The sequence below is a fragment of the Colletotrichum scovillei genome (assembly GCF_011075155.1).
Source record: "Colletotrichum scovillei strain TJNH1 chromosome Unknown Contig00007, whole genome shotgun sequence".
Taxonomy (NCBI): domain Eukaryota; kingdom Fungi; phylum Ascomycota; class Sordariomycetes; order Glomerellales; family Glomerellaceae; genus Colletotrichum; species Colletotrichum scovillei.
Window position 1 is genome coordinate 664,740 of NW_023336265.1, and position 862,084 is coordinate 1,526,823.

The 862,084-nt window shown below is 53.3% G+C and overlaps 218 protein-coding genes and 1 further gene across 218 annotated transcripts; 108 read left to right on the plus strand and 111 right to left on the minus strand.

Moving 5' to 3' along the window:
- Positions 1–6,131: 6,131 nt before the first annotated feature.
- On the minus strand, positions 6,132–7,065 carry HER10_EVM0009674 (uncharacterized protein; the record flags this gene model as incomplete). Its single annotated transcript, XM_035479154.1, has 2 exons — positions 6,132–6,756; positions 6,818–7,065. 2 exons carry the CDS (start codon positions 7,063–7,065, stop codon positions 6,132–6,134), a joined length of 873 nt encoding a protein of 290 aa, XP_035331737.1.
- A 1,136-nt stretch (positions 7,066–8,201) lies between these two features.
- Positions 8,202–8,901, plus strand: HER10_EVM0005104 (uncharacterized protein; the record flags this gene model as incomplete). The annotated part of the gene is made up of 3 exons (XM_035474729.1): positions 8,202–8,333; positions 8,388–8,518; positions 8,583–8,901. 3 exons carry the CDS (start codon positions 8,202–8,204, stop codon positions 8,899–8,901), a joined length of 582 nt encoding a protein of 193 aa, XP_035331455.1.
- Positions 8,902–9,131: 230 nt separating this feature from the next.
- HER10_EVM0010598 (ferric reductase like transmembrane component) lies at positions 9,132–12,215 on the minus strand. The gene has a single exon (XM_035480052.1). It carries the CDS (start codon positions 11,308–11,310, stop codon positions 9,334–9,336), a length of 1,977 nt encoding a protein of 658 aa, XP_035331806.1. The 5' UTR covers positions 11,311–12,215; the 3' UTR covers positions 9,132–9,333.
- A 1,068-nt stretch (positions 12,216–13,283) lies between these two features.
- On the plus strand, positions 13,284–14,802 carry HER10_EVM0010481 (ctr copper transporter). The gene is made up of 3 exons (XM_035479939.1): positions 13,284–13,961; positions 14,017–14,047; positions 14,142–14,802. Exons 1-3 carry the CDS (start codon positions 13,917–13,919, stop codon positions 14,618–14,620), a joined length of 555 nt encoding a protein of 184 aa, XP_035331794.1. The 5' UTR covers positions 13,284–13,916; the 3' UTR covers positions 14,621–14,802.
- Positions 14,803–15,788: 986 nt separating this feature from the next.
- HER10_EVM0010761 (fungal specific transcription factor) lies at positions 15,789–20,148 on the minus strand. Its single transcript, XM_035480210.1, has 3 exons — positions 18,898–20,148; positions 18,579–18,603; positions 15,789–18,354 (listed from the first exon to the last, which is right to left on the minus strand). The coding sequence occupies exons 1-3, from the start codon at positions 19,119–19,121 to the stop codon at positions 16,051–16,053; spliced, it is 2,553 nt and encodes an 850-aa protein (XP_035331817.1). The 5' UTR covers positions 19,122–20,148; the 3' UTR covers positions 15,789–16,050.
- A 1,692-nt stretch (positions 20,149–21,840) lies between these two features.
- On the plus strand, positions 21,841–23,832 carry HER10_EVM0012893 (mandelate racemase/muconate lactonizing enzyme domain-containing protein). Its single transcript, XM_035482272.1, has 4 exons — positions 21,841–22,270; positions 22,344–22,492; positions 22,562–23,529; positions 23,588–23,832. The coding sequence occupies exons 1-4, from the start codon at positions 22,167–22,169 to the stop codon at positions 23,627–23,629; spliced, it is 1,263 nt and encodes a 420-aa protein (XP_035331956.1). The 5' UTR covers positions 21,841–22,166; the 3' UTR covers positions 23,630–23,832.
- Positions 23,833–24,382: 550 nt separating this feature from the next.
- On the plus strand, positions 24,383–27,152 carry HER10_EVM0000585 (short-chain dehydrogenase). Its single transcript, XM_035470359.1, has one exon. The coding sequence runs from the start codon at positions 24,925–24,927 to the stop codon at positions 25,735–25,737; it is 813 nt and encodes a 270-aa protein (XP_035331156.1). The 5' UTR covers positions 24,383–24,924; the 3' UTR covers positions 25,738–27,152.
- Positions 27,153–29,394: 2,242 nt separating this feature from the next.
- On the plus strand, positions 29,395–30,794 carry HER10_EVM0012858 (HAD-superfamily subfamily IIA hydrolase; the record flags this gene model as incomplete). The annotated part of the gene is made up of 3 exons (XM_035482238.1): positions 29,395–29,723; positions 29,783–30,087; positions 30,148–30,794. The coding sequence occupies 3 exons, from the start codon at positions 29,395–29,397 to the stop codon at positions 30,792–30,794; spliced, it is 1,281 nt and encodes a 426-aa protein (XP_035331955.1).
- A 1,108-nt stretch (positions 30,795–31,902) lies between these two features.
- Positions 31,903–32,992, minus strand: HER10_EVM0010671 (uncharacterized protein; the record flags this gene model as incomplete). The annotated part of the gene is made up of 2 exons (XM_035480123.1): positions 31,903–32,637; positions 32,918–32,992. The coding sequence occupies 2 exons, from the start codon at positions 32,990–32,992 to the stop codon at positions 31,903–31,905; spliced, it is 810 nt and encodes a 269-aa protein (XP_035331811.1).
- Positions 32,993–33,022: 30 nt separating this feature from the next.
- HER10_EVM0001398 (uncharacterized protein) lies at positions 33,023–33,506 on the plus strand (the record flags this gene model as incomplete). The annotated part of the gene is made up of 2 exons (XM_035471146.1): positions 33,023–33,209; positions 33,430–33,506. The coding sequence occupies 2 exons, from the start codon at positions 33,023–33,025 to the stop codon at positions 33,504–33,506; spliced, it is 264 nt and encodes an 87-aa protein (XP_035331210.1).
- A 467-nt stretch (positions 33,507–33,973) lies between these two features.
- Positions 33,974–34,908, minus strand: HER10_EVM0002508 (cytochrome c oxidase subunit COX9). The gene is made up of 4 exons (XM_035472215.1): positions 34,649–34,908; positions 34,514–34,556; positions 34,308–34,338; positions 33,974–34,244 (listed from the first exon to the last, which is right to left on the minus strand). The coding sequence occupies exons 1-4, from the start codon at positions 34,682–34,684 to the stop codon at positions 34,157–34,159; spliced, it is 198 nt and encodes a 65-aa protein (XP_035331281.1). The 5' UTR covers positions 34,685–34,908; the 3' UTR covers positions 33,974–34,156.
- An 85-nt stretch (positions 34,909–34,993) lies between these two features.
- HER10_EVM0004356 (uncharacterized protein) lies at positions 34,994–36,434 on the plus strand. Its single transcript, XM_035474005.1, has 3 exons — positions 34,994–35,171; positions 35,286–36,107; positions 36,175–36,434. Exons 1-3 carry the CDS (start codon positions 35,138–35,140, stop codon positions 36,312–36,314), a joined length of 996 nt encoding a protein of 331 aa, XP_035331407.1. The 5' UTR covers positions 34,994–35,137; the 3' UTR covers positions 36,315–36,434.
- HER10_EVM0002622 (uncharacterized protein) lies at positions 36,413–39,414 on the minus strand. Its single transcript, XM_035472328.1, has 4 exons — positions 37,742–39,414; positions 37,464–37,635; positions 37,134–37,408; positions 36,413–37,075 (listed from the first exon to the last, which is right to left on the minus strand). The coding sequence occupies exons 1-4, from the start codon at positions 37,829–37,831 to the stop codon at positions 36,686–36,688; spliced, it is 927 nt and encodes a 308-aa protein (XP_035331291.1). The 5' UTR covers positions 37,832–39,414; the 3' UTR covers positions 36,413–36,685.
- A 5,460-nt stretch (positions 39,415–44,874) lies between these two features.
- HER10_EVM0008874 (RNA recognition domain-containing protein) lies at positions 44,875–48,695 on the plus strand. The gene has a single exon (XM_035478382.1). It carries the CDS (start codon positions 45,335–45,337, stop codon positions 48,617–48,619), a length of 3,285 nt encoding a protein of 1,094 aa, XP_035331693.1. The 5' UTR covers positions 44,875–45,334; the 3' UTR covers positions 48,620–48,695.
- A 59-nt stretch (positions 48,696–48,754) lies between these two features.
- Positions 48,755–55,111, minus strand: HER10_EVM0011315 (helicase associated domain-containing protein). The gene is made up of 5 exons (XM_035480750.1): positions 53,319–55,111; positions 52,566–53,253; positions 49,812–52,514; positions 49,676–49,751; positions 48,755–49,609 (listed from the first exon to the last, which is right to left on the minus strand). Exons 1-5 carry the CDS (start codon positions 54,064–54,066, stop codon positions 49,367–49,369), a joined length of 4,458 nt encoding a protein of 1,485 aa, XP_035331843.1. The 5' UTR covers positions 54,067–55,111; the 3' UTR covers positions 48,755–49,366.
- Positions 55,112–56,090: 979 nt separating this feature from the next.
- HER10_EVM0003644 (uncharacterized protein) lies at positions 56,091–64,585 on the plus strand. Its single transcript, XM_035473311.1, has 3 exons — positions 56,091–56,492; positions 56,601–63,949; positions 64,005–64,585. Exons 1-3 carry the CDS (start codon positions 56,357–56,359, stop codon positions 64,548–64,550), a joined length of 8,031 nt encoding a protein of 2,676 aa, XP_035331366.1. The 5' UTR covers positions 56,091–56,356; the 3' UTR covers positions 64,551–64,585.
- Positions 64,586–68,159: 3,574 nt separating this feature from the next.
- On the plus strand, positions 68,160–70,008 carry HER10_EVM0001004 (serine hydroxymethyltransferase; the record flags this gene model as incomplete). The annotated part of the gene is made up of 5 exons (XM_035470768.1): positions 68,160–68,285; positions 68,357–68,413; positions 68,517–68,610; positions 68,662–68,799; positions 68,861–70,008. The coding sequence occupies 5 exons, from the start codon at positions 68,160–68,162 to the stop codon at positions 70,006–70,008; spliced, it is 1,563 nt and encodes a 520-aa protein (XP_035331188.1).
- Positions 70,009–70,468: 460 nt separating this feature from the next.
- HER10_EVM0010422 (isochorismatase) lies at positions 70,469–73,852 on the minus strand. The gene has a single exon (XM_035479882.1). It carries the CDS (start codon positions 73,401–73,403, stop codon positions 70,578–70,580), a length of 2,826 nt encoding a protein of 941 aa, XP_035331788.1. The 5' UTR covers positions 73,404–73,852; the 3' UTR covers positions 70,469–70,577.
- A 337-nt stretch (positions 73,853–74,189) lies between these two features.
- HER10_EVM0011806 (serine/threonine protein kinase) lies at positions 74,190–76,198 on the minus strand. Its single transcript, XM_035481225.1, has one exon. The coding sequence runs from the start codon at positions 76,035–76,037 to the stop codon at positions 74,718–74,720; it is 1,320 nt and encodes a 439-aa protein (XP_035331882.1). The 5' UTR covers positions 76,038–76,198; the 3' UTR covers positions 74,190–74,717.
- Positions 76,199–76,984: 786 nt separating this feature from the next.
- HER10_EVM0013298 (uncharacterized protein) lies at positions 76,985–78,550 on the plus strand. Its single transcript, XM_035482661.1, has 2 exons — positions 76,985–77,493; positions 77,553–78,550. The coding sequence occupies exons 1-2, from the start codon at positions 77,205–77,207 to the stop codon at positions 78,200–78,202; spliced, it is 939 nt and encodes a 312-aa protein (XP_035331981.1). The 5' UTR covers positions 76,985–77,204; the 3' UTR covers positions 78,203–78,550.
- Positions 78,551–78,944: 394 nt separating this feature from the next.
- On the plus strand, positions 78,945–80,851 carry HER10_EVM0007486 (guanine nucleotide-binding protein subunit beta-like protein). Its single transcript, XM_035477041.1, has 5 exons — positions 78,945–79,103; positions 79,197–79,234; positions 79,424–79,550; positions 79,653–79,970; positions 80,192–80,851. Exons 1-5 carry the CDS (start codon positions 79,062–79,064, stop codon positions 80,615–80,617), a joined length of 951 nt encoding a protein of 316 aa, XP_035331596.1. The 5' UTR covers positions 78,945–79,061; the 3' UTR covers positions 80,618–80,851.
- A 496-nt stretch (positions 80,852–81,347) lies between these two features.
- HER10_EVM0006949 (exoglucanase-6A) lies at positions 81,348–82,770 on the minus strand (the record flags this gene model as incomplete). Its single annotated transcript, XM_035476519.1, has 4 exons — positions 81,348–81,768; positions 81,853–81,965; positions 82,056–82,440; positions 82,502–82,770. The coding sequence occupies 4 exons, from the start codon at positions 82,768–82,770 to the stop codon at positions 81,348–81,350; spliced, it is 1,188 nt and encodes a 395-aa protein (XP_035331563.1).
- A 1,764-nt stretch (positions 82,771–84,534) lies between these two features.
- HER10_EVM0007013 (OST3/OST6 family protein) lies at positions 84,535–86,185 on the minus strand. The gene is made up of 4 exons (XM_035476580.1): positions 85,568–86,185; positions 85,400–85,500; positions 84,985–85,340; positions 84,535–84,934 (listed from the first exon to the last, which is right to left on the minus strand). Exons 1-4 carry the CDS (start codon positions 85,916–85,918, stop codon positions 84,750–84,752), a joined length of 993 nt encoding a protein of 330 aa, XP_035331568.1. The 5' UTR covers positions 85,919–86,185; the 3' UTR covers positions 84,535–84,749.
- A 304-nt stretch (positions 86,186–86,489) lies between these two features.
- Positions 86,490–88,795, plus strand: HER10_EVM0006286 (uncharacterized protein). Its single transcript, XM_035475876.1, has 3 exons — positions 86,490–86,714; positions 86,767–87,051; positions 87,112–88,795. The coding sequence occupies exons 1-3, from the start codon at positions 86,679–86,681 to the stop codon at positions 88,609–88,611; spliced, it is 1,821 nt and encodes a 606-aa protein (XP_035331522.1). The 5' UTR covers positions 86,490–86,678; the 3' UTR covers positions 88,612–88,795.
- Positions 88,796–89,056: 261 nt separating this feature from the next.
- HER10_EVM0011128 (FtsJ-like methyltransferase) lies at positions 89,057–90,713 on the plus strand. Its single transcript, XM_035480566.1, has 7 exons — positions 89,057–89,437; positions 89,503–89,553; positions 89,627–89,653; positions 89,733–90,074; positions 90,152–90,280; positions 90,343–90,504; positions 90,556–90,713. The coding sequence occupies exons 1-7, from the start codon at positions 89,213–89,215 to the stop codon at positions 90,625–90,627; spliced, it is 1,008 nt and encodes a 335-aa protein (XP_035331836.1). The 5' UTR covers positions 89,057–89,212; the 3' UTR covers positions 90,628–90,713.
- An 886-nt stretch (positions 90,714–91,599) lies between these two features.
- Positions 91,600–91,862, plus strand: HER10_EVM0003308 (uncharacterized protein; the record flags this gene model as incomplete). Its single annotated transcript, XM_035472990.1, has 2 exons — positions 91,600–91,721; positions 91,778–91,862. The coding sequence occupies 2 exons, from the start codon at positions 91,600–91,602 to the stop codon at positions 91,860–91,862; spliced, it is 207 nt and encodes a 68-aa protein (XP_035331346.1).
- Positions 91,863–96,385: 4,523 nt separating this feature from the next.
- On the plus strand, positions 96,386–98,746 carry HER10_EVM0003968 (uncharacterized protein). Its single transcript, XM_035473628.1, has 2 exons — positions 96,386–96,982; positions 97,477–98,746. Exons 1-2 carry the CDS (start codon positions 96,958–96,960, stop codon positions 98,595–98,597), a joined length of 1,146 nt encoding a protein of 381 aa, XP_035331386.1. The 5' UTR covers positions 96,386–96,957; the 3' UTR covers positions 98,598–98,746.
- Positions 98,747–98,752: 6 nt separating this feature from the next.
- On the minus strand, positions 98,753–100,265 carry HER10_EVM0004716 (plant Basic Secretory protein). Its single transcript, XM_035474350.1, has one exon. The coding sequence runs from the start codon at positions 99,899–99,901 to the stop codon at positions 98,930–98,932; it is 972 nt and encodes a 323-aa protein (XP_035331426.1). The 5' UTR covers positions 99,902–100,265; the 3' UTR covers positions 98,753–98,929.
- Positions 100,266–100,689: 424 nt separating this feature from the next.
- Positions 100,690–104,985, plus strand: HER10_EVM0012733 (uncharacterized protein). The gene is made up of 3 exons (XM_035483187.1): positions 100,690–101,697; positions 101,755–102,657; positions 102,711–104,985. The coding sequence occupies exons 1-3, from the start codon at positions 101,114–101,116 to the stop codon at positions 104,677–104,679; spliced, it is 3,456 nt and encodes a 1,151-aa protein (XP_035331944.1). The 5' UTR covers positions 100,690–101,113; the 3' UTR covers positions 104,680–104,985.
- A 7,953-nt stretch (positions 104,986–112,938) lies between these two features.
- On the plus strand, positions 112,939–118,388 carry HER10_EVM0003764 (RhoGAP domain-containing protein). Its single transcript, XM_035473428.1, has 6 exons — positions 112,939–113,971; positions 114,045–114,075; positions 114,256–115,563; positions 115,639–117,432; positions 117,488–117,621; positions 117,676–118,388. Exons 1-6 carry the CDS (start codon positions 113,894–113,896, stop codon positions 117,817–117,819), a joined length of 3,489 nt encoding a protein of 1,162 aa, XP_035331376.1. The 5' UTR covers positions 112,939–113,893; the 3' UTR covers positions 117,820–118,388.
- On the minus strand, positions 118,384–119,686 carry HER10_EVM0003252 (uncharacterized protein). The gene is made up of 2 exons (XM_035472936.1): positions 119,382–119,686; positions 118,384–119,315 (listed from the first exon to the last, which is right to left on the minus strand). The coding sequence occupies exons 1-2, from the start codon at positions 119,491–119,493 to the stop codon at positions 118,549–118,551; spliced, it is 879 nt and encodes a 292-aa protein (XP_035331341.1). The 5' UTR covers positions 119,494–119,686; the 3' UTR covers positions 118,384–118,548.
- Positions 119,687–121,228: 1,542 nt separating this feature from the next.
- Positions 121,229–122,040, minus strand: HER10_EVM0011599 (thioesterase superfamily protein; the record flags this gene model as incomplete). Its single annotated transcript, XM_035481027.1, has 1 exon — positions 121,229–122,040. Exon 1 carries the CDS (start codon positions 121,841–121,843, stop codon positions 121,229–121,231), a length of 615 nt encoding a protein of 204 aa, XP_035331863.1. The 5' UTR covers positions 121,844–122,040.
- A 382-nt stretch (positions 122,041–122,422) lies between these two features.
- Positions 122,423–124,269, minus strand: HER10_EVM0004471 (major facilitator superfamily transporter; the record flags this gene model as incomplete). The annotated part of the gene is made up of 3 exons (XM_035474114.1): positions 122,423–123,402; positions 123,455–123,802; positions 123,867–124,269. The coding sequence occupies 3 exons, from the start codon at positions 124,267–124,269 to the stop codon at positions 122,423–122,425; spliced, it is 1,731 nt and encodes a 576-aa protein (XP_035331416.1).
- Positions 124,270–125,030: 761 nt separating this feature from the next.
- Positions 125,031–126,020, minus strand: HER10_EVM0012004 (uncharacterized protein; the record flags this gene model as incomplete). The annotated part of the gene is made up of 1 exon (XM_035481409.1): positions 125,031–126,020. The coding sequence occupies one exon, from the start codon at positions 126,018–126,020 to the stop codon at positions 125,031–125,033; it is 990 nt and encodes a 329-aa protein (XP_035331893.1).
- Positions 126,021–128,400: 2,380 nt separating this feature from the next.
- Positions 128,401–129,264, minus strand: HER10_EVM0004963 (uncharacterized protein; the record flags this gene model as incomplete). The annotated part of the gene is made up of 3 exons (XM_035474589.1): positions 128,401–128,943; positions 129,007–129,148; positions 129,227–129,264. The coding sequence occupies 3 exons, from the start codon at positions 129,262–129,264 to the stop codon at positions 128,401–128,403; spliced, it is 723 nt and encodes a 240-aa protein (XP_035331446.1).
- A 2,965-nt stretch (positions 129,265–132,229) lies between these two features.
- HER10_EVM0002273 (uncharacterized protein) lies at positions 132,230–134,033 on the plus strand. The gene is made up of 3 exons (XM_035471992.1): positions 132,230–132,716; positions 132,857–133,409; positions 133,472–134,033. The coding sequence occupies exons 1-3, from the start codon at positions 132,681–132,683 to the stop codon at positions 133,747–133,749; spliced, it is 867 nt and encodes a 288-aa protein (XP_035331265.1). The 5' UTR covers positions 132,230–132,680; the 3' UTR covers positions 133,750–134,033.
- Positions 134,034–135,376: 1,343 nt separating this feature from the next.
- On the plus strand, positions 135,377–137,097 carry HER10_EVM0009049 (uncharacterized protein). The gene is made up of 2 exons (XM_035478551.1): positions 135,377–136,096; positions 136,161–137,097. Exons 1-2 carry the CDS (start codon positions 135,606–135,608, stop codon positions 136,816–136,818), a joined length of 1,149 nt encoding a protein of 382 aa, XP_035331703.1. The 5' UTR covers positions 135,377–135,605; the 3' UTR covers positions 136,819–137,097.
- A 1,761-nt stretch (positions 137,098–138,858) lies between these two features.
- Positions 138,859–143,392, plus strand: HER10_EVM0002198 (uncharacterized protein). The gene is made up of 4 exons (XM_035471921.1): positions 138,859–140,333; positions 140,391–141,155; positions 141,220–142,399; positions 142,466–143,392. The coding sequence occupies exons 1-4, from the start codon at positions 139,247–139,249 to the stop codon at positions 143,220–143,222; spliced, it is 3,789 nt and encodes a 1,262-aa protein (XP_035331261.1). The 5' UTR covers positions 138,859–139,246; the 3' UTR covers positions 143,223–143,392.
- A 683-nt stretch (positions 143,393–144,075) lies between these two features.
- HER10_EVM0007095 (uncharacterized protein) lies at positions 144,076–145,324 on the plus strand (the record flags this gene model as incomplete). Its single annotated transcript, XM_035476661.1, has 2 exons — positions 144,076–144,226; positions 144,366–145,324. 2 exons carry the CDS (start codon positions 144,076–144,078, stop codon positions 145,322–145,324), a joined length of 1,110 nt encoding a protein of 369 aa, XP_035331573.1.
- Positions 145,325–147,393: 2,069 nt separating this feature from the next.
- Positions 147,394–150,661, plus strand: HER10_EVM0011296 (methylenetetrahydrofolate reductase). The gene is made up of 2 exons (XM_035483143.1): positions 147,394–149,734; positions 149,790–150,661. Exons 1-2 carry the CDS (start codon positions 148,036–148,038, stop codon positions 149,948–149,950), a joined length of 1,860 nt encoding a protein of 619 aa, XP_035331840.1. The 5' UTR covers positions 147,394–148,035; the 3' UTR covers positions 149,951–150,661.
- A 374-nt stretch (positions 150,662–151,035) lies between these two features.
- HER10_EVM0012432 (RNase3 domain-containing protein) lies at positions 151,036–155,976 on the minus strand (the record flags this gene model as incomplete). Its single annotated transcript, XM_035481828.1, has 2 exons — positions 151,036–152,703; positions 152,752–155,976. The coding sequence occupies 2 exons, from the start codon at positions 155,974–155,976 to the stop codon at positions 151,036–151,038; spliced, it is 4,893 nt and encodes a 1,630-aa protein (XP_035331926.1).
- A 1,347-nt stretch (positions 155,977–157,323) lies between these two features.
- On the minus strand, positions 157,324–162,924 carry HER10_EVM0006694 (uncharacterized protein). The gene is made up of 2 exons (XM_035476273.1): positions 160,933–162,924; positions 157,324–160,878 (listed from the first exon to the last, which is right to left on the minus strand). The coding sequence occupies exons 1-2, from the start codon at positions 162,160–162,162 to the stop codon at positions 159,223–159,225; spliced, it is 2,886 nt and encodes a 961-aa protein (XP_035331550.1). The 5' UTR covers positions 162,163–162,924; the 3' UTR covers positions 157,324–159,222.
- HER10_EVM0003184 (TAP42-like family protein) lies at positions 157,691–158,788 on the plus strand (the record flags this gene model as incomplete). The annotated part of the gene is made up of 1 exon (XM_035472868.1): positions 157,691–158,788. The coding sequence occupies one exon, from the start codon at positions 157,691–157,693 to the stop codon at positions 158,786–158,788; it is 1,098 nt and encodes a 365-aa protein (XP_035331331.1).
- A 1,434-nt stretch (positions 162,925–164,358) lies between the features above and the next one.
- Positions 164,359–166,860, plus strand: HER10_EVM0003036 (uncharacterized protein; the record flags this gene model as incomplete). Its single annotated transcript, XM_035472724.1, has 1 exon — positions 164,359–166,860. One exon carries the CDS (start codon positions 164,359–164,361, stop codon positions 166,858–166,860), a length of 2,502 nt encoding a protein of 833 aa, XP_035331320.1.
- Positions 166,861–169,402: 2,542 nt separating this feature from the next.
- Positions 169,403–169,725, plus strand: HER10_EVM0012482 (uncharacterized protein; the record flags this gene model as incomplete). The annotated part of the gene is made up of 2 exons (XM_035481876.1): positions 169,403–169,449; positions 169,572–169,725. 2 exons carry the CDS (start codon positions 169,403–169,405, stop codon positions 169,723–169,725), a joined length of 201 nt encoding a protein of 66 aa, XP_035331933.1.
- A 660-nt stretch (positions 169,726–170,385) lies between these two features.
- On the minus strand, positions 170,386–174,076 carry HER10_EVM0011116 (integral membrane channel protein; the record flags this gene model as incomplete). The annotated part of the gene is made up of 4 exons (XM_035480554.1): positions 170,386–172,192; positions 172,244–172,312; positions 172,360–173,707; positions 173,782–174,076. The coding sequence occupies 4 exons, from the start codon at positions 174,074–174,076 to the stop codon at positions 170,386–170,388; spliced, it is 3,519 nt and encodes a 1,172-aa protein (XP_035331835.1).
- Positions 174,077–176,256: 2,180 nt separating this feature from the next.
- HER10_EVM0004939 (uncharacterized protein) lies at positions 176,257–176,700 on the plus strand (the record flags this gene model as incomplete). Its single annotated transcript, XM_035474566.1, has 1 exon — positions 176,257–176,700. The coding sequence occupies one exon, from the start codon at positions 176,257–176,259 to the stop codon at positions 176,698–176,700; it is 444 nt and encodes a 147-aa protein (XP_035331443.1).
- Positions 176,701–179,400: 2,700 nt separating this feature from the next.
- HER10_EVM0003486 (carbamoyl-phosphate synthase) lies at positions 179,401–186,494 on the plus strand (the record flags this gene model as incomplete). The annotated part of the gene is made up of 4 exons (XM_035473161.1): positions 179,401–180,304; positions 180,358–182,822; positions 182,865–186,386; positions 186,438–186,494. The coding sequence occupies exons 1-4, from the start codon at positions 179,689–179,691 to the stop codon at positions 186,492–186,494; spliced, it is 6,660 nt and encodes a 2,219-aa protein (XP_035331355.1). The 5' UTR covers positions 179,401–179,688.
- Positions 186,495–187,167: 673 nt separating this feature from the next.
- On the plus strand, positions 187,168–188,694 carry HER10_EVM0000302 (pyridoxamine 5'-phosphate oxidase). The gene is made up of 2 exons (XM_035470090.1): positions 187,168–187,715; positions 187,910–188,694. The coding sequence occupies exons 1-2, from the start codon at positions 187,634–187,636 to the stop codon at positions 188,626–188,628; spliced, it is 801 nt and encodes a 266-aa protein (XP_035331133.1). The 5' UTR covers positions 187,168–187,633; the 3' UTR covers positions 188,629–188,694.
- Positions 188,695–188,733: 39 nt separating this feature from the next.
- HER10_EVM0010517 (uncharacterized protein) lies at positions 188,734–190,932 on the minus strand. The gene is made up of 2 exons (XM_035479974.1): positions 190,071–190,932; positions 188,734–189,912 (listed from the first exon to the last, which is right to left on the minus strand). Exons 1-2 carry the CDS (start codon positions 190,261–190,263, stop codon positions 189,146–189,148), a joined length of 960 nt encoding a protein of 319 aa, XP_035331800.1. The 5' UTR covers positions 190,264–190,932; the 3' UTR covers positions 188,734–189,145.
- An 8,592-nt stretch (positions 190,933–199,524) lies between these two features.
- Positions 199,525–200,772, minus strand: HER10_EVM0002363 (uncharacterized protein). Its single transcript, XM_035472078.1, has 2 exons — positions 199,769–200,772; positions 199,525–199,703 (listed from the first exon to the last, which is right to left on the minus strand). The coding sequence occupies exons 1-2, from the start codon at positions 200,253–200,255 to the stop codon at positions 199,684–199,686; spliced, it is 507 nt and encodes a 168-aa protein (XP_035331273.1). The 5' UTR covers positions 200,256–200,772; the 3' UTR covers positions 199,525–199,683.
- Positions 200,773–203,236: 2,464 nt separating this feature from the next.
- HER10_EVM0011656 lies at positions 203,237–204,936 on the minus strand.
- A 1,108-nt stretch (positions 204,937–206,044) lies between these two features.
- Positions 206,045–207,289, minus strand: HER10_EVM0000136 (uncharacterized protein). Its single transcript, XM_035469931.1, has one exon. It carries the CDS (start codon positions 207,064–207,066, stop codon positions 206,695–206,697), a length of 372 nt encoding a protein of 123 aa, XP_035331122.1. The 5' UTR covers positions 207,067–207,289; the 3' UTR covers positions 206,045–206,694.
- Positions 207,290–207,559: 270 nt separating this feature from the next.
- On the plus strand, positions 207,560–209,516 carry HER10_EVM0006472 (calcineurin-like phosphoesterase). The gene is made up of 4 exons (XM_035476055.1): positions 207,560–207,874; positions 207,938–208,061; positions 208,120–208,210; positions 208,278–209,516. Exons 1-4 carry the CDS (start codon positions 207,858–207,860, stop codon positions 209,288–209,290), a joined length of 1,245 nt encoding a protein of 414 aa, XP_035331533.1. The 5' UTR covers positions 207,560–207,857; the 3' UTR covers positions 209,291–209,516.
- Positions 209,517–209,582: 66 nt separating this feature from the next.
- HER10_EVM0001909 (uncharacterized protein) lies at positions 209,583–211,548 on the minus strand. The gene is made up of 2 exons (XM_035482875.1): positions 210,798–211,548; positions 209,583–210,587 (listed from the first exon to the last, which is right to left on the minus strand). Exons 1-2 carry the CDS (start codon positions 211,521–211,523, stop codon positions 209,688–209,690), a joined length of 1,626 nt encoding a protein of 541 aa, XP_035331241.1. The 5' UTR covers positions 211,524–211,548; the 3' UTR covers positions 209,583–209,687.
- A 714-nt stretch (positions 211,549–212,262) lies between these two features.
- Positions 212,263–213,323, minus strand: HER10_EVM0007547 (uncharacterized protein; the record flags this gene model as incomplete). The annotated part of the gene is made up of 2 exons (XM_035477100.1): positions 212,263–213,216; positions 213,300–213,323. The coding sequence occupies 2 exons, from the start codon at positions 213,321–213,323 to the stop codon at positions 212,263–212,265; spliced, it is 978 nt and encodes a 325-aa protein (XP_035331598.1).
- An 8,484-nt stretch (positions 213,324–221,807) lies between these two features.
- On the plus strand, positions 221,808–225,643 carry HER10_EVM0006077 (AFG1-like ATPase). The gene is made up of 4 exons (XM_035475674.1): positions 221,808–222,347; positions 222,408–222,491; positions 222,556–223,006; positions 223,073–225,643. The coding sequence occupies exons 1-4, from the start codon at positions 222,092–222,094 to the stop codon at positions 223,956–223,958; spliced, it is 1,677 nt and encodes a 558-aa protein (XP_035331511.1). The 5' UTR covers positions 221,808–222,091; the 3' UTR covers positions 223,959–225,643.
- On the minus strand, positions 224,406–225,224 carry HER10_EVM0010690 (uncharacterized protein; the record flags this gene model as incomplete). The annotated part of the gene is made up of 1 exon (XM_035480142.1): positions 224,406–225,224. The coding sequence occupies one exon, from the start codon at positions 225,222–225,224 to the stop codon at positions 224,406–224,408; it is 819 nt and encodes a 272-aa protein (XP_035331813.1).
- Positions 225,644–226,508: 865 nt separating the features above from the next.
- On the plus strand, positions 226,509–228,469 carry HER10_EVM0009535 (peptidase family M28). Its single transcript, XM_035479021.1, has 3 exons — positions 226,509–226,959; positions 227,021–227,764; positions 227,823–228,469. The coding sequence occupies exons 1-3, from the start codon at positions 226,771–226,773 to the stop codon at positions 228,093–228,095; spliced, it is 1,206 nt and encodes a 401-aa protein (XP_035331727.1). The 5' UTR covers positions 226,509–226,770; the 3' UTR covers positions 228,096–228,469.
- Positions 228,470–229,060: 591 nt separating this feature from the next.
- HER10_EVM0007810 (dual specificity phosphatase) lies at positions 229,061–230,798 on the plus strand. Its single transcript, XM_035477354.1, has one exon. The coding sequence runs from the start codon at positions 229,510–229,512 to the stop codon at positions 230,482–230,484; it is 975 nt and encodes a 324-aa protein (XP_035331622.1). The 5' UTR covers positions 229,061–229,509; the 3' UTR covers positions 230,485–230,798.
- Positions 230,799–231,512: 714 nt separating this feature from the next.
- HER10_EVM0007343 (uncharacterized protein) lies at positions 231,513–235,887 on the plus strand (the record flags this gene model as incomplete). Its single annotated transcript, XM_035476902.1, has 3 exons — positions 231,513–231,792; positions 231,837–232,690; positions 232,814–235,887. 3 exons carry the CDS (start codon positions 231,513–231,515, stop codon positions 235,853–235,855), a joined length of 4,176 nt encoding a protein of 1,391 aa, XP_035331587.1. The 3' UTR covers positions 235,856–235,887.
- A 712-nt stretch (positions 235,888–236,599) lies between these two features.
- HER10_EVM0013219 (uncharacterized protein) lies at positions 236,600–238,606 on the plus strand. Its single transcript, XM_035482583.1, has 3 exons — positions 236,600–237,183; positions 237,259–237,493; positions 237,558–238,606. Exons 1-3 carry the CDS (start codon positions 236,944–236,946, stop codon positions 238,280–238,282), a joined length of 1,200 nt encoding a protein of 399 aa, XP_035331972.1. The 5' UTR covers positions 236,600–236,943; the 3' UTR covers positions 238,283–238,606.
- Positions 238,607–238,953: 347 nt separating this feature from the next.
- On the minus strand, positions 238,954–240,707 carry HER10_EVM0000840 (uncharacterized protein). The gene is made up of 3 exons (XM_035470607.1): positions 240,377–240,707; positions 239,307–240,083; positions 238,954–239,208 (listed from the first exon to the last, which is right to left on the minus strand). Exons 1-3 carry the CDS (start codon positions 240,491–240,493, stop codon positions 238,987–238,989), a joined length of 1,116 nt encoding a protein of 371 aa, XP_035331178.1. The 5' UTR covers positions 240,494–240,707; the 3' UTR covers positions 238,954–238,986.
- A 1,636-nt stretch (positions 240,708–242,343) lies between these two features.
- HER10_EVM0009984 (acyl CoA binding protein) lies at positions 242,344–242,835 on the plus strand (the record flags this gene model as incomplete). The annotated part of the gene is made up of 3 exons (XM_035479454.1): positions 242,344–242,440; positions 242,524–242,591; positions 242,686–242,835. The coding sequence occupies 3 exons, from the start codon at positions 242,344–242,346 to the stop codon at positions 242,833–242,835; spliced, it is 315 nt and encodes a 104-aa protein (XP_035331753.1).
- Positions 242,836–243,010: 175 nt separating this feature from the next.
- Positions 243,011–244,680, minus strand: HER10_EVM0009334 (tyrosyl-DNA phosphodiesterase; the record flags this gene model as incomplete). Its single annotated transcript, XM_035478824.1, has 3 exons — positions 243,011–243,429; positions 243,478–244,255; positions 244,315–244,680. The coding sequence occupies 3 exons, from the start codon at positions 244,678–244,680 to the stop codon at positions 243,011–243,013; spliced, it is 1,563 nt and encodes a 520-aa protein (XP_035331717.1).
- An 815-nt stretch (positions 244,681–245,495) lies between these two features.
- On the plus strand, positions 245,496–245,948 carry HER10_EVM0012942 (uncharacterized protein; the record flags this gene model as incomplete). Its single annotated transcript, XM_035482317.1, has 1 exon — positions 245,496–245,948. One exon carries the CDS (start codon positions 245,496–245,498, stop codon positions 245,946–245,948), a length of 453 nt encoding a protein of 150 aa, XP_035331960.1.
- A 732-nt stretch (positions 245,949–246,680) lies between these two features.
- On the plus strand, positions 246,681–248,026 carry HER10_EVM0000782 (uncharacterized protein; the record flags this gene model as incomplete). The annotated part of the gene is made up of 1 exon (XM_035470550.1): positions 246,681–248,026. Exon 1 carries the CDS (start codon positions 246,926–246,928, stop codon positions 248,024–248,026), a length of 1,101 nt encoding a protein of 366 aa, XP_035331172.1. The 5' UTR covers positions 246,681–246,925.
- A 683-nt stretch (positions 248,027–248,709) lies between these two features.
- Positions 248,710–252,043, plus strand: HER10_EVM0006633 (thioredoxin). The gene is made up of 3 exons (XM_035476214.1): positions 248,710–249,357; positions 249,416–251,165; positions 251,222–252,043. Exons 1-3 carry the CDS (start codon positions 249,164–249,166, stop codon positions 251,567–251,569), a joined length of 2,292 nt encoding a protein of 763 aa, XP_035331545.1. The 5' UTR covers positions 248,710–249,163; the 3' UTR covers positions 251,570–252,043.
- A 438-nt stretch (positions 252,044–252,481) lies between these two features.
- On the minus strand, positions 252,482–255,629 carry HER10_EVM0000993 (uncharacterized protein; the record flags this gene model as incomplete). Its single annotated transcript, XM_035470757.1, has 11 exons — positions 252,482–252,832; positions 252,885–253,793; positions 253,856–253,958; positions 254,010–254,291; positions 254,351–254,450; positions 254,504–254,623; positions 254,676–254,699; positions 254,748–255,018; positions 255,097–255,107; positions 255,169–255,342; positions 255,413–255,629. The coding sequence occupies 11 exons, from the start codon at positions 255,627–255,629 to the stop codon at positions 252,482–252,484; spliced, it is 2,562 nt and encodes an 853-aa protein (XP_035331186.1).
- A 1,479-nt stretch (positions 255,630–257,108) lies between these two features.
- HER10_EVM0010208 (acetyltransferase) lies at positions 257,109–259,008 on the plus strand. Its single transcript, XM_035483112.1, has 2 exons — positions 257,109–258,103; positions 258,167–259,008. The coding sequence occupies exons 1-2, from the start codon at positions 257,687–257,689 to the stop codon at positions 258,317–258,319; spliced, it is 570 nt and encodes a 189-aa protein (XP_035331771.1). The 5' UTR covers positions 257,109–257,686; the 3' UTR covers positions 258,320–259,008.
- Positions 259,009–259,161: 153 nt separating this feature from the next.
- HER10_EVM0000232 (carbonate dehydratase) lies at positions 259,162–259,806 on the plus strand (the record flags this gene model as incomplete). Its single annotated transcript, XM_035470025.1, has 3 exons — positions 259,162–259,341; positions 259,420–259,571; positions 259,626–259,806. The coding sequence occupies 3 exons, from the start codon at positions 259,162–259,164 to the stop codon at positions 259,804–259,806; spliced, it is 513 nt and encodes a 170-aa protein (XP_035331126.1).
- A 672-nt stretch (positions 259,807–260,478) lies between these two features.
- HER10_EVM0000125 (topoisomerase IV) lies at positions 260,479–266,789 on the plus strand. The gene is made up of 3 exons (XM_035469920.1): positions 260,479–260,902; positions 261,329–264,907; positions 264,962–266,789. The coding sequence occupies exons 1-3, from the start codon at positions 260,843–260,845 to the stop codon at positions 266,636–266,638; spliced, it is 5,316 nt and encodes a 1,771-aa protein (XP_035331121.1). The 5' UTR covers positions 260,479–260,842; the 3' UTR covers positions 266,639–266,789.
- A 421-nt stretch (positions 266,790–267,210) lies between these two features.
- Positions 267,211–270,264, minus strand: HER10_EVM0006452 (uncharacterized protein). Its single transcript, XM_035476035.1, has 5 exons — positions 269,288–270,264; positions 269,104–269,136; positions 268,860–269,021; positions 268,499–268,800; positions 267,211–268,429 (listed from the first exon to the last, which is right to left on the minus strand). Exons 1-5 carry the CDS (start codon positions 269,361–269,363, stop codon positions 267,977–267,979), a joined length of 1,026 nt encoding a protein of 341 aa, XP_035331532.1. The 5' UTR covers positions 269,364–270,264; the 3' UTR covers positions 267,211–267,976.
- Positions 270,265–272,772: 2,508 nt separating this feature from the next.
- On the minus strand, positions 272,773–277,581 carry HER10_EVM0004025 (TBC domain-containing protein). Its single transcript, XM_035473685.1, has 3 exons — positions 276,050–277,581; positions 275,382–275,992; positions 272,773–275,230 (listed from the first exon to the last, which is right to left on the minus strand). The coding sequence occupies exons 1-3, from the start codon at positions 276,641–276,643 to the stop codon at positions 273,250–273,252; spliced, it is 3,186 nt and encodes a 1,061-aa protein (XP_035331388.1). The 5' UTR covers positions 276,644–277,581; the 3' UTR covers positions 272,773–273,249.
- A 2,340-nt stretch (positions 277,582–279,921) lies between these two features.
- Positions 279,922–284,291, minus strand: HER10_EVM0006444 (uncharacterized protein). Its single transcript, XM_035476028.1, has 3 exons — positions 282,293–284,291; positions 281,021–281,993; positions 279,922–280,959 (listed from the first exon to the last, which is right to left on the minus strand). Exons 1-3 carry the CDS (start codon positions 282,558–282,560, stop codon positions 280,527–280,529), a joined length of 1,674 nt encoding a protein of 557 aa, XP_035331531.1. The 5' UTR covers positions 282,561–284,291; the 3' UTR covers positions 279,922–280,526.
- Positions 284,292–285,177: 886 nt separating this feature from the next.
- On the minus strand, positions 285,178–286,288 carry HER10_EVM0010446 (acetyl esterase; the record flags this gene model as incomplete). The annotated part of the gene is made up of 2 exons (XM_035479906.1): positions 285,178–285,251; positions 285,322–286,288. 2 exons carry the CDS (start codon positions 286,286–286,288, stop codon positions 285,178–285,180), a joined length of 1,041 nt encoding a protein of 346 aa, XP_035331791.1.
- A 1,546-nt stretch (positions 286,289–287,834) lies between these two features.
- On the plus strand, positions 287,835–289,316 carry HER10_EVM0004777 (histidinol-phosphate aminotransferase). The gene is made up of 2 exons (XM_035474410.1): positions 287,835–288,013; positions 288,090–289,316. Exons 1-2 carry the CDS (start codon positions 287,940–287,942, stop codon positions 289,264–289,266), a joined length of 1,251 nt encoding a protein of 416 aa, XP_035331433.1. The 5' UTR covers positions 287,835–287,939; the 3' UTR covers positions 289,267–289,316.
- A 2,372-nt stretch (positions 289,317–291,688) lies between these two features.
- HER10_EVM0005674 (glycosyl hydrolase family 76) lies at positions 291,689–294,020 on the plus strand. The gene is made up of 3 exons (XM_035475280.1): positions 291,689–292,376; positions 292,434–292,513; positions 292,600–294,020. Exons 1-3 carry the CDS (start codon positions 292,283–292,285, stop codon positions 293,629–293,631), a joined length of 1,206 nt encoding a protein of 401 aa, XP_035331487.1. The 5' UTR covers positions 291,689–292,282; the 3' UTR covers positions 293,632–294,020.
- An 18-nt stretch (positions 294,021–294,038) lies between these two features.
- HER10_EVM0010689 (uncharacterized protein) lies at positions 294,039–296,310 on the minus strand. The gene is made up of 3 exons (XM_035480141.1): positions 295,353–296,310; positions 295,141–295,277; positions 294,039–295,070 (listed from the first exon to the last, which is right to left on the minus strand). Exons 1-3 carry the CDS (start codon positions 295,503–295,505, stop codon positions 294,704–294,706), a joined length of 657 nt encoding a protein of 218 aa, XP_035331812.1. The 5' UTR covers positions 295,506–296,310; the 3' UTR covers positions 294,039–294,703.
- A 1,832-nt stretch (positions 296,311–298,142) lies between these two features.
- HER10_EVM0009139 (uncharacterized protein) lies at positions 298,143–299,526 on the plus strand. The gene is made up of 2 exons (XM_035478638.1): positions 298,143–298,734; positions 298,843–299,526. Exons 1-2 carry the CDS (start codon positions 298,466–298,468, stop codon positions 299,210–299,212), a joined length of 639 nt encoding a protein of 212 aa, XP_035331709.1. The 5' UTR covers positions 298,143–298,465; the 3' UTR covers positions 299,213–299,526.
- A 657-nt stretch (positions 299,527–300,183) lies between these two features.
- HER10_EVM0008529 (large conductance mechanosensitive channel protein) lies at positions 300,184–301,658 on the minus strand. Its single transcript, XM_035478047.1, has 4 exons — positions 301,292–301,658; positions 300,893–301,093; positions 300,584–300,728; positions 300,184–300,504 (listed from the first exon to the last, which is right to left on the minus strand). The coding sequence occupies exons 1-4, from the start codon at positions 301,468–301,470 to the stop codon at positions 300,442–300,444; spliced, it is 588 nt and encodes a 195-aa protein (XP_035331669.1). The 5' UTR covers positions 301,471–301,658; the 3' UTR covers positions 300,184–300,441.
- Positions 301,659–301,949: 291 nt separating this feature from the next.
- On the minus strand, positions 301,950–303,839 carry HER10_EVM0002915 (SUR7 protein). The gene is made up of 2 exons (XM_035472607.1): positions 302,818–303,839; positions 301,950–302,752 (listed from the first exon to the last, which is right to left on the minus strand). The coding sequence occupies exons 1-2, from the start codon at positions 303,227–303,229 to the stop codon at positions 302,241–302,243; spliced, it is 924 nt and encodes a 307-aa protein (XP_035331311.1). The 5' UTR covers positions 303,230–303,839; the 3' UTR covers positions 301,950–302,240.
- A 753-nt stretch (positions 303,840–304,592) lies between these two features.
- HER10_EVM0010424 (uncharacterized protein) lies at positions 304,593–310,192 on the plus strand (the record flags this gene model as incomplete). Its single annotated transcript, XM_035479884.1, has 13 exons — positions 304,593–305,946; positions 306,008–306,224; positions 306,274–307,019; positions 307,072–307,245; positions 307,296–307,461; positions 307,522–307,872; positions 307,937–308,060; positions 308,126–308,197; positions 308,257–308,307; positions 308,359–308,423; positions 308,496–308,661; positions 308,743–309,801; positions 309,949–310,192. The coding sequence occupies exons 1-13, from the start codon at positions 304,711–304,713 to the stop codon at positions 310,190–310,192; spliced, it is 4,671 nt and encodes a 1,556-aa protein (XP_035331789.1). The 5' UTR covers positions 304,593–304,710.
- A 68-nt stretch (positions 310,193–310,260) lies between these two features.
- Positions 310,261–313,881, minus strand: HER10_EVM0004089 (tafazzin). Its single transcript, XM_035482946.1, has 2 exons — positions 311,795–313,881; positions 310,261–311,631 (listed from the first exon to the last, which is right to left on the minus strand). Exons 1-2 carry the CDS (start codon positions 311,886–311,888, stop codon positions 310,295–310,297), a joined length of 1,431 nt encoding a protein of 476 aa, XP_035331391.1. The 5' UTR covers positions 311,889–313,881; the 3' UTR covers positions 310,261–310,294.
- Positions 313,882–320,166: 6,285 nt separating this feature from the next.
- On the plus strand, positions 320,167–327,781 carry HER10_EVM0003517 (NDT80/PhoG like DNA-binding family protein). The gene is made up of 4 exons (XM_035482928.1): positions 320,167–322,048; positions 324,250–324,314; positions 324,945–325,133; positions 325,241–327,781. The coding sequence occupies exons 1-4, from the start codon at positions 321,809–321,811 to the stop codon at positions 326,748–326,750; spliced, it is 2,004 nt and encodes a 667-aa protein (XP_035331357.1). The 5' UTR covers positions 320,167–321,808; the 3' UTR covers positions 326,751–327,781.
- Positions 327,782–336,739: 8,958 nt separating this feature from the next.
- HER10_EVM0010597 (diacylglycerol kinase catalytic domain-containing protein) lies at positions 336,740–339,018 on the minus strand. Its single transcript, XM_035480051.1, has one exon. The coding sequence runs from the start codon at positions 338,489–338,491 to the stop codon at positions 336,848–336,850; it is 1,644 nt and encodes a 547-aa protein (XP_035331805.1). The 5' UTR covers positions 338,492–339,018; the 3' UTR covers positions 336,740–336,847.
- An 850-nt stretch (positions 339,019–339,868) lies between these two features.
- HER10_EVM0011561 (N2,N2-dimethylguanosine tRNA methyltransferase) lies at positions 339,869–342,139 on the minus strand (the record flags this gene model as incomplete). The annotated part of the gene is made up of 1 exon (XM_035480989.1): positions 339,869–342,139. The coding sequence occupies exon 1, from the start codon at positions 342,134–342,136 to the stop codon at positions 339,869–339,871; it is 2,268 nt and encodes a 755-aa protein (XP_035331859.1). The 5' UTR covers positions 342,137–342,139.
- An 11,462-nt stretch (positions 342,140–353,601) lies between these two features.
- On the minus strand, positions 353,602–356,052 carry HER10_EVM0007914 (uncharacterized protein). Its single transcript, XM_035477454.1, has one exon. The coding sequence runs from the start codon at positions 355,576–355,578 to the stop codon at positions 354,337–354,339; it is 1,242 nt and encodes a 413-aa protein (XP_035331627.1). The 5' UTR covers positions 355,579–356,052; the 3' UTR covers positions 353,602–354,336.
- A 10,281-nt stretch (positions 356,053–366,333) lies between these two features.
- On the plus strand, positions 366,334–367,950 carry HER10_EVM0011607 (uncharacterized protein; the record flags this gene model as incomplete). Its single annotated transcript, XM_035481035.1, has 6 exons — positions 366,334–366,394; positions 366,444–366,654; positions 366,719–366,775; positions 366,965–367,089; positions 367,164–367,486; positions 367,594–367,950. 6 exons carry the CDS (start codon positions 366,334–366,336, stop codon positions 367,948–367,950), a joined length of 1,134 nt encoding a protein of 377 aa, XP_035331866.1.
- Positions 367,951–374,574: 6,624 nt separating this feature from the next.
- HER10_EVM0000583 (uncharacterized protein) lies at positions 374,575–376,343 on the minus strand. The gene has a single exon (XM_035470357.1). It carries the CDS (start codon positions 375,543–375,545, stop codon positions 374,850–374,852), a length of 696 nt encoding a protein of 231 aa, XP_035331155.1. The 5' UTR covers positions 375,546–376,343; the 3' UTR covers positions 374,575–374,849.
- A 1,410-nt stretch (positions 376,344–377,753) lies between these two features.
- HER10_EVM0000153 (uncharacterized protein) lies at positions 377,754–378,590 on the plus strand (the record flags this gene model as incomplete). Its single annotated transcript, XM_035469947.1, has 1 exon — positions 377,754–378,590. One exon carries the CDS (start codon positions 377,754–377,756, stop codon positions 378,588–378,590), a length of 837 nt encoding a protein of 278 aa, XP_035331123.1.
- A 225-nt stretch (positions 378,591–378,815) lies between these two features.
- On the minus strand, positions 378,816–379,900 carry HER10_EVM0008457 (uncharacterized protein). The gene is made up of 3 exons (XM_035477977.1): positions 379,562–379,900; positions 379,316–379,500; positions 378,816–379,266 (listed from the first exon to the last, which is right to left on the minus strand). Exons 1-3 carry the CDS (start codon positions 379,835–379,837, stop codon positions 379,023–379,025), a joined length of 705 nt encoding a protein of 234 aa, XP_035331663.1. The 5' UTR covers positions 379,838–379,900; the 3' UTR covers positions 378,816–379,022.
- Positions 379,901–379,948: 48 nt separating this feature from the next.
- HER10_EVM0002734 (uncharacterized protein) lies at positions 379,949–382,374 on the plus strand. The gene is made up of 5 exons (XM_035472435.1): positions 379,949–380,333; positions 380,413–380,548; positions 380,606–380,789; positions 380,840–381,549; positions 381,601–382,374. The coding sequence occupies exons 1-5, from the start codon at positions 380,262–380,264 to the stop codon at positions 381,936–381,938; spliced, it is 1,440 nt and encodes a 479-aa protein (XP_035331298.1). The 5' UTR covers positions 379,949–380,261; the 3' UTR covers positions 381,939–382,374.
- Positions 382,375–382,831: 457 nt separating this feature from the next.
- On the minus strand, positions 382,832–384,484 carry HER10_EVM0000537 (2-nitropropane dioxygenase). Its single transcript, XM_035470313.1, has 3 exons — positions 384,280–384,484; positions 383,924–384,185; positions 382,832–383,819 (listed from the first exon to the last, which is right to left on the minus strand). The coding sequence occupies exons 1-3, from the start codon at positions 384,290–384,292 to the stop codon at positions 382,973–382,975; spliced, it is 1,122 nt and encodes a 373-aa protein (XP_035331152.1). The 5' UTR covers positions 384,293–384,484; the 3' UTR covers positions 382,832–382,972.
- Positions 384,485–385,289: 805 nt separating this feature from the next.
- Positions 385,290–387,608, plus strand: HER10_EVM0000748 (dihydropteroate synthase). The gene is made up of 3 exons (XM_035470516.1): positions 385,290–386,135; positions 386,274–386,482; positions 386,541–387,608. The coding sequence occupies exons 1-3, from the start codon at positions 385,563–385,565 to the stop codon at positions 387,505–387,507; spliced, it is 1,749 nt and encodes a 582-aa protein (XP_035331169.1). The 5' UTR covers positions 385,290–385,562; the 3' UTR covers positions 387,508–387,608.
- A 200-nt stretch (positions 387,609–387,808) lies between these two features.
- On the minus strand, positions 387,809–388,979 carry HER10_EVM0002594 (uncharacterized protein; the record flags this gene model as incomplete). The annotated part of the gene is made up of 2 exons (XM_035472300.1): positions 387,809–388,865; positions 388,930–388,979. The coding sequence occupies 2 exons, from the start codon at positions 388,977–388,979 to the stop codon at positions 387,809–387,811; spliced, it is 1,107 nt and encodes a 368-aa protein (XP_035331290.1).
- Positions 388,980–391,157: 2,178 nt separating this feature from the next.
- HER10_EVM0000019 (uncharacterized protein) lies at positions 391,158–391,844 on the minus strand (the record flags this gene model as incomplete). Its single annotated transcript, XM_035469817.1, has 1 exon — positions 391,158–391,844. One exon carries the CDS (start codon positions 391,842–391,844, stop codon positions 391,158–391,160), a length of 687 nt encoding a protein of 228 aa, XP_035331116.1.
- A 2,256-nt stretch (positions 391,845–394,100) lies between these two features.
- On the plus strand, positions 394,101–395,462 carry HER10_EVM0011440 (ABC transporter; the record flags this gene model as incomplete). The annotated part of the gene is made up of 2 exons (XM_035480873.1): positions 394,101–394,416; positions 394,597–395,462. 2 exons carry the CDS (start codon positions 394,101–394,103, stop codon positions 395,460–395,462), a joined length of 1,182 nt encoding a protein of 393 aa, XP_035331851.1.
- Positions 395,463–396,227: 765 nt separating this feature from the next.
- HER10_EVM0011613 (ABC transporter) lies at positions 396,228–398,727 on the plus strand (the record flags this gene model as incomplete). Its single annotated transcript, XM_035481041.1, has 5 exons — positions 396,228–396,317; positions 396,381–396,567; positions 396,637–396,861; positions 396,918–397,110; positions 397,170–398,727. The coding sequence occupies 5 exons, from the start codon at positions 396,228–396,230 to the stop codon at positions 398,725–398,727; spliced, it is 2,253 nt and encodes a 750-aa protein (XP_035331867.1).
- A 2,592-nt stretch (positions 398,728–401,319) lies between these two features.
- Positions 401,320–403,472, plus strand: HER10_EVM0005188 (alpha-1,3-mannosyltransferase CMT1). Its single transcript, XM_035474811.1, has 2 exons — positions 401,320–402,172; positions 402,226–403,472. The coding sequence occupies exons 1-2, from the start codon at positions 402,034–402,036 to the stop codon at positions 403,407–403,409; spliced, it is 1,323 nt and encodes a 440-aa protein (XP_035331460.1). The 5' UTR covers positions 401,320–402,033; the 3' UTR covers positions 403,410–403,472.
- An 874-nt stretch (positions 403,473–404,346) lies between these two features.
- Positions 404,347–406,371, minus strand: HER10_EVM0011776 (uncharacterized protein). Its single transcript, XM_035481197.1, has 2 exons — positions 405,486–406,371; positions 404,347–405,423 (listed from the first exon to the last, which is right to left on the minus strand). Exons 1-2 carry the CDS (start codon positions 405,772–405,774, stop codon positions 404,882–404,884), a joined length of 831 nt encoding a protein of 276 aa, XP_035331879.1. The 5' UTR covers positions 405,775–406,371; the 3' UTR covers positions 404,347–404,881.
- Positions 406,372–410,371: 4,000 nt separating this feature from the next.
- Positions 410,372–412,147, minus strand: HER10_EVM0007223 (glucose/galactose transporter; the record flags this gene model as incomplete). Its single annotated transcript, XM_035476785.1, has 3 exons — positions 411,758–412,147; positions 410,697–411,701; positions 410,372–410,626 (listed from the first exon to the last, which is right to left on the minus strand). The coding sequence occupies exons 1-3, from the start codon at positions 411,953–411,955 to the stop codon at positions 410,372–410,374; spliced, it is 1,458 nt and encodes a 485-aa protein (XP_035331581.1). The 5' UTR covers positions 411,956–412,147.
- Positions 412,148–415,480: 3,333 nt separating this feature from the next.
- On the minus strand, positions 415,481–417,962 carry HER10_EVM0005794 (uncharacterized protein). The gene is made up of 3 exons (XM_035475398.1): positions 417,016–417,962; positions 416,077–416,966; positions 415,481–416,020 (listed from the first exon to the last, which is right to left on the minus strand). Exons 1-3 carry the CDS (start codon positions 417,120–417,122, stop codon positions 415,707–415,709), a joined length of 1,311 nt encoding a protein of 436 aa, XP_035331496.1. The 5' UTR covers positions 417,123–417,962; the 3' UTR covers positions 415,481–415,706.
- A 772-nt stretch (positions 417,963–418,734) lies between these two features.
- HER10_EVM0000600 (ribonuclease T2 family protein) lies at positions 418,735–419,914 on the plus strand (the record flags this gene model as incomplete). Its single annotated transcript, XM_035470374.1, has 4 exons — positions 418,735–418,837; positions 418,899–418,981; positions 419,051–419,325; positions 419,404–419,914. 4 exons carry the CDS (start codon positions 418,735–418,737, stop codon positions 419,912–419,914), a joined length of 972 nt encoding a protein of 323 aa, XP_035331157.1.
- A 185-nt stretch (positions 419,915–420,099) lies between these two features.
- Positions 420,100–421,843, minus strand: HER10_EVM0013427 (Sec62 family protein translocation protein). The gene is made up of 3 exons (XM_035482784.1): positions 421,143–421,843; positions 420,526–421,082; positions 420,100–420,467 (listed from the first exon to the last, which is right to left on the minus strand). The coding sequence occupies exons 1-3, from the start codon at positions 421,609–421,611 to the stop codon at positions 420,264–420,266; spliced, it is 1,230 nt and encodes a 409-aa protein (XP_035331986.1). The 5' UTR covers positions 421,612–421,843; the 3' UTR covers positions 420,100–420,263.
- A 1,623-nt stretch (positions 421,844–423,466) lies between these two features.
- Positions 423,467–426,007, plus strand: HER10_EVM0003703 (uncharacterized protein). The gene is made up of 3 exons (XM_035473368.1): positions 423,467–423,962; positions 424,051–424,851; positions 424,924–426,007. Exons 1-3 carry the CDS (start codon positions 423,854–423,856, stop codon positions 425,565–425,567), a joined length of 1,554 nt encoding a protein of 517 aa, XP_035331370.1. The 5' UTR covers positions 423,467–423,853; the 3' UTR covers positions 425,568–426,007.
- A 677-nt stretch (positions 426,008–426,684) lies between these two features.
- HER10_EVM0008870 (copper-transporting P-type ATPase) lies at positions 426,685–430,011 on the plus strand (the record flags this gene model as incomplete). The annotated part of the gene is made up of 3 exons (XM_035478378.1): positions 426,685–426,949; positions 427,004–427,072; positions 427,127–430,011. The coding sequence occupies 3 exons, from the start codon at positions 426,685–426,687 to the stop codon at positions 430,009–430,011; spliced, it is 3,219 nt and encodes a 1,072-aa protein (XP_035331692.1).
- Positions 430,012–434,415: 4,404 nt separating this feature from the next.
- On the plus strand, positions 434,416–438,717 carry HER10_EVM0001767 (OPT oligopeptide transporter). The gene is made up of 2 exons (XM_035471502.1): positions 434,416–437,526; positions 437,574–438,717. Exons 1-2 carry the CDS (start codon positions 435,353–435,355, stop codon positions 438,475–438,477), a joined length of 3,078 nt encoding a protein of 1,025 aa, XP_035331234.1. The 5' UTR covers positions 434,416–435,352; the 3' UTR covers positions 438,478–438,717.
- Positions 438,718–439,286: 569 nt separating this feature from the next.
- On the plus strand, positions 439,287–440,312 carry HER10_EVM0012030 (acetyltransferase; the record flags this gene model as incomplete). Its single annotated transcript, XM_035481434.1, has 1 exon — positions 439,287–440,312. Exon 1 carries the CDS (start codon positions 439,647–439,649, stop codon positions 440,310–440,312), a length of 666 nt encoding a protein of 221 aa, XP_035331895.1. The 5' UTR covers positions 439,287–439,646.
- A 526-nt stretch (positions 440,313–440,838) lies between these two features.
- HER10_EVM0012693 (uncharacterized protein) lies at positions 440,839–443,133 on the minus strand (the record flags this gene model as incomplete). The annotated part of the gene is made up of 1 exon (XM_035482082.1): positions 440,839–443,133. The coding sequence occupies exon 1, from the start codon at positions 442,447–442,449 to the stop codon at positions 440,839–440,841; it is 1,611 nt and encodes a 536-aa protein (XP_035331942.1). The 5' UTR covers positions 442,450–443,133.
- A 3,476-nt stretch (positions 443,134–446,609) lies between these two features.
- On the plus strand, positions 446,610–448,119 carry HER10_EVM0004875 (APSES transcription factor Xbp1; the record flags this gene model as incomplete). Its single annotated transcript, XM_035474504.1, has 4 exons — positions 446,610–446,898; positions 446,955–447,070; positions 447,117–447,201; positions 447,251–448,119. The coding sequence occupies 4 exons, from the start codon at positions 446,610–446,612 to the stop codon at positions 448,117–448,119; spliced, it is 1,359 nt and encodes a 452-aa protein (XP_035331439.1).
- Positions 448,120–448,502: 383 nt separating this feature from the next.
- Positions 448,503–450,020, minus strand: HER10_EVM0011829 (uncharacterized protein; the record flags this gene model as incomplete). Its single annotated transcript, XM_035481247.1, has 1 exon — positions 448,503–450,020. The coding sequence occupies exon 1, from the start codon at positions 449,814–449,816 to the stop codon at positions 448,503–448,505; it is 1,314 nt and encodes a 437-aa protein (XP_035331883.1). The 5' UTR covers positions 449,817–450,020.
- A 324-nt stretch (positions 450,021–450,344) lies between these two features.
- HER10_EVM0000824 (major facilitator superfamily transporter) lies at positions 450,345–453,026 on the minus strand. The gene is made up of 3 exons (XM_035470592.1): positions 452,358–453,026; positions 451,834–452,199; positions 450,345–451,781 (listed from the first exon to the last, which is right to left on the minus strand). The coding sequence occupies exons 1-3, from the start codon at positions 452,425–452,427 to the stop codon at positions 450,643–450,645; spliced, it is 1,575 nt and encodes a 524-aa protein (XP_035331176.1). The 5' UTR covers positions 452,428–453,026; the 3' UTR covers positions 450,345–450,642.
- A 6,013-nt stretch (positions 453,027–459,039) lies between these two features.
- HER10_EVM0010163 (uncharacterized protein) lies at positions 459,040–462,556 on the minus strand (the record flags this gene model as incomplete). The annotated part of the gene is made up of 4 exons (XM_035479632.1): positions 459,040–459,990; positions 460,054–462,042; positions 462,095–462,440; positions 462,537–462,556. The coding sequence occupies 4 exons, from the start codon at positions 462,554–462,556 to the stop codon at positions 459,040–459,042; spliced, it is 3,306 nt and encodes a 1,101-aa protein (XP_035331769.1).
- A 569-nt stretch (positions 462,557–463,125) lies between these two features.
- On the minus strand, positions 463,126–464,764 carry HER10_EVM0011233 (putative MFS transporter; the record flags this gene model as incomplete). Its single annotated transcript, XM_035480670.1, has 3 exons — positions 463,126–463,762; positions 463,836–464,266; positions 464,297–464,764. 3 exons carry the CDS (start codon positions 464,762–464,764, stop codon positions 463,126–463,128), a joined length of 1,536 nt encoding a protein of 511 aa, XP_035331839.1.
- A 1,313-nt stretch (positions 464,765–466,077) lies between these two features.
- Positions 466,078–466,993, minus strand: HER10_EVM0003695 (uncharacterized protein; the record flags this gene model as incomplete). The annotated part of the gene is made up of 1 exon (XM_035473360.1): positions 466,078–466,993. The coding sequence occupies exon 1, from the start codon at positions 466,885–466,887 to the stop codon at positions 466,078–466,080; it is 810 nt and encodes a 269-aa protein (XP_035331369.1). The 5' UTR covers positions 466,888–466,993.
- Positions 466,994–468,683: 1,690 nt separating this feature from the next.
- HER10_EVM0003112 (uncharacterized protein) lies at positions 468,684–470,532 on the minus strand. Its single transcript, XM_035472798.1, has 4 exons — positions 470,407–470,532; positions 469,796–470,353; positions 469,596–469,730; positions 468,684–469,542 (listed from the first exon to the last, which is right to left on the minus strand). Exons 1-4 carry the CDS (start codon positions 470,458–470,460, stop codon positions 468,838–468,840), a joined length of 1,452 nt encoding a protein of 483 aa, XP_035331327.1. The 5' UTR covers positions 470,461–470,532; the 3' UTR covers positions 468,684–468,837.
- Positions 470,533–471,673: 1,141 nt separating this feature from the next.
- On the minus strand, positions 471,674–472,951 carry HER10_EVM0010353 (inositol monophosphatase; the record flags this gene model as incomplete). Its single annotated transcript, XM_035479816.1, has 2 exons — positions 472,565–472,951; positions 471,674–472,446 (listed from the first exon to the last, which is right to left on the minus strand). The coding sequence occupies exons 1-2, from the start codon at positions 472,680–472,682 to the stop codon at positions 471,674–471,676; spliced, it is 891 nt and encodes a 296-aa protein (XP_035331780.1). The 5' UTR covers positions 472,683–472,951.
- A 622-nt stretch (positions 472,952–473,573) lies between these two features.
- Positions 473,574–475,486, minus strand: HER10_EVM0007119 (uncharacterized protein). Its single transcript, XM_035476685.1, has 2 exons — positions 474,627–475,486; positions 473,574–474,544 (listed from the first exon to the last, which is right to left on the minus strand). Exons 1-2 carry the CDS (start codon positions 474,729–474,731, stop codon positions 473,939–473,941), a joined length of 711 nt encoding a protein of 236 aa, XP_035331575.1. The 5' UTR covers positions 474,732–475,486; the 3' UTR covers positions 473,574–473,938.
- A 1,471-nt stretch (positions 475,487–476,957) lies between these two features.
- HER10_EVM0004236 (histidine acid phosphatase) lies at positions 476,958–479,200 on the minus strand. The gene is made up of 2 exons (XM_035473888.1): positions 478,427–479,200; positions 476,958–478,348 (listed from the first exon to the last, which is right to left on the minus strand). The coding sequence occupies exons 1-2, from the start codon at positions 478,648–478,650 to the stop codon at positions 477,046–477,048; spliced, it is 1,527 nt and encodes a 508-aa protein (XP_035331402.1). The 5' UTR covers positions 478,651–479,200; the 3' UTR covers positions 476,958–477,045.
- Positions 479,201–480,988: 1,788 nt separating this feature from the next.
- HER10_EVM0000064 (dynamin family protein) lies at positions 480,989–483,754 on the minus strand (the record flags this gene model as incomplete). Its single annotated transcript, XM_035469859.1, has 6 exons — positions 480,989–481,705; positions 481,763–482,720; positions 482,781–482,874; positions 482,987–483,116; positions 483,149–483,424; positions 483,641–483,754. The coding sequence occupies 6 exons, from the start codon at positions 483,752–483,754 to the stop codon at positions 480,989–480,991; spliced, it is 2,289 nt and encodes a 762-aa protein (XP_035331119.1).
- Positions 483,755–484,497: 743 nt separating this feature from the next.
- On the minus strand, positions 484,498–487,531 carry HER10_EVM0000462 (uncharacterized protein; the record flags this gene model as incomplete). The annotated part of the gene is made up of 2 exons (XM_035470245.1): positions 484,498–485,803; positions 487,353–487,531. The coding sequence occupies 2 exons, from the start codon at positions 487,529–487,531 to the stop codon at positions 484,498–484,500; spliced, it is 1,485 nt and encodes a 494-aa protein (XP_035331149.1).
- Positions 487,532–489,157: 1,626 nt separating this feature from the next.
- Positions 489,158–489,643, plus strand: HER10_EVM0007470 (uncharacterized protein; the record flags this gene model as incomplete). The annotated part of the gene is made up of 1 exon (XM_035477025.1): positions 489,158–489,643. One exon carries the CDS (start codon positions 489,158–489,160, stop codon positions 489,641–489,643), a length of 486 nt encoding a protein of 161 aa, XP_035331594.1.
- Positions 489,644–490,536: 893 nt separating this feature from the next.
- HER10_EVM0007018 (uncharacterized protein) lies at positions 490,537–490,911 on the plus strand (the record flags this gene model as incomplete). Its single annotated transcript, XM_035476585.1, has 2 exons — positions 490,537–490,704; positions 490,741–490,911. The coding sequence occupies 2 exons, from the start codon at positions 490,537–490,539 to the stop codon at positions 490,909–490,911; spliced, it is 339 nt and encodes a 112-aa protein (XP_035331569.1).
- Positions 490,912–491,734: 823 nt separating this feature from the next.
- HER10_EVM0013321 (uncharacterized protein) lies at positions 491,735–493,273 on the plus strand (the record flags this gene model as incomplete). The annotated part of the gene is made up of 3 exons (XM_035482683.1): positions 491,735–491,792; positions 491,873–492,034; positions 492,504–493,273. The coding sequence occupies 3 exons, from the start codon at positions 491,735–491,737 to the stop codon at positions 493,271–493,273; spliced, it is 990 nt and encodes a 329-aa protein (XP_035331983.1).
- Positions 493,274–493,732: 459 nt separating this feature from the next.
- Positions 493,733–496,440, minus strand: HER10_EVM0008859 (3-isopropylmalate dehydratase; the record flags this gene model as incomplete). The annotated part of the gene is made up of 4 exons (XM_035478367.1): positions 493,733–495,853; positions 495,971–496,045; positions 496,203–496,234; positions 496,341–496,440. The coding sequence occupies 4 exons, from the start codon at positions 496,438–496,440 to the stop codon at positions 493,733–493,735; spliced, it is 2,328 nt and encodes a 775-aa protein (XP_035331690.1).
- A 2,691-nt stretch (positions 496,441–499,131) lies between these two features.
- Positions 499,132–500,133, minus strand: HER10_EVM0008460 (uncharacterized protein; the record flags this gene model as incomplete). Its single annotated transcript, XM_035477980.1, has 2 exons — positions 499,132–499,731; positions 499,825–500,133. 2 exons carry the CDS (start codon positions 500,131–500,133, stop codon positions 499,132–499,134), a joined length of 909 nt encoding a protein of 302 aa, XP_035331664.1.
- Positions 500,134–502,673: 2,540 nt separating this feature from the next.
- Positions 502,674–503,498, plus strand: HER10_EVM0010314 (uncharacterized protein; the record flags this gene model as incomplete). The annotated part of the gene is made up of 1 exon (XM_035479778.1): positions 502,674–503,498. The coding sequence occupies one exon, from the start codon at positions 502,674–502,676 to the stop codon at positions 503,496–503,498; it is 825 nt and encodes a 274-aa protein (XP_035331776.1).
- A 1,098-nt stretch (positions 503,499–504,596) lies between these two features.
- HER10_EVM0009512 (uncharacterized protein) lies at positions 504,597–506,325 on the minus strand. The gene is made up of 2 exons (XM_035478998.1): positions 505,887–506,325; positions 504,597–505,830 (listed from the first exon to the last, which is right to left on the minus strand). The coding sequence occupies exons 1-2, from the start codon at positions 506,130–506,132 to the stop codon at positions 504,700–504,702; spliced, it is 1,377 nt and encodes a 458-aa protein (XP_035331725.1). The 5' UTR covers positions 506,133–506,325; the 3' UTR covers positions 504,597–504,699.
- Positions 506,326–506,679: 354 nt separating this feature from the next.
- On the plus strand, positions 506,680–507,236 carry HER10_EVM0003530 (V-type proton ATPase subunit F; the record flags this gene model as incomplete). The annotated part of the gene is made up of 4 exons (XM_035473204.1): positions 506,680–506,736; positions 506,799–506,834; positions 506,897–507,031; positions 507,096–507,236. The coding sequence occupies 4 exons, from the start codon at positions 506,680–506,682 to the stop codon at positions 507,234–507,236; spliced, it is 369 nt and encodes a 122-aa protein (XP_035331358.1).
- Positions 507,237–507,603: 367 nt separating this feature from the next.
- On the minus strand, positions 507,604–508,606 carry HER10_EVM0000606 (ML domain-containing protein; the record flags this gene model as incomplete). The annotated part of the gene is made up of 5 exons (XM_035470380.1): positions 507,604–507,720; positions 507,775–507,991; positions 508,077–508,383; positions 508,414–508,490; positions 508,527–508,606. The coding sequence occupies 5 exons, from the start codon at positions 508,604–508,606 to the stop codon at positions 507,604–507,606; spliced, it is 798 nt and encodes a 265-aa protein (XP_035331158.1).
- Positions 508,607–511,884: 3,278 nt separating this feature from the next.
- Positions 511,885–517,879, plus strand: HER10_EVM0012148 (PHD-finger domain-containing protein). The gene has a single exon (XM_035481549.1). It carries the CDS (start codon positions 514,455–514,457, stop codon positions 517,275–517,277), a length of 2,823 nt encoding a protein of 940 aa, XP_035331904.1. The 5' UTR covers positions 511,885–514,454; the 3' UTR covers positions 517,278–517,879.
- A 199-nt stretch (positions 517,880–518,078) lies between these two features.
- Positions 518,079–520,208, minus strand: HER10_EVM0001346 (glycosyltransferase family 4). Its single transcript, XM_035471097.1, has 2 exons — positions 519,288–520,208; positions 518,079–519,212 (listed from the first exon to the last, which is right to left on the minus strand). The coding sequence occupies exons 1-2, from the start codon at positions 519,717–519,719 to the stop codon at positions 518,229–518,231; spliced, it is 1,416 nt and encodes a 471-aa protein (XP_035331207.1). The 5' UTR covers positions 519,720–520,208; the 3' UTR covers positions 518,079–518,228.
- A 1,168-nt stretch (positions 520,209–521,376) lies between these two features.
- HER10_EVM0000664 (major facilitator superfamily transporter) lies at positions 521,377–523,601 on the plus strand (the record flags this gene model as incomplete). The annotated part of the gene is made up of 2 exons (XM_035470435.1): positions 521,377–521,851; positions 522,042–523,601. Exons 1-2 carry the CDS (start codon positions 521,645–521,647, stop codon positions 523,599–523,601), a joined length of 1,767 nt encoding a protein of 588 aa, XP_035331163.1. The 5' UTR covers positions 521,377–521,644.
- A 288-nt stretch (positions 523,602–523,889) lies between these two features.
- On the minus strand, positions 523,890–527,188 carry HER10_EVM0010626 (transglutaminase-like superfamily protein). Its single transcript, XM_035480079.1, has one exon. It carries the CDS (start codon positions 526,064–526,066, stop codon positions 524,036–524,038), a length of 2,031 nt encoding a protein of 676 aa, XP_035331810.1. The 5' UTR covers positions 526,067–527,188; the 3' UTR covers positions 523,890–524,035.
- A 2,169-nt stretch (positions 527,189–529,357) lies between these two features.
- HER10_EVM0001103 (F-box domain-containing protein) lies at positions 529,358–533,155 on the plus strand. The gene is made up of 4 exons (XM_035470863.1): positions 529,358–529,861; positions 529,918–530,258; positions 530,315–532,349; positions 532,399–533,155. The coding sequence occupies exons 1-4, from the start codon at positions 529,727–529,729 to the stop codon at positions 532,888–532,890; spliced, it is 3,003 nt and encodes a 1,000-aa protein (XP_035331196.1). The 5' UTR covers positions 529,358–529,726; the 3' UTR covers positions 532,891–533,155.
- A 2,071-nt stretch (positions 533,156–535,226) lies between these two features.
- Positions 535,227–536,283, minus strand: HER10_EVM0002835 (cyclin domain-containing protein; the record flags this gene model as incomplete). The annotated part of the gene is made up of 2 exons (XM_035472529.1): positions 535,982–536,283; positions 535,227–535,922 (listed from the first exon to the last, which is right to left on the minus strand). Exons 1-2 carry the CDS (start codon positions 536,204–536,206, stop codon positions 535,227–535,229), a joined length of 921 nt encoding a protein of 306 aa, XP_035331306.1. The 5' UTR covers positions 536,207–536,283.
- Positions 536,284–536,626: 343 nt separating this feature from the next.
- HER10_EVM0000650 (PX domain-containing protein) lies at positions 536,627–538,957 on the plus strand. The gene is made up of 3 exons (XM_035470422.1): positions 536,627–537,463; positions 537,517–537,970; positions 538,033–538,957. The coding sequence occupies exons 1-3, from the start codon at positions 536,975–536,977 to the stop codon at positions 538,908–538,910; spliced, it is 1,821 nt and encodes a 606-aa protein (XP_035331162.1). The 5' UTR covers positions 536,627–536,974; the 3' UTR covers positions 538,911–538,957.
- Positions 538,958–545,573: 6,616 nt separating this feature from the next.
- Positions 545,574–547,758, plus strand: HER10_EVM0002413 (alcohol dehydrogenase GroES-like domain-containing protein). Its single transcript, XM_035472126.1, has 2 exons — positions 545,574–546,115; positions 546,287–547,758. Exons 1-2 carry the CDS (start codon positions 546,005–546,007, stop codon positions 547,436–547,438), a joined length of 1,263 nt encoding a protein of 420 aa, XP_035331274.1. The 5' UTR covers positions 545,574–546,004; the 3' UTR covers positions 547,439–547,758.
- Positions 547,759–548,056: 298 nt separating this feature from the next.
- On the minus strand, positions 548,057–549,718 carry HER10_EVM0008579 (signalosome subunit). The gene is made up of 2 exons (XM_035478096.1): positions 549,216–549,718; positions 548,057–549,160 (listed from the first exon to the last, which is right to left on the minus strand). The coding sequence occupies exons 1-2, from the start codon at positions 549,490–549,492 to the stop codon at positions 548,193–548,195; spliced, it is 1,245 nt and encodes a 414-aa protein (XP_035331673.1). The 5' UTR covers positions 549,493–549,718; the 3' UTR covers positions 548,057–548,192.
- Positions 549,719–550,416: 698 nt separating this feature from the next.
- On the plus strand, positions 550,417–552,764 carry HER10_EVM0002653 (uncharacterized protein). Its single transcript, XM_035472355.1, has 2 exons — positions 550,417–551,386; positions 551,440–552,764. The coding sequence occupies exons 1-2, from the start codon at positions 551,354–551,356 to the stop codon at positions 552,637–552,639; spliced, it is 1,233 nt and encodes a 410-aa protein (XP_035331293.1). The 5' UTR covers positions 550,417–551,353; the 3' UTR covers positions 552,640–552,764.
- A 103-nt stretch (positions 552,765–552,867) lies between these two features.
- On the minus strand, positions 552,868–553,212 carry HER10_EVM0012434 (uncharacterized protein; the record flags this gene model as incomplete). Its single annotated transcript, XM_035481830.1, has 1 exon — positions 552,868–553,212. One exon carries the CDS (start codon positions 553,210–553,212, stop codon positions 552,868–552,870), a length of 345 nt encoding a protein of 114 aa, XP_035331927.1.
- A 2,863-nt stretch (positions 553,213–556,075) lies between these two features.
- On the plus strand, positions 556,076–557,801 carry HER10_EVM0002592 (uncharacterized protein; the record flags this gene model as incomplete). Its single annotated transcript, XM_035472298.1, has 4 exons — positions 556,076–556,200; positions 556,258–556,297; positions 556,363–556,570; positions 556,642–557,801. The coding sequence occupies 4 exons, from the start codon at positions 556,076–556,078 to the stop codon at positions 557,799–557,801; spliced, it is 1,533 nt and encodes a 510-aa protein (XP_035331289.1).
- A 643-nt stretch (positions 557,802–558,444) lies between these two features.
- On the minus strand, positions 558,445–559,514 carry HER10_EVM0012476 (uncharacterized protein; the record flags this gene model as incomplete). Its single annotated transcript, XM_035481870.1, has 3 exons — positions 558,445–558,483; positions 558,520–559,124; positions 559,157–559,514. 3 exons carry the CDS (start codon positions 559,512–559,514, stop codon positions 558,445–558,447), a joined length of 1,002 nt encoding a protein of 333 aa, XP_035331930.1.
- Positions 559,515–559,577: 63 nt separating this feature from the next.
- Positions 559,578–561,636, minus strand: HER10_EVM0007296 (uncharacterized protein; the record flags this gene model as incomplete). The annotated part of the gene is made up of 4 exons (XM_035476855.1): positions 559,578–559,677; positions 559,867–561,316; positions 561,366–561,507; positions 561,577–561,636. The coding sequence occupies 4 exons, from the start codon at positions 561,634–561,636 to the stop codon at positions 559,578–559,580; spliced, it is 1,752 nt and encodes a 583-aa protein (XP_035331586.1).
- Positions 561,637–562,455: 819 nt separating this feature from the next.
- HER10_EVM0011483 (uncharacterized protein) lies at positions 562,456–563,499 on the plus strand (the record flags this gene model as incomplete). The annotated part of the gene is made up of 2 exons (XM_035480915.1): positions 562,456–562,661; positions 562,723–563,499. The coding sequence occupies exons 1-2, from the start codon at positions 562,584–562,586 to the stop codon at positions 563,497–563,499; spliced, it is 855 nt and encodes a 284-aa protein (XP_035331855.1). The 5' UTR covers positions 562,456–562,583.
- Positions 563,500–563,557: 58 nt separating this feature from the next.
- On the minus strand, positions 563,558–564,630 carry HER10_EVM0013035 (chorismate mutase). Its single transcript, XM_035482407.1, has 2 exons — positions 564,360–564,630; positions 563,558–564,294 (listed from the first exon to the last, which is right to left on the minus strand). Exons 1-2 carry the CDS (start codon positions 564,560–564,562, stop codon positions 563,565–563,567), a joined length of 933 nt encoding a protein of 310 aa, XP_035331963.1. The 5' UTR covers positions 564,563–564,630; the 3' UTR covers positions 563,558–563,564.
- Positions 564,631–564,943: 313 nt separating this feature from the next.
- On the plus strand, positions 564,944–567,419 carry HER10_EVM0001029 (mitochondrial division protein 1). The gene is made up of 4 exons (XM_035470791.1): positions 564,944–565,276; positions 565,355–565,964; positions 566,023–567,038; positions 567,090–567,419. Exons 1-4 carry the CDS (start codon positions 565,202–565,204, stop codon positions 567,363–567,365), a joined length of 1,977 nt encoding a protein of 658 aa, XP_035331190.1. The 5' UTR covers positions 564,944–565,201; the 3' UTR covers positions 567,366–567,419.
- A 405-nt stretch (positions 567,420–567,824) lies between these two features.
- On the plus strand, positions 567,825–569,542 carry HER10_EVM0009047 (putative JmjC domain-containing protein; the record flags this gene model as incomplete). Its single annotated transcript, XM_035478549.1, has 2 exons — positions 567,825–568,381; positions 568,468–569,542. 2 exons carry the CDS (start codon positions 567,825–567,827, stop codon positions 569,540–569,542), a joined length of 1,632 nt encoding a protein of 543 aa, XP_035331702.1.
- An 89-nt stretch (positions 569,543–569,631) lies between these two features.
- Positions 569,632–571,835, minus strand: HER10_EVM0010126 (uncharacterized protein). Its single transcript, XM_035479595.1, has 2 exons — positions 571,441–571,835; positions 569,632–571,367 (listed from the first exon to the last, which is right to left on the minus strand). Exons 1-2 carry the CDS (start codon positions 571,462–571,464, stop codon positions 569,694–569,696), a joined length of 1,698 nt encoding a protein of 565 aa, XP_035331766.1. The 5' UTR covers positions 571,465–571,835; the 3' UTR covers positions 569,632–569,693.
- A 1,982-nt stretch (positions 571,836–573,817) lies between these two features.
- On the plus strand, positions 573,818–579,393 carry HER10_EVM0005044 (GRAM domain-containing protein). The gene is made up of 3 exons (XM_035474669.1): positions 573,818–574,984; positions 575,802–578,533; positions 578,584–579,393. Exons 1-3 carry the CDS (start codon positions 574,569–574,571, stop codon positions 579,240–579,242), a joined length of 3,807 nt encoding a protein of 1,268 aa, XP_035331449.1. The 5' UTR covers positions 573,818–574,568; the 3' UTR covers positions 579,243–579,393.
- Positions 579,394–580,103: 710 nt separating this feature from the next.
- Positions 580,104–582,565, plus strand: HER10_EVM0009662 (interferon-induced GTP-binding protein Mx1; the record flags this gene model as incomplete). Its single annotated transcript, XM_035479142.1, has 4 exons — positions 580,104–580,487; positions 580,549–580,650; positions 580,707–581,675; positions 581,726–582,565. The coding sequence occupies 4 exons, from the start codon at positions 580,104–580,106 to the stop codon at positions 582,563–582,565; spliced, it is 2,295 nt and encodes a 764-aa protein (XP_035331736.1).
- Positions 582,566–583,693: 1,128 nt separating this feature from the next.
- On the minus strand, positions 583,694–585,312 carry HER10_EVM0004827 (uncharacterized protein; the record flags this gene model as incomplete). Its single annotated transcript, XM_035474458.1, has 5 exons — positions 583,694–584,230; positions 584,324–584,698; positions 584,759–585,005; positions 585,063–585,091; positions 585,157–585,312. 5 exons carry the CDS (start codon positions 585,310–585,312, stop codon positions 583,694–583,696), a joined length of 1,344 nt encoding a protein of 447 aa, XP_035331436.1.
- Positions 585,313–586,374: 1,062 nt separating this feature from the next.
- HER10_EVM0002304 (uncharacterized protein) lies at positions 586,375–587,412 on the plus strand (the record flags this gene model as incomplete). The annotated part of the gene is made up of 3 exons (XM_035472021.1): positions 586,375–586,528; positions 586,593–587,014; positions 587,104–587,412. 3 exons carry the CDS (start codon positions 586,375–586,377, stop codon positions 587,410–587,412), a joined length of 885 nt encoding a protein of 294 aa, XP_035331268.1.
- A 740-nt stretch (positions 587,413–588,152) lies between these two features.
- On the plus strand, positions 588,153–590,023 carry HER10_EVM0003167 (uncharacterized protein; the record flags this gene model as incomplete). Its single annotated transcript, XM_035472852.1, has 5 exons — positions 588,153–588,524; positions 588,643–588,745; positions 588,814–588,882; positions 588,943–589,521; positions 589,596–590,023. The coding sequence occupies 5 exons, from the start codon at positions 588,153–588,155 to the stop codon at positions 590,021–590,023; spliced, it is 1,551 nt and encodes a 516-aa protein (XP_035331330.1).
- A 460-nt stretch (positions 590,024–590,483) lies between these two features.
- Positions 590,484–591,040, minus strand: HER10_EVM0001158 (ribose 5-phosphate isomerase B; the record flags this gene model as incomplete). The annotated part of the gene is made up of 3 exons (XM_035470914.1): positions 590,484–590,558; positions 590,624–590,896; positions 590,942–591,040. 3 exons carry the CDS (start codon positions 591,038–591,040, stop codon positions 590,484–590,486), a joined length of 447 nt encoding a protein of 148 aa, XP_035331201.1.
- Positions 591,041–591,645: 605 nt separating this feature from the next.
- Positions 591,646–592,572, plus strand: HER10_EVM0006435 (uncharacterized protein; the record flags this gene model as incomplete). The annotated part of the gene is made up of 2 exons (XM_035476019.1): positions 591,646–592,241; positions 592,302–592,572. 2 exons carry the CDS (start codon positions 591,646–591,648, stop codon positions 592,570–592,572), a joined length of 867 nt encoding a protein of 288 aa, XP_035331530.1.
- A 61-nt stretch (positions 592,573–592,633) lies between these two features.
- On the minus strand, positions 592,634–594,565 carry HER10_EVM0009371 (uncharacterized protein; the record flags this gene model as incomplete). The annotated part of the gene is made up of 3 exons (XM_035478860.1): positions 592,634–593,253; positions 593,296–594,413; positions 594,480–594,565. 3 exons carry the CDS (start codon positions 594,563–594,565, stop codon positions 592,634–592,636), a joined length of 1,824 nt encoding a protein of 607 aa, XP_035331718.1.
- Positions 594,566–595,352: 787 nt separating this feature from the next.
- HER10_EVM0013458 (uncharacterized protein) lies at positions 595,353–597,184 on the plus strand (the record flags this gene model as incomplete). Its single annotated transcript, XM_035482814.1, has 3 exons — positions 595,353–595,542; positions 595,618–595,836; positions 595,887–597,184. 3 exons carry the CDS (start codon positions 595,353–595,355, stop codon positions 597,182–597,184), a joined length of 1,707 nt encoding a protein of 568 aa, XP_035331988.1.
- Positions 597,185–597,504: 320 nt separating this feature from the next.
- Positions 597,505–598,482, minus strand: HER10_EVM0010078 (uncharacterized protein; the record flags this gene model as incomplete). Its single annotated transcript, XM_035479548.1, has 1 exon — positions 597,505–598,482. The coding sequence occupies one exon, from the start codon at positions 598,480–598,482 to the stop codon at positions 597,505–597,507; it is 978 nt and encodes a 325-aa protein (XP_035331764.1).
- A 923-nt stretch (positions 598,483–599,405) lies between these two features.
- Positions 599,406–600,092, minus strand: HER10_EVM0007708 (uncharacterized protein; the record flags this gene model as incomplete). Its single annotated transcript, XM_035477254.1, has 1 exon — positions 599,406–600,092. The coding sequence occupies one exon, from the start codon at positions 600,090–600,092 to the stop codon at positions 599,406–599,408; it is 687 nt and encodes a 228-aa protein (XP_035331613.1).
- A 1,321-nt stretch (positions 600,093–601,413) lies between these two features.
- On the minus strand, positions 601,414–605,240 carry HER10_EVM0006391 (H+ symporter). The gene is made up of 5 exons (XM_035475977.1): positions 603,825–605,240; positions 603,391–603,761; positions 603,288–603,337; positions 602,740–603,232; positions 601,414–602,680 (listed from the first exon to the last, which is right to left on the minus strand). Exons 1-5 carry the CDS (start codon positions 604,000–604,002, stop codon positions 601,586–601,588), a joined length of 2,187 nt encoding a protein of 728 aa, XP_035331527.1. The 5' UTR covers positions 604,003–605,240; the 3' UTR covers positions 601,414–601,585.
- A 2,219-nt stretch (positions 605,241–607,459) lies between these two features.
- HER10_EVM0001967 (homoserine O-acetyltransferase) lies at positions 607,460–609,595 on the minus strand. Its single transcript, XM_035471699.1, has 3 exons — positions 609,355–609,595; positions 608,780–609,170; positions 607,460–608,726 (listed from the first exon to the last, which is right to left on the minus strand). Exons 1-3 carry the CDS (start codon positions 609,395–609,397, stop codon positions 607,655–607,657), a joined length of 1,506 nt encoding a protein of 501 aa, XP_035331246.1. The 5' UTR covers positions 609,398–609,595; the 3' UTR covers positions 607,460–607,654.
- A 365-nt stretch (positions 609,596–609,960) lies between these two features.
- HER10_EVM0001120 (THO complex subunit 2) lies at positions 609,961–618,538 on the plus strand. Its single transcript, XM_035482849.1, has 3 exons — positions 609,961–614,901; positions 614,953–615,032; positions 615,086–618,538. The coding sequence occupies exons 1-3, from the start codon at positions 610,342–610,344 to the stop codon at positions 617,745–617,747; spliced, it is 7,302 nt and encodes a 2,433-aa protein (XP_035331197.1). The 5' UTR covers positions 609,961–610,341; the 3' UTR covers positions 617,748–618,538.
- Positions 618,539–620,156: 1,618 nt separating this feature from the next.
- Positions 620,157–620,785, plus strand: HER10_EVM0005972 (uncharacterized protein; the record flags this gene model as incomplete). The annotated part of the gene is made up of 2 exons (XM_035475570.1): positions 620,157–620,433; positions 620,532–620,785. The coding sequence occupies 2 exons, from the start codon at positions 620,157–620,159 to the stop codon at positions 620,783–620,785; spliced, it is 531 nt and encodes a 176-aa protein (XP_035331505.1).
- Positions 620,786–622,747: 1,962 nt separating this feature from the next.
- Positions 622,748–624,848, plus strand: HER10_EVM0002421 (uncharacterized protein; the record flags this gene model as incomplete). Its single annotated transcript, XM_035472133.1, has 2 exons — positions 622,748–622,797; positions 624,104–624,848. The coding sequence occupies 2 exons, from the start codon at positions 622,748–622,750 to the stop codon at positions 624,846–624,848; spliced, it is 795 nt and encodes a 264-aa protein (XP_035331275.1).
- Positions 624,849–627,019: 2,171 nt separating this feature from the next.
- Positions 627,020–628,117, plus strand: HER10_EVM0008760 (uncharacterized protein; the record flags this gene model as incomplete). Its single annotated transcript, XM_035478269.1, has 1 exon — positions 627,020–628,117. One exon carries the CDS (start codon positions 627,020–627,022, stop codon positions 628,115–628,117), a length of 1,098 nt encoding a protein of 365 aa, XP_035331686.1.
- A 798-nt stretch (positions 628,118–628,915) lies between these two features.
- HER10_EVM0010435 (uncharacterized protein) lies at positions 628,916–632,669 on the minus strand (the record flags this gene model as incomplete). Its single annotated transcript, XM_035479895.1, has 4 exons — positions 628,916–630,730; positions 630,785–631,665; positions 631,719–632,526; positions 632,580–632,669. The coding sequence occupies 4 exons, from the start codon at positions 632,667–632,669 to the stop codon at positions 628,916–628,918; spliced, it is 3,594 nt and encodes a 1,197-aa protein (XP_035331790.1).
- A 763-nt stretch (positions 632,670–633,432) lies between these two features.
- HER10_EVM0007694 (uncharacterized protein) lies at positions 633,433–636,205 on the minus strand (the record flags this gene model as incomplete). Its single annotated transcript, XM_035477240.1, has 3 exons — positions 633,433–634,253; positions 634,306–635,942; positions 635,997–636,205. The coding sequence occupies 3 exons, from the start codon at positions 636,203–636,205 to the stop codon at positions 633,433–633,435; spliced, it is 2,667 nt and encodes an 888-aa protein (XP_035331612.1).
- A 4,481-nt stretch (positions 636,206–640,686) lies between these two features.
- HER10_EVM0003143 (uncharacterized protein) lies at positions 640,687–643,181 on the plus strand. The gene has a single exon (XM_035472828.1). The coding sequence runs from the start codon at positions 641,341–641,343 to the stop codon at positions 642,922–642,924; it is 1,584 nt and encodes a 527-aa protein (XP_035331329.1). The 5' UTR covers positions 640,687–641,340; the 3' UTR covers positions 642,925–643,181.
- A 2,504-nt stretch (positions 643,182–645,685) lies between these two features.
- On the plus strand, positions 645,686–648,129 carry HER10_EVM0012132 (uncharacterized protein; the record flags this gene model as incomplete). Its single annotated transcript, XM_035481533.1, has 3 exons — positions 645,686–646,673; positions 646,818–647,113; positions 647,980–648,129. The coding sequence occupies 3 exons, from the start codon at positions 645,686–645,688 to the stop codon at positions 648,127–648,129; spliced, it is 1,434 nt and encodes a 477-aa protein (XP_035331902.1).
- Positions 648,130–649,048: 919 nt separating this feature from the next.
- Positions 649,049–652,127, minus strand: HER10_EVM0006881 (uncharacterized protein). The gene is made up of 3 exons (XM_035476454.1): positions 651,218–652,127; positions 650,543–651,126; positions 649,049–650,489 (listed from the first exon to the last, which is right to left on the minus strand). The coding sequence occupies exons 1-3, from the start codon at positions 651,255–651,257 to the stop codon at positions 649,296–649,298; spliced, it is 1,818 nt and encodes a 605-aa protein (XP_035331558.1). The 5' UTR covers positions 651,258–652,127; the 3' UTR covers positions 649,049–649,295.
- A 3,578-nt stretch (positions 652,128–655,705) lies between these two features.
- On the minus strand, positions 655,706–659,936 carry HER10_EVM0008451 (uncharacterized protein). Its single transcript, XM_035483067.1, has 4 exons — positions 657,925–659,936; positions 657,497–657,795; positions 657,233–657,346; positions 655,706–657,129 (listed from the first exon to the last, which is right to left on the minus strand). Exons 1-4 carry the CDS (start codon positions 658,085–658,087, stop codon positions 656,566–656,568), a joined length of 1,140 nt encoding a protein of 379 aa, XP_035331662.1. The 5' UTR covers positions 658,088–659,936; the 3' UTR covers positions 655,706–656,565.
- A 552-nt stretch (positions 659,937–660,488) lies between these two features.
- On the plus strand, positions 660,489–662,806 carry HER10_EVM0008571 (uncharacterized protein). Its single transcript, XM_035478088.1, has 2 exons — positions 660,489–660,957; positions 661,007–662,806. Exons 1-2 carry the CDS (start codon positions 660,630–660,632, stop codon positions 661,186–661,188), a joined length of 510 nt encoding a protein of 169 aa, XP_035331672.1. The 5' UTR covers positions 660,489–660,629; the 3' UTR covers positions 661,189–662,806.
- A 5,967-nt stretch (positions 662,807–668,773) lies between these two features.
- On the plus strand, positions 668,774–670,860 carry HER10_EVM0000294 (phosphatidylinositol-specific phospholipase C). The gene has a single exon (XM_035470082.1). It carries the CDS (start codon positions 669,712–669,714, stop codon positions 670,765–670,767), a length of 1,056 nt encoding a protein of 351 aa, XP_035331131.1. The 5' UTR covers positions 668,774–669,711; the 3' UTR covers positions 670,768–670,860.
- A 4,328-nt stretch (positions 670,861–675,188) lies between these two features.
- HER10_EVM0005132 (uncharacterized protein) lies at positions 675,189–679,400 on the plus strand (the record flags this gene model as incomplete). Its single annotated transcript, XM_035474756.1, has 16 exons — positions 675,189–675,346; positions 675,429–676,356; positions 676,406–676,458; positions 676,514–676,974; positions 677,033–677,088; positions 677,144–677,325; positions 677,398–677,606; positions 677,666–677,692; positions 677,771–678,149; positions 678,214–678,292; positions 678,349–678,407; positions 678,457–678,466; positions 678,523–678,726; positions 678,777–678,897; positions 678,948–679,039; positions 679,099–679,400. Exons 1-16 carry the CDS (start codon positions 675,335–675,337, stop codon positions 679,398–679,400), a joined length of 3,174 nt encoding a protein of 1,057 aa, XP_035331457.1. The 5' UTR covers positions 675,189–675,334.
- Positions 679,401–683,015: 3,615 nt separating this feature from the next.
- HER10_EVM0001444 (pectate lyase C) lies at positions 683,016–683,933 on the plus strand (the record flags this gene model as incomplete). Its single annotated transcript, XM_035471190.1, has 4 exons — positions 683,016–683,223; positions 683,295–683,578; positions 683,733–683,756; positions 683,796–683,933. The coding sequence occupies 4 exons, from the start codon at positions 683,016–683,018 to the stop codon at positions 683,931–683,933; spliced, it is 654 nt and encodes a 217-aa protein (XP_035331212.1).
- A 995-nt stretch (positions 683,934–684,928) lies between these two features.
- HER10_EVM0010258 (TPR domain-containing protein) lies at positions 684,929–687,007 on the minus strand. Its single transcript, XM_035479724.1, has one exon. The coding sequence runs from the start codon at positions 686,843–686,845 to the stop codon at positions 685,148–685,150; it is 1,698 nt and encodes a 565-aa protein (XP_035331772.1). The 5' UTR covers positions 686,846–687,007; the 3' UTR covers positions 684,929–685,147.
- A 655-nt stretch (positions 687,008–687,662) lies between these two features.
- Positions 687,663–689,249, minus strand: HER10_EVM0002227 (amino acid permease; the record flags this gene model as incomplete). Its single annotated transcript, XM_035471948.1, has 2 exons — positions 687,663–688,944; positions 689,005–689,249. 2 exons carry the CDS (start codon positions 689,247–689,249, stop codon positions 687,663–687,665), a joined length of 1,527 nt encoding a protein of 508 aa, XP_035331263.1.
- A 2,719-nt stretch (positions 689,250–691,968) lies between these two features.
- HER10_EVM0001402 (uncharacterized protein) lies at positions 691,969–693,832 on the plus strand (the record flags this gene model as incomplete). Its single annotated transcript, XM_035471150.1, has 7 exons — positions 691,969–692,208; positions 692,264–692,300; positions 692,367–692,449; positions 692,504–692,588; positions 692,643–692,711; positions 692,761–693,363; positions 693,417–693,832. The coding sequence occupies 7 exons, from the start codon at positions 691,969–691,971 to the stop codon at positions 693,830–693,832; spliced, it is 1,533 nt and encodes a 510-aa protein (XP_035331211.1).
- A 288-nt stretch (positions 693,833–694,120) lies between these two features.
- Positions 694,121–696,547, minus strand: HER10_EVM0005267 (uncharacterized protein; the record flags this gene model as incomplete). The annotated part of the gene is made up of 1 exon (XM_035474889.1): positions 694,121–696,547. One exon carries the CDS (start codon positions 696,545–696,547, stop codon positions 694,121–694,123), a length of 2,427 nt encoding a protein of 808 aa, XP_035331463.1.
- A 490-nt stretch (positions 696,548–697,037) lies between these two features.
- Positions 697,038–698,910, plus strand: HER10_EVM0012396 (uncharacterized protein; the record flags this gene model as incomplete). Its single annotated transcript, XM_035481792.1, has 2 exons — positions 697,038–697,382; positions 697,448–698,910. Exons 1-2 carry the CDS (start codon positions 697,313–697,315, stop codon positions 698,908–698,910), a joined length of 1,533 nt encoding a protein of 510 aa, XP_035331920.1. The 5' UTR covers positions 697,038–697,312.
- Positions 698,911–698,978: 68 nt separating this feature from the next.
- On the minus strand, positions 698,979–699,986 carry HER10_EVM0010482 (uncharacterized protein; the record flags this gene model as incomplete). The annotated part of the gene is made up of 3 exons (XM_035479940.1): positions 698,979–699,204; positions 699,263–699,490; positions 699,544–699,986. The coding sequence occupies 3 exons, from the start codon at positions 699,984–699,986 to the stop codon at positions 698,979–698,981; spliced, it is 897 nt and encodes a 298-aa protein (XP_035331795.1).
- Positions 699,987–700,756: 770 nt separating this feature from the next.
- On the minus strand, positions 700,757–702,838 carry HER10_EVM0008388 (major facilitator superfamily transporter; the record flags this gene model as incomplete). The annotated part of the gene is made up of 2 exons (XM_035477913.1): positions 701,760–702,838; positions 700,757–701,698 (listed from the first exon to the last, which is right to left on the minus strand). The coding sequence occupies exons 1-2, from the start codon at positions 702,621–702,623 to the stop codon at positions 700,757–700,759; spliced, it is 1,806 nt and encodes a 601-aa protein (XP_035331657.1). The 5' UTR covers positions 702,624–702,838.
- Positions 702,839–704,266: 1,428 nt separating this feature from the next.
- HER10_EVM0010298 (pentatricopeptide repeat domain-containing protein) lies at positions 704,267–706,215 on the minus strand. The gene is made up of 2 exons (XM_035479762.1): positions 705,588–706,215; positions 704,267–705,537 (listed from the first exon to the last, which is right to left on the minus strand). The coding sequence occupies exons 1-2, from the start codon at positions 706,173–706,175 to the stop codon at positions 704,275–704,277; spliced, it is 1,851 nt and encodes a 616-aa protein (XP_035331774.1). The 5' UTR covers positions 706,176–706,215; the 3' UTR covers positions 704,267–704,274.
- A 153-nt stretch (positions 706,216–706,368) lies between these two features.
- HER10_EVM0001970 (pentatricopeptide repeat domain-containing protein) lies at positions 706,369–707,299 on the minus strand. Its single transcript, XM_035482876.1, has 3 exons — positions 707,010–707,299; positions 706,894–706,944; positions 706,369–706,834 (listed from the first exon to the last, which is right to left on the minus strand). The coding sequence occupies exons 1-3, from the start codon at positions 707,241–707,243 to the stop codon at positions 706,637–706,639; spliced, it is 483 nt and encodes a 160-aa protein (XP_035331247.1). The 5' UTR covers positions 707,244–707,299; the 3' UTR covers positions 706,369–706,636.
- Positions 707,300–709,564: 2,265 nt separating this feature from the next.
- HER10_EVM0002896 (sulfatase) lies at positions 709,565–711,614 on the plus strand (the record flags this gene model as incomplete). The annotated part of the gene is made up of 7 exons (XM_035472589.1): positions 709,565–709,862; positions 709,919–710,080; positions 710,135–710,445; positions 710,511–711,009; positions 711,070–711,173; positions 711,237–711,544; positions 711,578–711,614. 7 exons carry the CDS (start codon positions 709,565–709,567, stop codon positions 711,612–711,614), a joined length of 1,719 nt encoding a protein of 572 aa, XP_035331309.1.
- A 630-nt stretch (positions 711,615–712,244) lies between these two features.
- On the plus strand, positions 712,245–715,408 carry HER10_EVM0001038 (uncharacterized protein; the record flags this gene model as incomplete). The annotated part of the gene is made up of 6 exons (XM_035470800.1): positions 712,245–712,441; positions 712,519–713,541; positions 713,682–713,718; positions 713,777–713,846; positions 714,175–714,259; positions 715,351–715,408. 6 exons carry the CDS (start codon positions 712,245–712,247, stop codon positions 715,406–715,408), a joined length of 1,470 nt encoding a protein of 489 aa, XP_035331191.1.
- A 756-nt stretch (positions 715,409–716,164) lies between these two features.
- Positions 716,165–724,667, minus strand: HER10_EVM0011705 (beta-ketoacyl synthase domain-containing protein). The gene is made up of 10 exons (XM_035481128.1): positions 723,859–724,667; positions 723,362–723,806; positions 723,229–723,297; positions 723,046–723,169; positions 722,872–722,984; positions 722,350–722,803; positions 721,839–722,294; positions 718,708–721,775; positions 718,218–718,644; positions 716,165–718,149 (listed from the first exon to the last, which is right to left on the minus strand). The coding sequence occupies exons 1-10, from the start codon at positions 724,413–724,415 to the stop codon at positions 718,043–718,045; spliced, it is 5,820 nt and encodes a 1,939-aa protein (XP_035331873.1). The 5' UTR covers positions 724,416–724,667; the 3' UTR covers positions 716,165–718,042.
- Positions 724,668–725,416: 749 nt separating this feature from the next.
- HER10_EVM0011734 (AMP-binding enzyme) lies at positions 725,417–727,259 on the plus strand. Its single transcript, XM_035481157.1, has one exon. The coding sequence runs from the start codon at positions 725,739–725,741 to the stop codon at positions 727,236–727,238; it is 1,500 nt and encodes a 499-aa protein (XP_035331876.1). The 5' UTR covers positions 725,417–725,738; the 3' UTR covers positions 727,239–727,259.
- Positions 727,260–728,168: 909 nt separating this feature from the next.
- HER10_EVM0012441 (cytochrome P450) lies at positions 728,169–728,880 on the plus strand (the record flags this gene model as incomplete). The annotated part of the gene is given in 2 exon segments (XM_035481837.1): positions 728,169–728,855; positions 728,869–728,880. The coding sequence occupies 2 exon segments, from the start codon at positions 728,169–728,171 to the stop codon at positions 728,878–728,880; spliced, it is 699 nt and encodes a 232-aa protein (XP_035331928.1).
- A 1,227-nt stretch (positions 728,881–730,107) lies between these two features.
- HER10_EVM0003228 (uncharacterized protein) lies at positions 730,108–732,811 on the minus strand. The gene is made up of 8 exons (XM_035472912.1): positions 732,506–732,811; positions 731,637–732,443; positions 731,509–731,575; positions 731,261–731,447; positions 731,001–731,184; positions 730,789–730,947; positions 730,515–730,737; positions 730,108–730,445 (listed from the first exon to the last, which is right to left on the minus strand). The coding sequence occupies exons 1-8, from the start codon at positions 732,679–732,681 to the stop codon at positions 730,167–730,169; spliced, it is 2,082 nt and encodes a 693-aa protein (XP_035331338.1). The 5' UTR covers positions 732,682–732,811; the 3' UTR covers positions 730,108–730,166.
- Positions 732,812–734,625: 1,814 nt separating this feature from the next.
- Positions 734,626–736,939, minus strand: HER10_EVM0001825 (major facilitator superfamily transporter). The gene is made up of 2 exons (XM_035471560.1): positions 735,292–736,939; positions 734,626–735,238 (listed from the first exon to the last, which is right to left on the minus strand). Exons 1-2 carry the CDS (start codon positions 736,601–736,603, stop codon positions 734,652–734,654), a joined length of 1,899 nt encoding a protein of 632 aa, XP_035331236.1. The 5' UTR covers positions 736,604–736,939; the 3' UTR covers positions 734,626–734,651.
- Positions 736,940–739,383: 2,444 nt separating this feature from the next.
- Positions 739,384–741,251, plus strand: HER10_EVM0006325 (major facilitator superfamily transporter; the record flags this gene model as incomplete). Its single annotated transcript, XM_035475913.1, has 4 exons — positions 739,384–739,937; positions 739,988–740,072; positions 740,133–740,877; positions 740,920–741,251. The coding sequence occupies 4 exons, from the start codon at positions 739,384–739,386 to the stop codon at positions 741,249–741,251; spliced, it is 1,716 nt and encodes a 571-aa protein (XP_035331524.1).
- Positions 741,252–741,574: 323 nt separating this feature from the next.
- Positions 741,575–742,640, minus strand: HER10_EVM0012353 (protocatechuate 3; the record flags this gene model as incomplete). The annotated part of the gene is made up of 2 exons (XM_035481749.1): positions 741,575–742,075; positions 742,212–742,640. 2 exons carry the CDS (start codon positions 742,638–742,640, stop codon positions 741,575–741,577), a joined length of 930 nt encoding a protein of 309 aa, XP_035331917.1.
- Positions 742,641–744,579: 1,939 nt separating this feature from the next.
- HER10_EVM0010758 (manganese lipoxygenase) lies at positions 744,580–746,465 on the minus strand (the record flags this gene model as incomplete). Its single annotated transcript, XM_035480208.1, has 2 exons — positions 744,580–746,040; positions 746,100–746,465. The coding sequence occupies 2 exons, from the start codon at positions 746,463–746,465 to the stop codon at positions 744,580–744,582; spliced, it is 1,827 nt and encodes a 608-aa protein (XP_035331816.1).
- Positions 746,466–748,798: 2,333 nt separating this feature from the next.
- On the minus strand, positions 748,799–752,362 carry HER10_EVM0003756 (uncharacterized protein; the record flags this gene model as incomplete). Its single annotated transcript, XM_035473420.1, has 1 exon — positions 748,799–752,362. The coding sequence occupies one exon, from the start codon at positions 752,360–752,362 to the stop codon at positions 748,799–748,801; it is 3,564 nt and encodes a 1,187-aa protein (XP_035331375.1).
- A 453-nt stretch (positions 752,363–752,815) lies between these two features.
- Positions 752,816–755,131, minus strand: HER10_EVM0003576 (guanine deaminase). Its single transcript, XM_035473248.1, has 2 exons — positions 754,218–755,131; positions 752,816–754,095 (listed from the first exon to the last, which is right to left on the minus strand). The coding sequence occupies exons 1-2, from the start codon at positions 754,537–754,539 to the stop codon at positions 752,942–752,944; spliced, it is 1,476 nt and encodes a 491-aa protein (XP_035331361.1). The 5' UTR covers positions 754,540–755,131; the 3' UTR covers positions 752,816–752,941.
- An 832-nt stretch (positions 755,132–755,963) lies between these two features.
- On the minus strand, positions 755,964–763,502 carry HER10_EVM0001688 (acyl transferase). The gene has a single exon (XM_035471428.1). The coding sequence runs from the start codon at positions 762,641–762,643 to the stop codon at positions 756,332–756,334; it is 6,312 nt and encodes a 2,103-aa protein (XP_035331226.1). The 5' UTR covers positions 762,644–763,502; the 3' UTR covers positions 755,964–756,331.
- A 4,749-nt stretch (positions 763,503–768,251) lies between these two features.
- Positions 768,252–774,798, plus strand: HER10_EVM0011082 (uncharacterized protein). Its single transcript, XM_035480523.1, has 3 exons — positions 768,252–769,378; positions 769,450–774,380; positions 774,438–774,798. Exons 1-3 carry the CDS (start codon positions 768,850–768,852, stop codon positions 774,546–774,548), a joined length of 5,571 nt encoding a protein of 1,856 aa, XP_035331830.1. The 5' UTR covers positions 768,252–768,849; the 3' UTR covers positions 774,549–774,798.
- Positions 774,799–776,206: 1,408 nt separating this feature from the next.
- HER10_EVM0004635 (uncharacterized protein) lies at positions 776,207–777,594 on the plus strand (the record flags this gene model as incomplete). Its single annotated transcript, XM_035474271.1, has 3 exons — positions 776,207–776,999; positions 777,108–777,367; positions 777,444–777,594. Exons 1-3 carry the CDS (start codon positions 776,808–776,810, stop codon positions 777,592–777,594), a joined length of 603 nt encoding a protein of 200 aa, XP_035331423.1. The 5' UTR covers positions 776,207–776,807.
- A 975-nt stretch (positions 777,595–778,569) lies between these two features.
- Positions 778,570–779,664, minus strand: HER10_EVM0005142 (uncharacterized protein; the record flags this gene model as incomplete). The annotated part of the gene is made up of 1 exon (XM_035474766.1): positions 778,570–779,664. The coding sequence occupies one exon, from the start codon at positions 779,662–779,664 to the stop codon at positions 778,570–778,572; it is 1,095 nt and encodes a 364-aa protein (XP_035331458.1).
- A 1,065-nt stretch (positions 779,665–780,729) lies between these two features.
- Positions 780,730–782,869, minus strand: HER10_EVM0006102 (uncharacterized protein). Its single transcript, XM_035475697.1, has 2 exons — positions 782,297–782,869; positions 780,730–782,235 (listed from the first exon to the last, which is right to left on the minus strand). The coding sequence occupies exons 1-2, from the start codon at positions 782,549–782,551 to the stop codon at positions 780,961–780,963; spliced, it is 1,530 nt and encodes a 509-aa protein (XP_035331513.1). The 5' UTR covers positions 782,552–782,869; the 3' UTR covers positions 780,730–780,960.
- Positions 782,870–783,862: 993 nt separating this feature from the next.
- HER10_EVM0010694 (uncharacterized protein) lies at positions 783,863–785,847 on the plus strand. The gene has a single exon (XM_035480146.1). It carries the CDS (start codon positions 784,404–784,406, stop codon positions 785,772–785,774), a length of 1,371 nt encoding a protein of 456 aa, XP_035331814.1. The 5' UTR covers positions 783,863–784,403; the 3' UTR covers positions 785,775–785,847.
- A 2,941-nt stretch (positions 785,848–788,788) lies between these two features.
- Positions 788,789–790,948, plus strand: HER10_EVM0013241 (HET domain-containing protein; the record flags this gene model as incomplete). The annotated part of the gene is made up of 3 exons (XM_035482605.1): positions 788,789–789,861; positions 789,895–790,189; positions 790,409–790,948. 3 exons carry the CDS (start codon positions 788,789–788,791, stop codon positions 790,946–790,948), a joined length of 1,908 nt encoding a protein of 635 aa, XP_035331974.1.
- A 7,732-nt stretch (positions 790,949–798,680) lies between these two features.
- HER10_EVM0008947 (kelch repeat protein) lies at positions 798,681–801,374 on the minus strand (the record flags this gene model as incomplete). The annotated part of the gene is made up of 7 exons (XM_035478452.1): positions 798,681–799,267; positions 799,318–799,782; positions 799,843–800,183; positions 800,268–800,329; positions 800,444–801,057; positions 801,105–801,200; positions 801,251–801,374. 7 exons carry the CDS (start codon positions 801,372–801,374, stop codon positions 798,681–798,683), a joined length of 2,289 nt encoding a protein of 762 aa, XP_035331699.1.
- Positions 801,375–806,342: 4,968 nt separating this feature from the next.
- On the plus strand, positions 806,343–810,928 carry HER10_EVM0006980 (glycoprotein X; the record flags this gene model as incomplete). The annotated part of the gene is made up of 3 exons (XM_035476548.1): positions 806,343–806,857; positions 806,923–807,039; positions 807,325–810,928. The coding sequence occupies 3 exons, from the start codon at positions 806,343–806,345 to the stop codon at positions 810,599–810,601; spliced, it is 3,909 nt and encodes a 1,302-aa protein (XP_035331564.1). The 3' UTR covers positions 810,602–810,928.
- A 578-nt stretch (positions 810,929–811,506) lies between these two features.
- Positions 811,507–813,011, plus strand: HER10_EVM0001612 (uncharacterized protein; the record flags this gene model as incomplete). Its single annotated transcript, XM_035471356.1, has 3 exons — positions 811,507–812,401; positions 812,466–812,563; positions 812,655–813,011. 3 exons carry the CDS (start codon positions 811,507–811,509, stop codon positions 813,009–813,011), a joined length of 1,350 nt encoding a protein of 449 aa, XP_035331221.1.
- A 3,195-nt stretch (positions 813,012–816,206) lies between these two features.
- Positions 816,207–816,659, minus strand: HER10_EVM0003480 (uncharacterized protein; the record flags this gene model as incomplete). The annotated part of the gene is made up of 1 exon (XM_035473155.1): positions 816,207–816,659. One exon carries the CDS (start codon positions 816,657–816,659, stop codon positions 816,207–816,209), a length of 453 nt encoding a protein of 150 aa, XP_035331354.1.
- A 977-nt stretch (positions 816,660–817,636) lies between these two features.
- On the plus strand, positions 817,637–821,376 carry HER10_EVM0013265 (uncharacterized protein; the record flags this gene model as incomplete). The annotated part of the gene is made up of 1 exon (XM_035482629.1): positions 817,637–821,376. The coding sequence occupies one exon, from the start codon at positions 817,637–817,639 to the stop codon at positions 820,898–820,900; it is 3,264 nt and encodes a 1,087-aa protein (XP_035331978.1). The 3' UTR covers positions 820,901–821,376.
- A 354-nt stretch (positions 821,377–821,730) lies between these two features.
- Positions 821,731–823,854, minus strand: HER10_EVM0010807 (ras small monomeric GTPase). Its single transcript, XM_035480256.1, has 4 exons — positions 823,458–823,854; positions 823,201–823,315; positions 822,830–823,105; positions 821,731–822,713 (listed from the first exon to the last, which is right to left on the minus strand). The coding sequence occupies exons 1-4, from the start codon at positions 823,467–823,469 to the stop codon at positions 822,472–822,474; spliced, it is 645 nt and encodes a 214-aa protein (XP_035331820.1). The 5' UTR covers positions 823,470–823,854; the 3' UTR covers positions 821,731–822,471.
- Positions 823,855–831,134: 7,280 nt separating this feature from the next.
- On the minus strand, positions 831,135–833,081 carry HER10_EVM0008744 (molybdenum cofactor synthesis domain-containing protein). The gene is made up of 8 exons (XM_035478254.1): positions 832,504–833,081; positions 832,426–832,434; positions 832,297–832,341; positions 832,144–832,238; positions 832,068–832,085; positions 831,711–832,003; positions 831,436–831,652; positions 831,135–831,325 (listed from the first exon to the last, which is right to left on the minus strand). Exons 1-8 carry the CDS (start codon positions 832,702–832,704, stop codon positions 831,208–831,210), a joined length of 996 nt encoding a protein of 331 aa, XP_035331683.1. The 5' UTR covers positions 832,705–833,081; the 3' UTR covers positions 831,135–831,207.
- An 823-nt stretch (positions 833,082–833,904) lies between these two features.
- HER10_EVM0005946 (GMF family protein) lies at positions 833,905–834,595 on the plus strand (the record flags this gene model as incomplete). The annotated part of the gene is made up of 4 exons (XM_035475547.1): positions 833,905–833,907; positions 833,989–834,091; positions 834,201–834,334; positions 834,407–834,595. 4 exons carry the CDS (start codon positions 833,905–833,907, stop codon positions 834,593–834,595), a joined length of 429 nt encoding a protein of 142 aa, XP_035331504.1.
- A 288-nt stretch (positions 834,596–834,883) lies between these two features.
- Positions 834,884–835,921, minus strand: HER10_EVM0011324 (uncharacterized protein; the record flags this gene model as incomplete). Its single annotated transcript, XM_035480759.1, has 1 exon — positions 834,884–835,921. One exon carries the CDS (start codon positions 835,919–835,921, stop codon positions 834,884–834,886), a length of 1,038 nt encoding a protein of 345 aa, XP_035331844.1.
- Positions 835,922–836,983: 1,062 nt separating this feature from the next.
- HER10_EVM0003558 (deoxyhypusine hydroxylase) lies at positions 836,984–838,400 on the plus strand. Its single transcript, XM_035473231.1, has 2 exons — positions 836,984–837,615; positions 837,703–838,400. The coding sequence occupies exons 1-2, from the start codon at positions 837,098–837,100 to the stop codon at positions 838,211–838,213; spliced, it is 1,029 nt and encodes a 342-aa protein (XP_035331360.1). The 5' UTR covers positions 836,984–837,097; the 3' UTR covers positions 838,214–838,400.
- On the minus strand, positions 838,316–838,831 carry HER10_EVM0000283 (transcription factor S-II; the record flags this gene model as incomplete). The annotated part of the gene is made up of 3 exons (XM_035470071.1): positions 838,316–838,334; positions 838,411–838,645; positions 838,717–838,831. The coding sequence occupies 3 exons, from the start codon at positions 838,829–838,831 to the stop codon at positions 838,316–838,318; spliced, it is 369 nt and encodes a 122-aa protein (XP_035331130.1).
- Positions 838,832–839,238: 407 nt separating this feature from the next.
- On the plus strand, positions 839,239–845,748 carry HER10_EVM0010008 (AT hook domain-containing protein). The gene is made up of 3 exons (XM_035479478.1): positions 839,239–839,661; positions 839,717–839,906; positions 839,960–845,748. Exons 1-3 carry the CDS (start codon positions 839,508–839,510, stop codon positions 845,262–845,264), a joined length of 5,649 nt encoding a protein of 1,882 aa, XP_035331754.1. The 5' UTR covers positions 839,239–839,507; the 3' UTR covers positions 845,265–845,748.
- Positions 845,749–846,045: 297 nt separating this feature from the next.
- HER10_EVM0000298 (uncharacterized protein) lies at positions 846,046–851,773 on the minus strand. Its single transcript, XM_035470086.1, has one exon. The coding sequence runs from the start codon at positions 850,167–850,169 to the stop codon at positions 846,501–846,503; it is 3,669 nt and encodes a 1,222-aa protein (XP_035331132.1). The 5' UTR covers positions 850,170–851,773; the 3' UTR covers positions 846,046–846,500.
- Positions 851,774–859,610: 7,837 nt separating this feature from the next.
- HER10_EVM0003032 (cation diffusion facilitator family transporter) lies at positions 859,611–861,027 on the minus strand (the record flags this gene model as incomplete). Its single annotated transcript, XM_035472720.1, has 6 exons — positions 859,611–859,844; positions 859,946–860,216; positions 860,283–860,337; positions 860,386–860,466; positions 860,653–860,701; positions 860,893–861,027. The coding sequence occupies 6 exons, from the start codon at positions 861,025–861,027 to the stop codon at positions 859,611–859,613; spliced, it is 825 nt and encodes a 274-aa protein (XP_035331319.1).
- Positions 861,028–862,084: the final 1,057 nt, after the last annotated feature.

The following is an 862,084-nucleotide window of genomic DNA, read 5'->3' on the forward strand; positions in this document are numbered from 1 at the left end:
AGTATTATATTTTAATTATAATTATAAAATAGAGCTTATAAACAGAGGCTAAAAAAGCTTATATATTACCTTTTATAAGTAATTAGTACCCAAATTAAAAATAACTAAAGCTTATTTTTAAAAATATTTTTATCAAGAATTTATTAAGCTTAGTAATACCCTTTTTATATTATTAATATTATTTATTTAAAAATATTATAATAACTTATAGTTTTATATTAATTTTAAAAGTTAAACGAGATTTTAAAAAAGAGTTTAGTTTTTTTAATTAATAAGATATTAATATAACTAAGCCGAACTAAGGTATTTATTAAATTTAATATTAAATAAGCTTTTTATTATATTTATTTTATTTTTATTTTAAAAGACTTTATAACGTTTTATACTTACTACAGGGTTTATAAATATAAAATATTATTTTTAGTTTTTATAACAAGCTAATTATATATTAATAATATATAAATAATATATTAATAAAGTATTTAAATAACCTTTATAATATATATATAAATAATATCTTAATTCTTTTAATAACCTCTTATAATATTATAAATACGTTATAAAAGTATTAAATTATTTATAAAAGCTAGATTATAAATTAATATTAAAAAATATAAATTTAGTATTATTATTACGAAGTACTTAGGTTTTATAATTTAGTATTAATAGTATATAACTTAATAAGAATAAAGTTTTTATTATACAAAACTAGAAATTATTTATATTATTTAAAAGTATTTAGTTATTTTTAGCTTTTATAATTTTTATAAGAGGTTTATAAAGAATTATAAGTACTTAGCTAGGTTATTAATAAAGCTAATTAATAAGTACTTTTTAATTTAATATTAATTATAATAACGTATTTAAAGTACTAAAATTAGCTTTTATAACAGTACTATATTTTATTATTTTAGGCCTAAGCTATTTATATACTTAGAAATTAATATATTAAGTTTAATATATATTAAAGCCTTAGTTTAGTAATAAATAAATAATAGTTTATAATACTTTATTATATTTTATTTAAAAATTATAAATAGTATAGAGCTTAATTATATTATATATAATAAAGAAATATTAATAATAGTTATTTATTTAAAATAATATACTAAGTTAATTAGTTATTATTAAAAGTTCGATATTATTATTAATTATTAATTATTTTTATTTTTATAACGAAGTACTTATTTAATTTATAATAGGCTTACTAAGTTAGTACTTTAGCTAATTTTAATTTTTAAATTTAGTATTACTTAGGGTAAGAAAATGTATTTATTAACGTATTATTAAAAAGAACGAGGATATTAGGATTTAATAAGTATTAAAAAGGCTAACTAAATTTAAGTTTTATTATTATTATTAGAGTTATTATTATTAAATATTATTATTAAACTATAAGTATTATTAAAAACGTAGCTTAGTAACCCGAGTTAATTATTAGATTTTTATATTAGAGGACGAGCTTTCAGGGTACTTATTAATTAAAAAGTACTAACGTTTAATTATAATTTTATAAGTATTATTAATATAGATATAAATATTAATAATAAAAGGTTATAAATATTAAAAATTTAAAATAACGGATTATTTATAATAAATAATAAGCTTATTATATTTAGGAAGGATAATTTATATATTGTAATAATTTATAAAATAAAGTTTATAAATAGAAGTTTTTACGTATTTAGGACGTAATAAAGTAGTTAAGATAATTAATTAGTAGTATTATTAGTTTAGCTTTATAATAAATATATATTAGTATATTAGAAATTATTATACGTATTATTATTTTTAAACCCCGTAATAAGCCCTTAGAGAAGCTAAAGCTTTTACTTATATTAAATTATCTATAATAATATGTTTTAATAAATTTTATAATAATACCCTCGATTAAAAAGTTTATAATATAATATATATAATAATTAATAAATTAAATAAAAGTTATTTTAATACTTTATTATAAAATTATTATAATATAGGATATAAATAAAATATTTTATAAACGAGTATTATTAATTTTTAAACTATTTAAAATAATTCTTTTAATTATAAACAGCCCTTAGTTTATATTAAAGTTTCTAAAAGATTATATAAGTTTTATAATATTAAGTTATAGTTATTAATAATAGATTATTTATAAATAAATTACTAAACTAAGATTTTTAATTAATATATCTTATAGCGCTTATAGCTCTTTATTAATTATTATTAAAATAATTAAAATAATAAACTTTTATAATAAACTTTATATACGTAGCCTAACTAAATAAAATTATAAGCTTATTATTTTACGAAATAGAGTTTAGTTATTAATTTTAAATATTTTTAATTAAACTATTAGAACTTAATATTTTAACTTAATTAAAAGAAGCTTAACTATATTAAAATTTAATAAATACCTTAAAGTATTTATAAAGTTTAGGAAATTATTAAAAGTAATATAGAAGTTATTTAAGTAAAATATTAGAAGTATATTAATTATTATTAATAACTAAACGATTTAAAAATTAGTAATAAAGTATTTATAAACGTATTTTATTAGAAAATTAATAATATTAATAAATTATAATAGCCCTAAGCTAGCCTTTAGCTTATTATAAGTACTAGCCTAAGTAATATATAAATCGTAAAACTATTTATAATAAGTAAATTTTATTTAGTTTTTATTTAAATAAGTTATAAAAAGGTTAGGACCCCTATTTAAATAATATTAAGACCCCTTATTATTAATTTATTATAATATTAATAAGCCTAAGTATAAGGTTTTATAGCTATTTAAATTATAAATATAGTATAATAAGCTATAATATTAAGTTAATTAAAAGGATATAATAGTATCCTAACGTAATATAATATTAAGAGCTTTTATTATATTTTAATAATATTATAAGCTTTTTATAAATAGTACCCTATTATTATAAAATTATTATAAAACTTTTTATTATAGATAGAAATAATAGTTAGTAATAACTTAGCTCTATTATAAGCTAATAATAATATAGTAATAGCCCTTATAATAATAAATTTAATAAGAAAGTTTAAGTTTAAAGGACTTATTAAATTTCTTTTTATAGTTTTATTAAAAGTTATTATTAATAAATTTACGATTATTATTTAAAACTAATTTTTGTTTTATAATATTATATATTTTACTAATAATTTAAATAGTCCGGGAGTTAATAAAGAAATTTTTATATTAATAGTTAATAATAGTTATTATAACGTATTTTAACTTATTATTATTAATATTAAATATAATTAAATATTTTAAAGTTTTTAGTATAATAGAGGCTTTAATATTTATTATTAAGAAGTATTATTTACTAATAATAAAATTTATAATATATATTATAATTACTTAGTTAACGTAAATAACTGTAATATTTTATTATTTTATTATAATTTTTAATTATTAATAATTATAAAATTATACTATTTAGCCCTATTTAAGAGCTAAATCAAAAAAGATTTAGAAAATAATAATATAAAAATTAATAATAATATTTAAATTACTAACGCTTTATAAAGTTTATAATAAACTTTTAAATATAAATTTTAGTTTATAGTAGTTTTATTATATAAAACCTAATAAATTAGAGCTATATTAGTACTAACTTTTATTTTATTAATACTTATAATAAAGTTAAGTACTAGGCCTTACTAGCTAATAATAAAATAGAAGAAGGTAATAAATAATTAGTTAGATTCTAATCATTTATAAAAAAATAATTATAAAAGATTTAAATAGAATTAAGTACTACAGATAGCGCTTTTCGTATTAAAAAAGTGGGGTAATATTAAAATACTAAGTAATAAGCCCCTATATACCCGGGTCTTAGGTACTTAGCGGACCCTTTATAAGTTACGAAATTACTAAGTTACTAAGCCTAAAAGTTTAGCACCCTAGATTCTATTTATTAGTTTATTTTTTTTTAATATTAAGTTATGTTTATTAGGTTAATATAGTAGCGTTCTGACCTACCTCGAGTTCTTTCTTATAATACGCCCTATAAGTAAGCTAGTCTTATTAAAATTAATATTAACTTTTATTATATACTTAATAAACTTTATAACTAATAATAACTAGCCGTAGTCATTATATTAACCTAACTTAATAAATATATTAAACTATATTAATTACTTTTTAAATAATTAAAAACTACTACTTAAATTTGTTTTTAAATCTTTTAACTTTTTAAATAATTACCTTAGCCTAAGCTTAGTTATATAATTCTTTAATTATATTAAAAATTAATTTCTATTTTAAAATTAATATTATTAAAGCCCTTTATAAAATTAATATTTTAATAATAACGACGCTAATTCTTTTAATTAATCTAGCTTTTTATTTAAATCTAATCATTTAAGGCTATATTTATAGATTTTTTAAAAAGTAATATTAATTAGTATTATAACCTTAAAATCGAGCCGTTTATTATAAAAATAATATTATAAATTAATAATAATTATTTTAATATCTCGAATATTAATTATATATTCTTAAAAATTAATAATAATAAATTATAATAATAATTTTTAATTTCAATAAGAAAAACGAAGTAATAAATATATAATATATACGTATATAAATAGGGTTAGAAGCGTATATTAATAGTTAATATTACTATTAATAATAATAACGAGGGTATGTTTATACTATTTATTATTTAAAAAATAAATTTAACTAAGTACGAGGGTTTATAAAATAGCTATACGCTTAATATTATTATTAATTCGTAATTATAAACTTTATAAAAAAATTAAAAAGATTAAAAATTTTTATAAAAATAGTTTAATAAAATAGTAAAAGTTTTATTAATATTATATATTAGTACTATATAAGCGATATTAAGAACTACTTAAATAGTTAACAAAAATAAAAATCTAAAATATAAAAAAGTATATTATATTATATAATATAATTTTAATCTTAATTTTATTAAAGTCGATATTTTATACTTATAGAGCTAGTATAAGACTATTATATTAAAATATTATTTTCAAAAGTATTAATAAAAAGTAATAAATAAGCGGGCTATTATAAAAAAACTACGCTTTTATTAATAATTACTCTTAATAAATTATTATAATAGTTAAAGGCCTTATTACTTAAATATTCTCATTTATAATTACGTTTAATAAATAATTATAATAATTAGAGGCTATTTTTATAAAGTTTATAATAATAACGTTATATATTATATAATAAACACTTAATATAAAAGCTTAAAAATTATTTCAATAAAACTTTTACTCTTTTTAGCTTCTTTTTCAAGAACGTTTACTATTACGAGGTTTTTAAAGCGGTAGTTATAATTATCGTAATATAAAGTATATATTTAATAATCTTTATATTACCTTATTATTAAAGGTTAGTTCTTAGAGTAGTAAAGTATAATTATAATAGAAGTATTTATATTTTTATTCTGCTTCTATTAATTACCTAAGCAGTTTTTAATATTAGTCATATAATATTAAAATATAATATTAATAAATACTCTTATTATCTTATTAAATTATTTTTAATAATTTTCTTTTATCTTTTAATTTTCTTTTTATAAAGTTTATAACTACGGATTAATAACGATTACGATAGAAGTATATACTAAAATAAAATAATAAAGTGTTTTTATTTTTTATTTTTTAATAATACCGGTTATTTTAATTATATCGTTTGGCTATTTTGACTATGTGCTAGTGCTAGATATTACTTATATAATTTCACTACTAGTCAATTATACCTAGTCAATTATACCTAGTTAATTATACCTATATTAACCATGAATTGCGGTCGTAGAAATTGTTAATTACGCGCGGTCAATTACTCTTAGAGGAAATCGTCCTTTGCGCCCATAAAAATCGTTAATTATAGCGGAGGGAGTTAACAGCGCTGGGTTAGGATTACGCTAGCAGCCGCTGGCAGTGGCACATCATTAAAATAGTGCGACAGCACAATCAAGATAACCGGTCTCTTTCTAATACATATTAAGCCCCCCCCCCCCTAACGGTATTACTGTTCGAATAGCAGTGACTGGAGTGTCCTTATTTAACCATGATCTCCTTCGGGGATCAGCGCTGACTAGAATGGGTGCCCAACTTCTGGTTCTTCCATACCGGAGTCCGAACACCTCTTACTGTCCTTCGGTCTTCTCTGGCTCTTGAGGAGCATCGTCTTGAACACAGCCTTGCTGATCAGAAAGACCGCCGTAAAAGCTTTCCCGGTAAGCGGCGTCCAAGTGACGTTGAAAGTTTGCTTCGACAAATGGCACTTCCGTCTTCTCATATTTGACGTCAGTGAGCGCCTTAATGGCCTCATCAGGTATCGAATCCCATCCGATAAGGGTACGCTCGTAGATTTTGTTCCCGTCGGCACCAGAGAAGGGTGCCATAGCGTTGTCGTGAACTTGCATCCTAGGGTGGGTAGGCATATCGACGCCAACATCGGAGGACTTGAAAGTGATATCGCCAGCGTTGGCAGTGCCCCATGCCAAGTGATCAGTCGTGAATGAAACTCCAACTGGCCAAGCCGAAGTAGTATCATCAACTTCGCATCCCCAACGGTTGATCCATACGACGATGCTGGCCCAGTAGTGGCGATGGCCGTTGTTATCACCCTTTGCCCAGCGGACCTTGGGGAAGTAGTAGCTATACATGATGCCAACCCGGCCTTGACTTACACCACGGCGGGCATACACTTGGCCACCTTGGCCATCACCACAGCCGCTTCTTCCACCGCCAGTTGGTCTCAGGCCAGCACTTCATAAGGGATTAGTGAATGCCATTAAAACACTAGCATCTAGCGACATGTGAGACTTACCCCAGGTTTCCACTGGCATCTACAGCAGGATAGGGGTCGCACCCTCCGGAGACATAGAGATCAGGGTTGAAACGCAGTTCCAACTGGCCCTCTAGTCCCGGAGATGCATTTTGAGAGAATGCGGTGACCTTATCGTGATCAATCCAAGGATGAATGCCTGCATCATCCCCACGAGGTAGTAAGGCGGACAAGACGCCGTCGGAGAGGAGAAGGCAGCCTAAGACGGGCCTGAGTATGTTGGACAACATTTTGCGGAAATTTTGGATTGTTGAAAGATGGTTGAAATCGCAAGTCAGTGCCTTAGGCGATAGGGTCTATACGTTTTGCAAAGAGGGCATCCTGAAATACTTAAGTACTTGCGTATTGTCATACTATGCAGTTGAGGGTATACTGATGCCTTTCGGACTGGCCTTTGACGAAACTTCGTCCTAGACTCGTTTCTCAAACCTTGTCTAGATTATAGAGCATCGTAGTATCCGTACTCAATTCATTTCTATTATTAACCTGACTCATGGGCAATTTCCTCGGACACAGCGGCCTCTGTCAACTGGGGTATCGTAAGTGCCCATGTATGCTTGTTCTCCATGGAGCGTCTCCTGACGGATGTTTTGACCCTTTGATAAAGGTATCCAATCTTCGAAAAGCATGTGCATCATCTACGCACTGGTTCGCCTACTCTCGCCGTCGACAAATATCGGATGCGGTGCTCTCGATGATTGAGTAATGAGTTGTGTGGGCCTATGGGGCTCGCAGTGCGGTGAAGGTTTTCATTGGTGGTGGGTCTCATTAACAGGTCAGTTTGCTGGGGTTGCTGGAGGCACAATGCCACCTGAACGTCTACTTTACAACCCACCTCCATAATTGATGATTTGCTTGTGCCAAGTCTAGGGGTTATCTTGTTTAATGATTACCAGCAAATTTGACTCGTGCAGTTCATGAAGATGCCTTGGCTGAACTTCTGAAGTGCCAACTCTCAGCGACAAAGCTTGAGCCATGAAGATGAAGAAATTGTCTGTCTCTTCTGCCTCATCAATTCTCGTCTATTGTCTAGGAAACGGCCAATAAGACTCGAGCGACTAGCCGTCAACGAGGCGGTTCTGGAAGCTAAAATAAAATAAATAAACTAGAATCAAAATTAGCCAGACGGTGATTTCCGCTTCTTCTAACTTGCGTTTCTGGGCGTTGCGAAAATAACTCCGGAGTGCGTCGCAGTCAACTCCGAGGGATACGACACTAGAACATTTAATACCTTGGAGGATAGCAATTGTGTGTCCATCGAATTCTACGCATCAGTGTTCAGTTCTGATTACTTGCCGTGGTTCTGAGCATTTTCTCGATTCCCTCTATTCTGTCTTGATCTTTTAGTCGGAGACATACGCCCATCATGATTCTTCTCAAGGTCTTTACGATGATCTGGGCTACGGCTATTACGTTGATGGACTGTGTTGACGCAGCTCCCATTGATTCTCGACAGTTTTATGCACGCATGACGATTGGATATCGGACTGTTAGCGCGGTATGTCACCCCATTAATTCATTGACAACGTGATCGAGACCTGATCATTCAAAGGAGCAAGCAAGGCAATACAATCGGGACGGCAGAATCAGCTTTGATGCAGCTAGAGCCTTGGGCAATCAAATCGGCGTCGGCGTGTACACTACACCGGGTCCGGGCCAGTGGCCTGGTAACCCCGGAGACTGGTTTGTTCCCTGATGCAAAGCACATTGCGTGCACTGCCAGATTTCACTAACAACCTTCTCGCAGGTATTGTCAGATAACAGCTCGCAAATCGACCATGAAGAAGATCGATAAACTGTGGATTCCAAGAGAATACTGGTGGAACATCGGCGGAATGTACGACTATGCCGAGTCGAACTTTCCGAGCATTGATCTCGACTACACAATGCGCCTCTCTTTAATCGCTGACTACGAGCATCTGACCCAGCTTCTGATCCCAACTTACTTGCTCTCTGGACATGGCTTGGACTTAAAGGTCACTTGTAAGGAGGATTGGAGAAGTTTGCCTGATACCACAGAGGTGGACTACTACTTCTGGCCCAAGGTCCATGGGACGCCACAGTAGGTTAGACTTAGTGTACTACTTCTGGCCTTCTATAGACTTCTCAAAGAAAGCATAGGCTCTTGTCGGCGTTGAGGAAGTGGCAGATATTTGGTCTTTTTCTTCTCTGCCTTTGCTGATCGCTCGGGCGGGCCTCGGTACTGATACACAGTATTTATGCATGGTATTAGTAGATACACGGTTTCAACAGACTTAATCGAATAGATATGTATATATCTATCATTCTAAAACTTGGCATTTTATAGAATCTACGACCTTTTCTAACTATTTTACTAGTATTTTAACGTGTAGTAGTATTATGATAAATGTTTATGTATTTGGGTAAAAGCTGGGAAACAGCCTATCTAGGGTATATAGTAACTCATAAGGCTTCAAATGCATTTCAAACCAAAATCAACAATAACCTCGGCCTCGTACTCGGCTTTTATGTTGTGATCATCGCTCCATACGCTCGTCATGGATGAGTGACACGTTATACCGCTCTTCGCCACTCCATACCTTGCCCACCGAGTTGCACTGGGCCACCGCCTGTCGCATGTCGGACATCAGTCCGCCAGGGCCACTTGCAAACACCGCCGTTCGCCCATCGACGGTGGCATCGACAAATTCTCGGACAACTGTTGCCAGTTCGGGATGGCGGCGGGTGTTGTTGACGCCTGACTGGTCTATCGCCCGAGCTGATACCTGCACTTGCTTCTCACCCGAACTATTGCCAGTATCAGACGAAGATTCCGACTCTGAGATGTCCCCGGTATCTCCGGAGCGAGAGGAGGCATTGCCGGAGTCGCGTGTGGCAAAGATACGAACCACCACCTTCGGGCCTTGCTCAGCTTCCAAAGCATCAAGCTCGGGTTGCACCCAAGCTACGTCGTTTGTATGTCTCACAACCCAGACTAATTCGAGCTTTCGAGATGCCCCAGAGTGCTTCTTCAGACTCATCAAAACAGGGAGAACGTAGGTGATACCGGTACCACCAGCAACGCACAGAATATTGACGTCCGAGGTGATATTTCTCAGAATTGGGTCGCCGTAAGGTCCAGTCAAGACAACGGGAGTAGTTGGGCCGGCGTTAGCCTTTTCAACAGGACCGGCAGCGAGCTTGCGTGCAGCAATCTGAGCAACCTTCTTCGTCTCACCACCCTTGGCGCGGAAAATGTAGGAATGTTTTGTTTTCCCGCTCACAGTAACAGGGGCGTTGAGGGGCGTGAAGGGATGTGATTGCCAGATGCTACTCTCGCTGAAGCACAAGTAGAAGTGCTGGCCAATCTTCCAGGCATCGTGGGGGTGACTGAAGTCGAGTCGGACAACGTCGCCATTCTCAGGATCGGGGAATACTGTCATAGCCGCCTGCGCAGCAGAGAAGCCCATGCCCTTGCCTTCAATGAAGTTGTGATGCATCAGCGCAGTTCTTACACCACGGGCGAAGCGGTCCATGAACCAGATGACAAGAGCTGGAATCATGAAACACTCCAGGTTCTTCCAGTGACCAATGCAAGCGCCAATGTATAACATGGCAAGCACGTAGTGCGACTTGCGAAAGAATTCGTAGCCGGTCAGACGAATGACCGGGGGCAAGCTGAGGATATATAGGGCCATGAGGAAGAACAAGGCGATGCAGCCCCATATCATGTAGAGCTGGGAGATCCATTCGTTGGCCACCGTGGGCTGAGGCTGATATAGACGGACCTCGATCACAAGCCAGCCGACGGTATGCAGACTGGACTGGACAACGATAATGTAGCCAACCCAGCGGTGAAGAAAGTTGAAGTTTTGATAGGGGATGCCGGTGAGAAGGGAGAGGATTGACTCTCGTGTCGAGAAGAGGACAGACAAAGGTGTAAGGGCGTAGGCAAGTGTTCCGATACGATCAGACCAGGGACCGAGACTGACTCTCGTATTGTAGACGCCTGGCATCTTCTTGACGGGGGTGATCCATGTGTTGTAGACGATACCAACAAAGGAGAAGATCAAGAGATAACCGGACAAAACGGCCAAGATCAGTACCTGCAGGCGGGTTGTTCTACCGAAGATGGGACGGACGCAGTCGGGGAGGAGGTATCGGTTGATTGCGGACGAGGCAGTCTGACGAAGGCGGTTGAGAAAGCTCTTGCTTGCTCTTGTATCCTCGAGGAGAGCAGCTCGAAGGACATCCTCCTCGGAGAGAGACGGCAATGACCGTCGACCAACGGCCCATAACAATAAGATGGCGCCAATAACCGCCCACAAAATACCAACGTATAGCATGCCCAAATCATGAGAGGCGTAGACAACATCCAGATAGGCGCAGGACCCGGCGTCGTTGGTACATGGAAGGGCCCGATCCACGTAGCCCCAGTGAGGCTCTATCGTAGTGGCATCGCTCAAGTTCTGGATGTGGCGGGCCGCCACTTGAGATTTGAGTTGAGAATCCATGGTGTTCTTGGAGGTGCTGTGAGAAGACCAGATGTGAGAGTCGACCGAGGGTCGGGTTGTATCTTTCGACAGCGCTCAGCGCCGTCTTGATACTTCGGTTTTCTGGAGGTAATCTACTTCGAAAGAGATGCGTGTGTGCATGTGGTTGAGATGGTGAATGTAATTATAAGTGCCGTTGAAGTGCCGGTCTCAGTACAACATCGAGGTCATGAGCTTCCCGGGAGCAAAGAATGCTAGATCTTGCGAGATGGACCGAGGATAATGTGAAGAACAACGTAAAAAGAAGTCGGCGGACTGTATGGTAGATGATGAGAGCAGATGTAGGTAAACGGCAGCCAGCGAGGCAGAGACTCTTAAGGGGAGGATGGTATGGCACGGAGGATGGAGTGTACCGGTAGTATCATCATTCGAGAAGAAGAAACGGGACCGGGCGGGATTTGAGAAGGTTTCCGGGACGTCTTTACGGCGGGTTATGGGGTTTGCGAAAGTGGCTAGTTAATCTAGGGGTCTTGGTAATGTTTCCGGGTTTGGAGCGGCTCCGCGATGTTTGGAGCCGGAAGGAGGGCAATGGGGCCACTGGTGTCACTCTTAAAGAGAACCCCCATATTGAAACCCGCTTATACAGTTGCTTTTTGAGCAAGTTTCTGTGTCATCAAGAATGGCTGCGCTGAGTCTGGCCAAGGCAACAATTACTCCCCGGTTCTGGAGAGCGATGGGAGGGGCTGGCCAGGTTGGAGATCTGCTTTTCGCAAAAGGAACCAGGGTTCTTGGTTTTGTTTCTAGAGCACATTAGCGGGGAATGAGCCGGAACTGTGAACGTCTGGAGACCTCATAGCGAAAGGGCTCTTTAGAAAGTGGCAGAATGGCCATGTGGACTAGGAGAATCGAGGGATCAAATGCTCAGTGAGGTAGTATTCTATGAACAAAATGGGCAACATAAGCCGGGTGAAAGTCAGCGATAGTGCCGTGAAGATGTTGTAAAACACGGAAACCATGATCGTGTGGTGGAAGAGGAGTGAGCAAGTTGAGCATCTTTGAGCAAGTTTCTGTTGGAAAGTGGACCCGAGCCGGGGTCTCGCGTGGGAACCGAACTACGAGATCCACCGTGGCGTGTGGGGCCGGGCTGCAGGAGCGGCGCGGCTCTCGGGACCGTCAAGGTTCTTCCTGCCATGTTTCCCCTCATCCCGAACTACCACCAGTCATCTCACCAACATCTCTTGATGCTGTGAAGGATCATCTCCAACTTGTCCAAGCCATTGCCTATTTTGGCGTCGAGTCGTTGTTCCCAGCAGGACGGACAAACCTCAATAAGGTATGTTCTAGGGCTGGCTCAGCAGGCTGAACGCTCACCCGAGATGATTTCAGCGGAACCTGAAAAACGGGAGACCCGCCCTTGGGTCGGGTGGCTTTTGCGATGACGGTCAAGTTGTCAACTGAACGCCGAAAGCGTTATGGACATAATGGGTAACACCCGAGATATCTTATTGTGCAACCCAAGAGAAAACTCAAACCATTTCACTCAAGATTCCCTTGAAGGGTTTGCGTTGATTGTTTTCAGCAAGTATCGTTGTCAAAGACATTGTATCGAGTCGCATATTGCAATGGCCTGTCGACTTTAATCTGACTTGATCCGGTGGCAAAAAGATTGGAGTCATTTTCGGAAAGACACATTCGCAGTCTGTTGCTATCCAGCAGCTTTAGGTAAGACCAGGTAGGTTGCTAATGATGTCCTTTCCCTCTCGGTTTCCCTTGGCAAACACTGAGGCCAGATTAGCGTGAGCAAGATAGAGGGTCTGCTGTCGTAATACGGATACACACCAACTATTCAAAGCCCAACCTTTCCATATCAACGTAACATCCTTTCGGTTGACTAAGCCAACATGAGTGGAACCCTTCGAATCGTCCACAGCGAAAACAGACGGTCCTAAAGTCCTTACTCAATCACCCCATGCTCGTGTCCCATGCCGACCCCTCTTGAAACTTGCGCAGCACCACCTTTGCCGTTGACTGACCAGGATCTGCCAGCCATATCTGCGCTAACCCATAAGTAGTGACATCCCCCTCCACATACCTTCTTTGCCCTCTATGTATTTGCGTTATGTTTGCCATTTCTCTCTCTTCTCCGGGTCCCTGTCACTTCTACAATCCTGCAATGCTCGGCCCGTGCTGACCCTGTACCTGTGGGACGTTCCTTCAACTCTCTCATATCCACCCAACACCGATCCAGCCTCCAGGCCTACTCCGGGTCTTGACCCCGTATAGATATCGAGCGATTCCGGCGCGAGCGGCCTGCGGGGTGTCTGCTGAAGTTCTTTCTACATACGTCTTCGAGCGCTCTACTTCACTCCAACGGTCTCAACCCGAACCAGTCCTCATTACCATTTGCATCGCATCTCTGCTCAATCGCCCTCGTCAACGAACCTCTCCATCGACCGCTTCAACAAATTGTATACCATTCCGTCCAATCGTACCTGCGACGCCTCACCTATATCGACTTTGCTACTTTGGATAGCTTCATTCAACGCCAGGCTTCCCTGCACTTGGTCGCTCAACCCTGTCTCTTCTCCCTTCGCATACAAGCTTCTGGCTTGCCAAATTAGCCCATTATGGACCACAGTTCGATGGCCAGCTCAACGGACTGCAAGATGTCGGTATGCTACTGTCCCCGGCCTCCGAGTACATGTGCTCATCTAACATAACGACTAGATGTTGTGGAACTGGTATACCATTGACGCATGTAAGTACAATGAGAGTATCTTCTCGAGGCACAGTGCAGCATTGTGCTGTAAGCCCACACATGCGGAAAACAAGCTAACGAGCCGATGCGATAGGTTTCCTCGCGTCTTCATGGCAGATCAAGAACGCCGGCATGTTCGCCGCTAGCTGCATCGGTGTCGGTCTGCTCACCGTCTGCCTCGAAGTATTCCGACGACTCGGAAAAGAATACGACGCCCTCATCCAGCGCCAATTCCAAGCCCGTGCCGCCGAATTACAGGCTCGTATACCCAAGGAGACGGACTGCTGCGAACCTCCCGCCGTTGTCGCTCCTCAGACGCTTGTCTTTCGTGCATCGCCGCTCCAGCAGCTTATCCGATCTGTAATTCACGCCGCGACTTTTGGATTGGCATACATCGTCATGCTGCTGGCCATGTACTACAATGGCTACCTCATCATTTCCATCATAATTGGCGCTGGCTTGGGCAAATTCCTTTGCGACTGGCTTGTTGTTCGTGTCACTCTAGAGGCTCTCGCACCAGCAGCTCCCAATAACATTGTTGGAATTGAGGAGCCAAGTGTCTGCTGCGGTTGAGAGGATGGTGACCCAGTTGAATTAGCATTCTGATTTTACAACGAGCGTTTGGAAAAGCGTCTTATGACGGGGCGTTGGTGGTGCAGTATGTCTGCTATTTGTCGCATGAGGTTCAATCTTCCTCGGTCTGGTAGCAATTTGCAAGGTGCCCAATCTTCGTGCACATAATGAATAAATACCCCTTGTCTCTTGTGTTCGCTCTTCTATTCGTTCTGCTACTTCTCGGTTCATCGTGGCAGACCATAAAGTTGCCTCTTCCTGCGGTTATGAATCTAGTCACTGCTCTCATATCCGGAACAAATCTTGGCAGAAGGCAAACCCCTTATCTAGTCCTTCAAAAGGCTGCATTGTTATGGTTTCGCAGATCTATTTGAAATGCTCCTTGCTGCCTGTCCGCAGCAGTGGTTCAGTGAGTCTGTATCTGTGATAATCGCCGACCACTGACTGACGATAGTTTCAACCTATCACACATTTGATATGGCCACATCGTAGACCCAAGCAGCTGCTACATCACCATTGTCATAGTCATACCATAGGCTATGCATGCCTCCGAGATCAACTCTAAGCTAGCGATCCGAAACAGCGAGCTTGATCACTGGGACCATTTCCATTGTGCTTAGAGAGTTTTCCCTATGGCCCATAGCAGTATGTACATACGGTGGTGGTCAGAGGGGTTAGCCAGATCATCAAGCTTGATGACGTCTCGCGTGTACTTCCGTTACATCGTGATCCTCACTTGTCTTTGGAAGAACATTTTTTGAGTGGTTATACCAATGCTTAAAGACAATGCACCAAAGAGTATCGTCATACTCCTCATTACTGTAGATTACCTGGATTCATATGGCGTTCGTTTTAGTTGCGGGCAATACTCTGCCATACGTCCTCTCACATATACAGGTTTATAGAAATGGATTGGATTCTACCATCATTCTCGGCACACACCTGAATAGCTGATTAGTCGCACAGCATTCAGCTGGGGTCGGTGTGTCCATGGCGGCTAGCGCTGCCTGCTACCTCATGCGAGAATGGTCCGCCGGGACGCGGCCTGCGATGCAGGACGTGGGTCAAACATGGACACAGAATAACGTTCAAAACTAGGTGGCAGTGCTCCAAGTCATCCTCTTTTTCTCATTATTGTCTTCTGAGACATCGTCCACAAGCCACTAACTCCTTGTTCATCCTTATCTTCCTCACTACCATGATAGCCCTAGTTTTCTTTTCCACTCACGCTCATCCTTCCGCGAAGTCCATCATGATCATACAAGCCTCCAAATGCCATTTCCAAACCAAAGTCCGCTAAGTCGAATGCAAACGTGGGAGATTTTGCTAAGCTCCTACGTGGATGATGCCCCCAATAAACCCGGTGAGGTAGCACCCACGCTCAGGACGCTATCCGCGAATGTCTCCTCGTCGTGGCACTACTACCCCGCTCATGAAAGAAATTTGGCACCCTCCTGCTTGAAGAGCCAATCGCTGTTGGCATCAACCATGAAATTCGTAATGTTGAACTCGTTGCCCGGGGCTGGTGGCGCATTGGATCCGCCATTTTCACTACTGGCATCCATGCCCGACGTGGTCCCGTTCTGCCCGTTACTGCCGCTCATGCCATGCTGAATCTCGTTGCCAGCGGGTAGACGTGGCACGTTGAAAAAGTCGAATACGTCCAGGTACTCGAGCTCATTTGGTGCTGGTGTTCTAGCTGGTGTGACGCTGGGAAGCCGACTGTGATTTGGCATACCGTTGGCACGGGGCTGACGGGATATCAAGAAGTCGAGGTCAAACGCTGTGCGACGCATGTCGGCTAGTATCTTGACTGAACTGGGCGTGACACCATCCCCTTGACGCTCACTGTCGCGATGTTCATCCAGAACACGTTGCAAGAGACCGCAGTATCGCGCAGCTACAGGCCAGTAGCGTCCCATTTCGCGTAGTGTCTCGACAAAGAATTGAATCTGAGGCGAGAGCTTGTGCTCGACGGTAGACCCATGGACGAGTAACAGACGCGAGGCTACCCACAAGGTAAATGCGAAGGGAGGGCCTAGCTTTGCCAAAAGACCGTTGTTGACGACGAATTCGCCCAGCGCAGCAATGTTCTCGACGGCCCCGTGACAGCGCTGCGAGGCACTGTATGAAGGGGTGAAAATTGGCGAACGAGTTGTCGGGTACGCCGCCGATGAATGCAGTCGGATCACAGCCGTGTGGTATGTTGCATGCAGCATCACCCAGCCGCAGTTCAGCGTCTTATTACCGGGCTGGAATAACTTGGCCATATTGCCATACTCCCCAGGAAGGCCGAACTTCCAGGATGTAAGCATGTTGTCGAGCTCCTTGTATCGCATCTGCCATTGCTCCACGTCGCTGAGAGCACTGATGTCGACAGGTTGTTTCAAGAATTTGTGAATCTTGGACAGTATTGCCAAGATCTCTATGTAATACGAGAAAGCACCGAGGTTCTCTGGCTTATTGATCTCGTATTCGGGATTCGTGTCCTCAGGATGGTCCTGGGTCCTGAACCATCGAGTTTCGACTTTTTGATTCTTGATCCATAGATCATCTCGGCACGGTAGGGTCCGGTCGACTTCCTTGTCATCCAGAGCAAATTCGAAGGCAGTGGCTAGAGTAGCATACCGATCGAGAAGGTAAATCATCCAAAAGAGCCGCCGCCTAGATTCCTCCTCGATGAAGTCCTTGGGTTCTGGTAAAATCATGGCCCTCAGTGTATAAATGGAGGTAAAATTTGGCGAGACTGAAAAGGAAGTGCTCTCAACGGCCAGCCCAAGCTGAACAACCGACCTAGTGATTAGAGCCATAATGTTCCAACCAGGGGGGCCATTGCTGCTGCCGACGAGATCCAGAGCAAGGATTACTAAGGCTTGAAGGGCCTTAACCGAGGAATTCTCCATGCCATACAGCAAGACCCTCTGCTTCGATATGGAATGGTAATGCTGCCGACTTTCCTCGGTCAGTCTTGAGTCAGTAGAGTATCGGAGTGTTGTGGCAACAATGGCATGAAGCAGAATACGATCTGTCTCTTCGAGTGTGGATGGGCCAAACAAAGAATCCAGGGTCGTCTTCCGATGAAGAATAGGACACCAGGTGTTGATGTGCTTGAAGTAAAGATCGACGAGGGCATAAAGCAGGTCGTAGGGCGGTAGCTCCTGGTCAGGTGCCGTTGACGTCTGACTTTGTGCCATGGCAACATCTGGAGAGTGTAATTGCGTTTGATTTGTGCCGTAATATTCCTGTGCCGCACTGCTAGGGTGTGACATGGCAGTGATATGGCTTGGGGGTGCAGCCATGCTGGTCATGGGCATTTGACCTTGAAACTCGTGCATGGATGGGGTGGGAGGCGGCATTCCGAACTCCATAGATTGTGAAGTTGAGGGGTAAGATGATGGTTTCTGAAGGAAGAGAGCCGTTTCCGCCTGCGGCGTTCGATGGGATTCAGATGGCCTAAACAAGGCATTGGTCTCTCGTGGTGTGCCATGATCACTCGGCAGACTTGGGTTGCTATTCCGAATGCTTGGGGCTACGCCGTGGTGGTGATTGGATGTCAGAGTCGCCTGGAGAATCTCGGAGTGAGTTCTGAGTATCTCCTCGAGCTTGTCTAATCGCTGCTCTAGCTCGCGGCCGTAGCCAGCACGGAGGCCGGGCTTCTTGCGCTCCTTGTACTCACACAAGGCTCCATTGCGGCTGCACCAGCCGCAGGAGGGCTGTCCTCGGTCACATTTCACCTACTCAGTCGAGGCGAGTCAGCCACAGATTCCAGGTTTAGAGCTAAGCAGGTCATCTGAGGCGTAAGAGGAGAAGAACAAAGAGGATGTCCCTGAGAGTAGTTCGTGACTTCTCGGCTTGTGAACGAGTTGCGCATGACACAATGATAGGGTATTACGGGAAATTGAGATGCAGTTAGAAAGGAAGAGAAAGAGACGGAAAAAGAAAAGGGATTTGGTATAACCTTTCTCTGCTTGCATAGCTCGCATCTTGGAGTTGGATTGTTAGCTTCAGGGTTCTGCTCGGAAGGCACGGGTTCAGGCGATGGTGGTTCGAGGGACATGGGGGCAAAGCCCAAAGAGGGCAACTAAAGACAAGAAACTGGGCAAAGGGGAGGTAGAGAGGCAGGTGGGCGAGTAAGTGGATAGAGGGAGCAAGGCACCCAAGCAGCCGGATTTGATACGAGTTGAGATGAGTGAGGCGTGATAGGGTTGAGTGAGAGTGAGCGGCATGGCATGGGGTGAGAGGTAAGGTGAGGTGAGCTAGGACGGGGAACGACATACGAGACAGATATGGGTCTCTTGCGCTTCCCAAGGCGGGTGACATCCTGATCGTCTTGGTCAAGATCATTTTCGTCTCCGCTTTGCAGCTGGTTGCCTTCGTCAGAGTCCTGGTCCTGGCTATGAGTCTGATTTTGGTCATGGCTCTGGCTACGGTTGTGCTGAATCGATTTGATGTTAGCTGCAGGCGGTGACCGGCTGCTGAGGGAGTGGCCGTTGTGCTGCATCCTCGGTGTGGCAGTCTCCGAGCAATGGCTGGCGGAAGGGTAAAACAAGGCCGAGAGATGTGTATCTGAAGAGCAAGTGTGACGCAGGCACGGAGCCGAATGGTTGGGTAAGGCGGGCGCGCACACACACACACACGGATAGAAGGCGAACGCGTAGGCGTGCGTATGAGTTGGAGTCGCAGGCGTTTGTGCGAGATTCCAACGCGCGGATTCGGGAGAAGCTTGGGAATCTCGGGTTAATGTTGAGCAGAGGGTGGGAGAAAAAAAAAGGGCACCGGAGGCTGGGGTCGGGAAAGAAGAGGCTCGGGGTATTTTTTTTGTGTTTTTTTTTCTGTCCCACACGTGCCACACCCCAATGAGAGTCCAGACTGTTGGACAGACACCAAGAAGGACTGCACGAGACAAAGAACGACAAGGAAGGGGGCGGGGAAGCAAGTTCGGGGGAGGGGAAGGAAGCGGAGGTAGAGAGGATAAGCTGGAAATACGTGACTGGGATGGGATTTAATTGGACTGGAAGAGATGGGGAAAGAGGGATGGGCCTGACGAGCTGAGCATACTGTCCCAATGGGCTAAAGGAATACCTTACCTTACCGTGCTTACCCAAGGTGCGTGTAGACTTATAAAGTCTTGGCTACCCTGGACAGATAAATGGATACTACCTAGGTGCTGCCTCGCAACTGGAAAGCTCAATGTAGAACACGGAGTTTGGTACCTAGTAGTCGTTTTTGTCTTTGGTCTGCTTTCGTCTTGGTTTCTGTACGCGTGGGCTGCGGGAACAGAGCACAACAACAAGCACGTTCGTAGGTACTTGGTATCACCCGGGAATGATACCTTAGAAGGGCCCAGGAACGTCAGGCGACGCGATTCCGTGCTAGAGTGTCCTTGTGAGAGAGCGTTCGCCCTTTACAGCTCAGCAAATTGACGATCACTAAAATATCAGGCGCGAGAGAAGATCAGAAAGAACGCGGGGTGAAGCGACAGGCAGAGAGCGAATGTTGCCGGCGTTTGGCGGCGGCCGAATCGAAAATGGATTGTGTGGGGAAGAAGAAGGAAGCAGGCACGCACGCACCGGTGCCCGCACCACTGCCCGCACGAGGGCGAGGAAAATGCGGAGAAATCGCTGACAGATTGGCACCTTCCGAGGCTCAACGAGGTGCCCCGTCCTTGGGACCCTTTCATCCAATGAATCCCTTGGGGCTGGAAAGTGCGGGATGGATTAGCCTCTTTCATTGGATAAGGTATCCCGCACCCAGCCACATGCACACTCCAAAGTGTGGAGGTGGCTGTGGTCCCAGACATCGGTACGTACATTGGATAATGTGAGATGGTCACCGTGGCGCGCCGCAGAAGAAATTTTGTCAATGTGACTACCTACCACAGACGAACAAATAAACAACACTCAGTCTTATGTTCTGTACTGCCTCGGATTCCATCCATACAGTATCAGTCATGTCAGGTTCACTATCCTGCGTCAGTGAACAGCCCCTTCAGTTATCATTCATCTTCCAGGTGCCACGCTCTCTCTGCTCACTACTCGATTATGTTGGCTCTCACTGTTGGCCTACCTCCGACCTTAGGTAAGGTGCCTTATGTAACGTGCCTCGGAGGAAGATATCTTGAGAGGAACAAAGCAAGATGGAATGAGACAGAGGAATTTGGACTAGAAAGCGTGCGATGCCTCGGACCAGCAAGAGTAGGACCCACATCGGGCAATTCGGTGCAGTCCTCGGGCAAAGATATCCCACGTCTCCGAAGTCGCCCGTGACCAGCGGTGGGTACTTGGAAAGAGGAACCGCGTGCAGTTCGATACTGTTGGGATACAGCTTGACCGAGTCACGAACTTCACCACCGTACAACCTAGGTACCGACAAAATAGAGACGACAGAGGGAAAATTAAACATTCAAGAGTCAAGATAGCCATCATGGCATTGTTTGCGTACCGACCTTCTATTGGACCATACGCTTGCTAGCCCATGGTACAAGGTAATGTGCCACAAGCCTTCGCAGCTACGGCCTCTCCCGTCCCGAGCAACCGGGATTGGGCGCTTCACCACCGCCTCAAAAGTCAATTACTGAGTACCTATGTTTGTGCGGATACACTCAACTATGGGACTGGATTGGCCTGCTCGTTGCCCGTAGTCGAGAGAGATACTCCCCCCGTGCCCCCACGGTAATCTTGTCCATCATCATGCGCCCTCTCACACAACCAACACACACACCCTCAACTCATTGACGACTCAATGACTGCAGCAATGCTTGCAGCAGACACTTGGCCTAGCCAGTCCAACGCCCAGAATTGTCCGATTGGCCCTGTGCCCTCGTGTCATCGGTTCTGGCTGGAGACTAAGCGAGAAGCCATTGTTGAGTTGAGATGTAATCTACGCACGATTTTCCCTCTTGGTGCTGTGTGTGTATGAAGCATTGATCATCGTAGCTGGTGCACAATAAACGTGCCCAAGTGCCCATCCACTGTTTCATGGCCCTCGAACACCCGTATAGTTTCGTCTCACGGTGTTTCTTACTTCGCCTTGAACTATTCACAACTCTGAAAGCCTCAGGGAAAAGCCATGTCAATGACACCCGACATCCGAGGCCGGCAGATGGGGATTGGATGAGGGGGAGGGGTCCTTTCCCGTAACCCACTGCCTTGCCCCTGTTTCCGCCTGTCGGTGCATCTGCTGCCGATCTCCAAAACCTTCCCGTCCACCACCGTCCACCACAATGGCACAAATCAGTCTGGCTCCGAGCCGACTCGTGTCGAATCTGCTGTGTCTAGACCCCACTAACGTGGACTTTCGTCCGATTCGGTCGCCATGGCTCCTCTGCTCCTGTCCTGTTCACTGCGCTCACATGTCTTGGAATCCTGGCGACAAGTAGTCTTCCGTCCCTCTTAAAAGACGCCCACGAACCCAATCCCCCTCCGTTCCCCCTCACTTGCTCTCTCCATCATCATACCGTGTCTCACCTGCGCATTCTCAAAGGTCCCCTCTTTCCTCCCCTCCCTTGCTCACTACACTGGCAGACGCGGATTCTGGAGGCAACACAATGGCGTCCGTGAGATCTTTCCCCTCCATCAAGGAGATTCGGACGTTTGTCATTGGCGGCGTTGGTTCCGGCGGTGATTACCACAATGTCAAGGGTGGCCACTGGTACGTTTGTAGTGCTGCTCTGAATGAGTCTCGTCACACATAGAACGGCATGAGTTAACAACGCAATAAACAGGCTGATTGACAGCCCCATTTCCACTCCCTGTTCGCGATGGGAGCAGTACCGTAACTCAAGAACTAGCTGGGGCATCAACGTCCTGGGCTCATTCCTCATCGAGATCGAAGCGACAGACGGCACTGTCGGCATTGCTACTGGCTTTGGAGGTGCGTAGTCTCGAACATAATACGAGAGAATATGGCCGAGGAAGACTTTGCTGACCAAATCCCGCGCAGGTCCTCCGGCGTGTTGGCTCGTCCACCAGCACTTTGAGCGTTTCCTCATCGGCGCTGATCCCCGAAACACAAACTTGCTCTTTGAGCAGATGTACAGAGGCTCCATGTTCTATGGCCGAAAGGGTCTTCCTCTTGCCGTCATCTCTGTCATCGATCTCGCCATCTGGGATTTGCTTGGCAAGTTGAGAAATGAGCCTGTATACAGGCTTATTGGTGGTGCCACCAAGGAGCGCCTGGACTTCTACTGCACTGGCCCCGAACCGTCGGCGGCCAAGACGATGGGCTTCTGGGGCGGCAAGGTCCCTCTTCCGTACTGCCCAGAGGACGGCCACGCCGGCCTGAAGAAGAACGTCGAGTTCCTCCGCAAGCACCGCGAAAGCGTTGGACCCGATTTCCCCATCATGGTGGACTGCTACATGAGTCTCAATGTGCCTTACACAATCGAGATTGTCAAGGCCTGTGAGGACCTCAACATCAACTGGTGGGAGGAGTGTCTGTCGCCCGATGACACGGACGGCTTCGAGCAGATTAAGCGCGCGCACCCCACCATCAAGTTCACCACTGGCGAGCACGAGTACTCTCGATTCGGATTCCGCAAGCTCATTGAGGGACGCAACTTGGATATTATCCAGCCCGACGTCATGTGGCTCGGTGGCCTCACGGAACTGCTCAAGGTCTCTGCCATGGCCTCAGCATACGACATCCCTGTCGTGCCTCACGCCAGTGGCCCTTACAGCTACCACTTTGTCATTTCGCAGCCGAACACGCCCTTCCAGGAGTACCTCGCCAACTCGCCCGACGGCAAGAGCGTTCTGCCCGTTTTCGGAGACCTGTTCCTCGACGAGCCCATCCCGACAAAGGGCTTCCTGACGACGGCCGATCTTGACAAGCCCGGCTTCGGTCTGACGCTCAACCCCGCCGTCAGGTCAAAACTGATCTCGGGCAAGGCCCTGTTGAATGCTAGCCCCGTAAGTGGACAGAAAGTCGCAAATCATTGTGTTATCAGATGTGCTAACAACTGCGTAGGAGAGGCCCCTCAAGTCAGTGGAGGAGACGGAGGCGAAATAAACAGCAACTTTATGCATGATGTTGCGGCCAGATTTAAAGGCCTGTGACATCGTCGAAGTAAAATAGCATGTCACTTGCACGGCTATTGGAAATACTTAGACCGGGGCGGTTGGGTTCAACTATGTAGCGGTGTTGAACATGACTTATTGGCGCAATGTACATGGCGAATTAGCTGGTATGCTTAGCTACTACGTAAAATAGATTTATGACAACGTTTACAGCAGCTACATGGAATGTTTGGTGACCATCACGAACTGGACTCGTTGTCTTTGTAACCAAGGCTTAGGATGCCATAGCATTATCATTGATCACCTGACGGCGGCAGAGAAACCCTCGGGATTACTCGTACTATGCATCAGAATCAAAGGCTTCGACTTGATCTGTGGCGATGGATTTGATCCTCGCGGAGCCGTGCGCGACATACGCGGAGGGTGGGGGTTCCATGTTTAGCTTGACCTACAATTCCCATCCTCAATGTGTATCATTAGAACAAAGTAACCAGTCGGAGGGCAGTGAGGGCGGAGTGACGGGATTGCGAACACCACAGAGGAAACATTGTCCATGGCAAGAGCATGAAGCATCTCAGGTGGGATGGATACGCAATATGGTCAACATGGTGGTTGGTGGGGTGAGGCTCGCTATAATTGTGACCGAGAGTGCGGGGTGGGAAGTGGGATGCCCACAAGTCATGGGGAATTCCGAATAAAAAGGGTACGGAGTACCGACGCGTGCCACGGTCCCACGCAGGTCATGGAAGGGGTCTGTCATCGGTAGCTGCCCCGGGGTCACGAATGAACACGTACAAGCAGCCTTCCTTACCTAAGGTCCCCCGACTCTCACCCCCCGAGTAAGTAGGTATCGTGGGACTCGGAAGGCACCTGCAGCGGGCGGCAGTCGTGGCTCGGTCATCGGGTCTCACTTGAGCCGCCCTCGCTGCACAATAACCCCCCCTTCCGTCCTCACAGCCTGTCCCGCCTCCTCCGCACCAACCAGAATTCCTTCGGGCATGTATCGTCAACTACAAATATAGACTTGCCAACCACCCGTCCTCACGCACGAGCACAAGCGAAGCCTACCACGGATTTACAGACGAACACGATCACTCGCTAATCGGTTGCCATCTATCGCCAATCGTCCACCATTTGATCCTTTCTTTGGCTGATCCAAATACCAGGATCTGATTCGACGCCGTGCCGTCCAAGACAACCCCGCACACGACCTCATTTCGACATCCTATATATCGACGACAGCCTTCCTTTTCAATAAAGCTTGCTATTTTTTTCACATAGTGCACCATGGCCCCGACGAACTTGCTTGCTGGCAAGACTGCCATCATCACGGGCGGCACCACTGGCATTGGAAAGGCTATTGCGTTGGAATACATAAAGCAGGGTGCCAACGTTGTCGTAAACCATTTGGGTCTTGAAAAGGACCAACCCCACCTTGATGCTCTCGTTGCCGACGCCGCTGCTGCAAAGCAAGAGAACCCCAACGCGGGTCGTCTGGCCGATATAATTGGCGATGTTCGCGAGCCCGAGACGGCAGCAAAGTTGGTAGCGCGTGCCGTCGAGCATTCCGGCAACGCCCGTCTAGACATTTGCGTCTCCAATGCTGGCATCTGCACGTTCGCCGAGTTTCTCGAGCTGACTCCGGACCTGTTCACCAAGACAGTCCGTACCAACCTCGACGGCGCCTTCTATGTCGTACAAGCAGCCGCTCGCCAAATGAGCCAGCAATCGCCCGCCGGTGGTAGCATTATTGGCATCTCGTCCATCTCCGCCCTCGTCGGTGGCGGCCAGCAGACCCATTACACCCCAACCAAGGCCGGTGTACTCAGCCTCATGCAGAGCACTGCCGTTGCCCTAGGAAAGTACAATATTCGCTGCAATGCTCTGCTCCCCGGTACGATCAAGACACAGCTCAACGAGGAGGACCTGGCCGACGATGCTAAGCGAGCCTACACGGAGGGCCGCATTCCTCTGGGCCGCACCGGCGTGCCGTCCGATCTCGCCGGGCCCGCCGTCTTCCTAGCCTGCGAATACCTCAGTGGTTATGTGACTGGCGCGCAGTTGCTGGTCGACGGCGGCCTCTTTGTTAATCTTCAATAAAGCGCTCTCAGCCTATCACGCTCGGTTTTGCTATGTTTAGTTTAAAGTGCTTTGGTATCGGGGTATCCCGCCTATTGGCCGAGTAGCAGATAGAATGCTGGCCCATGGAGGATTCAAAAGTACGACGGGATGAGGGATTTATGGGAGCACGGAGGGGAAAAGAAAAAGACACAGTTGCAAAGACCGCCTAATTTTCCAACCGGCGCGTTCAAGCACCGTAGGATGAAACAAAAGTCCAAGGATTGAGGAATGTATGATTGATTATTAGCAAGTGAGCGGTATTCCTTGAATCCACTTGCGTGCTCATGTTGGCCAGTCACGCCAATCCGTTGATTTCCTTATCCTCTTATTACTGGGCAAGGATCAGGCCTCCGTATGCAAGCCAATGCCCCCTTCTGCCCATCCCTCATACTTGTCGTTTGTCTGCTTTTTGTTTGAACGAAATGTGGTTCCGGTCTCCAATTTCGCCGTCTTTGATGGTTTTCCAACTGTCCAAGCGAGGGCAACGGACGAATAAGACGGCCTTGATAGGTGCACTCGACTGGCTGAACGAGTGACGGACTCCATCCCTACATACATACAGAATGGATACGGACAGGGGCAGGGGTGTCTGCATGGAGTCTGGTCAACGGTGACGGCATCACAATGCGACTGACGAGTAGCGTGTATGGCGGCAGCGGGACGCGACAGTAATAGCGCCGGGCTGAAGCCTGGTTTACGCTTGATTGATCGTGGGTGGGCGTTCTCCTCCGGCTCGGCAACGCTGGATGATGGCGTCGTTGTGCAGCAAGGGGAAAGAAAAAAAAATGGTGACGGGAGGCCGGCGGCAAAGGAAGCAGAGGCCCGCGACGGGAAATGGGCATTCACCGGTACAACCGCAAATCTCGGGAGTGTTCGGTGAAGCGTGTAATACGGCAGGACGGGTATCGAGTTGTTGAGCAACTGCTCTTATAGTACATTATTATCTCGAACCCTCTTCATGCTACGAATACACCAAGATTCACGTCTCTTCACTATATACACTGCCCGTGTCCATGCCATACCCAATTCTCCGCTCGAGGAACGTCGAGATCAACCGTCGGTCACAGAATAATGAAACCCCCGGACTTGTTTTGAGGAACAGGCCACAAAATACACATGTTGTGAGCGGGTACGGCATAAGTGGATGGTCTGGAGATGCGTGGTTTCTTTGGTATCAATGTTCTGGACCTGGTGATGTTTTGTGGCCCTGTTCACGCAACTACCCTGAATACAGTCGTACTCAGTCTGGACTCTGCGCACATAGTGTGTTCGTACTTTGAGATGGAGAAGGGAAAGATGGACGTCATTCGCCGAGTCATGAACCAACCTAGAATAGTATCTAAGCGCTCTTTCGGGGCGATGACACAAGTGATGAGCGTCGAAGTGGCCTTTTTGAAGCTGAAGAGAAAAGTCAGCAACAGAAGAGTTTTTTTTTCTCCCCCCCCCGCCTTCGTCTTCGCCTTTCCGCGATTACTTTTCCTCTCTTTTCTTTCAATGTCCCAATTAGTAAATGATGGTGAGACAAGCGCAAACATGCAGGACCGGTGTCGAACGGCCAAGGGACCGAGGGGTTTCCGGACCCGATGCCGCTGGATGCCCGGTTCTTTGCCATAAGGGGGGGGGGGGGTACTGGAAGGGCTCTATTACCTAAGCCGTTGGAAGAGGCGACTGCCACTTCGGGCCGTCTAGCGGAGCCTCTCGCCATGATGACGACCAATAAGATGTAGCCATCCGAGCCACGGGCGTTCTCATCGCAATCCTTGCCGTCGCGACCCCGGGACCCACTTGTGGTGACGTCACTACGGGGTCTCCGTAGCCCGCTTTATGGAACCCGCTGGGCCACCACACAGGCAAATTCCTTGATACATCTCTCACCTCATGGTGCAAGTGCATTCTCGCATTTGTGGACCACCACCGGCGCTATCACGACTTCCTGCGGGCACCATCCCTGTGTCAGCCTGCCGTATCGTAAGGAGTCGTCGATAAGGAGTAGGCACACGCCCAATGGGAGTCATGGAGGGGTCTTCGAGGAGGCGGGCGAAGGAGGGGCAGAGATTGCGCCGGCGCTGCTTTATTTGATGCTGAAGACAAGAAGCCGATGAGACCGACTGAGTTAGGCATGGTCTGCTTCACGGACTACCTTACGAAGTACCTTTTCGTGCCATTATACGGATAAAGGTACTCGACATACGAAACGCCGCATGGTATCTACCTTTCCCCCCTTTTGACGTCCTTGGTCCTGGTCCGAATTACCTACCAAGGTCCCTTGTGACAAGGCCGAGTTGCCCTGAAGTTCCCCTGGCTTATCCTTCCATGTTTGGGCTTCACTTTGCGCTGGCGACAGACGTAGATGATGGATCCAAGAAGCTGCTGCTGGCTGCATGACAGAGATAGATACCGGTACATGCCCGAACGAAAAAGTGAGAGAAATTGAACACACCAAATAGCCTTTGTGCATGCTGTAATAAGCCTCTGCATTTTGCCTCAGGGTCCAACGGCTGGCCGTGACGGCGGCTCGCATGTGCTTCGTCGTCGCGCCAAGGCCGCCTCGGGTAAGGGTCGATCGCTGCCGCATCGGTACCCAGATCATCATCATTGCTCGGGGCATTTCGAGGCCCCTAACCATATGCCTTGCGCGACACACGGCGGAATCTTTTGCAGCCGCAACGAGGAACCCGAAAAGCCAAGTCTCCACCATGACGGTTGGCAAGATGGATCCCTCTTCTGCCTATGGAGCCTCCTAAACATGCTTTTTGCCCTTCTCTTGTTGGCGGCTCGCTGGGTTACTCGCCCGTTTTGTGACTTGCACTCCGTCTGTACTTTGTACTTTGGATCTATCTGTCTTGGTCAAAACCCGTAGGAGCCAGGAACAATGTTCCTTAGACTGACTACAAGTCTGCTCTGGCGGTGAGATGGAGGAACCTTTAGTGCCACACAAGTTTTCTCCCTCTTGGCAAGTAGCCGCATCCCGGTCCGTTTCCCTTTGGCGGTACCCTTGTGTACGGAAGTACGTCGACTGCAGCATTGCTGCTCGCAACAAAGGGCAGTGTCTTTATCCTCTTCTGTGTCGTAATCATAACATTTCACCACCAGGTAAGGTCCTTGTGTGTACAGAGTGGAGCAAGGCTCCTCTCCTGGTCTTGGATCCAAAAAAACTTCTCATGCTACTTCGCCTCCACGGTATCCACGACCATGCACGACTCAAGAAACTCATCCCAAGGGTGTCACTGAGCAAGGACCCGCGTTTGCCTGGTTTTAGCGGAGACTTCCACATGTTGGAAGAGGGTAGCGCAGGGGCGTCTCGAAAGCGCGCATTTCTGAAAGCGAGAGGCAGGGAGAGAGTAAGAGAAAGTGAGAGCAGAGACGTCAGCATCAAGTCAAGATGTCCTCATACCGGGAGTATATAACCTGGCAGCCCCCCCGTGATTTCCTTATGAACTATCTACACCTGTTTGTCTTATCACTTCATCCCAATCTTAACTTATCATCTTCGTCGAAAGCTCCGTCTTTGACAGACATAGCTTCACTCTTCACTCTCCAAGTCAACCCCTCTAGCCTGGACATTTACAGGCTTACAGCTCTTACTCACATTCAATCAACCAGTCTTGAGGAGCTTCACTCTCTACACCACCCATCATGGCTCCCAATCACCGAGCTTCGTCCACCGGCAGCTTCATCGAAAGCATTCAAGCTGCCCGGAAGCAACTGGACAACATGGCATTGGGTACTCCTGATTCCTCGCTCGACGGTTCGGAAGCATCATCCCCTGGCAACTCTCCTGTCGGAAGCCCTGCTAGCGCTCTTTCACCCGTCACCCCTTCGATAAGCGTCGATGCTCCCGTGGCCGATAGCTTCGCTTTCGCCTTCGACATTGATGGTGTCCTTATCCGTGGTGGCCGTGCCATTCCCGAGGCCGTTGAGGCCATGAAGGTACTCAACGGCGAGAATGAATACGGCATTCAGATGTAAGTTGCTTCCAACCCATTGCTTGAGCTACATTTGAAACTGACATGGAACTCTGCAGTCCTTATATCTTCCTTACGAACGGAGGCGGCAAGACCGAAGAAGAAAGATGTGGTGACTTGTCAAAACAGATGGAGATCGAAATCTCTCCCGCACAATTCATCTGCGGCCACACTCCCATGAGGGAAATGGCCGACCGATTCAAGACTGTCTTGGTTGTTGGTGGAGAAGGCGAGAAGTGCCGTCAAGTTGCTGAAGGCTACGGCTTCAAGGATGTCATCACGCCCGGCGATATCATCAAGCACAACTCGGCCACAACACCATTCCGCAAGCTTACGCCCGACGAGCTCAAGAACTCTCGCGAGCGTGACTTCACTGACGTTACTATCGAGGCCGTCTTCGTCTTCGCGGATTCTCGCGACTGAGCCGGCGATATTCAAATCATGCTCGATATCGCAATGTCCAAGGGCGGCAAGATCGGTACTCTGAGTGAGACCTTTGATGAGGGCCCACCAATTTACTTCTCTCACAACGATGTCGTCTGGTCTGCGGCCCACGACAACGTGCGTTTGGGTATGGGTGCTCTCCGCCGCATGCTCGAGGTCGCCTTCAAGGACGTTACCAAGAAGAAGGGCAAGCTCCACACACACGCCTTCGGTAAGCCCCAGGTCAGCACATTCGAGTTTGCGACGAGGCTCTTGCAACAATGGAGACGCCAGCAGCACGGCCTCGACGCCCCTCCCGACACTGTCTACTTTGTCGGCGACACTCCCGAGTCCGATATTCGCGGCACGAACCTGTACGACGAGCACGCGGACAACGAGTGGCACAGCATCCTGGTCAAGACCGGTGTCTACCAAGATGGTACGGAGCCGGCTTACAAGCCCAAGGCTACCGTCAACACCGTCCTGGACGCCGTGCGCTACGGTATCCAGCGCGAGATTCGCAAGCGGGTCGTCACCTCGCTGCGCAAGGACATCCTCGGCGAAGAAGATTGCCTTCGCGCCATGCAGGAGAAGGGTAGCGCGTGTTACACTCCCCTGGAGGAGCGTACGCAACCAATCTTGGGTTAAAGATACGGCGACTTTTCAGCATTTACAACTTTATATGATAAAAAGGGATGTTCGGGATATTAGCGGTTTTTTCTTTTTTGGGGACAAAGCTCTCTTCAGAGCTTCCTCATTTTCTGAATTTGATTATTCACTTGGACGGAGTAAAAGTGTGATACCAAAGGCGTCAGCAATGAACATCACGACTACAGATAGATGCTAGAGTCATAAATAGCTTGTCAGCAGATTCGCATCGGTCAATATTTATAGGCGCATTAGCCGCCAAATAACTCTGAATTACTCTAACTATTTTAATCGTCTTGTGATTTACTGAGAGGATTGTAGCGGTGAATGATAGCTCACACGTCGGTTAGCGATAGTTCATATTAGTCCACCATTTCTATCATTTGCGAGTAATTCTTCCGCCACAACCGCCTCGACATGAACATGCACATCAAACCGGGCAACGGCAATACTACTGCAAGGGAAGCAAGCATCATGAAAGCATGCTGTTGGCAATCTCTCTCCCCGCGAGCCGACGCCGAGCCTGCAAAACACCGTCATTCACGGACCTGGCGCCGCGCCGCTGTCCGCACTGGTCTGCTAAGGACCCGGCCGGTGTCGAATATAAGCTGGCATCCCTCTGCTGATTTCCTGATCCCGCCGTTGGCGCTACTGCTCATTGGAGAATTGGTACCCGTGAGAAGCCGAGTGGCCCAACACGTCTTTGCTTGGCAGAGCATCTCAGATGTTGCCCAGACGAAGATTGTCTCCAAAGAGTAACCCGTCGCCAGTTCCCCCCCTCGCATCTCGCATGCTTCTGTGGAGAAAGCAACCCACCGCGCGCGTGGGTTTCCTCGCGGACAGAAATGGATTCGCGGGTTGTTGATCTGCGATGGGGGAGGGGAGGGGAAGAAGTGGAGGAAATGGCGCACGAGTATGGAACTCGGGAGGAGAAAAGAATGGCAGAAGTACATGTACGAAAAGGTGTTCGCAGAGAGGAGTGTGAGTCTGCTTGTTTGCTATGTGCACACTCCTCCCCATCCCCACCTCCACATGGTGCTGGCTCGTCACCGTCTTCTCGCTCCTCCAGGAGTTCCTCCAGGAAGTCCCTCTGCAACCTCCGCATCTCTTATCGGTTGGTACCAGTAACACGCTTCGAATCCCTCGGATCCCTGGCATCGGGCGTCGTAGTGCTAGAGTGAGATTCTGTGAATGTGAAACTGCCCCACTGCGAGGAGGCAGCCCACGACGCAGCATCGACGGCTTCCTGGCGTTGCTGGCGGTCCTTCACAGCCTCCGTCGCGCTGCAGCCGAGGGAAAATCCCGGGACGTACTCGCGGTCGACGCGCAGCCATCCTTTCCAGGCGGCAGTCACGTCGCCGGCCCCGAGCGCGCCGATGACTATGGTTCCCCACCATTCCCGGGCGCCGCTGTGGTGGCCGCCGTAGAGCATCCAATTCTCCGCAGCGGCGACGAGCTCCCGGATTTGCTCCGCGCCGATGCTAACACCGCCTCCGCCTCCGTTTCCGCCGCTGCGGCTATCGGCGGTGGTGCTCCGGCGAGCTGGTCGATGCACGTAGGCGTGGCGCAGATCGTCTGGGTCACCAAGGATGCGAGTTACGTCGAAACGGTGCTCCGTATCGAAGATCAGTACCGTCTTGTTATGTGGATGTGACAAAAGGGCCGAGACGAGTGCGTAGACGAGCGGGAGTTGGCGGCCGGTCACAGCTAACGGAGCAGACTTTGTTGCACGAAAATTCCGTTGGACAAGATCGTCAAGTCCAGGCACGGGGCATGACTTCGGATGCTTCGATTTGTTTGTTGGCGCATCGGGATCAACCCCTATGCGGAGAGCATACAGTATCTGCGGTGCTTCGTGTCAGTGATAGTGCGTATGTGCGACTGCATTGTGGTCATTTTGATGATGCGGGGTTGGGCGTGAGTGCAAATGATGAGATTGAAGATGACTGCTGCTGGGGGTGAGCAATGGTCATGAGGATTTCGGCGTTCGCTACACGGACGAAAAGTTGAACGGAAACATCACTCATCCAGCTTTCATCGACCAGAACCAATTGAAGAAGCAATCCCCCCAACCCAAACCCCCCAGCTTGCGCAAACAGAACGGACTCGTGATTCTTGCGTACCTCGTCCAGGTTCGTCTCTTCGATCTCGCCCAGCAGCCTTGCGCCGGCTAAAGCGGCCGCCGAGGGCATTTCCATCTCCAATTCCGTCGCCGTCGCCGCTTGAAAATGTCGCCGCCGTGTGCCGCGTTCCCACCGTCAAAATTGGATATGCACGTCCAGGCAGATGTCAAGGGGAAGAAGCGCAAGCTGCCAGGAGGCGCCGATGTCGACCTGACCAAGTGTGCGTTGAAGGAGATGACGCAGTACAGGTGCTTTGTCGAGAACTCGCAGTCCCGAAATAGCCCGGTCCGCTGCTGGCCGATTCACCGACTATTCCGACAGTGAGTTCTAATTTCTTCTAACACCTTCTTCTCCTTGCCAATGTAAAATGTCCGTCGTCGGGGATATTGTAGATTGACTGTGTGTGTGATTCACTAGATGTCAAGACAAAAAGGGCACGTTCATGGTTGAGACCACAGCTTGGGAGGGTTCAAAGCCAGACCCCACCACCCGTCACAACTCCCAAGCTATAGGCAACGGCAAATCGCAAGACGGCCATTCTAGTGAGCCATCATACCATCAATGGTCTCAGGCATGGGAGGATGAATGAGCCAGGGCATCATTGTTTCCGGGGTATCTATGGCGTCTAGACGCACACTGCAGGTCGTCCAGGCTTCTTTATTTGACCATCTCATTCGAAGCACAGAGTATGCGCACCTAGTTGATCGTATGACGATACGGCCCGGCCGGATTGTGTCTTGGATAATCGATCCAAGCTCATCGAAACCAATGCTGTAATACCATCCATATATCATACAGTGACGCTCCAACATCGATCACGTGCATCATCAACATAGGTCTCGAGCGATGAAGCCTGTAAGCTCTGGAGGAATGAGAAAATCAGACGAGCAAAGCCAATTTCCCTTGATCGTATCGCAAGCTGTCGCACTAGGTTTACACGAGGTTTCGGCACAGCAAGACCTTCACCGTAGAGGCAGCATGGATCAAGTGACGTCGACTGGTGGACAATGGTCCGTCGACTAAGGCGACAAACATCGACGCATGCATCGAACCAACTCACATAAAGAGGCTCTTGCTTCAATTGCTGAAGTGTATGGTACAATCGGGGTTGGATGATCAACTGATGAAGCCCGTATCTTGTCTATGACTGCAAATGCCCTCTCGTGCTTCCTCCGCCCAATCTAACAGACCATCTCAATTCGCTCCGTTCCCGCTTCGTCTCGGCTATTTGATTGTCGCTTATGCCTTGCGGGCCTCGGCCTTCTGCTGCTCGAGCTTGGCGTAGTAGCTGTCGCGGGCGTTTGTGCGCGGCATGTGGAAGCCGTACCTATAATTTAATCTTAGTTTTCGGGGATGGGACTTCTGGAGAACTCAGTCGACGATCGCGTACCAGTAGACGTTGGCCATGGCGAAACCGAGACCTGTAAAGGCAACGTTAATTGAGTCATTCTCGGATGGTGTCGGAAAGAAAGGGTGGAACACTGGAGTAGCAAATCGCTGCATGCTGAAGTCGAGAGGCTCAATTGACGCATGTCACCCTCAATCCAGCAGCAGCAAATCTGCAACGTCCAGCCCTGCCCACGAAGAAGGGCTTACCGAGGGCGATACCAAGGTCGAGAACGAGGTTGCGTCGCAGCATCTGTCAGTTGTCGTTAGCCCACAGTCCGTTGCCCTTCGTCTTCTTCCTCCGAGATTCTGGCGGAAATTCTATGGAAGGGGGGGAAAACGCACGCCCGTGATGGGCTTAACAGCAGTAGCGCCGGCCATTGTGATGTGTAGTGCGGAGAGGGTTGTGGTAGTCGATTGAGCCGAGAGTTCGTAATCGGAGGGTTGTTTGACGATGCTGAGATCTTTGGCGGGTAGCTCGAATGGTCTGATCAATTCGCGCGAAGGGAAATGTCACGTGATGTTGAATTCCTCTTCAACCAAGGCAATGGCTCTGTGATGGCTGCTGGGCCTTAGCTAAGCATTTCGGTGATTGAAACTGCTTCGCCCTGGTTGGCCATCGCATCTTCCATTGCTCTCAGTCAGGAAAGAGAAAAAAAACAAGACTTAGGTAAGCAGACCTGCCGGAGGAATGCCGGCTAAACAGGTACAGGGGCGTGGCCTTGGTGTGACCGTCAACACGCATGGGATCTTCCGAGCATTTTTTCCCGTAACGGGTGGGATTGAAGCTGGTTGACAATCAATCAGCTTGAATCAACAACACTAGTAGCAGCCATGAGTCTTCCCACGAGGCGGTTGGCCTCAGCCGGTATGTTTTCAATTGATAGTATTTTGGCTTCGTTCTAGCCCCCAAAACTGCGTCATATCGCTGTCAGCTGTTGAATTGGGCTCCCTAAGTAGCTAACCTTCACTGAACTACCAGCTCCCTCGACACTTCAAGCCATCACCCGACCGATCCCTCGATCCTTTATCCTACCCATTCGACCAGTCACCCAGGTCCGAAGCAAATGGACTCTCGGCAGTATATTTGGCAGCCGTCGCGGCAGGCGAGCCCAAGCTTCCGATGACATGATGGGCGAGAACCTCGATGACCCCAAGGTCCGCGAACGCTTTGCCGAGTCACAGCAGCCCAAGATGTCTAGCTCAATCTTCGAGGAGGAAGTCGACGATGTCGTCGCGGACAGCAAAAAGGGCGGCTCCAAGGCTCAAGCTGCCCAAGCGTCGGTGAAGACACCAGAGACGATGGCGTGGCGCCTCGACCCCGATCCGCGAAGTCGTCTCCGCTGGGAGAGAAAGAAGGTTATCCAGATGGTCCGCAAGAACGGCCACGTCACCCGTGAGGAGCGTATCGCACAGACTGAGAAGAAGCTGTCTCACAAGAGCCCCTTTTTGGAGACCAGCGTCAAGAAGCTCGTGCATCTGGCGCGCCAGATCCAGGGCAAGTCCCTTGAAGAGGCCGTTTTGCAGATGTCGTACTCCAAGAAGAAGATGGCGGCCGAAGTCAAGTACCAGCTGGAGGAGGCCAGAGATTTGGCTGTTGTCACCCGTCGCATGGGCATCGGTCGCGTCGCCACCAATGTGCAGCCCATTAAAATCCAGACCAAGGAAGGCAAGACCATGACCATCACAGACCCGACAAGACTCTATGTTGCTGAAGCCTGGGTTGGTCGAGGACCTTGGAGGGCCAAGGAGCTTGATTACAAGGGCAGAGGCAGATTCGGCATTATGCAGTCGCCCTCAACCAGTATGTTTGATGCTTTCCCATACCGCCACTCAATCTTGTCTGTCATGAGGTTAACAGTAGTTCGCAGGCATTTCAATCGTCTTGAAGGAGGAAAAAACGAGAATACGAGAGCATACGGAGAAGTTGGCTAAACAGGCGAGGAGAAAGCCCTGGGTGCATTTGCCTGACCGGCCAGTGACGGCTCAGAGACCCTACTACTCATGGTAAAGACACAAAGGTCACGAATGGAAGACACGTAACTGGAAGTACTTGGGATACCATCTTGTAACACACTCAAAACCTGTAAGAATATGTACAATGAAAAGCTGTCATAGAGTCCTTTACGCCATCTTCGCTGCGAATCCCCCTTACGTCACCGGTGCCTTTGGGTGTATGCATGCAATAGAAATAGGATATCCCGTGGTATAATGCTGGCCTTTTTTCGACAACCGCCCCTGAACCCCGCTCCACCGCAACCGCTCATTAACATTCATTTAGTCATAATTCATATAGTGGAAGACATCCGCTTGCGTTGCTCATCTGCTTGAGATGGGCCAGTCGAAAAGACGAGCAAGGCAGATGCCTCGGTGAACTGCCGCTCACTCGAAACGCCTGGGTGACTGGCGCGGCAACATGTCTTCGTACCTTCTCGACTTCATCTCCAGCTCCGAGTGGTTCTTGTCTTTCATGCCAATGAAACCTCCAGTGTAGTCTCTTCCGGACCCAGGCATCGGGCCCGAAATTTGCATAGACTTGGCACGATTCTTTGGTCGTCTGATGAGAAGCCACAGAGCCAAGGCGATGGCTAGGACACCTACACCTGCTCCCACTCCGATGCCTATCTTAGCAGATGAAGAGAGGCCTGCCGCATCGCTCTCTAGGTTGCCCGTTCCGTTCTCCGAGGCTGAGCCGGATTGCGATGGGCGAGCTCCGGTAGATGTCGACGTTGACCTCGAAGAGGTTGAGGACAATGACCTGGTAGATGTGGCCTAGAATGAGTTAGCCAGGACTGAAGTTATCATCATAGACTGGAAGCATTAAGCTTACGAGGGTGGTTGAAACTGCAGTTGACGGCTGGAATGCCTGAGCAGTATCGGTGACAGTGTTACGAGAGGTTTCCGATGGAGCTGTTTTGGCGACTTCAGAGGAAGCAGGAGTCTCAGCAGCGCTGGGTTTCGGCGGCTCGCTCAAGCTCGACGGTGACGGGGGCGGCTGAGAAGTCGACGGCAGCACCACCGGAGGTGTTGTCTGCTGAGCGGCGGGTGTAGAAGGCGGCGGGTTTGACGCAGGCGGTGTCGAAGCAGGAGGTGCTTGCGTAGCAGCTATCATGGAAAGTCAGTGATGTCTTTGCTGGATCAGGGAACGAAGTTGCCTCACTTGCACATAGACCCGCGACATATTCATTGACTTTGGGTGCTACATCTGCAGCGCATGATTGCGAGGCGCAATCACGAACACCAAACACGAAGTCTTGTTGTTTACAAAGGCAGGCATTGTCTCCAGAGGCGCAACCAAATCCTTTGGCAATGACATTGTTGACACAGGTAATCTGCGGTGCAAGAGCGTGTTAGTCCTTGATACTCGCTCAGTTTTCTAGAAACGTGTCTTGATGCCGCCAATCATGTCTCTGAATGATTATTTCGGCAGTGACTTACACCACATGGTGGCAATGAATCCAGTTGCGCGCAGACATTGCCAAGAAGGGCCGTAATGGCGAAAGCCCGAAACCAGAATCGACGTCTCATTATGAGATTGGTGAAGGTAAGTGCGACAGAATACTTGATGTCATCAACGTCAAGTGAAGTGTCTTGGAGACAAAATTTCGGCGCGTCACTTTCCGGAATCTCCTAACACCTGATGCGCATAGGACCGGATCTTTTACAGTGTCGCACAGAAAACCATGATCTGTCCCGGGTTCAAGTGGTTGGTGAGGTACTCCGGCACGTCGCAGACGTTCGTATGGAAAATAGGGCGTTCGTTACGTGGCGCGAAATAGGCTCAGAGAGAACGTATGAGACTGCTCGACAGACGGTCAAGGTGACGAAAGAGGCGACGAAGCTGACAAGAGAATGCGAACCCCCAAGACTCAGTGAGGTAGATGGCTGAAGTGATTTGGGTCAGGACTGGCGGCAGATGGTCGACGTCGCGAGAGATAGAGAAAGTCAGGTCAAGTCGAGTTGGATGGACTTGCAGCGGGATGGGGCGGGAGAGGCGAAACAAGTTGACCAAAGCTGGAATGGAAGAGAAACGGTCAAGGCGAAGTGGGAGGAATGGAAGAGAAAAGCCGGCGTGGGACGAACTGGGGAGAAAAGCTGAAGAAGATTCCGAACGGGCAGAAGAGAAGAAACAAGGTACACAGCGAGGAGAAAAGAAGGGAAGAAGCTCGCAGGTGAGGTTCCGGGGGAATGAGAAGGGAGCGGGGAGTGAGGGTAATATTTCAGATTTAGAGAGGGAGGAGGGATATTGCCATATTGAAGAAGGAACACGGTCCTACTCCCACACCCACATATCCCTCGCACTTGCACTTACACTGGCAGCCCAGGGAGGGACTACCTTGCCTCCATAGAGAGAGCGGTGCAACTTATCTTACCAAGGTGGCTTACCTACATGCAGAAAGGACGGGAGGACGTGGGCCAGAAGTAATGGCAGGGGCCAACCAATCTGATGGGATCATGGGATGGAAGGCACTGTTGGCCCAGTATGTGGTGCACGGGGTTGCCCTGGTTCATGAGCAAAGAATCCAGATACATCATCGGACGAGGAAAATAACGCAAAGAGCCATGTCACTCATGACGAGGGGGCCTTCCTTCCTCTCTTCATCAAGAACAGGGGAAAGGGGGTGGGGAGAGAAATAGAAGGGGACCAAAAAGGCACGAGCACGGGCAGGAGGCTGTGAAGACAGCCCAGGGTTTCCCTCTGGTGCAAGTGCGACGTTGGCAGTTGACAGCCCGCGGACCTTGTCGCGTCCACGTTAAATTAGTACAGTCGCGTCAAATAGAGGTATAGACGGAGACATGTTTGGCTATTTGTCTTCTCTGTCGGTTTTCATGGCATCCGACGTGTTGCGTACCTTGGTCTGGAGTTTGCAGGCCCACACCCAAGGTGGACAAGGTAAGTTATGGCAGACGAATAATGGTGGTGACAGGCGTGTCGGGCCATTTGCTGGCTGATACTGGATAGTCCTCTCTAAACTCTGCAGAGGAAAGATAAGGTAGGTAGGTACCTTACTTTTACTTGTACTTCCTCGAGCAAGCAAGTAGACAAAGGTGACTGACACGCACGTTGACTGGCAAGTATCTTGATGCGAGGGGGGGACGGGTTTGAGAAGGGAGCAGGCCCGGGCGCTTTCCATGTTGGTTGAGGTAAACTCAGGTAATCCCTTGCCTGAGGTAGGTAGGCACCCTCGGCACCTTACCTTTTTCACCTCAGGGCAACGTAGACTGGAACAAGGAAAAGGAAGGAGAGGCTCCGAGGGTCTATCTAGTATGGCTGCATCATGCTCTTGCCTGTCCTTGTCTTTCTCGTCTTTTGGCTTTTCAACACGATCAACCTGCGCATACCCCGAGCATCACCACAAAAGCTGCGTCATCCGATGATTCAACAAAAGACGCACATGGAATCCAGATTCCCATCCGAGGTCAGGCAACAATGAAGTGGGAGACTCTTGACCTTTTCGTCACCCTTGGCTCGTTATGCGTACGGGTGTACCTACGAGGCTAAGTTCCCGTCGAGGCAAGTCACATCGGCGGCTCGCCATGGATTCTGGTGGAGGATCCCCAACTGGGCCTGGGCCCGATCTGAGGGAGACTACTCTGAGTCTGTGCCGCGAGCTGCCATACCAGGATGAGCCCGCTTTGACAGGGGTTGCGGAATTGGAAATGGGGGTCCAGGGATGACGTTCAATGGAGGGGGAGATCCGGTAACTGGTAAAGACGACTCAGCCGTAGTGTACATCCAACTCTTCTTGGTGAGTTATTCGCACGATCCGGACGTGAAGCTTCCACGTCCAACTTCCTCGTCATAATGAACTGTTTTCCTCGTTTCTTGAAGTATCCCACATTCTTCGTTGCCTCATATTTTCGACGGACTACAGAGTAAGAATGATGGGAATGATACGGATACGGCAGGTCGAGTTTGCGGCGCATAACGTTGGCTCACGTTTGCACATAGACGTAACACTGATATAGGTGTGCCGCCGTGGGGTTGCACCTGCGCCGTCCTATCAGATCTTACAGATCGTCCGAAGCTATTCTTGAAGAATAAGCCACGCACGAATTCGGCCCCGTCTCTTACAGGACCTTTTCGGATTGTTGGCGAACGCTGGCCCCATCCGACCCCAACGGCCTGCTATTCGCCTGGTCGTCCGATCCCTAGTCGTAGTCGCAGCCAGGGGTTGGTTGGCTGGATAGGAATCGCGTGTAGTTGCGACACGGGGCACAGTCAAAGCCCACTCGCGCGACGTGCCCCAGCTAAAGACTACCTAAACGAAGGTTGGCGGCAGATGGGTGGAAAGGGGGCGAATCCAGCTTGTGAACTGCGCTTTCTGGCCTCTTGGCCGATGAGGGGTCTACAACGGTCAAGCACATGCCTAGGTAGGTACCTAGTGTACACTCATTGACCGCTTTCACCTGTCGTTGGTTCCGAGGCTGATCTGCGCTAGGCAGGTCGTGTATCTTGCCGCCGCAAGCCACCGCACATCAATCGTTTCGCCCTAGACTTAGGGAAGCACGGAAGATAGGAAAAGGAGATGGCCGCGACGGGCTCGGAGCGCATCGTTCAAAATCCATTCCGACACCCAAGTCCACGGTAAGTGAGGTAGAATGCTACAGGACTTCCTTTTCCGATCTATTCGCTTAGCCTGTGCGCACTGCGCACCATGATACGAGGATTCCGTCGTCATCCAACAGGGGAACAAGACTGCAGCATGACAAACCGTGTGCCCGAAAGGGAAAGGGGGAACCTGGGAGTTCCATGTTCCATCGGGCTGCATGAACTGCGGATGCCGGTGCGGCACTCCCGTCACCGGCATGGGGACCTGGACGGCATTACTTAAGGCACTTTGGTCTCTGTCCCTTCTCTTCCATTGCCCTGAATGTACCTTATGTAAGCTGCCATCCGATGGTGCTGACAGGACCAATGGGTTCCTAATTACCGACCTTAAGCAAGTTGCTACCTGCTACGTATACCCAGACCTCACTCAAATCTGTGCCGCTTACCTACCTACTTGACTGTTGTAAGGAACGCGCGCTAAATACCAACCTTATTCAAGGTGACCTGGGCTCAAAGTTAAACGTTCTATGAATAAATGTTAACATCGTTAACGGTGAGTTACCAACATGAGATAAGTCGAAAAGTTTGTAAGCTCGAGCTGAGGGTGTTCTCGTATTCAACCAACAGCATTTTCCCAATCTTGTCCGTTCCCACCAAACGCATGCTATCCTGAGCGTCCGTATGCCCTCCTCGCACTGCAGCAGTCCCGAGTTATGAGAGCAAACTCATTTTTCACCACTCGTTACATTTTGATCAGATGGGAGACTTGCGCATTTGCCGCCTGTTACTTGTCCTCCACCTCTGGCCCCCGCACAGAATATTCGAATGGGCAGACAGAACGAAGTACCGCTGTCATGGCTCCTCGCTCCCCTGTTTCAGCGCTCTCCTGAGTCGGATGGGAAGAAAGCCTCTATCCACGCACTCAGCGGCTTGGAGCTCTGGGCAGTGCTTGCCAAATCTCTCGGCTTTTCCGTTGCTGCACTTGACCCTCACTTTCTTGCTGCTAACTCTCAGATACGGAGCACAGCCGGAACAGTTGGCCTGCCCAAGACGTAAGTCATTCTCCGTCGCTGCCGTATCATGGTTAAAACCGGTACTTATGAAGACATCTCCAGAAGTTCACTCATTCTTTCCAAACGTACACATTCGACTGCTAAAGTCTCACGACAGCTAGGCCATGTTCAAATGTCGAACAGCTTGCCCTGTCGCCTGCCGCATTCTCCGCTTGCTTCTTTCTGCCCCTTCATCTCGACCTGAACATGGCTTTGCCGTCGATAAATGGACTCGCTTGTCGTGAATTCATGCGCCTCGCAGCATCACGGCTACTGGCAAACAAGGCTACATCTCGATGGCAATAAGTCGGCTGTTCTGCTATATGTGGCTTGCTTTGCCTAGGACAGGCATCCCCTGCGCATAAATCAGACGGGGCGCGCTGTAACAAGCACCACAAAGGTGGAGACTTTCCCCTTCTTCTCTTCTTCTTTTTTTTTTTTTTTTTTTTTTTTTTTTTACTCTTGACAACTATAACGGCCGCCTGCCCGGATTCTTTAGGATTCCCCATTGCGGTCTCATGTTGATGGCTGAGCCAGCTCGCCGTTCCGGCTCCTGGTGCTTTGCGACTGCGTAACGAGGTGAGGTTACTGACGACTGGTTCTGCCATTCATTTCCTCCATCGCTAGACCTCTTGAGGCCCGGTTATATGGCAGAAAGACACAATGATGCCCTTATTTGGACGTTCTGTTGCCTAGCACAGCTGCCAACTCGATGCAGATAAGCAGGGGCTTATCAGATCGTTCGTGGTAGTAGACCGGTTAGGATGCCATGTTCGCTCTACGAGTAAGTCAGACAGCTTCGCGAAATCTTCGTCGTTGTACAGCCGATTTCGTTGGGCTAAGACGGCGCTGGAGTGCCCGTCCTCGTCACTACTGACTCCGCTAGCCCGGACCACGGCTCCGGCGTTGTAGATTGACAGGTCATCGGGTGACGGAATGAGTTGCTGCTCAACAGATCCCATATTTCTACGTCCATAACTATTTCTGCCTGTGTGAATATCTCTAATTAATGTCCTAAATTTCGCTTATTCGCTCTTTCTTTGATGATATTCTCTACAACATCCTTAAAGAAACAGTATCTTAGCGAGACTGTGACAACAAGCAAAATCGTAACGGTATTGGAAAGAGGGTTAATCATATGCTGACTAGCTGTCATTTTACCACCCGCTTGAGTGACAGTCGTATCAAACCAGCATGCAGCGAATACATCCATCGGCGTCGATTGCGTATCACGTGGTTCCGTAGTGGTAGGAAGTCAAACTTTAGAAGCCGTTGACGGATATGCTGTCAAGGCTCAAGAGTCAGATCCGGGCTCGGAGTTCATTCCGGTGCCGAGACTGATCGGAACCGGCTGACCAGACACCCAGAGTCTAGACTTCTGACTTAGGCAACTTACAGACAGACTCGCGTAAATTGCGGGCTAAGGCCCTTAAGGGCTAAGGCATGTATCCGTAAGTAGCATTGGTGCGACTTTTTGAGTAAGCTCATGACTCCATTGAGTCCATTCCACAAGGTAGGGTGACTAGCTCTGGAGATCACTACAAATGCTATGAATAGCTAGGCTCAAGTGCATTGAAAATAGCGATGCTCACTACAGGATCATGATGGCCGATTCGACTGGCAAAGCGTGCATAGAAAGGGGAGACGTCGGCTGCGCCTCGAATTGTTCTCGGAGCCAGAAACAAGACGGACACCTGGGAGGAAACACAAGAGTTGAAAAACCCAACAACTCAAGAGCCTCTTGGAAGTCGCATCATTCTCGCGGCACATCGGCATGACCTCACCAATGCCAAGCCCACCGGCCTCGCCAATGGCTTGGTGTCTTACTCCTCAGCCATCTGAAAAACGGCTAAACAGCCGGGCAAGGCAAACGAGATAAAGTTCAGCCCCTTGGAAAATTCTTACCAAAAGTTTACTTAACATCTTATTTGCACGGCGATAAGGACTGTTGGCTGGCCGGCCGTGTCCATTCATTAGAATATAACAGCCGGGCTTCGGCGTAGTATTGCTCCGGGAATAGGCGGGCTCTGGTTCTCCCTCCCCACAAGATGTTCCCGGCATTCCACTTCTCATCTCAATTCAGCTGGTCAGGGACGCGCTGGTGACCTATTACGTGGGCGTGAGGTAAGCTAAGTATTGGTTCGAGCTACTTGTATCGACAAGTCTGCGAGAGTCTGCGGAAAATGAATACTAGGCAGGACTTGGCGTTTTGTGTAGTTTGGCTGTGGTTTTCCTTCATTCTCAGCCTCTCGATACCCCGGCCTCTATGAGCTTCCCGTAAGTTATGTTGACGCTCGCTTTCGCAAAGCATGCAAACCAGTAAGATGACTTTACCTTGCCTCAATTGGCTGTGGTTGGGTCCGTGTCTTCGATCTCTGGCGTTTCCTTACATGATAAGAGTCCTGGGCGTTCACGGTACCTTCACCTAGGAAAGTCCCATTGTCCAAGGCTCCGTGCAACCATGAATGAGATATCGCAGCAGTCGATGTCTTCAAGTATGCTTAAGCATAAGAAAGTCGGCTGGGCAATTGGTACCAAGCCTAGGGCTTGACTCTTACTAGAATGCCTCATCTCAGTGTGTGTAAGGTACACATCGGCAGGTTTAGCAGTACAGTAGAGTAACCAGTCAGTATCGACACTGAGCTTACTCGACTTTGGAATGCCACAACCTTCGTATCATGTGGAAATGTAGAGAATGAACCAGATGACAACTCACTAAATGAGGATAATGGAGACTTTCCTCCCAAAAGAAGATTTTGTGACTGCCAGTTGCAGCTCCAAGTGCCACTAGCGCTCCTTCTCGTTCTTGTCATTTTTTTCGCCGTAGGTACCTGAGGTACCCGTGTACTTGCCGACAACGCCTACCCCAACCAATGAACGTACCTGCTGTAGTGTTTTGCTCACAGCCTGGTAGGTACCAAGCAAAGACGGAAAGAAAAAAAAAAGGGGAGAGAGCAAGGCGGCCGGGCTGAATAGACATTGCTTGCCTACGTGCCCGCCCCGTCTCGTACCGGCGCAAAGGTTTCCATTTTGCTGTTGACCACGTTGTAATTTTCAATCAGTTCTCGTCGTTGCTGCTGGCCAACACTGTATATTTCCTTTTTCGAGGAACTCGAGCCGCAGTCTGTGTCGCTGCCGCTACCGCGATTTCAATTCTTCGATTGCGAATCCTCATTGTTGCTAGCAGCTTCCGAAGCTCGTACACGCGCCGACCGTCCAAGCTTGACTTTTCTTCAACAAAACTCGTCGTCCACGTTCCCGTTGACAAACCACGCCCACGTCCCTTCGTCGCCGCCGTCGGCATCGCATCATCCTCAATTCTACACCCTCGGTGCATGAGTCTGGCGCAAGCGAACGACTGAACCACACCCTTGACGACTGCTCCTCCCATGATTCGTCTGTTGACGACCTCACGATTTCTGCAAGATGGCGACCCTGCCGGTAGGGGAGGACAAATGGTTGGATTACGTCGCTGAGAACAGTCGACACGCCAACGACCTAGAGAAGCGCGTTCATGTCATCGAACTGTTCAAACATGCCGTCGAGGCCGAACCCAACAGCGTCAAAGTCTGGCGCGCATACTGCGATTACTTTTGGTCCCTTTATGTCGACAGTCAGTCTTACGAAGCAGGATGGCCCGACGAGGAACGCCGCATGGGCTGCGAGCTCTTTTCTCTCAACGCCGCCCTCTCGCTATGGCAGCAAGGCTACGAGGCCATCCTATTCCGAATCAACGACAGTCACGAACTTTGGAACCGATGGATATCCCTGGAAAGTGGGCTGCTCGCACGCTCGCGCACCGCCGAGGGAATCCGCCGCATCACGTTCCTCTACACCGATCGACTGCAGGTTCCACATGTAACCCGCGACAGTACCATGCAAGACTTTTCCGAGTTTCTATCGACCTATAATAAGGCTGCCTGGGAGGAGACAATGCAGGGCATTACTGCAAACCCAAAATCACAAGAGGCCAAGAAGTTAACCGAGGATCGTGACGACTACGAATTCAAGCTGCGCCAAGCGTCCCGTGAGGGCAAGGAAGAAGTTTACCGCAATCTCCTCAGAGAATATCTAGAGTGGGAGTGCGCTCAGAGCAAGAGAAGCAACAAGCAGGCAGAGGCTACGGGTGACCTCTGCCGGGGACTTTACGCCAGAGCCTTGACAGGCACCTTTGCCTTCGACGATACCACGTGGAATGAATACGTCCGCTTTCTATCTACCTCTGGGACATATGCACAGTCGCCCCAGGGCATGGTTGATGTTTTGCGTCGGGCTGTTGACCACTGCCCGTGGTCAGGGGCCATTTGGTCGCGCTACATCCTAACCGCTGAAGACGCCAAGCTCCCCTTCAACGAGATCGAGCAGATTAAACACAAGGCGACGAGCAACTCTGAGCTTTATAAGAATGGCATGACGGCGCTCATCGATATGTACGCGGCCTGGTGCGGGTTTCTCAAGCGAAAGGCAATGGATCTGAATGCAACCGACGAGGACGTCGATGTCGCTGATATGGGCTTGCGCGCTGCACTTGAATCTCTTGAGGAGGCCAAACATCGTTACAGCGATAGCTACAGAGGCGATCCTAATTTCCGTCTGGAGCGCATTTACATTCAGTATTTGACCGAGAAGAAACGCAATGTCGACGAAGCGAGAAGCGAATGGCACAAGCTGGCCGAAAAGCAGCTATATGCTGATAGCTATGACTTCTGGCTGAACTACTACCTTTGGGAAATGATGGTTTTTGCCGCCAACGGCAAAGACCGCAGCCCTACACCGTCCACTGCGGCGATTGGCTTGAGAGTGCCGTCGGTGGCTACAGCTGTCCTCGGAAGGGCCATCAAGCGTAAGAGCTTAGACTGGCCCGAGAGGGTCATTGACGTTTACGTCCAGCACTGCAACGACTACGAGCTCCCCAGTACGGTTCGCATTGCTATTGATACGGTCTACGAATCCCGCAAGGAGGTCGCCAAGCGGCGAGAGAGAGAGGCAGCCCAAGCCGCCGAGTACTATGCTGCTCAGCAAGAACAGCAAAATGCCTACGCAGCTCAAGCGGTGGATGATGACGCGTCTTCCAGCTCCAAGAGGAAGCGGGAAGCGGAGACTGATACAGCCGATGAGACTACCAACAAACGACCCAGAAGTGAGGCCACAGAGGCCGAGACAGCCTTGAAGAATCAGAGCCTCAAAAGGGATCGAGAGAACACTTCAGTTCTCGTTAGCAACCTTCCTGCGGAGACAACCAAGACCAAAATACGCCAATACTTCAAAGAGTACGGCCACATTGTCGACGTTACGGACCCTGCCATTGACCCTTCAGACAACACCCAGACGGTCATGGTAGAATTCAGGACCCCGGAGGAGGCTCAATCGGCTCTGCTCCGAGACGGAAAATACTTCGGACCGGCCCAAATCAACGTCAAACCCGGAACTGATCTGACCCTCTTCGTCACCAACTACCCGCCCACAGCAGACAAGGCTTACATCGCAAACCTCTTCAAGGGTTGCGGCGAGATACTGAGTATCAGGATGCCTAGCTTGAAGGGTAACGTTCGCCGACGCTTCAGCTACGTGACATTTCGCGATCGTTCGGCTTCTGCTAAAGCAACTGCAAAGCATGGCACTCTTCTCGATGGCAAGTTCAAATTATCTGCCATGTACTCTGATCCGTCCCGTGCGAAGAAGCGTGATGGCGCTATCGAGGAAGGCAGAGAACTTCACGTTACCAATCTCGACCCTGCGGCCAGCGAGGATGACGTCCATAAGGTTTTCGAGAAATACGGAACTGTGAAGCGCGTCAGCATCCCGAAAAACATGGCAGGTAAAGGCCATGGAGCAGCCTACGTTGAAATGGGAACCAAGGAGGAGGCCGAGAAGGCTGCTTCTGGGCTGAACAACGTCAACTTCCGCGGCAACGTCATCGCCGTACAAGTGTCAACACCTAGCATCTACAAGAGGTCAGCGGCTGTTTCAAAAGAGGGCGCATCTCCGGCGCCAAGTCGAGACGACGATGGAGACGCGACGATGGGAGACAGCAACGGTGATGCGACTGGCCCTCAAGGCGGGCCAAGTCGCGCCGAGATCGCCTCACGGACCATCGCGCTTTTAGATATCCCAGACACGGTCAACGACGCGCGGGTGAAGGAAATTGTTGAGAAGGTGGGGGGCTTCAAGAGCTTCGTTCTCCAGCCTAGTCATGGTGGCGCCAAGATCGAGTTCGAAGACGAACCAAGTGCCGGTCGCGCCATGCTCCAGCTTGACGGCCATGTTTTGGATGGTCGCAAGTTGCGAACCGGATCCGTCGAGGAGCTGAAACGGGCAAAAGGTGAATTCCGGACAGAAAAGATTGTGTACGGTACTGGCGGCAAGAAGCAGACTGACAAGACTGTGGCACCGAAGAAGGCTGGGACCGGCCCTGCCTTTATCCCTCCTTCCACGGCTGTCAAGCGGCCAGTCTTGGGCGGTGCCAAGAGGGGAGGATTGGGGTTTATGCCCAAGGCTTTGAGCGTGAGAGAGGGTGGCCCTGCCGCAAATTCACAACCAGAATCCAAAGTCAATGGCGCTGGTGTGGAAACAGAGACTCGGAAACCGATGAAGAGCAATGCCGACTTCAAGGCCCTGCTTATGTCTACAACTACTACAACTAATGCGTCCAAGGAAGGAGAAGGTGCGGGGGAAAATGGCAGTGGTCAGGTCGCGGAAGACCGTCATTAATTACGGCGTTTATGGGAAAATGGTATTATGACTCTTGCATTTGAGTAGGAGTCCTGGCAAACACAGAAACACACACACACTTATACATATCTTATCATGCCTCAACATCAAAGGGGTTAATATCAAGTGCCTAATGCCCTGTCATCTAATAATTCGACTGACTTGTTCCCCAGCTAGCCTAGGTTCCGTACTTGCGTCTTACTTGATCTGTCTGCTGCACAAGCCATCCCTGGTGGTCTGGAACCTTCCACTGATGTACTGTTGCAAGAGGCAGAGTGTGCTTTGCTGAGTGAGGCTAACGAGACACAAGTACGAGCGTCGGTTGTTGGCTTGACAATCACATGTAGCCAGTCATAGTCCACCGTACACAAGGCACAGCTGTAGCTCTTTTCAGTGTGCTTGCTGCCTTCCCTTAATGGCTTTCGGTGAAACAGTGCCAGCGATCTTGGCCTCGCGGCCTCCTCAAGGACTGTATCTAGCAATGGACATGCCATCTCATCCAACTTTGGCTGCTTTGACTCTTCAAACGACTCCCCAGATGAAAAGATGCATGGCCATAGGCGTCGTACAATGTACCGCCCTACTGTATACAAGACATCAGCTAGCAAAAAAATCTCCTGGGCCTACAAGGGCAAAAACATCTTGACAGGACAATGCACAAGGCTGCTTGCTTCCTTTCACCCCTACAGAAGGACGGCCCCCGCCTAGACGGTTATCGTCCTAGGACAAGCGAATGCTGCAAACATTCTATGTTTTGCTGACACTCGCAGTCATGTCCCTTTCTTTATTGGCCTCCTGCGAGAATATCTTTTGCCAGATGGCCAACCATCTTTCGTGCTGCGCCGACGGCAGTTTGCCGGGCTGCTTGAAGGAGCGAGTGAGGAGCTCACGAAGCCTGGTACGGAGGACCTTGATAACGAGCATCGTCTTCCAGTCGGGCAGGGCAAAGCGGCAGCGGTTGCCGTCGAGGACGAGCACACCGGAGAACATCTGTGTGGGGGAAAGATGAATTAGTTCATGAAATTGAGCTTCAAGCTTGGCAAGGGAGATACTCACGTCGGCTCGGACGTCACCACACAGGAGAGCAATGGCAAAGGGGTCGGCCACCGTCGTCTCATGCGCATGATAAACACTGCTGGTCTGTTAGCTTCTGGCTAATGCACTTTGTAGGCTGAACAACAAGGAAACTTGCCTTTTCGATTGCATGATGTGGTAATACGACAGCCACTTGAGCTCATTGTGTCCCTTGTTGACAGAGGATGGGTGAAGACTGATTGACTGGTTGTTACTGATATTGCGTAGGCCTCGGGCTCCCGGGCTTTCCCGCACCAGGAGTTTGGGATAGAAGCTCCATGTGATGACTGCTGTGGTGATGGCATCGTTTTCGCTATTAATGCTCACGCGTTGGGGAATGTCGAAGAAGCTCTGGTTGCGTCGTCCTCCTCTTGAGTTGGAGCCGTAGCGTACTCTATTGAGCGCTCTTCTCTCCTCGTCAGTCAGCATGAGGAAGCCAGAGTCTGCAACCGAGACTAGCAGCTGACCCTTGAGGTCTTCAATGTTGGCCAAGGTCTGCTGGCTGAGGAAATTCTTGCGACAGAATTGGAAGTCCTTGCCACCAGAAGCGGTGTTCGATTGGCATACGCGCTTCCATGCGAGGTAGGCATTGTAGACGGTAAGGAGATCTGAATCGCCTCTGCGGAAGCCCTTGCGGACAAGGTCGGCCTGAGCTCGCTGACCGAATGGTGCCGTGAATGGCGATTTGGAGGATAGGATGGCGGCTACTGTGATGGCCATATCCAAGCATTTGAAGATCGCACCCATCAAGATGAGCTTGCCAAGGAAGACATCCAGAGGTAACCTGGCTAGTTGATTACCCAGAGGCGTCAGGTCCTCGGCAGGCGTCAAGGCTCTGACATCAATGAGGGCATCCACAGCGCGGCGGATGTTCTTGGCCGAGGGCGGATCCAAGGCTTCGCTCAGCGTCTCCTCGATGCCGCCGATCTTGCAGATCTTGACGCGGATCGCCAAGTCTTGCAGCGAAAGCCGCAGCATCTCGGGAGTTTGCTGGTCGCTCATGACAGCATCGTGCCGGTGCTTTGTAAACATGTGGAAGCAGAGGCCCTCCTGGACACGTCCGGCTCGCCCGCGGCGCTGCTTTGCGTTGGCGCGGGAGATGAAGGTGTCAATGAGGCGGGAGAGCTGTCTTCTCTCGTCGAACCTCATCTCGCGATGCTTACCCGTGTCGATGACGCAGGTCACGTCAGGGATCGTGATACCGGTTTCGGCAATGTTGGTTGCTAGCACGATCTTGCGCACGCCGGGAGGTGGCACGAGGAAAGCAGCTTCCTGGTCCTCGGTCGCGATGGTGGAGTGCAGCGGGTAGATGAGCCAGTCACGCGCAAACGAAGGGTCACCGGAGAGCAGGTCGTTCAGGGTCCGGATTTCTGCGATACCCGGAAGGAAGACTAAGATCGCCTTGCTGTAGGGGATGTACTCGGGCGCGGAGGCGACCTTGGCAATCAGCTGTACAATCAGGTCAAAGTCGATTCGATATTCGTCCATCTGGGCAAGGCTGTTCCTGGTCTTGGCGGAGTAGGCTGAAAGATCAGCTCCGACTGTGGACTTGGGTCCTTCGGGTTCCGCCTCAACAGCATCATCGTCGAGATCAACCATCTTCTCTTGAGGGTTCTGGCCAACGGTGTAACCGGTTGTTTCAATGGCATCCTCCAGGTACTTGACTTGAACGGGGAATGTACGTCCGGGAACTGTTAGAACAGGCGCTCCGCCGAGGTAGTTGGAGAAACGCTCGGCGTCGACTGTGGCTGACATGAGAACCACCTTCAGATCCTTGCGTCTCAGCATCAGCTTCTTCAAGATGATGAGCAAGAAATCACTGTCAATGGACCTCTCGTGAACCTCGTCCAGGACCAGATGAGTGACCTCCCGGAGATCATTCGAACCTTCCAGCATTCGCATGACGATACCTGTAGTCGCAAAGACTAGCCGGGTCTCGCGAGAGGTATTGGCTTCGAGACGGATGGAGTAGCCTACCAATGACCTGGGCGTGCCTAGATCATTACGGCCCTCGCCCAGCTCTTCACTGACTCTGCGAGCCAACGAGATGGCCGAGATTCGACGCGGCTCAGTGCAAAAGATCTTGCATGGCTTACCCTGGGCCAACTGGTGCTCCAAGAGGAAGGCCGGCACCTGGGTACTCTTGCCACAACCAGTCTCTCCGCAGATAATGACGACTTGCTCTCTGTCCACGGCATCCGTGACTTGCTGTTTGAAATTCCACATGGGAAGCTGCATGCGGGATTGGAGCATGGTTTGATACCTAGGAGTGTTGATCTTCTGAGCCCAAATATTTTGATAATATTCAGGGCCGTTGGACAAACGCTTGGCGGCCTCTTGAGCTGCCTCGTCCTTGTTGTCGTTCTGATTGCGGGCAGCGGCCCTTCCCCTGAAAGCGTTGGGGAGAATGACGCCATCCTCCAGTTCCTGATCCTGTCTTTGGCGCACAAGAGCTCGTAACTCTCTAATTGCCTCTCGGTCCTTGGAGTCCAGCTGGCTTTTTCTGGCTTCTGCAAGCTCATCCCATAGCTCACGCCATACATGAGGCAACCTCATTCCAACCTTCTCTTCCTTTGCTGAGGTGCCGAAGATGTGGAACAAGGCCCATGTTGCGACGTACGCTTCCGACTGTTTCTTGTCGGGAGTGGCGATGGACTTCATGCTAAAGCTGAAGCTTGACGGAATGTTGACGACGTCAACTGTATCGTCCTGAGATGCGAATGGGACCTCCTGGGGCTTTGCCCAGGTAATGAAGACAGAGTGACGGTTAGCAAAAGGAACTTCTGAAATAAGGCGGTAGTTGATCCTCGTGGAGGCGTCCCTGCAACAAAGTCAGCATAGGTATCAAGCATCAGTGACTAAAAGGCCATACCTCGCTCTGCAGGCCTCTTCCAAAGCCCGCATAGGGGAGACACCGGTCCATTTTCCGAAATCCCGAATGGTTATCTTGACGCCGTCTGTGCCGTTAAGCACCGTGCTTGATTTGCCTGTAGCGTCTACTTCGGTGACAGGCAGATTGGCAAAGAGGTCACCAAGACCGCCATCGTCATCATCGTGGTTCTGGGCCAAAATCTCAGCAGCGATACGCTCGGCCTCGTCGTTGATGTCTCCATCAGAAGATCCAGCTGCTTCGGCGACCGCCTTTGGCGGCTCCTTCTCCTTTTCCTCCTGGGCCTGTTGCTTTTTCGCGGCTGCAAACTCCTTCTCCAAGACCACCTTCTTGGTCTTCCATTCTTGCTCCGCAGCAAACTTGTCGAACAGGACGTCCTTCTCGATTCTCACAATCTTGGCGCGGAGCTCAGCTTGCAGATCTGCCCCGTCGCTTGCCTCAGATGTGTTGCTGTTCTGCTTTCGTTTTCCTTGTTGACTTTTCTCAAGCTCAAATAATTTGATCTTTGTTTCGAGATAAACAGGAACTAGCTCGTCCGGCTCAATGTCAATGTCGCAGGTCACCACGGCCTTCTTCTTGTTGCCACTTTTGGATGCTTGACCAGGCCTTTGGCGTCCATCAGGTACAGGAGTTGTGGCCCCCGAAGGCAAGGGGCTCTCAGCCGGTGTATCTGATGAGTCTGGTCAGTTCTGCTTGTCTGGCGAGGGCCTTGAATATCACAAAATCGAAGCTTACCTAACTGTCTAATGCTTCTGTTCCCTCGACCCTCGTAATCAGGCAACTCATCACTTGGACACTCTCTCGCCAGCCAGTCGAGGGCTTCTTCAAGACCCCAAAGGCTATCCTTGGTGAAAGATGGAATATTGGGCGCAATGTCGAGAATGTGCCGCATCACAGCTTGAACTCGTTCCTCTGGAAAGCCAACACTAGCGAGTGTCTGTTGAAGTGTCCATAGCTTGATGGTCATATCCTCTTCCGGCAGCAACTTTCCATTCGCAGAGGTCTCTGTAGATACACTTGACGATGCAAAGCGGCTCTCGGCTTGAATCAGATCAAGAACCTGGTCCATCAACTCCTGAGGCAACCATTTCCTCGAGTTGACAGTGTCGGCTTGGCCTCTGAGCAGGCGGCGATCAGTCTCAAGCCTGGTGCGCTGGCGTTGAGCATCCCGCTTGGTCTTTTGAGCATACTTTTCCACCATGAGCTGCAATTCAGACTCGTCAAGTTGCTTTTCAAACTCCTCGGGGCTCAGTTCCGCCTTGGCAGCTTTGTCACCAGCACCATTGGTGGAAGACTGAGGATTAGTTGACGGGGCATCCGATTTGGAACTAGCATCAGGAGCGGCAGTGGCAGCCCGGGCCGCAGCAGCGGCATCGGCTCCTTCAGCGGGTTCGGTCCGAGGCTTGGATGATGCAACGGAGGTGGTGGCGAAGCCTCTGGCCGGGTTGGCGGCGGGCTTCTTCTTCTTCTTGGCACCGGCCATGATAAAGTCGGTAGGGTGAAGCTGAAGAAGGAGGAGGAGGAGGTATCAGTTGCGACTAGCAACCGGTCCGAGTTTTGTGAGTCTGCAAAATGTCGAAAGCAAGATTGGTGGCGTCCAAAAATCCGAGTGTGAGGGCTGCTTAGTGAGAAGCAAACAGTTTGGGGTATGAGTTCAGGTTGGAAAATCAGTCGAAGAAACGGGAAGGACTGGAGAGGGAGCCGAGCCGAGAGGCGAAGGCGGAGACGGAGGCGGAAAATGAAGGGTCCAAGGACGGGAAGGGGGCGGTAGGAAGGCAAAGACTGGTGAAGCAGCCGGAGATGGCGTTGAATCCTCCTGAAGTCCTATCATGAGTGAGCAAGAACATATGATTGAGTGTGTGAGGCAAGTGAGCGCAAACCAAGCACACTCCAGGATGAAGGTGAAAATAATTACCTGGTAGCTTGGTGTGTGAGGCGATTTGAGTGTGGAAGAGTAGGCAGGCAAGGTAGAGTGATGTCAACGGTGTGGCTGGGCTCCTTGCATTGTCAGGGTTGATAAATGGCCCTGGCAGAATTGCTTTGCAAGAGACGGGGCGAAGGCGAGGTAAGGTAGTGAGTGCAACGCGTAAAGCACCTCAGTGAGTGGGTGTTTGTGAGTGAGTGAGCCCAAAGAGAGTGTGTCTCTGCCGCAAAGTCGGGTGCCTGCCTGGCACACTGGGCGCCAAATTCTGGATGGAGTGACAGGCCGTCGGCGGTGTTGGGAATTGGTAAGGCCAAGGTGGATTTGAGGTGGATAAAACGTGGTCTACGCTACCATGTCTGGCTGGATCCACGAAATAGTAGAGGACGGGATGGATGATGATGATGATGATGATGATATACTTTGAGGAGATACTCTGGTAAGTAGACGGGTAGGCAGCAGGTGTCTCCGGTGGCTTTTGAGCTGATACCGGTTCCTCTCCACCTACTGTTCAGTACCTTAGGTATGCTGCACTGCACTTGGCTTCTAATCCAGATAAGGTAGGTCGCGACATGCAAAGGGAATGATTTTGCGCCCAAGGCCAAACCGAAGAACAATCACCGATGAAAGTCTGGAAGATGCTCAGGTCCCATCAGGTAAGGTACTAAATGGTGGGGAATCCAGCAAAACCTACCTACCCAACCGACCTTAATAAGTCAGGCAGTACGTAGGACGGTAGGAGTAAGACTGGGCAGTTTTCTGTGGAGAATAAGGTACTTTCCTCTCTTTTCCATTGTGGCTAGAGTGTGAAAGACGGGAAAATTCAGTATTTCCCCCTTCTTTGAGTCAGACCGGTCTGTAACAATCCCCCCTACTTCTATGGCTCCCTAGCAGATACCTACCTAGTCATTGCCTTGAGCTAGGGCTTCATGGGAGCTGCCCCTGCGTCACCAGTCAAGGTTCCTAGAGAGCTCCAGCACTATGAACCGTGCCCGTGGTGGCAGAGAAGTGAGAAATGCATTGCCTGCATTACAAGACGAGTGATTGTATGATGGTTCGGGGGAACCTAGAGACGGCCAAATTTATCTTCGTCGAGAGCTGAGCCTACCGAAATGGAGATTGTATCATAACCTTACCTCAGGTCATCTCTAATAATGGAAGCAAACGAACGCATGGCGATTGGTGAGTCTGGATGAGCCATCATGAGTGATCATAGCCGTTGGTCAAGCACCTCTGCCCCGCCACGACGAGCTGGAACCTCCCACCTACATTAGGTAGCTGCTGCGTACCTAGGTATTAAAGGGCAGGTACTCCGTACTTTGTACATATCTGAGGTGGGATAACTGATATCATGGTCACCGCCTGCCTCATATGGATCATCGACCCCTCCACCCCATTCGATTCAGTCGCCGGGCCACACAACCCTACCTTCCTCAAGTACCTGAACCTCAGGTACCTCCTCCGTCAAGCTGCGTTCGGCAGAAAAAGTATTCCCACTGGACTGAGGTTTAAGGTGGGCGGCACAACTGCAAATAATCCCAGCCCAGTGCTAAAGTACCTGTAAAGTGACCTGACCTGACCCTATCCGCTTGCGCCGTACCCAACTGCTTCAACGTCTACTTCGAGGTACCAGTCTCTCCGCTGCCTGACAATTTGTGCCAACGGCGAACCTCTCGTTTGTTTCTGCCTCTCAGTTCACTTCATCACCAACTCACTCCTCTGCTCCACTCGACGTCGTCTTCCCCCCGATACGCATACGAAATCCGACGACGACCCTTCTCCTGCTTGTCGACCGTTCAGCTGGGCGACTTGCCCCCAATGCTGCCTTCTGTCCGCCCTTAATCCCGCCAAAATGACTGAAGTCGTCGCCAATGGCTCTAGCTCTGGCTCTGTCGATTTCGCTGCCACGAGATCCGCCTTGACTTCCTCCTCAACCTCGACAAGAATAGCTCATTTGCGCATTCTTGAGGAAAGGTTATCCAACGCCGGTACGAACTCTTGTTTGCGCCCTTGCCCTCCGTGACGTTCCTGTCACGGCCACCGCGCATATCACCTCTCCAAGACAGGATGCTGAATCTATCTTCTTGTTGCTACAGACACCGACGCGGCATCTACCCGCAAGCTTGTCCAGCTACTATTCTGGACTCATGCCTTTTACACCGACCGACCCTCGCGACTCGCTGTTCAGAAATGCCTTTCCGCCATCCTGGACAAGGGCCTTGAGCCTGATGTCCTTAGTGCCTTCGTCGCTGCGTTGCGCGCAGAGTCACAGAAACCTGGCATCGCCGCGAGCAATGCCTTTGTTCTCGTCGAATGGTGCAGTTTGCTCATGCAGCACTTTGCAAAGACCTCCAATTGGGACAAGTTCGCTTCTCAGATTCTCCTGAGTGTTGCGGATGCTCTGGACAAGTGTCTTCAACCCGCCGCCAAGGGTGGCATGGCCCATTCTGCCATAATTGTCACCCGGCGAGGACTGCGCAAGCTCTTCTCGAAGCACCAAAACCCCGAGAAGGCCCTCAAAGATGCTGTCCAACTCCTGGCGGCCAAGGCCGCGCAGCCTTCCGCAGCGAAAGCACCTCTTCTGGGCATCATCGCTGGCGTCAGTTCGAGAATCGCTGCCATCAAGCCAGCCCTCGAGGCCCAGAAGTCTCAGTATTTCAATTTCTACGTCAGAGAAATAATTGGTTCACGCACGGCACTACCGGCCCACGTAGCGTCCGGCCTCCAGGACTTCTTCCTCGACTTCGTCACTCTTGAAGAACTCACCAAGGAGATCATCCCACCTCTCGAGAAGGGTTTGCTCAGGGCCCCTGAGATTGTTTTGAGCGATGTTCTCATCCCCTTGATCGGCTGCCTTCCCAAGGACTACGACCTTTCCCAAATCTTGGTCGGCAACTTGCTGAAACCCATCCTCTCGAATGTGAAGTCCAGCAACGTTATTACTCGTACTGGAGCAGTCAAGGCTTTCAACGCCCTTGCTGCCCGGAGCCACGAGGAAAAGGCACTCGAAAAGATCTCAGAGGAGATTGTAGGGCCGGTCAAGGGTGGCAAGCTGGCATCGGTAGACCACAGAATCCTTCACTGCGAAATGCTAGAGGCAATTCCGCTATCCCACACTACCGCCGACAAGATTGCAACGGCTCTGGCGGCCGTCTCAGCCAAGGAAGGAAACGAAGCCGCCCTCGTTGTTGAGACATCGGCTCTCGCAAGATCGGCCGGCTACTTACTCCAAAATGACGTTGAAGTGGCCAAGCCGGTCATTGACGCATGCCTGAAGGGTATTTCCGACAAGAAGTTTCCCACACGGCGCATCTGGCTTCTGCGCGTCGGTGAGATTTACAACCTGGCTTCGGTCTCTGGCAATCTCTCAGCAAACGCCGTCAAGTTTGCCGAAGCTACTGTACCCAAGCTTCTCGATACCTACAACGAGATTGTCGCCAATCCCCTGGTTGCAGCTCAAAACAACCTTACGGTTGGCGCCTTCATCGCTACCACCCTTACGTCGTGGTCGCAGCAATCCAATGTGTCATCAGCGCTCAAGTCAGCACTTGCCAAAGTCTCCGTTACCGGACAGTGTCTCGCCCTCGAACCGAAGCCCTCGTTCTTGCTCAATCCCCGTGTATACGGCAAAATCACAGCCGAAGACGAGCTTACTTGGTTCTCCCGAGCTTTGGCGGCCGCTGCGGAGCACCTATCCGAGAAGACACCGAAGCCCGTTGCCGTGGCCTGGGCCGAGGCCTTCATTTACGCCATTGTGGCCTCTGTAGCTACCCCCAAGACGAGACAGATCGCGTCAGATAGTCTGACCAAGGTTTATGTCGCCAGACCTGCCCTTGTTTCGCAGGCCATCGTGAGCGGCATCTGGCACTGGCTCCAAACTCTGGAAAGCGGTGACAAGGATAGCGCGGCTATCTTGTCCAAAACCGACAAATCGAACCTTCATCTTGTTCTTCGTGCCATATGTGTCAACTCAAAGGGCCTGCCAGAAGACTCACAGAACTCTGTGCGAGAGGCCGTAGATCAACAGCTCTGCTCACTGCTCGTACTCGCCAGACAGGAGCTTGTTCCCCGCACAAGCTGGATTGAACTTTGTTTGCGCGTTGAAAGAGATCCCGGAGAACTGGCACGCCAAATTGAGAGTGACCTGCTGCAGGAGATTTCAGAGAGGACCTCTATCGACCAGAAATCAGAGGCAGTGAAGCAAGCGGCCTGCAACGCCGCGGCAGAACTTGCCTTTGTATCTCCAGATACCATGACCAGCAAGATTGTCGAGATTATACGCCGAGATCTGGAACCCGAGGAACTGCGCACCATCGGTCCGGTCGAAGCTGCTATCTTCCGAACCCCCGAGGGAACTGCTTTCGTGGATGTCCTCGCGAAAAAGGCACAGACAACCGTACCCGACAAGAACAATAAGGACTACGATATTCTGAAGTGGGAGGCTGAGTTGAGATCGCAATTGGCCCAGAAAAAGGGCCAACAAAAGAAGCTTACTGCCGAGGAAACAGCAAAGGTCAATGCTCAGCTGAAGAAGGAGGCCGGAATCCGCGACACGGTTCGTCGTATCGAGGGAAGACTCCTACGCGGCATTGGCATCATTCAGAGTCTTGCAACCGGACCCCCAACCGAGTCCGCTCTTTGGATTGGACCTGCTGTCAAGGCTCTTCTGGACGTCATTGACGCTGGTGCTGGTCTTCTCACAGGCGATGCTGCTCCCCTGGCTTATCTGGCATGCTCAGACCGTACCACCAGCCGCCTTGGTCCCATGAGACCTTTCGTCGGAGTGGCCACCTTGCGCGCTTGTGAGGTTAGTGCCCTACCCGAGCACTACAAGGAAGAGCCCGTCGACGTACTCGTCACTCGAGTGCTCTACCGACTGCGCTTTGCCGGCGAGCAACGTCCTTTCGATACGGTGTCTCTCATCTACGCCCTTCCCCTAGTGTTTACCGTTCTCGCAAGCGGAGGCTTCGGTTCATCTGCTGACGATCGAGATGCTCAACTTGTTCTCGCCATCGAGTTTCTCTCCTTCCATACGAATATCTGCGAAGACCCGGCAACGCCTCGCTTGGAGGTTATATCCTCTCTGATAATGGCCATGCAGCAGTATACTCAGCATTACAAGATCATCAAGGATTGCTTCGCTGACATGTGCCGATGCGTTGCCCCTAACATGACATCCGAGGAAATCGCCGCCCTGGCTAAGGGATCCATCGTTCCTCAAGTCAGCGTGAGAACCGCTGTACTGCAGGCTATCAGTTCCGAAGTTGATATGAGCGAATCCAACTTCTCCAACGAAATTTGGATCGCATGTCACGACGACATCGAAGAGAATGTGGAGCTTGGTCGTGAGATCTGGGAAGAAAGTGGCTTCGCCCTGTCTGAAGAGGTTCCAGCCAAGATGCTCGTCTACTTGGATAGTGTTGACGGTCAGCTCCGTAGAGCCGCAGCCCGGGCCTTGGCTGAAGCCTGCAAGGCACACAACTCGACGCTGGAGCCTATCTTGGAGTCTCTGAAAGCCTCATACACCGAGCTCGCCAAACCGCGTGTTCCTCAGTTGGATGAATATGGCATGCCTAAGAAAACCAATCTGGCAGATCCTTGGGAATCGCGCCACGGCATTGGATCTGCTTTCAAGGAGTTGGCCCCTCACATGGCGAAGCAGCAGCTTGATCCTTTCTTTGAATTCTTGATTGAGACCGGGCCTTTGGGTGACCAGAACGCGAACGTCCGTGGCGAGATGCTAGATGCAGCCATCCACGCCATTGATCTGCATGGCAAGGGAATGGTTGACAAGTTGATGAAGGTATTCGAGCGTACGCTCGAAGGTCCGGATAAGAATACCGAAGCGTCAGACCGTGTCAACGAGGCTGTCATCATCATGTATGGTGCGCTTGCGCGTCACTTGAACCCGGGTGATTCAAAACTTCCTGTGGTCATCGACAGACTGCTGGCGACCTTGAGCACGCCTTCCGAGACCGTGCAGTATGCCATCGCTGATTGCCTGCCACCTTTAGTCCGGGCTTACGGAGACAAGTCATCCAAGTACTTCGCTCAGGTCCTTGAGACCCTATTGACTTCAAAGAAGTATGCCGAGCAGCGTGGTGCTGCTTATGGTCTTGCCGGCCTCGTTCAGGGTCGTGGCATTTCGTCACTCAAAGACCAGCGTATTATGATGACACTGAGGGGTGCCATGGAAAACAAAAAGGAGCCGAACCAGAGAGAAGCCGCCCTCCTAGCTTACGAGCTTCTTTCCACCATCCTAGGTCGTCTCTTCGAACCCTACGTCATTCAAATCGTTCCTCAGCTCCTTACTGGCTTTGGTGACGCCAACGCCAACGTTCGAGACTCCTGCCTGGCAGCAGCAAAGGCCTGTTTCGGCAAGCTGAGCTCATATGGTGTCAAGAAGATCCTTCCTACCCTACTCAACGGTTTGGACGATGACCAATGGCGTAGTAAAAAGGGAGCCTGCGACCTGCTGGGAGCCATGGCTTATCTTGACCCCAACCAACTGGCGCAGAGTTTGCCCGATATTATCCCCCCTCTCACTGGTGTTCTCAACGACAGTCACAAGGAGGTCCGCTCGGGTGCCAACAAGAGCTTGAAGAGATTCGGCGAGGTAATCAGTAACCCTGAGATCAAGGGTCTTGTCGACATCCTTCTCAAGGCGCTCAGCGACCCCACTAGATACACGGATGATGCCTTGGATTCTCTGATCAAGGTCCAATTCGTGCACTACTTGGATGCTCCGTCACTGGCGCTGGTCACAAGAATCTTGCAACGTGGTTTGGGCGACCGTTCAAACACGAAGCGCAAAGCAGCCCAAGTCATTGGCAGTCTTGCGCATCTCACTGAGAGAAAAGACTTGGTCTCGCATTTGCCAATCCTTGTTGCCGGACTCAAGCTTGCCATCGTCGATCCAGTGCCCACAACTCGTGCCACCGCATCAAGAGCTTTGGGATCGCTTGTGGAGAAGCTAGGAGAAGATGCCCTGCCGGATCTCATCCCCGGCCTTATGCAAACCCTCAAGGCAGACAACGGCGCTGGCGACCGTCTCGGTTCCGCCCAAGCTCTCAGCGAGGTCCTCGCAGGTTTGGGTACCACCAGACTCGAAGAGACTCTGCCGACCATTCTGCAAAACGTCGAGTCGACCAAGCCGGCTGTTCGCGAAGGCTTCATGTCCCTCTTCATCTTTCTCCCTGTTTGCTTTGGCAACAGCTTTGCAAACTACTTGGGCAGAATCATTCCGCCCATTTTGTCTGGTCTTGCTGATGATGTGGAATCTATCCGCGAGACTGCTCTTCGTGCAGGTCGTCTCCTTGTCAAGAACTTTGCTGTTCGCGCTGTTGATCTGCTACTTCCAGAGCTTGAACGCGGCTTGGCCGATGACAGCTACCGCATTCGTCTTAGCTCAGTCGAGCTTGTCGGTGACCTTCTCTTCAATCTTACAGGTATCAGTGGCAAGGCTGAGGATGAAGAGGAGGACGAGGAGAGCGCTAGAGAGGCAGGAGCATCACTCCGCGAGGTCCTCGGCGAAGAAAAGAGAAACAAGATTCTCTCTGCTCTCTATGTTTGCCGCTGCGATACCGCCAACGCCGTCCGCTCCGCTGCCGTTGCTGTGTGGAAGGCCTTGGTTTCCAGCCCGCGCATTCTTAAGGAGTTGGTGCCGACGCTTACTCAACTCATCATCAAGCGTTTGGGAAGCTCCAACATGGAGCATAAGGTCATTGCTAGCAATGCCCTTGGCGAATTGATCCGCAAAGCCGGTGATGGTGTCCTCTCCACCCTGCTGCCTACTCTTGAGGAGGGATTGCAAACCTCCACCGACACAGACGCGAAGCAGGGCATTTGCCTTGCCCTCAAGGAACTCATTGCCTCGGCATCAGAGGATGCCTTGGAGGACCACGAGAAGACGCTCATCTCTGTCGTCAGAACAGCCCTCACTGACTCAGATGCTGATGTTAGAGAGGCTGCCGCAGAAGCCTTCGATTCTCTCCAGCAGATCCTGGGCAAGAGAGCTGTGGACCAGGTGCTTCCATACCTGCTCAACCTACTTCGCTCCGATGAGAACGCCGACAACGCCTTGTCAGCCCTGCTTACCCTCCTCACTGAGACGACTCGCTCAAACATCATTCTTCCCAACCTTATCCCTACACTTATTACCCCTCCCATCTCTGCGTTCAACGCCAAGGCTCTCGCTTCCTTGTCGAGGGTGGCCGGTGCTGCTATGAACCGCCGCCTGCCCAACATCATCAACTCACTGATGGAAAATATCATTACCTGCGAGGACGAGGCTTTGCGAGAGGATCTCGAGACGTCTTTCGATACTGTGATCCTGTCCATCGACGAGTATGACGGACTCAATACCGTCATGAACGTACTACTTCAGCTCACGAAACACGACGATCACCGAAGACGTGCAGCGACGACCCGCCACCTGGGCAAGTTCTTTGCCGCTGGCGAAGTGGATTATTCGCGCTACAATCAAGATATTGTCCGGTCGCTTCTCATCTCCTTCGATGATAGGGACGCAAGCGTTGTCAAGGGTGCCTGGGCTGCACTTAGCGAGTTCACCAAAAAGCTCAAGAAGGAAGAGATGGAGGGCCTGGTTATTTCCACCAGACAAACTCTCCAGCAGGTTGGTGTGGCCGGCGCGAACTTGCCCGGGTTCGAGCTCCCCAAGGGTATCAACGCCATCCTGCCCATCTTCCTGCAGGGTCTTATGAATGGCACGCCGGAGCAGAGAACACAGGCAGCTCTGGCCATCTCCGATATCGTCGACCGGACAAGCGAGGCTTCGCTGAAGCCGTTTGTTACACAAATAACAGGTCCACTCATTCGTGTTGTTTCCGAAAGGTCTACAGACGTCAAGTCTGCCATTTTATTGACTCTCAACAACCTCTTGGAAAAGATGCCTGCGGCACTGAAGCCATTCTTGCCTCAGCTTCAGCGCACCTTCGCCAAGTCTCTTGCAGACACATCGAGCGAGGTCCTCAGAGCCCGCGCGGCCAAGGCGTTGGGTACTCTTATCAAGTACACGCCACGTATCGATCCGCTAATTGCCGAGCTCGTCACTGGCTCCAAGACATCAGACCCCGGTGTCAAAACGGCTATGCTCAGCGCACTTTACGAAGTCATTAGCAAAGCTGGCGCCAACATGGGCGAAACTTCGCGAACCGCCGTTTTGGGTCTCATTGACATGGATACCGACGAGAGGGACGATGCTATGACAATCACAAACGCCAAGCTGCTTGGAGCACTGATTAAGAATGTTCCCGAGGAGGCTGCCAATGGGTTGCTTAAGAACAGAGTTGTGACCAGCCACTGGAGTCACTCTTCAGCACTGGCGCTGAACGCAGTGCTCGTGGAGTCTCCGAAGAGTCTTCTTGAAAGTCCTCTCGCGGACGACTTGCCCGACCTTCTTGGCCAGGGCATGTCCCACAAGAACGTAAGTAATTCGTTGTGATGTCCTCTAAGTGACGCAAAACTAAATCATGTCACAGCCTTACATTGCTGACAACGTCATCCTCGCCACGGGCAAATATCTCCTTTCAGATTCGACAAAGTCTTTCGACTCTAACAAGAAGATTTTTGAGGCACTCGCCAACACGATTCAGCCGGGAGGCCCTGTCGACTCGCGCCGACTTGCTCTGGTTATTGTCCGCACAATGAGCCGCGTGGACATGGACATGGTCAGGCCGCATGTTGCTGCGCTTGCAGGTCCCATCTTTGCCAGTGTCAGGGATCCTGTTATTCCGGTCAAGCTGGCCGCCGAAGCTGCGTTTGTGGCTTTGTTCAATGTGGTGGATGATGAGACACGGGTCTTTGACAAGTACGTCGAAAGTGCCAATCTGCCGCCGAACACCAAGAGGAGCATGCAGGATTACTTCAAGCGCGTCACGATGCGGCTGGGTGCCCAAGCACGTGAGCGGAGAGAGGCTGAGGGTGGCCAAGGGGGCCTGGGTCTGTCTAACGACGAAGTCGAGGATGAGAAGGAGATCTGGAGCGTTGGTAAGGTCGATGTTGGTGAGGATGTGTTTGGCAAGTAGATTGGGCATGATGGTTGTAGTAAAAGGAAGGGGCAAACATTGAAATTTAAAAGTTTTGTTTTACGTGATCACTGAGCGGCTTTGTTGAGTGAAAATTTGATTCGCTCTTTAGCTTAAGTCTCAAATGAGTAAGGCAGTTGTTGCGGCCCTGGAAGACGAAGGTATGCCGTGGTTGCACTATCTGATGGAGATGACGCTCCATGAGAGTTGAGATATCTCTAGAAAATCAACGGTGACGAGCGAGACTAAACATGATTCAATGCCTCGTGCAGTAGCTACCGCTGAATGACTGCCGGGGTCAAGATATAAGTATTTTCGATAAATTTGGCGAGAACCATTTCATTCTTTAATTCTCCAAACCACCTCAACCAGCGTTCACGCGAGGATAGGAAGACGACATTGGATTTCGAGGTACCTGAGGTACATATGCTGGGATCCTTGCCGGGCAATGTTAATCTTCCAGAGGTGCCCTGAACATGGAGTGCAAGTACCTGATGTATCTCTCATTTGCGTGCACCGGCCCCTCAAGACACACCAAAGGGCCTATGTCGTTGACGACACGTGACCTAAGAGCGAAAGTGTGGCCTCGATTTTTCCGGGCTCGCTTACCCATCGCCCCACATTGCCCACACAGAGTCAGCCCCGACTCTGCTCTCACACTTCGCCTTTCAGAAAAATTGGCCTCCTGTCACCCCTCTCGAAATTTCAACACCCTCGACTCCCCCGGTAGGTACGACCATCGACTAGGACAGCATTCAAGATGTAAGTTATCACGATACGAGCACTACACCATTCTTCCACCGAGCCCAGATCGATTTGCGTCGCCTACTGCACCGGGCAAGCCTTATTTAGGGTCCATCGAAGCCCGGGACACGCGGGGGCGACAAAAACCGACGACGGCATCCATCAATTCGACGGCGGGGCGACGATATTTTTTTCTCCCATCACCAAGGACAAATTGCTGATGTCCAATGTCTTCACAGGGTCAATCTGCGAACTCAGAAGCGCCTTGCCGCGTCGGTCATCGGCTGCGGTGAGCGCAAGATCTGGCTCGACCCCAACGAGGTCAACGAGATCTCCAACGCCAACTCTCGCCAGACCATCCGCAAGCTCGTCGCCGATGGCCTCATCATCCGCAAGCCCGTGACCATGCACTCGCGGTCCCGTGCCCGTGAGCTGAACTTGGCTCGCCGCATCGGTCGCCACCGTGGCTTCGGTAAGCGCAAGGGTACCGCTGAGGCCCGTATGCCCAGGTTCGTCGACACCATTCCCATCGATCGGTCCGTTGTTGGAGGTTACTCTTGGGATATCACTTGGGCAACCCCCTTGAACGTTCGACGACGATATCCACAAGTCTTCCGGCTCGCGGACCGATATGACACATCTGGCGGAGATTCATACTGACTCCCCATCACAGCCAGGTCCTCTGGATGCGCCGCCTCCGTGTCCTTCGCCGTCTTCTGGTGAAGTACCGTGCCTCCGGCAAGATCGACAAGCACCTTTACCACGAGCTTTACCACTCCAGCAAGGGTAACGCCTTCAAGCACAAGCGTGCTCTCGTTGAGCACGTAAGTCTCGCCCCAACTATACCTTTGGATTGCAATATTGGAGATGAGTGGTGGGCTGACGCCGGATACCTCACAGATTCACCGTGCCAAGGCCGAGAAGGCCCGCGAGAAGGCTCTCAAGGACGAGATGGACGCCAAGCGTGCGAAGACCAAGGCTGCCCGCGAGCGCAAGCAGGAGAGACAGACGGCGAAGAGAAACGCTCTGTTGGGCGAGGGCGAGGAGGAGGCCAAATAGATGATCACGATCGATCTCGGTCCTTAGGCGGCTGCATTCGGAGTCATCGGGTTGGGTCTTCTTTTTTTACGTCCTACTGTCCCTATTGTCGCAGCAGGGCTTTGGCATGTAGCATTGAAAAATGGAAATCGATGACATGGCAAATTACGGGAACGAAAATGAGTAGCAGCAATTCTTTTACGGTTCTACATTCATGAGAGTCCTCGTGACATTTTCCTGGTCATGTCTGACGATAGATACCCTTTTTCAACCCTTCTCAGAATCGTTCACCAGCTGGGCCAGTTACTCGTCTTTCTTTCGGTGAAGTCTAAGCGTCATACACCGCATACTTGTCCGCACTCATCAAGCATGGGCCACCAACCTAATGGGATTGTCGGACTAAACAATGTTTGTTTTGACAGATATCAGAAAATGGCCACACAAATCTTTCCAGCCAGAATGGGACGTATGGAACTTTAGAATCCAAGCCATCGTCATTAATTCGGCTACAAGTGAGTGCTCGCAGCCGTTCATGATATTTATCAGTACGTCTTCAGACTGTGTGAGCCCGTTGTGGTTTGGGTTCCACGACCTAGAGAGGGGAAGGCCACGGCAAAGCATACAAAGGACTACTGGGCTGTCCTCATTATTGCTTCAAAATGTGCTGCGGACAGCCAGTAGACTTCTCCACAGTAGGCAGTCTAAACCAGATACTTGATCGGTCGGGAAGAATGTCCGTGGCACTTGCCAGGATCCCCATCCCTGATGACATTCCGAGTCACGTTTTTTTCCTGACATTGATTCTATCTGACGGCGGAAGAGATGGGAAAGTGGTTCTAAAACCGTGTCCGTCGCGTCCGCCAAAGAGTTAGGATGGAAAAGGTTGAAATATTCTTTTTAGAGACAAAGTAAACAGATGAGAAAAGAAGCACAACATGGATTGGATCAGATTGTTTCATATTGTCCTGAAAAAAGGTGGTGAGGACGCCAGAACATTTCATCATGCACCCGCCGAAGCGGAAGAGCTGATGTGACAATAAGCGTGCTCGTCATCTCCAATTTAGTTGTAAAGAAGAGAAGAAGAGAAAGGGAAAAGCCGAATTCACAACGCGGCCTAGAAAAAGGGTAGAGATTGTGGGGCTGGGGCAAGCGCGGCGGGTCGCTACCGAGAGGCCCGTGCGTGTTCAGCTCAACGTTCTCAACTTTCCACGGAGGACGGATGCCAAAGGTCCTTGGAGGCTTGGAACGATATCAGTGCTCTGGGCGTGTTTCTTGTCCCACAACGATGGGCCGATGCGATAAGTGCTGATAAGCGCGCAGCGCGGAGCGCAGGATGGCTAGGTACCTAGCAGGATGGAAGTTGGAACGCAGTGCACGACGGACGAGTGCGAGGTCGGAAGTTGAGCCGAACCCCGGCTCCAACCGCCAACCACCAACACAAGCACTGAGCAGCTCGGCCACCACACCGGGCGCTTTACTTTGCTTCATGGTTCTCGGGTCACATTCCGCCTGAAGCAGCGGCAGTTGTCCCCCGAACCCCCCCAATCCCCAGGTCCTTATGTACCGCGGTCCCCCAATGCCTGTGCACGCCCGCCGCCGCTACATCATGGCATTGTTGTAGCTGGGTCAATTGGTTTGTAGTTGTAAGCTCCGTCCCTACCTTATACACTGGTATGTCGTCCGTCTTCCTTCCTTAACCGCCACCTACTCTGTCTCACCCTCCAACTTATTCTCCTTCGCATCCTCCAACCCTTTTCAAGCTTCCCAACAACTCTTGGAACAGACAATTGATTTCTCAATTCACAGTTCCCTTGTCATACCGGCGCCATGTCACTTCCAGCATTTCGAGGCACAGCTCGTGCTTCCCGCTTCCTGCCGAAGGCGGCGTCAGTTCCTTGCGCAGGTGGCGTGAGGCGATTTATCTCGACCAAGAGCTTGGAGGGCCAGCAACAGGTGCGCATAGCTGCCCCCATTGCGGTTGCATACAAACGCAAACGTTCCTTAACTGACTCTACAAGCAACAGCTGCTGGCAGCCAAGCTTCAGCAGGCCGACCCCGCCGTCTACGACATTATCGAAAAGGTACGAGCCCGCCCAAGCCCACCGATAGCTTCCCAGCACACAAACTTGTGCGCCGAAGATGCTCCCATACGGCATATCCGCTGACACGGTTGGAAATACGTAGGAGAAAACCAGACAGAAGCACTTCATCAACCTCATTCCCTCAGAGAACTTCACCTCCCAGGCTGTCCTCGATGCCTTGGGCAGTGTGATGCAGAGTATGTCCATTGCTGGCTCCAGATGTGACGGAAGCTAAGACTATTTCCAAGACAAGTACTCCGAGGGTTACCCTGGCGCAAGATACTATGGTGGCAACGAATTTATCGACCAGTCAGAGCGCCTCTGCCAGCAGCGTGCTCTTGATACATTCGGTCTCGACTCAAAGCAATGGGGTGTCAATGTTCAAGGTGCGCTCAACTTACAATACAGGGGCCCGCTTCCTACGCATTTACTTACACCTTCTTCTAGCTCTGTCTGGTGCGCCGGCCAACTTGTACGTCTACTCGGCGTTGATGGACACCCACGATCGCCTCATGGGTCTGGACCTGCCCCACGGTGGTCACTTGTCGCACGGCTACCAGACACCGACCAAGAAGATTTCCGCTATTTCAAAGTACTTCGAAACAGTCCCCTACAGGCTGGACGAGGCTACTGGACAAATCGACTATGCCAAATTGGAGGAGCTTGCTATGCTTTACCGACCCAAGATCATCGTGGCAGGAGCCAGCGCGTACAGCCGTCTGATCGACTACCAGCGCTTCCGCGAGATCTGTGACAAGACCAACGCTTACCTCGTAGCCGATATGGCCCACATCTCCGGCCTGGTGGCAGCCAAGGTCATGCCCAGTCCGTTCGACTATGCCGATATCGTCACTACTACAAGTCACAAGAGTCTGAGAGGACCTCGTGGCGCCATGATCTTCTTCCGCAAGGGAGTGCGTCGCCAGAATGCTAAGAAGGAGGACGAAATGTACAATCTCGAGGGCCCCATCAACGCCTCCGTCTTCCCCGGCCACCAGGGCGGCCCTCATAACCACACTATCACCGCCTTGGCCGTTGCCTTGAAGCAGGCTCAAGCCCCTGAGTTCCGGGCCTATCAGTCTCAAGTTCTGGCCAACGCGAAGGCGCTATCCCAGAGACTGGGTGCTCCCAAGGAGAAGGGAGGTCTGGGCTACAGCATTGTCTCCGGTGGCACCGACAATCACCTTATCCTTGTGGATCTCAAGCCTCAGGGTATCGATGGCAGCCGCGTTGAGCGTGTGCTGGAGCTCGTTGGTGTTGCTGCCAACAAGAACACCGTACCAGGTGACAAGTCGGCACTTGTGCCTGGTGGATTGCGCATCGGTACGCCAGCGATGACGACGAGAGCTTTCACTGAGGAGGACTTCAGCCGCGTGGCCGACATTATTGACCGCGCCGTCACCATCGCTATTCGCGTCAACAAGAGCGCCAAGAAGGCGGCCGAGGAGAAGGGAGAGAAGAAGCCCGGTCTGTTGAGACACTACATGCAGCATCTTGGTGACGGTGAGAACGATCCCGAGATTGTTCAGTTGAGGTCTGAGGTGGCCGACTGGGTGGGCACTTACCCTTTGCCGTGGGACGCCCACTCTTCTTAGGTGATGCGATGAGACTAGCTCCGACGAGCTTGTAGGTCATGGAACTCGTCGTTAAAAGGGCACTGGGCACGGGATATTTTCTTCCTTTACGGCGTTCTATGGGGGCATTCTTGATGAGACAGGCTTTGCGAGAACGATTTCGGTCTCATTGTTCCATCCAGCCTTACTGGTTTTCATATCAAATACGGGTTATCTCTATGAGGTTACCCACTTCCCACCAACTGCATATGCATCGTTTGGAGGGACTTACACAGACCAATTAGCGTTAACAAAACTTGACCATCCTCAACGAGATGGTGGAATAGAAATTGCAGATGCAGGAAAATCCTTTCTTGAATTCGTGCTTTGTTCAATAATGGTTGTGACAATTCGTAAACTTGTGTATCTCACATAACCAACCCGTTCACGGAAAAGGTGAACTATCAAGACCAGAGCTGTGAGAAAGGAACTACAGTGCATGGCTACAAAGTGTATTTGGAACTATTCAAAGCTATCAAGCATGCGATGTACGCTATGTAAATACTTCGTCCTCGAAGCTCGCCCTGCATCCGGGAACCGCCCTTTGTGGCTCAGTCTTTCTGCGACTTCTCGCCTGAGGGACTCTCACTCGGCTTTGATGCCTCGATCACGCTTTCAGTCTTTGGGTCCGCCGATACAGCCCCAGCGGTATCAGGTTGGTTTGCATCAAGGACCTTGGCGGCAGACTTGGTGGACTTGATTCTCTCGTAGTACGCCTTCAGCTTCTTGGTCGCTTCCAGACTTTCGGTGTTGGCGTCCTTGAAGATTTCGTGTAACAGCGGCCATATCGCAAAATCGGCCAACGACATACTAGAGCCCGCGATGAAGTCGGCCTCACCTGCATATCCCTCCCAGGCGGCGAGTTCTCTCTTCAAGGGTGCGAGATCGCGCTTTCCTGACTTGTTGTCCTTCTCGAGCCCTCGCCACTTGTCGAGGAGCACAAGGCCATCCTGGAAACGTGTAAAAGTTTTCGCAACATCTATTTGCGCTTTATCTGCCGCTCCCTTCTTCCTGGATCCATATACGGAATCCAGATAGAGCATAATGGCCAACTCGCCCTGCACCGTGGATTTTGCTACGTCATTGTCGACGAATCGAATCGGCAGCGATGCAGAAACAGCCGTTGTATCCTTGCCGCCGGCGTTGCTATCCTTCCAGTTGAAGGAAGGCGAAATGCTCCCCTTGCCGTACGAGATGCCGTACTCGGCTAACATCAGGGCGATGCGCATGTTGGTGATAGGATCAGCTGAGGCGCAGAGGCGCGGCGAAGTGCTCATGTGCAGAACATCGAAACCCTTGCCATAAAACTTGTCCCATTCGAAGTCAGACGAGTGGTTTTCGGTTCCAAAGGCGTAGACCATGTCGACGGCCTGTGGGCACTGACCGTTGATGACCGCTTGAGCCGTCTCTCTGTTCTTGCTGGTGGCCCCCTGACCCCAAATTAGGGTGCTATCCCGGTCCAAAAAGGTGCCAATTTGTCTAAAGGTGAGCGAGATGCGTCCCCCATCGAAAGCCAATTCGGGAGGCGTCTTGTCTCGATCCATCCTCTTGTCCTGGCGGATGGCGTGCAGCCATCGACCGTTCGTCGCCAGGCCCAGGCGGCAGAGAGAGTTGTGCGGCAGCTTGGCGCGGCAAACCTGCCGCTGCAGAGAGACCTCGCCCGACGGCGTTGCGGTGCCGGACGGGTCCTTGTCCCGCCTCTTGGTCCTGAACACCATCGTGCGCTCCGCACCCAAGCTGACGTTGGCAATGTACGATCCCTTGACGATATCCAGGGTCTTGTCGCTGTGCTCGGAAATGTAGTCGGTGCCGCTGCGGTAGAACTGAATCAAGACGTGATTCAGTGGATGCCCGAGCTCCTTTTCGACTTCTGCCTTGATTTTCTGTACTGTAGGGGTGAAGGGGAAAAGGGGAGGTGACTCGTCTGACGGATGCCGATATACTGGCATGCTTCCGTCGTCGGCTACTTCGCCTTGCACGGCGACCAGTCGAGGGACCTCGCCGCCCTGATGGGACATTCTCTGCCATGAGACCTCGTCTCTCACCTTCTCGAAGATGCCCTTGGCCATGGTCGAAGGGAGTATATTGTGAATGACGGTGGTGTCACCCTCGCACAGAGGTTCGGTAGCGTGCGGTGAGTCATCGACCTCGATTGTATCGTCCATGGCAACGGGCTTTTTGGCTGGTTCTGGCTCTAAATCCGGGCTCGAGTCTGGCTCGAGTTCAATGTCGGACGTGGAAGATGCTTTCTCGTCGGCAATTTTCTTGGGAAGTTGCTGCTTCTTGATAGGTGTTGTCTCCGGTACCGAGTCTGTGTCTACTTCTATTTCCACACTGCCCTTGCCTACCATTGGCCTCTTTGATCGTTTGTGAACCTCTTTGTCGTCTGAGTCACTGACTGGACCCGCGTCCTCATCAACCTCCAAAACATCAGAAGCAGTTGCACAGCCCAGGCCTGACAAGTCTCGGCGTGGGCGTGAGATGGGAGGCTTGCTTGCTGAGGACTTTGAACTTTTGATTGAAAGATTGGCCAACTGCTCTTCGAGTTTCGTCTTGTACGAATCAGCCGAGGGCGGCGTTCTAACACCACTGGCTTCCGCGATTCTCTTGGGCACGACGGGTGATGACGGGGCCGCCGGCTTTGACTCGGATTTGGGCTGCAGTTTCTTAATGACGGCCTCACTCTCCATCACCTCGCAGCCCGTCACCTCGACAAGCTTGGTCAACGAAGCATTATGACGTACGTCGGAACGGAAACCACAACAATCCTCGACCAAGGTGATGGAGTAGCCGAACGTCGCGGCATCCATTGCTGAAGCGTGGACGCCGATATTGGTGAGTGATCCGCAAATATAAAGCTCGTGGACGAACTTGACGCGCATCATCTGGATCAACTGGCCGGAGGAAAAGACCGAGTAATGTGACTTGGTCAAGTTGATATCCCTCTTGCCGATCGCTTCCTTGACGGCGGCGGGGTAATCGGCACCAGGGGTGCCAGAACGAACGACTTTGGGTCCAGGTTGGCTGAGGAAAGCCTCCGGGTCGGCATCGAAAGTTTCTTCGGGCGCTTGCTTAGATGCGCCTCCAATCCTTCTTCTAGCACGGGACTCGAGAATCTTGGGCTTGGGGATTGTGTCGGTAGCCCAGATCTGTTCCCCCGCGGCAAGGCGATACTTGTCGAATTCGCTGCGCACCCAGATAATATCGCCGACTTTGCGGAAGGCCTTTACCAACTCTAGGGTACGTGTGACTAGTTCGTTGCCGTTTGTGACTGGTAGGGCGCCGTCGGCAGACATGAAATCGTTGTTGAAGTCAATCACCAACAGACCCTTGCGCGTCGGTAGTGTGGGCATGGCGGTCACGTCGAAAGGAAACATCTTGGCGGGAGTTGGTCCAGGCCAGACTTGTGATGGTGACCGGGTGGTGAGTATCAGGTGGTGTTCAAGGCGACAGGACCTCCCTGCCTTTCCTTCTCTCGAATTGGGTTTATCGACTTAGTTGAAGTGCAGTAAATTATCCCATAAGCTTATCCAATGTCGGAAAACCAATCACCGAGGTACTGTTAAGATGCCGCTGTTTTCAGTACACAAAATGCTGCGAGCTTCATCAGTTCGCTGTCTTGGTCGTATGTAGAGTTGGGGCCGAGTGTGACCGTACGGTGAGTGAAGAGATACCGTAAGGGAAGCAAGCGGGACAGAGGCCGAGGGCTTTCTGATCAGTCGTCGTGAGAATATGTTGTGTCCTCGGTAGCGTATTAATATGTACCGAGCATCGCACTCGAAGGTTGATGAAGTCTGAGCCGGTGAAGTGAGTCTTTGAATTCGGCGAGACCGTAATCGTGCAACTGAGGGTTGAAGCGCAGGGCATTGGGTTGCGCGCCTGCTCGAATCGGCTCTCGTCCGATATGGAAGTGGGTCCAGCGGGGAGCTAGCGACCTACGAATAGCGGAGGGTGCCGTAGGCGGGGGTCAGTTACCTAGGCCAGGGACTCAGGCCAGGTCCAGTAGGACTAGAACAGGTGGACCCTTGATCAGCTCACATTGAAGAAGAAGACAGGCGTGGCAGGTTTGGGGGGGGGGGGGGGGGTTATGGGAGGCGGACATGCCTTCTTACCTATCATCTTGGAAGTCGAAGTAGGAAGCTTCAACTCTCCAGAAGCAACCTACCATACATGTGTTACCCCTCCTCCATTGCTGAAAAGAATTTCGACTATGTGAAGACAAGCTCTTCCGTTCTCTACTCTCGCCTGTCCGGTCCCTGTACTACCTTACACATCAGTCATCACCGCTGACTTTATAGAAAAAAAGGTCAACAGTCTGCTGACAACTGCAGAAGTTCCAAAACTCACCTGAACAATGAATCTCAATCGCAACTACATTTTATTTGACGATTCTCCAAGAAATACTGAAAGATATCAAGATGGTCAGTCTTGATATTGTTTTGGATGAAATCTAAATGCGTCTAAGTCTAAGTTGTGTCTAATTCTATAGCACCAAATCTCATCCCCGTCGTATCTCTTGCGTCTATTCGTTATGAAGACTCCATCTACTCAACTTCAGGTGAAGTTCGCATCTGCACAGCTAATGTGTCCTTGCCCAGAAACCTCTCTTGGACCCGCCATACATACCTCGCCGCATGGAACCACAGAGGCCGAGACAACAGGCTAAGATCACCTTTTCAGGCTGTTGGGGTTCATGCCAATGCCTGGAGAGAATCGACGACGTCAGCAAAGGTAGGTCTCTCAGAGACGACTGAGTTGGAGCAGCGGATGTGCAACTCCCGCAAGCGTTGCAGAATCTGCTTTCTTTCACCACTCTCCTCGACATGAGCAACACCGATCATGTCATCAATGAGGTGAGCGAATGCAAGTACCTCCAGCTTCTCAAAGTTGAATCTGCCGAGGTGCTCGTAGATCGTCGCTGCTCCAAAGTCGCCCAGCAAAGCGTGTCCGTCATTGTTGAAGAGAATGTTATGCGCATAGAGATCGCAGTGAGAAACTTTCCGGCTGTGAAGGTGAATAGCAGCTGCGGCAACGCCACCCAAAAGCTCAAGAATAACCTTGCCTGACAATTCCTTGCCTGGTGCGTACCGGTCTCGAGTGCAAGTTTCCAAGGAAGGTGGCAGGCCGAGACTCTGATAATGGGGAGGAATGAGCTGCATGATGAGGCCGTGCTTCTCTGGATGGCCCTTGATGCTGGCCAATGTGCTGATGAGATTGTCGTGCGAACCTGCTGCCAAACAGGCGCCCATCTCATCTAGCGGCGTCCCATCGCTCGTCACCTCCCCCTTGAACAGCTTCACGGCTACCTCTTCTACCACCGAGTCGGCGAGCATCCACCTCGCTTTGAAGATATCGCCAGAGGCTCCGTGGCCGAGCAACTCCCTCATTTCAACATCCTCCCAGTCCACTTTGCGCAGCAGAGCAAGCTCCTCCTCGAGACTGACCGAGCAGCAGGGATTGCCGGCAACAGACAGAAAGGCGAGTTCGGGGAGTTCAAACAGCCATTTTGGCAAGTCGGAGAAGCTATTGGCGGAGAGGCGGAGTAGGCCAAGTTTACTGCAAGCCGCCATGTCATCCGGGAGGCTTGTGAGACTGTTGCCGGCAAGCATGCACTTTTGGAGCCGAGAGCAGCGGCCGATGCTTCGGGGCAGTGCCTCGATGCTGTTGTTCGTGAGGATGAGCCAACGCAGCTTGGGTGGCAAGGAATCTTCCGGGATCGTCGTCATGCCGTTGGAGCGGAATGCCACCATGTCGAGTTCGGGGCACTCTGACAGCTGTTTGGGAAAGACGGCGAACCGGCAGTCGGAAAAGAAGGCTACCTTGAGCTTGCGCAGCCGGCTGAAGTCATCGGGAAGAGCAGAAACCCCGGTCCCGGAGAGGTCAAGATGTTCGAGGGTTTCGGCTAGGTCTAGGATATCCGAGGGGAACTGGTCTAAAGTGCCGGTGATTTTGAGCTTTTGCAGACCTTGGCCGCGATATCCTCCATTGCGCAGAGTTTCGAGATCCTGCATTATTGCAATAGCCACTGGATGGGTGAGCGATGTTGTTTGGTGTTACCGAAGTGACAGGTAAAAACTCAGTTCTACCCCTAAGCCAGTTCGGAGAGGGTTGAGGAAGCAAGGACAACGACAAAGGCAAAAGAGAGCGACACAAGTTGCGAAGGTTACTGAACACTAGTACATTGAAATTATGAGGAAGTCTATTGTTGGGTCATGAAAGGGGTGCATCGAGGCGCTTGACTCAGATAAGATAGTGAGCACAGGCTGGCTGAGATGGGTCTCCCTGCATTAATTAGACTATGTAGGGTAAGGTGAGTAAAGATACGAAGTCCTCCTGTTGTACACGTGTGCCGGCTAAGCAGAAGGAAGACAAAGGGCGAGCTTTTTGTCGTGAGATAGTTTCCTCTGTATCTCTGCGGAAATGTGAATGCATAAGGCAGTGCATATTTGACTTTAGAATAGTGATGAGTGTAACCTAAGGTAAAGTGAATGACAACAATGCTCAGAGACTTCCCCTTGGATAGTACGTGGTTCGATGATGCCATATCTTGCGACGAGATCGTACTTAGGGGTCTGACGGAAAAACACCGCTCTTGGGCTTGCGAGTGGTCGGCATTGCGATAAAGAGATAAATGTCATCGAAATAAATAACTTCTTCCCGAGTCGTTTCCTTTTTCTGGGCGTTGGACGTCCACCTTGGGTGTAGATATCCAGGTCATCCATCCATGATTGGCTCAGGCCCCCCAGGCGCTGAAAGAGGCCCCGAAGGGTGGATGCAAGTCCGATTTCAGTGGATGGTGAGCCGCGGGGCAACTGCCGAGCCCCAGAAAGACTGAGAAAGAGCCTCATCCCAAATCCCATTTTTTCTCAATCGTCGGTACGTACCCATTCTCGCGCGCAACGTACCTACCTTAGCTTAGCTCCTGCACCTTCCGTCCGAGGCGCAAACAATATCGAATCTCGGACCTCGAACAACCTCCTCCCACCGACACCGCGCCTTCCTCTCTCCAAGGCCCAGATCCAACATTTGGAGCGCGCGCCGCATACCTTACCGTCGCGCATTTCTCTACCTGAATCTATAGAAGTGCCCAGACTCTTCTGTTCTTGACATCTGCGCGCACGTTTGCGACCTCGCCGTGACACGCCTCCATCTCCCTCGAGCTCTGTTCGACGTCGGCCATGTCTTCCCCTTCCGCGGCAACGACTCCGATCAAGCGGAGCTCGTCTAGTGAAGATGAGAACCCAATCATAAAAAGACAGAAGACGAATAGCGACGCGGCAAAAAGCCCCTTTGCCGCCGACGATGAAGAGCCTAGCCTGCCTGGCGCGACCAAAGTCACCATACCTTCTTTGGATTATCAAGCAAAAAGTGGCCTCGAAAGAAGTATAGGACTGGCACTGCAGCAAGTTGGCTTTGATTCCGCTACCCCGGAAGCGATGCAGGGCTTCTTGGGGGCTGTAGAGACCTGTGAGATTACGAGACGTTTTGTGAAAACTGATGCTTTTAGGCGCTGACTCGACGTCCAGACATGGCCTCTATGATCGCCGATGCCAAACGTGTCGCTCTAGCAGCACGAAGGGAGCAGCCGACTCCAGCGGACTTCGAGTCCACGATGCGACGCTACACTCTGAAGACGAAGGCGCTGAGGCCTCACCTTCGTCATCCCGTACCCAAAGCGAAGCTGGACGTGGAATATTTCAATCCTTTGGTCGATGATCCGGATGCGTACACAACCTTACCTCTCCTCGGCGAGGAGCTGAGCGGCAAGCCCGAGAAGGAAGCCAAGTCGTACATACCAAAGTCCTTCCCCGACTTTCCCAGCAAACATACCTACAAATACACACCCAAGGAAGATGACAACGGTCGTGACCCCCAAAAGACGAGGGAAGAGGCGGCCAAGGCCTCGAAGCAAGGAGAGGAGGCCCTTCGAGGCCTGGTCAGAGCGGCAAAGGTCCGAAAGCAGAAGGAAATCAGATCTCTGTCGGAGCGCGATCCTATGACCAAGGAGCGCTATTCGCTATGGGCTGCCGCTATGGAAGGTTTCGTCAAAAAGGAAGGCGGCGCCACCGGCCAACAACTCGAGATTGCCGATCATAGCATGATTGTCAACTCGGACGCCCGGCATTTGCGCAGGGAAGTGCAGCGACAAAGCAAACGAGCCGCCGGGCAAAGCTAGTCATCCTCTCTCGGTAGAGGCCGAAAGCGCGAGTCCAGTGCTTCAAAGGACGACACCATAATCAAAAAGGATGAGCAATGATCAGAACTGATGGGCTTTGGTTGATAGGCCAGTGTGTCGGGTGCCAGTCAAGGCAGACACAGAAATTGGTTGTTTTGGGAAATGGACATGCATTCAGCAAGGCGTTTGGGTATTCCATCGTGTGGACGAGTCACAGCAGATTGCCTTATTTCTAGGCCGAGAATGAGGATCCTGATGCAGGAGGAGGATCATACGACTATCCGGTTGAGCACTTTACAGCGACCGCATAGATAACAGCAAAGGTGTGAGAGACTTGACGTAGGGAGACCACATCTGAATGAGAAACTCGTACATCTGCGGGAAGTTTGCCAGTCATGGGCTTGTCACGTTGCGACCAAAGATAGGTAAACAGGTGCTATTCTGCGAGCCCCTGCAGCGAGTGACATGCAGAACTGAACTTCCTGTGATGGGCCCGAAACATCAGACATGGCTAAGTAGGTATCATTCTTCTGAGGTCGGTACCGATGTACCGTCCCTTTCTGTTCGACTACGGGGCCAATCAGCCTCGTGCCAGCAATTCAGAGGAAGTGTAGCCACGAGCGACCCCCATTGGCTCCAGCCCCACCTCGATGACCCACACCGAGCGCAGCAGGAGCAAGGCTGGCGCTCTTTCCACCTGCCAGGCCCTAAGCGAAGTTTGCTAATTTTTTTCACCCACACCCAAAATCCGGAATCTCAGCTCAAGCTCCCCAAGGGTCAAAGGTGTGACGCTCAGAATCAACTCCAATCTTTCTACCTTTCCCTCACCACTCAATCGACCTGATTGCCTCATTTCCCAATGGCTGAGCAGTTGATTCTCAAGGGTACCCTCGAGGGCCACGTAAGTTGTTGCCGTCTCATTTGCCCGCACGCCGCAGCGTTGCGCCGGTCATTTTTGCGTTGTGCTTGAGGCTGACGGCGATGCTTTTTGCAGAATGGCTGGGTCACCAGCCTGGCTACCTCCATGGAGAAGTACGACCATTCCTACAATCCTCTTCATTTGCGATCACCCCTCCCCGGCTACCGCTGCCGCCGACGTTGATTTTCGAGAAGGATGGGATTCTTCAAAATGGGCAACGACATGCGAGCCTTTGCACAGTGGCGGCGGCGGGGGAGGAGGCCAAGAATCTCGAAGGACAGCAATCGCTAACATTTCGACAGCCCCAACATGCTCCTGTCCGCTTCCCGTGACAAGACTCTGATCATCTGGAACCTCACCCGTGACGAGTCCCAGTACGGTTACCCCAAGCGCTCCCTCAAGGGCCACTCCCACATCGTCTCCGACTGCGTACGTCTCTCGAACCCCTCCGATTTTTACGAAGAATTTCCTTCGCCCTCTGTGGCTGGACTAGGATCACTGGGAACTCTGGGCTGATGGGAAGGAAAATAGGTTATCTCCTCGGACGGCGCCTACGCCCTGTCTGCCTCTTGGGACAAGACTCTCCGCCTTTGGGAGCTTGCCACCGGCACCACCACCCGCCGCTTTGTCGGCCACACCAACGACGTTCTGTCCGTCTCCTTCTCCGCCGACAACAGACAAATCGTTTCCGGCTCCCGCGACCGCACGATCAAGCTCTGGAACACCCTCGGTGACTGCAAGTACACCATCTCCGAGAAGGGTCACTCCGAGTGGGTTTCCTGCGTCCGCTTCAGCCCCAACCCCCAGAACCCCGTCATTGTCTCCTCCGGCTGGGACAAGCTCGTCAAGGTTAGTTTCAAGCACCCCCTTATTCGTCTCCCAGGAGAAATCGCCACAACAACTCGATTCGACATGATGCTTGCAACCAAAGTATTTGCTACTTCAGAGCCTGCCGTGCAGGCCATGAGACCACTATTCACCATTGCCCTGATCTCGCACCTTCAATTTTCATTTTTGCCTTGTGGATAATTCTGTATAGATCAGAATGGCTGACAAGGACAAACTTCTAGGTCTGGGAGCTCAGCACCTGCAAGCTGCAGACTGACCACATTGGCCACACCGGCTACATCAACACCGTCACCATCTCCCCCGATGGATCCCTCTGCGCCTCCGGTGGCAAGGACGGTACCACCATGCTGTGGGACCTTAACGAGTCCAAGCACCTCTACTCCCTCAACGCCAACGACGAGATCCACGCCCTTGTCTTCTCCCCCAACCGCTACTGGCTCTGCGCTGCTACCGCCAGCAGCATCATCATCTTCGACCTTGAGAAGAAGAGCAAGGTTGATGAGCTCAAGCCCGAGTTCACTGCTGTCGGCAAGAAGAGCCGTGAGCCTGAGTGCGTGAGCTTGGCCTGGTCTGCCGATGGCCAGACCCTGTTCGCCGGTTACACCGACAACATCATCCGTGCCTGGGGTGTCATGTCGAGAGCATAAACGGGCGTGAAGCTCTCTTCTGTTCTCTCTCTCTGGGTTATGCGATGATGGTGACGAAGTGTGGTGGGGAAAGGGCTCTCTTGGTAGATCATGGCGGGCGTCCTAGGCTGGCTTCCTCGTTATGTCTTTCGGGATGCGCAGGGTCAAAACGATTTGTGAAAAATTGGGGATGAGACTGCATGGCTGGCTTGTAGGTAGCCCACGAAAGGACTCGGACATGAACCCGTAACGCCCAAATCAAAAGATCCTGGCAAACTCAAAAAAATCCTGTTTCTCGTTCATTTAACTCGTGATGTTGACTCGGTCAGCACACATTCGCATCAATCCTGCCTTGAGTGATGACTGTGAAAAATCGTCCTTCAACGCCATGTCTGTCTGTAGACTTGGCATTCCAGCAACTACTATGCCCCCATGTTATGCACAACACAGGGTAAGCAACTGCCCTCATGATGAGCACATTGGCCTTCTTGCTGTGAGATGTGACGACCGAGTCTCTTTGATGTGTGGTGTCTAGTCGCACCTTTTTCAAGACCCCATGCCCTCATTGCATCACATAGAACAAGATACAAATGATACAGATATATGATGACTTGGCATTGTATATATACGGAGAGAATGTAACTACGCCATGTGTGAAAGACAAAACTCAGCAGAGGCCCCCTTTTTCCGACAGTTTTGGGTTCTCGCTGCGGTCAACATGGCCAGAGTAGCGGAAGCCTTTCTGTTTAACTTAGAAGGCAGGCTTGGCGTTCTTGAGCAGCATCTCAAAGTAGGCCTGGTTCCAGGTACCAGCCTCGGGAGATGGCTTGTAGGCATCCGACTTGCCGCAGAACGAGTCGTAGCGCGTGGCGCTCGAGTCACTGGTGCCGTCGGACTCGCCGCCGGGCTTGACCCAGACGAAGGCGTCCGCGAGCTCGAGGCCGGTGCTGCCGCTGGGGCGGAGGCCGAAGCCGGCACCGTTGACGTTGCACCAGTCGCCCCACTCGAGACGGAGGCCCTGAACGCCGTTGCGGCCCGTGTCGACGATGGCGTGGTTGGGCATGCCGGCCGTCTGAAGGGCGGCGCCGAGGAGGGTGACGTACTTCTTCTCGTTCTGGGCCTTGTTGTACTGGCCATCTGGGGCGTTGGCGAATTCACCAGGCTCGGCGTCCCTGGAAGTACATCATGTCAGTGAAATGGCTCTCGCTGCGTTGTTTCCTACTTTTCAAAGTTTTGGGCATATGAGCTAGACTTACCAAGAGTTCCATCCGGCAACGTTGGTGGCGATGCCTCGAAGCTGCGAGGGGCTGCCGCCGGCCTTGTATGCCTTGGCGAGCTCTTCGGCACCAGGCTTGAGGTTGTCGTTCCACTATGAAACCAGTCAGGCAACATGATCAGGATATGGAAAGCAAGACTGAGCGAGAATATGTCACTTGGACGGATGTGATGATGAACTTACCCCAAGCCAACCTCCATGGCCAGCATCGAGATACATGACGACGTTGGGAAGGTTGAGAGCCTGGATGGCGTACGCAACGCCATCGCGGTAGCCCGATGCCGAGGCCTGGCAGGTTGCGAGGTTGGCGTTGGTGACCAGGTTGGGCAAGGAGTCAGGCTCGATGACGAGAGCAAAGGCGGTCTTGGGGTTCGCCTTCAGGATCTTGACAATGGGATCAATGTACTCCGTCTTGTAGCGGCTCAGCTCGCCGACTTTGAGCTCGCCGTTGGAAGCCTTGGCAGCGCAGTCACGTCCGGGGAGATCGTAGATGACCAGGCCGAGAATGTTGTTGCAGGGAACATCAGCGATAGCGGGCGTGAGACGCTGAATGTTGGCAATGGTGTCACTGCATTGCTGCAATATCAGTATCAAATTGCGTAAGGAAGGGCTCGCGATGTTCAACATACAGCCAGAGGAAGGAGCCGATGTCAGCAACCTTCAGCGCCTTGGCCTTGAGCGTACTGTCCGAGATGGCTGCAGCTGCGGCCTGGATCTCGGCACGGTAGAAGCTGTTGGGGTGTAAGGTGTACTTGGAGAAGACATTGGTCTTCGCATCCAGGGAGACGTTGGCAGAACATGCAGCGGCTGCTGCCCGAGGTTGCTCCTTGATCGTCTGAGAAGGGGCAGCAATGGCTGTCGAGGCCAAAGCCGCCAACGTAGCGGCGGTGAACTTCATCTTGGTGATAATAATACTCTCTTAAGATGATGAGCTCTGTAGTGGCGATGCTGGGATCCTGATGAGAGCCATGATTACGCTGGGAGCCATGACACTATTTATCTACATCAATGATACCTCGAAAGATTGATCAACCTCCCGTGTCTTGCATTTTGTTCATCCCTGAACCTCCGAGTAACGTCAATCAGGCACCAGGCCCGGCGGCTGTATTGATTTCGGTGTCAAGCCTCCGAACCAAAAATGTCTATCCAAGGGAGCGGTTCCCATGGGCAAGGTGATGGGCTCTGTCATGAGTGCAATCAGACAAAACTCATGCTACGCGGTGTCCACCAAAGCACCTCACGATCGAGGGTTCTCGATGGAAAGATCACCGCCAGATTGATAACCTCATCTAATAATCAAGAAATGATTGGCCTGCGAGTCTAATATTATGGTTAGAACACCCAGAACATTGTGGTATTTGCAATATTAGAAAATGTTACCTCGTCAAACCAACCTCCGCTTCGACCATTCGAGAGCAGATCTCCTATTCTGCACAATTACCCCAACCGTGGACGAGTGATGGTGCCATCCAACTTAGCAGATTTCCTCAAGTACGGGCCGTCTCAACCGGATATCGTAAGATATCCAGTACTTCCGCGGTAGTTGCTTTATAATGGCTAGCAGTAGGTGCAGAGAGTCCGATGCTCTAGTAAGCATTGCAGTTCACTTGCCTTTTCTGGTTGTTTTCACCTATTCCCATCCCCTTATTTTTCAGTACGTGTTGTACAGCGAAAACACATAAAAGTGAAGGAAAATTGAAGCAGACCTAGTGTGCATATTAGAAATCGATGTTGCCCTAAGAAACACAGTGCCATACGGCGAGTCTAATTATTTCAGACATCCCAGAGCCTTCAGTCAAAACAGTATTACCCCAAGCATACGAGGTAGCTAATGACCAATCCTAGCTAAAGTGATTCGTTCCTTTAAAGTTCCCGAGGACAGAATAAAGTGTTACGAGCTAGGGTGGTAGTCATCACTTTAGCCGGCAACAACCCCAGATCAGCGGGGGACGATCCTCGTGCTGAGTGCTTAATTTCTCCTTGGCCGGCTAAAAACTCCGATCCTGGCTTCACGGCTTGGCTACTTCAACTGTAAATTGGTCAGATGCCGCCGGATGAAACCTCCTCTATTCGCCCCCCAAAGTTAGAATGGTGCGACAATTCGTTGATATTAAATGCTGCCATGCGGCCCGGGTTCGACCTCATTAGGCAGGAGACAACTGTCAGCATGACAAGCAATAAAGAATTCGGTGCTCATCAATCTGCCTGAACAGTCACCTGGATAAGTGAAGGACATGCGTCGTAGCACCATGAACCTCGTTTAACCTAGTCTGAGGTTGTTTAATCGTTCGGAGCTTCAAGTTATTCACACAATATACTATTTGTTTGGAAGGTCGAGACAGTAACCTAGTTGATCTTGAGGCAGCATCCCGATAGATGGATTAAAGAGGCATCAGGCGTGTGAACATGGTTTCTCGAGGCGACTTAGAAGGAGCTCAGTAAATATAGATCGATCACCCAGGTCTAACACAAAGACAGAGTCGACTCCTGGTCTGGTATAAATTACCAGGCACCGCGAGACACAAGCACATTGCCTTAAAAAGGGGACTTGCGGACAGGCCATAAGCTATTCCCTTGCGTCTTGTTCAACGGAACTACAGTGAACGGAACCCAACATGGGTGGAAAATTGTGTTACGATGCTTTTGTAGTTCAACTCGTGGAATTCCATTTTGCCACGTCTAATCACCCTCTCTATGAGCTTCTGGTGACTTCTTTCCGCTATGTTACATTTGTGTCAATGGTGACACTGGGGCTCTTGGCCACTGCCAAGGTATGGCTATCCTAGCGAACAGCGATAGCGAACAACTCGAAGCCAGACGAGAAGTTGCTAGCGCAGGTCGTTTCTTCCGATAGTGCCGGCTTGTCAAAAAGCATCCTTACATGAAAGGAGGCAGAGAGAACGGGTAGGCACCGTTCTTGATGCGGAAAACGCTGAGAAGGAAGCTGTACATGATGAACAGAACACCACCCCAGGCCAAAACAGCAACCTGCTGTCTCTTGTTGTCGCCAATGCGAGGCACCTTAACGGTGAGAGAGATGGCACAGAAAGCCAAGACACCGTCTACTTCCGATTAGCTTCTAGACTTGACATGGAAGGGGATGTAAACAAACAAATAGCAGCTACGATCTGGGTCTCCAAACCGAACTGGTTCTGGAAGCCACCGGCAAAGTAGCTGATACCACCCCGGCCATCTCCAGCAACGTAGGGAACTTTGCGGATATGGTTGAACATGTGGCCACTGGTGAAGAGCAGAATGGCAATGAGACTAATAGCGGCCCACAAGTTGCGGTTCTGAATGACGGGAAGGATGTAAGGCGAGGCAGTAACGAGGACAGTGCCGAGACCAAGGACAATGGTGATGCTAGAAATCCATCGCATCCAGTTGATCGGGCGCTTCACCGGAGGGTGGGGTCGGTCAGTAAGGTGTCTCGACAGCCAGGCATGGACCTGCTCAGCAGACTGAGGTCTGTTTTAAGTCGTTAGCGTATTCTACGAGGCACTCCGTTCCTGAGACAGATAGCTCACCCGCTGGTAAAGTCATATTGCAGAGGATCGACGGCAGCAACAGCGTGAGGACCGATGGTGGGCTGGAACAGGAGCAGAACGGGGGCGGTTTGGAGGCCGAGCTGGTAGTGATCGTATTAGTTCTTGGCCGAGTCCATTGTCACCCGGTTCCGGACTGGGGTTTCCTACCGACATGAAGACCTCGCGGCCATCAGAGAAATCGAGAGTACCGAAGAGAAGGCGCGACTCGCCCTTCTTGTCGCCCTTGGTCCAGGTCTTACCCAGAAGATCCCATTCCGGCTGGAACTCGCGGCACAATTGGCAACCGAATCGGTTCTCGAGAGCGGTCAGGAGGACTGCAACGGTGTAATCGCGGGGAGCAGAAGTCAAAGACTTGTAGCTAGTATCGGCGAGCTTGATCGGGGACGAGGTAAGGGCCTTTGCGTGGAAATCGTTGAATCGTTCTTCGGGGGTCTTCTTGGCTGCGAAGGCGCCGGCAGCGAGAAAGGTTCCCGTTAGGAGGGAGCGAAGGAAGTGCATTTTTAGGGATGCGCCGATGATTCAGACGCAACTAGAGCTTGGGAGGCGATCGAAAGGTTAAGGATGTGGCCAATTGGCCGTTTCTGGTGATATGGAAGTCGGGCTGGCGTAATGAACTGGTGCGCGCCGCGAGTGTCGTCGAGATGCCACACACTGAACTTCAACAGCTCGAACTGGACAGCTCTCAACAGCGGCAGACAACCCACAGAGAAGTGGGTCGAATCGCAAGGTGGTGTACGTATCGCTCTCGTTTTGGCTTAAGTAAGGACGGGATGGCAAGGTACCCCGATTGGGGTGTGGAAGGAAAGCACGATCGGGGCTGTCGGGGGTAGCTCGCTCGGATTCGGATTTTGGTTCTTCCTGAGAGGAGCTGGTCCCCTGAACTTTCCCAGTGTTATGTCATCCCGAACCGTCAAACCGTTTACCGAGACATCAGCGTAGTTCACAAACTGTGGAGACAGTCTGCCTGGACTCCCTGCGGGGGTCAGTGTCGATGGACTAACCACTTTGGGAACCATGTTTACCTTGCCCATTAGTACTCCATTTCAAAATCAACCCAAACACACCACCATCTCAACATCGACATCGCGAACCTCAATTGATTTACGCGCGGGCATCTCCACTGTCGCGCATTGTGGTGAAAGAAGACTTCTGAAACATAACGTCGTAGCTTCAAGCGACACAACACCTCTTTAGGAGCCTCCGAATCCATCGCGTCGACGCGCTTCCAGCGCAGAAGCAACTGCACAACACCGCCATTATGCCTTGCAAGACTAGGAACATGGACTCGGAAGAGGTAAGTCTTAGTCGGTCAGTTAACAATGGTATGTCTCTAAATTCTCACACAGAGGGCCGCTGCGGCTCACGAGCTCGAAATGAAACATCAGCAACACATCCACAAAGCACAGCTCATTGTCAAGGAGGAAGACACGCGGAGACAGAAGGTCACCAAACAAGTTCTTCTTGACGAGAACGCGACATTACGCGAAAAGCTTGCCGAAAGGGAAGCGCAAGTCAATCAGTTGTCCGAAAAGTTCGACCAAACGCGCAGTGACTTGGAATCATTAAAGGCGACAAATCGCGACCAGGATACGCAGCTTAAGGCTCAGAAGAGGGAATTTGGTCACATCAAGGTTGGTGTGAACGCCGATTCGGCAACACCCGACGAACTATCCTAACTTTGAATGTGCCAGGCCGAACTCGAATCCCTCAACAGCCTGTCTCAAGATTCTACGAAAGTCCTTGCAGAGAAGCTTACCCTCTCTCGGGAGGTGAACGCCATGAAACCTGAACTGGAGCATCTGCGGTCACAAGTCGCCCACCAGCAACATGTCATCGCCGAGAAACTGGAGTTAGAGCGTCAGCTGAATATGGCTGAAGTAGAGTTGGCTGCCGAAAAACGAGCACGGGAACAGCAGACTGCACAAGCGGAGGGCGACAAATCGACCGAAGATGAATTGCGGCGCAGGCTCAAGGACGTCGAGAAGAAGCTGACGACGGAGAAGCGTGAAAAGGAACATTTGCAGGAAGAGCTTGAGGCTGCCGTCTCAGCCGCAAAGGCTGGACAAGAGAACAAGAAGGCGGAACGCGAGTTGACTCAGAAGATCCAAGAGATGGAGCAGGTGCTTTCAGTCGAGAGACGAGAGCGGGAAAGGCTACGAAAAGAGCATGAGATGGCTCTGTCTGAGGCCCAAACGCAAAACGAGATGCTCGAACAGCGCCTAGATACGGTTAAGTCCAAGTTGCGCAACGCTCAGGATGAGTTGAAGGCCGTTCGTGCGGAGTTGGTTGCTAGACCAGCAGCGATACCAAGTGCACAGCTTCCTGCGCGTGCCGGAGGCGCAAAGGCGCAGGCCGGCAAGAAGCGCAGAGTCGAAGAGGTCACCATGAACGACATGAGCCTTGGCACGCCAGAAGACATCACTCGCGGCAGGCGCCCTGCTAAGAAGAAGGGTCTTGAGCAGACGATGTTGGGCGAGAAGTCACTGTTCTCCATTACTCCTTTCTTGGCCAAGTCTAAGACGCTCAATGTCGAGGATGCCGTCGCCGAAGAGGACGAGGAAGCTGATGTCAGCTATATCCCTCTGTCTCACCAGTCTCACTCCCAAGAGGTCGAGATCGATACTAGGACCGAGGTCGAGATTGCAGATGCGCCGGCACAGTTGGAGGAGGTCGAAGGGCAGGAAGAGTCCGCAGATAAGCCTGCTCCCACCAAGACAACGAAAGCAAAGCCGAAATCCAAGAATGATGGTGAAGCGAAGAAGCCCCGTGGCCGACCAAAGAAGGCCTTGACGGAAACATCGCCAAATATGCCTGTGCAGGGGGTCTCGGCTGCGGCTGACAAACCTCACATTCCGTCGAGTGCTCCTCTTGAGCAGGTGCTGGAGGAGCCTCACTCTGAAGAGCCAGAGAATCTGGTTCCCGCAAAGGTTCCCGCTGCTAGCAAGAGCGAACAAGAAGTCAAGAAGAAGAAGCGCAAGTTGGGCGGTGAAACGGCAACACTCTTCGATGATGACGACGGCGAAGCGCCTCCCGCTGCTACCAAGCGGCCTGGCAAGGTTGGCATGGGTGCCGGCAGAGCTCTCGGCAAGACTCATCTTAGCATGGTGAGGAACGCTGGCGCTTTTGGCAAGAAGTCATTCTCGCCGCTCAAGAAAGACAGAAGGGGAGTCGGTGCCAGCTTCCTGGCGTGAGTGGTTTTGAATCATTTTGCTTTCAAGCGAAGAATGCTTTTCCTTGAAATTTCAGCTCAACGGGAGGAGTCAAAAGGGGCAATGCATCGGCGGCGTTTTCGGTCGGTTGTTTTTACGTTCAGGGCTGGCTGGTTGGTGAGGTTCTTGTACAGATAAAGTAGGGTTTTCTAAGCACCCAATTGAGAGACCGCATGCGGTTGCCATTCTGCCGAATTTCGCGTCCTGATCAATGATTTTTGTTGCAAGTATCTGTGTAAGTAAGCGCTTCGAGGGCTTTCAGTTGTGCCTAAGGAGATGTTGGACGCTTAAGGAATTGAAGCCAATACCTCGTCAAAACCTGAGGTCGCCTTAGAGTCTTACCCCTGGTCGCATCCGAGAAGCTTGGGCCAATCAAGTTTCTCAGCTCTCCTTCAATTGCAGAAGCTTCCCTTCAACGTCTCTCATCGTTCATTTCATGAGCATCGAGCGACATAACGACTTTGAACGCTCAAGCATGATTAACTCTGCCGACTCTGATCAACAGTCTTGACGTGTCATGTGAGAATTGAGAAGACGACACCCAACCTCATCCTAACCACCATTATCACAACACATTCGCACAATGTCAGAAGCAGCATATCGCCCTTTGTGGAGCGCTGCCTTGCGTCAACCCTCTTCCAGCATATTCACAACATGCAAGCAATGTCAAATAAGCTTTCCTGGGACTTTTCAGATGCGCGCATCTTCTTCCAACTCGCGGTGGAAGATGAGGCAGGGTAAAGACTTTTTCGCCCGCGAGGCCAAGGTGCAGGGGCTCAAGAGTCGGGCTGCGTTCAAGCTCCTAGAGGTACGAAACCATCAAATTTTGTTCAGAAGTCAATCAAGAGCACACCATGGTAACGAAGATTATAGATGGATGCCAAATACAAGATATTTCGCAAAGGGCAGACGGTAGTAGATCTGGTGAGTCTCCGAGAGTAACTTGATGTCCCCTTCAAGAGAGGATTGAGGCAATGAGGCTGAGAAAGCGATGAAGGGATATGCTCCAGGGAGTTGGTCACAGGTACGCCGGTTTGTGAGAAGACTTCCTAGATGAACGGGAAGTCGCGTTAGGGGAGAGTACGTGTAACATCGCTAAACAGGTTGCTGTCGAGCGCACGAAGCCCAATGGCCAGATCCTGGGCATCGACATCATACCCGCACAGCCACCCAAGGGCGTCTCAACAATCCAAGGCAACTTCCTTTCACCCGACGTCCAGGGCATGGTGAAGGACTATCTCGAGCGAGCCAGACACCGCAAGCGGAACTCACCGCCAGCAGAAGAAGATGAAGAACAAGAAAACGACGAAGAAGAATCATCTGCGGATAGCGAGGCTACAGTCATTGAGGAAAAACCGAGCTACATCGACATGGAGAGAGCAGCGTCCGAAACCACAAGTACCGCCAAGGATGGATCGGAAGCTAAGAAAGGTCGATTGGTGGATGTCAGTCTTTCCCATTGTTCTCCCTCATCGCCCACCTCGAGATCATTTAGGATGTTGTAGACTGACGTAAGGACCAGATTGTGTTGAGTGACATGTCAGCACCTTGGGACCAGACCAGTGGATTCGGCGTGAACAGTCTTAGTAATCCCTATCATAGGATGATGAACACGAGCGGCATGGCATTCCGAGACCACGCTGGAAGTATGGTACGTATCTTTCCCTTCCCTGCTGCTGTCTAGATATAAAGTTACTGAGGTGAGAAACCAAGGACCTATGCGGAGCGGCACTGCAGTTCGCCAACGACACGCTCAAGAACGGCGGGCATTTTGTCTGCAAGTTCTACCAAGGTTCCGAGGACAGAGAGTTTGAAAAGAAGTTGAAGACCTTATTTGCAAAGGTTTTTCGAGAGAAGCCAGAGTCATCTCGCAGTGTATGGACAGAGAGCCGCATTGTGTATGAGAATACGCTGACTCGTTCACAGGACTCAAAAGAGGCATACTTTGTCGCACTCAGAAGGAAGGGAAACGTAAGCTTGGAGAGTGACGACTTGTAATCAACTGTTGGACGTGTACGAGTATGAAAGTCAAGAGAAGCTGTAAGGGTTAAGTCAAGGGTAATGCCGTGTTACGATACAGAGGGCAAGCTGAAGACAAGTGACTGTAGAGCTTTCACGGAATGCGAATGGGACAACCGATCACCTATCTCTGTCTGCCCCACGAAGAAATCCCCAGCAGTGTATCGTATACCACGGGAAGAATTGAGAGGTAGCAGCTGGTACGGAGTAGCACTTTGCCCGAGTAATACCTCTTGATGTTGTAAACCCGAGTGACAATCCCAATGGGGTTCTTGAACACCAACGTACCGGATACAGGATGTCGCGTACCCAAGAATCCTACTACGGAACGATGGGAGGGGGCAGAAACAATATTCCGGAGTCTGATCTGGGTCCTTTCAAGACTAAGACCCCGTGTTGGTGCTTGGTACCTGAGCATGTAGATGAGTATTAGGATACACTGTGACCGAGTGGTCCGTAAGCTAAGCAATATGGGGTACCATGCAGGCTAAATGAACGAATGACTACCATCTCTCGATTAAACTCGGGGTTGACAGCTATTCCCAGTCTCCAGCTCAAACTCGAATTTCGCTCATATCGGCTTCCCTTGCCCTACTTGCCTTAGCAGTGGATCTTTGCGGGGTTAACCACTTCCATGTAATAGTCCTCGTCCCCGAATCGGCGAACCTTGGGGTTCGCCAGTGCTGGGGCCTTTTCTTCCGCGCGTGTCTGTTGCGAGTCTAAGCGGGTGGCCAACGATTCTGGATAAGTCGGCAGCCGTATTAGTGTTGCGAAAGCCCTTGCTCTCTACTATATAAACAAGCTGCTGTTCCCTTCATTCTGCCTCGACTGTCTCTCTCCAAACAGTATCTTGCTTACTTTGTCTACTGACAATCGTTTCATACCATTCGCAACATTTCAAAGACAACCGCAATCGAAAACTCTGAAGCATCCTCTTCCGCGAACTTCAACATGCCTTCCGCCGACGCTCAGAAGGGTCAACTCCAGACCGTACTGGAGAACAAGGGCATCCGTTTCCAGTTCAAGACTGGCAGTGCCAAGTATGAGTGTCACCTCCAGGACCGCTCTACGTAGTGAGTGAAGCAACCGTGCTCGATCTCTGACATTTCGCACTAATACGGTCCCCAAGCGAGCGCACGAAGGCGACGAGGACAAACTCTACCGACTCACAGACCAGCTCATCATCTGCTTCGACCATCAGCAGCTCCCACTAGAATCACGCCTTCAAGCTTTCTCAACTAAGAAAGTCGGGCAGGAGAAGAAAATCTCGAAGACGGCGGGGTCAACTACGGTGACGGGATAGGGTGGTGAAAGTCCACCACTTGTTTAGACGGCGCAATCACGGCGTTACATGGGCACGACATATGGAGGAATAGGGAAACCCTAGAGGACCAACATGCGACCTCTGATCGGAGCCGACGGCAAAGACATTCGACTCCACAACCCCTACTCGGGGGCATGCTATCCGTCAACTCCGGTGTGCGTGAGAAATTACTCGAAGCATGTATATGGCAACACGCCGGTATGCATTGAAGCGAAAGGGCGAAGGGCGAAAGCAGGGTCTGCACGGAGGTTTGGAAAATATTGGCGTATAGGTAGAGCAGTGCGTAGTTGACAATTTTGTCTTCTTTGCTTATTTCTTCGGGAATTAGATGGACAATGAACTTATTTTGCACTATTCCTCACTCTCAATCGCATACTGTGTACATCATCACTAACCAGATCCATCGAACCCATTATAAAGACCCTTTTCCCGCGGGTAGCCTAACATCCGGCACTTCCGGAGACCAAAGTCAGCGAGAGCGAATCCCGATCCGACCACGAAAGTTGTACATGCAAGGCATGGCAGCATGAGATTATTGAGAAGGACGTGTGATTTGATCCTATATTGACTCGGCGGATCTCATCTAGCGGACCCTGATCTAGATGGTGTGTTGACGGCTTCCTCTTGAACACAGCTCTACCAGACTCCTTGGAGTTGATGGTTGTCGCCTGCTCCTGAGCAACAATCATCTCACGCCACCGGTTGGCCATGATCCAGTTCAAGCATTTTTTTGATCCCGCTAGTCTCGAGCCTGCTAGAGCCGTGGGCGGCCATGTTGTACATTTATGATGTATCGTGTAGGGCTACATTAGCTCCACGTCTGAGCGGCGAATTCGTGATTCGGAGAGTCCCCGCTGCTCCCAAGTAAGCGGACCTCACCGAAGAGCACCGAGTCGGTCCCGAGAACGGGTGGACAACTTAGAGCGGCAAACGAAAGAAAAATTGGCTAACTGATTCCTATGTCTTTCGGGGTCGGTCTTGCTTGACCGCCGACTTCGTGATTTGCCAGTCCTTACGCCCGAGTGTGGACGGTATTCTAAAGATCCGTTGACCCCGTAGCTGTTCGCCTTCCGGTTGCTAGATATTGCCGTGGTCCGGCGGACGAGTCTTAGATGACGCCTTTGTAGCTTTCCTACTCTCACCAGTGCTCGTCTGGCTCTTAGGAGCTAGGAGGTTGGATGCTAGAGAGTGACAGCAGTTAGCTGCCGAGTACAATATGTCACAGAGACGAATTTCTGACTTGGGAGATTGTTTCCCGAATCCCTTTAGCCATACGAGACGATTCCAGGGTGCCGTCGGCCTTCGAGGGGGTTCAGTGGGTGACATATAACGCCTGTGGCAAACCCCCCTCCAAGCTGGCAAGTATCACTTGCTGGGTTGATCAAAGCCCCTGAAATGCAATACGAAACTGTACTGTTTGATTCATTGAACGTCTATACTTTCGGCCGTCAGATTCTTATACAAGTCTTTCAGGTCTGTGTTTCGTTAGTAGAAAGATGAAAGATGACACGGCAGGCTTCCACAGAGCGGACAATCGAGCAACTGTCGACTCGACACGAGAGGCATACATTCCAATTGGGACATTAGATAGCTTCCAGTCTGATAAAAACCCACTTCTTACGGCCATCTGTGTGTTTCAATCAAGGAAAACATCCACTTCAACCTTACCCGACTTTGCGATATAAGTGCTTCCCCCGAAATAAATCACCACATACGACCATACCCATTGGAAAACTCGGGATCCCGTCCGCTCTCCCATAGATAAGCCAATGAGGGCCGGATTAGTAGTTGGGTCGGTGACGACCAGCGAATACCTGGTGTTGTATGTTTTTGAATTTCTGGTGGGTTCACGATAGTTATTTGTGGTGGACCCGCAGTGGGTTTTGTCAGTCGTTGATACTTCACCTCAAACATAACGAACACTTACAAGCTAACGAGCATTTTCAGATTTCTGCGGTGTCTTCTGAAGTATTACGTTTCTTTATTATATTACTACACGCCCGAATGGTTCCGAGCTCGATGTTCACCCGGTGGTTCATGCCGTCTAGAGCAGCGAAGTATAGCGTACAGTTTAGTGCAAGGAAGCATGGGCAAGTAAGGTAGGAATACAGCCGAAGTTAGCAGCAGCAGAGAGATCTGAACCTCAGTCCGTCGTAGATAAGCACCTGTGGTTAGGTATTTGCCCTGCGACGCCTTGCCAGACTACTTGAATTAGTAAGATCATTTCGAAAGTGTGGATGGCGCTGAATGAGAATCTCTACTACATGGTCTTCTTCCTCGCTTCATTGATGGTGGGAACAAGGTGCCTTGACATCAGCTTTCCAAATTTGCACAAAGGGAATTCTTTACAGACATATGGGTATAGCATCAAGTTCTGTTAAGGACCAGATAAGACCAGATAGAGCGAGTATCTGAGGTTATAATCGGAGAGTCATGCCGATCTTTTTGGGATTTCATTTACGGCCATCTAGCAACTGATATGGTGCCAGCGAGCTAGCACATGTGTACATACATATAAGGTAGGTATGAAGTTGTCGACACCCAGGTGTATCTCGGCGGTGAGTGATGCTAATATTACAAGTGATATTCGACGATGTGCAAATGATGAACTCCCTAGACGGCATTCGAGTTACTTTCGGCGCAGATTTTCCCTCAGCACGACTACTTGACTTCACGAGGTAAGCTCATGTCACCGTCCTTTTACAACCTCTTCCAAAAGTCGGTGATTGTCCTTCACAGAGCCTACAGCTGGGATGCTGTTTGTGTCACGTCTTATTCGATGTAGAGTGCCTCAAGCTCAGTAGCCTCGCAGCTAGAACCACCTACTTGCTTGCTTGGTCAGTCTAATGTTACTATTCGCGTCCTCAGCTATGGGGATCTTTGGCTTTCGATTGATGAGGCTACTCAGGTGTTGTCTTTGGCAGAATTCGCCAGCAAGAAGATTGGGAATTTCAGCCAGTAACTCATGAATTATAATGTCAGTGAGTGTGTACACTAGTACTCGCAAATTGGGAGTATATCTACATGAAAACAATTCACATCGAGCCAGAAAGGTGTTGCAATATCACGAGCAGAGCGCTATGAAATGTGAGCCTTGTCCTGAAGTATGTTGCAAACAAGTATGCGTGTCTTTGAGCCATAGAAATCAGCCATATACCGAGTTTCTCATGTTATTGAGGACGGTGGATCAGGGCCACTGAAGTACAGTAAACTGTCGCTGATCAACTGTCGGCAGGGAAACTAGGCTGTGCCGCGATGAAAGTTGCTTCAAGCAAGACTGAGGCATTTTCTTGGACCTCGTAGTCTTGATTTGGCCCTCCGGATGGGCCGTTGGGCTGCTCTACCCTGTGCCAAAACCGGAATAGCAGCCGGAGCGGGGCCGAACAGTCCCCGGAGCCGACCTGCTGTACTCCAACAAACTAGGCCCCACATGTCCGGATTCGGTGGCACCCCGCGGCCGGTGGGCGGCAGCACCAAGCCTCAAGTAAGAGCACACTAACAATTACAGAGTAAGGTGCCTTCCTCTAGACGTATACTGACGTACATTAGAAGAATGACTGAAACCCTCATCGTGCAACTCGATGCATTCGTCTTACAATGGCGGATGACGTCCGATCTGTAAGCTGCGAAGCGCCAGAACCGGTCTGATCAAGAGGAGAAGAGGAGAGTGGCTCTTGAAGACTACATCGATCGAGGATTTCTCCCCAACGCCCTACCTGCTCAACAAACTGTTGTTGCATGAAGTACCGGAGCATGTTATCGTGACAGCCGTTGCTTGCACACCGACCTTGCGTTAGCGAGTCACGCGGGCGATTTGGCCCTCAACCCCCGCCAGACTTTTGTGGGACATGCCCGTCTCGTTCTCGACTACGAAAGTGGTATCTTGGCTTGAGAGGGTTGCTCATCGCTCGGCGATTACCAGCGGGATTTTCGCGCCGCGGATGGCAGTCTCGCAATACCGACGGAAGGATGCCGCACCCTAGAAGCTTCTCCTCCAGCTTGGCTGGGAGACAAATAAACGACGCCATGCTTCCTTCAGCCGGGCGCAGCTGGAGGCTCTGGCAGCAAATAGGTGATGAAGCTCGCGGTGGGTGGCAACAAGTACAGCCCACAATCCACAAGGTCCTTCAGGGAGTCAAGCGACGTGAGTGGGTGCCTGGATTGCCATGCGGCGGCGCCCCCAAACATGAACCAACTTAAGACCCATCAAGCACGCGCAGGCGCCCCCTCTGCCCTCTTCTAAGTCTAGGCTCTCTGGCAAAGCGGTGGGTGACTCGTTGGACGTTTGACCGCACGCCGCGGACTCGGACGATAGTGTCCATGCCTGTCTTGCGGCGAGGCGGACCACGAGGCCTACCAAAGTCAACCAACCCAAAGTCCAACTGTCACCATCTTATCGGTGCTAAGCCATTCGGACGCCCCCTACGCAAGTCACGTCCAGGGATCCCCCGCCAAGTACGGTCGAGCAGCAGCGGGCTATTGGATGGACGTTCCTGGCCTTCCCCCTTTGCGGCAGCCCTGGATCCGACTTTGTGAGGGCAGAAGAGGTACCCAGTCTGGAAGGATAGCAGTGCGTAGCCACCGAGAGCGCTCGTCAAGGTACTTTCCAGGCCTCCCGTCCTGCCGACCTATCTCAAGGTACCTGACGGCTGCGGGATGCCTACCAAGGCCCATATGGAGTGAGAGGGAGCTCAAACTGCGGTAAGGGGATACGCAACCCCCCAAGAGAACCCGCACCGTTGAAGGGAAAAGCCACGGTGAGAAAAGGTAAGAAAGGTACCGTCGTAGAGAGGTATCTAAGTCGTCAGCCTGCCGCAACGCAACGCACCCTTTCACTTACACAATCTCCCCTTCTCTTCTTCCCTGCCCTACCTTACTTGACATACCGTACTTCCTCCACACACTCTCTCTTTTCGCATCTACAACCTCTGGTCATTACTTTATTTTCAAAGTGCGTTTGGCCTGTTGATCAGAGGTTGCTCGAAATGCCTGTGCCAATCGCCGCCAAAGGTCAGTGACATTCATTTGTACAACCATCCCCTTGTCGCCGCCTCTCGCTTCCATGTACCGCCTACCGCCCCTCCGTCTCCAATGGATGGAAATCCCCCCGAATTCCCCCCATGCCCGCATCCCCAAACACCGCCCGACGATCTGCTGTTCTGCTATTCCTCCGGAGCCTACACTACCTTACGGATACACGTACCTACACTACCCCGCGTCAGCGCTCTTGCGAATCACGTTGCTTGCCTGAGGTGGTCAGGCCTGTGGCAAATGGCCTCCAGGACCACGCAATCCCGACTTGTTCGGGCGCGTGGCCAATTTAGAGCTTGACAGTTTCGTTTCTCGGGTTGCTATTTCATCTGTATTTTTATCTTCTTGCAAAGTTGCAACCAACCTGTTTCGCTCCCTACTACCTCACCGTTTCTCGCCATTTCACTCCCTACAACTCTGACTGCCTCGACGCTTGACGATGCCTGGTGTTAACAACGGTGCCCTGGCTTCAGCCGGCATTATTGCTGTGTCTGTTGCCGTTGCAGCTGCTATTGCCATCTACGAGTCGCCGGAACTTCAGCGATATGCCAACGATGTCCGGAGACGCATCGCCATGGCCTTACACTCTTTGGGCGAGGGTTTCGAGCCCAACGACCGCCCGCCCATGTTCAACCGACCCGAGGACGCCCAGGGTTTCCTAGAGTCCCGTGGAGGGGCTGAAGCCGGAGTCGACGCCGATGACGAGACACGCCGCCGCCAGCGCGAGGAGATTTTGTACTGGAATGCCGTGGCCTTGGCCAAAAAAGAGAAGGAGAGAATCGAAGCTGAAGAATCCGGATCGCGGGAGCTGCCGCCACCAGGCCCAGCGCGGGGCAGATCTTTCGATGACTTTTTGCACGAGGACAAGAGTGGCGAGAAGGGATCCTTCGTTTACAACACGGGCGCAACCACCTACAACGACGAGGGGCTTATTCGACGCCGTCCCGAGGGTGTCCGCGGCCTCAACGCTTCGCTCTACGCCAACCCTTTCGCCGACGAGCACCAGATCGATCAGGAAGATTTGCCAGTCATGGAAGAGCCCAGCTCCCTGTCCCCCGCCCACGACGAGGCCGTGTCAGACATTTACAGCGCCACCACCCGCGACGCCGACGAACGCCCCCGAGACATTGCCGCCACCATTGCCCAAATGCCCCCTCTGGTCGATGTCTCTGAAACTTCATCCCAATCTGAAAAGTCCACGACGCTCGACCGCGAGCTCGGTGCCGACGAGTACATGACTGCTGGCCAAGAGAACCGCGAAGAAGCCTACGCCTCCATTCAAGCCTGGGCACAAGGGTCCAGCCCCTCCAACTTTTACTCACCGCTTCCCATGTCGCCTCCCGTACCCATGTCCGAACCCGAGCTTGTTAGCGAAGGTGAACTCACCCCCACCGACTCGGCCTCCCTCGCTGGCTCCGGCGAGGACGTCGCCAACGATGCCGCTTCGTCTAGAGCCGGCGACAACAGCCGCTACTACGATGTGCTGAGTGAGAGCGAGGGTATGATGACTCCCGCTAGCTGGTCCGAGGTTGGAAGCGTTGTCAGCGAGAGCGAGACTCGCAGCGAAACTGCGCAGGCCCGTGTCCACGCATAAGCGCGGTGTCTCTTCAACTTTTCTTTGGTACATCACAATTGATTCAGTCAGCTCGCTCAAGCACGGCGACGGAAATAGCAGGGAAAGGCGCAAAAGGATCAACAGGACTGGGAAACAGAGCACGCATAGATTTCGGGCGGATAGGCACATGATTTGAAATAAAACCTTTAGTTTCTAAATGCATTTCCCTGCGATCCCACGTCTTCCCTGACGATCTGCATTCCGAGCAGCCGTCGCCACATCGCCGTGTCCGTGACAATCAAAGTAACAAACTCCAGAATGACAGGGAGTGTATCTCCTCGTCTATATTAACATGGTGGTAAATCGGCTCTTCACTGTGGAACCTCATCGGCAGCTCGGATCCTCCCCAATCTAACATCATCATCCGAAATATCGTCCTTGTTCACAATCACAGTCTCCTCCTCCTTCATCTTGTCGCCGTAATCCTTCCACAGCTGCTCGACGGGCCTACCCACGATCTCGGTCCAGAACTCCTTCTCCTTGTAGCGCTGGGTACGAAGCTTCTCGTTGATCCTCCTGACGGTGCCCTTGCCGAAGCGGCCCTCGAGGTAGTCGAGGAAGTAGCCCGTGTGCTGGTACCCGCCGTCCCAGTTCCCGGTGGCGTCGCGCTTCCAGTGAGGCGGGCTCAGGTCGGCGTTGAGGCGGACCCAGTCGGCGATGCCCTCGATCAGGCCGCCCGGGCAGGTTCCGTGGGCGTTGTACTGGAAGCAGTGGACCATTTCGTGGGTGAGGACGCCCATGATCTCGGCGGTGCGGCGGTCGGCGGGGATGCCGGCGATGTAGGACATGGAGAAGTGGATCTCCTTGTGGTCGTCGTCGAGGTCGGAGCCCGTGGTGTAGGCGACGCCGCCCATGGGGCGGAGGATGAGGGTGACGGAGCGGGTTGGCGGGACGTGGGTTGTGTGGTTGGAGGGGGATTCGTAGAGGAGGGCGAGGACGGAGCGGACGGCGGTCGCGAGGGCGGTGCTGGCGTTCACGGCGGAGAGGAAGTGGGCTGCGGCCGGGTCGTTGAGGTCGCGGATCTCGAGGCGGAGCTTGGGGAGGGCAAAGTCCGGGACGGGACGGGGGTGATTGCTGGCGGCGCCGGCGGCGGGGGCTAGCGGTTGCTGATCTGATGATGATGATGATTTGAGGTGGGCGGGGAGCGGGGTGGCGGCTGGGGGCGCCGGGGCCGGGCCCGGTGCCTCGGAGGATGTGGTGGATTCTGGAACGGCGGACGACATGGCTGGGAGGAAGATGGCGATGGGATCGGGGTTGGGCGTGGTGTTTGGTGGGAGGACCATCTGAGAGAGAACGTCCCGCGAGGGGGGTTTTGAGGGGAGGCAGCAGCTCAAGATGATGTGCCCTACGGATCCGGATAGTTTGAAGTTAGGTAAGGTACCTGTTGGAGCTACCGAGTGCCTTGGTTTCGTGAGTACCTAAGGTAGCGTGAGGTGGTGGTGGTTACCTTAGGCAAGGTCGATCGATGTAGTGGGATGCAGGTATCCGTACTTTGATCGAGTTTCAACGCCTAAGGTAAAGTAAGTAGCTGCATGCGGAAGCGGATGCTGGTTGTATCACACGCCGGTATTTCTCATAAAATTAACATCACGATCTCGTTTTCCAGAGGTTGCATAGAAACAGGAAACGCTCCTCCCTTTATGTCCGAGGTGGATGAGGGAAGGAAAACAGGAATTCAACGAGTCCACATCATCTTGACGGAGGACCCTGTTCCATACGCCGTAAGGTGCAGCATGACAGGCAACCGTAGCTCCCGATCGGGGGACGTACCTTAGGTGCTTAGCTGCTTGGGTGGGAACGTGCCTCCCCCGCGGCTGCAGGGGTAAGGGTCCGGGCCCCGTGGCCGCCCCTCCTCGGGCACTTCAGCTGCTCAGCGCCCTCTCACGATAAGCGGATAAGGGACCTAGCGCGGTTTCTCTTAGCGTCCCGCAACACCGCAGGAGCGGAACCCCCAGCCAATGGCTGCCCGGGCTGGGGCTTGCTGGGTGCTGCTGGTGCACGGGACAACCTGCGATGCCCCTTTGTTGTTTGGTTTCGAGAACGTCAACCGCATCCATAAACAACAACCCCATTTTGCCCATCTCCATTCTGCCACTGCTGCCACCTGCGCAACCCGGCCCCAATCTGCCACATTCTTCGCACTGGGATATTCCTCCGTGCTGCTACTCGCTTCCCAAGGCATATTTGCACAAAGTTGTAAGCGTTTTTCTTCTGCCCTACCAGCTTCGAACGATATCACACACCCCCTCCCCTCCCCCGGTGCGCTAAACGATTCATGCCCTCGCTCATCGTCGACCTCCCCGTCGCTCGTCTGTCCTGACTGGCTACCTACCCGCGCGCGCGCAAACCGTCCCATTCGTCCAAGCTTCCTTTGTGATGACGACGACGACAAACGACACCACCATTGACCACGATATACACAGACAACTGCTGACACTGCCTTCTACTCGCACCAGGCACAACCCACCCCGAGCCCAACCCTCGTTTTGCGGGGAATGGCGGAAAAAATCACCGAAGAACAGGTCGACGACCTGCTGAAGATCCTCCGCAGCGAGGCCAGCGTCGATCAAAAGGTCCAGCACGTCACCGGCATCAAGTCTGGCATCAAGCAGCACAACGTCCCCGATGTCCTCGTACCACAAGTTTTCGACGGCCTCCGTACCGCCTCTACCTCGCCGCACGCCGTCCTCGTCAACGCCGGCTTCACGGCCCTCAACCACCTCCTGACAAGATTGTCGAGACAGGAGCCAAAGTACATTGCCAAGGATGCGAAACACACACTTCCCCTGGTCATTGACAAGCTCGGCGATCCCAAGGATAAGTTCAGGAGCCTCGCATCGCAGGCACTGACCACCATCTACACAGCCGCCCCCATGGACGTCGAGCGCTCCGTCAAGAATGTTGCCATGGTTGGTAAGAACCCGAGGGCAAAGGAGGCCAGCATGCACTGGCTGTTGTACATGCACCAGGAGCACGGCACCCAGTTCCGCGCCTACGTCCCGACCCTCATGGAGTTGCTCGAGGACGCTGATGGCATGGTGCGCGACGTCGCTAAGAGCACTGTCATTGAGCTGTTCCGGTATGTCTTCTGGACGCGGATTTGATCGCATGATTCGCGCTAACTGATACAATGCAGGAATGCCCCCAACGCGGCCAAGTCTGACCTCAAGAGACAGCTTAAGAACTTCAATGTTCGCCCCGCCATTGAACAAGCCATTGTCAAAGAGCTTGCGCCCACAGCAGCCGATCGACCAAAGACTCCAGGCCTCGATGCTCCCGCTCCTGCCCCTCGACCGAAGCTGGCAGCGAGTGTGTCTTCCGTTGCGAGCGAACGCCCTGTTACTCCAGCCCCGGAAACGCGAAGCGAGGTCGAGCCTTCATATGCGAACACCCAGCGCGAATTAGACGACATTTTTAGGGAAATGATGATGTACTTTGAGGGCAGGGAGTCGGAGCAAAATTGGCTGAAGCGCGAAGAGAGCATGACAAAGTTGCGCAGGTTGATTGCCGGCAACGTCCCCCAAGACTTCCCCGACGCCTTCCTGCTGGGTCTGAAGGGACTACTCGACGGAATCATCAAGGCCATTACCTCGCTACGAACCAGTCTTTCGAAAGAAGGCTGCAACCTCGTACAGGATATCGCCATGACCTTTGGCCCCGGCATGGATCCTTTGGTGGAGCTTCTTATGCAGACCTTCATCAAACTCGCCGCGGCAACGAAGAAGATTGCTTCCCAGCAGGCAGATACCACAGTCAACATCATCATCGGCAAAGTCACCTACAATTCGCGCATCATGCAGCATATCTGGGGTGCTTGCCAGGACAAGAATGTCCAGCCCAGAACGTATGCCACTGGTTGGCTCAAGACGATCCTGACCAAGGAAGCACATCACAAGAGTCACATTGAGCACGGCGGCGGACTGGACCTCGTCGAGAAATGCATCAAGAAGGGGCTCAATGACGCGAACCCCGGTGTAAGGGAGCGCATGCGTGCCACCTTTTGGGTGTTTGCCAAAATCTGGCCACCCAGGGCAGATATGTAAGTCGAGAGTGCTCCGATCTGCCACGCGTCTTGCTGACAGGGAAAAACAGGCTCAAGGATACGCTGGAACCGACTGCGCAGAAGCTCCTCGACAAGGACCCCAACAACCCCAACGCCCCTAAGAGGGAAGTCGAGGCTACACGCGCCAGACCAGGCCTTGGCCTGTCAAAGAGCACGATGGGCACTGGAAAGCCGACCTTGCGTGAGACTATGATGGCACAGAAGAAGGCGACGATGGCAGCATCACAAAAGTTGCCGCCTCGCCCAGGCTCTGCAATGGCCAACCTCTCTCCCGCTCGACCTCAACAAGCGGCGTCCAGCTCGTCGAGCGGCCCAGCGCCGTCCGCTAAGCCGACAGCCTCAGGAGGTATGTCCGTCCGGCCCATGAGACCAACCAAGAGGAGGCCAGAAATGGCGGCGCGACCCGCGACGGCTGGACCCTACTCAGTACGCACGCATGATGGACCCTCCGCCGAGGCATCTAGTCCCGAAAACCCCAAGTCTAGGAGCACCACAACGAGGCCGAAGACCGAGGCCTCCCCACGAAGAGCTCAAAGTAGGCCTCGTGCTGCAACATCTCATGCGTCACCCGGCGCCAAGTCGACCCTTTCGAAATCTGTTTCTTCTCCTCGCGACTCGCCCCGCACAAGTCCTGCAAAGCCCAAGAGGATGCAGACCACGATCCCGACGAGTAGCCCGTCCAGGGACAATGAAGACCTTACACTGGTGGTGCCGAGCCTCGGAAGCTTGAAGTCGCCTCCAACTTTAGATCGACGGCAAAGAGCCGCGACAGAGGAACCGACAGTACCAGACTTTGAGGCGGATGCGCCTGCGGAGGTTGCGGCGGAGATTCCTTTGCCCCAGGCCGAGCCAGCACAAGAAGCATCTCCAGAGCCCACCCCGGAACCTGCCGAGCAATCTCAGGCAGAAGCTGAAGATGAGGGCGTTGTTGAAGCTCCGACTGAGACATCACCCGAAGCCCCAGCGGTTGGAACCGAGGAGGCGCCGGTTGAGGAGGCCGTGGAAGCTCCTGCCGAGGCTGCGGCGGGAGGATTAGCCCCCTCTCCTGTTATAGAAGAGATGGCCAAGGCAGAACCGGAGCCGGCACCCACGAATGGACTGAAGGTGTTCGAGGACCCCTTCGTCGACGACGGTACAACTGCCAACCCGGATATCACTACTCCTGTTCTGGAAGATAAGCCCGTGAATGAGGTTGCTGCGCCAGCACTGAGCAATGGATTTGAAGCCAATGGCACGCCCGAGACTCCCGAAAAAGCTCGCCAGACGTCGAGACTGCTTGACAGCGGTGTTACGAGAGTTAAGGCGAAGTCTCTGGACGTCCACGGCTTCAGGAAGCTACAATCAATTATCAGAGACAACAAGGCTGTTTTCACGGATGAGAAGTTCGAGGCGCTGCTCCGCGGACTGTTTGAGTATCTAGAGTCACCTCTAGAGACCCTCGCGCCGGAGAGGGTCCAGGATGTCAAGGCACAGATCCTCGCGACCATCAAGCTTTTGCTGAAGAAGGAACGGGACAATTTCCAGCCACACGTCTCACGAGGCCTTGAGTCTCTCGTATCAACACGCAGCGCATATGACTCACGCACTCGCATCGTCAGCGGTCTCGAGCTCCTCGCAGAAGAGCTCGTGGCTCTCGGAGACCCGCCCGAGATCGTTGTGGTCATGACCAAGCTTCTGCAAAGCAAACAGGACACTACGATCGAGGGCAGCCGCTGTCTCGCTACAGGTCTGCATGTTCTCAAGGAGCTTCTCGACAAGCGTACTGGCTTCACGCCCTCGGACAATGAGCTCGCACAGCTTGCCGGTCTCGCCGGCCGCTGCCTCGAGTCAACGGACTCTGGTGTCCGCATGGGCGCCGTGCAGCTCTGCGTTGCTCTGCATGCGCGGATTGGAGATGCGCCGTTCTGGGAGCTTATCAAAGGCGCCAAGGATGACCCGAAGAATCTCATCACGTACTATATCGCGAAGCATCAGCGGGAGAGCAGCGTCGGAGCCTAGGCACCGGTGCATGATGTAGAACGTTGATATAGCATCAAGCGATACAATCTCGCTGCAGGAGTTGGAATACGGCGTCGGGATGCGTGGGTGGTTTGATGGGTAATACCTCATGAGCCTCGAAAAAAAAAAAGTGAAAATGGAGTTTCTATTGTTTGCTTAAGGGGGCTGGGTAAGGCAAGGGGTATGGCGGGCCGAGCTTATAGGCGAAGGCGAGGTTCATCTTTTTGGGTTCTGCGTATTCCACATTTTGGAAGCCTTTCTTGTATGCCTTCTTTGTAGCTGCTCGGCATAAGCTGTGTACTGTACCAACATACTTTCTATTCTATTCTGATGAAGCCCTATTTTTCTCGACCTATTATGTGGTCTCTCTGTTCTTATGGCCCGCCCGTTCTTTTACTTCCGAAGATGTTGATCGTATTACGTAGCACAGCCCAGACTAGATGCTGACTTCGCGCTCGCCCGGATGCCCGAGTGTGGGAGACAAGTGCCTCGGGCCGGTTTGGAAGGGAGTGTTGGCCCGAGACCGGCGCGAGGTTTATTCATTCTTTGCTTAGGAAGAGAAGGGGAGGGGCGCAGCTGGTATTCTGATGAAGGGGAGTGAGACGTGGCTGGGCCAAGGTTATCGTTCCGTTCAAGACAAGAAAGAAATGGGAGCACGAGGTAAGGTCAGGTCAGGCCTGGCTAGGGCTGAGTGTGCGGCAGAGCATTGGGATGACCTGCGCTGACGTGCCGACCTGGCAAAGCTTGAGGGCGTGCGTAAGTCTCTAGGTTGGTTGGCTCTTGGACACGGATGCTCAGGTACAGAGAGATTTCCTCCCCGGGCATCTACGGCCACTATCATCGGTGGAAAAAGGGGAACATGGGACGGAACGGGGTAAGGCTTGAACACAAGAGAAGATAGAAAAAAGGTATGCCTGCATCAGGTTGACTAAGACCATTTCACTTGTCAGGCCATGCCACCACTGGACAAGGGGGCGCGGGCAACGCGGGGAGACCTGTCAGAGAAACTCTGTTTGATGGGTTTTTATCTTTTCGGCCAAAGGAGAGAATGATGGGAGAGGAAGGCATTGACGGCGGGCGCATGGATGTTGGCTGAAGACGAGGGCTCGCGGGCATCCCCGGATCGTGGGGGATATCGAGTCGTGAGGGATGTTCCAGGAGGCAAAAAGCCCCCCCACCCCCCCTTTTTTTTTTCTTTTTTTGAAAAAGATGTCTTTATATAGTAAGAAAAGATTCATGTCTTTCACTATGTGTTTCCATTACAAGGTTGACGCTCAGCCACGCTTGTGTAAAGGCAGTCTAAGTCTTTGCATTGGAGCTGCGGCGAGGTCGGGAACCGCATGACGTGCGGCGACTCCGACCGCTGCTGTGAAAGGGGGGGCCCGCCCGGGTGGGAAATGCAACTTCGGAGAATAAACCCACGGGCTGCCGGGCGGGCGGCGGCGTTGAGATTTTTGGAGGTGGGAGGGCCGGCCGCATGAGAGACGGCCGTGCTGATCCTTGGGCGCGGCTCTCCGGGACTTGCAGAAGCAGCCGCAGCTCTTTGACTAGCATACTGGGTAGCAATAGATCTGGTCGGCCCCGGCTGGTTGTGTGCGGCGAACCCGAGTACTTGGGAAACATGTCAATCATAGCTGACGGTTCACCGATGACACTGTGGACTAGCAGCGACGCCCCTATGGTTGGAGTCAGCGATTGCCACGTTTCCTCATTCGAGCATCCCGTAACGCCATGTGCTGTCCCCGTTGCTTGGATTCATGCGACGCGAGGTTGTCCGTCCCTTGGCCAAACCGTCCAAAGTCCCCTAGGAGAAGGATAGTGATTGGCAATCTGAATGCCCAAAATTGGACGGGTAGGCCAGGAGTGTCCATGGACGACCAGCGCTGGGAATGCTCGAGTTTCGCAAGGGACAACGCATCTGCAGAGGCCGAGGATTACGCGGTCCCCTGCGGCATCCCGCCCGCGTGAGTGAAAATTCTAGGAATTTGAGCGGTTCACAGGAGGGCTGGCGGGTCCCATGTCGAAAGCTTGTAGTCGGGACATGATGCCTGCTGCGTCTATCGACCATTCGGCGAGGGGGCTGGACGAGCCATCTTATGTATCCGTAGAATCGAACGATTGAGAACGTGCTGGGTGGATATATCCGCGAACTGAGTGCTGCGTTTGAATCAAGTTGGGCTGAAAGGAGCCCCCCTCAGAGGCCAGGATTGAATGAGAGCGTTGCAATCAACAAATTGGGTGATGTTGACAGCGTAGCACTGGGGCCAGTTGCTAAACTCCAACGCTGACAAGCTGTTGAAGAACGAACATGGGTTCTTTTTAGCGAGCGCATCAGTGGATTGTAATTCCACCTTTTGGCCTTCTAGGCCAAAGGGTCTCTGTACGTAGTAGACTGTCGCAATATTCTAATGTCGCAAGGTGCTCTTCATGAATACTCGGGGAACAAAATGGATGCCGACGGCTCCAGTAGCGGCCATGGAGAGGCGTATGGATGCTTGTACTTGATACCGAGGCGACGAGGAGGATGACGTTGGGTGGTCGGCGAAGGCAACTGAGCCGTCAAGATGATTGAGCGTGCCGGGAGTTCCATGTGTGCTCTCATCGACGTGGACTCCCTGTCGAGGTGAGAGAGTCTTAGTAGGGCTCTTAGGGGAAAATTCGCTCAGACGAGGTTCCACGGTGTATTAGTTGCGGTCCTATCCGCAGTCGTCAACTCATCGGGCTTCAGTATTGGCCTACATAGTATCCGTATAGGATAGCTAACTCGATCGCCTTCTCCACAGAAATGCCGATCTTGCGTCCACGATGGAACAGGGTCAGAATGTTGTTTCTCATTGCCGCTGCAGTCCGGCTTTGATAAACGAGTAAAGGAAAATAATGAACAGCTGTATCCGTAAGGTTGGACCTCTTGAGTAATTGAGATGCTATGCAACTGTGCAAGACCCCAACAATGACGAAACTTCGGACAGCAGGCTGCGCGAAAAGCGGTGTACTGCCTCCAGGTCTAATATCATGGATGGGATGAGCCAGGTCCGGGATTGCTGTACGTAGTAGTGGTACCGAAAATGAGGGCCTGAAACCCAACGGAGCCGATTCCTTCCCCAATCGCGATTCTCTGGGGATATTGAAGAAATGTACGTAGGACGACACTATGTAACATCAAGATGCGGGCTGGCAAACTGGGTAACAACTTGGCGCGATTGGAAATGGTGTTTGAAACGAAGGCGGGGAGCTGGTGAAGCACATCGTCGGCTTGTCGCCAAGAGTTGTTCCGTGAGTAATACTTCGTAGCCAGTCTGGATAGATAGGGAAGACGCTGAGCCCAATCTGTTTTCGTATCTCAGGGCGAAAGACATCGTCGTCCAAGCCTTGAGGAGCAATGGGTGTCATGGTTAGGCTGACGAGGCCAAAGTCAACATCAGGCGAGATCTTGGGCGAGAAGGCGATGAGCACTGCTACAGGGTCAAATCTTGCTGACCACGACTATCAGAACCATGGAACTGCCAGCAAACCTGCTCCATCTACCCACACACGCCGAATGTGCTGGACTGTTTGACAACGACGTTGACCAACGGCCCGCTGATGGACACCGGTGACCCGGAAGCAATCTGTGCTCTGCTAGTTCGGAGGTCCATCATTGGTTGATCACGTTGTTGCGGAACGTTCCTTGATGAATATGGCAGATAATGGACGGATCCACGGCTCATTTGAGATGCTGAGGCATTCAAGTATTTCGTGATTGCCAATGGATGTGATGAGACCATGTTGACGGCAATTGTGCGACCTTTTGCCGCGCCGTTGTGTTCGCAAATTGCAACTGGAGAAGAAAAGGGTAGGTAGTCTTGGGGCTCGAAGGATCGACTGCATGGATTGTGGATGAGTAGCGGCAGAGATGTGCGGATGGCTTCAAACCGTCCCTCTTTTTTCTTGGGTAGAAAGACTGAGGGACTGAAGAGAAGCGAGAGGAGAAGGATCCGGATCGACCTGGTGGCGTTTGCAGCGGAGAGGCGTTTAGTTGAAACAGTAGCACCGAATCTCCACTTACGCCTTCCACGTCCAGTCGTTCACCCGTCTTGACTTCTCATTTAGATGAGGTACGTACCCAAAATCAAGGGTTTACCCCTCCCCGACCCCGACGACCAGCATACGTACCTCAGAAAGTACCTCCCTACCTACCTACTGTGTAGGTTCCTCACACAGTCCCTCTCTGAAGGCATCTTCTGTTTCCATGTCGTTGGCGTGCCTTACTGCTGACCAGTTCTCACACGTTCACTACCATCATCAATTGCAATCACAGGGCCTGCCATGACAGTCTGCCACTAGATTGGTCCCTACAGACTTGATCGAGCCCCCGACTGGCCTCCTTTCCTAAAGATTGATTTCCTCTCTCAAAGCTCCGGCGCATCTAATACTTGGCATGGCACTATCCGTAGCACCGTACCCCAACATCACAAAGTCTCCGTGAGATGCTCGATTGACGACCACTGACCACAACTCAACCCTACAGTGTTCCACAGTGAGACTGCGTCCAGTCCGTTTATTCCAGACATCCTCTTCACTGCTGGAAGTATTGATCGACCTTCTTCGCTCGATTTCAACGGTTCAACGCGGCTTATGGCCATCCTCATCTTCTGTTGATCTCCAACTCCGAGCCTGGCGCTACACTAACATAACAGCAGGGTTGTTCAGCCACACGCTGCGAGCTGTAAGGGGGTCGGAGCTTGGCCGCTGATCAGAAGGGCCAGACCAACAGCCGACCAGCTCCTTCGTTCCTCTGCCTCTCTTCGGAGTAGGTACTGTGCTGTGTAAGCTGACGGATATTATTACATTGCTAGAGGCAGAATCACGATCGTTGAATGGTACCTAGTCAATGACACGTAGCGCTAAATTTAGTATTGACTTTCCTACGCCTGAGAACTACAGATACCTCGAGCTTCTCACGTCCCGCTGGTTCACGTCAAGCTAGGACCTGCCTCGCCTTGCTGGAACGACACACGACACACACACACGACGTGGACGTGACAGTCACAGCCCAAGTCACGGGCAAGGAGAAACGACTGGATTTCAATCCGTCGTGTATCTATAAGCCGTTTCAATTTTCCGTCTGATAATCTGATACGGTTGATACACCGTGCTCCGCGATACAATGTGCCTTGTCGGTCTTCTATCATACGTTTGGTTTACCTCTCCTGCTCATGCACCTTCGACTGGATTTTTGACTGCCCAAAGGCCGGCAACTAGGTTCGGGAAGAAGCCTCCTTCAAACCCTCGCGTCAGCTCCGAGTCATTATTGCTATCAAGCTCAAACCCAATCTTGGAGTCTTGTCGCCAGCTCATAGCTCGCTCGCAGTTTCTCGGAGCTTACCCGCAGGAACTTAGCTGCTTAGGAAACACGAACGGATCACCGACTGGGCCTGGCTGGTGTCCCAAGCCTCGGCCGTGCTTCAGCTGGACCTGCAGCTAACGGCGCATAGGGACATCCCGTCAGATGCCGTTCAGGTACAACACACCGCACCTTTTACGTGCATGCGACGCGCGAGAGATGCAGACAATGAGAGGAATAAAGGTTCCTCGAGATGATGGACTTGGATCACGAGCTGTAGCTCCTTCGCGGTACACTGCAGAGAAGCCCTTTCCGTGACCCATCCCATCCTACGCCGTCTCAACTCCTGCCGCTTACTTTACTGTGAAGACGACCAACAACAACACATTGTCGTCCTACCTTAGTGCTGAGCCGCAGTCAGGCATGAGTTGTCATTGGAGATATCCACTAGGCAAGCCCCAGAGTAAAAGAAGGCAGAGGGAAATCAACCCTCAATCAAGTCTGCTTCAATAAGTGCAACGGGCCTTTCATTACCGTCTAACCGGGCTTAATTTGAGGTGGCTCTCTTATGTGTCTCCCACGGCTTGCCGAATGGGGCGGACAGCCACGGCAGTCATTTGTTTGCAATGCGACGATCAACTTATCAAGTATCCGTACCGGCTATTCGCAACTGCACTCAAGGTTCGCAATCATCTTTGCTTGGATAGTTACATGTGTCCGGCGATCGTTTGTGGTCCAGGAAAAGACGAGCTTCGAGTTGTTAGCTTGTCACTGCTTCTGGGCCACCAATGTACAGAGCATGATGGTCAAGATGGTAGTCGTTGTTATGCTTCGCCTAGCACAATACCGTCGCCTCCTGTGCTTCGGTTCTTATTCAATGGGCCTGAGCGTGTAAGTCACTAGAGACGTTGGTTGGAAGTACTCTGCCGTACCGCCTCAAGTCCATTGCTTATTATCGTCTGGCCCACCCATTTCACCTCATCAGTCTGGAAATTCGACGTTGTCAACAATACGAAATGTAATTTCGATGCGGGCACTCGAAATCGGACCCGTGGAACCAGCGACGGCGACTTTCATCAAGGACGTGCAGCAGCTCATCGGGCTTACATAGCACCGCTGGTCGGCATTATTTCTTAGCTGTACGATTCGAGAGTCACTTGTGCTGAAGCCTGGCGTACAAGTTCCTTGCCCAGCATGTCCCATGTTTTTCTTTCACTGCTGTCTGTCGACTTGGATGTTGTAAGTTCACTAGTCCCTAGTGACTTCTCCCATCCCCTAGATCGAGTACTCTAGCACTCTGAAATGGCACGAAGATACCTAGGAAGATGGCACCAGGAGGTACCGAAACCCCTGGCGGCCAGTGACCAGTCAGCAGGCTTGGGTTCCTGGCGGAACACCCCACGTCTTATTCCCATGAGACTTGAGTCCCTCGCTCCGCCGCCGGGAGATGACCCCAGCAGCAGACATGATGATATGGAGTGGACTGTGGACTCGTGGAGGGGGGTTTGAGTGATGAGGGGTTCCACTGTTTGTGCCACAGAAGGGGATGGGCCTTTGCTCATCTTCTTTTCTCATGTCCACCTCCCGTTCACGTTGGGCTGTGACGGCTGTGTGGTGTTCGTATGTGCGTATATCTGGACGGATTATGCGCACCCACATACCTTAGCTCGCGGATAGGTGTCATGTCATGTATTCCTTCTTCTGTCCCAGCGTCTGTAGGAGTTGTAGGACAATAACAGTGAAGAGTCGCAGATTGGAGGGTTCCTAGTCTGTGTGCCTGAGAGACACCAGCAAAAAAACAAAATAGCATCTATTCCTCTTCTCTCTGTCTCTGTCTCTATGTCTTTGTTTTCTTCTTTTTTCCTTTCCGTTTCTTCATGCTACAAAGTGTTGTGGCTCTGTGTAGAACGGACGCACTGCCAACCCAAATACCCTTATGCCTGCGAAAAGACGCCTCTTGGAGTTCTGTCTACCTAGCTCAGGCACGTGGGACATTGTCTGCCCTGAGATGCCTGCATCAGATGATACATACCGTATATCATACTCCATGTTACATAGGTTGATGTAGAAAGCCATGTGTGTGATCTGGCATAGAAGCTGAGACCGGGTCTCTCATTTCACCTCGATTTTATCCGAAGCGTCTTCATTAAATGGAATGATGTTATCAGTTTGGCGAGCGAAGTTAACGATGTTTTGCCGTATGGACAAAAAAAAAAGTGTTGGACTCTCGACACCCACCCCGCTGCTTGCCCTGCCTGCCCGGGAAGGGGGTAAGCTACCTAGGTAGGTACCTGTGGGTGGGTGGATTGTGGAAGGAGATGGGAACCAGGAAGTACCTCGCTCCAAGGTACCGATCACTCCCGCCCTGTTCCCAACTTCATCACCCCCTCCGTACCACAGCACCGCACCATCCATCATCACATCTGCCAACGTTTGTGTGTGAGTGTCCCATCATCCCGTTCCACCTCCCGTCCGTCCAGCCCCGTTTCTCATCCAGTTCCAGTCCCCGATTCCACCTCCACCTCAGTCTATCAGTCTCCCGTTCCATCCAGAGTTCCCCTCCCCCCGAGTTCCCCCCCAAATTCCACGACGAGCGCCACCGCCATCCACCAGTGATCATTTTCTCGCGCTTTTCCCCCCCTCTCGCTCTCTGTCTATGTGAATGTGTGTGTGTGTGTGTATGTGTGTGTGTGTCGAGGAAGGGACATTTCCTTTCCTCTCTCGAGTTCTCTCCCTCACTTGATTGTACCGTATAGGTACGTCGGTATACACACCTAACTATCACTTACCTAAGGTACTTGCTTGGTGCTTTCCTTCCCTTAGGTACGGATAAAGGTACTGGGACAATCTTCCAAGTTCCACCCCTCGCTTTTCTCGTACACGCTAGCAATCTACCTTACCTTCCACATTGCCTTTCCTCTGTACTCCGTACACGACCCGTCACTGCCTTAAGGCAAGGTCCGCGCGTTACAAGCACCTTCCTTCATTACGCGGTAGAGGCCTTCCAGCTCTCCTCCCCCGTCAAACTCTCTTGTACATTTCTAAGGGCCTGGACAACCCCCTGAACCCCTCTACCCACCCTTTGCTACCTTACTGCGTAGGTTCCCAGGTACGCCAGCTTCGGTCCTCATCATCCCGTTGCTGTTAGCCCGGTACCACGGACCAAGCCCAGGGCTTGCCATCGTCTCGCTCGTCCTCCACGTCGTCGTCGCACCTCTTCCTCCAACCGACCATTCGAGGGCCTAGTTTGTCACCACAATTCCCAATTCGACAAGCCCGCGCCCAGCTTTGCTCTCGCTTCCACTGCCACCGCGAGATCACGGCCTCTGCCACTTAACCTCATTACCTTGCTTCACCTCACCTAACCCTGATTTTCATCACCGGCGCCGTATCGCTTCTTTTTGGGTTTTTGCCTTTTCCTTTTTTTCCGCCTCCCCCAGAGGCCCCGAGCCCTCGAGTACAACCTCTCATCTTCTCGCTGGCGAACTACATCCAAAACCCTCCAGACGAAATCAAACGAGCGCTACCACCACAACGACACCGCCCACGCCCCTCGCTACTCTCACCACCTCGAAATTCACTTCCCGCACCGCCCGTCTGCTTTCGCTGCTATCGCGCTTTCTGAGCACACACCCCCTTTCGAAGCGCCATTCACTACAAGCTCTCTTGCCCGTCGTACACGCCCTTCCTGTCGAGCTTCTGGCACGAACCGCACAGCCTGCCGACCGATCCTCATCTCTCGTCGTCCATGATACAGCTCTTCACAGTTGATCCTTCGCCTATCGATCGTTTTGCTTTCGACTTGCTTTCATGACCGGCGACAAAGTCGTCTTCCTGCTCGCCAGATAATTGTCGTGACGACGTCCTACGAAAAAGGACCTTCTGCCCGTCATGACTGCTGTCGTGGAGGATTATTTGGAGAGTCCCATGGACAATGACGACGTCTTCCCTTGCAAAGGTTGCGGCGAGGTACGATGGCCCACCCCCGTTACTTCTGACTATTCTGCAAGCACGTACTGATGGCGGTACCCTACCCTACTAGATCCTAGAAGAGGGCAAAGCGTTCGAACTTGGTATGTTCCCTACAATTGCTTCTCTTCTCAACTCTCTCCTGCCCTATTCTTTGTTTCTGTAATATGCTCTGAGCAGCATCATCGTCTGGCTTCACTCTGTGGCCATGATGTCCTCCGTGGTCATGGCGCCGTCCGCAGTCTCCAAGTTCAACCAGGCTAACCAGTCTCCTCCTCCTTCAGCTGGCAACCGATGGCATCTCAACTGCTTCCGCTGCAATACTTGCGGCACCCTTCTCGATTCCGATGCGAACCTGCTACTCCTGGGCGACGGCTCGCTCATCTGCAACAACTGTACATATAGCTGCAGTGCCTGCAACAACAAGATCGAAGACCTCGCCATCCTCACCGGGGATCAGGCCTTCTGCGCAACGTGCTTTAGGTGTCGCAACTGCAAGCGGAAGATCGAGAACCTGCGATATGCTCGAACTTCGCAAGGCATTTTCTGTATGAGCTGTCATGAGTCGCTCATGGCAAGACGGAGGAAAAAATCAAAAGCAGCAGCCCAGGCCAAGTCGAAAGAAAAGGACGGCTCCCCCATGATTACCGACAAGTCACTTCCCGCCTTGCCACCCAACGCCATTCCTCCGAATGCCTTCCACGATACCAAAGTCGACCCCGATTCAGACAAGGAGACTCCGACCGAGCTGTCTCCAAGACCGCGACCGGCATACGGCAGAAATGATTCTTCGTCGAAAAATAGCACTCGGCCTTCGCGTTCTCCTGAGCGTGTCCCCGAGCCCGTCAGGGAAAGCGGCTTGGGTCTTCCTGCTGCAAACTACCGCAACAATCGCAACTCGACCATGTATGCTCCTAATAACAACGCCGATACTAACGGCGGTGACGACGGTTTCTTCATTCCGGTGGCGCTGGACAATAACCCGGCATCGAATGCCACCCCCCGATCGACATCGGAGAACGTGTCCAGCGCATCCAAGAAGGACAAGGACTACTTCAGCGTGCCCCGAGCTAGCACTGATAAAAAGGGCGAATCCCAGTCCTCAACACCCCATATTGCTTTTCAGGAGAAGGGTCGACAGCCGTCGTCTGATTATGAGTCCGGGCCCATTAAGTTGCCGCTGCGCAAGACTTCAAAGTCATCTCGGCATGACGGGCGATCATCGGTCATTAATGACGAGAAATCGCAGAAGGTTACAACCGGCAAGCTCTCGCCATCGATTGATGAGTTTAAGTTGCAAGATGCGCCCAAGAGCAAGAAGCTCATTAGCCCGAGAAGTGCTTCTCACTCGGCCGCCTTGACCCCTGAGAGCGGCAGCGCCAAGAGCAGCGAAGGTGTTCTTCGCAAAGACAAGGAGCCGTTTCCTAACCTGCCTTCGTCCGATTCACCTCCACGCATGGCCCGATCGTCTCAAGATTCGAGACAGCGTGACGAGGGCGAGGTGCGTCCTTCGATGGACTCCATCTCTTCTTCGCGAACAGACACAACTGCTGGCAAATCCATTGCTCGTAAAGAGCTTCCCTCGCGTAGCTGTAAGTCAATTTCGCACTCGTGTTTTACCATCATGCAAGGCGCACCGACCTAACCTTCTTTTTACTCTCCTACAGCCAACGGCAAACCTCTAGGTCGATCCAACACACATGATGAGACAACCTCATCAGGTCTCGCAGCCGGGCGGCCGAATATGACTGAGCACAAGCTCAGCGATACTTACATGCAGCCTCGAGCACCCCCTCAACCGCCCGGCAAGCCTGCCAACTCCCCCAATCCTCCCGCAAAGGATCAGGCGAACGTCAACGAGGAAGGAAAGGTATCACCTAAGCTGCCTAGATGGAGTGCAGGTGGCGATTTCAGTATGGACGAGGACATGGCGAGGATACTTGGTACCGACGCAGATTCGTCGTCCATCCTTCGTCGTGTGTCAAATGCTGTCCGTCACGGACGTACCAACAGTACCGAGGGTGGTCATTCTCAGACTCAACATCCTCATAGAGTCACAGGTCACACGAGGAGTATCAGTGAGACCACCCGTGGAACCGCTTCTCCTCGCTGGCCCAAGACCCCCATCGCCGAGGATCCCAACGGACATGAGATCAGCAGCCCTATTTCCCTGCACTCGAGCGACGATCCGGCTTTCCTCAAGAGGCAGTTGCGCAACTCAGAGAATCGTGTTGCCGAGTTGGAGAGACAGTTCACCACGGAGAAGGACTTGAAGCGTCTTAACAAGACGCTCATTGAAAAGCGCAAAACAGTTTCGGTGTTGGATACTCAGACTGAGATTATGATTCGTCAGCTGGAAGTTCTCGCCGGATACGTCGAACGCGCAAAGGAGACCAAGACACCTGTCGATCCCCGCGACCTGGAAGATTCTGCAATCAAGGAGTTTGTGCAGAAGCTTGACAAGGTCAAGCAGGCCATGAGCGCAGCCATCGAGCAGCTGCACGAGGAACGCGACGAGCTAGTCGACGAGAAGAACCAGGCAATGGCCGACAGGGACCGCGCCCTGCTGGAGTTTGAGCAGCTTTCTTCCAAGAACGCCCAGCTTGCGGACATGAACAACGACCTGACCCACCAGATCCAAGAACGGTTCAAGTCTCAAATTGGAGGCGAACTCAAATCTCCCAACGGCCTTGGCATTTACAGCCAGAGCAAGGTCTTCTCATCATCCAACCTGAACCTCACCGACTCAGCGAGCATGACCACGACTCTCGTTCATGAGACGGATGAGCCAGTTGTTGAAGCTCGACCGACAGTGGTTGATATCAGGAAGGGCCAGGTGAAGAAGTTCAACTGGAAGAAGGGATCCAAGGGTCTCGCAGGAAGCGTGGCCAAGGGTGTCAACCGTGCCGTCGTGGCTTTCCAGCAGGAGCGCGAACGCGGTCCTCATCAGGGCCTGACGGGAGACAGCATCGGCCTGCCGTACAATATGACTGTTTCACAAGTAGAAGCACCCAGCACCCAGGCTCCTGGACCTGCTTCGCAGCAGAAGAATGCGCAGCAAGCACAAGGTTTTGGCTTCTTCAAGAACAAGAATAACCAGAAGTCAATGTCCACGACCAACGTGTCGACGCCCACGATTGCAGAGGCGCCCACCACCTTGTTCGGCTCAGATCTAACTGAAAGAGCTGACTACGAAAGGCGCACCATCCCAAGCGTGGTAACACGTTGTATCGAAGAGGTTGAGCTTCGCGGTATGGATATTGAAGGCATCTACAGAAAGACGGGCGGCAACTCTCTGGTGAAGGTCATTCAAGAAGGATTTGACAAGAGCGAGGACTACGACATCTCAGACCCTGGCCTGGACATCACCGCGGTGACGAGCGTGTTGAAGCAATACTTCAGGAAGCTACCAATGCCGTTGTTGACGTACGAGGTGTACGACAGAGTCCTTGAGTCGAATGGTAAGTTGATATACACGCATTCCCGCCCGAATTCTAAGCTGACAGTGCCCGGTAGCCATCACAGACCAGACCGAACGCTGTGACCATCTTCGTAAGGTTTTCAGCACGATGCCACAGCGGCACCGCGACTGTCTTGAGTTCTTGATGTTTCATCTTGCGCGGGTTGCTCAACGGGAGCCTGAGAACTTGGTAAGATCTCATTTCAGTGGTGTAAGGTTGCAATTAAGCTAACTTATATGACAGATGTCTCCCAAGAACTTGGCGGTCGTATTTGCGCCCACTATCATGCGAGACACGAGCCTGGAACGCGAGATGACAGACATGCACGCCAAGAATCTGGCTGTGCAATTCGTTGTCGAGAATAGCCACACCATCTTTACCGACTGAAAGACTGGCTTGGATGGACAACAATGATGTTGGAAACTCATGTACATATCAACACACCCCACGACTTGACGCCCTCGACCCCCTTCTATTCAACGAATCTGGCCCGGCGATACTTTTCCCCACGCCTGATGGCTTTCATTACTACCTCACATTTGGATTCGAACTGTTCGAACGCCGTCATGACCGCAGCAATACGGGAGTCTTTTCCGCGCCAGGGAAATTTAATGATATCCACATTTCTTGCTTCGGGGCACGAATGGAGTTTTCTTTGGTTCTCAAAGGCAGGTTTAGGATTCAGGGCTGACGGGATGTCGTCACTGTCGTTGCGAGAGCGCGATCCCACCTCGTCCAATCATGAGGTGTCGAGGGCGGTTCAGTTCGATCTTGTGGCGAGGTTTCTGCAGTTGGTTAGAAGTAGGACGAGTCATACGTGACAGGATGATGACCGAGCACGACGCTGAAGAGCATGGTACTTGCGCTTGGAGTCATTGCGGGCGAGGTGGAAAGCCAAGTTCTAGTGACGCTGCAAATATCTCATGGATGGCCCAGCCCATCCTTTGTATCTGAACAAAGCCAATCCGAAACTTTTATAAACCGTGGTGCCCTAACAATGTGATAGTGATATATACGATGTGGTATCAAGCTCTGCATGAGGGCGTGGCAGACTATTTGTCAGGTCTGACCTGCTCCTTCCCATCCTGTTTTTTCTCTCTCTCGGGTTTTGGCCCCTCACTTTGAATCCCCAACCATGCGCCTCACCTTCTCCAGCAGCAGCGCGCTCTCCCTGCCCAGCCTGCGCTGCCCGCCGTTCTCGGACCCCTTGCGCGCCTTCGCCATGGCCCGGCGGTACCGCTCGCGGTCGGCCGTCTTGCGCTCGCGCTCCTCGCGGCGGCGCTGGATCTCGGCGCGGCGGGCCTCGGCTTCGGCCTTTTTCTTTTCGGCGTGGGCGAGCTGCTTCTCGTAGTAGCCTGGTTTGCGGGGTCTGCGCTGCTGGCGGGGTTCGTAGCGGTCGCCGCCCGCGGCGTCCTCGGTTGCCCCCGTGGCGTCGGCGTCGGCGTCGGCGTCGGCTGAATCTCCCGCCGTGTGCTTGCGTTTGACGGCGATTGTGTTTGGGTTGGGGGGTTCGCCGTCGTTTTCGAGCATTTCTGCGCGGGAGGGGTGGACTTCTTCTTTTGAGGGTTGAGGCGTGGTTGTTGCTGTTGCTGCTGGTGCTGGTGCTGGTGTTGATGATGATGAGTCTGTGGGTGTGTCTACTGCTGATGATGAGGCCGTTGCCGCTGCTGGTGCTGAGGTCGGCGCGGGAGAGCCCGTCTTGCTGGAGGGGTCCTGGAGGGAGTCGAGCTCATCTTCGCTTGAGATGTCCTTTGCCAGCGCGGCGACAGGCTGCTGCGCATTTGAGGAGGAGGGCTCCCGAGAAGCGAGTTCTCGCTCCTTAATCTTTGCGTAGGCCTTCTTGATCTTGGCCTTGTGGATGAGCTCGATTTTCTTCTTTTCGACTGGGAGGGGGGAGGTTAGTGAATGATGATCATTTGAGAGGTTCAGGGACCGTGTGAGATCATTACCCTTTCTACGCCATGGGCCCTCGGGGAGGGTGTTTGGTCCGAAGCCCTTGCGCTTCTTGACTTGGTGGTCTTTTGAGGAGGATGTACCCTCGGCGGCGCGTTTAGGAGCCATGGTTTGCGATGGTGGTGATGGTGAGTGAGAGAGAGACACTGGAGTGAAGGCGAGGATCGGTCAAGCCGTCGGAAACGAGCGAGGCGCGGTGCCCCACCCTGGATAAATGAAGTTTCTTATGAACTGGGCGCTTTTAATTTGCCTGGATGGGGCGGGTGCGATTCGTTTTGCACACGATGTATGTGTAAGATTCCTGTATGAGAGTGAGAAAGGTTGATGAAGTCGATGAAGCCGATTGAGCAAGGATGAAATTTTAGGTGGATCCTGCGATGAGAGGTTCGAGAAGGTGAGACGAAAGTGGCTTAGCGCGTTTTTGTCGCTGGCCAGTGGGAGCACGGTCCGTGTCGGACGTTGTGGACTGTGGACCCTTCCCGGCTCCTGGTTATCGGACCTCACATTCCGGTATATACTAAGGTACCTAACGACAAGCATGAACAACCCCGTCTGTGAGAAGGAAGCCTGTAACATATTCTCGAGAGCTAAATATACATGTGGATTGGCTTACCTTCAAGCTTTTAACTACGGGCAACGTTAAGAACCCCTTATGAGCCTCTCCTCTCAGAGTGTTCGATCTCTTCGAGGAACCGTCATCTGGCACCTCGTTACGAAGTTGATATTCGCATTGGGAGAATAAGACGATTTTTTATCCAAATAGTACTTCATCAAAGAGAGAAAGCAACATGTGCTCTGCAACACAAGTTATGTAAGCTTGATATTGAATGTGATGAAGAAGTTTCTCCAAATCCGGATTCTGATCATTAGTAGACGTTTCCAAGAAAACTAAAGGATGTGGCCGCAGCTCAGTTCGGGACGGCGTTGATGCACCTAGGCAAGGAACGTTTACTGCTCGATATACTAGTGACAATATACCTTATTAAAGGGGTTATAGCTATCATCTAGATACAGATGACAAAAAAGAGTTCACCACCGGTGTGGCTATATCTCCTGGTGCTCATTCCGGGACTCGAACTCGTGATACTCGTATGCGCTGAGCCTGTCGTCGAGTAGGCTGAATGGCGATTTGAATGTTGACCTTAGACCACTCCACCACCCAGCCAGTTTGACCTGACCCGTCGGCCTAGACGAGCGCCTGCTGGCTGGTGACGGGAACGGGGTTGAGGGGGTATATATGGGATACCTCGCAATCCGTCGATACGGATGCTAGCCTGCGAACTCTTCGACAGTATTTTGTCCCCATCAATACTACTAATATTAGCCACATATTCATTAACTTTGGAGTATCACCTTACAGTAGCACACATCAATATGGCTTCAAAGCAGAGTCGAATCAATCACACTCATCGAAACTCCATCTACATACCATTCGACGGTCAGAACAGATTACGAGTACTTGGAACCACTCATGTGAATATACGACGCTGATTCTTCGCCTGACGATATTGTACTTCGGGTAAGTAGCCAAAATCGAACAACCCACTGTCGTGATTCTCCCTCCTTGTCGGTCAAAGTATTTGGCCTACCACTTTTCCACAAAAAAAGAATAGGTATTTAATTGTGTAAAGAATTTTCTGATACTTCTAACCTAGCAAGCTCTGCTACTCTTTCGGAGCAAAGGTTCTATGCACTCGCGGTATGTGTAATCGCTGCACACCTTTATCAAGATAGCATACACGCCGCCCATCCATCCTAGGTAAACACAAAAACCTCGCCAAAAACAATTGCAACCCCCCATACCAGACCTCTCGCACTCCCTAATGTCTACATCAAAACCCCTTCAAAGCTTCTCAACCAACCTCACATACAAACTCTCCGCCCTCGCCAGCACCGCGCCCCCCTCATCCTCGATCCTCGCATCGATCCACCACTTCCTTCCGACAACTTTCGTCACCTCAACGACACACAGCACCGTCTGCGGCGTCCTCACGGGCTTCACATACGTAACGTTCAAATACGCCGTCATGTACGCCGCGTCGGGAATCAACCCGTTACTCTTGTTGACGGGAAACACGAGCCCAATCGTCTCGTCCAGAATCGTGGCGACGATGCCGCCGTGCGAGACGTCCGGGTACCCGTTTATCCCGCTGCGGAGCGTGAGGAGGGCTTTGAGCTGGCGGATGATGGTGGGGCCGGCGTCGTCGTCCTTTGGTACGTCTGAGGTCAAGGTACTTGAGGATGATGATGATGACGAAGACGACGGCCGCTTGTAAAAGGTCAGGTACGCGGCAATTGTATCCGCCGTGTTGAGCGTCGTCGAAAAAAGCTGGTCTTCTGTGTTTTGTTTGGGGAACCGCGAGGGCGCCGTGTCGCGGACCGTGTCTGGTTCGTTGAGGTGCGCGGCGCACCAGGGGATGGCCAGGAAGTGCTGGACGTCTGGGTTTGCCGACTTCATTGTTGCGGTCTCCTTTCTCCTCACGGGTTTTAAGCTTGATGCCTTTTTCCAAGTTGTTTGAATTATTGCAGTGTGTGATGCGTTGACAAGTGACTCAATCTTGACGGCATGTACTACTGAAATGAGCGGCTTCGGAGTCCAATGATTTTGATGGAGACCCGGTTGGTGATGAGCTGTGGATGTTCTCTGAGTTCCAGGTTGAGAGCTTCAATTGAGTTGGAAAAGAGCCGAGGTCTTTTTTTATCAGATCGGGCCCGTGCGTTGGCCCGCGGCATGTCACCACATCCACGCAAATAGTTACGGGGTAGCCTCATTGGCTTTCGGGGTGGCTGCTACCTTAAACTACAAGAAACATGGGACGAGCGATAATAGACTCGACAGTTCCCAATTGGCGGTTCTTACTTCAAAAGTTCAATCAAGGGATTTAATAGGTTTCTTCTGGAGGCTCGGCGGTGGCAGGTTCATCCCATGCCTTGATCTGCAACTAAGGTGCTTACCTGCTTACATTCACGACTCCCCACTGACACGTATGGCTTTTGGATATGGATACTTCACAATCTTATTATTAACCTCCCGTCTCTAGAGCATGTATCGAAACCCTTCGGTGACCGTCCTTTTACGGCCCCCAGATCCCACCAAGCCCTCCTCTTCTTCGGCTTCGCTACCGACGGCGCAAGCGGCGTCCGTCTTGCGGTTCAAGTGGGAGAGGTAGAACCTCAGAAACAGCGCCAAGACAGCCACGGCGAGCATCGCACCCGCGCAGGTCTGCATCCCAGGCGCATAGAAAGGAGCGTCTCGATCCGGGTATAACCTCGTCCCCACAAGCGGTCCGCATTGCCCGATAATCTGCATCAGGGCGAACCCCCCGCCCTGCCTACTCTCGGACGCTTGGTTATTGATGCTCCATGCCACGGTGAGTGTCACGACGTTGAAGAAGCCAATCGCTGCCGGATACACTGCGAGATATCGCAGCAATGGCGAGAGACCTATGGGTTTGGCTAGGGCGAGCGCGGCGTATCCGCCGGCCGATGCGAGGGCGTGCAGTACTATGGGAATGGACCGGGTTTGCGCCCGATCCGATAGATGTGCCGTGAAGAGTACGGCAAGGAAGGCCAGAAAGTACGGCGGGGCACTAAGCCCTTGCGATGCGAGGCGAGAGTGGCCCATCTCGGTGAGAATCTTGGGCAGGAATACAGGTAGAGAGGAATACGCCATGTTGGTAAGGAAGAACATGGCCGCGGTCAGCAACGCCATGGGATCGCACAAGACAGCAAACACTTCACCAAGGTTGAGATTGCTAGGACCCTTTCCCCCATGCTTCTTCTGGCGCGGCTTCTCGCGTCGAAGTCGAAGGCGAGCCACCTTTTGCTCCCGCGTTGTAAGATAACGCGCCGTTTCCGGGCTATCAGGAATGATGTGCCACGCGGCCACGGCGGCGAGGACGGATGGGAAGCCCTCGACGAGGAACAAGAGACGCCAAGGGGCTATGGGTCCAGCCTCTGCATAGTTGGTGATGAGCCAAGCCAAAGACGATGCGAATGTTGTTGCCAACGGCGCGGCTGTTCATAATTAGTCGGTGGGAACGGCCGTCTGGAGTGACGAAATACTGACCAGAGATGAATATAGCGGTACGAAATGCTAGTTCCTCTCGTTTGAAGAAGAAGGATAGGTAGAACGGTATACCTGTGAAGCCGGCCTCTCCAATGCCCAGCAACACCCGAAGGAAAATGAGCGTAGGGTACGAGACGGAGACGGACTGCAGCGAGGCTGTCAGTCCCCATGAAAGGACAATCATGGAGACGTATATATGGGCAGGGATGAGCTTCCATAACAGTGACATCCACTCGAAGAAGATGTACGAGATATAGAAGGCCGTCAATGTCCACTCATACCAACCGTCCCACGGAGGATTCGTCTGCAGATCCTCGTCCATGCCAGCTATGCGCGCATTGCCAATATCTGGAGAGGAGGGGCTGTCAGTGGGTTGCAAGGTCGCATGGCCGCGGCTCAAGGTATGCCATACTAGATCGATCCAAGAAACTGAGCATGAATAGCAGTGCTACAAAAACTACCAGCTTTCGGTCGTGCTTGCGAACAACGGACCTCTCCTCGTCAGGGGTGTAAAGCTGGAAGCTCGCGACGGTGCTGGTGCTAGCTCTTCTCCGCAGTGACGGCACTTCATCACCCCATCCGTCGTCAGTATCCTTCGCAGGTGATGCCCTGAGGCTCTTCAGCTCGTAGGCCTGACCGCCGCCAAGCTGTGCCTCATGCAAATGCAAGTCCTCGGCATCATCATCGCCGTCGTCAGGGTCGAAATCGAGATCGCTGTCGAGACTGAACTCGGCCGTGGTCTGCGCAAATGATGGTGACGCTTCGCCGGAGCTATTTGAACGGCTAGGTGTCTGAAGTCTTGAGGATTCGGCCATTACCACAGGGAGGGGAACGTCATGCGCCCCGTGAGAGTCGAGGACACACAGTCACCTGGGGGAACGTTCTGTAGGCAGGAGCGATTTAAGTCATGGAATTGGATGCTTTGCAGATATTTGGCTTGCAGGCCGTAGTCCGCGATGAATGCAGGTCTTCGTTCCGCCGCATTGAAGGTGGGTGTTGCCGACGGAGCTAGCTTAAGATTGGTGTCTTGAAAGAGCGAGCTGGGCGCGTTGCTACTGAAATACGTGGAACGGTGGAAGGATGATCGAGAGAGGTCCCACGACCAGTGACGTACCTTGGCAAGCTAACCCCTGCTCTACTCCAGCTGTTAGTGAAAGGGAAAGCTGGGGATCCTCCGAGGTGTCATTGCGGCTGGGTTTAGCGGATTGCAGGTGCAGGTGACGGGACGATGTGCGACAAGATATTTCAGCAAACAGGGATAAAAGATGAAGACCTTGATAATCTCCCTTCCTCTCTCGTCTTCCTCTCCTTGTCTGTTTTCAATAAAGTAGTCAATTATACAAGTGAACGCCTTCGCTTTGAAACCGTGTCTACTACAATGCCGCGTAGGCGTGCGGCTGATTCGCTTAAAACGGAGGATGCCGTGGCGTGTCGTGCCCAAGACAGCACACGGTACAGTGGTACAAATACAGGCTCAGGTCGTGGAGAGCTGCCTCAAAGACGCTCTCCATTGAGCGTCTAATAAATGTCATAGATCATGGCCCTTCTTCCCGAATAGTCTTCCGAGGCCGCCTCTCTATGGATCATCGCCCTTCTTTCCGAATAATCTTCTGAAGCCGCCGCCCTTGGGTGTCTTTGGCCTAAAGTCCATTGAAGGTTTGCTTTGTAGTGTTGGCGTCTCCTTTTCCGTCCAATTGCCAACCATGTTGGGATGCTGGGGAAGTGTGCCGTAGGGCAGACCCGCCTCCTTTGGTGAGAGCTGTTGCGGCGACATGGCTGTTGCGAACTGACTCGCTGGTACGCTCGACATGTACTCACGGGGTGATGCCCCTCCTCTCGATGTTGAAGGGCCTGCACTGCGGTCGCGGGGCCGGGGTGTCGCGTTTTCAACCTCCCTATCCAACTCATCCTGTTCCGCCCTTGCCGCACCCATGTCTTCAGGGAAATCGCGCACCTCGTCGCCGCATACCACAATGTACCAGCGAATATCCTCTCCTCGTTGAAGCTGATCTCTCAGCTTCTCGAACCAGCCAGCCTTCTTCCCTGACGAGCTCTTCTTCGCCTTGTAGAATTCATCGCTAGGAGCGCTTGCCATCGCCTTGGTCTCGCTCAGTCGTTCTTCGTACCGCATGATCTCCTCCGTTATTGAGTTGCTCAGATCAATGCGTACTACGTGGTCGGCAACATATGCGTAGGGACGGCTGACATAGCTTAGGTCAGTCGGGTCATATTCCTCGAGCAGCTTGACAGCACTCCAGTCATTCTGCAGGACGTCATCCTCCTCTGGCGGCACGGTCGAGGCTGGGACATCGTATTCGTTGCGCAGGGCGGCGGCTTTGGATGCTTTGAACTTGTTGCGCTTCTTCTTGTCACGTTGGGCCTCGGTTTCGTCGGGTATGGGCTCGGGAAGGAAGTCGAAGAGAGAGTAGAAGGACTCAAGGATGGCGGGAGACGAGTTTGGCGCAATGATCCATTCGGGGGCAGCATCGTCGATGTTCTGGACGACGACAAAGACGCGGATGCTTCGACGGTCCCAACGAAATCCGTGGCAGAGGTAGGTAGGCATTGTGGGTAGTCGCGATAAAGCTTGGGATGGGCGGGGAGGGGTTGTGGAAGATAGGACGAAGCTGTATGTGGCGGGGCCTAAGCAGGTAGCTCAGGGGGGGAGACGGGAACGATAACGAGCGCAGATCGGTGGAGAGCTCCGAGCTATCTTCGGGGGGCGGATGAGAGCTTCTATCTGCCAAAGTCGCGATCAAGTGTCGTCGCTTGCTCGGGTTTGTCGTCGTTCAGCGGCGTCGGGAGCGAGAGATGTGTTGTTGGCTGAGGTGAGCAGGTCGGACGAATTAGACAGCCCAAATTCGCCAGAGAGGTGGAAGAGGCGTAGCGGGTGATGGGTGTCGTACGTCCTCTCGAGAGGAGAGGCGCGCCAGGGAGTACAAGACCCGGGATGGGGTCGAGCCAAAGTTGGAGATGGGAGAAGCTGGCAGAAAGACAGATAGGGGTCAGGTATTGTGAGTTGCCGGTTCGACGGTAAGTTGAACGGTACGCAATGCATTATTCGAGTTGTAGTCGAGGAAACATAGCTTGTCGCATCGCACGCTGGGCTGCGGCGCACCTGACGCCCAACGAAATATTGCTCCTGGGGGGCAAACAAAGACTGGGGATGTCGAAAGCGGCGTAGCCTGTTGGAAGGTGAAATTGGAAAGGCGAAGTGTGAGTGGCCACAAGTCAATGGATAAAGTGCAAATCTAGGCGGGAAAAGCAAGAAAAGAAGAGCAAGATCAGGCCAGGCGAAGAGACAGCGAGGCGTGAGGCAGAGGAATGTCGAGAAGTGAGAAAGGGAAGCTGAAGGTGACTGGACTAGGGAGCTGCACTGCTGGAGGGAAGGGACGGGAAAGAAAATATGCCAATAAGAAATGGCCATCCAGGATCTGGCAGGCGCCACCACCCGGGACGTGTGGCCGGGAAAGAGAGAGCTCTTCCACCATTCGTACCTACTAAGTATGTATCTCACGTTCTGGGATCGCAGGTTGGCTGTTGTGTGTGGCTTTTCCCATGTACCTTACACAGTAGAGTGTCTGATTCTTCGAAGATCCTTCCTTGCCTCCGTTCTCTCACTGGAGGCTCAAGATTCTGGGGCTGTCTGTGCTCCGATGGAGATCATGGGGGCTTAGCCACGGCCTTGAGTGCCATGGTCCATGGAACACGGGAACAGGCCTTCTTCTGGACACTGCAGAATGCTAGTGCTGCGCTTTCGAGTGCATCAGATGTCACTATTTTCGTGACCATCCGCCTCGGTTCGAATCGATCTCAACTCGATCGATAGTAAACTAAAGTATATGCTAGCAACCCATCCTCGAGACCCGGTACCTTGCCTTGTATATTCCCCGTACGGATAGAGACAGACAATGGAAGATCTTCATAGCAATACCTACGGAAAGCTATGACATGCATGAAACTAGGACCCCCGGAGCTGTTTCCTGACCCTGAATCCCCCCTCCAGTCGCAGGCAATTGCTGGCTTTAGGTAAGCAATTAAGACCCACTCGGCATGCTACCTCACTCTGCGTTCCATTCTTGCGACTTGCGGCTTGCCTCAATTCCGAGCTGAACCTTGATTGCTTTTGTCAGTTGCAACCGAGGTTTGAGTTGAGTTATCTGCAGGTACGGCGCACTATTAGTATTATTAGTTGTGTTCTTTCCTTGGGATCCAACTCAAGTTGTTGAGACGACAACCCCGATACGGCGTTTACGAAACCGAGACTCTATAACCAGCATCAACAAAGCCATCAATCTTAACACAGACAGGATAATTGATAACCTTTGACACCAACTTTCGACCTTTGCCCAACTTGCGAGGCACGCCAGACAAGCTGCAAGAAGCACTCGCATTCGAACCCAAACCACCGGCGGCCAATCAACATCCACGACTTGATTTGAGATTCGCGATGGAGGCATACGTGTTCAGCACAACTTTACTGACGGCACCGGGTTTCAAGCCGTCTTGAAACTGGCCAGAGGGGACTAGAAAGCTTAATCCCTGCGCCCGGCAGCAGTCCAAAGGAAGACGTCCCGAAGCATTCGTATCCAAAGTTCGAACAGGCGGGGTAACAAACGCAGTCTTGCCTTGTCATGCCACTGTCCTGTCTGTCTCGCGCGCGCCGCGTTCCCGACGACAGAAAGCTGTCAAGAAGCCCGGCTGACATTTCATCCCTCCCGGCCCGAAGCTCACATGCGGCTGCGGCATCGCGCGCACAGTCTCGACCTTTCTCGGATGTTGTAACATGATCGCGGGGTAAATTGACCTTTGGCATGTAGTGGTATGTTCTATCATTAGCGGCAATGATAACTGAACAGTGGAACACCAAGGTGCCATGTCTTGATCTGCTACATGGATGCTAGTTTACTTGATCGTAGCTTTCATCCCATCATTTGGTTTGCCGATCACCAAAGAGTACCGCAACCCACGAACGCCGCTCCGAAGAGCATCAACATACTCGAAGCTACACTGGTCGCCGCACCCGATGTCGCACCAGTCGCCGCCGTGCCTGTTGCCGTGCCACTTGCCGCACCTGTCGTCGAGCCCGTTCCCGCACCCGTTCCCGTACCAGTTGCGGCACCTGTCTCCGCAGGCAACGACGAACTTGAACTCCCCGTGACAAGAGACCCGGTGTAAGGCGCAGGGCTCGTGAAGGGCGAGCACGTTCCGGTCGCACTTTGAGAACTCATCAGAGACATCAGAGACGAAGCTTCCCAAGCCCCAACGTACTCGGATTCCGTGAGTATCCGGTGGACTGCCTCGACCTTCTCCAATCCTGCAGTAATGGCCACAACGACAGAGCGCGCCTCCACAAAGCATGTGTTGACGGCGAGCTCCTCATCCATAGTCCCGGTCGTGAGCGAGGGGGTTGACGTTGATACGTGGCACCGTCCATACTGATCTGAAATCACGGGACGGCCGCCAGTGCCAAGCCGGCAGTCCCAATACTTCACGATGCCGGACGTGGCCGTATTGCTTCCGACCCAGCTGGAGCCCTCAATATGGGTGACGTTGGCCGGCCAGTAACCCTCCTTTTGGCAGGCTGCATCGGCCGTTGGGCACACAACTTGGTATGTTGCCGTCTCCCGCTCGTACGCAACGACAGATGCTTCGAGACTCCCGGTCGGATGAGTATCATAGATGAAGAAAGCTCTAGCGGACGATGTAACTCGAGGAGCCTGCACGCTGGAGGTCAATGTCGCAGTCGTTTGCGCGTCGACGAGAGCCAACATTGCCGAGACGGCGGCAAGGAGCGACGACGTCTTCATCGTAACAGAAGGATTGCTCAAGGCGTGAAGTTTGGTGATGTTTTTGGGAGCCGGGCGGAGGCACTTGTAAGTTGCAGGTGTTGTCTTTCACATAGTAACTCAAGCTCAGAGCGACGAACCGGCCCCCTTTTAAACAACTTTTCGATGAAGCTTGGCAAAAGTGTTGGTTGTGACTTCAGTGAAGTCTGCCTTAAACCAACGGGGGTCGCGAAGCGAAAGGGACTTCTGTGCGGAGGAGGGTATTCTTCCAGCCATTGGGAAGACTGTGCCTGACAGGGGCCCAATGTAGAGGTGCAGAACCAAGAGCTTAATTGAGATATGCTCATGGGTCCGATGATGAAGGAACAAACCCTAGGAGTGAGAATTGATGTTGAGGTCATCCTAGCTGATCTCACGATACCAGCTTCAAAATACGCTGGCAGGAGCATCCGTATCGACCCAACTTGCGACTTGCAATGTCGGATGTAGACAGTTATAATCACGATGACACTGGGAGAAAATGGCCATCAACAAGTGATATTCTAAGTACTTACTTAGCGGTGAGGGGATAAAGGTGTTACCGCGATATCTATGGCTACTTGTGCCGCTCAAGCTCGCCTGGGACGTTCAGGGAAATTCCAAGATGAGCCCATCTGGACCTTCGGGAAAAAGCTGGGCAGGGCAGACACCAAGCACAATGGGAACAATGGCTCTCGATCCGTGGTGACATAGCCTCTGCTGTTGCTGGTGTGCCGCAGGATTACGAGAAATGAGGACGGCTCGTCACATGGTCTTGCTCACATCAAAAAGAGGTGAGGTCACCCTTTTATTATATCTCTGGAGGCAAGTTACTCTCGGCTGGGTTGAGCCATGGGCCGAGCGCGGATGAGCAAAGGTCTTTCGTAAAGACTAAACTAGATTGATGAGACTCCCTCTCGGCGAAGACAATCATTCTCCCCCGATCCGATGCGGATGTTGGAAAATACCCTTGATTAGTGTTTCCCCTCTGGTTCTGTTGGCGAAATTGTGGTCTGCCTGGCGGTTAAGAACCCCAGCAGCTCCTCCGGTAGGCGATTGGACGGCTGCTTCGTACGGCTGAAAGAAGCTTAGTCGGGCCGCCGGGGGTTATCCTGCTAGAGGCGCAGACTCGGCCAGGGGGTGGGATGAGCTCAGGCCAATCTCTCAGGGCCATCCCAGAAGACAAGCCTTTTCCCGCTCTTGGATTATCTGGTTGTCCATCCGTCGTATTTCTCTTCCTCACAAACCGCTCAGAGTTGGGTCTCGGAGAGGATATGGATGCCTGCCGGTTCATCAGCAACGTCTGTCAACGAAAAAGAGTCGGTTAAAGACCGATCGATCTAGACATCTCCAAAGACTCGAACTTCTAAGCACTGCCTGCGGGCATCGATGGACCATTGCCACCCCAGTCCAGGTCGGCGACTACAGGGTATCGTGTGTTGATCTACTTCCCCTTTCAAAATTTCTGCATCTTGCCGCAGACGCTGAGCAGAAACCTCCATCTTTTGATTTCGGAGTTCTTCAACATCCGGAAGAAAGCCTGTGGGTGATAAGTCGATAACCCCACAACTACGGAGTACACAGTTCCACCCTTTCGCCCAGAGATAAAGATGAAGATAGCCTTTCATCTCCTCTTCCCCTCTGTCTCCATAACGAACGTGGCCACCACACACACCAGCGACCGCACACACCAACCAGCCTGGCAACGGGAGCGCCCATGCTCTCAAGAAGCGCGAGTTCCTGAGCAAACGGGCAAACGAGGCAGCCCGGCGGTCCAGCCCAGGAGAGAACAGAGATGGTGGTGCGGCGTGCGGCGTGCCACCTTTCCGTCCACGGGAAGGGCTTGCCGCTTCAGCCCTCTTGCTAAAAACAATCCCAGGCGCCGCAACGGCGCGGTTGACTATATCTGCTAGCTCGTCCCTTTCATTCAACCTTCTAATCCCGGACCCTTTGCTGGCGTTCACCTTACCTTACTTTATATGGATGCCCGTCTTGAAAAAGCAATTCGGTTTTCCCATTGACGAGGTAAACCTTAGATCTGGCGACCATCGACAATTGAGAATGTGCGGAATCATGGATACGCTCAGCGTTGCAATAGGCAATCAATTGTAACCTCACAAATTCAGCCCGCAGGCCCGCCGTTCCCACAAACCCTGTTATTGGGTAAGTCGAGTGTGGTAGCAATGTAGCATCCATGGGTGGCCCTTGTCAAACTATGTCCCACAGCTGGTAAGCACTAGCAACCCAGAGAGCACAATGTCGTGATGCTCATCACTGAGTTGGCAATCTCTCTGCTTTGTCAACTTTGACTATACTGCCTCATTGGTTCTTTCCCGCGGATCAAATTGTTCTGGGAAATCATCAATGCCAATCCATGAGGCAATGGTCCTTTTGAGGCAAGTTTTTCCCTCCTTAAGAGAGAGAGGCCGAGGGCGTGATAGATATCTTCTGCCCATCTCGTACCCGACTAAAAGAAGCGCATAAGAGCTGCCTGGGGCGATCCGCTCGCCTGCATGGTATCATTAACGCTTGTCTCTCCCGCATAAGACGTATCCGGTGCCGGGACATATTGTGGCCAGAAATCACAAACATGTGTCTTTGCTGCGCCGAGCTCTCCAAAACCAAGTCTCCCAAGGGGTGACGGCGCACAAACGCTCATGTCAAGCTTTCGTGGCTGGGCCTCGCGCGACTTTTGGTGTGCTCCTCGCGGCTAACCCATGCGAAGGAAGCGCCAACTGGGAGCTGTTTTACATGTTACTGCGTACGCTACAAGCTTTGTTTCTCAAAATCCTACGAACCACGGCAAATTGAGAGGAGAGAACTTAGCGCCCACGTAGGCAACTGGAACCCTGCAAAGCCTCAGCCCGTCAGCTCCATCACCAATGGTGGTTGGTCCCGTCTGAAGTTTCTTCTTCCTCACGTTCTTCTTCTTGTCCTTGGCCCGTCAGCCATCCACCGGTGCCCGCAGCGGTGGTGGTCTCGACCCCGTTCTTCGGGACCCCTGCAATATCTATCTTCTTACATACGCGAGAGTGCGGTCGATTCAAGGATTGGATCCGGCGACCCGTGCTGGCCCTCTACTAGTGTAGCAAGCTAGCCATGCCATGCCCTGCTCACTCTCACTCTCACCATCACTCTCATCACTCCGTGGTAACTGTTCGCCCAGACGTTGAAGAGAGTTCAACCATCAGCCCAAAGGATGGGTAACATGGGGGCCCATTGCCTGGGGTCAGATTTTACTGCAACGCTAGACTAACATGTCTTTCCACCCGTGGCCACTCCAGCTCCTTCGTTGATCTACCTCCTGCTCCTCCTCCTCCTTCTCGATCCCAGCTCATGCTTCTCCCGTCCCGCACCTTGTCCAATCCTTCCGGCTCTTTTCTGGTGCCTGTCTGTCTGTCCCTCTCTCTCTGCCTCTTATGAGTACAGTCAAGTACTTAAAAATGGCTCCCAGGGTAAGTTCCCCGCTTGGTTGCTTTCCCCTTCCTCTTGGCTCTCCTTTCTCTCGGTTTTTCCCCATCTCTTTTGGTTTCTTCATAGCTTCACCAAAGATCCTATTCGATCCACCGAAAAACTGATCATGGCTACGACGCAGCACCAGTACGATGAAGGCCCGGAGCTGGCACCTCAGCATCAGTACCCCGAGGTCTACCACCCGCCTCCCCAACAGTCGTACTCGGCCTCGCCACAGCCGGAGCCCGTGACGCCAATGAAGCAGGAGGGCTCAACATACGGTTATCCAGCGTCCGGTGTCGACCAGTCCGTCTACGGCGGCAACCAGTACCAGAACCACGCCGCCGGGGAGACTGCCCCTCAAAAGTCCAGAAAGACCGTCTGCGGCTGCACGTTCCTCGTCTTCCTCCTCTCCGTCATCATCGCCGTCTTGGCGGCCGCCGTCATCGGTCTTGCGGCCGGCACCGGCGTCGAGGCGAGCCGGGCCAACAACGCGATCCAGGAGCTGGCGGCCATGTCGGCGTCAGCGACGAGCGGCGGGACAACGGCGACGACGACGGTGACGGTGACGAGCGCCTCGGCGACGGCTACGGGTTTCAACGCCCTCACCAATGGCTGCACCGACTCGAGCGAGACGACGACCGGCCAGACGTACACGACTGACTTTTTCGGCAAGAAGACCTTCACCATGTACTGTAAGTAGTGCACTTGGGAGATCCTTTCTCACTTTTTGCGCATTGCTGACATGCCACTTAAGGCAACAAAAACGCACCCAACTCGCCGTTGATGTCGCTCTTCACGGCAAACTTTGACAACTGCATGGACGCCTGCGCGTCCTTCACAAACTACGAGCCCGGGTTCGAGGGCAACGCGTCGTGCACGGGCGTCAGCTTCATCCCGCTGTGGACGACGAGGGCGGGCGCCGTCGAGGGCAAGGCGCCGGGCAACTGCTACCTCAAGCCGGGGAACCAGACCAAGGGGAACCTGGAGACGCCGAATATCGGGACCGAGTGCCATGCCGCCATCATGAGCTGATTTTTGATTCTCCATCAAACCTAATGAGAGTCAAGTCCAGGCCTCACTTGTAATTTGGGATGGCGTGGCGCGGGGCGTGTTTTGTTTCTCATTCTATATACCACTTGTCTGGAAAAGATTATCACGTGTACTATGTGGACACAGTTTTTGGGGCGTCAAAAGGATATATAATGCATATGGGCAGGGCAAATATACTTGCCTGGAAAGTCAAATGGCATATGAGAGAATTGTTCCCTTCAGTCCGCTGTGTCGACGCAAGTTTTACACGATGCTCTACGTGCAACAGCATATCTCACGCCTGGGGTGGTCTTCAGGGTGCAACGGATCATATGATTCGATGATGGAAGTGATCCTTCAGTCTGTGATGAGGATGTTTCCCGAATTTGCGATCATTTGACGCATCGAGTTGAATGAGAGCGAGTGGGAAGTAGTGAGATTTCGGTACGTCTCAGACAGGGCTCTCAGATGCGAGTTGAGAAGGAGGCCAATGGGAAGCCAGACACCGCCACGGAAATCGAAGCAAATTTCATACTGGAGACTCGGGTCTGTGGGTTATTTGGCATGCGGCATCTGAGGTATACGAGGCAGGCAAGTGCGGGCATGGAGAGAAGGATGCCACGGCCATAAGCTGTTCAGCTCTTCTCATCACGATGAATAAGACGACAACCCCAAATACTTCAATCGGTGCATCTTATACAGCGTTCGGTTGAGTATGGAGTGTTCCCGCGGACTCTATAGTCGAACTCGTGAGCTCTTTATGTTTTCCAGCCGGTAAACTGGCCGCAATGAGAAACAATTAGTGAGTATCGGAACACTCACAACATTAGATATCAATTCCATCGTCAGCTCAGATTGCAGCTGATTGAGGGACGACCCAGAAAGACTTCTGATGATCAGCTCGAAAAAAAGGCGAGAGTATTGTTACCATCAATCGCGTTCGATTTAGTCACTTTGTTGCCGTAGCTTCGAATTGAGACGCGTCCATGGTGATGAATGGGTGCCGGTATATCATGTTGCGTGTGTCAGATGTTCTCACATCCATTAGTGAGAAGCGGAATATTTCGCATGTTCATCGTCGAGTACAACGTATCCGCGATCCCGTATTACATCGTGTCTTCGTTGGATTGAAAATGCTGCTTCGAGTTGAGCGTCAGCTTGGGGCATGGCATCACCACTATCTATGTACGCAAATCGTGCGCCGCATCGTGTGACTTTGCTATAATTCGTTGAGGTCTGTCTGCAATGTCCGAAAGACTTCATCTTCATTTTGGAGTTGGCCATTTCTTGCTGCGTGGTTACTCTTATTCTAGACGCGTCGTGGGACGCTATCCCTCGCCATTCCTTTTCGAGGAGCTGAGCCCCCCGAAACTGTCTATCTCGTGGGCAAATGAAGACAGACATTCCGCTTAGTTTGCATGTGAGAAGCGCACTCACTGGAGCTAAACATTAAGTGTTGCTGGAATGGGAGTGGCACTTGCCCGTGTTTGAACAACCCGACATGGGTCTATCAAATATTTCCCCATCGGCAGGTGATAGCGCGATTCGCACGCAGACGAGCTGAACCAGACCCCCGGTATGGCCGGTCTCAGGCTCTCAGCTCAGGTCGATATTGACGTGTAAAGGCTTCATCAGCTTCAACGGAAGCCGCCACTGAGAGGTCTAGATTCGAGGTGAGTAAGGAGAAAACGAGTCGCAGATTCGTTGCTTGTCCAATTGCGTTGACGCAAGCCTGTCACAACAATGTACATAAAATGACGGCCGGATCCCTCAAACGACTCACCCAGCGGGCGGCTTGAGCATCGATCTTCTTCTTCTCATCGCATCTACATAATTAATACCTTTATCGAAACTCCATCATGGTTGGATCACCTGCCACAAGACATCCTAACGGAGCCCGCCTCCTTGCCCTCGATGGCGGCGGCGTCCGCGGCGTCGTCTCCCTCATGATTCTACAAGAGCTCATGCGCCGCGTCCAAGTGAGAAAGAAGCTGGAAAAGGAGCCTCTCCCCGTGGATTACTTTGAGCTCGCAGCCGGAACCAGCACAGGTGGCATCATCGGCATCATGCTGTTCCGACTTCGCATGACGGCTACCGAGGCCATTAAGCAGTACGACATCATCGCCACGGACGTCTTCAAGCCCAAGATCTATGGCTGGAGCATTGGATTCCTCGGAGATACGCTCTCGTCCTGGGTTAATAATAGCAAGACCGTAGTGCAGAGTAGTCGTTTCGACGACGCGTCTTTGATTGCCGCCATCAACAGAGTTGTAGATGAACATGGTTTGGACAAGGACGATAAGCGGTTGAAAGGGGAGGCTCTGCTTCAACATCCAGCAGCCGGCAAGTTGTAAGTCCACAAAAACTCTCATAACCCCTCAGACTACGTCAAGATTCTAACGTTTGGAACCAAGGCTTGTATGCACAACGGCCCAAAACAGAGGCGAAACGGTTTTGATGAAGACGTACAAGAACACCAATGTGTACACCAGCTCGACCGTAAATAACCTCATGAAGAGCCACGGAAACGAGATCACAATGAGTCTCGCGACGAGGGCAACCTCTGCCGCCCCGACGTACTTCCCCGAAGTCAAGTGGCCCGCGGGCGCAGAGAAGCCTCTCACGTTCTGGGACGGAGGACTCCTGAACAACAACCCCATCGATCAACTGTGGAACTCGCGGTACGATCTCGTCCAGCCAGGCGAAGCACAAGAAGGGGTCGAAGAGCCCAAGATCTCGTGCGTGATCAGTCTCGGCACGGGCTACAACAAGACCGAGTCTCCGAACGACTCTTGGTTCCGTCTCACGGGGGTCGCGTCGACGGTGATGGCTTTCGCTACCAATACGGAAGCCAAGGGCAAGGACTTTTCGAGGCACATGGCGGCGCTCAACGGCAGGCAAAAGGGTCCCAAGACGGCGTATATCAGGTTCAACCCGACGCTCGGGGAAAACAAGATTGGTCTGGCGGACTATACGCAGATGACGCTGCTGAAGGACCTTGCCACGAAGTACATCAACCAGGCCTCTGGGAATGAATATTTTGAGAAAGCGGTTGACGCAATTTGCTGTTAGAGTTAGCCTGTAATTATATGAATGAACGTTAAGCAAGATTGAAACCAATGAATGCGAATAAATCGCATTTTCCAAAGCCTACATAAGATCATTTTCCTCGGTATTAGTATTTATTAGCTAGATTCATTTGAGTCACTGCTGCAATGTTGAAGGCCAAAACAACTTAGAGATACCTCAGCCTGGCCTGGTTGATTCATTCTTAAGATCGCCGGTCTCGCTTGTGCCTCGATCAAGTCCAAGGGGACCCCATGGGACAGTTGTGATCATGCCAAAACTTGATTTTCAATCTTAGAAATCCTTCCGGCCGAGTTATCCACTTCAAACCGCTACAGACCGATGGAAGCCATCTTCGGTCGGCTGAAGGGCCATCGCGCCGTACGCTTGGACCCAAACAGTCCTCCGACTTCGCAGCCGCAATTGACAAAGGGTCCTAACAAGCGCCTTTGTTCGAGGCTCCGAGGCTCTCCTCGTACGGCAGTGGAGTCCGGAGTGGGTGAGGAACCCGGGTCTAGCGCACGCCGAGAACTTGGACCGACGGAATGGGTGGGTGGTCGTTTCGCATCTCGAGTTCTCGACTCATCCCCAGGCCGGGGGAGCGGTCAGCGATCGTCGGGGGTGCGGCTGACGGGCGGGCGGGCCTTCTTGCAAGTTGCAATCAAGCATTTTTTATGTCCACATGGACATGGGAGAGCCGCGGAGAAACAGTCGCGGGAAGCCTGGGAACAAAACGCGGAATCGGCTTCGGCTTGAAACCGCACCTCGTTCTCATACCAAGCCTGATGGTGTCGGTCTTGATTGCCAAAAGTACCTGATAGTGGAAAGTCGCTTTTTCCTCCTTTGACCGGCTAATTACTGCTGGCTGGGTAGATCCCATCTCTGTCCAGAGATCTCACAGGATGAACCTCTGTCATGGTCATATACTTCAACTCTGCTTCGACCTTGACTCACGAGCTGCTCGTCTACCGGCCGACGTAACGACGTTGAAAGAAATCGCTGTGCATGGGTGTAAGACGGGAATGCGAGTCCCTACGCCCTTGGTGTCCTTCAAGAGCCAAGCCGGCGCAGTTGCTCGTGGCTTGAAGTGTGGTTTTCTGGGTGGATGGCTGCAGAAGGCGGGTCAATTATTAATACAGGTTACACAGGACCATGTTGAGAAGGACAACATTGGCTGAACAGCCTGGGTAGAAGCACCCCCGTAGGGTTGGCTATAGTGTTTAGCTTAAGCGTTTTTTGGTGTGAACGGCCTCACCGTCAGACGGACATGTTCAACACCCCCATTGACTAGTAGCGGAACATACCATGAGATGGGTAGGCTGCGGAGTAACCTACTGCAGGCAAAGTTGCCAAATAGAAGAGCGAACCAATGCTGTGATCTTCAGCTTATCGGCTGAGGGCGACGAGTCCATTGCATCCTTTGCAACCACCTTAGCCTTCTGAAATGTAGAAACAGCATGATGGTTCTAGAAAGCACCCTGCAAATTGCCTTACCATGCTGTGTCCGTATGCGTCCTAGTACCAAAGTTCCCAAGGGTCTGTCTGTTCTGTTCGTACATACGATATCATCACCCTCCTCTTGTGTCGATTGGCGACGATGAATAGGCCTATGCGGCTTGAGTCCAAAGCGATATTATCCTTGGGAGCATCTAATCTTAAGGATCTTTTTATCTTGACTTAAATCCCACAATGACATGAGAAGCCGCCGGCCAACTGACGGCGCCCTATCTCAGCTACTACTGCTTACACTCCGCATTCCCTCCGCCAGAACGCGAACCAGCCTTTCCCATACGCAGACGCACAAGGAAGACGCCGGCGCAAGCGCAGACTCGTACGCAGTAGAGATGTGGGGGGTGATCCCTCCCCCCCCCGTCCGAAGGGTGTGCATAGTAAACTTGTCAAAAGACATGCGACTTGCGCCCTTCTGATGACACGACCCATTGTAATCCCGGTCTGGCGAGCCAACCATTGGTGACTCCGACTTGGACGCTTCCTCGAACGCCAGAATCCATCTGGCTTGATCCGATCTACTGAGCGAGGAGGATAGTCCTTTTGAATAAAAGATTTCGTCGCCTGGAACTCGTCTGTCCCGACTTGTACCCTTTTCTTTCTTATACCCTTTTCTCAATTTGCCTCCGTGGGACTTTTGGATTTGTCACAAACTCCAAAGAGCCCGGGCCTAATTGCCATCTCGACCGTTCTCGGTTTGTCAAGTTGTCGTTCAGGAAGATTACACGGAGCGGGGCTCACCGACGCCCTTCCGGTCTCTTTGACGACTGACAAGCACCATCGACATCAACGCGACACATTGGAGCACCACTACGCCCTATCGATCTGCAATCCCATCTGCAGGAGGATCTCTCCCATGCCATTCACGCCCTTCAGGAAGTTTTCCAAATCAGTCCGCGCCCTTCATTAAGGGCCAGTCAGTACAATGACAACCATCCCCGAGGACACGGGCATGGACGAATTCGTCAACTGGGAGGCTGCCGCTACCGAGGTGGGCAACATCTTCAACATGCCCACTCAGGACGTGCCACCCACCGACCCCAATCTGGACCTGGTATTGGAGAATGCCGACGATGACGATTTCGGATTCGTCGCCCTTGAGCACTTCTCTGGGGATCTTGCACCACCAGGAGCTGGTCTGACTGATGGCAACCCCCTCGAACTGATTGACACGCAACTGTCCAGCGCCCAGGAGGACTGGTGGTTCGCTCCCGAAACGCCATGCAACAATTGCATCCTTGGTGGCTATTCGTGCAAACAGATCAAGGAGGGAAAGTTCAAGTCGTACTGTACTTCCTGTGTTGCTCTTCGCAGCGAGTGCAGCTTGGCCGAGCACTTGCCTGGCGGCCTGGCCGACCTCGACACATCTGATGCCATCCCTTCCCAAAACCCCTGGCCCATCATGGGTGACCATCCGCGCGCCGTTCAGGAAGATGACCACATGGACCTGCTGTCATCTCTGAACGCTTGGCCGGCGATGGGTGATCATCCTCGTGGCACCCTTGAGGACAACGTTATCGCTGCTGGTCTGCCCGAGACATCGACACCAGATCTACTTAGAGGTATGACCGCCTCAGCCGACCAGCCTGCCGTGGAGATTGCCCAAACCAAAACGGCTACTCCAGCCAAAGTTGGCGCTCGTTTCTCCCGCGAGTCTGTCCGTATCTTGAAAAACTGGCTTTCTACCCACACACGTCACCCCTATCCGAGTGACGAAGAGAAAGAGATGCTTCAGCGCCAGACTGGCCTCAACAAAACCCAAATCACCAACTGGCTTGCCAATGCCCGTCGTAGGGGTAAAACGCAAGCTCCTCGCTCTACTTCTCCTCACCCGCGCAGCTACAGCGGTGCCATTGACATTCCTCAGAGACGAGGAACTCCGGCGCCGGACGGCAGAGTGCGCAACATGAATCCCTTGGAGCGTTGGGTTGACTCCCCGCCCGAAAACGAACCCGCTACTGTCTCTGCCATTGCTTTGGCCGTTGCGTCCAGTTCTAGAACATCATCATCAGGTATGATTCTTCCCATCTGACTACACAACATGCATCATGAAGCTTACCTCCTTCCAGGCCTTACAAGCCCGTACAGCTTTAACTTCACCGACGACGGATCTGGCAAATCTCTCTGCAATGCTTCCTCCGCCAGCTCTCTCGGAACGTCACACGGAACGTCCCACTCCAGTGGCGGCTCATTCGCGTCTGCCTACTCCCATGCCTCTCGTGGCTCATTCGGGTCCTTTGGGTCTTTCAACCGCGGCCGTAGGCGCCGCAGGAGGCGAGTCGGCACCAAGGTCGAAGAGAAGACTGCTCTCGCCGCTCCTCCCAAAACCTTCCAGTGTACATTCTGTACCGAAAGTTTTAGGACCAAGCACGACTGGCAACGGCACGAGAAGTCTCTCCATCTTTCCCTCGAGAGGTGGGTATGTGCTCCTGATGGGCCTGTAGCAGTCAACCCGGCCACGAATCAGCTCGCCTGCGTGTTCTGTGGGGAGGCCAATCCCGACAACGCCCATGTTGAGAGTCACAACCATTCGGCGTGCCAGGAGCGGCTGCTCCAAGAAAGATGCTTCTACCGAAAAGATCATCTGAATCAACACTTGCGCCTCGTCCACGACTGCAAGTTTGTTGATTGGTCCATGAAGGCCTGGAAGGTCGCTACGCCAGAGATTCGGTCACGATGCGGTTTCTGCGGCGTGGTCTTGGACAGCTGGGGTTCGCGAGTGGAACACATTGCCAACCATTACCGTAGTGATGGAAATACCATGGCGGACTGGAAGGGTGACTGGGGTTTTGAAGCACCGGTGCTCGAGATGGTCGAGAACTCGATCCCGCCATGTATGCACCGACCCCTAAGCTATCCCGTAGACAAGCTCCCAAAGTCTAACTTGTGGTAATACAGATCTCATTGACAATGAGCGCAACTCGCCCTATCCGTACAAAGCCAGTGGCGCCCCAGCCGAGACCCCTCGCAACGCGTACGAGCTGATCAAAATCGAACTGGCATACTTTATGCAGAACCACTACGATAAGCATCAGACCCTACCGGACGACCGACAGATGCAGCTGGAAGCCTGTCGTATCATTTTCGCCTCTGAAATACTGTCGATCCGAGAAATCTCGTCCGAATTCTCCTGGCTGCGTGATCTGATCATGTCAGATGAGGAAGTCAAACTATCAGCCAAATACGGTCCTATTCGTCAAGCGGCTGAGAACAGGCTGTCTTCCTTGAAACTAGCCTCCAAAGATACTATTTTCCAGACTTGTCCTTTGGAAAACCAGCTTCACGAGTTCGTTAGAGCGAAGAGGCTACTGGGCCTCACTGCCATGGATGATGAGCTTCAGCAAACGGCAGCAGAGATTGTTGGACGTGTTGAGGAAGTCTCTATCAGTCCTTCGGATCACATTGCCAGTTGGCTCGTAAGATGCATCTTCTCCTCGACCAACTGGCTCGCCAATTTCCGGCAACGAGCCCATCTTCCCCGAACTGAGGACATCGTAGTGGTCAACGAGCGATCGACGGATACCACTAAAATCGACTCGACTATCCACAACTACAGCAGGCTGGAACACTCCCTGGCGGACTTCATGGACAAGCAGAGGGCTTTGGGGATCGAACCGGACGACGCTGCCCTGCAGCGCGAGGCCAGGATGGTCATTTACGAATTCGACGACGGTTGGAACCAGACCGCCGCCGACAACTTGGAGTGGCTCGCGGCCTTCAGACAACGCCACCAGCCCGTCTCTGCGTCGGGGTCGAGTATGAGCACCTCGCCAGAATCTCAGGGCCAACAATCGCTGCAGCATTCTGGCTCCGGTATCTCGCCTGTCAACTTCCAAGCCAGCCTCCCTTCGTTCTTGACGGCCGACACGGCCGCGGCCTATCTGCCACCCGATCAGGCTGCCCTGCCTCGTGGCGTCAAGACGGGTCCGTTCTTCTTGAACGACGCAAACTGCTACCGCCGTTTGGCGCGTACGTTGAAGAAGTACACCGTGGCGGCCATGTCGGCGGACAACCCCCACCAACACACGCCATCCGATGCCGAACTACAGCTCCAAGCACGCCTCATTCTATACGATGAGTAAGTCCCCATTCTGGAGAACACAAAATGCAAAAGTATCGTGTAGCTAACCAAGCCCAACAACAGTGACGACCCATGGAACCAAACCGCAGCCGACAATGCAGAATGGCTGCGCCGCTTTAAGAGAGATGCCGGCATCATCGCGGAGCCCGGCCCGGGCCTTCCGCCCGGCGACGCCTGGTCCCTCGAGCAAGGCGGTACGGGCTTCGCGCCGCCTTACGCATTCCCCAAGGGCGACATGGCTCCCTTCAGCGAGAAGACGACTGAGGTGCCGATCCGCAACGTCAAGTTTTTCCAGACGGATTCTACCATAACCAACAAGTACCTCGAGACCTTCAAGACGCGGTACCCGAAGCCTGCCACCATCTTTTGTGCGCGCGAGCTCGAGGACGGGCTGGTCAAGTTTGTCGAGTCGGAGATTAGCCTGACGGGGTCGTTCCCCGACGACGAGGCGATCCGGGTCAAGGCGAGGATGATTCTCAACTCAGCCGAGACGGCCGCGGACGACCCTGTGTTGATGGGCAAGTTCAAAGGGTGGATGATGACGAGGGGCCAGATTCCGGGCCAGCAGCAGCAGCAGGCGCCTGTGCTTGTCCGTCCGCAGCCGAGACCGCTGCCCACGCCGGCGTCGACGGCAACTTCTGCCCCGACGGTGTCGCCCGCTCCCGCTATTGCACCCTCGGGCACCCCCGGCCTGACGCTGTCGGACGCGGAAATGAATGACATCTTGCAGGACATGAACTTTGACCTGAGTGCGGCTGACTTGGAGGGTCTTGACGTGGCCATGGGGATGGATTTTGGAAGCGGCGCGGGGCCTGCGTGATAGTAGACCTGGAGGTGGCGGGCGTAACTTCTCTGCTACGTTCTCTACACATGACTCTACGACGGACAATTTATAATTCAAAAAAAATCACATGTAGACGGCTCGACTTTCAAGAGGGTCGATAAAAGAAAAGTAAACGGAATGGGATCACAGGAACGGAATGACGGGCGTTTGGTTACGATTGTTGGTTTTTGAGCTTGTATACCCAATAAAAATCTCATCTTACATCATGAAGCACTTTGGCAATTAGATCTTTTCATGTTGCCTTGGGTCTCTGCTCTCATCTTCAGCCAGCCAGAAAGTGTTTACTCTCGGGTTGTTTTCATGTCTACTGCCCCTATCTTCCTCGCAGCTCTCATCCCGAACGAAGCCAATGAGAGGGAAGACACTGGCTACTAGATGTTCATGTACAACGTATGAGGTCCATGATGTTCGAGAAGAAGTAGGCATAGAGTGCAAAACATGTCTTTTCTAACCTTAGCACAGAAGTGACTTGGTGTAGGTTGGTAGATCGTGGACGGCACTAAGAACACTGTGTCTCAGACTGTACTCATCTCACTCAACGACGCGTATTGTTAAGGGACAGGCTACGCTTCAACCAAATTGCTTATCCGTTATGCTCGAACAGTTAACATAACGCATGTTCTGACACTGTACCGCATCCCTCATCGCTCAACGACATGCTTACACCTCGTCATCCGCTCCTGAAGTTCAATCATAACTTTCTCTCTACGAATCACCTCACTGCAACTCGCCAAGTCAACTCGAATCACAATTCTCAGGGGTACTGAGAAGCATCACAAATTTACTCAACACTGTCACAGGAAACCTCTTGGCAGTGGAGCAGCGCACAATGAGCTCGGCGGTCCCCACGACTTACAGCAACCGCCCCAGGACGCGGCAACGACTCCCCAAGGCACGTCCCGCCCTGGACGTGCCAAATATTGACGAAGACGCACCGGAGAGGAAGCGGGTGTTGAACGTTCTGGCCCAGCGGAGATACCGTACGTTGTTTTGATTTTCACACCGCCTCGTCGGAAGCTCCCATCGTTTGATCAGATGCACTCTACTGCATGGCGCATCGTTGTCACATCTCGACTGCATCAAAACGGACTTACAAGATTACTGACCCTGAAAGGACAGGCGAACGCAAGAAACAAGACCGCCTCGCCAGGGAGAAGAGGCACGCCGATGGCCCAGAGCGCCGGGTGTCTGAGACATGCGTCGACCACGGCGGCCCTCCTCCTCCGGCAGCGGCTGCTGCTGCTCCACCCGTTCCTGATGCCGTCGACCCGATTGAGCAGACTGCAGACCGCCGCTTTCCATTGAACGCTGACCCGGATGGCGGCGCTACTGTGGGATTCAATCTGGACGCATCTACGGCGTGGCCAGCCGATCTCTCAGACGACAGCTCGATATCGGAGCTGCTGTACGGTACGAACCCGCCAATGTTAGACCACAACTCAGTCAGCGGCGAGACCGCGATGACGGTACTGCCCAGCCCGCCTTCGACCATCGACCCAGCGTCTCTCATGGACAGCGGCGCGTCCCTCTCGCCGTCAGAATTCTCTGACAGCTACCTCCTGCCCCTGAGCGACCTGAAGCTCCTCACGGGACTGCTGCGAGTGGCTACGCGGCTGGGCTCCGAGTCTGTCATGTGGGATCCGGCGGCGACGTCGCCGTTCAACCTGGGCGCGGGCACGCCGGTCGAGCAGCTGCCCGCGACGTGGAAGCCGACGGCGGCGCAGGTGCTGGTGCCTCACCACCCCATCATGGATTTCTTACCGTGGCCCGACGTCCGTAATCGGATCATCAACCTGTTTAGTCTACCCGATGGAGCGAGACCGCCTGCGGCTCGGGGGCAGCTGGGCCTGGTCAACTTTGCGTACGACCTGGAGGATTCTAGCGAGGGGGCGCGTATATGGGGTGGGGACCCGTATGATGCGTCGAGTTGGGAGGTAGGTCAGGCACTGTTTGAGAGGTGGTGGTTCTTGTTTGATAGGAGTGTTATTGCTCAGAGCAATAGGTGGCGGTCGTTAAGGGGTGCCAAGGCATTGGAGATGCGGCCGGGCAGTGTGGTTGACTTGACTGATGCCGTTTAAGCGTCTTGCAGGTTGTAGGCATATAGAGTGCATACAGACCGACTTAGAGGCGAAGTCAAGCGTCCAACCAATACTGTTGGAATAACCATTACTTGAGTATTGCCGAGGATTAGTCTGGACTCACCCGTGAACTCTTGACATCCCAGCCGGAGAAAGTAAGCTCCATTCACTTTGAGAAAGGTCCGTTGCCACGGTCAATGCCGAGTTTGAGCTGAGACTTGCTAGGCATCAGCATCCAACTCGCATTTCACTCTCTCGAGGAACGAACGGATGGGCCAGAAGAAGCATGCGCAGCCGGACTGAGGTTAGATGCGCGACATGCAGCAGACGGGCGGACGGGCTAGTGCATGTAGTCGCGGAAGGCGAGATGCTTGGCCGGAGCTTATTGGCTTCGCTTGGAAGAAAAATGCGGGAGCAAGTCAGTCACTCCAAATTTGAATGTTCCGCAGGCGCAGGGAGTAAGGGAGAGTTGCTGAACTCTCAGTGGCCGATCTGAAGAAAAGCGTCGCGCGTACTGTGTTGTGTGTTGTGCTAGTGTTACGAAGTACTTCGGAGCTTTGCGCCGTTGTCGCCGTCGGACTCGGTTGCAGTGATCCGGGGATATCGGTCGTTGGTGTGACGGGGGGGTTTTACTGCGATGGCCCGATGTAGTATCAAAAGCTTCCCGATGGACCAACTTTATCCAGTTGAGAGGCATGACAGAGAATCCCATTCCTCGTTTTACAGGACTTCTGCCTCTGCCATGTGACTGACTGACCACAACGGAAAGTGACCAACGATTGTTATTCCGAAAAAGGGTTCCCGGGATGCACTGCCCAACAAGCCTTTGCGGCGACTTATTTTATAGTTTTGGGCGAAGGAGTATGGTGTTTTGATCTTCCCGTTTTTCCCGGTTTCCCGTTTCCTGTTTCCCGAGATTTGGGAAACCGTTTGGTTGGTTTAGAGAAACTTGAGCCAACGGGTTGCAGGCGTTTCAGCGAGAGATCCGCCAATCATGCTAGTTGACAAACCCCATCTGTGTGTAATCACGTAATACGTGGTAGAAACTAAAACAAAAAAGATCGAGTAGCAGAAGGGTGCGGTATCTGGAGAAATGGAGACCCTTCTTGGAGCTACGCAGTATGGAGGCTTTTGGAGGACGAACAGTCGGAGACTGGTGGGCTCTTGTGTGGAGCGCGCGAGGCGCCAGAGGCTGGAAGTGGCCGACCGCCGACGACGGACCCGAGGACGGGAAGGGTAGGCCCTGGTTGGAATAAACTTCCACGGTGCGAAAGCGGCTGGCTTGGTTGGTTGTGTGGTGGTGTGTAGAGGTATGCATGTGTGTTTCTGTGTGTGTGTGTCGGGGAAGCATGGGAGAGGGTTGTGACTTTGTGAGGGTGCAGTGTACCTGACGTAGGTCGTCCCGTCTGGCGGTGAAGGGATGAGGCGGGCGAGAAAGTATCCGGTCCTTTCGTCACCTCGGGCACATGCCATCAGGACACCTGTTACAGTCACTAATGTGAGGCCTTGCCGTAAGGAACTTTGGAACAGATAGTATTCGCTCACACAACCGACCTTATTTTGTGTAATGAGAGCACAGATGAATGAGACGGAAGTTTCAAGAAACACAAGTTTTTTCGTACCTTACAGAGTGAGCACCTCTACGGAGACGTGACAGTTTTTCTGCCGCACCCCGCAGTTGCACAGGGCAGGGACGATCACCTCATCGATGGAGGGTCACTGAGGGTAGTAAGGTGGGGGGACTCACTCACTCAATGGAAGTCTCAGAGTCACTCTCACTCTCACTCTCACTCTGGCTCTCACTCATACTCTCCAAGAGTCATGGAAGACTCGCGGTGCTCGGTGCGACATCCGTCCCTACCTTAGCATCCATGGATGATGGATCTCTGAGAGGTCCAGTGAAATGTACCTTAGGTACCCACGTACCTCGCAATGGAGGGGCAGTCGCCAATCATTGGACCCTCTCATGCGTAGATTCCCTCCTTGTTCGGAGCTCTGATGCAGCAAAAGCGTGGGATCCAGCACTGGGAAGGGTAAGAGGGTCTGGAACTGGATGCCACCCGTATCTACGTACCTTTGCCCTCCGTCACTTCTCTCCTTCTTCTCCCCGGTCTGTTACTTTCCTGGACTTGGGCACTGAGGTAGCACATCTCGGCCGGTGCTGCAAAATTTCTAAACTTCTTCCCCCCTTCATACCTCAAAAGTCCAATTCCCTTCAGGTGCCTTTTTTTCTTTTCTTGGGACATTTGGGAAATTGTCTACTGCGCAGATCCGGGGATCGGTGTGTTAGGAGAGACGTACCATACGCTTTTAGCCAACGAGATTGTTTGGTGAGTTATTGACTTCTCGTTTCCCTTGCTTCAGAATGTCTAGACTTTTCTCCTGGCGTTCCTTAAACACGCGCCTTTTACCCCTCCACCATTCCATTCCTACCGTCCACCATTCCACTTCCACCCCGCTACTTCTAGCCTCTCCGCCACTCTGTCTCCCTTACCCAGGGCACTTCCACGCCACTTCTAAATAGCTTCATTTTTCCATACGGGACTCCCGCTCCCACAATTTGCTCTTCGTATTTGCTTCCTCTACTCAATTGAGTCTGACAAGTTTGCTTCTAGCACCCGGCGATTCTAGCGAGCCCTTTGGCGGCCATACTTCCACCTGTGCTCTGCCTTTGAACCACTCAGAAAACTTCCACCCACACAACCGCCAATATGCACATCAAGGCTATGCTCGACGAGTCCCGGAGGACGGGCGAGCCCTCCTTCTCCTTCGAGTATTTCCCTCCTAAGACGGCCCAGGGTGTCCAGAACCTCTACGATCGTATGGAGCGCATGTACCACTTCGGTCCCAAGTTCATCGACATTACATGGGGTGCTGGCGGCCGCATCGCCGAGCTCACCTGCGAGATGGTCCTCCAGGCACAGTCCATCTACGGTCTCGAGACCTGCATGCACTTGACTTGTACCGACATGGGCCTAGAAAAGGTCAACGACGCTTTGCGCAAGGCCTACAAGGCTGGCTGCACCAACATCCTAGCCCTGCGTGGCGACCCCCCGAGAGAGCAGGAGAAGTGGGAGGCCACCGACGACGGCTTCCGCTACGCAAAGGACTTGGTCAAGCACATTCGTGCCACCTACCACGACCACTTTGACATTGGTGTTGCTGGCTACCCCGAGGGCTGCGACGACAACAAGGACGAGGAGCAGCTGCTGGACCACTTGAAGGAGAAGGTCGATATGGGCGCGACCTTCATTGTCACACAGATGTTCTACGACGGCGACAACTTTGTTCGCTGGGTCGGCAAGGTTCGCGAGCGTGGCATTACCGTCCCCATCATTCCCGGTATTATGCCAATTGCCACCTACTCCAGCTTCTTGCGCCGCGCAAAGCACATGAACTGCAAGGTGCCTGAGGAGTGGATGGCTGCTCTGGAGCCTATCAAGAACGACGACGTCGCTGTTAGAGAGGTCGGCAAGGGTCTGGTCGCCGAGATGTGCCGGAAGATTGTTGCCGCTGGCATTCACCATCTGCACTTCTACACCATGAACCTGGCTCAGGCCACCAGAATGGTTCTTGAGGAGCTGGAATGGATGCCCACGAGCGACCGCCCTGTGAAGCATGCTCTTCCCTGGAAGCAGTCCCTGGCCCACGGACGCAGAGAGGAGGATGTACGCCCCATCTTCTGGAAGGGCCGTAACAAGTCTTACGTTCTTCGTACCCAGGACTGGGACGAGTTCCCCAACGGACGCTGGGGTGATTCTCGATCTCCCGCTTTCGGCGAGCTGGATGCCTACGGTATTGGCTTGACCGGTACGAACGAGCAAAACAGAAAGAAGTGGGGCGAGCCCAAGTCAGTGAAGGACATTGCCAACATCTTCGTCCGATACCTTGAGACGGAGCTCGACTCATTGCCTTGGAGTGAGGCACCTCTCACTAGCGAAGCCGATCCCATTCGCGAAGAGCTCATTGGTTTGAACAAGCGTGGCCTCCTGACCATCAACTCTCAACCTGCTGTCGACGGCGTGAAGTCGACCCATCCAGTACACGGTTGGGGACCGGCAAACGGCTACGTTTACCAGAAGGCTTACCTCGAACTCCTCGTTCACCCCGATGTGTACCATGAGATCGTTGCCCGCGTCGAGAAGAACCCTGATATGACTTACTACGCCACCACAAAGACTGGCAACTTGAAGTACAACGCTTCAAACGACAGCCCCAACGCTGTTACATGGGGTGTCTTCCCAGGCAAGGAGATTGTCCAGCCCACCATTGTCGAGGGTATCAGCTTCATGGCCTGGAAGGACGAGGCTTTCCGCTTGGGTATTGACTGGGCACACTGCTTCGAGGCTGGGTCTCCCAGTAGAACCCTTGTTGAGCGTATCATGAACGAATGGTACCTCATCAACATCGGTGAGTCTTGCTCGTCAGTTTGATCGTGCTGAGCACACATGCTAACATGACCTAGTAAACAACGACTTCCACCAGAAGACAGCTCTCTTCGACTTGCTCGAGGGCCTTGAGGTCAAGGAATACAGCGACATTTCGGCTGAGCCTCAGACAAACGGAGCCGCCAAGGAACAACAAACCAACGGCAGCGCTCCTGCCGCCGCAGTTGCGGCAAACTAACGAACGATTCATTCTGACTTGTGTTTAACACACCCCCTTTACTACTATTTACCTAAGTATGCATCATGAGCGGCGTTTTCAACAGGGCAAAAGGGGGTCAACTTTGTTTTTTCCAACAAAAAACTTTTTCAAGTGGGCATGTTTCTATCCATGGCATTCAAGCGGTAAATGCATGAGGTGAAACCAAAATTCGAACACACAAATCACACCACACCACACAACAAAAGTCAAGGAGAAGAGGAAACGGACAGGAAGGGAAAGCAACGGAGCAAATGCATATATCTCAACGATACCCCCCATACAAACGGACCACAAGTTTCTTTTCCCCAACGAGAAGAAAAAGGTCCGGGAGAACCACACAAACAACCAGAGAGCAAGGAGTTTCAACACGGGTCTGTTTTTTTTATTTACACTTAGAGATGAATTCTCTTCTTATTTGTCACAAGCGTGTTCGGAATTCTTTTTTCACGTTGGATAGCAGCAACACACGCTTGTGTATGCTATGGAATGAGGGAAATGACGACGAAACGCAGGAAGGGAGGAGGAAAAGGGATTGATCGCGACTGCAGCATGAGGTGACTGCGACGGGTCGAAAAAAAGGGGGAGATGAGTTGGTGAGGATGGATGGAGGGAATTTTGTGGACTAGTATCGTCGTCTAGTCTATCTTCAGAGCCAAATCAACTTGGGCTCGACTGTTTCCTCAAACTTCACTTCTGGCGTCTTTCCAACCTCCTGATGTGCTCTCCTGTGATGAAAGTACATTGTATCTTGTTCTCGACGGAGGCAGGGGTGACGGGGTAACGAGTCTTTATTCTGTGTCAACATGCTGCTCTATCTGTGTCCTCGCTGTTTTCGCTTTTGTATAGAGCGATATGAAGTCCTCGCTAGAAGCACGCCTGCGTCTTTCTATGAAGGCGCCGTAAGCAGAGCGAGCTCCTGGAGAATCGTGCGTCGGCAGCGTAGGTTACCCATACGGGGTTGAGCGGCTCGACGTGGATGACGTGGATGACGATCCATCATGAGCCCCTCTGGATCACTTCCATCCCTTGTCCATGAAACCCATCTCATATCGCCACTCCCAATCTCAGGCGGCAAGTCTAGGATCAACTTGCTGTGTGCCACACTCACCCTCCACATCCTGGCAATCACACGCAAACTCCTTTCTAAACGCCTCCCTATCCATATCCGTAAACTTCGTAATGGCCATCTTGGCGACCGCAACCTTGGCATACCGTCCACTCGCAGCCGTCGCGTGGAAGTACACCTGCCCGTGAATCATGATTCCGCAGAGGACCTGCGTCTCGGTGATGACACCGGCGCCGGCCTCGATGGGCGGCACGACCTCGTTGGTCATGAGGCGCCAGCCGTCGCAGCCGAAATCGTTGCGGAGCATGTGCGAGACGTTGGTGACGGGATGGTTGAGGGCGTAATCGCTGTAGAGGGACATGTCGGTGAAGAAGGGCCGGACGTGGGCTTCGAAAAAGGAGCGGACCTGGCCGTAGTCGTAGCCTGAGTCCACGAAGACGGCGCCAATGTACGCTTCCATCATATCAGAGAGGTATTTGGGCGCGTCTTCTACGTGTTGCCAGTAGCTCACTGGGGTGGCGGTCGTGGCATTCCCTGTAGCTTTGGTCACCGGTGCTTCTTTTCCTTGTTCTCCGTCGGCGGGAGCTCCGTTTTGAACTGCCTCCATCAGAGCTTCTTCTCTGGCGCTCTCTTCGGCGAATCTGAGAGCGGCAACGAATTCCTGAGTCTGGCTCAGCAACGATGCCTGCGCCGTCAAAATGTGCTTGTGGAGGTCCAACTTCACGCAGAGGCAGGCCAGGAAGCGATTGCTGACCATGGTACTCTTGTGGCGGGTCAGCCACTCCGGATCCGCGCTGGGAAACTTGTGGTAGAGGAAGTCTACGCAGACCATGTCGAGCAGAGCATCGCCGAGGAACTCGAGACGCTGGTAGTTGGGCAGAGAGCATACATTGTGAGGGCACGACGGATGCTTAAAGGCACTTCGCAGCAGCGCAGGTGACTTGAAGTCGTATCCCACCTTGTTCTTGACCTGTCTGACCACATCCCGGTACATTGCGGAGGCTGGCTCTGTCTGCCAAGAAGGAGGCTTGTACCCTGCGTAGTAGTCGGCCCACGAGGTCATGCGATGGTTCTTGTCGTTCACCATGGCGCTGACTGCCCGGATGGCCATGTCGAAGTTGTTTGAATCGCTGAACGTGAGATACGCGGCGCCGATCAGGGCTTCACAGACATCGGCGATGGATTTGTCCGCAAGAGCATGGTTGGCATCAACAGTGCCCTCCTTGCCTCGGATGAGACGGAGACCCTGAGGATACCAGCTGCGGCGGTTGAAGGATTTTGATCGCACGTATTCCTGTAAGTTCCGGTCGATAGCCTTGTTTAAGAGGTTCCGATTGCTGATCAAAAGCATACGCTCGACATGATACTGGAACTCATTATTGTCTGGATTGTTGGTAAAAAGGGCGATCGTGGTGGCCATTTTCAAGCAAGTATCGCCAATGAACTCCAGGCGCTCGTAATTGTTGCCCATTCCCCCTTGGAAGTTGATTTTCTCTGCGTCATGCTCGTCACTGTTGTCAGAGTCTTTGGTGACGGCTTCGAGGGCCAGGTCAGGCCGGATGTCAAGCTTGAGCAACTTGCACAAGTCGAGGGCAACCATGACCTGGTCCATGCGATGAATGATGGCAGGAAATGTAAATGCCATGACGACTGTCTCCATAGGTAACTAGGGATAGTTAGGTTATGAGTTCGGTTAGATGGGAACTGAACTTACAGTTGAGACCCTCAAGGGCTCTAATATCACGTAGCAGACCTTGGACTCTTCGTTTGTGGCCTCCACAAAGTCGTCCAGCAAATTGCGCCTCAGAGAGATCACTTCGGCCTTGACCACAGGCTGCGTATCGCGCCATGTTCGCTTAAGACGACTTTTCATCCAGAGACTGACGCTGTACTCCTTAATGTTCTTCTCCACGGCCGAGTCGCGCCACGGCCTGTGACCAGGGTCAGGAACGCCTTCGGGCACGGGATCCATTGGCTTCAGGTCTTTGCGAACTCCTCTCAAGCGTAGCTTGCGAGATCCCGCGTAAGGATCAATCACGAGCTTGTCAGTAAAGAACTCATCTGAGGTGCTGTCGTCCCAGTCCAGATATTCTCTGTCGTTGGTCGCTTGAAGGTGGTTCCAGTCAACCAGTGCAGCTGCGTCGGCATGTTGATAGTCGGCGGAATGACTCTGTGCGGTCGGAGCGAGGAAGTAAGGCATATCGAAGATCGCAGCTTCGTATTCCTTGCTGAAAAGGTCCTTGAACACACGAAGGGTGAACTTCCTTAGAAGCTCTGAATCTGCTGGGGAAATGTTGATCGGCTTCGGTACGCACAGGGCGAAAGCATCAGACTGCTGGTCATTTCCAAAGAACAGGGGTATAGGAGGAAGGTCGGGCAACTTCTCTCTGGTGAGGAGAAGTAGCGGCTTCGACTCTTTGCCAACTGCGTCTGGCGAAGCAAGTGCCAGTACTGTGACATACAGATGATCAAAAGCACCAACTCGTGACCAGAGTTCAGGCTTGGTACGCATCTTGTACTCTGCCCTTTTGTTGGCACTGATTGCTAGACGGGCATTGCGCATCGCAGGAAGCTTCTTGGTGAAGATTGGTTGTAAGTTGAGATCGATGTACTTCTTCTTGATGAGCTCCTTGCACAGCTCAAACGCCGCAGAACAGCGTGCAGACTGCTTCCTCTTGTGTGGCATTCCCGTCATGCTAAGAATCGGGGACTTCGCCGGTAACTGAACCTCAGCGATGAAAGATTGTCCCTGGTTGGTCACCACATACTCTGGCATCAAGACTTCATCGCTGGACTGGCGCAGCGATGATGCGAAGTTGGCCAGCACCTCTAAGCTAGACATCCACGTCAGCTTGGCGCCGGTCTCCTTGATGGTGTAAGTTTGATAGTGTAACTCTCCTTGCATAACAGTAGCGTTGATGTCCATGCCCATGATCTTCTTGTCTTCTGGTAAGGCGCTGCAGAATCGGCGGAGAACGCTTTGATCATACGTGGCCTGCGCTACCGCTCGGGTATGTCTTCCATTGCCTATCTCAACGAAGGAGAGGTATTCTGAGTCTTGCTGTCTTGCGCGTCCCTTCGACTGAATGTACTGAATGACGGATTTGTAAAGGTCAAATCGCATGACCACATTGCAGGCTGGAATATCTATTCCTTCCTCAGCAACTTGGGTAGAGAAGATGCAATTGACTTCACCCCGCCTGAACTTCGTGATGGTCAAGAGCTGTTCCTTGAATGACATGTTGCCGAGACCTGCAGAGGCCTGGCTGCCGACGAGTGCTGCCGGCTTGAGGTGTGGTAAGTCCATGCCATCCTGCTTGAACAACTCGGCGAGCATCACTGCAGTGAGTCTCATTTCCACAAATACGATGCACCGATAATCAGTGGGCTGAGAAAATCGGACCTTCAGCTCGTCCCAAAGGCGGAGGACCTTGCTTGACACATCATCCAAAGATAGCGTGGGTGGCTTAAAGTTGTGACTTTGGATGATATCCCGAAGCTTTTGGACTGCCGCTGTATGCTTGCCATTGCCGTCGAAACCTGAGTAGTTGATGTCTGTTCTGTTCGCCAGTCGTGCAATCGTGTTGTCTGTAAGGTAAAGCTTCCAGAAGCGATCTGCTACCCACGGACCGAGTTCCGCCATGGCGGTAGTAGTCCATTGCAGCTCCTTGTCAAAGAGTTGGTTCCTGCGAACAAGTACCCGTATCTTCTGCGCGAGTTCCGATTCAAACGATCTCACTAGAGGCGTATAGTGGATTTCTCTCTCTGTAATCTTCCGCTGGTTGGGATTCAAAGCCAGCGATTCCTCGGAGACGGTTGCAATCTCGCTGTGTAGGAGGCACTCTAGCTGAGCAGTAGCAACCTTCATGTTCGTCTGGGCGTCGACCGGTGACGCAGTCATGCCGAGAATTTTGGGTCTCTTTTCCTTCTCGGGCTCTTTGATGTAGAAATCCTTGATGATGCGCGCGTAGGGATGATTTTTCTTCGTATGATGTGCTTCGTCGAAGATGAGGAGGTTGATCTGGTCCATGCGAATGTAAGAGTGCATCAAGCATTTCTGCAAAATGGCCGCAGTACAAACCACGACCATGTTCTCTTCAAACTGTTTAGCCCAGAACTCGCTTGACCACATCTCGTCAACCATGTCACCGCAGTACCGGGCGACAGAATGCTCCAGGTTGCACTCGAGAACCGCGTGCTGCTGAAAGACCAGCGACACCTTGTCAACCTGCATGAATACGTTAGTCTGAGGATAATTGCTGGCCATCGGTCTACTAGGGCTTACCAGAAAGAAAGCAGTACGTTTCGGCTTTCCGAGTGCGCGGTCTTCGACCTCCTTCTCAAGTATGTGACGAAGCAGAAGAGCGGCAATCAAGGTCTTGCCGGTGCCCGTGTCCAGGACTGCGATGATGTTCTTCTGTTTCGCTCTTTCGAAGAGTTCGATCTGGTACTCGCGAGGAGTCTGAATAATTCTTCGGTTCTCACTTTCCTTCACCAAGTATGCAACAGATCCTTGTGCCGGTGCCTTGGTCTTTGAGGCTGCCTCAAGCACCTTGGCTTGATTCGATTCGATCCAAGACTGGAACTTGGCGTGGTCCTGACGCTTCTTCTCGGAGATCTTTCGCGGCCTCTCAGGGTTGACACTCCAGCGACGATAGTCATCTTCTTCATCCTCATCTGCCTGGTCCTGCTCTTCGACATCGTCTGTGTTGACAATGGAACCATGCCTGGAGGAAGTCGCGGTTGAATAGCTCGGAGAGGGTAGGTTGGTGGAAATTTCTATTGCCGGGCAGATGTTTCCTAGTCCGGTCGTCGAAGGCTGTTCATGGCTTCTCTCCACAGGCGTCGAGGGCTTTGAGGGAAGGGGAGTCAAGTAGAGCTTCCCTAGGCCGTCGATGAGAGGCCGATCCACAATTCTTTGACGGTTGGATGTCTCCATATCTGCGTGAATACTTTGTGAGACGAGTTCTGTGCCTCAGTAGTGTTGTTGGCAAGGGAGCACAATTGCAGATGATGACGTTGGTTTATCGGCAGGCAGAGAGGTTGCATAGAGAGTGGGTGTAAGATGAATGGGAATAGAGCGCGAAGCTGGATCAACTCAGAAGAGGATGGCTCCTTCTCAAACAACTCCGTCTCTGTTCAACGCAGCGGAAGTGCGCAAAAGTCAATTCCAATCATCAACTTTGATGTCGAATTGAAGGAGAAGTAGGTCACTGCAGGATGTAAGAAAACTAGCGTGAGCTGAAGAGTCTCGAGAACTCAGGTAGAAGGGCATGCAAAGGAATAGGTACCTCTCAGTGAGACCAGTTTCACCTCAATTCATGTGTTAAGAGTTGGTGATGTCTGGCTCATTTGTGGTGTCTGATGAGGTGAAGGCCGGAGGGCCGAAGTGAAGTGGACGTGGTTGAGGGAAAAGTGAGGGAAGGTGATGGCAGGAGGATATGATGTGAGAAGGGGAGAAAACTCTGGCCGTCTACCTTCCCGTATTTCCGCTCAAGAATGGAAGGTGTGAGTGCCGGAGGAGTTGAGAAAGAACGCGCTCCAGATGCATCGGACAGCGCTGTTCCCAATGGTGCCTTGACTCTCAACGAAACAAAGGCGTCTACAACGAAACTGAACCAGCTTTGAAGGAAGTTGATGCTTTGGATATCAAGAGCAGGAAGGGCATTAAAAATCGAAACTTTCAAATAGAAACGAGAAACAAGACTAGAGATGTGAAAGTGGAAAATATATAAAGAGAACATCTGTCAGTCCAGTATACATCTTTACTCCGATTGCTGCCGGCATGGCGCGGCGAGCAGCATGAGGCAAACAATCGAATTGAATCGGGTGAAGATTTCGCTCAGATTTCCGATGAGCCAAGATTCAAACAATGCCCATGAAGCTGGGTGGTTGATTCTTTCAACAAGGTCCGAGCAATTTGAATTATTGCTTCTCCATGGAATGGCGTCTAAGTGACGACTCAGGCGGAGGTTGGAACAGGAAGGCTGCTTCATCTGGTGAGCTGTCTCTCTTGAAGAGTTGTCGTTTATAATAAGCTCACCGCATCTGAGGTTGATGCTTGCAAGTATTAGGTAGGTACCGTGGTACTGTTGTACCTTGCCCTTCGGTCGAGAGCTCTGCCGACATGGACCCCTGTTACTACCCCACCTTCCATCTCTCAGCTCCCCCGCCGCCGCCATGAGCGAGCACTGAGGTGGGATGTGGTCGGGTGGGTGGTCCCCTAGATAAGATAAGGACCATTGCCGAGAATGCAAATCGCCACTCAACCTAAGGTAACCTAACCTAAGGATTTGGAACGACGGAACCTAACGTTTGGCGCCAATTCTCGATGGCCTCTTCTAAGCGCAAAGAGGCGAACCGTTGCAGTAGATTTCAAGCTAGCTATGAATCCCCTCATACGCCACAGCTTATGATACTTTGATCGTCGCTGCAGCTTGATTTTACCACCCTTTGTGTTGGGTCACAAGTCTCTCCTCGACCTTTTCTTCTCGTATTCCCTGCAACTCGTCGCAGTTTCCAATTTCCAATTCCCATTCTCCCCCAACCCCTCCACCCCTCCATCCATCCCCACTACTTACCTTACCAAGCAACAAACGACGCTCTCGACGAACACCTCCCGACAGCCAACAACCACAGTCCGAACAGCGATCATGGCAGACGAGGATCAACCCCAGACACTCAAATCCGTCTTCACGTCGGCCGAGAGAAAGCGCCTCACCCTCGAAAACTCCTACGAGGCCTCTTCTCCGACCTACCTCGACGACCTCCAAACCGCCATCGCAGAGTACGAGACATGCCTCGACCTAGTTTCTCGCGCCGCCCTCTTCTCCTCCAACGAGTCCCTTGAGGACCTCTCCACCTCCTCGCTCCCTTACCTCCTCATCACATACCACCTCGCCGAGCTGCACCAGAAGCTCCCCTCCCGCCGGCCCATCGAGCGCCGCGTCGCCCTCGAGCGCGCCCGCGAGTCCTACGAGACCTTCCTCGGCGCCCTCGACTCCTACGACCTCCTGACCGATACGAACAAGATGCTCTACGAGCGCTACACCGACGAGCCCCTCGCCTTCTCCACCCTCGGCACCAACGACCCCGCCAAGCGCCGCGACGCCAAAATCGCAAACTTCAAGTCGGAAAAGGCCCTCAAGGACCGCCTCGAGGCCCTGCGCAGGAACCCGCGCTACCAGAACGAGGACGGCGACGACGAGGTCGCCCGCGACCTGCACCTCGCGCACGTCGCGTACTCGGCGCACATGGCGTTCCAGGGGCTTGAGGGTATCAACCGCGAGCTCGAGGTCCTGGCCCAGGCCACGGTGCCGCTGATGCCCTCGCCGACGTCCGTCGAGGAGGACGAGCGCCGCCGCACCGAAGACCGCGGCGCTGCGGGATACACCGAGCGTCTCGAGCCCCCGCGCCGGCTGCAGAGCATGTTTGGGCAAGGAGGCCCCATACTGTCCAAGGAGGGCAAGCCGCTGCAGCCGTTCACGCTCGTCGGGAACAGGCAACAGATGACCAAGGATGTCTTCCGCCCCGGTCACAATCTGCCTACGATGAGCATCGACGAGTACCTCGACGAGGAGGCGCGTCGGGGCGGCATCATCGAGGGCGGCGGCGACGCGAGCTGGCACCGCCCGGAGCCTAACGAAGACGACTTTGACAAGGCGGACGAGGAGACTATGAAGGCGAGAGCGTGGGACGAGTTTGTCGAGGCGAATCCAAAGGGTTCAGGAAACACGCTGAACAGGGGCTGAGGCTCAAGAAGTAGGACTAGGGATGGGGATTGGGGCAATCGGGTGGGAGTATGTAATTTGGAAGAGTTTGATGCATAGACCAAGAAGAAAATAGGGAGGATACCACCACGCACGACACGACGACGGCCTTGGGAGTTCACATTGTGGTGAGAACGGCAAAAAGGCTTCACTGAATTCTTGTATTCAATACAGCATTACCAACATCTAACGCATTTGCCCAGACATCCGGTCTCATCTGTGCTGACCTATAAGTGAGAGCCAGTGTCATCGACCGCAGACCCCTTTTTGTTCCCTGTGTAATCACCAGTATGATCTGCCAGCCTGGCAATCGTAATGCAAATTGTTAGTACTCCGCCAAAACGCCTTGAACAAATCCCAAGTCCGCATCGTTATTCATGAGTATTGGTTGAACCCCGCGTTTCTGATACGATGATCTAGACCATAACTAAATCGTCGTCGTCGTCAAGAAGGGAAGACGAAGCGGTGCTCTTGGAAGACGACGCAGCGGAGGTCGGCTGATTTTCGCGAGAGGAGAATACCGCGCGAGCACCGGATCCCTCAACGACGTACTCGGGAGTCTGTTCACGAGAGCGGCTGTCCTCGGGACCAATCTCCGTCATCACCTCGTCGTCCTCGTCAGCGTCGGTATCGAAGTTGATGCTGGTGCCTGTGTCCGACTGGTCGTGACTCTCATCGAGGACCATTATGCTCATGGCCTCAGCCACAGACTGTCCGTCTGCGGGGACGGCGAATTTAGCGTTGCCGTACTCCGAGTCCCCGTCCGTGAAGGACTCTGTGCGGATGGAAACGTCGTCGGCGATGACCCTGTTGGGGTTGAAGACGGTCGAGATGCCGTCTTGCACGTCCACGCTGCCAGGTCCGACGGTGCTACCGCCTCCCTCCAGACGAAGCTGTCTCAAGACGCTGCTCACCGAGCCCGAGGTGCTCGAGGCATCCGAAGGGATCGTGATACCGGTGTGATAGGCCGGTCCTGGACCGGCTGGACCGTAATCGGCGGGAGGCAGGGAGTGCTCAAACACGCCTCCGGTACCGTCGTCGTTACCGCCGGCCCAGAGAGGCAAGAACTTCAACTCGTTGTGGTGCAGCTTCAGCAGCAAGTGCGGCGTCAAGTTCATCCTAATCTCGAAGTCGGCACGGACGCATTCCTGGTAGAACGGCTTGAGGAAGTCCTGGAGGGGTTTCTGGAACTCGCGGGTGTCGAATGCGTATCTGTAGGCACCCATCATATCCAATTCGCGAGTGTCGAACGGGTTCTTCATGGAGAGGGGGCGGGGGAGGTTCAGAACCGCCATCCAGGCGCCGTCCCAGGCGAATTCGGGGTGCGCGACGAGAACCTCCCTCAAGTGGTCCCACAAGGTCGTGACCAACTTGTACACGTTCATTTGGCCCGAGGCGCTTGAGGTGTATATTTCGGACAGAGACGCCCACTTGTTTCCGACCGTCTCGTACATGAAAGTGCACAGAGCCTTCTGCACGTTATTGAACTGGTTGTAGATGATTTCGAAGCGGTTGAAGTTCTGAACGTCGACATAGCTGGCTCGGTGGTCGTCGATCTTTTGGAGCTCGTCGGCGTCAAGAGGCTTCCTGAGCAACTTGTAGACCACGTGGTTCTCCCAGAGAGTCTTCAGCGTGAATGATACCGTCATCGCGGAGACCTTGGCTTTGACCATGACGGGGTCATCTGGGCAGCTCGAAAGCATGCTGATGAGGTTCTGCAACCGCGTCCACTCTGGAATCTGGAGATCGTCGAAGATGGTCTCGCTAACAAGCTGGTTGACGGGCCACGAGACGCGCTCGACCATGGCTCTGGCCGCGTGCTGGATGAGGTTGTTCAAGTCGTCGCCGGGATCGTGGCGCTTGCGTCCAAAGACGGTGTAGGTCGCGGCCTTGGGCGTTCCCTTCACATCGGCGGCTTCTTCCAGAGCCAGCTCATTCACCAGGATTCGGAACGCTGAGCGGGTGACAGCCTCCAGCTTCAGGGTGACACCGAGCTGAAGACTCTCCTCGGGCAACACTTCGATGAAGGAGGTATTGTTGGGAGACGTGATCCATTGAAGAACTAGATCGCGCTAGTGATCATGTTAGAATCAAACAAAGTCAATGAGGGCGGCGAGGAAACTCACCACAACGGTGGTACAGTCCAAGATCTTGGCAACTGCCACCAGGGTCCAAACTCGAGCGGCCGAATCGATGAAAACTCGCTTGTTTGCAATGATGCACATGAGGCGCAGAATGTTGACGCGATGACGGATCGGGCAGTAGTCCGGGATACGTCTATAGGGGGGAACTGCGGGAGCAGAAAAGTCTCCTCTAGACTTCTTCTCCAGAACCCTGGCAGCCAATCCCTTGTCCTCACTGTACAGCCTCTCCTTATTCTTGCCGTTTTCCGGGATGATATCGCGCAGACTCTCTCTGATGGCCGAACTGATGGCGTACTCCATCTCCGGGTCCCGTTCCTTGTTCTCATCTCGGGACGCTTCGCTCGCTGAAATCTTGTCGATGATCGTGTTGAAGCTACCGACCTTTGCTTCTTTCCAACAAGAGCAGATATCGTCATGACCACGCACAACGTAGTCGTCAACATCGTGCTTATCGAAAGCTTTCCACCAGTTCATGATGCCCGGTGTCAGCGAAGCTTCGGTCATCTGAAAAACGAGATCGTCGCCCTCGGAAGGAGGTGTAAGGTCCAAGACGTATTTGATGCCTGGGGGAAGATTCTTGGCAATCTTGCGCCGACGCTGAACACGGAATTGGTAGGTAGGATTCAGCATCACCGCGAACTTGGAGGACCCAGTGGCCAGGAGCTTCTCAGAGGGCATCCGAAATCGGACCGAGTTCCATGCGTAGATGAAGCAATCCACGCTGTCTGCTGGGTTCGCAGGAGCAGGGAAGTCCACGAAAATCAAGGTATCGCCTTCGTTGAGTTCATTCTGAATGTCGTGGAGAAGGAACTGGGAGTATCGGCGAGCCTGACTGTGCGGCATGTTATTCTCAGTGGCGCGTGGTCCCTGTTGCGATCGTACAAAGGTACTGAAGGTATTGAGTGCCTGCGACGGGATATCAACGACGGCAAAGGGATCCAGGATATCAGTTGTCTCTTCGGGAGATGTTCCTTCACGGAGTGTTGCTATAGGAAATAGCTCTGTAGCCAAGCGCTCAAGCAAAGGCTCCTCGGCAGCTTGCTCTCGGAGCGGAGGCCCAACGTACGTGACACCGCGACCGGGCTCATCTTGAGCACCGCCCCGGCTTTCTTCTTGGTCTTCGTCCTGAGGGGCCTCCCACCAGTCCATGACTACAGGAGACCAGTCGTTGTCTGCAGCCGCTGGCGGCGCCTTGTTCTCGTCCGAGGCCATCGCTGCGACGAGATCAGGATATAGGCAACGGGAACTGAGTTAATGTTGAGATGAGGAGGATCTGGTCCTCTGAGCTCTCACACCAATGATGACTGACACAAAGTAGCCGGGAGATTGACTGCGTCGAAGTTAGAGTAGCAATCAAGGGTATGAGTAGCTTCTCTGGCAATCCAAACTAGCTTGGCGAAAAAGCCTGGTTGAAAGAGTTGGAGAATCGCAAGGCAACAAGTCCGCCAGTTCGCAGTCTCGATACCCAAAGATGAAGATTGCTGGGGGTGCGTAGCCTTGTCCAGGCAGCAAGGTCTCAGGGAGTCAGATGCCACCCAGCGCGGTTCTAAACACTGTCGGCTGCCTCAGCCACGCGGCTATCCTGCCAAGAGAGTCGAAGAGGAGATGATTGGAGAGAAGCCGCTCGCGAGAATCGCCTGATGGATTGCGATGCTGTATGATGGTGGATTTTGGGCAACGAGAATGCGATGTAATCAGAAAAAGAATGAAGCCGTGACAGTCAAGGTTGACAAGAAGATGAGAAGCATGGATGGAGGGGTAAGAAAAGGTACCTTCACTGTGCCCCGGTGACATGAGACCGTGTCTAGGAGTTATGCAGGCAACCTACGTGGCTTTCTACCAAACTAGGTACAAGTGTTCGGACATTGGGTACGGTGAGCAGACTGCGGGAATGAGAAAGATGACTGGATGACCAGGTATTAGGTAGCCAACTCGTGACTGGAGTGACTCTACTGCGGGTGCAGAGATGACTGGTATGTTGAGGTGCTTTGATCTGGATCGGCTTACACCTTGTGAGGGGCAGGGATACAGCTGTGGCATTACTTCCAGTACTTAAGGTACATAAAGATGGACAAAGCTCCCAGCATTCCGGGGTGGCCACATACAATAAAACCGAGAGGAACAATTGGCAGCCAGTGAGTCTTTCAGAGCTTTCAGAGGTGAGTGTACAAGGAGGCCTATCTAGGCGGCAGAAGACGGCTATCAGCGGACCCGGAACACACTTCTATTCCTTCTTCCTCTTCCAAAGAAATGAAGGTGAGTTGACGAGCGCCTATCAGCCCAAATCAGGCAGTAGTGATTGAGGAAAGCTACGAAACGGTCACCCAATGTACTGGCAGGCCTCACATCAAACCCATTTTCGGAGAGAAAAAAAAATGGACAAAGTATCTTCTCCTCGTGGCTTTGTAGTAAGGCGGCCTCTTTAAAAACCACCGCACATAGGTAACCAAGGTTTCCCAAGACTCATCGATACTTTGGCCTCCTTGTCGCTGTTGCCTGCTCGAATGGCCAAAAGTGGGGGAAGCGGGTGACGTACCTTGTGCTTACCTGAGGTGCCTCCAAATACCACGCCCGGGGATCAGCTGCCAGCTCCGTTCCGGCCGGCCGGCGCTTTGTGGACCGAGAGCTGGAGGTCCGGTCTGCTTGGCCCCACTTCCAGACCGGCGGGTTTGACAAAGCGACTCTTGAAAGAAGAGCGTAACTCAATCCCCTTGGGAAGATCTATCTTTCCTGGTTGAAAGACAGATCGAAGAAATACCATTTCCGCTGTACATTCGTACTGAGCGTGGGCTCAATTTTGACTGGCAAACAAAAGCATGGCAGCATAAGCACCTTACCTGATCGCATGTCAGAACAAAGCACAAGGTCAGAATCTTATGTTCTGAGCGTATTGACTTCAAGTAGTTACAGCTGTTTCTCTAAGTTCTCCCATACTTCATGCATTGACATCTATCATTGGGAGCTTGTAATGGTGCTGAAACCCTTCTAATACCAAGGGCTGACCGCATATGCTTCATTTGTACGGCATTGAATAGAAAGTTCATTTGATAGCTCACACAGTGGACGAGGTGATGAAGAATCAAGAAGAATGGCCCCACTCACTCCCTAGTGCCTACCTACCTTAGATGCCTCAAATTCCGATGCTAATGAGTTGTCCGACTGATGGCTACCTACCTTACCTTACTTACAGCACCCCGGGCTTCCAAAAAGAATCCAAAAATCCTCTTCAAGCTTACAACGTCGACATCTCAATTTTCCTCACTTCAATCACCAGAATTTTCTCCCAAACGCCCCAACAACTATCGGCCTATCGGACACGCAACTACTAGGAAATCCTCAGGGCGCTTCTGCCTTCAGCTTTACAACGCCCTACATCGATGATTGATACCGCATCCGCTTGACTTACACATGTCGGATACACGCCCCAGATTCGTTAAAGTACTGGGGGTCTGGATATGTAATCAAGAAGAAGTCGAACGATCCATACGACCACCACCACATGACTGCCCCAACTGTCAGACAGGACACTACACCGAGAGCCAACAGCATACATACAGCCATTCCTACCATCACAGTATCTCAGATACCTCTGCAATCAACATAGCGTCTACATATGTCAAAGAACTTCAGGAGAGGAGAAAGCACATCACCAATTGTCTTAGTTCCCATGCTGATCTCCTTATGAGCCGCTGGCGGAAGCGAAGCCAGGAAGAACGTCGCGAGCTACTGCACAAGGCCGTACCTGAGCTCGAGGAATGGCAATGGATCTACTCCAGATACGGATACAGCGTCGAGAGCTTTCGATACGGTGAGCGAACTGTGCAAAGGCGGCGCCAACTGTTGGTCCCATGGCTCAATGTCGAAGTGCTCAAGACGAGCCCAGCCGTCCTGTTCGCCCTCCTCCATTATCGAACGCTATATCCGCCAGAGGACTTTGCTACGCTAGACTGTCGTCAGATGGAGTTATCATGGGTCCATGGATACTTTGACGTTGAGTTCTCAGCCAAGTGCGTCGTCATGTCCGGACCGAGGTACGGCGAGATTGTCGACTGGGACGCCCAACAGGCGCACTCCGGATACACTCTGGGCTATCCTCGCGCGCGACTTGTACTCGAGGCTCAAGCCGTCCTCATGGACGTTCTTTCTAGAATCACGAATGAAATTCTCGAGGGTGCAGATACTGCAAGTGCCAGTGCGAGGACTAATAAGTGGAGGGACCTCACGTCGATTGGTTTCCGACACCCCCGGGAGACGGAGCTCTGGTCTCCCTACACCAACCCAGCCTTCTCTCGGCCTCCCAAGCTCGACATGGGCTACATATTATCCATGGCCCAGACGCGCAAGGAAGAGGCAATCGACCATCTCATCGATCTTCAGTGCGACCCAGGATATCTTCGCCGGCAAATCAAGGGTTATTTCAAGACCATGCTCTCTCGCGCGGCAGATACAGAGGAAGCGGCAATGATGGTGGCTTTCCACATCTACATGGAGTATCAAAGATACTTCTGGTGGTACTGGATTGAGGTTGAGTGCAAGCACGTGCGGGATCTACACGACATGTTTTCAGACAGTACGCATCCCGGCCAGCCAATCCCTCCCAAGTACGACCTGGCACTTGGTGCTTTGGAGCTTCTCCTCGCCAATCAAGTCACAGAGCGGACTGTTCGCTTCAAACTTCTCCTGCCTTGGTCTCCGGGACAGGCGAAATACTACAAACTGCCCAAGAGACCTGGCGTGCCCCTGAAAACAATCATTCGCGGCATGTCGCGGGACTCGAACCCGAACACAAAAGAAGCTCTAGAGAACGACCCACTCGATTGGTGTCTTCATCAAATGGTGCGCAAGCCTGACAACCAGACACAAATTGATCACGCCATGCTCTTTGCAATGATTGACGATCACCTGGCCAAGAATAACAGAAAAGAAACAGCCCGTATCGACGAATCCCTCTTGCGCGAAATGGCCGACATCTCTGCCCTCCATGAGTCACTGATTTCTTTGCGTCTCAATCGACCTCTGAACACCTACAGGGAACTTAAAGATGTGCGTCGAACGGAGAAGCGTGGACTCTGGAAATATTTGAAGAACAAGCCCAAAGAAAAGCCCAAAGAACACTCATGGCAAGAACTCAAGAAGCTGGGGAAGCCCCTTGTAGACGGCTTTTACAAAGGAAAAGCTCCCAGCGGCGTGAAAAACAAGGCATGGCTGCAGCAAAGCCAGACTCTGCGAGGCTTTGTCGAAGGATTCTTCAAGGAATTGGAGAACTTGTTTCGGAAAGAACTCGAAGGAAATGACCTTGAAGCGGAAACTATCGAAGAGTTTCTGGGTGAAGTGCTTGTCCAGAATAAGCCAGAATATCTGGAAGCGATTGCTCGAGAAGAAGAGGAGATCATGGCAAAGATCACCAAGGCCGAAAAGCCTGCTCCTGACACCTTTCTAGACAGAAGCAGAGCAACAGAGGGATTCATTCGAGCTGATCTGGTCGAGACGAGTCATCGAGAGAAAGTCAAGACCCGCCCCGACAATTCATCCTCGAGCTCCCAGTCAGTCGATGACCCGGAGTCTCCCGATATCGCCACACTTTCTATCGAGCCCGTCACACGACTTCGTGTCTCCCCGCGCACTCTTGGAGTGGTTCACCTCATGTACCCCGATGCGCAAACGAAGCCGAGAAACATCACATGGGACGACTTCGTATACACTCTATGTGATGCTGGTTTTGTTGCGAGCAACAACGGTGGGTCGGCGGTGCGGTTCGAGCGAGGATCCGGAGGTGATGGAGGCGGTAAGGGGGCGATCATCTTTCACAAGCCGCACCCGGTGCTCAAGATTGATCCCGTCATGCTCCATGGCATGGGAAGACGGCTTACAAAGTGGTTTGGTTGGACTCGTGACTCATTCGCCGCTTGAGCTTCACAGGAGGGTTAGAAAAGAGTTCTGAGAGTGGATGAGCTCGGACCCAGGCATAGTGGTGGAATCAAATGGCGGCTTCTTGGAGCACATGTACGAATAATCTTGGGGTTTGTCCAAGTCAAAATGCGACGAGGGAGGGAGATGAGGCGTTTTGTGGTGGGAAATTTGAAGTTTTGTAGGATACTCTCTACACCGTATAGTGTGCTGTTTACCTTGGGTACCTCACATTAACACGGACTAAATTGGCAGAAAAATGCTCCAGATCAGCTCTATGAACTGACCGTGAACTGGACGGTCAGAAGCCAGCCTTTTCCAATTCATGCTGATACGTTGCTTCCATGTCTGATTTGAGAATTTATGTATCTAAATATTTGCAACACATGCACGTGGTATTCTGGAAGGCACGTACCTATAGGTGAGGTGGTGGAAGTTGAAGGTCGGGCTGAGCCCCGGAGCGGACCCCGAATACCGGCCCCACTCATCCGTTGCCCCAAAAGCCGGCTGCCGAGGTAACATTCCGAGGGATCGTGTCAGAACCATATCACTCTACCCAAAATGTGATGACATTGACGAAACCTCGGTCACTCATGAATCATAAGTTGATAAGCTTATTCAACCCTGACTCACACCCCACGAACTTTTCAATTGCCGCATCATTAGGTAGGATTCAGGAAGCTCCCGCAGGAAAGCTTGTTCCGGAAGCAAGGTTCCTCAGGTAGGGCAGCTCTGCCCGCTGCCAAAAGGGTCGTTCCGCACTGATGCATTTTCGTCCGAGCACCCTCCTTTCCGAAAGAGGAGAGGAAAAGGAAAGTTGGAATGGACAGGATGATTCCCTGGCTTTAGGGGATTCCCGATTGGCAGTCGGTGTACATAAACTTAGTATCGTCAGTTCATTCTCATCCTGCATCCTGGGGTAGCTTTCGAGACCGCCAATCCACGTCGCAAGCCATTCTTCCTCCCCCAGCTTTCCACAGCTTGAAGCTTCGAAGCATCCCGCCCCAAAAGCACTCACTCCAGCTGCATGTTTCCAAAGAGCTCCCCCGCACTCGGCAGGATCATCGACTTACTCGACAGCCTAGCGGTGTTCTTATCAGTGCGGCTTTGTTTCCAAGTTCTATCCCCTGCGTGCCCTCCATCGGCTGAAACTTGGCCCAACTCTAAAATCAAACAATCCAAACCAGCGAAGCGCATGCTTTCGCATCACGCATTGGATGCATGCGCGACTTGCGTCTAGGTGCACACACGTGCCGCCAGTTGGCGCCGTCTCAAGAAAGTCATCCAGTCTAGGTACATTAGCAGTATTACACATATCTTACTACAGTAAAACAACATCTCCCTTTTGTCCGAATATGCACTTCATTCGACGTCCCCAATACATCCCCAGTCTTCTTACATCCTCGATCTTGTTCACATCCCCAGTCACGCTTCGTCGTTATTCCTCGTCTATACCTAGTCCGTCCGCTCAGCTACTGACCGCCATTACCTCTTCAAACCTGTGCCTCCTGCGCAACCCTGTCCCCAGGATAAGTAAGGGTAGCTGGGCGCAGGTATCAATTTACCCCATAGACAAGGTCTCGGCTCGGCTTCCAACCCAACACCAGCCAAGCTCCAAACCCCAACCGTCCAATCACATCCCCTGACCCCAGAAATGAGATACCGCACCGCCCGCCGCCAACCTGCGTGTCCCGCATGTCGCGTGTCCCGCTTCCCCCCTCCATGTCTCCGTGTGCCTTCAGCTCCCTTCCCCCCGCCAAAGTTCTCACACGCCACCATCAGCAAAGCACCGTACCACTCACTGCCCACTAGGTACCCATCGCCACCGGTCCCAGACCAACACACCACCCACTCACACTGCCTCTACCTCTCACTTCCGTCTCTCCCTATTCGCAGCAGCAATATCTCCCTTTCCGTTTCCCTTGACCGCACCGCAAAACCCATACCACGGCATTCGTTCCTCACGTCAAATTCCCCCCTCTTAGGATTCCCATCCCCGGTCTGTCAGCCTGCCAGTTTCAGGCAGGGTCTAGACACAAACACACTCACACTCTGCTGATCTGAGCCGCAATTCCAGTTCCTTTGTCCTCTCTTCTCATATCTTAGTAATAAGTACCCCAAGACAAGAGAGACTGTACCTATCACCTATCAGCCGTCCGATCCCCAAGCTTCCTATGAACACAAGACGCACACACCAAGTGGCACTAGTGACATCTTCCCCGTCCTTCCCAACAAAAACACTTTGTGTGTCTACCGATGATGCCCCCCCTCCCCTCCCTCTTCCTCTCCACGTATGCTGGTGTGCCGCCGCCCCCCGGCAAAGCTGGGGATGGACCTAGCTAAGAGGCTAAGAGCTATCGAGGACGTCGAGCCGTCTACCTACTTAACTGGAGAACCCCCCCTTCTCGATCTTCTGCTCATTCTCCATATACCTAGTTTTGCCAATACCACATTGAGAAGTGAAAATCCCATCGTGAACATATCGATCATCCTCAGCCAGCTATCGTCCAGCAAAACATACCTATCTACCTACCTACCAGTCACCATGCAACCCAAAGCCGCAATGCCCGTCTCTCAGATCCGCCCGGCAATGTACGTCTCCTCCCCTTTCTCGCTCACACACTCCAAAAAAAAGCCGCCGACATTTCCCGCCGACATCCTCGTTTTCTTCATTGAATTCTTCAACACAAGAAAACTAACCTCTTCACACACAGCCGCCACCGAGGCCTCATCGTCGTAACCGCAGCCGTCACAGCCGTCGCCGTAAGCTTCAGATACACCGCCCTCTTCCGGAGAACAAACGACCAGAACCAGTGCTCCAGCAATCCCTACTACGTCAGCGTCGACCGGAGCGGTGGCGGCATCTAGAGTCTAAAAACCCTCGAGTTTGAAAAAGAAAAAAATCAAAGAAACAACAAACACACAAACACAAAAACCATATACCCAAACGGTTACGAGACACGGATTGGTTCGGTATAAGGGGAAACTGGGAAATCACATATTTAATGAATATTTGTCACGGCGTACATCACAACTCATCACCTCAATTTACACAACATGCTGCAAACGATCGTCAGTCTTGAACGGCTGTATCTTGAGCAGCATGTCAGTGGCGGGGGGCGATGATCAAATTGACTTTTTAGGTAAAGTATGAATACAGGAGACTTGGATGATCTGTAGTGGGATGGCGGCACTTCAGATCCAATCCAGAACCAGATCTATCAAAATAACAGACCAAAAATTCCACAATCATTACTCCATCCACATGTCCAAATGCAATCGCAGCCAGCTAACGATGTAAATGCGGCATGCCCCCCAAAAAGGACAACAAATAACACAAAAACAAGAAAGGCAGGGGAAACAACAATGCACAAATACAACTGACCTCCAGAGGGAGGAAAACGAAAATCATCTCTTGGTTCCAAACGCCCCAGCAATGCGGATGCCGGTAATCACCAACCATGACCTTGGTATAGCGCGCCGGAAAATGCCCAGCAAAATTTTCAAACCGCGACTCCCCTCCCCTTTTTACATTGAGCTTCGCTTCGTCGGTCCCATACCCGGACCCTCGCTGTCAGACTCGTCGCCTGATGAGTGTGCCGGCTCCTTACCCTTGCCCTTTGGCTTGTCCAAGGGGCCCAAATTGCTCTTACGGCTGGCCGGGCGTTTGCCCGTCGTTCTTCTCACCATCTTTGGTCTATCGCCGCCTCCCTCTTTCTGTCTTGCGATTTCGGGGCTTGTCAGCCCTGCAACCTTTTGCAGCTCCTCGCCTGATGAGTTGCGGCGAGTGGTAGGCGCCGTCGAGTTGGACGTCGTCTTCAGCCCGCGCAGCTCCCTCGCGACGTCTGCGAAACTCTCTTCCAACGTCTTCATGCGCGCCAGGACGAGCTTGCTCATCCGGTTGCTGTCACCAGCATCCTGGCCTCGTCCCGCCCCGCCTAGACGTGCATCTTTCATCATAGCCATGGCCATCTGTGTTTGGAAGCTCGAAGGCATGCCTCCCGTTGGGTCATCGGGAACGATGTTTTCGGACAGGATACTCATGTCAACCGAAGACAACCTTCTAAGGGGATTCGGGCGCTGTAAGCGCTGATCGATACCCGTGAGAGCTGCTCGGTTCGGTGCCGTCTGTACTGCATCCCTTGGTGGCATGATAGGTCTTGGCCGCGTGTTGGTGACATATGTTTGCCGGCGGGGGGAACGATGGCCACCAGCCGTAGCCGGTTCAACTACCGTAGGGCGACCATTCTGCACACGCGCACGCGTAGGCGGCGGCTCGGGCGAAGAATGAGAGGATGAGCTAGGCGGCCGACGCAACTCCTGCGGTGCGTACAAAATCGTGTTTGTTGACATGGTCCGGCTGTGTGGCATGCGACGCGCAGAGCGAGGAGTAACCGACACGGACGGCCTACCACTTGATCCCAATGATGAAGATGCCGGGGGTGGTACGAACCCCTTCGTCCTGGGCGTCGTATTGAAGTAATCGTCAATCGACGTTTGGTGTATGACGGGTCCCCGACGGCTGTCGCCAGCGTTCGTTGCGAGATCTTCCTCCTCTTCCTCATCATTTGTAACGAGTTCATCGTCGCCGTCTGCATCTGTTTGTTGATTCTCCTCCTCCTTGGCTTTAGCCGCTGCGACAATATTCCGGAAGAAGGAGCCGATGGCAGGCTGTGAGACGAACTCTGCTGGGTCGCTAGCCGCAGATCTGACATCTGATATCTGACGAGATCTCTGTGTCCGCAGTTCTCTAGAGAGGCTGAGCCTTCTATGCCAATCTGGCCGAGCACTTGTGCTTCCGTTCTCCAGGGTCGGCCACTGAGAAAGCTGGAGATGAGGGGAGGGTTCTTCCTCGTCGTTACGGTCCATCCAGTTTCGGACCGCATGCTGGGTCTTCTTTCTCTCGTTCCGCCTTTGGTTCCGCAGAGTCGCAAGACCAGGACCTCGTCGGAAGACCTCCTCCAAAGCATGATCCTTCTGGTAGCCAGTGATGGATTCTTCGCGAACGCGCACATTGGGGCTGAAAAGAGCAGATCGGCTTGCCGGGTCTGCAAAGGAAATTGTCCGATCCCGGCCGTGGTGGTGGTGATTTTCGACAAGATCCGTCGGCTCGTACATTGACGGGGCGAGCCAGTATTTTTCGTACAGGAAGATGAAGAACAGAAGAGGGAAGTGCGTGACCTTGATGATTGTTCTGTTCAGTCTGACGAAATGCTTCAGTGGCATGCAGTATCGCAAAGGCATCAACAGCCACGCGAAGATGTTCCCTGGCGCAACGTAGGAAAAGAGCGCGTCATTCTTGACCATGGAGATTGTATTGATTGCAAAGAGGAATCTGGATTTTGTTAGAAGCGTTTCTTTCAACGAGTCGCGTCTAATTACTCACTGATGCTCTTCTTTGGCATTCGAGGCAATCTTCATGAATGAGTTGGTCAAGACCGTGATGAGAATCGTGCTGGCTTTGTTAGATAGAGCCCGTAGCTAGAGACAGACTTGACTTACACAATGACGAAGTGACACATGATGAGGAAGAAGCCCATGAGGCCCCTTTCGAGCCAGTTGTATCCTGGCCACAGTTCCCAAGCAGCCGGGGTGAAGCCCATAAGCAGCTGGAAGATCCGGAAGGCGATATCAGCAGCATTATTATTACCGTCGGCCAGAGTGAAGAAGACAAAGAAGCCGCTGCACGAGATGAGAATCAAGACAGTGACGGCTACAAGGTCAACAGCCATCAAGCGAAACGCAATCAGCAGTTGTGAGAAATACTGATAATGGTCCAGCACGCTGAAGATGCGGGGCAGCAACAAGATGGCATTCGCCGCGAGAACATCGTAGGCAGAGTCATTCCAGTGCTTTGCGTCCACGAGGAAGACCCCATAGACACGCATGAAGTAGTAGACGATCAACAGGAGAAGGATTCCCAAATCGAAAGCGTTCCAGAAGCTCATGATGTAAAGCGAGAACCCCTGTTCGTTGAACCCAACAAGCTCATCCAGCATGAAACCGGCACTCCAAAACCAGAATATCAACTCGAGCGAGCTGATCCGCGCTGCACGTTGGGCCAAGACAGCAAGAAACAGGCCGATGAGAACGAGAAGTGACAGCGTCGAGAGAAAGAACCTATAGCGTGGTACGCGAAGTCGTGAGAGCTTAAAGAGGGAAGCCTGGCGAGGATCATAGAGAACCACACTCCTTCTTCCCGGTACTGATGGCTGCTGGCCCTCCTTTTGGCTGTTGCCGCCAAGCAGCGGCGTTCTTGAATCGGGCTTACCCTGACCACCAGGCGAAGAAGGGGGCTCTCTGTGCAAGCTGTCTGCAGACGAGTAAAAGCTGATGGCACCGTTCCAGATAGCCTCCAGTTGCTGCACCACCAGAGGGTGTGCGAGGAAGTGCTTGGCAGAAGCACGAATAGCAACCTCGAGTGTCGAAGTCCGGGCCGCGGTAAGGCGAGCCTTGGTTCTTGGGTCCGATTTCGGTGCATTTGCTGGCTGGGCGCCGGGAAGGCCCTGGAGGGGGTAAAAATCGTAGGATAGAGCGTCGATCAGCTCGCGGGTGTTATACTCTTTCAGGAGCTTCAGAGCCAACAATTCGCAAACCAGAGCCCTGGTAGAGCTGTTTCCAGCATTCCCTGGGTACATCTGGGCCTCCTTATTGAACTGCAGGCAGTTTGCCATGAGGCAGTATAGGGTGGCGCGGTTGAACTGCTGAGTCCTGATCTGCTGTTGCATAGGCTTGACCAGGAACTGGGAGACTTGGGGGGAGCGTATTTGGTCCCATGATAACGTCGTTTCGGTACGGGTCTGAACAATAATACGAATCGCGTGGGTAATGCTATAGATGGGTAAGGAATCTGTAGGCTTGCGGTCAGCTTGAGGTCACAAGTTTATAGGGGTAGCCCATGCGGGGCCTCTGGTTGTCTTGTACCGAGATATGTTTCTGAGAAGAGAGGAAGAACAGGCAAGGAGCGCTGGACGCGATCCTCGTCGTCGACGTTGTCGTGATCGTCCCCTGACTGGCCTAGGCCGTCGTCCTCCTCGTCCTCGTCCTCCTCCTCTTCGTCGTCATCTTCGGCCTCAGTGAAGTCTCCGGTTGCGCGTCGTGGTGGTTCGCCAACGTAGTGGCGGTAGGCAGGGCCAGGGGAAGGGGATTGCCTATCGTGAAATCGGTCGACGCGACGGCTGCGATTGTTCTGCTTGGGTCGAAGCAGAGAGGAAAACATTGTCTAGTGGGGATGAGATATAGCCCGCCGCCTTATGCTATCGTGTCCTACGGCGCCATAGAGGAAGGGTAGGAGACGATTCGAGAGTGCGCGGGAAGGAGAAGGGGTGGGGGGGGTTCGTTTTCGCGTAAACACAGGAGTTCGTTTCGAGTCGGTTTGCGGTAATCCTCAAGGAATACGTAAAAGGGCGAGAGAAAAAGAAGTCGTTGGGAGCAACACCAGGCCAAAGCACGGCGAGGAGGGTAAGGAAATAGGAAGTGAAGTCAGGTCGGAATAGGTTGGCCGAGCACAATGGTAAATAAGAAAGTGCTGGACAGACAGGTTGGTAGGCCAGTAGGATTCCCCGTGGTCGAGACGCAGAAATCGATGCAGTGTTTTGTGGGGAAGCTGGCCAAGAGCCTTTCTTCTGGACCAGGAAGAGGGATGTACAGTAAGACCAAGTGACAAGGAGCAAAGAGACTGATCCTTGGAAAGCAACGAGAGTAAAAGGGACGTGGGCGAGTGTTAGGAAGAGACACGGGCAAGCAACAGGCGCGTGGAGCGCGGATCGAGATTCTTACAAGGACGATGCGATTTTTAGCGTAGTCGGACAGGTAGAGTGCTAAAAGGCGAGTGATACTGCATGAGGCAGTCGACGCCGGTAGGGGACGGGAAGGCAAGGAACAGGCGAGTAACAGGATGCCCGTCAGGTATCCGTTCAGAGTAAGGTATGGATCTATGGATGGGATGATGTTCACCTCCTGTCTAGGTATGTATGTATATATTTCCAAGTATCTGTATGCACGTATACTTTGAATCGGTAAGGTATGGGACGTATCCGTACATAGTACTCCGTACCTATGTACGTAGGTATGCACCCCAGCTGCAAATGCAGGCCAGAAGCGAAGCACCTCAAAGCAAGATGGTCTGCATCGATGACCTCTTGCAACGAGGAAATCATAGCCGGTGACGATAGCAACAGAGGGGAGAGACTGCGATAAGGAGTCTGGGGTTTAGCCATTCAAGACCGTTTACCACCCACCATCCGATGTCTTGTCCACACAGCCTAACCAACTTCCTTAGCAACGAACAACCGAACATGCTGCACACAAGGAAAGGAAACGCGGCGCGCCACTGGGGCGAGTGGAGATGCAGCGTCGCGAAATGTCGTGGTTGTCGTTCGCATCGTGGCAGGCTGGGCTTGCTCTTCCAAGTTCCAAGGATCAAATGGAAGGGAACAAGAGTGACCACGGGCAGTTGGCAGTGATGGAGTGAGTAAACGGGGCATCCAAGATCCAGAGCTTCTCGCCTGGCACGCCTGGGCCGCTCGAGAGTCGGGAATGGGCTAGCGCAAGATCCCTGGGCGTGGGAAGTTGGCCTCTAAAAAGTGGGGGGTTCCAACGCTGCCAATGCGCCACAATGGAAAGTGCGTCAGGCAAGATGCGCCCACCTCTGCCTGCCTCTTTCTCCTAGGTACTTGACTTGCTGCTTCCTGCTTCACTTCAACTTGCAAGAGTGTCCTGGTCAATGGTCAATTGGAAAAAGCACTGGAGACCGGAGTGGGAAAACTGGAGGCAGGACCGAAATCCAATGGAAACTTCCTGAGGCTGCGGCTGCAAGTGCTCCCTCATCCTAGCACATACATCCCAGAACTTCATGATGCCCACGTCCACATTCACGCATCGCCCCAGCATCGCAAATGGGTACGCACCGGGGCCAGTCCGCTCTGCGAAATGACACAATCAAAAAAAGGCCCGGGGGAGCTCCATGCCTGTGTCGACATTCGTTTGCTACCCTGGAAGCCGATCCATCGTCCAGCCTAGACGTTTTAACGCCAAACTACCTCCCTAGCACGAGTACGTAAACCGCCCGATTCTTTGCAGGTCTTTACAGGTCTTTGCAAGACTCCCGTCGCATCAACTTACCAACTACTAATTGGCTTTGGTGCAGCCAGGCGTGTTTTGCTATCAAAACAACAAAGGGCAAGGGCGAAAAAGGGATACATATTACCGAGTCTCCGAATCAAAACCCCCAGTATCCGTGTCCATGCCATACCGGCATACTCTGTAATACACCGTACATGCATGCTAATAACGTGTCAGTTAAGCCACATTTCTGCAAAGGCACGCACATACACGAGAAAAGTGAAGACCGACAACGACGACGACATCAGATGAAAAACGGGCGAGACATGCAACCGCATGACTTTGTTAGGACGAAAAAGAAGGAGACCCCGACACACAAGCGCCAAACACTCTGAAGACCCGACGCACTCAGACACCCGTCCCCGTCCCGCTCTGTCAGACGAGAGACATTCGACGCCAGACACACAGGTACAGGTGCCTGCGTCTGCCTCTCGTGCCTCTGCATCCACGACTGTATCTGCGGCTTCCTCCCCGACGTCGTCCGGATCAACATCCGTAGCCTCCTTTTTCTCCCAGTATCCATTATGGTTTTCTCTACAAAAACCGGCAGGCTATGTAATTACACTCGGCAGCCAAGGGGCGAGAATGAGAAGGGGATCGGAGAAAAAGACGTACCAAGCAAACCCAAGAGTTGCCGAAGCTGCCATTCAATGCGAGGACCAATTTCAAAAATTCGACCTGGCAGATGGGCTGCATTCGCGGCCGCGCATCGTCACTTGACATGCGTAACGCACGATGCTTGGATACTGACTGGCCTGGGCGGCTGGGCCCTTGTCATGGGTCGATTCGCGGCTCTCCTCCGTTGCTTTCCAAAATTGAATCACAACGCCTCACTCGGCATCCTCAGTTCAAGACAGTCACAAAACCAACGCGACATGTCTCTCCACCGCTAGCCTCAAAACTAGCACAGTTCGCAGGAGAAACAGGGCGAGTCGGTCAGAAACCAGTGAAGCAAACCTCACCTCAAGAGCCCCAGAGTCGCAACAGTGAAGCTTGAGTTGCATCCTCCAGCTCCAAGAGTTCAAGCCCCCCACAGGATCAGCAGCACACCTCAAGCCATTCCCTCGCTTGATTGGCCTACGGGGGCCGTCACCGCCATTGGCATCCCACACACACGGATGCACAGATGGCACCTGTTCTGGCCCAGGGTGTGACGCTGCATTTGGGGGACACCGCCGGGATTTTGCTCTCGACGGGCCCCTGCTTCCACACCATTGTCGTTTCTACTCGATGCTACTCCTCCAGTCCTTTCTTCTCGTTGTGGTGTCAATCCCGCCTTCAAAGAACGGGAAGGGAGTGCTTCCCGTTTGCGCTGTTTTGGTTCCCGAGAGCGATCAGAGGCACAGCTACTCGAGTTGAAGTTGAGGCAGGCGCACACACGCACATTTGGCTCAAGAACAAAGTACGCGTGACAAGACTCAACGTACCTTCACACAGCTCGCACTTACACAAGGTTGCCGGAATCCTTCTGGAGAGAATGAGCTGGTTGGTGTGCTTCTTCTCATCAACTCGTCCAAGCGATGCACGGAATCTCAGCAGACGCCCGTCATGCCAGGTTACATTGAGACCAACACGGCCATCGGCGATTTATGTCGATTCAGATCTCGAATAGATATTACAGGGGAGAGGCCGCCATACCCAAGCCAGCATCGCGAACTCTATGCGTTCCACCAACTGACCACACCGCAGCGCAAATCTGCAGGCCCGGCAACAGCAAATTTCGCAAATTCCCTCGCATTGCACAAGCCTCACGAGTCAAGCCTCCACCTTGCCGGCCTGTGTTCTTGCTCCCATTTTTGGACTCTTTCGACCTTTTAAGTGCCAACTGGCTTAGCCAAGCATTCACGCTCCAGGCTCTTCCGAGACTAGTAAGCTTCCCTGCTTACAGCTACTGCGTAGTAAGCTGTCCTGCTTATTCGCAAAGCTAGTAAGCTGTCCTGCTTGGGGAGCCGCCCTGTCAGAGATGATGGGCTGGGTGAGATCCGTGGGGTTCATTAGAAGCGTCCAGTGGAATGTCCTCTTCCGTCACTTGACCTGCCTAGGTACTCACGCTACTACACTCAGTTGCCGTTTGTTTCAACTACTTAGTGAGAATATCACATTCCGATCAAGCAGTATAAGAGACAAGTATGGCACGTGCAAGTACGTCAAGTCATCCGCATTATCCGTTCCTTAATCCAAGGTGCCGAGAGTTTCTCCAAAGATGGTATCTGATGAGGGGCTGGACTCGAATTGGCGCCGTGTAAAACGCAGAGCATGGGTTTAAACCCCACCGTTTTTTTTTTTTTTTTTGTCGCGACAGCTTATTTACTCATTGAGGCGAGATACATGTGCGTAATACTCTACCAGTGGCTATTGCCAATCTGGATTTTCTCACGGCGAATTTTCAAGCATAGAACTAGGGTGTGATTATTCAGAGTGAAACTTTTTGGTAAGCAAGGTATTCAGACATTGCGAGGTCTCGATGAATCCAAAGCATTTTCCAGTCCGGGGGTTGGTTGTTGCCCCAGCTGCCCATACCTACCCCAAATCGAGAGGAATGCCCCGCCAAAAACTCAGCACCGGCATCGGCGATGGCCAGGTGAAAACAGGTGAGGGCTGTTCTCACCTTGCCCGGTGTGCGCAGGTCAAAATCGGATTTTCCACTCATGGTCAATAACATGGCAGTGAATTCGTAGTAAGCTTACGAGCCAGCACACACCTCAATGCTTCAAAAGAGCCACGGCTACTAAACGCTTACATACAAGCCCAAGACCCAAGGTATGCTCTCGAAGTAGATCACCACATCGATCGCAAGGTATCGATTTGCGAGGTTATTTGGGGGACGTACTATTGCGAGTAGCCTGGTCCATTCCAATCGTAGACTCGGCCAATTTTGGAAGTGATTCACAAGCGGCCGGTCCACTCGTGGCCAGCCACCGTTCTCTCACAGCTTTAGGTTCTTACCACTGGCCACTCAAGCTAGGTGAATTTGAGGTGAGGAAAGAAATTTCTGCAGGGACAAGACTGACAAAATTCTGCAACCTCAGCCATCCGGGCGGGCTGTTGGTGGCATTGGTGAATTTTGGTGCTGGTGACGCGGGGCTAATTCCCCCGCCCTATGGCTAGAAGCGGCAATGAACCAAACCTACCGCCATTTTCTGCCACTTTCTGCCCACTTGGTAGATGGCGCTAGACCTTTGATAACTGACCGCCTGCGATTTCGGTGAAGCACAAGCCGTATTTTTTCAGTTGCAGATCTGTGTCAACGTAGCCGGGACTCCACCGTCCAGGGATTGTGCCTGTATCATTGGTCAATCCACTCTTAAATTCCTCCCCCAGCGAGGGAAGGCCCTGAGCATGGAGGAGGGGGGTAACCAGATGAATTTTTTTTTTTCTCACTGTCAGAGCAAGGTAAAAGTCTTTGGGTCCTGCCGTTTGGCTCTTCTTCTCTTCCTTCTCTCTTTTTCCTTTTTTCTTTCTCCGACAATGGTTGTCTAGAAACTCGCATAACTTCCCCAAGATCTATCGTGGCAGATGATCGCTGGGAAGCTCCAGAACCAACCTACGAGACTCTTTTGACGAGCTCGCTGCTGTCACTTTCTCTAGCACTTCTTTCTTTCACATCGTTGTTGCTTTAGACCCTCTTCCCTTTGAGAGTTTCTTCACCCGTCAATTCTCTCTGTGCCCCGCATCACCCAGAAGAAACTCCTCCTTCCACAACCGAAAATGTCGCCCACCGTCTACCCCCCGGCTGCGGCCCGCATTGTCGGCTCCGATGACGAGGGCCTCATGGCTCTGGAGCTGCCCGATGGCACCGTCTACCAGGGTTACAGCTTCGGTGCCCAGAAGAGCATCGCCGGAGAGCTCGTTTTCCAGACCGGAATGGTGGGGTATCCGGAGTCGGTGACAGACCCCTCGTACCGTGGCCAGATCCTGGTTATCACCTTCCCTCTGGTTGGCAACTATGGTGTCCCTTCGCGGGAGACCGTTGACGAGCTCCTGGGCGACCTGCCCGCTCACTTCGAGTCGTCCCAGATTCACATCGCCGGTCTCGTCGCCCACTCCTACTCGGGCGAGGACTACTCCCACTTCTTGGCAGAGTCATCACTCGGTACCTGGCTCAAGGAGCAGGGCGTCCCCGCCATCTACGGCGTTGACACCAGACAACTCACAAAGTACCTGAGGTCACAGGGCAGCACCCTCGGCCGCTTGTTGTTGCAAAAGAAGAACCTGACCAACGGCACCGCCAACGGTCACGTCAATGGTGTTGCGTCTTTCTCCATTGAGGACTTCCAGGCCGTCGACTGGGTGAACCCCAACGAGAAGAACCTCGTAGCTGAGGGTGAGTTCCATCAACAGCTCTCTACTTCGACTTTGACTGACTCTCTATTCTAGTCTCAATCAAGGCTCCCAAGCTGTACAAGCCTCCTTCGAGCGTTGCCGTTAAGAAGCACCCCTCCGGCCGACCTATCCGCGTCCTGTGCTTGGATGTCGGTATGAAGTACAACCAGCTGAGGTGCTTCCTCAAGCGCGGTGTCGAGGTCCTGGTCTGCCCCTGGGACCACGATCTGGTCAAGCAGGCCGGCGAAGAGTACGATGGTCTCTTCCTCTCCAACGGTCCCGGTGACCCGGCCATGCTGGAGAAGACCGTCAAGAACATCCAGGCTGCCATGGACAAGACCAAGACTCCCGTCTTTGGTATTTGCTTGGGACACCAGCTGCTCGCCCGTGCCTCCGGTGCCAGCACCGAGAAGATGAAGTTCGGCAACAGAGGCCACAACATCCCCTGCACAAGCATGATCTCCGGAAAGTGCCACATCACCTCCCAGAACCACGGTTTCGCCGTCGACTCAAAGTCTCTGACGGCTGACTGGAGGGAGCTTTTCGTCAATGCCAACGACGGCAGCAACGAGGGTATTGCCCATCTGTCCAAGCCTTACTTCAGTGTGCAGTTCCACCCCGAGAGCACACCCGGTCCTCGCGACACCGAGTACCTCTTTGATGTCTTCATTAGCACCATTGAGGAGTGCGCCGCCGACCCCAAGGCGCTCAACGCCCCGGTCAAGTTCCCCGGTGGCACCATCGAGGAGAACGAGCGTCTTCACCCCCGCGTCCACCCCCGCAAGGTCCTCATTCTGGGCAGTGGTGGTCTCAGTATTGGACAGGCCGGAGAGTTCGACTACTCTGGCTCCCAGGCCATCAAGGCTCTCAAAGAGGAGGGTATCTACACCGTTCTCATCAACCCCAACATTGCGACGATTCAGACCTCCAAGGGTCTTGCCGACAAGGTGTACTTTCTTCCCGTCAACGCAGAGTTCGTCCGCAAGGTCATCCAGTACGAGAGACCCGATGCCATCTACGTCACCTTTGGTGGACAGACTGCTCTGTCAGTCGGTATCCAGCTGAAGGACGAGTTCGAGGAGCTCGGTGTCCAGGTCCTTGGTACCCCCATTGATACCATCATCACCACTGAGGATCGTGAGCTCTTTGCTCGCAGCATGGACTCCATTGGCGAGAAGTGCGCCAAGTCTGCTTCTGCAAGCAACATTGACGAGGCCATGTCTTGTGTCAAGGACATTGGCTTCCCCGTCATTGTCAGAGCCGCCTACGCTCTTGGAGGTCTCGGCAGTGGTTTCGCCAACAACGAGGCCGAGCTCATGGATCTCTGCAATAAGGCCTTCGCCGCCAGTCCCCAAGTGCTTATCGAGCGCAGTATGAAGGGCTGGAAGGAGATCGAGTATGAGGTCGTTCGTGATGCCCAGGATAACTGTATCACTGTGTGCAACATGGAGAACTTCGATCCCCTTGGTATTCACACCGGTGATTCCATCGTTGTCGCTCCCTCCCAGACCTTGTCTGACGAGGACTACAACATGCTCCGCACTACCGCTGTCAACGTCATTCGCCACTTGGGCGTCGTCGGAGAGTGCAACATTCAGTATGCCCTGAACCCCTTCTCTAGGGAGTACTGCATTATCGAAGTCAACGCCAGATTGTCGAGATCCTCTGCCCTTGCTTCCAAGGCTACCGGATACCCCTTGGCTTTCATCGCCGCCAAGCTTGGTCTCGGCATTCCCCTGAAGGACATTGCTAACAGCGTCACCAAGTCCACCTGTGCTTGCTTCGAGCCTTCCCTGGATTATGTCGTCGTCAAGATGCCCCGTTGGGACTTGAAGAAGTTCACCCGCGTCTCCACTCAGCTTGGATCTTCCATGAAGAGTGTTGGTGAGGTCATGAGCATCGGCAGGAGCTTTGAGGAAGCCATCCAGAAGGCGATTCGCGCCATCGATTTCCACAACCTGGGCTTTAACGAGACCGAGGCTTTGATGTCTATCGATGACGAGCTGCAGACTCCTTCCGACCAGCGTCTGTTCGCCATTGCCAACGCTATGCACTCTGGCTACACCGTCGACAAGATCTGGGAGCTTACCAAGATCGACAAGTGGTTCCTGAACAAGCTCAAGGGCTTGAGCGACTTCGCCAAGAACATGACCAACTACACCACCAGCGACATCTCCAAGTCTCCTGCCATTCTCCTCCAGGCCAAGAGACTCGGTTTCTCTGATCGTCAGCTCGCCAAGTTCTGGAGTTCCAACGAGATCGCTGTGCGATCTCTGAGACAGGAGGCCAGCATCATGCCGTTTGTCAAGCAGATTGATACCGTTGCTGCTGAGTTCCCTGCTCACACCAACTACCTCTACCTGACCTACAATGCGACCGAGAGCGATGTGTCCTTTGATGACCACGGTATCATGGTCTTGGGATCTGGTGTCTACCGCATTGGTTCTTCCGTCGAGTTCGACTGGTGCTCTGTTCGCGCTATTCGCACCCTGCGCCAGGATGGCTTCAAGACTATCATGGTCAACTACAATCCGGAGACCGTCAGTACCGATTACGACGAGGCCGACAAGCTCTACTTTGAGAACATCAGCTTGGAATCCATCCTCGACATCTACCAGCTGGAAGGCGCTGGTGGTGTCCTCGGTGCCATGGGTGGACAGACCCCCAACAACATTGCTCTGCCGCTCCACCGCGCTGGCATTAAGATCCTTGGTACCTCTCCTGAGATGATTGACAACGCCGAGAACCGCTACAAGTTCTCTCGTATGTTGGACACCATTGGTGTTGATCAGCCCACCTGGAAGGAGTTGACCAGCTTCGACGAGGCCAAGAAGTTCTGCAACGCTGTCTCCTACCCCGTGTTGGTGCGACCTTCTTACGTCCTCTCGGGTGCTGCGATGAACACTGTCTACTCCGAGCAGGATCTCGAGAACTACCTGGCCCAGGCTGCCGAGGTTTCCCGCGAGCACCCTGTCGTTATCACCAAGTACATTGAGAACGCCAAGGAAATCGAGATGGATGCTGTTGCCAAGGACGGTGTTGTCATTGGCCACTTCATCTCTGAGCACGTCGAGAATGCTGGTGTTCACTCTGGTGACGCCACTCTCATCCTGCCCCCTCAGGACTTGGAGCCCGAGACCATTGCCAGAATCGAGGAGGCAACTCGCAAGATTGGTGCTGCTCTGAACGTCACTGGTCCCTTCAACATTCAGTTCATCGCCAAGGACAACGACATCAAGGTCATCGAGTGCAACGTTCGTGCCTCTCGATCGTTCCCCTTCGTTTCCAAGGTCATGGGTGTCGACATGATTGAGATGGCCACCAAGGCCATCACTGGCAAGCCGTTCGAGGCCTACCCTGCTACCGATATCGCCCCCAACTGCGTCGGTGTCAAGGTTCCCCAGTTCAGTTTCTCCCGTCTTTCCGGCGCCGACCCCGTCTTGGGTGTAGAGATGGCTTCCACTGGTGAAGTTGCTTGCTTCGGTGTCGACAAGTACGAAGCCTACCTCAAGGCTTTGATGTCCACCGGATTCAAGATCCCCAAGGCCAACATCCTTCTGTCCATCGGTTCCTACAAGGACAAGAAGGAGATGCTGCCCGCCATCGACAAGCTTGCCCGCCTCGGCTACAAGCTGTTCGCTACTGCTGGTACTGCCGACTTCCTTCAGGAGCACAACATCCCTGTTCAGTACTTGGAGGTTCTCGCCAACGAGCAAGAGGACCAGCGCTCCGAGTTCTCTCTCACGCAGCACTTGGCCAAGAACATGATTGATCTCTACATCAACTTGCCTTCCAACAACAAGTACCGCCGTCCTGCCAACTACATGAGTAAGGGTTACCAGACCAGACGTATGGCCGTCGACTACCAGGTTCCTCTGGTCACCAACGTCAAGAACGCCAAGATTCTCGTTGAGGCCATTGCCCGCCACTTCGGACTCGAGGTCGGCAGCCGCGACTTCCAGACCAGCCACCGCACCATCTCTCTGCCTGGCTTGATCAACGTCGCCGCCTTTGTACCTGGTATTGCTACTGCCGGAAGCAAGGATCTCAAGGGTGTGACCAAGGCCTCGCTCTCCGCCGGTTTCAGCATGGTCCGCATTATGCCTGTCGGAGTCGATGGCTCAATCACCGATGCCGTCAGCCTGAAGGTCGCCCAGCAGAGCAGCAAGCAGGGTGGATTCTGCGACTTCAACTTCTCCGTCACTGCCACCTCTGACAACTCTGACCGCATCAGCCACGTCACCGGTGAGGTCGGATCGCTCTTCATCCCCTTCAACCACTTGTCTGGAAACATCAGCAAGGTCGCTGCCGTGACTGCCCACTTTGACAAGTGGCCCGCGCACAAGCCCATTGTCACTGATGCCAAGCTCACCGACCTGGCTTCCATCCTGCTCCTGGCCAGCCTGCACAACCGGAGAATTCACGTCACCTCGGTCTCCACCAAGGACGACATCAAGCTCATTGCTCTTAGCAAGGCCAAGGGCTTGAAGGTCACCTGCGACGTGTCCATCTTCTCCCTGTACCTCTCGCAGGATGACTTCCCCGACTGTGCTCTGCTCCCCACCAAGGCCGACCAGAACGCTCTCTGGGCTCACCTGAGCACCATCGACGTCTTCTCCATTGGCAGCTTGCCTTACCAGCTTGCCAGCTCTCTGGGCAAGACCGCCGATCCTTCCGTTGGCATTGCCGACGCTCTGCCCCTGCTCCTCACTTCCGTTACTGAGGGCAAGCTGACCGTCGACGACATCAAGGCTCGTCTCTACGACAACCCCAAGGAGATCTTTGAGCTCCACGAGCAGGTTGGAACCAGCGTCGAGGTTGAGATTGACCGTCCCTACGCCGTCCACAACACCAACGGCTGGTCTCCCTTCGCTGGCCGCACCATGCGCGGTTCCGTCCAGCGTGTGACCTTCCAGGACCAGACCGTCTGCCTGGATGGCGAGCTGCTGGCTCTGCCTGCTCTTGGCAAGGACATGTCCACTCACGGTGCTCTGCCCATGTCCCCTGCGATCAAGCCCCAGCTGCAGTCTTTGACCAACCCTGACAGCCCTCGCGACCGTCGCCCGTCGCTGTTCAACACCTCCAGGCCCACCAAGCTTCGTCCCACCGACGGCTACCTGCCCAACAAGAGCAACAGCGGCTTCGAGGACCTTGGTCTTCCCGCCCCTCTCCACCCCGCTGTTGGCTCCAAGCTTCAGGACCTCCTGTCGCAGCCCTCGTCGTGGAAGAGCCACAGCTGCCTGTCTGTCAGCCAGTACACCCGTGCTGACCTTCACCACCTCTTCACTGTGGCTCAGCAGATGCGCCTGGGCGTCCAGCGCGAGGGTGTCTTGAACGTTCTCCGCGGCCGGGTCCTGTGCACCTTGTTCTACGAGCCTTCGACCCGCACTTCTGCCTCCTTCGATGCCGCGATGCAGAGACTTGGCGGCCGCACCGTCGCCATTGCCACCTCTCAATCCTCGGTGCAGAAGGGCGAGTCCCTGCAGGACACTCTGCGCACCCTCGGTTGCTACGGTGACGCCGTTGTGCTCCGCCACCCTGACGAGCACAGCGTGGAGATCGCTAAGAGATACTCTCCCGTTCCCGTCATCAATGGAGGCAACGGCAGCAAGGAGCATCCTACTCAGGCGTTCCTTGATCTCTTCACCATTCGTGAGGAGCTCGGTACTGTTCAGGGACTCACCATCACCTTCGTTGGTGACCTGCTCTACGGCCGCCCTGTCCACTCCCTGATCTACCTTCTCCGCGACTACGGTGTCCAGGTTCAGCTTGTCTCTCCCAAGGGACTTGCTCTGCCTACCGATGTGCGCAACTTCTTGGTCGAGTCCGGCCAGCTCCTCTGCGAGTCTGAGGAGCTTACTCCCGAGATCCTGGCCAAGAGCGACGTGCTCTACTGCACTCGCGTCCAGAAGGAGAGATTCCCGACGGTGGAGGACTACGAGAAGGTCAAGAACTCGTACCGCATCGACAACCGCACCCTCAAGTCGGCCAAGAGAGACATGTGCATCCTGCACCCTCTCCCGAGAAACGAGGAGATTGCGCCCGAGGTTGACACTGACCAGCGTGCGGCTTACTTCAGACAGGTAAGTCCCTTGACCCCTGAGGTTTGAACAGAATGCTGACAATTTGCACAGATGAGATATGGTCTGTACTGCCGCATGGCTTTGCTTGCGTTGGTTATGGCACCATAGAGATGACATTTTCTTTTGGCTTTCTTTCCTAATTGTACGGGGAACTTGGACATGAGGAAAAGAAAATGCACACGTGCAAAAAAGTTTTTAGAACAGTATGGTGTTTTGGGTTTTCGGGCTTTTTTTTTCATTTTTCATCGGGATGATAGCATAGACACACACACACAAAGTAGGAAGCAACTATTCCTCAAAACTGGCGTATAAGAAAGCGCGCCGTCAAGACGTCCGTTGTTTGGCTCGCGCCATCACGACGTCGTGGTGTAAGAGGGATTACATGTTTTTATTTGGGTTTAGAGGTGTTTTGGGTAGTGCGTATAGTGCGTTGCGTTCGCTGCGTTTGTTGCGTACGTTGCGTATCTTGCGTACCTGGATGACGTTTGTTTACGATATGATACCCCCTACCCGTCGTATGTACGGAATGAAATACGTTTGTTTGGTCTGTTGCGTTATGTGTGTGTCTTGCGTGTATGTGTGTTTGGTGTGTATTCTATTGTTTATGTGTGATGTCTCTCAATGTGTAGTCATCAAGTGGTCCGATCGGGGGACTGATGTGCTGGGCTGATCCCTGCTCCGCACATGAGCTCCGCAATGTGGGTGTTCTGCGCGCTGCGCGGCTGCGCCTACCTACATACAATCCGATGTCTGGGTGTTTGAGTGCCTAGGTGTGTGGGAAGGGGAGAAGAACGGGTGGAACATTCTGCGGCTGTCCACCCTCAGCAACGTGCTCCGAGAATGTGGGGCGTTTTTGTAGCTCGCGGTGCCCCTCACTCCAAATGCAAGCATCATGAGAGGGAAAGTTACCAAGTCATGACATGACGCTGCAACCGCTTTTTTTTTTTAAACGCGTAAATCACCTCACCCTTTACACGCTGGTCTACACACATCAAACACACCGCATCAACTTACTCTCGACATTCTGCGTACCTCAGCGCCAAGTTCCAGGCTGCAATTGATCTGAACGTCAATCCTAGCATTTCCTCGTGAGTTGCTTTTCATAGAGTCACGAGACAATCAATCTTCTTCTGCCCGTATTCTCCATCAGCTGACGGAAGTTGTGTAATAAGGAAAGCTCTGGTAAACGAGACCACCCACCCACTCACTCACTCACTACCTTGCGGTGAACTTTTGACTGCTCGCATATGAGGCCCGGCTTCGCTTATAGATTCTCGAGATCGCTCAAGATGGCTCTGCACCCGCCTCCCGAGAGCGAGAAGCTCATTTGTAAGTTCTCACCACTGCTCTCTGCATAGCACGGCTTCCCTGGGTTGTAGAGGCACGATGAGGAGTAGAAAGGCCGGATCACCGGATCACTGGATGATGAAGACGCCGAAAAGAAAGGCCCTCATCTCACTTCCATCCTCTTCATCTCATCACGCCACCCCTCTCACCACAGAACACCAAAGCTAACATCAAAGTCGCACCCGCCGGCTCCTCCCAAAACACCCGCGCAGACCAATTCACCCTCGGCCGCCTCTCCCTCCCCTCCCTGCACCCGACCTCGCCAACCCGCCAATTCAACACCTGGTTCACGGCAGCCCAACAAACCCACGCCGTCTCCCACCCGGAAACCTGCACCCTCTCCACCGCCTCTCTCCCGTCCGGCCGCGTCTCCGCCCGCATGGTCTACCTCAAAGAGCTCGACGCCAAGGGCGGCTTCGTAGTCTACACCAACCTCGGCACCTCCCGCAAAGCAGCCGACCTCGCCTCCAACCCGCACGCGAGCCTGACCTTCTGGTGGGAGGCGCTGCAGAGGCAGGTGAGAGTCGAGGGCAGGGCGGAGAGGTTGAGTAGGGAGGAGAGCCAGGTGTACTACGACACCCGCGTGCGCGGGAGCCGGATCGGGGCGTGGGCTTCGCGGCAGAGTCAGGTGCTGGAGCCGCAGGAGGGGGTGAGGGGCGAGGAGGGGGGGGAGGACGATGGGAGGGCGCAGTTGGAGGGGTGGGTGAAGGAGGTGGAGGAGCGGTTCGAGGGCCAGGAGACGATTCCGGTGCCCGAGTTCTGGGGCGGGTTGAGGATCGTGCCGGAGAGGGTTGAGTTCTGGCAGGGGAGGGATAGTCGGCTTCATGACCGGTTTGTGTATGACAAGGTGGATGGCGAGGAGGATAAGTGGACGATTAACAGGTTGAGCCCTTAGGCGGTGATGGGGTAGTTGATAGGTTAGACATGTGAACTCTGGTTGTTGTTGCAGAGTCAAAACAGCATCACTCATTATACCAAATCACGACGAGGGAACACTGTGTGAAAGTGAGAAATTGAATGCTGTCTTTCCAGGACTACATTACCAAATAGGGTATGATAAAAAGATGAACCATGATTTCCAGTGTCGCGACCCTGATCCCAAAACCCCCATCCGGTAAACCCCTTATCCACCATATACGCCAGCCCAGTTGATCGCTCAAGAAAAATTACAAGATGCGTAACCCGTCGAGCCCTCGTCGAGGCCGAGGTTTTGGTATCCTAAAAACGTTCAAGCTTTGGAAAAAAATGATGTCGCCCCCTCAGTATACAATAAGCCAGAGAGACTTATGCAAATGTGCGAAATATCCTCTCGGAATCCCACAGGGCATGCGAATCAACCATCATGACAATCAAACAAAAACGCTCGCTCGCTGATTGTCCCGTCGTCCCTTTTTGTTTTCCATCTTCGTTCCTCAAAACTCTTCGCCGACTGGAGACAGACCCATGTCGTTGCCGGAGAAGGTCAGGGACATGTAATCCCCGCCGAATGTCGTCTTCTCGAGAGCCGCACGCACTTCGTCACCAAACGACTCGGCCTCAGACTTTGGCGTGTCGACGGGCGTCAGCTGCAGGCCCAGACCAATCACGGCGGTACCGATCGTCATGCTCTTGCTCTTGCTGTGTCCCATCTCGTGGGGTTGGACGGGGCGGGCCGAGTTATAGTGCCGTGCGGCCAGCTGCATGTCAACCATGGTATCGGCGAGCAGATCCTCATCGTCGACCAGGGGCTTGATGCGGTAGTTGAGGTTCTCGCAGATGCAGCGTTCCGTCACGTTGATCTGCTCGCACGACCAAGTGTCCTTGCCCCAGTTTGACGAATAGTATGACGTCGAGTCGTGGCAGTCGTCGGTGAATTTGGCGGCGATGATGAGGGCAGATAGGATAATAAGCTCGGGCTGGACCGAATCGATGTGCAGCTGCTGCTGACGGCGGCGATCGAGGAGCGGGCTGTGGCCAAGAGTGTGGCGTTTGTTGTAGGAAGAACCGTCGACGAGCAGGGGGCACTGCAAGCGCCAGCTCAGGGCGAACTTGGAGTTGAGAGAGTCGAGGATGCAGACGGCCAAGGCAATGGTCTCGAGCGGGAGGCCGGACCGGCTGAGCATGGCCTGTACCAGAGGCACCGACGGGGTCGTGAGGGAAGCTGACGTGGGAACGAGGTTGACGAGGTGGATGGCGGGGCCTGCAAGCGCGCGGAGGTTAGCATTACATTGCATATAATATATTGCATTTGGAGCATGCCCATCGAACGAACGAGCGTTGGAGCAAGACGGGGTAAAGTGTGTAAGGGTTGCCCAAGCTCTCCCCCCATCCGTCATCACGTAATTCGGCTGCACGTACCAAGGAACTTTTCTTGCAGAATGTCGCCTTCTTCCAAAGCCGTTTTCGGGCTCTGGTGGGCGGAAGAATTCCTGGATGAAGGTGGCGGGGTGGGAAGGTTGGAGAGGGGTCGGTAGGTGAAGTAGGCGTCCTCGGCTCCGTATTCGTCGTCCGAGTAGTCGGTGTTCTGGACCTGTCTCGCCATGTTGCCCATCTTGTCGTTGTGTCTCGTGCCCGCGGCTCTGATTATTGAGTCTGGTAGTAGTTGTTTGTATTGGAATGTGTGTGTATGCGAAATTGTTTCTGTTTTACAACAGTGACAATAGCGGAACGGGTAGAAAATTATCTGTTGGTGGATCGTGTCGGTCGTGGGTGGTAAACGTCGTAAAAGCCAACTCTTCCTGTCCTCGGTCCTGAGCAGTAGGGGGTGCTGCTCATATTCGTATGCAGCTTGTAGTCGGGTGTGTGATTAGGGCAGTAGCTCGTACTCGGTCGTAAGGGGATGATGTGATCACGCAACGTCGGGTTGGAGAGGTGAGTAGGAGAGCACAAGGAGAGAGGCTTGGATGAGGTGGGAGGTCGGGGTGGTATATGTAGTGAGATAGGTGGATGATGGATGGTGGATGATGGACGGGCGTGGTGGGATTGGATTTGGGATTGGGATTGCCAGGTCCGAGTACATGCTCCGTACCTAGTAGCAATGGGTGTATCCGTACATCAGAAAGGGGCTTCGAACTTGGACACAGACACAAAGAGACAGGATCCCAGATGGCGTTGCTGGTAAGTTATGCAGGGTTCATAAAGCGAAGTAAGGCTGAGTCGGGTTTGGGAAACGAGTCGCGAGGAGCGGGAAGATGGACGGGCGGGCTGAGCTAGAGCCTGGGATTCTGGGATTCTGGCACTCTGTACGGAGTCCTCTGGTTGAGAGAGAGAGAGGGTATTTCGGCGGTGGGCGTTGCACCAAGTGGGTTCCGCAACAAGCACAAGCTGGAGACGAAGAAGAGGAAAGACATGGACGGGACAACTGGGAACCTCTCATCGCCCATCGCTCATGCCATTACAGGCAGGTTGGGGTGGAGGCGTAGGTACTCCGTACTGCGCGCCAGTAGTGCAGAATGGTCCGTGTTGATGCAATGCTGCGCTCTGTGTCCAAAGCCCCCCAGTGCCTCCCCCCTGTACTCTTCGGACGTACCTCGCAAGTACCTTTTCTTTGGCAACTTTGGGTTTCTTTCACTCCTTCACTTTTAGCGCGCTGTCTGAGCGGGATCATCTGGTTTTGGCGTATTCTCTCTGGTCTATCTTCTCTTGCTGTCTTTTGTTTCTGAAGGCTAATCTTTGCACCCCCCCTTCAAGTCTCGATCCCGGGAGCATTGCTTTCCGTATGATGGCAAGTAGCTAGCTAAGGTAGTAAGTGGTGGACGAAATAGGCGGTGCGGATAACCCGTAGGTGAGAACCGAAGACGACGTGGACGAGGGCCGAGAAGAGGGCACCAAGACAGGGGTGTAACGGCAACTTGGCAAGGGAAAACGAGAAGGAAACCCCGGCAATGGTCCTCTTTTCCCTCTCGGCTCTTTAGCGTATCTGCAAGAACGAGGGCAGGCCCGGCAGGGGGGCGGTAGCAATGTGGGCGAGGATCAGTGAATGGAGTCGGGAAAAGAAGAAGAGAAGCGAGAAATTGGGAATACGGGCACAAAACAAAGTGACAAAATGCGGCAAAAAATGGCCACTCATCACCACACGTACGGGTACTCTATACCTGATGGATGGGTCTGAATAGGTGCCCATTCTCTTGCATCTAGATGCATGGTTTATCGACTAGTATCGTCCGGTCATGGCAAACCAAACATGCGAGCCTTGGGCAGAAAGACTTCACAGCATCACTCAATCTTCATGTCGCATGGGTTTGTTGTTGATGTTATCCATAAGAGTCAGATGAACAGGGCCCAAACAAATCCCACGCTTGCACAGGCACAGGTTGCCTTACCCAGTAGCGGTGATACCCAGACAAAGCTGATCCATACGCAGTATCCCTAGACGCAGAATCAAAATTCAAAAAATAAGAATCGTTTCAGTTCCTTGTACATACTCAAATTGCATCCCAACCACTCCGGTCGCCTTGTGTTGCCCATCCCACAAGATCATTAGTGACGGTGGCTGACGCAACGAACAAGACAGGCATCCCGGCTTCGGGAATCTTGCGTCGATGGCTGGCAATTTTGTTTCCCTTTTGCCCATTGTAGACGAAACGCCCGCGTCAGTCCTGTGCAGTGAGCACCCTGGGCAGCAAAAAAGGCAGGCCCGCCGCCGCATGCCGCCGCAGTCAGTGGTGTTGATGATGGTGCTTGCTGGCTTATTCCCTGACCTCAGATCATAACACGTTCAGCTATCCTTCCTCTCTTTCAGAATGCTAGTACAGGATGACGTTGGATGGGCGGACGGCAGTTGGCATCCCCTCATCAATCCATCCTGATGATGACAGTGCCAATGCTGCCATCCCGTCTCGGGCCTTGTTCATCCTGCCTCCGTCGTCTGAGTCTCAGATCATCCACCAAATCCCTCTCCTGGAGCTTGCAGCTGTCGACATTCAATCAGAAGCCAAAGGAAGCCTCGATGAGGTGGTGTGGCAGCTCTTCGGTTCCCGTGTCTTGCATCCCCTCACAAAAGTACACCCCCGTGCCTCATTGCCTATCCGAGAAAGGGATCGAATCGGGGAAAAGAAAAAGGGCAAGACAGGCAAGACAGGCTTGCTCAAGGGCCTCTGGGGCTCAAACAAGCGGCCCAGTTCTGTTTGACCATCACCGTGGCACATCCAGGAACGGCGGGCTTTTCGTCACACGGATGGTCGATCAGATGGTGCCATTGTTCATCCATTGCATCCTGACTGGTGGTATTTTCCGATGGACCACATGGATACGAAAAGGCCAAGCAAACCTTGCTGCACTCCTCTACGGAGTTACGGAATACCCAAGGTAGGCAGGCTCCCCAAGGAGATCCCAAGGAGAATCTCTCGCACGAGTTGCCCTTTGGACATTGGTGGTGGTGGTGTCGTGTGTGTTGCGCGTTCCCGTTGCGAGTGTGTTGTTTTTCGAGAAGGGGGGGCAGGTTCCTGGATCTCATGGATAGCAACCAGGGACAGCCTGGCCATGTTGTTCTGGCTTGTCTGGCTCACCGTGACGACAACCCTCAGCGAGTGCTAATTTGGGTGTCAAAGGGTGTTCGTTCAGTGGGTTGCAGTGGGGATTGCAGGCCCGATGGACCCGCTGGAAGCTGGGCTGAGCTGGTGACGGAGCGAGGCTGGGTACGTACACTACTGCTTGGGTCCCCTCACTGAGGTGCTCAGTGTCTGTTTCTCACTGAGTGAGGGCGAGGATGAACCGAAGCTGCCTTAGCTAAGCACCTTGAATACAATACATACCTACCGGCGTACCTGCGCTGCCCATGGTGAGGCAAGGTGAGGTGAGGTGAGGTGGTAAAGGGAGGTACATCTAAAGGTACTTGGAGGTGAGTGGTGAGGTGAGAGGAATAACGGTGGATTCACCAACCCGGCAAGTACCCGTCCTTGGTACTCCGTACCTGCCTCGTCGCATTTCGGGGACGCCTTCTGTGACCTGTCACTTTGCCAGATGGATCTCTTCTCCTCAGCTTCTCCATTTTCTAGCAAGACAACATCTGATACGACTATCCGATTGTGTGGGTTCGAGCCATCTGCATGGAAAAGGCGGCAACTCTTCACCATAGGCGGTCAGTCCCAACTCATCCAGAGTCTCTCAAGACGACAGTCAAAAGTCAAGGGTAAGAGGAGAGGCATCCAAGCAGCCTATCGACTCGTTCATTTGCTTGTCCGATTCCAAGACTCCCTGCAAAGAAACAGTACGGATACGCTCATCAACAACCACGACCCTTCAAGGTACCTCCAAAGTACATCTTGTCATCTCCACAAGCCCAGGGTTCAGTCTAACTGATCTCCCGTGGTGGAAGCCGCCCGTCTGTCCGTTCGCCCAGACTGCTCACGAACTTCTCACGGTCTCACCTCAACCACCTTGCCACGAAGCCGCCAACCTCGATCTTGACGTGGATCGTGACCAACATCACAGCAGTGTCGATGGTCGTGAACCCTTGAAGTCTGCTCTGTGGGTTTGCAGCACGTCGTGTTCGGCACGCTGGGACCCTTGGTCTCAGCGTAGCGTCTACGGATAGTGACGTGCTAATCCAGCCACAGCCACGGCCGCGCCAAATGGCAGATTTTTTCCCTCCTTGCGAGTAAACATGCTTGGGCCCGATGGAAGACAAGCGACAATTCAGCATTCCAGTAAGCAACGACTGACAAGGCCGCCTCGCCCGCCTCTTTGTTCTCTTCCAACTTTCCACCCCCACCTGGAGGCCGGCACTCTGGGGTAAAGACTTCGGTCCTTTGGTCCAACGAGGTAGCCGCTACGAAGCGCGATTGCAACAGTCGTCGGGTCTTGAACCGCATCGCGCTACCAATACTGGACCTCAACTATTCCCGTTGCGGCTTCTTGTTCCTGTCATCCGGTCAATACCGATACTCTATGCCTCTCTCTCTTTGTTCTCTGATTTGACATCAACAGTCGAGACCTGCTTCCACGATCATGGCCAATCCCCGCTGCATCGTGGCCTAGGCGAGCCCGACACGAACGGAAGGGATTGACAAATGGTGAGTGCTCGATTGTTGCAACAGATCAAGCTCGTTCGAGTACGGCCGGTGCTGCAGCTCTGCATCTGCAACTGCATCGCATCGTGGTCGACTTTGGCCTCGGGCTGCGGATATCTCGATGATCCTTCCAGCCAACCGAACCTAAAAACCTCATCCCACACCTCATGCATCCGTACCTGACTTGGCTGCAACCGGCTTCGCGAGAATGCAACCACCATGCAGACACAAACCACACCGTCCCATCCATCTCACGCGCGCAACTGATGGGACGATGGATTACCTACACAAGAGCACCTGAACTTGACATGCATAAGCCCCTACAGCACTGAGCTACCAAGACTCCAGGAGAACCACTGACATACAGCATATCCCGACCACCATCGTTTGGGGCCCCAGCCTTGCCTTGGAAACCTCTGCTAGAGACCAACCGCTGGTAGTTTGCATAACTCTCTCCGCGTCACTGCATAAACCCGCTCCCTGTTCGGCCCATCGACAATGCACCATACGTCAGATCATCCCCTATTTCCCACCCCAAGACTCCCAACACCTCGAGCTCGGACGGTCAGGCTATGGACGAGCAAACGCACAGCCTTCCTCTAGAGACAGCTTTCCCCACAACATAATTCTGCTGCCTTGCTCCTGCGAGCGCAAGAATTCCTACCGTCAGTGCATTCGTGTCGCCATAGCAGTGGACGTGGCCGTCGGCCACGGCCGTATTGTGGTACGGAGTACCTTGGAGCTCCGTTCTCTTTGTTTGAAAATATCCGCCACTATGATGCGAATCGGCACATGGAGCTTGGCATTAAGCGACGTTGGCCGCGAACGCTTCGCAGTTCAGAGTCTCGACCAGACGTCTGCTCGTTTCCGGGTGGGTTATCAAGTATCCAGGGTCCAGATCTTCCAAGGGTCAAAAAAGGCGATGCCGTACTTCGTAGTCGTTCACTCCCACCACCCATAAATCCGGGTCGATCTTAATCTCGCCGGCGTATGCCGTCTATGGGGTACTAGCAGAATCAGCGGTTCCCATGAACTTTCCCCCAATTGACCAAGTTTCTCCCATACTTGGCTTTACAACCCACGACTAACATGACGTTTGGATGGGTGGAATTGTAGCGGTTGGGTCTGGATTCGCGGGGGGTGCCCTGAACCGCCGCATATGACCTTAACCCAACCTTCGTGCCTTCATCGCAGCACTCTTACCTGAGCCAGTGGCTTAACATAGGCGTAATGGCTTCGGTCAACAGACGCCCGACAGAAGGTTTGTCGCCGCAAGCGGCGTAAGCGGGATGCCACGCAGCCACGAGGCAGCTCTTAGCGGGTCATTAGGCGCGGCCATATCCATCAGAGCGTCTGACGGACTCGCTGGCAATGCCAAATGGCCTGCCAAACGGCCGTCCCACGGGACGTCGTCCGAGCGCGCAACCAAACCTCAACGAGGTCTGCCAAGTCTTCCTTCGTCCCCTCGTCATCAAACCCTGGGGCAGCCAGCGAAGAAATCTCTGCCCGTGAGGGACACAACACTTCCGCGGGCACCACGATGTACGAAATCAGTTGTCTGCACCTACGAAGCTGATCGGCTCACCAAAGATCCGCATCTAAAGTCTGTCATGCATGCACCCCGATAATCACCTGCAAGTTATGGTTCCCCTCGGTCCCATGCAACGCGTGCCTCTCCCGAAAATTTAGAGCTTTCCCCCGCCTCTTGCCTGCAGTCACGTTCGTGCGGGCTGTGACTGTGAGAGGTAGTCCAATCACGTCCACCTCGGTCCACCCCGACCGGTCGGGCACGAACTGAGGATTCCGGCCCGGGGCCGGGTCACGGGCTCTGCGTGTCCCCCGCGTGCGTGCGGCAGCACACTTCAGCTGGCTTTATTACAACGCCAAAGCCGAACATTTGCAGGACAAGTGGAAAAAATTGGAAACAAGGTCCTGGGGGTTTGGATAACACATGTTTGTCGTGTGAGCTCCTTGGTAGGCTTCGACAAGCTGCACATGTAGCGAGTGCATATGCTTACTGCAAGTCTGACCTGACAAGGCTTTTTTCTTTTCAGCTCCCAAAGCTGACAGCCTAAGCTAATAATTGCAATTCCAGCAAATCTCACTTAGGGGATCTCAGACCTGCGCTGCGCCATCCCCGTTGCAAGATGTCAGCCTCACAAATGTGCCCACGAAATTTCGTTTCTGACCTAACAGGAACGATTCCTGGTCACCTCTCCCCCTGACTTGGCAGACCTGCCACAAATGGCGACATCGCATCAGCAGTTTCGAGAGAATGTCCCCCCTCCTGAGCCCTTCTGGGCCAAATTCCTTTCTTTTTCTTTCCTGTCTCTTTCGGATTTCGTATGCTCGGCTCCGCAACAAGGCTTGCCAAGATGCCAATGCATTTCGTATTCCGGCGGGTGGGAGGGGGGAGGCAACCGTCTCCAAGAACGCCGAGCATCGGGAACACCCCTACAAAGGATACGCGCCTTGTCTCGCGACGCTCCCTTCGGTCCGGTTCTCCTAAGTAGGGCACGCGGGTCAACGGGTTTATTTGGTTCTTTTTATTCCCCACGTTGTTTTTCTCTCCCTGAGAAAATTCGTATGTTTCCACAAATAATGTCTTTTTATACCCGAAAGATCGACAGTTGCAAGGGAATTGTCAATGGAGAGTCAGGCGGGGTATTGATCTTCGGGCTCCCCGCCAAGAGTTCCCGTGTTTACTACGTAGGTGGGCATTTTTCTTCTTTACTTTTTTTTTTTCTTTGGTTCCTGTGTACTCCGGACGGGGTACCTCTCCACATATGCAGGTCGGCCAGCTCCGGGTCACTGTCTCTACCTGAGTCCCTCGTGCAGGTTTCCACTTAGGAGGAGTCCGAGAGGGGGATGTTAGTGGTCGGAGGTGCGAAATTCTGGGGATGGAGTGCGTGTGTGTGTGTGTTTCCATTTGTTGGGGATGTGTATGTGCGTGTTTTGTGGTATCGTGGTACGAAATCAGATCATGTGCAAAGAGATGTAACAATAGGGTATCCGTAGAGGTTTGTGTTTGTATGCGTGTACGGGAGTGACCACGTGCTCTTCAACGTAACCACCATCAGGCAGGTTCTTTGCGTGACGGGATATAATTCTCTTGGAGGGTGGTTTGTCCGTTTTCTGAGTGTATGAATTGCTATCTTGGACCAACGCGACGGAACCGTACCTGTGGGATGAAGTGGGAAGTGGGGGACTGATGCTGTGGTGGTATTCACGAGATGTTGACCGCGGAACACGTGCTATGCAAACAGTGAGTGATCTCATAGAGAGGAAACAATACTTGTAGCTTTCAATATCGTTTTTTATGACACATGATGCCGTGTACAAACTGAGCGCTAGGCACTTACGAAGATGAGTTGGGTGATGACATGTTGGCGGCAGAGTAGGACGTTCCCAACGGATATAATTTGTGCTTGTTTGAGTGCTGATATCTTACCGGCGATGCGGAAAGGAATGAAGTCTCGTGAGCAACAGGTCAGGATTGATATGGGAAACTTGAACTTTGGCATTGCTGTATGTTTTGACGTCCTCTCGTCCTTGGGATATGTCCCAACCTGGGATCTGGACCTCGTAAACAGGCTGGATGTTTATGGTGTCCCATTCTTATGCGGTGTTGGTCAGTGAGCAATCGCTTACTAAAATGAAGGGTCATCAGATACTCTTTGCGTCTGGAATAGCTTATCTGGTGTTGACTTGTAGAGCCAGCGTTGACGGAGTGATCGGGCAATACCTTTGTTGAGCATCGGCACAGCGAAGTACAGCGGCTGCGAGATACTTGTCAGCGAGAGAGGGTGTTTGGTATTGACAAAACCCCTGTGGTGCAGCTATGGTTGGGCTAACGAATAATGTTGACCTATTTTGGGATAGTCCTGATGGAGTAGTACGAGCAACAGATGGGGGCTACCGAATCCCATCTCTCGTGGGATTCTGTATTTGACTTGAATTATGGGTATTGGATTTCCTAAACCTCCTGAGTGATCTTGACTCGATCTCTTCTTGTGTCCGCGTCAGTAAATGCTGTTTGCGTTTGATATCGCGATTGAGATGGTTAGACAGAAGTCTTGATTGTATACATGAGTGGAGGGAGTCGTTCCCGGCAATTTTGGCTGTCAATACTGCAAAAAAGATCATGAAGAAAGAGAAGCTAGAGGTACACTTGTTTGGTCCGAAGTTCAAGGCAGATAAGATATGTGCCTGTGATGGGAGATTTAGCAGACGGGGGGCGTGGGGGCGTACCGTTCATGTCCAATGTAATGTCGGACTAGGCAGAGGTCTTTCATTGCTTTATTGATCGCCGGTTTTGATCATTGAGAAAACGAACGGAAGATGCCAGAGACTCTTAGCTAGATAGGTACAAGCACCTGCTTGATCTTTGCGAGGATTTTGGTATGTCTACTGTGTATCAGAAGCTCGCTCGTGAACATTCGTGCTCGTGACGCTTGTTACACTTCCTTGGATACACAAGTACCTCATGGACTGGCGACTAAAGTAGGATTAGGCCAATTTATGTCCGCTGCTCGAATACCGAGTTCAAATCTGGGCCTCAACTGTGCCATGTTTCAATATCTTTCCCTGGCCCTCTTGACTTTAGACTGGAGTCAAGAAACCTAAAGGGGGATCGATCAGAGAAGCTTCATCAAAATCTTGTGTGCATTTGACAGTCGGTCCATAGTTTCACGTGAGAGTGGTACACGGAGAAAGGTTCTGGATGAAGATTCGTAAATTTGTCACGGTACCTATATCCATACATGCCATCTCGTCATCTTGATTCTAGTACCTGTATCGACCAGTCCCCCTTCAGTTTGTAGAATCAAGAAAAGTTCATGCGCCAGTCATTAAGAGAGATAGAAAAACAGATTGAAACACCGTGTCCCAAATGTGGCAACCCGTAGCCCATTTCATGAATGCATTACATCACCTAGTCCTAGAGGACAGACGTAGAGTGCTTATTTTGCAACGACGACGACTGCAAATGGAGTCTCTGGTTAGCACCCGCACATTCAAAAGTTCATACGCGAAGTCAAAACGTACCAGAAGACTGCTGAACGACCTGGTTAATCTGCCCAACCAAGCCCTGATCGATAAACTGTCCCAAGTTCACCTGCCCGACCCCGCCAATGAGCCCCAAGTTGAGCCCGCCGAGATTCAGCTGCGCCAGGTTGACGTTGCCAAACACGCCCTGCTGCTGGATCGCCAGCACGGTGGACAGCTGCTGCAGCTGCAGCAGGGCGTTGAGGTCAAAGTTTTGGGCGGCGAAGAGGTTCTGGAAGGCGGCGAGGTTGAGGTTGTTGACCTGGCCCAGCTGGCCGAGCCCCTGGAGGTTGAGGTTGTTGAGGGCGAGGAGGTAGTTTAGGTCGAGGTTGCGGAAGCCTTGGAGGTTGTTGAGGTTTGCGAGGTCGATGTTGTTCTTGTTGTTGTTGTTGTTACCGTTGCCCTGGCGGGGTTCCAGGGTGTCGGCAACGGGTGCCGCGGCGGCCAAGGCGGTGAGGGTGGAGAGGATGATGGTTGAGAAACGCATTTTGGCTGGTTGGCGGATTGGGGAGTTTGATTAAAAATGTATTATGTTTGAAGAGAGCACAGCTCTTGATTGTTCCTGTAAAGAGTGGTTTTGGTTTTGTTTGTAAACGACCTGAAAGGAGTGAAGAGAACAAAGAGCACAGCTGGTTATTGGTTAGTATGGTATTCTGTTCATCTGGTCTTGCGATGAGACTCACCTCTGAAGAGAATGAATGAAGGGAATGAGTGAGATCGGACTGGATGAAGAGACTTAAATGCGTGTGGATGGAGAAGAAAGAAGAATGCCCGATATTCGCGGCGGGAAGGATGGCTTATATGTCGACGAGAGCAGAAGCCAAGATACTCGAAGCCAAGAGTGCTATACGTCGACGTCTGAACTCTTCAGCAAGGCATGAGGCGTTTGGGCCATTGCCAAGTGCGAATTAAGGTACGATTTGCGCTCGGAAGAGTCGTGAACAAGTGATCCGATGCGTATCAGAGTCTCGATATCGCTGGTACGGAATAATGTTGGATCAAACGGGTTGAAGGGGGGGGGGGGGGGGGAATTAAGACTAGGGGTCATGAGGGGACAGGTATAGCATGGGAGTAAAGGACGTTTCTTCGGATGACGGAAGCGATGCCACCCTTGGCACCATCTAGGGACCTCTCTTGGGATGGTTGGTGATTCTAGCAGAAGCTAGCAATAGACGATGAAAGCAAGCCCATGATTAATCGTCTTGAGGGTGCCCTCAACCAGCCTCATCTCCAAATACGGTCTTTGGAGATGGAAATTCATTGTCAAGCATAGATAGATTAGTAGAGATTCACTTACAAGCCCTTAAGTCATGACGAGACCTAGTAATCAAAGTTCACGGTGAGGGAACGAAGCAAGTCAAGGCCATTGAGGCTCCCGCGGGCCAAGCAACGCAACGCAATGCCCAAATAACCTTACTTGGCGGGTCCTGCGGCTACTCGGCCGACGGCAAATGGTGACACGGAACTTTTCATCCCAGCCATCGCCAAGCCGGCACATGGCCCTTCCAGCCAATTTTCTTCCCGCGGACTTTGAGTGAGAGAAGGGAGACAGGGGATGGAGGACGGAAACTGGAATAGACTCATGAGATCTACATGCAGAACCGAGCCAAAAATCTGTTTCGTAGGGTCTGGTGATGAGAAGCAGCGGTGAAAAAAGCACTTGGTTTGATCGCAGGTTTTGTGAGGGTGGTGTTGGCAATGTGCGGCGACAATGCGGAGGGAAGTTGGAAGATAATCTGGAAAAGCGAGGGGTGGTGGTGAGGCAGTCAGTCAGACACTTGCGCAAGTCGGGACGATGCTGCGATGACAGGTGTGTCATCCGAAAAGACCTGCGTGCCTAGCTGGAGTAAGTGGTATGCTCGGCCGGGTGATGAGAGGTCCGATGGGTCATACTAAGGCTGGGCCCGCTGGGGTCTCTGACAGCAGTCAAGACGGGACGAATGAAGCTGGTCTCGTTGCACTCGCGTCAGGGTTTTCGGGTCTGCCTTAGGAGACTGCCGAGCCGGCTCGCCGGCGATGCGTTGGGTCATGGTGACATTGATCATCGAATTGGGGTTTTAGGGTATCATTCCCTTCTCGTTCTTGGTATTGAAATGAGTGGTTGTGATTGGCATAGTCTAAGCAGGGACTCAACGCAAAGAATCGAGAGAGACGGGAGGAGGAGGACCGTTGACGTCGGAGCGGCTCAACTAAGGTTTAGTGGCTGTTTAAACTCGTGTCAGTGGGGTCCATCAGCATCCCTCGGACCTCTGTACGGCCCCTGCAGGTCTTGACTAGGCGTTAATTGGCTATCACAGACCCCGCAATTCTCCTCTTCCAGCAAGGCAGAACCTCTAGCGTCACTGACAAGCGGTCCGGGCGCAAAGTGCAACACCGCCCTTTTTCCTGCTATCAAGGTTGTCGTAACCTCATCGGAGCCCCCCCTGTTCGGCTCACCAACCCCGAACCCCTCCAAGTGTCTCAGGCTTCTGTCGATGAGGCATCTTCCCTCCATGGCATTGACGACAACGGATCGCGCGACAGGACTGCAGATGTCGCCCCCTGGTTCTTCACCTTCTTTTCTTTTGACGTCTCCTTTCCCCGCAATCCGGATGTTCTGCGTTTCCGGGAAGAGGAGGGTTGGATTTGCGTTTGACGAGGGCATCTCGGTACCACACATGACTGTCGACTTTTGATGCAGACACTGAGTGAGGAGGCGAACGGACTTTATGTGCTGGTCATATCGTCTACCACCACGGTGAGAATCCTTTTCTACCCAAGTGTAACTCATTCACTGATCAGGTGAACTGGATTTAGACGTAACAATACTTTTAGCTGACTGGAATACAAATGAAGGTGATATAGTATGGCAAACATTGTGTTGAGTTAGAAGTAATCAGATCGATCAAAGGAGATTTTATCGAGGATAAGCTTAAGTAAAGCTGTTGTCAACACACTTGGCATTCGGACAGGGATATCCCGCCCTAAACACGAACCCCTCGCGACATCAGCAGAGTTTTGAGACAGGCACAACTGCCAACGGAAAGAAAAGTGAAACTCAAAGGTTTTGGCAGGTGGATCATTGACACTTTTTTTTCATAAACTACATTAAAGCACTTGCCAAATCCTAGTCTGATATGTAGAGCCGTTGAATAATGCACCGTTACCCATTCCCATGTCATGTGGACCACCGATTCCCAACCCCTTTCTAGGAGACCAAGGACTGCTACCAGGGTCATACCAGGATCACCTCAACCTTCAGTAGAGACCGTCCACCAAGGATGCCAAACCCAACCGATCACGCGGCGCGGGTTCCCTCACACCTCCGCAACGCACGAGACATCTGAACAAACACAGTGGCGCCCCCGGTGCTGAACACTGATTGAATGATTGCTCCTTGCCCGGTAGAAATTGTGTCAATTACATTTTTGCAGTTACATCGCCTGTAGACTGAATGCTCCCTCCCCCTGAAATTCTGGAACGAATGGTTCACTGGATCTTGACAACCTGGACGCCGCCGAGCTGGACGCCACCGAGGACGAGACCCTGCTGCATGAGAGCGACGACCTGGACCTGGTTGACGAGGCCGACGGCGTTGAGCTGGGCGAGCTGCTGAAGCTGGGCGAGCATCACGAGCTGCTGCTGCGCCTGGAGCTGGGCGAGGGCCTGAACGTTGACGACGTTCTGGAGGTTCATGGCGGCGAGGAGGAGCTGGATGTTCTGGAGCAACAGGGCGTTGTTGTTGTTGTTATTGTTGTTGTTGCGGTTGTTTCCATTGTTGCGGTTGTTGCCATTGTTGTTGTTGTTGTTGTTGCCCTTGTTGTCGTTGTTGTTGTTGCCCTTCTGGTAGTCTCCCATAGCCTTCTCAGCCTGCTTAGCAGCCTCCTTGGCGGCTTCCTTCTGCTTGTCCTCGGCCTGCTTGGCCGCATCCTCCTGTGCCTTCTTCGCAGCGTCCTCTGCAGCCTTCTTGGCGGCTTCCTCTTGTGCCTTCTTCGCGGCCTCAGCGGCGGCGTCGGCACCCTCAGCAGGAGGGGCGGCGGCAGGGGGAGCGGCCTCGGCCGGGGGAGCAGCGGCAGCGCCCTCGCCAGCCTTGGCGGCGTCTTCGGCCGCCTTCTTGGCAGCTTCCTCCTCGGCCTTCTTCTTCGCCTCCTCGGCGGCGGCGTCCGCGGGAGCAGCGGCGGGTGCCTCAGCGGCAGGGGCAGCGGGAGCAGCAGGGGCAGCAGCAGGTGCCGCAACAGGAGCAGCGGCTGCGGGAGCGGCAGCCGGGGCCTGAGCGATGGCCTGGCGGGTGTCCAGCTGCTTGGGGATGCTCAGACCCGACACCAGGCCGGTAGCAATGAGAAGGATCATGGAGGACTTCATTTTGGAATGACTGTCGTGAAGTGAAAACGGTACAAACTGGAGATTCTAGTTAGCGTTGTGTTCCTAGCCAGCTCTAGATTGGAGGACGACTTACAATTGGGGTATCAAGGAATGACAGAGAAGCTGAGAATGAATGGAAATAGAGCACAGCTCTTGAAGAATAGAATTGAAAAGTTTGAAGTAGAAAAAAGACACTGTCCTGAGAGAAGGGATGAGGAACAAAACATATTCTGGTTCGGGGAAAAGAAGTCTATTTAACTTCACATCTTCCCGGACTGTCATTAAGCATAAGTCGTCGTGTGGACCAGGCCCGGTATTGGGCTGGCACTCCCCTTTCCCCCAGCCCAGAGCCTCTGCTGATCAGATGGCATCTACCAGGGCTCATGAGACAGATGCCATCCGGAATTCTCGGGTTGCGTAACATGCCAACGGTCTGCCAGGCCGGTGGCGTCTTGCAAGTTGCCTCCCCAAGGTGCGAAGCAGGATGCAAGGTCTCCACCCTCAAAAGACCGGCATACGATGGGTGTGCTGAATCCGGTCTCAGTTCGTGCCCCGGTAAAAAACAGATGGCACCCGTCACCCCAACTCTAAACCGCGATGCTAAAATCGCAATGGGCCCAAGGCTCCAGGCGTTCTTCGTGATTCGTCCTCCCGGCTGTTTCGACTGATCAGAGCCGTTCTTGGCGCTTTGGAGATCAGACCGCAAGCCGCCCATGTGGTACACCTCCGCCCCGCACACAAGCCTGAAGAAGACACAACCTTGTCATTCTTAACCACGAAGAGAGGCTGTGAAGCCTCGTAAGGGTATATGCGTCGTTGTGTGTGTGTGTGTGTGAGTGAGTGGTTTGCGGGAGCAACAATGACTAAAAAGTTGGCCAGCGTTCCTCTACGCCAAGGCGTCCATCAGGGGCTCCCTGCGTCAGAAATTGTTAGCGGGTGTTAAGGTTGCGGGCCAGAGGCAGGGGCGTGACCTAGCAGCACGGATCACTTGCCTGAGTCTCTTCCGACGTCTCATCCCCCACGATCGCCCGGTCATGGACGGAACACCAGGAAGCCGTGGAAAAAATGGTAGAGCTTTCAGTATTGCTACTTTATGCCCTGGCAACGTAGGCAGGCATTGGATTCACTGTTGAGGCGAGGCGAATCCTGTGTGTAAAATTTCCCGGAAGATCATACGTAATAAGCTCACGGCACTTCTTACACCAGATTCAGGGGTATGAGAACTTCGTTGGGAAACGGAACACGAGAGAGAGACCGGCGGCGATCTTGATCATCTTCAGCGATGATGACTCGGAGAAAATAGCAATTTGAAGACTTTTTAGGGCTCCATCCAGCCAGCCGCTTTCGGACTGTGAAGATCGAAAAATCTCGAGTAAGACACTCATCTATTCTCACCAAGAACGACCCGCTGGGCCCGTCCCCAGCCGTTTTCTTGGTCGAAGCTCGCAAGGATCAAGAGGATGCAACTCTGCAAGGGCGAACTGCACCTAAGTTTCAGGTGCAGTCAATTCCAAAATAACCTTGTTTTTTAGGATGACTGCTTATTTAGACTTGGCAAGCCCCGACCAACAGCCCCCAAGTATCGGTAGCAGAGGTATATCATTGCGTGCGTGACTCTGAACATCGCGAACTGCTTGGGCTATGGATTATCGTGCACGATGGGTTGCGTGTCGATCCCGTGACTTGAAGTTGAATCGTGATTTGGCTATCAGGGCAGGGTCCAAAGCACCTCTGCACCTGATAACCTACGCCAACATCTATCTCGACGTAGCCAGAGAGAGGGGGTACGCGGTGTACTAGTCGCTCATTCGCGCCCATTGACGTTAGAACAGGCGCGGCAGCCGATGTTGCGATGCTGTAGCCTCGATTCGAGAACTCAGTATTGTCGACCAAACGCTTGAGATATTGTTGAACACGCCGCTTGAGGCAACAACTGTGGCATCAATCAGAAGGCTCTGTTTTCGTTGCTGACTTGAGCAAGGGCCCCTTTCTCGAGATCCTGCGGTATACTAGAGGATGCGAGGTTTTGATTGCCCTTTCTGCCTAATTCGGGTCCTTGGTTCCCAAACTCTTCGCGGCGCATCAGCCACCTTCAGTGAATCATCCCGTGTATGTGTATTCATCCCAGCTCTACTGAATACACCACAAGAGCAAGCCCATATAGACCCCCTCAATCCCATTCCTGTCACCAGCCAGCAGGCGCCCTCTAGGTCGGGGGTCAGGTCAAACTGGCTGGTTGGTGAAGTGGTTCAAGGTCAACAATTAAAACGCCAACCAGCCTACTCGACGACAGGCTTAGCGAGTACCCGAGTTCGAATCCCAGCATGAGCACCAAGAGATGTAGCCCCCAGTTCAGCACCGGGGGGGTGAACTCTTTTTTTTCTGGCGTAAGCGGATGTCCTTAACCCATATCCTCTCAATTCGGCAGAGCGATTGTTCGCTGAGTGATTGCATGCTCGTCACAATGACCATCTCCTGCGTGTCATCCAGTCTATCGTCATCGCACATCCAATGCCGCTGGGACCGCAGTTATTGGTCGTAAATGGTATCTTTGAGTTGTTTGTACATATGTTCATCTGCTGTCGTCACCTTCCCGCTCTACTATCTTCTGCTTTGCTCGGCCCGTGGAATCCCAACCACTCGCCCAAAATGCCACCAGGTTTCGGTACTGGGCACTCCCTCCTCAATCGCTCCTCTCGTGCTCGTATCGTTTCCTCGTCGCCCATTTGATTGAAGCTGACAACGCCGTCGTTGATTTCGGGGGCTGCCTCGCGACGGCGGCGCCTCCTTCGGCGACCGTCCTCGCCCACCACTATCTCTCCATCGGCGTATGTGACTCTCGGTGCCGGACACGGTAACAGATGCGGCATGCCGACTACGAAGAAGCTTGCGACAACCGTGGTTGCAAAGAGCGAAGAGGTCATGCGCGACCTCGGGTGGAGGGGGTGTGGTGGCATGATCGCGGTTTTTTTTTTTTTTTGTGTTCGGAAAAAGGAGGCTTCGAACTTCTGCATGCCATTGGACGTTAGCGACTTTGAAATTCATCAAAATAACCCAATTGAGTGAGGCTCCTCACCTATGACAGCACCATGCTCGCGCGACGGGGTGACGGATCCGAATGTAGTCCTCTTAACGAAGGCTTGAGGTTCGCAATGACGATGGCCAACGGATGATTTTCTCGCAAACCTGCAGTGAAGCTTAATGACCCGAACTGATATGCAGGCCTTCTGATTGGATTCCGGCGGCCCGGAGTGGGACCACCCTGGGCGACGTGACATGCCAGCCGACAACTGCAGGTCGCGAGCCTGAGGATCTAATCTTCGGTCGCCGCAATAACTCAAGCCCCGAGATGGAGCCCTGAGCAATTCCCCGGGCCGGGATGCACTTCCAGCGAGAACCCACAGCGACGCATTGGCCATCTATCCACTTTTTGCAGATCCCGGCGCGATTGGAAGTTCGAATTGAGGGTTGGCAGGCGACCGGCAACCGCTAGAGGGCAACCATGCACCTCTTTGAACTTTACTGACGCCATCCCATCCTCGAAGCCTTGATCGCCCCTACGCAAGTGCTCAACCCGCATTCTTACGAAGACGTTAAGGTAGCTGCCGTCGATCGCGCCGACTCGAATACCCTACGCGACATGCTATAAAGTAGAACGAATACCCGCTATCCTTTCCACCTCGATATCGCGAGTCCTCGGCCTCGGGCGCCGCGACCCAGACCAGGGAACCCCTCCTCAAATATCACAATGAGTGATCTCGATAAGTGAGCATACTCGCGATCGCGTACTACATCTCATGACCGAGAAGGCGCTGACGCTTAGCACAGAGCTATCGCGCAACTGCGCGCTTGTCGACCGATACCCGAAGCGCAAGTCCGAGAGCTATGCCACAAGGCTCGCGAGCTGCTCATTGAGGAAGGAAACGTTGTCACGGTCACAGCCCCCGTCACGGTACGATGAGGAACCCCCGCTATAATTTGCCGGCGAGTAATCGCTGACATCGGACTAGATATGTGGCGACATTCACGGCCAGTTCCACGACCTCATGGAGCTCTTCCGAGTAGGCGGCGATGTTCCCGATACCAACTACCTCTTCATGGGTATGCCCTCATGATCTCTCGCTTACCCACGGCACTTAACGGACGTGCTGACGCTTCCTTCGTACAGGTGACTTTGTAGACCGCGGCTTCTACTCCCTCGAGTCCTTCCTCCTTCTCCTCTGCCTCAAAGTCCGCTACCCCGACCGCATGACCCTTATCAGGGGCAACCACGAATCCCGCCAAATCACTACCGTCTACGGCTTCTACGACGAGTGCCTTCGGAAATACGGCTCCGCCAACGTCTGGCGATACTGCTGCGACGTATTCGACTACCTCGCCCTCGGCGCCATCGTTCTCGGCGCATCACACACATTCAACTCCACCCCGGGACAAGACCCCATCAGCGAAGATACTGAGATTGAGGTCTGCGACCAGAACGGCTCAACAATGAGCCGCTTCCCCCGACAGAGACGACCACAAAGGCAACCTACGAATAGCCCCAACGGTGCCCCCTCGTCCGGCGGCGACAAGACAGGCCCGCCAGGTAGCGGCGCATCAGGAAGCGCGTCAGGTTCCATAGGCAACCCCGCCGGAGCCATTCTCTGCGTTCACGGCGGTCTTTCCCCGCTTATAGACAGCGTAGATAAGATCCGGCTGCTGGACAGAAAGCAGGAAGTCCCCCACGAGGGCGCCATGTGCGACCTGCTCTGGTCCGACCCGGACGAGATCGACGGCTGGGGCCTGTCGCCGCGCGGTGCGGGCTTCCTCTTCGGCGCCGATATCGTCCGCGACTTCAACCACAAGAACGACCTCTCGCTCATCGCGCGCGCCCACCAGCTGGTCATGGAAGGCTTCAAGGAGATGTTCGACGCCAGCATCGTGACGGTGTGGTCGGCGCCCAACTACTGCTACCGCTGCGGCAACGTGGCGGCCATCCTCGAGCTGGCCGAGGACGATTCGGGCACGGGCGTGTTTGCGCGCAGCAACGGCGATCGGGGACGCAGCGACGGTAATATCCGGGGCACCGACGACCAGGTGCTCCTCCCCGGGCCCGCGAGGAGGTACCGCGTGTTCCAGGCCGCGCCGCAGGATTCTAGGGGCATGCCTGCGAAGAAGCCCGTGGCGGACTACTTTTTGTAAGGGTGAGGTGGTTTGGTCATGGACTCTATCTCCCCCAGTGGAGGCGAGAGATATTCCCGGTATAATGACGATACCAAAGCGTTTTTTTTGTTTCAAACGGCACAAAACACTTTAAGACGAAAATAGCGAAAAAAGACAGAACGGAATGGTCAGCGTTACTGGGCAAAATTTACGTGTTTCCCCCTGATCGTGTACGTATAAAGGTCGGTGGAGTTAAGAGGAGTTGGCGCGAGTAATGCATTCTCTTTTGATATCCGTTCAACGAGCCAAACCAACTGCTTCTGTGATATCTATCTCAGTTAACCTACCTGACAAGAAGCACATCGTCTCTAGTATATATGCCTTCCCCCTCTTTCCAAGTCCTCTATAAACCATAAACCCAACTTTCCACTCTTCTTCAAACACAATAGAACTCCCGACCATCTTCCTGAACCCCGCCGAGATACGGCATCATCAGCGCCCTCTCCGCGAACTCGAGCTCCCCCTCGACGCGCAACTTCATCTCCACGATCCAATTCGCAAAAATCGCCGCCCCCACTTCCCCAAACGCAAAAATCTTGTCATTCAGCTCATTGCAGGCCCATAGTCGAAGGTGCAGAACCTCTTTCTCCTGCACTAGCTGCAGTTCACGCTCCGCCCTCGCCTTCTTCCCCCTTAAATGTGGAATTTTCCCCTCCTGAATCGCCTTCTCCTCCGTCCGGATCGCCAGGAGCTTGTCGTCAATCATCTTCTTCGATATGGCCTTGGAAGGGATCTTGCGTAGGACGGTCTGGATTTCTTTGAATTGTCTTGCGTGGTACTCGCGCATGAGGGGGTCGTCGGACGTGATTGCGTGCGGCGCGTCTTCGACAAGCTGGATGAGTTCTTCGATGGCGTCGCGGTAGTGCAGGGCCCTCTGGTCCTCTTTTCCGGTGCCGAATAAGTGTCTTGGGTTGAGGGCCTCCGGGAAGATGTAGCACCCCACTGGCTTCGGCGAGTCTGGTACGCTCGGTACAACGGCGGTTGGTTCGGCGTCTCTGCTTTCCTGAGACTTAGTTCGTCTTCTCCGAAAGGGGTTAAGGGAGCTTAGGAACCTTTTGAGGCGCCCTGGGCTACCACCGTTCTTCCCGCCCTGAGGCTCAGAGCGAGGTTTCTTGATAGTCAATGGGGACAAGTCGTTATCTGCGGACCTCTTCCTCCCGCGAGTTTCTCCCCCTTGCCCTTCGTCTCCTGTCTTACTTCCCTTTCCCCTTTCCACCTCCATCTTTGTCTCGCCCTCGTCCTTACTCTCCGCCCTAGAGTCGAGGTCATTCGTCCACTTTTCTACGTTAGCCGCATCGATTCTCTCTTCCTGTTCATCCCGTACTCTGCAGAGGTTTACCGCACCGCTCACATCCCCCGGCTTCCGGCGACTCAAGGGGTCTCGCTCTTCATTCGCTTTTGAGTGAGGTTTTCCGAGCGCTGGACGCGAGGATTTGTTACTTGCGGTGGGCCCCAGCTTAAATCTTTTCTCAGGGGAAGGACTTACACTAGCCTGATCATGACGACGGACACTCCCTCCTTGATACGTTCCCCTTGGCCTAGTTGGCCCATGGTCTTTTCTTCCGCCACTTTCTGCCGGCGCTTGTTGTCGAACACGACGCCGCCTTCTAGTGATCCGAGGAGGGAATCCCTTGATCTCACGGATCGGGGACTTCTGCTTCTCAGAGGGTTGAGACCGGTCCATCGTGTCAAGCGTCGGCGTAGTGTCAGAAAGCTGTCTAGATGAGGGGAGCTGATTGAATTGTAGTTTTACTTTCGGCAGCCTAGGAGGTCTTGGTAAAGGGGACGGCGGTTTTTGGTGTTCGTCTTCCTCCTCCTGCTGCCGTGTCTGTTGCTGCTGCTGCTGCTGCTGCTGCTGCTGGATCATCGATTGTTGCGCCAACCGTGGATTAGACATTGGCGTCGGTAGGAACGGTTTCCCCATCTCTCCCGCAACCTCCAGAAGCTGCGTCTTGATCAGTAGAGTCTGCTGTGCTAGCATACGATGTATCATGTCATATGAGCCCCCGATATTCTCTGCCTGAAGACTTAATAGAATGCTGCTGGCGTCTTCGGCTTCGCTAGCTAGACGCTGGAGCACTCCCATCGTGTCGGATCTGTTACCTCCATTTCGTCCTTTGATTTCCGCAAGGCATCTCTCAAACTCGATTCGCTGTGATGTAGCCAATATCGCCACCACATCCGGCTTCTCTTGGCTGCGGTATTCCGGCATTGAAGCTTCGAATGATCTATGGTTTTAGTAAGATGTAAAAGGGGTAAGATGTGGATAAAATTTCGTCAAGTAGACACACAGAGTTGACTTTGTTGGGGGTGAATGAAAACAAGAGAATTAAGTGGTAACCGTGGGCATTAGATTCATTAAAGACGACCCTTATCAGCTCCTCCGTCTTGTGACCCGTGAGCCTTTTGCTGACAAGTATTGGACCTTCTTGGCTGGCTCAACAGGCCGCCGGCATGCCCCCTATCCAGCTGCTCCATTCGCATGCTTCGTACAAAGAACGCTGCAGCAGAGATAAAGACTCTTGGTCTGTATCCATAGAGAACGCAACGTTTTCAGCACTTGCGAAAGGCCACGAGCTTTCGTTGGCTTTGTGCTCCGATTCCTTCCCACCAGCCTCGGTGACATGGGTAGGGAACAATAAGACTGGTTTCCTTTGACCAACCTCGTCTGTGCTTGATTGTGTACACGGCAAGGCCAATGTACGGCTCCAAGACAGGAAGGCCAATGCACTGCGAGTTGCTATTCGAGATCTCCATTCAAGAATAGGGCCCCGGCCAATTTGTTCGGCCGAGTATTCCATTGGATTTCCAATGGGGCTCAGCCTTTGTGGTTGACTTTACAACAACCATTCTCCATTGTCGGTGTTGGGTTCGTCTGCAGGATCGAAAGCCTTGTTTAGAAAGGTCTAAATCTGCGTCGAGATCTTCAAAGAACAACGCTCGATGCCGCTTCAGTTGTGTCGGGGATTGTATTGCGATCTGGTAAAAGGGTCCGATGATGACCAAGAATGGTCTTCTGGGTGTCTATACTGAGGTTTTCGATCCTCAATAGCAGGATCCCCTTCGGTGACGGGGACATGTCCGATATGACCAGGAGCAGCTGCGACGAACGCTGGCGGCTGGGGATGAAAAGTCGGGTACGAGGCATACGGCATGGATGGCGGTCCGCCGCATGTTGGGGGTAGCATGCCTGCTGAAGGATCAATGGCCGGGAATGGCGGATGATAATCGAGCGCCTGATTCGCCCCGAATCCCTGAACATTTGATGAAATACCATGGGGTGACTGATTTTGGTGGGTATTTGCCCACTCGACCGGAAGTGGGCGGTGATGATGGCCTGCGAAATCTCGGTTTTTCATGTCGCCGGCGCGAGCGTAGACCTGTTGAGAGCCAAAGTCTGTCGGTGAAACAACCGACGAACCATGGATTTGATGGACAGGTTCCGATGGAGAACCATATTCTTCGACCGGCGAGTCTGGCGTAGGACCGTATGAGAGGGTTCGGTCCGGGCTTGTGTTTCTGCTAGTTGGTAGAATCGGCATCTGGATATCGAGGCATGGTGGCCGCCGTGGCACCAAAAGACCCTCCAACGTTTCTGTCGCTTTCTCAGGAACCAAGCTGCCGCTCGAGTTTGCAATATGCAGGCTGCGATGACTTGGAGAAGCGAGCTTGCCGGTGTGAATGTACTGATCAACGACTTCGTCGCCGTAGCCTACATGTTGAAGTAGTTGTCGAAGCTTGTGGTTCTCATCTGCAACTCGGCGTGCCGCCTGCTGTACTTCAGCAGAAGCCTCGACTCCTTGAAGTTGACACTGCCGAAGACGTTGCTCAATCTCTTGAACGTACTCTTTCTTCCGAGCCCTCGAACGGCGCTGGTTATCCCGGATGCGGTTCCTCTCCTTTTCCTATGTTGAAAGGGTTGGTAAGTTGTCCATCCGCTGGGGGAGAGTGTTGCCCTGTGGAGCTCTACGCCGAGCTCTTTTGGAACCAAAAGGTCACTAACCGCTTCCATTGGCTATTGTGCGGGTAGACGACGACGACGACGCACTCTCGAAATATGGGGAACTATGCCTTCAGAGGGAATGTTGATGATCGTAGATGGCGGAATGGAAATTGGGATTTCTCTTCTAGGAGCATACGACGGAAGGTAACCCATACGTCTTAGGAGGTTGGGCATCTATCATGTGCAAGAGGCTGTGGGGTTTTAGAGCCTTAGCTGCCGCCTGTTTCATCAGAAAGACTTGAGGGGATGTGAACAAGAGCATCAGCTGGCGAGGCCGCACCAAGGGCTTCTAGGCCTGGCATGTTGCTGCAGTAAAAGAAAGCGCAACGGGCCGGCAAATCACAGACGGCCTGAAAATATTTGAGAGACGGGTGGAGGATGACTTTCCCTGGCCGAGACTGGTCCGACAGAGGGGAAGAGCAAGGATTGCGAGGTCTCCTGCTGAGGTGGTAGGGGTATCATCCAGGAAGAGGCCAGACCGGACCCCAAGCCACTAGGCATAATGAGGAGGCAACGCAGCTGACCAAACGGGAACTCCGATTTACTTGACTGTCGTGAGATCTTGCTTGTATCTGCGCAGCCAATCGACGTACATGCAGAATCCAGATTTAAGTGTTGTTCCGGCCAAGAAGACTCTGAGCTACCAAAGTCGATCAACACATTCCACCTGTGGGTTTGATTAGCCATAAGAGCTTGGACATTTGCTCTCTGGTGAGCTGAGCTGAGCTCTTGCGGCTCAAGACTACCGAGGGAGAGACAAAGCCGGCCGGAGTAAGCGAGCTCCTCATGCGAAAAACCACCCGTGACCCCAAAAGTACGCGTCTGTCGGTGGACCCTGACCGACAGGCTCGACGGAAAATTGGGGGTTTTGGACGCTAGGAAGCCATCAGAACAGAGGGTCTTGGTAATATGGACTCGATTCCTACGTGCTCTCGGCCAGTGATATTGCCCCTGAGCCGTGCACGATGACTCCGTAAAAGCACGCGCGCCTTGTTCTTCGGCTGTCGCGGTGCGTCTAAGAAAAAGGCTCCAAGATAGACTGGGATCGTCACTTGAGGCACGGCGTTGGGAGTTGGAACTTTTGATCGAAGCTGGTCCCAGTGCAACGGTACGGATACAGGTCCAGGTTTTGATCGTGGCTGCGTGGCCGAAGGCAGCAATTGCCCTGGATGTCATGTTTGCTTTTCCTAGTCGGGCTGGAGCGTCCTTCGCCCCCATGTATGCCGGGTCCGGGGGCGAAGTCTACTGTCTGGGAGGACAGGGCGGGATGTCTGACTTTCAACGGGGAACGAACGACAGATCCGGAATGCTCAACAGCCGCCTAAAAGGATAAGCTTGAATGGGGAAGAATCCAGGCGTGTCATTGGCGGCAACCCACAGATCGTCAACCGTGATATCCTGAACACCCTGTTTTCCCGGTTCTTGGATTTAAGTGACGCTTCCCCTTCCGTTGGCGACACCGTTCGAAGATAGCCTCCTGCTGCTGCAAGACATCCGTTGGGGTGGATACGCGAGAGCACAAGATAAAGCCGAGATTTGTAACGGGATTTCCATTGGGCAACGTGCCATATGTCGGAGATCTCAAGAAGAATGGCGACTCTTGGACGGGGAGCAGAGCCATCTAGCAGATGACTGCGCAGGTACCATTGTCCTGCAATGTTAGGCATACGCGCAACACGAGAGATGCGGACCCAGAAGTTGATTGAGCCCCTCCTTGTCCTATGGATCGCAGGTAGTCAGTAGATTGGTGGCGATTGACGAGGAGATGATGAGTAGGCATGAGGCAACGAATGACATTGCGATACAGATGCCTCTCTGCTCGTAGACATCAGTAATCATGACTACTTGCTGTGCCTGATCGACTGGAGGATTCAGGGCTTGTCGATTGGTGTCACGATGCAACGGTGATGGCCGGAAATGACGACCAGAATAGCTCCTTCGTAACTGTGGTGGGTTTTTGACTTGACCAACGAGGGCAAGCAGGATCTAGCGCGGGCAGAAATGCTACCTGTCAGATTGTCGAAGTAGCAGTAGTAAAGTGTTAGTTTACGTTAGTTTGAGGCCCGTCACCATGGATGTTGAACATGTCGGACAATGTTGAGAGGGGATGATTTGATGGAAATGGAAATGGCAAGGCGCCAAGCCCTTGCCACGAGCGGCCTCCGGTATCTCAGGGTCCATTTTATGTGTTAGACGTGATTCGTTAGAACTTGCTCAGCGGACTTCAAGCCGGCAGGCAAGACTTGGCCATCAGGTGCTTGCTTACCTTAGTCTTGCCCCATCCACCCGGTCCAACGTGGTATATTTCTGCAGGTCTAGATGGAGCGATCGAGTTCGGGTTAGTCACGAAAGCGGATAGAGCACACGGTGAGACAGAGGCGCTCACGCCACAGCTTCAGCTGGGTACCGGGGTCCAAGAACCAACTCCGAAAAGTCGAGATGTGATTTACCAACAGCAAGAGCAAGCGGGCTTGATATCGAGGCCCGAGGGCAGGCCGCAGGCACGCCGCACTAGGCACTAAGTTAGGTAAGGTAATGGCAGGTAAAGATACCCTCCCCCATGCAGTCTGCAAAGGCAAAAGACAAGGTACCTTACCCAAGCCTCCAAGGGGAGACACCCGCGCGGAGTATCCCGTATCCGTACAATCTACCCGTACTCTACTACCTATGTAGTCATGATACTAAGGGAATTTTGTATCTACCTACTCCGTATTCGCTACGCATACACGTACTCTGCAGTGTACAGCGTACCTTACCTTCCCATTGGTATTCGCCGACAACATACGGATATGTCACCAGGTTGTACTCCACCCCACGCCCTACTCATCCCCACTTTGCTATGATCACTCACAGAGTTACATTGCTGGGAAACAATGGGTGCTGGCAGCTGCCTGCCCAGTGCTGCTTTGCTTTGCTTGCTTGATGATTCCAGGTTCCTCGACCGGGGAGGAGAGGGGCGACGTCGGCGCTAAGGATCGTCCAACCGAGGAGTAAAGTGTCCGAAACCGCGTCCGGACCCACTCGTTATTTCCAGAATCGTACCAACTTCCGGCCTCCCAGAACATCACCAGCCCATCACAACACTCACACCATGACCCTCTCCAGTTCTTTTCTTCTTCCACGCACCCTCGAATGCTTTTGACCCGAACCCAGCAACATAGCAAGGGCTCTCCATCTTCACCATCCCTTTGACGACAAACGGACAAAATCGGCTACGTAACGAGACGTCATTTCCACTCATTCGGATCGCCCACGGCCGTAAACCTGTGGCACGCCAGGCATACCTTCTCCATACGGGAGACTCCGTAATTGTGGCTAGTGAGTTCTAAAGATTCCTTTTTTTTTTTTTTTTTTTTCACATTGACTAAGTTCGGTTATAGAATTCAGCAGGCCGCTTCTTATTTATTTTTCGCCCCCATTCGTCCTTACCTACCGCTCTCCGTACTTCTAGGTCGGCGTACGAAGTAGGCTCTAGCCTCTCGCCTACGGTCTCGCCCTTCCCCTCCTTCCTCTCCGCCCCGCCGGTACCTCGCTCCGAGGACTGGACCCTCGGTCAGCGGGCCCTGGCACACGCCGGATAAGACGTGCCCTGGATCTGTGGTGTCTGTGCACCCGCAACCTCTTGGCATTCTGACGGCCTCGCGGATGCGTTCCGTTGCTGCGAAGCTCATGCAGTAGCCCTGCTCTTGCTACCTTTGTTCCTCTCCGCCCATGCCGCCAACGCGTGATCGCTACTGTGGATTCCACATCCATGAGCCTGATGAAGACGACTGTTGAAACACACCTCCGGATCGTCACCCCGGCCCCCCCATCGATCTCGAAAGGCTTCGCAACCTGTCAGCATCGGAACGGCTATCTCCATATGGGCGTCTGCCTTACTTATACAATTTCACCATCTTCGGCCGACAGCGAGCACAAATAGGTTTTAGTCCTTGGAAGATATGTGTATCAAAGTTCGCCATGGAGTCTTGACAGCATGGCCTGGTGTCAACGATGACCAGACCGGCTGCGATAAGTTCTAAATGACTGGCATGCAACGACATGTGATTCAAGAAAAGAAAATCTGGGGAGAATACGTCTCGGCAGCAGTCTTTGCTGGGGAGCGCAATTGCCACGATTACGCGCCATCCGAGACCCTTTTCACCGCATATTGTGCCCAACAGCCAGTGGACCGTGGACGGCTATCGGAGCTCCTCCGTTGGTCCGCTACCCACCAGAACTCCTTTCGGCTGTCGCCTCTCTAACCAACGCATTCTTCCCTTCCTTCATTCAAGGCTTTGTTTGAGTCGCTTTCACCAATGGGTCAGCTAACTCATGATGGCTTTCTCCCAAAGTTGCTCTACCATTACCTTCTCAAAATTGACTTTTCTATGTAATAGGATACTGACGTCTGCCTGGCTTTCGTACACAAGGTACCTGATTCTTGCTTGCTCGAACCGGTGCTTGCAAGCTCGGTACCGTACGTCAGCTGAAACCCAGAGAGCGGACTTGTAGCAGTCATAACACAATTTCGGTATGCTACCTCCATTTGGTATCGAGCTCGGCGTAGAGGCCATGTTTTGGCTGAAGAGATGCCGGGGTTGGACTTGACCCGAATTTGCTGTGAATGAGCCGTTGTCGACGAAATGGACAGCTCTTGCTCTCCTGGAGCCATGTCTCCAGGCACTGATCTCAAGCTATGTGCCTGCAGGGCAATATCGCGGGGACACTGTCCCAGAGCTTCACGTTTAGGCCTCTCGCCTCTGCCTCACCACGGAGCCCCAAATGACTATGATGGCAAATTTGGCAGACAAGATCTCCCGGCTTGTCAATCAGGAAGGTGATCTTCGGGCTGGGGAAGAACCATCTCCCCACATCACGAGCTTCGGGCAACTGAGGCCTTAACCAGCCGCTGACAAACGGAAGAAATGTATTCTTCATCGTTCCCACGTTTCTCACAACGCCTTGTCGTGAGATACCGGCGCCGAGAAATCGCAAACTCCGGAATGCTGACCATCGTTCGCTATGGCGACTTTTTTCCGTATTTCAATACGTGCTATACCGAGCAAGCGTTTGAGCTGGTATCCGAATTGCTGACGGCTTGGACGGAAGGCATGTTATCTGGCACTGGATTTCGTAATTGAGCCTGCGAGGTCCGGCAACCCCTTCGAATGACTAAAACTCCGAGGATAAAAGGAGGCATTATTCAAACACTTCCACACTTTCATTAAAGTTCCCTCTTCACAATCTCACAAACAAGAAAGACAAAACTACGAAACATCGCACAATGTTTTGTGTCGTAGAACAACGGCACTCGAGGAACACGAAGGCAAGCTAAGAATAAACACCAGTAAGATACTAAAAACAAGGAGCCACATCTCATCCGTGCGTACTTAGAGACGAGCAGATTCAGTGAGCGCTCTCTGCCCCCCGTTTTTCGGGACAGGGCTCAGAGAAATGAACAGTCAATTTCCTGGTCACTGACGATACAAGCCCAAATGACCACAGCAAGCAGCATAACTTGTTGTGGTGTGAACTTGGGAGGAATCCGAACACTCGCCAGCAATAGGGCCTACTTGAATTGCTGCCCTGCTTTGAGCTATGGCAATTTTACCAAGTCGTGAAACGGTCGTTACCAACACATACCCACAAGACAGCCTCACTCGAGAAACGCTACGGAGGGTGGAGATCCCGGCCTCCGAACAGCATCGAAGAAGTGCGCCAGGAAATCACTGGGGCTTGCTTTCGCCTCGCCACCTCACTCTTGGAGGGCTCGAAATTGGTCCATCAAGGTCCAGCCCAGCCATTGCGATGGATGTGTTCCGAGGGCTGATTGGTGCTTTCCTTTGTTTGCCACCTATTCGCTGTTCGGAGGCTCCCTTGAATTCAGTACCAATCGTTGTGGACATGAGCTTCTGTACCGTATCCAAGGCAGCTTGCTCCCTGCTGAACGAATATCCGCCGGCCTTTTGGGCTGTAGGTCTCGTCTGCGCACCCAGGTGTATTAGGACCTGAGAGGAATGTACCATACACGCTGTGGTAGGAAAGCAGCCAGTATGGTCTTGCGTGTGGTCCTGCAAAGGGCTGACGAGAAACGAGCTCGCCCGTTAAACCACATGGCCTGGCCGCCGGGGTAACCTTGGAAACTCGAACCCCAGAATTCACCCTCGCTCTTTGGAAAGGGAGTCTTGTGACTAAGAGTACGGTTAGCGTCCTGCACATCCACGAAATCCGCAGGATGTTTGGTCATGAATTCCGTCGTCGACTTGAAGCATTCGTAAGACTCAGATCAGACGCGGGGCCACAGTCAACATACGTCCAGGACTCTGGATCTGGACTCGTCTCATCGTGATCTAGATCTCGATGTCGACCGCCAAAGTGATCCGAAGCGATAGCGTGCGATGGTCAAAACCTTTTCCTCGAGGTCTGGGAAAGTCTCCCCGTCTAGAACCGGCATCGGCCGCCTCCCCCCGCCTTTGGACATTTGCACTTACAGGCGTTTAGGTATTACCTACCGCCCTATCCAGACATACCTCTGAGACCCGTCCCGGGATTCAGGATTTGCCGATTTTCAAGCCCAACGACTTCTAGACTTTGGGCTAGGGAGGGTTGAAGCGGGCAGACCGCTTCCCAGACCGTAGCCTTCGTGCTAGGCACGAGGCGTTGTCAAGCAGCTCAAGCTGCAATCTGCACAAGAGAGGATGCTTCAGTCAGCTCATTGTGAGAACGAAGGATCAGAATCAAGCCATAGGTATGCTTGTGACAAAGCAAGGCAATGACCCCCTCTCAATGCCTCATTCTTCCTACTGCATTAGCGATGTTGCACAGCGTTCGCGATGTTGTGCTGCGGCCTGTCCGTCCGGCCGGCCCCTTGACCGACCAAAGATCGGCGAGAGTGCGTTGAGTGCCTGGGTGCTTGGGGTGCGCCCCCATCCCTTTTCTTGCTTCCGCAAGCCATATAGACGCGTCATTCGCGAGGGCCTGATGCATAAGACGGCGAAGCTCTTGCCCAGACGGGCGCGATGTCGCAAAGAGCTGCAAAAGCTATGCTGGCTGGTTGGCTGGCGGGGCGGAAGGACCGCTGATGTTTGGAGGGTCGAAACCTCACAGTGGCCCCCCCTTTCGCGAACCTGTGTTTATGGCGTGGGCGGGCCCAGAGATAGGCTATTCTTCCAATTTTGAATGAGATTGAAGAATGGGAGAATAGTGATATGTGAGTAATATTGTAGGTGTCCCATCCAATTATGCAGCTTCACCTCTTGGAGTTACGCAAAGTAGGGTAAAAACAGATGAAGGAAAGGTTTGCTGGGGTCTTTGAGTTGTCCTGGCTATTCTATGTATAAAAGAGCAATGTGGCCTTGAAAGATCGGAGAGTATGTTGCTGCCAAGCTCAACGGTCTCGGGTTTAGGGGCTATGAGGCCAGATCATGCCACGGAAATTATAATTACCGCTGTCCTCCTTGAGGTAGCGAGACGAGCCGCGAGGACCTTCGGTCTTCACATTTCCAATCCACACATACAAACAGGATGGTGGTAGGTCTTGGACGTAATGTGACTCGAACTGACTTGCCAGTGTTTGCTTCAGCATACTCGAGCAGGTAGATGACACGGATCGAGGATCCCTGGACCCGGTGTCCCATTCCCTGGAGGCAAGCATTCCCAGTAATACCGGACCACATCGAACTCCACAAAATGGCAGTTCTTTGAGCTATAAAAAGATGAAATTCCAACAATACCATCTAACAATATGATGCTGCAATGGGGTACAGGCAGGCATCTCGACCGGTGGCACAGGTAGTACTACGTATGTGTGAACTGAACATAGATCGCTTGCCTCTCTCCCTACCTGAGACCATAAGCGAGATGCGCTACAAGTGGACTACGTACTACATTATTTTGTCTATTTTTCATTCGCGTCGTCATGTTATTCAACATTTTCCTAGCAAAACTTGGTTGAATTACGTTCGCTTTCTTGAACAAGGCTTATGATGATATGATGCGTGTAGGTAAAGTCCGCCTCTCAAAAAGAAGCGTCTAACACATGAGTGGAATCTGAAGGATGTAGACAGGCTCGATGGAACACTCGTTCCCTGGTTGCTCGCCAGCGTCTTTATGGAATCTGCTTGATGAGCTGTCGGTAATAACATGATTGTTTTGCCTGTCTCGATTCCTTCGAGACCATATACAATTAGGCAAAGTATAGGGTGAGAAAGGAAGACCGTCAAAGAAACATCTAGCACTTTGAGCAATGCTTCCAATTCGTTTTTGGCCGGTGCCCATCCTCTTCTCAGATGAAAGCTCGGGAGGAAAGAGACGAACTGGAAGTCAGACCATGGCCTGAGCGTCACCCTAAGGAACCTCACCTTCGGTGAGCAGCAGCCATCCAGTCAATCAGACCGAAGTCGGCATGGTCCGGAGTTCGGCATCTTTCCGCTTCCCCACAGTCGACTTTACGGCGGATACAGCCCTCAGGGCCTCTTATAGGTTCTCCACCGTCTCTCCAGTGCCAGTGTCAATTCGGGCGCCAGTTGTGAGAGCCGGCCCGCGGGCAGGCAATAGCGTCATTTTCTCCGGTATCTTTTGCCGGCCGACCAGTCTATTTTTGTTGATTTCACACACGCACCTTCAATCCCACGAGACATCTCCGAAGCGGCTTGGTTTTGTCCCCAAAACACTGCAACGACAATCATCTCACAGCGCGCGCATGCTTGCAACATGCATTGTTCTTGTCAATACCCCTAGACCTTTTTTTTCCTCATTTGACTTTTGTTCACCTTGGTCCCTCTTGACCAGCCACCATGCGCCGTGCAGCTGCATCTTCACTTCCCCTCCGCCGAGTGGGCGCATCGCTCAACGGCTCTGCCGCCACAACCCGAGGCATCACAGAGCAGGCTGCCCACCGACGCTCTCTTTGCACAACTTGCCTTGCCAACAGACACAACACAAGCGCTGGAAGATCCCGTCCGTTACCGAGTATTCTTACGCAACAAACCAGAAATGGGGGCCAGAGGAGGACGGCTTCGGCGGTAGCGACTGCAACAGAGGGAAACAGGGGTAGGGAACCAGAATCGCGAAAACAGTTTGGTGGCGCAAGGGAGGCTAATGAGAAGGCAGCCGCAAAAGATGAACACGGCCCGATACAAGAATACGATCGCCGAGTCGACAACGGCATTTTGCGCAACGACGAGCACCAGAGGGGCAAGTTTGCGCTCCCAGGAGCCGACATTGGCAGGGGGGAGAATCACATGCTGACGCGGGACAGGTATCATCCAGAGCCTCCAGCACCTCCACGACGAGCTGGTCAACTACCATGCGCCCGAAGTGAAGCAGCCGACCCTCGAGTCCATCAAGCCCGCAAAGTCCATGTTCGGATCCTGGTTCGGCGGGGGAAAGGCTGCCGAGGCTGCGATAGGAGCGATCCCGAGCAACCTGCCCCGCGGGCTGTACCTCTTTGGCGACGTCGGTAGCGGCAAGACGATGCTCATGGACCTGTTCTACGACACGCTACCGAGCTCCGTCAAGACTAAGACGCGCATTCACTTCCACAACTTCATGCAGGATGTCCATAAGCGGCTACACAAGATGAAGATGCAGCATGGCAACGATGTTGATGCTGTTCCCTTTGTGGCAGCGCAGATCGCAGCGCAGGGCAACGTGCTCTGTTTCGATGAGTTCCAGTGTACCGACGTCGCAGATGCCATGATTCTGAGAAGGTGAGCTAGAAAGGGAAAGCGCGCGCAAAAGTAGAGCATGTCGCAAACTGACACACCGGGGGGCAGATTACTAGAAGCGCTCATGTCACATGGCGTCGTACTGGTCACGACATCGAACCGACACCCCGACGAGCTCTACAAGAACGGCATCCAGCGAGAATCCTTCATCCCCGCGATCAAGCTGCTCAAGAGCAGGCTCCACGTCATCAACCTGGACTCCCCGACAGACTACCGCAAGATCCCGAGACCGCCCTCGGGCGTCTACCACACCCCGCTCGACGCGCACGCGACCTCCCACGCCGAGAAGTGGTTTCGCTTCCTCGGCGACCCGGAGAACCCGGAGCCGCACCCGGAGGTGCAGAACGTCTGGGGCCGCGAGATTCACGTGCCGCGCGTGAGCGGCCGCTGCGCGTGGTTCACCTTTGACGAGCTCATCGGCAAGGCCACGTCGGCGGCGGACTACCTCGAGCTGGTGCGCAACTACGACGCCTTCGTCATCACCGACTGCCCCGGCATGACGTACCGCCAGCGCGACCTCGCTCGACGCTTCATCACCTTCATCGACGCCGTGTACGAGTCGCACGCGAAGCTGGTGCTGACGACGGAGAAGCCCCTGACGGAGCTGTTCGTCTCCCGCGCCGAGCTGGAGGAGTCGTTGGAGAAGCAAGGGAAGAAGGACGAGGCCGGACAGCAGCAGAGCGGCGGCGATACCGCGGCGGCGACGCATCTCCTGGAAGACCTGGACCACAACATTGATTCCATCAAGGGCATGTCGGGCCTGTTCTCGGGCGACGAGGAGGCGTTTGCGTTTGCGCGCGCGTTGTCGCGTCTGAGCCACATGGGCAGCAAGGAGTGGGTTGAGCGCGGTATGGGGTTGGAGCAGCAGGGCGGCAAGAAGGAGCGCGACGACTGGGCCAAGGTCCGGAGTCGGCAGATGGAGGACAGCATGTAGAAGCGAGCGTTGTTTTGACATCAGAGGGAAAGCATTCTACCCCGTTTGGCCGTCTTCTTTTTGGCTGGGTTGCTGCTGGCTTTGTGCTGCGTCATGGCTGTAGCCGTTGTGAAAAGGGGGCTTACTTGCTTCTTATAGTTACCCGTCCGAGGTATCTAGTTGGTGGCCGGCGCTAACGGCCCCCTTTTCGTCTTTTCATGAGCATTGGTTTCGTTTATGATGCTACGGCAGGACTGCATTTACGGGGAATCTCGCATATTTTGGCCGAGAGGTCTATGTATATAAATCATCCTCGTTCAAGACATGATTCTTCGGCTCAGTCAAGACAACACACCTTGATGATCAGGATTTATTCCAGACTCTCATCGTTTGGTCATGCTTGTGACTTTCTGTCACAAGCGATTGCATATGTGTCAAAAGTATTATGATTGCACCATTTCCGGGAAGCTAGTAAATACCGGGAAGCAGAACCCAGGGCACTTCCCTCTTGAAATCAACCCACTGCTCGCCGTACCGCTTGGAGCAGTACTCATTCAACGCCGGCACGCCGCGCGTGAGGAAATCCACCGCCTGCCAGACGCCCATGATCGTACCCCCGATGAAGCCCGACGCCGCCATGCAGTAGCCCGCCCGCCAGAGCGCGTACCCGCCGTAGTTGATGTGCCGCGCCAGCTTCCAGAGCCCGCCGCGCATGACCTTGCCCTTGTTCTCGGGCCGCGCCTTGAACTGCTTGCGCTGCCACTCGGACGCCGTCTCGAGGAACATGCCGACGCCGTAGAGCACGCTACCCAAGACGACCTGGTAGGGAAGAGAGGTACCCGGGAAATCGCGCGGGGAGGTCAGGACGGAGGTGGACGCCGCGAGGAGGAGGAGGGAGTTTGCGCTGTTGACGAGGGTGTTGTAGAAGCTCACGCCGACGGCGGAGGACGGCGGGAATTCCTCGGCGGAGATGCCGACGAGCCAGTAGGCTTGTTTGACGAAGGAGCCGACGGACATGCCGAGGAGGATGAGGTGCGGGAGCGGCAGGTGGAGGTCGTCGAGGATGGTGACGCCCGTGGTGGAGACGGCGGCTACGTTGAGGGGGATGGTGTTGATGCCGACTTTGGCGAGGGCGGCGGCGCCCCAGCCGCCGGCGACGAGCTTGTATTGGAAGAAGGGGTCCAGGCCGCGGAGGCCGAGGAAGGTGAGGGTTCCTGGCACATTGGACTTTTTGACGCCGCGCTTGATGAGGTCGAAGTTTGGCTTCTCGGATTTGGAGGCCGCCATCTTGGAAAGGCAGCACTCGTTTGGTGCGCGATTGAGCTTAGATGGATGTGGTGCTGGTGTGTCTGAGATGGCTAGAATCAAGAGATGTCGTCGAGATATATCGTGAGCCTATTTGGCTTGGCTCACAAGGTCGGACGAATGCAGGAGGAACACATGCAGGTCACCTCACTAGGGATGCGCGCCGGCTGCAACCAGCGCTTTATACACGCGGCGGGGATGCGCTTGGGGAACCTGCGGTTGCTCCCCCTCATGATATCATTTACTGTCTGAGGATGGCCAAAGGAACAGGTCCAAGCCCGGCGTCTGTTCGCCCATTCAACGTTGTCGGAAGTTCGGGACAGCACTCCATGTTGTTCAGGTAGCGGCTGTTGATGTTTGGTGTTCAGACGAGCTTAAAGAGGTAAGTCGGTACCGGTGTCCGATGAGCACCGAAGCTCCACACGAGCGGGACGACGGGCAGGCTTGGAAACGGGGTGATACCGGTTTGTGTCTTTCATGCTGACAAACCCACCATGCGAATAATCTTGGGCTTATAGGTCTGGACATCTTACGACAGAATTTTCAGCATCTTTTGGGTAAGTAGCCAAGGTATCCTGTGAGTGCCTACTAAGTACAGAGAGGCCCCCGCGATCCTCCAACGGACCAGACGCCGAGTCCGAGACGTTATGGGGCACGCAGACCCGCTCCGACACGCTCCAGCCTCCGTCAGCAGTAAGTGCGGGTAGCCCGCAGTGCGATGCGGAATTGACCTTCCCCAGGTGCCGACCCAAGTACATGCGACCACACCCGCTGGAGAACTCGAGATCCCGTCCGCTCTCTCCTAGATAAACCAGCGAGGGCCAGAGTAGTAGTCGGGTCGGAGACGACCGGCGAATGCCTGGTGTTGCATGTATTCCTCTTTGCTTTTTGGCGGGAAGCGATGAAGAATCTCAGGGTGACTGACGGCTGGGCATGATCACAAGGTGACTGCATTGATTGGCTCGCTGAGCCGAAAGCTGCTCGTAAAGGTAAGCCTTCAGGTACCTACCTTGGCGCTTTCCATCGGGTCGTTCGCGAATACCTTAGGGATCCGCCTTTGAAGCAGAAAGACAATGACAGAATACACGCTGCGTGTTGGAAATAACGAGATTGTGTCTTTCAAGGGACCTGTCCATCATGTCATAGCAGTGGTAACCTTACATGACTGCGTGTTGTCAGATGAAGGCGAAGGAAACCGTTCAGTCAGGTACTGGTAGGGAGCTTGATGATTAGGTAAGGCATCTCCTCTGTTCCGGTCTTACGGACATCCGAGGTACGTACCTAAGGCAAGGTACCCGCTTGCAAGCATTGGTGGCGTGCCAGGATGGATTCGAGACAGGGGAGCTTGCCGAGCTGTCGCAGACCTGCTGACGCTCAGCTTCCTTATCTTATCTAGGCACCTATCAGTGCTGGCGACATGACGCCAGCCATCTTCCCGTCCCCTTCAACAACATCCACCTGAGTACCTTACATACCTCCCACATCATCCCCAGATTGTATCATCACCAACCCGTACTATTCACTCAAGATGAAGGTCGCCAAAGCTTTGCCTCTTGCCGTGCTGGCCCACTCGGTCAGCGCTCGCTTTATTGCTGAGGAGGAGATCAACCGTGTCCAGCTGTATCCCGCCGGCTCCGAGCCCGAGAAGTACCTGATCGAACTCGCCCCAGGCAACACTCGCTGGGTGACTGAGGAGGAGAAGTGGGAGCTTCGCAGAGTACGGTTCCCCTCATCGCCGCTGTATTTCTTCGCAGAAGTACTGACATGACGCCTTGCAGAACGGAAACCGCTTCTTCGATATCACCGACCACAAGGAGTTCGGCGCAAACCGCCTCCACACCAAGACGAAGAAGAGCGTCTTCCCCGAGAAGTGTCGCCTCCAGGACAAGGTTAAGCCTCTCATCAAGGACCTCGACAAGAAGGAGATCCAGACCAACCTGGAGAAGTTCACGAGCTTCCACACCCGCTACTTCAAGTCCGACTACGGCCGCCAGTCTTCCGAATGGCTTCTGGCGAAGCTGAACACCATCATCAAGGACGCTGGTGCCGACAAGCACGTCTATGCCGAGGCCTTCCCCCACACCTGGCAACAGAGCTCCATCATTGTCACCATCCCGGGCAAGTCTAACAGCACCGTCGTCATCGGTGCGCACCAGGACTCCATCAACCTGTGGCTGCCTTCCATTCTCGCGGCACCCGGTGCCGATGACGATGGCAGTGGTTCCATGACTATTCTCGAGGCTTTCCGCACCCTCCTCAAGTCCAAGGATGTCATTTCTGGCAAGGCTGACAACACCATCGAGTTCCACTGGTACAGCGCCGAGGAGGGCGGTCTGCTTGGTAGCCAGGCCATTTTCTCGTCCTACGAGCAGGATGGACGCGACATCAAGGCCATGCTCCAGCAGGATATGACTGGATTTGTTCAAGGAACGCTTGATGCTGGAAAGCCTGAGAGCGTCGGTGTCATTACCGACTTTGTTGATCCCGGCTTGACCGGCTTCATCAAGAAGGTCATCGTCGAGGTAAGTCAAAATGAACCCCAATAACCGCCAGCACGAGTTTGTACTCACAAAATTGTAGTACTGCAAGGTACCCTACGTCGAGACCAAGTGTGGATACGCCTGCTCCGACCATGCCTCTGCAAGCAAGGCTGGCTACCCCTCCGCCTTCGTGATTGAGTCTGCCTTCGAGGACTCTGACAAGCACATTCACAGCACCGATGACAACATCAAGTACTTGTCGTTTGACCACATGCTTGAGCACGCCAAGATGACTCTTGGTCTCGTGTACGAGCTTGGCTTCACCGACTTCGCCGCTCTGGAGAAGCAAGGCCAGGTTTCCGAGGAGTTGTAAACGGCTGGATGAATGATGCATAAGCATGATGTTAGTTATGATGCCCTGCGTTTTTTTGAATAGATGATGCTTTCATGCGATGAATTTACGTCTCATTAAGCTCGCCCTTGAAGTTGCTCATATGATCGAATTGCCCTTTGGCGCTCTTATTTTCCAGCCCATTTACGGCAGAGAGGTTACTTCGTAAAGCCGAATGGCGGGCTTTCGAGCAGCTATTCAGTAATCGCATGTAAAAGGCGGCCGCATCATCAACGGTGCATTGATGTTCATTCGGAACCTGGAAGGAGGCACCCATAGGCGGATGGCGAGATATCAATATTTGATTGATATCATGTTTCACTAACAAGTCTACAATGAAGGTAGTTCTGACACAGGTTGAAATCCACATTTATTTCACTATATGATTAGACTCGCTATCTGGATTGTCTAGTGAAGAAGAACAGCATGGTTCTGCGTCTTGATGTGCGGCAAGCTTACAATTTGCATCCAGTTATACCGCTGGTATCCCAGTGACGGCTTTGGCTCAACGAACCATCAGTAAGCGGTCCTGGCCGCCCACTGGCGTCTTCTTTTGGGACAGAGAAAGCCAGCACGAATTGAAATCTCAATGACTTGACTAGACACGGCCCCAAGAGGCAGGTTGCCGTCTCTTGGAGGCTCCGTGGAAAGATGGCTCGAATAAGGTCTTCAGAAAAAGTTAAGTAGGTAGGTACCTGCATAAGTCGCCTGGTTTTCTACTCAAACTGGCTGCATAGGCCCCGCCCAATTATGGCTCTCAGCTGCAGTCTTGCCCTCGTTCCTACCTCAAGGTACTACCTAGACTTACGAACCTTGGCAGGTAAGGAGGGTATAGGTACTGGGGTGATGTCACTGACGTGCATGCGACGGTAAGTAACCGTTCTATAAAGGTTCTGCTCTGGGGAAGCGACGTTGGAATTGGGATTGACACATGGTCAGGTTGCTTCCAGGACGTCTCCGATGGGTCTAGGCTTCAGAGTGGGGCGGTTTTGTACAGACGCCCGCCGCACAGGGGGTCTAAGCTCGCTCCGGCCCAGTCTGCCGATTCGACACCTCCCGCAAGCCTGCAACCCAGATTCTGTACTTTCCTACTCCACCTCTCAACTTTACATCAACATCATCCAAACCACCACCGCTTCAGCCAACGTCTTATCCTTTTCGATTTCACTCATAACAGGGCCCGGAACGTTGCTTTGATTCCCATTTCTTCGCTTGGTCAACTTTTCGGCAATCTATCTTTGCTTGTGTGCCAAGACAGTATAAGCAACATACGAACACTGCGAACAAAGGCACCTTGCACTGCTTGCCTCGAGTCAGTGCGTCTTGCACTCCCGCAACGAAACACATCTCATTGCCGACTGCTTTTTATTAAACCCCGCATTGGGCATCAGCAAACATGGAGGAACCCCAGGAGCCGATAGAGCATGCCATCGCCACAGCTCCCTATAGCCACAGGCCCCCCAGTCCTCCCTATATACCCATTCCCATGACATTTGCTAAAGGCGACGCTACTTGCGCCTTTACCCCCTCATTCAACAATGTCGATGCCATGCGCCTTACGAGCGAGGATCTCAGGATCATAACTCGAAACAAGACGCAGACTGCCACAGACAGGTCAGTTGGCTGGAACTACGAGGCTCGACGAAAGGCACAGACGCTCCTGGACTTCCTATATCTCGGTCCGTTATCTGTTGCTCGCGACGAAGCTTGGCTTGCCAAGGAGGGAATCACCATGGTCATTGTTACACGACATGCCAGGGTGGCTCAAGCTCGACTGATGAGTGTCGACAAGGTAGCGCAGAAACTCGGCATACAAGTCGAATATTTGGACGTCTTGGACAACTCTGAATTGATCCGTGGCTTCCCAGAGGTGGTGAGGAAAATCAACGGGCATTTGATCGACGTGTATCGCAACCAAGTTGTGGGTGCACAGGAAGGTCGGATGGCAGTCGATGATGAAAGTTTCAGGAGTGGCAAGATTCTCCTCGTTTGCGAAACAGGCAACGACCGGTCAGCTTTCGTCGCTGCAGCTTACATCATGACCATGTACGGAAAGGACATGATCTCTTCCGTGCAATTTGTCTCCATGCAACGATTCTCCGCCAACTTCGACGAGGATGGGAAGAGGATGCTACAAGCATACGAAGACATCCTCAATGCCCAAAGAAGTGTCTCTAGTGTGACCAGAGATGTTCCTCGAGCCGGCCAGTCGCAAGAACACCCCGGTGGAGGCGGCAAGCGCGGTATCGAAACGACCCTTGACGACGAGGACAGGCAGGGCGGAGGATATGAGACATTCGCCGCGGATCGTGAGCGGTACCAGGACAGGGGCAGATTTGCCCCGTTTCGTGATCGGGATACAGTCGCCTAGGGACGACTCTAGTCGATTGCAGAGACCTGGAGCCGAAGAGATTTGTAGCGGAGGCATTGCATCAATGATTTTGGCGTCAGCAGGAAGAACGCCTTCAGCCGTCATTAGGAGCAGACTCATTATGGGGAATTAGAACTTTGCTTTGGGAACATGGATAGGCGTCAAAGGTGTCAGTCAGTATACCCGTTTCAGTCGGCAACGACTTTCTCTTAGGGCAGTTTAGACCTGCTTTCACCTCTATCAGATTCCGGCATTTACAATGTCTCAAATTGTGCCCATTCTAAGATGATTATTTGCGTAGATAGACACGCCCAGTATAAAAGGTCGCACATATAATGACTATGATCAGAACTACGTACATGACAGACGAGTAAATTGGTCAGATTGATCTCATGAATTTTTCATATAGATATGAGTTACTCATTCTTCTTCTAGAATAGGTATCGGGCTGTTATTGTCCTATTCGCCGTATTTCCTCGGTAGATTACCCATAGAACGGATGACAATCATGATATAGAGAGGAACAGTTCGCTATACTCATCCTCAGTGCAATTACATCATGCCACCGGGATAGAAATTGACCCCCTGGGCCAGTAAACAAGCCTGCATGAGGCTATCCCATGGGGAGAAACCGGCCTCCTGTGAACCTCAGGTCGCAGGACTCATCTTACCTTACTTCACCCTACACTCAACCCTTCCATGACAACGAGGAAGGAGCAGCTGCCTCATTATTATTTTTCTTCCGGGCCCCACCGCTCCTTCTTGATACATCCCACTCACCAACGCGAGATTTCTGATCAAAACAATCTCACTTGGCTGTCAACAATCCATCTTTTCACTCTCACACAAGCCCTTTTCTCTCACTCTCTCTCAACCCACACCTCACTTTTCCCACTTACCTCTCACTTTGCCTCATCCATCACCATTCCAAATTCATCACACTCACCATCGCCACTCAAGTAAGTAGTCGCTGCTGCTTTCACAATCCGCCCCCCTGGGGAATATCGCATACTAATACCCATCGAAAGATGGAGGAAGCGGGCGGCCGGAAGCGTGCGCTGCGGCGCTCGACCCAGGCAGTTCAGAGGGGTAGGTACCAGGAGCCGTATGCGCTCGGGGTTCAAAGGCCGGCCTGGGTTCACCCAGACCCGGTCTTTGACCCCGGCGCGGCTCGTTGGGCGTCCTTCCCGACCATTCCCCTGGACCAGCGGGGTCCAGGGGATGAGTATGTGGAGGCGAGAGACCGGGGCGAGCTGGACGCCTGGCTGCGGGAGCAGAACCCCTCCCCTGAGCACTTCAGTGACGACGGTAATTACTTCTTCCCCTTACTCATCGTGTATCCCGCTGATAAGCCGCAGAGGAGAAGGAGGAGGACGAGCGGCTGGAGAGCGTGCGTGAGGCCAAGGGCGAGGACGAGGGCGAGGGGCTCTCGACAAACATGGACTGGGGCAGCCCAGAGCCTGGGGAGGTTGAGCCCATTGCTTGGGCTCACCTCGGCCACGGCGCCCAATGGGTCTTGCTGGAGGTCCTTTGTGACTCCAAGACCTTTGCTTCGGCAACCCGGGCTCTGGGCCTAACCACTCCAGAGGTCATTGACTTCGTTGTGGTCTACATCCAGTACCACCGCCAGATCCAGGAGTGGGCAGAGACCTGCGACCAGATGAGCGCCTCTGAACTCCTCGACCTGATCCATGGCCAAGGGCCGTCGAGGAACGGCGTGAATGTTCTGCACCAGCCGGATCTTCCCACTCACACCATCAAGCCCGACGAGTATAAGAAGGCCTGCCAGTATTTGCGCCAAACTGGATTAGGCGAGCACATCCGAGGACTTGGGAAGTGCCGGGGGATCTCAGAGGGCTTCCTCCAGATTCCCATCGAGCGAGAGATTCTGGCCTCCTGCATTGCCATCCTTGAGAATGGCAAGAATGGTTCAGATGTGCACGACATCGACAATACTAGTCACAACGGACGGCAAACTTGGCACGACCAGTACGACGAGAAGCACCGTGAATTGGTGAAGAGAGTATTGCAGATTCAAGCATACCTCCCTATCTTGGATCTCACGACAGGCATCCAGGCGAGTACACCGTCTGCGACCGATCCTACAGAGCAGCACAGCACTCCTACTCCAGAGTCAGTGAGTGAGCCTCACAATGCCGGTCAAGTATACGCTCAGAACAACCCAATGTTTGGCGAGAACAGCCAGGTAAGCGCCTTCTTATTCTTTCATCTCTATGTCTTCTTTTGCAATCCGTCCGTTGTTCTTGACGTGAACCTCGATGGCTCTCGCCTTTGAAGTTAAGACGAGAACAGGGCTAACGGTCAGCAGTATGCATGGGTCTTTGATAACTTGGACATGGACGAGCTTTACGATCCAACCGAAGTCCACAAGTATCGCAACCGTCCCGCTGTCTCTTATGAGAGCTTCCAGTCTGCTGCCGATGGCGCACCTGAGAATACTCAGGTGCAGGACGATGATCAACATGAGGAGTACCCGCTTCCCGATGATCAAGCACTCGACGAAGCATTCCACGAGGCTCAAGACAACAATCTTCCGGATGCCCTCTTGTTCCCCTTCGAGGGACTCCTGTCCGAGGCAGAGGAGCTCATGCCCTGCCCCTTCTTCGCAGACCCAGAGCCAACCGTGGACCATACTCTCATCTCTACGAACCCGTCTCTCCCCGTATTGCAGGCTCAAGATGAGGGCCAGTTGGCTCCACAGAGCGCAAGCTCAGCGGTGCCTCAGCCCTTCATTTCTTATATCGATGAGGTGGACCCCAACAGGAAGCCTTCGGACTCACCTGCCTACGAATATTTCCAGTCAGCTGACTACAAGACACTTCTCTACAGCAACCACCCAGATTGGTTCGTCGACGAGATGTTACTTCCAGTTGTTCGACCGGAGGTGCCCTCTATCCAGGCGACCGCTCATCAGAGTGTTGTTCAAGAGGCCAGTCAACAGGAGAACAATCTTGAAGCGAACTCGAACGTCAACTTGAGTGCCAACTCGGACGCGAGCTCCAAAGCGAACTCGAAAGGCGACGCGAACATCAACTCGAATGCCGCCGCGAACGCCAATCCGAGCGCCGCCCCGAACTCCAACTTGAACATGGAGCCTTCGCATCCGACGCCGAGCACCGATACGTCTGGAGCTCCTGGAGTGTCTGAAGTGTCTGAAGCGCCTGCAGTCTCTCACGCCCCCAAGCTCTTCGACGCCCCCGGATTTTCTGCAGTCGCCAATATTCCCCAGAGCTCTACAATCACTGAGCCTTCGAAGGTATCTAGAGTCCCTGGAAGCTCTGAGGCGTCCGCGGTATCTACAGCAAAGGAGCCTCGCTTCGCCCTGAAGACTCCTGTGCTTCCAGCCCAGGAAGAAATCACTTTCTACAACACCCCTGCGGTTGTCGCCAGAGACTCGCGCCCGCGCACTGTCATTGACTTGACTGATGATTCTGCGAGACCTACGGCTGCTACTCCAGCGAGGCCCATGGCCAATACTCCTGCGAGACCCGCGGTCGCTCCTCCCACGAGAAACACCAACACAGCCCGAACTCCGGCTATGCGCATGGATAGTCCCGAAGCTCCATCCACCAAGAGCTCTGCCAAGCCATCCCGCAAGCGTGCGGCTGATGACAGCGATGGCGACTACGTTCCCAAGCCCAAGAGAGCCCGCCCTGCGAAGAAGGCTGCGGCCGTTCTGCCCCAACCGCAGGTGATGGGTCCTGACGGAGTACTCATACCCGTCAAGCGTGGCCGAGGACGTCCCCGCAAGTATCCCAGACCCGAGGACATCGCTGCCGCGCAGGCTGCTGCTGCTGCGAATCAGGCTTCTGTGAGTCAAGCTGCCACGAACCAAGCTGCCACGAACCAAGCTGCCACGAACCAAGCTGCCACGAACCAAGCTGCCACGAACCAAGCTGTCACGAACCAAGCTACTACGGACCAGACTGCTGCGAAACAGACTGATACAAACCCAGCTGCCACGAATCAGGCTGACACAAACCAAGCTACCGCAAAGCGATCTACAAACCAGGCGATGGCCATGCAGACTCCCGCGAACAGTTCTCCCGTTCTCAACGCTGCTACACCTCCAGCGAACGACCCAATTCCTAGCACCGAGCCAATGCTCCCGCAGGCGGCCAAAGGTGCCGCGCCGAGTCGGAGACGTCGAAACAAAACGAAGACAAACCAGTCTACCGAGAGCAGCCGTCAAGCTAGCGTCGATCAGCCTCACATGCAGAGAATTGCCCAGTACCAGGACAGAATGACCCCCGTCTCGAGATACAGCAATGAGCCTTCGAACTCATATACCGGCTCCAGAGCTGACGTTCGTCCAACGACGAGCTACGAGCGTATGCCTGCGTCTTTCATTACTGAGATGAGACCGTCTGGTACTGACTTGCGTCAATCCTCGCTTCCTGGAGCCTATGAGCCTTTAAGTTCATACGCTACTTTTCCGGCGCCCGAACCCAGAGCTGGTATTCATCAGCCGACAAGCTACGAGCGCACGCCTCATCCTTCTTCTTTCGGCACGCGTCCATCTGCTGCTGAGCCGCGTCAATCGTCGACTCCTAGAGCCTATCAGCCTTCGAACTCATACACTGCTATGGAGACTGCATCCACAGAGTATAGTCGTCGTCAGGATGAAATCCAAGAGCGTATGCCCACAGCTTCTGCTTCACGCATGCAGTCGTCAGCTAGTGCGCTGCGTCAATCCTCGGTCCCTAGTCCCTATTCGAATCCGAACCCATTCTCTGCTCTAGAGACCGATTTCACGACTTACGGTCGTCAGCCTGGACGCCAAGAGCGTAAGCCCACGTCTTCGACTTCTACGATGCAGCCACCTGCTACTGACGCGCGTCAATTATCGCTTCCTGGGGCTTATTCTCGCCCTCCCGCACTTACACCCCAACCCGACATCGAGATCCTAGAGCCCTCCATGCCAGCCAGAGCGCCAGCTCTGAACCGCTCGTCTTTCCAGCAATCATCGGATACTGCTGCCTCAAACAACTCTTCGCGCAAAGTCGATCCCAAGGACCCAGGACCTCCTCGCCGGGACAAGCTTGGCAGGTTGTTCCCTCCTCAGTATGAGACATACGAGCAGTTCTGGGTATCGGTGCCCGATGGGGCGGACTATGCCTTGAAGATGGTCGAGAAGGGGTGGCCTTCCGACATTGCCATGCAGCTTGCCCGAGAGCGCATTGCTATGAACATGGCTTCGTGGCCCAACAGCATCTACTCGCTTCATTACAAGCCGACTCCTGCGCCAACCCCGTTCCCGGGCGTTACCGCTAGCATTCGCAGAGAGATTGAAGCTGAGAAGGCCGCCGCCGCTCAGAAGCGCAAAGAAAACGAACAGGCAGACAAGTGATTCGGCCGATGACCTTGCTAGCGAGTTCCTACAGCGACCCAGTAGCATCGACGAGCATCAAAGCATGAAGAAGCGAAAGGTTGCAAAATTGGCTTGACGGCAAGGATCCATCAATTGCATCGTGGGACATACTCTGCCTACTATCAGACAACATAAAAGAAAAAAGCCTAAAAAAATACCCCCCCTTACAGCAGAAAAGTTGACCAAAGATGCCAGACATACGACCATCGGGTCTCCTGGTTTGCAAGAGCTTTCTTGCTACATCGACGGTCTCTTTCCTTGCTTCTTTCACTTTCTCAACGGGACGGATTTTGGTCTTCGTTGCATATCGCGCTCCTACCTGGAGGATTTTTTTCGGTGTTGGGGAGGACTCAAGATCGCGATGGCTTTCTCTTTTGCTCATACCTCTATGGATGGCTTGCAGATGACATTGGTTCGGAGGATCATACCCATTTGGAATTCGGGAAGGTTTTCTTGGGGAAAAGGCCCCTTAATTTTGTTGAGATACCCATCGCATCAGTGCGATTGCTTGTGAGTTAAGAAAAAAAATATCAGGTTGCCCAAAATGACGTCCACTATGGTTCGTGATATATTATTAATAGCTGCTTCGTGAGATGTCGTTGAGCCGGGCCGTAGGGAATGCCTCCAGGATTATGTAAGTCAGCGCTGAGCTAAGTGAACTGGGGTTAGTGACGGCGAGCTGTGGGTCGACCTTGCATCACCGAGCTTCCCTCACCGAGCGCACGCTCAGCCAAGTTACAGAAGCACTGCCTCCCACTTCCAACCCGCCGATTACCCCAAATCCACATCCTTGGCCGAGCTCCCGTCCCACGCGGCCTAACGACGATCCACTCAGCAACAACGACACCTCTCCGGCCAAGCCTTCACCATCTCCGGTTCACGAGATCCTCCAAACCTCTGTTGAATTGCTTCATCAAGCAGTCTCCAAAGACAAATCATCTATCTGCGCACCGCAGTTCCCGCTACACGAACGAGGCCCGAGCAAGCTCGCCCGGCCCCCTTCGTCAACTTCCGTCCGCCGACGCTCTCCTCCGTGTACACGAACACATCTACACATACCGCACATCATGGCGCCTCCTCGCATCGAAGCACAAGAAATTGAGACGTACTGGAACATCTTCTCCACCCGGACGGGCGGGGGCCAGTTCCTGACGGGAGAACAGGCCGCGCCGGTGCTGAAGAATAGCGGCCTGACGGACAACCAGCTCGAGAGGGTGTGGGATCTCGCCGACGTCGACAATGATGGAAATCTCGACTTTGAGGAGTTTTGCGTTGCCATGAGAGTTATTTTTGATATCCTGAATGGCGTGAGTATACCCTGAGTCGGATGTGCAGTGGAAGAGAGAGTGGCGCAGAGGTGCTAATCGCATTCGGATGGGCAGGAATACTCAGATGTCCCAACGACACTCCCCGATTGGCTCGTCCCCGAGTCCAAGGCACATCTCGTCCAGGCGAATCGCGCGCTCACAGGAAGGCAAGTGGCGTTTGAGCAAGTCGACGACGATCCAGACTCCCCAGGGCTGAAGGATGGATTCGACTGGTACATGAGCCCAGCGGACAAGTCCAAGTACGAGTCGATATACCAAGAGAACCGGGATGCACGGGGACAAGTAGCATGTAGGTTCACCTGCGCGGGCCACTATTCGCCGTGTTACTTTTACTAACGGTGCATTCGTTACAGTCACTGCTCTCGAGGACCTCTACGAGTCCCTCGATGTTCCTGACACCGACATCCGCTCCGCCTGGAACCTCATCAACCCCTCAGCTGGCCAATCCATCAATAAGGACGCCTGCCTCGCCTTCCTCCACATCCTCAACAACCGCCACGAAGGCTTCCGGATTCCGCGCACCGTCCCCGCCTCCCTCCGGGCCTCATTTGAGCGCAACCAGATCGACTACCAACTAGACAACCAGACCCCCGGCGCCTCCCGATGGGCGACAAAGGCCGACGACTCAACGGCGACGGGCCGCAAGGCCAAGTTTGGCGACCAGTACCTCACCCGCCTGGGCCGCAGCGGCTTCAAGTCCAGCGGAACCGACTTCTCCACGGCCAAGACGGACGACTGGGAGGAGGTCCGCCTCAAGAAGCAGCTGCAGGAGCTGGACGAGAAGATGGCCCGCATCGAGGCCGACGTCGAGCGCAAGAAGGGCGGTAAGCGCGACGGCAAGCCCGCCCTCGTCAAGCGCGAGCTCGAGCAGCTGCTCGACTACAAGCGCAAGGAGCTCAAGGACCTCGAGAGCGGTGCCGGCAAGGGCCAGGGCGGCGGCGGTGGGCTGAAGGGAGTAGCGGACGATTTGCAGACGGTCAAGGAGCAGGTTGAGGGTCTCGAGACGCATCTCGCGTCGCGGCAGGGTGTGCTTGACCAGCTGCGGAGGGAGATTGAGGATGAGAAGTCGAGCAGATGAAGATGAGAGGTGGTGGAGGTTTAAAGAGGGAGGGAGAGGAAAAATCCAAATTTGACAGCGTCTGTTTCTGGTGCAGGGCGGGCGGCTTGCTTGGGTTATCTTTTATATGTCTTCTTTCGAGGTAGGGATGACGGGCCCGGTCTGGTTTGGGTACCCCTTTCTCACATTCAATTCAGGGAGTTGCTCTTTTTCCATCTCTACGCATATTCCACGTGCATGTAAGACTATAATGTTTGCCGGTCCGCTGCTTAGATTGATGAGATGCAGAAGAGGTAGGGGGGCTTTGAGTCAAAGATTGTGCTTCCAATAGGTAGAACACAGGAGCTTAGCAAATAATGCATGGGGATTGAAGTAACGGATTTATTTTTCGTTATGCCTGGCGATCTGCTTCTCCTATAGAGATATTCGGGAGCCATCGGTCTTGGTAAATAATCAGAGCGCAGTTTTCAAGTACAGGAAAGGGGGCTGGGAATGATTGAGGTAATGGCAAGAGTAGTGAGACCAGACTAGTAGACACTTCTCCGTGAGTTTGTATCAGATTATTTGGATAGAACCGTATAAGTGTAATTACATGAATCAAAACACCAAACACCGAGAAGCCGTGCTTCTGCTTCTGCTTCTGCTTCTGCTTCTGCTTCTGCTTCTGCTTCTGCTTCTGCTTCTGCTTCTGCTTCTGTTTCTGTTTCTGGCTCATCATCACGAGCTTACCACTGGCCGCCGTTGGCATACGGCACGGCCATGGGCAACCCCAGGTTCCGGCTCTTGACGGCCCAGATCATGAGAGAAGGGGCCTTGACCCAGCCGATGCGGCCCGCGCCACGGCTGCGACCCGTGGCGCAGACGTAGACGTCGACGGGCATGCCTTTTACGACGGCTTGGTCTTTGCCTTTGAGCGCGAGTTCAATGTTCTTTACGACGCCGGCGGCCTGGTACGGTTTTGGGGAGATGTTAGTCGTGTTTGATAAGAGAGAGAGAGAGAGCAAGGTTGTGAGAGGAATAGAGAATAAGGGGGAGTGCAACAGACCTGCTTATCCGTGAGCATGAAGCCCGCCCTCGGAAACGAGACGATATCCCCGCACGCCCAAACGTTCTCGACGCCCTTGACGCGCATGTACTCGTCCACGTCGACGTACTTGCGCTCGTTCAGCATCCCGGGGTCGAGGTACTCCGTGTTCGGCACGAGGCCCATGGTCGGCAGGTACAGGTCCGTCCGGATGACCTCGCCGCTCATGAGCTTGACCTCGGTCTTGCCGTCCGGCAGGGGGCGCGAATTCGCGACGCGCGCGTGCTTCCGGACCCGCACGCCGAGCCGCGCGATCTCGTTCTCGACGGGTTTGGCGATGGAGTCGCCCGCGAGGATCTCGTCTTCGGCCGCTAGGAGGTGGACCTCCTTGTCCTTGAACTCGAAGCGGATCTCGGCGGCGACTTCTACGCCCGTGGGACCGGCGCCCGCTACGACGATGTGGTTTGCGGACTTGACCTTTTCTGCCGTCGCGTGGAGGAGGCGCAGGGTTTCCTCGTGGGAGTTGGAGGATTTCCACGGCATGTCGGGGGAGGCGGCGCGGGCGCCGGTGGCGAGGACGAGGTAGTCGTACGGCAGGGATCTGGGGCCGGTCGCGGTCGATACGAGGGCGGATTTGCGCGCCACGTCGAGGCCCGTGGCGGTGCCGAGGACGAATTCGAAGGATTCCTTGGGGTAGGATGCGAAGCCGGGCTCGATGGGCTGGAAGATTTGGTCATCTTTGACGATGCCCGGCACGATGGCGCGGACGGAACCCATGTTCCAGTAGAAGTGAGTCGTCTGCCATTTACTCGTCAGCTGATGCGCGACCACTTTCCCTCCCGTGTCATATCTTTCCAAGGCAATTTCCAAATCCCGTCCTCCGACGTTTCACTTTTCCTCATATCCTTTGAATCCTCATGAGGCAGAGGTGAGATAAACTGTGGGTCGTCCGCAGCTGTCTTACGCCGCCCCCACGGGCCTCCGGAGCTCGGTGACGCCCTGACTTCTGCAGACGTCGTCCGATTTTGAGGATCGAGAATGCTCGAGTAACTTGAAATGTACCACTCATAGTATTGGAGGGGCTCTCTCACCTTTGAAACTAGGATCACTCTGAGGTCCGGCTCTGTTTGGCGTGTGTACTTGAGCAGACGATGAGCCACGGCTAGGCCGCCGTACGCGGCGCCGAGAACAACGACAGTCTTGACCATTCTGTCTTACTACTTATTCCAATCCAAGCTCGAATATACTCTGTGCTTCTCAGTGACGATAAGCAATGGGCGAAAAACTCGTCTTGACGGAGCTAAACGAGGTTATTAGTTGAGTTGTCAAAGTACTGTTTGTCGATGGGCCCTTCAGGGAGCTGGATATCTTCAGATTAACAAACATATCCCACCCAGAGCTGCGACACGCCTGCTATTTATTCCCCTCCATAGCTTGCTCGGGCCCGGGATGCATCAAAGCCTGGTGGCATCCTTGCGGCATAGATCCTGTGTCCCCCCATCCTATCTCATGTAAGTCCGGAATACGCGTCCCCTCACTAAGCTGCGCTAATGCCAATGAAGAACGCGAATTGGTGCCATTAGTATTTTTGGTCCAGGTTTCAGTCTCAAAGTCCGTGCCGTTTGGGTAACACAACATGTGGTTGGTAGGAAGGTAGGTAAGGTCAGATAGAAAAGCACTTTGGATTGTTCATGTCCGTCACTGGGGTGGGTGGGCCTGTCGATCCTCCGTTGTCCGTTCGGCTTTCCCCACGCCCAGACCACGCATATGACGGATTGCCATTCGACGACGCTGGCACAGTTGGTAGCTGCACAGCACAAGCAAAAGAAGAGACGGAAACAAAAGGATGAGTTTCGGCCGGAATCGCTCCATCAAGAGTCGGTCCAGGCTCGGGAATAGTGCTGGTGGTGTAGGGCTTGTTGATACCATTTGCCATTTCCAACGATGTTTCCTCGCGCTGGATGTCCTTCTTCGCGTCGATAGCTATTCGAGCGAGCCTCAATGCACCTTCTCGAGGCATACTCATCGGACCCGAGTGTAGCTGTCACTCCCGATTCGTCCAGTTCGGATCAGTCCGTTTGGTGCGACTTTGTCAACGGGAGGCAGACTTTCGTTAGTCAGGGGGGACAGCGATTCCGAACACCCTCCCGAAGAAAGTCGGCCATCCTTTGGTCGATGTAGTCAAGTTGCTCTCATTCCGCTTGAGGCACGAGCCATGCATCCTATTAATACGGGTGTGTGACTGGGAACATTTCAGATGTTGGTCCATCATCTCTGCTTGGAGAGACGTGCATCGTTGCAGACGTGCGATATCAAACCTGGGGAAATCAAGCGCTCGGATGTCCTGCTTTGTATCAGGGTGGCTGCTTGGCCAGATGCAAGAGATGGCTGCACCAGGCGGACGGGCAAACAGTTCGTCAGTCCTGCCGAGTGCCGTGAGCACGGTCGAACGGTTAACGTCGACTTTAGAGGCGGCAGGTTGAGGGAAGATGCTAGCTGCTAGCGGCTAGGTAGCTAGGCATTGTACTAGGTGGGGGAGCATTTCCATCCGGGCAGAGCAAAGAAACCATCCTCGAAACCGATGAGGCTGGCCGTTGGATCAGGGATAGAGCGAAGGTTCAAAGATGTCCCGAGTAGCTTCGGTGACTTGTTCAAGGTAATCTATTGTATCTAGGGAGGTCAGGTAAGTACTCGACCCCCGGGCCGACATGACGGAGAAGGCGGCTTGACATTGAGCCGATGGCCCTCCAGGTTGTGGCAATCCACCCGAATTGCATGTGGCGGTGCAATAGGTCTGAGAGGCACAAGGTGCAACGTACAAGGTGCAAGGGCCGACCCAATGACAGCATCAGCTGCCCCGCGCATATGAGCATATGATGAAGCGGGCGTGTGGGACCTTCCTTGCTAACCCCGCCAAAAGGTCCAACCCTTTCCTCCGCCTCCCAACACTGAGAAGCTCAACAATCCCTTTTCCCTGGATATAACCTCACTTACTACACAATCCACGCAAACCTCTTAAGACCTCATACCAAACACCCCCCCCTAAAAACGAAACATCATGTCTGCCCCTCAGAGCGAAGCCTTCAAGCAGGCTGTCTCCGACAGCAAGAAGCTTACCTCCAAGCCTGGCAACGACGAGCTCCTCGAGCTCTACGGTGCGTCGCTTCCCACAACCAAGGCCCCCACCCCTGTTACCTCGGCTTCTTTCGTAGCTAACATATCATGATGATGAACATAGGCCTCTACAAGGTCAGCACTGGCGAGGACATCTCCAGCGCCCCCAAGCCTGGCATGTTCGACCTCAAGGTACGCAATCACTACCATCTGGGCCGACCCGAGCTCCCCCTAACCGATTCTGGCACGTGATGGAAAGCTGACGTTTGGTTTGCGTGGGTTGCAGGGCAAGGCGAAGCAGACCGCGTGGCAGAAGGTCGTCGACGACAACCTCACCCCTGAGCAGGCCCAGGAGAAGTACGTCGCCCTCGTCAACTCTCTCAAGGAGAAGTACGGCTACGACGCCAACAAGGAGCCCGAGGCCGTCGGCGCGTAAACGTCACCGCACTCCAACGCACTGCTTCTAACGACCATGAGAAACGACAACGGGTTGATATGGATTAGCAATGGCTTCCTTTTGCTCGAGCACATGCCGAGTAGGGGAGTGAGGATCAATATAATGATACCAACGTCAACAAGAGTCACACGTGAACAAGCGCGCACAGGTGGACTCAGTTCTCCCAAGCACCCCAAGCTCTTCCTAGCCTGTCCGGTTCGTCATAGGCCATCGTCGCCACCCAAGGGATCTCGTCCTTTCCATATGCTTGCAGAGGTAGGCTATAAGGAATTCGCAGACCGACCACCGGGTCGCCGTCCCCCGCATCGTTTGGTGGCAAGTCTGTTTCGAATGTCCCCACCATGGTCGCTTTGTCTGCGATGAGTGAAGGCCACACAAGCACTCCGACTTCCCACGACGCGATCCTGACTTCCTGCGATGCACTTGCCGCTTCACCCCACGCTTGTTTGGAAATATTGGCAGATGTGACCAGGGCCCAATCTATCGACTTCTCGCCATAGCGGATGTATGTCTTGATGTGAGGTGCTGCCCGTTGTCTGCCGGCTTCTTTTACAACTGAATCATCGCTCAACGCTATGGAATATTAGTTATGTATTGAAAAGTTGAGAGCCGTCACCCTACCTTTGCCATTAGGCGAATCGTTTGCCCAGTGACAGAATATGGGCCGCAAGTAAGCCAATTGCTTCGCCTGTTGCTGTGATTGAGTCTTGGTGTGGATTGAAGCTCCTGAAGCATAGCCGTCCAAGCTTTGCCTAATCTCGTCCGCGGTAGGGAAGACGACCTTGAACGTTGGCCTGGGTGTCGCAAGGGATTTGTTTCTGGATTCGGCTAGGGAGTCGAAGAGGCACCTTTGGAGCCAGCTGTCGGTGGCCCCCAAAGTAGCAATGGATGAAATCTGAACCGCAATTTCAGACTTCCCTTCTTGGACCGGAACATTGCGCAGTGCTCTCTCGAGGGCTGGCCATCCCCAGGTTGTCTGCGATGTGTCGTGAATGGGGTGTCGGCCGGGGACGCTAGCAATGAGTGTTGCACGTACACCTGAAAAGTCGTATCTGCGCAACTTTTCGACCAAGTCTATGAGAATTGGTCTCCGTGTGTTGTACGCTTTGAGATAGCTGAGAAGGTCATGTTTGAATCTTTCTCCCGTGCCGACCGGATGACTATCCGCTGAGTCGTTCCCGTCAACGACCTTCTCCGGAAGGAGTGGCAGGATAGGTGACCTCCAGACAGCATTGGTCATATTCGTCCAGTCTTTGGCGATCATGTTGGCCGTATGTATGATCACTTGGGCTGAGTCGTCATGCCGAATCAATACCATCATTTTAGTGTGGTGAGTGCCAAACATCTCTGGCATGAAAGCCCCGTGTAGCTCAACATTGGGATAAGCTCCTGCCTCTTCCTTTTCGACGTCAGCGTTCGGCTCTGTTCAGTGGCTTATCCTGGTCATCGTCGGCTGACCTGAAGGGCTATGCGATTTGGGTCTTCTCTCTTCCAGAAACCGTGAATGACGTGAACTTTGACTAGGTTCTTGGTATCCTCGTCAAAGTGGCTCATGAGAAAGTGTATGTCGTGCAGGAAGTTGAACTCCCAACACTCTGCAATCATTGGATCGCCCAGGATGTCAGCGAGGCCGACGCAGTCGCGGTTGGCAGCCTCAGGGAGATCCCGTATGGTTGTCAGCTGAAACGGCGACTTGATACGCATGCCTGGCTGTTTTCTCTTCATGGGAGGACTTATTGGCCGGTTCAAGGATTCCACACGGTCTGTCGGCGGCGGTCCCTCCATCTCTCCGGCACGTCGCTGTCGTTTGAATGCTCGCTCCATGGCGAAAATAGAATTAATGAGTGATCGTGTGCGGCATGTCCAAAGGGGATAAAGTTTGTTTTTAGGCGAGCAGATCACTTGAGACAGGGTCGGTGGCTGGGACGTTATGAGGTGGACGGATGGAAGGAGCGAGATGTGCCAAATCGTTGTTCTAGGCAGTTGGCTCCGGCTTAGATCAGTTTAGGTAGGCACACAACCGCGGCGTGCTTAGCCCTTGCGGTTACTTCTGTACCCAAAAAAACCACGAAGTGAGCCAAAACTTCTTGGACTGGATTTATAGTCAAACAGATGAGTTACGTATCTTGGTATATAACTAATAACGCCTATCTATGCATGGTTCAGGCAATTCTGAAAGCCACCCGTTGTCCTTGTTACAGCATCCGAAGCCAGTCTAGCAGGGTAGTGACGTTATCGCTTTCGAAGTGCATTTACTGTATCTCTATCTTCTACCTTGTAAGTGCACTCCAGACCTACTCATTCATCTCTCATAGAGATGCCACAGGAATTTCCATTAATTCATGACTGTGAAATGATGGCTTCAGCAATGTATCAAGCATGGCCTCTCTCCTGGCCTCAAGCTTCCTGACCCGCGATGTGATAGGTTGAGCTTTTGCCTGCAAGCACCTACACTGCCTCCGCTGTATTGATCCCATTTGGGCCGGCTTCACTTTTTCAGAGAAGATGGTTCGTCGAGACATTTCAGCTGATATGCGGGCAGGCTGAAAAGGCTTGGCATCCCTCCCAATCACGCCCTACTTCAAGTTTGGTGCTGCATCCATGCTTTCTCATCCATCTACTCTGGCGGCCAACTCAATATGGATCCTCTTTCCACCGCTGCAAGCATCATCGCCTTGATACAGGCATCGGTGGCCGTTGGAAAAGGAGTGAAGATACTCCTCTCTCTTCGCCATGCTCCGGCGGACTTTTGCGAGCTCGTTGATGAGTTGACGGCACTTCAGGGTGTTATCGAGCAGGTCAAGAGTCCGCTTCAGGAATTGGAGAAGGGAGATATTGCTCTTCCGGCGTTGGACGTCGTCCCGACGCTGGCTTTGAGACAGGATCTAGAGAGTATACAAGAGGAGCTGCTCGCTCTGTGTCATCGTCTCACGGGAACAACGTCTGGCGATGAAATGAGCGGGCAACTTCGAGTCTCAATGTCGAGGTGGATCCGGGAGAGAAGTAATGTTGCCAAGCTAAGATGCAAGGCAAGCAAGACCAAAACATCTCTAATCCTTTGTTTTGGCGCTCTAACCTCCTCACAAAGGTAAGTGCGAGTTGACTGTCGAAGGCGAGTGCTATTCAGCGAGTCGCTGACCTCGAATAGCTCTCATCACGCCAGGGCCATACTGGAAGTTCGCCAGCTCGTTGAGACTTCTTTCATGACTCTGGAAGAGGAAGGCAGGATACATCGACAGATGCAACTCATGAATCAAGCCGACTTAAACGATATTAAGGCCTCTCTCAACCAGATGCTTGCCAAGACTTTGCAACAAGAGGACTCGCTGCAAGGTAGAGACCAGCCTTCGATCGTGATGAGCAACGGTCCACGCTACATAAAGACCGGAGGTAGCCCCTTTCTGTCAGTTCAGAAACCAGTCGACCGAAAATGCACATCGTATTGCAAATGTCAGTGCCATCGACACTCTAGGCTACAGACACCGACATGGCTACGCTTGATATTGGGGACCCTGTTCCTCGAATTCAACAGAAAATCACTACTGGGGCCCAGAAAGTGCGACCTTGAGACGTGCAATGGAGCGCCGAACTCGACACGGATGATATACATTTTCCCCCAGTGGCTCCTCTTGCGTGCCTTGTTTGTCGCTGCTTCACGGGACAGTCTGACCGGAATCGGCTCTTCGATTCATCTCCGTATCCCACGAATAATTCCACGCGACCAAATGATATCGATTGTATACAACTTCGACATCGATTGGATAAAAAGAGGAATCATCAACTCAACTGTACTGCCTACAGATGTAGATGAGGATGGGAACTCGCTCCTTATGGTACGTCCGTGTGTATCAATGTCTGTAGATCGTCCTAGTTCCTCAACCTTATCGCAACGTCTTCAGATATCGCTACGCGACGTCAACTTGACGCTTTCGGAATTTCTGGTCGAGCAAGGATGGCCGTTGCACACTGAGAATGTTACTCGCTGGTAAGCTAGCTTGATCCGGTGCCCTAACACTCGGTTGACGGTTCGAGGTTGACTCGTCTCAGGACCGCTGCCAGCCGCTCTCGCATGCTCTATTATGCGGCGAAGCAAAGCCAGATACAGTCTCTCAAGCCCGAGCATGGCCGTATGCTCGAGCAATTGACGTTTTCTCAAGAGGTTGAAGCATCATCCCTGATTCACGATGCAATGCTCGGGACCGTCCCGACATCTTTGTCAGACGCAATCACGCTAGCTCGTTCTGATATTGATAGCCTGGATAGTTACGGATGGTGTCCGCTGCACTGGGCAATCTATCTGGCCGATTACGCTTCGTTCGATATGCTGTTGTATCGCGGGGCGAGCCCCGAGACGACTACCAGGAGAGGGTGGACACCTCTGCATTACGCAGCGCGATATGAATCTCCTGGTTCGGTGAGGATGACTAAAGCACTACTCGACGCTGGTGCAAACATTGATGCCAAGGTCGACAACTATCGTGGGTCCAGAGGAGAGACCGCAATCATGTTCGCATTCGACAACCCTGATGTTGTAGACTTACTACTGCAGAGAGGAAGTGCTTTGGTGGTTGAGACCGACACAAACTGGGTGTGCCCGCTCTCGTACAGGGCTCGCCGTACAAGTAACGTCTCCCGTTGGGATCCGAGGAGGGCCTACTGGGACCGATCTCTCGACTTACTCTGCAACGCCGGCATGGATCTTAATGTACCGTCCAAACAGAGGGGTTTCGAAGGCAGAACACCCATCCATGACACGATTCTGTGGCGCAACGCAGCGTTGTTGGAGCTCCTGATCCAGCACGGCGCCAGACTCGATGCCGTTGACAAGAAGGGGTCCGGAGTGCTCCACTTCGTGGCCCAGAGTGCGAATCGGGAGCTCATTGACATCTTGAGAGATGCTCGTATCCGCGGGTTGAACCCCGATCAAGCAAACGCGGCTGGCGATACTCCGATGAAGATTATGACAGCCAGGCTTTATAGCAAGGAAGACTCTAGACAGCCGGGCGAGACGGTGCCGACGTTCGACGAGTGGTTGGCTTTTAAAAACATATTAGAAGAGATTCGAGAACGCAATCTCGAGGACTTCTTGTTGGGACATAAGTGCATGGACATTGTTGATGATGTCAGCTCCAGCGGCATTTCGAGCAGCACCAGTGACGACGTGGATTAGTTGTCGACTCAGCCAGATCAAGGAATGGAAAAAGAAATCCAGTAACCGTTGGGTTCGAGAATTAAGCGTACAAGTGCCATGGTGTTCAGGGTCTTTTCGTGGGCTTGAAAAGCCCCGAGCTTGAGTTTACTCTTCCTCGTGGGATGCGATGACGATCCGCACGTGCCACTGGAACGCTTCTCCATAGCTCTCGAGTTTGTTGCATGGCAGTGCGTGGTGCGTGGCACGCGTGGTGAGATTTTGAGGTGGCGATCCGAGATGGACAAGGCAAGGTAAGGTAAGCAGCATTCTATTCTTATCGCAACCCAGATCCACTTTGCTGCCGCCCCAAGATGCAAGATTGAACTTTGCCCAACTCTTGAATGGCGAAATGAGCCAATGTTTAGTGGGGGCAGATCGAGCAGGCGGGCAGCTGGCACCACAAGTTCCCGCTGTTCTCCCACACTCTCCGCTTCCCGCCCGCCAGGCTTTGCCAGGGGACACCAAGAACAGACAGCTGGAGGTTGACTGGAGACGGTGGCCTTAGCAAGAACACGCACAAAGCATCCATTATTGCCTCATACCTAAGGCAACAATTATCTCCCGTGTTTGGCTGCGCAACGGCTGGCACCAAGGACCAGAACCAGCCAGAGAACCTGGACCGCGCTACAGAATCTTGACACACGGTCTTTCTCCTGACCTGCCAGTCCTGTCGCTCGCTTTCGCTGGTCCCTTTGCTTGGCTTCCCCCTTTGCCAGAAGCAACCACCAATCTAACCTGCCACCACCACCACCACCCTTTTTTCTCCTTCATTTCGACGCCGCTGGACGATTTTCGGGGGGCTTTGACCCAGACGACGAAAGGAACATTAGCTTCTTTCTCGACTATTCTACCCTCCATGTCTTTGGCGATCTAAAAGGTTTTATCTAAACCCTTTGCAAACCCCTCGAACCACCTCAATCGCGACTTCCGATCCGATCCACACCTATCTGACGCTGCACCTTGCCATTGCGAATTGACGACACAACCGCGCTTTGCCGCGCCCTCTCGACTGATTGCGTCTGCTCAGCCGTCGTTATTGGCATCGCCTGACAGACTTTTCTTTCCATCTTTCGCTCCAAAGTCATCGCACTCACGCGGTGCACCCTCATCGCCGCAATGAGGTTATCACCTTTGTTCCTGTTCCTGGGCTCGACCCTCCTCTCCGGGGTTCAAGCAGCAGAGGCAGACAAGGATGAACGGGAGAACACCTACTTCAACTCCATGAAAGTGCCGCCAATACTCGAGTTGACCCCGGATACCTTTGACAAGGAGGTCAAGGCCTCGCAATTCATGCTTATCAAGCACTACAGGTACCCGATCATGCTATCGCTTACCCGCCCTTTGCGCAATGTGCTGACGATGGAATAGCCCTTACTGCCCGCATTGCATAGACTATGCGCCGATATACCAGACCCTCTACGAGTGGTACTACACTTCGAAGCCCGAGTCCAAGGAGGACAAGACCTTTACCGAGCTCTACGATTTCCGCTTCGCCACGATTAACTGCGTGGCCTACTTTGATCTTTGCGCTTCCCACAATGTCGCGTCGTACCCTAGCACCATTCTCTACAAGAATGGCGAGCTGGCCGAGTTGATCAAGGGTGTCAAGGACATTGACCAGATCAGCCCCATCATCGAGAAGTACCTCGAGGCGGCCAAGCCCGGAACCAGGCCCCGCAGCCTCGAGTATCCCGAGCCTGGCGACAAGACCTCCCCCGAAAAGGCCCCAGGAAAGGCCGACGACTCGAAGAAGCCTGTGGACGACAAGGCCGACGCCAAGACGGACGCCAAGACTGATAGCAAGACTCCCGCAAAGGCCGACGAGAAGACGCCGCCCAAGGAAGAGACCAAGGCACCCCCGAAGGCTCCTCCCGCGAAGGAGGACGACAAGCCTGCAGGCAAGACCGATGCGAAGGCTGATGCTAAGGGCGATGCCAAGGGCGACGCGAAGACTGAGACAAAGACTGACGCAAAGGCCGACAGCAAGGCAGAGGCAAAGCCTAGCACCACCTCAAAGGCTATCGCCGTTCCTACCAAGGCCGTCGTTAAGAAACCTACAGTCACACCCAACAAGGAAGGTGCCTCTGTGTCTCTGAGTGCCGAAAGATTCCAGACCTTGGTCACCATGACCCAGGACCCTTGGTTCGTCAAGTTCTACGCGCCCTGGTGCCATCACTGCCAGGCCATGGCACCTAACTGGCAGCAACTGGCCAAGGAGATGAAGGGTCGTCTGAATATCGGAGAGGTCAACTGCGACGTGGAGACCAGACTCTGCAAGGACGTCCGTCTCCGCGGCTACCCCACCATTCTCTTCTTCAAGGGTGGCGAGCGTGTCGAGTACGATGGCCTGAGAGGCCTCGGCGACTTTGTTCACTACGCCAACAAGGCCATCGACATTAGCGAGGGAGTACCGGATGTAGACGCCGAGTCCTTGGCGGCTCTCGAGGAGAAGGAAGAGGTTATCTTCATCTACTTCTACGACCATGCCACTACCTCTGAGGACTTCATGGCTCTCGAGCGTATCCCTCTCAGCCTGATTGGCAAGGCAAAACTCGTGAAGACCAAAGATCCCGTTCTTTTCGCCCGTTACAAGATCACGACCTGGCCTCGCTTGCTCGTTTCCAGAGAGGGCCGCCCTACGTACTATCAGCCGCTGACACCCAAGGAGATGCGTGATATCCACCAAGTCTTGAACTGGATGAAGTCAGTCTGGCTTCCGATTGTTCCAGAGATGACCGCTTCCAATGCTCGCGAGATCATGGATGGCAAGGTCGTCGTCCTCGGAATCGTCAACAGGGAAGACCAGGAGGGCTTCCTCAGAGCCAAGCGCGAGTTGAAGAGTGCTGCCAATGAGTGGATGGATAAGCAGATCCTTCTCTTCCAGCACGAGAGGCAAGAGCTTCGAGATGCCAAGCAACTCAGAATCGATGAGGCCGATGATCGCGGCGACGGGCGTGCGTTGCGTGCGGCCAAGGCCATCCGCATCAACATGGACAAGTCGGACCGCAAGCAGGTTGGCTTTGCCTGGGTTGATAGTGTCTTCTGGCAGAGATGGATTCGCACCACCTATGGCATTGATACCAAGGACGGAGACCGTGTCATTATCAATGATGAGGATGTAAGTACAATTAACGCACGCATGCACGTGAATAGCCAAACTGACTTGATGTTTAGAACCGCCGCTACTGGGATACCACTATTACTGGCAACAACATCCTTTTGTCCCGGACGTCGATCTTGGAGACCATTAACAAGGTCGTCTCTTCGCCGCCCAAGATCAAGCCCAAGCTCACCATCTCGAGCTTCGAGAAGATCTTCTTTGACATTCGTGTCACCTTTGTCGAGCACCCCTATCTCACCATGGGCTGCATTCTCGGCCTGGCCTTTGGAGCCTTCTCATGGTTCCGCAGCCGCACCCGCAAGGGCCGTGGCGGCCACTTCCGCCTTGAAGAATCATGGGGCAACAAGGAGCTGATGAAGGAGGGTCTCCTGGGACCTAACGGCAACGGCAAAGTGGACTAGAAGTTGTGCTTGCTCGAACAGGAGTGGAAGAAGCTGGAGGAGCAGCAGCATTGGTGCCCTGCACAGCATGATCTTGGCAAGTTGGACTAATGGGAAAGGCCATGAATGAGGCTACGACGATTTGGGGAACATTGAACGTCAAAAGTGTGTGGGTTGTGCTTGTCTTTTTTTTTCTTGCTTTCAACGAAAGGAAAGCAGAATGACGTATTAAAAACCCAAAGCATTGAGGTGAATACTCACGGAGTTTGACGGGGACTCTTTTTTCTTATTAGTGTTTCTTTTTTTTCCCGTTGCGTGTCTTTCTCTTTGGTCCGGGATTTGGCCGATGAGGCCTAGAGGTCTGTATAATAAATACTCCTTTATGTTTGATAGGGTTGGCGGTGGTGGCGGAGAAGGAGGAAGGAGAATACAACGCCTTTCGCGTCTACCTTATGTGCCACTTTGACAGATTATACATTGTTTATTTGACATTTTACTCACTAGACCCCTGAACGTGGATAAGTACTATGCCTCTGGATATGGGAATTGTGACTTTTCTTGGATGGTGTGTTGCTCATATGACATCAAGTTACAAGCTGATAGGGTTCACTGTGGCCTGTGATCATGGGGAGACGAGAGATCGGGAGATGTGGGCTTAAAGGGAGGATCGGTTGACTGATGGATGGGCTGCTTGTTTCATTGTTACACACGAGACTTTAGACTGAACGAGGCTGCTTTAAATCCCCACCAAAAAACGTCATCTGTTTCCTCCCCAGCTCTAAATTCCAAACTTCCCACCCATACACGGACAATCACTGTGTCGTTTGTGTCGGCAACACATTCCAAGATATCGTGTTTCTTCTTCTCTTACTTTTTCTTTGGCGTTTCTGGTTGTGAACGGAGAGCCACGGACCGAATCCACCCTCCATCCGTTCACGTGTAAATCTCATCAGTGAAGCTGTTGAGAGACAGACCCTCCTTGGCGATATCGTCCACGTCGACGAGGAAGTCGAGCGGCATCTCGACAATGTTGCCGCGCACGCGGTTCAGCCAGTCTTTAACCTCGCGCACACCGCCCGGGAACTCCTCGCGCACGACGTGGCCGTACTCGACCTTGCCGCGGTTGGCCTCCTCCTCCTTCTGCTTGTCATCCTCCTTCTTGGCGCCGGGGATGATGAAGTATTTGGAGAAGAACTCGTCGTAGTCCTTCCAGGTGCGGACGCGGTCGTTGGGGACGTTGTGGAAGACCTTTGTAAAAACTTCCGTGTTCGTGCGGGCGGTGCCCTCCCAGAGGTCCCAGACCTTTGTAAAAACTTCCGTGTTCGTGTGGCGGTGCCTCCCAGAGGTCCCAGAACTGCGGGACAACGGCGGGACGCGGCGCGTCGGCAGGGAGTCCGGCTCGTTGGCGCATCCGCGCCGGCGAGCCGTCGTGGCGTGGTCGAGGAGGCCGAGGCAGGCGAAGGAGTGGGAGGAGGTGGCGAACTTGGCGGCCGGCCATCTCGGACTCGACGGGGGTGGGGTCCTCGATGACGACGGCGATCTCCGAGTCGTGGGTGCCGAGCTGGGAGCGGTCGTTGAGGTTGGCGGAGCCGCAGATGACGAGGTTGTCGTCGGCGATGAGGAGCTTGGAGTGGATGTAGAGCTCCTCGCTGACGAAGGCGTCGAGCTCGGCCTCGGGCTCGCCGTGCCAGGGGACCGAGTGCAGGTCGCGGCCGCTGTCCATGTAGCACGCCGAGACGGTGTCCCAGGTCTGGTCCGAGACGCGGGACGCGGCCTCCTGGTAGCGCTCGTACTGGGAGTCGCCGCGGGTGCCGTAGCCCTGACCCTGCTCGCCGTAGCCCGCGCCGACGTTGTCGTCGTGCTCGCGGCGGGCGTCCTCGTAGCGGACGCCGGAGCGGCCTTCGGCGTCGGCCATGGTGGAGGAGATGTTGATGCGATCGTAGTTGCGGAGGTTGTAGAAGCGGACGTAGCGGCCCGGGTCGTCGATGCCGCCCTCGGAGCGGAGAGTCTCGATGATGGAGTGTCCGCCGCGGGAGATGGAGTTGTATTGGAATTCCATAATGGCGCGGGTGCCGAGGGCGTCGTCGGCCTTGAGGTCGCCGGCAAAGGCGGGGACAGCGGGCATGGCGACGACGACCTTGAAGTCTTCGCCATTTTGGTGGGCGCGGATGATGCGGTCGACAATGGCACGACCAATCTTGTTGGTGACGGGGTGTTGTTCCTTGCTGGTGGCCGTGATGAAGAACTTTGTCGTGCGTTAGAGTGCCTTATGGGTGAAGTTGTGGAAAAGGGGGTAGAGAGGTTTACCTGATTCTCCATGTAGACGTAGTGCTGGGCGTTGGTGATGGCATGCATGTAAGCATTCGCGATAGAGTGCTCAGTTGGGTGACCAGCAGACCACTCCGTGCAGCTGTGATAGCCCGTCAGTAACTTAATTCGACAGGATAAGGGTCTTAATTACCTTCGGGTGAGCTGAATGTTAGCAGCCCGGTCACCACGGTCGATTCTGCGGGGACCGTCATCCTGGTTATCGTCACTGACAGCCATGCGACTGATGCCTCGGTTGATACGGTCAGAGAGATCGCCAAAGAGGTGGCTGGTATGGCCACCTCCGCCGAAGAAACCGCCGCTCTCTGTCTCGTTCTCGGCGATTCTGCCAGCATCCGCGTTGGCAGCACCTCCACCGAGAGCTTGGTACTTTCCAGGGTTCTTCTTACCATACTTCTCGCCATAGATGAAGTTCCTACTCACGATCAGTATTCAGCGTTAGAATCGTCGGGGCCATGAGTGTCCAATACGGACCATCTATCGACGAAGTGGTCTGCCAGGTTTGCCACGATGGGGCCGCTCAAGCTGAGACTGACATCGGACCAGCCCATACGAGAGCTCTTGGTGCGGTCGACTGGTTGAATGTTAGCACAAACAAGAGCAGAACATATTATAGTGCTGGCTTACGCTTGTTTTGCTCCCAGTTGTCGACGTCAGCAAAGTCATAGACACGGGCGTTGTTGTAGTCTTGGCCGGGGAAAATGACGGCATCCAGGTTGCCGGGGTGGGCGTCCGCAATGGGGTGGCCTATTCCTGTTAAAGACAGCTCCCGAGGACCTGAGAGATCATTTCGACTCACTGTTGGTGTCCCATCTGCCAAAGCCTATGAAACTGTTAGTGAATGGCGTGCGTGCTTGGCATCACGACTTACACATATCGAGACCTCCCATGAAGGCAATCTTGCCGTCAATCAGGCAGAGTTTTTCGTGGTGAGCCCAGAATAGGGTGACTCCATCGGTAGCAGTACCGTAAATGGCCTTGATGGCATCACCGGAAGCCTTGGATAGGGTGAAAGTGTTGACGTTCATGTTGGCGAAGTTCTGCTTGAGCTCAGCCTGGAAGTCGTATCCGGTGGGCACATGGTCAGGGTGTCGAAACACGCCAATGTTGGGATGAAGGCTTTCCAGGTATGTCCTTGTGTGCTTGATGAGAGTGTCAGCATGACTCGAGTTCTATGGACACGCATTGTTGGTATATTGATATAAGTCATGTTGACTTACAGAGGACTTGACTAGTTGACATTGGTCGTTAGTGTGGTGTTCAGACGACTGCTCAGGGCCGGGGTCACTCACGGGTCAAGGCGGCTTCAACCTCCTTGTAGACGATAATGTTAATCTTGACACCCCTCTCGGCGGCAGCCTTGAGCAGGTTATCGATGCGATAGCGCTCATTCTGAGAGGGAGGACGGCGCAGGTACAGCTCTGGGCTCAGCCACCAATCCAAGATGTAAATGCTTTCGCGGGCCTCTGCAGCTCACACGGTCAGAAACAGATGGTTGATGCTTAGGGAATCGGTAAGATCGTGGTGCAAGCTTACGTTCGATAGCTTCGGAAACGGCCCAGAAGTAGGAACATCCGTCGACATACCACTTGGCGTTACCAGTGGTTTGAGGCGCAAAAGACTGGAATCTGTTCTCGGCGTGACCGGCGGGATGGTGCTCATGGCACTCGTGGCCTGAGTGAGTGTGAGCGTGTCGCTCATCCCCAAAAAGGGCGTCGATGCCCCGCTCCACCTTGCGGAAGATGTGATCCATGACGGCAGTGAGCTACTTCTGAGCTGGTATGAAGCCGAAATGGGAGAGTGAGAAGGCAATGGTGAGAATGAAAGAAAGAGAATGTGGGAGTTGTAAGAGTCGCGGACCAAGGTAGGTGAGTGTCGTTGAAGGAAGCTTTGGAGGAGGAGGGGAACTCGGAGTTGGTGTTAGGTAAAGGCGGCGATGAAACAGGGTCTAGACAGCGACGTCAGAGGGGTAAGTGCATGTGAGTGCGAGGGGAGTTTGGGAGGTAGCCAACTGCAAGCTGAGATAGCTACGGATACCATGGGTAGTGCCTATTGTCCCCTGGTACTTTGCAGATGGGACCATGCACCTCAGGACCTCTGGACCCAGGTAGATGCGGTGAAGGCAGCTGAAGGTGAGACGACACCAGCGGATGGTCCGTGTGTCCGAACTCCCGTGAGTGGGTGGCCTTGAATGCTTGCACCAATGGACCTGCAACTCCCTACCTTCTTGTGTAGGTAAGGTACCTTAAATGGGACGGGAGTCTCTTTTCCTACCCATCTTAGCTACCTTATGTAAAGGCAACGAGGTACTACGTACCTGACAGCAAGGTACTGCGAGTAAGTTGTGCAGCCTATCAAAGGCTTATGTCGTGGGGGAGAGTTGGGCTTCAAGGGTTTCGGTGGGCAGCTGTGATTTGTCCGTCCGAAAGCTGAATAGAATGTTCAATGCAAAGAAAGCAAGTTTGACCCCATGGAAATACTGACGTTGGAGGGGCAGTGCAGAACGAATACGGGCCATGGAGCAAACATGGTCAAGTGAGAAGACCGGTACACTCACCTTACCTTACATGAGAGCTCAAAGTCAATAAGGTACTGAAGGTTACGAATTGACGATGCTGCTGCTGCTTTAGAACTGTAACAAACCCTACAATACTACGACACATGCTGCATATAGATGGAATTGGCATCTTATCTTCAGCGTCAGCTTTAAGCTTGTTTGCTCCACTCCCAAGACAGATCATCCAGGGGTCGAACGGCAGCTGGGCCAAGCACTTCAACTCGGACACGTGCCGTGCGTTCCCAGGGACAAACTGCATCGTAGGGCCGAGTCCGGCCTAAGAAGCGGGCTGAATACGGAGGCATGTTGGACGTTGATGAATGAGACACGCTTCACGGAAGCGAACATAAGTGGAAACAATGGAAGCCTACCTACAGAAACCTGGAAGTTATTGCGGCTGCTAACAGCCGTTCAGGCATGTATCCGTAGGGCCGACGAAATCGGTTCTGCTTGATAGATTGGCACTGCCAAGGTGAATTGTCACAATCCATCGCGTCCTTCCATTCTATGCGGGGTGCTGTTTGTCTGCCGGCTTCTCTACGGCCCCTTGCGCCGGGAATTCCCTCGTAGCGGCTTCCGGTGCCTCTGGGCTTGGGCCACCAAGCCGCTAATCCCACCTTAAAGACACCCAGGCTGGACCCAATTGGATCTGGCAGGAGCCATCGAAAAAAAGAGCCTACCTGCACGAGTTGATTCTTGTCACCAATTCTTCCCTGATGTCCTGATATCCTCAACATCTCTCGAGAGTTCAAATCTCCACTTGTTCCCCATCTCCTGACAATTTTGGCGAACCTTGGTCATATCAATTGACTCATTTACTGATACGGACAACTCTCTTGCTCACGTCTCGTGCTGAGTCTCTTAAAGCTGAGGTGAGCTTTTTTGACAAATTTCCCCTCACTCAGTATTAGAACAGACACGCGACCTCGCTGCGCCGACACGAGACAGACACCAAGTCACCCTAACTAACTGGCTTGAAAGATACTTCGTGACCGGTCTCAATTGCGTGCATCTCATCACCGTCTAGAGCCATCATTAGCACGGCAGGGCCAGAGAACAAACTTACGCTGTTCCTGCATTGTCGATCTCTGTTAGCTCTTACTTCTTCCTGCTCTGGTCTGGCTGGGCTGCGCAGTCTCTAAGCCATCTGGTCCAAGTCACGACCACTATCGTATTTCTAGTGGACGATACTTTATTGAGACAGCAAAAAGGGCACGTTACCTTCGCACGCACGAGGCGAGGAGGCCTTCAAGATGTCCTCCAGCTCGGGGACACCGTATATCTTCTCACCCGCGGATCACACCCACTTGATTCCCTACTTGGCAGCACTACATGCCGGCTGCATCAGCTCAGACCGGACTCTCGCGACCTTCTTGCCCCCTCTGTCACACGAGAAGCTTTTAGGATGGTGGAAGGAGCGCATAGCAGAGGTGACTGCAGGCACTCGCATGATGTTGATTCTCCTCGACGAATCCGACCCGGGCGCCAAGTTTAAGGGCACCGAGCTCATGGGCGTCGTTATGCTCTCCATGCCCTACTCCGAGACGGGCCCGTTCCGCGGCTTCGTCGAGAAGCTTCTCATCAGCCCTAAGTTCCGTCGGCGTGGTGGCGCAAGGATGTTGATGAGTGCTCTTGAGGGTGAGGCTTTTCGGAGGGGACGAACGCTGTTGGTAAGGAACTTGGAGCTATTGAACCTCCAGCCCTTGAGGAGAATGCTGACGGGATGTGCTTAGATGCTTGATACCGAGGTTGGTAGCCCGGCAGAGGATGTCTGGAGAAAATTCGGATACGTCGAGGTCGGCAGAATCCCAAACTACGGCATCAGTCCCGCCGTTCCACGGCAGCTGAAGGATCAGGTTTTCTTCTATAAGCAGCTCTCGACGTAGCGAGTTTCCATTTCCAGAGATTCCACGGCGTTGAGGGTTTTGATGGTCTGTTCTAGATAGTTTATTACAAAGACAGAGGCGACCCACGTCACCTGTTGATTCCCGTGCGGACGAGACCGGGATTTGAAGAATCAAGTGAGATTCCGGTACGCATGACTGATCTTCTCGGGATCCCGACACCGTTGTTTCAAGGTGACCCGGCGTGCGAATAAAGCGTTACGGGGCCAGTCGGAGCGGCTCGGTGACGGCTCTCCGGGATGATGCAACGCCGACATTGACCTTTTTTGCACTTAGGACGCATCCACTTTCGCTCTTCAACGACTGCGTATCAAGAACGTCGTAAAGGCAGGGTTGCGTGGGCGAAGAACTTGGCAACCAGATCGGTGACAGAGGCTACAGCTTACCAATACCGCCGATCGGTCCCACGATCGAACCCCACATTGGAATCGGGGTATCTGGGCACACTCACCTTTCCCAGCCGGGACCGAACTATTGCTCTTGGATGCGGGAGACGGCGAAGCTCGTTGGTTGAACGTCTCGGTGTGCACAAAGGCCGAAAAGCACGCCATATACCCACATTCAGATATCACAGGATTTCAGTGGTTATCAGTGATCACAGGCGCGGCACTTGGAGAACTGCAAGTCGGGCTTGGGGCAGAATGAGAGAAAGAGGGGAATATGTAAAGGCCAGGGGATCTCCCATCTCTTACAATCCCGAGACGGTCCTTGTCAAATAACCTATATACCATATCTACTCGGGAAGAACCAAGACAAAACTAAACGTCCCACATAGCGTAATTCACAGCAAGTCTTAAACATCATCATCTCACACTTCATTCACCATGTCCGCAATCCAAAAGAACGTCGAGGCCGCCTCGGAAACCTACTCGTCGACCTTTGACAAGGGCCACCTCGCCCTCCCGCCGGCGAAAAAGTACCTCGTCCTTACGTGCATGGATGCCAGGATCGATCCGGCGCGGGCTTTTGGTATCGAGCTGGGCGATGCGCACGTCATTCGCAATGTAAGCCATATAAACCTCACGAGAGGCAAGCATTCATGCTAGATCCGCCTTGGCTCACTATGAGATGAAAAATCCTAGGCCGGCGCTTCAGCCATAGACGCGATCCGCAGCATCGTCATCTCGCAGCAGCTCCTCGGCACGCACGAGATTGTCCTGGTCAAGCATACGGGCTGCGGCATGTTGACTTTCAAGAACGAGGATGCGTTTGGTCTCGTCGAGAAGAATCTTGGGTGAGTTGCCATAGTCACATCATCTCTCTTATTGCATTAACGTGTTTTGGTCAGTGCCGAGGCTTCCTCGGAGGCGGCGAGCCGTATCCCAGACTTCCTCCCCTTCCCGGAGCTGGATGCGGCTGTCAAGAAGGATATTGAGTTTATCAAGGCGTCCAAGTTGGTGCCGGAGAGTGTTGCTGTGAGCGGATGGGTTTATGAGGTTGAGACGGGGAAGACGAGGCGTGTTGTTTGAGGGTTGAGGGCTGTCAGTTTACTAGGTGTTTTGATGGGTTGGAGGGCGTAGAGAGGCGTTTGATTGTGTTGGTGCCTCAGGGAGTGCTTGAATGTCATTTTGAGATATGAATGGTAGTGTGAGTGAGGAGATGATACGGCGGTATGATTAGGTCTTTCGAATTCGATCAACTTGTGCCAGAAATGACGTTATGTTTCTTCCTGCTGTTGAGGCTATATCAATACTTAATCGCCCTAAGGTACTTTAGGTAGTATATGATAAGGTGGTGAGTGAAAGTTGACGGGTTGTGTCTTGGGCTTAAGGTTGTGGGTCTGGCTAGCAGCTCCCGCTGGTCTGGTCTTGCACGGAAATCTAGTGCCACCGCGACGCCTCAATTGGACAGGCGGCGGGGCAGAGGCAGAGCGTGCAGCTGGCAGATGCCGGGAGGCAAGGGACGTGCTTTTCCCCCGCTCGCGCCGGTACTCTGGCGCCACGCCGTGGGACGGGAGGTGATATCTCAGGTAGTGGCAGCGAAGCACAGCAAGTAGGAGGGCCTGAGGCAGTAAACAAAGGGGGAAAGACGCCAAGGGCCCCGACGCGGTCCAGTCAGAAAGAGCAAGGAGGTGTCGCGACTCCATTTTCCTTCACCCGTCAGGTTCCCAATTTGTTTACTTGCCCAGGTGCCAAACATCAACATCCCAAAAAGGGTTGCTACCAACAACAAGGAAAATCATCCCGTCGCCCAATCCAGTCCCGACAAGATCGCAACACACAAACTCCCTTCACCATACCCTCTTTTCAATGTAAAAAGACCCTGCTCGAGCTGGCACACTCGTTCCCCTCCTCCCTCTCTTTTTCCTTACCAACTTTCGTGCCAATTGCGCGCCTGGTCCGCCCAGCTAGCCGTTTCGGATCAAATCTTGTCGTATCCTCCTCGTCCTTGTCTCGCCGAGCGATTCCTCGACCATTTCCTCCATCACCACGTGTGTCGACTACTACCGCGTTCCGAAATTTCTTGTGTTCCTCCCCGCGCCTCGGGGAGCGCATATTGTACAAGATGTCGTCCGACGAAGCGTCCGTCTTTAGTATGGGAGAGGAGTCCGACTTTGCGCCTGCAGTATGTTTGCTTCCTTTTTTCTGTCTGCAGAGTATTCCTGTCTCTGCTGGGGCCCCTTCGCTTTCACCCTCGTGCCCCTCATCGCAATCCGGGGAAAGAGCAGTCGTCGCGCCTGCCTCATCATGGGCCGTACCCAGATCTGGCGGTGCGCCGCGCCTGCTCTGCCTGCCCTCCATATTGACGGACTCCCGTTTGTCGCAAACCAATCCTTAGCCGCGAGAATATTCTTCACGACTGCCCTACGTCTACTTGCGCGAGCTCTTCACATTCCAAACCCCCACCAGCGGTCAGATCTCTGGTACCTTGCCACCTCCTGACTACCGCACCTCCTCTGCCCATCCGGCCAAGATGCCGATCCTACAGCGGCCCAGCCAGTTGCCGACTGCTCCTCGGATCATTACGCGACCCAGTACTGACCCGTCACAGAAGCCCAAGGCAAAGGCAGCCGCCGTTAAGAAGGCGCCAACGAAGAAGCTGACGCAGACTACCTTGAAGACGAAAGCCGTACCCAAGAAACGCGCGAAACCCGAGAGCGACGACGAAGATGGCGCCTCAACTTTCTCAAACACCCCGCCTAGCGCCAAGAAGCTTAAGAAAGCGCCCGCTGCGAAGAAGTCCAGTGGAAACCCCCTCTCAGAGATCGAGAACGACAGCGTCATGATCGACGACGAGGAGCCTGCCGCGCCCAAGACCAAGAAGAATGCCACCGATACCTACCAGAAGCTCACCCAGCTAGAGCACATCATCAAGCGTCCCGATACCTACATTGGTTCCGTTGAGCCCACTGAACAGCCCATGTGGGTTTTCAACAAGGAGACGAAGCTCATGGAGTACCGCAAAGTTACATTCGTGCCTGGTCTGTACAAGATTTTTGACGAAATTCTTGTCAACGCCGCCGACAACAAGCAGCGCGATGCCACCATGACTACCATGAAGATTACCGTTGATCGCGAGGCAGGCGAGATCTCTGTTGAGAACAACGGTAAAGGTATTCCCGTCGAGATTCACGGCAAGGAAAAGATCTACATCCCCGAGATGATCTTTGGTCACCTCTTGACTGGTTCCAACTACGACGACGACGAGAAGAAGACGGTCGGTGGTCGCAACGGTTACGGAGCCAAGCTGTGTAACGTCTTCAGTGAGCAGTTCACTCTTGAGTGCCAGGACTCCAACAACGGAAAGAGATACAAGCAGGTCTGGACCGACAACATGAGCAAGTGTGGCAAGGCGAAGATTTCCAGCAGCAAGACTAGCGACTTTGTCCGCGTCACCTTCAAGCCTGACTTCAAGCGCTTTAGCATGACAGGTATCGACGATGATCTGGAGGCTCTCATCAACCGTCGCGTCTACGACATGGCGGGTACTGTTCGCGGTATCAAGGTGTACTTGAACGGCACCCACATCAAGCTCGCGTTCAAGGGCTACTGTGAGATGTATGCCAAGGCCATCTCCAAGGAACGTGGCGCAGAGGAGGGCGTCGAGCCCAAGGTCGTTGTCGAGGTTGACAAGACCGATGCTCACCCTCGATGGGAGATTGCTTTCACCGTGTCAGACGGCTCCTTCCAGCAAGTCTCGTTCGTCAACTCCATTGCCACAACGTCAGGTGGTACACACGTCAACTACGTTGCCGACCAAATCACCGGCTCGTTGCTCAAAACTCTCGACAAGAAGAAGAAGGGCCACGCCCTCAAGCAGAATCATATCCGCAATCACATCTTCATCTTTGTGAACTGTCTTGTCAACAACCCAGCCTTCACTTCCCAAACAAAGGAGCAGATGACCACCAAGGTCAGCCAGTTTGGTAGCAAGTGTCCGCTCACTGAGGAATTCCTAAAGAAGATCGCCAAATCTGACGCCATCCAAAACATCATCGACTTTGCCGAGAAGAAGGCCGACAAGATGATGGCCAAGAGCGACGGAAACAAGCGATCCCGCATCAGCAACGCGAAACTAGTTGATGCTAACTTGGCTGGCACTCGCCACGGCCATGAATGTACACTCATTCTCACGGAAGGTGACTCTGCCAAGAGTTTGGCTGTCGCCGGTCGTGCGATCCTGGATCCCGATCGCATCGGAGTCTTCCCCCTTCGTGGTAAGATGCTCAACGTGCGAGATGCGTCCATCGACCAGATTACGAAGAACGCCGAAATCCAGAACATCAAGCAGTTCATGGGCCTCAAGCACAAGCAGACATACACCGATACCAAGAGTCTGCGATATGGTCACCTGATGATCATGGCCGATCAGGATCACGACGGTTCTCATATCAAGGGTCTTCTCATCAACTTCTTGCAAGTCCAGTACCCGTCCTTGCTGCAGATTCCCGACTTCTTCCGGGAGTTTATTACTCCTATCGTCAAGGTCTGGCAGGGACCCAATCCGAAGAAACCGCAACGCCTCAAGTCATTCTTCACTCAACCTCAGTACGAGGAGTGGAAGGATAACAACAGGAACGAGCTTTCCAGGTGGCACTACAAGTACTTCAAGGGTCTGGGCACCAGTTCAAACGAAGACGCCCAAGTCTACTTTACCAACCTTGATGACCATCTGAAGGAGTTCGACACGATGAAAACTGAGGAGGCCGACCTCTTCGATCTTGCCTTCTCCAAGAAGAAGGCGGACGCCAGAAAAGAGTGGCTCGGTAGCTTTGTGCCCGGTACTTTCCTCGACCAGTCTACCAAGACCATCTCGTACACCGACTTTGTCAACAAGGAACTCATCCTCTTCTCCATGGCTGATAACATGCGTTCCATTCCCTCTGTTCTGGACGGATTGAAGCCCGGTCAACGTAAAGTCATGTACGCCTGTTTCAAGAGGAACTTGGTCAAAGATCAGAAGGTCGTTGAATTGGCCGGTTACATTTCTGAGCAGACTTCCTACCACCACGGTGAAGTGTCTCTGCAGCAGACCATCATTGGACTCGCCCAGACCTTTGTGGGTTCAAACAACATCAACTGCTTAGAGCCCTCCGGAAACTTCGGTTCCCGACTTGCCGGTGGTTCAGATGCTGCCAGCCCTCGTTACATTCACACGAGACTGTCACCATTTGCAAGGAAGATCTTCTCTCCCCTCGACGAGCCCAACCTGGACTCCCAGTACGAAGACGGAAAGAGGATTGAGCCCAAGGTCTACGCGCCAATCATTCCCATGATTCTTTGCAACGGTGCTGACGGTATCGGTACTGGTTGGAGTACTTCCATCCCCAATTACCATCCAATTGACATTGTCAACAACCTGAAAAGACGCATGGGTCGCCTTGATGGTGAGGATGGCGAGGATGGCGTGTTCCAGACCATGATGCCGTGGTTCCGTGGCTGGAAGGGCACCCCTGAGCAGGCCGAGAAGGATCGCTACAAGTTCAACGGAATATGCGAGCTCGATGAGAAGACTGGTGAGGTCATCATCACTGAGCTTCCTATCCGCATGTGGACAGATGACTTCAAGGCCAAGCTCGAAGAAGTCATCAGCGGTACTAAAGGCCCAGTCTGGATCAAGGACTACAAGGAATTCAACGACCACAAGAACGTCCACTTCGTTATTCAAATGGACGACAAGCAAGTCAAGGACGTTATGAAGGACGGCCTCATGGAGCGTTTCAAGCTCTCCAAGCAGGTCGCAACCTCCAACTTGGTCGCTTTTGATACCAACGGTCAGATTCGCAAGTACGAAAAGGTGGAAGACATCTTGGAGGAGTTCTATCACTATCGTCTCGATATGTACGCTCAGCGCAAGAAGCATTGGCTGGGTGTCTACCACTCAGACTTTAGAAAGCTTTCTGAGCAAGCTCGCTTCATCAGGGAAATCATCGACGGCAAGCTCGTCGTCGCGAAGAAGAAGAAGCAGGTTCTCGTCGAGGAGCTCGCCAAGCGCAAGTACGAGCCTTTCCCCAGAAACAAGGACAAGAATGTCAAGAAGAAGTCCACAGACGAAGACATGGAAGGCAACGACGACGGTGAAGAGGATGAGGCCGACGAGCAGACGAACGGCTACGACTATCTGCTTTCTGTTAGTATCCCCTGACCTCAATGACCAAATCTTGTCACTAACAATTATCTCTAGATGCCAATTTGGAACTTGACTTATGAGCGTCTTGAAAGACTTCAGAAGCAAATTGACAATAAGAAGGCCGAGCACGATGCACTTCTTGCTCTCAGTGAGAAGGACCTCTGGTCAAAGGATCTTGACGAGTTCGTGGCCGAGTGGGAGACCCAGATGGCCATGGACGCTGAAATCCAGACCAACATTCGGAGACTCGGTAGGCGTGTGTCTAAGAAGATTGGTGCTGGCAAGGGTCGGAAGACGAAGAAGGAGGACGACGACTACGCACCCGGGGAGAAGAAGCGTCCTGGGCCTAAAGCCAAGGCTGCCGCCAAGGTCACCGAGAAGGCTGCTGACAGATTCGCCGCCATGTTCGAGAAGGACAAGACGAAGCCAAAGAAGGAGGACGCTGATTCAGACGCATTCTCGGACAATGACTTTGCAGCTCTTGGTGGCAGAAAGAATGCTGCTAAGCCCGCGGCTGAGCCGACCCGTCCCAGAGCCGCCGCCATCAAGAAGAAGCCCGTCTACCAGCTGAGCGATACTGATGACGACGACGAAGATTTTGCTAGCCTTGGCAAGAGTACCTCTGCCCCGGTGGAGTCGGCGGTTGAGGACGATAACTCTTCGCAGAGTCAGAAGTCCGCAGCGGCCAAGAAGCCCGCGCCCAAGAAGTCTGCACCCAAGGAGCCTTCGCCCAGGGTGGAAGAGTTGCTCAGCGACGATGATGATGACTTTGAAAACCTTGGCAGCAAGAAGACCTCCAGCGACAAGGCCGCATCAAAGTCCGCATCGGTTGAGCCTGCACCCAAGAGCAAGCGCGCTGCTGCAACGAAGAAGTACGTCATTGAGGATGAATCTGACGAAGATGACGACTTTCAGAGTGCTGCCGAGATGAGCGCATCCCCTGAACCGAAGCCTGCAAAGCCTGCCGCCAACAGCAGAAACCAGAGGGCTGCGACCACCACCAAGAAGTCAAAGTACGTTATTGACGATGAATCTGAGGAGTCCGAGGTGGAGGAAAACCACATTGGAGACATTGGTTCTCTGGTCCGCGGAATCGGCGCGCCCAAGTCAGAGACGGAGAAGGGCCGACTTAGTTTGTTCGCCATGAACCGTCCTGACAATGGGCGCGACTCCACCTTGCCCAAGATCAAGACCAAGGCTTCGAGGACCTTTGACGACGATAGTGTTGACGACACCAACTACGAGATGCTGGCTCGGTCGTCTCCTCACAAGACCTTCAACAAGGGCGACGACATTGACAGCTTCTTGAGCGATGACGGTGCTCCTGCCACCAAGGGTTCCAAGGCAAAGGAATCCAAGGCTGCTCCTGCTGCTGCAGTGGCCAAGAAGGCTCGCGGTCGTCCCGCTGGAGCGAAGAACAAGGCCAAGGACGCCGAAGCAGCACCAGCACCCAAGGCTAAGCCCAAGGCAAAGGCAGCTCCCAAGCCGCCTACACTTTCACCCGCCGCCAAGGCCTATGCTGCTAAGAAGGCGACGAAGCGTGCGGTGAGCGACGACGAGGATGATGATGTTGACATGGAAGACCCTGAGTCCCCGCCTCGTCCCGCTGCTCGAAGCAGACCTGGGCGCGCGGCTGCGACCAAGGCCAAGGCGAAGCCCACCTATGTCATTGAGGATGACAGTGAGATGGACGTCGACGAGGACCCGTTCGACATGGATGATAGTGATTAGGGGGAAAGGCCCGGGGTCAAATGACGCGTGAGCGCGTACATGTGCTGTGTATACTGGGCCAGGTTAGGCAATGGGGGCTAACGGCGGGAGGTTTCACGGAAGGGCAGACATTACTGCTGCTACCTTTCTACTTTGCTATTTTATTGCTCACAATTGTTTTTTATTTCCTTTTGGCAGAGGACCCAAGGGGGAAACAGCATCTCTTGCTCCTTTTTTTTTTTCCCTCTTTCGATACCTATGCAGACAGGCCCCGGCGGCAGTGAGTCTATGCCTATATTCTGGTATACCTACATACTGCTTGCTGTAACAAGAAACGATAATTCAGTTTTTCAACTAGATATCGTGTCTTCCGGAGTGATGTACTACAGCTTGACGTGTAAATCGGGTTCGCCATCCAACTCGGCCCATCTTTGAACCGGCTTTGCAAGGTCGTTACCATAATTGTTGCCCCTCTACACATTCCTGTAAAGAAGTGATCTCTTTTGGCTTGGGATATGATCCGTTCGAAGGGAGCGCAGGTCGGTGAAGGAGGAATTTTTGTATCAAATGGCGGACCCCCGCCTCGGTCATTCGTTGGAGAGAGCACGATGTCTGCAGACAAAAAACAGAGGGAGGAGGGGAAGACTTTATATAGCGAACGAGTGGGCTTTGATCTAACTAACCATCTGGGGTGATCATCGTTGACCAGATATGCTGCCGAGGGAGGGAGAAACGACTCTAGTCAAATTCTCTTTACCTTCCTACGTCACCAGCTTACGTGCTACGAATAATATGGTGATGTAGAGGCTTCCCGAGCACGCGGATTATGCTATCGAGCAAGTTGATGTGTCTAGACTGCGAGGCAGCTTCGATACACCGATGTCACATGCCCCCAAAACGTGTCCAGTACGAACAACTTCAGGAAAACACTGCCGACCGATGCTTGGCATGCAGTAATCACCAAGCACGAAACAGAATAGAAGTAACATGTTTCTTTGCGTCCCCTAGACAATCTGATGATCCCCCGTTCGCCAAAGCCGTGTGCCATGAAGAGAGAACTACAAGCCAATACACTACATGCGTACACGATAATCCGTTCAACGACCCTTGCCTCCGCTTGGAGACACTCTTGTGATATTATCCTTTTGTTGCTTACTATGTGCAACTAAACTCCAGAGAACCGGCCCGCGAACCTTACCACGCCGATAAAGTCGCAGTGAGAGAGAGAAAAAGTGGTGTGCATGATCCCATTCGTGTTATTCGTGAGTCATTCCGTTGTCGTCAAGCCGGTGGCACAACGCGAAAACCGCGAATGCTTGCCAGCCTGTATACACTCAGAAAACCAAACGAACGAGATGTTTAGGAGGCGACCATGGGGGTCTTCTCCTCGGCACCCGGGACAACGGGCTCCGTGGTGGTGCTCTCAAAGTCGGCCTTGGGAGCGGACGGGAAGTCCTTCTCCTCCACAGAGGGGATGGCGGTGTCTGCGGAAGGAACACGGGCGGGCTTGGAAGAGGCCTCGGGGGAAGCAGAGCGGCGGCCGAGCAGCTGCTGGGCCTTGGCGGTGTAATCTCCCATGTACTGCTTGGTGATGTTGGTGGCCTCAGCGGTGTGCTTGCTGGCGACAGTGCGGAACTGGTTGGTCTGCTGGTTGATGACCTCACCGGCGCGGTTGAGCTGGGCGTCGATGAGCTCCTGGTTGGAGGTGTAAAGAAGAGGGACCATGAAGAGCGCAGTGGTGGCAATCAGAGAAAGGCCCCAGAAGGGAACGATCTTGACCAGGTAGTAGGCAATGAAGGAACCGATGAAGGCCTGTGGTAAGAAATTGCGTCAGTCACCATGATGTCAAGAATTGTGGAGATTGTCACGCGAGCAGCTTACAGCAGCAGAAGCACCAATGTTCTCGGCGAAGACGATGCGCTGAGCCTCAATCACGAAGAAGTTGATCAGCTCGTGAACGTCTCCTATGGCGGCATCGAGCGTCTCTCTAGGAATGACGTGGTAGCGTCTTGGGCGGAGCTGGGTAGCAAGGCCGTTGTTGAGGACGAGCTTGCCGGCGACTTCGGCAAGAACGGTGGTGCCGAGCACCATCCAGGTAAGCTTCAAGCTGTATCGCAGAACGTCGAGGTAACGAGCAGCGAAGATGAGGGCAACGATGGAGGAGTAGGCAATGGCCGAGGCACCTGTGGGGTAGTTTGTCAGTCGGGGTCGGGGGCCGGAAGGAGTCCGAGCTATCACGTACGAGGGTTGTTCCACGAGATAAGCTCGAAGAAGAAGGAGTGGTAGTGAGTCAAGGGCTGGCCGGTGGCAGCGGGGTTGGCGGGCGTCTTGCGAGAGGCAGCGAGGTTGCCGAACTCATTTGAAGTCTTTGCGGACTGGTCCTTGACACTCTGGGCGACGGGGCCTGGAAGGAAGGATTCTGGTCAGTATTTGACGATGCGCCACAAAGACGTCATGGGAGGGAGACGTGGGGAAATAAGACGTACCGGAAGCGACCTGCTGGTAGGCAGCGGCAGCGTCTGGGAGGGAATTATTAGCTTAATGTGGTCGCTGGCGATGGGGATTGAAGCTTGAAACACTATGCGCACAAGTTAGCCGGATGTTCGCATGAGGGGGGACATCTGGAGCGGGAATGGCGGGATCTCGAGGGACAGCGATAACGTACCTTACTCTCCTTGGTAGCCTGGATGTAGGAAGTACCGTTGGCAGAAGGAGCCGTGGTAGGGGCATCCGGGAAGTCAGACATTGTGTGTGATCGCAACGAGGATTCTGGCGATGTATGTATGGTGTTCTTGTTTAGGAGAGGAAGTACTGCGGTCGGGCAGTTGCGGATGGGAAACGTCGTGTGATGGTGGAGTTGCTAGAAAGCTACCTTGTTTGCGTTTCAAGAAATCGAAGCTTGGGTGGGATGGAAGAGAGAAGCTTTGGTAAGAAGCAAGTGGTAGAAGCTTTGGGGTATTGAGAAGTTCTTGAGATGTAGGAAAAGGTTTGTAGGTAGGTAGGAGGAAGAGAGAGGAAGGCCAGGTGTTTTTGTTGCAATGATGTGTGTAGCCTGAAGGTAAGGTAGGTCTGGAAGCTCAGGCAGAGGTGTAAACCGGAAAGGTGAGGGCGTGTGTTTGTGATTGTGTGGGTGGGTAAGGTCCAGGTGGGTGCAAGACCGGCAGCAGGAGGTGGAAGGTCAGGGAAAAAAACACGGGCAAGGAAGGGGGGAGAGGGAAAAAAAGACTTTGTGTGCGAGAGAGGTGGCTCGGTTGGTAGGAAGGTAAGGTACGAATATTGGCAGTGCTGCTGCTGCTTCTTCTGCTGGTGGTGGTGCTGCTGCTGCTAGGTGGCAGTGATGTAAATGAAGATCAAGAAGAAAGGAGCACCGCAGAGCCCACTGGTAGCGTCCGTGCCAACGCCGGGCAGGCCAGGCTTGCCAGGACAAGCCCAGGGCGGCGGCGGGACAGCCAGCGGGAGCAAAGGATAAGGTACCTCAAGGAGCAAAGCAACAACAGCAGGAGTAAGGTACCTTACTGCGTAAGAAATGACCCGAGAAGGAGCAATGGGAAACTCCATCAGTCCGTCACCTCCGTCCCGTCTGGGAATTTGGCAAGAGGCAGTGACGCTGTTGTCTCCCAAACAGGACCTACTAGCCGGGGGAAAAGACCCACGTAGAGGAGCTTTCTCTCCCTTATTTCACACTCCCGTCTACGATACTCCGTAATACTGCTCGTCCTACACCATTTCTTACACCACCAGTACTCCGTATACGAACACCTACTCAAGGTATGGCACTGCAGCACGAATACCAATGACTGCATAGTGGAGAGAGAGAGAGAGACTGGCGAGCACACGCAGCAGTAGCACGCAGCACGCAGACGGGGAACGACAAGAAAAAAAGAAGAGGGGCGGCGGGTCGGGGTGTGGCTAGTGCCCGTCAAGTTGCTGCGTACTGCGTAGGTACTGCGTGCCCAGCTTGGTTTCCAACCTGTGATGACGCAAAAGCTATGCCACAGCAACCAATCGCTCGGTACCTCTGGACTACCTCCCTAGGCGCCCCCCAAGACGCGCTCCAAGGGGCTCTGCCTCCATACAATTGCTACGCCGTGTCCGCCAATGACGAAGTATCATGTCAGTCTTTCCTCCCCTCCCCTCCGTCTTTGGCGTCATCCCACTGCGTAGCGTCCCTCGTTGGCCGCTAGTTATGCAGCAGGCATGTGACGTGCTCCTGCATTTTCCTCTCAGGTCTCTTCCTCCCATTGCTGCCAGTCTTCCTTCCTGCTCGCAGAGGTCTAGAATTAGCTGCCCACTAGGTACCTATCCTACACTAGGTACCTAATGACTGCAGCGGCTGAAGCGACCGGGGATCACCTCAAAATCCTGGAAATCCTGAAACCATGGCATTTCGCTGATATCTGATGCAAGCTGCCCGCCACCCTCCTCTCTCTCAGTCCTTCACCTCTGCGCCAGGCCATTCGTTGCGTCCTCATTACCGTGCCACAAATGCAGACGGGCCACGCACGCAAGCCACCGTGATTCCCGTTCCAGGTTACGTCGTTACCAAAGAAGCCAGCCTGTTCATTCACCGAACCCTCCTCTCGTGGTACATTACCCAAAGAGGTTGGAGAAGCACAACCCACGATGATCGGGCCTGGTCCTAGCTTCAGAAGCAACACACAAGCTACCCACTCCCTAGCGCCGCCGTGTGGCCCGTCCACTTTCAGCCCCTCCACCACTCCCAAGCAACCACAAGGAAAAAAATTCACGATATCACCTCGACCCTCCGGTACTTTACAACTTCAAAGAGCCTTCTTATCCGTTGCTCAGACGCCCGACATCTTGATCCAGGGCATCCCGAGCACATCTGAAAGCTGACGACCTGCCAGCACATCACTTATAGCCTCTGAGATACGATAGCTAGGTCTTCCTTGACCCCCGCCGCCAGCAACGCCCACACGCCAGCCCACCGTTGCAAATGAAGCTACAGCCATCAGACGAACCCATCTCTTTCCATCACTTGCCATTCAAACACAGGCAAGCCACAAAATAACATCAGTCGTAGCTCGCACCGGCCGTCCGTCCGTCCCCCCCTACCGCGCCGGCCGTGAATCGGATCTGAACGCCCGGTCTTTGCGGCACGTGCCCCCAGGCTCCCCAGCTACCCTTCTCTACACGTGCCAAACGCTGCCACCGGACCTGATAAGACGATGTCTTTATTTTGTCACTTGACACTTGACATGTCTTTCTCCAAGTGACAAGTCAACATCAGAGCTATCCTTCTTCACAGACCACATGTACCACTTGGGTAATCTACCTTACAGCAAGGCAGTTGTGGCTGCTGCATCTATCCAGCCGAACAAGAGGGCTTCCAAAACCCTCCCATGCGAGAATGTCTCGGTCAAACACACACACACCACCACCACCACCAAACAGAAAGAAAAAAGCAGACCAGATTGTCGATATTCTCCATCACCAAAAGTGACCCATCAGTCTCTCAGACAACGATATCATAAAGTAAACAGGGCGCAAAACAAAAAAAAAAGTTCTTTCCTCTCCCAAAATCCACTCTTAACCACAGCAACATACCCTCCAAACCAGCAATATCCCAGTCCCTCTCTCTCTCTCTCTCTCCACCCACCACACTTAGTGTCGTATCTGCGCCACAGCAATCACATGTGAAAAACAACACCATCCACCATCGTAGCATCGCACCGCCACACTTAGAGGGTCCCAAGCACAGACAGAACAGATACCTATAGTACTCACGACATGGGTCACCCAAAAGCCAAGCAAACCCAAAACTGCTGCAGATGCAACATCAAGGACCCACGATGTTGCCCAAACGGGTCAAAAGAAAAAGGGGTTCGCCTTTTCCAGTCCCCATCCCCCCCATAGGCATGGGGATTGGGGTTGGACTCACAGACCACTGATAAGGGTAGCTTTGCACTTTTACAGCTCTACTTTCCAGATGCTATGGTGATCGCCTGATAGCTAATCTACACAGGAGAGGACACATTGGCAGTCACTTTGCAGCGTATCGTGGATTGATCCAAGGTGTTGATTGATTATCCCTTCATGACTTTGAATTTCTTTCCCAATGGTATTCTGATACTATCTGTACTTTGACAAAAAAAGGTCCTGCTCCTCCCAAGAAACCTCCAAATCCCTCTCTGCTCATGATGGGGGAAGGGGAAGAGAGGATTGAAAAGAACAAACAAATGGGGCCGACGGATGTCCCTAGTTTCATAAAGGGCGGAGACGATAATCCGTCCGCTCCCGCCGTCGGGGTCTGGACAGTGCCCTTTCCTCAACTCCGATGCCATGAATGGTATGAATGGAATAATAAAAATCAGTAAACAGTCTAGAATGCCAATGCCATGCAATGGGTTGTGTTTCGAAAAGAAGAAGAAAAAGAATGCTCCTCCAGGCCTGGACTCCAGGCGTGGAGCAGGCCTACTTCCACAGATGCAAAAAGCCGCCATCTTGCCCCGTCTTTCCGAATGCAGTGATGAAGGTGTGACGAGCAGACGGGCCTGGTACCCGTTGCAAGAACCAGAATGCAAAATACTCTAGATGCTCCGAATGCTCCTCTAATCTTGTTGTGTTTGGAACGCCGATGTGATCATGAAAGAGGTCGACCAGGGTCCTGATTATCTCCTCCAACCCCAGAAGCCTCCCGCCGCGGGCGCGGGAGCTGCTGCGGCTGCTACTGCTGGGGCGGGCGTCGGCGCGGCAGGCTTGACGGGCTCTGCCGCTGCTCCCGTGAGGCGACCAAATACGCCCATGGCCGCCGACGCTGCCGCTCCTGCCGCCGTTGCTGCAGGTTGTGCCTGTGCTGCCTCTCCAGTAACGAGGCTGTATGCCTTTCTTAAGCTCTCGAGCTTCTGTTTCGTCTCTTCGGCCTCTTGCCTGGCGATAGCTTCGGAAGTCTTGGCCTGCACGAGCTCCAACAGCAACGCCTCGTGCTGGTCATCCGTCGGTGGCGGAGCCGGCACGGGAGGCGGCGCCTGTGTAGCCGGTGGTGGCGTCGAGTCGTGAGGCTTCGGCATTGATGAGGAACGCTTGCTGAATATCGATCCAGCTTGGGACGGAGTTGACTTGCTCCTGCCAAGTTTCAACTCTCTCAAGCCGCTCGCACCACTAGCAGAACTCTTCCTCACAGGCGAATCGCCATCGGGCTGAGTATTACTCTCCGCACCGGCGGCGGAGGCCCGCGCCCTCATCGTGTGTATTTGTTTCTCCAGTCGCTGTTTGTCCTGGTGCAAGATGCGTGTATGCGAATGGGATTCCCGTACTTGATCCTTGAGTGTTGTAATTTCTTGTTCTAGGTCGTGCATTTTCCGGTTGTAGTCCTGGGACTGTGATACCGCGCTGGCGAGCTGGTCCTTGAGTTGCTGCAATTCCTGTTGCATTTGCGATTTGGATTCGCCTCTGGACATTCTGCGTTCGACGCCGCCGCCGCCGCCATGGCGCCCGAATCGTTCTTCGACATTATCGAGGAGCTGTGATAGGTCTCCTGGTGACGGGGTATCTTGCTCGCCTGTCTTGGCAGTGGACACATCTCCCTCGCCTCCCTCGCGTGCCTCATTTGCGGGGTCATCGGTCGCCTTGAGAGTATCGACGCTCGCATCGGTACCGACAGAGTCGTTGCTGGCCTTCTTGCGCAGACCATCCAGTAGCGACCGGACGGCCTGCTTATCGTCCTCGCGCTGTTCCCGTTCCTTTTGGAGTTCGTTTGCGAGCGATGCATGGTTTCGTTGCAATTCGGTCAATGCAGTGAGGAGGTCTTCGATCTGGGTGTGCAATGCATTCTCCTTGTTGTTCTTTCCGCCATTGAAGGCCTTGCCGCTGCTAGGGATGGGCGTCGATTCGCGGATGGATGCGCTGTCGGTGTTTGATGAATCTCGGGAGACGGTGGTGGCTTCGGTGGATGCAGAACTGAGAACGCTGACGGAGCTGGCTTCCATCGAATTGAGGGTGGAGGCCAGGCTCTGCTTCGATGTGCTCCTGCGCAGCATGCTCAAAGGCCGTGACGGAGCGGTGAGGCCCGGGCTGAGGGTGGAGGAGGACTTCGGGGAGATGATGGTGGAGGAAGCCCAAATGCGGCCGAGGAATCGGGAGGCTGCAGTGGTCACGTCGGAGGAACGCGCCGCATTAGCGCTAGCAATTTGCGCGTCTCTGTACCCCTGCTCCAACTGTAGCAATGTCTCTCTGGTGACAACGCCCGATAAACTGACAAAGTCCTGCACAAATTCATCTGCGTTGTAATGGTAGCAATCCCACAGACCCCTCGAAAGGAGAAGTTGCATGACATCCTCGAGCTCGGTGCACGCTAAAATCCGGGCCTGATTCTTCTGCATCAGGGATAGGGCGACCCGCATCAGGGTCTCCGGGGCCCCCTCGGCAAAGATGACATCGTAGATGCGAAACAGCATCGGCAGGGGACATGTAACAGCAAAAAAGCTGAGGAACCATTGTGAAACGTACGCCGGATCGACTTGCAATTCCTCCAGATGGTTCGATACTGGTGTCATGTGCTCTCGAAGAAGCTCTCGAAACTGGTAGATGCGGACATGCAGTCCTGACAGGTCTGGCAGGAAACAGCTTCGCAGATCATATCGTTCCATCAATCTGCCCATCTCAACATGTTAGCCCCAACGTTGCATTTGCATTTGCATCGAAACCTTGTTTTGCTTTTTCTCTCGGACCCCTTTTCCCAGGAAATCGGGTGAGGGGGGTCGGGCGGCTGGTCGGGTTTGCTTTTTGGGATTTTGACACGTACCGGACTAAAACACAGAATGCCTGTTTATCGGGCATGTGCATCAAAAGAGGGCCGACAAGAAATGCCAGCCCTTGACAGTAACCAATTTTCGTATCGTAGAGACTGAAGCATTTGAGAACCCGGCCGAGCATGCGTTGTCCGTCGCCTTCGGGGTCGCGAAACATGTCGACTCCAGGGAAACTTCGACCAAGGTCTTTGCCAATAATGGGCTCGTAAGGACTCGACTCGCCCGTGAATCGCTCATACTGCTCCTCAAGTGCGGAATCTCTTGCGCCTGCCATGCTTTGCCATACGACACCTCGTAGCGGAGGGGGGATGCCTTTGCGTATCTTGTTCGATAGAAGCGTTGGCAATCGAGCTGCCGTTTGTTGATAGTCCTTGACCAATGCGGCGTAAAACTCGAGATCGGTCATTGGTGGCGGCGGGAGCATCGAGTATCGCAAGGCCGGTGGTGTTGGTCCGTGGACCATGTGTCGTAATTGTGCCATTGATGGCGGTCTCGGGCGATTGGAAGCGGCCACTTGTTCCACGGCTTGAACTTTGATGGTCTTGGGGTTCGTAGCCAACTTATCGTTCTCCTGCTCAAGCATAGCCAGTAACATGGCTGTAGACTAGAAATTGTGAGCTTCGACAAAGTTGCTGCTGGAGTAACTGCAGCATGTACTTACTCTGTCTGTATCCGCGTCCCTAGGTTCTTGTGCTTCGGATTTCTGCAGTTCCTCCCAGTTGACTTCCTCCTCGTCGTCCTCTTCGGCTTCGTCCACCACAGGCCTCTTGAATTCTATGGGCGTCTCGAGTAGGGTTCCCCTAGCTGGTAGTGAAGTGATGCGGTCTCCCTCTTCTTCAGCTTCGTCCTCGCAGTCCACAAGCTCGTCTTGAAGATTCCGAGTAGCGTTCGTAACAGGTAACGGCGTCGTGGGGTCGCTCGGTGGCGTGTCGTCGGTTTCGTTCTCTGGCTGGTTCTGTGCCTTGACCTCTAGCGTCTCTGTCGGAAAGGGAAGCTTTTCAATCTTGACAGTGCTAGGTCTCCTCCTCGGGGGTGAATCGGGGCCAACATTGGTGTCGAGGGTCAGAGTAGGCGGCTCGGAAAGCCTAACAGTGACCATGGAATCGTGGGCCAACATCTTGGGCGTCGTCTCCCGGTGGTCGTCGTCGTCTTGGTTGGCGTTGGCGTTGGCGGCAGCGGGTCTCGTGTCGGGTTTGGCATGCGTCAGCTCGGTGTTGTGGTCGACCTCATCCCGTTGCTGCAGCGCCAGGTCCATGGCCAGGCCGCCCGACTGCTTGATTGGTGTTTTTGCAACAAGAAATCACAGTAGTGACTGGAATGTGGACTCGTCGAGGGTGATCCCACAGTATGCGTGTAGGACGGTCAACGACGACGAGTGCGCGCGGCCGTGGCCCTGTTTCCAAGACTCATAAAATCGCAGGCCAATCTCGTCTCTCGACAAGTTTGCCGAATTCGAGGCTCGATGTAGTTCAACGTTCTCGGTGGGCGGCTCGCGAGCCGAAAGACTGTCGTACCCAATGAACTGCGTACGGGGTAGGGGAAGGAGGGCGAGCGGCAGGAGAATGAGTTGAAAAGCCACAAGCAATGCGGATGATCAGGGATGTGCACAAGGTTGGCAGCGGTAACACAGCAAGCAGAGAGAACAAGACTCGGTGCGGGTGGTGGTTGTGTCCAACAAAGTGACTGGCTGGCTGCTGCTTGCTGCAACGGCGGGTGGGTGTGGCTTTGGGTCCCGAAATATCTCCTCCAACGGTTTCCTTGTTCAATGGAGAGCAAGGGGGTATCGAGTAACGAACGACACGGCAGCGCAGCAGCGGGAGGGGAAAAAAAGAAAACAGGGGGAATCCACAGATGGGCAGCCTCCTTGAACGAGCCGCGAGCGAAGTCGGGGGAAAGGATGATGAGTAGGCACGTAGGTAAGCCTAGGACAGCCGAGAGGGCAAAGGGCGAACTTTGAGAGATTGAATGGGAACTGGAGGGAGAACCAGGAACTTGGAAGAATCAACCTGGAAGAATCAAGAAGGGATTGGACGGCGACAGGAGGGGATTGAGATTGGGATTGGGATTGGGCCTGCAGGCGCGTCAGTCAAGTTGGTCAAGTGCTCCTGTGGTTATGTCGTTTCATCGAGGGGCCAAGGACGCTGAAACGCTGGGGTGGGCGGCCCAGGGTAGGTGGATGCCGATGGATTGGCAATTGCAACCTCTCGAATCTCCTGGGTAGCACCTCAGTCTAGGTATTCTTGCAGAGTAGGGCAGCAGCGGGCAGCTTCTCCCTCTGTTATCCGTAGGTACTTCCTCCACTTGCACTTTGGATTTACGACTACATACAGGCCCTGTGCCACCGGGAGACGTGGACTTGGGAAGGGGGAGGCGGTCACTGAAAGACACAAACGAGAGAAAGAGGCAGCCACAGCTGAGCAGTCAGGCAGTGGCAGTTCAGACGTTGCCAGGGCCAAAGAGTTCGCCTATTCTAGCGCGGATAGCTTGGGAAGCTCGGGTGTGGTTTAGCTAAGACCACCGCGGATACCAGGAGGCGTTTGTTTCCAAGCCCGGTCGATCCCCAAGGGCCTGGTGGCGGCTTTTTGGTGATGGTGTTGCAGTACGGAGTAGTGGTCTCACGGAGTAGTAAAAAAAAGTCTTGGTCTGATGGATAGGCACATACGAAAGAATGCGGGATGTGCGACAGGGGGCAAGGCAGAGGGGTGATGATCAGATGAGATTGGGTTGCGTTGGCAATGGGGATTGGGCGAATCTCGACTGGTCTGGAATGAAGTGAGCGGTCAAAGGGGGACTCGGGAATCCATGCTGGGGAAAGGGAACTACGGATCGATGATTCCTAGAGCCCTGCTGTGGCATGTTCTTTCCACTTGCATGCTTCCCTTTCATCGTTTGAGTATGGAATTCAATGGTCACATCCCAGGGCGGTCATGAGAGAAAGGGAGCTCTCAAACAAGATACTACCTATGCATGTACGAAGTGTGCCCACGGATAATTATTGCCTAGAATGCAGCTAGGCAGCCTCGGATGCCATGGAGGGAGTTGACAAACGACGCGATGCCCGGGTAAGAAGCGTTTAATTGATGACAACATTTTCATATGAACCGGATAGCAAGAGAGGGGAACTCAATTTCCCGAAGGGCGGGCACCGGGGGGTAAGGGTTCACAAACGAGAAACCGCGAATCCCACGCGCTCATTCGCCCTCTTGTCTGACGTGTAACCCAGGAATTGTTTACATCACTTCGTCACTCGTCACTCGCCTACCTGGGTATTTGTACCTCGCTTGATCATGAATACATCAATTGTACGGAGTACGGAGTATGGCAATTTGTATCAACAAACCCCCTATTTCTAGCACCACCGGTCAAAAAGGATCAACACTGCCAACGAAACAAAGGACCAATAGCTATCTATCTGTTAGACCGTGGCTGGCCAGACCAACCCAAGAGAAAAATACAGCAAGTCATCTCGAAAGCTCGGACGAAATTAGCAGCAAAAAAAAGGCACGCCTGGAAAAAAAAAAAGCGGCCACTTTCTGCAAGGTACGGGACCGCTAGCACCCGTCAGCAATCCAATCACGGGTCATGCCCCCCCCCCCCCTCCTGCAGGCTGCAGCACACCTGCACAGAAACAAGCTTCCACGCGTGCTGCACGACGGCAGGCACATTTCCGTCATCTCCCATCCCATCCTCCTCCAGTCCAGAGTCCAACCTCCAGAAGGCCGTCTCGATGGCCCGCCGAATGACAAACGCTGGAATTAAACACGCCGGCGGGGAGCTTGCAGGTTCCACTCTATTCATCATTTCGTGATTTTTCCCTTCCCTCCTCTCCTTTGCCGGGTATTACCGAGTACCCAACCGCATCCACAAACGTCCAGCCCAACGGGCGGTCCAAGGGGTCCTTCCTCGGCTTCAGCCTTCATACTACAGTGACACGAGTGATTTACGCAGTATCCGTACTCCGTAAACCTTTTGGATATCTACGATCCACGAGTGATGTACTTCGTGGTCAAGGCATGGTACGCATACACACAACATGCGTATCCGCGTAGGTACAGAGAATGTCATCTCTATGTATCTCCGCTGCCTAACCTCTCAATATCACCATCATAAGACTTTCTTGCATTTCCAAATTCCATGTACACACAGACGCTACGGTTCAGATCCCGTAGCTTCCATCCAGAGTCTGCATATCACAAATCCTTCTTCATAACGATGGGACAGGGGTTGGGCAGTGGCACCGTACCACAGCTCCAGCTCACGGCCCTTCGGAAAACCCACAGACGTGTAAGAGCATGCCATTCACTCGGGACAGACAGCGTCAGATTCAAAACCTGCCGTGGCGGGAGATTGAGAGAGAGGTCATCCTTACGCCACCTGCCTGTCGTCCTTGCGCAAGACCCAAGCGCAAATCTCTGTGAACGGAGATGTAATACTGATGAATCCAACTTTGACAAAGTACCTTTCGCACGGGGATGGACTCTGAGCGGAAGACACACGAATCGAGTTGAGATAATTTGATGCTCTGGGCACAAATGCCTCTTTCTCAATGATACCCATCCACGAATGACTTCATCGCTTTATGTTACTTAATGTCTGTACAGCCGCAACAAAACGCATAGCATGGCACGGCCGTCGATGAAGCTGTCTCGGTATCGGTTGTCACCGGCCCGAGTCAAAACGTATCCGATCCTGGGGCCGCGAGGATTCCAACGAGTACACAAACCTCCGTGATAATTGACAAAAGAACATAGCGCTTGCCCTTTGAAATTATCCAATCTTCAATTCGTCTCATCCACCTCTCTCGAGCCAATGTGCTTCCCCTATGCCGACCTATATAACACACAGTATGCCGCAACTCCATCGGCTCCAAAGAGTATAGTCTATGCAAACTTGGCTGACGGCCTCCTCTAAATCCATCAAACGCCGCGCAATTGCAACTCGTACAGCTCCAAACACAACAAAGTTTGTAGCGGACATCTCCAGCTATGGCTCTCCAACGTAGAGGGTGCCAGCGGGAGAACCCGCCACCCAAGCCAAAGACTGTGACTTTTTTTCTTTTATACATCTCCCTAGGGTCCTGAACGCCACCATGTCACCCGATGGTCGAGTCCGATCCATGTCGCTTCCTCACGCCTTGATCATGATAGAGACATGCCCTGCTGCTGATGTGCTCCGGGCATGTTCTGCATTTGCATGGGCCGTTGAGCTTGAGCCATGGCGGGGCTCGCGTGGTGGCTCGGCGGCCGCTGACCTTGTCCCTGCTGCCCCGGCTGACCCTGAGGGCGGCCCGCGGCCTGGAATGGTGGCTCCTTCTTGGGGTCCGCATTTGGAAACAGCGCTTGAAGCTTTCTGTACAGCTCAGATAGGTATTTGGATCGTTCCTCGCGGTCTGTCATCGGGTCTGGATTGTTCTCGGGAATGTCGCCTGGCGGAGTTGAGTTTCGAATCTTGAGCGCCATATTCAGTGGCGGGGAGGACAGGTAAGCGGGTGATGGAGGAACCTGGACGTTTCCCTTGCGATCGGCCAAAGCGGCTAGGTATGCGAGATTCGCTTGAAGTCGTCGCATACAGCTGTGAAGCAAGATGTCAGTACTCCTTTGATTTCCATCTCATGTCTGTCTTAGTGACTTACTGGCTGTAGTCCTGCTGAACCGACCCTTCTTCTTGGGTCGGTTTCCTCGCCTGATCTCCTTCTCCCGGTGTCTCTTTCTTCAACTCGCTTAGCGTATGTTGCAACTGCATCGACTCGAACAACAGCTCTTGGTTGATCTCCAACAACAGTGAAAACCTCTCCTGTTCGCGGGACTCGCTGCCGGGACTAAGGGGCGTCGATACCGACGATGTGCCATTTGCAGTCGCGTTCTGGTTATGTTGAGGGAATGTCGGGGTCTGGGGGGTCGTCACGGACGCGATGGAAGCCGAGTGCTGGTGCGCTGACGCTGCAGGAGTCTGGCCATGTGACTGAGGTTGCGATGTGGGGTAGTGCTGCTGTGGTTGCTGTTGCGCGTGTTGTTGTTGAGGCTGGTTTTGCTGATGTTGTTGTTGCTGCGCTTGCTGCTGTTGGTGTTGCTGCTGCTGCTGGGCGTGTTGCTGTTGCTGCTGCTGTTGATGTTGGGCTTGTTGTTGCTGATGCTGTTGTTGCTGGTTTTGCGATTGTGGCGGCTGCTGTTGCTGACCCTGCTGTTGCTGGTGATGTTGCTGGTTCTGCTGGTGTTGCTGCTGAGGGTTCTGGGGATGTTGAGGTTGGTGCTGCTGATGCTGCTGTTGTTGCTGTTGCTGCATCGCATTGTTTGGAGAGCCTTGTCCGCCTTGCGCCGCGCTCATCGGCCTCTGAGGTGTCGAGCCCAACTGCATGCCGCCCTGGTTTCCATGATTTCCTTGTCCCTGCCCTTGTTGCTGCTGCTGCTGCTGTTGTTGTTGCTGTTGCTGGTGTGCCTGCTGCGCTTGCATGCGCTGCTGCATCATCATCTGCTGCTGTTGTTGAGGCGTCATGCCCGCCGCGTTCATCGGGAAGCCTTGCATTCCTCCAAAGTTGGGATGTTGACCGCCCGGCGCGGGCATGTTGCCGCCGTATGGATTGCCCTGGTAAGGATTCTGGAAGCCCACTGGTAGAGACATTGGTGTCAGCAAACGCGTGTTCCCATGGATAGATGCTGGAAGATGCTGCGGTGCCATGTCGTTTGGCGGGTGTATGTTGACGATGATGATGGTGACTATGGTGACGGAGTGACTGCAAGACAGACGCGATCTCGTGGCACCACGATCTTTGTCTCGATCATCTCCGGGCAACACATGCTGCCACGGGGCAGCATCAGAGGGCGTGACGCAGACACGAGACTCTCTGACCGATGGCAGACGTGGACACACACGGGGAGAGACAGGGCAAGGAAAGGGGGGAGCTCACTTTGACCATTGGCAGCCATGTGTGGCATGCCGGCGTTCTGCATCATGCCTGCAGGGCCAGCGCCCGACATCATGGCGGGATTGGGACCGCCGACGAAGCCGGGCTGGCCTCCGGGCATACCAGCGAATTGATTAGGGTTGTACATCATCTGCTGGCCCGGCTGGGTTGGGACAGAGCCTGGCTGCATGTGAGGGTTCTGGTTTGGAGGTGGGGCGCCGGTGTTGAAGTTCGGAGGGACATTGGAGAAGCCGTAGCCGGGAGCGTACATGGCTGGGACGGGATGGGATAGGATGGGCGCGGAGCTATTATTATTATTATGGTTTTGGGGGGACGGGGCTTGCTTGACGCGACGGTCCCAAGGAACAGGTCGAACGGGGGGGTCCCAAGGGGCCTAGTCGAGAAGAGCGTGTGAGCGTGTATCCGTACGGATAAGGTACTGTAGCAATAGACTCGGGCTTGAGACTCGGTCAGACACGGGCTGACTGGCTGGCTGGCTGGCTGGTTCGCTTGTTGTCTCGCGCTTGGCTGGGTTGGACTGGGTTGGCCTAAACTGGGCGGAGGAGGTGAGGGAGAGGCGCGGCCGCAGCGGGCGGGCGACGTTTCGTCAAGTCGATCGCAACAAGAGAGAAGAACGGCGGGCGGGCGGCGGGGAGTGCGTGGAGTAAGGCGAGGTGGTCCTGGCCTGTCCGGGCCGCAGGTTTGTTAGGCTGGTGGGATGACTGGCTCGTTTGCTTGCTGCTTGACGTGCGTGATGAGCGGTGGGGGACAGGGGTTGTATCGTCCGGCGTCAATGGGCTGGCTTGTCTCTCCGATAGACTGTGACCGAACTGACAGCCAGACTCTTTGGCCTATGAGCGAATTGAATCGGCTTGCGGCTTGCCAGTGATGGATTTATTTCGTATTAAGGTACAACCATGCATACGGAACGAATCCAGCAGTTCCTTTCTCTGCACTCGGGGGTTGGCTGTTTGGTATGGCGTACGGTATGAGGTACCTGGGGGCTGGGATGAGGCCGGCCCTGTTTGTCTCGGTCTCGTCCGTACTCGTCCACTACCTTAGGTAAACCTCTCAGTAGTTACAGTAAGTAGAGGGAAGTAGAGCAGACGGGGGTGTGAGAATGTGGAAATCAGGGGTCCAAAGTGAATGAGATGGGTACGGTGAGAAAGGGTGAAGGGCTAGGTACGGGTAATGGGTGGGAGATGACGTGGAGTGATGGGGCGCCAGATGAGAGGTTGCCAAGTGAGAGATGAGGCAGGAAGGGATTGTGAGAAGCGTATCCGTAATTGCTCGATGATTGATTGACAATGTCCAATCTGGTAAAGAAGGAGCCAAGGAGCGTCCAAAAAAGTGCCACAGCGCGGGCCGGTGAGACAAGACTAGAGCAAGCAGATGGCAATCTGGTGGTGGTCTGCGCCGGGCTGCCACTTGAATCAGGAACGACGCCGACCTGGATAAGGTACGGAGTATCCGTAAGGTAGGCAAGCTGGCAAGGTCCCACGCGGTAGGTACCTTTTTAGAAAGTAAAGGTAAGATGTGAGGATACGCGGAGAGCGGAAGGGGTGGGTGGCTGGTGCAAGACGGCACGGTAGGGTGCGGTTGGAAGCGAAGGGACAGGACGCAAAGCAACCCTTTGCGTACGTTTGACACGACGACAGGACAAACAGAAAGGACCTCAAATGCGGCCTTGGTGTGAGTGACGGCGGGCGTGGAGCATCAAGCGGAGAGAGAGAGAGGTAAGGTAAGGTACGGATAGGGAGGCCAGGCGTGGAACGGCACGGCACGGTATCGGTGTGTCGGTGTGCGGTAAGGCAAGGTGAGATGAGGTGAGGTGAGGTAAAGGTGAGAGCGGGTGTGGCGGCGCGGCGGTAACCTTGTCTAGAGTTCCAGTCCAGTTGCGATCCGGCGATTAATATTGTCTGGGTGTGTGTGAGAAATGAGGAGCGAGCGAGCGAGATATCGGGGTGTCGGTGTGTCGTGTTGTGTGAGGTGTCAACCAGGCATTCATAGGCAAGAGGGACGTGGAAAGGCAGAAACAGAATTTTCCTGCGTTGCTTTTCCACATGGGCCCTGGGGGGAGCTTGAGAAACGGCGGGGCGTTCTGGGAAGGGGGGAGGGGGGCACGGGGGGCACGCGCCGGGGTCTTTGGAAACCTGTTGCGAACCTGCGCTTGGAACCCAGAAAGTGCGAAAGGTGGTCAGTACGTACCTCGGGACGTCAATCGAGCAGTTGAAGAGCCGAGACGAAACTGCCCTTTGATTGGATCAAAGCTAAGGACCCACTCCAACATCACAGGGGTGTGCCTGCAGCGGTCAAGGGTCATGTCTCCCCTCCCCTTCCTCGAACTTCTCAAGAATAGGTAATATGTAGAAGGCACGATTGAATCAATTACCTACCGGTACCTTGTACCCGTACCTTTGTTGATGCTCGAGAATCTGATTAGCAGAGAGCATTCATCCTGCAAGTAAGAGGCTAGCATGATTCAAAGTCAATTGGGGACATTAAGAATCGCCTTGCAGTGATGTGATATGGCACCTCTGAATACGTCTAAATGTCGAGACTAGGACTGTGTCTGCCGCTAGACGAAGCACCTCGCATGGTCTGGCATCGCTGTACCTGCTAGAGCCTTGGAGTACCTGGAATTTCACCGAAAGCTAGGTACGTAGACGCCCTGATGCCAGGTCAGGGACCAGGCCAGATGGACCTTCCTGCAGTTCCTAGACTTTCTTGTATTTCCTACCATTACATGCCGACTCTTGTTCTTCCAAGACAGACATTCTGAAGGCTTCATTCCATTAGCCATTAATCTTACCTCCAACATTGCCACCAGCCCATGGACCCTTCAAGCATAAACCCCACCCAACAGTAGCTGGCCGGATACGAGGCCCTCACGACGTATATGTTGTACCGTACGTCGAGTTGCCGTACACAACGTCGATGAAGTTCTGCGCTATAATCTCATCTTTCGATATCATTTACGTTAGCCCAACATCCATACAAAAAGAAGAGCCCGCCAAACACTCTAGACTTACCCGCACGTTCCGAAGGATGCAACTCGTCATACCACAAAAAGCTCGACTTGGCCTCCGACGAGTCAACGCAGGCCCTCGTCACCGCGTCGCAGGTCCGGTATGGTGCCGTCACGTTCGCAGGCGACGATAGGTAACTCGAAGGATCTGCGTGGACGTCCCGCAGCAGAGAGTGCACGTCAAAGATTGAAAAGCTCGCCCCGGGCCAGCGCTTCTTGACGAGCAGGTGGAACGGCGCGCCGTAGTCAAACATGGTGTTGACGCTCGTGCTGTACTCAAGCATCTTGAACTCCGTCTCCGTCGTGTTGTACGCCGTCTTGTTGGTCCAGAACTGGCTGTCCCCGAACCCGCTCTTCCCCGGTCCCGTCGCGGCGTACAGCGGCGACTGCTCAAGTGGTGCGATGTTCAAGAGGACAAAGTGGCGCCCGCCGGTCTCGTAGACGTTGTCGAAGACCTCCCAGATGCAGTCCACGTAGCTGGAGATAGTCGTGCCGGCGGCGTTGGTGTCGGTGAGGAACGCGCCGTAGCCCAGGTCGTTTGTGCCGATCCAGAGCGCGTAGACCGTGTTGTCCGCCTTTCTGTTCGGATAGAGCGTCTCAAAGGCCGTGTCAGCCTTGTATGCCGGTATCTCGTAGTCGAGTACGGATGGGAACGGCTGCTTGATGGCTGCGAAGTCGCGCGATATGATCTTGTTGGAGCAGGTGGCGCCGCTTACGGCGTAGCCGTAGTAGTTCGCTCCCGTTGAGTTGGCCGCGATCCGGCCCCAGGCATAGCCGCCGCTCGCAGTCGAGTTGCTCGGCGGTAGCAGAGTGCCGGCTGGAGGAGCCGTGCCGTTGTTGTTGATAAAGTACGAGAGCCGGCCTTCGTCGGTGTAACTGTCGCCGAAGGCCACCAGGTTTTCAAACTTTTTGAGACCGCATTGGGAGGCCGTAGCCACCGAGGCCAGAGCTGCGACGACGAGGGGGAGCATAACGGCAGTAAGAGACTCGCAGGACGAAGACACTCGGCCGGACAGACACTTTCGAAAGGTCAGGAAGGGCAGCGGGGACCAGAATAAGCAATCACCATAGCTTCGGTATCTGCGGATTGATGTTCATATAGCTCTCACCCATAGCTTGGCTCCCATAGCCTCACATCCTTGCGTCATGATGGACCATAGGTCCTTTCATCCGGGACACTAGGATCGGGAGGGGCGGGGGAAGCTCGACCGATTCAGAGACGGACGAAGAATGGCCGCCTATGAAATGGGCCGGACTGTAGATAGTAGGGGCTTTCCCCCTCTCCCGCGTACAGGGCGGGAGAGTGGTGACGAACCCGCATGATGCGGAGTTCGGTAGAAGAGATATCAAATCTCTGTAATTTCCCCAGATCCCACCACGATCATGGATGAGGGGTAAGTTGGGGAAAACATAACCTCGAGCTCCATAGCCGTCACATCGGTCCAGCACTAGCTTGGTTCTGTCGAGCTGCCGGCGCGAGGAGCTACGGCCGGCAGGTGAGGCACGACGTTGGAAATCCTTCTTGATCCTTGGAGGATGTGTCGGGGAGCTGTTTGGCTCATTCGTCATGCAAACTAGGAATTCTAGCTTGGGCGGGGTTTCCTGTTTGTTTCTCTACATACTACCTACTGACATGGACATCCGACATTGCCGTAATTCAAGAAAAAAAAGCTGGCTTGGTATTGGACCAGACCCGTGGTGTTGGCGTGCTCGTCCATATTCAGGCTGAATGCAGGCGATGGCAGTTGACCCGCGACCCCGGGCCAGGAGCGGGGCATAAGTCCGGGTTGGTCAGTGGTAAGATCAAGGTGCATGCTCAATATAGTGACATTGGCCCCCAAAGACGAGTTGGATCGAAATGCTAAGACTCGGCTGTGTAAGTATGGTGAAGATTACAGAATGCTGCCCGTTGAAAACGAGGATGAAGCTGACTGGGGAATCCGAATAAGCTTTTGAACTAGCCTGAGAGCATGCTTCAGCATGCATCCATTCAGCTGCACAATTGCGTGAGGAGGGGAATCTAAGTGCTTATTCTCTATGCAGTCCATTTGATATCAGAATTGCGGCTCTGTGGAAAGCCTGAAAATTATAAGAAGTATGACGAATCGGTGCTCACTTGAAGGCCGTCTGCGAACATTGACTTGCGGCATGAAATTATCAATCGGCTTCATCACTTCAGACTCTGCTCCATGTCCCGCGTTGGAATTGAGCCGATGCCGAGCTGGACGGCTTCGGAGCGCCTGTTTTGAGCCGAGATTGCAACAGGTCACGATCAGTATTCCTGCAGGCTTTCCGCCCAAGCGTTGCCCCGATCTGCGCTGAGCCCTGTGAGCATCTCAGAAATCGATTTTTTCGGGTGAATGACAGAGGCGACATATCAAATCCCCATTGGCCAATTGCCATTCTCGATGACCCGCTTAGGCCCGGGCAGGTGCCGATGTATGGCTCCGGGGTCGGCGGACCCAGCTGTCGGGATCCAGTTTACAGTGGCCGAGAGTTGACTCAACCCGACGTCGACTGTCGTACTCAAGTGAGAGAGAGATTGGCGATATAAAGATTCACTCCGCTTCAGTATCCTCGCAGCATCTGACCAGATTAGACTCTCCAGATACCCGAGCCAAGATGTCACCTTTTAACCTCGAAACGTGTGCGCGCCCAAATATCCTGGCCCTCGAGCCTTATCGCTGCGCAAGAGAGTAAGTTTCTCACTCACCACAAAACTCACTCACAAGACTCTCATAAGCATTCCCCGTCTCTGACACCACTCCTTAGCGACTACAAAGATGACGGCACAAACGTCCTCCTCGACGCAAATGAAAACGCCTACGGGCCCTCGCTACAGTCCGACTTCGAGGCCAGCAACCTAGGCATCGACTTCCAAGGCCTGAACCGCTACCCGGACCCTCACCAGCCGGAACTCAAGCAGCTCCTCTGCCGCCTGCGCAACACCCACACCCACACGACAAAGGACCTCGCCCCCGCGAACCTCTTCGTCGGCGTCGGCAGCGACGAGGCGATCGACGCCCTGCTGCGCTGCTTCTGCGCCCCCGGAAAAGACCGCATCCTGACGTGCCCGCCCACCTACGGCATGTACTCCGTCTCGGCGCAGATCAACGACGTGAGCATCGTCAAGGTCCCGCTCAAGGCCGCGCCCGAGTTCGGCATGGACACGGACGGCATCCTCGCTGCGCTGAGCGAGCCGGACAACAACATCAAGCTCGTGTACCTCTGCACCCCCGGGAACCCGACGGGCTCCGTGCTGGCCAAGGAGGACGTCCAGCGCGTGCTGGAGCACCCGACGTGGAACGGCATCGTCGTCCTCGACGAGGCCTACATCGACTTCGCGCCCGAGGGGAGCTCCATGGCCGAGTGGGTGCTCGAGTGGCCCAACCTCGTCGTGATGCAGACCCTCTCCAAGGCGTTCGGCATGGCGGGCATCCGCCTCGGCGCCGCGTTCGCTGCCCCGCCCGTCGCGCGCCTGCTTAACGCCATGAAGGCGCCGTATAACATCTCCACGCCGACCAGCGCGCTCGCGCAGTACGCCGTCTCCGATAAGGGGTTGGCCGTCATGCGGGACAACCGCGCCAAGATCCTGGCGCAGCGGGACCGTATTATTGCCGAGCTGCCCCGGGTGCCCGGTGTCGGCAGGTTGCGCGGCGGTACGGAGAGCAACTTTTTGCTGTACGAGATGTTGGACGCGAGCGGGAAGCCGGATAACGTCACGGCGCTGGCTGTGTACGAGCGTCTTGCGGAGAATAAGGGCGTCGTGGTGCGGTTCCGCGGTAAGGAGCACGGCTGCCTGGGATGTTTGAGAATCACGATTGGCACTGAGGATGAGGTCACGAGGTTCCTTGCTTCTATTGCCAAAGTGTTGGCCGAGGTGCGCGGTGCTGGACGGCAGCCGGACGAGGAGAAGAAGGAGGCGGCGGCGAACGGGGTGGTTGCATAGATGGGACTGGATTATAACGAGGCATTTGATAGATGATGGAAAGACGGCCAAAATAAAAGTGGTTTTTTTTTAGCATTGAACGTATTCGGTCGGGGCGATGGGACGGCGGGAAATCATATGGAGGCATCAAGACTAGAAATTGAGGCTTGAATCCAACTTTTTCTTTTCTTTTCTGACCAAGTCCGTAACTAAAGGTCTAGAGTTGGCGTCTGTTCATGTGTCTTGCACACATGATCGAGAATCTCCTCGGCTCCCTCTTTCGGCGTGTTCCTCGAGACATCAACGTCCACTACAACAACCTCATCAACTGCCTGAAAGCGATGACGAAGCAATAGGTGGGCGTGTGTAAGGTACCTCTTAGTTGAGAATGGCTGTTTTATGTTAATGACTATCAGGTATCTATATTGTCAGTTGACATGAAGGATCAATGAGTCGTTTACAGAGACCGGAGTGAGTCACTTTAAGATACATGTAGAAAGGAATCACCACCTCCAGGATCGGTGTCCCTGACTGCGCAAGCTTTCTTTACTTCAGGTTAAAGGTGACTGCACTGTAGATTGGGCTGTTTCATATCGTGAGCAGCAAAGATTAAAGTGCTATTCGGACATATGCGTCGCCAGCCTGAGGTATCAGTCTTGTGTGTCCCATGACAATCTTGTTGAAGATGGGTTCGCAGCATCTCCTATAGAGTAAACACGGTAAATCAATGCCCCAGACGTTTTCTATATATCTCCAGCTAATTCTTACATTGTGCGTATGGAATGTCTCGTAAGCGAGAGAAGTCAGGTCTCGTTCACTGTGGGGTGTGGGAAACTCACCCCTACTCCTTGCCGTACAAGAAGTATTAGAGTATTATTTCGGGATAAAGTGCCTGTAGGTAGGCATTGGTGAGGTCTTCTCTATGCGAGGATTGTAGAAAATTTGACAGTGTTTAGCTGGGCACTCTGCATGCATGTGAGCGAAATCAATCTGCAACCTCAGGCGACAGGCCGAAGGGGGGATATAGAGAACGATTCGCGTTCCTATCCCAACAAAAGTGGCGGCCGCCTAGGTGGCCGAGGAGAGAAGGTCGTGAAATCCTGAATAGTCCGTGATACTCCGGATTATTTCTGGGCTCCGGCGTTTGAACCTCCATTAGCCCGATGCTTTTTTGTTTTTTTCTTGCTGTTTTCTTTTTTAATACTTCGATTTGAAAGTAGGCGCTCGTCATCATAGCCTTTCAAGTGCAGAAGACCAGCTTTCTACTTGCAGAAAAGTAAGACTGTACTACTGCGTACGGAGCGCAGCTTTCACATCTTGAATGCATGTGAGAGGGTAGTGATGGCTTCAAGCATCAGGTCCCCTATTGTCACGTGATTTTGAGCAACTGCGCCGGGCAAGACAATCAACCTCAACCTTTGGACAAGAGCCATATGTCATCATAGATGTCTCGTCACCATGGTCAACCTGGATGTATTCGAGGTGTTGATACCGATGAGAACCCGACTACCTTTCATTTTGGTTCTGGTCAAGGTGAGTCGTCGCCTCTGCCCATTGACCCTGTCAGTGCTTACCTGGCTTTCAATCGACCTAGGTGGATTTGAGAAATGAACTGCCAGCAACACGCCATTGAGAACCAATCCATTGCTTTTCCCACGTCGTTCACGAGACACGGCAATCGGCACGGCGCCACCACAGAAGAGTGGGAGGAAAACGACCGCCGTTCCCTCAACGCATTTCCAGAAATCATGATTGCCGATGGGCATCCCCCAGGCGCCCCGCCATTCTCCATTAGGCAAGGGCTAAAATTGGGTGCCGTCGCTGTTTCATGTGTCGAGCTGGAGGTAACGGTAACCCGAGCTAGCGGCTCTCAAGTAGATCATCCCGTCCAAGGGTTTCTCACCACTCCTCCAAACAAGCGCCCAATCACTGACCCAATCGTCGACATCCTACCTGGTTATTGCTGGCCTTGCAACATGTCTGGACAGCAGGACTCCAAAAGAGCCAGAGGTCTTCTGTAATCCTGTCCTCTTTCGATCTGCCATGGGTTGCCCCGGTACAACGCTGGCCTGTCAATCACAATTCGAAATACCCTTTCTTCATGCAAGTTTGTTCATTGTAAGCTTGCATTGAGAACCACACGAACCGCCCACACCCCGCTCTCCCGCATCCCCCTCCCCCCCTTTTCGGCGGCTCTGGTCCCGTTGGAACTTCCCCTTTTGACCAGTCAACCACCCCTCCTCCTCCTCAGCTCTTCAGCCCAGTGACAGCGTCTCCAGACTGCAAGTATATACATCCGTATGTGCGTACCTGACTAAAAGGCCGCCGCCGCGCTTCTCAAAACATGGGGGGATGACCCAGTCGATGCCCCTGTCTACACCCAAGTTCACAACCGCCCGCCCCAAAGGTCAGGGGGGAGACCGGCGGGATTCATGTGGGCAAGGAGACTTTTTTGTACGAGCAGCTGTCAAGAAGTCTAAAGGAGATGGAACATGGGATGAAAGGTGGGCTGAGTCGAACCAAAAGTTCAGCGAGTGGCCTCCCCCCCATTGGCCGGAGCTGCCGTCTATTCCTTGAACTTCACCCCTCAACGCTCCTAGTGCCACCTCACGAACCGCGCGCCGGGACCTGAATAGCGAACTGCCCTCCTCTCCCCCCCTCGTTGCGACGTTCCTTTTGCTCATTAAGAGGAACGCCTCGGTTGCCCTGTATGTAGATCGGATACTTTTTCTTGCCTGTTTATTACCCATGCTATGCGCTGCCACTCTCGCTTCTCGACCTTTTCTCGTTTCTCGTGAACTGTTTCGCTGCTTGTTTCTCGCCCTCTTTCACCCAAAAAAGCCATTCCTTAAGGAAATACTGTTTCTCTCACCCTACGTCCCTCTTTGACGCAGTCTTTTTTGTGTGCTTGTATACTCAAAACATTCCTTTGTGAGAAGCGGCGGATAAGGAGACTGCCTCTTGGAAGTACCATCTGTGATCAGAACAGTGGCATCCCACCACGCGCAAAGTCTGTAGATCAGCTCCTAGCATCATCATGGTCCTCGTCAAGCCCGCCCTCATCGCCTCAGTGGCTGTCGCGGCGGTCTCCGCCTTCACATCGCCCAAAACGCTCGATGTGAATAACGCAGGTTGGTCTATACATCCTTATCAGTGTTACAAAGCAGTCCTTCTAACAGTGCCCCAAGACTCCGTCAAGGCTATTGCCGGCAGTCTGGCTTTCGGTGCCATGTCTTACTACAACGGAAACGTCTCCAGCGATCCCAAGGTATGACAATCTAGAACAGACATTCAGCTCTTCAGACACGAGGGAACACTCAGTGACAGGAAAACTGACCAACACAAACTCTATAGATGGTCGGCGACCTCCCGGAACCATACTACTGGTGGCAAGCCGGCGCCCTCTGGGGCATAATGATGGACTACTTCCACTACACAGGCGACGCAACCTACAACGCAGTCCTGACCCAAGCCCTGACCGCAAAAGTCAACACGGGGCCCAACTACGACTTCATGCCCCCCGAGCACGAACTCGAAGAAGGAAACGACGACCTCGGCTTCTGGGGCTTCGCCGTCATGTCCGCCGCCGAGCGCAACTTTCCCGACCCGGACGCCTCGACGGGGGCCCCCGCCTGGCTCCAGATGGGCCGCAACATCTTCAACTCCCTCGCGGGCCGCTGGAACATGACGCACTGCGGCGGCGGCCTCCTCTGGCAAATCTACGAGTCCAACCCCAACGGCCTCAACTACAAGAACAGCGTCAGCAACGGCGGCTTCTTCCAGCTCGGCGCCCGCCTCGCCGCCGCGACCAACGACTCCCGCTACGCAGACTGGGCCTCGTACGTCTGGGACTGGTCCGCCGCCGTCGGCTTCCTCGACGCCGACCTCAAGGTCTACGACGGCGCCGACTCGCGCGACAACTGCACCAAGACGAACTACGTCTCCTTCACCTACTCCACGGGCATCTACCTCTACGGCGCGGCCGTCATGGCCAACCACACGGGCGACGCCCTCTGGGCGGACCGCGCGACGAAGATGCTCGCCACGGCGCGCAAGAGCTTCTTCTCCCTCAACGAGAACAGCACGAACATCATGTACGAGCCCGCGTGCGAGACGGTCGGCACCTGCAACACGGACATGAAGACGTTCAAGGGCTACCTCTCGCGCTTCATGTGGCAGTCCGCCGTCGTCATGCCCGCGCTTCTGCCCGAGGTGAAAGAGATCCTGATCCCGAGCGCGCTCGCGGCGGCCAAAGTCTGCGAGGCCACGGCGGGCAACGTGACGTGCGGGCAAAAGTGGTACGTCGACGGCGACGACGGCAGCTACGGCCTAGGCCAGACAATGAGCGCGCTCGAGATTATCCAGGGTCTCATCGTCAGCCAGTAGGTTTTTTTGCGACAACTTCCGTTGCGAAACCAACCCTCTTTGCGTCCTTCTGCGTCCTGCGTGCGGCCAACAAGCAAACGATAGAAATCACCGCTGACGGGCATCTCGTCAGCCTGACAAATTCAACAGACAACTCGACGAGTAATTCGACGACTGACCCGCCTCCTGCCATCGTCCCGAACCAAAGCGGGGCAGCAAACATGTTATTCAAATGTACATACACAAGCGTCTTGGGCGCCATGTTGCTATTTTGGCATTTCCGTCTTGTGTAGAAGGGAACCTAGGGAAAATAGGCGTCACTGGCGTTTGGTTGAAGGCATCATTTCTGAACATATGAAAAATCATACATACCCCTGAAAGTTTCTAATGTTCAAGAACTCAAATTCAACACATCATGCTTGTCGCCCTGCTGCTTAGTGAAGAATCGATCGTCCAAGAGGCGAATATAATAGCTGTCCGCGTTCCACGCACATGTCGTCATGCGTGGAGCGTAACGCAGGACTGCCGACCAATCCGGCGGGGATCCTGTCAAACGTGTGACTGCTCGAAGGATCCGTTCATTCTAAGATTACAAGATGAGTGACATATTTGCTTCGACGGATATGCTCTCGGTAGGAAAATGACACGAATATTCGATGAAACTGATTGCACAGAAAATCATAGGATTAGGAGTCGTCCTCTCCTCTCCTTTCCATGTTTATATTTGCCGTTGAGCCCTTGATCGTAAACAATTCAACGCCGATACGGGGTATAACTCCAAAAGGGAGCACATTGCGAGAAATGACAAAGCTCTCTGGATAGAAAAGACAATGGGCTCGAACGATCCTTCACTTGCTTCCCCCTTTACGCTGACATGAGGGCAAAACTCCTATAATGTATCACCCTCTCCAAATCGTTGTCCCAAGATCCAGGCTCCTAGTTTTGGTCTGCTTCGTATGCTGCCTTTCCATGATGATGATGCCGTTTTCTATTTCGTTTTCTTTCGGATTCCGAGGGGCAGATCATTTGTGATCGCCATAGTGGGTATAGTGTGCCCAAGGTAGGTAGTCTGAGGGCGTAGAAACGTGGCCGGTTATGCCACCAACGCGACAACTACCATGCTGCATACTGATGCAATGAGAGCCCAGCCTCGACCAAGACGAGAGGCAGCGCTCGGGTTGGTTTCGGCAGGTAATGAAGGCGACAGGCTGTCCGTGTATAAGAAGTCGTCAAAGTTCGAGTTGTCGGCAGTCGTTGTCGTCGCTGGGGTTGCTGTTGCCGCGGGCTCCTCGGCCATAGTGAGAATACCCCATTCCACCTCAGAGCCGGTCATAGTCGATGTCCATGACACCTCGGTCGGTCCCGTCAATTTGCCATTGATGTATCCGCTCTTCAGACTCGAGTATCCTGAACATGTCGCAGCTGTCGTCCCGCTCAATGTGCAGCCCAGATCGGCGATGCTGTCCGCCCACGTCAAGATTAGCCGTCCCACTCATTTCCAATCGACGCACGTGGGAGGCGAGAACCTACAGAGTTGATGTCTTGGTGCCGTGGAACTGAAGCGTGCTCTCGCCCTCGGAGAAGACGAAGGGGAACTCGATGGCTAGGTCGCAATTGGGGCTTGTTTGTGGCGGGCAGAAGACGGTATATGTCGTTTCTTTGGCATTCTACGATGGCGCAAATAGTTAGATCACAGCAATCGCAGTCGAGAGGAAGCTCCGGCAGCATTGGGAGTCTCATACACTTGAAATTACACTCCCCCGCAGCTGCGACCAGCTATTCGCATCATAGTGCGGCAGGTAGATCGGAACAGTGGTCGTATCATCGGCGAGAACGGCATTCGAGAAAAGGAAACACAGTGACAGCAGAGCGGCGGAAGGCTGCGAACACCTCATCGTGGCGACGTAGAATGTGGATTGGTCGAGTCTCGAGCCGGTCGAAAGGTGCAGCAGTGCTTGACGTCAACGAGCTAGCCACCGGAGGCGGTTCATGGGTCGGACAGCTACCGATACGGGTAAGGCAAGGTTATGCAATGCAGCGGACCAGGCTGACAGGGCGGGTGTTGAAGCTGGGGGAGCCAGACGGGGACTCGGTGACACGCCGTTGATTTCCCTATCACAGTAGGAGAAAGGTCGGAGGAAAGGCCGTTGGCCGTTCTTTGGGGCGCAGAGTGGGTTTGTTCGTATGCGGCGGTGGTGAGTGACCCTGGTTATAGCATGGGACGGTCGTAGCGGGTGTTTCGCGGTTGTAGCGATGGCATAAGGTACGACGAATACAGCAAAGCCGAAGCTGTCAGCAAGCAGGGAGAGGTTGCGTCTGGGTCGGAGGGGTCCGTTTCCTTAAAAGAGCAAGCTGGGAACGGAGCCGAGAGAATGAGGAGGGGTTTCCGGTGAGGGAGATTTACTGTCGTGACAGCAGTATTGCGAGCAAAGGGGAGCGGCTCAACTTTCAGGTGAGCAGAAAGACGTGTCGGGGAGAGATTGAGGACTTTGCAGCCTTTGCCAATGCGCCGTCCTTGCCGGCCAAGGCTGGGCGGGAGAGTAGGTGAGCGATTGGCATTCTTTTGGCAAAATGGGACGAAAGCCAAGACTTTTGGACAAGATGGTACGGCGCCCTTTGGAGACTCGGCGAATGTGTGAGAGGGTCAAAGGTCCACGACCCACGGGAGACGAAGGTGGCTTGCCCTTGTCTCGGCAGACCTCATGCTCACTGTATCCGTAAGGTGTGCTCCGTAGGCTGGCTTCCTCGTAACAACGGCGTTTCCCGTCAGTTCAGTCAGGTTGAGACTTCAACCGTCAACGGCCTTCCCAAACGGCAACCCAGCAGCAGACCTGCTGCTGCATTGCAGGCAGTGGGTGTAATGCGAGCTGAGCAGCTCCATCTTGGGGGCGATTCAATGCGTGCGATAATAGCTGGGTAACCGTAGCATGCGTACGGAGTAGGAATCTGCAGTGTGTGCGTGTACCACTGTAGCCGTAGCATCCACCGCGGCTCGCCTGATGGCCAAGGGCCGATGGCTGCTGGATCATCCAATGCTAGTGGTGGACATTGGCAGCTGGGCGAGGGAAACGAAACGGGCGACGATGAGAGGATGGAAGGGAAGAAAGCCAAGAAATGCCAAGACCGCGAATTTCGAAAAAAATAATAAGAGCTGGATGGGCACGGGCGCCCGGACTGGAGACGGTCCTCTTGTCACTGGCCATCTGACTGGCCGGACGTTGCCAGCCAGGCAGGAACCGGCAGGGGTTGGCTGTATCCCCCGTGGCCCCCCGTGCCCCCGTCATGCCCGTTCGTCCCCGCTCCGCTGCGCTATTGAGGAAGTCGCAACTCACCTCACAACAGTGACTCTTACTTACGGTCTTGCCTTTCCAGAGGAGGCTTAGGTAACTTGCATCCCATGAGGAAACCTCGACCAAAACACCAGCACCTTCCCATCCCGTCGTTAATGCTGGGCATCACTCCGGGACTTCATGCCCACAACCCGGCCTGACCAGAAAACCCCTCTTCAGAAACATCACGGTCTCACTCTCACCTCCCCGCCACCCAACGGTTCCTTTTGTCGGATCTTTCCTGGATACCTTTCGATCGCAGCTGATCAGATTTGACCATGCCCTCGTCAACGTGGAACATACGATATCTGGACCCCGAGTGGAAGTGAGGTCCAAGTGGGAGCCGATTCCGCCTCGATTTGCTGTTTGATAGGCTCCGACTGCGAGTCTCGGGGCCCTCTTTCCGCCCGCTGCAATTCCCTCATCCGTGTTAGGCAGGACCCAATCTGTGGTCATTATCCACCGCTGCAGATGCATCCATCTACAGTACCTTACTTTCTACCCACGCGCGATAGACGATTATCTCGGCTCCCGCCGGTGGCCACGCCTTCGTCTTTGTGACCATCTCAACGTTGGAGTCAGTCGCACTGCTAGACTCAGTCTCGATCTGCATTGTGTGCGTCTCTGTGCACTGGCCACAAGATTATTCTGAGCGACTGTTCCAACGAGTTCGTTCCATCTTTCATCCCATCACTCACGCCGAGCTCAACCAGCAAGGGCTTTCGATGTTGCCATTTCATCCGACCCGTCCTTCTCCCCCCCGGGGCATCCTGCAACTGAAGCGTCCTAGTAAACTCACCGCAACAGTTCGGCGAATCTAGGTAGGCCCGCAGAGTCGCAGACCGGAAGATGTCAAAATAAACTCAGTTCCAACTTGCACAATTACCACGCCTATGCCATAGCGACCAATCGCTGACGTCTCTCTATAGCATACTGATACTAGACGAGTTTTGATCTGCGTTCAGTTGACAGCAATTGGTGCCTTATTCGATGCAGAATGCACGATACACTCCACCAAAAAGAGTATCTCTAGCGGCAGCTAGGGACAAATATAATATTTTGCCAGCTACCTAATTGCGTAGTGCACAGAGGTCACGATCCGATTTTTCAGAATATTATAGTGTACGAAGCTATTCAAGTGTGCCAGCGAGCCTCGATTATTGGGGGTCGCAAGAAGTCGTTTTATGGCATCACTTCCAGAACACAAAACCTTTGATTTCTTTCATCAGAATGACAGCCAACGTTGTTGCGCGGCGTCCAATCGGAATATTACTTGCCAACAGCAGCCCGGACTGACATTTTGGGACTTTGGTTCATTTCTTTTTTTTTTCTCGCTAGCAACACACGATGACACGAGCGCTTGACCAGAAGTGGCCATGGACTCTCGGGCCCAATTCCTCCAGTAAGCCTGCGGCACAGCTTTGCCGGGAAATTGACCACGATGACCAGCCAAGAAAAACATTGCTTCGCCGCGATACTCACGAGAGCAACTTTCTTTGCCCTCTTAATCACGTATTGATCACAAGATGAAGCACTGCACGACAGTCTTGTTAGCCTTCGTCGGCATCGCCGCGGCACAAACCACGTCCGTGATCAGCGTCCTCAACCCCTATTTCGGTGACAACCCCTACGACGCGTCCATCAAGGACGCTAATCCCACCGCGACAACGTACATCGTGAGCTGCCAGACCAACAGCACGAATTATCAATGTCGCGCCGACCCCTCCGCCTTGATGACCCTCGTGGGAGGGCCGTCGACCGTGGAACTTCACATTGACCATACTGCCAGCGGAGTGTAAGTCGTCCCCACACTCTAACTTACTCGTCATTCCATCACCCAGGCGCATCCCGTAGTGGGCGGTTGAAACTCTCGACCATGGTTGCTGAATTCCCTTTTATCCAGATCAATCGAGTACATTGGTACCGTTTCAGGTGATGGCCTGGACTACCAGCAGATCGTGACAAAGAGCGGAAACACGGCCATGATGGCCAACATGAGACTTTCGCCTCTGACGGCCGCGAGCCTCTACGTTCCCCTCACCGTCACCGCTGGTCTGGAGAAGTTGCAGCAAGCTCAGACCGGCGCTACTGCGACTGCGACCGCGACTGCAACGGCCACAGCCACGGCGTCCTCCTCAGGGTCGGCGCAGAGCGGGTCCGGTTCCGGGTCCGCTGCATCGGCGACGTCGACGGCTAACGCCGCTGTACCCCGTGCCGGCCGGGATGGTCTTCTCGCTGGTGCAGTTGCTGCAGTTGGGTTGATGATGTTTTGAGTATGCCGGTGGCAGAGCCAGGCCTCTGAAGATGTTGTTTCAGTTGAGGCATCGAGCAGTGGTGTATATCTCGGGAACAGCAACAGGTGGTCTCGCGAATGATTTGCGCGCCTTTTTTGACGCATAATGACTGTTCCGACTGTAAGAAAATGCTTGTTTTTCATTCATTATTCGAAGATCGCCTTTTGTTGGCTGTTGTGGCGATGATTTCCCTTTACCTCATTGACTTTGTGTGAGTCAAAGACGATATGTTTTCTTCTTCTTTGGCTGACATGCCGACGACGACCAAAGCATTGTTTGTTGAACCAGTCTCAGCACAGCTGAACAATGAAGCGCAATAGTTGTCGAACATGAGGAGTAGCATATTATATAGAAACAATCCTATTGAAGAAGAATTTATTTCCCACTTCTTACTTCCCCAACGTTCACCACTTAGCCAGACTAAAGATTGCAAACTGCCCGTGTCTCGCCTTTCACACAGTTTCAACCCAGGAATCGAATTCATACTTGCAAGCCAAGGGACCTCTCTCTCTCTCCCTCTCTCCTTCTCACCTCACCTCGCAGAAACTCAGAAGCAAGCCAAGCAATGGAACCCGGCGTGCAGGCCGGTATCGCGTTAGCCTGCATCGGCGGCGTCTTCATCCTCTGTTGTGCAGCGTTTATAACATTCCGCCACATCATGTCGCCGCGCGCGCAAAAGGAGTATTTCAGGCGGAACGGGGGCGTCGCAGAGGAAACGATGCCTGGCGTTTGATGAAGCGGTAAGAAGAAAAAAAGCGAAAAAAGCATGCGTATAACGGTGCGAGATGGGATCCCTTGAGAAAGTACAGTGTTGGTGAGTAGAGTAAAGGGGCGTTGCAGAGCGTGATGTAGACGCATCTCATCAGGTATCGAGAGTGCTCGGATTGACACGGATAGAAATACGTGCTATCATAGAATCGGATCAAACTCATTCAACATGCAAAAGAAGAAGAAAAATGTACTTGCGTTCGATGATGATGCTTTGAATACTCATAAACCACGAAACAACACCGAACTCTGTCAACTCCAACCCTGCTATGCTGAATAATGCTCATGGATACAACGACACCCCATACCCGACTTTCACGATGCTGTCTTGCTAACCCCGCTCCTAACATGCTTGAAAACCAGCTTGAGAAGGGGGAAAAAAACACACTCTCGCGCACAATCTCCCCCTTCATTGGACAAGAAACTAGAGGATAACCTCATTACTGATGAGCCCGGTCCTCGCGCCCGTCCTGCCAGCTGGTGCAGTTGACGCAGCGTTGCGCCTAATGCTCGATAGATTAGCTTTAACGGGTTCTCTTCCCATCTTGGGGGGCTTCCTGGGGCTGAAAGCAAGGGCCTCACCTTATTGCTTATCCGCTTGCGGCAGTACTTGCACTTAACGGTATGCTTAATAATCGGCTCCCGGGAGAAGAACTGGAAGACGTGGGCCAGTCCGTAGAGCGAGATGCCGACGCAGAGGAAAGAGACGAGTTGGTTGAGGAATGAGCTGTGTGGGTGTTAAAGACGGTCGAGCGAGTTTCCTTGGGTGTGTGATTCCCTCGGAGTCACAAATAACAATGTTTCCAGACGAGGACAAACCCGCTACCGCATGAATTCTTTTCGTGGTGATAGCCAAGCAGAAACAGTGTGCGTGAAGTAAGAAAAACTTACCCGTAAGCTAAGACGACGGCACCATCATCCTTGGCGCGTTCGAGGGTCGTGTACTTGTTGTCGTGGGTGTAGTTCGGGCCGCCCTTTAGGACGGCGAACTTTTCTTCCATGTTGCGGTTGAGTGGGAAGATGACGGAGATGGGCGGCATGATGATGTTCTGCACAAAGTTGTTGACGAGGGTCGTGAAGGCGGCCGCGATACTATAAAGCAGTGTGTGTCAATACAACAGGGCCACCTTCCATAATGGCAAAAGTCCAACATGAAGCTGGCTGACACTCTCAAAACAGCATTGTTGCATATAAGCATTGTTGATTTAAGAGTGGCCTGCTCTTGAGTCGTCTCTCCATGCTGGGGGGACGGCATGTATGTTGGGCATTACTAGGGGAAGGACGGCTTACATCAAACCAAAGGCGATCTCGAGAATGTTGCCCTGCAGGGCAAAGTCGATGAAGCCATCCCAGAAACGCCGCACCTTTTGCTGGCCCCGTCCGAGGAGGGATTCCTCTTCGCCGTTGTCGTTGCGGCCTTGCATGTTCGCCGCGGAGGAGATGCGGTCTGAGAACGGGAGGGAGGGCATCTTTGACGGTGCTCTACTGGCAGGGAGGGAGGAGACGCACTATACTTGGAGGTGAAAAGGAGAACAAGGAGATACGGAACTTCACAGCCGCGAAAGCGAGGTGTGCAACGGTGCGACTGCGGTGAAGTGTGAGAGTTGAAGCGCCCTTGAGGTGAGGTGTAGTTGAACTGTGGCGCGCCTAAGGCGACGGTCAAGGTTGGGTTCGTTTGACCAAGGTTGAGACATGGTGGTTGTTGCCTGTTTGGGGAGGAATGACGTACCCCACATTCCGGGGTGCGTGACGCCGGAGCCGGGGTGGGTCTCGTCCGAAGGCAGATTCCGATGTTGAGGATTGTGAACGAAGTTGGACAGCTCATCATACCTCACGCATGGGTTCTCATATTGAAGTTGAACTTGACTCATATTCACTTATCCACAGGAAGTCATAATCACAGCTATAGTCTCACCAACGATGGACTGGGAGTGTCAAAAGCCGGCACTGGGTTTACTTGATTGATGGCATCTTTATTGATGGGGTTCTAGAAGTAATGCTATGAAATGATGCACTCCGGGTTTATATATCGCAACAATGGTATCTTGAACAGGGTTAAAAAAGGATCGTGACGTCGGGAATAGCCATGATACGCCAGCTATCGGGGCAAACACGACAAAGGTATCGTTTCAAATGCATCGCTTTCGTACTGCGGTTTCTCAATCTGTGAGAAGTGAAGGCGCACCTATGGTTTGACGATTCTTAACGAGTCAAACCGGTGGGAGTTCTGCTTCGATTCTTAGAAGCTGCCCTTCTTATGGCGCTTCTCGGTATAACCGCGCGGCGCTCTGCGCGACCGCCTCTCAGCGCAGAACTGCGTGACCCAGTACACGGACGCCGCAAACATGACGGCGAAGGCCACCCAGGAGATGATCATAAACTTCTGCCCGACCTTTGCCGAGATGCCGACGTCCTCGCCAATGTCGGTGATCTGCTTCGCCCCCTCCTTCGCGCCGATCGTCGTAACGAGACTGCCGGCGAAGAGCACAAGAGCGGCCAAGAAGGCGAATGCAAAGTTGGTGAGCGTCATGCGCTTCTTGAAGCCGAGGAAGAAGGCGGCAAGCGAGCCGAGGATGGCGAGGCCCGAGAAGCCGATGCCCATGACGTAGAGGACAAAGATGGCGAGGATGGCCTTGTTGACCTTGTCCATGGCGTCCTCGATGGTGTCGGGCCAGTTGAGGTCGGACAGGCTCAGGCTTAGAGGGCCGATTTCGAGTTCTTGGTCCAACATCTTGGTGAGGTTGACGTTTGCTAGAGTTTCCATGTTAGCGTTTACGACATATGATGGAGCAAGGTACTAGTGGGGTTTTACTTACGACCAGGGGACGGCTGGGTGCAGTTCGTGACGTTCAGCCAGACGTTGGGCGCCGTGACGTTGGGCGAAAATTGGCCGTGGCACACGTCCATCAGGTGCAGGGAGTACCACTCGGAGATTCCCAACTCGTCGGCGAGGCGGTCAGCAACATCGTTGCCAATGTCATTAAGGACGTCGGACACCTTGTCGCCTACGCCGTCGATGAACTTGTCGAGGAAGCTGCCGGTGGTAGCAGCGGGATCGGCCTCCGAGGTTGCGGAGGGGATGAGGTTGTGGCCCAGGGTCGAGGTGTTGAGGCGGACGACGTCGTAGTCTTCCATGAATCCCTCCTTGTGCCCGGCGAAGAGGGCGAGGAAGGAGAGGACGAATGCCACGATGGACAGTACCAACGGTACTATCACGGTGAAATGCATGTTGTCGGTGTTGGCTGATTTTGCTCGCGTTGAACAAATGAAAGAATGGTTGGATGGAGACGGGGTTTGGTTGTAGATTGTTTGGGTACACAGCGGGACTTTGTGACCGCGGACCAGAGATTTGACGAGAGACTTATGGTAGGTACTGCCTATCACTTGGAAACGTGGTGTTCAAAATCAAAAGACCCCGCGACAGAAAGACTTTAAAGGTAGCAAAGGGGTCCAGGCCTTATTGAGGAAGACCAAGACCCTGGACCGGCAATGATGCAACCGAGGGGACCCTGACTGGAGGTGAAAGAATGCTGTGATGGAGACGATGGACAGGAACAAGGCCCGCGGCCCCATCAGCGTCACTCGCCTGGACGGGGGGCAAAGCCATGATTAGAATAGGCGCATAGGCTACGGGGGGTGGAAGGGAGGGCGGTAGTTGGAACTTGGGCGTCTTAGAACAACGTGGGTGCCACAAACAAGTGCAAGAATCCACAGGCAGGGAGACATCATCTTGCTCTGGTGAGGCGTTGAACAACGCAGCAAGTCTAGGTCGAGCCTGACGTGGCCAAGATTTTTAGTCATGGAAGATGGGTGTGTGGTTGGTGACTTGTTGTTCGGGTTGTGGATGTGCAGGTAGGTAAGGTACGGAGTACTGTGTAGGACGATATCCAAGTTTACGTCATCGGTCTTTCTACGGCTAAGGTACTGAGCCACAGCATTTCTTTCCCAATTGGGGGCTACGCTTAGACCCACACTATTGGATGTGTACGTACCCTTTTCACGAGGGTGACAGGGCCCCGTCGCCAGCCGGCCATCGGATGACACCCGGGAAACCTGTTTGGACGAGAACAACAAAAACAGGAGACGAACAAGGATGCGACAGCAAGTTTTGGAGCCTCCATATCCAGTCAAGACTTTTCAGGGTCTTGCTTCTGAGGTCGTTTACCGCCTGTGGAGGCTCAAGGTAGGTTCTATTCTTTGTCTCCTGGTTCAGTCGCCGCACCCGTAGCCCCAAGGGACCACAAGTCCCCAATCTTGGCCAGCGCTAAACTCTGATTTGACCCTTGACTCTCTGGAAGCATTCGTTCCCAGGCTAGATCGTCACTCCATCGGGAGCAAAGAGGAACTGACTCTGTCCATGCTTGGCACCGTTGTCCAAAGCAGAAGACCACAGTCCGAGGTAGCTGCAGTATGCGGTGTCGCGAATAGCTTCATTGTTTTGTCCAGTTCTTGAGTGCTGCTAGTTTCATTCATCTCTTCTCCTGTCACCTGATAATTACCGCTAGCCAAGTTAGTCTTTCTGCTTATCTACCTTCCTCAAATAGACTTGTCTCAGGGGGACACTCTTTGGCTGACTGTGCCGCAACGTGCAGCTTAATCTCCCGTTCCTTAAAACGAGCCATCCCCCTCATACCCTTTCATTTTTGTTCATTTGCTTCTCCAAAACCATTCCGTGATCATTCCTACCATCATTGAATACCACGCTCATCATGGCCAATTCAACCTCTGACGGCTGTTCCCTCAACGCCGACGATGCTTTCGGACCAATCGTCCAGCACTGTCGCGACGGTTTTGACTTTACTCTGACATTTGAACAATGTCTCTTCACCATACTCCCCGCCTCGCTCCTCATACTCATCGCGCCCCTCCGCTTCCGCTACCTCGGCAAACTCCCCTACGCCGTCAACGGCACCACGCTCCGTCTAACCAAACAGGCCGCCATCGCATTTCTCGCCATCCTGCAATTGGTTCTCATAGGTTTGTGGTCAACGCACCGCCGCGGCGACATCGTCGTCCTCGGGGGCGGGGAAGGCGCCAGCAGCAGCGGAAGCCGCCTGCGCGCCGTCTCCATCGCCGCCTCGTGCGCGTCTTTTGCGGCCACCGTCATGTTTGCCGGACTCTCGTACATAGAACACGCGAAGAGCCTTAAGCCTTCGTCCATCCTGAATACATATATCCTCGTGTCCCTGGTGCTGGACGGAGCCATCCTCCGCACCATGTGGCTGTCGCACCTAAGCGTCGCCATCAGTGCCGTCTTCGCCGCGTCCTTCGCGTGCAAGGCGGCCGTCGTGATCCTCGAAGCCCAGGAGAAGACGCGCTACCTCGTCCCGTCGTCGTCGACCGGCGGACGGTCATACAGCCCCGAGGAGACCAGCGGCATCTACAGCCGCGGTCTCTTTTGGTGGCTTACGCCGCTGCTGCTGACGGGATTCCGTCGTCTCCTGAAGCCGCTGGACCTGTTCGTCCTGGACGGGTCCATGTCGGCTGCTGCGCTGAATGAGAGGTTCTGGCTTCACTGGAACAAGTCGTCCCTGTCGAGCGTCTCGACGGACGATGACGACCAGCCTAGTGAAGCATCACGATCGTCGTCAAAGTACCGTCTCATCAGGACGTGTATCGTCACGCTGAAATGGCAGTTGCTGGCAGTGGTCCTCCCTAGACTCTTCCTGCTCGGCTTCACCATTTGCCAGCCCCTGATCTTGAACCGGTTTCTCGACTTTTTGCAGAACCCGTCCGAGACGGCCAACCATGGCTACGGCCTTATTGGCGCCTATGGGCTCGTGTACCTGGGCATTTCCATCTCGTCGAGCTTCTACTGGCACGCCGCTTTCCGGTGCCTAACCATGCTCCGGGGCGTATTGGTCGCTGCCATCTACACCAAGACGACGGAACTGCGCGTCGCTCCAGGAGACGACTCTGCGGCTGTGACTCTCATGTCGACTGATGTAAGTCATGGCAGTTTTTCACCTCCCATTTCTGACATCAAATGCTGACCCTCGTCGTCAGGTTGAAGCTATCATTCGTGCTTGGCGCGAACTTCACGAGTTCTGGGCTAACACCATTCAAATCGCCCTCGCCACATGGATTCTCAGCACTCACCTCGGCTACGCTGCCTCTGGTCCGATCATTGTGTCAGTCTTCGCGCTGGGTGCCACCGTATTTCTCGCACCCTCTGCTCAAAAGTACCAGATCATCTGGGTTGAAAAGGTCCAGAAGCGCATTGGTCTGCATCATCCTTCCCCGACAGATATGCCCAGCTAACCCCCCTAAAGGCATCACCTCAGCCATGATAGGCCACATCAAAAGCATCAAAATGTCGGGCCTGACCCAGAAACTCTCCCAGTCTCTGGCCGACCTCCGGCTCGCCGAGATGAGGGCGGCGACTCCCTTCCGCGTGATCGGCGCCGTCACGTCCGCCGTGGCCCAAGTGCCCCTGATGATCGCCCCCGTCGTGGCCTTTGCCATGTACACGACGGTTGCATCTAAAGAAGGGCAAGCTCTCGATGTCACGAAGCTCTTCGCCGCGTTGTCGTTGATCATCCTGCTGGCCCAGCCGCTGTTTTGGATGTTCGAGGTCGTGCTCGACATGAGTGCGGCTCTGGGGTGCTTCAACCGGATCGAAAAGTACTTGTGTGAACCGCCGCGGACAGAGTATCGAGATCTTCCGTCAGACTCACCCGCTAGCTCCGCTGGACGAACGGAGTCTTCCTCTCAAGATGTGCAACTTCAGAACCTGGAGAGCCGCAAAGGGCAGGTATCAACAGGTACGAAGTCAGGAGACACTGTCGCTATTCGCGTGAAAGACGTGACGTTGGCGTGGAAGCCTGAAACACTTCCCGCCGTTGAGTCAATGAATTTCGACATATCAAAGGGCCAACTCGTCATGCTCGTGGGACCTGTTGCATCCGGGAAGAGTACGCTTCTCAAAGGTCTCCTCGGTGAACTACCACACGTTACTGGAACAGTTGCCCTGTCCAGCGATCGCATCTCTTGGTGTGAGCAGAGCCCCTGGCTCATTGTGAGTGAACTTCCGGTCTAGGATATAACGGCATTACTGACTGGATGTTCAGAACGACACCATTCGAAAGAACATCATCTGCTTCTCTGACTTTGACCAGAAACTTTACCAGCAAGTTCTTCAAGCGTGTGATCTTGAGAAGGACCTCGCTCAGCTCCCAGATGGAGACGAGACATTGATCGGAAGCAAAGGGATTGCCTTAAGTGGCGGCCAAAAGCAGCGTCTCGTATGTAAATTCATTAGCTGGATTCACCTCCTTCGACTGACTAGGCATAGGCACTTGCCAGAGCCATCTATTCACGCCCTCAAATTGCTCTCTTTGACGACATTTTCAGCGGGCTAGATAACCATACGGCTAGGGCAGTGTTCCAGCGCGTCTTTAGTGCCAAGGATGGAATTCTCCGAACTTGGGGAATCACGATTGTGCTTGCGACTCAGTCAGGTATCAACTTCTTAACGCTCATCACCCTTCAGGATACAAATCGCTGACGAGCAGGGCCAGTGAGCTTTCTACCTCAGTCAGACATGATCATCGCCCTCGAGAGCGGCAAAGTAGTAGAGAAAGGAAATTTTGAGGATTGTCGAAAGGCTAGGGGCTACGTCTCAAGTCTGGTCTCCACCAGTACTGAGGAACAGGACGAGAGCACCCCCGAGCCAGAAGAGGTTGCAGATGGGACTGCGAGTGACGTCCCGGTGGAGAAGAGCACCAAGGTTTTGAAAGACCAGGATGACAAGAGACGACAGCTGGGAGACTGGAGCGTCTACGGCTACTACTTTGGTAGCGTCGGTGCTTCTCTTGTGGCCATCTTGATGGTCTTGGAGGTGACGTGGGCGTTCTTGTCCACTTTTCCGAGTAAGTCTCACCCAGAACTCTGATGGGAGCCCTCCAAAGAGGCATGGTTAACATATGAGACCAGCCGTATGGTTGAAGTTCTGGACGGACTCACAGGCAGAAAGTCCAGACAGTCATGATGCATACTACCTTGGGGCCTATGCCGCTTTCCAAATCAGTGGCGTGTTGTGTTTTGCCGTACTCATCTGGTGAGATAGAGGCTTTCTCTCTTTGAGTCGAGAGGCACCCCAAGTTAACGACTTCGATTTTTCAGGTTCGTTCTTGTTCCTGTTGCTTCAAAGTCAGGCATCAGCCTACACCAGCGTCTCCTTAAAGCAGTCATGCAGTGAGTACCGTCCGTAAACCCCTCACACAATATACTATGAATTCTAATGTTTCGTCAAGCGCGCCCCTATCCCTGTTCACGAAAACAGATACTGGATCCATCACCACCCGGTAAGCTTGCGTCCACGCCGCCCTCATTCCCATTGTGTTAACACGTCCTAGATTTTCACAAGACGTAGGTCTGATAGACAGAAGCCTTCCACTGGCTCTGGTGATTTCTCTCGCAAGTAAGCCACACTCCCCCTTTTCTCTGGTCTGAAAAACATGGCGGCACCACCTAACCCGAGCATCAATGGCAGGCTTCTTCACCTGCATCGGCAAAGCCTTTCTCATCGCCTCCGCCTCATGGTACATCGCCATCAGCTTCCCCGTCCTAATCCTCATCTTCTACTACATCCAACGCGCCTACCTCCGTACCTCCCGCCAACTCCGCCTCCTAGATCTCGAAGAAAAAGCTCCCGTATAGTAAGTCTCCCCCTCTCTCCCCAACCCAGAATCCCTTGACCCTCAACTTCTAAGCTCGCATGAACTAAAACCTCCTCAAAGCACCCACTTCCTCGAAACCCTCTCAGGCCTGCCCACAATCCGCGCCCTCGCCCTCACGCACCCCTCCGTAACCCACGCCCACGCCCTCATAGACCGCTCCCAACGCCCCTTTTACATCCTCCTCCTCACCCAGCAGTGGCTCACCCTCGTCCTCGACCTCACCACCACGGCGCTCGCCCTCCTCGTCGTCGGCCTCGCCGTTCACCTCCGCGACACCGTCTCCGTCGCCCTCACGGGCGTCTCCCTCGTCCAGCTCATCTCCTTCACCGAGACGCTCAAGCTGCTCATCCAGTTCTGGACCTCGCTCGAGACCTCCATCGGCGCGGTCGCGCGCATCAAGAACTTTGCCGAGGAGACGCCGGACGAGGTCGAGGCGGACGCGCTCAGGAGGGAGGCACTGATGATTCGGTCTGCCACCACCGGAGGGCAGCGGAACCCAGAGGTTACGATCGTGCACGGCTGGCCCTCCCCCGGTGCCATCGAGATTAGCAACGTCGTAGCTTCGTACGAGCAGCAGGAGACACACCCAGAGCCCAAACCCGACACCGAAGACACCGACCCCGGGAGAACCACGAGAGCTTTAGACGGTATATCCCTCTCCATCCCCCCCGGCTCCAAAGTAGGCATCGTAGGCCGCACAGGAAGCGGCAAATCCTCCCTCCTCCTCGCCCTCCTCCGCCTTCTCCCCCTCTCCTCGGGAACAATCTCCATCGACGGGGTCCCCCTCGACACCTTACCCCTCCTACCCCTGAGATCGTCCCTCGTCGCCATCACCCAGGACCAATTCGTCTTGCCGGGCACGATCCGCCAGAACCTCGATCCGCTGGGCTTAGTATCCGACGCCGATGCCGACGCCGATGCCGCCGACGCCGAGAACATCCTCGTCTCCGCCCTGACCCGCGTCGGTCTGTGGGCCACCATCCGCGAAAACGGCGGCCTCGAGGCCCCATTCGCAGAAGAGGCGCTGAGTCACGGACAGAGACAGCTCTTCTTCCTGGCGCGGGCGGTTCTCAGAAAAGATGTCGGACGGGTTCTCCTTTTAGATGAGGCGACGAGCAGGTAAAGCACATTTTCCTTTCCCCTTTCCCTTTCACCTTTATGCTACCTCCCTTCTCCCATCTACAACTACCCATATTTAACCCCCTCACTCCTATTCCATTCAACTCTGAGAGCCGAAAAAAACTGACAAATACCCATCCAACACAGCGTCGACGCTCACACGGAGCGCATGGTCAAGGAGCTCATCTGCAAAGAGTTCAAACACCACACAATCATCGCCATCGCACACAGGCTAGACACGGTCGTCGACTTTGACCGCGTCGTGGTCCTCGACAAGGGCCGCGTCGTCGAGGTTGGCAACCCCCGGGACCTGTTGAGCCAGGGACGGGGCAAGTTCAGGGAGCTGTGGGACGCGAGTCGGCGGCAGGCTGGCGGACAACAAGATGAATGAGGAAACCTATGGTACACGATGTTGAATGCACTCTGAATCGGGAGAGGACTGAATACTCGAGAATTTGTGTTGGGAATAATTTGTAACTTGATTCCTGTCTAGTCAAAATATAAACGGCATCAACGGCATTTGCGAATCCTCTATCGGATCACTATCCACGTTGATGAATCGCCCCTTTCCAGCTCTTTGCGCTACAATGTACTTCTCAATCGCCTTTGCCATTTGCGCCGCCTCACGGAACCTCTCGTGGTCCGCAATCGGCGTGTCGACGCTGATTTCATACCCGTACCTCAACTTCAACTTTGTTACTTTGCCCCATGGCCCGGTCCAGTCGACGTGGTCTCCGTCAACGTTGGCCATGAGCGCCTTGAACCACGCGCCGCAGCCTGTGAGGTCGAGATACTCGAGCCCGTAGAGGGACTTGCTCAGCTTCCTCAGCAGAATGACGGCCTCGGACCAGTCATCGTCCAAGGTATGCGCGTACGCCCCCGTGCCTGAATAACTCTCGGCGCGGCCGTCAGACGAGACAATCTTGGAGAACTTTGCGTTGGGCGTCAGCGACGGCTCGGGCCAGTACGCTAGGCTCAGGTGCGTGAGCGTGGGCAGCTTCGCCGCGAGCGAGAGGAGCTGCTTCCACGATACGCCGGGCGTCCCGCCGCCTTGCTGTGCGCTAGGGGCGACGGTGAGGCAGAGGTGCGTGATATGGGGGAGAAGCTTCGGCGGGAGCGAGGGCGCCTCTGCTGTGTCCCAGGAATCCTGCACGGCCTCGGCGGCGCTCGCCAGCTGCTGCGGGAACAGCACGTCGGCCAACTCCCTGACGGACATGGAGTGGCCCACCGAGCCAGTCAGGTCGAGGGAGTAGACGTCGTTGTTCAGGGACACAAGGCCATCGACGTCAAGTGGCTGCTGGCCGTCGTGCGTCGCAGGAGGGATCAGAATGTTGTGCAGGTCTGTAGCGGATGCGCCGCCCTCGTACCATACGCCAACATACTTTGCCAACGAGGCCCTGACGCGGCTGGGCAGCGTGTGCAAGTAGTACTGATCGTAATCCTTATGGAGCTCCCAGTTCAGGGCCATCCTTCGGAGGACGAGATCCATCAGGCTGCCCTTGTCCGGCTCGTATGTGCCAGGCAGGCCCTCCATGGCCTGGGCGCCGCGGTGGGCGGCGGTCGCGTGTGCGCGCTGGACATGGCTGGATCGTGATAACCAGCTGCGCGGAGGTGGCGGGCCTGGTGGTACTCGTCTGCCTGTGGCGTCGAATCTTGGGACACGCCTGGGTGCCGGCGGAGGCGTCTCTGGGATCTGGAGGATCTGTCGGAGAGCGGGCGGGACGGTGGGCGTGGTCGCTGCCGATGCTGCTGCTGATGCTGTCGGGGTAGCACGGGAGGATGATCGGCGAAGATCAGCCAAAAGTTCGTTGACGCCCCTACGTTGGGTCTCTGTGTTGCAACATTGTCAGTGGCCGAAGCGACGTCACGGAAAGGAGCTCGGTGAGAGAGGAAAGGCAAGGATGGGATAGAGAGAAGAGAGGAGGGGAGAGAAGAGGAGGGGCCGCGGCCCGGGGGGTGTGCGCGATGGGCGTGGGGTCGGAGTTGGACTTACGAGTAGAAGAAGAGGCTGAAGCTGAGGCACCCAATGAAGACGGTGCAGTTGACTGCGGCTTCGAGTATAACGTTTGATACCTTTTCTTAGTCATGCCCGGGTGAGAGATGAATGTAAGATAAGGAAGGGGGGAAGCTGTGTGAGGAGGCTTCCGGATGGGAGGTGTAGGCGGGGGTGGAGAAGCCAGGTACGGTAGGTTTCTCGTCGTTGTCGTCGATGGTTGTTGTTGCAGAGCAGAGCAAACAAGCTTCTAGCCGGCGCGGCTTTGTCTGCTATGTACTCCCTGTACTCTGGAATGTTGTTTCCGCCTTTTGCATCCGCCTTGGGGTAAGCGTCAGCAACAACGAGATGAGTCGTCAGTTGCTCAGGTATTGATTTCTGCTGTGAGTCACAAGGCAATTTGGTCAGTCAGTCAGTCCGTCAGTCAGCAAGCATACACAGTAAGCTGCAGGGCGAGGTGAGAAGGGCAGAGTCATTGCCTCGCTTTCCCCGGTGGCAGGTGTTGCTCACCAAAGAATTGATTGATGCCCTAATTAGGTAGTAGCTTGTTAGGATCGAATAAGGGCCGTAGCGTGGCTTGGAAGGCGCGGGGGGGGAAACGTTACAAACGTCATGCTGCAAATGGGAGAGAGGCAGCACCTAAGCAGCACCCCTCATGCGCCTCGTTTTTGTTGTTTGTCAGCTTCCGCCAGTTGCCAATTAGATCCGCCCACAAGCGCTAGGTAATACGCTGCTTTCCCCTCCACTCCAGGCGTCCAGCGACTCCGCAGCCTGAGGTGAGTGAGTCCCGGTTTTACACGGACTTCTTCGTTCCAGACTCCCAAGTGCCCTTGCTCAGTGCGTGCTGAATCAACTGAATGAGTCGGGCGGCAAGGGCAGGCCGCAGAGCACGCCAGAGCAGAACCTTTCCGCCTTGGGGCAAACGCATGGTCTGAGCGTTCGGATGTGCGAAGAAGGTGCCCCGGCCCGGACACGGGCATGACCCGCTCTGCCGGTCGACGGCTCGGCAGGTCCTGAACAATTGACAATCGGCGACCTTGTGGCTTGACCCACTTCCGACACCTCAGACCTACGGAGTACCTAAAGTAAGGTACCTGACCTTACCTAAGGTATCCGTACTACCTTGACTTACAGGAATGAAATTGACTCGGGCCCCCTTCCAAAAAACAACAGCAACAACCTCTACGGCCCGACTGACGGGCTTCTGGGGCCCCCGTCGTCTCCCAATCAACTTCTATTGTCTCTGTCCATCACTTTTCACCATAATGTAAGAGAAAAAGGTCCTCGCCTTGCAAACTCGACTGCCGCTAGACCTAACAGCACCTTGGAGTTCAAGACTACGTCCGCCATCTTTGTGCCACCCCTCTTTCGTGTAATGTTTCAGCAGAGAATTCTAAGACGAGAGATTATTACCTACCTACCTAGCATCTGTCCATGGAGCAGTCACTCTAATGCGGGGCGTGACTGGTGAGCAATGCATGTCATGGACGCCACCAGCACCGACGGATGGATGGCGATACCTAGGACCATTGAACCTCAAACCATCCTCTTATCTGGGACTGGCTTAGCATGGCGGCTTCGATGCAAGAAGCCGCCATATCACAACTCATCATATTCGCCAAATCCGTCCTCGTGGCCAGATAGTGTTTGTGTCACCTTCTTGGGCCTGCCCAGGGCTTGAAATAGGCTGTCTGTCTTGTCCTTTCAGCTGTTGCTGTCAACGACTGTCTCGAATCAGTGATGGATCCATATTGGGAACATCGTCGTAGCCGGGCAAAGTGGACTCTCTTTCTGCTACGCGCCTTGAAGATCGGGTAGCCGCACAGCTGGCTCTATCGATTGACTTTCCTCACGTCATCCTATTGGGCTATCATAATTACGAGTCAGCAGCCCGTTGAAGATATCGCATCATTTTGACCTCATCGAGGGCTAGGCCTTCCCTTGGACCCAGAAGTTGGCGTACGAAGCCATAGCTGTTATGATACCCCAGCCAGGTAAGCCACGTCAAAAGCGTGGCAGCGCTTGCCTCGACATCCAAAGGGCCCGGTAGCCGATGGATCCATGGATCTATCATCAAGGGCCCGTCCAACGTTGCATCCACAAAAGCCCTTGGCAGGCTCCTGACAGGCGGGCCTGAAACTGGCCTGCTGAACAACGTGCGTTTTGGATACACACGGTGTTCGTCGTAGACTTTTGCTAATGGCGCGACATCTTAAGTTTTGGTACTCTTGTACGCTCAAGACGTCAGACGGGCCAGGACCATGCTGCTAGCCCGCAGATGGAGATGTGCGGATAGTCTGGGACGGTCTTCAGGGATGCCCGAGGGCGACCGGGGCGGGCAACCTGGGTGATCGACCGCTCCTGATCCTTTACCAATCGTCCTATTGTGTTGTGAAGGAGGTCTTCAGCGGGGAAGTAAGAAGCCTTACACAACATGGTCAGGGGCCCGGCCATGGAGACCAAACATGAGGTGGCGCTTGGTGGCAAAAAGGCTTGCTGACGGAGTCTTGTACGTTTGACAATTCGAGATTGACAGTCCCAATCTGGAAGGAGAAAGCGAACAAATTCGGAAATCTGTGTTCCAACATTGGCCAGATTCGACATCAAAGGCAACGTGATAAAAACCCTGTCCGTAGGGAGGTCATCGAGGAGGGGCTTTTTCGGTAGAAGCGCAGTTACAGCCCGTGAATGTCGTGACGATCCCAAGGCAATGGCTCCAAGGTGAATGCTCATGTGCCCCGTGTAGCCTCGTAACAACCATGGCCGTAGCAATTACTATCCGATCTGCGACATGTGAGTTATCGGCCCCCAAAGATTTGCCTATACCTCGCACGACTCAGCCAAATCTGGTGTCTTGAGCGATACGCTGGCGCTCTTCGGAACGAGTCTGGTACTCGAGACCGAAAGACAGCGATCGGATCCTGAGTGTGTTATTCTGGATGTCTTCCCTAAGACTGCCAGTTCCTTTTCTCCTTTCGACTGCCATATTTTCATGATGTGGAAGTCCTTTCGGCTAAAGCCCTCTTGTGTCACCTGGAATGAATTTTGCTGCCCCGAGGGGTACAGTCCTGCAAAGGCAGGGGGTATGGCATGCTCGGTAGTCACGAGGCCTAGGCTCCAGGTCACAGAGCGTTTTCCTGTCGTTGGACTGGCGCAAAGAAACCTAGGCCGGTAGTCTCACGGCGCCTCGGCCAATCCGCTCTTTCAACTAGGAGCTTACGCTCGCTGGGTTGACCTTGCGCGAGAGACGAGTTCCGCGAAGACAGCGAGAGCATCGGAAAGTGAGCATCGGAAAGTGAGCATCGAGGGATTGGAGCTGACAAGATTGCTCGTCGTAGAACAAGAGCTGAAAGTTTCTTTCTTGACCGCCTTTTTGATAATTTCGCGAGGCAACCAGCATACCGGGTCCTTCTGTCGCAAGCCGTAGAGAGACGGGGGTGGCTCATTATAAGCCAAGTCAAGACCCTAGATGCCCGCGTCGAATGAGACGAGAAGTGATAGGCCGCTGTCACGTAGTCACTCCTTTCAGGTTTTGTCCACCTTGTCTTCTCCCGCCTCTGCACCGGTCCCGTACATACTCAGGCAAGAAAGCCTGCTGATAGAAGCCTCATTGGAAATGCACACCCCGTCGAGTCTGCGGCGCGTACGCCACATACAGCGGAAGATTTCTGCGGGACCAGGGAGCAGAGCCATAACCTTTTGATAGCTCTCTCTGCATACTTGCTTCTTCGTTACCGAGTGTCCGATGATGAAAAGGACCCGGTCCCTCACAGTCGCCGTAGCGGCTGTTACATTATCGAAGTGGTCCGTGTCTGCTTGATTGCTTTGCAAGGGTTGATGGCCGGACATGTAAGAGAGACGATCCGTTTGGCTCTCCTGTCGTCCTGCTAAGCCGCCCTGCGAGACATTCCTGGGATGGTAGGCCGGGAAGAAGCAGGGTTGATACCAGCAACGGGGCGCCTGGCCCGAATAGTCAGCGATAGATTGTGATCCGGAGGCATGGCTCATCCCAAGATTGACTTGGCAATAATGACACCGAAAGAGAGAACATGTGGCAAGCCGTCGTAAGGTACCAGAAAGGCCCTAGAGGTACAAAGTAGTACATGGGGCGGGTTCGGGACACGGTCCGGTCAAGACTCATGCTATATGGCCATGGCCATGACCCGGACTCCCAATAGACATGCTGTATGGGAAGCTGCTCTTGTCGAGAGCATGAAAACGTGGTCCTTGTTTTGAGATATCTGCTGGCTGGTGAGTCACATAGCTGTGATATCTGTATGTTGGAGCTGATGGCCGGCTTGAGCTACCAAAGTGTTGAAAAATGGAGCGAGACCAGTCGCATTGATTCAACTCGTCTGAATTCTGGTGAAGACATCTGTTCTAGGTTCTGGGCGGCATAGTTGCCATGGTTTGCGTTTTTGCGGCCTCCAAGGGGTGGGTGTTTGTCCAACAAAAACAATGTTTCCGGACAAGTATCAGTGCAGAAGGCTTGAAAGATTCGTTCACAAGGTACTCAGACTGGTGTAGCAAGGAAAGAGCCAGAAAAAGGTCAGAAACACGCAACGAAGGGAGAAAAGATGGCCGATGGCGGCGCGATGCTGTATGGCTGACGAGCAAATGTGCCTTTCAAGGGTCGGTGAAAGAGCCTCGGAGCGGTAGTGCCAGCGAGAGATGCAGCGAGGCAGCGGAGAGTCAAGGCATCGGATGAGGCCCAGAAACAGATCCAGCGGTAGCCACGGCAAGAAGATTTGTCGTTGAGCTTTTCTGTAAGGTGAGGTGAAGAAGACGATGTCTGGGAGCTTGGGGGAACTTGGAAGTAAAGGAGCAGAGTGTAATTGTATGTACTAGGGGTGTGGGTGTGAGTACCTGCCTTTACCCCATAGGGCCGGAGGCACAGAAAGGCACAGTGTGCGAGCAGTATTGTACTTTAAGGTAAGGTAGGTAAGGTACCCAGGAAGCAGCTCGTTCCGGCAGGCAGCCTGCGTCAGGTCTACTGGGCTTAGTCAATGTTGGTCGGCGACTCGGCGTACCGGGGATCAAAGAGCAAGGTACGGGTAGAGGTCATGGACAATGTAAGTTCAATGCCACCTCAGCATTGTGTCGTACCACATATTATATTACCTTAGATATTGCAGTTGTGAAGATGAAGACTAAGGTACGTTAGGTATAACAGGTATGGGGTACCTTAGGTAAGGTAGACGTGGGCAGGTTGATGATATGCAGGTTGGGCCGTGTAAATGAAGCACTCTTCCGCTAGCCAATGGGAAGACCCACTTGGCTGTCGGTACATTCACCTGAGGGCTCCACTTCTACACCGTACCGTGTGAGGGCCTTCCCTTCCAGTACTGTCAGCTCCATCCCAATTCGCGCCATCATTTCTCACCTCGTCACCAGTCCCAGACAGTGCAAGCTCTTTTGATCACCTTGGTCGACGACTGTTCATCGACCACGCCCGCCGGCCACACCACACAGCATGTACCTACATGTTTGTTTCCTCCTTTTCTCGAGGGGCTTGGACTGCATGGCTCCTTGCTGACCACTGTACAGCATTTCATTGATTGCTCAAGCTATGGCGCTCATCATCTCCAACAAGGCACCTAGGAGCAAGTTAACGTCGTCCACTTGAACGAGAAAAGCATTCATAATACTCCGTACCGAATGCTTCGTGCATACGTATCAGTACCTAGGTATCTGGGCCTGGTCGTCAAGCCGAAAGCAAGGAATCTATGGATAGACGACAATGCAATAATTATGCCGCCCTCAGCTCGTTCAACTCGCCTCCCAGGCGATGGATCGCTCGCCAGCCCTGTATCCGATCCATTCCAACCCCCCAAATGTTCAACTTGCGCGGCTGTTGTGGCCTCTAGATACGAGGTCTGATCCTATCCAAGTCGAATGCTTGACAAAGTTGCGACATAGCCTGGATGCCTCAGTGGCACATCGCATCAATCCGCAGACGCACACCAACGACGTCTCGACACCACTCTTGAAGCAGAGTCTTGCACCCCGCCTAGCCTCTACTTGCAGCATCTTCTATTCCCACGATTCTCCAAATTGTCCGGCACTTTCTCGTGTCACCACCCTCGTCGAAACCCCTGTTATGGCCTCATGCATGCCAGACCATTAGCAACAACAACAACAACAGCAACATCTTTCTTTACTGCAGCAAGTCCGCCGTCAAATCTTCTGCTACTCAGCCGGTGTCTGCCCATCACTGAGAGGATCCTGATGTCCGTGATACGTCACATCGCACAAGATCTGATCTCTGGAAGCAGGCAAAGGACGAAACATGGGTAAATGGTGCCTTTTACACTTCCATCTCGCAGGCGACGACGAAGAATCCGGCACATGCTGCTGGAAAATTAAGCTACACTCAATTCGGGGGAGCACATTATGATTTACATGTCGATGACATGCTGCTGGACACGACAGAGCAATCGTCAGCGCCCCCTCACACATCTGCCGTCCCGTCGGTATTAGCACCAGCAGTAGCAGTAGAAGCGGAAGCAGCGGCGGCGGCGTTGAAACGAGCCAAAGAAACGGCCACACTCAAATTCGAGCGGCCCGATCCGACGTGACTGGACCATCCTCGACCAGCTACTTACTAATTAGCCTCGATACATCAGCTTTCGTTTGGTCGAGCTTCGTCTCACGAGTGCTGGCCGTGGCTCCGGCTGTGTACAGCAAAGTGTCCAACACGCAGACCCTGCCCTGCTGGACTGATTCTTCTCCCAGCGGATATCAGGCCATAGGTCAACCGGCCAGTCCGGTGGCCCAAAAAGACCCGGAAATCAGACTTCTGAAACAACGAAGTTGGTTCCATGCCTCATGTATGGTGGCGCGCGCATCAGGTACAATTGTCTAGATCTTTCTGGACTAGTCAGCGGGAACCTGCACAAACGACTTGGTCAGCTAACGCATTGGCCTATATTGAGTCTGCACTTTTGAACACGAGGCGCAGAGCCTATCCTCCCGACACTAGAATTGACGACCTCAGGCAAAAGATTGGCCGGTCCGTACCATCTTTGGGTCAGTTTGGAATTAGCTTTGCCTGCTTTTCTCCCATTCTCGGGTATTGCGACATCCCATTGGATCCTCACGAAGAGGCACGGCTCAAGTTTGTTCTAATCCTGCATTGTCATGCTTCGGCTCCATGGATGATGAGTTCGGTCTTGCCAGCCTCGGAGAGGCGTTCAGTATTCGTACGGTCACTCAAGCCGCTAGTCAAAGTAAGCGCGGACAGTCTAAGAACACAGCGCCGTGGAGAGAAATGGTCCGATGGCAAGCTGTCAACCAGGTTAAGGCGAAACCCTATTCTCATCGCACGTGTCATGTGGCGAGCCTGTCTCTGCCGGCCGAGACACGTCTCTGCAAGTCGAGTCTGATCATGGTTCATCAGGACCGATTCTACGGCAGCTCGAGCGTTGTGCTCATAGACAAGCCACCAAAGGATGCTATGTCGCATGGGCGGTTTTAGGGCCGAAAGCTACGTGGTGGATCTTCAACAAGACCACGACTTTTGCCAAACGTGTCTTTGGTGTGGCTGTAGAAGACGTGAGGCTGCCTCCGCCATCCCCGTCAGCCTAGACTTGAAGTTCTCTGGCTGCATACAATTGTTCCGATGACACGAGGTCAGAGCTCCTCCAGAACGAATTCGCTACTATCATCTTTTTTTTCCAACCAATCCAACGACACTAAACGCAGGGTGTCGGTCAAATCTGGACGTCATGCCAACACCTGGATCTCAATGGCCGGGATTGTCCGCTAAACGCCCAAGGTCTCCTTTCGCGACAACTGCAAGCTGCCGTTGATAGCCTTCCTCGTTGCCAAGGGCAAATCCTTTCCCTATCTGAAGGGGTTGTTTGTGGCGTTTCATCCAGGCCCTTGATGAGCGGGTAGGTGCAGAATTGCTGCATGGAAGGAAAGCTCAGCGAGGCTTGGAAGGCGTCGTCTTCCGCTCACCAACCGAAGGACCTCGACTGACCCGGCTACACGCCGATGCAGGTCAGTAGATCCTCCGCTCCTTGGTTCGAAGAAGGCGCCTCGATCTAAGCCTGAATCCATCTGTTGTATCATGTACAGACAGACTATGGTGATGGAAACGTTGCTTGGGCTAAGAGTCTCTCACCATCAGGCTTGAGCGCTTGTCAGCTCGCGGATTGATGAGCGGTATAGCATCATTCCACCTTGATTGCACCCTTAGACACGGCCACAAAGACTTGCTTGCCTCAATAGCCCCATGGACCTGGGCCATTGAGAAGCTTGGCCAGCGGCAAAGTCGAGTTGTACAGACTCCCACCCCCCCTGACCAAAATACCTCGACTTTGGCCCTAGCCGGCTCCCGTTACCTTTGCTTGACGGCTTGGCGATGGGAAGTTTTCCTACCCTGCGCATTCGGTTCACACGCCTGTCATCGTATTCTAGCAAAGGAAGCACCAAAGGCAGGCAAAGCACGTCTTTTCGAGAAGTCGACCGGGGGTTCTGGGAGCTCTCCGCAGTGCTGCACGACTGAATGTCTCTTTTTGCCGTTGTCTCAGAGACTGCACAACCAATTTGCTGCTCGCGCGCGGAGGCCCCCGCCTTACCTCTTTCCGATATTGTATATTGTATCCATTACATCTTGGGCTTCTAGGACATCGGCCGGACCTCTGCTTGCGAAATCCAGCTGTCTGCTGCTTTTTTGTTTGTGCAACTGTCCCCAGCAGTCAGTCGCAGTTGGAGCCTCCAACCCATCTCTGTCTCTCTGTGCAATCTTGAGCCAGCCACATCTGGGGTTTCTCTGGCAGGGTATATAGATACCTTGCTTCCAAGATCCTGCACATTTTGGGCCTCTCGTAGACACTTCGACTTAGACAACTACATCTCCAGAACCGAGACTCCTTCGATATCCATCCAGAACGAATAGAAGCTATTGGTATCGACTTCTCAAGTTACTGCACCTTCCTCGCATTACGGCCTACAACAATTCACTTCGAAAGCCTATCCGATACTCGGACAGACAAGACATTGGCCAACAAAAGTCTAACATCTGATCAATACGAAAAGTTGGAACACGAGAGAATCGTCATATAGTACGTGGAAACCGCAACTCTTCCTCCTTTCCCCCTCGTGAACTATCACTAGGTCTCTTTGGCGCGATGCTCCCTCTTCGTAAGTTGTGGGTGGCCACCCAGGGCGATTTGCACCAGGGTTCGTTGGCTAGGATCCATCTTGCCGGTTCCCCCACGTCAGAACCTGATTCGCGTTGATTGAGGACGGGGACAATCGCTGGCTTGCTGGCCATTGCTGATGAGGCAGCTGCACAATCTGTCGCTGAAAGATTAATGAGAACTAACTCCATTTCAGGTACCTATAGCAATCTGTCGTGCTCTTCTTCCTGCGAGTAAGTAAGACCGCGTTCTCCATTCATCAACTCGTGTGGAGGAGAACGACCCAGCCAGACCATCTCCAACAAGGAAAGCGCAACCAGATAGGCGGGAAAGACAGCGGCTTGATGTGCGCTGCATGAGGCAGTCTTGGAATCCGCGCAGAGGATTTGTCAATGTTTACGGCACAGCTGTAACGGCGTGATGCTGTTCTTGCCCTACCCGTGGATCAACAGCGGTGTCTCTAACACGATCGATCGATCATGCTGGAGCGGTGGGTGATGCGCTCATGGGTCAAAAAGAAACGGCCACGTTTGTTTCTGACAGAGACGCAAGTTGGGTCCGTTGCTGACGGCAGAATTGAATTGGCTAGGTCAAGCAGGATAAAGAGCTGCACGCAAACCCTTGGCATGACAGGGGCACTCTTGGAGAGTCAACCGGTGAGTATTGAAGCCCCGTGAGCCCGCGTGGAGCGTTGGGAAGAGTTTCTTTCGAGTCGATTCTTGGAGCCGAGCGAAGAGGCAGAACAGTCTACAAGACGAGCATCGCGGCAAATCAAGCCAGTACCTACCGAATATCTGAGAGGGAAAAGCAACAGAAGCAAGTCAGTGGAAAAGGATTGGTTGAGTTTGTCGGGTGTGTTGGTGGGATGGTTGGGCTGGGTTGGTTGGAAATGGAGCCAGGATGTTTGTTATGGGAACATTGTGTGCTGACAGTTGCGTTGTCGAAACAGAGGATCGAGGAACTGGGGCGACGAGAGCGCTGTTCCAGCGCCAGCACCAGCACCAGCGCCAGCATCAGCACCAGATCACCGCCCCTCTACTACGGCACGACACCCCTCGTGGCCGGCACGGACGACCGTCGTATGAATCCTCAACAGCTGCCAAAGGTACCGTATTATCCGTCATCCTATTTCTGCCCCGCCTCCTTCCCTTCGGAATCCCTCCCTTTTTCGCGGCTCGCTTGCTTCCCTTCAGGCTTATCCAAGAGAGGGGGGGAGAACTCGTTATGGATACAATGCTCCTATCCTGGTTGGCCTGCCTTACCTGATCGAACAACCATAACAACCCCCTGCAATGTCACTTTTACGCTTCGTTCCCGAGCCCTCTTCCCTTCCGTTCCCTTCTTTCCCTTCCCATTTTCTTTACATCGAATCGCAACGGACGCTGTGCCCTACGGATACTCAGTACCCGGAAATCGAAACGAAAAAAATCGGCTGGAGTAACAATTGCGGCGGATGCTGCAACATACCAACAACAATAACAACAATGGACCGGCATGTTCATCAACTTTGATTGATTAAATCGGCCAGGAACCCGTCCATCGGTCGGCGGATGGGGTCGGATCTGCTGCACAGCTACCTAGCTCATCAGCAGCACATTTACGATTACGATCCGGCACAAATTAGCATTATCGGCAAGACGAGACATTGCAAGACAAGACATTTTACGCACAGGACAAGACGGGCGAGACAGACGCGCAGAAACCAACAACGCCTTCAACGGGTGGCGCAGGCAAGGAAGGGCGGGCGAGTCGAGGGCTGGTCCACGCCCAGATCCACGTTCCTAGCCACGTCCCGACGGCCTGATCCTGTCCCGAAGTACGGACAGGCAAGGAAGCGGGCCGAGTGAGGCTTTGCGAAAAGGTGCGTACGCGATTTGGCTCTCATTGCTTTTTCCAATGTCTCTCCTGCCTTGCACACATTCGTCGACGGCACTTTGAGTTCGTCTTGTTTCTCGTTTTTCTTCCCTCTCGCCATCTCAAATCACCTGCCTCCCCTTGGAATTGCATGCAGACCAGACAGAGCAAGAGGAAGAAGGGGGAAAAAAAAGCAAGGAAAACAGAACAAGGTTGAGGGAAGAGAGCAGAGCAATGCAGCAGAACAGAGCACATTTGGGCGCCCATTCGAGGACAACCAACATGCATGCAATTGTTCCAGTCGCATGCTTTTGTGCTTTATTCGTTTCTTTGCTCTCTCTCACACTCTGTCGCTCTCCTCTGGGGCCTTGAACTTCCATAGGCCCATCTGATGGGACGAGGAACATAAGACTCGGAGACGATTGGTACTACCACCAATACCACTACCACCATCAATGTCTTGTCCCCCGACACTCAAATGGCGCGCTGCTGGGGAGGGGGCATCGCGGTGCCTCTCACTCATTGAATCACTCACTCGCTCACTTCTGGGTTGATGTGAGGTATGCCAGCCGGGCGTGTGAGCTTGAGAGGGAGATGTGAGCATGCAGATAAGTGTGTGTATGAGTGTGTCTGCTCTGCAAGACTTATCACTTTGGCCTGTCGGCAGGCTCGCTCATCTGCAAGTCATGCAAGCAAGTACACTGTGGTGCCTGATGGTACTGGATTGTACCGTGTCTTTCCCATGTTGCCTCTTCTCCTCTCTCTTTCTCTCTGACGCTCTCTCACTCTCACTCTCACTCTTACTCGCCCACACACACACACACACCACACCACACGCACACATACACACACACACACACACACACCTTCCCTCTCACTCTCCTTCCCTCTGTTTCTGTCTGTCTCTGTGTCTCTTAGCCTCTCTTTCTTTCACTCAGTCTCTCTCTCTCTCTCTCTCTGTGTGTCTCCCTTCCCCTACTGCTGTCTCCCTCTTCCCCCTCTGCTTCTGCTGCTCCCGCTGCTGTTGTTCTTCTGCCGCCGCCGCATCCACTGTGTCTCCTCATCGGTCGGGCTCAACGAGACCGACCAGGCCCAGACCGGTCAGCCCCAATACCAGCACCCACCCCCTCCCTCTTCTACCTCATTCTCAGGCTAGTTTATCGCATGTTACCTCCTTATGGGAAGATGTCTCTCTTTGGCACGCCCAGCTAACTATCGCCCATGATTGCGCCGCAGGTCACTCGCTTGTCCCCTCTGTCTGCTTGTCTGTGGCGGATCACGCCTGAGGCGTCTCGCCCCCGCAACACCCACACAGCTCCTCCCCCGGCTACTACTCCAGCAACGGCACAGCTTCCAGATCACTTTGCGAGATCTCATTCTTATTCCCATCATCTTCATTCTTCCAAGAAAGAAGAAAAGGCTACGATCTAACAAGTGCTGCCATCCAAACAGGAGTTCGAACCGTCGACAGGCTATGATTACCTTGACATGCAAGCAGCTTCGAGCAATGACATGCGGTATGTAAACTTCTCCTTGATTTTGATCTCGACTCCTGCCCGGTCCTTGTCTGGACATGGCTTCTGCTTCTTTCTCGGGACTGCAGGATTGTAGTGCTGCGGTGTGCAGGCCTGGTCGGTCATGGCTTTCTTCAGGGTATCCAGTCACTCGGAGCCCTGGTCACAATTTCACCACCGACTTGGCAATCGTACTCCTCACTCTGCGAGCCCTACTAAAGATACAGACTTCTTTGGCTCGAATTCTTCTCTTCTGATCGGTTCTCGGCTCAGCGTCCTAGTTTGGCGTGCCTTGGACGCGGAAAAGACGTATGCAGAGACAAGGGGATCTGATCTTTGCAGCGGCGAAGGATGGACAGGCGTGGGTAGCTGCCTTCTGGCAACCAACGTGCGACTAGAAATCCGCAGGCGTTCCCGCCTATCGCAGCGAGATGGTTGTGCGTCCTCGCATGACCCGATCCTGTATCCGCTGGCCGTTGTGCAACACGCTGCTGGCAGTACGACGAGTTGGTAGCACTGACACTGTGTCTCGCATGCGGATGCGGTACAGCAGTTGTCGTGCCAGGCTCCAACCCTTTTGCTTTGTACAAGCCTCTTCTTTCGGGGAGCCACTTGGGCTGACGAGAACATCAGATACGAACACAACGCCAATGCTTCTCTGTCGACGATCGAAGGCCCGCCACAACAGTCGACACTCTTAAACCTGTTCAATCCACCTATAAGCAACACCACTCCGTACTCCGCTGACGGCGGCTTCTACCATCCAGCCACCTCTCACGTCTACCCCAGCCTGGACGTCGTCAGGCCTCGCCTGGGTTCAAAGTAGGTCGCACACTGTTGCCCCCCTCCGACACGCTACCAGATGGAATCGATCCTATCCTGTCAAGATAGAAAGACATGGTCAAACTCACAGACTTACTTGACAGTAGCACCTCTTCAACGGGTATGGCACATGCCCACCGCTCCACAGCATTACCCCATCCTGGCACACACATCAGCACTCGAGACCAGTATTCTCCAGCGACGCCATCCTTCAGGAGGGTGTCGGAGCACCAGCCTAGATCTCCATCGTACCCGACTGCTCTACGCCGTCACCCCATCTCGCCAACTTCCAGTCCCATTACCGGTTTCACGGCGCCCACGGCTCTGAGGATGGACTCCGGTCACTACCCTTCGTCCTCCTCGAGGGTACAGGCGAGCGTGCCTCCACTGGGCAGCATCAACCCCCTCGGCATTCTCCAATACACTGACGGAAACATGGGGCAAGTCAAGATTGACATACAGGGCAATATCGACAAGGGCTTCTTCCAGTCTGAAGGAGACTGGACCTGCTACAGGAGGAACTACTTTTCTTGCATCTGCTCATTCGGCCTGACCCCGCACTATCCTGGTCAGGGTCTACAATTCACACCGCAAGGCTCGACACAACCGTACTCAGTTCTCGGTTTCGCCATGTCCATCTCTGCTGTTGTTGCTGAGAACGATGCCCATGTTATCGACCTCGTACAGCATACGCCTAAAAGAGACAAAGGTCCCGTCGAGAAACCCGGCAAAGTGCGCCTCCACCCGAAACATCCTCAAATGTCGCATCCTCTCGGCCTCTACCCCCACGATACCGGGATGGGAGGATCGTCAAGACTCGGCGGGTATGATGCCCCAGGGGGATTCGTTGGTCAACAAGGTGGCGGTGACTCGTACCAGACAGAACACACATTTGAGCGCATCCAATTCAAGCAGGCTACAGCAAACAATGGGAAGAGGCGAGCTGCCCAACAGTACTATCACCTTTTGATTGAGTTGTGGGCCGATGTAGGATCGCAAGGCCCGGACAACTATGTGCGGGTCGCCTATCGAAAGTCGGCCAAGATGATTGTGCGTGGCCGGTCGCCAGGGCACTATCAGAGCGAGAGGCGCGCCAGCACAAGCAGCGGGCCAGGAGGCTCGGGCGGGAGCTTCACCGGATACCCCACTAACTCGATCATCGGTCCCGACTTTGGGGCCGCAGGTGCGATGGTCGGAAGCGGATACGGGGGAGGCTTTGACTCCCGGGGAAGCGCCCATTACGGGTCGACACGACACCATCCGGAACTCGAGACCATGCTGCCGCCAGAAGACGCCAAAGCCATCGAGACGACGAAGGAATACCAATATTATCCAGGTCATATTTACGACACGAGCGATTCCAGGGGTGGCGTGGAAATGTTCACCCATAGCCGACACGCGCAGGACAACTTGGTACCGCACATGACGCCAACCTACGATCCTCTTCACGACAGGGTCAAGCGGGATCCTGAGGGGGCGATGTTGCCAAGCATTTTCCAACCTGGGGCACTCGTGTCGAATCAAAGGTGCGGTCCTTTTGAGGGTAAGCCGACGTCGGGTGGGTACTACCCAACAATGGTGCCCCCGTCTGGTGTCAATGTCTCCAACATGACATGAAGAGACATGAACACAAGCAATTGTTACGGATACCAAGTCCGCCATGGTAGATCGCGGTCTGTACAATGAGGAACCCCGCAGCGGTTTTGGGTCCACCAGCAGAAAGAGGACAAACCGTTTATCAGCAAATAGCTGTTTTTCTTTGGGGTCCTCTTCTTCTGTTTTCGTTTTTCGAGGAAATGATGAAAATTTGGCATAAACACGAAGGCGAGATTTTGGCGTATGGGAGCAACACAGGCATCAGGAACACCACTCGATACCCGAACGAGACTGAATGCATCGTTGACATTGAGTAAGCACAACATGGGCAGGGGGGAAAACAAAACAAAGGGATCACGGCGAATTGGCGCGCGGAAAAGAGAAAGATGATTGTTGGTTTGAAATGGGATGGAGGGAAATTTGGCCCCAGCACACCCCGACATTGAAACATTTTGGGAAGGAAAAGTTTGGGAAAAACAAAAAATACATTGTCGGCCAGGGGGCCAAGGGGGGGGGGGGGGGGAGGCGGGACACGGTGAACGACAGATATTGTTAGGGATACCCGCCGCGCATTGTTGTTTTGGGATCTCGTTCTCTATTTTGTTTCCCGTTTATGTTTGGGGTTTCCTTCGTTCACGGCTCCTCCTTCTCTGTTGTAACCCCACCCCCCCTCTCTTTCTCGAAAGGCCATGCGGCGTTGTAATAATGTGAGGATAAGGAACATTCGCTTCAACAAAGACAAAGTTTTTATTTTCCTATCGAGTCGGACATTGAGAGGAGAGAAAGATACCACGGCATGATGGGATATGGAGACTAGTGCTTGGGGGGAGGATGGCGTACGAAGTTTCAAGGCGGAACGGACTGAGTGTAGTTTTCTTCTGGAGGGCCAGGTACTGGGGAAGCAGCGGCGGGTGCCAATGCCAGGTACTTGGTTTGTTTATTATTTTTTGGAGGGGAGATCAATTGTGGCAATTTCAGCTTGAGCTTCTTGACCCTTTCCCACATGTTCTTGTCCTTTGCGGCGAAAATTTTGACAATGTTATCCCACCCCCAAAACATGATTGGTGCCTCTATATGTCTATGAAACTGTGCCGCACATGAATGAGCTCTGAATCTATTGTCCGCTACAGCAGTCTGAATGGACAGAGTGCGAAACATCTCTTTGTTCGTCTTTGAAGAAATCCAGAAATCCCGAAGACGGGTATGGCTGAAATGCGACAGGACGTGCAGCCGCGCAGAAGGGAAGGAAAGGCTGGGCACAGTCCGAGGGGGATGACAGTGGGAAGGGTGGGTGGATGGTTGGATGGGTGGGGGAGGATGAGCATCCCGCCCGTTTTTCCCTCCCCCCCCCCCCCTTGTAAGCTACGAGAAAAGTGCCAGAGAGAATTAGGAAAATGCAAGGTTAAAAAAGGCAAGCAAACCTGGAAATTTTGCGACATGCCTTCCCTTTCTCTTTACCGGTACCCCTACCCCTGCACGAGCTGCACGAGCTGCCTCTGTCGGCTTGGCCCGGAGATCATAGCCAGCCCTTGTTAATTTCCACCCAATATGAGCCCTTCACCTACCCGATGGCTGGCAGACAGGTCTGGCCTACTGTGGTAGAAGGGGGGTGGGGGGTGTGGTGGTGTTTAGTTTGGCACATTCACGGGTTCGTGGGTGGTGTGGTGGGTTTCACGAGGGGGGCAGGGCAGGGGGTGATTGGGAAGTGGAAAGGGGGGGATGAAAAAGGGCCTTGTTTGGGGGGCAGGACTGTCGTGAGGTCCCGCAGATTGCAGAATTGTCTCTTTTCTCTCGTTCAAGGGGGGGAGGGGATGGTTCCATTGGGCCTCCTGTCACATACCTTATGCGAACCAGTTAGAAGAGGAAGAGGGACTGAGGAGAAGGATATGGAGAGATGAAGTCGACGAGAAGGGGGGAATGGATGTAAAGAGGGTACGGGAGGGTATGGAAAGAGAGAGTTGCAGAAGGAGCGTAAACCTTCGTGCAAAAAAAAAGGCAAAGCAAGGCAAATTAGTCGCTGAGAAAGGAAAAGAAGTTGAATTCCCGCCAATATGGTTCTATACGAACCTTGTCGGAACACAGCATGAACGACGGGAAGATGGTCAGAAGAGAGTTGTTCAGGTGCTCTGCTATATCGGAGAGGGTGGGCAGACGGGATTGCGAACTTTGCAAACTTTGCTAGCTGTAAGTGAGAAGGGGAAAGGGGGGGGCTTGGGAGGGATGGGGGAATGATGAGAGAATTTGAGCGATGGTGATGTCGGAAGCCGTTGGTTCATGCGCGTGAACGGGAGACGCCGACGGGTGCATGCGGATCGAGTTTGGTATCTGATTACCTCACTTTCAAGGAGTTGAGAACAATTTGTTTTGGGGGTAAAGTGTGTGGGAGATGATGTTTTCTTTTCTTGGCTCTGTTAGTCCCCGTTCCGCTGGATTGGCTGCTTGGGCTGCTTGGGCTGTGCAAAAGACGCGGCGACCCGTTTGATGTTGGGAGGCAAGGATGTGTGCGTATCTTGGGTGACGAAAAGAGGCTTGTTTCCATCGGATGGTTGGTTGGGTGGATTTGTCGCACGGCGTCAGTTGCGTTCTTGGGCGCCTACCCTGTGATCATCTTTTTTGCGATCTAAGGGTGGCTGTGTCGTTGTGATCGGATGAGAGCCCCAATGTCCCAGTTGTATGGGTGCATGTAGATGCCAAAATTTGGATGAATGATTGTTGTAGTTCTTTTCGGTGTGATGATGTGATGGGATTGATAAAGCGGGATGGAAGGGAAAAGCAAGTTCACCCAGTATCCATACCTACCTTGAGGTATGCAGTAATAATGGAGCCCGGATTAAGAGATACAAGTCCGGTACAGGGTAGTTACGTACCCACCTAGTCTTTTTAAGATGGGGAAGGTGGAGTACGGAGCAGAGTGGTTGAGAGGAAGGCAGGGGATACGGGTGACGGGCTTAGGTAAGGGAAGAAACGGTCGGAATGGCCCGTGGTTGGCAGTCGTGGAAATCGAAAGGACACAGATGACGGTATGCGCGACCCGAATCGCCGGAAAGTGGCAATCTCGGCTGATGCCTCTTGTTACCAAACTCGAAAAATTGCGACAAGATTGGCTTTGTCCATTGTTCGATGGATGGGCAAATAGAAGCGGGTGTAAAACGGCAAGATGAGAAGGCTGGGCAAAAGGAGGGTTGAGATTCGACGTCCTGTACTCTATACCCTAGCCACTATGATACCCGCCATCGCAAGGTAAGGTTGGTGGGGGAGATGATTGTGATTCTGCCCAGGTTTGACAGGCGACAGGGTGGAAGAGTGCCTTCAATGCGGAGGTCAGGTCCGAAAATGCATAACTCGTCTTATTCGCCGTCTCTTCGGATCTTCGGAGCCTGCTTCTCGCCGGTGCTTACCTTGGTGAATGCTCGCTTACCAATGGTCCCCTGTAATTTCCTTCCATAAGCTCGTCGTTGCTTCCCAGCCTCACCCAAGGTAGTTGCTACCTTACCTAAGATCAGATCATGGGTGCAGGTGAGGCAGGCACGTTTGGGGGTTGGTATTTTGTGAGCAAATTCTTGGGAAAGAACTCCACACTTTTTTTTTTTTTTTTTTGGATTGATGTCCAATTAAGGTTTTTGAGTGACATTCTGTGGAGAGAGGGGAGGAAGGAGCTTAGCTAGGAAACCTCGAGTTACTTTTTTTGGTTTTGGTCTAGGGGGGATGGGAAAGGCAGCTTCCGCGGGCGGGCAGAAAAAGAAGAAAGGATAAACTAAGAGGCACGCACGAGTGGCAGACGGGGAACGGAATGGAATGCGAAATGGGCTTGGCTTACCTACTTAGTCTTGCATCTCCGAGACCACTGGGCCTTATCAGCCTTGTCCCTGTTGGACTTAGCACCATGGGCCTGACTATGGTGGGGGGGAGACCAGGACAGCACCTCCAGAAAGAGACGGGAGGGACAAGGTAGCCTAGAGGTACGGTGGGCGGCCGAAGAGGGACCTCCAGAGGTATCTCCGCTAAGACATTTGAGAGGCAGAAATGTCTGAGATATTTTATCATTGCGGGCTTTCAATCCCCGCGTGCCATATTTTTGTCTCTCACTTTCCACCTGTCTCACGCTTCCCCCTCGACAGATTTCCGAGTCCACGCGGACGACTCAGAGGTTTTGTATTGAAAAAACAGATGACAGTGGAGAAAGAGAATGCACGAGAGATAGCATGGATAGCATGTCACTACCTATGTGTTTTGCAACTTAGGTACTCCGTTCCTGGGCATGAGGGGGCTAGCAACTACCTCACCTTAGCTTGCTTAGCACTGCTTAGGTGGGAGCTTACCACCTTAGCTGGGTCCAGGCCCTGCGCGCGCCTAGCTACAGAGACGGCGTCCCGTGGCGGGGATTAACCATCTCAGCCCGGCATATCTTTTAAGTGCGGCCGCTTGCGGCCAGATTAGCTTTTGTTGAAAATGCCACGGCTTGTTCCGTCTTTGGTCTGCGCTAAGATAACTCAACAATCGACCAGCCTTGGCTTATAAAAATTCCAGAAAAGACACGTCGTCGAGTATCGGTGAAATCTGGACGGAAAGTGGATGGGACGAACGGCGTGCTAGGGTGCTGGACAGGGTGCATGGTGCACAGTGCGTGACCCGGTGCTGGTGAGCGTCCATCAGACGGGAGGGTTGTGGTCGGCCTGGGTGCGGGGTACCCTTCACCGAGCACCGAAGGGATGATCCGATGACAAAGATCCATCTTGCATCTCACCTCACTTACCTTAGGTAGCTTACCTTGAGGTACCTAAGGTACTCTTGTCACTTGCTGCCATCCTTGGACTCAGACTCTCTCTCGGACTCTGACACCTTACCTGCCTGACCTAGTCCATCTATACTACCTTACGCCAGCCTTCCAATCTCTTTCTTCCCTGACCATGAGCCATCCTTCTCAATATCAGCCACCATATCACACTTTTACATCCAGAATTGGACTTGAACGTGGTTGTGGACGGAATGCCGGCTTCGATCTCAGACCCTCTCAGAGCGTCATCGATTTCGTACCCTTGCTCCATGCCAGGTCACCTCCCTTTCCCCGAGTCTTACTTCCAGCCTTGCCCTTGTCTCGGCAATATCATCCTGCTGCTACGTTATTCGTCCGCTCTCGGCTAACGGTCTCAGGGCCGCGCCCCATCATCTACCTACTCATTGTAATTTTACCGCTGAATACATCGCCAAAATCCCCCAATTCATCAGGGCATTCCAGCTCCAGCTGGCAACCAAAACACTCACACAGCCCGTCTCCCGTTGGCGTCTAGTGCTAGTAGTAAGCAACTCAATTAGCCCATCTCCACATGTAACTGGAGCCAGTGCTAGCGTTGTACAAACTTTCAATCCTCCTCAGCCTTACCGATATCCTTAGAGATCCTCACATCTGACCCCTCTAAGCCGGCACGTTCGCGCTTCAGGGCTCCTGGGAGGAATGCAACGCCATCCCCCCTACGTCTTACTACATGCAGATCATAACCTCTGGATCCCTTCACCACGCCGTCATCCGCTGACATTGTGACATGGTACCGACGACCTGATGATCACCATTCCTTCTTCTCAGCTGGCATTGCCCACCGTGCCATCCTCTTGCCCTAGTTTTTCACCAAATCCACGAAGTCCGGCCACGCGTCTTTCAGCCAGCGGTAAAGCTTCCGCAAACGAGCTGGGCAGACCCTGAACTGCCGCCACACTGTGTCTAGGGTGATTCCCCTTGCCAAGCTACCACCCGTTCCGTTCCTTGGTCGTCGTTAGCTCGTGGTGGTCATTCGAGTTCCGGCGCTTTCTAGCCGCCGGTCGTTCCTCGAATGTCACGATCATTCTTGGCAAGAGTTGTAGCTCCAGCTTCAGGGACTTGCCGCATAATCCCTGAGAAACTCGGAGCCAGATCCCTGCATCGCGCATTTGCACCGAATCTGCGGATGATACTCTTTTCTGAGCAACAGAGTACACAGGACGTTCCTACTGGGTGCCTCGTCCGTTGATCTGCCTGATCTATTCAATCACCGCTCGATATGCCGTTCTTCCCAGGAACCACCAACAATACGATGCCTCTCGTGACATTTTCACTCAATCGAGAGCCGCTACGCATCGTTGAAGCCGAGCGGATTTACGCGTGAAATACGAACATTCAAGGGGACAGCCACTCTTACGATCTAGGCATGTTCAAATGGGGCGGCAGGGGTGGTGGCTGATTACGATCTCGTCGGGCCGAGGGGTGCACAACAGCGGGCATTTACGGCCTGCGTCATGAATTACTCACTCGGGTTTGCTGCCCTACTGGCAATAGCCCCGTTCCTCTTTTCTTTTTCCATGCCCTCCACGGGCTTACCTAGGGCCGAGAACGGAAAACGTCTTCCCAGTACTCGTTTTCGTTCCCGGTTAGGTCCTCATCCCTCTTGCCGAAGAATGCAACGTCTCTGTGGCTGGATCACGGCTGGGAGTCAAGTGGTGGACCAAGGAAAACAAGCGCCATGTGGCTTGCGGGTTGCCGGCTCCCTCTTTTGAGGGGGGGGGGGAAGGGCTTCGGGTCCGGCTGTATGTGCATCGGAACCTTTCCCCTCATCATGAAATTTCGTGAAGGCATGAGAGTCTCACTTTCATCTGCGCGAATGTGGATCTCCAAACGCGGTGTCTCAGTCCCCTCATCCCTTGTCCCTGGCAATGGGAAGGAAGACAAGACTCGCTCTCTGCTCTGGTGTCTCAGGGAGAATCAGGGGACCCAAAAGGGGGTAGTTCGTCACCTGTCTTTTCAGTCCATCATGGAAATGTGGTCAGATGCCTTGAAGCACCCAAACATCGGCTATTGTGTTTCCGCAAGAGGGGCTATTATCGTATACTGCTAGTTGATGAGCAGCTATGGTGTCAATAGTCAAGGCTGAACGGGGGGCACGACTACTTTATTGCAGCTGCGAAAGTGCGTATGCGGAGACGTCATGCTTCTTAGAGGGGTTCAGTTCAATCTCCTCTTGTCATTTTTTAGTGGGATGTCTCGGCTGCGAGGGTATCGGATTTGTTTTGATATGTCACTGAGGCTTCCTCAAGGCTTTTATGCGTCTTTGGAGATGGCGAGGTCTTCTTTGAAGCTCTCTTCTGTTGTATATGATCTGCGTGCCTAGATGAGGTTGAGCTTCACATGGGTTATTTGATCGGATGATTTATAAGGAATGCATTCATCGTCACTTTGGATTTTGGAGGCAGTTTCTTCCGGAAGATACGAGGACCAAATAAAGTGGGAGGTAGTTAAGTGGCGCAAGAGCCCCAATTACATGGTTAAAGCTCATACAATATAGCTTTTGATATTGCGAAGGATGTGGTATCTGGGCCAAGGGAAGTGTTGGCTTGCCTTGCTTTCAGGATTTTCTCTTTGCATCTTCTCTTTCTTCATAGGGAACGATTTAGATACAGGCCGGTATACTACTCGAAGAACGACATGGCCTATTGAAGAGCAGACAAGAGGATACCGTCAGAATACGTGATTCAATCCGTAGATATATCAAGGTCTACACGTGTAAGGGGACTCTTGATGTGATGACGCTGTATGTCAAAAGTCTCCAGGAAGACCTATAGATGTAAAGATACCTTAACATTCATGTATGGGTCCCCCCCCCCCCCCCCCAACACCATCGAGTTAGATATCGCAGTAGCATGTGCTTGTCTAATCCGGCCAGGAGGCCTGACGACTACTTATCATCCTATAAGTTTCGTTGTCTCTATATCGTTTTATAGAATGGAAAAGCTAGGCAATTGCCCAATTTTCTTATAGGAAGTCGTCCCATCACGGTTCACGCGATTGCAAGATTGTCACTGCCACATCCTGAGAACCCTTTCTTCATTTCTGGCTCCCAGGAAGACCATGGCCAATATTAATTGGCCGGAAGTTTAAAAACAGGTTTCTGTGAATCACGAGACTCATGCGTTCGTGATACTGCTGAGGCGAGAGGGAAAAGAGACAGTGTCAGCATTATCGCATGATATTCTCAAGCATTGTGTCTCAACTCAGCACAGGTCTTCATTTGAAATCACTCTCATAGTCTTGTTGAGGGGGCAGATGAGATTTGGAAAGGGAAATCTTACAGACACGATGCGTCGTGGCATCCACTATAGTACCTAGTAGACAAAGGGAGGGGGGAGCAACTTGAATAGAGTCTGATTTCTTACTGCTGCTGCTGCTGCTGCTGTAAAATTGAGTGTAGAGCATTGATCTGGGAAGACGAGAGATCAGAGCCCAAGCCGAGGTCTTGACGAAGACTACAAAGACTAAAACTTCTTCATATCATCAGGAACCTCGAGGAAGTAGACGTTCTTGAGTAAGATATGCACGATAACCGGCTGTCCATGCTCAACAAAGCCTGCTATACGACAGTTGATAAGCTCTCTAGTACTAGGGGGGTTGAGGAGACTAACCAAGTCTCGGCGAGCAGCAATTTGGACTACATCCGCACACTCCCGGGCCTTTTAGTCCAGCAATCGCTGTATCTGGTGGGCCTCATGCCCTCTGACCGGATGTCTGAGAATGCCTCAAGCTCAGTATTATTGAATACATGAACCGAGGAGCCTAGGCACAAGGTAGAGAGAAGATACTTCATCAATTGACGTCTATGAATTGCCGGTGATGAGGTGCCACGGATATTGAGATTGGTCTTACTGACACTGAGACCTCTGGAGCCTCTCACCTCGTTGCCTTGATGTGACTACTCAGTGTTCCTGTATGGCATGATTAAACGTGAGGTGAAAACATTCATTTCCATCGGCGTTTGTGTTCCTGATCTTTCCTGTGAGCCAGTCCGAGGGGGCAGTAGGTGACTTGCTTTCCACAAACACTCCTTGACTATATTCTGGAGGATAGTCTAACGTCGTCTTTGGTGCAACCTTGTAGTTGATGTCGAGAGCTTTAGAGATTGAGTAAATAGGCTGTGCGTTTGTTGGGGACACCGGCGCTTGTAGGTTGCTCATCATGTTCGTGTAATTCTAACGTCATGGAGCTGGTGCCGACTCACCGTGGCCTGTCTACTCAAGGATGGGGGGACCTCTCGTACGAAACATTATCTGAAGAAGTATTACTATGTCGGACTCTGTAATCTCTACTTGCTAGGTACTTGGAGTCAGGAAACTTGGGTCGCATTTACATACATAATGCTGAGTTCGACTCGTCACCCAACGTAACTGGGTCCTAGGTTGTTGTACCATGACTGAGAACTTACAGCAGCCTTATGCTCTGAAGTCTTTTACGGACTTGGCTCACTTCTAGATGTTGAGAAGTGCTGCCATGTGTGTGTCCAAAGCTCGAGCATAATACATATTGTCATACGTGATGGCTCTTTCAAGATATGTACACCTCGGCGTGAAAAATGAACGAACCTCCGCAAAGACAACAGCAAATCGAGGTCGTTCGCTTTGATTTTAAAGACTGATACTCGTCCCTTTCTGCCCTTTATGTCGAGACAGCCGCAAAAACTCGCCTCAGTAGCCCGCGCCGGCACGTAGAACGACACATCCTCTCATGCTTTCTCAAGGATTTGTCAACCGGGACGTTTCTGCAGCACCGGTCTGGTTTTCAGTTCTCCGGGGAAGCCTATCTTTGTACACTACATTGTCTTGAAACGGAGGGTTTTCCAAGAACAGAAGCGGCGTCGGTATTCGAACATGTATCGCTGTACCAAAATCTGAGTCTCCTGACTTGTCAGCGTGTAAGCAAGCCATTGTGGTCTGCGCAGTAGGCGTCTCCCCTTCCCGTAGAGCATGGGCCGGGGAGAGGGAGAAGTTGCTTCTTTTTGAGAGTTGTGAATTCGTGTGCAGGTTCTAGAACATCAGCTCTGTAGCTTGTTTGTTCTCGGGATATGACCAATATCATCCGGGGCATTGACGGCACGTCAAAGTACCAGCTATAGGGAGATTGAGATACTCCAAAGGCCTCTACAGATTGGAAAAATTGCTGTCATTAACAAAAAGTCTCAATAGCCGTAAGACTTCTCAAAGCCCAAGTCTATCGTCTTGTATAATTCGTAAGGAAACGTCAAGGTATTACCATCAGAGATCTCTTACCCGTCACCACACCAGTCACATCAAATATGCCCTCAAGCGTGTCCCTTCCTCATGTATCAGCCCGCATACACCACCGACCGATCTGCAAGAATCCCAAAAAGCGGCCTCTCCAGCGTCTCAACAGCCATCCACCCGCCCTCGGGAATCTCAACAATCGTCCCGTCAACACACACCTTCCGCCACCGAGGATCCGACTCCCCAATCGTAACCCGAACCTCCTCCGCGTCCTCGTACCCGAGATAGTCCTCTCTCCCCTCCGCATCCGTCCACTTCATACCCACGTGGGCGCCCTCCTTATACGCAGCCATCATGATCTCCATCGTCTTCTCCCCGCCCACGGCCCCGAAATGCACAAGCTTTAGCCTACCCTGCAACGGCTCGCTGTCCGGCGCGATCGTGAACGTCTTTTCCAAGTTCGACACCATGGCCGCGAGGGCGTACCCGAACCTCTCGCGCTCCACGCGCCTCCTCCTCCTCCCCTCCTCGCCCGATGCCGCCCCCGGGGACCGCACCTCGACTGTGGCGACGTAGGCGTGGCTTTCCTTGAGAAGCTCCTGCGCGACCATGCCGAAGCGCTTGTCGCCGTGTTTGCGGTACTCGGGCGTGTCGCTCTCCCAGACCAGCTGGGCGTGGAAACCGTAGCTGGCGACGATGGCGCCGAAGAGGTGGTCGACGCTCGTGTCGTGGCGGGAGAGTGCCGTCTCGTCGTTGCCGTGACCACCGCCGTCGCCCTCGCCCTCGCTTGGAGGCGCGTGCGGGCCCGGGTCCGCCGTGTAGGAGATGAGACGGGCGCCGGGGGAGAAGGAGGCGCGGAAACTGGGTAGTGGGCGCGAGGTGCCGAAGAAGAGGGTGCGGAGGCCGAGGACCATGTGCGAGGGCCCATTCTCGACGTAGAGGGGTTTGTGGAGGGAGTGGAAGCAGGCGTTGCCCGTGCCGAGGGGTAGGAGGGCGAGGGTTGATAGGGTTGTAGTGGCGGGGGATGATCCTGTCTCCTTTTCCCCCTTCTTCTTCTCCTCCTCGCACCCGTTCAAGAGGTCAACGACGCCGCCGTCACCACTGAGGAGAACAATGGTCTCGGTCCGGGGTGAGGAGGCGGAGCTCGAGGTGGCTTGTCTAGCGGACCACCTCTCCTTTGCGAATTTGCGAACGCTGTCGGCGTCTTCCGTTATCAGGACATTGAAGCTGGAAGGCAGGCCATCGGCGGCCGATAGTCCTTCTGGAGAGAAACTAGACGCCAAATCTCCAGACGTCGTGTTTTGGCCGGCAAGCAGGATCAGAGGCTGAACGACGCCGTCCCAGAACTTTGGCGCGTGACCCAGCCCGGACTTGGTAGAGACCACAAAGTGTACGTCGTGGCTTTCCGGCCTGGGCGTGAGATGCTCCGGAAACTGCGGGAGCAGGAGCTCGCGGCTGGTGAGCTCGACAGGGAGTTGGCCCTCCACGAGCAGGATGATGTCGAGCTGATAAGGGGATTCCTTTGCCTCGGGGTCTTCTTTGAGGACGCAGATGATGGGACCCGAGACCGGATCGCTTCTCGCGGGAATGATGAAGACGATCTCCTCCGGGCGAGCGGACTCACTGCCGCTTTGCGTGGTGAAGGTGAGTTTGCCGTCGGTGAAGGCGGCATCGCGGGCGTGGCGGGGTACGAAGCCGTGAGCGCGGGGCTCGGCCAAAGGCTCGGCGCCTTCCACGTTGCTCATGTTGGGTCCTTGATCTCTGAAGAAAGGGGTTGATTTGAAACTGTCCGGCTAGAAAGTATACAGGTCTGTCACCTCGAAACCCCTCTGCCGGTTATTTGAATATGGCGATATACCGGTGACGTTAATGCGAGGTTTATCAACACTCGAAGGTGGAACCAGGCAGCCAGCCACCAGGGACTGAGGAAAGCACCGATGGACCAAAAAACGACACGAAGCCTCTTCAGGCAGGTGGCCGTAAGAACACCTCTTCCTCTACAACGCAGTGAGATGCGTGGGCTATTTAGTGCCTTGGGAGTAAGCCCGGATGCACAGGAAGCGTAGGCGTTGGCACTCCTATCCCAAAATCCCGGTTAGCGATGCATAGTAAGCAAGCGTGTTGCCCACCTAAGTTACCTGGCGTTGAGACACACACACCTCACTTACAAATCGCCTCTTGCAAAATTGTGGCTGGTGCTGTGGATGAGTTGGTGGGAAATATGCCATAGACCCGGCGATTGCGTTATTTCTGCAAGTGATACCAAACGCACCTCATCAAACTAAGGTAGTCAGTCAGTCACCCCGGCGAAAGGGAGGGCGGCGGGACACCAAAAGCACCCAGAAAACAGCGCCTATGGGTAGCGAGTCCAGCAGCCAAGCCAGCCGGGGCCGGGTGGCCGCCCAAACCGCTGCCACCACCCGGAAGACCGACCAATCGACCCCCGAAACGCCGCCCGCACCATGTTGCACAGGCCGGCATTTTACCTTTTCTGTACCCTAACTTGCTGATAACGCAGCCAATTCAGCCCGGGCACCCAATTGCGCACTTATTTAATACACAAAAACGACTGCCAACACCCCGCAAATGCAAACACACGTCACAAAAAGCTAAAATGATGGGAGCGGGGTTCGAACCCGCGCACTCTCACGAGTAACAGAGTTGCTGACTAAGCTTAAATCTGTCGCCTTAGACCACTCGGCCATCCCACCGCAAGGATTGCAACTTGAGATTTGAAGAGCACGGTTTGGCGCCTATGCTTGGTTGCGAAGTTGGCGGTTCGCGCGGCCGCCACCACGATGCGAGGAAGCCCGTTCGAGAAGGAACGAAAGAGACCACGGACAGGAAGAAATGCCCGGGAGATGGCATCGATGCATTGATTGTCCAAGCAGGTGCCAAGGAGAGGCGCATAACTACCTAAGGCGACGGAGGCGGTTGAGTTGGGTTGGAGACACAGATATCTGGGACGAAATCGCGTCAGTCTGCAACCTCTCGAACAGACGAATGGACAGTGACTGTTTACCTCGCATTGCACGGCTTCAAGTGTTGGTAAAATTGTGGTAATGCTTCATCTCGGCTAAAGTCGACTTTGCTTTTCTTCTTCCTGCTGTTGTCCCGTCCGATCACGCGCCCTTCGCCCTCGTCATGGGCCCCCAGTTTTCCCGCGGGTTCATCTGGTATCTGACCAACTTTCTCTGCTCCCTGCGCTTGCCGAGCTTGGCGAGGTTCTCGTCGAACACGAGCGTCTTGCGCAGCGCCTCCTCGGACAGCTTCTCTTCGGCCTTGTCTTCCGGTCCGTCCTTCATCTCGACATCCGCCGTCTTTCCCTCCTCCTTGTTGGTAGCCTCCTCCTCCTTCTCCTCCACCTCGACCACCTCTACCGGGGCATCAGCCTCCTTGGCCTCCGTGGCGTTCCCGTTGGCATCCGCCTTATCCGTCTTGTCCAGGCCCAGCAGCTTATACGCCGGCATCTGCGAGTTGATCTTTTCCGTGCGCACCGGCGCCTTTTGGCGAACCCACTCCTGCATAACGAACCAAATCGTATCCCACGGCGCATCCGTCTTGACACTTCCGGGCCGGCAATGGCTTCGGGTGACGCGGTAGCCGAGGTGCTTGAGAGCACCCCTAAACATGTCGTCCGGCGGCTGCTGCGTGCTCAACGTACCGGCCAACCGCGAGGGCATGACGAAGAAGGGGTAGTGGTCCACCCTCGCCAGCTCCTTATCCTTGGGGTCGAGATCTTCTGCCGGCTCCGGGCCCGGGAGATACTCTTCTAGAGCTGTCTGGAGCATGCCCTCGATTCTGGACGTCGTCTGGTACACGTTCTTGTCGACCGTCGGTAAGACGTCGAGAATACGCTGGATGAACTCGGCATTGTGCAAGGGGCCGCTGTACATGGGTCCTGCGATGTGCATCTTCGAGCCGCAGTGTCTGCAGTGCGAGTCGGTAGGAGGTCCCTGGGACAGCCCGTGCTTGTAAAAGTATCCCTCCTTTTTCTTGGGCGCGGCGCGCGTCCGGACCATGGGCTGCGTCTCCCAAGCTGAGCACCCGGGGCAGTTGTACATGATCATCGTCTTGCCGCCCTGGTAGTTGACCGCGTCCTTGGACTTGCGGACCTTGACAAAGACGCGGCAGTAAAAGTCAATGGAGAGGGACAGCTGCGGCTCAATGGTGAGACCGTACTTTGACCCGGCGCTCGCCAAGGCGTGAAGGATCAGGCGGATGCCGACCTCGTGCGAGTGAAGGCCCTTGACGGGTGCGCCTCCGTACAAGGAGAAGCACTTCTCGGCGTAGCAGTGGCCTGCCCAGTGACTACCGTCGGTGCAGGTGACGGCAAGCAGGCCACCGTCGTCTCTGACGGCCTGCACAGCGGCATCCAGGAACGGCGCGGCCGTCCCGTACGGGTCCAGGTCGATGGCGTCGTACTTGTTCTCTTTGCTGGGGTTACCGAACCGGTCCCTGTTCGACAAGTCGTCTGCGATGCGCCGGTACATGTGAGCAATCGCATCGTCGTGGCTCGTCACAATCTTATCCTCCAGGCCGTTGTGCTTCATGTTCAACTTGATTGACTCAATCGCACTCTTGGTCAGGTCGTTGGCGGTCACTGACGTCACAAAAGGCAGCTCGTGAGAGTAACGCAACGCGCGAAGACCGGAGGCAGAGAGGGCGTCCAAGATGGTGAAGCGAGGCGGCGCCGACTCCTTCTCTGGCACAGCCTTTGCGTCTTCACCCTCGGCCTGGCCCTCCTTGGCTTCCGTGGCTGTTGCGGGCACCTCGGCCTCAGCGCCAGTGCCATTAACGCCATTCTCGGGTTGCGGCTCCCCGCCGTTGGTGACCTCAGCAGCCTTGCCGTCGTCCGTAACCTGCACCTTGGCCGGCCGGTTTCCGCCCTCGTCCGCAGCCGCGCGCCGTCTCTTCTTGTCCCTGCGCTTGGCAGCGGCCTCGGCTGCCTTGGCGGCCTGCGCAGCCTTCCTCTCGACGACCTCCTCGCCGTACACTCTGATGGCCAGCGCGGACAGGTCTCGGTTGAACTGCTGGATGGGGTTGTAAAACACCTGCTGGCCCTTCTTGTCGTTGACCTCCGCGGGGACCAGGATCGTGGCCTTGCCCTCGGTCACGCCCTTGTAGTCCTTGCCATCGTAGGTGAAGATCTGCTCGTCTCCGCTCATTTTGACGGTAATTTCACTACTTCTGGTAGTTGGACAGCTGCTGCAGAATCTGATGTGTGGCGGCGCACTGCCTCTGAAAGCTGCGCGAGTGAGAGAGACGGCTGATGAAGGTTCCGTCAATCGAAGTGACTGGAGGCGTACAGTCAAGGGCAGAGTACAGAATTGGCGGCTCGCAGCGCGTGTGCCTTGGCGTATGGCTCCTTGAAGAAATGGGTTCAACATACAGTCATATGAGATGGTATAAAATTTTGGGTCACCCTTTGTCGATTCGGCTCACTCAAGTCGCACGTCGTCGCTGGTCGGCGAGAGAAATTTCAGTGGGTCCAATAATTCTGCCAAAGGCGGTGAGTCACCGGCGACAACCTCAACCTTGCTTGCTACCTCCCATGGCTCCATAAATGTTGGCTTGAAGGATTGAAAGTCAACCAGAAGCTGTGCAATCTACTGTAATCGACAAATGTCTGCTTCGCGATCGTTCATTACGAGCATGACCGGGTTTATTTTGGTTCTGTAGCTTTGAACTCGGTTGGCATTGTACGTTCAATGCAGTGCTCGGCTCTTCTCAGACCGAGCTCTGCCGAGCCCTCAAGTCGGAAATGCCAATAGGTGTCGTCGAGACATATCAATACGTTACCCGCTGAGATACTGGCCTAATTCATCTTGGATAGTGCTTCTTACACTTTTTCAAAGCTTTTCCCAAGTTTGATGAGTTCAACTTAGTGGTCCCTTTAGCAGATGCCCAGTTGTAAGCCCGCACCAATTCCCGCGTCATCGGTTGCAAGATGTCTCTGAATTCCTTACTCAGGATTGCATTGTGAGAAGTGCAGGGGTATAGCAGCTTTAGATCACTTAATTGGAAACATTGCAATGATCGTGTATGAATCCCAAGTTGTGAAAGTGACTATTAGCTCTTTTATCAGTCATTTTTGAATGACTTCTGTGGGAAGTTTCCACAGAGTCTGTAGGACTACTTCTAGCCCTAGTCTTCATTATGAGTTGACTGAGTGCCATTTTGATGCCGTATTGTGAGCTTTTATGGCCGGGAGTTGATTAAGTTGTCTACTCGCTCTCTTGCTCCGCCGTTCATTCTCATCTTACAATCAATTTAAATGCTGCCGAGATAATTCCTGAGAACAAAAGTCTACCCCAGTGAAGCCAGAGAAATCCTTGATCTTGTTTTTGCTGCGTTTGATATGTTGTACTTGTTCCCACTTTCACTCGACCATACTTTACTTCCCAACCGCACGTCAGACACGATCAGGAAGGAGATCATCAGAGAGCTACTGTCCAGCCTGGGGCATCCTGCCCTTGCAGCGACGCCATGACTTTTAAATCGGAGGTAGAGAAGGACCATGTGCGCGAGACCATCAAACTCCCAAGGATAACACGCCGTAAGTAAAACGTCTGGTGGGCAGCTGACAGGACTTTCATAGGCAAAGCAAGATACCTGAAGCGAGAGTATTTCTAGAGGGACTGAATCGGGAAGACATACGGAGCGGAAAGGCACCAGCAGACTATCATCATGGACATTTCAAAGACGTATCCATGGTTCATACAGTGTCGTTGATAGCCTGTGGTCGAGTGCGTCAAGGAACATTCCCCAGCTTCAGGCTGGGCCTTCAGGGTCAGGTGCGACGAGCAGAGAGTGGCCTTTGATAGCTACAAGTATTGGGAGGGCAAATGCACATATGCTTCTTCATGATCGTGGTAGCAGTCGATTGAGAATGCATTTGGGATACCTGGCCATGCGTGACCCAAACAGTGATTGAATGGGAGATAGACTCAAGGCATAAGATGTTAAGGCATACCTGCTTCGTCAGACATCGAGCCTTATCCGTCACTTTCTTACACCACTCCTTGAGACCTAAACCGCCAACCAGTCAAACCTCCGCGCCACCACACTATTTACTGAGCAAGGCAAATCGGCAACCTTTCTTGAGAGGGTGTTCTGGATGGTTACATGGTCGGTCCCGCCCCAAGCCACCGACTAGCCGGTTATATCGAAGAGTATATTTCGGTGACGAGGTTTCCTCATACTCGGTGAAGCCAAACACATCCCCCGACAAGCTTCTTAGCCGGTATCAAGACCAACGCTTTTCTCGGGCCGTAATTCCATGCAAATCATGTACCTGCACGACATGATACTGGGGGAAAGAGGCGCAGACTAGCCTCCCCGCACGGAAGAGTGGCCGGATTCCGGACCGGCATCCGGAGAGGACAGATCCCAAGATCGTGGAGAAGGCCGATGATACCCAACGTACAGCGGCGGGTGAGGCTCCTTTGACCGGACTTGTAGTTGGCTAGTTTGAAGATTACTCGGGGTGGAGGGGCCGGTGAGAGTATATGGGAGCCGGCGGGCAAATCTGGATGAAGTGCATGAAGGATATACTTTTGTTGTTTAATACTCTCGGCTCAAATGCAGCGAGAGACGCTTGGCTTGCGGGGAAGATCACGACGGCAATGCAGGCGATCGATGATAGGAAGCTGGATCTTGCTGTGCATTGTGACTACACGACAATGTAAGCACAGCATCACCATGGCATCTATCAACTATACCCGGCAGACATTGTTCGCTGATACAGACGGGCCGCATTGCCAAGCTGAGGTCTCCAGAGAGCGGTGCGTACATACGCAAGATACCACCATTGCATGGCCTGGACAGTTTGTAAAGCAAATCAACGCATGTCGGGCACCCCGTATGAATCTCTATGCGGGATATCAAAGCCCTGAGAGTGAGCAAACGAACTTGTACGGCGCGAGATGCGAACCAAATTGGGCAGGGTGACATGCCATGCACCCTGGATTGGCCCTCGCATCGAGGGCATGGTACCCACGCATCTTGGCTCGTATCGACGCAGGTCAGGGACCGGATGGGACGGTGAGTAGTAGCGGCTGAAGGCACACCGAGGCGCCGGTGGGGGGCACAAGTTCTGATTGAGGCGGCAAAAGTGTCCATGGAGGAAGGCATTGAAGCCAGGGGAGGGAGTTTCAACCGCCATCCAGGGCCCAGGCGCTTGAAAGCTGTTTTGCGCTGATAAGCATGGGGGCTGCTGTTCCATTGGCGCGCTCTTCATCTGGGCAATGGGAGACCTTTTCTCGGCTGAATTCATTTGAGTCTCGATGTGCGAATGCAAATCCAGAGTAGTCTACTCCATAGACTGCATTTGCGATAGCCAAGCCGTTCGGCGATGGCGACAGCGATTTGCAGGGTCTTTTCTAGCGGTAGTGCGGGCTTTCTGTAGTGCTACGGGGCTCTTGGATCGAATGTACTGTGTAATGTCAAGTAAGGCCGAGAAGAGTGAGAGACTCTAGGTCGGATTAGGCAAGAGGAAGCACCGAGAGGAAGAAGAGGAAGTGGAGTGAATCGGCGGGTATTCCCATCAAGAGTCCCCTAGCAGTTTCGCCATCTTGGATACCCATGCCGCAAGCCGAAAATCATTGACAGAAAGCTGGGGCGCGGGAGATAGGCCTGAAGGGGTTTGGCGATTGCTCGGAAGGGGATCGAGGGGTGTGCATCGTGGCAGGAGGAGGGAATGAGTCTAAGTACCTTGTTATCGAAGAAGGAGGGAATGAGTCGAGGTGATGATGCGGAGGTCAACGGGACCCGGAGCCGGGATTCGGTCCCAAATGCAAACCGGGCAGGAATGGGAAAATGGAAGGAAAGAAGCCACTGCCTCCCTCTGGGCGCATCAATGATCAGGGCAGTCACCACCTCACCGGCTCACCCTCAGGCCAGGACCCGCCCTGGCCCGCTTGGGGAACATCTTTCGATGTTTCCCCACAGATAAGGTCAGACCCGTCCGGCGTCAGAGGAGGCTCCCAGATCCTGCCGCGCCTGCTACCTCTTTCAACAGCTGCACCTTCCCCCACCATCCTCCACACGCCCCTCCCCTTGTCAATCCCGTCGTGCCTTCCTCCCCCCTCCAGGTCCCCCTCTGCTCCCTGCCTTCCCCAGCCCATTCCCCCAGAACGGACCGGGGCTGCCGTAAAAAGACGGTACCACAGGCCTGGCGCCTTTCGCCGTTGCTGATTGACGGAAATTGCTCTCCGTTTCTCCTCATTCGGCTTCCACCGAACCACCGCGGTATCGCCAGTCTCCAGGCCGAGGGGATGTTCGGGAGCTACTTGCCTATCTCTGGTCTTTACAGCGCCAGAGGCTCCTCCATCGAGCATGATCAAGGGCTCATGGAAGGCTCTCCCCCACCTTATTCGGGTTGCCCAAAGAGGAAACACAGTATTCAGCCATGGTGTTTCTCTGGGGTCCGGGGCCTCGACGTTGCATCGTCTTCTTCTCGACTCCATTCAGGGTCTCAACACTCTCGCCCGCAAGCCCTAGATATCCGGCGACGGAATCATGCACGCACGGGAAGCAAGCAAACCGCCCCTGAGCACAATGAAACACAAACTGCTTGTGCATCTCGGCTGCCTTGACGGCCTGCAAGGGGTTGAATCTGAGAATGCCAGAAATCGACTATTCGGATACCGTTCCGCTACTCCCCCCGTGTCTCGCCATTTCATCTATTCCTGGCCTCTCGTCTGTCACGGTCTGTGTCCCTTCTAGCTTTGTTCTCGATCAAGAATCAGTCTCCATCACCCTACAGGCTACGAACACCAAAACACACTCTCTCAATCCTTCTCAGCCGGCATCGAACCAACTCTTCGCCCCGCTTCTCCGCTCGCTGCACATTTACCCGTCATTCACGCTCGGTTGAGGGAACTAGCACCCAATTGTTCGTACACAACCAAGTACCAGCACTTCGTCGCATAAAGCTTGTCAATGGTATCGCCGGGGTATTTAGAACCTAGCTCGCGCAACTGAGCAGGGTGCGGGGGGTTTCCTTGGCCTGGAACGGCCGATTTGCCCTTTGCTTTGCCAAAGTTTAGATACAGCGGCCGCCAATCCGAGGACCAAACCACCTCAATGCGCCGCCTGTCACTACCCGTTGCCAAACTGGCGCTCCATTCACAGCGTCTCCTGCTGGCTCCCCATATCTACAGGTTGAGCTGCCTGGTGTCTGATGTCAGCAACTCTTCGAGACATGGCCAATTGATGCGTCGCAACAACTCCTTGTTGCATAGCTCTTATCTGGGGGGGGTTCTGAATGACTGATGACGATAGACAGGAGACCTCTGGCGTCAGCTCCCCATGGCGGAAGATTACGTCCCTTGGTCCGACGACGCCTGGACAGCTGATATGCGCAGACCACACATCCTCTAAGTTGTCTCAATGGGTGTCTTGACTCTTCGGACCTGTGGTCCGCCTCGGAGGATCAACCCTCCGCTGCGTTCTCGTTGGAAAGACCATCCCGCGACCTTCAACGCTTGCTTTACACTATGGTAGCGCTTGGCTGTCGCTGGCTGTCGTTATCTGCAGCCACCTTGGCCAACGGTGAAATACTCGCCAGAGTCCTAGTCGCTAATTAGGCGTCAAACCTAGAATCGTCAAAAGACTATGCGTTGCGCCAAATTGGCATCATTAGTGACTTCAGAAGGTTGTCAAATCCCCGATTCCCCAGACGTTTCTTAGGCAATCAATATCAAACATACCATGACTCTCCCCCACACTCAACTTGGCAATTTGCACCTCGCCCGCAGGATTGAAGTTGTTGAGCAGGTCGGAATCCACAATGGGGTATGCTGATCTATCAATCTTGCAGCGGCAACACAACGCCAACACAATATGCAATGGACTCTAGGGCGTTGGATGATATTTAGAGCGTGCGAGTGACAACCTGACATATCTACGGGAAGCCGGTACACTTCAGAGCACAAAAGCGCCAGTTCATCCTGCCGATCCGTCGCACCATGCCTTCAGCCGGAGCGTGCGTCTACTTCGAGCTCCCGAAGCACAGCGGATGCATGGTGCCCGAGAGAGATGCCGAGATACAACCCGATTTTGCGTTGTCAATAGTCATGGCGTGCTGATAGACTCGTAGCTACGCCAACAGGGGAAAAAGTCATCATACTAACCAGTCACGGCTGGTCGGACAGGGAAACAGGTCCGACAGATTACTAGATGAAGCGGGCGTTGCGGGCGAAACCTTCACCAAGGCACCGTGGCACCAAGCATCCCAAGTCCCAAAGACTATCCGTACGCTTGTTTGGTGCGAGGATATCAACTATGTTGGTTTCCAATCCCGCGGATTGACGGCACGGATATTGATCGGATGGGACGGGACAGTTCAGCTTCGCCTCAATCCAGGGATGGTCCTAATTTTACTGTCAGCCTGTCATCGGCATACCGAAGCCCTGGCTCGCTGACACACAGCGGGAGAGTCTGATTGACACGGGGCATGCTGGCCTGTCAGCAAACAGGGCCGAGGCCACGGTACGAAACTACGGTTAAGCCTGTGGGAGAGGCCAAGAGGGCAAGAGCTGGGCGTACGGATACAAATGATGTTCTTCAGAGAAGTCTGGACTCCGTGTTATCCTCTGGGATAACTTGGATGGGGCGGCTGCGTCATTGAAGAGATCCATGGATGGATCTGGTTGCTTATCGCCCATTCTGGCGCAAGATTCCGGCTGTTCCAACAAGGTTGCATGAGAGCACGCCTTTTTCCCCACAACTCCATAAAACGACGTCAAAACGCGCTTTAGATACCGGGGTAAATTTCGTGGGGCAGCTCGTGGGGGGCTCACACAACGCCGACACACCAGCCTGCCCGCGCCGCTTGGAGAGGGTGTGGTGTGCCAGACGATGATGGCTAATGCCGAAGAAAGCGAGATGAGGCCCAGTCACGTCCTTCGGAGTTACGATAAGAACAACTTCGGGCGCAATCGGAATGTAGTCTTCAGCAACCCCCGGAAACCGGAGAGAGCACGGCGTTTGCTTGCGGGAACAGGCGTGAGCGGCGCCTACATCACTAGCGATGACATATCGAAGTAAAGAGAGAACGAAGTCATGCGCTCCTTGGAGGTCATCGGACAGGCGCAGCATCTCCTATCTTCTCTGCTTCGTTTACACGCCTCATCGACGAGATTCGAACCAGATCCCCCCACACTTTGGTCAGCCTGGCTTGCGTCTCCCTGCAACCGCGACAAATTGCGACACCCTCTTCTCATGACCCGGGAGGCTTTGCCAAGTTAAGAAAAAGACAACTTCCCACCTCAGCTGGCCTTCTTGTCCAGGAAGTTAGCGCATGTGGTCTGTTGGAAGCGCAGATTAGCGCCATCACACCATAACCCCAGTCCTTGGTTCAGCGTCAGGCGGAATGATCAAGAGGAAAGGGTATCTGTCCTTTTGTCTAAGCGCCCTGCGAATGTGTCTCAACTCCGAGATCATGTTTCGACGAGCTCATCGAGCAAAGGACCTGGCTCCTGAAGTCAAACAAACAAATACCGGTATACCACCGAGCAGTGCTCACTCTCTCTGACTTTCTCATCCTTCTCGGGGGCGCAATATGGGCGTTAGGCCGTCACTCAGAAAGCAAACCATCCAGCCAGCATCGTCACAAGCCAAGCAACCCAGGTTTCTTCCCAACGACTGGATACATGTCATTTACTCGATTGTTTAAATCTCAGCATTCACTTGGATATCCGCGTCATGTCTCGTCTTTTCTCTCCCGCACCAGCCAATCTTCCGCCCTTCCCCGGGAGCATTGGCCGCTTGAACTTACACGGCAGGCGACAGTGCACAATCCTTTGAAGGGCGGCCTCGCCCGCATGCCCTGTCTCGAAAAGCAATTCCATCTCAGGGCTCTTCGAATCGGAACGCCTTCCAAGTAGGCCAAAGACGCCATGCCGCTCTCCCCCAGACTCCCCCGGTCTCCACTTCTCCTGCAACTTGCTTCGTGGCTTTGGCGATCGATTTTTCAGAAATCACCACGCCCATTCTCATAGGTTGTACGTACCGTACAGTCTATCCTCTCACGCTCTGTGGGAGAGGTCTGCATCTACCACACCATCTCGTGTGCCAGTGTGTGTCCAGTTCGACCTATCGCTTCAAAATGTTATGGCGGTGAGGAAATAGGCAGGTAAACCACGCATGCGTGGCCTTGATTTCCTGTTTAGAAAAACAGGCACAGACAAGAGTCGTGCGCATCGAGGCAGCCATTTGGAGGCGCTCAGAAGAGACACAACAGAAACGCGTTGCCTTGGATAGGTTTCCAGTAGCTGGTACCGAAGATAACAACATTGAGCTGCAGCGGACGGACTACTGCTATTGCGGCCTTCATCGCCAGGCCGCCCTGCGCTCGGTGGACGCCTCCTCGAGGCCGCTCTACAGGACACATTGCGACGGCTAAACGCCAACGTTGCACCGCGTCCGAAACCATACTTACAGGACTGCTTTGGTGATGCGCCAGAACTTGCGAAGAAGGGCTGGTATGCCAATACCCGGTGAGCAAGCCATGGCTGACGCTCTCACATGTGACGAGTCTTCTCGTAAATCCGACCTACACAGTTGACCGGACCTGGCTCAGAGACTCTAGCTGGCGAGGTGGTTCGCGCGCCGCCTCAGCTGCGACAGGGAGAAAAGGACTGGGAGTTTGCATGTGCCTTGACTCCCTCGTGAATCCGACAACAAGTGGGCGGCATCCAACGATTCAGCCCAAAACCTTGGGGCATGATAACCAGGCCGGAGTTGTCATCGTCCGAGGAAAGGGACGGCAAGGAACCGCAACGCAATCTGGCAGTCCGACTTGTGCAAGAAACATTGTTTGGTGGCTTTTGCTGCTGCTGCTGCTCTCTCGGCGCACAAACCAAAGGAGCTGAATTTTGATGAGCCGGAAGAGTTTACGAGTTGCGTTCCTGGCCCAACAGCATCTCGCCACCCAACTACCGAGCCCACCACCCCTTGGTGGCCGAAAATGGGATACGGCAAGGGCAAAAAGCAACCATCCCCAGAAAGCTAACCCACACCATCCCCCGCCATAGTACGGGGAAAATGACAGTGACATTTCCTGAGTCATCATTCACCGACCTCCGTTTGAAACTGGGGAACCTTCAGGGAATTTTGAATGTCACTGTCTTGGCCACGCCCCCTTTTGGCCCCTCCGTTGCACAGAACAGCATCCGCAAGCTCCGGATCATGCTATTCTTGGCCGACAACATCTTGCTTGTGTCGTCGCAATGATCTGATATACACAGGGCGCTAGTGGGGGAAGGGGGGAGGACAGAAAAAAAAAATCCATCCTTCCGACCACGAAGATCCTATGGAGTTGTCAAACCATTTTTTTTCTGGCTTTTCTTCTTCTTTCCCCACGGAAACGAGGCAAAAGTGTCAGAGTCGGTGCCAACGCAACGCCTTCATGCCAGGGACAGTGGGGCCGGGTGTGATATCATCCCCCAGAGAAATACGTAATGCCGTCCGTTCCAGACCTTTTTTTCACTCTCCTGAATCCCTGGCGAGGAGGGACAGAATGGTAGGGAAGAGAGCTCGAGAGCCGGAGGAGGAGTGCGGCATGAGAAAGGGTTGTTGACTTTTGCTGGAGGGGTCCTTGGGCCCCCCAGGGGAACTGACTCTTGCACCTGCCCCGAAACTCCACCCCAGCGCATCATTCCACCAGGTTTATCGAAATGTTCGCGCAAGTTGGCATGGGGGGAGGATTTGGCCGAGATATGGCACGACACAAGCAGAGAAAGTGGTTCTAGTTTCCTACCCTTTCCCCCTTTCCTCCCACCCCATCTTGACGTAGTTGACTGGCAGGATGGGGTCTCGCGTGCCCCGTTCTCTCAAGCCAAGTCACGTCTTGGTCGAGATTTCCTATAACGCGCCCCATATTGCTCTATCTTTTTCATCTCCACGGGTCTCGGTCGATCAGGATCTACTAGCGTTCATGAGTCGGGGGGGAAAGGCGGACTGCCTAGGGCATCGTCACTATTGCTGACGATGTCGAACGATTGAGCCAGTACAATCCTAGGCTTTGTTTGCTCAGAGTCCGGGGAAAAGGGCGCGCTTGGAGTGAATCCGGCAGGCAAAAAGATGGGAAAATGCTGGATGCAGCCAGCCTGCAGGTTAACAAACTGCACATTGCGGATACGATTTGATCAGTGTATCCGTATCTATCCGCTTCACAGTGACAAGCCCCCCGTTCAGTGCAGACGACGATCCAAAGGGGTAGGTAGGTATTGAAAGTTGAGTGGTGTCTCCTATCTAGATGGGGGCGTGTGTATGCGTGTGTCAGTTAACCGCCCAAGAGCCCACCAACCCCAGCCATGGAACGAACATGGTGCCAAGGAAAATGGGTGAAAGATAGGGCCCGAATGGGACAAATAACACCAACTAAAACATTGGAAAAATAGAAATCCCCTACTGGTTTCCTTTTTGTTCTTACGAATGGAGTTGGAAAGCTGGGGCTGGATTCAGAGATGGGGCTGAGGGGGCTGGAAGATCCCCATCTGTGCCTTGGTTTTTTCTTTTTTTTAACTATGAAGGGTTCTGCCTCACAGGGCTTAATGTTGGTTGGCAAGGGCGGGGGAGTGAGTATCCGTACGTAAAGATGTTACCTGTTTACGCTATCTATACTCACTTTGCGTCAGGTTATGACAAGTTGAAAAATAAGAAGAAAAAGTTGTGTTGTTGCGTTGGCCCTTTCGATGACACACACACACACACACACACCCGCGCATACCCGCGCAGATACAACTAAGTGCTGCGGAATAGGCGGGATCCAGATTAAATAGTATTCAGATTTCAGTACCTTGCCTTATGAAAAGGGTGTGAGTGTATATACCATACACAGAGAGTGTGTACTCTGACGAACTAGTATAGATGGAGAGGGAGGTTTATTCCCCCCGTCGCTTCGTTTCTTTGCAAACTCGCCCTGTCTTGCGCAGTGGCAGTTCGTAGTCTAGCCGAGGAGGAAATTCCCATCGAGAAAACTGTTCCACAAACTTACGGTGGGGAAGGTATGTAGATGTACGGATTCGGGCACAAAAAAGATCTTGAGAGGTAGTTGAGAGAGAGAGAGGGAGGGAGAGGATTTGGTTTGTCTTTTTTTTTCCATTCCCCAGAAACCATGCCGCCATGTATCCTTGGTCCAAAAGAGCCCCCCCTTTTCCCCAGTCCGCCACCGCAACCCCAGAAAAAAAATAAACGATTGAATTTTTTTTTTTTTTTCAAAGGGTTTCTCTTGTGTGACTCGAAGACCCTCCATGATTATCGTCTCCTTCGGACGATCATTCTTGTGGTTGGCAGCTTGTTTGTGGGGGGAAAGAACGATGCTTAGCGAACTTTGAACTCTCAACTTGCCGTTTCTGTAAAGTTCGTCTGGGCAAAGTTGCGCAGATTACGTACGGCGTCATACCTACATTACCTACCTACCCTCAGTACCTTACCTCTAAAGCATGTGGGGGCCCGCCCCGGGGAAAAAGTAAGAGAGGGATGGGATGGTGGAGGGTGAAAACGCCCGCGCAGCAGCCCGCGAACCCCGGACACCACCAAAAACCGGACACCACACCACACCCTCCCTCTCCCCCCCTTTCCAACCCATCGTAAGGAAAAGAGAGAGAGAGGGAAACAAACGACCGCGTGGGCACGGGTTCCGATCATCGGTGGTGGGTGGTGGTGTTTCTTGGTCACACCCCAGATGCACCCTCGCACACATCACATTTGCAAACACGGGGGGCGGAGGAACAAATCAGTCCACCGTTTGAGACACACACACGCACAAGCAGATAGAGTCCCGTTTTAGATCACTAGATTCATCACATCAAACGGCGAGCGGTTGGAACGCTGGTAAAAAGTGTGGGGGGAAGATCTGTTTGGATTTCTCCTTCTCGAGTTTGTCGAGGGTTTATCGAGTAAATCTCTTTCTAAGAACAATTGTAAAGAAAACAAGCTTTCGTCCAGCCAGCCTAAGCGGCGACGTTCGTCGTAAAGAAAATCCAGACATAAAAAAAAACCAGTAGACCAGAGTGTCAGCGCTGTCTCTGCGCTTCAAAAAACAAAAAAAAACCCGCCCAGAGAGGAAGAAAATCCTCTCATGTACACCGCCCAAAGTTGTTCCCGCCGTCTATAGGTTGATATCTTGGTTTGTCTCCGCCGCATCGCCGATACAAGCAAATCCGTGACACAGATGAGAAAGGACGGGTTTTGTAACGACCCGTTGACGTTCTCATACACACACACTCACTCACAAAATCCCTATATCCATCACACACAAGAAAGAGAGGAGAAAAAAGGACACAGGAAAAATGAGTTTTGCTTTTCGTAGTTGTTGAGAGGTGAGGGTGGAGTCGTATGTCCGATCTCTGGTTGTTCGTCCATCGAGGTAGGAGTGAGTCTATAAGATTGAGTGTAGCCACCACTGTGAAAGAGGAGCCCATCGAATTCTTTGGTTTGTTTGTTGTTTGGTGATTAGATAAAGAAGTCGTGGTCGGCTAACTCTGCCAATTCGAAAATACCCGGAAACGCCATTGTTCTTCTATCCCGTCTATTGCCCAGGTCGTCAGGTCATGCCACTTTAAGGTTGTCGTTCCCGTTACATCCGATCCATGAGGTCACCGCCGGCAACGCTGCCAGTGGTGGAACTCCTGCCGCTCTGGAAACCATCGTTTCCGTCCAGAAGCTGGTGAACACCAATCTTGGGGACTGGCAGTTTCCGGCCGGCGTCAGGCCGGCTGATAATGTCTGCCAGAGAAGCACCGTTACGAGTGGGGGTTCCGGCGCTGGTAGGCGCGGGAGGGGGAGGCAAGTAAGGAGTCTCCAGGTGAGGCTCGAGAGGAGCCAAAGCAGGAGGTGCCGCGTGCTGCAGGGAAAGGTTGCGGAGAGAAGGCAGCTCGTAGCCCATGGGGCGAAGTCTCGGGGAGTGAGCGGGTGTAGCGATAGGGGTGTGGTCGGGAGTAGGCGACAAAGAGTCGTGGGAGAAGGTAGGAGAGGAGGGTGCCGTGGAGTTGGGCGAGTTGGGGCGAGATCGCTTTGCGTGGCGAGAACCAGCGTAGTGGTCATCGTTGTGCTCATCGTTGGAGTGCGATCTCGACATGTGGTAAGCTGAGAGAGAGGGAAGGTGGCCGCGCGAGTTGTGCAGGCTGTGGGAGTAGTAGGGGTGATGTCTGGCAGAAGAGCCGTGGAAAGGCGGTGCGGTGAGCGTCTCACGCTCGACCTGATTTGCAGCCTTTGCCAGGATAGAGATGTCCATGTTGGACTGGCCCTGCATCTGGCGGCCAAAGGGGCTGCCGTGTCCCGGGTGAGCGGGCAAGACGTACTGAGAAAAGGAATGCGGCGGCGAGACGTTGGGCGAGGACAAGCTCGACGTAGGCGCAGAACGGATCGTCTTGGGTGCGGGAGGAGGAGCCATCATGCCGTCCTGGGGCAAATGGGGCTGAGGACCAGAGTTGTACTGGTTCTTGCCTCTCCTCGAGTTAGGGTTGCTGTGTATTCTTGAGTGGCGGGTGAGCTCGTCTGAGCGGGAGAACTTCTTGCTGCAGCCAGGGTACTGGCAAGCGTGAGGCTTCTCTCCAGTGTGAGTGCGGATGTGTCTCGTCTGGTGCTCAAGGCGGTGGAAGGCCTTATCGCACAAGGGGCACTTGTAGGGACGCGGAAGCTCGTTCGGGTTCTCGGCGGTCTGGCCGGGGAGAGGACCCTTGGGCTTCAGCTCGTTGAGAGGACCAAGCCTCGTAGTTTCCATGGCATCGCCGGACATCATTGTGTCGTTCTTATCGGGGTTGAGTAAACTTGAAAAGTTGAAAGGAGACGGTTGTGTCTGCTGCATGTGATCGCCCATTTGCCCTGATAGTCCAGAGCTGGGCCGCTTTGCGGTAGTGGTCGAACCCTTTCTCCTATTCTGTCCTTTCCAATGGTAGTCGACGATGGTAGTCGTCGATGTGTATTGTATAACCGGACTCGAGTATCGTGAGTGCGGTTCCGAGTTGCTGTATGTTGCTTGTGGTGTGGTAAGTGGGCGTGGATGAGGGAGTCGAGAGAGTGCGGGTGAGATGGGTGTGGGAGGTCGGCTGGATATATAAGTTATGCGAGGTTGAGTGGCAGCGGTGGTGGGTGGGTGTGTGGGAAAAAAAAAAAGCTTTGGCGGCTTTTTGGGGGGGGACTGAGGGGTGGCCCGGGGTAAGTTGGCTGGTCCTGGGAGGGATGACAATGACAGTAGGTTGGCGTAATAATTTTCTTCCAAAAGGAGGAACAGAGTGAAAGTTGGGGAAGGAGGGAGGGTGCTACGGTATTCCCAAGGTAGAGAGAGAGGGAAAGGAAAAGCAGGTAATGAAGGAAGAGAGAGAGAAGAAGAAAAAGAGAGAGACGTGGGGAGTGAGGTGTGTGTGCAAGTCACCTCCAGTTCAAGTTACGGGGTGGGAGAGAGACGGCGAGGGGGGTGTGGATTGTGTGGACGGTGTGGATGGCGGGATGGGGTGTGGGCGGTTCCAATCGCAGTCCTACTTGTAATCCCAGACCAGACAAAATGGGGAGGAAGAAGGGCAAGGGAAGGAACCCCAGAGCAGGGCGTGGGCAGTTTCTCGGACGCTCTTTCTCACCCTCATTCTCACCCACTTCCTCGGCCTGGCCTTGTTGGAAACTGGTCGTCCCTGTACGAATACTTCCTCGACCCGGTCCTGACCCTGACTGGCTTTCCTATGGACGGTACACCGCACAAGTACTCCCCAAGTCGTGCTTGACTCCTGAACATCCCGTACTGAAATCTGTAGATACGCTCTGCAATCTGCCATGTGTGAGTTTCGACCTCAGCCAGCCAAGGTTTGCTAAGGAAGTCTACTCTTTACTGAATTCGCACCATTGTCTTTTGGAATCTTCCCCCCCGGTCTTCTTTGCTCGTGCTCATGCTTGGCCATACTTGTAACTGTGTCTCTATGCCCTTCTGGGGCTTCCCAAGAGAAGAAAACGGGGCTCTTGATACAAATTTGTCTCCCCTAGTTACCTAACGAATGGTCAGAGAAGGGCACCAGAAGAAGCCCGGGAGCCACCAACTACGACGCAAAATACGGATCCAATACCAGCGCAGAGGGAAGGTACACCAAAAAGTGGGCGGTACTTTGTGGAAAGGACGACGGGGGTTCGATTTGAGTGCGGGTGCGAATGCGGGCCCCCATGGCTTCCTCCCACCCCATAATCCCATTTCAGCGTCAAACCCGCCAGCATCAGAGAGAGCAAGCGCACTTGCGCGGGGGGGGCCCAGCTATACCTTGTGGGCGTATCGGCGGCAGTACGGTACTTCTCTACGGTAGGTATGGTGGTGTACAGTATGGAGTACCTACCCGCTGGCTGGATGTTCGTTAGTCGACACTCGACACAGAGTCACAGACTGTCAGATTCACACCGGCCGCGGCAGCCGTGGAGTACCTAATCGGACAGGGCTGGAAGAGGCTCGGGATGTAAGGTACGGGGACGAGTTACGGAGCACCTACTGGCTGCTTCGCAGAAGGACGAGCGTAAAAGACGGGGGAGAAAGGCTTGGCTAAACCGCCATTGACTGGATGAGGTACGTCGTAGACGGAAGATATCCGTGATGAAGTGACAACGGGGGGAGGAACAGGCCAGTCATGGCTGCCAGGTAGGGATAGATGTTTTACCGTGGTAGGAGGCGGCAGCGAGCGCCTATGAAAGAAAATAGACCGGGTGTGAGAATTGTGTGGGTGAGGGCTACCTCACAGCCAGGAGCCAAGAGAGAGAGGCAGAGAAAGATACCGCGAGAGCGCGCTGGTGTGTGTGAAACTATGAGTGCGTGTCGTCAACCACAAGCCACGCCGCTACAACCTCAGCAAGAAGAAGTCAACGATGATGGCCAGCAGGGAGTCCAGCAGGTGGGGTGGGATGAGAGGGGGGGCGTGAGGCAAAACGATACTGACTCTCTTCCCATACGTTATTTACGCGGGTGAAAGGGGAGAGAGAGAGGAAGAGCCCGAGAGAGGACGGGAGAGAAGGGGCGTGTGCTTTGGAAAGAGAGAGGGGCGTGTCACAGCCGGGGGTTTGGACCCCATTCTCCATAATTCCAACCCCACTCTGGGAAAAAGCCAAGAGCGACGTGCTCTGCTCTCCCGGAGAGATCGGTACGTATCGGCCCTGTTAGAGATGGATCCAATGCTCTTTTTTTTCTTCCCTCCTCGGACGACGAAGTACCCGAATACCTCCCTTCAGACTGAAGACCTGAGGCACCATAGGTATACCAGCAGTACTCCGTAGAGCAACAGGTACTCCGCCAGGTAAGGTACACGCACCATCAGATACCGACGTGGTTTTGCGACAGGTCGGGGGAAACTGGGGATCGGTACGTACCCTCTCTCTCTCTCTTCAGTCTTTCCCTTCACTCACACTTTTTTTTCTCTTTCTTCGCCTCGTTGTATTCCGGTCCATAATTTTCACCTGTCAATCTATACAGATTCTGTACGGAGTATGGATTGTATTCCGTACAGTTGTGCTCATCATTAGCCTTTTACCTTGTGCTATGCCCGGGCTTTGCTGGCACCATCCGACAAGGCAAGCATCTCTGCTGTAATACCCAAAGGCAAATCGTGGCATCATCACCGCCATCATTGCTAACACCACCACCACCATCACCATTATCTCCGTACTAGTCAGCACAGGCAGACAAGAAGAAGGGAACGGAACCATACCGCCGTGTTGGTCAGCAAAGTGCGCAATCAGGCACGCAGATACATTTTCTCTTCTTGGTGGCCATCGTGTGTTCCGACTCTTCACACCCTCATCCTTCACCGTTCCCGCCCAAGCCCCAAATCATAGTGCACTATTACACCATCGTTCCATGCCAGAGGCATAGGGATCCTTATCCTCAGAAGAAGCAGGTACTCCGTAATGATCGTAGGACCGTGAGGAAAGAAAAATCTTCTCTCTTCCTTTTTGTCATGCCGGGTCTGCGTAGTCCGTCTTGGTATGGCGGCCGTGGTGGGAATGCTCAAACGGTGCCCTGCGGCCTGCCTGACTTGCTAGCTTGGCCGTGGTGAATCCTCGGCCTCATTCGCAATATTGCCTATCCACCCAGCGTATCCGTCCGCCCCCTTCGTCGTTCAGCACTTCAGTCGTGTTCCCCCGTATTGGCATCGCCGCCGCTATTCCCGCCGCTCGAGAATCCCCACACCACTTTGACCTCCAGGACCCAACAACAATTTTCTAAAGACATCGTGAACCACATCTCGGTCTATTGCCGACACGTGCCTAGTCTCCCGCAGTCAATATCTGCTCAGGATGGAGTATCGATGGGGCGAGCATCGTGAACAACACGACATGGCCCTTGTGCAACGTGGGCAGCACAATCGTCAGTAATCTTGAAGAGACTTTTTTTTTTCCCCTCCACGCCTCGCCCATCTCATCCCATGGCCCTTGGCCATCCCGCTTTCCTTTCCCCAGGCCACCGAGATTAGCATCCCCCAGCCTGGTCCCGGCTTGTCCTCACAAACGACCCTGACTTGTAATTTGTGTGTGGGCGGACGCGGGGGGGCGGTGAGGCAACGGAAGTGAGTGGTGGCTTGGTTCTTGATAAACCCCAAGCTTGTGCCACCATCCTCGTGTCTGATTGGTCCGCCACGTTCTTGGGAAGCTATTCAGGGAAGTAAAGAAGAAAGAGAGACGACGAAGGCAGACGAAGGAGAAGAAAAATGCAGGGGAAGAAGAGACCCCTCGTCACGCAATGTGCCGCCCAAGTCACCTCGCCCATGGCACAATCCTGTCCCGGCTCTCCGCTCATCGCCAGTTTTTACCCCGTGGGAATGAGGGCACAACCTTGATCCGCGGGCGCCTGCATTTATTGGCAAGAAGGAAATCTGGGGGAGGACGTCGGCCCAAACAGAGACAAAATATCGTTTTCTTCTCCACGGGGAATCCCCAATCATGCCCTCATCTCACGAGTATCAGCTGAGGAGAGAGGATGCCGGCATTCAATTCGCCTCAATCCCGACCGGGGGATCGTCCATGCCCCTTGCCGCGGTGCCAATCCAGGCCGCATCGTGGCATGGCCGCCCACTGTCAGTCAGGCCTAAGCAAGGCGAAGCGCATATAGAGAAGAGACAGAGCCCAATAAGCTTGTTCGATGCTGTCCTTCCTCGCCCAAGCCGCAGTCCTCGTGTATCGTTGCTCGGAGCCTGCGGCAGGTCCTCAGGCGTCTATAGGTAGACCTATCTTTGTGCAGGCCGTATCACAGGGCGCAGGACAGCCTGTCCGAGCTGGCACGGCGCCGCGATTCGAATTCCTCAGCTCACCATGAGATGAGGTCGGGACTGTAACCCCGCGGTGTGGGGGGCTCCTCGCTTCGTTGCGCTTGTACTGGTAAGGCGATGAGAACTGTTGGCCAGCGGATGAGAGGCAGCCAGCAAATGGTGATTGTACCAGCTCAAAAGCGCCGCTTTGAGATGTAACTTTGCGGCCCAAGTCGAGATACCTGCTTGCTTGCCCATCGCCTTGTCGCCCTACTTTGCTCTTGCCTTATCACTCAGAGGACCGAGCAAAGCCCAGCGAGAGCGGCTCGTTTGAATCGCAATGTGTTGGCCCGTCTTTACGAGCGTCCTTGGACCGCAATTCCGAGCCCTCACCTCAACACCGGGGTCCCGGCGGGGGTGTGGGGGCCGCTGCTTCTTAGCTTCCCTCCTTCGAGATAAGAGTCTGGAGCGGTACCGGATCCCCAGTAGCCATTGCGCACATTGTCTCTCTTCTTGGCCATGAAAGCCACCAGGCGTCCGAATCACCAGACACCCTTTAAGAGAATTACCTCCACACAAGTTGATCTGCCTCACCGCAATACAATAATGTGAATGGGGCCTTGGTCATCCGGGCCGCCCAAGATGAGTCTCAAATCTCAAACTTCTCAGCCGACCCAGTCAAAGAATGAGGCCAACAAGAGAATCACCATTCGTTGGTGCGATTCTCGATGTTGCTACCTTGTGTGTCTCGGTTGTCTCCTGTCACGACTCCGCAGCGCGTTAAGCGCGAGAAAAGAGCCTTGTCGCAGATGAGTCAAATTTCCGCATCGCATCGTGACTTCTTCAGCGCTCGACAGCGCGAGACGTGATCCTCAATAGATAAGACGCCTACCTAGTATCCGTAATCGCTGGGGCTCTCTGGACTCTCTTCGGCTTGGTCGCTGTTCCTCCACCCTGTGCATATGTTCATCCAGCACTAGGCTTGACACAGGGTAGACGCTTCTGCGGTTCGGCAGCCCTCGGTAGTCAGTGGCCGAGGACAACAGGCTCCGCTGACCCTCGGCTCGCCTCTCGGTCTGCGAAAACGCAATGGCATACGAAATTCCGCAATCCCTTGGCTGTCGCGTAGGTAGTGAAGCCGTGCTCACCGAGTCACCGGCGGTCACTGCCGAGCTTCGGACCTTCGTATCAGAACATTTGTCTCTTCCTTTCTCAGGAGCAAGATTCAGAAAGACTCTAGTCCTGCCTATGTTGTACCGTTGTTCCATGAGCCGCTATGTAGCACTGGTTATGTTCCCAGCCTCGGGTTTCCGTTTTTGTCATCGACGGATAAGCGGGAATGCATCCTCTCTAGCGACAGGAGAGGCGTCGCTCCTCCAGGACCCAGCATCGGAGGAGGGTGCCCTCGTTGCGGTAATTGCAAGACCAAGGACCCCTCATTTAGCCAGAAAAGAGCCTCCCCCATAATCCAAATGGGACAGAACGTGGGGGCGTCGTGTCACCACAACCATCCGAAGCTCTGGTCCTAGGATATCGCCATCAAGCCACCAAGTCTCTCATTGGCGTCGCAATACCTGTGATCTTCAAGCGGCGCCACATCCTCTATTGCCTCTCCACGCAGTAGCGCCAGGTCCGCAATTGCATGCGATAACCCCAGGTGCCACGGGCGCCCAGCTGGCCAGATTGTCGGTCCGGCGTTGAACTGCCTTTCCAGTTCAAACTTCCCTCTATCCAGGTGCCTACTCCGTGAGGTCCCTCGGGCTGCGAGGTGCGCTAAGCTCGATTCGGGAATTCCGGGGGAGACCCTTTTGACCAAAGATTTGGGGTGCCCAGTGCTGTGAGATCTCTCATCCCCAGATTCTTCTCCTCACCGGTGGATTGCTTGATTTTCGTCGGACGAGAGGCTCCGAGCCCGCGAGCTATGTCGTAAAGCATGCTCCGGTACGCCCAACATGGGCATTGCTATCGCGATATACCCGTGTGTAAACCGAGTCAGGCTGTTGGTCCTCGGGGCGCCTAGGCACTCTGTGATGGCATGGGTCGATAGAATGAAGTGATTCGTTTGATGGAAACAAATGTGTTTGGCAATGGAAAACAGCCATGGAGTCGACACCTCCACTATTGGATTTGTCAAACAGTTCCAATGCCCCCATTGCTCTAGGAGTCCAGAGTCCAGAGTCCAGAAATCTGTCGAATTTCTTCTCCCGCTACACACACCTCTTTCCCGCCCCCGGACTTCTCCACGTCTAGATCTGGCTGGCCGGTACGTCTGATTGCTGCACTACTCGTATTTTCAGGGATGGCAAGATATCTAGTCGCAGACAGGTCCACGGACGCCAAACCAGGCCCTCTTTGGCTAATTGGTTAGTCGTGCAGGATGCCGAATGTCGTGTATTAATCCGTTCATTTTGACGAGCAATGATAGCAGACTAGCGAATGGAAGTTGTCCAATCTACAAACCAGGGTGGTCTGTCGAGTCGTGACTTTCTCAGGGGTATCAGAAGAACGGGAAGGCGCCAATCTGGAGTCGGGTATCAGCTAGTTGGAAGTCGACTCTGCCTGCGGCTCTTTGCTTCGTCCCCTTCCCCAGCGTACCCAGCAAAGAGATAAAGCTTGTGCAGTGGACAGATAGCTTTCACGGCTATCCTTGTCGATGTCGAGACCACAATCGAATTGATATGGTTTGCTCGTGAGTTTCCTCTGAACATGTCGCCGAGGCTCGCCCGCAACTTAACATGGACTCTTGTCTTTGACTTAGGAAAAGCTTCCACATCTCGACCGCGATTGGAAAATGACCACTTCGATTTGCACATGTATCTGCATAGCTTACGCCGCCCTCCGGCCGAATTGAGACGCAATTGTGACATGCGGAGAATCATACGCTCATCGCATGATTGTGGAGGCTTTCACCAAGTATGTTCGAAATTTCCGATGGATCTCGCGGGGCTGCGACGACAAACTTGCATACCGCGCATGTACACTACCGTATACGCGGGGGTTGCGAGACCTCTACATTCTCAGCAGCGGCAACAATAGCAATAATGCATAGTCCTGGGGCTTGAGGTACGTTTTGCTTTGTACGGATATCGTGCTGTTGTATGAGACAGGCCCGTTGTTGTTCGCGCGGGGAGAACCCCGCTGGCTGGTTCGCTGTTTCCACCGCGGGCGGACGCCCTCACTCTCACTTGGGCGTTTCTGTTGTTGCTTCACAAACCTCCGTGTCTCGCTTGGACCGGGTTCATGACGGCTGAAAGATAAGACCTGAGAGTCCAGAGTCCGGGGCTATGAACTCAAAGAGTGCACTGGTTGAAAACTCTGGACAAGCGTCGGAATGACTGGCTCTTGTAAGACTTCGCAATGCCGCCAGCGGGCGCATTATCGCTCAATTTTCTCGGGGGAACTGTGGGCTTCCGCAGTTGTCCTCAGAGTCGATTGCGAGACTCGCCCAGCATGAGTCAGTTGTTGCTTCCTGCGTTCGACGGTCGAGCGGAAATGAACCGAGCTCTTCAGAGACAGATTGGATCTGCCCATGCTTCCCCAGACTCCCCTTCACTTTGAGCATCCCCGCAAAGTACTTGGAGAGGCCAAGGCGGTAGCTCTTGAAGCTAGAATCCAAGGGCCAAGGGTCGTACCGGTATCATGTGCTTTCTGCCTTGGGTGAAGATTGACCCGAGTTTCTTTGCCGGGACACGCCCATGTTTGAAACCAGCTTCCTGAAAAGGGCAATATCTGAAGGCGTGGGAATGAGCCGGGGATGGCGCTTCACTAGGGGGCTGATATACAGGGTAGGTATGTAGGTAAGTGTGGGGAGAGAAGGGAGCACGCCCAGAGGTGTGAATGTCGAACATGGTGTGTTGATACGGTTCCGAGTCCCAGTTTTCTGAGGGAGGTCGAGATCCCGAGATTCCCCGAAAGCACAAGCAAACAATCAAGCCAACTGCTCATACCATGAAGCAGAGGTTTGGTTTGTTAATAGTTGGCGGCATGTGAGTGGCGCTTATGAAATCTCTGTTGTGTCCTAGATGCCTTAGGTAAGACGCAAACAGACGAATTGACGGCACTGAGAGTCATTCAACGGGACATCGCCCAGAAGATTTTAAGCCCTGGATGTTTGGAACGCTTGCCCCTCGTTCCTGTCACATGTGAAAGATAAGCAGATAGAGGGGATACCCCAGAAGAAATCTGTCCCCTTTCGCGAGAGAACAAACCTTAGCATGATGTCAGCGGTAAAGCTTGGAACCGCATTCAGCAAGTTGGAGAAACGGTAACATTCTTCCACATGTTAATTCTGGAGAAGCGCGTACCTTGCATCGCACATGCGGAGGTGAAAGGGTCTGGCCAGAATTGCCGTTCGAAATTGAGAGTTTGTTGGTGGCTGTTAGCCGCACCTATAAGCGGGCGACTCCAAGCAATCTGAAGCGCCGCAGACTTGTAGCCCGAGCCCCAATATCGTCTCTCCACAAAATCTGTGTAATGTAAACCGCGGATGAGAGAAACTCCGCCTGCCCTCCACGATCGACCCCAGGTCTCTTCACCTCGTGACGGGTGACCCTAGCAGCCACCGAGGGTCCTCATTAGCAATTTACCCCGGCCTGCAAGATGAACGACATGTGTGCGGTGCCAACGCCAGCGAAGGAGTGAGGATTCATTGCCTCTGGGCCCTGGGAGATAACGTGATCCGTCGACCCGAGCTCGGATATCGGGAAAGAAGAAGAGGTATAGGTAGTGTGGCTTACACTTCCACCTATGGCCCTTAGGCTGTGGGCATTGGCAGATAAGGCGGTACGCTCTCCTAGTACGGAGTAGTAGTACATACCATCATGCTTGACAGTTGGCAGCACCGTCGCCAGGTAGACCCTTGAACTCTATTGCATTGAGAAGTGTTGAGGCTCAGGCCCTAGGGCAATGTAAGGCACCTCGGGCCCTCGCTGTCGGGTATGTAGGACACATCTCTGATCTCCGCAAGGATCCTGCTGTGCATTCGTGAGAAGCCCGGCTTTTCTGTGGATAGCCGTTCCGATTTCCGACCCGAGCAATGCCTATTCAACCGGTCAGTACGTAGTACGGAGTAAGATTTCGGGTATGCGTACAAATACGAAGACTAGCTTTCCACTTCGCCGCCCGACTTACACGTAGTTGCGTTCTAGGAACCTGAATACTTGGGGTTGGCCCCAAGCCGGAAATCTCCTCACCTTGAGCCTGTCAAACCCCACAAACCCCAGGTTGGATCATGCCGTGATAGATGAAGGTTAACCCGAGTTATTGAGCATAATTGAGCCAAAGCGATTGGGGGCGCTTTCCGGGGCATTTTCCCCGAACGAGTGCTACCATCAGCAGCGTTCTAGTCAACCCTTCTCATATTCAGGCACAGTGCCTGCCGGCAGGAGTAAATGTCGATACCAGGATCGAATATGGTCCGGTAGGTGAAACCACGAGTGAAGAGAATCGAGCGCTAGGGTTACAGGCAACAACGAGTCTGAGGTAATGCCAGACCAGAGAGCCCAAGCTCGCTAGACTCATAGGTCTGTAAAGATGTGAAACCGGAGGGGTCCTAGAATGTTCCGAGTCGCTGTGAAAATAGACTCGCGAAGCCGTCGATGAGGAATCGAGGGAACTGCATACACAAAACGGCACGCTCGAGCAATGGACCCTGGCGGCCACGTTCCACCCGTTTGGCCCGGAAACACTGCCGTCAGTGCTGGAAATTCTTGTCGTCCGAAACTTGGCCAAGGCCCCGGAAAGGTCCTGAACGTTCCGGATGGTCGGTACCAGAAGGCTGCAAAAGCTGAGGCGGCTCGAATTAGACGTCTTGTCTGACTGAGTAGCATCGACGGACTCAGGCGGCCACATAGAATTCCCAATGGAAGGTATCTTGTGCCAATCTTTCCCATGGTTGGTACATGTTTCAGAAGGAAAAAAAAAAAGAGGTGCAGAAACCGCAATAATTCTGGAAGTGTCGGTGCTTGATTGGAGCTGCTGGTCTGGCGGTCAAAGTCTTGAGGTTGGATGCGACTCGGTACGTCTACTCGACTGTGGTATGAGGATCGCAGCGCAGCTCCTCATCGCAACGATGGAGGTTGGTCTTTTGTTCTTTGGAGTTGAGTTTGGGTTGAAGTTGAAAAATACCAAAAGATGATGTAAGATATCTTGACATAACGCAGGTAGACCTTAAGGTAGGCAACCTGTCATCGCACAGCTAGAAGGTGCGCAGGTTCCCTCAGCCACATGACTGCCTGCCACGAGTGTGGCTGATGACCTCATCTCCAATACGTGTGAGGTTGAACGACTCGTACTGTGCAACTTTTTCAACTTCACGTCTTCAATCGGGACTTATCAAACCCCATCAAGCAAGTTTTGAGGTCCTAGCAATGGAGAAATACCACTCCATTCATCAGGAGGATATCTCTAGCTTCGACCTCCCTTCCACACGCATGTATGACCCCGTCCTCCAACCATCACAGCTCCTAACAGAGTGCAGATCGATTGCCTACAGTGTCCGCCGCTGACGCACTGGAAGAATTAGATGGCGGTGTCGCTAGATATGTCTCTACTGGTATTGAACGACTAGATGGGGCTCTCATATCCTCTTCATCTCTTCAGACACCAGATACGATAAGCGGGGGAGGCCTCCAGAGAGGACAGGTCACGGAAATTTGGGGACCACCAGGCTCAGGCAAGACTGCCGTAGGGTGAGTTACCATTATGCTGTTCTGCAGACGACGCCATGTAGTCATGACTGACCCATCAGCAAAGTATTCAACTGGTCGCCAATGCGCTATGCGAGGGGCATGGCGCTGTGTGGGTAGGTCGGTTCATCTAATACTACCATGCACGGGAAGACGACGACGAGACTGACACACATATCAAAGATTGTGCGTATTCAGTTTGCGGTCATCGACTGAACGCGGTGATCGAGGCAGTGGAATCAACTCGGTCGTCTAGAGACACCGAAGCGGCGAAATCGGCCACGGATCAATTTGCACACTATAGCTGCCCTAGCCTGCCTCACCTGATAGCACTTCTCTGCCGTCCTACGGCGGCGACAGTGCCGGCGAATTCGTCTGTGGTTGTGATAGACTCCTTATCAGCTTTGGTGAATCACGCTTTTCCTAAAGCGCCCGACGGTAGGAAAGATCAGTCGCGCGGTAAAGGTCAGTTGTCCTGGACCAGATCGAAGTTGTCTACTCATGTTTTGCAGGTCCAGGTCTATCAGCGAAGCGGCTGCAAGCTTTGCAGTATATCACCAGTGCCCTACAGAAACTAGCAGCAACACGCGACTGCGCAGTGGTGGTCCTGTCGCAATGTGCAACCAAGATGCAGTTAGAACGGAGCGCGACATTGATTCCATCCATTAATGCTGGGGTATGGGAACAGGGCATGTCGACGCGGGTCGTGCTGTTCAGAGACTGGGTATGGAAGGAAGAGCGACCGTGGTCTGTATGCTTCGCCGGCGTGCAGAAGCTAGACGGCAAGGCTGGGCCGGACATGATGCAGAGCGCAGCGGCGTTTAGAGTTGAGGCGGTCAGTATTTTCGTTGGGCAGTCACGATTCCGGCATAATTTCGCAAAAGCGGAGTTTCCAAGGCAAGAGGTTATGTGGTTTGCTGACATGGCTCGTTATCGTGACAGACGGGCTTGGTTGGCGTGCAGTACGACACTAGCCAACCATCGGTGTTCCTTCCAACAGCTCCACGAGCGAAACGCAAGCTGGCAGAGGCTGGCCTCGAGGTGCCCGATAGCGAGGAAGATGACGAAGAATACGGATGGGCACGAGAAGATGAGTCGGCGCTTCCCGGCCCGCCGCCGCAGTGGCAAGGCAGCGAAGACATCCTCCTGGGGACCCAGGCGGCCGAAAGCGAGGATGACGGGGGTAGCAACGGAGACGGCCACGGCGATGGCGGCGACGGTGATGACGAAGACGACGAGGCAGAAGATGTGGGTGAGGCAGCGACTAGCGGCCGAGATAACCAGGTTTTGGCCGAGTAGTAAAGAGGGATGGCGGAGAAAGGACCACGGTGGAAAATTTCCGGGTGAAGGACCGGAGCTTGGCCGACAGATAGGACGAGCATGAATCGATAATACGGTACGGAATGTGGTTCCTTGACGGCCTTCCCCTTGGCAGCCCTGGCAAAATCTCAGCCTAGGCTGCCCAGCCCCAGACTTTGACCAATTTGGAGACTTGGTCGTGAAGAAAATAAACCCAGCCAGGAGCCAATTCCGAGACTGACGGAGTGTGTCATGTTACGAATACTCAAGCTTCACAGTTGAGGGTGAGGCGAGAGGAAAAAGACAGAGGAAGGAAAAACTAGTGCAACTCCACCAAATATGACGGACGACCCGCCACAGGTAGAGATTCAGCGGTTAAGGACCGATAAGAAGCAGTGGTCGGTCCAGAGCCGGGTCCACCGAGAGCATGAAAAGCCCATCGTCACCATCGGCCAAATGTCGGCTTGACGCGGACCGCTTGGAAGCACCAGCTCAGAGACACTTCCAGGGCTCAGGGGCAGAGATGGGGATAATAGGCCGTGGCTCGTCCGGGGCCCCGACCCCGACCTGGGCATCGTGGGGCCCACATGTTTGGTTGAGCCGCAGTGGCTGCGGTGCGGTAGCGCTCTTTGGGAGGTCGCAAGGAGACCCAGAGTGAGTTTGGGAGTGCGGAATGAGATAGAGCTGGCCGGCTAGGGAGTAGTGTGTGAGATCTAAGTGAGTGGGTGAGTGAGTTTAGTGAGTGAGCGAGCGAATGAGTCTAGATGAGTGTGTGTTGTCATAGTGCTCCGGGCAAGTCCGGATGCAGCTGGCTCACCAAGGGGGAAGAGGGAGAAGTAAAAAAAAAAAAAAAAAGAGGACCATGATGGCTGAGGTGAGAAGGTGAGGTGGAGGGAGCCATCGGCTTACTCATCGGGGAGCGCGACTTTTCACTCTGAGATTCAGGATACTTATTTTTGCTGGGGAGGAGAGTGACGGGTTTTCGTGGGGGAATCTTTTTCTCCCGCCCCTTGAGAGCCCCGTTTCTTCTCGAAGGAAAAAATGGCGTCAGATCGAGGGACCCCACACGCTCTGCAGCGCCGGGCTCTGCAGTCCGCGGACACACTGCTCCCTCGAAGCTCGTGGAGGTATTTTGGTACCCTGTGCACATTGGTCAAAGAGGTGGGTGCCAAGGTGTGCGCGCTGTTTGCTTGCGCTGGTTGGGCACTTCTGCAGGGCTCAGCTATGCGCCAAGTACTGCCAGGTTCCCCATGAGCGCTGGCCTTCAGGGGGAAGGTTACGGTGCCTATCCGCCGTACCATTGATATTCAGGGTATTGACAGATGCACACAGGCTTGAGAGCTGGATTTCGGCGGGTCTCCTATCGGCCCTTGGACTCAGTGCTATTGGAAAGGTAAAGTATTCGCACCAGGATTGTCACACAGGGTAGATTCCACATCGCTGGCTCTCGTCCCTTGCGTGGGTGTGCAGTATTGACGAGATGCCAAGCAAAACGGCCCTGAGCGGGCATGGCGGGAGGGCCAGGCACAGAGCCTACACAAGTATTTCTGGAGAAGGAGTGACTTTCGAGATTTTGTGGTAAACTCGAGTAAGGTCTTTTCCCCCGGTCGCATTCCGCTTTCGCGACCATCTCGCGCTCCGTCAGAGCCTCTGGAGTAAAGTGTCCAGTAGGTACGGAGTAGGTATCTGAGGCGCCCCAGATCTTTCGAGCACGTTTTGCTAGGTCCACGCCCCCTTTCCTGGTCCATCCCGTCCACAGCAGAAGGTACCTACCCTGCTTCCTGGTCCCTACAATGAACAAGTCACAGCCCTGCGACGGGTGATCCCCTGTCTTCCTTACCGTACTACTTTTTTTTCCCTCTCGCGCTGGCAGGTGAAAATTCCCTCTCTGGAGACTGGAGTTCTGGAGTCTGAGGTACCTCATTTTTTTTTTTTAACCCTCTGGTCTATTTTTCAGCCTCTTGATTTTTTTAATGCCGCTGCGGATCCGCACCTAGTGTACCTTGCTTATCGACTCCAGACCGAAGTAGCCTCCTTCTCCACCCAATTAGGGTGACATAAGCCAGTGGGTCTCTTCCCCGTCTGGGACCACTGGCATCAAGCATTGGGCATTGGCATTGGTATTGGACCTGGCTTTTGTGAAGTTATTCCCACATGGCCCGGGCTGCAGCTCACGTATATTGTACGTACATCTTTCATTTATTATTCTCCGGCAGGCTCAGCAGGGTTTACCTTCACTAGGTATCGAGCCCGCACCGAAAATCTGCATTGGTTTGTTAGGTGTTGGTCAATCCTGCAACTTACGGACCGACTGAGATTTTTTTGGGGGGTACTTGTCTCTGGGTGATGATGCCATTTCTACCCTTGGCTCTCACGCAATTATTCACAGTAATTCGCTCTTCGAGCCAAACGCGGTAGTCCACAGCAAATAAGCGATCGAGCAATTGGATAATTCTGGAGGGCAGGTATAAGTTGCGTAAAGACTTGTCGCAATTGTGTATTGCACTCATGGCATTCATGGCATTGCTCCAATGCAAGATGGCATACTTGTACAATACATCCCATGGGTCCTCTGCGGTTGCATCACTGCTGGATTCAGTCACAAACTTGAACCGAAGCAAAAACCTGGCATCAATGGGACGTTGAACTTTGAACAGACGGTCAAAATTGCACCTCGCGAGCCGCAAGTAATTCCCGCGTTCCCCGCCCTTTTGCCCCAGCCAGTCTTCCCCTTCTCCGCTTGTTTTCTTTGCTCGTACGAATACAACATTGGAGTCCTAGGCGCCATATTCCATCTTACGATCTTGCCGAAAATCGAGACATCAATCGCCAGGTAGCCCATCCAGATCCTAGGTCAACACCCACAGCCCCCAATGCAACGAGGTTCCGGCTTCAAGGTAGAATAGTAGGTGCGCCTATTCGTATAGAGGAGCAAATCCCAACCAAACTACTGCACAATGCCGTCCCTCCCCTCCCCTTCCGCCGCCGCCGCCGCCGCAGCACCCCCCTTCCCCGGTCGGCTGAGCCAAGCCGAGGTCCTATCGGCTGACGCCGGGGAGAAGGAAGCAGGAGAAATCCCAAGTTGCGACCCGCCTGAAACTATGTTTCTATCCATCATCAGCCGATGTTTCCTTATCTGTGTGTGATGTATGATGTATCTTCTAACCGCACCAGACAGCGGAACCGCTCTGTAGTATGTCACAAACAAGCCAAGCGGCGGCATTATCTAGGCGTAAAAAGGAAGAGGGAGGTCTAGATTGGGTGATCTGGTCTGGGGGAGCAGATCGACCGTGCCACTGGTGCCCTTTCCCCTCCGTTCTTCTTTCTCCGCATCGAGGAAGTCACATATTTGATATGACATCGTCGATGGCAACCACCACCATCATGACCACCATCGTAAGCACCATCTGCAATCGATCACGGCCAAGATCCACGTATTGTCCTTTTGCTTCTGCAGCCATAGGCTCACGCCGTCACAAGTAATGAAGCGATCAAAATGTAATTACAGACCTTCTGCTCCGGCGGAGGAAATCGGAGCCACGGCACTGTTGCGTGTACAATATGCAACGCGAAGCAGGTGCTTGCGCCTCTTCAAGCAAGCAGAACGCGTATCTCAGCCTCTCTGAGCCTCTAGCGAAACTGCAGTCACAACTGGGCGAGCGACCTTCAGCGGGAGAAGCTACTGCACAGATCGCCCATTCGCCGCGGGTCACGCATATACCGATGCAACCGCGGGGGAGGCAGATGGTGGTAAAGGCCTCTCTTTCATTTTCTCCTGCATAGCTATTCGTGCCTATCAGAGCCCGCGGACGGGAACGGGTCAGCATGCGCGGTCCCGGATTTTCGTGGTCCTGCAGAAACGGCCTCGTTACCAGCCCACTTGGAGACGTGACTCCATACGAATATAGCGCGCAGCAAGCAATCAGGACTCGAGGAGCGGAGGGTGACATCAAGGGACTTGAGACGATTCCTGCTGCAGGACCGTAGGCGCCTCCCGCTCCTTGGTCAGCCCACAACGCCGCTTAATCGTGCGGACGTCGTCTAACACTGGCTCCATGTTTCCCGGCTCTCCGCGGCGGCGGCGGCGGCGAAGACGAACAACTACCACCGTCCACAGCCCAAGATAGTAGCCCCCAAAGAGCAAGAGCCGCGAGAATCAGACCTGAGGGGCAATGACATAGCAAAGACAGGACTAAGCACCGAGTTCGACTGTAGGTCCCCGGGTTCTGGTCTTCATTGGCGGGAGCCGCAATGTGACAACGCCCGCAACTCTGCAACAGGACCTCGTTCTAGACCCTCCCATGTTGCTATGCATCGATGGGCAGCATTGCTTGACTTGACTTAACCTACAAGGTCGGCTCGTTCCTTGTCTCTCTATCACACGATTTAGGCTGTTTAGGTATCGATATATGCGTTGCGCCTCTGCTTGATGCCCACGAAGTCTTTGACAACATTGCCTCCTCGTTCGTTGTTGTCTCCGCAGTTTGGCTCTGTGGCACCCCCGCCTGGAGTCGTTCGATGGCCCCAGTGCCACCTACCTCCCCCACACCGCCGCTCCCGCTGGCCCGCGTTGCCGCGACCACTGCCGAGATCTTCATGTGCGGGTTATGTTTCTAGATTGGGTGTGTGTTTTGTTTTTGAGCTACTCTGAGTACTCACCAGTGGTTTGATCTAAGAGAAGGGGAGAGTTCAAGGACTACCCAGACCTATGAGAGTATGTGGTGTGAGTGTATGATGAGAATAACACAACAGGAAAGAGACAACGGAAACAGTAACCCGTATTTAGGATAAATGGACAGACTTGCTTGCGTAACAGTAGGATGAGTAGAGTTGCAAACCTTGCAGCGGATGACTTGCAGCCATCATGCACACATCCCGCTTCCCCGCCCGCCCGTCAACACATCCTCAGGTTACTTTCTCCCCCCTACTCCCAAGAGTCCCTTCCTCCTATCGCCGTCGGGGCAGCTCGCTCAGTGCTCGGCGAGACCGGGAGAGAGGGGGAGAGATGTCTTCTCTTCTCTTACCGAAACTGGATTCTAATGCTGGGTGCGTTTGCTCATTTGCACATCTCGGCTGCTTGTGGCTTGAATTCCCCCCTCCTCTCTCGGATTATCGTCCTGCATATGCGGGGGGCAATGAGATTCTAGACCGCCGTTTCCCGTGATACTGAAAGGCGGCAAATATACAATAGCAATGGCTATAGCTGAAGTCGCAACTACAACATTCTTTCCGGCCCGAAAGGCATGGGTCCAGTTGCAGGTGTAACCGCGGGCTCCTCTTACAACGGGGATCACGACAAACGTCGGAATGCGAAGATGGTCGACCGTTTTCCTTGATCATTTGGGTTTCTCGGAAGCTTTCGCACAGAGTACGAACATACAGGGCACAATCTGTCTTTCGCACATATTACCCAGAAGGAATTCCGTCGACATTTCAAATGAAAAAGTAACCGAGGGTATTCAGAAAGTCGAGCCTGTTTTTCTGAACGGCAACGGCAGGTATGCTCGGCTGCTGTATCCCTCCTTTGGCGACTCATAGAAGGGGGCGTGCGCATATCGAAACCAACGGATTTTTTTTTTGCTTTCTTCCAGTTTGGATCGAAAACTTTCAGAGAGTTCGTCGGGACACAGTTTGTCATGTTTCGCCTCGGGAAGTCTACGGTAAGTCGGGAAGAGAGAGAGAGGGCTGGGCGGTGCCGGTGTGGTTGTTGCGGCTCTCTATTCCTCCGCACTTCCAACGGAGGAAACCTTACGTCAGTGCCTTTTTGGCTAGGGTGAAATGTGTCTATCAATACCTTCACATGTCAATTGAACAGCTTTACTTTTTTGCTGATTGCTGTCTCTAACCCCTCCCTTCCCCTTTCACCCCTCCGTTTGCCCCGCAATATTAGAGCTGGCTCATGCTCATGCTCATGCTTCCTTGAAGTGTGCTCATGCTGCATGAAGAACAAATAACAGACTTCCCGACGAAGAAAAGGTCGAGACCTTTTTTCCCGGAATCCCTCGTGGCAGAGGCTCGATTCTCGGCAAGTCAATTGCATGATTGATGGCTCTGCTAGCAATCGGAATGATTGCCATGTGTCGAGGAGAAGCTTTCCTGCTAAGGATATGACGGCATCCCTTCGTTTCGGCCTCGGCGTTGAGATTGGAATTTAGAGAGCATTCATGTGAGGTAGCTAAGCTACGGGTACGGACTTGGGCTTTTATCAACAGTCAATGATACTCATTCCGTTGTCTCTCAAGCACATGTCGACGCCATGTACGCAGTAGTGGCCAGCATGGCACGGGTTCTTATCCATCACAATAGAGACTGTGGGCTGATGATTTCCAAGTCCCTTTCGAGACGCAAGGGTATGATACCATTTTCCTAGCGGGATAACCCAAGCATCACAGCTTCAAATTGGCTCCGGAAGCAGATTCCGGATTGTTCAGGCCGACATACCGCCGTATCGGAAAGGCAGTCAGGAAGTTCCTCCCTCTGTAAGACGGAAGTAACACGTGCTTCCAACCAAGACCGGGGAGGGGCTCCGAACTCTACATCAGAATCGAACGTTGACGTGAGAAGCTTATCAGCCGATGATGTGTTCTGCATGTGAAATGTTTCTCGAGACAGTTTCGTTTTGTAGATTTCATGTACCCAAAATAGGACGACTACGATTGGCCGAACCCTCCCAAAAACCCAAATCGCTCCCAATGCTTGCCAGGGGAGAAAAAACATAGGCCAGACAACCCAGAAGACGCCGTTGATACGCAGTAAGAAAAACGCCATTGCACCGATTACAGCCTCATTCAACGATTTTAACAGACACCACACTTCTCAACCCCACGCTAATGCAAAGAGACCAGAGACCAAAAAGCTCCCAACAATACGGACCATAGTCCTGAAACCACGGGGGGGCGTCATGCCGAGTAACTCGGCGGATTCGGGTCCGCGTATACCATGGTGGCCTTGAGGAAGATGAGCACCTCGTACGCCGCCTTGGCAATGTCGAGCCCCTTCTTCTTCCACTCGGACTCGTACCACAGGTTCTGCAGCATGTTGTCCGCGACGAGCGTGACGATGAAGCGCACGTGATGGTCCTCGGCCGTCCACGCGCTCTTGTCCGGGCGGTAGACGCAGAACTTGGCCTTGCGGCCGTTGAGCGCCTCCCGCGCCGCCTGGGCCGTGCGGATTTTGTCCGGCTCCGGCACGGCGCTGGGACCGGGCGGGAGGCCGCCGGTGGTGGTGGGGCCCGCGGCGGCGACGTCGGCGATGGCGCGGGAGAGGAAGTCTGCGTTGAACTCGTTCCAGGGTCCGCGGACGAAGTTGCTGTCGAGCCAGTCGTGGAACTTTGTGGCGTCTTTGAAGGGGAGGAGCTCGAGGAGGAGGCGCTCGTGCTGGAGGGATACGCGGGAGGAGGAGGAGTAGGAGGCTGGCGGGTTGGCGAGAGCCGGCGTCCGGGCCGGCGATGTGGGCATGGCGGCGACGGTTCCGACGGCGGCGGGTTTGGGGACCATGCGGGGCGTTGGGGGAGGGGAATCGAGGCGTTGGTAGGGGAGTTTTGTGATGGGTGAGGTGGATTGCGTTGTGTGTCTGCGTGGACGTGGGATGCACATTGGAAGAAGACGAAATGCGACTGGCGGGCACCAAGGAACACGAAGTTAAAGAGGCAGGCAAGTGGGTTGGGAAACTTCTAAGCGACTTGGTAGACTGTGGCTGTACAGAGAGTCTGCCTGACCAAGCTCGGGATGGACATCATCACATATATGTCTCTCTTCCAGCCCTACCATTTCTGGGTCGCTACCCACCGAATATGCCTCGCACCAAGGGTCTTTTGTTTTGACGTCAATGTGCCTGTAAACCCCTGCCGTTCCGTCTTACAAGTTGCTGCCTGAGGGAGTTCCCTTTGATATGGACGCATATTGCATCGGAGGCGTGCTGGAGAGATGGCAGAGGGGAATTTGTGAAGTTGTTTCTTTGGGCTTTTGGAGGGGCCTGCCTCTAGGCAACAGAGCTGAAGTGCAGCGCCAGCGAATCAGGAGTGTCTGTGTCAGCCGCGCTGCTCACGGCGCTTACGCGGCCGTGAGGGAGCCAAGCAGTGAGATGCGCAGCACTCGTCTGACCATTTGCATCAGATTAAGCCTGGATTAGAATAGATAGTTCTGAGCGTTGGATTTATGGTGAAGCATGCGCGCCGGGTTTTGGTGCAAGTGCATCGAAGTTTGTGATGGGATTTCAGGCTGCAGCAAGTCTTTGACTGTCTGGTCAGGAACACCAAGGTAGACATTCATACAAGATTACGAGAAAGCTATAGAACATTACTCATTATGAGAGAAATGATGTATAACGGATGTACAGTTTTTTGGACCTGCTATTAGTAGATCTACCCAACTATTGCATCCGGCTGGAAGAGGCACATGTGGACATCTCTGTCGACGAAACTGGTCATGCCATGTCTAGTCTTCTCGAAGACCAGCCCCTTTGAATGAAGGATCATGTTTGCAATAAAAAATTCTTTCGGGTGACGGTGCTCATTGCCAGGCTCGGTGCCTTATTCAATTGAGCAACGACTTCACTACTCTTCAGAACCCGCAGACAGCAAATTCACAGTACAAGCCTGATCTCATACACAATCATCTTAACATAACAGTATTTACCCATGAAATATTCACCTTTAGATCATGGGGATACCATTAAGTGTTCCTAACAATAGCCTGTTTCTCCAAGTAGGTAGTCTTCGTTCATTATTTGAGAAAGATGAATGCTCCTTTTATACTACCTAGTCAAGTTGATAACAAACCCATAGGTCTCAAAGGAGCCAGAGACCCTCTTACTCAATCCAATATGCTCGCCGTGCCTTAGATCAATTACTTGAGGCTTAAAGGGTGATATAGCCATCAAAAAGGGGCCGATCCGCGGTTCGAACGCGGGACTCTTGCAGATAATTCATTGAATCCAAAGCAAGGATCTTACCACTTGACCAATCGGCCTGTCTGTTGATGTCTTCTTGATGGAATAGCTGCAATTGGATTCGGAATAAGGTTGATTGACTTGTGGTTGGGATGAGGTTGAAGATGTGAGGTAAAAGGCTGGGTGTGGGCGGTGTGTTGAGTCACCCGGCAAGCGAGCATGAAAGGGCCTCACCTGAACCCACGGCAGGGAAAGACGGTTACGAGGTAATCTAGGTGCCTTAGGTATGCACCTGAGAGGTCTCGAGGTAGTCTTCTGGCAAACAATCACAATTTTCTTCAATCCCTTCCGTGAAAGTAAAGCTAGCAAGTCAATTTATAGAAGATGTTCCTCCCAAGCAGTCGGTCGTCATCATCATCCCTGGCTGTCCCTTGGCAAGTGTACCAAAGACGCAATTGAGGTTCTTTCCAGTTATGACAATGCTTATTGCCGTTCTAGTGAATGCCGTCCTCGTGAACGAGCCGCAATCGGCAAGAACACAGTCGGTTGAGGGAAGGTGATGTCGAGTTGTGCTTACCGATGAACGTTGACATACGAGGGCAGCTGGAAGGAACGCCGGCCAACACCTTCCCAGACATGGAACCTGCTGTTTCCAACGTTCCCACGGTGAAGATATTCCGTACAATTTCAACCTGTCCTCCTCCATCACCCTAGGTTCTCTTTGTCGAGTCGCGGCTGTGTCTCTAGACCGTTGTCTCGCAACCCAACTTTCTCTGCGAAGGCATTCTGTAAGTCTTTCTAATCAATGATGATTTGTAACAGAGCTAGACTGACTCTTTTTAGAGGCCAGTAGCTGCATCGGATCCTCTTCAATTCTTCATTCACCTCTCCTTCGCACCACCTAGACTACAGTCATGCGAGAACTCCCTCCTCTGCAGCTCGACGGCATTGAAGCCGAGATGGATAATGACAACCCACGGCCTGACACTTCGAAGAGCTCAGACGAGCCTAACCAGTCTTCGTTTCGCCCTCGCTCGAAGAAGCAGAAGCAACATCGGGTTAGATATCGCTTTCTCACTCCCTCTGAATGGGCCATCGTTGCTCATGGAATCGGCGGTGTCAATGATACTGAAGGACACATTGCCCTTCATCCTTCCTGCTGGTATTATCCACCCAAAGGAATCCCGAATGGACTGTACCGAGATGTCATCTGGCATCGCACCAAGTATTTCTACATGTACCATGGCATGAGCTCCATTCGATGGGTTGCCTACATTCTTCAGATCATTCTTGGAGCGATCCTTACCGCAATCGGTTCCATGTCTTTCAAGAACGGCACTCCCATCACCATAATTGCGGCTACGAACACTATCAATGCTGGAATACTCGCACTTTTGCACAATAGCGGACTGCCCGACCGTTACCGCTCCGACCAGGCGGAGTTCGACGAGGTCGAAGACCACCTCAAACAGATCCTCGATACTGGCATTGTCCCAGAGAACATGTCTGTTGACCAGGCTCTCATCCATTGCTTTAGTCTCTACCACGAGGCTAAGAAGACCGTAGCGGCAAACATTCCCGCAACGTACACCCCCAGTTCGGTTCTCGGAGCTGGTCAGCAGGTTGGTGAGCCTCAGAAATCTAGCGCCGCAGGTCCAACAACACCCAACGCAGCTAGTGGCGTCATTGCAACCCGACTTTCAGTGGCATCACCAAAGACAAGTGAGGCACAGGCCATTGAGGAGAAATGATAAGGGCTTGTCGCATGGTGAGAAAGTGGGCTGATGTGAACTTTGTGTTACCTACCCCTGAATTATCGCGGTAGAGAAGGAGATTAATGCGTACGGTGCTTGTTACAGTTTTGGCATGGCCTTGGCAGTAGTAGATGATAGGCAACTTGTGTCTAATCGGAATGGTAATGGAACGATCAAGGACAAACGTGCATTCTTAGACTTAGTCGCATTTGCATCTAACTGCGTTGTCTGAAGGTGGCGAGAGCGAGATTCTTGGGACGAAATCATGGATTACGGTAGAACGATGCCAAGCTGAAAGCATTCGGATAGATCAATACATGTGCTACATGCCCTCCAAGCCTCGGCAAGGATGCTGATATCTTACACTACAAGGAAATGCTTCTCGTACATGCTCTTACTTCAACGCACTGCCCTTTTTGCATATCGGTATCATCCCCAGTTGATGCCGAGGAATCTGACGCCTTTCTTTCCAGAACCGGTCGCCGTATCTGCGTTCTCAAGGTAGTGTCGCTGGTGCCCTCTCACATCAACGTAGAGGTACTTGTATTCGAATTCGCCGGAGATGGGCGTTTTGATCATGTGGAGGTAAACCACGCCCCTGTTGAGGGGCCCTTCGACATGGAAATGCATGAGCATATGCTCGTGGCCTCTCGAATCCGTGTTGATAGTAGAGCTATTCAAGTCAGACTTATACGATCCTCGTCATGGGAGGAGCGACATACGCAATCGGACGAGCTCGTCGCCACTTGTTATATGTTTCCTCGCCATGGCAAACAATCTTCTTCGAATCTCCCAGCATTTCGATGCATTTCTGATCAGCCTTGATCTTGTCGACGACTCGGTTGAAGACAGCGGTTTTGCTGTCCGGAGAGAAGACGTCTGTCCACAAAACATATGCAACTCCGCCCTATTAGACCACCTCCATCGTTAGCTACTGGTTGCCGCGGGGTAGAAGTCATTTGACTTGCCGTCACTGCGATACCAGCCAGAATCAACCCAAAGTTGAAGGTCTGCTGGGTCGCCCTGGCTGCCTTTTCTCCTCCGGAGAGCTGCGACCAAGGTACCGATCCATTGTCGTTGAATGGCGTGACTTTCTTCCGTTTCGAGCTAGTTGTCGAGGCGGTCGTTCCGAGACCATACTGTGTCGCATAGCTTCGCTGGAGTAGTAGAGGTTGTAGTCGGGGCGCAAGGCCTAATCTCGCAGTTGCGCGGATCGCATTCGAACAGGTAGTCGTCTTCATCATGGTGGTTCGACGTCAGCCATCGTACAACCGCAGGAAGCAGGGTACGGTAGTGGTCGAAAAGAGCTCGGCAGTCGAAAGTTGGAGCTCCCCATGTAGCTGGTCTGGGCGAGCTCTGCAAAAGCCTCTTGACCGCCCTTGGCAGAATCCCAATTGCCAGCCCACTGTGGGGGAATTGATCTAGCCCTTTTAGGTCTAGCGCTCTGGCTACATGCCACTTCACCCAAGGGCGGCGACTGCCTCCTGAACTTTTGGACACGAAATTCAGATAACTCCGCTCCCTGCTTCGCTCTCGCTTGCGCATCATTTCTGTACCCGCAACCTGCACCCTCTTTCGCTCCCTTTGATATCACGGCCTTCGCAACAGGTTGCGCTTTCAGCTTTAGGACCAGAAGCACACAAATAAGTTGTTGCCAATACCGTCACGATGGCTGCACTCGCTTCCAAGCAGCAGTCGCTCAAGATCTTTGAGAAATTGAAGACGAAGCCTGCGAACAAGGTATGCCCAACACCCTGCACCCCTTTATGCCCAAAGTTTGTTATGTTGTGCAGTGTTGATTGACTTGCGCACGCCACAGATCTGCTTCGATTGCGGCGCCAAATACCCGACATGGACCTCAGTTCCCTTTGGCATCTACCTCTGCCTCGACTGCTCGTCTAACCACCGAAACCTCGGTGTCCATATCTCCTTCGTCCGATCCACCAACCTCGACCGTACGTGTACTCGGAAGACCGTCTTACTATCCCTCCCTTGACTGACCTGTACGACAGAATGGCAGTGGGATCAGCTGCGTGTGATGAAGGTTGGCGGCAATGAGTCAGCTACCAAGTTCTTCCAGCAGAATGGAGGTACTGCTGCCCTCAACAGCAAGGACCCCAAGACCAAGTACCAATCCAGCGCTGCCACCAAGTACAAGGACGAGCTGAAGCGCCGCGCGGCAAGAGACGCTCAAGAGTACGTATACAAATTGTCATTCTTGAAAGCCAGATAAGCTGACGAGACAGATACCCCGGCGAGGTTGTCATCACCGACGCTACCGACGCCGATACCTCTACTCCCGCTGGCGAGCCTGACGATGACTTCTTCTCTTCCTGGGATAAGCCCTCTATCAAGAAGCCTACGCCCCCGATTTCTCGCACTTCCACTCCTCCGACCGTCGGCCGAACCGCCTCTCCCTTCCTCAACGCCAACAACGGTGCCGGCAAGGATATTGCACGATCCTCCTCGCCCCTGTCCAAAACGGAAGGCGATAATAAGCCCACTACCGGCCGCGTAACCACCTCCGCTGCCCTGCGCAAGACTACGACCTCCACCGGACCCCGTAAGGCCAACATCTTGGGAGCCAAGAAGGCCCCCAAGCTTGGAGTCAAGAAGGTCACGGCTGATATCATCGACTTCGACGAGGCTGAGAAGAAGGCTAAGGAAGAGGCGGAGCGCATCGAGAAGCTGGGCTACGACCCCGAGGCTGAGGAGGAGAAGAAAGCCGCCAAGGTGGATGCTGTCGCGGCTCCTACCCCTGCTGCCCCCTCGGGTGGATACGGATCATCCAGCCATACCCGTCAAAAGTCTGATGCCGAGATGGAGCGTTTGGGCATGGGTGTTCGCAAGTTGGGCTTCGGAATGGTTGGTGGAGCCAAGGGTGCCGCCGCAGCGCCCAAGAAGGCCGGAACTGGTGGATTCGGCTCCGTTGGCCCCATCAAGGCTAAGACTGAGGGTAAGAAAACCGCTTTCCTAAATCACGAATGCGCAACTAACAGCGATGCAGATGAGAGCGAGAACTACGCACGCAGCAAGTTTGGCGCCCAGAAGGGTATCTCCTCTGATGAGTTCTTCGGTAAGGGCTCCTTCGACCCCAACCAACAGGCCGAGGCGAAGACTCGTCTGCAAGGTTTCGAGGGCGCGACCTCCATCTCGTCCAACGCATACTTTGGCCGCCCCGAGGATGAGCCGCAAGAGGAATACGGCGACCTCGAGGGCGCCGCCAAGGACTTCATTCGTAGATTCGGTATTACCGCTGGCGACGATTTGGAGAACCTGGGTCAGCTGGCCGGCGAGGCCAGCCAGAAGCTGCAGGGTGCCATCCGCGCCTACCTCGGAAGCTGAGCGGTTCGACGTGACGTCACTGGAAACGACAGAATTGAAATTGGAATTCCACTTTGCCATTGAGATATAGAAAGCGGCCATATCCCAAGGTCCCCTCACACCGTTTAGAGGGACGAATGCCTTACGTCAGGGGAGTCGGAAGGTAACGAAAGCAGAACGTGGGACAATGGCAGGCGGACGCGAAAAAAGGATACCTTGTGTGCTTTTTCACAACGGACTGCATGTCAAGTGAGCCTGGAGGGTCATTGGGGAAATCTTGAGGACGGGAAGGGTGGGAAAGATGCATGCAGAGGACTTGTGAGATTTGAATTGCATCCCGGCATATGAGGCGTACAGACAGAAGCCGGCGACGACGGGGGAGTGGATCGACACTTGCTTGGTTGGTTTGGGTCTAATACATAAAGTATGAAATGAATAGAATTGAGCTTCATCACCATGTTCTTCTTGTCTCTTGTCTAGCGTCTCCTGTCTTGGCGCTGAGGAGTTGATCTGCGGCCGAGAAACATGTGTGGAGAGACGGGGAGAGAGAGGTTAAAGCATGTGAAGTATCCACTTGGCGCTTAGCCTTCCAGGGTCCATCGTGTTCACGCGTGACTGGGGAGCGGAAATTCTACAGTACAAAAACTTGAGCGCAAGAGAGTGCGAGAACACGTTGCGACTTTGGGGGGTTAGCCGTTCACAGTCACGTCCCATTTTCTTACTGGCCAATTGTCAGAGAGAAAAATTCAATTTGATGTCGAGCACAGACGGAAGTTCTCTGGATTGGGGATTAGGGAATTGTTCCTCTTTTCGGCTTCCCCAGATTGGGAAGGCTGCCAATGGCGTCACAGTAGTGTCAACTTTTATGAAGAGAAGTTTGTAGTTCATTTCATGGTATGCTAGCAATCATCCATCTCAGGTCATCTCAAATGTACAAAACAAGAGCCTCATAACTCCAGGGCCCTAGGGAGGCGCCAGGCATAGGCTTCCCCTGGCGCACACCCAATATGCGACCAACTAAAAAGAAAAAAAAGAACATTACGCTTTTTAACAATTTACAACTTCGCAATCATCTTGTTGCCCTTCTGGAGCCATGCGACGGCGTCGTTTACAAACTCGTCCACGACTGCCTTGGCGGGCTTCTTGTCGTTACACACAGCAGCGGCCTTACCCATAAGGAAGGGGCGGAACTGATCGAGGGCGTCATCAATATCGACCTCGGCGGCGTTGTCATCGCTGCCGCTCTCGCCGCTGCCCTCACCGTCGCCCGAGTTCATGAGCTTCTCGAGATCGGCCTCGTAGGGAATGACACCCTTAGCAGTGAGCTCCTTGATCTCCTGCTGGCGCTCGGTCTCCCAGTTCTCGATGTACGGGTTCTTGCGTACACGGAGGGGACGACCGGTGAAGATGAGGGTCTTGATGTTGTCGTCGTGGCCGGCGGTGCGGACAGCCTCCTTGTGGGCCTCGGGGGCACCGGCCTCATCCGTGAGAATGAAACGGGTTCCAACCCAGACGGCACCGGCGCCCATCATGAGAGCGGCGGCCAGAAGCTGGCCGTTGTGGATACCACCGGCGGCGATGACCTGAACGGGGCCCTTGAGGAGAGGGCTCTTGGTGTTCTTGCAAAGGTCGACAACGGCGGGGATGAGGACGGTGGTGGGGACGTCACCGGTGTGGCCACCACCCTCACCACCCTGGGCGCAGATGATGTCGACGCCGAGGTCGAGGCACTTCTGGACGTGCTTGGGGTGTCCGATCATGTTCATGTAGACGATGCCGGCAGCGTGAAGTCTATCGACGACGTGCTTGGGAGGGACACCGACAGCAGAGACGAAGAGCTTGGCGCCGGACTCGATGATGATGTCAACGAGCTGGTCGAGCTTGCCCTTTGTGTAGTCGTAGCTAAAGCACGAGAAATTAGCCTCGGTTAAAGGTTGTAGATGCGGCACATGACCGCGCGCCCGTCTCTCCAGAAGACGTGTAGAGTTGAGTGGTTCGATGCTTACTTGGTCTTTCTCGCGCTGCCACCGACCTGGGGAAGAAGCAGGTCAACACCGAAGGGGGCGTTCTTGTCAACCAGGTACTCCTTGAGCTCTGCGATCTGCTCCTTCAACATGTCCGGTGTGTATCCGACACCACCAATGACACCGAGACCGCCGGCGTTGGTGACAGCAGCAGCCAACTTGGGGCCAGCAGCGACGTTCATGCCGGCAAGCAGGATCGGGTGCTTGATCTTGAAAAGATCGGTGATGGGAGTGCGGATTTGCTCTGTTATCGCGGAAACGTGTCAGCAGTGGCTCTGAGGCGGACCATCTTGTCGCATGTGACAGACAAGGTCCGGATAGCGAGATGGTTTACTTACGAGGTGACGCCATTGTGCCTGTGTTACTGGATGTGATAAATGCTAAAAAAGATCTGGGTATATCAGGTCGTGAAGCTGTATAGACGAAGAAATTTGGCCTGGGAAGAAGAGTAGTAGATGAGAGGAAGAGCAAGTAAATCTTGGGGAAGAGGTGAGATCTGGCAACCGGCGGTTTAAAGGGTTCCGGTGGTAGCAGCGCTCGGCATCAAAGGCACTTTTGGTTTCTGGGGAAGAAGGGGCGGAGTAGCGTTGCCATGCGCCCCTGCTGGGAGTCCTGGACCGAGGTTCGCCTGTGACCTCAGCAACTAATCCTGTTTGGGCAAGGCGGGTCAGTCCAGCGGGGTGGATCTGGGGAACCTGAGAGATGCCGAGGGTCACTTTCCAGCCTCCAGACCAGAAGCGGGACAATTTCACAAGGGCACGCCGCACAGGGGACTCGGAAGCACAAGGTACAGTACTCCGTACAGCTTGGTGTACCTTACATAAGCACTGAAAAGCATAACTTGTTTATGCATCCCTCCCTACACCCCCAAAAGTGATTGATTCATCGATCGGACTCGGACCGGTGACCTCGGTCTGAGCTTTCCATGTTCACATTTACTGTGAAAATGGAGTCGTTTTGCAAGGCCTCGTGGAGACTAAAGTAGGAGACGTGTTTGACGTTTACCCTCTTTCTCTCTCTCTCACTTTCGGACACGGTCGTTTCTTCCCATCTTGACAGCGCACAGCGAATGCGACGGGCCAAGTGCACAGTTGTGCTCTCTGCTGAGCCTGACAGCGGGCCTAAGCACCGAGTCAACCATGCGCTTTACTCCGTTCCAGAACGTTTGAAAATGAGCCCGTAAATTCTCTCGCGGCTCGAATCATGTCATGATCTAACCATCTTCCAACCTCGTTGCAACCACAAGCGGGCACTTCGGACTTTGGTTTTCTGAAAAGACGGACGAGTGTCTGCACTTCCTTATCAATCTGGTATCCTAGACGACGACCCCCGTCTTCCTTACCCGCCCCGGAATAGCTTACCTTGCCTGAGGTCAGCCCATTTTACACTGAATTCCAGTCGAACCCCTCCAAAGCCACTTTACGCGCTCTTCCACGTCTTACCTAATCACTGGATTGCAAAGGGACCACCACGGTGCACACCCGACCCTCATTGGCTACAAGAAAAGATTCTCTCCTTCTTAGTGACCCTCAACACACAAGAGACACACAAACCCATTGGATATTACCTTACTGGACTGTGGGCTTTTTGCCGTTGGCCTCCTTTTCTCCCTTCCGTCGAGATGAAACCCCCAAACCCCCTCCGTCACCAACCCTCCCTCTTTTCACGAGCTTGCGCCCTAGCACGGAGCAACAATGCGCGTCGCCAGCCCCTAACACCGCGACTTGTCCGGTTCCAGTCCACAACGGCATCACCATCAGCTGCAGCAACATCCTGCATAGCCTCATCCTCCTCCTCGCGCACGTTCTGCACTTCTTCGTCACGAGGTAGTCCCTCCTCCACCAACCCTGTCACCGCACTACTCACCCGCTCCCGCCCCCGGTCTACAGCAACCATGCCCTCCCGCCGGACTCCGTCGCCGGTCATGTCCGCCGGCGCCGCCCAGACCCGGTCGGCCTGTGGATGCGCCTGCAGCGGCGGCGGTGGATGCGGCAGCGGCGCCGCCAAACCTAAAGGTCCGAGCACGGCCTACATCGCGCTCGGCAGCAACCTCGGCGACCGCGTTGCCTGGATCGAGCAGGCCTGCGCCGAGATGGATCGCCGCGGCATCAAGGTGAAGCGCACCAGCAGCTTGTGGGAGACGGAGCCCATGTATGTGTTAGATCAGGATAGGTTCGTCAATGGAGTCTGTGAGGTTAGTGACACTCATTCTTTGAACTCTCTCCGTCTCTCTGTCTCCGTTCGTGAGCTCAGGGTTTCATGTGTGATATTCATGCACTTCTTGGAAGTATATCTATGCCAATTAACTTTTGACTGATCGGATGACATACAGGTCGAGACTGAACTCGAACCTTTGGCTCTTCTCGATGAACTCCAGGACATTGAGCGCACCCTGGGCCGTAAGAAGCTGATTGACAAGGGCCCCCGCAACATTGACCTCGATATTCTCATGTATGGTGATGAGAAGATTGAGCATCCTCGTCTCAACGTGCCTCACATCGGCATTCCCGAGAGAGAATTCGTCCTGCGACCTCTGGCTGAGTCCGTCCCATCTCATACGTCCTCTTACATGACAAGGCAACTAACACCCTCATCTCAGACTCATTCCTGAAAAGCCTCTCTACGCATCCAACCCCTGGAAACTCACCCTGGACTACCTCAACGAGCTTCCTCCCTCAGCGGCGCCCCTCTCACCACTCACCCCCATCTCCGCCTCTCACCCTCCCCTCGCAGCCCTCACATCCAGCCGCCAAACCCACGTCATGGCCATCATCAACGCCACCCCAGACTCCTTCTCCGACGGCGGCGTCCACAACGCCCAAAACCTCGTCGCGACCCTCAAATCCTTCGCCGCCGCTGGCGTCACCATCGTCGACGTGGGCGGCTGCTCCACGGCCCCGGGACGCCCCGAGGTCCCCGCCGACGAGGAGCTCGCCCGCGTCCTCCCCGTCATCAAGCTCGTCCGTGCCCTCCCCGAACTCGCCCACCTCGCCGTCAGCATCGACACCTACCGCGCCTCCGTCGCCGAGGCCGCCGTCGCCGCGGGCGCGGACATCATCAACGACGTGTCCGCCGGCCAGCTCGACCCGTCCATGATCCCCTACATGGCGCGCAGCAACCGCACCGTCTGCCTCATGCACATGCGCGGCACCCCCGCGACCATGAACTCGCTGACGGACTACCCGGACGGCCTGATCCCCACCATCGCCCGCGAGCTGCTCGAGCGCGTCGCCGAGGCCGAGGCCGCGGGCGTGCGCCGGTGGCGCATCGTTCTCGACCCCGGGTTGGGCTTCGCCAAGACGGGGCCGCAGAACCTCGAGATTTTGCGCCACATGGACGAGCTGCGTTCGTGGCCGGGCCTGGAGGGCTTTCCCTGGCTGGTTGGGTCTAGCCGGAAGAGCTTCGTCGGCAAGTTCACTGGTGTGTCGAAACCTCAGGAACGGATTTGGGGCACGGCGGCCACGGTCGTCTCGGCTGTCCAAGGCGGCGCGGACATCGTCAGAGTTCACGATGCTGTTGAGATGTGTCAGATTGTCAAAATGGCGGATGCCATCTATAGACACTGAGCGACTTGATTTGCTTGGCAATAGAAGGGTAATAAAATAGAATATGTACAACAAATGGGAATCAGCGATGGGTATAGACTTCCTGTATGATAGGACGGCAACAAAAGCTTTGGTTTCACGAGCCAACTTCTTCGACTTCATCTTCAGCTGAGCTTTGACTAAACAAACCACCTTGATTCGCAGAGAAGGCTGCGAATTCTTCCTGAACTATCTCGACCATTGTTGCAATAACAGTCAACATTCGCACTCTACTTGAACCGGTTCCAAAGATTGGCAGATACGCCCAAAATAGCCTGGATAATCACCAGTACTCCTCCCTCGTACCAAGCTCACTGCTCTTATAGATAGCATCCAACATACGATGCCTAATCAAAGCAACGTCAAAATCCGGCGCCTCCCCAGCTTCCCCCGCAAACGCCTCCCACGCCTTACCCGTGTTATCCGAGAACCCCTTTACCTCGTCCACCTCAATAGCCTCCAGCACGGCACCCGGCTCAGCCTTGACAAACTTCATCGTCGGCGGGAACCCCTGGATATTCCCCATCGGGCCCTCAATCAGAAGCGTCCCCTTTGTCCCCGTAACCTCCCAAAAGAAATTCTTGTCAACCTGGCTCATACCGCCCTGGCAAACCGCCGTCGCCACACCTCCGCCGGGAAGCCTCCCAATCACAGAGAGGTGATCATGCGCCGTCTTCTCAATCTCCTCGCCCTTGGGCTTCCCCTCGTTGTCAGTAACGGCCACCCGTGGCCGATTATTCGCCAACGTAGCCTGAACCCCCCTCAACTCCCCCAACACGAAACACAGCGCGTCCAGCGCGTGGCCCGCCGAGATGGACACCAGATTCGCGCCATTCTCGACGTCGGCGCCGTACACCGCCGCCTCGGGCATGGCAGCCCCGAACCAAGGGCTCGTGAACAGCATCGTCGTCTGCAAGATCTCCCCCAGCGCCCCGCGCTCCACGAGCTCCTTGGCTTTGAGGGTAGCGGGATCCTGACGCCCTTGTAATCCCACCAAGGTCCTGACTCCCTTTTCTCTAGCCAGGGACGTCAGGCGCTCTGCCTCGATGCTGTTCCGCGCCAGGGGCCACTCGCAGAAGACGGCGCGTTTCCCGGCGCGGATGGCGGCTTCGACGGCGGCGGCGTGGAGGTGGACTTTTATGGTTACGGCTACGAGGTCGATGTCGGGGTCGGAGACGAGGGCGTTGATGTCGCCGTAGGCTTTGGTGTCTTGCGGAAGATTGTGGAGACGGATTGCCTTCTGGGCTGTTTCTTTGGAGCTGTTTTGGAGGGCTGCGAGGTTGTAGTGTTTGGAGTGGGCGAAGTAGGGGAGGTGGGCGGCGACGGCCCAGGACCATTCACTACTTTGTTGTTAGTGTCTGTGAGTTTCAAAGGAATGAGAAATGTGGCTGCTAGGGGACGTACGGTCGGGAGGACAGGCCTATGAAGCCGACGTTGGTCACTTGAGGGGCCATTTTGGATGATGAGATGTTGAAGTGATTAAGATGCTAGAGTGGGATGTAAGTTGGACTGAATGAATCACAGAGGAAGCTGTATTTCGAGCGATTCATCTTGGCTTATATACTACATCCTGAGATGTGTGCCACGATCTTTACATCCATCGCGAGATTCTCCATTCTTCTCGTCTCGAATCTCGTCAGTTAGTGAAAACTGATCAACGTTACCGTTATGCAGCATATACTCGTGGGTAAATTTGTCATCTTAGATTGGTGGTTTAGACCGTTGAGCTCCGTCTAAGCTTAGTCAAAAAGCTTAAATAAAAGTCCGCCAACTCATCCGCCATCTCGAGTTTAGTTTATAGCAGAGTCGGTTCGATTGCCTCTGTAACCCAGAGAAGCAAATTATGCTTGGCTGAAATGAAAACTGTCATTGTGTTATCAAGAAATTTCTACACCCAGGGGTGGGTATCACGGCTTTGGGCTGCCCGTCTATTCTCATTGAATTAGTCACTCGTTATTCGAAACCTAGGGCTATCATAATGCAATACTTGCACCAATTTAGGCGATGTCAGCTTCAGATCGGAAACAGGTGGCAATGTGCGATAAGTCCGAAATGGCGGGCAGGTCCCCATTTGATGCAAGGCAAGTCAATCCAGCAGCTAGACCAAGATCTCGATAAGGGCGCTGAATCCCATCACGTTATCCGTAGACGGGTAAACAACAGAGGGTTTCTAATCGGTGTTCGAAAAAAGCCTGACGCAGAACGCGAAGGTCTCGCGGAATGCCCCGAAGATTCTAGGCAGTTGAAGGCAATAAATCCCTTAGGAATGCTGTTTAGTGTCTGTCATACGTTGACTTTACAAAGGTATCGCGGATCTCAAACCCTAGATAGTAGGGTATTGCTTCGTCGGAGGCGATCGAGATGAAAGATCTTGGAGCCTGGGAGAGCTTTACGGTGCGAGGATATATCTCTGGGGACCAATAGAAATGCTAAGTATCTTACCCTTTGAGAAATGAAGGCATCTGGTTCCTGGGCCTTTAGGGAGAGTTTTACATAACCCCGTGCTTTATTTGATGCTGTGGGAGAAAGATCGTTAACACTGCGAATATGTTAGTAAACAAAAATGAGCTGGCATAATTCCTCGCCAGCCCAGGCAAAGAGTTCACCCCGGGTGCTGAACTGGGGGCTACATCTCTGGCGCTCATGCTGGGATTCGAACTCGGGTGCTCGTATGCGCTGAGCCTGTCGTCGAGTAGGCTGGTTGGCGTGTAAATTGATTGTTGACCATGAACCATTCCACCACCCACGCCACAGTTTGACCTGACCCCCGACCTAGAGGGCGCCTGCTGTGCTGGTGACGGAAACGGGGTGGAGGGGGTATATGAGGCCTTCCGCATAGGTGTTCTGGCTGAATATTCCGTGAGTATGCCGCATGAGTATTCCTTTTCCCCACATGAGTATTTCACACGAGTATGCTTACGTCCAATCAGAATATGCCCATACGACGTTTTGAGTGCTATTTCCGCATGTATGGCAGTGACGGGAGACCTTCAGCACTCGCCCAACCCGTTGATCCAGCCTGTGTGAGAGTGAGATGAAGTATCCTGCTGATGTGTCAGACTGTGTTCTAGGTGTATCAATGTCGAAGATTATTCATGTCACAGGAATAACGACCACTATTCAACTCAAGTATTCTGTATGGGTGAAGTGTATTGGAACTATTGTGGTTGTTCTACACTACTACTCCAGTATTGTCTATCCTATGTGTCGCGTCGAACTTTTCCTGTCAACGCCGCAGACTGTTTGTTTGCCTGCCCACAAGAATGAGATACTAGCCACACACGATTTCATTCTGCTGAAACCGAACTGATGTGTATGGTATCGCCCACCAAGGCCCAAAGGCTCAAGGACATCCTATTACTGTCGCCCCCAAAGTAGAGAGACACCCATACACAATTCCACAACGCCGAAAGCCTAAGCCAGTATGCCAGGGTATCTTAACTCCCAAGGTCCTTAGACATCAATGTCCTTTTCACATCCCCCAAGTCTCCGAAGGCAGCAAGAGTCATATGCTCCATTGTCAGCCCGAGAAGGCGCCAATTCGCCAAGGTTTCTTCCCCATAACCCAACACCTCTCCCAGGCTGCAAGAGACACGAGCTCCATTGTTCAGCCTGAGGTGTGTGTGTGCCCCTTAACGGAAGCCCAACTGCTCCACATCCTTACACTCGACGGCGCCATATTTGTTGTGGGTAGCCTCCCACCAGGCGGACTGGACCATGCCAATGTTGCAGAAGGTGGAGGCGACGAAGTGCCAGATCAGTTCACCCTTGTCGGTGCCCGCGCGGCAGGAAGCGTCCGAGGCGGCGAAGCAGCCACCGAAGCTTCTGAGCTCTTGCCAGAGATCACCGCAGACCTTGGGGACATCGTCGACTCCCGAATAGGCCTTGAGCGAGTAGGCGTGGAGGACGCGGTGTTTCAGCTCCTGGTGCTGGCAGAGTGCGCCCCCGTGCTGGATGAAGTCGTCGACTGAGGAGTCGGGGGCTTCGGGGGTTGCGATGTCTGTGTTGTTGGCCTTGCCGTCGCCCTCTTTGATGGTGGGGACGTTTGTGTCGACCTTGCCGTTGCCCTCTTTGGTGATGGGGGGAACTGGTTTGGCCTTGGGGACATACTGTACAGGGACAGCCTTGTCTGTGTTGATCACACCGGCACCCTCTGGGATGAAGGCCTTGTCTTTCTCGCCGGCGCCAACATACTTGACGAGGTTGGGGATGCCTTCACTGACGACAGGTGGGTCTCGGCGGACGTTGCCAGCAGGAGCAGCGTCAGTGCCGAAGAAGACGGCGGCAGCGAGAACGATGAGGGAAGTAGAGAACTGCATCTTGACGATTGAAGTCGGGTTACTTGTGTGTGTAGTTGGGTTGTAAGTTGGTTGGGTAGTTGTATGTGAGTGGTTGGGTTGACTTCTTGACAAGATGCAGTGATGAGAGTGGTATGTAAGATGGATGGAGGATGAATAGAGAAGAGAAATCACAAGGGGGAAAAAGCCAGATCTTATAGGTTTCTGGAAGATCGAGGCCGTCACGGTGTCTGCATTTGCGAGTCTATTCCGACTCGTCGTGCCCTAACATGCTCAACCTAAGGCTCAACCTGGTGGGATTGATGGATGCCAAAGGAGGTTTATTTTACCGTGTGTGCATGATCCTAGGCGGCCCGTTGCACCAGAAATTCGGCATCAAGGTTGAGAGCCATGGCCTTCGTTTGGAACAAACAAGGCTGCTAGAAACCTTGACTGGAGATTAACCAGCGGTGCGGGTATGTCTGTCAACCTTGAGGATGTAAGGCCATGGGCCCTTTCTCCGGTCTCTATTGAAATCTACCGGAGTCAGGCCTATAGTTTCAACGGAGATTGCCACAAGACTGAAGAGGCGTCTGGTCCAGATTTCTGGCTAGCCTGAAAAGGCCTCGATGAGCATAAGGTATGAGCAGCAGAAAAGCTCGAACGATAGCAGTTGAGGGTATAGGTTTCATGGAAATAGAGAGAACGAACGATGGCTATCTCCTCGCGCAAACAAACTCTCTGCCAGCGGTTTGTGATGAGCCACGCAATCATCCATAACCTCCTACCTTCTGCACAGAATACACCAGGTAAAGCGAGTCATCAGGTAGATTGATACACCGCAGCTCCAGACTCGGAGAACCAATGGCTTTATCTTTTGCTTGGTCCAGAAGGTCCCCCCCTATGTACTTGGAAGCAGTGGGTTTCATATGGGATGTACAATGGCAAGAACTTCGAACATCACTACAACACCAGACACTATTTCCAGTAGAACAACGCTGATAGTTTCAAAGACGTGGGAGACATCTCGTAGGTGGTTGTGCAGCCATTCGCTGGCCATTACGCATGATATGTGCCTCATATTCTCACGTTTGAGCGGTAACATCAAAAGCAGGGACAAACTCAGGAACTCTATCTAAAATACTTACTTAGGAGGCGACTCCACGTACCATTCTCCTATCGTTCACAGATAATGGAGCTTGCTTGCTTTTATCGGAGGACATTAAATTGCACAGAACCATAGGCGATCTTCTTGGGTAAGCGTCAGAACTCTTGACGCATGGCCTGCGGCGGACGCACCTCTAGCCCTGGCGGTCACAATTGCGGCTCCGGATTCCGGGGAGTGGGGTCTGCCCAGCGGCGGAAAAGGCGCCGGAGCCCGGCCGACCACCCGATCCCGCCTCCGCCTTTTCGAGAGCCTACAATGTGTTCGACCCAAGTCGCATGTACAACTGGATCTGGACCCTCAATAACATCATGTGCAAGTGCAATAACTCGAGGCGCGCTTCGCCCTTCTATTCACATGCCTTTCGGTGATATTATAGAGTGTTGCGACCAGTGAAAGAACTGCTATGACCTTACTTCAATCCACGCCCGCCGTCTAGAAGGCTCAACGAGATTTTCAAAGACTGGATGGCCAGCATACAGTTTGGTTTCTTGGCTTCGTATCGCTGAAGTAGGGGCAGAAGGAGACTGAAAGTCAGATAAGCCCCTCGTTAGTCCTGGCCTGACAGGTGAAACAACTGATGCCCCTGACAGCGTCCCCTCAACCACAAGGCTAGGAAGGCCTTTTTTTCTATATCTAGAACTCGATTTCCATCCCATTATCAAACGACAAGAACTCGCAATTGAAATGGGAATGCATTCAGTAATATCCGACAGCATATTCTGCATTTTCATTTTGTTCTGCAATTGAAGAAACAGAGGGGGGCAGGGGAAAGGAATTATTCAGCCAGCGCTGCTTGTTTCAGCAACGGCCCCTTGAACGCCACGAACCTGGCATTGACACGATCCTGCGACGGCAGATCCGTTTCGACTTCTCTGCTCTTGTCCCCGTAACGTCAACCCCCAATTGGAGGGAACAGAAATGTCAGACGCACAGCACGGCGCGAATTGGCCGTGAGTACAGATTACTGCTCCATACCGAGAAAAAAAGGGCCAAAACACCAAAACACCACGAAATACAATCATCTACACATTCAAGCCCCTTTCATCTGAACTTCGGCGTGGCGTGCGCGTGTTCATCCCCTCCCCCACCGAAGCACTTGTCGAAGAAATTCAAATCAACAGTCCCAAACCATGAGATCGTCCAATATCGCCGTGTGGCTATCAATCGCAGCCGGCGCACTCGCATGCGACGGCGGGCACGACGACATCAGCGCCTTTGACACCGGCCTGGCAGCGACAGACAACAATGACGCGCAGCAACAGCAGCTTCGGGATCGCATATGCGCCTCGAACCCGTTGACTTTTGCATCGTTGCAGGGCACCATTAAGAAGAACGACACATCTCAGGACGGCGTCCTCGACACGGCAGACGAACCCCTTGTTGATGAGGGCGTTGTACCTGAGGGACTTGGCGACTCGGAAGAAGCGCGGATTCGTTATGGAACAAGTAGGTCCTTCTTTATATGTCACATCACCACATCACATCACCGTTCACCTTACCTCACTCATAACCTCACTTCACTCATGACCTCACCTCACTTCGCTTCATCTCATAACATCACCTCACTCATAAACTCGCCTCATCTCACTCTCACTCACACCAACTCATCACTAACTCAACACCCAGATCTCAAATCACCATCCGGCCTCTGGCAAGTCCGCCCCTCCCCAGGAAAAGGCCTCGGCATCTTCGCCCTCGCCCCCATCCCCCGCGGCACCGTAATCATAGACGAAACCCCGCTCTTCACAATAAACCCAGGCGCCCTCACCCCAGGCCAAGGCTTCGCCTTCGCCGCCATCGCAGCCCTCGTCGACGAAGCCTTCGCCCAACTCAACGCCTCCAGCCGCACAGCCTACCTCTCCTGCCCGGCACACCGCGACCCGCGGGGCGCAGACGCCGGCATCAGCAGGGAAGCCCTCGTCTTCCGCACAAACGGCTTCACCATGAACTCGGGCGAGATCGGCATCTTCCCGCACATCGCCAAACTCAACCACGCGTGCCGCCCCAACGCCGGGTCCGCCTCGGTCGGCGGGCGGAGGGTGATTTGGGCGGGGCGGGACATCGCGCCGGGCGAGGAGGTGACGATCACGTACGCGCCGCTGGTGCAGGATACGGACGGCCGGCGGGCGAGGCTTGCGCAGTGGGGGTTCACGTGCGACTGTGCCGCGTGCGAGGCGCGGGACGACGACGGCGAGAGGATCGAGATGAAGAGGCTGATGGGGCTTATCGAGCGGGAACTCGGGAGCGATGCGTTTGGCGGGGACGTGTTGCCCGACGCGGAGCGGCTCGTGAAGCTCGTTGAGGAGGTCGGGTTGGTGGATTACCTGGGTAAAGCGTACAAGTATGCTTCGTACGCGGCGTCGAGGTCGGGCAAGTTTGGGGCGGCGAGGAAGTGGGCGAGGAAGGAGTTGAAGATTCATGAGATTGCCGATGAGGAGTCGGAGTATGCGAGGGAGACGAGGGCGTTTTTGGCGTCGCTTCCGTTGTTGTGAAGGGGCGATTGTGTGGGACAGTTTACAAAGATTTTTCATCAGTGGTTGCCGGCTCACCTCTCTCGGAACCGAGTCAAGGTCGGCATAGAAAAGGGGGGTTGCGAGTCGGTCCAGTCCCGGCGGTTGAGTCACCCCGGCCGGTCGTGACGCGGCCGAAAACCGTAACCGGGGGAGGGAAGGGAGGAGGGCGGACCACTCCGCAGACTTGGCTATCCGTACGGATACCGCTCTCCCCTCCTTTTTGGGGGGAGTGGACCCCCCGCAGATCCGACCAGGCGTCTCAAAAGGGCTCCGTCCAGTGTTCGGCGTGAGTCACCCTGTGCGGAGGGGTGATTGAGAACACACCAACGCAAGCTGGGAAGCCAGGCCAACTCAACTGAACCGCGACTCCAGGTCCGAGGTGAAGGTACGTACCGCGCAGTTCCTTCAGGTTTGCAGCGAAAAGGTACAACGCCACTGAGTTGGACGAACTTATCCTCCCACACCATGCTATTTCAATCTGTGAGATGCTTGGGAAGCAGATGCGAGCACCGATAGGATAAGCACCTTAATTAGGTAGTCTTGGCACAGGCCAGAGAACCGAACAAGAACCAAAATATAATGTGAAGAATGCCCCAAGCACCTCAAATTCGAGGCACGGCATCGAATTCAATCATCTTTGTTTGGCGGTCTTCGCTTTGATTTTCCATCCCTTCGCAATCAGTCCTTGCTTTATTTGAGTTCAATCAACTGTCCGACCCGAGGACGGAAAAAAAGGTCACAGCAATGACGTCGATGGCGTCCGAGTCCGTGGCCACGATCCTCTGCACCAGCAAACAGACGCGCTTCAACATCCAGACAGCAGATTATCGAGAAGTAATTTTTCCATCACTTACCCAAAGTAAGCTTGCAGACCAGCTGACAGAAAGTCTACCATAGCTAGACATTGATGGCCTCAACATCACCGTCACCTCGGCTCGCAAACCCGTTGGTAGTGGTAGTGGCGGTGCCAAGGGCAAGTCCAAAGCCCGGAGCGAGGGGACCGAGATCCTGGTCGACGCCAAGCTGCGTCTGAAGGCCGGCCAACGATACGCTCTCGTCGGAAGAAATGGTTCAGGCAAATCGAGTCAGTACAGACCGAAAGAGGCCTCGAGACCAAACTCTTGAACTCCGAATGATTGACACGACGTTCAAGCGCTTCTCAAAGCCATTGCTGAGAAGTTAATCCCCGGCATACCCGAGGCGACTCGGATATCTCTTCTCCAGCAAACGAGCATCAGTGATACCGACTCGGACGTGCGCCCAGAAGACAACGACTCGACTTCTCCAGCGGATAGCTCCGTCCAAGGCAGCCGTACTGTGTTGGAACACGTTATCGAACAGGCGACTGCGCGGTCAGATGTCGAACAGGAAATCAGAGGTGTGCCTGACATAGCCTTTGTATCTTCCCCGTCGGCCCAGAATTAACATGTGTAGCTCTGTCCGATGGCATCAATAGCGCGGACTCCCTCGGCCCCGTACGCGCCATTCGCGCTCTCCGTCATGAGAGAAACCAAAAGCATCTCTTCCAAGTCGACAAGAATGCAAGGTTGCGCAGCGGAGACCGCGGCCTGGTAGCACGCAAGGCCTTGAAGGCTTTTGAGAAAAAGGTTGCCGAGTCTCAGTCACTGTACGTTTGTTGGCTCATTTGATGTCCAATTTCGTGGGTGATACTAAACCAAAAGCCAGGGTCAATCAACCGCAAGATGAGATATCGGCCGAAATCATCAAGAATGAGACGCAAGAGGCATTAGAGATGCTCGCAGATCTCCAACTGCAAGTCGAGCCGTCCAAAGTAGCCGAGACGGAGTCCAAAGCCAAGCGCATCCTGACCGGCCTAGGGTTCTCCGAGGCATACATGTCAAAACCCGTCGCCAGCCTATCTGGCGGGTGGCGGATGCGGACGGCGCTCTGCATATCGCTGCTTCAGGAGACTGACATCCTCATCCTGGATGAGCCGACGAACTTCCTCGACCTTCTTGGCATCATCTGGCTGCAGCGGTATCTAGGATCTCTACAAGACACGGACGACGCACCAACGCTCATCCTCGTGTCGCACGACAGAGACTTTATAACCATTTGCAGCGATCTCCTTATCCTGAAGGAGAAGGGGCTGACGTACTTCCACGGTGACCTTCCGACATACGAGGCGTCGCAGTCGGAGCGGAAGCTCTGGTTGACGAAGATGAAGGATGCCCAAGACAAACAAAAAGCTCATATCCAGCAGAGCATCTCTAACAACATCAAGGCAGGCAAGGCCAACGACGACCAGAACAAGCTGCGGCAGGCCAAGTCCCGCCAAAAGAAGCTCGACGATCGATGGGGCCTCACAGTCAGTGCTAAAGGCGGCCGCTTCAAGCTGAATCGCGACCTTGTTGGCTTTCACTTGACAGCCCGCGAGGACATAGACGTCCCCCAAGATGAACGGCCCGTAAGCTTCGTCTTGCCGGAACCTCTAGATCTCCGATTCCCGGGGCCTCTCATATCGGTAGAGAATGCGACATTCCGTTATCCGACTAGGGTCAAGACGAAGCTGGCGGCGCCAACAGTGTTGCAGGATATCAACCTGTCTGTTCACATGGGTGATCGGATTGGCATCCTCGGGTTGAACGGTGCCGGGAAGTCGACTTTGGTCAAACTTCTAGTCGACGAGACGAAGCCCACGTCAGGAACAGTGACAACGCACCCACGGCTGAAGCTGGGATACTACTCGCAGCATGCCGTCGATGTTCTGCAAGAGAAGGGCCAAGGCGATCCTTCATTGACGGCGTTATCGATGCTCATAGAGGAAGTAGCCGGGGAGTTGGATGAGGGGCAAGTCCGTGGCGTTCTGGGCAGTCTCGGTCTGCCTGGCCGCATTGCTTCCGATGTACCTCTTGGGAAGCTATCAGGAGGGCAGCTTGTGCGATGCGAGCTCGCACGCCTCTTATGGCGGAGGCCACATTGTCTCATCCTTGATGAAGTTACCACTCATCTCGACTACGAGACTGTAACTGCCATGCGTGAAGCACTCAGAGACTGGGAGGGCGCAGTGGTGCTCGTCAGTCACGATCGGTGGTTCATGCGCGGAGCAGTTGAGGGTCTCGTCGAGGACTCTGACAGCGAAGAGGATGAAGATGAAAAGGGGGTACCCAGACGACGGCTTGTGTACAAGTTGAGACAGGGGAACATGACGCGCCTACAGAACGGCGTGACCGAATTCGAGGAAAGCGTTGCGAAGCGGGTGACGAAGCTGCTCAGTCTGTAGAGAGGAACAAACTGCCTAGGCCCACCATGGCTCGGCCAAGATCTAGGACGTTGCCCAAAGTCCCAGCTACTCAGGAAATTGCAATGAAATATGATTGCGTAGGAATATGGCGCATTGGTACCGAATACCAATACACTAGAAACCCGTGTCCAAGGCAGAAGAATACTGGACCAGTCAATTGGATTGGCGAGTCAGGCTTGATCCGCCCGGTATACGTGTAGTTCGTCGTACATGTGGGGGTTCCGGAATCCGCGCGTCGAGTAGGTACAATTGCCTAGTGTCTCGATCCAGTTCAGGTTTCTTTAGCTTCACTCGCATGATGTATCTGGCTTTCCAATCTGACGATGCTGAAAGCCGAAGACTCGACGAGTCTTAAAAACAGTCCGACCGCAATACAACACCTGTGAAGACTTTTAGAGAGTTTTCGAAGATGAGGCCGTTGCGTATTCACAGCGTGAAACGCATAGGCCAGTAAAGGTACAAAATTTTTGCTAGAGAGCCAATACAGACAGAACAGCGCTATTTTCGGACATGTTGGTCGATTGATTGCCGCTGCGCCGGCCCGTCCAGTCGGGTCGGGATGGCGGCCGCGGCGAAATTGGGGCGTTGCCTTCACGTCAACCAACCCTCGACTATTTTCATTGAAGTAGGACTGCCCCGCTGCCTAGGCCGTCGAAGGGGTTTGAGGTGAGGCCCGTCCTCACTCTCGACTGTCGAAGACGGCTAGTTTCAGCAGGACAAGCCAAGCCGGCCAATGGTTTTGCTGGGAAACTCGACATGAATGCGAGTTCGTCAGAAAAAGCGTGGACGAAAGCCGATCGGTGTCGCGTCGATGGCTGGTTAATGCCGCCTGATTGTTCGGCAGACTGGAGACAAGGGTTAGGCGGTATGGAGAGAAGATATTGTGGTTGTATGACAAGGAATGTCATGACACTTGCCGGCTACCTGTGCCAGGCTGCAGCATTTTTCTTCTTCTTACTGGATAGGATCAGTAGCTTGGAGGCCCCAAGAAGGAGAAAAGCTGCTTGCAATCCTCTGCAAAAACTTGCAGCTGCAACCTCGGGAGATTGTGGGCGGGAGGATCGGCACCATGAGCCGTAGACGATCCCGGGAAGAAGTCAAATGTATAACATTGAACAGGAGGGTGCATTGTTGACGCACTGCTGCATCGGCGGAGAGAGAAGTCCAGGTTTGGCCCTTGAGAAAAGGCACAGACGGACGGAAACAATTGTGTTTGACTGGACCAGTGCCTCTTGGTGATCCGATGTTTGATTGGGTTGAGTTTGTATGCGCAGCGTGTCTGAGACCTCGTCGCGCATCTTGTTTGCGGATGTGTCAAGAGCACGAGCGAAACAGCTGAGAGAGTTCGTACGCAGTATACTCGGTACTCCCACCGGTAGCCGTAGCCCGTGGTAGCCGTAATTACTGCATATACTGAATTGTAATGGCACTGTCCAAACTCCAAATTGACGTTTGTACCTTTCCGGGGGCCGATGCGTGTCTTAGGGGCTTGGCCGGGCGTTGTTGCCGCTAGACCGGGCGACTCCAGAAAGCAGGGTAAGCCACAATGAGCTAGTTAGCTTTCTTGGTTGGCTAACTTTGGTCATCTAGGGTTACACTAGGAGTTGTTTGCACCTCAGAGATGGGGGTTCTAACTTCTGGAACAGCAGCCATGATGATGTTGTCTTCAGAACCAATCTGCAGATCGCAACATCCCGTCGTGAATGCCGTCGATTGTTCTCATTGTTTGTTTGATGAGGTGTCTGGACTAAGGTAAACTGTAAGGTACTCAGGCTGCGAGCAAGAGAGAGGCAGAGGGTGAAACAAGCCGTGACGGGGCGTGGAACTCTCACTCAGGAACCGTGTGTACGGAGTACTCGCCGTGCCTTCACAGAGAACGCATTCCTGCCACATAACTCCGGCCTCTGAACAACGACCGTGACAGGGCACAGCGCAGCATAAGTGTCGCAGAGTAACAAAAAGGCATTGCCATATTCCATACGTTGCGGTGAGACGAAAGGGCAGAATTACACGGACAGGAGAGAAGAAACATGAGAAAAAAGATGAAGTGGGCAGAGTATCCGTACCTGGCATGGTGCCATGGAAGGATTCGCATGTGGGCACTTGACAGGTTATTATCAAATTGCAACGACGGGACTGGGTCCGTTCCCTCCTTACCCGCCCTGGCTCGTGGAGATCTTTTCGAGGGTCACATAGTGCGATGTGCATCCGGGTAGGGCGAGCCCAGTCTGAGTTTCCCATTATTGCCTTGGGATGTACCCTTTTGGCTACAGATGCCCCAAGACGGTACAGGTATCCGCAGCTACGTGTGCGGTGTGAGGCGCATCCTGCCAAGTTGACACATACCAGACACAGCCAGGGACACCACTTGGCCCGCCCCAAGGAGGAGCCAGGAGTCTCTCTTCCTTCTTGATTATTAGGTTTCCAGAGTCAAGACTCCGCCTTCTTTCTCTGTGCGTGCGTAAGGTAAGGTACCTCACCTGAAGGGCCAAGGAGTACGTGCTGTCCAACATAAACTAAAGCAGATGCTCCCCCATCCCATCAGCATCAAGACATTCATGTTACTTTTGACCTCCATCTCACCTCTTCTCTCTCCTTACCGCTCGATGCCTTTTGCGTTCCCCCTTTCCCAACCAAGATCCTAGTTGATCCCGACTCTTGGATCGCTGCGCCTCGCATCGCTCGGGCTCCGTCTCTTCTCCTAAACACCTTTTATAACAAAGCTCGGCGGGAACTGCTGGTCTCTCACAGGCTTCAGCTGCATTCGCCAGTCCCGACCATGTGAGCTGCTTGCTCTTGGATCACGACCACACAGAACTCTATAATCCCAACAGTAGTCCTTTCTGTTCTTTGGCCCTCATGCCTTAACCTTTTCTTCTTCCTGCAGGGTCGCCGAGAGTTCCGATCAAGAAACAGAAAGAAACGAACCGTCGGGAGGTTTCGAGTTCGACTCGCCTTCCAGATCGCCTTTGCTTTAAGCTTTCGTCAGTGCTCCTGCCCACCGGGACCTGATATGAACTATTAGCCACCCTCCTCCCACCTCCATCCATTTCTCAGATTACCGATCTTGGCATCTTCTCTTTTACTGCATTAGAGTCATCAACCTGCATATTCGCTCGATCCCATTCTCGTCGGCGCGCGCTCATAGTTCCCTTGGCATCGTTCGCCAAAGCTGCTGTTGCTGCTATATTCGAAGAAGACTCGCATGCCATCGCCGCACGTCAGCCAGTCAAACTTGATTCAGCACATTGCGATTTCGTCAAACGACCACTGTACATACACACAATGATTGCGAACTTTCATAACCCGAGGCGACTTCGGACGCCCTTCATCGCCATCATCGTTTTCATCCTCATTACAGGATTTTTCTTGCTCTTCCACCAACCCCTAGTCCAATATTTCGTAATTCCATGGACAGCAGAACGTAAGTTTAGTCAATGGCCCTTTTGCTACCCTGGTGTGCTAATTTGGGTTCAGAATATGGCGGCAGCTGGATGAACGACTCTTCACCAAACTGGGTCCAACCAGCTCTCTACGAAGGCCGGCCAGACAAGTTTGGCGAAGCAAGTCAGTACGTGCAGGCAATCCTAGACCCTAAGAACGGAGGCTTTCCCATTGTCAACTGCCCAGCGACAAATCTCACTCGCTACGAAGTCCTGCGGCCTACCATGAATATGAACAAGAGGCACTACTTCTTTGCTCTCGACTTGCGACAGGTTAGAGATCTCCTGCCTCAGTTGATAGGAGCTGTTCTGGAAGCGATGAACGTCATTGGGCCGGAGAACTGCGCCCTTTCCATTGTTGAGGGTATCTCCACCGATGGTACATATGAGACGCTCTACCGCCTGAAATCACACCTCGACCAGATGGGAGTTTCCTATCACCTACAGACGAGCAGCATTGATTCCCACAGTGGCGACCGCATCGGCAAGCTCGCCAAGCTGAGGAATCTGGCCTTGGAACCTATGATGGCAGACGCGGATGCCTACGACCCGAAGGCGACGATTATTTTCCTCAACGACGTTGCTGCATGCACCGAGGATATTTTAGAGTTGGCATACCAGAAGCAAACGCAGGGAGCCGATATGACTTGCGCGATGGACTACCACTTCCTCCGATTTGCGCCGCACAATGGAGAACCCTCGTTCTACGATTCGTGGATCTCTCGCGCCATCAACGGCGACACCTTTTTGCCGATCCCCGACAGAACACCCAAGGGAGAACAATGGAGCGACGTGGCGAACATGTTTTGGAACCACCCGTACTCCCAGGATCGATACCTCAGCCGTAAGCCGCTGCAGGTGTTTGCGTGCTGGAACGGAGGCGTTGCGGTGACTGGAGAGCCCTTCCTGAAGAAGCAGATTGACTTCCGGAGGTCATATCAAGGGGAGTGCCATACCGGCGAGCCAACACTGCTGTGCAAGGATTTGTGGAAGTTGGGTCACGGCAAAATCGCCGTCGTGCCGAGCGTCAGCTTGGCATATAATGTGAAAGACGGACGACAAATCAAAGAAGAGAGGGGGTTTGCGTCGGCCTGGACCATTAACGAGAACAATGGAGAGCCACCAAAGATCAATTGGCAAGAGGAGCCGCCAGCGATGGTCAAGTGTATGCCGACGTTCAGGAACCAATTCTGGCGGCCGTGGAATGAAGGTCTGTGAAGAGGCCCAGCTCGAGGCGCTATAGGAAGGGGGTGGTGGAAGAGGTGGAATTTTTCATTGTAGAGAGCATCAACCATGATACCCGGTCGCATAGTGTTTTGGGATAGCAGGCGCTACTATCAACTATCTTTGAACTTTGCATCTCCGTATCCGACGACATCTCTGAATATTGATGTGATAGGTTTCTAAGCATTTTTTTTTTCTATGGTATCTAGAACACGGATGCTCATTTGCGTAGGGTCTAGTCCGAAGTCGTCAAAAGACGGCGGCCCTTTGATCGGAAAGCCACATCGATGGTAGATGTCCCATCGGGTACCCCCTGCGTTGGAACGCCGTTGCATGCTGCATGCGTACCGTCTCTTAGGGTCCCAAAGGCCGAACACAGGCGCCGACCACTCGACGGATCCGGGGGAATGGGGGCGGAGGCGTCTTTGTAAGGTAAGGTAAGGTAGTAGGGAGGGACATATAAGCCGGCACTCCACATTCCCCCGTCATTTCAATTTCCGGGGCCCGGCCGGGTGAAGAATTCAGTCACCACCTTCCGGCTCCGGTACCGAAACTTCGGCCCCGGTCCCTACCAACCCGGCCAGCCGGCGGCGGCGTTACCTCAATCTTCGACCGGCCTCGCTATCAGGGAGCGGCACACCCGGGCTCTGTTTTGCGACGTACCCGATGGTACCGGAACGGGAGATCGAGCGAATACCTCAAACAGCGCCGCAGCCGCAGCCGTCCCCGGCAACGATTCCTACGACCTGAGTCGTCGGCCGGGTCTCTTCCTTCCAACACAGCGCGGTTTGAAAAGGGGGGTTTGGTCATCGAGTTTTGCTCCGTAACCAACGGGCTTTTGGTTACATAGGGCACGGCGTAAATACTCTACGCAGCCACTCTTCAAACTACTACTTATAAGCAAGTCAAGAGATAGAAAGCCAAGCCCGTTGCGTGCAATGTTGTGATGTTATTGTCTTGTCCCAGAAGGATATTAAGGTTTATGATACTTTTTTGGGTCTTTCATCGAGCTCGGGATATTATATGAGGTCTCCCAAGCTCGCCCAAAATGAAAAAAAAGGGGGAATCGTAAGTACAGGGTAAACAGCGCAAAGTAAGGTACGCTGTTCACAAAACACAAAAACAGGATATAAAGCGCTGATCGAATACAAATCTCCAAACCATCCATCTTTTTCTTTCGTCTCTCCAGAAACACCATCGCAAAAAAAACACATCAAAGGTTCATCAAGCCGCTCCGTACATTTCGAGTAGATCAGGGGAATCGTAAGCATCAGCAAAAAGTTCCGGCCAACATTAAACATCCCAACAGAGCACGTGGATCGACTTCCTTCCGCCAGCTGCTTTCGTTTTCATTATACTCGTGACACATGGCACACTGACGCTGGTATTGACAGATGAGATTGCTTGAGGCAGCATATTAGAGTCAATGCCAGGTCAACGCTTCCAAATGGGCCAGTCGTAAAGAATTAGAGCAGCGCAGCGACGAAGGCGGCACCGAGGAGGACCGCCATGCCGGCGGGCCCGTTGCTGCTTCCGGCGTTCTGATTGGGGGCGGATGCCGAGGTGGTCGCCGCCGAGGGGAGGACGGTACTCCTCGCGCTGGAGCGAGTCGATGTCGTGGCCAGGGTGGTGCCGTTGCTGGAGGCGAAGGCTGTGCTGGTACCGGCGCTGGGAACAAAAGTAGATGAGACCTCGGTGGTCACCTCGGTAGTGCTGGGCACTGCAGACGTGGAGGGGGCGAGGGTGGACGAAGGGGCGGGAGTGCTGGAAGTGGTGACGACGACGGAAGACGTGGTGGTAGGCGGCGCCGGCGTTGAGCTGGTGGTCGGGGGAGGGGTGGTCTTGCTGGTGGTGGGAGGAACGGAAGTGCTCGCGACGACGGGTGGGTCAGAGGTGAGGCCGCTAACGCCGTGCTTTGCGGCGCAGTCGGCGAGGTTCATGCCGTTGGGGCAGCAGGTCGTGTCGCTGTTGCTGCCGTGGGTGCAGTAGAAAGATGACAAGCAGGAGTCTGTTGGGACGTGTTAGTATTCATGATGCAGTCTGCAGGTAGTATACGGGACATTAACTCACTTCCGGTGGTGGTTGAGCAGCAAGTCTCGCCGGCGGCCGGGTTGAAGCAGTGGACGGCCTGGTCGGTGGACTTGCACTGCTCATAGCCGGTTCCGCAAGCCTCAGCGCAGGTGTTACCACCCTTGTTGCAGACTTCGTCGGCAGGCTGGTAACCGTCGTCGGCACGGCGCATGAGACCCAAATCTCTTCCGGCGGTGATGCTGCGCTTGAAGATCTTGGTCTGCTGTTGCGCGAAAGCCTGGGCGGCGAAGGCCACGAAGGCCACAGAGGCGAGTGAGCGGATATGCATTGCGATAGCGGATTTGCCGGGGGGTTCAGTGGTGATTGAAAATGATTCGATCGGGTAGTCGGTCGATTGGAGTCTTTTCTCGAAATTTCCGAAGGACAATAGACTCAATGGTGGTTGTGGGTTGGGAGTGAGCGCAAAGTCGACGCGGAACGAGTGAATCGACGACGAACAACGAGAGTATCGACGGAGCGAGAGAGAGAGAGAGAGAGACGAGTACTCTGGACGTGTGATCGTGACGAGGAGGTGTAAAAGAGTGACTGGGCTGGAGGAGCCTGACCTAAAAAGCGAGCGACGATGCAAAGAGCGTTGCGGGAGAAAGACAGAGGCAGAGCGAGGGACGGCGAAAAGACTGGAGATGAAGTGGAGAGAAAGAGTGGGAGAGACTGGGAGTTGAGTCGCGAGACGGGGGGCAGCAAGACATGGGGATGAGTCGGCGACAGGCGAAGGGTGGCACGGGGCAGCCCTGGCCTGGGATTAGGATTGGGAAAGCGTTACTAACACCAACACCAACACTACGGGTGACACTAACAGGTCTGTCAGTCCAACAGATGGACACCTGGACTGGGCGAGAGACAGAGAGAGACGGAGACAGAGATGATGGCTGATGGTTGTTCCCAAGTGCGCTCAGCACCGATTCGGAAGGATCCTCCTTTTAATTTCATTTGCCTGGACAGCAACCACTTGGAGTCGCTTGGCCGACAGGGCCAGCCACGATGACCCCGGCTTGGAGGGGAGCGCGCTTCCATTCGGATCAGAGGCTTTCCAGAGCAGCCAGTGGTCGGCGGTCGCTTGCTTGGTCGGTGAACAGACCGTTGCCTGGGGGTGTCGATGCTAGCCAGCATCGGCAGCCCCCAATGGATCATGTTGGGCGAAGAGTGGACGAGGTTATGGTGGACTGGTGGTGTAGCGGCTTGCCATTGTTCGTTCCCACCAGGTTGACTCCTGCTCCTGTTTGGAAGTGTTTGGAGAGGGTGGCACTGGCCCTCGTGCGGCGTCTCAAGTGGACGGCAATGAGAAGAAAAAGGGGATGAGCTGGTGGTCGTTTATGCGCCCAAAGTATTTCGTACTTTTAGTTTCTTCTCTCTCTCAGCGCAAACTTGGTGACACGGCAATATTCTCACGACCTCAGCCCAGCCTCGCTGACCGCCACTGTCAAGTGTCAACAGCAACAACAACAACAACAAGTCCGTCCACTCGTACGAATACAGACTCCAGTTGCAGCGGTCCCTCTCCGATGCCTCCACGATTCCACCGAGCGAGGGTGCCGGGGGCCCTGGAAAGTGGGAGAGGAGGCCCTGGAGCCTTTGAGAAAGAAACGGGCAAACGTGACCGCCCCCAGAAGTAGAGAAGCAGCAGGGAGGCTTGTCGCGTCGACGGGGGGCATTTAGAGGGGCAAGGTCAGACACTGGCAGGGAGAGACAATCCAGTTCCAGTACCCAGAAAAAGAGAGAGAGAAACGACAAAAGTCGCGATGAGACCAGAAGGGGAAAGACCAACGGCTGGAAATCTGCGCCTGGGAAATGAGACAGGTGGCGCGCGCCAGCCAATCTTTCTTTTCAGGAGATTTCCAACGTGCGCCTTCCTCACCTTAGAGTCGCACAGGTTTTTTCTTCCTGCCAATTGCGTTGACCCATTCCTTTTTAGGTGGATCCCCACGGCTGCCCCTGTTCGTCCAGTCCCGAAAAAGCTAGTGCCACCATCGGGTACCTTGCAGCGGCCAACCCAGACGTGCATCATCCGCCAATCGTCTGGATGAGATTCTCTTAGTCACCCCAGCCATTGTCCCACTCACGTGCACTATCCCACTCTCCAGTACAATCGGCTGCGAACCTCTCTGTCTCTGTCTCTGTCTCTGTCGTATCTCTGTGCCTCTAAGAAGGGCGACAAGGCCCTCCTTCCTTTTTCTCGTCTTTCTCGGCCCCCCACCAGCTCGGCCATCTGACGAACCATCGGACGCCGTTTCAGGTGGCGTCCCGGTGCTGATTCGCCCGTTCGCCTAGGTCAACTCTTTTTCTCAACAAGCATCACTTTTAAACATACTTGTAGGTACTTCCTTAGCCGCGGCAAAGAGCGTAATCGAGAATGTACATCGTGTACGGATACAATGGGCAATGGGCAAATGAGAAGATGGCTCTATGCACCTAGGGATCTGGAAATTGCAACATGACGTTGCCTTTGCCAGGTTTCCCCATCCTTGGATCCCCCCCAAAGTCCAACCCAATCCCTTTTTTGCAATTCACTCTCCCTTAAGGGAAAGCGCCGCCGATTATCATCACGTCCAATTTCGTCGTCGTCCAGAAACGGTCATTCTAATGTGCCAATGGACCACGAGTTCACGATCCGTGGCACATTATCCCAAGAGTCCAGAGCACCAACGATCACGGAAGCAATACCCCGTACACCACCACAACCAGGATTTAGCACGGTCGATAGCCGCCGGATGGCCTCGAGTCCGGCTCAAACCCAAAACTGTGGCCGGCCTTTTTCGATTCTGTTGCTGGCCTACTAAGGTAACGCGACGTGAGATGCCTGACGACGCTAAGCTCCAGCGTCTCGTCGTGTTTCCAAATTATCGGATTATCTCGGTATTTCTGGGCTGCGTATCCGCCCATATCTAAGGTAGAGCGCGGAAACAAAAAAGGCGAGAAACATGTTGTAGCAGATGGTCCTTTTCCAGACACATTTTCCTTGCTATCCTATCTGTTTGGTCAACCACCTTGTCACGCTCAAGACTCACCTGAATCCCAAGGACGAAGCGTTTCTCGAGAAAAAGGGTCCAGAAAGGGTTCAGCGCGAATTTGACTCGAACTCAATCGAACTTTGGACGATGGTGCTATCGGATTTGTTCGAACAGACGTACGCCGTAGCCTATCTTTGGTAGGTCGGAAAAGCTTTGACTGTGTCATTGGCTGTGCGCATTATTGGCATATCGCTGTTGATGCTGCTGCAACGAGACATGCTGAAGCTTGGGTGGCTGCTTTCGATGCGAGAACTCTTGGCGCTGTCGGCTGTATTCGGGCAAACGAACGGGAAAGGATAGGGGTTTATATCCGTAGCCGAGGCGATCCTGAGCCGTCGATCGGCCTGATATCTTTCGAGAGGCGAGTGCTTCATTGCAAACTTTGGTCGCTGAAGCTCCGCAGAACCTTGATATCGCCGGTGTATTATGACTGTGTCTTTGCGTCGTTTTTCTTTTCTCTTTTTTGCCATTGTGATCCAAATTCCCGAGCTCGCATGGCCTAAAGATATTCTTGCCATTGAAGCTATTCGCGACTAGCATGACTACGCTTCCAGCGCCAAGATACTTCTTGTGAGGTACTCAAGTCTGAGGCTCTGCTAGCAGCCAGCTCACTTACACCACACGAAGGAAGCATCTCAAGTTGATACTTCACAGGTACCTATCCTGTTCTATTCTGATGCTTTCGGTGGCGGACTTAATGTGTTCCGTAGCATCGGCATACTCTTGACCTCACATATCAAGGCCGGTCTGGAATTGAAGGCTGGAGGCAATAAGTCGTGTGAGGAGGGACTCACATGGCATGTAAAGTGTCACACAGAGAAGAGCAACCGAAGTACATACAGGTGACTTGATCGCTTGAACGGCAAGGGATTAATCCTTCGCTTTGGTCAACAAAACAGTCATCTAACCACAATGAACCAAGCAACGGAAGGAGCAGGACCTCGGGCTACTTCACGATGCTAGAATACTCACTCTACCTATCATCCGACCCACACAAAGTATGGCATATGGTGGCATATCATACGTAGGTGATGCAACTTCTACTATCGTGGCTTGTACTATCGCGGGGGGGAAAAGAGAAAAACCAAAAATCAAAAGAGTTCACCCCGGTGCTGAACTGGGGGCTACATCTCTGGTGCTCAAGCTGGGACTCGAACCTCGAACCCGGTGTAGGCTAAGCCAGTTGAACAGGCTCGCCCTTAACCATCCCGCCAAACGGCAGTTTTGACCTGACCTCGCAAGCCTGCTGAGGCGCCTGCTGCCGTTGGTGACGGGAATGGACTTGAGGGGGGGTATATAGGCTTCCTTCCTCAGGGTTTGCCATTCATCTGAAGGTTGAGGCCCATCAAGGTACTCAGCCTACAGTGCCCTTAGGGCGACGAGGAATCCGTGATGAATATCGACCAGATTCTCACCGGTATACTTTGGGAAGCAGGGGGCCGAGGAGACACTGCCATAGTAGACTGCCTACTTTACTTCCAAACCATGATTCATGGCGTGGACACATGGTTAAGCTGAGTTTTCTCATGTATCTTGGGAATATTTTTGAGAAGACTATCCGTGTCTACTGAGCTTCAGACTGATATCTGGTTAACTGATCCCGATTCCCCACATCCTCATTTAAAAAAACATGTCGCAAAGCAGAAAAGCGCGGTATTCACCGATATCGAAAGAGACAGCAAAGTGAAAGTAGGAGAAACTTTAATTAAAGGTACGGGTATATACAAGTTCTCTTCTATCCGTCGTGACCGATGTGTTTGTTTATTATCTACACCAAATTCGTTTCATTCATTTCATCCCAGGTGGTAATGATTTAGAGGATGGGGTGGGTATCGAGAGGAGAGGAGAAGAAGGCCTTTATGACTCCAAGTGCTTGGAGGCGGCCTTGTCGCCGAAGGCGTCGTCTCTGGCCGGGTCGCCAATGACGCCGTGCTCGTCCGTGTTTCCAATCTTTGAGGCGCTGAAGCTGTCGAGGTCCTTCTTCCAGACGGTGTTGAGGAAGATGGGGTAGGCGAGGGAGACGACGAAGCCGGCGAGGGGCACGACCATGGAGATGTGGTATCCCTTGGTGTCGGCGACGAGACCAGTGAGACTGGGGAAGAGGGCACCACCCTATGAAAGGAATTAGCAACAATGTCTCGGGAGGAGTACAGAAACTTGTGGGTGATGAGAGAAAACTTACACAAACGGACGCGACGATCCAGGAGCTACCGCGCTTGGTGTGTCTGCCGAGACCGCGGATGGCGGTGGTGAAGATGGTGGGGAAGATGCACGACTCGAAGAAGAGCACGAGGGAGAGCATGGCGATGCCGCCCTCGCCCTTGATGCCGATGGCCAAGGCGATGAAGATCATGATACCGGTCATGAAGACCATGAGGACGAGACGGGGCTTGATGACCATCATGAGTCCGGCGGCGGCGAAACGACCGATAGCAAACAGGCCCTGGCCGATGGCGTAGCGGTCGCTGGCCTCGGAGTGGGTCAGGCCGGCGGACTCGACGGCGTAGGAGATGAACTGGGAGGCGACGGCGACCTGGGCGCCGACGTAGCAGAACTGGGCGGCGACGCCGAAGAAGAGGCGGTACTGCTTGCGGAGGGGCTTGTCGTCGTGGCCCTCCTCGCCGGCGACCATCTCGGCCTGGAGGGCCATGTCGCTGTCGGTGATCTCGGGGAGCGGGACGACGAAGAAGACGACGGCGAGGAGGAAGACGAAGGCGGCGATGCCGAGGTAGGTCCACTGCACCTTGGACAGGTCGTTGGGCTCGGTGTGGGAGAAGAAGACGCGGGCGGCGAGGAGCGGGGCGATGACGGAGCCGACGGCCTGGAAGGACTGGGAGAGCTCGAGGCGGAACTCGGAGAGGCGGGGCGGGCCGCAGGTGGCGATGAAGGGGTTGGCCGAGGTCTCGAGGGTGGAGAGGCCGGAGCCGACGATGAAGAGGGAGCCGCAGAAGCCGGGGAAGGAGCGGTAGACGGCGGAGGGCCAGAACATGAGGGCGCCGACGCCGTAGATGCAGAGGCCGGTGATGAAGGTCCAGCGGTAGCCGAACTTGCGGACGATCCAGCCGGAGTAGGTCAGGGGGCCGATGAAGTAGGCGCCGAAGTAGGCGCCCTGGAGACCGCCGGCCTTTGCGGCGGTGATGTTGAGGGCGATTTGGAACTTTGAGTTGAGGACGTCGAGGAGGCCGTACTGGACATGGGATTGTCAGTATGTTGGATATTTGACGTCAGAGGACTATGACTTACAGCGAAACCCCAGAGGAAGAAGAGGACGGTGACCAAGGTAATGGGCACGATGGACTGCTTGACGGTCAGGGCCGACGCGCCGGTCAAGCCCTTGTTGGAGACGTTCTTGCGGTGCTGTTGCGCCGTCGCCTCGGCCGTGCTGGGCCGGCGCTGCTCGAGGACCTCATTGACGTCTGGCTCCTGTCTCTTGCCGAACATTGTGGAGGATGTGGTGAGCGGAGTCGGGAAGTGTTGGACGGTTGTTGGTAGAGTGGGAGGAGGAAGAAAGAAAGAAAGAAGAGGGAGATGAGATGATATATAGATGAGACGAGATTGCACTCAGAAAACCCCCGCTAGAATCGCGAGTGTATATGTTTGAGAGTGAGAAGAGTCAGATGCTTTACTGCTCAGGAAGTTCCCTGTCGCCTGATGGAGAAATTCTTCTTCCTTCATCTCGGTGCGGCTTGTCGCATTCATATATACTCATGAAATCCCCGGCCGGGGGTGTGTGAGTGTGAGAGTGAGCCCCTCCCCCCAGACCCAAGGGCCCATGGGGTTACGACGCGACCACGATGATGCGGAGAACTAGCCGAAGCTAGAGAGAATATGGGAAACCTCCAACTCGGCGAAACCGTCGTGCCCATCATCCACGCCACTTGGCCGGGGGGACACCATAGGCCGTAGACTGAGCGACTAGGCCTGGCTGGATCCGACGTCGTGGTTAAGGTGGAGTTTTTCCTGGTCCGAACTAGTCGCATACCACTCTGACCTCGACTCTCTTTTCGCCCTTGGGGCCTACTACGGAATGTTCCCAACGTTGGCACGTTTTCCCATGCGCACTACTGAACAACCCAAGTCTACGTACTGTACTCTGTATATTGCAGACAACCTTCGCGGCATGCGAGAAGGGGGGTGAGATCCACACCACCCCGACGGCAGAGATCTCGCTCAAACACCAGAACAAGCTTCATCGATCAACTCGGTAGTCTCTGTGCTTAGCAGAAAGCCACTGCCATCGAATGTGTGGCCGGGGCTAGGTAGCTAAAGCAAGTGATGCGCTGATCAACACAGCTAACCTTCGGAGCGCACGAACCCTCGAGTGCTCCAGCCTTCCTTGGAGACAAACTGACAACCTGCAAGCTCTTTAGTCGTCTTCTTGACGGCCTTCTAGATGCGAGACCACGATGTTGATCACCCGGGGCAGGCACACGGTAGCGGTAGCGGTAGTGGAAGTGGTAGCGAACTGAGGCAAAAGAGGAAAGAGCCCGCAACTCTCTCTCAGGCCCAAGCAGTCCCAGCTTCGCGCTTCTTTCCGGGCTTCGTACCCACGGCTTTGTGGTACCCCGGCACTTGAGGCATAGCTTTTTCTGTTCAAGCTGCAAATGTATTTCCAATAGCAACGCGGCAAGACAGCCGCCAACATGCCTTATCTCAGCCTGGGCAGCAGCAGCAGCCAAGCACGCGAAAGAATGGGAAACCGGCCAGGGGGGGGTGGCAGGGAGCTAAAGATAAAAAGGCCGAGAGACGCCGCAGAAGCTTGACAGAAGAAGCGTCGCGGGAGGTGGGCGGGCACGGCGGCCCACGCCGCTAGTTCGAATCCCCATGGGCCAAGAGGTCGAGAGGTTGAAAGGTTCCAGCTTTTTTGCCCGCAGAGGGAAGATGTCCACAGCAAGTTTGGGGTTTGGGGTAAAAGAGTGGGCGCTGCGTGCGGGGGAAGCACCCAAAAAACATAAGCTCGCGTGGAGACGAGACATTCTCCGCGCGCGGTCAGAGAGTTACCCAGTGGAGGGGCGGGTACTCTGTACCGCAAATTCAGCGAGTATATCGACGGTTCCAACTGTTGACGCGGGGACTGGGGGAGGGTTGGGGGACGCGCGGGGGGGACGATTGGCTCGCCCTGTCCGGATCTAGCATGGCGCTACGGGTACTATCTCGCAAAAAAAGAAGAAGAGACGGTCTAGTCTACTTCACAGTAGTCTCTGGAATTATTGGGTTGCTCTGTGAGTGGGTTTTCGGTTCGGTGGTTGTAGGTTAACGGGCATGTATCATGTATCATGTATGACTGTTGAGGCTTTTTTCCCTTTGGTGTTTTTATTTCGCTTGCGGTGTGATGATGGCGTTATTGATGAAAAACTTATTGAGGGTAATACGGTTACACACGAAATGTTTATGAAAGCGTTGGGAATGAGCAGCAGAGACTCGGCCGAATCCTATACGCCGCACCTCTACTGTGAAGGCAATGAGGCTTTAACAGGGCTCCCACCGGACATCTCTCCGAAGGATCGTGCCATGTTGTGTGCGTATCACATCAGACAGCCTGCAATATGTCTGTATTTCTCTCTGTAACACCGAGTTGTGAGGATTCTCTATCAAACAACCTCTCTTGGCAGATGGGGACCGCTCCACCAAACAGTCCTCCCATGTGAGAATACCAAGAAACAACGAGAAAAAAAAACCTCAATGGTGCCATTGCATCATGTGATAAGATCATGGCCCTCGAAATTGGCCCTCCCCGCTGAAGAGACATTTGGGTCATGCGGGGGATGATGGGACTCTTCTTGCTTCACGTCTGTCGATCCTGGGGTTTTAGGAGCTCCAGTATTCCCAATTCTCCAGACTCCTCCTCCAGACTGCAGAAGGCGACGACGCAGAAACCTGGAGTCTGGAGTCTGGAGAACACAAAAAAAAGGGGACAAAAAAAAAGTGGCGAGGTGGGAACTGGGGTAAAACCGTAGACCGCAATCAAATGGCCTAGACTCTGCAGTCCCTCACTAAAACCTGAAGAGCCCCATCAAAAAAACCCCAACCCAAATAAATGATTTGGATTCCTTGACTCGACTCGCGCACACCTACCTACCCAACCCACCAGACTACCTTTCCACAAACTCACAGAAGAAACAGAGACCGAGACTAGCTGCCACCTGACGTAGAGGTAACGCCGAGACTAACGTCCCCTTCCCCACGCGAATCCAGGTGCCGGCGCCGTGGATATTCGGTCCGATGCATCAGGCGGGCTAAGACGTACTTAAAGGGTACAAAATAGTAGTAGCAGCTGAGGCAGCTAATGCGAGGTCTGGTTCGCCCGCTGCCCTGCCCAGCCCAGCCTGCCGGTAATGGTATGCAACAATAGCGTACGATGTTTCTCTCGCAAGAGCCTCAGCCGCGCCGGCGGGAGGGAGAGACGCCAGACGCCTCCTTTTTTTTAATCTTCGGGGGAACTACAAAAAATACCTCATGGATGGATGGGACCAGAAAGTGTATTGAATCAACGATTCGGATGGAATGAGTAATGGACTCTGGGACTGCCACTATTGCAAGCCCAAACGTTTTGTTGGGATCTAAATCAGAATAATTCCCTCGATTATCAGTGCCCAACTTTCATGACACCATCAGGGACACACCATATGGGAGAACGATATACCTTTTTTCGTTACAGACTACTTTGACAAGTGGACAAAGTGGACAGATCTGGCCAAACGACACGAACCGCGACATGGGCGGCTGGCGATGAAAATAAAGTGGCAGCAAGGTTCACCTCGCAATCGACAGAGTGTAGTGGAGACGTGAACATTGCTGCCACGTTGGCACGTGGACACATGAGATTGAACAGGGCGGCAAGCTTCCAGCTTTGCATCAGTCATGTCGCTAGTGTGTCTTTCTACCTCAGGTTGCGTACGAATACATGTGATATGGCATAGCTAGGTCTGTCTGTCTTGCGCTGCTCGAGGCCGGTCTGGGTATTATCCTCCTCGAAACCAATTCCACTCCTCCTCCCCAATTCCTTGCACCTTGCTCCTAACGATACACACTATATAGCACGTTCTTATCGCGCTCCCCCATTAAAATTAACCTCAGCAGCGCGTTCCAAGAAAACCACCGTCCGTCTTCTCGTGAAATATTATACACGCAAACCCCCAATCCATATCATAAAAAGTACCACCGGCTGGAGAATCATGTTGACGAGAACAGTCTAGTCGACCGGCTCGCGCAGCATTTTGGAGATGTTCTTGTGCATTTGGGCATACTTGTCCTCAAATGTTCGCTGGAACTTCTCACATGCCGCCCACATGGGATCGCCCTTTTTCCAGTACGTGTAGCAGTTTTCGAAAATCTGGCGCACGTCGGCCGCAAACTCGTCTTCTGTCTGGTACTGGTGTTGCGACATCTTGAGCTTGACTGTGTTTAGGTCCATTGGTTTCTTCACCTTCTCAAAGTAATCGGGTACACCATCCTCGGCAGGATCGACAGGTTCCTTGAATGGCCCAACCAGTCTCGTCCAAAAACCTGTAAGAGGTCAGCTTGTGTGACTACATGTAAGGGTTCGCCAAGACATGACATACCAGGTCCCGATAGCATTCTATCAAGAAGATCGGAACAGAACTCGACCTTTTGAGAGGTCGTGATTTCGCCACTTGGCCCCGTAACAATGCTGCGTCGTTTTTGGACGACGGGCTTTTGACGAGGTGCCGATGCTGCCGCCGCTACAGCCGCCGCCTTGCGGACCGGGGGAGGTGGCGCGCGGGAAAACGCCTTGTCTCTATTCTGGGACGCCGGTAACGGCGCAGAGGCCCGCCTGTTCTTCTTGGACATGTGTTCTTGTTCCTCTTCACTGTCCTCCTCCAGATAGTGCACACTTTTTCTAGGGGTGGGCTCGGCGGACGCAGTGTCGGCTGCTGCAGGGGGCGTAGGCAGGTTCTCGAGTGAACTCATGGTCACGACCAGCTCGCTCAGAACCTCCTGAGGGAGAGACTTGGCAAACTCGGCCTTCTTGTCGGATGAGCGCATATACTCTGCCGCCCACGAGAGGAGGAGCTTCCGAATAGTTGAGCCCTCAGGGGTGTCCTTCCAAACCTGGACAAGAAGGGGAGTGGCGGGGATATTCTGAGTGAGACGTCTGCACTCTTTCATTGCGTCAAGACTCGTATCGCAGAGACCATCGATACCCAGTTCGTGACCCAACTTCCACACACCAACAAGTGCCTCATAGGACGGGAACGACCCTGCATCCTCTGAGACTACTCCAGTGAAGAGAAACAGCTGAGCCAAGCCGAAGACCTCCGGTGTGTACTGTGGGAGCTTCACCACATTCTCGATGGCCTCGGAGGCCGCGTTCTGTTCTTTGAAGTAATCATGGTAGTATTTTGATTTGGCACACAAGAAGTCTCTCTGAAGGCCAAACGGCTTCTGTTCGGTTCCGACGAGGACGATGGCGAACGTTGAGTGCGGCTGACTAGGAGTTGTTAGATCAATGTGCTTGTGACACCAATGCCATTACCTACAGCCATGAGAACGGCATCTCCTGCTCCTCCGTGGGCTCTTGCTTGGCCTCCGGAGTGGCAACCTCGGGGATGCCATTCGAAGCGGCGACCGGCGCATCGGTTGACATCCTGGCCTGTACGGTGATGTGGATCGACCTAGATGGTGTTAGTCGAGCTGAAGAAAAAACTCCGATTCGTGACAGCCACTCAAGAATGTCATCAAGCAAGGGTGCATTAAAGGAAACGGGGAGATGAGTGACCAGGTGATGAGAGGGAGACTGTTTATAACGATGTCGTCGTTCACAGAAGTGAATCGTCGGCATGAGAGTGAGGTCGTGTGAGTGAATCACAGCATGAGCCAAGCTGTGGTGCCTGTCTGATGCCAATCGGGGTGTATTCAGACGCAGACACGCGGGATAGAAAGTTTCTCGTTTACAGGAACGTGAGGGATAAAGATAACTTACAATGGTGTTCAGCTGTCGGCGGATATGATGAGATACAATGCGGAGCTTAATGAACGAGGTAGCTGACGAGGAACAGGTGGTCGAATCGTGGTCTTACAATCGCGGGCAATGGCGACGGAAAAGTGAGTTGAATACAACGCAGACAATGGGAGAAGATGTGCGACAATGAGATGGTGTGTTTGATGGCATCCAGAGGATGAAGAGGAAGCGTGTAGTTGAAAATTTGCTCCCTGGGACGTTATTGCCAGACAGACTCAACCTTGAGAATGAAGCGGGAAGGTGTGAAACGACAGCACCTGCTGTGGCTCCCCGTGACTGTGGGTGGCCTGTGCGGGAGCTTCCTCAGGCCCATTGTGCACGTGTTCCCCGGCGCCCTGGTCCTGCCAAAATTGAGGACCTGGAAAGACCAGCTTACGCCACAGTTGCCGTCACGGTGCACCGCCACTTACCGCGAAGACAAGACTCAGGCAACACAGGGTAAGGTAGGGATGTTTCCATCTCAAGGTTTCTGTAAAGCCAAGAAGGTTCTTCATCACCTCCTGCTAGTTGCTGTCATCGAATCATCAAGGATCTTCACAGCCCTCCGCTCTTGCCCCGGCCCCATAGCCATGGCTAAGCGAGGTCGACCGTCCGTCAGGACCTGAAGGGAAAGTGCGAGTGCATCCCGTCACGTCCCAGGAACTCGGCTTCGCAGTTCAAGGTTGACGGGCAGGAAGCAGACAGGCATGTGTTGGACTTTATCAATCTCCTTATCCTCGGAGCTCGCCGTAGTCAACGGCCACACTTCCCAAAAAAGTTGCCATCGCGGACGATTCCCCTTGCTAAACAGACAGACACACCGCGACAGTCAACACACGCCTTGTCGAATCGCATTGGCGCTACTGCAAACCACTCTCCCGATTATCGCCCCGCGCTCCAATTGACCTCTCACGTCCCGTATCTCGAGCAGGTGGGAGTGCTACCCCCCACAAATGGGCCCCAGTCCGTCGACGGCAACGACGGCTGACAAGACCTGACAAGCACTTTTAACTGTTGGCCAGCTTCCTTTTCAAGTCAAGAGCATTGCCAACATCGCTTCCCGTGTGGAGATTGGAACCTTTTTTTTTTCCCACCATGCTGCCCCAGCTGGAAAGATAGATAGAGAGGAGACTGTAAATATAAAGTGTCGCGAAGCTGCGCAAGTTGGTCACAACCATTGTTTGTGTCGTTGTCCCTCCCTGTTTCCGGTCTTCGCCAATTTTTGTGAGAGAGAATTGTAATCTACAAACTCGAAAACATGTCTCGAACAATTGGACTCCTTGCGGTCGCTGGCCTGTTGCGCACGGCCGCTGCCGGCCTTTACCCGGGACTGACCACCGCCAACCACACCTGCGCTCTCGGTAAGACCTCGGTGAGCCATTGAGGACCTTAGGACATCAACTGACGCCTCACGCCTCACAGTCGAACCCATTCTGTCTTGCTCTTGCGGCGCAAACCCCGACAAGGTCGACACTTGCTGCGTTGAGACGTACGGAGGCTTGGTGGTATGAATGAATTCTGTCTATCTTAAATATATTGGTGAATTAACTGAGAAATTTTGTGGTGGACAATAGCTCGCGACGCAGTTTTGGAACACCCACACCGGTCTTGAAGCCGAGGGCCAAAAGCTGCCCGCCGACGCGTGGGGCATCCACGGCCTGTGGCCCGACTTCTGCAACGGCTCGTACACCCAGTACTGCGATCTCAGCCGTCAGTACGACCCGGCCCCTTCGCCCAACACCACCACCGGAAAGGCGGACGGCACCCCGGTCCCCGCCTGGACCGGCGTCTCCCTGGATGAGTTTGTCAAGCCCTTTGAGAGGTTTGATCTTCTCGAGTACATGAAGAAGTAGGTGCCCTCGTTCACGAACAAAACCCTCGCCCATTCAGAGAGAAACGTAATCTTAAAAAACTCACCGTATTTTAGGTTCTGGATCGCCCAGTACACCCCCAACTGGGTCCTCTGGGCCCACGAGTTCTCCAAGCACGCAACCTGCTTCAGCACCTTTGACGTGGAATGCTACGGCCCCAAGTACCAAGAACACGAAGAGGTCGTCGACTTCCTCGAGACCGCCGTCCACTACTACCAAGAAACCCCGACCTGGAAGTGGCTCGCCGCCAAGGACATCCGCCCCTCCAACAGCACCGCCTACTCCCTCTCGGACCTCCAGGCCGCCCTCAAGGAGGGCCACGGCGCCGTCCCTTACCTGGGCTGCTACGGACCCCGGTACAACGCCACCGAGGCCGGCAAGGGCTCGCTCGACAACGGGTACACACAGCTCACCGAGGCCTGGTACTACTTCCACGTCCACGGCAAGCCCCAGCGCGGGGACGCCGTGCCCGTCGCGGCTGACGCTAATGGCGGGCGCGTGACGAACTGCGCGACCACGCCTGGTGCTGTTTGGTACTACGAGCGCTCTGAGGGTTCGGTCCAGTAGGAGGATCGCGTGGTGTTGAGCATGTAAAAAGCATATAAGCATACAAGTATACTAGTAATCAGTAATTCCTGCTGCGCTATGATTGTTCAGCTTTAATGCGTGATGATACTAGACGAAAATGTCTCGTGATACGACTGTGGAGGGCCGATTTAGCTTTTAATCATTCATTGAGTTAACTTAGGAGAGCCAAAGTGACCAAAATGCTATGTACCGAGATCGTCTCTGTCCTTCCCAAACCCACGCGTCAGCTAGTTTGGACGATGGGTATTCTACTCGTACAGTCCTTCTTTCAGCTAATAAAAATCCCCAACGCCTGTTTGATGCGAAACTGTCCACCTCGAAAATGCATCTACTCCTCATCATCACCGAGCTCCTCCACAGCCGGCGCGACGTAGCCGGGGCGTTGCGCGGGCTGGGATGCAATCTGCGTCTCCGTAGCTGTTGTGGTCGCGGAAGCCGGGAGGGGCTGGCCAGTGGATGCGGCGAAGGTACCGCCGGCGCTCGAGGCGCCGGTGGATGAGGCCTTCTTCTTCTTGCCCTTCTTGGGAGCAGTCTATTGTTTGTTAGTTATTGTTCAGTGACGTTGATCACACGGGGGAAGTGTCACTTACGTCGTGCCAAGCCCAGACGGGCTTGAAGCTGTCCATGAACGAGACGTCCTCCCACAGGTTGGGGAACAGCCAAAGGCCGGGTGATGCGACAAAGTAGGTGATGCAGAAGAGAATGACACGGAAGATGGCCATGAGGAAGAACAGGCCGAGCAAGCCCAAGAATCCCCAACTGAGGTAGTAGACGCCGAGACGAAGCTTGAGGGGCCATAGGGGGTAGCAGACAACGATGAAGATGAGCACGAGGGCGAGGATGGAGTACAGCTTGCGCTTAACCTGGCTGCCCTCCCAGAACCACGCGTAGTACATCTCTTCCTTGGCCTCTTGTTGAGGCTCGATGCGGACGGTCCAGAGACCCTTGATGCGCTTCGTCTTCTTCGGGCCGTGGTCGTGGCCTTCGTGAGGGTCGGTCTTGGTGACGCGCAGGGCAAGCATCGACATGGGAAGAAGCTTAAAGGTGTTCTCGAGAGACGCGCGATCGGTGATCTCGGGCAACTCGGGGTTCTTCTTGCGCGCCTTCTCGTAGGCGGGGGACTGGAGAGCGCGGAGCGCACGCTTGACTGTAAGTCGAACGTTAGAATCAGCTCGAATGTGACGGATTACGATTACTCAGTACTTACCCTTGAACATGTCCTTGCGCTCGCCATTGAGAATACAGGTACGGGGCTTCAGATCCTGCGCGCGCAGGAAGCTGGCCAGCGCAAGCGCAACAGGATTGGGCGGGCCAGGCCTAATAGGCTGCGGCTGGCCCTGCTGCGGCTGCTGCTGCTGGTGCTGATGAGAGTGAGGGTGCTGATGACCCTCGTGGTCATGATCGTGATCGTGAGCGTGATCATGGCCACCCTCTCCACCTTCGCCGCCCTGTTGCTGCTGCTGCTGTTGTTGCTGCTGCTGACGCATGGCCATCTGCTGCTGCTGCATGGCCTGCTGTCGGAGGTGGTTGAGGAAATCCGGGACACTCATGCCGGCCTTTTGGGCATCAGCCTCTATTTGTCTGCGCATGGCCGCGATCTGCTCAGGCGAAGGCATGGGCTGGCCGTTGGGGCCCATCTGCATAGGGCCCATGGGGCCGGGCATTGGCATCGACATCTTTGAATGTGGGCTAGTGCTCGAAGGCAACCAGTGTTTTGGAAAGACGCGAGGAAGAACTCTGAATGTTCTCTGCCAAGGTTGTCGGCGGGATTGGAGGAGTCCGGCGACAATTGGGAAGGAAGTCTGACTGCTCGATCAGTTTTTGTTGGATGAGCGGGAGTTTGACCGTGAGAGCGGCGGTCGTGGGCTGGGTCTTTGAACAAAAAGTGACCAGCAAGCAAGCCAGGTGTTCACTTCTGGTCCAAAAATCCGTGCAGGGGTTAAGGTCCGTCCCCTCCACCCATTAGGCCCAATTCCCGTCCATTGATAGAAATTCGGTAATCTCTTTCTCCGACACCCGTTATCGATAAGCCCGTCAGCCCAGGTGGAAGGCGCTTTGACCACACCCAAACTCAAAGCTGCTCTGCATCACAGGCAGGAACGCAGGTTCAAACGGTCGAGCTGCCTTAGTCACCCGCCATATCACGTGCAGCCTTTTGACTCCACACCTCAGTCTGATGCCATCCATCTTATGTCAGCTATCTTACATCAGCAAGACACTTACCGAATCTCCTCTTTTCCTCTTTCCACTGTGGCGGCTCGCCCGAGACATTCTGTTTGCGCTAGAGTAACACGAGCAACTCTGCCAAAGTCTCTCGTCCACCAGTTTTCTTCAGACCAAACGATGACGAGGGACTCCGCCACAGTTCCCAGCAACGGCTTCCCGACACTATTTTGCTAGTCTCGAGTCATCACCCGCCGGAGACTTCTTTTCTCACGATCCGGCTGGGTCCTGCAACCACCACAGTCATAATCATCGCGACAGTCGTCAAGCGATGCTGATTGCCCGAGAGGCTTTTATTAGATCCAGAGAAAATCGAGAGGGGTAACTCGCAAGGACTGGGGCAAATGCAAAGCGGAGCGGGACAGAACCAGAAGTCAACACCCTCTCTTGTTTACCTTACCTGCATATTGTCCACAGTCGCCATCCGTCGGCCAGCCCATCGGCTTCGCCCTCCCCGTACAACCATCCAACGGCGATGGCGTCCTGCAGTATTAAACCGGAGACATGCTGAGCGACGATGGGAACTGTGACGGCACAGCACATCCCCAAATCCGCACATAGGCTTCCCGCGTTACCCTCCGTGCCACCCGCGGTGCCTTGCATGCAACAATGATTTCTCATTGCTTCCCGTTCGCTCAGGTTGGAACATGTCACTGAGCGACTAGGCTAGGTTTATTGGTTTCTGTTTGGATAGACAGTCAGCCATCGTCCAGTGATTGGTCGCAGGGCCTTATTAATTGCCCGACTGGAAACACGCACACACGGCGTCGAATTACCCTTCACTTCCCAGGCTTCAGCCCGTTGCCCTGTTTGTCAATAATATTCGACAAAGGTGTTCGTGGGCCCGGCGCCCCAAGAGATGACAAGGGGCGGTGACGGGTAAGGTATGATGTATCGCAGCATGACAGTTCATGACTGGCACGAGACCCTCGTTGCCTCCGTCCCCTCCACCCCCTCTGGTTAGCCCTCTGGAGCCCTCACTTGTGGCAAGCAACTGCTGGTCAAGCTGGGCAGTCCAGCAACCCAGAGCAAGGCAGAGGTGAGACATCGACTCGCTGAGCCATCGTCTTCATCTTACACGAGTGGTGGAGCCCTGCAATCTGGTGCAGGATGGTGGTGTGCCGCCAGCCATCCGAATCCGACAAGACCCCAGCTTCCTAAGCGCCGGTTGGCCGGCCGTGTCTGGCCCGTTCTGCAACCCCGGCCTATCAGAACGGTCCGTCTGCATCTTGACTGCACACCTCGCCGACAACTGCTAGGCCCATGTCCCCTCCATGTCCCTCCATCTTCTTCTCAGCTGGGCCTATGAAGCAAAGCACTTGTTCAAATCTCTTGCCCAAAGTGGGAATTGGGATTCAAAATGCCTCGACTGCGTGACAAAAAAGACATCAAGTCGGCCACACCCCAAGTGGGTTTTCCTTTGAAATTGCCTACTACCTGTTCGGAACTGTTCGCCTTCCACGACCAAGGTACTTACCTTACCTTACCTTACCTTGCCTCAAGGTCATCCGTACCCATTCCATTATAACTCAATCGGATCGCTCGCTCTCTTCACTCTTGTACTTTGCCGCCCTCTTTGCATCTTCCCTTCTTTCGTTCTGTCAAATCGCTGGCCGTCTCTCGTTTTTTTTTGTCTTTTTACCCCCCCCGTCCCCAGCAAATGTCCGGCATGAAGCTATCTGTAAACCAGGTATTATGAAGGGTCTGAGTGGCATACTTGCAGACGCCTATGTGACATGGCTTTCGCCCCTCACAAACTGCTGCGCTCCGTTTTCTGACTCCGTAGAAGAGCAGCCGCGTCAAAGTAAGTTGTGCTCTTTGGGTTCCCGGTAGCAATACACACACAAAAAATATCCAACTGCCGGTGGGACTAACACGCACACTCCGCTTAGACACCTTTGACATTTCTGAGAAACTGTCACCACCACACACCGTAACCCGCAACCAGCCCGTGCCCATGCCGCCGCCTTTTGCAGGGACAACAATGCAAAGGTCAGCCGGACCTCGTCCGCAGCCGCAGGGGAAGTCGAAAGGAGTGAAGAGAAGTTTCGCGTCGCTCCGGGAGCGGTTCTCTGTGAGAAAGCGATCTCGCTCAGACTCTTCGTCCTCCTCATCGCGCCGACTACAAATATCGGCCCCCAGCAACTTCCGCCATCTGCATTCAGAGTCCTTTCAGTTCCCCCAGTATTCGAACCTCCAGCACGTCGGCCGGACACCGCCACCGCGTCCCATGCCGCGACCTCGCCCTTCTTCCTTTAGACCGCTGGAGCTCAGCATATACGTGCACAAGAGGGAGCTCTCGCCGATTCTGCCGCACTTTGACATGCTTACGCCGCCGCCGCGGCCTGCTGCTCAGGTCCATGTCCGGCCGAATCCCGACGACGATGTATTCGGACCCTCGCATGAGCCCAACTATTCCCCCATGTCGTTCCATCTGCCCCGGAAGATGTCTGCGTCGCCATCCACCCTCGCTACCATGGCCAGCGATACGCCGCCCAAGATTCCGCCAAAGTCGAGGGCCCGGTCTCAGACGTCATCCAGCGCGAGCGCAGAGAGGATGAAGGAACGGATTGCCGGAGCCATGCTCGAGGTCGACAAGCTCCAGCGCGAAATCGAGCTAGTCATGGAGCGTCAGAGCATCTACGCCAGCAGCCGGCCTTCGACTGCCCATTCGATGGCACTGACAGCGCACGGTAAGCTTAGACGATACCAAATTTAGCACTTTTTTCTCACGTGTGCATTGTGACTAACAAAAAGAATTCTAGACCTGGAACCCATCCCCACGGTCCCCGCCCTCCCGCCATCTGCACCCTCTTTCGCCGAGCGCCTCAACCCCGGGGCCGAGCGCCCTCACACGGCACCACCCCGGCCGCCAGTGCACATTCCCCACCGCGGCATGGCCTTCGCCGACGCCTCGGCCGCCTTCATCACCCCACCCCCGAGCCGCGGCAGGGAAAGCAACCGGCCGCCGCCGCCGCCCCCACTACCCCTCGTCCTGAGACCCCCGCTCCGCAAGAAGAAATCATTCTCCCGGGTATCCAGCTGGCTTTTCCCCGGCGGAGGCAACGCAGCAGAGCAGCATAATAACCACCACGGACGGAGCATCAGCCACGATTCCATCACTAATTTTCCCCGCCCCGTCAAGGGCCGCGAGGGCTTCTACCAGTGTGTTCACGCGCCGCGGGACAGGCGCACGAGCGTGGACACGGCGTCGACTGTGTCGACGTGGGAGGAGTCGGACGACGACACGGGAGGAGGCCAGACGGTCCCGACGACGACGTGGTCGCCAGGCAGCACTCTCGCCGCTAGAGCGGAGGAGCAGCAGCCGCCTCTGGAGCGCGTCACCACGTTTGGGAAGGAAAAAGATGCCGGTGGTCCTAGAAGGACCGGCTTCGCGGCGGTGTTTTGAAATCTTGGCATGATGGAGCGGTGGTGTTTTTTCTTTGGTTTCCACCTATTTTCTTTCATCTGCATGATACCAACGGTTTTTATTGGGAGAGAACAAGATACCATGTTGTAAATATTATGGACTAGACGGGGTTGGAGGCGGACTTTGTTTGTTTTTGGATATCTAATGATGCTAGTGGCGCCTACGGTACGGCAGCATAGGATCGGGCAGGGCTCGGGGAATGATTGGAATGTTGAGACGTTTTTCTGATGGTGTCAAAGTTGTCTCCCTCATGACTATGTGAGAGGCTACTCTGGAAGTCACTGCGGTGGTTCAAGAAGTAGTCAACCTGCTTATACGTACGATCGCACGCAATTGTAGTTGAGACACATGGTGGATTTCAAGTGCCCTTTTGAGGAGCCCCAGCCGAGGCGATCAAACAACTTGTAGGCGACCAGAAGCTCTGGCTGCAAACAATTGAACTCAGAGTAATTAATCCATTCAACCTCATTTTCTGAGAGTGGCATATTAGAGCTCCGTGCACATGGCTTTCTCCCACGCCTTTCTTCTTTCTCGAATGCTCCGACGAAGCGTCATCTGAAGTCTCATCTTGCATCAGCACCATATTCTGTCTAACGTCCGTCCATCGTAACTCGTCCGGTCTTCAGCCGAAAATAAAACCGTCAGCCAGATTCTTTTCAGTCGAAATGCAATGATTCATGCTACTGCGCTGCTTGAGGTGGGTATTACTGATGGCCATCTCAAAAGACGTGTTCCCGAGCTTGGCACGTTCATCACGTAATGATCACATATTCGGGACACTCAGAAACGGCAAAAGTCAGCAAAAAGTAACCAAGCAGGAAATGGACGAATGATGTTTGCGATGGTATCTTCCGACATGGGGTCGTTCGATCCGGGAATGCCCACTGCCGAAGTCACCACGCCTTCCTCTTGCATGTAACCCCGGTAAAACCCCAGCTGCGTTGGAGCTCTCCCGTTTTGGACGTCTAACAGGACACTTTTTCGAGGCAGCACATCACTCTTCTCCCAAACATCTTCAACGTTCTTCTCACTCTCCTCACATGACCCTCCACCTCATTAACAGACTTATTGATTGAATCAGCCTTATTTGAACACGATGGGTGCGGGATGCTGCTCCGACGAGCCTACCAAGGACCATGGATGCGCGGGTCCTGCAAGTGGTAGTGACCATGGTCACGAACATGACGATAGTCCCAGGCTTGACGACTGCTGTGCTGGCGATGGAGCATGCGACGATGCTCTGGATGTGAACTGCCTGGATGAGAACTGCGATGCCGAAACCTTTTGCGATTCCGAGGATGACTCAACCTGCCGTTCAGTCAAGCTCGAGTGCTGCACCTCCAAGGAAGAGCACTGTGACGGTACGAGAAATTCCCCGTGATGTCATGTGTACTTTGTCTGACACCGTACGACAGAGAAGTGCATCATTGCTGCTGCCGCCGTCGAGTGCGAGAAATCCTGCGAAGATGACACAGCTCACGATGGTATATTATGAAACCCTGGTCATCGTCAAGTGTGCTTATAACTCACGAAACTAGGTGCCCACGAGCATTCCCATGACAAAGACGGTCGCCATCCAGCCTCTGCTTGCAGCACCCATCTCTCCAAGGCTTTCGAGCAGTACAGCGCCTATCTCGAATCGGCCCGTTGCATTTGCCGTAGCATTCTTGATCGCGGTCTTCCAACCGCCTGCTGCAGCGAGCAAAAGCCCGTCGTCACAGCCGCAGCCGCTCCTGTAAAGTCTTCCGCCGGGAAGAAGCGCCGCGAACCTGCCGAGGCGCACACGACCGCGCATGCCCATGGCCAACACAAGCATCATCACCATCACGGAATTAAGCGACGTGGCAATAAATCGCAAGCCGTGCACGACCATGACATGGCCATCAAGCCTATTCGCGATGATCAGTCCGACTGCTGCAGCGGCCACGATGTTGAAGCTCCTGGATCCGCTTACAAGAAAGGAAACCTTGCAATTGATGGCAGCGTGGACAAGGATATCGAGAAGGATGCTGGATCCGAGCACGTTGCCCTCGTTGTCGACGGCATGACCTGTTCTGGATGCGGGAACAAACTTGAACGAACCCTCAAAGGGATACCTGGAGTGTCTGGTGTACGAGTCAACTTTGTCATGGGCAACGCCGAGTTCACTCTTGACGGTTCTGCAGGAAAGGCCGAAGACATCATCCGCAACACCGAACGGGCGACGGGCTTTCATTGCACTCGAATGTCGAGCGATGATCAGACGTTGGACATTCTCGCCTCAGGCCCGTCTGCTAAGGCGCTGACTGACCTGGCGATCATTGGTATAAGCGAAGTGAGCTTGATTGATAAAAGAACCGCGAGAGTCACCTATGACCCAGCTGTTATTGGAGCTCGAACGCTTTTCAACAAAATAGGACCGCACTCGACTGGACTGGCTCCCCCTCGCGATGACCCGTCCATCGCAAGTGGAAGAAAGAGGATGTATGATCAACTGATAAAGACGGCCGCCGCCGCAACTTTCACCATTCCCGTCGTTGTTCTCGCCTGGGGTGAGAAGCTCGAACCCAAGACCCGCTCGATTATTTCGAGTGTTTTGGCGACTTTCGTTCAGCTCATAGCTGTGCCCGACTTTTACAAACCGGCCATATCATCTCTTGTGCACAGCGGCGCTATTGAGATGGACATGCTGGTTGTCATCAGCATCACCGCTGCCTATGTCTACTCGGTTGTAGGATTTGGATTTCATATGGCTGATCGGCCACTCGATCCCCGCGAGTTCTTCGAAACGAGCACCCTCCTGATTACACTTGTGCTTCTTGGCCGCTTGACTGCTGCCTACGCACGCATTCGTGCCGTTGCTGCCGTGTCCCTGCGTTCGCTACAGACGTCTACTGCAGTTGTCATTGAAGATGGGAAGGATGTTCAAATCGACGCCCGCCTTCTCCAATACGGCGATAAGTTCAAAGTTCTTCCTCACTCGGTTGTCCCTACAGACGGCCTTGTGGTCACTGGATCTAGTGAGGTCGACGAGTCCATGCTGACTGGTGAGAGCGTCCCGGTCTTCAAAAAATCGCGTGACACTGTGATCGCAGGCACCATCAACGGATCCGGCACTCTGGTCGCCCAACTTACTCGTCTCCCTGGAAAGAACACCGTTACCGACATTGCCGAACTGGTCGAGGAAGCAGCGAATTCCAAACCAAGGATTCAGGACATTGCAGATCGTGTCGCAGGGTGGTTCGTGCCTGTCGTCACGGCCGTTGCCATCATTGTCCTGGTTGTCTGGACCGTCATCGGTGTCAAAGTTCATGGCGAACCGACTGGGAAGTCGATCTCCACTGCCATCACCTACGCTATTGCTGTCCTAGCTGTCTCTTGTCCTTGCGCACTCGGCCTTGCGGTGCCTATGGTCTTGGTTGTGGCCGGTGGCATAGCCGCCAGGGGAGGTGTCATCATCAAATCAGCCGAGTGCACCGAGAGGGCTCGAAAGGTTAGCGATGTCGTATTCGACAAGACTGGGACTATTACTGAGGGCGATCTTGACGTTCTCGAGGAAGAAATCCTGCTTGCCGGCCGCGACGAGGCTCGTGCCATCACCAAAGCCCTCGTGGCAGGCAACAACCACCCCGTGTCTACGGCCCTGGCGAAATACCTTGCCTCACGGGCAACCCGCGAGGTCAAGGTTACTGACCCTCGAGTTATACCTGGCGCAGGTGTTGAAGCAAGCTACAATGGCCACAAAGTCTGTGCCGGAAACCCCTCGTGGACTGACGCCAATGCTCTGCCTTCCGTCATCCGTTTCCAGGAGTCGAACATGACGATCCTCGTCATCACTAGTGACTCTACCCCTATCGCCATATTTGGATTGCGCACACGTCTTCGTTCGGAAGCAAAAAAAGTTGTCGCTCAGCTCACGCGTCGAAACATTGCCGTTCACTTGGTTTCTGGTGACCAAACTCAGGCCGTTGAATCTGTCGCCGCCCAAGTTGGCATCCACAATGTGGCGTCTCGGCGCACCCCGTCGCAGAAGCGTGACTATGTTGCCTCGTTAATGTCACAGGGTAAGATTGTCATGTTTGTCGGCGATGGGACCAACGACGCGGTGGCCGTCACCCAGGCTGATGTAGGCGTTCAACTTGGCAGTGCAGCTTCAGCCAGCGATGTCACTCGTGGAGCTGCAGATGTAGTTCTCCTTGCAGGCCTCGAGGGTATCCCCTTCGTGCTTGAGGTCAGCCGCGCCAGCTTCCACCGCATGGTGTTCAACTTTGTCTGGTCGGCCGTGTACAATGTGCTCGCGATCTTGCTTGCCGGAGGCGCGTTCGAGCCTGTCCACTTCAAGATTCCTCCTGCATATGCGGGCTTGGGCGAGATGGTCAGCGTGATCCCGGTCATCGTAGCTGCCCTGACAATGTTGGGGAAGAAGATCCGAACCGAGGCCTAAGTGGCAGGTGTTGAACACGTGTGATGAGGCCTAGCTGGCACGTTCAACACCTGCGGGCTGAGGCATAAGTCGATTTTTTCTTTCTCGTCATTGCTGGTTGATGACGGCTGTGCTGGGTGACGCGGATTCAACACCAGCGACAAACGCAAAGGGGTCGAAGTTTGGTCTGGGATTCTGCTTACTCTGCTCACTTTGCTTCGTTTACGAGTGCGATGAAGTCACCAGAGCAACCACGGCTTGGTTGCTTCACTGGGCTTCTCACTTCCGCTCACTACAAGAAGAAGTTTAACGTGCCGAGGTCTGCCACTCTAGTGCATGGCTAGAAGAGGTGACCAATCGGTTACGGGAATATGAATACAAGAGACTGCAATTGCTTGTCCAAACCTTTTTTCATTCGTATCTATATTCGTCGTGAAGTGACAACCATCGATGTTATGATAACCTCATTGTCATTCATGCGTTGGAGAATGCACCCATAAGAAATACAAAACGAGTTCTATCACGGATTCTCTTAGACTTGACCTCTTTTTATTTCTTTCACTATCGCTTAAACCTCCTGCTATCGAGATGTAGGCACCGTAGCTAAAACACAGCTCTTGAGACGAGAAACCTAGGTCAATATCTTACGCAGGGCTCGCTTCCTGTCCAACATGGCGGCTCGACTTGTGGGAGGGAAATGCAAGAACATCTTTCTTCAAAACCATTAAGCTACAAGTACAACCCTCTTCCAGGCATCATCAAATACGTCGGACGTAAGATCTACCGTGCGCTACCGAAGAGACATCGACACATTTGAGTCCACAAATCATTTTTGCCTGATGAGCGTCGTGTGGATTTCAGGATGTGAGGTCTGCTGAGAGTGTTTCATTCTCTTCAAGGGAGAATTATATCAAATTTGATTCGCCAAACGTACCTTGCCAGTGTCGTGTACAGACATGTTGGATTCAACAGCGAATCACGATTCACATATTCTGCAACCTCACTCATTGGCCATTATTGGAATACATAGACCTACCGACAGCCGATGACGTCTTGCAACAATTCGCACTTTGATATTTGCATTGCCCAATCCAGAGACGTGCATTACCAAACAAAAAATCTTACCGCCCCGCCGAAAAGACGGGACTTGCTCCGGATCCATCGTGAAGTGCTGTCAACGGTGAACGGCCCCGCAGGAGCCCAGCCACCAAAGCTCGGAGGGCAACGATGTGAACCAGCCACATAGAGCCCGGAGGACCAGCTTGTGATCTCGAACTCTCGGGTTGACCACGATCCACGAGGAGACAGGGTGTACGGATACAATAAAGTTATTGCGTCCTGCCATGAGAGTAAGCGTATCAAAGCACACAAGAACGTCAGCATCCTTGCACAGCTGCCATGGGGGTCGATGCTAGGGTGCAAATGTCGTGCAGGCGATGACAGCATATGTCATGTGCTGAGCGGTGAGAGAAAGGATGAGGCGTCGTGATGCGAGAAGTGAGGCTGGGTGGCGACAAAAGTGTGGCATCGTCGCTATAGACCGTACTAACTCAGACCAACAACATGCAAAAGACTGGCACATCGAGTTGACCACGTGAGCGGTCAAGGTGCGGATGTGACATGGAGCCGGGAGGATGGATTGCATTCATCGGGGATCGTGATTCTGGTCTCGATGTACCACGGAGGCTGACTTGCGTGGTTGGGTCCACGATGGAGGTGGTTTGAGACCACCGACCAGTCACCGCCGGGCCGGATCGGTGTGTAAGCCGGTAAGGGTAGGGTTGCTGTTGGTCCGGCCGACATCTGTGGGCGGCGAGGAAGAGAGAAAAAAAAAGCAAAGAAACAAACGCGAGAGGAAGTGCGGGCAGGGTTCAAGGTTTGAGTTGTCGGCATTGCGATGACAGATTTGGCCAACAGATTGGATACCCGCTCTAAGCGCATGCGCGACTTGCAAGTGATGGGCGTGTTTATTTCGAGTGACACTCTCTGCCTTGGAAGTTAACAAACAACGGATTTGCACGGGGACAGGGCAGTGACTTTGAATGCCAACAAGAGCCACGATGTGGAAGAGGCTGAGAATGGCAGGCTATCTCATCCATGGTCGAGGGAGAGAAATAACTCGGGGTTGCGAAATAGGGTTTATGCGTGCAGCAAGTGGCATCGTCATGCGCAGTGGGGACGGATCTCGTTCTTGTGCACATGTTGTGGTTTGGCGGCGGACGTGTGACCACCGGCCAAGCCCGCAGCGTTTTTGGCGTCCGGTTCCTTGGGTTATAGGCGGATCGTCAAGTGCGTTGGCGCTTGTTGGCTTCAGGCTCCCATGCAGTTGAGTAGGGATGGTTGTTAGTACATGGACTGGATGTAAGGATGACCGTCTAATGCGGGTTGCTCGTTGGGCAACTGATCCGTCGTCAGTCGGTCTAGTGGTAGGTCCTTTTGATAGACAACACGGTACAGAGAGTTGAGGCGATGGATGTTGACCGAGAGTTTGCGAACACACCCGACTGTGAAAGTCTGAAGTTTCGAGGTCGGCGAGTGGAACTTTCTGGTTCCGTATATCGGCGCTTCACTCAGGTCAGGGCAGGCAGGCAGGCACGGCCACCATACAGGAAGATGGCAGGTTCGGGATGGTAACATAACTGGCAACTGCAGCTCGGTCGATCTGATGTCGTGCCTGCCGGTGCCTTGCACTGAAGCAACATGAGCAGCAGATTGAGCAGCAAAAGGAAGGCATGGAGGGGTCTTGGCACGGCTCTTGCTGTTTGTGTTTGATCTGCCCACCCAATGGAAGGCGCGGACCGGCACGAGAATGCGACTGCCAAACACTCACCTTCCTCACCTCGCCTTGTGGTACCTACCTACCTTTTCTCAACTTAGGTACCTTAGGTAATACAGTACGCAGCAAGGGACTAGACGCTTATCTAATCTGATCTCGCCATTCTGAGCTCCGTAACCATCCGGACTTCTCTTTTGCCTTTGTCTTTTTTTATCCTTCGGGAAGCGTTGCACATTTTTTGTTCGGGCTCAAACGGGCGGCGCCTCATCTTGCCCTTTTCCAGCAGCCGGTCGCCGCAGACGGGAAGCTCAGCCTCCTCCCGTTTGTCCAATATTTGTCCGTCACTACTTCGTACATACACAGTAAGGTAGTGTGTCAACTCCAACTTGTGCTTATGGTTTATTACCCGCTGCTGACGCCGCAGTCCCCTTGTTGCGCACGGCCTTTGGGGGTTCCATCATTTGACAGGGCTGCCCGGAACGACTACTTTGCATCGGCTTATTAGCCAAACGCCAATAGGCCCAAATGCTCTGTACCATGCTCTGTTCTGAATAGGCCATGCGGCATGCCATGGCAGATGCGAATCGGCTCGTTAGAGTGGTGTCATCCCGCCATGTCCGCCTGATGCCCCCCCCCATTCTACCCGCCAGAGACCCACGAGCTACTAATTGGTAATGGGAGAGGCGTATCCGTACCGATCCTGATAGACCAAGGGACCAAGGACATGGGCTTCGCTTCCCGCCCGAGCCGTCGATAGCTTCGACAATCCCAACTCTGATCGGGTCTTGGCTCGACCCTCACAGATACTGCCCATTCAGCTTACGTGCCGTGTCTGCGACGCCTGCACCTCGTCCTGCGGCCTCCGAATCTCTCCTCTGGGGCTGCCCAGTCTGCCTACATGCCGTGTCGTTGGATCGTCGTCCTGCAGCCTGCAGTGCGAGGGAAGCTGCAAGTCGCGGCAGCCTGGGATCGCCGCAAATCGACATTTCCCCCTTGGAAAGCCCATCTTACCCATCGCTAAGGCGGCAGCAGCACACCCTTACCGTCACAGCTCTTCCAATAAGACCAGGGTCTGGAGGAACTTCTGCTGTGCCTTGCTCTAGTTGCACACAAGCCCGGCTCTCAAGGGGCCACTCACCGTCTTTGCATTTGTAATGGCCATCATTTCTCACAATCCGCTGTGCTGAACACACCGCAAGGTTGTTGATATTGTACATGACATTGACAGCCGGCGGGCGGCATACGCAGTATGAAGCTGGAATGAGATGAGGTAGGCTGGCCGCAGACTTGGCCGTGGAGAAAGAGATTGCATGCCTCCTGCTCTACCAAGCTTCCTGCTATGCTTCCTTTGCCCTCCAAAAGCACCTTGGATCATAGTTTGTTCACGGTCAAAACACCGCTGACTGCGGAGTCGAGTCAGGAATGTTGCTCCATTTCGTACGGCACGGTCCCAGAAGGGCACAAACAGAGAGGAGAGTGACGGGAATCCCTCCGCAAACACACAGACGCACAAGAATCGGATACAGGGCACAGGCGGTACCCTTGATCCCTCGTCCCTCATCCTAGGCCCCTTGAGTCCTTGACAAGCATCGCATCCGAGCACTGACTGACATCCTCACCTCCAGGCTCCAGGCCTCCCAAGCATGGACCGAACAGCCAGGATTAGGGCCATGGGTTGGAGGAACTTGGAGCTGCGCCCGGGTCACTGGCCTTTCTGGGCAAGGCTAAACCCCCACGGACAACTGTCATTCGTCCACCAATCCGTAACTCGTTTTTTCTCTCGCTTTCAACCTGCGCCAGCGAAATCCCATCTGCACCTCTTACGTTGCATCATCTTTTCAGCCCATTCACACAACGTCCGTCATCCCTAGACATCCGCGAAACCGCCGCCGGTCAACAATTCGACACCGGTGTGGTTCCCTGCCTGTGCAGTAGTTGCAACTTGCCGCTCCAGCTTCTTGGGGTTCCCACCGATCTGATTCCACTCTAAACCCGCTAGTGTTCCTTTCTTGGCCACCAAGCGGCTTTCCCCCGTCTACCGACCGAGACAAGCGGCCCAATACTGCCAAACAAACGCGGTGCCACGCCTCAGCTCACGAAAGGGAAAGAGAGCAGCATCAAGGCAAGGCAGGGTAGGCCAGTTCACAGGAATAGGATCTCTCATTGCTGTCAACGTCTAGGCTTCCATTCAACCGTCCGAGTTGTGTCAACTTTGGCCAGTCAAGGTTCCGTGCCGTTCCGTTAACGCAGCTGGGCCACATCACACATTGAATCAGCACACAAACAGACTATCCGTACACTTCTCAGTCTCTCTGTTTCTCAGTCTCTCTCTCTCTATCGTCCACACCCCCGACGATAGCCACCCCCACCAAGCTACCATTCCCACGCCCACGCCCACTCCCTCCAGACCAGTCCGCCGTGGTGCCCCCCTCCATCCCTCCATCCAGAGCCCACGGTCAAGGTCCATGGTCCACAGTCCACTCACACTACTCGCGCTTCCCTGTCGTCTCTGTTTCTGACCCGTCACTCGTTGCTTCTTCTTGCCTGTCCGGGCTACTGCCACTGGCACTCGACTGGTGAGGAGCCATGAGCCAAAGAAGGGCATCCGGCCACAAAAGCAAGCCAAAGGCACCCTTTCCTCCCGACCCCGACGCCGATACGGTTGCTTTGGCTCTAGAACCTCTGCCTCTTCTTGCACCTGCAGACGGTCCCACGAACGACAGCACTGCCGCTGCTGAAGCTGATGTTGCGAATCCTTCGACTACCTCGTCATCCGTACAAACCGCCTCTGACCCATATAACACGGCACGCCACCATCGATCTCGCCCTTCCACTCTGCGAAGCCGACCCTCTACCGTTTCCCACGTTTCCAGCGCCGGCGAATATGGTGACGATACGATCGAACCGAACCCTCAGTCTCCCGTCCCGCATCTAGACGACGGCACAATGCCTTCGAAACCTTCTCTCTTGCGCTCTTCGCGCGACGACGCCCCTTCATACGGCGCCGTATCCCAAGATCCCAGCCGCAATGTATCACCTACCGGGAGTGATTCAAGGACGGGGAACGCACATCCAATGCGATATGTATCCGACACCACAAGGTCAGCTTCTTCGAGGTTCTCCACTGCCTCAAGAAGGGAGAGCTCTCGTCTGTCCGAGGAGTTGGATGCTGCCGCCCTTACAACCGGGCTGGAGGGGCGCTTTGGTGTGACCCAAGCTCCAGTGACGACAAACATGCTCGAGGATGCGAAATCAGACGCGGCCGAGGACGAAGTGGACTACGATGACTACACAGGCAGCGAACCCGACGAGGATCCGGCTGATAATTCGCCTCATGAAGTCGTCCGCGCCTCGGTGCCACCAACGGACAATATCACCCTGTCCATCAACACTCCGAGGATGTGGACGCTATCGTTTTTGTTTTCAGTTCTCGGTTCATCTACCAACTTGTTCTTCTCGCTACGATACCCCAGTGTTGCTATTACGCCCGTCATTGCCTTGTTGCTCGTCCACCCACTTGGTCTCATGTGGGACTACCTTCTCAAATATCACAGCGACCCTGCGGAGGAATTTCTGGATGGTGTTCTCCAGACTGATGCCGTGAACCGGCCGCCGGCGAAACGATCCGTGACCCGATTCCGCAGATGGCTTGCGCAAGGGCGGTGGAACGAAAAGGAGCATACTTGCGTATACGTGAGCAGCAACGTCTCGTTCGGCTTCGCTTTCGCTACCGACGTTATTGTCGAGCAATCCAGGTTTTACCACCAGGAAGCTACAATAACCTACCAAATCCTTCTGATTCTGTCGACTCAAATCCTCGGCTACGCCTTTGCCGGCCTTACGCGTCGATTCCTGGTTCGACCCAGCGGTATGATTTGGCCCGGAACTTTGATGTCTGCGGCCATGTTTGGGACGCTCCACAAGGAGGAGAATAGGATTGCGGACGGCTGGAGGATATCGAGGTGGAAGTTTTTCTACCTCGTTTGGTTCGGAGGGTTCGTTTTTTACTTCCTTCCCGGCCTCCTGATGCCATGTCTCAGCTACTTCAACGTCATTACGTGGTTTGCGCCGAAAAATGTGGTGGTTGCCAACCTATTTGGCACTGTTTCTGGTCTGGGACTGTTCCCCCTGACCTTCGACTGGGCTCAGGTCACGTACATCGGATCTCCCCTTTTGGTCCCATTCTGGGCTGCGATGAACGTCATTGGCGGTCTCGTCATCGTCATGTGGCTCATTGCGCCCATCGCCTACTATGCCAATGTGTTCTATTCATCGTATATGCCAATCTTGTCTTCTGCAGTATTCGACAACAAGGGCAAGGTCTACGATGTGAGCAAGATCCTGACATCTGAGTTCCTTTTCGACAGAGACGCATACAGCAAGTACAGCCGAGTATTCCTGCCCATCACCTATGTGCTTAGCTACGGCGTTCAGTTCGCTGCCCTGGCGGCGCTGTTGACGCACACGGTTTGTTGGCATGGCAAGGATATGTGGAATACGTGGAAAACGGCCATGGCGGAAGCTCGCAATGAAGGCCAGGCGGTTTACCAGCCTGTCTCGGGCAGCTCTGAGCACATCAGACCCCAGCGATCATTCAGCAGTCACGGAGGCCTCTCAAGATCTTCATCCAACCTCGAGGGCATGATGTTCCGAGAAGATGTTCACTGCCGGCTGATGAAGCGGTACAAGGATGCTCCCCTTTCCTGGTATCTAGCAACGTTTGTCTCGATGCTGGCAGTGGGCATTTTTGTCGTTGAATAGTAAGACTCCCTTTACCAATTGAAACGATTATAGGCTAACCGTATAGTTACCCCATCCACCTCCCGTGGTACGGCTTGCTCATGTCACTGGGGATCTGCGCCATATTCTTCATCCCCAATGGCATCATCATGGCAGTGACCAATCAGCACAGCAGCATCTACCTGATCTGCCAGCTCATCTGCGGCGCCGTGTTCCCTGGTCGCCCAATTGCAAACATGGTGTTTGTCACCTATGGCTACATCTCGTCAGCTCAAGGCATCAAGTTTGCCTCTGATCTCAAGCTCGGCCACTACATGAAGATTCCGCCCCGCATCATGTTTTCGGTGCAAATGGTGGCCACGATCGTGTCGTCCCTGACCCAGATTGGGGTTCTCAATTGGATGTTTGCCAACGTCAAGGGTATTTGTACGCCAGAGGCTGTCAATGGCTTCACATGCCCGATCGCGCGTGTGCACTTCAACGGCTCCATTCTCTGGGGTGTGGTTGGACCGGGCGAGTTCTTCGGACCGAACGCAACGTACCGCGGACTCGTGTGGTGCTTCCTGATTGGCGCCATCGCGCCGATTCCCCTGTGGCTCTACGCGCGCAAGAACAGGCACAGCATTCTCCGAAAGATCAACCTACCGGTCGTCTTCGGGTCCATGGCGTGGATCCCACCAGCGACGGGGCTCAACTTCTCGGTATGGGCGGTGGTATGCTATGTTTTCAACTACCTGGTCAAGAGGAGAAAGAGCGCGTGGTGGGCAAAGTACACCATGACCATGAGCGCGGCGTTGGACTCGAGTCTGGCGTTCGGCATTGTCGTGGTGTTCTTTGGCTTCGTCTACCCTGGGCACATGAAGGGCTTTAAATGGTGGGGCACAGAAGTGTACAAGCAAGGCTGCGACTGGCAAGCGTGCTCGTATAATACGGTGCCTGAGGGAGGGCATTTCGGCCCCGATAAGTGGTGATCCATTCTGACGACACGAAACGAAACGACTTTATGGAAATTCTTTGATACAGTTTTCGGCATGGCAAGCAGGCATAGGAATGGTATAGTTTTTGGATTAAAATGCAAGAGATGGAGTTTTGCCATTGGCCGGGGTTGATTCAAGCCCTTGGGGTAATTATTCACGCATTTAGAAGCACATCATAGAGAGATGCTGCATTGCGAAATTTGATGCAAAGACCACTTTGGGTCTCGGTTCACGCCTGCCTCGATTCGTGCTGATGAATACAATCTGAAATGAACAGTGAGTCACAGGGTCCAAATAGAGAAACCAATGACTCTTATCTCCCGGCCGTCAATTCTCGTACGGAGACCAGGTCCGTCAGCGTGGCTCCAGACCGTGTAGTGACCCTCGCCGATAATCATCTTCCGTGCCGGGTTATCACCGACCTTCTCGAAACGGATTGGGGCGGCCGGGCCGGCATCTGAATCCTTCCGTTCTGGAGGTAAGAACTGTACGTGAGATTGCCAGGAGAGGATGACTCAAAACCGTGTTACTGCAAATGGTGGGATCAGCTAGGCAATTTTGGGGTTGTAAGAAAAAGTGAGGCCAAATTCAGGTGGATTGATCTTTGCGGCTGACGCTACTCTCGTATTGGCTGATGGGTGCTGTTGGAGCCGCTGCCGATTGCGACGTTCCATGGGAGCGGGTGAGAGCTGGTGGGGTTGGCTGGCTCTGTAAACGTCGTAAGCACAGGGGAGGGGGGGATTTAGTGTAGTGTAGAGGATTTGTGATGTGCAGGGGGACCACGGATGGCATTGTTTGGGAATGTCCATGTCGCGATGGGGTTGGAGATTCGCGGGGTGAGGGGCATTGAAGCTGAGGATTTAAGAGGGCTCTGTAGGACGGCGATTCGAGAGTTGAAAAGACGCTGATAACTTTTCATCCCATTCGTCTTGTTTGTCCTGCTTGAAGTCACGTTCTTGACGCAATACAATTAGACCTCATACATCTCAACTCCAGAAACTCAATCCGCTCCAACTTGAACATTAGTTCATCTCAAGACATCGAACCAAAGTAAACACCACAACCACCATCAACTCCATCTCAAATAAAGCAAGGCAATCCATCTACCCACCAAAAAACCTCTTACATAAATCTCTCCCAAAAAAAAAAAAACTTCGTCAACCATGGCACCGACACAAGCATCCCACCTCCCGACGACCCTCCGCTCGCCAACCCACCCACTCCTCCTCCGCACCCTGGAAGACTCCGACTTCGCCGCCGTCTCGGCCGTGCTCTCGGACCCGGAGAATACGAAATACGACCCGCACGCCTCGGCTATCTCGCCCGAGGTGGCCAAGATTGTGATTGCGCGGATGAGGGAGAGCGCTTCCGTGCCGAGTGTTGTTGATGAAGAAGGAAAAGTCGTGAGCGGGCCGGGGAGAGTGAATTTACTAGTTGTTTATGTTGGTGATGGGACGGATGATGGCAAGACTTCGTCAGAGAAGGAGGGAACGGTCATCGGATTCGGCGGGTACGGCGGCATCAACGAGCACGAAGAGGACGGGCGGAAGATCAGAGTCGGCGACGTGGGCGTCATGATCAATCCGGATTTTCGGGGCCGGGGGTTCGCGGCCGAGGCGGTGCGGTTGGCCGTCGAGTGGGGGTTTAGGAAGGTCGCCGAGGGCGGGCTGCAGCTGGAGAGGGTGAGTGCCACCATGAGCGAGAGGAATGTGCCGATGAGGCGGTTGGTTGAGAAGAGGTTTAGGTGGGCTGGGGTTGTGAAGCCTGGGAAGGAGGAGGGGGATGGGGAGGTGTTTTTTGAGGTTACGGGGGAGACGTGGAGGAAGTGAATGGAGTTTTGGAATGGGAAGGGTTATCTTGGATTATTTGAGAGCGGTTGGAGATCCGGGTTTGATTCCATTTTGTCTTTGTTGTTTTCCGTCTTGATTGAGAGGCGGCTCACGTTGAACGTCTTGCTCGGGGTACTGAAGGATTGAAAAGGTGATATTGTGTCTAGGCGAGGAGATATCCAAACAAATAAGAAATAACGGTAGCCCGAAATGAATTCTCAGTCGTCATAGGCTTTGATGCCCACCCGACCAAGAGTCTTGTGTCTTGTTCTGCGGAGCGGGCTTCAAGGTCAGATCAATGATATCTTACAGTGCACCAGACTGCAACGCGTGTATGGTGTCTTGGTTGTGAGGTTCTCTAGAGCCTCGGACTTACAAGCTTATGTTTGTCAATATGTAGGTGAGGTCTGGGAGGATATGAGATTATTCACGGAAAGAGCATGATCACAAACAGCCAAATCACATCCAGTACACATCACTGAAGTGAAGTCAAACATCAGTCGTTTACTTGTGCCCTCCTAAAACCTCAAGACTCCCAAATAAGCACAACAACAGAATCCAGATGGTCGCCATCACCATCCTCGCCCTCCTCCTCTCCATCCATGAAGCCCGAGCCGCCTCGTCGCTTCACGTACGCCTGCCATACCTCGCCCTTCTCCCCAACAACAGAATCCAGCAACAGCCATACGTTCCTCGTGCCCCTCCACGTAACAACTTCTTTATCTTCCGTAGAATCGTGCAGCACGATACCCTCTCCCAGCGGCATCTCAGCCTCCTGACCATATTGCATAGCCCCCTGGAGATCCGCGTCAGCTTCCATGGGCACGACCTCGGACCCGGCGCAGTAGTGCGTGAGCGAGTACCCGTTCACTAGCACCCAGTCGTCGGCGAAACGGAAGCGCTGCAGGAAGCAGGCCTCGCCGCAGACGGACGTCACCGCGTGGCCCTGGCTGGGGTCGAAGCGGTGGCGGGACTTGTAGTGGCGGAGGGTTAGCGGGGAGACGCCCAGGTCGTAGGTCGCTGCTTGGATGTTGTAGAGGGCATCCGTGGGGGAGTAGAAGCTCGGGAGGATATGGAAGGAGAGGTCGGTGTGGGTCGTCACGCAGTCGTGGAGGATGTTGTCCCATTTGGTGTGGTTTCCGGTAAACCCTTCTTCGGGCCTACACGGGAGGTGCGAGACGAGGAGAGCAGCGGGCGGGGTGAGGAAGATGGCACCGCCGCCGTGCGTAACTGCCGTGTCGTTCTCGACGGACCAGTCTGGCCGCTCGCTGGGGAGCCCGATGTAGTAAGGGCTCGAGGCGTCAAACTTGGAAAGCTTTTGGGTGAGCTGTCCTGGGGTGGGGAGGAAGATATCGTCGTCCAGGAGGCCAAAGTACTTCTTGCCGTGTTCCTGCTCGGTCAAGGCCTCGTTTACATCCATGAGAATGGTGACCAAGTCAAGATATCTCGAAGGCTTGTCACGTTTCTTTTCCAAAGGTACCACTGTAGCGTCTATGCCGAACGCTTGCAGCTTCTCGTATATTTCCCACGCCTCTCCACTGGTAGCTCGGTAAAGCGTCACGACGACAGTCGCCCCGTTCGATTTGCCATGGCCGTTCGTGAGCCACCTCTGCCAGTCCATGATGAGAGAGTCATTGGCGTTTGTGAGGCGCTTGTAGGTCGTAGAGATGCCGAACAGCAAATCGGAAGCGTCGACGGCGCCTGGTAGTATGCTTGTGGTTACGGGAAGATCGTTTGCATCGCCCTTGGGGTACATGTCGAAACTCTCGTCATCCCAACGAATGTTTTGAAACTCCTTGCCCGCAAACGCGCGCTTGATGTTTGTCATTGGGAACCTCTGAGGGGCTTCCGGTACGACCCTGATCCTCTGAGAGTACCAAGATATGTTTTGTGTAAGACTGTGCCGCTCCGCGAATTCCCTCAGGTAGTCGCTGCCGTGTACAGAAGTCTCTTTTTGGCCGGGCTTGACCACCGGCACGAGGGGATCGACGTCGATGACTTCGTAAGCATCTTGTCGACTTTTTGCAACCTGAATCAATATGAAAAGAAGGACAAGCAAAAACGTTACCGCGTGTAATGTCCTGGCATGGTTGTGATAAGCGTACATGGGCTGCATTGTGGGTGGAAGGGCGCCCATGTTGTCAATAAATCAAGGCCGCTGTGAGAAGCAACACTTGACGCGAACGAACAAACAAATCCCCCCATTCGGAGGACATTGCCATCTTTTTGAGGGGATTCTGAGGAATGTTGGCCACGATAAAGGGATGATGCGTGGAATTCAGTCCGCCTCTGAGGTAGTGAGAGGTAGTGAGACACACCATACACACATCCGGCGAAACGCGTAGACTATGGCGCCTCCATGCCAAGTGCAGAGACACAACGCTTCTGCACCCAGAATACCTTCACTAAAGTATGCCCGAGCTGTATGACAGTCCTAAAATCATTCGAGTGTCTTGTTCTCAAACGTGTAAGACCAATATGTCGAGTTGCGTTGCTGCCAGTAGAATTGCCACCGCAATGCTTCGTACCACTTCTCCCTGACGATGAGTTTAGCTGGTGATGATGGAATGGCAAGGGCTTTTGCGCACGAATCCCGTTCGAAAAGTGTAGCAGAGCACTGAGAACAGTACTCCGAACCATCATGGCACTCAATGCCCGACGCAGCAACTTTGGTGTTTTAGGTTTAGATGTGGTCGAGGAGGCTCTTTGTGAGGTTCTCGAGTAATGTCTGTCGACGGCCGGTCATGAGGAAAATGGAAAGCCTCTTCGGGAAAAGAGTTAATTAAACTCGGGCCGACGAAACTGGATGAACGGGCCTGTTCATGAGATGGTTCGGGAGATGAGAGAGGGTGTGCAACCAAAAGGTTGGCGTCTTTGGGCCGTTGGGGAAGAAGACGGGCCCGGGTGCTTAGCTAAGAGCGCTCTCCGTCTCCGAGACTTCCAGGGAAGGCGGGCCGCTTATGTCGACGCTTCCTTTTTTGATGAGCCAAGAGAAGATCTCTACTCAAGGCAGTTTAGCATCTACGGCTCCTACTTGCTGATACAGTAATTGTCTGGATGCTATACTTGTGTCCTCGAGCCGTTGTTGTGTGACACAACCCCTCGTTCTACATCAACCTCAACATCAATGCGACCCTTGCCAGCCTCCTTACAGTTCACACTTTCTCGGAGATATTATCAGAGCTCGCACAAGAGTATCTTCCTTCTCCACACATTTATTCTCCTTCCGACGCCGTGCAACGCAGCAGTGGTGCAGCGCCGGCCACGACGAGTTTGCATCGAGGGCGAGCCGTAGAACCACGAGGTATCAGGTCGCACTGTGAGAGGTGACCGCCGTCACCTCCTCAGGCCAGTATCACAGAGACGTTTTCTGTCCTTTGCTACTTGCGAATTAAGCTTGGCGGACTCCTTCATCATCCCGATTGGTTTCAAATGGATTTCGAGGCTTCAACGTGGTTTCTCTACTTGGAAACGTTGAGTACTGCCTTGAACAGAACTGGTTTCCGGTATTCGAGGATGACGGTCATCGACAAGTCCAAGCCCAGAGAACCCGAACACCAAATCTTCACTGCAGGTTCGAAACAGAAGAAGATATTGAAGAAATTAGCACTCCCTAATATTGATTGCTGACTTCATGGCCTGATGGACTACGGATGACCTTACTCTTGGCCGCCGCATAGGTGGACCTGCTCATCCGTCGGTCGAGCTACACAATCACGCTTTTCATCCACGCTGTGTACGACTTACTCCCGAATTCTGCATGGAAAAAGAGCAAAGTATCCCGAAGACGACGCGCACAGCCGTCACCGCTGCTATTCTTAAGTCGCACTACGCATGGCGACGTCGCCACCCCTCTCCTGTCACTCACCGTGGTGTCACCGAGACAGGGAATAACTATCTGAAACCACGATGGAATCTTCACCAGCACTTCCCTCAGGAGCCTCAACAGCGCCGGATTCAGCACTCTATCGGGCCCCTGAACATTTGGACCCAGAGATCACGGTCCAAGGCAGCTCGTCGTCGTCAGGATCTAGCGGGGTTGCCGTCTCTCCTTGCGGCATCGCCTAATGCTGCGAAACATTTGAACAAACGCCTAGATATCAGTTCGTCAGTCTACAACAAGGGCCCGAAAAGCGGCTGTCATCCAAGTCTACTTTTATCCTTGCAACGTAGATGAGCTGTCTTTCAGGGTCCCTGACCCCCACCAGCTCATCATTTGGTCCGTTTGCAAGAATGCCCAGCCTGGGGGCCGCGACCACGCCTGGCTTAATACTTGTCGAAAAGTAGCGGTGCGCGGTAGGCCGCAGAAAGCCAATGCCTTGTCAACATATCAACGAAGTACTAAGCAGGGGGTCTATTGACTCGACTATGGCCAATGCCAATCTCCGTATTCTCGACATGCTGTGGGTTCGTGAGTACTGCCACTCGTAGCATCACTTCAGCAACCCAGCAAGAGGTGTCAAGACAGTCAGATCTGTCCAGGGCTGATCCCACAAGGGTGATCGTGCTTGGCCGACGACCTGTTCGAACAAAGGTCTCCACCGTCTGGTCGATACCACTGTCGCAAGGAAGACTTCAGCCGATGGACCCGCTACGCCATCTTAGGGGTAATGACCCAAGATAGACCGTACTCTTGTGCTTTCCATCGGACATTTTCTTCGTGCTTGTACGCAGACAAGCTTGTGGGGGAACAAGGAGCTTTCTGGTGACAGCTGCAGCCACCCCCTTCAAGAGGAGCCACACAAAAGCATGATACGGATCATGCTTCTCTCGAAGAAACCAGGATTATCTCAGCAAATCACTAGTATGCCTACGGATATGCACATAGCCAGGCCACAAAGAAGATGATCCGGCTTTGGCGGTCTGACGAGAGGCCAACATCCACGCTCGCTCAAAGCATTACGTGTCATTCGAAGAGGAATAGCCCAGTATTCACGATGGACCGCTACCACGAAGGCTTTCAGTCATGGCAAACCACAACTGGACGTCTTCAGCATGTACTCTGGCTCTTCTCTGTTCTTCGGGACCGCACCCGCGCGTGCCGAGTCAGGTTTACGTTGCCCTGAGATCTTCAACGCTGCAGGATGACCAGCCATGTTCCACCATCTCGAACAAGCTGTTAGAGTCAACGGCCAGATGGCACTCTATGCACCTATCCGCAAACCCACTCTGCAAATCCCACCCCAGTGCGCCTCCAGAAAAACGGGACCCATACCTGTTTGGTCTTTGCGGGAGCGTCTGCTGTATTTGCGCTTGCAAACTTGCCCAATGACTCTAGGGTTTTGGCGGATGAGCTCCACGTTCTTCTGTGAAGCCTCTCAACAGACCAAATGTTTGAGCTAGTGATATCTGATGAAACCTGCCTAGCTTCGATCTCTGGTCTCTTCCAAGTAGGCCCTCCCAGTATGGCTCAGTAGCTCAGATACTTCTCATCTTAGCACACGGCAAGCCTATAGCTTGGCTCCTTTTGTGAGATTTCTCCAAGTAGAGCGGACTTGCGGATCCTCCTGCATGGAAGCTTCCCCGGAGCCGTTTGGCCTACCCGGTTCTTCAACATCGAGACGACACATGCAGTATCTTGCGACCACCACGCAAGCATCGGCAGTAACCTCACTTCATTAGACTTGGTCTCGTGAGTTCTCTCCCAAGGGAAACATATTAGACCGCCTTTAGTCTGTACTCTCCGTGTCTCCCACTTCCACCATCTTACCAGTCATCTATCACTTTGTAGCCTCACCTCGATAAGGCAAAAGAAAGAGCGGTGGCCGGTCACAAACGGAGACCTCAATGCTGAGAGGTCGATTCCAAGACACCGCAACAAAGAAATCTGCACCGAGAGTGTCGAAACTCAAGAAGAAGCCCCGAGCCCCGAGCCCCGTACTAGAGTGCAGGATCCATTGCAGAATTGACCGTGTCTCCAAGAAAAAGCGACAATCTCGAACCCCCTTGTCCCGGAAAACTTTGCCAGCGTGCTGCACGCCCGTGGACGCTGCGTCGCCAACCTCCAGAACGAAGACATCAAGTGTTTGCCGACTGCCAAAGACCTAGCAATTACCTCTACACCTGGTCTCGCTATTGCTGCAGGACTTGTCTTAAGTCTTCTATCGTCCCCCCCTCTTTTTAGGAACAGGTTCGCCTGCGCCGGTTCACCAAGGTCCTGTCCGCATCACAGCATAGCACCACCTTCGAGACATCTTCTACCGACAAACAGCCGGCAAGATGCTTTCCGTATCTTCTCTTCTTAACCCGTCGCCTCCAGGGCCGCTTCCTGCCCCTCGGTTCCTCCCAAGTCCTGCAATGTCCTCGCCGGGAACCTGCTACTCAGACAGAGCTCCGTCACCATATCTTGACCGACCCGCCGTTCCGAAGCTCAAGATGTCCAAGGATCCGTCTCCAGTATCCAAATACAAGCCTCGTGGAGTCATCAAATACTACCCCTTTGAGAACTTGGACGACATATCCCGCCGCGAGGTCCATCGCTTTCGTGTCTCGCCATTTGGTCGTATCCAGGAGTCATGTGCTCATATTCCATACAACAGCGGGAAGAAGGACTTCTTCGAGAAGACGGGGCGTGAAAGCTTTGAAGGTTCGTGGTTCCAATGTCGAGGTTCTCTGGCTGCTTTTGCTGATCGAGCTGTCTAGTGTTCAAGTATGAGTTCAAAGTGCCCGGAGAAGACAACGACTTCACTGTCATGTGGGACTACAACGTTGGTCTGGTCCGCATGACTCCCTTTTTCAAGTGTTGCAAATATTCTAAGGTAGGACTTAGTAACTCTGAGAAGGGAACTCTACTGACAGATACAGACTGTTCCTGCAAAGATGTTAAGCCTCAACCCTGGACTCAAGGACATCACGCACAGCATCACGGGAGGCGCAATAGCAGCTCAAGGTTAGTTGGAATGTCTCCAAATATGAATTTTGAGAACTAACTATTTCAGGGTACTGGATGCCGTACGAATGTGCCAAGGCAGTATGTGCCACGTTCTGCTACAACATCGCCGGAGCCCTAATCCCCATCTTTGGCCCGTCATTTCCGTCCATGTGCGTCCCGCCAGGCTCCCCAGAGTACCAACGCATGGTGATAGACCACCGCATCGTCGAAGACGCCATCAAAGATGCCGACAGGTCGCGAAAAGTACAGCATCGCGCTCTCCCGCCCATGACCCTCGGTCACATGCCCAATATTGAACGGCGCCCCATGCGACCTCTTCGTGACGACAGAAGACTCAGACTCGACACGACTCGTCTGATGAGCCCGTACAGCGATACCGACGGGGAGGGCGGCACTCGCTCGTGCCCAAACTCGGCGTCCAGCAACGGCTCAGACGGCATAGGTTACAGCTACGGCTATCACCATACTCCGGCACGACACTCGCAGCCACCCACTTCCGGATGGGTGGCTGCGAATCGTCCAGAGCCGTACCGCTTGGCCGATGAGATCTACCGCACAGCCCATACACCTCATCCGTACCTCAGCGCCGTCCCCCGCTTCACGCCCCTGAACAATAGGCACACGCCGGCCCCTCGTCCGCCGTGGTCACAAAAGCGTCCCGTCAATCACGACGACGGCGATGGTGGCTGTGACAGTAACGCTGGCGAGATTATCCGCGTCAGCAGCCCCGCGCTGAGCTTTCAGTCTGATACTAGGCGGAGGGAAGAAGAGTCTGACGCCGATATTGCCGAACAGAACGCCGCGCTGGGCCTCATGACGCTCAAGACGGCGTCTCGCAAGGAGTCTGGCTACCAGAGCGACTTGGACAGCTCTGACCTACACCGCAGCAAGCGGCGGCGGGCCACGTCAGCGTGAAGTGCTGAGAGTTGCTAAGCGGGATAGATAGGGGGGGGAGGAGGAGGAGGAGGATGGATGACTCGAACGACTTGAACGTATTTAGATTCCTATGTTTTTGCTCGCGCACTCACTTTGTATTTCGGTATTCGAGGCTCTCAGGTAATGTCTACGGATGGAATGGATCAACTTGCCAAGTCTCTTGCCTAGTCTCTTGCCTCTTCTATCCAGAATTGTGTCTAGAAAGTCGGGGGATAAGTCTGGTGTTTGGTGGAATTTCAAAAGCATTTAATAAAGTAGTCAACATGCCCCCGTCGTCAAAGCTTCTCTCTTCGCAGTAATAGCAAAGGTCTTTCTTCTAAACATTCAATCATCATTCAGTCAAGTCCAAATCGAAGCCAAAACTACCTCTTCTCCGCAGCCTTCTTCACCTTAAACTCCTCAACCCACCCCTTGGCTCTCGCCACAGGAACAACATACACCCTCACGATCCCATCCACAACCTCCACGCTCCCGCCGCTCAGAATCTTCAACAGCGAAGCCTTCTTGCCCACTTTCACCAGCCCGCCCGCCGCCGTCTCCATGTAACACTCCACCGCCGCCGGGCTAGCATACTCCCCCTTCTGATCCCACGGCAGCGGGAGGATATACCCCAAGTGATCCCCCACGCACTCCGTCTCGTTCCACGCCTTCACAAAATCGCTCTCCATCTGCAGCGGATACAACAGCACCGCCGGGAAACTCAGACTACTCGCCGGATCCTCCTCATCAGGCACGAGCCTCATCCGCGCGTCCTCCATCTCGGGCGGCTGCTCCGTCGTCCGCGTCTTGATCCCCCGCGCAGCGAGTGCAGCCTTCAACAGCATCTCTCTTCTCCTCTCCCCCGCCTTGCGCTCCTGCTCCCGTTTCGTCTTGGCGTCCGCCCGCTCCGCCGCCTTGACGATATCCCGCGCCACGGCCTGGAGCGGTTTATTCCCCTCGTCCAGCGCCAGGCCCCTCGCGCACGCGTCGTCGGCCTCCGCGATGCGCTCGACTTTCAGTAAAGCGCGCGCGGAGCGGTAGTAGGCTTTCAGATTCTTCGGGTTCAGCCGCAGCGCGAGACCGCAGTCCGTCCAGCAGGACCTGAAATTGCCGAGCTCGAGGTGGCACGCCGCGCGGTTGACGTACAACGACTCCAGGACGGATTTCTGCTTGGCGATTTCCTCCTCGTCGTCTTCGACTTCAATGTCCCTCTCCTCTTCCGCATCATCCCCTGCTGCCGCGCTCTCACCCTCGACCTTGGCCTTCTCCGTATGAAAAGTCTTCTCCCCCTTGGCCCTCCTCTTCTCCTCCACCGCCAAAATCTCAATCCCCTTTCCATAAAACTCCTTAGCGTCAGCATACATCTTGGCCTTGAAACACTCGTTCCCGCGCTCCTTGAACTCTTCTCCGTTCTCCCTCGCCGTCCCCTCGTACGCGAGCGCCTGCAGCGCGGCAACGTCGTCGTTCTCCTCGAGCGAGGTCATGAAGAGCGGGGACTTGTTCAGGTCGGCCAGGACCTCGTCGGCCGTCTTGCCGCTCAGCAGGGCGTGGCCGGGCGGGAGGGCGGCGCCTTTTGCTGCGCCGGGGATGGCGGCGGCAGCTGCTTGTGCTGCCGCCGCTTGCTCTGCGTCGCGGCGCTGGACTTCGGCGATCATGGCGTCGGCCATTTGGTCTGTGATTTCTTCCATTTGGACCATTGTTGCGGATTGCGGATGCGGTCCCCGCTTTTTTTCTGCGGTGTTGGTTGTTGCTGGGTGTTTTCTGTCTCTGGGTTTGTTTGCAATGCTGAAGTCGCAAACTGGCTGACAGGTTGTGTAAAAAATGGTTGGTCTCAGCTGGATGAGTTGCAGGTTGTGATGTGAGTGTGATGAGTCTCACATGAGATTTGTCGCTTGTTGTTTGTGAGCCTGTGATTGAGCGAAAAATTTGGGGGTGAGTTGAGTTTGTGTGTGTGGTTTTTGCGGTGGCGATTTTCATTGGGCAGATCTTTCAAATTCTGGAGTTCATGGAGGAGCTGCGAACCTCGTGGAATTCTGACTCTTCAACCTCACTCGAGAGTAAGACAAATGGCTCTAAACAATTAATCGCAGCTACTGATTCATTTGGGCGATCAAACAACACGATCTCTCTGATTTGGAGTTATAGGCATCACCCACCCAATTCACATTCAAGCGGGAATGCCAAGTTCATCAGAATGACTTCAATTCTATTAGAGCGATTAAGTAGTTGTGGTAAATGACCAAGTGATAGCCGCTCCCAACGCCGAATAAATGCAACAAAACTCCATGCTCGCCAAAAATCAAAAAGCGTCTCTAGTCTATCCGACAACTCATGGATGAGACCAACTCCAAAATTCAAGCCCGTATCCGTGACGCCGTACTGTTTCGACCGAAGAAAAGCAAATAAACTCCCCTTCTATAGCCCTTTCTCATGCTTTGGTTGGGTCATGAAATCTTTTTTGAACTCCGTTTCGTGAAATCTCCCCGCTCGAACCATATTCGTCACATTCATCTGACAACACATTCATTCCTCGTCCGAGAACACCTCCCTGATGCTGACTCGGGACTCCTTCTTCTGCAAGCAAGGCTGGGCATCCTCCTCGCTCACATCCAACTTACGCTCACGCTTCACGGAGAAGCACTGGATAGCACCAATGACTGCAACGACAGCACTGCCATACCATGCCAGAGCCGTGCAATCGACCTTGCTTCCGAAAGTGTACAGCCATCCGGCAACGGGCGGAGCGATCATGCGGAAGCCAGCGGCGGCGCTAGCGGCGAGACCGTTGACCTTGCCCAATGCCTTGGGAGTGGGAGTGACCTCCTTGATCAAGATGAGAAGCAGAGGGTACAAGATGATGGAAAGGACGTTGCGGACAGCCAAGCAGAAGTAGATGCCGGCGTACACAAGCGACTCGGGAAGGAACAGCAGGCTCGGGACCATGACGTAGGCGATCGGGTGGAGGACGGTGACGATGAGGAAGAGTCGATAGACACCAAACTTCTCGGCAGCGAATGGGAAGATGACTGCCTGTACGAAGAGCGCGATGACACCGTTCACTGCCATGATCATGCCCACTGCGCGGAGCGAAAGACCCAAGCCGCCAGGGGTGTAGAAGGGGCTCGAAGCATCGGTAAGAACGGTGATCGGGGAAGTGGCGCGGTCGTCTTCGAAGAAGATGGGCAAGAGATGGTCGTAGGTCATTGAGTGGTAGGTGAAGATGCAGAGCGCAAGAATCAGCGACATGATGGGCTTGGTGTAGATGTTGTAGGACTGGTCGGCCTTCTTCGCGGGAGTCTGCGCGCTGCGACCGCGGACGGTACCGTAGTTGTCATCTCTCAGGTCGACGGCAGGTCTCTTCATGGCGTCCGAAGTCTCCAGCAGGGGAGTCTCCTCGGAAGCATATGTGTCGTCGGGCATGAAGACACGAGGCTGCATGTCGGGGTGAGTCTCCTCGAGAAGGAAGTAACCCAGGATGATGCTGACGAGCAGGAGACCGGCGCAGACGAGGTTGGGCAGAAGGTACGGGTAGCGGTAGAACATGCCGTCGACGGGGAAGATGCTGGGAAAGGCGTCGTGGGGGTCGGCAAAGGTACCGCCAATAAAGGGACCGATGATTGTGCCAATAGACCACACGAAGGGCATAACCGAGAAAGCGCGGGCTGCAAGATTAGCACAATGCGAGGCTTGGTGGTCAGAGGAGAGGATTCTTACGCTCATGCTCAGGCTTGGTGACCAATTCACCAACCATGGTCTGGATGACGCCGATGTTGCCGTTAAGAAGACCGCCGATAGCTCTGCCAGCCAGAGCAATCCAGATGTTGGAGGCGAAGCCGACCATGACCATGCTAAACATTGTGCCGACGCATCCCAGGAGAAGCACGGGTTTTCTTCCGATACGGTCAGAGAGACCGCCCCAGTACATGCCCATCAGGGCCTCCGCGAGGGAGAAGGAGGAGATGAGGAGGCCGGCGTAGAAGGATGCATCTTCAGCGTTGCCGATTTCGAATCTCTTGACGAGGGCCCAGGCGTAGGGGAAGATGGAGGTGAGTGCGATGGGCTCGGCGAGACGAACAATCGCTGAAAATGTGGCGTTAGTATGCGTGGCTGGAGAGAAGAGATGGTGTCGGGTGTGTATGCGGGTGTGTATGTGTATGGTTGGAACGCGGCAAGACAGGGAATGCCAGGTGAAGGAATGTGGTTGTGGTAGGAGGGAATGCAGTGGTGAATGGACGTACCAAGGAGGAAGAGCTGAATGGTGGGAAAGTCGTCTGGGTTGCGAGGGCTTTTCTGCATGGTTAGGGCCATTGTCTCTCGACTTGGTTCAAGTCTTACGATGCGACAGAACACTCGACGAAGAATCTACTGGAACGTAGGAAACTTGAAGAATGAAATGTCGGGATGCGTGTACGCTTATACACGTTTCCTCCTGTCCTGGCCGGCGGCGGTGACGTCCTGTAGGATGCGACTACACAAGAAGAAGTTTCGTCCGTCTTCAGAAGAGATGTTGTCGAGGGAGAGAGAAGAGGAATGTTGCGAAAGAGCGGAAGCAGGAGAGGGGGGGAGGTAAATATTGGTTCTTGGACGTGGATCCGTGTACGATAACGGCCTTCTCCCGAGTCTCGCAGGGTGGGAGGGTGGAAACAAGCGCTTGCAGCAACCCGGAGTGCCAGATGGAGCTAGAAGAAAAGAAGACTGGCGGATGCAAGCGGGAGAGGAAGCCGGCGGATGCAGTAGAGTTGCACGGTGGGATGGGAGAGAGTTGCGGGAGTGTTAGGTTGGGTTTGGTCACTGGTGGGAGGAATGCATATGACGGGCGGCGTGAGCGAGATGTTTTTTTTTTTTCGTCGTCCCGTCTCGCTCTCTTTCCTCGTCTGATACGACCGACTTACACCGTCCCGTCCTTCAGCACACAGTGACACAGTGTGGCGGGGCTCTCTGCTCAAGTGGGATGGATGGAGTGCATTCTGTGTGCTCCGAGTTGCAAGGATCGCAAGACTGCAAGAGACAGCAAGGTGGAGAGAACAGGGGAATTGCGGTTTCCAGACCGACGGCATCCGAGGAAAGCAGCAAGTCTGGCCGCGCGACGACAGGGAAGGAGCCATGGAGGGGAAGCTTCGACTGATGGACTGCGCCTGCACGGACTGAACGCTGCACCTCACGCAGCTCACGCAGCTCATGCGCCAGGACACCGCAGTTTAGGGTATGTAAATATGCGGGAAGAGAGCGGATTTCGGCCTGGAATAGTTGCATAAGTGGCGCTGCCGCTGCCGTTACCGCTGAGGACTACGGATACTCCATGCAGGTGACGGGGGAGGGATCTTGCGCTAGTTTAGCGTTCTTTTTTGTTTTTTTTCTCTCTCTTTCTGTGCTCCCGTCACTTTCTCGTCGCAAGTTCCCAAGTTATCATCTTCTCTCCACCACACTGCTCCAGAGTCCAGGATGCTGAGTGCACGGGCTCTAGAGGAATATCCGCTTACAAGTTGCACTACGATTCCTTGTCGATGCAGTAGCTCGTCCGTCGATTGTCGTGTCGTGTGAGAGACTCAGACGGGAGTGTGTCGTGTGTGGTGGGTTTTCCTGCTCGTTCTGACTTGACGGCGGCTGATCAAGGTGAAGTGCGATGCATCAAGGTGGAGGAAAGAAGGCCGGCTGTCGGTCTTCGGCTCCTCGGATGGAAGTAGCGCGAACTAGACACTTGCGACGGCTTCCTTTCCATTGCTTTCTTGTCTCCAACCCAACTGACCACCATCAGCAGCAGCAGCAGCAGCAGCAGCAGCAGCACCACCACCACCACCACCACATCACACGCACGCTTGTCCAAGGATCTTCCAAACCTACTGCCGCCTGCAACTAAGAAAGCAATCTGCGCCTACCTTATTGACACTCCGCATACTATTGCCGGCCGCCAGTCATTGACATTGCACCCCTCCCTCCATCCAAACATTGGATGATGAGTTGTTAGTTCTCGAAACCACGATAGCCTCACTCAAAAAGGAAATTCATCTTCACCGAAAAACAAGCCGGTTCGTCCTCCAAAACCAGCCCCAACGCACACCCCGCCTCCTCTCTTCATGTCAGTCCGCGGCGGTCACCATTCGTAGTCAAAAGATTTTGGTCAACGTCACCGAAACCCGTCACCAGCGGATGACTACCGATTGTCCCACGCGAGTGCCGGGTCTGGTTTCCGGTCCCCCTGGCTGAATGTAACGATTTCACCGCAAGGATTGCAACAAGCACACAAGATACTGCATGACACGACCAGCATCGACCGACAAAAGCCTTGAGAGCTCCACGGATCATCAGTTTTGGGCCGGTCCAGAGTGTCTATTGAAGCACCAAGGGCGGCTTCGTCTGCACAGCGAAATTACATACCCTGCCGATGCCTGCCCGTTGTCGCCCACTTTCTCACGACTTTCCATGCTCCTTGCTCCTTGCTCCAATTCATGGCCCAATTCTGCCATGGGTGCTGGTGCTATTGGCTGGCGGCTCCGACGCACTTGGGACGGCTGATTGGGACCAGTTTCTCTGCACTGTGTAAAGCCCCAGCTATTCTCATCGTCTAGCGTGCGCCGCATCCTTGTATGCGAGTTCGTTAGTCATTGGACCTTTTCATTGGACCAAAGGCTCGCCGCACCAGCACTTCCCGACTCCCGTTGACTCTCAAAGTTCCCACCTTTGGTCGTCTTTCGCAGTCTTTTCCCTCCTCCTTCGCCGCCACCATGGACTGCATCGTCTAAATTTCCTGGGCAGCAACCTCGACAACCACTTTTGGAGTATGTTATGCGCTACTGCGACTCAGCATGTGCGCACTTCAGACGACACCGGACCATTGTTGCGAACCCACATGGAGCGTCCACGAAGACCACGTCGCCTGACAACCACCAATTCCACTTTTGTCATTTTCTACGAGTCTAAAGCGCTATGCCGCCCACCACTTATTACCTCTCGCCTGCTGCCTGACTTGATGGCTGGGGACGAGCAGAGCCACCCCTTCAGACTCTACCAATTTCCCGTTCCAAGGACTGTGATTCTGAGTAGCCCTCCTACAGCCGTTTTCTGACAAGATGCGGTGTGCGAGGGCCATAGCTATGACGATGTTGTGGAACCTTTCAAGGTTCAGGTCGCCCGAGGCCAAGGGCTCACAAGTGAAGCGATCGGTTCAAAACGTAGCAGATCTTGAAAAGAAGCCATCCCTAGTCAAACCTGGCCCCAGCTTCATAACAATCGCACACTACGGATACATACTCCGTACGGATAGAGCAAATAGCAACAGAGAAAGTGGACGAGCGGCAGTCGAACCAGGGCCAGCACAAGGTCGCAACTCGCAAGCCCGTTCATCCACCTTGCATGCCCTCTTAGCGCAATCAACCCCAGCGCCGACCTCGGTGGTCCCCAGTCCCCCGTCGATGCATTTGTTGACAGGCAAGGAAGCACCACGCAGCTGCCCTGCCTTTGCCCTGCCTTGTTCTGCTCTCCGCATCAACGTTCCCTTTTATCCGTACACTACGGCAGGTCGGGTTTGACAACTGCTCGCTGCACACTGTTTCGAGGCCGATGCGACGCGACGCTCGTCAAATTCTCCCAAGCTGCACCTCTTTCATCAACAACGGCTGCAGTGCACCCTGCGTGCCTGCATGCCTGAGTGCCTGAGTGCCTGCATGCGTCCTGCCCGGTGGCAGAGACAGAGAGGTCAATCCAATGCTGTTATGGCCTCCCCTCAGGTCGCAGGTGGTATATCGTCCTTTTACCCGGCTGCGAGATAACGCTCCTCATCCTCGCGCCCTAATGGCATTGCCTGCCTGCAAGCTTATCTCACATCTGAGCTAAGGTATCTCATTCTCACGCCAGCATGAAATTATGCTTTTCGCAACTCACCTCGAGTGACACGCACCACCACGATCGTTAGCGCCGCCCGCAAGCCCGTACCCACCGCTACGCTCCGTGTTTAGTTCTCCACCGCCCACATGCAACGCCGCTAGAGAATCCCGGAATACGGCTTAAATGCATTTACCGCTTATCCTTCTTCGTACGGACAGTCCTCGGTAACAAGCTCGCCGAACCTCCATCCTCTTCCCAAGTCCCAACACGAGTGCTGGGCCGCCATCCAACTCCACCGACTTTTTCGACCAACCTGTCCTCCCACCAAGTGCGTCGCTCCCACCTCGATTGCTGCTTCATCACAGCTCCCTCCTCCTTCTCCTTCTCTTAAACCGACGCTTCAGCCCAAGATATCATCAAATAACCCCCTTTTCAGCGACGTTGAATCTGTTCTTCGCCGCCCCGCATCCCCATCTGCAGGCATCGTCCTCCGGCTGGCCCCACGACAGGGTTCCTCATGGGAACTTGCGCTAGTTCCCGTTTGGAATCCTTGGAGGGGTGTGAAGCCGTGGGGAGTGGGGTGGGTGGCACTCGGTCGCTAAACGACGCTCTTTGACTATCGTTGCCTTTTCACACGTGTAGAGATCAACAGTCTTGAGTCACAAGCTGGCTGGCTTACCTGGAGGGAAACGCTTGTGGCGAACACTAGGAGAGTTAGCCACCCTGTTGTGTCTGTTTTGTTGTGTGTTTCCTCCCCAGGTTCCAGGAGTTTTCCGCTCTGGGAAAACGTCCAACGGCGCTGATCTCCGCCTATCACATCACGAGGTGGCAACCACACACCGCCCATGATTGCCTACCTATCAAACGTGATACTTTGCGCTGTCCAACAAGGTGGCCACCTCGACATTTGCCACTCGAAACTTGATGGGATTGTGAATTAGCCACATGCTACATTGGTATTCTTCGATATCAAATGTTTAATTCCCAAAATGAGACTCTTCAACGGCCAGGAGACAAGGGTGTGCCATGGTCCCTGGCGGCGCGCCCCACCCACCCCGCGCACGCCATCCTATAGGGCGCTGACGTTCTCGTCAACCCCCACGCCCGTTCGACGTCGTGGACAGAGCCGCCTTTGACGACGTCTCTTGTTTTCGCTGTGAATGATACGGCTGATGCTATTTGATGGTTTCCTGTATGGAAGGGTGATATTCGTTGGTCTTGTGTGATGTGACGTGCGATGGTGAGTGTGCGGCTTCCTGTTGCTTGACGGTATGTGACTTGAGTATCGATTTTGGTCTTAGTCCGCTGGCAGATTGGCTCCAGGTTGGAAATTCACGCCCTTGAGTGGAATTTTGATTTCTTTCGGTCAATGAAAGCATTTGAATGGGTGGTACGGATCGTCTCTGGGTGTTTTCGTGTTACGGTGTTACTTTATGTTGTCTCACAAGCGCCACCGTCAGGCTGCGCCGGAGGTACCTACTGGTGGTACTATGCTGCCTGATGTCGTGTTGAGATCGATGTCGGCCAAGTTTCCTTCTTGAGAAATCATTCATTGAAAGAAGAAAGGGGAGGTAACATATACTTTGCCGTACGGGATGTGGTCAGTGGCTCTATGCTGATTGAATTCTCGAGAGGCTCGCGGCACTGGATGTGATTGCAATGTCTGCGCTATCATCCACTATCACAATTTTGCGGAATCAATCGATCCTTTCATTTCTTATTGGCTTCAAGTCCACATCGTTGAACGTGTATTGCCTCGCCAAAATGCTCTCGAAGTCCAGTGTCGTGGTGGAAAGTACAGTTGTACCAATCTTCCTGTCCTGCTTATCCATATAAGTGCTGGCTGACTGATAACCGGCGTCATTTTGCCCCGATGGTCTACTCTATAGTCCGGCGGAATCAGAAGTAATCGACGCCCATCTAGCACGAGCCAGTCAAGCTCGATACTAAAACCATACCCGCAAAAGTCTCGCCATGAACTTTCTCTTGGACCTTCTGCATATGGTGCTTTTTCATGACCCTGGGCCACTGCTCCAGCATCTCCATAGATGTTTGCATCCAAGCAGCTTGGGCCCAGGCAGCCTGGCCCTGGATCCTCGATGGTCAGGAAGCCAAATTGAGTGTTCAGGCGTCTTCTGATGCCTGCTCCAAAAGATGCCGTAAGGAGAAACCCGTACGTTCTCAACTGACGTATACAGTGACCAGTTGTCACATCCCAAAGACGTATACTGCTCCGCGAACTCGAAGCAAGCAGCTGGCCATCCATGGAAAAGCTCAGTGATACGACGGTTCTATACATCGGTTCCGAATCGGATGCTGTGAGACATCTTTCAGTCGCCATGTTCCAAATTCTGAGGCTATCAACAGGACTGTGGTGATCATTAGACCTGTAAGCGATCCATTGGCCATCCGTCGAGACTTCCATGAGATCAACATATCTGTCAGCTTCGTGGTGTGTTTGCGCGGTAGTACCATCAGATGTGTTCAAGATTCTGATTGTCTCCCAACTGCCACAGGCAAGCTGAAGGCTGTTTCGAAAGGCTAAGGACGTAATATTCCACATAAAGACACCGCTTTCGTCATCGTCATCTATGTTGTCGCCTCTGTTATCTCCTTTAGCATCAACTGAATCTGCGTCAAATATGTGTGTACGGGCACCGGTTTTCGTCTCCCATATAGTAACCTGACCGCTAGAAGAAGCTGACGCAATCTGTCGATGGTCCTTGGACATGGTGATAATAGAGACATTGTCCGAATGAAACTTCTGTACTTCCATTTCATTTCCGGCTGACCTTCCCCACGTTGCGATCTCCTGGCAGTCGGGGTAGTAGGCTGCGAAGTGATGTTCATCAGAGTAGTAAAGACTCTGCGTGGAGCCAGTACTAGCCATGCTCTTGCTGCTTTTTGCTAGGTCCCATATTTTGACGGTCCCATCAGAAAATGCCGTCACAAGTCTCTCGTTGTCCGGCGAGAATGCTAAGGAAGTGTTACCATTCCCACAACGTGAGGTCTTCCACGTAAGAGCTCCCGTTGCCATGTTCCATACGCAGATGCAATCAGAGAATGAGGCTGCTAAAAGAATGCCATCATTTGAGAAATCTAAAGACCGGAAATGTGTGAAATGTCTCGAGTCGCCGTGTTCGAATCGCGTTCGAAATTATGAATCAGTCGACCAGATTTCATTCCCCAAACGCGAACATCACGATAAAGATTCCCTACCGCGATCCATTGTCCGTCACCCGAAATCTTCACTTTCCAACCACCCTGACATCTGATCTCTTTCTTGCATTCCCCTGTCGAAGAATTCCATATTCTGATGACATCATGTTCACCTACTGAGGCAAGCCATCGACCGTCTGTCGTGAAGCTCAGCGATTGTACACCCGTGATGCTTGCCATGGATATGCGCGTAGAGGTTTTCTTGTCCATGTTCCAAATATGGATCACTCTATTCTCCAGGCCGTATGCAAAAGTGCGACCGTCTGGCGAGATAGCCATCGTCGTGGCCATCGTCACCTCTTCATGGCCTCTGAAAATCTCGACCTGATTGGTCTTTAGATTCCAGACCTTAATGACTCCGTTCCAGGACGCGGCGGTAAACGTGTGACTGTCTTCTGAGAAGACCGCCGAGCCCACACCGGCTTTTTTTATTGTTTTGGACCATGGGTGAAGAAGTCCTTCGCCGAAACCACCGTATCTGAGTTCAAAATTTACACTGTCTGCTTGCCAGAGCTTCACAGTGCCAGCTTCAGAGGTAGAAAGAATCCATTGGCCGTCTGGTGAATATACCGCAGTATTGATGGAAGATTCATGCCCGGGAAGCGACTGCAGGTGCGCATCCCACGTCATGTCTAAGCCTGGCATTATCGAGATCCATTCGGGTGCGTGATCCTCGAAGAATAGCTTTCTAACAACACTCTCTTCAGGACTGAATAGTAAGGCTGTTTCATAGATCTGTAGGGGAAACTCGGCAATCATTTCATTGTGATATAGTAGAAATCGATCTGCGTCATGGACTAGGTCTGCTAGGCTTTTGTTGTTCAAGCTTGACTTTCCTCCCTCAGCCGCGGTTAGCTTGTAAACTTATGTCATCAAAATTGCAAACCGACTTACGATCACATGTTGAAGTTTCTGTATGCCTCGTACTGCATGCGTAAGCTCACCGAGGAGAGCGAGGGCCTCGAGCCAGTAAAGAAACTTGCTTTGGAGAAACTCATCGACAACCCCATCGTCTTTGATGTATGTCGCAGGATTTGATTCTTCCAAATGTTTCATCCAGTATGCGCATGAATATGCGACAGAAGCTAAGGGATCCGGATTCAGCACGGTAGTATCATTTCGAGCCACGCCGACATCTTGTAGCTCATAAATTTCGCGGCGTACGATCTTGGAGATGGCATCCATCGATCTCAGACATACCGCCCAATGTATGTCCTCGACTCCGTCCGGGAATATCGAGTCAAAAGCGTCCCCCTCCTTGTTGAGTAGAAAGTCTTGGGCTGACTGGTGCACGAAATAAATAGTTCCACCCCGAAGACTCAAGAAAGAACCACAACATCGCACAGCATCCTGCAAAGTCTCAACTTTACCGTCGAAATGTTGCGATAGCCCCATGATGGAGCAAAGTTCAAGCGACGTGACAGAGCGTTCCAGTATCGCAATAACGGCCAATACATCTTTGCATAGATCTGCATCCATCGCACCAGAAATGTACTGGAACATGCGCTTGTATAGCTTGTCGAGCCCTTTAGGAAAAGTTTGCAGAACCCCTTTCGGTCCGATGACGTGGGCTCGTCTTAGGATGTTGTCTTGGCGAAGCGCATCGCAGACCAACGCCACCCATAAGAATGTGTCGCTCGAGTTTTTGTTGAGGTACTCTTCGACGTGGCTGCGGAGTTCGAGGTCGCCATGGTAAGGTTGTTTCTCAGCAAGTTTGTCTACCCTTCTTCGAATGTACGTGCGAACAGCATGGGCAACGAGATCGCTGTTCAGCTCCAGGGACAGTGCTGACGTGCGTTCCGTAATCCTCTCGAGGTTTGTCTCGATTTCCGGCCAATTGCGGCTTGACACTATCCACTTGGCACGAGAATTGTTTGATCTCTCGCAAATGAAATCCAAAAGCTTCTGGCGACCTTCCACGCATTCGTCGAGAGCATCCACGATCAACAGCACACCGTTCATTATTGGATCACCCAGTATAGCGTTGAGAATACCGCACATCACTCCCCACGCGCTGTCTCCTTCGAATGCCGCCTTTCCGCCACCATCTTTGTATTTGTCATAGATATACCGATCGACCTGCGGATATCTCTTCGCAAGTCCATAGATAAGCCCTCGTAGCACAGCAGTGGCACTGTTGAGTGTCGTCTCGGTGGCTTGGCAGAAGAAATATGATAGGGTGTGAGTAGGGTCCATCTCTAGTTCGTCAATGATGCCGCATAAGAGCATCGTTTCCCCCTTACCCGGATCGCCCTTGATCCAGAGTATGTTGTGACGAGTTTCCTTATGCCATCTCCGGTAGTTATCGTGATCCAGAACCCAGGAATAGGCATCTCGAAGAAGCCCCCCTTTCTCGATCTGTATACGATCCTTTTCATGATGGGGGTCAACTTTCTGACGAAAATCAATCAGACAGTTTTCTCTATCCTGTTGCTTTTCTCTGTCTTGTTGTGCTTGATTCTGCTTCTGAATCAAAGATGACAGGTCTTGGATTTGGTTGGTTTGATGCTGCATGGCACCAGCCAGGGTTTTGAGCGAGTCACAAATCGACGAGTTTTGATACTGGCCGAGCCTGGCCCGCACCTGATCCTCGGCTTCCTTAACACCAGTGAGTTCTCCCGTCCAGTCATCAATCTTGAAGACATCTCCAAGTAAGACTAGAATTTGAGACCTGTAGTAACGATAGACGCTCTTCATTTGGTACAGGAGAAGCCTTTTGTACAGCTCGACAATTTGTTTCTTGAGTTCATCTTTGAGCTTCTTCGACCGATCCTCGCCGTCGATAAGAAGCTTAAAAAGATTGCAGTACCAATCCATTGTCGACAAAACGTATGTGATGCCTTCGCGGTTGATACTGGACTCCGTGAGAGGGTTTGCAAGGATCTGGTGAGGTTAGTGATCATGAATCAAAGCCCAAATAGCCAGATCGACCAACCTGGAGCGAGAAAGAGACGCAAGACCATGGGATAGCGGCCTGCGGAGCCGCCAGAACGACAACGCTCATCACTTCTTTTACTGGCAAAAAGATTTGATTGAATTTTTCAATGTTCTTCTTGACGGCTGCAATCTTCTCTGACTCTTCGAGCCCGGCGTCGACAAATCTCTTCAACTGGTCAGGCGTTTTCAGTGTTTCAGGAGTGATTTCGGGGCTTCCCAAGGAACCGGAATCGCCGCTGATATTCTTAAGCCTGTGGACAAGGAGTTCTTCGTATGCTTCCACTATACTTTTTTCCTCGGCCTCAAGGGCATGATACGCTTCAATCCACAGGCGCTCCTGTAGGCTGTCTGCCGACACAGAATCGGGTGCCGACAGAGAATTGGACGGCTGAGCCGACTGAGTTGAGGAGGCATCTTCTTTTTTGTCCTTGTGTCAGAACTTTAAACGAGCGAAACGCATGACGACTGGCGATTTCTGTTGGCCATAATATGGCGTCAACCAACATTAAAGACCTTGATACTCGTTGATGGATGTTGCAGTGTGGGAGGGAAAGTCGAAGAATATCAAGCTGCCTGCGGGGAAGTGTAAAGTCCCCCGAAAATTCCAATCTTGGTCGCTGTTCTATAAATAATTGCATTGCAGTACACTACAACAAATCGCCGAGCAGTCTTATTGCAGCACGAATTGGGGCTCATCCCCGTCATTCTTGCCGTTCACGGAAGCTATTGCATAAGGTATGCATATACGCGCCGAAAGCAACATAATCCGATTGGATATTTGCAAGGTCTCCGGCTTTTCCAACTCCTAATGCATGGTACCTCTCGTTCGTGTCTAATTCGCCAAACAGATGGCCCAGACGGTCCCGACTGCGGTGAACTGCCTACCGAGACCAATTTCAGCACTATTTCATACTATGATTTGATATTGCTGAAGGGGAAAAGTGGCCGGATGGGTAATATGGCTGACTTAGTGATGAACTGCGTTAAGATGTACTTTGTTTCTTGAATTATTGTGCAATCTCAATTTTTCTAAAGCTTAGTAAGTTCTTGTATCATGAGACTCCTCTGACGGATCTTATAGCCAAAAAAGTAGAAGGCTACCGGAATCGAGACGCATAACATCTCAATAAGACCCAGCAATGTCCCAGCCCAATTCAATCCCAGCGTCTTATACATTGATGGCCCAGCAAGTGGCAGACACGCGCCCATTATGCTTCTGACCACCATGTTCCCTGCTAACGCTGATGCTGCGTAGACGCCGTAAGACTGAGCCATGTAGTTGTTTGCGTAGATGAACGTGCAAGCGTTTCCGGCACCGTATGGAACACCAGCAATAATGGGAACGATCCAGTGTGTTCCGGGTCGGCACGTCCAGGCGAACCACAACTGGCCAACTGCTAACAGGACGGCACCTATGCAGACGACGCTGACTCTGGCTTCAGGCTTGACATTGCCCGTGGCCGGGTCTTTTTGATGAAGGTTGACGATGCGGCGAAGAAGAGGCTCTGCCGCGATAGGAATGAGAGTACCACATCCGATCCCCAGAAACGCCAGCCCGCCGATCCCTGGCGCCCAACCCCGTTCCTGCTGAAATGCAATCGGATACGCGACGAAGCAGAGATAAAGAGTCGCGTAAACGATGCCGATGTATGTGTTCCAAAACATGCTATTGACAGTAAGTCACTCAAGACGTAAAACAAATTTCCCAATCGCTGAGAAGTCGGGATGGGTCGACCTACCAGATCGGCTCGGTGCACATCATCTTGAGTGGCCGGTATAGATTGATCTTCAGCAATGGCCAGAACCCTTGGCCATGATCGTAGCGCGTCCACCATCTATCGTCTCCGGTTATCCTGCACTTTTCAGTGGCTTGTCTCCTCAGCAGCACGGGAGCGTATGTTTCTTTCACAGAGGCTAACAAGACAAAGACCACGCCTCCAACGATCAAGACGATCCAATTCGTCCATCTCCATCCCATGTATTGATAGACGAAGCCACCGATCAACGGCCCGTAGACGGGCCCGTTCGCCGGGCCTATGGACCAAAATCCCAAAGCAAGTGCGCGGTGCTTGTCTGAAATGATGTCGTTGACGGTGGCGGGCGAGTTCGACATCATGGTGCTGCCAAAGAACCCTCCGAAAAAACGAGTGGCGATGATGGTCGTAATGCTCTCAGCCAGGGCGCTCGGCAAGACTAGCACCAGAAACGCCGCCATGCATGCGATGTAGAGAGGCCGTCGGCCGAGTGATTCGCTCATGGGCGCGACGATCAGGCTGCCTGCGGCCATTCCGAACAGGTATGTGGTGAGACCCAGGAGCGCGACGAGCTTGGAGACGTGAAACTCTGCTTGCAGCCCGGGGATCCCAGAGGTGTAAAGAGTGCTGAACAGACTGACTACGGTAGCACCGAGGCTGACCGTAGTGACGGTGAATGCCTTGTACCATGTAGGCCATGAGCGAGGGTCCTGCGCATCTCCACTCTCCCATTTCACTTCAAATTCGGGAGCTCGATCGAGATTGGGCACACACTGGTTGAACGGCGGTGTCGTGTTGGTGTTGGTGGCATAGGGAGTAACCCCCAAGGCAAGATCCGTGGTTGTCTCGTGTAGGTTGAGTTCGCGCACTGGACTTTGTCGACCTGATTCGTGGATGCGATTTATTGGGTCCATGGTCCTGTAGTACTCAATGACCAACACGGTTTTCCCAAGATTGTGCGAAAGACCGGGACGGAAGGGTAGGGACGATACTCAGTGCTGCCTAATGAAAGTTTTGACAATAAGTAAAAGACGGGTTACATTATGTTCCACGTAATGATCAGTAGGATCAGGGAAGCTCTATGTACAAGCTAGGATTGAAGCCCAAATACGAATTGACTCGATTGAGGACGACTTGCAGATCAATGTTCACTGTGATTTCTAAGACTGCTAACGTTGCCAAATCGTACCGAGATATCCACAAGCTGAACAACGAAATCAAGACCCACAAGCTGATAAATACGATACCCTCAACTTTTGAGATTTGACTGACGGAGTATGCTTCCCTTTCAGGTAAGTGGCAGCAAATCTTGCTAAGGAGGCGGATCATGGGCGTCCATGCAGACCTGATGGGGTTCATGTAAAGTTATGACTCGTTCTTTAGAAGACCGGGCCAAGTCCGTCAGTGGGGTGATGAGCGGTCATGGGTCGGTGAATTGTAGGGTTGGCGGGGGTTTTTCAAGGGAGCAAAAGAAGTGATATTAGAGGAAAGCAAAACCTTGAACTAGTTGCTTTTCTCGTTTGGCTAGTGACGACAAAAGGACTATACTAGTCATCTCTTTTTGCATACAAGTTAGAAACGATCATTCTTGACAACGCCATGGACATGGAGTCACAGGTGACTTCGACGGGCTATGCAAGTGGACGTGAGTAGAAAAATGATGCTTTCTCGATGCTAAGAAGGATGGTACGTATCGCAAATGTTCTTTCTGATTGCTAATAATTACTACATTGAAACCAAACGTTATCCCCTTGGCAATTATGCGACCTTTATAAGCTCTTGATGAATCATACGAAGCCGTACATTTCTTGCTAAAGATAGAAATCGTCTAGAGAGTTTTTGAACTTGAATAAATCACTCATCTTAGGCCGAAATGGTTCAAAAATAGGTTCATGTTATCCTGGAAGCCCTATCTAGTATGCTCGGATGAACATGTCGGCGGGTGAAAGATACGGTGACAGATTCAACTTGATCACTAAAGTCGGTCTTTTTCTTTCCTAAATTACTAGTGTTTTTGCCTCATGATGTATATCGGCGTTTCGAACTCACAACATCGTCAACATTTATCGAGACCGAGTGATGATCAAATTCTTGTTGCAGATTCTGTCCAATCATTTCCATTGATCGAAATTCGTTGAATTATCCAGATTCTGTCCAATCATTTCCATTGATCGAAATTCGTTGAATTATCCAGACTATGCTACTACATCAAGGGACTCGTTGCTACTTAGATGATTTCAACTGCAACTCCTGGCTTCAACCACCTGACCTTGTCATCAACACCCTCATCTTTGAAATCCTTCGCCAGTCCCTTCTCAAACTGAGTGAAATGACCCCACGACTTGTCGTAATGCATGGGCACCAAATGGTCTGCCTTGATCCCTCGGAATAGACGAGCCGCCTGCTTGCCGTCCATGGTGATTTGCAGCGGTGCGTCCCTGTCCGGAAACTGCACATGCGCGGAACCAAGATTCATCATGGCAATGGGAACGTAAAATTTGTCGGCAATCGTAGTCAACTCGTCCATGTAGACCGTGTCGCCCGTGAAGTAGATCGCGTTCGGCAGCTTATTCGGTCCAACCCCGAAGTCGTCCGACGACAGCAAGAATCCAATGCATTCACCGCCAGGTAGGTGCTGGCACGGGGTGGCCGTGATGCGGAAGACCTTTCCGCCGATGCGTCTCTCCACGGTTGTCCATGGCTCCATGCCAACGACCGCCGGGCGAGGAGCGAGGTTCTTGGCTCCGTCCACGGTCGTGAAGACGTGCCGGCCGTCGAGGAGCCGGCGGCCCAGCTCGTCGAGATTGTCGGGGTGGTCTTCGTGGCTCAATAGCACTGCGTCGATGGGAGGAAGCTGATCGAGTTTGAGGGCAGGATCTTCGGTGTTCTGGAGGATAGTGATACCCACGTCCCAAGTGGTGCCTGCTGGGGAAAAGAAAGGGTCGGTCAGGAAGCGCACGCCATCGATGTCAAGGATGGCTGTCGCGGTTCCAATGTGAGTGATGCTCACTTTAGGCTTGAAGTTGTTGGAAGACATTGTCGAAGGTTTGATGGGGATCTCGGTCGTTGTACCGCCTTGAGAGGGAATGTTGGTAGATGATGCGACTGGAGGTAGAAGCTATCGCGTAGTGTCGTTGTCATTCATCTTCGTTGGAACAAGTGCTTCATAGTCTTCCTTATATGTGGAAGGGTATACGCTGTATAAGTTCCGATGCCTTTCGGGGATTGGGAAGAAGGCTTTCTCACGTCTGACCAACCCAAGACTTACAACTGGCAAACACGATTCAGCAATGGACATTTTGACAAATCCATATAAGACGCCGATTACCAACCTAAATGCATACAATAATTGGTAAAGTAGTCCTTTCAGAGGTACATGTAGACAGCACTGTTAACATGGTTTGGCCTGTGGGCTTGACAACAATAACGCTACAGTCAATTGCCCTTCATTGGAATGAGGTCATCTTGAGATGCGTAGGGAGAAACTTCACAAAGGCAAAATACCTGAATTTGATGCCGAACTATTTGGAATGTCTGTTCGTTGTAGCATCAACTGGGAATCATGGTCACATTCCATCACTAATCAGCAGGAAGGATTTGTCAGTTGTAGAAGCCTGGAGATTATCAAGCTTAGAAACAACAATCATTCATTGCGGATGGGCCGACATCGAGTCATGAGCTTGACTGCCATCGTAATTGCAGGACGAGTAGCGGTAAACGAGGCGTTCCTTCATAACACCTCTGCGCTTGACCAGAATAGGATTCATAATTCGCCAAGACATCTCTAATTCGGCGTCATTGCAGACTTTGGTGGCTTCCGATTGGTCATTCCTCATCCGTTCGGGGCCCCTCGATCGTTCTCCATCATCTGGGGATCTCTTGTCTTGGCGGATTATGATACCACACTTGGCCTAGCGCCGTCCACTACTGGGGAATCCTTGTACACCATCACACACTGAAAGCCTGGAACGTTTCTGTACGAATATATGACCCAGGACCCAGCGACAGTACCAGCCCTCAGACGATTACCAGTATATCCGCTCACATCATCACTCGTACACACACCTTCTTCAAATCTCTTTTCAGAGCTTTTGCGGCGAACAAGAAATCACCATGGCGTCCGCAGCAGCATCAATGCGTTCCATGCTCGGCGTGCCAGCATCGACACCCTCCACGAGCGACAGCACTCTGGTCATCATCGACGCTCAAAACGAGTACGCAACCGGCAAGCTAGCAGTCTCAAACGTCGAAGCATCCCGAGCAAAAATCGCCTCTCTGCTCGAGAGATATCGCGCCGCAAAGGCTCCAATCATCCACGTCGTCCACGAAGTGCCGGCCGGTGCCCCCCTCTTCACTCCCGGCACCGAGCTCGCTGAGGAATTCTCAGAGCTGAAGCCGCTCGAGGGGGAAAGTGTGGTCACCAAGAATTTTCCGGGCTCCTTCACGGGTACGAACCTGGAAGAGTTGCTAAAGGCTACTGGAAGGAACAAGGTGGTTTTGACTGGATACATGGTATGATTGATGATTCTTTTGACGAGAAAGGCGCATTATGGAAGAAGGTGTTACTAGAGACTAACTTTTTTTCCTCGGCAGGCGCACGTTTGTATCTCGACGACTGCTCGACAGGCGAGTGAAAAGGGGTGGGACGTGATCGTTGTGGAAGACGCCGTCGGTGACCGCGATATCCCTGGAGCAAATGCTGAGGAGTTGACGAAGGTCGCATTGGCTGAAATTGCGGATGCATTCGGTACTGTGGTGAAGAGCAAAGATATTGCATAACGCTTTGACATAGGGCTAGATAGTTTTGGTAGAGCGGGCAGCACGTTGTTCATTTGTGTCATTTAATATCATTTCTACCGTTACTATCATCATCATCATCGTCGTCGTCGGCGTTGTCGTCGCCCGTGCTGCCAATGTCGTCCTTACTGTGCAACCACAATTGCATCTGCTCCAACATAAGCTGACGAGGCCTATTGTATACTAAATGTCAACTAAGAAGTTTTGTCCGTCTATGCAATACTACATCCTCATATCCTTGCTGGCGTATAACCTCGGCGTTCCTTGCCAACTGCTCACTGATGGCCTCATCACCGCCTCCAAACATTTCCAGCGCACCCCTCGCGATGTGCAGAGGAAAGAACGCAGATGCTGTGCCATAGAGTTTCATGTCCTCCCGCATCAAATAGCCTGTACTTCCAAGGATAAAAGTTGCGAGCTGGAGAACCTTTTGCGTCGTTGCTTTGCTTGCGGGATGTTCGCCGTCTATCAGAACACAATCTTGTGGCATATTTGGGTGGTGTGCTGTTAACCGCTGTATCTGGGTGGCGCAGACAATCCAGAACGCCCAATAGTGACTCAATGAATTAGCCACGGTGATATTTGGGAATTCGAGGCCGGTGGTATCGGCTGGTGATCCCTTTCGTAGACGTGTAAAGTTCCCCATAGTCATGTTTGCTGACTTGTGCCAAAAGTCAAGGCGGTTGATAGCTTCCATGAACTGACCCACGGCTTTGCGGGTGAAAGATTCACTATTGTCGTTACTGTGATCAAGCATTTCGAAAATAGCGGGTATGGCGCAGGCCTCACTCAAGAGGGACTGGAGGGGATCTTGGACTACACGCCGAAACGGCTCTTCTTTCCACTCAGGCGCCCCGAGAAAGGTCGATTTCCGAGTGTCAAACGCATGGAGAATCTGAGATATCAGCATAGGTAACCTGAGGTGATGATGAATACAGGCTATCGTACTAGAATTGGTCTGAACCCAACGAAAAGTTTGTGGGGTGTTCCAGATGCGTAGAAGTGCGGCGGGCGGAGTTGAATTAGCTCACCGATGCCCCTTGCGTGAACAGTCGCTGCATAGCTCGATGTGGGAAAGAATTTCTGGTACAGTCTCATGTGAGTAAGGTGCCTACAAGAGGCCAAATAAGAGCCCAAGAATCCCTTACCTCTGACAGGAACAAGCACATGATGGCTGCAGATATCTCGTTATAGTTGTTCGGATCATCATTGGCGTGTGGAATAAGGCACCCTACAGCCTTGAGCGCCGAGGAGTGCGCCGCGATGGCTTCATGAACAGGGGCTCGCCCCTTGGGGCCTCTGGCCATCAGTGAGATCCCCAGAGCTTTGATGGCGGAGGATAAAGGTCCGTCGTGCCTCCCATCTGTCCCGACGATTCCCGGCAGAACTTCCACCCACGCTCCGCATATTCGAGACTGCGAAGGCTTTGCAGTACCGGACATGGACCCTAACTCATTGGCAGGGACGAAATTTTGTATGCACAGCGAGAGTACGTCACTAAGTGGCCAAGCCAAGGCCCGAGCCGGAGGTTTCGGTCTCTGGCTTGCGGGATTGGGTGCCCTGCTTTGACGTGTCCGCTTCTTCCGCTGACTTGAAGCGACCGAGCCAGGTGATGAGGGTTGACGGAATACAATGTGTTTCTTGTACCCTGGACAACTGAGGCCAGACAAGACGCACTGAGAGCAGCATGGCTGCTTTCCGTCACACTGCCAAAACGCCGCGTTAGTCAGGTCTTTCTCATACTTTACGGGACTCTTACGCCAAGCTTTCGTCTCCTGCACTCGTCGCAGACTGTATGCTGTTTGGTTTTCATGTCTCGTCAGTAGCCAGAACTGAGTGGAGACCAAATGCCGCAGTCCGAATATGCCGACCTCTGCCCGGGCACGATAATGGAGGGCATAGTCTTCAGCGCGGTAATGGGGGTTAATGGGCCTTTTGTGTTTCGGGTGTTCACATCCAGCATTGACCACTAACGGCGTCCGGTTACGGCCCCCACGCGGCGCTAAGGAGCTATTGGGTTGCCGGCTTTGCCCCGGGTTCATATAGGACTTCTTAGTAAAGAGAAATGGTTCGTCTTACAGTACCTAGGTACCTTACATAGGTTCAATCGTCTGAGGATGAAAACAATGCCACATCATTGAAATCGTTCATGCGGCAACACTTCCTGGCTAACGTGTTGCGTGGGATGCAGGGAGCCTTAGGACGAACACACACCAAGTTTGCCAAGTGGACATAGGAGAATGGTGCGGACTTCATCCACTTCACACCGCAACCACCAACCCTCATCGTCGGATTATTTTCTCATCCAGATGTGAGTCAGGCAAGGTCAATTAGATGCACACGAATATCATAAGGCCAGGCGAACCAAGTGTGTGTCACCAGTCGTGCTTTCCACACATTCATGGCCCGCCTACCTTACACCTTCCTCGCCTAAGGTAGGGCGTGGCCGTACCTTCCCTCATTTTCAACCGTACCTTCCCCCCCCGTCATCATCAACCACAAGGTGTCTTCCACACGTGACACACGACCTCACCGCCCGCCACGAGGCTGAAAGGGTATATACCCCCCCTCAAACCCATTCCCGTCACCAGCCAGCAGGCGCCCGTCTAAATCGACGGGTCAGGTCAAACTGGCTGGGTGGTGGAGTGGTTCATGGTCAACAATCTTAAACGCCAACCAGCCTACTCGACGACAGGCCTAGCGATCGAGTTCGAGTCCCGGAATGAGCACCAAGAGATGTAGCCCCCAATCGCCACCGGGGGGGTGAACTCTTTTTGCTAGGTGTGGCTGATGAAATTACTTTGCCTTGGTGCTAGCATGGCTATACGGTATCTTGTATTGAAACTATACCCAAGTGGTGTAAGGGGATTAAGGTTTGGTATTTGAGACTCCAAGACATGGTCTATATTGCAGATCTACATGTCAAATCTATGACCTGTTTCCTCATCTAGGTGCCTTATCCAAACCTCATCTACATTCATTCATTGCTTCATCCATGATCAAGCTCCCCTCCCATCTCCCACCTCTCAAACAGAGTAATCCAACTTCTTATCCCCCATCACCCCCCAAAACTCCTCCACAAGCTCCTTCTGCCCGCCCGGAGCGCCCCTCACAGCAAGATACACCCTCTCATCAACAGCAGGCTCCCACACCCCCGGATTCCCGCCCGCCATGATCCCGCCCGCCTCGGTCAGGATACACCAACCCGCGCACACATCCCACGCCCAGCACCCGCCCTCCCAATACGCATCCAGCTGCCCCGCCGCCACGGCAGCGAGGTTCAGCGCCGCGGAGCCGAGCGCGCGCATGCTATGCACCATCGCGCCGCCCGTCTCCTTGGTCGCCGCCAACTTCTTGAACGTCTCGGCCTTGAGGTCGAAGTTGGGTCCGTCGCGGGTAGATCCCCACTCGCACGCCAGCAGCGCGGAGTCCAGGCCCTTCAGGGGGATAGGGTTCTTGGCGAGGGGCAGTTTCTGTGCTGGACCGCCGGCGCGGCGCATGTAGCTTCCCTTTCCCTTGATGCCCGTGAAGAGGAGGTCCTGGAAGGGGTTGTAGATTACGCCGACGACGGGGACGTGGTTTACGGCTAGACCTAGCGAGATGCAGGCGTCGGGAAAGGAGTGGACAAAGTTTGTGGTGCCATCGATGGGGTCGACGACGAAGGTCGGTTCGGGGCCGAGGCGGGTTCCCTTTGTGTAGGTTTCTTCGCCCATGAAGGCGATGGTGGGGTAGCGTTCGGAGAGGCGGGTGGAGACCATTTTCTCGACGGCTTGATCTGTTTCGGTTACGATGTCGACGGCTGTTTTGAGGAGGGAGTGGGAGAAGTTAGCCAAGGTGTTGCAGCTTGGTTGAGAGCGTTGAGGGTAGGGGGAGGATGCGCTTCAATGGGTGGAGGGGTAGGGGGAGGGCATGCGTACAGTTGAGCTTGGTGTCCTGGTCAATCGAGGCCGGGTTCGCGGACATGATCATCTTGCCTGCCTCGGTCGCGATCTCGAGGAGGGTGTCGTGTATTTCTTGGAGGTTGAGGTCCGCCATGGTGATGTGTCGTTGGCGGTGTGTGTTCGACCAAGTAGCTAGCTTAATCGTCTAATAAATGGCACTCGCAATGCGTAAAGAATCCAATTGAGATACAATGATCAATTGGAGAGCTTGTAGACGTCTTGTATGCTTGGAAAAAGAATGCTTTACAAGATGGAGGTTGTCGATCAATGTTTTAGCAAGCTCCAAATGGGGAGATCTTTTTTTGGAGGGGCAGAAGATGGGAGGAGGGGGGAAATCGGGATGAATGGCGGGGTGGTTTGGAGGGGAAAGAGAGGGAATGAGGTCACAAAAAGTTGGCCCGAGTTCCAACGGTTCACTGTGGGGAGAGCGGGCGGATCTCACCCTCTGCCCACTTTGGCACTCCCATGTGTTCTTCAGCTCGGCGCGATTGGAGCGCACCCAGGTACTCCGTACGGTACCAAAATACCTTACATCACCTCACCTGAGCTGAGGAGTGGTCACCGACATTCCCCACCCACTCCGGCTCCCATACATAGAGCTCGGGAGGCGGTCTCCCACCGAGCGGGCTTTCTCGGCGGGACAACGCGCCGGTAGCGAGGAGCGGGTGTGCCGCAGGGCGGGGCCAATGGCGCTTCGTCGACAGAGCATGCGACCGGGAGTCTTCCATTAGGTGAAAGACCGGTACAAAACCCGCAGGCCATCCATACCTTGCCTTACTCTACCTTATACGAGGGGATTTTCAGTATCACTTATGTCTCGTAAAGTCGTCACCTAATCAACTGGTGGAGACCCGGTCGACTCATCATTTCCTCCGGAGGTTTCTTTTATCAGAGTTCTTGGCCGACGGGTCCGGCGGGATACCGGGAAACGGCATGGCATGCTAACTTTTCTCTCCTCCCCAAGACTGTCATTGGGAAGCTTATTTGGCGGTTCAACCTGTTCATATATTCTACCGCGCAAAATTGGAATCAGGCGAGAAAACATGGAGAATAGTGGTAATAAAGCAGAGCCCAAACGCCTTTGAATTCTCACAAGACAACCATATCTTGCACGTTCCCAAGTCGTGACATGTCCCGGAGACCCAGTTTCTCCCACTTTCCCGGCCCGCTTTCCGTACTCGTTACGCATTGCCCTCCCGAAGGAAACAGACAATTTGCCCTCTTCATCTTCATCTTCAACTTACCTCCGCTACTTCCTTAGAAAACTCTTGTCTAGTTTCTCATCTTTGTGCTTTGCGGTCTCATTGACGGGAAATTTCACAACCGGGTTTTCGAGCCTGCGCTACCGTATCATACGTTCTCCCGGAAGATTGACCTCCGTTCTGTCGGGCTCTCGCCACTATCCTTTTTCTGTTGTTGCTGCTGCTGTTGCGGCGCACCCGTATCGACAATCGGCCGGGGGCTGACGCCGCGCAAGCTGATGTTGCTCGGCTCGGCGTCGTCCTCGAACGGATTCCTGCCGCCAGCCTTGTGGACACCTAGACCGCCGTCGTCATCCCGGCTGAGACTGCGGCCCCGCGCCGGCTCATCGTGGGGGTTGGGAGTCGAGGCAAGGTTCATGCTGTAGCTGTTGTCGTTGTGGCCGCCACCGCGGTACCCCAGCTCCTGCTCCTCGTAGTTTCCGTAAGGGCCGTAGGTCTCGGCTTCGTGGCCCACGCGCGCATCCCACGCCTCATCCGGATCGAGCGGTCCGAAGCCCCGGCGAGGCGCACCAGCACCGCCCGAGGGCTGCTCGTAGGCTCCGGCGGCAGAGCGGTTGTTGCGGTTCTTGAAGGAGGTGATCTTGTCGTTGATCCAGCCGGCGATGCCGCTCGGCGCAGGGCGCGGGGGTCCGTATGACGGCGGCGGATCGGATTTTCGGAAAGGTATGTAGGAGGAGAGGGACGGGGGTGGAAGCTGAGTGTGCAACGCAGGTTAGTCGCAGAACAGAGCATGATGGGAGTAGGATGCTGGGGAATGGGTGAGCCTTGTTACGTACACCTAGTCTCCGGGCGCGCAGTTGGGTGAAGATGACCCAGCCGGCGCCGCCAACAATGGCGAGGACCAGGATGGCGATGACGATACCTCCAGCGGCTGACACCATGGTTGCGATTCAATTGCGACGATGCAAGGAAAGTGCGCTTGGCGTTGCGGGGGAAACTGAAGCGTTTCTCAGCAGCAAGACGTCGATTCAGCAACGACAATGGAGGAGGTGGTGGTGGTGTTGGTTGAAGGCGTGCGACGAATGATGGAGGTCCGGCTCATGGGAAGGCTGACGTGTGAGATGGACCAACCGTTAGCAGTGGTGGTGTTGGTAATTGGTGTTTCGCTGAGCCGCCTGTTCGTTTGGTCGCCGGAAGCTTTGGTTCTGGGCTGTGTGTGCGACACGGACACGGACGCCCGTTGGGAAACAAAGACGTAGATCGGGTACTTTGCTGAGTGAGAGCCCGGTCCGGGAGAGGATGGGTAGAAGACGGACGATACAGGGCGAGTACCTAGAGGAGAGGGGGAAGAAAGTGGAAGAGACGGGAGAGTGGAAAAGTCCCGGTAACCTTCGCAGCAAAAGTATGATGAGATGAGGTGAGGTGAAGGTGGATTGAGAGGAAAGCAGACAGACCAGGCCCGTCGAAACCTTGTTTGATGAGGCAGCGCGCGCAGTGTGGTCCGGCGGTGGTGCAGGTGCAGGTGCAGGCGTCGCGCAAGACCAGGCAGGTGAGGTCAGCAGTAGGTAGCCCCCAAGCTTTCAGCTTTACCTGAAGGTAGCGTACGGATACTCCAAGGTATTCGGTAGCCTGGCAAGAATGACCAACTCCAACAATGGCCGACCTTGCCTGAGCTAATTCGGCAGAGCGGCTTGTTTCCTTGGTGGAGGATTGGGGCAGGACAAATGCAAGGCAGCTACCTACCTACCTTATTTTAGTGTAGGTACTCCGTTTTCTGTACGAAAATGCAACAAAGCTGGCGCAAGAGGATGAAGAAGGTGCACCTAACTTGCTCTTGGTTGCAGCTTCCAATGGCACACCTGCCAATGAAAGCGGCCCTCCGCGGTACCTACGGCCCCCAATCCTCTTTAGCTCCGCGGGCTCCGTCAGCGTCCCGCCCGCACCGCAGTCTCCATTCATCCCTCTCCATCTCCATCTCCAATGATCAGGGCAATCTCCAGCTCATCCTCCACTTTACCTTGCTGCTCGCAAATCCAAGGAAATCCGGCAGCTTGGGGCCCTCTTCAGGTAGATTACCTAAGGCCATTCAACATCTCCTGTTGTTGCCCAATCATCTCTACCTTGATTCCTCCAACTTGGTTACCTCGAGGTCCGGTTTCAAGACAAGGCAACGCAAGGAGAGACTGCGCGCGGGCTCGAGTGCTAGGATGTGCGCGCGCATTCCATTCAACACATTTCGCAGGGACTTTTTTCAACAAAGACAACTTGAGGGCCCCCGAGTCGACGTTTGACCCATGCATACCTTGCACATATAAACAGTAGCAGTAGGAGACCTCAAGTTTAAGGACCTGCTGCTGAACGCAGGAGTTGGAAGTGCTGCATTCCATTCAACCACAGAGGCAAGGATCCAATGACGTCTTTTGGAGAGAGCTGCCGGAAACGAAACCAGCTTTGCGGATACAGAAAACCCCTGCTTTTTCGTCTCCCCTTCCTTGCTGGCGCCAAATTCGAGATCCAAACGTGGCATTCGTGCGACCCCCCCGGCGCTATTCATAGCGCAGACTGTATCCGTACGTGACCTTTACCCCCTTGCATCCAGGTAGCTGAGACAGCAAAATATCTCTCCGGCCGAGTTCTTATCGCAGATGCCACCTGCCTTACTGTAATCTTCCTCTTTATTCAGGCAAAAAGATACTGCCTGGTTCATGAGGCGAGATGCCGCAACGTGGACGGATGTGCCAGGCGAGTAACTTTCCAGCTGTGGCTGCACGAGGCCTTCTCAACAGGAATTCTCCCTCGCCTTGCTTTGGATCCATGCATCCTCAGTCCTCCGTACGGATGAAGATGATGAGACTTTCTACTGCCAAAGGTACTTTACCAGCAATTGGCTTGAGCTCACGCACCCCAAAAAAACACGAACGTTCCCGCCGCACCATCTGTCAGGCCCGGACCCGGACCCGGGGGCCGGGACCCTGAGGCGCCCCTGTCAACTGAAACTTTGGTGCCACCACCCTAAGCCCGACACTTGACTTGACACTGACACTCGGCACGTTTTGATCCCAAGCTTTTTTGACAACCCTTTTCACAACGAAGTTTGTAGGTATCGTGGGCAACAGGTCATGACCTCCAAAGTGAACTCAGAAATGCGTTCCTCGTAGTATTCATCCGCCATCTACTACTCCGTACTGTAATGCAATGCAAAGTCTACCTTCGTCTAAGGCACCTTACACTCCTGGGTATTAAATCAAACAAAATTCACACAAAACACTGGTCCCATTTTCCTCCGCTCTTGGCAAACCCCATGCTATCCACAAACGCCCCGAGCGTACACCGCCCAAGCCCGTCTGCGCCGCACCCGACGAGCGGAACCACCCGGTCATTCACCAGAATCCGGACCAGCTCCTCATCCGAACCGCACTTCATCTTCTCCACGTACATGCGCGCGGCGAACGGCACGGTCCAGCTGGCCGTGAATCCCTTGGCGTCCGCCACCGACGTCCGGTTCGTCTTGGACAGCGCCGCCGTCTCGTTGTACAGGCCCAGCGCGCCGTAGATCGCCATCATGTCGTTGTCGTGGCTGAAGTCCGCGTACAGCTTCTTGTCGAGCGGGAACGTGGCCGGGTCGGCGTCCAGCGTCGCGTTGGTCGACGTGCGGTCCACCACGGCCTGGCCCGTCAGCCGCGCGAGGAGCTCGTTGGTGAAGCCGACGCCCTGGGTGGGGCCGAGGGGGTTGCCCGCGTTGAAGCCGTAGTATTTGCCCAGCGTCTCGTAGTACTCTAGGTCCTTCCACTCCTCCAGCGTAAAGAGATCGCAGAACGGCGATTGCGTGCCGTTGACGACGGTGTTGAAGGGGCACAGCTGCATGAAGGCGATGGTGTCCTCGGCCGTGAGGTTCGCGCCAGGCAGATTCTCGTTGAGACGGGCCGTGATGGCCGGCGTAAAAGCCTCGCGCCAGGGCACCTGCGCCTCGTCGCCGACCTTTGAGAAGGCGCCGTCCTCGAAGGCGGTGCACAGGCCGTGGTCCAGGGTGTTGTTGACGCCCTTCTCCTCGGGGATGATGGTGATGAGGCTGACGATGCCGCCGTCGGGCCCGCTGTGACCGTCGGCGAGCTTGGCGCCGAAGAAGCCCTCGGTCCAGTTCAGCCCGGACTCGACGACGCGGTTCTGGCCCGAGGCGCGGATGAAGATGTCATTGGCGGCCGCGAGGGGCTGGTAGCGCTTGTAGAACGCCTCGCCCGAGTCGACGAGCTCGCGCTGGCCAAAGGGGGTGAGCTCGTCGGCGCCGAGGGTGTACTGGTACGTCTGGATGAACTCGAAGCCCTTGCCGTAGTTTGTGACGTTGGCGTGGATGCGGTCGACGAGCGCCTTGTAGGTGGCCGTCTTGCCGGCGGTGGGGTCCCGGGCGCCGTGGCGGGAGAGGACCTGCGCGAAGGTGACCTCGCAGCCCTGCGGGGTGGCGGTGTCGATGTCGGACGGCACGGGGAAGAAGGGCGAGTACTGGCCCCAGAACTGCGAGATGGACTCGAGCCCGTTGCGCGGTGCCTGGCCGCTGACGAGACTGTTTGTGGTGTCAGTTTCGAAAAGTCTGTTATTTGTGACGGGTTCATGTGAATCATGTAGATCAGATCAAACCTACCTGAAGCCCAAGGCTAATGAGAGGAAAATAGCAAAAGCCATGGCGGCGATTGTGAGGAAGCAAAGTCGACGTTTCGGGTCTGGCGCGTGGCTCTCACGATACTCATCGACTTCATCCCTCTCACCCTCCTCGTCAGGGATGGCGTTGTATTTATATGCCTTGCCCGTCAGCAGGCCCCTCACGGACTCGTAGGCCGACGTAGCGACGTCGGCGAGTCGACCCATCGCGGCAGTTGCGCGGCGGAAGACAGGTAGACCAGCCTAGCCTGGCAGGAGACAAGAGACAGAGGAAAAGGGATCCAAGATCCGCCAAGTGGTTCCGCGGGTCAATGAGTGAGTTTGTGTGCTTGCGTATGTAACGGCGAAAAGGGTCCGCCCGCTGCAGCACTACACACCCTTGTTCCTCCCCCCCCCCTCTTTCCCAGGTTCCAGGGGTCTGGTCTGGGTGAGTGGTATGGGGAATGTGATGTCGATGTGAGGTATCTGCAAGGTACGGGTAAATGAGGAGCTGTCGAAAAGGGATGTGCTTTCGTCTCGTGTGGCCTGGATGACTGGTCCCGTTGTATGCAAGAAGGTAGTTTGGAAACAACGGCAGATGTACGCTCCTGGTTGTTTTTCAGGGGAAATGGTCCGTGGGAACCTTGGTATATCAGACTGGACCTTTGCTTTATGTCTGCGGTATGTCTGCGGGTGCAGTACGGAGTAATACAGCTGGCTGAGCTGGCTGGGCGTTTCTCCTTTGCCCACGTTGTATCCGTGAAAACGTGAGGAATAAGGTACGGGATTGCGTTTGCTGTGCTGGCTTAAGCGAAGAGAGGACGTTTCAACACTGCCCAGTCGGGGCCACGGCGTGCTCCTCTCAGGTGCGGCATGTCGGGCGGACATTAGCTCCAAACGTGGAGCGGACCACAGCGGTGCCACTGCCCTTCTTGGCCCTCCTGTCACTGGCTCGCAGGATCGTAGCGCAGTCACGTGGGTCGTTGCGACGTTGGAATTGGAACAAGCTTCCATAAGCTTTTTTGGATCTCCTCCTCGTCGTGCAACTGTTCCCTGTCGGCTCCACCCCCAAAATACCGCACGGCGGATCCCTTCCCTTTCCTTGAAGGCTTTCAGGTTGTCTTACTCGCCGCATCTTATCGGCAGGGAGAGAGGGGCCACCCCGAGCTGGAGGGGCCGAAAGAGGTGGATGAAATGGTGGTTGAATGAATAATACGTGTTTTGTATTGACTCGATGTTGCGACCTTCCAGGTTGACTTGTCCAGTCCCAGTAAGGTTAACTCACTTAAGATCAGGGACCGAGCCTCTATGAGAACATAAGAGGCACGAATTCGCCGGGAGCCTCGGTCTGGATCAACTGATTGATAATCTGGTCAAGTTGAGTAGCCCGGTTCCGGAGGGGAAAGACCATCCATGGCCGTACAGCTCGGGTTAGAACCCACTTACCGATTATGGGCCTTTTCTGCTTCCCTGACCACGTGGAGTCTGAAAGCTGGGATGATTCGTGCAAGACCCGTCTGCTTCAACTGCCCAAGGTCGGGATGTTTGATTACCTACCTATGCAGCTTGTCCAAACTTCGACATGTTTCAACCGACCTCTCAAGAAACAAGAGCGAACTCGTTGATCGACGCCAGGTATGACGAGTAAGTCGATGACGGATCAGTCCGCCTGATACAGTGACATTCAATCATCCTTACTCATACACTGCATCGATGCTACGATGAAATGCAGCTCATCAGACTGAGGTGGGGTTCACAACGTCGTCTCATGAGCGCCTTCCTTATTTGTTCACCATGTCTGGACAGTGCATGCTAGGACTTATCCTCTTGACTAGGAACATGACCTCGTGTTGAACCCTAGCATCAACTCGTTTGACAGAGACTGGAACGCTTGGCTTCAGATTCGAGCCAATGCTGAAAGTAAAGGGAAAGCAGGAAAGACAAGCCGAAATCGTTTCCGAGGACCTCACGTGCAGACATGCTCACAGCCCATATCCACGCCATATTCTTCACGCCGTATTCTCCAAGCCATCGTCACGCTACAGGGGCATTGTCGGATTGGAAGTCCAGTTCGACCTCGTGGCAGCAGGCCCGCGCAGGGGCCACTGATACACCATACTGGCGATAATCGCGGCTTGCTCAACCTAGGTACGGTCTCAACCTAGGTACGGTTAGAACCTCCCTTTTACACCTCACGCGGAAGATTGTATAGTTTAATTGACCTCTTCGTCAACCCACGTTTTGAACTAACTACCCTGTAGTAAGAATACCAACAGACACGCATCATGAGATCAAAGTAGGCTCAATACATTTCCCCCAAAACTCACTCAGTATTCTCCAGTTTGGCAAGGTCAAAACTACGTGGAATCGGCAATTCCGGAAATCGGGCAGCCCTTTGGGTGAATCCCAATACTATCTGACTCCTTTTTCACTCATCCTTGCATCCCCCTGTCATACCCCAGCTTCGTCAACGTGACACTAAACTTTCAGACACCAAGCTTTCACAGGAACCAGATCTTCCAGTTCTCACTACACCGACCATCCAAACTAAGTGGACCAAGCAGACTCAAATTCGCAAGATCTTCTTGCCCTCCTCAAGAGCTTGGATGTCGTTCATCAGCATCTCACGGGCACTCCGGCTGATCGAGTCCTCTCCCGCCACCATTTCAAGCTCTTCCGCAGACATCTCAAAGATGCGGTTAGCAGACAATACACCCAGCGGGCTCTTCTCGCCGGCACCGAGAAGGAAGTGGTCGACGGCCTGGGTGCAAACCATGTCCACGAACCGAGCGCTCGCGACCTGGTAGTAGCTGTTGAGGAGGTCGTGGATGGCGTTGCAGGTCTCCTTGATACCCGCGGTGTGGTTGCTCATGTTCGTGACATCTCTCCAACGCACAAAGTCCTCCGAATTCGAGTTAGAATTCTTCTTACCATACTGGTAGGCCTCGACCTTAAGGTCGCTGAGCTTCTCTACCGTCCTTTTGGTCTTTATGCTACTGAAAACCGTGTCGAACGCCGGGTTGTACGTCATGGCGCGACCTTCCCGCTCGACGTGCACCAAAAATCGCGCGTGATCCATGGCCTCCTGATACCTCTTCGTCAAGTCTTCCAGTATGAAGGACCAGAGGGCATCTCGAACCTGCTGGTCGATGCAAGATTCCTTGACCACCTCATACACAAAGTGGTGCACCACAAGAATAACATTGCTGACATGGGATAGGGTGAGACCCTCCCACTTCTTGGACTGTTCCTTGAAAGCCGCAGGTAGCATTTGACCTCCGAACTAGGTAGGAGCTATTAGTTTTGCAAAGGCTGAATTTGACCTTGGCTGGTGACTTACTGTTCCTATCTCATAGCCGCGAGAAGTCAGGTACAAGCTCTCAAGATGCTCCATGACGTCGTCAGTCAGAGGTTCGGTACGTCGACAAGGGTCAGATAGGATGTTTTCAAGCTCTTCGTTCTCGTCGGAAGGAATCTGGAAACGTAGTGGGTACAGATCGTCGCTTGTGATCGTGGTATCTCCTGAATCGTCTCGAGACATCAGACTTTCACTCTTTGTCGGTTCCTGAGGTTTACTTCCCCACGGAGAGGAATTCTCCTGTGTGCTAGTCCCAGGCATTGGGATGTCCTCTTCGTCATCGTATTCTTGAAATTTACGGCAGTGGCCCTTCGCGAAGAACATCTCGGAGAAAGCATCGTTCATCTGGCGAACACGGGTTACGAGCTTCAGCTCCGGACGTCGCTCGAACAAGGCATCTCCAGTGTAGTAGCCATCCAGTCCGTAGGCCTTGAGCTCACTAAAGCGACTGGCCAATTTACCTAGGTAGGCTCTCTGTTCGTCGGCAGTGCTCCGGGATTGGCCCATAGCCTCAAGCTGCTTCTTGGCCTCGCAAAGGCGATTGTTGATATCGCGTGTGACCTTGGGGAACTCACTCTTGGTGCGGTCCATTAGTAGCTTACGTAGGCGATCGCGCAGGGCCGGGATTCCCAAGCGCGACTTATCGAGCTTGGTCCATGGGTCGTTGCTGAAGAACACAGTCTCTTGGAGGTCCCGGTCATCCTTGCTGGAAGAGGTGTCATCGGCGCCGCGATTCTTGACGACGTAGTAGCCCAACTGGATGTCTCGCCTCTTACCCCTCACTAGCTCCATGACGGCTTCTACCGTGGCTCTCTCTAGGGCAAGATCTGGCTTGGTAAGAACACCCAGGGTGCGCTTGCCCTCAGGGTCAGCCTCGGCAGCGTACGTCAGGATCGTCTGGGTTGCAACATCAACGTTGCAGGGGATAACAGCAAGAATACTTTCAGATCTGTCAGTGGTGCTCTAGTGGAGTGATAGAAGTAGGACTGGCAAGACGTACATGGTCCTGGAATCCTTGATGTAGTCTTTGACCATAGACTTGACCATAGCTACGTCGGTCGTAGTTGTTATACCTTTGTTGAGAGTAAGTACCGCTTCAATGAGTCTGTGGGGTGATTTGACATACCTTCTTGAGGATTCTCAAAGATACCTATTTGGTAGATGGGCTTAGTGATGATCGTAGCACTCACGGAGCAAATCACCTACCTGGTACATCGATGAAAGTCAAATGCTCCTCATCTGGACCGCAGATCTCGACACGAAGGATGTCCCGGCTGAAGGCAGTGCCACTGGAGGCCTCATCCTCAGCGGACTTGAGGCCCATTACCTCCGAAGCCTATACAAGTCAGTTAGTATGGATGTTCAAACAGGAAGAAGGATCTTTCTCGCCTCCTCCAGGACTTTGGAGAACTCCGAGCCCTTGAGATCGCGAATGACATGGCGAAAGGACTTTGCAGCCTCGATTTTCGCCGGTGTAGCATCGACGGGGTGAATCGTCACAACGATACTAGTGTCCTTCTCGCGGCGACAAACGATTTCGGTGGCATGACGTGTACACAGGCCGACAGATCGAGGGAAGTAGTAGCCAGTGAGACTCTCGAGGACGCTCGACTTGCCGGACGACTGGTCTCCAACAACAACAAGCTTGCAGCGAAGTCATTAGCCATGGTATCAACAACTTTCTGGCCATCTATAGGGGTGATTGAGACGAGGCCTTCCGGTAGGAATGCAGGGAATTCCGGTGAGAGGGAAGCATGCCTGAGACGGAAGGAGGTCTGAGGGGGGGGGATCACGTTGAAATTGGTACCGGAGCCAAGGGTAAGGAAGGTTAGTCACGGATGGCTACCAAGTGCTGCTTACCTGTGGAAGAGGAACTTGCTTGGAGATTCCCAGCTCCCTCAGTTTGTCGATCTTGTCGAGAAGATGGCGACTACCTAGACCAGGACTCTCTACCATGGACTGCACAGGCGCCATGTTCTTGGTTGTTTCGATGCGTTTCTCGTCGATGTAGAGTATGAACCCAGGTGAGCCAAAGGTTTTATCGGAGAAGGTTGCCAGATGATCAGAGGGACCTAGGAGAAGTTTTATGGAATCGTAATCCCACAGCAAGATTGTCGTCTAGAGTGTTCTCCATTCCTTGCGCGGGGGGCGAAGATGACCGTGGAAGGCTTGGCAGAGCTTGAGCAAACAGCGGCGATAAGAGCTGCATTGAATGACTTATCCAGCGAACAAACGAAGAAACGATTTCGAAAAGACCCTTTGCAGAATCATCTCTGCTTGGATAGCTGAAAGAGTTGACACGTCTGCCTCCAAGGTACTTTATCCTGCATGGTCTACATCGCTGACCATCTTGGCTGCAGCCTCAAATGCTTTCCGGCAAGTTGCAGCAACATTTAGGCATCGCCATCACATGTGGGAGCTCCACTCGATGAAAACTGGCGTCTCAGAATCTCGGTTGATTCAATTTTGGCATTCAGAAGGATCGGGCGAAGTTTTCACAAAGCTGAAAGCTCGTTCGACCAGGGGCGCTAGGCTGGTTGACCGCAAAGAGAGGCCGCCTGTTCTTGGTTTGTTGGGAATCTTCTTTGAAAGGAAGCAGCCACTCGCCATCGTGGAAGCGCCAAGTCATTTATGAACTTTATCCAACGAAGGGCTTGGAGAAGCAAATGGCAAGAGTGCGCAAAGGCTATGTCTCACCAACCTCACGTCGCTGATGCTCACAGCTTCCAGACCCATTTCTTCCCCCCTTGAACCCGGTCTGCCGTTGCCTCTAATCTCATCCAAGCCACAAAGATGGCTGCTGCAGCCATCAGAGTGCCCACCATGATACCCATCCCCATGTAGTCACCCGATTCCTTGATCTCACCGTGCCCTCTGACCAGGGCACCAGCCACTGGCGTTCCAATCATGGAAGCAACTCCCATGATCATGTACATGATCCCCGTGATCTGCGGCATCAACTCCATACCGAACAGCTCAACCAGAGCTGGTGGGAACAGGCTGACGTATGCGCTCGCGAAAATGCCGTACAGGACTGTAAAGCTGACGAGCAGCGACCTTGCCACGGACTCGTGACTCAATCCTATGGCAATGCTAGGGACCCATAGCCCGAGAGTGACAGCGGCACAGATAACAGTTGTGAGAAACAGCGCGTTGAGCCTTCCGATGCGGTCTGCCACGAGTCCAATCGCAATCTTTCCTACAGCGTTGCAGGCGTTGTTGACGGCAGTCAGATTGGCACCATCGCTGTCAGAGTATCCCAAGGTCTTGGCGTAGGACGCAAAGAAAAATGCCGGTGTGTAGTAAGCCGCGCTCTGGCAGAACATGCTGAGACTTTGCGCAATGAACTTGCGTTGCTTGACAGTCTTCAATGGAGGCAGCGGGACCTTGAACATCTTCTTGAGTCTAGATGTCGTCGCGTTTTCACTGCGTATCTTGGCCGCCATTGCAGGTTCCCAAGTGAGGACTGCTCCGCCTGCGCATACAACCGCAGCACCGAGGGCACCAGTCATGCGAAGAGTGTTTTTGTAGCCCAGCTTCTCGATACATGCCACGAGCACCGGGGCCCAGACCAGACCGCCGACGCCGCTGCCCGCAGAGACGATACCCATGGCCAGCGCCCTGTGCTTATCGAACCAAGTCGGGACGACGACCATTGACGGAACAAATGAGAGGCAAGATCCCACTCCCATCAGGAACCCCTGCGTAATCTGGTAATGCCACAGCTCACGGCCGAAGCTTGCCAGGACGTTGGCCACCCCGACGAGCAGACCACCGGCGCACATGACCTTCTGGGGCCCAATCGTTTTTGACCATGCCACTACTACAGGTGCGCAGATGGTCATCATTGAGATCGCGAGGGTTCCGATGAGGTCGAGCCGGGCGGCTGTGGCGCCGGTGAATGGTGTGTTGTCTTGTAGAGCCATCGTCTCGTAGTGCGCCTGATAGATGCCGAAGCCGAACTGCAGGCCACCCGTCATGAAACTTATCATGAAGGCAGCAAGAACGACGCTGATGTAGCGGCTACGTGAGGTCAGCCCCTGTCTTTGGATGAAGGTGGGATTGGTGTGGTGATCGCAACGGGGAGCAATGACCTTTAGCCTACCCTTTGCCATGATCATGTTCTGTGTCGTTCTGTTCTGGAGGACCAGCTTCCAAACGGTTGTTTGATATTGACTCGTCCTTATTCGACGCCATTGTTGACTAGCGGGATTTCGGCGGGGGTTGAGTCGATACTTGGAAAGAGTTGACCAACTTGAAGCCCTTTCAGACGGTTATCGCGACTAAAGCACCAAGAGGAGTCCAATTGACAGCAAAAGACAGACACATAATCAATTGTTATCAATGAAGTCAACAATCAACCCGGGTGCTTGAAATATTTCAAGATGCGCCCTTCGCTAGTCTGACGTGTTCGACATCAAAAACGGGTTTAAAGATTGAGACATTGCAGAGCCCCACAACTCTTCGCTTCTATTCACCAAGTGAGTCATGGTCCCCCGGCAAAGGCTTCGGCAACTACTCGGTAGGCAATTTCACTAATGTATCGCTTAATAGTTTGGGTATAGTTCTTTTTTAGCGAACGAATTGAGCTGTCAATCTGGTACGTAATAGGGAGTTGGTTGCTCTCAAGTTTCTAGTTGAAGCTTTTGCTTACGCATTTTGCTACTGCATTGTAGATCCCTTTAGTGGAGCTTCTTAGCCGCATAACCGTTGGGAATCACATATAAGAGAACTTCAAGTCAAAGCACCGACTACGAGGAAGAAAGAAAAGGCGATGGTAGTCGACTGGGTACTCTTGATCGCAATCTAGCATCAAAACACAGACCGGATCGCAGGACCACCATGCAGACAGAGGCATGAGCTTTTTTTTTTTGAATAGCGGAATCCTAAGTCACGATGAAAGCTTGCTAGCAATGTGATTGACTTAGAGCTTTGTCCACTAAGCCATCCAGGCTATATTCTTATTTTTAGGTATTCGGCGTTTTGAACTACTCGACCTCATGATGCATAATTTAGTTCCGTTGACCCAATTCCAATCCCCGTACAACACTTCAAGTTCACAAATTCTACGTGTGGCAGCAAGAACTGGACAGTAGCATGTGCTAAGAAACTACAATGAAGTCATATGTTGCACTAATCTTACTTACTCTTGCTCTTGCCAGACAACTACAAAACTAAAATTGTTTTGGACTTACACAGTTCAGGGCATATGCTACCCAAAGACAGTTCCTGAATGGATCATGCTCGTACCGACTGTAGAATAAAGATTGCGAAATATGCAAGTGCATTCTCTGTATATTGAATTGTCAAGACATGTCGCCTATCTAGTCTAACAACACTCTTTGCTTAACAAGCTGTCTAAGGGATACACAGACAGGAAACCCATATCTAAGAATCAAGGAAGTCTTGTTGTCCAGAAAGTCTAGAAAGTATTGGCCAGAATCAGACGATAAATATGTCCACTTCCAACTCCAAGTCGATTTCGTGCTTTGAACCAGCCGAGAGAATCCATGGTAGTGACTGATAACACTACTGGCAGCCAGGGCAGACGGCCTCGACGTACTCGAGGTACTCCTTGGCGTAGTCGACGTTGCTCTTGGACGCGGAGCAGGCGCGCTTCTCGATCTGGAAAAGGTCCCTGGCGGAACGTCTGCGCGTGCACGAGGCGAACTGCGACCAAGGAGCCTCGCCCCAGGCCTGATGGTTGGGCGGGAAGGCGGCGAGCTTGTACTGCGCGCCGCCGGTGCCCATGTTGCTGTAGATGTTGCCCTGGTAAAAGGGGTTCAGCTCCTCCTTGCCCTTGACGCCGCCGCGGACGGGGGTCCAGCCGATGATCTGGTTGTCCTTGATGCCTCCGAGGGCGGCGAACTCGGCCTCTTCGGGGTACGGGTTGTACTTTTGGAGGGTGGCCTGGCAGTCAATCATGTTGGGGGCCGAGTGGATGCGGTAGATGAAGCCGTTGCCGCCCAGGAATCGGCTGACCCAGCTCTCGGCCAGCTTGGGGTCCGAGGTCGTGGAGACGTAGCCGTCCTCGTCCTTGCTGGCGCCGCTGGGAGCTCCTTTGACGTGGTTCCACAGGCTGGTGTCTGGGGCGGCGACGCCAAAGGTGGATTGGCCCTTTGGCAAGAAGCCCTTGGAGGCCTGGATGGTGGCATAGTTTCTCGAATCTGCTCGGTAGAGGTCGAGACCGTTGCAGAGGAATGCCCAGAAAGCAATGAGCGTCAGCCCAAGCATAAGAGGTTGTTGTCTAGCCATTGTTTAATGATAAGGAGAGACGGTTCAAAAGAATGTGAAATTGTCATTCAAACGATTGTGTTGTAAGAGAGTGTAAGGTCAGAAGACTGGTTGTGTGCTGATTCCAATTTGAACATGACTGCGGATTTTGACTGATTTATATCTTGAGTCTTGATCTTACAAGGCAAACCCGCCTGGAGAGAAATCTAATAGATACAGGCCGCGGAATCCGGTCTTTCCGCAAAGCGCTCGATGAAGTGCTGATTCGCGTGAAACAGCTGACACTTACACGATGGCTTCAACTTTGGAGAGTCATGTCGAGACCAGTCTAGTATGAATCCAGGCGCATGAAAAAACAAATAGATTGGTTGTATACAAAGAGTTCAGAGGCTTTACGGGTATTCGTATTCTTACAATACTCTTTACATTTTTGCCAAGACTATTCTATTTGGCTGTCAGCTTGTACTCTGCTGCGGGCGATAGAATCCGAAACCGACGGAACCGGAGTCGGTTATTAGACGGAATCGGAGTGATTTGAAAAACCGCACTTGTCCATCCCGATAAAGTTGGAGAATGAACAATATAATCTATAATGGCAAGATCCAAGTTGAGGGAGCACACAACTTTAGGTAATGCTGGGAGAACAATGGAACAACTCCCTTCTAGAACAATTACCTCCTAGTGTCATGACAGGCCAACCTTGACAATGTGACGATCATATACTGTTCGTGGTACACTGCCAAGACCCCGATAATTCATCTGATATTGTCCAGGTCTCCGATGAAGCCCGAATGACCCGTACAAAGAGAAAATAGGGTTTAAGGCTACGCATGTCCATCCCAGATGGAGTCTTACAATGCCCAAATAAGAAAATGTCAGGAACCTCCTGAGGCTGATGCTGGGATCGCCAATTTACAAAGACCTCGGCCGAACAGCAGACAAAGACTGGGGCCAATACACGTTCATCTTTATAATATTCCCATTCCAAATAGCTCTGAACTTACACATAAACATCAATACAAAATCAAGTAACTCCATTGCACGATCCCAATCTCCTTCAATCCACCAATTCATCCAGAACGTACTTGGCGCATACAATCTTCCTCTCTCAACTCTACCTCTTTGACAAAACACGCGATAACCATGGGCAACTCCTCAACTTCCGTTTCCTCCCCTCCGCCGCCCAGCGAGTCAACATCCAAACGCGTCACCGGCTCCAACTGGGGCGACCTGCATCCCATCGGCAATCCCGCCACGGCGGCCTGGCACCTCTGCATCTCAGGCGCAGACGCCGCCAAGCTCCTCCACGGCTACCAGCCGACGTCGATGGACGATCGCTGGATGAGTCGTTCGGACGGGCCAGATGCGCAGGGCACGATGGTGGTCCATGTGTACCGGAGTTGGACCGGCCACGAGCAGTTTCAGATCAGGGCATCGACCCGAGCGGTTTCGGATGGGCCCGGGCCCGCGGACGCGGCGGGAGAGGGGGCTGACGTCGGGGCGGAAATTACGGAGATTATGTGGGATCAGGGTGACGGTCCTGTACAGGTCGGCGAGCAGGAGGCTAAAGACCTGGTGACTATGATTTTTCGTCGGGTGATGGGGTGTAAATTAGAGCAGGCGCCTTGAGTCTATTAGATTGGGACACATGAGTACTAGGTATTGAGATCTTGGCACGACATCTTCTCTCGCAACTAGGCTATGAATTAAGGGGGGCTCTCTTACACGTACAACTCTTCTAATCATTTTTTCGCCCCCGATCGTGCACCCTCACTGCCCTACCTATGGATCCGAGCACGTTCCATCACCGCCGAGTATCTAAAAAGTCCGTCTTCCGTCCGTTGTGAAATAGTGGGGTAAAAGCCCGACTCCGCGGCTTGCGTCTGGCGGGTGATTCATTATGCGGAATGTATTTTGCGGGCGTGGGTACCTTACGCTATCCATACTGGTTGTTCAGTAATCCTTCTCAACTCAAATACTATAATCAATTTGACTTTTGCGCCTCTCAAGACTTGCCCAAGCCTTTGCTTGACTCGGTGAACGACGACAGAATATCCAAAACTGTAGTTCACTTTCTTCTTTTTGATTGAGGCAGTGAACAAGTGACTCGGAGGTCGGAGATCTCGGTCCAAGACTCTGAGCTGTAATCTCACTCAACCCAAAACAGAGTGTTATTTTGGGGGCATTGTCGGATTCGCAAATGACTTACACGACGTGATGCCGTGATGCCAAGATGAATATGGTCGAGATGCCTTCATTTCATGAGTATAAGTATTGACAAGATCGCCGCCGTAACTCGATCAAAAACTCCTTCATCAAACAGCTCACACTGCATCTTACAGTCTCTTACTACCACAGTCACTATCTCACCATCACTTTCTTTTACGGTCTCTGACACCCATTCCAATCATTCACATCCCAACTTCTTCAACTCAACACCGCAAAGGTAGGACAACCCCCTCTCGCCCTCGCAACCATCCCCCCTCCCGATCACAAAAGACTGACCATCCCATCTTCCACAGATGCAATTCTCTGCCCTCTTCCCCACCATCCTTCTCGGCGCCTCCTTCGTCGCCGCAGACTACTGCACCCAGGCCCTCGACCCGGAGACCCGCAAGTCCAACACGGGCTTCCGCTTCCAGAGCGTCGACAACGCCAACTGGAAGTGGCAGTCCCGCGACCTCCAGGTCGTCACCACCCTCAACCAGAACTGCCAGATCCACCAGGGCGGCGGCGGCGGCGCCTTCGCCGCCACTATCTGCATCGACTTCGACGGCAACTACGCCTGCTGGGTCACCCCCGCCAAGAACCAGGTCTGCGATCTCGTGTTTGAGCAGAACGAGGCGCCCATTGATGTCTGCAAGAGCATCAAGAACATTTGGGGATGGGTTGCTTAGACGAGATACCGTAAGAGCTCGATTCCCTTTTCCGAGTTGTGGCGACGTAGCTAACGGTTTCTAAGCTTTTCTTGTCAAAAGTTACGAAAACGGCAGTCTTGTGACGAAGTTTCTCTTTTCTCAGGATGGCGGGAAGCGAACTGATCCGACAGTCTGCTAGAGGCTCTGCAGAAGACTTTAGCCTATTAAAAGGATTGACATGTACCTGTAATCTCTGAGAGCAGAGTTGCTGTTTCTGTTACTGTATTCCACAACTTGTTAGAGTGAGAGCGGTAGAAAGCAATGTGAATTCATCAAAACCTACACTCATGATTTATAACTATCTTTCAACTTCATCGTGTGAAAGTCGATTTTTTAGCCATTTGAGAACCACGCTCACAACAATTAGCAAATTCGAGCTCAATGCGACGAGTCCGATGTATACGCGTATCTCGAGAAACGGTCAAAACCTCCTTGTAAAGCTTGTTTCTGTTTTAGGATATTTCCTTGAAGAGGTTTAGCAGATCGGGCTGAACGGTCTGATGCGGGTTTCCGATTAAGCCGGGGACCCCGGCCCGAAGACATGTCGTCGGATTTGAGCCCCGACGCTTTTTTTCCGCCGAAAAAAAAAACTGCCCTCAAATCTCTAATCCACTTTCGGCCCGTGCGTCCGTCCTCCGCAACCTCCTACGGCCAATCCTGACTACAACCGCGTCAGCTCGCTACGCAGACACGCCAAGATGAAGCCGTAGGCCTAGCACCATCTTTACTCACTTTGGGTCTATCTCCATCCGATTTCAGACTGTGATACCGCCCGTTTCGCCTAGGGACCAAGCCAACAATAATGGCGGTAAAAGCTCTCATCGCAACCCTGGAGGATGAAATCCTTGATCCCGAAGAGGGTACGTCCATCCATCCTACTACCTAACAGGCGCCCTGCAGCAACCGACTTACACGGAGATCCTGCGTATGCGCCAAACAGAAACATTCTTCCTCTTCTCCCACAACATCCCCTCCTCGAACCTGGGCTTCATCGACCCGAAAGCCACCGAACTCTCCCTGACGCTGGCGGGCAGAGACTTCACGATCCACCAGTCCCCCACGGTCCTCTCATCGACCCGCGCCGGGGGCACGACCGGGGCCGGTCAGTATTTCTATATTTCTCCCCCTCTCCCCATCCACCCATCCCATGGCTCTGAATCGAGCATCACAGACCTCTTCATTTCGCAACACCATCTCGTTTAACCCCCCTTGTCATTAATGTCTAAAACCTATTCTCGACTTCAACCTCATACACGTTGAATCATCTCTTATGTCACAACTCTTACCTCATAACTCTCTCACCTCATAACTCTCTCACCTCACAAGTCTCTCACCTCACAAGTCTCTCACCTCATAACTCTCTCACCTCACAAGTCTCTCACCTCACAAGTCTCTCACCTCATAACTCTCTCACCTCACAAGTCTCTCACCTCACAAGTCTCTCACCTCACAAGTCTCTCACCTCACAAGTCTCTCACCTCAACACTCTTACCTCATAATCAAACTTTCAAAAATGATATTCTCAACGTCCCCCAAAAGAGACCAACCAGACGGGTGTTAACGCTAAACAGTCCTCTGGAAAATAACCCCCCTCTTCGCAACCTACCTCTCCTCCCCATCCTCCCCCTTCACCCAGCTCTTCACGCCCACCTCGACAATCCTCGAACTAGGCTGCGGCATCTCCCCGCTGACAGCCCTCCTCCTCGCCCCGCGCGTCGCCCGCTACGTCCTCACAGACCAGCCCTACGTGTCGCGCATGATCCACCAGAACCTCGAAGCGAATCCCCTTCCCAAGTCTTCGTCTTCATCCTCCTCATCAACCTCTCGCCGTTCACGAAAAGCAGCAGCAGCAACAAGCTCATCAACAGCAAACTCCGCAACAACAACAACATCATCATCATCACCAGGTACAATCTCCTTCCACCCCCTAGACTGGGAACTCGACACCCCAGACCCCTCCCTCACCGGCGTACCCCCTTCCACCGCAAACAGCTTCGACGTCGTAGTCTGCTGCGACTGCATCTACAACGAGGCCCTCGTCGAGCCTTTGGTCTCCACCACCGCCGACCTCGCTCGGCTGCGCGTACGAGCCCAGCAGGAAGACCAAGACGACAACCCCTCCTCCTCCTCCTCTTCAACGACGGCCCGGTCCGAGCCGTGCGTCTGCATCGTGGCGCAGCAGCTCCGCAGCCCGGACGTCTTTGAGGAATGGATCGGCGCGTTCCATCGCGATTTCCGCACCTGGAGGGTGCCGGATGCGTTGCTCCCCGAGGGGTTGAGGATCGAGGCCGGGTTTGTGGTGCATGTCGGGATCTTGAGGGAGGCTGGGGTGGATTTCTAGACATGTACTGCCTCGTGAGTAGTATTATATCAAACAGCGTGTCAGCATCATCATGATATCCGCCTGAAGCTATACAGAATTGCAGGACGGCTCTCACGAAAGGTTCAAAAGTGAAGAACGATGTGTTGCGAAAGCTCCGTTATTGTGACGAACTGCGCATCTAACTTGAAAACTTTTTCACATGGCTTTTGAATTTGAGAAAACAAAAGCCACGTAATAACCAAATCCCTCCCTTATTCTTTGAATAATTCCCAAATCGCCGCCAGCATGATGAGAAATGTCATCTCTGGACAAGATAAGATTGTCCCTTTGCAAAAAAAAAGCCGTAACCCAGATTCGTATCGTAGACACGTTACATGATTTAAACTCCCTAGTTTCCTAGTTTTGAAAAAGCCAATCCAATTTTTTGTGTTTTCGTTTGCTCTTTTTTTTTTCTTGTTTGGTTCTCCTTGGTGACCTTTACCACTCAAGAGGTTCCTTCTTGGTCTCACCCCGGTTCGTCTTGGGGACGGGGACGGCCTTGGCGAGGAGGCGACCGGTCTTGGGGTCCCTCTTGAGGTAGTTTGTGCCGTCGAGCCAGGGAGTGAGCTGGGACATGCGGCGCTCGTAGTCAGCAATCTTGTCATTCTGCTGCATGGTCAAGCCAATATCGTCGAGGCCGTTGATGAGGCAGTGTTTCCGGAACTCCTCAACGTCGAACGAGGCGAGGGTGTTGCCGTCGGCGTCCTTGACGAGCTGGTTGGGTAGGTCGATCTCGACTTCGCGGCCGGCGCGCGCCTCGGCGGCAATCTTCTCCAGCTTCTCCTTGTCCTCCATGATGATGGGCAGCATGCCGTTCTTGAAGGTGTTGTTGAAGAAGATGTCGGCGTACGACGGCGCGAGGACGCAGCGGATGCCGAAATCGTTGAGGGCCCAGGGGGCGTGCTCTCTCGACGATCCACAGCCAAAGTTGGGACCGGTGACGACGAGGATCTTGGAGCTGCGGTAGGGGTCCTTGTTAAGAACGAAGTTGGGATTCTCGGAACCGTCCTCGTTGAAGCGGAGGGCGTAGAAGAGGGCGTTGCCGAGACCAGTGCGCTTGATGGTCTTGAGGAACTGCTTAGGGATGATGGCGTCGGTGTCGACGTTGGACATCTCCAGGGGAGCAGCAATACCCCTAAGGTTGGTGAACTTGGGAAGACCAGTGGAGCTACCGGCAGAGATGGTGTTGGTGTGGGGTTCGTTGTCCTCGGGCTGGTCAGCGATGGCCTCCTTCTCAGCGTCGCTCTCTTCCACCCGCTCGTCAACCTGGGGTTCGCTGTCAGGTGTAATGGTAGCCTGAAGCTTAGGGCTGGTCTGGTAACCCTCGAGCTTTCTGACGTCAGCCAGCTTGCCGACGATACCGGCAGCAGCAGCCATCACGGGAGACATGAGATGGGTGCGGGAGCCGGCACCCTGGCGACCCTCAAAGTTTCTGTTGCTGGTGGATGCACATCTCTCCTTGGCGGCAAGGATATCGGGGTTCATGCCCAAGCACATACTGCAACCAGCCTCACGCCACTCGAAGCCAGCGGCCTCGAAGATCTTATCCAAGCCCTCAGCCTCGGCCTGGGTCTTGACGAGACCAGAGCCGGGGACGACCATGGCGCGCTTGATGTTGGCCGCAATCTTCTTGCCCTTGACGATGTGGGCCGCAGCGCGCAAGTCCTCGATACGGGAATTTGTGCAGGAACCGATGAAAACCTTGTCGACGGGTATGTCCTCCATTGGAGTTCCGGGGGTCAGGCCCATGTACTCGAGCATTCTGCGACCGGCGGCCTTCTTGTTCTCGGTGGAGAAGGTCTCGGGGTCGGGGACGACGCCGGTGATGGGGATGACGTCCTCGGGACTCGTGCCCCAGGTGATGGTGGGGATGATGTCCTTGCCGTCAATGAAGACGTCAATGTCGTACTTTGCGTCGGCGTCGGACTGGAGAGACTTCCAGTACTTGACGGCCTTGTGCCACTCGTCCGAGTTGTACTTGGGCGCCAAGGGGCGGTTCTTCAGGTACTCGAAGGTGATGTCGTCGGGAGCGACCATGCCGGCTCTCGCACCGCCCTCGATGGACATGTTGCAGATGGACATGCGGGCCTCCATGCTGAGGCTGCGGATGACTGAACCGCAGAACTCGATAACGGCACCAGTACCGCCGGCCGTTCCGATCTTGCCAATGGCGTGCAAGACAACATCCTTTGAGCTGACGCCGGGGGCCAGCTCTCCGTCGACCTGTATCCGCATGTTCTTGCTCCTCTTGGTGATCAAGCACTGGGTGGCGAGGACGTGCTCGACCTCACTGGTTCCGATACCGAAAGCCAGAGCACCGAAAGCGCCGTGGGTCGAGGTGTGACTGTCACCGCAGACGACGGTGGTGCCGGGGAGGGTGAAGCCCTGCTCGGGGCCGATAACGTGGACGATACCCTGGCGCTTATCGCCGAGACCAAAGTATGTGAGGCCAAAGTCCTTGACATTCTCCTCGAGGGTCATGCACTGGACTCTGGAGTCATCCTCGGCGATGAAGGAGCCGATGTCCTTCATGCCTTTCCGCGACGAAGTGGGGACATTCTGGCCAGCCACATGTTAGCGATTGGATCACCACTACGGAATTGAGATTGGGCGGGCGAAAGCGATGCTTTTCGCATGTACGCGCGTGTGAGAGTTTGGGTGGAATAAGAGACTTACGTGATCGGTGGTCGCGAGGGTGCAGTCCGGTCGGCGGACCTTGCGGCCTGCATTCTTCAGACCCTCAAATGCTTGCTGCAGCCCTTTGTTAGCGAGATGTCATGGTGGGGTCGATCAACCGACGTCATCCGAGCCGGAGTGCGGCGGCGGCTGCGGATAGCGAAGGGGTTACGAGGGGAAGCGGGAGAGAGAAAAAAAAAGCCCCCAAAACAGGAGCAAGCGTCAAACGTACAGGAGAGGTGACCTCATGCACGAGATGTCTGTCTGCATTGCGTCTCAATGTTAGCAAATGACATCCTTTCCTTTTCTCCGCGCAGATCCAAGATCCAGATCGTTCGCAATGGAGGGAAGAGCATGACGCAGAACTTACCAATGTACAGCAGGATCGTGCCGTCCAACTTCTCGTCTACGACGTGGGCCTGGAGGACCTTGTCGTAGAGAGTTTGCGGGGTGCCTTCGGCAACGGGCATTTTGTGCGACTCGGGGAGACGGGTCGGGAAAGCGAAGCAATTTCAAAAGCAGGTCAGGTAGGCCTTAATTGAAGGGACCTGGTTGGGTTTTGCGAGGGGGGTGGTTCCCAAGCTTCCTTGTCAGATCAAGCTGGTGTGAGAGCAGCCGGTGGGTGCCAGTGTCTGCGAGTGTGCGCGCGTGTGTGTGACTCTGTTTGTATGGCGATTGGGAGTCTAGGAAGTGGATGACGGAGAGGGAGAGGGTTTGGTGAGGGAGAGATGAGAAGATGGTTCGTGGGAAGAGAAGCGTTTGGAAAGGGAAGAGAGGAGAGGGAAAAAAGGTAGAAAACGTAGAAAAATCCTGAGTCGGAGGAGAGGTGTGGTCAGGGGTGTGGGGGAAGAGCAGCTCAATATGTATCTGCCGGACCGGGAGGCCTTCGTCCCTCTTGTTGTGTCTGAGGTAGGTGCTTTGCTTTGCTTAGAGTTGGGAACACCTGAATCAAATTGCTCCGTAATGAGAGACCTAGTGACTGGCAGAGAGCGAAAAAGGATCAAGGTACGAAATCGGAGCGAGAAAGAGGTGCCAACTTGCAAGGGCGACAAGGAAGAGAAGGCACGTACACTTACGCCCGCCCGCCCCTCTTGCAAAAGTGCCCGCAAACCGCAGGTACCTCGAACCCTTTTTTCCCACTACACACAGCGCACCAAGTACATTCATCTAGCTACAAAGCTACTGGTACCTAGAAAACGAAACAATCAACTGTGACTACCTTACTACGTGGGTGAAGCTTTGGGACGAAAAAGTTCCCAAGTGTCCGATGATCGGAGGCGCCAGCTCCAGCCAGCAGTGGGTCCTGGCGACGGAAGACCTGTGAACGCGGGGTACAGCGCCCTGATTTGCAAATGACGCCCGCGGATTGGCCCGTTGCCGCAAGGTGCCCTGGCCCGGGGGTCCCGCATCCCACTTTGAACGCCCTGAGAACCTTCCAAATGCTGCCATGAACATTGAACTCGGGCCATTCCATGGACGAGACCTCAACACACGCCACACTACCTTACCTTAGCACCTTACCTACCTCAGTACCTTGGTACTCCGTAATACCTCAGCCATCTCGGACGAGAACTCTTCATGTCTTGGGTGTTTGGCGAGACGGGCAAAAATGGAAACGTTCAAAAAGGGGAGCCCCCCATATCCACCGTGGATCACATCAAAGTATGACTCTTTTGACGTTTGGAAAAATCTCTCCCACCATCGGAGAGGATCCCGTTACTTTAGTATAATGGAATACGACGGCACTTGATACTCCACCGCTTGACTACACGTCCCGCACGTGAGACGCAGAGAGCCCGCAATCTGACGAGTAATATGGGCTCGAATGGGCTCAGCGCCGCCCAAAACAGCAACTCGTTGAATTCTCATGTGTCCGACAAGTACCCTCTGCTACTTGGGGGGCCCAGTACCGTCTCCGTTTTATTCCGTCGTTTGCCGTTGCTGACTTTTTTCTCTTCTCTTTCGCCCTCACTCTGATACCTGCCTGCTCGGTCACCGGTGACCCTAAAACTGTTTGTGTTTATCCGTAGGTAGTTAGTAGGAATATACATGCCAAATTCAATCCAAGTACATGCGCCAGCAAGACCAATTAGCAGAACACCGAATGCTGGCGCCGGCATCATTCATAACCCCCTCATGTACGTAATTGACGCGATGCCGATGCTGCATTGCAGCATTCACCTCGCTTTGCCTCTTGACGGTCCCAATCTTATTCCAATCCCCCGGCACTTTTTTTGTGCACTAACACTGACTCCAACCTGTTCAATGTTCTCACATACGCCGTACGAATAGTGGCACTTACCACCTTAGCTCCCAAGACCTCCGAGAAAAGGAGTACGTACCGTATTACGGAATCACGGAGTATCGCCCGTCCATTCAACCCAAGCAAAAGTGGCAGTGATTCGTGAATCAATAATCCCTGAATCCCATCCTGGAGCTGGATGCAACATCCGCCCGCCGAGGGCTTACTCGATGATGACGCTGCAGAACTACGCGATAACATGATAGGGCCTCGATCGCCGCCGCTGCTGCTGTCGCAAACGCAAGGTCCAGCATGAGGCAGCTTCACCGCATCGGCCGGCCCTCCTGCGGTCATCCCAACAAGCCCTCCCAGGCTAATCCGGAGAACATCTACCCTCCCCAATAACCACTGCCCGTAACCGTACCCGAGCCCGAGGTGCCGACTTCATCATGCATTGCGAAAGCATACCCGGGCTTGCTCCCTCTGTGGTGCAACTCTGTTTGATTAATGTCTGTATCCGTAGCCATACCGGCATATCAATACTGCGTCAACTCCATCAACAACCCGGGCCATCTGCCATTGCATTCGTGCTGCCATTGTCAAACTTGTCCAAGCACTCGAGAAGCAAGGTAATCAAGTCTCGAAAGGGTTGATCTCCTTCATGCTGCATGCTTGGCCTGCCACTACCCCACACAAGCTCAAACAGCGCCCGTTCGAATCGTATCATGTGCATTTGACGCTGCGCTTTCGGCCTCCGTCTTATCAAACATTCCTTTCCCCCAACCCAGCCGATATACGGAGTATGGCCTTCGTAGCGCTTCACCCAGCCGACCTGGTCCCTACAGTGCCGATCGGCGGTTGGTCAGGCTCCAACGCCAAGCTTTCCTCCACAACCTCCCTTTTTCGTCACCACCGGCTGTCAGGAACCGAGAATCGCAATCAAACCCCCCAGCAAGCCTTGCACCATCTGCATCACCCACGCAATCCCCTGCGCGAGCCGGACCGCTGTCGCCAATAGCACGAATCCGCTACTCAGCGCAAAGAGAAACATCCCAACGTCAGTCCAGGTTGACTCGTTGGTATCAAGTCGCTTTCTGGCAGGCGATGTCGGATCAAAGCAAGGTGATATGGCTTTCCAATACCACCGAGCCACGCTCCCCGCAATCTGCTTGCCGTCGGTGGCGCACTTTAGCACACGCTTACTCAGCACGTCTCTTTTCAAACGACCTCCGGTGTCGCCGCCTTCGGAGTCGCTGTTCACCAGGGTCGTTGACGTGCTGCAGCCAGCTTTCAACCTGGCTTGACTGGCTGCTGACAACTGCTTGTTCTCCGTTGGTGCATTCTGGCGATTGTCGTTTCCCCCCTTCATGGCGCAAAACGTTTTCGAACTCTTGCGGCTGCTAACCGCCTCTATACCGTCCGCCACGGTGTTTTCTGACTTTGACAGGCTCTTGTTCGAGAACCTCATCATCCTCAACTTGTTCCGCAATCTCCTACTCGGAACAGAGTCGGGAGGAGGCTTCCTGAGGCTGGTAGGCAGCGGTCTGGGCGTTCCGCTGGCCGAGAGGCTCTGTTTCCGAGTTTCCGCCGTCCTGTTGCCCGAATTGGCCACTGCGGCCCGCGCCGCCCCCGTCGATGCGATCTTGCTTTGGCCCTGCTGAGTGGCTTGCTCCAACACGGTTAGGGGTGATGTAGACGTGGACATGTGTGATGTGACATGGTCCTCGACTTGGCTCTCCTGCTTGTCGCTGTCTACCAAATCTCTCGCAGAGTATTTCTCGACCACCTTGTGGATCGCATCGTTTTGATGCTGGAGGGTCAGCGTTTGGCTTGCTTTTGGTGCCAAAGCCTGGGTCCTTATTTTGACGGTCCTTAGATGCCGCACTTTTTCGGTCGAGATGTCCTCTGTTGACGTTGACATATGTTCGTCGCACTGTCGACTCACGCGTCGATTCTGCAACATGCTCCAGCTTTCGCTGACTCTTCTCTCGGGTTGTTCTTGGCATAGGCTCGATTGTGAAAGATCTTGGCCGCAGCCAATAATGGTGGTGATGGGTGTGGTGGCAGCTTTTGTCTTTAGAGCCTCCATCTTTCCCACTTCCCGTTGGCATATCACGTCCTCGTGAACCTCCATCCTTCTTGGAGATGTTGCTCTGTCCTCGAAGGTGAGACTTTTCGGGATTGGCAGCTCTTGGGTCACCTTGCAAAGGTTGTCCTCCAGCGCCTGGATATGCTCTCGGGCCAACGGGTTCTCTTGAAGCGGCGGGCTTTCCAGATCGATCTGGGATGTCAACAATGACTCGAATGGGGATATGTTCGCTCTGATTGGTGGGCCACGAGTCTTGGCTGCCTGCTGGTTGTTGACTTCGTGACTTTGGATTAATGAATGGCGAGCCACTACTAGTGGTGCTACTGCCAATTCCTCCTCGCCGTCCAGGACTTCCGTATCTCGGATCAGTGGGATAAGTTGTCTTGCCTCCCAACGGTTGATTGCTGCCTGCTGCTGGTAGTCCAGGGTTAGGTGTTGGTATGTTTTCCCCTGGATATGATCTCTCAAGAGGGTTGTAGGTGTCAGGCTTGCGCTTGCTGATACTGTCCTCGAACGGCGGATGGGGATTTTGCCTGAGGTTAGAGACAGGTTTCTTGAGAATTCCCTGCTGTGGTATCCCAGCGGATCCTGATCGTCTGCTTTCCGTAGAACCAATGGGTTGGAAACGGCCCGGAGAGCTTGCCGGCCTCCCGGCTCTGTCTCTGGGCGTCGCTGGCCTAAAAAAGTCACCGTTTTTTGAGGTCCTTGAGGTATGGGTGGTAGCTCCTTTTCCATGGCTTTGCCCTTCTGGCTTTGACCTTTGGTGGCTGATGCTGGGAGGCCGAAGTGACCTGGTCGGCTTTTCTCACTGATGCTTTGAGGAGAGTTCGAGTTTCCAAATGAGAGCGGCAACTGCGTAGGCTCTCGATCTCCGCCCAGGGTGCGGCCGTTTCTTCCGAATTCCTGAGCCGCGGTGGATGCCAAGGATGATCGTCTGCTTTGGGGGGTTCGTATCACAGTGTCAGATGAATCAGCATCGTTCTCTTCCGAGATGATATGTTTGGGCAGGTGAGATTTGGGATCAGTATGGCCCATCCCCAAATGGTGAGCGGTTGTTTGCTCGGGCAGATTTCGGGCGTCTCTCGCTTCTGAACCTGATTTACTGGTCAGTACATCAGCCCAATGTCGACACAAGCTAGCTTACCGCGAGTCGATATGCTCTTGGTTGACTGCGCAATCGGGCTGAGTATGGGCTCTTTGGCAGAAGACCACTGCTGTCTATGGCGTTGCCACTGAACCTTGCGCTGTGCTTGTCGTATGGCCTCCTTTTCCCGATCTTTCCGGGCAAATCTTTGCTCTTCTCGTTGCTGGAGCTGCTTGGTCACCTCTTCTGTGAGGAGTTCGGCACCGCGGCGCGTACGTCGAGACTCCGACTTGTGTCTGGCTTCCAGCTTTTGGTCGAGAGTCAAGGAAGCAGAGCTGAAGCTGGTTGTAGACGGTGTCTCAACGTCTAGTTCTCCTGTGACTGGGTTGATTCCTGTGACGCCAAGGTAATCTCCACTCTCTTTCAGACTTCTGCGCTCCCGGTGAATCAACCGACGTTCTTCCAGTGTTCGTTCTTCTCTTGAAGATCTAATTGCCGGTGGATGAGCGATCGTGTTAGCTCTCCGGAGAAGAGGCTCAGGTTCAGATGATCGGGCTTTCCGAGGACGGCCCAGTTCCTTGGCCGTGTTCCAGCGTGTGATGCGGTCAGAGCTTCGACCTACTCGAGGCGGACTTGTCGGAGAGTGTCTAGATCTCGAACGAGGGTTTTCGGCGGTTTCCTAGTACCCTTGATTCCGATGGGTGCTACCCTTCTCAGCCCGGCGGCTTGGGAGGACGGCCCTCAAGCGCGCGCTTAGATTTAACTTCCGGCCAAACCCTTCGGAGACTTGCTGTCCAGGACGTCTAGATAAGACTCGAAACGATGGTGCATCGAGCGGTCGACCGGTGGCTGGAGCTGAGTGGGTTGACATAATTCAATTCGAGGAGATGCGGGGATAGAAATGCTGCATGGTAAGACAGATAAAGAGTAAACAAACAACGATGCCGGCAAAAGAACTCATTAACCCGTTGCCAGGTGTATGTCCGGCGGCGATGTAAGAGATCGGAAATGATGGGTTGCGTTTGGAAAGGGAGATCCTTGCGCAGGAAGAGACGACAGGTTTGAGCAGCCAATGTCAAAAAGGCGCAACGACTCGACGAACTGCTGCTGCTGTCAACCCCTGACTCAAGGAACAAGGCAGTTGCTTGTAAGTTGGCGACACTCCTTCCCAGCATTTAATCCAACTCAATTGAACTTCTTTCTTTCCCATCCCTTTTCCCTTTGTGCTTCGCCCTCCTCCTTCTATTGTTAGACGTCTACCAGAGCAACCGTCACCCGCGCCTGCGCAATGGATTTCCACCTCTTTGGCGAATTGCCTCCAGAAATTCGAGCTGAGATCTGGAAGCTGTCTCTTCCTGAAGTCGAGCCAGAAGTTTGCATCGTTCCGTCGACATGCGACACACCACAGTCGTTGCTGGTGTACACTGCCTTCCCGGTGCTGATGCATGTTTGTCACGAGTCTCGCCAATTCGTCCAGAACTCTAGACTGAGTGGAATCAATCTTATGCGTCCGCGCTCGGCCATTGACACGATTGATTTTCCTGTGCCATTTCGACCTTATCAGCCGGAATTGGATACCTTGTTCTGTCAGAACCAAGGTCCGGCATCTTTGGAAGACATTGCCAGTGAAGACGATTTCGAACACGTCATTCAAGAGACAAGACATCTGGCTATCCCAGGCGAGAAAGAATTCTTGGATCTGGTAGCCTGGGTACTCACATTCTACTTTCCGAAACTGGAGACTCTGTCCGTGGTTGTCGGGGACCCCTCAAATGGCTCTTGCTTTGGCTCCTATTTTGATACACCAAAGACACGCTGCAAGCTGCGCCAGATAAATGCGGGAGGCACACACATATACAAGGTTGATGTGAAAGATCTTGACGGAACTCAAACCTGGGACCCATCGCACCTGTCGAGATGCATGGCGGAGTACACACAAGAGCTCGAAAAGATCATTGAGGAGTGTTTCAACGACATGGACAGAACGTTACGAAGGGCTCATCGCTGGTGGAATCGTGAATCGAAGACTTTCAGAAGAGTCCAATATCTAACCCAGACATTTGTTGAGTATGAAGCAGGAAGTACATTCCGCTTGGAAAGCATATTCTCGTAGCGCAAGCATGTTAATGAGGTTCGGGTAGCAATGAATGATAGAGATTCCTAACTGGTATCACTAGACGCTTCCTTCCAAGGAACCGAGTATACCTTATCAATCACATGAGGTACAAGTTCTTGAATGCGCTGCGGTGCTTCTTGCCAGAGTCATGCTTAAGAAGAGCAGGTGCAGCGCCTCTGTCTTCTCTCGAAGCTCTTTACGAGCATCCAGGGTGTCTTCCTGCCTTATCGGACTGACCTCCTTCCACAAGACCTCTCCAATCCCCATAGTGTGAAACCCAACGAATAAGAGGGAATAACCAAGAAGGCCTGATGAGGACGGGATCTAGAGACTAGCAAAACATCATTTGAGAGAAGGCGTCATGTATCGTTGTTGACCGCCTTGCTCGTTAACCTACTGCAAGGGAAGAATCAGCATAGGTTGTGGAAAACGCAGTATCCGCAGTTCAACTTTTCGCTCTGCTGTTCTTCGTGTTTATGTGTGCAAAGGCTCATAGGCTCATAGGCTTAACAAAGGCGTCTGACTACCTGGAAACTCTTACAAGAAGTTTGAAGCCGAGAAGGCCGTGTTCGACAGCACAGCGAATATTTTCCATGAATAACAACCATCAAATGAAACGACATGAGGAGGCACTTCTGTATCCCTCGCTGTAGCAGAGGTCGAACAACCGGGAGAGCTTCTTCCCTGCGTAGACGTACGTGAAAGTCGAGGGGTATCATGATCTGGCGAGCGAAGGGACCATGGGTCTTTGTCCAGGCCAAGTCCAGCAACACTGAAACCAGTGTTCAGGGCGAGGTATTTCGCGGACCAAACTTGGCGGGTAGCCAACGTCAGTAATGACAAGACAAGCTCAATCACCATCATGAGGCAGGTATAACCACTTCTGTATCCTAAGAAACACCCAAGGGTGGCAAGGTACAAGGTCACCAATTCGCCTAGTTGCAGATGCTTCGTGATAACAGTGCTGGGAATAATGCGCATTCACCAAGAAAACATTGATTGAGGAGAATACAAATTCAGTCTGGAGACTCGAATAGTTGATTAACAGAGAAGAACGCCGGCCCAGGAATTGACCATCCGCCCGAACCAGCCCAACGCCGCTATATGCTGCTGTAAATAAGTTTGAAGCCATCAAGCAAAAAAAATGTCTTCCCAGAGCAATGTCACCCATCTCTCATGCCACGTATGTCAGCCTCTCTCAGTGGAAACCCGACCATCTGGAAGGGTACCGTTCCCCTTGTTGATTACTTCTGTTCCTCTTCGCGCTGGCAAAGGGGTTGTAATCGGGAGCACTCGTGTGGTCGAGAGCATCTGAGCCAGTCGATCTTCTAATTTCCGACTGCTTCAGCGGGCTTCCTCGACGTTGTTCCCGAGCAGCCATTTCTCTCGAGTTCCGGGGCGACATGAAGCCTTGATTCATCTCATTGAGACTCGACGTCTTCTTGAGTGGCGAGTTCGCGTGGTTGAATACACCCAAGTTTCCGCCGAAGCTCGTGGTTCCGGTGTTCGCCGTTGTCGTTGAGGCCGACTGGTACATGGGTGCCGGCGGGAGACTTTGCCGGACCGAGCGAGTACTGGGCACAGGGGTGAAGGACTCGGATCGCCTCTTAGACGTCGGAGTAAATAGACGGGATGCGAAGCTGCTAATTGGAGGAGTGTGGACCGGGTCCTCCTGCTTGACGTGAGGATTTGGTGTAACCACGAACTCCTTCTTGATGACCGTCGTAGGCGTTCCCACTTCGACAAAGGACCCTTCATCCTCAGCCTCTTCAGGCGAACACTGTGTCCCGACATCGCGAACAACCGGGTGAAGACGTGGCCGCACGAACTTGGTGTCGTACTCGTGGAGGACCTCCTTGTGGATGATAGCCGTATCCTTGATCTGCTGAGCATACCGAGTTTGGACGAAAATCAGCTGGACGGAAAGCATGAGTTGCAGCACAATGCAGTTGAAAACTGTTACACTCGGTCTGGGATCTAAGGGCACCAGAGGGAGGAACATCAAGTAGACGAGGACGTGGCCAGGGCTGAAGAGGCAGAAGAGCTGCAAAGAGACCGGGAGAGGATCCCAGACACTTAGCTCCCAAACGTCGTGTGATCTGTCGGGATGGGCTCGCGACTCGGCAGTCTCGGAAGTCAGGAGGTTGTTCAAGAGTCTCAGGGGCGAAGAGACGGCCGGGTCGGACCTGGCTTTGACTCGTTGGGCTGAGGGGGTGTGCGGCTTGTCTTCGACGTTGACTTGGAATAATCGGTACTGCCTCGTCCTGGACATGGTATAGAAGGCGTTGGCGACAGATAGGAGGCCGAGAATCCAAACAAGTGGCCGCACCTAAGGACTTATTAGCAAACATGATGCGCAACCCTTATACACTCGATGCTACTGACAATGTAGGTGACGATGCCCCCGGAGCTCCCATCGCTGAACACATCATCCTCGACCTCCGATGCTACGCAGTTAGCTCTAGCAAGGAGGAACACGAAGTTGCAGCCGAGCCCAAGCTGTGTTCCCAGTGCCTTTGAGTCCCAATCTCTCGTCTCCAATTCTTCCGATAGCCAGAGCAAGAAGTCCATGGGGTTCAGCATGGCCTTCAGGCGCTCAGAGAGCGGCTTCTTTCGCACCAGACGCGGCATCTTGTCAGGTTGCGCTTCTTCACATCAACAGGCGACTTCTGGGGGGATGGAATCCTGAAAGCCTCGGTGGCGATGGCTTCGTGGTCGACGGGATCGAGAGTTGCGTCGGTGTCGTTTGTCGTCGTTGTCGTCGTCGATTTCGTCGCTAGGTGAAATTGTTTACAAAGAAGTCTGGGTCTATTGATTTTTGGGCCATTGTCCCGCTGCTAGGCAGGAGGAGCTTTCGACAGGGGTACCTTCCTTATGTGCATGGACCGTAAACTGAAAGCACACCTGGGAGATACGTACCAGAATGCTGCAAGTGGGGTCTTCACTGGCTTCTGTCGCAGCGCCCACACCTCATCCGAGCCTGTTAGCAGTTCAGGCTCCAGCAGGCAGTACCTGGCAGAACAGCGCTAACAACACTTCAGCCACAGTGAGATGCTGGGGTGGAGCGCTGCCAGCCCGCCGCCAGGTCGGGTACAGGTAATCAAGGCAAGTACGTCAATCCGTCCGCCGACCTCCTAGGCCATCGCAAGCTCTCCAACAACCGCACAAGTCATCCAAGATGGCTTCGCAAGCAGATATGAAGGACCGCCAGTTCCTCGCCGTTATCGGCGACGAGGTAGGACGCTTTGCGTATTCGACACTATGAGCGATTACAAATGGCTAATACTTGAGAACTAGGACTCGGTCACCGGCCTCCTCCTCGCTGGCATTGGGGTGCGCTCTTTCGACTCCACGACGATTCCGATTGCGGCCCGAGATAACTAACAAGTGCACAGCATGTCAGCACGGGTGCCGACCAAGAAAAGAATTTCCTGGTGGTGGATAGCAAGACGGACACCGCTACGATCGAGTCTACCTTTGAATCCTTCACTTCGAGGAAGGACATTGGCATCATCCTCATCAACCAACACGTCAGTAGCGATCGCGGGGGGCAAAGCCTTGAGCCAAGAGGACATATACTGATTGAAAGAACAGATTGCCGATCGCATAAGACATCGGGTCGATACCTACACTGCTGCTTTCCCGACCGTTCTCGAAATTCCGAGCAAGGACCACCCGTACGACCCCGAGAAGGACAGTGTTTTGCGCAGAGTGCGCCGGTTGTTTGGCGAATAAGCATGTAGTTCCACAGAGTATGGGGATAGTAAGGGCCAAGAGGCAAAAGCATGGTACGCCGGCAGCGTATTCGGAGTTTGGATGGACCGCACCGGCCTATCATGAATAAATTGCGAGCTACATGCCTAGCACCGCTACCCTATGTACGTACGCATTGTTATGCCGATACTCCTACGCAGAATGAACACTCAAAAGGACCCTCAAACGAATCCATCACATGGGCGAAGTTGAACTGCGTTATGCCAAATTCCTAATGCTACCAGTGTTATGAGATGAAGTGAAACCCCAACAGCAATCTGGATGTATCGCTACGTGTGACTGTAACCCATGCCCCATCATCGTAAACCTTCGTATGCTTGTAATTAATTTAAAGCTCCAAGCTGAAGAAGCTCTTGGTGTTGCGCGAGAAAACGACTTGAGCGGTCAAGCAAGTGATGGGGACGTCATCGGCGGTGTAAACGTCAGCAAAGACGGTGTACTTGCCCTGTAGATATTGTCAATAACCCGATAAGGTTCATATAGAGGAGGCAAAACTTACGGAGGGGATCTCGTTAGGAAGCTCGACGGACTTGGTGACGGTGAGAACACCCTTCTCGATGGGGCACTCGAGGTCGACGTTCTCGATCTGCTCGCACAGGTCCGCCTTGGTGCTGATAAGGCGGATGAGGCCGTACTTGACCTGGAGAAGAACGTAGGCGCCCTTCTCGATGTTCTGCTTGACGGTGCCGGAAGCCTTGATGACGAGCTCCTTGCCACTGAAACACCATGTTAGCTGGCTCCCGTTTCACGATACTGCGGTATCCATCGTCATAGACTGGGGGCAGCTGCAAACAAACTTACGCCTGAGGAGGGTTGGGAGAGAGGTCTACGCTGTCGATTGTGACAATGTCCTCATCGTGGGACTTGGGGCAGAGCTCCAAAGGCGAGTCGCCAGGGACCTTGAGGTCATCGTTAACGATGATGGACTGGTCTCTCTGAACCAGGACGCTGGCACCGGCCGGCGCGAGACCGGCGGAGAGGAAGGCGATGACAGCTGTGGCGAACCTCATCGCGGGTAGAGGTTGAGGTTGTTTGGTGATTAGATAGATGGGATATGGGCGGTTCAAACAACGGCGGTCTCGACGTCGTTGATGATGCTCGGTGTGTACTCGTCGGCGTCCGAGGTTCGATGTTTAGCGTGAGGATGATGGGAGGTGATAGAGAAGTGGTTCCTGCGAGTGGCTTTGGTTGGTAGGTGGTGAGCAACGAACGGGGCTGGGTTCGGAGGGAGAACGTCATGGGGACAAGCACAGATCGATCTGATTGGATGGAGCTAGGTGGACCTTGGTTGGGACAAGCGCCTTTGCCTTCCCCAGCGACCATGGCGACATTGGAGGTACCTTTTACTGCATATCTTTTGGCGTAGAGCAAGCGGTACCCTTTTGAATAGATGTGTACATTGAGGTAGAGCTATCTGATTATAGACTCATATTGAAGAAGTAATAATCACAAGGAGTCTCCGAAATAATGCTATTGCTGGACCAAAGCAAGTAGACAACGACAGAGCCTCTTGAATGATGTCCCAAAAGGTACATCGAATCCTGTCGTCGTCGATGCACGGGCCACCGTAAAATTCCCACTCTTCTGCTTCGTTCCCCTCCAAAGATCCCACTTTCGTTATCAACTTCCCAGCTCCAGATTGCCTCCCGCCTTCGTCTTTTGGAGATTGAAACGGCCGAGTCGCTCGATCACGAGTTGCGACCATGGAATTGCGTCGCGAGTGCCATATCACCACTTGCGCATTGAAGGAGTCGTCCATGCGCAAACAAGACGGAGCGCCACACGAGAAGAAGCTGTCAGCATCTAGCCACAAGAATGGGCTTGACTTTTCGCCTCCGCCTGTGCTCACTCTTATGCGACGACGGCTGGAGCCTTGTCACACAGAGCAGCTGGGCTGTTTCGACGGCCAAGGTTTCGTTGGAAGATCCCTGGAACCTTGGTCCCGTGGACAGAACCGAAGCAGACAGACAGCAACCTGAGCATTGAAAGCCCAGTGCCAGCCAAACTGTTCAGGGTCTCTCCATCATCACAAGCCGCTGGCTCCTCCAAGCTCTTCAGTGTCAGAGCCAGAACTGCTTGGTGCGCATTTCGATCCAAGCATCTTCGAGATCTCGACTGCGCAGGTTTCGTGATTGGACAGAACTCCGTCCGCGATTCAAGAAGTCGTGCTACGGCATGGATGATGACCTGAGGGGAAAGGTAGCCACACCAGGAGCCACACCATCTCATGCGTCTTTCATGGTGGGAAAACAGTGGTGCACGGGTCCGTCGGCTTGTCCCAATCAGTCCATCGTCGAGTGCAGGGAGCTGGCGCAAACAAGTGCTCGAGTGAACCGGAAAGTGTGGCCAACCTGCTTGGACGATGAATGGGGACCGTGGCCAACAAGTACCGGGCACCTCGACAACTCAGCTGCAGCCCCGGCTATCAGTGTCGCATACGTCTGGACAAGTCTCGAGGACGCGATCGTAGGACAGGGAGATCCTAGCTAGAAGGACACCGGCCGCGAATCATGCCGGGGCCCTTTACGCCAGCTGGGTGCGGATGGACGACGGAAAACCGCGACTCTTTGTTTTGTTTGTCTACTCAGTATCTCCAGTTGAGGAGAAGGATGGGGCGAGAAAGCGAAAGGATAGCGCAGTTCCTCCCGTCGATCCCATCACCTCGGAAGCATTATTATGAACGGCAAAGGCTCAACGAGCCTTCGAGACGGCAGCGGGCACTGATGTCCCCCCCTACGTCGTACTGTACTTGGAGCACCCGGGCGCTCTGGGCAACCAGTCAACCCAAGGGCAACAAGGACCACAACTGCTCGCAAAGGCGCCGCGCGTGGTCGCATTTCGAGGCGCGCAATTGTGCTGGACCTGAGGAGCATTGACTGAAGGTAGTCAAAGTACCGATACTTCTGCAACTATGGCTTGGTGAGGCAGATAGATGACACCTCAGCAGCCCAAAGGGCCGCCCCCCATGCCTCCGTTTCTGCGTACACACTCACAGTTCGCAGTAGAGTTCAACGCAGCGTGCCATTTACCGAGCTCTTGGAGGCCAACCTAGTCTGTCTTGGTGAGGGGTCGAGCCATCTGGCGCAGATGGTTGAAGGGGCATCGGGCGACGGCGTGGGATTTTGGAGAAAAAAAAGGAGAGCAACTGGAGGCGAGAGTCAGTCTACGCTACTCCGTACCGAAGTGTCGAACGAAAGGGTGGGTTGAAGTTCCAGTGCCGAGAGGGGACGCTTCGCATCAGCCTGCAGTGATGATGACTTCAAGCTGCATGCTGTTGTCGCCTTGAGTTGACGAGCGGTGCATGAGGCTTCACGGAAAGGGTGATGGTGGAAGAGCTTCAGCTGCAGTCATCAAGGGCCGCCTCTGCGGGTGGTTGACCTTACGGCAAAGATACCTCTGCGACACAACCAGCGAAAGCTTCCGTCAGCCGCGGGCGTGGGTGAGCAGAGACAGAGACTCTCTCGCAGTCCAGAGTCAACATTTGCGCATCCGAGTCGGAGCTGTTTGTCACCTCCAAAACTCCAACGCAAAGTCGCATGCAAAACTGCAGGTCTCCAGCTTGACCAGGGGGAAGGGCGACCTGTTGCAGGGAGCGAAAGACCGGCTCCATGCACGATAATATTAGGCCCTGGCAGTAAGACCCGGTCGGCCATTCCCAGATTAATCTACTGACCAATGAGAGAAGGGAGCGGGATGTTGAGTTGAGACCTCAGACAAGTGGGAATCGGCAGGACGCGACGCTACGCCGTAAGACTTGCGGCTTGCGACTTGAGACTTGGGGGGAGGAGGGACTTCACCATTTTGGGTTCTTAGAAGGAGCACCAGAAATGCTGCCCTTTCGCAGGTAAGCCCCACTTTGTCCAATGGAAATCCAATCCAATCCGATCCCACTGCAGCCGAAAAGAGTCACTCAGCTAGAGACGTACAGAGATGTACCTTTTCTTCCTTTTGCTTCCTTTGAAGTCCTTAAGGTACCTCGGCCTATCTATCCTGCAAGTCACTCCCGTCTTCGGTGACGGTGAGGTGTGTACGTACTGACTATGGGTGGCTGAGTTTGGTGTAGCGTCCGCTTCGTTTCCGTAGCCCTCGACGCGATGAACTCTCGACTGCGGTATTCGTACCTTTTCGGCTGGACACACAATTCTGCGATGAGAAATCAGAAGCTCTCTTCGTCTGTAATGGGACCAGAGAGAGGCAGACGAAAGTGGATGTTGGACGTGGATGCGAAGAGCATTGGAAGCAGTGGAGTCCGGAGTGGATGACGGCGCCTTCGAAGTCTGCCTACGTAGTATACGTAGTAGCCTCCCATTAGACTAGAGGCCTTCTCTCTCAGTCTCACCACTCACCATCTCACCTCGAGCGGAGGGCCCCCCGAGTGTCTCTCCAGTCTCGTTGGCTTCTTCTACCCCTGGCGCCCTGGCGGGTTGGACTTGGGCTGCCCTCAACCGGAAAGTGACTCTTGCCACTCGCCCACGTCGTATAGCTCCCTACCTAGCACAAATCAGAGAAGAGCAACCACTCACTTGTTCACAAGTCAGGCTGAAAAAGGGGGGCAAGGGTACAAAGGTTTCTTACGAAACGACGCGCCAAAGTCAAGTCACTCGAAGCCCTCCTATTTTAAGAATGTCCAGATTGCGCATAATTGGCCGGGCCTCACGTCTCCCTCGGGATGGGATGAAAGCCATGGTCATCCCCGATTCTCAGTCTTGAATTTTGCTGGTTTGGTTTTCCAAAGACGCTACCATGTTTGAAGGCATCGAATCCGACGCTTGTTCAACTGGAACTCGACGAGGAGATCAACACGACGCCGGCATTCTCCCGCTCATAGTACGGAGCACACAGGCAATCAAACCTACGTTTGCGCTTATGCCTAGCCTTCCATCGGCCAGATACCAGTCACATACTCTCTCTCAGTCTCTCCCGTGTCTCTGGCGTCGACTTCTCCCCTACTGACTTACGGCAATAGGGATTCAGTGCTCACAGTCGTTCACTTCCGCCTACGCCCTCGTCTACCTACTTGATGGATACCTTATTCGTCTCCGCACACGACTCCCGCACACGGCACGCGGATGCCCTCTCTTTTGCAGGCAGAAACCAGCGAAGCAAGGCATCCATGAACCCATCCATCCGTATGGCGCACGCAGAGTCACTCCCGTCGCGCGGGTCACCCCTCCTTCGACCAGGCCTTGACCAGTCTGCCGTCGCCTTTCGCCCTCGGTCGTTCCACCTCTCGCTCCTCCCGTCACATCCGCCCGCCGTTTCTGCTAGGGCCAGAGAGGGTCGGTCACCCAACTCGCACCAAACACCAACACCACGCTGCCTGCCCATTTCTTTCTCTCTTATTACTCATTAAATCTTTGCATGCCGCTTCTTGTCCCTCCACTCCCACCAGACGAGTCTGCCTCTTGTTTTTGTTCACATCAAACCGACATCCCGTGGCCGCCAGCTGCTGCTCTCTCATCAAGATGATGAGAGTCTGTTCTAGTCGAATGCCTCCTTCATTTTGTTTTCGGTACACTTATTGCGGATAGTGTCTTCACTCCACTTTCTCTCCAACATTTTGCTTCTTTTACCACCCAGACTTGGATTTTTATTTTTTTCATTTTTCCTCTCCGCCTTCTTCTTTGCCTGGTCGACCCTTCAGGTGCGTCTGGTGCGGAGGGCTAACAAGGCACTCACCAGTCCTTCATCAGGCGGGAACCATCACACACTTTCCCATTTTCTCTGTGTCTGGTTGCGGCCTGAAACCTCTTCTGCCTGAGGCATCATGGATCTGCGCTAGGCACCTGATTGGACGGTTGTAGCCACTCATATCAGCGTGCCCACCGCCTTTCGGGTTTAGCTTCAAGTAAGTACCGGTACCTCTGTACCCTGTTTTCCCTACACACGGGCTTTGGCTTTTCTGCCCTCGTCTCCCGTTCTCTCTCTCACTCTCTTCCTCGTCTGTCTCTTTCGTCTCCCCCCGTCCTGTTGTCGCCCTTCCCACCAGCGCAGTCCGGCCATACCAGGCTGTGACGGCTGGCAGGCTGGCTGGTGGTAGCCAGTGCTCCCCAGCCAGCGGGCAACGAGCCAGGTGCCAGGGCATCTTGAGCTGAGCAGGTGCGATGCTCCCCAAGCATCCCAGCACCCAGCAACCCGTCCTGAGTCCTCATCGCCCTTCCCCCCCAAGAAATCCCATCTTCGAAGACGCCCCCCCTTCCCTTGCCTTCCCTCCCCTCCATCTTCCAGTCCGCAATCCGCGCACCGAAGCACAAGGTGCCAGTCAGTCCCCAAGCCCGCAGAGTCCAAGTCCCCCAACCTAAGCAGTGCAGTCACTGTTCCTACTCGTTCGCCCTCTCTCTCTTTTCGGCTTGGCCTGGGCTCCGGCCTGCACGCTCCTGCACTGGGACCTGTCTCGCTCAACTCGCACCGCACCGCACCAGCACCAGCACCAGCACTCCTACCTACTCCTACCCAGGTACTGCTGCTGCTGCTGCTGCTACCACCGCCGCTGGTCTCTGCTACGCTCCTTTGGGGGACCCATCCATCTTTCTCTCCTTCGTGTCGTGCCCCCCTCTCTTCTTCTCTTTCAATCTCTTTTCCACCCTCATTTGCTCGACCCAAAACACCCTTCTCTCCCTCACCTCCGGTCCTCAACACTCGATTTCCTCCTCATACTACGTCCCCTCGACTCGGCTCAGCTTTTCGAAACGCTCCATCCCTCCCCGTCGACGAGGCGCAACCGCTCAACCCTTTCTTCGACTTGATCCGTCTTCTGGCTTCGATCGGTTCGTGGACACGCTCTTCGCGATCACAATTCGAAAACTTTTCCACCTCACGACGCCTACAACACACGCTTGTGACAACCTACTGGTGTTTTCCTGGTTTCGGGACGACCGCGGTGTGTGAAAAAGCGATTTGCTGGACCGTTCCTCGCCTCTGCGACGACCTGTCCTTTGTGAGCCAGACTCGACAATCCCACCGAGTCTTACCTTCCCCATCTTCGTCGAGAACCCTCGACTCGACCATACCCTTCCCGCCGACGGATGACGACGGCCCTGCGTACTGCTGTTTCTGTGGTTCATTTGACGGCTTGTTCCTGTGCGTCTAGACAGGCGTCGTCATGCTACCCAGGCCGCAACAGTAATCATCTCACCCAATACCTCGACTTCAATCCGCACCACGAGGCAAACCTAGATTATGACCGAAAAGCCCCAGCCGCTGTCGACGCAGACCGCGACTCCTAGTCAGACCCTCTTCGCTCCGAGCGTACCGGTCTCAACACATAATGTGCCACGCAAGGCCGAGACGGTAGAGGAAGAAGAGCCGTACACGATCAAGTGTATCTGCAACTTCACTGACGATGATGGAAACACGATATATTGCGAGACGTGTGACACGTGGCAGCACATCGACTGCTTTTATCCTCACAGTCGCGAGGAGGCCCTACGCGAAGACTTTGCCCACTCGTGCGCTGATTGCAAGCCGCGTCCCCTAGATCGACAAAAGGCCATCGAGCGAACCCGGCGACTAAAGAATGGTCCCACGACAGAAACCATACCGGATAAGAAGGCCAAACGCCCGCCATCCAAAAGCCACAAGAAGAAGCCAAAGCCAACGGACTTGCAGTTGAATGGCCACCCTGTGGGCCAGGAGAATGCAAAGCACGGAAGTCCGAGCGACCACCCTCACCCAACCAAGAAGGTGAAGTCGTCCCATCGGCCATCACATTCGATCAGTTCCCAGAACGCAAAGCGAAGTCCTTCCTACGGAAATGGTGGGCGATCACAACCCAACGGCCACCCCCCAAGCCCAGCAACTACTCCCCCGGACCTTCCGAGCGATTTCCAAATACACAATTACTCGGACGGTTTCTTGTCCATGAGCAAAGAAGCAGACATCCCCATCACTCGCATCAATTCCTTTGCAAGCCTCTTCGTCTCCAATACCTTGTCAGTTTGGCTTCGGGAACCGGATCGTATGAGGCAAGAGACAGGCGAGGAATTCAACGATGTCTTTGCCAAGCTACCGAAAGACATTGACGCTCGCAAGCGTCAGCTTCACGTCGAGAGCAAGAAGATTCCTGTTTCGCCAGAGACGACATTACGATGGCAATATCTCGCTACTCCTGCCGCCATTGAGAAAGACGTCCCTCTGATTGAACTCAACGGCGTGATCGGATTCCAGAAGGACTACTGCGCAGATCCCGAAAACCTATGGGAGGAACTGTCGTCCCCGTTACCTTTTGTTTTCTTCCACCCCATGCTTCCTTTGTACATTGATACCAGGAAAGAAGGATCGATGGCTCGCTTCGTTCGAAGAAGCTGCAAACCCAACGCCCTGCTGGATACTTACCTGTCAGGCCAATCCGAGTATCATTTCTGGCTCATGAGCGACAGACACATCGCGGCAAACGAGCAAATTACTCTACCTTGGGACTTTAGGCTACCCAAGAAATTCCAGGCACGGTTAGTGCATCTGCTGGGCCTCGCTGACGACGACACCAATACGCAGAACGAGTCTGAGATGGACGAGGCTGAGTACCAAACACTATCGGGCTGGATTCATCGGATATTGTCCGAGTACGGCGGCTGTGCGTGTGACTTGGGTGCCAACTGTGCCTTTGCTCGCTTCCACAGACAACACCAAGCGAAGGTTCAGTCTCGGCCTCCCGCAAAGAAGAAGCAACGAAAGCCAAAAACCCACACCATCTCTCCCACCAGCACCGGACATGCTACAAACAGTCGCGCAGCCAGCGAGGGACACCAAGACGACGCTGACAACGACGGTCGTTCAGTTTCTGAGCGCAGCAAACCGCCTAGTCGTGATCGCACGCCCGTACGCCAGGGTTCATTGGATCGGCCAGGTATCCTCACAGAACCGACTGACAGGGACAAACGCAAGGTTCAAATGGTTGAAGACTCGTTCCGACGAATGGAACAGCAACAGCCTCCACGCAAGAAGAAGCGAACATCCGATGGCACGGCATCTACTTCCGGTTCTTCTAAAACGAAACAACGGAGCTCAACCAGCAACGCATCCAGTGGCACTACACACTACGTCGATGCGGGAACATCTCGAAGCAAGTCGAATTCCCCTTCAAGTGGCGTGTCACCAACGGCACAGAATCCGTTCAAGGCACCTGCCTCCAGAGCAGAGTCGGTCGGTTCCCAGTCCGGGCGAACGTCATCTACACCTCGTCCCGTTTACTGCGATGCCGGTGTACAAACCGACCCTGTCGAAGGCGAGTGGTACAGCGAGCCCGTCCAAACACCCAGGCCACGACGACGTATCATTTCTCTTTCGCAACGGTTGCTCAACAATCGACACCGCCTACGCTGTGATGAAGTTGAGAGACGCAAGTCACTCTCTTCTCTGTCCGCTCAGGAACCAACACCCATGGACGTGGATCAACCAGCCGAGGTCAAGCCTAGTGCTGATTCTCCCCTGCCCTCCAAGGCTATTGGCAATCAAGCCCGCGATACATCGCCAGCCGCTCCTCCTGCTGGTGATGTCGTGATGTCGGATGCTCCGACAAGTTCGCCAAGCACGGTCAAATCGCCCCTGCAGACCGACAGCGTTTCAGATGGACCCGCGAATGGCTCAAGCAGCCCGTTGAAGATGAGATCACCGGAGTTACGAGTCACGATGCCACCGGTCCCAGCCTTCAATGGACCCACATCGGCGACTCCCAGTGCTACAACGCCGTCGACAATCCAGTCGCCGTTCTCTGCAAGCAGTCTACCTAGTCCATTTGCTCCGACTGCAGTCAATGGTGTTGCGGCACATCCGAGTCCGGTCAAGAAGAAGTTGAGCCTTAGCGATTATACCAAGAGCAGGATGAACAAGGCTAAGCCTGCTGGCGCTCTGAAGACCTCATTGTCTGGCACTGAGGAGACGAAGCCAACGCTCGATGCTATTGTCGATTCTCCAGTGGTTGAGAAGAGTGCGGATGTTCTTACACCCGTCACGGGTAACACGATCAACTCGAATCCTGCGGCTGCGGCCGCCAACACGCTGTAACATAGAACGGGGTTCACGAGTTTCTCAGATGACACGGCGGCTTTTATTTCCCCTCTAAATATTTTCAAAAACGTTTCGGGGCGGCGACAGTCTGGTGATTGACTTTGGCGTTTGGGCAGCGACGGACAATGGGAATGGGAAAGGGGAAGGGGTTCCTCGGGTTCTGGTCAGCGCTTTTTCGGGAATGTCTTCAGATGAACTGCGTTTTACTGCTGTTTTTGGGAGGAGCTGCAAAAAAGAAAAATGCACGTCTTACGAAAAATACACAAGCCCATCTCGACACTATTTTGTTTTCGTCGTCTGGCAGGAAAGCTGAATCTTTTCTTCGATGGGAGGGTCTATGGCGTAACGTAAGGGGCAAACGGACAGACGCAGTGAAGAGCCGGGTATCGACCGATACGAGATGAAAAGACCGGGAAAGGAGGTTCCAACTACTCTTGCCACGAACGGCATGTTTTCGTGTGTATTTCTAGGCTTTGTTAGCTGTGCCGAGAGCGACGTGGAAGTTGCCTCGGTGCGGGACTACTACACCCCTCCCATGACAAATGGATGGCTCTTTTTTTTTCGCAGCTGGAAACAGGCTGCCTAAGTTTTCGCTCACACACTACTGCTTCCCTGATCTTTTACTTGTGTGAAGTGACTTTTTTGGATTCTATCTTGATTTTACCGACCATCTCTCAAGAGTGTCGATCTCGGGTCTTACATACCCGCCAGGTACTCTTACAGGGTATCTCAATTTCAAACCTTCAACCAATTCTTTTTTGGTATAGTACAGACAGACGGCCCTCCTGGCCGTGCCGTCCCCCATTGCGATGCGAGATCCAGACAGAAGAAAATAGTGACAAGAAAATCCTCGGAACGGGATACAATTCCGGGGCTGGTGAACATTGATAAACGTGCGAGGTCCAGAGGGTCTTTTATCTCGAGGCCCGTAACACACGGCAGGTCTGCTCAATATCTCTTGGTCGTCATACCCCAGTTATCCTCCTTAAAGATGAGCAGAGCGAGGCGATGGCGAACAAAGAGGCCAAACAGGCCGACAAAGAGCTGGAGGAAAGTGACCTCCCACGCGAGGCGGTCCTCTCTCAGGGGACCTCTCCAGACGAGCCACAGGTTGAGCAGGGTGAAGTTGCTCGTCTCCACGAAGCGGCCCTTTTCGTCCACCGTCACTTCCAGAAGGCGCAACTTGGCGAGCAGGTGCAGCCCTTGCGCGACGAGGGGCCGGGGTTGGCGTTCGGGGCTCCAGGGAGTCTTACTCGTTTCGAGGAGGCCGGTGCGAGCGTTGAATCGGGGCAAGCGGTGACGGGGGCAGGGGATGAGACCAAAGATTTGGGGCGTCGAGTAGAGGAAGTTGAAGAGCTGGGGGACGAGGAGGAGGCCAAGCGTCTTTGAGAAGTGGCCGAGGATGCCGACGGTGGCGAAGACCATGCCGGAGAAGTAACAGTAGGTGTCGCCGACGAAGACCTTTGCGGGGTACCAGTTGTGCAGGACGAGGGCGAAGGAGACGCCGAGCCAGGGGAGGAGGAGGTAGAGGGAGAAGAGGTGGGAGTCGGTGGCCGGGTGGGGGTAGGGCGTGAAGAGGTAGAGGCAGTCGTTCAGAACGAGGAGGAGGGAGACGACGATGCACTGGGAGACCTCGATGCCGTTGATGCCCGCGAGCATGTTGATGGACTGGGGGCAGAACATTGCGATGCAGGACATGTAGATGTAGTAGAGGACGCCGAGGTCGAAGAGCTCGCCGAGGTAGGGCTGGAGGGGGATCGGGATGACGATGGAGGTGACGCCGAAGTCGACAAAGTAGATTACGAGGATGGGGACCGAGGCCAGGCCCGGGATCCACCACTTGTGTCGCCATCGGATGTCGAAGAGGTCGTCGCCAATGCCGAGGAGGGCGGTCGTCTGGAGGGAGATGATTGCGGATAGGTAAGAGGCGAGCTGAGAATTTGGGATGTGTCAGTGAAAGGCTTCTCGTGATGGCGTTGCGCCCAAGGAGACACGAGGTAGACTGACCTTGCTATGGGGGAAGCGATGGAGGAATCGTCCCTGCTGTACATGCTCAACCTGGAACACAACGTCCCTGTTTCCACCACCGCTAGTGGCGGCAACAATGTCCTTGTAGAAGGGGAAGGGGATGAAGACGATGACGACGAGTAGGTAGACGGCAGCGCAGACGGCGCCCATGCACTCGGGCAGCTCAGGGCGGTGGTGTTTTGAGAGGTCGCGACCCTTGAAGCCGGCCTGCTTGAAGACTGGGCCAAGCCATCGGATCATGGAGTAGGCCAGCGCAAAGGCCAGGACTGAGAGGGCCAGTGACGCTATCAGGGGCTCGCCCTCGCCCTGGAAGGCGTTGAGGAGGACTGCGACTGCGGCAAAGGAGAGGGCTCCCAGGCTCAGGGTCTCGGTTCGGGTGAGGGTCGGAGAGGAGGTTGAAGAGGAAGCCATCGTGGGCTATGGTATCGTCGGGTCTTGCGGGCAAGAATGCGCCCACGGTGGTGGTGGTGGTATTAGCAGCTCTGTTCAGTTCCGGTGTCGGTTCCTTTACTTCTTGTAGGAGCCTAGACTTGGCTGTGGTGCGATTGCATTGTAATCTTGTGCGCAAGGTGAGTAGACAGGTGCGCAGGTGGTTTTGTTTTCGGGAAAGAGTGGTTGAAGCTGCGACAATGGAAAGAAGTGAATAGCCGCAATTATCAAAGGTATTGCGACGGGACACAGTTGCAGAAGGTGGAGGAGGGCTTCGTCAGTTTGGAGAAAGAGGTCCCCACTCACTTCCAGGGGGGGCCGCGTTATCGATGGTGGCTTTCCCTTTTCAAGTCTTCTTTTTTTGGAGTAGTGTATGCGGATGGATAGAGTGTGGAAACCACGCTGAACTTTCCCATGTGGGCACTGGGCTCTCCGGGAGGCTGCGGGGCAGATACGCAGTGCGGCAGTGGGCAATGGAGGTTCAGGGAGCGTCAGGAAAGGAAGGCGTGGAATTGGCAACCGAAGTGGAGCCGGGGAACGGTTACAAGTTACAACCTTCCACCTCATTGCAGCTGTTGCAGCTTCTGGTCTGTGCGAGACTTGGCTCTTGAGAACTGGAAAGGCGGCGCATTGACCAGTGGTTGAGTCTGTACGCAGTAGTATCCGTAATCTGACAGTTGTAAATGAACTCTATCTCTAAAGTTGATTGATTACAAACTCTAAGACTCTCGTTGCATTGGTAATTGGAACTTCATCATTTATTTCCTAACAGGCTTCGTGCTCATAGGTACTTACACTACAGCCGTATATGCATTTGATACAATTTACAATTCCGCCGTGACAGCTGCCTGCCTTAGATAAGTACATGAAGCTTACAAACACCATTCCAGCTCGCAACCAATGACCACCAGCTGCGGAAACTAAATCAGAAAACGCGGAATTAAGCATGCCACGGCAGAGAGATGACGGAATGCCCAACACTGCCGATTTGCCGTACTGGTGGTCAGCCCCGAATCCCATTGTCCCTTTGCGGATCTCCATGGATAATCCACGGCTCCGTCTCCAACGAACCCCGCGTCCTAGACTCTCCCGTCGCCGTCACCGCCTATCGTTGAGAAACAAGATCCGAGGTTGCTTGTCCTTAGTGTGTACCTTAGTCTCAGAGGTCCACCACACCCTACCTAAGGTAGACTCAACCTGCATTCTTCTCATTCTTTGTGTATCCATACTATGTGCCCCTCCAATCCCCGATCCCCCAGACCCCAACTATGCCCGCCTCGAAGCGGGTACGGAGATAAAAACCTGGAGTTGTTAGCCCCGACTCAGAGAACGCAGAGGGGAGCGAAAACCCCGGCGGCGGAAGAGAGGCTAAAACGCACCTTCCTGCAGGTTTAGCCTGCAAGTCGCAAGGGGGGGTCGGCCGAAAGATGATGGAAATGGGGACTTTGGACAGTACTGGTCGAATAACGTTACACCATTCACCTCGACTGATCGTCGCCCTTGCCTCGCCCTCGCGCCCTTCCCTACACATAGTACACAAGGGTAGATGCGGCAACTGGGGGGAAAAGGAAAGGAGAGGAGAGGGGGGTCTCGGGTTAGAATTACTAAAGCAGTTTTCCTTACTGCTCACGCCGTAGAGTCACGGCAGCGCAGCTGAGTAGGTATTATTGCTAGGTGGATATATACGCCAGGCACGCGGATACTTGCTTGCTCCTCCCGCCGGCTGCTACTTCCGGGCCCATTGCTCTTTCCCATCCTCATTCTCAATTTCCCATTCATTCTCTTTTCACCTACAAAACCCCCTCCTTCCTAATTTTCAATCTCGGGTGGTATCACTTCCAACTACTTGAACCAATCTTTTTATCGACTGCTCATTCATAGGCATCATCCACTTTTGTCAGCCAAGAATGACGTCCGAGAAGGACGTGGAGACGCCGGCCGGCGCCCACGGGCACCGAGCATCCTCTTCGGAGCAGGGCACCCTGACGGAACGGGACACTCGACAAAACTTCAACGCATCAAGCGATTTGGAAAAGGGTGAAAAGACTGAAATGGAAGAGAGAAAGAGCTTCGACGATGTTGAGGACACGCCCGACAGCGAGCCGTACCAGGAGGTGAGTTTCAACCTTCTCGCAGATGTTCCTTGGCAAGACTTTCGCGCCTGCCTAAGAGTTTGCCAAGGCTCAATGGCCATTGGCACTATATTTGTCTTTTCCTATGACTTCTCTGGGAGTGCCCAATTCCTTTACAACCTAATGTCTTTTATACTTCATGATACTCGTTCTGCGCTAACTCCATTTCCAGGACATCGTCGTCGAACGCATACATACAGGACACTCCCACACCAGCGCCAAAAGTCGGCTCTCCCGCATAGCAAGCCTAGCTTCCTCCCGCCGCAAAAAGGAAAAGGAGCAGCTCCCTCCCACGATCCACCCCGTCTCCGACCTCGACAATGGCCTCGTCGGCTGGGACTCCCAAGACGACCCGGCCATGCCCATGAACTTCCCCCGGCGCCGCAAGTGGATCATCATCTGGTTCCTGGCCGGCATCACCTTCATGACCCCCTTCGCCTCGTCCATCCTCGCCCCCGCCATCGAGTACCTCAACGAGGACTACGGCAACGCAGACCTCACCCTCGGAACGCTGCCCGTGAGCATCTACCTCCTAGGCTACGCCGTCGGCCCCCTGATCCTCGCGCCCCTCTCCGAAATGTACGGCCGCCGCCCTGTCCTCACGGCCGCAAACTTCTTCTTCTGCGCCTGGCTCATAGGCTGCGCCCTCGCGCCCACGCTCAACTCCCTCATCGTGTTTCGCTTCCTCACGGGCATGGGCGGCTCCGGCTGCCTCGCCATCGGCGGCGGCGTCATCGCAGACATGATCCCCATCGCCGAGCGCGGCACCGCAATCTCCATCTGGATGGTTGGGCCCCTCATCGGCCCGACAATCGCCCCCATCGTCGGCGCCTTCGTCGCTCAGGACGTGGGCTGGCGCTGGTGCTCGTGGATCGCCTTCATCGCCGCCACGCCAATGGCCCTCGTCATCGCCGTCTTCAACCAGGAGACCAACCCCCGCGTCCTCATCGACCGCAAAGTCGCCCGCCTCCGCAAAGAACTGAACCGCCCCGAGCTCCGAAGCGTCTACGACGACACCACCGCCCCGGGCACCGCGCCGAAGTCCACCTCCCAGGTCCTCCTCCGCGGCCTCGTCCGCCCCATCAAGATGCTCTTCCTCTCCCCCATCCTCTTCAGCGTAAGCCTCTACTGCGCCTTCGCCTACGGCGTCCTCTACCTCCTCTTCAGCACCATCCCCCTCGTCTTCTCCTCCACCTACGGCTTCTCCGTCGGCACCACGGGGCTCGTCTACATCCCCCTCGGCCTGGGCTACCTCATCGGCATGGCCTGCTTCACCCTCCTCTCCGACCGCACCGTCGTCCGCATGACAAAGGCCAACAACGGCGTCTACGAGCCCGAGATGCGCCTGCCCGACTGCATCTACTTTGCCGCCCTCCTCCCCGTCACGTTCTTCTGGTACGGCTGGACCGCCCAGTTCCACACCCACTGGGCGGCCCCTGTCGTCGGCCTGCTGCCGTTCGGCATCGCCATCCTCGGCATCTGGCAGCCCATCCAGGCCTACGTCATCGACGCCTACCCGGCCTACGCCGCCTCCGGCATGGCGGCCTTTACGGTGTTTCGCAGCGTCGTCGCCGCCTTCTTGCCCATGGCGGGTCCGTCCATGTACGACGCCCTCGGCCTCGGGTGGGGCAACAGTCTGCTGGGGTTCATCGCCATTGCGCTCATCCCCGTGCCGGCGCTGATTTATCGGTACGGAGGCCGGTTGCGCAAGTGGCAAAAACTAGAACTTTGATGTTGGAGAGAGAGAGAGAGAGAGAGAGACAGAGAGAGAGTGTGTGTGTGCATAGGGTTTGTTAGATAGACTGGGCTTTCTGAGGAGAGTGTGATAAAATTGCAAGATACCCATTAGATGTAGAGTTTGTAATCAATCGATTGGATCATCGCTTCGTGTCACTTTGGCCGTGTTTCGTCTCATATCTTAGCAGTGCTGAGCTAAAGACATCGTCCCCGTGCCTGACCCCTGAATGGATTCGACTTACATTGCAGGGAAGCACCAAAGTAAGCGAGTTAAAGTTACAGCCCCAGGAAACCAAAGTTCAAGGCACGGGGCGTGATCCAAAAAAGTCCCATTATCATTATTTATAAACGATATAATGTTCGGCCGTCACAGTCGTCAATAGAAACTCCTCCCTCCTCATATCTCATGCGTCAGTCGCCCCTTTGCCCTCAAATGAGCTCCCACTTCATGAGGAACGTCCAAGCCATACCGCACCTCCCTTTCTTGGAAAAGTAGTAGTCGGCCGTCATGCCCCTGGCGTCCTGCCCGTCAATCGTGGTGATCATGGCTATGCTGACGCTCTGGCCCGGCGCGCCGAGGTCGATGGCGTTGACGTCGGCCCAGTGCCAGAACCCGTCCGTCTGGATGGGCACCATGTCGTCCTTGCGGCCGTCCCGCCCCTTGATGCTGAGGAACAGCAGCGGGGGCTTCCCCTTGCCGTGCTTCTCCGAGGTCCAGTGCTCGCACTTGTTGGACCACTGGAAGCGCACGACCTGGCCGCTGTGGACGGGGATCTGGAGCTCCTTGGGTTCGACGGTGTGGTCCCAGACGCCCTCTTCGTACGCGTGCGTGTAGACGATGGGTTTGTCGCCGTGGACTGGGCCAATGTAGTATTCCTCCCAGGAGGGTACCCTGCCGTCGGGTCGGAAGAAGTGCCTGTCGTCGCTTGGGTAATGCGAGAGTCCAAAAATGTCGTTCCTCCGTGTGAACTCGTGCGGCTTGAAGGACTTGGTGTATTCTTTTGTCACGTCAGAGACGTTGCCGGCACCCCAGCAGGCGTCGAGCAACTTCCACTCCCCGCCGTCGATTCGTACCGCATTCCACGCATGGCCGTCGGCCTTCTTCGGCGGCGGACGCTCCCCCTTCTTCAGCGCGGTATATCCGTACCCTTTCCCGTGGCCTACCACCGTGATACACTCCAGACCCGCGCGAGTGGCGATTTCCCTGTACGTGTCCGCATACCCTGAGCAGACCGCTTTGCCCATAAGAATCGTTTCAGCTCCCGAGCGACCCCTGATATTATTGCCGAAGAAGGCCGCGCAGTCGTAAGCGATATTATGGTGAAACCAGGTGAAGATTGCCCGCGCCTTGTCTGTGAGTGATGCAAAGGGCCCGCAGAGCATTTGGGCCAAATAGCCCACTGGGTCGTTTCGAGGGAGTACGTGTATGGGATATTGGGCAGCGACACCATCCGGCCCGGAGAAGTCGCGACAAATCAGACAGTCGTTCGCACGCTCAACCACTCTGGCCGAGACCGCCTCGATTTGCGCAGCGCTTGGCCGCGAGCTGAGAGGAACTGGAGGCGGTGCGTCATCATTCGGAGTTGGTCGTCTCCCTGGCAGTGGCGGCCGGTCGTTGGCTTGTTGATCCTGGTTTGTCGTCGGGGGCGGTGGCTTAACGTAGGCCGCTGGCGGTGGTGGTAATCTTCGTGGCTTTGCTGGTTCTTCTTCCTCCAGCGTGTGTCGGTGGACTTGCTGGGTGGTTGATTTTGAGGTTAATCGTGGGGGTAGTACTGGTCTCTGAGGAGGCTCAATCTGTCGGATTGCGGGCGATGATTTGACCGAAACCAGAGGGAACTTGGGCTGAGCGGCGGCTTCCTTTGCTTGGGCAGCTTCTCGCTCCCTCTTGGTCGGTGGCAAGGGTGGTAGCTTTGCCTGATCTAGGGTGGGAGGCAGCTTTCGTGTTGGGCCATCAATCGAGTGAACGCTGGTTGCTGACGATATAGTTTGGTTCAGGGAGAGAGACGACAGGTTAGAAATCTCGGAAGCGTTCGAGTTACGGCGAACCGTCAATTGTTGTGTAGATGGCCTCCGAGGGGGTAGAGCTGGTGAGATTTGCTGGGTCGAAGAACGGGTTGGCAGGGGTGGAGGTGCAATGCGATCCCTGGGTGCTGGTGAAGTTGACGTTTCGACTTGGGATGAATCGGTGGTTCGTCGCGGTAACGGTGGTGGGGCGGGCTTTGCCGGTGCAGCGGCCTTGTTCGGTCGAGGAGGGATCGAGGGACTTTTCTGCGGCGTGGGAAGTCCATTCGTTTGAGTGACGGGGAGCGTCTGACTGCGTGGAACAGGACGATTTGTTGGCGGCGGTGGAGGAGGAGGCCTCTTAGCCTTCGCTTCTGGTGCTTGGAAGTTCTTTTGCTGGTTGAGGGCGGCAATTCTTTCAGCCAAGGAGTTGAACTTGGGCTCCTCGACGTCGGCCATGGTTGAGTCTCGGGACTTGAGTGAGGGGGATCTAGTGAAAGGCGAGAGTTGGTGGTGTGCCGCAGCTCAAGGGGATGAGAAGTGCGAACAGGTGGTTTGTATAAACGATGGATGAAACAAACGACTGTCGATTATTGGTGTTTACCCCACCAATCCAGTTCGTGTTGATTGCGGCGCGATGTCCCAATTGAGCAATAGGCAGCAGGCAGGCTTTCGTGACTGAGTCACGGAGCCCTAGAGGCGATTGGGACTTTTGCGCGGCGGGGTTTTTAAGAGCAAAGTGATGATATCGGTGCCGGACTGGATCTGTAGAGAACGGCGGAGTGTGTCGAGCAATCGACCAGGGGTCTGACGAAACAGATAAATGAGTTGGAGGGATACTGCAGACAGCTTTGTATAAATGTGCTTGCTGTCACGGTAATAGTAGTCGAGGTTCGAAAGAGAGTAAGCTAAATGTGTGGCTACTGGTGTGGCCTTGGAGCGGAAACGAATGCTAGCCGTGAAGGATTGGCTGGAAGATGGCTCGGCCACGGACAAGTGTAATCGTACAGCGTTTCTGTACCTCTGTACCAAGCTGATGCCAATACGTACAGAGATGGATGTGGGGAGTTGAGAGATGCTGGATTGTGGCGAAGCTCTCAGCCTTCGGGTTGATTGCCGGTGCAAACAAGGCGAGGATGGGAACGCAAGCTCGCCTCAGGCAGTGGTGACACTGGTGGTCAGGCCAGGCAGGCAACAGGAACGGTGCCGCCTGGTAGGCCCACCGGGTCGGAGGTAGGAGGCTGGCAGGCGCGGGACGCGAGAAGCTTAGCCGTGACAAGGACGGGGATAGGAACGATAGTGGACAAGAGAAGAATGAATGAGTTAAGTTACGATATCCTTACAAAGTACGAATTGATGAAGAGGAAGGGGGGCAATGGGGAAAGGAGAGGCGTGAGAAGAGAAGCCCAACAAGGTTTTGCAGGAACCGGGGCCAAACCCGGACTCGACCCAAATGTTGGTTGCACGCAGCTGTACAAAGTATCCGTAAAAAAGGTAGGGTATGTCCCTCTTTTCCAGGTTCGCAAAGCAGCACAAGCGCGCAAACACAGATCAGGAAACAGCAAGCAGCAAGGGGTGGGATGAGGTTGGTTTGAGGGAGAGTGACGGGTATCTGCTTTATTTAAAATAGAAAAGATGGGAAAGACAAAGGAGCATGGGGCCATAGACATGGTAGACTTGGGAACGCCAGGGCCAGGCACGGCACCCATACCCATGCCTCGCCCCGTCTGAATTTGCACTTCTTGTCCAAGACTTCAAGGTACGGATACCAGTACCTACACTAAGAGACGAAAATCCATCTGTACATGGCTGATACTCTACTCAGCCCAGCACTTTAGCTTGAAGGTCTGGCCTCTGCTACTACGTACGAGCTAGAGATACGGCCACAAGTATCTCTCGAGGAGAATGGTACCTGAGATTGGAGAGTACATAAGGTACGCAGCATTGGTGCTAAGAAGAAGGTAAGAAGGTGGGCTGGGCTGGATCAGTCGGCACAGCCCAGCCTTGCTAGTGGGGGATTGTGGGGATTTCCCCTTGAAGCGGATGCGCTAAGGCCGATCGTCGCCTCACGCTTGCGCCAAGTCTAGCGCTGGACCTGTCTTGAATGGCGGCTGCCTGGTATTGGATTCTCTTCTTACCTTACCATCAGCATCTCGTCTATTGTGTTGGAATTGGGCTTTTTCCATCAGCAGGTACGCCGTTGAAGAGGCCGTTTCAAACCCCAATACCGGGTTTCTGCAAGCAGTGACTGAATCAAAGTGAGTAGGTACTTATTCAGAGAATGGGGACTTCCTGATGCTGCCCCTTCTCCACATGAGCGTCATTGCGCCCCGTAAAGAACCATGTCTACCGCGGAGATGCGACACTAGCAGACGGCAAACGTAAGCTGCCGTAAAACTTACCGTAGCCAAGACTACATCCCTCATGTTTCTCTCAGCCTCTGTCCCTTGATGCTAGTTGTCTGGGTGGACAGTCAATAGAACCTGAACACCTAAACATGCTTCCAACTAAGATGATATCTTGGTCCTCTCTTGAGGTACTGGCTGATTGAGTCGACATTATGGCAATGACGTGGGTTCCCGCAGGTATGTATCTATGTGAGATCCTACATGTTCGCCAAGGGTCTTGTCTGGGGTCAGATCATGAGAGCATATTTCAATGTTCGTCTCATTTGTCGATGGTATCATGTCGGGAAGGTGCAGAGAAACTACTATTTTGAGAAGAAGAGGCCTGGGTATAAGTTTGAGGTCAAGGGTACGCGCAGAGCATTTATCAATGTATGCGACGATAGTGGGTGGTTTTCTTTCTCTTGATAGTCGCATAGCAAAGGGCTTTGAGATAGAAGACAAAAGCTGGGACAGTTGAACCAGAACCGGAACCGCGATACGTTGGTAAAGAGAGGGATGAGACATGTCTATGAAGGGCATGTGTTTCTATCCGTCCATTTGAATACAATCGGTAGGGGTTCTTCAAAGGCCTGATAGGTATGACAGGTGAAAGAAGGGGACGACGGTGACTCTGCTCCGTACCTCAGACGGGAGTTGCAACGGCAGGGAGGTGGAGCCGGCCGGGTTAGAGTGCTGCGAGCTGCGCGTGCTGCTGCGAGCCATCCTTGAGTCCCACGATACGGTAGCCCTTGAACGTCAGGATAATAAGGTAAGTACCTCAAGGTGGGCGAGACGCTAAGCCCTTATCTCTCCCTCTGGAACCAGCAAATGGAAGCGCCCATGAAGACAGCGAACCTGTCATTGAACGCTTAGTCATCGCCGAGGTGGATGGTAGTGCCTGTAAGGTATCCGTCCTTCGTACGGAGTAGTGATGGAGAGTCTAGGGCAGCTGCTCGCCCGCCAGTGGAGTGTGGCTGCGACCTACAGCCCCGTGCACAGGGAAGGGACCCCGGGGAGATCATTGACCACCCATTTACCTGCAGGTTCCATGCATCTTTTCTGCCAGTGACCTACGAAGTAGGGCGGCCCTTAGGCTGGAGGCTGGAGCCCATGGGCCACCCATCCCTGGGCTCCCAGGGTACATAGGTTTGCGCTGTCGGTGGGCCGAGGGCGGGCGCATCGTTCGCTGTCTGGCTGGCCCGCCCCGTCACTTCTCGCCTCCAACGCCGACCACCACCACCACCACCACCACCACTTCCCACCGTGACGCTGCACCCTCCGCCTCCGAAGACGCCCCTCCTCCACTCCCAGTCAGTCACTCAGTCAGTCTTCTGCAAGTCGCAACTATTCTTCTGCCCTGCCCCTGCTCGCCTACCCGCGCCTAGCCTCGCTATCCATTCCATTCCCAAGTTCCTTCCCGTCCACTTGCAGCTTGCCATTGTCCGTTGTTCGTTGTCTCCATGTCTCCAAGGGTGTCTGTCTCTTCACCCTCCCCAACATAAGGCCGGCACAAGCCAATACCTGTATTTTTACATTTCCTCACGCAAAAAGAGGACAACGACAGACGTAGACCCGTCTCCGTCTTCTGTCCATTCCCACAAAGTCGCTTGCTTTCCATTCCAGTTTACTTTTAATTCCGTTTCTGGCATCCTCTTCACTGCGCCTCCGACGACCTTCCCAAGTTCCACCCATCGCGAATCGAGTTGGCGTATCCGTACTCCCCTTCCTACCTATGCGCCACACTTCGCCCACGATGGATTCACCCCAGTCTTGCGACAAGGCTACCACTACCACCTCCGAGCCCGCACCCAAACCTCTCGGCTTTCTTGACCTTCCTCCCGAGACCCAAAAGGACATCTTCAGCCATGTATGCCCTTTCCTTCCGCCTACGGCTCATGTCGCAATGTAACTGACCCCTTCTAGTGCTGCCAAAGCGACCTGATTTGCCTCTCCCTCGTCTCCAGACACTTTCGCGAACTCGCTGCCGCCCAGCTATACCGCAACTTTCACATCGTCTTTCCCGATGAAGATGATCCATCATTCGATTCACCCATCGACAGCCTGGCTGGTGGCCTCGACACCTTCGTATCGAGCGAATACGACTATGCCCAGCATCTTCGTGATATTTCCCTCGATACCCTCAGCGCGGGCGACAAGGCCGAAGCTGCATATAAGCCATACTTGTACAGCGCCAGCTGCGGCAAGTTCATGAACACATTGCTATTTCTCACCCTCAAGAATGCAAAGTCCCTCGAGACCTTCAGGTACGTAGGGTTGGCCTCCATTTGCGCATCGTCCCCGCTGACAGCTCGGACACCAGGTGGAACATCCGAGTCGAGCTAAGCCGGCCTGTGTACAAGGCGTTACACCAGATTGCGACCCTCAAGAACCTCCACATCCGAATGCAAGCCGGGCCGTCCCTCTTCGAGATCCCCCCTCCACTACCGTATTCGACGAATCTACCGCCGCCTACATCCACTCAAGGTCATTGGGACCCGTTGCCGGCCTTTTCCTCGATACCGCCCCCGCCTCCTCCTTTCGCAAGCATGTCACTGAACGTCCCGCCGCCGTACAATCCATCTTCTCTCAGTTCTCACCCACCCTTACCGCCTGCGTTGAAGCCGACGCCCCGAAGTAGGCGTAGGACGTCCGCCCACGAGCCCGCAACGTTGGGCGGGTTCCGCAAGCTGAATTCTTTGGTGGTTCTCGACATCGATACCTTGGATACAGTTACAGAGATCAAGTCATGTGTGCGCAATTCGGCGTCTACCTTGACGAAACTGAAATTGTCCTTCTCGACGTATCTTGCTCTGCAATCGCGAAAGCCGCCTCCGGACACCGATCCTGACGACTCGGACCAGGATGACGAGTTCCAAGTCGTTCCTCTTCCATCAGCGCCCGGTTGGGATGAAGCGAGTGGGCCGGCAAAAGCGTTTCGCGCGCAAGAGGAGAGGAAAAGTCAGGAGTCAGTTTTGGGCAGGATCTTTGACGTGGAGCCATTCCTGGCAAAGAAGTCACAGCATCGCAAGAGTCTGAAAGGGAAGGCCAAAATTGATAATCCGGCTAATACGCAAGAGGCTGGCTCACCCGCCGAAGCCTTCATGAACAGGTTGCGAGAGGTCTCGGGTAAACTGATGGCAAGCGTGGCGGAGGGCGATACAGATGACGGGTCAAAGCAAGAAATCCTAGAGATGATCGAGAAAGCCAGCCGGAAGTATTTGGAAGCAGAGGAGGCGAAAACGGCGACGGAGGCAGCGAGAGAGAAAGAAAACACGACATCAGCTGAAGCGTGCTCTTCCACTGGTGCGGGATCGTCGTCCGCCGCGACAACAAGCGTTCAGCCGGCGACAACTGTCGAGGTTTCGAGTGCTTCTACTGCCGGGACAGATATCAGCGCCAAGACCAAGACCACACCGGCAGCCGATTCTAACCCCGAGGATATCAACGTGGAAGAGCCCATTGCTGCTGACGAGGCTGAGGCGATCGAACGGGTTCAGGCTGTCGCTCCCGAGACGAGCTCGTCAGTTCAAGAACCTGCATCGCCTACCACGGTGCGAGCAAAGGCCGCGTTGGAAGCTCAAAAGGCGAACTTTGAAACACTGGTTGCTCGTCTACAGCACTTGTTATCCGAAGCCACAAGTCTCCAGGAGAAACTTGAGGACTTGCGAAACACGACGAGCGCTTTCGACCGGGACCACATTCGATATGCCGAGAATCAGTTGCAGGGCTTCTACCGCGATATTGAGAACGTTCGGTCCGAGCTGAATGCGACTGAAGCAGAGATTCGTGAAGTAGAGAAGCAAGTCAACGGCATAGCCACGACAGCACATAGCGAGGACGAAAGAATCAGCGAGTATATCCGGGCGACCAGAGGCGTCGCTCTGCGATCCTTTAGTGTTCACCTCATCCCAGTCAAGGCCTCTGTCTTCAAGGCAGCCATTGACGTGAGAGTGCTAAAGAGGCTGACGTTGCTAAATGTCGGCAATCAAGCTCCCATCTGGACTATGTTGACCAAGGAAAACAAGGCACAGCCGCTCCCCTTACGCAAGATCTTCACGGATAACGTGTCCATGCCTTTCCTGACATTTGCATCGCAATTGGAGCAGATCACCGAATTGTTCATGCTTGAGCGGTCGTCCAAGTACAAGCCCGAGAGCTTCGCGCCCAAGACCAATGTCATCATGGACCAGATCCGCCGTCTTGTTCTCAAGAAGCACATGCCGACACTTACTCGACTGATGATCAAGAACGATTCTCAAATGAGCTGGGATCTGGATGAGAAGGCCATGCTGCTCATTTGCAACCGCGGAAAGCATCTCGAAGAGCTTGCGGCCTCGCTTGGCATTCGCGCCATGGTACGTTATCTGAGAAGTTGTGCGTGTTCCAAACTAATCAGTCTCTTAGCACACATTCATGCAACACCTCGGAGGGCTGGTAAGCCTTCGAGCTTTAAACGTAATCTCGTTCAGAAACGATGATACCTGTGTCTGGGTGATGCGCGAGACCCGCAAGTTCCTCGTCGATAACCTTAGCCACCACCCCCACATGAAGCTCGAATGGATCTCAATCGACGATGACCGGGTTGAGCGCATCATCCGCCCACCACCACAGACCCCGGCTGCCAAAGCCGAAGAGAAGAGAAACAAGAAGGGCAAGAGTAAGCCTGCTGGCTCTGCTTTTGGCGCCTTTGGTGGCCCGGGCACCTCCACTGGCTCAGGTGCCCCGGGTAGCTTCCCACCGCTGCCTATGCCGGGATGGGAAACGGATAGCGACAGCGACGATGAAGACACCGATATAATTGCCAACACCAAGCTGGAAACCGTTGAAGGCGTCCATTTTTATGATGTTTGGGACGTCCGTATTTTCAAGAAGGAAATCATGGCCGGAAGGCTGTGAACGAAGGCCCCGAATGTTGAGGAAGAAGTTGTCAACGGAGAGCAGGAGAGAGACACGGGGCTGAAAAGAGTGTTGGAAAACCCGTGGGCTTGGAAAGAATATGTAGCAGACGAAACGGCGTTCATTGGTTTCACTTGGATGGGGTTCATATGGGCAATACCCGGCACTAAAGGGAATCAAGGCCTGGCGCATTAAGGTACGGGAAATGGGGTATTATGGGATATCTTCGGGCTGTCCCAATCTACCCATGGCGTAAAGTAGCGACCTCGTTTTTGTTCAAAGCATCATTGGGTGGGCTTACATTGCCCCCTTGCCATGTTCATATCATACACCAGTCAATTGTGAGATGTGTGTAGAGTTTGCTATGACATATTGGTCTCCTATCGCAAGCCCCATCCATCCATCTCAGTATCCCAACACTCTGTTCTTAAGTCCGGCCCGTCTCTCCAGAATCCATCTTAACCTCGATATCGAAAGTCAGGCTCTCTCTCTCTCTCTCTCTCTCTCTCTCTCTCTCTCTCTCTCTCTCTCTCTCTCTCTCTCTCTCTCTCTCTCTATCCCTCTCTCTCGTGTGTAGTCCCCGCCAAGGACGTGCCTCATTAATCTCAGTAATACTCATCATCTGCTCTATCTTCTTGATACTCTTCTCCATAACCGTGATATCGGTATTTCGACTTGTGAGGCTTGTGTGAGGAAATGGAGTCGGTGACCTTATGTGTGAGGATTGTGTAGATACAGGCGAGTGGGACGTTGTGAGAGAGCTAGATGCGGTAGACCTCGAAGCTGTACTGATCAGTCAGGATTTACTTTGGCCCCTTCGATGAGGTTGGTGATGACGAGTTTAGTTATGAGGTGGGTGAGGTTGGTGATGATGGGCATTTTGGAAGAGTGTGGTATTGAAGTTTAGGGAGGGCGGGTTGCGTTGTACGTTGACCAGGGATCGGGGATCGGGGAGGTTGTTGATCAGAGAAGGTATGTGTGAGTGAGGGAATGCCTCAGTAGATTAAATGAGAGTTGGAGGAGGTATGAAGACTGAAAGGATAAGAGGTAGGAGTCTGGAGTTGAGCTGATAGAAAGGTATGTGGCATGTGATCGGAAACTCCATGGCGAATGCCTTTTACTTATCTGGCGCGCCTGGGTATCAGAGAACCCTTTGAACAGACGTTGGAGTTTTGGAATCACAGGTGTATGTAGGCTCTATACTCGTGCCTCCAAATGATGGTATCCTAGATGCCTTCCCTTGGCCCGGATGAGAGATGGCTTTCATTGTGACATCAATTTGAAGATAAGGGGTCTTTGAGTGACAGGCAGGTGGGCAAGTCGGAAGAATGCCGCACCACCACTCCTCGTACCGTGGTCTCTGTTGTTCGTCCACAGCCATTTAAATGCTCTTCTTTCCTGATCATCAGAGGTCTGAGAATTGTTAGTAGGTTCATTGGTTTGGGAGCCTATAGGCTGTGGAAGTAAAGAGTATAGATGTTCCAGATAGTGAAAGAATTCCGTCCAGAAGAGGAAGGGGTAGAGAAAGAATTCGCAAACGGTATAGTTACACATGTCAACCATTCATCATAATACTCATGCTAGGGTCGGCACGTTCTCACATTTGTAGCCTATCGACGGAGGCTGTAGGAGGCAATTCTTGCTGGCCGAAGAATATCGTACAATCTAGTCTACCTACTTAGGAGTGCGCCTTCTGTTGAGGTACTGGAAGGGGAAAAAATAAAATAAGATTCCATCATGGGGAATCGAACAAAAAATTAAGCGATTGTTCGACTTGGCTCTGGAAGAACGGGTTCCACTGGCGCCCCCTTAGCCCCTCGGCCAAGTGTCCCAATTCACTTGTATTGATGGTGAGTAGAGATGAAAATAGACCCAAGTACCCTCTTCGCTTTCACAGTGTATTGTATTCGCTAGGATGAATATACGTGTGTGCACCGGACCGCTTGCTCACCCTAAGTTGCTGCCATTCAAGGAGTACATGTTCGCATTATATGGCTGGGATGTACACATAGCTGGTAATCTGAAAGACACCATTAGAGCTACAGTACTATCGGTTTATTACTGAAGTAGATCAAACCGTCCCTTTGCATTGTTCACTTGTCTGTCTTCTCAAATCAAGCATGGCATCAAATACCACCCTCAACTGCCTGCTGGCCAGGGTGTAGAGGGAGAAAGCTACTACCGTCGTATTGCGATACTTCGCTCCCCCATCAACTGTCAAGTAACACTGAAGTTGGGATAGGATACAGTATAGATCAGGGGGTGACATAATAAGTCAGATTTTTGTTTGGGTATCAATCTCCTCTCCTTAAAGCCGCCAGCAGTTCGACGCTATTCTATGCCGCTTTCTGGTCCATAAGCGCCATGATCTCATCTTCCTCATCCCCTTCACCAGCCCTCCTCCTAGCTTCCCTCTCAATCCCAACTCTGGTAGTCATACCACCAGCAAGCATCCCAGTCTCCTTCACCCCTCTAACCCACCCCTCGAGACTCCTCATCCCCACGACAAGGAAACCGAGCTCCTCCCTCTCGACATCAAAAACCTCCCACCACGCCACCTCGGGCATCTTGGCCCCTGCCTCCCGTGCGGCGATATACACCGCCGCCGTCGCGAGCGCGTTGGGCTGGTGCGTCAAATACAGCATCTGCGGGCTCAACAGCGCCGTGTTGAGGTGCGCGACCACCCGGCCCGCCACCTGCGCCCTCGGCTTCCCGAGGAAGTCGAGCGCCTGGAGATACGTCACGGCCAGCGCGTGCGGCAGCGCCACGGCCGTGTCGAAACTCAGGGCCCATAGGATCCGTGCCTCGGCCGCCAGCATCCGCGTCTGGAAGGCGGCGTACTCGCCTTCTGTCTGGTAGTACGTCGTTGGGTCCGGGCGGGGGCGCTTTTTCTGGTCGTCGTCTGGTGGCTCGCCGCGGAAGAGGGTGGAGGCTGGGGAGAGGAGGTAGGCGTATACGTTTGAGACGTCTCGTGTTGAGCGTGGGAGGGGGCCCATTTTGGCGACTAGGTAGAGGGCTGCGGCGGAGACGTCCTGGAGATCTTGTTAGTGGGAGCTGAGATGCTGTGTGGAATTCGTTGCTTGCGACTCACGCTGAATTCTCCTGCCATTGGCGACTCGACGAGCCAGTATCGCGCCAGCAAGACGTTTGCCTGTGCCGTTGTCGATTGCGGCAGGTCGAGTAGCACACCGGCGGCCTGTGTTAGGCACTGCGTCGCATAGAATATGACATCCTGGAGGTCGGCCGGTAGTGAGCTGAAGGAATTGCGCTTGTAGAGCTGCTCGGCCGTGGCCAAGGTGTTGGTCATATGCGCCATGGTTTGCGCCCTCGATATGCCGTCGTCTCGGTGGTATTTTCACCTTGTCAAGGTAGCAATCGCCAAATAACCGTCGTCGCAAGGCTGTGAAGAGTGTCGAAGTTTCGAGGTTGCTGGGATTCCGGTGTCCCTATTGGTCAAAGCTGAGAGCTGTCAGGGTAAGTTAGGCGCGATGTCTGCCGCGCGTGTGTCGTCACTTTTCCCAAGGAGAGACAGAACCCGGCCGGAAACAACTGGAGGCGCACCTTTCTTCGGTGCTTAGGTAGGCTGGCCCGAGCTTCTTCTTCCAGGTTGCGACCAGAGGACGTGGGGACGCTAAGCCGAAGCGGAGGCTGAGTGGGGCTGCGCTGCTTCGCGGGCTTTGGGTACTACTAGGCTCTGTGGCTCTCCGGCGTACCTGAGGCTTTGAACTTGCGGTGGTTACGAACCAATTCAAGGCAGCTGCGTGGAGAAAAGGTCCCCCGGCCTTCTGGACTTCACGCTCGCATCCCGCCTCAGCTTGCGAACGACACGAGAGCGATTATACGGGCCATCATCTACACACCCGGACCACTATCCTTCGGCCCACGACAAGCACTGTTGCATTCCGACACTGGTCAATGGATGGGCTCATGTGCCGAATCCCCAAATAACCATCTACACCCGTTCCCTCTTCCCCGCATCGGCTTTGTCGGCCAGTCGTGATCCGTCCAAGCAACCCGACGACATCATCGATCGCACCCTTCGCAGACGACGAACGACGACGACGATAACGAGACCACCGTAGCCATGGATTACAGCGCCTCCATCCACGAAGAGAGCGGCGCATCGCCCTGGGGAAACTCCCCAGGCTCCTCGCCCCGGCCCAACCAGACCAACTTCTCATCGCTTGGTGCTGACCTCGGCGGCGACCCGGCCGGATCCCCCTTCACCTACTCACCGAGCCCCGGCAACGCAACGCCGCAAGACCACCAGGAGGGCTTTGGCGGCGAGCAGCAGTACAGACGACCAGACACCGCAAGCAGCACCCAGTCGACCACCGAGGTGGAAACACAGGAGTCGAGGACCGAAATAGGCTCAGAAGCCCGCTCCAGCGGCGATGGTCCGGGGCCTGAGCTGCCTCAAAAGTCGCAAGAACAAGGTGGCCCCGCGGCCGCGGGCGGTCAGGCTCAACAACAGCCGCGCAAGCCTCAGCAGCCTCAGTTCAGGCTACAGGCCAAGATCACCGGCCTCGAGCGCACCGGGAAGAAGGACCCCATCTTGCGGTTCGATGTTCATGTAAGTAGCAAATCCCCTAATGCGGTGGAAGTTAATTGTCTAACACGCCGTAGACCAACCTCCCGCGGTTCCGCACCACGCAGTACCGCGACGTGCGTCGTTTCCATTCCGAATTCGTCAAGCTTGCGGAGCACCTGATTTCAGCCAACCCGGAATGCCTGGTGCCTACCGTACCGCCCGCCGTAACTTCGGCCGGCGCTGGCACGGACGAGGACGAAGCCCGCGTCAAGGCCTTATTACAACGGTGGTTCAACTACGTGTGCAGCAACGAAGTCCTTATGAGGGACGATGAGATGGTCCTCTTCGTTGAGAGCGATTTCGGTTACAGCCCCATGGTCAAGATGAAGCAGCCGGCGACGGGTGTGCGCAGAAAGATTCTGAAGCAGTTTGCACCCCCGCCGGACGACACTCCGGAGCTCCAGGAGGCTCGTCCGATTGTCAAGCTCTTCTACCTTGGGACCATGGATGCCGGCCACAAGGTCGATAAGCTCGTCAAGTCTCGTCGAGGTAAGTCCAACGTCAATCCTTCCCAACAACGCGCGGGCATTTGCAGGTCTGATACCACCTAGGTCTGGGATTGGCTGAATCCGACTTTGGCGTCAAGCTCGGCTCCATGCATATCCAAGAGCCCCATCAGGGTCTCGCCAATGCCTATCGTAAGTTGGGCAAGATCGTACAAACCGTCGGTGATTACCACGCGGCGCAAGCTACTGCGGAAGCCACCACCATTGGTGATCCTTTCCAGTACCACTCCCAGGACTCATTTGTGGTCAAGGAGTCCCTCACAAACCGCCAAATCCTCATTCGCGAATTCCTCCAGGCACAAGAGAACACACGTAGCAAGCTCAATGCCGCCGATCGTCTGAAGGCGAGCTCCAACGTAAGACGCGAGAAGGTCGATGAGGCCATTACAGCCCTCGATGACGCCCGCCAAAACGAGACCTACCTCTACCAAAAGACGACTCGTGTCACGCAAAATCTCGTACAGGAGCGCCGAAAGTGGTTCGCAAGGACTGCAGCGGATCTTCGGCTCAGCATCAGAGAATATGTCATTCGCGAGATTGAAGCGGAGCGACGTGCCCTCGCCGTCCTCGAGAGCGTGAGACCAGACATCCGCGCCATTGACGCATCTGGCGGTCTGAGTCGACTTGGACGCGAGGCTCACCCTCCCGTCAGAAGAGCCAGCGTGGCAGCCAGCCAAGGTCCCAAGGGTGATGCATGGAGCGGTGTTCCACGACGCACCGACACGCTCAACCGTAGCGTGTCTGGCAGTCTTATGGGCGTCCCCGAGGACGGTGAGGGCGACGACGGCCAGGGTGCAGGGCAGAACAAGGGCCTCGGCGCAGCAGGCGGCCGGGCAAGCCTGTCCGGTGTGGCAGAGGAGGACGACGAGGACCGAGTGGATGCGAGAAATGCGGCGAGCCGATTGGCGACCAGCACTTTCTGATCGAGTCGACCTTTGTTTGTGAGGTGCGGATGAACGGGCGATGCCGCTACTCGGAGGGAGGGGAGGGGAGGGAGGAGGGGGAAATCCTTGGACCGAGACCTTTTTGTACCCAGGGGGGGGCTTTCGGGGCAGGCACTTCTTTTCTCTCCCAAAAAAGCTCGTATGATGTGTAATGTTGTATCCGTCCTGTTTGTGCTCCCATACACATAGATTCCCAAAGTATGAGCCTTGCTGTTTTTGTCACTATGGTTTTTTTCTCCTCTGCGTTTGACTATCTGATGTGTATGGCTGCATCGGGCGTGAGATTGACTTTGCCAGCCGGTCTGTGAGAGACAACATTGGGAGAGAAAAGGTCTCGTTGGGAGGTGACATATGGCGATGACTGACAGGATGCAAGCGTCACGATGAGATTCTCAATGGATGGCTCGGCGTGCGTGTGCCGGTGGCGGTAGGCGGTGAAACGTAACTCTGCCTCGAGGCACCTTGAGTGAATGCACCTCGAGGTTGAGGTAGGCTGAGGAAAGTGTCTTGATTGTGACGCAAAAGCAGGAGGGAGAGAGCAACAAGTGATTGGAAGGTGGGTTGCGTTTTTTTTTTTTTTGCAGCCATTCATGTTCAATACACACCGAGAAATGCACCGGAGCATGTTGTGCTTCCCATGCGATATACTTTCTCCTTCACCCACTTACTGTGTCGTCGACATCCCATCTCGTAGCGGTTGCAGTAGAGGCACATTGGTAGAAAATGGTATGTAAAATGCGAAATACACATGCGTGTGGGAGACGTCGTGTTTCCCCCTCACTCACCGACTCAATGAATCAGATCCCAATTTCACCCCGGTTTCGGCTTCCGGGGGTCTCAATGGTCTTTTGTTTTGGCCTGCCATTGCTCGGGAAGTGGACGTTGCTGTCTGTTGGCTTGGCTTGGATTCGGTCGATTGGCGGTGAGGTGTGTGAGTCAAGGTATGGAAAGGCAGGCTATATTATACGCCCGGGGGAGTTACGCGGATGCGGATGCGGAAGCGCAATGTGGGTGGGTGTAGGTGAGTTTTATTATAGTACGGCTGCTGTTGCTGCGAATGGATGGCAGATTGGCTGAAATGCACATGCTAGCTTCGCACTGGAAAAGGGGGCAAGATTCACATATTGCTTCGTTTGATACAAGGTAATTGAGCGACGATTGAGGCGGTGGCTGCAGGTGAGATGTCTTCGATTTGATGGTGGTGTTCTGTTCGTATATTGTTCTTCTATTGGGCACCCGGACGCCTTCGACCATTTTGAGTGCCCCCTCCTCCTCGCATCATTCACGATCTTATTACCTCCAGAAACAAAAAATGTTTGTGTTTCGTGCTTTGGAGGTTGATTCATGGGGTAGCGAACCAATCGCCGCCTGGGATCAAGGACCTTACATTGGCTGATGAAGTCCTTTTCAGCGGTCTGAGAAATGTCTTGGATGCATCGTGCCATGGCGATATTCCTATGCAATGTAGTTCACCGTTGAAACTCTAAAAGCATGCCGAGGAAAGCTGAATGAAGCTGATCGGGTCTCATGTTGCTTTTCAGCTTATATGGGCGTTGGTACTTCTCTCCCCTACCCGAAATATGCAGCGTTTCCGCGTTGCCATACTAGCTAGACTTTCCTGTTCACTAAGGTAGATTACGGCGAAAATCTGGCGGCCTACCTGACAGACGCTGTCTGTCAGCGTGAGTTTCTGGAACGGAGGCGTCAGCCAGTTTTCTCTTTCTAATCTATCTGGCATTCTTGTCAGCGATGCGAGCAGTGTTTCACTCGATTCCAGAGATCCGGTAGACACCCTCGCTGACATGCCTGAGCAGACAATGTACATGCGGAGAGGCCATGGCCTAGTGAGGTCGCATCGAGCTATGCTTCCCCAGTCGTCCCATTCGGCTTTTGGGATGGAAAACTTGCATCGAGATCAATAGCCGTCCGGAAGCAAGGTCAATACTCGGCAACTACGTCGGCAGGCGCCAATAGCCAGACATCTATCTGCCTTGGAGCTGAAGCCTGAGGTTTGGAGAAAACCGCCGGTAATGTGATTCCAGGCGCCGCTGGCAAGTGACCCTCATCCTCCATACTGCAATGACTCGATTCCATGCGGCTCAGAAGAAAAGAGTTACTACCCTAGATATGTCAATGCCGTCCATTGGTAGACCGGATAACAATTCCGTGGACCGTGTCACTTGGTATGGCTGCTGTCACTGGTGATATCAGAGAACTGACCAGACTTTCGTCCCGAAGCTGCTCACGCTCGTCTTCAGCGACATCATTGTACCAACGCCTTCCCATGAGATGACGTGACGGGCGTCTCTCTTCTTCTTTCGCATACCGAGGAGGGGACAGCTTGCTCATCAGTATCACGTACACCCAGGTAAGGCCTCGCGCATGGGTTCTTTTCAGGTAGACATGACGAAGAGCTCCACTCGACACTCCTTTGCATGGGCCCTAGGTGATGCCATGAGTTCCGATTGCGTGAGCATGCAGGGTTTCTCCGAATTGGAAAATTGTCTCCAATTTTTGTTTCGCAGTGGGTATCTGCTGGCCACCGTTGAATGTGATACCCAAGCAGCCTGCGGTTGCGGATATGCGAGATTCTTGACACTTTCAATATTAAGCCCTGACTGAGTCGTCAGACTAACCAGCTCCTGGTTCATCCCGCATCTGCCTCACGGCAGAGGAGTAGATCTTGCCGTGTTGAGGATTGCAATGTCGGCTCAGGCTCTCCGTGTGATAGTACACTTGGAGATCACTCGTTTGGGATTCAGTAGAGTAGTGAGTGTGCCTTCAAACATCTGGTGCGCCTCAGAGATGCGGGCGCCGTACATGCCAGTGCTTTCGACAGGAACAGTAATCGGGTGATCATTTCAGCTCTCGAATGTGTCTCCAAGTTTGCTGAGCCCAGAAGATGACGTTGATATCTCGCACTGGTCCTTGCCATCAAGAGAAGCACTGTCGCGTTCATGCAGGGAAATGTGTACGAGTGGTACTGAGGTTGAGTCGATCAGCTTCAAACGACTTTATCCAACACCCATGACATTTTTGTTCAGGCGAGGTATAGCCAGGGGCTGCGACTCGGTTACTACGCCATATCAAAACAGGCGCATTGCCACCGACCTCGTCGGAAAACTGTGATATGCCAGCTCTCTTTTTGCAGATGCTTCGCCGTTGAGGCAATACAGCCTGAGCAAGCTGGAAGGCCGCAGTCTCTATCATTAGTCTGACTTGACAAATAAATGCAGTGGGCCGAAATCCGGGCAGGGTTTTGCATGCCGACTGCGGATGCGTCAGAAGTTGCGGATCAGGATAAGGTACGGTCATCCATGAATTTTAGGTACTCATGGGCTTTCGAGGACTTACAAGGGTTGGGGTCAGGACCAGCCATGCGCAGCGCCTCGCTATAGGACCGGTAAAATGGAGGTGCACATGCAGTGTATCCGCATACCATCAGTCGGAGAACTTGGAACCAACCACTCGATCAGGTTGGCGCAGACTCGAGCGCTGACAGAATTCAGGTAAAGGAGCAGCAGTTGCAGTGCCTTCGATATAGGCTGTCATAGACGTTTTGGTCGATGGAGTAATATCAAAATGAAGTCGAGGCCCGAGGAACGCTGTCTGGCACCGAGGGCGTCACGATGAGAAGGCCTTTTCTGGACCGTTTCAAGAAAGTACTGAATTCTTGGAGGACGCATTGCTTCCGACATGATCTGGTTCGGCCGGTTAGAGCCTCGGCATCGTGTTCTTGTGCCGTCTTTTGATACTAAAATCCATTGTTGCAAGGATAGGTGTAGGCAAGGCCCTTGAAGGCCCCGTCAACTAAGCCGGGGTCCAACAGATGGGGCCTTCGGTCCATGTCCCTCCCCTCAGAGGAATCCACTGGGGGTCTTTGCCGCCGCGGTCAGTGGACTGGAGGGCATACCATCACAGCGGACCCTGACGTGCAGGATTGAGTGCGCAGCTCAATCTGAGGATATGAGCTCTGTGAAGAGACTTGGCGTTCAGTAGGTTTTTGCAACCGCCGGAAGCAAGGCGCAATAATGAAGTTCCCATATCCATGGCAAGAAAGAGCAGCTGGTCAACAGCGGCTGTTCAGCAGTGTCTCTCTAGCTGTCAACTTGCTGGTCTTCTCAAGCGATCGACGGAGAAAATGGTTCGATGTCGCGAACCATGACGCTTCGCTAGCTGGGACGGGTGATGGCCTCCAACGACCGGCAGCATCCTCATTCCGCGGAACGAACGGGATGTGCGCCACCGTCGGCTAGGGCAGGGAACGATAGATGCTCAGCCGTGCCGGACAGCATACAAGAGAGCGACGAGGGATGAGCGATCATGAGCACCGAAGCTGGTATAAGGGCGATGGCTCCAATTCTAGAACGTATCCGACGGCTGGTTGATAGGACGGTTCGGCCAAGACGACGGAATGCAGGCGGCAATAACAACCATGCAGCGTCGTACGTATATGGCCGCGGAGGGAGGGGAGCTCAATGTGCCAAAGCTGCAGATTCGCTCCATTTCAGGACGAAAGGTTTGACAGAATGGCATAACGTGTCTTCAGGCGGAACCGAAGGTGCTGAAGTACGGACGGATGAAGGCGGGCGGCACAGATAATGTGCAGCAGAGGAAAGGAAAGAGGTACTCCGTAGACGATGTAAGTAGACAAGGAAGGTCCCTACCTTGGCACCCCGCCATCCGAACTGTTGCGTGATTATGTAATTTCGAGGAAATCACGAAGGTGCCCTTATCCGAACCTTCTCTTCCTTCAATCAGACAAGATCGGTGCACAGAAATCAGAAAGTGCAAACTTGGAACCCGGAAGAGAGGCAACCAGGGATCGTGAGAGGCAAGAGGGAAACCTAAAAAGTCAATCTTTGAATTTCTCCGCAATTCTTCCTCACCAACTACTTGTCTTAAGCTATCTTGGACTCGATCACACCTTAATCTGCCTCCGTCGATGCAAATTCGAAGTTTACAACATTTCGCCTGCTCTACTTTAGTTCTAACCACCAAATTCGCATATCACTCAGCCTTTACCTTACCTCTTTACTCATTCAATTTGCGTTGAACTTTTATCGATGGAACATGTCGCCTCATTGGCCACAAAGATGCTCAATCCTTCGACCGCCGAGCATCCGACTGGACCCCCTGGCAGGAGTCTACGCACTCAACGAGGGCCACGAATCGGTGCTTCGTTGCGAATCTCGTGCGGAACTCGAACCTCAATTAGCCAACTTCGTCGTTTCTCAGTGCCCTGCCCTGGTCAGAGGTCTCCTCTTTCTCACCGTCTATCTCCATATCCATTCTTCCTACAACTCTGGCACATTCAACCAGGGCATTCATCGCCTCATTCTAGGTTCATTGTCCATCATCTGTCGCAATTCATCCGCGATTGTCCCGTCCCATCTGTCCCTCGGAACCCTTGCACGCAAGATCATGGTACGGATACAGGCGCAGACAGAGTAGTTTTGCCCACGGCATCTTCCTTGTTCACCACACCTTCTCATTTCCTACCCTCCATCAAGAGCCATGCATCCCCGTTGCAACAACTGTCCCCCCTCCCGGCTCCCCTCCCCTCCCTACCCCTCCCATTGACCCCTGTCATGGTCCATTCTGTTCCGGGCCCTCACTCCCGGGTACCTCACCGACCATACCTTAACTGTCCACTTGGCTCGACATCCCAGTCCGCGCATGCGGCCGTTCCACAGAGAGCGACAGACAGAGACAGAGAGGGAGGCAAACCTACATTTTTTCCTCTTGCGATTCGCCATCGTCATGTCTTCGTACTCGCTCTCTTTCCCTTCAGGCTCCTGACTAGCATCACGACCCGGGACAGGTATAGCCCGTCACCGCAACCTGCGACACATGCAGGCGAGGCACTGCGTCTATGACTATCATGTCGAAGCCCCATGCATGCCGATATCTGTCACCGCACTGATGCCATCCAGGCCGTCCCATCACCAGCCGCTAGTTCCCCATTTGCCCGTTGAGCCCCTCCATTTGTGCCATGCTTGGAGAGTTTCGGAAGTGGCTCAACAGGGCCCTGCCTAGTCACCGCAAAAGGCGAAAAGTTACTTCCATCCGCCGTCCCGTTTTCCACCTGTCCAGCATCGTCAACCAATGCCACGACGATTTCACGCCCAGTGCCTACAGCTGCTGCCCAAATGCGGACACGTCCTGGCCCGACACGCTTCGTTCCTTGCCGAACCATGTACACTACCGCCCGGTATTCCTTACCCTTCCCTATCCTGTTCCCTTTCATCTCTTCGCCTCGCAAGCCAGTACGATACCGGCCAAGGTTTGTGCTGCTGCCGAACGCTGAGGTGGCTCCGTCGCTAGATGTCTCTTGCATATGATTTCCCGAGATTACATGTACGAAGCTCTTAGCTTGGCTCCGATAACTGGTCGATGTTTGGTTGGGCGAGCTTGGCCAACTCTCCCCATCATGGTCACCCTCGATAGGTATGCTCATGGCCCGTTGTCCATCCGTCTCCCCATTCACCCAAGATAGCCCCTTGCAACTCTGGTCTATCACCGATTGACACCACCATGAGCATCATTCATCAGGACGTTGAGAGTGTCCGGGGGCCGGGCAAGCACGCAAGCCTATTTAAGGGGTGGTGGGGAGCAACGGCCCCTCGCGTCAAAGTTTCTTCATAATTCCCTTTATCTCGAGTCTCCTGCTTTTCCGGTTATCATTCCATTCTGTCAAGTGATAATCTATTTCGCTCACCTCCATCTTCGTACGGGAATCACATTAACTTGGGTTCCTTACATCTTCATCCCACGAAATAACCCTGTCTATCCTCTCGTGGCCCCCCATTACCCCCAAACTCCAAATACCAAAGCGAACCTATCAGTCCTCGAGACACCCCGCGCCGGTCCCCTCCCGTCCCTCATTCCCAGGACCCTCGCCCTCGTGTTTTTTCAGCATATTTTGTGTTGTCGGCACCCCTCATCCGGCACTTGGGCCAATCCCGCTCATCGAGCCCTCCCTATTAGGAAGTTAGGCCAAGCCCCCTTTGACACCCTAACCCATCATCCCACGCTTCACCCCACGCCGCCGGCGTCATCCAGCTTCCATCATGGCCCCAGTAGCAACGGGTGAGATGGCACCAATGCACCTACCCGTCTACAAGTCAAAGTCTTGTTCGGTCACTGCGTCAGTCTTGTATGGTCCTCGAGACTTGCGATTGGTAAGTTCAACTTTCTTGGGTTCATGGTCATGGATTGTGACGTGGAGAATGTGGGCTCGTTCGTCACACGAGGGTTCCCCCACGTTGATCCTGTTGCATCCCTACACCTGAATGTGTCAAAAGCCGCCCCGCCTTGGACATGTTAATTCTAACGACACTCGTGCCTTTTAGGAGACGAGGAGCATTGAAGAACCGGCCGCCGGGGAGCTGCAGATTGCCATCAAGCGGACCGGTATCTGCGGGTCTGATGTCAGCTACTACAAGAAGTTCGCCAACGGCGACCTCTGCGCGTGCCACCCCCTCTCCCTAGGTCACGAGTCTTCGGGAGAGGTCGTCTCCATCGGGCCGCAGGTCACGGGCTTCAAGCTGGGTGACCGCGTCGCTCTCGAGGTCGGCGTCCCCTGCGGACAGTGCACCATCTGCCGCAAAGGCAGATACAACCTCTGCAAAAAGATGAAGTTCCGGTCCAGCGCCAAGAGCGTGCCCCATTACCAGGGAACCCTCCAGGAACGAATCAACCACCCGGCGGCGTGGTGCCACAAGATCCCCGACCACGTCTCCTACGAGGCGGCCGCCCTCCTCGAGCCGCTCTCCGTCGCCATCCACGCCGTCAACAGAGCCGCACCGGAGCCCGGCTCAACGGCCTTGGTCATCGGCGCAGGAACCGTCGGGCTTCTGACGGCCGCCATGGCGCGGCAAGCTGGCTGCTCCGAAGTTACCATCACCGACGTCGACGCCGGCCGCGTAAACTACGCCGTCGAAAAGGGCTTCGCCACCCACGGCCACGTCGTCAAGACCAACTCCGGCACCTCCACGCCAGCCGACCCGGGCGTCATGACCCCCGCGAGCATCTTCTCCGTTCAGAGCGTCCAGAGCAAATTCGACGGCGCAAAGTCCCTCGCTGCCGAGATCCTGGCCCTCACAAAGGTGCCCGAAGAACTCGACTCGGACGCCGAGGACGACGGGGTCGACGTCACCTTCGAGTGCACCGGCAAGGAGGTCTGCATGCATACCAGCCTGTACGCCACCCGGCCCGGCGGCAAAGTCATCATGGTCGGCATGGGCACGCCCGTGCAGACTCTGCCGCTGTCGGTCGCGCACCTGCGGGAGATTGACATCCTGGGCATCTTCCGGTACGCGAATACCTACCCGACGGGCGTCCGTCTGCTCTGCGCCAAGGGCAACGGCGGGCTTCCGCCTTTGGATGATATGGTTACGCACCGGTTCAAGGGGTTGCAGAACGCGTCAAAGGCGTTTGAGCTGGCGAGTCGGACGTTTGATGACGAGGGCAAGCTTGTGCTCAAGGTTGTTATTGAGGCTTGAGATGGAGCCCCTTTTCTCTTGATGCGTAATTCTCTTTTTGGGGGGTTTTGGGTTTACAAGTATGCGGGTTTGATTATAGATAGTACCCTAGATTCCTTTCTTTCTTTTCTTTTTACTTTTTTTTCTAAATTTTGGAAAGCAAGCATTGGATAGTTTGATGAGGTTGTCATGATGACGAACTTGATACCTACTTAGAGAGTACAGAAGGGCCGTTGGGTTTATTTACTTGCCTTGGGTTGACCGGGACACAAAAAAAAAGATGAAGAAAAATTAGCATAGGTAGTCTGCAGGCTGAAAATACAAAACGGAGAACATGGCAATTTAAGAGGATGAAGAATACCGTGGCATGACATCTGAAATAAAAGTCAAACAAGAGTATAGAAAGGGAGAGGAGGATGAGTTCTCTTGGCATGCCTGGAGAAGGTACCCAAGGTACCTCAAGGAAGGAAGCAAGGGAATGTAGATGTGGGAAGGTGCTGGTGGCAGTATTCACCCCGACCGGGACTGTCCATGGACTAATATTCCGCCTCATGAGAATTCATCTATGATGCTTCAAGCAGCCCGCTGGCAATCGTGTATCTTGACCAAAGAGTTTGTATTTTTTCGGGGGTTTTCATGCCCCTCGCAAGTGTTGTCATGTCTACATTATCCCCGAAACGCCTCCCCATGAATCCCAGATAGGCTGATGATGCGTGCAACCACCGTCATAAAAGACTCTTCGCTCCCTTGACCAGTCATCGGCCGTCATCCCCCCTTACATCATAATGTCTCCCGCGCCCGGGAGGTTGAAGCCGGAAGGGCCGTAGCTGGAGAAGTCGGCCGCCGCCGCACCGGCGCGGTTCCTGACGCGTGCGGACTCGGCGATGCTGAACTTCTTGCCCAGGTCGCGCATGCCACTGATACTCTGCATGAGGTCGTTGAGACGTGACGTGATGGCCACCTCGTTCTCCTCGCAGAGCACCTCCTTTTCGAAGCCCTCCGCGTCAGAGGGAACGACGAGGTCTAGCCGGTTCACGAGGGCTTGAATCTGGCGGAGGATGGTGTGAGATGGTGTAGTTTGCGCATCTGTGGTGGCGGACGCGGCGTCGGTCTGTTCCGCCCCGGCAAGGGGTTCGGCCGGCAGGCGCTCGAGGTAGGTTGTGATGAGGCGGATGCGGCCCTGAAGCATCTTGACGGCGTTCGCCTTGGCCGTGAGGGCGGCCACCATCTCTTCCTCTTCTGGAGACAGCTGAGCCTCTGCATCGTCACCGTCTGCGCTGTCGGCAACGACGACGCGGCGCTTGCCGCCCGACTCAACGAGCTGGACCTTGGGCTTGGCAGTCTCCTTGGGAGCTTCGACGGCGGTCGCGTTGCCGGCACCGCGCGCTACATGGTCCATGCTGATCATCTCAGCCTCGCCCGTCTCGACCGTGTAGGGAAGCTCGCGGAAGCGTAGCTTGAGCTTGGATTCTCCGTCGTCCATCTTCTTGTCCTCGCCCTCTGCCTCGGCAGCTCTCGGGTCGTCTACCTCATAGTTGGATTCGTAGATGGTCATGGGCAGCTTGCCGCCCACGGAATGAGTGAAGACTTCCTCGGGATGGAAGCCGAGGAGGAGAGCCGACTCGTTGAATTCGGAGAGGAGCTGGTGGTGGATCGGGAGGATGGTCGGTGTCGGGCCTGTCACTGCGAGCAGGGTGTACCAGCCGACCAGGTCTAGGCTTCGGTCCTTGTGCACTGTCTTCACTTAGGGAGTGTTAGTCCAACGAAGGCGTGGAAAATGAGAAACAGCTGAGCATACTCTGCTCTAGTCTTGCACCGAAGCGCCCGGAGTCCAGAAGGTAGCCTCCTTCCACCTCTGGTGCCGGTATCGTGTGGCAATCAAATGCATGTTCGACGGTAATCTCGCGACCATTCTGCTGGCCGAGAAGGGCGCCGACAATGGGTCCTTGCTGCGAGCGCAGAGTATGACGGGTGATGTAGTCGGATATGGTGAGAAGAACCAGAGGGTGGAGGATTGCCTGGAGCTCTGAGGACTTTTGGTTCGAAATGAGAGGGTTCACGTCGGAGGAAGCCATGGCTTACGCTTCTCTGGCCGTCGCCACAGGATGTCGGATTTTCTACTCGATTGTTGAGACCATATGAGGCGGCGAAAGAAGGTACGATCTGAATCGAAGACCTTTTTCTTGGTGTTTGGTTAAATCGGTGTCGCTTGCGCTTGCTGCTGCAGGTACAGTTGCAGAGGTGTGGTTCGTCGCTCGGGGAAGGTGTCTGTGGTGGAGGTGAAGCTGCCTTGAGGCTGCCCCGCGATGTGGGGAAGGCATGGTCCACAGACTGAACGGGAGCTTAACGCAACAAGAGGCTGAGGCAGGGAGTCCAGCCACATGCTGACTGTTCCAATCTGTGGCCAATCAAAGCAAGGCGGGTAGCTTGGAGCTATGGTGGGGCCTACGGTCTCACTCATTTTCATGAACTGAGGTGAGGTGCTCTGTACCTCTGTACCGATGTACCACTCTTCCATCATCAACATCATTCTTAGTGTAGACAGGATGAGCACTATCCATTGCGATGCGGTACTCTTTTCGGGTTCATTTCAAATTGGGGCAACTTACACTATCATGGAGGCCAGGCTTGATGATGTCTTGTCATGTGCCGCCCATTTCAATCAGCGTCATTGACCCCTGCCTTGATAAGGCCATGAAGACACTAGATGAGTCCATGACTGGACAATGGAGCAAGTGCTTGAGATCAGAACGACCCCGGTCGCTTTCACTGTTCGAGCTTGCAACTTGATAGACAAGCAAGAGACCGGCCTAATAATCTCAAGGTCTTTCAGTTTTGGGCAGCATTGATGAGAGCGCCGGCAGCTCTGCACACCTCCTTAAAGTCAAGGTACCTCACTCACTTGGGCACCACATGCCGCCTTCCCTGCCGAGTGGCAATCTGCATCCTGGACCCGAGAAAAGTGGCATCAAGGTGCTTGTGACAGTACGCAAAACGTTGTGATTTTCTTCTTCTTTTTGCCAGGCACACCAGGCTGGAATGGAATCCCACCGTACCAAAGGGAACGACTCAAAGGCAAACTGTGCAACATACCAACACTCTTCTCTTGGCTTCCTTCTTTGCGGTTCATGGCTCACTGTTACTGGGTGTGCTCAGCTGCCCCCGTCAGTTCCAACATGTACCCAGCAGAGCCCGTTGTTGGTTGGCACAGGGTTCAAATATGGATGCTTGGCCGTTTTCTTATCAGCTAGCGGCGTTCCCTCATCTCATCGATGTTGCATCCGCTCCCGCTCCCGCATCCGTAAGACACACTCATCTCTCCCTCTTTTCCCCTCTATCACTGTCACTCTCTCATCAATATGGAAAGCTCCCACCACTATCTGGGCATGTCTCCCCCAGTCTATCCAACAGGGCTTGCACCATACCCACAACCTGTGATACCAGCGAAACGAGAGGATGACGACGTCCAATTCGTATCTTCCAATCCTGTCAAGAAGAGGAAGATCGGTGGCTATCAGCCGGTCACGCCACATTCCACCACAGACTCACCGGCGGCGGGGACTCCCGCCCCCATCAACAACCAGCCGTCCGAGCCCGCCAAGCCAATCTCCCAGCCGGAACGACGGGGAAGCACGGGCATGGTCGATCACTCACCCACGGCCCGTTTGCCGGACGTTGACCCGATGAGAGGATGCTCCATGCCGACTCCAGAGAAAGCCTGTCATTCCGAATCATTCTGGACTGCACCGTATACTGGACCACAGTGCTCACCACCGGTGTCTCCCAAATCACTTCCCGAACATATTTCGCCTTCGATGCTCGGGATTGACAAGAATGATGGATCTGCACCTGTTTGTACGAGCGGAACCAACGAAACGGTGGCTGATATTCCCGCGCTGATCCCGCCAGTTATGCCGTCAACCATGACTTCACCGCATGTGTATCAAGCGCAACTATCAGGAGAACAAGGTACGCCGAGTCAGATGCAAGCAGAGACCGAGAACCATGCTGAGACTGCAAAGGAGACACCCACGGCTCCCTCAGTTCCCACAGCTCCCATGCTAGCTGGCATCACTGACCTGGGCAAGATTAACTCTATGCCCGCATCAGAAGCAGACGGCACAGTTATCTCGCAACAAACAGTTGAGTCTGGGCCATCGCTGAACCACTCTAATGCCGATACGGAGTCGAAGAATGCCCTTCGCGATCTCTTGGATCAGCAGGTACACCTTCATAGTTCCAAGATCAACGACCCCTCTTTCCCCTTCCATACCCATACTCATCAAAACACACATACATCAAACCTGCTGAATGCTGATGTTCACAACACCGCCCATGGCACGTCAGATATCCAGACCGGGGCTTGCGCTGATCGCCCTGCGTCGGGAGCAAAGGCGCCATGCCGTCAGTGTGTGGAGGCGAGGTTGAGGCAACAGGCTGCCAACATGGCAGTCAACTCAGGCTTGCCAAACGGCACAAATGCATCTACCACCAGTCAGGCCCCCCTTCCGCCGTCGTCTATGCAGCAACCTTGGACAAACCTCTTGGGACTCAATCCGTATCACAACGCGATGGCCGGGGCCATGTACAACCCGCTCTTGCAACAATCCTTGATGGCTGGACCAGCTGGTCACTTTGCAGTCCATCCGCAACAGCCGCATCTCGGTGCCGGGATTCCTCCCCAACAGCCGGCGGGACATGTGTTCCATCTCGGACCTCCTTCGCCAGCCCCGCAAACACCGGCGTACGTCACGCAACAGCCGCCCGCCCAAGCAGCCAAACCACCAGCAGCAACCATCTCGAAACCTCAGGCAACCAGAGTCCCCGACACGCAACCAACTACCAAACACATCATTGTCGACATCGCAGACACATGCCTCAACATGTTTCCGTTTCAAGAGGTGGCGAAGCGACATAACCAACCGGAACAGAAGATACGGGACATCTTCTCCGCCGTCATCCAAGTCCCGCTACTCCGCTGTCCCACGGACAAGAGACGGGCCGGCAAGCTGGGCACGGCTAGGGTCAAGGAGTTCACGCAGGCGAAGAAGGAGGTGCAGGTGCAGAAGGGGAACGCTGGCCAGCAGCAGATGAGGCAGGGTTCTCCGAACCAGAACCTGAGTCAGATGCCGTATATGCCTTCGGCGTGGGAGGTTGCGCAGTTCATGGGCCCGAGCGATGTGCGGCTTGGAGCGTTGCCAAAGTATTCCCCGCCCTGGTGATGAGAAGAGAAGAAATGTCGCTTGGAGGTCGTTTCGTTTAAGAAATGGGAGTATTCGATTTCGCAGCTCATACTAAGGCTTAAGAAAGGAGGTCGCTTAGGAGGCATCCTGAAGTTTTTGTATCTATACCCCCATTTGCAATTTCAGTTCAATCTTATCTTCTAATTCCTGACCCCGTCTTACTTACAAGATCATTCCACGCATACCATCACAGATAATCTCACCATTTCATTCACGGGAAGGCAGGCCAGGCCACTCGACATCGCCACCCGGCTCCTCCCTCACCAAACTCACCGCAAAGTTTCGCTGGCGCAGCAGCCGCGTGTGCTCTAGCATAGCACGTCGAGCCCGCCGCATGCCGGCCTCGTCGCCCGCGGCGTCGGCCCGCATGTAATCACCCATCAGCACAGCGTGCTCGGCCTCGTGCCGCGCGCGGTTCTGAGCGTAGCTTGTGGGCCGGTGGCAAGCGGCGCAGCTGTCGTTGAGGAAGGCGGGCTGGGACTGATGCTGCTGCTGGCAGTGCGCGCTGTCGCAGTTGATTGAGTGAGTGAAAATTGTGTGGCCGCAGGACATTGTAGTTTGGGTACCTTGACACATTTTGGTTTGTTTTGGAGGCGCACTTCTTTACTCTTGAGGATGCTTGATTGATTGGAATTTGAAGCTACTGGTTTTCAGTTGGAGGATATGGTATATTTGCATCACTGTTACGGTTCTTCATTGTTCTTATTCAGTTGGTTTCTGGAAGCTATTCGCAGTGCGTGTTCTTTGTTCCAGCTCGCGAACTTGGCTATTGAATAGAATGAAAGTCCATTGTGCGAAACCTTTTCCTCTTTGTCTGAATAGTGGCGGGAGTCTGAAGATCACATCTGACAGAGGGCCTCGTTACAACCTCCCCATGTGTAGTAGGGACGCAGGGATGAAGTCTCTACCTGCCCGGCAACCCCCTATTTCGAACCACAGGACCCGGTATCCCAAACCAGTTCCGTGGGAATTAACACATCGGTATTCCTACTCGTCCAGAACTACTACTCAATCATATTCATGAGGATATAGACGACAAACAGATGTCGTCCCTTGATGACCCGGCGCACATCTCGCTTCCGCAAAGCGCGCGACTTGTTTTCCTGCTCTCAAATATCACAATCGGCGGCGAGATTGATGAGGCTTGCTTTCCCTTATCAACGAATAGGATCGCTTGCCGAAACGGCCCCCGGGAAAGTCGAGATTTGCCCACCAATGAGCGGCGGCGCGGAAGAAGCAGCGCAGAACCTTTCTCCGTACCGGCTGGACATTGCCGTCGGCCCGGCGCCTGTAGGTTTTCTACGTTTTGGGGTGAGGGATGTTTGCGAGGTGTATATCCGCCGTCTGCGTGCATGTACATGGAATGACGCTCACAATGTCTGGTGAACTCGTCCTTGGGGGAGTGATGCGTTGAGGGTATAGCCCCGTACCGCGATGCAAATCTCCTCTGTCTTGGGGAGCCTTCCATTTCTTGCTTTGACGGTGAAAGAACGTGATTTTGTTACTGATCTGATGATTCGCATGCTTAGAAGTTCACATACGGGGCCTGGTGAGGTTGCAGCACACTATGCAGGCGTTGATATGTTCTACCGCGGACCGGAATACACTCAGTGGGAGGGATCCGAAGTCAGAAGGATTTCGGATTCATCGAACCTACCAGATGCTACAAGCGCGACGCTGGTCTAGCCTACACCCAGGCTGCCGACCTAGACGGCTCCGGCTTCTTCGCCGTTCCTCGGCTAGAGCCTCACCCGGCCACTTATCTCGGAGCACCGTGACTTGACGTCAAATGAAGATTTACCCCACGGAGCGGCGCTCTGATCTTTGGTGGGGGTGCTCGGACCCGAGGATTCCGGACTCCGGTGTGAGACGGGAACACGGGGTGGGTGGTCTCAGCGAACGCTCGGGTACGACTAGCTCGGTGTCATTGACACCCAGCTCAGCTCGGCTCTGAATGACAATGTACAGAATGTGGAGGGTTTCTAAATGTGACGTTGGAGTTAACGTTGATGTTCCCCACGGGGAAAAATAAGAGTCATGAACCTGGTTTAGTACATCATCAGAGTGATTTCCCGTTGTAATTTTTTTCTGCCTCTTGAGGAGAGATCGTGTCCGTGCCTGCATTAGGTCTCCATTCAATTTTTTCTTCAAGTAACGTTCCAGTCAACACCGTCCGATTTAAGAAGCGTACTCAGGGCATGGAGATGACGCATGGTTGCTTTGAGTGATTCGACAAGGTTTATATCCCCCCATCCCCGCCTCTCATAGCGCATCTTGTTTCCTCCTGCCCCGCCAGATGTATGGAACGTATAATACGTCTGCGCCTCCGTCAAATATGGTCGCATGTCAAAGTAACACTCTGCTATGAAGTGTTGGAGGGGCGCATCGTCACCAGTTCACGTAGCGGTCGAACTTTGTACGAGCTCGTGGTAAAGTTGAATGTTGTAATTTGCGATGGAAGGAGGTATCTAAGTAATTATGACGCAAGGAGGCATACCTTTTATTCACTACTAGGTAGCTATAGGACTTTGACCAGATGTCATCCCAGTTTCTGAGCCATCTCGCCGGCCGTTGAAAGATCTCGATGCAACGCCAGATCCGACTACCGCAACATCCCGCCTTGGATCGGAGCCGTGTGCTGTCCGTACCTCCGAGACCAAATGTTACGTTCCATCGGAGACATCGGCGCGGCAACGGGGCATCCCACGGGCGCACGGATACAACGACGCCAGAAGAAAGAGGACCGGAGCGGAGCCTCAGGGAAGATCCTTGTCGTTGAGGACCGTGCCGGCGGGTGACGCCGGATAAAGAAAGCTGGGGGCATGGGTCAGACCCAGTTTCCCTTAATCTCCTCTTTGGGGTTGATGGACGAATCACATTTCACAAATTTGACCTCAGGTCCGTAGACCAAGCTCTCACCCACACTATTGCTAGACTCCCTCCCCTCCCCTCAGCATGACTGTGGGATACACTCGGATTCCTTCTAGTCCAGCGAGGGAGAAAAACTGGATAATGTGGAGAAGAAGAGTGAGGATCCTCAGATTATCTTCTCTTGTGCGATTTCCCCGCTCTGTCAGAACACGCCGTTACTATGTCATATTTTGTAACAAGAAGACGAGGGAAGCTTGATAGCAATATGGCACTCTAGTGAGAAACTTTCGAAGATAGGAAGGGCGGGGCAAGCCAAGCTTTCTCAAGATAATCAACTTCAACGTTGCCATGTTTTCGTGCCTGTCTCCCTATCTCGATGCTGCCTCTGGAAGTATCAGGTGTCAAGGACATGTTACAGTAGTTATAAGTCATAGATAGTATTGGTCAAATAATCTTGCAATAAGAGAGACATGATTAGCCCGGGTTCACAGCATACGAGGAGAAAGGCAATCACCATATCGATCAACGAGCCAGGATTTCGACAATGACTGCCGATGACCCTCGAGAGCTGCCTGACGATGCGTCACGCAACGGAACGGGCGTCCAGGATGACCTCGAGAACGGGAAGGGATCCAAGCTAATGAGACTGTACTCGAATCCGTGGACACAGTAGGATCCGTCTAGAGTCCGACTACCCGCGTCGCAACAGCTAAAGTGTGCCCGCAGAATCATCCTCATTAGCTTCATCTGCTTCTGTCTACCTGGAGTTAGTAACCCTTCCTTCGTGTGACTGAGAGATCACAAAATGCTGACGCAGAAACTCATATACAGATGTATAACGCCCTTACCGGCCTAGGAGGCTCCGGCCAAGTAGACTCAACGGTAGCAGCCAATGCAACCGTCGCCCTCCTCTCGACGACGGCCGTGGCGTCCCTCTTCTTTGTAGGCCCGATCCTGTCCCTCGTAGGCCCCAAGATTGCTTTCCTCATCGGAGGCTGGACCTACGCCCTCTATAGTGGAAGTCTCTTGAACTTCAACCGTATGCCCCCCCCCCCCCCTATGATACCGTCTATCTCCCTGGGGAATACTAAAACAGAACGAACCCCAAAGACACCGCAAACGGAACCTTCGTCATCGCCTCCGGCGCCATCCTCGGCATCGGCTCCTCCTTCATCTGGATCGTCCAGGGCGCTATAATGACAACCTACGTCCACGAGTCGCAAAAGGGCCGCGCCATCGCCGTCTTCTGGATCATCTTCAACCTCGGCGGCGGCGTCGGCAGCCTCGCCGCCTTCGGCCTAAACTTCTCCTCCACCACCGGCACCGTCAACGACGCGACGTACATCGCCCTCATGGCCGTAATGCTCTTCGGCTGGGCCCTGGGCCTCTTCATCTGCTCCCCGAAACGCATCCGTCTCGCGCAGCTCAGCGCCGTGACCGAGGCGGAGGATACTCGCAATCGCTCACACGCCTCCGCCTCCGCCTCCGCCTCCGGCTTCGCCGCCAGGGCCAGGGGCCTCGTGACCATGACGACCACGACGCTGTGCACCTGGCGCGTCGCCTGCATGCTGCCCCTCTTCTTCTGCGCCAACGTCTTCTACTCGTACCAGCAGAACGAAGTCAACGGCATGACCTTCACCCTGCGTACCCGCTCCCTCAACGGCGCCCTCTACTGGCTCGCCCAAATGGTCGGCGGCCTCCTCATCGGCCTCCTCCTAGACCTGCCCGCGCTCGATCGCCCCGGGCGTGCCCGCCTCGGCTGGGCCGTTCTCTTCGTCACGGGCATGGCTATCTGGGGCGGCGGGTACCGGTTCCAGCGGTGGCAGGACGCGCGGCGGGCCCAGGGCCACGTGCAGGACGTCGACTACGCGCAGGGCGTGCCGGGCAGCGGCGCGAGGACGTCAGCCGCCGGACCCATGGTGCTGTATGTGCTGTACGGGGCCTACGACTCGCTGTGGCAGTCGTATTGCTACTGGCTCGTGGGCGCGCAGTCCAACTCGACGGGACGGGCGGCGGTGCTGGTCGGCGCGTATAAGGCGTTCCAGGCGGCGGGCGGGGCCATGGCGTGGCGGATCAACGCCCAGCGGGCGAGCGCCATGGCACAGCTTGCCATGAATTGGGGGCTGAGCATGGGAGCTCTGGTGTTTGCCTTGCCTACTGTGTTGGCGGTGACGAAGAGCACTGGTGCTCTGGAGGAGGCTGGCGTAGGAGGGGTTGATGAGGAGGAAGCCGAGAAGGGGGCCCAGGGGAAGAAGGTCGAGGTACTGTAATGATCATGTGTTGGCAAGGAGAAAGGGAAATGTTCCATAGTATCCGCGTGTGAGTTTTCTTGGTTGTTGCTCTTTAGGTGCGCGATGTCTTGAGAGTGGGTGGTGAGATGAAGATAGTCATTATCTAGCTGAGCAAGGGAAGCCTGCAAGGCGATCTCCAGTACTTGCATAACTAAGGACTTGCTTGTCAATCATCAATACCCACGTCGAACCTCGTATAGTCTGAAAAGCTCTGTGCTCTAGGACGCATCTCACAGGCTGGCCGGACGCAGAGCGTACAGTAGCATACGAGAATCAAGGAGGAAGACGTTCGATTCAAGCATGTGTGTAAAGAAGAAAGGAGAGTTCTGAAACATATTTTGTGAGAGGATTGACGTACTAAATCTAGATGTGCCTCGGTTTTCATGCTTGTAAGTGCCTCTCGTGAGAGCGAGGCGATCGATAATGATCCATATCAAGATCACCCCGGGCGTCATAGGTAGTACGAATCTGTCACCTCCTAGTCTTTTTTCCAATTCTGTCAAGACGGTGAATAAATCACCCGAGCATTCATAGAACCAGTAGTGTCATTGATGAGACCGGGCCAATCGCAGGTAGAATACTTGAAATTGAGCTTTAGACACGAGGAAGTCTCCCTTGGACTCTATACATCATCCATCTGGCAGACGACTTCGTCCATAGCCTGCAAGGATCAAAGTTCTTAATAATACACACCTACCACAATATCATCATTGAGACTGTGCCAGATGTGCCGGTCGTTGTGGTCTCGTCGCCATGGAAGTACCACTGCTCCTCGACCACTATTTTTGGCCTTTTCATCGTATCCTAATATGTTTTCCTCCAGCAGGGCTACCCACTCCGGCAGAGGGGGCACAGTCTCCCACAGAGCTGGTTCGTGTTTGGGCCACTCTGCCTTCCACTTCTCGGGCGACCACGACCGATGATAGCGGATCACCCTTTCCACATCCCAGACTTGGCCGACGTCAAAGTTGCATCGTACGACGGAGGAGCCTTCGTCCCCCATAGCTATGTCTGCCATGGCCCTAGGAAAGTCTTCGTAAAAGTAGCCATCGCAGCCCTGGGCGGTGGAACGTTCGCCCCTCCTCTGATGTATAGATCTAACCGAGAATAACCGTCGGTTCTGCGCCTCTATCCAGGCCAGCTGCCACGCGAAATCCCTCTGCACAACGGCCTGGAATATTTCCGAGGCGAGCTGCGGGGCGGGCTCTCCGTCGAGAAGCAGTGAAAATGACCCCGCCGGCATCCCCGCGGGAACGAGGGCGCGGGCTTCATCACCCACATTGACACGAGCCGGGTGACGTCCTTTGAGTGCAACAGGCGCGCAGAGGCCGCACCCCGGACCATGGGGTTGATCCGGTCGTGTGGTGCCATCGAGTCAGGCTGGAGAAGGTTCCTCCACAAGTTGACGCGGCGCTCGACGCAGAGTAGGGGGTTCTCCTGGCAGAACGGTATGAGACCTCGACCGTGGCACTCGGGCGCGGCCATAGCCTCCCGGTCCTCCTCGATGACTATTCTGCGCACCTGCGCGCGGACGGCGGCAGGCACTGAAGCCAGAAAGTAAATTGCAGCGGACGCGGCCGAGAAGCGGTATATCGAAAGGTCTTCGCCTCTCTCGAGCCCGCTGACATGATAAGGGCTCTCCCCAACGCTTTCGAGAAGCTGATTCAGCTCATTTCCGTGGGGATCGCCCATGGCGGCATAGAAAAGTCGATCATACGGAGAGCGTTACCGTAGTCGCCCCATCGCTGCAGGAGCCTAGCGGCGTCTGGGTTGCAGAGCGACGCGGCCCGCAGCGTGTCTTTGCAGAACTCGCTCTAGGGCCTCGGTGGTGCTCCTTCCGACGCATGCGAATTGCCTATTTGGCAGAAATTTGTGCTGGACCGCGAGTAATTGTAGCCGTGCCGCCATCAGCCTTTCCAGCAGCTTGCCTATACAAGAGAGCAAGGCTATGGGACGGTACGCTTTTGGTTGAGCATAGTCCTCCTTGTCAGGCTTGGGAAAGACAATCGTTGTCGCGTCGCGAAAACAAAGGAAGTGGTGAAACATCTTGAAGCTGGCATTGACGAGATGTTTGAAGTATTTGTAAATCTCCGCCCACCCAACCTTGAGAGCGTTGCTGATGATATCGTCTGGCCCGGCAGCCTTGCCTCTTTCCACCGAGGTGAATGCGTCATGCAACTCATCATCGCTGATACACTGAGGAGTAAAGAGTTGGGGACGCTTGGGGTCAAGCTTGGGTATCTCAGGAGCCGGCGGGTCAGAGGCATCGCTCGTTTTGGGCCAAATCTTGTCCTTGAAGCAGTGCAAGCTTTCGTCATCGGTCTGACAGACAGAGCCATCAGGTCGTATAAGCCTCTTGAGATGGACCTGTCGTTGCAGTTGACTCCACAATGGAACCTGCCTCGCTAATTGATGAAGACCCCGTAATTGAGAAGCCTGACTAGCAATATTCTCTCGAAACGAAGCCAGCTTGTGCATCTTGGTGGCGTAACGGGTTTCACGCTTAGCAATGCGACACTTCTCCTCTTGGACTCGCTGTTTGCGTCGACATCGAAGCTCATGCAGAATGCGAAGCTGATTCTCCTCGTTCTCACGAGCGCGTTGGACGTCTTCCGGGACCACTTCGGGCTTCGGCCGCGGAGCGGTTTTTCTGTAGCAGGGAATGGTCCGGCGAGCAGCTTCGTAGATGCCCAGCACAAGCGCTTTGGCGTAATCATCAACCTCAGCTGCAGTTCCGATAGTGGGGCAGCCGATCGTGAGAAATTGCTGTTTGACTTCTTTGCAGTATTTCTTTTCATTTTCTTTGTCCCAGTTGCAGCGTGGCTCCTTGTCTCGATTGGGCGCAACGGAGATCCTGGTGTGGAGCGGCCGGTGGTCTGAATCGAATCCAGGTACTGACAGCGCTCGAGTGGGATGAGCCCGAGACTGCAGCCTCTGACCGGCAAAGGCCAAATCGATCGTGGTTGAGAAATCGCCGGAGTCGGTAGCCGACCGTGAGTAAGACCTTAGGCCGGGTGGCAACAAACATCGCATGCCCGCCATGCTTATAGCCTGGTGAAGAATTTCGGCGTCTTTCTCAACCTGCGCAACCCTATCTCCACCCCATCCCGGATGATGGAGGTTGAAGTCCCCAACCATTACGGCACTTTCGCCATTGACAGGATGATCGGAATCCGTCAATAGTATTGACATGAAGATGGATTGATTGTTGTTGTAGACGTTGTGAATCGTTATCTTGCCGCAGGACGTATTGAGAAACATGGAAGCTACCGAGCCATAGTGGTCGTTATCATGTTCCCGCCAATCGATCCTCCAGTCACTTGGACCGATCGACTGGGTAACATAAAAACCGACAAGCTTGACTGGAACAGGGTCCTCTGTCGTTTTCGGATTGTCATTCTCCAAAAGCTCTCTTGCTGGGAGATACTCAATGTTGTAGCCTGGACATGATTTCCAAGCGAACTCTGGTGGAGGGTCTTGGATGGCAATGACGTCTGGCGGAGGGTTCAATATGTGGAAGGTGGTCGATGAGGTAACCCATACGGGCGGGAGAGCGTTTGAGGTTTACCTGGATTAGATCCAGGTTGTTGGCGTAGTCCGAGTCAGAATCGGATGCAGATGCCTCGTCATCCCGCGCCTCGTGCTGGCGAGCACTTGATGACGATGTCGGGACCTCATTATCTGGCTATATACTCGTTAGACACTTTTACCACTGTAGGCTCTGTAGCTATGAGGAAATTCGCACTAAACTTACCTTGTCTTTTCGTGAAGTTCGTTTCTTATGCCCCTTTTTCTTCTTGCGAGTATGCCCCATTCCAGCGATCCTCAACGCTGAAGACGGCCGGCAATGTGACGAGGGCGAATAGATCAAGCCAAATATAGAAGGTGCCAGTAAGCAATCGGCTCATCCCGGGGTACTTAGGCATACTAACCCAGGAGAAGATTCTCCGCTTCACCAGAGCGAGACGTGTTGCGGGCCTTCATCGGGAGTTATGAATACAGTCCGAGGGCGGTGAAGGGAAGACTAGTGGAAGGAAGGACTAGATAATAGTTAAAGAGATGGAGTGCGAAGCAAAGAAAGAATATGGCGTTGGAGCAACCGTAGGATGTCATAGGACATCCGCATCGCTCCCGGAGGCAGACGATACCCCCAGGATAAGACCAACTTGCTGAATGCAAATAAGAATGAGGTATCGTGGTCGAGGAGAAGCTCGTAAGAGAATTATACTAAACGGAAGGTTCGGCGCAAGCAAAGCGGAGGGCAAAAGGGCAAAGGCCATTCATTGGCATGGCTGAGCCAGCCCAGTTACTTGTTGTGAGTCTTCTGCTCTACACCAAGGACATCGGATTTCAACCCGAGATCCTCTGCACTGCTGGTTATTTTTGTAAAACCATTTCAGTCGTTCAATTGGAGATGCGCCATCACATTGGGACCTTGATCAAGCGGAGGTCCCGAGACTTGACAGCGCGACGGAGCGGGCCCCGCTCCGGGAAGCCGGGCGGCACCGGTGGTGGCGCTCTTATCGATAAGAGGGCCGTCTGCCGGCCCGTCCCAAATTAGTCTAGTGAGGGGCACCCCCACCAAAAAATTCGTCTTCACCGATGAGGGTTGCCCAAGGTAGCTGGGTGCAGTGACAATCTCATTGTCAAAAGTCTTGCTCTCAAACATTTGTTTACACGTCGAGCCTCTTCGCAAGAAAGAATCGGGAAGAAACCGTCACTTAATCAACACCCCCCTTCCTCACAACAACATATTTCAAGATGGGAAAGAAGAGAGAGAGAGACGAGGCTAAGCCTGCGGAGGATGTAAAGATGGCCGATGAGAGCTCCGACGATGAGGTGAGAGACAAATCCCTATCTTTCCCACACAAGCGACCATTCTACTCACTCAGCAAACAAGGACTTCGACGTTGTCAACGTCGATTTTGAGTGGTTCAACTTTGACCCCGAGGTCGACTTCCAGGGCACCAAGACGCTCCTGCGCCAGCTGCTCGACGTCGACTCCACGCTCTTTGACATCTCAGGCCTCGCCGACCTAATCCTGTCCCAGCCCACCATCGGCTCGACAGTGAAAGTCGACGGCAAGGAGAACGACGCCTACGCGCTCATGACGGCGCTCAACGTCCAAGAGCACAGCCAGAAGCCCGCCATGGCGGAGCTCGCCAAATACATGATTGAAAAGTCGCAGACCAACCCGGCCCTCGCCGCCGCCGTCCCGCGGGTGCTCAACGACAGCGGCGCGCAGGTGGGCCTGGTGCTGACGGAGCGGCTCATCAACATGCCCTCGGAGATCGCGCCGCCCATGTACCGCATGCTCGTCGACGAGATCGAGGCCGCGGTCGAGGACAAGGAGCCCTACGAGTTCACGCACTACCTGATCCTGTCCAAGACGTACCAGGAGATCGAGTCGACGCTCACCGAGACGGAGAGGAAGGGGAAGAAGGCCAAGGCGGACACGGCGCTGTGGCACTTCCACCCCGAGGACGAGGTGTTTGTGAAGCACGCGGTGGCCCACGGCTCCTTCCAGTTCACGAATGAGGAGAAGGCGGTGGCGGACAGCAAGCGCGCGTTCCAGGAGATGGGTGTCAAGTCGCACGGCCACCTCATCTTGATTGAGGCTAGCAAGTGGGAGGGTGCTGTGCAGGCGGTAGAGCAATACCTCAGTGCATCTCAATAGAAGGAGGGAACTGAGAAAACAAAGAAGAAACATGATTTTGAGCAATTCTCTTTTGATTTCGTAGTCTATTCTACTGGCTCTAATCTCTGCATGAGGTACTCGACCTCGACGTCCTTGGTCAGGGGTATCACAAAGTCTTTGTACATGGCCACCACGGCATCGGCGTCAATCTTGGCCTGGTTCTCGGGGCCCGCTCCAATGGAAGGATCGGTGCCGTAGGTCAGAACCTTGAGCCTAAGGCGCTCGAGAACCTTCTTCTCCACGGCGGCGTTGGTGATGGCCTCGGCGATGCCCTCGCGGTCCTCGGCCTTGATGAGCTTTGTGTACTTTTCCGGATCGGACTGGAACTTGGACTCGGCGACGAACTTGCCAAAGTGTATCCTGCGGGAGAGGGCCTGGAGGCAGGCGATATCGCAGGTGGCCGAGGAGCCGTAGTTCTCCTGGGACTCGCCGCGGTCCTCGCGGCCGAAATCGGGGCAGAGTGCGGGGAGGAACTTGTCCACGTAAAAGTCCTTGATCTGGTTGTTGACGTTGACGTCGTTGGGGTGCAGGATGCGCGGGTAGTGCAGGGGCTTGAGGATCTGCTTCTGGACGGCCGAGGGGAAGAAGGGGTACTCGTCGGGAGAGTCGTAGCGGCGGATGATGGATTGCAGTTTCTCCTGTTCGCAGAGGTACCAGTCCATGAAGCTCAGTTCGCTGTTTGGTATGTTGAGCGCCCCAGGGACATAAATCGTTTTGTTACGGGCAAACTGGGCCCGCTCGATAAGGTGAAAAGTGATGGTATCTTCGAGACGACTGTTTGGTCGTTGGTGTTAGTTGTGAGTCAACAAACAGCGTTGGAGGTTGGAGGGGGAACCGACATCAACTGGTAGCGAATGCGGGACAGATCCAACGCCTTGGAGGGGTCCGATAGGTCAATGAGAGAGTCCATTTCGTCGTCAATTGATTGAAAGCCGGTTGGATATTGGTAGACCAGTCCCTGGGAGTGATGCTGGTGCGCAGAAGGAGTTTGAACGACGGTTTGGGGCGGGTAACGCATTCGGACTGCTTGTTGTCGGGTCATAAAGGGGAAAAAGCTTGAGGGTCGTGAGGATCTGGCTGGGTGCGGGCAGGTGACAACCGAGGCCGATGACGCTCCCAGCGAAAAGGGACAAGTTCCCGGCGGGCACTCCAGAACAGAAAAGAAAAAAAAAAAAAAAACTCGTCCCAACGCAGCACAAGCGCGAGGCTGCCCGTCTCCGACCCCCCCGTGCACTGCACCTGCAGGTCGCTGCCCCCAAGAGATCGGGTGGCTTAAGCGGGCACCAATCACTGGCCCCTGCGATCCTTCACAGTTGAAGTGGCTCCCCCCAAATCTTGCAGCCTCGTACCTCGTTAGCGTGCCCAGGTGTCCCGTGTGCCCGTGTGCCCCGTGCAGGGAGCTTCTCGGGTGTTTAGCGCGTCATCCAGAACAGGAGGCGTCCCCAACCGGGTTCTTACCGGGATCACTGCTGGGAGTGTGGATACGTATCTGATTCTCGACCGAGACGACAAAACTCGACCCGGTCGAAAAGAAGCACAAACCCGGAGCGAGCTATTCCCACAACACCCAGCTGCGAAATCACCACCTTTTCTCCTTTTCCGCCCCGTTCGTCCTCTTTCGCCTCCTCCCCCTTTGTGCCACTCATTGTCGCGCGCATCGGACGGGAGAGCACACGTACGCATGGCCGCCTCGGATCACGACCAGTATGGCTTCCACGACGATGCGGCCGCCGGGGACGACCAATCCGTCTTGTCTGTAAGTCGACCTTTGCCACTCGCGTGACAGCTTTGCTCGTCGAGACTTGGATGATTGATCAAAGTATCGTGTCGGTAGACTCGCGGTATAGAAGCATTCGGGCGCAAGGTCACGACAACAGCAAGCCATTTGATGGGTCCTCTGTCCGAGCAAGGGAACAATAATCATCACCACTACCATGGCGCCTTGGCCGAGGTCCACAAGCAGCTCCGGCGGCCAACTATCCAACGAAGCATGTTCTCCATGGCAAAAACAACGCCGACAGACATGGTCCGGTCCAAGCTGTCCACGACGGAGATCCAGCATCGCGCCCTTACGTATTTACCCGACGAACTGCTAGCGAACATTCCCGAGAGCGATAATTCCTATTCTCTCTTCCAGGGCTTCAAAGCCAGCTTCCCGGACCTGACCGAAGAAGGCAGGAAGCACCGACGGCGGGTATCGAGGGGCAGGAAGCTTTTGGAGGATACTGAAAACACTGCCGGCTCACCGCAGGCGTTGCACAATCTGAAGAAAGACAAGGCCTCGATGATGCACGAGCTCGAGATGCTGGGTGTTCGCAAGAACATGGCAAGCAGTGAGATCCGTGACATTGACAACAAGATTGCCAATTTGCACGGTATGCGCCGGATCATCCTGGACAGACTGGCCAACTTGGAGCAGGAGGAAACATTGCTGGAACATGACCGTGAGTTGCACAATCATCTGAGCTCTCAGGTGACTGGCTTGGTACTAACTAGCTTTAGTCATGGATGTCGAGACACGGTTAGAAGACGCTCAGGAGCTCGTTGACGAAGCCGAATCGATTGCGATAAACACACCCACGAAGACCGAGGAAGACCTGGCTGGTGAGGATGACTCTGGTTTCATGTCACAGTCGGTGTACGAGAAGCTCCCAACAACGGCCGGTACACCGGCATCAAAGGCAAAGAAGAGAGTGGTCCGCCGGAAATCGATGCCAATCTTGCACGAGCATTTTGAGGCAGGCACGGCTATTAGAGAAATTCGCGCGCACCAGGACACGATTACGGCTCTCGACTTTGACGCACCCTTCGGAACAATGGTGACTTCGGCCATGGACGACTCGATAAGGGTCTGGGATCTTAATGCTGGACGATGCATCGGTTTGCTGGATGGGCATACGGCCTCAGTTCGCACACTGCAGGTTGACGACAACTTCCTCGCGACCGGTGGCATGGATGCTACGATTCGACTTTGGGACTTGAGCAAGGCACACTACGACCCTCACGGAAGCCAGTACGGAAGGGACGAAGATGAAGATGGCATCGCATTTGAGAACCCCGACGATGGACCGGTCGAGCCTCCTGAAGGAAGCATGAGGGATTGCCATCTCTACACCCTACAATCCCATGTTGACGAAATTACGGCACTCCACTTCAGAAACGATACGCTCGTGTCTGGCTCGGCAGACAAGACGTTGCGACAGTGGGATCTCGAAAAGGGCCGCTGCGTCCAGACTCTGGACGTCATGTGGGCTGCAGCGCAGGCGTCCGCGTCTCTCGGCAGTGAAAGCTCCTGGAGGCAGACGAATCGGGCACCCGCGCAGCAAGCCGATTTCATCGGTGCCCTCCAAGTCTTCGAGACTGCTCTTGCGTGCGGTACTGCCGACGGTATGGTTCGGTTTTGGGATTTGCGAAGCGGACAGGTCCACCGAAGCTTAGTGGGACACACAGGACCGGTGACATGCTTGCAATTCGATGATGTCCACCTTGTGACTGGCAGCATGGACAGGAGCATCAGAGTGAGTTTGGTCCTGCTTCATTTAACCTAGGGCATTGCTAATTATGAACAGATCTGGGATCTCCGTACAGGATCTATCTACGACGCCTACGCGTACGACAACGCCATCACAAGCATGATGTTTGATGAGCGGAGAATCGTTAGCGCAGCAGGCGAAGACGTTGTAAAGGTGTACGATAAGGTGGAAGGTCGCCAATGGGACTGCGGTGCGGGCATCTCTGATGCCGAGGAGGGCAAGACTCCTGCCGTCGTGGAGCGTGTACGTGTCAAGGACGGCTACCTGGTGGAGGGACGACAGGACGGTATTGTAGGAGTATGGACATGTTAGAGTATACAGAACCCCCTTTCAACAGAGCGAATACAACGCGGTTATGACACAGGCAAAGGATGCGAAAGCAATGCAACGCTGAAGAGATGTGATGAGGTGACCTGGGTATGTTTACATATGGATGTAGAAATGCCAAAGTCTAAAGCACCCTTTTTTCGACTCCGGGAACGTAATCATTGAAGCTATGTAGCTACCCAGGTAGGAGTGTTCATCCGACATGCTCCCGAGCTAAAATGCAGGACGCAGTTGCCATGATCAGACGAAGACCCGCTCAACCAAATATCTCCAACTATTTTTTTCTCCTACCTGTGCATCAATTACCCACAACCAAACTCACCAGACTTAATCCAACTCCCAGCTCATGAGAGCCTTTTCAAGCGCAGTCAAGGAAATTCAAGAGCGAAAAGGGGGCGTGTGTGAGGGAACAGAACGAGGGCTCTTGAAAGAGAGGGAACCGAAATGTCCGTCTTTGATAATCCCGCCCTCGTCAAAGAGTGCAGCGACGCAGTGGCGTCGATCTACGCGGACGTCGTCGGCCACCTCTCTGCCGATTCCCCGCCGCTGCCACAACTGTCTAAGAGTAATGCCGAAGAACACAGTCTGGAACCCGTTGGGTCGGATATTTTGAGGGTTGTGGAGGGGTTGGCTTCGGAAGTTCTGGGGTTGTGTGCGGCAGCGGGCTATGGTGTGGATTTGAGCGACTATACAACAGCAGCACCACCACCACCGCCGTCACCATTGTTAGGAGGATCGGAGTCGGTGATTAAGCGTCTCGACGGAGAGATCGAGCGGACCTACCGCCGGTTTTACGACTATGTCTACGCGGACCTGCCGTTTTGTTGGAGGTTGTTGTACACGGAGCTGAGTCTGCTCAAGTTTTCGGCGGCGGTGTGTTTGTACGTTGCCAAGAGGGCGGCGCGGGGCGGAAAGACGGGGGAGGAGGATGGAGAGGGAGACGACGAAGAGAAAGTGCTAGACGAGCTCGTCGCCGTGCTGGACAAGGCGCGGTGTATTTTGTGGGCTCCACCACTGTTACTAACCCCTGTTCAAGACTCCCTTGTGAAAACGAGAAACGACTCGAGCTGGCAAGTCGGTGGTACAGAGAGATCGTCATGACGTTCATGAAGGCAGATCGCGCAGTGAAGCCTGCTTGGCCTCAGCACATGCAACGGCACATTTTCGACATCAGGGTCTCACCGCTCAATTGCTCCTTCCAACTGGGCAAGACTATGGTGGACTTAAGCGCACCGAGGCGTATTGTGACGTTCCTGACGTCGCTGATGACGGAGTGGCCTGCGCTCTCTGCTAGACCGTGGTCGTCGCCTGGGTACCTGATGTCGAGGACGCACGGCGGGCGGAGGCTTGTGCCTGTGGAGGTTGGGCGGAGTTATGTCGATGAGGGGTGGACGCAGGAGTTGATTCCGTTCCGGGAGCTGTTGGCGCGTGTTGTTGCGTCTGGGTCTCGGTCGACTGCGGCATCGACAACGACATCAAGAATGGGGATGACAGCGGAGACGGAGAAGGAGACAGACAAGGGCACGACGTACCTCGCCCAGCACGAACTCTTCGCACAGCTCCCGCACCTGCTAAATGACATCCTCACGCCGGACCACTGCTACACCTCGCCGCCGGCGCACCCGTTCAACAAGAGTGCTGACAAGCCGGAGCTGGACGTGCCGTTGGTGAATGCGTGGTTTGGCCCCGCGGGGACGATTACGCCGTTGCATACGGACGGGTATCATAACCTGCTGTGCCAGGTTGTCGGGGAGAAGTATGTGAGGCTATACGCGCCGCGGGATTCGGAGGCGTTGTGTCCGAGGGGGTTCGATGGCGATGACGACTTTGACGACGATGATGGGGCAGAAGGAGGAGAAGGGGGTGAGGATGGATATGGAGGGGGAGGTCAGGGGGTGAAGAAGGTGGACATGAGCAATACCAGCGCCTTTGACGTCGGCGCCGTGGAGGGCTGGGACCCGGACGCGGAGGGCCGGGATCCGATGGAGCTCGAGGAGTTTCGGGGGCTGCGGTACTGGGATTGCGTGCTGGGGCCGGGAGAAGTGTTGTATATTCCCATCGGGTGGTGGCACTACGTCCGCAGTCTGAGTGTGAGTTTCAGCGTGAGCTTTTGGTGGAACGGGGATCATTATGTTGGTCCGCAGGGGAGGGGAGACGAGTGATATCACGACTTTGAGGGGATTATGGCAAGTAAGGCAGGTTTTGTAGCTGGGGAAGAGATACCCACTCTCGTATAAGAGGTATAACAAGCCTCGGGTCATATTGTTCATTCCATCATGTCATCTACGTAAAATGTCATCATCAACTACGGAATCAGCTCGCAGCAGCAGCAGACTCATCCGCCTCGGCACTCTCCCCCGCGCCCCCCTGCGCCTGACGCCTCGCCTTGGCGCCAGCTTTCAACTTCTCCCACTTTTCGCGATACTTCTCCAGCGTCCGCGCCATCGTGCGATTCTCCTTCTCCAGCGCCTCCATGCGCTGCATCGCCATGGCCATCTGCTCCTCGAGCTCCTTATTCCGCGCCTTCAACACGGCGTCGGTGCTCGACATGCCACCACCGCCCCCACCACCGCTAGTAAAAGGAGACGCCCCGACCGTCGCAGGCGACCCGGGCCGTCGAAGACGAATGCTCTCCGCCAGCGCCAGACTTGAATTCTGCGCCGTGGCCTCGAACGCGTGGAGCCGTTTGCTGAGCTTGTCGAGCATGTCCTTGAGGCCCCTGTTTTCGAGGTAGAGCTCCTCGACGGTATTTTTGAGGTTCTGTTCCGATTTAGGTTTGGCGGCGGTTCCGCGACGTCGGACGCCGGGGGAGGTTGGCGCCGCCATCATCATGGAGGGAGACTCGCGGGCGTCGACGAAGTCGTCCTCGTCGTCTTCGATTAGGCTGTCACCTGCGCCGCCTCCGCCACCGCTGACGCCGCTGTGTAGCGAGGCCTCGAGGCGCCGCTTCTCCTTGTCGGCAAAGTTGAGGATGTTGGCGTAGGACATTGTGTGTCCGCTCGTCGGGACGACGTAGAAGGAGTCGTTGGGGTTGCTTGCCGAGATCGCGCGGAGGGTGGCGCGGGAGTAGATTTTGGAGAGGTCTGGTTCGGCGGGGGCTGCTGGGGAGGGTTTGAGCCTGTTGCTGCGCTTTGCCGGGGCAGGTTCGGGAGGCGTCTCGGCGTGGGGTTCGGGGACGGACGACGACGAGGTGACGGACGAGGATTCCTCGGTGATGAGGGGCAGGCCTGCGAAGGCGAGGGGCGCGGAGAGGCGGTTGATGATGTTGCCAAAGGTGCTGTAGAAGCGGGAGTATCCGTCGTCGCTGGCGGCGGGCGAGGCGACTTCTTCCGTCTTTCTGGGCTCCGTCTCCCTTCGCGGGGAGTCGGCCGTTGGCGGGATCCATCCCGGCTTGCCGGACTGGTCGAGGACGCTTTGCATCTTTGTCCTCGAGCCGTCCCGCCGGGGTTGGACTTCCATGTTGCCCGGCGCCTGGTCGTTTGTGACGCTCGGCGGGATGGGCTGGCTCCGGTTCCTGCTCCCGCGGATGCCTCGCGCCGAGGCGAGGTTGCTCGCGATGGAGGAGGTCATCTCGCGGCTCGGGTACCGGCGCTGCTGCGCCAGGGACGGGACGCCCTTTGCGGTGGCGACGGGGCTTCCGCCGGCGGACTGCTGCTGTTGGCCTGATCCGGACTTGGTCCGGCCATCATCGGGTGAGGAGACATCGCTCGTGGCATCGGAGGCTTGCGATTCGTGCTTCTCGTCGATGGTCTCGGAGGAAGGGTTCTGGCTGGCGGCGGCGGCGCGACGGTCAAATGGTATCTTGAGGAGTTCGGCGAGGCGCTGGTGGTGCTCTTCGAGGAGCTTTAGGGTGCGCAGGGCCTCGATGCTCGAGGTGGAGCGGGCGGCGTTGGCGAACTCGCCGGCGGCGAGGGCGTGTTCGTTGATTGCTACCGTCGTCTCGGACTGGTGCTGGGCGTTGGAGGCTGCTTTGGCATGGTCATGCGCCTGGGTGATTTGCTGTTAGAACAGTGGTTGCTAGAGACATTGTTTCACAGGTGCCTTTCAGGGCTGAGGTTACCTTGACAAGCGAAGACTCGTCCATCGCGAAAAAAAGAACTGTAGGGCTGCCTAGGTGGGCTGCCGGTAATGTGTCAAGGGACGGGGTGCCGGTGCCGGTTTGGTTTCGGAGGTCGTTTGGGGGTTGGTTTCTGCTCCAAGTCGGCTGTCCACACGTTTGCTTTTGGATCACGCGACCGCCTCAGACCGATATAGACGGTGGTAGTGGAGGGGAGGTGGAGGGATGTACGGATATGCGCCGATGGAGGTACGGAGGAGGTCCAACGAACCGGCCTCTGATGTTCGGTGGCCGGTGGTTGGGGTCGGGGGTGTTGCGGTCGCGGAGGTTTCCCCAGAGTCGCTAGAAGATGCCCCCCCGCTTGCCCTCTTCGCCGGTTGCAGTCAGGTGTGCAATGGACAATTGGTGCAGGAGCATGCGGGACAACGCTTGGTTCGCTTCCAGTTAGAAGGGGGGGCTAAGGGGGCCCAGATTGGGCGGTTGGAGTACGTAAGCTTTCCGTTCGTCAAAGCGTCGTCTTCCCGCTGAAGGCCACCCGCGCACCTTGCCAAAATCGTCAAGGTCAAAAGGAAGCAAAGAGACCGATCCCACGTCACCAGGTGCTAGTAATTGCCTCAAGCGACTTGTTGGAAGCTAGCTTTACTTACTGCGACTAATGACATCTCGATGATGTTGCTACAGAATTCAAAAGAGACTTCAGACGGCTTTTGTGAAGGGAAGTTGGTGCCGCTGTACCACAACAGGGCACACTATACAAAACACCGAAACAGTCGAGCAGATCATGATACCGTATGTATTTACAGTCAACATTCAATTGCCAAAGTATTCAAGCCACCAGTCGTCACTTGCATTGTCAAATTTGATATTTTGATAAAAAGTCAAGTAACAGCGACGCCATGTCTGGAGGGTAAGTCGGTAGGAAGTGACTCGTCAATCCAGACCGTGACGATGACAGTAAGTGCCGGAACTGAGTGAGACAGGCCAACACTTTGAGAGATTCTGAATGACGCAAAATGCATGTCAAAGGAACCCAGAAACTCGGGCATCGTGTCTGCGCGTGTTGGAACTTGGCTGCGCTGTGGCTGCCACCTGTTCCCCGCCCTAACAATCGCGAGAGGGGACGGCATTGTCCAATATCCAGTTGCGCGGTGTCTCGTCGCTCCAGAGACGAGCCTATCACGATGAAGGAAAATGAAGGAAAAAGAAGGGCGAAGCACCAATGCAAAGCCGTAGACCGTAACCCGCGAGACACGATCCGCACTTGTGGAGGCCCCTGACGTAGCTATGCTTCCCCCCCCCCGGAGCCAGCACCTGATCCAAACGGGCAACCCAACGGCCACAACCGTCCCGAATCGGGTCAGTCATCGAAACCTTGCTGGGAAAACCACCTGCAAATCTGCCAGACGTGCATGCATCGCCAGGAGGAGGAGCGCGGGCTGGCGGACTGATTCGGGCTGGGTGGGTGAGAAAGGTGGGATGAAAGGCTCCGGGCCAGCCGTTGATACGCTGGTTGGGATCTGCTGGCCTCTCTGGTTCGACCTGCCTAAGGTACGCCAGAGACCATGTGGTGCTGGTGCATCCGGCTAGAGTGGAATGGAGCTCGTCGGCCGGTGGTGAGATGTGATCTGAGCAGTGAGCCGAGACGGGAAGTCGGGAACGCAGGAGATGCTACTTGGTTCTGTTAAGAGACACTCAGCCACATACATAGGTAACTCCGTACTCTTCAGTTTGCTGGGGCCTTGGAGAGATTGACTTTGGGTACATCTGGTGGAATCATCCCGATGCAGGTCCCAGATCCCAGGTGCAACTCGCAGATGGAAAATCATGGGATGTTTGGCTGGCTGGCTGACGTGGAGATGGAATGGGGATTTGCATTTTGGGATTGCGCAGTCGCCGATAGATCCACCGAAAAGAGATGCCACTGCCCACTTCACTGAACCAAAATAGCAGCGCAGTGTCTTTCCCGGATCACGGGTGGCGGGCGTCAATCATATAATGCAGCAGTAACATGGTTTATGGGTGGCTCAGGTCCATTGGGGCTGGCCAGATTGACGGCCCCAGATTCCCGATTCTGAGAGATTCCAGGCTGCTCGTAATAATGGAGAGCTGTCGCCAAGCGGGCAGAAAGAAGCAACCGGCCTTTATGCCAATATGAGTTTGCATTTGGTTATTGTGAGGGTTATGAGGAGAGGGCGGGGACTGGGGGCAATTGGAGGAAGTGAGAACTACCTATGTAAGGTGCCATACGCCGTACAGTAGGTGCTTATGTAACGGGGCTGCACTAACAGATCAAGGTACCCCTTCCGTTTCAAGCCAAGGAGGAAGGAGGAAGGAGGAACCCGCCTGGACCAGGAACTTGCCTCGCCTCCAGTGACGATGACGCTCTTCGTGGAAAGAGAGCTCCGGCTTGGTGGTTCTTGCCTTGGTCAGAGTTGAAACTGACGACCTGGGTTTGGGAAGTGCGACGGGAAGCTCTTACCTTTGGCACGAATAGAAATCAAGGTGGCAACCAGAACCTGGACCTCCTTCCTTCTCGGGTTTTCCATCTTCATTTTCCTTTTGGGTCCCCTCGGCTCCGGCACCGTCTCCAGAGAAATTGCAAACTTTCCCATTTTCCGTGAAGTGCGAACTGCGAACTGCGAACCCATTTTTGCTCTCACCCATGGCTTGACCCATTCACTCATTCATTCATTCACCTTTTCACGTTTGCACTTTGCACCACCTTACAGGCTCACAAACAAGAAACAACAGTAAACGGGCCCCCCGTTTGCATCGCATAAACTCGGAAAACGACAAAACACCCGCGGCTTCGTTTCCGAATAATTCACCGTCATACACAAACAATACACAAGGTCTACAGATACACTCTACGGAGTACACCCCTACCTCGCATCGCACCTCCCTACGGATCCTCTCCAAGCTTGTCTTGTCTTCTCGACCTTAATTTCCATACTGCCAATTCCCTGCACCCGCGGACCATGATCATCGTGCCCACTATTCGCAACCAATGCGCGTATAGCCTTTGACAGCAACAACCCGCCAGACTGCAGACACACATTGCTCGGGAAAGAGTACGAAAATTGCGAGCTTCACGATCCTAGGAAATCACCAGAACCCTGGCCCGGGAAACCATGGACACCGCCAATGAAAGCGGAGGAGCTCTGAGCAAGCTGCTACCAAAGTCAATTGCTGCCAAGCGCCGCCGCAGAAAACAAGAAGCCCAAGAAGATGAAGCCGCTGCCGCCACCGCCGCTTTGCTGATAGGGGTCAAGGGGGAAGAAGTTACCGCTCCAGCTGTTACGCCTCCAGCACTCAGAGACGACGATGCCAGCCATCTGTCCAACAGACGCGACAGCGGCTCTTACGTCCATGACACGGACAGCTTTGCATTGGAAAAAGACGGCTCGACAGGGTTTCCCGACTACGACTACGGCCACTACCCCGAGCACGGCCACGCCGCCCACGACACCCGCGACGCGGACGATGCCAGCACCGAGGAAGCCACAAGCATGCCGTCGCTGGACGAACCTGATATTGACGATCTTCAGTGAGTAGTGTTACTTTCCCGCATGTTTTGTCTCTCTTCATCTCTACTAGTTACCTTCACCTTTTCCTGCTTATTCCTTATCCCGTCTTGCCTACACTACCTATGCACACGGTTGGGGCTGGCTTCTATGCACCCTCATCCTTCAATTCTTCCCACCACCTTACATATGTATGCATCCGAGCGCACTTGTTCCGTGCTCTTCACCACCACCTCACAAGGCCACGTCTTTTCGCGTGGCGCATTCCCCCCATCGTTCAAAGTCGTCACTGGTGTCTCCATCGAATGACGAGGCGAGCTACGAATAGTACCTAGCTGCTATTATTGCGGGTGCTGCGCAACTCGGCCCCAGTCTGCTGGCACAACCCGCAACGGCGCCGTCTCTCTTTTGTGCATATCAAGTGGAGAGACAGAGAAAGGACAGCGGGCTTAGCGTCCGTAGTAGGCTGCTCTGGCCATCCTTGGTCTGACAGTTCTCACTGGTCCGGGGGGTTCTGGGACTGGGAGACTAGCAGACTCGGAGAGGAGGGGGGGCTGATGCGCTCTCCTCTCCTCTCTCTCTCTCTGCTCCGTGGCCCATGGGTCTCAGCTCCCCCTCATCCACTCTCTGCGGCAATCGCCGTATGACAGCTGCCTGGGGGTCCCTTCAGCACATTTAACTCGTGTCCCTGACGAATGTTCCATTTCAAGCGAGTGCGAACAAACGGGGTCAGGGTCGTCCATGTCTCCCCCGACCACCTCCTACTGTTTCGTCTCTCCATGTAACCATCCATACAATACCAACTATCTAACCACGACGATTTCCGCCCCCTCTCATTAGATCTCTTTCTCAGCACTCTCGACCAGGTGCCATATCGACACATCCTTCGCAAATAGGTTACTTGACCACTTCTTCCCCTATTGTTCAGGCAACTCATTTGCCTGAACCCCAACCGCAGATACTGGACGACCAACTCTCCCAGATCGCCTCGGCGCGATCCACTCTCTCCTCTGCCAAGCGGACGCAATCCGTCGAGTCGTCGACAGATTCTTCTTTGCGCTCCAAACGCAGTTTCACAAGTCTTGTGCCACCCAAGAAAAACACCACGAGATCGCCATCCCCCGTTGGCCGTCTCAAAGGTGTTTTTACAAAGTCAAAAAAGACTCCCAGTGCCGCCACAAGCCCCGACCGGTCCCTGGGCGGTGACGAAACCCCCGACCACGACCGAGACACGCGGAGAACAAGAGACCGAGGCAGAGCCACTGCTTCCACCTCTGACCTCACCACAACCACAAAGCCGTTTCTAGACAATTCGACCCCGCCACAACCGGATGCGACGAGCGACGCAGATGCATCTCGCGTAAAACAATCAACAACGCATTCGCCTGAGCGACGTCGCTCCAGAGCCTCCACAAACACATCTCGAATCGACACCTCCTTCGTACCCCAAACCCCGCCCAACGCCGACAAGACGCCCGTCATTGTCAACACCCCTCCGACACCGACCGACCACAACGCACCCTACGCTCAATCTCCTCCGCCGGCCCCAGCTCCGCAGCCCGCTCCCGAGGTTTCTGTCACTGCCTCAGGCAACACGAATGGTGGTTCTGCCACGGGTACTATGCTTGCTCACCGCAGGGGTAGATCAGGATCTGGAAGTATAGGGCCTAGCAAACTGTCCAACATCACCCTCGCGCCTTTGACGCCCACACCCGAGAACGGGACCGCAAGCAACCCAGGAACTCCATCTGGCGGAAGCGGCTTCTTTTCATCCGTCTTTTCGGCTGCGCAAAACGCCGCGACCTCGCTCACAAGTACCATCCAGAATACCGGCATAGGACCAACCCCTCCCAAGAACAAGAACGTAGCTAAACCCCCCGATATCAAGATCGACGAGCAGCCCGAGGTCGAGCCGCCACCTCCATCCGCAACAGGCTCGACCATGGAGAAAGAGCCAGCAGTCAAGACCATTGGGTCGGGCGAGCTAAGCCTCAGTCAATTAGGTATAACGGACACAGCCAGCAATGCAGGAACGCCCATTACAGCAAAATTCCCCGAATCGGACGCACGAGCTAGAAGCGAGTCAGCCCCGACAGACGCTGCCTATGCCGCTGCCACGCGCGACCTCGGAGTAGACGACGGCCGAAACGCGGCGAGACCCCAATCACTGTACGATCCAGGAAGTGCCGGGGACCGAACCCCTCCGCAAGGCAGCATACACGAAGACAAGATTTCAGGAGTCCAACGAAGTGGAAGTATTCGAAGCGCCATTGGACGCCATCGCAAGCGAGGAAGCTCAGCTGTGTCGGGAGGTACGGCTACTACTATTGGCGCTGCCATTGCTGCGGCTAACGCGTCTCTTGCTCACCCTCAAGCCAACGCGAGCGTACCGAAACTTACGGGATTCGCGGTTGCGAGCAAGAAGCGCAATCGAGATTTCCATGGATTTTTCAAGAGCGTGCCCGACGACGATTACCTCATCGAAGACTACAGCTGTGCGTTGCAGCGCGAGATCCTGGCGCACGGCCGCCTGTACGTATCCGAAGGCCACTTGTGCTTTAGCAGCAACATCCTCGGCTGGTCGACCACGCTTGTCATGAGCTTTGACGAAATAGTAAGCGTCGAGAAGCGCAGCACGGCCCTGGTTTTCAAGAACGGACTCATGATCACGACCCTACATGCCAAGCATATTTTCGCCAGCTTCACCAGTCGAGACTCGACTTACGACCTGATTGTCAATATTTGGAAACTTGGTCACCCGACCCTGCAAAGCTCGCTGAACGGAGTGCAGCTCGAGGGTACTGGCGGTGATAAGACAGAAAAGGTTGACGCGAATAGTGCTGTGGTAGCAGATGTTGATGATGGTAGTTTGTCCGGCACCGATGAAGAGAGTGATTCTGGCGATGACGACGACGTTTACGACGAAGATGACGACGCGGAGGACTTGCAAGATGTCACGCAGCTGTCAGAAGTCAACGCTGAGCCCGAAGGCGGAAAGACCGTATCCCGCAAGGTATCTGGCGCAGGTGCTAATGGCGCTGTGGCCGATGTCGTCAAGGAGGCTGTTGGTGCTGCTCCTGGCGGCAATGATTTCCCTGGCCCGGCCACTCATGCGCCAACCGACTGCGGAGACTCTGACACGCATTACGACAGGGTTGTCGGCGACGATGTCATTCCGGCGCCCTTGGGCAAGGTGTATAACTTGCTCTTCGGCCCAGCCTCGGTCACCTGGATGACAAAATGGCTCACTGTTGAGGCCAAGTGCACAGAATTGACCATGGAAGACAAGAAGGGGCTGACTCTCGACAATAAGTCTCGGTATTTCACTTACATCAAGCCTCTCAATGGCGCCATCGGTCCGAAGCAGACAAAATGTCTTGTGACGGAGACTTTAGATCATCTTGATTTTGAGAAAGCCATCAACTTTAGCGTCACTACACAAACCCCAGATGTACCGAACGGCAACATTTTCAGCGTCAAGACAAAGTACTGTTTGACGTGGGCCGACAACAACTCTACCAGAGTGCAATCCAACTGCACTATTGAGTGGACGGGCAAGAGTTGGTTGAAGGGTGAGCTGAACCTGTCTTCTACATCACTGGCATGAACTAACATGATGAAGGTCCAATCGAAAAGGGGGCCAACGATGGCCAGACTCAGTACTGCAAAGACCTCTTTGCCAGTCTGAAATCAGCTGTGTCGACTAAAGCCCGCGCTGGCGGTGCGGGAGCGGGCTCAGGCCCCAAGGGCAAGAAGAAGAGCAAGAAGAGCAAGGCGGCCGGCTCAACAACAGACGCCGAGGACGAGCAGGTTCGTCCCAGACATGTTCCCAAGACAAATTGGGGCCCATTGGAGCCTGTCCGCGGCATTCTCGAGCCAGTTCTCGACATTGCCAAACCACTACTCACGGGCAACATGATGTATGGTCTCCTAGTTGGCCTTCTCGTTGCTACGTGGTTTGGCTTTGGCTTGCCTGGCAGACAAGCGTCTGGAGACATGCGCATGTATGGTTATCCGGATCGTCTTGCGGCGTACGACGAGATGTGGAGGCGCGAAGAGAGTGAGCTTTGGGAGTGGCTGGAGGAAAGAGTTGGGTTGGAGCGCTTGCACGAAGGCAGCTTGCCCATTCGGAAGCGAGCAATGGAGCCAAGCACTGTGGAGGAGAGGGTCAGAGAGGATCGTATGGATGAGCGTGAGATTGAAGAGGCAATCAAGGTGACGGAAGAGAAGCTTAAGGTGTTGAAGGGCGTCATGGACAAGAAGAAGCCAACATCCGGTTGAGGAAATACCCTAGGAACGGGAGGCGGAAAAGTGCAGCGAGTCAGGTTACGGCACGACACAACGTGTCTTCTCATTTCTATGTTTTATTGTGTAGCATATTCAGTAGCGATGCCAACGAGCAATCAGGGCTTGAGTAGATCAGCATCAGCAATGTCATTTTATATCGATAACCCACTGGTCAGTCTCGCTGCGAGGTCTTTTGATGTTGCACACGTTGCTGCAGTAAGAACTCTGAACCGACCATGTAACGATAGATGCGAAGTTGCGGCATGGCCAATTGTCTTCAGTGCTGGTGCGATCCCCTGACTTATTGTGAACGCAAGTTTCCTGATGGGGAGTCCGGGGGCAAGGGCTGTCTTATCTGTTACTTAACTTTGAAGGCAGACACAGAAGACTATTGCTTGCTCCAAAGCTTTTGGATGCACCAATCAAGCGAGTAGGTAGTAGTAGCTTCGAAGAGCTGCATCCTCATGCCTCTTTCTGTCCGACCTTCTCACTTTTGCCGGCAGTAGGGACACGATGGGAAGGGGTCATCTCAACGTGATCCTGCGGAAACCGCCCTTCGTTCTTACATACTCGTTCACCTGACCTGGAAGGCACGCTTCTACCAATCGTCTGACCTTTGAGCAGCAGGTGTCTGCCTACCTTCATCTTGTTCTCGTTTGCCACTTCACAAACCTCGAAGACGCAGCTTGCCTCCATCGAACACGACAACACAATCCGTTTTCCTCCGCCAACTATCCAACATTGTCTCGAGTTTATTCTTCGTGTCCTCGTGCTTTTGTCTACTATTCCATCACCTTCATTCTTCACTACTCAAGGTTACTGATATCAGAGACAATTTACGGAGGGAGAATCAACATGGCAGGCAAACACAACCACCACAACGGCGACAACCCTGCCAGTGTGTGGCTCCGCGACGATGCCTGCATGCAAACTATTGAGAAACTCCGCGTTCTCGGCGTCGCCGACCTTATTCCCCTGCCGCAAGTTGTCGTGGTAGGTGACCCGTCTTCGGGTAAGAGTTCTGTCCTGGAGTGCATGACGGGTTTGGCCTTCCCCCGCGGTCCTGAGCTCTGCACCCGTTACGCGACCCAAATCGCTTGTCGCCGCGATGCCTCCGAGACCGTCCGGATCTCTATCGTTCCGAGCCAGGATTCCAACGAGGATCGAAAGGTGCGACTGAAGAAGTTTGGTTTCTCTGTTAAGGAGAACGACCTGGAGTTGGCGGATGTCTTTATGAAGGTAAGTGAAACCCGCGTTGGGAGGCCACCGTTGTGATGCTGATAAGTACGACCTCCCTCAGGCGAACGAAGCCATGGAACTTCGCGATATCAACGATGGGGACGCTTCAAAGCTACCGGTCTTTGCTGAAGACATTCTCAAGATTGAGATCAATAGCCCGGACGTACGTCCAACTCCGATATTGTCGATTTGTAAAACTTGCTGACCTTGGAACGCCAGCAATATCACTTGACTATCATCGACGTCCCGGGTATTTTCCGCACGCCTACAAAGGGCATGACCACCAACGATGACATTGCTATCGTCAGAAACATAGTCAACAGATACATCAAAGATCAGCGTACCATCATTCTGGCAGTCATCCCTTGCAATGTCGACGCATCAACCCAGGAGGCTCTCACTCTTGCCAAAGAAGTCGATCCAGAGGGGCTTCGAACTATAGGTGTTCTCACCAAGCCCGACCTTGCCACCGAGCGCGTCACTCAGCAGATCGTATGCGAACTTATTGAGGGTAAACGCCATCCCCTCCGCCTCGGATACTGTGTGGTGAAGAATCGGAGCGACGACGAAGGAACCTCAACGAAGACAGACCGAATCTCATCGGAGAAGGAGTTCTTTTCTAAACGTCCGTGGAACAGGATCAAATCGACATTTCGGATTGGTGTTAGCGGCCTCGGTATCCGTCTGCGAGAATTGCTTGGCGACCTTTTCAAGAAGGATCATAAGTACATCGAGGCCAAAATACGTCATAGACTCAATAACACTGAGACTTTTCTCAGTCGCCTAGGTCCTTCGCGATCTCGAGCGGATGCTCAGCGACGATACCTTGCCAATATTGCGTCAGGTTTCCAAGAGGTTTGTATTCGAGCTCGAGACGGAAATTACAGCGGAATGGGTATGTTCCAAGACGACGTACACTTTCGACTCATCACATGCATCGTCAATCTGAATGAGTCATTCAATAAGGACCTCACATCGTGTGGCCATACACTTGAGTTTGACGGCCAAAGCGAGGAGGAAGTCGGTCCTGGTCCTGGATTCAGGGTACCTATGGACGAGCAGTCAACTCATTGTCTCGGTGATATCCTGAAGCATATGGATTACGAATGCCCCAAGCCAGTACAAGGCTTACTTCTGGGCCGTATTGAAAATCTCTTTCATCGATCTCGCACTGCCGAGATTGGCTCGGTAAGTACTATTCTGATAACACATCATGCTCAGCATTAACAAAAGTCTAGTTTCCAGGCTCATTGCTAGCACAGGCCTTCAAGGAGCAGACCCAGAGGTGGGAGCCCCTGGTTTTGAAGCATGTTAGTCAGGTGATCGTGGTCATTCACACGTTCATTCGCCTAACACTGCAACACAAATGGGAAGGCGACAGCAACACATTTGAGATGTTGCATAACCACCTTCTGTTGCCCAAGCTCCGTGCAGCTTATCAGCGAGCTTTGGATCATGCTCAGTTCCTCCTTGAAGTCGAGCTTAGTGGACAGCCCTACACCATGAACCACTACTTCGACATCAATCTCCAAGTTTCACAGGCCACCAGACTTCAGCAAGCGATCAACAAGACCATTGGCCCGGAGAGCGTCCGAAACGTCGATGGCGCTACTGCAAGCAAACCGAGCACGAACGCAAGTCCTGCTTCCGGAGAAAACACGCTGGGAGCGAACAAAAACAACGGAAGTCCCTTCAATTTTACGTCTCAGCAAGAAGACGGGTCTTCCGGAGCTGCAGGCTGGTGGGTGCCAAAGTCAATGCTCTCCAAGCTTACAACCGATCGTTCCAACGCTAAGCAGGTCAGAGAGGATATCCACGACGCCCTCCGTAGCTACTACATGGTCGCTCGGAAGCGATTCGTTGATGTTGTGCTGCAGCAGGTCATATTTCACTTCTTGCTCGATTCCAAGACCAGCCCTCTCAAGATCTTCACCCCTGACCTGGTCATGATCCTAGATGACACGATACTCAAGATTATTGCCGGAGAGAACGCAGCGATGCGGGATAGACGCGAGGCTCTCGCTCAAACCATTTTTAACTTGAACCTCGCGCTGCAGGAGCTGGAAGATACCAAGTAAGATTCCCTAGGGATTCACGTTGTGTTGGTTTCCAAAGTTTTCGGGTTTCCATAGGTACCATGGCTTACTAGGTATGCATCATCAACCCTGCATCGTAGAGTTACAGAAAAGAAATTGTGGTTTCCGTCCGTTATCGTTTCAGCCTTGTGGCAACAGAGCCGATGCAAGTGAAAAGAGCGTGTGCTCCTCCGTATTTGGGTGATACTTTCAAGGAGGCTTTCTAGTAGCCAAGGATGTGACAAGGTGTCTTGTCGCTGGGTAATTATCTTATGTGTAACACATAGCGATGACCCAAATTGCTTCTGCTCGACCCGACCATCATGTTCCTGGGGACGCCTATCCCTTCAACGAGGGTTTGCTTGGCGTACATCATGTCGTTGCTGTAAATCGTGAATAACGAAGAAAGAAGGAAATCACGAAGCAAGAAACCGGTCACAATCTCGAACCAAAGCTTGAATTTCCCGCAGGCTGCCTACCAGTTGGCCTGGTTGCCAGTGTCTGCGGGCGCATGCCGCCGGCTGAAGTAGACGTCTGGCTTCGTACTGAGTCCGACTGCGAGGCTGGCGAGGTGGTCAAGAATATAGTCAGCATTGGGGATTTGCTTGATTATTGAGCGGTGTCGAAGTTTGCAGACGGCTTCTATGGGACAGGGTGCTATGTGGGCCAGTGCGAAGATGTGGTTTTCTATCTCAGTCTGACCACCGGTCCACGGCGTGCAACCAGTCGGCATTGTCGTGGCGGGGCCGAAGTAAATCACAAATCAGTCGCAGAGATCCTTCGGCTCTCTCTGCATCGTATTCTAAGGACGACTGGAGATACAAAGAGTTTGACGCCCTGGATTGTGAACGCGGACCTCTGTTTTCAGTAGTGTTCGTGGCACTACTTACTTTTGCATCTGGCTTTGAGTTTTCAGGCCAGGTAGAGGGCCTACATAATCTTGCACCCAATAGGTCAGCTATGTTGTCTGATGTCTCAGCGTGGCGTAATTCCGTATAAATATGGCACTTCCAGCTGCTTTTGTGTAACGTCAAACTTTAAACCAGCGTCTTAGTTCTACGGAAACTAGAATCTTATTAGACATGTTTCTATTAATCCTATTACATGGCGACCCAGCTCACGCAAGAGCAATCATGCCGACCTCATCTCTCTTCTCAAAAAGACGTGAAGCGCAACATACGACACCACACCCGTAAAACACAACCCGCTAATAACGCCGAATCCCATCAGATATTTCGGCGCGTCCTTGGACGGGAACAGGTATGCCCCGTAAATCTGCGCCAGGTTGCCCATGGCGTTCACAAACGCCAGCGAAATCGCCCGCGTCTCGTTGGGCATGGACCCGAAGCTCACCGAGGCGTACGAGAGCGCAAGCCCGTTGGAGGCCCAGAGGCCGGAGGCCATGACGACGAGCAGGGCGTAGCGCGCCCTGAAGTCGTAGACGACGCAGGTGACGACGGCGCAGAGCATGGCGACGGTCATCCAGGCGCCGAGGATGAGGCCGCGGAAGCGCGAGTGGCGGTCGGCGAAGTAGCCCGTCACGGCGGTGGAGACGAAGGCGATGCCGAAGATGGGAATGGTCATGTATTGGGCGGCGGTGGATTTGTAGCCGAGGCCTGAGACGAGGGTCGGGTAGAAGTAGGAGAGCGTTGAGGAGCCGACGATAGCCTGTGGAGGAAGAGGAGATGTTAGCTTTTCCTGACTCCTTTGGTCTTGAAGATAAAAGGGGAAGGGAGGGGGTTGTTTGCGGGTTCAACTTACCATGTAGCCAACGACAAAGAGCCAGGTCCTCCAGCTCATCATGCTGAGCTTAAAGGCAGCCCAATGTCCCAGCCGAGGCTCCTCTTCCGTCCTGAGATGTTCCGCCGCGCTCTGGAGCCTCCGAATCGCCAGCTCCCTCTCCTTTTCACTAAACTTCTTCAACGAAGTATTCGCCGGGAAGTCAGGCAGCGCAAAAAACGCAACCAGCGCAGCGCCCACCGTCGCGGCCCCCTCGACGACAAACAACCACCGCCACCCGGCGATCCCATGTGCCCCGTCCAGTCCGCTGGTAATGGAGCCGGCCAACAACCCGCCAAAGGCGCCCGACAAGATGGCCGCAGAAATATAGACGGCGAACCTCTTGCTCTGCTCCTCCTTTTTGTACCACGAGGAGAGAAGCAGCAAGACGCCGGGGGCGAAGCCGGATTCGAGGACGCCCATGACGACGCGGAAGCCGATGAGGGCCTTGTAGGTGGGCGTGAAGGCCATGCCGATGGTGACGGAGCCCCATAGGCACATTATGCCGGGGAGGTAGAGGGAGGGGTGGGTGCGGGTTAGGACCATGTTGGAGGGTACCTCGAAGAGGACGTAGCCTACGAAGAAGACGACGAGGGCGATTGAGTAGCGGGAGGAGTCGAGGTCGAGGTCGCGGTCCATGCCGGCGATTTTGGCGTTGCCGATGCTGTGGATATTGTCAGTTTAGGGGGGTTCGAGGTTGTGTTTTGGTGTGAGAGCGTACTTTGTTCTGTCCATGTAAGACAGGAGATACTGGGAACCATCGATGTTAGAAGCGTTTTTTGTTTAGAGAGAATTATTCTGATCGAGTTACGAACCATGACGAAGATTAGAGGAAGCAAGTAGAGGTCAATCTTGCGGACCAGTTTCTTCTCTTCGTCGCTGTCGGGGACGTAGTCGTCTACGCCCACCAGCTCCACGCTCTTGGAGAGAGCATGTTCATGCTCGTTGCTTGCAGTCTCGTTCTTCTCCATTGCCGGTGATGTTTTGTCGGTTGACTGGGAGTTTTGGAAAGTTAACAAGGCCCAATAACACTCTCGAAATCTTCAAGAGGACTATTGGATAGGAGAAGTATAGAAGCAGAGTTCCAAACAGATGCCCAGAGTTGCCGATCGAAAGCCAACCGAAATCAACTGGCAAGTAAAAGTGTCTTAAGTATTTCGAAACTGTCTCCCTTTCTCTCGCATAATTGCTTTCGGCCGAGGAAACAGTAGACAGGCTTGCTACCGATAGCGTCCGAGTAATACTTGTCAGCTTTGATGAAAAGTTGCCTTGGTGGTCTTGAAGTGCGGCGTGCCGCCCTTGCCAGCTTACACGCGACTTGTCTAGAGGCAGCCTGGTTTCGTATGGTGGTCGTACGACCAACGAGGGTTCGTAGATCATCTGAACTAAGTCATTTGGCATGTTTTCTCCCCCAATCTGGGGAACCGGGGGGCCCTCAGACGAATCTTCCGAATTTTGCGGGGTCTGGGGGAGGGAGACCCCGGAAGGGCAATCAACTAGCAAACTAGCGCAAGTCAGATGGAGGGCGTGCTGCCGCGACTCGGGGACAATGGAAAATAATGGGGCTGGGAGTAATCGAAACTAGCCCAGTTCTTGGAAGGACCGCGTCTCGAGGCAAGCGGGTTTCCAGGAATGGGTTGCAACTTGCAATGCAAACACCGGCTCGTGGGTTATTTGTCGTGTGTGTAGCAAGTTGAGAAACATGCGGCTGTAAGTGACACAACACGGTCCGGAGTTACCACACGATGACCCGTCTACAGCCGATCCGGAAGCTGCATCCGCACCGGACCGCGTGTCGGGAGCCTCCTGGTGTTCGATCTCCGAGGAACCCCACGGCGCCGGTGAGTATTGCGTTCAACAACGTTCCCCTCGCCCGTTCCTCTGTTTACTTAAGGCAAGGAAAGGTATTCTGTATCTCTCAGCTTACGATACCATCTACAAGTCAATTCACCAGCTCTGTTAGTCGTTGCATCTGAATCAAAGCCGGCTTCAATCTTTCTGTTCTGCGCATCACACACATCTACATCTTCACAATGACTGGCTCATCTGACCAAAACGGCAACGGGACCGCCGCAATCCCCACCAACGGCACCACCAACGGCACAAACGATGCCCCGGCCTACCTCAGCACGCTGCCTCCAGCCGGCGCTGACTGGAAGGTCTCTCTCAAGGACAAGGTCATCGCAAGTAAGTATCCTGACGAAATACAAAGCAGAGAGGTCGTCCATATACTTACGCCGTCCACAAAAAGTTTCGGGTGCAAACCAGGGCATCGGCCTAGGCATCGCAGAAGTCTGCCTCGCCAACGACGCCGCATGCGTGTACAGCCTGGACATCACCGAGCCGGCGGAGCACTTCGCCGCCCTGCTCAAGCGGTTCCCCGGCAAGCTCGCGTTCCAGCACTGCGACGTCACGGACTACGCGAGCGTCGCGGCGGCCGTCGACGCCGTGGTGGCCGCGACGGGCCGCTTCGACGGCATGGTCGCCAACGCCGGCGCGACCAAGCACCAGCCCGCGCTCGACTTCACGCCGGAGCAGTTTGACCGGCTCTTCAAGCTCAACGTCAACGGGTCTTGGAATTGTGCGACGGCCGCCGCGAGGGCGTTTATCAAGCTCGGGTGTAAGGGGAGCATCGTCTTCACTGCGAGTATGACTTCGTACAGACCGAACCGGGTAAGTCCTTGTGCGTGTGGTGGTTGAGGTGGTGGTTGAGGTGATGAAGACGAGGGTTTCCTTGACTGACTTTTTTTGGTGCTTCATAGGCTGCTCCCTCTGCACCGTATGGTGCGACCAAGGGTGCCATCCGCAACATGACACATACGCTGGCCATGGAGTGGGCCGAGCATGGCATCCGTGTCAACTCAATCTCGCCTGGCTTCGTCAAGACTGCGTTGACGTATTACGTCGAGACCTCGCCTGACTGGGACACCAAGATGAAGTATTACGGTGGGATGCCGCGTCTGGCACTGCCTCAGGAGCTGGGCGGCGCCTACGTCTACTTGTTGAGCGAGACGGCTTCTTACACAACAGGTATCGATATCCCCATAGCAGGCATTGTTGGTGCTTGGTAGAGAAAGAGAGATAGAAAAGATACCCGGTCCCAATGTTAAGAGAATCAATGACGTATTATGAGCAGATTGATGCATGGGCAAATAGTTGATGTATTCGAGGAGCTCGGGAAGGTGGAATCTTTCCCTGATGGCTGAGCACTGAAGGGAATTCATCAATACAAACATATACTTTGGTAGTATGCGAACTTTTGACTATCTAGCCGTCGTTGATCCTTACAACTCAAATTAGTCTTCAGGGAGCGGCGATTCCCTAAATCCCGAAGTTCCTTCAAACTCTTTCTGAGCTTCCACGTCACCTCAGACAGTCTTTAAACCTGAAGTATCCCACCGGCGTCACGATGATCTGCACGGTACCATTTATAGACTGCGGTGAAATGACGACAAAATGATTGGCGCCCGGGCGCCTGCTAATTATGCTAGTATTCACTTAGCCCCTCAATGGAAATGCTCTGTAACATCGATCACAGCTCAGTAGTATCTCAGTTACAGTGCGGAGCCAGGCTATGTCCGAAAGTCCGTTCGACGTTTGGTCAAATTCATCGTTTCTATGTCTAGCTGTTTGGACACTCATATTATCATGAGGTTTCTCTGCCGGGCCCGAAATCAATATAAATGCTGCCATTTCCGTAGCAAATGTCAATCCCTTTCCCAACAAGTCAGCATCAGATCCATCTCCATCATCTCATTACCACTCGAGTCAACAACTATTCCAACATCTCGAAGTCACACACATTTGCGCAATGACGCTCCTTGACAACGCCACCTCGAGCACGCAAGCCGCAGCCGGCCAATATGAAGGCTTCAGAGACTATCAACCGCATTTTCTATTGGGCCTTGCCTTGGTCGTTATACTATATGGCTTCCTGCGCAACGACGACGCCAGGAAACTGCCCATCATCAACCCACAGAAATGGTTTCAACTGACCGCCTCCGAGTCTATTATGTCGTTTGCCTTAGCTGGGCGGGAAGTTCTCGAAGAGGCCAGACGAAGATTCGGGGCTACGCCGTTTCGCGTCTTGACGGACCAGGGGAAATTCATCATGCTTTTGCCGCAGCACGGCGAGGAGATCCGTAACGATCCTCGCTTTAGCGTTGATGAGCCTATCATTGAAGTAAGCTACAAAATCCATATCTTCTGACTACTCCGTCAATTTCACCATCCCATCGCTCTGGATGTTTAAATGATGACATGGGTTGGTGTCGTGTTGCTGACAAGAATTCATTGTGCAGTTATTTCAGGCCAAATATCCTGGATTTGAACCTTTCATGGAGGGCGCCATTCCTACAAAGCCTCTGCAAAATGTGGTCAAATTACGTGTTACAAAGTCTCTAGGTTAGTTTCTGATGCTTCCTCCCTATTCTGTCGATGAAAACCTGACTAACAAGAGAACACTACCGCAGCGAAGGTCACCCAGCCTTTGTCAGATGAATGCGCAGTGACACTTCAAGAGTTTCTTGGTGACACAAAAGGTTCTGCAAACATCTAAAGACTTGGTCAAAAAGTAGAGCAAAGACTGACACTGAAGACAGAACCACAAGAGATTGTCCTCAGAGACTTGATCATCCGCCTCATTTCGAGAATGTCAGGTCGCGTATTCGTCGGCGAGAACCTGTGCCGTAACGAGCGTTGGCTTGACCTCGTCATCAACTATGGCGAAAACAGCGTCTTGGGTATGCGTAAACTGCGCCTCTGGCCAAGTTTCCTCAAGACCATGGCCACCAACTGGATTCCCGAATGCAGAGACCTCAAAGCTCAGGTAAAGGAGGCCTGGGATCTCGTCGCTGCGGAGCTGGAGGCGCGGCACGCTAAGAACGATGGCAAGGAGTATAACGACACCATCTACTGGTTCGAAGAGCTCGCTGCTGGGAAGCCGTACAACTTTGGGGCGTCGCAGCTGATGCTGGCGGTCGTGTCTATCGGCACGACGTCTGATCTCATCGCGCAAACCTTGGTCGATATATTTCAGCACCCCGAGCTGATTGAGCCGTTGAGAGAGGAGATTACCGCATGTCTCGAGAAAGAGGGGTGGAAGAAAACGGCGCTTTACAACATGAAACTTCTTGACAGTGTTCTCAATGAGAGCCAGCGCCTTAAGCCCAACCAGATTTGTAAGTGATCAAAATCCTCCAAGATCCGATTCGGTACCAGTACATAGTATTTGGCTGACGAAAATTTTCGGTAGCCTCGATGTTTCGGCAAGCCACCGCCAACGTCACTTTGTCCGACGGCACCAAGATTCCAAAGGGTCACACTGTCGCAGTCTCGACTGAACGAATGAGAGACCCGGCATTCTACGAGAACCCCAATGAGTTTGACGGCTACCGTTTCCTACGTATGCGGGAGAGCGGTAAGCCGGGGCAAGAGGCTGCTGCTCAGCTGGTGACCACGAGCGTCAACCATCTTGGCTTCGGCCATGGGGAGCACGGCTGTCCGGGACGCTTCTTCGCGGCCAGTGAGGCAAAGATCACCATTGCTCATCTGCTCCTGAAGTACGATTGGAAGTATGACAACTCGTACAAGATTAAGTTGCGGAAGCACGGATTTGCGGAGGAAGTCGACCCCGACCTCAAGGTTACTTGCAAGCGCCGAGAGGTGGAAGTTCCTTTGTAATGTGCTGGATTAGAGCTGCGGGAAGTTTGTCATATAGAGTTTCTTTGTGGTATGGGAAATCGAAATTGTACGTAAGCTTAGAGCCGAATGCACATAGGATCGGAATACACAGTAAAGATTAAGTGCTTCATATACCCCCCAAAGTCCAAACCTCTCACCAGCCAGCAGGCGCCCGTCTAGGTCGACGGGTCAGGTCAAACTGGCTGGGTGGTGGAGTGATTTATGGTCAACAATCAATTCATATGCCAACTAGCCTACTCGACGACAGGCTTAACGATCGAGTTCGAGTCCCGGAATGAGCACCAAGAGATGTAGCCCCCAATCGCCACCGGGGAGGTGAACTCTTTTTTGTAGTCTCCATGACCTTTTGGCTCTGATATCAGGTGACTAGCCGCCAGGTGCCGTGCACTTTTCCTACCAAGATATTTCTGTTCGGACCGTTACCCCCTACCGTTGTCCTTCAAGCCTTGATCCCACCCGACTGCTTCAAATCATAATCATCAATGACCTTGACCTTTGCTGCTGATGCAGATGTCTTTAGACAACAATGTCAGCTCTTAAAGGCGCTAAGATGTAAAGGGGGCCATAGTCTCAACTTACAGGATCAAACTCGTATCCCAACCACTCACCAACCAACCGCCTCGCAAGCTCAACTCCAATAACGCGTTGACCGAGACACAGCACCTGCGCATTGTTGCTCTTGACTGCTCTTTCCACTGAAAAGCTGTCGTGCGCCGTCACTGCCCGGACGCCGGGGACTTTATTCGCCGAGATGGCGACGCCGAGCCCCGTGCCGCAGATGAGGATAGCCCGGTCGACCTTGCCGCTGGCGACGGCCTCGGCAGCGGCAAGAGCGAAGTGTGCGTATGCCGTCTTATCTGTCGCAGAGTTGGGACCGAAATCTACGACTGTGCTTACTCGAGGGTCAGCTTCCAGATCCTTGGAGATTGTGGCCTTGTAGTCGAAGCCGGCGTCGTCGCCGCCCATGGCAATACGGAGACCGTTGGTTACAGCCATTTTTAAAGTTCGAGGAAGAGTACTGCAGAAGAAGAAGTATTATTGGCTTGCTTGGTGTCAACCAAAGCTCGGTAAGATGAAGGAATTTGCAGAGGAGTACCAAGAAAGAATGAAGCCGCGTTCACGGATGAAGCGACTAGCAAATGACGGGGTTTCGCTGACTGGTTCAAATGTCGCGAGATTGAAACAGACTGAATCCTAGGTCTCACCATTCCCAGCACTTGATCAGACAGCAACCGGATGTTATTGATGTCTGTAAGGCATTGACATAAGCTTGTGCATGGGTAATCAGTCCGCGCCTCGGGGCCGGTGGGGCTGGCGACCGCGAGTCGTGGGCACACGCCGGCTCGAGACTTCCCCTAGCTTAGTGTGATTCTCAGGGCACCGAGGCAGTGGCACCGGATCACAACGCTTATTGGGAGGCAGTATCAAGCGTGAAATCGCTTCATATAGACAGGAGGCTATTTCGACTTACATGAGGCTTTTTTAGCAACTCAAACTTCATTGTTGGGGAAATTACCCAGTGCCGCCTTATTCACGGATTTACTTGAACCTCCATAACTTTAGCACGCAACACTTACGTGCCTACACACATCAAGGTCAATATGGCGTCGTGGGATCCATCAAAGAACAAGACGTATCAAATTCTCAAAGCTGCCGAGGAAGGCCAATATGGCGTAGTCGCGCCCATCGCCTACAACATCGAGAACATCCTCGCCTTCATCCGCGCCGCCGAAGCAAAGAAGAGTCCCCTAATCATCCAAGTATTCCCATGGGCCATCACCTTCTCATCAGGTCTTCTCGTCCATGCGGCAGCGCATGCGGCCCGCGCCGCCTCCGTACCTGTTGCCATTCACCTCGACCACGCACAGGATGAAGCCATGATCAGACACGCGGCGGACACGCTGCCGTTTGACAGTATTATGGTGGATATGAGTCACTACGAGATGGACGAGAACTTGGCCAAGACGAAGGAGCTAGTGGCGTATTGCCATGAGAGAGGTATCGCGACCGAGGCTGAGCCGGGACGTATTGAGGGCGGTGAGGACGGTATCGCGGATACGGCGGACCTTGAGGGGGCTTTGACGACAGAAGAGCAGGTGGAGGACTTCATCGCTACTGGCATCGACTTTTTGGCGCCGGCTTTTGGGAATGTGCATGGCGAGTATGGCGCCAGGGGACCCGTGTTAGAGTTTGACCGGTAAGAACCGCCCCCTTGGACACTCGGTCGGAGCCGTTGCTTATTCAATGTGTCACACAGGCTGCAAAAGATTCGCGAAAAGGTGGATGGAAGAGTCCGGGTCGTGCTTCACGGAACCAATGACTTCCCCGAGGACCTGATGCAGCGCTGCATCGCTGGTGGCGTGTCTAAGGTCAATGTGAACAAGCTTGTGCTTGACGACTACTTGGTTCATTTGAAAAAGAACGCCCCAAGCCAGAATCTGACGACGTTGATGGAAGAAGGGGTCAAGGAAGCCCAGAAGTTAACGGAGTGGCAGATGGACGTGTGTAAGTCTGCCGGTAAGGCATGAGATGTAGATAGTGCAAGTGAGTTCTGCCCTCAGGGGTATATAAACCATCAATAACAAAATTTCAACGCACTACGTCCGGACTTTGACTATCAGCATTTGCCCATGCCTTCCTCAGGTCATCCCGCCATGTCGCCATCGGCGTCCATCCGACTCTTTCTTCGCTTCTCTCAATCAGAGAGAGAATAGTATTTCTCTTTAGCGAGTCTTGTACACACAACCCCGCCCCGTACAGACACTGTGCTGAGAGTAATTGGCAGCCCTCATCTGTCGACTCCATTGCGACACCACAAATCGTATCTACGGCCTCTGAGAGCGATCGTTGCATCTTCATATACCCGTCAAACCCAGATGACACTGGCTTATGAAGAAGAACGAGTATCTTTGCGAATGAGTAAGCCTGGAGAGCAACTCCGAATTCGGGTGGGTGAATCCAAAGCGGCTTAAACACATCAGACGGACTTGCTGAAGTTGGGAGGGGCTTGAACTCAGTTCCCAGAAACGACTTCCATCGCTCCATCTCAGCTAGCATTTCGCTTCCGGCCCTTGCTCTATTCCCCGAAGCTGAAACTTCAGTCAAGGAGGAAGACTCCATCAGTCGCGAATAGGCGCAGTAGTTGACGGCTCGCGATAGCAGGTAAATAGCTCTGTCAGCTAGACCGTGCGGATCAAGCTCAGAGAAGTCTTTATCCGCGGCCCAGAAGCTGAGGCAACGTCTCTTCTCACGAAAAGCAGCCCAAATATCCTGGCGGAGCCAGGCCCACCAGACCGCTTGTCGCAGTCCGCCGGACGCCCCGTTGACGTCTTGAGATCGTTGGATCCAGAAGACGCCCTTCAAGTGTCGTTGCCAGTTGCCTCTGCCGTCTGATTCGTCCAGCATCTCGTACGCTGAGATGACAATGGCCGTGGCATTGAGCTCTTCTGAAGCAGTATAGCTGGTATACGTCAATGCCTCTTGTACATAGCGGAGGGTTTCGTAATAGTATCGAACCCATTCTCCACCGGAATCCTCCCCCGTGTCTCCATTGCTCACGTTGGAGTTCCGGTGGCCTCCTCCTTCCAGTTTTGAGAGGTGCTTAGCCGATAACGCCAAGATTGCATTCATGAGACCTGCATTTCTCAAAGCCAACCGGACTGCGTAGGTGGAGAAGAGCTTCTGCGGATCCAAGAAGTCCAACCAGCGAGCCGATCGTTCCGTAAAGTGACGAAAGAGTACAGCCTCCCGGTTGGACAGTAAGATGTCCCGATCCGCCTGCCAAGTCTTCCGCTCTGGATCTGATACCTCGTTAAGCCGGGACTCGAGATTGGTTGCATCGGGCGGGCCATGCAGGTCCGCCGCCCGCCTCTGCTCCTCATCCTCCGGGGCGGGGCTCGGCGCGAGAGAAAAGCCGCTGTCTGCCTGCGCCGCGTCGGTGGCGAGCAGACCGAGCCATCGCGTCGAGGCGAGATCGGTGGTCCAAAGCTCGGATGCGACGGTCTCGGGAGAGTAGCTGTACACGTCGCCGAACGTCACTCCCGCCGATACGCGCGGCTGGCTCACGTAGGGCGCATGGGCTGCGTCATACGTCCCGGGAGGCTGGGAGACGTGCTGCATCGACGTCTGCGACTCGAGGCTGATGGACCCTGTCGAGCCGATCGATTGTGGGAGCTCATCGACGCGGGAATGACTGCCATCGTCTCCGAGACGCGCGGTCGGGCGGTCGTTATGTGAAGCAGCTGGGCTTGCTCTTCTGCCCGCGTCCTGAGACAGACGGGGAAAGACGCAGTGACGAGACGAGATGCTGCACGGCCCACAGACCGGTTGCTGTTCGTCGCATTTTTTGTGTCGCTCACGACAAGTCAAGCTATGTGCAACAGGTCAGCAACCCGCGCGTCGAGGGTAATGCGACTGGGGGAGCGCTTGCACTGACCAGCCCGTTTTGGTGCGCAGACCACGGCCTCGAGGCTTTCTGACGCGCTTCTTGGGAGGCGCGGATGCAGCTCGTCTTCCATCCATGAGGTCATGGCAGGCCTATCGTCGTGTTTGCGGTTGTGTACGAATCTCGGTTCCTTGCATGAAAGGGCTGCGAGACGCGGTTCGAGCAGGGTTGAGTTAAGACTTGACGGTATGCGGGGGCTAGCGACCCATGGAACTGGAACCACTACTCGTGACCTAGTGGAAACTTGGAAAGAGTTACGAAGTGCGAGCTGTCACAGCTTTTTTTCCGAGTTGTGCGGAGCAGCGGAGCGTCGCCGACCCTTCGCACTCGGTTGTAAAGAAGTTGGACGTCGGGACTTGTCCGTGGAGTTTGATGAGCTGCATTGCCGAGCTGGGAACTTGAGCGTGATTTTTGTGCGGGGACTCGCGGGGGAAAACGAACCATTGCCATTTCCCCAACAAAGCGCCTGGGGGGCAGGGGTAAGTGGGCTAGGTAGCGTACTCCGTATTAGTTCCAGTCTTGTTTGCCTACGGGTGCGCGTCTCGGGGGCCTAGACTGACTCGCTTGGAGCTCTTCTCGTTCACGAAGCTTCGGAACCTGAGAAGAGCTGAGTGAAACTAGTGTTGTAGAGAGTCATCAGACATCGAGATGCCCATGTGGCTCGAGGCGCGTCAAGTTGGTATTCTGAGTACGAGAATGAGGTTCTATGTGTGGTTGCACTTGAAGATGAAGAGGTTGCAATGGAGGGGAACTTGCAGTTATGGTTAATACGGAAGACGTTACCCGTGCCATATATCCGGATTCCTCTCCATGGCAATGGCTTCCAGGTGACATCTGAACATCATCGGTCCAGACACATTCGATATGGCGACGAAACATTACTTTCCCGACACGGCTGCGAATACGCTCGTTCCGAGAGCTCTGCGTGCTCTTGTATTGGCGAACCCTCATCTCACTCTCAGTGAGGCAGAACGTGTCGTTGCAAACTCTCACAATGACCGATCGACCGTAAGCATCATTGGCGGTGGCGGCTCAGGCCATGAGCCGGCATGGAGTGGATTCGTCGGCGAAGGTCTCCTTTCAGCAGTTGCCTGCGGCGACATCTTCGCCTCGCCAAGTACAAAACAAGTTCTTGAGGCGATGAGACTGGCGCCTTCTGATGCTGGGACCATCCTTCTCATCACCAACTACACTGGTGATAGGCTTCACTTCGGGCTCGCTGCGGAGAGGGCAAAAGCCTCTGGCTTGTCTGAAAAAGTCGTTGTTCTGCCTGCTACGGACGATGTTTCCATCGGCAGGAGCAAAAGTAGCAGAGTGGGAAGAAGAGGAATGCCAGGTCATATTTTCAGTAAAGTCTCAATTACCTTGCCATCTGCTGCTCTTACTAATTATGTTCAGCTATGAAGATTCTCGGTGCGGCAGCGGCTGAGAAGTATCGCTTTGATCAATGTGTAGAGATCGGCAGGGCTGTTAACGACCAGACTGTCTCGATAGGCTCAGCTCTGGATCACTGCCACGTCCCAGGACGGCAATATCACTCTGTCGCAGAAGATGTCTGCGTTGTCGGCGCTGGCATCCACAATGAGCCAGGCCAACAGCTCATTACCCCCTTTCCGTCAGTAAATGATCTTATCGACAGGATGTTGAAGCTGTTATGCGACCAGAATGATGCAGAAAGAGCATTCGTGTCTTTCGAGAAAGGGGATGAAATTACGCTTCTCATCAACAACTACGGCGGACTCTCAGTCTTAGAGCTGGGCGCGCTCACCGATGAAGTACAGACTCAGCTTGCGTCGACCTGGTCGATTACCCCCGTACGAACACAAGTTGGCACCTTCGAGACGTCTCTCAACGCACCTGGATTCTCTATCTCACTCTGCAACATCTCGGCCGCAGCACGGCAGTTAAAGTCAACGGCTGCAGAGCTGCTTCAGCTTCTCGATCGTCCCACGAGTGCAGTTTATTGGCCGAATACTGTTCGACCAGTAATAGGCGAGGTGAAAGCGAATGGTCTGACGACAGATAAAGCTAGTGCTACGAACAGTCATGAACAGAAGTCAGATCTCAGCAAAGTTGACCCAAAACTGTTGGAAAATGCCATCAGATCAGCTTGCGAACGGGCAATCGCCGCCGAGCCGAACTTGACCAAATGGGACATGGTGATGGGCGACGGCGATTGTGGTGAAGCGGTCAAAGGCCTGTGCGAGTCCCTGCTGCGTAATCTCGACAATGGATCAGCGGCCAGCGGTTCCGTCTTCGCCTTTCTGGAATCGACGGTCGAAGCTGTCGACGACATGGGAGGAACCCTCGGGGCCATTCTCGGAATCCTTCTTTCCGCCTTCACCTCATCCCTTCGATCCGAAGCGCAAGCAAATCCCGCATCCACGAGATCATTCTCACCGATGCTGTATGCCTCGTCTCTAGCTTCAGCGGTGGAGTCTCTCAAGTCTCATACTCCGGCACGGGAGGGTGACCGCACCGTCATGGATGTGCTGATTCCGTTCTCGGATGCCTTTGTCAAGTCAGGAGACTTTGGTGCTGCTGTCAAGGTCGCTGCTGAAAAGGCAGAGGCCACCCGATACTTGAAGGCAAGATTTGGCAGGGCAACATATGTGGGAGACGCGGCGGGACAAGAGCTGCCCGACCCCGGCGCTTGGGCGTTGTATGAGTTCCTGTTGGGAATGACAGAAGCTTAGACTTTGGAGACTTTGTGAATAAGTTGAAATGACGTTTTTAGATTAATCTTGATCAGAAGACTTGAAATAAACCCTAACTCTTTTACATTCTCCGATGAATAGGTTCGAGATGGACCGGGAAATTTACATATGGACTAAAGTCGGATGTACTGACACCTTCAGCAGTTGGTGGGGTATTTCCAACGTGACAGTCTGCCCGCCCTAGTCCGGTCATCAGGATCTTTCCAATCAAAAATAGCGACTTGGGTAAAAACCACTCAATGTAAGCCTAATCTAGCCTCTTCCGAAAAGTTGTTCCAGTGAGCTACTTGAAAGTTGCGCTACCAAATGTTGGGCGGAGGACATTTCACGACTTCGACCAGGAGCTCAGTCGTGTCTGCCAACTCTTTGATACACTGAAGCTGACTGGTCAACTCTTCTGAGTTCTCGTCAGACTCCTTTGACTCATTTGTGAAACCATAGGCTATCCTCCTGGTGCCTCCCGTTTCATCCTCGCCCTTTTCACCACGAAACGAAGCAATCTTATCGAGCAGTCTGAGCCTCGTCCTCTTCAGAATTTCGCGGCTCGATTGGATCAAGATGAAGAGTCTGGTTTCTTCGTCCTGTATCCCAGCTAGACTCTCCATCGGATGACGCTCTCCACAACAGAGGACACCGTTGTCATCCCCACCATAGTAGCCAGCCAGATCAACTAGATGGCGTCGGGCCGCGAATATTGCTCTCTCGTAATTCCATTCACCAAGCCATTCCATCTGAGCTTCGTCCCAAAGGCGTATGGCTTCGGCTTTGTCTTTTAGAACTTGGGAGGGCTGGTTCATGCTGTCTTTCTTGAAAACGGGCCTCTTCTTACAGGCCGAGAAGACTGAGCCGCTTTGGTAAGAGTACGCGAAGTCTACCAAGTCGTTCTGGACATCCGGTTTGGCTGCCACGAGAATATCGGTGCTCTGATACGTGGATTTTGTTTCGTCATACTCTATGGTATCTGATAACTCGCCAACGTTGGCGTGCTTGACCATGCGGCGAGGCAATTCTCCCTTCATATTCGACCTAGGCTCCAAAATATTGGGCTTGTCGGTGGCCCAGCCACCAGCAAAGACTCTCTTCCAGAAGTTGTCGCGGATGGCACCATCAATCTCTGGCATCGGTCTGAAACCTCCAATGGTTAGCTTGAAATTCGGTCGTCCGGGGTCGTTGTATAGTAGCATCCAAGCAATGAGGTTGTCGAAAATCCTCTTTCCGGCATCGTCGAGTTGGTGGGCTCCAGAGATAACGAACTGAGGTGGTTCCGGGGAAGCCATGATGAAATCAAGAGGTGTTGTGATGAGAAGTAGCAGGTGGTGTTCCTCTCAGCAAAAGAAAACTGGATGTCAAAGTCCAAGACTCAAAATCCGTTGGTGGAAGACTCCTACTGATGTCGGACGTGTGATGTTGATGTTGAGTTGCAAAGCAGTTGCATTTGACTAGTAAATTTGGAAGTTTTTAAGTTGAAGAGCAAGAAATTTGAATGAATTCTCCTCAGTGAATTTATATGGTTAGATATGGGAAGAGGAGAATGAAATGAGAGCCTTACTGTGTGAAAGCCTGCGTGAATCAAGGAATCCCTGGGTGAACAGTGGTGCCCATTATTCAATCTATCAAACAAAGGCCATGCTCGCTTACGATACGCCATCTCGGCGAGTTCAACTCAGAGAACCAATACTGAAAGAACAAGAAGACAGATGATCTATATATAAAGTAAATGGTGCATCGTGAAAGCGCCTTGTCGAGCCTATGCCCCTTGCGCAATCAGTCCTAGCGCCTACTAGGCGTGTTTCTTTGATGTGATCTAAAGTTGGAAGCCAGGAAGGCAGGTTTGCTGATTTTTCATATGGAAAGGAAGTAACAGCAGACTCGATGCAACAAAACTTGAAACTTAACAGCGAGGTCTAAAAAGATTTCAAGGAGCAAATTGTCGAACGCCCCTTCCATATCAATTCATCATGTTAGACCTGTATGTAAAAAGAGCTCCCTTCAAATGAAGCCATCTTACGGTTAACATCACTAGATAGGCAGTTGCAGTAGAAATACCAAGGACAATACCTTCGTGTACGTGTAATTAGCCATGCTGGCGAAATCGAGAATTCATGCTACGCTTTTACGACCATCCCTTTCCATGTGCCCCAAAAAAGCAAACCCAACCTCCGTTCATAGTCCAGGTATCATTGAGTCTTTTCATCTCCCTTCAATCACCCCTCAAAAGCTGCTCGTGGACCAAGAAGTTCTTTCGAAGCTCCTCCTTCTCCAACCAGTGCTCCTCGACCAGCCGGACCTGCTTCAGCTCACTCGTATCCTCCGTGTTGGTGACCCTGAGCTGCAGAGCCAAGTTGAGGAGACGAAGGCGACCCCAGTAGACGACCTTGTCCCAGTTCCAGCCGCCGACGCGCTCCTTCTCGTTGGTGTCGTAGTGCATTCCAACCTCGACCGAGGCCTCCTCGAGAGTGAGGTCGCCTTCAATGTCAATCGAGGCGTTGGAGAGCTCGGAGCCCCGGTGGCCCTGCTGGTCAACCCAGAAGAAGCTGGCGTCGACGTCCTCCCAGCGATCGCCGACCTTCATGCTGACCTTCAAAAGAACAGACTGGCCAGCGCGGCGGTAGCCCGGGACGCTGCCGTTCTTGGGCACATCTTGGTTGAGGGTGCCGATGGTGAGGGAGGCCTCGTCGTTGGTGCGCTTGGGGAGCTGGCCCGGGGCCTTGTTCTCCTTGTTGGTCGTCCAGCCCTTGGCAAAGACACGGTTCCAGAATTCACGGCGGACGTTGTCGAGAGTTTCGGGGTCGACGGGGTAGTTGCGCGGGATGAGTGCCTGCAGGAGGTCGTCGCACATGCGCTGCTGTGAGGCCGAGAGCTGGCCTAGGCCTGCGATAGCAATCATGGCGCCTTGCAATTCCAGTTCACTGTAGTACTGCATGGTTAGCTTTGTATTAGTCTGAGTGCTTTAATGCGGATTTGATGCTAGTTGGGAGGGGTTGTACCGGAAAGACAACTGCGATTTAGGGAGTGTGTGTTTGTCGAGATGCTTTGTTGTGGTGGTGAAAGCGTGAGGGTGAAATATTTCGCAAAGTGTATGGAAGACTTCAGGCAAAGGAGGGAAAAAAAGCTGAAAAGTGTTTGCAGATGGAAGATTCTCCTTGTGCTGTGAGGGATGAAAATTGGGAAAAAGTAGGGCAGGTTGTTATGTGGTTGCTGGGACTGTTGACAAAGTCGGACGCGTCTGAGATGCTCTGGGAATTCACCTTCACTTCGAACGCAGCAAACCACTCCTGTTTTATGGACCCACTGGAGAAACTAGACACTCACAAAACAATTCAATTGTCCTGGTGACCATACACTTGCAACTCAGTCCACACAAAAGGGGTAGTTCATCCACGAGACAACATGGAAGAAGCTCCTTGTTGCGATGTATCAACGATGACTTTGACACTTGTAATATGCCTCGATCTATCTGAAAGGACTTTAGGGATGTTCTAGACAAGAAAGGGGAAGCTAGTGGCGGGTTCATGCTCAAGCCTGGTCTTCAATCTCCTAACGACTGGATTGTCTTCCATGGAACATGGCGATCAACACGATGTCAAGGAATCTGAGCATAAATTCCATCGAATCCCGACTAAGGCGTCGGCTATTCATTGTTTTATAGCTCAATATGCCTTTGTCGAACTGCTAGTTACCCAGGTCTACTTCGTGGACTGGCTGTTTTGCTCAGACTGTGACATCCCCGTGAAAAGCCATACTGGTTTACGTTGATTGACTGAAATGGATACCTCGATCCCAAAATGAAGTAAACGATTACTACAGCTCTTTATACCCAATGAGGTCAAATCAGCGGAAGATGTGTTGTGACTTAAGATATTCCACAACACATAAGATGAAATTATGTTCCACATAAGGACATGATTCACTGCTACAGTCGGTCCATGACTCCATCCTTGATCGCGGATCAATTCTCGAGGCTTCGAGTAAAGTGGTCAAACCTCATTACAGACAAATACTGAACCAAGAAATCTAGACAGATATTACCACCATCAAGTTGCTCATTGCGACGGCGAACGCCTGAACTATTTCGCGCTGTGTATCTCAACTGACTTTGACCTCCCTCAAATGGGTCTAGTGAAGGCATCCCTGATACATCATGGCCTGATTGTGAAAGCGATTGAATATTGAAAAGATCAACAGTTAAGTCATAATGCTTGCGGAGCGAAACTTGAATCACCGCGTGGGCGGTCTTGATGCTATAATCATACACTATCTACGGTAGCCAGACAGATCCATATCCAGCGAAAGGTCGTCATCATGAAAATCCCCTCATTCCCCATCCGGGAGGGTCAACCCAAAAAACCGTACGCCCGCTAATTGCCTTTTAAATTCTCATCACGCGCGGGAATCCCGCCTCAGGAGGCTACCCACGTCGTGTAACTTGACGTTCTCCATCGGCTGCGCCCCGCGATCCACCCGGCCCCACCCGGCGCCCCATGTCGGGAAAACGCCGGGAGCCGCGGGATCGGCAGGCATCTGCTCGTCAGCGGCGCCCATATTCCTCCCAGTGTATGCGGAAGATACACCGCTGTTTCGTATGCTCATCGCGTACTCGTCCGTACTTCCACCAATGCTGCTGCCGCTGCCGCCGCCGCCCCTTTCTCTCCGCCTTTTGCGCCAGAACCGGGTCTGACTCCTTCTCCTGCGCTCTTCCTCTGCGAGGAGGTCGGGCGACGTCATGATACCGACACGTGCTGCTTTGACGGTGCTTGTACGTGGGTAGTGGAACCCTGCGGGGTGTCCACCGCCGAAGGGATTCCACTTCGATTGCGGGCGTGGGTAATGCGATATGCTGCCATTGCGGCCGCGGTTGTAGGATGTTGGTGTCTCGCCGGCAAGTTCTTCGAGAGTCATACCCTTAGTCTCCGGAATGAGTAATGACGACAGCATACCGAGAAACATGAATAGTGCAAACAGCTCCAGGAGACGGTCGAGCCAGGGCGCACAGTGATCGCCGTGGCAGTCGCCAGGGACGTCTTTGGCGAGCAGAGGGATGCTGATAACCTGTGCTAGGATAGCACCGACTTTGCCCATCGCTGCAGATATTCCATGTCCAGTGGAACGGTAGCGGGTCGGGAAACATTCGCCAGGAACGATAAATGTGGTAGTGTTGGGGCCAAAGTTGAAGAAGAATTGGCCAGTGATGTACAAAGTCAGAAAGACGGCATCGGTCAACTGGTGGAGCAGGAAGCCGAGCACGCAGAAAATAACGGTGAGCATGAAGAAGCCCATGATCTGGATGGGTTTACGGCCAAGGGTGTCGATGGTGAAGACGGAAACCCAATAGCCTGGGATCGCACCAGCGCACGCCAGTATGATCAGTCCTACGGCTTGGTTGTGTAGTCTCTTGTAAAAATTGGCTCCGTCAGCATAACCAATGGTTTGCAGCACTACGGTGCTATTCAGCCCGAGACCATAAAATGCCAGGTCCTGTTCCGTACATTAGTATGCCTAGACCAAGTGATTTCTCCGAGTGTTATGCAACTCACCAGGAAGAACCAGGAAAAGGCAGTGCCCAAAAGCATTTTAAAATGCTTCCATTGCGTGAAGTATGCCCAGGCATCAGGCCAGGATGCTGCCGGAGTGTTGTAGCCGGGACCGGTCTCCTTCTTCATCTTGAATTGTAAATCCGTATCGTAGTCACCCTTTGACTTGCTCGCCATGTACGCTCGAATATCCGCATCGGCCTTCTCGACGTCTTGCTCCACGTCAAAGGTGTACCGCGGCGTCTCTGGAATCGTGATTCGGTAGTACAATGCTATGCAGGCGGGCACCGCACCCATGCCGACGATGATGCGCCATGAGCGGTCGGCAGCAAGCTGGCATCGTGCATGGCAGTCGCCGAGAGTGTGAACGTCGAGGTAGGAGTCCTTGAAGGCTTCGGCAGTGACTAAAGCCACGACGGCCGCACCGAGCTGACCCATGCCTTGCATCGAGAATACAGCCGCAATCATGGCTCCTCGCCATCGGGTTGGCGCAAACCTGTGGACCGCGTCAATCCCAATTCTTGAAGTTAATGACCTAAGACCCAACTCACTCTGATGTAATGACTGAACTGAGCGGATAATCACCTCCAATGCCGACGCCCTTGATGTCGTTAGCAGTGGCACAGAAACAACAACAACATACAAGGCACTTACCATGATAACCCTCCAGAAAATCATCAGCCCAGTGAAGCTAACCGATTGACTCGGAGAGACCAGGGCGGCGCTTAACGTCGCCAAGATGATGATTCCAAGTTCCACACCATACATCCTTCTTCTGCCAAAAACGTCGGCCAACCAGCCAAACACAATTTGGCCAACAATGATTCCAGCACTGGTTGAAGCCTTGAGAGCCGAGTTCACCGGACCCGGCAGTTCGCCGTTGTTGCCGCCATAGCCATGCGCACTCGATTCAGGAGGCCCTTGCCAAAACACTACGCCGAGGAGAGTAGTGATGAGGTTGATGGCAAAGATGTCGTATGAGTCGAGGAAGAAACCAACGCCCGCAACCAGAATAGCCCTTACATCTGCGGTTCAATGTCAGTCTTGGCTGAGAAGCGCAAAGCGCAAAAGGTTCGGTGCAGACTAACGGTACAAGCCAAAAGGAACCTTGTCAATTTCGCTCAGTGCCAATCGTCTCCTTAATGAGGGGTCTGTAATATGAGAGTAGTCGTTTGCAAAGTTGTGAAAGGCCTTGTTGCCTCCATTCGTCCGCCGATGAATCCGTTCCGTGGACGGGGTCATCGGCGGCGGTAACATTTCGTCCATCTTGAGAAAGTAGCGTTGTTGAAAGCAAGAGTTTGATGGAAAAGTCGTCGCAATGGCAATGTTGCCCGGTCTATGTCGCCGTCGTCCGCCCAGATGCCATTGTGGAGAGCCTTAGTCCGTGTGCTGGGCAGCTCTCGATAACCCCCAATTCCTTTCTCCAATCCACAACTTCGGGTCCTCCGTCGTCGAGGCGTATGTCGTCGCTTAGGTGCGTAGCTGGCGTGTCTCTGAGCCGGGAATCTCTGATGTTCGAGTATCGAGAGTCAACGCGATCGTGGCTGACATTTGTTGGATAACCACAGGCTCGGCTAAGGGTTGGGTAACTCGATCTCAAATGCGCGGGGCGTGAAGGGTGTAGGAGAGTTTAAAGGGAAACGCCCGAGGGCCACAGACATGCATACCACACATATAGTCCGCCTGATCCGTTCTTACAAGACCTCTGCAATTGGGCGAGGGGCTGGAGTTGGGTGACAGGGGCTTGGCAGGGCATACAAATGGCAGGGGGATGCTAGTCAAAAGGGGGGAGGGCCCGCGACGTGGCCGATTGGATGAGTGGAAGGGATGGGCATGGACGTAAAGAATGTCCATGTATATTGTTAGTAATTCCTTCCTCTGACCTCACAGTACGCAGTAGCGTGTTAAGAATAGCTGTTTGAATACAGAGTTGGAGAGTTTGCAAAGACGCAAGAGCGAATTGGTCGGATGCTGGGGAAAGCAAAGTTGGGGGCGGAATGGATGGAACGATTGTAATGTTAAACAAGGTGATGGTTCGCATCTGTCACCGTGTCACGTCCTGTTTGTCAAACCGATCCCGGATCCGGTTGCAGCCAACATCGTCTAAGGAAAGGGAGCCCTAAAGCTAATCGTCCCGGAGCCAGAGAGAGTGTGTGGGTGTGTATTGTATCCGTACGGATACTGGGAATTAGGGACAAGATAGAGTGTGATTGGGTGGCCGGGCAGAAGAAAGTTTGTCTGCGTTTTAAGCCAAGGGCAAGAGTCTGACCCCGAAGAACAATGTCTCAACTCACGGCGCTAACAAGAAACATCGAATGAAGCAGGACTGGGGAAACATACTTTTGTCTCTGTCAGAATAGGCGACGAGATGAACAAAAGCAGTCGAGACCAGGGCCGTATCATTCATGGTTGCAATAAGGCACCTCGTGAGCCTGTAAAAGGGGGAAGCCGGTTGCCAATGGTCAGGCAGCAGACGACGGATGCAAGTTGCAGGCTGCGATGCGATGCCACGTGCTGTCGATAGCCGTCCGGTACGGATTTCTGCCTCGGTGGGGCACCGGTGGAGAACGTTGAAGAATGAACAGGCCCCCAGCCGTTGGTAGACTTGCACATCATTTTGCTAGTTGCCTTTTGGTCTGTATTCTGGTCTGGGCCCTCCTTGCTGGAGTGGTAAAGCTTTTGCATATGCGGACGCGGCTGGCGATGAAGACGGAAAAGGTGAGGCAGCAAAAGCTTACCAGGATATTTTTGGGAAACAGCGATGAATTGAATTGGGACGAAGGACAGAGCGAGCAATATGACGGACTGTAAGGTATCCATAAGGAAGGTAAGGAAAGTTGGCTCCAAACGTCAGACGGGCGCTCTTGCCAGGGTCACTAAACGATGCATTATCAGGTCATTTCTAGGCAACCTGGGAAGGCAGGTGCAGCCCAGCGTATCCACTTCCATTTCCTTCTCCACCGTTTAACAGCTTTAGTCTGGTGCCTTCCAAGTTCTGAATGAGCGTCTGACTCTTTCCGCATGCATTGGGCGACGCTGGACACGACGGATCTGGCAGGGAAGACGCTCTTCATGCGAGTGGCTCTTTCCTTAGCCATGTTCCCAAGAATCAACGTCGCCCCCACCGCGATCCTTCCAGGTTCCCAGACTTCGACTCGGGAGAGCAGGGGTGCTCCTTCTAGAAGGACGCTGGAACGCCGACCACACGGAACTCTTTTGACGCAGTCACCCAAACGGCACCTTCAATGTCCCATTCCTTTTTGTGCATCTCTTCCGCACAGGAATTCCCGACGTCGCATCAAACACGTTGAAAACACGTCCAGTCTCTTTCGGTCCAGATCAACGAACCAAACGCTACTCCCCGTCTCTCCATTGACCACCTCTCACCTGACTGGCACACCGAGGCTCGAAATGCGGGCAGACGCCTACCTGACCTTAAGTACGCGTACGGAGTACAGAAACGGCCGATAGGATAATACGTACTGACATGGCCTCTTGCCAATTTCCTCCCCTAATAATTCCCTCTCTCACCGGTAGTCCGTACGCCTCACTCACGACACTTGATTACTTGATAGCCCCCCACGGCCTCCAGATCTGCCAGTGCACTCGCTTGGCTCACTGGGCAGGGGATGAGGCAGGGATTCCCCGAGCCAATACCAGGGATTCCCTATCGCACGTGTACCCCGCGACACCGAAGCGACTCTTCTGTAGAGTCTTCTGTCCACGTCCAACGTCCTCAGAAGTTGAGAGAGTCTCGAAGAACAAGGGGGGAGAAGGCTGCATTTCATCACCGCCGAGCGGCCAACGCGTCTTTCGGCGATATGCCGGTCAGCCTTTGGACGAAGCTGCCGCACCGCACCGTACACACTCACCTGATTTCTACTGTCCCCTGAAATGCCGCTTATCCGGACTACGGTCTATCCGTCTTTACAGCAGTATTAATGGCACACCACCCTCACCACCAGACAAGCTCATCATCTCTTGTTATGGCGATAGAGTTTGGTTTCAGTACCTTTACTCTTCCCTTACGGCCGGCTAAACTATGTAGTATGGACGAGTCATCTATTGTGGTACGTCTCTTCAATAGCCGTTCAACCTCCTTGCTCCGCCATTCGTCCTTTGCAAGCCCTCCGTACGCCACAAATAGGAACTCCTGCTTAGCTTTCAGGCTACCTAGAGTTTACTGCTGCACTCCCGTTCATGAGAACTGCTCCGGCGACGTTCGGGAGGGGGGAGCGGCAATGATTGGGATTTGAGGTTCCCTGGGAAGCAAGGTTGCGAAATCTTCCGCGAGCCTCCCCGAGAACGAGATAGGAATATCTCTCGTGCGCCCGGTCGGCAGCCCGCTTAAGGAGTTTAAAATGCCAAGCTGCGGAACCGCATCCCATTAAGAATGGGTTGTGGCTCATTCAGAGAAAGGAGCCATATAGCTCATAAGACCTCACGCCCGGCTCGCTCGAGGAGGAGGAGATGAAAGCTCTGGACAGGACGAGGTTGCCAGTGAGACGCTTCGACATCGATGAGCTCAATGTTATGCTTTGAGGTCGTCCGTGAGAATGATGTTTCCGGTCCATCTGCAGGGACCCAAGTCCCAAAATCAAATCCAAGCTCTGTATATGGCCAAGTAGAGCCGAGTGACATTAGGTAATGCGGCATTATCGTCTGCATGAGGTTCATTACACTCATGTTCCACTCCGTAGTCCAGATTCCACAATCACGTCAGAGGCACGATTGCAAGACACTGCATGATCCAAACCCAAAATTCTTCCCATCTATTTCCTTGATCGCTGAGTTGTTGAAAAAGACTCCAGACCTGTTGAAACAAAAATAACCCATGAAGAGAGATGATGAGAGTCTGCCCGTTTGGCCCTCTCTACCTATATTGCACACCCATTTTTTACTCCCCCCCCCCCTTTCGTTACCAGGCGGTAATATCCTCCACCTCGGCCTCGCCAAATGTGCTGCTCTTAGTCAGCTGTCCAACACCGACCTCCTCCACCTCCTCGCCTTGCTTCTCCATGATATCCGGTAGCGTCTGCTTGAGGAAATCCAGCACGTAGCGGTTCACCTGCTCAAACTGGAGCAAGAAGGCGTCGTGGCCCTCGGGGCTGTCGATGCGCTCGAGGCGGGCGTTCTTAACGTGCTCGGCGATCTCTTCCTGCTCGGCAAAGGTGAAGAGGCCGTCGGACTCGATGCCGAGGACGAGGGTGGGCTGCTCGATGAGGGCGAGGGCCTCGGCGATGGTGGGCGCGCGGTCGCGGGAGACGTCGTGAGTGTCGAGCTTGCGGGTCATGGCGATGTAGCAGTTGCTGTCGAAGCGCTTGACGAACTTTTGGCCTTGGTAGCGGAGGTAGGATTGCGCGGAGAAGTAGGTTGATGTCGGGAGCTTGTCGCCTCCGGTTAGGCTGTCCGTTGTCGTTGCTGTCGTCGTTTGGGGTCCGTGGAATTGGGGATCCAGAGACTCGGGAACCGCTGCCTCCGCTGCGCCGTTGACGGGCGTTGTACCCTCCGCCGTGCTGCTGCCGCCTTGGCTGTTCTGCCTCGAGAGGCCAACGCGCTTGACGTTGTGCCCGTCGTTGTGGATGTGGAAGTGCGCCTCGGACGGCGTGCTGGGTCTGGGCCGCTCGCGGATGATTTGCCGCCTCGACGGGTCCGGGATGTTGCGTCCAAAGCGGGACTCGAAGGAGTTGCGGCTGCGGTAGGTCAGGAGGGCCGACATGCGGGCGGCGCCGAGACCCGTGGAGGGCGGGTCGTCAAAGGGGTAGTAGCCGTCGTCGTACTTTGGGTCGGCGTAGATGCTTTGGCGCTGAGCCTCGCCCCAGCTGATGCCCCAGGCGCTGTGTCTGCTCGAGGTCGCGATGGGGACGACGCAGCGGATGTAGTCCTTGCCGAGGTAGGCCCACTCCAGGACGAACATGCCGCCTAGTGAGCCGCCGATGACTGCGGCGATTTGCTTGACGCCGAGGTCGTCCAAGAGTAGCTTGTGAAGACTATGAACGTATGAGCCTTGAGCAACGGGACATGGCGATGGGGCGTGACTTACTTGACATCGTCACGGATTGTGGTCAAGGGGAACTCGGGTCCATAGATGCCCTTCTCGGGATCTCCATCCTTGGCCGTGACAGGACTCGCCGTGCCGTACGGGCTTCCCATGGCGTTCATGCATACGATGAAGAACCGCGATGTGTCAAAGGCTCTGCCAGGTCCCCCGAGAAGAGGACCCCACCAATCGCTGACGTCTGCGCTGCCGGTCAAGGCGTGGCAGATGACCATGGCATTATCGCCATTGGGCGAGAGCTTGCCTCTGGTCGTGTAGGCGACGGGAACATTTTGAAGAGTGACCCCCGATTCGAGGGTGAATTCAGGGATGATGGCGAACTGTTGCTCCGGAATCAGGGTAGCAAACGGGTTCTCAGGCTGCGTTTGGGTTCTTTCTTGCGGGTATTCAGCAACCGGTCTCATTACTTGATAAGAGGAACATTCTCATGACATTTTGAGGTGGGATTACAGAGCAATAGAACAAGAAGTGAGCCACTTAGCTCGTACTGAAGAGACATATGATGCGGTTAAGACGAATTGAGAGGTGAAATGACACTCCCAGGCTAAGGATAAACTGACCGTACTTCGGCTGAGCGCCGTTCTGTAAATTTTGTGCGGCCATCCCGATCTCGGAATGAACGAGGGGCAGCGTTTGGGATGCAAACTGGGGTCGGGATGTCTTCAATTGAAGATACAAACAGGCCTTGAATAAGGTAGAACAAGGGTAATGTTACTGGGAGTAAAGCCCCTCCGCGATGGCGAGATATGCGAGATATATGAAGAATCTGGGGATTCCACTTGCTCGATGTGACTGTATGACTGGTCAACGTTCAATGAGGGCAGCCAAAGATTTGCGCCGAAAATGGCGTAATGACTGGCAGCTTTGCCGGTATCTTAATCGCAGCCGTTATTTCCATGGCGAATCATTGGCCGCAGGGGATCGATGAGTCAGCCGAGATCCGGTCAATTGGGAGTCAGCCAGCTGGCAGGTCTCCAGGGCCGGTACGCTATAATCACCCCCGTACATTCACGCGTAGCCAATCCAAACCCCTCAGTTGGTGAATACCCCATAAAAGAAAAGCTACCCAGGTACTTAGTACCTTCCTCCGGTACCTTCCACCTCACAGCCTTCCTCCGTGAGGCTGCTACCCGTTTTCAGTGAAGTGGATCTCAAGCTCGCTCGACTCTGGAGTTGCAACTGCGTCTTCACGCGAGAAATCGTTCATCGTCACCTTTCTGTCGCCAACCCCGAAAATCTCCAACTTTGGAGCGCGACTTTTTCCCGCAATCGCAGCAGCTCTATTTCTTTTCGTCGAAGCGATTGCTTGACCCAACCGATTGTACTAGCTATTTCAACTTTCCTTTGTGCACGGCATTCGCTGAACAAGCTACACGCGACAAGCTTCTGAATCCTTTCAACCGCAAGGCATCTCTCCCTTCCATCTTCAAACGCGCGCGCAAATTAATCGTCTGCATTTTTACTGACTCTGGCGACATACAGACTGGCTTCATCGAGACAGTGCGATACCCAAATGATACCTTGAAGAAACCCGCGACGAGAGCACGATGCCTCCTAAACGCAAGGCTCGTGGTGGCCCTGCGGGCGAAGGCGGCAGACCCTCACCCCATCGACCCGGAGACATGCCGCTGGGCCAGCGCGAACGAGACTTTTCAGAGGGCGGAGGCAGAGGCGGCCGCGGTGGCAGAAACACTAGAAGAAACGATCGCCGAGATTCCGCCCAGGGACAATCGTCACAGCCTGGTACCCAGTCGGCAAGCGCTTCCCGCGTCACGTCCCCGACTGTTCCTCGCCCACCCTCTACCCCGTCGCAGCCGCAACATCCTGCACCGATTGCAACAGGACCGCCTCCGGCACCAATTTCGCATCCGCCTTCCCCTGTACCGACAAGCTACTGCTATGAGCATCTCACCGACGAGGCGATTACCTCATGGGAAACCGGCAGCAGGCAAAAGCTAGTCACCCATGGAGTCGACTCACGGTCGGATGTGGACATCGAGGAGCTGGCCGCCATCTATCAAGAGTTTATTCATGCCGTTATTGAGGGGCGGCTGTCACCTGTTGACGCTGGCGCTTGCATGAAAGAGATCCTCGGCTCGGAATCGCAAGAAATGATTAAGGAGTCTTTCTCGTTCGAGCCTCACACTCTCTTTCTCGATACTTTGTCCATAATCTTCGACAATGATCGTGACCTATTCAGACCTCAGCTGCGCGACTTCATTCAAGCCACAGGTGTCTCATCGGAGCTTGTGCGCCAAACTCTAGATGCTCAGCTTCTTCAAGATTTGGGCATGATCCGCGAGACCTTCGTTAAGCTTGGTATCAGGCGTGCGACAAATCTCCTATACCGACAAGCAAATTACAACCTGCTCCGCGAGGAGAGCGAAGGTTACTCCAAGCTCATGACTGAGCTCTTCACAACTAGTAGCTCGGAGCCGCCGTCTGCCGAAACGGCCCATGCAGCTTTTGAGCGTCTCAAGGGCCTTATTGGAACTTTCGATCTCGATGTTGGAAGAGTCCTCGACGTTACGCTCGACGTTTTTGCCGCAGTCCTCATCAAGCAGTTCCGCTTCTTCATCAAGCTTCTCAGAGTCAGCTCTTGGTGGCCGAGCAATCAGAACCCTGCTTCGTCAACATACGCAGGTGGTCTACCTCCCTGGGCTCTGCCCGACTCGTCGCACTGGATGACTAGCCAAGAAGTCGAACTTGAGAGTGTCGAGATGAGGCGCCAACGCGATATCGAGTTCTGGGACCGCGCTCGTGAGGTTCACCTCGATGCATTCTTCCAGCTTGGAGGAAGACAAGTCACAGGCGACCACCTCAAGTTGCTTGAAGGATCAGAGTCTGCATCCGAGGCCGAAGTCAATGCTGCATCGGCATGGATGAAGCTGACAAAGACTCTCCCGCCTCAGGGAAACCGAACCGCTGCCCAGCTGCTTGGCTTCAAGCTACGATTCTACGCCTCCGATGCCAGAGATCCCGATGATGTCCTGCCAGCTAATCTGCTTTACCTTGTCGCACTTCTCGTCAAGGTTGGTTTCATGTCACTGGTCGATATCTACCCACATCTCTGGCCTCTTGATGAGGAGATGGAAGCCATGAGAGAAAAGAAGATGAAGGAGCTAGACGAAAAGGAGAGGCAGAGCCGACCTGGCGCCGCACAAAATGCCCTACTTATGGCGGGTGCCTTGCCTGACGACAGCGCACCGCCCCCCACGACTCGTACTCGAGCCGTTGCAGGAAAAGCAGATGCGGAGTCCAAGACAGACGCTGCCGCAGACGAAAAAGAAAAGCTGCCAGAGCCCATGGAGCAGAAGGCCGCATTGCTCATCTGCCTTTTGACCATTGGCGCCATTCCTGAATCCCTTTTCATTCTTGGCCGCTTCCCTTGGCTACCCGAAGCCTATCCTGAAGTTCTTGAACGGATTCATCGCATCCTCAACTACAGTGTGGAGAAGGTCTACCAAGAAAGTCGGCCGACTCCCGCCCGCTCGGTTGAGCCCAGCTCGAAACCGATTGCCGACATTGATCAGAGCGGTGTACCCAAGGGTTCCGTCAAGCTTTCCACCTTACCAGCCAAGAAGTCCATGAGATGGCCATTTCCCGACGGATTCGACGGCAGAGATCAGCATTACAGATTTTACTGGGACGAATGGGCAGACAACGTCCCAGTGTGCCAGACTGTCGAAGACATCTTCACATTGTGCGACACGTTCCTGAATCTTTCCGGCGTGAGCATCGGCAAAGACCCTGCGTTACTGGCCAAGTTTGTCAGCATTGGAGCGAAGAGCTTGGCGGAGGACCGCTCCCAACACAACATGGACCGGTGGCAAGACCTCTTGCGGCGCATTCTGGTTCCTGCTCTCAGCATGACCAACGCCAATGCGGCTATTGTCAACTCCGTCTGGGACCTGCTCAAGCTGTACCCTGTCACAACCCGATACTCCATCTACGCCGAGTGGTTTGAAGGCCAGATTTCCCGATTGCCGGCAATGAAGGCAGCCTTCACTCGCACTCGCGTGGAGACCAGAGGTGTGATGAAGCGCATTTCTCTCACGAACCTCAGCGAGATGGCCAAGTCGCTAGCCAAGACCAGCTATTCGTCGCCAGGCATTGTGTTCAAGGAGGCTCTGGGCCAGATCGAGGCCTACGCAAATCTCATCGAAGCCTTTGTTGAGTGCGCCAAGTACTTCACTGATCTGGCCTACGATGTCCTGATCTGGTCTCTCGTGAGCTCCATGGGCGGAAAGCGAAGCCGTACTCAGGAATCTTCCATCCTGCTGACTAGCAAATGGCTTCAAGCTCTTTCCAAGTTCGCCGGCAAAGTCTTCAAGCGGTACTCCATTCTAGACTCGACACCTATTCTCCAGTACGTGAACGATCAACTCTTCCAGGGCAATTCGACCGACTTGATTATTCTCAAAGAGCTCGTGTCATCAATGGGAGGTGTTGTACAAGTTCTTGACTTTACCGACGATCAAATTTTGGCCATGTCTGGAGGAGAGGTGCTGCGACGCCAGACACTGCTCAGTCTCCAGGACAAGCGGTTTGAGTCGACTCGCAGCGCCAAGCGCCTCATGCAGTCTCTCGTCGACTCAAAACTTGCTGGACGCCTGCTTATCAACGTTGCTCAATACCGACAAGCTGCCATTTATAAGCTCCCCGACGATGAGGCGCACATCAAGTACATCGGCTCGGTCATCGATGACAGCCATCAGATTTTGGTTCAGTATCTCGATCTTCTACGAACCAACCTCGAGCCTCACGAGTTTGAGGCCTTGGTGCCTGCAATCACCATTCTCATGGACGAGTTTGGACTTGACGCAAGCCTGGCGTTCCTCATCGGTCGTGAGGGTGTCGCTTACAACATGTTCACCAAAAAGCAAGACTCCACAATCAACATCGACTCCGACGGAGACTTGTCAATGGCTCAAGACGCAACCGAAGCAAAGGAAGCCACCGAGGAGTCATCTGAGGCGGAGGAGAAGAAGCCGACGCCGGCAGAGGTCCGGGAGAAGGCAAAGAAGGACGCCGGACGCCAGATCCACGAGGCGCTCGATCCCATCGTCACATCAATGAAGTCCATAACTCCAGGTACCTCATGGACCAAGCTCAGCCCGGAGTTCTATGTCCTCTTCTGGGCTCTACAGCTCGGTGACATCGAGGTCCCAGCTGCCAGCTACAACAACGCTCACAAGCGACTCTCGAACCTCAAGAAAGAGCTCGACAGAGATCGCTCTGACATGAGTCGCAGCGGTATCAACAAGAAGGAAGCCAAGAAGGCTGAGCTGCTCAAGATCAGCAACGAACTGCCGAAGGAAGCGGATCTCCAGATGAAGCGAGCGCGAGTCGTCCGAGATTACATGACGGATCACATGGAAACCTGGTTCACGGGTTCAGCGGAGAAGTTGAATGGTCTGTCTGATGCGATCCTCGAGCAATGCTTACTTCCCCGGCTGGTGCTCTCCGCTAGCGACGCTGAGTACTGCTATGTGTTTATCAAGAAGCTCCACATGCTCGGCGCACCCAAATTCCGTCTGAAGGCATTGTATGATCGGCTTTTCAGCGTCAACAGGCTGCGGGCCATGATCTTCACTTGCACAGTCCGCGAGGCAGAGCACCTGGGCAGGTTCCTCAACTGCATCCTCAAAGACTTGGCTAGGTGGCATCGCGACACCAACGCTTACGACAGAGAAGCGGTGGGCAAGCGCAGCTTCTTCCTCGGTTTCGCTACCGAGTTCGATGACAAGGGACAGCCATCATCTTATTATGATCATGCGCAATTCCGCGACATCTTGTACGGCTGGCACAGCAAGCTCAACTTGGCATTGAAGTCGTGCCTCGCCGGTATGGAATGGATGCACATCCGTAACGCCATGACAATTCTCAAGGCGGTTCTCGATCACTTCCCAGCAATCACCTTCATGGGCACACAGTTTACCGATCAACTCAAGACAATCACAGATCGTGAGGCAGCTTCGAAGACTGCGTCTGCTGGTGAGGAGGGACACCGCGTGGACCTGTCAGTCGCGGCGCAGGGTGCTTTGTCGGAATTGCAGAGGAGAAAAGACAAATGGATTATACCCGCCGGCTTCCGCCCGAACATGGTAAGGCAACAAGACAAACGGAGATTCAGGATATTACTAACCCATGTGCAGAATGGCGGAAAGGCCAAGGACGAGTCGACATCAACCAGTTTGCGCCCGACCGCGACTGAATTCCACCCTCGATCAGCCAGGTAGGTTTGCCTAGAGGACGCATTCCAGGGGCTAAACTAATATTCGTTCGTAGGACCGCGGCAGAGCAGGAAGACGGCGAAGTCAAGGACGGCGAGGTCAAAGACAGCAAAGATGCTGGATCCCGATCAGCAGCACCCTCGGCGCCAGCTACACATACTCAAAAGGATCCCAACTTGCCTCCCAAGCCCTCGGCCTCCCAGCCGGACACAGCAAAGGGAGGCTTCCCGCGTGGCGACATCGGGTCCACCACTTCAAGCAAGCCGCCAACACCAAAGCCGGCGAATGCAACGCCCTTGCCGAACAATCTGAACCACCGGGATGTGCCTAGATCGACTCCTACACCCACGGGACCAGACAGAAGTGCGCACAACCTGCCCAAGCGACCAGACGTCCCTATCCCTGGCCATTTCGGTCGTACTCATTTCACTCCTGACGCTTTGCCAGACCGGGTCCGAGAACCGAGAGATGCACGAGAGCCTCGCGGTCCCAGGGATACAAGAGAGCCTCGAGATACCAGAGATCACAGGGACCCACGCGAGCCCTCAAGAGAACCCAGATTCGCCGAGCCATCACGACCCGACCGCAGTCGAGACTTTTCTGGACAAGACAGGAGAGGACCAGATGCTCCCCCTAGAGAACCCGGTCGCCTTTCCGAGAAAGATTGGCCCTCGAGACCAGACTCGCTGCCCCCTCGTCGCGATCACGGGCCCCATGAGCGGGAAGGTCGTCCCTCCCGAGATAGAGTGCCTCCAACAAACGGACGTGTGTCTGAATCTGGAAGACTGTCTAGAGAACCTGCCGTCGCCACCCCGCCATCTCAACCTACGCAGAAGCCAGCGGAGGATCCTCCTGTCAACCCTGCTCGCCTGGCCTTGATCCAAGGAGACCACCCTGGTAGGTCTAACCGCTCAGACCGCCCGCCTCGATCATCAGAGACAGACCGGCGAAGCGGCCGGGGACCGCGCAATCAGGAGACTCAAAGCCACGAGCAGCGGACCCCTGACCAGCGTGCTCCGGAGCCTGACCGTGCTGAATTGATCAACCCTGAACGTGCTGCCCTGATCGGTGAGCCACGAACCGAAGCACCAGCCAGGCCGACAAGGGATGAGCCCAGAGACCGAAATTCTCAACGAGGTCATTCGCCGCGGAGAAGCGGGCGATTCAATCCAGAGGCACCAGCAGAGCCTGTAAGGGATGACAGACATGGCCGCTCCCATCACTCGGATCATCGATCCTCTGGAAGAGACACGCATGCGGAGTCCCCTGCCTATAACCCCAGAACAGAACGGATAGGCGACAGAGACGGTGACCGTTCTGGCCAAGACAAGGGCAGAGACGCATTCCTGGGTCCCGGCCGAAACTCTGAACCTGACCACAGCCGCACTACTCACCAGGACCAAAATTACGGCCGTCTGAACCCAATCCAGTCGGTAGTTGCCCCGAACGAGGTTCCACTGGGACCCCGTGGTCGTGGCCGAGCGGCTGCCCGAGGTGGATCCGCGGGCACCCCGAACTCACGATCTGATGGTCGCTTCCCGAATGCAGACAGCCCGGCGGCGCCTGAAGAACGGCATCCACCCACAGGTCCGGCTTCAGGCAGAGGACGACGTAATCAGTACGAGTCTAATCCGCCCGTCAACTCTCCGTCTGCCATGACGCCGACCCCAGCAGCACACCCCGATCGCGCACGTGCTATCAACTCGGGCCCGGCAGGCTCACCAACTCCAGCCTCGGGAGGACCTACCTTGGCTCCTGGTATTCACCCTGATCGACTGGCACAGATTGCGCCACCACCGCCTCCGCCTCCTGGACAGCTACCTAGTCACGGTCACTCTCGGCCGCCACTGCCCCCTATCAACACACCAGACCGCCCGTCAGGAGGCCAAAGTAACAACAACCGAACACCGACAGGCAATTTCCCAGCTCCTACCGACGGCGTACCATCAGGACCGTCATCGAATGATCGAGGTCGCAGCGGCGGCAGTCGCAGACAGCTTGCGGGTATCAATAGCACTTTGCAGCAAGCACAGGCCAACATGCCTGAATCCAACAGAGGCACAAGTATCCGCGGGCGTGGGGTTGCCAGAGGTAGTATCGCTGGCTCTGATGCTCAAGTTCTGACAGGTGCATCACCGGTATCCACGCCAGTCCAAGAACGTCCGAACCCTGTGGGACAAGAAAGGGCTCAGACAAACGGCGAGGATCATTCACAAACCGAACATGATCGCAGCCGTCGCGAGCATCGTTCAGAGCGTGGGCGGCACTCAAGGCGCAGCAGTCGCGAACGAGAACGCAGTCCTGGTCGCGAAAGGGAGGGCAAGGAGCCCCGTGAGCACAGGGAGAGAAGGTCCGGGGCTCAAAATCAGTCATCCACTGGTCGAGAAGAACGTGAATCCCGGCGTTCTGGTCGAGAGCCGTCCGGCAACGTTAGGGAGTCGCATGCGAACCCTACTCACGGCAGTAGCCGGGAGAACACAGGAAGCAGTCGCGAAACTCGCCATCGGACCGATCGCGGAGATGGCGGACGTGGAGATGCAGCGACGGGGCCAAGGAACGAAGAATGGGCTGGAAACCCGCGGGGTGCGCCCAGAGGTGGACCTCGCGAGGGAGGTCTAAGACCGAACGAAGACCGACGCGAAGATCGGGGCCGAAAGCGTCGTAGCGAAGACGCAGCAGGCTTTCCCAACGACCGAGAAAAGAGGCAGAGACGCTAGGAGCGGGAACTGATCTTCTGAGGAATAAAGGCGAGCGAAGTCAACATCAGGGGATGAGCGACGAGAGCAAGTTATGTTGTTCGGAAAATGCCATTGGTCTACAAACGACAATTCGCATAGAATGGACAAGAGAAGAACCGCATCCCCCGACGAAAGATGAAACATTCATTATCACTATTTTACAATTGGTTCTATTATTTACAAGTATTACTGCATTGGAGGGTTCCGGTTGCACGACCGCAAGTGGTCCAAAGGAAGGGAGACCAAAGTCAATATCAAATACACACACACAAAACAATCCACTCTGTATCAAAATCGAACACAACATCGTTCAGAAGAAAAGGAACACCGTCGACGTTGTACCAAGGCGAGACACCGGATGGCTGGCTACGCCAGTCTCGGTCGGATGAGCCTGCCGCGGTGGCACTTTAGACATGACGCGGCACACGGCCAGCATACATGAAGCGTACATTATGATTATGCCTTCGACTCCGAAGCATCTGCTTTTCTATGATACCCCTCAAACGTCTCTTTCCTATATGCTTCACGGCCCCCCAAGTAGACGAAAGGGGGGCGACGGCAAAACTCGTGAATATCCCAGCGCGAACATGTACGCGCTGGGCGAAGTGTACATCAGCCTTTTTGAGGCATCGGTAACAAAAGCAGGGGACATGAGAGAGGTTCTTGGGAATGGAAGGGGAAACATTTCATGGCTGTATGGGTTGTAATATCAGAGCGAGTAGTAGCGTCTTTCAGGTCCATTGGCGGCGTTCAGGATGGTAACAGGAGGGCTTTAGCATCTTCATGGACTCGGTCAGGCTGGGCTCAAGTTGAGCGCAGATCGGAGGCACAAGACCTTTGGTAGACTCGCCCCAATTTTGATCATCTCAATCGGAAAAAACTCAACTTGCAATTTTGACTGGTACTGCCATGGGCTACCGTTAGAGACCAATGTGATTCAGTTGTATTGTGATTGCGGTTGAGGGAGGCGTGGGTCTCTGCCGCCTCCATTCCTTCTGCACTTTGAGAAACTGGAGACTTGCCGTCGGACTATGCACATATTTCAAATAGCGCTTCCTACAAGGGACCGCGCTGGTTCGTGTCAATCAAGGCTCCAAAAGAAAGGCGCAGCTTGTTCAGTCCAGATATCAGACTGTCGATCACCCCACAGTCTGTGGGAGGGCTGACCGGGGCGCGTGGGCGCCGAGATGTATCCGTATGGAGTAGTACAATACGGATAGAGCATCTGAACACCCAGGAAGAGGTTCAATTGGTTCCGCCTCGGATTTAAGAGGATAGAGCGGCAAAAAGGGCTGACAGAGTCTCTGAGTAGAGTTCTAAGCCCTGTTGTCCGGGAACAAGGTTGAAGAGGGTTGGTTGTCAACGCTGGGGGAAAATCGTTCGTCGGATCAGGCGAAGAGATTCACTCTTCTAGAAGCTTGAGCTGCCCACCCCGGAGATTGGGGAGGGTTGCTTGGGGGCTTGAGCTTCTCCATCCTTGAGTCAGGTTTTTGCCTGACATGACACCTGATAGCCGTCGATCACCCTGTGGTCAAAAATAAAACCGGCGAGTTTTAGCTGGTTGAGGCTGACTGGTACTGAATTGGTGCGAGCGCGAGTTTGCATGAGTCTCTAGTGTCTGATTGGCTGAGTTGGCAAACATACTGCCCATAGTTCTGGAAGCTATGGGGACGCCGAACAACTGAAATATAGTAGGACCAAATTTCACCACTGGCAATCATTCATGCGTTCGTCTGAAGCCTTACCTCTATGTCCTCTACAAGTAGAGTCCACACTGCACGTCCCACATGACCTACTTAATCTTTGAGTTTATCGTGCTGTGGATAGGTTATGGAGTACTAGAACTTTAGAAGCGATTGCAACGGAGTTGCTCGACGTTGGGGGTTATCGCTCAAGTGGCAACGAGTAGTCGATCTTGGAGCTCTGCTGCCGGAACGGGTTTTATGTCCAAAGGGATCGTTCCTTAGTACGAATAGTTGACGAAACTTTTGAGAGTATTTGGCGTCTCTACTGCTTCTGCCGCCTGAGTACGGAGTAGAGTACTGACGCGAGGTGTTCTGGCAGGCTTTGGTACGTGCACCCGCACCGCCTCGCCGCCATGATCGGTGTAATTTACAGATTGATCTACACTTTTCTTCAGTGTCCGTGAGTCTTGGCGCCAAGCGACCACACTCTTCAACTCTCGGTTTACTCCGAGCGAAGTTCCTTTGGCTCGACATTGCGGTCATGTTGTATTATTATAAAGGAAAGCCTGCCAGAATGTGAATGAGAAGTCTCGAATAGTCTCATCATCCAAACAACCGTCCAGTCTTTACCATACGACATTCCAGTCCTTACCTTCAACTCCAAAAAACCACCACTCTCTTTAAAGTAAAACACACCGCAACCATGCAGATCACCCAGCTCTTCTCCGCCGCCGTGCTCATGGCTTCCGCCGTCGTCGCCAACCCCACCCCGATGCTTGAGGCCCACGGAACCGGCCTTGAGCGCCGCGTTCCCAAGACCTCCGGCGCCGCCTGCATCAAGGCCCCTCTGAGCGCCGAGAAGGACTTCTCCTACTACACCTTCACCATCGACGCCGGCGTCAAGGCCGCCGCCGCCCAGGCCGGTCTCACCAAGATCGGTGTCCGTCAGCACTGCAACTCCAACGGTGGTCCCTTTGGAAGTAAGTCAATCTCTTCCTACATCCTACCCCACCCCCAACCCTCGGGCCGGATGCAACTCTGCAATGAATCAAAGTCTCTAACAAAACCTCCCTAATAGTGTGGGCGCAAAACACTGAGAACTGGGCCTACGTCCCCCTGGACAAGTTCGGCCCCGACCAGAAGTACAACGTCAAGGTCAACCGCTGCAAGAAGGACTTTGACCGCCACGTCTGGAGCTACAGCGTCTGGCTGTGCAACAACAACAACTGGTGCGGCACGACCAACTGCGGTTTGGACCGTGAGATCTGCCCTGAGCAGAAGACCAAGGCGGTCAACCTCAACGACCCCCTTAAGTGGACTTGCTCTGCTTAAGCAGAGGATCGGAGCGTTATAACTCTTGGGGACATATACATAGACACTTAGATACCAGTCTTCGACACCTTTGGTATACATTTTTGGAGTCAGGATAGCGTTGAATTAATGCATTTAAATATTATGGCTCCAACTCAACACTTCCCGTGGCTCGAGCCTAGGCACATAACTTGAGTGGCCGGTTAGTATCCGATCCTTGCCCACCAGTGCATACCTTTCGAGCCTAAAAAGACTTACTACTAGCACGTTAATGTCGCTGGAGATATAAGAAGGGCAAGAGCGTTGCAGCGTTCGTGCAGATAATTTCGAACAACTGATTAGCTCATATACAAACGAGGATTACCTCTCAATAGGAACCTGAAAAGGGGCGTTGGACTTACAGATGATGATGTGGGGAGATGTGAAGGTACGTGGAAGCGGAAAAGGAAAAGGTCGAGTGTGCCTATGTACGTAAAGGGGATAATGATCACGTGGGAAGGCTCGTGATAGTCAGGCTCAAACTGTACTGATACTGAAGAGGGTTCTTGGACAGCCTTGAGCCTGATGGAGATGGTGAGGTGAGCTGACATCATGAAGACGTGGTGAAGTGTTGGGACCTGGGCTCAACCCGTATTTGCGGGCGCGGGCGCGGACACATCTCGTATGCTGCCAACAGGCACTCGCGCGCCACATTCGATGGCTGTACTTGGCCTCGTCTTAGAGACAGTCATCATTGATGTCTTTGTTTGGGACTCTGTCACTTCAAGCGGGGAGGATATTCAGATGTGAATATGTGACGAGGGATTTTAGGGTCGGTTTGCCTTACAGCCCTTAGGCATTTTCAAAGTAGCTAGGTTACTTATTGAGGTGGGCGCATGCAACATATCTTTGTCTCGATATGCCGCGATGCCAACTCTATCATGATACATGCGTCCCTATTCCTCCAAGGTGGCAAAAAGGATCGGAGAAAATCCCACATATGCACCTAGAGACAGCAATAACCAAATATCTTGCAGGCCCAAATCAATGTGTCGCATTCCGGAATGGTATGTGTTGAGCCATTGGCTTAGAGGGGCTTCTCACGTCAGCTGCGGGATCCTACCTGCCTGCCATTGTGAGACAAAATTGAAATATGGTTCCGGCCGGGCGATTCTCTTTCCAGCCCCGTCTGCATGCAGCATCGTTTTGTATCAATAGCTCGTCATTGCCACTCTCTTGGCGACCCAATTTCGAAAGACGATGCCAACATCAGAATGATCAGATTGGCCGGCAGGAGCTTTCGTGCTACAAGGTCTCGACTGTAACGCAGGAAGTAGATGCGATGGGAATCAAATTAGATTACAAGGCCGATCAATGTCAATATGAATGACAAGTTCACGCTCCAGAGATAGAGACGAATCTCCCCTAAGAACTCGGATCGAGGGCCACACGCCACTTGGAGGCTCGTGAGCATCTAGCACATACGTTTCTATCCTGATCGCATCGTGACAGCTGTCTTCCTCATATTTGGTAGGGCTGGCTCATTAATGGGCATAAGACTTCAGACTATAATGGGGAAAAAGTGCCTGACCGTTGGGTGGCGCAGGAATTTGAGGAGCCAAACGAGGCCACGACGTGCCTGCAGGGCAGGATGAGAGCCAAGACTTAAACGAACCTGATGTGCTGCATGGAACTTCTACCCTTGGCTATTGCCTGAGAGAAGCCACTTTGCCCTTCCAAGACAGTCATTTGTAACGTGGCTGGGGATCGTCGATGCGGGCTGTTGGGTTGTGGTAATCATAGCCTAGAGTGCCTTACCTAGTAGCGTGAAGTAGTCTTGGACATCACAGCCTGATTCTTAATGCGGAGCGGATCGCACCAAGACGGCACACATAATACTTTATATTACCCGCTGTATCTGCATCTAGTGTCAGTATTTGGGAGGTATCTTACTTGCGACAGCGTCCCTTCAAGCTTCGCTGGAGGATGTTCTTTCTCATAACCATGTCGCAAAACTACTGTAATTTCGTTAGAGTCTCTGGAATGGCCGCCTTGCGCTTTGCACTCTGGGTGAGAGGGACCATTCCTCAATGCCGCTGGAGGAGAAGCGCCCTCGCTTTTGCCGCCGCTGCCTTCGTCACTTTCATCATCAATCTTTCCTTCGTCCTTTGGGCCATGAATCACACGAGCGAGACTATGCCACCCGATATTGGAGTTATAGCAAACGGCAGCTGCCAGAGCATCAAAAGCTTCAACACTGGCATTCATGTCGTTATCAATGTCGTCAGTACCATCTTACTGGCGGGAAGCAACTACTGCATGCAGGCTTTGATTGCACCAACTCGGTCCGAGATAGACAGCGCCCACGCGAGACGGACATGGTTGGATATCGGTATTCCAAGCATTCGGAACTTCTCGAGCATTGCTACGAAGAGAAAAATATTGTGGCTGTTGTTAGCAACGTCCTCGTTTCCACTGCATTTACTGTACATTTATCTTCGATCCAATGATGAGCCATGTTAATCTGATTACTCTGTAGTTACAACTCGATTATATTCACCTCGACTTCCACAAATTCCTACCGCATTTGGGTGAAAAGTCAAGACACCTTCATCCGGCAAAATTTGACGGCAATCCCTCGTGTCTTTCCGGGCGAACTTCCGAACGAGATTCTTTTAGAACCAAAACATAACGAGGGACATTTTACTTATCTCGATTACCGCAAATGCCGTGATGAGTATCAACCTACATTTCAGTCTTCGCGAGGTGACCTGGTGGTATTCGCAACCAGCAAGACGGCTCTTAATGGTACGGATAGCGCGGCATCCCTTTCCGCGAAATCGAATCCACTTGAATGGATGTGCTTGCAGCACGGAACGAATACCTGCGAAGAGCAACTTCCGGGTTTCGACGGTTACGGCGACAGGATACTGAATTATGATATTCGCGGTTGCTACAACCAGCAAGCGAAAGAGCATTGCAAGTTGCTTTTCAGTCGTAGCCTCTGTTGGACCGTGACTGTTCTCAATTTGATCAAAGCTATCATGATGTTGTTTGTTGCATATGGAAGCAGCGAAACGCCGATTTTGACTATAGGTGACGCTATAGAGTCCTTTCTTATGGAAGAAGATGATTCCACGAGGGCAATGGGGCTTATATCTATGGCGAGTATGGAAGATCAAGGGAGAATTCGTGCTATAAAAAACAAAGAAGGATTTCCAAGTCGAACAAAGTTTCGCTTCAAACGAAAGCGTAAATTCGCTGCTGCGGGCTATAATCGATGGGTGGTATCTACGGCAGTGTAAGGCGTTTTCCTCTATACATCCTCACATGTGACATCGGGTCGCTGACAAGAGCCAGATACCTTTTCCTCCTCAATGGCTACCTCTTTTGGTTATTATGGTCGATGTCCAGCATCAGCAAGATCACTCAGTATGGGCTCGGGAAAGTTCATACTGACACAATCATGAACAGGAATAGCAAGACTAGCAACACCCTCTTTGCCAATGTCCTACTTGCCAACACGCCACAAACCGTCATGTCGCTGATTTACTTCAACTTCAACGCTCTATTTACAAGCATATCCCTAATTACCGAGTGGGACAGGTTTGGGAAAGAGCAGAAGGGTCTGAGAGTATCTTCTCACCGGCAAGGTGATCAGCGGCAGGCATACTTCCTACAACTTCCGTATCGATACTCCCTTCCGCTCACTGTGTTCTCCGGCGCGATGCATTGGCTCATTTCCCAAAGCCTATTCCTGGTGAACATAGAGATCTGGGATTCTCACGATAAGAAGATCGACAGTGTTACGTCCTGCGGGTGGTCACCAATTGGCATCATATGCGTGGTTGTGACGGGTACGATCATGGCGGTGTTTCTTCTTGCAACAGGATTTCGGCGTTTGCGTTATGGCGGGATTCCGGTGGCCGTCAGTTGCAGCGCTGCAATATCTGCGGCTTGCCACCCAGCACCGGATGAAGAGCCAGAAATGTGGACAAAGGCATTGCGCTGGGGTGTTGTGTCTGAACCTGGTTCTGAGGTCCCGCATTGCTCTTTCTCAAGCAGAGATATCGGCGACCCTATTGAGGGGATGAGATACGAATGAGATCAGATAGTGGGACGAGTACTCCATACAGCTGAGACAAGTATTGATTGGAATCACGGAAAGCATTTGGATCGAGTCTGCTTGAGGGGCTAATACATCGTAAGGCATGGTCTGCGGGGAATGGTGGTCAGCATAATCAAGGTGGGCTGTTTATTTTTGCTGCATCTTGGAAATTAGACATCCGATGCATCTTGGTACTTTCAGGAATATCAGTTGACCTCTGATATCGATACTTTTCAGGCCACCGAGGTGTTCCTTTATGAGTGTCAGAGTGAATGAGTGAGCTAACATGGGTGTGGACTGTGGTTGATAACCTCACAGCCACCTTGAACAACAACTTAGGCAGTAACATGAAATACAGTGGAGCAAGCTCACAGTTACTGCGCCATGTCAGACCTTGAGGACAATAGTTGTGGATTTCATACTCTCAACTCTTCGAAGCGGATTGTCAACCAGGATTCATTCATCGAAGAAAAAGATTCAAGTCTGCCAAGACTAGAAATTGAGAGACTACCGAAGATACTAGGCCCTGAATACGGGCCTTGAGGACGAAAGTGGAGATTGCCACATAGAAACTGAGTTAAGTCGTGTCGACATGACTTCCGGGGCACGCTTCCGCAGCAGATGGCGAGCTGTTTGCTTTCTTTCCAAAAAAAATGTTGATCCAGCAGGTTTCATCTGATCTGAAAGCAAGGCTTCAACGATGAAGCGGATAATATTGACAACTGCACTATCATATACTTTACAAAACAAGTCTGTGATGAGAGGTCTGTCTTCATCTCAAGCACATGTTCTCCGTAGTGACACCAACTCTCCATCGCTAGGTGTGCTAGACGTGCACAGCTAGGGCTGTCGCTAATGATCGCTTGCGATAACTGGTTTTGTCCTAGAGCCTTCCCACATCTCCTCCTATCTCTCCACCTTTGCGGCTCGGATTTCGGTTCCCGAGAAGGAAAGTCTTTACACCAACTAACCCAGTACACTGCGGTTCTACCACAGCAACTGCCCCATCCGGACACCTAATTGCAATATAACTCTTCTCGTACTCTAGGCAGCAGTCTAAGATCTTTTTCTTACCAATCTCAAGTTATCATTCCTGTGATGATATGCGGTGCGAGTTGCTCGGATATACTCGCATTCAATCGAGTTGTCTAGCATAACGTGTTTGTCATCTGAGAGAGTCTTTTCTTCCGTCTCAACCTCAACTTTCTTCTGAAAAAACAAGAAACATTGTTGAATCACGATTTCGAAATCAAGATGAGCAAACCCAAGTACGGGGAATAAAATTAATGAGACTCGTTGTTCGTGTTGCGACCACTAACTGTGGGCTTTCGCAACCCCGGGCTAAGCCACACAAGCCGCGTGGACAGGTTGGGTACGCTTCGTGTTATGTTGTCAATCCAACCCATAATTTGGATGGCGCACATTTCCAGTCAGAACTGGAAATCTTCCTGATTTGGTGGAAGAAGTCCGTAGTCTATTTCTGATGTGGTTTCTACTCCGCCTTTTTCTTCGGTTCCGTATCACATGGTTGGCGATAGACCCCATGTCGAGCGAAGAATTCCCCGAATAGGACAGAAAGCTCGTGTGAATCGTTGGCCCGAAACTTGACTCGGAGCGATCCGAAGCACAAGCCTTGTAACGTTGTAGTCTCTTTTACTGGACCCTTACCACACGTGTATCCATGGGACATAAACTCGAGGGCGGCACACGAAGAGGATCCGCAAGGGATTTACGGTTATTTGTGACTTAGAAAATAGGCGTAAATCTTTGATGTAGAGTTTTGACAGGCCATTGATAGGGATGAACCTTCAAATTCGGCGAAACATCCGATCGCCACAATGTTTGTCCCTAACATTGGCGGAATATCATGGGTCCTGAGGCCGCTGAGCTATCCCACCCAAAGCCGCTACAAAGCCTCGAAATGCGCTGTCGTGGAGAAACGCTCGGTAGATGGCCGCGTGGATGTCAAGAACACGAGTTCTAATTCAGGCACGGACGAAGATAACATGTATCATTGTCAAAGAAATGGTTGGACATCACGGAGGCCGAAAGACCCATCGCGATGAAGGCTTTGGTTGAGGATATAATATAAAGTAGAGGAAAATACAGATTCAAAAGGTTCCAGTATATCGACAAGAATCAAATTCACAATGCGTTCCTTTCTCGTCATGTATCAGCCGAAAATTCTGTCCTTTGTACTGTCACCCATCTTCATCAAGACCCTTCTTGCCACCGTCATCATTCTGACTTCTATTCGTACAATCTTTCCTTACTATGAAGTGTCTATCACCACGGCACTCGAACACGCCGCCACCGCCTCACCTATCCGACCTCCAAAAGAGACCCAGTGTCTCCCGCAACTCTCCCCAGACCTCTCAGAAACCCTTCAACTTCTACAGTCATCATGTCGATCTTCCCTCCACGACCCAAAATCCCACATTCGAATCACCACCGTGACGGCGCAATTTGGAAATATTCGAGAACACTACCAGAACGCCTTACAGTCTCACATCTTACATACCACGCTCCATGGCAACGAGCTCGAAGCCATGTGTACGCCCGTCGTTGACGACCTCTGGAACAAGCCAGCCTACATACTATCTCTACTACTCGACGAGATGCTCAAACCGCCAGAAGAGCGAACGGAATGGTTATTCTGGGTCGACCGTGACACGATCATCCTCGACCAATGCCGCCCGATATCGAGCTTCCTTCCACCCCGGCTGCGTAACCGAGTTGCTGCCAGCACGAAAGCCCACGCAGCAGCCCTAAAAGACGAAGATGTACACCTCGTAGCGGCAGACGACTGGAACGGCCTCAACAATGGCGTCTTTCTTCTCCGCGTCGGTCAATGGGCCATCGAGCTCTTCAGCGCCGTCATGGCCTTCCGGCACTTCAGGCCCGGCACGGAGCTGCGATTCACGGAGCAGAGCGCCATGGAGATCTTGATCAAGGAGAAGAGATTTAAGAAGGGGGTACGGATGGTCCCTCAGACCTGGTTCAACTCGTATCCTGGCAGCCTCAAGGCGTCCACGTATCTCGAGGGGAATGACGAGAAGGGGCTCTCGGATTGGCAGACGAGACGCGGCGACTTCTTGATTCATTTTGCCGGGTTCGGCGAGGATGACCGCGCCAAGAGCATGAATAGCTGGCTGGACATGCTGGGGAAGACTCACTTTACACTTGAAGCTGGAAGAGTGCAGAGGAATGCCACGCCGGACATCAAAGCGTATTGGGAAGATCTAGAACCGGTAGAGATACAGTGAGGACTAGCTGGTGTTTACCGAGACTCAGACATAAATAGCAGCTTCTCAATGTGAAGTTATTGGACTGATCTGCAGGTTTTCTTTGAAGTCCGTCTGAACAATGTCAGCATTGTTCCCTAACTGATGATCATCCGCCCCAGAACCTAACCGTCTGCTTTTTTCTCCAATTATGGAGCGTGTAACGTGTTTAGTGACCTTGACACACGGCCTTCTCCATCTCGAATCCATACAGCATCGGATGAGAGGTGCCACAGCAGAACTATGCAAAGCCATAGTCCTTATACTCAGCAAGACGGGATAGGTTTACAACTGGAAGACAGGCTCCATAATCAGATGAAGCATGCTGTATTCCAAAATTGGATGAGGGGTGCGAAATTGAGGTGGCATGGTACCTCGAGTATCTCCACAGGGACGAATCTGCGCCCCAGACACTACATACAAGGCACATCACAAAAAGTTGGTTCCATGTTACGAGCACATGTTCATTCATTGATCCTAATGCAACTCCACCAGTCAATCTCATCCACGAGACCCTGACTGATGGCCAGATAAACTACAAGTAACAAATAAGGTGCCCGTGGGCCACCTTTGGGTGATGTGCCACCAAAACTGAAGTCCTTTCCCGTGAAGATAAAATTTCCGACCGCCTGTCCTTCAGGCTTTTCCGGCCCACGCACGCCCATATCCGTTGCTAAGAAGCAGGTTTGCTAAAGTGGCAGAGTAGGTATGTAGTATGTACACTTAACCGCGTACCGCAGGAAACCACAAACAAGTTGACGGTCAGTCAGCCGTCTTCGTTTAACGACCTGGACCGTGAAGAGAGTTCTTCAACAACTCGTACATCTCATTGTCTCCGGGAGAGTAACTATGACCCGTCATGTTAAGAGAGCCATGTTGCTGCTGATATGCTTGGTTAGAGGTGCTGGACCCACTGCCGTAGTTGGCGGAAGTGGTACCTCTCGTGGCATAGCCTCCAGCGACGTTGGCTGGCGTGAAAGAAGTGTTAGATCCCGAGCCAAAGCCATACCAGTTGTGTTGGTCTGGTTGAGTTGATTGCTGCTGCGTCTGATTTGCGTAAGATCCATACGATTGCGTTTGTTGCGCCTGCGGTTGCGACTGTGACTGCTGCTGTTGCGGCTGCTGATTTGCATTTTGAGAGGACGATCTTGGCTGAGTGCTGCTCGCTGCTGAACCTCGCATGTTAAACGACTGCAGGGAGGACGACTGCTGCTGGTTCGTCGATGGATGTTGAGCGTATGTGTTCGCCGCCGCTGCGGTGTTGGTGTTGGCATTATTATATGATTGCGCGTTGCGCGATTGGGATTGGTTATTGTACAACTGTCCGGACCGCGCGTTGTTGCTGGATGTATGCGCAGTGGTGTTGGTCCTGTCGTAGTCATACGAAGGGTAAGTAGATGTTGTCGCAGATGTGTTCTGTGCCGCGTAAGGCTGGTAGGCGAGTCTTGTGGTGTCCAACTCTGTCGAGTTATTGCTCTGGCTGGTGTACTTCGTATTATAATTGTTGTAGTTGCTCAAGGATTGGGTATCATTGTAAGTTGCAGAGTCCATCGTCGCTGAAGTCGATGGTTGGACGGTATGATGGGTGGGTGTTGCACGGGGTTCATTGACAGGAGTACGAGTGGAGGCTCTCTGTCCAGCTCGACTCTTAGTTCGGGCTGCTTGTACAGGGGCCTGGAATGGCGAGACCTGGGCCGGGGTAACTGTTTGCACTACTTGAGCTGCTTGCTGAGTCGGGGAAGGACGGTGCTGCCGTTGTTGCTGTGCAGCGACATGAGCAACAGCCTGTTGCGTGTTGCGGTAGGATGTTTCCTGGGGAGCGACCGTGGTCGCAGCGGGCATCTGGGTCGACCTTCGCGGCCTGTGTTGCTTGGTCGTCATGGTAGGCGAAACTGTGTTCGCTGTCCTGGGAGGAGAAATGCTTTGCCAGTTTTGTGCGTAACTGGGAAGAGGAACAGGGCTTTCGGCCGCGGGCTGGTGCGGCTGTCCTGGTCCGGATGGCAAACTGCGCCGTGAAGAGGTCCTCGTCGCTCTCGGGCTCTTAGCCGCGGGTTGGGAGTAATTGAGACTCGACATTGTGTCATTGCTGGCGGTCGTATAACTGTTCACGTCTGTGCTCGGTTGAGTGTACGTTGCCGTGCCGGTCAGAGACTGTTGCGAAAAGCTCGCAGAGACTGCCTGCTGCTCTGCGTAATTTGCGGTGGCAGAAGGCTCGGGGTATGATGAGACACCGTGTGACATGTTCATATCGTTAGAGGCGGAATGAGTATAGGTCATTTCGTTTGGCCCATCATTGAAGTAGTCCTGACTGGGAGCCTGCGCAGCAGGAGTGAGCATGTTGGCAACTGGCATGTTCGAAGTGTAGTCGATCGTCTCAATGTCGTCCGGTTCTTGTTCTTCAACTTCGATCTCAGGCTCCGCCGGTTCGGTCTCGGCTTCAACCTCGGCCTCGGCGTCGTCATCGTCGTCATCGTCCTCCACTACAGCTACAGACTTCTCTTCCTTTTTCTTTGGCGGCATTTTATTAATCAGAGGATATTGGCATTCCACACCCTGCTCTTCACAAGAAGCGCACTCAGGTTTGGCGCGATCGCACTGGAACACATTAGTCTCTCTGACTAGACAGCTCAACGGGAGAGATTCACGTACCTTGGCCTTTGCTCTTCTGCAAGCAATGCACCCACCCCTTGAAATCAGCTTCATCGGCGTGCCTGGGGGTGCCGGAATCAACTCCACTTCTTCCGCATCTTCAGCCGCCTTCGACTTTCGAGGCCGCTTCTTCTTCTTGCCTGAGGCCGGAGATTCCAATGTGGCTGTCGTGACGTCAGCCTGTGCTGTTCCCTGCTGAGGCGTGGGTGACGCGCTGGTTGAAGACGCAGCGGCATCGTTGGGATGAACGATGCGGAGTCGCTCAGCACCATACTTGACCAGCATGGCAAGAGACTCCTTCTGGAGTTCCGGAGATTGATTGGCAAAGATGCTAAATTGTTCTGTAGAAAGACTCTCGGGATCTAAGCCGCTGTCGCTGAGGAGTCTGATGGCGACCTCGCGGCGCCTAGCCGCTTCGCCGGGGGGCACATTCAGCACCGCATGTGAATGGACACCGCTTTGAACAGCGGCATCCGCCTTGGTCGGAACAGTGGTTGTTGCTTCGCCATTGGTAGCATCTCCAGCTGCTTGTGCGTCCTTTGCAGCTTCCGATTTCCTCTTCCTCTTCTTCGGCTGAACAGGTGTCCCATCTGGATTCAGCGCCTCGCTCTTCCTCTTTCTTTTCGACTTTGGCTCAACAGGCGTCCCGTCCGGATTCAGGGCCTCGCTCTTTCGCTTTCGCGGCGTTTTCGCCTTCTTGGACTTTTCCCCAGCGGGAATGAGAGGTGCTGGAGGTGCTGCCGGAGGAAGGGGTTTGAAGTGCTCGATCATCTCGCCCAAAGTCTTGTGCAGAGGCGTGTGTTCGTACTTGACTTTAATGGTTCGAGTATTCTTCGAAAATGCAACGGTAAGTGTTCCGCGACAATCGAAAGCTGGCCGGGCTGGGTGGCTGTTAGCAAACAAAACATGCGCCCTCGGAGACGCAATATCCTACCTTGTATTTCCAGCTCAAGCTCCTTCTGACTATACTCTCCTATAATAGTCTTATTTGGCGTCTTCTGATGTTGCCGGTTCCAAGTCACGAGAGAGTCCTTGCAGTTGTAGGTGAAAGACCACCCGTACTGGCCGCGCGAAACCTCCCTAACCACCCATGTGCTCTCATCCACCACAGAAAGAAGCCCGACAATATGCTTCGCTACGGCTCTCTGTATCACGGGGTTGTCGTGGGGCTGGCTGATAATGGTGTCGTAGGCGCGTATAATCTTGACATTTTGACCTTCGACGACCTGGGTTCGGAGGCCGCCCAACGCTGGTTCGATGTTCTCCTGCGCATCGCTATCGCCATCGCGAATAGCGAACTCGAGGGTGGAGGGCACTTCGAGTATGACAGAAAGATGTTCGCATCGTGTGGGTGTCTTCTTTCGATCGAGTTCGCAACGGAGTTGGGCGGGGATGTCATCGGGATGCGCAATTGACGGCTTATTCCTCGACGCGCTTCCGTATGAGGGCGCGAGGCCCAGCAGGGCCTCGGCCATGGTCGACTGCGGCTTCCGGCTTTGATCCCTATGAATTGACGCGGCCAGGCCGCATAGTCGCGTTTTCGCAGAGGGCGATTGTTGGGTTGTGACGGAACAACGTTGGAGAGAGCCGAGTGACGCTTTGGTTGGAGTCGTTGGCTGGTACAGAGGCTGGGGGCGCGAAAGCGCGGTTCCGCGTCCTTCGGAGGAGTAGCGGGGTTTCCCCCAGAGTGGAGAATGGGATGGGGTGCACGTAGCACCTCCAGCACTACTACTTGGACTTGGCTGCTGATCAGTTAGCATTGGCGAAGCTTAATGCACGGTTCCCATAAACATACCTTATTAGTCGCTTCGTCGTCAACTTCCATGTGGTGAGTATCTCCGATAGCAGTTGCCAACAACGGGGTATCTCCTGTAATTGCCGCCATTTTGTGCTGCTGCTACAACGAGTAAAAAAGTTTACGAAATGTTCTCGGGAAAGGTTTCGGAAAGCGAAAATTGCCAGACGAGGAAAAAAGTCACTCGTGAAAAGGTCGTGATGCGTGCGAATACGGAGGCGCGAGAGCCTCACGTTGGTAATGCGAGAAGAATGGTGTAAATGGAAGGTCGCAAAATGGGGGAAAAGTAGGTAAGTAGGCAGAAAGACTGGCTCTCGCAAATTGAAGTTGAAGTCATTCAGGAAAGTCCTCTGGATAAGGGAGCTTGAATAATGGTGCAGCCTCACCAGCGAGGCTTCGACAATACTGTAATTGTTCACGTCCTGCTCTTTCCTCGAGGCACCCATTACTGAGGCGATACGCACCTGCACTTCAAAAACAAGAGGCGATTCAACACACAAACACCTTCCTTAGAATAATCATCGGCCTTGATGCATCGTTCGTTGCTGTCAATTGAATCTTGTTGCCCCATTATTTACTCAATACCGTGCGCTCATGAGTCTTTTCACGCATATATAACAGACTTAGCCATGGTATATTATACCAGAGCCGCGACCTGTATTTACACCTTCCATCTCGATCATGGTATGCAATTTCACGAGCAAGGCAGGCGGAAGCAGACGAGTGGGATTATAAAATTCTCATTTGTGACTACATAAAAAAGGCCAATACCGAGTAGGCACTGGAAATATTAGAGAGAGCTCATACTCCCAAGGGTATCAATGGTATACAAGTGACAGGTAAAGCACGAACTTTAGTAGTAAATCTTCTCGTCCCAGATGGGAGGTCTGGCGCCCTCAGAATCCCAAACAAGCTTGTTCTTCTCATCCAACGTGCAGCCTTCATCGGTGATGGGGATAATCTTGCTGGTCTGAGCAATCTCGTACTTTGAAACACCGGCGGCATCCTCAGGAATCCAAAGAAGAGGAGGCAGGCTGGAGACTGAAGGTGGGTAGTAGGCGTTATCCTGAATGTTGCCAGGGTACATCTCGTCAATCTGTGTGGGGTCGTGGGGGACAAGGTTGCGAAGGTGAAGGTAGTCGGCAAAGATCCACGGCTTGAGGAAGCGGGTAACAATGTTACCGCCCTTCTCAACAACATTCTCATCACCTCCAGGGGCGAACTTCTTGATGTTGGGGATCTTCTTCATGAACCCGCTCGAATCGCCGTTCTGCTCCTCAGAAACACCTCTGCCGGAATCCTTGCGGTCGATACCCTCAATGTCGGCATTCAGCGACTCTTCCTCGACCTGCAGGGATCTGGGAAGAGTGTACAAGAGAGGGTCCAACACGCTGTTCAGGGTGAGGTGGAAGAGGATGGAGAAGATGAGGAAGACGATCATGAGGACAAGGGGTCCAAAAGCCTTCGACACGGAAAACAGACCCACAAGGCAGATCTCTGCCAAGTAAACACCAGCAAAGAGCTGCTTGAGGGCGCGGGGGTACAAGAGACCCTTGGTGTCAATCTTGGTGTCCGTAACGAACAGAATGTTGTAACGGTAAGAAAGATAGAACAAGCCAATACCAATGGTGGAGAAGAACAGCATCAGAGGAGCGATAAGGGCGTAGGTGATGCCTGATCAAAGTTAGCAAGAAAACTAGGACTGAGATGAAGTGGAGGAACTTACTGATGACGGCAATGGTAGTGTAAACAGGGAGGACGCTTCCCCACGAGATGGCAGCAAGGGTGGACCACTTGTTATACAAAGCTCTGGGCGTGTTGGTGAGGAACTTCAGGATGGCCACGAAGATGGCAAACGCAACCACTTGGGTCAAAACACCGGTGGCGAGGGTAATACCCTGGAGGATGAAGTAGCTGACGTAGAAGCTGGAAGACTTGGGAATCGCCGTGGACAGGGTGCTGAAGATGGAGCCCGGGTTGTTGGAGATTGCCTGAATGGTCGCTACAGCAGACGAGGAGACAGTCGTAATAAGAAAGACCTGAATGAGCTGGAACCAGTAGTACGCGTTCTGGGTGAAAAGCTCGACGCGGGAGTTGGAAGGCTCGCCAGAAAGCTTAGCGCAAAGACGCATGATAACCGGCACCAAGGACATGAGCACAGCCAGAGCCACACTGGGGAGAAGGCCAGAAACGACACCCATGATGACGTCGGGGATCTTGTCGAGCCACGTAAGGAAGGAAACCTTCTTGAGATACGAGACTTGGGAGATAATTCCGACCACTGTGACGGGAATAGCCCAGAAGATGATAAGTGCGCTGATGAAGGCAATGACGGCATAGCGACGGATAACGCGCTGCCACCAAGATACTCTGAGAGACTTCCAGATGACCTCAGTAGGCTGGATACCAATGTACTTGGGCGTCATCTGAAGAGCTTGGTGATGAGTGGTAACCTGGTAAGCGGCCTGGGCGTCGGATTGGGTGTAAAACTCTGCGAACACAGCCGGAATCTTCTTGGCCTTTCCAGCACGGTAATCGGCTTGAGCGGCATCGACGGCGGGAATAAGACGCTGAAGTTCGGAACGGCACCATTCGATGGTATCGACCTTCTTTCCAACGAGACCAAGAAGACCAAGGCGGTGAGTAGGACGCTTCTTCTGGGGGATCCAACGAGCAGCGGCATCGGAAGCGCCAGCCTCGGTGTCTTGAGCCGAGGGAGTCTTCTCAGGAGCGCCACCCTTCTTGGCAGCCTTGAGACGAGCGGCATTTGCCAACTTGATGAGCTTCACCTGGGCCTTTTCGAGCTTCATGGCGACCTTGTCGCGCTCCTCAACGAGATCGTCCAACTTCTCCGTGTCGCCGGTGATCCAAACTCTCTTGATCGAGTCGCTGAAGAGTTTCTTGAACTTGGCTTCGTCGAGGTACTCATCGGGAACTGATACGAAAAGGACGGTGCGAGACGAGATTCGCTTAGAGTAGGTGGGCGAAAGCAGGAAAGCCTGACGCAAGTTGATGTAGAAGATGCACTCGCGCATGATCATGTACATGACAAAGCCGTAGAACAGCCAGCCGATGAGAGCATGTGCGTACAGACGGTTGAGTCCTGAGGAGGATGCGACATCAATGTTGCTGTAGGTCAAGATGTCGAGCTCCGTGGCGGAACCTCCGCCGGTAGCATTGACGGGGAAGAGGACTGGCCATGTCATGACAAGGCCGACCAGGCAGATAGTGGCACAGATACGGAGGAATCGAAGGAAGAGATAAGAGTCGAGGGATTGGTGCTTGAGGGCGTAGACATCAGGAATCTTCCAAAAGTGGCTAAACCAGTTAAACAAGCCACTGGGGAGGCTTGGTGATCGCTCGCTGTAAAAATAGTTAGGATGAGAGACTCATCAAGAAGCAAGAATTCCCACGTACCTCTCACGCAAGCTGCCGAGATAAGTTCTCGGGGCATAGAATCGCCTTTGGCTTCGACGGAGGATCAAGAAGATGACGAGGTAGACGCCGGCAATGGGAGCGCAGACGGCTAGAGTACTGACGAGGCCGGAAATGGTGCTGCCCGAGGTATCGTCAAGAGCCTCGCCGCGGTTGGACTGGCCGCCTTCGGCATCGCCAAGACCCGACATGATGGCGTCTAGGCGAATTGAGCAGCCTGGTGGTCGCTACGGTTGTTGGTGTTGATGTGTATGTGTGTGCTGGAACAAAGTTGAGTCGAGAGAGAAGACGCGAGGTCGAATACGGTGGGGGTCCCAGGGGCCAAGTCGGGTATTAAACAGGGAAGGGTATCGAGGGTCGTGTGCGGTCGCGGAGAGAGACTCAGACAGGCGAAGGGCCGTGGACACTGGAGTCTGAACCTGAGCAGTGGGCGGGAAGAGAAAAGAAGGTCGAGGGACAGGGGGTTAAAAAAGAAGCAGTGGAAGGGGGGAAGGGTGGGGGATGATATGTGTGGTGCGCGTTGTTGAAAAACCGGGAGTTGGGAAATGAGACGATGGGTTCGTAGCTTGTCAGGATGCTGGGATGGGCCAGGCCGAGCGTCGATCAGTTACACAAGCGACGAGGTGCCCAGAGCTCTGAGGTAACTGATTGCGCGCTGGTGAGGTGAGGTAGTGCGGTGCGCTTGCGGGCGATGGGTTGTTATGGTCTGGACTTCTGGTGGTGCGGTGTGCTGCTGCTTTGGATACTTGGTGCAAGGCTGCAAAGGGGGTACCTTGGACCGAAAGAGAAGAGCAGAAGAAGCAAGTAGTGACGTGACCGTAAAGTGCTGGTAGCTTGGGGGAAATTGGGCGCGTCTCCCAATGTCTCAGTTCGTTGTGCTGAAAGGAGGTGACGCCACAAGACAGCACTAGGGGCAGTGTTAGTCTCTCTTTTCGTGCCCCCTTCTATTGCCTATGATCGCTGCTGTTGCTGTCACGACTGTTGCGCCAGCTTAAGTCGAGTCTAGTGTAGCTAGAACGATGGAGATGGGGGAGTAGAGCGTGGAGGGTTTTCTGGGGATGAGAGCAGGAATTGTCGATCGAGCCGAGGGAGCTTACCTTCGATGAAGCGATGAAGGACTGCAGACAGGAAGGAGGTTGGTCACGACGCAATAACAAGCAGATCTTGGTGGAGAATGATGGGCAGACCGACAGATAATGGAGTCGTAGGATAAAGTCTGTGGCAGGAGGGGGATCCACGAGTCGTAATGCCTCTTCACTATCGAATGTCTGCAGTCCGATGTCTCTATCTGGACAATGCAATCCGAAAGCTTGAGATGAATAATGGTACCCTTGGTCCGATGAGGGGTCGTCGTCGTCCCTTATTCTTATTTTCAAAGGGTCCTCTCTCCTCTCAAACAGGCCCTCTCACCGACCGGGAAGGAGGCACACAGAGACGAAGCATGAGAGGGAGGCCACCGATAGATTCAAATTGAGACCCCCAGTTCGGCGTGACCAAGAACGGCTTGTCACCCATTCCACACTGGTATGCCGCTGGTGCACGACACACACCAGCTGAAGACAGCTCCGTTGGGCCCTCCTCCTGCCCACAGTCAGCAGTGAAGGCCGACTAGGTACTGCTTGTTCGTGCAATCGAGTAAAGCCTCACCTCACATGCAAAGATTGCTACCTCACAGATCGTGTTGGTGGCGCGGGCAAGGGGAAACGAGGCGCGGAGGTGGTGTGTTCCAGGTTAAGCTGTCGGCAGAGCCACCGTCCCAATGGACGCTGGACGCGCCGCAGGGTTTCGAGTAGCTAGCAAAATGCCAGCCAATGCCAACTATGACGCAGACATGCAGCACCAATCCAACTCGACCAAGCCCGTGCAACTTGCAAGTGCATTGTCCTCTGTGGGTGTACACTAGGACTGCAGGTAAGGAGAAGTACTACACCACTGTGTAAGTGCGGCAAGAAACATTGGAGCCCCTTCATCCAGACAGGGGCTAGCTCAATGTGAATGTGCCATTTTGGAGGCAGGAAGAGGTCAAGCCAAACCTGCAAACCTGCACCTTCCCAAATTCTGCCCCCACTTCTATCTCAAAGTTGGGCAGGGAAAGTTGGATCCCCTGGCAGCTTCCTGGTGTCGATGCGCCTGCCATCCTGGGAACGGCAACGCACCTACCACCAGGTGGATCCCTTTACAGCGTATCGACAGTTCCTGGCCACTCGAGGTGAAGTGGGTCGGCTGAACACTGCATGCGACGCTTCTTGATTGGCCGACGTGTTTCTAACTGGAAACCTCCTTCACGATTCAGCGATGCCGTTGCCGGTTTGTGGGCACTGCCGAATCTTTTTTGCTTCCTTTTTGATTAAATCTTTTTTTTTTTTCTCAAGCTAGGTATTCTACGGATTGTGTACCCATCTCGAGGGCCCAGATTGCCGTCCAGTAACAAAAGTCTGCAAAGTATGAACACCTACGCAGTTGTGATATTGGCTCCCTCCCGTCTGCACCTTCCCTCGGTGACCTCCAGAGGCTCAGACACCATCAAGGTCCGTTCATTCTGACGCACCCAAACATTCGTCGCTTGTCTTGGGATGCGTTCATCTCGTCGACTACTCACCGGTATGGTGTGGTCTTCACTCTAATGCTTACAAGTCGCATTTCCTTCGTCTTCCTTTCTACCGCTACCGACCTGCCCTGATTCACGCGGCTCACTACCCGGAAACACCGTGGTCCACCAGCCCTGCCGTCCGCCGGCAGCGTCGCAGCCAACAAACGAACCCCCCGGCAGACACCCAAAATGCGCTGGCTGAGATTCCCGGTTTTCACCACTTAAAATCTCGACTTTTATCCTTCCCGCTGCAGGGCTCGTCGCACTTTTGCAGGGTCTCCTGTCAATTGCTGCGGGCGGTGCCACATCAAAGCCCATCAAACTGGCCTTCAGACGGCCAACTCTTGAATATTCGGACCTCCATCCTTTCATCCTTCACGGCATCTTCCCCGACCACCGCCAATTCTTCCTCGAAAGTTCTTGGCCCTTTCCAACGGTTGAAGCCTTTTTTTTTACCCGGCGACACGGCGAGCGGCAGAAGTAACGGCAGCCACCCGGCACCAAACCTACCGAGTGACATCAACGTGCTTGGCTTGGCTTCCTCGGCCGAGTGAGCGATGTACCTACCAGAAAATACCCTAATTCCACCTGCCCACTGACGCAATGCCCTCGTGATTGTCCATGCTATCGACAAGCTACGCACAATCCAGCATCCACTTCCGCGCGGCTCTTGCGCATCCCGTTCGAAAACGTCGATAACATCGATAACATGACAGCCCTCAAGATACCCCAGAAAAGACGGTTCACACACCGGCCGGCTGGGCAGACCTTTGCAGGCGTCATCGAAAATGCCATGCCCGCATGGACTTTGGCATTCGCGCACCTCCAAACCGCTATAGCTCTGTGACCCAATGCACCGGTGGTCTTGGAAGTCGGGGCACCGAGACGAAGGATGAATGATGGGATTTGCGCCACTTACCATCTCCCGAGTCTCGACGAATGCTGCCAATTTCCTGCTCTGGAACGCTTCGCTGGATGCCCACCCATGTTTTCTACCCTAGCGCCGATGGTCGCCCACCCCAAACCGCTTCCGGACGCCCTATCAACCTGCATCGGCGCTACTCTACCAGAAAATCTCAAATCCTCCACTGTTTGACACCCGTCCCCATGCTACCATTGACAGACCATCTCCTCTACATAGGATCCCTGCTCGGCTGACGAAGGAAACTGAGTCGCTGGGAGAAATGCACACGGTGGACCGGTGGCCAGTCGAGCCCATGGCCCGTGAGCCACAACACCACGAGAGACAAAGCCGCACCGCTTGAGAATCAAGACAATCCACCAGCCACTGCTGTAATACTATATGTACGTACATGGCACTCTGTACAACGTTTGACGACAGTAGCCGCCCGTGGCCCTCTAAACACGGCCTACTGCCGGTTGCACAGTTTCGAGACATCTTTATTTGTTTCCAGCTTGCGCGCCAAACGGCTGAGGACGCGCATTCTGGAATGCCACGACGCCGATGACAGGTAGGCAGTGCCGCCAACAATGCGGCATCGTCCCTGGCCGAAGAGTGATCAGCCCGATCAGGGCAATCTGCAGTCCTCAGCATCATCTGCATGTCTACAACTCATCAGCCTGCATAGCTGGAAATTACTGCACCTCTTGCAGATTCGCCCTCTTGTGCTTCCCACGTGCGCACCCGCAAGCTGACCGGCCGCATTTCGACCGGCCCAGGCCTCCATACCGCACTCGACCCCTTCATCAAACATCCCGGACGACTTCGCCTCAATTCCGGACCTCTCCGTTGAGAAATGAGAAACGCCAACCTAGGCGGGCGTTCTAAACTCTATTTGAAGGCTCCGTTCGGGACTACACCCGATGAACAACCATTGGACATACTGCTAAGCAGCAGGAAAGCACACTTGCCGTTGACCGAATTAGACGAACTTCAGCTTGGTTTTTAGACTCATAACTACGCTTAGAGCCGGTCCAGCTAGTGCTACCTGAACGAAGCTATTCAGAGGCCGTGGACTGCACATGGCTTTACAGTTCCGATCCTTTCGACAGTTTCAGATATGTGGTCTGATCGAGGAGCACTTTACAATGCTGCTTAAAGGACGAGCCGTGTCTTGCCGGAGCAGAAGCATATGCCTTGCTACTGAATCCATAAGTATACATGTGCATAACGGCGCCAACATTTGCGCATCGCGATTGGCAAGACGATGGTCGTGTTGCTTCAAGATGTCATTACGTAGGTTCTGCTGCCTGCGTTTTCACCGAAGTCGGTCAAAGCTTTATGGTTCACTTTCCCAACAACTCTGATTGCTCGTCCTCGCTCGGACATCGTATATAAGTGACGATCTTGTGACAAAGGAAGGATGTCATCTGTCCCTAGAATGGAAGATGATGAAGCCTTTAGTCTTGGACAAAACATCACCTTCATGACTCCGACAATGAACGAAAGTCGCATTCATATGTCAAGAATGAGAGCTGTCATTGTTCCCGACTTGAGACCAACATCAAAACCGAGCGCATGTATTGTTTGTCTGGTCAATGTTGAGCTTGCCATTGGAAACCTTGCCATGGTCTCTTTGTTCCAATAATTCCATCAGGTGCCATCACCACGAAATGCCCATCCCTTCCAATGGACAGAATTGATAAAAACTCATTGCCTCAAAGATGGTCTTTACCGGCATCGTCACGTTGTTCAATCTTTAAATCTCATCAGCTGGCTTTCCCACTACGCACCGGAGTTTCTCTTGAGATTGACACTTGACCAAACTTCTCACCATGGCCTCCTTCCAAGCTCGCCTGCCAAAGACACCATATGCCGACGCCTACCAGTCTCGCTACATCGAGGAGATACTCTGCCTAGGTGGTGGGAATGAAGACGCTCCCAATGGTCCATATGCCGAGATGGATACCGAACTTCTGGGTCACGTCAACTGCGGTTATCTTTCAACACACGGGCACGCGCCTACGCTGCTCGCCCTCAAGCAACACGCGCAAGCGCTGACCATTCTGATTGCCCAGCTCGCGCCGACATCTCAGTACGCCGAGATCGACAATGAAAACAACAACGAGGACCGCATCCAAAAGTCGTTTCGAGACAACGAGGCCTTTGACTGGCTCAACGACTTGCAGAAGCCATACGCAAACGACGACGAGTGGCACAACAAGCCCCTGACCGACCTCATGAACCTGATCCAGCACGAGTCCGATACCCAGGGCACCGTCCACCACTGCCCCCTCCACGAATACAACGAAGACAAGGACAAGCGCACCAAACCCCGCCCCTACGCCACGCACACCGCCCTGGCCTCCCACGCAAACGAGTGTCTCGAGATGCTGGACCACGAGTACGGCGCCACGGGCGGCCTCCTCTCCCTCCTCCCCACCAACGAGGACCGCGACTCGGACGAGATGGCCGCCGTGCGCAACAGCCTGCTCGGCCAGTGGCTCCTCTACACCCAGCACCTCGTGGCGCGCATGCACGACCTCGAGCTCGGCTACGCCAACGCGCTCGACGTCACCGCGGGCGAGGCCGCCGTGCCGATGCAGATGCTCTCGAGGATGGGGCCGGACGCCGCCTCGGGCCGCGAGGTGGCGTATCCGCAGGATAAATGGATCCTCGCCAACGCGGGCGACGACGTGTTTGACTTTTTACACCGCGTGTTGGACAGGCAGGAGGCGCAGATCGAGCAGAAGAGGGAGGTGTGGGCGGCGAACGGGACGTATGGCGAGCGTTTGTGGAACGAGCAGCGCGGCGGGGATCTCTATGCCCGCGGGCTGGTGTTTTACGATGTCAAGACGCGGTATTACAGGCTCGCGGGCAAGGGGAGCAAGAGCACCATCTTTGTGCTGCCGGCGCACGGGGAGCACCCTGCGGTGCAGCAGACGCGGCGGCTGGAGGTGACGCCGACGGTGGTGTCGGTGGTGGCGCCGACGTGGCCTGCGCGCGTGTCGGACTGGGAGAGCAAGTACAAGAACCAGCTGGACGAGGCGACGCGGATGGAGATTCAGAATCACCGGTTGACGAGCGCGGGCGAGGCGATGAAGGAGCACAATGAGGTGCTGGCGACGGAGCTCGATAAGGCAAGGTTCATGAATGAGCAGTTTGAGAAGTATTATGGGCGGTCCGAGGTCGCGGAGGGGCCGAGGCTATTGGAGAGGGCGGTGTCTATCCTGCAGAGGGACGTCAAGGATAAGACGGATGAGATCACGGGGCTGTTGAATATGGTGAGGGAGGTGAGGGAGAAGTTGCCGAATCAGTTTGCGGGTTTGTTTGATGATTTGTTGGAGTTGAGTGAGGAGGAGGAGGGGGTTACTGCTGATGCGGCCGATGAGGCGGCTGAGGAGGATGAGGTTGAGTGATGCTTGCGTGGTGAAGTGTGCAGATGAATATAGGGACGGGGTTGTACAGTTGTGAAGTTTGTTGGATGGTGTTTCCTTAGATAAGTGGTGATGCAGAGGTAAGGTGGCCTCGTTGAGGAGCATGTTACTCAAAGGTCCACCAGTTGCTACATGAATGAGATCTCTTCTTATCGCCAACGTAGGGAAGGTACCAACGATACTTGAGGTCTGATTTATCTCAAGTTGACCATAGCTGGTTGGATTTTGGGAAAGCCCACACTTTTAGAACGTCTCTTTGAGCAAGATGAATCTTCTCATGAAATAAATATAGCTATGAAAACCTAACCTAGAAGAGCAGCATGGGTAGTGGTGATGCTAAGGGAAGATCGAGTACTTGAGATATAGAATTCTCAAATATTTTGAGCAGCAGTAGGAATAGTTAATGGAGGCTCAACTCAAAAGAGCAGCGTCAGCAGCAGTAATAGTGATAGCAAGACTAAGGGAAGGTAAGTAGACACAAACTCTCTAGATGCATTGAAAGCTAGATTATGTTGTCACTTGATTGGGTGTCTAGGTGACGCGGAGTTAGGACCGAGATGTTAAAGTCGCGCAGTCCAGAGGCAGGAGGTTGGACGGAGATGTCTTTTGTTTCCGCGGTGGTGTAGCTTCAAATGAGTTACATTAGCCTGGTTGATGAGGCAATGTAAGACAGATGAACGCACGTAAGGGGGACCCTTGCACGATTCATACAACCACCTTGTCGCATTGTCACGTTGGACATGTGATTCATGAAGGTTTCCCATCCAGACCGGACTCAGGTGGTCATATTGCCGCAAGTAACAATAGTTCCACCGAGCATCAACAGAAAGATTGAAACAGACACTCGAGAGATAAAACCGTCCGTCGGTCGTTCGCGAATCACCGATGGCCCCCCCGTCGAACAAAGAACGGCAGCAGGGATGCACAGTACATCTAGTTCCAATTGGGTATGGCGCACATCAGTCAGCAGGGGTCCGCCGTAGCCGAGACCCTCCCACCGAGCGGGGCGTTGCCCCAGACGACGGCCTGACAGTTTGCGCTGCCGCCGCCAAAACAAAACCCTCCAAAGGTCGGAAACACTCACACTCACACTCACACGCAGTCGCACTCACGCACTCACGCACCCAGCGCACTTCCTACTTGCAGGCAACCCTTGACCGGTCTAGCATCCTCGATCGGGGCCGACCTGCCCGCGGGTTCCTCATGATGCCATACCGCGGACACTAATTGGCCCATCTGCCTATCATCCATCGGTGCTAAGCCTGCGGCGCAGATTGAAGACTTGGTTCTAGGCTTCCTGACCAACCCCTCTTTTCCCGCTCATCCTTGGCTTTTCGGATGTCCCAAGTGCGCGGCCCTTTTGATAGACGTTCGTTCGGGTCTTGTAGGCGACTCGCTCACACGGCTCACTGCCTCTCAGCCTTCGTCTCCCTCCCACCGGTGCCAGTCAACCGCCGCGGCGCGCCGCCAAAACGACCCCTCCTCCGTTGCCCCCCTGCACATCGAAACCGTTCGATTTGTTGACATCTTGCTTTTTTGTCCTCCCTTAGTGTACAGAAACCTACCCTTGTTCAAACTGCATCTGCACCCGCAAACCAGGCCACACCCCAACCCCTCGATTTGCTCGTCATCCAGATTAATTCCCATTGCCCTTGTCCGGGGTGCTCGTCTTTCTCCATCTCTGATCATCCTGACCCAGCTCTGGCCTCCTCTTTCCCGCATGCCCCGTGCTTTTCCTTCCTCTATTCTTTCCCTGCCTATCACTTTTTTTTTCTTCGGTTCGTCGACGTTTTCCTCGAGGCCCATTTTCCGACCCGGCTAGCTAGTTGAGAGTATCGAAGCGAGAAGGAGTGGACAACGAAGAAGAAAAGAGGGAATGCCAGTCTACTGAGAGATCATTAGTTTCTAGAACCTGGATCTGTTCCCAACTTCACATCGCATCAGTATTGGGCAGGACAACGACGATCAACCAGAGCGCGCAGAAGAGAGGGGCACAAAGAACATGAATTGACCACCGCTCGGCGGTTGGCGCATACGAATACACAAAACCGGACCGCAAACGACAATCCTTTACGGAACGATCATGACCGCAACGGCCGGCCGGTGGGCCTCGTCGGGGCCAGAAGCAGCTATCCGCAAGACGACGACCTTCGCCGCCGCCGCGCTGCTCCTCGCTTCCCTGGTCTCGGCGCAACAAACGTTCCCATACGTTCCGACGACAATATTGCTCTCCTCCGCCTTGCCGGGATCATCAGACAACAACAGCAACCACGGCCTCGCCTACATCTTTCACCAGAGTAGTTCAGGCGTCGAGCTCCTGTCGGTAAACGCCTCGGCCACCATCGATGGCCCCACTAGCCTGCAGACGATATCGACGAGCTTGCCGTTCCTCGACGATGCGACCAAGACGACGGCTTTCCTCCCCACGATGGCGGACAATGGGACCATTGTGGTTCAGGCGGGGGATTGCGAGACGGCGGAAGGCTACGACATCTGGACATATACTCCAGGGGCGGCGTCAGGGTCTTCGGGCACTTCAGGATCCTGGTACAAGACTTCAGCAACACTACCCAGCAGCGCGGACTCGGACGCAGGTCCGTATGCTCTCGGTGCAGGAATCAGCTTCTCGTCGACTCTCGCGCCGAGCATGTCCGAACCCGTGTTGTATTCATTCGGCGGCATGTGTCTGGCGCCTACGACGGACGAATCTACGTGGCAAGGAAACGGGACATATACGAAAGCCATGTTGAGAGTGGCCCCTTCAGACTCCGTGGCTTCGGGGTACTCGGCCAGCTTCATATCTGGCAAGGGTCCAGCCTACGCTGAGGCGGGGTTCTCTTTCACACCCCTGAGCCCGTCAATCTCAAATCGGTCCGGCATCGTCACGCAACAGAACCGCTACGTGTTGCTCGGCGGCCACACCCAGCAGGCCTTTATCAACATGAGCTCCGCCGCCATTTGGAACCTGCCAGAGGAGTCGTGGAACTTTGCGACGGTCAGCGCCACGCGCGTCGGAAGCAGCGAGCTGGCGGTGAAGGACATCGAGAAGCGCGCGGGGACGCAGGTGGAGAGCCGGTCCGGGCACACGGCGGTGCTGAATGAAGACGGGACTGCGCTCATTATCCTGGGCGGCTGGGTTGGTAGTGTTTCTCAGGCTGCTTCCCCGCAGCTTGCGCTTCTCAAAATGGGTGATACGTATGGAGACTGGACATGGTCGATTCCATCTCAGCAACCGGATGGTGGAATCTACGGTCATGGGGCAGCGATTTTGCCTGGCAATGTAATGATGGTTTACGGAGGATATGAAATCACGACTTCAGGATCCAAGGCGAAGAGACAGTCAAGCGGGACCGGGCTCAGGTTCCTGAACATGACTTCCATGGCATGGAGTTCGAGCTACACAAATCCAAATCATGCGACCTCATCGAGTGGGTCCAATAGCTCCACTAGCAACGACAACATCAAGAAGATTGGACTGGGTGTCGGCCTCGGCGTTGGGCTCGCCGCAGTTCTCGGCGCCTTCTTGGTTTACTATTGTTACAAGAGACATTTGAGGAAGAAGAAGGAGATGAGAGAGGAGACGGTGCGCTCTTTGGCGCAAGATGCGACACGATTCCTGCACCCAGAAGACGATATGTTGGAGCGGGATGGCGGATCGGCCTACCCCTGGACGAGCCATTCTTGGTACACGGGAGGTCACGATCCTTACGAGACGATCGACAGATCGCTCGGTTACGAATCGCTAAGGACAGGCCATGGTCCCGGCAACAACCAAGGTGTATATCAACAGCCGCCCGGTTTGCTCATTCCGCGCAAACCCATACCTCGTGCGGCAAGAGGCGCATACCAACCAGCAGCGAGTCTCACCACGCCAGGCCACATCCACCCAATCTACGAAGCAGATGAAGATGACCCGGAGCACGCCAACAGAAGGAAAGATCAGGAGCCCGCGACACCTACCACACCGGGGCACGCCGACCCATTCATGACGCCGACGGGTTCCGTCCCGATCTTAACACCCGGCAATCGTCACTCCATGACGCCCAGTCCGGAGGCTCTCCTGCGGCGCAACACAGAGGTGCAAGACTGGCAGTCAGACATTGACGCTACAGAAGCTCTCTTGGCTCGGATGCCCTCGCGCCGCAACAGCCGCGTCTCCCCGACACGGCGCGCGTCTATGCGTTCGGCGCGGTCCATGGCGGATGACGAGCGGACGGCCAGCAACGTCTCCGAGTCGGCGCGTAGTGCTATCAGCGTACCCACGCGCTCGGCGTCTGCGAGACGAAATAGTACAGGACCGAACAACCTGACCATCATCACCGATAACCGAGTGGGCACCTCTTCGTCGTCAAGCAGTAGCGGGCACACATACTCCACCGCCAAGACAACGTTCAACGCCCTACAAGCCGAGGGTCCCTCGCTGCTCCTCCAAGGCCAGCGACCGCGCAATGAACACGACGAAGATGAAGAGGACTTTGTACACATCCCCAGCAGTCCCAGCAAACACAAGCCCCGCCGATCGCTCGGGTGGCTCGGCAGTCTCCGGCGCGTCTTCAGCAGCGGCGTCAACAACAACTCTTCAGACTCGAGCGACCACGAGAGCCCGCGGCGGTTATCCCTCGACCAAGTCAGCTCGGACTACGAGCCGCGGCTGGTCGGGTTATCCGGCATCGGGGGCGCCGAGCTCCTGCGCAGGAAGCAGGGCCGGCACGACTGGGACATTGACCAGAAGTCGCTCGACGAGTGGGACATCGAAAAGGCGATTGAGCAGCGGCTGGTGCAGGTCATGTTCACGGTGCCTAAGGAGCGATTGCGGGTCGTCAACGCCGAGATTGAAAAGGAGGAAGAGGCGATCCTCGTGGACCCGGATAAGGACGAGATGGAGGGGCTCGACGGGGCGGATCTGGAGAAGAGGGCTCTCGCGGAGGAGTACAGGGATAAAGGCAAGGGCAAGGAAATTGCTCTCGACGACGATGACGAAGACGACCTGGGATCCCGGAGTAGGGGCATGTATGCGCGCAGACCCGAGTCGCCGAGCACGGGGTCGCCGGTGCGCGGACGGAGGTTGTTACACCTCCCGCCGCCAAAGGGCGACTCTGGGGAGTCTTCTCACGGTCACGATCACCCGCTGCCGAGCCGGGAAGACTCTGCGGAGCCCCGGCCGTCGCTGACGCTGCGTACGGCTGAGGTCGTGAGCGTGGCGAGGCCGAGGACGAGGGTGCTGGAGATGGTGGAGAGCTTTGAGTCGAGGAGCAGGGAGACCAGTCCGTCGCTCGGCTAGGTGCCGGGCGATGATGATATCAAAGGACGTGGGGATATTTCCCTGTTTGACTCGTTTTCTGCCGTTGGACCTGCTGCTGCGTTGGCGGAGTCTGGATCTGGTTCTTCTGATGTCTGATTAGACGGACCAAGACGGTTTGGTCTATTGGTCGTCAAGCAGTCGTGCCTTTTGTATTTTTGTCCCTGGTCTAGAGCGTATCTGCGTTGCGGAGTTTTTGAGGCGTTTGGGTTTTGTTGGATGGATATTCAACCGCCGTTCGTTTCGAGGAATCTAGGAGAGAGAGATGGGGCCCCCTCCGGCCATCGGACCTGTGTATGTGTGCGTATGTGTGAAATGAGAAAAAGGGGGGGGGGGGGGGGGGATGACTGCAACAGTGTATGTATCACATGGAAATATCTGGGAGTCTCTGGCTTTTTTTCCCGTTCGGCGTGACGGGTATCTGAATCTTGAAGGGAACGGACAGGTCATGGGAAATGTATTGGAGGCGAGGCAAATTTATTGTTGTATATTGTGGTTTAGTTTTACAAACAGCGGAAATTTTTTGAAAGCGTACCTCCTGTCGCTTCCGTTTGTCGATACGAAGCGGACTCAAACCGACTTGTGAGCATGAATATGAAAACCTGTGGTTTGATGATGCTTTTTCTAGCAAAGGGGCGCTGGGACTGAAAGCATCAGGGCACTTGGAAACCCTTTGTTGAAACCAAAGCCAAGAGTGCATACCTTGCTGAATAATAACCTTACACTCGTAGCTAGCTAGAAACATCATGGCGGTAAGAGTCCGCAATAAACCAGCCAACTAAGGAGCCGTTGCAAAGTATATGAAATATGTGTTCATTCCCACCTAGCTAAATGATGTGGTATCTCGTAAAGGAAAACAAAAAAACGCCGATTTTTCCTATGCATTGCCTCCCACCCTGGAATCCTCCAAAAAGACCAAATGAATCCCTCAAACCTCATAGTCGTGGAAGGGTTCCAGCAGTTTCTCTTAGACCGCTGACAATTATCCAACATGTAAGCTGTCGCCATCTGTGACTTTTGTTCAAGAATAAAAATCCTATATACATGGCTCGGCCTAAAAGGCCTGGCCAGGTCCCGGCTGCTGTTCGTGTGTCTGGTTTCCGTACGGGTGGTTGGCATGCGGTTGTTGCTGACTGCCAAACGCCTGGTTCTGGTGTGCTTGTTGCTGGTACGCCTGCTGCTGAAGGGCCGGATGTCCGTAGGCGCCGTTCATCGGCGATCCGAGAACGGGACTCTCTGGCATGATGGAGGCGGCTGCTGGGCTTTGTGGTGGTCCCCAGAGCGCTTCTCCTACCCTTTGCTGCGTCAAGTCGCGGGGACCTGCGACACCCAGATTTGCTTGTGCTGGCGGCCCCGTTCTCCCCCATTCGCCGTTGCTAGGCCCCGGGTGTGTCGGGTGTACTGGTGTCATGCCCGTCTGCTGCTGGAAGCTCTGATCTTGGTATGGCGAGATTGGCGACATAGGCGACAAGGGTGATACCGGGCGCGCGGGACGGCGTGGCGGAGACATCTGCGAGGGGTTCGGTTGGGCGTGGGCGATAAGGCTGTCACTCTCGTTACCAGGGCGCTGGGGTCGTGGAGGTGGACGCGAGGGTTGCAGGTATGTGCTGCGGCGGAATTCGGTAGCGATTGGTAGGTGATCGGTACTCTTGACACCGGCGGGATGGTAAGCGGTATCTCCGTCCTTGTCGAGGTCGTCCATATCGAGGTTGGCTGCGGTCTTGTAGCTGGAGTCTTCGTGGCGGCGTTTGACACCGCAGAGCAGCCAGCGCATACCACGACCAAAGGCCTTGACAAAGTCCCATAGGTTAAGAGCGTCTCCGACAGCCTTGAGGCCCATCCATCCACCGGCGGGAGCCGTGTGTACATTTTCGCGGAGGGGAGCATGGCTGTCTCGAGAGTCGGCGGACGGGTAGTATGTGGTTTTGGCGCCCGGGACATAAGGGGCGTAAGGGAAGGCCCAGAGATGGAGGAGGGCGAAGAGGGCCATTTCGAAACACAGAAGTAGGGCGGGAATGCCGACTTTGATGTCCGGGTAGGCGAGGACTTTGTTCGGGTGAACAAGGTCGAGCGTTGAGGTAGCGAGAGAAATGCAGGTCACCTGCCAGAAAGAGAAGAAGACCACAAGCTTGATGGCAAGGACCTTGAGGAAGGGTGAGTGCTCCTTCAGGGGTTCTCTCATCTGTACGTAAAACTGAATGACGGAGTACATGGCAATAGTGACGGCAACACAGTTGATCGAGATAACCTGTTTCTGTTAGTGAAGGCTTCCAAATGGTTTGGGGAACAGAGAAAGCTTACCCAGATGTGAGCAAAGACTGGGTTATTTGAGCTCTCGCAGTAACGGTGGAAGTATTGGGTAACGACGGCCGTGACAGTCATGGCGACGCGGATGAAGACGTAGTGATATACACCAATCCAGATGACGTTGAACCATGTCAAACCGCTTTTGGGCGTGCGCCAGGGTCCCCTCTGTCCTCCACAGCACTTTGCAAACCAATCGAGAGGCCAGACCCAAGGCTTGATGGGGTAGAGATTGCGGAAGTAGTCCTTTTGGGTGTGGACATCTGGGGCGAGGTAGTGGCACATGAGCGAGAAGAAGGATGCGATGGCGAAAGCCTCGTAGCAGTCGCTCATGAGTTGAAAGTAGACCGCGTGCCAGTAGTACCAAAGTTGAAGAAAGGACGAGGCGGCGTAGACGGGGACCATGAAGAGAATGCGGATGATCTGTCGCTGCTCGCGGGGCTTCGTGTAGTTGATAGAGTGCATGAAGACGAGGTAGAAGGATAGGCATATTGCGATGATGGTGCAGGAGCCAGCAATGATTAGGGCGAGGTCGTGGAAGGTCAGGGGACCAGCGATGAGGATCTCGGAGCCGGGAAGGACTTGAGAGAGAAGAGGAGTTGTTAGCTTTCTTGCACAATGCGGATGTCTCACGAGATTGGGGTCGGAGGTTTGCAGGGTCGAGTGACATACTCCTCAGCTCCTCGAGCGTTGAATTACACGTTAAATTCATGGCGACGTCAACTCAGCACCGTGCCGAGGATGACCTCCGGGGTACGGGGTCTCGTGTACGAAACGGGAGGCCCGGAGAGTATGGCAGCGCGGTATGGGAAGAACACAGACGGCGTGGAACGGAGCGGACGATGACGATGTCGGTGTGGATGAGGGCAGTGGGTTGGGGTTTAACGGTTGTGCCAAGACTGGTGCGCTGCAGGAACAGAGCGGGTGCCGGTCTTGGCAGAGCTTGGTCGCCTCGTGGCAGAGCTTGGTCGCCTCGTGGCTCTGGACTGCGTTCGGGGCGGGTCGCGTGGTCGCAAACGGGCTCGCAGAGGAGAAGGAAAAGGTCGAATTTCGACTTCAGGACGACGGAGTCGTATTCCGGGATGGCTTCCTCGTTATAATTCTACCGGTCCAAGGTGAACTTCTCCCTTCAATTCGCGCCGTGTCTCTCCCTCTGAGACGAGTATGGTTGTGGGTTTCTGTGGGTGCTTGAGGATCGTGGTCGAGTGGTTCAAAGGGGATTGTCTTTCCCCAGTCCGCGCCCAGTAATGTAGTCGCACGTCGATCCTCCTCTTGCAAGATTCCACAAAAATATTAACGGTCCGTCGCGCGCAATTACAGAGCTGGGGGGGTTTCCTCTTCGTCGTTGGTCGGGGTTCGGGGTATCGTTTCGGTCTTCGTTATGGGGAGTGTGACGTTGAATAAAATACAGTGTGGTATGAAGAAGGTAGTTTGGGTCAATCGATGGAGGATTCCCGCGGCCAAGAAGCTAAAACAAAAGAGCAAGGTAGAATCAGAAGAGTAGGTAGACAGACGCGCACCAAGGAGACGGCCGTTGTGGTGAAGGGTTTGGAAGGAGGGAAGAAGAATGACGAAAGCGCAAGACTTGGAGGAGGGGGGGAAATTGGCGAGAGACAAACAACCCGTTACCTACCTTACTCAGGAGGTAAGCAAGCAAGCGATGGGCATGCTTCCTTCCTACAGCTGTGGGAGGTACTCCGTCGTAACTTGGTAGGGGACCAGGGGTACCGGGTACTTCGAGGTGCGTTACCTAATGTGCAGTGGCCCAGTGGGTGGGTGCTAAGGCAAAGGAAGGAGTCCGGGGCCGTTTGCCAAGTGGCTGAGTGCCAAGGGTCGACGACGGAGCGGACGCACTAAGATTACAGGGCCGCTGACGACGGCGGCATCCAGTCAGCAGCGAGATCCCTCCCGCCTCCGGGACAACGCAGCGCCGCCCTTCAGGGGTTTCCCCTTCACATGGCCCTTTTCGTCTCGACTTTTGAGGGTGCTCAGCCGTACCAAAGTACGCAGTACACAGCCGTGGCGCGCGTGGAACAGCATCATTGTTCAAATCCACCTCACCAAAACTGCATCGTCCAACATCGGATGCTCAATGCAAGAGGCCGTCACCGCCTTGCTATGATCAGTGCCGGTTACCGAAAATATCTATTTGCAGCATCGTCTGTCTGCCTTATGTTGGGTACATCTACGCCACATGTTTTTTTACCGTTGCGGAATCAACACCTTCGAGTATCCGTACGTCGTCGTATGGGCAAATGTGAACGCGTCACTCGTACGGGGCAATCTCATTACCATCTCTTATTTGAATCTTTTCTTCCTTTCCGTACGGAGCACTGCGACGGGCTATGAACAGGGATCCAACACCAAACAGCCGGGCTCCCTCCTCCCCCTTCCCTGGCCTGCCTGGGCCCCTTCCTCAAATCTTGTCCCTCCCGCGCGGCGTTTTAGAATTCGGAAACGAAGGAGAGCAGATTGAAAGAAAAAAAAAATTCGATCCCTACTTATTTTGCGACCCAAGACTGGAGGGTTTGAACGAGGTGCACAATAAGAAGACCAACTCTCACTGGCTGTTAAAATCCCCGATATGACTACCGCGGATGGAATGTGCAGCGGGTGCGCACGCACAGCGGCACGATGGATTTCGCCCGCCATGCACTGATCTTTTGATGATGCAGGGACTCGGCCTCGATCAACGTCATTCTTTTCGTCCGAGCAATCCTTCTTGTCTCCTGCACAGCAAAACTCTGTGTCCTTCTCGCCGCCGCCGCCAGCGGCTGATCAAACACACGGCCCATCGCAATGAGACGAACACCGGACGGACTGCCAGATGCGACGTCACAGGCCTCCCAAAGAACGGGGGAAACCCGATGCACGAAAAAAGACACGAGCGGGAATGAGAAGCACATTCACAATCCCCTCAGGGATACCACCAAATCATCATCGCGAATTCTGCCTCACTCATACTATGTATTAATTACCGCGGCCCCGGGACCACGACGACGAAGCAGAAAAAGTCAATGCCAACGTGCCAAGCCCGCCCCCATGTTCCATTTTCGTGTTCCTAGAGACGCGACGACATCCCACTTTCCGCCGTAAGGACACCTACCTGACAGAACTTGCCATCTTGTGAATACTGTCTTTCTATGCCTGCCAGAAAGAGGTTATTCCCACATCGTCAGCCACAATTGAGGCGCGGTCGTCGTATACCATACAGCCCCGGTCGACAGTACCTTGCTTCTCGCCCATCTCATTTTGGCATTTGCGCTCCTCTTCTATCAAAAATACGAGTCAAACCAACATGTACCTGTTCGTATTACTCGTATACGGATAACCGACCGCGTATTTCTCTCCCATCAAACCTCCCCAGTCTCTCTTCACAACATATTCAACTCTTCCGTACAAACACAACAAATGCAGCCTGCCATTCATCATTCATGTGTTGTTCATGATCCTTTGTTTGTTTCGGTATGTATCCGCCCCTTCCAATCTCACCTTGCCCATATTCAATGTCTCTCACCTCCGAAACTCAGTTTCGGCTGCGACTCTGTACCACCAATCTAAAACGCCCCCATCTCGAACAATTACCTAGGTACTTCATTGCTGTGCAGCCCCAAATGACTCCCCGTCATCTAATTCAGTTTTGTTTCGAAACATGCAGCCTCCCATCGATCCATCAATCCCTTCCTTTCGCTCCCACAGTCGATGGAAGTATGCTTATCCCACTTAAACACGGACGCCTCTCAAATCCGCCATCAGATTCTCAGAGCAGTCCAAAACGCCCTGTATTCCATCCTCGATTTTCAATCGTGAAATAGGGGGGCTAGGGGAGAGGGGGAGGGAAACAGTGCCACTATCGACGCCTCCTTCCCTAGAAGCCCATCCACCGAGGAACGCGTCCGATCAAGAAGACACTAAGACTCTTAGTGCAGCCAGTCCGCTCCAAACATCCTGCATAGCTACTATGTATTTTGCGCATGACGCCAGTCCCGTCCGTCCGCCTCGATTGAGCCTCATCTCAAACCTCCCATCAACGATACTAGGAAAAAAGGGGAATGATCTACTGTACACGGGAAAAAACGACTTATTAACAAGGCAACCTCCCAAACACAACAGTACATGGAATCATCAGGTCACCTATTGCTAAGAAGGTCACTCAACCGACCTCCCCCTTGGCTACTAGCTGCAACTTACGACGAAAAAAGGAGACATAGAGCAACGGACTTTTAATCGTCAACTCCGTCGGGGGAGTCAGCATACATAGTAGCTTACTGCGTAGGCATGTGAATGTACACCCACAATCTCCGTATGAACAAACCAATTCTGTCTCCATTTCATTCCATTCCACACACACACCACCCGAATCCAATCTAGATAATCAGATCATATCCGTATCCACCTCCGAAATCCGCTCCTCCTCGTCCTCGCATCCAAAACACCTGACGCTAAGCTTTTCCGCCGCAAAACACCCACCTAAAATCCAATGAAACACCAGCTGCCCGAAGAGTTTCCTTGCCGCCAAATTATCAATGATATCAACCCACCTAAATACACACACCTTGAAGCCAGGTATCCATAAACAAAAACCCCCAACATGCATCTTCACAAGGGCTATCGTCTACGAGATCTCCATCAGAGGCTCAGAGCACAAAAACCCACCCCACATCGAAAAGTTGCGATCGACCGCGCCTTGCTTCCGCCCATCCCCCCTCCCCGGCCGTGACCTATCCGTACCTCTTCCGACCCTCCATCTTCTTCCCTCTCTCTACCTACCACACCAAGTACGAAGTACACAACTCCAAGATTTTCAGGTTTCCTCACAAACGCACAAACCAAAATCCTTCCAACCGACCTTGTCCTCCAACAGCAAGGCTCTACGCGAACAATCACAAGTAGTAAAAGAGTCTGAACCCCTGTGCCCTGTGCTCTCTATGATTCATCCAACATGTGCCTCCGTTCACCGTTGCAACGTCCACCCCTCCGTACTCCCGTATCCGATACGCACACACATACTCACGAGTCCCCGAGCCTTTCCCATGCCGGCCCCGGTCCGACCCAGCGAGAAGGACTCTTGAAGGGTTGCCCGAGACAGCGGCGTTTGTCTTGACGCGATACTCATGGTTATCACCTACTCATTGTACACCATATGGCGAAGACATGCATCATTTGTACGCGTTCGATTGTTATTATGATTGTCGCAACTAGCTATAGAACTTTTCTTTCGCTCCAGTGACCATTGTGCACAGTCTGCTGGTCGGTCGCCCAAGACATCCAGTGACGGGCTACACAGCCTAACGTGAGGCCTCCATCTTGGGCTCAGCTCGACCAGCTCCGTGCAGCCTCCGCAGTCCCGGGTCACTCTATTACGTGTCGTGGATGCATCGTCACCCACAAATGTGTGCCCAATGGAAAGAGGAATGGTGCCAAAACTGCTACCATTTGTAACCAATCTCACCCATCCACCCGTCGTGAATTTGTCCAAGTCGTTTCGCTGTTGGCCCATGGCCCGCTCGTGTATGTACAAATGCCGCCGTCGTCATACCCGAAGAATCGTAGCCCGACTCTCATACCGGGGAGGCAGGGCTCTTCGTCTATGATCACTTGGCTCGGGCTTGTAAAGGAACCCCGCCGACGTTGATGATCGCCTTTGAGCTGTCGACAACTCCCAAACCACCAGTCGAAGGGGAGATAGAGAATCGAAATTATGGCAGCCGTCGTCCTCTGCGTTCGTGTTGCCCATGTGATGTGTTCGTGTTCGTGTTCAGTGGCCTTATCCCCATAATGTACTGCGGCGGATGTCGATCCTGACCGATCGACCTTATCACGCCCGGTGTTGCCGCGAGGGCCACCCAATCCAGAATCCTTCTATGCAGAGTCGTTAAATGAATGGAAACGCCGTCCTGGTATCTCAAAAACGCAATGCGAAGACCGAAAATTGGTACCTGGACCGAATTCGTGTACGTCGTAAACGAGTGTATGGCATCTCGTTGTCTTGGTCCGCCCGATCACTCCATCGACCTTGGTCAAGTGTCAGGATCTGGGTTGGTCGCCCGCAAGACTGGTTGGTGAACCTTGCGGGAGTAATCTTGGTCGTCGCGTAGAGTATTAATACTCTCTGCACTCTTGTTGTGCACGTAGAGTCCTCTCGGGAGAGGGTCCAGGCGAGGGTCGTGAGCGAGAAGGCGGCTTCGGCGATGGTCGCTTGAGGCGTCGGGATCCCATCGTCCTCCATCAACAGTGACAACCATTTCGGGGTTTCGTGGCGAGCCGGTCATGCCGGCGGAACTACCACGATGGCTAGGCTCGTCGTACTTGTCGTTCTCGTTTTGCTGTTGTCTCCGACGTCTGAAGAACAAGAAGAGTCCCAGTCCTGCAATGGCCACGACCGCGGCAATAACACCGACCACGATTCCAACAACAGCACCGGTGCTGGGTCCATTCGACGACGATTGGCTGCCGGGCGTCAGTTCGGAGGCGCCTGTTGCTCCCTCGGTGCCCGTGGCAGTTGGCGTAACGAAGATGGTCCTCACGGTTCCGTCGGCTGTCACCGTTTGAACCGTCGATCTCGGTTTGCTACTACTCGAAGTCTGGATTCTCAGTCAGCGTTTGCTCGTGTCAGTGACACACCCCCTCATTTGTCAAATGCAGGTTTACGGGCACGGCATGTTGTTGGGACTTTTGAGAGCATACAGATGTTGTTGACGTAGTCGTCGTTTCCGGATCGGGCGTGACTGTGTTCTGAATTGTCTCAGTTTTTACTGTTGTGATGACTTGTACGGTTGTTGCAGGCGGGGCCGGAGGGGCCTGGTTTCCAGACGATTAAGCCAAGGCATCACACGTGGTGGAGGTGAGACGATGGAGTCTGGGGATGAGGTTCGGGATCGTGAAGGGTATGGAGATCACGCAGAATCACGCAGGCAATTCACGATACATGGCTGAGGGGATTGTACTCACTTGTGTAGTAGTGCTGGCTGCTGCCTTGGACGATGACGAGCTGTCACCTCCGCTGCCGGCGGTGCTGGTAGGAGTCTTCGCCAGCGTCAGATATCCGTAGTAGTTGGGCCTTGAGCCGCAGTGCTCGATGTCGTAGCCGGGACAGATATCGTTGCATTTGTCGCTCACTTCGGCTTCGCTAGACGCGGCCGGCGCGACATCAGAACACCAGCAGGACTGCCACTGGACAATGGCAAAGGCGTAGTTCTTGTCTCGACAGAAGTCGGTGCATAGTCCATTCGTCTGCCATGTGCTTAGATCTATTACAGATGTGAATTAGCCATTGTATGCGGGTGGGCAGAGGAAGGCAAAGGCAGAGCTGGCCGAGGATGTTGAAAGCCCCAAGTAGCGTTGCCATGTCATGCCTTCCTGGGAGGGCTCCAACGTACTTGCGCTCATGGATGCCGTGTTCGTATTAGAGCAGAGGTTCTGCGTCAATTGTCGAGGCATGAGGATTTCGGGTTCTGGCGCAGCCTGTGCCATTGTCACCCAGGATGATAGCGCCAAGGCAAAGATGCCCAAGCATCTCGTCGTTCGTTCGGTAAAAGTCATGATGGATCCGTCCCGATAGACAATTGTACTGAGAGATTTTCTGTCAGTATAGACATTCAATATTGAGGGGGAAGGAGTAGTTTTAGGTTCACAAGATAAACTCGTGACCAATGGCTGGGCTCCTCAGGCCTCTGGACTTACACTTGCTGGAGTCAGGCGCTCACGGGGCTGACATCTGACGTCTGGATCGGTCGGTGGGCGGCGGGAGGAAAGGTTAAAAGGTGCTCCCAAAGGTAAGATGCTGTGCCTGTCCTACACGACCACGCAGGCAAGCGGGAGACCGCAGGAGTCGTCGATGATGACCTTGAGTGTTGTCCGCAGCTGGTCCGGATTTCGAGTATCGACTATCGTTGCTTGAGACTGGAAGCGTAAAAGCCGCAAAATAGGTGCCGACTCAAATGAGGTTGAGGCCGGGAGGTGGGAGAGAAAGAGAATGGGAAGGCAAGTAGGCCGGGTCGTGGCGTTTGGTACGAGATTTGTTGGCGCCAAGTGTGAATGGGGCAAGAGGGCGAAAGGGTTCGGATGTGAAAACCCAAGAGTGAACGCGGCGAATAATTACTGGCAGCCGAGAGTAGCCAAGCACCGATGGACCAGTGACTGAGATGATTGCCCCTAGAGACAACTAGCGCGATGATTGAGGATAAGAATTGGGGACCTTTTGAGACAAGAGCAACGAGACGACCGGGTGCGCAAGAGTCCGAGTATAATTATGGTCCTCCCTCTTTTTAATAATGAACAGCGTCCTTGTTCCCTCGATTAAGGTGTGGCCTGAGGGTCAGGGATGCGCAGGGTCTGTCAATCAGTCAGGGCCGATGCTGTCTTTGTCGTCCAGAAGGTTGTCGACCTTGCTGTGATGTGGTCGTGGTCCGGATAGTGGAGGGGAGGAGAAGAGAGTGAGGAGGAGGGAAGGAGGAGAAGGTGTGGAGGAAAGAGGTGAAGTGAGGGTGATGTTGGAGAAGTGGTGATGGTCAGGCAGCCCCGGGTAGAAAAAAAGAAGCAGGCGCCAAGAGGAAGGAAGCGAAGGGAAGGAGGCAAGCCGCAAGAGCAGGGAAGAAAGTGGACCAGCGAGCGAGCGAGGTGGAATTGGTGGTTGGTGCCGAGCAGCAGAAGCAGCAGAATGCAATTCGTAAGGTATTAACCGGTATCTGCAGCTACAACGGCATCGGCAACAGGGCAAATGCAGCAGGCTAGCAGCAACAGCACCTTAAGGTAGCTAGCTGGGGACCCAAGACCCAAGTAAGCAAGGGCCGGGGAGGGAAACGAGAGACTGGGTGCAGGCAAGAGCTGCAGCGAAGCGATTGTGGTGGTGGTGGTGGTAGTGGTGGTGGTGTATTCCCCCTCTGTATCTGGACGGAGTGCAAATACTGCGTAGGTACGAACACAGAGATTCGTGAGTATGTCTCTCTGTCGGTCTTGCCGGGGGATGCTTGCTTCACCAAGTTCACCAACAGAGACGAAGGCGCGAAGGCGGAGGCAGAGAACGGGTGGGAACACTAGGAATAGCGTAGAGAAGAAAAAAGTTGACGATAATGACAAGAAAAGGATGAGGGAAACGAATGGAGTCTAGCTAGGCAAGCACACCGTAGGCTGATGAAGAGCAGACAAGGAAGAAGAGAGAAGGAGAGAAGATTCCAATATCGAAAAAGAAGGTGGATCGAGGAAGAGGAGTTACAGGTAAAGAGGCAGAAGCCAGGTCACGGTTGCGGGTTGTTTTCTGGGAGCTAGAAAAGGTAGGGGGGGCGTGTCACGGTGGCTACGGATACCATGGATGATCATGAATTGGCATGGGCATGGGGAGTATCAGTAGAAATTTAGAATGGCACAATTGGGGAATCCGAGGAGGACGACGGTGGGGGGAGAGGAGGATTAGACGCTAGAGACAAGACGGTGATGGAGTGGATTTCTTGGGATGATGGGATGGCAACTGTCCGTGTGTGTAGAAGACGAATGAGGCGAGCACGAGCCGAGCAACGACCACCAAAAGTCAAGAACGACGCACGCAGCAGCAGTTACTGGCAGGCTGCAGCACCTGCCAACAGCACAAGGAAAGTTGCAACATTACATAGAATTAGAAGGAAAGCCCAGTGAGCGGGTGGTTGGAACTTGCCTTGCAGAAGGAGAGAAAGAAAAAGAAAAAGTGGATTTGACGTGACTGGAGTGGGGCCATCAAACCAGGACCAGGCAGGAAGGACACGACCCCATTTGATTGTGACCAGGACCAGGAAGGAACCAGGACGGGGGTGGGTGGTTCTTGCTTCTGCTGTGTAGATACTGCGTACGGAGTACAGTACAGTACAGTCCAAAGTCCACACACACTCTCTCCTCACCTCAGCTCACCTCGATCACGTTCTCTGGGATCTCTCTTCTCTCTGTGTTTCTCTTACAATGCTCATCGATCCCAATTGCACCCAAGAACATAACAGGCCATCGCATCTTTCATCCGATTGGACGTGCCAATGCCAATGCTCTTCTCTCCAAGTATCAGAGTGCAACACGACAGCTGAGAAACCCAACAGCATGACCCGGTGGATCATCCTCACGCATGTTGTGCGTTGCGTCCGCGTGCGAGCTTGCGAATGGCCCGCCAGAGACAAACTCGGTGCTGGTAGCGGTCGATGGAACACGCTCAGCGACAAACCACAACCCTCCCAATATGTGGACGCCTGCCGCCCATAGTACCTCAAGCTACGGATACTCACTGGAGCACTGTCCTAATAAGAGACCCCAGAAGAAATATCAAAGACCATCACCACGCACATGGTACCCAAGCATGTGTGTAACGACGTTGCAACTTTACCGTTGCATTCGCATCCAATCCGGATCAGTGGACGGCCGGCCGGCCATGAGCTCTGCGATTGGGATAGCAGCAAGTGCGCCTCCTGCCTGTCTTGTGAAAGCCGCAAGCTAACAAAGATACAGATAGCAATACTCCGTACTCCGTATACACAGTAAATATACCGGCTATACCACTTGTGTCCAACCGCATAACAAGCCTTTCCTCGCGACGACACAACTTGCACAAAGATAGCCAAGTGCAACAAGCGGAAGTCAATACTTCGTACTCAAAAGGACCCTTTCGTCTTTTCGCCCTGCTTATATGATGCTCGCCGACCCTTCGCCGTCTTCGCCATCTTGGACCTGGTTTCCCTGACTCTCCAAGCTGCCCTACGGCAGGGGAATTAATTATCTCCATCCGACGGACAATCAGCGAGAGAGGTGCCAAAACCACAAACCCCCCACCATTGGCACTGAAGTCGACACGACATCCCGGTCACAGCAGAATGGCCCAAGGAGTCCCGCTTCGCGCGCGCCCGGCGCATCCATCCCGAGCTCGGCCTGATGTAGCTTAGACCGGCTGTGGCGTCGTGAGCAGCGCACTGTTAGTCGAGCTTGCAGGGGTCTCGACGAACATCCAAATCAAACGCAGCATGCGGACGGACCGACAGAAGTGCCCGAGAACGAACCAACGATGCGGCTGTGTGAGTGGATGAGCAGACGCGGCGTCCGTCAATCTCAATTTTGCGTTCCTCCCGCCGCCGTGTCGAAATGACTGAGAGTCTGTCAATCCCATCAATGCTGTCTAAGTGGCAGGCATCGCGGCGGCAGCCAAATGTTTATTACCGCCGCCAACTCCATCCTTCTTCTTCTTCTTCATGATCATAGTCACTCCTTCATCTTTTGTTCTCCGTCTACGCAGTATGGGACTCGGACTTGAGTGAGAGAGACTCGAATGAGTGATGGATGATCTGTCACTCCCAAGATGCACCTCCAAGAACCCCCCCTGCCTCTCTACTTTACCCCTGCTCCTTTCACACCCCTGATCCCCTGAGCCCATGTTGGATGTCGTCACTCTCCACTCTCAAGCTCCAGAAAGCACTGACCAGCAAGCGCTTGACTTCTTCCATCTCTATGCTCGTTGATAGGTGGATCTGGCATGGCACAAAAACAACATAAAAAAACAACATAAAAAACAGCTGGATACGGATGGATACGTTGTCTCTCTGGCCGCTTGTGCCGTGCCTGGCAACACGAACTAGACATGCGTACGTGGGAGGCATGATGCCTGCATTCCTTGCCGTAGCCCGACATCTTCTCAGCTGCCTTCAGCGGCTGTCTCTGTCTCTCACTCAAATTCTCTCCCTTTCCCCCTCACTCAAGGCCTTCAAGCTCTCCCCAACCCCCCAACCCCCCCCAACTCCGATACCCCAAACCTCCGGGTACAACATCAGCTGAAGTCAAGCGCTGGAACAGGGACAGAGTTCTCCCCCACAGCGATGATCTCGTCGCTAAAACACCAGACCCAAGCAAGGGTGGGCGCCTCCACGGGTCCAATTTACACTGCCAACTTTGGAACATGCTATTTTGCTTTACCGTCCGCCCTCGCCCTCACTCATTCGCTGATTCAATCGGTGAGGGATGGATGGATAGGTGGGTGGATAATCGATCCGCCTCGAGTGAGGCAACACACTCACAGAACAACACACACCATGCCATGGTGAATACGATGTCGGAGATGCGCGCTGCAGCGTCAGGTTTGAGCCTTGACTGCAGTCCAATTCCCGCGGCTCCGGGGAATCCAAAAGCTTTAACGTGGTTGGACATTTCGACGTTTACATCAGCCCCTTCAATCTTGTTGCTTATCTTATTCCGCCCACTTTGCTGATTGTTCCAAGAAATGTCTGAGTCGTGAATGCATCCACCATCAGACAGAAACCTCCATATTGACATTTATTTTACGCATATTTCACACTCGCTTGTTCTTGCGTGCAGGGCGACCACGTTTCGTCTGTCTTATCCTGCCTCTCGGTCTCTGGGGCCATTGTTGCTGTGCTGAGAACACATGTCGTTCGTACTCACTCGCTCTCATACTAGTAACACCAGGTCTATCTCACCAGCATTCGGTTCTTCTCGCATCCTTCTGGCCGGTTCCTACCGTCTCCTCGTCTTATCCTCATCCGGCATTGAAGTCCTGCTTGTTCTCTGGTTACGAGTTGACTCTCAATCACCTCTCATAGGCTATTCCCCAACCATATTGTTTGCAGTCACGTAGTCACTCTATACGAGGTCAGGAACACCATGGCCGGGGGCGCCGGTTGTTTCGGGGGCGCAAACGGCATTAATAACATGTCTACTATATGATACTTTACCTCACTTAGCCGTTGACATGGCGCCTGGGTGTCTCATCGTTTGCTGGGCTGTCAGCGAACGTTCACATCTTGTCCCGGGCTTCGAATAACTACATACCTTTTTACTCGCACCGCTTTCTAGCCCATTTCTCGTGTCTTGTGCTTGGTGTCGTTACCCGCCCAGACGGGCTGACGCTGATAGACAAGTACGGTCCCGTAGCGGGTTACCCGGAGGCCAGAGCCCACTGGCACGCCGAGTCATTTCTGGTCCATTACACTCCATTCTGCCCGGTTCTCTCGGCTCACGTCCATGATTCATCTACACCAGATACCAGGCCACGTCCATCTGCATAGGCAGTCAGTCCAGCAGCCGGATCGCGTCCATCGTTGTTCTCGTCATGGAACTGTTCCTTTCCAACGTTCCCGCCCGCACTCACACCCACCAAACACACCAGTTCAAATTCACCGTACACGTACTCGCCTGGCGCGCCGATAACAGCATAGCACCGCGATAAAATACGTGTTAGCGTTGCGCTACTATGAAAAGCCCCCCCCCCCCCCGTTGCAATCCCCCAGTGCCCCCCCTCATGGCCTGAGCCGCCGCATCAGGTTACACCCTCAACGCTCTCCCTGACTACCGTACCTTACCCTCTTGCTGCAAAGGGGTATGTCCCCTTCTGCTCGTTAGGAACCATTGGTTTTGATTTGTGAGCATCGTCGAGCCTTCCCCTTCCCAGGGCAGGAGCACCGGCGCCAAACACATGCGGCAGTGCTTTACCGACTTGGTCGTGCTGTTTTGGCTCTTGGGCCGCTTTCTGTTAATTGTGTGTGCCTGCCACTGTCACCCTCCGAGTTGCTCTGCCTTGGACTTAGACGCTTGTCATCCTGGTCTTCAACACATCCCATGTCCGGTAAATCGAAGCTATCGTCTAAGCAAAGAAGGGAACACCGGACGAAACCCTCAGCATCCTGGCTTCTACCAGCACCAGCATGTTGTAGAGAAACTATGCGAATCCATGACCGTGGTCGCGTCGGAGAGCTCTTTAGCCCCATTCGGCAACGCTCGAGGCAATGGTCGCATGCATCCAAACAACCGGAGCCGCAGGGGTGATGGGCAAGCTTCCAAGTCCTACGCAGTAAGTTCTGGTACCATGGTTATCTCGAAACATCAGCCTAGATGCGCCACCACCTAGGCAAAGAGGCAGAATATTGCGGCACTTATTTTCCAGAACCCCGCCACAAGCAGTGATTTGGTCCAATTGTTTTGGAGGATCCCGGAGAAATAATTACTCGCTTCTGTTCGGTATTTCTTCACAGAAGAAAAGGACGGATGGCTAGGGGACAATGGAATAGGCGTGCCACGATATTCCCCGCCGCTCATTCATCCCACCACCCCCGGAACGCCGAAAACCTTCAAGCTCACGCCTGCCTGAAGCTTCCGATCGGAGACCGGGGCCCCATATTCATAAACCTCGCCGACCTTCGGCAAGAGACTCATTCATATGCGCTGCCCAGCCTGCCTTTTAAGCTACAACCCGTTTTAACAAGGCTCACCTGCGTCGCATCATGATATTGACAGTCGGGCACACCATGCGGCGAGAACTCATCATGTTAGTCTGACATCCCCATGACTAAGCGTGGGTACGATTTACCACCACATGACGAGCTTCGACTTCGTATCACCAACCTCGTGGTTTACATCTCCATCTGCATCTGATAAACAAAGCCTCCTGGAAGACAGAGGGGACCAATCCTGCCGTAGATGCCACGCCATTCCGGCACGAATCGGGCCTCATGCCGCAAAATCGTATGCGGGAATGCGGCGCCGGATCCGGGGGCTGATTTCTCTCTCTTGCCTCCACAGTCACCAGGCTTGCACAGAGGATCACAAATCCGCCGGATGGTCTTTTCTCGCACGACATTTCTGCTCATGGCTTCACTTTTGGTTCGAAGACGCGAGAAGCTTGGTGTGTGCTCTACACTTTGCCCACGCATTAGAACTTTGTGGTGACGGACGGAGTTGTCAAACCCAAAAAAGGCCGAATCGCTTCCGCAGATAGAGCCATCTGCTCCGGCCACCGGGGAGGATCTCGAAAATAATAATCCAAAATCCAAAATCCCAAAAAGTCAATTCAGCCATCTCCAATGGATGCGGAGTCGGCTGCGGGGCAAAAGCGGCAGCGAGCAGGCTACTGTCTACGGTAAGGAAGGCAAGCAAAAAGTGACAACTTGACAAGGTCCTACCTGCCATCGACCGATGGCCGCAAGAAACAAGATTTGGTTTCCAAAGGCCCGATAGGCGCGGCGTTTCCTCCGTACAAGGAACAAGGTGGTTTTGGCCTACCTCTTTTTTCGATCCTTTCTATCTTCTGAGTTTCTTTAACCTTTCAAATCCCAGTTCTTCGCACTAATTCAAACACCTGTAGTATTGAAACGAATGGCCGCAGCGCGAAGAAGATCGCAGCCTCGTTCGCACTAATAGACCCCGGAGTCTCAGTGTCCCGAGTGCTGGTCTCCTCTTGGGGTTTTCTTGGCTCTTCTGCGAATTGGTGCAATCCGCCAAGCGAGACGCCGTTCGCCGTTCATATCGCGACTTGCATGTATGCATGTACATTGTAGAGAGGAGGGAGGGGGGGACGATCTTTCTTGGAGGCTCTTGTTGTCGAAATCGCAGGGGACCTACCCTCTCGCGCGCGATTGGCGAATGGGCCTTTTTTGAATGATGTGAACGACGAGCGGTTCCCTCCGCCCTTCTCTGTGGTGGAGGTGGTGCTGTTGGTGGTGGTGGTTGCAGACTTGATGGTGGGTTGTATGCAGCGCGACGCCTGCATACGAAAAGGGATGGGGGTTGGATGCGGGAAAGATTGGGGGGATACGAGGCGCGATTCGGATCACATGAAGCCGTCGGGGGCGGGATTGGGGAGTCTTGGGAGCTGGAAGCATACGGCGGTTCACCCAGAAAAGTCATCTCATCTTTTTTTGTGTTTTGTTTCCGCGGGCGGCAAAAGGCCTCGGGAATCAGATGTCTCTGGGGGGGAGCAGACTTTGACTCTCACATGGTCTTTTGTTTCTTGATGAATTCCGTTGACTTGGGGGATGAATGTTCAACTATGCGATACCAAGACGGTTGGATAGGGGAATACTCACGGAGAGGGACGCCGGCGCTGGCGGCGGCGATTTCGGGAGCTTCTTGTCTATGTACTATTTGCTTCTCGCTTTTTACTCCACCCTCCAACTTTACACTGTTCGTCCATCCCGTTGTTCGAGATGGAAACCCTCTTCATCGGGTTCGTGCGCCGCACTAGGTTTTTGGCTACAACCTTTCCCAAGCTCCCAAGGCACCCCAAACTCCTCCTCCCCCTCTATTCTCGGGGACTAGTGATGCAGGCCGCGAACACGGACCAAGATACGCGATGCCGGGCTTTCGAGTTCGACTTGTAAGGAGCCACGGGGAGCATAGGCTTACGGAGTACCTACTGTACAGTAGTAAAACCTTTGGAGCTGACCGGGGGAGCTATGGCTACGGAAGTCCTGACGTGCTCGACTTGTGGCTCTTGGAGGGGGAACCTCTCCGCGGCACGTTCTGCCGTGCCCGTGATACGCAGTACACAAGTGGCGAGAAAAGAGTCTTGACCGTCACATTGCAGTCCGTTGCAGTCTTTTGATTTCATGATAGTGAACGATTCGCTTCGAGCTGTCATGATGGAAGGATTCCTCGACGTGGACGAGTGTCTTTCGTCAGCGTCAAACTACCTTCACCACTGCCCAGTCATCAGCCTGAAGGATCACAGTCGAGAGTGGCAATTGCACAAGCTGCCACTACCACCACCAGGCTGAAGGCGTTTCTTTCTGAAACCCGATGTTGACCTGTCAGTGTCAAAGGAAGGACTCGTATTGCGAGGTGCCAATGGGAACTGCCACTGTCGCTGTCAAGATTGCGACCGCCTGACAATCCAATAGAAATTTGGCATGTAGCTTAACTAACCTACCTTCAAGCTTACCGTCGTTTCGTGTCAAGACGGTGTGATTGAGCCTCCTTTTCCTCAGTCGTTGCCAAAAACTCTGAAGGTGTTATCGCTCAACCGGGGACGAGGATGCTTTTCTTGATAGTAATCCAGACTTGGGCTATATCTGGTTTTCTTTTCAGCCTCACAATTGTAACCCTCTGAGGTGGTTGACCACTTGTTGGCGAGTACTTTAACCTCAAGCACTATCCAGCCAGCGTCGTAAACCGTACCAAAACTTCATGAAGAATGCGGGAACCCCTTTGTATCAACAATACTTTTGCATCATGGCGCCATGATTGACTACCGTGTACCGCGAGAACGGACATCCACGCCTCTATTCTGGTTTGCTACTCCACGTCTTACCCCGCCATCCAGCCATCGAACGATGTGAGATTGTCAATGGTCGAACCCAGGTCATAAGCTGTGCTTAATGAAGTCTATCATCTACGGAGTACAGAGTATCAAGAACGCTCAAGTGGACAGAGCTTCATCACAGCGTAAGGCGGCGGGTCACGTCATGTACGCATCCGCACAGGTGCAGCGTGACTGCCCGCTTTCGGTGGAGAGATGCTTGGTGGGGGGGCCAGCCTCAGGCAGCGGATATGTGCGTTGCAGGACAGGGCCTTGGGAGGTATTTGTGGTTCAATGTGTGCTTTGGGGGAATATGGTTGGTTCATTGATGAAAACAGAGAGGCTGGAGAGGTTCTTGTTTATGATCAACGCAAGTCGGGCGACAGCGGTTGCGGCGGCGGAAGTGGAACCATAAAATGATCTGGGAGTGTGAAGCAGCAGCACCAGGTAAGACATGTCCGCGAGATGCAGATACAAACTATCTTGCGATTCGAAAGGACTCGCAGATTATAGTATACCGGCCGAAAGAGTGAGAAATGCAGCGCGGGGGACTACTTCCATCGATGATCAACGGTCCCAAGTCCCAAGTCCCAACCACCTTGCCTATCACAAACGTGGGGGGAGGGGGGTCAGAAGTAACGAGATGCGTGACCATCCGGCCGGGGTGCCGGCAAGCCGGCTGGCTGCGTTTGCATGTCTCTTTTTTCCAACAACTTGTTTTTGGCCTTCTCTATTGTTTATCTTGTGTGATGTTACACGCCCGACTCACCGCATGTTCCCGGTGTGGTTTCACCATTCCACCATGTCCTTTCGTGCGACGCTCTTCGAGTTCTGGATAGATGAAGTCGTCTCGTGAGGCTATCTTTGAAAACAGGGGGGAATCATAAGAACGTAAGACATGGCGGCAGAACATGAGCCATGATAATCGAGCAATCGAAAAGGTTACCCGAATGCTGGCTGAGGATTGGTTGGCGGGCCGAGCTGTCGTTGTTTCGGCGGTGGCCGGGCCAGGATCGGCCGCGTGCTGTTCCCGCCGATGCCGCACGCGGGGGCAGAGCGTTGCCCTGTAATAGTACGGTTGTGCCGCCGTGACCTACGGGCCCTGGACAGTGGACGTTATGTGCTGATCCCATGGTCTTATCGCCCGTCGACTATCTAGTGGCTTTGAGATATGGTGTCCGTACCTTTGGGACTAGTATCCGAGCTTGGCACAGTCGTACACGATGCTGATATGTTCGTGATGGATACAAACAACTTGCTTCACGTTTCAACCACTTTTCAAGTTCACAGAGCGCTTCCCCCAATGTCAGGATAACCCCTATAATCTCAGGGGCAACCCGCAAAAAAGATGGTGGAGCGCTTTGAGCCGCCCGCGTCCCGCCCGGAGGCAAAGGCAATTCCGGAACAACTTTGGTGCGGTCTTCGATTCATTTTCATGCGGCGCACGTGGGCCCTTCCAAAGGTCAGCCACGCCGCGGACGTCCAACAGGGAGGAAACCAGTGACGTGACGTTCGGCTAAGCTCTGAGGCTCACTCTCACTCTCACTCTCATTCTCGCTTCTCACTCTCGAGTCTCCCTCAACAGTGAAAGCATCTGAACCTCACATGTCCGCGCCCCGTCCCCCTCCCTGAACCTTCTCTTTTTCTGACTACTTTCTTGGAGAGAGTGTGTGGGAGAAGTTACGTGTGGGAGACTCGGTTTTTGTTGTTTGTACATCATTTCTTCTACTTCTTGTGTACCTAATTGGACGTCGTTTCAAAGAACCGAGTCTCGGGCATATCCCCCTTTTCTTCAACGGTTCCAACAAGACTTTGCTGCCGAGCCTTGCGGTGGGGACCCTCTCCGTGCCGGTGTCCTGCAGAGCACCGCACCGCGAGCGAGCCAGACAAGGTGCCAGGAGCTCCGTCATCCGCGTCTCACCCGAGAGAGGAGCCTCATCCGTGCATCGCGGACCTCTCGGATCACACCCCCCCCCCGTCCGCGTCTCTGCATCTCAGTACAACCTCACTCATCCCGCTCACTCGCTCACTCACCTCAAACGAGTGTGTGTATCACTTACTCACTCACTTACGCGTGCCTTGTATCACACACTCTCACACACACCCCCGCGGTTTATAGACCGCGGTGTAGCCTCACAAGATGCGCTTCCACTGCATGCCCCTCCTCTACGTCCTCTCCTTCTTCCTCCTCGTCTCGGCCCTCTTCTCCGTCCTCCTCTCACTAGCCCCCTGCTTCGTCAAGTCCAAGAACCACTGCTACCGCGGCTATGAATCCCACTACTCCTTCGACGTCGACAAGGCCGACCACGCCGAATGGATGAAGGCCATCCCGGACGAGGCCAACCTCACCTCCCTCTCCATCCCGGGCACCCACGACACCCTCACCTACGACCTCACCAACCAGGTCTTCCAATGCCAGAACCACAACCTCTCAGCACAGCTGCACGCCGGCATGCGCTACCTCGACATCCGGGGCCGCCTCGTCAACGACTCCATAGAGATCTACCACGCCTCCATGTACACGGGCCACTCCTACACGGAGGTCCTCCTCACCCTCTTCGACTTCCTCGACGACCACCCCAGCGAGACCATCGTCATGCGCCTCAAGGAGGAGGGCAGGCCCCTCGGCACAAACAGCATGACCTTCGAGGACGCCTTCAACTACTACCTGCACAACTCCACCGCCACCTCCCCCGGCGCCAAATCCCACTTCCGCAAGCACAACCCGCGCAAGCCCTACCCGACCCTCGGCGCCCTTCGCGGCAAGATCTTCTTGCTGCAAAACTTCCCCTCAAAGGGCCCCGAGAGCCCGTACGGCGTCATCTGGGAGTCGGCCGACATGGTCCTGGAGGACCTCTGGATCATCCCCAGCGTCGAGCATCTCTACATGAAGTGGGAGGCCGTCGAGAACGCCCTCCGCCGCGCCGCCACCGCGAAGCCGCACGCTAACCGCGTGCTCTACCTCGCGCACCTGAGCGCCAGCGTCGGCGTGCTGCCCATCGAGGCCGCGGCGGGGAACCTGAACCGGACGGTGGCCGGCATTAATGACCGCACCGGCGACTGGCTCGCTGCGACGGCGGACCGGGGGGATAGCGGGATGACGGGTATCGTGATTATCGACTTCCCCGGCAAGGAGCTGGTGGATCTGGTGCTGGCGCGGAATAGACCGCTAACGGACCGGAGTGCCGAGTTGTGAAATGCCCCAAATGTAGAGCTAGAGTAGACTCTCACCCCCGTGGCGGATATTTGTCGTATATCAAGCGTAATACCATTGTTCTTTGATACTTCACCGTTGCTTGCCTCTTAGCCTCTTCATGATCAGCGCGGACTTCGAACGTTACATCTATCTGCTCTACACGATTTATGCGTTTCCAGCATACACACCCCTTCCACGTTGCGAAAACCAAGGTAGACTATGTTTCCACGTAGACAAGAAAGGATTACAATGCCCGAACCAAAAGCTGCAACAAAGACTGCTCCGTTTTCCTTCTCTTCTTCCAGGGCAAACTACCGGACCGCCAGCCTTTTGGAAAGCTGGTACTGGCGAAGTGAAGTGGAAACAGCAGGATTTGGACGTCAAAGGCTCGAATCTTCAAAAGCACACTACGGGTGCGGGTAAGGGGTTGGTTCATACCGTCTAGACGATGAGCCACGGCAACGGTTGAACCAAACGACGACTTGCTTGACGGGTCTCGCTCCACTTTTCCCCTTGCTCCTTTTCCTTCTCGCTCGCCGACCCGCCCGAGATGAGGATCTTCGCCGGGGAAAACGACTAGCGTCGGAAGCCGGGTGATCCGCGTAGCCCGAAACGGCGCCGGCCTTGCTGTGGAGTTGTTTGACGAAGACCTGTTACATACGCATTTTACTTTCTTTCGTTGGTGTTTGTTTTTTTCTGCCCGGCCGGCCGGCGACGCAAGATCCATCTGTTCCTTTCGGGGTCTCTACTCCGTACCCTTTGGGTCAATTAGTTTGGCTGATGAAGCGGATAAGATCTCATCGCGAATCAAGATTTCGATATGGACTATAGGGGGTTCCTGAGGGTACTAATGACCCTTAGACCTGTTCGCCATCTGTACGAATCGGGCCTTTTGGAAGGCAAACAGGACACGCGCGTTTAGAGATCCTCTCGGTTGGGAACGTTTTCTATTTGGGCCAAACTACAGAAAGCGGAGGCAGTCTCTTCTTTGTTCGTTGTCAACGCCGGCTGTGTCGAGTGCTCATCATCATCAACGACATGGCCGACGCGTCTGCGGAGAAGCCTTCAGTCGGATATGCGTCAATTTCTCCCACAATCTCGATCTCGATCTGTTAAACGCAAGCGACCACTACGTGTTGTTTCCTTGACGCCGTCCCACCTCGGCTAACCCATTTCTCATCAGGTATTTCCCAAAACCCCCCCACAATTGGTAGCGTTCTTTTCGACGCCAACTACGCAAGTGGCGGTTTCAGCTTGTGTGCGTTCCCGAGCTGCCAAACCAGCTTGAGGGCCTTTTTGGATCTCCCATTTGTTGGCGTTGCTGGGGCTCAGGGAATCGGAACATAGTCCATGTAATTTGATCCAACATTTGTTGTTCGATCGTGATTGGTTTCTTTTGTTACTTGGTCGCGTGGTCCACCAAGCCCTCCGCGGCTCTGTCTCGTGGGGGTAGAGATCGTCAGGCACGTAGATATCGCCGCACTATCTTCCCAAACCCCCATGGAAGCCACGCACACGGAGCTGAGGAAAGATCTTCATTGACAACTCCGCCCATCGTCTTCCTTAGCCCCGGGGATGGAAAACTTTGAATGGCCTGGAACCGGTATGAGAGCCGGATTGATCAGGGAACTTGTGGTTCTAAAGCGGAGTTTTGGTTGATGTCGTTTGTCGTTCACGGAACTTATTCTTCGGTTCTAAGCTCAACGCCGTCATTCTCAGCTAAATCGCTCCCCATCTGCCAAGATCGAAGCTTGGGAGAACCGAGTCCGATTGCCGAGTCCTTGGGGCGAGCAAAGCCGTTTACGCAAGACACTCCCCGCCTCTTCCCCTTTCCCCCCCTCTCTTAGCGTCAGGGCCGTGAAGGGGCCTTTGTTCATTGCCTAGTATGTTAGGCAAATTGCTTCGAGAAGATCACTAGAGAGGAGTGAGGAGTTTTCAGATGGGACCACGTACGAGGTATGAAGGCGCTCGCGATCACGTGGGCTTGGGGGTGAGAATGCACATCTAGTGTCGACATCGGGTCGGTTGCGTTATAGCGGGTTGGATATGTGGCTCTGTGCTTAACAGCTCATTCATAGAGGTGAGAGTACACAGGATGTATGCTGGATAGAGTATGGTGTCATATTTGAGAGATGAACCTGCTGGAGGCTTTGTATTCTGGTGATCTGATGTGTATAGTCATCTGATAGAACATGTATGGACAGCGCTGTTTGGCCGATTGATCTGGTCTTTGGATTATTGGCAGCAAACTTGAAGACGAACAAGTGTCTGTTGATCATAGCAGGAACGTGGGTTGATAAGTCTTGTTACCGAAGGGAAGTATACGATTCAAACAAAACTCAGGTGTCCCAGAATGTACTATTTCGAGTCACTACTTGTAAGGCCGCATTGACAAGTACCGAGGCCCTCATATTTCCACGTGAAAACGTGAGTTGATCTATTATCTAACGAGGTAGGTGTAATTAGTTACCTGACTTGAAGTGATAGTCTCCCCCCAAAAGAAATTGCTATCAATACAATCATGTTTAATGTAAGCATTTGGACCATTATTTGGTATATCCAATGGTAGTAGCTACGGTTTCATACTCTCCTTCAGACTCCGAGATAATTTAATAAAGCTTTATAAGTGATGTGCAGTCTTGTAGGTAAACCTAGACTCTAGCGTATGTCTACTGATTGTGAGGAATGATGCAGGAAAGTTAGAGCATATGTTTTCTTACTCAAAGCTGTATCTCCATCTGGATTGCGTAGAACCTGCCAGTGATCGCACTTTCGCCAGGGAAACATAAGTAGACTCAAGAATTTGATAGTGGGTAAGACTTACCATGCACATAGTGCTTCCAAAACAGGCAGAATATGCACCGTTACTATAATAAATCAGTATATACAAGCAAAGAGGCAGAATAAGCAGAGGACATACCCAGAAAGTGGCAGACGATCCAGCTGGTGACGACGAAGTCGAAGACCAGCAGCACCGGGATGTGCCGAGAAAGTTGACAGAGGTGAAGTTCTGCGAAACAGCTCATGGCTGACACCACCAAGGTTGCTAGTTCATTGGTATGTTTACACTAGGTCGAGATCCAGATCGGTAGACAAAAATGCAGTGAAACCATCACATTAACAGTCAGACATAGTACTGGAACCGTATGGTGTTCAACGTTCTCAACTCCCGAAGCGCCGACTTCCGTGCTAAGGACTATGGGGTAGTGAGTCGACCATCATGACATTCGGCTGCAAAGTGCCTGTAGCTAACAGCCCACGATTTGCATGAATCTTTAGCGAATTGAATGTGTTCGTTGGCAAGTGTGATATAGGAGAGAGTCGCTGCGTCATGTACTTATAACATTACCTGCTAGCCATATGTCGTAATTCAGGATGCATCTGCCCACTGCCAAATTCAAAACCATGTTGCCAGTTCTTAGTTTCGTGTCACTGGGCACTTGCATTTCATTGAAACCAGCTGGCTATTGAAAGCGCCTTCAAAAGATCAAAGAGGTTGAAGCTCATTGAAAAAGGTACAGCTCATCCTCCGAACAGTGATTCGAACTCCTTGACACATTAAATCCAGGCCTTTGAAGTTTCGCTGGTTGACCGCTTGATGTTCACTAACTTTCGAAAGGCAAAACAAGTTAGGTCGTTTGAAAAGCCTCAGAGTCACAATATTACTTCATCTCGTAAGGCAGATATATTGCATTTGTTAAATTTGGAAGATAGACGACAGATGTTGAGTTTTTGGACACCGACACAGTGAGCAGAGAACATAGGAAAGTCATGCGTCCTAGAGACGTTCATCAATCGCTGAGACATTTGTCAATTCAGACCTTGGAGACGGGAAGCTGCTAAGTTTCGAAAGAGAACATAGATAAAATGGCACAGACCTTACTTATGGCTATTTCTCCTTCCACAATGCCGAGCTGGGGCTTCTTCATCATACACATATAAGCCGAACAACGAACATAAGACTTTTCCATTCATGGACTTACAAGGTTGTACACGCAACCTGACCTTGTGTACACGGGCAAGTTTCAGAAACTTGGATGTTGTTAAGCGCTGATGACCTTCTGGCGGCGTATTGAAACAGAAGCTGACAGCCCTGGCGATTGCAAGTCTAATTCGGCTTTCTCGACTCGTTGATGTGACAATGAGCTCAATCCAACCCAAGAATCAGAATTCTGCAAGTGACTGACTCAGTGGCATACATATCATGGTCCAACGAATCTGTTGGCGCTTATTTCGCCCGGTTAACCCATCTGTGTTGGTTGGGTCGACGACCCAGGGTGTGCAGCTGAAACCAACAGGACAGGTCTGCGCCGCCCTCGCCCGCATAATCCCCCCACCGCAAGGGTGCTTTTACTTTACCAGAATAGATATCTCCAACGGAATCAGTCTCTGTAATAGGATACAAAACCGCAATGAGGCTATGTCTTTCGGGCTAGCGTGAATGAGACGGCTTGAGAGGAATGGAGCACCAACTTATTTGAAGAGGCGGGTAGCACGCTCAACTGGCTAAAGCGCCCGAATTTGCAGCTTCTCGTGGTTATTTCCTGTCACCGCCGAGTTCTGAAGGATGTCAAGAGTTGTGAGTTCTTCTCCTCGAAACCCCAATATCAATCCTTTCCGTCAAGAAGCCCACTCAGTTAACGTTGGAATATCACCATCAGCAATCCTCGGCCACAGCCAGTCCCACAAGGGTTGCGGCTTCTGAATCCTCATCTCGGACTGCCTTGCCTCCCCAGGAATCCATGTCCTCGAATTCTCCGCCAGTTTCATTTCCAAACAGGCAACAGTCAGTAGCAGCTTCGACGACGGAATCTCAGGAATCGTCCACTTCAGCTTTCACTCCAGAGTCGAGTCGCTCTCCATCTATCACCAGGAGTGACGCGTCCCCAATTCCGGAGCTGTTGTTGCCAAACGGGATGGCTCCAGATGAACCTGTACCTTCAGTTGAGACCGAGGCATGGGCCGAGACTCTACCAGAAGCGCCGATTCCCCGTACACCTACAACTCGCCCGGCCATGCCCCCGGTATCGACCTCCCCGCCAACATCAGCCCCACTCTCCCAATTCTCGCATGGACCTGCTGATGATATCCCTGGGAGGCACAATTCAGCTCAAGACTCTTTTGAGACTGGAAGCCTTACTGATCGTCTAGATCGGCTTGCTATCGAACGCTTCGATCGCACACCATCAGAGATAGAATTGTCTGGGATGAGAGCCGCTCTGCCGAATCTTCTTGACGATGCTGGGCAACAACGTCCTCAATCAAACAATCCCACGCCTACGTTTAGGCAAAGCTCCTTGAACCCGCGCACCCCTCGTAGATCGCGGGGGCGTTCTGAAGTGGCCCTAGTGTACCATGAAGTCAAGGACGAGGAGCTGCCAGAGAGTCGCTTCTACGACCCAGCGGTCCAAATCGCCATCAAGGACGCAAAGGCACTGATGACCCAGCTGGGGGGTGTTCTTGAAGACAGCCCTCTTCACACCAACTCCGATTCAACAATCAAACGACTACATGGCCAAGCGGTGGATCTGGCCCAATTTCAAGGACCTTCGACGCGGACCGTTGGATTTGTTGGAGACTCCGGCGTTGGTAAGCGTCCTGTACTATAATTGAGGGGACCTTCTCTTATGAGTAATAGGAAAAAGTAGCGTTTTGAATTCCCTCCTGGATCAAAAGGACCTCGCTAGAACAGTAGGTTATGGGTGACCTTGCGTAGAGCCACAACCATTGGTTAACGTTCTGTTAGAGCAACAGCGGAGCCGCATGCACCTGTGTTGTTACCGAGTACCACCATAAGGACGGGGATAGTTTCGCTGTCGAGGTGGAATTATTCAGTCAAGATGATCTCATGGAGCAGATGAAAGAGCTGCTTCAGTCGTACCGAATATTTCACCTCAACGCGGGAGATTTGAGGAGAAATGATGGAGCGGCAGCTGCTGGCGATGTTCAAGAGCAGGCCAACGTCGCTCGGGACACTTTCCGGTCCATGTTCCGCGGTCAGCTCGCAAGCGAAGACTTCCTTATCAATGAGGAGGAAGCCACTGTCTTGAGAACCTTTCGTTCTTGGCTGCAAAGAATGGACCTACCGCTCGAAGGAATACATGAACAGCCTTCGCGGGATAGTTGCGCTGCTTTCTTGATGCATCTGACATCCGAGTCCGTAGATCCACAGACGCCAGCTGCGTGGCCATTCGTCCGTAAGATCAAGTAAGTCTTGCCTCACTTCAGAAGTCATGTAGTGAAGTCTTCTAACAGGAAGAACCAGGGTCTTTTTGTCCTCTCATATTCTGAGCAAGGGTCTAATCCTTGTCGATCTTCCTGGTAAGGTCAAGCATCCTTTGGTGCGGTCCATGTGTCCCTGATATATGACTTCTAGGACTGCGTGACTCCAACTCGGCGCGGAGACTTATCACGGAAAGATACTTAGTCGAATGCGATGAGATTTTTGCCGTATGCAACATTGGACGGGCGACTACAGATGCCGGTGTGCAAAGTGTCTTTGAACTTGCGCAGCAGGCAGGTTTATCCAAGGTTGGGATCGTCTGCACAAAGTCCGATGTGAGATCGTCTTGGAATCTCCTAATCCTACCGGATTGTTATTCAAGTTGTTTGCTAATAGCTACCCCGCAGGACATTCGAGCCGAAGAAGCCATGAAGGATTGGCGTGGCCGACTCGCAAATCGTGTCCAGCAGTTGAGCGATGCAGTTTCATTCACTCGGAAAATGACTGAAGATATTAATCTTCAACTGGCGGAGATTGACGAATGTGGGACAATGGAACTGACAGACGAGGACCAAAGAGTATTTAATGAACTCCAGAAGGAACAGAGGCAAACCTAGTGAGACACATCTATATAAGACCTTTCGCAGCTATCACTGACTAGCATTACCCGAACAGCACAGTTTTGAAGAAGAGCTTATTCGAGTAAGTTAGAGGCGGCCTTGTCGAATGGATACAAAAACCTGGCCTCACTGCAAGCTGACATGCCGACCTTGACAATAGACTGAAAGAGTATCTGATAAAGACACGCAATGCCATAATTACCAAGCAACTTCGAACAACGTACAAAGACAAAGTTCCAGGAGGCAATCTCGCTGTATTTTGCGTTAGCAACATCCTATACTGGGATAAACGTCACAGGCCGAGGGACGTGGCCCTCCCAACACTGCAGCTCAGCGGTATCCTTGCTCTGCGGAAGCACTGCCTCGGCATTATTGCGGACAGTCAGTTGAGTGCTGCCAAGAGATATATTGACAACGACATTCCCGCTGTACTTGGAGAAGCTGCATTGTGGGTTGGGTCTGGTGCAGGAACCGCCAGTGCTGAACAGAAGCACCAAATTCGCGACACGCTGGACTTGATTGAGCTTCAGCTGAAGAGGGTTAGAGAATCCGCGAGACATCTTCTCTTTTACTTTCGAGTTGTAACTGATAGTCGGCAACCAGGCGTTGACAAAAAGGACCTCGGATCTCAGCCTCGTGGGGACCTCGATCAAGGACGAGTTCAAGACGCGAGTCTATGATAGTATGTGGTCTACCTCCTTCTCGGGCGACCAGCCTGCCTGACTCCAGATGTGTAAGATCGACGTAACGATACATGGAGGACTGCAGCAGTAAATGCTGCCCTGGAATGGGATATGGTACGTCGCTCGAGTTTTTCCCCCTTGCGCCTAGCTAATGAGGTCTTAGTGGGTGCATGGTAAGCTACAACTTTACAAGTGACGCCTAGTTATATTTACTCAACAACTTGTGAAGCAACTTACTCAGCATTCTGTCGCAACTTCGGGAACCACCGTACTGAAGCGGTCGGGTGGCATGATTGGAATCAGGAGATGATTTGCATCATGGCTGGGGATGTGATACCTCAGTGGGACTCGGTCTGCACATCTTGCAGGGCCAGACTGGAGCAGGGCGGTCGTCTAATTCAGGGCCAGATTCAATGGGCACTTGAATTTCTTGGTCAGTAGCTTTTATTCACATACTGGGCTCACTTCGCTAATGCTGGCCAGAAAATGAGCTTGAAATTATCCCTGAAGTCACGGATCTCCTCCATGAAACTTTGATCTGCCACAAGAATATTATGGAGTCCCAAATAGAAGATCTTACCGACAAAGTCGGCACTGATTTAAAGTAAGCAGTTCAATCTTCTGAGCAAGGTCTCAAACTTACCTTCGAGATAGCTCGCTGCGTATAGACGCACTCACTGGCATCCGGACATCCATGCTTGGCCAAGCCATGGAGGCCTCTTACAGGGCGTGCAACGCGGAATACGGTAAGTTAGGATCATACAGACTAGATCTTACAATGTGTTGTTAACCGCACTGAATACAGGAAAAGGGAGTGATAGGAGACGTAAAGACATTATCCACAGCGCTGTTGGTCGCTTGGATCTGTTTGAAAACCACATGACTGAGTTCAAGAGCAGAATGAGGCTATTAGCGGATAACGTACAGGCGGAGCTACAAGCTATCGTCCGTGCTGGGTTGGCCGCGATTACGTCGGTTCTTGACCTGATCAGGAATGACAATGTTGCGACAGAAAGCGAGGAGAACCCCGAGTTGAGACGCCGCTTGGAACAAGAGATCGCCACGATCAAGGAACGGATGAGACGGATCATAGATATCGTGGAGTGATTGGTTTACCATGCACGAAGAGAATTACTTATGGCTATCATCCAGATTCATCTATCAATGTCCGTGATGAAACATTATGAAGTGACTCGGTTCCAGGAAAGAGCCTGATGATGTGTCTATTCCGATCATTCAACACGAAAAATGCCGCCAGACAAAACACAACATCTCAAAGCAGCCACAATCATATTTTGAAACTTAGCGTCTGCGAATTGGAATATAGCGAAGCCAGCCTCAGCCCGGGTGAGGCATGACTGGCCATCAGTGAACGGAAACACTGCGGCGGGAAAAGTTACATGCATTCTGCACATATGCCTAATTCACCCTACTCACCCTCACTCATCTAGATCGCCAGACCTTGGGGCGGCGAATGATCCGGCCGCACGTTAACACCAGAGTGGCAAGCGATAGAGTTTAGATCGGATGAAGATCCAATTGGAAGGGAAATCCCAGGCAGTGGATCACAGGCATTCTAGGGAGACCTCGACCGAGAAGTCCTCAGAATATATTAAAAATATGTGTCATGTGAACTAGATCACGATGCAACGGTACCATCGGTAACGCGGCGAGCATTTCCGTTCTCTGGGCCGGCCTCTGGTCGGCGAGTAACTCGGCTCTTAGATCTGTCGTAGCTATTTATGCTGAAGTCGGTTTATTTAGCTCAGTCATTGAAGGTCGAATCCGAATGAGTGAGTTGCAGGTTATGGTTACAGAGCTTTATGAGACTGACATGTAATAAGGGAAACGGCTTAGGAGGAAGTGTCGGTCCAGTTTCCTCCACTTTATGTTGCCCACGGAGATTGGCAGACCCAGCAAATGATGAAAAGATTACTGACAGCGAGAGTATTGAGAAAAAGACGTGGTAATATTGCTGCAGTGAGCGCTCGTAACCAGATGAAAGCAGAAAATTGAGATTGCCAAGACTTTGGTATCCATGGTGGTGGTATCGCGGGAAGCTTGGCGGCAGGGTTAAGAAAGGGATGAGTGAAATTTGTCTTTTTCCTCGGATCGCACCACATGAAGCGGTCTTCAGACGGAATAGATTACCAGGCACGCCAGGATGGACATATGAGTTCGAAGATGTATCCCGTGAGGAGGTATTGTACATGCTTGAGAAGTTCACCTAGAATCCTTGGCCAGACAATCACAGGCCGACTGAGGAAGGTGGTCGCGAAACGGGCACATGGTGTTGGCTGATAATGAAAGCTGACAACATCCGACTTTTTCTGCCAAACTCCGCGGTGTCAGTTTTCACTCGCGTCAAGCTAGGAGGTTTTTTTTTCTCTAGCGGCATACTAACGTGGGGAGCCATCGAGAGCCAGAAAGAGTACTTCGTCTCTCGAAACCTCTCCCTTGGTCTTCCAAGCACGGTTGATTATGTGCCCAAAGCATGAATGCTGCTGATCCGGACTCCGCACATTTGTCAAAGGTGAACGGTGAGCTTAAGTGAATGCCCCCATTCTGTAAGTGATACCGTGTGGACGAAGCTCATGGGGAGGGTGTCCGACCATTCCTTGTCTGGGTTCATTGTTAACAAAGTCGGCCGAAGTCTCAATCCTGTTAAGCCATATGCGGGTGATAGCCTCAAGTATCGTTGGGTCTGCACAGAGAGATTGTGGGGTGTTTGGAAAGGAGGGAGCCCAGCCTGGAAAGACAGAATTTCCACCTCTCCCTGATATGGAATGTCGGGCCATGTTACAGAAGACGCCCCTGGGGGAACTATCGGGAATGAGCTCTGTTGGAAACGCCAAGTAAGTATTTGATGGAAATACCAAGAACTGTGTGATTGCCAGTTCTCCATTCTCAAGAACATTGATTCTGATGGAGCGTCCGTTGACAGTCTAAAAATTTCAGGTGAAATGGGTACCATAATACGGTGAGGTGGGCAAACATGTCCATTTCTAATGCCCATAAGGCGGCGGGAAGAGAACGATTCGCCCGGCTGCCTGTGCGTTCCGGAGAGAAGCCGGATTGACATCCAGCATAGCCTCAGAAACGGACCCTCGGATGGAGGAAAAGCGGGAGATAACCCCAAATGCCCCTGAAGTGAGGAAAGGCAATAGGTAGGTCCCAAGGGCTGGGCACGTGGGAAGCGTAAATGTTGGTCCAATAACCTCGATAACAGGTGGCCAGGATTTTAAGGAATAAGGAAAAGGCAGCAAGGGTAGACGGGGCTGCCTCAGAACTTCAGATGACAGCCGCCAAACGTGCTGGTAAAGCACTGATGGCGACATGGGTGCTACATAAGGTTAGGCATGGTCAGACAGACTCCCGGAGAACAGGACACGGGTCCTCGGTCTCGGTCGCGGTTGGGCCGATGGATGGCGTTCGCTTCCGATGATACTTCAGTTTTAGGGAGAGTCCGTCCTGAACGACGACTGGATCGGTGAGTTCTTTTTCCTCGCAAGATTGTCATAGGAGTAATGGAAAAACACCGCCCAAAAGAACGGTGTGCGGGGCAAAGTTCCCCTGGCAATCTTCGAACAAGAGCCTTCGACTCTTGGCATTAATTAACATCCAGCACTGGACTAGGTTTTTAGCTGCGGCAATCCATCCCATTGTGCACACAAGAGTCTTGGCAACTCCGCCTTACAGACCACCACCAACAACACATTTGATAGAATGTACTCTTTTTCCGCGTTGGTCCCATGCTCGCCGACAGATCACTGTTGTTGTGACCTCCGAGACAGGATGTCAGCAGGATCACGGTATCACCTTCGTTGGACACGCTTGATTCGCCTACTGCTCGGGAAGAGGCCAACTCAGAGGAGCCCCTTGCGCAAAGAACCTGGTCGTCGGGCTCCCAGATTCGTAGCACCTAGCTTAATCTCTTTTTGAGGTCGGAATTGCCGTCTGATTGGGTCGCATCTGGCCGGACGCCGAAGAGGTGAACAACTTACCGTCACACCGTCACCCGTGATCCGATCAAGTATTTCACACATCTGCAGGTACACCGTAGACTCAGGGCTTGGTGGCAATATACAACATGACAGAATCCTGTGATTCGACAGTGGAGAGCGCTTCTTCTTCCTTTAAGTCAGGCTCCTTCTGGTTCAACTGAGCCTAGCAGTCTCATTACATGTACTTTGCCGCCCCTTACATGCCGTGTTGATAACGAGTGACTGCCAGGTACAGCATTCGGCAGGACCAGAACACAACCAAGTTTCCAACGCAGACGCCAGTACGCGGGGCAAATCTCCAAAGTGACCCCATCAGCGACTACAAGCATCGAGCAGAAGCAACCATGCAGGCATCTCCCAGGCCCACCTGTTTATATGTCCACCAATGATCCGAATCCCCGTGCGATCCGTCGTTTCTTCAGCCGCGGGCTTGGGGAACCCCCCCTCAACTACTCCTGACACAGGCGATACATGGCCCATTTGCCTAGACTTTTCTGATGAGTGGCCAAGTTACGATGGGGATAGTGTGAGCTTTCCAGCCTTGGCAAAATCTGTGTGAACCAGGAACCTCTGTCTTGAGAAGGTTTGCATATAAGTCCTCGGGTTGTCCAACCTATTCGCATCCAGTTTTTTCTGCCTATCACTCTCCCCTTTCAACTTTAAACCAACTACTACATTCATTCTTTTTTTTCTGCGAGTGTATATACTCTTGTTCATCATGCAGTTCCTCAAGTTTGGCCTGGTGCCTTTGTTGGCCGCTCTTCCCGGCGCTCTCGCCTGCAACGGCTACACTGGTGGTGTTCCCAAGGCTACCGGTACCGTAACCTCCAAGTCTTACATCGAGATCAAGGCTGGTCAGGTCTACGACGGAAAGTGGCAGCGATTCGACCGCGGCTCTGGTGCCTGCGGTGGCCAGTCTGAGGGTGGTGAGTAGCCAATGTCCCAACCTACATGCATTATCTATGTGTGAGCAACTAACACGTTCCACTTATCAAAGACTACAAGGACTCGGTCTTCTACATCCAGGCTGGCGGTACCCTGAAGAACGCCATCATTGGCAAGAACCAAGCTGAGGGCGTCCACTGCAACGGGCACTGCACTCTTGAGTTTGTCTGGTTCGAGGACGTCTGCGAGGACGCAATCTCCATCAAGAACGACAAGGCTGGAACCCAGACCTGGATCGTCGGTGGTGGTGCGTACCACGCCTCTGACAAGGTCATTCAGCACAACGGTTGTGGTACCGTCAACGTGGTAAGTATCGATCAACTACAGTTTGCACAAGTAGGCAATGCTAACATTTGGCAAAGATCAACTACTACGTCGAGGACTACGGCAAGCTCTACCGTTCTTGCGGAAACGTAAGTCAACCTTTCACGTTACCTGTAACTCTGCCTCGCAGCAAACCTAGCTAACCTCTCTCTCTCATCCTTCACAGTGCAAGACTCAGTGCAAGCGCAACGTGTACATGGAGGGTGTCACAGCCAAGAACGGCGGAGAGCTGGCGGGAATCAACCTGACCTACAAAGACACCGCCACCCTCAAGAACGTCTGCGCCGACGCCAAGACCAAGTGCCAGATGTACAATGGCTGTGCTGGTGGCTGCGAGCCCTCCAAGGCTGGCACCTGCTCCGGCTAAGCGTATGGAGCATACTTTTTTGTAGAATTCATTGCTCATTTCCCTAGCGGTAATGAGGCCATACTGGGAAATATTGGAGCACTCAGCATTGGGCTAGCTCTAGTCTATTTTGACTTCTTGTACATACCTACTTATACATACAAAGCGGGAAACCACGTATATACTTGCACTATTCAATCTTCCAATTCTCATAAAGTGCGGACTGTGTTGTTCCTAAACAGAAAAAAAAGTATTGCAGCGGAAGGTGTTGACTCTATTCCATGGATGGCTTCAGTTTGGCTCTTTCAGTTTAGTCAACTACCTTACCTAATACCTGTTGCAATTCCGACCCGAAGCTCTTTGTGACTGTGACCCGTTGGCGGATTTCTCATTCAATAATTACCGATGTTTCATAGTGGCCCCTCCCCGAGAGTAACTCAAGGTAAATTGGTAGGTTTAGACTTACATCACTTGGCAATTCTTCTTAGCCTTGCCCCAGAACTTGCCAATTAGGCAGTTGGAAGTCCGCTGCCCACCGGCTTCTCCTATCTTCTAAGCTTGTGAAGTGGCGCCACATTGATTCGCTCATACAGCAGCATACTTTGGGTTCTCAACGCCGACGCCAGGTCATACTTTCTTTGGAGCTGGTAAGACTAATGGACAGCATGAAGACCGCAAATCATCGAGAGGTTCCCCTGGCTCACTTTCACTGACAATCAACAAGTTGAGCTTCTGCTCCGGAATCTGATGAACTGAGAACTCTGTTCAATGTATCATTTGACAACTTTCTCCACACTGGCACAAAGAGTGATATTAATCTCTCTATGGCTTCCGCATACCACAGGCTATTTGAAGAAAGGGAGCCTTGATCGCGAAATTGATAAGACTTAGAGAAGACGTACACCACACGCACGCAACATGAAAGCATGCATATCCAACCTGGAAATATGATCACATTACATGTCTTCGTAGCAGGTTGCGATTCTAGTAAAGTAAAGTAATCTCTTCTTGTTTTGCCAAGTCACAAAATGAATGCTTTCCATTGATGCAGCCCTTCCCATAATGCCCATGCTCTTTCCGTCAAATGCCCTTTTCAGTCTGAAGATACCTATTCTCATGATCTATCTCACTACACCATCCATTTCCTCGCTTGGAAGCCAGTGTCATAAGCTGGCACGTGGTCTCTCAAGGTCTCTGAGGCGACGCTGGGATGGAGGCCTCAGGGACCGCACCTGTCAATCGACCGTCTTCAAGCGACAGAAGCATGAAGACTTGACAGGAACATCCGCCACGGCCAGAGCTAGCTGGAGCTGCGGCTTGAGGATCTTGGCCTCGTCAACCCTACCCAACTTCATGAGACACTCGTAGAATCCGTGCAGTGCCCAAACATTGTTGGGGTGTCGCAATGCCCGGGGCAATGTTTCGTCAACTCCGAGGTCTGCACTATAGACAGCCGCTGCTTCCTCGACATGACCCTGCTCTAGCAGCAGCGCGCCGAGCGCGTGTCGTGCTGGTTGCATCCAGCCCCAAGGCTCATCGTAGGGCAAGGCGTCGTCTCTCTCCACGGCCTTACGCAGATGGGCGAAAGCGACGTCGTAGTCCTTCTTTCGGTACGCCAACTCTCCATCCAGCATAGCCTCGGCAATGGAGAGAATTGACAGGCAAGTATTGTTGAAGACTGAGCGCGATTCCGGTACCCGTTTAACTGCCTCGGCGAAAAGTATGCGCTGCTTTTCGGCCTCTTCAATTCGGCCCTGCACAGCGTAGGCTATACCCTTTGCATAATGTGTCATGGCGGTGGTTGAGCAGTAAAGCTTGGGGTCTCGCGGGAGTTCAAGAGCATGAATAGCTTCCCAACGTCCAAAGCGTATCAGAGCGTGCATTCGCATACCGAGAAAACCCTCGAGCCAGTCTGCCATTGGTGGTGACTCGACTCGTAGTAGATCTTCGGAGATAGTCGACTCGAGCTCTTCCACCGTTATGAGGGCTACCCGGGACTGACCGCACAACATGGCGGCATATAGCCTGAAGTGGAAGTCATGAGACCGATACAGCGTGTAGAAGTTGAGAGGACCCTCGCGGGCGAGAAACTTAGAGTCGGCACGGATCGCGTCAGAGTTGGAAGCGATGGCGCGACGGTATTCTCCACATATGATGTCTAGATGCGTGGGCATATGCTCGAGATGCCCCGCGTCTGGGACAAGCCCGCGAAGATTATCAGCTATAGTCAGGGCGGCTTCCGGAGTTGGCGACATTTCCATCAGATGGATATATAAGTGAAGTAGGCCTGGATGTTGCAAAGAGCCTCTTAGCCTGAATGTGCGGTCCATCACGTCTTTGATCTCCAACGTCCTGGCGCCTGGCGTTGGCTTTCCAGTCCTGTAGTCCCACAACTTCCAAGGCGTGACGTTCATCGTGGCATCTGTCCACAAGGCGACCACGTCGAGGTCATCGGGGTAGGCTTGAAGCACCGAGTCCATGGCTTGAGCATAATCCTCATTCCACTTAGAGCAATCTTCCGCTGGCTTCTCTTGCGGATAACGGCAAGACAGTGCATCGATGAGCGCAATCTCGACCGGCGTAGCCTTCCCTGAGTGGCTCTTTGCCTGCATGATCGTATGATGTGCGCGTTTGGTCGTATCGGCAAGATCCTCTCCATCAAAGACCTTCCATGGCTTGTTATAGTTGGGCCCAAGGACGAATGCGAGCCCCCAATAAGCCATGGCGCAGAAGGGATCATGCTCAATGACTTTCCGGAAGCACCTCGCTGACTCCTCATGGTTGAAGGCATACGCCCACGTTAGGCCGCGGTTGAACCAGACCTGAGCATCCTGGCTTGAAGTACTCACGGCGCGATGGAATGTGCCGAGGTTGTACGCATAGGCGGTGTCGTTATATGCGCTGAGGGCAGACGATGTAGCCTTGCTTCTCATTTTGGCAGATGCTTGGCGCTAGCTGGCTGACGGGAGATCTTGCCTATATCAAATCGTACCGGTGAAAGCCCGGGGTTGCAAGAGCTGGGGGAGGGACGGGATGTTGGGGTGGGTGTCGATTGGTTGAGACAACTGCCGTCAATGGTGTATTAGTAGACGTTGAGCGTCGGACTATCATTTCGCCGCCAGCGTAGTTTCCCCCCTCAATCCCACCGTTCCCGTTGTCCCACGTCGTGAACCTAAAAACCTTCCGCCCGGATACATTGCTGAAACCCCGGTAAGTCAAAGCACTGATACGCACATATTCATCTGAACGCTTGCTTCTACGTGTTAGTGATAGTCGAAAGGTAGAGGAGTCTTGTGCATCTTACACGGGCTGTGCTGTAGCTTCCTGCTTCTATGACATGGTTGACAGCTTGGATGACTTCACGAGCCGAGCGAAGCCGATTCTGCGCTGCCACAACGGTCGGCTGAGGTGTCATAAGACGTGTCTCACGAACTAGATACTTTCCCGCTGTAGTGCCAAGCCATGCCTGCCTTGAATCAATCACGTATCGATACAGGACAACATTTTGTCCGGACACTTTTATTCCTCTTAACGGCGGAAACATTTGAGTGAGCGGAGAGATCTGTGCTCAAATCGCTTGAATATTCGCTAGAGCGGGTATCTCTCCATGGGTCATGCATGTCTGTGTAAAGTGGTTGGTGCTAGTCACAAGAAGGCTACTGCACGCAGGGACGCATGAGCTGTAGACATGTATTTTGGTACAAGTCGTTGACATTGAAAAGACATTCATACTTTTGACTATAAAGTAGTTTAGGCCGCATGGTGGTGAGATGCTGCCTCTATCACGGCACCGCCCGTCGTTGTCGGACCTTCATACCCCTTTCTTGCCCCCAGCAACCACCATAGACCAACAAAAATGGTGAAGCCGCCCCATATCAAGCATGCGTAGTTCATCGACTGGGCGTTGGTCGGCAGAGCGAAAGGGAAGCAGTAGATGACGAACCACACCAACATGTAGGAACATGCGATGCCGTTGATGGCGAACCCAATCCATCCACGCATGTGGAAGGGTCCGTACGCGACCATCTTCCGCCCTGAGAGGAGGTTAGGTAGTATGGCAGCGAGATAGGAGCTACTCGAGAGAAGAATGAAGCTCCCGACAAAAGCGTTGAAAGCTGTCGTGCTGCCGACATAGATTGCTCCAAGAACCGTGACTAGGATGGCTGACAAAACTGTAGACCACATGGGCATACCCAGCCTTGGGCTTACATGTCCGAGTAGGGAGGGACGGGGACTTGCGCCGTCACGCGCAAGGGCCCATAGTGTTCGACCGCAGGTGATGTATAGGCCCATCAGCGTCAAACCGATGCATATGAGTACGAGGGCGAGCAGACCAGTCGCGCCGGCAGCGGAGCCGGTGGCCTGACGGTAGATCTCGGCGATGGGATACGGAGACTTAAAGAGAGCATCATAGTCGTTGATCGCGTACATGATGGTGACCAAATAACAGAACCCGGTGATGAAGCCAATGCCCAGCTGTAGCCCGAGAGCAATAGGGACGTTACGCTGCGGGTTCGGGATCTCTTCCGCCAAATGGGTCGTAGCATCGACGGCACCGACACTGAAAGCTCCGTTTAGCATTCCGGCTACAAAGACAAAACCGTTCGGATATCCGATGTCGGCGGTCCACTCGGTCCAAACAAAGGAGGATGATGCATGCGGCGGCCGTCCGTCTCGACCGGGCATGACGGCTACAGTGATGACGGTGATGAGGAAACCTGCTACGATCGCAAAGACACCAAAATCGTTAATCCGCGGCATAGCACTATTAGCCAAGCAGACAATGGCGCATGCAAGCCATGTGGCGATGATGTAGACGATGAAGACGTGCCAGGGCTTGGCCTCGAAACCCGCGTGGTTGAGCGCGTACATCTGGACCACCGTGTTGCCGAAAATCGATGCCATGCTGGCCGCGCCGAGAATCCACGCGAGGTAGTTCCACCATCCGGCGAAGAAGCCCACGATGCGGCCCCATCGGCGGCCGGGTGTGACGGAGGCCCAGTGGTACACTCCGGCGGACGAAGGAATGGCGCTTGCTAGCTCGGCGATGCTGGCCGCGACGGTCCAGTAGCAGACAGACACGGCAATGAACTCGTATAGGACGCCCGGGGGCCCGCCGTTGAAGATGGCGACGAGGATTGAGCCGCCGATCGCTGGCCAGACATTGCCGACCACCAATCCAACACCGGCGAGGGAGAGCAGGTTGAAGTTGCGCTCAAGTTCTTGGACGTGGCCAGACGCGTTGATGGCTACATCGTGTTGGTCGGCCGATCGAGTCTTGTTGACATGGGGGGCCGTAGCCTCGCTTTCGTCGTGGAGTTTCGTATCGCGATCCATGCTTGGAGTGTGTTGAGAGTCAGGAAGATGCATACAAACCTGCTGCTGGTCTTCGAGAGGTTCTGGGGAGGAAAGTCGAGGCGCGCCTGTCTAGATAGACATCCAAACGCGACCGGCCCGGTGCTACCTGAAAGTACCCGAGAGATCCAGTAGCGGCATCCACGGAATAACGATATCGGCAGTCATTGTCATTTCAATTGCTGCTTAATTGATCAATTTCGCCGACGGCGCCCCCAACTTGTTATAGTCCAGATGCCCGGCGGCACTCTTTCACTGTGCCAATGGTCTGATGGTGCGACTTGGGTCGCGGGGGAATCATCCCTTTTGATATTGGTATCGCCACTAGAAACCAGAGATCCCTGAGATATCTCCCAGTCAGGGGGAGAGATTGGCTAGGCTGGCCATTCAAGTGCCGGACACTTATCCGGGAATGTCACTGAACCCAGTCGCCGGGCACCCTTACTAAGGTTAAGCTCATGGCCCAGCGCTACTCCAAGTCTGGTAATAAAACTGCACGCAATACATGAGGGCGATGAAGGCATCGAGCCGGAGCCGGTTGTCGTTTCGATGCCGTTACGTACTTTGAACATGCGAATCTGCCTCCCCGCAAAGTTGATGGAGCAAAGAGTCAGCGGAGAGATCAATTGTGGCCCTGAAGACGGAGTTTGGGTGCCGGTTAGATCCACTGATTGCATGGGCGTAAAGAAAATCTTACGCAAGAGCTTGACCACGCTTTGCGGGGGAACAGGCCGCCGGCTCTTAGCTCTGGGGGGATTTGCTTAGTAACAAATACCACGAAAGCGAGCATAAAGGATCTGGACGATCTAGAAAAACACGTCGAATGATATAAAAGCTCTGACTTCCAGTATTAATGAGAGTCCAAGAACGCCGATAGCTAAGATTAAGTACATTTAGGCTTCTGGTTGCTAGGCCCGCCATTTGGAAACCCTAGCTCACGCTCACTTGGTATTTTATCGTTGATGAGTGGGTCGAAACCACGGTTGACATGACGGCCGTAGCCTTCGTCAAGATGGATAGGTTCAGGAGGATAGAATGAGGAAGATATAGAATGTAGTGCAAGAGTATTGTATAAGTGCTAAGCAAGCTTGCTTAGAATCCTGTACACTATGCTTGAACCTCGGACTCTCGGACTTCCACACAGCGAAAAATCCGCGCTCTAGTTAGACCTTAGGTACCAGGACCGGCAGCCAAGCAGCGCCTACTGCCAAGTTGTACGAGCATAGCACCAGCCGCATTTCAGCCTTGGCTTAACACTCTACTTGGAAAATGATGTCAATTTTTGACGCGTGCACTTATGAGTCTTTTGTGATTGATCGGTGCCCGAAGGGGCCGTATGCCGAACAGCAAGACCCGACAAAGACTCCACATCGGCATGAGTGGGATCGATACCCGGGGGCGGCTTCCTGCACAGTCCCGCGAAGGTTCAAAATTCCCCGTTCGGCTTCATGAACCCAATCTTCTTATTTTCCGTAACATCGACGGCTATGCAGATCCCGCAATGTCACTGTAACGGCTCCCACACTTGGCCTTTAAACACACGACACCACATCGCCGTAGCAAATAACCAGTCAAAGCTGACAGCGGTGAGTTGGAGTTCGGTAAACGTATTGATACCGCTTCTTTTCAGACAGAGTAGTACACCGGTGGCTAAGTTGTCGGCTGCTATGGCCCATACTTACAGGCATTACAGTACAAGTACTAGAAACAGTCACTGACCTTCGAGGTGAGGTCCGCTTCCAGGTCAAGTATCTCTAATGCTGCCCAGGAAGGCGTAGCGCCTAAGGTATTGTAACAAAAGCAGTATGTAGTCATTTGTACTTGTATTGATTCAATTTTCGACGGAGCGCATCAAAATCATTGAGTCCTGTGCCTAGTTGCGGGGCTTTCTTCCCTAATTGAGATCAGTGGGACGGTGAACAGAGGCCATACACTCCAAAATCAACCACGCAGGTAGTAAGAACTTTCCCCAGATCCTGTAGAATTGCGTGTAGAAGGTAGCATTTGAAAGTGACACACTTGCTTATTGGAAGTCTGGGAAGCTGCTTTTGGAGCAAGCTCTCGGAGTGAGCAGGATGCTCACACAGCCTATCAAATCCCAGAAAAGACTTACTGGTGGAAATCTGGATATTGAATTGTGGCATACATGGACGCTAAGCAGTGCTGACAGTAAGCTTAACGGTGCGTGCCACCATTTCCTCGAGTTCGTATGAAACCTGCCCTCCCGCCGGCTACCGAACTGAGACACGGAGTATCTGTGATTCCACTGAAGTCCACTAAGATAAGAAACGCTTGAGACTTGAAGTTCTAGAAACTGAATGACGCGCTCGCTACTTGGCATGAAGGACTCGGTGCGTGCCGAGAGTCCGCCTCGAAGTGGGCGGTGTCGATCTGCGCCAGTCCGGTTCACGGGTCCACCCAGTCCGCGACGTGCTTCATCGTCTAAACTGGCGCCCTGTGGCGAGATGTTCATGCTGCACTAGTGTCTTATTTAAGGTCTGTTAAAAGTTCCCAAGATGTGTTCATGAATTAACTACAGCCAGTTCCCAACATTTAAACATTTGTAAAGACGAACTTGCAACCTTAATCACTTCAAAGACGGCGAGAGCTTGAAGTCAATTTCGCGTTCTTTTCTTCCTAAAGCACTTCCGGTATCCCTTCTGCCTAACCTCAAGCATTCAGACCGCAAGCTCGAAGAAAAATGGGTTCCCTATTACCCACGACGATTCGCATTGATGCTTCGTTGTTGAACTGGCATCATCTGTCTTCAACAGCAAGCTTTTTGATACTCTCATCGCTGCTTTTGGGGATACTGTCACAAGTCCTGAGCCGGAGACTGAAAGTACCTACGCCGCTTTCGGAAGAGGTGTCCGATATTCTCAACAGAAAGCGGTCATACGGGGCAAACGCCAGAAAGCTACTCGACAAGTACTATGAGCGGGTAAGTAGACTTGTAGAACAGTTGCAGTGCGTTTCACAGCTAATACGCTGGTCAGTTCAAAAGCAAGCCTTTTGGAATCGACACCATGGATGGTTTGTCTACTTTTTTTTTTCCTTTTTTTTCGCAGAACTGCAGGAAAAGTTTTTGACTTTGTGTAGGTGTCAAAGTCGTCTTGCCCCTTGCAAGTGTCGATGAGCTGAAGAGTCACCCGGCATTGAGCTTCAAAGCCTCGATCGACAATGTAAGTTCATTTCACTATCAATAAGTCACGACGTATGCTGACATTGCTTTCTAGGATGCCTTGGTCAACTACACAGGTATTGGAGGTGTCGACGCTTGGGGGGTACATCAGATTCTAGCAAAGATGAACCCCAGCTTGGGTTTGTTGAATTCTCTATAATCTTCCAGGGGCGCAATTCTAACCAAGGAAAAAGGTGCTTACGTTCCTGTATTCCATGCAATGATCCAAGAACACCTTCCGAAATTTCTTGGATCTCCGACAGGTGAGATCCATAATCCTGTCGCAGATCACTTTGCCTAATTTTCCTCCAGATTGGACACCAGTAAAACCCTATCAGCACTTCTTCGAGCTTGTGGCAATCCTGTCTGCGAGAATCATGCATAGCGATGAAGCAGCCCGGAATCCCGCGTGGACCAATCTCTCAATGTCATTCGTACACACTGCGATCGAATACGGCTCGGCTCTCAAGCAGTGGCCTCCTTTCCTGCGTCCATTCGTCGCCTACTTCCTCCCGGAACGCCTAGAGAAGGAGAAACAATGGGCCAAAGGGCGTGAAATTGTCGCAAAGTCCATGGCCAGGAAAAGTGCCTTGGGTGGTGCGCCTCTGGAGAACCCTCCTACCATGCTCGACCACCTGTCTAGCGGGGAACACGTGGATAAGGCCGGTGACCTGGACCTACAACTCTTGCTGCAGATGACTCTTGCCGTGGCGAGTATCCACACAACCTCGTCTTCCATGGTCCAAGTTTTGTACGACCTTGCCGCATGCCCTGAGTACACCGAAGAGCTTCGTCAGGAGGTTGTGGATGTTTTGGAGAGTTCTGGTGGCATCTTTACCAAGCAGTCACTTGCTGAGATGAAGAAACTTGACAGCTGGATGAAGGAGAGTTTGAGAATGAATGCACCTGATCTGAGTAAGTCGGCATCTTCCCACCAGAATCAAGTCCAGTCTCTTACAAGTGCGAAGCTACCTTCCAGCGCATGGCCACGAAGCCTGTGACACTAAAAGACGGAACTTACATCCCTGCCGGTACGAAGATGGAACTACCAACCAGCGCTATCAACTTTGACGCTTCCATCTACCCCGATCCGCACAAGTTCGATGGCATGCGGTCGTACCGTCAACGACAGGAAGACGGGATGGCACACAAGCACTCATTTGTCAGCGTCACCCGTACGGAGCTTGGTTGGGGTTTCGGCAGGCATGCGTGCCCGGGCAGATTCCTTTCCGATGTCGAAATTAAGCTCATGTTTGCGGAGTTTCTCCTAAACTATGAGATCAAGAACTTGGATGGACAGCCACGTTCCAAGAATGTGGAGTTTGGAGTCAACGTGCTCCCAGATCCGGAACATCAGGTCTTGATTCGGGCACGAAAGGTCTGAGATCACCACGGTGCTCTCTGAGGACACGCCCTGAGCTTATCCGTAGCGACATCATTGGCAGCCTTTCATCTTTCATTTGTAACAGAGCACAGCATGGAAATCATAATCTGTAGAGTAGCGTAATAGATAGAATTAGAGTTGAGAGATCCCATATGAAAGAAAATGTCTTCTAATTTCAAGCTCAGGAAGATTGGACTTCGGGCTGTAACCGTTTATTTGTGGCACATTCTGCATGAATCTCAACCAGCGGGTTTCTCAGCAGACTCTTGAGTTGGAAGAATTGTGCTGTCACTGCGAGGCTTGCAGATGTTGTCTGAAGAACTTCTCCTGTCGCCGCAGAGCGTACTTGGTCCTGCCTGAACAATGATAAGCCCCAGGCATGTAGAGAAACTCAAAGTCCTTGTCTGCATCATTCAATGCATTCACCAACTGCAGAGTAGACGCGGGGTCGACGTTGTCGTCCATCTCTGCAACGATTAGCAACAACGCCCCCGTCAATTTGCCAGCATGGACCACATTCGATGAATCCTCGTATGCCTTGTCGACTGGATAACCCATCCACTGCTCGCTCCACCATATCTTGTCCATTCTGTTATCGTGACACCCACAATCGGCGACGGCTGCTTTGTAGAAATCGCCATGAAACAGAAGTGCCCCCACGGCATTCTGTCCGCCTGCCGACCCCCCAAAGATCCCAACTCTGTTTGTGTCCATCCACGGCCGAGTTTCTGCTGCAGCTTTGATCCAGGCTATGCGATCAGGGAACCCAGCGTCCTTGAGATTTTTCCAACTAACGTCTTGGAACTTCTTTGATCGCCAATTCGTTCCCATGCCATCAATTTGAACAACGACGTACCCCTGCTCTGCCCACTGTCGGCGCGAACGCAGGGCACTGAATTCCTTTGGTACATGAAACCCATGCGGTCCTGCGTAGACGGATTCTAGAATGGGGTACTTTTTCTTGTGATCAAAATCTGAAGGACGAACGATTATACCGTAGATGGACTCTTCGCCGTCCCGCCCAGGGCAGTTGAACCTCTCAGGTGCTACCCAGCCGTCTGATTTTAGACGATGAGAATCTCCTTCGTCACCTTCGAGATGTACGACCAGCTCTCCAGTTTCCATACTTCTCAGAGTGGTGCATGGAGGCGAATCCACCCGCGACCATGTATCGAAAAAGTATCTATGCCCCGGAGACATTGTCCAGTGGTGTGTGCCATCTCCATCGGTCAGCACTTTGAATCCCGTCCCATCGAAGTTGACGCGAGCCAAGTGCGTGTAGTACGGATCTTGATCAGGGACTACTCCGCAAGCTGAGAACCAAACCACTCTCGCTTCCTCGTCGAAACGAACGAACTCTTTCACATTCCATTTTCCTGTTGTCATCTGACTTTTCAACTTCCCTGATTGGAGATCGAAGAGGTAAAGGTGATTGAAGCCGTCTCGTTCGCTAGCCCAAATGAGTTCGTCGGTATCTTTAATCAAACGTCGATTGAGTTTCGTGGAGTAGTCAATGAAGGTGTCGCTGCTCTCTTCAACTAGAGCCCTAACAAACCCATCTGAGCTGATTCCTATGACACGTAGACGTTGATGGCCACGCTCGTTGTATATGAAGCGATATTCCGAAGAATCACGGTTCCATCCTATGTTCCGAAGTTCGTAGGGGCTCTGAAACAAAGTAGCGCCTGTGACGACCTCTTTCTTCGTTTCCAGGTTGAACAAACGAGGACGGTCAACTCTGACGCGATCTCCGGCCTTCAGGTACCGGATGCTTTTCGCCTTTGGCTCAAGCTGATCTTTCGGAACAGAGTCACGAAGATGCACTTTATGCTCTTCCTCCGGGACGAATTGCCAGGCGACACAAAACTTCTTGTCTGAAGACATCCAGATGTTTGAATCATCATACTGATTACCTTCGACGCCGCTGTCTGAAAGACGAACCTCTTCGTTGTCCTCGTTCCGGCACCAAAGGTCAAAGTCTCGCACAAAGAAGTGAGGCGAGTCCTTCTCGCTCAAGTCTGACTTTGGGCTCGTTTCCTCGCCTTTTTTCTCTTCAACACCGTCTTCTGAGCCCCGAGGACCGAGCTCATCCATCGTATTTTCATCAATCACCACAGAAGAGACAATCTCCTCAGGTGTGGCGTAGATTGCCTTAACAGTCTCCGACTCGTCGACAAATTTCCAGACATGGCCGGCATAAGTTCTTTGAGTGTTGCTTAATCCACTTCCAACCCCTCCATAAAGCACTGACTTGCCTTCCCAGTCTATCCAATACTTATTCAAGTCTGCCTTGCTGTTGTTGACAAAAGTGACAGTGACAGAGTGGTTCGAGTGCACAGATGCACGTTCTTTGGAGATGAATGGCGTCGTAGGCAGATTGAGCGCACCCTCCCATTCACTGAGATTTGCGTCAGTGTCAAAACGCCATTTCTTTCCCTCATAGAGAAATCGGACGGAGGATGACTCGGCTTCGAGGTCGATCCATGTGAAGGGCAGCTTGAAAGCGTCGAATTCTCCATCTTTTTGGTTGGTTCTCTCTTGAAGCGCCTTTGCTAGCTTGCCATGGTCAAAAGCTGGACGTCGCTGCTTCTCTATGGCGTCAACATAGATGAAGACGAATTTACCGGCTGGGAGATTCTGGCGATACCAGAAGGCGTTGCCCTCGGATACCCAGTGTGGGGAGACCCTGGCTTGTTGGATGTAGTCATCTTCCATGGCGATTCGCTCACTGAAACAAAACTTGGAGTAACGTAGGTAGCAGAGTATCGAACACTCGTCTGTTGAGAGAGGAGACGATGGAGGGGTCGGCGCAGCTCAGGAGGAGGTTGAGAAATGTAAGACTTTAGGCAGCACTGACTGATCATTGGTGTAGTTGTTAACTGCACGAAGCAGCTGCAGGCGACAAGACGCGGTGACAGACTACGCCGCAATTGACCAGCTCTTTTCTAAGTCAGCATGGTAAACACGGATACAACACCTGCTATTACTCTTATAAATATTATAGTTGAGGGGTAGGGAAAAGTCGGACCGACGGGATGAACAAACGATTAAAACAATGTTACCATGAAGAAAGAGGTACTGTAGTAATTCTTTGGTAATTCAACCCTACTCTTCGGTGCCCAGCTAACATGACTCGCCTCAAACGCTATGTGCTCACAAATGCCAAGGTAGAGCGCTTATTTGGCAGGACGTCTAAGTTGCTTCTCGGAAATTTAGATCATTGTAAAAACTGTTCGTTGAGTTGTTCTCGGGCGTTTTTTTCTTTTCTTTAAATAGCGTACAAGTCTCGCAACTCAAAGCGTCGGGCGCTCTTCCGTTGATCAATCGGAACGTGGCCAGAGACCAGACGATGTCGAGGGACGGGAACCCCGCAATTAGTTCATAAATCCTGTTCAGCCGCGGGCTAATTCCGATGAGCATTGCACACTCATTCGCAGACGACCCATATCACGATTATCGGGGCCATGGGATTTCGACAGCATGTCAGAGGGGAAGGTTCAAAGAGGTGCTGCTGAGTCTACTGGGGAAGTGCCCGCAAAGCAGCTCAAGGGTGCGTCAAATGCTCGTCCCCTCCTTCAGCCGATCACCTGTGCCCTGTGCTAATTAAATCATCAGGCTGCGCCAACTGTGAGCGTCGTCGAATTCGCTGCGATCGACGGCGACCCCATTGCGCCAAGTGTGACAAGAAAAGACTTTCATGCCCTGGCTATGACCGCCGACTTCGATGGGTGGAAGGGGTTGCCGCGAGGGGACATCTGCGGGGTCGAACGGTCCCGACGAGGCCGTCTTCTGAAGATAAGGCCGCATTTCGAGAAGAGGACTCGAAAGACATCTTCACCGAAAGTCCACAGCTACACAAAATAAAAGACTTCACGACTTCGGTCGTCATTCTCAATGCGCCAACCGCCCAAGCAAGTCAAGCTTGCGAGTACCCCGACTCCCTGACAAGGGTGTTCATGGACTATTACAGACGGAACTTAGCCGGTCTGATGGTATGGATGGACTCAGACCAAAACCATTACCGTACACAGGTTGTTCCTCTGGCCGCGAATCAACCAGCGATCGGCTTCGCCATCATGGCTTTCGCGGCTCAACACGGCGCCATGGCGTTGCCTGATGAATCTATCGCTGAGACTGCTCGCGATAGGTGCTTGCACCTGATACAAACCCGCGCTCAGGATATGACGGCACGGCTTATCGAGGGCGATGACTTGGACAATCATGGTGACTTGGCTGATGCGGAATGGATGCTGGCCTCGATTCTCATCATGTGCAACTACGAGAATGCCCGTCGCCGCCTTCAAATCGCCGATGATCACAGGCGCGCGGCAAGGACGATTGTCAACCTTTTCAAAAGCCAGAAGTCAATCAACAACCGAGATCTGTTTGCGTTCTTGCGAAACCAACTAGCTATAGATGATGTACTGGCAGCTACGACATCGTGCGACCTGCCTCTCATTCGGAGCGCCGTCACGCCAGCACCTGGCTCAGATTATCTCCTCTTTTCGAGATATCTGACTTTTTTGCACCGTGTCACGCTCATTTCGGCAGATGCTGTTGATTCTTATCCTTCAATCTCGCGCTTACGCAGCGGCCTCACGGTGCCTCTCATCCAATCCGAGTTTGAGCAGGCAAGAGGCGCCACGCTGATGGCAGCCGGACGACTCGGACTGGCAGGATCAAGCATGTCTCGTGACTTCATACGCTTAGTCGAGGTTTATCATAACGCGGGGTTGCTTTACTCGTTAAGATGCCTCGACTACGCCATCGAGCACGCCTCGGAGCGCCTTGTGGCCGCTGCTAGTCTGTTCGACCAACTGACCGAATTGGAAGACCTAGCTGCTTTCGTTCAGAATCTAGCCTGGCCGACGTTCATTGCCGGTACCGAATGCCATGGAGATCGGCATCGACAAGATATCATTGCGGGTTTGCTCACGGCAATTCATGAGGGCACGCGCTTCAGTTATTACTTGGACGCGGTGAACTTTCTCAAGGAGTTTTGGGCCGGAGAAGACAACGACTGGCGTCCTCTCGCTCGCATGAGAGAAGCCATAGGGCAGCGAGTCCTTGTGGTATGAGCAACATCATCGTCCTTTGAATAAGGGCGGAAACTTCATTCTGCCCTACCAACTGAGACTGGAGACTACTAGAAATCGACTGTCTCTTCGTCCTCGACACCAAAGAGCACTCGCATCGGGTCCTGGTACTTCATGAAACCAACACCCGGCTCGCATAAACCATACCCCAGAAGACGTTGTGCCTGCGGCTTCATCTTCTTCACTCGCTCAAACGGCACCATGAGGAACTGGTTCTCTGCAGGACGCAGTGTCGGCTGACACAGGAAGATGCCGACAGTCTCCCGGTATTCGTCCCTATCGATGAGAATTTAGCAAAGAATACCTACTTGCTACGCACCGGCGATGCACTTACGTGGTAATGTTCCCTCCGCCCGCGTGGTACAGATTCCCGAGGAAAATTAAGGCGTCGCCGGGTTCAAGTTCCGCTGGAATAGCCTCCTCGTCGAGTGGACGACGTTCGGGACCCCATAGGTGTGAACCCGGAATCACGATAGTCGCGCCGTTTGCTGCCGTAGTTTTCGTCAAGGCGGTAACGCAACCGATCAAGACGGGCATCTGCTTGTCATGAGGATGATAGTCACTGCAAGCCTCAGGTCAGAGAATCTCCGCTTCGACATAAAGATGGACGCTCACTTATCATCACGGTGTAGCACTTGTTGCTTCCCTCCCGGATTCACCCGGAAGCCCACTGTCGATGAGATGATGGGCTTCCCGCTGACAGTCTTCTGTTTGTCGCCCCTCCAGAAGGTGAACGATGAAGAGACCATAGCGTTCGCGACATCAGTATACAAGCGGTTGCACGCGAGCTCCACACAGGCGTCTGAAATCCCCAGCAAACCGGATGCTCTCTGCGTCGTTGCTGGGAAGAAGCCGTACTTGTCTGGGATGTCTTCGTCAAAGTACGGCTTCAGGTCTCGCTTGATCTCTGCGACGAGTTGGAGATCGATTAACTTTTCTACTATCACGCCGCCATCACGGTTGATGATCTCCACGAGCTTCTCTGTTGTGGTTGATGGATCCGTTGCATCGCATCGGGTGATGGACGGGCGGGAAGTAGCTGCCTCGGGACTCGCCATGATTAGATATTCTCTATTCGTGCCTGCACTAGACGCTGCTGCTTGCAACCCCATTCTCCCTAGAGAGCGGTCAATCTACTTTATATCTGCCATCGTTCTAGTTCATCTTGCTAACACTTGTTCTTCCCCTGCTTGTGTCGGGATCAAACGTTACGTCTCAGTCGTCATCTCTCTAGATATTGCCCGTTTTTAGTTTGGCTTGTCAGGAAACAAGTCTTAAAGTATGCGGAATACCACACCGTATGGATCACGCCGATAGCAATTGAGCTCGTCTCAGAGGAGAGCACTTCGGAGCTGACCACGATGGCCAGGAACCCTGCACTGTCAAGTTTCTCAAAATAATGCCCTAATTCGGTTAGTGCCCTCGCGCGATGATAAGGTTGCGGGATCAGACTGGTGGATGGGTGTGGATAGATGAGACGGAAGAAACTCGACGCAAATCGGGTCGCTCAGATCCGGTATCGGTTTGTAGTTACAAGGTTGGTTGAAGAATTCCTTGTGATCCGAGAACTTTTGGTTCATCGCGTGGTCACTGGTAAAATTCAATAGGAAGACCGGTATCCGGCGTTCGTAAAGTCAATTCACATCGTCAAAGGCATTTGCGTGGGATTTATGCTCGCGAAATTACTCTATTAATTCTTAGTAGATCTATGTCTCGAGATTCTAACCAACATTGGAAGCAAAAGGAAACAAGAAACGAGGCCATGCTATGCCATCATCATCAAAAGCCACGCTGCAATCAGAAGGACCAGATCTCATTTCGAACCCCTTTAGTCAGACGACACCGCAAACTTGCTCAGAGCCCTAAGTCTACCACCGTAGAAGTAAAGCAGCCAGATTCCAAGGATACCAATTGTGCTAAGTCCACCCAACAAACTCGTTCCTCGGGCGACACCCAAGTTTTGGTACATGGGGCGGGCGAACAAGATGCTAGCAAAGGCGAAGGCGGAGCGGAAGAAGTCGTTGCCAGCAAAGAGACTGGCGGCGTACTGAGGGTAGGATAGCGGGACGTACACAAAGATGCACTGCATCACGACGAAGACGGTGGCGCCGTAGATAGTGATGCCAATGGTCGGTGCGATCCAGTGGATGGCCGGGGATGCGGTCCAAGCGAAGATGAAGAGGCCGATGGTGGGGCCGAAGGAGGCGGGGAGAGCGGGTACGAGACGGTTCTCCTGGATGGGGAAGCCGAACTTCTTGATGCGGGGCACCATGTAAAAGGCAAGATAGGAGACGTAGACGGCGATGCCGAGGAGGCAGGCGACGAGGATGCAGAGGAAGACGAGGCCAATTTGGCCAATAGACATGCCGTAGTAGACTGGGTATACGAGGGGGAACACCTCGAAGAAGGAGTAGTAGATGCCGTAGATGATGGCGGTGTAGACCTGGACGAAGAGGATGGCCGGGTCCTTTATTGTGATCTCGAGGGGCTTGATGAGGGCATCAATGACGACGGCCGAGGTCTTGAGATTGCGCTGGTCGATTTCGGACTGAGACATGAAGCGATCGTTGCCCGTCAGCTTGCGGAGACGCTGAGCGCGGCGAAGGAGGATATTGGGCGTCGAGGTCTCGGGGAGGAAGAAGAACATGACGAGGAAGACAGGGGCGGCGGCCCAGAGGATCTCCCAGAGAGACCAGCGCCAGCCCATGGCAGGGACAGAGAAACCTGACAAGAGAGGTCCCAGAGCTGGACCGCAGTATGCTGCAGATACCTGTTGAGAGAGTTAGTATGATGGTAATGAATGGTGGGTATCACAATTGAGAAGTACTCACCCAAGCAATGAGGGCGTAAGGAAGGTTGAGAAGGCTGTACATATCTCCCAGAGATGCAGCGCCTGAAGCCAAACACGGCGAGCCGAAGAGACCCTGCAGGAATCGGAGAACCATCAAGCCGGGGAAGTTGCTAGCCAAAGGGGCGGGAATCGACACGATCACGAAGAGGAACATGGTGACGATGTAAATCGGGTTACGGCCAATGCGAGGGATCTCAGAGAGCGGCGAGAAGAGCAGAGGACCGATACCGTAGCCCAAGACAAAGAGCGCCAGACCCAAGGAGACCTCAGTCATGTCAACACCGAACTCGTGGATAACGCCCTCGATGGAGGGCGTGTAAATGGCCGAAGACATGTAGACGACAAAGGTGTAGATACAGATGATGGCAGCGATGAGTCCGCGCTTCGCATTAGACCAGTTTTGCGGGTTCTCAGCATCGTCGCTAAAGTACCAGTCCACCAGGATGGCACCATCTTTTGTCTTTCTCGGTGCGATGGGGATGCTCTTGGTCTTTTGGATCTCATGGATCTCGTCAACCTCGAGCCGGTCCGCAGTGTACGGGATCGTCTCCTCCCGGCTCCGAGTCCGCTGGAGCGAGGTGCCGTACGGCGCGGCGTCTTCGACTTCTTTCTGTGAAAGCTTGTTCTCCTCATCGGCGGCGTGGGTTGATTCGGAGGATCGGGGTGATGCACCGGCATCGGCTGGGGTTGCTTCTGCCGGGCTGGACTTCTCAGAGTTGAGGACGTCAAGCCATTGTTGCGGGAGTTGGAAGCCTGGCTTCTCTTCCGCGTATTGGAGGAACTTATTCCGTGTAATGAAGCGGATGATTTGGCCCACAGGGGCATCTCGAATTAATTGCGCCATTGGAGCGGCTGATGATGGTGTGGCTTGAGATTGTATGCTGTACACAGCGGCGATGACTTTGGGATATTACAGTACTTGTTGGGGGATCTGACTTGCGTCTGAAGCCGTTGGGATATCTTCAGTTGCTGTGGGTATAAGACTGGAGAGATGAGTGTGTGGAGTGACGGGAAAACAGACGATGATGATACCGGCATCATGGCTTCTAATATACTGACCATCATCTCAACCATCGCCAAGCAGACATTGGCGTCGACAACACTCAAACGCCAAAGAAGCAACATGGCTGCTAGCCTGATGACCGATCAGGGCCAAAATTTGGTCCGTCCACGGCATCGGGCTTACGAGCGATAACTACGATGCAGCGCGACTCTACTCTAGCACGTGTGGCATTATGAATCACAGCCGGGCTTAAGTTTCTCGAATGCGCCGGAATGAGATAGGCGCGAACCAGCCGTCTGGTGCAGATGGCTATCTCGTTTGAGAGAGAAGAAGGGGGTGGGGGCCCCGCGGAAGCAGGTGTCGTAAATCTCAGTCTCTCCCTGGGGCATGGTAAGATCTAAACGTGCGTGCCGTGTCAACAGGGTATTGGTTTGTCCGTTCTCGTCCGTCTGGAGTTGGCGCGTCCCCGTCGATTCTGCCGACCAGAGTGATAGGGAGACATGGTGCTAGGGCTGACATGACGTTGAGGGACAACGAGATGGCGTGCGGTAAAGTTGGCGGGCTTTGGAATTAGGAGCTAGAGTCAAGGAGATAGCGTCTGCATGGGCATCGCGAAAGTACTCGCTGCTAGTGCCAGTCAGTTCCGTGGACATGAATGGGAGAAGACATGCTAGCAGACAATACTCAAGATTATCATTAATCCGCGTCCGGCTTTTGGTCGATTTATCAGCGAGCTCCGGAACCCTTGAATGATCCCCGTCCATGCAGCATCTGATTGGCTGCCCGGTCAAGAACCTTAAGTCTAGCTGGATCGAAATTTGAACTGAATGCCATCCCACGGATGATTCAGCCACTTGGCCTGCACGATCCTGGTGTTTGAGATGGCATGTCTTCTCTCCGAGCCACATCCTGACTAATTAATCGATGGCTTTTGCCAAGCCGTTGAAGAGTGCCTTGCAGTCGGCGGCAACAAAGCCTTCGGCAGGCTGCCAGCTTTAACTCCTAATACACTGCTGAATGGCTTGCGTCAGCTGGTGTGACAATGGAAGCCAAATTGTGACGATGTAATGGAGCAGTGAGTGCTTCCTTAACACAATAGAGGAGACTTGTAACGAAGGGATGCTGGGATTCGCAATGAGCGTGTCGAGAAAGAGTCAAAAAATGGCCCAGTGGGCTTGCATGCTGGGTTGTAGACCGGACCCAAATTGATGAAATCGGGTACATCGATAACCTCCGGTGCCTCTCGGTGTGTTCCACGGTGGTCGGGATAAGGTTGCGACGCTATAAGCTGACAATGAGTCACTCCGTATGAGTACAGATGGTATTCACGATTTGGCCGGTGATTGCATGCTTCTGCAACGTAGATTTGACTGGCTTGTGCCAAAATGTAGTATACAGCCGCCGCGGTTGAATCCGGGTGCGGCACACTTTCTCTCAAAAGGTGATTATGCGAGTGCTCTTGGTAATACAACATATACAAGAACCCGCCATTTTATGATGGAAAGCGATATGTCATCCCGGTGTCCTCTCGGTCCAATCCGGAACTTCTCTTGATCTCGTCGGCAACGGATGCCATCACCTTCGACAAGCCCGACTGGACGTCCATATTCCGTCTCTCGGCCTGCTCGATCAACCACCAAACCCGCACATCCTGCACGTCCAAGGATTTCCTGACGAGGGTGAGTAGCGTCTTCCTGTTTATCCAAAAACTGTCCAGTTCTGGTTGCTGCCCTTCAACCGGCGCAGGAGCTTCGCCGAACAATCTCACACACTTGTACGCGAGGTCCAGCTCACCAGCCACGGCGTACTCATGCACGACCCTCGCAAAGACAGTGCGGTCGCCTTTCAGAGCCAACTCTGGGTTTTGCGCAACAAGAGCCTTGAGAGCTTCTGTATCCTCGCACGCTTGGAGAATGTACCGAATGGTGACATGATTAGGGCTGGCCTCGGTATACTTGTGCGCATTCTGGTAAATCTCCAACGCTTTCGCGAAGCCGTGTGTTTCGACAGCGGCTTCAATGATGACATTGAGCGCGGCAATGGGGACTTTGTAGCTGCGGACAAGCTCAGTAAGAGTGTTGAGAGCCGGGTCGATGCTCTCTGGCTCTTTCTTAATTCTCTGGTAGATCGGACGGGTGCTGGCGTATGGCGCAACTGAGATGGCCTTGAACATGATGCACAAGACCCGCAATGCGCTCACGATATCTCCGACTCCGCCGTAGCATTCGATTAGCGCCTCGTAGTGGTGCGCAACAAGTTTTCCGCCCCTCTGCGTGACGAGCCGCGCAGCCCCTGTGGCAAGCTGATAGTCGTTCTGCCTGGCAGCCGTGTTGATAATGTTGAGGAGCACCCCGTCCGAAAGTTGCTCCTTGTCCTTCTCCAGCATCCTACCCCATATGTATCGCGTGCCCTCGTAGTGGTAGGCCTCGGAGCAATTGTCGAGCAGTGAATACCACAACGCAACGTCGGTCTCGCTATCGGAAGAGTGAACCTTGCTATGCGCCAGCTTGATCGCCTCATCTATAAAACCGCGCTGGGCGAGGGTGAAAATGAAGATGTCAAAGACCCATGAAGCCATCGGTACTTGCTTGTGGATCAAGTTTTCTATTGCGTCGAAAGCAAGCTCGATCTGTCCGTCGCGGAGTAGCCCAAGGGCTACGTGGGCCTGTCCTGGGATATCGACCTCAGTCCACGACTGCTTCATGGCTGCAAGGATCTCGTTCCGAAGTAGGTAGTCAGGATGTATCGCGAGAGCCTATTGTCGTCAGCGTAAGGGGCAATCCGGTTTGCCTTGAGAAAACATACAGCCAACGCGGCATGGGATATCGAAGGTGACGTTGTAAACTGCAGTCGCTTCATCTCCGCAAAAAGCTGTGCTAGGAACGCCGCCGATCCTTGAACATCGGCCGTAGCAACGATCAAGTCCTCGTAGAGTTTCGGGCTGAGCTCAACACCTCTAGCCCGTACTAGATACGTGATGATTGTCGCGACCTTCTTGAAGCTCTTGGGCTGGCCCCGGAGAACCTCCAAGGCATCGAGGATTGCAGGCAGCGGGGCTGCTCGGAGCTGCTCGTTCACGGCGGGTAGATTGTCGTCCACGGATTCCGACCCTTCTGTTTGTCGAGCTGCGTCGGCTTCAACTGGCTCGCCGTTATCATGAGGCTTCAAATGACCTTCTGCCTGGACGACCGAGGATGTGGCGGTCGTGTATCTTCGACATCGTGTACGATTCGCAGGATGGCGGGCGGATGGGACAAGATGACTTCGTTGCCGTGTCGCAAGCGATGTTCTGGGAGCAATCTGTGTATTGAGGAGCCTGGCCGCAGCTTGCGTATCGACAGAGGGGCAGAGACAGCGCCATAAGCCGTCGAAGACTACCCGAGTGCCCGACATAGAGCTGGCAATGCGGCTGGGCACGGGGGATACAAATTCTGGAGAGCTGCAGCTTGCACTTTTCGGAGCTTCTCTCACCGAGATAATCCCGGTGCAAAAGTGGATCACGTGACTCACCCGACATCGAATGCGCTTCGCGATAGATGACGAGCATGCACAAGCATCACGGCCGGCATATGGAGAAGCATCGCCTCATGGAAATATCTTCTTGCTTTTTAAACGTAAAATGATTATGTTGATACGCGTGCCCCCGAGGCGGGCGGCCAAAGGCCGATAACGCAATGCTGATCCAATGGCGTTTTTATTCCGAGTGGCATCCGCCTTCGAACTCCTTTTCGTGCGAGACGTCCAATATGGATGTCTACAGCTTTCAGAGGGCCGTAATCTTCTTGCAAATCGTGAAAAGTAGCGGTGGGAGCCGCGAATCAACTAGGCTCGTCATGATCGTGTCCGGGATATCATCATTGCCCACCGCCACCACCACGGTTACCTCTTCCTCTGCCTCCACGACCCTGGCCTCTGCCCCGACCTCTGTCACCTCCGCGGCCGCCATGGTCTCCTCTCGATCCACCTCTGCCACCGCGGAATCCTCCTTGCTGGTTCTGTTGGTTCTCCTTCACAACGTCAATGATGTCGTCGGGTACTCGTAGGTATTTGATCTAGGGCTTCGTCAGCATGTCGCTCGTGACTGGAACTTGCGCTGTCTGAGTTTTCGTACGTTGTTTCCTTTGACGTAAACTTCGGGTATCTTCACGAACTTGTCGCCTTCCTATGTACTCGTCAGTGGTCTGGCGCGGGGCATGGGGGCGATGCATCGACGCCGGCGGCGCGTACCGGACTCGTTTGGACAACCTCCTTCAATGTGAGGTTCATCCAGGTATCGCACATGACCAGGTGGCCATTGAGGGTTTCGCCGTTCTTCAGCTCGACGAGCATAGGGTGCCCTTGGGCGGCGTTCAAGAGACCGAGGGGTAACTGTAACAGCTGCGTTAGCCAGCGCGCTGACAGTTCATTGCACGAGACTGCTGCGCGAGAATTGCCGCATGTTGCGTATTTGAGGAGGCGCATGAGGACGTACCATTTTGAAATTCGGGCTCTGGAGCTTGCCGTGGGAAAGGAAGCTGAGCTGGAGCTTGACGCGGACGGTTGACGATTATGCGACAATGGAGATTTAAGTGGGTCAGTTCGGTGAGAGCTCGGTGAGTGGCCACCCACACTACCAGCGCCGGACACGGACGTTGCTGAGAAAAGACACATGGGTACATCGGCATGACGTCGATAACATTGAACACACAGGTACCTAACGAAAACCGCTCCTGACATGGCAACTCATACCAAACCTCCTACCTTAAGCGATAGAAAAACATTTGAAGTCACCGCAACTTGACTTTTTCCTTGTTACAATTTCCAAGCTGCCGGCTTTCGAAAGCTTCTGAAAATGCATTGATGTGTACCTTAAAGCATTCTGTGACAAATTATCTAGTCATCGTGGTTGTGTTGCAAGCACGAGTACTACCCGTATGGGCAAGCACCAATTTAGCTACGCCTCGATCCAATTTACCCTCAGAAATGGAGGGGACACTTTAAGGACCAATTCCAAGTTTGGCTCAAAAAATTCACTTGTGCTGGATGTCCTTTACACAAAAATGGCCTTTGCGATGCCGGCAAACAAAAGAGTGACCAACGTGGGGCTCGAACCCACAACCCCCAGATAACCACACGTCTTGGACGAAGTAGAAGTCTGATGCGCTACCATTGCGCCAGCCGGCCAGATCTGCTGACCAATCGCTGATTGGGCAGGTTGACGGCGGAAGCTGCATCTCGCCTTATGAAGGCGTTCCCGCGCGAAATCAGAATGCGTCCTTGGGAATCGCGACGGTTTGCGAGTGCCTCAGAAGTTCGTAATGTTACCCAGGAAGACTTTTCAGAGAAGCCAAAAAGCTCTCATTGATTCTAAACCTAAAGTTCCATGGGGAAAAGCTTGACAAAGTATCAATTGCGCATCTAGCTCTCTTCCCCTCACCAACTTTCCGATGCTAGTCGGGGTTGGTGAAGAAGCTTTCAACATCTTCCTTGTTACCCCACATTTGCTTTGCTAACGATCCCTTGGGGTCTGGGAAAGAGGCTAGATTGCAGCAGTACAAATTCTTCTTGCTATTTACATGTACTTTTCTTTTGTGGTCACGCTTGTAAGAAGGCAATGAAACTTTCAAACCCAAGCATATGCTATTAACCGGGGTATCAGTGCAATAACTCACTTTCCACTTCACAGGATATAAGTACACGTTCTGCGACCCCTCTTAGCCTCGCAAAAACCACAGTCTTGCGAGATCGATTGCTCCAGCTAGATTGGCATAGATCCCGACTCAAACTCTGTGTCGCCAAAGAAGTCAGACACAGGAACAAGAGCTAAGACTGCTGATAAACCTTCAACCTTCCTGAATCCCTCTTAGCAAATGCTTGTCATCCGCTTCTCAAATGTGACCCGAAGAGCCTTGGAGTCTTTAAGGTTATTCATAAGTGGTTTCACAGCCAATGAGTCTTGCTCGATTGCTCTGGCAAACTGCCCATACACTTAAGTAGTTTACTGGGTATATGGTATCATGTCCCAATCACTGAGTCCATTTGCATCAATTGAGGTTCATTGTCAGGTTCATCTCCGCCCTTATCCACTTCGTTGGGAATGAAAGATCCCTGTTACTTGGCTGCACTTGAGTGATGGCGTCTCACTATATAAACAGGCTTGACTAAGACAGATATGGAACAAATATTGTGAACGTTGCCAATCCGAACGGACCTTGTGATTGACGAGGCAATTCACCAACTTAAGCTCTCGTCTGCCATGTTTTTCCATGCTGTCTCTTCGGTGTAGAGCGGAGCCCCGACATATTGCTCTGAACCTCGAACTGGAACCAGCTCCGAGAAAATGGTCTTCTTGATGATGATAAGGTGGTGATCGTGGTTAGAATAGGCTAGCGGACCAAATGACGAAATCGCAAGACCCGATTGCGAATGCCGTTGACATTGTCGAAATACCCATTTCGCTGACCTGGAGCCCAGCCGGTTGGTCGACCGATGGGCGGGCGCCGTCCGACGACCCACCAGCGATACCACCGAGCTACCGGGGCCCCGTGGGCTAACACCGCAACACGCTCAGGCTTGATTCTCTTACTAGCTTTTGGGGAAGGTTCCTGCCGTTGTAGTCAACTGAAATGTGGGAGCCGGCAATGGAGGTGCTGCGTCACTCATAACACTTACGCGCGGCATATAAAAGTTACTTTGCAGTGCCTGGAAGCACATATCTCGATCTCAAGACGGCTTTTCTATTCCTACTTGGTTTGGAAGTAGATCTCTGTGAGGTTGCAAGATCACTAGCTTCACGATTCACCATGTTGCCAGTTCTTAGCCTGTCGACGTTGGCGACACTGGCCGTTGGTGCCTGCGCTGTCGTCGCCCAGAACGTGCAGCAGCGGCAGCCGAACATCGTCTTCATCTTGACTGATGACCAGGACGAGCGACTCGGTTCCCTTGACTACATGCCTTATGTTCAGAAGCATTTTGTTCAGCAGGGAACATACTATCGCAAACACTTTTGCACGATCGCAATTTGCTGTCCATCTCGTGTAAGCTTGTTGACGGGGCAAGCGGCGCACAACACCAATGTCACATATGTCACACCCCCTCACGGTAAGTCGTTAGCATCTACTGCCAATAGAGTGACCATAGCCTAAACATTATCATAGGTGGCTACCCGAAATTTGTCTCCCAAGGTTACAACGACAAGTATCTCCCTGTCTGGCTTCAGGACGCTGGCTACAACACCTATTACACCGGCAAGCTCTTCAACTCTCACTCTACCCAAAATTGGAACAATCCCTTCCCCAAGGGCTGGACTGGGAGTGACTGTGAGGTTTTGACAACACCTAGAATTCGGACCTTCATTGCTGACTCTAGCCTAGTTCTTCTGGATCCCAACACGTACCTCTACTTGAATGCAACGTTCCAGAGAAACCAGAGCCCCCCTCAGACTTTCCCCGGCGAATACAGTAACGACTTGGTTGCCGAAAGAGCTCTCGGTTTCTTGGACGATGCTCTCAAGTTCAACGGCAGCAAGCCTTTCTTCTTGGGTGTTGCACCAATTGGTCCTCACAACAATGGACTTGGCGGCGAGACCAGTGCCGGTGCGACGCCGCCCATCCCCGCGAAGAGGCACGAAAACCTCTTCTCGAACGTGACTGTTCCCCGCACTTACAACTTCAACCCTGACAAGGTAAGATGAGACAATTGACACTTTGGTTCAGGTCGTTTGTCGCTCACGCTACCTTACTTTTATAGCCGAGCATGGCCAACTGGGGCCTCATCATCCCCCAGCTGAACGCCACTGAGATAGCATACGGCGACAACTACTATCGCCGCCGTCTCCAAACACTGCAGTCCGTTGATGAGATGGTCGACGCCGTCATCAAGCGTCTCGACCAAGCCGGCGTCCTCGACAATACCTATGTCATCTTCACGTCTGACAATGGTTTCCACATTGGACAGCATCGTCTTAAGCCAGGAAAGACTTGCGCTATTGAAGAAGACATCAACGTGCCCTTCTTGATCCGCGGCCCCGGCGTGCCAAAGGGCAAGACTGTAGACTTTGTCACAACCCATACCGACATTGCTCCTACGATCTTCTCGTTGGCCAACATCACCCTACGTGACGACTTTGATGGTTCTCCTATTCCCTTCTCTGAGGATGGGATTCAAAAGGCCCAGACTGACCCTAAGCATGATCACGTCAATGTTGAGTTTTGGGGTACTCAACGCGGATATGACGCCTTCGGCGGAGGTCGGTTCATTTGATACCTATTGCATCGTTCCAAGCAACCTGGCGCTAACGTCCCACTAGCATCTGCGAACAACACTTACAAGGCTATGCGTGTTCTTGGCGACAATTATAGCCTGTTTTACTCAGTGTGGTGCAGTAACGAACGCGAATTTTACGACATGAAGGTAAGTCTAATTTCTGGGAATGGAAACCCATAAATCATGATCAGTTACTCACTCCTGTTGTAGAAGGACCCAGGTCAGATGAACAACCTTGCTGGAAGCGCTTCAGGTCAGCTTCTCGATCGTCCCTTGTCCGTCGTCCAAGACCGTCTTGATGCCCTTTTATTGGTCCTCAAAAGTTGCAAGGCCGAGACTTGCAGGCTTCCATGGAAGCACATCCACCCTGAAGGTGGTGTCGAGAACCTCCGGGATGCACTTGATACCAAGTACGACGAGTTTTACGCCGGGCAGCCCAAGATTTCCTTTTCGGACTGCAAAGACTTTTACGACATTGCTTCTGAGGGAGCGCAGGACACCTTGGTCTATTACGACCCGTGAGTCTGAGTTATAAAATATCTATGACTGAGGATGGGCGCTGAGTCTAGTTTGAAGTGCCATGTTTGATGAGGGTTCTCTGGACAAGCCATCAGTATCGGAAGAGCTGTAATAATCGAGTCTTGAGATCAACATCCGCTGATCGGCTTTGCACCCGAGGAGCCAAACGGCTTGGTGCCGACAATATGAGTCAGATACAAAAATAGTAGAATGGATTTTGCGTAAGGTTGGTGGATTGCACGAGACTCCGAGACCTAGCATGATGAATGTGAGAAAAAGGCACTATTTCTATGCTAAGAGCCCGGCCTCGGTCCGGTCCCTCGTGCCGATCGCCCAAGACACCGAGGTGTCTTAAAAAATGGGACAAATCCGTATACTCCCATTGGCTCTTCGCAGTTTTGCTTGACATGCCGAAGCCGTCAACCTCTCGATAAAAGACCTAGCTGCTTCGCATGCTTCATCATTAGTCATTGTGATCTACTCAAGATTCATTAGGTTCAAACGCTCCAAACTTGTCCTCGTGGTTGCGCGCCTTCAAAAGGAAGCAGGCTCCGTGTTCAAAGCCATAAACGTCGGATCTGATCTCTTTACCGAGCGATTTAAACCATGCTCAGTTCAGACTACCAGCCGCTCGATTATCTTGGGTTTAAGCTCTTTTGCCAGTACTGAGGATCACGACAATCTCAGGTCTCGCTCAAAATGGACAGCGATAATTACGATTCCCAGTCGGGCGATGACGCCGAGAAGTATTTCGCGCCTTCGGCATGGCCACCAACCGACCGGGACCCTTTCGAGGTATCTTTCGATGGGATCGATGACCCTTTTTGTCCACACAGCATGTCACTGCTTCGGAAGTGGACCATAGTTACAATACTATGCAATGTAACGATCTGCGTGTAAGTAGAACCTCCCGAAGGGGGGCTCTAGTCTACTACAGGTGCAGCTGATACTGACCATTGGATCGATCACCCAGTACCTGCACTAGCTCAGCATACACATCCACATACACCCAGATGAATACCGAATTCGGCACATCATCTCTTGTCTCCACCCTCGGACTGTCAACGTTCCTCTTAGGTATTGCCTTTGGACCACCGATGATCAGCCCTTTGAGTGAGTATTACGGACGACGTCCTATCTACCTCGGTACATGGTCTCTTTTCATCCTTTCGACAATTCCATCAGCAGTTGCAAAGAACATTCAAACAATATTGGTTACTCGATTCTTCAGTGGTGCTTTTGGCGGTACCTTCCTCTCAGTGTCAGGAGGGACTGTAGGCGACATCTTCCTACCACACCAAATCCAACACCCCATGTCACTTGTGTCGCTAGTGCCGTTCATGGGGCCTTGCGTGGGCCCGATAGTCGGCGGGTTTATCAACTACAACATCAATTGGCGATGGACCTATTATATCATGATCATCTGGTCTTCGATGTTGATGGCCATTATTGTGTTTTTTACGCCCGAGACCTTTCATCCAATCAGGTTATACATGAAGGCCAAGCACCTCCGCCAGCAGACTGGCGACGACCGGTATCGAGCGCCGATGGAGAAGAAGAGCGGAGATATTCAGCCGTCAAAGGCTTCCATCATAGCGGCCTCCATGCTACGACCTCTGCAGTTCAATTTCTTGGAGCCTATGTGCCTCTGCCTCAACGTATACTCGGCCATTCTACTGGCTATACTGTACTTGTTCTTCCTGGCGTTCCCGCGTCTCTTCCGAACGGAGTATGGGATGAACCTATGGCAAGGTGGTCTTACATTCCTTGGCATTATTGTAGGCATGTGTTTGGCTGCAGCATCATCACCAGTCTGGTCCATCATCCGCACGCGACTTGTGGAGAAGCACGGGGCTAGTGAGCCGGAGTTTCGATTACCGCCGGCCATGTTGGGCGGGTTTCTGATACCGATCGGGTTATTTTGGTTCGGCTGGACGATAAGTCCCAATATCCACTGGATAGTCCCAATCATCGGCTCCGGTGTCTTCGGTTGCGGGTAAGTCTATTGACTCCAATCAACATGCACGAATTGAATAGAGGAGGTTTCCAAGAATCTTTCATTCCTTTATAGTTATCCTCTCATCGGAGACAAGGAAACTCTTAGTCACATAACAGCTAATCGGTTCAATGTTACAGAACGGTTCTAGCCTTCACTGGCATATATACCTTCCTCGTACGTTGAAGACGTGTCCTTCTATCCCATGAGTTTCTTTGGTTGACCACAGTTTCAGATCGATGCGTATGCAAAGTATTCTGCATCGGCACTGGCGTCTAATGGATTGACTAGGTGCTTGTTCTCTGGTAAGTCTTGTAATCTCAATAAGCCACGAGCTTCTCAGTTCTCTAACTCTGTGCGACTTCAGCTGCGTTCCCATTATTTGGCGTCCAGATGTATGACAGACTCGGTCACCAGTGGGCAACAAGTCTTCTTGCATTCCTTACAGTTGCTATGATGCCCTTCCCATGGTTGTTCTTCAAGTACGGCAAAGCTTTAAGAGGGAAGAGTAAGTTCGCACTCCATGACAAGATGTAGAGTCACAGAGAAAGTCCTAGAATACATATATGGTTGTTACAAACTTGCGCATTGGCGGCTTTATAATTTCTGATCTGGCCCTTTCATGAAAATAAGTTTCCAAGCTAGTATTATGGAATCCCGCGATAGAGTCATCTAAGGCAGCGCATTCTCCTGGAATAGCCCCTCTATATATCTTCTCGTGTCGTGGATATTACACCCTGCAAGAACCCACCCATCTGGACTTTGAGCAGCCGGCGCTCCTGCTGAGACCCGGGGAGGTTGAGTGGGGTTTTCCTCACTTGTGTCACACAAGGCCGGCAGAAGTCTCATTGCGTAACTGTTGCGGTCCTTGGTCTCGTTATCAAGATACTGCAAGACGATCGCCATGTGATTTGCGTCTCCCAGTTCTAAAGTTGGTGCCGGGTTTCCGGTGAACTCCTCGACTAAGATGTCGCGAACACGAGAATAAGCTAATAGAAGCGTGTTAGTGATCTGGTTCTCTCGAAAGACAACTGGGAATAACTTACATCTTGGTGAGTCCTGTGCAAACTGTTGATTTGAAATAGCACTCTTCAGCATCTTCAAGATTTGAACTCGCAGAGTCGTCTCCTCCAATCGAGAGGACACGACTTGAGTCATGAATTCTTCAGGTGAAGCGCGTATCTGCTGGAGTTTCGTCGCTTCATCTGCGTACTTGTTGGCTAAGGTGATGAGGCCGGTCCAGAAAGGATCCCGAAGCGCCATTAAGATGTCTTCTTCAGGGAAATACTTCCTACACCAGGACAGTTCCTGAGAGCCGGCTCCGGCGTTGGCGAAGGATGGGACGTTCTGGGTGAAGATCACCCTAGCGCTGAGATGTTTGTCGCTGAGGCGCGCCTGCAGGGTCTTATGAAACTGAACTTGCCTCTGTGATAGAGCTAGTCTACTCGCTCGGGTCATATCGTCGGTGGCGATACCTTGTCGGGAGTTATAACCAAAGAAGAGATGGTAGACATTGATATTGGGTAATGCATCGATGAATTCCCAGACGTCATTATCCTCGCAGGGCGCGACCTGGAAGATGTCCACAGAAGAACCTCTGCCGACCTTGGCAACTTCGGCTGCTAAAGACTCTCCAGTTGCCACGGGGAGCTCTTTGGTGGGCCGAAGGTTCTTGTACCAGCTTTCGTGGGGCGCTGCCTGACCCAGAACATTGGTCTTTGTCTGAAACCATGCAGTTCGTGATTCCCACCCAGCTGGTAAGGCAGGCTGATGCTTCTCGGCGCGGGTAAGATAATCGGACATCGCAAGGCCCATTCTGCTGCGTTCTTCAGCGCCTGTAAAGACCAAGATGACGCGGTCATATTGAGGTTTAGCAGGGTTCTTGGCATCGGTTTTCATAAGTGCGACAGCAATGCCGGCCTTGTCGTCCATTTTCGAATCCGTTAAGACAACCGCTACCCTAGCGGCTATGGCCGAATGGGCAGCGATCCAACAAAGGACCGCAAAGAATAAAAAGTGACGACTCATTTGATTATGTCAATGTTCACTTCTCTCAAGATCGAAGCAGACTGGTGTCACTGATCAGTGCGACTAGTCTCGGTACTTTATATAATCAGTCGGCCTCATAGCACCTGCTTTCAAGTGATCGGCTAGGGCCCACGAGGGGCTGAGCGTCGTATTGATCAATGATCAAGTAGTATACCTATGATTCGCCACTCATAGACTTCTATCACAAAGTCTGTTATGGAGATGGGAGATTAGTACCCAGAGCTCAGTCGCAAACATTAGCCGGTCAAACTTTGTGACGAGCAATGGATTCTCAGGCATCTTCTGTCAAGTGTGGAAGTTTATTTTATTATTACACATAGGGCCGACCCGCCGTCCCGGCCACTCCGGGGGTGGAGTGCCTGATCATAAACACTTGTAAGTAGGAATGTGAGAAATAATTCTCGTCCAAATTTACGCCATTACCCACAGCGAGTGTCGATTCTCGTTGTAAGAAGCATCGATGTTTGTGTGCGGCTCCCAACCCCCTGCCGCCCAGGTATCAACATGAATTACTTTGATAATCATGAAAGCGTCACCTTGCATTGACTAGGTAGATGGAACAGATATTGTAATCATTTGGAATAACTGGTATAGGCTCTCATCCTAGAATCAGAGTGTATTGAAATAGAACCAAAAAATCCGGAATAACTTTTCTTTTCCATGCCTGACATGAAAGATGCTCCTGAAGCAGCCCAACCTCAAAGTGAATAAATCTCAGTTCTTCAGCTGATGCCCACATCTTGCACACGATTTCTGTACACGGCCGAAAGCCTCATCGCAACCAAGCCACCCAGCGCGATCATACTCGCTGCACTCTTCATCTCGAGAATATTGAGGACCACACCAACCTTTTGTCTCAGCCAGTTTCGAAGCTCAACCGTAACCAAGGAATCCGTTTGCAGCGGCATTGTCAGGTCGACTTCCTCATCTTGTCGCATCATGAAGCCCCGCAATGCTGCACCAATCTCCCCAGCCAGGAAGTGTTTCGCCTCGTCAGATTCCAGCTGCGAGGGATCCAACACACATCTCTGAAGATAATCTTTCAGAGTGTTTTCTGATTTGTGCTGATCGATAGAAGTGTCTACAGACACAGACTTTGCTAAGAATCCGGCGCGCGGATCTTGCTGCCAACCGGTTCTGTTTATGGAGGACGAAGACCGCATTCCGATGGCAAGCTGACTCGAGTTTAAGTAGCCTCCCATTGAATGCAATAAGGGCTGCGTATGAGTCCCCTTCTTCGCTTGAGATCTGCTAATCATCAACTCCATAGCATCAAGGAGGTCCTGTTCATGAAGACAATGCTGAGAAGTTGAGCGAAGAGCTTCGAGGCGATTGGTCTCCCTGGCAAGAACACCGATGTCTTCCATGATGCCGATATCGAGTACAGAACATGCTAGACCCTGAGAATGCCGATACTGAACAAATGCATCGAGGAATGCGTTTCCAGCAGCATAGTTGGCCTGTCCAATCTGTCCTCCCAAACCTGAGAGGGAGCTGAAGAGAAAGAAGAAGTCAAGAGGATCTCTCTGTGCTTGAAGAGCGTAGTGTAGGTTCCAAGTTCCTTGTACTTTTGGTGAGACGGTAGTCTGCCATTGCTCAAAAGTCATGTCGGCGAAGTGAACATCCTGGGACGCAATAAGTATTTGTTCAGAAATCAGAATCTGCCAGACATATTAGGACATACCTGGAGTACCATTGCAGCGTGTAACACACCAGCAATTGGAGTAGTTGCTGAGTCAACCATCCTCACCACATCCGTCATCTCGTTGACACTACCAGAAACGGCTTGAACCGTGCAGCCTAGAAACTCAAGCTCCTTGAAATATGCTGAGTGGGCAATATCTTTGGCAGATCTGGAAAAGAATATCAAATGACGAGCCCCCTTTTCGATGAGAAATCTTCCCGTGGCTTGACCCAATCCTCCAAGACCGCCGACGATGACATAGGTTCTATCCGAACGGAGAGCCATACTTCGTCGTAAGGGAAGAGCTTGGAGCTCTGCTTTGCTTTCGGGCATCTTGATAACAACTTGACCGATCCGCCCTTCACTTCCCAAGTACTTAAAAGCTGACAATATGTCAGAAGCTGGAAAGACTGTAATGGGTTGCGGGGGCTTATTGAGTCCAAACTTATGGAACAAGAATGCCTGCTCCAGAAGACTGCAATATCTCCTGTTAGTGAGTTGAACTTTGGATGTGGAAGATCTCAAGACTAAGGAACAAGGACCTACCGAGTACTCTCCTCGGGCTGATGGATTCTCAATTCCTCAAGGTCAATGTTCACCAAAGTTCGGTTGCGGTAACTCTGCAAAGTACCCGCCAGTTGACCTCCGCCATGTCGTACTTGTACCATCGTACCAAACGGCTTGAGACATGCCCAGGTCTCCTGCATAGATTCAGGACGCGTGCTGAAGACGACATCCACACCCCGGCTATTTGTCTCGTGTAGGATCTCAGGCACAAATGAGGTGATGCCGAAGCTTAAGACACGGTTGCTCGGGATACCGTACAACTTCTGCAGGTAACGGGCTTGTGTCGCATTCTCGGTTGTGCAGAAGATCTAGGGCAGAGTTGAGTTAGGCTTTCATCCCGAATTGGTTTGCGCGAGGATCGACGTATAGAGCTTACCTCTGCACCGACCATTTTTGCGACTTGGATAGCAGCTAGACCAAGAGCACCTGGCGTCGAATGAATCAGAAGAGTCTAGAGAGTCAGCAGTTGCCTGAGTAATGATGTGCTTATCTCGACAAGAAGAGCCTACCTGGTCCTTCCTCAACCTGCCAAGCTCCATTAGTCCATAGAGCACCGTGCTGTAAGAGTAAGGATACGAAGCAGCCTCTTCAAATGTCATCGCGTGTGGAATGTCTGCACAAAGAGACTCGGGGACGATGATTGTAGTGGCCAAGGAGCTACTGAGGTTGAACGCAACACGATCACCCACTCGGAATCGACAGGTCTTTAGCCCGACAGCTGTCACAACACCACTACCTTCAAGGCCAATTTTGGTGCAAGCGCCGCTGCTGTCTTTGAAGTGACCCGATGAGATTTTTGAGTCCTTAAATTGATGGTCAGTGTTCCGAGCCTCTCAAGTCATCTCTGGATCTTTCAGTTGACGTACCTCAGCGTTCAGACTAACAGCTTTCACTGAGACTTCCACATGATCATCGCTCAGCGTCATGGCTTCTGACTCTTCCCATGTTAAAGATTGCAAAATTCCGGGCTTCTTTATCCTCAAAACCTTGGGTGCACCCTCGCATCGCTCTCGTAGATCGTCGGAAACTTTGACAGAGTGGAACCGACATATTTGAATCAACCCCCCAGAGACAACATATTCAGAATCCGCCTTAGTGCCGCCAGTGCTGCTACGGTTGCCAAGAGACTCGAAGATAGTGGCCACGGCATTCCATCCGCTAGTGTCGTAAGATTCCAGTTCAAGGGTGACCAGGTCAATCGACAATTCTCTCCGGATACTGCGGGTCACACCCAGTGTCAAAGAGTACCTTGGATCTTTGCAGTGAATTTGAGAAGCTGCGGTGATCCAAAGGAACTTCTCATCCTGCGCAGAAGACAAAGAACTTTTGAGGTTTTCCCACTGGATGCTATCCATGTCATGAAGAAAGGGGCCTTCCAGATCTAGCAAACACACAACGGCCTGACCATAGGGCAACTCCTGTCCAAGGGAAAAGAACTGTGGGCAAATACCGCGGGATTCTAAGTTTCTTGTTGCTGCAACAACCAGATGATGACTTGGGTCTTGACAGATGATGCTGGCCTTGCTCATTTTTGAGAAGTCGGCAAACGGTGTGGCGACAGTGACCCTACCATGCTCTCCTGCGAAGGTAAAGGTTGAGGCATTGTCGAATCCAGCGTGACTTAGTTGGTTCAGCAACATATCAGGACTGCCAAAGGGGCCGTTGCCGAAATCGAAGTTAGTAGATAGCCCGTATGCGAACCTGAGAAGGTTGGATTCGGGGTTAGCATGTTGAAGAATCAGATGACCTCGCGGACTGAGCAGTCTTCGCATGTTGATCATGGAGACGTTTGAGAAAGAGGATAGCGTAGGTTCGGAGATTATGAGGTCGAAAGATTCTTCCGACAAGCCCTGCGATGATAGATCTATGTCAATCACCAACTGCTTGTAGGTTACAGCTGGTGCTGACTCGAAACGGTTCCTCAAAGACTTCGGCGGCTTTGAGGAAGCGCCGGTATAAACGTAGCTACCATATGGAAAGTTGATGTCATCGGAACACAACAACTTCGATAGTAAGTCATCGCTTTCTCTCGCGCCTATGTGTAGAACTCTCAAGCCTGGGTTCTGGTGTCCTAGAAGTCGAACAAAGTCGGTGAAGTCCACGTCAGCTATGAGGTTGATAGCTCCATCGAAATGGCTATGCTGTGCGAGTGGCTTCATCGCATGGGGCAATCCGGAGAAGCAGTCTGCGCCAAAGGTATGCACGCGGAAGATCGACACAGAGGCGTCCAACGCGAGAGTCCGCTTGCAAGTCTCTGTCATTTTACCGATAGCCTCGAGTCTCGTCTTGTGATTCATCGTTGCGATATCGAAAGCGTTGAGGACATCTGCGTACCGCCCAGTCATAGCCTTGCGATATGACGCATCAAGCCAACTCTTGTAGTTCACAAAGTGAGGTTGCGTGGCAGGAAGGAACTGAAGCTGAGTTCTCAGATCAACGATGCAGGCCAAGACCAGCTCATTCAAAACGCTGTAACTGGCATCCATTTCCCGACGTCGAAATAGTTGAGTCAGCTTCGTGAAGTTGATGTCTGGCATCCACTTCAAAACGACACCAGCGTGAGGATCATCTGCCCCTTGGTCGCTAATAACCCCATTGAGTTGAGTGACTTCCAAGCCGGAGATCTCGATCACGACTTGTCCATCAGAAACTCCAACAATATTGCTCTTGGCAATTACTTCTGCCTCATTATCGGCACTAGCGACAACATTGATCTGTCCGGTTGGTCGAGCAACATACACCTCTTGGATGTAAGTGGGAACAACTAGTCCCTGGAAGTTTCGCTCCAGGCCACGAGCCTCGGATATCATTGCCACATGCATGCTTGTGTCGAGAGTAACTGGATGAATCAAATAGGGCGAATTGGTGTAGCCTGCGAGCTTGCTATCGAGCATTGCAAAAGCCTTGGCTTCGCTAACATGTGAACTGACGTTAAACAGACCCCTGAAGTTGGGACCGTAGTTCAGACCATATCTTTTCCAAGTGTTGTAGAATGAATCTGCTGAAGCTTGACGTGGTAGGGTAGGCATGTCAGGGACAGCATGCCTCCGATCTGAGCCGGGTTTGCACTGGCCAAAGACATGGCTGACCCATACTCCACTCCCATATGCAAGTGAAGAAACCGAGAAATCGTAAACGATCTTCTTGCTCGAAGTCTTTGACTTTGACGGATTGAGTATCGTCACAACCTCGACTGGCTTTTCATCGAGAATCAAAGCTGTTTCCATGGACACAGCTTCCAGTGTAAAGATCACGGACCCGTGAAGCTGCCTCAGAGCCTCTCCTATCATAGAAATGAAACCAGAGGCAGGAAGTGTTATGTTGTCCCGGATGACGTGTTCCTCCAGCCATGGAACATCCTCAAGCCGTAAAATACACCTCCAAGCAGGGCAGGCGTCCGAAATCTCTTCGACGCGAGAGCCAAGAAGTTCGTGATGGTCGAAAGTTCTAAAGCGCCAACTGCGAGAAAGTCTGCTTTCTTGCCAATACTCCTCATCGTAGTGCCATGGATATGTCGGAAGATCTGTTAGAAACTGTCCCGGTGGGTTGACTGCAGCCATGTCAATATTGATGCTAGCCACCCAGAGCTCCCCTCCAGTCTTCAGAACGGCTGAAACGGCATTCTGATTGCGTACCAGCGTCGGTATGTATTGGGCAGGCATGTTTTTGAAGTTCAGGATTTGACGGATAGGCCCGGCAAGGGCGGAGTGAGGGCCAATCTCGACGAAAATTGGACATTCAAAATCGTCTAGGACTCCTTGTACCGCTGCATTGAACAGAACAGGCGAGATGACGTTGCGGACCCAATATGTGTGAGACATGTCTGTGTTCTTCTCTCCTGTCACAGATGAATAGAACGAGATTCGCGGTTCCTTGTTTTGAAGCAGTCCCTCCAGGCGGGATGTAAAATCTGCGGCGGCAGTCTTCATATGATCTGTGGCAAATATTAGTCCGGCGATCACGATACGAAACCCAAAGCGGTGTGACATGAACTCACGAGAGTGGTATCCGCACTCAACGCGGAGCTTCCGGGCGAGAACATCCGGGTGCTTAGAGCTGATCTCTAGGAGAATCTCCCCCAGAACATCTCTCTCACCTGACAGAGTCACATTTGATGGAGAGTTGTCACAGCCGATGATGACACCTGGGCGAAGAAGCCCCTCAATCTGTTTTCTGCCAAGACCAACGGCTGCCATGCTGCCATTGTGTGCAGCTTTGATGAGACGAGTGATCTGACCGCGGTGATAGGCGATCAAAATAGCCTCTTCGGCTGTAATTGCACCAGCCGCATAAGCAGCAGCGGTCTCGCCCGAAGAATGTCCCACTACCGCAGCTGGTGCAACGGCCCATGAGCGAAGCAAGTCGACGAGCGCGACTTGGATCGCAACCAAGCATGGCTGCGAAAATTCTGCCTCATGGAGGAGACTCTCTTCTTTTGGAGCAGATAGTAATCCTGAGAAGTTCAGATTATCAGTGGGGTTTCAGCAAGTTTCTGAGATAGTACCAACCTCGTAGTGTCCATGGTGGAGGATCTGGAAGACCTGCAAGAACTCCGTCCATGACATCGATCCTGTCTTTGAACAACCCCTCTTGCTCTAGAAGTTCTTTGCCCATTTGAGCCCATTGGGCTCCTTGACCCGTGAAGACCCAGACTACATCTGGCGGGGCCGTTGTTGCTTTGACAACTGATGAAACCTGAAAGGGACTGCTACCGTTGGTCACACAGAAAGCTCGATATGGGTGTATCTCTCGATGAGATGCTAACGAGTTTGCGACATCGCCCAAGCTTGCAGGGTTTTGACTCAAATAACTCTGAATCTTGTGGCCCATAGCACTGATTGACTCAGGATGTGTGGCAGAAAGTGGTAAGAGTTGGTATTTCGGAACGTTAGTTCCTGAGCTTAGGCCGTTCGTTAGGGTGGAAGTTGATAGGCCGAAGCAAGAAGCAGATTCCAGCAACACCTACGGAGACCAAGTTGTCAGCCAACATTCTCGATAGAAATTCTAGATCCATCGAATTGAATTCTCACGTGGGCGTTCGAACCACCGATACCAAAGCTGTTGATTGAGACCCGCTGATCTTTATCAGTTGGCCAGGGTATAGGCTCTGTGGGAACTCTGAGTTTGGCACTCTTCCATGGAACTTAAGTCAAAATTTTGATCAGTGACTACTTTCAGTGATGTTGCATTTCAGTGTCACTTACTTCGAGGATTAGGAGTTTTGAAGTTGATGTTTGGTGGTATGATGGAGTTCTCCAATGCCAGAACCATCTTGATCACGCTGGAGAGCCCAGAAGCCCCTTCGCCGTGACCGATGTTTGGCTTGACCTAATAGATCTTGTAAGTAACCTATCGCGAAAAGTTTTGTATGGCATCCGATTGCATACTGAGCCGATATAAATACCGTGATCACCCCAGATGTTGGCCACTGCACTGACTTCCAGGGGATCCCCAACCTAAGCATGAAAACATTTAGTTAGCAAAGTTGACATCTCTTCAAAGTTCCCGCAATAAACTTACAAAAGTACCAGTTCCGTGACACTCTACCATCGCGGTTTTGGATAAGTCGGTGATCCCAGCCATCTTGTGTCCCCTTCTCATGAGTCTTTCGTGTATTTCAGGGTTCGGCGTCGTTAGTCCTGGGGTTCTGCCATTTCCTGCAGTGCATGTTGACCGAATAACTGCCCTGATAGGATCGCCATCGCGTACAGCATCCGACACCTTCTTGATGTAAATGGCAGATACACCTTCACCACGTGCGAATCCATCGGCTTCGGCGTCGAAGCTTTTGCATGCTGCTGACGGAGACAGTACTCCGTTTTGCTGCATGATAATGGTGTCCTTGGGGCTGAGGATGAGGTTGACACCCCCAACTATGGCAGATGAACAGTCTCCGCTGTGGAGGTCTTGGCATGCCTGATGCAGTGCAACAAGAGATGCGGAACATGCAGTTCGAACAACGACGCTGGAGATGCTGTGAGAAATCATGTAGAGATAACCCGTGGTAAGAGACTTACCTCGGTCCTGTAAGATCAAACTCATACGAAGCCCGGTTGGCAATGATATAGTCTCCATACACATCAGGGCGAACCTGTTGGAGGCTTTGACTGTCGCGAGACTCAAGCTGACTCCAGTCTTCTCCCATGGTTCCAACGTAGACCCCAACATCGTGTCCTCTCCATCTCGTGGAACCTGAGTTCTCAAAGGCTTCATAAGCAACTTCGAGGAATAGACGTTGCCGGGGGTCCATGAGTTCGGCCTCCTGTTTTGTGAAAGACCAGAAGCTAGGGTCTACATGGGCCAGGTTGATGTCATCGAGAAAATAGCCAAACTCGCTGGGAACGTGGCCAGCTTTTCCACTGCCATACCAGGTGTCGATGTTATAACGACTCTTTGGAACTCGGCAACGTCCGCTTCTGCCGTTGACGAGGAGGTCCCAGTAGTCGGTAGCGTTATAGACGCGTCCTGGGAGTCTCATGCCCATGCCTATGATGGCAATAGGCTCATACAGACATGGCTCTTGATGGTTCTCATTGCAAATACCATTAATTGCGGGCTTGGTGCTATTGGTCATGGTGTCAAGTCGATGTGTAGAGATTGATGATACAGTCCACTTTCCATACTCACTGCGTCCTACCCGTAAAAGCTACAACAGGCACAATGCTTGATTATATGGGGGCTTGCTGACAATCTTTTTGACAGTCGCGATGAAATCTGCTAGATTGTTACCGAAATAAGAGACATGGCTTACTTCGAGGCTAAGAAGTCCAAGAGTGAATCAGCCTTTGACATTCCAATAGCGTCAATCTAGGCATGCAAAGAGTTGGCGGCTAATTCAGGAAAACTTGATTACATTGGTTCTTATCCGGAGCTCCTTACATTCATCATCGCGAATCGGTACGTAAAGGAAACCTCCGAGGTCCGCACATCTGCTCATGTGGCCTGTGATATTCATGAAGCTGATTCGGCCGGGAGAGGTACGGCACAGCAGGAACACGAAGTTGACCCAACGATCCAACCGCATTAAGCTTACCACCCGACGGCTTTCCATATCTTAGGTCAGACGGGACTTCAGTGTGGTGGATATCCTTCAAAGTTCTCACCAAAGCTGAGGTGAAATCGGCCCCTTCGTTGGCTGCTGAGTCCACAAATATGCACTGTGCAGACTTGTTGGTGGTAAGTGTTGAAAAGAATGCGTCAACACACCATCTTCTTGCGGGATGAACCCCTATGACATTTTTTCCAAAATGGGAGGAATGCGTGGTTTGTCGAGCTGCAGCACAACATCGGTAGGATGCGAAGGATCAAGAGTTGTACGGCACAGCGTCTTGGTGGTTGTCCCCCACCCACACCATTTGTGACCTGCATGCTGGCGAGGGAGAATCCGACTCCCCGTGTCCGCATACCGAATGAGTTGCAAGATATGGAGCAGATAGGTTCCTGCACGTTGGCAGATACAGTCACCGGAGTTGAAGAACAAAAAACTGGAAAAAACTCCGAACATCGCCGGGCGTTCGTTGTCTTAACTAACTATTGGTAAACGGCAAGTTGTTCATATAATCAACAACGAGGACACTCGGCGAAGTCTTCACAATCCGGCATGCTTTCTTCTGTGTCAAACCGCCCCTCCATACTGACTTCACCCTGCGGAAAATCGGCTGTTGTATCTGACGCTCCAATCATCAACACGCCATAATATACGACAGGGGTTGTTGACGAAGTGACGTTCATTCGCGGTAACTCCCTCTCAGAAGTCACATTGCAACCCTCGCTGAAGATATCTACACCGAAACTACGGTTCGTCAATAAGAGCCCAACGCCGCACAACATACCCCATTCTAATTCTTCAACCTTTTCTAGACTTTCAAACTTTTGATATAGAGACGTCAGCGCACTGATGGAATTTCACGCTCCGGACCCAGTGCAACTGCATGCACGCTTACGGCCGAACGGTCTGGCCTGCATCGACCTTGCAACCAACCGCCGGTGGACGTATGCGGAACTCAACGCCGACATCCAACGCGCAACCGCGGTCCTATCCGAGCATGGGGTCCAGATCGGTGACAGAGTGGCGACCATATCGGTCAATAATGTCCATCAGATCATTCTGCAACAAGCACTGATGAGGCTGGGCGCAATCCATGTCCCGCTGAACTGGCGCCTCGCCCGGCCCGAGCTCGCGAAGCTGTTGGCCGACTGCACCCCGACCATTCTCTTCATAGATCACGACGACCCACCGGAACTGCCTCTTGGCTGTCGCCACATTGGGTTGTCGACATTCTGTGCGAGCGTGGATGCTGCAGAGCCTGGCCCTCGGCTGAAAGCGCGGCCTCTGCACGAGACGTGCATAATTCTTTACACATCCGGAACCTCTGGGGCGCCTAAGGGGGTTATGTTGACCGGCCAGAGTATCTTGGCGACGACATTCAACTTTAGCATTTTGACAGAAGTCGATACGGGGAGCGTCTTCTTGTGCGACGGTCCCATGTTCCACTTCATGGGGCTCATCGCCCAGATATGGCCCTCGCTCATGCGAGGTGGCACCTTCATCGTCTCTTCCAAATTTCAACCGGAAACAACCAATGCCCGCCTGAGCGATGCCGGACTCGGCGTCACTCACTATTTTTGCGTGCCTCAGATGGCCGAGGCTCTCGCCAGCGCATCGAATTTCAACCCATCGGCATGGTCAGCCTTGAAAGCCCTCTTTACTGGTGGTGCGCCCAACCCTCCAGCTAGGATCAAGTGGTGGCTGGGTCGTGGGGTCCGAATGGTGGATGGCTATGGATCGACTGAAATGGGGACTTGCTCTGGAATGCCACTGTCAGCAGAGCTCATTAGCAGTAAGGCCGGTTCAGTGGGTCTTCCGGGCCCGTTGACGGCGGTCCGAGTTGTGGACGGAGATGACCAGGAAGTTCCCGTCGGTGAGCCTGGTGAGATCTTGGTCTCAGGCCCGAGCGTCACGCCGGGCTACTGGAATAGACTAGACGAAAATATGGCTGTATTCACTGAAGACGGCTGGTTTCGGACTGGGGACATCGGGCGGGTCGATGAGGAGGGCTACATTTTCCTCATCGACAGGCGCAAGAACATGTTCATATCTGGGGGAGAGAATGTGTATCCTGCCGAAGTTGAGGCTGCACTGGCTGAACATCCCGGGGTATTAGATGTTGCAGTTGTGGGCGTTTCCGATCAGCTCTGGGGCGAAGCCGGGCGTGCCTATGTCATTGTAGCGCCAAACTCTCAGCTGACTCACGGGGATTTGGCCAGCCATTGTCAGTCACTAATTGCCCGGTTCAAGATTCCGAGAGAGACTGTCTTTGTCGGGAGCTTTCCTCGTACAGGGTCAGGAAAGGTCCAAAAGCATATGTTAACTGAGGACTCTGTAGCAAGACTTTGAAATTTCGAATCCACCTTGTCCAAAGCCCTTGCAACATCAAAACATTGAAAGCAATTACAACGAAAGATACGGATAAAAGAGTCAAAAATCTGTCTAGAATCGCTGTAAAATGCAAAAGATTGCGTCGAGGGGGAATCGAACCCCCGGCTCCCCGACGCTGCTTGATGGCAACGGAGAATTTTACCACTAAACCATCGACGCTGATGATCAATTCATGTGGAGTTGTGGGTTGAGATCGTGAGAGGGTCTAGGTTCGATAGGTTGTGGTGTTGAGAGGCTGCTAATCATCGTGCTCTCAATCCCAGAGCGCGTCTCGACTTTGCGACACAATTGAGGTGGGCAGAGGAGACAAAGTAAGAAAACCGAAAAAGCTAAATTCCTTTCCGACTATCGGTCTCACATAATCCGGATGGCGGGAATCAGATTGCGGGGGCACCACCGCGGCCATCCCATGTGTGGTTCGGCACGCGGACGGCAATCTTGTGAAAGTTGCTGACAAGGATTCGAATACAGACCCCGTCTTACGGCGCAGGATGCAAGCTGCACAACTCAGGCGTGTCGACTAAACATCAGCTTGCTATATTGAGCATCAAAGTCCGTGTCAGCCAATGGCTGGGCAAAACTAACCAATGAAACAATCCTCGTTCAGCCTACGCGCTGTCACTCTAAGACAAGCGCTTATGATGTTGACAGCATCGCTATCTCACCGCGCAGCCGCTAAAGAGCCCCTCTATTGAGTTTGCTGTTGCCTAGTCACAATTTGAGGCCTTCGCCGAGGACGCCACTGACAATTTGCTCCTTTGTGATTGTCTGCAGCAAGTCAGTTGGACATTACCAACCTGGAAATCCGTATTTCCATTTCAGGTGGTCGTACACCCATTTTTCTTCCAACTTCACAATGTCTGATACCAGCATCTCCATCCTTCAAAAATGCCCGGCAGTGGAGCATTCTGGGGCTTGACCCCCATTATCGACATCCAGAAGACAACCTTGGCGTTGGTCGTCGGTGTCTCACTCTCGTTCTACCTTCTCACCATCCACCTGACGGTACCGCCCCCAATCCCGGGCATCCTTTACAAACGGAGATGGCGATGGATGCCAGCGGGACACCTCGCCCCCCTCGGCACTTACTGGCTCCTGAGCGGCGAAGCGTTCAGCTGGTTTTCTCGGGAATCCCTCGATCTCAAGTCACCGATCGTGCAGATATTCCTCCCGACCTTCTCCCTCAGGAGACCCACTGTGATTCTGGCCGACCTACCAGAGATCGAGGAAATCGCCATGAGGAAACTGGGTGAGATGGACAGGGCATCGCTCATCCACGACATGTTTGGCTTCATCATGCCGAACGCGACGTTCAGTATGAAGACAAATGACAAGTTGAAGTCCCAACGACGCTTATGGGGTGTTGTTTCTTCATCGCAGTTCCTCCATGAGGTCGCTGCTCCCAGATTCCATGAGTCCATTTCACGACTCATCGACTTGTGGAAGCTCAGGTCCAAGGCCAACAACCAACAACCTTTCAGAGCTACAGATGACCTCAAATCAACCGCTTTAGACGCCATTGGCGCAATCTCATTGGGCTTAGACCTTGGCATGCTCCAACAAGAGATGCAAAAAGTAAACCCTAAAGCGCAATCACTAAACAAAGGAGATCTTGAATCATGCAGGGATGGCCCACTGTTGGTTCACTCAATGGAAATCTTAGTCCAATGTCTCAACTGGGTGACGACGAGCATCAGTGTGCGTCTGTCGAAGTGGGTTATATGTCAGCTCTCATATTTTCGCCGTGCACAGGATGCCGTTACAAACATCCTGAACTCTGAGGTCAATGCTGCGCTTGTTCGCATTCAGAGTCAAAATGGGGACCAGAGACATCCGAGATGTGGCTTACAGGAAGTCTTGAAAAGAAACTCGATGTTCTACATCGACCCGTCAACTCAAGGCCAGATAAGGGACGAGTTATTCCAGTTCCTCATCTTTGGCCATGAGACAACGAGCGCCGGGCTCGGATGGGCGTTGAAGCATCTAGCAGACAACCAAGCTGTACAAGCACGCCTGAGAAGCGCCCTCGTTGACGCTTTCGGGCTCGATGAGCCTGGACTGCCAACTGCTTCCGATATCGCTTCAACAGATGTGCCATACTTGGATGCGTTCATTGCCGAGGTCCTCCGTGTATCGTATCCTGGTCCTGTGGCTTTCAGAGAGACGATCACTGGGTGCCAGATCCTAGGAGTCAACATCCCGGCTGGGACCCCCGTTCTCCTAGTCACAGGTGGACCCTCCCATTTACAGGAATACTATACAGAGTACGGCAGTGAACGGAAATCCAAACGCTGGGACACCAACTTGGCACCCCTAGATCAGTTTGTGCCGGAAAGATGGATGCGCTCCGATGGCACTTTCAACGCCATTGCGGGCCCATCCTTGCCGTTCTCGACGGGTGCGAGAGGTTGTTTCGGAAGGAAAATTGCGTTATTGGAAATGAAGTTTATGATAAGCATGCTTCTTCTTAGCTTCGAGTTCCCCCAGCTTGAAAGTCGCCTGAGCACATATGGGTCGACAGATGCCCAGATCAGACGACCTACTCAGTGCTACGTTCAACCAATGTAGAGTGCCGTTCTTTCAAGAGTATATAATTGCCCAGTACAAGGACATAAACTATCCAGCAGTTTTTTCTTCATTTCATTGTCGGTATAGCACGATATGAATATGAATATAAGAGGGGCATACTTTGATGGAACCCGCATGTAGTTGAGCGTCGAATTTCACCAGACCAAACTAGGAAGCATTGGTTCGTCTACCTAATGCACAGACACGGATGAATACACTTTACTTCTTGTGCTTGATCTTAATAATAGACTGTCGTCTAGTGGTCCTCCAGAGTTTCCAGCGGATCCTTTTCATTCCACATACCTAATCACTAACCTCTCATTGCTGCCCGGAAGTATTGCTAGGAAAGCCCGAATGAGAGTGTATGAGAAGATCAACATCAAAAGTGTTATCCAGGTAGTCCGCCCAGAAAGTGTCATAAAACATCTGATCAGTTGCCTGATGAAAGCTCTCAGTTCCCGATGGTTCCACGGGCTGAGATGGATTGAGACCTGCAGAATCCACTACTCCATCACTGCCACGGAACGAACTCAACACAGCTGGATTGGCTTCTTCGCCCGCGTACTGCGGGGCAAAGGTTCGGTAGTTTGGGCCATGCTTCGACTCCCGTTAGGACTTGCACGCTACAGGATGACGTAGTGCTGAGGAGGAATTGAGAGTACTCACGATGCTAGATGTCACGTTGACGATGGACCCCTGACCGGTAAGTCTCCTCATCAGACTGACGAACGATTTTGAGATCCATAACCTGACAGGCCAGGACTTCGACAGTTGACTCAACGCCAGCAAGCATTGCCGTGATTTGTTTTCGGCCAATTGCCGGCGAATTGGGTCTTTGCGGCAAATGACGATGGTATGGATGGAAAGAGCGCCAAATAATGTCGGGACACTGGATACTGTCAGAACTCGGCATTGCAAGGCTCATCTAGGTAGTTCTTACAGATGAATCTGTGCGGATCTGATCGTCTCAGCAGCGAGTAGATCTTCTGCATTGCGAGTGATGGCGTCCGCTGCCATGCGAGCTTGCTTGTCTCTTTCTGACTCTGCCGGCGTGAGGTTATCGATTGCCTTCGGCCTGAACAGGAGGATGTGGCAGTATCTATAGAGCGTCAACATAGAATTTCGAGTTTAAGATCAGTTCAGGACAGTTACTGGTAAGTGAATTGAACCATGCTAGCCCAGAATGAAGCGCCGAGGGAGCCATCGAGCGGCGCTGGACTCAGGTGTGCCGGCAGACTCGAATTCCAGCGGCGAAGCTCTTTCTTCAGCGACTTGGCTTCGTACTTCTCAATCATAGCACGACGTGGGCTGAACTCAGCGACTATTATATCCCCCACTATGAAGGTGTGTGTTAGGTTCGCACAGGAATAGGTTGGGAGGTCATCAGTCTAGACCCGAGGGAAGACGCTCACATATCGTAGTGAGTTTCGCCATCTCCATGACATATGCTACGTGGTACTTGTGCTGAGCGGGTATCAGTCTTTCATCGCCGTTCTTATCGAACTCAAAGTCCTCCTCGGTTAAAGGCTCTATATCGCAGTCCTCATCACGGATCCGACATGGTCGGCCGAATGCTGCAGAGGTGTGTCTATCGCGGGTCTAAGAGAATGCGATGGTCAACTTCAGTCTGCCAAGTAACCTATATAGGTATTCGACTTACGTAGATGGCCCACCAAATTCTCTTCCTAAGTGATCGTATCCGTGGACTCAAGGCCGAATGTGACACCCTGAACATTATGAGCATTCATTGTTGAATGAGAGAAAGGCAATAGGCTAGTTGCAACATACGACCTGTGCATGCCGAGAGACTGAGCCATAGTCGCGGCACAATTGACCCAGTAGCAATTATCCTTTTGGTCTTCCGGACCAGCCCACCAGAAACCTAGAAGCAGCATAACAGCCACAAGATTCATGTGATCACTCTCATACTCCGCATCGTAAAGAGCTTTGGCGCGAAGATAATGCGTTCTCCTTGCGGTAGCTCGATCAGTGAACCCAGCTTCCTCGATGAGACTGTCATCGCATACCGTGAAACCGAGGAGGAACATAGCCTGCAGGACTAGAGGCGATGCCTGGCCTTGACGGTACTGTCGTGAGAAGTTCTCTCGGTCGAACACGGGGTACGCTACATGCATGATCTCGAAGAACGGACGGATGAGCTGGTCCGCGATTTGTGGAGCCGGCATTGTGAGGGCCTCCTGAAGAGAAATCGTCTCTATGACCTTGGGTACATGATTGTAGGCAGACTGGTCTGCGATGCAAGCCGGGATAGGATAGTGGACTTTGACGGGCTCGGTTGAGCCATCTTTTGGTCTGTGGACAACCTCGACGATGTAAGATAGACTCAAATCTACCGAACAAGGATGTTGCCTTTGATTTCTCTGTGTTTGACTTGGTTGAAGTTGGCCATCGTTACTAATTCCATCGGACGTGACGGGGCTGTTAGTGAAGCTGCTGTCTTCGATGAAAACCTCGGTCGGGGCTTCTGTCTCTTGCTCCACTAAGCCCGGTTCATTTCTCCCGGGCTGTACTTGTGAAGATTGAGCCAGGGGTTCATGTTCATTGCGTTGTAAGTTGCGCTTTTTACGGATATATCTGGCGCGTTGTGAGCTTCTTCTCAATGAAGGACTTTCATCGGGCTGGGCGAAAACACCTACTTGCCCCTCCTAGATTCTACAAGCTCGCAAGGGATTTGGCGTGTCCGGCATTGCCAGCAGGGATGAGCGTCCCCTGCGTCACATTTGACCCGTCTGGACCTGCACGCTTTGCAGGCCACGCGAGCGCGGTCTATTCCAGGCTTCACAGCACTAGTCGAAGAGGAATTTCCGCTCATCGTCCCAGAGTCAAACCTCAGGTGGATGAGCGCACGTAATTCGCAAGTCGGCGAGGTTATTCGATGTCAACGGTATGTTCTTTCGAAGGCGTCGCCAGCTTGAAGACTGAAGAAGCCGAGGTGACTAGATTTTACTGCCGAAATGTGGAGAAGCAAGTCACAAAACGCCGCGGGCTCTCGGCTGTGGCTAGCATTACTCATGCGCTGCAGTGCTTTTTCCTAGGGCACTAGCATCGCCCAGGTTACCCCAAATCTGCGCAGCTAACGATCAAATCATCCAGCTACTAGGAACATTTCAAAGAAGTTGAGAGACGGATAATTTGGGGCTACGCGTTGAGTCTACGTAGGGCGCATGTGTACATATTGAGCTGGAGAGGTACAAGGAAGGAGATTAATCTTAAATCCAGCAGTAATACCCACAAAGCCGCGTTTATGAATCTACTTCAATGTGGATGCGAGATGCCAGGCTGAAACCGTACCACAACATCGCAATGACCGCGACGAGGTTAAGGTGAATGCTCATTGCGTGGTTTCTTGAAAACCGTCTTCTTACAGCAAGCATGTCTGGACTCGGTTCATCGACATCCCCAGGGCGTTTCGCATCGCGTGTTTCTTTTCGGTGTTAGATATGAAGAGAGGAATGGTAGTAGGAACGTGTTGACTGGGCTCACCTTGATGCGTGCGATCAATCATCGCCTGTCTAGACCTCGGCCCGTAGACGAGCAGGTTCGCCAAAGATGTTATCCCCGCAACCATGAGCGGGATCCAGTTGCTCTTCACCTTGAACAAGGATGTTGGGCCATGAGGGGGGAACGTGAGGACTGTCAAGACAAGGAGAAGTGCCTGGCATCGGAAGTATATCGGAAACAGGCGCTTCTGTAATGTAGTGAATGCGGACTTGGGAAGTTCGAGAAAGCAGATTTTGGTGTTGATAAACGTCTGAAACAGCGACGTGCCGAGTAGTGTCCCGTAAGAGATGATATGGTACGGAGCAAGGGTTGTCATGATTGAAGGAATTCCGAACGCCATTGTAGTTCTGAGAGAGTCAGTGCGAAGTTGACTCAATCAATTGATAGGCATCAGCCTAGATGCAAACATCAGATTATATAATAACCATGGATGCCACTGAAACAAGCACACGGGATGCGGTGTTCTACTACATCCGTAAGCTCCGAGCACCTTCGGAAAGAAAACGGACGCCGAGTGGGGCCTGATTGAGTGCAAGGGTGGGCCCCAATCGGCAACTTTACGGCGGCCCGGACGATCCAAGCCAATACTAAGTCGATCTTATTTTGAGAATGACAGCTTGTTCACAGGTTATGAAATGGTTCCATAGGGTTTTTCGCATCCTTCTCTCTGCTCTAACGATCGATGGAAGACTCGGATTGTACCAATTGTGTTGCTCACCATATCACTGTTGCTGACGACTCTTTGAGCCGAGTGGGATGGACCCGAAAGGATTCGGATCTTTCGCGGTGACGCAAGCCACGGCGAATCAATCCAAATCTTTCCGTCATATCTTTGAACGGTCTCTGAGGTATCATGAAAATTTCCAGTGTAGGAATACAGGCACGATCTGAGTATGACGTCGATGGTACGCGAAACAGCATCGCTCTAATGGTACCTCGTTCATAGATGGCCCAATTGCCTGTGTAAGTTATGTCATTTGAAATCGCCTCAGAATCACAGTAATCCTCCTCGCACTCCAAGGTATATCTCTCCGAGAGAAAAACACATTCTAATAACTCCGCATAGCCATCAAGATCTCTTACTTCAGTTTTCAGCGCTCAAGAGTCAATTACCGCAAATAGATTCGCTCTTTCCTCATGTTTTAATCGCTAACTGAACCAAGTCTAAGTCTATAAGTAATTATGCATCTAAACAAGCAGCAGTCTATCTGCGAACATTCAAACGTTCCGTTATGGCCGCTTTTTCTATACCTCTATTTCTTTGAGTTCGTCATCAAGTCGTTAATGTGCCATCACAGGCCCGCCCACCGCCTTGCCAATGTTCTTCACTCCAAACGCGCTGGCAATCATGCCAATGCCAGCGAGACCACAGCAACACAGCAAACCAGTGTTGTACTGCCGCAGGTCACTATGTCCCTTGCTGGTGTCAACGGCCTGAACGACAGCTCCCGCCAGAGCAAGACTGACGCCACTTCCAATCTGGAAAGCCGTGTTGATCATGCCACCGCACAGACTCTTGACATTGACCGGCACTGAAGCTAGCAGCACCACGGTGATAGTGCAGTAAACGATTGTTACTCCCGCGACGCCCATGACGGTGGTCGGGAAGACGTGCTTCCAAAAGTTGAGGTCGTCTTGTCGCATGAGCGCGGAGGGGATAGGCGCGATGGCGCAGATGGCCATGCCGATAACGAGGAGGAGCTTTGTGTTAAAAATCTCGAGCATGCGGCACATGGACAGGCTGAAGATGAAGCCTGTTGCGCCCATAGGGAGGAATCGGAGGGCTGTCTGTCCGGCACTGAGGTGGTTGACCTCTTGGGCGATGAGAGTGGTGTAGTAGATCGTGGTCTGGTATCCTCCATATGAAACTGTTCAAGGCTAAGCACATGGTCTTGGTATTGAAGAGAGGTGCATGACTTACCGAAGCCACCGATCCAAAGAGCAGCGAAGTTCTCGAGCTTCCATAGCGACAGCGGCATGATGGGGTTGGCAACCTTCTTCTCAACGTAGGTGAAGGCAACAATCATGGCGATACTGACGACCAGCAGCGCGATGATGAAGGCCTTGCCCCATCCATACTCACCACCACTCGAAAGCACGAAGCTAAGCAGGATGAGGCCAGCAGTCGACAGCCCAGCGCCAACGAAATCGAGCTTGGGCTTCGAGTTGCCCTCAAGTCTGTCCTTAGGCAGAAGACCCCAGCCGATAATGCCAAGAATACTGGTGACGGCAGTGGGGATGTAGAAGATGTACCGCCAGCCAAGCGACGAGGTCAAGAAGCCTCCAAAGATAAGACCCAGGCAGAACCCAACGGCACCAGCAGCACCGAAGATTGTCAGCGCAAGCGTGCGGTCCTTAGCGATGAAGTAGTTGCTGATGATGCCGACGGCCGAAGGCACAGTCATAGCAGCGCCGATGCCTTGCAAAGCTCGGAAGATAGCCAGCTGGATGAACGAGGTCGCGAAACCATTGGCGATTGTCCATACACTCAGCGTAGCCATACCAGCGCAGAAGATCATCTTGCGACCGAAACGGTCCGCGAAGACGCCGGCGAGAAGAAGAAAGCCACCAAAGGTCAAGGTGTATGCTGAGATCAGCCACTGCAGCTCTGCATTCTTGACCTTGAAGTCCTTCTGGATGGCGGGGAGCGCAATGTTGACAGCCGTCATGAAGATGTTGTCCATGAGCTGAGCGCCACAGGTGCAGAGCAGCACGATGGCTCCTCGGAACGATGCGACGGTGCCGACGTCCGGGTAGGCTTGGCCCGCGCCGATCTCGTACTCAGCGGGCGTCTGTGTGCCGGACCCTCCTCCGGGTGAGGGTGGGCCCGAGCTCACGCCGGAGACCGGAGACGGCGGCCGTGTTGATTGAGGGGTAGTGAACTGGGAAGGTACTTCGCGAATAGTGCTGACGGGGCCGGGCTTTGCGGCTTTGGGGAAAGCGGGCAGCTCGAAGACGTTGTCTTTGGACTCGCGCCTATCCCTTGACCTGTGCCGGCTGATGGCCGATGCGCTTCGTACAAGCTCATCGAGGTCCTCTGACTGGTCGTGCTCGAATGTTACGCGCGAGGTCTGAGAGACTGGGCTTCGGCGGCGAGTGACGGGCATGCCTGGGTAGCCCGCTGGTGGGACGAAGGTCGGGGCTTCCTCGAGCGCCGAGGTGCGGCGGCCGAGAGGCTCGCCGTCACCGTCCACCGAGACCCGGTGGTCGAGAGAGTGCTTGTCGTGGGGCATATTTTGTTGTCTCTGTTGCAGAAAAGAGTGAAAATTACAGGGGGGAACTGGATTGTGTGGAAGAATGTCAACCACGGGAAACGATTTCGAAATTCATCAGCGTCTCACGATCTTGAAATACACGAAATCGCGGTGAACAATGTAGTGTTCGTGATGGACTCGCTCCATGAGAAGGGTTGCAGTGATATCAACCTAATAAACCCTTATCAGTTGGGCAGTGGCTGCAGAGTTTGCCACATGGCAGACTTTTGTCATGTTCATCTCCCAGACCTCAGGCGATTCTCATGTCGCGATGCTCCACAGGTTTCCACAGGCTTGTTTGCGCGCCAATCTCACGCCGGACACCACAAGTATTCCTTGTCATTGAGCCTTTCTCAATATTTGTCGAACAAGCGCTGTTGGGTAAACTCTTAGAGCCGGGTCTAAGTGCGTGTGTGACTCGTGAGGGGCCACCGGCGGGATGGTGCCGAAAATCTCAACCCAATGGAGTGAAAACTTTTAGATATCTTGGCATGGGGGTCCGTTTTGTCGCGCCGTCGCTGTTTGTGTCTATCTGTAGGGCTGAAGAACACTAAACATTTCGATGCTTCGAAGAAGAGAGTTAGAATTTTAGATAGAACCGGGCAGTTTCCGCCTCCAAGATCCGTCATCGGGGCTCCACTTGCAAGACTTTCACAGGGGTCCAGACCCTTGCGCCACTGTTCGTCTCGCTCTGAAATTTCCTATCCAGATTAAACAGGCAATTCTCAACCACGAGCCCCCGGCTCTTCAATCAATCTTGCTTCGGGATCCGTTTTCCGATCCCAGCAAATACAGATGAGTTTTTGCCCAACTTACCCCTCTGGTTCTCTAATGGCGATTATCGGCTCTGTCAATGTGTGTTCGATGTCGATCCGGAACCCTTCTCTTGAGCCGCCACGTCTTGGTGACTCCGGCTGCCACCATGCCATGCGCTGCAAGGCACCCGCAGCGCATCACAACCCTTATCACCGGCTAATGCTATTTCCGCAACCAATTGGAGTAGCAGTCCTGAGCCTGTGGTCGCTGTTATCTTTGAAGCTTGTTTCCGTATTTGTCTTTCACATGTCAAGACTGAGGCACGCACGTTGTCTCACGGTTTTTCACCGCCGTCAACAAGTCGTCGAAAACACCGCGAATGTCTAGCCTGTTAATGGTTGGAATCATTAGTCCGTACTGTGGCGTGCGACATTGTTAAGCTTCCTAGACTCATCCTCTGTCGACCCAGCCACAAGGCCCCTGTTGTCAGTCAACTTTCCAAGACTGTGTGGCTGGCTTGGTTGACTTGGCTTTTTCGGAGCATCCTGACTACAGAAGAAGGCCTCCCGTCTGTGCGGCAAGTGACAATACAAGATTCTCAGCGTTTTCTGGGTACTGTCTTTGAATTCATGACAGGAGGGTCTCTCTGTAAACTCAGTCTATCGTAGATCTCGAGTATCTCTATCGTATCTTAGGCAGTTTGCTTGGTTGACCAAGTCTCTTCTGCAGTCTTTTCTGCAGCAAAACCCTGCAGTCTCGGACCCTCGCGACCGCAGCCAAAAATTCCGTCTGTCCCTATTATATAACATGTTCTTCCACCATCCCAATTTCTTTCGCAACGAGTTGAAACGCGATCACACGTGAGGTAAATCACACTCTAGATCTCATTCGTAAAGAACCTGGGGTCCAAATCCGGTATTTGCTCGGCTCGACTTGGTACGGACAAACCCGACTTCACCACGGCCCCACCTTCGGACGCGGCCCCGCTTTGAGCGACCGGCACTCGGTATGTCAGCTCTTGCGTCCCGGCAGGCTTTTCGTGTGGAAAAAGTGAGACAGAATCAGTTGATGCTTGACCTATCTACGTATGTCTAATTCCTGAGTCTTGTAGTGTCATCGCATTGTTTCAGACGCCGGCAAAAGCCACTCAGAGTGAGCCAACTATGCCCACTCTATGGGTACATCATCGCGCGGCATGATCTCCAGCTGGTCGGTTCCGCTTGAACCACAACCATAAACCAGTCCTCATCTCGCAACATGAGGAGTTGCCTGAAATCCTGCCTGTTTTCAAACAGCTGAAAACTATTGCAATTGTGCAAATGCAATTGTGCAATTTCCAAGTTCGGTTGAGGCGACATGAACGAAACCCACATCAACGCCGCGAGTATCGCCGATGAACTGCGTAGCCCGCGCTTTACCGGCTCCAGATTTCCGTCATTGTTTCCACCGCCGACCCGCAAATCTGAGTATTCCTACGGGATGATGATGTCAGATTGCAGTAGATATGCGACCGTTTTTTCGATTGAAACCCCAGAGATGAGCAGAAAAATGGCAGAAAGGTTCCTAGTGTTTCGGCTCCGCTAGATAGGAAAGCCGAATTAGAGGAGGATGCGGGAGAACCTCAACTCAGAAAAGGGAGACTTTTATGGATCTCACCTCGGATCCTCTTTTTCGCCGATGGTCACGCTGCAGTAACATCGCAAGAAAGCTCTTGGCAGGATAGCGTCATATCTCCAATTTAACGTAGGAAACCTTTGCCGACCCGGGGCAGGGAGATTTGGGGCAGATGTTATAGCTAGCACTTACCATCGACTTCTGAGATGGGCTGTTCCTTATTTTATCAATTTCTACCAGCACACCTATCACATTCAAATTGACGATCGAGACGCACACCGGGACAATATTAGGGCGTTCTTCTGACCTAAATCTGACGTCAAACGCAAGCATTGTCACGCCTGCCGTCTGAATTGAGGCAGCTATTCGTCAGAGATAGCATTGTCAGTATGGCTTCAGCGCCTCCTGGTGACAACCCGCGCGCCTCGCGACCAAGCAACGTCGATGAGTCGATCCCGACCCGAGACAGTAGCGTAACACGCGTCGACCGGAGCTTCGACGGCGAAAAATCACAGCAGCCCCTCAACGAAAAGTCCGAGGATGCGCCAACTGGGGGTTTCTTCGAAGGCGGTCTAGGCCGAGATGAAGAGGCTGAAGGCACGTGCAGGCAGGAAGACCTAGCAAGGGCAACGAGCAGCAAGCAGCCTGAGTACACCCCCGATGGGAAGCGTGTCATCACCGAGGATGAGTGCTATCATCTACTGGGATACTCGTGGCCTGCATGGAAAAAGTGGATGCTTCTCTCCTCTATTTTTGCCGTCCAAGTGTCGATGAACTTCAACACTAGTGTCTTTCCTAGCGCTGTTACTCCTATCAGCGAGGAGTTCCATGTCAGTGAGCAGGCGGCACGTAGTGCACAGTGTGCTTTCTTAGTTCTCTACGCTTTTGGATGTGAGCTGTGGGCTCCTTGGAGTGAGGAGTTCGGACGATGGAAGATCTTGCAGTAAGTACTTCGAGGCCACTCTAGCTTGACACAACTGAGATCAAGTCTAGATGTTCCCTATTCCTCGTCAATATATGGCAGATCCTTGCTGCACTGGCTCCCAACTTCGGCAGCATAGTTGTTGCTCGAGCCCTAGTAAGTCGGAGATCTTCCTATGCTAGTGAATCAGTAACTGACCACGCATGATCTGAACAGGGAGGTCTCAGCTCAGCTGGAGGTAGTGTGACTCTCGGTATGGTTGCTGATCTATACCAGCCCGAGGAGCAGCAGTGGGCTGTTCTCTTCGTCGTCCTATCTTCCGTTCTCGGAACTTCCGTCGGCCCTGTCGCTGGAGGGCCTATACAGAAGTTTCTTCCGTGGTATTGGAACCTGTGGATTCAGATGATCTTTGGCGTTGTCGTACAAGCCGTCCACTTCTTCATGCCCGAGAGCCGCTCCACCATCATCATGGACAGGGAAGCGAAGCGGCGTCGCAAGGCTGGAGAAGATACCAACATTTACGGACCCAACGAGGTTAAGAAGCCTCGGCTTTCGATGCACGAGTTTGCCATCACGTGGATGCGTCCCTTTGAGATGTTTCTTAGGGAGCCCATCGTTCTCTCCTGCTCTGTGCTTTCAGGTTTCTCCGATGCCCTTATCTTCACCTTCCAAGAAGGTTTCGCGCCCGTGTTCAACAAGTGGGGTTTCGGAACTCTGCAAAAAGCCTGGGCTTTCATCCCAATCAACATAGGTTATATCCTGGCATACATCTCCTATGTGCCATGGATTATCAGAGACCATCGTGTCATTAAGGCAAAGGGCCCTGATGCACTCGCACCTGAGCGTCGCCTGAAGTGGCTGCTGTATCTTGCACCCCTCGAAACCATTGGGCTCTTCGGCTTCGCTTGGACCTCGATGGGACCTCCTGAATCTCACTGGATCGCGCCCATGATTTTCTCATGTCTCATCGCCATTGCCAACTTTGCCATTTACATGAGCACAGTTGATTACATGATTGCCGCATACGGACCTTACTCCGCGTCTGCCACCGGTGGCAACGGGTTTGCACGAGACTTCCTTGCTGGTATTGCAGCGATGTACTCTACTCCATTGTATGAGAACATTGGAAGCTCACGCCACACTGAGTATGCAAGCACTGTTCTTGCTTGCCTTGCATTCATGGTCACTATTCCAGTGTATCTTATCTACTGGAAGGGTCCGGTAATCCGAGAGAGATCCAAGTTTGCTCAGTCTCTGGATGCCGATCGACGTTCCAAGGGTGGACGTCGCGTCATTGAAGCTCCCGAGGAGCAATTGGAGCCCAAAAACCTTTGAACAGCAAAGGGTGTGAACGCGACTAAAGGGGTATGAGTATGAAATAGGCTCCTATGGGCACGTATTGCGAGGGTAGACCACCAACGACGCGTACTTAAAGTAAAGTACACAATGAAATGAACGATACCAATGTACAACATTCTCAAGCGCAATATCCATTCACGTGAAAGAAATATGAAGCTTGCCTTCTCATCGGCAAAGGTGAGGATTTTCCAATCATGTGGTGATTTAATTGCCATCTCCTAACTTCTAAGCATCAACTGACCCAGACGCCGGCCTCTATAGAATATCCGATACAACATTCATAGTCCGTCTTGCGCCATCTATGCTTCAACACCGATGGTGATGTAGGCGAGCATGCCCTTGGTAACGTCCTCGCCGTCGAGAGGCTCGACAACCATGTTGGGGTTCCAGTTGCCCTTGCTCTCATCGGCAAAGATGCTATCAATGTCGTTGGTGGTGCGGTTGATCTCGGTGTGGCTGACGTAGGGCTCGAGGGCCATGATCTGCTGGCTGAGGGGCTCGTCGAAGAAGAGCTGGCCGGTGCTGACAATGTTAGAAGCGACGACGGTGCCGTTGCTGCGGACGGACCAGTCGGTGTGAACCTGGGCGTGGATGTGGATGGTGCGCTCGACGTAGAAACCGGGGAAGACGGTCTTCATCTCCATGATACCGTTGGAGTCGGTGGGCCAGATGCCGCGGAGCCAGGTGGTGGCGTCGGTGTGGAGGTCCAAGTCGGGGCCGATAGTGACGTTGAGCTGGTCGAGGAGCTCTTCGAAAGGAGTGTTAGGGCTGTGGCCCGTGAATGAGCTGTAAGATCCGGTCTGGGGGTACTCATGTCAGCAGAGTGTTCGAGGTCTAATCATGATGTTTCACTTACAGCATTGCAGTGCCAAAGGTCTAGAGAGAGTCAGTCACATCGTCAAGCATTAAATGGAAATGATAGGGGGACGAACCGACGAGGACATCTTCCATGGGTTGGCAAGTATTGACGTTAAGAACACCAATATCCAGGTAGAGAGGAACGCCAGGCTGGTCTTCGCTCATATCCTGGCGGAGGGTCTGAGACTGAGGCCAGACATAAGGTCCCTTGGTAACCTCGGGGGTCAGAACACAAGTATCGTTCTGGAGGGTGTTGTAATGAGGACCCTCAGTGTGAATAGTGACATTGCTGTCGCGCTGAACGAGAGAGCGGCTGACGAGCGAGCGCTTCTCGGCCTGGCGCTTCCTGCGAACCTCCTGGAACTGGCCGGATTGCACCGAGCAACGCTTGGCGAGGTTAGAGCGGCGCGCAATCTCTGAGTGGCTCAAAGTGTGGTCATGACCCGGGTGGGCAACGGCCACTCCCGAGAGGAGCGCAGTAGCGAGAGCAAGGAGCTGGAACTGCATTGTGTAGGGTGAAAGAGAGTGTAAGTCGAGAAAGACTGTTGTAAAGACTGTTCAACGAGAGAATGTCTGGGACCTATTGCCAAAGTCAAGCTACCGAGATCTAAGCTGCTGATCAAGCCAGAACTGATCAACAAAGCGGGAGCTGATCCTTCATTTATACGTTCATCCCTTCTTTCGATTGTTCTTCACCTTCCACGAATAGACGAAAATATCATCTTCCCTGCTTCGTCCCGTTTGACCCCTGACGAGGATCCAGAAAACAAGTTCATCTCATCAGGACGTTTCTTTTGTCAGCCATTGCCCCCCTCTCATCACGCTCAGATCCGTGAAACTGCCAAACCAAGCTGCAGTCCACCTTTCACGATCTCCAATTCTCCACTGACGTCGGGTTCGCACAACAGGTCTCTCCCACATCCCGAAGAACCACGTTCTGATCAATTCCCCATTCGGCAGTTCGTCGCATAGTAAAAGGCGATTCGCCAATCACGGCCCAGATATTACGGTTGACTTCCGGGGTCCGAAGCCCCCAAGCCGCACCCGGACGCCATCCCCGGCGGGCCGCCAAGACTCCTGGCCGCGTAAGTTCAGGGGCGGTCCGCCTGGTCACTGCACGTTGAATCAACCTTGACCCGACGACCAAGCATAATCAGTGGAGGCGTTGAGCGACCGATGAGAGCCGCGGTTGACCCGAGCCGAAAGATCACTGATGTGGTGTCGCCGATGTTGTCATGGGTGTGGATAGGAGATTTTCGCCTTGGCAAAATGCCATTGCAAGATCCGCATCTATTACAACCCAAGACCGGAATGCGGGCGTCGAAAAAATCGGAAGCTGTCCCATTCGACAGTTACCAGAAGTTCTTCAATCTAGAAGGTGCATCAACTAGAGCCCTCGCTTGTTGAAATCTGCTGACGAAGTGGTTGCGAATTTTCTAGAGCCCAGACTACTTCCGGTGACTGACCCCTGGAGGAGCGGCAGTGTATTATGCAGAATCCCCGAGTGGCGCGTCGGATTTGAGCCGACGCGGTGTGATATCAACAGCCTTAGGAACCCTTTTCAGCTCCCAACTCTTAGCAGCCAGTCCTTTTTGGCCTGCAGAGTATTTACCCATGATGACTTTGCATGTACCATAATTCCTACTAGGAAGCTTGGGAGTCCGCGAGAAGAGTCGTAAGTGGTAAATCTTATTTCTAACAAGTTCTCACCTCTTGCCAGCCCACAAGAGTATTTCTATAAGGTGGGGATTCTCGAGGAGGACCCGGCCGAGCCAAGAGTTGAATTCACAGCAACACGACTCATATCGTTCCCGTGGAATCAGGCACAGCACCCACTCATGCGCATCTCTTTTTCCTTGTTACGTCAGTATTTGCCAAGAAGCTTGACTCGGGACCCGGAACCTCTTGCCATCTTCGTTAGGAAAGTCACAACTTCTCCGTCCCGGAGTCCGCGGCGCGGCGGCAGCTGCCATGATATTCCGACGATTCCCAAGTCCTCAGCAGCTGTCTAAATCCACGGAGGCTCTGTACTGATAGAGCCCGAAGATTGATGGTTCCACCTTTGAATGCTTGAATTGGACTGAAAGATGTTGCGCTCATGGCGTTGAGAAGGGCACCTCAAGCCGTTATCCAGAGGCTAGTGAATACTCACAAATGTGCTCAGAGCATCGATCTTGTTACCAGTTTGACAAGCTTAGGTATATTGGGTCTTTATGCTCATCCCCCTTTACTTCAGATGTCGGGGAGATAGTGCCATGGGTTAGAGTTGTATTATTAAACCTATCGGCGTCCCCTTTGCCTGGATCGTAGTTGCCGATTGCTAATTATCGACGTTTGCCCACATCCCCTCGCAGGGATTGAACCTGATCATTGTCCATGCCCAATCACTTACGTGACCCATATTCAAAGGTACCGTAGAAGTTGGCCAATTGTGTGCAAACAGTTTCTAAACACTCAGGTAGAATGGAATCACCCCAGGGTCCATGCCGGTCCAGATGAATGGCATGCCCTGACTTAGACCCTCGCTGTCAAACCGCCGGCCGCTGATCCTCCTGCTAATACTACCCATGTCTTTCATGAACCGGTCATTTGCCACCACAATAGCCTTGGTGGTCCCGGCGAGAAGACTTTCAGCGTTGAACATGTACCGCAGAGTCTGGTTCTTCTCGACGACCTGAGGCCTGTTGAAACGTGCGAGAAGAGTAATCTGGTCAACCGACTTTTGCTCGTTGGGGAGCCAAGGAAGAAGGCTTTCGATACGTCCCTTCTTAGTCGGAAGAGGCGCGTACAAAGAAAGCGGGTGAAGTGGCAACACGCCAGACGCCGTCACGGGCTCACCTTGATTCAGGACATGGTGAGACACACCAGTCAACCATGCCATGTGGGTTAGAATATCAATAAGCTGATTCCTGCTTCTCAGCGGCGCTGATGGGAAGTCGATGACCTTTGCAGGACCATTAGATTCGGTGATCCAAGCTTGCAACTCCCAATCGTTGGCCAGCACTCGGTCAGAGTTGTAGGTTGCCCCGACGAAAGCTTCCATGAACTTCCGGATGACTCCAATAATCTCTTTCCCATCTTCGTAGAAAGGGAAATGAGGAAGTTTCGGGCCGGAGGACGAGTGTAACAGGCCACGTGATCGTAGGTTATCCTCGAAGTAGTTCCTCTGGAACGGACCGGCGACAGTCGGATAGAACTCTGCACCGAATTGGCGTACGGCTACATTTGAAAAGGCAAAGTTCTGGTCAAAGAAACCGCCTGGGTTGAAAAGCACTCTGTCGCCTATGGGTCGAATAGCGTAAGCCTGGTACATGAGCCTTTCCAGGAGGTTTAGAACAGGATGACGGCTGCTGAGCGTGCGAAGGGCAGCTAGATAGACAATCTCAGCAACGTCATGGGAGTTGAGCAGATGATAGACTTGGCCGTGGAAAAAGTCGTTGACGTTGAACATGATCTTAGCCAGCAGCCACTCATTGCCTGTGTCCAAGGGGGTGTATGTAAGGTCAGTGCCGACATTGGTCTTGATGGCAAGAGGAAGAAAGTGGTCGGAGCGCTTGTCAAGGTAGAACAGCACTTGACACGCAGCCGAGTATCGGTCTTTTTGAGCGATGTACTTTGTCTGGTAGCTGTGGTCGGCTAGGAATAGACGACCGTCCCTATGAAGCGAGTCAAGAGAGGTTCCAGTAATTTTCTTGACTGTCTTGTCGCCAAGAGTGAACGGTAGTTTGTCTTTTTTGTAGTTCAGACGACGGATGATGTAAGGGTTGGTCGAGAGGCGCTCCATAGCGAACAAAAGGTCCGACGAAAAGTTGCTGAACTGGCCTCTGGCGATGCCGCCAGGAACCGATCCTGACCAGTGACCATCATAGAGGATTTTGAAGTCCTCGAGACGCTTAAGGCCACCATGCTTGAAACATGGATATCAGCCAAACAATTATTCGCATCAATGAAAAGAATTTGAGCTACCTTTGTAATGTCTTCAAGCGCCGCGGCACTTTCATTGATCGCAAATCGAGCAACAGGTTCCGAATCCTTCAACCACAAGCTCTGATCGCGCAAAGAAATCTGGGTTCCTAACGATCCATTGGGAAAGAATGATGTATCTCCTATCAGTGGTTCTCCGTAGGTGGTTATCTGTTGCTTGAGTTTGATTTCCTCTGCCCTTGACGAACGGTCACTGTCTTCATTGGGCAGAGTATATCTGGTCGGGGCCGGCTGCTGTGTTGACGCAGTTGTCGGGTTGACAGTAGTTGTGGCGGATAGTGAGGTGCTGCTGGTTGCGCTGACGCTAGCAACTGCCACCATCGTGCTGAAGGTGAAATAAAGTCTCATATTTGTGATCGCTGTCGAAGGTCTATTGAGAACAGAGCGCCATAGGAATAGCTGGATTGATAAATTACAATGTTGTTGCTGAAGATAAAGGCCATTAATTCACTTCCAACCTCTTCAGACTCTAGCAATTATATAACGTTGTTTGGCAGAAATACATCCGCAAGGGAAAGCTCCAAAGGGGCCGCATTCGATTCCCATTGCACATTGCCATCCCTCCTACGCCGATCATTGCTAACCGTTCCGCACAGCTGATCCAATCGCCGCATCGCAAGCATGCTACCGTGTGGCTTGTGTAACTGCAACCCGCATATCCTCGCCCGAATGTCTCAATAGATTGAACGATTCTCCATTCATCACCCGACATTGTGCAACGCATACATGATGGGTGTTATCTGTCTAAGACTATTGTCTCCAAACTGCGCAGTCCTCTACTAGAACGGTGACATTGAATAGGTTCAAGAGTTTCAAACAGGCTGCCTCACCTCACTCAAAACTCTAGCCTTTGATCGTCACAAAATGGGCTCATAGCGTGTCTACTTGAACGACTGAAACTTGACTCCAATACATGCTCAGAGCTTTGATTGCCTTGCTGGATGATTCCAGTTCCCTCAAGCCGCAGCCGTCTCGGTTTACTTCTGACACTTAACTGCAAGCGCTCTATACAAATTTCTGTAGACACCCCTGCTACCTGCCCGATTTTTCAAATTCGATTTGCAGTAGCCAAAGATTAAACTCTGCCCCGAGGACTCAGCCGCCGGTAGCTACTGCCGGAGGAATCCATATCGCGGCTGTGATGAAGAAGCGATCGGGTCTGACCCCTCTCAAACAAATAGCTCAAATAGTCTTAGACATGACTTGCTAGACCGGGTGACATGACTTGAAGAATGTTACTGTCCAACGGCGCAGCAAACTAGAGAAGGCTCGAATGGAGGCACAAGACTAACCGAGTCTGGATAAAGTACGTCTCTTTGATGCTTACCGTCAACTACTTACCTCACGATCATCCCAGTACTGATCGCATGGAGGCGTTCGTCCTTTTCGCCAAGCTGCGCCTCATTGCTCTCCAAGATCACGCGGAAGTTTCACGAGGAGGCAAAGTGTAAGAACCCCGCGTTCGTAACATGGCCAAACAGATCCTGATCACCATACCCATGTGATTCCTTTGATGCAGATACTAGAGGTATAGCAAGTACGAACAGAAGGCCTCCGGGAGCGTAGTAAAAGGATACCTCTGGGTGCGAGCTGAAAACCTTATTAGGCATTGTGATTTCCGGTGTGCTTGGCGAATAGAGATGTGACTGAGCCATGCGAGTCATCGCAGACTGGAGGGAATTGCGAGTGATGGGGATCAAACAGTCTGCTCGATAATCGAATTCCATCTGTTAGCTGATTCATTGAGCAGTATTGGAAGGTTCATGTGATTCATTGTTTGTAGATGCTACAGACTTATCGTATGGGGGCTGGCGCATTTGTGTCACTCGATTCCCTGCCGTCAGCTTACCGCATCACAATGGCACGATGCGGAATGTAATGCGTGTGCTGAGGGCTAAGGAAATCCACTCGTGTTCAGTAAACCCTAAACTTTCTTCCAACGGTGTTGATTCGCAAAGAAACAACATATCAGCTGCAGCTCTAAGGGTATATGGACCTATTATAGCCTGTGGTCAGTTGCGAAGGAAAGCTTAGCCGATAGCAAAAGCCTTCTTCTCTGCTGCGTCCCATCGTTGAAATATTTCTGACAGGTCGGACTTGGAATTTTTTCAAGGCTAGCAGTGAGTACGCTGAGAGATTCTTTCATCTTGAAATTGGACGACGTCCATGTCCAATCGGAATACAATTTACTTGATCAGACCAGAGCAACGGTAGCAACGGTAATGCAGGTTACAAGAGATGTGTTCCACGCTGAGGATCAAGGCAGTGTACAACTTGAATGTCATTTTCAGAAAATAATAGCGACACACGTGAGTTCGGGTTCAAGAACTCCAATGGCTGTGAAGCTTTCATAGACAGGAGGTCATCCTTACCAAGGTCCCGGGGGAGCAGATACAAGTGAGTTCAGAGAGGGATCTATTACTACGAAATGTGTAACATGTGTACTTGATTTGATGGAAAGTTGTAAAATGGCCAGAACTCAGGCGTGCAAAGAAGCCGAGCCACAATGACTACCCAATTAATTCAGGCTTCCTTAGCCGTGTCTTCCCTGCATCGATATGAACCGTTATACACTAGGGGAATGGAAACTTTACCCGGGTTTTAATGCCGGCAAAATGCAGAAGGTAATATAGTAAGTGAAGAACCGCTCAATAGTCTTCAGGGGGGAATCTACTTTCATCCTATCTTATTACTCTAGGCCCCCCCCCTCCTCTTAGCTCATCGTGGTAACATATATAATCCTCATTCACGGCGCCGAGCTCATGACCGACGGCTTGAAGCGCTGAGGAATGTCCCCAGTGATAACCTATGTTTCGTACCCGTAGAACGAAGGGCCCACCAGATTCAGACATCAAGTGGTCTAATGTTGGTAACTTTCCACTGAATATTAGCCTGAGTAGTCGCTGCCCATCCATGCTTCCGTCTTGCAAAATCTCATTATAACTTCTAAAACCCCCCGGCCGTCCTCCTTGATCAGAAACAAGCTTTGGTGACGCTATTGGACAATACCCTGGTTTTAGGGGAAGTTTCGACAGAGAGACTGAGCCTAGAACGTTTTGAGCCGCCTCAGTGATGCCTGCTAGCATAGCTGCGTTGTTAACTTCGAAAACAACTTCTACTTCCTTCGCTGTCACTCTGTAATCTATATGTTCTGATATTGAACTGACTTGGCCGTTTGACGGTTCAATGGAAATGATGTACTTTTGGCCATTGAAGTCTTCCAGTACATTTGCCGACAAGAAGGAATGAATGACCTCCACTATGTCTGACCACAATCGCGACCGTTCCGCATCATCCGCAAGCGAGGAGAAGCGGTTCCACCTCAAAAGTACTTCCAGAGTGTGCCTCAAAACACAACGCCACGCCATTGAGACATCCCTGTAGCAGGCCAGCTGGAGTGGTCGATTGATATCATCATTCAAACCTCGTCGGGTATTCGAGTACTTTCTAAGTACTCTTTGAATCATTGAAAGCCGAAAAGAATTGCCTTCTAGTATGCCACGCGGACCAAAAGTTACAATGCCTTCGCACCCGCCTCGGAGAGCAAGCGACTCTATTAAGGTCACTTCTTCGATACCTGCCGTGGCTGCCTGCAGTGTTTCCTCGGCCCAGTCGACGAATGCTGTGTTATGGAACGCTTTTGCTAAAAAACGATGATGCGGCTTCGCTAAGTCTGATGTCGATACCTGATTTTCCAAGTTTAGCCCTATGATTTCGAGACACTGATATGTGAACGAAAGCAGATTATGTACGGTTTCGCGTGATGAAAACTCGGCCAGATATTGGAAGTGCCATAAGCTCGGGAATGATTTTCCGGTCCCGTCGTATTTTAGTGACAGATGGGTTTTGTTAGAAGCGGCAATGGTTGAGATATCTGTTCTATTGATGATACGCCGTAACATCAGGTATGTCTTTATCGCCCGTGAAACAAGGTCGCCTTTCTTCGGAACGTAAGGGCCGAAAAGTTCTTTACCCTCCTCGCTGGCACAAATAAAATCGACAGCTGTCCGGTGCGTGAAACCAATGCCTGTTTTGCCCCAAGGCTTGAATTTATTTTCGTTGCAATTGGGGGACGTGAAAGCCTCTTCGGGCTTAGTTATGTCCAGTAGTCCGGCACACATCGCTGGTAGTCTTCTCCCTAAGCGATGCCACTTTTGCCAGAGTAATTCCGCATCGGGTAGCTCCCAGCCATGACTGGCCATGAAGGACTCCAGCATCTCATCGTCTGTAGAAATGGCAAGACCAAGGAGGTTGGCGTTACCGTGCCAAATAAGAGCACTTTCAGAGTGTGTCTTATATTCAATAGCCATATAAAAAAGCAAGACTGTTTTCCTTCGATAGAGGTCGCTATCTTCCTTCATTCGGGACCACATCTCCTTATACAGTTTCGTCAGGTCCTTGGGCAGGGACTCTACGCGACTGTAAAGAGTGTCCATATCATCGTAGTTGTCGAGACCTCGTTTGAGACTGTTTAAGACCAGAATGACCCAGATGAAAACTCCTTCGGCCTTCTCACAGATGAGGTTGGACAAATGGTTGGTCGTGTAATTGTTGGCGTCAAATTGCATGGCCTCAATTCGTTCTCGCGTGAGCAAGTGGATATCTCGATTGTTCAGATCCTGCATCTTGAGCATCGGGTGCTTTTCGAGTACGCGCTTCAAGGCTGGCTCGGGACGGCTAGAGACACAGACTTTGACTCGATTTGACATGACAAGGTCGTTTATGAGGCTCAAAAGTCGGCAAACTCCTTCATCTGGTGTATCGGCGACTTCATCCAAGCCATCCAATAGCACCAAGTGTAGGTAGGCCGAGTTTCGTAGCACATACAAAAGGGTGATCTCAAGCTCTCGTGCAGTCCAGTCGGTGTCTGCATCTTTCCTCAATATATACGGCTGCCTCTTCAAAACTTCCATTGAGGTTCTCTCGTCTTCGGACAGAACTTGATGAAGCAGAGAACAGAGCAGTCCTTTTATACTCTGTTGCATAAAGGTACCAGGTCTCCACAGGTAATGTGATAAAATTCGAATAGCCGGTTCGCGGCTTTTGATATTGCTGTCATTTGTTTCGATGTATTTCATCAGTGTGCTCTTCCCAGATCCGGGTTTGCCACTAATCCAGTAAATTTTACGCGGGTCGTCTTTCAGCCAATCGACGAAACTATCCCAAGGTTGAGGCTTAGTTGATTCAAGAGAAGGTTTGGAGCTTCTGAAGCTGCCCGACGACTCGACTGAATCTTCTGACCAAATGATCGTTGAATCAACCTCGGCAGGCTCATCGCTGTGTGTGCTGGAATCGTCTTCTGCGAGCCATTCTGACTCCCCGTCACTGCCCGAATCCCAGTCGTTGAACTGAAATGTGTTACTGAAGATCCAACGAAAAGTTTTTGGGTGCGTTGGCGAAATCTGGTTCCTTCGCTCGTTCATTCCCGGATACTTGAGACTTTTCAAAAGTTGCTGGAAGGCCAGTTCTTTGGCCTTTGAGTCCTCTCTTGACGTCATCCTCTGTGAAAAAGTATCCTGGACATCCTGGGCAGATGATGAAACATGATTCATGATAGAAATCTCATGACTAGAAAGTTTGAGGGACACGTGTGACTTGATTTCATTCTGCGTCTTCGAGGATGCCATGGTGACGTGGTCTTGAATTTCCTTCGCATGTGTCTCAACGACAGTTCGAAGGATGCTATTCGAAGCCGCATGGTCTGTGATGAATCGCTGGAGCTCTTTACTCAGATCTGTAAAGCCCTTATTGTTCGCTTGGTAGAGTGCCTCTGCTCTGGCGAACAGACGCTCGAGAACCGACGTGTCCATGAGTCTCTGCGCGTCATCCAGATTCCCCTTGAGTCTCTCAAGTCTCCTCTTCCGCCACAGTATCTTTGGCGCAGCGACCAGCGCTCCAAGTTTGCCTGGTTGACTAGGAGACAGAAACTTCATCTCCTCCTGCAGGTCTCTGGCATTCTTGACACACTTGGCGGCAAGTTCGAGAAGTCGCTTTTCCATTGTCGGTGCTCTGGTGGCGGCGGAAGTGGGAGCAGTAGTAGCAACGGGCGTCGGCCTTTTGCCCAAGGACTTCTCCAAACCATCGCACACGGCTTTGAGACTCTCGGCGTGTTCAGAAAGACCAGGTTCGGGGGAGCCGCTTTCGTGGATACGTCGACACATCGAGATGGCCTCGTGGCCGAAGCTGATGAGCTGCATGACGTTGCAGGCGAGGCTGAGGCCCGCGATGCCTTCGAGGCCGGCCATGGCGGGCCGTTTCTGGTGACTAGGCCAGTAGGTAAGCTAGGTTGTTTCGAGGAAGGGAGAATCAAGAGTCTAACAGTGGCTAGGATCGTTGAGGGGTCGGGTCGCGTGATACCCGCCGAGGGATTTGGTCAAGAGAGGAGCAAAGAGGGAACAGACGACGACGATACACCCAGAGACAGGCAGAACTAGACGATGCAGAAGGGAAGATGGACGTGAGGGGAGAGTCGGGAGAGACGTCGGTTGCGGGTGTCGCTTGGCAAGACGCAGCCTGATTGTGATATGGCAAGTTCGACTTCATTGGAAACCGCGCCTCCCTCGTGATCTGACGCGCATTCAGACTCGCCCAATCAAGTTCAAGTTGCTCATGCATTGCCGGATTGGACGACTTTTCTTGCACTGCAATTGTCACGACGAAAGACTGGTTGTTGGAGATTTCCATGAACAGCTCTGAGCTTCATTATACATCTAAAGGTAGTCCAATACTTCAAGTGATATCAAACCATCCAGCAAGTAAGTAGGTAGGTAACCAAACGCCATATATCTCATGCCTCCCTTCTACCGTAACAACTCTGTGGTCATCTACTTCCTCGAATGCACCATCCGCCCCTTGACCCAAACCATCTTGGTATTCCGATCATCTCCATTAAACACCCACTTCGCAACCCGATTCTCCCAGCTCTCCCACCCAAACACATCAACATTCCCATCCTCCTCCTGCTCTCCATCCTCATCAACGACAGGCAGCCCAATAAGCTGAGCATCCCACTGCAATCCAACCTCAAACCCGCCAATCTTCCCACCCAACCCAACAACCTTCGCACCGCCCCTCGTACCAAGATACAAAACCTCCTCAACCGTCAACTTGGCCCTCTCCTTCTCCTCCCCCTTCAACCCCATCGCAACATGCCGTGACACCAAAGCAGCCTGCCTCGCCGCCTCGAGTATACTAGGACTATACCCACCGCTCATATCCGTCCCCAACCCGACATCAATCCCCTTATCCCACAACCACCGCACCCGCGCCGCACCGCTCGTGATGGAGCTGTTACTACACGGACAATGCGACACCTTCGCGCCCCTCTCCGCAATCGCATCCGCCTCCTTCTCCGACAAATGAATCGCGTGCGCGAGCACCATCTTCTCACCCAACAACCCATGGCTGTCATACACATCCGTATAACTCTCCGCCTCGGGGAACAGCTCCTTCACAAGCTCAATCTCCCCCTCGTTCTCCGAAATATGCGTCTGCGCGAGCACATCCAACTCCCGCTGCAACCCCGCCAGCCCCCTCATCGCCTCCCCCGAACAAGCCGGCGCAAACCTCGGCGTGAGCACCGGCGCAACGAGCTCAAACGCCGGGTCGATCCGCCGGATATGCTCCACGCTCTCCCTCGTCTTGCGCAGCGAATCGGCCGCGGACTCTTCCTTGTAGTACTCCGGGCACAACCCTTCGCGGTCCATGCATACACGCCCGACGAACGCGCGCTGGCCGAGTGCGAGGCAGATATCGGCGAGGAGGTTCGTCGCGGCGACGTCGATTGTGGCGTAGTATGCCGAGGTGGTGGTGCCGTGGGCGAGGGTGCGTTTCACGCAGGCCGTGTAGACGCGTTTTGCCTTTTTCTGGTCGGCGAGGGAGGATTCGAGGGGGAAGGTGTAGGTGTTTAGCCAGTCGAGGAGGGTTGATTTTCCAAAGATGCCGACGTTGGGGTATTGTGATGCGTGGACGTGGGTATCTGGTTGTGGTGGGGGTTTGGTTAGCTTCTGGGTACGATGTCTCACTGCGGGCGGGAGAGCATCCCGAGACAGATGATCATTATCCCGGGCGCACGAAAAGAAAGGATGAGTCTGAACATACCAATGAACCCAGGAAAGAAGAACTGCCCCTCCTTGCCAACACGAACCTCGACATCGTCAACTGTCCATCCCAACCGCGGCAGAACCTCCGCCTCGGCCCTCTTCAAATCGCACTCCGCTTCGATAGCGACAATCGTTCCCGCGGCATCGACGCAGACGGCCGCGCCGTGCAGGTACTCGAGCTGCTCCTTTGTCTTTGAGTGGATGAAGGAGCCGAGGAAGAGCTTATTACGCGGCTGCGACTGCGCTTGCGTGGGAGTGTGAGTTTCGGTTGCTGTTGCGCTGGCGCCGGCGGGCGGTAGGTCCCGGATCATGTCGCCCATTATGTTACTGCTAACCGTCTATTCTTTTGACCAGGGTAGATGTCGAGCTCTCTGGAAAATGGGGTTGAAATTGAAGGTTTGGTGGTAGACTATTTCGCAGGTGGCCGTGACGTCGGGATAATCTGTCTTCGGTCTTCGGTTGTCGTCGGCAGAGTCGGCGGCGGTTGAAACGAAACCCCCCACCACGTTGCTCTCTCTGTCTTCTTTGTTTCCAATTCTTCGTGTGCTTCAAAAGGCGCAGGTGATCGCTAATGCTGACAATGCCCTCTCACCGAGGATACCACAGAGACTCGGACCGGAATGGCAATTGCTGGGTCAATGTCCTCAAAGAATAGCAGTCACGGGATGTACGTTGCAAAAGGTGGTACGGAGAGGATGAGGTAAGTGAGGTAAGGCAGAAAAGGCAAAAGATGGGTATCGTCTCTTCGGTTCAAGTTTCCCAAAACCCCTCTCTTCAAAAGCGAAAAACAAAGCGAAGGGGAAAGAAAAGGAAGAGAAGGGGAACACGGTAGATATATGCGGTGCAACAGATGACGCGCTGCCAAAGAAAGCATGTGCTTCGTCCTTTTTCTCAAGGTTAAGGTAAACGCAGTCCGCCCGGCGGCCGTCTCCTTCCTCGTTCGGGTCTCCCCAGGATGCTAAATTTACCCCTCCAAGAGATAAGACGCGGAATACGGAGACGGACTGATTGACAGGGGGAGGGGCCCAACTCGACGGGACTACGTACTAAGTGTCGAAGCAAAGAAGCTTTCCTCTCTCGGTGTAGCTGGATGTGACTACCTAAACCAACAACAGGAGAAAACTGTCCTAGTCCAAAAGTCTAGAATCGGATTTGTTGGGTTACAATTGCATACCAGTCTTTTCGAGGTACCTTACGGAACTGCGACCCCAAACTGCCCGCCAAACACCACGACCAATGCGCGCCCCGCCCCCCACTTCGCAACGCACCGGCCGCACGTCGCACGGCGCTCGCCGCTGGCCGACCGCAGCTTTCATTCCCCCCTCGGCTTGACTCCATCCGGATAGCTCTCCAGCATTCCCACCATAGCTCTTCCAAGCCACATCACCCCCGTTCCTCAGCCTTTCCAAGTCACCCCTCGATCTATTGAAGCCACCACCTGATAAGTCTGATAAGCTCCGAGGTTCCTTTGTTCGCTAGGGCGGCACAACATGGCCGTGTCTTACTCTTGGGACACTCTTAGATAGGTAGCTGATTATCACAGAACCACATGGTCCTCCACCGCCATCCCGACTCGTCCCAAAGCCATCATGTTCTCGCCTTCCCTCGAGACGGGTAGTCGAACCCGACCCGCCCTTCCGTCCGCATGCTGCGCCAGTCGGGAGAAGCATCAGTGTCCCGGGTCCCTGCAGTCACTCTTCGTAGATCCCCCGCTGTCAAAATAGCTGCTGTGCTCGCCGGCTGCCACTAGTTTTCCAGTCATCAGTCATTGTATCACCCTCTGCCTTGTTTGCCCGTCAGACAAAGCAGTGCCATCGGACATTTTATCACACGCCTCTCGGAAACTTTACACAGCTTGTTGAACTTTGGTTGCTCTGTTTCTCTTCTTGTGCCACAATTAAAACTCTAGAATAATAAACGCCCCAAACATTTCATGTAATGACCAAACACAAAGCTTTCTAAAACGCAGCATGATAAAACAGTCATCAAGAAACCACATCCCTAATTTGTACAACGCTTACGCCGTCTAGAGTCATTCAATGCCCTCCTCCTTCTTTTAGTCATTCGTTATACCATAGCCCGATTTCTCCTTCTGTCAATTGCGCACACAGCTTATGCTGCGGCGCCAGGGCCCTCGTGCTCACCAGCGAGGCCGTTGACTCCGTTGGGGCCAGGGCCGTCCTGAGTGTACTGATCCCAGTTCGCCAAGATTTGAGCAATCTTGGGCGAGTTGGTCAGCTTGTACACATCCTCAAAGTATTCCTTGGTGATGGCGAAAGGCTTCGCCGTCACGTTGGGGATGTATTTGCCGACAAGCTTGGCAGGGTCGATCGTCGTCTTGTTGATCTTCTTGAGAAGGAACGATCTGAAAGGCTTGACGCCAGACCGCAGGAAGGTCGAGTGGAAAGGCACATCGATACCGCGGAGAGGAATCGTCGCGAAGCCACGCTGGAGCTCCAGGGGCGTGGGCTTCTTGAGGGTAGCCTCGGCGCTGCCCTTGATGATCTCCTTGAGAGCACCCTTGGCCTCGTCGATGTTGCCACGCATCTCCTCAATGTCAATCTTCTGTTGCTTGAGGAAGTTGGTGACGCCAGTGAGGGTGTCGAGCGCGCGCAGGTCACCAGCAGCCACGTACTGCATGTTGGCAATGTTGTAGTTGACAATCTCAAGGAGCCAGCCAGTCTCCTCAGAGATGCAGTCGACAACGAACTGCAGGGCCTCCTCGTTGAAGGTCTTGGAGATTCTGCTCGGGTTGATGGCGCACATGGAGTAGTTGGATCGGCCAGCGGCGTCACGCTCGACAGCGACTTGCATGGTCAAGCCGCGGTAGAAGACGACCGACACCAAACTCTCAATGGGCATGACCTCGGCCAAGGCGGCGAGGGCAGAGTACTCACCCAAGGAGTGACCAGCGAAAGTGCAGTCACGGGGAACAAGACCCTTGAACTTCATGTCCTCAAAGCTAGCCTTCTCCATTAGGGTAAGGGCAGGCTGAGTGAACTGAGTGGCGGACAGCAGGCCAGTGGGCGAGCGGTAGGTGTAAGAGGTGGTCTTCTCGTCAATCTCCTTGAAGATGCGCTCAGACTTGATACTTCCATCGGCGGCAACAGTCTCGAAGGTCATGGCCATGTAGTTCTGGCGGATGGCCTTGCCGCGAGGGCCACCGAAGTATACGGTAAGCTCCTTGGGGTTGTTCTTGACAATGTTGGTGATGGAGAAGCCGTAGTTGTCCAGGAGGTACTTGTCGGCACGGTCCCAGACGTCCTTGGCGACGTCACTGCTGGCGTACAGCTCCATACCCATGCCCTGCTCCTGGGAACCTTGACCGGTGAAGACGTAGGCAGTCACAGGCTGCTCAACCTCGGCCTCACCGAGAAGAACCTTCTCCTCAGTCTCCTTGTTGCTGGCCTCGACCTTGATGATCTTGCGGCCAGAAACCATACCAACGTGCTGAAGCTTGACCTGAAGGTCGTCGTTGGGGAGGACCATGCCAACCAGAGAAGCGTGGAAGCTGCGAACACGACCAATGTTGTTCTCAGCAGCCCAGGTCTCAACCAAGCTACGGACAGCCGCACTGGAGTACATGCCGTGAGTAATGGTGCCGGGGAGGGCAGCGTAGTTGGCAAACACGCGAGAAACGTGAATGGGGTTGTAGTCACCAGAGACACGAGCGTAGTTCTCGTTGGTGGCAGGGGCGCGAAGCTGCAGAGGGGTGCGACCGCTGAGAGGGATGGGGTTCTCAAAGTGGAGGGGCTGGTCGAGAGGAGCACCAGTGCGCTCGAGGTAGTCGACAACGGGGTTGCCGTTGGACTGGCCGGCCTCGTAATCAACGCTGGCGACCTGGATGATCTCCTTGGTGGGGAGCTCAAGAAGAACCTGGCCCTGGGTGGAGACGCTGCTGTACATCGTCTTGGTCTTGTAGCGGTAGAAGCTCTGAAGACGGAAGGTAAGCGTCTGTCCGAGGAGGTCGAGGTCACGGGGCAAGTCATCAGTGTTGAACCACTGCTTCGACTTAAGAACAGCAACATCCTTGCTGGTGGCCAAGTGAAGCTGGATAGGCGTCTCCATCTTGCGCTGGAAGGTGTTCTCGTAGTCGGTGTAAGCACCGCGGTACAGGAACTGGGAGGTGACGTCCATGACAGCCTCGCCGTCGCGGTAGATAGTACCGCAGACCTCAACCATCTTGCCAGACTCCTGGTTGATGACGGCGTTGATCTGAGCGGTGGTGGAGACCTCATCGCCCTTCTTAAGAGGCTCAGCACCAGGCTTCATGCGGAACTCGTTGGACAAGTGAACAAGCTTGAGCAGGTCACCGTCAATGGTGCGAGGGAAGATGGGCTTAGTGATGGCCTTCCAGCCGACGACGATGGCGAAATCCATGGGAGCGTAGACAGTCTTGCCGGGACGCTCAACGAAGGCCTCGCCAGTGTTGCCAACGGCGTGGATGAAGTCGTTGATGCTCTCACCGGTGATGGTCGCCTTGCCACCGTCGAACTTGCTGCTGACATCGGCATCGAGGTTGAAGGTCTCGTCACCGAACCACGCACGCCAGTAGAACTCCTTGATGCGGTCGTTGCGACCCTCCATGACTTCGTGGATCGGAGCGTAACCGGCCTCGGGGTGGTAGGTGAACTTGAGAGGCAGGGCAACGGGCTTGCCAAGAGCAGTGGTGTCCTTGATCATGTTGACAACGATCTCGTTCTTGCCCTCCAGCTTGACCTCAATGACATCGACGTACTGGTTGTGGCGAGGCTGCTCCTTGACAATGATCTTGGTGTTCTTCGCATCCTTGGGGTTGTGGATCTCAACGAAGAGACCGCGGGTGGGTGCGAAGATACGCTTGAGAGGGTTGGTCTGGAACTTCTGGCCCTGAACAACAACCTCAGAGGTCAGAAGAGCGTGGCGCCAGCTGCGATCGGGACCGGCAAGCAGGGCCAACCAAGCATCGAGGCTGGGAAGGGTCGCGGAAGGCGAGGTGGAGAGGCGGTAGGTGTTCTTGTGGGCATCATCGTAGGAGACGGTGAGGCCATCAACATCCTCGACGGGGATCTCAGTCTCGATGAGCTTGCCACCAAAGTACTCAATGGTGGGAATGGCCTTCTTCTCGCCCTTGTAAAGGTCTCTGGTCAAGTACTCAACGTGCGTCTTGTGAATACCGTCAAGGATGTCCTTGATGGGCTCGTCAATGACCTTGGAGAACTTGACAGCAGTAGGTCCCTGGAGAATGCAGGTACGTCCAACATCCTGGCCAATGACGGCGCCGAGGTCCTCAGACTGCCACAGGGAGTCCTTCTTGAAGTAGAAGTCAAAGTTCTCATCCAGGGTAGGGATGAAAGTGACGGGCTTCTGGATGGGACGGAGGCAGAGCATCAAGAAGTGCTGGACATCCTGGGCGTTGATGAGCTGAGTCTCGGCGTCGGGGTAGTGCGAGAGAATCTTCTCAACAGTCTCGTAAGGAGTCTGGAGGTCCTTGAAGTCCTGGAGCTGGGCGACCTGGCCAGGCTTGGAGGTGAAGCGCTCCTCAACACGGCGGATGAAGTCACCAGTGAGTCTGATAAAAGTAGGGTCGATCCAGCGCTGCTCGTGACGGATGTAAAGCAAGTCGACCATGCGGCGGACAACCTCGCCGTAGGTCATGTCCTCCAAGTCAACAGCCTGGCCAGCGCGGTTGCGACCAAACCAAACCTTTTGGAAGTCGTCGTTGAGCTTCTTGACAATGTAGTCGCGGTTCTTCTTCAGCTCAGCGACACGCTTCTCCTTGGGGAGGGAGAAGATCTTCTTGTCCATCTCGGCCCAGAAGAGGACACCACGAGTAGCAAGCTTGTGAATAGGCTCACCCATCTCGGACAGAACAGTAACGACACCACCGGTAGGCCCAGTGTAGGACTTCTCCCACTCGCTGTCTTCAACACCAGGGGCGTCGATGATGGCCTGCTTGGCAGCAGGGCTGGTCTTGGCCTCCTTGGCGACCATCATACGACTACCGAACAGAGTACCATCGAAGGGCATGGGAGGGTAGCCGTAGCTCTTCGACCATTCACCAGTGAGGTACGGGTAGGTATCCTCGGCGCCACCGAAACCACTGCCAGCAACCAGGATGATGTTCTCCTGGCGACGAATGCGAGGGTACATGGTAAGAATAGGCTGGTGGAAATCCTCGTAAGAGTGGTGGCCACCTCCACGACCACCAGTCCACTGCAGGAGGACGGGGAAGGTCGGGTTGGCCTTGGCGATGTTGATGACAGCTTGGATAGCGTCGACGGAGCCGGGCTTGAAGCTGATGTGCTTGAGACCCAAGGTGTCGATGTACTCCTGGGCAACCTCGACGGAAGGAACACCGGCGCCGATGGTCAGACCCTCAATGGGAACACCCTCAGCTCTGAGTCTTCCGAGCATGGGGATTTGCCATTGCATGGCACGGGGGTTGACGTAGATCAAGTTGACACCAATACCACGTCCAGCCGGGATGGCACCCTCAATCTTTCGCAAAGCGGCGGTCATCATGTTGGGGTCGAAGTAACCACCACCAGCCAACTCGATGTGGTAGCCAGCGTTCATGGTGGCGGCGACGAAGTCCCAGGGGACCGTGCAAGGAGTCATACCAGCGACGACGATGGGAGGAAGACCCAAAAGTCTGCTCATCTTGGTATCGACGTAGGTATCGCCGTTAGATGTGGTGACCAAGCGAGGACCGAACTCCTTAACCCAGTCCACGGCGTATCTGACCGCGTGCTCCTCATCACGGTCGAAGAGTTCGGGCTTGTAGCCGACCTCGGTGATGGAGCCATCAACGGAGCCAGCGAGGATAACGCGAACACCAGTACCCTCCTTGTTTCGGCTGGTGAGAACACCGAGACCAGAAATACCGCCAGGGCCAAAGTCAAGGACGTGAGTCGCCTGGGGGAAGACGGTGGCCTTCTCCCAGTTGACGGGGTCTCTGGTAATGAGACGGATGAGGGTAGGGACAATGTTGCTGTCGCCGGCCTCACGGAGATCCTTGCCAGTGTTGGTGTCGAAGACCGCAGTGCCCAGAGACTTGGAGGGGATCTTGATGTTCTTCAAGTCCTCGTCAATGAGCTCCGTCGCCTCAGCAAGGTACTTGCTGTGGAAGGGTGCAGTGATGGGCAGGAAGCGGTGAACGAAGCGGAGCTTTCGCTGGGTGTGGGGGATACGGTTCTGGTCCAAGCCCGTGGGAGCCTTGACCTTGCGGAGCTGCGCGTTGAGACCGTACAAGGAGATGGGAGGACCCGTGACAACCAGGTTGCGCGGGCTGTTGATCAGGGAGATGGAAATGTGACGGTCGGCGGGAAGGTACTTGTTGGTCGCATCGATGTGCTTCTGGACCTCAGCCTGGGAGAGGTCTCTGATGCTGAGCATGGGCGTGGGAGTACCCTCGCCGTTGTCGGCCGACTCTCTCAGCATGGTGGGCGTCAACGAGGTGCGGGGGAACACCTGCTGGCTGCGAGCACCGATCCAGAAGAGGATGGTGAGCGCAGAAGGGGCAAGCTCCTTCCACGACTCCCAGGACTCGGCGGCGGCAGTGATGGCAGCGAGCACAATGCCCTGGGAGTGACCAGTCGTACCGCTGATCTGGTCGCGGAGCAGACCAGGGTGAACACCCAAAACCTTGCAAGTGACCTCGTAGTGCGCAAGCTGAACGAGACCAATCAAGGGGAAGCTGACGGGCGCTGAGATGAGGTAGTCGACATCGGGGGTCGCGTCCTCGCTCTCAAGCCATCTCATGATATCCAAGCCCTTGGGGTAAAGCTTCTCAGCCTCGGGGTGCTTGGAAAGGTTCTGAAGGAGCTCGGCAGCGTTCAAAATAAGCTCGCCGACGAAGGGGTTGTAGGTCTTGTAGATCTCGCGCAACTCCTCGAAGTACTCCTCGATGTTGCCCTGACCGCCGAAAATGGTGTAGATATCGGCGGAGCCATCATCGGATGCGCGGAAGAGCGCAGATCCGTAGGCCTTGATGGAGCGACCAGTGGTCTGTCTGGCTTGGTAGTAGCTGCGGATAACAACCAACTTCTTGGCGTCAATGCCGGGCAGCGTGGCGGCGAGGGCGTGAACCTCGTTGCCTTGGAGGTAGCCGCGCTCGAACTCGTTAAGGACGAGCTTCAGGACCTCTTCGTAAGAGCCTGACTCGTCATCCTCGCCCTTCTCGACCTCGTCGGCGACGAAGCCCATGTATCTTGCGACCAGCTCTGCAACGGATGAAGGCTCGTCATCTTGAGCAAGCTCATCTGTGGCGGTGGGGAGAGTGGCATTGAAGCGGTCCTTCAATTGAGAGGCGTGGAAGTGCAGGGCGGTCGGTACGAGGAGGGAGGTCTCGAGAGAACCGTGGCGGAGAGTGAGAGGTCGCAGAGAAGCGTTGGATCGAGGGGTAGAAACGCCCGTTTGAGGGCCTGTTCCAGTGCCGTACATGGTGATGACGGTTTTGGGGGGTATCAAGAATGGGTGTGAAGTTTTTTCGTGCTACGAATGGAGCTTTGCTCGCCACGTTTGTTAGCCGAAGAGTGCTTGTTTTTTTACCGCCTCTTTCCCCTGCCGATCCAGAGATGTTTTCTCCAGCAGAAGATGGGGAAAACAGCAAGATGGCTTACCTTGTGTGTGACTCCGTAAACTCAGCAAAGAGCAGGAGGCAGCTAGTTCAAGATGCTCCGGTATGGCGGGGGAAGAGGGAGGAAGTGTGCGGCAGTAATGTCGTATCTTTAGGTATTGAGCGTGGGTGGTCGTCTAGAGCTTTCTCTCCTATTATCCGAGAGCAATTGGTGGTCTATAAAGGACAAGAAAAAGAAACGAGAAGACTGCCTGCAAGTTCTGTCCTTGACGTGGAGTTGTGGGAGGGAAGAGCAAGAGAGTGGCAGATGGCAGCTTAAAGAAGAGTGGGATGGTGAGCAAGGGAAGGTTGGGAGGGTTCTTGGAAGAGGTTATGGTGGGAAGGCGAGGCAATTGAAGTGTATCCCTTTGGACTTTTTTTTTCTACTGCGGCCCGGGTCTGGTCTGGGTCCCTGCTGACTTTCTTGGGGGAGTGAGAGTTGAGTTGAGTTGAGTGAGGAGCGTCTGTGTGTGCGTGTGTGCGTGTGTCTGTCTTCCCGGGTCTGTCTCAATAAGTGGACATGGATTGATTGGGATTGTGGGATTGAGGACCGGGACTTGGTACTTTCACGCCATCATTGAGGAGGGAGACTCAGAGAAGCATGGCGTGTGTGGTGTGTAGGTACGTTGATTGTGGTGTGCGGTGTGTGGATGTGTTCAAGTGGATGAATTTGATGGATCCAACCTTTGGGCCAAGTATCCGTACGAAGTACCTCCTGCTTCTCGACCCTTTTTTCTGTTTTTCTTTTCGTGAGAGTGAGGTCAATCCCACCAACGTAATTGGAGGTACCTGGCCCAGTTTGGGTCACTTTTGGTGTGTCTACGAGGGGTAGAAAGGGGATGTACCCAGGACAGGGACAGGTACATGGCCCCGATACGCAGAGAAGACGAGATGGAACTCAACGATTAGAAAAATTAGGCCGGGGTCATTTTTGGGACATTGGATTGGAATGAATCCAGTTGGTTCGGGCTGACGGAGGAAAGGCACGTTGGACCGCATCTTGGGTAGGTACGTACTGCGTACCTGCCACGCTTGGCCCCATCTGCTTCACTTCCTTCCATTGCGCTTGCAAGGCAGGTACGGGCTGACGGGTGGAAAGTACCCATTACCTAGGTATACTCCGTACTTTGTACCTTTTCCTGGCTCAAGGCAAGAGGCACCACAGCTCTCAGGATTCAAGAGCGGAAAGAACAGGGGAGGTGGCAGTTGGCCGTTCGCTGGCGTCAAGCGGTGCCTGCCTGGTCGCGCGGCCGAGTGACCAATTGCTACGGGTACGCGTGCCAATGCCAATCAATCCAATTGTCTGTGTGTGTCCTGTAAGGTAAGTATTCGTATGGAGCATCGTCTCTCCCGTCTCTTTTTCTGCCTCTGCATCTCTCCAAAGTCTCAAATCTCAATGTCTCGCCAAATTTTTTAGTTCTGTTGGGGATGGTCGTACACCCCAATCCACCCCTCCAGCTCCACCCTCGACTTCATGCAGCCCGAGTGATCCGCAAGGGTTCCGCTGTTGGAGAACGGGCGCCAATGTACCGGTACATTGCCTCGCAACCTCCTTCGACCTCACTTCCACTCATCCAAGCATCCTCTTCCCAAGTTTCCCTCCCAAGCCACACTTGGATGATGGCGGGACGCCGCAACCACAACGGATCGTGTCTACGCAGAATACCATCTTGCCTCCGGATCTTTGCCGCCAACTCTTAGCCCATCGGACCGGTCTCGTCTCTTTTTCGAGGTGCTGGATCAATGGACGCACGAATCCTCGGCCAAATGGCATCATTTCGGCTCTTGGGCCTAGACTTACACCACACCTTTCAACATCAGTGCTGATGCCAGACAAATCGCACTTGTCGCGCGCGCCGATAAGATGCCGAGCTGCTACCCCGGATGCAACAAACGGACGATAACGAGCCCAAAACTATCGCGCCGTCGCGGGCCATCTCGGGTTCTGCTGCGCGACATCGCTCGATGCCGACTTGCCTCTCAGAGCAGCACTTGCAAGGAAAGGAAAAGAAGTTTTCCAACCTCGCCCCTTCCTTGTATCGAGTCGCCTCGCTGAACGGGAGTTGCGAAAAAGGTGTCGCCCACTTCGACTTGGACCCTAGAAGATCCTGATATGCGGAATCCCACCAAGTACAATGTACTCCCGGGCCCCCCGTTACGTTCCCGCAACTCCCTGGCCGGTTGAAAGGCGGTCAACATCTCTAGCGTCGTATCCAATATTCTGCCGCCTCCTTCTCCCCACCGCTTTCACCCCACGCCTGGGGCTCGATGCTGGGGACGATGGGAAATGCGCGGGACCCTGAGGAAGGGGATCCGGCAGGGAGAACGGCATGTACATGTTTGATGTACCGATACCAGCCGCCACGCCGCACTCGCAGCTCTGGCTTGCTGAGGCGGGAGCTATCTCTTCGCCATGCCACGCCGCCCACGCGGGCGGCCGGTCGTCCAGGAATGCAAGCTCTAGTATCTGCGTACCACAATGCCCTGTGTATCTTCCCTTGCCATACGTGGAGGGTTAACGAATAGCGATGAGAATCGTACCTAGGCACCATCTCAGTAAGACATACCGCTTGCCCGCTGCCCAGCCAAGCCCAGGCTTTTAAGCATGAACTGATGAGGAACAGGGCTGGATTCCTCGAATATCGACAAGTGTTGCACCGAGCTCTTTCACTCGGTCTCCGATTGTTCATCGACATCTCTCGGTTGGCTCGGGCGAGCTGAGTTGAGTGTTTGAAGAATGCTCCTGGTGATGAGCGGTCAGAGACAGGTCGCAGTTTGTGGTTTGTTGCGCATCACAATGACTTGTTGACTGAGGCTTCCATGAACCGGGCATCTTCACCCACCTTTCGTGGCTCATCTACTGAAGAACTGGAGCAACCCGTCGTACGCAACCGAAAGGTCAGCAAGAGCTTAGTAAAGTTCGAACTGAGTAGTTCCTCCTAGGCCTGGCCAGGGCTAGAGCTGAGGCAAACCAAGGCCCTTCTGCCCCTCAGACAGCAGATTCGAGCCTCGACAGGAAAAGCTTGGGTCAACCCGTCGTCTACTGTATACGGAGTACAGCTCCAGTCGCCAAGGAGGTATCGCTACATGACACCCCCATCGAACTTTGGCGGGTTCCTGGAGCAGCGACCACTTTTGCCCCTCCTCGCCCTCCATCTCCCATTTCCCCTTCCACTCTTCCATGGCCTTCTGCTTGCAACATGGAGGCCTTTTTTTGGCTTGTTGATGAGGAGTTGCGGCTGTTACTTTCCGGATCCCCGTTGGGTGACGGAGCAGAAGATATCTTATCATGACACTACTTTCCCACAGCTTGCCGCAGTCGTACCAAATTCGTACACGTATACAAAAAGCCATGCCGTTGATGACACTTTTCACATCAGAGCTGTGTGTGTGTGTGTCGTTGCCCGTTGGGAAGAGCCGTAGCTCTATCCGTATCTCTTATCGGTATCGGTATCAACATCCCGCCAAGCATCAAAGCTCCAACAAGCTTACAGCTTTCTCCCCCTCCAGAGGAAAGTGTGTGGGTAGTCGTTGAACGTTGCAAGAGACTGTAGCCAACAGGAATGCAGCGATAAGGATGAGCTGATAGAGGCACAATCAGAGTTAAGGGTCATCGGAACGGGTACATCTCAAGGCCAGAAGTGAGGTGAAGCTTGGGAGGTCTCAGACTTAGATCATCAACACCCAGAGCCTCGCGAGGGGCTAAACGTTTGCTGCAGGCGCTAAATAGAGTCGAGGACTCGAGGGGCAGGTACGGCGGCCACTAGCCCGAATTCAACATTCCGGCAGCTCGGGAAAGGGCAGCGAGCACGGCGAGGAAGTAGACGTCGGGCAGAGAGACGACGAGAAGAAGTCAAGACATTGAACGCGCGCCACACGAGGCTAAGGACAACGCCCAGCCGTGTCAGCCTAGCCCAAGGGAAAGAGCCCGAGAGCTGGCAAGCCTTGGGATGTGAAGCTGTAAATCAGGTACAGCTACTTTGCTTGGTCTTGTCTCATCCCGCCTCGCAACATGGCACGTACCCGCACTTCGCATTACACGACAGGCTGGCTTGAAGAGGTGGCAGACAAGAGACAAGGCGCAAAGCCTCGTTTGATATTTGATAGAGGGGAGCGATAAGATAGCGAGGAGGCGCACGGAAGGAGTCATTTGAGACTGGTGGATAATGCATGCAGCACGATGATGCGGCAGCTGCCACTTTGCTCGTTCACTCGCACGGAAGACGAGGAGCACTGACTGGCTTCGGTCTAGCCAGGTGACAAGATATCTTACGTATCAGTATGCGATGGTGAGAAAAGCTTGGTCCCAAAGAATTCATGCTTTACGTGGCTTGTACGTTGTTGGATGTGATGACCTGAATTGAGAAAGAAGCTCTTGGGATCAAACACAAATAACACGTCTAGAGGTGAGGTTGAGGTAGGTAGCTTACACATAATAAGTACGGATTGGTATGATGTATAGATAGTATCGGTATGGGTGAGGTTGGAAATCTTGAAACCGGTGACACCCCTCATCACGTCTTCTTGATGAGCTGGTTTTTGCTGGATCATGAATACTTAGATGGATGGATGTTGCCTATCCGTACCCGAAACCTTTTTTTTGCATAGGTGACGCCTCACGCCTCAACTCCAACGTCAACTTGGCATCAATGACGGATTGCGGATTGCCCTCCCTGCCGTCCCTCCCAAAAAGACGTGCTCCACCCGTCCCACGGTTCCCACCCTGCATTCCCCCAATGAAATGGTTTTGTGGGGAAGGCCCCCTGATCATCCCAAGCTCGATTGGGGAAAGCGTCTGAATATGGTTGAGGAGCTTTCGACGCAGCGAGGTACGTACCAATCAGGCGTTGCAGCCAAACCACCCAAGAAAAGAATGGAAGCCAGCAACCAGCAGCACCCAGCAGCGGTAAAGCCACACACACACCAAACCAAAAGCGACCACACGCCTCCCAGGCAATTTACACGCCAGCAGCTTTCTTCCCACCTGCATGGGGGGAACATGGGAACTTGAAGGGGACAACGCGTGAGGTGCCGGGAAGTTCACGGCTCTCCCATCGCGAGGCAAGGCAGGCTAAGACGGACCCACTTGTATGTTCCTTTCCCAGGGCCCTGCCGCCTTTCCTCCCACGTACTACGTACCCCCTCGGGAGGCAGAACTGGAGGACGAAGGCTAAGAGAGAGGGAAGAAAAAAAAAAGATAGAGAGAAAAATGGCCAGTCGAATGTCTCGAGACATTACCCCCCCGCCGTCCACCTCACCTCATGGATCCATCCATCCATCCTCACTTCCACGAGTGGTGTCCCCGGTGAATGTACACCAACACCTACTTGCATGTACCTTGTACCTGACCTCACCTGAGGTACCTCGACATTGGGAAAACCCTCCATACGCAGTACACTACACACTCCCTCCCTCTCTACTCTCACGCACTCTGCTCATCTTCCTTGAGCCGGTGGGGGCCCTTGCCTGGTTCAACATTCATCTTTTTTTCCTGACGGGACCTGTTGTTCCCAATCCCATCCCTCCCTTTTCAGTTGGTGTCCTCTCCTCACAAAGTAGACGCCCCCCAAGAAAGTCAATCAAGTGCCAGTGACCCGATATCGAGGGGCCAGAGCCATCAACATTGAGCCTGTCTCTTCTTCTTCTTTTTTTTCAATCAAATCCAACCATCTTCCCTTCATCCGTGGTCCTCCCAACTTCCAAACCACTTCTACATCTCCCTCGCTCGCCTTCGCCAGTTTGTCCCTCCCTCTCTCTGGCGCGGACTTGATTCTCCCTTGAACAGCCACCACCCACTGTCCAGAAAAAAAAAGTCTTGCGAGCTTTGTCTGCTTCACATATACCCTCACCGCAGACACCAACGCCATTACACACTGTTCCAGAATTCCGACTCTCCCACGGACTCCCACGAACAGCATATACCCCTCCAAATCGTCAAAACTTCGACGACGACTTCTAGATACCCTCAATTTCTCGGTTCTTCTCCCAGCTCCGTGTCATTGAGCTTTCCAGCTCCTCCCAGCTGTTCATAATGCGTCCCGAAGTCGAGCAAGAGCTTGCCCACACTCTCCTCGTGGAGCTGCTTGCCTACCAATTCGCCTCGCCCGTGCGGTGGATTGAGACCCAAGATGTTTTCCTGGCCGAGAAGACCGCCGAGAGGGTGGTTGAAATCGGTCCCGCTGATACCCTCGGTGTGATGGCTAAGCGCACTCTCGCCTCAAAGTACGAAGCCTACGATGCCGCCAAGTCCGTCCAGCGTCAAATCCTCTGCTACAACAAGGACGCAAAGGAAATCTACTACGAGGCCGACCCCATCGAGGAGGAGCCAGAGCCAGCTGCCGCTTCATCGAGCGCGCCGGCCGCTGCTTCTTCCTCTGCCCCTGCGGCTGCTGCCGCTCCCGCTGCTGCGGCTCCTCCCCCGCCCAGCGCCGGCCCTGCCGCTCAGGTTGCCGATGCCCCCGTCCAGGCAATCGACATTCTGCGAGCTCTTATTGCTCAGAAGCTCAAGAAGCCCTTGGCTGAGGTTCCCTTGAGCAAGGCCATCAAGGACCTTGTTGGCGGTGAGTAGCGAAATTTTCAAAAACTCCCCACTGCCAATTGTAGCAACCTGCTGATCCCCTATTTTTTACAGGCAAATCCACCCTTCAGAACGAAATCCTTGGTGACCTCGGCAAGGAATTCGGTTCAACACCAGAGAAGCCCGAAGATGTTCCTCTCGACGAGCTCGGTTCCTCCATGCAGGCCACTTTCGACGGTCAGCTTGGCAAGCAATCTCAGGCACTTATTGCCCGCCTGATCTCCTCCAAGATGCCCGGTGGCTTCAACATCACGGCCGCGAGAAAATACCTCGAGACAAGATGGGGTCTGGCTTCCGGAAGACAGGATGGCACTCTCCTGCTCGCTCTCACCATGGAGCCCCCCGCTCGTCTGGGATCCGAGGCTGATGCCAAGGCTTTCCTGGACGACGTCACCCAGAAGTACGCCGTCACTGCTGGTATCAGCTTGAGCACCCCTCAGGCTGGTGCCGCGGCCGGCGGCTCCGGTGGTGGCATGATGATGGACCCCGCGGCCATCGATGCCCTCACCAAGGACCAGCGCGCCCTCTTCAAGCAGCAGCTTGAGCTCCTCGCGAGATACCTCAAGCTGGATCTCCGTGCCGGTGACAAGGCCTACCTCAACTCCCAGGAGTCCGAGAAGGTCCTTCAGTCCCAGCTCGACCTCTGGACTGCCGAGCACGGTGACTTCTACGCCGCCGGCATCCAGCCCGTCTTCAGCTCCCTCAAGGCTCGCTCCTACGATTCATCCTGGAACTGGGCGCGCCAGGATGCCCTTCACATGTACTACGACATCATTTTCGGCCGCCTCAAGGCTGTCGACCGTGAGATTGTCAGCCAGTGCATCCGCATCATGAACCGCTCCAACCCCACCCTCGTCGAGTTCATGCAGTACCACATTGACAACTGCCCTGCGGAGCGCGGAGAGACCTACAAGCTCGCCAAGGAGCTTGGTGAGCAGCTCATCGAGAACTGCAAGGAGGTTCTCAACGCCAACCCCGTCTACAAGGACGTTGCTGTCCCCACCGGTCCCCAGACCACCGTCGACGCTCGCGGCAACCTCAACTACGAGGAGGTCCCCCGCGCCAGCTGCCGCAAGCTGGAGCACTACGTCCAGCAGATGGCTGAGGGTGGCAAGATCTCCGAGTACGGCAACCGCACCAAGGTCCAGAACGACCTGCGCCGCATCTACAAGCTCATCAAGGAGCAGCACAAGATGTCCAAGACTTCGCAGCTCGAGATCAAGAACCTCTACGGCGACGTCTTGCGTTCTCTCGCGATGAACGAGAACCAGATCATCCCCAATGAGGACAGCCCCTCCAAGAAGGCCAAGCCCGGCAAGGTCGAGACCATTCCCTTCTTGCACCTCAAGCGCAAGAGCCTTCACGGCTGGGACTACAGCAAGAAGCTCACCGGCTACTACCTGCAGTCTCTTGAGGAGGCTGCCAAGGACGGTGTCACCTTCGCTGGCAAGCACGCCCTCATGACTGGTGCCGGTGCCGGTTCCATCGGTGCCGAGGTCCTTCAGGGCCTCATCAGCGGTGGTGCCAAGGTTGTCGTCACTACCAGCAGATTTTCTCGCGAGGTCACTGAGTACTACCAGTCCATGTACACCCGCTTCGGTGCCCGTGGCTCCCAGCTTGTTGTTGTGCCCTTCAACCAGGGTAGCAAGCAGGACTGCGAGGCTCTCATTGACTACATCTACGACCCCAAGAACGGTCTCGGCTGGGATCTCGACTTCATCGTGCCCTTCGCTGCCATTCCCGAGAACGGACGCCAGATCGACCAGATCGACTCTCGTTCCGAGCTGGCTCACCGCATCATGTTGACCAACTTGCTCCGCATTCTCGGAAGCGTCAAGACTCAGAAGGCCGAGCGTGGTTTCGAAACTCGTCCCGCCCAGGTCGTCCTGCCTCTGTCCCCCAACCACGGTACCTTCGGTAACGATGGTCTCTACTCCGAGTCCAAGCTTGCTCTGGAGACTCTGTTCAACAGATGGCACTCTGAGGACTGGGGTCAATACCTCACCATCTGCGGTGCCGTCATTGGCTGGACCCGTGGTACTGGTCTCATGAGCGGCAACAACGTGGTCGCCGAGGGCGTCGAGGCTTTCGGTGTTCGTACCTTCTCCCAGCAAGAGATGGCCTTCAACCTTTTGGGTCTCATGTCTCCTGCTGTTGTCGACCTCTGCCAGAGCGAGCCCGTCTTCGCTGACCTGAACGGTGGTCTTCAGTTCATCCCCGACCTCAACCAGACCATGACCAAGCTCCGCAAGGACATCATGGAGACTAGCGAGGTCCGCCGCGCTGTCACCAAGGAGACTGCCATTGAGAACAAGGTTGTCAACGGCCCCAACTCTGAGGCTCTCTACAAGAAGACCCTTGTTGAGCCCCGTGCCAACCTCAAGTTCGACTTCCCCACCCTTCCCGACTGGGAGGAGGAGATTGCTCCCCTCAACGACCGCCTCAAGGGCATGGTCGACTTGGAGAAGGTTGTTGTCGTCACCGGTTTCGCTGAGGTCGGTCCTTGGGGTAACTCCCGTACCCGTTGGGAGATGGAGGCTCACGGCGAGTTCTCCCTTGAGGGTTGCGTTGAGATGGCCTGGATCATGGGTCTGATCAAGAATCACAACGGTCCCATCAAGGGCAAGCCTGCTCCCTACTCCGGCTGGGTTGACGCCAAGACTGGCGAGCCCGTCGATGACAAGGACATCAAGCAGAAGTACGAGAAGTACATCCTTGAGCACTCGGGTATCCGTCTCATCGAGCCTGAGCTCTTCGGCGGCTACGACCCCGAGCAGAAGCAGCTTCTTCACGAGGTTGTCATCGAGGAGGACCTCGAGCCCTTCGAGGCGTCCAAGGAGACTGCCGAGGAGTTCAAGCGTGAGCACGGCGACAAGGTCGAGATCTTTGAGATCCCCGAGTCTGGCGAGTACATTGTCCGCATGAAGAAGGGAGCTGCTCTCTTGATCCCCAAGGCTCTCCGCTTCGACAGACTCGTCGCTGGCCAGATTCCCACCGGCTGGGATGCCAAGAGATACGGTGTCCCCGAGGACATTGTCTCCCAGGTCGACCCCGTCACCCTCTTCGTCCTTGTCTCCGTTGCCGAGACTCTGTTGTCGGCCGGTATCACCGACCCCTACGAGTTCTACAAGTACGTCCACGTTTCCGAGGTGGGCAACTGTATCGGATCCGGTATGGGAGGTGCTGGCGCTCTCCGTGGCATGCACAGAGACCGCTACCTCGACAAGCCCGTCCAGAACGACATTCTCCAGGAGTCTTTCATCAACACCATGGCCGCCTGGGTTAACATGTTGTTGATCTCTTCCTCCGGTCCCATCAAGACCCCTGTCGGTGCTTGCGCCACCGCTGTCGAGTCCGTCGACATTGGTTACGAGACCATCATGGAGGGCAAGGCTCGCATCGTCTTCGTCGGTGGTTTCGATGACTTCGGTGAGGAGGGCTCTTACGAGTTCGCCAACATGAAGGCCACCAGCAACGCCGTCGATGAGCTTGCCCACGGCCGTACCCCCGCCGAGATGTCGCGTCCCACCACCACCACCCGTAACGGATTCATGGAGTCCCAGGGTTGCGGTGTCCAGCTTATTATGACCGCCAAGCTCGCCCTTGACATGGGCATGCCCATCCATGGTATTCTGGCCTTGACTACCACTGCTACCGACAAGATTGGCCGATCCGTCCCCGCTCCTGGCCAGGGTGTCTTGACCACTGCCCGCGAGCACGCCGGCAAATTCCCCTCGCCTCTGCTCGACATCAACTACCGTCGCCGCCAGATCGAGCTTCGCAAGAAGCAGATCAAGCAGTGGCAGGAGTCTGAGCTCGAGTACCTCTACGATGAGGTCGAGGCCATCAAGGCTCAGGGCCAGGAGGTCAACGAGAAGGAGTACGCTCACGACCGCGCTGAGCACATCAAAAGAGAGGCCGAGCGCCAGGAGAAGGATGTTCTCCGCAGCCTCGGCAACAACTTCTGGAAGAACAACCCGGAGATTGCTCCTCTCCGTGGTGCCCTCGCTACCTGGGGTCTCACCATCGACGACCTCGAGGTTGCCTCTTTCCACGGAACCTCCACCAAGGCCAACGACAAGAACGAGTCTTCTGTCATCTGCCAGCAGCTCCGCCACCTTGGCCGCAAGAAGGGTAACGCGGTCATGGGTATCTTCCAGAAGTACCTTACTGGTCACCCCAAGGGTGCCGCCGGTGCCTGGATGATGAACGGCTGCTTGCAGGTGCTCAACACCGGTTTGGTCCCGGGCAACCGCAACGCCGACAACGTCGACCCCATCATGGAGCAGTTCGACATGATTGTCTACCCCAGCCGCACCATCCAGACCGATGGTATCAAGGCCTTCTCCGTCACCTCTTTCGGTTTCGGTCAGAAGGGTGCCCAGGCCATCGGTGTCCACCCCAAGTACCTCTTCGCTACCCTTGACGAGAAGACGTACGAGGAGTACTCTGCCAAGGTCAACGCTCGCCAGAAGAAGGCTTACAGCTTCTTCCACAAGGGCCTGGTCAACAACACGCTCTTCGTGCCCAAGTCCAACGCTCCTTACACCGACGAGCAGCTCAGCAAGGTTCTTCTGAACCCCGATGCTCGCGTCACCGAGGACAAGAAGACCTCCACCATCTCTTACCCCTCCAACTTCATGAAGGCGTCTGAGAAGACTGTCACCTCCACGGCGGCCAAGGCCACCCAGGACATGATGGAGGGTCTGGCCAAGAAGGTCGCCAACAAGAACAGCAACGTCGGTGTCGACGTTGAGGACATCTCCGCCATTAACATTGAGAACGAGACGTTCATTGAGCGCAACTTCACCGCCGGTGAGATCAAGTACTGCCAGTCCGCGCCCAGCCCTCAGAGCTCGTTCGCTGGCCGGTGGAGCGCAAAGGAGGCCGTCTTCAAGTCTCTTGGCGTCTCTAGCAAGGGTGCCGGTGCGCCGCTGAAGGACATTGAGATTGCCAAGGACGAGTCTGGTGCCCCCACTGTCAAGGTAAGCTTCACTCACCACACCATAGCCTCTTGAGACTGTTTACTAATATGATGATAGCTCCACGGCGAAGCTGCTGCCGCTGCCAAGAAGGTTGGCCTCTCAGACATCAGCGTCTCCATCTCACACTCTGAGACGCAAGCGATTGCGGTGGCTGTCGCAAACTTTTAAAAAGCGGGTAGACTGTACAATGCATTTCTAGTTCATGGGATATAGGCAGGCATGGGATCTTGCTTGTTCACTTTGGTCGTTTTTGACATCATACAAGCCTGGGAGTATAGACTGCGGGTACACTTTGGGAGGAGTGTAGTCGCATGATCATCATCGTCGGATGAATTGACGAGTTAATGCACATGTTGGGAACGGCGCAACAACGGTAGAAGCTAGTTCCTCGATGCCACAATAGAATCTGTATCAACCATTTGAATCGCGTATGTGATTTGATGCCAGGTGCGATTTTTGACGTGATGTTAACCCAATCAAAATAATGGTTTTTCTAGAGTACCTTGGGTAGCAGACACAAGTTCTACCCCGCCATATACTTGCTTATCAGGATATGTGATTGTACTCCCTTTCCCACCTGTTCGGGCGAATAGCGGCGATCAAGATGCCAGGAATGCAACATCATCCTGGTCTCGTTACATGGCCAGTCTGATGAAATGGGATGAACTGGTGAGGTGGGGGTGCAGCAGTCAAATCACGAACAGCGAGCGATTGGGGCTAGCATGCACTGCACAAGGGGGTCAAAGGGAGAGACGAAATCTTGACTGTAATGGCAATATTGGTAAATGATGTTGGTAGTTGAGAATTGAGGAGATGCTATTCTGGTAAAGGGAAGGAGTTTGGGTTTTACGTGCTGTTGGTACTATGGTAGTCGCGACTGCGTTGGCGCTGGGACATTTCAGGAGGTCTTTGATCAATGGCTGAGCTGTCGCAGGTTTTCAGAGGGGTGTTGGGCGGCATGGCGGTAAGGCAGGAGGCGGGCTTAGACGTGCAGCGTCTGGTGTTTGACGCGTTGATGGGTGCCTATCTTGGATGAAAGGAATGACAGAATGCGACGAGATGCTGTTCAGTGTTCGGCAAAGGAAGTGGTGCATCTCTTCTCAGCTTGCGCGTTCTTTTTGTTTTCGCGTCCTGGTTTTCGTTTCAGCGTTTTACCTGTGCTGCTCCTGTGTTTCTTGTTCCATTTTGTCCCACCTGAGACCGTATAGTCTTTTTTGGAGATGGGGAGGTTCGTCTGATGTGAAGATGTTTTGTTTTGTGTCGCTTTCTTTTGGGATTGACAGTATGTTGACAGGAGAAACATTTCACACATGGGCCGAATAAAGACCATGTTCTCTTTTTGTTGGATGTCTTGCTAGATTATGAGGAGTTGCTCAGAATAGGGGCCAACTGGGTCTCTTTGCATTGAATCCCGCGACGAGGAACCCTGGCTGGTGAGTATTTTGAAACTCGTGTAAACCTGTTCAACTCCAATCGTTCTCGCCGCCTCCGAAGAGGTTAATACATTTAAAAGAGGAGGACAATGGGAACTCCCAACTCCCAGCTGGTTCCCCCTTCCCCACTGGATCGCTCCTGCCGGCACCCGGCTCTGATCCCGGTTCAGTGATCGACGAGCGTGTGCTTGTAAGTTGTTGGTGGTGTCTGGGCTTTTGCACTGCCGCGATGACTGGGGTGGATGAAAGGAGCATAAATCAGGAACCAGCCGTGTCGGCCAATTATATGCTGCAAAAGCGGGAGAGGCCCCTGCATGGTGGGAATGAAGGTGGTTTATGCATCGATGCATCCCTTTTTTAAGTGCGTTTTCCATCTGTCGATCATCCGTCATTCTGGTCCTCTATCCACAGGTGTGCCAGTGTGGTGGTGGTCGAGGACCGTGACCGAGCGTCGTTCAGCCGACTGTGATCAGACTTTCCCTGTCCTTAGGTTGGAGTTGTCTAGTTGTTATTGCGCTGGGTGTCTCTGCGGTCTCTTTATTTTTTTTTCGTGTGGCGCAGGCCTTGCAGGCTTGTTTGGATCTTGGATCAAATCTCATATGGTTGGGGCCGTTGTCATGCAAGACCACGGACTGGGCGTGTTTGAAGGAGGCAGTTTGAACACCTCCTTTATTACGTGGGCTTGCTGTAGAGAGGAGGTATAAGGAAACGGACGTCCCCCCATCGTGCGCGCAGGTAGTTGATCTGGCTTTTTATTGACTGTGTGGTGTATTCTGTTTACGTCCATTCACATTCGCTTGTGTCTCTTTTTGCTGGCTTGGTTTTGAGTGTTTAATACATATCTTCACCTACACCTACTAAAGCGCTGCACAAGTGAAGCCATCACGAAACGTTCGAATAATATCGCAGCCAACACACCGCGTCATTTCGCCTGTAAAGAAAGGGATTAGAAAGTTAGGAAAACGACACCGAACAATAAAACATCAACGAAAAGATGACGGGCGCAAACAACATCAGAGGCCTCATGGGCAAAGGCGCCCCGCCAACACCAGCCCTCTTTTCCATCGTCCGCGTCGCCGTCCTGGTCCTCTCGCTCGCCGTGCTCGCCGCCTGCGCGTACTGCCTGTCGCTGCTGGGCGCCTACTCGAGCAGCTATACCGGGCCGCCGGGCTTCATGCTCTTTGTGGTACGTCTTCTGCCCACCGTCTCCCCTCTTCCAACCTCTACTCTCAGCCCCAAACACCAGACATGTCACCCAAAACCAAGTTAATTTACTGACCGCACCCGCGATTAGTCCCTCTTTACCCTCCTCGTCCTAGGCGGCGCCATGATCCTCGAGCGGTTCGCGGCGCACCTCTACTTCCGCATCGCCGTCCTCATCGGCTACGGCACGAATTGCCTGTTTTGGCTGTCGGGCTGGGCGTGGTCTGCGAGCATCGCGGCGCTGTTCTTGGGAGATACGTGCGTTCAGGGGACGTGTTTTGGGCCGACTACGGAGGAGAAGCGGTATGGGGGTAGTATGGCTGGTGCTGCTGCCGTCGGTGCAGTGAACTGGTATGTCTTTTTTTCTTCTGTCCATGGCTTTACTCGACTGTGGATTATGACATGGTTGCTAACAAGATGCGTTCAGGGTCTTGATGACGATTGTGTTGTTTTATTACATCAAGGGATGTCTTTCTGACCCGGCTTGCTATGGCGTCTCGACGGGTCACGGGTCGGAGATGGGGAGCATCAAGGCGGAGAGCAAGTCGCGGTCTCAGCCTTCCGTTAACGAGCCGTGAGCTCCTCAGACTACAAGTGTCACAAGTCTGGAAGTGACAACGTTCTGTTTGAACAAATTTGAGAAGGAGAGAATTTGCGATAATATCTGGGTTGGATCTGGACTTGATAATGAATGGAGTTCTTTGGTTTAGATGGAAACAACGACGCGGCCGGGATCCTCTCGGACAGTTCTGGAGGGAGAGTCATGATCTGGGCTTTAAACGGTTTGATGAGAGATACCACTGGCTATAATTAGTAGCTAATTTTATTCTACGCGAACTCCTACAATTGCCAGTCTGAACGTGAGGTTTTCCACTTGACCTCCAGCATTCCGTCTGAGTTTTCACTTCCAGATGGGTTAACTGAAATGCCGTTCGAAGAGATGCTCCCTATAAGACACGCTTCATGCCTTGAACACTACGTAAGCCTGGCCTCCTTCCCACCTGTGGTTGATGCCCTCACGAGACCACGGCAAGGCTTCTCATATATGGTAGTCTACATTAAAAGCTGACTCTTACGCTGTTCCAGAGCCAATAGCAACATTATCCCAAGGGTCCTCGATTCCTCACATGACGGTCATTCGATACAGTCGCGTAACCGAAGACTCCTGCCCAATGAGGCTAACAGATGAGACGAGTTTGTTCAAGTCTAGCATGTCCGAGGTGTCACTAGTAGGTATCGTTGGTTCATTTGAAGTTATAGTATTGAGTGGAGAGCTAAGTAAGAAACAAACAGGTGAACGCCTAGAACTGGGTATCAAACTCCCGCGGTATCTGCAAATACAACACTCTGTCAAACAGCCCCCGAAAGGATACTCCCCCTGCCGATGCAAAACTCGCCAAGGGGGGCAAAGCAATGACAAGAAGTCCCCTCAAGAAAAGCCAAGCCACGCAACCTCGTTCCTCGTCCGTTCATAATCCAACAGCACCCACTGAAGCAACATCCCAATCCTCACTCAGAACGAAAACTCTCCTCTCGTGTTTTTATCTCCTGCTTCAACGCTTCCTCTTCGGAGCCTTCTTGGGCGTCGCAGGCGCAACCTCGCCCACATCCTGAAAGAAATCCAAGGCATCAATCCGATAATCCGCAGCGACGGCCTCCTTGGCCACACCCGGCAAATACTCCCAACCCTTCGGGTCCGCGCCAGCAGCGATAGCCTTGGCCTTCCAGTACCGACACTCCGCCTTGGCGAAGCTCGCGTCCTCGGCGCGTAGCACCGCTGCCCTGTCACGCCGGTTGCGGCTGCGCATCGCGGCGACGTTGTTGCGGTTCTTGAGGTTGCGGAGGCGCAAGGCTGCGAGGTGGTTGTTGTAATCCATTGCCTGTATGCGCCTAGGGTCGTCTCTGGGACCGAGGGAGTCGTCGATTTTGACGAATTTGCCGAGGTCGGGTTGAGGGGGGAGGGAGGTTATCTCGGGGGGGTAGGGCGCGGCGCGGATCTTGTAGATCTTGGAGGATGAGGTGTCGGTGGGGCCTGGGAGATTCTTGACGCGCGGCGAGGGAGGGGGGAGAGTTGTGTGTGTGTCGACGGAGAAGAGGTGCTTGATTTCGTTCTCGCGGCGGGTGCGCTCTTTGAGGGTCGTGTAGAGGGGGACTTGGAGGTGGGCTGTGAGGAGGGAGGAGACTGTGCCTGGGAGGTTGTGGGAGGAGAAGAGGGTTAGGTGGTAGGGGGGTTCGCCGTCGGGTGTGGTTGAGCGAGCTGGGACTTGGACGAGCTTTGAGTGGCGAGATCGGAGGCGCTTGGAGGGGGGCTCTTCGGTCGAGGTGGGTGTCTGTTGGGGAGGAGGGGGAGGCTGGATGTATGCGTTGTTGTTCATCGGTTGCTGGTAGGGGTTGTTGATGTTGTTGTATGGAGACTGGTAGTTCGACTGCTGAAAGTTGTTGGTGTATGGCGACTGATACTGCGACTGAGGGGGGTTGTATGGTTGCTGGTACTGCGACTGAGGAGGGTTGTATGGCTGTTGGAACTCGTCGGGTCCGAAGAGAGACACGTCGTTGAGGATTGGGTCCTGGAAGATATCTGGATCCTCGAAGGCGTACTGATCCCGGGTATTGTCGAGATCCAGGAACTGGCTGTAAGGGCTGGACATGATGAAGTTGGTGAGCAGTGTTCTGCGACGGATCTTGGGAGCTATGAAGGCTTTGAGTTCGGGCGAAGCTGTGAAAAAGAAGGCTGCAAGGCTGGTGACTGATCGTGATGTTTGCTCTGGACGACGAAGAGTCACGATGCTGCGGAGGAAGAAGTGGAGGGTGTTTGCTAGTCAAGGAGTATCCCAGATACTGGCTTGACTAGAATGAGTGAATGACAAGAATGAACTTGATGAAATTGGGAAGAGTGTTTCGAGTGAAGAAAATGATTGCTAAGGAAACAACAGTGAAAGTATCGTGACGGGTGGATGAATTGGGGGGGTTTTATATGGAAAAGGGGGAGAGGGCGGTTGTTCGGCCGTTCGACCGCCTATTCAGAGGCCGCCCATTAGACGCCCTTAAGCGAACAAACAATATCAGACGGACGGTCACGCAGCTATCAAATTATTCGAAAACGTGATTCTCGGCCTCGCTCGTCTAGGTCAACACGTGAGTTGAGAAGTTGAGACGACGGGGCGGATCACGGGGTCGGCACGACGATGGTGAGAGACAGTGGAGGTTTTGAGACTCATTATGGCAGTTTGGCGGCGTTGGATCACGTGTAACTTGGAAGAGCTTGTCGGAATCGACGCCTTATGTTTCGTTCTATGAGAGATAGTCTAACGATTTCGAGGATAGGGGTAGGTTGCTCGCGGAAATCGAGACTTATATCAAGTGTTAGAAGTTGTGAGCCTTGAGCATGTCAAAGACATGCTAGCATGAACATGGCCAACAATGAGATGTGGATTAGAAAGCTCGTCTGCAGCAGATATAAATGTTTCCCACGAAATGAGTATGGTCTTCCCCCTGTTCTTATTCCATGGGTAATTAAGGACTAGTTGACATCGGTCGACGTTGCGCAAATGTCCGGCCGGCCGAAGTACGTGGGGCCGGTCGAGTGCGGGAGCCGGTCCCCGTCTCTTTTTGAGATGCCTTGGGTAAAGACAAAGAGATATCGCTGATTCTGTCGTTGTGAAAGGCGTATGTGAGGCACAATGCAAGTAGAAACTGTGTTTGAATGAATTGTCATGTAATTGTATTCATCATCTAGATAAGACGGTTGAACAGACTCTATTATACCAAGCCAAACGCTCCCACTGGATATTCCCGTCGGCCGTGTTCAGGCTCGATCTGTTGTCACGCAATGCAATCCCCCGAAAAACGCCTCAAAAAACATGCTCCTCTGGCTGGCAAGGCTGTGAAGCTTGCCCCTATTTTCACCAATCACTCCACTCCCGAAATGTCCATAACCCAAATCTCTATAGCTTGCTCTTCTGGACATCTTCCATCTCTTTGAGGATGTAGTCATTAAACTCCTCGGCGTTATCGAGGTAAAGGTGGTGACCCGATTTGGAAACCTCAATAACCTTTGCCGACCCATTCTCCCTCCTCTTCTCTTCCTCGGTGCCGTTGAGCAGCGCCTGCAACCTAGCCTGCTTCAGCTTCTCGGCCGCCGCGACGCCACCCTTCTTGTCCATCCAGTCGTTCTCGCCGTACATCATGACGATGGGAATTCCCGTCTCCCTGAGCTTCTCGCCCGTGCTCTTCTCAATGACCTGGCGGCCGACGCCGTCTATCCTGTTGACCATGGGGCTGCGGGCGAAGGCGCCGGGGGCGAGAATGTACGGCAGGGCGTACTCGCCGCTGCCGCGCTGGCGGAAGATGGAGAAGGCGTAGTCGTGCAGCGCCTGGGACTCTTCTTGGGGCAGGTGGTTGAAGCGGCGGGAGGTCCAGCCGGAGACGAAGCGGGGGCCGAGCGGGCCGGTGAAGCGGACGATGCTGAAGGGGGAGACGTTTGCGTCCCAGAGCCAGACGAGCCAGCCTGGGAGGGGACGCTTGGGTGCGTTGGGCTTGGTGTTTCGTGATGCTGTTGTGTTGGAGCCGTTACTGGTGACTTCGTTTTGGTCCTGTGTGAACTCGTTTTGGAGGGTCGACTCTTCGGGTTCGGGCATGGCTGCGTTGACTGCGTATGGGTCTTCGGGGATTCCCACGGGCGAGGCGAGGATGAGCTTCTTGAGGTGGCCGGGGTACTTGAGCGCGTAGGCGATGGAGAGGTATCCGCCGAGGGAGTGACCGACGAGGGTAAACTTGTCAATATTGCGCTTCTTGCGCCACTCCTCCAGGGCATCGATGAACCAGGCCTCGGCCTCGCGGGTCTTACCCTCCTGGTCCTTAGCGGTGACCTTGAACGGCGGCCTCGTGGAGTTGCCCATGCCGAGCATGTCGAGGGCGTAGAGCTTCCATCCCTTGGGTCGGGAGAGGGGCTCAAAGTTCTTGTAGAAGAAGCCGAGGCCGGCGCCGTAGCCGTGGACGATGACGAGGTTGTTGTCGACCTCCTCGCCGACGCGCTCGATGGAGTATTCGTTGAGGGCGCGGTTCTTGCCGGAGAGCTCGACCATTTGGGACTTCCATACGCGCTGGCCGAAGGGGTCTGGCTTGGTCGAGTCGAGGGAGGCGTTTTCGCGGGCTTCTTTGAGGTAAGGGATGTGTGACAGGACGTTGCGTTCGGCCATTTGCGGAGTTACACTTGTCCACTGCGGACTTTTTGTTAGCAACGCTACCCCGCGATCTAGGGGCCTTGATTGACTTGCTTACCCATTGATATACGGCATCTTTGTATCCCAGTGGGAAGTAGGTTCCCGGGGGACGAGTTGTCGCATTGGGAGCGGAGGGGGGTGCGGCGGCGGCAGCCATAGTTTGGTGGGATCGGCGAGGGACGGAGTCTTCAGAAGAAGTCCGTTTGCTGGGTGCGGGAGATTTGACAGTTGCAGACGACGATGTTAGTAGTGAGGAAGCAAGTTTGAGTCGCGACCCGTTCACTAGAGAAGAAGCTGTTTGTTGGTGTATCATGCCGGGTGTTGCTGTGGGTGGTGGCGACGGGGGCCAACCGTCTATATACAAAAAGTCGCAAAATAAAGTACGGGTAGCGCAAGGCGTCAGTTCAGTGTGGCCGCGGGCGGCGGAGGTGTGTGTCCAGAGCGCGGATGTTCTGAAACTTGCGACGACTCATCAGTCAGCAAAGAATGCGGACCGGGGGGGCTGCAGTCTATACGGAGCGGGATAGAGAGATGCAGTTAACGCCGGGTTAGCATCCTCCCGAGTTCTAGGCAGGTGCAGTAACAAAAGAAGGACGGAGACACCGTTGTGCTGGGCAGTGGTGACGCGGAGATGTGGCAGAGGGGTGGACAAAAAGATGACGGTGGGCAAAAAGGTGGGAGGGTTCGATGAGAGACAAGCAAGCCAGGTGCCCCGGCCGGAATGTCAACGGCTCCGTAAAAAACCGACAAGCTTGTTGAGCAGTTGAGCGACAGGGGCGTAAGCAGGCAGGGGTCATTGTGTGAGGAACAGCACCAAGGGGAAAACAACGTGCCCCAGAAACGGGAATGCGGATCGGTTCATGGACTTAGCACTCGGAGTTTGGCGGGTAGAAGAGTGGGGGCAGCTGTTGCATTGAGCCGTGTCGGCGGTAAGAGACAGAACAAGCCTCCGATTTCCCGGTGGACATGTGGCTAAGCAGCTGACTACTGGCTTGTACTTCGAGAAATTCGTAGATGGCCCAGTCAGATGATGCTTCCAAGGCTGAAGCCTGAAGCTGACGGTGCAATTTCCCTCCAGCACCTTACGCAATCATAGAGACGCTTACCCGATGTAGGCAACAATCTGAATGGGGCTGTCAATTGAGACAGCATCGTGGCCGTGGAATCGTGGCCGGATTATGACCAAACAACTGTACTCCGTACTCAGCATCTGTCCGGTATTTGCTGTCAATATTTGCATGAGACCTGCATGAAGAAAGTAATTGAGTTTAGTTAAAGAAGAGACGAAACTTCCTTCTTTAGCTTGTCGAGTATGTTTCAACTCTGAGGTTCAAAAACAAAGCATGGACGAGGAAACACCTTTTCCTGTGCAGTGTCTCCCACATAATCATTATGGGGCATCAATCAAAATGCACTCAGGGTCTTTGCAAATTGTGTAGGAAAACGATGGAAATGAGTATGTTGCTGACGAGCCAGAGCCGAGCAACCTTGTACTCCGTTATCCGTACTCCGTAATATCCCTGAGCAGCTCATTAGCCTTGGCTCTTCGAGCCTCGTATTAAATCAAGCCTTGTCCATCGTCAATGGAAATCTTCAACCGATTTGCACGTGTCAAGCTCTCCCTGAGGTGTCCTGCTCTGGCAGCTCCCCAACAAGCCTTATCGCAATCGCAATCGCTTATCGTACTGGTTCAGACACCCCGCGCTCGGGCCACCCCGCCTCTTTTCCCTATGACGTCCCACTGTCCACACCTGCCGCCAGGCGGAGCGGAATTTCCACCCCCAACCCGCCAGCTGAAGCACACCCGGTCGGCCTGGATTGACATCTGACCACCGACAGATTCCAGTTCCGCCCTTGCTTCTCGAACACCAGCAGAACGCACACACGCAGAAAGCTCTCACCTCCGAAGGGCAGTGCAGCTACAGCAGCTTTATTTTGCTTGTTGCTCACCCTCTTCTGCACACCTGCGCTCCGTCCACCTGCAGCTTCGCATCATCATCCCCCGCCCCCCGACCACCGCGCATGTCTGCAGACCGCTGCTGACTGCGGCTGCCGAGGCCCCTCCAATTCTCAATTCTCCGTCCCCAAGCGACCTGACCGCCGCATCACCACCGAAAAGCTTTAACCCCCCTTCCGAGCGACGACAGGTCCTCCCTACCGAGACCATGGCCGACGAGCTTGACTCGCTGGTCAAGGGCGCCCCGCCGCCGGGCAAAGAGCCCAAGGCCGCCGTCGGCACCACCGGCGTCGTCCCCGACTCTGGCAAGCAAGGCGACCCGTTGATCCATACCCCGAGCTCTCCGTCCATGATCTACCTGAACCTCCTCATCCTCGAGGCCTCCCTCCGCGCGCAGTATCTCGAGCTTCGCGCCCGCCGCCGCCATCACACATTCTTCTTCACCTTGCTGACCGCATGGATCAGCGGTTTCGGTTACGCCCTCTTCTTCGCCCCGCGTGAGGATGGACGTGGAGTTGGTGGCTCAGTGTACTGGGGCGTCGAAACATTCGAGAAGATTTGCTTCATGGGAGGTGTCATGACCGCGATATTGGTCTGGGCTACTGGAATATGGGAGCGAGGCATCAGGTGGCCACGCCGTTGGTTCGCCATTTCCAACAGAGGCCTTCGAGGTTTCAATTCTAAGCTGGTTATTATCCGACGACCTTGGTGGGCCGAATTCCTCTCCACCATTGGCTTCTTCCTGACCTACGGACTCTTCTCCCACACCGCCAGCTCGTCTTACCGCTACGTCGAACCATCCATCCTGCGCGAAGTCGAAAAGGAGCTGAGCCTCACCGCCGACAGCCACCCAACACTACCGGTCCTGCTCGAAGACGAGGAAAAGGGAGGCCACGAGGAGGACCTCGCCCCGGGCGGAGACTACGTCAAGCTCCTCCTGCTCGCGAAGCCGTTCACGCCTACATTTAGAGAAAACTGGGAAATCTACCGCACCGAATACTGGGAAAAGGAAAACGAGCGCCGCGCCCTCATCCAGAAGAAGCTCGCAGCCCGCGACCGCCAGGTGGCCAAGCAGCGGTGGGGCGTGTTCTGGTGGCTGCCGTGGCACCGCATCGACAAGGCCGGCCCGCCGCCCGCGCGCCAGCACTCGCCCGAGAAGACGACGATGCACCCCCGCGCCGCCGCCATCGAGCGCGAGCATAGACGCCGTAGTAGCACTACCAGCGCGCACCGCCGCAGCTCGACGAGCTCGAGCCGCAGCCTTGCGCCGTCCGTGGCCGCGACGAGCGACGACGGGGATGGTTCTGTTAGTAGGAAGGCCAGCACCGGGTCCAATGCGTCGGAGAAGCGGAGGAAGAAGACGTTGACCAAGGCGAAGCGTCCTAATATTGAGTCGAGGTCTGTCACGCCTGATATCTCATCACCGTTGGCGAGGGAGGGGAGTATCAGTCGCGGGGATAGCGGTTCTGGTGCCGAGTCTGTGGCGGAGAGGTCGTTGAGGCACTCTTCGTCCAAGGCTAGTATCAGCTCGTCCATCAATTCGGTTCGGGAGAAGCAGCGGAAGGCTAGCGAGTCGTGATTGCATGGGATTATAATGTACTTTACGAAGCGAAGAAGCGAACAGATGATCAATGAACATGGTATACATGCACTACTCCAATGGGTTTCTACTCCTTTCCTTATTCCTTATTCCTTGGTGGTTGGTTGGTTGGTGGTGGTGGCAACCTCAGCCTACCTTATGAAGGCTACCTGTTTAAAGATTCTTGGATGAATATGAGGCTTGACTATCTGGTCCATCTTGTCTGACTATATCAAGAGCCATCAGTCTGAGTCTGTCGTCGAGGTCTTCCAAACACCAAGTTAGGTAATCTTTTGAGGTGGGATAATGTGAGTGAGGGCCTGCTTGAACCCGGAGACTGGCTCCTTCCTCAGTTCCTCCCTGAGCCAAAAAGATCATTGACGGTGAATTGAAAGATGCTACGCTTCTCCTCGAAGGTGTTGACGTCGTCCTCGATATCATCGAGGCTGACCGCTTCGTCCTCTAAACGGTATTGGGCCATGATGGCTTCCCTCTCTTTGAGGCGGGCCTCGAGGAGCTTAGCAGTCCGTTTAGATGCCCGCACTTGTTCTGAGCTTTTCTCCCACTCGGAGTTGATCTGGTTGCCGATATTTACGAGATTCTCTTTGGTCAGGATCTCCAGATCGCTGACCTCTTCATATGAAGATGTCAGGGGGACATCCTTCATGAAGCTCTTGACAAACATGTCAGCCACCTCGGGCGGTTTCCTCACTTCCTCGCTCCCTCTTTGGTTCCCTCCTTCCCGTAGAAACCTTACATCTTTCGGATCAATCATCAGGCAGATTGGAAGAACGCGCACTCGTACGTACTTCCAAGGTAGGAGCTCGGTCCCACTCCTTTCCAGGCCACTCCGGCTTGATTTCCTTGAGCCGACCTCTCGGTCTTTCATCCTTCCTTTTTTCCACTCACAATCTCACTTCGTCGTCGAGAAGCCTAGCCTTTCAAGGCATGAAATTACCAGAAATTCAAGCATCAATTCACGGTTAACTATGGTTTACTCCCTTTGAAAACATTAGAGTCATTGACACGTCTTCATATGTTCCTCGAAGCATCTCAACGCAGTCTATTTCCAACAGAGCAACATTGATCTTTCCACCTGTCGAGCAGTACCGTCAATCCTGGGCATCAGTCATCGAGCATATCTCGAACCTTTCTCTTTTCTACCTATCGAACGTACCAGATAGGCTCTATGCCACGCGACGCGCTCTTCCGCCGTGGACAGAGGGGCTAGGCAACCTGACACGAGTGAGATCTCTTACCTACGAAATTACCTACCTAATGTGAGTACAATTGGATCTTTCTCGTCGATGAGATACTCATCATCATCTGCCACAGTACCTACCTTCCCTAAGAATCCTTCCCATGGGAACTCAGCTGGATTCTGAGTTTCCTGCTCTTTCCCAAGTCTGCTGTCCAGATGTCTACGTACCATGGGGTCACTCAGAGTACATGAGTACGCCCCTGACAACATCATCCATTCGGTAAGAAACCAACCGCGTCAATCGCCTTCTTCTTTCCCATTCTGACTTAAAGCAGTTGCCAGAGGGCAAGCAGATGACTTTCTCCCCGCTCGCCACCTCATCCCACGTCTTGGAGTTCTCTCGCTTCTTCTCTCACATCTTCCCCCGGACGAAAATCCTCTTTCGCTTCTCTTCTCAATTCTTCTCTGGACGGAGGTCTGCTTCTCAGTCCCTAACATCTTCCCACGGATTCCCACGGGTTACCACGGTGTCTCCTGACAAAGATGGCTCCTATTCAACGCAAGTCTCTCAATTTCTGCTGCTCTGCCGTCCTTAACTGACTCCATGTCAGAGAATGTTGCTCCGAAAAGCATCAAACAAAGGATTACTGTTCGACCTGCCGAACCACCTGTCAAGTGACTTCTTCGAAAAGGACCTCTTCTCGGCTCTTGGTCTCGTTCGATCATTCTGGATGACATCTAGTGCGCCGGGTAGAGGTAGGGTCCATCTTTGGATGTTGAACACACTTCACAAGTCGGAGCATCTCCTGATCGTATTGAGACATAGCGCCTTCTTCGGTGAATCGTCGATATGATCGACAAAAAGTGATGACGCGACACAAGCGAACCGGTGTTCTCCATCGTGGGGTGATACATGGAGTCGTGATTTGCTTGGGGCTTTCGAGAGAGGAGGCAGCCCTCGGCGACCATGTCAGTTCAACACAGTCTGATAGGTCAGTATACAGCCGTGATTATGGGGTCTCCTCGGAGGGTAACGACCAGAACGGCGTTGACGTAGAGACTAGGTACCTACTCCTGCGCTTTCTCTACGCAGACTCGCCAGTGCTTGCTTCAGATGATGAAGACGAGCTCTAAAATTCAATTGAGGGTAACCGACGACAAGTATGGCTACGTAAGAGGACATGACTATTGCTCTTGCTTCGACCTGCGTGACTTCAAGTGCCTGCAGCGAGCTTAACGCAAGAGGCTCATCTTATTACCACCCAAGCTCCGCGATGCGCCGCGATTTTGAAGATGTCAAAGAAGGGGGAATTTGTTGGCGAATAGGCAATCCATCATTAAGTAGTCTGGCTAGAAGAAGAGGGGAGAGGGGCGTGGAGGAATGAGGGACAACAGCGACGTTTGCCAAGCTTGCCTTCAATAAGCGGCCGGGGGCCGAAAGCTCTCGGGCCAAGGCAATGCAGCCAGCATATCGCTTCCAAGTCTTGCGCATTTGTGCAAGAGGGTGGAGAAATGCCGAAAGAAAGCAACTTCCAGCCGACTTGCGACTGTCTTACGTCTCCGATTGGCTGCGATCTTTGAGCACAGCACCTCTGTGCTAATTTGACCAATGAAATGCCGAATCTAGAGCACAACAAGACGAGAACATGTGTAGGTATCCACGATGTGTAAGGCAGTAAAGATGCCTTCTTCTCCTTTGTCCGTCATGACGATGTGTCTTCGAACATTCAAGATTACTTATGAAGCACAATTGCCACCATGAGCTTCTCACGTACTATGCGCCCTCTAAGATCTACTCGAGTACCAAACGGCCATGAAACTCATTCATACTCAGTCCTACCAGTTGTCTGAGGTCGCGGACTTCAACATACCTCCATTTGCAGTGCTGTCTTACGCACCGGCGGCTTTGTTTCCTTGTGATAGCCAGCAAGTTCTCTCGCAGCGAACGGCTACTCATTTTAACAACACCGTCTTACAGGCTTGTCAGAAAGCAGACGCCCGGGGACTGCAATTTCTCTGGTTCGGATCTGTATGCGTTGACAAGACCTCGTCTTTGGGCCTGCAACACGCTGTAAGCTATTCCTTTCGCCTTCTGCAAGCAGCAACAGTGTGTTTTGTCTATCTCCAAGACCTCTTGCCGTCTTCTGCCTCACTAGAAGAAAGCTGGGGCGGCTGCAGATACTGGAAGCGAAGTTGGACACTCCAAGAGCTGATTGCACCTCCAAACGTTGAATTCTTCGACGCCAACTGGAACTTCCTCGGCGCTAAGTCTTCTCCGGGCCTTCTCGATCTTCTTCAGACTGTCACCCGGATCGACCAGAGCATTTTGACAGACAGCAACGCCTTCTCAAGGGTCGCGATCGGAGTGAGACTGTCGTGGGCGGCCGGAAGAGAAGCCACTCGCGCCGAGGACGCTGCGTATTCTTTGGTAGGCATTACTGGCGTAAACATGTCCGTTAGGTACGGCGAAGGCCTAGATCAGGCATTTGCTCGTCTTGTGAAGAAGATCATTGGTGCCAACATGGATGGCTCGATCTTTGCTTGGACCAGCCATGATGACCAGTTTGCCCGAGGACTTCTTCCGCAGTCCATATCCGAGTTCCGGCATCTTGCGAACACTGTCGATTTCCCGTTGTTGCAACAACCTTGGACTTTCGACGGCAATGTCATGCTCAACAGTAACGGTCTACTTCTTGACTCGCACGCATCATTGCAAGACTCCTCCCTCGTATTGGAGATCGGCCAGGCTTCCGAACATCGACTTGGTATACGCATCCAAATGTGGAAGAGAAGATTCGTTCGAGTCAACTCACGAGACTTGGTGCGGGGTTTCAGGAGTCCGAGGCCTTGCCGAATTCTTGCAGCCCGCAATATCGATGCGGATACGTCTCAGAGCATCAGCAACTCCTCCAAGAAAAGAAAGCGATCTAGTCACCTAGATACTGACACTTGCGAATACTCGGCCGCACCACTTGGTTCTTCTCCAACTGTCTCGCCTTGTATCTTGGACGACGACTCTTGGAGCTCATGTAGTTATCCCGAGGATACTTTGGACTTTGAAGTCCTCAGCGTCGATGACCAGGAGGTGGATGCTTATGAAGACGACACGGAGGAATTGGATAGCCAAGTTGACATACACGAAAGAACCTCCTTAAGTCCAGACCACCCTTATCAATACGAGCGCGATGCCCTGCTACGTCACTTTAGTCAACGAGTACGAAGTTGGGCCCGTTCAGCGACATACATTGCACCGCCTGAGAGTCAGCTATCACGGAAACGACTCAAAGCCGGAGACTCGAGTCCTTCCGTCAGCGAAGAATCAGAGTTCGAAGACATTGGCGATGTTCCGCACGGGTTCCGGATCGTATCCGACGTCGACGGCTATTTCCATTTCGCTTGTCCCTTTTACGCGACGAACCCGGCTGGACATCAGCAATGCCTGCTAGAAGATGACCTGCGATCGACGGAAGATGTTGTGCGGCATATACGGAAACGCCACTCGAAACCACCGTATTGTCCCAAATGCCAACTGATTCTCGAAACACCGACGGCGAGAGACGAACATGTTCGCATGAAGATTTGCGAGCTCCAACATCCTACCAGAATCGAAGGTATTGATGGAAACCAGCTGAGAAAGATCACGAAAGTAATGGCGAGGAGACCCAGAAGGTCGAGTGAGGCGGAGACATGGGCACGCATTTGCGCGGTGGCTTGTCCTGGTGCTCTTTCCTGCATCTCGCCCTATCTCCAAAATGGCCTTGGCCTTGAGGTATCAAAGGTTCGAGATTATTGGAACGATAAGGGTAGGCGTTGTATTGAGAAGTACATGTCTGGGAGAGGGGTTCTGTGCTCCGAAGATGATCATGAAAAGGGGGTGTTGAAAGCCTTTCATGCCCTAACAATGGCGGATCTGGTGCATGACATGGTCGCCTCCTGTGGTCATAGTTCGGAAATTCCATCGTTGCGATTCTAAATGAGACGGTCATATATAGCAGCTGTAACAAATTGCATTTACTACAACCATACTTTGTGTGGAGATACGGGCACAAGCTGACGCGCATTCTCTATCCTCCTTGCGCAGTAGTTGGTGAACCGAGCGACACTGATGATGAGTTAGCGACGCGCTCGCTTCTACTCCTGATACTTTTCCTGTCGCGATCCATCATCTAAGTCGACGAATCCATCCAGCCCCGTCAAACCGGATGTGTCAGATGGTGGAATAGCACCGGGGTCCCTGATGTCTGCGATATTGCCAATGGCCGGGTTCCAACCCATGCTTAGGCTAGCTGCACTCCCCGAACCGGAGCTTTCAGGGAGACCAGGCTCACAGAAAGCAGACGGGGGAAAGACGTTGAGCATATTCGTATTGGCATCCAATGCAATCGCGGGAAGATTTGGCCAGAGAGGGGCAACATACGTAGTCTCGTTCGGGTTTGACGGGTTGGATCGCAAAACCGTCAAGTGGGTGTCTTTCTTGACCGGAATGGATGTATCGCCCCTCGCCTGTAGCGAGACATGTCTAGAGATCCGAGTGTGCTCATGGCGTAAAGTGAGTAGCTGAAGGAGGACGTCTTCGCAGGGTGGACAAAAACTATCCATAGCCCACCTCGAAAACTCCGCGTTGGTTATGTTGCGTTTGGCGATCCCGACAAGGAGACTGAATGGTTCCCAAATACCTTCATCAACGTACAACGACTTTGGTCGTGGATGCGCCGCGAAGAATTGGTCCCACACCCGGAAATATTTTTCTTCGTCGCTTAACTTTCCAGGGATCTTCTTCTTCAGGCTACGAACTTCGTCGACCGTGAAGCTTTCTGGATAACGCCGAGATTGACAAGCGTCCCGTCGGACGTGCTGGTCACGTAGCATCGCCGTCTTGAACGTTTCCCAGCACATCGGACAATAAATATCCGTGAGGCAATGGTTTCGCAACATGTGTTGTTTGAGATAGCGGAAGGCAGTGAATCTGAACCCTGCGACACATTCGTAGTATTTTATCGGATCGAGCTTGTAAAATGGGCATGCCATCACCTGAGCGTCTATGTGTCGACATCCTTCAGTGTTCTCACCCTCATCGCTGTCATCGCTGTCTTCCCCGCCCGATTCGCTGTCTTCAGGACCATCTACGGGTGTCTTTGGGGTTTCGGTTGCTCTTCCCTTCCCCTTGTTCTTAGCTGAGCCTTTCGCTTGAGCCCTGCCTTTCGGCTGTTGCTTCTGTATCTTTGCGGAGTGCTTTGTAGGAGGCTCCTTTGCGAGTGAGGATGGAAAGCCAAAATAAGACGCCAGTGTTGTTAATATGTCGCCCGCTTGTTCACTAAGAAGCAGGGAAAGGTTCTGAAGCACTAATTCAGGTTCAGGTGTCAGTGGTAAGCTAGGGGCGTGGGGTGAAAATTGGGTAATGTAGTAAAACAGGACTAACAGGAACATCTGTACAATTCCTCAATCCACTCCGCTGTGCTTCGTGCGAAGAAGCAGATCAACTGCAAAGCTGCATCATGGTATACGGATTCGAGTAACTCATTCTGATTGATCACAGAATAAGTGCGGTTGTCATCCAATATGCTGTCGAGGGGAAAGTGAATGATAGGTGTGGTCGAGTAACGGGCGTGGCGGAACGTCCCCGCTCCAACGAGAGTCATGAAGCGAGACCCGTGGGTCATCAAGGACCTCAGAACAAGGAAGCCATAAAGATAGGTCAGAGCAGCGCAGAGGAGAAGAATGGAGGGAATAAAGAAATGCGCTAAAATGTTTTTGTACTGCATGTTTGCGGCTGGCTACTTTGACAACACCCGCAGAGTGTACCGCATTGGTTGTGCCGCCTCGAACCAGGCCCTAAAATTCAATAAGACTGTATCCGTAGGCGGTCCGCAGAAGGCTCCCCAAACGTGGTTCGTTTGGAAAACACAAAGATGCGTGTGTGCTACGATTGACTGTTTTCGTGTTGCCCTTGATTACTTTATGTTTGCTTCTGGTTCGCCTCGCCGCGTTCACTGCAGTTACCAGACGCTGCGGCTACTCAAATTGTATTTATATCACTGTTGAATGCACCCATTACAGCCCCAAGTGTAAAAAACATCGTTGCGCATTTGTGCGATACTCTTTACGCAGAGGTTCTGCGCATTTGTGAGCGCCTCCCTGTGAGATGCAGCCAATTGAAGAAGCATACGTGCAGGGGTTGCAGCAGGCTCTCCAGTCTAAGCCTCCAATTGACAACCAAGCTGAGACAGATGTGGGCAAATATGAAAAGGCGACGATGAAGCTAAGGTAATGAAATGAAGGTATGAATACCTTACCTTGTGCTTCCTGTTGACATTCTCACCAGTGCGAACATTCCAAATGTATTTGCGCTTTACATCCAATTGTTGTTCATAGAACCGGACCCATATGCGCTTAAATAGATGTCGATTCAGTACGCGGCGCGAGCGTGACGTCGGCTTTTTCAACGGAACGCTTCGTCTACTAAATCGAAATGCCACATAGATCTTTGACGATTCATGCTAGATTGACCATTTCTGCCATCTCTCTCTTGCTTTTCTACATGCTTTAAGTGATAAAAGAGGAGCTCTAAACACGTGTACTGGACAATTAAAAGCGGCGAAGATGCATGGCAGGGAAACAATGCCAAAATAGCTCGATCGATACAATGATTATTCGAGTTGTGCAATTGGAGACTACTCACTCAAGGTTGGCAGGCGTTATTCGAAGTAAGAGCTGGCCATACAGCATGCCTCAATCTGTTGCGACATCCTACTTGCTCAATCTGGACTCAATTTTTATTTGCTCAGTACACAGGCTTAAGTAAACTAGACGCCTTGCCTTGTTGCAAAGTTTGAGATTGCATCGCATTTTGTGAGTTCATATATCCATCTCGATCAGATTGACTATGAGGCGCGACTTTGAAGATGGCGAGGGCCAATTCCAATTTTATTACCTACCTTGAGCTTTTGCTGAGTACTCGGAGCGGTGGGAGGACACCTGGGAGTTCCATCGGATCCTGCACGCTGACGTATCATGTACGTACACATGTTCGTCTCACTAGGATGTATTTGACGTTCAGGTTGCGCAAATGCGCAAACGTGAAGTCAGTTGTTTTCACCGCAATTTTAGTATGCTTGCAGGCCTTGGAAACATTTGCTTACAACTACCCATAAGTTGCCATGAACATTGCTGGCAAGAGCCTCACAGCGAAGAACCTCACGTCTATGACATTGCGAGTCTTCGGGACCTATACTTTCAATAAGCCCAATGACTCGATTACAACTTAGACCAGTTCCCTCAATGTCACTATCTAGTAGTGACATAGGGGCACTCCCGAGCGTCATTTGTCCGTCAAAATCAAAGGGGAGTTCCTGGCAGAATGGTATTAGGGCGGTGGATGGTGCTTCCCGGCAGCCACCTCGGGCTATCCTCCCCAAGAATACGTTGAAATCAGAGGGAGATAGATTCTCATATCTGATAGCCGATGATACTGGATGCCCAAGACTACAGCGCCTGCCGGTCGGCGGTCATTTGGCTACCCCACAACTGCGGCAACAGCTATCACCACCGCGATCAAGATCGAAAGAGGAACTCAAACATCATTCAATAAGCAGCAACGATTCTCCAGCGCTTGTATCTGAAGATTTTCTATCTCTGACTGCCACTATGACTGGGGAAGGCCGTTCCGCCAATCTGAACGTCCCAACAATTCACCTCAACGACGAAACTCACTGGTCAATTGATTTCGTTGGAAGCCAATTCAATAATATCAATACGGATGGTAGGTCTTCACTCTAACCCGGCTTTAAGTACTTATTTACTAATCTATTCGTTTAACTAGAGCATGTATCCTTCTCTGACAAGATAATGTGTGACATGGAGACTTCATCAAGTTGGGGAAAATCTCCTTCAGAGGGCAGAGTGCCACCTACTCCTCTGTCCAATTCAACACTGGAATTGTCTCCTTTGTTGAATTGTGAGCAGGGAATTCAATCTCAATGCACCACCGGGTTTCTGTGTCTTGGGGAGCCAACGAATTCAGACGAGTTTCAATTGACGAAAGATGATGCATATGCCTTTGTCCAATCTGAAAGCCATAAGATGATAGCAGGTGGCTCTTCAACGGCGAACGTCGCAGGCCTTGGAGGCAACGGCCATGAGAATCCGAGTCTCGTGGAGTTTACTGGGAAAGAACCAGTTCCTCCGACCTTCAAACGAAGTTCAGAAAAGCTGGTGCCCATTGTTCAAGCGCCGACCAAACGGCAGCGGGTTTTACCCCCTCTTGATCATGCTATACACATGAGTGAAAGCATCGATGACGACAACGCCACTATCAAAGGCATTACTAGCTATTTTGCATGCCCGTTTTACAGAAATAATGCCGTACGTCACACGGCATGTCTGAATCTCAAAATGGTTCGGATCCGAGATGTCAAACAGCATCTCCAGAGGCGACACTCGGAGCCTCGGCACTATTGTCCAACCTGCTACAAGAGATTCAAAACACACTTGGAGCTGTCTCAACACGTGCAGGACCAGTCCATTGTAGGGTGCTCCCCGAAAGACAAAGAGTTCGACTTCGTACCACCGCATGCGAAAGACCTTCTCAAATTCAAAGTTAGCAGGAAGGATTCGGCTGAGGAACAATGGTACACAGTCTGGGACAAAATTTTCAAGCCAAAGCCAAGACCTAACCACCCGTACATGGGGACGGTCATAGAGGAAGTCACCATTATGTTGCAAGAATTCTGGCAGCGTGAAGGAGACCAGATTGTGTCAAGGTTCATGAAAACACGGCAGGTGAAGTTTCAGGATGATGTTTGTCTGAAGGAAACCCTCCATGGCTTGATGAACGCATCTTACAATACGTTTGGAAAACAATTCCGGCCATCACAGCCTATGGAGAGGTCAATTTCGTCTTCAAGCAATGAACAGCAAGGCGATCCTGAAGATCAAGAATCCGGGGCACTGTATGACGAAGATTCGGACGACTTCATTACGACGATGACCAGTCTAGACCAAAAGGGATTCGACTCTCTGTCCTATGAGCTGTCTTCAAGTCATCAAGCTCTTGACGAGATAGAAGAGACTACAATTTGGAATGATCTCTTAGCCGAAACCACACATTTAGAGTTCACATCTGCCGCGATTGATATCAAAGACGTCGGAGTTGGCAGATAGAATGTCAAAATGGGCACTAGGAGGTCGCTCTTTTGTGGGAGAGTTGGATAGATTCTCGTTCTTGTATATTTTCTCTTCGGCTTTGGAATAACCCGGGCCTCGTGCGGTAAAGCTTGATCTGGAATGCCTTGGCCGAGTAATTTAGGGTATTGCGAATGTTTTCCACAATTTTGGGAGACTCGTCTTGTATGACCCTAAAAATTTGGAAGGTCACTGACTCAGACTCAGCTCTCTTCCTTTCAAAGCTACTTATCTAGTAATACTTCAAGGTTTGAACAGATTCGATGTTCGATGGAAGTGTATGCCGCCAAGTGATTTGAAAATGTAGTCCGAAACTCCTTGTAGCATAGAGAAGGTATTGGGGTGATTCGTTTGAGATTTGATTCAATGAACATCATTCATCGATGCATCATTAAGCAAACCAACTCTCCTGAGAATGGGTGAGAGCATGTTGCGAGTGACTTTCCCACCACCGAGGATATCCCAGTTGCTTGAGAATCTCCTATAAAACTTTGGGCATCTCCAGGGTGTGGCCTGCGTTGGACCGAAAAATCGCGAGGAAGAAGGCTTTCCAGGGCAGTTTTCCCAGAGTCATTCAGAAAATGAGGTGCCATAAGGGTTCCCAGATGAGCTAATACCTACCTAGGGAGTCTTGGTCATGCCGGTCGACGCTCCAGGCATCATTTCATCATCCTCCTCCTCCTGCTTCTCCTCCTCCTCATTGTCATTGGCTCTTTTTCTGAGGTTACACATAGCCTGCAGGGCATGGTTTCCCTGCAGTTCGCCGAGGTGGCTAAATCAGGCTGCCTATCCCACTTCCCCGTTCACTCTACGTGGCTCCGTCGATTGATAAATCAGTTATCCTACTTCATCTCTTTGCAGACTGCTAGAAATCCGGAGGAAAGCATCATGGCTAGCGTCTCACTCGACGTGCTGATGCCGATAAATTTACATGAAGGCACATCCGCATGGCACAATCCAGGTACAATCGTCTTGTGATTGTTCCTCCAATATCGCAACTCACTAAAATAGTAGCAGCATTGGTGTAAGAACTACACTATATCCAAGTGAGTGCTGGATAACGTCAAACTTGTAGAAGCGTGCTGCTGGTGAGGGGAAGTACAGATCACGCATTGATTCAAGTCCTTCTGTATTGAAGCCGTACTATCTCCACGGATTGCACTCAACTCAAGGTTCCCAATACAATTAGCGGCGGAGAAGACTGGAGACGTAAATCTTGACTTTATACAACACTCGATGAGACAGGGAAGACTTGGGAACACCGAATGGGCTTCAACGCTTGAAGGTTACAACCGCCCCGTAAACGTGGTCATAGGAACAGGCGTTCTCGCCATCTTGCTTCTCACAATTAATTCCTTCACTGCTTCAGACCCTAACCTGGATCCTTTTTGCATTCCGTCTGACTTGCTTCATTGTCATGATTTTACCCTGTTAACTTTGACGTCTCCATCTCACATCTAGGTGTTGACTCATCTTAATTATCTTGACATTGCTGCCGGATTCTATCTTATTTCACTCTCCATCTTGCTACCCTTTTCTTTGGATACTGTCTATACGTTGGTTCGTAATTAGTAAATAGTTTATGCTTTTTAGCCTCTTTTCAGGAGGTCTGATTCTGGACTTCGGGCTTTCTTTGAAGTTGAGACTGAAGAGCCTCGAGCATCCTCACGTGGATGAGATTGTACCACTCTTGGGGGAGGGGGGGTCACTTTTGGCTTCATCAAGCCGCGTGCCATTCCGAAAGTTCAAACGTCCGAGATTCGTTTCGACTGGTTTTCATTGCCATGTGCGCAAAGTAAGCCTTTGGACATAAGACTATCTGCTCAAAATAGGTTAAACATGGTAACTACAAGGACGATCATTGTGGAGCCAAAGTATGGGTCTAATCTAGCGCTATATGGGACATGTTGTGTCCATCGCCACCAACCCAGCAACTGTCACTGGATGATCACATCCACCCATCCCCGATAGTCTAGTGGTGAGGATATCTGCTTGTCATTGAAAATTCAACGATTCGCAGGGGACCGGGGTTCAATTCCCCGTCGAGGAGTTCTTTTTGTTTTTTGGGCGATGTATCAACCTTCTGCAGTTATCTCGATGTGGTTCCGGGCCTTTGGCTCATGGTTTTAGACAAATGCCGCAATGAGCCTCTGGTAAGAAGACACTTAGCCATGGAACGACCACCTTACATTGGAAGGAACTAAGAACATTGAGGTACTTGGGTGATCGCGCGAGAGCTTGTCTTGAAAGTACTCTTTCTGGAATGTGACTTGAGAGTGGAGAAGATGGGCCGTGGCACATCCCCATTGCTACAGAATTCGAAGGCAAGCTAGAGACCAATCGTTGCCATGGTTAAAGAGGAAAGAGGTCGTCAGTGGATCAGGTTTCGGCTCACACCTTCATTGCGAGGCCAGTGGCCGCAACGTGTCTCTTTGACCGGGCATAGTTAGACGGCATCATTATGTTCATTCAAAGTTAAGAGATAAATAGCCCAACCGAAAACAGAGCCTTGCCCTAGAGATAGTTTACTTCCTGGACCCAAGATCATCTTCACTCTCGTGAAACATACTCCTCCTCATGGTAGCAGTCCCCGCCGGACTAACCGGCAATATCCTCGCACTGATATAATCATCCCCATCAGATGCTCCAGTCGGCGGGCTCAGAGGACTCGGGTGTCCGGGCGTCGGAGTCTCCGGCACCGTCTCCGGAATGCTACGTGGCTGCTCCCGAGCAACCGGGCCATCTTGTTCCCCGCCCGACGAGGCAGAGCTGACAGTCGCTTCGCTGATATGCCGCAGGTGCCGCGCCTCCTGGTCGCTGAGACCGGAGACATCAGAGCCGACTCGTCCGGTAGAGGTAGCGGCCGCAGCGTTGCTGATGGGCGGCGACGGCGGTCCTGGATCGGGCGATTGGGCGCGGGTCTGGCATCCGAGGACGCCAGAGGAGCGGGAGAGCGATGAGGCGTTCTCGTTAGAAGAGACGGAGGCGTAGTAAGATGATTGGTGTGTTGTCGCGGGGTTGGATGTGCCACCGGTGCCAAAGTGCGTGTGCTTGTTGATGATCTCGATGGGGGTGAGACCTGTGCCGTGGAGTTCAGGCGGCCGCGAAGTGTCTGCTTCTTTGTTAGTGCTTGGTCAGGTAGGTTCATCAATACAGTCTTACCTGGTAGCTCTGCAATCTGGTTATCGGCCATCTCGTGATGCACTTGTTGGGGTACAGGCGATGCCGCAGGGGCAGGGGGCGGCGTCCGGACCTCAGCCATATCTTGGGAAGAGGCTTCCTCGGTAGTGACGGTAGGCGCCTTGGCTGGTTCGCTGGGCTGGCCTCTGATCCAGGAGATGATTCTAGATCCGTTGTCATCGGTGTGGGTTGCTGTCCCGTTACCTCTTCTGAGTATTCTGCGACGACGCCACAGGCAGAAGCCGACGAGGATGGCAGTGATGAAGACAAGACCGAGGACGACGCCGAGGACAGGTGCAACCCATTTCGGGGTTCCTCCACCGCCGCCGCCGTTGTTATCTCCGCCGCCTGTGACAGTTGGCCGTCCGGGGTCTTTGGCTTCTGTGTACGGGTACCATGTATTAATCTTCGAGGTAACATATGGCGTCGCAAAGATGGATGCCAGTCCTTGGTCAGACCAGCCTGACGGCTCTGGAGTCGTCTTCGTTGCGGAACCCTTCTCATTGCCTCCAATCTTGCTCCGGACGGCGGTAGGGATGGTGTAGTTTGACCATTTCGTCGGGCTGTATCCATCAAGCCACTCTGCACTGGAGAGATTGAAGACCTGCATGATGCCTCCTTCAAGGCATGGTGGAGCCCCGCTTCCGGCCATCGCCGCATAGCCGCCGACGACCATCATCTGATCAGGGTAAGGCATTACGCACTGATGACCGGCACGGGCGTGCAGGGCTGTCCCCTCGTAGACCTTTGTCCACTGGAATGAAGGAATCGAGAGAACCCAGACGTCGTCGCTAAAGTCTTCTTTGGGGTGGATTCCATCGTAGCCGCCGTAGTAGTAAATGTTGAAGCTGGAGTAATCCTGAGCTGGCGCAAGCACAGCGCAGCCTCGAGTAAGGGCAGGCGGTTTTGTCCCATCGACCTTCTGTTGATACCACTTATCGCCGGCTACGTCGTAAATGTCGATGGTCTCCATGAAAGCAGGGCTTTCACTTGCCTATGGGGGATGTTAGATGGATAGAGTGCATGTAGAAACTTGAACCGCGGGACTCACGCTCTTGACAGCATCGTCGGATTTATGACTGGAATTGACGTATTCGGGATAGGTCACTCCGCCAAGGACGACGAGAATACCCTCAGCACCAACTGGAACCCAGACAACCTCAGGGTTTGCCCTGGCCTTGATACTGCTTGGCAGTAAAGTCTTGTTGGAAAATTTCTCGAACATTTGGGTGGACATGTCGAGGGTGATGAGGGTATTGGAGGCGTTAACAGCGTTCAGAGAACGGTTCGTAGTGCTCTGATACATGTCGCCCCATACAGGCGACCGCATGCCGCCAACATACCAGGCCTTATTCTCCGAGGGAGCACTGGCAGCCCCACCATGGGCAACATATCGAGTCACGCCGTCGTCCAGGGCTCTCTGATCGCTTCCGTTGTTGAAGGCGGCTTTCTCTGCGCCGTACTCGTAGAGACGCCATACTAGTGCCTTGTCGCCGGGCGGAGGGCCGTAAGCGTCCGTTGGTTTGGCAAAGACACCTCCATACAGAAAGAACTCGGCATCATTGTATAGCAGAGCACCATCGATAGTATTTGGAGCGAAGCTATTGGCGTTACCACTACCAGAAGGAGCCTTTGAATGAGTTTCGATGAGCTTAGTGATGTTTGTTGATTTGTCGAAAGGCTTGCTGAAGTTGAGTGAGTACATGAGACCCAGAGGGTTATCTGGAGATGTCAGAAATCGATTGCGAATGATGCCAAAATAGACTCACCTAGGGTCGTTGGATATCCGGTCGACCCGTCCCCATACGTTGGGGTCCAATACAGACTTCCACCATCTAGCCATAGAGTATCTCGAATGACGGCAGCTTCAGTCTTGTCAGATGCTGCTAACTCGGGACGATTCGATATTGCAAACCTCTTGGTGCGTACCAATAACACATGGACGAGCTCACTTGGCCTTTCTCAAGATCCCACCCATCATACTGGGCAGTCACGAGGCCCGCGACTGCCACCAGCAAGGCGGTATTCACACAGACCATTCTCTCGACGGCGCTGTGATTTGGCTGATTCGGAAACACGCGTTAGGAAGAAATTCAGGCCGCCCGCTGCTGTCTCAGCGCATTGCGGCTGGAGGTGGTGCTTATTTGGGGGAACCGCACTGCGTTACCAGGAGCGGTGGCAACCTTTCTCGAAAGCAGTGGAGGGAAAGTGTCAGAGTTTGGGAAACATAAGCCCGGCTGGTCTGGGCCGGGAATGACTGGCGAAGAGAAGGGCACACAATCCGGAGGGAGGGGTGCTGAGGCTGACAGTGTTGGCCTTGCCTATGGTCAAGGGAGGATACCACTGGAACAGCGATTTGAACCTCTTTGTTCGAGAAGAGTGTATCGAATGTTTGAGGCGGATGTTGAGAGAGCATACACACTTCGATCGACCCCGCAGTGTCGCTAACTCCGTGTGCTCAAAAAGACGAACCGATACGGTGGCAACGAGAACTGTACGGGACAGGGCGGACAGGACCAACAAGTCGGCAGGAAAACTGATAAGATGGTTGCCACTGGAGGATCTCGCCCAAGTGCTCACTAGAACTATGTAAGGCTGGGCTGCTGGACCACCATGGCTGGAGTAATGCCTGAGATGGAGGGTAGGAGAAGAAGAGATGGGTGTATGCAACTCATCGGACACCACTCTAGACCGGGCTCGGCGGTCGTTTGGAAGAACACTTGCACAGATGGGAAGCTCGTACCGAACCATAAGAGGATGGGAGGTATGTGGCGAAATGATTGGTGGACAGAGAGGGGCATTGGATGTCTTCGTCTACGGTACAGAGTTGTGCATCTGACAGAAGAGTGCTCAGCCTCATCGCCCACTTAGAGCGTCGTTGTGGTTTTTGGCTATATTCAGCCCAGAGTATGCGCCAACGAACCACAGGAGAAAACAAGGTCATCGGAGAAGACACTTGTCTCACCGGCGCAACCTCTGATTGTCAAAGATGCTGCTCCCGAAGTCCAAACCTCGTATCAATATTCGGGGCGAAGACAAACTGCACAATTGCAGAAAGTAAAGGTGTGTTGCAATCAGGCTACGACTTGGAACACAGCAGCAACGGGACCACCATGTAGGCAATACGGTGTTCTTGGCATACGGTGCACACACCGTCCAGCACCACAAGCCTTCCAAGACCAGACTCGGACAACAAAGACAAGCCAAACGATGTGTTTTGGGTTGGACGACACAACAAAGACACGCCGAAAGGAGAGAATTCTGGCTGCCGAACTGCCCCTGTGCTGTTTGCTCAAAGTTGTTGCAAAGCTTGCTGAACCTTATTGTCAGCAAAAGCCCGCGTCTTTACTCGTCGTGGTAAGTAAGCCGAGGCGGCAAGGTGACTCGTTGATATTCCGGATAAACTTGCGGTTCCAGCGGGACACTACATTGACGGAGGTGACATGATTCGAGAAGGTAAGCTACGACTAGGTGCGTAAGCGGGAGAAAAATTCTAAATGCATGTTGGACGCAGTAACGTGCCGTCTGTGGCTCTGATCACCACGTTGGGTACAGCGGTCCCGGCATCAGCTTGCATAGGAAATGGTGTGGTGGCAGTGGCTATTGCAGGGGTTGAGCATCTGCAAGTCAGTCAATAGACGGACTGCCAAGTTGAAGCTGCGAGGTCTGGATGGGACCAGCACAGTTGGATGCGGGAGCGGGCCAGGATCGGGGACGTGGGCGTTCGGATGAGCTGCTTCGTTCGATTCTCCAGCCTCCCAGACCAGGCACGGATGAAGGGGACGGCTCATTGAAAAGAGAGAAAAGATGACGGTGTCAGCCCTGTGGGATTGACCAAGTAAGACTGATCCTTGTAATATCGACTGTCGGTGAGAAGGATGGTATCTGAGCCTCTGAGCGCAAACAACGACCCATCATCGGACGAGTATAAATCGTGATGAGGCTCCTCATTGTAAGGTACAAGAGGGCGACGATAGAGCAAGATATCGCTCCTGACAACGTTTCCCATCAAGAGAGCTTATTAGAGATGGCAAACACATAGACGATGCCGCTTTGGCCGTTGGATGGAAACATTGTTGGTGTACGGACGGGGAGGTGAAGAAAGAAAGGTGGAAACAAAATAAAGTGCCAAACGGCGTCGAAGGAAGGTGGAGTGAAAACTAAGTCAAAATGGTTTAGCGTTGATGAGGTAATGTACAATCAGACCAATCGCAGCTTCCATTCTGAGAAGGCTGGAGGTGTGGATAAGCACAGACGGAAGCGACCCACTGTTGCCCATTTTACCCCTCTTTCCCTCTCTAGGATTAGGTCATTGGGCTATACCTTAAATGGGATGACTCCCATGAGCAGTTCCTCCCATAGGGCGGGAGCACGTTTCCCCTGTTCCTGAGCTAATCTCCTTCTGCCTTAGCTCATCTCTATTGTCACTCACTCAATCACTCATTCACTCGCTCATCCCCCTTGTTCCTGGTCATCTCATCCTTCTGTGCTGACACCTCCGGACCTCCTCTCATGCTCACTCACACTTTGTCACCAGGCTTCAGTATTTCTCGGTCTAGCCACTCAGATGACTTACAACTACACAAGGATTGCACAATGTGGGCGGTGGCGAGCAGAGACTTCTCCTCTTCAGCAGCAATCAGATGTGCCGCGATGAAAGACCGGCGAAGGCCCAGGTCCCTGCCGACCCAAGTCCCAATCCTTCAATGACACTGAGATATCTCACCACGAGAGGCTGCTCGTGCTGACTAGCTCTTAGTCGCGACATCCTGCTCGTCGGCAATACGACCGTAGAGTTGGAAAGAGTTCTACGAGGATGAGAAGTATCTGATGCTCATGACTTGTTCTTGATTCGGGCGCACCTCCAAGTTGGTACCGTGAAACCAGCCATCGAATCAATAATCAGACGGCTCATCAGACGGTTCTACTTAGACACACAAAGTCTAGACAAGATCGTCATCCATTGCATCCATTGGCACTCTTGAACCATGCTGCAAGGTTCACCAGTGGCACCTGCTGTGCTACCCGGGCTTCTCTTCGGTCTCACCCGCTGCAATCGACCGGGCAATCACTATCCCAGAAACAAAAAGGCAAGATCGTTGCTCTGTCACTGGCGACCGAGTATCCGCAAGGGGCAGGCGGAAGTTGCTTCCCAGCTTTTCATCAGTCGCACATTGATCGGGTTTCCGGTTCATGTTTATATCTTTTGCCACAAGTTGTCACTCTACCAACTGGATTTTTGTCGTACCTGACGTGCTGGTTATCCGAAAGCAATATCGTCTGCATATCTGGGTCGATGATCTTCAATCTTCTTCCCCCATGCCGGACCTCGACAGTTGCAGGCGCTTCGCATCCCGCATGTCTGCCACCCTCCCGCTTCCCGGCCATGCTTACTTAGTAGGCTGGGCTTTAAACTTACGGAAACCTGCCCGTTACGTTACCTTTCATCCACACCACTTGGTGATGCTCAAGACCTGGGCCCATCCGACGAGGCAATATTGCACACAGTTCCGAGTGTTCGACCCTGGCGTGCAGCTCGACGGTCAAATCTTGCGCAAGAGGGCCAAAGGCCAACCGCTCAGGACCTCCATCTAAGCAAAAGTCCCTTGTAGATGCATCGGTCTTGGCCCTTGCCAATGCCACCCGCCCCCCTCCCAGCCCAAGGACGATAGAAACGGCCGGCCGATGCCGCCCCACGGCCGCCCGACCTCTCCCCATGTGGCTCAGGCGCAGATGGGGACCAAGTCCGACAAAATGTGCGCAACTTACTCTGAGATCAATCTGTCTTACCCTACCTCACTCTTCGAGCCAGAGTCTCGGCATTTCTATCTTCTCTCAGGCCCTTCTCTCACCTGCAATCACGCCTGGTTTCCCCGCCACGCCACCATGAATTGAGCTTACACAGTCAGGCCATGTCTTCCGCTAGTGGCATCCAGTGATGCTTCCGCAAGATTCTCGCCATCAATTTGCATCGCGTATCTTATACTTGGCACACATACAGAGAAGTCTGTCTCTCTGTGAGCTGCATGCCCAATTCCTCCCGGGACGCGTACCCAAGCAGCCAAGTTACGAGCATCACATCTCGCTCCCGCTTGTTGCCAGTCTTCTTGGAGCCGGAACTGTTTGCCGTTGTTGTAGCGACCTCTTTGACCGTTCATATGGCCTCCGCCTGCCTTTCGAGGAAACAGCTTGCCAACCACGGCCAATATCCCTGCCGTCATCTCTGCAGGCAGGACCAGGGTCCTGGTGGGCCGTCACACCCCTCCTCAAGTGTCCACATCCATCGGCTCTCTCGCCTTTTGTGCTCCATTGCCCTCGTCCCGATCTTGCATTTGCCAATGGCCATCCAGCGAAGCCTCATGGCAGAGAATATCGTCCCCATTCACTCCGACTGCCGTCCGAGGCACGCCCCTCCAGTATGTGGCACATCGACACACGAGAGGCGACGGGGCCTAGAGCTTAGCTCCCCATGTCGCTGGGTTCCTTCGTCATCCTGTTTCCCTGCCTCTCCATTGTGCTGTTTACTTGACCAACACCCTCCCTCCTTGCCTCGAGAGTTGAGCTGGCGAGATGCCCAGCCTATAGATCTCCCACCTTTGTCAACACCATCTCGGACGGAGGTCCCGCGGAACGGACACTGCGCTACGTAGCTTACGAGGTACGGACTGCTTTCTCTGGCTAGAGCTTGCGGGGAACCTCATCCTGTTGTCGACGGGAGCCCTCCTCATCTTGATCCTGAGCTCAGGTAAGGCTGCCTTGCCAACTCAGCTCTTCAGCCTCCCGTCTTCCCATTGTACATACATATGAGCCCCCAGGTACCACATTCAGCTTCTTTGAGCCTGTTCTGCCCCCAATCTCCAACTGGCACTCGTTCATGTGTGTTCAGCTTCGACCTGCGGCTCTCCCACACTCGTTAGTCCATTGTCGCAACGCGGCCAGCTTGCATGCTGCATTGATACTGGGCACTTGGGATACCATAGTCTCTCGTTCGTCAGAAGCTCACGGCAATGCGTTGGACATCACTCCTGGCCTTGGGTGCCTTGGCCACCAGTGTCACGGCACAGGACGGCGGAGCAGTATTTGCGAGACAGAATGATTCCTATGCTGAGCCGTCTGGCGCATACTCGGTTGCCCCTGTGCCAGAAGCATCATCTTCGACTTCACCTGAGCCTTCACCTTCGCCATCGCCCTCACCTGAACCTAAGCCGTCGTCGGAACCGGCAGCGACACTCTCGGCGTCAGCTACCAAGGAGCCCGTTGCAGAACCGGCTTCCTCAGTTGAGGCCCAACCCGCTCCCACTACCACCAGTGCCGACAAGAAGACGCCGGACTATGGCACCGACACCGATGACTGCAGCCACTGGGCCTCCAAGTGCCCCTGGGGACAGACCGTGACCGTGACGGAGAAGCAGGTTTCAACTGTCACGGAGAAGCAGGTTTCGACTGTCACGGAGAAGCAGGTTTCGACTGTCACGGAAAAGCAGATCTCGACCTTGACCGTTGAGAAGCCGGTTGTTTCCACGTGAGCTGCCTTCTCCCAAGGAATCCTAGGAAGGATATCTCTAGATTCTGACTGACCTCAATTAGCCTCACGATCGTCTCCAAAGAGACTGTGTACACCACGCAGGCCTTCACTACGACAGATTACGAGACCAAGACAATTGTGAAGGTCTCCTCCTACCCTGTGACTACCACGGTGGCTCTGTAAGTATAGGAAGCTCCCGAGCATTTTCAACCCACCAATCCATACCCGGCTCCTTATTCTCTGCTATCTCCTCTACAACGATTTCAACGTCCTGCCTTCTCTACCCGACAAAGGCGCCTAGTTGAAAAGAGACGAGGAGAGGGCGCCGAGACAGAACGTAGACGACATACGAATCGTTGGTCCGTGGCTTGCGATTCTGTATTTCTGAGCCCGCTATTGATTTCATCCCCCGTCTATTACACAATGCGGTAGAGCCTGGGATTACATGAGCTAACTCGCCTCAGTTGCGATCCTGTAGATGCCCCCGGCCCAACCACCTCCCCCGTGCCAACTTATGGAGGTGGCTACGGCAGGAAGCGAACTCCTCAGCAAGTCTGCCGGACGACCACGACCACGATTTGGAAGACGAGCACGACAAAGGTCACGGAACTCGTCCCGGTTCCCACCACCATCGTACAGACGCAGAAACAGACAATCCAACTCCCTCCATCCATCGAGACGCAACAGGTCACGCAGACGCGAGAGGTCACTGCTACTCGGATTCATACTTCCGTCTCGACTTTGGTCTCTACCGTTGTATCGACCGAGATCATTCCAACGACGGTGATCTCAAGCAAGACTCAATACGTGACCACGACTTACACGACATTGAAGACCTACTATATCACGGACACTATTACAGAGACTCAGAAACAGCCACCAACAACGATCTTCGAGACCAAAGAGCGAACGGCAACAATCACTCAGCCTGTGACTCGGACGGCTACTCAGATTTCAACAACCACAATCATCTCGACCCTTGTGTATACGACAAGCATCCCATACACTATTACCTCTGATCACACAATCACCAAGACTTCCTACTCTGTGTCCACCTTCACTAGTCTCGTTACCTACACTTCACCAGTGACCATAACTGCGTCTTACACGGAATTCCAAACAGCAACGGCAACGGCCACAAGAACGGCAACTGTTACGAACAAACAGACAGAATATTTGACTTCTCTGACAACGATCTTCGTCTCAACGACTCTCTTCGAAACTCGCACTCTTTCGACGAGTTATCCAGTGACTATTCCCATAACCGTCACCAACGATAGGACGATTCGAGAAACGTTTTACTCGACTGTCGTGGAGACTTCTGTGAGAACGATAGTTTCTTCCTATCCAGTCACTCGAACAGTCACGCAAACCTCACCTCCGCAGACCGTCACTCAGCCTGCTTCAACAGTGACTCTTCCACCAGTTACGACTACGACGACTATTTCCGGGGAGGCCGTCACGATCACCTTGCCCGCTTCAACTATCACCATTCCTGTGACCGCCACTATTACAGGACCCGGAGAGACGATTACGCGTCCTGGTGAGACGATCACTCGGCCTGCTTCAACCGTCACCCTTCCGCCAGTCACAACTACGACAACGATCTCTGGGGAGGCCGTTACGATCACCTTGCCTGCTTCAACTATCACCATTCCCGTGACCGCCACTATCACGGGACCCGGAGAGACGGTAACGCGTCCAGCTGAGACGATTACCCTGCCGCCCGAAACGGTGGTCACTACGATTGCAGGTGAAATCACGACTCTCACCCTGCCGGCATCTACCATTACTCTGCCAGGAGTTACAGATGTCATCACCGTCACACCTCCTCCTGCAACCATCACTCTTCCCGGCTCGACTGTGGTTTCGACAATTGCAGGCGAGCTAACGACAATCACCTTACCCGGAACCACATTGACTCTGGTCACCACTCAAGTAAACACGGTCACTCTGCCTCCCTCTGTGACGACTTTGCCTGGTTCAACAGTTGTGACTACGGTCGTCGAGACTGCGCCTGCATCGACATTGACCATCACTCGCGACGGTGCGACAATAACCAGCATCGTGCCAGGGCCAACATCTTTCGTCGTTTCGACCTTAACGTTGCCCCCAGTCACTGTTACCTTGCCACCTTCAACGGTCACAGAGATCACGGCTTGCCCGGCCCCAACGAACACTCCCGGATTGAACTCTGCGGCCGAATACAACCCGAAGTCCAACCTGACATGGGGCTGTCAACCCGGATATGTCTGCAACCCTCCCAAGCCGGCCGGATGCAACCTGTGGGCAGACCCGCCAGCAGATAATTATATCTGTGCCCCGCAAAACTGTATTCCAGCACCGCCTGTCACTCTAGCAAATTGGAAGGAGAACGAAACGAGCTACTACCCAGTGAATGAGGGATACTTCAACTTGAACCCCAATGCCTTTGGTCTTCCCTTTGACATCTTTGAGTACGAAGTCATTGTGACCAAGGTGAAGGGTAAGAAGGGACACAAGAAGACGACCATCACGACTGGCAACTGGGCTTCAGCCACAGAGTTGACTCATTTCCCTCCGACCGCCCAACCCACGATCACGTCTTCTCCTGCCCCTACATCCTCTGCTGAGATTGGCAAACACGCCTACAAGCATAAGCAGGAGGGCAAGATCTACGAGCGCCGTGCTTTCTTTGGCAAGCGAGATGTCACGATCGCGCCTGCCATCTGCTTCGACAATTGCAACAATGTTTATATCGAGGTCCAGACCGTGGGCAAAAACCCTCAGATTTGCTTAGCGGGCTCCGCCTTCCAGATGAACCTCGAGACTTGCAGGCAATGCGTGATAGACAACGCCGATGACGGGAAAGAGACCCTGCGTCTTTACATCGAACCACAATTCCAGCAGTGGCTAGTATACTGCACCGGCGAGGCACCGCAGACTTCGTCTTCCGCAACTATCCTACCACCCCAGAGTCAAGCAAGCGACACGGCTACACTTACGACGGCAAGCCAGGGGGCCGGTTCCAGTGATACTTCGGCTGTCCCTATTCCGGGGTCAACCACAACCACCACTGCTGAGGTGTCTTCCACGATTACACCTACTCCCACTCCCACGCCGTCTCCTAGCACGAGCGTGGCAGCGTCTTCTACACTCTCGACCGCCAGCACAGCAGAAAGCTCTCAGTCGCAGTCCAGCTCTAGCCCTTCGGCCTCTCCCGCGCCATCAGACACGACCTCCGCGACGACGGTTAGCTCCGGAACCACTGCCGTGACTCCCAGCCTTTCAACAGCGACATCTGCTGCCATTTCCACAGTCTCTACTTCTGCTGGAACTTCCAGTCCGACTGGAAGAGTCTCTTCGGGTTCTCCAAGCACTTCCAGTGTCTCAGGTACTTCAATTGCTTCGAGTTCCGCAAGCGGGTCAAGCGCTGCAAGTGAATCGAGTGCTCCAGCAAGCGCGTCATCACCCTCCACGGCATCAGCGCCATCCGGAACAGCGACAAGCGGTGCCGGCTCGAGTCCGTCGGCTTCGAGCCCTCCGGAATCCGCGTCTGCCGCTCCAACCACCTCAGCCGGATCAGCATCCACAGCAACTGGCGGGGCTGGAGGCTCTACATCCGAAACCTCGGCGCCATCCTCGACTGCGTCTTCTCCGAGCACCACAACGACAGGCCCCGTCACAGCCGCAGCAGTCAGGCCCGCCACCTCGACCATCCTCGCCATACTGGCGCCGCTCATGGTTCTTCTACTCCTCTAATTCATATTCAATCCTTCTGAACATTATATAAGATTCTTCTTCGTGGGTTTATACAATTGGCGGTAAAAGTTCATCACCCTATTCTGCACATTCCTTCCCAAGGTCCTGGACCAATATCATATTTGGCGTTTTATGAGAAAGAGACTCATGATATGGCTTCTTTACAACGAATTCACGACACTCCTTAAGACTAATGAGTAATTGGCATCATTTGGCGGGCATTACTTTTTTGGGCAAATTTGCATATTTAATGGGGGATTTGTTTTGTTTTTTTGTGGTTATGATACCCTTACGCTCCTTAACGACGCGGTTTTGAAGGCTATGAGCCATCACCTAGGTACGATGAGAAGCTTAGCGCGGCTCGATGCGACTTGGGAAATGATGGATGTGGTATTTGCCAATGTTAGAATTCTGATTTGGGAGGGAACGTAATGAGCCGGGGCACTGAATAAGGCAAGGCGGCCTCCTCAATACCCGGACTGTGTTTAAGATATCCAATGCAATAATTTTTACTTTTCTATTCCACGCGTTTCGGAACTGCTTCTTTCACGTCCTCTTATTTGTGAATCGCGAGTGGAATGGCCATGTGTTTCGATTAGGGAACTGTTGGTTGTGTCCATGTCTTGCTTGGCATGGCTAATGTGGTGCCTTAGATGCGACCAACAGTACTCGTTGCCTAACTTCCATGCATCTGCTGTCGCCTTCGACCGCATCCAGTTCTTTTCAAACACCGTGCTCCCGTACTCCAAAAGTAGACTTCGTGTTTAGGCAGAACATATTTCATCTACATATACACGTATCGAGACGTATAAGTGACCGCTGCCCCAGACTTGAGCAACCGGGCCCTCAACGATCGAATCACCCCCACAACCTCCAGACGACTCCGAAGCGGTCAACAAAACATCATGAAAGTACTGTCCACAACTTCCCTCCTCTTCGTCCTCGTGTTCCTTTCCCAAAGCCTCGCGTCGGTCTGGGAGCTCACGTCTTTCCAGGTCCCACTCATCATCTCCTCGTGGCTAGGCAGCAGCAATGCGACCCCGCGCGTCCCTCAATTCCTTCTCGACGCGGGTCATCCGTGGCTCACAACCCACGCCCGCGAGCTCTGCAGTCTCCCAGACGCGACATCGTTTATCTGCATGCTCTCTTCCGACGATGCCCACTCTCAATATGGCGGCAAAATTTCTGTTGACGATGAGAGCGCGAAGTTGCGCGAGCGCCTCGAGGTACCGGCGGATCTGTTCCACCGGCTCGAAATCAGGAATGTCCGCGCCGGCATGAGCCGCTACGGCTGGAAGAATGCTCGCGACAGACTCAATGAGATGAAAGCGTGCCCGAGAGCACTCGCCGAAGTTCGCGAGTTGACGGTTGATGTATATGTCCATACTGGAATGGGGTGGCAGACCTTGGGTGATACCTGGGACACCCTCACCGCGGAATCGAGGCTTCCCCCAAAGTCCCTGCCCGCGCTATTCTCTGAAGTTACTGGGAAGATGAAGAACTTGAGCAAGATCGAATGGATGGTTCGCGGCGTCGAGGAGAATGCGGCCATTGGAAAGGCCTTTATCGAGGACGGGACGCGCTTGCCTGGTGTCAAGCACCTGGTGACGACCATGAATGCGCCGTGGCTTGTCGACGCTTGTCCTTCACTGAACTCTCTCGAAGCGAAACACGATGATTTTGTCTGGGGAGAAGCTGCGCACACGAGGGACGTGGCCTGGTTCGCTGCCGCGGGGAAACTCAAAGGCCTGAGGAAGCTTGATATGGGAGAAGTCGAGTGGACTGGCACAATGACTGATTGTAAGTATTTGGAGCAGTGAAATTGTGTATCAATCCTGTTTTTATCTAACCCACAAACTCATAGGCGTACTTCGAGATACCCCTCACATTGAAGAGCTCCATATAGGTGCGCCAGCCCAGGACTTCAAACATAGAGACATCAACCGGGGGAACTTTCTGCGGGTAAACCTCCCTTCATCTTTAACCCATTCTTTATCCCTCAAAGGTCGATTCTCCCACGTGCTGCTGACCAAATGACATGTTGCGTAACCAGGATCTTATAAAATCCCTCTCTCTTCTTCCCAGCCTCACGCAGCTTCACCTTCCGCCGTCCTATGAACTGCAACTCGGCTATGATGGGGGATCGATGTGTGGAAACGCATACATGGGCGCAAACGGTGCTGTATATTGGCGCAGTAACATGGCTCAAGGCCTTGAGGCAACGGAGTTGGCTGGGAAGATTGTTCGGCAGGAGTTTCCGGGGTTGCATGGAGTCTACGTCGGTGCATCATACGGGAACTTCGCGACTGATGATGAGGGAGAGCAAGTCATTATCTGGGATTGGACTGGGAGGGTTGACGAGTGGTTGGATGAGAAGCAGATGGCTATCGATTTTACCGATGAGCCATAAGGGAGTCTACGCAGTTGTGGCCGCGTCCCCTTCGGCAAACCTTGCAAAGGTCGGCGATACATGCGATCCTCCCTCTTCTCTAGAAATTGCATCTGACGAGTCGGAATCTACCGCACCGTCGCTCTTTGTCCACGATGAGCTTCCATCTCTCTCTTCATTTTCCAGTCTAAACGAGTCGCCTAATTTAGAATGTATCGAGACATCCCATGGGAAAGAATTCTTGATGGCCATCAAGAATCTCCCCGCACCATCCGCCGAAGAAAGAAGCATTTCTTCGCTAATACCACCAGAGATAGCTCCACACCACAGTGTGGTGAAGAGGTGATCTGAGCGAGCGAGAACCCCCAACTTCCAGTAGTATATCTTGCGTATTTTTGTTGTCCTTTGATTCAAAGTGCCGATGAGGGAAGCTACATCATCCCTCCATTGGTTTTCTTGCCAAACTTGGAAGAAAGATGGTTCGTATTGATGACAGAATGGTCGTAGACCGGCCTTTATCGGCGGGATCCCCGGAATCTTGAAGTGCTGCCTTTGTAGATGTGACGCTGCGTCTTCAAAACCACGATAAGTTGCGGCATTACAGCACTCCGGACACAATGAGCAATGCCGTCGCTCAACAACAAATCCGAGCGGCCCCTCTAGGCGTGCTGTGGTATCTTGAATAAACCACCGTTGCGAGGGCTGTGGCCTGGAACCTAAACTCATAATCATCCAGTTCATGCCCTGCTCAATCATGGCTTCTGGAATCGGAGCCCAAGGTCTGGGAAAGGGCCGGTTGAAATTGACATTCAGGCTCTCTTCTAGCCCTGATGCCTCATACAACACCCGAGTAAGATGCTCTGGCGGCTCTCGCTCCCAAAACACACGCCGAGAAACACTTTCCATGGCTTGGTTCTTGTCTCTCAGTACATCTGCGCTCCATTCCGGACGTCGTTCGCTGTGTTCGGTCCCTGAAAGTAGTTGCGACAGCCGCGCCTCGGCATCAGTCGGCGTAGAGGTTAATTCTAAGTCTGGTATTGCGCCCCTCAAGTCTCGAAAGCGTCTATTCGGTGACTTTTGGATATCTACCTCAAAGCATTTAATGTCCTTGTCATTATGATCCAGAGTCGGATGTTGGGCAGCATGAGCTTCACATAGGTGTGACTTGAAATCCGGCAAAGAGTCGTAGAAATGTCCCTGGTCGCAGACAGTCGATACGTGAATATGTATGATATACCTTGCGCGCTCTCAAAATTCACCGATATCGAAGAGTTGCAAACAAAACAAGCAGTGAATCATGGTCTCGGTCTTGCCCGAAATGAAGTAGTCGTCCCCGGACCATGCAAGCCGATGGCGGCGCCACAAGACCACACTGTCGATGTAGATAGAATCCATTTGGAAGGCAACCAAACTGTGTCCTCAGAGCTCACTTTCCTCATCTAAAGCGAGTGCAACTAAGGACTCACTAAGACACAGAGACATATACCATCCGTTATCAGTATCGCGCGTGACCCCATGAGGCGCATCTTGATCATCATCCGCACTTTCTTCCTTTTTTGTAAAGGCCCCAAGCAAATCTTGAGCCCACATACTGCCCCAGAATTGAGAAGGTACGCTATTGCCCTCGTCTGCCTGTCCATCGTCATCAGCCTTGGTTGAGAACATCAAGGATGAGTCCATGAAGGCACTACATCTCAACATGACCAGGAGATGCTCTGACTTATGTAACACCTCCCACATCCAATAATCAATTTTCTGCTTTTGAGGTCTTCCAACTTTCTGGGTTTCTAACAAATTCGATGTCTTCAAGCCGTGTCCAAACGTAACAAACTTAGGAAAGGTGTCAACGTATCTCTTCTCAAGCTTATCCAAGGTTTGCCTGAGGTAATGGCGTCTGTCGCGATGTCTCGCGGCAGTAGACCTCTGGTCACTGTGACATTCTCTGTGGCACTTGGATGGTTTGGCCGAGGCCTCCCGGGTAGGATTAGTAGGTAGAAACCCACTGTCACGAGATGACTCGTCCTTTCCGCTATTCCCGTAAGTCAACTGACTATTATCATCTTCTCGGGACGATGGAATACGTTGAAGTAGGATATTGGAGTCTGGTATCCATCGACTTTTGAAAGTCTTGTTGAAGTTAACGGATAATTCTTCCGCCAAATTGGCTATTAGATAAAGGGTTTTGGCGTTTTCGGCTGAACATTCTGTCGAGAAAACGATGCTTGATAGCGATTGTAATTTGACCCGCAGGTCATCAAGGGTATCAGGTTCACTTGACGCCGTGGCCCCCACTTGCATGAAGCTATGCATCAAAGATTGCATCTGAATTTCCAGGAACAGAGGTGCCGTGGGCCTCTCCAGTTGACCTGGTTCGCCATAGAGGGACTCCATTCTCTCGTCTCGAGCATTTGCTTCATCTAGATGGAACTTTCGCGCCAGGAATTGAATATTCGTATAGAAAACCTTCCGATCGGCCCCATGGCATTCTTCCAGGTGAGGCGCGAAGCTGCTATCGAATGTGTCGTACACGTCTTGATTGCATCCACCGAAGTTGTGGGATTCAATAAGGTGGTCAGACTGTTCGAACAAAGCAGTGTTTGCAAAGACTTTATTGCAAAGAGCGCAGCGGATTTGACACAAACGTTGATCTTCGTAACTTTCGATGAAGTAGTCATCGATGCCAATTGCTTTGGCACATGTCCAACCCATTGTGCTGTCATGGAGGGCGGACACCGAGGTTTGATTGCGGCCAGCTTGCTCGAGATCCGAGTACCGTCTCTTATTGTTCACCACTACTCTCGAAACTTCGTTTCCCGTTGAGGGATTCAAAGAAACCTTCAAACGAGTTTCCGATCCGCGCCTCAAGACTCGCGATACAGGAGGTGTGACGAGTTGCTGAAGTGATTCGGCGATGGTGGACACGCTATCGCTCAGTTTGGAAAGTTGGCTTCGAGTTTCCTGATGTTCCGACAAGGCTTGTTGCTTATGAGCTAGTGCGGTGGATAAAATGATGTCGTGGAGATTTTGACGTTCCTTGTTGGATTCTTCGAAAGCGATAGTTGATCGATCTATGCTTTCCTGGTTCATCTACAGATTAGTCTCCGTAAGCCTCTTGACGGCTTCTTGGACTACAAAGATCTGATCTAATCCTCCAAGGGATATCCAGCTGGCAGCCGTTAATCAGATGAAACTAGTCGGTGACGGACGAGATCAAACTCACGTATTAATGGTGTTCATATCGAGAACAATTTGCGACCGGTGACGCGCCAGTTTAGACTCCATCTCAGAAATATCCCTGCCTTTCTTATTCGTCATCCCATCCATGATCTTGCGGCGCTTTGAGGATGATCCATCTCCAGTTCGATGCGATTCAGTCCAGGTATCTAGGTCGTGATTGCAATCCTTGAGACGGGAACAGAAAATGGCAAAGTGCTGAACCCAAAATGGCCGGTTCGCATCGAGCGCCTTTTCGTCTAACGTATTGAGCAGAGACTTGAAGTCAAGGAGTGTCTGAGAGAGAAGATGGGCTTCCGCCGTCAGCCGTTGCGCACGCTCATCTGCTTCCTTCAGGTCTTGGATGAAGCCATTGAGCTTAACAAGTCCATTGAGGACATGGCCTGCGACGGACAACAGGCCCGCGACACTGGCGGCTGCGGAAACCGCCTCCATGTTGCAAAATTCGATGCTTTTTCAAGACTCAGGCAGAGGCCCCGAGACTGAGGAATGGCGGGGTTATGTACTGTAGGCCATGGCTGCGGTCAGCAAGATGGTAACCACTGCCACACACCATTCATGTGGCGACTGCAGCGCATCCCCTGCGCTGCAGTGCTGATCGTCCCAATTGGATAGCACTCTTTCTTTTCCGTGTAATATGGATGGCTTAATATGACCGCAGCTTGCATTGATCCTAGGCATTCGACTCAGCCCCCAATCGTCGCCTTGCGGGCTGCCTTACGAGTTGCGAACGACTTCGGGACCGTATTTTCTTCCTTCACATGCATGTTGGTGTTTCTCCTGGGCACTGGTTGCTTGATCTCGAATACTCGAATGCCAGCAGTGACGGACACCACCGATCTATGCAATATCCATGACAGCAGCACGGAAATCAGAGAAGATGTGGAGGAAATCGGCTTGGGGGCGGTCGTTTCTCAGCGCATAATCAAGGAAGTCTCTCAGTCCGAATGCATCATTTTTTTCGACTCATGTGAACAATTGCGAAGGGAGACTATTGTGAGTTTAGGAACAAAGATGGATTCGAGCCTAGATTAGCACAAAGCGCTTCTCAATGATTCTCAAGCTGCCTCGGCAACAACAAGGGACTGCAAGAAAATTGCTAGCAAGGGAGACTTGTGAATGGATCTCTTCTTTGTAGTTGACGAGAGGGGGAATATGAGATGATGCTTAATCGCGGAAGACAGAAGACAAGAAATAAATGCAAAGACACATCCACATGAATGAAACAGAAATTGTACAATCTTGGGTAGAAGCTGTCGTAATTCTTTTGGAAACAGGTTTCTGGACGAGGCACCTCATTTCAAGTTCAGACAGCGCCTCTTCGAAACATCACGAGCTGACTTACACCAAGTGAAGTCGCCTTAGACCAAAGTTGCTCAAGACTTCTTGAGAAACTTTCTTAACCAAAGACAATGCCACCAAGGCCAAACAATGGCTCCTCAAGCCGACAGCCGCCGGAGCAGCAACAGCAGCAGCCACACGGCCACGATTTCGGGCCCGGATGGGACTATCCCATCCCACGGATTCCGGCTTTGCCAAACAACGGCTTCAACGGTCCTGCCCAGGCGGGACCGTCGAACGCGATGCGTCCTCAGATGGGTCAACAGCAAGCTCAGCTACCGGCGTCGAACGTGATGCCGAACCAGAATTTCAACCCGCCACCAGCGCAGTACATCGATCCCAACAACCAGCAGAACGACAATCAACAGAACAACAACCAACAACTCCGCTGGGCCAAACCATACCAACCCCAGGGCCAGCCTCAGCCCCGTCCCGCGGTCCCATCCCAACCAGCAAAGCGCGGACGGCCCCGCAAACATCTCGACGAGGAAGACCAAGACGAAGGACAAAGAGCATCAAAAAGACCAAAACTCCAGCAACTCCCCTGGCAGCCGCCCCTCATGCGCATCACGCAATCCCCCCACGTCGGCCAGCACAACCCCATCGACAACACGTGCGACCACTGCCGCGCCCGCCCCCACGAGAACCAGGGCTGCGACGTCGACCTCGCCAACCAGATCGAGTGCCACCGCTGCACCCGCCACCGCGCCCTCGTCGACCCGAACCACGTCTGCAAAGTCCTCGGCCGGGAACACTGGCAAAAGCGCTTCGCCAACGCCCGGCCATCGTACCCGATCACCGACACGAGCTCGAGCGTCTGCGTGCGGTGCAAGACGCACCAGGGCAGCGGGCGGATCGCGCTGTGCGATATTGACGACCGGGTCAAGATTGGGTGTACGCCGTGTAAGAATGATCAGGCGCTGTGCCGGGTGTACGACGAGCAGAAGGTGAGCGGCGAGAAGCCGGACGTGGATCAGCCGGCGGAGGTGATGTGGAACCGGCCTATGCCCGGAGACGGCACTGTGCCCGCGGGTCGGCGGCCGTGGTGGCGGCAGATGTGTCAGGGGTGTCAGCCCGGCAAGACGAAGGCGTGTTCCTGGATCCGGGACTTCCGGCTGAGGGAGTACAAGTGCACATCGTGCGTCGAGAAGAATATACCATGTGTGGACCCCTGGACGGCGGTCACGTACGATACGCCGTATACGTGGGCCCCTGGGGATGGGGACAAGATTGTCTACGACAAGAACACGAAGCTCCGAGATGGTAGGCACCGGTGCACCAACTGCGCGACGAACCAGGCCATGTGCCGGTCCCTCGCCGGCGAGGAAGACTTTGCGTGCGTGCGGTGTACCTCGTGGGGGTTGGTGTGCGAGACGCCCGGGAACGGGAGCCGGCACCCGTCGCGGCAGCTGCCCTGGATCGACAAGAAGAGAATCGGGTGGTCCGGGTGGACGAAGTGCACTGCCAACGGCAAGGGTATGAAGTTCAGCGGGTGCCGGCGGTGTCGTGAGAAGGGGTATAGCTGCGATCGGAAGCGGCCATGCGATAGGTGCGTCAACGACAGAGCGGCGGCGGACTGCGATTCGTGGGTGATGAACAAGGAATTGGTTAGACGCGACGGAACGGATGGTGTGGAGCAGCCAGAGTATTACATGGCTCTCGGGTACGGCCCCAAGGGTATTGACGATGATCGGACGCTGTGTTTAGAGCAGAATCTCCTCGGGCCAAATAGACCGAGGTACGCGGTCATGACGGATCCTGCTGCTGCTGCGGCTGCCGTTGCAGCTGCCGCCGCCGCTGCCGGTGCCAATCCGGCTGATGCTCCGGGTCCTGCTCCCCTCGCAGTTGGAAATCCTCCCATGGCGGCGCAACAGGACCCCCATCGGTTCGGAGGTGTCGTCGGCAACGGGCCCGGCGGCGGCGGCGTGGCCCCACTGCCGCGGCCCATGGCGGCAGCCGGACAGCAAGGTTTCGCCGCACCGCCCGATCCAATGGCGTACCACGACCCGGCCTGCCTTTACGGCAACCAAGGCCACATCGGTAACCAACACAACAACATGATGTACGGCGACAACAACGCGGCCGCCGCGGCAAATCAGACGGGCGGAGGGTTCTCCGACTGGGTGAGCGGCTACAACGCAAGCAACAACCAGGCCGGCCCAAGCCAAAACGCCCAACCGCCTCTGTTCGAAGGCCGGGCCCAAAACCAGGGTGATGTCCAGTACATGATGGGCAATGGATATGATATCAACCCCGAAAACCTGGTCCAGATGGCAGAGGCACAACCGGTCCTCACTCACCCACAGCTCGAAGTCGACCCCCAACGCGAACAATTCGATCTCGCCCGCGGAATCTGTGACTTCATGGCCCAACTAGCCCGAGACGGCCGCTTCGTGCCCATCGAGCTCCGCAACTTCCAACCCCCCGAAGTAGCCGAAACCCCCGCCGCCGCCCGCATCGGCCCTCCGGCCCTAGTCATCCTCGAGCTCACAGACCAAGACGTCGCCGAAACGCCCCGCGAACCACCAGGACCGCCAACATGGAACCCGGGCCCCTACGACCCCCAACTCCGCGCCGCCCTCGCACGATGGAAACGCCCGGCCAACGACGTCTTCCACGACATCCCCGACGCCTCCCTGCTCAACGGCGCCCAACCAGACAACCAGCCCTGCGACGAAGTCAAGCCCGGCGCACCGGGTAACATCTGCAACGCCCACGTCCCCGACGGCGCCCACTGCGAAAACCTAGAACACGCCGCCGCGCAGCCAAAACCGCACGTCGTCTGCGAGGGCTGCGACCTGACCTCCAAAAAACACCTCTTCGAAGGCCCGCAACCCCTGACGCGCATGGAGTTCCTCAACATGCGCAACTACGCCTGCGGCGGCTGCGTCCACACGCGCCAGGCCGACGCGCGGTTCGGCGGCAGGATGCCCGCCGGCCAGCTCGCGAACCCGCTGCACCCCGTGACGGGCTGCCTCTGCGCCAGGAAGCTGCTCGGCCGGCGGCTGTGCTCGCATCACCGGTACCAGCTCGCGCAGCGGCTCATGATTCAGGTGTCCATGGTGATCGAGTGGGCGATTACCAACTTTGGACCGGACATGTGTCTGTTTTGTAAGCAGGGCGGCCATCTCGCCAGGAGCATGGCGGAGTCGGAGAACGGGATCATGGATGATGTGTTGTACGTGTGCCTCAATTGTGAGGGTATCATCAGCGTGAACGGCCCGAAGGAGCTCGTTCCGGGCGTCGAGGAGTGGATGGGCGGGTGTCATCCGTTTTCCCTCTACTCGGAGCCGTGGCTGCAGGCGCCTATGCAGGACATAGAATGGGACGCCTGATTAGGCGAATATGGCCCCCGGATGTCTCATGGAAGTAAGCTGGGTAACGTCAAAGAGGAGGAGTTCTGGTTGGCGGTATCTTTTTCCGATTCGGCTTTGGATTCGGATAGAGACGCGGTTGGGTCGATACCACGGTAGCGTTGGAGCATACATGGCGCATTACAGGTGTTTCGTTTGATGTAGAGAAGAAGAAAAAGTTCGGATTCTGACGTTTCCGCTCCGGGCCGTGAAATGGTAGCCGAGTGAACGTTGAGGCACACCGTTGAGACTTGAGGGATGGTTGCGATGTTTCTGAGCGACTCGCATCTGCATGTCTAAGGTGAGGTAAGGTGAGGGGAGCCATGGCCCATGGGGCAACAGGGCGGCTCAGGGCCTCGGGCTATGTACTCCGTGGTGGGCTGCAGTCTTAATGGGAAACTTGTTGAGAGATGTCATAAGCAAGTTGCATATGCTCCGGGTTGTGATTTGATGCCCTAATGTAGTGACATATTAGCAGTGAACTAAGATATTGGGAGTTTCTTATTCCATTGGCATCGGAAATTCGGAAGGTGGAACGCCTCCCGACAGACCTGTCTTCTCTTTGTGATCCATTAATCCAGATAATAACCACATTCAAGCTCACCTATTTACTGTCACTCGGTTTCTGGAGCAAGCAGACTAGCCTGTTCCTAGATAACCTCGTTTCATCGTCAGCCACAACATCTTGAGATATCACATGTCGTAAAACGTTGCAGTAGCATCTTGAACAACAACCCTGAGTGCAAAAAACGCTAGGCCTGAGTGGACAAATCCTCACACAACTACAGCTCAACCGTTGAAAATCACATTGAGGGCAGGATATCACATCTCAGATGAACTGACGTAAAGGGAATCTGTATGACTTGGCGACTGACTCTGACCTCAGAAAGACCTTGCGGTGTCTCAGAAGAAAGAAGAAATTACAGTATGAAAAGAAAAAAAAGGAGTACCGATATAAAGAAGAGACAGAGACAAGCCGATGTTTGGTCTCAAATAGCCCTCCCAGTGTGTGTAGTAAAGAATCTCGAGTCCACCCTCCACAAGGTCTTGCGGCCAACAGTCTCTGGCTGACAGACCAGCCAGTCTGCAACCCATTCTTCTCTGCCGCCGCACCACACGATGAAGATACTGCCAGACAGCCTTGTGAAAAGGACTTTCTTCTCTTGTCCCCCGCCACGTACAATCGTGTGCGATGACCATGTCCATGAAGTTGCCCTGAAAAGAACAAGTTCCAAAAAGTGCAGCAAGTCAGAACCCGACTCCCCGTCCGATGCAGCACAAACAAGATTTTGATCATTGGTCCCCCACGTCAGCATGTCTTTCTCCAAACGACATTTGCTGGGCCTGCTTGGACCTGTTCAAAAGTCCAGATGGGGAAAAAAAACCGTGCGTTCAGCATCAACCAGCGGCATCCACCAGCCCAGTCAAGGCTCAAGGTATCTCACGACTCTCTAGCCGCTTGGTCTGCACCATCCCTCCCTCTTGCTCTCTCGCTCTCTCCCCCCATTGTGCACGCGCTCTCTTTCTCCAGGTCGAAGTCGAAAAAAGACCGCTCACATTATTACGCACTTGGAGCAGCAGCCTGCCTCTTGCTCGCCACCCTCGACGTCCATGGGCTTCGGGGGTCCGTTGATGCCAGAGGCGCCACCGCTGCCGGTAGAGTAGCCCTGCATCTCTCGGTTGTATCGACGGATTTCGCGGACGATATCATAGAAAGCCTTGTCGACGTTGATGCGAGACTTGGCTGATGTCTCGATGAACTTGCATCCGAATGACTTGGCAAGAGCCTCTCCCTCTGTAAGAAACGTGTCAGTCATCAATTCAATCGATTAAATCAACCATCAGAAAGGGGCCTATATATTGGAGGCACGATCATGCAGCGATGCGGCGCAGCAATTAAAAAAAACGTACCTTGTCGTGTGACTTCTCTCTCGCCCTCCAAATCGCACTTGTTGCCGACGACGACCATGGGGAAGTAGTCCTTGTCCTTGACTCTCAGAATCTGCTGCTGAAATGTGGTGATTTCCTCGAAGCTCTGGCGCGAGGTGATGGAGTAGACGAGCAGGAATCCCTCTCCCGTTCTCATGTACTGCTCGCGCATGGCGGAGTACTCTTCCTGACCGGCGGTATCGAGAACATCGAGCAGGGCAACTTCCTCGTCAATAACGCACTGCTTGCGGTAGGAATCTGTAGTTTTGAGAAGAACCAGGTTAATTTGAGCGATTGATTTGCGGTCGCATCGACCGGCAATGGGAAGTTTAATTATTATCGAGGCAACATACCTTCAATCGTTGGGTCATACTCGTCGACGAAATGGCTCTGGATCAATTGAATGGTCAAGCAAGATTTACCGACACCACCGCCACCGACGACGACCAGCTTGTACTCTCTCAAGAACTGCAAAAGAATGACGGGTTAGCAATGCGTTGATGGAAGCGACGGAGACGAGGCAATGATCGAAGAGTGGGACGTCGCGCGACGACGCGAGGACGAGGACGAGGACGAGGACGAGAGCGAAGGCGAGAGAGAGACGACGAACCTTGGACGCCATTGTGCTGTGATGATGTGTTGATTGATGGTTGAAATCTCGACGGGGCTTGTTCGCGCGCGTTGTTGATGACTTGAAGCAACTGCTGTTGAGGTGAAGATACGGGCGAGATCCGGGAAACAGTCAGGAGCAGCCGGGCGATTGGCGTCTCGACGGATTCGGAAAGGGCTCAGCGAGGTTGGTTTTGACGAGGTGCGTGAGCGTGAAGTTGGAATTGAAAGGAGTGGTTTGGCAGCGAGCGAAACGACGGGTGGGAATCTGGATCTGGTACGGCACAGGCCGGATTGCGAAGTTTAAAGGTGAAACGACGAGGTCGATGGCAGAAATCCGGGACTGACAGCAGACAGTCTTTCGAGAAGGAGAATGAGAGAATGGGCACAAATGGGGAGGTGTTTCGTTGTTGCTAAGGGGGGGCTTTTTGGCAAAATGTGGAGATGGGGGAACGGGTCGGTCCAGTAGTAGGGAAGGAAGGACCTGCCTGCACTTTGCCTCTGCTCCTGCCTACTGGTGCTGCTGCTGAGTGCTGTGTGTGCTGGGGCAGGTGCGGGTGCGTGTGTGCTCCTGCTTTGCTCTCTGCTCTGTTCTCCTGCTAAGGTACCTAGGTAGGTGCTGAGGTAGACAGGAGGAAGGGAAGGTGCGGAAGGTAAGGTACGAAGCTGAGGTACCGATTAAGCATACCGGGGTACCTGCTCTTGCAGCTGCTGCACAGCGGAAATCGCAGTACACCCACTCACTCCACACGTTGTATCTTTCCTTACATCGGCCTTCCCTGCCGTCCCTGCCTTCTCGTGTCCACTCCCTCCCAGCTCCCCTTCGCTCTTTCCCGCGCCTTGCCTTTTTTTTTCTCTTCCCTCCTGGGCTCCTTCCACGCTCACCTCCATTCTCCCACTGCCAGACGAGCAGGGCAGGGAGGTGCTGTATCCGTTCATCCACCTTCGTCCAGAAACGGTACGTAACTTTAGGGCAGACAGTAAAGTGCCTCTTTCATCACACTGGGGGAGGGGGGCATGCCACACACTCTCTCTTCATCTCTCAGTCTCTTTCACACATTGGGACGGAATTAGAGGTGACGGGAGAGGTGAGAGGTGAGTGAGAGAACGAGGTGAAGCCTGGCTTGGGTTGGACAGGGTGTGGTTGTAAAGATTCCATTCCATCCATCTCAGTCCTAAGCAGCAAGCACGTCTGGTTCCGTCTGCTTTGATCACCTCGAGGCTCACAGCAAGGTACGGGACACCAGGACTGCTTGCTCATCTTGCCCTCCGCCGGCCTTGTCTCGTCTGCCGTGCCCGGCCAAGTCGACACGGGCGTGCCACCAGGTCTAGCCAGGTCCTTTTTTGCCGTCCGTCACGCACTCGTTCCTCGTCTCTTAGACTCTTTCCCAGTGTACCCCCCTTCTCATGAGACGAGGGACCCAATGCGCGCGGCTTCTGTCACACCAGGCGCTCTTTCGATGAGATCGCGCGGTCGACAATGCCATGTATCTAAGGTAAGCCAAGACATCTCGATATCTTGTGTCTGGTTCGTCACCTCTCTATTTCGCAGTGGACAAGAACGGTTGGCTGGCACCAGTTTGGCGTTTAGCGCTGGGTCTATGATTTGACGACGACCTGGTAGACTTGGATCGAAGGAGGCACAAGCATACACCCTCACCAACGTCGCTCACACTGCCTCCGTCCGCCCATGCCTTGGGCGAACTTTGAGGTACGCGACGTGCGCTACGGATACACGAAGCTCATGTCGGGCCAGGTGGAAGCAGATCGATAACGACGTCCCTGGTGGAAGCGCTATTTGCGAGCGAGGCGCCTCCCATTACCAATCACTTGAATGATTCTATGGGCCCGGTCTGGAAGGAAAGGAGAAGATCAATACAAATCATTTACAAGACCCTGGTGTCGCAATGAGAGTTGATAGTGATACTAGTCAATACATGCCTCCATTGGTCGCACTGCGCTGGTTATGGACACAGCGGCAAAGGTGAACAATCCCATCAGACAAAGGGAATTGACAGAAAAATTAGACGATACCGAGGGCTCGAGTGAAGGAGAGATTTGACCGGGGATGGGAAAGAGGGACTTGCAAGTGGGAGTTTATCGCGGCGACCTCTGGTGCAGTAGCGTCGGATGCAGCAGGGGGGTCCCTTGGAACCATAAAAAAGAGGCCTGGTGCAGACGCCTGCAGATGCCCACCAAGCAGCAAAGCGGCCGAGGGTGGGAGGACCATTGATGAAGCGCAAGGGGGGAGAAGACGCGCAGAAACGATGGAATAAATTGGTGAGTGGACAAAAGGGAAAGAAAAAAGAGGGGTGGCGTCGTGTATGGTTCGTGCGAGCGAGAGTGGAACTGTGGGAAGCGAGTGGGAGCGAGATGGGGGGTCCCACCTCAGGCACCAGGAGGAAACGGTACGTATCTATCAGACAGGGGAAAGGAAGGAACAGCTGCAAATGCGACTGAGTGACCCCCCCAAGCGGCAATTCCCAAGTGCTGACAGGGGCAAGAACCAGAGGGAAAGGTGGGGTAGAGATGCACTTAAGCGTCAAGCTCGAAGTTTTCTTTCCCTTATGTAATCTATCAAGATTGCATTCAGGAAATACTTCAATCACCGTCTCCACGAAAAAAGCTAGGTAGATAGGAACTCAGCAGACAAGTAACTTTTTGTTGTAAGAAATGAGTGCAGTCCAATCCATTCCGCGTCAATAAGAGCATGGATTCCTCTGAACAAACGAGGTACGCAATCATCGGTCTCTTCACCGCTTCCGTTGTGGTGCCATGTCGTATTGCCTAATACAATGTCCGGATATAAGCCCCGGTTGTTCGGTCACCTCATCAGAGCAGAAAGCCCGATGTGAGAAGACGTATCGCATCTTGCGGTCCGACAGCTCCACACTTCTGATTACAGTAATCATACGGCGCAGAACACGGCAGGATAGGCTATAGTAGAGTCTACCTCCTTACATACCCGTGTACCATTGTATGGGTTGGGTGCTTAGCGATTAGACTCCTTGTCACCGTTACGTGCTCTGCCTTGCCATATGGCGGGGAGCCTGCTACAGTCTTATCCTCAATAAGACAGATGAACAGGAAAGAGACCTCATCTACAAGTAAGCTTGTCAAGATGCTCAAGTCAAGTCAACTGTGTCCGCGGCCTGCTGCGGCCGATGGTGACACGTAGGACCAAGACATACACCTAGGTCTTACCAATGCACTCACACATTTCGAGACAATCTACCACTTTGGAACGACCCTTGGCCATACGTCTGGTAAAAAGATGTTGATGCGTCTCCTTCAGTCAATGGTCAACATGGGATGCGTTCAAGTTGTGATGTCTCCGTTCCGTCCCGTCTCGTCGTCATATCTGAGATGAGCTTCAAGGTGAGCTTCCTTGGAGACGAGGCCGTATGTAGTTAAAGAGGGCGAGGCGTGAGTGGTTCCTTCCAGCGAGCAGAGAGCTTTGACCATGTGGGGCTCCTGATGTTTTATCGTTCGACTTCGCACTGTACGAATTCGTACGACACCAGGCAGGTACGAAGGATGGGAGGATTCGTATGCTGGACGGCAGGTGCAATGCCATGTCTCCAGCCTTGCACCTCTTACGCCCTCAGTATTCCGTATCCGCTTGATAGACTCTGCACTTTACACAACCTTATAGAGAGGCCTTCCCTCACTTTACCTGTGTACGATACTGGCTTTGCGGTCTAGAACCCGACTCGGACGACCTTCTTTGCTGATCCGAGGTTGAATGAGATCCATCGAGCCAGCTGATAATTAGTGGTCAACATCCAGATACGTACATTTGTTCCGTTCTGTTACGGTTCTCGTTGTCCAATATCACCCGAACATCTGCGAATAACCTCTTTCACTTGCTAGCAGCCAAACCTTATTTATCGCCTTTCAAAAGACTGCCCATCAAACGCAACAACAATCGGTGAGCTGCCTGCAGGCTGCAGTCTCCGACGCCTCACCATGACCCAGGTGCTGAGCATACGCGACAAAAGCGAAGTCGCCACCTTCTAAACTCCACTAATTACGAGTCTGTCTGTTTGCGGCAGCGCCTCGCGCCGACTTGAGCCTCTTCGGGGTCTCCACGTCCACGTGAATCTTCGTCGTATAGCCGAGAAGAACGATCATGTCGCTCCGCACATCTATAGCCTAGCAGCCTGGTAGCGCTCGACTAATCTCTATGCCAGTTCGTGGCGCAGAGGCTGGCTCAGCTCAACTTACACACATCCCATTCCAACCAAACTTCGGCCCGGAGGTCACGGAGAATCCGTGAGAGTTCCCAGCACATGCTCCCTTCCACCGCACCCGTCACCCCAAGAAATCCATCAAAGACGCCCTCATCTACGCATGACAGCAGTAAGGGACGACGCGCTGGAATGTAGAATGGCATCTTGGCTGTTCTCACCTGAGCTTACACGACATCGTCTGAAGTTACCAGCCGGCGCGGATCACTTCGTACGCATACGGATATGTTGTCGAGATACAGGACCCTGGGACAACGTGTTGGACACCATGTCACAATCCGGCAATTCTGAACCGACGTTGTGAACCCCTTGCCACCACGATGTACGTACGCCTGCCAGGGGTTGAACGCAGCTATAATCAACGGATACAAAGGCCCACCTCATGCGGCTTTGCTTCAGCAAGCCAGTGCAGATCCACGTACAACGGTACACGCGCATTTACCAGGTGCCAGACTACTACTGCAGTTAAACCCTTGCCAACGTAGCCCAAGAAAGACGACCACCTCGCGGTAATGGTGACACCCGACAACTCAAACAGGAGCGCGAGGGGAATCACGTTCATCAGAGATCTTTCGTCAAAACAGACCAATGGATCATGATCGTATCTTACGTACTACGTTCTGTGATGATTTGCGCCAGACTTGCAGACACCAGAGCTCAATGAGTCAACTGTCCTGATCAGTATCGTTCAGCTAGGTCGAACAACATGCTCAACTTTACGTCTAATACTTCAGCACGGCACCTCGTAGCAGGGATTTGTTGGATACGGAACGCCGTCCTCAGTGAAGAAGAGATGAGGGGCCAATGGTTACGATCCACCCACTGTCCAAATTTGTACGGAGCACTTTGCGCAGTGAAGCCGTACTGGGGCCAGACTGCAGTCAGCGCTCGATTTGAACCCCTCAAGCTTCCCGTTTCAACGGCGCAACTGGGACTACTGCACCCCGGCCTTTAAAGTCGCTAGAGAGCTTCTGTCATTATGACAGAATGGGTCGAGCGTGCATTTGTCCAAAGCATCCCGAAGCTTCTCAATGCCATGGAATCCGACATCGATATAACTAAACTTTAGCCGCAACCACACCCAAAACTACGGACCGAAACGATGTTGCTTCTTTCTACATCCCTTGCATCCCGGGTTTGAGCCAAGACGCCTAGCCCTGACATCTGAACTTTGGCTTACTTGCGTCTGCCATAACTCCACGCCTTGACTTGACTCCTCCTCTAGTCAGACAACCGCCAGGCACGTTGCGTGGCCCACGTCAGATCTCACGAGTCTTGACCATGCAACGCACAGAGAGCGATCAGTCAGTCCACGACGTACTCCTTGACGATCGAGAGACAGAGAATCCCTCCCCTGGCAGTGTTTGGTAGGCTATAGCGACTGGTGGCGCTGGCGCGAAGCAGCTTTGATTCGTTCACCGGTAACGCTTCAAGGCCATAGCGCATGAGTAGTCGCGGTATTCGCACCGGCCCAAACTCATACTGGCTCTTGCGCCGCCCGAGCTTGCATGGCCCGACCAGCAACTTGGCAAGACAGCGCCGATCATCTTCCCACAAACACCACCGTCAACTTGGTTGATCTCTGGCGACATTGCGCTCAGATCGCTTCTTCTTCGTCCCTCCGCACGTTTCCATGCCTTCAAGTGGAGGCAGCTGGGGTGTTCTCGGGCCATGTTTCTCTGCATCTTTGGATTCTGGCACTCTGAAGTCTGGGCTGTTGGTAGTACAGCCACTTGCCGAAGCAAAGATGCAAGTCATGTCACTTTGATCTGCTGGTGGAATCCGCCATTATCGCACGCTGAAGGGCTTCGAACAATATTCTTTCCACGGCGCATACCTGCTCAAACAACTAGAGAGATGCTCGGTAGCCATCAACATCAGTATCTAATCCACAATTGGGATACCCCAGGATAGCAGGCTACCAATACCCCAGGTTTAGGCGCAGCCACAAATTTCCATATCGCCATACCAGTCCTGCCAATGTCCAAAAGGAGTTCAAGCGCGCGAGGATTCACGTTGGTTTCTAGAAGCTTGGCCTCTGCGAGCATGGCCGCCAGGGTAGAACGGCGGATAAGCACGGCACTGGTCAGGAGTACCTTGCACTATCGCCTCCATGAGGCCATTAGACAGGAGGCGGCGGCGATAGTCCTGTGTCGTCCTTTCATCCGCGCGAGGCTATCTTGTCCAGCAATGGTCTCTTCTTGGACCGTGCTTCAACTTGGACACATACCAAATCGATTTGATTTCCACGAGATTTTTAGAGAACCTATCCCAAGCTCGGTCAGTTGCACAGTGCGACACGACATGGATGGATGAAGTTCCGGACAGGCCACTTAAATGGATGGCCAATCCATGTCCGGAGGGCGACAATGCGACGACTGGGTTGTAGTCGCAGACATGCTTTTGTGGAGCATGAACTGACCTTCCATCGATTCTCGAGTCTTGACATTCGGCTGACTCGATGCAACAGGCATAGCGTGGCCGAAGTGGTTGCTGGGAGTCTCAAGAGGTTCCCTCAGCCATGGGGAAGAGTCGTCGTCGTCGATAAGGATCCGCAAGCGACGGCCCCATTGTGCCGTCACGAGACGGAGGTGTAGCCAAACGTTGTCGAGCACCGTCAGAGATAGCACCGGGGCCCCAATCCACAGCTCATCTCCTGGCGAAACGGAGCCAGTCTCCAATCGGTAGGTATCCGTGCTGGCATATCTCGCTCGCGGGCCGCCATCATACGCAGTAATTAGCAATTCGAGAACTGCAGGCCTGTGGTGTGTTGAGCAGCTGCAGCAGAAGCTTGTCATTCTAGAAGCCCTGGATGATCATTTCGATCCACCCCCTGGCCTGCAGCAGCGCCATCCGCCATCGTCTCCGTCCGACATGGGTCCAACAACGATCTCTGATTATTCGAGTAAGGATGCCTGCAATTCACGAATACTCTCTAGCTGTATTCGCCTCGCAATGCGATTTGGTTGTTGGTCGCGGGCTCGGGGCCGAAGTGATGGGATTGATTATGTACACGCAACGATTTGCGTGTGTCTGCGAATCAGGTCACGTATTCGTGCGATATCTCTCTCTACTGAGAGCTCTGCCATTACCACAAATTGGGCCCATTGAAAGGGATCCACCGCGTGCCCAAGTGCGGTCTCCGCGCCTCCACAAGTCAGATCGTGAAGTCTCATGAAGAGTTTCTTCGACAGCTCAAAACACATCATTCATAGCTCGCGGATGATGTTGACAGGTCGGCAGCTCATCCCATTGGAAAGATTTTAGGATGATTGAATACTTGTCACAGAAAACCGATCTCACGGTGGTCAAATCACAGGTGGCTGCTCCAGTATCAGAAAACACACCATCCTAGAATCGATCCGCAAACCCTTTATACTCCAGATGACAGAGTTACAACCGGATATCCCGAACAAAATTGTTATTGCCGCAGCGGAGCCACTTCCTTCGGGATCGTGGGGGTTGATCGCTATCTGATTTGAGATTTAGGTTTTGCTAACATTATTCGAGATCTTTTCCCGCCTCGCCCTGGGTATCATCCTCACCCTCCGCGTTTACACGCTTACCTTCGACACCCTGGACAACCTCGGCCACGATGCTCTCGATGTAAGCCTGGTCCCTGTAGCGGAAAGAAAGAAAAAAGTCAGCCATCCAAAGTTGAACTTTGATGTTTGGAAATATCCACAGCTATGATCTGTGAGCACATCTCTGCGCAGTTTGATGACTTACCTTCCAACCAACGTCACGGTGCCGTTCTGGCCCCACCGGGGATAGCTGCCGACCTTGACGCCCTTGGGCTCGACCTTGGCCGCGAGCTGCGTCAGGTAGCCGGCGACGGCGCTCTCCGGGAGCGGAGTAGAAATGAGCACGCGGCAGAGGCCTTTGCCCTCCGGATCGGTGAGCCGGGGCACGATGCCTGGCTTCAGCCCGTCGAGGAGCTTCTCAACTGTTTCCCACCAAGCGTTAGATCAGTACCATATCCGGGCAGAAAGATTGGAACCTACAAAGTCGCGGGACGCCCGGCAAGATGTGAACGTTGCCGTTGACGACGTTGACCGGCACCCAGAGGTCCTCGTGGGGGAAGACGAATTGCTTCTTGGGGTCGCGCTTCTCGTCTGTGGGGAGGATGACCATGCGCAGCTTCGCCTGCAGGGCGGGCGAGTCGACGTCCCAGTCAAAGTTTGGCTGGCCCGGGTGCGGCTTGGACAGCTTCTTCATCTTTTCGAAGGCTTCCTGGTTCAGGACGAGGGGTAGGTCAAAGGCCTTTGCTATTGACTGGTATGTGATGTCGTCGTGTCTGTGGAAATTACCTAGTCAACTATCAAGTTTCACGGCAAGGGTCGGATTTCCACGTTTCTTACGTTGGACCGATTCCGCCGCTGAGAATAGCGTGTTAGCTGAGGTGCTGGTTGCCATTGAGATTTGGAGGGAACGTACCTGGTTACCACAAAGTCGTAACGATCGCTCATGCGCCTGACGGCTTCGACGATTTCGCTCTCATCGTCTTCAATGACTTCGACTCGCTTCAAGTTCTGCCTTTGGGATCAGCCACATTCCTATGAAGCACTCATTACATATTGAATAACTCACAATGCCCAGAGAAAAGCACCACTTGGCCATGTAAGCCGAGTTGGTCTATGGTAATCGGTTAACACGGATTGGTCACCACAGGCCTACTCGCCGAAATAGCTGGCCGTTTCTGAAATGCCATTTACTCACATCAACTGTCTACGGATTACGATGGAAATATTAGCATTCCCTACAGTTTATGATCTCGTCGATAAGACTTCTCCTCACCTTTCCGCCGAGAACCTCATCTCCGATGATGAGACACGCCGCCGTGTGAATCGTGCGGGTGTTGCGCTCGTCTGCCGAAACCATGATTCTGCTGCTGCGGGCGAAGCCGGCGGAGACTGGGAAAGCGGCGGGCTTAACAGCTTGTGTTATTGATTGGGCCGAGGGGAGATGCCGAGACAGCTGGGTGAGTCGCGCGAACATGAGAAAACGACAACACCCGATGTGAAGCGGTGTGTGTATACGGGATGAGGTGCAAGTGTGTATGTGTGTGTGTGTGTGTGTGTGTGTGTGTGTGCACCTCAACTGTGTCTTACGCGACTTATCTCGAACCGATGGATTTTCGTCTCACAAAAATCGATGATGTCATATGTTGGGAAGAAAACGAAGGTTTTCGGCAAAAGGAGAGAGGAAAGGTCACGACAAACGGGAAGGTTTACGGCAACGGGGCCATGAGCTGATTAGAGTGGGCGGAAGAGAGAGATGCAGGGTCTCTCTTTGGGTACGGGCCGGGGCAGGAGGAGGAGAGCGGAATCGAGAGTAAGGCGTCAGAAAGCACGAATCAAATGTTGAGATGCGGGAGCTCCTCTGGAGGCTCCGAGCTCCGGTTCGGGGCGAGCGGAGGACGGTCCTGCGGTGTATGAGATCACGTGACTGTTTGCTCTCATTGTCGTTATAATGGGGTTCCAAAGGATGCCTCTGCTGCCTTGATTGACAATCATCCCTTGCTTGGGCTGTTTCTATTGATCTTTAAGATGATCAATCCGAGACAAAGGTAAAGCCCAGACATTCATCCTATGTACTCCCTCCCAGCTCTTACTGCAAGATGCTTGATATTTTCTCTTGACATATTTCCGCGTTCTGTCAATCATTTGGACAGCAAAAGACTTGAATACTTCCAGAGAACCCTAAAATAGCAAAATCATCAGAGACAGTGTCACCAGTTGAGAAATAGACATGCTGTATTTGAACAACCCAAGCTAAGGTATCTCAGGTATATAGAAGAAGTGCATGACTTACATCGGCAAATAATCGGAAGGACTGGATGACTTGAAAGCTCCCGTCCAGCGGGACGGTGGGTGAGGTCACTTTGGTGGGGCCCCGCCCAAATGGCGCGCGCGGGGCTTTCGTTGCGCTGGTCTCAACTCCGTCGGAGGCGGGGGAGGGGTGGCTTGACTTTCGGCCTGACGGTTTCTAGTGTATAGTGCTTGCGACGACGAAAGCTACCCTCCCTTACCAAATAAACCTCAAGGAGCCTTGGGGATATCGTTACATTCTCATAGGACGACAGCTTTCGATCCTCCGGGCTTTTCGAGAATTTCGTTGCTCGCTTACCTCCGTTGCATATCTCGAACAAGACTTGATAGTGCCCCTCCCTGGCCAACCCCTCCTTGAAGACCAGCTATGGTGTGTGAGCAAGCTTTCCTGTCGCAAACGCAACTGTCACTAGAATGCCCAAGACTGACTTGCCGTATTTGACACCATTAGGCCTCCGAATCGCGGCTCTACACCTTCTCCCAGGAGACAAAGGACCACCTGCGCAAGTTCCGCCTCGGAACCTCGCGGTCTAGCAGTGCTCAAGCTGTCATTTGTATGTATGTCTCGTTTATGTCAAACACTAGTCTCGGCTAGATAGATACCTTAGGCGCCGGACCAACAAAGTGTATATCTTAGATGCTGACTTCATGTTGCTTTAATAGACTACATTGACAAGAACACGCACGAGATCAAGCAAGACGACGACAAGGTCGTGTACAAGTCCCTCGAGGAGATTAGCGACGACCTCCCGGACCACAGCCCGCGCTTCATCCTGCTGAGCTACCCGCTTACACTGGTATGTTTTCTCATGAAACGAGGAGAAGGAGGAAGGATCTAATATTCTAACACCTTTTGTTTTCTCCTGTAGGCCTCCGGCCGCTTGTCGGTTCCGTACGTCCTGATCTACTACCTCCCCACCACTTGCAACAGCGAGATACGGATGCTCTACGCCGGCGCCAAGGAGCTGATGCGGAATACGAGCGAGGTCATCCGCGTGATTGACATTCGGGAGGCTGAGGATCTGGAGGAGATACCGGAGAAGCTGGGCGCCGAGTAAAGAGGCGGTACAAATTTGGGAAAAAAAGGAAAAAGAAAAGAGATGATATGAGGCATGAACATCTGCAAGGCTGGGAGGAAGCATCCACATAGACAGTCGAGGGAGAGGGGACCACAGGCTTGGCCCCGTCCATGATGAAGAACAGGACGGTAGTATGCAGCGTTCCGCGTACATAATACAAGTGCTTTGCCGACACAGCTTCTTCCCAAAATGCTGATGGATATCTTTTGTTATTTCTTTCGTTAAGTAACGTCTAAATCATGACCAGAAGAGCAATGTCTTCTCCATTTAATTCTCGGGCAACACATCCTTCTCATTCAGCCCCATCTCCTTGCTCACATTCCTCACCACCTCCTTAAACGCCAGACACGCAGGGCTGTCCGGGAAACTATCAAAGAAGCTCTCGCCATAGTCGCACGCCATCCCGATCCGCGGGTCCAGCGGCACGCTCCCCAAAAACGGCACCCCCATCTCCTCGGCCAGCGCCCGCCCGCCGCCCGTCGTCGCGCGGAAGATCTCGCTCTGGTTCGTGCACTTGGGGCACACGAAGCCCGCCATGTTCTCCGCGAGGCCGAGGACGCGGATGCCCGCTTTCCGGCAAAAGTCAATCTCCTTGCGGACGTCGAGGAGGGAGACCTCCTGCGGCGTGGTGACGACGACGGCGCCGTCGATGCCGCTGTCGCGGAGGAACGTGTTCACGCTGAGGTGCTCGTCCGAGGTGCCGGGCGGCGTGTCGACGAGGAGGAAGTCGAGGGGTCCCCACTCCACGTCCTTGAGGAACTGCTTGATGAGGCCGTTCTTCTTGGCGCCGCGCCAGATGATGGCGGCGTCGCGGTCGGGGAGCATGAACTGGATGGACATGACTCCCAAATTGTCGAGGACCCAGACGGGCGACCAGCCCGCGCCGGAGACGTGGATCGTCTCGGCCTCGACGCCCAGCATCTTTGGGATCGAGGGCCCGCAGATGTCCGTGTCCATGACGCCGACGGCGCTGTCCGGGTTCGTGGCGAAGGCGTGGGCGAGGAGGGTGGTGAAGGTGGACTTGCCGACGCCGCCTTTGCCTGACAGGACGAGGATCTTGTGGGCGATGCCGGAGAGGCGGGAGGCGATGATAGGTATGTCCGGGTCCGGGCCCTTTACGGCGGTGGCGGCGCAGATTTCCTTGTTGGGGCAGCCGGCGCAGGAGTCTGCTGTGCCGGCGGCGGCGGATTCCGGGCCCGGGCAGTGTTCTGGTTCTGGGGCGACGAGGGAGGGTTTCTGTTTGAGGGGGTTGGCGAGGACGTCTTGGACCGCTGAGTCGGGGTCCGCCTCCAGGGAGGGGGCCATCTTTGTGTACGCGCTGTGGTTTGCTCGTGAGATGAGTGGTGTTTGGAGGTGCGGGGAGGGTTGCGAGTGATGTGCAGTCAGATCCTATCGGTTATAGTGAAAGTTGAAGGCGTGTAGATGAGATGGGTGAGTTGTCTTGAGGTTGAGGTCTGGTCCGGCACCGGCGATGGGGTGAGGCCAAGTGAGGTGAAGTTGATTGATAAGCCGGATTGCAAAGCGGTCCTGTGGCGGCAGTCAAGATCGAACTCGTCACAAGTTGAAGACTTATACGGGAAATACTGACGAGGGAGTTTCAGTTCGTTTGCTGCTTGGAGAAGCCAGAGTCCACTGTGAATTGTACGAAGGTAGAAGTATAAGGTATCTAAGATGAAGAGCGGTTGACAAAATGAGTTGCTGTGAGTGGTGGCAATACCGCCTTGGAAGTTCGCCGTAGTTGCAACCCCACTTAATAGAGTCACTCTTCAACACGAACTTTGCTGATGTAACCAAAAGTTAAGCTTTGCCAGACTGACAGCTGCTCTGGATGGAAGCCAAAAGCATACAAATTGTCAACAAAAAGTCATTATATGCACCCAGCGAGATGGAAACACATCATGGGTGACAACGGCAAAAGATGAGGTCCATCCAGGATTCGAACCTGGGCCTACGGAAGGTTCTGAGAATCAGAATCCGACGTCCTAACCAACTAGACTAATAGACCAATCAGAGCTATTGGCTTCTATTAAGGGAGGTGAAGATGACGGCCTATTATTGAAGGTCTAGTGGATAGCAAGACCCGTGGTATTACGTACGGTGAAATGCCCTCCCAGCTGAAGTGCCTGCGTTTTGCAGGAAATGCAGCTGTGGACTGGGCTGCAGGGTTCCCTTTTCCAGTGAGGGGCAGATCTTATCGGGTGCCAATCACCCCGCTATGCCCCTCGCAAAATTTCTACAGCCAGCCCGACTTTATCAGATCCGACGGGCAAGAGACCACCCCTCGGAGGTAAGTCTTAGTCCATTCCGCCCTCCTAGAATACAATCGGCCCACGCCTTTCTTCTATTTTTCTTTCCATTCAAGCCTCACTTTGAGTCACCGCAAACTTTCATTGACGGCATTGTTGTCACTTTCTTTCAGTCTCTAGAAACAAAAGATACCCCCTCTCCATTTACGCACACCCCAAAAAAGAAAACGCAACAATGTCATCCTCCGCCGACCTCCCCGAGACGCGCGAGACCCTCGAGGCCATCGCCGCCGCCGACCAGTCCCAGACCATCGCCGAGCTACGCAAGACGCTCACCTCCGAGACGACCCCTCTCCCCATCCGCTTCCGCGCCCTCTTCTCCCTCAAGCACGTCGCCTGCAACAGCAAGGGCCCTGACAGCGAGGCCGCCATCGAGGCCATCGCCGCCGGCTTCGCCTCCCCCTCGGCCCTGCTCAAGCACGAGCTCGCCTACTGCCTCGGCCAGACGGCCAACCTCGTTGCCGTCCCCTACCTGCGCAATGTCCTGACCGACCTCCAGGAGGACCCCATGTGCCGCCACGAGGCCGCCGAGGCCCTTGGTGCCCTGGGTGACGCTAGCCAGCTGGACATCCTGAGGGAGTACAGGGATCGCGAGGGCGAGGACATCTGCATTGTTGAGACGTGCGAGATTGCCATCGACCGTCTCGAGTGGGAGAACTCTGAGCAGAGAAAGCTGGAGAAGTTGCGCAAGAGGTAAGACTTGCATTGCTACCGTGGAGTCCAGAAACGGGGGTATCTTAATTTCACTATGCTAACGCCTATGCCCTCGTGCTTCTACAGCGACTTCACGTCCGTCGACCCCGCGCCTCCCATGGAAGAGTCGCAGCGCACCGTGCCAGAGCTCGAAAAGACTCTCATGGATTCGAGCCTGCCCCTTTTCCTGCGCTACCGCGCCATGTTCGCCCTGCGCGACCTCGCGTCGCCGCCCGACCTGCCGACCGCCGTCCCCGCGGTGCTGGCCCTCGCCAAGGGCCTCGCCGACTCCTCCGCCCTGTTCCGCCACGAGATCGCCTTCGTCTTCGGCCAGCTGTCGCACCCGGCCTCCATCCCCGCGCTGACCGAGGCGCTCAGCAACACCGAGGAGGCCAGCATGGTGCGGCACGAGGCCGCCGAGGCGCTGGGCAGCCTGGGCGACGAGGAGGGCGTCGAGGCGACGCTCCTCAAGTTCCTGCACGACAAGGAGAAGGTTGTGCGCGAGAGCGTCATCGTGGCGCTGGACATGGCCGAGTTCGAGTCAAGCGGCCAGACGGAGTACGCGTTGATTCCCGAGGCGGCCAAGGCGGCTGCTTGAACACGAAGTGGTCTTTTTGGTTTTGGGAAAGTTGGGTCGGGCAGGTAAATATTCGGGTGGTATTAGGTACTTAAAAGCGACGGGCAAAAAGTTTAGTGCATTTCAGTTGTTATGAGACCATCTGGAAGACAAGTCGGTTAGTATAAAGTTGGGAAATAATGCTAGCTCGGTCGGAATAAAAAGAGGCATTAGCGTACTTGAAACCGCATTCGCAGGTGAAAAAGATGGTGCTGCCTTCGTCTGCACTGCGAAGCTGCACGGCGGTGAAGCGGACCTCCTCTGCGCCGCACTTGGGGCATGTCTCCCTGATCGTGGCCTCGGTGTTGACGTTGGTTCTGTCGACAGCCTGAACGTTGGACTGGAGCTTCTGTCTGAGTTGGGAAGGGAAATCGGAAGGCTTGGTCTGTGTAGTAATCGTCTTGGCGCCAGTGTCTGTATCGACCTTGTTAGTTTGGAGTCTTGCAGACTATTGTAACCAAGTACGCCAGCGGCGATGAGCCTACCCTTGTTATCGGCACCGCAGCAGTCGCAGGTGAGGGTGTTCTTCTCCGTGCCCATTGACGCGGGCAGAAGGTTACCGCAATCGGTGCAGAAGACGAGAGTTCCAATGGCGGACATGGCTGCGGTGGTATCGAAGTGTGACGGTATTGAGTGTCTCCAGGCGTTCGGGTTGTATGGTGATCGACGGGGTATCGCGGCAGACAGACCAACAAAATATTTCTTCCAAGAAATTCGGACAATCGTTACCCTCTTATCGTTATCTTTGATCTTATCGATTGTCTTTCATTGTCGGGCGTCCCCACCCAGTGGCATATTATGTAATCACAACTCAGGCTTGCTGCAGACTGCGAGGTGTGCAAGACAAAGAACCTTGAAAGTGCCAGGGGAAACAGGAAAGAACGGAACAACTGGCCACTGGTTGGCCGCTCCTGCCGCCTAAAGCTTCTGCACGGACCACGCGACTGGACAAGGGTCCTTCCACGCGAGGCTGTCGCAACCTTCCGACCTTCTCATCACATCCACGACGACAACGACGACGCCCGATCGCAACAGATCGTCCTTTCCTAGTTGCGACCTCTTGGCTTGGGACTATGCGACAGGTCCCTCTCTCCTTTGACTGACCTCTAGTCTCCCTCCTTCGCAATCTCCTCGACCGACAAACGATTCTTCCTCCGCTGCGCGTTTCCACGTCCGACACCCTTGCCGATCAGCTTCGCCAGTCGCTTCGAATCTCCGTCCTCCTCACGAAATAACATGTCTTGAGGCCCGGATCAGGTCCGAGGAGACAGAAAAAATGGTCAACAGCCAGGGGACCGTCCAGAACGGTCCACCCAATGGTGGCTATATGCAGCCGCAAGCTGTAGAACAACGTCCGATGGCGCGACCGTTTACGCTGTCTGAGGCCCTGCCTTACTCTCCTCAAACCTCCGTCATTCCCTTTACCTCAGGTAGGTGGCTGTCATTGTTTGAATATATGGTCGCTCTCTAATTGCCTTGGTGCAGATCTCATCCCTGATCCAACACTTGGTTCTGGCTCGCTTGCTTCGAGCATCTCGCAAATGTTCAGCAGTCAGGAATTCGACAGTCTAAATAAGGAAGCAACGGGACAAAATCACAACCATGGAATGAAGCACCTGAAATATGCGGTGGACCATGTACTTCACGATTTGAAACCCAATCAACGGACCTACTTGTGAGTTCAACCTTTCTCCGAGCCGATCATTGTCTAACATCTGTGTTTTGCAGCAAGTTCAAGACTGTCCCCAAAGCGAACCCGAACATGGCGAATAGTCCAACTGGATCTTCCCAGAGTCTGAGTGCTGGTCTCTCCCCGGTGGCGAAGATGGTGTTCGATAGGGCTCCCACATTCGTCAAGCCTCCAGGAACAACGAGCACTGCCTCAGCCTCTGCCAACGGCCAGCTTGCCCAACAGCCGCAGCCGCAACCTCCATCAACACCCAAATCAGCCCCACCGCCGCCGAAGCGTCCGTCAACGAGTACAGAAACTCATCATGGAAACAACTTCCGCTTCGAAGTAGCGATCCCGTCCAAGAAATTCGATCCTAGCGCATATGTAGCGGTCCCCGATCAACCCGTACCACAGCCGGCCACCGTCAACCCATCCGACGTCACGAGAGTTGTCACTCCGAGCCAGATTACCCCGAAGCAGCTGACGCCTACTCAACCTCAGCTCTCGGCAGAACCGGTCCCGATACAGCCTGTCCCCGTGCAATCGACCCCTACGCAGCCTTTGACGCCCTCCACTGCACAAGGACCACCGGACGCGGTTGAAGCTCAGAAGACGAAGTTTGCAATAGAATTGCCTCGCGCTCCTGGATTCAATAAGGATGAATATCTTGAGATGGCGGCTCCAGACTCTCCTGATGAGCCAACGGGGTTGTCCATGCGAAGACAGGACGGTGCTTATCAAAGCCGGCAGGATGATATTAGCACCAACCTCAACCAGAAGCAACGGGCGGAAGCAGCCCTCCAGGACCTTGAGCGACTAATCAAGAGCGTACTCGATGCCACTAGAAGTGTGCTCGGAAATGAACCTGGTTACGAACAGGTCGCCACGCTGAACCCCGACAACGAGGCTGTCTTGACGGGGGCCACGCAGCAGAAGTTGCAGACTGCCATCCAAAAGTCCATTGAGCTAGGCAGTTACGGCGACGCGCCCATCGAAGAACTTCAGTACATTCAGAAGCTGAGCGAGCCGGGTCTGGCGCATACGCTCAATCTCGATTATCGAATTGAGGAATCTTGGGGCGAGTCTGAAGTCTCCGGCTGGCTGAATCAGCTTCCAGAGATTGAGATGGGCCTGAAGACTGCGCGCACTTGTCTACGCATAATGTGTGGTGGCAGGGAAGAGAAGCAGATCTACTCCGAGGAGATTATTCAAAAGTCGACGGATGTCTTCAAGGGGGTTGTCGAGGGTATCGTCATCCCCGTAGTCGAGATGAGAGGCAGCGGCCCGACATCTGCGCTATTCAAGCTCTTACAACCTCACAAAAAGGCGATTGGCCCGATTCTCACGAACTGCCAGAAGCTGTTCGCGCTGCTCGCTAAACTCGTCACAAGCATAGAGCTTTCGGATACTGCCCTTGGCATGCTAGAATTTGCCGCATCGAGCCTGCTTTTCGTCGACAATGCCTACCTAGAGAAAGATTCTGTCGTGGGTGTACAGCGATTCGATGGCATTCGCTTGGTTGCAATGGAGATGCTTTGCCAGATTTTCCTCGCCAAGCCCGATCAGCGTCGTGGCATCTTTGACGATATCCTCACATCGTTGGAAAAGCTCCCGGTTGGAAAGCAAAGTGCTCGCCAATTTCGCCTCTCCAATGGCGGTAGCATCCAGCCCGTATCGGCGCTCATCATGCGCCTTGTCCAGGCCAGCTCTGGCAAGGTTGACGAGAAGGGCACGCGCAGTCGCCTAGCCATGACGCAGGAAGAAGATCCGGATGAGGATGAGTTGGCCCAGCCTACGAAGCAGACAGTGGCTGCCACTGTCAAGTCCGAGGATGCAGGTGCCTCACAACATGCGCTCGCCCTGGAGGAGCTCAAGGTTGTGGCATTACCTTTGACTGAAGGCTCGACACACAACGCAAATTACGTGGTTAACTTTATGGTCAACCGTGCGCTGAAGTCCACAAAGTCTGGCGACACTCCATATCGCAATCTCCTCGATCTTTTCGTTGAAGACTTTACGGAATGTCTCGACTCACCTGACTGGCCCTCTGCTGAGCTTATTCTACGCCAAATGACCTTCTACATGATGAAGCTCTGGGAGGGAGACAGGACAGCCGCGCCTGCCAAGAACATGGCCCTTGAACTCCTCGGAGTCATGAGTGCTGCAGTCTCTAAACTCCGCTCACATGTTCGTAAGGTCACTTATTCCATGGATGGAAGCGAGTCCAACGAGTTGTCGCGGTACCTGTCTGAGCTGGCAACCTCTGCGCTGGAGCAAAAAAGTCGAATCGAACACGACGTCTCTTGGTCAGGACCATTCCGAACAACTCTTGAACACCTTCAGCAACGGTGTGGCGATGACCCTCATTTACAAGGCGCAATTTCCTTCCTGATTGCAGATTGGGCCCAGAGGATCTTCTCCGGTTATGATGCCTTGCAAGAGACCAACGGCTCGCTGGACCACGAGTTTGGACGACTTGCCTTCCGCCTCAGAATGATGATTGAGGATCGTCGATGGCTTTCTAACGAATACACTTTCAAAGATGTCAACAACAACCACGCAAAATTGGCATACTCCATCATTCTTCTCCGGTCACCATTCTGCGAACACTTCAGAGCAATGCTCAATGTTCTGCTCAATGCCATGGCCAGTGACCAGGCCACCGTCCGCAGCAAGAGTCTCAAGAGTATCAACCAGCTCTTGGAGACAGATCCGGCCATCCTGGACGGAGACTCTGTGGTTGTTCATTTGATCATCAACTGCTCAAGTGACTCGTCCCCTCAGGTACGCGACTCAGCAATTGGCTTGATGGGCAAGTGCATTGGCCTGCGTCCGAGACTTGAAGACAAGATGGCGGAAAGAATCATTGAGAGATTTATCGACTCCGGCATCGGTGTGAGGAAGAGAGCAATGAAACTGGCCAAAGACATTTACCTTCGCAACCAAAGCCGGGAGATCCGCAGCTCTATTGCCAATGGCTTGCTTCATCGTGTGCAAGACCCTGATGAAGGCGTTCGAGAGCTTGCTCGCCAGATGATTGAGGAGGTCTGGTTCGCTCCATTTTACCAAGTCGACGACACAGCAGCCTTCAAAACATCCCTTACCGACCACGTTGCTCTGATGATTCAGACAGTCAAATCTGGTAATGTTGGCGCAGTCCTCGACAAAGTTCTTCAGTCTATCCTAGGCGGGCAGAACAAATCCCATAATGGACCCTTTGGCGTCAGCATGAAGCTGGTTGAGAAGATGTTCGAGCTTATCGACAATCTTGATTCTGATGATCCTAACATCCCTTCCGGAAGAGATGCATTGCAAGTATTGCAAATCTTCGCCAAGGCAGACCCTAAGCTTTTCACTTTTGAAGAGATCAGGCTGCTGAAGCCCCATCTCGCTAGCATCAGTGGTGCTGATGACCTAGCTGTCTTCAAAGCCGTCACAATCATCTATCGCCAGATCTTGCCGCAACTCTCTGCAAAGTATGCTGACTTCCTTCGAGAAGTGAGAGAACAGCTTCAGAACTCTGTTGGCAGACTCAACAAGAACCTCTTGGATGATGTCGTCGCATGTCTATGGATCATTGCAACTCTCTTGGACAATCGCGATAAGCTAGCTCATCTAGGTGCTTCTAGTTTGCGCGGAGTTGCCAGCATGCGCAACACACAGATGGACGCCACCAAACTCATGAAGTTTGCCAGATATTCGATCATTGTCGGAATGGTCGGCAAGCATTGCGATTTGGACTCAGAGCTTGCTGTCTTCCTCAAGATTTTCCCCAAGTACTCTGGCAAATCTGTGGCAAAGCTCATGGTCGACAACCTGTCTCCCTGGGCAGATGCCTCACAGCCCATGGAGGCCCGGAAGCACGCCCTCGACGCCATCGGTCTCATCTGCCAGGCACATCCCCGAAACTACGTCTCACCGAACGTGTACACCAAGTTCCAACAAGTTTTCGAAGCCAAGGTTCCGGCACTCGAGAGCACTATTCTACGGTCTTTCAAGGAATTCCTCCTCACTGAAGAAAAACGGTCAGAGGCTGCGACTGCCGCTGCTGCCGCCGGCGCCGACACTGACAAGAAGCGCGAGCTGACAGTAATGGGTGGAACGAGCTTCGACGATGTGGCGAGTGCAACGACCCAACGCTTCCTCAAGGAGGTCACTCGTATCGCTCTATCATCGCAAGACGAGCACGCATTCCTCGCAGTAGAGGTACTTGGCAGCATCAATCGACAAGGTCTTGTGCATCCCAAAGAAACGGGAGTGACTTTGATCACCCTCGAAACGTCGTCAATGACCAAGATATCCGAGGTTGCATTCATGGAACATCGGGCGCTTCATGAGAAACACGAAACCGTCATTGAACGCGAGTATGCCAGAGCCATCCAAGCAGCCTACGAATACCAGCGGGATATTGTGGGTGATACTCGTGGCGCAACGACGAACCCTTTCCAATCCAAGCTTCATCTCCTGATGGAGGTGCTGAAAGTGAGTAAGTCAAAGAACCGACAAAAGTTCCTAGAGAAACTTGTCGGCCAAGTTGATTTCGACTCTTCGAAGCTCGATGTCTCCAAGCAACTGCCTGCGCATGTCGAATTCTCCCGCTTCATGATTGAGAATCTTGCATTCTTTGACTACGTAACCGTTGGAGAGGTGCTGGTCACGGTACATGCGATGGAAAAGATGTTCTCATCAACTGGATCCAGCATGGCGCACGTCATTGAGTCCGAGATCTTCAACATGCGCATGGACCTCGATAAGCCAGAGGACCCGCAAGCCAACGGCGAGCAGCAGCAGCAGCAGCAGCAGCAGCAGCCGCAACAACCTCAGCTCAACATTTCCCCCAAGAGGCTTCGGCAACTCACCTCCGGATCTATCATTCTTCTCTGTCTTTGGGAGGCAAGAACCTATCTTCGACGTCTGTATGGCTTAGGCAGCAAACGCGAGACCAAGACCAAGATGGCAGCAAAGGATCTCAGCAAAGCACCTACAAAAGTGCAGGGTGTCACCGGAGACAAGTTCTGGGAGGAAGTGAACTCCCATATGAACGGTCTTGCAACACAGGAATCCACCATACAGAAATGCAAGGCCTTCGTGGAACTAATGAACGTCGACAAGGAGTTCAAGGTTGTCGATGAGGACGATATGGATGGCGAAGAAGCCGAAACTCCTAGTGAGGGTGAAGACGATGGTCCCACGGGTGACGGAAGAGGCCGCAAGCGCAAAGCTGGCGCACTTGCTGGTGGTCGCAAGAAACGCGCGCGCTCTACCTCTCGACCGAGACCTCGCGGACGACCTCGCAAAAATCCGGTGGAAGTTGTCGAGGACGATGCAGAGGGCGACTTTGACGACATGGACTTTGCCTGAGTGCTCATACACAATACCACTGCGTTACTAAAAGCAAATATGCTTTTCATCAAACACTACGTATGCGACCACTGCTATAGATGGGTAGCAACGAGCATGATTTTCTCTCCCATTTTACATGTACATCATCTTCGATTCGCACACATATAATGGCATCAACGGGTTTAGGAAGGGTCGGTCGCATGAAGAACGGCAAGACATTTACAGGTCGAGGCATGTCGCAAATTCTTTTGGTCTTGCCGTTCGTTCCACTACATTTGAGAGAGATGTTTGGCCAACCTCGGGAGGTATGAGGGAGAGGAGGCCGGGTACTACAAAAAAATCAGGGGCGTTTTTTTTTCTATGTCTTGACGACAAGCGGGAAATGAGAAAAAAAGAGAACGCAGGAGGCTTATGGGGAAAGGCGTGTCTCTCTGCGTCCTGTTCCTCTTTGAATGGGGGCCGGTTTTGGGGATGCCCAAGTTTATTTTTACTACTCGACTTTTATTTTCTGCTGCCTCTTCTGCTTTTTTTTTGCTACAAGATGATACCTCCTTTTCTTTCCCCCGCCTAGTCAGATTGCGAGGGATTGAAAGTTACTTGAGATACAAAGTCAATAAATAACAACCAACGAGGCCGTATTGAATAGCCATAATGAAGGATGTGTGTGTGTGTGCTCTCGAATTACGATGAGGGTTTACAGCCGCAAACTTGGAGATCATCGATGGCCAGTCCCTGGTCTCACAATGGCTTTCACTTCACACAGATAGGTTCAAGACTTGCCAGGAAAAGGGATTCCATTTCCCTATTCATTCGTATACGCTCCTAGCTAAAAGGTCCCTTGACCTTGGATGAAATTTAAAAACTCCCCTGGCGTGACTATTCGTCACACCTAATCCCCTCGCTCTAAACAAAGTGGTAAAAGACCCATCCCGTCTAAAACCTATGCCTTCCTAAACGCCAAACGGAAACCCGAATGTTGTCCGTTCCTTCCTATGCCGCTTATGCCTCCTTCGCATCGTCGCACCTTGCGACGCCGGTGCAGGTGCCTTTCTCGAGAAGCCGACGTGGCTTACTCGCTTGGGGTATCAACTCAGTTTATGTGTCTTTCTGCGAACCAAGGAAATTTGTGGTGGTCGGTGGTGATACACGGACTAGCAGATCAATCTTGTCTGCTAGATGTCATAACATCATGAACGCTGCAAATTGCAGCTTGTTGTTGGTAGTTGCAGGAGTCCTGCTTTGGTTTGGTATAGTTCAATCTTGCTCGCTTGGGTCAACAGCCTCGAGCCAGACCCGGACGGCCTCTTTGAGGGTGCTCTCGCGGTCTCTGTCTACCGCGTGGACGGTAGCATCAGGCGTGTCATGGTCTCGCTCCCCAATGACATCGCGAATGATCTCATCGAGGGCGGACAAGACAACCGTCCTACATTGGTCTCGGGGCACTTCTTGTGATGGGGCCGGTATGCGAGTGGTGTGACGAGAATCCACGGAGACCGATGCTTCGCTATTGCTTCGATCTCGCCGCTTGCTCGTTGACCGGGACGAATTTGATGAGCTTTGTTTGCTCACTTCGTTGCTCTGCGCAATGACTCTCTCAACGGCGTCAATGAGCACCTCATCGAGGCTTGCAATCGGCTCTTCGATGAACTCATCGTCCAGCTGCGTTTCGTAGGGAAGAATAGACGGCGTCATAGGAGCATTGCCATAGGCGCTCGAGCCCGCAGATCCTAGAGGTACTGATCTGTCTGTGAATGGCTTCGGTCGAATGAGTCGGCGGTATCGAATTCGCTTGATCGTATGCGTCGTCGTGTCTGCAATCAGAGCGCTGCTTACGTCGACCCATCGATCGGCAGGCTGCTCAGCAGAGTAGAAGGGTTGCGTGATGAACGGGGTCGGCTCGGCGCGCATAGACCTCTTAATGTCATCCATGAGGGTATCCTGGGGAGGAACCGCCTGGAGGATGAAATCCTGATGATACCGCTGGAGGAAGCCGGCAACGTTCATCGGCGAATCCCCATCAATAGTGATGCGGGAAAACTGCTCGAAGCCCTCCAAACCGTTGCTAATGCCCGGCGTAGACAGATAGCCGCTGCTCGACGGTGAGCTGACCGCGGTTTCGAAAGAGGTGATGTAGTCAGGGAAAGGGATGTCAACATCTATTACACCGTCCTCCGCATTGATTGACGTTTTGACTGGAGAACGGAAGTCGCCGCTAGGGTCAGGAACTCGCTCAGGGAAGGGGGCCCTCTCAGGAGCATCCTCGACAGCCTGATCATCGAATCCCCGTGGAGTTGAAGGCCCGTTGCCATTGCTTTCGGTCTTGTGAATGTCTGTTCGGCGGTACCCTTCAGGGCCGACTTCCATAACCATTTCTGCCAACCTATCTCGACGTCCTCCCGGTCCTGATTTGGTGGGGGATGTAGGGTTGCTGCTGTAGGGTTGGCTAGGAGTGGTCAAGCCTGTCGAATCCCTCCTCTTTCCATTCCACAGCGTGCTAATAACACTACCCCAACGCGACCCCGACATGCGAGAATCTGTACTCGCCGAGCTGACATGCCCCGAGCTTTCACCACGCTTCAATGTCCGTTTGAGGTCATCCGCGGCAACACTGCCACTGCTACCAGGTCGTAGACTTCGTCGGGTCTCGAATCTTTGGGCGGTTGCAAAGTGTGGAATTGTCGTCTCTGGGGTGATTGTAGTCGTCGTTGCTGCACTACTTTTCCGACTGACCTGGTCGTTCCCAGGGATGGGCAAATTCGATCGAATTGAGGCAGCATCTGAAACGCGCCTCTCATGATGGCTCTCCATACTCAAGTGTGCAAGCTGAGGCGGAACACCGGAGGCTCGTGTACTTTGGCTAACAGTACGGGAATGCGAGACTCTCCTTGGCCCTGTTCGTCGGTTGATCTTGCGCCGCAATGACTCTTCGCGGAGAATTGGGATAATCAGCGAAGGTGGCGATTGGGAGAAAGCGCCAAAAGAGGTCGAAGTACTCGGCCGGTGAGCTCTGGTGGAAGAAAGGTGCTGGTGGGATGGCAAAAAGGCAGAAAGAAGGAAGATGAGACGTCTTGCCATCATCTTGTCTGACGAAATGATGATAGTCCGTGCTGGGAGCGATAGATCATCCTCGCCTTTGGCCTTTTGTTGCTGATAGTGCTTTTTGCGGTACCACGCTGGACTCATTGCGTTTAGCCAATCGGTGTGCGTGGCAAGAAAGCCAGTCAAAAGATTGAAGAAGAAGAATCCATGTTCTTTCTCGCCAGCCTTTCTTGCCATCCACCTAGCTTCGTCCCGCCAGATACCCCATCTCCCCTGCGCTGTGATGACCCGTTGGGCGCTCAAGCCCGTCACAACTCGAATCCTGGCAGCATCAGCCTCTTGCACAATCGTGTTATCGTTCTGTAAGCAGTGAGGCTGTAGAGCTATGACTTTTGCGTTAGTCTTTGGAGGCTTGACAAAGTGAGGTTCGTCGCTTCTTCTTCCACCCATGGACGGACCTCTGCTGGCGTACGAAGATGCCGAAGGAGGATATGGGTCCGGCGAAGAGATGTCGGCCTGTTTTAGTAGCACACCAAGCGTAGTGGCCACTACCCCTTGGAGGTGCGTCAAGGTTCGCATAATGATGTCCCAGTGTTGAGTGACGGTGTCCATCCTGTCGTCAACGTCTGTGGAGCAACTGGAATCCATGGAGTCAATGGGGAAGTTGGATCCAGACATGTTCCATCCTGAGCGGCGGGCGGAGCTCATGGAGGATGGGAAGGAGTCCTGCTCTGTATAGGAGCTGGCACCACGATATGTTGACCTGATAGTGGAGGGAGGTACCATCTGCGCAGAACTGGGGGGAAGCTGGACCACCAACACAACTGCATACATTGGTGTACGCTTTTGTTTGGGCTGCAACTTCTTCTTCTTGGGGGCATTTGCGTCTTCGGCAGACTGCGGAAACGGGAAGCCGGTGTTGTAATCTGAAAACCGGCTCAAAGGTGTGTCGCTCTGTGCCTCGTCATCGCTAGGCAAGAGCACAGGGAACAATCGGGTAATGAGAATCTTCCTCCTCTCAGGAAGACTCCGTGTATTTGGTGCAGACGACGTGAAGGATTGTTGCGGTTGCAGAGGCGAAACGTTGTCCGATGTGTAAGACTGTGCTAGCCTGCTGGACCGCATGCTCGACCGACCTATAGAGCCGCGACCGTCACCGAGATAGGAGCCACCATATTCAGGGCGGTTCTCGGTAGGGACGATATGGACCTTTGTCGAAGTGCCCTTGTAGGCCATTAATTCCGAATTTCCAAATACGGAGCCCGCAAATGCATGGATCTCGTCGGCGTACTCTCTTCGTGCGCGCTGGAGATCCGTCTCAGCTTGAGATTGAGTTCGGCCTTGCATCGAGGCCCTGCGATCGAACGCTCCTTGGCGGGGTTGGGGGCTGTCCGGCTGGATTACCAGAGGTCGCGATGACTGGTTCAGACTGCTCTTTCGCGGCGAAGTTGGGCCTCTGTATGAGTCCTGCACAGTTCCCATACCAGTTGGCGGACGGTCTGCTGCGGCCATGGAAGTCGGTTTTGGAGGACCTGGATGACTGTCGAAAAGCAGCTGTGCTGGGAAGGAGGCAACGGCATCTTGCATGATGAGCATGCGGACATGTCGGGTGTCGAGGTCGACGTCTCCGTCGTAGTCAAAGGCACCTGCGAGGGATGCCATGGGAAGACCAGAGCCTAAGGGAAAGAGGTTCTCGTTTGGGTGCTGGTACAAGGCGTCGGTATCGGGGAACAAGAGGTTCCGGGTATGGATATCCTCCTGTCTGGATTCGAGAGACATGGGAGACTCATTGTGAATGATGGTGTTGTAGTTATTGTTTGATTGTGATGAGGCTGAAGCACCTGAAGCACTCGGCGTGCCCAAGTTGAAGAGCTTCCCTAACATCGTGGGTGAGATGTCTGGGAAACTATTCAAGGACAACGGACTGCTGGACTCTTGTTGATTAGAAATTGAGGGAGTGTGCCATGTTTTCAGCGAAGCACACAATTTTGATAGATCAGACGGAAAAGCATTGCTTCTGAAAGGAATTCCATGTGATTGAGAGTGAGCAACGCGATGAACCGTGATGGTGGAGGGTGAGGCTCAATCGAAAGTCGGCATATGGTGGTTAGAGGCGGGCTGAGACCAACAGAGTTGAGGGGTGCACAGGAGTTGGAGAGGTCTAGGTAGCCGGGGGCCGGAGTTTAATGGCGATGAGTCGACGGCGCTCGTTCAAGGTTGGGCAAATCGGAAGTGGCTGAAGTGTTGCGATGCAGGCTCTCTCTGTGTCCGTGAGACGCACGCATGCGAGCAGAATTGGAGTCTTCTCTTTTTTCCCCTCTGGGCGGCTGCCGCTCCGGTTTGGATTGCGGGGATGAGGGTTGTAAAAGGTCGCGAGAGGAACCCTACGTCGAAGTCGCGGGCGGGGGAGCGAGCGCGTTCGGGCGGGCGTTGATGGTTGTTGAGGAATGCTGGCGCGAAGAGGGGTACGTTGGCGGCGCAAAGGCACGATAGAGGGTTGGGAAGTGATAAAAAGTTGAGTCGAAGGCGGAAGGAGAGGTGCGTGTGTGTGAGAGAGGCAGTTGAATGTGACGCAGTCAAAGAGAACCAGATGGTCGGGACAAAGGCGGCGGCGATTGCAGTGGCGGATCAAGATGGGCCGGGGGGTTGGTTTGAGGACTCGGTATCTGGGGTGAGCGGTGCCGACTGGAGGTGGTCTCGTACTTTGGCGAAGAGCACCGAAGGCGGCAGAAGTGATCTGTAATATTCGTTGAAGGGGACCTGGTTTCCGTCGAACGCGAGGCAGAGAGAGCGTGTTGTGGCAACAGTTGGGTGCTGCAGTGAGTGAGTGCAGTTGTGGTGAAGCGTGGGAGCGAGGATGGTGGTGGTGATATTTGGATTGGACGGAATGGTGTCGGGATTGTCGTCGTGGAAGTCGGAAAGTGGACGAGGTCGGTATGAAGTAATGCGAAGAAAGGGTTGTGTACTTGTGGACTTGTGGTAATTAGTGGTGGAGGATTGGCAGTGTCGGAGGTGGGCGGAATGTCGATTTCAGTTGTGTGGTGTCCGACGTGGTAAAGAGAGAGGGCGGGTTTAGCTTGGCGGGGATTAGTTGATGTGTCGAGGATGGGAAAACCTGGTCAACAGGCAGAAGAAACGAAGACAGGCCGCAAGTCGCAGGTGCAAGCGGTACGCCGAGAACCCTGGGTGGAAGGGATAGGCCGAGGGCGGGTGAGGTGCGAATTGCTCCGTTGTGGTGGTGGTTGTTGGCAGGTACTTGGATGATGGTGGTGGTGGTGGTGGTGGTGAGGATGAGGGTGCGGGAGAGGGTGGTAAGGTTTCCGGAATCTCAGCGTCGGTACCTCACGGCAGAGAGATTGACATGGACATGGACATGGCCCGGGAAGGGGGTGCGCGGTCAGGTCAATGGTGCTGCGTCCATGATGTTTTGTGACGAGGGACTCGAGCGTTGATGATGATGACGGTGTTTTGGTAGGAAGAAGATGCAGAAGCACAAGCACAAGCAACACAAGAGAGAGAGGAGGAGAGAGTAAGGTAAGGTAAGGTAAGGTAAGGTAAAGCAGAGCAGCAGCTGTAACTGCGGGCACATGGCACTGGGCAGAGAGAGGGACGGAAGTGCCGCAATCGTGGGTGGAGCGGCAGCTGTGGGGGCACGTACTCGTTGGAGTATCAAGTCTCTCTTCTTCCATCTCTCTCTTCCTACTCTGTACTGCTAGGTCCATAAGGTACATCAAGCCTACCTTGGATACTACGCAGTGCTCCATACTGCAAGTGAGAGGAACCTGGTCTTCACGGTTCATCCCCGATGCCCGCTCCACGCCACGCTCATAACGCGGCGACGCCCACGACGACGGCCCAACGACTGGGACCTTTTGAGGTGGATTATCTTTGGGTAGTGGAGCTGGAATGGAGCATTGGATCGTGCTCTCTTTTTTTTCCCATCTGCCCTTTGGCGGCCTAGCCCTGGGACTGGTACACTACCTACGCAGTAACGGCATCTGGATTACTACGCAGTGGGTAACCGTGCCTTATGTAAGTGAACAGTACATTGTGTCAAGTATCTATCAGAATACGGACTCGTTGTTAGGTTGTCTGCCATTAGGTTCTTTCCGCCTCGTCGTCGCTTCTCTCGCCATCTTTCTTTCCGGCAGTATCTCGTTCTTTCCATCCTTGACTCTTGAATTCTGACTTCCTTCCCTCCCAACGCAGCTACCCCGAGGTATTACTCGGAGAAACTTGGAAGGAGGCATGTAAGTAAGGTGGCACGGCTGGTACGTACTCGGTAAGATACCTTAGCTCGCACATCCCGAGAATACCTCACTTTAGGCAAGGTAGGTGGTGGAGGTACCTGGCCCTGCCCTTCTTGTGTACCTTAGCTCGAGGCACATTTTGAACGGCGAGATGATGCATGTCTGACTTCTGACTCTGTCAGGCTTGGTCAGCGGCTATGGCAACGGCAACAGTAACGGCAACGGCAACGGCAACGGCAGAGGCGGCGGCGGCAGCCACATCATTTCATCTCTTCCCGCCAAAACCTCATGGTGCATGGCTTGTCGTTGGACGTCTTGAAGATCCCTCCTTCTTTCCGCCTCCCATCTCGCAGTGTCTTTTCCCGAGAACTGATACCTACTGCTACGGGCAGCGGCAGCAAGGCATAACAACATGGGGGAAACCTACCTTAGTCTAAGATACATTTAGGTAGGGGGGGGCAAAAAAGAGAATGCCCTGCCGCCTGCCGATGCTGTGTAATTGGGCTTTCGATGTATCTCCAAAAATGCGGTGAACAAAACAGCCCTTGCTCTGCCGTGCATCGACTGCATTAATACCCGCCCACTGCCACACTGCGTCCACTCTGCATCCAGTACTATCCGGGGTACGTATCTTTTATAGAGGTACTGCGTAGGCCACTTGCGCGTGTTGCCTCGTCCGCTACTGCATCTCTGCTCTAGCGCCGCGTCTACTTGACGTCTCGCTCTCTCGCTGCCCCTCTAAAACTGGGTAGCATTCGAGCAACACAGTGGACTCGGGAGGCGAATTGGGAAAAGATGCTGCTTGCTGATTGGAACAAGAGAAGGTCAAAAGTCGTATCACGGGGTCGTGAAAGAGAGCGTGAGAAACAGAGCAGAGTTAAGATTGGGAAAATAAAAAACAAAAGACGAAAAGAAGAGGAAAAGAAGAAGGGAAAACGTGTATCAAGCCGGGGTAGACCCGGTAGAGGAATGGTCCCCTTAGGTAATGTCTCAACCGACTCGTCCAAATCAGCGAATCTCAAGTCTCCTGCAATTAATGCCCTAGACTCAAATGTAGAAGCTAGCTCGACGACTCTGGACAACAGCGGGGTAAATTAGCCTCCATTTGACACTCGCACCCCATGTTCTCATGTTTTGTGACTCGAGGACCCTGAATTTGGGGCGAACTGGTGTCTCGTGATCTCTCTTCCCTCACTTCCCCATGTTCTACTATTGCTCTTCTCTCTTATTAAACCCATCCCTAGGATACCGCGATACCTCACCATACCCATTCTAGGTATCCAAAACAACAACAGGCGGTGACCATCACAACACACGAGTGACAATGCGCCTTGTCCATGTTGTTGCTCCATTCCGTTTTATCGTGCCAAGTACCTACCATGGCCTCAAGATACCAGTGAAAGGTTAGGTGCTGTCCCGTTCAGATGGTAAATTGCATCGAGCATCCCGGGTCACGGGTGGTCTAAAAGCCCCAAACATCTTCAGCCGTGCCTGCCGTCATCCAATCCGCTGCCTTCTAATTGCGTCCCCAGGCGACCCCTTCCTTCCTTTCTCCGAGTTTCCATTGTCTCCGTGACTTCCTCTCCTGGGCTGTCCATCCGGCAATACGCAGTACGTACCTTTCTGGATGTCTCCAATATCCCATGTCGAATTTCTCTTTCTCTTGCGCACCAGTCTTTTCCTCTCTGCCTCGTCAGCCCTGTCTGTTTTCATCGGCTACCCCTTGCATTAATCCCACCTCGAGGTTTCACTCTCGTCAACAACTGCCCTGCAACAAGAGCATCATTGGTGACCCTGCCCTCCAAGACGACGACGACAACCACCAGTACTGCTGACCGTAACGCCCCGAACCAGCATCAGCAATCATCTGTCCCTGGCTCAAGTTTATACCCTCATGGCCAACGCTGGTGTCAATCAACTTGGAGCGCGTTGGGCTATTCTCGCTTCGCTTGTCATCTTCTTGCGCCCGTCGTCTTGTCCGTGCCTCTTCCCCCGGTCATTTGAGGCCACCGAGGGAGCATTCATCATCTCGTCCCATGGCACAGCCTAACTTCAAACATACCCAACCAAGTTCAACTTCACTTGGGCACCGACTACGTCAAAGAGATGGATTCCTTACGATACCTCGTCTCACAAACTCCGTGCGAATGTCAGAGTTGATAGAAAACAGGGCATAGAGTCTCACCTGCAACCACAGGTCACTCGACGAATGCATGCCAGCACTCACTCGTCAGCATCTCGTTCTCGGAGCCGACCCCGACGGACCTCGTTGATCCTCCCCCAATCTCTGCGCTCACGCCTCCCTGGCAACAAGGCGTAAATCTTCTGCCTGCTTGTCACTCCCCTACGGATACCCACCACGAGCAGCCAGCGAGGCCTAGCATACCCCTGCAGCGCCGATAGATATTCCCCAAATTACATCAGTCGCTGGCAAAAGGGTCCTGTTCCCGACTAATGACTGTTCGTCTTGTCCTCGTCCGCCAACCGCCGCCCCGTTCATCGCTCGCAATTACTCCAGCTCAACAGTTGTCCTCTCCCACCCCGCTGTGGCCAGCCCCTCCAATGCCACAGGAAACAACGCTCACGGGTCCAAACAAACCAGAAATGGAGGGGCACGAGGGGAAAGCGATGCAAGTCAACGTTGACCATGTTGCTGTTCGACATGACTGCAGCGTGGAGCAGCACCGCAAGTCCCAGATAGAGGTGGAATCCCACCGTGCTGGTTGAAAGTGGCTCGGTCTGGGGCGGATGACCGAGCGTCTGGCCGATAAGAAACATTCATCAGGTTACAACGGCAGCCCACGGTGCGGAGCTCCAGTCTTCAGTCTCCAGACTCCAGTCACTCAGCGAGATTACCCTCCTCGGTGAGAGACCGACACCTTGGAGTTCGAAGCATCGGTCCAACACTCTCCAACAAGACTCTAGGATATACCTATCTTCTCCAAGAGGCACGTATGTACCTCCATACGACAGGCATCATCTCCCGGCGTATCACTGCGATAAGCCATCAACACAGGGGGTTGTCACTCGCACCGTCATCCTGACAAACTCACCGCGTCTTTTTCCGGCCCCCGTTTGCCATATTGCCTCGGTCGCCCAACCATCCTCCGATCAAGCTTTCCCATGCTCGCTTTTGTCGACTGGTCAAGGACCTCGGTGCGTCCAGCAGCCTAATTGCACGTCCCTTTCCGACACGCGACTGCTTCACCGACCTTCCCTTATTGCTACTCACAGACCAGCGACACAACGTTGCCCAAACTCAGCAGGGTATATGCCTTCTGTCCGGCTTTCGGAACCGGAACCTAGAATAACTATCACTCACGGTCATCCCCGGGAGCTTCTTTTGGCCAGTGCCGTGGCCATCGTGATCATTGCTGATCGTGTTCTGAAAGAGACCATCTACCATGAAAACACGTTGTCTACGTCTTGAGTCACACACCAGGTGACACCAGAATGCCCGCCTGGTACACGTATTGGTCTCGAGTAGCACCGCCACGGCGATGTGTCGGGACCCCTACGAATAGAGGCGCCGCCTCCCATGCGCCAGTGCCAAGTTGAAATGCAGCACAAGCTGCAGATGAGACGCATACACGTAGGGCAGCTGCAAGCTAACAGCTGCGTCTCCCACGGGAGCTTGGCGTGGATGTCCTAGTCGCCATGTGTTCGCTTGAGATTCAACTGCCAGCACTTTATCATTGAACAGCGTCATAACCAAGGATCGCATTCTAAGTCGCACCGTCGCACACCTATTCTTGTTAGCCTCAAACCACACCTCCAACCGCGACGCGAGGCGCAAAATGAACCGAGCTTCTCTCATACGACGTGATACGGATTCATGGACTATGGAATATGGAGTATGGACACACGCACCGCCCCGCCGGACAGCAGACATCCTCGCTAAATCCATCCATCACACATCGGCCCTTTCCAGAGGTTCGTTGCTTGTGGGTTACTCCCAGCCAAGCGAAACGGTTTACCTGCGCCAATCAAGGGCCCGCCGATCAGGTCGCGGTGCTGGATACACCTTCCACGATAGGCACTCGATCATGCACCCCAGCGCTGTCCCGCGTGATGCTCATGATCCTCACCTTTAATGAGGCACTGCTTGTTTATCCTCGACAATTGGGCAAACAAGTTCTCTCAGGGCTGTCTATCTCAGGGGCCGCTTCAAAGTTCAGCCCAATTCCCAGGCTCCTGGGGCACTCGCTGTCCAGCAACTCGCAAGCGCACGGGTCACCGGGGGTCGTGTGTAGTCTTCCGTCGCCGGCCGGTTTGTCCTTGCAAAACGCTCAATAACAAAGCAAGCCTCACCTTGGCTTCTCGACTGGGTTATGCTATGATCCTGCTGCCTGATTTGCTTCTCTCATCTCCCGGATAAGCCGCAGATGTCAAGCGGGAACCGGAAGCATCCACGCGGCGAAGCGGGCGTTCTCGCGCAAAGCATAGCTGCAACTTGCCTCACCAATATCCAACTCCAAGACCGCGAAGCTACACTACAAACTTTTTATAATCAATAAGGCCGCGGTATGATCTCACTATCCAACATGCCAGGTAATAAGCTATCCGTTATTGGCCACCCAAGCCCGGCAAAGAGGCAGCGGTGTGTCCAGCGCCGGGGTAAAGGGAACCTCCTATCGGTCGGTCCATTCGCCATCCTAATTCTCAGACATGGCCATGCAACTGAGCACACCCAGCGGAACGGTTCCCCGTATTCACCATCCCGGTGACATCAGCCGTGAAGTGGTCTTCTCCCGTTCGGGCTTTTGTCAATTTGCGAGCGTTGCTGTCGTCGGCTCTATCTCACCGAAGTCTGCGATTTCTATGGTCTCGTAGCAATGAGGAACTCGCAACTCGCCACTTATCCAGAAGAGCCGATGAATTTACTCGGAATTCCCGCAAATTGGGATAGAAGTTTGGTTATACCTACTTTCCATGCATCTATCGCGTAGTGTTCGCCACACCTACCGGCAACGACCGACCATCGTCCCGTGTCTCAACGGTTGATGGCTTGTCCCTGATAATTCCGATGATTTCTCCAACCTTGCCTTTTTGGAGACCGACGGCCAGCTCCCACCATCCTTCTCGCTTGCCCATAGGTAACATTCTCCGGCTCGTTTTCCCCCGTCAGTTCAGTCCGCGGGCCGGGCCAGCCCGGCTTACACACGGCGGTGATGGCGACGATCTTTCTCAAAGTGGCATGTCGGTTACATGTCTAGGGATGTCAGCAGCCATGGATCATGGTAGCGTTCCCGACGGTTATTACAATGGCTTTTGGAGCTAACATATCTCGCGCTCACGCAACTTTGGAGAGCGGCCATGATCGGGACGTATGCAACAAGTGGTCGACTGCTGCATGCCTAGGATTAGCGCAGCCGAAAGGCTGGTAGGGCCACACATTATTGTTCCTTTGTCGCATTCTCGCTTCCTTTGGTGTGCCCAGCCGAACAGACTGACACACTAATCTTTGACTCATAGGAATCGAAAGGTACTAGATGGATGTCAGCATCGGACTGTCCCCTTGTACTCGGCCCGGGGTGCGGCGCCATAGTTCGAGGCCGATGTGAGGGTGCGGGACACACCGGTACTTTTGCTGACCTTGGAAGCGTGCAGCCTATGACTTCGGTTCTCTGGCCACTTACACCGTACACACACGGGCTCGTAGGTGGGAATGTAGCAACCGAGGACACCTCGGATCCTTGGATTCGCATCGTTCCAAGGAACCATTGCCGCTAAGGTCGATCTCGGTTCTGCAATTCTGCAGTCTGGGAAAACGCAGCATTATTCTGCAACGTTTCCCTCCTCTGGATTAATGTCATGGATGCAATCATCCCACTTTTCGGCAGATTTGTTGGTTCCCTCCCCCCACGCCATTTCGGGGGCGTCCGAGGGGCGGGTTCCCGTCCCCCGCAGAGGAGACCAGGCTTACCGCTTACCACGGTATCGGGACGGCGATATCAATCAAATCTCCACGGTGAGAGATAGCGCTAGTGATGAGGCGATAGCATTGCAGAATGGCGATGACCAATGTGTTTTCAACGTGATTGTTTATCGAGTTTGGCACATCCCCACGCCGCCCTAGTAAAGTAATGTTATGTGGTTGATGGCGTGGTCAGGTGGGTAGATGGTTTGTCCTTCCTTTCAGCTCAGCTTGGTGTCCTTGGAATATTCGATAAGGTACTCTATCAAACTTTGGAGGCTGGCTCATCTTTCTTTAGTCTTGGATTTAGGAATGACGAATGCAAAAACGCTAGCTGAGTCGAGTGAGGCACTTCCGCTCAAAGACGTAGCTTTTTCTCCTGTGCCGCTTTTGCTATTGCTACCCTGGTCTTACAAGTCTCCGTCTTGTGACTCTGTTCTCTGGATCCCCGGACATGACCAATCATTCGGTGAGAGAAAACACGGTGATGATGCTATCCATGTCTTGTTACTCGGACTGGCTGGACAACGAGTCGGACGGGACTTTTTTCTCTTACTTATACTAGCGAGGCAAAGAGGCGGCACGGGGGGAGTAACGATGTGACCTTGCCCGGAAGGATGTGGTCGTATCGATTCTTCAGCAGTGAGACCCATGTTATTTGATTTGATTTGATTTGATATGATGTGGTGGTATGAGGTCCCTACATATGAGGCTGTGCCAAGATTGCCTTTTGGGAGTTGTAAAGGTGGTAAGGCTTTCTTTTTACTCTCCGTTTCTCACATCATCTTTAGGGGGGGGTTCAGTATTCTGATGTGACGATGACGGTTTCTCCGTTGTGTGACGGAGGTGGGAAGTTGTATGCATAACAGGCAGCAGTCTTACTTTCCAGCGTTTTGCGGGCGTGTTTTTTCTTCTTGTCATCATGTGAAACGTGAGTTGGATTGGGTGGTTTCTTTTTGGTGAGGCTTGGGGGGAGTTGTATTAGGTCGTAGGCCAAGATGATTCCTGGCCAGTGATATGGAACTTTAGAGGAGTATAGATGACCGGCGTACGAATTCCAGTCCAGGCCACAGCTTCCCATGGCCTTGAAGCACCATTTCACTGGTTGTAGGAAGCTAGTTGCTCTCAGCTCTATACCTTACCTCGAAACATTGAGTATCAAGAAACTTTTATTCCTTCCTGGGCCTCGTGGTGCGGCCGTCGCTGTGTGGTGGCAGGCTGCAGTGCGACGGAGCGGATTCCGTATGGTAGTAATGTTAAGCCAATAGCATCGGCTGTAGACGCGAAGCTTCTGACGCTGTTTTCCGTTATGGTGATGTGTGCTGTCGCGAGGCTTGTTGTCTGGTCTAGCTGCCAGACGAATACATTTGAAACTTCTTGGACTCCTGGGACCTGAGGACGTATTGTCAGTCTTTTCCACTCTTACCCCCTTCCTTACTCCTCCACAGTATGGTAAAGGTCCCTGGTATACGATCAAAACTATTCGTCCTTACTTTTAGCATCTCCCCCCGGACAAACTCGACGTCGAGGCCCGCAGGCGCGCTCTCCATCAGTATCTGGCCCGCGCGCCGGCAGAGGGGCACAGCGGAGAGCGTGATTGTTAGGGCGATGAAGATGCCGATGGCCGGGTCGGCGTAGAAGCGGTTATCGGAAGGAGATTTCCAGATGATGAGGGCGGCGATTATGACGGAGAGGTTGTTTAGGGCATCGGTTAGGACGTGGAGGAGGACGCCTAGCATGTTGAGGTCGCCGGTGTGAGTGTGGCTGTGGTGCTTGGGAGATGATGGTGTTGGTGAAGGCGTGTTGGTGGGTGAGGGGGGGTCTATTGACTCTTCGTCGTGGTGTCTTGTTTCCTGGGTATGTTCGTGAAGATGAGGTTCTGTGTCTTGGGTTCAGACTCGTTGGAGACGGCTTGGCTGGGGATGCTGCTCACCGTGGAGGAAACTAAGGACTATCATGTTGAGCCCGAGACCGATGCAGCCCATGATCAGAATCAGTATTGGGTCTTCGAGATCTAGGAATGTTTGTCAACAGTTTTGAGCCCGTTACTCTCGTTTGCCAAAGGCCAAGCCCATCATGACTGGCAGGCAAGAAAGACTCAAGACTCACTTGGAAGTTGAGTGAATCTCTCAATCGCTTGGAGGAGTATGCTGACACCCAACGCAAGCAGAAACACGCCGTTGAAGAAGGCTCCTAACACCTGGGCGCGATTCCAGCCAAAGGGTAGGGATGTAGGCGGAGGGGTTTTCCTCTCTGAGACCTTTTTGGTATGTTAATCTTCAGGTCAAATACGGCTTGGTCAGGTTCTTAGAAGGTGGACTTACTACCAAAGCTATCAAAGCGACGGCGAACCCTATCAGATCATTCATCTAGAACGTTTGTCAGATACGCCGACTCAACTAACATTAAGAAATAGAGGGATTGGTTATCGCCGTCTTACGTAGTGAAAGGCGTCTGCTATCAGAGCTAGAGACTTTGTGCGATATCCGACGACCAGCTCTGCGATGAAGAAGCCGCCAGATATCGCTATTGTGGCGATTAGACGGCGCTTTCTGTTGATCTTGAAGTGATACATATTCGTCGGGCTTTTCCACGTTCGGGGAAAGTTATCGTGGAACCACTATAAAGACTTGATTTGAACTTCAACGAAGACAAAAAGGAGGGGAAGCGTCGACATCTGTAAGGCGGATATTATCAAGCCACGCTTTATTCAAGATCTTTTTGTTTTCTATCAACGGAAGAGAGCTTTGGACAGCGGTCGTACAGCCATAAGAGACGACGGACGAGAGTCTCGTGCAGCCGGGTCATTTCCCCAAGACTCGGGACACACACAGACACGAGACAGGTGTCCCCATCCCGGCCCGAGTTGGCACATACATACACGGGAAGGAAAACGGAAGCACGGAAGTTGTTTTCGGTTCTGTAAACAAAGTTTGGGGCTGATGACACGTAGGTTTTAGACACTACGCAACTTCGCCTGTTCATGCTGGGATCATGGAATATGTTTATTGAAAGTTTTGGAGGAAGGCGAGCAGGAAAAAAGGTTGGTTATCAACTTAGTGGCATCAATTCGGATAGTTGCGTTGTCACTTGTGTGATGCACCTCCATGGCGGGGACGAAAGGGGATTAGAGTGTTTGCTTCGGACTGGTTGGAGGTATGACAAGTTGGTTGTCAGTTGCTCCGGTGAACAGGCTTCGTTGGATACCTGGATGTTGTTGATTCAACGTGGCTGATTGTTTTGGTACGAGAGCGTGTGATGGTGACCCGAAAGAGGTCAGCGCGATCAAAAGTTATGAGGCAGCGAGGTCACAAAACAGAGTTGGAGAGTCTGAGATGAGGCAATTCCTTGTAGTTTCGACTTATACGAATAGGCAAGTCAATCTCGAGTTTCTAACTACTGGATGAGTATGATCAGAGCAATTAACTTTTGATTTGAGATAATCCTGAAAATAAAAAGTTGAGTCTGATACAGAAAAAAAGTCCCTTCAATAGGAATGCATTGTGCTGTGCAGCTTACACGATGACAGGCCGCAGGTCTCACATTGGATGCGCTCAATTGAGACCAGGTGAGACCCTGGGAGATGCGAGCGTCGAAAACCTGGGGATTGTCTAAGCCGAAAGGGCAGGCGG

Excerpts from the sequence above, each read along its gene's own strand:
- HER10_EVM0010008 (XM_035479478.1), top strand. The coding sequence starts at position 839,508 with ATGGTCAACAGCCAGGGGACCGTCCAGAACGGTCCACCCAATGGTGGC. Across the intron at positions 839,662-839,716 it reads CGTCATTCCCTTTACCTCAG|ATCTCATCCCTGATCCAACA; the intron begins GTAGGTGGCTGT and ends GCCTTGGTGCAG. Across the intron at positions 839,907-839,959 it reads CCCAATCAACGGACCTACTT|CAAGTTCAAGACTGTCCCCA; the intron begins GTGAGTTCAACC and ends TGTGTTTTGCAG.
- HER10_EVM0010761 (XM_035480210.1), bottom strand. The coding sequence starts at position 19,121 with ATGCAGCACAACGGCCACTCCCTCAGCAGCCGGTCACCGCCTGCAGCT. Across the intron at positions 18,604-18,897 it reads AAGAGACCCATATCTGTCTC|ATGCGAGCTATGCAAGCAGA; the intron begins GTATGTCGTTCC and ends TCCAACTCCAAG. Across the intron at positions 18,355-18,578 it reads AGCTATGCAAGCAGAGAAAG|GTGAAATGTGACCGAGGACA; the intron begins GTTATACCAAAT and ends TCGACTGAGTAG.
- HER10_EVM0003112 (XM_035472798.1), bottom strand. The coding sequence starts at position 470,460 with ATGAAAACCAAACAGCATACAGTCTGCGACGAGTGCAGGAGACGAAAG. Across the intron at positions 470,354-470,406 it reads GCAGGAGACGAAAGCTTGGC|TGTGACGGAAAGCAGCCATG; the intron begins GTAAGAGTCCCG and ends GCGTTTTGGCAG. Across the intron at positions 469,543-469,595 it reads TTGGGTTCAGACCAATTCTA|ATTCTCCATGCGTTTGACAC; the intron begins GTACGATAGCCT and ends CTGATATCTCAG.
- HER10_EVM0011128 (XM_035480566.1), top strand. The coding sequence starts at position 89,213 with ATGTCAGAAGCAGCATATCGCCCTTTGTGGAGCGCTGCCTTGCGTCAA. Across the intron at positions 89,438-89,502 it reads CTGCGTTCAAGCTCCTAGAG|ATGGATGCCAAATACAAGAT; the intron begins GTACGAAACCAT and ends CGAAGATTATAG. Across the intron at positions 89,554-89,626 it reads GGCAGACGGTAGTAGATCTG|GGATATGCTCCAGGGAGTTG; the intron begins GTGAGTCTCCGA and ends AAAGCGATGAAG.
- HER10_EVM0000583 (XM_035470357.1), bottom strand. The coding sequence starts at position 375,545 with ATGTGCATCCCACGTCCACGCAGACACACAACGCAATCCACCTCACCC.
- HER10_EVM0000537 (XM_035470313.1), bottom strand. Across the intron at positions 383,820-383,923 it reads GGCAGCGCGAGAAAGACCAA|CTACGACTACACAAAGGGCA; the intron begins GTAAGCATCGAA and ends CTCGTGCTTTAG.
- HER10_EVM0004777 (XM_035474410.1), top strand. The coding sequence starts at position 287,940 with ATGTCACCTTTTAACCTCGAAACGTGTGCGCGCCCAAATATCCTGGCC. Across the intron at positions 288,014-288,089 it reads CCTTATCGCTGCGCAAGAGA|CGACTACAAAGATGACGGCA; the intron begins GTAAGTTTCTCA and ends ACCACTCCTTAG.
- HER10_EVM0002273 (XM_035471992.1), top strand. The coding sequence starts at position 132,681 with ATGAGTACAGTCAAGTACTTAAAAATGGCTCCCAGG. Across the intron at positions 132,717-132,856 it reads ACTTAAAAATGGCTCCCAGG|CACCAGTACGATGAAGGCCC; the intron begins GTAAGTTCCCCG and ends GCTACGACGCAG. Across the intron at positions 133,410-133,471 it reads GAAGACCTTCACCATGTACT|GCAACAAAAACGCACCCAAC; the intron begins GTAAGTAGTGCA and ends ATGCCACTTAAG.
- HER10_EVM0011734 (XM_035481157.1), top strand. The coding sequence starts at position 725,739 with ATGGAATTTCACGCTCCGGACCCAGTGCAACTGCATGCACGCTTACGG.
- HER10_EVM0001029 (XM_035470791.1), top strand. The coding sequence starts at position 565,202 with ATGGCCGCCTCGGATCACGACCAGTATGGCTTCCACGACGATGCGGCC. Across the intron at positions 565,965-566,022 it reads AACATTGCTGGAACATGACC|TCATGGATGTCGAGACACGG; the intron begins GTGAGTTGCACA and ends AACTAGCTTTAG. Across the intron at positions 567,039-567,089 it reads GCATGGACAGGAGCATCAGA|ATCTGGGATCTCCGTACAGG; the intron begins GTGAGTTTGGTC and ends AATTATGAACAG.
- HER10_EVM0004236 (XM_035473888.1), bottom strand. The coding sequence starts at position 478,650 with ATGGGTCGACTCGCCGACGTCGCTACGTCGGCCTACGAGTCCGTGAGG. Across the intron at positions 478,349-478,426 it reads TCATTAGCCTTGGGCTTCAG|TCTCGTCAGCGGCCAGGCAC; the intron begins GTAGGTTTGATC and ends CACCACAAACAG.
- HER10_EVM0011705 (XM_035481128.1), bottom strand. The coding sequence starts at position 724,415 with ATGACCAATAGCACCAAGCCCGCAATTAATGGTATTTGCAATGAGAAC. Across the intron at positions 723,807-723,858 it reads TTTGATCTTACAGGACCGAG|CGTCGTTGTTCGAACTGCAT; the intron begins GTAAGTCTCTTA and ends CAGCATCTCCAG. Across the intron at positions 721,776-721,838 it reads TGAGTGCGGATACCACTCTC|ATCATATGAAGACTGCCGCC; the intron begins GTGAGTTCATGT and ends TATTTGCCACAG.
- HER10_EVM0000302 (XM_035470090.1), top strand. The coding sequence starts at position 187,634 with ATGAGGCCCGGCTTCGCTTATAGATTCTCGAGATCGCTCAAGATGGCT. Across the intron at positions 187,716-187,909 it reads CGAGAGCGAGAAGCTCATTT|TCGCACCCGCCGGCTCCTCC; the intron begins GTAAGTTCTCAC and ends CTAACATCAAAG.
- HER10_EVM0010208 (XM_035483112.1), top strand. The coding sequence starts at position 257,687 with ATGTCCTCCAGCTCGGGGACACCGTATATCTTCTCACCCGCGGATCAC. Across the intron at positions 258,104-258,166 it reads GGAGGGGACGAACGCTGTTG|ATGCTTGATACCGAGGTTGG; the intron begins GTAAGGAACTTG and ends GGATGTGCTTAG.
- HER10_EVM0006633 (XM_035476214.1), top strand. The coding sequence starts at position 249,164 with ATGAGGTTATCACCTTTGTTCCTGTTCCTGGGCTCGACCCTCCTCTCC. Across the intron at positions 249,358-249,415 it reads ATGCTTATCAAGCACTACAG|CCCTTACTGCCCGCATTGCA; the intron begins GTACCCGATCAT and ends ACGATGGAATAG. Across the intron at positions 251,166-251,221 it reads TCATTATCAATGATGAGGAT|AACCGCCGCTACTGGGATAC; the intron begins GTAAGTACAATT and ends CTTGATGTTTAG.
- HER10_EVM0007119 (XM_035476685.1), bottom strand. The coding sequence starts at position 474,731 with ATGGTGTCAGCCGCTGGAGGTATCGTCATCGCCATCCTGGTCCTCGCC. Across the intron at positions 474,545-474,626 it reads TGCGCGCCCGGAGACTAGGT|CTTCCACCCCCGTCCCTCTC; the intron begins GTACGTAACAAG and ends TTGCACACTCAG.
- HER10_EVM0010598 (XM_035480052.1), bottom strand. The coding sequence starts at position 11,310 with ATGGATTCTCAACTCAAATCTCAAGTGGCGGCCCGCCACATCCAGAAC.
- HER10_EVM0011082 (XM_035480523.1), top strand. The coding sequence starts at position 768,850 with ATGCGTCCCGAAGTCGAGCAAGAGCTTGCCCACACTCTCCTCGTGGAG. Across the intron at positions 769,379-769,449 it reads CATCAAGGACCTTGTTGGCG|GCAAATCCACCCTTCAGAAC; the intron begins GTGAGTAGCGAA and ends TATTTTTTACAG. Across the intron at positions 774,381-774,437 it reads CTGGTGCCCCCACTGTCAAG|CTCCACGGCGAAGCTGCTGC; the intron begins GTAAGCTTCACT and ends ATATGATGATAG.
- HER10_EVM0006444 (XM_035476028.1), bottom strand. The coding sequence starts at position 282,560 with ATGTACGCTCCCGGCTACGGCTTCTCCAATGTCCCTCCGAACTTCAAC. Across the intron at positions 281,994-282,292 it reads CATGGCTGCCAATGGTCAAA|TGGGCTTCCAGAATCCTTAC; the intron begins GTGAGCTCCCCC and ends TGTCTCTACCAG. Across the intron at positions 280,960-281,020 it reads GTTCAGCAGGACTACAGCCA|CTGTATGCGACGACTTCAAG; the intron begins GTAAGTCACTAA and ends CTTGCTTCACAG.
- HER10_EVM0001970 (XM_035482876.1), bottom strand. The coding sequence starts at position 707,243 with ATGCGCCTCCTCAAATACGCAACATGCGGCAATTCTCGCGCAGCAGTC. Across the intron at positions 706,945-707,009 it reads AGGTTGTCCAAACGAGTCCG|GAAGGCGACAAGTTCGTGAA; the intron begins GTACGCGCCGCC and ends ACGAGTACATAG. Across the intron at positions 706,835-706,893 it reads TTTACGTCAAAGGAAACAAC|ATCAAATACCTACGAGTACC; the intron begins GTACGAAAACTC and ends ACGAAGCCCTAG.
- HER10_EVM0007486 (XM_035477041.1), top strand. The coding sequence starts at position 79,062 with ATGGCTGAGCAGTTGATTCTCAAGGGTACCCTCGAGGGCCAC. Across the intron at positions 79,104-79,196 it reads AGGGTACCCTCGAGGGCCAC|AATGGCTGGGTCACCAGCCT; the intron begins GTAAGTTGTTGC and ends TGCTTTTTGCAG. Across the intron at positions 79,971-80,191 it reads GCTGGGACAAGCTCGTCAAG|GTCTGGGAGCTCAGCACCTG; the intron begins GTTAGTTTCAAG and ends ACAAACTTCTAG.
- HER10_EVM0008571 (XM_035478088.1), top strand. The coding sequence starts at position 660,630 with ATGTTGTGCGTTGCGTCCGCGTGCGAGCTTGCGAATGGCCCGCCAGAG. Across the intron at positions 660,958-661,006 it reads TGCGATTGGGATAGCAGCAA|ATAGCAATACTCCGTACTCC; the intron begins GTGCGCCTCCTG and ends ACAAAGATACAG.
- HER10_EVM0000748 (XM_035470516.1), top strand. The coding sequence starts at position 385,563 with ATGAAACCCCCAAACCCCCTCCGTCACCAACCCTCCCTCTTTTCACGA. Across the intron at positions 386,136-386,273 it reads TCGTCAATGGAGTCTGTGAG|GTCGAGACTGAACTCGAACC; the intron begins GTTAGTGACACT and ends GATGACATACAG. Across the intron at positions 386,483-386,540 it reads GTCCTGCGACCTCTGGCTGA|ACTCATTCCTGAAAAGCCTC; the intron begins GTCCGTCCCATC and ends CCCTCATCTCAG.
- HER10_EVM0013298 (XM_035482661.1), top strand. The coding sequence starts at position 77,205 with ATGTCTTCCCCTTCCGCGGCAACGACTCCGATCAAGCGGAGCTCGTCT. Across the intron at positions 77,494-77,552 it reads CTTGGGGGCTGTAGAGACCT|ACATGGCCTCTATGATCGCC; the intron begins GTGAGATTACGA and ends CTCGACGTCCAG.
- HER10_EVM0002915 (XM_035472607.1), bottom strand. The coding sequence starts at position 303,229 with ATGCATTTCACCGTGATAGTACCGTTGGTACTGTCCATCGTGGCATTC. Across the intron at positions 302,753-302,817 it reads CACCCAGCCGTCCCCTGGTC|CAAACGTCAACCTCACCAAG; the intron begins GTAAGTAAAACC and ends TGGAAACTCTAG.
- HER10_EVM0000125 (XM_035469920.1), top strand. The coding sequence starts at position 260,843 with ATGTCGTCCGACGAAGCGTCCGTCTTTAGTATGGGAGAGGAGTCCGAC. Across the intron at positions 260,903-261,328 it reads AGTCCGACTTTGCGCCTGCA|AAGCCCAAGGCAAAGGCAGC; the intron begins GTATGTTTGCTT and ends GACCCGTCACAG. Across the intron at positions 264,908-264,961 it reads GCTACGACTATCTGCTTTCT|ATGCCAATTTGGAACTTGAC; the intron begins GTTAGTATCCCC and ends AATTATCTCTAG.
- HER10_EVM0001767 (XM_035471502.1), top strand. The coding sequence starts at position 435,353 with ATGAGCCAAAGAAGGGCATCCGGCCACAAAAGCAAGCCAAAGGCACCC. Across the intron at positions 437,527-437,573 it reads GGCATTTTTGTCGTTGAATA|TTACCCCATCCACCTCCCGT; the intron begins GTAAGACTCCCT and ends CTAACCGTATAG.
- HER10_EVM0010517 (XM_035479974.1), bottom strand. The coding sequence starts at position 190,263 with ATGGGCAACATGGCGAGACAGGTCCAGAACACCGACTACTCGGACGAC. Across the intron at positions 189,913-190,070 it reads TCTGCAAGAAAAGTTCCTTG|GCCCCGCCATCCACCTCGTC; the intron begins GTACGTGCAGCC and ends GCGCGCTTGCAG.
- HER10_EVM0001120 (XM_035482849.1), top strand. The coding sequence starts at position 610,342 with ATGCCTCCTAAACGCAAGGCTCGTGGTGGCCCTGCGGGCGAAGGCGGC. Across the intron at positions 614,902-614,952 it reads CCGGCTTCCGCCCGAACATG|AATGGCGGAAAGGCCAAGGA; the intron begins GTAAGGCAACAA and ends ACCCATGTGCAG. Across the intron at positions 615,033-615,085 it reads TTCCACCCTCGATCAGCCAG|GACCGCGGCAGAGCAGGAAG; the intron begins GTAGGTTTGCCT and ends ATTCGTTCGTAG.
- HER10_EVM0006077 (XM_035475674.1), top strand. The coding sequence starts at position 222,092 with ATGCGCCGTGCAGCTGCATCTTCACTTCCCCTCCGCCGAGTGGGCGCA. Across the intron at positions 222,348-222,407 it reads TGCAACAGAGGGAAACAGGG|CCGCAAAAGATGAACACGGC; the intron begins GTAGGGAACCAG and ends ATGAGAAGGCAG. Across the intron at positions 222,492-222,555 it reads CAACGACGAGCACCAGAGGG|GTATCATCCAGAGCCTCCAG; the intron begins GCAAGTTTGCGC and ends GACGCGGGACAG.
- HER10_EVM0006452 (XM_035476035.1), bottom strand. The coding sequence starts at position 269,363 with ATGTCTGACTTCCCGGATGCCCCTACCACGGCTCCTTCTGCCAACGGT. Across the intron at positions 269,137-269,287 it reads CATCCAGGCTACCAAGGAGA|ACGCTGCCGCTGCCTACCAG; the intron begins GTAAGGTACGTT and ends ATTCCCTCCCAG. Across the intron at positions 268,430-268,498 it reads ACATTGGTGCTTCTGCTGCT|GCCTTCATCGGTTCCTTCAT; the intron begins GTAAGCTGCTCG and ends TTCTTACCACAG.
- HER10_EVM0000298 (XM_035470086.1), bottom strand. The coding sequence starts at position 850,169 with ATGTTAGGGAAGCTCTTCAACTTGGGCACGCCGAGTGCTTCAGGTGCT.
- HER10_EVM0008457 (XM_035477977.1), bottom strand. The coding sequence starts at position 379,837 with ATGATGAAGACGACTACCTGTTCGAATGCGATCCGCGCAACTGCGAGA. Across the intron at positions 379,501-379,561 it reads TGGCTGGTATCGCAGTGACG|GGCGGAGTTGCATATGTTTT; the intron begins GCAAGTCAAATG and ends GTGGTCTAATAG. Across the intron at positions 379,267-379,315 it reads CGACGAGCTCGTCCGATTGC|CTCTACTATCAACACGGATT; the intron begins GTATGTCGCTCC and ends TGACTTGAATAG.
- HER10_EVM0010807 (XM_035480256.1), bottom strand. Across the intron at positions 823,106-823,200 it reads GTATGACCCAACGATTGAAG|ATTCCTACCGCAAGCAGTGC; the intron begins GTATGTTGCCTC and ends TCAAAACTACAG. Across the intron at positions 822,714-822,829 it reads GAGAGAAGTCACACGACAAG|AGGGAGAGGCTCTTGCCAAG; the intron begins GTACGTTTTTTT and ends CGTTTCTTACAG.
- HER10_EVM0001346 (XM_035471097.1), bottom strand. The coding sequence starts at position 519,719 with ATGGCTTCCTCTTCAACCTCCTCTCCGACCCTCACCCGAACCGAGACC. Across the intron at positions 519,213-519,287 it reads ATCGCTTCCCCCATAGCAAG|CTCGCCTCTTACCTATCCGC; the intron begins GTCAGTCTACCT and ends CCAAATTCTCAG.
- HER10_EVM0013035 (XM_035482407.1), bottom strand. The coding sequence starts at position 564,562 with ATGACCCGACAACAAGCAGTCCGAATGCGTTACCCGCCCCAAACCGTC. Across the intron at positions 564,295-564,359 it reads CGCATTCGCTACCAGTTGAT|TCGTCTCGAAGATACCATCA; the intron begins GTCGGTTCCCCC and ends ACGACCAAACAG.
- HER10_EVM0003644 (XM_035473311.1), top strand. The coding sequence starts at position 56,357 with ATGACTGAAGTCGTCGCCAATGGCTCTAGCTCTGGCTCTGTCGATTTC. Across the intron at positions 56,493-56,600 it reads GGAAAGGTTATCCAACGCCG|ACACCGACGCGGCATCTACC; the intron begins GTACGAACTCTT and ends TTGTTGCTACAG. Across the intron at positions 63,950-64,004 it reads AGGGCATGTCCCACAAGAAC|CCTTACATTGCTGACAACGT; the intron begins GTAAGTAATTCG and ends ATCATGTCACAG.
- HER10_EVM0006391 (XM_035475977.1), bottom strand. The coding sequence starts at position 604,002 with ATGGACGAAATGTTACCGCCGCCGATGACCCCGTCCACGGAACGGATT. Across the intron at positions 603,338-603,390 it reads TTTTCTGGAGGGTTATCATG|GGCGTCGGCATTGGAGGTGA; the intron begins GTAAGTGCCTTG and ends AACGACATCAAG. Across the intron at positions 603,233-603,287 it reads AGTTCAGTCATTACATCAGA|GTTTGCGCCAACCCGATGGC; the intron begins GTGAGTTGGGTC and ends CGCGGTCCACAG.
- HER10_EVM0000840 (XM_035470607.1), bottom strand. The coding sequence starts at position 240,493 with ATGGTCAAGACTGTCGTTGTTCTCGGCGCCGCGTACGGCGGCCTAGCC. Across the intron at positions 240,084-240,376 it reads GAGTGATCCTAGTTTCAAAG|ACGACTCACTTCTACTGGAA; the intron begins GTGAGAGAGCCC and ends AGTAAATGGCAG. Across the intron at positions 239,209-239,306 it reads TCATGCTCACGGATAAGCAG|GCCGCCGGCGTCGTAAAGAA; the intron begins GTCTGTTGCACT and ends AAACCGTACCAG.
- HER10_EVM0013219 (XM_035482583.1), top strand. The coding sequence starts at position 236,944 with ATGGCGCCTCCTCGCATCGAAGCACAAGAAATTGAGACGTACTGGAAC. Across the intron at positions 237,184-237,258 it reads TTTTTGATATCCTGAATGGC|GAATACTCAGATGTCCCAAC; the intron begins GTGAGTATACCC and ends TCGGATGGGCAG. Across the intron at positions 237,494-237,557 it reads TGCACGGGGACAAGTAGCAT|TCACTGCTCTCGAGGACCTC; the intron begins GTAGGTTCACCT and ends CATTCGTTACAG.
- HER10_EVM0007013 (XM_035476580.1), bottom strand. The coding sequence starts at position 85,918 with ATGCACTTCCTTCGCTCCCTCCTAACGGGAACCTTTCTCGCTGCCGGC. Across the intron at positions 85,501-85,567 it reads GCCGCGAGGTCTTCATGTCG|CTCGGCCTCCAAACCGCCCC; the intron begins GTAGGAAACCCC and ends GATCACTACCAG. Across the intron at positions 85,341-85,399 it reads CAATATGACTTTACCAGCGG|ACCTCAGTCTGCTGAGCAGG; the intron begins GTGAGCTATCTG and ends GACTTAAAACAG.
- HER10_EVM0005044 (XM_035474669.1), top strand. The coding sequence starts at position 574,569 with ATGGACACCGCCAATGAAAGCGGAGGAGCTCTGAGCAAGCTGCTACCA. Across the intron at positions 574,985-575,801 it reads CCTGATATTGACGATCTTCA|ATCTCTTTCTCAGCACTCTC; the intron begins GTGAGTAGTGTT and ends CCCTCTCATTAG. Across the intron at positions 578,534-578,583 it reads GGGCAAGAGTTGGTTGAAGG|GTCCAATCGAAAAGGGGGCC; the intron begins GTGAGCTGAACC and ends AACATGATGAAG.
- HER10_EVM0002198 (XM_035471921.1), top strand. The coding sequence starts at position 139,247 with ATGACAACCATCCCCGAGGACACGGGCATGGACGAATTCGTCAACTGG. Across the intron at positions 141,156-141,219 it reads CGAGAACTCGATCCCGCCAT|ATCTCATTGACAATGAGCGC; the intron begins GTATGCACCGAC and ends GTGGTAATACAG. Across the intron at positions 142,400-142,465 it reads CGCCTCATTCTATACGATGA|TGACGACCCATGGAACCAAA; the intron begins GTAAGTCCCCAT and ends GCCCAACAACAG.
- HER10_EVM0008579 (XM_035478096.1), bottom strand. The coding sequence starts at position 549,492 with ATGGCTTCCTCCGACGTGAACCCTCTCATTTCGAACCAAAAGTCCTCA. Across the intron at positions 549,161-549,215 it reads CGGTGCAAGACTAGAGCAGA|TGAAGACAGTGCACAAGGAC; the intron begins GTATGCTCAGCT and ends ACACTCCCTAAG.
- HER10_EVM0000294 (XM_035470082.1), top strand. The coding sequence starts at position 669,712 with ATGCGCTTCCACTGCATGCCCCTCCTCTACGTCCTCTCCTTCTTCCTC.
- HER10_EVM0010422 (XM_035479882.1), bottom strand. The coding sequence starts at position 73,403 with ATGTTTCCTTTCGACGTGACCGCCATGCCCACACTACCGACGCGCAAG.
- HER10_EVM0003703 (XM_035473368.1), top strand. The coding sequence starts at position 423,854 with ATGAAGGGTCTGAGTGGCATACTTGCAGACGCCTATGTGACATGGCTT. Across the intron at positions 423,963-424,050 it reads AGAAGAGCAGCCGCGTCAAA|ACACCTTTGACATTTCTGAG; the intron begins GTAAGTTGTGCT and ends CACTCCGCTTAG. Across the intron at positions 424,852-424,923 it reads GATGGCACTGACAGCGCACG|ACCTGGAACCCATCCCCACG; the intron begins GTAAGCTTAGAC and ends AAAGAATTCTAG.
- HER10_EVM0001688 (XM_035471428.1), bottom strand. The coding sequence starts at position 762,643 with ATGTACGGCACTGGAACAGGCCCTCAAACGGGCGTTTCTACCCCTCGA.
- HER10_EVM0006472 (XM_035476055.1), top strand. Across the intron at positions 208,062-208,119 it reads CGGTCACAGCCCCCGTCACG|ATATGTGGCGACATTCACGG; the intron begins GTACGATGAGGA and ends ACATCGGACTAG. Across the intron at positions 208,211-208,277 it reads TACCAACTACCTCTTCATGG|GTGACTTTGTAGACCGCGGC; the intron begins GTATGCCCTCAT and ends TCCTTCGTACAG.
- HER10_EVM0008451 (XM_035483067.1), bottom strand. The coding sequence starts at position 658,087 with ATGACTTTTACCGAACGAACGACGAGATGCTTGGGCATCTTTGCCTTG. Across the intron at positions 657,796-657,924 it reads CACGGCATCCATGAGCGCAA|ATCTAAGCACATGGCAGACG; the intron begins GTACGTTGGAGC and ends CATCTGTAATAG. Across the intron at positions 657,130-657,232 it reads CGACTACGTCAACAACATCT|ACTTCGAGTAGTAGCAAACC; the intron begins GTATGCTCTCAA and ends CTGAGAATCCAG.
- HER10_EVM0000824 (XM_035470592.1), bottom strand. The coding sequence starts at position 452,427 with ATGGCCCTAACCATGCAGAAAAGCCCTCGCAACCCAGACGACTTTCCC. Across the intron at positions 452,200-452,357 it reads CATTCAGCTCTTCCTCCTTG|CGATTGTTCGTCTCGCCGAG; the intron begins GTACGTCCATTC and ends CCACATTTTCAG. Across the intron at positions 451,782-451,833 it reads CACCAAGCCTGAGCATGAGC|CCCGCGCTTTCTCGGTTATG; the intron begins GTAAGAATCCTC and ends CTAATCTTGCAG.
- HER10_EVM0004089 (XM_035482946.1), bottom strand. The coding sequence starts at position 311,888 with ATGACTAAGAAAAGGTATCAAACGTTATACTCGAAGCCGCAGTCAACT. Across the intron at positions 311,632-311,794 it reads TTCAGCCTCTTCTTCTACTC|AGACCCAACGTAGGGGCGTC; the intron begins GTAAGTCCAACT and ends GTTGCAACACAG.
- HER10_EVM0004025 (XM_035473685.1), bottom strand. The coding sequence starts at position 276,643 with ATGGACCTGGCGCTGCAGCAACGGGATGAGGTCGACCACAACACCGAG. Across the intron at positions 275,993-276,049 it reads GGGACGCGGATACAGACAGA|TCTACAGCCATGTTACTGGC; the intron begins GTAAGTACATGC and ends CACAATTTCTAG. Across the intron at positions 275,231-275,381 it reads GCATTCTGTGTTTTAGTCCG|ATTGATGGAACGATATGATC; the intron begins GTACGTGTCAAA and ends TGAGATGGGCAG.
- HER10_EVM0001825 (XM_035471560.1), bottom strand. The coding sequence starts at position 736,603 with ATGCCCCACGACAAGCACTCTCTCGACCACCGGGTCTCGGTGGACGGT. Across the intron at positions 735,239-735,291 it reads TCTTTGGATCGGTGGCTTCG|TTTCATATGGAGGATACCAG; the intron begins GTAAGTCATGCA and ends AGCCTTGAACAG.
- HER10_EVM0003228 (XM_035472912.1), bottom strand. The coding sequence starts at position 732,681 with ATGAGCGGAAATTCCTCTTCGACTAGTGCTGTGAAGCCTGGAATAGAC. Across the intron at positions 731,576-731,636 it reads TCTCTCGGCATGCACAGGTC|GGTGTCACATTCGGCCTTGA; the intron begins GTATGTTGCAAC and ends CATAATGTTCAG. Across the intron at positions 730,948-731,000 it reads ATGGTTCAATTCACTTACCA|ATACTGCCACATCCTCCTGT; the intron begins GTAACTGTCCTG and ends GACGCTCTATAG.
- HER10_EVM0011806 (XM_035481225.1), bottom strand. The coding sequence starts at position 76,037 with ATGCAGGATCTCGAAACTCTGCGCAATGGAGGATATCGCGGCCAAGGT.
- HER10_EVM0005188 (XM_035474811.1), top strand. The coding sequence starts at position 402,034 with ATGATTGCGAACTTTCATAACCCGAGGCGACTTCGGACGCCCTTCATC. Across the intron at positions 402,173-402,225 it reads AATTCCATGGACAGCAGAAC|AATATGGCGGCAGCTGGATG; the intron begins GTAAGTTTAGTC and ends ATTTGGGTTCAG.
- HER10_EVM0002413 (XM_035472126.1), top strand. The coding sequence starts at position 546,005 with ATGGCCCCAGTAGCAACGGGTGAGATGGCACCAATGCACCTACCCGTC. Across the intron at positions 546,116-546,286 it reads GTCCTCGAGACTTGCGATTG|GAGACGAGGAGCATTGAAGA; the intron begins GTAAGTTCAACT and ends CGTGCCTTTTAG.
- HER10_EVM0011315 (XM_035480750.1), bottom strand. The coding sequence starts at position 54,066 with ATGGCCGGTGCCAAGAAGAAGAAGAAGCCCGCCGCCAACCCGGCCAGA. Across the intron at positions 52,515-52,565 it reads GAAGAGGCCTGCAGAGCGAG|GGACGCCTCCACGAGGATCA; the intron begins GTATGGCCTTTT and ends ACTTTGTTGCAG. Across the intron at positions 49,752-49,811 it reads CACATCATGCAATCGAAAAG|TGTTTATCATGCGCATGAGA; the intron begins GCAAGTTTCCTT and ends ACAGACCAGCAG.
- HER10_EVM0010597 (XM_035480051.1), bottom strand. The coding sequence starts at position 338,491 with ATGAGCAACGTGGAAGGCGCCGAGCCTTTGGCCGAGCCCCGCGCTCAC.
- HER10_EVM0011296 (XM_035483143.1), top strand. The coding sequence starts at position 148,036 with ATGCACATCAAGGCTATGCTCGACGAGTCCCGGAGGACGGGCGAGCCC. Across the intron at positions 149,735-149,789 it reads ATGGTACCTCATCAACATCG|TAAACAACGACTTCCACCAG; the intron begins GTGAGTCTTGCT and ends AACATGACCTAG.
- HER10_EVM0001909 (XM_035482875.1), bottom strand. The coding sequence starts at position 211,523 with ATGCCGGAATACCGCAGCCAAGAGAAGCCGGATGTGGTGGCGATATTG. Across the intron at positions 210,588-210,797 it reads GTCGTCATGATCAGGCTAGT|TGGACGAATGACCTCGACTC; the intron begins GTAAGTCCTTCC and ends AACGTAGAAAAG.
- HER10_EVM0000585 (XM_035470359.1), top strand. The coding sequence starts at position 24,925 with ATGGCCCCGACGAACTTGCTTGCTGGCAAGACTGCCATCATCACGGGC.
- HER10_EVM0002508 (XM_035472215.1), bottom strand. The coding sequence starts at position 34,684 with ATGGCCGGCGCTACTGCTGTTAAGCCCATCACGGGC. Across the intron at positions 34,557-34,648 it reads CTGTTAAGCCCATCACGGGC|ATGCTGCGACGCAACCTCGT; the intron begins GTGCGTTTTCCC and ends GACAACTGACAG. Across the intron at positions 34,245-34,307 it reads GCCATGGCCAACGTCTACTG|GTACGGCTTCCACATGCCGC; the intron begins GTACGCGATCGT and ends ATTAAATTATAG.
- HER10_EVM0010481 (XM_035479939.1), top strand. The coding sequence starts at position 13,917 with ATGGACCACAGTTCGATGGCCAGCTCAACGGACTGCAAGATGTCG. Across the intron at positions 13,962-14,016 it reads CAACGGACTGCAAGATGTCG|ATGTTGTGGAACTGGTATAC; the intron begins GTATGCTACTGT and ends CATAACGACTAG. Across the intron at positions 14,048-14,141 it reads CTGGTATACCATTGACGCAT|GTTTCCTCGCGTCTTCATGG; the intron begins GTAAGTACAATG and ends CCGATGCGATAG.
- HER10_EVM0010626 (XM_035480079.1), bottom strand. The coding sequence starts at position 526,066 with ATGGCCGACGTCGAGGAGCCCAAGTTCAACTCCTTGGCTGAAAGAATT.
- HER10_EVM0013427 (XM_035482784.1), bottom strand. The coding sequence starts at position 421,611 with ATGTCGATGCCAATGCCCGGCCCCATGGGCCCTATGCAGATGGGCCCC. Across the intron at positions 421,083-421,142 it reads GCGCAAGGACATGTTCAAGG|TCAAGCGTGCGCTCCGCGCT; the intron begins GTAAGTACTGAG and ends TTCGACTTACAG. Across the intron at positions 420,468-420,525 it reads CCGTCTGGGCTTGGCACGAC|ACTGCTCCCAAGAAGGGCAA; the intron begins GTAAGTGACACT and ends AACAAACAATAG.
- HER10_EVM0009139 (XM_035478638.1), top strand. The coding sequence starts at position 298,466 with ATGAAGCACTGCACGACAGTCTTGTTAGCCTTCGTCGGCATCGCCGCG. Across the intron at positions 298,735-298,842 it reads GACCATACTGCCAGCGGAGT|ATCAATCGAGTACATTGGTA; the intron begins GTAAGTCGTCCC and ends CCTTTTATCCAG.
- HER10_EVM0003764 (XM_035473428.1), top strand. The coding sequence starts at position 113,894 with ATGACTGCTGTCGTGGAGGATTATTTGGAGAGTCCCATGGACAATGAC. Across the intron at positions 114,076-114,255 it reads GGGCAAAGCGTTCGAACTTG|CTGGCAACCGATGGCATCTC; the intron begins GTATGTTCCCTA and ends CTCCTCCTTCAG. Across the intron at positions 115,564-115,638 it reads AGAGCTTCCCTCGCGTAGCT|CCAACGGCAAACCTCTAGGT; the intron begins GTAAGTCAATTT and ends ACTCTCCTACAG.
- HER10_EVM0002653 (XM_035472355.1), top strand. The coding sequence starts at position 551,354 with ATGTGTATCAAGCGCAACTATCAGGAGAACAAG. Across the intron at positions 551,387-551,439 it reads GCAACTATCAGGAGAACAAG|GAGACACCCACGGCTCCCTC; the intron begins GTACGCCGAGTC and ends GAGACTGCAAAG.
- HER10_EVM0004356 (XM_035474005.1), top strand. The coding sequence starts at position 35,138 with ATGAGTCTTCCCACGAGGCGGTTGGCCTCAGCCG. Across the intron at positions 35,172-35,285 it reads GAGGCGGTTGGCCTCAGCCG|CTCCCTCGACACTTCAAGCC; the intron begins GTATGTTTTCAA and ends CTGAACTACCAG. Across the intron at positions 36,108-36,174 it reads TATGCAGTCGCCCTCAACCA|GCATTTCAATCGTCTTGAAG; the intron begins GTATGTTTGATG and ends AGTAGTTCGCAG.
- HER10_EVM0003252 (XM_035472936.1), bottom strand. The coding sequence starts at position 119,493 with ATGGCTCCTAAACGCGCCGCCGAGGGTACATCCTCCTCAAAAGACCAC. Across the intron at positions 119,316-119,381 it reads GGGCCCATGGCGTAGAAAGG|TCGAAAAGAAGAAAATCGAG; the intron begins GTAATGATCTCA and ends CCCCCCTCCCAG.
- HER10_EVM0004716 (XM_035474350.1), bottom strand. The coding sequence starts at position 99,901 with ATGGTCCTCCCACCAAACACCACGCCCAACCCCGATCCCATCGCCATC.
- HER10_EVM0002363 (XM_035472078.1), bottom strand. The coding sequence starts at position 200,255 with ATGCGTTTCTCAACCATCATCCTCTCCACCCTCACCGCCTTGGCCGCC. Across the intron at positions 199,704-199,768 it reads GGTCGTTCAGCAGTCTTCTG|TCGTCGTCGTTGCAAAATAA; the intron begins GTACGTTTTGAC and ends CTCCATTTGCAG.
- HER10_EVM0010126 (XM_035479595.1), bottom strand. The coding sequence starts at position 571,464 with ATGGACGAGTCTTCGCTTGTCAAG. Across the intron at positions 571,368-571,440 it reads ACGAGTCTTCGCTTGTCAAG|GCGCATGACCATGCCAAAGC; the intron begins GTAACCTCAGCC and ends CAAATCACCCAG.
- HER10_EVM0003968 (XM_035473628.1), top strand. The coding sequence starts at position 96,958 with ATGCCTGTGCCAATCGCCGCCAAAG. Across the intron at positions 96,983-97,476 it reads TGTGCCAATCGCCGCCAAAG|CCGGCATTATTGCTGTGTCT; the intron begins GTCAGTGACATT and ends CCCTGGCTTCAG.
- HER10_EVM0009049 (XM_035478551.1), top strand. The coding sequence starts at position 135,606 with ATGGTTGGATCACCTGCCACAAGACATCCTAACGGAGCCCGCCTCCTT. Across the intron at positions 136,097-136,160 it reads CATCCAGCAGCCGGCAAGTT|GCTTGTATGCACAACGGCCC; the intron begins GTAAGTCCACAA and ends TTTGGAACCAAG.
- HER10_EVM0003143 (XM_035472828.1), top strand. The coding sequence starts at position 641,341 with ATGGCCTCCTTCCAAGCTCGCCTGCCAAAGACACCATATGCCGACGCC.
- HER10_EVM0010258 (XM_035479724.1), bottom strand. The coding sequence starts at position 686,845 with ATGAGAAGCAAGGCTACATCGTCTGCCCTCAGCGCATATAACGACACC.
- HER10_EVM0006694 (XM_035476273.1), bottom strand. The coding sequence starts at position 162,162 with ATGGCCTCGGACGAGAACAAGGCGCCGCCAGCGGCTGCAGACAACGAC. Across the intron at positions 160,879-160,932 it reads TGGACTGTACCACCGTTGTG|CGCGATCTAGTTCTTCAATG; the intron begins GTGAGTTTCCTC and ends CATGATCACTAG.
- HER10_EVM0009512 (XM_035478998.1), bottom strand. The coding sequence starts at position 506,132 with ATGCCGCGTCTGGTGCGAAAGAAGCCGCTCTCTGAGCGCCTGAAGGCC. Across the intron at positions 505,831-505,886 it reads GGGGCATCGTCACCTACATT|GTGCGGCCACTTGTTTGGAT; the intron begins GTCAGTAGCATC and ends ATAAGTCCTTAG.
- HER10_EVM0006102 (XM_035475697.1), bottom strand. The coding sequence starts at position 782,551 with ATGATACACCAACAAACAGCTTCTTCTCTAGTGAACGGGTCGCGACTC. Across the intron at positions 782,236-782,296 it reads AAGATGCCGTATATCAATGG|TGGACAAGTGTAACTCCGCA; the intron begins GTAAGCAAGTCA and ends AAAAGTCCGCAG.
- HER10_EVM0006286 (XM_035475876.1), top strand. The coding sequence starts at position 86,679 with ATGCCTTGCAAGACTAGGAACATGGACTCGGAAGAG. Across the intron at positions 86,715-86,766 it reads GGAACATGGACTCGGAAGAG|AGGGCCGCTGCGGCTCACGA; the intron begins GTAAGTCTTAGT and ends ATTCTCACACAG. Across the intron at positions 87,052-87,111 it reads GGGAATTTGGTCACATCAAG|GCCGAACTCGAATCCCTCAA; the intron begins GTTGGTGTGAAC and ends TGAATGTGCCAG.
- HER10_EVM0002622 (XM_035472328.1), bottom strand. The coding sequence starts at position 37,831 with ATGAGACGTCGATTCTGGTTTCGGGCTTTCGCCATTACGGCCCTTCTT. Across the intron at positions 37,636-37,741 it reads ATTCATTGCCACCATGTGGT|ATTACCTGTGTCAACAATGT; the intron begins GTAAGTCACTGC and ends CTTGCACCGCAG. Across the intron at positions 37,076-37,133 it reads CTGCAGTTTCAACCACCCTC|GCCACATCTACCAGGTCATT; the intron begins GTAAGCTTAATG and ends AACTCATTCTAG.
- HER10_EVM0008874 (XM_035478382.1), top strand. The coding sequence starts at position 45,335 with ATGGCGACCCTGCCGGTAGGGGAGGACAAATGGTTGGATTACGTCGCT.
- HER10_EVM0012893 (XM_035482272.1), top strand. The coding sequence starts at position 22,167 with ATGGCGTCCGTGAGATCTTTCCCCTCCATCAAGGAGATTCGGACGTTT. Across the intron at positions 22,493-22,561 it reads CATTGCTACTGGCTTTGGAG|GTCCTCCGGCGTGTTGGCTC; the intron begins GTGCGTAGTCTC and ends AATCCCGCGCAG. Across the intron at positions 23,530-23,587 it reads CCCTGTTGAATGCTAGCCCC|GAGAGGCCCCTCAAGTCAGT; the intron begins GTAAGTGGACAG and ends ACAACTGCGTAG.
- HER10_EVM0005674 (XM_035475280.1), top strand. The coding sequence starts at position 292,283 with ATGGTCCTCGTCAAGCCCGCCCTCATCGCCTCAGTGGCTGTCGCGGCG. Across the intron at positions 292,377-292,433 it reads GCTCGATGTGAATAACGCAG|ACTCCGTCAAGGCTATTGCC; the intron begins GTTGGTCTATAC and ends CAGTGCCCCAAG. Across the intron at positions 292,514-292,599 it reads ACGTCTCCAGCGATCCCAAG|ATGGTCGGCGACCTCCCGGA; the intron begins GTATGACAATCT and ends CAAACTCTATAG.
- HER10_EVM0000136 (XM_035469931.1), bottom strand. The coding sequence starts at position 207,066 with ATGCCACCACACCCCCTCCACCCGAGGTCGCGCATGACCTCTTCGCTC.
- HER10_EVM0000650 (XM_035470422.1), top strand. The coding sequence starts at position 536,975 with ATGGATTACAGCGCCTCCATCCACGAAGAGAGCGGCGCATCGCCCTGG. Across the intron at positions 537,464-537,516 it reads TCTTGCGGTTCGATGTTCAT|ACCAACCTCCCGCGGTTCCG; the intron begins GTAAGTAGCAAA and ends AACACGCCGTAG. Across the intron at positions 537,971-538,032 it reads GCTCGTCAAGTCTCGTCGAG|GTCTGGGATTGGCTGAATCC; the intron begins GTAAGTCCAACG and ends GATACCACCTAG.
- HER10_EVM0010298 (XM_035479762.1), bottom strand. The coding sequence starts at position 706,175 with ATGTCGGGCACTCGGGTAGTCTTCGACGGCTTATGGCGCTGTCTCTGC. Across the intron at positions 705,538-705,587 it reads TATCCCATGCCGCGTTGGCT|GCTCTCGCGATACATCCTGA; the intron begins GTATGTTTTCTC and ends TGACGACAATAG.
- HER10_EVM0003558 (XM_035473231.1), top strand. The coding sequence starts at position 837,098 with ATGTCATCCTCCGCCGACCTCCCCGAGACGCGCGAGACCCTCGAGGCC. Across the intron at positions 837,616-837,702 it reads CTGGAGAAGTTGCGCAAGAG|CGACTTCACGTCCGTCGACC; the intron begins GTAAGACTTGCA and ends GTGCTTCTACAG.
- HER10_EVM0009535 (XM_035479021.1), top strand. The coding sequence starts at position 226,771 with ATGAAGGTCGCCAAAGCTTTGCCTCTTGCCGTGCTGGCCCACTCGGTC. Across the intron at positions 226,960-227,020 it reads AGAAGTGGGAGCTTCGCAGA|AACGGAAACCGCTTCTTCGA; the intron begins GTACGGTTCCCC and ends GACGCCTTGCAG. Across the intron at positions 227,765-227,822 it reads TCAAGAAGGTCATCGTCGAG|TACTGCAAGGTACCCTACGT; the intron begins GTAAGTCAAAAT and ends ACAAAATTGTAG.
- HER10_EVM0007810 (XM_035477354.1), top strand. The coding sequence starts at position 229,510 with ATGGAGGAACCCCAGGAGCCGATAGAGCATGCCATCGCCACAGCTCCC.
- HER10_EVM0008529 (XM_035478047.1), bottom strand. The coding sequence starts at position 301,470 with ATGCCCTCCCTCCCGTTCTCAGACCGCATCTCCTCCGCGGCGAACATG. Across the intron at positions 301,094-301,291 it reads GAGATCGCCTTTGGTTTGAT|TATCGCGGCCGCCTTCACGA; the intron begins GTAAGCCGTCCT and ends ACTGCTTTATAG. Across the intron at positions 300,729-300,892 it reads GCCGTCGTCTTAGCTTACGG|CTCATTCCTCAACCAACTCG; the intron begins GTAAGTTTTTCT and ends ACACCCACACAG.
- HER10_EVM0003517 (XM_035482928.1), top strand. The coding sequence starts at position 321,809 with ATGGTTGGGCTGGGTTGGTTGGAAATGGAGCCAGGATGTTTGTTATGG. Across the intron at positions 322,049-324,249 it reads ATCCTCAACAGCTGCCAAAG|GAGTTCGAACCGTCGACAGG; the intron begins GTACCGTATTAT and ends CCATCCAAACAG. Across the intron at positions 325,134-325,240 it reads AGGCCTCGCCTGGGTTCAAA|CACCTCTTCAACGGGTATGG; the intron begins GTAGGTCGCACA and ends ACTTGACAGTAG.
- HER10_EVM0011776 (XM_035481197.1), bottom strand. The coding sequence starts at position 405,774 with ATGCATATCCGCTCACTCGCCTCTGTGGCCTTCGTGGCCTTCGCCGCC. Across the intron at positions 405,424-405,485 it reads CTGCTCAACCACCACCGGAA|ACTCCTGCTTGTCATCTTTC; the intron begins GTGAGTTAATGT and ends ACGTCCCAACAG.
- HER10_EVM0008744 (XM_035478254.1), bottom strand. The coding sequence starts at position 832,704 with ATGTTCGCGCGACTCACCCAGCTGTCTCGGCATCTCCCCTCGGCCCAA. Across the intron at positions 832,239-832,296 it reads GGTGCTTTTCTCTGGGCATT|AACTTGAAGCGAGTCGAAGT; the intron begins GTGAGTTATTCA and ends TCCCAAAGGCAG. Across the intron at positions 831,326-831,435 it reads ACCGTGACGTTGGTTGGAAG|GGACCAGGCTTACATCGAGA; the intron begins GTAAGTCATCAA and ends TTTCCGCTACAG.
- HER10_EVM0012733 (XM_035483187.1), top strand. The coding sequence starts at position 101,114 with ATGGCGGAAAAAATCACCGAAGAACAGGTCGACGACCTGCTGAAGATC. Across the intron at positions 101,698-101,754 it reads ACTGTCATTGAGCTGTTCCG|GAATGCCCCCAACGCGGCCA; the intron begins GTATGTCTTCTG and ends GATACAATGCAG. Across the intron at positions 102,658-102,710 it reads TGGCCACCCAGGGCAGATAT|GCTCAAGGATACGCTGGAAC; the intron begins GTAAGTCGAGAG and ends AGGGAAAAACAG.
- HER10_EVM0007914 (XM_035477454.1), bottom strand. The coding sequence starts at position 355,578 with ATGGGCGATCACATGCAGCAGACACAACCGTCTCCTTTCAACTTTTCA.
- HER10_EVM0002734 (XM_035472435.1), top strand. The coding sequence starts at position 380,262 with ATGGCTGCACTCGCTTCCAAGCAGCAGTCGCTCAAGATCTTTGAGAAA. Across the intron at positions 380,334-380,412 it reads AGACGAAGCCTGCGAACAAG|ATCTGCTTCGATTGCGGCGC; the intron begins GTATGCCCAACA and ends CGCACGCCACAG. Across the intron at positions 380,790-380,839 it reads GCGGCAAGAGACGCTCAAGA|ATACCCCGGCGAGGTTGTCA; the intron begins GTACGTATACAA and ends CTGACGAGACAG.
- HER10_EVM0001103 (XM_035470863.1), top strand. The coding sequence starts at position 529,727 with ATGCGCCACACTTCGCCCACGATGGATTCACCCCAGTCTTGCGACAAG. Across the intron at positions 529,862-529,917 it reads AAAAGGACATCTTCAGCCAT|TGCTGCCAAAGCGACCTGAT; the intron begins GTATGCCCTTTC and ends GACCCCTTCTAG. Across the intron at positions 530,259-530,314 it reads AAGTCCCTCGAGACCTTCAG|GTGGAACATCCGAGTCGAGC; the intron begins GTACGTAGGGTT and ends CTCGGACACCAG.
- HER10_EVM0001967 (XM_035471699.1), bottom strand. The coding sequence starts at position 609,397 with ATGGCCGCACAAAATTTACAGAACGGCGCTCAGCCGAAGTACG. Across the intron at positions 609,171-609,354 it reads CGGCGCTCAGCCGAAGTACG|AAAGAACCCAAACGCAGCCT; the intron begins GTCAGTTTATCC and ends AATACCCGCAAG. Across the intron at positions 608,727-608,779 it reads ACAATCCGTGACGATGTCAA|TCTTCACAAGCTACTCTTGG; the intron begins GTAAGTCACGCC and ends ATACGTTCATAG.
- HER10_EVM0006881 (XM_035476454.1), bottom strand. The coding sequence starts at position 651,257 with ATGAATTTAACGTGTAATTCAACGCTCGAGGAGCTGAGGA. Across the intron at positions 651,127-651,217 it reads AACGCTCGAGGAGCTGAGGA|TCCTTCCCGGCTCCGAGATC; the intron begins GTATGTCACTCG and ends TTCTCTCTCAAG. Across the intron at positions 650,490-650,542 it reads CAGTCTTTGCTCACATCTGG|GTTATCTCGATCAACTGTGT; the intron begins GTAAGCTTTCTC and ends TAACAGAAACAG.
- HER10_EVM0005794 (XM_035475398.1), bottom strand. The coding sequence starts at position 417,122 with ATGTCAACCGATGCGCCGGTCGCCGCTTCGAATGGCATCCCCGAGGTT. Across the intron at positions 416,967-417,015 it reads GAGATGCCGTTCTCATGGCT|TCAGCCGCACTCAACGTTCG; the intron begins GTAGGTAATGGC and ends AACAACTCCTAG. Across the intron at positions 416,021-416,076 it reads TAGAATGCTATCGGGACCTG|GTTTTTGGACGAGACTGGTT; the intron begins GTATGTCATGTC and ends GACCTCTTACAG.
- HER10_EVM0003576 (XM_035473248.1), bottom strand. The coding sequence starts at position 754,539 with ATGGGCGACATGATCCGGGACCTACCGCCCGCCGGCGCCAGCGCAACA. Across the intron at positions 754,096-754,217 it reads CTTCTTTCCTGGGTTCATTG|ATACCCACGTCCACGCATCA; the intron begins GTATGTTCAGAC and ends CACCACAACCAG.
- HER10_EVM0012148 (XM_035481549.1), top strand. The coding sequence starts at position 514,455 with ATGACCGAAAAGCCCCAGCCGCTGTCGACGCAGACCGCGACTCCTAGT.
- HER10_EVM0010689 (XM_035480141.1), bottom strand. The coding sequence starts at position 295,505 with ATGAGGTGTTCGCAGCCTTCCGCCGCTCTGCTGTCACTGTGTTTCCTT. Across the intron at positions 295,278-295,352 it reads GGGGGAGTGTAATTTCAAGT|AATGCCAAAGAAACGACATA; the intron begins GTATGAGACTCC and ends GCGCCATCGTAG. Across the intron at positions 295,071-295,140 it reads GGCACCAAGACATCAACTCT|CATCGCCGATCTGGGCTGCA; the intron begins GTAGGTTCTCGC and ends GTGGGCGGACAG.
- HER10_EVM0010694 (XM_035480146.1), top strand. The coding sequence starts at position 784,404 with ATGGCCGACGAGCTTGACTCGCTGGTCAAGGGCGCCCCGCCGCCGGGC.